The sequence below is a fragment of the Gorilla gorilla genome, chromosome 4 (assembly GCF_029281585.2).
Source record: "Gorilla gorilla gorilla isolate KB3781 chromosome 4, NHGRI_mGorGor1-v2.1_pri, whole genome shotgun sequence".
NCBI classification, from domain to species: domain Eukaryota; kingdom Metazoa; phylum Chordata; class Mammalia; order Primates; family Hominidae; genus Gorilla; species Gorilla gorilla.
In genome coordinates, this window is record NC_073228.2 from 28,309,391 (window position 1) to 29,374,343 (window position 1,064,953).

A 1,064,953-nucleotide genomic window follows, 5' to 3' on the forward strand; every position below is an offset into this window, starting at 1 on the left:
TTGTTTAGAATTGTGTTGTACAAGAATCCAGTGGATTTGGCAGGAAGAGGTGAAACACTGTACTTATCATCCCAGGTTCTCATTCCTTACCATTCCTGCCTCCTCTCATTTTGAATGATGTGAAACGATATAAGAGAGACAAGAGGCCGGGCACGGTGGCTCACGCCTGTAATCCCAGCACTTTGGGAGGCCAAGGCGGGCAGATCACATGAGGTCAGTTCAAGACCAGCCTGGCCAATATGGCAAATCCCCGTCTCTACTAAAAATACAAAAATTAACCGGGTGCGGTGGCACAAACCTGTAATCCTAGCTACTCAGGAGGCTGAGGCAGGAGAATCGCTTGAACCCAGGAGGCAGAGGTTGCAGTGAACCAAGATTGCACCACTGCACTCCAGCCTGGGCAATAGAGCAAGACTTCCGTCTCAAAAAAAAAAAAAAAAAAAGAGAAGGTTATACCCATAGGAGTGTCTTCTGTTACAAACTGCTAAAACAGAACAGTTCTGAGACAATATGTTTTCTCTACCCATTTGTAATGGCTGCAGGAAGTTTAGCATCTTTTCAGGCAGTCTAATACTCGGTTCCAAAAGACCACATGTGAAAGACCCTTCAGTAGAACACTGCTAGAAATTTTACTTCTCTGTTTAATACTGTGTTGCTTTGTGAGTTTACCAAGTTTGCTCCTGAGAGTGGCATCTTATTCTGAGAATGAGAGCATGTGAGGGTAGCCCTTAGCAATGTCAAAGCACTCGATAAAATCAAAATGATGTGGCCCAGCGCAGATGGCTCACACCTGTAATCCCAGCACTTTGGGAGGCCGAGGCTGGTGGATCCCCTGAGATCAGGATTTTGAGACCAGCCTGACCAATATGGTGAAACCTCGTCTCTACTAAAAATACAAAAATCAGCCAGGCGTGGTGGCGTGCGCCTGTAGTCCCAGCGACTTGGGAGGCTGAGTCAGGAGAATTGCTTGAGCCCAGGAGGCAGAGGTTGCAGTGAGCCCAGATCACGTCACTGCATTCCAGCCTGGGCAACAGAGCAAGACTCCATCTCAAAAAAAAAAAAAAAATCAAAGTGATGTATGTAAGATCAAATGAGACCTCACGTGCATACAGGTCCCACAGTTTCAGGGGCATATTTCTTTTCTTTTTTTTTTTTGAGACGGAGTCTCGCTCTGTTGCCCAGGCTAGAAGTGCAGTGACGCGATCTCTGCTCACTGCAAGCTCCGCCTCCCGGGTTCAGGCCATTCTGCTGCCTCAGCCTCCATAGTAGCTGGGATTACGGGAGCCTATCACCACGCCCGGCTAATTTTTTTGTACTTTTAGTAGAGACGGGGTTTCGCCGTATTAACCAGGATGGTCTCGATCTCCTGACCTCGTGAACCACCCGCGTCGGCCTCCCAAAGTGTTGGGATTACAGGCGTAAGCCACCGCGCCCGGCCTTCCAGGGGCATATTTCTATAAGTCCCTACTTGGATGTAGCTAAACTTCTCCCCCAGTCTTGGAAGTTAGGACGGTCTAAATCTGTGTCAAAGCTCAGAGCTGGCAAGAGCGAGTGTTCATTACCTGATGGTATATATCCGCGTTTTGGATACCCCCTCCTGCGCACGCGGGGGATAAGTCACTGAAAAACCTAGTCTCACAGGAGTGAGGCTTAGTTCATCGCTTCCTCATTTCTCAAGCTCTGCATAACCTGGCTTGGACAAACCTGATAGGTTTCCACAAACGGCCTCAGCTGTGGATGAGGAAGGCTTCGGGGAAAAAAAAAAAAAAGATACTGAGGGGACAAGATCGTTTTCATTAGTTGAGCTATTTTCCTTGTTTTACAAATAGTGGGGAGCAAAGAAAGGATGGGCTTCCCCTTTGCAGCTTGTTGTCTGGTGCCCGAGAGGCCAAAGTGAGGGGCATTTGAGATGTCGTCCAAGAAAAGTGCGAGGAGGGTTTTCCCATAGAAGTCCTACCACATGAAATGAGAAAAACACAATTCTCAGGAACAGCCAAGTTTGCCTTTCTCTGGTCCTTCATTGTTGAAGCCACCTGCTTCCCCCTCCTGCTGCGGGGGCGGAGGCTGTAGGCGGAAGCGCTGCGCGGCGGGAAAGACAACGGGAGCTGAGAACCGCTCTCGGCGCGGCGGCGGCTGCTGGGGCCTGCCGCAGCCGTTGCCACTCGGAAAGGGCGGGACTTCCCCGCAGGGCGGGGTGGGGCGGAGCGCTCTATCAGGCCTCCCGGTCGCCCGACTGCGCATGGCACGTTGCGTACTCCCCTCCCAGCAACCGGCCTGGCGGCGGCGCGGCAGTAAAACTGAGGAGGCGGAGCCAAGACGGTCGGGGCTGCTTGCTAACTCCAGGAACAGGTACCTGCCTGGCGGGGTGCCTGGTGCGCTGCCGGGGCCAGTCCCTCCTGGTTCTGCCACCGATTCCATCTCCCCAGGCCCGGGCCTTCGTCGGAGCGGCCATCCTGGGCTCACCCTCACCCTCCACGGGCCCCCTTTTTAACCCGCGTCCTCGACTCCCGCAATGAGGCGCCGCAGCCCGAGAGCAGAATAGGCTTGGGCCTGGCGGGGAGACGCTGAAGCGGAGTTGCCGGGCGAGAGAGGCGGGCTCCTGCTTTCCCCTTCCTCCCCACCCCCTAGAACTCCAGGTGGGGAGCCTGGGGCTGGGTGCCGGTTTGTCCTGTTCAGGCAGAGTAGCGGCCGACCCCGGTCCTGGGCTCCCCGCTCTCCCCAGACGCCGCGCACTTCGGGCTGACAGGCAGCGGGTCAAGTCTTCGTAAGGACACAAGATCCAGATGACTCCCAGAATCGGCCTAAACGAAGAGCTCGTTGTCTTTTTGTTTTCCAGAAATGTTTTTTGGGTGCCTGCAGGGGATTTGGGCGCCGGAGATGGGGGTTGGGGGTTGGGGATAAGGAAGAGAGCTCGAGGGAGGGGCAGTGGGTAGGTAAAATTGCTCATAGTTCTCAGGAAATAGGGAACTAACCTCTCTGCCCAGCCTTCTCCTGTATCCTAACATACTTTAACTTGACTTTCCCCGAAGAAAGAGCCGTTGGAATTTGCCCTTTTCTTATTGTAATAACTGTTCAAGTAGAAGCATGTTCCAATACGTATATGCGACGTTAAGACAATTCTTCATTGACACTCATACCTTCCTGAAGACACCCAGGACTGTTTCTTGTCCCTGAGAGTTAAGAAAGAAACCAAATTTGATCACCTGCCAAAAGCCTGTGAATTCAGCCTTTAGTTACAGTGCTGAACTGGTCAAATCTGTCCCCTACTTTTTAATCAGATTTCTTAGAGGTGTTTTGGCTGGAATGCAGTGTTTATAGTTGTGGCCCCAGAAATGGAGGAAGTTTACTCTGGTTTTTAGAGCGCAGGCTTTGGAACAGATTTAATTAGTCCCCTACCACTTATCTGTGTGACTTTGGGCATTTAACCTCCCTGCACACCTTAATTTCCTGATCCGTAAAACAGAGATGATAATACTTGTGAGCTGCTCATGAAGCATTTAGCACAGTGTCTGACACGTAGGAAGTTTGCCATAAATGTTTGCTGGGTTTATTATTTTCTCTCTTTATTTTTATTTTAATTTATTTTTTTGAGATGGAGTTTCGCCCTTGTCCCCCAGGCTGGAATGCAATGGCGCGATCTCCGCTCACTGCAACCTCGGCCTCCTGGGTACAAGCAGTTATCCTGCCTCAGCCTTCCGAGTAGCTGGCATTACAGGCACCCCCCACCACACCTGGTTAATTTTTGTATTTTCAGTAGAGACGGGGTTTCACCATGTTGGTCAGGCCGATCTCTGAGGTCCTGACCTCAGGTGATCCACCAGCCTCGAACTCCCAAAGTGCTGGGATTACAGGCGTGAGCCACCGCGCCCGGCCAATAAAGCTATTTCTATGTCTGTCCTCTAGTAATATTGCTTTGTTATGTGTGTGTGTGTGTGTGTGTGTGTGTGTGTGTGTATATATATATATGTATATATATATAGTGTTAAATGTTTCTGATAGGCTGGGTACCGTGGCCCACCTCTGTAATCCCAGCACTTTGAGAGACTGAGGCAGTAGGATTGCTTGAGCTCCGGAGTTTGAAACCAGGAAGAGGTACCTGCCTAGTGGGGTGCCTGGTGCGCTGCCGGAGCCAGTCCCTCCTCGCTCTGCCACCGATTCCATCTCCCCAGGCCCGGGCCTTCGTCGGAGCGGCCGTCCCGGGCCATATAATTATGTACATTATATGTATATACATATAATTATGTACATTATATGTATATATGTAATATATGTACATATACATATATTAATATATAATGTATCAATATGTATACATAATATATACACATATAAAATATATGTATACATATTAATACACTATGTACATATATAATATATACATATATGCATAATATATAATATACACATACATATGTATTTCTTAATTCTTGATAAGTGTGGATATATCTTTCGAATGATATCCATCTGCCCTCCCCTTCCATTAGAATTTACATTTTAAGGAAATTTACATTTGCATTTTAAGGAAATTTGAAGGGAGCAGAGTGATGATGTTAATGTCATACAGATAACCGGGCATGGCGGCTCATGCCTGTAATCCTAGCACTTTGGAAGGCTGATGCAGGAGGATTGCTTGAGCTCAGGAGTTTGAGACCAGCCTGGGCAAGTTCATTTGTACATGATTCAATCTGAAAATAGAAAAGTCCTTCATAATTTGTATACCATTTACTGCTAATCACTAGGTAGAGCTACTCTAAACCAGTTCAGATGAAATTTATTAATAAGATTTTATCAAAGAAAATACCTGTGTGCAGTTATTAAAATAATTGTATAGGGGGCTATAAAGAAAAGTACCAGTCTCTCATCTCTCTCTCCATCCCTGTGTCTATTCCCCTTTTTTTTTTTTTTTCTTTTTGAGATGGAGTCTCGCTCTGTTGCCCAGGCTTGAGTGCAGTGGCACGGTCTTGCTCCGCCTCCCAGGTTCACGCCATTCTCCTGCCTCAGCCTCCCAAGTAGCTGGGACTACAGGCGCCCGCCACCATACCCGGCTAATTTTTTTTGTATTTTTAGTAGAGATGAGGTTTCATCATGTTAGCCAGGATGGTCTCGATCTCCTGACCTCGTGATCTGCCCGCCTCTGCCTCCCAAAGTGCTGGGATTACAGGCGTGAGCCACCGCACCCGGCCTGTTCCCCCATTATTATTATTATTATTATTATTATTATTATTATTATTTTGAGATGGAGTGTCACTCTGCAGCCCAAGCTGGAGTGCAGTAACACAATCACAGCTCACTGCAACCTCCTGCCTCAGTCTCCTGAGTAGCTGAGACTACAGGTGCATGCCACCACACCCTGCTAATTTTTTATATTTTAGGAGAGATGGGGTTTCACCATGTTGCCTGGGGCGGTGTGGAACTGCGGAGCTCAGGAGATCTGCCTGCCTTGGCCTCCCAAAGTGCTGGAATTACAGGCAGAGCCACTGGGCCCGGCCTCGATTAATTTAATCATTTTTTGTTTTAGTTCTTTAATGATGGACTTCTGTAATTCTAAACAACATGTTTAGACTTTCCACTGACAGGAGAGACAGAGAAATGACTAGTGAAGCTTATCCTTATTTTTCCAAGAGAGTAAAGGTCATGAATCTCACACCACCCCCTCCTCACTGCCTCCCAACTTTTTCTTTTTCTTTTTCTTTTCTTCTCTTTTTTTTTTTTTTGAGTCGGAGTCTCGCTCTGTCGCCCAGGCTGGAGTGCAGTGGTGTACTCTCGGCTCACTACAACCTCCACCTCCCGGTTTCAAGCAATTCTCCTACCTCAGCCTCCCAAGTAGCTGGGAGTACAGGTGCCCACCACCATGCCCGGCTAATTTTTGTATTTTTAGTAGAGACGGGGTTTCACTATATTGGCCAGGCTGGTCTCGAACTCCTGACCTTGTGATCTGCCCGCCTCAACCTCCCAAGGTGCTGGGATTATAGGCGTGAGCCACCGCGCCCAGCCCCTTCTTTTCTTTTTTCTTTTCGTTTCTTTTCATTTATTTTCGTTTTTCTTTTCTCTTCTCTTTTCTTTTCTTTTCAACGGGGTCCCTCTGTGTTGCCCAAGCTGGAGTGCAGTGGCTCAATCTCAGCTCACTGCAGCCTCCACCTCTGGGACTCAAGTGATCCTCCCGTCTCAGCCTCCTGAGTAGCTGGGACCACAGGCACATGCCACCACACCTGGCCAGTTTTTTTATTTTTTATAGAGTTGGGGTTTCAAACTCCTGGGCTCAAGTGATCCACCCACCTCTGTTTCCCAAAGTGCTGGGAACACAGGCATGAGCCACTGTACCCAACCAGCACCTCCAAACTTTTGATAGTTGAATCCCTCTATTTTTACACTTGTTGGTTACCTTTGTAACCTTAAATATTGTACATAACTTTCTATTTGTTATCCTATCAACTTTCAGTATTAACTTTACCTTCTTAGGAAGATAGGGGTATTAGCTTCCCCAGTCATTCCTCTATCTCTTCCCTGTTCCATTTCCCATCTTCTGTCAGGTGAAACTTTACTTTCATATTATCAAATTTGAAGGCATTTACATTGTGTTCTATAACTGTAATTAAGTTTATCATGCTTTGTCTATAGACTTAAAATTTATAAGCTGATGATGAGCACTTACAGTCTTGTAAGTATTATTCACAAAACAACCAAGTGTCATTCTGCACTGCAGTCCACTGTCCTAACTTCCTTGTCATTCAAGGTCAAGTGGATTTTCTTTCTCATTCCTTGCTGAACTACCTCAATTTTTTTTTTTTTTTTTTTTTTTTGAGATAGAGTGTTGCTCTGTCACCCAGGCTGGAGTGCAGTGGCATGATCTTGACTCACTGCAACCTCCGCCTCCCAGGTTCAAGCGATTCTCCTGCCTCAGCCTCCCCAGTAGCTGGGACTACAAGCATGTGCCACCATGCCCAGCTACTTTTTGTATTTTTAGTAGAGACAGGGTTTCACCATGTTGACTAGACTGGTCTTGAACTCCTGACCTCAGGTGATCTGCCCTCCTCGGCCTCCCAAAGTGCTGGGATTATAGGCATGGACCACTGTGCCCAGCCATGCTATCTAAAAATTGTAACACATTTAAGTTTGTTTCAAATTCGGACTTTGACTTTTAAAATATAGTTTTAATTTCTGTTGGAATTTTTGGTTGCCTTTCTGCTTGATTTTTTTTTGGGGGGGTGCGGGGGGAAGAAATAGGCCACTTTCCACCCAGTCCGTGATATTTTTCATCCTTTATAATCTGTATATTTCATGATATTATTATATTTTCTTCAACCTGCCAACTTCATGTTCTAATTTTGACTGATTCCTTTCTTGATCAGCTTCGTAGCTATCATCTTGAGATATCTCTTCAATGGACACACCACTTTATTATTTTTTTTTTTTTCTTGGGGCAGAGTCTCACTCTGTCACCCAGGCTGGAGTGCAATGGCGTGATCTTGGCTCACTGCAACCTCCGCCTCCCAAGTTCAAGCAATTCTCCTGCCTTAGCCTCCCGAGTAGCTGGCATTACAGGCACCCGCCAACATGCCTGGCTAATTATTGTATTTTTAGTAGAGACAGTGTTTTGCAATGTTGGGCAGGATGGTCTCAAACTCCTGACCTCAGATGATCTGCCCGTTTCAGCCTCCCAAAGCTCTGGGATTACAGGAGTGAGCCACCGCGCCCGGCTGGACACACCACTTTTTATATCTCATAGCTTCCTTTTTAAATTTTAGCCTCATTTTACTGGAATATTATTTGGAGTACATTAAAATAATTTCATTAAAAAACGTGTATGGGGCTGGGTGCGGTGGCTCATGCCTGTAATCCCAGCACTTTGGGAGGCTGAGGCGGGTGGATCACCTAAGGTGTTTGAGACCAGCCTGGTCAACATGGTTAAGCCCTGTCTCTACTAAAAATACAAAAATTAGCCGAGCGTAGTGGCACATGCCAGTAATCCCAGCTACTCCGGAGGCTGAGGCAGGAGAATCCCTTGAACCCAAGAGGCGGAGGTTGCAGTGCGCCAAGATCGCACCATTGCACTCCAGCCTGGCCTGGGCGACAGAGCCAGACTCCGTCTCAAAAAAAAAAAAAAAGGAATAGAAAAGCTGCTGACTGGGAGCTCTGTGGATTTAAGACTCATGGACATGAGTGGGCAGTTACGCCAGGGGCTTGTTTTCAGCCCCACTTCTCCTTCCCTCATTCCTTATTGCTGCAGTTTTGTTTCAGAGCCCCTTAGGATTGTCTGCTGGGCATATCTGCCGTCTCCTCTACTATACTCTCCATTCACATTCTAGCCTGCAGCTTTCTCTCCGTTTCCTGAGACAGCACCCTTATGTCCACTTTTCAACTCCTAGAAATTTATTGAAATTTCATCTAATAGCTCCTCTCATTCTGTCCTCAGATATATGGTTATTATTTGTATTCCTTTGCCTTAATTGGAACCTTGGGAGAGAGGTGAGATTCTAAAATCTTAAATCAGAAACCTGAAATCTAATCTTTCTAATTCTCTGAAAAAGTTAATTTTAAGGTCTCTCCTAGAAACATAAGCCATTATTATAAGCATCACTATCAGAGGGAGAAAGATATTTGTCTCAGGTGTCAGACAGATGTCATTAACTTCATTTTAGAGTTATTAACGTTGAGATTCGGCAAGCCAAAGTATGTTGATCAAGTTAACACAGATGCAAGAATGCAATTCATACCATGCTTGTCTTATTTCAGAGTATGTGCTTTTTTCACTACGCCATATTGTCACCCTTAAGTATAAATCTCTGACTTCAGGTTACTCTTAATGAGCCTTTAGCCATGTTTTAACCTTATTGATTATTCTTACGATTTGTATAGTAACATTATGGGTGAAATTAGCTCACTCTTTTTTTTGAGACAGAGTCTCGCTCTGTCACCCAAGCTGGCATGTGCAATGGCACGATCTCGGCCCACTGCAACCTCTGCCTCCTGGGTTCAAACGATTCTCCTGTCTCAGCTTCACAAATAGCTGAGCTTACAGGTGCCCGCCACTATGCCTAATTTTTATATTTTTTATTAGAGACGGGGTTTCTCCCTGTTGGTCAGGCTGGTCTTGAACTCCTGACCTCAGGTAAGCCACCTGCCTTGGCCTCCCAAAATGTTGGGATTACAGGTGTGAGCCACCGTGCCCAGCCAAATTTGCTCTTTTCTAGATGTTAACCTTTCCTAATAGCTTCTATTTTTCTAAATTAATCTTTACTATCTTTGAAACATTTCCAAGTTCTTTGTGTGTCTTTACCGTTTTCTTACATAGGACTGAAATACACATGTGGTAAATGCTGTTAGGGAAAGATTAATTTGGTCAAGGTTGAAGTTAGTTTGGCAAAAATTCAGAAAAAGCAAAAGTATCCCTGATTCTTTTTTCTTTTTTTTGAGACAGGGTCTCACTCTGTCACCCAGGCTGGAGTGCAGTGGTGCAATCTCGGCTCACTGCAACCTCCGCCTCCCGGGTTCAAGCGATTCTCAGCCTCCCAAGTAGCTGCAATTACAGGCCAGTGCCACCATGCCCGGCTAATTTTTGTATTTTTTATAGAGACGGGGTTTTCACCATGTTGGCCAGGCTGGCCTCTAACCCCTGACCTCTAGTGATCCGCCTGCCTCAGCCTTGCTAAGTGCTGGGATTACAGGTATGAGCCACCGTGCCCAACCTATCCCTGATTCTTAATCCAGAATGACATTTCTTCTGCCTCTTCTCATTTAGTGAACACAGTAATAAAAGCATTTTTAGAACATTCTTATTGAAAACAGTGACAAGTTTCTTAGAGCTTTTGATATAAAATAAAGGCTATTCAAGTACAGTTCAGTAAAAATAATTTTATTGGAGGCAAATAGAGTAAGACCTAGGCCTGTAGCCATCCATTGGCCAGCCTTAATCCAGGAATAGATTTAGAACATTTAAAATAATTTCCTTCAGGTATCCCTGTATTGGAGGTTCCCAAGAACACCCTCAGGTTCAGTAATTCACTAGGAGGACTCACAGCACTCGGCATATAGTCACATTCATGGCTAGGATTTATTTCAACAGAAGAATACAAAGAAAAACCAGCAAAGGGAAACAGCACATGGGGTGAAGTCTGGGGGAAACCAGGAGCAAACTTCCAAGGATCCTCCCCAGTAGAGTGACACAGGACTCAAAGCAAGAAGTTGTGGTAGCATGTGTGAAATGTTATCAACCAGGAAAGCTCATTAGAAACTCCATACCCAGGATGGTCATGTAGGCAGCCTCTGCCTGGCATGTATCAGAACTGGACTCCCAGAAGGAAAGCAGGTGTTCAGCATAAACCATACTGTTTGTACAAACAGTTTAGGCATAATAAGCCACTCTTGTCATTTTTAGGAAAATGGGAAATCTCTCAATATCCAAGTTCCCCAGTGCCAGCCAGTGGCTAACCACGTAAGCAGACTTTTTAAAGGATAAGAAGTTAGGCCTGCTATATTAACCCTTCTTCTGCAGAATCCCAGTCTGTAAATACTATTTCTTTAAATTGGTCTTTTGAGAGATATGGGAATGGGAGTGGGTTGAAGATTGTATTCTTTGAGCCAGTTCCACTTGAGATGAAAAATAAGATAAACAAGAATAGAAAAGCAAAGATAAAAGGAAGAAGAAAAAGCAAGAGAACTGAATACAATTTTAAAAAGGAAATAAAAAAAAAAAGATTGTACTCTGACAAATACCAGGAGTACTGCTGTTTTATTGTCAGTTATATATGACCCATATGTCTTAAACATTTAGTAGTGAAAATTGAGGAGTCTGATGAAGATTCATACCTGAACAGAAGGGCATCCTACCTCTTTGCAAAAGTGTGTCTAGCTTGTGCCCATTGGCAGGCCCAAAATCTTCTTAGGAAATGGTTTTTAGTTGGAAGGCTGAGGTGGGCAGATCACCTGAGGTCAGGAGTTTAAGATTAGCCTGGCCAACATGGTAAAACCCTGTCTCTACTAAAAATACAAAAAAACTAGCTGGGTGTGGTGGCGGGTGCCTGTAATCCCAGCTACTTGGGAGGCCGAGGCAGGAGAATCGCGTGAACCTGGGAGGTGGAGGTTGCAGTGAGCCGAGACCACACCATTGCATTGCAGCCTGGGCAACAGCGCGAGACTCTGTCCTTCCCCAAAAAGAAAATGGTTTTTAGGCTGGGTGTGGTGGCTCATACTGTTAATCTCACCACTTTGGGAGGCCAAGGTAGGAGAATCACTTGAGCCCAGGAGTTCAAGACCAGCCTGGACAACATAGTCTGTTACCTAGGCTGGAGGGCAGTGGTGCGATCGTGGCTCACTTCAACCTCTGCCTCCTAGGTTCAAGGTATCCTCCCACCTCACCCTCCCAAGTAGTTGGGACTACAGGCACATGCCACCATGCCTGGCTAATTTTTATATTTTTGTAGAGATGGGCTTTCGCCATGTTGCCCACACTGGTCTTGAACTCCTGAGCTCAAGAAATCCATCTGCCTCAGCCTCCCAAAGTGCTGGGACTACAGACATGAACCACCACGCCCGGCCTACACAAACAATTTTTTTTTTTTTTTTAACTAGCCAGGCAGCTTCTCACACCTGTGGTCCCAGCTATTCAGAAGGCTGAGGTAAGAGGATTGCTTGAGCCCAGGAGGTTGAGGTTGCAGTGAGCCGTGGTTGCACCACTGCTTTCCAGCCTAGGTGACAGAGAAAGACCCTGTCTCCAAAAAAAAGAATGGTTTTTAATATGCCACTATTGGCCAGGTGCAGTAGCTCACACCTGTAATCCTAGCACTTTGGGAGGCCAAGGCGGGTGGACTGCCTTAGCTCAGGAGTTTGAGACTAGCCTGGGCAACATGGCAAAACCCCGTCTCTACTAAAAATACAAAAAATTAGGCCAGGCGCGGTGGCTCACGCCTGTAATCCTGGCACTTTGGGAGGCCGAGGCGGGTGGATCACGAGGTCAGGAGATCGAGACCATCCTGGCTAACATGGTGAAACCCTGTCTACTAAAAATACAAAAAAAAAATTAGCCGGGTGTGGTGGCGGGCGCCTGTAGTCCCAGCTACTCAGGAGGCTGAGGCAGGAGAATGGCATGAACCCGGGAAGCAGAGGTTGCCGTGAACCGAGATTGTGCCACTGCACTCTAACCTGGACAATAGAATGAAACCCTGTCTCATAAAAAACAAAAGAAAGAAAGAAAATTTGATTTTATTTTTAAATTCCAAAATTTTTCCAGACCATAGAAACTTTTTTTGCAGATAAAAACATCTACCTGCCTCTTTATCTACACTAATTTTCTCTTTCTATTGTAGACTACATGAGGATATGGACCTTTTTTCCTCTTAAATTTCTTTTGCATGATGCTTTGTGTTTAATACTATTAAATATGCATTCTAATCATGTTTTTTTAAATCTATATTTTTAAAATTTTATGACAAGATAAATGAGTGATTCTCAGCTGGGGTTGGAGAAGGAGCTTCTATAAGAATATCAGGGCCGGCCAGGCGCGGTGGCTCATGCCTGTAATCCCAGCACTTTGGGAGGCCAAGGCGGATGGATCACGAGGTCAGGAGATCGAGATCATCTTAGCTAACATGGTGAAACCCCGTCTCTACTAAAAAAATACAAAAAATTAGCTGGGTGTGGTAGCGCATGCCTGTAATCCCAGCTACTGGGGTGGCTGAGGCAGGGGAATCGCTTGAACCCAGGAGGCGGAGGTTGCAGTGAGCTGAGATCACGCCACTGCACTCCAGCCTGGTGACACGGCAAGACTCCGTCTCAGGAAAAAAAAAAAAGGAAAGAATATCAGGGCCAGGTGCAGTGAGTCACGCCTGTAATCCCAGCACTTTGGAAGGCCCGAGGCGGGCAGATCACGAGGTCAGGAGATCGAGACCATCCTGGCCAACATGGTGGAACCCCGTCTCTATTAAAAATACAAAACTTAGCAGGGTGTGGTGGCACGCGCCTGTAGTCCCAGCTACTCAGGAGGCTGAGGCAGGAGAATCGCTGGAACCCGGGAGTCGGAGGTTGCAGTGAGCCAAGATCGCCGCTGCACTCCAGCCTGGCAACAGAGCGAGACTCCCGTCTCAAAAAAAAAGAATATCAGGGTAGGGCCAGGCGCAGTGGCTCACACCTGTAATCTTAGCACTTTGGGAGGCTGAGGCAGACAATTGCTTGAGCTCAAGAGCTTGAGACCAGGCGCAGTGGCTCGCACCTGTAATCCCAACACTTTGGGAGCCTAAGGTGGGTGGATCACCTGAGATCAAGGGTTCGAGACCAGCCTGGCCAACATAGTGAAACCCTGTCTCTACTAAAAATACAAAAAAATTAGCCAGGTGTAGTGGTGCGTGCACCTATACTCCCAGTAACTCGGGAGGCTGAAGCCAGAGAATCACTTGAACCTGGGAGGCAGAGGTTGCAGTGAGCCAGGATCGCGCCACCACACTCCAGCCTGGGCAACATGGCAAAGCCCGTCTCTACAAAAAATACAAAAATTAGGCATGATGGCATGTACCTGTAGTTCCAGCTACTCAGGAGGCTGAGGTGGGAGGATGGTTGGAGCCCTCGAGGCAGAGGTTGCAGTGAGCAGAGATCACATCACTGCACTCCAGACTGGATGACAGAGCCAGACCCCGCCTCAAAAAAAAAAAAAAAAAAAAAGTCAACTAAGTGCAACTGGCCTAAAAAGCAGTTAGTCCAGATTGTAGCAGGAGACTGGAGGGCCCTATGAAGGCAACTTCCAGGAGAAAATTCTAATTGATGGGTTTGAGGGTATGGAAAAATACATGGATAAGGCAAATAGCAGAGATGTTGGCGTATTTGTAAAAAGTTAATAATAGCTATATGGGAAACCAAGCAAGTGAACAAATGAGGCAGTTATTAACTCTAGGAAAAAATAGGTGTATAAGGAAAGAGAGACATTGTCTGGGCACAGTGGCTCATGCCTATAATCCCAGCACTTTGGGAGGCCGAGGCGGGTGGATCGCCTGAAGTCAGGAGTTCGAGACTAGCCTGGCCAACATGGTGAAACGCCATCTCTACTAAATACAAAAATTAGCCAGGCATGGTGGCAGGCACCTGTTATCCCAGCTACTCTGGAGGCTGGGGCAGGAGAATCACTTGAACCTGGGAGGCGGAGGTTGCAGTGAGTCAAGATCGTGCAACTGCACTCCAGCCTGGGCAACAAGAGCGAAACTCCATCTCAAAAAAAAAAAAAAAAGGAAAAGAGACATGGTTTTTTGTTGTTGTTTTTTTTTTTTTTGGTGTGTTTGCTTTTGTTTTTTGTTTGTTTTGAGATGGAGTCTAGCTCTGTCACCCAGGCTGGAGTGCAGTGGCGCGACCTTGGCTCACTGCAACCTCTGCCTCCTGGGTTCAAGCAATTCTTCTTTCTCAGCCTCCTGAGTAGCTGGGACTACAGGTGCCTGTCACCATGCCTGGCTAATTTTTTTGTGTATTTTTAGTAGAGACAGCGTTTTACCATGTTGGTCAGGCTAGTCTCGAACTCCTGACCTCAAGTGATCCACCCACCTCAGCCTCCCAAAGTGCTGGGATTACAGGCTTGAGCCACCAGGCCTGGCTGAGACATAGTTATTTCTATTTGCCTCAGCTCTGAACCATATTTGCATAGTCATAATAATATAAATGTGGACTATTGATTTAACCAAATTATGCCAGAGCTATGTTGGTAGAATGAGAGCAGGAGATACAGTGGAAGATGATGCTATAAGAAGCTTCGTCTTCATCTACCATAGTAGGAAGTTAAAACTGGCTGACTCTGGGTACATTGTCTATGAGTTAGCCCTGCTCTGCAAGGAGCAGTAAAGAAAATTCTAAAAGTCTAAAATTAAGTCATACCCATATAAACATTGTTTAAGAATAATTATTAAAAAGCAGGATAACACTGTGCATGGTGGCTCACGTGGTAACCCCCACACTTTGGGAGGCCAAGATGGGAGGATCGCTTGAGTCCAGGAGTTGCAGACCAGCCTGGGCCTCATAGAGAGACCCTGTCTCTACAAAAAGTAAATAAATAAAAAGCAGGATAACCATGGAAAATAACTGAAGGTAATTGCTTCTGGGAAAAGGTTAGTGGGGGATTAAGTCAAGAGAAATTTAGGAATTAATTTAAAACCATATAATGACAAATTTATCTTTCTACAGAAATTAATTTTTTTTTTTTTTTTTGAGACAGTCTCACTCTGTCACCCAGGCTGGAATGCAATGGCGTGATCTTGGCTCACTGCAATCTCCATCTCCTGGGTTCAAACGATTCTTAAGTAGGTGGGATTACAGCCACCTGCCACCTTGCCTGGCTTTTTTTTTTTTTTTTTTATAGAGATGGGGTTTCACCATGTTGGCCAGGCTGGTCTCGAACTCCTGACCTCAGGTTATCCGCCCGCCTCGGCCTCCCAAAGTGCTGGGATTACAGATGTGAACCACCACACCCGGCCAGAAATTACAGAATTTTATAATGTACTTGGCCAAAGTATATTCAGATTTATCATCACTTAAAGTTTCTCTAAACAAATCTAGCAATTTATAGGTGAAGTCCCGTGCTTTGAATGGTAGACCTGTAATAAATTTTTGTTAATCAGAAGGCATTTCTCTATAAGGAGATTTTTGCTAACTCAACCTGTTTCTATTTTCCTTTTAGGTTTAAGTTTTTGAAACTGAAGTAGGTCTACACAGTAGGAACTCATGTCATTTCTTGTAAGTAAACCAGAGCGAATCAGGGTGAGTGTTTTTCTATTCTTCTGGCTTTACTATTTTTGTTTTCTGAAAAGCAGTGTATTTTGGCAGATGTTGTAGGTGGTTTTCTATGTGAGGGTCAGAATGATACGAAAGTGAGGGATGTAGGAAGTAAGGCGGGTAGTGCAGCCTCCACTCCTGAGAAGAGTTTGCAGACAGAGGCTGACCAGAGACACAAAATTTACCACCAGCTTGTCTGATAGAGAAGAAATAAGAAGAAAGTGGCTTATTTCATGAATATCAGTCATACAACATTAAATGAGTCGATGATACTTTTCAGTGTAGACGTTTAACTGCTTATGACCCCCCCGTGAGGTTGTGAGTTTTCAAAATCAAGTTGTAATTACTAGGACACTTTTTTCTAAGTAATATCATTAGTTTTAATTGAAGACATTTTGAACATGAAAGATTTTATTATACTTCAAAACTTTTTCGTCAGATAAAATGACTTCAAAAACAATACTAGATTTAGCTTCTTTACAAATTCCCATTATGTCATGAGTTTCTTATTTTCTTTATTATCAAGTACCTAATTTCTAAATGCAGTTGTAATTATTTTAGAATTTTGTAACAGTGTATAAGTGCTATGAGATATTATGAGTACACCACTTTCTTTACATATTAAAGCATAATTTATGTTTTTTTATGCAGTGCATATAATTTATATGAAGTTTTAAATTTAGGATGTTACTTCTTTTTTGATTTGGAAAAAATAGTTATAGGTAAGGGCAGAAGATGCTATAGTTCTAATTCACAGTCTGTATCATGCAACTTATTTCTGAATGTTACTTAATCTTTTTTCTAATGTTTATGCATATAAGAACAATTTATATTAGAAAGAGTAAACTTCACTGTTAATTAAGAGGAAAAAAGGAATCTCTCCATAGCCTGAACTCTGCCCAGTGGAAAGAATGCCCCCAAGCCAAAGTGTAACACCAGTCCTTAAGGGAAATACAATCTTGATTCCATTGCTTTTAAATATGAGCTCCTTGTCTGTTTCAACGTAGCCTAATTCAGGTGAAACGAAACCACTGATCAGAATGACAGAAATGTAATACTCGTTTGAAATAGGCCAGTAAAGTGAGCCATAGATTGATCCTGCTAGTTTGGTCTTACTAGTTTGGCCCTTGTGAACTTGGCAGAAAATGTAAGCAGCCATGTCTTTAGAACCCCTAGTGGATAAAGAATATGCAACTTGTTGTGTGCCATTTTACAGACTAACAGGGTCTTGTGAATAGCTACTGTTTCATCTCTGTTTTCTGTGTTATGAATTCCAGTAATAGTTTTCAAATTGACATCAGTGATCCAAGGCATCTGTAATGTAGAACGAGTAAGATGGAACCAATATAGGGAAGGCAAAAACAGTCTTCATTATTACAGCCAGTACTATCTATTTCTCATCTGTCAAATTTAAGAATTATTCATCAAATAGGCAAAGAGGAGTAGAGAAAGGAATCTTGTTTTTAGTTCATTTCAAGATTCTGTTAAAAACTTTTCCATAGAAATGATTCCTAACTGTACTGCATGATTCTGTTTTCATAGTTGGGATTTTGTTTGTCTGTCTAAAGGCTGATAGCTAATTTGTTGCGGCTTGGAAGAAATACTAATTCTCTTTGGGGTTTTCCTCTTTAGCGGTGGGTCTCGGAAAAGTTCATTGTTGAGGGCTTAAGAGATTTGGAACTATTTGGAGGTAAGTACAGTATGGCATTTAGCCATCACTTCAGGATATAAAAATCACTACTTTTTTGTTGACTAAATCAATCTATAGCAATTGGCAATTCTAAGGGCAAGTGTAACCTACAGTTGTTGGATTTCTTTGGTTCCTTTTTGAATTTATGGTTTCCCAAAGATTTGAAGACTAACCTGGCAATTTTCCTTGGCCTGTCGTGATTGTTAGAAAGCCAGTATTTACTTAAAAGCATATATGTTTTCTTTTGTCCAGGTGAAATACATATTTTTAAAGGAAGAAAACTATTTAAAAGTCTGTAGCCTTGATTTAAAAAATAACTGTCAAGACAAAGGAAGCAATGATATGAAAGTTCTGGTTTTATTGATGAATCTAGTTGACTCATTTTTTCATGGTAGAAATTATGAGATTTAAGAGAACTAAGGAAAAATCTTTCAGAACAAAAATATGAACTTCCTATTGTAAAACCTGACTGTTGATTTCAGAAGTAAACTTTGACAGGCCTAGGCATTACCCTTTGGCCATTTTCAAAGTGAGCCTTTTTGGGAACTGTCATCTTAATTTAGGGCAACAAAAATTATTTTCAATAAAAATAATAGTAGAGCCCCATTCTTTGTGTCTGAATTCTAAGATACTCTTTTAGGATCCTATAGTTTAAGAAACAGATTACCGGCCGGGTATGGTGGCTCACGCCTGTAATCCCAGCACACTGGGAGGCCGAGGCGGGCAGATTACGAGATCAGGAGATCGAGACCATCCTGGCTAACATGGTGAAACTCCGTCTCTACTAAAAATACAAAAAAATTAGCCGGGCGTGGTGGTGGGTGCCTGTAATCCCAGCTACTCCAGAGGCTGAGACAGGAGAATGGCGTGAACCCAGGAGGCAGAGCTTGCAATGAGCGGAGATCGCGCCACTGCACTCCAGCCTGGGAAACAGAGCTAGACTCCGTCTCAAAGAAAAAAAAAAAAGGAAAGAAAGAAACAGATTATCGGCCGGGCACGGTGGCTCACGCCTGTAATCCCAGCACTTTGGGAGGCTGAGGCAGGCGGATCACCTGAGGTCAGGAGTTCAAGACCAGGCTGGCCAACGTGGTGAAACCACATCTCTACTAAAAATACAAAAATTAGCCGGGCGTGGTGGTGCACACCTGTGGTCCCAGCTGCTAGGGAGACTGAAGCAGGAGAATGGCTTGAACTCGCGAGGTGGAGGTTGCAGTGAGCCAAGATCACGCCACTGCACTCCAGCCTGGGCGACAGAGCAAGGCTGAGTTTTTGAGACTCCGTCTCAAAAAATAAAATAAGAAGGAAATTTAAAAAACAGATTATCAGATTGAGTACATTGGTTAGCTGATCCAAAATACCCCCAGATAGGTTTTTTTGGTTTTGTTTTGTTTTGTTGTTGTTTTGTTTTGAGACAGAGTCTCGCTCTGTCGCTCAAGCTGGAGTGCAGTGGCACGATCTCGGCTCACTGCAAACTCCGCCTCCCGGGTTCAAGAGATTCTCCTGCCTCAGCCCTCCTGAGTAGCTGGGATTACAGGATCACACCACCATGCCCGGCTAAATTTTTTTTGTATTTTTAGTAGAGACAGGGTTTCACTTTGGGAGGCCCAGGTGGGCGGATCACGAGGTCAGGGATAGGTTTAAGTAATTGAAAACTCAAACTTGTTAGTTACTAGGTGGTATCTATTATTTTCCCTAACACATCTCAAAGAATTTCTGGACTAGTAATATTTGTGAACTTTGTCAAAGTATTATGTTTTAGACAAATGGGAGTTTAGAATAATGATGAGTTCTTTATATTTTAGTTGGAAAGAATTAGTTAGATGCACAGTAAAGGAAAGGCTAGTGGAACAAAAATACCACATTCTCTTCCTATTCTCATTTTCTTCCCATCATTAATGGGAATAAAATGGTTTCAAAGTAAACAATGAGGCTGGGCACCGTGGCTCATGCGTGTAATCCCAGCACTTTGGGAGGCCGAGGTGGGCAGATCACAAGGTCGGGAGTTCAAGACCAGCCTGGCAATATGGTGAAAACCCCATCTCTACTAAAAAGACAAAAAAAGATAGTCAGCATGGTGGCGCACGCCTGTAATCCCAGCTACTCAGGAGGCTGAGGCAGGAGAATTGCCAAGATCGCGCCACTGCACTCCAGCCTGGGCGACAGAGGGAGACTCCGTCTCAAAAAAAAAAAAAAAAAAAAAAGGTAGGCCAGGCGCGGTGGCTCACGCCTGTAATCCCAGCATTTTGGGAGACCAAGGCAGGCAGATCACCTGAGGTCAGGAGTTGGAGACCAGCCTGGCCAACATGGCAAAACCCCATCTCTACTAAAAACATAAAAATTAGCCAGGCGTAGTGGCAGGCACCTGTAATCCCAGCTACTCGGGAGGCTGAGGCAGGAGAATCGCTTGAACCCGGGAGGCAGAGGTTGCAGTGAGCCAGGATCACACCACTGCACTCCAGCCTAGGGGATAAAGCAAGACTCTGCCTCCAAAAAATAAAAAATTAAAAAATAAAATAAAAAAGAAGAAAGCATTTTCCTTGGTAACTAGACTTTTCTGATTTTGTAGTTTAAGGTATTTAGAATTGTATAATTTAAGATGATTAGAAATGTATAATCACCCCAGTATTTTATAGTTAAAAATCTTCAGTTTGGTGATTTTTATCACTTTTACAGAATAGAGAAGGTCAAAAGCACATACAGAATTTGGCTTAAGAACAGAAAGTTATTTCAGTTGTCCTTTGTTTTGTTCATTTTCACTAGGACAAGCAGAGCGCCAAAATGCTTTTGCTTTATTTACATTTAGAATCAAATCTATCTGACTTTAGAGAATCAGGTTGGGTAATGGTCCTTCATACACGTGTTGCTATATTAAAACTTTTTGCCCTTTTTTGAAAAAACATGTTTTCTAGTTCCCACACTCACTGGGAAATGGCCAACCATCTCTGTAACTATATAATGAATTGTTTATTCACAAAATATAAGGAACTGGCCTATTCATAATAACATTGTGTGTTGATGCCAAGTAAATGTATGACCAGAAATGTAAGAGTTGAGTTCTATCCAGTAAAGAATACCCATAGAGTAGTAGCCTTGCCACCTTTTGAAGAACCATAGATCCATGTTTAAAGCCCTATCTCTCTGCAGCATTTTTACTGTGGATCTGTGTGTGTTTATATGTAGCCCCGCAGGCACTTTTTGCTGTAATGACTTTTAAGTGGTTTCTATTAATAAATGTAGTCCTAAGTACAATAATTGCTGTTCTGAATGTGGGTGTGTCTTCTGCTAAAACACAAAATGCCAACAATCAATTTCTCTACCCCAGAGCAGCCTCCGGGTGACACTCGGAGAAAAGTAAGTGGCTTCCTAGGCCCTAGCACTATGGCTGTTGCATGGAGATGACTTCTTGTGGAAGTTTGTGTGTTTTGTTGGCTTATCATTTTATGTTTCTGCTTATCTGTCACTGAGCTTTATTTGTAGTGTGATTTTTGTACTTGTGGAGATTCAGGTTTCACCCTGGAAAAATTTGGATGTAGTTTGAAAACTGAAAAAAGTCTCAGGTAGTTTTTGTCTCTTCTGGGGATTAAGGTCTCCTCCCCTCCCCAGCCCTGCCAATCGACTGCCACCCCTTCCCCCAAAAAAGTAAGTTTCAACAGTCAGAAATACGGTTATTGTTTAGTGACTAATGGTATTAAATTTTCCGTCCTTAGTTTATTAATAATAGATTTTAGTCCACAGAGATAATACATATCTCTGCCTAGATAATAAGACAGGACCTCAAATCTCTTACCTTAAAAAACAAAAGCAAAATTAAAAAGTATAAAACAGAAGATTTACTTTTTTCATTGGTGAAAGCTGCAAGATTCTTACCCTGTTTCCTTCTCTTCTAGTTTATTTTACTTAAATAAATAGCACCAGATGTGCACAATGTACCAAGCTATTTTGGAATATATGAATCAGTGTCTTATAAGGAGAGAGGATAAGAACCTTTCCTACCTAGACTTCTGACTCTGTTCAGATTGCAGACATTTGCAGCTTCTGCAGCAGCCCTAAGGTTGAGTGAAGGACAGTGATGTTGACTGGGAATTTCTGAGTAAAGCTTTGGCTGTGCTTATGTCATCTGCTAATCAGGAGCACCTCTCTATCAGATCCAAATGCTTTCCAGTCTGGAGACCAAAAACGTTCCCTATAGGCTCAGTTAGCTATTTTTCTAGAATACGATGCCAATTACATAGGATTTTTATATTTTTACAGCTGCTGATGTTATATCAAAAGTTATCCTGTGTGAAACTTGTGGGAAGTTGAATGTGTTTATTTGGTAGCATTTTGTGAATATTGTCTTTGTATGCTTTACTGTATTTTGTTTTAAACTCTTTAAACACAGTTATTTTATGGTCATTTCTGGATATCAGCTGCTTATTTATTTTTCAGATGCTTCAGAATGAATAAAATGCATTTCATGGTGGGGGAAACTAAGAAAACACTTTGACAGAATTAGTCCTTTCTATGAGCAGTTGGAGATTATTACATTGCACTAATTAAACTATGCCATGCTGCATTTAAAGAGAATGGGCTAAATATTTCATTCTTTTTATCTGAGTTTAGACCTGTTCTAAAACTGAAACAGTGTGATGAACTAACCCGCGTTTCTTGTGGCAATGTCAGATGATCTAGACTTCTTCCTTTCAAAATATTGCCTGTTTCCTTGTTTGTTTGTTTGTTTTCCTAAATGAAGTTTGGTCTCTCTTTGAGTTCGGACCTATACAATATCCACAAAGTAGAAGGCCTCCATTTTAGAATCATTCCTAGTGAGCTGGGGACAGAGCAGTTGCTATCACTGGACTAGTTCATTTTATGCAATTCCAGATTGCCTGTGAGCTCATATTGCCAGTTTCATAAAGAACTTTATTTTCGTGTTTTTTTGGTTTTTTTTTTTTTGAGACCGAGTCTCACTCTGTTGCCCAGGCTGGAGTGCAGTGGTGCCATCTCGGCTTACTGCAACCTCTGCCTCCTGGGTTCAAGCAATTCTCCTGCCTCAACCTCCCGAGTAGCTGGGATTACAGGCATGTGCCATCATACCCAGCTAATTTTTATATTTTTAGTAGAGACAGGGTTTCACTATGTTGGCTGGTCTCGAACTCCTGACCTCAAGTGATCTACCCTACTTAGCCTCCCAAAGTGCTGGTATTACAGGCGTGAGCCACTGTGCCCAGTCAAGAACTTTTTTTTTTTGAGATGGAGCTTCACTTTATTTTTTTCTTATTTTATTTTTTCTTGAGACGGCGTCTCGCTCTGTCACCCAGGCTGGAGTGCAATGGCATGATCTCGGCTCACTGCAACCTCCACCTCTCAGGTTCAAGCGATTCTCCTGCCTCAGCCTCCCGAGTAGCTGGGACTACAGGTGCCTGCCACCACGCCCAGCTAATTTTTATACTTTTAATAGAGACGGAGTTTCACCATGTTGTCCAGGATGGTCTCGATCTCTTGACCTTGTGATCCGCCTGCCTCGGCCTTCCAAAGTGCTGGGATTACAGGCGTGAGCCACCACGCCCGGCCGGAGCTTCACTTTTGTTGCCCAGGCTGGAGTGCAGTGGTGCAATCTCAGCTCACTGCAACGTCTGCCACCTGGGTTCAAGCGATTCTCCTTCCTCAGCCTCCCAAGTAGCTGGGATTACAGACATGTGCCACCACACCCAGCTAATTTTTTGTATTCAGTAGAGACAGGGTTTCACCATGTTGGTCAGGCTGGACTCGAACTCCTGACCTCAGATGATCCACCTGCCTCAGCCTCCCAAAGTGCTGGGATTACAGGCGTGAGCCACCATGCCTGGCCAAGAACTTTATTTTCTTTTTTTTCATTTTTTTTTTTTTTTTAAACAGTCTCGCTCTGTCGCCCAGGCTGGAGTGCAGTGGCGCGATCTCAGCTCACTGCAAGCTCTGCCTCCCCGGGTTCACGGCATTCTCCTGCCTCAGCCTCCCGAGTAGCTGGGACTGCAGGTGCCCGCTGCCATGCCCAGCTAATTTTTTGTAGTTTTAGTAGAGACAGGGTTTCACCGTGTTGGCCAGGATGGTCTCAATCTCCTGACCTTGTGATCTGCCTGCCTCGGCCTCCCAAAGTACTGGGATTACAGGCGTGAGCCACCACACCCAGCCCCCAGAACTTTATTTTCTAAAGGCCAGGTGTGGTGGCTCACACCTGTAAACCCAGCACTTTGGGAGGCTGAGGCAGGAGGATGACTTGAGGCCAGGAATTTGAAGCTAGCCTGGGCAACATAGTGAGACCCCATCTCTAAAAACAAAAAAACTAGCCAGGCATGGTAGCGCACACTGGTAGTCCTAGCTACCCAGGAAGATGAGGCAGAAAAATCCCTTAAGCCCAGGAGTTCAAGGCTGCAGTGAGCTAGGATAGCGCCATTGCACTCCAGCTTGGGAGACAGTGAGACTCTGTCCCTAATTAAAAAAAAAAAATTAGCCTGGCATGGTGGCATATACCTGGGAGGCTGAGGTGGGAGGATCCGTTTGAGCCCTGGAGTTCGAGGCTGTAGTGAACTATGATCATGCCACTGTACTCCAGCCTGCGTGACAGAGTGAGACCCTGTCTCAAGAAAAAAAAGAAAAAGAATTTTATTTTCTAAAACTAATACTTTTGGGTTAGTTTTGGTAGTTTTCTGTAATACTGGAGAGTAGAAATAAATATTGTCAAGTTACTAACTAAGCACATTGATAGTTTAATGAATCATTCTCTACCTAGGCTTAGCAAGAATGTGTCTTAGTGTATAGCCTAGTAGACAATATGTCTTATAAGCTTATATGCATGCCTGACAAGGAAGAGGGACATAGGTAATGAAGTATCTATCTGCCGGGCGCCATGGCTCACGCCTGTAATCCCAGCACTTTGGGAGGCCGAGGTGCGCGGATCACCTGACGTCAGGAGTTTGAAACCAGCCTGGCCAACACAATGAAACCCCATCTCTACTAAAAATGCAAAAATTAGCCGGGCATGGTAGCACGCACCTGTAATCCCAGCTACCCAGGAGGCTGGGGCAGGAGAATCACTTGAACCTGGGAGGTGGAGGTTGCAGTGAGCCGAGATCGCACCATTGCACTCCAGCCTGGGCGATAGAGCAAGACTCTGTCTCAAAAAAAAAAAAAAAAAGTAGTATCTATCTGTGGTTTCTCCAAAGGGAGTTATTTAGAGTACATAAAATGAATATTTGAATCTCAGGACTCAGCTGTCTTTCATAGTCTCTTTCAAGTGAGAGAAATTTTAAGGAGTTTGCTTAGAGAGCAGATGTGTGAAGACCTTCAGATACAAAGTAGTTGCCTCTCATTGAGGCCATATTGTTACCTACTGAAAAATGCAGTACTTTCTCACATGCAGGAATCAGATTCTGATCTATAGAGTGTCCTGAGTAACACAGGAATCTAACGACTGTGTCGTTATGAGCCTGGCATTTCCAGCATAGGTCATCATGCTGAACCCGTTACCAAAGGAACTGGCTGCATTGACCTATTCTCTTCTTTAGCCCATGGGAATGAAAAGATCATGGGCAGAAAGCCTCAGTTCAAACTTTGCTTAAATCATTTTCATTTTTTAAGTATTTGCCAGCGGTGTTCCAGGCATTGGGGGAATACATCAGTGAACATGACAGACAAGGTCCCTGCCCTTCTGGTGCTTGCATTTTAATGGAAGAGACTTCAGTGGAAGATTTTAGAGAAATAAGCTGCAATGGTAACTTCTGTGAAGAAAGGAAAGCAAGGCTGTCTGATAATGTGACCAGGAGCCTAGTTTACTTTGGCTGGGCAGTCTCTCTGAAAAGGACATTTAAGTTGAGACCTCAGTGATGTTGAGGAGGTAGCCATGAGAAAAATAGCAGGGTCAAGGGAAGAAGGAGGCTAGGAGGGTTCCAAAGGGACAGTTAGTGCAAGTTTCCTGAGACTGGAACACGCTTGTTTATGTGGGAATGTTGTTCAAGTCAGGCGAGCGTGGTGTGGAATGAGATCACAGAGGTAGGCAAGGGCCAAATCATTTGTATACTCATAGGCTGGGGTGGGGAGTTTGGGTCTGAAAGCAACCCACTGAGCTTTCTATTAACTGTTAACATTGATTTTATTAAGGAATAGATTAATACTTCAGAAAACAGAATCTGCAGAGCAAGAATATGTGCAGGAGTTAGGGGTATATAAGGTTGAGAAAATGAGACACTTCAAGACCAAATGAGCGTTGTGAATTCTAAACCGATGGAGAGTTGTCATTTCAGAACTCTTGCTTGAGGCTTTTTGCTCAAATTGCTGCTCCATTTTTGCCTCCTGGTTGTGTATCTCTCTCACCTTGGTGAGGTACCTGGCATGTGGTAACCAGTATCTTAAGATCTTAAGATGATTCTGAAGATGAGATCGTTTGAAGAAGCTAGAGTCAGCAGGGTGCGGTGGCTCAAGCCTGTAATCCCAGTACTTTGGGAGGCCGAGGCAAGACAATCGCTTGAGCCCAGGAGTTTGAGACCAGCCTGAGCAACATAGGGAGACCTCATCTCTACAAAAAATACAAAAATTAGGTAGGCGTGGTGGCACATGCCTGTAGTCTTAGCCACTTGAGAGGACTGCTTGAGCCTGGGAGATTGAGGTTGCAGTGAGCCATCATCTTGCCACTGCACTCCAGCCTGGGTGACATAGTGAGAGCCTATCTCAAATAATAATAATAATAATTTTTAAAAATTTAGTGATCCTAGGCCAGGCATGGTGGCTCACGCCTATAATCCCAGCACTTTGAGAGGCCAAGGTGGGAGGATCACTTGAGGTCAGGAGTTCAAGGCCAGTCTGGCCAACATGGTGAAACCCTGTCTCTACTAAAAATACAAAAATTAGCTGGGCATGGTGGCTCACACCTGTAATCCCAGCACTTTGGGAGGCTGAGGCGGGTAGATCACTTGAAGTTAGGAGTTCGAGACCAATCTGGCCAACATGGTGAAACCCTGTCTCTACTAAAAATACAGAAATTAGGGGTGGTGGCAGGCATCTGTAATCCCAGCTACTTGGGAGGCTGAGGCAGGAGAATCACTTGAACCCAGGAGGCAGAGGTTGCAGTGAGCTGAGATCGCACTACTGCACTCCAGCCTGGGCAACAGAGTGAGACTCTGTCTAAAAAAAATAAATAAATAAAAAAACTTAGCCGGGCATGGTGGTTCGCACCTGTAGTCCCAGCTACTTAGAAGGCTGAGGGAGGAGAATCGCTTAAACCCAAAAGGCAGAGGCTATAGTGAGCTGAGATCATGCCATTGCACTCCAGCCTGGGTGACAGAGTGAGACTCCGTCTCAAAAATAAATAAATAAAATAAAATAAAATTTAATGATCCTAGAATTTATTTTGAGAGCATTAGAAAACACAGATAAGTATAAAAACCAGTATCAAATCAACTTTACTGATCAAGCTCTGCTTAGGATTCTCTGTTTCCTCCATTTTCTCTTTTCCATTTTATTTGTTGAACAGGAGAGTCACCAAAAAGTAGAGAGCAATAGAAGGAGGAGGAGAATAGGATTCACATGTATTGAATGTCTTTTATACACCAGGTAGCACTAAGCTCTTAACATATTTTATCTCATCTAATAGATACAACACTATGAGATGGAAATTATTCAGCTGCTGATATAATGGAGATCCCAAGAGATCAGAGTGACTTGCCCAGGGTCACAGAACCAGTAACAGACCTGAGTACAAATTCTGCCTCTATGTGGCCCATAAGCCTATGCTCTTTGTATTGTAGCATATGTTTTATTTAAAATAGCCTTTCCCAATTATCTTTCCCAAAATTTAACAGATGTTAGGCACAAAAGGTTCCCTAGACAGATCTCTTTGGGAAATGCTGGGTTAAACACAGTTAAGTTTTCTTACTACAGAATTTCTCAGTGCCTTTAATATGGACGTACACCTTGTGATCCTCCATGAGAGAGTGTGCTGCATTTCCTAACTTCACTGGACATGGAAACTTTTTCCATCCAACTGGCAGAATCAGAGTTCCGTGGGGCCTACTTTGGGGAAATCCTGCACTGAAACAATAGGAAAATGGTCAAGAGACAGGAAGAGGCATTTTCACCTTGGAGAACGCTCACATGACTGATAAATATATGAAAAGATCCTCATCTTCATTAGTAATCAGGGAAATGTAAATCAAATCCATGAGACTGGCGAAAATTAAGAAATCTGAAAATACCAAGTGTTGGGGAAAAGATAAATTAATAAGAACACATGTGGCCGGGCACAGTGGCTCATGCCTGTAATGTTAGCACTTTGGGAGGCCAAGCTGGGTGGGTCACTTGAGGTCAGGAGTTCAAGACCAGCTGGGCAACATGGCAAAACCCCATCTCTACAAAAAAAATACAAAACTTAGCCAGGCATGGTGGCTCACACCTATAGTCCCAGCTACCTGGGAGGCTGAGGCAGGAGAATTGCTTGGACCCAGGAGGCGGAGCTTGCATTGAGCCAAGATCGTGCCACTGCACTCCAGCCTGGTGACAGTGAGACTCCGTCTAAAAAAAAAAAAAAAAAAAAAAACCACGTACATTGCTGGTGGGAGTGTAAATTGGTATAACCATTTTGGAAAATAATTTGGCATTGTCTCAAACAGTTGCTTGTTCATATGCTCTGTCACTAGCAATTCCAGCCACTCCTAATTACAGGCTTTAGTCAGGATACATATTCAAACATGTTTATAGTAGCACAGTCCATAATAGCAGAACAGAAAAACAACCCAAATGAGCCATCAAAGTTGGAATTGGATAAACTGAGATATATTCATGTGCTGAATATATTATACAGCAGTGAAAATGGGTGAACTACAGTGAAATACAACAATATGGCCAAATCTTAGAAATTTAAAAATTGATTAAATTAGAAATGGAATTTGGTGACAGGGCTTAATTTTGCTTGACTAGGTTCCTCTTATTGCCAGGGTAAGTGGTGAGGGAGACAGAGCCCACTTGAGGGTTTCTTTCCCCATCAGCAGCATCAACTGTTTTGAAACCACATACAGCCAATAATCTCAGCTCCTGCCAATAATCTCAGCTACTTGGGAGGCTGAGGCAGGAGGATCAATTGAGCCCAGGAGTTCGAGGCCACGGTGAGCCACGAACTCACCACTGCACTTTAGCCTGAGCGACAGAGAGATAACCCATCTCTTAAAAACAACAGCAACAAAACAACAAACAAACCAGATACACGTGAAACGTCAGCCAACAGGGTAGTAGATTAATCTCACTGGCTTGGGCCTGGATCCTGTGCCACGTACTCACGTTTTGATTTTTGGCAAGTCACGTAATCTCCTTGGCCCTCGTTTTTGTTAGTGAAAAGTGGAGATAAGATCTGTCCCGGCTACTTGACTGAGCTATGGAGGAATCATGTGCAATGTGGAAGTGCTCTGGAAAGTATACTCTGGTCATCTAACAGGTATAGAGCACCATCATCTTTATGGTTTCCTCTGCAGAGCCACTTCCCAAAGAGTTGTTCAAGCACCGCCTTTTCAGAACACTCTCAGTTCGTGCTCTTCTGAGTAGTGCTGGGTCAGGAGCCTCTCATACTTTCACAAAGGACTTTTTCTGCCTGGAGGTCAGGTTTTTGAGTGCAGCCCATGAAACATGAGCTGGCCCAGGTTTCTCCATTTCAGTTAGATGTGCATCTAAAGAAAGAGAATCTAAAAGAAAAGCAGTCACAGTCCCTAAATCATACACATAAATTTAGGTGTGGAAGAAGGAAACAGTCCATTAAGCTGAAAGAAGAGCTGTTGGTCTGCCATGTGTTTTGCACAAACTCAGACATGGCTGGACACCTTCCTCTAGGACCTTAGAGGCCAGAGTTGTGACACATCCTAAGTGGCTGGACTCCAGCTTCACTCACAGCACACGTGGGCAGGAACGAGGGAGCAGGCCACGTCAGCTGCCTGGACGATGCCTGAGACCTGACAGCTCTGTGCCTTGCCTGCAGCTCAGGGCATCAGGGTTCTCCCACTTCACTTGGAAATGTCAGGCAATGACTGGCCCGGGCTCTTGGTTTGCTAAAGAGGGGGCTACTCCTGGCCACATTTTCCCTAGAGCAAGATTCAGTGTTTGACCTTTTGGGATCTTGTGGTCAGGACCTTAAAAATAGGATCCTAATGCATCAGGAAATTCATGAGAACCCCTACCTCTCCACCTGCTTCTCTTTTCCAAACACGCTTCCATTCTCTAGACATCCCTTCTCCAAGTGAGAATTTCATAGCTTTTAGCAAATGCATTGATTGTTGGAAAGGACAAGCAGATTAACATTTGATGGGAACAGGTCCTTGTCTCCTCATTTGTAGACAACCCTAACACTTGCTCTGATATTAGTGCTGATTACTACACTGAATGTGGTGTTTTGTTTCTCTTCAAATAGTGCTGGCACTGAGTCGGGATTTGTGTGTGTGTTTAGATGCCAGTCTCCTCGTGGGTCTGAATTACCACCTTCACCCCACGCCCATCCCACCCCCAGTTTTCTCTCCTAACCTATTTTTCTTTTTCTTTTTTAGACCAATGATGCGAGCTCAGAGTCAATAGCATCCTTCTCTAAACAGGAGGTCATGAGTAGCTTTCTGCCAGAGGGAGGGTGTTACGAGCTGGTCACTGTGATAGGTATGTGCAGGGGCTGTCCTTACTCTCCTGCTCTCTGCTCCAGGGGCTGCTGCAGCTTTCTCAGCAGCCCCAGATGTGTGTACAGCAGAGGCCATCCACTAGTTACGAGGATTCATGGGCACAGACTTGCTTCTGTGGGTTTTCTTTGTTTTTTTCTGCCAAGTATGGGAAGAGATCAAACTTCCAGGAAAGAAGCTCTTTTGCCATCTTTCCTTTGTGGCTGCATGTTTCCGGTGTCCTGGCCATAGTGAGTCAGAAAGGTTGGCTGAGAAGGAACTGATGAGAGAAAAATCAAGAAATGTGAGCCATGAACATAACAATTAAATTCTGCTGGGAAAAGGAAAAAAAAAAAAGTAACGGTCGTGAAAAATTTAACATTAAGTTTCTTTTGAAATCAAGTCCCTTTTTTAAAGGAAAATTTTCTTAAAACCCTTTGTTGTTCTTGTCCTTGCGTGTGGCATTCCCTTTTTCTTTTAGGCAAAGGATTTGAGGACCTGATGACTGTGAATCTAGCAAGGTACAAACCAACAGGAGAGTACGTGACTGTACGGAGGATTAACCTAGAAGCTTGTTCCAATGAGATGGTAACATTCTTGCAGGTAATAAACCATGAGTGTGTCACATGGAGGGAGGGTGGGCTCTTGGCTCTGATAGGAATTACAAGGAATTACAGAGAAATGAAGGGAGACTAAACGTTCGGAAGTTATGGAAGCTTTCAGTGGAGAATCCTGGCCATTTGGCACTAAGGATTGGGCTGAAATGCTGCTCAGGCTAATTTATATTTCCCTTTTCTTCTCCAAACACTCCCTTCTGGCTTTTTTATTCATTTATTTATTATTTAGAGAGAAGCTAAGTAACTTGCTCATGGCAGAGGCAGGATTCAAACCCAGGCCATCTTGTTCCAGACACAAGGCGCCTGCCCTGCCACCAGTGGCCATCTTCTGGCTCTCAGCCTCCTGTTTGCCTGATGTTCCTTTCTTTTTCTTTTCTTTCTTTTTTTTTTTTTTTTTTTTTTTTGAGACGGATTCTCACTCTGTCACCCAGGCTGGAGTGCAGTGGCACGATCTCGGCTCACTGCAACCCCCGCCTCCCGGGTTCAAGCGATTCTTCTGCCTTAGCCTCCCGAGTAGCTGGGACTATAGGCGCACACCACCATGCCCGGCTAACTTTTGTATTTTTAGAAAAGACGGGGTTTCTTCATGTTGGCCAGGCTGGTCTCAAACTCCTGACTTCAGGTGATCTGCCTGCCTTAGTCTCCCAAAGTGCTGTGATTGCAAATGTGAGCCACCGCATCTGGCTTCTTTTTTTTTTCGAGACAGGGTCTCATTTTATTGCCCTGGCTGGAGTACAGTGGCCGGACCACGGCTTACTGCAGCCTTAACCTCCTGGGCTCAAGTGATTCTCCTGCCTCAGCCCCCCAAGTAGCTGGGACTATAGGCACACCACACCTGACTAATTTTTGTATTTTTTGTAGAGACAGAGTTTCACCATCTTGCCCAGGCTGGTCTCAAACTCCTGAGCTCGAGCAATCAACTCACCTCAGCCTCCCAAAATGCTAGGATTACAGGTGTGAGCCACTATGCCCAGTCCTGACATTCCTTTCTATTCGAGAAGCAAGTAGCCACTCTCTCGTTAAACTGAGAGAGGGGGCAGGCATGGTAGCTCACGCCTGTAATCCCAACACTTTGGGAGGGCAAGGCAGGGAGATTGCTTGAGCCCAGGAGTTTGAGATTGCACTACCAAACTCCAGCCTGGGTGACAGACTGAGTCCCTGGCTCAAAAAACAAAACAAAACAAAACGGAGAGAGACTGTGAGTCTAGTAAGTGCCTGGGAGTTAGACTCTCCTTTCCTGATGCCAGCTTAGATTCAGGGCCTGGGGCAGTTTTCCTTCAGTAGAGTTAGTTGCAGCCCCTCTCCTCCTTCATTTACAACTTTTTCTGAATTGGTGGTTACCTGATGGTGCTCTAGGACCTGTTCATCTGTTCATAGTAGTTTGGTGGGTCTGAGGATGGAGCAGAAGCCAGTCTCAGCTGGCCTTCTCCTCCATCAACTATGTTTTCTTTTTCTTTTTTTTTTCTTTATTTGAGACAAGGTCTGGCTCTGTTGCTCAGGCTGGAGTGCGGTGGTGCAATCACAGCTCACCACAGCCTCAACTGCTCAGGCACAGGTGATTCTACCACTTAAGCTTCCCGAGTAGCTGGGACTAAAGGCATGCACCACCATGCTCAACTAATTTTTTGTATGTTTCATATAGATGGGGTTTCGCCATGTTGCCCAGGCTGGTCTCCAACTCTGGGCTCAAGTGATCCGCCTGCCTCGCCTCCCAAAGTGCTGGGATTACAGGCGTGAGCCACCATGCCCGGCCATGTTTTCTTTTATAATAGAAACATAGTTTTGGGCTGGGCACAGTGGCTCACGCCTGTAATCCCAGCACTTTGGGAGGCCAAAGCAGGCCTAGGCAACGTGGCAAAACCCTGTCTCTACAAAAAAATAAAAAAAATTAGCTAGGTATGTTGACGTCCACCTGTGGTCGCAGCTACCAGCGAGGCTGAGGTGGGAGGATGACTTGAGCCTGGGAAGTTCATTCTGCAGTGAGACGGGATCACACCACTGCACTCCAGCCTGGGTGACAGAGCAAGACCCTGTCTCAAAAAAATAAAAAAGAAAACATTTTTGGCCAGGTGCAGTGGCTCGGTGGCTCACGCCTATAATCCTAGCACTTTGGGAGGCTGAGGCAGAAGGATTGCTTGAGCCCAGGAGTTTGAGACCAGCCTGGGCAACACAGTGAGACCTTGTCTCTACAAATAACAACAACAAAATATTTTTTGTTTTCTTATCTTAAAGAGGAATTCTATACGTTGGCCCTTGAAATTGAGATAAGCTTATAACTTCAGAAGTCTTCAGTCAACAGTTTGCCTTCATCATCTCTGAGTCAGTGTGCTGGCACCCTTTGTTGTTGGCAGTTTCCCTATCTGGCAGAGGCAAAGCAGTGCTGGGTCCCTGCAGAGGCAGCAGGGCCTTGTTTTTCCTATGTTGGCAGGCACCTGCTTAGGCTGTTCCCATGACTCTGAGAACACCCAGAAAGTGCCAGGTCCCCCTATTGTCCATGCTGCCATCTTTGTGTTGAGCAGCATCCTTCAGTGCCATTTGGTTCTGACTTCAGCTTCATCATTGCTTCCAGGGCGAGCTGCATGTCTCCAAACTCTTCAACCATCCCAATATCGTGCCATATCGAGCCACTTTTATTGCAGACAATGAGCTGTGGGTTGTCACATCATTCATGGCATACGGTGAGTGGGAAAGGGTTCTTGGTAGAAAGGGGTTATTGGGACTCTGTTGTCAGATTGCCTGTGTTTTCCTCCTCTATTACCTTTCACTGCCTCCATGCAATCCTTTTCTCCAGGTTCTGCAAAAGATCTCATCTGTACACACTTCATGGATGGCATGAATGAGCTGGCGATTGCTTACATCCTGCAGGGGGTGCTGAAGGCCCTCGACTACATCCACCACATGGGATATGTACACAGGTGCGTTCTTAGGCGGCCTTTCCCATGATTACAGTGGGTAGCTATGCCCCTGAGCCTTCAGGTAAAGTGAAGTTTGACTGAAGTTAATGAAGCCAGAGTTTAAAATCAAGGATCTGGATTCTTGCTGAAGATCTCTTTGCTCTGAAAAGAAACAGGGCCCAGCGCGATGGCTCACGCCTGTAATCACAGCGCTTGGGAGGCCAAGGCGGGTGGATCACAAGGTCAGGAGTTCGAGACCAGCCTGGCCAACATAGTGAACCCTGTCTCTACTAAAAATACAAAAATTAGCCGGGTGTGGTGGCACGTGCTTGTAGTCCCAGTAACTGGGACTACAAGCTGAGGCAGGAGAATTGCTTGAACCTGGGAGGCGGAGGTTGCAGTGGCTGGAGATCACACCACTGCACTCCAGCCTGGGTGGCAGAGTGAGACTCTTGTCTGAAAAAAAAAAAAAAAAGAGAGAGAAGGATCTGGATTCTGACCTTGCCACTGACTTGGGAGATGGTCACTTAGCCTGTTAGTGCTGAAGCCACTGACATTCTCTTTGCTGAGCAGCTTGGTCCTGAGTGTTGTGTGAGAGGAACATCTGATGTGGACCTTTGTACTCCACTCTCTGCCTCCTTCTTTCTGTGACCCAGAGTCAGTCTTATGCTGAGAGACCAGGGCGAAGACAGATAGCTTAGTAGATAGTGTCAAGAAATCAGCTCATAGTAGGGAAAATGGTAAAACTGGACCCCTACCTAACTCCTCATACAGAGAAGGACTCCAGCTGGATTAAAGGCTTCTATGTAAAACGTGAAACTGTAGACTTAAATAGAAGGAAATGTGAGAAAATGTTTTTGTGACCTGAGGCATATAATAATTTCTCAACATTTTAGAAGCACAAAACATAAGACAAAAGATAGATGAATTTGATTAGATCAAGAAGATTTCTATCCAATACAAGATACCATGAAAAAGGTTAAGAAACAAGTGACAGAGCAGATGATATTAGCTTTGTCACCACAGGAGATTAGTAACAGGGAAATCTTGCAAATCAACAAGAAATGGACAGCAAAGCAAGAAAAATGGGCCAAAGATATGAAGTTTACAAAAGAGGAAACCCCAAGACAAACCCATCATAGGAAGAGCCACTCAAATCTCGCAATCAGAGAAAAGCAAATGAAAAACAAGATGTCACCTTATACACATGAGACTGGCAGCGGTTGGGAGGCTGGACGAGTCCCAGTGTGGCAAGGACGGGGAGCCTCCTGTCCAGGTGGTGGAAGATGCCCGGTGCTGCCAGTCAGGGTCACGGAACCAGAACCATCAATGCCACTTCTGGATGTACACCCTAAAGAAACCCTCGTGCAGACCCATCAGGGGACATGTTTGGATGTCACCATTCACACGTGTGTTGGTTAGGGGTAGTGTGAGTGTCTGTCCCCAGAAGGATGGATGAGTAAAAGCGTTAGATCTCTTCCCAGAACCAAGGTGACAATTAGAAGCAAAGATGAAAGTTACACAGCTAGCAACACAGATGTGTCTGGAAACTACAGCCCTGAGTGAAAAAGGAAGAATGGGATGCGGAACACAGTACCCCTAGGTACACTTTACAAGAGTCCTACAGAGAAAAAGTACAGATTAAAAGCATTCCTAGGAGGTAGGGCAAGAGGTGGTCTAGAGCATACAAGAGCACTGAACAGTCCCAGCACTCTGGGAGGCCAAGGTGGGTGGATCACCTGAGGTCAGGAGTTCGAGACCAGCCTGGCCAACATCACAAAACCCTGTCTCTACTAAACATACAAAAATTAGCCGGGCATGGTGGCAGGTGCCTGTAATCCCAGCTACTCTGGAGGCTGAGGCAAGATAATCACTTGAACCTGGGAGGTGGAGGCTGCAGTGAGCCGAGATCGTGCCATTGCACTCCAGCCTGGATGACAGAGCTAAATAAGCTTTTAATCTGGTGATATGTAAATGGAGTCATGATATTTTATGTTGATTTGAAGTTTTTCATTAAAACATAGTTATAGCTGGATGCAGTGGCAGCACTTTGGGAGGCCAAGGGGTGGATCTCTTGAGGTCAGGAGTTCAAGACCAGCCTGGCTAACATGGTGAAACCCTGTCTCTATTAAAAATACAAAAACTGGCTGGATGTGGTGGCGTGTGCCTGTAGTCCCAGCTGCTCAGGAGACTGAGGCAGGAGAATTGCTTGAACCTGGGAGGCAGAGGTTGCAGTGAACTGAGATTGCGCCACTGCACTCCAGCCTGGGCGACAGAGTGAGACTCTGTCTCAACAACAACAACAAGAACAAAAAACCTGGTTATAGGCCGGTCACGGTGATTCACACCTGTAATCCCAGCACTTTGGGAGGCCAAAGCAGGCAGATCATTTAAAGCCAGGAGTTCAAGACTGGCATGGCCAACATGGCAAAACCCCATCTCTACTAAAAATATAAAAATTCCAGGGCAGTGGTTCACGCTGGTAATCCTAGCACTTTGGGAGGCCGAGACGGGTGGATCACGAGGTCAGGAGATCGAGACCATCCTGGCTAACACAGTGAAACCCTGTCTCCACTAAAAATACAAAAAAAAAAAAAAAATTAGCCAGGTGTGGTGGCGGGTGCCTGTAGTCCCAGCTACTCGGGAGGCTGAGGCAGGAGAATGGTGTGAACCCGGGAGGCGGAGCTTGCAGTGAGCCGAGATGGCGCCACTACACTCCCGTCTGTGCGACAGAGCAAGACTCCGTCTCAAAAAAAAAAGAAAAAAAAAATTAGCTGGGTGTGGTGGTGCACACCTGTAATCCCAGCTACTTGGTTGGCTGAGGCACAGGAATTGCTTGAACCCAGGAGGCAGAGGTTGCAGTGAGCCTAGATTGAGCCACTGCACTCTAGCCTGGTGACAGAGTGAGACTCTATCTCAATAAAAACAAAAACATGGTTATGTATATGTAAAATACACATATACCTGTATAACACACGCACACAGGAGAGAGCTGGCCAGGTGGAGTGTGTGAAGACCAAAAATTTGTAGCAGGAGGGGCTCCTGCTCTCCATGACACCCTCCCCGCTTCCCCAGGAGTGTCAAAGCCAGCCACATCCTGATCTCTGTGGATGGGAAGGTCTACCTGTCTGGTTTGCGCAGCAACCTCAGCATGATAAGCCACGGGCAGCGGCAGCGAGTGGTCCACGATTTTCCCAAGTACAGCGTCAAGGTTCTGCCGTGGCTCAGCCCTGAGGTCCTCCAGCAGGTCTGTGTGTGGGCCCAGAGGAGCTCCCCTACCCAACTCATGATTCCCAAGGGAGCCTTCAGGCATTGCCTGGAGTCGGGGGCTCTCAACCTCCCAGTGGGGTAAAGGGGTTCCTGGAGGGAGGGAGCCCTCAGCGTGGGCAGCACCTGTCCACTGCAGATGGATGTGGTTCCTCCCAGGGGGTCCTAACCTCTACTGGATGCAATTTCAGCTCCCTTTAGGGACCCTTGGCACCCTATGAGAAGAGTGAGCATTTTGGAAATGTTTGCTGCTCTCTGGATCCCTGTGCTAAGCAGGGGCATGGGGCTGGCACTTCCTACTCCTTACAGAGCATCGCCAGTTGCAGGTGGTAAAATACCAGTTAGTCTTCAGTAGCACAGGCAAGGAGAGCCATTAGCAGCAGGTCCTGATGTGGGGACAGCCATCCTTTTCCTCTCTTTAGTTCTACCCTTTTTCTAAGAACAAAGACCAAATGGGGTAATCTGTGGCCTTTTTTTTCTGGCTTAGAATCTCCAGGGTTATGATGCCAAGTCTGACATCTACAGTGTGGGAATCACAGCCTGTGAACTGGCCAACGGCCATGTCCCCTTTAAGGATATGCCTGCCACCCAGGTAAGCCTGCCGCCCGTCGGTTTCCTTCTTGCCTGCTTGCCTTCCACAGATGTTCGTTGAGTAGCTCTCACACTCAGGACACAGACCAGGAATACTAAGATGAAAGACCCTGTCTTTTCCTTCAAGAAGTCCCACCCAGTGGGGGATGGTGACCTCACTCTTTGTTTACTTCCTGTGGCAAACCTGGTGGTAAGGGAGGCCAGCTTGGGGAGGGGAGCCCGGGAGCAGGGGTGCAAATGGAGGCCCACACGCTACATATCTATTTAAAACATATACATTAAGCTAACTAGTTTTTATAAATGTATAAAGTATGTTCTGTCCTCCTACTTGGATAAATATACCTGGAAGGTCAGTTTCTAATTTAGAATTCCCACAGTTCTCAACCGCATTCCAGCTGACACCTTTGGAACCCCCATTCTGTAAGTTCAGCTTCTGTTCATGCCCCTCCAGATGCCTGTCCTTTGGCCACCCCTAGGATCCAAGGGTGCACAGTCAGTGGCACAGTCTACCCTTGGGAAAACAGACCCAGGGAAGAGGCTTATCCAAGCCTCATTAAATCCAGAAAATGGATTTGGGGTTATTTGGGCAAGGATTACCTGGGTCCCAGCTACTTGGAGTGTGGTCTAGAACTGGGAGGGGCAGGATGCAGGCTCTAATTAAGCCACTTCCGGAACCCAGAGGCTGCTTGCCCGGTGGTAGGGGCAGCTGGAGGGTGGCCAGAGTGCAGCCCCCCAGAGCAGGGGCCCAGGGAGGTCCTGGGAGGAGGCAGCCTTGAGTTGGAAGGCAGACAGCAGTCACCTGTGTGGAGGAGGAACTAGGACACTCTTCTCGGCAGACAGCAGCATGTGCAGAGACCCAGAGTCTAGAAAAAACAGATCTGGAGAACAGCAGGGAGGTGTAAATGGTATAAATGGCCAAGGTGCAGTGCTTCTTGGGGGCTGCCAGGTGACAGGCGCAGAAGGAAGCAAGGGTACATTGTGAAGGGCTTTGATGCCACTTTAGAGCACTGGTTCCTGTCCTAAAGCCTGTGGAGCAGTGCTGAGGATTCTAAGCACAGGAGTGACAGCATAAGATAGCTCATTTACAAAGACCACCCCGGCAGATGGATTAGATCCAGTAGCTCAGTTAGGCGGGTATGGAAGTCTATGTGAGGAATCTAGGAGATCTCAGTAAAATAATTCAGTGACAGAGGATGCTCAGGAAAGAAAAGGTGACTGAGGAGGAACAAGAAGTCCAGGCCTAGAAGCAGCACCATCCACTAGAATTTGCTGCAGCGAAGGAGGGCTTCTGTGGCTGCACTGTCCAGCGTGGGAGCCATGAGACTGTGTGGCTGTCGAGCATTTAGAAGGTGACCAGTGAGACTGTGGGACTGAATTTTAAACCTCATTTAAATCGAAATAGCCACAAGTGGCTAGTGGCTATCACGTTAGTGCAGCTCTAGAGCAATTTCCAGGTTTCTGGCTTGGACAGCTTATGCGGTCATGAGGACTTCCACGAGGACAGGAGTCCCAGGTGGGGCTGGTTTTATATGTGTTGAGTTGGGGTACTTTGGAACAGCCACCCAGCCTGGCCTCCCCTTGGGCATCTTGCTCCCGTGTGGCCTGCTGCAGCGACAGCCCAGACTGTGGCACTGCAGGGACTGCCTCTCAGACCTCATCGGATCCACCTGGGCATGGCAGACGGCTGGGCTTCAAAGCAGGTTCATCTGACTGCTCCTTCCCTCTAGGGTGAGGACTCTACAGTAAAAGGAATTTGATGCCTTGTAAAGGGAGAGCGGAAACCGTGAGCCCTGCTTTCCAGCCGTGGCGAAAGCGGGTACTTTTGTGCAACCCCTCTCCTTTCACGTTGGCCTGGCTAGGGCGGAGCTGCCACACCAGTGACCAGCGTTTCTTTGGGAAAATTGGACTTACTCCACTTCCACCTTTTCCACTCTTCAAATGATCACATTTGCATATTGGGAACAGTGTATTTGTGAAGAGACTCTCAGGCCTTCCAGGGACCCCCACCCCCTACAGCCCAGGTCCTGGTTCTGTCCTCCCAGATGCTGCTAGAGAAACTGAACGGCACAGTGCCCTGCCTGTTGGATACCAGCACCATCCCCGCTGAGGAGCTGACCATGAGCCCTTCGCGCTCAGCGGCCAACTCTGGCCTGAGTGACAGCCTGACCACCAGCACCCCCCGGCCCTCCAACGGCGACTCGCCCTCCCACCCCTACCACCGAACCTTCTCCCCCCACTTCCACCACTTTGTGGAGCAGTGCCTTCAGCGCAACCCGGATGCCAGGTATTCCTGCTGGCCTGGGCCTGGGCTTCGGGAGAGCAGAGGGTGCTCAGGAGGGTAAGGCCAGGGTGTGAAGGGACTTACCTCCCAAAGGTTCTGCAGGGGAATCTGGAGCTACACACAGGAGGGATCAGCTCCTGGGTGTGTCAGAGGCCAGCCTGGGGAGCTCTGGCCACTGCTTCCCATGAGCTGAGGGAGAGGGAGAGGGGACCCAAGCCTGAGGCATAAGTGGCAGGATTTCAGGAAGCTGGGGGCACGGCAGTGATGCTGCGGTCTCTCCTCCCCTTTCCCTCCAGGCCCAGTGCCAGCACCCTCCTGAACCACTCTTTCTTCAAGCAGGTATCGTAGCCCCTTCGTTCTGGTTCTGGTTCTAGTTCTGGTTCTAACAACTCACAATCCCTTTAGCTTTCTCTCCCCTCCCTTTGAATGAGAGAAACTACCCCGCTTCCGAAGCCCCTGAAAGACACTGCTCCTTCCTCTCATGGAGTTGGCTCCGACAGCCCGTCTGCCACCAGGCCATGGTTCCTTGCCCCATGGTGTCCTGGGACCCAGAGCAACAGGATCTGTCACCCACCTCTCTCTTCTCCCCCAGATCAAGCGACGTGCCTCAGAGGCTTTGCCTGAATTGCTTCGTCCTGTCACGCCCATCACCAATTTTGAGGGCAGCCAGTCTCAGGACCACAGTGGAATCTTTGGCCTGGTAACAAACCTGGAAGAGCTGGAGGTGGACGATTGGGAGTTCTGAGCCTCTGCAAACTGTGCGCATTCTCCAGCCAGGGATGCAGAGGCCACCCAGAGGCCCTTCCTGAGGGCCGGCCACATTCCCGCCCTCCTGGGCAGATTGGGTAGAAAGGACATTCTTCCAGGAAAGTTGACTGCTGACTGATTGGGAAAGAAAATCCTGGAGAGACACTTCACTGCTCCAAGGCTTTTGAGACACAAGGGAATCTCAACAACCAGGGATCAGGAGGGTCCAAAGCCGACATTCCCAGTCCTGTGAGCTCAGGTGACCTCCTCCGCAGAAGAGAGATGCTGCTCTGGCCCTGGGAGCTGAATTCCAAGCCCAGGGTTTGACTCCTTAAAGCCGAGGACCGCCACCTCTTCCCAGTGCTTGCAACCAGCCTCATTCTATTTAACTTTGCTCTCAGATGCCTCAGACGCTATAGGTCAGTGAAAGGGCAAGTAGTAAGCTGCCTGCCTCCCTTCCCTCAGACCTCTCCCTCATAATTCCAGAGAAGGGCATTTCTGTCTTTTTAAGCACAGACTAAGGCTGGAACAGTCCATCCTTATCCCTCTTCTGGCTTGGGCCCTGACATCTAAGTCTTTCCCACGGTTTATGTGTGTGCCTCATTCCTTTCCCACCAAGAATCCATCTTAGCGCCTCCTGCCAGCTGCCCTGGTGCTTTCTCCAAGGGCCATCAGTGTCTTGCCTAGCTTGAGGGCTTAAGTCCTTATGCTGTGTTAGTTTCGTTGTCAGAACAAATTAAAATTTTCAGAGACGCTGCTGGAGAATGGCATTGTGTCTGCGTCAGCTCAGGGGCTACAGGCTGCTTCCTGGTGTGTGTGCTTGCAGGGATGGCCGTGCTGCCCCAGGTGAGAGCTGTCCCACCATCCAAGAGCAGGCCCATGGGTGCTCACGGAAGCTCAGCAGTGACCTCTTTCAGTAGATAGACCAGTTTATTTGAAAACCTATAACAGATCTGTCTCTTAACTATCTAAAATTTTAAGACTATGAATTTTAGCCTGTGGTCATCAAACCACTTTGGAGCTAAAAAGGTCCAAAGATTGAGACTGAGGCAGAGGATGCTGGTGGCCTTTGGCAGGAAAGGAGGTAGAAGGGTTTGTCTTGCAACCTGACATGGGTGTCTCCTTACCCTGGGTGCTAGCACCCAAAGAGCAGGAAACCTAAGAACCAGCCCCACCCATCCCTGCCATGCTGGCTGGCGCCAACGAGTATGAGCCAGGGGGTGCAAATCTGAGGCTCCCTGCAGTGCTTCCAGGGCACACGGCTTACCCTTCTCCCAGTCCCTCAGGGGGAAGGCCCTCCCCCAGCTCGGGCACCTCAAATGCCCCTCTAACCTGAAGCTGCTCTGAACCATCAGGTGCCCTTGCTTTCCGTTTCCTCCCAAATTTTAACAGCAGTTTAAAGAAGAAAAGTAAGCCTCTTTGGGCAGTGAGAGGCTAAGGTGAAGGGAATGACACTGACCCTGGGCTAGGATGGGGCCTGGGGCGAGTGAGTGTCGGGGCGGGGGGGGGGGGGGGGGGGCGGGGAGCATTTCCGGCCCTCCTCCCCCTGCTTTAAACCTCAAGTTCCCTTCGCCTCGCCCCGCCCTCCCCCCGCCACACAAACACAGTCTGTCGCCCAGGCTGGCGTGCACTGGCTTCATCTTGACTCACTGTAGGCTCCACCTCCTGGGTTCAAGCGATTCTTCTGTCTCAGCCTCCCGAGTAGCTAGGATTACAGGCACACACCACCACGCCTGGATGATTTTTGTATTTTTAGTAGAGACGGGATTTCACCATGTTGGCCAGGCTGGTCTTGAACTTCTGACCTCGTGATCCACCTGCCTCTGCCTCCCAAAGTGCTGGGACTACAGGCGTGAGCCACCGCCGAGCCAAGTTCCCTTTTTTTGTTTGTTTTTAACGCTGGTCATCAGTTTCCTTTGCTTCCGGATGCCTTCTGCACCTTGCTGTTGGGGCATCTTCAATGCCCATCTGCAGCTCAGCCCACAGGCCCGTCCTGGACAGGGTGCCAGGGCCTCACCATGCCCAGTGGCAGCGAGCCCTGCTCCTAGTACCCCCGGGGCTTCCCGTTTCTTGCATCAAACAGCCCCTTTGGAGAATCTGATGACAGGTGTGGAAGCTTTCCCGAGAGGCAGCCTCTTTAGAGGGTCTGACACTCCCCACTAGAGAGTCGGCCCACAGTGCAGACAAAACGCAGATCTTCCTCTAGAGAGAACAGAAAGCTGGAGAGGAGACGCGGAGCCGGTCCGTGGAGTCCGCCAGCCTGGGAAACAGCTGGGCGCTGGGGAAGCTGCAGCCTCCCTGCTCCCCTGCCAGGCGTCGGGCGGGAGCTGTTCTGTTCCCTGACAAGCGCGTGGGCCGCCAGTGCTATTCCTGCCACAGTGTGGGAAGGCGCTGGGCTCAGGGCTGTGCTTCCCGGAGCTGCTTCTAGCCTGATTTCAGGCCAAGCCACGCAGTCCCTGGTGCCCGGGAAGGCGCCGGCCTCGCCGCCGCTCCAAAGCGAGTGGCCATCTCTCGCCTGCTGTGCCTCCGGCCTGCTGTGCGGCTGCACGGAGGGAGCAGCTCTGCGGCCCAAGCTCTGTCACCTCAGCTCTCTGGGCCGCGGCTCCCACGTGAGAAATGAGGTGCGCTTGTTGGAGAGGGGGCCCCCGTTGCTGCCCACAGAATTCCGCCCCAGAAACGCTTGAGTACGTGGAGCCTCGGGGGACGGGTGCTCCGGGAACCACGCATACCGGCCTCCCCAGCCCGTCGCAGGGTTGCAGAGGCGCCGAGGGCTGGTGGGGCCGCCGGGCCCTCGTGCAGGCTCCTCCCCGCAGCCTCGCGGCCGGGCCTGGAGACCGCGTGCCCGGACGCCGCCGCCAGCCTCGTGGGCCGCAAAGGGGCGGGGGCGGCCCCTGGCGGCGGGAGGACTCGGCCGCCCGAGGGACCCCGGGCCAGGCTCCGAGGTCGCCCCGGCTGGGTCTCTGAGGCCCCACAGCTCTGGGCGGGGATGGGGGCGCCGGCGCCTACGCGCGAGGCCACCCGGGGGAAACCGAGGCAGTGAATGGCCCAGGCCCAGCCCGGTTATCCCGGAGCCAGGCCGGGAGCGCCCAGTGTCCCGCGACCGCAGCCGCCGCAGCCTGAACTCGTCCCCTCCCGTAGGATGCGGAGCGCGGCCCTTCCATCCTGTCCCTGCCACCGTTGCTTCCCCATGCCGGGCCGCCGTCGGGATGGGCAGACGGCGCGGCCGGTACCCGAGGCCTGTGAGTGCGAGGCCCGCGGGGCGCTGCGGAGCCGGGAGCGCGGAGCCGGGGCGGGGGACAGACAAAGGCGGGGACGGCGGCGAGGGGAAGACAAAGCGCGGAGGGGGGTCGGCGGCGTCGCCGGGGCCCCGGAGGCGGCTCCGGGCGCGGCGGAGCCAATGGGCGGGCGCGGGGCGGGGGCCGGCGGGGGCGGTGCAGCGATAAGGCGGTGGCGGCGGCGGTGGCTCGGGGACCACTGGCAGCGGCAGCAGCTCGCGCCCGCGCCCTCCTCGTACCCGTGCGCCCCCGGAGACCGATCCCGCCCCGCGGCCCAGGCCGGGCCTGGTGAGAGCCGCGGGGGGAGGGGCCGCGTCCGACTCCGGAACCGGGAGAGGCGCCGAGGGGTGTGGGGTGAGGGCCGCCCGTGGGGTCCCGGCGAGTCCGCGAGCCGCTCTCGCCCGGGGCGCACAGGCTCGAGTCCTCGTTTCAGGGCCGGCCCCCCGCTGGGCGGAGCCGAGACCCGCTGGCAGAGCTCGCGGCGTCGGGGTCTGGGGTCCCGTCCTCGCGGGGCCAGGTCGGGGGCCGAGGGGCGGGGCGGGCGGGGACCTCGGGCGCTGTCCAGGGGCTGCGCAGCCTAGGCCTCGACGCCCGGGCGCGGCACAGGGCAGCGAGGGCCGGGGTCAGGTCGGGGCAGAGGCTTCTCATCGCGGCCCCGCCGGCCCCGACCTCCCCTCACCCCAAGCGGGGTCCCAGCCCGCGGGACGCACACGGCGGCTGCGCGGGAGCCCCCGGCCCCTCCACTCCCGCTAACTTTGTTCTTCCGAGGGACGGTGCCACTCGGGACCCCGGCCCCTGGGGAGCAGGGGTGGGGGAGGTGGGTGAGGGGCGGAAGTGGCAAGACCAAGAGCAACAGGAAATGACTTAGGGAAAGTCCCAACCGCAATCCCCCCAGCCCCTGCCTGTCAACACCCCCCACCCTGCAGGCTGGGGCCGGGCTGGCGGGGCCCTCCCGACTGACTTCCCCTTGCAGAACCCAGCGGGTGCCGCGTCTCCACCCGAGGCTTCCACCTCCAACGAGCCATGTTCCAGGCTGCAGGAGCCACCCAGGCCACCCCCTCTCATGTAAGTGCCCGGCTGGGTGGGAGGGCCCCCCGGACAGGAGCCTGGCCTGGGGTGAAGGGGAGAGGCGCCAGAGTTTGCCGGCCCCCTTTGTGCCCAGCGGCGCGCCCCTGGGCCTTGGGCTGATGGCTGCAGCCCTGGTCCAGGGCCTCCCGGAGCTGCCCCTGCCCTGACCGCCCCTCTCCCTCAGGACGCCAAAGGCGGCGGCAGCAGCACGGTGCAGCGCTCCAAGGTAGGGGCCTGGGGCCAGGTGTGCGGGAGGAGGGGTGTGAGGGAGCGGGATGAGCACTGGGGCAGCACCTGGCTGAGCCTCCCGCACAGTCCTTCAGCCTGCGGGCCCAGGTGAAGGAGACCTGCGCCGCCTGCCAGAAGACCGTGTACCCCATGGAGCGGCTGGTGGCCGACAAGCTCATTTTCCACAACTCTTGCTTCTGCTGCAAGCACTGTCACACCAAGCTCAGGTGCGCCCCTGCCCTGCCCGCCCCCGCCTCGCCTGCCAACCCAGCCCCGACCTGACCTGACCTGACGCCGTTGTTTGGCTTCTGCAGCCTGGGCAGCTACGCCGCGCTGCACGGGGAGTTCTACTGCAAACCCCACTTCCAGCAGCTGTTTAAGAGCAAAGGCAACTACGACGAGGGGTTTGGCCGCAAGCAGCACAAGGAGCTCTGGGCCCACAAGGAGGTGGACCCCGGCACCAAGACGGCCTGAGAGGCCTCTGTAACCTTCCACCCCCTCTGCGGAGGGCCTGGAGCCGGCAGGGGGAAGGTGGGAAGGAGGTCGAGCTGGGCTTGCGTGGGGGCCAGATGGGAAGGGGATGAGGCTTGCTCAGGCGTAGGGGCCCAGGGCAGGGCTCTGCTCCAGGACTCCTTCCCTCTTCCTTCTCCCGCAGCCGGTGAGGGTTTGGGAACCAGGATTGGGGTCTGCCCACCACCCTGCTTCCTGCTTCGTTCAGCCTCCCTCCCCACCTCACCCCAGGACCCCCTGGGAGGCCCCCAAGCCCAGCTCCCCTATCTAGGTGCCTTTTCTCCAGCAAGGAGTCAGCATGCCCTGCTCAGGGTCCCAAGCTCCCTCACTGCCACCGGAGACTGTGTGGCCCCCACGTCTCCCCATCTACCTCTACCCTTAACCTGTTTCTGAGCCACGGAGACAGGGAGGAAGGAGCGCGACAGTGCCACCTGTTGGGCATCATAAATGCCCCTGCAGCCCATGGGGGAGGAGATGGGGAAGTGGAGCCACCCTGCCTCTGCAGGGCAAGGCAGGGCCTGCCCCAGTGGGGCTTGGGACCATCTCGAACAACCAGCGTGGAGAAGCAGAAGCAAAAGCACTCGCCAGGCTGCAGCCTCAGGCACTGGCAGGGGCTGGTGCGGCCCCACTCCCCTCCCCCGCTCCCATTTGTGCCCATCCTGTTGTGACCAACCCCGTTTTAAACACGTTTCAATAGATCCAGATTCTCTATTGTGTGGCCTGCTGGGGGATCTGTCACAGGAAGGGTGCAGACTCACCATGGGGCGGGCATGGGGGGACAGGGCCAGCCCCGACTACCTCGGCCCTGATGGGGGCAGGGAGCTAGAAGTGGGTGTCAGTTCCCTGACACACACACCATTGAGAAATGGGAGGGCTCCTCTTCACAGCGAGGGCTTCATGCTGTCACACCCACAGTGGTTTTGGAACTGAAACTCCACCTCACCCCTCAGTTCTGGGTTGGTTCAGACCCACCAACTTACCATATGCACCCCACTGTGAAGAGGCCTGAGAGCGGGAGGGCCAGGCTGCCAGTGGGTGATGGCGCCTGTCCTCGCTGCACTTCAGTGCCTGGGGTGCGAGCTGCCGCGTTCCCTGGCTGGTTCCAGCTGTCTAGCTCCCTCCCTTCTTCCCAGCCCTTTGACCTGGAAGTAAGTTGTTAGCGAAGAATGGCGGGAACCAGCAGACCCAGCAAGTGCTGCCGAAGGTTTTAGTGACCCCTGGATTGTCCCCCCTCATCGTTACCCCTCGCTGCTGTCATCATCCCCTTGCCTTTTCAAGCTCTGCGGAGGTGCAGTCACAGCTACTGTCTCAGGAAATCCAGAGAAACTACCTCTGCTTCTCTGAAAACCCAGGGACAATGAGGGATGAGTTCACAGCAGAGCAAACCAGGCAAGTTGGGAGGACCTGAGGGCGCCCCGGTGGGACACAGGCAGAAGTCTGGGTTGTCCTACTCCAGATGCAACTTCCTGATGTCTCCAGACATGGGATCGATGAGAACAGAGACTCCTGGAGGGTCTGCTGCCACCACACCATACAACTGCCTGAGTTCCGAAGTGGCCTCCCCGTGGAACAGGGCAGGGAGCTGGGCCACAGGCTCCAGTGTCACATAAGTCACTATGCTGAGGCAGGCACTGCTCCTCGAGGGAGCAGAGCGAATACTCAGCAGAGATGGTGCCCCAGGCCTGGGTCCTCCCAAGTGTGAAGTGAGCGCCTCAGAGCCTCTCAGGGCAGGCCAACTTCCCGCACCAGAGGTCTCAGATGGCAAGGATCATCTTGGTTCGGTTAAGCAACAGTAGCAGATGACCACAAGGGGGTACTGGAGAGGTGGCTCTTGGAGGAGACACCTGACCCCTGCCCTGCAAAGATGGGACTGAAGGAAGTCCTCTGGGCCAGGAAGACCCTACCAAATATCATGAAAGCTCCGGGAACTCAGCCACTGGTGACGTTCAGGTTGTGAGGGCCAGCAGTGCCACCCTGGTAACAGCCCTGTTGGGACCACCCCAGTGGAGCTCCTGGAGGGGCAACTGGAGGAAAGGGGCAGACACCTCTGGACTGACAGTGGTATCAACCAGGTCACCCCAGGACCCCTCTACTTGGAGTCAAGTTCTCTTCTGCTTGAAAGGCCCAGGCTCGTTGCCAGGCACCATACCTGGCCCCTGCTAAGCAAAAACCTACCTCCACCCCCCACAACTGAAAGCACTGCCACAGGACCCCTCTGATATAAATGATCCCTTTTATTGTAAGTAATGCGCAACACTGGCCTGGCTTTGCACTGCAAGCCCTCGGTCAAGATATAGTCAAATAACTATGGCTGCAGGTTCCACAGTTCCACAATAACCATGGCTGCACGATCCACAATTCAGACACAGACATAGAGCTGGGGTGGGTGGCAGAGTGCGGACTGTCCCCAGCCCTGACCTCTCCATGCAGAGTTGGCCCAGGCAGACACACCCCATGGAATGATGAGAAAGTGACAGCACAGCCCCTTCCCACAGCAAGCCTGGGGCTGCCAGGAACTGCCCTTTGGAACCTTTGGGCCCAGGTCACCCTGAAGCCCCACAACTTTTTATCTGGATTAGTTATTAAAAAACAATAAATTAAGCAACAACTTGGTCCTGAGGATGCTGAGCCAGCATGTCCACAGTTTTTGGCACAAAAAAATTATTAGGGTCTGTTTTGCTTTTTTGGAGTGCAGGGTTTGTTGGCTTATCTTCAAATTCATTTTCAAAACACATTCCCAGTGAGGTAAGACCCCAGGGGGTGGAGCTCTGTAAGACCCTGAACCTGGGACGCACAGTTGAGTCAGCCAGCACCGTGCTCTGTATCCTCTTGGGGAACAGGGACTGGGGATGGGGGTGCGGGCCAGGAAGAGTGTGCAGCCACCAAGATGGGGTCGTAGAGAGGCCGAGCTGCCACACAGCAGCTTTGGTCAAGATGAGGGCCAGGCCCCACCCTGGGCAAGGGCCGAGGTGGAAGCAGGAGCCTGTGCTGTCTTCAGAGGGCAGTGTGGGGTACAGGGGCTGATAGAGCCCCTGGGGGAACAGGGATGGACACAGGAGGGTCCAGGCCCAACTGGCGCATGCGACACACACTTCTGCAAAACCAGCTGCTTTCATTTTCTCTTCTCTCTCTTGAGGCGTCCGTCACCTGTAACAGTCTAGAATTGATATATATAAAAACCATCAAATATGATCTGAGATATAAATTAACAAGTACAAGGCCTCACATTACATGATGTGAAAAGGCTAAAAACAGCGATAGAAACTACATTCATAAAAGTGCATCGTCAACATACAACGAAGGCTTTGGCTTGTTCTGTGCCCATGGGGATGTAGGCATGGCTGGCAGGGCTGCCTGGCACTAATCCCCAGCTCCCTGGAGATGCCCATCCCTGGGCACTGGCTTTTTTTTTTTTTTTTTTTTTCCTTTAATGACAACTCCCAAGGAAACTGGGTGTTGAGAGGGAGGAGCTCTAGCAATAGGCACATTTTGGAGGGGAGGGGCCGGAAGAAAGGACCAGCGCCCAGGCTGAGGTAAATATGGCCAACTCTAAGCTGCTTGGAGATGCTGTTTCCCCAACCCCTGCTGCCATTCCCCCTCCAGGGGAGGAGCTACAAGGGAAAGGGGCTGAGACCTCAAGGGGATGGGCGAGGCTGGCTGAGGAAGAACAGAGCTGGCGGTTTTGGACACAGCTGGTGGTAGCACATGGGCTTTCCCTTCTACCAGACGGAGTGGGCTCTGGCCTAGCAGGTCACGACTCAGGCAGCCTGAGACACCTCCTCGGGTTCTCTGGGATCAGGGCACTGGCCGGGCCAGATGCCCCCACCATGTCGTCCATCTCCCCTTCTGCTCCAGTGGGGAACAAAGGCTGGGCCAGGAGCACAAAGGCCACAACCTTCAGCTCTTTCCAATGCAGCCTAGGCCCAAGCCCACAGCAGGGGTACTCAGAGCCCAGAGGGCACACACAGTCTCCAGTTTAGAAACTGGGTACAGCATAAGAGTGACTCCAACTTGTAAAACAGAGACAACTGCATTGACAAAACTGGATCCCCCCTCAGTGGCAGCAGTTCCACATCGCGGGCCCCTGCCTGGGAGAGGCAGGGTCATGGCCACAGGCAGGACAGGCTCCTCCTTCCCTGAATAAGGCAGCATGACATTTGCTTCATTCATCTTTGGTAAAGGACAGGACTGGCAGAGCCAACCTGGGACTCTAGGGGACGGCAGCCTGGGCCTCTGCCTGCCACTGCTAGCAAGTGCTGGCCTTTCCCTCAGGCTTGTGGGAGCTCATCCAGCCCAGAGATGCCCTGGTGGTCTCCAGACATTGGAAGGAAAAACAAAATAACACTTTGAATGAAAATAACACTCTTCATACCCTGGCGTCAGTCTTGTGCCCCCAGACCCTCTGGGCTTCGGTGCCAATTGCAGTGTCAGGACACATCCCCGAGGGTGGGGCCCACGGCCGCCTTGCACACTGTTCCCAGCCCCTACCCCTCCATGCTGAGCTCAGGACACTGGAGCTCCTGGATCTGACAGGCTGGGGGCTCCCAGTCCTGAGGCTGCAGCCACCCCACCCCGGCTCTGAGCCCCAGTGGCAGAAGGGGCACAGACCGACGCTGGCTGGGCTGCCACTCCATGGTCCACAGCCTTGCCTGGGAGAAGCAGCAACTTCACTGAGCCCAGCAGCAGCCCCCTGCCATGCAGCAAAGGGCGACCGGCAGCTGTGTGGCCGTGAGAGCTCAGTACATGAGCTGTGCAAAGTGGTGTGTGAGCAGCTCCTCAGCTGAAGGTCTCTGGCGAGCCTCCACAAAAATGCGCCTCAGGAAGTCCCGGCCATGTTCAGAGATGTGGGAGGGCAGCTGAGGATTGGTGGGCTGGGTGGCAATCTTGAAGATGGCGGCCATAGCTTCATACTCTGCCCACGGTGGTTTCTCTGTCAGCATCTCCACCACAGTGCAGCCCAGGCTCCTGGAAAGAGAGAACCCCGTGTCACCCCTCAGCCAGCCCTGGACTCCCAGCTGTCCTGCCCACCACTGCAGAAAGAGGCGCCTTTCTCACAGCATGCTGAGGTGCAGGACAGGCCAAGCTGAGGGATACCTCAGCTTGGATGTCTGTCCACGTGGGCTTCATGGACCTACACTCACCACACACCTGGGTACTTCTTGAAATTGGGAAAAAGAGAATCACTTAGCCTTGACAGAAAGAACTCTACAATAACTGTATTAGCTACCCATAGCTGCTCTTAACAAATGACCACAAACTTAGAGGCAGGAAAACAACACAAATGTATCATCTTACAGTTCTGAAGGTCAGAGGTCTAAAATCAGTCTCACAGGGCTAAAGTCAAGGTGGCGGCAGGGCTGGTTCCTGTCAGAGGCTCTGAGGGAAGAACCTGTTTCCTTGCCTTTCCTGGGTTCTAGAGGCCACCTGCATTTCGTGGCTCATGGTCCCCTCCTTGTATTACTCCAACCTCTTGCTTTCATTGTCTCACCTCCTATTAGCCACTCTGACCTCTTGAGACCCTTCTGTAAGGACCCTTAATCCAGGATAATCCATCCATCTCAAAACCCTTAACCTAATCCTATCTGCAAAGGCCCTTTGCTATATACAATCACATTTACAGATCCAGGGATTAGGCAGTGGACATCTTTGGTGGGCGCCATTATTCAGCCCACCACAATAGCTTTCCAAGGGGAGAAGCTCTCATGACTTAGGGGCCATTTCAGAGGATAGACACAAGGTTATGTCGAGCAAGTGCAAACTGTCTTGAGTGCTAGGAGAAGGGACAGAAGCCTGCTCCTGTTGAGAGACTGGTCCAGGCCTTCAGGCCTTCAGAGTGGATCCTGCTTCCTTAAGAGATTTAGCAAACATGAGGGATGTTTTCCATGGCCTAAGTTCCCAGCTCTAATGGAGTGTGCTTTGAGCACACCCATGTGGTGTGTGTGCTACTGCACCCAACAATACCCTTGCACACACTGCAGCCTGGGCCCTGGGCACACTCCCTCCTGCCACACCACAAAGTCCCCAGGGTGTGTTTCTAATGGGGGGCCACTATGGTCTGGGTGGAAGAATGGGTTCTGCATGTCCCAGTGCTCACCACACGTCTGCTTTCCTTCCATAGCCCTCGCCGCTGATCACCTCAGGGCTCATCCAGTAGGGTGTGCCAGTGACGGAGCGCATGCCCGTCCCCGACATACAGATCGTCTGCAGGCGTTTGCTGGCCCCAAAGTCCCCCAGCTTTACATTCCCAGCAGAGTCTCGGAGGATGTTGGCTCCTGAGGCATGAAAGGGCAGAGGCTGCAACCCTGGACCCTCTTGCATTTTCTCCCATCCTCCCCACCCCCGGGTCACTGAGAGCTGCTGGAGAGGGCAGGGCTACCACTGAATTAGACATGAACTGCAAAGGGCAAAGGATTTAGCGAAGGGGAGTCTCAGATCTACCGTACAAAATGACCATCTCCAAAGCCAACATGTAGAGGGAACTTGGCAATATTCTCTCATATTGCTCAACCAATCTTCTCACCAGCTCCTCAGGGAAACAACTGGGGTCCCACTTTTCAGAAAGTTCAGAATGGTTAAGTGATTGAGCCCTGCAGGCACTCAATGGTAGACTTGAACCCAGGTCCTGGGGACTCCATGTATCCTGGCCCTGCTCACCCTTAATGTCCCGGTGAACAATCATGTTGCTGTGCAGGTAGGACATGCCCTCCAGGATCTGCCGCGTGTACTTTCGGGTCACGCTCTCTGTCAGAGCACCGTAAGCCTTCAACTGGTCTTTCACCGAGCCCTGGAGGCCACAAGAAGTCAGAGGAGTCCCCTCAGGGGAGGGCTGGTGGAGGGGCAAGCCCATTCCAGCCCCCAGCATGGCAGCAAAGGAGTGATTTGTTCAATTCCTATTTGGCTGGGCAGGGCATTTTGCCAGGAACTGTCAGGCAGTTTGGAAAAGAGAGTACCACAAGTCCTTCTCAAGCAGAGCACCACCCAAATCCAGGAGCAGGGAGGCCTCTCTGCTCCAGATGAAGGCTGCATTTACTGGACAGTGGGCCAGCCCTGCATGCCTCAGGGGAGGGCTGGACCTAGGACAGCTGTCATCTCATACTCCCACTGCAACCTGAGGCGGGGCCCTCCTGACTCCAAGTCCCACCATCACCTCACTTTGCTCCTCTGGGCCTCTGGAGCCTCAGGTGTTCAAACTCCTATCCAAGGTGACCCCCCTCCTGCAGGCCCCAGCCCCCAGGTCAGGCCCTCTTTTGTGTGTGTCTCACATGCATTCAAGGGGCACGTACCCCTGGCATGTACTCCATGAAGATGGTCAGGGTCTTCTCAGCGCGGTCCCGCAGACAGCCATAGTACTGCACGATGCGCTCATGCTGCAAGTTCTTTAGCAACTGGATCTCGCACTCCAGAGCACTCACCTCCTAGGGGAGGGGTCAGTGGTCGCCTCAGCTCTCAGGGCCCTAGTTCTGCCCGCCTGGGTTCAGCTCAGCTTGCCCTAGTTAGTGGCCTCACAGGGATCTGCCTTGGGAACTGCAGTTGGAGAAAAGGGGGACTCTCTTAACTGTCTAGCTCTCGGCCACAATGCTGGGCAGGCCTTGGGATAGTGGCACTCCCATGGGTGGAAGGAGGCAGGGAGGTGGGAGAAGGAGCTGTGGGTGCTTAGTTAAGGTAACTGCTGTTTGTCCACAGAACTTGAAGTATAAGCGATGTTGAAAGCTGAACTGCAAAGACAGGCCATATGATTCCTCCTCTAGAGCTGGACCAAGTGAAGGAGCCCCACAGCTCCTTCCTGGGCTGAGGGCTGGGGAGAGATACTTGTCTAGGGGAGGGAGTCCCCTCTGTGTCACAGGTCATCACCTCTCAGTTTGGGTTACTTGGTACTTTGGCATCAGCTTAGTTCCTTACACCCAATCCCTCCCCGCCAGGTGCTTGGTGCTCTTCAGACCACAGTCCTTTCACCCTGTGGGTGGGACCAGGATGGACAGAAAGGGAGTTTGGGAAGAATGACAGAGGAAGCAACCTACAGCATCTCAAGCAACTACTCTGTGTGGTAAGATAGGCATTTTTGTTGAAAGGAGGGAACTGGAAGTCAGACCACGGGGTAAGTGTACCTTGCTTGTCTCAGGACTGTCTGGATCAAATTGGACCTGCTTGGAAGCAAGTTCACGTCCCGTGTCCACGTCATAGCACAAATAGACCCTGCCGAAGGCACCCTGGCCCAGAAGCTTTCCCCGGCGCCAATTGATGGGGGCACTGGGAGCTACAGGAGAGCAGAAGGAAAGAGTTACTTTGTGTACATTCTTTATGAATATCCCATTCGTTCTCCAGGAACAGGGTCTCTGGCTCAGGCTCCCCCTCACCCAGCACCATCACATCATCTCTTAGCAGAGCATCTCCACCACAATCTGGAGCAAGCCCAGTGCCCTAGTCACTCGGACCTGAAGTCAGAGTCCTAAGAAGCAGAGGATTGGCTGAAGTCACGGTTAAATGCTCTTCTGCATTGATCAAATGCATTTCCTTCCAAAGCCCCTAAATATCTTTAATATGGCAGGGATGAAGGGTGTGCTCTTCCCTAGTTTAAACATGGAAAAACTAAAGATCAGAGAGGAGAAGAGGCTTGTCACACAATAGTGGAGCCAGGCTTCAGACACTCCAAGGCTTATCCCGTGTGGCGCATTTGGGCCAAAGCCACCACCTGCTGAGCCTAAGGGTCCCAGGGGCCCAGCTGTTTGCCCCCGTAGCTTGTCTGAGACCACCTGGGCAGTCTCCTCCTAGCCAGGGACAGCTCCTCACACTTGGTTGGCACATTCCTCTCCTGCACAGAGAGGGCATTCTCGCTGTCCGCACTCCGCAGGCGACCACGGGGGTCCAGGTATTGCACAGCCAGACCCATGTTCTCGCCATTTGTGCTCAGGGAGCGGCTGGAGGGCACCAGGGTGAACAAGTTGCCTTGATGACGCCGTATTCGGGGAAATGTTCTTCTGCCTGAAAGGGTGCAAGGGCCAGAGTAGAGCAAGTCACACCCCAGGCTACGAGGCAGAATGTACAAACCAGGTCTGAGACACCCCGGGCTACAAGGCGGAATATACAAACCAGGTCTCAGCCAGAAGTGATAGATAATACCAGCTCCAGCCCATCCTGTCTGCACTCCCACCTGACTCATTCCACAGAGGCTGCTGTCCCAAGCACTCCAAGAATCAGGACAAAAGCAGAAATTAGGAAGTAGTCTGGTTCAGGGAGATCTGGCCGAAGGGAAGGTGTATGGCTGGCCGACAGGCTCCCAATTGCTTGCAAGGCCAAGCCTCACCCGAAGGCACTGATTTCCTTGTATCCTACTCCTTACCCCTCTACAGGGCCCAGGCCACCTGCTGCTATGGGGCAGAAGAGGACATGGGAGAGATGGTGCCCCTGGAGCACACCACTGGCTTCAACCAAGGTCAGAGTTCCCAGTGGCAGCATCTGGTCTACAAATACTATCTTCCCTGTTTTTTTGTTTTTGTTTTTTTCCTGTCTCCCATGCCTCAAGTCTGGGCCACAAATCCTCAGGAATGAAGGAAAATACAGGCACTGCATGGACGAACCCACCCTCCTCATGGCAACTTGTCCTTTCTTGAGGCAGCCAGCAGGGAGCAGGTGAAGAAGAACTCACCATCACTGTAGTCCTTGTGGTGCACAGACACGTGGTAGCGCCGGGGGTAGGTTCCACCTTTGACCCCTTTGTCATAAAGCTGAGTTTCCCGATCTGAGTAAGACAGGGGAATCACTGGCTTCTGGGTAGGTCAATGTGAGCCACTTAAGCCCCCAAGTCCCCAAGGCACCTGAGACCTCAAAGCAGCAAGCCCAAGGAGAGCTACTGACTCAGAAAAGTCGAAGCAGAGCCACCTGAGGCCCCACCCAGACACCCTGCATTACCCACCCAGGCTCTGTGGAACTCACCTGAGTATTCCTGTCTGTTGTCAGGGAAGCTCTGGGCACGGGACATTCGTGATTTCCGGAAGGATGGGCTGGAGAAAACAAAAAGAAAAAACAGACTCCCGCACACTTCCACAGCAACCAAGCAGGGCGTCCAGGCAGTCTCCCTTTCTAACCCCTGCCACAGCATTAGGTGGGGGAAGCAGATTTTGCGGGAAATAGCCCTTTTCTGAGCCCAGCTCCTGCTTTCTCCACCCTCCCTTCACTAGTCTGTGACCCAAATTTGACAATACCCTGAGTGGTAAATCTCCCCCATCTGACCCAACTCCAGCCTGGCTGCACAGCCCTCTCCCTCCTTGGCCTTTCTTCCCACCTCTGTAACAGGCAAAGAGCTCCAAGAGAATCCTTTGCCCAGGGCAGTAATAAAAACAGCCACAGCATCATCGTTGATAGGTTGCTGCTTTCTTACCTATTTTCTAAAGTGAGCTTTTTCTCATTTAATCCTCAGAACGCTGTGAGGTAGCAAATACACCATATAATAAAAATAACATAATAGCAGATCCACTTGATGAACAGCTAGGCTGTTTCTGTCTTCACAGACACCCCTACAGATTAGGCACACACAGTCCTATTTATATGCTCAAAGACAGAGCTAGGAAGACAGGGCCAGACTTTTTTTTTTTTTGAGATGGAGTCTCGCTCTGCTGCCAGGCTGGAGTGCCGTAGCATCTCAGCTCACTGCAACCTCTACCTCGCGGGTTCAAGCGATTCTCCTGCCTCAGCCTCCCGAGTAGCTGGGACTACAGGCACGCGCCACTGGCCAAGATGGTCTCGATCTCTTGACCTTGTGATCCACCCGCCTCGGCCTCCCAAAGTGCTGGGACTACAGGCATGAGCCACCGCGCCCAGCCCCAGACTTTTTTTTTTTTTTAAGATGGAGTCTCACTCTGTCGCCCAGGCTGGAGTGCAGTGGCGTGATCTTGGCTCACTGCAACCTCCACCTCCTGGGTTCAAGCTATTCTCCTGCCTCAGCCTCCCAAGTAGCTGGGACTACAGGCACGTGCCACCATGCCCAGCTAATTTTTTTTGCTTTTTTTTTTTTTTTTTCTTTTTGAGACGGAATCTCACACTGTTGCCCAGACTGGAGTGCAATGGGGCGATCTGGGTTCACTGTAACCTCCGCCTCCTGGGTTCAAGCAATTCTCCTGCCTCAGCCTCCCAAGGAGCTGGGATTACGGCGCCTGCCACCACGCCCAGCTATTTTTTTTTTTTTTTTTGTATTTTTTAGTAGAGACAGGGTTTCACTATGTTGGCCAGGCTGGTCTCGAACTCCTGACCTCATGACCCACCCACCTCAGCCTCCCAAAGGGCTGGGATTACAGGCAGGAGCCACCGCGCCTGGCTTTTTTTTTTTTTTTCATTTTTAGTAGAGACGGGGTTTCGCTATGCTGGTCAGGCTGGTCTCAAACTCCTGACCTCAGGTGATCCGCCTGCCTCAGCTTCTCAAAGTGCTGGGATTACAGGCATGAGCCACGGTGACTCAAGGCCAGACTTTAAATCCAGGTCTATGAACCCAAAGTCTATGTTCTTGCTGCTAAACCAGGCATCTTTCTTTCACCTTAATCATCACCATCCCATTTTGGAGATGGGGAAATTCAGGAATAGAGAGGTTAAAAGACTTGTCTGAAGCCATTCAACTAATATTTGGTGGAGCTGGGACTGGATCTAGGTTTGTCTGGCTCCAGATCTCATGCCCTTTCCCAGATCCCGTGAAGGGAAGATGAGAGCCCTGAGCCCAAGTCAGGCTGGACCTCAAGGAAGTAAGTCCAGGTCATTCACAATGAGAAGAAAACAAAGTACTGCAGGCACAGAGGAAAAAACCCAAGAATAGAGAGGCGGGTAAATTTAGCTATCTTTCCCAGCACCCACCTGAATGGCCCTTTCCCTCACACAAGAGTGCTTACTGGCCTTTTGCAGGGGCCACAGGTTTGAAACTCTCAAGGCAGTGGCACAAGGGGGCTGCCCCCTCATTTCCCAACTACTAGACCTTCTGTAGTCCTCTTCTCTCCCCTTTCCCCTCCAAAGCTTAGGAGATAATCCAAAGCCAGAGTCAATCCCTGTCTTGGCAGAGCCCTCAGTCTATGACAGCAAGCCCTGGCACTCTTGCCTGTGCCTTCTTACTCCCCTGGTTGGAAAGCAAGCCCCAAACAAGGCTACACATTGGAAACCAAGTAACCATGACTGTATTCTATGATATCTAAAGGGAAGACAGTGCTCATCAGTGCTCAGGTCTATTAGGCAAGACAATGCAAATTTAGCCATAGTCATAATATCACTACCCAAATGAACAATTAATCAGTTACACAAGGTAAAAAAAATCCCCAAACCTTCTCCATAGCCTCTGACCACAGTCCTAAGCCCAGACAGACGTGATCAAAAGTGTTCTTGGGCATAATGAGGCAGAGGCGAGGGAGTGGCAAGATCAATGCCAAGGCCTCTTCAAACATACCCTTGCGATTTGGTATGTAAAGGACACCACTTGTTTCCTCCCAAAGTGTAAGAAGAAGATATACACCAAGCAGGTGGCACGGTACACTAGGCATTCTGGATATTCTGTTTTTGGGTTTCAGTTTCTTACTCCACCAAAAACACTTGGAATAAAAAATGATGGTAAAACAATGGATGAGAATTCAGTTTTCCCCCTAAAACACTGACAGTCCACTCCTTCTCAGTTCAGATCACAGCAGTGAGGCCAAAAGTACGAGAGTGGCATATATTATATGGAAAGTCAAAACATGTAAAGCACTTAGAACAACAAAGTAAGTACTTAATAAATGAGCTGCTATTTTATGAGCCATTATTACATTCATTTAATTATGCCATCATAACATTCTCATGGTGTTTGGGAAATTAAGGAGAAGGCTTTTCCTAGAAGCATGATGTTTTAACCCTGGGCCTGCAGAGCTAACTCTTCTTCCTCAACCCATCAATTCCAAAAATGCCTATGCATTACCCTCCAAACCACCCACAGTCCCATACCTGTCTGCTGACCTGTCCAAGGATTGGCAGCTTCCAGACAAGGAATTTTCTGCACTGCTCAGGGGATCCAGCATCTGTAAGGCAAGTCAAACAATGAAGCCACACCCCCAGCCCCAATTCCCCCCAGTGACCCAGGCTTTATGGCAAGGGCCAGCAAATGGGCCTTTTTGTCAAAATATGAAAGTGTCCTTTTTCTCCCCATGCAATGGGAAGAATAGTTAGAAAGGTACTATCCTCCCCCTTAGTTTGAAAGGCAAGTTTCCAGGAGGGAGAAAAATGCTTGGCTGGCATCCCAAGGAGCTCTGGCAGGAGAGCAAAGCAGAGGCTCTGCTTTTCTTGTTGGCATGTTCTTGGCTCATTAACACTGGAGCCTGGCGCTGGAGATGGTACTACCCTGCTGAGCCTTCTAGTGAGTTCGGGTGGAACCTTAATGCTTCTGTTTACACTCCATAATTTATAATTTACAAAGACAAGGATTGCCTCATTTCACAGATGAGCACTACAGGCCTAGAAAGGTTAGGAGACTTGTCTAAAGTCATAAAACTAGTTAGTGCACAGCTGATACCAGAACAAAAATGTCCCAGTTCCTGGTCCAATGCAGAGGTAATAGATATCTAAATATAATAAAATATTTCTCTGGCCCCTGGTCAAATGCAGCAACAAAAGGCCTTTGGAATCCCTTTTTCTCCAATCAATGTCCTGAAGGTCCTCCCTTTCATTTTCTCTGCACAAAAGTGGGGGTGGGGTCTTCAATTTCAGAATATTCATTATCCGAGCTCCAACATTAAACATTACATAGGGGCCAGACTTGGTGGCTCATGCCTGTAATCCTAGCACTTTGGGAGCCTGAGAGGGAAGGATCACTTGCACTCAGGAGTTCAAGACCAGCCTGGGCAACATAGTCAGACCTTGTTTCTGTTTAAATATTTTTTTAATTAATTTTTAAAAATTACATAGGGAAACAAAGTATCAGAATTATGAAAATTCACTAATGACCTCCATAAAATTAGTTTCCAACTCAAATATTTTTTCCCATTTAATACTAGGGTCCATCCCCACCCATAATTTCAAATGCTTTTAAGTCATGTTGTCACACATGATTTTTTAAAATCTGCCAATCAAGGCAAATTAATTGCAAAGTAAAACTGCAAATGTTGCTAAGGATATAGGATAGCCAAAGTGGATGAAACCAACATGGGAGAGAATTGCTTTAAATCCATCAGATGCATATTTGGCAAATTTAGACCAGTTAACAGAAAGAGACAAAATGGACAAATAAATAACATGGCAGGTGTGGTGGAGGAAGAATACCAAAGATTCACAAGAGGCCTTGGGGAAAACTGCTAAGTCCTGTGAACGCTCTTGTAAAAAATGACGTTCTTTATGGTTAGAAGTCAAGCAGGGAGTGAAGGACGTTACATTGTGCTAGCATTTTGTTGTTGGTGCTGTTGTTCGAGACAGGGTCTCATTCTGTCACCTAAGCTGGAGTGCAATTCACTGCAGCCTGGGCTCAAGTGATCCTCCCACCTCAGCCTCCCGAGTAGCTGGGACTACAGGCAGGTGTGCCACTATGCCCAGCTAATTAAATTTTTTTTTTTTTTGTAGAGACAGGGTTTTGCTATGTTGCCCCGGCTGGTCTTGAACTCCTGACCTCAAGCAATCCTCCTGCCTTGGCCTTCCAAAGTGCTGGGATTACAGCTATGAGCCACTGCGACCAGACTGACATAATTTTTGTTGGAAAAATTAGGCCAAAAAATTAACATGAATCATGCTTTGCTCATTCTAAAAATTAGTAAATAGATGCAATTATTGCTTAAACCTGATTAGAGAAAAAATAAACTTATCATACTTTCACTTTTCAGTAAAGTCACACTGGAATATTCTTTTATTACATACTATGCAGTGTTCGTTCCTGTGAAGTAGATTGATCTCAAATGGCCTGTTACCAGGAGCAATTCTCTTCAGCTAAAGAGGCAGACGCTGGGGGGAGGACCTTGGCAATCCCCAGCCACTGCCTTCCTTGGCCTCTTTCTAAAAGTCTGTCCTCACTGGGAGTCAAATCCTCCCATGCCTTCCAGGGCCATGCAGGCAAAGTAAAAAAGTGAAGGGGGCAGAGTATAGGACCATGGCGAGGGACACAGACTGAGGGCAATCAAGCTCATCTGCAATCTCTGGGATTTTACACCCAAGTCAACCCTAGAACAGCTGATGTCCAGAAGTGCCTTGGTTAGAGAAACCAGAAAGGATGGTCAGTAAAACGCCCAAAAAAGGAAATGTGCAGCTAATGGCACTCCAGGTCACTACTCCAAACATGAATTTATCTGGAAGGCAGGAGTATAGAAGGAAGAAGAGTACAAAGGGCTTCTCATAGCCTACATAGTTTGAATAATGAAAGAAAAGTTACAAGAATCAGCTTTTTGTAAGATCTCCCATGTGACAGCACAGGCCCTTCTGTTGGACATTTTCCCCTTAAGAAATTTCCCCTTCTCAGGCCAAATCCCAGAAAGTGTAAGAGCAGCCTTTTCTTTTACATCAAAGCAAGTTTATTGAAAAGACCAGAATGAAGCTAGAGATCTCACGCTTGCTGAGTTCACTAAGCCAAATTGCCATTTGCATCAAGTAAGCCACCAATTTAAAAGCTAGCCACTAAAATGGCTGAGCCACTGTGGTAGACACACCCTAAGGTGATTGCTCCCTCTTCCAATTAGTCCCAATGAACTGCCTTTCCCTTTAGTGCAAGTGGAACCTGTGACGTGCGTCTAGCCAATAGACTATGGCAAAGAGGATAGAATATTCATTCCTATGATTATGTGATGTTTTATGACTCCATCTTTGCAGACTGGAGCAAAAGATTCTCCTGCTGGCCTTGAAGAAGTTGCCATGTTGTGAGAGGGCCCCATGGCAAGGAACTGCAGGTGGCCTCTAGGAAGGGAACTCAGAGAAGCCCTTGGGTGACATTCAGAAGAAAAGAGGAACCACAGTCCTACAGCCACAAAAAACTGAATTCTGGCAACAACCATCTGAGCTTAGAAAAGAGCCTCAAACTCAAGAAAGGCAGGCAGCCTGGCTGACACCTTGATCGCAGTCTTGTGTGACCCTCAGCAGAGGACCCATTTGAGTCATGCCTGGACTCCTCACCCAGGGAAACTGGAAAATGATAAATGTATATTGTTTTAAGCCTCTAGGTTTGTGGTAATTTGTTATGGAGCAATAGATAACTAATACAACTGTCTACCATCATAAATGATCAGCCTAACCAATCCTACAGTGTAATTTTGATATGGTTTACTCCTTACCTTTCATCAAGAAACAGCAAAACTAAAATATATCCAATGAAAAACATAACCTGTCACTTTAGAACCAGTCATATGTTAAAACACTACTGAAATGAGCTGGGCATGGTGGTGCCTGCCTGTAGGAACAATGAGGACCACGATGAAGAAAAATCTGTTAAATCCTCACCCAACAACAAGGAAACTATGTAGTTTAGATCCTTCAGATCCCATCTTTGGCAGAAATTGTTATTTGGCCCTTAAAAAGGGACAATCCATATTTGGGCAGGCCTGGTTTATAAAAGAGCTTTCAAATGGGGTTCATGTCCCTCAGTTCTGCACTGTGACTACTGAGAACCCGTTGTTATGACCTTGGTCTGCTGATACAGGCCACAGGCATATCCCAGCCCCCCTATACTCACGCACTGCTCGCTGGTCTCTGGGATGAACTCCCCCTCACTGTTGATGCTGGTGTAGGACCCCTGCCGGGCAATGTGCTGCTGCCGCTCAGGAACATAGCCAGGGGGAGGTGAGCTTCGGCCAGGGTTCTGGGAGCCTAGAGCACATAAAGGAGGCTTTCAACAACAGAGCCCAGGGTGTGTGGCCCAAGAGGAGCAGGCATGGGGCCAACTCAGAGGCATTAGGCCCTAGAGGTCAGGAATGTGACTCAGATGGGTCATGGCACCAACGTCCAGCATGTGCCAGCTCCCTCAGGCAAACAAAGTCCCTTCCTAATAGGAAACAAACTCCAGAGATGGAGCAGGCACTACGGCATATCCGACCAAAAAAACCTTGACACAAAACAGAAACCAGAATAACCCCTAGGAGACCATTTTAGCTGGCAATCAGACTAGCTTTTAAAAAAATTCTTATATATAATTACTCCTTCATAATGTCACCTTCTCTCTTCCTCTAGAGCACTAATGCCATTTCCTCCCATCAGCTCAATACATCAGCTTAGTCCTCTTTAGTTTTGGGTCCAAGCAGTATTTTGAGGGTGGGGACCAGGGAAAGGTAACTGAATATACCTGTGCATCTCTCTCTGTTGCCCTGTTCCCCCAGCCAGTGTCTCCCCTTATTTGTTCTCTACTTGTATCAGGTAAAAAGGCCTTCGTGATGGTCTGGCCAGGATCAAAAGGCAGGCTTCTCCATTCCTACCCACTCCCACACTTCCTGGCTTATGAGTAATGATATTACCTTTTTTTTTTTTTTTAAATTGAGACAGGGTCTCACTATGTTGCTCAGGTGGGTCTGAGTAATGATATTATCTTGCATTTATGTGGTGCTTTACTTTTTGTTACACATTCACAGTAATTAACCTCACTTGATTTTCAACATCTCTACAACAGAGGTTTGGCAAATATTTTTTGAGTGGCTGCTAAGTGGCAATCATTCCACAAGGTATTTTTACATTTGTTACTTCACTTAATCCTTTCAACAATCCTGAGAGGTAAGCATTTGCTTTACTTAACAGAGGAGGAGACGGACACTCAAGGAACTTAAATCTTCAAAAAAAAAAAACCCAAAACACCCAAAAACAATTATTTATGTTTTACAGATAAGAGACTATAAAACCAATTAACAGGTACTTTCACCACATCAGCTTGTAAGATGAAATGGTTTATCATCCTAACGTTAGTGAATGACAGAGGTGTGCAGTCTTACAAATGACACACTTTGTAAGTCACTGAGCAATGTTTTTCTGCCATAAGGGATTCTGAGTCCGAGAAATCAGGTCCTCCTTCCTCCTAGCCCAAGAGCTTTTTCTGACTGGCTGTGTTGCTTTCCATGATCAGAGAAGACAAAAATGAGGCCAAAAGTTCATCTTTTTTCCTTCCTAAGCTCACCAGACAAACCAGAAGAGCCAATTTTCAGAAGGTTTAAAAAAAGCTTTAACTATACCCACACAAATATTTCTTGTAGCTTCAAAACTTAAACATAAGACTCTTATCCTGAACCCTTTTCCTGTTCTGAAGGGAACAAATTTATCCTGTTGTTTAGAAAACCAGAGACACAAGAGCCCTCCATTCCCTTATCTACCACCCCTTACCTCTCTCCCACGACCCAGCAATTCCCAGACACCAGGAATAGAGTAGTACCATCCCTCAACAATGCAGGTTACTTTCCTTGCTGGCTGGTTTCTCCAGTCTAGTTCAGGGGCTGTAGCACTAGGTTTTCTGAAATGGAACTGCAGGCAAGATGCTCTGTGGAAATGGCTAAGGAAGCAAGAGAGACCAAGTTTGGTAGCTGGAGACCTAGGGAAGTACCTGACTCATTCTATTCTGTTTTGTTGTTTTGTTTTGTTTTGTTTCAGAGACAGGGTCTCACTCTGTTGCCCAGGCTAGTCTTGAGCTCCTGGGCTCAGGCAATCCTCCCCTTTCAGCTACAGGCACGTGCCACCATGCCTGGCTTCTCTCCTTTTTTGATGATAGATCCCTAGTCCAGACCAGTTTTAGATGGAAAATCTGTGTATCTCAGATGGAAAATCTGAGATACACAGTTTTAGTTTTATGTATGTGTGTGTGTGTATACATGTTTATACATATATGTATATATATTTCCTATTGCTCAAAAACTCATGTGTGGCCAGGTGCAGTGGCTCACACCTATTATCCCGACACTTTGAGAGGCAGGAGAAATGCTTGAGGCCAGGAGTTTGAGACCAGCATGGGCAACATGGTGAGACCCCATCTCTACAAAAAATATTTTAAAAATTAGCCAGGCGCACACTTGTGGACCCAGCTACTTGGAAGACTGAGGCAGGAGGACTGCTTGAGCCTGGGAGGTTGAGGCCACAGTGAGCCGTGTTTGGACCACTGCACTCCAGCGTAGGTGATGGAGTGCGACCCTGTCTCATAGACAAAACAAAAAAGCTCATGTGGAGCCAGGAGCACTCAGCCTGTACCTGGAAGTAGAGGTAGTGCACCAGGGACTAAGCATCTACAGCAGAGGGTGCTCAAGAGCCCAGTCCAGGGTCTTAGAACATCCCGGAAAAGAGGGTGGGCCTGACAGACTGATGGAGTTCAACAAACTCCCCGAGCCAGAGAGACTCCCACTATTTCAAAGACCCTCAGAAGGAAGAAAAATACTTAATGGAAAAAAAGAATGGCGGGGAGGCTTGCTCTGTGTGTGTGTGTGCACTTTTAGGAACAGGGTCTCGCTATGTTGCCTAGGCTGGTCTCAAGCCTTGGCCTCCCAAAGTGCTGGGATTAAAGGCATGGGCCCCCATACCTGGCCAGAGGGTTGCTTTTTGAAAGACATTTTCCAAGAAGCTTAAACTATTGTTTTTCAATGACCTTTAAGAAACTGACACTGACTCTTTTTTTTGAGATGGAGTCTTGCTCTGTTGCCCAGGCTGGAGTGCAGTGGTACAATCTTGGCTCAAGGCAACCTCCGCCTCCTGGGTTCAAGCAATTTTCTGCCTCAGCCTCCTGAATAGCTGGGATTACAGGTGGCCGTCACCATACCCAGCTAATTCTTGTATTTTTAGTAGAGACAGGGTTTCACCATGTTGGCCAGGCTGGTCTTGAACTCTTGTCTTCAGGTGATCTGCCTGTCTCAGCCTCCCAAAGTGCTGGGATTACAGGCGTCAGCCACTGCACCCAGTTGAAACTGACTCTTTAATTCTTCTATATTAAGTCAGTTGTTCAGAACATATGGTTCATGTGGTTGTGCTGAATACATTTTGAGAATTCACCACTGAACTGGTATTGGAGAATACTTCCAATCTCTTCTTGGACACATCACCCCAGCCTCCCTCCAAGGATGTCTCTCTGGCAGGAAAGCTAACATGGGGTCCTCAGTAATCTGGCTTCCCCACCTGACTCCAGAGCAAAGGCCAGAAACAAAATTGCTCTGAAAACAGGCATAGAATTTTGCTGGATTTCCTGTCTCAACATCTCACTCACAGGGTAGAGGCCACCAATTCTGAGATAAAGTGATATCTGAGCCATGCCTTTGAAATGGTCTCAAACAGCCCATGGAAGAGAATTTGTCCTATTTTCTAAGTCCTAACAGAAACTAAAGTTACTCTGAGTGTAAATTTAGGGATATTGTACCATGAACTAACAGAGCAATAAAATCAGTCAAGGCAATTTTTTTTTCTTAAAAAAATATTGTCACCTCTCATTTAACCCTTACTACACCCCTGCAGTGGTGGTGCATTATCATCATCCACATTGCGCAGAGGGAAACCCAAGCCCCAAAGCCATAAGTGACTTTATGGTGGGGCCGAAGCGAGAAAACAGGCTTTGTGACTCTCATACAGTTCAGCCAAGGCAATTTGGGGACCATAATTTATTTCCAAAAAGGGCAGGCATGCTGCTCAACACAGTGGCACAAGACAAAACTTCTCCTTGAACTGGCCAGGCCATCTGTCCCCCATAAGTAATCCCTATGGAGGATGGAGATCCCATCCACAAGGAAATATGACAGCCTGCCAGGTGTGGGAGGGTGGCTAATGTGGGGACTTCCTGGCAGCACAGGGGAAGCACAGTGCCATGTTTCTTTCTTTCTTTGGAGTGCAGTGGCGTGTTCATAGCTCACTGTAGCCCCAAACTCCTGGGCTCAAGGGATCCTCCTGCTTCAGCCTCCCAAAGTGCAGGGATTACAGGTGTGAGCCACATCCACAGTGGCATGTTTCATGCAGCTCAAATTCAGGGTTGTTTTCTCCATGGTCATTTGGGAGTCAGAGGCCAGGAATACAAAATGCCGCTTGGCCAACAGAGGGCTTGTAGGCAAAGACAAGATGGAGGTTTAGGGGAAATCTGGACCAAGGGAACTACTCCACTTTCCAGTGACCCAGACCTCATAGACCCATGTACCTGGCTGCTTCCCTTGCTACTGTAACACAAAATTCCAGTGCAACTGTAAAAAAAGGATGGTTTTCCTAAGTCTTATCATGTCACAAAACAGAGAGAGAGCACTATTTAACCCTTTGCTTATAAAAATTAGCCTACTGCCTGCTTCCTACTTTTAGCTTTGGATGACATCTTGGTAGTCCACAAGTTCTATGGCAATTCAGTCCACATGTCAGCAACATTTGTCAGCAGCAGAAGCAACTCTAAGGAGGTAAGTGAGGTGCACGGAGAAAAGACTAAGCTTTGAAATTAGATATACGTGGGTTCAGATCAGGCTTTGCCACTCATTAGCTAAATGATCTAAGCTCTCACCTCAATTTCCTCAACTGCAAAAATGGGGAGAACCATCTACCTCATAATTTCTTTTGGAAGTTATAAATGTGCTGGCACAGGTACATATCTGCATAACCCCATCTCACAGTAGGAACTCCGTAAAATCCCATTTGTACCCTTCACTCTATGTGGCAGATATATGGGGTAGGCGTAAGATGGATTCCACCCTTCTACTGTGCCTTCCTGTACTTCAGAAGCTAACTGGCTAAAAGCTGTATTTCTAAGACTTTCTTTAGGTTCAGCTAATCACATGCACTTCTATGAGATTAACAGGCTTCCTGCTGTTCCTGAGCAGTCACAGAAGCCTTTGGTTTTTCTGCCACAGTGTTAGCAGAGGCCCCACACCTGGTCTCCAGCTTTGTCGATGTTGACAGACAGGTGTGGACCAGACCTGAGGGGCACTGGACGTCTGGACCAGTGGCTTCCCGATTACAGAAGAGGGAGGACGCTCTGTGGTGTGTCTTAACCTAGAGGCTGCTTCTCTTTCTTCCCTCATTGATTCCATAATCCACAATGTGCACCTCTGGTTTATGGAATCTCTTCTTCCTGAAACTAGCTACAGTTGGTTCTCCTCTGCACAACTGAACTCTGACCAACACACTCTGGAGCTGTATTATACATTTTACCTAGAACAAATAAAAATGTCTCTTGTAAGGGATTGATTGGAGAGAAAGAAAAACTCTTATTTATGAAACCTCAGACACTGGTCCAAACTATGCCCAGGCAGGATGAAATGCCCTCAGTCTGTTACATGGAGTGTCTGGGGTGAGACTTCCCTGGGATAAAATATCCATGGTCCCCCTGACACCTGTCCCCTCTTTCATCAGCTGCACTGAACTCTCCCATGGTTTTACAGGTGGGATGGGACTAGCACACAGGAGGCCAGCACTACAGACCCAGGAGGGTCTGGGGGGGAAAAACAGCAAAGGTTTTCTGAGCTTTTATTTCCAGCCAGAAACTTTCACTTTTTCCAATCCACACTGTGCCTGCAGAGAGCCAGCCTTGTTATCTGATGGGCTATGTGCCAGCGGCTATTGTGCACAGGCCCACAGGCTGGAGCAGGAAAAGGAAGTCTCCCCAAACCAGTGGCTATCAGAGGAACCGAATGGAAAAACCAGGAGTTGGCAGAACTGCTCCAGGACATTTTCAGTTTTGTTTTTAATCTTCATTTCAGAAATTGGGAGCCAATGAGATACACAACAGTTGAGAGCAAGTGAGACAGGGAGCTGAACAGGATAGGATACTGGACCATAAAACTACATATTTACCAGCAGTGATAGCAATGAGCCAGACAGCCCAAAGCACAGAGCTATGCAAAACAGCTCATTCCGTAGGTCTCAGAAGGCTGCATAGGCAGGGGTCACAGGCTTTCTTGGGACACCTTTCCCTGGTATTCCAGCCTGAACTTGCTCTAGCCTCACTGCGCCATCTGTGCCACCAGCTGAAGCAAAGGAGCACAGTAGCAGTTCCACTGTTCAGAGAGAGGCCCACAGTTTCCCATGAAGGTATTTTACACAGAAGGAGAAAAGCGGGGTTTAAGCTGCCAGCTATCCTCATTCCTCCCAGTGCGTGCTAGCTCTCTACCAGCCTCCTTAACCCAAAGAAGCAGAGTCAAAGATACACTCTCACCCTCGGATATGGTACGTTCTTTTGCTTTGTACTCTGACTTAAAGCTGAACGACAGGCTCTCAGATTCTAGCCCTTCTCATAGGAGAACCCTAATCAGGAAGCTGATGCAGTCAGGAAGTTGTCTCCGCAGGGAGTTCTAGGGCTTTGGGTCAGTGCTAATGTGCAGGTCACTGCAAGTATAAAGAGATAGCTTTTTTGGCCACTAACTATTTCCTAAACTCTTTTCTCTCTTCAGGGACAGATGAGATGGGGAGAGAAATCAAACATTTTTTTCTTTCTCAATAGAAAATCTTAACTAATATTTACCAATATGCTCACAGTGGACCACACTCTGTAGAACACAGTAGTGGGCAGAATTTCCATAAGACCCTAAGAACATCTTGTATGTTTCAACTTTCAAAATTCCCATTTTATTTTGGAGCTGCTACCACCATCAAAGTTTCTGATCTCATGTAGCATCATAGAACTTATAGCAAGGAGGGAAAAAAAACCTTTGAAGATGAAAGAAGCTAACCATTTTGTTTCCAAGTGTATGGTCACTACCTCTGCAGTCCTGGCTTCTACCCTTTCAAATCAGTACTAGGACTGGAAGCTGGTCCTGAGCACTGCTCTCTGTTTACTGCCCAGTTGTCGCTATAATCTACCCTCATCCTTTCAACATTCTTTCTTGTCCTCTGCCTGAATTTTCCCTCCATGTCTCTCAGAGGCAGAGAGGGCTCCTCTCTTCCTTGCAAAAGCATTATAAACCCTCCACCTGGACTTGATTCATCTCCAGCAGGAGTCAGCTCCCCCATGGTCTCCTCTTCATCACCTTTAACCCCTCCTTTTCAGCTGTCTTTATCCCTCCCTTCATACACTTCCTCATATCTCTAGCCTAAGAACATCCTGGGCTGGGCATGGTGGCTCATACCTATAATCTCAGCACTTTGGGAAGCAGAGGTGTAGAAGGATCGCTTGAGACCAGGAATTCAAGACCAGGCTGGGCAACATAGTGAGAACTCATCTCTACAAAAAACAAATTAGCCAGGTATGGTGGCAAGCACCTGTGGTCCCAGCTATTTGGGAGGCTGAGGCAAGAGGATCGGTGGTTGAGGCTGCAGTGAGCCATGATGGCACCACTGCACTCCAGCCTGGGTGACAGAGAGATGGGGTTTTGCCATGTTGCCTGGGCTGGTTTCGAACTCCTGGGCTCAAGCAATCCACCCACCTTGGCCTCCCAAAGTGCTGGGATTACAGGCACGCACCACTGCAACTGGCAGGCCCACCATTTCACTACCAAACTCCAGAAAAACCTGATTGCCTCCACTCAGGCACTGGAGTATGGCTTGCCTCACTATGGGACAAAGTGGCAAGATAAGGAGAAAGACAGAGTGAGAACTGAGGCAAAGGCACTTAACAAGATGAACTTAGACCATACAGGAGTCAGAATGTAGCAGGGACAAGTCCTTTTCTTTTTTTTGGAGACTGAGTCTCACTCTGTTGCCTAAGCTGGAGCGCAGTGGCACGATCTCAGCTCACTGCAACCTCCGCCTCCCAGGTTCAAGTGATTGTCCCACCTCAGCCTCCCAAGTAGCTGGGATTACAGATGCGCACGACCACACCTGGATAATTTTTATTTATTTTTTATTTTTTTGAGACAGACCAAGAGTCTGTCCAGGCTAGAGTGCAGTGACACGATCTTGGCTCAATGCAACCTCTGCTTCCCGGGTTCAAGCAATTCTCCTGCCTCAGCGGCCGAGTAGCTCGGATTACATGCACCTGCCATCATACCTGGCTAATTTTTGTATTTTAGTAGAGACAGGGTTTCACCATGTTGGACAGGCTGGTCTCGAACTCCCATCCTCAGGTGATTTGCCCGCCTTGGCCTCCCAAAGTGTTAAGATTATAGGCATGAGCCACTGCGCCCCGCCGACAAGTCCTTTAGTTGAGGCTTGGTTACATGGCTTAAGGGCACCACCCAATGTATCATGGAAAAATAGTGCTTGAGCTTCAAAGGTAGGTAGAATTTCCGTAGGCCAAGGTATGAGAGAGGATATCTTCAGGTAAGGAAATTCCACCTATCTGCCTAGTGATCTCCCCACAGAGAGATTAACTCCTTTGGATTAACTCATTACTTAGTAGGGGTTTTTTTGTTTGTTTCTGTTTTGTTTAGCATGAACTAGTTTAACAGACTAAATGGCCTGAAAAAAACCTGGAATTCAAGGTATGCATATTATGATGGAAACAACAAAGGGTAAACATGATACCTGGCTTCACATGTTTGAAAAACTGTCATATGAAAGATTTTATCTGTGTTTATCTGTTGCTCAAGGGAGCAGCACTAGAATCAGTGGGTAAAGTGAGAGAAAGCTGATTTTCAATCCAAAATAAAGAAGAATCTCAAATATACATGTCTGGAATTTGATTGGGCTACCCTGCGCTTCCCCATCAATGCAAATGTTCCAGTGTGAACTGAGTAGCCTGCTTGCTGCAGACTCACTAAATATTCACATGTATGTAAACAACGATGGCAAGGAGGCAACAGAGGAACCCAGTGGAAGGCTGAATTGCTAAGGCTTACTAACCAAGGACTTCTTGGACCCCATTTCTACTGCTAGGACTTTTCCAAGACTCTCATGCTATACCTTGACTTCTGTCTCTGTTTCCCTTCCAGAAAGTCTTGTCTGTACCAGCACACAGCAAGCACTCAAACATCTGTGAATGAAAATAACAGGTTTCTGTCTCTTACCCTTGGTCTGTCCTTACCAACCTGGCTGTTTCTGTGTAATGCCTTCTCCCCACACTCCTAATTTCCTTTCCTACTTCTCTGGTTACTCCTTTTCTGTGTCCTTCGCAGGCTCATCCTCTTCTAACTGGCCACTAAGTGTTGGGTTCCTAAGGCTCAATCATGGACCCTCTTTTCTTCTCATTCTATAGTCTCTGCTTAGGCACTCTCCCCTGGGTGCATGGTTTCAACATAACAATTTCCAATATTTTTTCACTAGCCCTGATTTTCTCCCCTCTGAGCTAGAGACCTATATATCTAACTGCCTCTCTGATATCTCCTGTTGGCTGTATCAGAGGCACTTCAACACCAACATGTCTAAAACATTAAGTCTGCCCCTTCCCAGCACCTGGAACCAGGCTCTCTTCCAGTATTCCTGTCTTAGTGAAAGGCGATGCCATTTATTCATCTCCACAAAGCAGTAATTTACCTCCCTCTCTCTCAATATCTGCAAATTATTTTTTCTTCCTTCCTTTTTTTTTTTTTTTTGAGATGGAGTTTTGCTCTTGTTGCCCAGGCTGGAGTGCAATGGCACCATCTCGGCTCACTGCAACCTCCGCCTCCCGGGTTCAAACAATTCTCCTGCCTCAGCCTCCCTAGTAGATGGGATTACAGGCGCATGCCACCACACCCAACTAATTTTTGTATTTTTCATAGAGACGGGGTTTCACCATGTTGGTCAGGTTGGTTTCAAACTCCTAATCTCAGGTGATCCACCCATCTCGGCCTCCGAAAGTGCTGGGATTACAGATGTGAGCCACCAAACCCGGCCTCATTTTTTTTTTAAATGATATTGGGTCTCACTATGTTGTCTAGGCTAAGCTCAAACTCCTGGAATCAAGCTATCCTCCCACCTTAGCCTCCTGAAAACACCTGCAAATTCAATCCAATACTATAGTAATTCTTAAGCCTTTTGGTCTTAGAACCCCTCTGCACCTTAAAACTGAGGCCACTTAGCTTTTATTTATGTAGGATATATCAACTGATATTTACTGTATTTGCAATTAAAACTCAGAAATTTTAAAAACATTTTCTCAGGAGAAACCAGTGGAGGAAAAAAGAAATTTTAAGAATACAATCATATACAAGCACACATGCCATTAAGCCATTACGGTGATGACATCACCTCAGGCACCTGACCTCTGGAAACCTCCATTGTACCCTTGTGAGAGAATTGAGTGTCATGTCTTAGCATGATTATGAAAATAATTTTGAGGGCCAGGCGTGGTGGCTCACTCCTGTAATCCCAGCACTTTGGGAGCCTGAGGCAGGTGGATCACGAGGTCAAGAGATCGAGACCATCCTGGCCAACGTGGTGAAACCCCGTCTACTAAAAATACAAAATTTAGCTGGGCGTGGTGGCGCATGCCTGTAGTCCCAGCTACTTCAGAGGCTGAGGCAAGAGAATCATTTGAACCCGGGAGGCGGAGGTTGCAGTGAGCCGAGATCGCACCACTGCACTTCGGCCTGGTGACAGAGCAAGACTCCGTCACAAAAAAAAAAAAAAAAAAAAAAAGAAAATAATTTTGAACTCACAGGGTCAAAGGATCCAAGGGACTCCCCAGGATCCCCAGAACACACTTTGAGAACCACCAAAACGCCATGTTCTGTCAGTTTTACCTCTAAATGTCACAAGTTCACCTGCTCCTTCCTCTCTCCACTTCATCAGCCTACTCCAAGCCCAGTTTTCTTTACCTGGACCACTGCATTAGCCTAATGCAGTTCCCTTGCATGCATTCTTGCCCCCTCCAATCTGTTATCCACACTGTAGCCAGATCAATCTTTTCAAAATACAAATACGAATATGTAACACCACCCACTCCTCTTCACTTAAAAACTCTAAAGTAGCTTTTCACTACTTTCCATGCAATGATCAGAATCTTAACCAGGGTCCACAAGGCTCTGCCTCCCTCCCCAGCTTCATCCTGCCCTCCCCTTCCCCTTGCTCCCAGCTTTCCAGCTATCTGGACTTCTTTCCATTTCTGACATACCACACTTCCTCTTGCCATCAAGTCTCTGCTCTTGTAACATCCCCTGCCTGGAACCCTCTTCCTTGCATCCCTTTTGCCTAACTCCCAAATCCCATTCATGCCTAAGGCTTTCCTGGCCCCAAGATCAGGATCAGGTCCCATCCCTTAGTTATAGCCCACCATTTCTTTCTTTCTTTCTTTCTTTTTTTTTTTCTGAGACAGAGTCTCACTCACTCTGTCACCCAGGCTGGAGTACAGTGGTGCAATCTCCACTCACTGCAGCCTCGATCTCTCAGGTTCAAGTGATCCTCCTGCCTCAGCCCCCTGAGTAGCTGGGACTAGAGGCACTCACCACCATGCCCAGCTAATTTTTGCATTTTTATTAGTAACGGGGTTTTACTGTGTTGGTCAGGCTGGTCTCAAACTCCTGGCCTCAAGCAATCCACTCACCTCGGCCTCACCAAGTGCTGGAGTTACAGGCGTGAGCCACCATGACCAGCCCATTTCTTAGTTATAGCCCACCTGCAGCACCACACACCTTTCAGTCACAGTTTGTAATTATACATTAATCACATCATAAGAAGTAAATGTCTGTCTTTCCATGGATTGTAAAGGCCACAGGGACAGGGCCTGTGTCTTTTTTGCTTCCCATATTTCTGGCACATTAGTAGATACTTTGGTAATTACTTTTTTTTTTTGAGACAGGGTCTTGATCTGTTGCCCAGGCTGGAGTACCATGGCACATTCGTGGCTCACTGAAACCTCTGCCTCCCAGGCTCAAGTGATCCTCCCACCTCAGCTTCCCAAGTACCTGGGACTACAAGCATGCACCACCACACTTGGCTAATTTTTGTATTTTTTGTAGAGACGGGGTTTTGCCATGTTGCCCAGGCTAGTCTCAAACTCCTGAGGCTCAAGCAATCCACCCAACTCGGCCTCCTAAAGTGCTGGGATTATAGGCATAAGCCACCATGCCCAGCCAGTAATTATCTTTTGAATGAATGAACAAAAACGTAGTATGATGGAAGAGAGATAAGATAACATGATAGGTTGAGGCGTGGTGGCTCACGCCTGTAATCCCAACACTTTGGGAGACCGAGGCAGGTGGTCATCTGAGGTCAGCAGTCAGACCAGCCTGGCCAACATGGCGAAATCCCGTTTCTACTAAAAACACAAAAATTAGCGGGGAGTGGTGGTGTGCACCTGTAACAGGCTGAGGCAGAAGAACTGCTTGAGCGCATGAAGCAGGGGTTGCAGTGCGCCGAGATGGCATCAATGCACTCCAGCCTGGGTGACAGAGTGAGACTCTGTCTCGAGAAAAAAAAAAAAAAAAAAAAAAAAGACAACATAATAAATATTATAATGGTGATGGGTATAAGGGGCAAACATTTTCAGTGGCTTCCACTGCCTACCAAAAGAGTCTGAGTGCAGTTGAGAGTCCCTTAGAAAACACCCAGGCATCCTTTCTTGGCCTCTCTATTCCTCCTCCAAATGTATCAGCCAGCCTGGACCTGAAGGATAGCGAGCTCTCCACAGAAATAGTCTAAAAGCCCTCTCCTCTCTCCCCTTGTCCCCTATGGAAATCCTCCACAATCTTTCAAGGTCCAGCTGGAACAGCTCCCCTCAGAATGCATTTTCCAGATCATTCCAGTTAGAAATCATCTCTCCCATTTCTTGGCTCTATGGAAACGCTCACAGGCTCAGCCCATTCTCTTGCCACATCTACCTTACCCTACACACACTGCAAAGCCCCTGGGGTTCTTCAATCCACCAAGTTCTTTTGTGATCATGCCTGGCAGGTGCTCCTTACTATGCCTGAGATATCTCTCTCTACTTGATACTCAGTAAATCTTCCTTGGAGTGTCAGCTCTGATGTTACCTTTTCTGTGAAAGCCCCTCTCTCCCAGGTGGAATCTGCTCCAGCCACCCTTGCTCTTCCAAATGCTTCACTGCAGCATTCATCTCAGCCCAACAGCTGGTACTTAATGCTTTGCTGAATGAAGGAAGCCAGGATCTAGGTATGCTAAGAGGCTGTGTTGCCCATTTTCCAGATAAACAGGAACTACTTCACAGAAATCTCATTCCTCAGCATTCTCAGCCAGGAAAATCATTTCCATATATAGCTCCCAGTAACATGGAGAAAGGGTCCAGTGGCTAAGTATTTAGCCCCTGCCTCCATGCACATATCATAGGCTCTTGCTTGGGGGCAAGAGACCCAGTTACTGCCCCATCAATCCTTACTGATTACAAGGGACCATGCTGCCCACCTCCATTCCCTCAATCTCTACAAGGACTACGGAAAAGAGGCCAAACTGGCAGAGCTTCCCAGGCTCTGAGGCACACAGATTCCAGGGCCAGAGACGCTGTGGCTAGGCTCTCCTTGCTAGGGTACTAGCTCTCCATCCTCAACCAACACATTCCCCAATTATCTACAGAAATCTGAAATTCATATACAGACTTTCAGCCTGGCAATACTTACTACCAGTACTTGCCTGGATTCCAGAAGTTACTCAGTAAGGCAAAGTCAGTACCTCAGAAACATATTTTTCCTGTAACTCCCTCAGGAGGCATATTGCAAACAGACAAACTCAGCAACAGGATCAGTGCTTAGATCTCTCAAGCTCAGCTCAGGATCTTCAGAGGACAGTTCAATTTGAAGCAATTCTACCTATATGGATAAGGGCAAAGCTGGCTTTCTAGCAGCAGCAGGGGTCTCCACAACATTAAGGCAGCAGGCTCAACACGATGTTTGATAAGACCAGATTTCCCTTTTGATACAAGTTCCACAATTCAAGAAATGGGGGCTTTCTCCCCAGACTCCCAAAAGTGGAATCCAGAGGAATCCTGGGTTAACAAGTAATAATGCACAGGCCTGATTTAGATTCCTGTCCTGGGAAGGACTGGTAGCAGCCACAGAGCTTTCTGACTAGTTAGCAGACGGTTGTATATATAGTTGGCCCTCCACATCTGCAGGTTCTGCATCTGTGGATTCAACCAACCACAGATTGAGAATATGTGGAAAATTATAAAAAATAACAATAGCAAAAAAATACAAATAAAAATATAGCATAAGAACTATTTACATAGTATTTACATCATATTAGGTATTATAAATAACCCGGAGATGATTTAAACTATGAGGGAGGATGTGGGTAGGTTATATGCAAATACTACACTATTTTATTTCAGGGACTTGAGCATCCACAGACCTTGGCATCCACAGGGGTCCTGGAACCAATCCCCTACAAATACAGAGAAATGACTGTACTATGTCAATAGTCTCCTTTCCTTCCCAGACAACTTAGCTTTACTCTCTCAAAAGTTTCATTCGTCACTATCTTCCCTGAAGTATAAAGACTTCTCAGGAATCATAAGCAAGAGATTTAAGGTCAAAATTCAAACTTAGACCCAATTCCTAACTTTGCAAGTCTCTATTCTTCACAAGAATGGTCAAAAGTGAGTGTAAACACAGCTGGAAGTCTTCAAGCAGATGTCTGAGGCGATCACTTTTTCAGGGATGTTTAAAAGGAATTTAATCATACTACTATATCATTATATTTTAAGTTCCTTGAGAGTCAGGATACCATCCCAGTTATTTCTTTGCCCTTCCTCTCTAAATAAAATAAAGGCATAAAGGATTACTCTACACAGAGTAATAGTTAATAAATATTTGATGATCATTTAATTAACAAATACTTGTTGCTTTTTTAAAATGTGGGCAGATAAAATAGAGGAGGAGAAAAAAGGGGTGAAATACTCACTGACAGAGAGGTGCCTGCTTCTGGGCTCGGGGGGCTGGTAGATAGTATTTATATCCCCTGCGGACTGGGAAGCCTTGATCCGCACCTGTCTGGACACCCCAGAGTGAGGAGAGGAACTGTTCTGTAAAAGAAGAGGAAAAAGGCCAAGCTACATCTTTACACAGTCAGGCCTATCAAGGTCTTCTCACCCTTTTCCTAAGGACTCCCTGCAGGCTCAGCCACCTTCATGCTTTTAATACATGAGTTACCCAGCTTTCCCCCAAATCTCACTCTTCTATTTGTCTCAGCAAACCACTATTCGCTCAATGTAGTTTTATAGTTTCAATGATGTATGAGCGCTGAGACCTAGTGCCCCAGTTTAACAGGTGATGATCCAGACATGGAGGAATAACAGGCATTCCTGTAATAATCTGCAAAACAGAAAAGAGAGCTGTAAATACACCCTCTCATAAAATTCTCCAGAGAGTTTAGGAAGAGTAGCAGAAAATTATTTCTGCAGAGGAGGAAGTCAGAATGGAGACTGAATGATGGCAACTTCCCTCCCCAACAAAATTCTGGTTGCTATATATGTATTTATCTTATTGACTGATTGATTGATACAGTCTTGCTATGTTGCCCAGGCTGGACTCAAACTCCTGGGCTCAAGGGATCCTCCCACCTCAGCCTCCGGGTTAGCTGAGACTATAGGTACATGCTACCATGCCCAGCTTATATATGTATGTTTAAAAGTAGCTCAATATGCTTCTTTTTCCCAACCATAATCACTCCCTGAAAATTAAGAAGATTCCAGGGTTTATACGCAAATCATCTCAGGATCATGCTCAACTGGGAAAAGCTATCATAAGTACCATTGTGCCAGACAGAGGTCAAGGGCCTGAGAGGAGGGTCAGCAATCCTCCCAGCACCCACCCACTCTTTCCACTGGGCCCAGTCCAGCCGCCAGAGAAAACTAAGCAACAAAGGGGGGCCTTTGCACTGAGAAAGCTTAAAACTAAACCCTGGAGGTAATCAAGTGATGTCAGGATGCTATTACAAATAAGCAGGGCACTGGTGAGAGTCGGGGTGAGAGCTCAGGATTTACAAACAAGTTGGTTCAAAGTTTCTACTTGCTCCTCTATCTCCTCCACCTCCCCCTAACAAAAAAAGTCCGATCTAAACAAACTCTATATCCTGTCCTCCAGGAAAAAGGTTTCCCGCTCTCAGGGGAGAGTTCAGCTGCCAAGCAACCTCCTGTAGTCCCCATGCCAGACTTTATCACATGCAGGTTGTCTTGAAAAACTGTCTTGCTCTAACGGGAAGTCAGAACCAAGGGGAAGTGAATGTTCTTGCTGAAGCCTCCGATGTGCAATAGCTCTCTGCTAAGGGTCAAAAAGGAAACAACAGTCAAAGCCACATACTGGGGAGGCAGGCAAGTGAAGGGCAAGGGAGGGTCATAGTCTTGCACTCACAAAGAGGAGGTGCATGATGAGCACCCTGCCACCTGCCTGAATGCAGGGCCTTACACATAGTGAGAATTCAATAAATCCTGGCAACATGAATTTGAAATGTGTACCAAAGGACATACAATCTAAACCCTCAATTAAAAAATCTAAAAGCTAGGCCGGGAGTGGCTCATGCCTATAATCCCAGCACTTTGGGAGGCCGAGGCAGGCGGATCATGAGGTCAGGAGATCAAGACCATCCTGGCTAGCACAGTGGAACCCTGTCTCTAATAAAAATACAAAAAATTAGCTGGGCGTGGTGGCAGGCACCTGTAGTCCCAACTACTCAGGAGGCTGAGGCAGTAGAAGGGCATGAACCTGGGAGGCGGAGCTTGCAGTGAGCCAAGATCGCACCACTGCACTCCAGCCTGGGCAACAGAGCAAGACTCCATCTCAAAAATAAAAAATAAAATAAAATAAAATAAAATAATAAAATAAAATATATAAAATATATAAAAGCTGAATTTCAATGGCCAGCACAAGCATAGATTTGTAAAAGAAAAGGTTGAGGTTGTGGCAACAGGTTAGAAAGCAGGTGAAGAGAATCAGTGAAGGTCTCAAAGCAGAGCTTCTCACCCTTTAATGCACATATGAATCACCTGCAGTCTTGTTCAAGTGCAGATTCTGATTCGGTAGGTCTGGGGTGGAGCTCAGAGCCTGCATTTCTAACCAGCTTCCAGGTGATGCTGACACTGCTGTTACATGGACCACACTTTGAGTAGCCACGTCTTAGAAGTGAGTCATGCCTCAATTGCAGGTAATGGTTCTCAACCCTAGCTGCCCATGAGAATTGCCTGTGGAGCTTTTTTTTTTTTTTGAGACGAAGTCTCGCTCTGCGCCCAGGCTGGAGTGCAGTGGCGCGATCATGGCTCACTGCAAGCTCCGCCTCCTGGGCTCACGCCATTCTCCTGCCTCAGCCTCCCGAGTAGCAGGGACTAGAGGTGCCCACCACCACGCCCGGCTAATTTTTTGTATTTTTATTTGCGACAGAACCTGCCTCCCGGGTTCAAGTGATTCTTCTGCCCCCACCTCCTGATTACAGGTGTGCACCACCATGCCCAGCTAATTTTTTTTATTTTTTTTATTTCTGAGACAGAGTTTCACTCTTGCTGCCCAGGCTAGGAGTGCAATGGCACAATCTTGGCTCACCGCAACCTCTGCCTCCCGGGTTCAAGTGATTTTCCTGCCTCGGCCTCCCGAGTAGCTGGGATTACAGGCATGTGCCACCACACCCAGCTAATTTTTTGCATTTTTAGTAGAGATGGGGTTTCTCCATGTTGGTCAGGCTGGTCTTGAACTCCTGACCTCAGGTGATCTGCCTGCCTTGGCCTTCCAAAGTGCTGGGATTACAGGGGTGAGCGACCATGCCCAGCTGCCTGTGGAGATTTTGACACCTCAGATCAACAGAACCTCTGGACACAGAGTCCAAGCACTGACATTTTGTAATATTCAGCCAAATTTTGAAAACCTCAATTTCAGGGGGCAAAAGGGAATGGTATGGTAAATAAAAATGAGGTTGCTTCAAGGGTTTAGGACACCTTGAATAAGACTCAGAAGTGGGAAAAAGAGGAAGGAGGAAGGTGGGACTATGCCTGAGAATATAAGGGGACTGTCGCAGAGTGACAGGAGAGCCCATAGGTATGAACTGTGTAGCTAGCAGAACATTCTAAAGACAACAAATAGAAGATGGTGTTTGATCATTCCATGAACACCTCACTAAAGGACTCTGGGTAGAAGTTAGCTGTGGCTAACACAAACAATATGAAAAATTACCAGGAAACCACGTGCATCAAGATTTCAGTGACTGGAAGATAGGAGATCAGTAGAAAAATAAGTTACAAAAGTCCACCCACAAATTATCTCAATAAACGATCTGGCAAGTGGATTCAACGATGCAGGGAAGAGGTGAAGCAGGGAGAGGGGTTGCTTTAGTTTGTTACATGGGAATGTAAGGTAAGAAATGGCACACTGGATCACCAAGAGCATCCTGTCCAGTCCTCTGTTTTAATGGTGGTACCAAGAGATATTTGCATGGAAGACCATGATAGTTATGATAGCTGTGAAAGCATCTGAGGTGATTTAATTAAATTTACAGCTTTACCATCCATGAATTTATTAAAGCCCTTTTTAAAATCTGCTTTGAAGCTATACAATTTCAGAATAATAGATGCCACATATATCATCTTTTTTGTTTTTGAGACAGGGTCTTGCTCAATGAGTGCAGTGGTGCAATCATAGCTCATCGCAGCCTGGAATTCCTTGGCTCAAGTGATCCTCCCGCCTCAGCCTCCCAGGTAGGTGGAATTGCAGGCATTTGCCACCATGACTGATTTTAAAACTTTTGTAGAGATGGGGGTCTTGCTATGTTACCCAGGCTGGTTTATCACTTGTTATACAAATTATTTCTTTTTTGTTCTAAGATAATGCTCAATATTCAAGGAGTTCATCCAAATTGAGATTAGGTGAATAAATCTGTGTCTTCATTATCCATGCTCTTAAACGCTTTAAAGACTCTGATTATATATGCTTAGGCTGTCTTTCCTAACTAAAGAGTTCTAAACTTTTTTTTTTTTTTTTTTTGAGACGGAGTTTCGCTCATCGCCCAGGCTGGAGTGCAATGGCACAATCTCGGCTCACTGCAACCTCCGCCTCCCAGGTTCAAGCAATTCTCCTGCCTCAGCCTCCCGAGTAGCTGGGATTGCGGGCATGCGCCACCACGCTCAGCTAATTTTGTATTTTCAGTAGAGACAGGGTTTCACCATGTTGGTCAGGCCGGTATCAAATTCCTGACCTCAAGGGATCCACCTACCTCAGCCTCCCAAAGTGCTGGGATTACAGGCATGAGCCACCACGCCTGGCCAAGCATTGTAAACTTTTACACTGTTCATATATGAAAGTGACTCCAACTCCTTGAAAATTTTGTCTTCTGGACGTTTGCTAGCTCAGTTGTCTTCAAAGCTGCAGGGAACAGAATGATACAACATCTCACAAGTTCTCCTCATGGACAGTATTATACTTTCTGCTTGGCTTCTAATGATTTCCAACCATGGAGGAACCTGGGTGAGGTTTCCCAAGGACTACAATAATTCTAAGAACCCTCTTCTGGGGCCGGGCGTGGTGGCTCACAACTGTAATCCCAGCACTTTGGGAGGCCAAGGCGGTCAGATCATTTGAAGTTTAGGAGTTCGAGACCAGCCCGGCCAACATGGTGAGGACCCACCCCCCCACCCCCGTCTCCACTAAAAATACGAAAATTAACCGGGCGTAGTGGCGCACGCCTGTAATCCCAGCTACTAGGGAGGCTGAGGCAGGAGAATCGCTTGAACCCGGGAGATGGAGGCTGCAGTGAGCTGAGATTGCGCCACCGCACTCCAACCTGGGTGACAGAGTGAGACTCCATCACAAAAAAAAAAAAAAAAAAAAAAAAAAAATTCCCTCTTCTGGATGGTGACTGACAGGCACTAGACTACAAGTCAGAACATCTGGATTTCAGACCAGCTCTGTCACTACACACTGCCTCACCTGAGCAGTCACCCTAAGTCTCAATTTCCCCAGATGTAGACTGGAGACAATAGACGCCTGCCCTGGTACCCTCAGAGTTGTAAAAATCAAGTGAAAGATAAAAACACTTTTTATGTGCTAGGTGTTGTTATTATTACTATTATTCGAGACAGGGTCTTACTCTGTCACCCAGGCTGGAGTGCAGTGTTGCAATCTTGGCTCACTGCGGCCTCAACCTCCCGGGCTCAGGTGACTCTCCCACCTCAGCCACTCAAGCAGCTAAGACCACAGGCACGCACCACACCTGGCTAATTTTCGTTTTTGTTTTTTTTTTTCAATAGAGACAGGGTTTCGCCATGTTGCTCAGGCTGGTCTCAAACTCCTGGGCTCAAGTAATCTGCCTGCCTCAGCCTCCCAAAGTGCTGAGATTACAGGTGTGAGCCACCATGCCCAGCCCAATGTTATTATTATTGAGATGAGATGGAGTCTCGCTCTGTGGCTCAGGCTGGAGTGCAATGGCGCAATCCTGGCTCACTGCAAGCTCCGCCTCCCGGGTTCACGTCATTCTCCTGCCTCAGCCTCCTGAGTAGCTGGGACTACAGGCGCCTGCCACCACGCCCGGCTAATTTTTTGTATTTTTTAGTAGAGATGGGGTTTCACGTGTTAGCCAGGATGGTCTTGATCTCCTGACCTTGTGATCCGCCTGCCTCGGCCTCCCAAAGTGCTGGGATTACAGGCGTGAGCCACCGCGCCCGGCCCAGTGTTATTATTTTTAACAGGGGCCAGAAGAAGCTATTCTGCCCAATCAGGTTTGTTTTATCTTCCTGCACTTGTCCCACTATTTTACAAGGACTGAAAAGAATTACCTTTTAAATTATCCTTGATATTTTTAACTTACAATATTTAGGTGAGAAGATTAGAAGCTTATTTTTGTCAACGCGAATATGAGGTAACAAAACAAAGTGGCTAGGTGTTTAGTTTTTATTGTATACAAATACAAGTTACAAAAGAAGGTTCAGCTTGATATTACTTTATGACAGTGGAAGATCTGAGACTAGAAAGTCCTAAGAAGGTCAAGAGCTGAAAGACAAATGTAAAAGTTAGATGCATAAGCTAAAAGTTGGTGGTCCAAAGCAGAGGCTTAGGACAGCAAAAACTACAGAAGGAGACAATGAAGTATCTTAAAATGATGGTAGAGACCAAGGCTAGAGAGAGGCTTTTCAGACAAAGAGACTGGCCAGATCCGGTGGCTCACACCTGTAATCTCAGCACTTTGAGAAGCTGAGGCATGCGGATCACTTGAGGTCAGGAGTTTGAGACTAGCCTCGCCAACAGTGCGAAACCCCATCTCTACCAAAAATACAAAAATTAGCCGGGCATGGTGGCATGCACCTGTAATCCCAGCTACTCAGGAGGCTGAGGCAGGAGAATCACTTGAATCTGGGAGGCGGAGGTTGCAATGAGCTGAGATCGTACCTGGGTGACAGAGTGAAACTGTGCCTCAAAATAAAAAAAAGAGATAGTTCTGTGATTACCAAAACTCAGGAGTTCTCAAGAATAATACTGAGGCCTCTCAGACATGGTCTTGGCCAAAGTGAGGTGGGAGAGGTAAGACTATGTACCTTGTGAGGAATGAAGACAGAAGGAAAATTAGAAGCTGCCATATAGGGATCAGAAGAATCCAAGGCGGGGTGCAGTGGCTCATGCCTGTAATCCCAGCACTTTGGGAGGCCGAGACAGGCAGATCACCTGAGGTCGGGAGTTCAAGAGCAGCCTGACCAACATGGAGAAACTCCGTCTCTACTAAAAAAAAATACAAAATTAGGCGGTTGTGGTGGTGCATGCCTGTAACCCCAGCTACTGGGGAGGCTGAGGCAGGAGAATCGCTTGAACCTGGAAGCCAAAGGTTGCGGTGAGCCAAGATCACACCCCTGCACTCCAGCCTGGGCAACAAGGGTGAAACTCCATCTCAAATTAAAAAAAAAAAAAAAAAAAAGAAGAAGAAGAATCCAAAGAAGAAAGAGATAGCACAATTCAAAACAGGAACAAGAAGAGAAACAGCCAGGTACGGTGGCTCAAACCTGTAATCCCAGCACTTTGCGAGGCTGAGACAGAAGGATTGCTTGAGCCCAGGAGTTTGAGACCAGCTTGGGCAACACGGCAAGACCCTGTCTCTACAAACAATTAAAAAAAGAAAAAAAAAGCCAAGCATGGGGGCACACGCCTGTAGTCCCAGTTACTTGTGAGGCTGAGATGGGAGGAAGATAACTTGAGTCTGGGAGGTTGAGGCTGTGGTGAGCTGTCATTGCGCCACTGCACTCCAGCTTGGGTGACAGAGTAAGATCCCATCTCAAAAAAAAAAAGGGAAATAAAGGAATAGGTGGTAACAAAAGGCGGTGAGGCAACTGCTACAAATGCAGGAAATTCAAAGTGGAGAAACAAAGTGACTGACAGTATCAGCGGAGGTGATGAAGACCAGGTGATATAGTATCCTGGAGCAGTGTACTTAAGGTATGATATCTGGTCTGGTGCCAGTCCACACACTGGTATACTGCTCGTCCTGCTCTTCCATCAAGTAAGTAAAGAAATGGAGAGGGCCCTTTGAAAAACTTTAGAGCAATTTGGCAGAGTGATTTTATGTTTATTGAATCTACTAATGAAAACTGTAGCCTTATAATTTATATACCTCTAGTTTATTTTTCCATTTCACTTCTCAGTTTTTGTATTTAAAAAAAGAACTGGTACGGCCGGGCACAGTGGCTCATGCCTGTAATCCCAGTACTTTGGGAGGCCAAGGCGGGCGGATCACAAGGTCAGGAGTTCAAGACCAGTCTGGCCAACATGGTGAAACCCCTTCTCTACTAAAAATACAAAAATTAGCGGGGCGTGGTGTCGTGCACCTGTAATCCCAGCTACTCGGGAGGCTGAGGCAGAAGAATTGCTTGAACCGAGGAGGTGGAGGTTGCAATGAGCCGAGATCACGCCACTGCACTCCGGCCTGGGCGACAGAGTGAGACTCCATCTCCAAAAAAAAAAAGTCCATGACAGATTTGAAATCAAAAGAACAAAACTGATATTTCATCACAGATAGTTAGAGAAACACTGTTCTAGAGGTGAGGATTCCTGAGCACAGAGCAATTTTGGATCATAATTCTTCCATTTATTAAGAAGCCTAAAGTCTAGGTGAGGAAGTTCTGGAGGAAAGATTTCATCACCAACATTACCATTATTACTCTTAAATGTAAATATTTATAAATGCAAAAAACAGGAGCAGTTTCTGTGTCCCAACAGTAGCAAAAATGGTTATTTAATTAAATTATGGTATATCCACTCAAGAGAAACATGTATCCTTACAAATTATAATTACAACATAGAAAAATGTTCATCACAGGCTGGGTGTAGTGGCTCACACTTGTAATCCCAGCACTTTGCAAGGCTAAAGTGGGTGGATCATTTGAGCTCAGGAATTCAAGACCAGCCTGGGCAACACAGTGAGACGCCATCTCTACTAAAAAAATTAAAAAATGGCCGGGCACAGTGGCTCACGCCTGTAATCCCAACACTTTGGGAGTCTGAGGCGGGTGGATCACCTGAGGTCAGGAATTTGAGGCCAGCCTGACGAACATGGTGAAACCTTGTCTCTACTAAAAAAATACAAAAATTAGCCAGGCATGGTGGCGGGCACCTGTAATCCCAGCTACTCAAGAGGCTGAAGCAGGAGAATCATTTGAAGCCAGGAGGCGGAGGCTGCAGTGAGCTAAGATCACACCATTGCATTCCAGCCTGGGCAACAAGAGCAAAACTCTGTCTCAAAAAAAAAAAGAAAAGAAATGGTCAGCATGAGCAGCATTCCACCTAAACTTTGTCCTAGTCACTACACCCACACTTATGCTGCCATGTTGGCTGTCTACATAAAGAAAAGGAAAGGCTGTCAAGCATAAGAAAAGGAAATGGTGCCAAGAAACCTTCAGAAACATGCATCTGAAGAAAACTGGTAGAAGAATCAGTAATTGGAAGACAGATACAGATTGCAAGCATTCTTGTGAAATGCGGGCCTCCAGGAATCCTTCAGGAGAGGAAACTGTGCATACGGGATAATTCCCCACTTCTGACACCCTACAGACTGCCTGCCATTGGGTAAAGCAACAGCTGATAAGTTATAAGAGGCCCCCAACCCATGGCTTTTTCCACTGAACAAAAGGAAAAGTTTGTTTCCTACAAGTGTTCCAAGGGAAAGTATTGTGGGAGTTGGGTTTATAAAGCATGACAGTCTCAAATCTTTGACAGTCTTTCCTAATCGGCACTGCCAAACGAATCAAATTTCTCTTGTTGGGGTCAAAATCTAATTGAAAAAACATAAATTTAGAGCACAAGAATTTTATTCTTTATCATAAAGTATTTTCCTTCCTCCCTCACCATAAGTCAAATAACCTTTAGATGCAATGTTAACACTGACAATCTGGCTTTTCGGTGAAATCAAATGCAGAATGTTCACTGGCCACTGACAAGTGGGCTGTGCTGTGCTTATGCTCTCAATTTGGCAGTGGCTGAGGAACGAAAATGTCTGTCAAGGAGGCAAGACAAGTTCCTGAAGGAAAGCAAGCTTTGTCTTCAGCTGCCAGACCATGACAAGGGCTACTTACATGGTTTCTGTCCTGGGACAACAGCAATATCCTAAGGCTTTTCATGCTTGAGCTTCTATCCAAAATGTCAATTGCTTTATCAAGATCATCTTGGTTTTTCAGCAGGATGGAGAGCTGTGATATAAGACATAGAAAAGGAAAATAATATAAAACAGAAGTTTATCTCAATGTTTCACTTTGCAGAAATAAAATAAACAAAAAATAAAAATACGTTTGGAGGAAAACAATCTCACTGGATACTATGGGGTCTTAAAAGATCTAGTTGAAACCATACAGATTTTTTTCTCTAAATGTACAATCCAAAAATTTGTAGTACCTTTACATAGTTGTGCAACCATCATCATAATCCAATTTTAAAACATTTCCAGAACTCCAACAGGATCTCTTGTGCCCATTTATAGTCACTCCTCCTTCCCACCTCCAGCCCCAGGCAACCACTACTCTACTTTCTATCTCTATTGATTTGCCTTTTCTGGACATTTCATTCCATTTAGACTCATACAATTCATACATATTCAATTCAATTCATAAAGATTCAATCTTTTTCATCTAGCTTCTTTCACTTAATGTTTTTTAGTTCATCCATGCTGTAGCATACCTCAGTACCCCGTTGTGAGATACTTTCTGAGAAGAGCTGCCTCTCCAAAAACACCACTTACTTCAAAACATCAAGTTGCAAACAGTTATAGCCCCCATATTCTTTTCCAAATTAAGTAGGATCATGTCCCACTCTACTGCCAATTGTGCTGACATTAATAGAACAAGCAGAAAAGGAAGAGAAGGGGTGGAGGGATGGTCAGAGGATGAAAATTGTTATACAAATAAAAACACAAATTTAGACTGCATAGCACGGTTTAATATCTTTCTGTTTAAGGGCAAATTCAGTGACTAGAACCTGAAAACTACCTCCTCCATTCTCACGGAGCTTTTCCCCCTTTGCTTGGCACTTCTCTCTCCTGTCGCCATATGAAGGACGTGTTTGCTTTCCCTTCCGTCATGATTATAAGTTTCCTGAGGCCTCCCCAGCCATGCTGAACTGTGAGTCAATTAAACCTCTTTCCTTTATAAATTACCCAGTCTTGGGCAGTTTTTTACAGCAGCGTGAGAACAGACTAATACACTCATACGTTCCAGTGAAATATTAAATAGAAGGTCCCTGAGGGTACAAATAAGTCTCACTCACTGCAAAAAGCAGAGCATGTTATGAATACTTGGTATTAAGAGATTCATAAGATGCAAACGTATGCCTTGCTTAGGACCTAGCAAATGTCAGATCTTATTCTTATTCTTATTATTTTTTGGAGACAGAGTCTTACTCTGTCGCCCAGGCTGGAGTGCAGTGGCACAATCACAACTTGCTGCAATGTCCACCTCCTGGGTTCAAGTGATTCTCCTGCCTTAGCCTCCAGAGTAGCCGGGATTATAGGTGCACACCACCACTCCCCACTAATTTTTTTTTTTTTTTTAGTAGAGACTGGGTTTTGCCATATTGGTCAGGTTGGTCTTGAACTCCTGACCTCAAGTAATCTGCCCGCCTCAGCCTACCAAACTGGTGGGATTACAGGAGTGAGCCACCACGCCTGGCCAGATTTTATACACGTATGGCAAACACAAAATCAAGCAAAAGTCCAATTAACTTATACAGTTCCTAATTTATAATACAAGATTTTTTTTTTTTTGAGACAGCATCTCCCTCTGTTGCCCAGGCTGGAGTGCAGTGGCACAATCTCGGCTCACAGCAACCTCCGCCTCCTGGGCTAAAGTGATCCTCCTGCCTCAGCCTCTCAAGTAGCTGGGATTACAGGCATGAGGCACCACACCCGACTAATTTTTGTACTTTTTGTAGAGATGGGGTTTCACCATGTTGTCCAGGCTGGTCTTGAACTCCTGAGCTCAAGAGATCTGCCTGCCTCAGCCTCCCAAAGTGCTGGCATTACAGGCATGAACCACCATGCCTGGCCAAAAACAGTACATATTTAAAATAAAATCTCAAAACTACTTATGGAATGGGAGAATGTTCTGCAAATCATATTATATTGCAAAAGAATTTCTTCCTGTGTGACATTCAAAGTGGGAATAAATAAGAATGGTTGGGAAGGGAGTTAAATAAAAAAAACCAAGTAGGCTGGGGATAGTGGCTGACACCTGTAATCATAGGAGGCTATGGCGGGAGGATCACTTAAGGCCAGGAGTTTAAGACCAGCCTGGGCAAAATAGTGAGACCCCCATCTCTACAAAAATTTATTTTTAATTAGCTCAGTGTGGTGGCATGTGCTTATTGTCCCAGTTACTGGGGAAACTGAGGTGGGGGGATCACTTGAACCCAGGATGTCAAGGCTGCAGTGAGCCATGATTGCACACTGCACTCTGGCCTGGGCAACAAAGTGAAACCCCGTCTCAAACCAAAAACAAAAACAAAACTCACAGTGACATATCACTTTACACCTACTAGGATGGCTATTAAAAGAAGAAAATAACAAATGTTGGTAAGGATGGTGGAGAAACTGCAGCCCTCATTGATATGGTTTGGCTGTGTCCCCACCCAAATCCCATATTGATTTGCAGTTCCAATAATCCCCATGTGTCGTGGCAGGGACCCAGTGGGAGGTAACTGAATCACGGCGGTGGTTATCCCATGCTGCTGTTCTCCTGATAGTGAGTGAGTTCTCATGAGATCTGATGGTTTTATAGGGGGCTTTTTCTCATTTGCTTGGCCCTTCTCTCTCCTGTCGCCATGTGAAGGATGTGTTTGCTTTCCCCTCCATCATGATTGTAAGTTTGCTAGGCCTCCCCAGCCATGCTGAACTGTGAGTCAATTAAACCTCAATTAAACTGTGAGTGATAAAAATGTTCCGGAGGCCAAGTGCGGTGGCTCATGCCTGTAATCCCAGCACTTTGGGAGGCTGAGGCAGGCAGATCGCTTGAGCTCAGGAATTTGAGACCAGCCTGGGCAACATGGTGAAACCCTGCCTCCATAAAAAATACAAAAAAATTAGCTGGGTGTGGTGGTGTGTGCCTGTAGTCCCAGCTACTTGGGGGGCTGAGGTGGGGGAATCGCTTGAGTGCAGTAGGTCAAGGCTGCAGTGAGCCGTGTTTGCGCCACTGCACTCCAGCCTGGGCGACAGAACAAGACTGTCTCAGAAAAAAAAAGAAAATGTTCTGGAATTAGATAGCGGTGTTGGTTGCACAACTCTATCAGCATACTAAAAACCACTGAATGGTATACTTTTAGATGATAAATTTTTTAATCTCAATAAAACTATAATTACAAAGACATAAATAAATAAAATCTCAGTAGATTTTTCATTTGGGATTCTTAGATCCTGACAGTGCAGGGTTTAAAGGGCAAACAAAAGAACGGAATTGAGGGATTTTAAATTAATCAAATGTAAGTTAGTCAACTCCTGATCATTAACATTAGTAGAGTATGTTAAGACATGTATGAACTAAAATAATAACAATGATTTATATTTGGCTTTAGAATAAAGAAACATCAGGAATTCTTAATGGAAATATTAACTGAAAAAGAGTACTAAATGATTCAGAAAAGTCTTTACTAAAAGAAAAATTTTAACTCCTCATCAAATAAAATAAAACTACACAGTGATGATCTGGTTCTCAAAGGGTCATGATGTTGCCCAGCTTTCTTGTCTTGCACCCCTAACTCAATTTCCTCGAGGTACACATTCTTTACTCAGCATAAATACACTGCAAAGCACCAGCCTAAGCTGACTGTAGTCTGTAATATTCTTCTTGGAGCTGGGAAAGCAGCCCAGAAACTGACATTCAAAAGAATTCCTTCCTGGGTGATATTCAAAGTAGAAGTAAATAAGGACCGTTGGGGTGGAGTGAGGAGGAGGAGGAGTTAAAGAACTTATTGGAACAGGTGCTAACATTTGAAACAAATAAGCTCCAATCAGAAGAAACTCTGAGAGAATAATCCTGCATTTACGACTGTAATAGATGACCTACTCACTGGTTTTTCACACCTCCCTAGCCCCTGCTAAACCCTCTGCTTCTTGTTAAGGCTGTGCTGGGGGGAAAAAAATAAGATACTCCTACAAAATGTAAAGGAGACAGTATAAGCCCTAGCCCTGGTACCATACCTGATTCCACCATGGAATATTAGAGCTATCTGCACTGAATGAGTAGGGGGAATGGAGATGGCTGAGATGGCTAAGTAATCTCCCATGTAGTAAAAAACAGAAATCCCACAGTTGTTGGAATTAAGAAAAGGGGGTCTAGAAAATGAAAACCTGCAGATGATATTAGAGGAACAAACTTTAAAGGCTCTGGTAAACAGGGAGAAAAAAGGTAGGCATCTGCCCCTCTTGTCCGTGCCCCATCCATCTGCCTTCTCACCTCATTGTTCATGTAATGTAGATCAAGAGGTTGTCCAAATACTGTTGTCACCTTGTGCTCCACATCTTCATATTTCACAGGCCGGCTGAACGCTATAATTCTGAAAAGAAACAGAATGTATTAGGTTGAACTATATGAGACTACTGATGGCCGACCATTTTTGATATATAAAAGTGGCAATTTTATATGGGTTCAACCCAATACTCTAGAACAGAGATGACTAAAAATAATCAGAGACAACTGAAACAGAAAAGAATATAAGAAAGAAACTCATACACACACATACTCTCAAATTTATATAAGAAAATACAGAATTAAAAAAAAATCTTGGGGGCCAAGCACTTTGGGAGGCCAAGGTAGGAGGCTCGCTTGAGGCTAGGAGCTCAAGATCAGCCTGGGCAAGATAGTGAGCCCTCCTGCCTACTAAACATTTTTTTAAAAAATTAGCCAGGTGTGATAGTACATGCTTATAGTCTGAGCTACTTGGGAGGCTGAGGTGGGAGGATCACTTGAGCCCAGGAGATCAAGGCTGTAGTGAGCTGTGATCATGCCACTATACTCCAGCCTAGGCGACAGAATGAGACCCTGTCTAAAAAAAAAAAACTCTCTCTCTCTCTCTCTCTCTCTCTCTAGTCTTCCTAACCATAACATAAAATACAGAAGACAAGCCAGGCATGATGGCTCATGCCTGTAATCCCAGCGCTTTGGGAGGCTGAGGTGGGTGGATCACCTGAGGTCAGGAGTTCAAGACTAGCCTGGCAAACATGGGAAAACCCCATCTCTACTAAAAATTTAAAAATTACCTGGGTGTGGTGGCACATGCCCTGTAATCCCAGCTACTTGGGAGGCTGAAGCAGGAGAATCACTTGAACCCAGGAGGCAGAGGTTGCAGTGAGCTGAGATCACACCACTGCACTCCAGCCTGGGCAACAGAGCAAGAGACTCTGTCTCAAAAAAATAAATAAATAAACTTCTGATTGCAAAATAAGCCATCAACAAAGTTAAACAAATATCAAACTTTGAGAAAATACTTGTAAAAAATCAATAAAAGACAATCTAATAGAAAAGGCAAAAGATTAGACAATTCACAGAAGAATTGTAAGTGGCTAATAAAACACATGAAAAGATGCCCAATGTGACTGGAGAAATGCCTATTAAAACAACCTTCATCTCTTAGTACACCTAAGCAGGATAAAATCAGACTAGTGTGTGTTGGAGCAAGCAGTATTCAGCCACGGGCCTGAGCAGTTCTTGTCCTCTTCCATGCTGAGAGGAAGAAGTGTGTGGTTCTTTCTCATCTTCCCTGCTCCCCCGGAGTGGGAAGTGGTGTAACCAGAGGAAGAAGCAATAAGCCACAAGAGAGAGGGATCTAAACCATTGGGTTTTAATAAAATCTGACCAGGTAATTTCTTTAATGTTCTTCTGTAACAGGTTGGCTCAAATCAGTGAGAAGCATAAAAGCCTTCATCATCTAGAACTGCATCTGCACTATTCAATATGGCAGCCATTAGCCACATATGACTATTTAAATTTAAATTGATTAAACTGAAAATTGGTTCCTGAACAGGTACAGTGGCTCATGCCTATAATCCCAGAACTCTGGAAGGCCAAGGCAGGCGGATAGCTTGAGTCCAGAAGTGTGAAACCAGCCTGGGCAAAATGGCAAAACCCTGTCTCTACAAAAATTACCTGGCTATGGCAGTGTGCCTGTTGTCCCAGGCACCTGGGAGGTTGAGGCAGGAGGACTGCTTGAGCCTAGGAGGTGGAGGCTCCACGATCACACCACTGTACTCCAGCCTGAGCAACAGAGATCCCGTCTATTTTTTTTTTTTTTTTTTTTTTTTGAGATGGAGTCTTGCTCTGTCGCCTAGGCTGGAGTGGCACGATCTCGGCTCACTGCAAGCTCCACCTCCCGGGTTCACGCCATTCTCCTGCCTCAGCCTCCCGAGTAGCTGGGACTACAGGTGTGCACCACCACACCCAGCTAATTTTTATATTTTTAGTAGAGACGGGGTTTCACCATGTTGGCCAGGCTGGTCTGGAACTCCTGACCTCAGGTAATCTTCCTGCCTCAGCCTCCCAAAGTGCTGGGATTACAGGCATGAGCCTCTGTACCTGGCCCAGAGACCCTGTCTTAAAAGAAAAAGGTTCCTCTGTCTCACCAACCACATTTCAAGTGCTCATTAGCCACACGTACAGCAGCCATATGTGTACTGGACAGCACAGATATAGAACATTTCCATTATAGCAGAAAGTTCTACAGGGCAACATTGATAGACCATTATTATAAACCATAATCTATCCTTCACGCAAAGCCTAACATCTCAAGAAGGTAATTCCTTCCTGTTTTATTCCTTTGTCCATCACCACCTTTCATTTTTGGAAATTATACTGCTAACCAAATTAGTTTCATCTCCACTAGGAAACCCATTGAGACTGTAATTCTTTTTTCTGTGTGTGTGTGATGGAGTCTCGCTCTGTCCCCCAGGCTGGAGTGCAGTGGCTCGAACTCGGCTCACTGCAACTTCCACCTCCCAGGTTCAAGCGATTCTCCTGCCTTAGCCTCCTGAGAAGCTGGGACTACAGACACCGGCCACCACGCCCGGCTAATTTTTGTATTTTTAGTAGAGACGGGGTTTCACCATATTGGTCTCGAACTCCTGACCTTTTTATCTGCCCGCCTCAGCCTCCCAAAGTGCTAGGATTACAGGCGTGAGCCACCACGCCCGGCCCAGACTGTAATTCTTATATTTTTTTCTTCCAAATCAACTGTCCCAAGCAGTGATACTGTTAGGTGCTATCTAGATGGATTCTCTAGATAGAGGTGTTTCTGAAGGCTTTTGAGAGGATAGCTTTCTATTAATGCCTAATAGCAAATCATACCCCTCCTTCTTCAAGGCCTCAGCAACAGTTCAAAAGGGTCCAGCCTTTCTGGATAAAATACCAGAAGTCCACTCAGATGTCCCTAGCACACTATTGAAAAAGGAACATGATCAGAGATAAATTCTTCTGCATTTGGCCTGGCAATGAGCCATTCAAAACCCACAAAAGCAGCTTGAAAGTCTGGTCAAGATCAGAGGCCAGGACTTCCAGATTGGGTAAGATCTAAGCTGCTGCCATCCTATTGAATAACAGGCATTTTTAGGCCAGTGCTTCAAAGAGAGGTCTAACACCCATGCAACCACCCCCATCAGTGTGTCATTAACATTTCCAAAGGGAAGGAGATCTTAATCTACAATCCTTCTCCCCAGCCCTCCTGGGGCCAAAAGGGAGGACAGTCAGGGGTCTGGTCCCCATATTCTCAAAGTAAAGGGAAAGTCAGCCCACCAGAATGAATACCTGTCATGGATAAGTGGGAAAAGTCATGACTTCTTTCCTCTTTCCTGTGAATTCTAATTCTATAAGGGCCTACGTTTAGATAAATACTACCCATATTCCAGGTAAAAAGTTAAAAATGCCCACAATGACATTCTCTACAAAATCCTGACGTGAAATACACGAAACTAGAGCTGTGTGGCACAGAGTACTAACTCTGTTGGCTTCCCTGCACCAACTTTATAAAGTCCTCAATTCCACATGTAGTACACAAACACTGAAATGCCATGGCTCCTGAAAATAGCTCCGTAAAAAGAGAATGCACCATTTTCAAAACCTTGATAAGCAACGTTCTGCTGCTCAGGGCTTCAGAAGGCCATTCCTGCCTGACCACCTTAAATATTTGTGGTTTCAATCTGGCAGCTTCTCTGAAACCAAACACATACACTTTCTCAGTGTAAGCCTGCTCACTGTAACTGCATACCACTTTGGGAACAGGGAATTCAGGAGAGCCTAACTGCGTAATTGGGCTCCAACACAATTATGCTTTTGATTGAAAACTCTGCTGCTCTGAGTTTGGCCATCCCTTTAAAACTCAGGTTGGAAAATGTGAAAAGTAGCAACAATGAAGTGACAATTTAACTTCTCTGCTAATGGCAGGACACAGGAAGAGCAGCTGGGGACAGAGCTCAGACCTTCCTCCCTCCAGGCCTGGAACTCACATAGGAGCAGAAGGACCCTGGCTCTGCAGACCACACTTTTCCACAATGCTTCCACTGGGTTGCCTCTGACAACCCTGTAGGCTTGTGAATGTGTATTTCAAAGGGAGAATAGTAGCCACAGGTCTCCTCTGGAGCCAGCTGCAAAGTAGGCTGAAAGGTACCAACTGTAGAGAACTACCAGAATCAAGAATGTTTAGAGGTACTAAGGTCCTGTGGTGAGACTCTTAAAGTAGCAAGACCTCATACTAATGGGTATGCTCTTCACCTGTCCAAATGCTCAAAGCAAAGGAAAGCTGGGGGTGGCAGGGGGTAGTATATCAATGGGAAAGAAAGGCAAAGAGTGGAAAAAACACCGAAAGGCACATTTATGTGTACATGTGCCGCACATGCGCAAACATGCAAGGTCCCAAATATCCCATGTCCAGAGTTCTGTATGCTTTCTGAATGTTTTCCTTAAATAACTTCAGAAATTAAGTATAGTCACATTTTTTCTACTGAGAACTTCTACCTTGGCTTCCCACAAAAAATAACAATAATGAAAATACTGACAATGGAGAAAAGGACAGAAGAGTTTTGTAACACTACTTTCACTTCCCTAATGAGGTAAGATTCAGAACACAGACCGAAAAACTCCCTCTTTCTATGTCCTCAAAGGAGCTAAAGTCTTTTACAACTGATGGACTTGGTGCAGCTTCCCATGACCTAGAGACATCATAAAGAAACTTCTAATTCACCAACCTGACCCTTGATGTGGACAAAGCCAGGGCTGCTCTACTGGGAATAGTAATGGCACCATATCACAGGAGAATCCTGCCCTCCCTCTAATGCCCACAGGTGACACAGTGTCAGTGTGTCTGAAAGCCATGACTCTGAGTAGGGCCAGAGTCCTCACTTCCTAATAAAATGTCAGACCCCACAGCAGCAGAATAGAGCAGAACAGTAAAACATCAGCAGTTGAAATGGCTTCCAATGCTAAGATAGGAACAAGGTTCAATTAGTAGGCCAAGGCAAGGGTGAAACTTTCCTCCCTTTATGCCCAATCCACCCTATTACCCAGCCAGTGGCCCCACAGGGATCAGGACAGGGGAATGACTTCCATGAACTCAATGCTATCTGAGAACTTTGGCATACATGAACACAACTACTCATCAGAAGGCAGACTTACCGCCTCTCCCCGTTGTGCTCGAACTTGATTCTGACGTCACTCTGCCAAAAAGAATGATAGACAGGTTAGAGAATTCTCTGGAATGTGTCACTCCTGCCATTGCCAAGTAAGCCTTGGGCAGTTCGTTAGCAACATTAGGCATACATCCCTGATGGCTCCTGGTCCAGCTTCTCTTCCCAGATGGGCATGGGCATTCCTTTCCAATGAGTTAAAACTTCCAGTTCTAACATCAGGGACAACAAAGCTCTTAGGGTAAGATCCCTAGGTGGCTGCCCAGCTCAGTTGCTATGCTGTGACATGCTGTTTCTAGCTTCATACACACCCTATTTCTACAATTGGCTCTGGCAGTTTCTCCCACTCTATCACCTCCTGACCAGGATACATTTCCTTGTTGGCTGATGTGACTGAAGACAAAAAAGAAATTTTGCTGCTGATGCTTTCTAGCTATATGACCACAGGCAAGTTACTTATCCTCTGTGAGTCTTAGTTTTTCCATCTGTAGAGTAAGCCTAAACATACCTTGCAGAGTTCTTACAACAACTAAATGTAAGTAAAATACCTGACACATAATAGACATGCAATATTTGGTTTTTGCTGCTGCTGCCATTGGTACCACTATCACTGATTTCCCATAACCCTCCCAAAGCTACCCCACTGGGGGTAAAGTAGGATCTTATACACTGTTCCCAGCCTTTTCCAAAATGACCATCATGAGTAGCCTGTAAACTGCAGGAGAGCAGAGATCAGGTCTATCATGTTTCTTTTTTTTTTTGAGACGGAGTGTCACTCTGTCACCCAGGTTGGAGTGCAGTAGCACAATATCGGCTCACCGCAACCTCCGCCTCCCGGGTTCAAACGATTCTCTTGCCTCGGCCTCCCGAGTCTATCATGTTTCTATATCCCCAGTGCCAGGCAAAGGAAATGGCATATAATATTTGTGCTTAATAATATTTGTTAAGTGGTTGAATGAATTGAAGAACAGAAGTATAAATATGAGAAATAAGAGGAAGTAGAAATGTTAAAATGACAAAGAACAAATTAAAGAGGAAGAGATATTGCAAAAGGGCAAACAAACAACTTGAGGGAGTTTAAAAAATGACAGGGAAAGGAGACAGATATTACAGAAGAACAGGTGTAGAGGAAAAGAAAGGTAAGATGGGCAGGAAACCAGCAAATAATAGAGATAAAGGAGAGAATGAAGTCATAGTCGATGAAGAAAAATTATATTGAAGAAGACAAATTAATAGGCTGTGGCTTGGAAGAAAGAGGACTTAAGAGTATTTGAAGATGAGGAACACATAGCAAACAGACAAGACGACAGAAAAGGGAGTGAGTTTGAAAGGAAGGGTAGATGCCTAAAGGACTCTCTTTTCCCAAGGTATTAAGGGACTAGACTTCTCTTCCAGTTCAATGAATTACAAGAGTGGTTCTAATTTACACTGTAAAAATTATTAAAGACCCCAAAGAGCTTTTGCTTATGTGGATTATATCTATTGGTATTTACCATATTCAAAATTAAAACTGAGAAAATTTACTTTATTCATTTAAAATGGCAATTAAAGGCCAGAGGTACAGTGGCTCACAACTGTAATCCCAGCCCCTTGGGAGGCCGAGGCGGGCAGATCACTGGAGGTCAGGAGTTTGAGACCAGCCTGGCCAACATGGTGAAACCTCATCTCTACTTAAAATACAAAAAGTGTGCCGTGAGTAGTGGCGCACACCTGTAATCCCAGCTACTCGGGAGGCTGAGGCAGGAGAATCGCTTGAACCTAGGAGGCAGAGGTTGCAGTGAGCTGAGACCAATGCCGTTGCACTCCAGTCTGGGTGATAGAGTGAGACCCTGTCTCAAAAAATATACAGCCCTGATATAGCCTTCTTATCCTGTAAGATAACACATGGACCACTTTATCCATTAATAATAATGATAATAGCTAACGTTTATTGAGCATTTACCACAAACCAAGCATTGTTCTAAGCACGTTTACATATATTAATTAAACTGATCCTCAAAACAAGTACCATTATTATCCCTATTTTACAGAAAATAACTGAGTTACAATAAGATTAAGTAAGTTCCCCAAAGGTCAGGTCATATCGCTTGTAAAGGAAGAGGTAGGATTTGAACCCTGGAAGCCTGACTCTTAACTACCATGCTATGCTACAACTTAAGTGTCACACAGGCACTGAGAGCAGTTTTTCACTATCTTCTTTTTCTCGTTCCCCTGAAATTCTAAACAGTTACCATGACAAGAGTCCTCTAAAGCAGAGTTGCCATGCTCTGACGTGTGGTCTCCAGCTTCCCACACTATTTCCTCAACTGGATCTGGAGTATCCCAAGTGCTCTATGAAGTTTGTAGTCCTGTCTGCCCCTGTGGGTGGGTTACACATCCTTTTACCTGTTCCTGCCTACAGCCCAGCATACCTTGCTGTAGCTCTATTTATTTTAATTAATTAATTTTATTTTTAGAACAGTTTTACATTTACAGAAAAACTGAGCGTACAGAGCAGAGTTCTGATATATCCTTCTCCCCTTTGTACACAGTTTCCCCTATTATTATTATTGTTATTATTGAGACAGGGTCTTACTCCTGCCACCCAAGCTGGAGTGCAGTGGTACGATCACGGCTCACTGCAGCCTTGACTTCCCAGGCACAGGTGACTGATTCTCCTACCTCAGCCTCCCATGTAGCTGGGACTACAAACAGGCACACGTCGCCACACTGGGCTAATTTGTAACTTTTTGTAGAGATGGGGTCTTGCCATGTTGCCCAGGCTAGTCTCAAACTCCTGGGCTCAAGCAATCCGTCCACCTCAGCCTCCCAAAGTGCTGGGATTACAGGCATGAGCCACCACACCCAGCCAGTTTCCCCTATTATTAATATCTTACATTAGTATGGTATATTTCTTTTTGTTACAATTAATTAATCAATATTGATATATCAACTAAAGTCCATAGTTTACTCACATATTTCCTCAGGTTTTTGTTTTTGTTTTTTGTCTAATTTTTTTTTTTTTTCATTTTTAGAAGTTTTGGGCCAGGTGTGGTAGCTCACGCTTCTAACCCCAACACTTTGGGAAGCCGAGGTTTGAGGATTGCTTGAGCCCAGGAGTTTGAGATCAGTCTGGGCGACATAGCAAAACGCCATCTCTACAAAAAATACAAAAATTAGCTGCTTGTGGTGGCACACGCCTGTAGTCTTAGCTACTTGGGAAGCTGAGGCAAGAGGATTGCTTGAGCCCGGGGGACTTGAGGTTGCAGTGAGCCATGATCACGCCACTGGACTCCAGCCTGGGTGATAGAGCAAGGATTCTGTCTCAAAAATAAATTGAAACAAAACAAAACAAAACAAAACAAAAAAAACGAGGTTAAAAACACATACACACATAACAGCTTTCATTCTTAAACTGGGACAACATTTTATTTTTTTTTTATTTTTTGAGACAGAGTCTCACTCTGTTGCCCAGGCTGGAGTGCAGTGGTGCGATCTCGGCTCACTGCAGCCTCTGTCTCCTGGGTTCAAGTGATTCTCCTGCCTCAGCCTCCCAAGTAGCTGGGATTACAGGCATGCACCACCATGCCTGAATAATTTTTGTATTTTTAGTAGAGACGAGGTTTCACCCCTGGCCAGGTTGGTCTTGAACTCTTGACCTCAAGTGATCCACCCGCCTTGGCCTCCCAAAGTGCTTGGACTACAGGTGTGAGCCACTGTCCCAGCCCTGGGACAACATTATATTTAGATATACTAATGAAGGAATCTCCTCAGTGCCTTTATGGAACTGAAGGAACTAAATTTATTTCATAATGAGCCATAACCTAAGCACTGCTCTACATGAATTTATTCAGAAAGGGAATTAAACTTTTGTTCCAAACCACAAATCACTGCTACTTAAGACTAACCAAGCCTGTGACTAAAAAGCAGTGTAAACAAAGATGCTTCTTTGATGCCACGACAGCCTTACAAGCTTCCATGAACCACATGATATGCCCAAATCTTCTGAGTCCCTAAATCTGAATTTCACCCGTCAGGTTGACCATAATAAGCCATAGATAAGGGAAGTTCAGATAAAGATAATTTGATTCAATGCCTTCCAGCCAGCTATTCTTCTTGTCCTCTCTGAGGCATTTCACACTGCTGGGTGGCCAACTCTATTTCCAACTTCTGTGACTCTATCCCAGCACAGGGAACCTGCTACCACTCTGACCACTTCTGCTTCTTTGCTGGTTCCTCTTGTTCATGCCCTCTCCCACCCCTCCCCAAACACGTGACCATTCCTCAACCTTGCGACTTCTGACTTTCTCCTGCTCTGCATACAACTTCTCAGTGGGCCTCTAAATAGATGATTCCTCAATCTCTATATGTAGCCCCAATCACTGAAGCAAGGTTCATCTGCTTGCCACGTATCTGAGGCCAATATGTAGTTGTTAAGAATGTAGCACTGGAGTCCAACTGCCTGCTTCAAATCTTGGCTCTACAACTTCCTAGCTGTGTAACCTCGAACTTAGGTTAGTGCAAAAGTAATTGCAGTTTTTGCCATTAAACCTAACTGCACTAGGCTGGGCGTGGTGGCCTTGTAATCCCAGCACTTTGGGAGGTCAAGGAGGGCAGATCACAAGGTCAGGAGTTCGAGACCAGCCTGGCCAACATGGTGAAACCCCGTCTCTTCTAAACATACAAAAATTAGCCGGGTGTGGTGGTGGGCACCTGTAATCCCAGCTATTCGGGAGGCTGAGGCAGGAGAATTGCTTGAACCCAGGAAGTGCAGGTTGCAGCGAGCCGAGATCACGCCACTGCACTCCAGCCTGGGTGACAGAACAAGACTCCATCTCAGGAAAAAAAAAAAAAAACTAATGGCACTGCAGCCTCATACTTAACCTATAACTTAGTTTCCTCATCTGTAAAGTGAGAATGATAGTATCCAATTTATGGAATTATCAAAAGAATTAAATCATATAATTGGGTAAAGTGATTAGAACAGTACCTGATATACAAGTGGTTGGTAAATGGTAATACAGGTCTATTATCCTTTAGCCAAAATTCTTGGGGCCAAAAGTGTTTCAGAATGCACGTTTTGGATTTAGAGGGGTAGTAAGGTAGATGTTCTATAAATCATGTGATGCCTCCCCAGGGAGTGGAGTGGGGGGTGTCTGAGACAGTACTACTGTGGTAGAGGCAGAATGCTCAAGTATTTCCTGGACCTCTTAAAAGTTAGTTTGGGGGGTTTGTCCCTAGTTCTGACCAACAGCTAGGAACAGAATCAAGTTCTATACTCTCTTCCCTGGCAGGCACATGTCCTAGGACAGAGGAGTCTCCCTCAATCCAGGTTGCTAAGTAACTCTGGGCAACACTGTTCTCCCCCTCCTTGTACTGGGCATACTGTGTTAAATCACTGAGATTTGGAGTCTATTTGTTAACAGAGTACATGCTTTTTATCCAAGCTATCCTAATTTTTGCAATGAAAAGTATGAATATTCACAATAAGTAGAATAAAGAAAGACCATAAATTGCCCTGTGTCTATTCAGGACAGGTCTGGTTGCCAAATGAGTCTGCTACAAATTAAAAAATAATAAATAGAAACTAAAAACTAAAAATACCCCTTTAGTTTGTAGTACTGTTTGGATCTCAGAACTGCAGATAACAGATTATGGACCTACAAAAATCAACGTACACACATACACATACCTCACACACTCTTGAGGTTTTTTCCCACTGTAATCTCAAACTCAATCTAGCCATATGTGTCTATATCAACTACTCTCCTAAACTAGTCTCCCTTCTCAACTATTACTTTCTTTTCAGAGATGGGGTCTCGCTATGTTGCCCAGGCTGGAGTGCAGTAGCTATTCACAGGCACAATCATTGTGCGCTACAGATTTGAGCTCCTGGGCTCAAGTGATCCTCCTGCCTCAGCCTCCCAAGCAGCTTGGACTACAGGCGCATGTCACCATGCCTGGCTCAGTGTCACTATTTCTAACATTGGTACTGCTGTGCTCCCAGCTACACAGTTACATCTCTGAGTAATGCTTGATTCTTTCCTTCCTTTTCCTCCCCACAGCCAGGGAGCAAATTTCAATTCTCCTCTCAAAGGCCTCCAGTATAAGACTCTGCTTCCCATTCTCCCCTGACATCACCTTCAGTGAGACCCTTTCCCCTTGATCCCAGAGTCAATAAGATATAAAGCATTATATCTTTATACATTTATAAATGTATAAAGCTGAAAATAAGATATAAAGCAACACACAAGCCTGGCATTATATTTTGTAAGAAGGTTGCTTTATAATCATCTCTTCCACTGATCCACAACTTTCCTGAGTCATGCTTAAAAATAAAATTTTAATTTTTGTTGTATTTTTTTTCCTTTCATTCACTTACTCTCTTTGGCAAAATAAGGACTGCAATTCCAGAAATGTGGGGAGGCATCAAAGGTATGTAGCAAATGCAGGGAGAGAAATCAGTACAGAATCAGAGTGAGGATACATTTCAGCTCCCCATTTCCAACCCACTCTGCTTTCCTCTACTGTTCCAACCATCTCAATCACCTTTTTCACCATGTTCCTTCTTTGTTCATAAGGTAATCAGTGATACCCATTATCTATGGAATAAAGTCTAAATTCTCTGCTATCACTCAAAGCCCTCTGGGATTTAGGCTCATTCAGTTTACCTGATCATCTCACACTGTTTGTTCCCCACAGGGACCCCCCTTTAAAGCCAGATCAAAGCTCACCTTGTTTCCTGATATATGTCATGTTTGCTTCTTCCCCTAGGCCTTTAATCATTCTGTTTCCTGACCTGGAGTGCCACCCTTCCTCCGTTCTACCTAACTGTTTATACTTCCTTCACAGCCTAGTTCAAGTGCCCTTCCACCTGAAATGACTCCATAGCTCTTTTGGCCCAAGCTCATCTTTCATTTTCCTGGCCTTCTATAGCACTTACTCTCTGTACCACAGAGTGAGGCATAGTCATATCATACTTTCTTTTTTTCATGTAGTCCTCATTTCTCAGTAAGACTGCATGATTCCTGGGGTACAGGGAATATGACATACCTTTCTTCTTTCTTTTTTTTCTGAGATGGAGTCTTGCTCTGTCGCCCAGGCTGGAGTGCAGTGATCTCGGCTCACTACAACCTCCGCCTCCCAAGTACAAGCGATTCTCCCACCTCAGCCTCCCAAGTAGCTGGGATTACAAGCACCTATCATCATGCCCAGCTAATTTTTGTATTTTTGTACAGACAGGGTTTCACCACGTTGGCCAGGCCAGGTGATCCGCCTGCCTCGGCCTCCCAAAGTGTTGGGGTTACAGGCATGAGCCACCACTCCTGACCGACATACATTTCTTTTGTGTGTCTGAGAAGCTTGACCATAGGCACATGTTAAACTGAATGGAGGGTGTCAGCTACTGAGAAAAAAGTTCTAGTACAGAAATTCAGGTCTAAGCAGCTTCATGTCCCCTCCCCACCACAGGCAATCCGGTGAGAGCAGTAGTGACAGCCACACTTAGGAGAGAGACAGTGCGGGCTGTCGGGTTGAACTACAGATTCAGGGACTCAGCAGGAGCAACAGGAATAACTGACAATAACACTAAAGCAGAAATGACCTTCTCAAAGTCTGGACTCAACAGCTGAACATGTAGCCCAAAAAGCTTTCAAGAATCCAGAAAAATCAGGATTTATTAACCAAAGGTTTATGAACTAACTTGACCTGAAAAAGGCCTCAGTTACCCATCATTCTTCTTATCCTCGCTCTGATTCTGTACTGATTTCTCTCCCTGCATTTGCTACATACCTTTGATGCCTCCCCACATTTCTGGAATTGCAGTCCTTATTTTGCCAAAGAGAGTAAGTGAATGAAAGGAAAAAAAATACAACGAAAATTAAAATTTTATTTTTAAGCATGACTCTGGAAAGTTGTAGGAGATCAGTGGAAGAGACGATTATAAAGCAATCTTCTTACAAAATATAATGCCAGGCTTGTGTGTTGTTTTATATCTTATTTTCAAACTGGCCAGCCCATCTTATCAACAACCCTTGAAAGAGAAGGGAGGTCCTGAAGAGCCAGGTCTTTCACACTGAAAGCAAAAGACAGTCTGCTCAATCACTGACCCTGCTGGGGGAACAGATCCTGGAATTCTCTTCCTCTAGAAACGATAGCCAAGGCCCTGCCCTGCTTGTGCCTATCATGAAGAAAGCAGCTTTTCTGTTCTGAAGCACCCACTCATGAACATCTGGAGGGTTAGATCCAGAGCCCAGACTCTGTTCAAGTATCTACCTACCATTTTGATAAGATTCAAGGGAAACAGGAATCCATGGAAATAAGGATTCCATTTCTTCCTCCACTGGGATTTTCAGAAATTAGGCTAGCTTCAGAAATTTGCAAAGATCATCAGATAAACAGTAATGATAATCCCATAAAAAGAGAAAAACCTTAATCCTTTCAGTTCCACAACACTATGGACAGTTGTAGTTAGAAACTTTCCCCAAAGCTCACACCTGCAGTGCCAGAACATAAGAAGTGACATAACCACTGCAACTTTACATTTGTACATTTGTTTTACAATGTACAAAATATTTCACATTCTGTCTATGATCTTACAACAATCTTAAGAGGTAGACACAGTGAGTATTAAGTCTATATTTCAGATGGAAAAACTCACTTCAGAAAGGTTATATGACTTATACATGGTAAAATTACCGTGACTAGGAATCAGAAGGCTTGGATTTACTTCCTGCCTCTACTCAATTACCTTTGTGTAAAAGCTGTGTAAACCTTATACACAGGCTTATAACATTGATGTTAACTGTTGTTGAAAGCACTCTATAAATCATAAAATCCTACATTAATAGATGAGTAACAACTCTATGACTCCTAGGCCAGCACTTTTTTTTTTTTTTTTTTTTGGTTGGTCTCAGTTTTTAATCGTGGCAGGGCCTCACACACTTGCAAACGCGCGCATGCACGCACACACACTCTAAGGCTTCAGACCTTGTTGAAAGCTGCAACATCGACACTCTACACACGCTCTCAAACTTGGTAATCTCCTCTTCCAGAAAGTTTGTCCCCACCTTGTCGTCCTCCACCACACACTGAATCTGCAGCTTCCGGATACCGTAGCCCATGGGCACCAGCTTGGAGGCCCCCCTAGACCAGCCCGTCCAGCTGGATGAAGCGCATACAGGCCTCCAATTGGGCTATGTTGGTCTCATTGTCCCAAGGCTTGATGTCCAGTGGGATGGAGGACTTGACCACCAACGCAGTCTTCTTGGCCTTCTTCTCCACATACCACCGCAGCCACTTCTCCCACAGCCGGGCTGCCTCTTTGTCTTCCTCCTCATTGTCGCTGCCAAACAGGTCAATGTCATTGTCCTCGTCACCCTCTGCTAGTGTGGCTGCCTTCTTGGCTGGGGGCTCCACTTGGCACATGGGAGACACATGCTGTATCTGCGTGGCTGTGTCCCTGTGGCCAGGCAAGCTCTTCTCCAGCATGTTCAGCCACAGGCCAGCACTCTTTTCACTATACTAAGTTGTCAGACCCACAGAGAACTAACACCCATTGATAACTCACTGTGAGTTAATGACTGCTAAAGGGACACTGCACATCATGGCTTGCAAAACTATCCATAGGACCCAGCCACACGTAGGATGTGCCACACATCTAAGAATATTCAGTCAGCTCTAACCATGCTGTAGGCTTCCAAAGACCCAATATACAAAAGGGAGAATACAGAGAATGCTCCTAGTGTACAGTATTCTCTGTACTCCTAGAATACAGAGAATACTGAATCTACCTCCTAGAAAATAGTTAATAGCTCACTGCCCATGTACTTCCATAGCTGCCTATTTGTTCTCAAATCCATTCTCTTTTTCAATTACTTACCAAGCTTGTTTACTTAGGGAAAAGGATGTCTCAAGTCTTGCCAAGCAGAGATATTAAATTAGATTTTTCAGTTCTTCCAGGCCTCAGCACCCAAACGATCCTGTTAATGAACCCACAGCTCCTCTGGCTTTCCTTGCTGGGCCAAGCTTGAGCTCCATGAAGCTGTGCCAGTCTCGACTCTGCCTTGTAGCCAGCACTGCCACTCTCATAGTGAAAGGCTGTTTGCCTCTGCCAGCACCATTCCACCCTTGAATAAACAACATTTCCAGCTAGCCAAAATGCTTAGCTTCTTTCAACTGGGACTCTGTAATTTGAATCTGTAATCCAATTAGACATTTCTTAACCAAATTTGGCAACTCTTCACCATTTAAATTAGGTTTTGAACTTTCATTCCTCTCTCTTCCTAAGCATGGACTTTCCGGCAGAAGAACTGGTAATGAAGAAAACTGTTTCATTCTATCTCAGGCCTAGGCTAACGAAAACTACAATAATAATAATAAATGTGTAACTCTGTGAATTATAAAATTCGATGTTAAATGATTATTAATATCACCAGGCTCCTTTCATTATACTAGGCTATAAATACCTCTCCCCAACATCTTCCCCGCACTGCCTCTTACCCCATCTTTCCTAGAAATGCATTTGCTGAGACTTTGTCTTTTTCTGCTTTCAGAATTTTGCTGAAGAATATCCCTCTTGGTCAGAAGCAAAACATCTGCTACACTTCCCAGGACAGGCCATTCTATAACCTTGACTTCATTAAGAGGAAAAGCTATCTTAGCATTTTATTTCCCCTTTTGCCCATATTAACATAAAACTTTGAGCTTCAATTTCTAAACAGCTGTTCTAGTTCCACATCTTCACATTCTTCTTAAAACAGAAATCTTAGATAGGATTCCCATTATTAGCTTATCACAATGTACAGAAACTCGTGATGTGTGTAAGGAATGAACATACCAATGAATATCTATACATCTCCAAGCATATACATAATTTCTTGCCCAATAAATCAACAGTCCCTTACATAGTGCATAAAGTCGTGCTGTCCAATACAATAGCCACTAGCCACATGTGGCTGTCTAAATTAATTAAAATGATATAAAATTTAAAATGTAGTTCCTTAGTTGCTCAACAGCCACATGTAGCTAGTGGCTACAGTACCACATTGGACAGCAGAGATACAAAACACTTCTGTCATCACAGAAAGTTTATTGGACAGCACTGATAGAGGCTGTTTATGAATAATACTGTTGTGAGAAATGGTGACTAGAAGCACTGAACACAGGTCACGGGTAACCAATGCTTTTTACAAATCCACTAAAACAACTTGTCTGGGAAGTGAATTCTGCTGTTGCAGCATGAGTAGCAGATTTAAAAGTACATTTTGGCTTTAACAGGTAATCTGGATCCTTACCAAAAATTTCTTTTTCTCACTGGCCCCTGCACATGAGCTTGTTGTTACTGTGGGGCTGTTCAGAAGGGCTGAGCTGCTGCTGTTGTGTTTTTTCTTTAAAAACAAAAAAACTGAGGTTAATAATTTGTATCCTTCGTGCAACATAAGTTTGACAACATTGAAGTAAATCATGGATCCAAAGATCTAGTACCTCTTGTTAAGATTACTTCCTAACAGTCAATCCTTTTTAGTCTTCTGCCTTCATAACCACTGACCTCACTCTACCAGCGCAGCAGCAGGCACAGCAAAAGATCAAGACTTCCCTCATCATGGCTTTTAGGCTCTAAGCAGAAGGAGTCCTAAAAAGGAATCCTCCTTCAAGGAACTACCAGTGACCATTCCACCCCTCCTTTTCCCAGCCTCGTCCTTTTGGGCCTTCCAATTCAAGAAACCTTCCCCTTTTCACCCACTAACTGATATTCATGCTAATAGTCCAGTCTGGAGAAAGATCAGCTAACTGGAGCAATGTTAGCAAGCACACACTACATAGGAAGACAGGAAGGAAAGTGAGGTCATTAGGCTCAAGCATGGGGGAGGGGACTCACTTCTGGTAAAATGCTCCTTCCAAAAGTGGCTTTGAATACAAATGAGTTATAGCAAGGGAGAACTCACACAGTCAGACTGAATAACATATGAAAATAGTGTAAGAATGGGCCCTTATCTGTTTATACCTCCAGTACTATAAGGTAACAACAACAAAAGCAGCTTTTTAAACTAATCCTTCTGTTTTAACATGAAACAAAAGGACTCCTCTTCCCTTGGGGTCCCTAGGATTCCTAAAGGCAGGAAATACTCTGGAAGGCTCTATCTAGCAGACCACAGACAGGAAAAGTTTTAGGGCCTTATACTATCTCTAGGAACCAATTCTGAAGAATTGGTAAACAAGGTGCAAATGAGAAGAAAGGAGGTTAGCTGACAACAAACAGAACCAAAAGGGAGAATGTCATACACAAATTTTCATCAAACATGCCCAATATAGCTAGCTGACGCAGCACTGGATACCCACTAGGTAGGAAAGCTCCCCATCATTCACTCCTCTCTGCAGAACAAAGTACCCAGGAAACAGGTAAGTGGCACTACAGGTGAGAAGAAGATTCTCAATGACACACAAGTTTAAATGTTAAGGAAAATAGGCAATGTTTTCCTAAAGAAGCATACAACTCTCAATAAAACAGGCACTATCAATAAGGTTAATAAGGTTAATAAGGTAAAATAACTGTAAACAGTAATAACAAAATCACTCATTATTGCCTTTAGAATATACTAGGTGACATTTTAATTAATAAATTTACCTTCTTAATTATATTTTACATAAGCTAATACCAAATTAATTAGTTTTTCCTGACTATATACTGTAAGGTAGCTAAAAACCTTCTGACTTAGGGATCATGAATCTGAATTAAATATTTGCCAAATATCAGTAAAGGGGAAAAACGTATATGAATACTGTCCCCATAAAAGATGAAATGCTTACACAAGGTTTTAAGACTCCAAATCATAGATCCATAACTGCATGGCATATATAACTTTTTTTTTTTTTTTTGAGACAGAGTTTCACTCTGTCTTGCCCAGGCTGGAGTGCAGTGGCACTATCTCGGCTCACTGCAGCCTTTGCCTTCCAGGTTCAAGCGATTCTCCTGTCTCAGCTTCCTGAGTAGCTAGGACTACAGGCATGAACCACCACACCTGGCTAACTTTGTGTTTTTTAGTAGAGACAGGGTTTCACCATGTTGGCCAGGCTGGTCTCAAACTACTGACTTCAGGTGATCCGCCTGCCTCGGCCTCCCAATATCACTTACCATTTAACCATACCTGGTTGGTATGTATTACTTCCCATTTAACAGACTGTGAAAGGAAGGGGTCAAAAGCATTCAACCCTGGTAATGTAGTCTCCTTGGCTTTTCGTATATTTCCCATTTGAAAACATCTCCCCAACAAATCTCACTTAGCTCTGCCAGGGTCACACACACCTGCCTATTTGAGTGACCTGTGTCTTTGTTCTTCATGGTCTCATATCCAGGCATCCGGTGACGTCGGTTCATCTGGAGGGCCACCAGATCGTTCATGATTGAGTTCAATGCCTCCTGTTCGTCTGCAATGAAAGAGAGCACATGGATTAAGATACTTAAATACAGACCAGCAAAGCTCTTTCACAAACTGTATAACTAATACTCAGGGAGTTCTGCCCAGGTAAAATGACAGACCCTGTAACTATAATCAGATGCAGCCCAAAAGGTCAGACTATGGCAATTTGAATTTTAATGGATTCTTTTTTTTCTTCGAGACAAGGTCTTGCTCTGTCACTCAGGCTGGAGTGCAGTGGCGTGATCATAGCTCACTGCAGCCTCCAACTCTAGGGCTCAAGTGACCTTCCCACATCAGCCTCCTGAGTAGCTGGGAACACAGGCATGCACCACCATACCTGGATGATTTTTTTATTTTTTGTAGAGATGGGGTCTCCCCATGTTGCCCAGGCTGGTCTCCAACTCCCGGACTCCAGTGATCCTCCTGCCTCGGCCTCCCAAAGTGCTAAGATTACATACAGGTGTGGGCCACCATGCATGGCCTTTAATGGTTTCTTAATAGCCCTCCAGATTTCCTGCAGCAATATTTACCAATTCATTGCAGGGAAGGGACACGCTCAAACAGGGCAGTTGGTCCAGTGCCAGAGAAACTTAACCAGGAAAAATAGATGAAAAATTGAAGTGAAGAACACAGTACAATGTAATATGGTACTGAATGAAAAGATGAATCCATAGAGAGAGGATTATGGCACAGTGTCAATCCCAGACTTATTCTTAAAGCATCATAAGGAGGAGAGCACACTTTAAAAGGTACCAAATAAGGTCCTCAGGTAACTGCTTTGAACAGAAGTTGTTTTACAAGCCTAGCATTTGAATGCCACCACCACCAGCAACCCCCACAACTCTTTACAGGTTTACAGGCCTTCTACTTCCCATAGGGAAGTCAAAGCGTAGTTCTATTGTTTTTCCTCCCTAAGCTGACCAAGCAATGCACTGTCTCCACCTTACTGGCATTACTTTTAATCCCCTTTTCTTGAAATAGCATGGAGTACTAGAGTTCTCATACATTGAAAACAACTGGCCAAAACCCAGAACACAAACCAGTCCAATTCCATGTTGTACAAATTTTTCCCAGGTCCTTTAAGAGATCTTTGCCCATTCAAATAGCATTTGGAGATTGAAAATGAATAAATCTGTTGATCGTGAAGGGAACATGAGGGATGAGTTGTTACATTTGCTTTGGTGACAACTGAGCCATTTGGGGACTTGGGGCACACCTTAAAAGAAGCAAATACAAAAGATTCCACCCAAAGAGAGTGCCTGTCTTCTGCCCTTTATCACTGTCCCTTGGAAATATTCTAATACCCTGTGGAAAGAAACGAACAGCATGAAATGTAGGAAGTAAAACTGCTCAAGTCTCTTCTCCCACTACTGATTAACTGATTGACTGACTGATTGAAACAGGGTTTCACTCTGTTGCCCAGGCTAGAGTGCAGTGGTGCAATCACAGCTCACTGCAGCCTCCTCCACCCCCAGGCTCAAACAATCCTCCACCTCAGCCTCCAGAGTAGCTGGGACTACAGGTGCACACTATCATGCCCTGCTAATTTTTGTATTTTTTATTGAGAGAGGGTTTCACCATGTTGCCCAGGCTGAGTTCAAACACCTGAGCTCAAGCGATCCTCCCTCCTTAGCCTCCCAAAATGCTGGGATTACAGGCATAAGCCACCGTGCCTGGCCCCTCGCCTTATTTGCCTCTCCCCTCTTCCTAGACGAAATCTGCTCTGGTGCCCTATATGCCCTCTGACGAGGTACAGAAAAGGACAAAGTTGCCTATAAAGAGGTTTTTGCTTGTTCAGGAAAGTAAAATTAGATTTTAAACTTGCAGGAAAACCACCAGGAGCATAACTTCCCATATGATTCCACTTCAAAACATATACAAAAGTATGTATGAGAGTGACATAGCTGTAATATAGAAAGCATGCAGTAAACGGGATAATGAATGAGGAGAAAGTGGGTATCTACAAAAAGACATCTGTCAAATTAACACATATATATCCCATCAATTATTTTATACCTTCTACAATTTCCCTATAACTTCTTTAAAGAAGGGAACCTGGCTGGACAGGGTGGCTCATGCCTATAATCCCAGCACTTTGGGAGGCTGAGGCAGGTGGATTGCTTGAGCCCAGGAGTTCGAGACCAGACTGGGCAACATGGCAAAACTACATTCTACAAAAAATACAAAAAATTAGCTGGGCATGGTGGTGCACGCTGTAGGCTCAGCTACTTGAGAGGCTTAGGTGGAAGGATCATTTGAGCCCAGGAGGTTGAGGCTGCAGTGAGCCATGATCATGCCACTGTACTTCAGCCTGGGCGACAGTGAGACCCTGTCCCAAAAACAAAAAGGGAACTTGGTTTTTTGTTTTGATTTTTATCCTCACAACCAAACTTTAAAAACTAGAGCATAACATCTAAGCTAGGAAGATTGGCTTATATATAATATGTATAGGTTTATATATTAAATGGCTTAGATATTATTAAATATATATAAAATTGGGCCAACTGTAATAATAAATTGGGATCAATACAAGGAGGATTATGACTACGTTTAAGTGTTTTCTGAGGAGCATCCAACAATACTCCTAAAAGCGGAATGCATGGAGTTATCAGTAACAACATTAACCACCCTAAGTATTGAGAATTTTCAGTTCTTTCAACTCAGATATTGAACAAAGATGGATGTGAATACACATACAGGCACACACATACACACACCACTTTTCAAGTCAGATCCACAAGTATGACTGAAGAAATCATTTCTAATTCTGTATAAGATGATGCTATTATAAGAGCTGGTTTATCAGGTTGACAAATTCTGTTTCCAGGAAGCTAACCAATTCCTGGCATTACTTAATGAACAAACTTGTTTAGTAGTTCCAGAGCTGAGAACACACTAGTGGAAAAGTTTGGCACTGTCATCTGAAATCTGGGACAACTGACACAAGCGAATCAGGGTTATAGAATCTAATTTTGTGTCAGAGTAAAATACATTCCTAGAGGTAGACAGGTTCTTCAACTGATATTTCAGAGGACATGTATAAAGACAGGAAGTAAATCAAGTGGCTCTTTTAGGCATTTCTTCCTGGATTGAGGTTTTGTTTTTGTTTTTTTTCCTTCTAAAAAGCAACATCACTATGCACACTTGGCTGCCACAAGCCAGTTATCTCTGTGGTATGGACTGAGACTAACTGAATTATCAGCACTCCTTCAATGTGGCATTCTTTAAAAACAAACAAAACTTTTAAAAACAAATAACAGGCTGGGCGCAGAGGCTCACGCCTGTAATTCTAGCACTTTGGGAGGCCGAGATGGGTGGATCACTTGAGGTCAGGAGTTCGAAACCAGCCTGGCCAACATGGTGAAACCCCGTCTCTACTAAAAATACAAAAAAATTAACTGGGCGTGGTGGTGTGCGCCTGTAATCCCAGCTACTTGGGAGGCTGAGGCAGGAGAATTGCCTGAACACAGGAGGCGGAGGTTGGTGTGAGCTGAGATGGCACTACTGAACTCCAGCATGGCGACAGGGCGAGACTCCATCTCAAAAAAAAAACCAACAAATAACAACTTTCTTAGACTGAAGCAGTTAGGAATATGAACTTCAGAGTCAGAAAAATTTGGTAAGGAGGCCCTGAGCAAATCATTTATTCTCTCCAAACCTCAATTTCCTCATCTGTAAAATGGAGATAAAGCATCATTTCACAAAGCTGCTGAGAGAGTTAAAAGCAACAGAAAACCTACGAATTATTTCTTATGGTACCTAACACAGTAATGCTAAAAAAATGCTGGCTATTATTATCATCAATGAGAAAAGGTCAATGGAAAAAGACTGGAGGCCATTTAATCTACCCTAATACTTAATTTTATTACTGAACTTTTATAAATCATTAACAACAATTTACTGAATACTTATCTTGTATTATACATTAGAAAGTTTTAAAAGATATTTCAAGGTGTTCAAACTCTAGGGATAAAAAGATAAACAACACACAAATACAAAATTGTATGAGAAAAAAGATAGAATTGGCAGGGCCCAGGGGCTCACGCCTGTAATCCCAGCACTTTGGGAGGCTGAGGCAGGTGGATCACCTGAGGTTAGGGGTTCGAGAACAGCCTGACCAACATGGAGAAACCCCGTCTCTATTAAAACTACAAAATTAGCTGGGCGTGGTGGCACATGCCTGTAATCCCATCTACACGGGGGGCTGAGGCAGGAGAACTGCTTCAAGCTGGGAGGCGGAGGTTGTGGTGAGCCAAGATGGTGCCATTGCACTCCAGCCTGGGCAACAAGAGCAAAACTCCGTCTCAAAAAAAAAAAAAAAGACAGAATTAGACAATATATAAACCAGAATATACAAACACAAATGTATAAAAATAAATATTTTTAAATATGAGTAGCTTATATGGTTATATAAGAGGTTATATGGATGATTTTACATAGTTGTTAACAGACTAAAGATTCTTTAAGAAAAGCAAGCTGGCTGGGCGTGGTGGCTCACACCTGCAATCTCAGCACTTTGGGAGGCCGAGGCAGGCAGATCACCTGAGGTCAGGAGTTCAAGACTAGCCTGGCCAACATGGTGAAACCTCATCTCTACTAAAAATACAAAAATTAGCTGGGCGTGGTGGTGCACACCTGTAATCCCAGCTACTGTGGAGGCTGAGGCATGGGAATCGCTTGAACCTGGGAGGCAGAGGTTGCAGTGAGCCAAGACTATGCCAACACATTCCAGCCTGGGCGACAGAGTAGAGACTGTCTCAGAAAAAAAAAAAAGGATTGAAGAAAATAAGAGTGACAGGCCGGGCACATTGGCTCACACCCGTAAGTCCAACATTCTGGGAAGCCAAGGCAGGCGTATCACTTGATCCCAGGAGTTTGAGACCAGCTTGGGCAACATGGCAAAACCCCATCTCTACAAAAAATACAAAAAATTAGTCATGGCCAGGCACGATGGCTCACGCCTGTAATCCTAGCACTTTGGGAGGCCGAGGAGGGTGGATCACCTGCAGTCAGGAGTTCAAGACTAGCCTGGCCAACATGGTGAAACCCTGTCTCTACTAAAAATACAAAATTAGCCAGGCATGGTGGCCGGCGCCTGTAATCCCAGCTACTCGGGAGGCTGAGGTAGGAGAATTGCTTGAACCCAGGAGGCGGAGGTTGCAGTGAACTGAGGTCGTGCCACTGCACTCAAGCCTAGGCGACAGGGCAAAACTCCATCTCAAAAAAAAAAAAAGTATTTGTGAACTTTACATGTGAACAAGTTGAGGTAGCGTAATAGTGTGCTTATAACTTTGAAAAGATTTCCTGAGAGTGGGAGTGGTCTGACACACTTAGAAGCTACCAGGAAGAAGCATAAGGAGAAAGAGGTTAATTTTAGAGATTAAGAGGTTAAGAATCTAGGAAAAGGAGGAGTATTCATGGAACTAGAAAAGGATCTATGAAACAAGGATTAGAGTTCAGGCTTAAAAAGTGGAAGCTCTTAGGCAGTTTTAAGTAATTCCCCAGTGGCATGTAGTTTTTCTTCTCCTGGTACCCCAACCTGTGGTATGGAGGCTGCCAGGCAACATACTCCTCTCTTTAGCTCCAGCAGGAAGCCACTCTTCCAGACTGAGCTATTACTTGTATCTCAAAGCAGGGTCTTAAGGCACTTCCCATTTGTGAGTTCCCTTGGCTAACAACCCAGAAAAGTTGCCAGAAGCACCACATTCTCTAATAAACATTGTTATCCCATATGGTGTCTGTTTACTATGCCACACACTCTCTCTCTTTTCCATAGATACAATCCCCAAAGTAATGTTTTAATCTTTGTTTTGTTTCATTTAACTAATGATGTTATTTCTTCATCTTGACAATGTTCTACCCAGCTCCACCAGATCGTCTGATCGCACTGCTCACTCAGGAGAGCCTGTGCTTCAGTGTCCCTGAGTCAGATTTTACTTTCTCTTCATGACATTCCACATACTTCCACTGCCTCCACCCTGTCCATGCCCAGGCAAACATCATTTTACAATGAGTATATGCAATAAGGCCAGACCCTCAATTAATAAGAAACTTTTATCCTTCAAGAAATGGTTGAACCTTTGCCAAATCTCAAAGTCAAATGCTGGCGTTTTTCTGTTCTAAGATATAATAGGCATTCAATATTAATTGATGGTTCAAATTCTTAAAACACATATTATAAAGTAGGCCATTTATTCCTCATAAGAATCAATATATATCACCACTACATTTTAACGTTTAGTGAAATTAACCCAAAGGACTGGAGACTATAGAATTACATGTGTCAATACCAAAACGACCGAATTGATCTCTCTCCTGTATATCTTTACACGCTTTTGCACTTAATTGTTTACATATTTCTGCTTCACCTTACCTGACTGTAACTTCTTGAAGACTGGATAACACAGGCACAGGGCTTAATACTATGCCTGGCACATACGAGGCATTCAACAAATGGGCAAAGAATAAATTAACAGCTTCCATAGAACCAGAAAAACCTCATCTTATCCTCTGTGTATTCCCCTAAGTAATGCTCAGTTGGACAGATACTTACTTTTTACAGATGCCTAAAATTCAGCTATTTTTTATTTGTTTTTTGTTTTAGAGACAGGGTCTCTCACTCTTGTTGCCCGGGCTGGAGTGCAGTGACATGATCATGGTTCACTGCAGCCTCAACCTCCCAGGCTCAGATGATCCTCCCACCTCGGTCTCCTGGGTAGCTGGGACTATAGGGGCATGCCACTACGCCCAGCTAAGTTTGTGTGTTTTTAGTAGAGACAGGGTTTCACCATGTTGCCCAGGCTGCTCTCAAACTCCTGGGCTCAAGCAATCTACCAGTCTCAGCTTCCCAAAGTGCTGGGATTATAGGTGTAAGCCACCATGCCCAACCTAAAATTCAGTTTTAAAATCCAATTGTCATTTTTAAAAATATCAGAAATCTAGTAATGACATAGCCATGTTGATTTATTAAACTGTGATTCAAATTTCAATCAAAACAGCTGCTAACTATTCAGAGTCTACATAGGTGGTCAGATTCTAGCCAAACTGAATTGAGACTATTCTAACAGGGAGCTCCTAACAGCCTTGGAACCCTAGACAAGGTGTTTGTAAGTCACAATAATTCTGACTTCAAACCAGAACCAGATCATCTGTAATCCTGTACTCCATTCACTATAGTTTCCTGTAACATTTCCAAGTTATTACATATTTTTCAGTGATATATAGTTTCAGACTGTGTTTATAAAAAGACCACATAAACAATCTCAGGTATTATGAACAGCATTTGCCACTATGATTACTAAATCTGGAAATGAATTCTGGAGTGACCAAGAAAAAACAACCAGTCAATCCCAATTTTTTATAGCCACATAGTATCAAAGCAAAAAAAAAATTTCCTATTATTTACAGAGATAAATAATTTCCACTAGAAATTCATTGGGGCTAATAGACAATATAAAATCTGACCTGTTTTTATTAACCCAAGTTGTCAAACAGGCTTCAGTCTTGGGCTTAGAACAGCTCAGGAAAATATGACTCTTACTTAACCAAAGAACCTGCAGGGCAGAGACTCAAGTTTTAGTCCTTTCTTCATGAGGCTGGAGTTTAACAAGTATAACTAAAATACTAAGAAGTCTATGTTTCTCTCTCATCAATCCTTTGAGTTTATTTAGAACTACAGCAACTAAAAGCAAACTAACTAAACTGGGAATTCAAATTTTCATCACCAAAATGGAAACTAGTATTTAAGAGAGAGACTGTGTGTGAATATATCTGTGTATACATATCCTCAATGAGCTCTATACAAAGCAAATTGAACAGCCAGGTGTCAAGAAGAATTCAATATTAGCTCTAACAGTGTATCAAGGTCATCTACTTTCCCCTCACAAAAAAGATGGAGAGAATTGTATGGGGGAAAGTGAAGAAAGCTAGGGCAGTGGTTCTTAAACTAGCTTGCCTAATATACTGCAGCCACCAGGGAAGTTAATTCCTCTTGCATGTTCCTTTTACATGTGTCTTCATGTAAAACTGACAGGAGGACAACTGATGTGGGGACAAATGAGAAGATGCTGAGGTCCTGGCCCTTTTTTCTTTGGGGCTCTAGACCCAGCCTATATAGTTTCCTTCCTCCCCATCATTGGTCTCCATATACTCACACACTTATAAACTTTTTGAAAATGTCTTGAAATGTGAAAACAGGTTTATATCTATTTTCATGTTAGATAATGAGATGTAGTCAACACATGTGGGCACTCTAACTGGTGTAGCAGTCAACAAAGTAGGAAGTGGATGGTCTACATACCCTTAAGTATTTCACACTCTCCTTTGGGACTAACAGCTGCCCCCACAGGACAAGAAAAAAGACTTGTAAGAAAGACTATCACAATATAGGCTCATAAATCAATTCGAAGATTTATTCAAAATCTATAATACAAGATAAATGTTTGAATCCTGGGGTAGACAAGAATTCTGTGTCTCATCTATAAAAAAATTCAATAAACATTTCTTCAATTATGTATTTAAATATCAGGCCTTACTGGGTTCCTTTTATGTCCACTCTCACAGCAGACCTTCCCTCAGAAGAGCACGCACTTCTGAAGGAAAGCATGAGAAGGAAACAGTAAGCCCAGCAAATGAACAAACCCTTCTCATACTGTATGAGGGACAGCATGAACTAGAACAAGGCAATTCATTCAAAGCCAGGGTGTAGAGATGGGTCACAAAACAATATCTGGCGAATTTGACACAGCGTACAGTTAACCTCCTACAAAAAGGACTTGACCTTGCTATAGGGCAAGGCAAACATTAAGGCTCCCTCTTCACATGGGGCACTTCACAGAAGCAACGGAAGGTTTTGCAAACGATCCTCTCACTGAAGTTTACCCTTTTATTATTATTTAGGACAATACCAAATATTTTGCAAAACTTGTGACAACAGTATCACAACACCTGTCTGGACAGGAGAAGTAAAGAACGTTTAAAATGTTATTTCTTAGTCTAGTCCAGTAGTCATTTGCTAAATTACCAAAAAGGATATGGAATATAATTCAACTCAAATGCTACGTGCGGAAGACATTAAAAGCTTTCCTTAGATTACATCTTCACAGTAGAAATTGTAAATACTGACAAAAAAGAAGTGATTTCAGAGAAATTCTTTTGTGTAGCAAATGTTTCTTTCAAAAGTTACATAATTTCAGGGATACCGCAAGAAAAAAATAATGGATTAAACCCCTGCAACAGGATTTTTCAAAAAGTAGGATGTGAATTCTAACTGGCAGCATCCGACCAACTCCTGACCCCCAGCAATCTGCGTGCAGCACGCATTTGTCAACCGCGCGCTTGATCACAATTCCAGTTTAATCGCCTCCTAGCCGAGCCCCGCACGCCCTCCCCCCTGCGCTGGGGCGCGCACAGGGCTGGAGAGCAAGCCCCGGGAACTCTCACAGGCCGGCCTGTGTGAGCAAAGGGAAGGAAATGACACAGGCAGGAAAAAAAAGCAAATCAAGGAAAAGACACAACAGCAGCTGGGCCTGCGGCAGCCTCCAGCCCGGGCCTCACACTGCGCTCTTGCTCCCCCGCCCTCGGGCTCGCGGTCCGGCTCGTTCGGGCCAGGCTGCCCCGCGGAGCACGGGCCCTCGGTCCCGCCGCCGCTTCCCCGGGATGCGCCCGCCGCGCCGCCCGGAAGGAGGGCTGCCTAGCGGGCTCTGCCGGCCGGGCCGCCCCGCGGAGCCAGAACCCCCGCCCGGGCCGCGGCGCGCGAGCGGAGCGGGCGGACAGGCGGACAGGCGGGCAGGCGGGCGGCCGGCGGTCAGCAGCCCCGGGCCGGGCGGGCTGTCCATGCCTGTCAGGCGGTGGCCCAGGGTCCTCCTCCCTCAGCCCGGGGCGGGGCGTCGCGAAGCAGCGCGGGCACAGGCCGGGGCGGTGGCGACACTTACCCATGGTGGCGATGGCGGCGGCGGTGGCTAAGGTCCGTGAGTGTCACCTCCGCAGCCGGGGCTGCATGCCGGGGGCCCGGGCGGCGGGGACGGCAGCGGGCCTGGCTCCGCGCGGGGGGCGCGGGCTGCGCTCTGGGCCCCCGCCGCCTCCCCAGGCTCCGGCTCCGGCTCCGCCCGCGGCCGGGCGCTGTGGCATCGGCAGGGTGGCCCGCTACATCCCGGGCGCTCCTGGGCTCGGCCCAGCCCGGCCTCGGCGGCGCCGCTCGGCCCGCCCGCCCGCCAGTCCCTCAGACCCGCAGTCTCTCCGTCCGGCCACCGTTCTCCACCTCAGGAACGCTCCGAAAAACAAACCGCTGGTCGCGCAGCTCGCCCCCCTGGCTGTCACTCACGCCGGCCCCCACCAATCCCAGGCAGCCGCTGGGCCGTCGCACCACCCCCACCCACCTCACCAGCCAATAACAAGAAGGAAATCGGCTGCCCCCGCGGTCCCCCCCCAACTCTCTCCCAACACCCTAACTCTCAGCGGCCAGCTAATCATCAGCACCACACGATGAACCAATCCCGCCTACTCTCACAGGATGCCAATGGGCGAATCCAAGGCGGTTTCCGAGGGCTGTCTAGCGCCTGCCAATCATCGGGACAGCTCCCGGCTCCCTGCGCTGTTAGCCAATCACGTAGAGGCCTCTAAGCCCCCGCCTCTGCGCATCCCTCTCTGGTGCTGTCTCCCACTCTTGGGAGAGACTGGGAGGTGTTGGTTGCTCCAATCACAGCTCCGGCGTGAGGCTCCGCCCACATTCCCACCTCCCGTCAGTCACCGAAGGCTCGGCGGGCGCGCGGGCTGGCGCAGTTCCCCGCCGGCTACTTTAGGGCTGGGGTGAGGAGTAGGCGGCTGCAGGGGGCCCTCAGGCCTTCCGCCCTCCGGGTTCTCGGAGGCCCCAGCGATCTGGGTGGTTCCAGAGGGTGGCGTCCTGCTCCTCCCCGTGCCCAGCACGGGGCGTGTAACGAGTGGGGAGGGTCTGGCCTGAGCACTTCCCGGCGCGGGGCCACCTCTGCGGCCCCATCCCCCGACTGGTCCTCCGGTCCCGACGCTGCTCTTGGCCCGGGCAGGGGCGGCCGGCCCACCCCAGCTTTCCCTGTCTCACACCTCCAGGGCCACACCCTCTGGTCTAGGTACCTCAGACACCCGAGGCTGGGGTAGTGCTGGCATGTGGGTCCCTGGAAATCTGAGTTCCGCCAGAGGTTCTTTCAGAAAATAACTTTTTTCTTATAAAAGCAACACAAGCTTTTTGTAGGAAAATTGAAAAATGCAGAAAACTATGAAAAAGAAAAGATCCCACCCCAGAGATAATCTATTTCCTACCTAGATAGGCGTTTGACAAAAATGGCTTTGTATTGTTTTGTAGTATGCTTACATTTTATTCTGTTTTCCCGTGCCACCAAATATCCTTCCAAAACAATTGTACTGATTGCATGATGTTTCAAAATTAAAGGGACCATAATTAATTTCCCCAACCTTTTCATTGTTCAACATTTTATACACTCAGATCTTCAGATTCCAAGTCCACCACAATTAATGTGGGCTCCTTTCTCCGGCCTCTGTTCCAGTGTAATATGTCAGGCTCCAGAATAATCTTCCTCAGATGTCATTGTCCACTGTCCACTAAGAACATTTAGTGGTGGCTTTGCCTTGAGTGTCAAATCCCTTAAGAATTACCTTGGGCTCTCCCCTATTTATTTTCTTTTTCTTTTTTATTTTTCGAGACGGAGTCTCGCACTGTCGTCCAGGCTGGAGTGCAGTGGCGCGATCTCGGCTCACTGCAACCTCCGTCTCCCGTGTTCAAGCAATTCTCCTGCTTCAGCCTCTCAAGTAGCTGGGATTAACAGGCGTGCGCCACCACGCCCGGCTAATTTTTGAATTTTTAGTAGAGACGGGGTTTCACCATGTTGTCCAGGCTGGTCTCGAACTCCAGACCTCAGGTGATCCGCCAGCCTCGGCCTCCCAAAGTGCTGGGATTACAGGCGTGAGCCACTGCAAGCAGCCTCCCTTATTTCTTTACACTCATCTCCGTATATTTAATCAGCCCCCTTGTCCTGTTTTCTTTTTCTTCCAACAAGCTTAAGCCTGCCATATTCCCACTTGATTCGGTCTCTACCCAGTTTACTGGAGTTCCTTAACTATAATAATCTCTATTCTTGAAAGCGGGGATAAAGGGGAAAGAAAATTAGTATTTATCAATATAACAGGCACGTCATTGCATTTAATTTTTCCAATAACTCTAAGGTTATTATGCTAATACTGTGGGCATTTAAATGATGAAAGTGAAGCTTAGAGAGGTTAAGCACTGTGTCCAAGTAGTGGAGCCAGGATTCATACCAAGCCTGTGTGACTCCCAAAGGCCATGTTCTTGCACTAGGCCAGTGTTTCTCAACCTTTTTTTCATTATCCACCCCTGCCAGGAAAAAAATTTTAATTTAAATTACTTAATTAAATTTAAATTCTCCCTAAGAAGAGAAATTAAATACTAAGGAATAAGTTTTTGTCAGGTAGAGTAGAGCCTTTGTAAAAAAAATTTTCTGTAGAGTTGGGGGTGTCCCACCGTTTTGCCCAAACTGGTCTCAAACTCCTGGGCTCAAGCAATCCTCCCACCTCAACTTCCCAAACTGCTGGAATTACAGGTGTGAGCCGCCATGCTCCTTTCTGTTTTCCCAATTGCTAAAGCACAGATGCTGCTCAACTTACAATGGGGCCATGTCCAGATAAACCATCAGATGAACAATCGTTAAGTAGAAAATGCATTTAATACACCTGACCTACTGAACATCATAGCTTAGCCAAGCCTATCTTAAGCGTGCTTGAACACTTAAGTTAGCCTACAGTTGGACAAAATTATCTAACACAAAGCCTATTTTATAAGAAAGTTTTGAATAGCTCATGTAATTTACCAAATACTGTACTGAAAATGAAAAACAGAATGGTTGTACTCAAAGCACAGTTTCTACTGAATTGTGTGTAGCTTTTGAACCATCATAACGTCAAAAATCATAAGCTGAGGCTGGGCACAGTGGCTCACGCCTGTAATCCCAGCACTTTGGGAGGCTGAGGCAGGTGGATCACTTGAGATCAGGAGTTCGAGACCAGCCTGACCAACATGGTAAAACCCTATCTCTACTAAAAATAAAAAATTAGCTGGGCGTCGTAGCGCACACCTGTAATCCCAGCTACTTGGGAGGCTGAGGCAGGACAATTGCTTGAATCCGGGAGACAGAGGTTGCAGTGAGCCAAGATCATGCCATTGCACTCCAGCCTGGGCAACAAAAGCAAAACTCCGTCTCGAAAAAAAAAAAAAAAAAAGCTATAAGCCGAACCATAGTAAGTCAGAGACCCTCTGTACAAACCTAGGAGTGTTCCTTGATTATTCTCTCTCCCTGACACCCATATATCCAAACATGCAGCAGATCTTTTCAGCTCCCACTTCAAAATGTATCTGAATCAGGTCGGACGCGGTGGCTCACACCTGTAATCCCAGCGCTTTGGGAGGCCAGGGCAGGTGGATCACCTGAGGTCAGGAGTTCGAAACCAGCTTGGCCAATACGGTGAAACCCCATCTCTATTAAAAATATAAAAATTAGCCAGGTGTGGTGGCCTGTAATCCTAGCTACTTGGAGGCTGAGGCAGGAGAATCGCTTGAACCTAGAAGGCGGAGGTTGCAGTGAGCCGAGATTGTGCCACTGCACTCCAGCCTGAGCAACAGAGTGAAACCCTGTCTCAAAAAAAAATACAATAAAAATAAACACACACACACACACACACACACACCTGAATCCAACCACTTCTCATCCCACCCCCCTTATCCAAGCCACCACCTACTCTCCTGAATGACTGCCCCAGACTCCTATCTAGCCTCCATTGTTTCCTCTGTGGCAGCCCAACAAATGGTTCCCCAATAGCAACCAGAGTGATCCCTGTAAAATGTAATTCAGATCATGCCACCCTACCCCCTGCCCACTGTCAGCCCTCCAATGGCTTCCCTCCCATCACACTCAGAATAAAACCCCAATTCTTTGTCATGACCTGCCAGGCCCAATAGGAGCTGGCCCCTCCATCCTGTCCCTCCATCACTGTCCTCTAGCTACTCTGGCCTTCTTTCCATTCTTTGAAACTACCAAGCCAAGATGTTCTCATTTCTGCAGTTTATTCAAGTCTCTGCTCAAACGTCTGCTTTTAAGTCATTTCTTATCACCCCATCCAAAATGACCCCTCCCTTCCATCATTCTGTATTTGTATATTTTTTCCTTGTTTTTTTTCTCAGTGGCTAAAATTATATATTTATTTGTTTGCTCTACTCCAACTACCACAAACATAAGGTATGCAGGAGCAGGAATTTTGTCCTGCTTACTGCTCTATCACCAGCACTTAGAATAGTGCCTCACACATAGAGAACCGCAGTACATCTACCTGAGTCTTTAGCTGAAAACAACCTTCTGATTTACCTTCTACCTTTCTTACAACTGCCTTCTTTGTGGCTTCATTTGCACTGTCTGTGTCTCAACCAGCCATCTCAAACATTCCCATACTGCAGTTACCATATGCGCTGAGGATTCCAGAATCTCAGCTGTATCTCTAGCTCAGGGAGGTCTTTCTTCTGAACTCCACAGACATGGGTGTCCCACAGGAACCTCCAATTTTGGGTCCAAACTGAAATCATTTTCCCCCATAGTTCTATATTTTCTCTGTCCCTCTCCAGTTTCCCAAGTTAGATACCTTCGAATGATCAGATAGCTCTTTCTCTCTATTTCTTTTCCCCCACAGCCAATCTTGAACAAGTCTCCAATCTGTCCATTCCTCTCCCATCCCATTTCACCACCCTAGTTCAAACCACCAAAATCTCTTACCTGCATGACTTAAGCGTAACAGCCTCTTAACATATATTCACATCACAGATTGATCTTTCTGAAATGGACACCTGATTCTGCCATACCCTCCCTAAAAAGTTTCCCATCACCCTTAGGATAAGTCATATATGTGAATGTAGTTAAGAAGGTCCTTCAGGACCCAACCCATACCTTCTTCTTCAGCCACACGTCCTTCTATTTCCACCTTAACTATAATAGTTAACCCCATTATTCAAATTCTATGCCCCAGCCACATAGAACCACCAGCAATTCCTCAAATATGAATTTCTCTTGCTTCTATACCTCTGTGTGTGCTATGTTCTCTGCATGAAATCCTCTTCGCTTCTGCTCCCACCTCCATTCTTTTTTTTTTTTTTTTTTTGAGACGGAGTCTCGCTCTCTCGCTCAGGCTGGAGTGCAGTGGCGCAAGCCCCGCCTGCTGGGTTCATGCCATTCTCCTGCCTCAGCCTCTCGAGTAGCTGGGACTACAGGTGCCCGCCACCATGCCTGGCTAATTTTTTGTATTTTTTTTAGTAGGGACGGGGTTTCACCGCATTAGCCAGGATGGTCTCAATCTCCTGACCTCGTGATCTGCCGCCTCGGCCTCCCAAAGTGCTGGGATTACAGGCATGAGCCACCGTGCCCTGCCCCCACCTCCATTCTTTCAGGGAAGAGCTAAGCCTATAGAGCATTCCCTCCAGGAAGCCTTCTCAGACAGACAACTCCAAGTCCGGGTTAAGGCCCTCAGACATACTGTCAGAGCACTGGGTACTTTCTTCATCAAAGCATGTGTCCTGCTAATAATTGTCTTTAACCAAGTATGTATAAAAAGGCCAGGTGTGGTGGCTCATATGTCTGTAATCCTAACATTTTAGGAAGCTAATGAGGGAGGATTGCTTGATGCCAGGAGTTTGAGACCAGTCTGGGCAACATAGTTAGACCTCGTCTCTACAAAAAAAATTTAAAATTATCCAGGTATGGTGGCGTGTGCCTGTAGTCCTAGCTACTCAAGAAGCTGAGGCGAGAGAACTGCTTGAGCTCAGGAGGTAAGGCTACAGTGAGCTATGATCCTATCACTGCACTCCAGCCTAGATGACAGGGCCAGACCCTCAAACAAAACAAAACAAAGCAAAACAAAGCAAAACAAAACAACCAAATTAAGCATAAAGACAGAAGCTGGTTTCAAATCAGCATGCCTCTCATCTTTCATAGCACATTAAAAAACAAATATTTGTCAAATGAGTAAGTGAACCTCAAATGGAGATGTTAGTAACTGAATGTAATTTCCATAATGTTCCCTTTTAGGTATATGCAGTATTTTATCTTCTTCTTTTTTTTTTTTTTTTGAGACGGAGTCTCGCTCTGTCACCCAGGCTGGAGTGCAGTGGCGTGATCTCGGCTCACAGTAAGCTCTGCCTCCCAGGTTCACACCATTCTCCTGCCTCAGCCTCCCAAGTAGCTGGGACTACAGGCGCCTGCCACCATGCTTGGCTAACTTTTTGTATTTTTAGTAGAGATGGGATTTCACCGTGTTAGCAAGGATGGTCTCAATCTCCTGACCTCATGATCCGCTCACCTTGGCCGCCAAAGTGCTGGGATTACAGGCATGAGCCACTGTGCCTAGCCGAAAATTCTTTTTTGAGACAAGGTCTTGCTGTCATCCAGTCTGGAGTACAGTGGCACAGTCATAGCTTACTGCAAGCTCAACCTCCCAGGTTCAAGGGATCCTCCTGTCTCAGTCTCCTCAGTAGCTGATACTACAGGTGCATGGCACCACACCTGGCTTTTTATTTTCATTTTATTTTTGAAGACAGAGTCTTACTCCATCACCCAGGCTGGAGTGAAGTGGTGCAATCATAGCTCACTGCAACCTTGACCTCCTGGGCTCAATCTTCCCACCCCAGCCTCCCAAGTAGCTGGGACTACAGGTGCACACCACCATGCCCTGCTAACTTTTGTGTGTTTTGTAGAGACAGGGTTTTGCCATGTTGCCCAGGCTGGTCTTGAACTCTTTGGGCTCAAGCTATCTGCCCACCTCAGCCTCTTGAAGTGCTGGGATTACAAGTGTGAGCCACCATGCCCGGCCCTAGCATCTTTTTTAAAACAGACAATCCAAATGCCCATTGATAGGAGACTGGTTAAATTATGACACGTTAATACCAAAAAAGTTATGTAGCTATTAAAAAGAATGAAGAGACTTCTCCATACTAATACTAAAAGGTAACCAGGATATATTGTGAAGTGAAAAAAAAAAGGTTAAAGCAAAGTATATATATAGCATGATCACTTTTCAGTTTTAAAAAATGCTCATTCAGGCCAGGTGTGGTGGCTTATGCCTGTAATCTCAACACTTTGGGAGGCTGAGGCAGAATTGCTTCAGGCCATGAGTTCAAAACTACGTATCAAGACCCTGATATGCCTGTCCAACATACTGAGACTCCATGTCTATTTAAAAAAAAAAAAAAAAAAAAGAAGCTGGCCAGGCAAGGTGGCTCACACCTATAATCCCAGCATTTTGGGAGGCCAAGCTGGGAGGATCACTTGAGCCCAGGAGTTCAAGACTGGCCTGGGCAACATGGCAAGATCCCATATCAATTAAAAAAAATTTTTTTTTTTTTTGAGACAGAGTCTTGCTCTGTGGCCCAGGCTGGAGTGCAGTGGTGCAATCTCACTGCAACCTCTGCCTCCTGGGTGTAAGCAATTCTCCTGCCTCAGCCTCCCGAGTAGCTGGGATTACAGGCAAGCACCACCCAGCCCAGCTAATTTTTGTATTTTAGTAGATGTGGGGTTTCACCATGTTGCCCCCAGGGTGGTCTTGAACTCCTGAGCTCAGGCAATCCACCTGCCTCGGCCTCCCAAAGTGCTAGGATTGCAGGCATTAGCCACCATGCCCGGCCAAAAAAATTTTTTAATGAAAAAAAAGTGCTCATTCACACTTAGAAAAAGGCCAACATTTATTGAACACTTAACTATTGCCAGGTGCTGTTTCAAGTGCTTCACATATATTAACTTAATTCTCAAAACAGCCGCATGTAATCGGTACTATCATTACCCCCATTTTACAGGTAAAGAAGCATGTACAAAGAGGTTAAGTTCTTGTCCAAGGTTGCTAGCTGTTGGCAGAGCTAGAATTTGGTCCCTAGCAGACTGGCTCCAAAGAGTGAAAAAATATAAATCGTTAATGGTGGTTGTATCTTAGGAGGTAGAATTAAATGGGAATTTTGTTGTTGTTGTTGTTGTTATTTATTTATGTAAGATTTGCCTTTTTAAAGACAATAAATGTTACCTTTTGGGCATACACAAAAAATAAAAAGAACAAAGAAGTAAAAATGCTATCCTGTTCATTGGCTGGACATAGAATAATTTCAGTTAAGAGTAGTGTGGCACCAGGCTGATGGCTCATACCTGTAATCCCAGCACTTCAGGAGGCCAAGATGGGAGGATCACTTGAGCCCAGGAGTTCAAGACCAGCCCTGTCAACATAGCAATACCCCATCTCTTCAAAACATAAAATAACCGGGCATGGTGGCATGCAAGGAGGCTGAGGCAGAAGGATTGCTTGAGCCTGAGAGGTTGAGGCTGCAGTGAGCGATGGTTGTGCCACTGCACTCCAGCTTGGCTGACAAAGTTAGACCCTGTTACACACACACACACACACCAAAAAAAAAAAAAAAAAGAAAGAAAGGAAAGGAAAAGGAAAAGAAAAAGAGTATTGTGGATCTATCATCACATTCCCTTTTGCCAGACTTATTTTCTCTTCACAGAATGTCTCCAGAAGTGTCTTTGGGGATTCAAATAAGTCTGGGAATTGGGGGCTCTTCAAGTTTGAAAATTTATTGACTGCTATAAGTTTCAGAGAAAAAAAGTAACTCAACCACATGGCTGAATTTCCACAGTTGGTTGGAGGCAGAGCCTTTACTGTTCCTCTTGGATTCAGCCAGGGCCTCTAGCAGAGGGGAGGTGGCTACGCACAAGAGTGCTTCTTATAACAGTCAAGACTGTGAACAGAGCCTATCACAGATACTTCTATCCCACTAAAAGGGCACTTGAAGGTAAGCCCAAGGTGGCTTCAAGACCTTGAATAATTTTATGTTGCTAAGACAATGACCAAAGATAAGCCAAGCCAGCACTGGACCCCATTCCTCGGACTTTAACATGCATCTGACTCCCAGACTCTCAGATGCTGTGAGACTAGCTTTCGGTTTTTTTTTAATTATGTCACCTGATAAAAGTAAAACATGGGGGCTGGGCACAGTGGCTCACACCTATAATCCCAGCACTTTGGGAGGCTGAGGCAAGACGATCCCTAGGAGCCCAGAATTCAAAACCAGCCTAACACAGGAAGACCCCATCTCTCTCTCTCTTTTTTTTTTTTTTTTTTTTTTTGTGAGACAGAGTCTTGCTCTGTCACCCAGGCTGGAGTGCAGTGGTGCAATCTTGGCTCACTGCAACTTCCGCCTCCTGGGTTCAAATGATTCTCCTGCCTCAGCTTCCCAAGTAGCTGGGATTACAGGCGCCCGCCACCACGCCCAGCCAATTTTTATATTTTTAGTAGAGACGGGGTTTCACCACATTGGCCAGGCTGGTCTCGAACTCCTGATCTTATGATCCGCACGCGTCGGCCTCCCAAAGTGCTGGGATTACAGGCGTGAGCCACCGTGCCCGGCCGGGAAGACACCATCTCTTAAGAAAAGAAAGAAAGAAAAAAGGAAAACATGATTACAGAATATAAAGCTCAGTAATAACATCACTACCCTGAGATAACCTGTTTTGATATTTTAGTACATTTCCTTCTAGTCTTTTTTAAAAAGTTCATATATATAATATGTTAAAAAAATTATACATATCTATTTCAAAATTTGGACCACACTATACATGTAGTTTTGTATCTTTTTTCCCACTTAATGTTATATTCTAAACATTTTCTCTGACAAAAGATTCTTTAAAAAATAATTTTTAGTGGCAACATAATACCTTGGCATATGGATGTAACCATCTTTAACGTTTTTTTTGAGACGGAGTCTCGCTCTTGTGCCCCAGGCTGGAGTGCAATGGTGTGATTTCGGCTCACTGCAACCTCCACCTCCCGGGTTCAAGTGATTCTCCTGCCTCAGCCTCCTGAGTAGCTGGGATTACAGGCGCCTGCCACCATGCCTGGCTAATTTTTGTATTTTTAGTACAGACGGGGTTTCACCATGTTGGCCAGGCTGGTCTCGAATTCCTGACCTCAGGTGATCCACCCCCCTCGGCTTCCCAAAGTGCTGGGATTACAAGCGGGAGCCACCGCACCCGGCCGTGACCATCTTTATTTGAATAGCTCAGGGTCTCTTTACCAGATATAGAGACAGCAGAACAAATTCAAGAAGGGTTCATTTCTGCCTTTCCTATTAACTGCAGGAGAGAGACTGCAGGGCACCACTAGGGGTCAGTGCAGAGCCATCATCACAGGAGCCTTTACTGTGCCTTACAGTAAGCATGTCTTGATGTAAGATAATTGGTTATGCAACAATCCATATTAATAAAGATTCTATATGCTACATTAGAGATCTATTCACATGACTAGCCATGTTCCCTTTAAGAGCAGACTCCCTTAGTACAGATTTCTCAGATTATAAATAAGATTCCTCCAAATTAATTTCCAAAACAGAGCTATTTTATAAACACCAAGGTCTATCAGCGTAAGACCTGTTCTTTCCTGCTTGGTATGAAATCATTTGTGCATAAAATACTTGGCCAAAGTGTTTTATAGGTTTGTTGGGAAAATCAAATAAATAACATGTAAACGTATCTTACAAAGTATGAAGCCACATATAAACGTAAATTTGCTCTTTTTTAATGATAAGCAATTCAGATATTTGGGCAAGTGGCATGACCATGGATTATTTCACTGGTTTTCTTCCTCGTAGCCCTTGCTCTCCAGCTATTGACATCAGTGTGGAGTCAGTAATTCTTTTCTTAGAAGCTGAAGTTATCATTTACAGTAAATTTGGTTTTAGTTCTTTGTCATCCTTATTTACCTGAAGCTCCTTCAGGAAAATTACTGTGAGCTCAGAATTAGCTTAGATAACTTATAAATAGGTGTATAACAGGGATCAGAAAGCCACTCTAGGCCTGACATGCTTGACAGGCTCCGACGCAGGAGGTGGGAGTTCCTGGCCCTTCTAAACACAGATGTGACTATTAGGAGCAAAAGGTACCAAGGGCCCTATTTCCCACTGGCGAGGCTTCTTATTCAGCCCTCACCCTTCTTTCTGTTCACGTTTCCTCTTCAGTTCTCAGTGCCACATCATTTGGCATCAGAGATGAAAAGGATCTAGGGCTGGTTGTTCTCAGAACCAAGAAGCTTTCAAAACCAGCTTGTGGTAGCCCTTCTTGAGAGCAGCTCAGTCTTCTCATTGGTTCACTCTGACCAATCCCAGGATGCATAGGGACCCAGGCAAAGTGGGCCCTGGTAAGTCCCTTTTTTTTTTTTTTTTTTTTTTTTTTTTGAGAGACAGAGGCTGGGCGCCATGGCTCATGCCTGTAATCCCAGCACTTTGGGAGGCGAAGGTGGACGGATCACCTAAGGTCAGGAGTTCGAGACCAGCCTGGCCAACATGGCGAAACCTGGTCTCTACTAAAGATACAAAAATTAGCCAGGGTGGCACGGTGCAGGGCGGTATGGGGACGCCATGGCAGAGCTGCAGCAGCTGTGGGTGCAGGAGGTGGTGGACTCCATGGTGAAGAGTCTGGAGAGAGAGAACATCTGGAAGATGCAGGGTCTCATGTTCCGGTGCAGCACCAGCTGTTGTGAGGACAGCCAGGCCTCCATGCAGTAGGTGCACCAGTGCATCAAAGCACTGCCATGTGCCTCTGGGTCAAGCCCGGGCTTTGCTCACCAGTGAGTTGGAGAAGTTCCAGGACCACCTAGCCCGGTGCGCCATGCATTGCAACAACAAAGCCAAAGATTCAATGGATACTGGGAGTAAGGAGCTTCAGGTGAAGCAGCAGCTGGACGGTTGTGTGACCAAGTGTGTGGATGACCACACGCACCTCATCCTAACTATGGCCAAGATGAAGGAGGCTCTCTTATCCATTGGGAAATAACAGTCTTTGCCAGTGGCCACTGGGGCTGAGGGCAAGAATATATTTTTTATAAGGAATTTGGAATTTTAGTCTTTTAAGCAAAGTTTATGAAGAAATGAAGGATGGCCACAAGTGTAAGACATATGTCACTTGCCTCTGGACACTGGTTCTTTTATGTTTCAGTCCTAAAAAATGAAATGGAAAAAAGTGGTGCTAAATTGGGTCAGAGATATTACAGGAGAGTTTTAGAGCTTATATATCCTATGGCCAGTGCTTGTCCTGCCAGTAAGGATCTCCCCTGTAACAAGCCAGAGCCCTCCAAGGCACTAGACTCTTCTTATTACACAGGTACCAACAGGCTGGCAGGTTAGAGTTGGTGGAGTTTGAGGAGAGATATTTTCTCTTTGTTGCCAACATCCTGTTTACCAGAAGTGTCACCACACTATTTTCCGTAAGCTGTGAAACAAAATCCATGAGGTCACCCGCTTAGAAGGGCAAAAAAGTTTTCTGGGTCTTTGTTTTCTTGGTTTTGTGTAATTTATACAAGGCGATACAAATTGATTTTAAGATGTGGAATTGGGAGGGAGACTAGTTTGGATAAGAACTTTGAAAGTTTCCTTGAGGATCCCCATTTCTGGTCATCAAGATGTAGATGTAGATTTCTTAAAATTATTACATGCTGCATCTTTCAGCCTGGAGACCATGCAAAAACATGAGAGGCGATGACATACTAATTATGGGAAGCATAATTACTGGCTGATGGGCCCTGAGGCTGTGTGTAGCAAAATGACAGGACAATCTTGCAGTAACACTTTCCCCGTGAAGAGAAGGGGGTTTTGATTGTGATATATACTAGTATCTAGAAATGAACAGTAAAAGAAGAGCAGTTGGCTACTTGATTATAACAGAGTTATGAAGTACTGGATTTGGAAAAACCTGGTTTTTATAGAACGGATGGAATGAAAGCCTAAACCTAGCACTACCTACTTAGCCCCCTGAATTAACAAAGCACAATTGAGACAAACCCTGGCAACAGGAAATTCAAGGGAGAAAAAGTAAGCAACTTGGGCTAGGATGAGCTGACTCCCTGATAGCAAAGGAGAGGCAGACCCCATTAGCAAAAACCATTTTTGCCTGGGGCTTTCGCAACTTGCAGTGTTCCTGCCCTGGCATGGCACCTTATTGTTTTGATAGCAACCTCATTGTATTTTCACCAGCTTACTACTTGAAATGATAATATAGCCTGTCCATTTGCTGCTTCCAGGCTGTGTTATATTTTCCTGGTGGTTTGGTTTTAAAAATAAATAAAGTTTAATTTTCTCCCCTCCCACTCACAAAAAAAATTAGCCGGGCATGGTGGTGCCTGCTTGTAATCCCAGCTACTTGGGAGGCTGAAGGAGGAGAATCGCTTGCACATGGGAGGTGGAGGTTGCAGTGAGCCAAGATCATGCTACTGCACTCCAGCCTGGGCCACAGAGCAAGACTGTCTCAAAAAAAAAGAGACAGACTCAGCGTGGTGGCTCATGCCTGTAATCCCAGCACTTTGGGAGGCCGAGTGTGCAGACCGCTTGAGCTCAGGAGCTCGACACCAACCTGGACAACATAGTGAAACCCCATCTCTACAAAAATATATATAAATTAGCTGGGCGTGGTGGCATGCACCTGTAGTTTTAGCTACTTGGGAGGTTGAGGTGGAATGACTGCTTGAGTCCAGGAGGTCAAGGCTGCAATGAGCTGAGATTGTGCCACTGCTCTCCAGCCTGGGCAACAGAGTGAGACTCTGCCTCAAAAAAAAAAAAAAGAAGAGTTCTCACTCTGTCACCCAAGCTGGAATGCAATGGTGCAATCATAGCTCACTGTAGCCTTAGACTCCTGGGCTCAAGTGATCCTCCTGCCTCAGCCTCTCGAGTAGATGGGATTATAGGTGTGAGCCACTGCCAAGTCCCTTATCATTGGCACTTGATTTCCTACTGGGCTGGAACCTTAAGCTGTTTGGTGAAAGAAGGGCACAGAAGTCACATAAAGAGAGCAACAGATGCTTGCACAGCAGCTCACACTGCCCTGGGGCAGCTCCAGTAAAGAGCAGTCCTGTGTTCAGGTCCTACCTTCTAGAGCAGGATCTAACACAGGACACCAGCTGAATAGCTTATGCTCTAGATAAGTACAGTTCTTGGTATATAGCTAGTGTTCCAGAAATATTAGTTGCATGAATGAATGACAGGTTTAGGCTGTAAGACCAGCATCAGACCATGGAGTGCCTGGATACAACTACATTTCTATGGCCAATTAAAAAAATAATCCTGGGATTGGAGTAGTAGAGCTAAGCCTAGGGACTTGAAAGTTAGTCCAGAGGATCCCAACAGCTGGACACAAACTCAGGAAGACTCAAGAGCCATACAACAGCAATGCAGCAACCAATAATCACTGTTATTATTAAAAGCAGTTTCTAGTACAGAGCACCTCAGGGCACTTACAATCCCCACAGAGGCCAGCTACCCAACATCAGTCTGACCAGCTGGGTGGTCCTGCCCTGCATCCAAGAGGGTGTCGGGACACTCATCCAGATGGCTCTGAGACAGCAGCAGAGCTGACAAGGAGGCCCCACAAGTGAGATTCCTTTGGCTTCAAGGTCGCAAGTCCTGGCCTTGGGCCTCCTGGCCTGCTGAGCCTCCCACCGGCTTTACCCTCAGAGATTGCTGCAGAAGCCTGTGTGCTGGAATGGGCTGCCACATTTCTAGGAAGGAACCCGGGGGCACATGTAGCCTGGTTATTCAATGTTATCATAGATGTGAATCACATCCTCGTGGTTGCTGAGAGCCTGAATGAGATGTGCGGCCTGTTCCAGGTCGGGCTCAGCCAGCTGCACCTTTGAGTTGGGGATGAACTCTAGTGCACAGGACACAGAACACAGGCCCAGGGAGTCCAGCTTCTTCCTCACTTGGTGCAGTGAAGAGGCATCACAAATAAACTAGGGATAAAGGAAAGTCAGGAGGTGAGGAGCCAGGAGGTAATGAGACAAAGCCAGACAGGACCTTGCAAAGTCCTGAATGTCAGTACTGGAATGGATCACTGGGTTTGAGCTCTTCACTGGCAGGGACATCGTTTTCAATGTTTTGACTCTTTCTCATAGTCCTCACTAGAGTCGGTCCTATTCAGTATTCACTTAATAAATGTTTGTACAATATGTGAACTGTCTCACCTATACCCTGCACAGGAAGGAAGAAACCAAGAGGCATGCGTAAGGCATCTATCAGGGTCCTCCTGGAAGCCCACCAAACACCCATGTTTTCATGCTTACTTTAAAAACGTTCCTTTCTTCTTCATCTTCAGTTTCCTTGACATCCTCAGCTCCTGCTTCGATTGCCATCTCCAGGGCACGCTCTAGGTTCACAGCCTTCTTCTCTCTGTCCTCCACTTCAACCACAATCACCCCCTTTTTGTCAAAAGAGTGACGAGCTCCTACAGCCATCACTCCTCTGACAGGGAAGGAAACAGGCTGGCATGAGTGGATGCCTCTAGAAGCTCAGCCTCCATAAAGCTCATCATTCTATCACTGTCTCTTTCTCACCCAGTCTATGAAGTACACACAGACATGGAGCAGATCGCATCCTCAAGGAGAAAATGCAGCTGCTGCTGGGTAAGGGAACAGCCCAAGAATGTCCCCACGCTCGATTTTCTGCCCTGATTGCAGTTGGGAGGAAGCAGACTTAGCTGATAATTTCCTGTGCCATTAAGATGCCAGTCCTGGTGGAGCATTTTAAGACTTGGGCATTATATGGCTACAGATGGGGATAATAGGACAAAGATCCCCTTCTACATCCGATGAACAAGTCTTTGGGATCCTGCTAGTAGAGACTACATTAAGGGAAAGTCAATTAACTCATTGGATTCTGCTAAGGAGCAAATGTGCTTAAAACCTGAAACATGGCCAGGCATGGTGGCTCCCAGCACTTTGGGAGGCTGAGGCAGGTGGATCACCTCAGATCAGGAGTTCGAGACCAGCCTGGCCAACATGGTGAAACCCTGTCATCTCTACTAAAAATACAAAAATTAGCTGGGCATGGCTGTGGGTATCTTTAATCCCAGCTATTCAGGAGGCTGAGGCAGGAGAATCACTTGAACCCAGAAGGCAGAGGTTGCAGTGAGGCAAGATCATGCCATTGCACTCCAGCCTGGGTGACAAGAGTGAGACTCCGTCTCAAAAAACAAAAAAACAAAAAACAAAACCCTGAAACACTAGCAGAGATCAACAGTACTTGCCTTGCAGAGAATTGGAACATAAAGGCTTCTGTCCCCTACCACTCCTCCCAGACGCACACTTACCCATTCTTATTCAGGATATGTCTAATGTCTGCTTGACACTTGTGGCTACTGTTAGATAACGCCTCGATGAGCAGAGAAGAGCCACCAGGGCCTCGACCCTCATACAGCAAATAAGTGTCCTTGGATTTCTGCAATGAACAACACAAGCACATTTTCCTGTTTCCCAATTCCTTCCCACATGTCAGCCCAGAACCACAAGTATCGCAAAACTAACTCCATGGGATGGGCTCTCTAGGCTGGAGCCTGAGCTCTCAATCTTTATTTTTGTCCCCACCCTCTAACCAACTTTTGAAGTAACAGGAAGTACTAACCCTAACTTGGAAGGAGTCTGTTTCTCCGGTCCCTGAACAATCCATCAGCCATCTCTCAGCTTTGCTTCCTACCATCCCTAACCAAATGCCACATCTAGTCCCTACCCAATCCCACTCAGACTCATCCTCCTACACCCCCATCCTGTAAGAAACCCACCGGTCAAGTCTCAAGGTCCCTACCCTGGGCTGCCGAGTACTGCTGTGAAAAATCACACACCTAGGCCTTGTCGTAAGAGCTGCTGAAAACAGCATGGTCTCAAAATTCAAACAATTAATCCAGAGCTCTAGGGACTAATCTCTTCTGGACCTTCCATGCCCCTACTCATCCCTTGTCCATATATTCAATATTCCCCACTCCAAGCACCCTGTCCTGCAACTTTCCAGGAATTCTCAACTCATAACTTCTCCCTTCCTCTTTCACAAAGGTAAAAAGGGCCACTAGGTGGGGAAAATAATTGCTGTCTCCACCACCTTCTCTGCACCATGGCCTACATGAAGGCAATAAGCATAACGGTTAGAGCACAGGCTCTAAAGTCTGACTATCTGGTTTCAAGTCTGTCATTTTCTATGTGACTTGAGTCAAGTCACCTAACATTCCTGTGCCTCAGTTTCTACTTACGGTGGTTTTGAGGATTCGATAACACACATAGAGTTTTTATCCATGCTTAGCCTGCAGGAAGCACTCAATAATTTTGAGCTATTAAGATAACTATTACTTCCTCAGAGCCTCCCTACCTGCCCCAGAGAAAGGTGTACCCTTACGTGGACTCTATATACCTGCCCCTCCCACCATCGCTATCACCCCCATCCTCTCCCTTTCTACTGGCTTTTCTTCTTTAGGGCATAAACATCTGAAAAACAAACACTTCCTCCACCTAACATAAGGGCTTTCTCCCACACTGCCCCTTCTTTCTATAATACCTCATCTCCCTACAACTTGGCTGAGCAGTCCCGGTCTTGACTGTATTGCCCCGCATACTGCCTATGCATCCTACTCCCAGTTGTGCTCCTAGAACCAATGACCAAGGACAGTGAGCTCTCAGAAGCCTCTAGGCTGAGGTCGTCAACTACATTGCTACCGTTCTCTCTGATAATTTTTTTTTTTTTTGAGACAGAGTCTCGCTCTGTCGCCCAGGCTGGAGTGCAGTGGTGCAATCTCGGCTCACCGCAATCTCTACCTCCTGGGTTCAAGCGATCCTCCACGTCAGCACCCCCAGTAGCTGGGATTAGAAGCATACGCCACCACGCCCAGCTAATTTTTGTATTTTCAGTAGAGATGGAGTTTCACCATGCTGGCCAGGCTGGTCTCCAAACTCCTGGCCTCAAGTGATCCACCCACCTTAGCCTCCCAAAGTGCTGGGATTATAGTCGTGAGCCACTGCACTTGGCCCCTCTGATAATTTACGGTGTGTTTGTTGGCCATCCAGACATGAGCCTGGTAGAGGCTGTGATCAATAAAAAGCATGTCAAACAGTACACACCTCCATTTTCAGCGCTGTCTCAATCGTTGACTTGGGCATATGTTTGCTGCGACACACCTCTAAGATATTGGCCAGGTTGCTGTTGTGCTCAGGGTTGGGGCCTCCTTCTGAGATTTAAAGAAAAAAAAAAAAAAAGAGTGAGCAAAGACATCTCATTACAACATGGGAGAAAAAAAGGGATTTCCAGCCCCACCAAGCCAAAGGAGTGGCAAATCACCATTTAGCTCTCAGTTACCTTAGAATACCTTAACTAGTGTTTCAGTGGGATACGGAGAAGTATTTTCGGGTTTTTTTGGTTTGTTTTTTGAGATGGAGTCTCACTCTGTTGCTGGCTGGAGTGCAGTGGCACGATCTTGGCTCACTGCAACATCCACCTCCTGGGTTCAAGTGATTCTCCTACCTCAGCCTCCCGAGTAGCTGGGATTACAGGTGCACGCCACCACACCCAGCTAATTTTTGTATTTTTAGTAGAGACCAGGTTTCACCATGTTGGCCAGGCTGGTCTCAAACTCCTGACCTCAGGTGATCCACACACCTTGGCCTCCGAAAGTGCTGGGATTACAAGTGTGAGCCACTGTGCCTGGCCTGGATAAGTATTTTGGAAAAGTACTTTCTTTTTTTTTTTTGAGACAAAGTCTCACTTTGTCACCCAGGCTGGAATGCAGTGGCATGATTTTAGCTCACTCTAGCCTCAACCTCCAGGGTTCAAGCGATCCTCCTGCCTCAGCCTCCCAAGTAGCTGGGACCACTGGTGTGCACCACCACACTCAGGTAATTTTTTTCGTATTTTTTGTAGATTCAGGTTTTCACCATGTCGCCCAGGCTGGTCTCAAACTCCTGAGCTCAAGTGATCTGCCTGACTCGGCCTCCCAAAGTGCCAGGATTACATGTGTGGGCCACCATGTCTGGCCAGAAAATACCCTTTTTTTTGAGACAGAGTCTCACTCTGTCATCCATGCTGGAGTGCAGTGGCGTGATCTTGGCTCATCTTGGCTCACTGCAACCTCCCACTCCCAGGTTCAAGGGATTCTCCTGCCTCAGCCTCCTAAGTAGCTGGGATTATAGGTGTCTGCCACCACGCCCAGCTAATTTTTGTATTTTCAGTAGAGATGAGGTTTCACCACGTTGGCCAGGTTGGTCTCAAACTCCTGACCTCAAGTGATCCACTCACCTTGGCCTCCCAAAGTGCTGGGGTTACAGGCATGAGGCACCGTGCCTGGCCAGAACTTTCTAATTCATTGTCTTTAGGGATGGTTTTCATTCTGCTAGGTTTCAGCGATCTCTACTTTGTATCAGATGAAGAAGGGTTATAGATGGTAACAACACTTCCTGGACTCATTACTGCTCTTACTCTACTACTTTGTGCATAATAATTATTTTTATTTTATTTTATTTGTATTATTTCTTTTTGAGACAGAGTTTTCCTCTGTTGCCCAGGCTGGAGTGCAGTGGTGTAATCTCGGCTCAGTGCAAGCTCCGCCTTCCGGGTTCACGCCATTCTCCTGTCTCAGCCCCCTGAGTAGCTGGGACTACAGGCGCCCGCCACCACCACACCTGGCTAATTTTTTTGTATTTTTAGTAGAGACGGGGTTTCACCGTGTTAGCCAGGATGGTCTCGATCTCCTGACCTCGTGATCCACCGGCTTCAGCCTCCCAAAGTGTTGAGATTACAGGTGTGAGCCACCGCGCCCGGCACTTTGTGCATAATTATTGAAATGTTCACATGACATTGTAATCTGAGGGTAGGGGCTGTATCTCATCATCTTTGTAGTACCAATGGCATGCCTGGCACAAAATAAACACAAGTTGGTTGAACTTCAGTGGGGCGCAGTGGCTGATGCCTGCAATCCCAGCACTTTGGGAGGTGGAGGTGGGTGGATCATTTGAGGTCAGGAGTTCGAGACCAGCCTGGCCAACATGGTGAAACCCTGTCTCTACTAAAAATACAAAAAAATTTAGCCAGGCATGGTGGTGCACACTTGTAGTCCCAGGCTACTCCGGAGGCTAAAGCAGGAGAATCACTTGAGCCTGGGAGGTGGAGGTTGCAGTGGGCCAAGATCATGCCACTGTACTCTACCCTGGGTGACAGAGTGAGACTCTGTCTCTAAATAAATAAATAAATAAATAAATAAATAAATAAATGTTGCTTGAACTTAATATCAAGAATTTTGAAGAAAAGGAAGCAAACAAATACCAGGCATGAGCTGAGGGGGTAAATTAACATTAACTGAATGCCTATGATGTGCCATAAATCATAAACTACCTCAAGGTGGGTATTATCCTTGTTTCACAGAAACTCAAGTTAAGCTACTTGTTCAAGGTTAGTCAGTGACAGAAACTAGTCTTCCTGACTCCAAAGTCCATAGTTTCTCTTTTTTTTTTTTTTTTTTTTTGAGATGGAGTCTTGCTCTGTCACCCAGGCTGGATGGAGTACAGTAGAGCAATCTCACTTACTGCAGCCTCCAACTCCTGGGTTCAAGCAATTCTCCTGCTTCAGCCTCCCGAGTAGCCAGCATTACAGGCGTGCACCACCATGCCCGGCTAATTTTTTTTTTTTTTTTTTTTGGTATTTTTAGTAGACACAGGGTTTCCCCATGTTGGCCAGGCTAGTCCTGAACTCCTGACCTCAAGTGATCTGCCCACCTCTGGCCTGGGATTACAAGCTGAGCCACTGCGCCCAGTCCAAAGTCCATGCTTTCTACAGGACTTTTCCTTTACTCCTACAGATGTCTGGCCCTAAACAGAAAAAAAAGCCTTTTCAATGTGGTGACCTAAGAGAGAAAAGACATGGCTGCAAATCTCCCTTCCAAGGAAATGTGTCTTGGGGAAACATTAATGAAGCAAACTAAGGCCTAAGCACTTAAGTAATAGCTTTACTCAGTGCCCCTGCCGCAACCAATAAGGTACTTGAGGTGACTTCAGAGGGGTTGATTTGTCTCTTCAGGAGAGACACACATCTGCCCTGACTCTTAAGGCTTGTTTCTATTAAGTACCCAGCTAGACTAGGATGAAGTCACTTCTACCTTACCGGCTTATCTTCTCAAGAGCAGCTCCCTCTCTGACAAACTGGCCAGATGCTCAGTGTCTGGAAAGGTGAGTGAGAACCTCCAAAGTAGGGTAGGTGTTTTGAGGATTTATGAGGTGGGCAATGGTGGGTACTGGGGAAGGAAAACAAAGTGAAGGGCCGGAGATCTAGGTGGGCCCAACTCCGAGAGGCAAGGGAGGCTGCGGGCACTGAGAGGGCAGCGGCAGCCAGTGCTGGGTGACCGTCAGGGTCTCACCTTTCACTGCCAAGCGGATGTTCAAACAGAGTTTGGAGAAGATGCGACTCCTTTCGACGTCCTTCGGACCCTTGATGTGCCTGACTTTGGACCACTTGTTGTGCCCGGCGGGGACAGCCGCGGTGAAGTGCAGCGTCCTGCCCGGAGCGGCACCGCAGCCCCGGGGCTCAGGGTGGGAGGGCCGGGGGTCGCGCGGAGGAGCCGTCCTGACCCCGGGGCCTCGTGCCAGCAAGCATCGGGCAGCGGCCCTGCTTAGGCTGGCAGCAGCCCAAGCCGCCATCGGTCCTGACCTTGGGGTTCAAGCTGCTAGCAGCAGCGGCCAACGCCGGCCAGTCTCTTCCACTCTCGGAACAAGCAGTTCCGGAACCTGCGGCCGCCTGTGCCGGTCACCTGAGACGCAAAGGCTTGGGCCCGCCCGGGGCGGCTCAACAGCTAATGACCCTACACCTTCCCCGAGGCACCCGGGACTGGGGGCCCTTGATGGCGTAGCACACTTCCTTTACCGGGTTCCCTCCAAAAACACGTCCCCACTGCCCGCAAAGTCCGTTCCGTGGCTGCACGGTACTCGATCCTCTCTTGCCCTTGAGCAGATCTAGTTAGTGCTCAAGCCCTCCCGGTTGCCTAGAGAGCGCCGGACTTTGTTTCTCATAATGTTCTAGTGGAGACACATCTGAGTTATGAAACTGACTTTGCTTCCAAATTGCTGCCTAAATCTGAGCAAGTCCAGAATGATATTTTGTTGTTGGCCTCATTGTACTGGGAAAGAAACTGCTGCCAGAGAAGTTAATTGCCCAAATGTTTAATCTCTCTGAACGTCTTCCCTATTTATAAATAAGGATCTAATATTTGCTTTATCAACATAGGAAAGTTGGAAACACAAAATGAGCCCTTAGAGCTTTAAAGTAAAAAAGTTTTATGTAAATAGCCACAGTGCACTTAAGCCCCTAGATGCAAGAGATGGTTTGGGACAGACTCAGATGAATCACAGGCCTTTGGGAGAGGAAGAACGATCAGACAAGCCCTTTGGAGCTAAACTCCCCTCTTCATTTTCTCTCTGCTGTATCAAAAGAGAAAACCGAATCCGTTAGAAGATGGAGAGAAACAAAGCGGCAGCTGCTGAAAAGCTTTGTAGTGACTCCCATGCTGGTGAGATTAAGTCCAAAGGGCATGACATATCAGGTAGAGAAGCAGGACAGCCGGGCGCGGTGGCTCACGCCTGTAATCCCAGCACTTTGGGAGGCTGAGGCAGACGGATCGCTAGGTCAGGAGTGCCAGACCAGTCTGACCAACATGGTGAAACCCCGTCTCTACTAAAAATACAAAAAAATTAGCCGGCCGTGGTGGCGCATGCCTGTAATGCCAGCTACTCAGGAGGATGAGGCAGGAGAATCGCTTGAACCCGGGAGGAGGAGGTTGTAGTGAGCCGAGATCGCGCCACTGCACTCCAGCCTGTGCGACAGAGGAGAATCCATCTCAAAAAAAAAAAAAAAAAAAGAAAGAGAGAAGCAGGACAGTGTGAAGTCCAAGCTTGTGCCCTCTGTGGTTAGACTGGGTGGCTTCAAACCCTGGTTGTTCCATTTTCTAGTGTATCCTTAGGCAAGTTCCTTTACTTTCCTGTTTCAGTTTCCTTACCATAGAATGGGCTTGTGAGAACTAAATGGGATGATGGATGCAAAGCACAAAAGCATAGATTTTTTATTTTTTATTATATAAGAACCTCCATGGGGCTGGGTGCGGTGGCTCACGCCTGTAATCCTAGCACTTTGGGAGGCCGAGGCTGGCAGATCACTTGTGGTCAGGAGTTTGAGACCAGCCTGGTCAACATGGTGAAACCCTGTCTCTACTAAAAATACAAAAATTAGCCAGGTGCGGTGGGTGCCCATAGCCCTTCATACATGCTTGCACCTTAGCACTTACCTTTTAAAAAAATATCAAAATGTTTATATCTGTTTCTACCGTAATACTAAATTCTCTGAGAGTAGGACTGTACTTCCTATGCCCAACACAGTTCTCATTTTTTAAAAAATTAACAGCTTTGACATATTTCACAGATCACACAGATCACCAATTCAAAGTGTACAATGTGTTATAGAATATTCAGAGCTGTGCACAATTGATTTTACATTTTCATCATCCCCAAAAGAAGTCCTGTACCCATTAGCAATCATTCGCTATTTCCCCCCAATTCCCGCAGCCCTAGGCAATCACCAATTTACTTCTGTCTCTGTGGGTTTGCCTCTTCTGGACATTTAATATGAATGGGTCCACACGCTATGTGGCCTTTGGTAACTGGCTTCTTTCACTTAGCATGATGTTTTCAGGATTCTTGCATGTTGTAGCATGTATCAGTATTTCATTTCTATTGCCAAATAATATTCCATTGTATGAATATACCACGTTTTATTTATCCATTCATCAGGCAGTGGACATGTGGTTGTTTCCACCTTCTATGATGAATAATGAGGCTGTGAACATTCATGTACACATTGCTGTGTGGATGTATGTTTTCACTTCTTTTAGTTATATACCTAGGAGTGGAATTGCTGGGTCATATCATAACTATGTTTAACCTTTTGTGGGATTGCCAGACTGTCTTCTAAAGTGGTTGTATCATTTTACATTCCCACCAGCAATATATGAGGGTTTAATTTCTCCATATCATGAATTTTTTTTTTCCTGCTTTGTTACCCAGGCTAGAGTCCAGTGGAGCAATCATAGCTGACTGCAGCATAGAACTCCTGGGCTCAAGCGATCTTCCCATCTCAGTCTCCCAAGTAGATGAGATTACAGGTGCGAGCCACTGGCTAAATTTGTTATTCTTTTTGACTACAGCTATCACCATCCTTGTGGGTGAGAAGTATTATCTCATTGTGGTTTTGATTGTATTTCCTGAATGACTACTAATGGTAAGCATCTTTTCATGTGCTTATCAGCCATTCATATATAGTATTACTTTTTGCAATTTAAAAATAGTTTATTCAGGCCAGGCGTGGTGGCTCACACCTGTAATCTCAGCACTTTGGGAGTCCGATTTGGGGCAGATAATGAGGTCAGGAGATCGAGACCATCTTGGCTAACACAGTGAAACCCCGTCTCTACTAATAATACAAAAAATTAGCTAGGTGTGGTGGCACGCGCCTGTAGTCCCAGCTACTCAGGAGGCTGAGGCAGGAGAATCGCTTGAACCCAGGAGGCGGAGGTTGCAGCGAGCCGAGATTGCGCCACTGCACTTGAGCCTCGGTGACAGAGCGAGACTCCATCTCAAAAACAAAAGAAAAAAATATATATATAATATTTACTTTGAGAAGCAAAAATCAAATTAATGGAATTTGTAATCACAAATAAGTGTAGAGGCTAAAACAAGGTTTGAGATTGCCCTAGTCCAGTCAGCCTGAGACCAGCAAGGGAAACCTATAGTCGCACAGAGTTAGGCTTATCAACTCACTGCAACAAGGGAGACTGCACACCAGAGGAATGGTGAAGTGTCTTACCGAAGAAAAAACTGGTCATAGGATTATGGGGAAGGGTGGAAGTTAGGTGAAAAATTAGAGTTAGGCTCAAAGAAACACAGACCTGTGTGAAAGGTGGATTAAGATCAGCTGGACTACCAAGGGGACCCAGGGGATCAGTTTCCCCGGAAAGTACAAAGTCAAGGTAAATGTGGACTGTTGTGTTCAGAAGCCCCTGCTCTGAAGCGCAATACCTGGCCTGGAAATCAAGGCTGCTTCTCTGTCAGAGTGACTCAGCTCCTCCAAGCAAGACTGACTATAAGCCTTAATTCTCACAAATACAATTGCAAACAGCAAACTTTGTCAGCCTATGATTTTGGAGAACGAAATTTCTCGGTGAATTTTTTTAAAACAGTAGTCACTCAGGGAGTTGTTATGACACTTTATGTTGCCAAAAAAAGAAAAAAAAATTGCAGTGTGTTCTTGATAGAGGTACTATATCCTGTTAACTGTGCAGCTGGTTTTATCTGTCTGTGCATCTGTGATGAATGGCAGGGCAGATTTTAACTCTCTCAGTCTGAGTTAATAGCCACCTTTCAAGATAAATTCAGTTGACTGAACCATCTCTAGACGCCTGGCTGTCAGGATCACTGAAATCACTTAACTAACAATGAGCCTTGGAAGCTAAAGACTGGCTACAAGTATCATTCCATTAGGTTTGACCATGTGTTGTCCAGTACTAACAGCTCTCAATGAATGAGATTACATTAGTTATTAGTCCAGATACTTAGCCGATTTGCTGGTATGGCTGAGACATAATTATTCACTACTTCACTTCCTCTTCCAGGGTACACAGGAAGACTACATTTCTTGACTTGACCTTCCTTGCAGTTGGCAGATAGGAGCAAAAGTGAGTAAGCCACTTCCAGGCCCATCCTGAAAAATGTACTCCCTCCCACCCCCCATAAGCAACCTGGAGGTCACACGTTTATTTTTATTTTTATTTTTTGAGATGGAGTCTTGCTCTGTTGCCCAGGCTGAAGTGCAGTGGTGCGATCTTGGCTCACTGCAACCTCCACCTCCCGGGTTCAAGCTATTCTCCTGCCTCAGCTTCCCAAGTAGCTGGGACAACAGGCGTGCGCCACCATGCCTAGCTAATTTTTGTATTTTTAGTAGAGATAGGGTTTCACCATGTTGGCCAGGCTGGTCTCAAACTCCTGACCTCAAGCTATCTGTCCCCCTCAGCCTTCCAAAGTGCTGGGATTAGAGAGTTGAGCCACTGCACCCGGCCCAGAGGACTTTGTGTAAGCAAAAAATAAGCTTTTGTAGTGCTCAGTTTCTGAGATTTGGGGGTTTGTTGCCGCAGCATAGGCTAGCCTATAAATAGTATTACTCTCTGTTTTCTCCTTAAAAACCAGAGAGCAGGACTCATGTGTTTCTCACAAAATATACATTGTCAGACCATATAGCAGCACAGTTCCAAAGGACCAGCAGGTACTCATAAAACTTAAATTCTCGGCTAGGCACGGTGGCTCACGCCTGTAATCCCAGCACTTTGGGAGGCCGAGGTGGGTGGATGATCTGAGGTCGGGAGTTTGAGACCAGCCTGACCAACATGATGAAACCCCATCTCTACTAAAAATATAAAATTAGCCAGGCGTGGTGGCACATGCCTGTAGTCCCAGCTACTCAGGAGGCTGAGACAAGAGAATTGCTTGAACCCGGGAGACGGAGGTTGCGATGAGCCGAGATCGCGCCATTGCACTCCAGCCTGGGCAACAAGAGCGAAATTCTGTCTGAAAAAAAAAAAAAATTAAATTCTCAAGAGCACATACTTCCCTTCACAGATCCACTGCCACCGGCTCCATATCAGCTGACACAATGGCAGGTACTTACCGAATACAGGTTCACGGAACCAATCAGTTTGCCTTTCTTCTCTTCCTTCACATGAAGGCCCAACATGAAGAATAAAAATAAAAATAAGTGGGGGTAGTATTTCATCCAGGACACACAGCATTTGAAGAGCAGTGGGATAGGAACTCCCCCACCCTACCGTGTGGGGCATAGGTTTGGGAAATTAGCAGGGACTTGGACATTCCTAGTCAGCCATCAGAACCTGTCCAAATCCAAAAGATCTGGGAGTTATTTCTCTGTCCTCCTTCACAACCAATAAATTACTGAATGCTGATGACTGCATCCCTCTTCACTTGTGCCCTGTCCTCTCCATCCTTGCCGTGGCTGCTGCTGCCGCCGCCGCCTTAGTTCAGGGTTTTTCTCTCACCCTGTAAGAAGGAAGAGGCACTTTTTCATTGCCTATCCTTCTAAAATGCAATTCTGATGACTCCTCTCTGTGTATGTTTTCCAGGATCATACAGAAGTGTAATGTCTAAAATTTCTGCAAAGCGGGAGACTTTCCCTGCCCTGGCTCCTGTATACATCTCTAGCTACATTTCCCACTATTCACCCCACCTCAACCTGCAATTCTCTAAATATGACCATACTTTCTTGCCTCCATAGATTTGCACATGGGTGTTCTCTCTGCCTTAAAGGACATTCCCTATTTCCAGATAACTCCTACTCAGCCTTCAAAACCCAGCTTAGGCATCCATCTTAAGTAGTTTTCGCTGACCCCATGTGGCTCCCACACAGGCAGAGGTGATCACCTCCTCCTGAGGGGTGATGCCTAAACACATCCATTATCGCACAACAATGCAAGTTATTTGGTTTTTTTGTTTTTTGTCTTTTAAAAATTTGGGTGGGAGGGGGTAGGGAGAAAAGACTACCAATTGGGTACAGTGTACACTGCTTGGGTGATGGGTGCACCAAAATCTCAGAAATCACCATTAAAAAAACTTATTATCCACATAACCAAAAACCACTTGTTCCCCCAAAACTATTAAAATAAAATAAATGCCAGGTGCGGTGGCTCACACCTGTAATCCCAACACTTTGGGAAGCTGAGGCAGGCGTATCACAAGGTCAGGAGTTCAAGACCAACCTGACCAACATGGTGAAACCCCGTCTTTACTAACAATACAAAAATCAGTCAGGTGTTGTGGCACATGCCTGTAATCTCAGCTACTCAGGAGGCTGAGGCAGGAGAATAGCTTGAACCGGGAGGTGGAGGTTGCAGTGAGCCGAGATCGCGCCATTGCACTCCAGCCTGGGTGACAGAGCGAGACCCCATCTCAAAAAAAAAAAAAAAAAAAAAAAATGCAAAAAAAAAGATTTGTCTTAGATCTTAGTCTGGCTAAAAATTTTTTTTAAATAAAAATTACTGATTGAGACCGGGTCTTGCTATGTTGCCAAGGCTGGTCTTGAACTCCTGGCCTCAAGTGATCCTCCCACCTCAGCCACCCCCATGCCTCAGCTGGGATCACAGACCACTGTGCCCGGCCACAAGTATTTATGTAGATGTCTCCTCTGGTAGACTGCAACCAACTTGAGGGCCATGTCCCCTGGCATAGAGGAGGTACTCCACTGAATTAACAAGTGAATGACTAAACAGGATATAAAAGGTGATGAGTAGACTGCCCGGCTCGGGCTGGGGCACTGCCACTGTCTATGGAACATGACCAAAGTGACAAAATGGGAAGAACTGAATTCGTCACAAAAAGAAATTCAGTCAATCTATACATGTTCAAGTTTTATTACAAAGTATGATGGGCAGAAAATACGGTACTTCTTATACAGGAGGCTGAAACAGAATGAAAGGGTGAAAATTAGGTTTAATTTACTTAGGAAACAAGAAATAGAAAGTCATAGCTATAACACTCCACTTTCAGGTGCCCATGAAGTAGCCTTCAATGGAGATTCCCCATAGTTGTTTCACAGCACAGTGTTAAAATTTTATTACAAGCCCTGTGTACAATCAGTCCTGTGAAAATATTTATAAAAGAAAAATATTACAGTACAGTTCTGCAAGGGGCAGCTTCCTCTCCACCTGACCGTGGATGCCACAAAACCTATAATATAGAGGGAAAGTTTAAATATATAACAAGAATGGAAGTTCAGACATACTAGGCTAAAGGGCACAGAAATGGATCAGTTAGAGCTTAACATTTCAGAACAAGAAATCTCCATTTTCTACATAGAGGTTTATACAATCATGCTACAAATTCACTCTGGGTGGGGTGGGGAAGGAAAGTCACCGACAAGAGGGGTAGTAAAATACACAGGAACCAAAGCAAGTGAGTCAGACTCAACTAAATCGATTCAAAGCTTCAGCTCAACAATTTTCATAACACATGGTATACCACAATCAACCCAAGGTGAGAACATTTCTTTTAAATAGTAGATATCACATGTTCATAATCACTGGGTTGTCCCAAAGGTGGGTGCCTATAAACTTTCCAGCTGTTACATAGACTGTCAACATCTTTCTTCTTGAGTTTAAACTTTCTTTAGCTTATTTGTTTCTCGTTGGATATACCAGTCCAAGCCTCTTTGGGAAATCACCTGCATGTTTCCATATTTTAAAAATGACATCCAGAAAGTAGCCTGAGAGGACCTGGCCCATCCCATGTGGCCACACATTTGACTTTGACCATTAGCAGCAGTGACACTGTGGGAGGGGGAGAAGGTGCAAGTGGGTGAAGTGGGCAAGGGTCTGCAACACGAGACGCTCTCAGGAGCTGGCCCAGCCAGGGCCTGGCCCAGGGTTCACAGTGACTTTGCTCTGCTCCGCCCTCTTCCCTGGGAAAACCAATCTAAGTATCAAGCATGATCTTCCTTCTTCGTCCTGGAGTACACACAGTAAAGGGAAAAGTCTGCTTTGAGGCTTCTACTTCAATGGTCTCCCCTACCCCAAGCCAGGAATGAAAGGGGCTGCCATATTCTCAAAGTGGGGAAGGCAGAGGGACAGTACTGGGCTGCCCTCCCACGTGTGGTAAACCCTGCAGCTCCTACATGTCTTCACAGCCCAGGAATTCAAGGCCCAGGTGGCAGCAGGAAGAAACAGTGGAAAAGCAAGGGGAAGAGAAAAGAGAAAAAGGAGGGGGAAAGTCTGCATAACTGTAATAACCTCTGCTTCTCCTGCTCTGTAACAAACCCACAACCAGGAAGAGTCATGGTCTGGAACAATCATGGGACCCCAAACGCCTGTAGGTTTTTTACCATCAAACATCACCCATGGCTGCTCTAAGCTGTCATCTTGTTCCCACAGTTACCTAGCATCATGGATGCCCAATTTATGGCCCAGGAAGGCTGACCCAGGCTAAGGGCAGTCTCACTCCACAGCCATGCAATGGACAGTCTGAATGTTTCCCTACCCCAGACCTTCACTGACCTCTATTTCCTCCTCTGATATAAAGAAAACACTTTAATTTTCTCCTGCATCCTACATCTCCTCCTAAAATTTCGGCCCTAATTGTCATCAAAACCTTGTAGGATTCTGAATTTTTTGTTTCTTCCTGAATCTTAGCCAGTTCTCTCAGAGCCAATCCTGGATTTATAAGGAATTTTCACCTATTTTTATTTTTTTTATTTTTTGAGACGGAGTCTTGCTCTGTCGCCCAGGCTGGAGTGCAGTGGCACAATCTTGGCTCACTGCAAGCTCCACCTCCCAGGTTCACGCCATTCTCCTGCCTCAGCCTCCCAAGTAGCTAGGACTACAGGCACCCGCCACCACCCCTGGCTAATTTTTTTTTATATTTTTAGTAGAGATGGGGTTTCACCGTGTTAGCCGGGATGGTCTCGATCTTCTGACCTTGGGATCTGGCCGCCTCAGCCTCCCAAAGTGCTGGGATTACAGCTGTGAGCCACCACACCCATCCTCGCCCAGTTATTAAATATCTTCCCTCTTCAAGTCCTAACCTTGCAGGCTAATTCCTCCCTAGAAGAAGAGGATTCCAATGCTCCTGAGCATAAAAAATTCAGGTCCTTGAATGACGTGGACCCATTCTCCAGCTCTCTGGTGGTAGAGGCCTGAGGCCTAATTTATTCAGCACCTCCATCCTTCAGTCAGAACAGATGAGGACAATACAGGCAGCTGTGTCTCAGGCTGCCAGGAGCAAAAGGGCCATCACCAGCTGGGCCACAGCCTGGCGGAGCCTCCATGTGGGCTTCCTGGTAAAGTCCTAGTGGCTGCTCCTCCCGCAGTCAGGGAGAACAGATCCAGGGCCTCCCACCCAGTCTCGCTGGCTGTCAGTTTGAGAACCTCAACAAATTACAGAGTTGTTTTTGCAACTACAACAGATTGGTGCTTTCTGGAGCATGGATGGCTTAGAGACTTTCTAAATCCTGAGACTGTAGAAATCCCCTCCTCAGTCATGGGTCGTCGGGCTGGTGGAGTAAAGGGAGGGTAAGAGAGCTGGGACTCAAAGACCAGCAACTCATCAACTGTGAGTATGTGTGTGCTTGCTTAGGGGGGTGGAGTCCCCCTGGGTCCCCGGTGGCATTCAGGGGAAGACTGTACTGCAGGACCTAAGGAAGGATGGCAGGAGCTGGGTGTCCACAGGGCAAGGGAAATCTCAAAAGTTGTTGGTTTCCAGAGTAAATAGCTATCTTATGCAAATATGTTCTAATTATTATTATTTTTTCAAGTTGTTGTTTCTGAGTTCCAGCTGACAAATTCCACCATACAGACCAGGCGTAGGTGCAGATCAGGAAAGGAATCTTAGAACTCAGTGGATGTAAACCCTGCCCAGCAGACCAGCCCCTTCTACCACTGACTTCCATTTCAGACCCTTCTCCACAGGAAGGAACTGATGGCCTCCTAAACAAGCAGCCATCAGCTTGGCCTTGCTACCCTTGAGAGAAGGACCCAGTAACCATTATCAAACACAATGAAAAGCAGAGGAGGGTTCTGACCAAGAACTGCTCGCTTTGTATCTCCAAACGATGCAGTGCAAATCCAGTGGCAAATGCAGGAGAGGCAACCACAAGCACATGGCCAGCCAGAGTCCTAAAATCAGAACAACAAAGTAAAAGGGTAGAAGGGGAAATACGCTGGCTAAAAAAAGAGTCTTTTTCTTTGGGACAGGTGCCTGTATGGTAAAGCAAAGAGCTAGATTTTTGGCATATAATGACATCTACTTCTGAAAAAGAAGACTTAACCAAAAAAGCTTAAGGGCCCAGAAGAACAAAGTTACTGTTTTACTTCTCAAGCAGGTGAGAACCAAAGAGGACAAAACCATCATCCTTCAGGCCTGCTACTCTACTAATCTCAGATGAGCAATTCAGAGGGACTTAAAAACCTTCAGGGAGGAGCAGAGCGCAAGGAAACAGCCAACTTTCCCCCAAGAGCACATCCCAAACTGCCTGCCCCAAGGGCTCATCTAATGGTGGAATCACACATATGCCCCTCCATGGAACTCATTCACATAACGGAAAGACACCTGCGGCCTGCAAGTCAAAAGACAACTGCAGGCTACAAGTCCAATACTGCTCAGAACCTAAACTGGGGGAGAGAGGGGTTGACAGGTGTGAGTAGAGCTCTTAACTGGCTGACCCTGGGGGTCTATAATTCCTTTTCCCTCTTTTTTTTTCCTCCCTTTTCATTACCCACAGTATAATGCTTTTTAACTATCAATCCACTTGACAGCCCGGGATTGCCGCAGTCCATCAGTCCATCTCTCATGTAAGGTCTTGTTCAGGGTTGGAAGCACAGACAGGATGCCTCTCGGGAAGACTCTCTCACCTCAGAACACTCAATCCAAAGAATGCCCAATATACCACCAGGCACAGTAAACTCAACCAACAGAAGCACCGAAGTTCAACTCAGATGTCATTCTTGCCTATCATTGAAAAGACACTAAGTGGAATGGCCTGGGGCTTATATTTGGATGGAAAAACAGACTCTGAAAGAATGTACTGGAAATATGCTTGAAGTTCAGCTTCATGAAACGATTCCCCTCAAGTCAGGTACCCTGAGAGCCTGTTTCTCTCAGCTCTACCATGCTCCCAGTGGGAACCAATGGGCTGGACAGTGGTGCTTCAGGGTAAACAGAGGCTTCCTACGTCTGTTTACAAGCCCAGAATGCCCTTGAGAGGAGCCAGGCTAAGAAAGGCGTGATGAGTCAGTGGACTTCAGAGCACCAAGGTGGTTTGGACTCCCGGTCAGGTATGTACTACACAGGCAGTGACTCAAGAAGGCAAACTGCTCATGGGGCCAGGGGCCCAGTACCAGCTCCAGGCACTGAGGGAAGAGAAGAAGGTGCAAAGAGGGAGGACTATAAGACAAAGAAATGAAGCAGGAGAGTAAAATTCCTTTCATAAAAAAATTAGCCTGATAGATAACAAATATACAAAGTTAAAATTTGTTAAACACACTGATACTAGGAGAAAAGACAAATTGGTATTTGTTCCCACGTAAGTGCTAACACGAACATGGACATGGACGAGACATGAACCGCTGCCTTGGGCAGCAAACAGAGACACCTGGGCAGAGGAATAGACACAGCCAGTGTGTGAACTGCTCCTCAACACAATGCCTGACAAACAAATATACACACATTTTTTAATTGAGGAACCAAACGAGAAGAGGAAAGGAGAGAAAATCTTAAAACTCAGCCCTGGGCTGAGGAGGCGCCACACAGCACTGAGTCTGCCACAGAGGGCGATGGGGTGACTGGCCAGGAACTCCTAGAGCAGCTTCTGGTAACAGTGGGTGCAAAGCAATGAAAGACATACTGGCCACTGGAAACATGTTTCTTCTTACTTTGGGGGTGGGGCAGAGGCAGGAAATACAAAAGCCCCTGCCTCGTGGGCACAGCGCCACCAACACTACACTCTGAGTATCTCCAGGCAGTTGTTGTAGCAGATGGCGATCCAGTCGGGCTGAGTTGATGCCCACTGCACATTGTTGATCTCTCCTTCAGCTGTGTAGGCCAGGATAGGGTCCTCAATGGCTCGGGGCATTTGCTGGATGTCCCAGATGAGTGCCTGGTGGTCATCCGCTAGGGACAAAGAAAGCCAGCAAGCAAGGTCACAAGTGAGGCAATGCGGATGATGATCCCTGCATTTCAGGAGCAAGTCACAGTTTACAAAGCACCCCCATGATGGCGGTTCTATTTTAAGCCCCCATTTTATCGATGAGGAAATCGAGATTCAGAAATGTTAAGGCACTTGTTCCAAATCACACAGCTATTCAGCCAAGTGAGTGGCAGAGCCAGAACTCAAATCTAGGCCCTGACTCCATCTCCCAGATGTCCCCAGGCTCTATCCACTGCACTAATGAGTCCTTCTCATCTGGGTCAGGTATCAGGAGTGGACAAGGGGATACCAAACATGTCATTTGCAGCCGCTTAAAATACTTGAGTGGTTACAAAGATCATTCTCTGATCATTCAATATAATGAGAGCGTTTCTTCCCTATTTGATGGACATTTATGCTTCAGTGAGGTGTTATATAGAAGAAGACTGACAAAGTAGTGCTGATATGTGATGTTAAAAAATTCTTTCCTGGCCAGGCATGGTGGCTCACACCTGTAATCCCAACACTTTGGAAGGCTGAGGCAGGCGGATCACCTGAGGTCAGGAGTTCAAGACCAGCCTGGCCAACATGGTGAAACCCCATTTCTACTAAAAAAAAAAAAAAAAATACAAATTAGCCAGGTGTGGTGGCGCACACCTGTAATCCCAGCTACTTCAGTGGCTGAGGCAGGAGAATCGCTTTAACTCGGGAGGCAGAGGTTGCAGTGAGCCGAGATCATACCACTGCACTCCAGCATGGGTGACAGAGTGAGGCTTCATCTCAAAAAAAAAAAAAAAAAAAAAAAAATCCAAGAAAATAGCTATGAGAAACACCAGAAAGATGGTAATCACTTTAAATATATAAAAGCACATGAAAAATAACTAGAAGGAAATATATTAAAATGAGAATGATGGCAATACTAAGATGGCAAGGTTAGGATTTATGTTTACTTTTCTCTAGTTCCTAAGTGATCCGTAATGTGCTCATATTACTTTTTTTTTTTTTTTTTTTTTAAATGGAGTCTCATTCTGTTGCCCAGGCTTGAGTGCAATGGTGCAATCTTGGCTCACTGCAACCAAAGCCTCCCAGGTTCAAGCAATTCTCCTGCCTCGGCCTCCCAAAACGCTGGGATTACAGGCATGAACCACCGCACCTGGCCTATATTACTTTTATAATCAAAATAGTAAGTTAATTTTTTAAAAAGAAAAAAATAAGGCAATGGCCTTCAGAGCTGCAGTGTACCCTGACTCTGCCATGCATTCTGATGAAAGCTGGTCTCAGATACACAGAAAACCTGAATAAACTAAACCCTGATAGGCTAATTGTGGGCAATACTAGTCTCCTGCCAAGGCCGCATAGTCTGGGCCAGGTGCAAGATCCCTCTCCCAGGGACAATCAATGCCAAGAGGTCAGGGAATTGCACCTCTAGAGCACTAAGCCCCTTTTCCTCAATGCTCAACCGAGCACACTTGAGCAACAGCTCCTTCGGTTGAAGGGGCTCAAGGCAGGTGCAACACACAAAACAACAGTGAGCCAGACAAAGGCAGCAGCCAGGAGCAGAAAATGGGGCTTCTACGGGGCCAGTCCTGCTTTCCATGAATAATGGATGACACCTTTCTTTTCTGCTTCTTCTATCCCTCCCTATCCACACCCCTGGGGGAAAAAAAAAAAAAAGAGGGCAATAATGAAGAAGACAGACCACAATCTGAGGTACAGAAGGAAGCAGCAGGCCCCCAGCTGCTCTTCAAGGAGACATACAGGCATGAGCAGAGGGCCAAAATCAGGAAAAGCTTCATGCCTTCCAAATAATGCTCAAATGGCAGAAAAACACCAGAGTACATTGCTTCTTGGGCTCCATAACAAACCTTGTCCATTATAAGGCTCCTGATTAGTGAGGAGAAGAAAAAAAACACACTAAAAAAGTTAAGGAGCAAAACATCACAGGACTAGGACAGAATCCTATCAGTGCAAAAGGAAGAAGTATATAGTTGTATTTGGGGGCATAGATGTACAACCCTGAAAGTATACCAAAAGGGTCTGGAAGGAGACACATTACCTGTTGATAGAGGTCATCTATGCAGAGGGGGATGGAGGCAGAAATGATATAGGAAGGAGAAAAGATGACTTTTGCCTTGCTCTTAAATATGCTTCTGTACTGTTTTCAATTTAAGTAACAGATTGGCATTATTTCTACAATAAAAGTGCATTGACAACCAGCATATTTTTCTTTTTTTTTTTTTTTTGAGACGGGGTTTCACTCTGTCACCAGGCTGGAGGGTAGTGGCACGATCTGAGCTCACTGCAACCTCCACCTCCCAGGTTCAAGCGATTCTCCTGCCTCAGCCTCCCAAGTAGCTGGGACTACAGGCATGTGCCACCACGCCCAGCTAATTTCTGTATTTAGTAGAGACAGGGTTTCACCATGTTGGCCAAGATGGTCTTGATCTCCTGACCTCGTGATCCACCTGCCTCGGCCTCCCAAAGTGCTGGTATTACAGATGTGAGCCACTGCACCCAGCCTTTCTTTTCTTTTTTTAAAATTTATTTTAGAGGCAGGGTCTTGCTTGGTTGCCCAGGCTGGAGTACAGTGGCACAATCACAGCTCACTGTAACCTCAAACTCCTGGGCTCAAGGGATCCTCTCACCTCAGCCTCTAAGTAGCTGGGACTACAGGAATTCACCACCACACCCACATAGTCTTTTTTTAACTGTCTGTAGAGATGAGGTCTCACTATACTGCCCAGGCTGGTCTTGAACTCTTGGCCTCAAGCAATCCTCCCACTTAAGCCTCCCAAAGTGCTGCAATTACACGCCTGAAACACTGTGCCTGGCCCAACATATTTTTAAGGGGTACTTTTTTTTTTTTTTTTTTTTTTGGAGACAGAGTCTTATTCTGCTGCCCTGGCTGGAGGGCAGTGGCATAATCTCTGGTCAACGCAACCTCCACCTCCTAGGTTGAAGTGCTTCTCCTGCCTCAGCCTCCTGAGTAGCTTGGACTACAGGTGCGTGCCACCATGCCTGGCTAATTTTTTTTGTATTTTTAGTAGAGACAGGGTTTCACCATGTTTGTCAGGCTGGTCACGAACTCCTGACCTCAGGTGATCCACCCGCCTCAGCCTCCCAAAGTGCTGGGATTACAGGCGTGAACCACTGCACCCAGCCAGTAAGGGGTGCTAGCTTTGGTCTGGGAAACAGTGAAATGAAAACCACAAGTCACAAACCACAACCAGGCAAAGTTCTGTGGGGCCCTCCGATGCATCCAGAGCTCACTGTGGGTTTGTTATAGTGAAATCTGAAAGGTCCCATGGAGATATTGATCTTCACAGTCCCAAAGATTCTGTTATATCCATGAGGGATGCCTCCCTTTCCCCATATTCCTGGAATTGAGTCCTCTGTGCCATCCAGATTTCAGGGGCACAGTACAAGGCACAGCCCTATAACTGACACATGATGTAAATCATATATGGAAGATGTTCTGATGTCCATGAGGGTACAAGATCGTCTAAAAATTTGTACTGATTGAATTTCACAAGTGTGGAGAGGCTCCAACTAGTCATTTTGTATAAATCTCTCAAGACTGTCCTTAGAAAACAGTAACAACTACAATTCTAAGGAGCCAAGAGAACAGATTTCCTCCATCCCTCCCAGATTTCTTTCTCCCCACCATGATTACCTGCAGTGCAGATGTGGCAGGATGAATGTGGGGCCCAAGCAATGCCATTGACACATGCTCGATGGTTGTTTAACCTGGCGACAGGTGTGCAGGGAACCCGGACATCTAGAATCACCACCTGCGGAAATAACAAGTAAAAGGCCTGGGATCATCAGAGTTTCATAGAAAAAAACAAAAAATACTATCCACATGCAAAAATCTTTTTAGGCATAATTTTTCATTTGTGGATTTAAAGAACTAGAGACAGGATTTCCATAGGATTGAGGGAAAAGAAGACAAAGGACACGGGTAGTTGATAGTCTCTATCTTGAGCAACACTGGGCCTTTAGACTGATAGGGGAGATGCAGAAACAGGCAACAGGAGTCTGGGTAATCCTAGGTCCCAGCAGGTGCATGTGGTAAGAATTCTATGCATCTCAGATGAATGGAATGAGAGCCCAGCCAAAGCAGAATCTGAGGTGCTAGTGCCACCAAACCAAGGACAACCAATGCATTCTCCCCACTCACAATTCACCTCTTTAATCAAGTAACAGACTAGAGAGAGCTGCCATTTGTTTTTCTTTTTTTTTTTTTTTTTTTGAGACAGAGCATGCTCTGTCACCAGGCTGGAGTGCAGTGGCATGATCTCCGCTCACCGCAAGCTCCGCCTCCCAGGTTCAAGCCATTCTCCTGCCTCAGCCTCCCGAGTAGCTGGGACTACAGGTGCCTGACACCACGCCTGGCTAATTTTTTGTATTTTTTTTAGTAGAGACGGGGTTTCACCATGTTAGCTAGGATGGTCTTGATCTCCTGACCTGTGATCCGCCCACCTTGGCCTCCCAAAGTGCTGGGATTACAGGTGTGAGCCACCGTGCCTGGCCTTTTTTTTTTAGATGGAGTCTTGCTCTATCTCCCAGGCTTGAGTGCAATGGCACGATCTCGGCTCACTGCAACCTCTGCCTACCAGGTTCAAACAATTCTCTTGCCTCAGCCTCCTGAATAGCTGGAACTACAGGCGTACGCCACCACACCAAGCTAATTTTTGTATTTTTAGTAGAGACGAGGTTTCGCCATGTTGGCCAGGATGGTCTCCATCTCTTGACCTCGTGATCCACCTGCCTCAGCCTCCCAAAGTGTTGGGATTACAGGCGTGAGCCAGAGCGCCCGGCCAGAGGGCTGCCATTTCTACATCTGTTTGCTAAGGCTAGATGAATCTGTCCAGACTACAGAAGGGAAAATCTGCTTTTTCACTCAGCACCATAGGCACATACGATTTGGTTTACTCTTTAGATATTGCTTTTCCTGGCTCTAACTCCAACTCTTCAAAAATTAAAGGTTCTTAACAAGTAATTCTTATTCCAGATTAGGCTTTCTCAGTCCTGGGACTGCTGTCATTTTAGGTAGGATATACTTTGCTGGGGGACTGTCCTGGGCACTGTAGGATATTTAGTAGCCTCCCTGGTCTCTACCCCCTAGATGCCATAGTACCAACTGCATCTCTAGAGCTGTGACAATCAAAAATGCCTCCAGACATTCCCAAAGATACTCCAGGGGCCAAACTGCTCCAGTTGAGAACCAGCCTTCTAGATATACTAAGCAGTGCTGGAGTTAGGCAGGGCCCATGGTAGCCTGAGGGGAGTGCTCACCTCCATTCCATCCATGGCCATGGTGGCCAGGTAGTTAGGGTCCTGCTTGTTCCAGCAGAGGCGAAGCAGTGGGTGATGCTGTGGGTCTTCGTAAATGATGGTGCTGTGTTCTAGATGGCGGAGGTCAAACATCCGCACCGAGCCATCAGCACCCACAGAGGCAAACATGTCCCTGCCACCCCCGGCCCGGCTAAATGCAATATCATAGACCTGTTGGTGAATAAGAAGCTCCAGTCAGATTCAGATCCATTACCTCTTCTTCCTATAGGAGGGAAATCTGCCACGTCCAGTTCATCTAAACCTCGCTCATGACACAAAAGCAGGTAAATGAAGCCCAAACAGTGTCTGTGAGTACTGAAACCCGAGAGCTCTAATATCAGTGGCTTCCCAAAGATGGAAGATCATTCTGCTATAGAAATTGGCTGGCTTCTTCCCACATTCCTGCTTTCCAAGTCTTCTTCCTCCAACCCCTGTGATAAAACAAAGGCACATACCCTGCTGACCAACAGAACAGTGGCTGTCTTCTGCCACACAACAAGAATGAGACATTTATTTCCTGGGCCTTGTGCACAATCAGAGGCAGGTCTACGAGCTCATTAAGGCCTAGATCATCAATCACAGAGGTGAAAGCAGCCCTCCTGTGGCCACTTAATAGCAGCCAAGCTGATTCTACTGTGAAACCTGGACCTGAGACTCATTTGCAAGAAAGAGGTAACAGAAATTTTGAGTCACGGGAGGCCTAGATGTTCCTGTATTCACAAATAGGTTAGTAGCACCCTCTTGTCCTAGGACATGTTGTTTCTTCTCCTAGTTGGTTTGTGATCATAAGTGAATCAATTTAGGTTCTGAATCACTGTTTTCTGCCCTTTTATTTGCTGCAAACATTGCATATCACTAACGTCTATGAGGAAACAGAGGCAGAGAGCAACGGAGAGCTTCAGAGAAAGGACGAAGGCCGGGTGCAGATTACACCTGTAATCCCAGCACTTTGGGAGGCTGAGGCGGGCGGATCACGAGGTCAAGAGATCAAGACCGTCTGGGCCAACCCGGTGAAACCCCATCTCTACTAAAAATACAAAAAAATTAGCTGGGTGTGGTGACTGATGCCTGTAATCCCAGCTACACGGGAGGCTGAGGCAGGAGAATCGCTTGAACCCGGGAGGCGGAGATTACAGTGATCCGAGATCAGGCCATTGCACTCCAGCCTGGGACAGAGCGAAACTCTGTCTTAAAGAAAAAAAAAAAAAAGAGGACGAAGAGGGACGAAGAGAGAACCAGAGACAGACAAGTAGAGAGAGAAACAGAAAAACTAATGCCAAACAAAACTCATCTTCTGGGGATAATAACAGCTGACTTCTGGGGAGACATGACTAGAATTTCTCACTAAATATTACAGCTCCAGTGTTGAAGTTCTGCCTACAGAGGGACACTGCCAAATGAGCATCTATGGCTATTTAACCTCACGAATTCCTTTTTTTTCTGGCTATGAAGAAATTATGCTTGTCTTTCTATGGCAGGAAGTAGAAGTGGTTCAAAAGGGACCGGGCCAGTCATCAACAAGGAGGCACTCAGGCCTGACATGGCTGACAGATCGAGGCTTTGTCTAGTACTGTACAGCTGTTTTAAGGCACAGCCATGTTTATCAATATGTATACCCCCCAATGCCAGCTCCTGGTAACCCTCAGGGACAGAGATCCCACAGGTGCCATGGGCAGCGTGGCCGAGTGTGTAATGCTCTCTCGGCTCTAAGTGACTGCTCCTTCAGTGCTCTGCTAGCATGGTTCACTGGGAAACCAAGGGAAGGTGACAACTCCCAAGTACACTAAACCCTCTTCTACACTGATCTGCCAGGTATCAATGAGAGCCTTCCAAACAAGTCTTTTCCTAGAGAAAGGTGGACTGAGAAAAATCAAAGGTGCTAGAAAGGTGCTATTACTGTTTCTCTAGAGCCACTATCCTTTCTCAGGTTTATTCCTTCAAGACAAGGCTACCGGTCCAGGCCTGTCTGCTGTCAAGATCCATTCCTGGCCTTTCTCCCTGCTCTTCTCTGTGTCACAAGAGAACTGATTCCTACAGCGTGCATTTGGCAGGGTCTCAGATCTGCTGGCTGCTTCTGGCTGGTTCAGCCATGGGAGGCTTTGGTGGGAAAATGGATGATGGGAGGCAGGGAAAAGCTAAGGTATTTCCCCTCCCCTCTCTCTGTTCCTAGAAGCGTCTCTGCCAGGTAAATCCAGCCCCTGGGCTCCAGGAACCCTGCCTCCTCCCATGGTCCTTCTGGCCTATAGGCAGCTGCAGCTTCCTGCTGCTCCCATTCTATGGATGACCTCACTGCTACCTATGTGGCTTCTCAGCTTTACCATCTTCTGTATAAGCAGCCCCTGGATTAAATCCCTGCAGTTCAAATACTTAAGAGTAGTTCCCATTTTCTGGGTTGGACCTAACAGACAACAGCAGGCTAAGTTGTCATATAACTAAAATGTAGCCGCTTGTTCAACTTGATGCCAAGAGGGTTTCCAGAAGTTCCTTACTGGTCCTCTCTGTGGGACAAACTCTTCATTTGACTCCTGGTTTAGCAGCAGTCAACTCTAGAAGTCTTGTAACAGGGCTTACCCTCAGGAGTACAGAAAGCCAAAGACAACCCCTTACTAAGAATGATAACCTGGGCCACATCTTCCTATGCTGTTGACAACCTCAAGTTTCTGACCTAAGATCAAGGCATTCTTTTTATCTGTATAGATATTAATACCCCTAGCTGTGCAGGGTAAGGTAGAAAAGAACAGGAAATAGTACCCACAGGAGATGAGAGTACCAGGAGCATGCAACGGCTCTAGGAGGAAAAGACTTACGGGGATTTTCCAAAATCACTGAGAAGAATGCTTTGATTAAAATGCAATTGGCCGGGCGCAGTGGCTCACGCCTGTAATCCCAGCACTTTGGGAGGCCAAGGTGGTGGATCACCTGAGGTCAGGAGAGTTTGAGACCATCCTGGCCAACATGGTGAAACCCTGTCTCTGCTAAAAAATACAAAAATTAGCCAGGTGTGGTTGCGGGCACCTGTAATCTCAGCTACTTCGGAAGCTGAGGCAGGAGAATTGCTTGAACCCGGAAGGCAGAGGATGCAGTGAGCCCAGATTGCGCCATTGCACTCCAGCCTGGGCAACAAGAGGAAAACTTTGTCTCCAAAAAAAAAAAAGCAATCACAAATAGCTCTTCTCAGTTTTCCCAATAAACACAGAAGCATCGCCATCAAAATAAAATATATTCCATTGCCTCCATTGCCAACAGTAATGAAAGTATAAAGATTATGTGAACATACTAGGATTTGGTAAAACATTTATAGAGAAAAATGAATAATTACGTTTGTCTCTCAGAAAATTTTTTCTCTTCCTGTCTCCCTTCTTTCCTCCCCAAATCTAATCTGTTTCAAGATAAGTATTACTCTAAAGTTATTTTTTAATCACATCAGTTCCCAGCTCCTCTATAAGAGACTTTGTTATTTTAAAAAAGCAACCTCTGGCATGAAAAGAACAATGACAGACCGTAGAATAGGTCATTTACATTAGCCAAAAAAAAGCATTAGTTTACAATAGTGTTGTTTTCCCATTTTTGATACATTACTATTGTCAATTTAGACAAGAAGATGTTATGTTATGATTTTCTACATAAATTGCAGAACAATGAGAGAACAAGCTGCCCTCTTCCTGTGCGGAAGGCACAGGAAGCATTTGAGGAAAGACGAAATGGAAAAGCATCATTACCTCTTTGTCATGGGCGATCAGTTGGGTCTTCACGTGGCCAGACACAAGATTCACTCGCCCTAACACCTGCCCTGTCTCCAGCCCCCAGATGGTGCATGTCGTATCAATGCTTGAGGTACCTGCAAACAACCAGTGCAAGTCAGGGCTGACGGGACCAAGGTTCTCACGCAAGCTTCCCTCCTGTGTCTACTCATCTGCTCAGCCCAGGGAGCAGCATACCATAAAGACTACAGAAAACAAGGTGGGGGCTACCGGCAGAGCCACAGAGGAAGTCAAGTCTTCAGTCCTCACCGTAGGACCTTAGATTCTAACTGGAGAGACAAGATCTACATACACGGAAAGCTCACCCACACAAACGAATTAATAAATAACCACATTCCACGCCTAGCCTACTTCCCACTGAGCCTTGTTCTAGGATGATGTATGGCCCAGTGTGACATCTGAGAAAATGTATTTTGGCTTCTTCCAGCTGAAATACATACTCCCTAACTCCCTTACCTAAAAGATAAGGATCCACCTCATTCCAGTCAAAGGAGGTCAGGGGAGCACAGAAATCAGAGTTCTTATTATTGTTTAGCAAACACTCCAGCCTGGTCTCTGTTTCACCAACCTGAAGGAACAAGAATTTTTTAAAAAATCAGCCAGTCTTATCCTCATAAAAAGTCTTTTAAAAAATCCCTGTTTAGAAAATATCTTAGCAAACATAAGACATGAGGGGAAAACATTTTTATCAAAAACAGTAATAAACCCAGGACTCCCTGAATGCTACTTTTTCCCATACTTTCTCCTCTGCCCAGCTTTGTTTTCTACATTTTCATCCCTGCACCTTCCTAGAGGAGAGGTCTTCTCACTTTGCCCAGCCTGGAACCTCTGCACAGGTGTACTAAGGCCACGCCCATGCTACAGAGGACACTGCTGCTGATGAGCTCAGCTGAGGGTGGAGGGAAGCCTCCAAGATCCACTCACACACTTTATCAGAATCAATAGCCTGGTATTTCATTTAGTTTACTCAAAAATACCTTGGCTGCAAACAGAATATGAGTTCCCAAGTATTCCCACCTCCGCTGAAGGCTGTCATCATCACCTCGGGTTGACTGAGCTGACTGCAGCCAGCAGCCAGACTTCATGGAATCTTGACTTGATATACTAGAAAATCTGCTGAACCAAACGAGGCCAGTCCATTTAAGCTTCGCTTGCTTCTCCTGCGCTGCAATGACACTCGCTGCCTCTGACCCCTGTCTGTTCTGTGACTTTTCATTGCTAACAGCTGAGGCTGAGAAAGCCCACTTGTCTGGCTGCTAATAAAGCATCCGCTTACCCTCCACACACGGAGATAGTCACCGCTTGTTGCCAGTAGGTCTGGATAGACGCCTTTTGTGTCAGGGATCCACATGAGCTTTGTGGTGGGGTATGGGTGGTCAAAGGTGTTTCTGCAAATAAACTCTGAACTCTCCTCATCTAAACCAACAAGCTGAACCTGTAACATACCAAAGTTGAGCCACATAAGCATTTGTGAGCAGTACAGCAAATACATTAGATCCCTGGTCAGCGACAGAGGTTTTTTTTGTTTGTTTTTTGTTTTAAAGACAGGATCTTGCTCTGTTGCCCAGGCTGGAGTGCAGTGGTGCGACCACAGCTCAATGCAGCCTCCACCTCCTGGTCTCAAGTGATCCTTCCACCTCAGCCTCTCAAGTAGCTGGGGTTAGAGGCATGCACCACCAGACACAGCTAATTTTGTTCATTTTTTGTAGAGACAAGGCCTCACATGTTGCCCGGGCTGGCCTTGAACTCCTGGGCTCAACTGATCCTCCCACCTCAGCCTCTCAAAGTGCTGGGATTACAGACATGAGTCACTATGCCTGGCCAGTGACAGAAGTCTTGACACTGTACTACACTAAACTGCAGAATCAAAAATGATTGCCATGAGAAGGTATCTAGTCCAACCATCCTCTGGCAGACAAGGACACCCAGACTCAAAGGGGTGGTTACACTCAACACTGCAAAGCCAGTAGGAGACAGAGATTACAGGTTTTCTGACTCAAGTCTGCATTCTTGACTCCAACTACATAAGTGCACTATCTGCCAGGCCAGGCACACCTTCCCCCGAAACCCCTAAGGTATTTGAAAATGACCAGGGGTGGTTCTTGGCTGCCACAATGACTGAAGTGCTGAGGACATTTGGTGCTCAGGGGCCAGGAATATGAAACACCCTTTGCAATTTCATTAAACAAACTAATGCTCATTTAAAAATCCAATAGTGCACAACCCTCACCAACCCCAAACTCAACACTGGCTCATTATGTTTACACATAAAGGTATGTCAAATGACCGTTTGAGAGCCCAAACCACTGTGACTGGCAAAAAAAAGTCGGCGCCATTGATGAGAAAGTCCCACCTAGCTCTGATCACTTTTTCTTAGAGTCAATTTTAGCCCACCATTAACTTCCAATCTTTGCTGTCAAACTCAATCTGGCTCAATGGGACACTAACTGTACATTTGCTTATGAACTTCCAACTGGAAGATGGAATGGTGGGGATATTTGGTAAAGATCCACAGTAAGGGGAAAAGCACTAACCAGTCAACACAAAATAGAATTCCTTCTACTCATCTTTCTGACCTCAGTCTCAGACACCAGTATCTTCCAGACATTTTCCCCCCAAAGTTAGGTATAGTTGCATATAATAAAACCCACTCAAGTGTACAGTTAAATGAGTTTTGGCAAATGTACAGTTGTATAACCCCCACAGTAAGATATAAAACATTTCCATTAACCCAGAAAGTTCTCCCAGGCTCCTCCGCAGTCAACCCCTCATACCTACCCTAAGTAGCCACTGATCTATGGTTTTGTCTCTCCATAATACGATATAAATAGAATCAGATGGTCTTGAGTCTTTGTGTCTGGCTACTTTCACTCAGTACACTGCTCTTGAGATTCATCCATGTTCTTGTGTGTATCAGTAGTTGCTTCTTTTCTTACTGCTGAATAATATTGCATTATGTGCAATGTGGCAGTACAATTTTGGGTTGTTGAGATAGGGTCTCACTCTGTTGCACTGGTTCGAGTGCAGTGGTGCAATCGTGGTTCACTGCAGGCTCAACCTCCTGGGCTTAAGCAATCCTCCAGCTTCAGCCTCCCGAGTAGCTGGGACCACAGGCATGTGCCACCACACCCAGATAATTTCTAAATTTTTTGTAGAGATGGGGTCTCCTTATGTTGCCCAGGCTGGTCTCGAACTTCTGGGCTCAAGTGATCCTTCCGGCTTGGCCTCCCAAAGTGCTGGGATTACAGGCGTAAACCACCGCACCCAGAAAATTTTTTGTCCTAGTTGAGAAATCTTTGCCTAATCCCAGGTCCCAAATATTTTTCCCTGTTTTATTCTAAAAGTTTTCTAGTTTTAGGCTTCATATTTAGGTCTCTGAGTCATTTCAAGTTAAAATTTTATATGCTACAAGATATGAATCAAGGTTTGCTTTTTGTTGTTGTTTTTTTTCCTTTTGAGACGGAGTTTTGCTCTTGTCACCCAGGTTGGAGTGCAATGGGCACAGTCTTGGCTTACAGCAACCTCCACCTCCTGGGTTCAAGCAGTTCTCCTACCTCTCTGCCTCCTAAGTAGCTGGGACTACAGGCATGTGCCACTACGCCCGGCTAATTTTTTAATATTTTTAGTAGAGAAGGGTCTTCACCATTTTGGCCAGTCTAGTCTCGAACTCTTGATCTCAGGTGATCCACACGCCTCGGCCTCCCAAAGTGCTAGGATTACAGGCGTGAGCTACAGCTCCCGAACAAGGTTTGCTTTTTTACATATGAACGTCTGACTCTTCCAGCATCATTGGTTGAGAATTCTTTCTCCTTTGCATTACCTTGACCCCTTTATTGAAAATCAGTTGACCATGTATTTATTCATCTATTTCTGGACTCTATTCTGTTCCATTATCTATTTGCCTATCTGTTTGCTAGTAGGCAAACTGTCTTGATTATAGTAGCTTTCTAGTAAGTTCTAAAATCAGATAGTGAGTTCTCCAACTTTGTTCTTCTGTTTCAAAATTGTTTTGCTATTCTCTACTTTTGCTTTTCCATGTACATTTTACAATCAGCTTGTCGAATTTTACAAAAAGCCTGCTGAGATTCTGATTGGGATTGTGTTGAATCTATTGAGCAGTTTGGGGAGAACTGACATCTTACAATATTAAGTCTTCCAACCCATAAACATAGCACATTTCTCCATTAATTTAGGCCTTTTTTAAGTTCTTTTTTTTGAGACAGAGTCTCGCTGTAGCACCCAAGCTGGAGTGCAGTGGCACGATCTTGGCTCACTGCAACCTCTGCCTCCCAGGTTCAAGTGATTCTCATGCCTTAGCTGGGACTACAGGTGCGCACCACCACGCCCAGGCAATTTTTGTATTTTTAGTAGAGATGGGGTTTTGCCATGTCGGCTAGGCTGGTCGCTAACTCCTGGCCTCAAGTGATCTGCCTGTCTCGCCCTCTCAGGGTGCTGGGATTACAGGCGTGAACCACTACGCCTGGCTGCCTTAATTTCTTTCAGCAATGTTTTAAAGTTTTCAGTGTACTTCTTATGATTCTTTCATTAATTTTATTTCTTTATTTCTTTTTCTGAGACTGAGTCTCGCTCTGTCGCCTCAGCTGGAGTGTAGGGGCATGATCTCCTCTTACTGAAACCTCCGTCTCCCAGGTTCAAGCAATTCTCCTGCCTCAGCCTCCCATGTTGCTGGAATTACAGGAGTGCATGACCACGCCTGGCTAATTTTTATTTTTTGTATTTTTTAGTAGAGACAGGGTTTCACCATGTTGGCCAGGCTGGTCTCAAACTCCTGACCTCAAGTGATCTGCCCATCTCAGCCTGACAGAGTTCTGGGATTATTGGCATGAGCTACTGCGCCTGGCCCATTAACTTGATTTCTACATAAGTTTTATGCTATTATAAATGAAATTGTGTTTATTTAATTTATTATTTTTAAGATGTGATCTTGCTTGTCACCCAGGGTGGAGTGTAGTGGCTCAATCACAGCTCACTACAGCCTTGACCTCCCAGGCTCAAGTGATCCTACCACCTCAGCCTCCCGAGTAGCTGGGACTACAGGTACAAGCCACCGCACCCAGCTAATTTTTGTATTTTTTGTAGAGACAGGGTTTTGCCATGTTGCCCAGGCTGGTCTTGAACTCCTGGGCTCAAGTGATCCACCCACTCTGGCCTCCCAGTATGCTGGACTTACACATATGAGCCACTGTGCTCGACCATGAAACTGTTTTAAATTCCATTTCCAATTGTTCATTGGTACTGTATATAGAAATACAACTGATTTTTGTACATTAATCTTGGCTTCTATAACTTTGCTACATTAGTTATTAGTTTTAGTAGCTTTTTTGTAGATTCCTAAGGATTTTTCTATGTATATTCATAGATCCTGTCATCCATGTTTAACTCTTAAAAATCCATATGACTAAGTCTAAATATTCATTTTATGGAGCACCCACAGACTTTCAATAATCATATAATTGTTAGGGGAGATAACGTATAAAGATGTAAAAGGAGACAAAACCCAGTGTCCTAAAACACTTAAGATAGCAATGCAAGTAATGTCACAAGGTAATACATGATTGACTTCTTATTTATGACACAGATAATAATCGATAACAATTGAGAGGAAACAGCAATAATTCAAATGGGGCACCTGAGGAAAAAAGTAAGCATCTGAGCAGTCTTCAAAGGAGAATAGGAAGGATCTGGGTAGGCAAATAGGAAAGGGAAGGGCATCCCAGGTAGGTAGAACAGAAGGGTCACACATACAAAGGTGGCAAACTAAATAACCCATTTGATAGCAGCACGCAGGCCTGTTTGAGAGAGCCACGTGGGAGTGCAGCGGAGATGCGGCTGGGAAGGTGTGCTGAGGGTAGGCTGGAAGGCACCAAAAGCAACCTTCACCTTCCCCCGATGAAGGTGTCTGAGAAGACAGTGGTATGATTACAAGGCCTCTGAGGACCACACATCTGGTAGTGCTGGGCAGGACAGACTGGATCAAGGAGGTGGCTGGAGGCAGGGAGCCCAGAGGGGAACAGGGGAAAAATTAAGGGATAGTGAGAATGGCAAGGGATAACCAGGAATGGCCGCAAGAGGGACTGTGACCAAATGAACAGTTTTTACATGGAACTAAAAAGTTGACATTCTGACCTTTGCAGAATTTTTTTTTTTTTTTTGAGACAGATTTTCACTCTTGTCACCCAGGCTGGAGTGCAATGGCGCGATCTTGGTTCACTGCTACCTCAGCCTCTCAGGTTTAAGCGATTCTCCTGCCTCAGCCTCCCAAGTAGCTGGGATTACAGGCAGATGCCACTGTAGCCAGCTAATTTTTTTAATATTTTTCGTAGAGATGGGGTTTCACCATGTCGGTCAGGCTGCTCTCAAGCTCCTGATCTCAGGTGATCCACCCGCCTTGGCCTCCCAAAGTGCTGGGATTACAGGCATAAGCCACCACGCCCAGCCAGAAAATATTACATAAAGAAGGAAGATTCTAGATGAAACGTGGAATTTTTGGTATCAGCCTTTGTGGAGGAGAAACGGGAAAAAAACCCAGATGAGAGTGCTTGCTTCAGCAGCACACACACTCAAATCGGAACTATACAAAGGTTAGCATGGCCCCTGCACAAGGATGACACGGAAATTTGTAAAGTGTTCTGTATTTTCACAAAGGATAAATGCTTGAGGCAATGGATACCCAATTTTCCAAGTTGTGATTATTATGTTTTGCATGCCTATACCAAAAGAGATACACCTATTATGTACCCACACAACAACAACAACAACAACAACAAAAACATGAAAGGCTAAATTCTCAGGCTCATTGGGCAGAATAAAGAATAAACCTCTGAGGCTGGGTGTGGTGGCTCACACCTGTAGTCTCAGCACTTTGGGAGGCCAAGGTGGGTGGATGGCTTGAGCCCAGGAATTTGAGACCAGTCTGGGTAACATGGTGAAACCTCATCTCTACAAAAAATACAAAAATTAGCCGGGTGTGGTAGCGCATGCCTGTAGTCCCAGCTAATTGGGAAGCTGAGGTGGGAGGATGGTTTGAGCCTAGGAGGTAGAGGTTGCAGTGAGCTGAGATCACGCCACCACACTGCAGCCTGGGCAACAGAGCGAGGCCTTGTCTCAAAAAAACAAAGAAAAAAGAAAGAATAAGTCTCTGATGTAGATTGTGAGCCAGATATTTATATATTCATTCAAGAAGTATTTAGTAGACAGCTCTTAGGAGTCAGGCACTGTTTTAAGTGCTGTGGATACACCAGGGAGCATGAAACCCCAACTCCCTCTCTAACTTTGCAGATAAGACTGTGAAGTTCAACTGGAAGAGAAAATGTCTTTCAAGTCATCAGAGATTTCCTCCCAAGCTTCAAATATCCGATCTTGTGAGCATTTGACACTTGGGATCCTCTTAGCCTAACAAGACTTTCTACCACCCAGCCCTAACTTACCTTATATTCCACCTTCATTTATCTAGTCACTGCTTCCCATCCCTTTCCTTACACTTCCCTCTATACCTGTAAAATCCTCATACATCCTTTCCACTGACCCAAATCCTGCCCAATGTTAATACAGCACAGTGGAATTGGGCTTCTAGGGCTCCCCACTTAACCACCTGCTAGCTGTAAGACTTTGGACATGTTACTTAACTCTGCTCATCTTGTTTCCCAATCTGTAAAGTGAGGATATTCACAGTACCTACCTCGAGTTGTATGTAACAGCTCTACGTAGAACTATCTTACTCTATATATGAGCTTTGAATATTATGACATCTTGCCTCCTTCATAAGGCATTCACAGTCTTCCTGGTCCAGTGCTCTTTCTTTCAGTGCTTATCTCTACCATCTGTTTGGTGACTAATCCCATAGTGCCTCATGAAAGCACTGACATTACTGTCTTATGCTATTTCACTTAGTAAATGCCTTAAATATAGGCCTGTGTCTTACTTCTGCTTGTACTGCCTACAGCAATGGTTTTCCAACTTAGCTATCAGACTTGCCTGAAGAGGTTTACATTCCTAGGCCTTCAACTCCAGCCTAAGATTCTGATTCAGTAAGTGTCAAGTGAGGCCCAGGACTCTCTATTCTTAGGAATTCATCACCCCTGGTGATGTGATTTCAGCAAAGTTTACAATCTCTGAAAAATAGTACCTAACCTAAGAGAGAAGTCAGGAAATAGCTGAGATTCAATCTTTCCTTGACCTTCTCAATGCTTTCAGAAGAGGTAATGACTTAAATTTTTAATTTGAATTCAAGAAAAAAGCCATCCTCATTTTTCAGAAAAGGCTCATGAAATTCAAGTCCTGACGTAATTTTTAAAAATGATTTTCCTCCCCCTCCCCTTCCCCCCTCCCCCTCCCCCTCCCCCTCCCCACGGTCTCCCTCTGATGCCCAGCCAAAGCTGGACTGTACTGCTGCCATCTTGGCTCACTGCAACCTCCCTGCCTGATTCTCCTGCCTCAGCCTGCCGAGTGCCTGCGATTACAGGCGCACGCCGCCACGCCTGACTGGTTTTCGTACTTTTTTGGTGGAGACGGGGTTTCCCTGTGTTGGCCGGGCTGGTCTCCAGCTCCTAACCGCGAGTGATCCGCCAGCCTCGGCCTCCCGAGGTGCCGGGATTGCAGACAGAGTCTGGTTCACTCAGTGCTCAATGGTGCCCAGGCTGGAGTGCAGTGGCATGATCACGGCTCGCTACAACCACCTCCCAGCCGCCTGCCTTGGCCTCCCAAAGTGCTGAGATTGCAGCCTCTGCCCGGCCGCCACCCCGTCTGGGAAGTGAGGAGTGTCTCTGCCCGGCCGCCCATCGTCTGGGACGTGAGGAGCCCCTCTGCCTGGCTGCCCAGTCTGGAAAGTGAGGAGCATCTCTGCCCGGCCGCCATCCCATCTAGGAAGTGAGGAGCGCCTCTTCCCGGCCGCCATCCCATCTAGGAAGTGAGGAGCATCTCTGCCTGGCCGCCCATCGTCTGAGATGTGGGGAGCACCTCTGCCCCGCCGCCCCGTCTGGGATGTGAGGAGCGCCTCTGCCCGGCCGCGACCTCGTCTGGGACGTGAGGAGCGTCTCTGCCCGGCCGCCCCGTCTGAGAAGTGAGGAGACCCTCTGCCTGGCAACCGCCCCGTCTGAGAAGTGAGGAGCCCCTCCACCCGGCAGCCACCCCGTCTGGGAAGTGAGGAGCGTCTCCGCCCGGCAGCCACCCCATCCGGGAGGGAGGTGGGGGGGTCAGCCCCCCGCCCAGCCAGCCGCCCCATCCGGGAGGGAGGTGGGGGGGTCAGCCCCCCGCCCGGCCAGCCGCCCCGTCCGGGAGGTGAGGGGCGTCTCTGCCCGGCCGCCCCTACTGGGAAGTGAGGGGCCCCTCTGCCCGGCCAGCCGCCCGGTCCGGGAGGGAGGTGGGGGGGTCAGCCCCCTGCCCGGCCAGCCGCCCCGTCCGGGAGGTGAGGGGCGCCTCTGCCCGGCCGCCCCTACTGGGATGTGAGGAGCCCCTCTGCCCAGCCACCACCCCGTCTGGGAGGTGTACCCAACAGCTAGCTCATTGAGAACGGGCCGGGATGACAATGGCGGTTTTGTAGAATAGAAAGGGGGGAAAGGTGGGGAAAAGATTGAGAAATCGGATGGTTGCCGTGTCTGTGTAGAAAGAAGTAGACATGGGAGACTTTTCATTTTGTTCTGTACTAAGAAAAATTCTTCTGCCTTGGGATCCTGTTGATCGGTGACCTTACCCCCAACCCTGTGCTCTCTGAAACATGTGCTGTGTCCACTCAGGGTTAAATGGATTAAGGGCGGTGCAAGATGTGCTTTGTTAAACAGATGCTTGAAGGCGGCATGCTCGTTAAGAATCATCACCACTCCCTAATCTCAAGTACCCAGGGACACAAACACTGCGGAAGGCCGCAGGGTCCTCTGCCTAGGAAAACCAGAGACCTTTGTTCACTTGTTTATCTGCCGACCTTCCCTCCACTATTGTCCTATGACCCTGCCAAATCCCCCTCTGCGAGAAACACCCAAGAATGATCAATAAAAAATAAAAAATAAAAAAATAAAAATTAATAATGCCCCCCCCCCCCAAAAAAAGAAAGTTCTATTGGAGAGCTCTGGTCTACATTGAATAGTTGTGTTCTTTACTTTCATTCAATAAAAATCCAATTTACTCTCAAAAAAAAATGATTTTCCCCAATTAGAAAATTAAAACTTTTTCTTTATAAAAAATACTGCCCCCCACACACAAAAAATTAAAATTAAAATCCCACCACATAAAGATAACCATTCATTTTCTTTTTTCCCCTAGTTCTTTATAGTTTTTAAGTATTTTTAAGCATTACAGAAGTAATTTATACTAACTGCAAATAATTAAGGTACTAAGTATAGAGAATTAAAAGTACAAGTCCCTCTTTCAATGCCACCGCATCCCTCTATACCAGTGATTGCCATTTGGTTTGATATAACTACTTCCAGATCTTGCCTACAGATTTACAAATTTTCTTTACATAAATATAATTATACTATTCTGCAACTCACTTCCTTTACACAATATATCAATTTTCTTCTTTTCTTTTTTTTTTTGAGACGGAGACTCACTTTGTCGCCCAGACTGCAATGCAGTGGCACGATCTTGGCTCACTACAACCTCCACTTCTGGGTTCAAGTGATTCTCTTGCCTCAGCCTCCTGAGTAGCTGGGATTACAGGCACCCGCCATCGCACCTGGCTAATTTTTGTATTTTTAGTAGACAGGGCTTCACCATGTTGGCCAGGCTGGTCTTGAACTTCTGACCTCAAGTGATCTACCAGCCTCGGCCTCCCAAAGTGCTGGGATTACAGGTGTGAGCCACCGTGCCTGGCCATCTTTTCTCTTTTCAAAAAATTTTAAAATTTTTTCCAATCATATTCTGCATGACAATTTTCTTTTTCATGCTGGTGCCAATACAAATAAATCTGTCTAATTGTCACAACTGTATAGCATTCCACAAGATAGCCAAATTACAATGTATTTAATCCCAAAAGACAGTTAGACTACTTCCCATTTTCCCTATGAAAAACAATGCCTCAATATATATCCTAATCATGTTTTTCTGCACTAGTAAGTTATTTCTATAGAGCAGAGCACTACTTTCTGAATTGCCTTGCAATTTACACTCTTACCACCTAACTATGCAAACGCCTGTTTCCCTACACCCTCCCTCACAAGGGAAGAGGAGGCTTCCCTATCAAGGATATATATGAGAGGACCAGTATCTAGGAGGCAAAGAATATAATAAATATTTTTCCTATCTTTTTTTTTCTTTTTTTTTGAGACGGAGTCTCACTGTTGCCCAGGCTGGAGTGCAGTGGCGCAATCTCAGCTCACTGCAACCTCCGCTTCCCAGGTTCAAGTGATTCTTGTGCCTCAGCCCCCTGAGTAGCTGGGATTACAGGTGCATACCACCACGCCTGGCTAATTTTTCCATATTTTGTAGAGACGGGGTTTTGCTGCGTTGCCCAGGCTGGTCTGGAACTCCTGAGCTCAAGCAATCTGCCTGCATTGGCCTCCCAAAGTGCTGGGATTAGAGGTGTGAGCCATCACGCCTTGCCTTTCCTATCATTTCTGTCGGCTATTAGGCTGATGTGACCAACATCCCTGTAATGAATCACCCTCCCCACCAGTAATGTTTAACCCACTGTAGTACACACACTTGACATAGCTGGTGCTTCCCAGTTTCTCTTACCAAAGTACTTGGAAAAAGACATCTAGACCGGGTGTGGTGGCTCACACCTGTAATCCCAGCACTTTGGGAGGTTGAGGCAGGCAGCTTACCTGAGGTCAGAAGTTCAAGACCAGCCTGGCCAACATGGCGAAAGCCCGTCTCTACAAAAAATACAAAGATTAGCCAAGCGTGGTGGTGCACACCTGTAATCCCAGCTTCTCAGAAGGCTGAGGGAGAAGAATCGCTTGAACCTGGGAGGCAGAATTTGCAGTGAGCCAAGATTGTACTACTGCACCCCAGCCTGAGCAACAGAGTGAGACTCCATCTCAAAACAAAAACAAAAAGATATCTAGACTATTTAAAAATAAAAAGGTACATTTGTTACTCAGAGGTCAGATAGTATTGGCTCCTAAATATCTGACCAAGATTTGAGACACCTTAGAATTAAACAAAAACAAAAACAAAAAACCACCAAAGTGGTATATATGAAGCCATGACTGTGGATGGTGCTGCTATGTGAGAGTGCCCGGCCTGGAGATCAGGCCTGGTGGTATTGTTGGAATTTGCAGGGCAGCTTAAAAACTATGCCGGCTTGGTCCCCACCCTCTGAAGGTTCTGATTTACTAGGTCTGGGCATGAGCTTTTTTTTTTTTTTTTTTTTTTTCCTTAAAGTAGAGCTCCATAGGTTATTCTAACACACCCTATATAGAAAGAGGACTGGTAGGTTAAAGTCAAAAATGGGGACACCCTAGAGGACATCTTTGGGAGAATAATCTACCTAGGCCAAGACCCCACTATCTGAGCATTCCACGCCTATAAGATGACCCTCTTCTCTCCTAGATCAGTGCTTCTCAACCATGGACCACAGCTCTATGTTAGAATCCTCTGGGAACTTAAACATATCCCAACAAATTAGGTTTAGTAACATCCCAGACCACTAAAACCAGAATTTCTGGTAATGGGACACAGGCTTTGGTATCTATTAAAGCTCCCAGTGACATCAAATAATAGCCAAGGTTGAGAATTAATGTGCTAGATTGACACAGGTGTTTGAACTGGTTGGACTTCTGAGCTAACCGATTCACTCCTAAGCATTTGGAATTAAGACCCAAAAGCTATCTAGTTTTAGCCTGGAAGGCAAAAGGCAGGAAAGGGCCACAGACGCAGCGTGCATGGAGCTGCAGGGAAAGCTGGCATACATAGCGAGTGAGAATACAAGCATGCAAGAAAAGGGGCAGAAAAGAGACAAGTATTGTGAGGTGGGGCAGGGTGTGAGACAACAGCTTTCCACTGGCCGGGTCCAGTCCCATGAGAGGCCTGAGGCTCATTCTTGCCTTCCGATTCTCCAACTCCCTTGAATGAAAACCTCCCTTTCCTTCAACTACCTTGAGTGGGTTTCTGTTTCTTGCGAGCAACGAATGTTAAATCAAGCCAAGAAAATAACAAAAACAGAGACGGTTTCTGTTAATGACAGAGATCAACTAAGCTAGCTTTCACGTATTTCAGTGTAAAATTTAAAGCGCCTGAGTTTAATGTTAGGTTGGTGCAAAGGTAATTGTGTTTTTTTGCCATCATAAGTGATGGCCAAAACTGCAAATTACCTTTGCACTAACCTAACATAACTGATAACCAAAGCAAAGACTAAGAACTTTCTACATACAGTACCCCGAAGAAAATGCAAAGCTTCTCTGGAATATCTTAGGGCATGCCCAATTCTACCATGTATCTTTCTACATCCGAAATTGGACCTGGGCACGGTGGCTCACTCTTGTAATCCCAGCACTTTGGGAGGCTGAGGTGGGTGGATCACTTGAGGTCAGGAGTTCGAGGCCAGCCTGGCTCTACTAAAAATACAAAAATTAGCTGGGTGAGGTGGTGCATGCCTGTAGTCCCAGCTACTTGGGAGGCTGAGGCAGGAGAATCGCTTGAACCCAGGAGGTGGAGGTTATGGTGAGCTGAGATCACGCCACTGCACTCCAGCCTGGGCGACAGAGCGAGACTCCATCTCAAAAAACAAAAACAATAACAAAACAAAATCAAGGTGAAGTTTCAGGGTACATGCTTATATTTAAGAAGGATGCCAGGCTGGGTGCGGTGGCTCATAACTATAATCCCAACACCTTGGGATGCCAAGGCCGGAGGATTGCTTGAGCCCAGGAGGAATTTGAGACCAGCCTGGGCAACATGACAAAATCCCATCTCTGTAAGAAGTAAAAAAAATTAGCCAGGTGTGGTTGCACGGGCCTGTAGTCCCAGTTACTCAGGAGGCTGAGGTGGGAGGACCACCTGAACCCAGAAAGTCAAGGCTGTAGTGAGCTGTGATTGTGCCACCGCACTCCAGCCTGGGCAACAAAGTGAGACCCTGTCTTGGGGGGAAAAAAAAGAAGGACGCCAAATAAAATCTCATGTGCTGTTACAAAACAATGTAAGCTTTGCCTACAACTAGAGTTTAGCATGTTGTGTACTTTATAATATTTCTGACCAGAAATTCATCTCTTTCCAAAATTGATTGTGTTTTCTTCAACATTTCAAGATTGTACTACTTACAATAGACAGTCCTGGCCCACCTGAATGTTCTAATCACACAGCCTAGTTTCTCTTTCCAAAGACTACATTGTGTTTGCACAAGTGTGTGTTTTAGCCTCAGCCAAACTGACACTGGCTCTTCTGCTCCAAGTTGCCAACCAAATATTGAGAGGAATTACAATTGGCTCTCATGTTGTTCAATTTTTTTTTGTTCAGATATCCATTTAAATTTAATGATGAAAGAAAATATAAGTTCTCTCTGAATATGCATATAATACAGAGTAAAAGAGTAAAGCCTCCCATCTGCTTACTGACCCTCACAAATCCTTACTGATGCTGTTTGGTGTGCATCTTTCCAAATCCTTCTCCATGTATTTGTGTGTGGTTTTTTCTTTTTTTAAAAAAGCATAAATAGGTGCTAGGTGCAGTGGCTCACACCTGTAATCCCAGCACTTTGGGAGACTGTTGAGAAGGGAGTATCACTTGAGCCCAGTAGTTTGAGACCAGCCTGGGCAACATAATGAGACCTCATCTGTTTAAAAAAGAAAGAAAGAAAGAAAAAAGCTTAAATAGACTTGCATCATAAAATGTATTCTGCAACTTTTTTTTGAGACAAGGTCTCATTCTGTCACCCAAACTGCAGAGCGGTGGCATGATCACAGCTCACTGCAGCCTTGACCTCCCAGGCTCAGGCGATCCTCCTGCTTCAGCCTCTTAAGGAGCTGGGACCACAGGTACACAGACACCACACCTAGCTAATTTTTGAATTGTCTGTAGAGATAGGGTCTCCTTCGAACTCCTGGGCTCAAACAATCCTCCCGCCCTGGCCTCCCATATTGCTGGGATTACCAGTGTCAGCTACCGTTGTCAGCTGTATTCTGCAATTTGCTTTTAACAATAATCTTAGAAGATCTTCAGTACAAATAGCTCTCCTTTCCCTCATTCTTCTATAGCAGATTATGGTAAGCACACCATAATTTAACTATCCAGTTGTTTTGGTTATGTCCCATTGTTTGCTAATACAATACTACTCTACTTTTGCTAATACTACTACTCTTACTCATTTATTTTTGTATGTGTGTGCAAATGTTTTTATTGGACAGATTCTATAAGTGTAACTGTTGTTTTTTTTTTTTTTTGAGACAGAGTCTCGCTCTTTTGCCCAGGCTGGAGTGCAGTGGCGCCATCTCTGCTCACTCTAAGTTCCGCCTCCCGGGTTCACGCCATTCTCCTGCCTCAGCCTCCCGAGTAGCTGGGACTACAGGTGCCCGCCACCACGCCCGGCTAATTTTTTTGTATTTTTAGTAGAGACAGGGTTTCACAGTGTTAGCCAGGATGGTCTCGATCTCCTGACCTCATGATCCGCCCACCTCAGCCTCCCAAAGTGCAGGGATTTTCATTTCGTTTTTGAGACGGAGTCTCGCTCTCTTGCCCAGGCTGGAGTGCAGTGGTGTAATCTTGGCTCATTGCAACTTCTGCCTCCTGGGTTCAAGCGATTCTCCTGCCTCAGCTTCCTGAGTAGCTAGGATTATAGGTGCACACCACCATGCCCAGCTAATTTTTGTATTTTTAGTAGAGACAGGGTTTCGCTATGTTGATCAGGCTGGTCTCGAACTCCTGACCTCAAGTGATTTGCCTACCTAGGCCTTCCAAAGTGCTGAGATAACAGGTGTGAGCCACTGCACCTGGCCAGAGACTGAGTATATTTGTTCACTGACTGCCTTTACTTTTGAATAACAATAATCATTAATAACTGAGCACTTACATGGACCAAGTATAAGCATTATTAATGCTTTACACACATCATCTCATTTAATCCTCTCAACACTGCCATGAGGTAGGTACTATTATTCTTCCCACTTTCAGTAAAGAATGTTGAGTTAAATTATCTTGCCCAATATCACAAAGCTCCATTTTATTATTATTATTATTTATTATTTTTTTGAGACAGAGTTTTGCTCTTGTTGCCCAGGCTGGAGTGCAATGGTGCGATCTCGGCTCACCACAACTTCCACCTCCCGGGTTCAAGTGATTCTCCTGTCTCAGTAGCTAGGATTATAGGCATGCACCACCACGCCCAGCTAATTTTTGTATTTTTTGTAGAGACAGGGTTTCTCCATGGTGGTCAAGCTGGTCTCCAACTCCCAACCCCAGGTGATCCGCCCACCTCAGCCTCCCAAAGTGCTGGGATTACAGGTGTGAGCCACCACGCCCGGCCACAAAGCTCTATTTTAAATACAGGCAGTCCCATCACACAACCCAAACTCTTCACCATTACAGGGAAATCACCAGCTTAGAACATTTGTCCAGTTTTTCTACTGGGTTGTGGATATCTCTTTCTTATTGATTTGTAAGGACTTTCTCTCTTTTTCTAAGAGATGGGGTCTCACTCTCACCCAGGCTGGAACGCAGTGGCATGATCATAGCTTACCACAGCCTCCAATTACAGGCCTCAAGCAATCCTGACACCTTGGTCCTCCCAAAGTGCTGGGAATTATAGGCATGAGCCACTGAGCCCAACTCCTCATCTAGATTCGTGACTGTACTGTTACAAATTGTTAGTAGCACTCTCATTCTTTAAGCTCCTCATCCCCCAACACCACATTTCCGCCTATGCCCATAGGAAGGATGAGTTTTTGCCCCAGTCCCCCATGGAGGGAAGACTGAGCGTGGGAGTTCTGCTCTTCTGTGGTGAGTGGTGTCCCCACCACTCACTAGCTCCTCCGGTGGGGGAAGAATTGCTGAAGTGATTGGCTGAAGCCTGAGACAGGTGCATGGGCCTGACCACTCTACAGTCAGACATGTCCCATGGCTCTCTGGCTCTGGCTTATCCTGCTCCTACATGGACAGGCAAATTGGCCTCCTCAGAATGGGCCTGACCATCCTCCGCTCCAGCTTCTCTGAACCTACAACTGGGTAGGAGAGGTCAGATTGGGTCTGTCCTTGAGTCAGAGGTAGAAAAGCAGAAAGTTTCACTGAGGCTTCAAGGCCAAACTGCATTTTCCCCACTTAGTTCACCAGGGAGCAGCACCACATTAGTGGTTCTTGTTCGGTCATTAATAAAATGATGCTAGGTTTCCCCTTTGGCTACTATTATTTGTATATAAATTCCTTGATAAGACTCCAGTGGAAAAAGAGGTGAGTGCTAGAATTTAGATACCAGAGTTCTAGCCTGAACCCCTTACCATTATATCCTCTAACATTTTCTTGTCCATTTTTACAAGTTTTATCTATTTTGATGACATTCCAATTGGGTTTATTACATTCTTTAAATGTACTTTTAGATTATAAGAGGATTATAAAGTGTATCACATTATATAAAATCAAACAGAACACAGGTGTGTGTGTATATATGTATGTGTGTGTGTGTGTGTGTGTGTGTGTGTGTGTATAAAGTTAACATCCCTCTATGTCATCCCCAAGATATCACATAATTTGTTGTGTGTTGCTTCTACATTCTTCTATATGGTCAAACATATATACATTAAGTGTAAAGTTTTCCCTCAACTTTTAGAAAAATGAAATTCTAGAGCCAAGGCTATGAATCTCTATTAATTTGACAAAATAATGGGCATCCCTCAGAGCAATATGAAGATCCAAATCATTCTTTTAATCTATGTACTGGGATTCCCCCAGTGCTGTACACTGTTTCTCTTACTTGCCGCTACTTATTTTTATTTTTTATTATTTATTTATTTATTTGAGACAGAATCTCACTCTGTCGCCCAAGCTGGAGTGCAGTGGCACGATCTCAGCTCGCTGCAACCTCCACCTCCTGGGTTCAAGTGATCCTCCCATCTCAGCCTCCCGAGTAGCTGAGACTAGAGGTGCCCACCACCATGCTAGGCTAAATTTTTGTTGTTGTTTTTTTTTTTTAATAGAGATGGGATTTCACCATGTTGCCCAGGCTGATTTCAAACTCCTGAGCTCCAGGGATTACAGGCATGAGCCACCACGCCCAGCCGCCACTACTTATTTACATGCCTTTGTACATATGTGTTTATGAACTGCTGTATTTTTTTCTGGAGGCCAATGTCCTAACAGTGGGATTTCTGTATTAGAAAGTATGTGCATTTTAAATTTTAATAGACACCAACTTACTTTTCAAATAGACTGTAGCAACTAACATTCTTAGCAGCAGTATGTAAAGGTGTTCATTTCTCCATACTGTCAACAGCACTAGAAGCAATAACTTAATTTTTATAAATTTAAAAGGGAAAGATGATATCACAATTCTCATTTCCCTTAACTACCTGTGAGGGTCAGCATTTTTCCTGTTTACTGATCACTTGCATTTCCTCTCCTATGAACTAGATATTCATACCCTTTGTCCATTTTTCTATTGCATTGAGTATTAGCTACTATTGTCTGTCATGTTTTGAAAATATTTTCCGCCGGGCAGGGCTCAGTGGCTCATGCCCATTATCCCACTATTTTGGGAAGCTAAGGTGGGAGGATTGCTTGAGCCCAGAGTTCAAGACCAGCCTGGGCAATATGGCGAGATCCCATCTCTACAAAAAATAAAAATAACTAGCCAGGCAGGATGGTGCGTGTCTGTAATTCTAGCAACTTGGGAGGCTGAGGTGGAAGAATCTCTTGAGCCTGAGAAGTTGAGGCTGCAGTGAGCTGTGAATTGTGCCACTGTACTCCAGCCCAGCTCACAGAGCAAGACAGTGTCTCAAAAGAAAAGAAAAAAAAAAAAAAGAAAATATTTTCTGTGGTGTTTGGTTTTTTGTTCTTGTGCATATTCTCACTCATAGGTGGGAACTGAACAATGAGAACACATGGACACAGGAAGGGGAACATCACACTCTGGGGACTGTTGTGGGGTGGGGGGAGGGGGGAGGGATAGCATTGGGAGATATACCTAATGCTAGATGACGAGTTAGTGGGTGCAGCGCACCAGCATGGCACGTGTATATATATTAACTAACCTGCACATTGTGCACATGTACCCTAAAACTTAAAGTATAATAATAATAATAATAATAAATAATAAATAAAAAAAGAAAATATTTTCTGCTGTCTTTTGACTTTGTCCATGGCATATCTTTCACAGAGAAATGTTTTATTTGTATGTACTATAGAATCTGCCAATCTTTTCCTTTGTTGACTCTGGAATTAATTAATGAGTGTCCCTGCGCACCCCCACTGCCTCATGACAAATTTCCTGATCAACTTTCTAATATTGTTTGTGGACTTTCCTTTATAATTAGACGTTTGATCTGGAATTAGTTTTCATCATACACTGTGAATTAGGGGTTCTAAATTTTTCTGCTAGATGAACAACTGTGCCATACGATGTAATCTTTTACCCAGTGAATTACAGTTCTATCTTATCACATATTTCACATTTATATATACTAAAGTTGTCTTTGAAATATTCTATTCAGTTCCACCTATCTCTCTGGCTATATCAATTCCAGTATGTTTATTCTAATCTGGTAGGGTAAGTGTTCCTCTGTTTTTCAACATGTTCTTTTTCCCCCTAAGTTTTTTTTTTTTTTTTTTTTGGACATTGACATACATTTATTCTGAACACTCTGGAGACAGACAGTACTCCAGTTCTGGCCCTCCTTTACCCCTTATATGACTTTGGGCAAGCCACTTAGCATATAGCTGGGCTTCAGGTTCCTTACCTTCCTGTAAGTTTTGATATGTAGTATTTTTTTTCCAATCGGTTGATTTCAACTTAAAAATTTTTTTTTTCTAAATACAGAGTTTTTGTAAATTGGGTTACTGTTTAAAGTGAATTTTCTGTTGAATGCAAAGCTCTCTATACTTATAACACATTATTTTCTTCTTTCGAGATGGGGTCTCACTCTGTCACCCAGACTGAAGTACAGTGGCTCGATCTAGGCTCACTGCAAGCCACTGCCTTCTGGGCTCAAGCGATCCTCCCACCTCACCCTCCCAAGTAGCTGAAACCACAGGCATGGTGCCACCACATCTGGCTATTTTTTATATTTTGATAGAGATGGAGTTTCACCATGTTGCCCAGGCTGATCTCAAACTCCTGGGCTCAATGATCTGCCAGCCTCAGCCTCCCAAAGCGCTGGGATTACAGGTGTGAACAAACTGTAATTTTCTAATCCTCTATATCCTTGTTTTGTCTACTTCACTTAACAATTTCCAACATATGAACCAAATTCTCCCTATATTTAAAAAATTTTTGCTATTTAAATGCTATACTATTAGATATGTAAAGACTTATCACTTTTTATTCTCAGTCGGTTGTACTTTTCTTTTTTATTTTTTGAGATAGAGTCTTGCTCTGTTGCCCAGGCTGGAGTGCAGTGGCATGATCTCAGCTCACTGCAACCTCCGCCTCCCGGGTTCAAGTCATTCTCCTGCCTCAGCCTCCCAAGTAGCTGGGATTACAGGCACACACCACCACACCCAACTAATTTTTGTATTTTGAGTAGAGACAAGGTTTCACCATGTTGGCCAGGCTGATCTTGAACTCCTGACCTCAAGTGATCTGACTGCCTCAGCCTCCCAAAGTGCTGGTATTACAGGCATGAGCCACTGCACCCAGCCTGTAGTGGGGATTACAGCTGTGAGCCATCACACCCAGCCTGTATGTTTAACATGTAAAATATTTCCTTTTGTTTCAACATTTTTGCCTTGAATTTTATCTGATGTTAATATTATCATGCCTGACTTCTTCTCTATAAAAAGAACTGCTTCTTGCTACTATATGCCTAGTGCTTCTTCATTCATTCCTTTCTGTTTATTCCTCTTTCTGAAGTTCTACTAAGATTTAATTTTTATTAATGTTAGCTTTTTTATTACTAACTTTCTTACTAGGTAATACATACACAAGGCCCAAATTTTGAAAGGCATAAAAGCAATTACAGTACAAATTAGAGCCCCTACATCCCAGTCCCTTTCCCTGGAGAAATCAATGTTATCAATTTCTTGTGTATCCCTTCTACACACAACCACATATGGGTGTACATATGTATATGCATATGCTTTTAAAAAACACAGGTGTTTACTCTTCTACATATTTTTCCACCGAATATTTATTTTAAAATATTCCATATCAGTACATGAAAAGCTAGCTCATTCTTTTAACAGCTGCATGGAGGTAGCATAATTTATTCAACAATTTCCCTAATAATAATATTTTCATATTTTTCTCTTACAAATAATGCTAAAATGAATATCCTTGCACTTTAGTCATTTCAACCACATGAGTATAGCTGTAGGATGAATTACCACTAGCGGAACTACCAGGTGGAAAATAATGCCAATTTAAATTTTGATAGCAACTGCATGGGAAAGCTACACATACGTGTATACACACACACACAGTAGATTACCACGGTTTTTTATTTTTCCTAATCTAGCTGAAACTCCATTTTTTTTTTTTTCTTATGAGGTTCAGTTCTTCATACATTCAAGAATCATTTACATATCCTTTCTGGAAACTCTTCCTATCTATTTCTCTTTTTCTACTGGGTGACTGGTCTCCTGGTGATTTGCAGATCTTTATATGCAGTTATTAAGGGATTTGTTCTTTGTCTAGGACGTTACATGTATTTTTTCAGTTTGTCACTTATCTTTTGACTTTGGTTTTGTTACAGAGATTTTATTTTTATATAGTTTACTTCTACTTTCACGGCTTTCTCACACCAAGATTCTCCCGTGTTTTACAGTTATATGTTTACATTCTTTCATTTATCTGGAATTCTGGTACAAGGTGTTTTTTTCTTTGAGACGGAGTCCCACTCTGTTGTCCAGGCTGGAGTGCAATGGTGCCATCTCGGCTCACTGCAATCTCCGCCTCCCGGGTTCAAGCGATTCTCCTGCCTCAGCTTCCCGAGTAGCTGGGATCACAGGCGCCTGCCACCACGCCCGGCTACTTTTTACATTTTTAGTAGAGACAGGGTTTCACCATGCTAACCAGACTGGTCTCAAACTCCTGACCTCAGGCGATCCGCCCGCCTCAGCCTCCCAAAGTGCTGGGATTACAGGTGTGAGCCACTGCACCCGGCTGGTACAAAGCTTAAGGTAGAGATCCAATTTTTTTTTCTGGTTTCAATACCAATTACTAAAAAAAAAATATATATATATATATATATATGGAGTCTCACACTGTCACCCGGGCTGGAGTGCAATGATGCAATCTTGGCTCACTGCAACCTCCACCTCCTGGGTTCAAGTGATTCTCCTGCCTCAGCCTCCCAAGTAGCTAGGATTACAGGTGCCCACCACCATGCCTGGCTAATTTTTCGTATTTTTAGTAGAGACGGGCTTTCACTATGTTGGCCAGGCTGGTCTCGAACTCCTGACCTTGTGATCTGCCTGCCCCCGCCTCCCAAAGTGCTGGAATTACAGGCGTGAGCCACTGCGCCTGGCCTTAAAAATATTTTTTCTTCATTTCCTATCACCTTTAGCACAGACTACATTTCTTTTTGTATTCTGAGTTCATTTCTGGACTCTGTTTATACATCAGTTCTTACAGTATCAAATGATCTTACTTATTATATCTTTGCATTATGTTTTAATATCCATCATTAGTCCACCTTTTCAGAAGTTTTTTGACAATGTGTGCATGTTTGTAAAATTTATCTGTAGAAACAATCAGTTTGCCTGGTTCTAAAAAACCATTATTAAAAATCTGGAGTATTTTTGGCCAGGTATGGTGGCCTATGCCTGTAACCCCAGCACTTTGGGTTGGGCAGGCAGGAGGACTGTTTGAGGCCAGGAGCTCAAGACCAGTCTGAGCAACATAGTGAGACACCTACTGATTAAGCCCAGGAGTTTGAGGTTACAGTGAGTTATACTCACACTACTGCACTCTAGCCTGGGCGACAGAGTGAGAACCTGTCTCCAGAAAAAACAACTGTGGTATTTTAAACAGGGGTCACATTAAGTTTAGGGACACTGACATCTTTAGGATACCAAGCTTTACTATACAAGAAAAGAGAATACCTTCCCATTTTTCAAGTATTGTTTTGTGTTCCCCAGCATTATTATTTCCACATAAACCTTACATATGCCTAAGTATATCCCCAAGTATTTATAGCAGCACAATCTACAGTACTTGTACATTCCTAGACATTGCTCCATGGCCTCCTGTCATCAAATGTAGCTAGCCTAATTTCTTTTCCCCTCTTAAAGAAGACTTGATCATTTTGCCTTGGTGTCCAAATAATTCTTTCTTCATCCTTAAAACATAGAAATGTTCCTAGGGATGCCAGGCTCTGTGCCAGGCCTGTAGTCCCAGCACTTTGGGAGACTGAGGTCAGTGGATCACTTGAGCCCACAGTTTGAGACCAGCCTGGGCAACATGGCAAAACCCTGCCTCTACAAGAAATACAAAAATTAGCTGGGCATGGTGGTGTACACCTGTAGTCTCAGCTACTCGGGAGGCAGAGGTGGGACAATCGATTAAGCCTAGGAGGTCAAGAGTGCAGTGAGCTGGGATCATGCCTCTGCACCCAGCCTGGGCAACAGAGTGAGACACTGTCTCAAAACAAAACAAAACACACGAAAAATAAGATAAATTTTTTAAAAAAGAAATTTTCCTAGGAAATGTTTCAGTGCCAACTGTTCAGTGCCAATTTTTCTTGAGATACAATTTGAACTTATCACTTCAAATCTTTACTTCTAAGTTCTTCTTTAACCACATATTTGAGTTTGTTTCATTTCTTTGGTCCTCTTCCTGACGGACACCAATTATACTTACGTCAGATCTCTTTTACTTTCTGCATCTATTATGTTCTCATTGTTTTCTTCGATTTCATTTTTCAATCTGTCCTCCCTAACCTTTACTGTTTTCAGCACTGTGTGTTCATCTTTATTCTGTTTCTTTCTTTCTTTTTTTTTTTTTAAGTCTCACTTCATCACCCAGGCTGGAGTACAGTGGCATGATCTCGGCTCACTGCAACCTCCTCTTCCCAGGTTCAAGCAAGTCTCCTGCCTCAGTGTCCCAAGTAGCTGGGATTACAGGAGTGAACCACTGTGCCCAGCTTTTATTCTGTTTCCAATGTGGCTTTTAGTCCTGTGATAATTTTAGTTTTCTCTTCCACTACTTTCCTGTGTGCTCTGCCAGCTGATGTTACATTTTCTCTTTGCCATGCCTTATTTCACCCAATCCTCTATATCTCTACTTGAAGTTCTGTATTTTCTTAAGTTCTTTGAACTCACAGTGGTAGGACTGGCAATTATTTTTCAACCAAGCTAAAAACATCTTTTTAGTATGGGTACTTTATCTGCCACTTATTTTCCATTTCCCCCCATCCTTTCTAATAGCATCTTTCTATAGCTACTGTGCTGATTCCATTTGTTTTGTTTTTTTGGTTTTGAGATGGGGGTCTCGCTCTGTCGCCCCAGCGGGAGTTCAGTAGCAAGATCTTGGCTCACTGCAGCCTTGACCTCCTGGGCTCAAGTGATCCTTCCATCTCAGCCTCCTGAGTAGCTGGGACTACAGGTGCATGCTACCACTCCCAGCTAATTTGTTTTTTCTTTTGAGATGGAGTTTCACTCTGTCACCCAGGCTGGTGCAGTGGCACAATCTTGGCTCACCACACCTCTGCCTCCCAGGTTCAAGTGATTCTCCTGCCTCAGCCTCCCAAGTAGCTTGGATTACAGGCACACACAACCACATCTGGCTAATTTTTATATTTTTAGTAGAGCCGGGATTTCACCATGTTGGTCAGGCTGGTCTCAAACTCCTGACCTCGTGATCCGCCAGCCTCAGCCTCCCAAAGTGCTGGGATTACAGGCATAAGCCACTGCGCCCGGCCCTGATTTATTTTTTCTTTTTGAAACAGAGTCTTGCTCTGTTGCCTAGGCTGGAGTGCAGTGGCACAATCTCCGCTCACTGCAACTTCTGCCTCCCAGGTTCAAACTATTCTCCTGCCTCAGCCTCCCAAGTAGCTAGGATTACAGGCATGCGCCACCATGTCTGGCTAATTTTGTATTTTTAGTAGAGACAGGGTTTCTCCATGTTGGTCAGGCTGGTCTTGAACTCCCGACCTCAGGTGATCTGCCCGCAGCCACCTCCGGAAGTGCAGGGATTACAGGCATGAGCCACTGCGCCTGGCCATATTCCACTTTAACACACACAGTCCTAGTGCAGAAGATGAAGGTGAATGTGTTTATGTATATGTAATTTTTAAAATAAGCTCCCAAGTTATCCAAATCAACATAACACTCCAGTCACTGGAACATTTTCCCACAATTGTTAATAAAACAAAAATCGGCTAACATAATATTCTGAGAATATACACTAGCTTTTCTTGGTCTTTTCTATTTGCTTTTTCTTCAAGCCTCTTCCTGACTGATTACCAAGGACCAGTGCCTGCAGGTACCCAAGGTCCTGCCCTATTAAACTTTAAGATGAATTCTGGCACAGCACACCTTTGGCTTGTGGCTCAGAGGCTGACCAGAGAGCTTTGGCAGCAAGACCTTAGGCAACCCAGGCTACCTACAGAGCATAGATTCACTCCTTGTTCAAGTGACAGCATCTCCAATAAGTCTATGCGAACAAGATTAGGACAAAAAGCAATAAAGTAGCATTTTTTTTAAGCATTATCACTTTTATCCAGTGGTCACAACAGGGAATGAGTCCTCTCACTGTCTAGAAAAAGGAGGAAGTTAAAACCAGAAGAGTTTTATGTCTTAAATTCCCCTGCTGACAGTCTTGACAGGGACTCTTGGAACACTGCAACATTCTAAATATCTATCAAAAGTACTGATGTGTACCAAAACACATTGTGTTTACTCCTGCCAATCTCACACCTACTAACAAAGCCACAGACGGTTCCCCAGTATCATCATTGTGCCTAAAACACATGAGTATGTGTTCAATACACACCGGCTAAATTAATGAGCAAATGAATGATAATCCTGAAGGGCTACCGCAAATACCAAGATGAAAAATTAAATACCAGAGTCGAAATAATTATGCATCAAACATATAAAGTAATTGTATTAAAAACCTCAGAGGAATCAACACAGGCTGGCGAGGTGAGTACCCATCCCAGTGTTTCAAGTACAAGGTGGTCATGCCACCCAGACTCACTACTAGGATTCTCCAAAAAGCATCAGATATACCTACAGTCTCTCCTCAGAACCTCAAAAATACTCTCTGGATGCTAAATCTTAGAGCAAAGTAGTCAGTTAAATATTGGGGCAAACTAAATCCCAATCACGCTGCCATCTTTATCAAAACCAACCCTGAAACATGCACTTAAGTGGAACAGAAGCCCAGGAACTGCTACCCAGCTTTTCCCAATAAAAGAGGGGAAATAACACCTGGGCCTAAAGACCAAACATATTGTCAAAACACAGGAGAAATGCCAAATTCTTATATCTGACTTACGTAGGTAAGCCAGGTAGAACAAGAGAAAATGGATTTAAACTAGAAAATTACACTACTTGGAGTCTGACTATAAGAATCTGCTAGACTACAAAATGAGTTGGGTTGAAAGAGATAAGGGAATTTTTTCCCCAGAGTCTTTAAAAGGCAGAGAATGAAATAATGACCTTTTCAGCTACCTTTCTGACCTCTTATTCCTGAATCCTTTCTGGAAAATACAAAAGTTAAATTTACTAAACAGCCATATAATTCTCTTTGGTTATATTTCAATTACAGGTACAGTAATGATAATAATTAAATAACAGCTAACATCTCTATATGGCTTATTCCACGCTGGGTGGAGTTCCTAAGTCCATTACATATATTAACTCATTTAATCTTTGAACATGGTAGATGTTATTATTCATTGCCCTAATTTTACAGATGAGGAAACTGAGACACAGAGGATAACTTGCCCAAGGCAATACAAAACTGGGAAGTGGCAGGACTTAGATAACCCAGGCTAATCACAGAGCTTTTTTCATGGGTGAACTTGGATTGAAGGGCAGAACCAATGTTTAGGAGCATGCAGACACAAAAAGATCAGATTCTCGCCTCTGGCCAACAGATGCCAAGGTAGCTCCAGGGCCATGTTCTGAGAGTGCCATCTGGACCACTCAACCACTAGTGTGTCTGTCACCTATCTCCAAGTCTGTTAACTTCAGGGGTGGAGCCCAGGAATGTGCAGCTCCCTCGGGATTCTCACACACTAAAATTTAGAGAACCTGTTGCTCCAACACCAATCTTGCTGTATCCCTCAAGAGACCACAACAAAAGAAGGTAGAAACATACTAACCAATAATGAGGCTGTTTTTTGAGACAGGGTCTGGCTCTGTCGCCCAGGCTGGAGTGCAGTGGCGTGATCTTGGCTCACTATAACCTCTGCCTCCTGAGCTTAAACCATCCTCCTACCTCAGCTTCCCAAGTAGTTGGTACTACAGGCAGATGCCACCATACCTGGCTAATTTTTTAATGTTTTTGTAGAGTCAGGGTTTCTCCATGTTGCCCAGGTTGGTATCAAACTCCCGGGCTCAAGCAATTCTCCCATCTCAGCCTCCCAAAGTGCTAGGATTACAGGTGTGAGCCACCACACCCAGCCCTATAATGGGGCTTTTTATTCCAGGTGTAGTTGATAGAATCTGTTTCTTTACTCTGCAACAATTCCCAAATTTATTCACATGAAGGAACACCTGGAAGTCAATTTCTTAAACTGTTGACAGACTTAATTCTATGGATCAACTAGGAACAATTTTACATTAGGAAAACATGATTATGCTAATGCAAATTTTTAAAAATTATAACCATGTTTTCTTAGTGAATGTCTCCACACTAAAAAGATGACCACTTCTAGCCTTTTTCATCAGTGTTAATTTGCTGTGTCCATTTTACTTTATCCTCTGCTGGTGATCACTATCCATGGCAAGCAGGAACCAATAGTCTAAAAATTCCAACCAATATTTCTAAAGTTCCTCCAAATTATGAAGTCGACCACCTCTTTGGCAGGGCTTCTCACAAACTTAGCCTGCGAAATCACTTTAAGGCAGGATTTGCTGCTCACCAACCACTACGCATACTTCTCTCTCGCAGGGTTTCTTAACTTGGGGTCTGTGAACTTGAATTGGAAAATTATGCCCATATTTCCATTAACCTCTAGCTAAATTTTTTTGTTTCCTTCAGTTACAAATGGGGTCAGGTGCTCACAGTGGCATGAGTGTCTGTGACTTTGCCGGCAAGAGAATTATTTTTTCCCACCACAGCGCAGTTGTTAAGCATCCTGAAATGCTGTTTACCCTTGTCACCATTCCAAAATTACATTAATAATTACAGTGGATGGTGTAAATCAATAAGTTAATTTATTAAAAGTACATATGACTACATCACCACTTTTAAAAACATGTTGTTTATATCTGTAGTGCAACATAAGTGGTTTCTTTTGTAATTCTATGTGTTTTATGCATTTGAAAACATAACTATGAGAAGGGGTCTGTTGGTATCAGATGACCATGGCACACAGAATTTAAGAACCCTGATCTACTGATAGGTGGAGGCACAAAAATGATTTTAAGACAGCGCATTGCCTACATCATGTGAGTTAAGATATAGTTAACTGCTTATGCTGTTGATAGTGGGGTTATTAGTTTGCATTTCACTGTTAAGCCATGCTACCTGTGTGCCTGGCACAAAGAGGAAGCTCCAGATAGTTGCTAAATGAAAGGACAAACTGGGGTAGAGTTCCTGCAACAGCAGTTTGACTACTCCACTGATCCTACCAAGCAGCCTAACTGTGGCTCAGTTTCTCCTCTCTGGGGAATAGGAGTAACTATTGCTTACCCAACGACCCTGGAAAAACTTACAAGAAAAAACATTAATTTGTGTAAAAAGACTTAAGCCCTTTGAAAGACATACTTTTTTATTTTCCACGTGTATCTTTAAACAATAGTTCTAGTGGTCTTAATTTTATTAACACGGTGTCCACATCAGAATCGTGAATCCCATTCCGAGTTCTGCTGTCCACTATGGGCCATAAGGAAGAAAGAAGCAACAGAGGAAATAAAGCTCTATCTCGCCCGGGCAATGGGTGGACTTAAAGATCAGTGCATATTCCTTGGATTTGTTTGTAAATTGTTCATGTATGTGTAATGTCTGGACAATGAGAATCCATAGCTTTCATCAGCTTCTCAAAGTGGACTCCAAAGAAGACCTACTCTAGAGAAACAAATGTGCTCCTGAAAAACTGTAAACAAACTGTGAAATGTTCAAATTTCTTTTTTACAAGACCCTCACATGTAAACCAGAACCCCTTCCGTACAGCAAACTGTGGGTCACAGATAATAAAACAGGCCTGTGCAACATCTCACAGCTAGTCAATAACCAGACAGGACCCACTCCTAGACCACCTGGTTTTTTCCCCCCTTCATCAGCCTTGTCACTGAACTGTTTTATTCTTCTTTTTTTTTTTTTTTTTTTTTGAGACAGAGTCTCACTCTGTCGCCCAGGCTGGAGTGCAGTGGCGCCATCTCGGCTCACTGCAACCTCCGCCTCCCAGGTTCAAGCAATTCTCCAGCCTCAGACTTCCGAGTAGCTGGGACTACAGGCGCACTAAGCTACGCCCGGCTTTTTTTTTTTTTTTTTTTTTTTGTATTTTAGTAGAGAAGGGGTTTCACCGTGTTACCCAGGCTGGTCGCGAACTCCTGAGCTCAGGTAATCCGCCCGCCTCGGCCTCCCAAAGTCCTGGGATTACAGGCGTGAGCCACCGCGCCCGGCCAGTTTTACTCTTCTTAAATCTGATGTTCATGGCATAAAGCAGGAGTAGTGGCTTTAAATATCACTAGCCACAGCTTTCAGTTGCTCTGATCGCTATCATTCACAACTTTGAGTAAAAGGAAGAAAGAAAATTCTTCCAACTGACTTATTCAACTTTCAAAAATGAGTTTATGTTGCAATGCCAGTTTAAAAGCTCCCCTACTACACCGTGCTTCTATAAAGGATTCTCAAATTGATGTATGTCCAGCAAGACTTACTACTAAAGGTCACACAACTGTACTAGCACGAAACAAGCCAAGAGATAAGGCCCTGTCATCCTTGTGTGTTCAGGAAACAACGGCGGGATCATGCCACAGGCCCAGATTTCCAAAGAGATTGCTTTAGAGAGAATGGATATCAGAAGCAAGAGCAACAGTAATTCTGGCAGAAGGGCTAGGATCCATGAGTACCCGGGGGGTGGGAGTAGGGGGCGGGGAAGCTTGTACAATAGATCGTCTTAATAGAAATCTAGTGTGGCCAGGAGTGCACGACCACCAATAGAAGCGCCTGCGTTTTCCTTTACAGCTATCACTCCCTCTTCCCCTCCCCGCCCACCAACGAAAGCAATGCGGCAGGAGTGGAGAGCACGGAAGGAATAAATGGAGTATCTTTGGGGCGTAAACCCGGTTTTAAGACCTGTTTCCACCCCGAAATAGCTGCCTGACCCAGGCAAGTCACAAAACCGTGCCTCAGTTTCCCCACTACACTGCCGACTACACAAGAATGCTGCCTGGATTAAAGGAGACAGACAACGAGTACGAAACCTTCAGCACAGGGCCAGACAGAGGAACCGCTCCGTGGCCCTAGGGCGAGTCCGCAAGAGGGTTCTGGGGCCTGGGCTCCAGCCCGGAAAGGGCGCTCCCGGGGCCCGCTCCCCGCCAGCTGGGTTCCGAGCCCCTGCCCGGCCCACCTTGTTGTTGTACTCCTCCACGAAGCTGCCCAGCGCCAAGCGAAAGCGCTTATCGGGCCGCACACTCCAGTTCATCGCGTAGACTGTCCACGGCGCTTCATACTTGTAGATCTCCTTCCGTTTGCCGTGCAGGGACATGGTGGCCACGGGGCCGCAGTACGGGCCGGGTCAACAGTGGGCTGCGGCGGGCGGGGAGCCGGGCCTGAGATCTATGGGTCCGAAGGGAGGACAGGAGGGGGCGGGCAGGAACGGCCTAACCCGGAAGCGGGGATGCGGCGACAAACAACGACGACGGCCGAGCCCGACCCCTAGTTTCAAACCAGCTTGGGCACAGACGACAACCACCTTCCGTTTTGGGACGCCGCCCCGCCCTCTCGGAACGGAAGCCGCCGGACCCCCGCAGCGGCACCGGCCGTTGGTTGCCTGGCACGTCCTTTCGAAAGGATTCTTTCTTCTCATTGGTTATTGCGGCCGTAGCGTCTGAAATCTCCTCGCTATTGGGTTAAATGTTTGTCATTGCAACTACTCGCCCCGCCCAACTCTCGGAGGCAGGCGCTTTGGCAGCCCCAAAGGTCATTGGTTGGCCAAGATGTCAGTCAGGCAGATAACGGCGCAGTGCGGGTGGTGGGGGCGTGGGTGGCCTGGAGGCGAGCGTGCTGTAGCAGCGGGCCTCCAAGTTCTAGGCCAAGTCTCTGAGAGTGAAACCGTCTGTGACCTGCGCTGACTTCCCCTCCGCTGCTGCTGTTCTGAGCGGCCTCTCCACGCTGTCGAGTAAAAGTACAATTCTGCCTTAGTGGAAGACCTACTGACTTTCGCGGGACAGAGCCCTGCGGCCTGGCAGCCTGGCCTGCGCCCAACGGGTACCACCTTCCCGCCCCCTCTCTTCCCAGGGCCCTTTTAACCCGAAAGCTGCTCTCTCCGTGCCTCAGGGACAGGCTTCGGGCGCGCAGATGCGCTCAGGGCCAGGCCAGCTTGAGTCAGGCCCTCCCGCGCTTTCCTGCAGGATCTAGAAATGTCCCCGAATCCTGGGGTAGGCACCGACCCGATCAGCTTGGCTCTGTTTTTGTCAGTTCCCATCCTGTACCCTCCCCGCCGTGGATCCCAACGCAAATGCTAATCCAGCCCCAAAGGTATCTGTGCCTGTGAGTTTGAAAAGGGGAAGGGCCAGAGACCAAATGACACCTTTATATAAATGATTTCCAATTCTCAGCTTTCATCAAAATTGAAGGAGGTTTGTATTGAATTGTTGGATGACAACATTAAATACTTTTTTTTTTTTTTTAAAGACAGGGTCTTGCCCTGTCACCCAGGCTGGAGTGCACTGGTGTGATAAGGGCTCACTGTAGCCTGGACTGCCTAGGTTCAAACGATTCCCCCACTTTAGCCTCTGGAGTAGCTGGAACCACAGACATTTGCCACCACACCTAGCTATTTTTAAATTATTATTTGTAGAGATGAGATCTCTCCATGTTGCCCAGGCTGATCTCGAACTCCTGGGCTCAAGTGATCCTCCCACATCAGCATCCTAAAGTACTGGGATTACAGGCTTGAGCCACCATTCTGGGCACTAAATATAATTTTTAATGATAAATGATTTTTCCACCTCCCAGGTTCAAATGATTCTCCTGCTTCAGCCTCCCGAGTAGCTGAGATTACAGGGGTGCACCACCACGGCCAGCTAATTTTTGTATTTTTAGTAGAGACGGGGTTTCACCATGTTGGCCATTCTGGTGTCGAACTCCTGACCTCAAATGATCTTCCAGCCTCGGCCTCCCAAAGTGTTGGGATTACAGGCGTGAGCCACCGCATCTGGCCAAGAAATCCTCTTTTTTTTTAAATTTTATTTTATTTTTGAGACGGAGTCTCTGTCGCCCGGGCTGTAGTGCAGTGGCACTATCTCGGCTCACTGCAACCTCTGCCTTTAGGGTTCAAGTGATTCTCTTGCTTCAGCCTCCTGAGTAGCTGGGATTACAGGCGCCCGCCACCATGTCCAGCTAAAGGAAATCCCCTGTAAAGAAGAAAGTTTAAAAAAAAATTTAAAAAAGAAAGAAAAAGAAGTACAAAATTCGCGGTACCTTGTCTTATTCTAATTAAAAATAATGATATTTATCCACAGATACAGGAACTAACGGGGGGAGGAAATTTTCTCTTTTATGACGTATATTTCCAATAAAATTTTAGTTTTATTAGAAAATTGAATATATATTTATGTTGTTTTGAACAACTGTACTACTAATAGATGTAACCCTTAAAGCCTTATTAAGGTTACAAAAATTAATTTTAAAATGTCAATTAATTTATACACATTCGTTTTGAGGCAGGGTCTTGCTCTGTTATCCAGGTGGTGGTGCAGTGGGGCAAACAGTGCTTATTGCAGCCTTGACCTCCCGGGCTCAAGCAATCCTCCTGCCTCCTTTATTTTTTGTAGAGACAAGATCTTGCTATGTTGCCCAGGCTGGGTTCAACTGGTCCTCACACCTCAGCCTCCCAAAATGCTGGGATTATAGGCATGAGCCACCCCATGACCGACCTACTTTTTTTTTTTTTTTTTTTTTTGAAACGGAGTCTTGCTCTGTTGCCCACACTGGAGTGCAGTGGCACGATCTCGGCTCACTAAAAGCTCCACCTCCCGGGTTCATGCCATTCTCCTGCCTCACAGCCTCCTGAGTAGCCGGGACTATAGGCGCCTGCCACCACGCCTGGCTATTTTTTTTGTATTTTTAGTAGAGATGGGGTTTCACCCTGTTAGCCAGGATGGTCTTGATCTCCTGACCTCGTGATCTGCCCACCTCAGCCTCCGAAAGTGCTGGGATTACAGGTGTGAGCCACTGCGCCCAGCCACTTTTTTTTTTTTTTTTTTTTTTAAGAGACCGAGTCTTGCTCTGTTACCCAGGCTGGAGTACAGTTGCATGAACATGGCTTACTGCAGTCTTGACCTCTTAGGTTCAAGTGACTCTCCCACCCAAGCCTCCCAGCAAGCCCTGTAGTACCTGGGACTACAGGTGCGCATCACAATGCTTGGCTAATTAAAAAAAAATTGTTTTGTAGAGACCAGGTTGAGCTATGCTGCCCAGGCTGGTCTTGAATTCCTGGCCTCAAGCAATCTTCCAGCCTCAGCCTCCCAAAGTGTTGGGATTACAGGCATGAGTGAGCCACTGCACCCAGCCTGTATACATATTTGTGTTGCAAACATATGATAGGGTGATCAATATTAGGCTTTGAAGCATACCAATAAATTACATGTAGGATAAAACTATGGGAGGAATAAGTGGGAATTATGAGAAAAGAAAAAAGAACAATGTTAAAGAAGGGTTTCTTGTGTTTTTAAAATAGATGGTGGTGGCTCTCAATCACTGCTATTTGGGCAGAAATGGGTCAATACAAATGAAGGATGGAATTGTTTTATAAAGTGTCAATATTTACAAGACACTTGAGATTATATCCTTTGCATCTATTTAAATGTATCATTGAAGTATTTTATAATATTTCAGATGTCAACTTAAAAATGTATGAGGGGGATATACATATTCGAAATTCTTTTACAGAACACTGGAGCAAAGGACTGAAAACCAATAACCAGGTAGTTCTTGGACAACAGCCCTTTTCAGCAGTGGTTAATTGCACATGCTCTCAAAGCCAGACCATCTAGGTTGAAATTATGTCCTCCTTTTCCTATTGTGTTGGGCACGGGGATGATTTTTAAAATTTTCATTTTGAGACAGGGTCTTATTCCATTGCCCAGGGTGTGAGTTCAGTGATGCAATCACGGCTTACTGTAACCTTAGACTCCTGGCCTCAAGCAGTCCTCCTGCCTCATCCTCCTCCCAAAGCCCTGGGATTACAGGCATGAGCCACTACGCCTGGCCTCTTTTTTTATTTTTATTTTCTTTTTAACTGAGGTATAATTTACACACAGAAGCACACTCTTTCGCAACCTGAACACCTGTAACCAGCACCTAGATCAGGAAACAGAACAGTACCTGCACCTCAGAATTCCCCCTCATGTTTGGGTGTCTTAGTCTCTCTGCTACTGATCCCACATCTCTAAAATGGGGATAATAATACCAACCCCTTGGGGTTGTTTTGAGGATTAGATGAACAAGTATCTGCAGAGCTGTCAGCATAGTGCCTGGTACAGGGCGAGTGCTACCGAAGTGTTGGCTGTTGTCATGATCCCCTAGGGCCACCAAGCCAGTGCCTCTGCTTCCCTTCACCTCGGCCTAACAGCCCCAGGCTCCAGGAGCCTCTGGGCCCAGCAGAACCACCTTCAGGTCCCCAACACACTGGATATGGTGGAGGGTAAGTCTGCAGCTCCTTACAAGAAGGGTTTGGAGAAAGCCACAGCACAGTCAAAGACGTAATGACCTTCAGATAAGTTACACACCCAGTCCAACATGAAATGTGTACTTTATTAGCTGCGTGACACTCCACTGCCCTCAAGAGACTCAATGTCACAGAACCATCAGGAGCAGAGAGCTGGAGGTCTGTCCTGACATGTCTGCCACAGAACATACCTCCATCTCCAGCCAGGTCAGAGGCTCATGGTAAGAGTTCTGATCAACCCCGGGCCTTGGTGCTGAGCCATGAGGTGCTGGAGGGTTCTGAGCTGGGAGGCTCAGAGCAAGGTACTCATGTAGATCAGAAACCTCTTTCTTCACTGCCCCCTCAATCCTGTAAGCTGCCTCCACACCTGAGACTCTCCCACCCTGCACCAGGCTTGCTGTTTAAATGGAGCCCTGGAGGAGGCTGGGAAAAGTCGTGAGCTTCTTCACCCACGCCATCCTGGGTCACCTGGATCAGCAGTTTGTAGCTACTTTAGGAGAGGCCCATCTGGGAGGCTGTGTGCCTCCCCAAGATCTTTTTTTTTTTTTTTTTTGAGATGGAGTCTCGCTCTGTCACCCAGGCTGGAGTGCAGTGGTGTGGTCTCGGCTCCCTGCAACCTCCACCTCCCGGGTTCACGCCATTCTCCTGCCTCAGCCTCCCCAGTGGCTGGGATTACAGGCACCTGCCACCACGCCCGGCTATTTTTTTTTTTTTTTAATTTTAGTAGAGGTGGGGTTTCACCGTGTTAGCCAGGATGGTCTGATCCGCCCGCCTCGGCCTCCCAAAGTGCTGGGACTACAGGCGAGCCACTGCACCCAGCCACCTCCCCAAGATCCTTAACTCTCACCTTGCCCACCTTCAGTCCCCTCATGGTGTCTTTATCTTGGAGTTCAGTGGCCCCAACTCCCTGCAAATCCAGGATCTGAGCCATGTCTCTGGAAGTCCAGCTGCTTGGGAACAGAGCCAAGGTGTTCAGGGAGGGAGGAGAAGCAGGGACCACAGATGAGTCCTTGTACTTCCAGGGGATGTAGAGGTGAGGCTAGGGGTGGCCAGAGCCCCTCAGGCTGTTCCTGTTCTGAGGATGGTGCCAGAGTTTTGTCCGTTGCCACAGCCAGGTGAGGCATCCTGGGGGAGGAGTTCCTGTACTTTGGACTACAGTCGTCCAAGTCTCCATAGCTTGGGGTCTGGGAGGAGCAAGAAAGAGGGATGCACCCCAGGCCAGGCTGCGGGTTAATCCACCCTGATTTCAGGGATGGGATCAGGCAAAAATTGTACCTGCCCTTCCCACACCTCAGGGTCCTGCTGCAGGCTCTGGAGTCACATTCTGGGCTTTGCCAGCACCTTGCCCAGGCCAACCCTATCATGACTCTGATCATAAAGGAGGTAAGCAGAAGCCCTGGCTGCTCTGGGGCCACAGAGGCTCTGGGCCTGATGCCGCACTGTGACCAAGTCAGGGTAGGGAAGGCATGCAGCTGCTCGCAGGTAAGCCCCTGGGAATCCCCTCACCTCTTACCTGTGCAGGAGGCAGAAAGCCCTGGGGCAACCTGGGCCCTGGATTCCTCGTCTCCGAGGCTACAGGAACCAAGGCCAGGTCATTGGAGGCAGGGGCTTCCAGAATGTAGCTGGCGTGGCCCTGGGGCATGGGCTGCTGGAGGAGCTGCAAGATGCGGCTGAGGTCTGAGGACACGCGGGACTCCAGCCTGCCAGACAGAACCCCACAGTCAGGGTCAGGGCTGGTAAGAGCAGTTCCTGAGGGCAGCTGTCAATCTTGTAGCCTGCGGGCTGTTCCTGCTAGATGGAATGGCGGCCTGGGGCCTACCTGAAGCTATTTCCTTACTGGGATCCACAGCCCCGGCCCAGAATCCCCCTGGTACACCCCTGACTCTTAACAACACCAGTGAGCAGGCACCAAGCATACAAGATTCAGTCCCCAAGATGCTTTGATGTGGATGTTCCAATTATCCCCATTTCACAAAAGGGCAAACTAGGTTCAGAGCTGTTTAGTAACTTGCCCACACTCTTGCTGGTAGGGAACAGAGCCAGAATTTGAACCTGGACTGTTGTGCCTCTAAGCCCTCACTCTGCTACCACAGCCCTGCCATCCACAGGACACACTCCCTTTCCCAGGACCTATGGAATTTGTTTCTGCACATGGTTGTGCCCCTCCCCCGAGAAGCTCCCTTGGCATGTTCCAGAGTTTGCTAGGGGAAGTCATCGGGGGAATTGTGCTTAATGACAGGTATGGGGAGACCTGCAGCTAAATGGCCTGCCCCATTCTAAAACCCACCTGGCACCCTATGATGTCTCTGAGCCACTAGGAGGGGCTACCCATGCCCAGCCCCCAGCCCTGACCACAGCACACACACCTGTTCATCTGGGCCTGGAGCTGCTCTAGCCTGGAGCCCAGCTTCAGAGGCCAGCAATCTGGGTCTTTCTGAGGGCTTTGGGGGCTGTGCCTTGGGGGCATTTCCTGCAGTAGCTCAGGCCAGAGACCAGATGCATCTGAGATGCTCAGGGGAGGGGCTGCATCTGCAGGAGGGAAAGGGAAGTCTCAGCTGGGCCTAGCTGGTTCCACAGGCCTGACCCTTCTCAGTAGAGCCCGTCCCCCACCCCCTACCTGCCCTGGGGACACAGGGTGTGAGGAGTGGCTCTCCTTACCTGGGTGCCCTGGAGCACAAGGTCCTGCCCCCATGGAGTTCTGGCTCCCAGGACCCAGGAGGCTGTAGCCCTTAGAGGGGAACTGGGGCCCCAGCTCATGGGGAGACCCTGGCAGGGTGAGGACTTTTAGCACTGGTTTCACTGCCCAGGGAGCTGCAGCCCAGTGGCCCCCCTGATGCCTTGGTGTGGAACCTCAGGGGGCTGGCTAGTCTCCATACACCCCTGGGGGTTGCATTTGAACCACAGAGCCCTCACTCTGCCTCTGAGGACACAGACCATCAGGACTGGGAGACTGGGGAGGAAGGCGGGCCAAGGCTCCAGCTCTGGGTCTAGAGAGAGAGCCCCTCTCCACTCATGGAGTGGGGTGGTGCTGGGGAGGCAGGATGGAGGGGACATGGGAGGGGTAGGAGGCTGGGCAGGGGCTGCAGGCTGGTGGGGGTGGGGGCTGGCTTTGCTCACCTGACTGGTTGTCACTGAGAAAGAAACCTTGGTGGTCTTGGCTGCCAGGAGCCTGTCGGGGGGATGAGTGGAGACCCCCGGCTGCCTTATGGGAAGCAAGAGGGTGAAATAACAGGAACCAAAGCTGGGATGGGGCCTCTTTGTTCTTCCCTGCCCTGACCCCATGGTGCTGTCACAACTAGGTGAAAGAGTGACAAGCAGCTGGGCACAGCAGCGATGCCCTGGGCGACTTCCGGCAGGTGGCCCAGGCTGCAGAGACCACACCCCTCCTGTCCTGGTGCCCAGCTGCTGGGCATTCTGGCCACCTGATGGCTGGGGGCCCAGGGCAGAGTCCTAACCTGTCAGTCCCCTGTGCAGATCGGGGGAGGGAGGGGAGAAACTGAGGAGGGGGAGAGGGGATGGTGTGGGGAGGGCTGTCCACAGCCAGAAAGCCCACCCAGCTCTATGCTCAGGAAGCTGGGCACAGGGCCCACGCCAGCAGAGCCCTTCCCCAAGGTGGAGGGGCGGGGCACCGGGGAAGAAATAGCCCGGGCTCTGTGTTTCCCTGCCAGATGCACACTCCCTTCTTCCCATTAGTTTCCTCCTCCATGATACCCCGCTCTGGGCATTCCCAGGTCGGTCCTGGCTGTCCCACTCCTTGGCAAGCTTGAGCTCCACATGGCTTCTCCTTTATACCTTCGTAACTTTGGCTGTTTTACTTTGTGGCTCTTTATTTTTCTTGAGTTGTCAAAATCTCCTCTACTGAGGGATGAGCATGAGAAGAGACAGCTTTGTCACCTCTTGGCAGCCCCTGTGTCTGGCACTGTGAGCCCTCTGGACAGAAGGCACCCCCTTTTTCAGCTTGGTATGATGTAGTAGGAATGCCTGGGCTTTGGAGTCAGACAAATTAAGTTCACATTTTGGCTCTGCCGTTGACTAGCTGAATGGCTTTGGCCAATTTATTTATTGTCTCTAATCCTCAGTTTCCTCATCTGAAAATTGGGGATAATAATACCATTTGCAAGGAGATCATGTAAAAGAAGCCCCACCCTTAGCACCCTACTGCTTAATAAATAGTAGCTATCCTCATACTTAGCATGATGCCAGCCATGGTAGGCACAAAAGAAATTATGGCAAAGGTTGCAGGATGGGGTTGAAAGGAAGGGTGTTGGTCAGATGGGTGCCCTCAGGCCAGGCAGGCCAAGCCCTCAGCAGGCTGCCTGGGCATTTCCACCCACCCTGGCCCACCTGGCCCTGACTCACGTCCCGCAGGTTGAAGGTGACCTCCAGCTTACTCCAGAAGCTGTCCGCAAAGGCCGGGTACATGTCCAGCACCTCCAGCAGATCTGCCCGCTGGATCTTGTGCAGGTCGCAGTAGGTCAGAGCCCGCACGTCTGCACTGGACTTGCCTGGCTGGGCATGGAGGCTGATGGGTTCCCCAAAGATGTCATTCTTTCCTGCCAGCCAGAGGGGTGGGAGTCTCTTCAGGGTCTGACTCCATGCTCCCTTATGAGGGTCCTTTGACCGTGACCTCCCCCAACCTCGGACATCCTTCTAGGCTGGGGCCTGCTGCCTGGGATAGAGCTCTGGGGACATGGCTGGATGTGCTGGCTGTGGGTGGCAGGGTGGGGGTGGGGCTGTTCTCTTCCTGTGTCCTTTGAGCGGCACAGAGATCCGGCGTGTGGCTCCTCTCACTGTCTCCAGGCCCTTCAGAACCACCCTCCATCAGAATCTCCCTCCTGTAGCCCATACTCTTTGGCACAGTGGGCAGGAAGGGGCCCTAAAGGCTCAACATCTGTCTCAACGTCTTTCTGCTGCTTGGCCTGCCGGTGCTGTGGAGCAGGGTGCAGGGAACCCAGGGCCAGAGCACCTAACTCTGCCAGGGCAGGGCCAGAGGCTTCTCTGTCTTCCCACTCCCGATTGTGGGGCCAGGTAACCAGCATGGCCCTGGTGAAGGAAGCTTCAGGAAGTTGCTCCCTCTGTCTGGACCCCAGAGTCTTCATCTCTAAAATGGATAAAACCTGATCTGCCTTGCCAACCCCACTGGACTGTTCAGGGAAGCAGATGAGGTGATGCTTGAGAAAGTGACTCAAAAAGCAACAGGCAGCAGGGCTCAGCGGCTCACGCCTGTAACCCCAGCACTTTGGGAAGCTGAGGCTAGTGGATTATTTGAGGTTGGTTCGAGACCAGTCTGGCCAACACAGTGAAACTGCATCTCTACTAAAAACAACAACAACAAAAACAAAAATTAGCAGGGCATGGTGGCCTGTAATCCCAGCTACTCGGGAGGCTGAGGCAGAAGAATCACTTGAACCCGGGAGGCAGAGTTTGCAGGGAGCTGAGATCGCACCACTGTACTCCAGCCTGGGTAACAGAGCGAGACTCCATCTCGAAAAAAAAAAAAAAAAAAAAAGCAAGAGGCAACTGACTAGGTCCATGCAAGGCAAGGGGGAATATCCCAGGGTAGACATGGGTGATGTTCAGGTATGTGGTATGTGGCAAGGGTACTGGGCCCTCCTGGTGCCAGGTGCTGTGCTGGCCAAAGGATATAAATATAAGATGTTGTGCCACCCACAGGGACCCTCCCAAATCCCTGCAAGATAGGTACGTAAGCAGCCAACAAGTTTACAGCATGATCTGTAGAGCCCTAGAAACAGGAAGAACCAAGAGTTATGGGGCCATGGAGGAGGGAGGGGCTCCTCCTGCCAGGGGTGGCTGGGGCAGAGAGGAGGGGGCTTACAGAGGAAGTGAAGTGGGGGCTGTGTCGAGAGAAACAAGGACCAGCCCCCACGAGAAAGGCAGTCAGGACAGAAGAAACAGCATGTGATCAGCACTGCACTGTCAGGGCTCGGGTGGAGAGCCCAGGGCCAGGGTGCCACGGAGCATGACTGCTTTGATTCTCACTCCCCCAGAAAGTCCACTTGTTAGTGCAAGTGGCAGTAACAGTTTAGCACAGAGGGATGGGTGGAGGCTGGGACATGTCCCCACAAGAGAACAGGATCAAAGGGCATTCACAAAGGAGGGGGCTGAGGCCTGGAGAGGGAAGGGGCTTGCCAGGGTCACACATGAAACCCTGAAGCTTGAAATCTGGGCAACATTATAATGTGATGGTTTTCCAGTAGATGAAAGATTCTGATCTAGTGTCTCTTTCTACTCAGGACAAAATGAGAGGTTTCATGTCTCTAACTGAAACTTAAATTGGATTAACTTCTTAATTATTATTAATAATAATCATCCCTCCCATGTGATGGCACTTTTTTTTTTTTTTAAGACAGAGTCTCGCTCTGTCACCCAGGCTGGAGTACAGTGGCGTGATCTTGGCTTACTGCAATCTCCGCCTCCTGGGTTCAAGCAATTCTCTGCCTCAGCCTCCCAAGTAGCTGGGATTACAGGCACCCGCCACCATGCCAGGCTAATTTTTTGTATTTCTAGTAGAGATGGGGTTTCACCATCTTGGCCAGGCTGGTCTTGAACTCCTGACCTTGTGATCACCCACCTCGGCCTCCCAAAGTGCTGGGATTACAGGCGTGAGCCACCGTGCCTGGCTACGGATGGCACGTCTACGGTAGGCTGGGAGTGAGGGAAGGTCTCATACAGAAACCTATGCCTAAGCCCAGCCTTGGAGGACAACTGGGATCTGCCGGACTGGCACAGGGTAGGGCGCTCCAGGCAGAGTGGCAGCACATGCAAGGGCACAGATTTAGAGAACTCTAAGTAGTTTGGCTGGAGCATGAAGTACCAGGGGGAGGGTGGTAGGACAGGGTGGTCGGATTGGGATAACTGGGGATGCCATGCATGGACCATGGGGAACTGTGGAGGGATCTTGAGCAGAAGAGGCAGATGTACAGATGTCTATTTCAGGTCAGTGGCAGAAGGTGGAAGACAGGCATGGGAGTAAACCAGACGCAGGGCCATGGGAAAGGAGTTCCCAACACCTTTCCAGGAAGGACCCAAAGAGGGCTGGATCCAGGCAGGGACAGGGAGACAGGTGTGAGATGGAGAGGTATGGACAAGTCTGGCTGGTGGACAGTGGGCAGGAACGAAGTAGGATGCCCCCTTGGCAGACTGTGGCGTGGGCAATAGGCAGATGCTTCACAGTGATGGGGATGCTGAAGCAGCTGGTTTTGAGGAAAGGTGATTTCAGGTTGGGATACATTGAGTTTGATCTGTTCATAGAATACTAGGGCGGCCATGCCCAGGAAGAAATGGAATATTCTGGTCTAAGGAGACAGTGGGGTGAGGACAGGGCTCCTTGTGGCACAGGTGAAGGCTGAAGCCGTGGGAGCGAGGAGCAGGCCCAGGGGAGGGTGTCAGGTGAGGAGGGGCGAGGAGAGCAGATCACCAGCAGTCCAGAGGAAGCAAAGGGGGAGGGCTGCCCGAGGGGAACCCGTCCAGAGGGGCTGGAGGATAGCCAGGTCATGGGGACCAAAGGAGGGCGAGGCTGAAGTTGGGGTGGAGATGAAGTCATGGGGCAGGCAAGGAAGATGAGAATCGAGAGGACCCTGTGATGCTCAGAGAGGCAAAGTGACTTGCCCAAGGTCACACAGCAGGTATGTGGCAGAGGCTGCTTGTGACCTGTCTGTCCCCCCTGCCCAGTGCTCATATTCTTCCTCCAAAGTGTCTAGCTATCCCTGTGTCTGCACTGAATGAGACTGGGGTCCCCAGCCAGGGCATCCACCTCCACCCAGAAAGACCCTTGGCCTTTCTCCCTAAACTCCCCAAGAGTGCAAGAAGGTAGGAAGACCTGCCTGGGCTTCTGAGTCACACTGGCAGCCCTGGAATCCCTGCCTGGCCACAGACTAGCATGATCTCCCTCAGCCTCAACTTCCCTCTCAGGAAAATGGGACCTCCGGCAGAGGGTTGTTTTAAGGATTCAGCGAGCTGGGTATAAAGCTCTCCTGGGCACATGCCGTGCAAGTGGCTGGCCAGTAAAAGTAAAATCCTCATCAGGAAGAGGGTGGCCTGGGCAGGGCATCTCCAATCCCGCCCCCTTCCATCCAATCCCCAACGCAGGCCTGGTCCACTCCGCCGGACCCACCTAGGATGGCCACGACCACGTCGTCGCGCAGTATCTCGATGGAGCCTCGGGAGATGAAGTAGAGCGTGGAGAGCACGTCGCCGAGGTGCACCAGCGTGTCCCCAGGTGGCGCGTGCGTGGTCTTGAACTTGACGGCTAGCGCGCGCAGGCAGCCCTTGCTGGCGCCGCTGAAAGCTGGGCAGTGCTGCAGCAGTGCGCGGTGCAGGTGCAGGCAGATGTCAGCCTGCAGGCACTCTGGGAAGCCCTTCAGCACCTGCAAGGCGGGCGGCCAAGTCCAGCGGGGCGCGGCCGGGGTGGGGCTGGGGGAGAGGGTGGGGAGGGCTCTGGGGACGCCCCGCCTCTGCAGGATCTTGGCTCCCCCCGCGACGCCCGGGGCATTAGCCGGAGCGGCGGGGCTCACCGCGTTCATGTCAATGCCATTGGTGTAGGACCAGGCGTGCTGGAAATACTCCTCCAGGCGCTGGCGCAGCGGGTTGGGGATCTGGTGGAAGCGGATGAACTCCTTGACACGCAGCATCTGCGTGTGGTAGCGCGCGGTGCCCGAGTACAGGCGCTGGATGATCGCGGACACGTTCCCGAAGATGCTGGCGTACATCAGGGCTGGGGGCGGGGCGGAGAGTGAGCTCCTCCGCGGCCCCACTGGGCCACACCACCCAGGACTTACCCAGGTCTTCCTCCTTCCAGCAGCCCCCTGGTGAGGGACCCCTCTGTCCAGGGAGAAGTCAGGAGTGACCAGGACAGCGCCAGGGCACATGCGGGACAAAGGCCCCTGGGCTTTCTGCCCTCCTCCCTCTGCCCTGTGCCTCTTGGCATCTTACTGGGCCTAGCGGTCAAACTCCCGAGAAGAAAGAAGGAAGGCAATGGATTTTTAAAGTTCAGATCTGTTTTCTCCTTTAAGTTGTAAAAATACAATAAAGAGAAAACTCTCCGCCGGGTGTGGTGGCTCAGGCCTGTAATCCCAGCACTTTGGGAGGCCGAGGTGGGCAGATCACCCGAGGTCAGGAGTTCGAGACCAACCCAGACAACATGGTGAAACCCCGTCTGTACCAAAAAAATAGAAAAATTAGCCGGGCATGGTGGTGCCCGCCTGTAATCCCAGGTACTCGGGAGGCTGAGGCATGAGAATCGCTTGAACCCAGGAGGCAGAGGTTGCAGTGAGCCAAGACCATGCCACTGAGCTCCAGCCTGGGCAACAGAATGAGACTGTCTCAAAAAAAAAAAAAAAAAAAAACCCACAACAACAAAAAAGAGCAAACTCTCAATTTCTTGTTTTCATCCATTTTCTTCCCTTGTTTTTGTTTTTCTGGACTTTCACATCTCTAAATACTCTGAACATCACAACTCAATCTATGTGTAAAATTCCACGCTGACTCTTGTTTTCCTAAACCAGGTGTCTTGGGAGGCAGGCAGCTGGGAGCAGGGATTGAGAACAGCACAGCCTTGGAGCTGAACCCCTGGGCTGGGATCGAGTCACTCGGACATTTCCTAGCTGTGTGCCCTCTGGCAATTTAGCACTATCTGGGTTCTTGCTTTGTAAACTAGGCTCAGAAGGGAATGAAATGTGGGCTTTTGTAAAGTGTTTAAAAGAGTGCCTGGCAGAGCTGGCTTCATGTGTACAACCCATGTGGACACACGGGGCCGCATGCTAAGAGCCCTGCATTTGGTTTAATACTCTGCTGTCACTGTCGAAAAATTCTTTTTTTTTTTTTTTTTTGAGACGGAGTCTTGCTCTGTCTCCCAGGCTGGAGTGCAGTGGCGTGACCTCGGCTCACTCCCGGGTTCAAGCAATTCTCCTGCCTCAGCCTCCTGAGTAGCTGGGATTACAGGCGTGTACCACCACGCCGGCTAATTTTTGTATTTTTAGTAGAGACAGGGTTTCACCATGTTGGTCAGGCTGGTCTTGAACTCCTGACCTCATGATCCGCCCACCTCGGCCTCCCAAAGTGCTGGGATTACAGGCGTGAGCCACCATGCCCGGCAAAAAATTCTTAATAATTTTTTTTTCTTTTTTGAGACGGAGTCTCACTCTGTCACCTAAGCTGAAGTGCAGTGGCAAGATCTTGGCTCACTGCAACCTCCACCTCCCAGGTTCAACTGATTCTCCTGCCTCAGCCTCCCAAGTAGCTGGGATTATAGGCATGTGCCACCACACCTGGCTAATTTTTGTATTTTTTAGTAAAGATGGGGTTTCACCATATTGGCCAGGCTGGTCTTGAACTCTTGACCTCGGGTGACCCACCCGCCTTGGTGTCCCGGAGTGCTGGGATTACAGCCTTGAGCCACAGCATCTGGCCGATTCTTAATAATTTTTAAACAAGGGTCCCTACAGTTTCATTTTGCTCTGGGCTCTGCAAATTATGTAGCCTGTCTTGGTGCCTGGCAGATAGCATGGGCTGTGTGGGTGTTAAATGTTGTGTACACTTGGTGCACACACCAGCAAAAATTCATTGTGCTGCACACTTAGGATCAGTGTACTGCATGAATTGTTGCTATGTGTTATGTTCTATCTCAGTACAAAACTACACATAAAATTTCACGGGTAAGACCAGAGCATGCAGTTAGGCCGTGGCATGAGGTCTCACTCACAGCCGATGAGCATGACGCAGATGGAGAAGACCTTCTCGGAGTTGGTGTTGGGCGAGACATTGCCGAAGCCCACGCTGGTGAGGCTGCTGAAGGTGAAGTAGAGGGCTGTGACATACTTGTCCTGCACCGAGGGGCCCGAGGCTGGGTCGCTGCCGTTGTAGCGCTTGCCAAGCTGCACACCCAGGCTGTCCAGCCAGCCAATCTTGTGTTCCAGGTAGGGCCGCTCCACATTGCCAATGGCGTACCAGATGCAGGCCAGCCAGTGCGCTATGAGCGCGAAGGTGCACATGAGCAAGAAGAGCACAGCTGCCCCGTACTCAGAGTAGCGGTCCAGCTTCCGTGCTACGCGCACCAGCCGCAGCAGCCGCGCTGTCTTCAATAGCCCAATCAGGGTTGTGGTCTGGAGGGGTGGGGAAATGGTCACAGGGCTGGGGTCAGCCCTTGGAAGGGTGCACTCAGGCCTGCTTTTGTTCACTCATGCATACAACCACATAGTCATTCAACAAACATTTATGGAGAACTTCCTCCGGGCCACACACTTGGCAGTGTGGCACAGTATGGGACATTGAGGATCTCAGCCTAAAGCTCAGAATAGTGTTCTGGTTGCTAGGACAGAAGTCCAGTGGGAGCACAGAGGAAGGGGAGGTCAAGTCTGCAGGAGCAGGTCAGGGGAGGCTTCATGGATGAGGTGACGCAGGAGCTGAGCCTGGAGAGAGGAGGCTAGGGCTCCAGACAGACAGGAGAGAGAGGGAAAGGGCACTCCTGGCTCAGGGAGCAGCATGAGCAGCGGCACTGAGGTGTGAAGTGCGTGGCCGACGTGGGAAACCGAGTGTGGCACTGCAGCCCGATGCGCATGCGGGAGATGGAGGAGCAGCGAGAGCCGCGCCTGGGAAGGGCAGGGCGGGCAGGGGCTGCTGCCTGTGGGCTTCAGGGTCCATCATGAACTTGGCTTCTAGTCTGTAGGCCTTGGGAAGCCACTGAAAATTCTGAGGACCCTGTACACCCCAGAGGGTGGAACACAGGGTCAGGTAGGCGATCTGAAAGTTGCTGTGGCAGCTGTGTGGAGGGGCGGGAGGCTGGCAAGTTTGGTGATGGGACACAAGTGAGTACGAAGGCCACTCAGTGTCCAGGTGGGGGCAGCAGGGTAGGAGGGTGGATTTGTTGAGGGGTGGTCTTAGGGGGGTTTGGAGCAGAGGAGCCCTGCTGGACACCCCCTGCTGGACAGGCTGGGGTGATAAGGGGGCACTGGAACACAGAAGGCAGAGTTGATTTTAGTGAAAAGCTGATCGTGAGGAGAGGGGGCAAGAGGAGACCGTGGGACTGGAAGCTATGAGAAAGGCATGTAGATGCCTTCACGTCACCTATGGGCAGCCAGGTGGACATAGTGGAGGGCTAGGGAGCAAGGTGGGAGCCAGGGTGCACTGGGGGAGTGGCCTGGGGATCCCTTTCTTCCTCCAGGGTGAGTGCAGTTTGGAAGTCAGCATGAGGGGCCGGGACCACACGAGTGCCCGTCCTGGAAGGGGCAGCCTGCTCCTCTTACCAGGGCCTGTTCAGAGAGGGGGCAGAGGGACAGAGGCCTGGGGGTGCAGCCTTGGCAGGTCCTTCTCCAGGGCTGGGAGGTGACAGATGTTCGGGGCCTCCTCTCCACCTCCACGTGCTTCAGCAAAGGTGTCCAGTGCCAGATACTCTCCGTACCCAGTGCTGTGCAGCAGGGAGGGCTTGAGGCCAGCGTGCAGAGGACAGCCATGGCTGCTGGCCTGGAGGGGGTCTGCTTACCTCATCGGAGCCAGTGCGGAAGATCAGGAGGTCGAAAGGGATGGCGGCCACCATGTCAATGAGGAACCAGCCCTTGAAGTAGTGGACGGCGATACGGCGGGGGTGGCTGACCACCTCATCATTGGTGTTGACATAGGTGGTGCGGAAGTTGATGACGATGTCCACGACGAACATGATGTCCACGATGAGATCCACCACAGTGAGGGGACTGCAGGTATAGCTGCAGGCCCCACGCCGTGATTCGTCCTGGTCGCTGAGCAGGAAGGCGGCTGAGTAGGGCGTGAAGACAGCCGTGTAGATGACCAGCAGCAGGATGAGCCAGTCCCACACGGCCTTGAAGGGGCTGTAGTGCAGGATGGTCCAGCGGTGGATGCGCGGCGCCTGCAGCTTGTACTCCGGCAGCACATCCGCACCCAGGGACAGGACCTGGGGGTGGGGGCCGAGAGAGGTCAGGCATGGGGCAGCCACCGCTGGTGAGACTGGCCTAGAGGGCTGAGGCCTGGGGAAGGTATAGTGGGAGAGGGTGGGTGACCACGGCTCTGGTGGGCAGAGGGGATGAGGGAGAGATGGGGTGGGGGGTGTCTGAGAAGGCAAGTTCCTAAGGGGACAGATGCCTCGAGAGGAAGTGCAGAGAAAGGAGTTGGGATGCAAGAGGAGGGGTATGGCTCTGCCCCATAGCGACCCCAGGTTTGATGCTCACAAGCTCCCTTGGAAACATCCTGGAGTGGGTGGAGCCAGGCAGGGGAGGGCCAGGCCCATGGACATCTATGGACCCATTCCACACAAGAGCCCATGGAAGGGGTAGCTGGTGGGCTGATCCTCTCTGGTGAGCTTAGGAAGCTCCCTATGGTCAGGGTTCCTGATGGGAACAGGTCACTCCTAGAAGAATGTCTTCCTTTCTGAGGGCCCTGGGGATCCAGGACCAGTGAGTGCCCTCTCTGAGGCCAACTCAGAGCCTCCCATGGAAAGAGTCCATGGGGTAGGGGTGTAGCCAACCTGGACCCTCAACGGGTCCTCGGCACCAAGGAAAACTGACTCCTCCCCACATGTCCAAGGGTTTGGAATCATCACCTTCTGCAGAGCCTTCCCTTCTCCCTTCTCCCCTCCCGCCCCCGCCTCCAAGACTGTGATCAACCCAGGATCTCTAGGTCCCAGCACAACATGCCCTGGCTCTGCCCAGCTGCCCAACATGAGAGACAGCCAGGGCATTAGGAAGGGCATGGGTACTGAAGCCAGGCCTCCCTGGTTGAATCCCAGGTCTGACATGTGCTATAGGTGAGCCTTGGGCAAGTTTTGTAACCTCTGTGAGCCTCAGTTCCCTCATCTGCAAAATGGAATCACAAAGGACAACAAAAGCCATGGGTAGTGAGGAAATGAGATGCATCTGTTCTCATGTAGTTAGTGAGATCCATCTATTCTCACGGAGATGGCAGGTGCTGCTCTACACAGTAATTCCCTGTCCACCCTCCTCCTCCCTCATCCTCATCAGACACTGCTCCAGACAAGGATGGAGCCAGAGGGGTGTTCCATGGACCTCCTCTCCCACCAGATGAGATCTGGTGGATAGTTCTGGTTTAGGAAAATTTGCAATGTAAGGTTTGACCTTGCAAACCAAATCAATTAGCAGATGGGATCACAGTAAGGCAGATCCATTTGGTTTCAACCAGAGGGTCCCTATCTGACATCCAAACCCTTGAGTGGGGCTACCATGTCCCCACCCTGCAGTGACCTGCTCAGCCTTGAGGCCTCGCCTCGTACTTCCCCAGGAAGCCCCCTCTGACTCCACATAGACTTGGGCTCTTTTTTAATTTTCTCCCTGCCCCTGTATCCACCTAGCTGCATGGTGGTGCTCCACTGAGCCATGGGCTCACTGAGTTTGGCTCCCTAACTGGTCCTCTCCCCGCTGTGTGCCCAGCTCTTGGTCCACATGGGCTCTCAACTGCAGGTCCTTGAATGAGCACTGCAAACTGGGGCTCTGATCAGGAGCAGCTGCCGTCACACCCTGGGCATCAGAGCCGCTCCTCCTCCTCCTGAGGGCTGCTAGGACCCTGCTAGGGTGAAACAAGGCCCTTCCCTAGGCCTGCCTGGGTGGGGAGTGGGAGGGAGACAGAAGGAATGGTGGGGGTGGTTTAAAGTAGGCTGAGAATAGAGCTCCTCAGCTCCTCAGGGCCCCCAGACAGGGGGACCCCCAAAATCTCCCACTGCCTCCAAAGCCAGCTCGAGGGCCCTTCGTGGCAAAGCCCACCCTGCCCAGTGTCCCCCAGAGCTGCAAGGCCCTCAGGATGCCCAGGCTCTAGTGTGAGGCCACAGCCATCGAGGCTCTTTAAGTTCTGGTTGAGGCCGATGTGACTTCCCTGATCTGGGTCCTCGCCTGCTCTTTCCCCTGAGATCTGTCAGGCACCTCCCTGGACCTAGGACCCACATGGAGCAGGGGAATGACACCAAGAGGGGCCAAGCTGAGGAACAAACGGGTAGGCAGGTTGGGCAGGCGCCGGGACTATGGGCCCAGCCAGGCCTGGCTGTCTTCACCGACCACTCTCCAGTCTAACAGCCCCCTCCGTGGCAGCCACCAACAGTGGCATCAACCTAAGATGTCCTGGAGTAAGCAGCTGGGGGGCTTCCCAGGGTCAGGCCTTTGGGCCACTCTGCCTGACCTCAGAGGACACAGTCCTGCAGCCTGGCGTCCCACCCTCCTCAGGATCCTTGAGCTCAGTGAGGTGCTGAGTGGTCTTCCCCACACCTGGTTCCAGCAGCAACTGTGCTTTAGGTGAAAACAAGCAGGGGGGAAAAGAGCTGCCTCCAGCCCCAACACAGGGACAGCCCCAGGAAAGCTGGGAGCAGGCCCCTCCACGCTCTGCATTGCTCAACCTTGGCCTGGGCCCCTGGCTATGACTTACAGCTTTGTCTGCCTTCTGGGGCCAGAACTACTCAATGTCAAATGGGTCCCCAGAGACCATTTAGTCCATCTCTCTCCTGCAGATGTAAGCCCTGAGGCCTAGAAAGGGGGCTGATAGTTCCCCTGGCCAAGGTCACACAGGGAGTCAGTGCCAGGACTGTGGTCACTGGAGCCTCGGGCAGGGCTCCTCGCATTTCCCTCTGGAATGGTCAGGGCTTCCGGCCTCATGAGAAGGGACAGCAGGGTGAGCTGGAGCAGAGGACCCAGGGAAGCCTGCCTTGGGGTGGCCAAGGAGGAGCTGCCGGGGTCCTTCAGGGCCTGGCCCCCAGGAAGCTGATTAAAGATAGCTGGAGGTGCCAGCCTCGTCCTGCCCTGCCTAGCATGCAGGAGGATCCTGTGTTCACGTTGGAAGGAAGTAGGGAGGGCGGCTTTTGTCTCAAAGGCAAAGGGCTGGCACAGGGCTGGGACCCCCCCACACCAGCTCTCCTCTCAGTATGGCCTTGGCATGTCTCCTCTCTGCCTCTCCTTCCCTGTGACGGGCTGAGCCTTGGTCAGGCCCCCATGGTGGCCTCCATGTCCACCCCCTGCCCTGGCTTCTCCAGGCCTAGGAGGCGGCATCATTCACAGGCCCTATTGACCCCAGCCTCCTCTGGCTCTAGGAGCTGGGCACAAGGGCTGTGACCTCAGGGCAGGCCTTCAGGTCTTTAGGTCTCAAACAGGACAGGAGGCCCGGGGCTCGAACCAGATATTAGAGGCTGGACAGGCAGGATCTCTTTACCGGCCAAGGCCCCAGAGCCTGGGAGGGGACCCTGGAGGCCTGGCACAGCTCCGCACACCCTGCTCTGCAGGCCCGCACCTGGGTGACCTTCTCAGTGACGTTCTGTGTCCGCTCCACCACCTTATGGGGCGCGATGATCTCAATCTCCGTGGTGGAGCTGGAGCGGTGCTTCTCCAAGTTGAACTCCACGAAGTTGAGCGTGAACTGTGGGATCTGGCTGATGGTCCTGTACTTGCCCCTGCCTGTGCCTGGCCCTGGTCCGCCTGGCCTGCCGTGAGAGCCCTCTGAAACCAGGGCCAGGAGTCAGAGCAGCCAGGGCCAGGGGACCCTCATGCGTCCCTCCCACCACCACCCTCACTCTGCCTCACCGGAGCCCAGGAAGCTCTGGGACAACAGGCGCTGGGACAAGCTGCGGCTGCTGTGCTTGGCCAGGAGCTGGGCCAGGTCCTCGAAGTTGAGGATGAACATGATGACAGCGCCGTCCTCGTTCTTCACGGGCACCACATCTACCAGGCAGCGGAAGCTGGAGGCTGCGAACACCATTGGGAGGATGGGGGGTGGGCCCTGAAGGGGTCCCCTCCTGCAGTGGCCTGGCTAGGGAAGGGGCTGAGTGAAGGTCAAGTGAAGGTCAAGTGAAGGGCAGCCACTGGGGTGAAGAGGCTTGGACAGTGACCAGAGATACTGGGCAGAGGGTGGGTGAGGCTGCGCAGCTGGTGCTCCACCCACAGGGCAGAGGTGGGGAGAGCGGTTAAGCTGCTCATTAGGAGATAAGGTAGCATCAGATCAGGCCCAAGTCCACGCTCGGCCATCAGCTCAGAGCTTAATCTCGAGATCTGCTTCTGCTGTAATTAAAGCTGAGCAGATGGGGGTGGATTAAGTGGGGAGGTGAGGCTGGGCATTCTACCCCATGGAGCTGGGTTGGCCCTGGGCTCTCTTCCCATATTCCCATCCTGCAAAGATGCCCTGCTCCTGTGATGCAGGGAGGAATTTGTTGTTGAAAGTACACTAAGTGCTGGGCATGGGGCCAGTTGGAACATCTGGCCTCAGGAGGTCCTTGGGGGGCAGGCATGGACCCCCATTCTGCGGAAGAGAGCCTGAGGTTCTCAGAAACTGACTTTCAAGGGCTGGGAGGGAGCATGGAGAGAGGATCCCTAGGTTTGCAGGACACAATAGCTTGGAAAAGGGAAGGGACTTGTTTGGGAGGAGAGTGCTGGGGCCAGAACCAGGCTGCTGCTCTGGGCCTAGGAGGAGTGTGGGGTCCCAAGGCAGGGCTGGGCCCAGGGAGCAGGCAGAGTAGTGGCCTGGGCACCACAGAGGGAGGAGGATGGCCGTGTGGGGGCAGGGCAGGCCCCTCTGGCCACCTTCCCCATCATCTTGGGCAGCCCACACCCAGCGGCTGGCTGCTCTGTTCCTCTCAGGTTGTAGACTCTGCCCCTCCAGGGTCTGGCTGCAGCCCCCTTTGGTGGATGGAACAATACCAGCTAAAATGCCCCATGCCTGGCCGGGCATGGTGGCTCATGCCTGTAATCCCAGCACTTTGGGAGGCTGAGGCAGGCGAATCACTTGAGGCCAGGAATTCAAGACCAGCCTGGCCAACATGGTGAAACCCCGTCTGTACTAAAAATACAAAAATTAGCCGGGCATGGTGGTGCGCACCTGTAGTCCCAGCTACTCAGGAGGCTGAGGCAGGAGAATCGCTTGAACCCAGGAGGCCGAGGTTGCCGTGAACCAAGATCATGCCACTGCACTCCAGCCTGGGTGACAGAGCGAGACTCTGTCTCAAATAAATAAACAAACAAACAAACAAACAAAATACCCCATACCCAAGAGCCCCAGGCCAGGCACCCCACGAGCACCCTCTCCATGGGAGTCCTATGTCCCTCAACTCAAACTGTTGGCAGATGTCAGGCCCAAAGGGCAGGATCCTCAGGGGGCAGGGGCCTCAGGTGACCACGCAGATGAGAAGGCAGAGCTGCACTCCCTGAGGGCAGGTTAGGCTCTGTTTCACCTGTCCCAGGTGTTGTTTGTTGACTGAGTGTATGGAAGCCCACGTGTGGGGGACGCAGGCCAGCCGCTGGTGGGAGTATCACTGCTGTGGAGCTCACTGGAATGACTCTCCACCAGACTCCTTGTTTCGTCCTCAGCCCCTCCTCACAGCCATCAGAGCTGGGGTGCAGCTGAGCCACCCATATCCTCCCTCTCGCTTTCCTCCCTGGGGAGTAGGAATCTCTCGTATTGGATTTCTGGACTCCCAGGCACCAGGCAGCCATCTACCATCTGCTGCCTGCGCCCAGGGGAGACACCCACACTGGGGAGAGGTGCCTGCCTGCTTCACCCACTCCTGGGCACATAGTGCTATAGGCCCAGACTCCCAGGCCCAAGCCCATAACTCCAGTCAGCCTGGGGCATGGTGACACGTGGACGCTGGGACCTAGACAGGGATCCTCCTTGGCCAGTGGCCTCGGACACTGCTCCTAAGGCCAGATTATATTGTCAATCTCTCTGGCACTGCAGAGATCTGTCCTGGCAGGGGGCAGGGAGAAGGCAGAGCTGGGCAGAGGGGCAGAAGGCCTCCAGGGCTCTCTAAGCTGCTGGGGGCTGTCAATGCACAGTCTTGGCGTGGCTGCACCCAGCAATTGATGTTACTGGAAAATTGATGCAATTGGAAAACTGCAGCTGGGAATGGACCAAAGACCAGCCCGTTATAGCAGTGAGGGCTGGGGCTGGGGTAGGGTGCCAGTGTGTGGTACCCCATGCCCTGCCCCCATGCCTGCGGCCTGTTGGGTAGGCAGACAGGAGGCTAGGAGGATTTGGAAGAGTCCAGAGCATTCTCTCTCCCCCTGCCCCAGGTTGTCCTTGCTTACCCGTGGCTCAGAGCCCCCCCCCCACAACAAAAGCCCACATCTAGGTGACCAAAAGTGGGTAACTGTACCATCTCAGGTTATGCCCAGGAGGGATGGTGTTCCTGTGCCCTCACCAGGGCCCTGGAGGAGGAGCCACAGTCTCTGCCTGCTTCTTCCTTGCAGGAGCTCCTCCCAGCACCCACCTTTCTGACCAAGGGCAGCAGGTTTGTCTGCCCCCTGGGAATTCCCATTCCTTCTTATATGCTAGGTTCTTACTTTTCTTAGCAAAGGCACCCCACTTCTCTCCCCTGGGAGACCCCAATTCTCTCTCCTCTCCTCTCCCTCTTGAATGTGCTCCTTCATTCAGTTTCCCAGCACTCACAACCTCCTTGTTGTCTTCACCTCTATCTCCCGATGCACACCCCATCCAGCACTGTGGTGAGTCCCCAGGGAGAGGCTGGTGCTACAAAAAGCCAAAAAGCTGCCACTGAGAGGGTGGCCACTGCATGCCGCCTCCTAGCTTGGTCCTCCTGGCATTCACAGATGTGCATATGGTAAACATGGGAGGAGGGTGGGGGCAGACAGCAGCCCCTTGTCCCATCCTCCTCATCAAGAGCTGAGGACTGGAGAAGTCCCAGGACTCCTCTGATCTGGCTTGGGGATTAGGGGACTCTCTGGTTCGGGATCCTCAGAGAAGAGGACCCGGGAAAGGCAGGCTGGGGTGGGCTCCCGGGCAGGTGCCAGTGCGGGGCAGGCGTGGGTGACAGTGGGGGGATCTGAGTGCTCTCCTTTCTTCCTGCCAAACTCTCACCAGTTCTAGTCCTGCCACATCCCCATTCCTCCTTATCTGTTAGGTTCTCACCACTCCTAGCAAAGGCAAATAGAGGAAGAGCCAGTTTCCCAGGGGTCTCTGAGCTGTCTCCTGGGGTATTTTTGCCAAGTGCCCTGGCCTCTTTGAGCCCAGATGTCTGTAGCTGCACAACGTGGAGCTATGTGAACACAAACCCTCCACTTTGACTTCGAGAATTTTCAGTGGATTACCCCTTTAGAGGAAAAGAGGATTATACATAAATCAGCTAGAGATCTGCTCAGGACCCCTTCCCACCTCCCTGGAGTTGGGGGTTGGGGGGAAGGGAGGTACTGACCCGAGGAGGAAAGAAATCACCATTAGGATGCCTCTCAGCAGGACCATACGTGTACATGAATATGGTCAAAAATGGATCATGTGCCAGCCTGGGCAACATAGTGAGACCCCCATCCCTACAAAAAATTAAAAAATTAGTCGGGTGTGAGGGTGCGCGCCTGTAGTCTCAGCTACTCAGGAGGCTGAGATGGGAGGCTGCACTGAGCTATGTTCTTGCCAGCCTGGGTGACAGAGCAAGACCCTGTCTCAAAAAAAAAAAAAAAAAAAAAAAAAAAAGGATTATATGACGTCAGAGTGGACCTTAAGGTGAACATCAGTTATCTGAGCACAACATCCTTCCCTTAGTGTAATGCTGGCCAGGAAGCTCCCCTTTCTGGGTTTCAGGACAATTTCAGGAAGGTCCAGGTAAATCAAAGCCTTGGGCAATAAGATAGGGAAGGGCCGAGGGTGGGATGGGAGTAGATTGGGACTTATGGGGCACCAGGTATGTGGGCAATTTCCCATTTTCACCGAGGGTCAGCCCCCAAGACAAGGTTCCTAGGTTCCCTTCTGAGACCTGAGGACTCCCACAGGATTCCGATCTGAGTCCTGATCTCAGGGGGCCAAGGCCAGGCTTTGACTTCTGCCCTCTGCCCAGACACCTTCAGGGTGCTGAGGGGACCCCAAGAGCCATCACCTGACATCCCTAGGAATCTGGGATCAGGTATAGCTCTAGTGTCAAGGAGAGGAAAAGAAAGGACCTGCTGTAACCCCCATTTCCTGCTGTCCCATCCTGTTCCCCAGGACCCTTCTCACTCCCCTGACTGCCACCTCTCCTCTGCAATGATGTGAGGAGGTGAGGTCACAGCTTTTAAAAATATTCTGAGTTCATTAACCCTGTGAGTACTGCCACACTAAGCCAGATTCTTCCCAGTCCCTTCCTGGCTGCCACTGCCTGTTGCACTTCCCACTGCCACTCACTCAAGTGGCAGCAGCAGGAACAACCAGGACCTACCCGAGAGGCTGTAACTCTGAGAAGCCTGCAAACACACACACACAGGTGTGAACTTGCAAGCACACACACACACACACAGAGGCACACACATGCAAGCACACACATGCTCATGTTTCACACACTCCAGGCCCCTGAAACCCGGGCTCTCAGCACTCCTCGATCCCGATCCAGAGACATCCATTCTTTATCTCCACTCAGGTGGCCTCATGCCTGCCTTCCCTGGGGACTTCTCTCCCCTGAGCACCTCCTTCCCCAGAAATCCTGCCTGTAAACACAAAGGCGGCTGGGGTCCTTTCTCTCCTCTTGGGATTACTCAAAAGAAATCTCCGAGGGAGGAATCCAGAGACTTGGGTTCCAGTCCCAGGTTGGACTCTAGCAGTGGGATCTTGGGCAAATCCCTTCCACATCTATGAAATGAAGGGATTTACCTAAGCCAGTGGTTCCTAAAGTAAGCAGGACATCAGAACCACCAGGGAGATATTTCCAAATACACCCGCTTGGCCTCATCTCACACCTTCTGAGTCAGCCTCTCTGTAGAGAAAGCATGTTTTGGAAAACATGCTCTGGGTAATTCTGATGCAGAACCAGGTTGGGGACCATTGATTCAAGAGATTTCCCAGGACATTCAGGCTCTTTTCCTCGTTCCCACCCATGCTGCCAGGTCCAGTGAGGACCCTGTGGTCCTGGGGGGTGGGGGAGGATTTCCAAGGGCTGCTGAGATCTGTCTTCAGCTCCTGACTTATGCTTGTGTTCTGCTTGCAGTATGCTCCAGCTGGCAGTAACAACCCAAACTCCATCTGAATGAGCTTCCTGGTCAGGGAAAACTCCAGACCCTGTCTCCCCAAAGAGCTGAGACTGGATGAGGCAGGCCCACCCCACTTTCCCAGCCAAAAGCCCCCATGCCTTGCCTGGCCACAGAGGTCTTCAGGAGGTGACTCCTCCTCTAATCCTTGGAGCAGACGGAGAGGAGGGAAGGTTAATTTCCATCCCAGCTGCCTGACCGCTGGGGCTGACAGTGAGAGAGTGGAGAGCCAGGAGACCAGGGACACAGGGGAGGGATGGCAGAGCAGGAGGCCCTGCCCCAGGCCAGGACCAGTGGGTGGCCCAGCCTGATCCCTAGCTCCTGCAAAGGACCTCAGAAGGCATCATATCCAATGCCTGTGGAGGAACCAAGGCCCCTAGAAGAAACAGGGTTTGTTCAGGCCCTTTGGACCCTGGGTCAGTGCCTTCCCCAAGGCCACCCTGGCTGGACAAGACAGAGGGCCAAGCCTGCCCTGCAAAGCCTCTGGCCTGAGTATGCCTCACCATCCTTGCGGTAGTAGAGGATGTCCACCTTGCACTCCTCAGCCCCCAGCAGGGCCTGCGCTAGGCGGGACACGGCGCTGCTTGGTGTGTTGGGGCCTGTAAGGAAGTCGCAGGTGCAGGGTTGCTGCATCACCTCCACTCGGGAGTAGCCGAAGAGTTCGCAGAAGCCGTCGTTGCAGTAAATGATGGCGCAGTTCTCCATCTGAGCATTGGCAATCAGGAACTTCCGACCTGGGGTGGGAGGTGGGAGGCAAAAAGTCCATGGGAGCCAGGATCCAGCGGCTGGGAGGGAAAGATCATAAGCACTCTTGGTGGCAGTAAGGGGAATTTAGGCAGAGGAGCAGGGCAGTGACCAGAATGAGGGAGGGAGTCAGGCCTGGGGATTGTGGGAAGACTAGGGCAGTGAGGGTCTTGAGGTGGAAGGAAGGCCCAAGGCCTCCTGGAAACAGGAAAAGTGTGGGGAAGGGAGGCAGGGATGTGACCAGATGGGGGTCAGGCCTGGGAAAGCTCCTGGGAAGACCAGAACCAGGATATGAAAAGGAAGGAAAAGAAGGACTCAGGGAAGCCTCTGGAGGACGCGGATGAGGGGGCAGGCAGTGGCTGGAAGGGGAGGTTCGAACTTGGGGCACCAAGGAAACAGCAGGGGGTAGGGAGGGAACGGCTGCACGCTGCTCCTTGTGTTCCAGAGAAGAGGACAGCATTTAAGGCGAGCGGGTCCCCCTGGAGGAGAAGGCGCTGGGGACATCAAAGGGAGGACTTTTCATTCAGCACCCGGCACTCACCACCTTGCCCGGTTAGAAGTTAGTAAAGGGGTCCAGCCCTCCCTTTCACGGAACCAGGACTCCAGATCGTCCCCCCGCCCCAACATACACACACTCACTTTGGCCCTCGAACTTGCGGATGATGGTGTCCAGGTAAGTGTTTTGGGGAGCGACGTGGCCCCTGCGGACCGGCATCTTTCGGCCGCGACCCCTGCCCGGAGCCACAGGCGCCCCTGGCTCCCGGCGTCTCCGCCTGTCCTCGGGCTCAGCAGCGTCTGGCTCCGGTGGGCGCCGCCCTCGGGGAGGGCCGCCGGGCTCCGCGCCCCGCCCGCCAGCCTGCGTCTGCCCTCCCTGCCCTCCCCTCCCCACCCCTGCCCCACCTCTCCTTTCCTTTCCTGCGCTCCCCTGCCCTCCCCTCGCCTCCCTGGCCCGCGCCCTCCTGGCCTCCTCTCCTCTGCGCCGGCCCGGGAGCTGTCCACGCCTTGGTGCTGAAAGAAGCCGCGCGCCGGCGGCGGGGAGGGGGCCGCTGGGCGGGGCAGTTTCTCTGGGACCCGACGGGGCTGGGGCGGGGCCTTGCATCCTACGGGGCGGGGCGGGGCGGGGCGGGGCAGGGCTGGGGTCCTGGCCCTGGAATAGGGCAGATTTTCCCTGAGGAGCTGCTTCTGTTCCTGTCCCAAGGGCCAATGGCCTCAGCACCTCTCCGATTCCCTCCCAGTACCAAAGGGCAGTCCCCCCTCCCAGTGCAGGGAGTCTCCCAGGCAGGAGGGGGGCTACAGATGGGGTTGTTAGGGGCCTCAGGTGGTCTTTGGCTGAAAGCTTTCTTCCGGGTCTGACCACTGGGCCCGACCCTGGCAATGATACCATTAGGCCTCTGGCCTGCTCTTATAGCAAGTGATCTCCAGCTCAGCTGAGACCTAGGTCCCATGCAGAGCTCCTGCTGCCAAGTCCAGCCAGCGCCTGGTCCTGAGAGGAGGGGGTAGGAGTACACATGAAGACGTGCAAGAAATACGCAATAAGGGCCAGGCGCGGTGGCTCACGCCTGTAATCCCAGCACTTTGGGAGGCAGAGGTGGGCAGATTACCTGAGGTCAGGAGTTTGAGACCAGCCTGGCCAACATGGCAAAGCCCTGTCTCTACTGAAAAAACAAAAATTAGCTGAGTGTGGTGGCGCAAGCCTATAATCCCAGCTACTCGGGAGGCTGAAGTGGGAGAATCGCTTGTACCCGGGAGGCGGAGGTTGCAGTGAGCCGAGATTGCGCCACTGTACTCCAGCCTGGTAGACAGAGCGAGACGCGAGACTCCATCTGAAAATAAAAAGAAAGAAAGAAAGAAGTATGCAATAAGATGCCTTCTTCAGAGGCCTGAGAGCTCTTAGCATACAGGTACATCTTGGAAGGAGAACAGATTTAAAACCACCTATTAGCAAGTGACCACTGATAAAAGTGTCTGAGTACTGAGTACTGACTGAAAATGAACACACTAGAAAAAGCAAATGGGGGTGGGAATAGGTTTATTGAAAGAGGCTTCCTGGAGAGGAAGGGGAGAAGGGGACTACTGTTCACTGAGCATCTGGGTGGGTTTGTAGTGCTGCAGAGGGTTTGGTGAGCAATTTTGAGCCTGATCTTGGAGGGCAAGCATTCAAACGGGGCATGCACCTTAGGCAAAGGCCAAAGGTGATGTCAGTGCAGAGGGGCTGGGGTGGGGGGAACAAGGGGGTGTGGGAGAGGTGAGTTTGGAGGAAAGAGGTAATTAATAAAGACCCTCAGATGCCATTTCGAACATCTAGATTAAACTGATGAACAACCAAGTTCTTAAGCAATTAGACATGAAAGAAATATTCTGGTGACATAAACTTTACAATGGTGGGTGGGGGAGGGAGGTTAGACAAGGAGGCTCAGCGAGGTTTTTACTGGAGTCCAGGTGAGAGGCTTAGAGTCCTGGGCTGGATGTGCGTTTGTCATGCAGAGCCACAGTGCCTAGTGGGGGCCTCTTTGGCCACTGTGGCTGGGGGATGAGAAGAGGGCAGAGATGTCCTGGCTGCCCCTCTGTTGGACAGGCTGGCTGTGGAGGAAAAGAAGGGGCTATTTCTCATGAGCTCAGTACATGGGGTGCTGAGCTCTGCGGAGGGACTTGGGCAGTGGGACATTTCATTCATTCATTCATTCACTTACTCATTCCAACATTTTCCAAGTCCCTTTTGTGCACCATGGCCTGTGCTGACTAGAGTTGTTACAGAGGGGCACACTCCTGATGTGCATCCAGCTCTTATAGAGCTGATAGCTAGTAATACGGACAAATAAGGACATTATGGCACAGAAAAGTAAGAGCAGGGACAGAGTCATCAAACAAGGGTGCTGTAGAGCCTGGGGCTGGAGCAAGTGCTTGGGCTCAGCCAGATCTCAGAAAGACCTTTCAAACCTGGACAGGGGCAGGGTCCATGGAGATCTCAGCCTAGTATCTCTGTCCCCTGAACACCTGACTTTGGGGCTCAGATTCTTAATTCAGAGAGACCTGGTCTCCTCTTTTGGCCACCCTCCCACCAGCTCAGTTGCAGCCGGGGTACCCCTTCTCTGTAGTTACTGGCTATAATGCCCTTTCCCCTCAAGTTTTCCCTATTCTCTGACAGACACTGACTCCCAGCCTCCCCAGGAGCCCATGCAACCTCCATCCAGATGCTCTGAATCCCCAATATTGGATGTAGGATCCTCATGGCAGGCAGACCCAGGCTGAGGATAATGAACTAGGAAAGGCAGAGGCAGAGGCCTTCCCATTCTTTCCCCAGGCTTGTTTCTAGAGCACTAATTTCCCAAGTATTCTCCTCCAGTTCCCTCCTTCCTGTCCTCCCCATCCCCCACTGAGCCTGAAAAGGTGCTGTTTGTCCTATGCTCGCTCCCCAGGGCAACGGGCCAGGCAGCAGGTGTGTGTGTGTTGAACAAGGCCATCTCCAGAGCAGAGTGGTTGGAGATGAGCTTTGTTTAAATATTAAAGAAGTCAATCATTAATCAAGCCTGGCTCAGTGCCCAGCAACCCACTGTCTCCATTTGGAAGGGCTTGGGCTGGGGCAGGGAGAGCCATGGGGCAGTTTGTGAGGCTACTTGCATCTCAACTGGTCAACAAAGGGCTTTTGGGGGCTGGATTATGTAGTCCAACACAGGGCTGGCCCAAGGATTAGCAGAAAGATGTGCTGGTTGGTATAAAAGCACAGTGCTCATAAACTGGGCACTGGTGATTCGTAAAGGAATGTCCTGTTCTACTTGAGTACATTTTATGTACTGTGGACTGAAGCAGAGTCCTTTTTCTAACCAGAGCAGAAGTGGACTGAAGCAGAGTCCTTTTTCTAACCAGAGCAGAGATTCCTTGGGCACTGCAGTCCCATAGCCGGGTTACTGAAGAAAACAAGGCTGTGTGCAGAACCAATTCGGGGCATGACTTGGGGTGGGGGCTGGTTTGCAGGGACACAGCCACTGGGTCAATAAAACCTTAGGTCCTGAGCCACCAGGGGAAGGAGTTTGGCCTGAAACCCAGGACACACATAGAATCACATAGAGCCAGTTGTTTGTGCACACAGCCTCACATACATGAGTTTGCAAACACACAATTACAATATCACATGTACCCAGATCTGCCACAGCTGAACCCAATTATAACTGGGCACTATGCATGCAGGCTGTCCCCTCCTCTGCCCCCCAGCTCTCTGGCTCAGCCTCCCTCCTCCTGCCCCCCAGCCTCACCAGTTCACTTGTGTCTAGTCCTAGCTTCACCATTCAGCTCTTACCCATGGAGGCTTCCTGCTTTACTGTGTGAAAATCCAGATGGCCAGGCTGATTGAGCACAGCATCAGGACAAGGCAGAGGCCCAGCAGCATCCACTGTCCTTTAGCAGCCTGGCAGGGTTCCATGTCTATGCCCAGGAAGGAGGCATTGGGCAGTGGGCTGAATATCTCAGTGTCTTGAGTCAGTGACTGTTTTTCCAGGCACTGCAGCCTGCAGGCCAGCCCCAGCACCACCAGAGACATGACAAAGCCCAGGGCCAGCAGCACCCAGTACCCAAATTTAGCCTGGTTGGGGTCCAGCTTCAGACTCAGGAATGTCACTTTGTCTGTGTCTTTTTCTGTGGAAGACATGGGAGTCTCATAGGGTGGGTAGAACTGGAGAGGGACCCCTGGGGTCTTCTGTGGCTGTCAGAGGAGATCTGATTGGACTACATGCCCCTGCATGCAAGGGACCAGAGGCAAGATGCTGATCCTTTGCTCAGATGTCAGCCTGGCAACCTAGCTGGACAGTGTGCAAGGAAGCAACTGAGCCAGGGGCTGTGGTGGGAGCGGTGGTCTTGGCTGAAGCTGCAGCAGGCCTGGTACAGACAGGGTCCCACAGCAGCAGTGCTGCTGATTCAAGCCAGGTCATGAATGAGCCAGGGGTTAAGGCTGGGTAGGGGTAGGTACTAGGACAGAGCAGGGTAAGGTGGAGCCTGGGGCTGGCCCAGAGCTGGAACCAGGGTCAGATTATCAAACCTTCAAAGGAACAGCTGAAGTCTGGCCAGCCTAAGATGTCCCCTTGCTGCATGTTCTGTCACCAGCCAGGTCAGTAGGGGTTTGAAGTAGGTCATGAAGACCTTTGTAGACACCTCAGACTCCCCAGTCAGCATCTTTAGGACCTCTGGCCAGGGCTTGCTTGAGCCCAGCTTTAGAGCATCCCTGGGGGAGTGGGTGCAGCTGTGAGGCTGTGTAAGGGCATCAGCTGGTGCAGCTGAGACCCCCAGTGCACCCAATCCTGGCCCCAGTGATTGGCCAGCCAGAACTCTCCCACAGAGCTTGGCGTAGTGGATACAATCACAAGTTTGAAAGAAGATTAATCTGGGTTTGAATCTCAGCTCTGCCATTTAGTAGCTGTGGGGCCTTGGGCAAGTAACCTTTCTGAGCCTCAGTTTCCATATCCATAAAACGGAGATGATAATGGTATCTACCTCGAAGAGCCATTGTGATGATTAAATAAGCACGGTGCTGGGAGCATAGCATGCAGGCAATACATGTTAACTACTGATGATGATGGTGATTACTAGTACTACTGGTAATACTGTGATGATTATTATTCTCCTGGACTCAAATAGGCATAAAGTCCTGAGACACTGTTTCCTGTGAGGTGTTCGGTGTTGGTAGATAGTGGCAGTTGTTCACCCCTTTCTGGTTTCAGGGAGGGTTTGGGAGGATTAGAAACATCATGAGCATGGGAGGTGCTCCGCACGCCACCTGTAGTGCTGCACAAATGTCAGCTGTGTTTCACGGCACACCCAGTCCTTAGGGGCAGGTGGTTGAACTTTATGCTAGGTCCCTTGGGCTCACAATGGGAGTATAAGGTGTGCTGAAGCCAGGGCTCCAGGCTTCTCCACTCCAGAGTCCCCAGGAGAGGCAGTGGTGGGCAGATGTTTATCCTTCACAACCTGTTGTTCCTTGATCCAACTCTCAGGACAGAGTTGGGACCCAAAGGCCCAGAGGTCACGATCTAGGGTCTAGACTAACAGGGCCCAGGCTTAAACCTGACCTAGCAGTGCTACTTATGGACTGCATAACCTTAAGCAGACAACTTAGCCTCTCTCGGCCTCAGTTTCCTCATCAGTAAAATGGGAGCCATGAATACCTGCCCTCATTGTGATGAGGACTAAGTCCCACAATGATGAAGGAGGGTTTGTAGCTTGCAAAGGCTTATGCGCATCACTTAATAAACAACTGGAAAAGAAAGAGTTAGGGAAACCAAAGGTCAGTGGGCCTTAGCAGATACCACTGGAGAAGAAAAACCACAACTAACTCTAGGTAAGAGGTTCTGATGCTGGCTCCTGAGTAAGAGGAAGAACCTAGTAGGGGAAAAGCTTCAACCATTGAGAATCTACCCATTTAGAAACAGTCCTTCAGGCTGGGTGGGACAAGATGTTTGACCAAAGGGCAGCCAACAGCCCATGTGGACAGGACATGAGACCAGAGAGCAGCAGAGATGACAACTAGATGCTGCCTGGAGCTTTCAACTCCAAAGTGACAACAACACACCCCATGGACAAGGTCAGGCGCACCATGGCTGGTGGGGTGAAGCTGGGTGACTGAGAACTTTGACCAGGCCCAATTCAACCCTCCATTCCCAACAGAAGCAGCCCAGAGCCTGACTCAGGGCCATCACATTTAGGAGGATGAATCAAAAGTAGCAAAACCAAGTTTTAAGATCAATTAGGCAAAAGAGCAGCCAAGAATCTTTCTCTTTTCCCCCTGCAAGCACTCACATCCCCTCTCCCCTCCACAAACCATATTCGGCTCTGCTGCTATTTCATCATCTGCAAAGGTCATGACATCCTCCTTACTCAGAAACCTTTCCTCTGCCCACGGCTCACAAAATGGTATGTGAAGTCCTGAGCCTGGAATCAGGATTTTCCCTGAGCAGGAGTCTGGCCAGGGACACACAGGGACTGGTGAGCAATGACAAGAGATGACTCACTGGCCACATGCTTTGGTGCCAAGTCAGACCCTGAGAGCCCTGTGCACCTTGAGTGGGGTGAGCGTGGGAAGTGGTGAAAATGACTGAGGTCAAACATCCCACCAATCAGGTGGGATGAAAGAGGTGAGTTGATGTAAAAGAAAACAGATATCTTGGCCAGGCGTGGTGGCTCACACCTGTAATCCCAGCACTTTCGGAGGCTGAGGTGGGTGGATCCCTTGAGGCCAGACGTTCGAGACCAGCCTGGCCAGCATGATAGAGCCCTGTCTCTACTAAAAATGCAAAAATTAGCCAGGCGTGGTGGTGTGTGCCTATAATCCCAGCTACTCTGGAGGCTGAGGCACGAGAATTGCTTGATCCCAGGAGGTGGAGGTTGTAGTGAGTCGAGATCATACCACTGCAGTCAAGCCTGAGTAACAGAGTGAGACTGTCTCAAAAACAGAAAAGAAAAGAAGAAAAGAAAAGAAAAGAAAAGAAAAGAGATATCTGCTATTTTTTTCTCTTTCTTCTTCTTCTCCTTTTTTTTTTTTAGACGGGGGTCTCGCTCTGTTGCCGAGGGTGAAGCGCAGTGGTGTGATCTCAGTTCACTGCAGCCTCGACCTCCCAGGCTTAAGTGATCCTCCTACCTCAGCCTCCTGAGTAGTTGGGACTACAAGTGCGTGCCACCATGCCTGGCCAAATTTTGTTCATTTTTTGTAGATACAGGGTCTAACCATGTTGTCCACTCTGGTCTCAAACTCCTAGGTTTAAGGGATCCTCCCATCTTGGCTTTCCAAAGTTTTGAGGTTATAGGTGTGAGCCACCATGCCTGCTTTCTGCTATTTCTTGCACACTTGCATTTGAGGACAAAACTCCCTCCTTGGTCCCCCGGCATGACCTCCTAATCCTCTTTCTATGTTCACGAAAGCCCCTTTCTATTGCCTGGTATTATGAAATTTATTTATTTATTTATTTATTTATTTATTTATTTATTTGAGATGGAGTTTCCCTCTTGTCGCCCAGGCTGGAGTGCAGTGGCATGATCTCGGCTCACTGCAACCTCCGCCTCCCAGGTTCAAGCAATTCTCCTGCCTCTGCCTTCCAAGTAGCTGCGATTACAGGCAACCATCACCACTCTCAGCTAATTTTTTGTATTTTTAGTAGAGACGGGGTTTTTCCATGTTGGGCAGGCTGGTCTCGAACTCCTAACCTCAGGTGATCCGCCAGCCTCAGCCTCCCAAAGTGCTGGGATTACAGGTGTGAGCCACCATGCCCGGCCATGAAATTTATTTATCTTGTGGTTCATCTCCCCCTGTTGAATGCAGAGCAGCTGGTCTGCATGAGGACAAGTAAATGTTTACTGAATGAATAAATGACAGGCAGCCAGAGATATGAATGCAAAGAGCAGAGAGGTGCCGTTATGTTCAACATGTTCAGAAAAGCTCAAAGCTGGGCAATCAGCTAGAATAAAGCCCTGAGACGTGAAAGGATGGAAGAGCAAATCTACTAGGGAGACAACAGTCATGCAAGGTGCAGCCCTCCCTAGGAGCAAAGCCCAGGGGATCAGTCCTGAAACCCCATCTGGCCTGGTGGTTACAGATAAATTGCATGGTGGAATCAAAAATATGCTCATTAAATTTGCAAAGTATACTAAATTTGTGGCAGTGTTAATCCTCTAGGAGACAGGAATAAAGCTCAAGATGACCTTGACCAATTAGGGAAATGGACCTATTGAAATCCGTTGAAATTCAACAGGAAAATGATCAAGTCGGTGGGTGAGCTCCACATCTCCAAGGTTGGAGTGCTGATCTTGGAACCAGTTAGACCTGGATCTAAGCTCACCAGGGGCTGTATTCTTTGAATGATGGAGGCGAACAGGGTGAAAGATAATGTGTTCTGGAGTCAGTTCTGGGTTCAAAGCATGACTTTGCTTCTTGCTAGATGAATGACGCACAACGACACCACCTCTCTTGCCTTCAGTTTCATCATTTGTAAAAGGCAGATAATAATATCCACTTTGCAAAGTTAAGAGCTATTATTATAATATGAAACACTGTAAGAGTACTCATCAGAGAGTGCCTCCTGTAGTAGTAAATGCTTCACATTTTCAGTTCAGTCCCCTACTCCCTCAGGGTTTGCTTTAGGACTAAAAACCACTGCCACATAGGTAAGCATGGAAAGAATAAGCTAAACACCAAGTGCAGAGAAAAAGACTCAAGGGTCAAAGTGGACCACAGGCTGACCAGAAGCATGCCAAGAGGCTACTGTGAAAGCAACCTGGATCAGCCTGGGAACTGGATTTGGGCACCTCCAAGAAGAGGTGGGAGAAACAGACTGCACTCAAGGGTGTGCCAAGTGCTGTTGAGAGGGTAGGTCAGCACCTTGTAAGGAAAGGATAAGGGGGATTCGGACGGAAGGCTAAAGCCTGAGGTAGAACCCCAGTGCTGGCTTCCTATCTGGGACAGTTTGGCTTACTGGCATATGTGTGTGCATGTGTGTGTGTGTTAGTGGGAGGGGCTAAACATTGTCTTTTCTTTCTTTCTTCTTTTTTTTTTTGAGATGGAGTTTCACCTTGTTGCCCAGGCTGGAGTGCAATGGTGCAGTCTCGGCTCACTGCAACATCCACCTCCCACATTCAAGTGATTCTCCTGCCTCAGCCTCTCAAGTAGCTGGGATTACAAGTGCCTGCCATCACGCCCGGCTGATTTTTGTATTTTTGGTAGAGACGGGGTTTCACTATGTTGGCCAGGCTAGTTTCGAACTCCTGCCCTCAGGTGATCCGCCTGCCTCGACTTCCCAAAGTGCTGGGATTACAGGCATGAGCCACTGCGCCCAGCCTAAGCAGTGTCTCTGAACACAGAAGGCTACACAAGAGGAAATGGGCTCTGATTAATGTAGGAAAGACTGCAGTCTGACATGAGGAAGAAATTCCGCTAGAATATAAGCTTAATGAAGCTCTGCTCAAGGTGTCTAACGTAGTCAGGTGTGGAGAGGGAGCCTGAAGCAGGACTTCCTTAAAGGGAGATGGGGGAGCCCAGAACAAATGAAGGAGAGGGCACTCACCCCAGGAGCTTCCCGGCAATCTTGGAGTTGTAGATGTCACACTGGTGCAGTGGACCCATGTGGCCCGAGGCTTTGCACAGTGTTTCATGGTACTGGAACTGGAGCACCAGACTGAGGAAGTACCTGGTTGAGAAATGTGAGGGCAGGCTGGGGAGTGGAGACCAGGAGTGGGAAACTCAGAGCACTTGGGACCAGGCAGCTCTGACATGCAGTGGCCACGAGGGCCCCATGTCAGCAGTCACTGCCTGAGCAGAGGCTCCTTGGGCAGGGCCCAGTCTTGGGCTGACCCTGGAGTACTGGGGGGCTCTCCTTCTCTAGCTTTCTGAACCAGCAGTCACCCCAACCCTTGCCCCCCTCTGACCTGCTCTCCTCCAAGGGACAGCAGGGATGGTCTAGAATATTCTCATCAGCTCTGCCCTCTACACCGGACCTGATGCAAAAGCTCAAAGGATTCTAGGTCAGAGGCCTCAGAAGGCTGCGCAACCCAACAGGAAGAGATGGGCACGGGTACAGGGTGACATTTGGACCTAGGGCCTTCCTGCAAATCCTCACCCCAGTTCCCACGCCCCTCAACTCCTAGGACTGGCACTGCTAACAGGGCCCAGACCTTTACCGTATGTAGGGCACACCAGCAGAAATGTGGAACTTGGCACCTGGATCAAAGTCTTCCTCTGAGTGAGGAATAGCGGGGCACAAGCCCTGGTATTTCAACCTGGCAGGGAAAAGGCAGAGGGCTTGGTGGTGGTGTCTGGCAGGTTCTCAGAGCCTCTTTCTTTTCCTTCCTTCCTTCCTTCCTTCCTTCCTTCCTTCCTTCCTTCCCTCCTTCCCTCCCTCCCTCCTTTCTTCCTTTCCTTCTTTTCTTCTTTCTTTCTTTTTTTTTTTTTTTCAGAGTCTTGCCCTGTTGCCCAGGCTGAAGTTCAGTGGCGTGATCTCAGCTCACTGTAACCCCCCATCCTGGGTTCAAGTGAGTCTCTTGTCTCAGCTTCCCAAGTAGCTGAGATTATAGGCGTGAGCCACCACACCTGGTCTGCCTTTTTCTTTTCAAAGCACCTACGTGTCTATCAAAACTGGACTTGGCAGGCTGAGGATACCTAATGCATTTTTATTGATTAAATAAATGAAAATACATGGGATTGGGAATCAGAGTAAAACAATAGCAGTTAACACTGACTGAACACTTCCTCTATGCTCAGAACCATGTCTGGCTCTCCACATAGACTCACGCATCATGCACTCAACACCATCCTGGTCTCTGGGGAAGGGACCAGTGGGGGAGCGGGGGAGGCAAGGCCCCTGCTTGCATCCTAACAGTGGGGGACAGATTATAGACCAATAAACAAGGTCATTTCATCTAGTAAGAAGTCTTGAGAAGAAAAAAGAGTAACATCACTGTGGGGCAGTACTACTATTATTCCCATTTTGCAGATGAGGAAACCAAGGTTTGGAGATCAGGGAATTGGCCTCAGGACGCAGAGCCAGTCACAGTCACACCCTGATAACCTGAAGGTCTGTTTTTGCCCCTCTGAGATGTGCGACTGTGGGAAAGTTGCTGATTGTCTCCGAGTCTTGTTGTAAAATGTCTATAAAATGGAAGGAAGTAGGCCAGGTGTGGTGGCTCACACCTGTAATCCCAGCACTTTGGGAGGCTGATGTGGGAGGATTGCTTGAGCCCAGGAGTTCGAGACCAGCCTGGGCAACAAAGTGAGACCCTGTCCCCATAAAAAATACAAAAATGAGCCAGGTGTTCCGGTGCGCATCTGTAGTCCCAGCTACTCAGGTGCTGAGGCAGGAGGATCGCTTGAGCCCAGGAGGTCAGGGCTGCAGTGAGCCATGATTGCACCACTGCACTCCAGCCTGGGCAACAGAGTGAGACCCTGTCTCAAAAACAAGGCTTCATCATTGGCTCACTGGAGCCTCTGAACCATCTCCAAGGTCAACAGAGTGTCAGGAGCTTCCCTCCCAGTTGACAGGGCCTTATTTAAGGCCCAGGGAATTGCCACCCCTCCTGCTTAGCCCCGGGGTTCCATCAGCTGGGGTGATGGGCAGAGCTGACAGAGGCCTCCTGCAGGTGCCTCAGATGGCCTATGAGGGTGACCTTAGAGAGGCATGAGGTCAAGACTCTGCCAAGCCCACCAGGGAGACCTGCTCCTGAAGTCAAGGGTGGGAGTGAGAGGACAAGGGGAGGAGCTCCCAGCTCTGCCACCTGCTCGTTTGCTGTGTGACCTCGGGCTGGTTTGTGACCTCTGTGAGCTTCAGCTGTTGCTTCTGTGAGCTGAGCGTTTTGAAGTGATCACAACGCAAGGTGGTTGTAAATGTTCAAATTAAACATAAGAGGCCGGGCACAGTGGCTCATGCCTGTAATCCCCGCATTTTGGGAGGCCTAGGCAGGCAGATCCCTTGAACCCAGGAGTTTAAACCTGGGCAACATGGCGAACCCCATCTCTTAAAAAAAAAAATTACACAAAACTAGCCAGTATAGTGGCGCACACCTATAGTCCCAGCTACTCAGGAGGCTGAGGAAGGAGGATTGGTTGAGGCTGGGAGGTCAGGGCTGCAGTGAGCCATGATCATGCCACTGTACTCCAGCCTGAGTGACAGAGCGAGGCCCTGTCTCAAAAAACAAACAAAAAAAGTAAGAGCCTGTTGCAGAGCCAGGAGCACCCTCTGGCAACCCCGAATCACACTATGACCAGCAGACTGAAGCTGGTCAGTCCGAGGCCTGCCACATATGGAGGAGCCCTGGTCACAGGCATTTATTATCCCATCAAATGGCCAGGGGTCAGTGATGAGGTGTAACACGGGGGTCCCTCACTTGAGAGTGATGCCTCCCAACTGCTGGTGGGTTCCCATGGCAGCTTGGGGATGTTAAGCCCGAGGCAGGCATGCGTGCATTTTAGGGACCTGCCTCTCTCCCATGGGGAGTCTTTCCCCAGAAAGGAAAGTGCTCAGGCCCCCGCACACTCCATTGCCTGGCACCAGGAAGGGAGGGAGGTTTGGGAGGGCCTGCCTGGTGGTCAGTGTTCTGTGATTAGAGAAGCTCAGTTGCAATCTTTGTGTGAGCTTCCCAGCTACCCAGGGAGCAGGTGGGGCCATCACCAGGGTCCATTTTTCACAGATGAGGAGACTGAAGCCTAGAAAGGCTAAAAGACCTGCTCAATGCCTGCGTGGAAAATTAGAGAGGTTCTCGTGCTGCAGAAAGTCCTGGAAATGGCCCATCTGGTGGAAGATGGTGCCCAACCCACCTGAGGTTCCACCACTCCTGATCGTAGATGTCCTTCCAGATGGTGCCGTCAAAGACCTTCCAGTGAAACAGGTCCATCAGGTAGCCGAAGGGGATGAAGGCGATCTTCTCCAGGGCAATATGCATCAGGAAATTGACCTCATCCTCTGGGAAGAGGGTGAGGGCAGTCAAGAGGCAACCCCTGGGATCTCCTTCCCGTAGCTTTGCCCGAGAGCCCTGACCCCACCAAGCCCTAGCTTCGGTCCCAGGCTTGTGCTGCCCTCCTGCTGGGCCCTTGATCCTCATCACCTGAGTCCTGGTGCTAGAGGCTGAGCAGGCCTATGTTGAGCAGGTGCTTGTGGGAGGAGGCCGAGAGGGTGATCACAGACCCCACAGCCTCTTCAAAGGCTGGGTTGGCACCTGCGCGGAAGATGACGGAGAGGTTCTTGTACTGCAGGAAGTACTGGAATGGCCCATTTCGTGGAAGATGGAGAGCGGGTCTTCTGTGGTCACTTCCGTGCACTTCTCTATTCTACAAGCAAAGGGCATGGGTCAAGGAGCATGGAGAAAGGGGAGTTTCCCCATTCAGACTCCTTGAGGGATTGGGTGGTCGGGTTGGAGCCCAGACAGGCCTTGGCAGTTGTTCTTTTTTTTTTTTTTCTTTTGAGACGGAGTCTTGCTGTGTCTCCCAGGCTGGAGTGCAATGGTGCGATCTTGGCTCACTGCAGCCTCCGGCTCCCAGGTTCCAGTGATTCTCCTGCGTCAGCCTCCTAGCTGGGATTACAGGCACATGTCACCATGCCTGGCTAATTTTTGTATTTTTAGTAGAGACAGGGTTTCACCATGTTGGCCAGGCTGGTCTCGAACTCCTGACCTCACGTGATCCACTGCCTTGGCCTCCCAAAGTGCTAGGATTACAGGCATGAGCCACCGTGCCCGGCCGGCAATTGTTCTTTCTTACTCCAGGCCCCATATCCACCCAGCAACCAAGCCCTTTCCTCTCACGTCACCTTTCCTTCTGTGTTTCTCACTTGCCTTCTCCCTCCTCTGCCCTGGCTTTCCCCTGCCCATACCTAAGACAGCCAGACAGGGCAGAGGAGAGGGCCGGGTGTGTGGTGCCGCTGTGAGCACCTGAAATCGTCGTCCTGGTAGAAGTTCCAGGCAGAGATGTGACACTCCACCTCTCGCCCATCGGTTGGCCTCATTAGCATCAACTTTTTCCAGAAACTGGGTGGGGCAGGTGGCAGCGCCAAGGAGGTGAAGAATGTCTCAGCCTCTTCCAACATTTTCTCTGGCTTCCAGTGCTATGGGAGAAGAGGGGGTGTGGGGGGCGCTGCCCTGTTTGTCCAAGGATGCCAATGGGGAGGGGCAGGGACAGACAGGCCAAGCACTAACCTGGACTTTCATGATCTTTGTGACATCCTCTGGGATCTTCTTCAGGAAGGGCAGGATCGGGTCTAAGATGTTGACCCAGGACTGAGCCAACGTGTTCTCTGGAAGAGGAGGAGAGGGGCTAAGAGGAGGCTGGAGACAGTCTCTGCCCTTATCTGGCACTCACCTCGGCCACCAGCAGGGCCTTTACCCAGGAGGTGGGCAGGGATGGGCCCCGTCAGGTCGATGAGCTCGGGCCCATAGTGGCGGTGGAGGGCCCTGCGCACATAGGTGTGCAGGTCCACGTAGAGTGGCCGCAGCTCCTGGAATAGCCGCTCCAGGTCTTGCTCCAGGGTATCCGACTCATACTTGGAGTGCCACAAGGCCCCCATGTCTTTGTAACCTAGGACAGGAGAGAGGACTCACCAGGAGCTCACCATCTCACCCTTTAGCCATGGCCTAGCTGACAGGAGACCCAGACGCCTTCTAGGGAAGCCACTCAACCTCGCTGACCATCTGGGTCTTCTTTTGCAAAACGGGGAGAATACCTGCCCATTTCAGAAAGGCACTGAGCAAAGTCCATGATCCGAGCTCCCCACCATGCCTGCAAGGCCCTGAGTCCCCTCTTATCCCACCTCATCCTTAGCCCTGTGGCCACCTGGGCTTCTTTCAGGTCTTCCAGAGCACCGGCTCCTCCTGCCGCGGAGCCTCTGCCTAGGCTGCTCTTCTTTCACATCTTGCTTCCCGTCTTTTGCCCATCTTTCAGGTCTTGGATAAATGTCAGAGGCCTTCCCTGTCCACTTGTCTGCAGCAGCCTCTTCTCATTCTCTTTCTCAGCAGCCTCTTCCTATTCCGCATCACCCCAGATGGTAGTGAGAGACAGGTGTTTACTGAATATGGTCTGTCTCCCTGCAGGACCGTAGGTGCATGAGGGCAGGTGCCTGTCTTTTCACCTATGTGTCGTCAGAACCTCCCCAGCACCTAGCACATAGGTGCTCTATGAATATTTGGAGAGCCCAGCTGCAGGGCTCATAGGTCCTGTCTCCAGGGCCCTACAGCCACCTTCACCCTGGGAAAGCTCAGCTTTGCCCCTTCCTTGCCATCACTCCAAGCTCTGTGGCATCGCATCTGCTCACCGTTGAGCTGTGCAGCCTTGTTGCTGAGCTCCACATAGTGCTCGAAGGTGGTGCAGATCTGGCGGCCCACGGCATCCTGCCAGCCCTGCCAGGCCCACAGCAGCTCCTCTTTGTCCCTGGAGGTGGCCATGACTTCGAGTTCTATGCTCAGAAAAGGAGCCATGGGGGACCCACTCCCACTTGCCTCTTCCCTCACCCTCCTGGCAATAAGGGAGGGTGGTTGGGGGCTGGGAGGGGCCCCTGGAAGGGACTGAGTGCTGGAGATTCTGTGGTTGGGTGGGACAGGGCTTGGGTGTTCACCAGGCTCCAGGGACAGGCAGGGCCCCTCATTCAGGCACACCTGGGCCATACTGTATGTCATCTCCATGTAGGCCAGAAGCTCGTTATACTGGGGGGACAGGTGTTACCCAGGGTAGGCTGGTGCCCCAGGTCCCCCCCCAGTGCTCGCCCCACCAGCCAGGAGAGATCGGTACCCCCACCTCTACTCCTCTCCTTCTCCAGAGGAAGTTCTGATCCTGCCCTTCCTCCACTCCCTGCCTCCCTCCTGCCCCAGGCACTCTGTCTCCCCTACCAGACCCCTAGGACCAGGGAGCATGTGCCTAAAGGCCTGGGGGTTCCATCCATCACCTCCCGCAGCTCGTCCCTGGACAGAGTCACCTTGTCTATGTTCTGCAGCTTACTCAGCATGCCATTCACATCCGGGTCCTTGAACTCGGTGACTTTAAACAGGCGGGCCTGGGTGCCAAAGTAAATCATGAACTAGGACCTCTCCATGTCCTTGTGCAGCTGCAAAGGGGGCCACCAAGGTTGGGGGACAGGGGAAGGGTCCCACTTGACCTCCAGGGCCATGGCACCCTAACTGACTCCCTAATCCCATTGGCTTAGGGAGCAAGATTTGCTGAGAAGGAGAGGGCAGAAACCTGGATCTCTAAAAGCAAGGAGGTGAGATTTACAAAGGACAAGAAGCAGGAGATTCTTGCCCGGAGGAAGTTTAGGGCTTCCAGGAGGCCCAGAGCTTGCAGCCCTCTTTGACATGTACACTGGGGCTTCCCTTGTTCCTCTTGCTTGGGATGGGGGCAGGAGGTGTGGTGCCCCATGGTCCCAAATCCCTGAAAAGAGCAAAGAGAGGAGAGGCTGGGGTGGGGGTGGTACCACATCATCTCCTCCTGATTTTTCCTGGTGATGTTGGTGACATAGTTCCAAGTGGCCTCCATGAACTTGTTCAACACAACTTCACCTGTTTGGTCATAAAACTGCGGGAAGATCTTGGCCTCGGTCTCATTGTAGAAGTTATCTGCAGGGAAGGATATGGGCATCATGTGCTGAGAAGGTCCTGTCTGCACCCAGTCCCTTTGTCTGGTCCCATGCTTCTTGGGGTCCCAGCCACACCTAAACTGTGTTCACCCTTGATCCTGAGCCAAGGCAAGAGCTGCCCATAACAGAGGAGCACAAGTAGGGAAGGTCCAGGGCAAGTCCACCTTGCTCCCATGACCAAGAGAGCAGCAGAGCTGGGTGAGGCCAGCTCCATATTGTGATGTCAGAGGCCAGAGGCTCAGCTACAGAATGTTAGAACTGGAAATACCCATCCACCTCCTGGTTCAACTGTCCCCATTTTACAGGTGGGGAGACTGAGGTCCAGAAAGTCAAGCCAAATGATCTGGTTCATGTAGTTAGCTAATGGCAAGCCAAAAGGAGGAACCAGGCGTCTTGACTTTTAGGCCAGAACTTGTTCTGCTCTCCTCGGCCACTTTTCCCTGGGGCTTGAGCCACCCTTGGGTTATGGCCAGGGATTGATGAGGCCCTCCCTCCATAGGCTGGGACCACTTCTGAGCAGGTGGATGGGATGATGGATGGATGGATGGCTGGATGGATGGATGGATGTGATATATCTGGGTCTCTGGAAGCCAGGTTATCTCTCTAGGTTCTTCTAACTTGACCTATTATGTTCACATGTTTGGGCTTTTTCTCTCTTATGGGCTGTGCAATCAACCCCAGGGCTGTGCAGGTCCCTCCCCATCATACCTATTTCTCCAGGGAGACCCTGATGTTATGAGTTTGCAATTAGGAGAGGGCACACGAGGTAGGGACTGGGTGGGGTGTGGAGAGGTGAGGCGGGCACCCTCCATCCAGGGTGCATGCCCATGAGTACCTGAGCCTGATCTGAAAACCAGCTGGCAAGACACCGGCTCTCTCTAGGCCTGTGGTCACCCCCAGTACTCTTGCACTGAGGTCTGTGGAGGCCAGCTCCATCTGTCTCACCTTGGATTTCTCCTCAGACTCACTTCCCTCCACACTCAGAATCCCTGTACCCTGTGTTGCCTTCCATCACTCTCAGCCCACAATGGCTCACATCTTCAAAAAGGCCCTACCTCTACACATGGGCTGATACCACGACTAGAGAAACTGACCAAATAACCCCCAAATATGATCCATTATGGGTAAAATATATTTATAACATGAGGAAAGAAAGAAAAAAATAGTGACACTTCTGGTTAAGCTGATCGACTGAGCTCACAGGAAAGTCTCCCTTCCTGCTTCAAGCATGTAGACAGTCCATTCTCACATTGCTATAGAGAACTACCTGAGACTGGGTAATTTATAAAGAAAAGAGGTTTAGTTGGCTCTACAGTTCCACAGGCTGTACAGGAAGCATGGCTGGGGAAGCCTCAGGAAACTTACAATCATGGTGGAAGGCGAAAGGGAAGCAGGCACATCTTCACATGGTGGCAGGAGAGAGAGAGAAGGGGGAGGTGCTACACACTTTTAAACAACCAGATCCTGAGAACTCAGTCACTATCACGAGAACGGCAAAGGGGAAGTCTGCCTCCATGATTCAACACGCCCACCTCTCCTCTAACACAGGGGAGGTCAGGGTGCATCCATCCAGAGAGCTGCAGCATTGGTGTGGGGGGATAGCTGATCCCGATGGAAATGGCGTCTCTGCCAAGCTGGGAGCCCCTGCAAGCGTCAGGTGCATGCATGGGATTGTGCAGGCCATTCCAACCCAACTGAAGATGGCTGATAGGTACAGTTTACCAAGTATAAGAGAAAATCCAGTTTTAGGAGGGACAATAATAATTACCAACCCTCACTGTGCAATTTCCAGGTGCCAGGGACCATCTGGGGGTTTTCAACATATGGATCCTCACAAGAAACCCATGAGGTAAGTACTGTGATCAACGCTCCCATTTTACAGATGAGGGAAGAGAGGTACAGAACGGTTGAGGAATTTGCTCATAGTCACACAGCCAGCAGATGGTGGAAGTGGGACTCAAATTCATATGGTTGGTTCCAGAGCTTGTGCTAAACTGCAGACACAATGAATGAAGCAGACTGCAATGGAGGAAGGACAAGTAGCAGAGCAATCCAAAAGGGACTTAAAATGCAGGTCTTTATGCCATGTATAAAAATTAACTCAAAAATGGATCACAGCTTATTTTCTTTTTTCAATTTAAAAGAGTACATTTAAGGCTGGGCGCAATGGCTCATGTCTGTAATCCCAGCACTTTGGGAGGCTGAGGCAGGTGGATCACTTGAGGTCAGGAGTTCAAGACCAGCCTGACCAACATGGTGAAATCCTGTCTCTACTAAAAATACAAAAATTAGCCAGGCATGGTGGCACATGCCTCTAATCCCAGCTACTTGGGAGGCTGAGGCTGGAGAATTGCTTCAGCCTGGGAGGCAGAGGTTGCAGTGAGCCAAGATCACATCACTACACTCCAGCCTGGGTGACAGAATGAAACTCTGTCTCAAAAAATAAATAAATAAAATAAAAATAATAAAATAGTACATTTAACACCTTATCTTGGACAATGTGACAGTCATGAGATCTTTGTGTAGGAGAAGAAAGAGGGAACAAAAGAGCAAAGTCTACCAAATTCTTAGAACACAGAGGGAAGTTTCATGACATTGGATTTGGCAATGATTGCTTGGATATGACATCAAAAGCACAGGCAACAAAAGAAAAAATAAGCAAATTGAACCTCATCAAAATTTTAAACTTTTGCATATCAAAAAACACTGTAACAGAGCAAAAAGGCAATCCATGGAATGGGAGAAAATATCTGTTACTCTCAGATCTGCTAAGGAATTAATACCCAGAACGCATAAAGAACTCCTCAAACTCAAACATTCAGAGATGGGCAAAGGGCCAGGCATGGTGGCTCACACCTATAATCCCAGCACTTTGGGAGGCTGAGGTGGGTGGATCACCTGAGGTCAGGAGTTCGAGACCAGCCTGACCAATACGGTGAAACCCTGTCTCTACTAAAAAATACAAAAATTAGTCGGGCATGGTGGTGGGCGCCTGCAGTCCCAGCTACTCAGGAGGCTGAGACAGGAGAATTGCTTGAACCCAGGAGGCAGAGGTTGCAGTGAGCCAAGATTGCCTCGCCGCACTCCAGCCTGGGTGACAGAGTGAGACTCCACCTCAAAACAAACAAACGAACACAAACAAACAACGACAACAAAAACAAAGATGGGCAAAGGACTCGGGTAGACATCTCTCTAAAGAAAATACATGAGCTGCTCATCAGCACAGGAAAATATGCTCAATATCACTAATTATTAGGGAAAGGCAAATCAAAGCCACCACTTCACACCCATTAGGATGGCTGTTATCAAAAAAACAGAAAACAAGAGTTGGTCAACATGTGGAGAAATTGGAAACCTTGTGCATTGCTAGGGGGAACATGGCAGAGCTGCTGTGGAAAAGTCTGGGGGGTTCCTCAAAAAAAATTAAACATAGAATTACCATATGGTCTAGCAATTCTCCTGGGTATATACACAAAAGAACTGAAAGCTGGGACTCAAACAGATACTTGTACACAGTGTTCTGTCAACCTGAAATAATAAAAAAGATCAGAATCCAGTTTAACAGGTTTATTCGAGCGTGAAGCTGAGGATGGCCATTCTCACAGGCTCCAAAGAAATGGGGTCAGTGCTCTGAAGCTGAAAAGTTTAAGGTCTTACTTTATAGTCAGAAAACTAAGAAATTAGGTAGAATCACAACATTTCCCATATAAGTTTGGTTTATGAGTTACAGCAATTTGATTAGTAATAGCTTATTTTCTTTTTTTCAATTTAAAAGAGTACATTTAACACATCTTGGACAATGTGACAGTCATGAGGTCTTTGCGTAGGAGAAGGAAGAGGGAAGTTAATCATCTATAATGAAGTTCAACAGAAAAGAGGAAAGGGAACTTCTATGGCACCCTTCAGTCTTTTATAACATTTTACAAAATGATGTAGCTAAGGGGAAAAGGAGTAATCTATAATCAGGGAAACAAAGTTCATAGCTGCCCGTAAGTGACTCAGGTCCCAAAACTACTTTCCTTCAAGGCTCAGAATAATTTAAAGTTTCAACAGCTTTGATTTTGAATTACTTTTTTTTACAGTTTATAGTAACATTATTCACCATAACCAAAAGGTGGAAACCCATATGTTCATGGATGAATGAATGGATAAAAAAAATGTGGTATATACATGTAATGTAATATTACTCAGCCTTAAGAGGGCAGGAAATTCTGACACATCCTATAACATGGATAAACACTGAAAACATTATGCTGAGACAAGCCAGAGACAGAACAAATACTGTATGATTTTACTGTTTAATGGGTACAGAGGCTGGGTACTGTGGCTCACACCTGTAATCCCAGGACTTTGGGAGGCCAAGGCAGGTGGATCACTTTAGCCCGGAAGTTCCAGACCAGCCTGGACAACATAAGGAGATCCCATCTCTACTAAAAAAAAATTTTTTTTTTCTTTTTTGAGACAGAGTCTTGCTCTGTCGCCCAGGCTGGAGTACAATGGGATGATCCTGGCTCACTGTAACCTCTGCCTCCCGGGTGCAAGTGCTTCTCCTGCCTCAGCCTCCCAAATAGCTGGGATTACAGGCGACCCCCACCACACCTGGCTAATTTGTATATTTTTAGCAGAGATGAGGTTTTGCCATTGTTGGCCAGGCTGGTCTCAAACTCCTGACCTCAAGTGATCCGATCGCCTTGGCCTCCCAAGTGCTGGGATTACAGGCGTGAGCCACCATGCTTGGCCTCTACTAAAAACTTAAAAAAAATTATCTGAGTGTGGTGGTGCATGCCTGTGCTCCCAGCTACTGGGGAGCTTGAGGTGGGAGGATTGCTTGAGCCCAGAAGGTTGAGGCTGCAGTGAGCCTGGACAACAGAGTAAGCACACTTTTTGGGGGCACCTTGTCACACACAGAAAAATGAAACTGTTCTGGAGATGGACAGTGGTGATGGCTGCACAACAATTAACAATGTGAATGTACTTAGTGCCACTGAATTGTACACTTAAAAATGGTTAAGATGGTGAGTTTACATTATGTATATTTTGCCACAATTAAAAAAACCAGGTCTTTAAAGTGATTCAGAGAACAGAATCTGTGAGGCAAAAATAGGCGTTTATGAAAACCCAGGAGGTTTGAAAGAAGCAGGGATGCTAAAATGAAAAATATAGGGATTAAATTGGAACGACAAAACTCTCAACAGCCAGATTAAACAGTAGGCTAAAAATCAGAAGCACCGGGCCTGGAGGACACAGGTGGGGAATCACCAGGCACACAGGACAGGAAATGGGGTGAGCGCTATGAGCAAGAGTTAGGAGACAGAGGGCAAGATAGAAAGCCCCAGGCAGGGTCTTATGGGGATCCTTGAAGGTGAGGGGAGATGATGAGGGAGAGGAGACATGGGGAGAGAGGATGAGGCAGAAGCGACACAGGGAGGGAGGATGAGGGAGAGGATGAAGAAGAGGCAACACGGGGAGGGAGCATGAGGGAGAGATGACATTGGGAGAGAGGATGAGGGAGAGGATGAGGGAGAGGTGACATAGGGAGAGAGGATGAGGGAGAGGATGAGGGAGAGATGACATAGGGAGAGAGGATGAGGGAGAGGTGACATAGGGAGAGAGGATGAGGAAGAGGCGACATGGGGAGGGAGGATGAGAGAGAGGAGAGATGGGGAGAGAGGATGAGAGAGAGGATAAGGCAGAGATGACATGGGGAGGGGAGATGAGGCGGAAGCGACACAGGGAGGGAGGATGAGGGAGACGATGAGGGAGAAGTGACATGGGGAGGGAGGATGAGGGAGAGGAGAGATGGGGAGAGAGGATGAGGGAGAGGATGAGGGAGAGGATGAGGGAGAGGTGACATGGGCAGGGAGGATGAGAGAGAGGATGAGGGAGAGGCAACATGGGGAGGGAGGATGAGGGAGAGGTAACACGGAGAGGCTGAGGGAGATGTGACACGGGGAGGGATGATGAGGGAGAGGCAACACGGGGAGATGGCTGAGTACTCCTGGAACTGAGGCAAGCTGTGGGCCCCCACTGGACGAGCTCTGCGTGCTCCCAGTAAGAAGACAGTTGACTGACCGTGCAAGGACGTGTGGTGGGGAAGTTCCTGGAAGGCAGCTGGGAGATGGGAGTTTTCAGTCCAGCTCTGTCACCTGGTTGCCCCGGGTCCTCTTCCTGTCTCAAGTGAGAGTGCTGATCTGGACTTGGCTGATCTGGGGTTGTTATGAAACTAGCTTTCTCAGGAGACGATGCATTCATTATAAAGAGAAGACACTCTACTAGGACTTTGTACATCATCTCATTTCATCTTCATGGCAACCCTGAGAGGGTTGATAAGAACCATAAGAAAGAAAATGCAGGCTGGGCGCGGTGGCTCACGCCTGTAATCCCAGCACTCTGGGAGGCCGAGGCAGGCAAATCACGAGGTCAGGAGATTGAGACCATCCTGGCTAACACGGTGAAACCCTGTCTCTACTAAAAATACAAAAAATTAACCGGGCGTGGTGGCTGGCGCCTGTAGTCCCAGCTACTCGGGAGGCTGAGGCAGGAAAACGGCGTGAACCCAGGAGGCCAAGCTTGCGGTGAGCCGAGATCGCACCACTGCACTCCAGCCTGGGTGACAGAGCGAGACTCCATCTCAAAAAAAAAAAAAAGAAAGAAAAGAAAATGCAGACTGCAAAAACGAACTGCCCAAGGTCACACAGGTGATAAGTGCAGAGGTGGGGTTAGCCACTTTTTCACTTATGTTAAAAGCCAGGGTGGGTGGGAAGGGGGTTAGGCAGACAGAGGAATGTGGAGGGTGGGGAGGGGTGTGCAGATCAGAGAAACTGTCTGGCAGCCACCACCTGTGGCTAGCGTAGGTGAGAGCTGGTCTCCCAAGAGCGGCATTGGCAGGCAAGGCACGGGGATGGGCTCAGCCTTCAGGGCCACCAGTAGAAAACATTGGGTTGGCCCCTCTTCCTCTGCTACCTTCCAGGTATTCCCTGCCTCTCCCCACTCACCCAAGGAGGCAGAGGCAGGCATCTAAAGAATGACACTATTGGGCCGGGCGCGGTGGCTCACGCCTGTAATCCTAGCACTTTGAGAGGCTGAGGTGGGCGGATTGCCTGAGCTCAGGAGTTCAAGACCAGCCTGGGCAACATGGTGAAACCCCATCTCTACTAAAATACAAAAGAAATTAGCCAGGCATGGCGGCGTCCGCCTGAAGTAGTAGCCCAGCTACTCGGGAGGCTGAGGCAGGAGAATCGCTTGAACTTGGAAGATGGAGGTTGCAGTGAGCCGAGATCAGGCCACTGCACTCCAGCACTCCAGCCTGGGCGACAGAGCGAGACTCTGTTTCAAAACAAAAAAAAAAAAGATACTATTTCAAAAGCCCAGAGGGTAAGGCTGGCCAGGCCAATGCAGTGTGGAGTTTCTCTTCCCCCAGCTGCAGTGCAGTCCTTTGGGTGTTGAAAGCTGGTGACCTCACGCGGCCCACAAGCTCTGACAGGCAGCATGAACCGCTGTGGTTCATAAAAATAGGAAACGGGGGCCAGGCATGGTGGCTCATGCCTGTAATTCCAGCACTTTGGGAGGCCGAGGTGGGTGGATCACCTGAGGTCAGGAATTCGAGACCAGCCTGGCCAACGTGATTAAACCCCATCTCTACTAAAAATACAAAAATTTAGCCAGGCATGGTGGTGGGCGCCTGTAATCCCAGCTACTCGGAAGGCTGAGGCGGGAGAATCGCTTGAAAGCCAGGAGGTGGAGGTTACAATGAGCCGAGATCACACCACTGCACTCTAGCCTGGGCAACAAGAGCGAGACTCCGTCTTAAAAAAAAAAAAAAAAAAAAAGCAAAGGGGGTCATATGATGATGACCTTTGTCTGGTAAACAAAGAGCTTTCAAAACAGGCTGGGAAAAGGGGGGATAATTCAAGAAGTCTTCAGTGGTAGATGGCTTGGAACTATTTAGAGGACATGTTTATAAATTCCATTGTCCTATGTAATCATAAACTTCCACCCGCTTTCAATCCTAAAATACCTCAGCCCCACATCCTGCCTTACAGAACGGGCCTGTAACAGCCAAGCCTGTGTACAACACACACACAGACACGGACACACAGAGACACGCACGGCACCTGGATTGGGGGCAAAAGCTGTGGACTAAGGGGGACAGACATTGGGAGATGGACCTAGCTAGGGTGAAGGCATCAGCAAAGCCCAGAAGAGACTCAGCGCTGAGGGTTTGACAGAGGGGCCGGGGTGGCTGGGGAGCCCCTGGCCCCAGCAAATGGACCAACTTCTATTGGCCAAGTTCGAAGTCTGGCATTTAAATATCAGAAAAACAGATCTAGTTGTGTGAAGTGATAAAAGGATGTATGACTGTAAATACGGTGTGATCCCATTTAAAATACACATGTGCTGAGAAGAAGTCCGGCAAGTTGTACACCAAAACGTCAACAGGGCTTATCTCTTGACGTTGATATAAAGGGCTTTTATTTTCTTTACAGTTTTCTGTATTTTCCAAATTTCTACATAAACATACACATAAAAGTCATAAAAATGTCCCTCAAAATGACACTCCCTCCAATGCGGGGAGTGAGGAGGTGTGTGCTGGGACGCCAGCAGGGTGGCTGCTGGCAGCTAATCCCTGTGCAGGTGCAGCCACTGCCACACTCCAGCATCTGAGGCCCCTCTGCACTGGCAGTGTTAGAACGACTGTCTGAGAGCCAAGGCTGTTCACGCGAGCAGAGAGTCATGGAGCTGGTACAGGCAGGAGCCAAGGTAAGCACTAGGCTGGTGTGTGCCCTCCAGGGGGCACCCTCCTTGAAGCAGGCCCTCCAAGGTACTTGCCCCCTGGGGCAGCCAATAACAGCTGGAAGCCCTCCCCTGGGGGGACCTGGCCATTTGTGGAGCAGGGAAAGGCTCCACTGCCAGTGGAAATGTGAGGCCAGCAGCCCAGGATGTCTGCTTCCCAGAGTCCGCGTGGGTCAGTGCTTGGGCCAGACAGGGGCTGCCTGCGGTGGCAGGACAGTGGCCGGCTGCCTGGGCTGGAGGGAAGACAGGTGCCAGCGCCAGGAGGTGCTGGGGCAGAGCTCTGGGGATCCTCCCTGGCTCCTGGAGGAGGATGGAGGAACAAACCTAGTAACGGACCCACTTGACTGCCAGGAGGCAGGAAAGCAGCCTATCCCTGTCCCTGGCTTCCCTGTGAGGGACACAGACTCAGATGGGGAGGGCAGGACCTTTAATTGTATTCACAGAGAGACTTGGAGAGGTGGGGCTCAGTGTCAGGCAGCCGTGTGCTGGGAGAAGGGGCTGGGGCGGCTGGTGGTCTGGAGGACTGGGAGGGGAGGGGGACAGGGACAGGGCAGGAGGAGCAGGGTGGGCTGGGGTGTGTCCTCAGCTGCCCACCAGTGTTCCCATCCCAGTCTCTGGTGGGAGGCCCTTGGGCAGGGCCGACCCAGCCGGGTCACCTCAGGAGTGTCTCAGCTCCACCTCGGAGCCGAACTGGGGCCCGTGGGAGTGCCGGTGGAGGCTGCGGTGGCGGATGCTGAAGAGCCGCTGGCTGAGGCCCAGGGTGGCTACCAGCAGGGCGATGCCCAGGAAAAGCAGCAGCCACTGGCCCACGCGGGCCTGCTGCGCATCCAGGTCCAGGCCTAGGAAGCTGACGCGGCCGCTGTCTGGGAGGGGCCCTTCTGAGCGAGCTGAGTGGGAAGCAAGGAGACAGCATGGGCAGGGCAGGGCAGGGCAGGGCAAGGGTGTGGGGCAGGGCAGGGCAAGGGTGTGGGGCAGGGCCAGCCTCCGAGGTCAGCCGCACAGCCGTGCCCAGCCTGGGGAGGGGGTTAAGACCCAGGGCTGGAGGTGGGGTGGGTGGCGGTACCAGAGTTTGGCGTCCAGTTGTACTGCGGCCAGCCCAGCTTCTCCCCATGCAGCTCGTTCTCCGTGCGGAGCCAGTCCAGCAGCGGCTTGAAGTAGCTCAGCATGGCCGAGGCGCTCATGTTGGGCTGGCCCGTGATCAGCTGCATGGCTTCTGGCCATGGCCTACTGAAGCCCAGCTTCATGGCGGTCCTGGGGAGGCATGAGACAGGGAGGCAGAGTCAGAAGGACATGGCCCCTCTTGCCCCCACCTGACATCCACTCTCCATACCCACTCCCAGCTGAAACTTGTCCCAGGGCCCCAGGGCTCCAGGTGCCTAAGGAGATGGCACATCAGGCCTGGCCCACGCTGCAGGTGGGAGTTCCCGGCTCAAAATGGCAAGTGTTCCCACAAAAGCTCCAGTGGACGGACCGGACCCCTCAAGGCCCAGGGGCGCAGGCCAGAGCATGGAAACAAAGGAGGGCTGGAGGACACTCACGCCAGGCGCTGCCCGGCCTCCTTGGACTGGTAGATGTCACACTTGTGCAGGGGGCCCGTGTGGCCAGCTGCCTGGCACAGTGCCTCGTGGAACTGGAACTGGATGATGAAGCTGACGAAGTACCTGGAGCAGAGCGAGGCCGTGGCCCGGGGTGGAGTTGGTTGAGGGCCTTGTGCCACTGGGCTCCAGGCCCTTCTGCACATCACATGTGATGTGTACTAAGTCACATGCGTACAGCAGAGCCAAGGCCCCCCAACTCTGCCCACAGCTATCAGGGTGAGCTCCCCCACCCCAGCTCTTAGCATTGTCTGAGCCTCTTTCTAGCCGTGCCTGTGTAGATGCCTCCCACCCACAGAGCTGCCTCCACAACTCAGGAGGGCCTGCTCCATGGGGTCAGGGCAGAGCCCTTCAGAGATCTGGCAGGTGGCTTTGGAGGCAGTGAGGTCTCCATCCCTGGGGTATATGCAAGTAGAGGCAAGGTGTGGCCAAATGGGCCGTGTGGATCTGGTAGGGTGGTCTGGGCAGGGAAGCCAGTCCTACATGATCTTATCCAAAGCATCACGAATTCCCTGGTAGAAATCTGCCAGTCAAGGCTGGAGGATTCTCCCCAGCTTAAAGTCTGAAGAGGTTTTAAATGTCCTGAGCCACTGGCACAGGCCTCTCACTTTGAATGCTGGGTGCAAGCATGTACCACCTAGTTCCCTGGTCTTTCCTAAAAGTGCTTTGCGAAGGCTGCTGGCCAGAATACGGAATGTTTTTCTAGAGCAGCCAAGTCTCCTTTGCCCACCCGTTTGGAGAATTGTCTGCATTAAGCTGGGAAGCTAGCCATGACACCAGCTGGCTCCCGGGTGACAGCCAGCGCCAGCTGGGAACCCCAGGGACCACTCCAGCAGGCAGGCGGGAGCCCTGTCATAAGTGTCATCTCTGGAGCACCGTCTAGGTGAGGCCTGTCTGAGGTGCTCCAGGGATGCCCTCTTCCTGGACTCTGGGGACAGACTTCATCCATCCCACAATCAGTTATTAGCACTTGATGATGTGCTGGCATCATCCCAGGTGCCAGGAGGCAAGGTGGGCATGGGCCCTGCCCTTGCTGGGCTTCCAGGGACCACGGGAGGCCAGGGCCAGAGGCAGCCACAGCCCTCTGGGGGTGGCCTGGGCTACCTGTAGCCCGGGGGCACCTGGAACTCCAGCCTGAGGTCTCTCTAGCCCCCAGCCTCCCAGGGAGCCTCCCGGATCACAAACAGCCTTGCTAGCCCTCAGCAAGTGCTCTCCTGGGGCACACAGAAGGAGAGGGACTGCACTGGGCACACTCATCTGTGGCCATGTGACCTGCAGACCTAGTGTGCAGCTACATTCCACTAGAGAGTGATGAATAGTGGGGTCCTGGCCACCCCTCCCTGAGGAGGGTGTGGATGAGACAGAATGCTAAGAAGTTAGCCATTGTGCATCCTGTGAAATGGGGTTCACAGGTCAGGAAATGGAAGCTCACAGAAATTGAGGAATTTTCTCAAGGAAACAGTAATGGAGATGGGGTTTGAACCCAGTTCTGTCTGACCCCAGCCTGTGACTGTAACTTGCCCCAGCAACCCTGCCTCCCACCTTAACCGATCTCCAATCCTACATTTTAGTGTCTAGAAGGGCTTCCAGATACAATTCAAATTGTATTGCAGACAATGTTCAATAATAGTAAAAGAATCACAGTCTTGTTTTAAAAGCAAAACAAAACAGTGCAGAGCTCATGATCCAGCCATGAGTCGTGGTTAATGTTAACTACTTAACCAAGGTCTGGTAACCATTAGCCAATTATTAGGTTGAGTTTCTGTGTTCAACTGTTTGGATGGTACAGACTCTCATCAAAAGAATGTTCAAGAAAAAACCCATCAGCCTTGGCAGTGGGTGAGTGGGCCCAGGCACCTGCACCGTGCGGCCGGCTCCCCCGGGTCTGCCCTGACTGGCAGAGCTTGTGGACCGGGCAGTGGCCGCAGTTGAAACACAAAGCTGTGGGTACTGCCCCTCACAATGCGCCCTCCTGCCTTTCCCGTTACCTGATGTAAGGCACGCTAGAAGGAACGTGGAACTTGGCCCCTGGGTCAAAGTCACCTTGAGTCCTGGGCACTGGGGGGCAGAGGCCCTGGTACTTCAGCCTGTCGAGTGGGAATATATGTTGGAAGATGAGTTTGGGGAGAACCAGGCTGGGGGTGGCATTTTTGACTTGAAGGAGGGTCCCTGCACTTGGGGCTATACTGGGCACCCCATTCTCCTGCGTGCTGGGCCTCTGTGCACAATCACCCCGTTTTCCCCATCACACACACACACACACACACACACACATCATATGCACAGACACAATAGTGTACACACACACACACACTCCCCTACCCTGGCCCATCCAGACACCCAGGCACATGCAGACACTCGCAGAGATCCCCCAGCCCACATCCCGTGGGAGTGTTCCAGAACCTGAGGCTCCACCACTCCTGGTTATAGTTCTCCTTGGTGATGCTTCCATCAAATACCCTCCAGCGCCACTGATCGACGAGGTAGCTGAAGGGGATAAAGGCGATCTTGTCAAGGGCCATCTTCATCAGAAAGTTGATGTCATGCTCTGCAAGGGAAGGGAGCCCAGCTGTCAGACCCAGGATCCTAGCGGCTTGGCCCTGGTGTGCCTGTGATTGTGGAGGGGTGGGGGTGCTGTACCTTTTGGGCCCTGTGACCTGCCTCCTGGGATGGTCTGGGTGGCTCCCTTCCTTCCCATTGCTCTGCCCCACACCTCTGCCCATGGGCCACTAAGTGCCCCTTTCCCACCTCCCAAGCTCACCACCCTTTCTTGGTCCTCAGCCCACCAAGGCCTCCCGCTTCTCTCTCACCGTCGCTGCCACCCTCACTGCTCAGCAGGTTGAGACTGTGCAGGTGCTTGGGCGTAGACACTGAGAGGGCTAGCACGTCCCCAATGGCCTCATGGAAGCCGGGGTTAGCACCCTCCCTCAAGGCCACAGGTAAGTCTTTGTACTGCATGAAATACTGGATGTGGCCCATTTCGTGGTGGGCCACCACCAGGTCCTCCAAGTTCACGGTGGTGCACTGCTTGATCCTAGGAATAGTGGAGTTGGGGAGAGGGTGTTGGGAGAAGACAGTGAGAAGCCCTGGGCATAAGGGAACAGTGGGGCTTGCTACACCCAGGGCAGACCCCAGCACTGCAGCATGCAGGGGACACAGCACTGTGGGGAGGGAGGGGAAGGGCAACCACTGAGTGTGCTTAAGAGGGAATCTAGGGGCAGAAGCCCCTAGCATCAGGCCGTTCAGGCCATTCCTCTGCTTCCCATTTTCCTGAATGACTCCAGCCCCCATCACCTGTTGCTTTCTGACTGTACAAAGTGCTTGCTCTAGAGGCACTGGGACATTGTGTACTTTCTAGAGAATGTGTGGCCAGCGGGTTCCCATGTACACATGCTTTATCTCCCAAGACGGAGGCTCCCTGAAGGAAACAACTGTTTCTGTCAGGGGTGAGAGTGGGCGATTCTGCATCTCATGCGGCCCAACAGCGACAAACTTATTCACCCCAAGAATTCTTATGGCCAGGATGAATGGCAGCTGCAGAGCTGCCCAAACCAGAAGGTTCCATCGTCTCTCGTCAGTCCTTCCTTGTTCTCATTTACTTATTTATTTTTTATGAAATGGGGTCTCGCTATGTTGCCCAGGATGGTCTCGAACTCCTGAGCTCAAGCAGACCTCCTGCCTCGGCTTCCCAAAGTGCTGAGATTACAGGTGTGAGCCACCGCACCCAGCCCTTCCTTGTTGTTTAGCAAACCAATTCAAACTGCGGGAAATTATCTCTTGGATCTAACTGGAAGCCTTTTGGCTCAGGTGAATCCTGTTTTTCTGTCATTCTCATCGGGGAGGGGGAAGGAAGAGCTGCCCAGCATCCTGGCCACAAGGCTGGGGTCTATCCAGCTTCTCCTCTGACTCCCCATAAAAGGGAAGACCCCACAAAGGCTCTCATCCCCCAGATCCTGTCTCCTCTCAGCCCTGTGGCTGAGTCCTCATGCCTGGAAGGGCCTGCACAGCCCAGGGAATCCCATCGGGTTTGGTTTCAGGCTCCCCGTGTCTGTTCTCCTTGTAAGAGACACTTCTTCAGCTGTGACAGATGGTCTTTGCCACTTCTCCCAAGTGGGAGGGACTTTTTTCTCTTCTCTTGAATCTGGGTGAACTTGTGACTTGTTCTAGCCAATAAAACATGGCAGAAGTGACTCTGGGCCAGTTTTGGACCTAGCCTTGAGAACTGGCTGCGTCAGTAGTTGCTGTGGGGGATGCTGGCTGCCAGGTAATAAATCTGCCCACCTCAGATGCCACGCTGGGAGGGCGCCCGAGCTAGCCTGGAGAGATGCCTGACCCACCTCCAGCCGTTCCAAGCCATCTCACCCCAAGCACCCAACATGTGAGCCAAGAGGCCAGTGGGAACATGTGCCCCAGCATCTGCCATGTGGGAAAAACCGAGGACCTCAACCAACAGCCAGAACTGGGGCTCTGGACCTATGGCCCCACGTTGAGCCATCCCGGCTGTGAGAGCTGCCCCCCAACAGAGGGAGCCCTGTAGAGAAAGGCCATTTCCACTGTGTACTGCCTGAATTCCTGGCACATAAAATCATAAGCAAAATCAACTGGTTGTTTCGTAAGGCTAAGCTCTGGGGTGCTTGGTTGCACAGCAATAGGTAACTAAAACGCCATCCTCCAAGGAAGGCAGCTTCTGAGCCTGTCAGGGGTGAGAGTGGATCTGTACAGAGCCCCCAACATCCTCGTGTGCCTCCCTGTGTCACAGCATGTGCCCCCAGGGAGAGGCCAGCTCCATGCAGGGGCTGCTCCCAAGGAGGGAGGCGGGGCAGCCTACCATGCTCAAACCCAGGACTGGGACCTTGAGCACTTCCCAGCGGCCAGGCTGACAGAGCTGTTGCGTGCTTCAGAAGTCCCCATCAGGCGGATGGGGTTTTCCTGCCAGAAGCCAACGCCTCTCTAGACACTCAGTCCCAAACTCTGGCCCTGTCCCCATCCTGCCCTGCTGGCTCCAGCTGGGGGACAGTAGTGGACCCTTTGCTTGGCTCATTTCCCTTGCCCGTGGGGCTCAGGAACGAGGCCTGAGCCCTAGCTGGATGTACCGGAAGTCCTTGCCGTTGTAGAAGTCCCAGGCCGAGGCGTGGCAGACCACCTCCCGCCCGTCGGTTGGCTTCTCCAGCATCGACTTGTTCCAGAACTCAGGAGGCACAGGCAGCAGCCCCAGGGAGGTGAAGAAATCATCAGCCTCCTTAAACATCCTCCTGGGTGTCCAGCCCTGCAAGCAGAGGGAGTTCTGCCCAAACTGGGGGTTCCGGGGACAGACTGCGTGCTGCCGTGGGGATCCCGGGGGAGGGCTAAACTGGAGGGAACTCCTGAATCAGAGGGCCCCTCCCATCCCAGCAGGGCCTCCCTGCCCCTGGGCCGGTGCGGACCTGCTTTAGCATGGCCTCTGTGGCGTCCATCGAGGGGGCTGAAGGGAAGGGCACCACCAAGTCATAGATGTTGGACCAGGTCTGTGCCCACATGTTCCCTGGAGGCGAGTGTGGGGGATGGCAGAGAGAGGAAAGACAAATGTTACTTAGGCTCAATGCCCTCCTGCAGGAAGAGTGCTCCAGATCCCAGTCCTGCTAATCATAGTGGCATTTCTTGAGCACCTACTGTTTGCAAGCTTTGAGGCACCTGACACACATCATCTTTGGTGTGCACATCCAGCCCAGTAGGTCATTACTGCCTGGCTCTAGGTGGGGGCCTTGCTGGTTATCAGGGAATCCAGGTGGTCTTCACTGTCCATGTGCAGTGGAGACCAATGTGACTAGCAACTGCTGACATGTGAGGACATTACAGGTCCCCAGAACACCTACACCCCAGTGGTCACCTCTTATTGGCTCTGCACCAAGAACATTGTGTGAATTCACTTTCAATCCTGTCTGCACCCAGGTACTGTCACGATTCCCATTGGCTAGTAAAGGAAACAGGCTGGAGAGTTAAGTGACCCCCCTCCCCCACCGCTGGGGGCCCACGGCTCCTAAGTGGCAGGGCTGGGATTGAAAGGCTGGCAGGCTGCTCTCTTCACCAGCCACTCTGCCATGTCCCCTCCGCACCACCTGAGGTCGGTGTCTGCAGCTCAGCAACTCTGACAGGAACCAGCCGTCTCCTTCAGGAGAGGCTGATGCCTCTGAGTTTAGTGTAAGAAAAGAGCCTAGTTCTCCACGACAGAGGAAAAGGAAGAAACTCAGGATGAATGGAAGGCTCAAAAACAGATTTGGACTCAAGGCTCTTTCCTAGCCAAGTGAGGTGAAGCTTCGGCTGACATCAGATGAAGTCTAAAGTGCAAACCAGTGAGAGAGGGTTAGAGCGATGAGTGATGGAGAGAACATGAGAGAGCAGAGGGAGAGAGCCAGGGAGAGAGCCAGAGAGAGAGAAAGAGCGCATCAGTGTTAGGTTGCTCCCCTTTCCCCTTTTACCAATTGTCAGGGGCTGGGTTCTAAGGCCAGCTCTGCCGCAGCTCCCAGGCCACGCTGGGCATGTTGCTTTTCTTCCCGGGGCCTGCGTTTCCCAGTTGGTGAACTGAAATCCACTGTGACATCACCAGATGTTCTTTGGTCTCACCAGAGAGGGGCTGAAGAGGGCTGGACTCCCAGCCTGTGTGGGAGCTAGACCCACAGCCAGGCCGTCCTCTGGGGCCTCCCTTATAGTTTCTAAATGGTCTGAGGGCCTGTCTGGTCTCTCTGCTCCAGGAAAGTGTTCCTAACAGCCCATCAGGGGCAGAGAATCAGTAGCCTCTGCTTTGCCTTACTCCCTACCATCCCTTACTGTCCTCACTGCCTACTTCACACATTCAGGGCATCTGAGATTGCAGCCCTTGGCAAAGGAGGGTCCAGGGTTGAAGTAGATTTACATTCTCAGGTTCTTCTTTGTTCCAGTTCCCTTGGCCTGAACACTGCGTCTGTCCTCTCATCCCCCACTTCCCATCTGTCAAACCCTGTCATCTTCCGAGGCCCTGCTCACAGGCCACCTCTTGGCAAAGCCTCCCCAGCTCCCACTCACAGCCTCTTCCTCGCCCTCTAAGATCACACAATGTTGTGATGGGTGCCGTGGTCTCCTGGACAAGATTATTAACTTCTTCCCCCATCCATGGTGACTTGCCCAACATAGATCTGCAGTGAATGTGGCACCAGATGCAAGTGGGGGGCTCCCCACTCCCAGTGCCCACCCCCCTCCAGCCTGGGCAACCTTCCCCCACAGGGCTGGAGCCTCTCAGTCCCCAGCCTGCTCCCTACCCTCTAGTCAGCCCTGTCCCAACCCTCACTCACACTGTGGTCCGTCTTTACCCTCCTCAAGGCCCGACATGTGCCCTTACCCAGCAGGTGAGCAGGAATGGGCCCCTCCAGGTTGATGTGCTGGGCCCCGTAGTGACGGTGCAGGGCCCGGCGCACGTAGGCATGCAGGTTCAGGTAGAGCGGCTGCAGCTCCTGGAAGAGCCGCTCCAGGTCTTGCTCCAGGGATGGTGTCTCGTACATAGACCTCCACGAGTCCCCTGCGTCTACATAGCCTACAGAGGGGACACAGCCAGGCTCTCCCAACACCTCATTACCTGCCTCCTCCAGGGATCTACCTTTCCCTAGGCTTGGGGTTTCACAGCACCTCTTTGAGGAAAATGAAGGGACCCAAGTGCCAGTGATGTTGGCAGCAGGGACTCACCATTGAGCCGGGCAGCCTGGTTGATGAGTTCCACGTATTTCGGGTAAAACTGGAGGATGGCTCTCCCCGCCTTGTCTCGCCAGCCCTCCCATGCCCATAACAAGTCTTCATATTTCCGGGATGTGGCCATCACATTCGTCAGATCTGGTAGGGGGTTGAATGGCTTGAGCTCCAGCCCTTAGCTCACCTCTGCTTGTAAGGGGAGCTCAGAGAATTTCAGAGCTGGAATAAAATTGGCGAAACCACATAAAAGTGACTGTATAGGCAGCAGGTCTAGAGAAATGGGAGAAAGGATGGGAGTGGCTCTCCAGCAGTGGCTTACAGAGTCCCCGGCCTGGGGCCACATGCTGCAGACACCTGCAGGGCCTCAGCAGTCCTGTGAGGGGCGTGCTTGAGCCTCTCTCCTTTCCTTCTTTTTTTTTTTTTTTTTGAGACAGGGTCTCACTCTGTCACCCAGGCCGGAGTGCAGTGGCGCCATCACGGCTCACTGCAGCCTTGACCTCCCAGGCTCAAGCAATCCTTCCATCTCAGCCTCCCTAGCAGCTAGGACTACAGGCATGCACCACCACATCCAACTAATTTTTTGTATTTTATTCATAGAGACGGGGTCTTGCTGTATTGCCCAGGCTAGGCTCAAGCGATTCTCATGCCTCAGCCTCCCAAGTAGCTGGGACTACAGGCATCTACCACCACGCCCAGCTAACTTTTGTATTTTTAGTACAGATGGGGTTTCACCATGTTGGCCAGGCTGGTCTTAAACTCCCGGCCTCAAGTGATCTACTCACCTTGGCCTCCCAAAGTGCTGGGATTAGAGGCATGAGCCACCACACCCGGCCAGCCTCCCCTCACACTTGGCATGCGTACCCACATCCACAACTTGTAGGCCAAACCCTGTCCTGGGAAAACCGTTTCTCCTGTTTATTTTCCATTTCCCCTTCTATTTGTCATTGTTCCAATGTGGGAGCTGGGCTGGGGGCCAGAAAGACCCATTTCTGGGTGGAGATTCCTCATGGAAGAATGTTTATGCCTCAAGTTCTCCAACCCTGGAAAGGGTGGGTTGAGAGGGAGCTGGGAGGTATCTGTGTGCGGGTCCTTGTGTCGGGGGTGAGCTCTTTCAAACGGGCTGGGGTAAGAAGGACCAGCCAGTGGGGAGAAAAGAGGACGGTCAAGAGCTGTCTACTTCTATCCAGCAGGAAGTGGCAGGGTTGGGGAGGGAAGTGAGAGGAATCAGAGGCTTAGGTTCTAGTCTGGCGCTTTCAGGGGCTGTGTGACTCAATCTCTTTATCAGTCACATGCTGGGAGAGGGGCTCAGGAAAGACAGAGAAGGTGAGGAAGTCAAGGGCACGATCACGAAAGGAGGCCGGGGGGAGCTAGTGTGCCCGAGTTCCCCCCATTTGGAGTCCAAGCCCATGAAATACAACTTTGAGATCCCGCTGCTCTGAGGGGCGGCGTGCAGAGAGGACAGGAGAGAGTGGACACCCTTAAGCAGAGGGCGGTTCTGAGGGAGGGGCAGCTGATCGGGGCATGGTATGAAGTAGGTGCCGGCTCTCAGTGGGGCAGAGAAGCCCCCCTCGTGGAAAACAAGAAAGGGCATTTCCTGGGCACGCTGACCCCAAGAGCGAGGGGAGCCCAACTCTGTGCTCTCACCCAGCACCCCCGGGCCCCATGCCAATCCCAGCCCTCGCCTCTCACTCAGCCTGCACATGAGCTCTCACCTGGCTCGAGCTGCAGGCAGCTGCCATTCGTGTGGCACACAGTGGCCACGCTGTAGGTGGTTTCCATATCCAACAGGATCTTGTTGTACTGCAGGAGGAAGGAGAGGCAATGAGCTGTACTCCTTTGCACTTGGTCTCTCTGGGGCCTGCACTGCCCCCAGGCCCCATGGGCTGGCAGGTGGGGAGCCAGGGAGCTGGGGAGCGCTGCCCTCTCAGCAGTTCTGAGGTGCACATCGCATGGCAGATGCCATGACTTGATACAACGAGGAAGAGGAAGCAGCGTGAAGGCCAGGCCAGACCATGTTGGGCTCACTGCCCCAGGATTCCCCTCTCCCTGTACCTTGCGAGCCACACACCTCCTCCAGCTCCTGAGCAGGCAGCGCTGCCCGTTCTAGGTCCTGAACCTTCTTTATGATCCGCTTGATAGTGGTGTTCTGCAACTGGTTCACATCAAACCTCCTGGCCTGGGTGCCGTACTTCAGGGTGTGGTTGGCTATTTGCATGTTCTTCTGCAGCTGAGGGCACAGGGGGATGGTGTCACAGGGCCCAGGAGCTCCAGAGCAGCCTCTGAGTGGGAGGCCCCAAGTGGGAGCTGAGGGCTGGAGGTGGTGGTGAGGGGGCAGTGGGATTAAGTTGCAACCTTTGCCTATAAGACTCTCCGCAAGCTGGACGCTGATAACGTCCTGGATGCAGTACTCACCCTCCCTGGATGCCTGCGGTCAAGCAACACATATCCAGGCAGGGGCAGAGAAGAGAAGACCCCCAAGTGTCTTAAAGGCCCTTAGGAAGGAGCCAGCTTGGTATTAGCTCTGTGGCCTTTCTGAACCTCAGAGTTAATATCAAATCCCATCTGTAAAATGGGAATAAGCTCACCAATTTTGCAAGGCTGTTGAGAAAAAGATGAGGCAACAGATCAAAGTGCCAAGCAACAGTAACAGTGTGTGGCTCAGTGGCATAATTTGTGCTCAGCCAAACAGGCAGGGAATGAGGGTAAAGAGGAAGTGTAGCCCCTTTTGTAGAGGAGACAAACAGGGGCTTTCAATCTTTTAAAAAACGACTTGAGCACCACTTATTTATGTACAAATTATTCTGTTACTAGAGATTGATTTTTGTTTGTTTGTTTGAATAGAGATGGGATCTTGCTATGTTGCCCAGGCTAGTCTCCAACTCCTGGCTTCAAGTGATTCTCCCACCTAGGCCTCCCAGAGACTGATTTTTAAGGAAAGAAGAATTGCTCAGGCATTGAGTAAATGTTCATCAAAATCTGAAATTGAGTTTTTTTTTTTTTTTTTTTTTTTTTTTTTAGATGGAGTCTCGCTTTGTCGCCCAGGCTGGAGTGCAGTGGTGCCATCTCGGCTCACTGCAAGCTCCGTCTCCCGGGTTCACGCCATTCTCCTGCCTCAGCCTCCTGAGTACTGGGACTACAGGTGCCTGCCACCATACCCGGCTAATTTTTGTATTTTTACTAGAGACGGGGTTTCACCGTGTTAGCCAGGATGGTCTTGATCTGACCTCGTGATCCGCCCGCCTCCCCCTCCCAAAGTGCTGGGATTACAGGCGTGAGCCACCGCGCCCGGCCCAAAATTGAGTATTGTTTTAAATATTCAATTTAAAATGTGGTGGCAGCCCCACTCTGTGGTGAGCAGGACAGCATCTCTGTGTGTGTGCACATGCTCAGGTTTGGGGGTTGGGAGGTGGCTCCCACCAGAATCTTGCTGGTCTCTGTGGTGATGTTGGTGTTGTAGTTCCAGTTGGCCTCGGCATACTCGTTCCACACCACCTGGGATGTCCGGTCATATTCCTCCACAAACTTGCTGGCCTCAGCCTCATCAGTCACCAGGTCTGTGGGACAGAGTGCAGGGAAACAGACAAACCTCTGCCTCCCCTCTCCAGGTTTGTGGTCTCACCAGAAGCCATTATCCCTCTCCCACTCCCTTGTACCCTGCCCCTGTCCCTACCCGGCCCCACCTCTCCCACCCCTGGCACCCTGCCCCTCCCCTGCATGGTCCCACTTGGGCTCTGGGCTGATGTCTGGTGGGCCGTCGCCTGGTGGGTGGTTGTCTGGCCGCTGGTTGTTGCCTGGCTGCTTGTCCCATGGGTGACTGTCACCTGTTGGGGTGCCTCCTGGCTGGGGACCAGCAGAGGGTGCCCGTAGCAGAGCAGCAGGAAGAGGAGGCTGGGAAGTCCTGCAGTAGCCCAACCCTGGCCCATGGCCGCAGGAGAGCAGAGTCCTGCAGCTACCGTCCCCTGGCCAATAAGAGCGGAGCCCGCAGTGTGACCTCACAGAGCCTTGTGTCTGGCTTCCTCTGGAAGGGGAGGGGCCCTCAGGTCTGAGCACACCCTCTCTAGGATGCTGGGGGAAAGACATGCCTGTCGCCACTCGCAGGCCCTGCTGATGAGCTTGGGGGGCTGCCTGGCCCTCCAGGACAGGGTACCAGGGCTCAGCTGGTAGGAGCTGACCAGGAACCTGGGGCCTGGGCCAAGCCCAGAGTTGAGGACCCACCTTAGCCCCACACCACCCTCACTCAGGGCTTTACCTACGCCCTCCGGGTAGTTGTCAGGCAACGGCGGGTGCCACTGGTACTCGGGCCAGCCCAGGACCTCGCCGTTCTGCTGGTTCTGCTCCTGCAGCCACTGGGTGACTGGCTGGAAGTACTTGAGCAGCGGCTGGGCATCCAGGGCATCTAAGCCGACCATGTCCTTCAGCACCTCCTGCCAGGGCCTGGAGGAGCCAGCCTGCAGCACCTTCCTGGTGGGCAGAGTGGGTACCACGGGCACAGGGGACTCAGGCTGGAGTCTGCTCCTGGACCCCGGCCCACATGCCCCTGGCCACTTCCGCCCCCCAATGGACTGCAGAAACTGTGGCAATAAGACCCTGGGGCCTGGGATCTCTCTGATGGTGGCAGGGGGCATTTGTCTCGCCCCATGCCAGCCAGAAGGCCCACTCAATAAATACTTGACGAGATAGCGAGGAGACAGGCATCCACATCAGTCCAGCTCTGTGGTTGGTGCCCCCCACCCCGTCAGAGCAGCCAGACACCTCCTGCCACACCCTTTGCCAGCCGCTCCTCTCTGCCTCCCACTTCCCCCGGCTTCCCACCACACACCGGAGCTTGGCCCCTGCCTTGGTGGACTGGTAGATGTCACACTGGTGCAGTGGGCCCTCATAGCCTGCCTCCTTGCACAGGGCTTCATGGAACTGGAACTGCAGGACAAAACTCACAAAGTACCTGCAGGCACAGGGTGGGAGTCAGGGAAGATCATGGGGGGCCAGGAACAGGGGTTCCTTACCCAGGCACCATCCAGCTTCCTGCAGGGCAGAGGCTGGACCAGAAGCTATCTTGGGGGAGAAGGGAGACCCAAGACAGGCTCAGGAGAGTGGGCCACTCTAACTCCAGGCCTTTGAGGTCTGGAGGAGCATGGGGACAAGCCCTGGGGATGAGGCAGCTAGGATCACAGGAGGAGAAGTGGATTGAGGGTGTGACAGTACTGGGGGTGGGTGGGGTGGGGCGCTAATACCTGATGTATGGTGTCACATTTGGAACATGAAACTTAGCTCCAGCATCAAAGTGGGTTTCGTTTCGGGTAACAGGAGGACAGATCCCCTGATACTTGGTTCTGGAAAAGGATGGTTAAATTGTCTTAGGGCCTAGAGGTTGCAAACAGATGGATTTAGCTTTTGTAGAAAAGGCATTTCCACCCGGCAACCCTTCCCCATCCTGAGGAACTGGGGAAGACTTCCTGGAAGAGGGAGTTTCAGGCAGGAAAGGAGAAGGCGGTGGGTCACAGCGGGGGACATCATTAGAGAGGAGAGGCTAGAACTGGCTGGGGCAGGAGGCGCCTGGCTGTCCAGGAGGCTGGGGAGGGCTAGTTGGGGCGAAGGCTTTTCTATCCCTCCTCTCACCGAAGATACCACCAGTCGAAGTTGTAGTGGGAAGGGGGGGTACGCCCACTAAAGACCCCCCAGCGCCACTGGTCCACCAAGTAGCCAAAGGGCAGGAAGGCAATTTTTTCCAGTGCCATTTTTAGCAAGTAATTGATGTCACTTTCTGTTGGGAGATGAGATGAAAGGAGAGGGAAGAGGTCAGAGGGAGAAGAGGGTCCCCTAAGAGTGTGGGCTCGGGGGGCAGCAGGAAGTGAGGCCAGGGAGATGCAGAGAAGGTATGGCTGGCCCTCGAGACCCTGGGCCCTGCTTGGAAGAGGACCCCCAGGTGTGCTGAGCTGGGCGCAGTGTGCACCGTGAGGCTCTAGGAGGATCCCGAACCCTGCCTGACCTGGGGCCGGGAGGCAGAAAGAAGGGCAGAGCTGAGTGGGGCAAGTGAGGTCCTGCTGTGGGGTGGAGCGGGGTTTAGGTGAGGCTGGGTGGGGGCCTCTCAGCCCTCCCATACCCGTGTCATTGGTGACATGGTCCAGCAGGCCGATTTTGTACAGATGTTCAGGAGTGGAGACCGAGAGCGCCAGCACGTCCCCAATGGCCTCATGGAAGCCGGGGTTGGCCCCCCCACGCAGGGAGACGGGCAGATCCTTGTACTGCAGGTAGTACTGTATATGGCCCATCTCATGGTGCACTGTGGAGAGCTGGTCCATCGTGATCCGTGTGCACTGCTTGATCCTGGGGCGTAGAGAGGGCGAGGGTGAGAGTGACGGACGGGCAGAACAGGGCAGGGCCAGGGCACAGGGCAGATTGGCACCTGAAAGACAGGAATGAGGAGGGAGCTGCCCTGGGGCATGAAGCCGCAGTAGAAACAAGCAATTTCTATTTTTCTTTTTTTTTTTTGAGACAGCGTCCCACTCTTTTGCACAGGCTGGAGTGCAGTGACACAATCTCAGCTCACTGCAACCTCCGCCTCCCGGGTTCAAGAGATTCTCCTGCCTCAGCCTCCTGAGTAGCTGGGATTACAGGCACCCGCCATCACCCCTGGCTAATTTATTTTTGTATTTTTAGTAGAGACGGGGTTTCGCCATATTGGCCAGGCTGGTCTCAAACTCCTGACCTCAGGTGATCCACACGCCTCGGCCTCCCAAAGTGCTGGGATTACAGGTGTGACCACCGTGCCTGGCAGAAACAAGCAAATTCTTTACCCTGCCCTGGCTCACCACCACTTGGGCCTTCTTCCTCCATTCCAAGGTACAGAGGTGACTATTTGTCAAAGCTGCCAGGGAAGGTGGACTAATAGGCCTCCTACACCCCCTAGCCCTGGAACAGACCCAGCCTCCAACCAGCGCTGGGGTAGGGTAGAGGCAGGCCTGGGAACCAGCTTCCCCGTGCCTGTGCTGCCTGCCTTTCCCCGGGCCCCAGAACTGGGGAACCCCAGAATGTGCTCTTCCCATGTCTGGACCTGAAGTCTTTCCTGTTGTAGAAGTCCCAAGCCGAGGCGTGGCACACCACTTCCCGCCCGTCGGCCGGCTTCTCCAGCATCGACCCTTCCCAGAACTCGGGAGGCATGGGGGAGAGCTCCAGGGAGGTGAAGAACTCCTCTGCCACCCGGAACATGTGCGTGGCGTTCCAGCCCTGGAGGCGGGGTGTGGAGCCAGGTCAGGGGGAGCCCACTCTGGCTGGCCTGGGGACAGGGCTGGATCCCCCTCTCGGGTCAACTCCCTGTGCATGAAAGCTTCTCTGCTCTGTGGCCACCATTCCCAGAGGCAGGGCCCTCACTGCCCACAGCAGATGAGTGAAAGTGTGTTGCTGCTCTCATCCTGCCACTGTGGAGCCTGGAGGGAGGAGCTGGCACCTCACTGAGGGGGCCGACCCCAGCTCACTGCTCCTACAGACATACCAGGCTGCTGCTCAGTACCCGACACCTTCCCACCCCTGTGCCCATCTTTGACTCCCTCTTTTTGCGCGCCACCCCAGGCTTGAGCCCAGAGCTTACCTGCTGCAGCATAGTACTGGTGACATCGAGGTTGGGTTTGTCTGGGAAAGGCACCACCATGTCGTAGATGTTTTCCCAGCTCTGGGCCCACATGTCTCCTAGATGAGGAAGGAATGGGACAGCTTGGCTCCCTGCCTGGCTGTGCCTGCTTCTCCATGCATTGCTGAGTGGCACCCTGGGGCCGGCACCTGCACCCTGGGGCCCTCAAGGGCTGCAGGCCTGGCTTAGGGCCAGAAATCTCACACATCAGTCCCACCCACACTCCTCTGAGGGCCACATGTCCTGGGGCTGCAAGATGCTGCCACTGTCATTTCTGGCTGTGCCAGGTCCCAGCCACTCAATCCTGAGGCAGGGCCACAGTGCTTGTTTCCTTGGGCATGAACTAGGCTGATGGCTCCCCCACTGGACCCAGGGCCAGAGCCTTTGGTTTGGCCCCTAGCTCTCTGACCACTAAGTCCCTCACGACCCTAAGCCTCAGGGTCCCCACCTATAAAGTGGGAACACAAATGGTCTCCTGCATGTGAAGCAAACAGTATGATGCCCCACACATGTGAGATGTGATGGTCACAACCCACCTTCCCTTACCCTGGACATCCCCCACCCCTACCTCGGGACCCACACTTCCCTGGGACTCATGTGGAGGCGAGGCCAGGTCCTTACCCAGCAGATGAGCAGGGATGGGTCCCCTGAGGTTGATGTATCTGTCCCCGTATCGGCGATGCAGCGCGCGGCGGACGAAGGCATGGAGGTTCAGGTAGAGGGGCTCTAGCTGTTGGTAGAGGTGTTCCAGATCGTCCTCGAAGGTGGGGGAGTTGTACCAGGAGCGCCAGTAGGCCCCGGTGTCTGTGAAGCCTGGGGGCGTGGGGGTGAGGTATGTAGCTCAGGCCAAAGGCTCGGACCTCAGCCTCTCAGCTGTAAGTCGGCTCTTCCACTGGCTCGAGGCCCGTGGATCTGCAGCTAGCTGGAAAATTGGCTTGGGGGTTGCCACTCTACAATTTCTAATTAGCTACAGCCAGCTAAACAGATCCTGGAGGTTCTCAGAGGCAAAGAGGAGCACCAGGGCCAGGAGTGACAGCAGGATGGCCATGTGGGGCAGGCCAGCAGCAAAGTCCAGGCACACTGGGTGCAGGCCGGTCCCACCTCCACTTTCTGGGAAACTCAGGGCCTGCTGGAATTGTCATACCAGCTGCTCTGCCTGACTCTGGGCTGGGACTCTGGGGAGACGGCTGAGAGAGGACACCTGGTGTGGTTCCTGGACAGGGAGAGGCCTGCTCACCGTCCTGCTTGTAGGCTTCATTGCTGAGGGCAGTGAAATCCTTGTACAGCGGTTTCAGCGGGATGCCCGCAGCGTTGTGCCAGCCCTCCCAGGCAAACAGGAGCATGGCGTAGCTTCGCGAGGAAGCCAGGATGTTGGTGAGATCTGAGACACAGGCAGGCAGGGTCGGTGAGGAGGCCTCCACGTTGAAGTCTTCAACGGCCTTCACCAGAGCCTGCACCAGTCCTCACTGCTCCCACCAGCTTCCTGAACATCACGGTGCCCCCAGAGCCAGGGGCCACCTACAGGCCTGGTGGGAGGGGGCTGGGAGCTACAGAAACACCCAGGCAGGGCCCCTGCCCCAGAGACATGACCACCTAAGGTGGTCGACACCAAGGGGACACCCAAAGGCCAAAACCCAGACAGACACTTAGCGGCCTATTGGATGGAGTGCCTTCCTCGAAGCTGCTCGTAAAGGGGGCTGGAGCGGGGTTTAAGGGGAAGCCACGAGGGGTCCCTGGCCTGAGGGCTCTTGGGGAACATGAGAGGACCCACGAAAAGGGAAACCAGGCAGCCAGGAGGAAGGCCTAGGGGTGATGGGAGAAGCCGAGGTACACACAGAAGTGGGGGCTGCAGCTGGAGATTCCGGAAGTCCACTTGCCAAGAGAAGCAGGGCATGGGGGTATCTGCACCGTCCAGCCCCAGTTGGAGGGCAACACCTTTGGGTTTACCTGCTGTCTCCACAGACCCTACACAACTGCATGGTCCGGAGTGCAGCAGGGCAATGTGGGAGCACTAGGGCACCGCTGAGAGGGGAGCCGCAAGGGCCGTACCTGGGTCCAGGGACCAGCAGGTGGCAGTCTTGTTGGGGAGGCAGACCTTGGTGGTGGAGTAGATCCTGCTCATGTTGCTTAGCAGGGCGTTGTACTGGGGAGTCAGAGGGGAGGAATGCTCCAGTGACCAGCCCCTGGGACATCTGCCCTCCCCTCGCTGCTAGGAGGAGGAGCCCACAGAGTGGATGTAGCTTGGACAAGGCCACTCAGTGGCACCGGGGCACTTCTGATCACTAACACACGAGTCCCCTGCCAGTGGAGGCAGCCTGTGTGGAGTGGGGGACAGGAGTCCTGAAAGTCAGGGTCAGATTCAAGTCCCAGCTTGGCACCACCCTGCAGTGAGGGCAGATCCCTCCCATTCTCTGGCTTTGGTGACTTCCCAGTCTTTCTCAACCTTTTCTCTCTCTCTTTTATTTGGGGGGAGGTCTCACTCTGTCACGCAGGCTGGGGTGCAGTAGTGCAATCACAGCTCACTGTAGCCTTGACCTCCTGGGCTCAGGTGATCCTTCCCCCTCAGTTTCAAGAGTAGCTGGGACTGTAGGTGCACGCACCACCAAGCCCAGCTTTTTTTTTTTTTTTTGTATCTTTTTTTTTTTTTTTGTAAAGACGAGGTTTTGCCATGTTGGCCAGGCTGGTCTTGAACTCCTGGGCTCAAGCGATGCGCCCACCTCAGCCTCCCAAAGTGCTGGGATTACAGGCTTGAGCCACCACACCCAGCCCTTCTCAACTCTTCCAAAGAAGCTCATAAACCAGCCTAGGGAGAAGTGTATTTGAATTTGGCTTCCTACTCCAGAATGCTTCCTTTAACAGAAAGTAACTCCCCACCCCATCTCCAAGAAAAATCAATGCTCAGAAAGCCATTCTGTGCTTACCTGGGCTTTCCCTTCTGCCAGGGCCCATGTGGATCCCAGGGTCCCTCCCTCCCTGACGGGCTGCTCTCCCCCGACCCCCACGATGGGGCACTAGGAGGCCGCCCCCGAGCTCTGCCTCAGCCCTCAGCCCACCTGCTGCCGCTTAGCCAGGGGCAGGTTGGCAGAGCCCAGGGTGCGCACAGCTCCGATGATCCTGCGCAGCTGCGGGTCCGTGAAGTTCTGCCAGATCGGTTCATACAGCTCCTTGGCCTTCTGGCCCCAGGCCTCCGCAAACTCCTGGCTGAGCAGGGCTGCTTCCTCCTATTGGGCATCAGGAGGGCGGGGAGGGTGTAGGGAGGACCCCGCTTAGATGCACGCCATAGAGGAGAAGCCACGGTGCTGGGGGAGGGGAGGAAGGCCAAGGGCTTCCAGAGCCCGGGCCCTGGGGAGATCCCTGCGGGAGACCTTAGTTTGCGGAAGCCGCGCTTCCTCCTTCTGGAGGGAATCTGCCTCATGGGAATGGTGGAGCAGAAATTGGGACCAGAAAAGAGGCCGGGCGAGTGGAGGGTGGATGGACAGTGCAGTGCGGTGACGGTGACAGCGACAGCGTCCGGAGGTGAGAAGGCAGCTGCCCGAGAGCGCGGGGGCCCCAGAGCCAAGGCCAGCACCTTCGGCGAAGGCGGGCGCGGCCTGGGAGCAGCCAGCCTCATCCATCCAACTCGTGCATGCAGGGAGCGCAGGCCGTGCGTGCAGCCCGGCGCTCGGGCCCCGCGGCTGACTGTCGGGGCGAGGGTGGGGGGTCGGGGTGGGGTTCGGGTCGGGGGCGCCAGCCTGCCCGCCCCACAAGCCGGCCGCGTGCTGTGATTGGCCGCCGCGGCCCCGCCCCGCCCCCGCCCGGGCCCGGGCGCCCACCTGGCGCCGTGCATTCTCCGCGGTGATGTTGGTGTCGTGCGCCCAGCTGGCGGCCACGCTCTGGAACAGCACCTGTTCGGCGCTCGAGTTGTAGCTCTGCGCGAAGAGCTGCGCCCCGGTCTCGTCAGCAGAAAAGTTGCCGGGCTGCAGCCCGGGGTCCAGCGCCAGGGCGGGCTGCGGCGGCAGCAACAACAGCAGCGGCAGCGGCAGCAGCAGCCCCGGCCCCCGGCGGCCCGAGGCGGCCCCCATGACGCGGTGCGCGGTGCTCGGCGCTGCCCCCTCTCCTGCGCCGCGGCCGCCCTGCGGGTTATAAAACCCGACACACCCCCGCCCCCGCCCCGCCGCGCTTCCTCCTCCGCTCCAAAGTCCCCCGCGGCGCGGGCCGAGGTTCCTGGCCCGGCGCGGGCCGGGGAGGGGCCGAGGTGCAGCCCGGGGGTGGCGGGTTGGGGCTGGGTCGGGCTCCCGCAGAGGAAGCTGGAGAAAGGGCTTCCTCTCTTTTGAAGATGGGGACCCGGCAGTTTGCCGGAACACCCGAGCCTGCCCACCGTGCGGCCGCGCAGCCTCGGCCGGGGCCTGGGAGCCTAGCGGCCTCCGCCTCGATCTTCCCAGCCCGACCCCCCGGAGCCTCCCGCCTCCGGAGTGACAAGGCCGGGGCCCCAGGAGCTGTCCGCAGGCGCCGCTCGTGCGGCGGGGATGGGGCTGATCGGGCCTGGCCGGCTTCTTCACCAGGCCATGGTCGAGGGGCGGGGACGTCGCCTGCCGGGGGTAGGGGTGTGGCGGGGGGGAGAGGAGGGAGAGGGGGAACTTAGGTGTCTTGCAGGCGCCTCCGGGAGGTGCTGGAGAGGCTCAGGGCGGCCGGCACACCTGGGGCTTGGGGCGGGGGGGCTGCGAGGGAGGGGGAGCCACAGAGCGCAGGAGCTTTTGGAGCGCCTGCCCTCTTTCCCCCGAGGACACAGGCTGCCAGTCGCTCAGCAGAAAACATCACACATGATCCCAACAGAGTCCTAGAACCCAAGGCTAGCAGGCTTTGAGAGAGACACAAAGCCTCAGAGAAGAGAACAACCCCCTCATTTTACAGATGAAGAAATTGCCGCTCAGGTTGAGAGGCTTGCTCCAAGTCACCTCAGGTCTCCACACTCCCCTGTCTTTTCCTGTCTCATCCACGTGTCCCTCAAGGTGACAAGTGTGGGGGAGGGAGGACAGTCTTGTCCTATTGGCGCACAGGGCGGTTGTGGAGGCCACCTCGGCACCATGGCGTCTGCTGCCAGAGGCGGGAAGCCCCTTGACCCTGGCAGAGGCCCGGCGGCGCAGTGGGAGGTGGGGCAATGGAGGAACCGTGGGGTGAGGCTGGGCGGTGGGATCAGGGAAGGAGCCAGGGACAGCTGCTCCCAAGACCCCAACCCATTAGGCTGCTGGGGGCTGTTGGGAATCACTTGGGCTTCTGGGTGAGTGGGGGATGGTGTCTGGGGCTCTGAGGGACACGTGCGCCTTGCTGTGCAGCATGGAGTGTGTGCAGGAGGCTGTGACCCCTCGTTCCTGTGAGATGCACCTCCAGTGAGATGGCACTGACTTGTCAGATGACGTGTTGCAGGGGAGAGGGGGTGGTGGGGAGAGGAAGAAGGTGGCTGTCCCTAGCCCTAGAGGGAGAAGGCAGGGCCTTGTTAAACACCGGCCGGCAGCGGGGCCGGGAGAGGAGAGCTGGGGTCAGGCCTGGCCCTGGCCCTCTTTGCCAGCCTCCCTCCTGACCTGCAGTTTTCCTTCACAACTCCTCCCTGCCCAGTTTGGCTTGGAGAGCCAGTGGATACCAGAGGACATGGGTGCACCAGAGGACATGGGGGCTACGTTGGTGGACATTTGTGATCAGAGCAGCCCCATCGAAGGCCAGGGGCCAGGGAGGGCAAGGTGGTGGCCTGAGCTCTCCTCCCAGGAGCCACCCTGCTCTCAGGGGTCCTAACAGCTTGGCCTTCCAGGCTTTGAGGGCCGTGGGTGTCTGTGTGCAAATGAGCTGCTGTCTTCTGGGAGGAAGCAGTCTTTCTGTGGAAAGAGGCTTCGGTGGGGAAGAGATGAGAGTGGGGCTCTGTCAGCCTCTGAAGGAGGGGTCCAAGGGAGGAGAGATGAGTAGAGAGGAGAAGAGCCTGAGGCCTAACCATATCCAGAGGCTGGCCTCGCCTCCAAAGAGCTCCTGAGAACCCTGTTCAGGAGGGTGGAGGGCGGGCATTGCTTCTGCTGGTTCATTCTCCCGTCTGACTACAAGGCATTTCCACAATGTCTATAGACCCTGGGTTAGGGACTGTGTCAGCAATAAACAGCCTCCGCCTCCACTTCCAACAGGGTTGGAAGATAATGGAAGTCTTCTCCTGGACCTGGAGCAGCTGACACCAGGGCTGCTGGAGGCATCACCCTGCACCTCCCTCACTGTAACGCTTTATTAGAATGGCTTGTTAAATCCCCCAGCTTCATCACTAAATTGTATGTTACTGGAGGGCAGGGATGGCGTCTGCCTTGTTCTCTGTGGTTTTCTCAGAGTTTAGCATGGTGCCTGGCACAGGGCACGACCTCATCGAAGGAAGGGTGCAGAGGAAAGAGGAAATGACCCACACTCGTATTCACACTCCGGGGGGTGAGCACACAGCCTTTTGCAGGAATAATATAAGAAGAGCCAGACTTCATTAATTTGGAATTTGCAATAATACAGACACTGCAACCTTGAGCCCAGTGAGTAAAAATTAAAAATATCTTCTATTTTTAGGGTCTTATTCGTGAAGGAGAAGGATAAATAGAAATATATAGCTTACATTTGTATAGTGCTTTAGTGCTAAATTCTTGTGTATAAACAATCTAATTTGGTATTTACAATAACCTTGAGAGGTAGGAAAGAGATAAGGCTGTCTGGGCAGTCAGCCACCTCCTCGGCTGCCGTCACAACAAAGGAGAAGGCTCAAATCCTGCAGGAGGATGCCATTATGAATAGGCCAGTGCAGAGAGCCACAGAGACCTGACCCACGTGAGGTAACTCAGTTGGCTTGGGAATCTTTTCATCTCTCTTCCAGGAAGTACAAGTCACCAGTTACCACAGGAGAGAAAAACAGCCCTTAAAAATATGCTCAACAATGGAATAGAATTGAGAGTCCAGAAATGAACCCGTACAATTATGTTCAATTGTTTTTGACAAGAACACTAGGACAATTAAATGGGAAAGAAAATATTTTTAACAAATGGTGCTGGGGCAATTGGATTTCCACATGTAAAAGAATGAAGTTGGACCCCTTTCTAATACCATATACAAAATTTGGGGCTGTGTGCAGTGGCTCATGCCTATAATCCCAGAACTTTGGGAAGCTGAGGTGGGCGGATCACTGGAGCTTAGGAGTTTGAGACCAGTCTGGGCAATATGGTGAAACCCTATCTCTACAAAAAAATTAGCTGGGCATGGTTGCACATGTCTATAGTACCAGCTACTTGGGAGGCTGAAGTGGGAGGATTGCTTGAGGCCAAGAGGTTGAGGCTGCAGTGAGCCATGATTGTGCCTCTGCACTCCAGCCTGGGTGACAGAGTAAGACCCTGTCTCAAAACAAAAAACAAAAAACAAAACAAAAGACTTAAAATAGACCTTGATGTAAGAACTAAAATCATAAAACTTTTAGAAGAAAACATAGGCAATAAATCTTTGTGACCTTGGGTTAGTCAATGGTTTCTTAGATATGACACCAGAAGCATAAGTGATGAAAGAAAAAACAGATAAATTGGTCTTCATCAAAATTTAAAACTTTTGTGCTTCAATGACACCATCAAGAAAATGAAAAGACGGCCAGGCACAGTGGCTCACACCTGTAATCCCAGCACTTTGGGAGGCCGAGGTGGGTAGATCGCCTGAGGTCGGGAGTTCGAGACCAGGCTGGCCAATATGGAGAAACCCCATCTCTACTAAAAATACAAAAATTAGCCAGGTGTGGTGGTTCATGCCTGTAATCCCAGCTACTCGGGAGGCTGAGGCAGGAGAATCGCTTGAACCTGGGAGGCAGAGATTGTGGTGAGCCGAGAGTGTGCCACTGCACTCCAGCCTGGGCAACAAGAGCAAAACTCCATCTCAAAAAAAAAAGAAAGAAAATGAAAAGACAACCCATGGGATGAGAGAAGATATTTGCAAAGTATGTACAGCAGCCCCCCCTTATCCTCAGTGGGTACATTCCAAGACTCTCAATGGATGCCTGAAATTGAAGAAAGTACCAAGCCCTATATACACTATATTTTTTCCTATACATACATACCAATAACAAGGTTTAATTTATAAATTAGGTGCAGTAAGAGATTAGCAATAACATAATAAAATAGAACAATTATAACAATATACTGTAATAAAAGTTATGTAAATGTGGTCTCTCTCTTTCTCTGTCAGAATATCTTCCTGTGCTATCCTCCCTGTTCTTGTGATGGTGAGCACAGTGACACAATACGATGGGATGAGATGAAGTGAGGTGGATGATGTAGTGTTAAGCTGTGATGTAGCATTAAGCTACTATCGACCTTCTGTATTCTGCATCTGTGTAACCATCCCTTGCAGTGAATGGCTTGGAGTCACTTTTCAGGGGATCTTTTGCTGACGTCTTCTAGTAGGCTCAGTGCTTTGTGGCATCACAATCAGGACATATTTCTGTCCATGTCCTCACAAATATATAATGCCTTTTCCGTGGTTTTTTGTTTTTTTTTTTTTTTTTTGAGATAAAGTCTCGCTCTGTTGCCCAGGCTGGAGTGCAGTGGTGCGATCTCGGCTCACTGCAAGCTCCACCTCCTGGGTTCATGCCATTCCCCTGCCTCAGCCTTCTGAGTAGCTGGGACTGCAGGTGCACGCCACGATGCCTGGCTAATTTTTTTTGTATTTTTAGTAGAGATGGGATTTCACCGTGTTAGCCGGGGTGGTCTCGATCTCCTGACCTTTGGTAGGCCCACCTCGGCCTCCCAAAGTGCTGGGATTAGAGGAGTGAGCCACCGCTCCCAGCCTCTTCTTTCTTTTTATTTTATTTTTTTGCAATTGTTATTTAGTTTTTATCTCATAATCATAAACTTAACTCTGAAATCCAGCTAGGCATGGAGGAGAATAAGGCAAACATGGAACCCAAAGGGAACTGAGAGATAGCACAAAGATTAGAGGCTACTGTGAGCAAATGAGGTGGAGGGTGCTCTCCTGAGCTACAAAAGGAATGATCTGGTGGTTAAGATAAAACACAAGTCAAACTTAGTAGAGTTGTCCACAGTCAGCAATGGTGATCTTCTTGCTCGTCTTGCCATTCCTGGACCCAAAGCGCTCCATGGCCTCCGCAATATTCATGCCTTCTTTCACTTTGCCAAGGACCACATGCATGCCATCCAACCACGCAGTCTTGGCAGTGCAGTTGCAAAACTGGGAACCATTTGTGTTGGGTCCAGCATTTGCCATGGAAAAGATGCCAGGACCTGTATGCTTCAGAATGAAGTTCTCATCATCAAATTTCTCCCCATAGATGGACTTGCCACTAGTGCCATTATAGTGTGTGAAGTCACCACCCTGACACATAAACCCTGGAGTAATTCTGTGAAAGCAGGAACTCTTATAACCAAACCCTTTCTCTCCAGTGCTCAGAGCAGGAAAGTTTTCTGCCGTCTTTGGAAACTTGTCTGCAAACAGCTTGAAGGAGACGTGGCCCAAGGGCTTGCTGTTGATGGTGATGTCAAAGAACACGGTGGGTTGACCATGGCTGGGCATATATATACTATAATATATGTGACATGGCATGACAGGGCTCCCGGCGGCATCGGAATCTGTGGTATGGGGTTTCTTTTAGGGGTAGTGAAACGTTCTGACATTAGTAGTGATGGTTGTACAACTCTGAATATTCTAAAAGCCACTCAGTTGTATACTTTAAAAGGGTGGATTTTATGGTATATGAATTATATCTTGATAAAACTGTTGTTTTAAAAAAAAAGTCCAAATGTTTAATTCCATCATTCTTTGTTAATCAAGAACTCTGATTATGGATTGGTTTTCACAGAAGCTGTGGTTCTGTCCCCAAAAGTCCGCATACTCCTCTTTGTTTGGCCAAAGCTTGCCCATTCCTCAAAGTTCAGTTCAAGTCTTGCCTCTAACATGAAGCAGCCCTAGTTTCCCCAACCATGCTAGTCTTTTCTTTCTATATTCAGTTTTTTTTTTTGTTTTTTTTTTTTGAGACAGAGTCTGGCTCTGTCGCCCAGGCTGGAGTGCAGTGGTGTGATCTCCGCTCACTGCAAGCTCTGCCTCCCAGGTTCACACCATTCTCCTGCCTCAGCCTCCCGAGTAGCTGGGACTACAGGTGCCCGCCACTACGCCCGGCTAATTTTTTGTATTTTTAGTAGAGATGGGGTTTCATCGTGTTAGCCGGGATGGTCTTGATCTCCTGACCTCGTGATCCGCCCGCCTCGGCCTCCCAAAGTGCTGGGATTACAGGCGTGAGCCACCGCGCCTGGCTCTATATTCAGTTTTAACTGTCTGCATTTTCACGTGGGCACCAAAAGCACATGGAGGGGAAACAGCACTGGCCTACAGTGGAAAAATGGGGGCCACATTAACAAGCCTTATGATCTGTGCAAAATAACCTCAAAGAGCCTCAGTTTCCTCATGCGTACAAAGGCTATGAAAATCTCTACCTGTCCTCCCTCTTAAGGTTGTGGGGAGATGACAGATCCTTTTTGAGCTGTAAAGCACCACAGAAAAAAAGGTGCTATTAATACTGTTAGAATCATCAGTTACCATTCCTTATATGCAAGGCGCTCAGTTAAGAGAGAAGGGTATTAACTGCCTTTAATGTAAAAATTGAGCTGAAGAGGAAATTAGTTCTCCAAGCCTAAGTGCTGAAGTCTGGTATAAATAGTGGATATTAAGGGAGGAAGATGGTTCCTACCAGCAGGAAAGGACAGGCAAGACAGCTTCACATGGAGGAAGGCAGGGCTTAGCTTCAGAGAATCAGAGGGTTAGGGCCCCCAGGCAGGGAGCTTAAATCAAAAGTGGATGTAGGAGGAACCGGGTTGCTTGGAGGTGAGAATGGTTTGTTTAGACTCTAGACCAGCGCTGTCTAGTGGACCTTTCGGTTACGATGTGTATTAGTCTGTTTTCTCACTGCTATGAAGAACCATCTTAGACAGGCTAATTTATAAAGAAAAGAGGTTTAGACCTGGTGCGATGGCTCACACCTGTAATCCCAGCACTTTGGGAGGCCAAGGAGGGCAGATCACCTGAGGTCAGGAGTTCGAGACCAGCCTGGCCAACATGGTGAAACCCTGTCTCTACTGAAAATACAAAAAATTAGCCGGGTGTGGTGGCGCACCTGTAACCCTAGCTATTCGGGAGACTGAGGCAGGAAAATCACTTGAACCCGGGAGGCGGAGGTTGCAGTGAGCCGAGATTGTGCCATTGCACTCCAGCCTGGGAAACAAGAGTGAAACTCTGTCTCAAAAAAAAAAACACAAAAAACAGAAAACAAACAAACAAAAAAACAACCATTGGATCTCGTGAGAACTCCCTCACTATCACGAGAACAGCAAGGGGAAGTCCGCCCCCATGACTCAATTACTTCCCACCAGATCCCTCCCTCTACACGTGGGGATTACAATTTGAGATGAGATTTGAGTGGGGACACAAAGCCAAGCCATATCATGATGGAAATGTCTGTCTAACATAAATATAATGAGAGCTGCATATATAATTTTATATTTTCTAGTAGCCATATTAGAAAAAGTGAAAAAAGGTGTAATATTCATTTTAATATATTTTATTTAACCCAATATATCCAAAATAGTACCATTTTAACATGTAATCAATATCAAAATTATTATTTCTTTAACCCCTCCACCCCCTTTTTTAAGAGACGGGGTCTTTCCCTGTCGCCCATGCTGGAGTACAGTGGTGTGATCATAGCTCACTGTAGCTTCCAACTTCTGGGCTCCAGTGATCCTCCCACCTCAGCCTCCTGCGTAGCTGGGACTACAAGGGTGCAGCCACCCCACACACAGCTCAAAAATTATTAATGAGATATTTTACCTTCTTGTATGTGCCAAGTCTTAAAATCTGGTGTGTATTTTACACATCTCAATTCAGAGGCTCAATTTTCAACAGAGTGAAATGTAGTCTTACTATAGCAATAAAGTTGTGTTTAATATAAAAACATTTACACTGCTTCCATTTTAAAATTTTATATTAATTAAAATTAAGGCCAGGCGCAGTGGCTCACACCTGTAATCCCAGCACTTTGGGAGATCAAGGCTGGCAGATCACTTGAGGTCGGGAGTTCGAGAGCAGCCTGGCCAACATGGTGAAACCTGTCTCTATCAAAAAAATACTAAAATTAGCTGGGTGTGATGGTGGGTGTCTGTAGTTCCAGCTACCCGGGAGACTGAGATGGGAGAATTGTTTGAGCCTGGGAGTCATAGGTTGCAGTGAGCTGAGATTGCACCACTGCACCCAGCCTGGGTGACAGAATGAGACCTTGTCTCAAAATAAAAGTTAAGTAAAATTAAAATTTAGTTCCTAAGTCACACTGGCCGTATTTCAGATGTTAAGTAGCCACAAGTGCTGGCTGCTCAGTGCAGACCTGGGGTTAAGATCCTGTGGTAGGTTTTGAGACTGAAGCTGAAGGCAGTTTCTCTATTCACACCTCCAGCCCAGTCCCCCCTGGGCTCCTGGCTCACACCCAACTGCCTTCAGACACATCTGTCTGGGGTCTGGATTATGACGGTGATGATGCCAATGAGGGTGATGAAGAGCCCTAGACCCCAGGAGGTCACCCTGCCGTGGAAATGCGGAATCCTAACTTTGCAAAGTACTTTAAGGCTCACCTAGGGATGGTTACCTCCAGCTGGGATCCTGGACCCCTAGGGGTCTGTATTAGTCCATTTTCATACTGCTATGAAGAAATACCTGAGACTGGGTAATTCATAAAGAAAAAAAGGTTTAATGAGCTCACAGTTCCACATGGCTGGGGAGGCCTCACAATCATGGTGGAAGGTGAGGGAAGAGCAAAGGCATGTCTTACATGGCGGCAGGCAAGAGAGTGTATGCAGGGGAACTGCCCTTTATAAAACCATCAGATTGGGCCAGGCGCGGTGGCTCACGCCTGTAATCCCAGCACTTTGGGAGGCTGAGATGGGTGGATCATGAGGTCAGGAGATCAAGACCATCCTGAATAACATGGTGAAACCGTCTCTACTAAAAATACAAAGAATTAGCCAGATGTGGTGGCAGGCACCTGTAATCCCAGCTACTCAGGAGGCTGAGGCTGAGGAGAATGGCATGAACCAATGAGGCAGAGCTTGCAGTCAGCCGAGATGGTGCCACTGCACTCCAGCCTGGGCGACAGAGCAAGACTCCATCTAAAAAAAAAAAAACCATCAGATCTCTTGAGACTTACTATCATGAGAACAGCATGGTAAAAACCTGCCCCCATGATTCAATTACCTCCCACTGGGTCCCTCCCATGATACGTGGGGCTTATGGGAACTACAATTCAAGATGAGATTTGGATGGGGCCACAGCCAAACCATATCAGAGTCCTTGAAGGTGCTTATGAGGGCCTGATGACTGTTTTCCAGACCTCAAAATATCTAACAAATCATGCATTTACCAGAGGCGTGTCTGCCCAGGGTAACAACAGCAACATAGCCTATGCTTTCAGCTGTCAAGAGAGCAGCTCAGGTTGATAGCCCCAGTTCTCTCCATCCATATCACAGGCCCGGCTGCTTCTGTTAACTCTGCAGTATTTCCTGAGCCCCCTTGCCGCCAGGCATGTGCACGTCGGGGCTTGGGCCATGAGCCAGCCGGGGTCCAGCTCCCACAGAGCCATATTCTGCACACGCATCTGGGTGACAACAGACAACAAATAAATGTGAATCCGGGTTGACGCTGCTTCATGGAAGAGTACACCAGGCGGGGGGGGGTCAGGGAGAGGAGGGAGAAGGGTGCACGGATGGGCTGTTTGTTCTAAGGGTGGTCGGTGGGAAGCAAGGCCCCCGGGGAAGCATGGAGGAGCCCCGCAGATATCTGGGACTGGGATTTTCAGGCCAGGCACCGGCGCCCGTTGCAGTGCCTGGGCCTTTGAGAGCCCTGTAGGAGTTAGTGCGGTGCTCACACTGTCGCTGCTGTAGAAACCTTGGTTGTTAGGGCGTTGGAGACAGGCTTTCATTTTTTAAAATGCCTTATTATTATTATTTTGAGATGGAGTCTTGCTCTGTCGCCCAGCCTGGAGTGGAGTGGCGCAATCTCGTCTCGCTGCAACCTCCGCCCCCCGGGTTCAGGCGATTCTCGTGCCTCACCCTCCGGAGTAGCTGGGACTACAGGCGCGCACCACCACGCCCAGCTAATTTTTGTATTGGCACCTCAGGTGATGCGCCCTCCTCGGCCTCCCAAAGTGCTGGGATTACAGGTGTGAGCCACCACACCCAGTCTAAACCTCTTTTTATAAATTACCCTGTCTAAGGTGGTTCTTCATAGCAGTGAGGAAACAGACTAATACACATCACAACCGAAAGGTCCACTAGACAGTGCTAGTCTAGAGTCTAAACAAACCATTCTCACCTCCAAGACGGGGGTCTCCCCATGTTGGCCAGGCTGGTCTTGAACTCCTGATCTCTAGTAATCTACCCACCTTGGCCTCCCAAAGTGCTGGGATTACAGGTGTGAGCCACCAAACCCGGCCTTGCCTTCTTATTATGTAGCATATATACATAAACATGATATCTAATAAAATATATATGTAAGTAATGGAGCATAATACGAAGCGAGCACCCATAAACCCACCAGCCATCACCCTTGCCTCCAGCTTCGTCCTTCTCTTCCCACCCCCATGCTCCTCATCTACTCCCCTGAATGCTGGTTTTTTCGTGTTTTTTGTTTTGTTTTGTTTTGTTTTTTGAGATGGAGTCTCACTGTGTCGCCCAGGCTGGAGTGAAGTGGCACGATCTCGACTCACTGCAATCTCTGCCTCCCAGGTTCAAGCAATTTTCCCTGCCTCAGCCTCTGGAGTAGCTGGAATTACAGGTGCCTGCCACCATGCCTGGCTAATTTTTGTATTATTGTTATTATTATTATATATCTTTTGAGACGGAGTCTCGCTCTGTCTGCAGTGGTGCGATCTTGGCTCACTGCAAGCTCTGCCTCCTGGGTTCACGCCATTCTCCCGACTCAGCTTCCCAAGTAGCTGGGAGTACAGGTGCCCGCCACCACGCCAGGCTAATTTTTCGTGTTTTTAGTAGAGATGGGATTTCACCATGTTAGCCAGATGGTCTCAATCTCCTGACCTTGTGATCTGCCCACCTCAGCCTCCCAAAATGCTGGGATTACAGGCATAAGCCACCGTACCCAGCCTAATTTTTGTATTTTTTAGTAGAGACCGGGTTTCGCCATGTTGGTGAGGCTGGTTTCGAACTCCCAACCTCAGGTGATCCACCACCTCAGCTTCCCAAAGTGCTGAGATTACAGGTGTGAGCCATTGTGCCTGGCCCTGAATGCTGTTATTATTCCCTTAAAAAAGTTTCAGTACTGGCCAGGCATGGTAGCTCACTCCTGTAATCCCAGCACTTTGGGAGGCCGAGGCAGGTGGATCACCTGAGGTCGGGAGTTCAAGACCAGCCTGACCAACATGGAGAAACCCCGTCTCTACTAAAAATACAAAATTAGCCAGGTATGGTGGTTCATGCCTGTAATTCCAGCTACTCAGGAGGCTGAGGCAGGAGAATCGCTTGAAACCTGGGAGGCGGAGGCTGCGGTGAGCCGAGATCACACCATTGCACTCCAGCCTGGGCAATAAGAGCAAAACTCCGTCTCAAAAAAAAAAAAAAAAAGTTTCAGTACTTTGTATGTATCTCTAAACATCATACTAATGAATTTTTCTTGTTGTAGAGCTTTATAACAATACCACCTGCGTTTGAATTCAAGGGAAATGAAAACACATCAGTGCAAAGACCTGCACCCAAGGCAGCATCCTTCAAACTCACGGAGAAGTGGAAGCCACTCAAATGTCATCAGCTGGTGAATGGATGAACAAAATGTGGCATATCGACATAGGTGGTTATTTGTCAATAAAAAGGAATGAGGCTCTAATATATCCCACAACAAAGGGCGAAACCCCCAAAACAGTGTGCCAAGTGAAAGAAGCCAGACCCAAAAGACTACATATTGTAAGATTCCATGTATAGGAAATGTCTAGAAAAGTCAACTCTATAGAGACGGAAGTAGATGAGTGATTGCCTGGGGCTGGGGGTAAGAAGAAGGAGAAGTAACTGAAAATAGGCTTCAGGTTTATTTTTGGGGCGATAGAAACTTCTTTCTCTCAATTATGTTTCTAAGACTTTTTTTGTCATTGCGTAGAGCTGTAGTTCATTCATTTTCACAATTCTATAATAGTCTGTCACGTGATGATGTCACAATTTATTTCTCTGATCTGTCAATGGACATTTGAGTTACTTTTTGTTTTTTTCTATTATAAAATGATTTGCCAGGAGCATTTTGTACATGTCCCCTTGGTATACATAAGCAATTTTATGTCTGTTGAATCTAATAGCAAGATATCAGGGCTTGTAAATTGTATGCCTTTTTTTCATTCCATTTTTTAGTGGTTCATTTTTATTGTATTTTATAAGAAGGATTATTCCCTAAACAAACTGGAAATTAACACAGAAACAAGACAGGTCCTCCACCACAGTTTGAGAGAAGTACTGCTGGAGGGAATACACTGAGAGTAAAGTCACTGCGCCAAGGCTATGCAGGTGTTCAAAGGTATGCAAAAGTTCAAGGGTATCCAGATATCAAATTGCTTTCAAAATAGTTGCACTGATTTGCACTCCCACCAACAGTGGATAAGAGTTCCCACATTGCTCCATAGCTTCACCAACACTTACTACTGTCCAATTTTTTAATTTTTGCCAATTTGAGGGGCATGACATTTTCATTACCTTGTTGCTGATGAGGTTAAATATCTTTGCATATGTTTACAGGACATGTGTGCTTTCTCCTCTGTGATATTCCTGTTTGTGTTCTTTGCCCATTTCTGTTCTTTTCCATACTGATTCTTAAGAGTTCTTTATATATTCTTGATATTAATCCTTTGTCATTTAAATGTGTTGCAGATATCATTTCCAGTCTGTGACTTGCATGAATTTCTTTGGTGGGGGCGGGGGGGCTGTCTTTTGATAAACAGGAGGTCTTACTTTGAAGGCAGTTGGATTCTATCTCTTTTTTCTTTTTTGGCCAGCTCCTCTTCACTCATGCTGTTTTCCTGGGCAAAGCTCCTGCACGGCCCTCATCAAACCGACAAGCCTTTTTTAATCTGCACCCTGCTGCTTCCAGCCTCCTCTCAGTCCCACTTTATACTCAGTAGTTTATTCCAGAGCTGATGTTTTCACCTCTGAGTCTCTCTGCTGCAAAGACCCTCTTTTGTCTGCTTGTAGAACCCCCGAGTCATTCCTCAAACCCCACTCTGGCACAACCTCTGCTTCTCAGAAGCTCTTCCAGACCCCCAAGGCTGAGTCACTTCTTCTATTCAGTGAACCCCAAGCTGAGCATCGGATGATTGATAGTATATAGGTTTTTCATTACTCAAATGGGACAATTAGGCTGGGCGCGATGGCTCATGCCTGTAATCCCAGCACTTTGGGAAGCCGAGGCAAGCGGATCACTTGAGGTCAGGAATTCAAGACTAGCCTGGCCAACTTGGCAAAACCCCATCTTTACTAAAAGTACAAAAATTAGCTGGGTGTGGTGGCGGGCTCCTGTAATCTCAGCTACTCGGGAGGCTGAGGCAGGAGAATCACTTGAACCCAGGAGACGGAGGTTGCAGTAAGTGGAGATCATGCCACCGCACTCCAGCCTGGGTGACAGAGCAAGACTCCCTCTCAAAAAAAAAAAAAATAAATAAATAAAATAAAATAAAATAAAGATAAAATGGGATAATCACTACTTTTAATAAGTGAAATTTATTTAATGTTAATTTTACATTTCAAAAAATGAGATTCTTTAAGAATGGGATGCTTGGAAGGGGAAAACAATCGGGAAACGCTGCTCTCTGGCCAGTAATGTCTCTGGTATCCTTGACATCATCCTGTCCACATCCGAACGTTTTCAAGGACAGAAGCTCACTACTTCTGTGGGCTGAGCCACTGTGGTTGTTAGAAACTGCTTTGTTATGCTAAATGTGTCTCCTGCCTCATCTTTAGGTTTATTGTTTTTCTTTTTCTTTTTTTCTTTTTTTTTTTTGAGACAGAGTCTCTCTGTGTCGGCCAGGCTGGAGTGCAGTGGTGCAATCTCAGCTTACTGCAACCTCCGCCTCCTGGGTTCAAGCAATTCTCCTGTCTCAGCCTCCCAAGTACCTGGGATTATAGGCATGTGCCACCAAGCCTGGCTAATTTTTGTATTTTTAGTAGAGACGGGGTTTCACTATGTTGGCCAGGCTGGTCTTGAACTCCTGACCTCAGGTGATCCACCCACCTCGGCCTCCCAAAGTGCTGGGATTACAGGCATGAGCCACCGCCCCAGGCCAGGCTTATTATTACAGGCATGAGCCACCGCCCCAGGCCAGGCTTATTGTTTTTCACTGTGCTTTCTAGAGAAACAATGAGTCTTTTCTCTTTGACATGGCCACTCTCCAAGATGAGAGGTAGCAACCCCATGTCATTTTTTTTTTTGAGATGGAGTCTCAATCTGTCACCCGGGCTGGAGTGCAGTGGCGCAATCTCGGCTCACTGTAAGCTCTGCCTCCCGGGTTCACACCATTCTCCTGCCTCAGCCTCCAGAGTAGCTGGGACTACAGGCGCCCGCCACCGCGCCCGGCTAATTTTTTTTATTTTTACTAGAGATGAGGTTTTACTGTGTTAGCCAGGATGGTCTTGATCTCCTGACCTGGTGATCTGCCCGCCTTGGCCTCCCAAAGTGCTGGGATTATAGGCATGAGCCACCACACCCGGCCACAACCATGTCTAAGCATGTCTCCTTTTCTCCAGGAGAAACACAGTGCCTTCAGTGATTCCCGGGGAGAGAAGTTCTCTGTATCCTGATGCTCTGTCATCCTCTCATGGATGGACTGCAGATTTTCCACATCTCTCCTAAACTATGCTGCCCGTATTTAAGTAAAGCCTGTGGGCTGGCCTAACAAGCGCAGAGGGAGCCCTGGTCCACTTAATGCAATTCCTTCCCTTGGTGCAGCCGAAGAGGGCTGAGGTTGTTCTGGCAGCCTCCTCACCTGCTGCAGCTCATATAGAAACTGAGAGTCAGGCCGGGCGCGGTGGCTCACGCCTGCAATCCCAGCACTTTGGGAGGCCGAGGCTGGCGGATCACGAGGTCAGGAGATCGAGACCATCCTGGCTAACACGGTGAAACCCTGTCTCTACTAAAAATACAAAAATAAGCCGGGCGTAGTGGCGGGCGCCTGTAGTCCTAGTCCCAGCTACTCGAGAGGCTGAGGCAAGAGAATGGCGTGAACCCAGGAGGCGGAGCTTGCAGTGAGCAGAGATGGAGCCACTGCACTCCAGCCTGGGCGACAGAGCGAGACTCCGTCTCAAAAAAAAAGAAAAGAAACTGAGAGTCAGTGCAAACCCTCAGATCTTTTCCATATGAAAAATGGCCAGTTTGTCGATGTGCATCTGACTTCTCTCTTTCAAATGCTGACTGTCAAGTTCAATCTTAATTTCTTTTGACTCACTCAGCAATCCCATCTTAACTTTCACGTCTCATTTTAGCTCTTCCCCTCAGTTTTCGGTCAAGCACAAACTTACTGAGCAAGATGTTGTTTTGTTTTGTTTTTTTTGAGATGGAGCCTAGCTTTGTCACCAGGCTGGAGTGCAGTGGTGTGATCTCAGCTCATTGCAACCTCCGCCTCCCGGGTTCAAGCGATTCTCGTGCCTCAGCCTCCCAAGTAGCTGGGATTACATGTGCCCATCACCATGCCTGGCAAATTTTTGTATTTTTAGTAGAGATGGGGTTTCACCATGTTGACCAGGTTGGTCTTGAACTCCGAACCTCCAGTGATCTGCCTGCCTCGGCCTCCCAAAGTGCTGGGATTACAGGTGTAAGCCACTGTGCCCGGATGTTAGGTGTATTTCACCACAGTAAAAAACAATAAATTACAAAAAATGGTGACATGCCAGGGACAATGCTGTGTGGCAACTCATCTGGCCCTGTCTCCAGTGTACCCTGCTATAGGATGTCAGGCCCGGAATCCCAGGAAGCAGGGGAGGAGAGGGAGGTACCTCTTCATTCCAGGCCCAGGATACAGCCCAGCTCTGCCGTGGCTGCGGACAGTGACAATCTATCTCTGCCTCCCAGGCCAGGAACATGTGAGTAAGCTTTGACTCATATCTGTCTTTTCTCCTATTGCCTAATCTTGCCTGGTCTTAATTAAAAATGTCTCCTTCCCTTTCTTACACTCACTCATTCCTCCGCAGGTTTTCACCGAGACCTACGAAGAGCAGTCACTGACCCTGTGCCCAGACACCTTGGTGAGCAGGGACAGCCTGGTCGCACTGTTATAGGAAAGGGGTCCCGATCCAGACCCCAAGAGAGGGATCTTGGATCTTGCTCAAGAAAGAATTCAGGGCAAGTCTGCGGTGCAAAGCAAAAGCAAGTTTATTTAGAAAGTCAAGTGGTGAAAGAACAGCTACTCCATAGACAGAGTAGGGCGTTCCCAAAAGTAAGAGGAGAAATGCATCCACTCTAGGTACAGTGCTTGTATATATAGGATAAAAAAAGATCATGGGGAGACGTGCTCTGCTACAGGGTTTGTGATAAAGGATTCCTTTTTAAAATTACCAAATTTTGCAAGAATCAATATTATTATCTTTGAAGCAAAATTAGGAATGCCTTTGTTCTCGAGATATCGGGATATCTAGACACTCCCAAGTTTGGGTTTGTTAGTAAACATTATTAATCCATTTCCTTAACTGTAAACGTCTAGAGGCTGGGAATACCTTTCTGGGAATGCAAGTCCCAACTTCATTTTCCTAGCCCTCACTCAAGATGGAGTCGCTCTGGTTCAAATGCCTATGACACCACCTCTCCAGGCTCCCGGGATGTTTAAACAAGCCACTCCCAGAGAGGCGATGTGAAAGGTGCAGGGCAGGCCCTGAGCCCTGGCCACAGGCGATGCTTAAGCTGAGCCCTGAAAGGAGGGGTAGGAGTTCAGCAGGCAAGTTGTTAGAAGACTCGCATTTCAAGCAGAAGGTCTGGAAAGACGTGCTGACCGATCGGCAGGAGGCCGTGAGCTGTGGGTGATACGGAGACTGCAGAAGCTGAGGCCATGGAGCTAAGGCGGGCTCAGACTTCCTCCTGAGGGCAACAGGTTTTTAGCTGGGGAGGACCATGACCAAATCTGCCTTTCCCAGTCACCTCTCTGATCTCTTTGATGCAGTGTAGATCTGTGCTTAGCAAACTCAGAAGGCCCTGTCACCAGCAGGAAGGAAGAGACCCCACGACTGAGGGCAGTGGTAGGTTTAGGGGCTGGCTGCAGGTGGGACCGAAAGGGGTAGCTGTGGACTGGCTGGCTGTGTGGGGGGGGAGGGTGAAGAGTGGAGGGGGTGATGATGCCTTCTATGGGGAGGGGGACATGCTAGAAACAGTTTTGGGGGAGGTGGGAAGGAGGGTAAGCAGATGAAGGATTTGGGTCTTGGACATGCTGCTAGTTTGGCTTTGACGGTGCAGGTCCTCTGCTATGATGTGAGTGGCTGTGCCCGCCAGTTCCTCTTCTCACTGCCTTCTAGGGCTATGAGATTTGTGACCCTTTCCTCTGCCTGCCTCTGCCCCTGCCCATTGGGACCCTGCTGGACCAGGCATCCATCCTATGGAAATTTCCATGAAGCGTCGACCTCCCTGCCCCACAGGCATTGGGTGAGTGGCAGGTGAGAGCTGCTCACAGGGCATCAAAGGGGTTCAAAATAGCACCCAAGGCCGGGCATGATGGCTCATGCCTGTAATCCCAGTACTTTGGGAGGCTGAGGTAGGTGGATCACCTGAGGTCAGGAGCTCAAGGCCAGCCTGGCCAACATGGAGAAACCCCGTCTCTACTAAAAATACAAAATTAGCTGGGTGTGGTGGTGTGTGCCTATAATCCCAGCTACTTGGAGGCTGAGGCAGGAGAATCACTTGAACCCGGGAGGCAGAAGTTGCAGTGAGCAAGATTGCACCATTGCACTCGAGCCTGGGGAAAAAGAGCAAGACTCCATCTCAAAAAAAAAAAAAAAAAAAAATTGCACCTAAGCCCAAGCCCAGAAGGTGGCCCCAAACCTGGGCCTTCCTTTGAAGCCAGGCCTGGTATTTGCCAAGATCGTGCCTCCTTCCCCCACGTCACCAACGTTAACTGCCCTCCATTAGCCAGTGCTGCCTGGGTGCTGCGTGGGCGCTGGCGTGTGAAATGGCAACATGAGGCCGTGTCTACTGAGCCAGGCATCTTAGTGCTTTACACAGAGAAGTGAAACCTCCTAGCAACCCTGTGAGTTAGGTACCATTTGATTCCCATTTTTCAGATAAGGAAACCAAGGCACAAAGTGGTTGGTAGGCGGACTAAGGTCACCCAACAGATGGAGGCAAAACGGGACACGTGTCCCCACCAGGAGCCACCAGCTGTCCCTCCTTCTCCATCCCACAGACTGAGTGAAGCCCTGGGCTACTCCGGCTGGATGGTATCAAGTGTCACATTCTGTGGAGCCAGGATGTTCCTCCAATCCTTTAATCCCAAATCTTTTATTTTGTTTGTTTTGTTTTGTTTTGTTTTGTTTTGTTTTGACAGAGTCTTGCTCTGTCATCCAGGCTGGAGTGCTGTGGTGCAATCTCAGCTCACTGCAACCTCTGCCTCCCGGGTTCAAGTGATTCTCCTGCCTCATCCTCCCTAGTAGCTGGGACTACAGGTGCGCGCCACCAAGCCCAGCTAATTTTTGTATTTTTTGTTGAGACGGGGTTTCACCATGTTGGCCAGGCTGGTTATGAACTCCTGACCTCAAATGATCTGCCTGCCTCAGCCTCCCAAAGTGCTGGGATTACAGGCATGAGCCACCACGCCTGGCCCAATCCCAAATCTTAAATCTACTTTTCCTGGTTCTGCCTCTAGTGAAATCAAAGATCCCTCCGCTGCTGTCCCTATGGGAATGTGGACAGGGATGACACCTCTCGCCAGTTCTGGGTGGCCCCTCTGGTCTGGCCCTTTGCTGCCCAGCTCCTCAAGTCCTCCTCAACACCCCTCTTCTCCAGCCCTGCTGCCACTCTCCCCACCTGAGTACAGACCCTCATCATTTCCCACTGGGCCCCCTCTTCTGGTCCCCCCAGTCCCTCTCCCTAGTCCATTTATTTATTTATTTATTCTATTTTGAGACGGAGTTTTGCTCTTGTTGCCCAGGCTGGAGTGCAATGGCGCGATCTCAGCTCACTGCAACCTCTGCCTCCCAGGTTCAAGCGATTTTCCTGCCTCAGCCTCCCAAGTAGCTGGCATTACAGGCATGCACCACCGCACCCGGCTAATTTTGTATTTTTAGCAGAGGCGGGGTTTCTCCATGTTGGTCAGGCTGGTCTCGAACTCCCGACCTCAGGTGATCCACCTGCCTCAGCCTCCCAAAGTGCTGGGATTACAGGCGTGCGCCACCGCGCCGGCCCCCAGTCCATTTTTATACATGGCTCTGAGGATGCTCCAATCTGACCACAGCTTCTGTTCACTTAGCGCCCTGCCCCGGCGTCTCATCACCTTGGGGGTAAAATCCACACTCTGAGAGTGAGTGCAAAGTCCTTCCTGGCGTGGCCCCTGCCTCCTCCATTTCCTCAGGCCTTGCTCTACCACACAAGTCCCTCCATTAGTGCCTCCCGATGGCCAGCTCCCTGGCAGGGCTGATAGTGATAAAATGTTCAGTAGTCAGCAATAAAGAGGCAAAAACAGCAACACTGATTTACAGATTTGAAATCAACCAGATGTATCAGCCAAGTTGCCAGCATTCCTTTCTTGGTCACAATATCTTTTATTCCAAACATCCTTTCTATTTATTTATTTTTTATAGTTAAGATTTTATTACTTCTTTTGTTAAATGGTGGTGAGAATAAGGGACTATTTTTTTTAAATGTCTTTACTTGGCAAACTAAAAAATGTTTGCAACTCTAGTAAGACTCCACTGGGAGCTCAGGGGCTGGGGTGCCTGATCTGGCCCTAAAGCCCCACGACACTGACCTGGTGCCTGCGTGATTCTTCCTCATTGTTCCCAGACAGGGGCCAGGAAATGGAATGAAAGCAGCCACTCTCTGAAGAGCTGGAGACCATCATGTGCCTCTGGAAGCCCAGGGAACCTCGGCTCAGACAGAAGGACAGAGACTGAGGGAAGGGAGAGAGACTGTGACAGAGAAGCAGAGGAGGGTGACAGAGTCAGGGAGGAACAAAACAGCCTGCAGTGGGAGCAGAGACAGAAATGTGGGGGACCCACAGGGAGGGGAGGGAGGGGAGGGGAGGGATGGAGGGAGGGACAACTGCCGGGCAAGTGGCTGTGAGAGCCTGGGGCTGGGGAGAGGCACCCTCCTCCACTTGGCTTCTCATACAGTCTTTATCAGGGGACCCAGGACACAAGAAGCAAATTCATCTTTGGGTCCACCCTTCAGCTCTAGAAGTCTAGGGCCTGGCCAGGTCCTCTGAAGGGGTCTCTGGCCCCAGGCAGCTTCCTGCCCCCCTGCGTGGCCCCCCAAGCCCTTCTCAAGAGCCCTTCAGTAACTAAATTCACTGGAAGACATCAATGATGGGTCATAGGAGGTGTTCCTAGGGGAGAAAATGACATTTAGTTTTTAGCTCGCTTGGAGCCATTTGCTTTAAGAAGCACCTCTTGGCCAGGCGCAGTGACTCACGCCTGTAATCCCAGCACTTTGGGAGGCCGAGGTGGGCGGATCACCTGAGGTCAGGAGTTCAAGACCAGCCTGGTGAACATGGTGAAACCCTGTCTCTACTAAAAATACAAAAATTAGTTGGGTGTGGTGGCATGTGCCTGTAATCCCAGCTGCTTGGGAGGCTGAGGTGAGAGAATCGCTTGAACCCAGGAGGTGGAGGCTGCAGTGAGCCGAGATCACACCACTGCATTCCAGCCTGGGTGACACAGTGAGACTATGTCTCAAAAACAAAAAACAAAAACGAAGCACCTCTTGAGAGAGCTTTTCATGCAGATGTCACAGGCATGACATGTTGCGGGGAATGTGGCAGTGGACTTCTGGGGCCAGGCTGAGGCCCCCACGTGCCGTCCCCCTTGGGAGCAGGGCAGGGTGGCTGGGTTGACAGATGTGCAGAGAAGGAGAGAAGTGGGGGCAATGCCTTCTCTCTGATGGTCAGCTGGCGGGAAAGGCTCCAGGGGCTTCTGAGGAGAGACCCTAAGAGGAGTCTGGATGGGCCTCGGCTAGGGGAGGCTGGTGCTGACCTGGCACCTGGGCACTGTGGGGGTGCAATGGGGGACTGTGGGAGGTGTCATGGGGAGTCTTTACACTGGGTACTAAAGAGCTTAGGAGCCTGAGATACCTGGTGTGGGGCAATCACATTTGCTGCTGTGTCCAGGCAAGGAGGAGCAGCTGGGCTTGGACCCCAAAGTGACATGAAGTGGCCAGGACTGAGCGCTGGGCCAACGTGAGCCCCAGGGGGTGCTTGGATTTATCAGCTGAAGAAGGGCCTATGGAAGGGGAGAAAACAATCCTCCAGACAGATGAGAGCACTCAGTCACATCCACCTGGACCTGACATCACCTCCCAGGCTGTGCAGGGGCACACACAGAACTGGAATGGGTAATGACTTATTAGAGCCTCCTTCCAACAGCTGTGGGCCCTGGAACCTAAGAACCCACCTCTGGAGAACATTTTTGGGTCTGAGAGCTTTGAGGCCAGGCCTTGAGACAAACCCACCCAGGAGCCCTGAGCTACTTTTGCTGTAAGAGTACGAGGGCCCTGCCCCTGCTCCAGGAGCCGCCCCTTGATCCCTGGAAGAGAAGGAAGCACTGACTGATCCGGAGGGGCGATGAGTCCAGAGGCTGAGACCAGCTGGAACCGGGCCACCAGCTGAGCGTGTGACTCCTCTGGCTCCAGGCCACCTCTGAGGGTCTCCCAATGGCTGGGAGGGATTAGAGGACTGTGGCTTCTTGGGTGAGGGAGCTTCTGGGTTACAGTCACCGTGCCCTTTGAATCTAATCTGCTCTCGACAAGAATCAGCTGACCTGATAGGCATGCTCAGGCAGGAGGCAATGGTCAGGGCCAAGAGAAGCATAAGGATGGAGTAGAGGAGGGAGCAGAGCAGGGTCAGGTGAAACCTCTCACTCAGGACAATTGTGCAGCTGACTTGCTGATACCTTGGAGGAGTCACGAAGTTCAGTGTGTCCAGTTGGGGCATCTTCCAGGCTGTGGCTCCATCACCCTGCAGTTTTGGCTCAGAACAGCCACCACATCCTCACTGCTCTCCTGGGATGAGAAGCTGGGTGGAGAATCAGGGGCTTGGTGCGTGGCCAGAGCTGGAGCAGCTTCAGGAGCCAGGTGAAACCTCAGAGCCTCACAGGCTTTGAACAAAGTGCAGGAGTCCCAGCCCCGCCGTTTATGGCGGGTTCCTGGAGGTGATCAGTCATTATCAGCAGTATGTTCACTCTGCTGATATCACCCAAGGCCGTGATCATCCCTTACCCCAGGCCTTGCACACTTGCTTCCCTGTCCTAGACAGCTGGGGTTGTTCCTGCTCTTTGCTGCCCCTTGCACTCACAGAGCAGCTGACCGACTGACCTACCAACTTAGGGAGAAAAGTGGGGAGGTGGGGATGGAGGACACTCTGGGGATACAGCCTCTTTGTGATTTCCTTCCTGGAGGGGAGAGGCGGCCAGGGCAATGCAATGCTGGGGCTGCAGTGCCTCCACTCAGCCACAGCACTGGCTGCAGGGCAAACTCTCAGGACCAGATGAGGGGAGCTCGGCCTGATGTCCAGGTTCGCTGGCATGTGAGGGACGTGGTCAGGCACAGCTATAGCCATGGGTCTATGGACGGTACCTGGATCCCAGGAATTGCTGGTGGGGTCCCTGATACACACCTCACATCTTCAACCTCTGCCCTCTCTGATGGCCTGTTGGCACTCCTCCTGCCTATCTCTGCACACTCAGCGACTTTCCCCTTTGATGGGGACAGGAGTGGAGGAGGGCAGGGCAGGATGGAGACACCATGCACATTCCTGCTCAGCGCCTTTGCCCTCCCTCTTCCATCCATGGGAGTCACCTCCCCTAGACCTTCATGTGGCCCGCACCCCCACTTCTCCCTCCCAGAGCCTTCCTAGTGCCCCCAACAAGTGCCTGCCCTCGCCTGACGCCCCGTTTGTCCCCTTCTGCTTCTTCTTCATGCTGCTTGTTAGGTTGAAACATAACATCTGTGTTTCAAAACACGTGCAGTCAGGTTTCTGTGCATGTGTGTATGTAGATATAGATTGTGGTGCAATCTCAGCTCACTGCAACCTCTGCCTCTTGGGTTCAAGCAATTCTCGTGCTTCAGCCTCTCGAGTAGCTAGGACTACAGGCATGCACCACCACGCCTGGCTAATTTTTTTTTTCTTTTTGAATTTTTTTTAGTGGAGATGGGTTTCGCCATGTTGGCCAGGCTGGTCTGGAACTCCTGGCCTCAAGTGATCAGCCGGCCTTGGCTTGCCAAAGTTCTGGGATTACAGGCGTGAGCCACCGCACCCAGACATTAGTTTACTTTTTAATTCCCTGTCTACCCACTTCTTGTAAGTTACATGAAAGCAGACACCTTGTGTGTCTGATCTGTTACTGTCTCTCCAGGGCCTAGGATAAGCAGGTGCCAGTAAGCCTTTGTTGGAAGAAAGGAAGGAGAGAAAATGGACCTCCTCTGGATGGGATCCTTGGCTCCTGCGTGCTGATGTGCAGCCTGTGACCTGGGCTCTGCACTGCTCCTCTGGCTCCAGGGAATCATCATGGAAAGGGCGGCCTCCCCAGGGGCTGCCTGGGAATGAACTGGGCATCTGGGGAAGCCCATTCCTTTGGCTGCCTCTTGCCTGTGGCGCCCAGGGCTGCCGTGCCACCTCCTTTGTGAAGCTGGTCCCCAGCCCTGCTTATCAGCCCCATGTCCCATTCCCTTGGGCCCAGCAGAGGTAAAAGTGGCTAAGTGGCTTAACTGGGCCAGGCGCAGTGGCTCACGCCGGTAATCCCAGCACTTTGGGAGGCCAAGGCGGGTGGATCACCTGAGGTCGGGAGTTCGAGACCAGCCTGACCAACATGGAGAAACCCCGTCTCTACTAAAAATACAAAATTAGCCAGGCGTGGTGGTGCATTCCTGTAATCCCAGCTACTTGGGAGGCTGAGGCAGGAGGATCACTTGAACCAGGGAGGCGGCGGTTGCAGTGAGCTGTCATTGCACTTCAGCCTGGACAAGGAGAGCGAAACTCCGTCTTAAAAAAAAAAAAGGGGGGGGGGTGCTTAACTGTCCTCTCTGTCATGGCCTCTCCATCCCTCTTGCCCCAGTGGTATTTGGCTCTTTTGTCTGTCTTGTTTTTCCCAGACTGACCAGCCTTGGGGTTAACCAGGGGCAGGGTGACAACTCACAGGCAATGACGTCCCTCAGCCTCCTTCCCCCCACACTCCAGAGGCTGCAGGTGACTCAGGGTCTTCGTCGGTGGCTCCGGAAGCCTTGCAGGTGCCCTGCCACATGGCCGCTGTGCTGCTGGCTGCTCTGATGGGTCCTGCCGGGGCCACTGCTTTCCTGTCCCCTCCCCCGAAGCTGGGAGATGGATTTCCTCCCTGAGTGACTAATTGGTCTATTTTAAGCTCATCAAAGTCGCCTCGTACTTTCAAGTTCCTCAGGGAGCAGGCCCGGAAGATGATACCTGCGGACTTAAGGCTGCTCCCACTGCAGGATATGGGGTCAGGGGCTGTGTCTGTCAATTGTGAGGTCCCTCAGGGCAGGCCCCCTCCTGAGCTGGACAGGGCTTGGCGCTCCTGCGTGCTGATTCTGCAGGCTGTGGCTCAGTTCTGCACTATTACTCTGGCTCCGGCAAATCCTTATGAAAATAAGCCTGGGAGCCCCGAGGGTTGCAGGTTAGCCCCCTACAGCCTTCCCTCGCATCATCCTTGCTCCTGTAGCCAGGGACACTCCTGCCTCCTCCCTGACTATCTCTGCCGGGTTAACACCTGAGCATCTTCTGGCTCCATAATTCTGTCATGACCCAATACGCCTTCCCTGACCCTCACATCTGGGTTGAGGGCCCTCCTATACCCTGTACCTAATCCTGGTTTTCCCTCTGTAAGGTGGTCAGAGATGGGCTTGGGCAGAGTAGTTTCAAAGGCTCTCCCCAAATCTCTGTGCAGCTCCCCTGACTGAAGGCCTGTGAGAACAGGGTGGTGCCTGTCTTGTTCACTGTTCCCCAATACCTCACCTAGTGCCTGGCACAGAGAAGGTACAAAAATAAAACTTTCCCAAGAATGAATGGTGTGCATTTGAATCTTACAGTGTCTGAGGACTGGGGATCCATCTCTTATCCCTTTGTATCCTCTGCTGCCCAAGGTCAGGGCCTCTGCCTGAAGTCCCTACTGAATGAGGGTTAACTGGTTCAGAGATGAGGGAGGAAGCCATTGCCGGGAGGGGCTAGAACTGGAGGAGGCCCCGCCCCTGCCCTTCCCACACCCTAGCAAGAGCAGTAGGATTGTCAGATGAAACACAGGACATCTGCTCACATGTGAGGAATACATCTTTTTTTTAAGACAGATTCTCTCTCTGTCACCCCAGGCTGGAGTGCAGTGGCATGATCTTGGCTCATTTCAACCTCTACCTCCTGGGTTCATGCCATTCTCCTGTCGTAGCCTCCCCAGTAGCTGGGATTACAGGCGTCCACCACTATGCCCGGCTAATTGTTGTGTTTTTAGTAGAGACAGGGTTTCGCCTCATTGGCAGGCTGGTCTTGGACTCCTGACCTCAAGTGATCCGCTCATCTCGGCCTCCCAAAGTGCTGGGATTACAGGCATGAGCCATGGCACCCAGCTGGAATACATCTTTAGTATGCTGCATGTAATATTTGGGACATGCTCATGCTGAAAAAACTAACTGAATTTGAATTTTTTTTTGGTTTTCTTTTTTTGAGATGGAGTCTCACTCCATTGCCCAGGCTGGAGTGCAGTGGCACAATCTTGGCTCACTGCAACTTCCGCCTCCTGGGTTCAAGCAATTCTCCTGTCTCAGCCTCCCAAGTAGCTGGGATTACAGGTGCCTGCCACCTCGCCCAGCTAATTTTTGTATTTTTAGTAGAGACGGGGTTTCACCTTGTTGGTCAGGCTGGTCTTGAACTCTTGACCTCAGGTGATCCACCCACCTCAGCATCCCAAAGTGCTGGGATTACAGGTGTGAGCCACTGCGCCCGGCCTGAATTTAACTGGGAAGGCTTTTTTAAATTTTTTCCTCTTCTTTCTGAATCTGGTAACCCTAGCAAGGGAGAAGTGACTAGCCAGGTGCCAGGTGGGTCTACGGCCTGAGTCTCCAGCTCTCTGTTCACATTCTGCCTGCTTCCTTGATGTTTCCCGCTCCTTAAATGCTTTCTGTCAGAGACCAGGGGGCACTCTAGGCCTGGCTTCCCAGCACGTGGAATCTAGGAGCACTCCTACCTCCTAATCCCTGCCCCAGCTGCCCTCTGGATGGTCAGGGAAGGCCTGAGGAGGTGATGTTTGAGCTGAGATTTGAGAGAATGTGACCAGAGATGATCCAGGAAAGAACATTCCGTGGAGAGGTGGGAGTGAACTTGGTGCATCTGAGAACAGAAAGGCTAGCATGGTTCCGCGATGTGGGAAGGGAGTGGAAACATGGAAACACAGTCAGCATTTCCTTTTTTTTTTTTTTTTGAGACGGAGTTTTGCTCTTGTTGTCCAGGCTGGAGTGTAATGGTGCGGTCTTGGCTCACCACAACCTCTGCCTCCTGGGTTCAAGTGATTCTCTTGCCTCAGCCTCCGGAGTAGCTGGGATTACAGGCATGTGCCATCACGCCCGGCTAATTTTGTATTTTTAGTAGAGATGCGGTTTCTCCACGTTGGTCAGGCTGGTCTCTAGCTCCCGATCTCAGGTGATCCGCCCGCCTCGGCCTCCCAAAGTGCTGGGATTACAGGCGTTAGCACAACTCAGGAGGCCCTGGAACTCATCTTGTGCCACTCAAGAAAGGGCAGGAGGGGTCCTCTCCTTTCCCACCTTTCCCAAGCTGAAGGACTGCACACTTCTCAGGCTTCCAAGGCAGGAGCTTCGGCAGCAGGAACAGGGTTGCAAGGTAGTTAGTCTGGGTGTCTGTCGTCCTGGGTTGGGGCATCTGGGAGCTGGGGCAAGGCCTCTGGGCCCTAGTGCCAGAGAGCAGTTTGGTGGCATTGCCTGTTCTTTAAAATGGGTTAGGTGTATCCATGAGCCCCCCCATGCAGCGGGTGTGCAGGCCTCTCCCTCAGTCAGAACACCCTCACCCACCCCTCCCCACCTGAAGCAGGCCCTTGAGAACACTGCTGGCAGGGAGGCGGCTGCTCTTCCTCCTAAGGGAAAAGCCTGCAGCCCCGTGCTGCTGGGCCGTGGGGTGAGGGGGAAGCCAAAGGGCCCCTATCACCCCTCAGCAGGAGTCTCTCCTGGCTTTGGAAGGGGCTGAAGGCCCGGGGCTCTCAGGAGGGAACTCAGCCCTGCTCAGCCGGTCAGGACTCCTCCTCCACGTCCAAATCCACAGACCAAACAAAGGACATGGCTCAGTTCCACCTTCAATCCACAGGGATTCTGCCTGTTAGCACGCTAAGGAAACTGTTTCTTACTTTAAATTATCCATTAATTTCCTCCAACTGAAAGATACTCTAAAAATTTTCTGTTGTTGGAGGGTTTAAGCTTGGTCCCTCTGAGGGGGTGGGCCCTGCTGTGTCGGCCAGTTGTGTCTGCTCGTGGAAGGTGTGCCATGTGCCACCGTGTGCCATGTGCAGCTGACATGCCTGTGCGTCTCGCCTGGCGCTGGAGACTGCTCTCTGTGTACTAAGCGAGTACTGGATCCCCAGGGCCTATCTTGCCCACTGCCTGTGGGAAGCCCACAGTCTACACAAAGCGCATTCAAGTAAGCAGGTCTCCCTGCCCCCCCCGGCCTCCCAGAACCTCGGTGCCTGGAGGGCAGGTGGGGGAGGGCGTTCCTGAATGGAGGCCGGTTTCCCTCTGCGGGGAGGAAACCCCATTTCCCTCCTACCCCTAGGCGCTTGCTACATCTGGCCCGGCATCAGACAGGAAAGAACCCTTTCTTCCCAGCTTGTAGGAAGTCTGAGCTGGGCCCCTTATCTACCCACAGCACTTCCTGGACCGGGGGCCTGGACCGGGCTCCGAAGGGGCTGGCTCCCGGTCTTGGTCTTGGCCTCGGCGCCCTCCTTTCTCTGCGCTTTGGGCAGGGGAAGCTGCGGACGGCGAGCTCTCGGCTTTCGTGAGAGCCTGGTGGAATCGGTGTTCCCCGAAGGCTACTCTGCGGGGGCGGGGGCTAGTCCGGGCCTTCCCGGCAGTATCGTCTCCCCCGTGGGGGCTGGGGAGGTGCCCCCAGGGCTCCCGGAGCGGCGGCGTGGCCAAGGCCCGAACCGGGTCTGACATCTAGTGGCCTCCTGGGCCCGGGCGGGGCGAGGGCGGGGCAGGGAAGAAGGTGGAGGGCAGAATGGGAGGCGTGGAGCGAGAAAATCAGGAAGCGCGGGACCAAGCCGGGGAAGGGCGGCGGGTCTCGCCCCTGGCACCCGCTCTCCTCGGGGCCCGTCCCGTCCCCCAGGCCTGGCCGACCCCAGGTCCTTCCGTGCGCAGTCGGGGCTCGCACGGGCGAATCCCGCGGCCCTCGAGGCAGGCCCGGGGGAGCTCCCGGCCCTCCACCCCCGCAGGCCGCAGACCCCACGCACCCCCGATCATGGGGGCCCCGGAGGGGGGTCGCGAGGCCGGGCTCACGATGGCCGCGGTTCGCCCACGTGCGGGCCCGGAGCTGGCAGGGCCCGGTCCCGAGCGTGGCCGCAACCGCGGGGACCTGGCACGTGCGGGGCAGCCCCGGCGGCCGCGTGCGCCACTTCCGGTCTCGGAGACACCGCCCAGCCAGCCGCCCGGTTGCCATGGCGACGCCGTCGCGCCACGGCCCGCGGAACCGGCCGAGCGACCCGGGCGCGGCGCGGGGAGGCAGGCGGGACGCTCGGGTAAGCAAGGTAGGAGGCCGGGCTGGGCGTGGGAGCGGAGCGCGCAGGGGTGCGGGGCGGGGGCGGCCCAGGTGAGCCCTGACTGCGCAGGGAGGGACAGCGCGGGGCTCCCGAGTAGCAGCCAGCCTCGCACCTGCCCCCTGCGGCCGCGCACCGGACTGCGGCGCCGACCCGCACCCTGGGCCCGAGGGCTGCAGGGCTCGCCCGCCCTCTCGGAGCCGCAGCCTCTCCCGGTCCAGGCGGCCCCTGCCCTGGCCTGCCCGGGTGCCGGGTCTCTGCTGAAGTTAGAACCGAGACCCCCGCTTGCTGGTGACCCCGTGTTTGGATCTTTGCTCCTGCGCCGCGTTCTAGAGCAAGGTAGGGTGCAAATGGACCAACCAGCCTTTGCCACGGCTGCCCTCTTGAAATCTGAAACCGGAGCCACCGCCTCTTGCCCCGAGCAGGGCCCGGGCTGCAACGTGGAGCCGCAGGTCCCCGCCTGTGTCTCCCGACGCCCCCAGCTTCTGAGCGCGAGGGTGGGAGTTTCCCGAGTGGGAAAGCCCCACGGCTTCAGTGGCCTCGGTGGCCCTGTGGTGGGTCAGGCCGGTGCCAACTGCGCTGAGGGCGGAGCTGCCGCCACCTTGACACCTGGGAGATGGCAGGGACACCCTCCCTCCCTCCCTCCCTGCCCTGTCCCCGACTGTATCACGGAGCGAGTATCATCCGTGTGGATCTAGGGTCCCCTTCCCAGACTCTCCTTTCTGGTCGTCCTCCTCTCATTCATTCCACCTTGGCAGCCTTTGTGGATTTTCTGACTCCGTAAATGAAGTTACATCTAGGGCGCCTAGATTCTGCCCCTTTGTTTTAATAGCTAATGAAAAAAAAAAAAAAAAAAAAAAAAGCTTTGCCACCTCCTCTAGGTGCCTGGATTTCTCCCGGCGAAATTTGATGGAGGCAGGAAAATACGAGGCGGCGGTAGCCCCACCTCCTTGCATGAGGAGCCTCCTAGAGCTGGAGGTGGAACCACCCTGCTTGTCCCACTCCTTTTCTTTCTTGCTTTATTGCTTTCTTGCTTTCCTTGCTTTCCTTCCTTCTTTTTTTTTGAGATGGAGTCTTGCTCTGTTGCCAGGAGGCTGGAGTGCAGAGGGCAATATCAGCTCACTGCAACCTCCATCTTCGGGTTCAAGCGATTCTCCTGTTCCAGCCTTCCTAGTAGCTGGGATTACAGGTGTGCGCCACAACACTCAGCTAATTTTTGCATTTTTAGGAGAGACGGGGTTTCACCATGTTGGCCAGGCTGGTCTCGAACTCCTAACCTCAAGTGATCTGCCCGCCTTGGCATCCCAAAGTGCTAGGATTACAGACGTGAGCCACCGCGCCCAGCCTTGCCCTACTACTTTTCTGCCCTCACCACTTTTCCTTGGCAGGCAGAGCTTGGGCTCCTGCTAATACCGGGATGGTTCAGTGGCATTAGATGGCATTGGTGGAGGGGAATGAGAAATTAAGCCCCTCTGAAAGTGTAGCTTCACTGGGAAAAAGCACTCTACTGTCTGAACAATTCATAAATGAATTTTGGGAATATACAATGTCACAGATTAAAAGCAGACCATCCTGTGTTCTTCCAGCCCCAGGAGCTTCTGCTTGGTGTGCGGGGGCTAATGGTGGACGGCAAGGGAGTGTAGATTTATTAGAGACAGCTGCCATCTGGCTCTCTGTGGCCCCAAACCTCATGTGTCAGCAGTGTGACTCTTTCTAAGGTGCTCTTAGGACCAGATTTCGTTTTTGTAAGATTGCTCTTTGATGGAATGCCTACTTTGTGGCAGGCACTGTGCTGGGCGCTGGCACACCTTTATCCACTTACTATTTCTGTGTTCAATAAGGTAGATCCAGATATCCTCCACTTTATAGATTAGGAAGCAGGCTTGGAGAAGGGACTTGGCTTGTCCAGGAGCTGATGGTTATAAATAATGAGTCTGTTTTGAAATCACATCTCTCTAACCTGGGCTGCGCTGGGCCTTTCATGGGCCGTTGGCCCTCTGGCCTTCATGGGCCCCTTCTTCCATAAAAAAAAAAAATAACAATTGGCCCGGCGCAGTGGTGAAAGCGCGTCTCTACAAAAGATACAAAAAATTAGCCAGGCATCGTGGCACACACCTGTAATCCCAGACTCGGGGAGTCTGAGGCAGGAGAATCGCTTGGACCCAGAAGGCGGAGGTTGCGGTGACCCAAGATCTTGCCATTGCACTCCAGCCTCAAATAAAAAAAAAATTAATAAAAATTATATTTTACAACTGCATTGGTATAAAGACAAGTATAGTCCAGACTGGATTACAATTAATTTTAAAAACAAAACATTTTAGGGCTGGCTCATGTCTGTCTGTAATCCCAGAGCTTTGGGAGGCTGGGGCAGGAGGACTGCTTGAGACCAGTAGTTTGAGACTAGCCCGCGCAACATAGTGAGACCCTATCTCTCCAAAAAAAAGAAAAAATTAACTGGGCATTTCAGCATAGCTGTAGTTCCAGCTACTTGAGAGGCTGAGGTGGGAGGATCCCTCGAGCCCAGGAGTTCGAGGCTGCTGTGAGCTATGATCATGCCATCGTATTCCAGCCTGGGTGACAGAGGTAGACACTGTTAACAAAAAAAAAAAAAAAAAAAAAAAAAAATTAATTAAAATAAGTTTTAAAAAATTGCAACATTTTCCTCAACCCTAAATGTTCATTTTTTTCTTCTGATTTTCATGGAAATGGAAACATTTTGGTTTGTAAGCATTGGGAGCCCTCTGTCTTGTGGGAGAAAGGAGCTCAGTGTTTGACTTCAGGCTCTGCTGCTTCCTGGGTACCTAGTTCCTTGGTACCTGGTCCAAGCAGCCTGGATACTCCGGGTCCCTGGGCTGCCTGGGCCAGGACAGCCGCCCTAGGAGAAATGGAAATGCAGCCCCTGCGGCTTGTTCACCCTCCTGTAATGCCTTCTCTCTTATCCTTTGGTCAGGGCCTGGTGTCTCTGCATGCACCAGGGCTTAGTGCCATGCTGGTACCAGTGTGGGGAGGATGCAGGAGGACTGGCATGGGATGGGGAGCACTGCCTGGGAAGCCCCTTCTTCCTGGGGCTACTGGGGTGCTAAGAAAGTACCCTAGTAGCTCACACCACACTTTGCTTTCTCCTTCATCACATGCTAGGATGCTCTAGGGCAGTTGAGCTGTTTTCCCCTTCACCCATCAAGAAGAGATATCGGCCTTTCCGCAGTCACAATCTTTCCTAACTCAATTCGAACTCTGCTGTTGATAAGGAGGGCTGTAGCCAGCCCAGGCTGCCCGCTTCCCAGCCTCCCCTGCTCCGCCTTCCGCCCCCGAGGCTGTGCACCATGTGCAGTGTCTGGTCCCCAATAATGAGATTAGTCTTGGTTGCCTTTTAATAAAACGCAGTGGGCATGGGGAGGGACAGCAATGCTCGGCTCAGTGAAGATCTGTGGGTCATGCTGTCCCTAATGCGCTGATTGCATTAAGTGGAGTCTGGCTGCAGGTGGGGTGAGTGGGTGGGGACGAGGGTGACTCTCACAGCTCTAAGCTCCAGAAATTGCCAGAGATCTGTCACCCTCATCCTGAGCTGTCACAGAGGAAGGCAAGTGACTGTGTGAGGGGCTACGTGAGCTCCCTCTGGTTGCAAGGTTCTGGTCTGCAGGGCAGTGGAGCCCTTGGGGGTGGGGAGTGGCAGCTTCCAGGCCTTGAAGCTGCTGCCCACAGTTCTGCTCTGAGAACACAGAGGGCCCAAGAACAGCCGGTGTCCCAGGGCCACCCAGTGAGGAGGGAAGGGCGAGAGAGTATTCTCACTGTCAAGACTGTGAAATGAGGGCCACGATTCAAAGCCTTGCTTCCTAGGGAGAAATCTCACCCAATGTCCAGGTTTGCAAATGCAGCAGACACATTTGTGGGTGGGTCAGATTCTGTCCAGAGATATCAGAATGTCTATCCCTGTACACCCCCACCTCTGGCATGGGACACAGCCCTTCCCTGCACACAAATGGGTTATCAATTATGTCCACTGAATGGCCTCACGAGAGCCCTGTTGCGGAAGGGATCTTCCACTTATCTCCTGTAAAGCACAGAGCCACGCTCAGAACCTATGGACTGCGGTCACTTGCAGGCCAGCCATGGGCTTTCCTTTCATCCTCACCCTTAGATTTTGAAGCCTCGCCTTTGAATCAATCAGAAGCAGGCCGCTGTCATTCCAGAGGCCGCTGTTCATCTCTGGCTTCCTCCCAGATGCCCAGGTGCCCCGGTGCCTGGGCTGCCTAGGCCAGGGCACCCGCCTTAGGAGCAAATGGAAATGCATCTTCCTCGGCTCGTTTGCCCTCCTGTAACCCCTTCCCTCTTGCCTTCGGTCAGGGCCTGCTGTCTTGCACGCACCGGTGCTTAGTGCCATGGTGGAACCGAGGCGGGGAGGACGCAGGAGGACTGGCACAGGAGGGGGGGCACTGCCCGGGAGCTTCCCCTGCGTCAAAGCAGCTTCCTCAGTGAGCTCCAACACAGACCCTTGCTGGCCTCAGTCTCTGGAAAGACTGACAGCACCACCCTAGTTCCTGGGCCTTGGAAAGGCCAAAGCCACGAGCAGGCAGCCACTGTTCGGCAGGAGAGCTAGAGATGCTATTGCCCACAGACATCAAAGCAGGGGTGCCGTCTTCCGTGTGCATGCTGGGACGGGTCTTGGAGGCCCAGATTAGCTCCTGGCTTGAACTTGTACCACCCTTACCTGAAAATTGCGTCTGTACCAAAGCTCATCTGCACGCCCCTTTAGGGCATGGACCAGGCCCCCTCTGTGTGGCCCTAGCACCTGGCCAAGTGCAGGTGGCTGCGGGTCGAGTTGAGCTGCTATTTGCTGATGGGAATTTGGGGGCGTGTCGCTTGTCCTCTTTGAGCCTCCATTTCCTGGCCTGTCAAATTGGGGCAATGCTCGTGTTATCCACACAGTGTCATTTAAGGGTGACATGAGAGATGGCATGAAGTGCCCAGCACAGGGCAGGTGCTCACAGGCTGTTGGGTCCCCACCCTACTGACACACCAAGCACACGTCTGCCCTGCCATGGTGGGGAGCAAACAGTGTTATGGTTCCGACTCCCCGGGAGGCCAGGCCGGGCATTTCACTGTAGGATGTTGAAGCCGCAGGCAGTCGTCGCTGCGAGAAGAGAGCCTGGCTCTGATGTCCACTGTCTTCCAGGGAGCCTGGTGGGAAGGAAGGAGTGGGCAGCGGCCCCTCACTCTGCAGGCCTCTCCTGCCCTTTGTACTCCACGAGGTGTGAGGAAGTTGCCGGGTCACCCAGCAGAGGGAGGGGTGATGTCCCCTCTGTTCTTCCTAATTTGTAGCTAATCAGATTCTGCCTGCAGCCAGGCTCTCTGGGGATGAATCTAATAAAGGAGGCGGCGACCTGGAGAGGAGGACAGACGACAAGTGACCGGGGGGGACAGCACTTCTTTCAGTACATTTTCCTGTTAGACTCGGGGTATTAGAGACCCAAAGATACCCAAGAAGGAGTGAGAGCGTCCCTGCCTTCGAGGAGCAGACAGGGCACCGCGAGGGTAAGGAGGCTCCGGGAGAGCCTGGGGACAGAGTGATCTGCGCACCGCGGTGCCTGAGGAGTGGAGGCAGGGGTGTGGGCCCGCAGCAGGGAGCCAGGCTGGGCCATGTCCTTGGATTCTGTGAGCCCAGGCGTCTCCTCTAGAGGGCCTAGCAGGAACAGTGGGGGCTGCAGATGGAAACGGGCAGGATCATGCCATGCAGTTGGCATTTCATTGGCACTTGGGGGCACTTGCGCAGGGGACAGCATGACGTTGGGAGCTGGCTTTGTCCCTGGCATGTCTGTCACGTTGAAGAGGGAGAAGCTGCAGGCCCTGACTCGGGTGGGGCAGTGAGGATGCTCAGGAGGGAAGTGAGGGGAGGGGTCCCAGCATGCGGCGGCCTGGACAGCCTTCTGTGGAGGAGCTGAGGTGTCACCTGGGCCCGGAAGAAGGGCAGCCCCGCTAGCTAGTGGGGAGGGCATGAGAGAACTTGGTGACGACGGGAGAGAAGGTGACTTGGGACAAGCTGGGTTTGAAGCGTCTGTGGGATGTCCAGGTAGAGATGAGTAGTGAACTGTCAGAAATGGGGCTTGAATTTGGGGTGGCGGGGACAGAACTGATACCCGTGTAGGTGACAGATAAGGACAGAGGCAGGAGTTCCAAAAATAGGATTTATTGTTGGCTGGGGCTTCTGGAATCCCGTATTCCCGTCCACCCTGCGAATGTGGATTGGAGCTATGTTTCTGGGAGATGATTTGATGGAATGTGTCAGAAGTCTAAAACAGAACCTAGCCCTTGTTTCAGGATTACCTGCAGAGAAGTTTGCAGATGACCACATCCTGTTGTTTATTTGGTGGAAAACTGAAATCGAAAGCTAGCTAAATGCTGAACAATGGGAACTAGTTGGCTAAAAAATGGCCGTGCAATGCAAGAGTGTGAGGTTACGAAAATGATGATGTGGGCGCGTATCCATTGACACAAACATCCATGTGTGCTACGCCCTCAGTTAAAAAGCAGGTTAGAAAATGGAATAAATGATCCTGCTTCTATAAAAGCAGGCATATGTGTTTTAGGAAGAAGGTGTGTGAGGATATAGATCAAATTCTGATGGCCTGTCATTTTACCTTTTTTGCTGATCCATATTCTACTGCAGTGCGTGTGGATTATTAGCACACACACACCCTTTTTTTTTTAATTAAAAAAAATTTTTTTTTGAGACAGAGTCTCATTCTGTCACCCAGGCTGGAATGCAGTGGTGCGATCTTGGCCCACTGCAAACTCTGCCTCCTGAGCTCAAGGGATTCTAGTGCCTCAGCCTCCCAAGTAGCTGGGATTACAGGTGTGAGCCACCATGCCCGGCTAATTTTTATATTTTTAGTAGAGATAGGGTTTCACCATGTTGTGGCTGGTCTTGAACTCCTGGCCTCAGGTGATCCACTCGCCTTGGCCTCCCCAGGTGCTGGGATTATAGGTGTGAGCCATCGCACCCGGCCCACACACACACCCCCCCTTTAATGGTGGAGTTGCCAACAGTTGTCGGATGTGGCAGAGAGAACTGGGCAGCAGAGAAGGAGCCCATCACTGGGAGGGACTGAAAACCAGCTCCTGGGCACTGCAGGGCAGAGCGTGTGCCGGGTGTGAAGGGGGTCAGTGCCCCTGTGCTGGCCACTGTCCTCCTAGTTCTGATACAGTTGCTGCCAGGAGAGGCTGGGCCGTGGCGAGGGGCCAGTGGGGAACCGGGGCGGGATGGGGGCCAGCAGCAGTGCTCTGGGGTCTGCTTGTGGTGGCCATGGTGGTGGCAGTTGCAGTGGCAACTGTGGGCCATGGCAGCACTTTTCCGTGGCGCACAGGCCGCTGCCGGGTGAGGGGAGAGAGCCCCGCTTGTTCTCCTCCTGCCGCCTCTCCTCCCATCCCCAGCTGCTGGGTGCTCTCCGGCCGGCATGAAGCTGTGCAGGCACTGGGCACTCCCTTGGGCTCTTAGCGGGGCCTTCTCATTGCTGCTTCGCTAGGAACCACCCGCTCTCCTTTCCTCCTGGAGGGCCACGTGGGGCCGAGCACCTGGGACAGCCGTGCTGAGCTCTACCCGGCCCCTTCGCAGGCCTCGTTTCTGGGGGCCTTCAGTTTTGGAAACCTCCCTGAGGGCCCCTCTAGAGTGCGGGTCCGCCCCGCCCCGGGTGTGAAGGGGAAGTGCCCTGTCCCTGTGTGCTGACAGGTCCCTGTGTGCAGCATGGTCGGGGCACTTCTACTCTGCAGGCGCGGCCGGGCGGGGAGCGGGGCGGGGGGCGTGGGGGGAGCGGGGCTGGTTCTCCTGGGTGTGGGGTGGGGAGGCCTCCTCATCGCCAGCATGGAGTTAAAAACCAGGATGGGGGAGGGAGACTTCCCATTTCTCCCGAGATGTACTTCATGATGCGTCTGGAGAAAAGGTGTGACCAGCCCCTTCCTTCCCGTCAAGGAGCGCGCTTGCCTGTGTAACTCACCTGTAAAGCCCACCCAGGGAAGGCCAGGGCCTCATGAAACAGAAGACAAAGCCAGGCACTGGGCCCTTGCGCTCACTAGAATTTGGGATATCTTTCCTTGCACCCTCATCGCATATGGAACTCCTGGCGTCGTGTCCCAGGTCACGCCTGTCCCTGTGGGGAGGCTGGGCCCCTCCCCCCAGCCACTCCCGAGACTTGAGACCTCTGCCCCAGGACGATGGGTGGGAAGGGGCTTGCGGGTAGGAGAGCGAGCGCTGCTTCCAGCGGGAGCCTCGGGGGAGGGTGGCGGGGCCGCCGTGGGGGGGAGCCGCGCCGCATCTCAGGCGCAGTCTCTAGGGGCTGTGCGCATCCGTGGGGGGGACATGTGCATCTCAGGGGGGCTGCTCGCATCTGGGGGTGCTGTGTGCATCTCGGGGGGGCTGTGCCCATCTAGCGGGGTGGCTGTGCGCATCTGGAGGGGGCTGTGCGCAACCCGGGGGGGTGTTGCGCGCATCTAGCAGGGGCGGCTGTGTGCATTTCGGGGGGGCTGTGCGTATCTGGGGGGACCGTGCTTATCTCCGGGGGCGGCTGTGCGCATCTTGAGGGGTGTGTACATCTCGGGGGGCCTGTGCGCATCTTGGGGGGCTGTGTGCATCTGCGGGGGCTGTGTGCATCTCAGGGGCTCTGTGCGCATCTCGGGGTGCTGTGCGCTGCTCCTCTGAGCTCTGCTCTTTCTTGCAGCGTTTGCCTCAGCATGGAGGGCGGGGCCGCGGCAACCACCCCCGCAGCACTGCCTTACTACGTGGCCTTCTCCCAGCTGCTGGGCCTGACCTTGGTGGCCATGACTGGCGCGTGGCTCGGGCTGTACCGAGGCGGCATTGCCTGGGAGAGCGACCTGCAGTTCAACGCGCACCCCCTCTGCATGGTCATAGGCCTGATCTTCCTGCAGGGAAATGGTGAGTCCCATGGGCCGCTCCTCTTTTCCCGGGCTTGTGGGAGTCCCCGAGAGGCAGTTTGCAGGGGTCTTGTCACCCCTGCGGTCTCTTCTGGTTGGACAAATCTAAGATTCGAGAAAAGACAGAGACGGAAGCTGGTTCAGAGCCTGGGGAGATGGAATCCAAACCCAGGCTCTGAGGTTGGTGAGTGGCAGCTCCTCTCCAGCCTGGTCCAGCATTTTCACCTCGTTTCCACACACAGCATCCAAGGCGGGCACTTCTTGCAGCAGAGGGAAAGGAATGAGGCTCCGAGCCAGGCCCTGCTGCAGGGGTGGTTTGAATTGAGGGAAAAAAAGTAATCATATGTGAGAGTTTGTATGCGTGCGTGCGCATGTGTGTTGTTGCTCTTGGACTTGGCAGAGCTAGAGTGCCTCCCCCTGGGGCAGGAGCAAGGCAGTGCTTGGCCTCCACCTACCTCCAGGCCAGGGATCCAGGAAGCGGGATCTCCATCCGGTTGACCCGCTCTTCCTAGAGGTGGTCCTGGTGACAGTGCCACCCCTGAGCAGCAGAAAGCTAAGAGGCATTCCTCACGTGACCTGGCCTTGCCCACCTCTTCTGGACGCGGGAGATCAGGCTGGGATCACAAGGTTCTGCTTGGGAGCCAGGCGCCTGCTTGCTAGGAGTAGGACCATCTGCCCAGGCTTAGGTGGGGGCCTGTGTGAGGAGCCACGTGGCTAACAGGTGAACTCAGAGGCTGCTTGTTACCTCAGTGTGACCAACAGTGGACCTCAAACACAGCCTGGAATTTGCAGGACACCTGACAAGAAGGTGGGTGGAGTGGGGCGTCTGCTGGGCCGGGCAGCTCCTTTAGGTGGGGACGAGGGCAGAGGCGCTGCCTTCACTGCCTGTCCTGGTGGTGGGGACTGTGGGCCTCCGGCCCTGCCCTCTTTGTGCACAGCTGGGGGAGGTTGGAGGGTGGGGGAGGGGTGTTAAGGTGCACACAGCCCTAGGTGCCCTCAGAGAAGGCCAGGAGCTGGCCAGGGTCCCCAGGGAACCTGGCTTTCTCCTCCGGTTCCTGCAGCTAGGCTCATGTTACAAGCCGTCAGCTCACATTACCTCTCCACCAAGGTGCCTCCTTGCTGCTGGGGCAGGAGGCCTCATGCGCAGGCGGATGCACTCACGTTCCCTCTCTCACCTCCCACAGCCCTGCTGGTTTACCGTGTCTTCAGGAACGAAGCTAAACGCACCACCAAGGTCCTGCACGGGCTGCTGCACATCTTTGCGCTCGTCATCGCCCTGGTTGGTGAGTTCCCGGGCGCGGCCTTCCCCGCCACCTGCCTGCCTCTTCAGGTATGGCAAACAGCCGCTTCACCTGCTCTGTTCCCTCCCCAGAGCTGTGATGGGCCCGCCCCCACCCCAAACATCCCCTGCAGGGCCACTAGGTGCTGGCAGCCGTCGAGCTGGGACTAAAGCCCAGAAGTCCCGCTAGCTGGTTCCCTTGGGTCATCTTACACCTTCCTTTTCCACATCCAACCCTGTCCTCATATGACCTGTCTCTGGCCCAGGCTTGGTGGCGGTGTTCGACTACCACAGGAAGAAGGGCTACGCTGACCTGTACAGCCTACACAGCTGGTGCGGGATCCTTGTCTTTGTCCTGTACTTTGTGCAGGTGAGTCCTTCCAGCACCCCGGGCCTGGGGCCACCTACCAGGGAGGTGGGAGGGGGAGGGGAGCTGGGCTGAAATGTACCTCATGGAAGGGCCTGATTTCTGGGGTGCGTGCAGGTGAGAGAGCTGCCTTCCCAGGCCTGTGTGGGTGCAAAGCTAGGATTGGCGGCCAAGGGTGCCCAGCTCCCAGGCGCCCCATGGCTGACTCAGCACTTTTGGCCACAAGCCCAGCTTTCCGAGTGTGCCAAGGCCTCAAGCGTTGGGGGACCGGTCCCTTGTCCCTAAGCGCTTAGTGCTCCTCCCACCACTGTGCTGAGGAGGAAGGAAACCAGGCAGGGCTGAGGGGCTCACAGTCGCCATGTGGGCACGTGGGTGTGGGCCTCGCCGACCTCGGCTGCTGGGGTGTCCGGCCGCCCTGTCCCGGAACCGTCTCCTTTCAAATCCTAGTGGCTGGTGGGCTTCAGCTTCTTCCTGTTCCCCGGAGCTTCATTCTCCCTGCGGAGCCGCTACCGCCCACAGCACATCTTCTTTGGTGCTACCATCTTCCTCCTTTCCGTGGGCACCGCCCTGCTGGGCCTGAAGGAGGCACTGCTGTTCAACCTCGGGTGAGTGTCCTGGGTGGGAGAGGGCAGGGCCTGGGCCACCCTTGCACAGACCTCACCCTGCCTTCAGCTTCCCCAGCTGTGGCTTCCTGAGCCGCCTCTCATGGCGTCACAACTGGTGGCTGTAGTTATGCTTGCTAAGATTTGGGTGCGTGGGGCTTGGCTTTGGTTAGCTTTCTTAATTTTACCCTTTCAAAGAAACTTCTAGGCTATGGGCACTCTATTTATTCCCACCATGCAGCAGGATCTGCAGGACAACTGCTTAGAGCTAGAATATTGATCTAGATTTTTACATTACCCATCTCTTTCTGTCTGTGAGCCATAGCTGGAGATTGCTGGTTGGGGGTGGGGGGATGGTTTTTCTCTTCAGGCAGGGCAGGGAGGCAGGGGCTGGTGCTGGAATCCCCATGGCATCTTTAAGGCCCAGGATACAAAGGGCATTTGGCCTAATTGTGACCCCTTGGGCAGCTTCTCCCTTCCTCTCACCCCTGCAGGGGCAAGTATAGCGCGTTTGAGCCCGAGGGTGTCCTGGCCAACGTGCTGGGCCTGCTGCTGGCCTGCTTCGGTGGGGCGGTGCTCTACATCTTGACCCGGGCCGACTGGAAGCGGCCTTCCCAGGCGGAAGAGCAGGCCCTCTCCATGGACTTCAAGACGCTGACGGAGGGAGACAGCCCCGGCTCCCAGTGATGCGCCCGGCCAGCCCTAGGGGTGTCTTCTTGCCTGCCCCTGCTGAGGCGTCTTCAGGACTGCAGGCTCCGGAGAGTGACTCTGGCAGCAGGCGGGCGCGTGGGTGCAGCTGCATCTATTTGAGTGCTGCTTTCTGGGGTCAGGTCTCCGCCTCCTCTGCTTCTCCTTTCTCCACTGCTATAGACCAGTTCATTGTGTGTAGCTCCCGTGTCTCTGTTGCCCCCTTCAGTGCAGAAGGCTTTGGGTAGGACTTCGGGTGTTCAGTCCTGGTCGCAGAGCACAGATCTTTAAAGAAGCGAGAGAGGAGGCCCCACCCTCCCGGCAGCAGATGCCTGGGGCAAGGCCAGGGGAAACTGGGGGGGGCCTCAGGGACAGGCCTGGAAAGGCCATAATGGCTGCTGAATTCAAACAAGGAGTCCCTCCAGCCTGAATAACACGTGGCACAAATGGGCCTGGCCTTTGGCAGAGGAGCAAGTGATACGATGTGTAAAGTATGTTGGTGGTGAGAGCAAGGTTCCCCAGGAGAGGGGAGGGACTGGCCCCTGGGAAGCTCTGAGATGAGGCTGTGGCCCAGCTGTAGTCCTGACCTTCCTCTTCTTTAACCCTTTAGCCCTAGGACGGCTTTGGTGGGAGAGGGGATAGAAGCCCATGACTTCAGACAGACTTTCTCTTGGCAGATGCAGGCAGGCCTCCTCCCAGGCTGCTCCAGACATGGGGGTTGGGGATGGGGGGCACCTTGCAGCCCCTTCCTGCTGGGGCTCCCTCCTTGTAGCACCCCCCTTGCGGCTCAGCTCTGGTTTCCTCTCCCAGGCTCACCCAGGCTCTGCTCAGGCTGGGAGGGAGAGGGCACAAACCTTAGAATTTTTTAAATGAAAAACCGCTGCTGCTGGCTGTGGCTGGAGCCCCCTGGGGCTGCTGGAGCTGCTGCCTCTGTTCTGGAGGATGAGCCTTCTCCTTATCTGCTGCCCATCTTTCCAGGAAGTCAGGACGGAGTCAGAACTACAGTCATCCCCCGTGGTGTCTGCACATCACTCCAGCCCCATAAAGAGTGTCATGTTAGCTGAGTCACCATTTGGCTTCGGCCTGGAAATAGTGTGATTAGAACACTGATCGTGTGTGAGGCCAGGAGATCAAAAGACCATCCTGACTAACAAACAAACACAGTGAAACCCCGTCTCTACTAAAAATACAAAAAAATTAGCCACGCGTGGTGGCGGGCGCCTGTAGTCCCAGCTACTTGGGAGGCTGAGGCAGGAGAATGGTGTGAACCCGGGAGATGGCGCTTGCAGTGAGCTGAGATTGCACTCCAGCCTGGGCGACAGGCTCAAAAAAGAAAAAAAAAAGAACACTGATCATGTGCTTCTTGGATCTGGTGACTGTTCTCTCCCTGTTTTCCTTTCTTTTTGGGGGTTTGAGGAGCATGGCTTAGCTTGAGACAGACACAGACACAGTGTACTTCAGTGAAGGGCTTAATATACAATTTCCAAACCTGACGACTCTTCTTGTAATGGCTGCCCTTTTCCTACGTGAGGCCATCTTAGAGAAAGGGGCCAGTCTCCTCTAATGCTCAGATTTCCCATAGTTGGCTTTTGCTGTGGCTCCTGCCTCAGGCAGTGTCATTTCTGGGAGCAGATGGTTGTAGTCCAGGCCCCTCCCCAGCAGGGTCTGCCCAGGCTCCTTCGAGCCCCTTTCCCCGCCTCCTCTCAGCCTGTCCGGATGACAGTGTTCGCCTCCTGTTTAGACTGTACACTCTTCAGGGGTAGGGGTGCCGTCAGTTCTTCAATCAGCTGGCCCACACTTGTATAGTGAAATGTTTACATGTGGGAAAACTCCGCCTTAGACAAACTACCAAAGTACAATTGTGTCTCTCCCTAGCCGGAATGCTACAGAGAGAAATGGAACCTTAGATTTGCAACAAAAGTCTGTAAACTGGTCTGTTTGCCAAAGTGAACACTGGATGACTAAGGAGCTGAAGAAGGCCCCCAGAAACGGATTTGTGGTGGGTTATTTTATTTTGCCTGTGGCCAATCTTCTGTGAAATACAATGTGCTGTTGGTGCAACAGATGATTCAATAAATGTCTACAGCAGACCTCTCGGCTGTTATCTTCCTTTACTGTGGTAATAAAAGGAGCCGGAGCTTTTAGCAGCCAGACACATGACGTTAGCTCTAGGCCTGAGAGAAACTGAATATCCACAGGCTGGGCACAGAAGGTAAAGTGATTAGTGATATTGATCATGGCCTAGGGTCTGAAAAGGCCCAGCGGTTGTCCAGTCTCGACCCAGCAGAGGCAGTGTTTCCACATGGTTAGATAAGCCCTTTACTCTCAGCCTGAGAGGGTGGCCTGGATGGTGGAGCTGCAAGAACCTGATAAGAGCCTTGGCAAGGAAGGTCCCCTAGTGTTTAATGGACCCCCTTCCCCTTTGAAATCGGTCTTTTTGATCCTTTTAAGAAGAGGAGCAAAGCTTTTGGAATGAGCTGAGATTCCACTTTAGATCCACGTATGTGGCTCAGGCAGAAGGTGAGTTTTTGGCAAATTTGGGTGGGATCGTACTGTGCGCTTTGTGCCTTGTCACTTAAAGCAGTGGCCTCCAACCTTTTTGGCAGCAGGAACAGGTTTTGTGGAAGACAATTTTTCCACAGACCAGGGCTGGGGGTGGGGGATAGTTTTGGGATGATTCAAGCACATTACATTTATTATGCATTTTATATTATTACATTGTAATATATAATGAAATAATTATACAACTTACCATAATGTAGAATCAATGGGAGCCCTGAGCTTGTTTTCCTGCAACTAGACAGTCTCATCTGGGGGTGATGGGAGACAGTGACAGATCATCAGGCATTCGATTCTCCTAAGGAGCATGCAACCTAGATCCCTCGCATGCGCAGTTCATAATAGGGTCTGCACTCCTATGAGAATCTAATGCTGCAGCTGATCTGACAGGAGGCGGAGCTCAGGTGGTCACGCTCACCCGCTGCTGCTCACCTCCTACTGTGCAGCCAGGTTCTAACAGCCACAGACCCATACTGGTCTGTGGCCCTGGGGCTGGGGACTTCTGACTTATTTAAAGCAATTTAAAAACTCACCAGAGCTCACTATTTAAAGGGACCCAACAGCAAATCCTCTAATAAGGTAACAGGAGTCCCTGCTTCCCCGCATTGGTCTCAACTTTGTCTTCTGTATTGTAGCTGGTCTCTAACGTGTAGGAGCCAGAACGGAGAGGTCTTTCCTTAGGGCACCTGTAGAGTCCCTCCTGAATCAAGGCTTCCGTGTGGACCTTTATTCTTATTTTATTTTTTTGAGACAGAGTTTCGCTCTTGTTGCCCAGGCTGGAGTGCAATGGCGCAATCTCGGCTCACTGCAACCTCCGCCTCCCGGGTTCAAGCGATTCTCCTGCCTCAGCCTCCTGAGTAGCTGGGATTACAGGCACGCGCCACCACACCCAGCTAATTTTTGTATTTTTAGTACAGATGGGGTTTCTCCATGTTGGTCAGGCTGGTCTCGAACTCCCTACCTCAGGTGATCCACCCGCCTTGGCCTCCCAAAGTGCTGGATTACAGGTGTGAGCCACCACGCCCAGCTGAGTGTGGACCTTTATTTACTGAAAAGCATTCAAAGCACATGGCTTGATACATGTCACAAACTGGTTCCTCAGTCAGCATCTCATTTCTGTTTTTTTTTTTTTTTTTTGCACCAGCCTCTGAATCTTATGGGTCTCTGTGAATATTGAAGTGATCCCAGTCACCAAGGGATGATGCCTCCCTCTCCAGCCACTTCACCTCTTCCTCTACGAATCTCCGGCTGGATAATAGCAGGGACCTCATTTTCTTACTGGGGTCCCAAAGCGACTCCTCTTGACTGTGGCATAGAGTTATTTCTCCAAACAAGCACACGGCATTTCCCAAGCCATCCTCCCGGACCCAGCGCCTGCACTCCGTGGGGCGCCATTCGGGTTGCTTGCTCTTTTCAGACCATCCCTTCTGAGAGAGGAGGCAGCGTGGTGGAGGGAAGAGCTGTCAGTGCGGCTGATTCAGAGGCCTACCTGTGCCTCTGTGACCCTGAGCAACTTCAGCTCTCAGGATCTGCTTCTGCATTTGTTTTGGAGACAGCAGTGTCGTCTGTCGAGGTGTGAGGAATACATTAGGGAACACATGTGAAGTCCCTATCACAGTGTCTGGGACACAATGGACCTCCCAAGAGGATGGCCTGTTAGAATGGACTCTGAGCACCTTCTCTTCTATGCGGGCCCTCTCTTTATCACAGGGCCTTCCAGACATGATACCTGTTATCAGTGCCCTATCTTATTCCTGAGAATGGAATAACTCAGCTGCCAAGACTCCAAGCTCCTCCAACTCGTTTTTAAAGCTGAAAGAGGGTGACTCCATTCCCCGCTGGTTCGCCTACCCATTCCCAGCCGACCGCAGGGGAGTTTGGCCACCATGTGCACGTGCGTACTGTGTCTGCCTGCAGTTACCAAAAGGTACCCATGAGCAGATATCCAGGGGAAGAAAGTCTTAGTGCTTTGGAGGATCTACACAGACTGCTGCTGAGTTTGCTGTTTGCTTCTACTCTGAGTAGCTTTTTATTAAGGTTGAGGGTAAATTCTTTTTAAGAAGTATTAATAGTTTTTTTTAAATGAATCACTCCTTTTCCTTTCCTCCAATGTCCCAGGACTTCTTAAAAAGCTGGGGGTTTGGCCAGGTGTGGTGGCTCATGCCTGTAATCCCAGCACTTTGAGAGGCCAAGGCGGGAGGACAGCTTGAGGCCAGGAGTTCGAGACCAGCCTGGGCAACATAACAAGACTCCATCTCTGCAAAACAAAACAAAAGTTAGCAGGGCGTGGTGGCATGCACTGTGGTCCCAGGTACTTGGGAGGCTGAGGTGGGTGGGTCACTTGAGCTCAGGAGGTCGAGGCTGCAGTGAGCTATGATCACACCACTGCACTCCAGCCTGGGTGACAGAGTGAGACTCCATCTAAAAACAAAACAAAACATCTAGGTCGGGCACAGTGGCTTATGCCTGTAATTCCAGCACTTTGGGAGGCTGAGGTAGGTGGATCACTTGAGGTCAGGAGTTTGAGACCAGCCTTGGCAACATGGCGAAACCCTGTCTCTACTAAAAATACAAAAATTAGCTGGGCATGGTGGCGGGTGCCTGTAATTCCAGCTACTAGGGAGGCTGAGGCAGGAAAATTGTTTGAACCTGGGAGGAGGAGGTTGCAGTGAGCCGGGCTCACGCCATTGCACTCTAGCCTGGGTGACAGAGACTCTGTCTCAAAAAAAAAAAAAAAAATAGAAAGAAAAAATATATAAAATATAAATTAAAAAGCTGGGGTTTTGCCAATGACTTTTTTTTTTTTTTTTGAGATGGACCCTCGCTCTGTCACCCAGGCTGGAGTACAGTGGCATGATCTCGGCTCACTGCAAGCTCTGCCTCCTGGGTTCATGCCATTCTCTTGCCTCAGCCTCCCGAGTAGCTGGGACTACAGGTGACTGCCACCACGCCCGCCTAATTTTTTGTATTTTGTTTAGTACAGACGGGGTTTCACCGTGTTAGCCAGGATGGTCTTGATCTCCTGACCTTGTGATCCGCCCGCCTCAGCCTCCCAAAGTGCTGGGATTACAGGCGTGAGCCACCGCACCCGGCCCCGACTTACCCATTTTTTAATGAAATAACTGGAGCAGCCCAGGAATGGTTTTGAGATTGAGCAGGTGGCTGCTGCCAGAGTCCCCTCTTCTCTTTGAAGGCAATTGTGGCGTCTAGGCTGGGCTGTGTGTTGCCTGGAGTTTGTCTGCTTCCCTAGGCTTTGGGAAATGCAGGTATGCACAGCAGGAATGTTTGTTTAGCACAAATCTGATGTCAAGAGGAAGTGGTCTCCCTCCTCGCTTGTCCCTGAAGTAAACACAGAGGTAGCAGTTAAACAGGAAAGGCTGCAGGCTCAGTGCTGCTCCCCCCCTTCCCCACTCCCTTTTAGGAGGTATTGAGTCTCCAGCCAGTTGCAGGAAACCTGCCACTTTTCCATTCACAATGCAGCTGCCTAGCTCTCTATATGGTGAGGACTGGAGTTCGACCAGATTTCGGATGAAAAGACAAAGCCCCTGGAAGCAGTGGGCCTCCAGTTGTGACGAAGCCCTTAGGTCTGCAGTGGGAGCTGTGCCCTCTGCTCGCTACCCTCTCAGCATGCAGCCTCTAAACACAGCCACTCAAGCTGGCAGCCCACCTCAGCCTTGGCTTTGGTAGGGTGGCTGGATTGGGTGCAGCTTCAGCTACAAAATGAAACAAGAGCTCAGTGCTCCCTGGGTATAGCTAGAGAGAAACCTCTTCCAATGAAGAAAAAGCCCCCCTTTCTCAACAAATGTCACAAGCCTGTGCTGACAGCTCCTTAGAACGGCGTCTCTTGTCCACAGCTCTCTTGAGGGCCTACCACAGTGTCCAACTCTGAGGAGAGGAGGTGCTCAATAACGTGACCGAGCAAATAAGTGCACAAAGGGGTGGCTCTGAATGTCCCACAAGAGACCAAGCAAATCATCGGGAATTTGGCCTTAGCCCTAACCTGCCCAATTCCTCCTGAGGGAGGGTGCCCCCATCACTGCATCCTCAGGAGGGTAAGCTTAAAAGCCAGCTCCCTGAAGAGGCTGTAATGGAAGGAGAAAAGCATCACAACACCATGGTTTTCCAAGTGTTAGCCATTTATAAATAAGTACATTTGCTTTCATACATACAGTTCATTGTACAGATGACAATCTGTATACATGGGGCAGGAAAATGCATTCATTTGAACTTTTCACATCTATCTCACACAGCTCACATGTACAGACAATAAAACTGCTCAAGCAAGTACAGCAAAGGAAAATGTCTTTCCTTATACACAGGGGTAGATGCCTCTGTGGGGTGTGGGGCATCCCCACTGCACGGCTTCACAACTGTGTGGTGTTCAATATATCAGGAGAGAGAACAAACATGCATTGGATAATATACTGTACAGAGAAAGTCCTTTACATCTGAGTCATAGAAAACCTAAAGGAAAACTAAGTGCATTAAAGCTTTTTCCAGCAAGTGTCTTGAAAGGACAGCAAAGAGGAGGAAGAATCAAAATCATATTAGTACAAATCACTCTTTAATTGTAGACTGTACATGTCTGTACTAATTAAAATCATCTTGGATTTGGAGGAGACAGAACAGAGACAAAGATGCTGTGCTAGATGGAAAGGAGGCCACGCCTGAAAAGGCACCTGCCCTGAGCCTGATGAGGAACTGGCCTCACTCAGCAGGAATCAGCCAAAGGAAACAAAAAACAAAACAAAACCAGAACAGGAAGTGTAACTTACAGGATTTCCAAAATCACCTGTGAATGAAGTGGAGATCTGGAGCCGGCATCTCTTAACTTTCCCCCCCCCCCCCCAGTAAATTGGTATGCAATAAGGCAGGTACATTCAAGTACTGAAATTTCCAGAATTAACTCTTGTCTGGCTCTGGGGACCAAAGGGATTGAGTTGAGCCCCCTCTAACCAGACTTTCTGGTTAGCGATTAGCAAAAGAAAAATCCAGCCAGCAAGTGCTACAAAAACAAAGCAGCTAGGGCACTTCCATTCCACAGAGTAGGTCTATCTGGAAAAATGAGCGCGGCGCTGGCCTGATCTCTACGCATCCAGCGGCAGCCTGGCAAGTCAGCTCAGCGTCGGTATCAGAGTCAGCAGGAGGCAATGAGATGATGGGGTGAGGAAACATGAAAGTAACACTTGATTTTTGGTGTCCAATTATGCGTTCATTTGGTACTGACTTTCAAAGCTCTGACTGTGGCCACCACGTGGCCACAAGCATCTCAGGGTGGCTCACCTGCTGTGAGGCTTTGGACACCGAAATGAAGGTTACCAACACTTCAGCCCTTGAGTGGTCTGTATGACAAAAGGAGTTGATGAAAACCCAGTGATTATTCAAGTAGCTCTGCACAGTGGCTCCACCAGCCCCATTGTGCTTCTGTCCAGGCCCCCAGCCAGCCACCTTTTCTTGGGAGCAGCCAGAGCTGAGTTCAAGGCATTGCATGGTGAAGGGTTCCATGACACGTCTTTGCAGGTAGCTCTTGCCCCTAAGCCCTTTGTTCATTGTTGTTAGTCATGGTAGATGGTCGGTCTGGAATTCCTAGAGGAAGAGGAGAAAGAGCTGCACCTCCCAGTGAGCAAGCAGCAGGACCGCACAGCCCTCGGTGTGAAGGCAGCAGCCGGCTGCCTTTGCAGGTCGGTTTCTTGAGAAATGGGCAGCCCAGGAACAGACAGGCAGGGTGTGCGAGGCTGCTGGGCACTGGGAGCATCAAGAGGAGGCTGGGCACAGGGGCGGGCACCTCTTGCCCCCTGGGATAGCCTGTTCCATTTTGTGGCAAAGATTCAGTGAGCACTGGTTTTGTCCAAGGCATTTCTGCAGTAGAAAAATAACTCTCTCTGAATCAAACCACCCAACTGTGACGCTTCTGGAGTTATAAAAGCTGGAGGCTGAGAGGAACTGAGAGGAGGGAGGCTCATGGGGAAGAAGGGGCTTCTCCACGTACCCATCCCTCTACCAGAGCAAGGGAGCTCTGGTCAACCTTCTTCCAGCCTGTGCCTGGCTGAAGTCCAAAGCATGTAGTGTTCAAAGAGTTCGTCTTGCACAACTGGCACAGATGCACGAAGACCCCTTCTAGGCCTCTGTTGCCTTCTCCTGAACCTCTGAGCCCGCTTGCCTGTTGCCCTGGAAGCAGCTCCTCTCTCCCGAGGGGATGCCGCTGTTCTTTGCTACAAAACAAGCGCAGTGCAGAGCCACAGTGACACCTAGTGGTAAACTATGGTGAAGCACAAGTGACATCCACATAGCCCACTGTACGTGACTAAAATCTAAGGAAAAATACTTATGGATATTAAATTAGATACTGATTAATTTTTAATTTTTTCTATTGGGTACATCTCTGGAATATAAAAATACCAATATTTAGAGAGGGGCTCATAAACTACTATACAATATAAGGACTGAGAATACCTTTCTCTAAGCTGTTCTGTTTACAATAATTTAGGAAAAGTGTTTAATAATCCAGGCTTAACTACATTAGCAAACTTGTATATCTGGACAACGACCTGGGGTACTGTACATGATTCTAATTAGTGGAATTTTCCTGAGCCATCGAGTTTAAGTTATACACATCTAAAAAGAGGGGCATATGGGGGAGGAGCGAGAAGGGTTTGTGCTCTATTAACTTGGGACTTTAATAGTGCACGTCTGCAACCCGGACAAGATACAACAGCAGATACAAAATGGTCTCCATTTTGTCATGCCAAATTCTCATGTTACACAGGTTTTCCCTTTACTTTGTAAATAAACATTAATTGTTAATTGTTAATTGTGTGCCTTACTGATCCAGTAGATAAAGTAACCGTGTCTCAGGAGTCCCTAAGAACATTGCTGGAAAAGCACTTTAAAATCACTGCAAATATTTTTCATATTAAAAAATTCTTAATCTTTTTGATGCTTATATACAAGTTATTTCTTGTGCTATAAATGTTGTGATCCACTGCTTGATGTCTTTCCTTTCCTTTTTTCTTGAAAAATACACTAAAAGACAAGAGCGGTTCTGCTATTTTCTAATGAAGACATTACTCACACTTAAATATCCAGTACTTCAGTTACAAATTCAAACAGTAAAGTGCACCCATTTATAGACATGATGTGATAGAAACCCATTAGTGCAAGAATCCTGGGCCAATGGAACATACAACTTGGTGAGAAACCTATTAAACTGAAGTTTGTCACCTCTGTCCTCCATTTCAGGGTGGTATGAATTGAGTAAGTTTCATCTGAAACATTTCCTCCCACCTGAAGCCAGACATGGACTCAGCGAGTGTTTGCTGCTGGGGAAGGGGCAGCTCTGAAATACAGTACTCGGATCATTCCATGGCAGTGAAGTAGCAAACAGGGCACAGGGCACAGGCAGTCTGCTTGTAAGGAAAAACGTCTCCTGCCCCAACAAGCTCTGGTTGGCATATTCTAGTCAAAAACGACTGGCATGCAGCAGTGATACCTACTCCCTCTTATGATGGCCAAAAAGAATGGCATTTTGACTGTTGACATTTTAGGTGTTTTGCCCATAGGGTATAAGCCCTAAATCTCCTTTTTGTCCTGGAAAACTGAGAGACCCTGGGGAGAAGCGGCATCAGCGGCATATTCGTAAAGCTACAGGACCTGCTCATTCGCCTGGACAGGTGAGTGCGGGTGGTGTGTGGCGTTCCAAATGAGCAGGAGCACTTTTCTAACAGACACTGAGAAATTCTTCAAAATGCAGTGGCTCTTCAGCGAGAGGCAGTTGTAAAGAGTAAGATGTAAAGATGCCAGCAGTGCTGAGACCTGGCCAAAAAGCAATCTGAGAGGCCACTGAGCTCCTGGCTAGAGGTTGCCACTAGAGCTACACATTTCATCTTCCTGATGTGAGAGAGAGGGGTACAGAGATGGAGAGAGGACGCTGATGCCTACCCTGGTCTAGCTGAGAAGGTGTCGCTGATGCCCACCCTGGTCTAGCTGAGAAAGCAGTCCTTAGGTATCAGGGAGGGTGGAAAGAGGCTGGGGCTTGAGTTAGTCCCGCTATTTGCTTTCAGCACAGAGACAAGTCCTGGCCTGTTTTAGGTTTGGGGGTGGAGAGGTCCGTCTATTTCGCAGAATCTAAATTAGTAAAGAAATGCTTCTGATCTCAGGTTCATGCTCCCTGTGTCTTAATGATCCCTTCAAAGGGCACTTACTTACTTACTTACTTACCAGACACATGGGACTGGTCACAGCCAGATTTTTATTCAGGAAACTGCCCTTCCTGTAGCCTTTCCCTAACAGAGCAGAATGATTCCTAATAACAGAGAACGAATGCTCCTTTGTTTCGTTTCAGTTGCTTAGTTGAGTTGTTTAGTTGTAAGAGCTGATGTACAGCCAGTGCCAGGCCTGCGCCGAGGCTTTGGTTCCAATGTTCTTGCTATCCACTCAATAGTGGCCTCGCTCACTCAAAGGTCAGCCTACCAAATGACCACGAGACCTAGAAGATGTGTACAGTGACCAGATCAGAAGCTTGCTGTCTATCTCATGCCCCCACCCAGGGCTACAAAACAGGGCTGAAAGGGGTCTTTCTTCACCCTGAAACAGTTTTTGCTGCATCTGACTTTAAAATATCACACTCTCATAAATACTCCTAGAAAAAGAAAAGAAACAGTTCCTGTAATAATAGATAATCAAACTATAGATCTCAAAATGGAAGTAGACAACAATGGGCATGACCCTGGGTGGAAATATTGGGACTCAGTCTCATGGTCCCAAGAGATTCCAATCTGCTTCTGAAAGAAACGATTTCTGTATGACACCATCTGGGTTTACAGAAAGAGGGCCACTAGAACAAAATCTGGCTGTAGGTGAAGATCCAGCTAGCGGGATTGTCACACCAGCCAGCCTTCGGTTAGAGTTTCCTTTTAGTGGAGTACGACACTCAGTGATGTACCAGGATCTAAAAAGTAGATGTCTCCAGAACAGACTTCCTATAGCCTTTCACTGAGAATCCAGAACAATCTTTTTTGTTTTTCTATGTATTCATTCCCTCCCCCACCCTGGAAAAGCAGCAGCTTTTAGTGGTTAATTGTCGGCTAAAAATCTAGAGAATAACTCTCAGTGAATTCTCTTAATAGCTACAATTCTCATCTAATTTCCTTGGCTGACTGCAATATTTAAAGGGCTGGCTGTTTTTGACATGTTCCTACAATGCCTCTTGGAAAATCAATGTAGTGACATTTTACATAATTATATTGGGGTTTTCTTCCAATTTAGCACTTAATTCTTCTCTCTCTGATCCTTTTACCCCCTAGGAAGACCAGCAATAATCCTAATGCACACTGTAGACCTGGTGGCTGCAGGGCGCTGGCGGTCTGGGGAGGGGCCACAGCATGAGAATGCGCTGCGGCTGGCTGTGTGGGTGACACTGGCTAAGAATGCAAAGGCAAAGGGGCATCGCACTCTTTCTAAAGTTTCTAGAAGAAAACGAACAAGAACACCTTATTTTTTAAGAAAGGAAAAAGACAATTACACAACAAGAACATCAGTGAAAGCGATTGTCTCCTGGAAAAAGCTGACCAGTGTGTCTGATCTCCCTGGGTTAAAGCACACGGCACGAAAATATCCTCGTTGGCATCTGAAGAGAGGGAGAGAGCATGTGGCTGGGCACAGACAAGAGAAACTGAAGTCCTGGCTCCCGGGAGGCCGCTTCCCAGTCGGCTGCATGCAAAGGATTTCAGCATGTGGGCTGCCACCTCTGAACACCACACAGAAACTACATGAGAAATTAAGCCAGAGAACTACCTCAAATGTGGAAACCAAGCCTGAAAATGTGCAGTGAAAACATATGGGTCTCACTCCAACAAAACGTCTTTTAAACATTAGACTCCACAAACGGTCTCTTTGGTTTGATAGGGGATGTCTGCCCTTGCCGAGAGTCTCGGGACAGCTGCCTGTACAGGTTGTCCTGGTATGCCTGAGCCACAGGTAGAGTCCGAGCTACCTTCACATCGGGATAGGAGGAGGCCTGGCTGACTCGCTCCAAGAGGTCTCCGCGAGACCCGTTAGCCAGCATCCCATGGGGGCTGTAATAATCGTCCTCCAGCAAATGGCCATTCTGTGCATTGTTGGTTTTGTTATAAAAGGCAATGTTGCTGATGGATGATGGTGGACTGAAGGACTCAGGCTGAGGCAGGTTGCCTGGAGACGTGGGACTGAGGACAGTGTCCACAGATGACACTGCCCAGGTCCGATTCTGCTGGTGGAGGTGGGGGTACTGCTGAGTCCGTGCTGTTTTATCTATGATCCCCATGAATGGTGTGGTCCTGGATCGGGTGGGCTCACTGGGGTAACCTCCTTGAGTTGGAGACACTGGCGACAGCTCGTCACATGACCTCTCATATGCAGGTTTCAGTGGGATCTCCATTTGCTGGATGGAAGAAGATGGTCGGAAGGTCGGAGTTAGGTTGGAGGTGGAGGAGATACTATTGCTAGATGGAGAGAAGCGAAGGCCTACACTTTGGGAATGCAGCAACGGCCTGGGAGTTGGCGGGTGCGGTTTGATTTCGTTAGGGTTGACACTGATAGGTCTTCTGATTAAATGCGACACATCAGGGGAACCTAGTTGGCTGGAGGAGCGCTCCAGATCTAGTTTTGAGTGACAGACTGGGTAATAGGATGCTGACTGGCTGCGTCCGATCTGTGGTGTCTGGCTGTATCTCACGCCACCCCGGTATGCTGAGGAAGGTCGCTGTGGAAGATCCTCTTTGGTCAATCCTCCATGCTGACAGATGGCGCCTGCACTCAGGCTGGCTTGGACATGCTGCACCGGCCTCCCATCCCCTACGATTCCCCCAATTGACCCTTGATAAACCAACCGGCTCTGGCTGACTCCTATGTCTCCTTGTGAAGACTGGTATTTACTGGCCATTGAATGGGCTACTTGGCCATAGGCTCCTGTGGGGATGACGGTGCTTGAATGGACGGCTGGGCTGGGCTGGTTACTTCTCACAATCTGGGCCTTGGCAGGCTGTAGCCTGAGCCCTTGCTGGGGAACTGCCACAGGGAGCTGAGGCATCTGGTAGGGCCGCTGGGCCATTTTGGATAATGGAGATTTGGGTCTGCCAGGAAGCTGACTGACGTTTGTTTCCTGCTGATAGCGCACGGGTGAACCAGACTGGGATCTATAGACACTCATACTTTCAGCTGGAGGGCTGGCCCGATACTGAGGGCCTCTCCGGAGAGGGGAAGGGGGAGGGCTTGGGTATTCTTTGCCCTGTCCTCCCACAGGAGGGGGGCTGAAACGGTAAGATCCTCCCTGATGAGCTGGGGAAGTGTGTGGTGGGCTAGGCCTGTAATGTGAGTTCTGATGAGTTGGAGAAAGGGCAGGTGAGGTGGACTGATAGGTCTGTCTAGTGGGAGAGCCTACAGAACTACTGGACCGGAAGTCAAAAACCTGATGAGAGCCAAGAGGTGAGCTGGAGATGTAGGCTGAGTCCCGATGCGGGGGAGAGGAGGGTGGGCTCTGGATGACCGGGAGCCCCTGGCTGGGCCGGGCCTCTGTCTGGAGGCCAATGGAAACATTTTCAACATCCTGTTCCAGGTACTCCTCCTCGAATATATCCTGTACAGAGTATATGTCTTCATGCTGTGGCTCAGGTTCTGCTTCTTCCGGCAACTGCTGCTGAGGCTGCGGTGGCGGCGGTGGCTGCTGTGGCTGCTGCATCTGTCTACACTCTTCTTCCACTCTCAGCAGAAGTCTCTGGATCTCACGGTTGTTGGGACACAGCTTGATGGCCTCGTTCAGGTCCTCTAAGGCTGCTGCGAACTGTCTGCTTGACAAAATGTGAACACAGGAACTGGAGTTATTCTGAATCCAGAGAAATCACCAAGAGCTGAGAACATGGTCACTATCTCAGAGAGCTGTGGTGGCGTCTGTGGGAGTCTGGGGTATTTCGGTTTAGTTGGATTTATAGGGAAGGAAACAGGAAGACTCATTCTGGAAGAGTCCGAATGATTCCCTAACCCATTCGGCCTCCATCTTCCTTCTGGCCTCTCTGGGAATAGTGGAGAAATGCCCCATTATGTCAGTCCAGCCAGGCCCTTCGGGAAGTTGTTTTGGTGCCCAAACACACACCAGGCAGTATGAGAGTTGGGTGGGGTTGTCATTTACAGGGTCACTGTCAAGTAGCTTAGGAACAAAAAAAACTACATATTTAAAAATCTTGCTGATCCAGCAGAAATTTTTCTTTATATTCTCAATATTTTAGCTCCAAATTTCAGGCCTGTTCTACTCTAGGCAAGAACCCTGTCCTCTGCCCTTTCTAACCCTCATCTCTCAGAATTGCTGTGTCTCCATTTGCTCTATCAAAGTGGGGCACGCATTAGGCTTGCTGACTAGGTCACTCGGGGCTGGAGCTGAGCTGACTCCAAGGAGACTCTAATTTACAAATGAAGAAATGAACTGTCAGAGACATTCCCATCTTCTCTACTAATATCACCTGACAGGGGCAACTGGCCTTGTGAAAAAGGAACTATCCAGAGGGAAGGAGAATTTGAGTCAGGTTTCTGTGAGGACTTCGTTGCCCCAGCTAGGTAAGAGTGCGATCACTGCCACCACCATCACCAGCCTCAACCTGGGTGTGATTTTCAGGATCATATGCCCCTGGTCATAGCAGTGAACCTGAAGCAGTTCTTTCCCATGCAGCTGGGGAGGAGGGCAGGAGGCATAAGAGACAGTGACAAGTTACACAAAGATCACTGATGGCAGGTTCTAGGTTATTCTGGGAGCTTTTCTGCCCAGTGGCCAAACTAAAGCAGATGGGCACTAGGAATGTGGAATGGTGTTCTCTTGGGTCCTCTCCATCCTGGCAGCAAGGACCTCCTGACTGTGTGTGTGTGGTGGGTGATGGTTTAGGTGGAAAGGGGTCTGATGCCATCAGACTTGAGGAGAGCCCCAGAGGGAAGACTAACTAATCTGGGATTCCTCAAACGCCTATGGGAGAAGGAAGAGGAACCTGTGATGTTAAGTGAACCATCCTACTTTCCCTCTAAAGAGGGGGTGGGGTGCTCTGCTTAAGTGATTTCTTTAAGTCGCCGTTGTCTCTTTATGCTAGCTGCTCTGGGGGTTGAAAAATGCCTGAGATACGGCAGAGGCTTCTTGGAAGAAGCTGCCATTCTCCAGTGAAAAAGTGTTTTTCTCCCGAAGTGAAACACTCGTGGCCTCCACAGCCCAGCAGATTTGCTGATCTCGAGCTGAGGGCTGTACTATGGGAGTCATCCCCAAAGCTTGGCCCTGACAGTTCTCAAGGACAGAGATGTATTTGGGTACATATGCCCCAGGGTGGCCGACGCTGCCTTGGCCAAATTTTCAGAAAAGAGACCTCTTGCTTTCACCCTCTCTCTCTCTCCTCACCTGCTGCTGCGTTTTGCCCTTGCTCTCGCATAGTAAGCTTCATAAGATTTCGGTTTCAGCTCCAGGGCCTTAGTAGCAAATTCCTCCGCCATTCCAAAATCCTGTCATTACAATAGGTGTGCAAATGAGTCATTGATGAGATATAAAAAATAGACAACTTGGGAATAAAACAAATTATTTGTACATTTTTTGACATTCATGGATGGAACGCCTGGGACGCTAGACGTGCCTGACATGGCTCAAGCCGCGGGGCCTGTGGACTGAAAGTTCCTTCTGCCTTTGTCCTGTGTAGCCCTGCGACTGCTCACTGGACTTTATCTGCCCAGAATATTAAAATAGTTTTAATTTTCCCTCTTTTTGCCTTTCTAATAAAGTTCTCAGCCCGGAAGCCAAACACCAACCCTTTCCAGTGAAGCTCCTGAAGTTATCCATGCATGTAGGAGGCAAACGCACACATGTCCACATTTCGCGTGGACCCTGGTCTGAGCCCCACACCTTCCTGCTACACACACTACACTGTGGCTTTCTAAGGGACAGGTGAGAAGGTGTCCTGTAAAGTCCGGGAGGATGACGTCTGTAAAGGAAACTGCACTGACTACAGAGACTAGACGGAGAGGGGGTGTCAGACAGACCTGGGTTCAATTCTCTGACCAGCTTCATAACCCCCAAGTGTATGGTGTATTTTCTCATCCATACCTACCCCAGAGGTAGGATCAAGTGTGATACAGTATTTAAAAGCCCTGCACAGTTCCCAGCACATAGTAGGTGCTCATTAATTACCGTTTTCTTTCTATTTCACAGAGGCTTCTCTGATCTGTTCCTTTTCTTAACTGGCTCCTTACTTAGGAAACACTTAAAATTAAAAATAAAACAAAACAAGAGAAGACCCTGGCTGTGACTGAGGTCTGCGCTCTCCCTAGAGGAACACGCTCACAGGGATGTCATTCCTGAGAACCCCTGGAAACAGAGACTGGGGGGTGGGGTGGGGAACAACGCCGACTAGGCAGCCTGTGGTTTTTAGTATTCCCTTAAATACTAAGCTAAAAGAGAAGGCTTTCCCCTTCTTTTAGTGTCAAAGCCACAGTATAGCATGGTAGCCTCTGGTTATAGTCATGAGTCCTAAGGCAGAAAACAAGGCCTTGGGCAGAACAAAGGTCCTGGGGCATAGGTAAAAAAATTTTTTAAAAGTTGATGGGAAATCCTCTACCTAAGAAGACAGACGTCTGGTGTTTGGCACAGTATTGGCCCAGGAGGTGATTAACAACCGCTTCTGAACAAATGTGGAGCTAGAAAGAATTTCAGCTTTTATGGGTCACCCTCTATCCCTGCTCTGCTTCCAGCCTTACCCTTTTATTTGTTCTTTTGGGACCATCATTATTCCTAAAAATATGAGGGCATTTAAAAAAAGTCTATTATTTGGTAGGGAAAAGAGATCAGTGGGTTGGCAGCAACTTCTGAGCTTTGCCTCATCCTCATCGGCTGGTGCAGGGGAGGCCTTGGTGCTGTTCCTTTCATTTCACAGGAGACCCCATGAGCATGAAAACCTGTCTCCCGAGACCGCCACCTTCTCCCTTCCCGGGGTTGGGGGGCCTCTTCCACATCCCCACTTCCCTCAGCACCCTGGAGCAACTCTGCCTCTGAGGGCCATGGCCGTGTTCTCTGAGACAGTCAGGTTTAACTCTGCCTCTGAAGGTCATGGCTGTGTTCTCTGAGACAGTCAGGTTTAACTCTGCCTCTGAAGGTCATGGCTGTGTTCTCTGAGACAGTCAGGTTTAACTCAGGCTCCTTCCAGTGTCAGGGTTTAGGGTCTGGAATGGATGATCTAAAGGTTACACACACAAATCTTTCTGGAAGATCCCTGGCCATGAGGTTCAAATCTTGCTTCTGTCCAGCTGAGTTTTTAATTGATCAATACATCTGTTTGGCTTGGATTATTTTTATCTCCTGAGGAACTGTGAGACCTCTGGCAGGTGGATGTCAGAGACTCCTGACACAATCTTAGCTATTTCCAAAACCTGAGAGAGGGTTCTTGGCTTGGAGTGTCTTTATGTTAAAGGGCAGTGGCTGAGGGAGCAGTGTCTGGGGACATGTGAGATGGGTCTGCAAGGTAGGCAGGAAGGACCACGGCTTACCAGGGAGACGATAAAGGTCCAGGGGGAGTTCTGAGATTCCCCCTAGGACAAGAAGGGACATAGCATGCTCGGATACAAAGATGAGGAAAGAGGCGAAAAGTTCAATAGCCTCAGAAATTAAACCTTCAAGACCATGGTCCGAGCCCTCTTCTTAGCCCTTCTTCAAATGATAAGGGAATATACCTGAGAGTAATGACTACAATTCACATCTAATTGCAACTGGAATTCTAGTGACCACTGCTCTCACATTTTCCCAAAGACCAGAACACTGACTTGGTGGTATGGGGGTGGGAAAGATGGTATTCTCATCACTTTCAGTGAAATTATGAACATTCAGAAAGCTGCAAAGTACTCGCAGCATTAATTTCTTTACAGTTTGAGATACAGATTGTACTTAGACTTGATTTCTTTCAAATTGCAAATGTCAGTGCTCTGTGAAGGACAACCAAGTTCCAAATGGGGCAGAGGAGGATTTCAGGGGCCTGGTAAAAGCTAGTGAGTGACACTGGCTATTAGCTACCAGGATTGCAGAAAGGAGTTGGGGTGACAGGGACTTACGTTCATTTTCCTGCGACACCGAGAGAGGTTGAGGAGGAGAGACACCTTTAGTTCCCGGAAAGTTTTCAAGTCCTCACCGAACCCTTCTCTAGGGAACTTCTTCAGGGCGTACTGGTAGCGCTGGGCAGCTTCCTTTACTTTACCTTTCTAATGGGAGCACAAGATGGCGAAACACACAGTTGGTCTGCTGAACAGCTGAGGAAGTGTGGTCCCCACTCCCTTCCTCTTCTCAGCAGCTGTTACTAAGGGCTAACCCTCCCAAATGCCAGCCTAGAGAGGAGTTCTGGCCCTGATGGTGAGGGCAGAAGGGTCTAGTCTTTTCTATAGGAAACTCACCTGGCAGGAAAGGCAAGGTTGAGGGGATACCCAAGATACAAGCCAGGGAGGCAAAGCCTTGGCAAATGCAAGGCCCTGGACCCTGACTTCCCAACTGGATTCCAAAGAGGCTGACCATGCTCATTTCAAAGTTCCTTTGCTCTCTATAACACATATGACTTCCTAGCCCCAAGCACTCCAAAGTTATTACTTCCTCCTTAATTTCTGGCTTGTCTGGAGAACTGTTTTTTTGGTCTGACGCTCCACCTGGCTGGCTCTCTAGAAGTCACTCTCTTCCTCATGAAGGATGTGGGAGCTAAAGCAGTCTAGCAGTTGCTTCCCTAATCTCATGGCATAAAATAATACCAATCAGTGTTCCCCATTTTTGGAAAGGCATGGAGTAGGGTGGCAGCAGAAAAGTGAAGTTTAGAGTTTGTGATTCCATCTGATGTTGCAGGAGGGATTATCCAAGAGGAAGTAAATCTATGACCAATTTAGAGATCTGGCCACAGCGACCTTGAACTTTTCTTCCACTTTGTATCTGAAAATCTATAAGCTGAGACCAGAAAGATGCAGGCGGCATCTCCCACCCCTTTAGCTGATCTTTATCCACTCTATTCCTTCTCTATAGTTACAACTCCACAGGGATCCCAGTCTTTTACTTTTCCCTTAGCACCATTCACTAAGGAGAGATTTGGAGTCTTTCAAGGTAGAATTCTGAGGGGAACAATAATGGCACCGCATATTTTCATTAAGAGGACTCCTCGCCTCAGAATACCAGAAGTTATGCTATAACCAGGACATAATCTGAGAGTAATGCCATTGTGAAGTCCATAAATATGACATCTAGGGTAATGAGGACCTTCTATGAAGTCACGTAAAATCAAGGTTAGGCCAGGGCTTAAGCTTCCTGAAAGCCTGAGAGTCCTAGATTACCATGACTCATTCAAAGGGTACTTAGAAGATAGAATTCTGCTCCTAGGAACTTGTACACTCCTGACACAGGTGAGAATAATATGCTTCACAACTATTTCTCCTTATCTTTTAGTCCTGGGGAAGTGTCAGTGATGACTGCTGCCAAAAACTGGGTTGGATTTGTATGAAGCTTCGGGACAGGGTAATCCAGCTGATCCAGTGCGATGACTTTGACATGTAATAGACCAAGGAATTCATTTGTGTCAGGGTATGTAGCCTTCAGCTTAGACTGTGAGTACAAAAAGCCTCCACAGTTTTTGTTATTGTCATTCAGTGAATGATTTCAAACAAATCTTATAATTGCTATTTGTCTTGGTTTCCTTATCTTATTCAAGGATGCTGATAAGCTACTGTTACTATATACATTTTAATCTATGTATATATTATGACATATGAAAGCTAGGATCAACATACTGGAAATAGCTATACTACATAATTTTAGTTTGAGTTGTCTCATGAGTTTCCAGATCCTACCTAACAGATTCCATGTAAAAATCGACAAAACCACAGGTGAGTGACCAGGTGAAACCAGGGCTTTAGGTTGATCAGCTGCAGGCAACTATAGGCTACTCTTGCTCTCTTGGTAAGGCAGAACCCCAGGATCCCCAACATATGAGGCCATCACTGAGGAACAGTAGTTTCCCTTTGCCTCTATGCAAAGGATGAGAATTATCAAGACTTTGTAAGATTCTACACATGGAAAACAGTCAGTGGCTGTTCTGAAAAAACTGTGTCCCTCCCTCCCCTCACCTTATAAAACATGTCCCCCTCTTCCATCAGCTTGCTCAACAGGATGATCATGATGTCTGGCTTGGAGGTGGCCATCGCCCATGTGGCTGGACCTGTAGTGTACAGGATGCATGATGGGTAAAAAACTCATACAATGTAAGGGTGGTAGGAAGCTAGGTGAAAAAAATACCCTAGGGGAATTTCTGCTGAGAGAACAACTTGCTCCACAATTAGTACCTCATCTTTTAGACCTGGGAGTATTTTAGTAACTCCCACTGCCAAGAAGCTGCATTGGATTTGTATTCACCTTAAAATAAGAATACTGGAACCATGTGAGCCTGCCCCACGCGAGGGCAGCAAAGCCTGCGTGCTGCATGTGGGCAAGCAATGGCTCAGTTTGGAATTATTTTAAATAAGGAAATTGGGAGAAAGGATTTATATTAAACATTACCACAGGATTTGAAAAGTCCAAAAAGGGTAATTTATTTTGGATTTGGGACTCAAAACCCCCAGATGTTTAGCCTCTTAACTTTAAAATATGTACTTTGCAGAAGGGAAACCACTGATAACTCTAAAGTTTCCCTTAAATGATAAGTACCAACTAGGACTCCCTGGGATTCACTTTGAAGCAGGAGCACAGTTCGAATGTCAATCAGATGTGAAACAAACCAACATTACTGAGGATGACTTTACCCACAAAAAGAAAGAAAAGGTTAAATTGATTAGTTTACAAATGCCTGAATTATTTACAAACTATGCTTTTCAAGGTTAGTTATCAAAAGTTCAAGTTATTCTCTACAACAGTCATTAAAAAAAATCTTCTTTTAAGGTGAAGTAAATTAAAAGATCAGAGGTGTAGGGAACTCATGCAGGCTAAACCAAAGAGGAGAAGGCAAAGCTGACCAAGCCATCAGACCACGCCTGATGCTGACAGCGGTGAAATATACCTCGTGGGCGACTCGGTAACGTCTGACAACCTTCAAAGAAAGGAGAAAACAAAAAGTTGTAGGAGAGGAAAAAAAAATGGATGAAGGTGAAAAAAAAAAAAAAAGAAGGAAAAAGCAGCAGTGAGAGGCAGGCAGCACAAAGCCAGCATATCAGCCAACCCTCGTCTATAGGTCTGTGGGCTTGGGGAGCAGCTGGGACAGCGGCAGCAGGGACTTGAGTCTGAAGCACATTCAGAGCAAGGGAAAGCAAAGGCTCACGGCAGTGCAGAGATCCAGGATGCTGACAGAGTGGGGCTGGAACAGAGGCAGTGCTGAGAGGTGCTTAAGGCCAGAGCAGCCTCCTGGCTAAGGCTACAAGGGACATGGTAGAGAACCACGTGGTTCTGGACACAGGGGACTGCAGACCATGGCTCAGATGGCGCTTTCCCTGGGCCAAGAGCCTCTCTGTTCACTTGGACAATAATTGGGCCAGGGAGGAGGGGGAACTATATACACTCACACCAAATACCCAGGGCAGCCAGACCACTGGACCAGTCTGGCCCCTGGGCACAGATGGCCAACATCCTCTTCCCTTCTCCTACCTATCTTGGCTCCTTTCTTCAGAAGAGTGACAACAACAGAAGTGTTCCGGCACCCCACTGCCCTATCCAAAGGGCGCATTCCACTGTAGTCAACGTGCTCGATCATGGCCCCATGATCTACCAGGAACTGGACCTAGGACACGGATCAAGCAGAGAAGTTAGGACAGGCGTAATGGCTCAGCACTGTTCCACCGAGGGCTCTGGCTGCTGCCTGCCCTTTTTCAACTGCTGGCCTACCCCAGGCTATGCCGCCATGGTATTTCAGGCCTTAGCTATATCCTTGATCTTTAATAGCATTTTGAATATTCTTGCTCTCTAGCAAGTATAGATCTGAGAGCTCTGTATCAGGAATCATCAATATATCACTCCACTTTCAACCCCAGGTAGTATGGATGGAGAATAGCCCCTCTCTCTGCTCTCTTGAGGCTTGTTTAAAGGTACTTACCACCTCAGCATCGCCATAGAAAGCTGCCAGATCCAGTGGGGTACGGCCATTCTTGTCAGCATGGTCTGTGGCAGCTCCGTTATCCACCAGAGAACGTACTACTGAGAGATGGCCCTTCAAACAAGCCCAGCTGAGGGCTGTCAATCCTTCTTTGTCCATAAGAGCAATGGAGGCACCTGCAAAGGCAAGTGATAGCACAGGGCTGAGGAGACATGGAATCACACAGCAGGAGGGGAAGTGCGCTGAAGGGGCATGCTCCTCCAAAGAACACTGCTCGTTTCTGGACTATTTCCATTTTAAGACTGATGCTGGTATGCCAGTTGTATCTCAACTGTTAAAAGTTCATCCTATAAGCTTTCAATAAAACAGATTCCAGTCGTTTTACTGAGTATTCAGGGTCATCCACAGTCTATTCCTAATTACTCTCTATACCTGTTTTATTATTCCCCTGTGAGAATCCTCCACTTTGGCCAAATGGATGTGCTCACTGCCTCTCGGATCTCCCGTCAATCCTCCTGCATCCTCACTCTTGGTCATGCTGCTCCATGTGTGGAAGAGCTTTTCTTCCCCCATGACTTGCCTCACTTCTCATTCTCTAGGAACTATCTCCATCCTCCTGCCTCTAAGAAGCTTCTCACAGTTCACTGCTACCTCATCTTAAGTATGCTTAACATAAGTCAACTTATTCCATTATTTATTTTTATGTATACTATTTGCATGTAATAAATTCTCAATGAGCATTTTCTTCTGCTGCTGCTTTTTTTTTTTTTTTTGAGATGGAGTCTTGCTCTGTTGCCCGGCTGGAGTGCAGTGGCCCAATCTTGGCTCACTGCAACCTCCACCTCCCAGGTTCAGACAATTCTCCTGCCTCAGCCTCCTAAGTAGCTGGGATTAAAGGCATGCACCACCATGCCTGGCTAATTTTTGTATTTTTAGTAGAGATGGGGTTCACCATGTTGGCCAGGCTGGTCTTGAACTCCTGACCTCAAGTGATCCACCTGCCTCGGCCCTCACTGCACCAGAGCTCGGTGAACGTTTTCTGAGCTGAGCAGAAGCCTTCCATTGATAATAGTGCTAACTCCTTGAGACAGTCTCATCAAATAGGAGCCCAGGACATGTTTGTCATTGATCACGATGCCAGGGCCCCTTCTCCCTCCCCAGGTGGGGGAAATAAACACGAGAGGACACTGAGCCCAGGCCATGAAAGAAATCTAGAGTTTAATCTAATAAAGTTAAATTCATAGAATCAAAGAATAAAATGGTGGTTACCAGAAACTAGGAGATGGGGGGGGGGGGGATTGGAGAGATGTTGGTCAAAGACACAAAATTCACTTAGAAAGAAGAAATAAGTTCAAGAGATCTATGGTACTAGTTACTAACTAGTACACTGAATCTACTCTATAGTTAACTATAGTCATAGTGATAGTTAATAACAATATATACTTGAAAATTGTTGTGAAAGTACATTTTAAGCGTTTTCACCAGAAGAAAAAAGTGTGTAAGGTAATGCACACATTAAGTGGCTTGATTTAGCCATTCCACAATGTATACATATACAGCTTGAGTATCCCTAATCTGAAAATCTGATTTCAGAAATGCTCCACAATCTGAACCTTTTTGAGCACCAACATGACACTCAAAGGAAATACTCATTGCAGCATTTTGGATTTCACATTTTTGGATTAGAAATGCTCAACCAGTAAGTATAATGCAAATACTTCAAAATGCAAAAAATAAAATCCCAACAGAAGCATTTCAGATAAGCGATATATAACCAAGCATTTCAGATAAGGGATATACAGCCTGCATCAAAACATCATGTTGTACACCATAAATACTGTTCCTTTTTATGGTTAGATATGTTTAGCTACACAAATACCACTGTGTTACAACTGTTTACAGTAACTCAGTGCAGTTAATACGCTGTACAGGTTTGTAGCCTAGGAGCACCAGGCTATACTATACAGCCTAGGTGTGTAGTAGGCTACACCATCTAGGATTGTGTAAGTGCACTCTATGATGTTTACAAATGACAAAATCACCTAAGGACACAATTCTTGAAATGCCTTTCTCTGAACATCTCCCCTTCGTTAAGTGATACATAACTGCATATACCATTTTTACTTGTCAATTAAAAAAATAAATATTTGGCTGGGTGCAGTAACTCACACCTATAATCCCAGCACTTTTGGAGGCTGAGGTGGGAGGACTGCTTGAGGCCAGAAATCTGAGACCAGCCTGGGCAACATGGTGAGACTGTCTCTACAAAAAACTAAAAAATTAGCCAGGTGTGGTGGTGTGAGCCTGTAGTCTTAGCTACTAGGAAGGCTGAGATGGGAGGATGAGATGGGAGGATCGCTTGAGCCCAGGGGTTCCAGGCTTTGGTGAGCTATGATCAGGCCACTGCACTCCAGCCTGGGTGATGGAGTGAGACCTTGCCTCTAAAAAAAGACAAAAACAAAAACAAAAAACAAATACAAATAAACAAAAAATTCAGAGTTTAAACTACTCAGCCTTATTCAATAACTCCATCCCCACTTTGAAATTCTCCACCCACCCTTTCATATTCTGGATCTGTTTCCCTTCAACATTTCTATTTTCACTTGAAAGGATCGAGCATACTTGACATGCTGTTTTGTATTCAGTCTAAAATCCAATATACATTTGGTTCTTAAGGCCCAGACTGTAAGGCCTTCAATGGTAAGAAGTGAATCATTTACTTGCTAGCAGAGTACCTAAGACAACGCTTTTCACACAGTAGGCATGTCATATTTAACTACATCAGAGATCAACTTACTGCACCGGGACACTTGGCTGCCCCCTCAGCTGGACAGGATTCAGATGTCAGCTCAAGCTTAGGACCTGCCACAGCAGGCTCAGGGTTTACTCAGCAGTTATCTAGCCTGTCACCTTTGCATCTCTGGAGGTCATTAGAGTCTGTGGTTTCCCACAGGAGGATGAAAAGCTGGAAGGGACCATCCCTTAATCCTGATGAGAGCCATTTATGTAATGGTATAGTTTGCAATTAAAACACTGACTCTAATATGGAATAAGTTTAAATACGGAACAGAATCCAAGGCGTTTTCTCAGATGCAACATCTATAAATTTCCTGGACAAAGTATCCAGTGGAGGAAAAAGTAGGATAAGAAAGTTTTGGATGTACATTACAGATGAACTGATTTTTCCAAAGATAAGGAAAGAGAAGAAATTAAAAGGACATACATATGAAACAAATCCATAATATGTTAAATACTTCCAAAATCCAATTTGTAATCTTCCTCTTCTCTCTTTTCTTTCTCATGCAGTTAATGAAATCACAATTCTCCCAAATGTCCGTCTTACAACTCTGGAGTTATCTTTAACTGTTCTATCCTTATTTCCTACATCTAATCAGACTTCATATCCAAAATACCTCTTGCACATAGCCCTTTTTTGTTCTATGCTGAAAGATACTGCCCTTGGGTTAGGACCTCGTTATGTCTCATATGTTCCATTACGATGGCTTCCTCCTAACTGATCTCCTGGCTCCTTTGTCAAATCTGCTGTTCACATACTGCCAGAGTGATTGTTTTTAAAGCACAACTCTGCCATCAATTCCTTATTTAAAATTTTTAAAGCCTCCCCAGATTCCTTTAGAATTAAGTCCAGATTCTTCTAACTTGGTCCTTTTCCATTTCCATATACCTTTCCAATTTTATTTTCCGTAGTCCCCTTACACTTTACTAGACAGCTTGCATATTTCTCCAAACCTGTCATTCCTCTTTGGCCTTTCATCTATGTTACTTCTTCTCCCTAAATACAAAACATTTTTCCTCTTCGAATTTCAAAGTCTGTCCTAGTCTAACTCAAAGGACGCCTGTATCAGAGCACTCAGGATTCTCCGCTTTTTAAGGCTTTATCTTTGTTTCATCTCTTCCTTGCCACATTATAGACCCTTTGAGGGCACAGGTTATAGTGTATTAATTTAAAAAATCAGAACCACTCATAGTTCCTAGTATAGTGTTCTGCTAATAACATAGCCTAAATAAATCTTTGTGGAATTCATTAAGCCTCTAAGTGTGGAAAAAAATGAAACAGTCCAAAGATGAAAATGTCTTCACTGGTAAGGGAGAACAAATACCTGGAATCTATGGCTATGGAGCCTCTACTGGCACATGACAGGTACTTTGCAGCTATCTAAAGGTTATCAGTGGCTCAAGAGTTCCTGCCTCTTTCAGTGGACTTGGTTTGTTCTGGAATATTTACTCCGGACACATCTTATCTTGAGAATCTAGGCCCATCCTTCCTCCTCCTTGCTTCCCCAGCAGAATGAAGAGAGAGAGCATGAAGCCAAATTTCTTTGGTAGCTTATATGGGGAAGGCAAGAGCCACTTCACACCCTGTAAGAGCAACTCTCGGATTCTGACCCAGCCTTGAGTCTGAGTCTGTGGAAAAAAATCTTACTTGAGGGATACAGCTAAAGATCCAGTAAGTCTCTGACTGAGCTGTAGTTTGAAATCTTAGAAGAAACCTAATTTCTTCCTAATTAAACTACCCTCAGCTGCTCTGGCCTAGGCATAATTCTTCAGGAGGTTGGTTTCCTTGAAGGAAAGTACATGTGCTTGTGGATATAATTACAGACATTTGGGTCCAGTTTACTAATAGTGGAGGCTAATTGGAATGACTGCCGCTGTCTCTTGCTTCAAGTAAATGCTCCAGCTCCACTAGATGGCACTGCAGAGTCACTAGTGATGAGCTTTTTCTACTACAGAGGTCCACCATCAGCAGCCACTGTTATGCACAGGTGATAGAGGTCACAGCAACCAACAGGAGCCTGACGTGCTTTATGATGGTGGTGTGATCATCATCTCCTTTAACTTATTTCCCATTCACCAGGAATTTGTGGATGTTGGTAAGTGTCAAAAGGAATTTATTACTACAGGGTAATAATCTTGATCCCCCAAATAGGATCCCACAGTCAGCAGGGGTCTTCACTGGCATTTGCCTCCTTTGAATTCAAGAAAAATATTAGTTGTGCAGGCTTACAAAAGAATTGATAAAGTCAGAACACAATCCCCGGAAGATGAACATTTATTGAGTATATATTTTTAAAAAAATCAAAGTTTGGAGACTACTGATCTGAATGAGAATTTAGAATATGTTAATTTCATTTAAATCCCTCAAGTCATAAGGAAATAGAGAGTATCAGAGTTAAAAGCATTACACTGAATACAAGAGGGGAGGAGATAGCCTTTCATTTTCCAACCAACTGGATTAATATCTGTTCTTAGCATCTCCTGGGATCCATTGCTGGAAATCATGAGTTCACCAGGTAATTATGGACACTGGCCAGCCAGCTCTAGCATTCCAAGACTAACCTTGTGCAAGCAGAAAGTCCACGGTTCCTAGATGGCCTTCGGAAGCAGCCATCATCAGCGGAGTGCGGCCCTGCTTGTCTGCCATGTTGACATCAGCTCCATGGGTGAGTAAAAGATCAACAATCTGCAAGTGCAGAGAAACAGGGACCAATTAGCCCAAAGAAGAGCTGCTGAGAAGACACGTGCACACTATCTCTTACTCTGTAGGAATTCCTACTGCTCTACGAGTCACCCATGTATCTTTCCACTTCCCCCATAAGTACCTGTATAGTCCTAGTACCATGTGATTTAATCTCTCTCTTAGGGACAGCCAAATGAGAAGGATTCAACTCTCAATGTCTGACTCGGCTACTAAGTAAAAAAGAACTTAACAAAGGCCAAGCTGTAGGATTAAACAATCCCATAGCGGAAGTTCCAACATAAATCACTCCTTTATTGCCCTCTAGTGGTTGCAAATCTGCCTGTAGTTAATACTTGCAACTGAACTGAACATAATCAAGTGACTCTGGTAACTCTTTAGGGCTGTTTGGCTTCTACAGCCTTTTTTCTATTGAAATACTTCTGAAGATTATTATCAGTGTGCTTTCCTTTCCATCCTAAGTGTATAAATTAACATTTATCCAGAATCCAAACATCTAAAAGGATTGTGTCGTTAGAATTTGCATTCACTGTATTTTCCTTTAGTAAGTCTCAGACATCTGCAAGTAAGTGATTAGCAGAAGTCCGCTGAGAAATGAACCTTCCAAGGAGTCTTTGGATGCTGTGAAATGTGAGAAGGAGGTCACTCTATCACCAGGACATAAGTAGTTAGTCCTTCTATACAATCTGTATCAAGTGATGGTTTTGAATGTTAACTGTCGTATTCTCAATTAACCAGAATATTCATAACAAAGGTCCAAGTCCTCAAACCTGATCACTGCTGGGTAACCCAAACTTTACTTGTGATCATTTTGCTCTGTGCATCAGAAGTCCTCACCTAGAACTCAGTCCTGCCTGAGGGACTGGAAGTGGTCGCCCTGCTTACCTGCCAGTGGCCCTGGCGCACTGTGCTGAATAGTGGCACTGCTCCTCGGCGGTTTGGCTGGGCCACTGCCGCCCCTTGTTCCAAGAGCAAACGGCACACCTCCAGTTTGCCCCTTCCGGCTGCAGCTGTTAGGGCTAAGGGCAGAGAACAAAGATTGAGGATAGGTAGTTCTTGTCCTCTCCAGCGCTCCATGTTAAACGTGACATATCCTTGTGTTTCATTAATGTAATTGCTACTTTACTTCTAAGAATAATGATTTTTGCCACCTTTTCCATAAAGAAAAGTTCTAAAGAAAAATAATGAATAAAGACACATTTAAATTGCCTCCCAATATTTGGAGACAATAATAATAATAATAAATCTATTGAAAATTCACCTTTAATCAAACTCACTTGGTTTCATTTTTCCTAACCAGACTGTCTTCTCTGCTTTGGTCTACCTCTCCTTTGGTACCTCTTCCTAGCTACAAACTCTGTTAGTCTACGTGTGGGTGGAATCTAAAGACAAGAGTCTTTGCAGAGATAAAAAGTTTTTTTTGTTTTGTTTTGTTTTAGAATTAGCTGGGAACTACCTCCAGCCAAGCTCTACCCCTGGGCTCTTAAGCCTAGAGAACCAAAGTTAGGAATTGCAGTCCAAGGTCTTGGGCCAGTTTTCATTCTTTTTCTTCATTAGTTGATACAGAAGTTTCTGGTACATTTGCAATCATTTTTTATATAAGGATTAGAATGATTCAAGGTAGCAGTCTTAAAGATGAGAGAAGAGGTATGACAAAGACTATTTTCTTCTGAATATAAAATAATGAAGTCACAGGTAAAAATAGCTACAGTGAGTTTAAGAGACACATTAGGAAAAAAACAGAAACATTCTTCTTTTTGTGCCGCTGTCCACTGACAATATGATCTCTGATACAAAGGAGATTTTACGAACGCCTATTTTGTCCTCAGAGTGTCATTTCAACAGTAGAAAGAGGAGTTTGGAGATATGAAATCTATCTTTTAACAAATATGTATTTGTTTCATTTAACCATGGGCTCTCAGGTGCACAAGTCTATTGTTTTAAAAAATGAGGGGTATGGAGTATGGAAACACTGTTAGAACATGTAGGAGTTATACTTCATTTTAAAGAAAGAGGATAAAGATTTTTTTTTTCCCAAATTGACTTAAAAAATTGATGTAGTAGTCAGCAGGTTCTTCTTTTATTATGGCCTCCTACTCCAGTAACAAACCAGAAAATGATAATATTTGGCAGGCACAGATACTGCAGTTTGCAAACTTTAAAACGTATTCAGAGAAGCAAGTAAAATTTACATCAAATGGACATTTGCATTCATTTCCACTTAAGTGCAAATTATGGCATTTTGTCTCTGGACTTGGCCAAATTTATCCACTACTGAGTCATATGCAAAATGAAAACTACCTGTAATTTCCGCAAGTATAAACCTTCAAGTAACATTTTCCTTCCTTCTGCAAGGATAAGGACTTATGAAGTAAAATGTGGTAATTTTAGAAGATACATGCACTCTTAAACCAGTTCTATCTATGGCTTGTCTTATGTGTATTTTCAATTTTAGTTGGAACTCCTGACATTGGCATTTCTTTTCAGTTCCTTACAGGAGGGCAGTGGCTTGGTCCTATCTGAGGTGAGGGTCATTTCCAACCCTGAGTGGGTGAGCTCAGGTGTTAATGGCTATAATTATTTCCTGGACAAAGAAGTTTTATCTCTTGTTTTTTAAATATAAGTGATGCTCCCTCTTTCTCAAGTTCATATTTCTAAAAGGTTAGAAAACAAATTGTGAGTTCTATATATGGGTCAGAACACAAGAGTAGTTTAATAATTTGACTGGATAGACACTTACTAGGAACCATAAGAATTATCTCGGTGCATAAAACAAACCATTTGGAAAATTTCTAACCCACATTCTAAACCCGTTTAAAGTAGTTACTAGGTTGATAAGGTTGCAGCAAACCTCTGTATGTGAGGGGGCCAAATACATTATTTTTCACGAAAGAAGTTACAGCATCCTAGAGAAAATACAGAATTTCAGAATGAAGCCTCTCACTAATGATGCCAGTTCACAGAACACATCTGAATATTCACAACCAGTGACCATCTGGAAAGCCATACTGTCCAGTCTGACAATTCTATGGCTCTGGCTGCCCCATTTCTCCCCACTGGATAACACATTTACATGTGAGGGAATGTTCCATTTGGCCTTTTTCTTTGTTGTATCATCTCTGTTGTTTAGGTTATGGTGTCATTTGGCAGCAACCTTCAGCTGATAGCTGGACATGGTTAACACAGCTGGCCAATTTCATCTCAGAACAACACAACTATGTAAAATGGAGTCTGGGCTTCTCAAAATCCAAGAGCAAGAGTTGTATGGCTGGATTTTATATGAGATTTATCGAAAACTGTTAAAACTTTCTAAAAGAAAGGAGATGAAGGTAAAGCCAATTCTATAAAACACCAAACTGCAAACAGAGCAGTCAGGAGCCAACTTTCTTCCTAAAACAGCAGTAACAGAATTTGTTTCCTAGCTTGTCAGCATCTGACGAGATGATCTGACAGAAATGGTCTTTTTTCAACGGGAAACATCTAAGGAGTTGGAAGAGGCAGACAGGATGTAGCTCAGAGTTGGGGAAACAGCCAGAGTCTGCTTGGATGGGATGCTGACACTAAAGAGAACGCAGAGATACACATGACTCTTTCATCTGCTTTCAACCTTGCAAGAGTCCAGCACAGACAGGTCATGTAAGATCAAGGGGTGGGGGAGGAGGGGGAAGTGGCTGGGGAGAAATAAACTGATCACTGCTATTCAAAATAACATTAATAAAACACTTATTGAGCTATATGTCAGACAGTGCTCTCAAAGAACTCATGGTTGAGTAAGGAAACAGACGAATATGTTAATATAGTGTGATATGCACAATGGAGATATGTCCTTGGTATGAGGGAAGGCACAGAGGAAGAGGTTTCTGAGATGGCCTCCAGGTAGAGATGATAATGTGAATTAGATGCTGAAAGATGAACAGGAGATTTACAGGCATGGAAGGTGTGGGGTGGGCCAAGGGAGAGCATGAATAAAGGCACTGAGGGGAAAACAACATGTTTACTGTTATTGGAATTACTGGAGAAGACAGGCAATATATGAGACTGGAGATTATTACTGGTCTTTTTATGCTACATTAAAGGACTTAATCCTACAAGTAGTAAATGAAGGTCAGAAAGCAGGAAAGTGACACAAACAGACTATGGCTTAAAAAGATCACTTTGGCTGAAGTCTGAGAGATGTATCACAAAAGGGTGAGGCTAGAGGCAGAAGCTCAATTAGGAGGTAGCTGCAATAATCTAGGCAAATGATGATGAGGGCAGGAATTAAAGGAATCTAGTAAGTTTATGTCGTAAACTCTGGTTTCTTTTTGGGGCCATGTATTTCCAGGGTTGGCCTCCAGAGTTGCTAGAAGCTCTCCGCGCTGGTCCTGGTCTGTGCCCACAACGCAAGGGAGAGGAGGGTGTGGTGAACAATCTTGTCACCTTGTTTGCTTTTCTTCTGTGGTGTTCCATAAGAAGTCTGTGAAAACTCTACGGGATGGGAGGGGGGTCAGCAGATAGTGAAAGCTGGATGTAAGATGATGACATCTGGAAAGATAAAGAGGCTGCAAATGGAAGATGAAAGCAACCAGGATGCTCTAGTGATCTGCCTTCAGAAAATCTAATATGTAAAAATCACATCCCAATTAATATTCTAAGATTCACTTTCTCCCTCTACATTTTAACATCTCTGAAATTGGAATGCATCTTACAATTAATGTGATAATAAAGAATTGTGTCAGTATAGTTGGCAGAAGTTGTTTGTTTTTGTAGTGGCACATAAAATAATGGCTACATAGTTTCTTAAAGTTAATGGTGTCTTAGATTTGATAGAGTAAGTGATACATATTATAGGAAACATCATGACCATTGTATTTTCCTTAGGTTAAAAATTGTCACTTAGGTCCTGGTTGCAGATATGAGCCCCTACCAACTAGCTTTGGGTCACAGACCACTTTTGTATGTGAAAATATGTATAAGATTTTGTCATGGGAGGAAGCATCAAAATTCAATAGGTCATTATAAAATTTAAACAATCATGTGCTATAAGTTAGAAAGGCACATGTATGTTTAATAAACATCACAGTAGATAGAACAGTAAATCAAAGTCCATTCTATACTAGTGATGAGTTGTAGGGTCACTGTCACATAATAAACATTATTTTCCAGAATTTTTTCTGAAATAAAATAATTTTTCATAGATATAGAAATTGTATTACAGCCAGGCACGGTGGCTCATGCCTGTAACCCTAGCACTTTGGGAGGCTGAGGTGGGGAGATCACCTGAGGTCAGGGGTTTGAGACCAGCCTGGCCAACATGGTGAAACCCCATCTTTACTAAAAATACAAAAAAAAAAAAAATTAGTCAGGTGTGGTGGTGCACGCCTGTAATCCCAGCTACTCGGGAGGCTGAGGCAGGAGAATCACTTGAACCCAGGAGGCAGAGGTTGCAGTGAGCCGAGATTGTGTCACTGCACTCTAGCCTGGGGGACAGAGTGAGACTCCGTCTCAAAAAAAAGAAAAAAAAAAAAAAGAAATCATATTACAAATAAATTTCATCTTAACTCATGTTTAAGTAGCTCTTCATGTTTATAATATTATAATTATATTGTATATATGCATAAGTCAAACGCAACACAATTCTGATTACAAGCAAACACATGAAGTTTTGATTTTTTAAAATCTTGAGATATGGTACATATGTACAAAATTCACTGTAAAAATTTATTGTATACTTTAAGGAATAAAATATTTTAAAAATCCTGAGGCCATAAAATTTTATTCTAATAAGAAATTCATGTCAATAAAAATAAGTCCTCCATTTAATTCACGCCCTTCTTGAATATTTTTAAGGATTTCTTTCAAGTACACCATTAGAATGTGTTTGATATTCATCGCTATGACTATTAGTCTTGTAATTTCTATTCATTATCACCATGGGGACACGACTCTTTTTGCTGCTGTCAGTGGTTACACCGCCATGCCCTTGGCAACAAAGGGTCTGCTGGAGATGTGGCAACACTGTTGGAGAAGGCTGTGCTGATAGAAACACACCAACATGTCCCTCCTGCAGCTCTAGGTCACACACATATGCATACTCCAGAGCGGCTGATGTCCTGCCCAGTTCCTTCCCCTCAGCCTGTCCTCTGGCTTCCCTCAGGGTGGGGCTCCAGAGACAGCAGCTGTTTCCAGCTGTACACTTTCCTTTAATCTGTCATGGACTCTTAAGCTGCAGCTGCCAGGCATCTGCTCCCTTTGGATCTTACAAAAGGAGGGATTATTCGAGAAGCAAATTCCTGAGTTTTGGACCATTCCACATGATGTTAAAGAAGTCAGGAAATGTGTGTAAGACTTCGTCACGAGAAGAAATGCCACAATAGGTCTTTATAAATTTTAAATGAGTTCAAGAACCTCTTATTTTTAATAACACTCTTATCCTAACCCAAATGCATACCCTTCTTGTTTAGTAAAATATTCTCCCTAGATTGGCCATCTCAATATTGGTCTACTTCTCCTGGAAAATATCACACATATCTGGGGTTACTCTACAGTTTTCATTGCCCTGGTTTCATAAAAACACATCCAAGGTTACTAATGTTTCTCCAGATGCTGCAGTTTAGACTTGGAGGGAAGACAACAATCATTTCCTGCAAAGGCCACAAGGAAGAGGCTTCTGTTTGCATTGTACCGAACGATACAGAAACTGATTTGCTACAGACCAACAGGAACTGCATGAGGCTGGGCATTCATTGTGCATCCAGATAGCAACTTTACTCATAATGTATTAGATTAATTGTGTCAGATACCACGCTATTACAGTAACATTTGGTTAAGCCAGAGGTGTGGGTGAAAATTTAACATCCTGGTTAACAAATGCAAGGGGAAAGAGTTATTTTGATGGGAGAAATATTTATTCCTAACTACTACAAGGATCACATAAAAAGGAGACAGGCCACAATAATTTTCTGCTCTGGTTTGGCACATTGTAAGGTAACTTTCAGTCTTTTAAAAATATTTGGAAACAAGAGAGGGAAAAAGTTTTGTTTGAAAGAAGACTCTGGTGCAAAGAGTATGGAGAATCCATAGGCAAAGAGGATTGAAAGAGGAAAACTGCTTGACTGTTTAGTTTGGCTGAATCAGCCTCCATTACAAAAGCCTGAGACAGAAGACTGCCAAATGTATGCCAGGGAAAAAATAAGGGGGTGAGATTCGAGAGTCCACACAAACACAACACATTCTTGAGGGCAACGTCCATGAGAGGTACCTGTCTCTCCCCAGAGACTGTCAAAGCTGTTGATCTGTGCTCGCTCTACTTCCTCTTCATCTTTTTCTGGAAGATCAAGTAGGTAGGAGACAATCTGAAACAAGAAGTTGTGTCAGCTCAAACTTCAGGTGGAAAACTATGCTATTGACACTAGCCTGTGAGGTTTGGAAGATGCTTGGATGATCCAAGTATCACTAAATCTCTTGCACACAAAAGGAATCAGAATTGACCGTCCTAATAAAGAAACTCACAGCTTCCATGATGAGCATTTGTCTTATCAGGTATGGTTTACACATTTCTCTAGAATGCAATTCACTTATATAGCATGTGATTTTTTAAAAATTACATATTCTTCATATTTAAGTTAAAGCAGCAATCCTTCCTCCTCCCTATAAAAAAGCCATAGAAAATAAACATGAGAAAACTGAGGGCCTGTTTTTCTTTCTTTTTTTTTTTTTTTGAGACAGGGTCTCGTTCTGTCACCTAGACTGGAGTGCAGTAATGTGTTCATGACTCACTGCAGTCTTGACCTCCCGGGCTCAAACAATCTTTGCACTTCAGCCTCCAGATTAGCTGGGACTACAGGCATGCACCACCACACCTGGCTAATTAAAAAAGTTTTTTTTTTCTTCCCCAGAGATGTGGGTCTTGCCATGTTGTCCAGGGTGGTCTTGAACTCCTGGCCTCAAGTGATTCTCCTGCTTTGGTCTCCCAAAGTGCTGGGATTACAGGTGTCAGCCACTGCATCTGGCCCTGTGTTTCCTCAGAGTAAAGTGATTATCTTCCTTTCTCCTCTCAGATGTGTAAGGACTGTTCTGCAACTAGTAAAGGGAGAAAAATCTCTAAACACAATGAAAAGTGACAGTTCTGTTTCTGGGAATTTGACTGAACAGGGTTCAAAAACCTCCCATAGATGATACAAATTTAATATTACTTAACACTCCCTTGGTGACATGTCAGCTCAATTGATATGGTAGCTGTTTTGCTGATTATCCCATGCTTGCACTGGCCCATGAAAGCTGACTGTTAAATTCTCAGAAATTCTGAAAGCCAGTTGTTTATTAGAAATCGAATAGCAATTAAATAAATTAACATTAAAAACAAAGGTTAAAGAATACTCAAATCTCGCAACTTCCTATTATTTAACTATATCTTACTATTATCTATGCTGTTGAGGTTATTTATATTGATTGTGCATGTCTTGTCTGCACGGTGGGAATATTACATCACAACATGCTACTATGCATCTCCTCCCCTCTTTGTTTCAGTGATGTCACACTGGTAGCTTGAAATTGGCCATGATGGGAGTATTTACACCCTTGAAACTGGCAAACATTATAAATCAGGGCTTCATTTAGTGCTAAAGCTGAAAGAGGATTCAGTTCAATGAATATAGTTCGTATGTGGATGAGAAGTAGTTTAACAGTAGATCACATATCAGATTTAACGGCAATACAGTTATTGAGAAAAGAGCAAACTGGGATGCAGCTCCATTTGTCAAACTTTCGTTATAAGTTACAACCACAGGTTAGCTAAAAATTTGGCAAAAAGCAACAAAAGCTTTCAATTAAGAGTATTATATAGTTCATTATTATTTGTAAGTTGTGTGCAACATATTCTTTTTGTTTGTTTGTTTTTTTGAGATGGAGTTCGCTCTTGCTGCCCAGGCTGGAGTACAATGGCATGATCTCAGCTCACTGCAACCTCCGCCTCCCGGGTTCAGGCGATTCTCCTGTCTCAGCCTCCCGAGTAGCTGGGATTACAGATGCCTACTGCCATGGCTGACTAATTTTTGTATTTTTAGTACAGATGGGGTTTCACCACGTTGGCCAGGCTGGTCTCCAACTTCTGACCTCAGGTGATCCACCCGCCTTGGCCTCCCAAAGTGCTGGGATTACAGGCGTGAGCCACCACGCCCAGCCTCTTTTTTTTTTTTTTAATTATTTCAAATTTTATTGTAGATTCAAGGGCAGTGAATGTACAGGTTTGTTTCATGGTGTACTGGATGATGCCGAGGTTTGGGACACAAAAGTTCCCAACACCTGGTAGTGAGGATAACAACAGTTTTTCAACCCTTTCCCCTTCCTTTCCCCTCCCAGTAGTTCCCAGTGTCTACTGTTGCCTCTTTATGTCCATAGGTACTCAATGTTTAGCTCCCACTTATCAATGAGAACATGTGGTATTTGGTTTTCTGTTCCTGTGTTAATTCACATAGGATACTGGCCTTCAGTTGCATCTATGTTGCTGCAAAGGACATGATTTTGTTCTTTTTATGGCTGTGTAGTATTCCACGGCAACACATTCTATCAGTAAAATTTATAATAAACGTATGCACACACACACACAAACACACACCCCTGTTCCACCCCACACCCCTCTTCACGGTTGGTTGTTAAACATTTCCTAGCACACTACCAATTCCCTACATTTGCCACTATTATTGTTATTATCATTAATAAATAAACTGTATAATGTTTAACAGTTTACCAAGCATCCCTTATAATAGCCTTGTATAAAGGAGTTTATTAGCTTCACTTTGCTGATGGGAAACTAAACTTCTAAGAGATTAGGTAAATTGTTCAAGGGCTAGAGTTAATGAATAGCGAGGCTGGGACTCAAATCTGGTCCTTCTGAGATTCTAAATGTTATGCTATTCCTGTGCCACATTATCTAACCATGTGACTACACCTCAATAATTCATCTCTTTGAGCCTTGGTGCCACTGTCTGTTAAACAGGGAGGAAAACATGGAGAATAATTAGATCATTTCCATGGTCCTTTCCAACTCGCACCTTTCTATACCTATAATTTGAGGGACCTTGGCATTTGAGTAAAGTGCTTCATGGAGTTTAATCTCCTTATTATTCAGAGCAGCGATCACGAATTCACATTAATTTGGTTGGCAATTTTGTCTTCGTGCAATCTTTTCTCCTGGTTTCCTGGGTCCTTCAATACATAGCTTGAAAAAACAATCCTATTGCCTACTTCTTACCTCAGTATAACCCATGCTGGCTGCAGCAATGAGGGCCTGTTGGATGGCATGGCTCTTCTTAAATACTCCTTGCTGCTGGCCGGCCATCGTCCAGTCACACTGAATCAAAAACTTGACAACCTCCAGATGACCTCGGAGTGCAGCATGAACCAAAGCACACTGCCCGTTCTTATCCAAATGATCCACCTAAGAGGAGAGGACAGGAGATATGTGTGAACACAGACTTGTGGCTGAGCTCGCAATCTAGTCACATCCGCCACTGCACAAGCCTAGGCTACTAAGAATCATCCTTTCCACTCCTGGAACCAATCTCTGAGCAAATTCAGGAGACTCTGCTCAGCCTAGATTATTACTGAGCTACAACTATGCTAAATGTCCCTCTGGGAAGAACTTCTTCTCCTCAGAAAAGGTCAGACTTTTGTTTTCGCATTCCAAGAAAAAAAAAAAACCAAAGCTCTCAGTTTGAGCTTTGTCTTCCTGAGGTAAATTCTTCTTTGTCTCCTCAAATAGTTCATTTTAGACCAAGATTTGAGAAACTGGTAGCTCTGCTGGCATAAAAAAATTATCTTTGAAATCAAAAAAGAGAAGAAAAACATTATGAAGCTACAATTTTTTGGCCTTCCAAAGAAGCAAAACATCTCACATCATGAATCATTTGACCACCAAACTTTGGCAAAGTCTGCTTCTCTCTTCCAGCAGGAGGGAGGACTCTCAAAGATCTGCCCCAAATGGCTAGAGGCACTTCTGGCTTAGTGCACCGATAGCAGTCTTCATAATTTCAGTGTTGGTTACAAGTTTAGGCTGAAAGAAGACCCTGATCAAGATTGATTTACCAGAAGGGCCTTCGTTTCAACAGATGAGTAGCCTTTCATTAGATGAGTAGCCTTTTCTGGTAGGTAGGTGGTACTTGTCCTGTGGTAGTTAGATCAGTTGAAAATATAAGTTCTGTTTCTGGCTTTCCTACTGATTTCAGTTCCATCCAGCCATCCATATAGTGAATATTTACTGAATACAGAGTATGTGGCAAAGTAGCACTTAGGTGAATAAGACAGTAAATATATAGGTTCTGCTCTCAAGGACTCTCCAACAAGGTAGGGGAGATGTGACTAATGTGACAAGAGCCTGTCCAACAAAGGAGTATGCAATAAATTTAAAGGAACGTAAAAGTGAAATAACATTTCAGAGGAAGGAAAGATTAATTCCTGGCTAGAATCAGGAACAGATTCAGACAGAAAGGTCTATCTTGACTGGCTGAGATGGAAAATGATTAATGTATTCTACTTTTTGTAAGAGTAGGGCACATGAAAGGGAAGTTTAAACTCTAAGGCGGAAAAGGTCTTTTGGGACAGAGCATGGATATTTCTGAATGCCAGGCTAAGTGGTCTGAATTGTAACCAATAGGCAGTAAAGTCATTGAGTGTTTTCATGCTCAGAACTGTATTTTCAAAAACTAAGCGAATGGATAAAAGAAACCATGGCTCCTTGGAGAAATGGTTGATTCCAGGACTGGGGTAAGAGATGAGACTAGAACATCTTGTGGTGTCAGAAAGTCTGAAAATGCTCAAAAATTAATAGAGGGAAGTTGAAAGGACACAGGAATCAGTTTGAAGGAGTTCCCAATGGCCAAATCTGGGGCAAGGTGAACAATGAAAATGAATAATAATGGTAATGGATTTCAGGCTATGGAATAAAATAAATATCCATGACTTCATAGTAATATCAATAAATACTTGAATAAAGATATGGGGGAGAAGGGATCGCTTTCCCTTTCAGTAACATCTCAATTAATAAATGTTGAGGGAATGATGGAAGTAGAAAATCACTGTTAGGCAAACATCAAAGCAATAATTATTGCAGTGGCTGGGCATGGTGGCTCATGCCTGTAATCCCAGCACTTTGGGAGGCCGAGGCGGGTGGATCACCTGAGGTCACGAGTTCGAGACCAGCCTGGCCAACATGGTGAAACCCCATCTCTATTAAAAAATACAAAAGTTAGCTGGGTGTGGTGGTGGGTGCCTGTAATCCCAGCTACTCCGGAGGGTGAGGCAGGAGAATCACTTGAACCTGGGAGGCGGAGATTGCAGTGAGCTGAGATCATGCCATTGCACTCCAGCCTGGGCGACAAGAGTGAAACTCCTCTCAAAAAAAAAAAAAAATAAAATAATAATAATTACTGCAGCAAGAATCACTGATGGATCCTAATATTAGTGGACAAAAGTATGACAAGAACCGGGATGTCTATCTTTCTAGTCTCAAAAGCATAACCCTAAAAGATATTTCTTAATTACAAAAGGAAAAACAGTAACTTCAGAGCTGAGAAACCTGGAAGACATTACCTTAGATGCCTGTTGGGGGTCAATGTCCTCCTAATTCTGGAGTAGGGGTTAAGCTAGAGTGATCAAATGCTCAGAAGAATCCAGCGAAGAAAAAGACTTCTGAAATAATGAAGAACATTATTCCATATTGGAGGCCTTTTTGGACAGGTATTGTGCAGTGGCCTTGGTATGTACTTTCTTGGACAATGTCGCGTCATCACTGATATATGGTCAGTGTGTTGGTGAGCAGGTCTAGGGTAGCCAAGTGACTGAGGTTAACACCACCTGTAATAAGACCTATCAACAGCAGGGACTTCTAGTGCTGCATTTTTATAAGGGTACAGCATTGCTTATGTGGTATTCTTGCCAAAAATATATACACTCAATCTCACAGTGAGAAAACATTAGATAAACTAAAATTGAAAAACATTCTACAGAACAACTGGCTGGTATTCTTCAAAACTGTCAAGCTCATAAAAGATCAACAAAGACTGAGAAACTCTCACAGGTTGGAGGAGACTAAGGAGGCACAACACTAAATGTAATGTGAGATCCTGACCTGGATTCTCTAACGCAAAAATGATCAGTGGGACAGTTGGACAAATTTCAGTAAGGTCTGTAGATTAGTTAATAGTATTATCACCAAATTACTTTCCTGGTTTTGATAATGAGACTACAATTACTTAGGCTATTAACATTAGGAGAAGCTGAATGGAGGATATACAGAAACTCTATGCATTTTTTTTTTTGCCTACAAGAGAATTATTTTATTTACTTTTATTATTTTAAATTGGCACATAATAATTGTACATATTTATGGGGTACAGTGTGATATTTTGATACATGTATGCAATGTGTAATGATCAAATTAGGGTAATTAGCATACCCATCACCTCAAACGTGTATCATTTCTTTGTGTTGGGTCTCTGCACTATTTTTGCAGTATCTTTGAAAGTCTAAAATTACTTCAAAATAAAAGCTCTACAAAAGCTAAGGGGACGGTGTGTAATAGATGAGATGAGAATCTGAAAAACGGGTTTGTCACACAAGAAGACTCCAAGAATAATTCAGGGGGATAGTGGCAGTTGGGGTAGAGACCAAGGAGTAGCTTCTCAAGCTCTTTTGAGGATAACATTGAAAAGTGCTGGCCACTAAATCAATTAGGAAGGGCAAAGGAGGGAAAGATGTCAATGACTCCCTAGTTCTGAGAAAAACGGAGGCAACATTAGCAGACTTTGAAAATCCAGAAAGAGGAGGGTAAAGATGCTGAGTGATTTTAGAAAGCTGGATCTGAGGAACTAACTAGTCAGGGATATGAACATGCCTGCCAAGGAAGCAGTTACAAATGTGAAACTACAGCTCAAAAACACTTTCAGAAATTAGCAATTTGGGGTTAAGAGTCACCAAAATGTACGTAGGAGAACTAGAACCCAGTCGGGTTTGACGCCAAAGCCTATGACTTTAATGCTGAAGCCATGGCGAGTATGAGGACGGAAGGAAGACCAGAGGATCTCAGTGAACAGCTCTATCAGAAGAAGAAGAGAGGGGCAGCCAGAGAAGTGGGAAATGACATTAAAAGTTTACTACTGGCCGAGCACAGTGGCTCACGCCTGTAATCCCAGCACTTTGGGAGGCCAAGGTGGGCGGATCACCTGAGGTCAGGAGTTCAGAACCAGGCTGGCCAACATGGTGAAACCCGATCTCTACTAAAAATACAAAAATTAGCCAGGCGTGGTGGTGTGCGCCTGTAGTCCCAGCTACTTGGGAGGCTGAGGCAGGGGAATTGCTTGAACCCAGGAGGCAGAGGCTGCAGTGAGCCAAGAATGTGCCACTGCACTCCAGCCTAGGCAACAGAGCCAGGCTCTGTTTAAAAAAAAAAAAAAAAAAAAAAAAAAGGTTTATTATTGCTAATACTATGGAGGGGCTCAGAGACGTGAGGAATGAGACAAAGCTGCTTTATTTGGTGAATGGCAGTCATTAGTGACTTTTAAAAGAGCAGCTTGGTAGAATGTAGGGAGGTTGGGTTATTTTCTTTTTTACAGATACTATTTATTAGGCACTATATAAGATTAAAAGAGACTTTAACACCTCTTTTAAAAAAAGGCTTTATCTCTTTCAATGCTTACACTGACTCTTTAAACACCCTTTTTATAGATGAAAAGTGCGATTGAGAGAGGTTAAGTGACTTGTTCAAGCCCTCGTATAAATTAAGTATGGACACAGGATTTGACCCAGTTGTGTTTGATCCTAAAGCTTATCATTTTAATGAGTTGCCTCCTCTCTCATTCATGGAAGCCAGAATGCAAGTGGTAAAGGAGTAATAAAGAGGTGAATGTAGCCAGTATAGAGGACTCTTAGGACAGGTTTGGCAGAGGTGAAAGGGAAGAGATGGGATGTTGCTTCTGGTTAGCAAGGGAGAGGAACATTTCTTTTTTAGGTTAGGTAGGTTTCTACATTCATAGGTTTGTAGAAACTGAGAAAAAAGGTAGTGTGAATTTAGAAAAAGAATGAAATAACGTGAGAGAATGAGCAACACCGTGGGTTAAGAGTGTAGAGGTGGAGACAATTGCTCTGGAAAGGAAGGTAAGTACTTCCTTCTCTAAGGCAAAGTAGAGGTGAGCGTACGTAAGAACTGATAAGAGTTTTGAGATACAGGCACCTTGAGATGAGCTTGATCACAGTGATGAAGGGCAGAAGAGGTGTGATAGGATCTTGAAAGAAGTACATATGAGTTACATTTCTGCTCTGGGGAAAACAATGAAAGATGAAGAAAAGGATGGCTTGGCAGTGTAAGGGCTGAACAGCAGGAAAGACCCAGCTAAGATCAGAATATGAAGTGACAGCAATAGTAAGAAGGGCTGGCTGCCGTGGCTCACGCTTGTAATCCTAGCGCTTTGGGAGGCCACAGTGGGAGGATCTCTCGATCCAAGGAGTTTTAGCAAACCTCCGAGCAATATAGCAAGACCCTGCCTCTACAAAATAGGAAAAAAATAAAGCTGAGTGTGGTGGCGCATACCTATACTCCTGGCTACTGGGGAGGCTGAAGACTGCAGTGAGCTGCAATCATGCCACTGCACTCTGGCCTAGGCAACAGAACAAGACTTTGTCTCTAAAAAGAAAACGAAAATAGTAACGAGGCCCAGTTATCATTGTTCCTAGAGGTGTCCATTCAAATGAATGGGATGTCACAGGTGCACAATCACTGTGCTACAGTAAACTTCTAAGGCTCTGAGATGTCACTGAGAGGCCTACGTCTCAGTTCCCAAAGGAGTGGAGGAGTCCCACTTTCTCCCCTGGTAACAGCACTGAATACCGCAGAATGAAGTCATACTAAGACTTGTATTTCACTATGAAACCACTAAAGTCCTCAGTTTGTTTTCAGGACTGAAACAAAATACTATGAGGCCAGATTTTTTTTCCCAGAGGCCCACATTTGTGAGACCAGCATTTTTCTTTTCACCAATATTGTGAAATCGAGTTTTTATACATAAAGCAAACATATTTTGGAAATGTTTTCAGAGAACTGATCAGTACTAACAGAAGCACTTCGAGGTGCCCTTGGTCAGTCTGAGTATAAATAGGGAGAATCATCTTCTCCCCTTATCTCTAGAGTGGTGGTCTTCAAGGACAGGATGAAGGTGTCTGGTCCTGTTCTCATCTCCATGGCTAAGTTTTCTTCTCTACACATGAAAGGCTTAGAGCCTGCAGGTGTCATTTGGTCCAGACCTGCCACTGCAGTCTCCTTGCTTCCTCACTTCTCCTTCCTCTCTTTGTTAAAAAGAGGCTTCTTCTGAGCCCAACAGATCATTTCTGGGTTGTTAGGTAGAAACTTTTTGTGGTTACTGATAAATGCAGTTTCCCAAGCACCTCTCAAAGGGTTTAGAACTGTGTGCTCCTGCAGGATGGATGTCAGTGGCCCTGCACATATGCAGAACCAGCACTCTCTCTGATCTGCTCTCCATCATGGTTTGATATACTCTACCCAGACTCATGAAGTAACACTGGAGATAAGAAAGAGCATGCATCGAAAATAAAGAAAAAGGGAAGAAAAGCAGCAGAGCTGGGCAGCCAGTACCTTGGCCCGTTTCTTGCACAGCAGCACCACAATGCTCAGGTACCCTGCTGCTGCAGCGTATCCCAGGGGAGTCAGGCCACTTTCAGAAGAGGCATCCACATTGGCCCCGAACTCCAGCAGCAGGGCTACCATTTCTGTGTAACCAAGATGGGACTGAACACATAGAATTGGAGCATTATTTAAAACCTCTGTCCGGTAATTAATATTCGCACCTCCCAAAATCAGCAGTCGGCTGACCTAGAAATAAATAAACAGAACTAATAATTAGACAAACAGGAGTCACATCCTTTTAGTCATCTTTTATTAAACCATCTAACATTCTACAACAGTGTCTAGTAGCATTTAGTAATTGCTTTATTTTATAATCTCATGTGCTCCTTTTTCTTTTCCTTTGGTAGATAATGTAAAATATCTCCTTTACATAAATGGCATGGTAACTAGAGCAATTGCCTCCTATACTGTAGTGCTGAACATAGTCTCTACGAAGTGAGCTCTTGGTCAGAAAAGCTCCTACCAAGACAAAGGCTACCTGAGATCAATTTACTCTTTGGAACCAGCAGGACCTGATCCCATGTGTCAGAGTCAGCTTATAGAAGTTAAGAGGACAATGGAGCTAGTCTCTAATTTATAGAATAAAATTTAACAATTTAAAATATACTAAATTATCAATAAAAGGCTAATAAGAAAGACAAGTCAAAGATCAACTAAATAGCTACTTAATGTCCTTCTAGTTTTATTTTTTCATAGTTAATTCCTTATCATATTTATAATTTCTTTATAAATTTACCTTTATATTTGGAGTGTAGAGATTTCGTAAAGACGCCAGTGCCATGGAAAGACCTTCTGTGCTATAGGAGATCCAGAGACCTTGGAGGATGGAGGATGATACACCAACTTTTTTACTCAAACCCTGAATAAGAAATACAGACAATTAAATTAGTAGCCCAGCAAAAAAAAGTAGCATCAGTGGTGAATTAGTGGCCTCTTTGTTTTTGGTACTAATGAATGAGAGCGGAGTCTCACCCTAACAATGTTCATGCCAAGCAAAGCCTAGGTGGGGGGACAAAGACCAGTCCTGCAGGAACAAGCTAACTGAAACAGTCTCTATCTCTGCAGCCCTTAGCAACACGTCTACTCAACACCTCTCTTTTCTATCTGGATATAATTTATTTTTCCATATCTTTTTTATTAGCCTTCTTCAATAAATCTCTTAAATTCAAGTTACTAAATTACACACTCTGGCAGAAATAATGCAATGTGATCACTGATTTCCATTTCATTTTCTTCCTGAACATTTGGAAAAACTCTATTTCCCAGCCTCCTTTACAGTTAGGTAGGCCATGTGACTGAATTCTGGTGAATAAAATTAGGGCATAAATAATATGTCATGTCCAGGCTTGGCTCCAAAACTTCCTGCATATTTCTCTACACTTTCTATTGTTCCTTTTGATTACAGGCCAGATGTAGAAGATCCAGTGGAGAATTCTGAGGCCCAAGGTGATTTTAGAACTACTACATGGAAGGAGCCTGCCCAGACATCTGCACTGTACTGTGATGTAAGGAGAAATAAATCTTTGTTAAGTCATTGAGATTTTGCAGGTTTGTCAATAGCAGCTAGTGTTCTTCACCTTAACTAATATATCCCAAAATGATTACATATGCTTATCCTCAGGAAAAAAACAGCAATACAGGCTTGATTGCCATCCACAACAAATTTTCTCCTAGTATCACTGGCACAGGTCCCACGACATGTACTAATATTTGTCCTTTTCACATGGGCTTCCCCAGAAGGAAGTTAGAATAATTTGTTCTTCAGATCTCCTGATTGTTAGACACTCTCTGACAATCATCTTACTCTTCTGTCAATATCTGGATCAAATCAGTTAAAGAAGGAAATCCTGAGGGCAGGAAGATATTAACAATGAAATTTGGGTTGTAATAAGAGATATAGGGAGGTACTTCTTTTAAAAACTTAAGCTACTTCTGCTTTCTTTGTCCCTGAAATATAGAATGTTCTTGCCTAGAATACCTACATATACCCAAAATCAGCAAGGTGTGTTTATCCGGCATACTAGGGAAGAGGCATCTACAAAGGAGGAATGTGTCAGTTACTTATGAGTTATAAATTCATCTAACAAGACCTCTAGTCATGGTGGTCAAGGTCTTCCCATAGAGGGTTCAGGGTCTCTAAAGTGGGTTAGGAAAAAACTTCCTGTAGAGGGAATTCTCACACTAGAGGAAAGCCTGAAAGGTGAATAATGCTGTGGGAAGGCTAGATACACGAATGTTTTAAAGGCTTTTCCGACACAGGCACCTTTTTTTTTTCTCCCTGTGGGGATATTCTGATGCAACCAAAAATTAAATCATTGAACTTTCCTATTAAAAATTTTATTTTCAGCCAGGTGCAGTGGTACATGTCTGTAATCCCAGCACTTTGGGAGGTGGTGGTGGGAGGATTGCTTGGGCCCAGGAGCTTGAGACCAGGGAAATGTAGGGAGACTACATCTTTACAAAAAAATTAAAATATTAGCCAGGCATGCTGGCTAGCCAGGCACAGGCATGCCTGTGGTCCCAGCTACTTGGGAGGCTGAGGTGGGAGGATCGCTTGAGCCCGGGAGTTTGAGGCTGTGGTGAGCAATGATCGTGCTCCTGCACTCCAGCCTGGGCAACACCGTGAGGCTTTGTCTCAAAAAAACCAAAAAACAACAACAACCAAAAAACAGAAGGAAAAAAGACTTCTACATTTCAGTTTTTGAAATTATAAAAATAATACAAATTTGTTATAAAAATCAAATAAAATAATATGGTATTAAAAATAAACCTCCCATCTCAATCCTAAGAGGTGACTCCTATTAACACATTAGTGTCTATTATTTAACACGTTTTCTATATATATGCAAAATACATACATACAAGTGCATATAAACAACGTAAAATTTACTTTATTAAACATTTTTTATTAAGGAAAATTTAAAACGTTATTTACAAAAGTAGAGAGGAATAGTATAATAAAGCTCTCATGTACCCATCACCTCACTTCAGTAATTTTCAACTCATGGTCAACCTTGTATTATTTACACTCCTGCTCATATCCCCTTCCCTTGATGGGATTATTTTGAAAAATCCCAGATATTTTATCAGTTAATATTTAATTATTTTAGTCAGTGTCTCTAAACAGATATGAACTCTTTAAAACATACCTAAAACTAAGAAAGATTCTATAATATGAAATATCCCAACAGTGTTCAAATTCCCTTGATTAGCTAAAAAAAGGAACTAAAATTTTTTTGGTTTGAATTGGGATTCACATAAGGTCCATACACTGTTACTGGCTTTAAAACACTTTCATATTACTAGGTAGTTCTAGGCTTTGTTCTCCCTCACTATTATAGCTTTTAATAATCATCCATGTACATGTATCTTTATACACCTATGCATATATATCTATAGAATATGCCTCAAGAAGTTGATATATTTTGCGACATTTTGACATGGCTTTATCAAAGTGGCTGCAAGTGTTTATACATTCTCAACAAAAAATCCACAGCTTGATAAAATGAGGAAGGATGGTGCTAATTATTTCTACGTATCCTCTCGTTCCATTCTATCCTAAGAGCATGAGCCAAAAGGCTGGGTCAAATCCTAGCAGAGTAGACCTTTGGGTGCCCAGAAACACAATCCTATGCTGGGAGGCTGAAACAGAATCCAGTTTTAACCCCTCACACCACAAGATTATTTCCCTTTTCATCCTCCTTGATTATTTAAAAATGGCTACCTAATTTCTACATGGTCCATATTCTCTCTGGCCTTGAGGAGGCTGGGCTCTGTTCTGAATCTGTCTACTATAGTACCCATGCAGGCACCCAGTAGGAAAGGTGGGTAATGGCAGCTTCTGATTGCTCATTATTACTTCAGAAGCTCTTTTAATTTGTGCAAGTAACAGGGACATCAATTACAAACTCTCATTTGGCCATGCAGTTTACATGCAAACAAAACTGAAGCAAATACATCACTAAGTAGTTCTGATTGTTATTTTGGCATATGAAATAGAATAGTTCCAGATCTTTTAGGAAGAATTCTAAATGTTACTCAGGGTTGGAGTCCAGACAAGTTAGGTTCTTGAGTGCACCTGCACTGTAGATCCTGGAAGACCAGGAAGCTTAGCTGTGACTCCCCACTTGGGCCTCAATCTCCTAATTTATAATATGTGTGGGCCTCAAGACCTTTTGAGGAATGATAAACTATATTAATGAATTCAGAGAGAAAAATCAGCATTAAGAAATATCCATAGTCTAACAGAGGAAGCTTTTAGCAATGGAAGACATGTCTTACATATGATGGTTGAAGGAAAAAAAGGCAGGAAATCTGACATTTATTCAGATCTACAATGTGTCAGGTTCTGTGCTAGGGCCTTTCCAGATTTAGCTTCTCTAATGTAATCTAATCTTCACAACAGCCCTAGGAGGTAGAATTTATCACTATTTTTATTTAGGAGGAAACACAACTCCTGGAGCTAGAATTAGAGGCCAAATCTGTTTTTACTCTAAAGTTCATGTTCCTTCCATTATACCAACTAAAAAAAGGAAAAGTAATTGGCATCTGATTCAGGACCTCACTTCTGATCTTAGCTGAAAAAGTAGCAACTATAATAGACTAAAACAGACAAAACAGCTGATTGCTGCTTTCTCCCTTTACCTTTAATTCCAAACCATTTTCCATCCTTGGCCCTCTTCTCCAAAATTGTCCTTTTTAATCCCAGACAATTTCTTCTACTCCTAAGACATCACACTTATGAATTCAACTAAGCATTATATGCTTTTTTCCCAACTATTAAATTAAAGTAAAATTGTATCTAAGACCTGTAACAGTTACCTTTCTGTTGACATATGTATGCTAACTTTAGGATAAGGGTTATCACTGGGGAGGGAGGAGAATGGGGTAAGGGAAAGATATAAAGGGACTTCTACTGTAATTGTTACATATATAACATTTATATATATAACTATTAAATGTAGGTAAGAGTCACCTATATTTTGGTGACTCTTAACCCCAAATATATATATGTGTGTAGCCTTTAGAGATCCTAGCCCCTCTTCTGAGGATTATATATATTAATGAATTAAATCCTCACAACCACTAAGTAAGGGCTAATATTATTCCCATTTTAAAGATTAGTAAGATTAGTGGTGGTAATCCCAGCACTTTGGGAGGCCAAGGAGGGAGGACGGCTTGAGACTAGCAGTTCAAGACCAGCCTGGGCAACATGGTGAGACCCCCATCTCTACAAAAAATAAAAATAATTAGCCAGGTGTAGTAGTGTTTGCCTGTAGTCCTAGCTACTTGGGAGGCTGAGGTGGGAAGACTGCTTGAGCCCAGGAGTTCAAGGCTGCAGTAAGCTGTGATTGTGCCACTATACTCCAGCCTGGGTGAAGACTAAGACCTTGTCTCCAAAAATATAAAAAAATAAAGTTAAACAACTTGCTTAAAGTCATACAGTCAGGAATTAGGAGAGACAGGGTTTGAACTCAGTCTGTTTTTAGAGTCTGATCTCTTAATTACCATGCTTGCTATACTGCCATCTTTAAATTAATGATGTGGAATAGTGATTTTTTCAAACAGGAAAAGAAAAGAATAGTGGTTTCTCAACTAGCTGGGGTGCACATTAGAATCACCTGGGAAGCTTTTCAAAAATACTACTGATCAGTCGCTGCCTGTGGGAATGCAAAATGGCACAGCCACTTTGGAAACTAGTCTGGCAATGTCTTACAAGCTAAACATAGTCTTACCATACAATCTGGTAATTGCACTACTAAGGCATTTACTCAAATGAGTTGAAAATTATGTTCACATAAAAACCTGCCTCTTAGTGTTTATAGAAGCTTTATTCATAATTGCCAAAATTGGAAGCAACCAAGATGTCCTTTAATAGATGAATGGCTAAATAAAATGTAGTAAATCCCTACAGTGAAATATTATTCAGCAATAAAAATAAATGAACTATCAAGCCAAAAAAGACATGTAGGAATCTTAAATGCATATTGCTAAGTGAAAGGAGCCAGTCTGAACATTCTACATGTTGTGTGATTCCAACTATATGACATTCTGGGAAAAGCAAAACTACAGAAACAGTAAAAAGATCAGTGGTTGCCAGGGGTTGAGGAGGGTAAGAGGAGAGGAATGAATAGGTGGTGGATAAAGGAATTTTAGTGCAATGAAACTATGCTGAGATACTTAATGGTGGATACATGACATTATGCATTTGGCAAAATCTACAGAGCTGTACAACACATAGAGTGGACCCTAACATAAAGGATGGACTGCAGCTAATAATAATGTATCACTATTGGTTCCTCAATTGTAACAAATGTACCACATCAGTACAAGATGTTAATAATAGGGAAAATTGTAGTTGGGGGAGCATGTGGGAACTCTGTACTTTCTGTTCAACTTTTATATAAGCCTAAAATTGGTCTAAGAAATAAAGTCTATTTTAAAAATGAAGCATAGGTTCTACTCCAGAACAATGACTCATAATCTCTGGGAGTAAGGCTCAGGAATGTGTGTGTATTTTTTAAAAAACTCTGCAAGAGAATCTAATGTATAGCCAGAGTTGAAAATCACTGACCTACATCTATAGAGAAATCTCAAAGACAGAATGTTGAGTGAAAAAGAGAAAAAAGTTATAGAATCTTATAGCACTAAAAAACCTGAAATAGTTGTATATATTGTTTATGAACAGGAACCTACATTGGAAAAGTGTAAAATATAGATGAGAAGAACATGTTAGGGGTGTTAGCATGTGCTAAATCCCAACACATTTAGAATAGGAGTTATCTCTAAGGGAGACAGAGAAATGGGGTAAAAGAGAAATACAAAAGCGTTATCTATTATATTTGTTACACTCGTTTCTTAAAAATAAAGAAAAATATTTGAAGCAAACATGGAAAAATGTTAACATTTGTTAAATCTGGTAGATAATATTTGATTACATGCAATTATCTGTACTTTTCTATATTTCATAATGCAATTAAAGAGGAATAGGAACATCTTTTCTTCTAAAACAAGAAAAAAAGAGGTAAGAATTGATAATGATATAGATTGATTTGCTGGTGAGGGGAGGAAAATAGTTAAAGGAAGTCACACTTGGTAGCTTTGATCTTTTTCAGTGACTCACAAGTTAGGCTGTTTGTTTCATCAGTTGGCTTTATTAAGAGCTAGAGGAAAAAGAAATGGGAAAAGGAGCTGAGTAAGAATGGACCTTGGTAAATGAATGTCAACTAAATGGTCCAGTAAATGGACCACAAAGCAGCACTGAGAACAGCACTGAGGCTGGAGTAGACACATAAGAAATACACCTGAAATACATAGCTTTGGACTTGGATTATTAGCTTTACTTGTACTATGGACTTTTGATTTCTTCTGGTTAGTGGAGTTGACCCTTTGTTCCTGTGAAGTATGGGAGAAAAGAGCTTCAGTTTGGTTCAATTCAACAAAGATGACAGGTAGAGAAGTGTGATCCCATTACCAGCCAGGATGTAGCCAAAAATAACGCATAATTAAATTCTAAGCTCACAGTTTCTTAAAGAGAATTTTATGTTCAAATAGCTTGAAAAAGTGCCTCTTCAGTATCTGTAACTATTGCTCAGGTAAGGGATCTTTTTGTCGGCAATAAATGGTAATGGAGTCCCTTCCTTAGAATCTAAATTTACAAAACTGTTTAGCAGCCAGTGATAAGCTTGCTCAAGATTTTTGAATACTTAAGAAAACAGGGAAAGCATGAAGAAACAAGAGCAATCTCATCTTAGGGATCTTTAGCTGTGGCTCAGGTATCTTAAGATCATGGCAAAAACTAACCTTGGGGGCTTATCCAATGAGCTTCTTTAAAGCGGGTTATTTACAAACATCACCTTTATGAAGATAAAACCAGAGAAATGTAAAATTAATTGGAAAAAAGTACCCATTGGATTGCGTGTCACTGCTGAATAGAAGTTTCAAGTGGAACTATTTCTAACCATAAAGTCTATATTTGTCTTTGACCCACAGCTGGTGCAGATTGAGAATTCTAGCAGTTTGGGAGAAGTTAAAGCCTCTCAACAGGGAACACTGCATTTAAAGGATCCTGTAAACTGCAGCACCAGGAAAACCATAGTCCAAGTCTTCATTCTTCAGCTTGCAGTCACGTCATCACCATATGCTGTACACTAGAGTATTTATGGCTTGAATCACACATGGAGCCAGTCTTATCTCAGGCAACCATGCTGTCTGCATTAGTATAAGATAAAACTGTGCTAATGACAGGAGGGCATGTTTAAATGTACGTTTCCATGTATGGGATAAAATACTTCGTCAAATGAAGCTTGGTCAAATGAAGCTTCATGCTACTTCTCTGTGAATGTGGTATTTATTTTATGGGGCAGCAAAGGCAGGGATTAGCTTCATTTTTGCATCTGATTCTAGGCAGATAGTGATGCTAAAAGGTTAATGCTTAAGTTACTGTCTTTCAGTTACTATCTAACAGCAGGACAACGCTCTTAGAGTTTATGGAATTATTAGCTACTTTTTAGTCTGCTTGAAACTGGAATGCCATACCTTGCCAGTTATTTTAGCTCCACTCCGCTCCTACTAAGTAAGGTCATTTTTGGTACAGTGATTTGTTAGACAAGACAAGTAAGATTCAAATACAAGATGTGTCACTGTGGGTTTCACTTCTGTCCATCTGATGACCAGGCTGCTCTGGCTCTGTGCTTATATATTGGGAAGAATTTGCTAGGCTCTTGAAGTTATCCTTAATGCCATCTTTCTCTCTGAAGACAATGGTTTCATTTTTTAATAATATCCCGTGGGGGAAGCCTGACCCAGAGAACTGTTTAAGATACCCATATTCTCCATCCTGAGGCAGGAAAAGAATTCTGAAAAGGCTGTAGGGATTGGAACTCTCAGATTGTGGGACAGAAAAATTAGGACAGTAACTTCCTTCTCCACTTTTGTGGGTTAACCCAAAACTGTTATCTGAACTACAAATTCCTTGAGATTAGGGATTGTATCTTTTTTGTTTTTGTATCTCTAGTACCTAGTTTAATGCCTCAGTAAGTGATGAATAAACAAATGAATGCATACATGCACAAACAAATTATGTGTCCTCTTTTTGGTCCTCCATTTCAGCCTTTTGAAGGCTGAGAGAGAAGCTGATGTTATAGAGTTCTTAAAGGTTTTCAAACTAATGGGAGAAAAACTGGGATATAATTTGAAGACAGATTTGGGGGAAGTAGCTCCAAGGAAGGTTAGTGTTGGTTTGAAAGTCATAGCACCAGGAATGTTATTATTGTCACTAAAACAATTTTAAAAAATGGAAAGAGTAATTGCCCTCAGTGATTTTTTAGACATCATGAAAACCTGCAACTAATTGCTACAATATGACTGTCCTCAGGAGATGATAGGTCATGTACAGAGCACACATCTATAGGTGTATACGCACCTTGTCAATGATTATACATATACATTTCCTGAAAAGCCTATCAGTTAGTTACACTGGGAGATGTACTATGTAGTTCTAAAGGCCTAGGGAGGAACAGGCCATACGTGTTGGGAGATGAACCAAGTTTGCAGCAAAAGAACTTCAGAAGGCAGGGACTACACTGAAATAGTCTCTTACATAAAGCATATGAAAGTCTGCTAGAGATGGGGGAAAAATGGTTCCAACTGCTTTAATTACCTTAAAAATGTGTGCTTTGAGGATGTGATGTCCCAGTTCAATAGTCTGCTGTCGGTTCAGTTTTCCCTCTTGGCGGGAAAACCAGAAGGCAAGTAACGTGTGACCACTCCTGCAAAAAAAGAGAAATTCATTTTAATTAATTAATTAATTTATTTATTGAGATGGAGTCTCACTCTGTTGCCCAGACTAGAGTGCAGTGGCGCAATCTCGGCTCACTGCAGCCTCCACCTCCTGGGTTCAAGTGATTCTCCTCCCTCAGCCTCCTGAGTAGCTAGGATTACAGGCGCCTGCCACCATGTCTGGCTAATTTTTCTATTTTAGTAGAGATGGGGTTTCGCCATGTTGGCCAGGCTGGTCTCGAACTCCTGACCTCAGGTAATCCACCTGCCTTGGCCTCCAAAGGCATGAGCTGCTGCGTCCGGTCTGATTCATTTTAATAGAAATGTTAATACCCCAATTCTGCTTTGGTTGGGGGACTCTTCAGGTCCAGTCATATCTCCAACAAAACTATATCGTTCAACTGGTTTTTTGGGGAAGGGCACCTGCTCCTGGGCAAAGAATGGGTACTGAAAGGTTCCTAGGCAGTTCCTTATCCAAATCACATGTATAAATACCACAAAATGTCAGTTATAGTTGGCTTACACCCATCCCACACACAGATGGCATTACAAGATTTTCATTTTTATTTTCTGTCTCTGTCAGCAACTCTCATTCCACCCATGCTTAAATGTCAGTGTTCCTCAGAATCTCATTCTTGGTCCTATTCTTTCCTCGCTCTAGATTAGCTCATCCATCCTCAAAGCCTTGACCACCACCTATATTCTGTATCTTTTTCTTTTATTTAGACTTTTCTTCTCAGCCTTAGGCCAGTATATATCCAACTGTCTATTGTACTTCCCCATTTGGAGGTCTCAGTACCTCACACTCAACACGACCCAAACTGGACTTACAACCTCTTCCCCAAGTGACGTCTTCTCTGATCAGCCTCTACCAAGCCCCTACCCTTTCCCTCCAGCTGAGAATGGAGGGCTTTCTTTCTATGGCTGCCAGTGTAGACTGTATATCCTCTACCACAGTGTTTGCCATACTGTCACATACTCTCTCCTCCACTAGACTGAGGTTCCTGATAGCATCTGTTCCCCATTATCTCCTTGCTAACAGATCCCAAACCTGTTTATGAAAGAGAAAGCTCTTTTATCTGCCTCTGGATATTGTCTTATCTGCCCATGATGTCCAGAACTGCCTTAGTTTTCTTGTAAATCATGTGGTCGGCTGGCTTGAGGACAAAGTCAACAGGAGGCCTAGGCTAAAATAATTGCAGAAAAATAAAGTTTGAGCCCTATTAGCTGCCCTAATTCTGAACTTGTTATATGAGGTAACAGATTTCTGTTCTGTTTAATCTATTTGAATTGGTATTTTGTTTTTTTTTCCAGCTCAAAGCATCCTAATGATACACTTCTTTTAAGTGTTAATGTGTGTGTGTATGTATGTGTGACATGTATGTATATTTAGGGTTGTATTTCTATTTACATTCACGAAAGAAATCTGAATTACTTATATCTTCCATAGTGCCTAACATAGTCTACTGCATATAAAAATGTTCAATAAAACTTTTTTAGAAGAAAAAATCTGGCATTAAAGAAAGGACACTAGATCACCTCTGAGATGTGTTTTCTTACCCATTTGTTATGGCCTCTAAGAACTGCTGACACTTAGAACCGTCTCTCTATGGCTCATATGCTTTGACTCTGTGTCCCCACCCAAATCTCACCTTGAATTGTAACCCCCATAATCCCCACGTGTCATGGGAGGGACTTGGTGGGAGGTAACTGAATCATGGGGGCGGTTTACCCCATGCTGTTCTCATGATAGTGAGTTCTCATGAGATCTGATGGTTTTCTAAGTGTCTGGCATTTCCCTGGCTGGCACTCATTCTCTCTCCTGCTGCCTTGTGAAGAGGTGCCTTCTGCCATGATAAGTTTCCTGAAGCCTCCCCAGCCATGTGAGTCAACGAAATCTCTTTTCTTTATAAATCACCCAGTCTCAGGTATTTCTTTACAGCAGTGTGAGAATGGACTAATACAGTAAGTTGGTACTGCAGAGAGTAGGGTGCTGCCCAAAAATATGGAAGCAACTTTGGAACTGGGTAACAGGCAGAGGTTGGAACAGTTTGGAGGGCTCAGAAGAAGACAGGAAAATGTGGGAAAGTTTGGAACTTCCTAGAGACTTGTTGAATGGCTTTGACCAAAATGCTGATGGTGACATGGACAATGAAGTCCAGGATGAGGTGGTCTCAGATAGAGATAAGGAACTTGTTGGGAACAGGAGTAAAGGTGACTCTTGCTATGCTTTAGCAGAGACTGGTGGCATTTTGCCCTTGCCCCAGAGATCTGTGGACTTTGAACTTGAGAGAGATGATTTAGGGTATCTAGTGGAAGAAATTTCTAAGTAGCAAGACATTCAAGAGGTGACAGAGCATAAAAGTTTGAAAAATTTGCAGCCTGACAATGCAATAGAAAATAAAAACCCATTTTCTAGGGAGAAATCTAAGCCAGCTGCAGAAATCTGCATACTCAATGAGGAGTCAAATGTTGAATCACCAAGCCAATGGGGAAAATGTCTCCAGGGCACGTTGAAGGTTTTCATGGCAGCCCCTCCCATCACAGGCCTGGAGGCCTAGGAGGAAAAAGTGGCTTAGTGGGCTGGGCCCAGGGCCTTGCTGCTTTGTGCAATCTCCAGACTTTGTATCTTGCGTTCCAGCTGTGGCTAAAAGGGACAAATATACAGCTCAGGTCGTTGCTTCAGAGGGTGCAAGCCCCAAGCCTCATTTTGTAAAAATACAAAAAATTAGCTGGGCATGGTGGTGGGCACCTGTAGTCCCAGCTACTTGGGAGACTGAGGCAGGAGAATGGCATGAACCTGGGAGGCAGAGCTTGCAGTGAGCCGAGATTGTGCCACTGCACACTCCAGCCTGGGCAACAGAGTGAGACTCCAACTAAAAAAAAAAAAAAAAAAAAAAGAGTTCAGGGGCAATTTCCAGATTTTATGAGTTCGAAAGAACCCTGGACTCACACCTTCAGATGATACTGATGATTCCATGCAAGCTACACTTGTCTGAGACATTCTCCCAATTAAATAACTTCCTTTCTATTATGGTTAATTTATCCAATCAAACAAGGTGACCTGGTATCCACTACAATTTAGAAATTCTGTAAAGGCAAAAATTAAAGTCCCTTTTTAAACTCTTACTGGAATGAAATCCATTTGATGATTCCTATATGATGGGAGCTGTCCCATCCCCTGTGTTCCAAGTTCTTTACTGACACTTAAAAACTCTACAGTCACGGCAGAAGGCACCTCTTCACGGGGTGGCAGGAGAGATAATGAGTGCCAGCAGAGGAAATGCCAGACACTTATAAAACTATCAGCTATCACGAGAACAGCATGGGGGAAACTGCCCCTATGATTCAATTACCTCCCACTGGGTCCCTCCCACAACATATGGGGACTACAGGCGCCTGCCACCACGCCCAGCTAATTTTTTTTTTTTGTATTTTTTAGTAGAGATGGGGTTTCACTGTGTTAGCCAGGATGGTCTGGATCTCCTGACTTCATGATCCACCCGCCTCGGCCTCCCAAAGTGCTGGGATTACAGGTGTGAGCCACCGCACCCAGCCCTGAACTCTTATTTATCCCATGAAAACTCAATTTAGTTGATAGGTTATTTTATTTTTTTCTTTTTGAGATGAAGTCTCGCTCTGTCACCCAGGCTGGAGTGCAGTGGTGTGATCTCGGCTCACTGCAACCTCCACTTCCCACGTTCAAGCAATTCTCCTGTCTCAGCCTCCCAAATAGCTGGGATTACAGGCATGTGCCACCATGCCCAGCTAATTTTTTGTATTTTTAGTAGAGATGGGGTTTCACCATGCTGGCCAGGCTGGACTTGAACTCCTGATCTCATGATCTGGCCACCTCAGCCTCCCAAAATGCTGGGATTACAAGCATGAGCCACTGCGCCCAGCCTATTTTAGTTTTTTCAATAGAGATTGTTCTTTTTGAATAAGTTATTTTAACAGACCATATGGAAGTTAGACAACAATACAAAGCATTTATGAAGTATCTTACTCTCAAGATCTCAAAATTCCGTCCAGTTCTTAACAGTAAAATTATTGTAGCCTCCCTGGTATAAGAATTATTACTTTAAGTTACTCATCCATGGCTGTTCCACTGTGACTAGAACTTCTGAATATAAGTCTCTGATCCACTATCTATGCTTTAGGCTGTTAATGAGAATTCATGCCTATTGGGATTAATGTAAAAAAGCCTGTGCTTGACAAGGAAATGAACTTTCAGTTAGACACAGAATTGACTTTACCCTAGTGTTTTCATTTTACCACCATAACTAAGAAATGCTGGTGAGATGTCTGCATTTCTCTAGTCTTCATTTCAGCTGGCTAGAGATAACTGCTTGCTTTTGCATCAGGCACTGAGGAGAAACAGCAAGCAATACAGGTCAAGGATAAGATGAAGGTGGCAACTATAGTTCATTTCTTTCTGAATACAAGCATGCTACATTATTACTAAAAGGATGGTTCTGATCAGTACACTGGACTCAAAGTTTGTGGTATGTAGGACATAAGGGGAAACAGCAATGTACATTCTATATTGGCTCCCATGGTGACATCTTGAGCACTGAGATTTAATTCTGCTTCTCGGTCTGCTGGATCTCTCCACCTCCATCACTATCAAACTCACTTTTTGAAGTTGGAGCTTTCCCTCAAAACCATCTCTCTCTCTTTTTTTTAAATATTGCCAGTTACTCAGGCATAAAACGTAGTAGCTATTTCCCCCCTCTCCTATACTTTCTCTCCTGAAAAGTCACAAGTATCTCATTCTCTTCATTTTATTCTTGACTGCTCACTCCCTGGCCATCCCAATAATCTACATTGCAAAAACCTGATCAAAATTCTGCTCAAAATTATTTGCTAGTTTTATTTTCCCTCTGATATAAAATTTAAATTCCTTAGCATGGTATCCAAGGGCTTTCCATAATTTGTCCCTTGCCTATTTGTCTGTCTTTACCTTTTTACCTTATCCTTTCAATTCTGAACAGAGTAAATTATCTGTTGGGTTTCAAACATGCTTTCCCTCTGCCTGGAATTCTCTTTCCTGTTTAGTTCATCAGAAAAACAATTTCTCATTCTTCAAATGGCAACTCACATCATCTCCTCTGTGAAGCCTTCCCTGGTGCCCCCCGATAAACTCACGGGTTCCTTCCTTAGGTTCCTGTTGTACCTGGTACACATCTCCATTACAGCACCCACTGCAGGGCACTCTTCTATGCTGCTCTACTCCACACGTGGGAAAAAGCACGGCCTCTATCCTCAACAGAGTCTAGATAATAGGAGTATATATTTGCAGAATGGATGAGTAAATAATAACATCTTACACCTGTGTATCTTAAGGTTTTCAAAATACCCAGGCATGATGGCTCACACCTGTAATCCCAGCACTTTGGGAGGCCAAGGTGGGAGGGTCGCTTGAGTCCAGGAGTCCAAGACTAGCTTGGGGAACAAAGCAGGACCCTGTCTCTACAAAAAAGTTAAAAAGTTAGCCAGTTGTGCTGGTGTGTGCCTGTAGTTCCAGTTACTTGGGAGGCTGAAGCAGAAAAACTGCCTGAGCCCAGGACGTCGAGGCTGCAGTGAGCTATGATTACACCGTTGCACTCCAGCCTGGGCAACACAGCGAGGCCCTGACTCAAAAAAAAAAAAAGAAAAAAAAACCAACAACAAAAAAAACCAACAACAACAACTGAAAAATCAAAATACTTAATAATAATAATAATTATTTTTTGAGACAGAGTCTCATGCCATTGCCTGGGCCGGAGTACAGTGGCATGATCTTGGCTCACTGCAACCTCCGCCTCCTGGGTTCAAGCAATTCTCCTGCCTCAGCCTCCCAAGTAGCTGGGATTATGGGCGTGCACCACCATGCCCAGCTAATTTTTGTATTTTTAGTAGATGGGGTTTTACCATGTTGGCCAGGCTGGTCTTGAACTCCTGACCTCAGGTTATCTGCCCGGCTTGGCCTCCCAAACTGTTGGGATTACAGGCCTGAGTCACTGCACCCAGACAAATACTTTGATAATTTTTAGATTCTCAAAAAATCATTATACCATAGGTATAGCAGTAAATACTACTCCCAATATTATGGTAGAGGATTGACAGAGACTAAGCAAGATTGAGGGACAGACCCAGCTCGCATACCTAGGAAGTAAAAGAGCTAGAATGAGAACTTCAGTGTTTTTGAAATCTAGTTCTACTGAAACCTAGTTCCACTGAAATCTAGTTCAATTACCACACTAAGATTAGCAACTTGGTCTTTGTTTCAGAGCACACTTGTGTGAAAAAAAATCCACCACTGTAAAGAACAATATACTCATTTGTATAGTATAAACTCTGAATTCTTTAATTTTAACATAATTAAAATCAGCAATCATGATTTTGACACTTTTTGACTGGCATTTTGAGAAAGAGTAGGTAAGAAATAAGGTAGAGACAGCTCTAGGAAGCGTGATATGTTTTAAAGCATGACAGAGCACAACTATGCTTTCCCTTTATAATTAAAGATGATGAGGCCAAGGCACAGTGGCTGTCACCTGTAGTCTCGGCACTTTGGGAGGCTGAGGCAGGAGGATTGCTTGGGTCCAGGAGTTTGAGACCAGCCTGGATACCATAGCGAGACCCCATCTCCACAAAAAATTTAAAAAATTAGCCGGGTGTGGTGGCATGTGCCTGTGCTCCTAGCTACTTGGGAGGCTGAGGTGGGAGGATCACTTGAGCCTGGGAGGTTGAGGCTGCAGCAAATTGTGATCGTGCTACTGCACTTCAGCCTGGGTGACGAGCAAGACCCTATCTCAAAAAAAAAAAGATGGTAATCATAATCAACTTTAATATGGGTTCAGATATGGTCATAAAGGCCATGGGGTAGGGAAGTGAAGACAGAAGAGAATTATTTTCACATAGCTTATATAATATCACCTTATGATTCAAAGTTACTTTACAAATTTCCTTACTGGCATTCACAGTGCTGCCTCTTCATCCCTAAAAGTCAAACAGACCTACTTTTAAATCCTAGTTCTGCCACTTACACACTTTATAACCTAGGACAAGACACTGAACCTCTTTGTGAGACAGGGATAGTAATATCTACCTCTCAGGACTGTGGTAAGAATTAAGTGAGACATATTAAGCGAATGCATTTTATTTTATATTTCTTTTATATTCTTCAGAGTAACTAGTGTAACGCTAAACTAAAGGAATGACCAGTAACCACAAATGACTTTAAACATATAGGAAGATGACTGTGTGTTCAAATGGAACTTTAGTCTTTAATGTGTGTAGCAGGGTGAAATGTGATACCCTGTCCTTAACCCTGATCCTTACCCTTCCACACTGTACCCTACTACCTTTGCAGCCAGAAGAGAAGTCCACAGATCAGGGAAAAATTACTGGGGTACAGATGCCGTTCACTGCTAGCAAATGCAACTTGGAATTGTAACTTCAGGCAGAGGGGAGGATAAGGACAGAGCTAACTGGTCCCTAAGAAACAAGCTAAAAATTACGCTAACAGGAAGAATATAAATTTCTCATGTAGACCAGAGGTTTTCAGGAGGATAGTAAATCTTATATTCAAGGTATATTTGATTTTAGATATTTTAGGAGAAAGTTGATCACAGGTCACAGTTGAGGATCCTTCCCCCAGCACTCTCCCTTCTCCCCTTTGCTGGATAAATATGCGTGTTTTGACAAAAGTCAGAGAAGGTGGTATCCAGGATAGCAGACAGCAAATTCTACTTGCACTCTCATTTGTAGGCATGAGTAGTCCCTTGATACTGGAGACAAATGACACTCACTTCTGGATAACTACGGGTTACAAGGCAGTGAGGAACTGCTGTCAGTTGATGATCCTGTACCTGAAGAGTTCAGAGCTATGGAGTCTTTTAGAGAAAAACCCTTTCTAAAGCAAGAATCACTCCCCTCTATCCTCATTTAACATTATGGAAGTTGGATAACAGTTGTTTCACACAAAATATACAATGGCATTATGTTTGTTTTTCTAACAGGTTTTCACTTAGCACCCCAGGAGATAGCTAGTCTTAAAGTTTCTCTTTGTAGTACCAAAACATGCTAACAAATAAATCTGGATATTTCTAGCATGGACAGTTTCTCACTGTTCTAGTCAGAGTTACTAATATGGAGTCACACAGATTTCATTATGATGACAAACTTAATATACAACCTTCTAATGCTTCAGAGAAACAACACTTAGGTGCTTTGATTTTTTTTTTTTTTTTGAGACGGAATTTTGCTCTTGTTGCCCAAGCTGGAGTGCAATGGTGTGATCTCAGCTCACTGCAACCTCTGCCTCCCTGGTTCAAGCGATTCTCCTGCCTCAGCCTCCTGAGTAGCTGGGATTACAGGTGCACGCCACCACGCCTGGCTAATTTTTTGTATTTTTAGCAGAAATGGGGTTTCACCATGTTAGCCAGGCTGGTCTTGAATTCCTGACCTCAGGTGATCCACCTGCCTCGGCCTCCCAAAGTGCTGGGATTACAGGCGTGAGCCACCATACCTGGCCAGGTGCTTTGATATTCTGTGTGAGGGTCAGATGTGACAAAGTGGTATAGTTACAGCTAGCTGGCAAGAAAATTCTTAAAATCTAAAGCCTATCTTATAATTTTGGCGGAAATAATATGTGCTGCTGTGAAGTGTCTTTACATTACAGAGGTTAATGTGGGTTATTTAAAGAGACCTAGTGAGACGAGAATTATGAGGCAGAGATGGCTGGCTGCCTCCAAAGATTGTGCTCCCCTTCCAAGTCAAGAGTGCTTGTTGGCAAGTGGCTTCCTTGCCAGGGACCTCGCATTCAAGTGGGGTTATGTGACTCACTTCTGGTTAACGAAATGCAGACAGAAATAATATTCACTTCAGACCTGGCCCAGAAGAATCTTCCACTCTTTCACTGTTTTTTGTCTTCCCCCATCTGCCAGTTGATGAAAACAACAATTACCCTGGGAAGCAGTGTGTGAAAGACGGCAGAGCCCCCATTGGCCTGCGTCTCTGAAAAATGGTACAGGGCAGACCTCTTCCAAAACATGTGGTGCCTTTGGACTTCATGTGAGTGAAAAATAAATTTCTATTGTGATAAATCACTTAGGTTTTGGGGTTACTTATTTCAGTAGTTAGCATTACCTTAAATAAAACAAGAAAATTAGTTTTTGAGGGATTGCTAACAGGGGATGGATAGAAGGATGAAGAAAGAGTAGAAAGGAGGACTAAGGAGGCCGGGCGTGGTGGCTCACGCCTGTAATCCCAGCACTGTGGAAGGGCGAGGCGGGCGGATCACGAGGTCAGGAGATCGAAACCATCCTGGCTAACATGGTGAAACTCTGTCTCTACTAAAAATACAAAAAATTAGCCGGGCGTGGTGGCGGGTGCCTGTAGTCTCAGCTACTCGGAAGGCTGAGGCAGGAGAATGGCGTGACCCCAGGAGGCGGAAGTTGCAGTGAGCCGAGATTGCACTACTGCATTCCAGCCTGGGCGACAGAGAGAGACTCTGTCTCAAAAAAAAAAAGAAAAAAAAAAAAGAAAGGAGGACTAAGGAACTGTTTACCTCAATATCAGTGAAAATGGGCAGAAACAAACATAATATCCTCATAAATTAGATATTTGGGATACTAGTTGGGACACCAGTTATGAGGTTTATAGCAACAGGCTAGGTGAGAAATGCTAAGACCTATTAAATGAGAAGAGAGAGCAGGGTGTATGTGGGAGAGACATTTTGGTGATACTCAAAAGCACTTGGTCTTTTTTTTTGTGTAGGGAAGGTAAGGATGGAGGGATTAAAAACTGCAATTAGGCCAGGCGAGGTGGCTCACACCTGTAATCCCAGCACTTTGGGAGGCTGAGGCGAGCAGATCACTTGAGGCCAGAAGTTCGAGACCAGCCTGGCTACCATGATAAAACCCCGTCTCTACTAAAAATACAAAAATTAGCCCGGCATGGTGGGGCATGCCTGTAATCCCAGCTACTCACAAAAATTAGCCCGGCATGGTGGTACATGCCTATAATCCCAGCTACTCAGGGAGCTGAGGCCGGAGAACCACTTGAACTCGGGAGGCAGAGGCTGCCATGAGCTGAGATCATGCCACTGCACTCTAGCATGGGCAACAGAGTGAGACCGCGTCTCAAAAAAAAAAAAAAAAAAAAGCTGAAATTATTATTCCTTTCCACAAGGTTGTCGAAGCACACTCCATGAGAAAAAAGGAAGAGGAGTCCTTGTGTCCCGTGACAGTAATGAGTCACTTTCTATCCCCAGCAGCCTTCCAGTATAAAAGCCTGTCTATTCCAAACCACTCATTCCTAGCCAACATGAAGTAATTTTTCAAACTCACAGCTAGCTGAAAGTATTTAAACTATGGTATCATCGATAGATTCCCTACCAGAGCCCACCAGAAAGAGCGAAAGGTGAAAGAGGGAAGTTCCTTTAAATGGATGTTTCTCTTTTGTTACTAGGGGTCTTTGTGTTTGCAAAAAAGTAACTTGTAGGATGACCTGATAAAGTGGTATTTTCAGTAAGATTAATTCCTCTGAGAAATTCAGATGATACCATCAGATAATCATTGTTTAGGACATGGGGAATTTAGTCCTTCTAGCAAGGATCCCCGTGCCTCCATCTCCCTTTCTGCCAGTTGGACAAAGGTGTCTTCTGGCCAGGTTCTTAATGTTCTGTAGCTCCTGAGCCCTACTAGGAACACAAGTGTGGCAACTAAAAAGATATGGGTTTCCAAAAGTTCAAAAAGGTTTGTTCAAAAAGGACTTTAAGTTGCCCTTTTGATAGCCAGGTTTCTAGAACTCATCATCCTTTGCCTCTCTTCTATGTTTAGTCTCTTACTTTTTATCTTCCCGTTTTCCAGTGTCAACCAACATGGTCAAACTTTTCCCTTCCTTCAGTGCTAAAATTTTGGGAAGTTGAGTCTATGGTAGTGGTCTCTACTTTTTCATTTCACATGTAGTTTTTAACTTATGGGAATTGGACTTCTGCTACCAACCATTCTATGCAACGTATTCTAGCAAAAGCCATATATGGCCTCTTACCCTTTGCCTTATTGCAGTACAAGGTACTGGTGAGCATCCCCTCCTTGAAACTGCCTTCTCCTTTGACTTCCATGACCTTACTTCCTTTTGTTTCTCTTTCTAATTCCCCTCTAAATTACTATTTGGCTCATCATCTTCTTTTAGCATTTAAATGTAACTATTCTGTTTCATGCTTCTAAACTTCCTACTTTATATTCTTGGGTGATCTCGTTTAGTACTATGGCTTCTACTGTCAGTTATTTGCTGGTAATGCACAAATTTATAGCTGCATGCCTTGAGCATTCTCTTTGTCTATTTTCTAAAGGCACATTCCTAAATATATTCTGTGCATCTTTCCTCAGAGGCAATTCATTATGAACATGTCCAAAATAGGACTCACTTTCTCCCCATAAGCCTGTTCTTCCTCCTGCCTTTGCTCATGTTAGAGCCCCTCCTCCATTCAGAAAGTTCTGTGTTGGTTAGTAGCATCACTATTATCTATCATTCAAGATAAATCTCGTCACTTTTGATCCCTCTGTCCTGACCTTTCACATACCATATAAAAAAAGACCAAGTGCTTTTGAGTATCACCAAAATATCTCTCCCACATACACTCTGCTCTCTATTCTCCCGTTATAGGTCTTACCATTCCTTACCTAGACTATTGCTATAAACCTCTTAATTAGTAGCCCAACTTGCAGTCTCTTCCCTTCATTTCGACTCATCTTCCATACATCACTTGTCAGAGCTATCTTTCACATCACCAGAGTTATCAGATCTTTGTTTCTTCCTTCTCAAAAGGCTACAGAGGCTCCCTGTTACCTACAGAATTATAAAGTCTTAAATATGGCATTTAAGGTTTTCCCAGTGACACCTCCTATCATCCTCTCTTCCTGATCATGCATCTTATTCTCTCATCATAGCTGCTCACAGTTCCCCAAAGGCATTTCATACTTTCTCACTCCTCCTTGTTTCTGTTACTGCCATTACCTTTTCCTTTCTGCTGCATTCCCTTGCTGCTTAACGGAATTCAACCCATACTTCCAGGCTGAACTTTAACGTTACCTCTTCTGAAAAGTATTTCCTCTTTGTCTAGGTTCCTACAATACTTTGTACTATGGCACTATTGTTGGTTGCTGTGTCTGACTTCCCTTTAGGGCAGGGGTGTCCAATCTTTTGGCTTCCTGGGGCCACACTGGAAGAAGAATTGTTTTGAGCCACACATAAAATATACTAACACTACAGATACCAGATTAGCTAAAAAAATTGCAAAAAAATCTCATCATGTTTTGAGAAAGTGTACGAATTTGTGTTGGGCCACATTCAAAGCCTCCCGGGGACACATGTGGCCCATGGGCTGTGGGTTGGACAAGCTTGCTTTAGAGTATAATGGCTTTAGTGTCAGGGGTGTCTTAAGCCATCTAAGTTTCTCTAGTGGTCAGCATAGTCCTTGGTGTAGAGGAGAAGAAGCTCACTAAGTGTTTTGTGTTTCATGAATGAATAAAACCAAGCAAGTGGGTACAAGGAAGAGCAATGCAAGGACTTCCAGATTCACTTTCCAATTCAGTACTCAATTTGACTTTGAATTTGCAGATATTTCTGCTGTCGCTGTTAAGACTGTGAAATGAGTGTGCATATGACTCAAGTATTAAGAATAGGTTAACAATCCTGATCTTTTCCACTTCTTTTCTTAAAAATTCTGCCAACAGTTAAACTTTAGTTGTTGCTGTCTTATAGTCTGCTTGTGGCTATCCATTCTCAGCAAATGATATTCATGCTTCTTGGTGAAAATTATTTCTTCCATTTTTCACTTATCAGTCAGTAACTGCTTCGGCATATTTTTTCATGGCTTTCTCATGGAAGCTGAATTCAAAATATATTTCTGGTTCCCTTGTGCTACTGTTTTATAGTCAATATGGAAATGTATGACCCTTGTGAAAGTAAACTGTAAGTATGACCAAAAGGTACCTTTGTAGAAATGAGTGGAAAAGCATTATTTTCTTGTAAATATAGAATCTGAATAGGAATTTGCTGCTTTCTCCCACTTTGCCTCACATCTTCCTACTGCCTTTCTGTTCTGTTAATGCATCTCTAGCTCTAGGAAAATGGTCATCTTTTCTCTGTTCCAACAAGAAGTCTTTAGGTAGCTGGCAGGGCTTCATGAGGCAGAAGAGCTATGATTCCACTGAAATGTCAGTTTGAAACACCAACGGTAGTCATAGGAAAATTGATCACTTCTCTCTTCCTCCTCCATGCCCCTCAGCTCTTTGTTTATACCTCTAGCACAGCACTCTGCCTTGAATTATAGCTAGTTATAAATGTGTCTGTTAAAAACAGTAACCTGTAAGTCTTGGTAGACAGATCTTACTTGTATTTGTATTCCCAGCGGTGCTTAAGACAGAGCCTTAAATATATTACTTAATAAATATTCACTGAATACTTGCTGAAATGCGTGTCTTCACTTAACTCCCGAGGCATGGCAGGAGGTAACAAAGTGAACAAAAGATACTATCTGTTGAATTGTGGAAAGAGTTTCTCAAATATTTGAAGTTGCTAGCTTAAAATTAGTACCACTTATCATTCCTTTGTTGGCTCATTAGTTCGTCATCAAAAAAAAATTTACTGTGCACTTACTGTGTTCCAGGCACTCTACTAATCATTAGGAAGACACAGTGAGCAATACAGAGAAGGTTCTTGTCCTCATCGAGCTCATTTTAGACAGAAAAGTGGACAAAAACGACTATTCACCTACAATTAATAATAAACTGTGATAAGTGTTAGAAAGGAGGTAAAAAGCATGTTATGACTAAGATATAAACCAGGAGGCACTTACTTAGATAACGTGACAAGCAGAAATCTTTCTGAGGAGGTGGCATTTAAGCTGAGATCTGAAGGAGGAGTGAGAGATCTTTCTATGTGATGAGATGCCTGGGAAAGTGAGCTCCAGATGGAGGCAACTGTTAAGTGCAAAGGCACAGAGGTGGGAAAGTGCAAGTTCTAGAAACTGGCAGAAAATTGTGAATAACAGGGAGAAAGAATGAACTTAATTCAGGGAGGGAGGCAGAAGCTATACCTATAAATACAGGGCTTTGAACAATCTGGCTTTGATTTTACTCTAATCATAGAAAGCCACTGGAGGATTTTCAGGAAGAGGTTACATGGTCTGATTTGTGTTTTTATAAGATTGCTCTGGCTGCTGGTGGAGAATGGACTCGAAGAGGGCAAGAAGGGAGACCAATTAAGAGGTGAAAGTAATCCATGTGAGATCCCAGGATGTGGTCATTATGATCATGAGAGATGGAAACAAACAGATACTTGCAAGTAAAATTTGGGTGGTAGAACCAACTGGATATGTGGACGGCTACAGTAAATTCATGTCTCACAGCTGTGGCTTCTTACGGTTGAGAGGATGGAACGCTATTAGTGTTGAAGATGTGGAGATCTACCCACTTTTGAAAGTCTCTAGAGATGGCCGAGTGAATTGCTTTACTTGCAAAAAAGAGAATATGCTGTCATGTTGCACTACACCGGCAATAGCTCCTCCTGACTGCTGTGCCATTAATCTTGGTTTGACAACCTAGGAAAACTTGTGGGGTTCTTATCTTTTGATCCAGCCAGTATTGCTTCAGAGACTCATTAATAGAATAATTAGCCTCTAATTCCTGTGCTACTTTCAGTACAAGAAATTTCCCTAAATCGCCTGCCCTACTTCCACCTCATTTTAGATTAAGTTGCTGTAACCAGTATTCACTATACTGAACATATCTACCTTAAAAAAGCTCTATATGTATTTTTAAACACATAAAGCAGTATTACCTTTTACAAACAATATAGATATAAGTCTCCTCTGTGTTTTCATTAGTTGGCTGTTCTGTAATTTTTTTTTTTTTTTTTTTTTAAGAGTCAGGGTCTCACTCTGTCACCCAGGCTAGAGTGCAGTGGCATGACATACCTCATTGTAACCTTGAACTCCTGGCCTCAAGTGATTTTCCCACCTTGGCTTTCCAAAGCCCTGGGATTACAGGCATGAGCCACCTTGCCTGGCCTGTAAATGCTTCATGAATAAGTAAACGTTAAGCATTTATTCTTGCCAAGTCATCACTTCTGGGCCTTTTGGCTAAGATCAAGTATATTCTTGCCAAGTCATAAAACGATGCACTCTTTCCAACTTATCACAAGCAGAACTATATCTCTGTTTGTATATAGACTTAGGAAATCTCTCATAAGTTTTTATGACAGAATAAGTAGTTCTCAGTTTTAACTGGGTTTGGAGAAGAATTCTAATTAGCAGCTTTTTCCAAATTTCATTTTGGATTTGGAAAACGAAAAAAAAAATGTTGCTGTGGCCCATCTTCTAATGGTCTGACAGGGTGAAAGATGGGAACAGTTTGCCTATTTGACTAATAGATGTCGATCCCATGATTTATGCTGAGACAAAACAAACTTGTAAAGCTAAAAGACATTCAATGTGTTGGCAAATTGAACATATTTCAAAATATATATTAGAGTTCACGTAGTTCCTCCCGTTTGTCATATCACAAAACCATGACATTGGGTCACTACTTCAGATATGAGTCTCAGATTTACTCTTGATGCCAATAGGGGGTTAGAAAGTGGATAATAGGAAAAAATATTCATTGGCAAATTAGATAAATCCCCAATAATATTACAGGTCAATGAAATATCTTCTTGGAAATCACACAACTAAACTATGACATCAGAAGACTGATTACCACTCAGTGGAAGATAGAGAAGAATTAGAAGTGAAGAATGTCTAGACTCTGAAAAGAGATGAAGCACTAATAGTCCCAGGGAGGTAAGCTCATCTACTAATAGTCAAGTGTTAGTGAAAGACCCAGAATAGCCAAAGCTATCCTAAGCAAGAACAAAACTGGAGGAATCATATTGCCTGACTTCAAATTATACTATAGACCCAAACAGCATGGTACTGGTATAAAAACAGACATGTAGACCAGTGGAACAGAATAGAGAGCCTAGAAATAAATTCATACATCTACAGTGAACTCATTTTTAAAAAAGGTTCCAAGAACATTCTTTGGGGAAAGGACAGTCTCTTCAATAAATGGTGCTGGGAAAACTGGATATCCATAGGCAGAAGAATGAAACTAGATCCCTATCTCTCGCCATATACAAAAATCAAATCAAAATGGATTGCAAACTTAAATCTAAAACCGGAAACTATGAAACTATTAAAAGAAAATATTAGGGAAACTTTTCAAGACATTGGTCTGGACAGAGACTTCTGGAGCAATACCCCAAAAGCACAGACAAGCAAAGCAAAAATGGACAAATGGGACCTCATCAAGTTACAAAAGCTTCTGCACAGCAAAGGAAGGAAACAACAAAGTGAAGAGACAACCCATAGAATGGAAGAAAATACTTGCAAACTACCCATCTGACAAGGGATTAATAACCAGAATATATAAAGAGCTCAAACAACTCTATAGGAAAAAATGTAATAATATGATTTAAAAATGGGCAAAAGATCTGAATAGACATTTCTCAAAAGAAGACACACAAATGGCAAACAGGTATATGATCATTGATCATCACAGAAATTCAAATGAAAACTACCACGAGATATCATCTCATCCCAGTTAAAATGGCTTTTATCCAAAAGACAGGCAATTAACAAATGCTGAGAAGGATGTGGAGAAAAGGGAACACTTGTATGCTGTTGGTGGGAATGTAAATTAGTGCAATCAATATGGAGAACAATTTGGAGGTTCCTAAAAAAACTATAAATAGAGTCTAGGGTGAGCTGTAAACAGACGGGAGCCCTGCCCACTCCTGAATTGTCAGGGTGGGAGCCCTGCCCAGCCATGGCTGCAGACCTGGGCATCCATGTGCTCTTGGGGGCCCGGGAAGATCCCCATACCCCTGCAGGCTCAGAAGTGCCAGCTCTACTTGGCCTCTCCCTGCTCCCAGTGCCCACTCTGATTTCGGAGCAAAGCTGAGGCTGAAGCTGGGCACTGTTGTGACCCGGCCAGGTGTATGTCTGTTCAGGGCAGTGTTGACACGCCAGTCCCATGCTGCCTCAGTCCCCTCTGGACTTTGGGTGCTGATGAGCATGGGAGGGAGGCTGAGGGTAGGCTGAGGGTGGCTTGGTGCAGGCCTGCAGGTGCCTCTCGGCATGAACAGCCTGGGTGCCATGGATGACATGATTGATGGTGGCAGGAGGCAGACAGGCTCCTGGGTGGAAAGGGGTGGGTCCCCAGTGAAGCCCCACCTTCAGGCCATAAACGGCCTGAAGCATGGGGGCTGGGCTGTCAGTTCTGAGTGGAGTCCATGGCCCTGAGTGAGAACTTATGGTGCTTTTTCCAGGCCTGCCCATGAACCAATTAGCATGCATGTCCTCCCTTCTGAAGCCCGTAAAAACCCTGGACTCAGCCAAACTCACAGAGATGAGACAACCTGCCTGCAGATAGGAGCTACCCGCTCCATGTCTCCTCTCCCCTGAGAGCTGAACACTCGATGGGACAACCTGCCTGTAGATAGGAACTACCCATTCCAGGTCTCCTCTCTGCTGAGGGTTGCACACTTGTCGGGACATCCTGCCTGTACATAGGAGCTATCCACTCCAGGTCTCCTCTCCGCTGAGGGCTGCACACTTGTGGGACAAAGTGCCTGTAGATAGGAGCTACCCATTCCAGGTCTCCTCTCCGCTGAGGGTTGTACACTTGTCGGGACAACCTGCCTGTGCATAGGAGCTACTCAATCCAGGTCTCCTCTCTGGTGAGAACTGGACACTTGCAGGGATGACCTGCTTGCGGAAAGGAGCTTCCCACTTTGGATCTCTTGAGAGCTGTTCTGTTGCTCAATGAAGCTCCTCTCTGCATTGCTCACTCTCCAGTTGTCCATGAACATCATTCTTCCTGGATGCAGGACAAGACCTCAGGACCTGCTGAATGGCGGGACTGAAAGGGCTGAAACATGCCCCACTGCTCTCCACGTTGTGGACGATGAGAAGGAGGGAAGAGCTGCAGTTCTTTGAGGAGCCCAGACCTAGGGACTCCCTGAGCTATGGCTGTGACACCCTCTTTGGGCTCAGCGGTTCCTGGTGTCTCCAAGCTTCCAGGCGCCACCGCATTCCCCTTGTCCAGACGTGGTTGCCTGCAGTGGAAGCCGCGTGCAATATGTTTGGTACAACCGCAGCCTCACATGCAGCCGGCACCTGTGCTGGTGCCTGGAGTTGCCTGCCCTGCTGCAGCAGCCAGCGTGCCTGGTTGTGCAGTGGCCGGACCCCATGCTCTCTTGTCCATACACTGCTCACTGTTCCGTGCCTGGCTCACCCTTGGGAGGTGTGGGATCTGGGCCAGTAGCACGAGCTGAGTGCAGCCTGCTGAGCTGAGTAGGCAGAACGATCCCAAAGGGTGTGAGCAATACTCAGGCAGAAGGCTCTGTCAGCCACAGAGGTTTCTGTCTGGCAAAGCAACACCCCAAAGATCCTGTGACACTACCATACGATCCAGCAATCCCAGTCCTATGTATATACCCAAAAGAAAGGAAATCAGTATATTGAAGAGATATCTGCAGTTTCATGTTTGTTACAGCACTACTCACAACAGCCAAGATTTGGAAGTAACTTAAGTGTCCACCAACAGACAAATAGATAAACAAAATGTGGTGCATATACACAATGGAGTATTATTCAGCCATAAAAAAGAATGAGGCCCTGTCATTTACAACAACATGGATGGAACTGGAGGTCATTACGTTAAGTGAAATAAGCCAGGCACTGAAAGACAGACATTGCGTGTTCTCACTTATCTGTCAGAGCTAAAAATTAAAATAATTGAACTCATGGAGATAGAGAGTAGGGGATGGTTACCAGCTAGGAAGGGTAGTCAGGACTGGGGAGGGGTTGGTGGAAAGTGGGGGCATGGCTAATGGGTACAAAACATAGAAAGAATAAATAAGACCTAGAATTTGCTGGCACAACAAGGTGACTAGAGTAAAAAATAATTTAATCAAACATTTAAAAATAACTAAAAGAGTATAACTGGATTGTGTGAAACACAAAGGATAACTGCTTGAGGTGATGGATATTTTACCCTGATGTGATTATTACACACTGCATGCCTATATCAAAATATCTCATGAAACCATATATATATATATATATATATATGTATGTATGTATGTATATACCATATACCCACAAAAATTAAAAATTAAAAAAGAATTGAAAGTGTGAATAAAAGATGTCTGGTACATTCTCTTCTCTCTGCTTTAACTCTTCCAAGCCTCCTAAGGGTTAATTTAGCTCTAAGAGGCCCTTTTTCCTTCCCATGCTTCATCATTTTGCTGAATTCTCTCCTAATGCTTTGAGAAAGCAGAACCCATCCTCCAGTTTAAGGGTCTGCTCTGGGAGCCTGCAATGGCTATCAGGAGCAGTAACCTCAAAGTTTGTGCTTCAGTGAGGGTAAGGTTAATTGTCATCTTGCCCGGAGGCTCATATTTAGATTTAAAAAACAAAATCAACACAAACTTCAACTCACCATTTATTTTGTAGTCATTTCAACCCCATCTATTCTATAAGAAGCCCTGTTATACAGACCTCTGGCACAGTTATTTTTCACTTTGGGGAGGACACCCTCTCTTTTTCCTTAGACAAACTGCTTGTTCTCTGACACCCTGCTTTGTGACAATGGATTTTGGAGCATCAGGTCTCCAACGTGTAATTCACTTACTAATATGGTCAAATAAATTAGGAAAAACCTCGACAAACCACTTATTATAAGCAATCAATTCTGGTCATAAAGAATCAAGTAAGTACTCAACTATCCCATGGTATAGGTAGGATTTGTGTCGCCTTTTTCCTTTCCATTTATCACAGGATTTGCTGTCTTTAATTTGAGGAAATCAGGTCAAACCAAATTAGGCTCCCAGATCACAACCTTAGGCTCCCACAACACAATCTCATTAGGTTGTATCAACTCAATACTCATTACATGAAGTTCACAACAAGCTTCTTGTTATCTTATTCAAACATTTAAAAATAAGGCTGGCTAGGCTGGGCACGGTGGCTTATGCCTGTAATCCCAGCACTTTGGGAGGCTGAGGTGGGCAGATCACCTGAGGTCAGGAGTACGAGACCAGCCTAGCCAAATTGGTGAAACTCCGTCTCTATTAAAAATACAAAAAAGTTAGCCAGGCGAGGTAGCAGGCACCTGTAATATCCCAGCTACTTGGGAGGCTGAGGCAGAATTGCTTGAACTCAGGAGGCAGAGGTTGCAGTGATCTGAAATCGCATCATTGCACTCCAGCCTGGGTGACAGGACACTCTGTCTCGAAAAAAAAAAAAAAATGCTGGTGCAGTAGCTCATCCCTGTAATCCCAGCACTTTGGGAGTACAAGGTGGGTGGATGGCTTGAACCTGAGTTTGAGACCAGGAACACAGTAAGACCCTGTCTCTACAAACAAAAAAAATTAGGCATGGTGGCATGTGCCTGTGGTCACAGTTACACAGGAAGCTAAGGTAGGAGGATTGCCAGAGCCCAGGAGGTTGAGACTTCAGTGAGCCGTGACTGTGTCACTGCACTCCAGCCTGAGTGACAGAGTGAGATACTGTATTAAAAAAATAAAAACAAACCCCACAAAAATACACACATAATAACGCAGTAGAGTCTTTTAATCTCTGTCAAAATCTTACACACACACACACGCACACACACACATACACACAAATATTAATCTGAGAGCCATTCCTATGGAAGGGAAAGTTAGATATCATGAAAATCGAGATAATGAGGAATAGAAACAGAACAGAGTGGAGATTTATTCAGGGCGAGCCTAAAGCGATATAGAAATATTAAGCAGTAACTGGACTGCACCACAAGGCTGGTAGCTCCGATTGTCTGCTCTATCAGCCTTAAATTTCTACTATGAGAGTCACTAAAAGGTTGCCTAACAAAGGCCGATGACTACTTCTCTCAAACGTCTTATTTTAAATGCACAAGTTGCCTCAAATAGGTTTTCCATCTCTTTACTATTAGCATAATAGCAGGAATTTGCTTATTAAATTAGTGAGTTAATCTGATATCTCCGTGCCCAAGAGAATAAAACATAGGACAGATTAAGTTCAGGGTATGTCAGAAGGCTGACAGTGATGAACAGTGGGAAACAGAGAGCAGAATGAGGTGGTATGGTCTAAGGTTTGTGATTGCTTCAAGGGGCATATTTTACCTAAACTGCAAATCTAAAAGATTCTTCAGTGATACTCTGCTTACAGTTAGATACACACACACACACACACACACACACACACACATACTCTCTCTCTCACTCTACTCACCTTGTTACTCATTTATTTCTATGACAATGAGACAATGATACATCTATGTAACATTAGGTCATTCTCTCTGGTAGGTCAAGTCCTTGCCCAGATTCTGAGACAATAAGCAGTCTGGTATTCAAAATAATGAAAACTCATTCTCAGCTGTAGCATTAACCTCTGGCTCTGCTATTTCCTGCTTCCAGCACCATTCTCAGATTACTGACTCTTTTCAGCTCAGGCAGAAGCAACCTCCTTGGGTAGCCTATTTCTGGAGAAGATCAACTACTTTTTGGCATCAGTAGAATATTTGCATCTATGTCTAACTTCCTAATAAGGTCAATAAGTTCAGGGTGAACAATTGAGTGCTGAAAGCCCAGGAAAATGGACTAAAAAGGGTAAGAATGTTGTGTTGCCTCTGGAAGCTCTCCTTACACCACAGAGATGGACATGTCAGGCACTGGCTTACCTGGTGTGATTTCAGAGGCACTGAATTGGTCTTCTTTGATCTACTGAAAGATGCTTTAGAGAGAAGGAGAGAAAGTGGAGAACAGAAGGAGAAACAATGTGCAAGAAGTGGAGGCTGAAGGCCACAAAGACAAACCGTGCCTGGAGAGAGTCCTGCTAATCAGACCTGCCTGAAATGGAAAACAAGTGCAGCCAGCTGCTTTGAAAGACCAGCTTGGGCTTTGCCAATAGCATTAAATTCTTAGTGAATTTCCATCTCATTGACCTAGGGAGCCTTAAGCACTGAGATCAATACTTCAGTACTTTAGTAACAAGGTTGGTGCCAGCCATTGCTGGGGAGCGGGCTGAGTTCCAACTGAAATGAAATCTAAGAAAGCTTTTTTTGATAACTTCTGGTCCTGTTTACAATTTTACTCTCTGCCATTAAGTGAAATAAGATGATCTCTCAGCAGCCATGCTATTCAATCATCAGGGAACGGATTATACAGGATTTGAAGTTGGAAGTACCTGCTCCTCTTGTCCCAGTGCATCAGTCGGTTGCTGCAAAACTCCTAGTTAATAGGCAATGTTGAGAAGGCAAAGCCTGTATAGTCATGATATGGCTGTATAAAAGCCGTATTTTCTCCTCTGAGAGCCCCTGAGGATTTCATCTGTTGTAAGGATACTATTAATTCAGTGGTAGTCTGGTTGCCTTGGACCTCAGCTTTCAATCCTCTGAGATGTCCCAGGATCTAAGGTCCTAGATCAGCTAGCAAAGTTTCTCTGGGAACTGATCTCAAAGCATTTATTAGGCAATTCTACATTAGTTTCTTTTTCCTATATATGTAGTTGCCAGTTCTATGTATTAAATATTGACAACAGCTCTAGTAGGATTTATAGTAAAATCCTTTTGGGAACATCATACAATTCACAGAAGGGACTTGGATTGTTTTTATTGTTTCTTTTTAAAATCTTGTGCTCCAAAATGATAACAGCAGAAGATGGCGTCGCTATCCGATTAGCCACAGGATTTAACTAAGATACACCAGAAGGGTCTATTACTGCAGGGTGAGGGGAGGAAAAAGAACATGCCCCAAGTGTTTCTTTTACTCTGTACTATTCTAGGCATCATACTATATGACCTCACTTAACTTCTCAACAACTCTAGAAAAAAGGCATTATTATTGCTCTTATGTAGATAAGAAAACTAAGTCTTAGAAACACTATGTAACTTTTTCCAAAGGTCAAAGTTCCTAGAAGAGGCAGGATTTATATGCAGGTAATTTGACTCAAGAGTTTATGTTCTTTCCACTACAGCATGTTTCTTTAAAAAAGCTTCCCTCTCAGGAAAAATGCTACAAAGTCTACTGCCTGGCTTAATATCTTCATCATAATCTGGAACTAATTTTCTGATGAATCACCATGGAGTAGGCTGAGCAGCATGCCCGCAGTACAGTTGTCTCTAATAAGGCCTGGTGAAGGACACGGTGAAGGGCAATAAAACCCCAGCATGAACACAGAGTTTTATTCTTTCTGATGAGTCACATGTGAGGCATAGTCAAATCTGGCCTCTTCTTTTTGAGCCAAAATAAGCTCTGCATTTGCCAGCTATGTTGTTGGTGTCTTCTTTGTTTCCATGAAGTCAGTAACGTACCCGGCTTTTGAAAACACCAACTTTATTAAAGGAATACGTCTTTAAAAATGTTAGTATGACGGAGTAAAAGCACACCCTGACCAGGATACCAGAGAACTAGGTTTCATGCAATAAAAAGGGAAACAGTTTCATATCTAGTCTGGTTTGAGTTGAGAAAGATTCTCAAGTCAGGTTCAAGCTCATTGGGAAAGAGTGCTGGGGTAAATCAGTGACCCTGTTGTGAGTGTGGGGTGGGGAGTGGTGGGATATATCATGCACTTTTGATCCCTATTCTGGTGCGTGCCCCTCCCTTCTCCCATGTATTAACTTTATGACTTTGTGCAAGTTGATCCAGCATCTTAAGGCCTTTATAGCAAAATGGAGATAATGACACCTTACATATCTAAAGGCAGCATGGATAGACCAGCTGATCTCTTCAAATCTTTTTCAGCTAGGAGGTTTAAGATTCTATTTTCTAGTATAAAGCTTAGCACTGGCTGGACTTTAATGGATTTAGTCATTGGAAACTTTAATAATGATAAGGTTTTATAAAAGGGCAATAAAAATTTTGAAATGATTCTGCTCTAAATCAAAGAGATTTACAATATATCAATTCTTTTTTCATATCAGAATAATAATACTGAGGAAGTCCATTAAATGGTTAACTGCCTGTGAACCCTGTGGGGTCAGTGAAAATTATTTAGAAGAACACAGGAATGTAGGATAGCATTCTAAATATCTATGCAGATGTTGAGTCTTAAGGAAATAACATTGTAAAACAATAAATTAGCTAACCTCATTATCGCCTTGCCTTGAGAAGAAACACAGATGATGTCTCTTCTATGTGAAATGTTCAATGAAGAACACTTCTACTTTCAATACTCACACTCCATGCAATAAACAGAAAACAGACTCAGAATTGCTTATCACAGATATATGTCTTACCTGGGATCACAGAGAAATTTGGTTTTCTCTCCTTCTTCTCTCCAGATAAGCCATTCTCGAAAAGAAGGATGTACAAACATACGAGTCATGTCTCTGCGCTTGATTAGGAACATGGAGAGGTTCTCCATTCTCTGCTGAAAATCTTCCCATTCTAGTGTGCCTTCAATGCTCCCAGCATTGATGGCCTGGAAGATATGCTCATCAGTCAGTGGGTGGAGAGAGGCCACTGCCACATTCAGGAGAGGCATCACCCGGTCAAAGGAAGACTGGGTTGGGAACTTCATATTGCACTGGAGTAAATAAACCTCTGAGAGCGAAACAGGAACTACTTTGTAGCTAGAGCTCTTTAACACTAGATAGCCTTTCTCTATGAGGTCAAATGTAAGTTTCAGATATAGATAGGACCCTTGACTGAGGGTCTTGAGATGAGAACTGAGTTTGCCAAATGTAGTATTGTCCATTTTGCCATTAAGTGAAATGTTATTCTGGATCTCTGAGCTGCTGTGTATCCGGTGCAGGATGTAAGCCTGCAGGTCCTGGTCTATGGCTTCATTCTCTTCTAGTCGATCCAAAAAAATCCTATGGAAAGGCAGCAGCTTGGTAATTTCCTAAAAAGACGGAGAGAGAGAAAGAGACAGAAAGACCTTCAGTTTCCCCTAACTCTTGTGATAAACTGTGAGGTTCACAAATGTATTCTGAACTTCGAAGTGGCCAAACAGGGAAACATGATCAAGTATTAGTATCCAAAAAGTAAAACAAATTAGTTGCATAGAAGGGACACAACTTCTCCTAACATTGAGACTTAAGATATATTTTTAAATGGGTCTTTGTAAAGAGTGCTTTTGGAGTGATTTCATGATCGTCATTCTAAACAACACTCCTTAAACAAATAGAAAATGGAGTGCTGTATAACTCTTTTGCTGTAATTTTTCTCAGTGTAAACCAGGGCATAATGCCAAGTACAAGTCAGTAAGAGAAATGTATAAAGATTCAAAGAATGGCTTAGAAAAAGTTGGCTTTCTAACTCTCCTAATAAAATGACTATTTAAAAAAAAATTTCCCACACAACACAGATGTATAAAATGACTACATTTAAATGCGGGCCTTCTGGAGATACCTTAGCTGAAAGGTACACTTCTAACAGTAGGAAGCCTGGCACCTTGGTAACAGATTCCAATAGAATCTGTTGGAAATTCTATTGGGGGAAGGTGATATGGCTTTGTGGCTACTCCTATGCACTGGATTCCATCCTTTCTTACCTACCCACGGACTTTGCTCCTGTGAGTACCCATTCCCTCTCCTGCATCTGTTTCTTCTCAGCTGGGTCACACATACATAAACTCCATATTCTTCCTTCCAGCTACTACCCTGTATCTCTGTTCCCATTTTTCACAAAAGTTTTCTCTATTCGCTATCTATAATTCTTTCCTTCCCATTCTCTCCTCCATTTGTTCCAATCAGGCTGCACCCCCACCACCTCACTGAAATGGTTCTTGTCAAGGGCATCAGTAATTTTCACTTTGCCAAATCCGATAATAAAGTTCCAGTTCTCATCTTCCTCAACCTCTCGGCAATATTCGACACAATGCATCTCACCTCAATGCACTTTTTTTGGAGTCACTTTCTACAGCTTGCTCCCAGAGAACGTTCCCCTCTTTTCTCTCTTAGCACACTGGCCACTTTTAACCTTCCTTTTTTGCTGGCTCTTTTTTTTATTTCCCAGCTCACCCAGGGCTCTGGGCTCTGTTCTTTCCTCTTCTCTAGCCATTCTCACTCCCATCAATAGATTCTTTAGTCCCATGGTGCTAAATATTATCTATATGTGGCTCATGCCTAACTTTATGTTTCTAGCTTAGTCATCTCCCCTGAGTCCCATCTTTTATCTGTCTACTCAACATTTACATTTGGATATTTCACAGACAATGTGACCAAATCAGTACTTAATTTTGTCCCCCGCCACAAAACTCACCCCATGTCAATAAATGGCATTACCACTGACTCTACCACCAAATTCTAGAAGATATCTGTGATCTTTCTATTGTCCTCAAATCATCATTCACCCATTTGCTCACAACATACCCAGGATTCATTCTTGAGTCTTCTCTCTTGCTGACACCCACATTCAGCCCATCATCAAGTCCTTTGACTCTCCTTCAAAATACAGTCCAACAAAATATGACCATTTCACATGGTCCCCATCATTATCACTCTAGTCTAAGCCACCATTACCTTTCATCTATACTTCTGCTTCGACTCTTTATCCCTTACATTTTATTATGTAGACGGCCAGTTGACAGAAATCTTTAAAAAAGACAGATCAGATCTCATCACTTTTAAACGAGAGGCCTTTCCTATATATCCTATCTAAAACAACTACTATCCAGTTATCCCTCCACCCTATTTTGTTTTTCTTCATAGCACTCAACACTACCTGTAATTTTAGTATATGTTTAACTTTTTGCTCATTTGTTTTTTGTGTTCCTTACTAAAATATAAGGTTTAGGAGGATGGGAATATTGCCTGTCTTGTTCATTTTGAATCTCCAGCCCCTAGAACAGTCCCTGAAATACTCTTAAGTACTTAAGAAATGTTTGTGGAAATAATGATGATCAAATATAAATGAAGGCTCATTTTCTAAAACCTATAAATTCTTTCACTGTCGGAAATGAAATAATTTTTAAAAATTCTTAGTTGAAGTACTTTTTCTTTTGGCACAGCTGAAAAATTAAAGTCACCTACTCTATCCGGAAACACTTACAATTTCTTTTGAGACTGCACATGATATTATGTGAGAATATGTATGAGGATAACATCTCCAAAGCATCCATTTGGTAAAGCAGTCAGAGATTACATTCCTGGAGGTTTCTTTCATTCATCTTTCATTTTTAACAATCAAGCTATTAATAATGATAGGTTATATAATTTTTAGTTGTAAAGATGGATTTATATTGATTTATCCATATCCTTTAGCTCAAACTACTTTGAGATTAATAATAAACATCTGTAAGGTGGTGGCCAGGATTAGAAATATAGTTTCTCATCATGGAAGACAGTAACGCTAATTGGTCAATATATGGAAATAATGCTAAGTGCCTGGCAGAGGGGGAAAGGAGGGACTTAAATGTACAGACTATTTTCTGTACATCAGCACTTATGACAAGGGGGCTGCATCCAAATAGTGAGATGAGCGTATAATGTTTGAGATTTTAATATTCATCATAGGAGGAAATAATTTTTATAAAAAGAATGAGAAACATTGTTCCAAACCAAGTGTGAATATGTAAAGAATGGGACACCAACTCAGCTACAATGAGAAGGCTGGGGAAAGCAGAGTCATTTATCTTTAGCCCATATATTTTTACAGGCTCAGTCTCACATTCCTGGTCCTTATTCCAGGCCATTAAGTGACCAGTGAGTGAGAAGGGAAAGTAATTAGAAAAAACAACAACAAGAAAAAAAACCTTCTCTCCCAGTTGTAGTAAATTTAATCTAAAGCCCTAATACTGCCAATTTTTGTTAAAGGAGGACAGATATAGAAGAAAGTCCATATTCATGCTATAGAAGAGTTGTTCAAGTAGAAGCAGAGGGAGGAACCAGAAAATCTCATTCTAGGGTGTAGATTGAACTGAATTTTGCATAGCATTAAATGATTAAAAAGTGTTAAACGAAAGTCAAAGTGTTAGAGATCATCTTTACACTGCTGTCCTCAGAACAGTCTAGAAAAATTGACTTTGCTATTTTGAGGAACATTTTATTAAACCTCATCCAGAGCAACAGGAATGGGAATCTGAGAGTCACGTACAAAGAATGTCTTTCTAGATCATATCTCTCAAAATATTAGATTAATTCTTCGGGAATTATTCTTCGTAATGCTCTAGGACATAGTAGAAGTTTACGAACTAGGACCTAGAACTTTTTCAGTCTAAGCTCTTTCCAAGAGGAATCATTTATGGTTTAAAAGCAAACAAACACATACCTGTAAACTGGTCCTAACTGTTACAATTAGTTTGAGCCAAGAAGGAAACTTTCCAATCATTTTACTCAGAAACGATACAATTGTATCCCCATAATCCGGTTTGTGAAATTCTGCTTCATTTAATCCATCAATTAAAATGATGAAATCTTCATCTGGGATTTTTCTCTCTGAGATAGAAAGAAACACATTACTTAATAATTACCAAGTGGATAAATGAGTTCTTATTGGATCTTTGATCACATATTTCTTTGGAACAAAATATTAGAAAAGGCTTGTCACGTGTTTAGTGAATGCTCAGGCTACATAATTTATTCTAAGGGCATGGAAAAATTAACTTAGTAAATTCATTTTGCTTTTAATCAGGTATGAAGGCTTTTGTCACATGAGTATATATATCATCATTTTCAGAAATCTCCATATTAATAGTTGTGAGACAGCCTGAGTATTGGGGTTAAGAAAATTTGCACATGGGAAGTAATTTTTCTCTTACACATGAAAAAGCTGAGTAGAATGTGTTCTGTTTTTTTTTTCCCCCTATCTGACAGCATTAAAGAGAATAGTATCATATGTTCTTTTGGGAATGTCCCCAAAAAGGTTTATGTAAAGTCTAAAGTCTAAAACAGTACATAGGACTGCATGTGAATGTGAATGTGTAGTGGGAAGGAAGAGACAGAGTAACAGAGAAAAGGAATCCCAGGCATTAGACAGAGTTGAACCAGGTGGCTAGATCCCAACACCGTAGCAGCTTCCTAGACTATACCTAAAGCAGCGGCAATGAGACCAGTCCCTTGCATGATCTTCCCAAAGGTGGAGGAGTCAAGTGGGAAAGACAAACATCTGCTGTGTTTGTGTCCAGTTCTCTCTTGGACTCCACATGATCCTGCATTGACAAAATCAATTTAACTTTAGGGCTATGCTGACGAAGCAGCTTGGGAAGATTTCAGGCTTCTGCACTTGATAAATGCTTATTGATTCTTGGTTCAACAATAAGAGATTCAAAAATTTCCACACTGAAAGAACATTTTAGTCTAAGTGAATTGTGAATAACAAGTAAAAGTTATTAGTTAGCAGGATCTCACATGCTCTGAAAGGGGGAAAGCAGAGGGAAGAGGACAAGCAGTCATCAGATACCTGGAGTGAGAAACAGGTTTTATCTGAGGAGGAAAAAGAAGATGAAGCTGAGGACAGAAGAAAATGTCTGTGGACTTGCATACAAAATTGGCTCTTTTTGCCTTTGAAAGTCAAGACCAATTGAAACTGAACATACTATTGAACATACTATTTTGTTTCCATATTTGAAAATATACAGATCTTTTGCAATGATTAATAAGCCCTTATTGTTTTTCTCCTAAAGCATAAACTTTGTAAAAGAGATTTAATTTCAATATCCAAATCAGTTCTCAAATTATGAAGTTGTAACAATTACTTTCATCTGCCAAGTTTTTAGGGAGTGAAACGAACTATGGATTCCAGCTCTATTAACAATCACTACTAATGGAGTGGTATTCTAGATGACGAAGCACTAAGAAAACATGAAATTCCTTCAGGGAGTGCAAAGTATTAAGGAAGAAAGAGGAGCTGCTTGGAACTAACTGGGATTTACCCAAACAACGAGGGGGGTGGGTGTTATGTTCTTGATTTTGAAGGCTCTGGCTCCCTTAAGCTTAACCATGCCTTTAATTTCCATAGAGGAATTTTCTAGTTGCATTCTGCCTGCCTAAGCACCATCAGCTAGTATCACTCACTGTGCTGGAGCTATCTATCCCTGTACTGGTTCAGGAGAGCCCACTGCAATATTTTCAAGCTCTGACTGTTAAACAGCTGGTAGCTTGGAATTGTCTATGGTGGGAATATTTACACAATAAAAATTGGCAAATATTACAAATCAGTCCTCCTCTTCCAGGTGGCTGTTAAAAATTTACCAGCACACCACTGTCCCCGCCCTTCAATTACACCTCCTTTAATAACTTCAACCAGGTTCCTTCATAAGAAAGTCATGATTTTCCAGTAGACAAAACAGCTGATGATAATGCATCTGTTGGGATTTTCTTTGGGAAATCATTGCAAACACATTCTCAAGCGTGAAGATCAGTAATGTGTAGTAGATTATGGTCCAGACATTTTAATGAATGAATAATTCATTTGCTAATAAAATTACATTTTCATTTACATAAATTCTTAGTAGATTAAGCCCATGAGTAAAGTAGATGATATATTATTTTTTATTTTTAAAAGGGGGTACTTGCCTTCCCCCTTAATAAAGCTAATTTTATTCTTCTAAATTCTGGTTATTATTTTTTTTTTTTGAGATCTCCCCTGTTTTGAAGGAATTACTTACAAGTCACCTACTAATGTAGGTGTCAAAAAAAATGTCATCATTTAGGAAGTAAGGAGGGCATATTTATCTAAGGATATCATAATTTTTAGGATTCAGAACGATAAATGCAAATAATTTCCTAATGCTACTGATGCTGTAAAACAATGAGAACTGTTCCTGAAATAATTCATTTTCCTTTGCTAAATGATAAGGTTTCTCAATTATAAATTTAAGAGGTGAGATACTAATGTTCTTTAGATTTTCACTTTGAAATGCAACCAGCCTATAAGAATGCTTCAGTATGTTCACTCATTCAAATTTCTGTGGATATTTAGAGTAGTACTTTAAATCAGTAGCTTAAAAAAAATTTACAAATAAAAATAAATTGGGGACTAACAAAGGATTGCTGCTTCGTATTTTGCCATGTAAGAACATGTAAAATATAATTACCATCCACGATCACCATATTTCATAGAATAAAAAGGATTTTAACATTAAAAAAGTAGGAGGGACATTATCTAATCTTTACATACATATATATGGAAAACTACATTATATCTACATCCATACAAATTCTGAGCTGTTGCTATTTTCTTATTTTGTCATGGACTAACTAAAAACTTTAAATGGACTGGTGCTTAGGAGCCACTGCTCTAGGTGACAAGTCACTAAAAAGGTTTCCCAAGCCCTTTAAAATCCTTATTTTTAATCCCTTGTAAATACACGTTCACCAGGGATTCCCCACTGCCTCCACTTACATGTATTCCTAACAAATACGTGAACTTTCTTCCTTAGTAGTTCCATTGTAAGACTCTACCTAGATGCCTGAGAGAAATAAGAATTACAGAGACTGCAAGAGAAGAGATAGTAGCTAGTACTGAAGTCAGAACTGAATCTTGGCACATGAGATTCTTTTACTGGTATATATAGGAATTGTTGAAATTGAAAAAGAAGACTCATATCAGACAATATCTTTGTTCTGAAAAGCTTCACATAATATCTGAGTTATCTTTCCTTCAGTGTGGTAACAAATTAGTGTCTCAGCTGAGCCTGGTGGCTCACATCTGTAATCCCAACACTTTGGGAGGCTGAGGTGGGAGGACTACTTGAGTCCAGGAGTTCCAGACCAGCCTGGGCAACATCGTGAGACACTATCTTTACAAAAAATAGAAAAAAATTAGCTAAGTATGATGGTGCGCTTCTGTAGTCCTAGTTACTGAGGCAGGAGGATAGCTTGGGCTCAAGAGGTCAAGGCTGCAGTGAGCTATGATCTTGCCACTGTACTCCAGCCTGGGTGACAAAGTGAGACCCTGTCCCAACAAAACGAAACAAAACAAAACAATTTGTGTCTCCTTTCATTTCATATTGGTAGCTAAAGCAAAAGTGTACTAAGAAACTTCAAAACTTTTTCATTTGTTTTATATGAGCATGTGGGTGTGCGTGTATGTATTTTAATCACTGTACTTGTGGAACTTTAAAGTAATGTGAAAAATACTGACTCATTTTTCAAAGAAAATACATAATTTGAAATCTAGCTTCTGACTCTAAATTGAAAGTGTTTTCCATTGAAAAAACTCTAGCTACCTTTAAAAAATAACTCTATATTAAAAATTATTGCAACAAAATTTATATATAGTGAATTACAAATATCTTAACTATACACTTTGATAAGTTTTGACAGCTATATGTACTCATGTAAGCAATACTGTGATCAAATTTAGAACATTTCTATCCTTCCAGAAATTTGTTAGGTTCTCCTCCAGTCAGTCCTCAATAGGAAACCACTGTTCTTATTTCTATCATTGCAGACACTTGTTCTTTTGCTTAACACGTTTCTGAGACTCTTCTACACTGATTGTACTATTATTTTGTTCCTTTTTAATACTAAGAAGTATTCAATTGAATGAATGTACTACAATTTATTTATCTATTCTGTTGATGGACACTTGGGCTGTTTCCAGTTTTTGACGACTATGAATAAAGCTGCTAGAAACATTCTTGTACAAGTGTTTTGTAGACATATGTTTTCATTTCTCTTGGGTAAATACGTAGCAATAGAGTTGCTTGGTCATAAAGTAGATGTACATTTAACTTTGTAAGAAACTGTTGGCTGGGTGTGGTGGCTCATGCCTATAATCCCAGCACTTTGAGAGGCTGAGGCGGGAAAACTGCTTGGGCCCAGGAGTATGAGACCAGCCTGTGCAACATGGCAAGACCCCCATCTCTGAAAAAAAAAAAAAAAAATTAACCAGGTTTGGTGGTGTATGCCTGTAGCCCCCGGTTACTCAGAAGGCTGAGGTGGGAGGATTATTTGAGCCGAAGGGGTTGAGGCTGTAGTGAGCTGTGATCATGCCACAGCACTTCAGCTTGGGCTACAGAGTGAGAGACCTTGTCTCAAAAAAAAGAAACTGACAAATAGTTTTCCAAAGTAGTAGCGCTATTGTATAGTCCCACCAGCAATGTATTAGAGTTCCAGTTGTTTCTCATCCTTACCAACACTGGATGTTCATTCTTTTAAATTTTAACCATTCTAATGGGTGTGAAGTGGTATTCTAATGGGTGTGAAGTGGTATTCTCATTGTAATTTTAATTTGCATCTCCCTGATTACTCATGTTAAACACTTCTTCATGTGCTTGTAGGCTGTTGACGTATCTTCTTTTGTAAAGTGTCTAAATCGCTTGTCCATTTAAAAACTGAACTGTTTGCATTCTACATGTATCGTAGATACAAGTGCTTTGTCTCTCACACACAGAAACATAGTGAATATTTCCTCCTCTTTGGTGACTTGCTTTTCCTTTTTCTTAGTGGTATTTTTTGTTGAGCAAATATTTTTAAGTTTGATGAAGTCTAATTTGTCATCATTTTTATATAATTAGTGATACTTTATGTCCTTAAGAAATCTTTACCTATTCCAAGTTTGTGAAGATATTCTATGTTTTTTCTATTAGCTTTAGAGATACAACTTTTCTATTTAGGTTTGTGATCCATCTCATATTAATTTTGGTGTATAGTGTGAAGTAAGGATTGAGATTATTTCCCCTTCCCCAAACATTTATCTAGTTGTTCCAGTACCATCTGATGACAAGAATTCTCTAATTGCCTTGGCACCTTAGAGAAGATCAATTGACTGCATATGTGGGTCTATTTCTGGATTCTCTATTCTGTTCCATTGATCTATTTTCTATCCTTGTATGAATACAATCCTGTCTGTGGAATTTTGGACCTGACTCAAGCTGGCTCATGAGAGCTGATTGCTAAACTTTTAAGCATCAAATCAGCCCCCCATCCCTGAGCTGGTTGTTAAACATTTACTAGCATATCACTGTCATGACTATTATAGTAATCTGTAATTCTGTACGTCTTGAAACCAGATCCTATCTTCCAACTTTCTTCTTCAAGAATGTTTTGGCTATTTTTGGTACTTTGCATTTCTAAAAGTTGTCCATTTTTACAGAAAAATTCTGCTGGGATTATGTGTTTTTTTTTGTTTTTTGTTTTTGTTTGTTTTTGTTTTTTTTGAGACAGAGTTTTGCTCTTGTTGCCCAGGCTGGAGTGCAATGGCATGATCTCAGCTCACTGCAACCTCCACCTCCCGGGTTGAAGTGATTCTCCTGCCTCAGCCTCCCGAGTAGCTGGGATTACAGGCATGTGCCACCACGCCCAGCTAACTTTGTATTTTTTAGTAGAGACGGGGTTTCTCCATGTTGGTCAGGCTGGTCTCAAACTCCCGACCTCAGGTGATCCACCTGCGTTGGCCTCCCAAAGTGTTGGGATTACAGGCATGAGCCACTGCAACCAGCCAGGATTATGTTTAATCTATAGAATAGTTTAAGGAAAAACTGACATCTTCCAATCCACATTTATGACATATCTCTTCCACTTACTAAGTTCTTTAATTTCACTCTGCAATATTTTTGCTGTGCTTTCACTAAGTCTTACACATCTTTCATACATTTATTTTTAAGTATTATATATATTTTTGGTGCCACTGAAAATCGTATTTATTCTACTTATTTGTTGCTATATTGAATAGCAAGGGGTTACCTGAATGTCTGGGGCTGGGGGTTGGAAGTTGGAATCATTTGGAAGCTTATTCAAGCGTATGTTTGGTGGCAGAGCAGGAATGAGCACTGGGACAGTCAACCAGACTCTCCCTGTGGTTTGTGCTTTGCAGCATGGTGGACTCAGGGTAGTCAGGTTTCATACATGGCAATACATGCCTCCCAAAGCAAGTGCTTTGGTGAACAAGATGGAAGCTGCATGGCTATTTATGACCTCCCTCAGTTGTCACATAGCATCATTTTGTTGGCTGAAGCAGTTGCAAGCCTGCCCAGTTACGAAGGGAGGGGACCCAGGTTGAACTATTAGTGGAAGTAATGTCAAAGAATTTGTAGCCATGTTTTAAAACTGCCACATAGTTTTAAAATTTCATTTTCAGTATTTTGTTGTTAGTATAGAAATATTTGTATATTGACTTTATAGCCTAAAGCTTTGTGCTTACTAGTTCTAGTCAGATTTCTTTTTTCTGGGTAGATTCCTTAGAGTTTTCTAAGGTAAACAATTATGTTGTCTGCAAATAAAGACAGTTTTACTTCTTCCTTTCCAATATTTATACTATTTGCATGCTTGTTTATTTTCTTATTGTACTATCCTGGACCACCAGTGGAATGATGAATATAAGTGGTGAGAGTGAGGGAACACTCTTGTCTTGCTCTTGACCTTAGGGGAAAAAAGCATTCAACATTTCACTACATGTATTTTTGGAGTTGTCCTTTATCAGACTAAACTTCCTTCTACTCCTAGTTTGTGTAGTTTTTATCACTAATTGGTGTACTTTGGAGGGACTGGTTTCATGGAAGAGAATTTTTCTGGGGTGGAGGGTGGAGAGGATGGTTTAGGGATGAAACTGTTCCACCTCAGATTATCAGGCATTAGATGAAGTGCGCAACCTAGATCCCTTGCACGCATAGTTCACAATAGAGCTCGTGCTCCTATGAGAATCTAATGCTGCAGCTGATCTGACAGAAGGCGGAGCTCAGGCGGTAGCCGTCGCTCACCTCCTGCTGTGTGGCCTGGTTCCTAACAGGCCACAGACCTATATCCATCCTTGGCCCAGGGATTGGGGACCCCTGATGTAGTATTTTGTCAAATGCTTTTGTACATTTATTGAAATGATTATGTGGATGTTCTCCTTTATTTTGTTAATATGATGAATTACACTGATTAACTTTCTTTTTTCTTTTTGAGACCAGGTCTCATTCTGTTACCCAAGCTGGAGTGCAGTGGCATGATCTTGGTTCACTGCAGCCTTGACCTCCTGGGCTCAAGTGATCCTCCTGCCTCAGCCTCCTGAGTAGCTGGGACTACAGCTGTGTACCACCATGCCTGCTGGTGGTGTTGTTGAGATGGGTACTTGCTATGTTGCCCAGGCTGGTCTTGAATTCTAGGCTCAAGTGATCCTCCTGCCCTGGCCTCGCAAAGCACTGGGATTACAGGCATAAGCCACCAAGCCTAGCCTAAATTCCTTTTATGTTCCAGTTACCATACTAGCTGCTATGTCAATGGTTATGCAGCTTTTATAGTTCAGCGGGATAAAAATATGCTAAACATTAAATAACTAGATAGTCATTAATTACACTGTTCTGCCTCAGCCTCCAGAGTAGTTGGGACTATAGCTACTTCTCTCTTTAATTTGGTCTATTTTTGATTCATGAATTTGGAACCTCTGTTATTAGGTGCATACATCTAATACATGTTCCTGATGAGTTGGCCCTTTTATGTTTACCAAATGCCTCTTTAGAAATACTTCTTGTCTTGAAGTCTACTCTGTCTGAGATTACTATAGTCACTCCAGCTTTCTTATGCTCCATGTTTATACAGTCTCTATCCTTTTACTTTCAATCTGTGTCTTTATATTTAAAAAACTGCACATGGTTGAGTCTTGCTTTTTATCCAGTCTGACAGTTTCTACCTTTTAATATAAGTGCTTAGCCCATTTACATGTAATGTAATTGTTGATATTATTGCTTATACATCTACCATTTTGCTTGTTCTATCTCTAAAAAAAATTCTTATTTATTTCTCAAGTTCTTTTGGGTCACTCTAATAAATTTTAGTATTTCCAGCTGGAAAATTGTGTTTCCAGCTATTGCTCATAATGGTGATTTAAGGGTGAGTTAAAAACATGGAAATAAAATGAAGTAATTAAATCCACTTAGAACAGTATTTATAATAGAGATCGCTAAAGCTGGTTATGGAGACCTAAATGAGAGGCAGATATATCTTGTAGCAAAACTATAAAACATATGAATTATGCCAGAGCTGACTGTAAGCATTTGGATAGTCTTCTTTTCTTTTTTTTTTGAGACGGAGTCTCGCTCTGTCGCCCAGGCTGGAGTGCAGTGGCACTATCTTGGCTCACTGCAAGCTCCGCCTCCCGGGTTCACGCCATTCTCCTGCCTCAGCCTCCCGAGTAGCTGGGACTACAGGTGCCCGCCACTATGCCCGGCTAATTTTTTGTATTTTTTAGTAGAGATGGGGATTCACTGTGTTAGCCAGGATGGTCTTGATCTCCTGACCTTGTGATCCACCTGCCTCGGCCTCCCAAAGTGCTGGGATGGATAATCTTCTTGAATTGGCTGTAAGGTGTAGATCCTTGTATCACTGTGTTTCTTTCAAGGTACTCCTACATGTGAGCAGTTTCTATATTCATTTATCTGTTCAAAACGTATTTCCTAAAATGCCTAATGTTCAAGGTGAGGTAACCACTGTGAAGGATAAAAGTTGAATTTTACAAAGTTCCTAATTTCAATAACATACAATTTACTCAAAGGGATAAGTACAAAAGTAATTCTTATAAACTGCAAAGTGTATCTGGCATATGGTAAATATTTAATAAATGTTAATAAAATTTTAAATTCTTGTTATACTTTATGTGTTATGTACCATAAATACATACATATATTTTGAAAAAGGATCTAATGTTATTTGGAAGGACGTCATTTCTGACTGGAGGGGGGCAGGTAGATCAGTAGGTATTTCATGAATGAGGTAGCATTTAAGCTGGTCCTTGATAGATGGGTGGAATTCTGAGAGGCAGAGATGTAAGAAGAAGGTATATCAAGAAAGAAAATAATGAGTAAATATATGGAGGTGGGAAAATCTAGGGGAGTATTTGAGGACTAGTGAATATTTTAGTTTACACATAAACACAGGGTTCCTAACGATAACAGTGAATAATAAGGCTGAAAAGTAGGTTGGATACTGGCCATCAAGCATCTTGAATGTCAGAACAAGGAATTGAAAGTTAATTCAGAAGGCAATAGGCAATCAGCGGATTATGAATTGAGGAATTATGTGATCAGAGAAGTGTTTTATAAAACTTTATCTGGAAGAAACACATAAAGTCTAGAAGACTGGAGAGACTGGGGAAGAACTTCCCCACCAGGTGTGCCATGAATGGTTTAGAAGTGTACTTAAAATTCAGCCCTCAGGACATCTGAGGCTTGGCAGAGCTGTCTCCTCAGGGCCAGTCATGTCCAGCAATGAGGAATTATAAATTTTTATCCCAGTATGCTATACAAAGTTTTATTATTTTGTAAGTGTGTCATGACGTGGAAAGAGCACTAAACTAGAGAACCAGGAAAGACCAGGATGAGGTAATTATAGATATGATGCTATGGGCAGATGAACAGTCCTTGTGGTAATGATGCTAGAAACAATTGAGCCAAGTGGGTGTGAGAAACATGATGAAGGCAGAATTAACAGGTTTTAGAGATTGACTGAATGTCCAGGAAATAGGCTTAAAAATACTTGTGGATAAACGGCAATGTTTAAAAAGGTAACAGGTAGCAAAGGTAGTGACAGAAGTCATCAGAGTAGAGGAGAAAGAGAAATTCTGATATCCAAGTAACCAGCATGGAAGCTGAAATAACTGAAGATGACGGCCAGGAGAAATTATAAACCATCTTTCCTTATTAGTGCCTCCAAAGCCCTTGAGAAAGGTGTCTAAGTCTCTCAGGAATAAACAGGATTGCTCAGGAATTTTATGCATACCCGCATCCTTTTCTTTGGCTTCTGGCACTAACAAAACATTGTTAAGAGTATGGGGCAGGAAGACTTAAGAAGGCAGGTGCCATTTTCAAGGAAATGGTTGCACTTAGGCCACTGCTAACACTAGAATTGCAGAGGAAAAAGGGAGGAAAGGCATGAGCATGAGTGGGAGATGGATCTCATTTAATTTTTTTCACTTTTAAAAAATAACACCTCTCCTATGATACAATTTATGCACCGTAAAATACCCTTATGCCCCTTAAGTAGATTTTAAAGTGTACAGTTAAATGATTTCTGGTTTATACAGAGCATTGTGCAACCATGGATGCCATTCCACTTCACATGAACTGATGGGGTAATAAAATACATTTTTTATTAATATTACATATTACGGGGGGATTTCTAACCATAGAAACTTCACAACACTGCGTTGGAGCCACAAATTTACTGACTTATTTAAACTTCACAGAAAGGACTGAAAGCTCTACTATCTTCAGGACAAGGAAAAGGCATTCTATTTGGAAATAAGAATAAGAATTTTTATAAAGAAAAGAGGAAGTAGTAGTTACTGCTGGATTTTTTTTTTTTGCAAGTAAAATCTCTTGTCTGTTAACTGTATCCTACAGGATATCCAGCTATGGAACATTTAGTTTTGGCAATGTGATAAAATTAATCATTTTTATAGTATGACCCGGGTGAACTTGGGCTCTAAACCTCCATCTTTCCCCTCCTTTGGGCCTTATCTGTACCTTTATGGAGATTTTCTAGTGGCTCCAGAACTCCCCTCCGGAAGGAGGCCATGGGGTCTTGAACACAGGACCGAAGGCTCAGCATGCTCTGCAGGTGAGGTTCCCGAAGAAGCTGCTCCCGATAGGCTGTCAGCTGAGGTGAGCGGCAGAGCAAGGCAGCAACATTGTGGACAAATTCTGGCACCAAGCAAGTGTAGGCATTATCTGCTTGACAATAGTGATAGGCAACCACCTGCAAAAGAAAGATGAGAATGCAAACAGGCTTATCAGTAGTAAGAGCAATAGCTATGATTATCAGCTATTGAGTGATTATACTAGAAATCACTTAATATCTCAGTATTACGTAATACTTCTTTGTCTCTTCATTCCTCAACTTTTCCAAGTAAATATAAAAGCTACTAACTCAGAAAACGTCTGATTTATGTAAGATCAGAAATTTGATACATTACTTCTATTGTATGCATATGATATCATAACCCAGAATAAAATTTGTAAATAAAAATGGAGTTTTCCTCTGGATTATAAGAAATAGGAAGCAAGTCTGAAAATAAAGACTTACATTGATATCACTAACATTTATTCAGCATGGAGCAGTATAGGAAATAGTCTAATCTTTAAACAAAGCATGAGGAATAAAATAATCCAAGAAAAATCATGTTAGTCTCAACAAACACATATACTTCTCTCAATTTTTGGATTACAGGTGTGTTATAAACTAAGTCTTATAAAAATAAAGTAATTCAGATTTTAAAATTAGCATTAAATGTTTTCTGAGCACCCAGGCAGAGACAGAAAAAGAGTATCAGAATTAGATAAAAGGAAGAAGGAAAGGAGTGAGATTTTTGTTAGATGTAGGTCTTAAAATCAAAGAACATGGAAAATTTATAAGCATTAACACCATCCAGGGTCTGGGCTGACTGGCTAGGACCTGGAGTTCTAGGGTCTGTTTTTTGTTTGTTAGAATCTGCACAGCACTCATCCCAGGTCTTCTGGCTGTTCTCTTTGCCTCCAGGGCAAGTACAAACGGGATTTTAATCTGGACCACTTTTCTGGCTCATTACTACCCAGAAAAGGGATTGGATTGTGTAGAAAATACCAAACTGGAAGGGGGAGATTCAGCTTGAATGTAGAGAAAGCACTCAGCATGGTGCTCAGCACCTACTAATCACAGCAATGTCAGCTGATGCTGCCATTTATCATCACCATCTTTATCCTCCTCACTGCCATCATTCTTAAGGATCTGTATACTGTCTTTTTCAGCTACTAGCTTTGTGCCTATATACCGGCAACTGAAATCTGCCCTAGGGGCACTCATAGACATATGAACTCCAGCTCTTCAGGCCTCTCTTAAGAGAACACCACCTCTAACTCATCAGGCATCTGCCAGTCATCTACTAAAGAGCTCTGCTTTGAAAAGACTCCTCATCTACTGGTATGGTCATCCTAGTTCTTTTAACACATGTTGGAAATGTCAATATTTTTTAAACACCTGAAATCCTTCTCATTAAACATAAAAAAACCCCAAACAATACAGGAAATGTTACTACATATACAAAACTGAAGATAGGAATTGCCTGTGAGTGAAGCAATGAAGTCTGAGCACAATATAGAAAGTAGAAATCAGAGGTTGTATTTTAAAAATCTCCACTTTTCTTCAGATAGACTGGTGATTATTTTACCTATTGTATTTTATCTATCTTAAACAGAAGGTAAGGAACCTGAAGAGAAAGGCTGTCAGCAATTGATCTGTCCTCTCAATGAACAGTGAATGCCAGTTGTTAGGTCTACATGGGTACAAATCTCCACTTGATAAAAAGCAAACAGCAAACCTCAACATCAATATAAACTTTCATCATATTTCACTTCAATTGATTCCACATGTTGAGGCTAAGCACAGCTGAGAAAATCAGCTGCAACATCCTAAAGTAAGAAGATATCATTTTAAAGATAAAAATTGTGATATTTAGAAAAAGCATTATTTTACTGATTTTATTAAAAAAAACCCATCTGTGCTCTTGGCTGAATGTTTCATCTAAAAGACAATGCTGAAGTTGCACCTTCTGTGCTGGTGAGGTTGTGGAGAAAAAGGAATGCTTATACACTGTTGGTGGGAGTGTAAATTAGTTCAATCATTGTTGAAAAGTGTAGCAATTCCTCAAAGACCTAAAAACAGAACTACCGTTCAACTCAGCAATCCCATTACTGGGTATAATCCAAAGAAATACAAATCGTTCTATCATAAAGACACATGCACACGTATGTTCACTGCAGCACTATTCACAATAGCAAAGACATGGAATCAACCTCAACGCCCATCAATGGCAGACTGGATAAAAACCATGTGGTACATATACACCATGGAATACTATGCAGCTGTACAACAGAATGAGATCATGTCCTCCTCAGGAACACGGATGGAACTGGAGGCCACTATCTTTAGCAAACTAATGCAAGAACAGAAAACCAAATACTGCATGTTCTCACTTATAAGTGAGAGCTAAAAGAGGAGAACACATGGGCACGTAGAGGGAAACAACAACTGGGGCCTACCGGAGGGCGGAGAGTGGGAGGAGGGAGAGGATCAGTAAAAATAGCTAATGGGTACTAGGCTTAATGCCCGGGTGATGAAATACTCTGTATAACAAATTCCTGTGACACGAGTTTACCTATATAATAAACGTGCACGTGTGCCTCTGACCTTAAAATAAAATTAAAAAAAAAAAGAAAAAAAAAGATTGGAAAGAAGCCAAAGATGCCCACTTTCACCACTACTATCCAATATAATATGAGTGATTGTGGGTAGCACTATAAAGAAAAAGAAAAGAAATAGGAAGAGCAGAGACTTAATTGGAAAAGATAGTTTTTATTATTAAAATATATAGTTATCTATATAGAGAAAAACAAGCTATTAGAATTAATAGAGTTCAAGATTTTTGGTACAAGATGATCTTGTAAAAATTAATAACATTTTTGACTCCAGCAATAACTACTTAGAATTATAGTAAAAAATATGATATCCACAAAGGTATGAGGCAGAAAATTTAACTAAGAATATTAAAAATAAATAAAGTTGCACCTTCTGTGGCTGCCTCTCTTTTAATTTTTAGATATTTCTTTGGCATTCCAAATATAAAGTCTTGATGCATTTGCAGAATTCAGGCAACATCTTCATTAGATTTGCACTGTGGCTCAAAATAGATTATTTACTAGACTTCTAAAGTAGTTATGTAGTAGGTATATGCACATACAATCTGTCAAAAACATGTTACTTCCTCCAAATTTTCTATTAATATTATGTATAACTTTCCCTCTGTATAAAAATAGAAAACAAGCCTGAAAATGTAGATTTCTTTCCCTTCAGTTTCTCATTAGTACCAGCGCTTGGTAAGAGATATTAGATCACTCCCTACACCTTTGAGAAAGTCATCATACATAGTCACTAGTATTACAACTCCTTGGGAATGGTTCAGGATTAGTCTACCCATAATAAATCAGCAGGTAAAACCTTTCTCCTTGGCGAATTCTTGTCTTTCAAAGTAACTTGTTTAAATTTCATTTTTTAGCTATGTCTTTCTTACATTATTTTTTTCATTTCAAGTTTTCCTTCTGTTAAATTCCTAAACTTTTTCTTAAAACAATTTCATCCACAGCATATCTGATATGAGCAGAGTTGCATTATTTCTTTGGAGGAAGATAGCAAGTAAGTTTTAGGTTACTCTTGTGAGGGAAGAAAGAAAAGGGCAGGCCTGTGGGCTATATACAGAAAGAAAAGACTAGAGGTCAATACAGCCTTGTGTATAAAATCTCTTGATTTAATGCTGTATATAAAAAATGAGAAAACTAGTCATAAACTTCATCAAAGGGACTGACTGAGTGGCAGCAAAAATGTCACGCTTGCGTTGAGTCACAGGCCTTCACTCTCCATAGACCATTTTCTACTTCAAATGAAGGATCAGTGACAGAATTAAGCTAATCTCACATAAAGTGAAGGCAGCTTTGAATATCTGAAATTTGTTTGGAAATAAAATTCTAATTTCCATACTGACTGGCATTTGTATCACTTAAACTAATATCGCAACTGCCCTTCCCCAGGTCAGCTGTCACACGCTTACTCTCCATGTTCCTTTTCATTACTCCTTCTGTGAATGTCTTCTTCCTCACTACCACCCGATTGATTTCCTAATCAGCAAAACCCTTCCAACTCTAAAGTCTGATTTTTAATATTTTTGGGACTTGGTGGCTCACCATAAATAACAACTCTCTCTTCCTTTTCTCTTAGTCCCTCAATTCTGATTCTAATCCTCATGCTGGGACTAGATGCTAAGAATAGATCCCAGGCTAGAGTTCTGCCTCAGTAATTTTCCAGCTTGGAGCCCTACCATTTTTTTTTTTGACAGTAGGACTTTTATTTATTTTTTAATTTTTTACTTTGAACTAACTTTAGACTTACAGAAATGTTGCAAAAGTAGTACACAGACTTTTTATTTATCCCTCATCCAGTTTCCCTTATTATTAACATCTTACATAACTATAGCAAAATTATCAAAACCAGGAAATTAACATTGGCAATACTATTACCTATAGACATTATTCAAATTTTACAGTTTTTCCACTATGTCTTTTCCTGTTCCTGGATTCTATCCAGGACTCCATACTGTATTTAGTTATTTTTCTTTAGTCTTCTGGAGTCTGTAAGAGATCCTTAGTCTTTGTCTTCTATTTCCTTGACACTTTTTTTTTTTTTGGAGAAAGAGTCTCGCACTGTTGCCTGGGCTAGAGTGCAATGGTGCGATCTCGGCTCACTGCAACCTCCGCCTCCCAGGTTCACGTGATTCTCCTGTCTCAACCTCCTGAGTAGCTGGGATTACAGGTGCACACCACCACGCCCGGCTAATTTTTCTGTATTTTTAGTAGAGATGGGGTTTCACTATATTGGCCAGGCTGGTCTCGAACTCCTGACCTTGTGATCTGCCCACCTCGGCCTCCCAAAGTGTTGGGATTACAGGCATGAGCCACTGTGCCCGGCCATCTTGACACTTTTGAAGGGTACTGATCAGTTATTTTGTTGAATGACTCTCAATTTGGGTTTGTCTGATGTTTTCTCATGATGTAACTGAGAGTTTTTGTCAAGAATACCAGAAAAACAGTGTTTTATCCCTCTTTGTGGATCATATCACAGGGTTCATGATAGTGATGTTTTCTACTGGTGATAGAGTTTGGATATTTGTCCCTGCCCAAATCTCAGACTGAAAAGTAATTCCCAATGTTGGAGATGCAGCCTGGAGGGAGGTGTTTGGGTCATGGGGGCAGATCCCTCAAGGCTTGGTGCTGTCCTCACCACAGTGAGTGAGTTCTCACAAGATCTGGTCATTTAAAAGTGTGTAGCACCTCCCCAACCCACCTCCTGCTCTGCTCTGGCCATGTGATGTGCCTGCTAGCATCTCACCTTCCACCACGAATGAAAGCTCCCCAAGGCCTCCTCAGAAGCTGGACACATGCCATGCTCATACAGCCTGCAGGACTATTCAATCAAACCTCTTTTCTTTAGAAATTACCCAGTCTCATTTCTTTATAGCAATGCAAGAATGGCCTAACACAACTGGTAATGTTGCCCTTGATCACTTTGTTAAGGTTCTGCTAGGTTCTTCTACTATCATCTTTCCCTTTGTAGTTAATAAATATCTTAAGGGAGACACGTTTGAGGCTATGCAAATCCTGTTTCTCCTTAAACTTTTGCCCATTAATTTTAGTATCTATCAGTGGATCTTGTCTGCAGCAGTAATTCCTGAGTGTTTGCCTAATAGTGATTTTCTATTCCCCTCTTTGTTTCTTTCTACATTTATTAATTAGAATCCTATTGGAAGAAAGAGTTCTCCCTTATCTCCCATTTATTTATTTATTATTGATTTAATAAGTATGAGCTTATTTTATCCTATTGGTTATAATTCAATACTATATTAATTTTGTTGCTCAATTTGTTCCAGCTTTAGTCACTAGGATCTCCTTCAGGTTGACTGCTGTGTTATTTCAAGAAGCCTCTATCTTTTTTTGAGCAAGTTCTTGCTTTTTGGCACCAAAAGATGTTCTAGACTTATTTTGTATTTTCCCTGCTTCTGGGATCATCTACTTCTCTAAAAAGCCTCTGTTCTTTTTATTGGAGAATGATATTAAGAAAAAAGATCTGGACACCAGTTGTGATTATTGTATTGATGTGTCATTGCTTTTGGGTTCTCACTGAACAGAGCTAAGAAATACAAGTATGTATAAAGGCATACCTTGGAGATATTGTGGGTTTTGTTCCAGGTCACCAAAATAAAACAAACAGAGCAATAAGGTGAGTCGCTCAATTTTTTTGATTTCCCTGTGCATATAAAAGTTATGTTTACACTATAATCTATTAAGTGTGCAATAGCATTATGTCTAAAAACATGTACATACCCTAATTTAAAAATACTTTATTGTTAAAAATGCTAATGATCACATGAGCCTCCAGTGAATCCTCTTTTTGCTTGTGTAGGGGGGTCTTCCCTCGATGTTGATGGCTGCTGACTGATTAGGGTGGTGATTGCTGAAGGATGGGTGACTGTGGCAACTGCTTAAAATAAGACAATAAAGTTTGCTGCATTAATTGGCTCTTCCTTTCATGAAAGATTTCCCTGTAGTATGTGATACTCTTTGATAGGATTTTACCCATAGGAGAACTTCTTTCAAAGCTGGAGTTAATCCTCTCAAACCCTGGCACTACTTTATCAACTAAGTATATGTAATATTCTAAACCCCTTATTGTTATTTTTACAATGCTCACAGCATCTTTATCAAGTATAGATTCCATCTTAAGAAACCATTTTCTTTGCTCTTCCATAGGAAGCAACCCCACATCCATTCAAGTTTTATCAAGAGATTATAGCAATTCAGTCACATCTTCAGGCTCCACTTACAATTCTAGTCCTCTTATTATTTCTGCCATATCTGCAGTTACTTCCTCCACTGAAGTCTTGAACCTCTCTCAAGGTCATCCATGATGGTTAAAATTAATTTCTTCCAAACTCCTAGTAATGTTAATATTGACCTCCTATGAATCATAGATGTTCTTAATGGCATCTAGAATGGTGAATCTTTTCCAGATGAAAATCTTGAAAATCCTTTTCAATTTACTTTGCCCAGATCCATCAGAACAATCATTATCTATGGGAGTTCTAGCCTCATGAAAAGTATTTCTTAAGTTACAAGACTTAAAAGTCAAAATTACTCCTTGATCCACGGGCTAAAGAATGTTGTGTTAGCAGACATGACAACAATAATAATCTCCTTGTATGTCACCATCAGAGCTCTTAGGTGACTAGATGTATTGTCCATGAGCAGTAGTATTTTGAAAGTTATCTTTTTTTCTGTGTAGATCTCAATAGTGGGCTTAAAATAATCAGTAAACCATGCTGTAAACAGATGTGCTATCATCCAGGTTTTGTTGCTTCATTTACAGAGCACAGGTAGAGTAGATTTAGCATCATTCTTAAGGGCCCTAGAATTTTTGGAATGGTAAATGAACATTGGCTTTAACTGAAAGTCACCAGCTACATTAGTCCCTAACAAGAGTGTCAGCCTGTCTTTTGAGGCTCTCAAGGCAGGCATTGACTTCTCTCTAGCTATGAAAGTCCTAGGTGGCACCAGCTACCCACAGAAGGCTATTCTGTCTACACTAAGAATCTACCGTTGCTCTCGGGTGGCCCTGGCCAGGGAAGACAAGCTGTATGTGTCACTTCAACTGGCCATAGTGGTAGAAGTAGAGGCAGCGGGGCCTGTGCGACCACCTGGGTTTGTGAAATGGCTGCTGGCATTTCTAAATCCAGTGGGGCTGATTGCAAAGGAGGCCCAAGGAACAGTGCCAAGTTAGATGCTGATTACTCACTTTGAGTCCTTTATTGCAGAGTCTGTTCATTACCAACAGGGTACTGTGAATATATGCCTGATGTTGCTAAATGAAATGAATTTGAAAAACTTACTGTACAAAATTCACCCAATCAAGAAGTGGAATTAGTAAGGGTCAAGGAATAGCAGGGGAAGGGGAGAAGAAAAAACAGAAGAGAGGTGGAAGGGGTCAAATAAAACCAAAAAAGGAGACTGTACCATAAAAGGTTATTATAGCCAAAATTCCCAGAGCAAAGAAGAAATATGTAAAAACAGTGGGTGGCTTTGCAACTTTTGAAGTTGATCTTAAAGAAGCACAAAGATTTTTCTGCTCAAAAATTCTCCTGTGGTACTTCAGTAACAGGGGAGGATGAAATTATTCAGGAAGACTCTACGGATGACATAATTGATATCATTCAGAAAAAACAGCCAGAGGTGGATGATGACAGCATCGAAGATCTTGAAGAAGTAAATATGTAGTTTTGAAAATACGTCTGTATTTAACGGCTGGAACTGAGAGTTGATACCGCCAAATGGAGAGAAGTCTTTTAAATATAAATAAATACACACACACAGACACACACACACAGACACACACACACACACACTCTTATCTTACAGTAAAACTGTAGGCTTAATTCTTGGCATTTTCACTGTTCTGTACAAGGTTGTTTGGTTTTTTATTGCCAAAGTCAAATAAATAGGAGAGATTGTCTATGTATGAAATAGAATTTAGACAAAAAATTTTGGTCATTTGCTACTGACTTTTCCCTCTCTTCTTAATTCTTTCTGAAAAACCCAGATCTTTTTGTGGGATGCATTTCTGTTGATTACTTTACTGACCTAATGCTGAGTGATTTTTAAAAAGCATTCCAATTTGGCTTCCTCACCAGTAATACGAAGAAGAATACCTTGCTTCTTTGACATGACAGTTTAGAGATGGATGAGAATCTAATAGATTTGTGGTTGAATTTGCTTCACTGTTATCAAGTCCACTTCGTGGGCACAATAACATACTGTTGGTGGGATTTGTTCAAGCTATTCTGGAAATTATTTGGTAAAGTACACTAAAAGCCTTTAGACCATTTGCACTGTTTATACTAGTAAGCCACTTCTTTGACATCATTCTAAAGAAATAATCAGTCTTGCATAAAACTTATGAATGAAGGTATGGATCACAATGTTATTTATATATCAAAAAGTTGCAAATAATATAAACAATTAGGAAATAAATGGTTAAAGAAGTGATAATGCATCATGTGGTAGAATATTATGCATGTGTTTAAAAACCATATTTTCTAAGAATATTTGGAAACACACTTGGCAATGTCAAGTAGGGGCACACCCCAGATACATTATTATTTTTTGGGATGGAGTTTCACTCTTGTTGCCCAGGCTGGAGTGCAATGGTGCCATCTCGGCTCACTGCAACCTCTGCCTCCCGGGTTCAAGCAATTCTCCTGCCTCAGCCTCCCAAGTAGCTGGGATTACAGGCATGCGCCATCATGCCCGGCTAATTTTTGTATTTTTAGTAGAGATGGGGTTTCACCATGTTGACCAGGCTGGTCTTGAACTCCTGACCTCAGGTTATCCACCCACCTCGGCCTCTCAAAGTGCTAGGATTACAGGCAGGAGCCACCGTGCTCCGCCTACATTTTAGATATTTATTATCATCATTGTTCTCAGTGGAAGTCCATTCAGAGAGGCTAGAGGCTCTTGTTGTGGCTATAAATTATGTGAGTAAAATTCTGCTAACCAATTAAAAATAATATATACCCATGTTTAACAGTCTGGAAAACAGCAATTAAAACATATCTTTCTTATAAAAGAACGGACACTTTTAATGAATGCATTAGATGAATTATATTTTAAGTCAGGTGCTGCAAATCAAAAAGATGACTTGTATTTTAAATTGGTATGGTCACCTTTAAGAATTTGGAACCCACGAAACCATTGTTTATTGTCATGCAAATTATGATCCTGAATAAATTTGTTTTTTTAAAAATAAAGTCTCAGAAAATCTGTAATAAAGATGTAAAGTAAAACAATGAAAAAAAAAGGAAAATCTATGGTTTAAGTGTAGCCACTTTCATCAATTATCTTAGCTGGATCTTCTGGATAACTTGCTACAGCTCGTGTATCAGCACGCACTGCTTCACCTTGCACTTTTATGTTATGGAGATGGCTTCTTTCCTTAAACCTCATGAATCAACCTCTGTTACCTTCAAACTCTTTTTCTGAAGCTTCCTCACCTCTCTCAGCCTTCATAGAATTGAAGAGAGTTAGGGCCTCACTCTGGATTAGGCTTTGGCTTATAGAAAATTTTGTGGCTGGTTTGATTTTCTAAGTAGACCACTAAAATTTTCTCTGTTATCAGCAAAAAGCTTGTTTTGCTTTCTTACTGTTCATGTGTTCACTAAAGCAGCACTTTTAATTTCCTTCAAGAACTTTTCCCTTTTACTCAAAACTTGATTACTTGTTTGGTGCAAGAGGCCTAGCTTTCAGCCTATTTTGGGTTTTTGACATGCCTTCCTCACTAAGTTTAATTGTTTCTAGCTTTTGATTTAATGTGAGAGATGTGCGGTTCTTCTTTTTACTTGAACACTTGGAGGCCATTATGATGTTATTCATTGGCCTAATTTCAATATTGTGTCTCAGAGAATAGGGAGGCCCAGGGAGACAGAGATGGGGGAATGGCTGGTCGGTAGAGTCATCGGAACACATAAAACATTTATTAAATTTGCTGTCTTCATGGTATCTCAAACCAATTACAATGGTAACATCAAAGACTACTGATCACAGATTACCATAACAAATATAGTAATAATTAAAAAGTTTGAAATATTGCAAGCATTACCAAATGTGACATGGAGACATGAAGCAAACACATGCTGTCAGAAAAATGGTGTTGACAGGCGTGCTCCACTATGAGAGTGTCTGTTTTCCCACAGCCTTGACAACAGAATAGTTTTTAAATTGTCCTGTTTTAAAATTTTTGCTAGTTGATAGGTAAAAAATTGGTATCTCAGTATTGATTTAGTTTGCATTTCTTTAGTTATGAGTTTGAACATGTTTCAAAATGTTTCAAGGCCATTTTAATCTCTTTTTTGTGAGTTGTCTGTTTATTTTTTTCCCATTTTTCCATCATGTTTTGGTCTTTTCCTCAATTTTTAAGAGTTCTTTAAATATAAGAGATATTAACTCTTTATCTGTAGTATATGCTATACATTTTTTCTTAAAATTTTTATTGATTCATTGAAAAAAATAATAAACCTATCATGCTGACATCTAAGAATATGTTTTATGAAAATAACTATTTTTCAAAGCAAACATTTCAGAAAGTGGCACTGTGTAAATTTTTGCAATAGACTCCCAAATCTGCCTCTGCATTCAGTATGCTCCAAGAAACTGTTTTGGATTCAAGTACAAGAGGAAATGCCAGTCATATGTTGGAGAAGGGAAGGTGGATGTTTTTCTTTGATACTATGCTAAAAGTTGACAAGTGGTAGATTTTTAAATTATTATGTTTGATTGACTAATCATAATTGCATCAATTTATGGGGTACAATGTGATGTTTTGATATATGTATATAATGTGGAATGATGAAACCAAGCTAATTGACATGTATCACCTCCCTATTGTATCATTTTTTATGGTGAAACACTTAAAAGTTAGTTATTTTGAAATATATTATTGTAGTTGCCCTGCTTTGTAACAGATCTTAAAACTCATTCTTCCTATCTATCTGAAAATTTGTACAAGGAAGAAGTTGTTGATCACCTTTGATCAACAACTTCTCCCATTCCTTCCTTCTTCACACTTCCAGTCTCTGGTAACTATCTTTCTACTGTTTACTTCCATGAGTTTAACTTTTTTAGATTCCACATACAAGAAAGATCATGCAGTATTTGTCTTTCTGTTTCTGGCTTATTTAACTTAGCATAATGTCCTTCAGTTTTATCCATATTCTTGCAAAAGACAGGATTTCCTTCTTTTTAAAGGCTAAGTAGTATTCCATTATACAAACACACACACACAATGAATACACACACACATATACACATACACATACCATGTTTTAAAATTCTGTTTTTCTTCCAACTTTTATTTTAGGTTCAGAAAGTACATGGGCAGGTTTGTTAATGGGTAAATTGCTTGGGGTTTGGTGTACAGATGACTGTCACCCACAGTGAGCATAGTACCCCGACAGGTAGTATCCTCACCTTCCTCCTACTTTCCACCCTCAAGTGAGCCCCGGTGTCTGTTGTTCTCTTTCTTGTGTCCATGTGTACTCAATGTTTAGCTCCCATTTATTAGCGAGAACATGCAGTATTTGGTATTCTGTTCCTGTATCAATTTGCTAAGGATGATGGCCTCCGGCTGCATCCATGTTGCTGTAAAAACCAAACACCGCATGTTCTCACTCACAGGTGGGAATTGAACAATGAGAACACATGGACACAGGAAGGGGAACATCACACTCTGGAGACTGTTGTGAGGTGGGTGGAGTGGGGAGGGATAGCATTAGCAGTTATACCTAATGCTAAATGACGAGTTAATGGGTGCAGCACACCAGCATGGCACATGTATACATATGTAACTAACCTGCACATTGTGCACATGTACCCTAAAACTTAAAGTATAATAAAAAAAAAAACCATGAATGATTTCATTCTTTTTTTTTAATGGCTGCACAGTATTCCATGGTATATATGTACCACATTTTCTTTATCCAGGCCACCACTGATGGGCATCTAGGTTGATTCCATGGCTTTGCTATTGTGAAAAGTGCTGCGATGAACACATGGACACACGTCTTTATATTTATATATAGAACAATTTATATTTCTTTGGGTATATACCCAGTAATGGGATTGTTGGGTTGAATAGTAACTCTGTTTTAAGTTCTTTGAGAAATTTCCAAACTGCTTTTTTAAAAAAATAACACATTTAAAAAATCCATTCAGCTTGGTTCCATATCTTGGCTACTGCAAATGATGCTGCAATAAACATGGGTGTGTGGCTATCCCTTTGACATTGATTTCAGTTTCTTTGCATATATACTTGGAAGCAGGATTACTGGATCATATGATAGCTCTATTTTTAGTTTTCTGAGGAACCTCCATGCTGTTTTCCATAATGGCTGTACTAATTTACATTCCCACCAACAACGTAAAGAGTGCCCTTTTCTCCACATCCTTGCCAACACTTATCTTTCGTCTTTTTGGCAAAAGCCATTCTAATTGGTGTGAGATGATATCTCAATGTGGTTTTAATTTGCATTTCCTTAATGATTAGTTATGCTGAGCATTTTTTCATGTACCTGCTGGCCACATGTATGCCTTCTTTTGAGAAATGTCTGTTCAGGTCCTTTGCCCATTTTTTTAATCAGGCTGTTTTTTGCCATTGAATTGTCTGAGTTCCTTTTATATTTTAGATATTAACTCCTTATCAGATGTATGGTTTTCAAAGATTTTCTCCCCTTCTGTGAATTGTCTCCTCACTTTGTTAACTGTTTCCTTTGCTGTGCAAAAGGTTTTTAGTTTAGATGTCATTCCATTTGTCTATTTTTCCTTTTGTTGCCTGTACTTCTGAGCTCTTTTGTCAATATTTTCTCTCAGTTTATCAGTTGTCTTTTGACTTTGTTTCTGGTATTTTTTGGTCATGCAACATTAGAAGTTTTTTTTTTTTTGTTGTTGTTGTTGTTTTTTGACAGTCTCACTCTATCACCCAGGCTGGAGTGCAGTGGCATGATTGTGGCTCACTGCAGCCCATACCTCTTGGGCTCAAGCAATCCTTCCACCTCAGCATCCCGAGTAGCTGGGACTATAAGCACGTGTCATTATGCTCAGCTAATTTTTTTTTTCTTCATAGAAACAGGGTCTCACTATGTTGCCCAGGCTGGTAAAATTTTTTCACGTGGCCAAATCTGTCAATCTTTTCTTCTATTCCTCTAGCTTTAGATCCTAGAAAGCCTTTCTCTTCACCAAGGTTAAAGAGAAAGTTACTAAGTTTTCTTCCATTAGTTGCATGGTTTCATTTTTAAATATTTAGATCCTTAATCCATTTGCTTATTCTTGTGCATGGTGTGAGATATGAGTTATCTATATGGTTATTTAGTTGTCTCAGCCCATTTAATTAAAAAGTCCACCTTTATCCCAATGATCTGAAATACCGCCTTCATCATACACTAAGTGTCCACATGTCCTTGGGTCTAATTCTGAACTTTTTATTCTATTCCACTTGTCTATTCACATACTAGAAACACACCGTTTTGATTTAGGCTTTACAGTATGCCTCAATGGCTGGTAGTCAGAGCCCTGTTGTTTAATTAGCTGTAGCTTAGATCAGGATAATGTTTATCTTTGTTATAATTCTAGATCTAAACAGCTGTATCCTGTATATTGCTACTATTCAATTATACATTACTGATTACTTGAGCCAAAGGAGGTTAGGGCCGATAACAAATACAAATTTTAAAGAAAAGCGGCTAATTTATTTAGTTCATCTGGAATTCCTAGAGATGCTGATCTGGCACACATAAACAGTCTAAGTACATTCAATCTACAGTTTATGAAACTTTGTCTTAGAGGATTGGTGGAATTCCAGATTATCAAACAAGATTCATTCCCGGAACACATGAATCTGATTCTGAATTGACCTTATAAATTGGTTGGGAACCACTATCATGTATAAGTACCCAGCTGAATATTCCAAGATTTCCTAATAGAAAATACTAACATTTTCATTCATTCACAAATATTAATTGAACTTCCATTGTATATCAGGCACTGTGCTAGGTTTTAAAGCTATAATAATGAGTAATATAGCTATGACCCCTGTCTGCCCTCCACAGTTTAGCAGGAAACAGAGGCAATTAAACAAGTAATAATAATAGTGTGATAGAAGAGAGGAAACATAGGGTGCTAGGGCAACACACAGCTGGGGCACCTTAAGGTAATTTAGGAGAGCCAGAGAAAGCTTTGTTAGAAGAAGCAATATTTAAGCTGAGACATGAAGAAGGACAAGGGGTGAACCAAGGTGTGGCAGTTTTCCAGGCAGGGGAAAAAAGTATGCAAAGGCCCTAAGGCAAGACATAGCTTTTTACTTTCAAGGAACTGAAATCAATTTTAGTGTGGCTAGCAATGTAAGTGAGTGGGGAATGGTGGAAGATAGGGTATGGCGAGGGTTTTCCACTGGCAGTGGTTTTGCTCCCCAGGAAACATTTGGCAATTTCTGGAGACGTTTCTGGTTGTCTTAATTAGAGGTTGAGGGAGTACTACTGGTAGCACAGAGGTCAAGGTCACTTCTTCTAAATATCCTATAGTAGACAGGACAACATCCGCCTTGCCCCTGCCCACCCCCCGCCCCCCACCCCACACAAAGAATTATGTAGTCTAAAATAACCGGTCCTGGGAAAAGCAGAGGTCCTTTCATTACAATTTTTATGATATTTTAAGAAGGGAGTTTGGATTTCATTCAAGGGCAAGGAGGAGCTATTTGATGGCTTTAAGTAGCAAAAAACAAATGTTTTAGAAAGATTACTCAGTACAGAGAATTGACTAGAATTTCTTCATTCAAATATTTATGTGCCATGCATTGTGTAGGAGCTGGGGATATGGTGGTGAACATTTAAACACTGACCCATTCTAGTGGAAGAGGTAGAAAATAAAAACAACACAGAAATTAACAATAAACAACAAGACTGTTTTCCCATATTCAGTGTTCCAAATGTAGATGAAATCTGGGTCTGACAGTAAAACGTCAGTGTTAATTTTTAGAGAAGAAAAGCCCTAGACAAATTTTATAAAACATCATCTATGGGGTATGTGTTGTTTAGTTTGGATCTCATTTCTACTAAATGAAAATATTTTTAAAAATAATCACTACAACACAAATAAAATCTTATTCTTCATTATTGTTTTTCATTTTCTGTGTATGTATGTGTGTGTGTGTGCATGTTTCTGGCTTACATTTCCACATTATGCTCAAAACGCTCAATATTAAAGGATTACTGAAATGACTACTTCTTTGGCTGACAGCTTTAATAGTGACTGCAACAATTTCAGGAACCATGATCATCTGACACCCCCTAGTATAGTACAGAACTTGTCTCTTGGCAAGGATGACATTTAATTTTTTTCTTACATAGATTTCCTTGGGAAAAAAAACCTTTGCTTTTTGTATCTCTGTGACACTTCTTAAAATTAGCTGTTTTCTCTAATGAACTCATTTCAGATATATTACCTTCTTAATCTAAGGACTAAGTCAGTGACAACTTGCTTAATGTGTTGGGAGATTCTAGTTGCATAAAAACCTTTTTTGAAGAAGAATTTTAGGTCAGCAAAATGACTGAAAGTACACCTTCATTATAATTTTCTTGCTGTGAAGCCACCTTAAATGATGGATGGATTTTCCAAAATAACACTAAACTAAATTCCTTCCTGTCACACTAGAGAAGCAGCTTCGTGCAGTGCTTAAGAGTATAGACTTTGCCTGCCTCAGTTTAAATCTTGACTCAGTCATGTACTAGCTTATGGTCTCAAGCAAGTTATTTAACCTCAGAGCCTCTGTTTCCTCATTTGTAAAATGAGGATAACCATAGTATTCACATTACAGGGGAGGATACTGACTCTGAATCCTCACTTCGCTATTTATTAACAGTATGACTTTGAAAAAATTAATCACTGAAGTCACTGTTTCTTCATTTGTAAAATGAGATAATGATGTACCTCATAGGGTTAAGGTAAAAATGAAGAAATGATATAGCAAATATAAGGTAAATAGCACTAAGCCCATAACACACATTAAGCCTTCCATAAAGGGAGGCCAACTTCTCCTTGTCTCGTGAATTTTGTGTGTATTACCACAGGGGCACAACAGATTCAAAACCTAGAGAAATCTCTGTTGGAGTTAAATTCATATATCCAGGAAAGGCCCTGAATGAGATCTCCCTGCCCCTCTACCGTGATTACGCTTTAGAAGAAATATGCAATGTTAAGTGGAGACACGCTTGAGAGATGCCAACCTATCAAAATCTTTGCTTCAAATGGAAAGTATTTCTTCAATAAATGAAATAGTTCTAAAGTTGTGACAAAAACTCTCCAGTGTTCTCAGTTAACTAGACGCACAAGAAAGAGGAAGAATGTTATGAAATACCAATGATAATTACTGACATACAAAGAAATGACACCAAGAATATGTCAAATTGAGAGATTTTTCAAGAACACTTTAAATTTTCATGTTAGTCTACCTCATCAAAACATTAACTAATTTGAAAATCCTATTTAAAAGATAATTTCTGCTTACTGGTTTGCTATAGGTGAGCAGCAAGATTGCAGGCTTCTGCTCTATGCGTCTACAGAACACTTTTGTGTAGCTGAACTGTAACACGTAGCACAATAACTGGGATAACATTCAGTTTTAAGCTAAGTGGCTACTTCTGATACAATGTTATAAGCTGAACAGGATTCCATGTCTAGGTGCAACTAGATTAATTTATATTTTGCTTAAGGAAGACACAATCATGAAATTTAACATGTAATCATGCCTCAAATAAGTATAAACAGTAGTCACTAATTTCCTACTTATGACATGTAATGTTTTCCAAATATTGAACATGAACATCTTGGGACTTCTCTTGATGAGAGAAAGAATAAGATGTAACAAAGTGAGGAGAATTAATTCTCTGTGATCTTAGCACTTATCATCTTCTGACATACTATATATGTATTTGTTTATTGTCTTTCTCTCATGAGAATGTGGACTGTATAACAGCAGGAATTGTGTCTGTTTTGTTCACTGATTTATCTTCAGTCCTGGATTATAGGTCCTTCAAATGTATATCTAAAGTGAGTAACTGAATGACTGAATAACTGAAGTGCTGGAAGCACTTTAACATCTGTATATTTCTAAGATAGATATTTAGTCTGTTCTTTTTTTTTTGAGACGTAGTCTTGCTCTGTCGCCCAGGCTGGAGTGCAGTGGTGCAATCTCAGCTCACTGCAAGCTCCGCCTCCCAGGTTCACGCCATTCTCCTGCCTCAGCCTCCCGAGTAGCTGGGACTACAGGCGCCCGCCACCATGCCCGGCTAATTTTTTGTATTTTTAGTAGAGATGGGGCTTCACCATGTTAGCCAGGATGGTCTTGATCTCCTGACCTTGTGATCCGCCCGCCTCGGCCTCCCAAAGTGCTGGGATTACAGGGATTCTAACTGTTCTAAAGAAGAGGATAGAGACCGTTTACACAGGAGATATTCAGAAAAAAACAGAGATGTCTTTTAAAGCTACAATGACTTAGCAATGAATTGAGGGAAATCTCAGATTTTGCAGAAGCCCATTTATAGATGAGGGTGTACTAAGGAGTGGGGATAATTAATAATGTATCTGGGAAAACATGCTGTTTCTGGCTTGGAGCTGGAGTGTATTTCTATGAAAAATTTGAACCTTACAATATTACAGACCATCTGTAAAACTTCCACAAAGCATAGGAATTAGAAACACCGGGTACTGTGGAAGAGAAGGGTGAAGGGACCTGAAAACACAGAATTTATTTGAAGTTTATATAAGAAGTTAGATCCCCAGATTCCCATCCCTGCCCTGTCCAGCCAGGTGACTACCTTCCCCAACACTCACAGGAAAGAGAACTAGAGAAATTAAAGAAGAGAGAATCTAGACTTAGGGACACCACACATTGAGCAAGGTAGAGATCAGGTGCAGGACCGAAAACAAGGGGCTTAAGTAAATGTCTGATAGTGAACAGTGAAGCTCCAGCCCTCTTTTCCTGCCCAGCTCCAAAATGCTGGCACCCAAGACATATACTCTCCAGTCAGAAGACTGGAGGATTCTTTGCTAGAGAATTTGAACAGCCCAGGAAAAAAACTTAGGAATACTGACTTTTGGGCATTTCAAAAAAAGGGTGGATGGATCATCTTAATGTTCTATGGTCAAGCTCTCTACACACACAAGCTTCTAATCAGTTTTTCAGTGCCTAAGTAAAGAATACATTGCATCCATAAAACAAGAACAGGATGCTATAAAAAGAAGGAGACAGCTGGAGAAAAGGAAGAACTGTTACAAATTAAAACTATGAGAGCAAAAATAAATTTTTTGTAAAAGGATTGGAAAGTAATGTTGAAGAAATCTCTCAAAGGTGGATTAAAAAACCAAAAAACAAAAGTATAGAAAACAGAAAAGTTAAGAAAACGAGAGTATCATATCAGTATAGGAAATTTAATTTTTTTTTTTTTGAGATGGAGTCTCACTCTGTTGCCCAGGCTAAAAGTGCAGTGGCGCAATCTCGGCTAGCTGCAACCTCCACCTCCTGGGTTCAAGGGATTCTCCTGCCTCAGCTTCCTGAGTAGCTGGGACTACAGGCACATGCTACCACACCTGGCTAGTTTTTGTATTTTTTTGGAGATGGGGCTTTGCCATGTTGGTCAGGCTGGTGTCAAACTCCTGACCTCAGATGATCCACCCACCTTGGCTTCCCAAAGTGCTGGGATTATAGGCATGAGCCACTGCGCCCAGCCAGAAATCTAATTTTTTATTAATACGAGTTGTAGAAGGAGAAAATAGAGGAAATGGTGGTGAGGAAATCATCATACATAATACAAAAGCATTACTCAGAATTAAAGAATATTTCCAGGGCTTGCTAGGTACCAACAGAATAAATGAAAAAGACTCAAGAACAATGGTGATAAAAAGGATTCTAAAAGCATTTGGAGAGAAAACAAGGTATATATAAAGGATTAGGAATAAGAACAGTATCAGAGTATTTAGTAGCAATATTGGAAGCTCAAGACAATGGAGCAATGCCTTCAAAATTGAGAAAAAATAATTTTTACCCTAGAATGATATACTGTGTCAAACAAATAAGCAAGTATAAGCATAGAATAATGATGCTTTTAGAAACAGTAAGTATCAAAAAATTTATGTCCTATGCATTTTTTGTTAGGAAGCTACTGGAAGATATGCTCCACCAAAATGAAGAATAAAATCGAGAAAGAATATGACATGGGATGAAATACAAAAGAGAAGGGACAGGAACTCCCAGGAGAACAAGGTGGTAAGCCTTCAGAGTGTCCTAGGTCCAGACTGAGCTCGATGGAGGGCTCTAGGACGGAGGCCTCCAGGGTAAAAAATGTAACTCATAAGTGTGGAAAACTGTACTGACAGAAATTTTACAAAACTACATTAAGGGTTATGAAATGACTTAGCCAAAGATTTGAAGAAAAATAAGCAAATTTTAAAATGAGGCATTTCATAAACCCCTAGGAAAAACAAAATCGTTCAAGAAGGAAATGTTATCCTTGGCACCAGAGTGATGTATTTGCACAGTATTAATACTGAAAATACTATATACAGTATGGATTCAGCCAAAAATCATGCAATAATTGTATTGGGATGGTGGTAGGAAGAAGGAAGGTGAAACAACTATAATTCCCAACATCCATAAGAAGAAGAAATAGGTAATTTGTAAACTAATAAAAATTTTAGCAGTATAAGAATAGTATTTAGAAATATGGAGGTGAAAATCAGAGAAACTTCCTTAAGAGGTAAAAGGGGCTGCCTGTGGAGAGAAGATGGGTGGGGTAGAGGAAGAGCACTGCTGGTTTTGAGCATTATTTGATTTTCTATGTGTTTATGTTATTTTGAAAAAAATAGAAATTTCAAACTCAAATGTATAAAAAATATTATGGACAGTGTAGTATAGCACGAAGAGTTTTAAGCTAGGAATGAAAATTTAAAACTGTTGATTACTTATACCCTGATGTTGGGTAAAACATACCACTTCTGGTTGGGCGCAGTGGCTCACGCCTGTAATCCCAGCCCTCTGGGAGGCTGAGGCGGGTGGATCACCTGAGATGAGGGGTTTGAGAGAAGCCTGGCCAACATGGCAAAACCCCGTCTCTACTAAAAATACAAAAATTAGTCTGGTGTGGTGGCATGCCCCTGTAGTCCCAGCTACAGCTACTCAGGAAGCTGAGGAACGAGAATCACTTGAACCTGGGAAGTGGAGGCTGCAGTGAGCTGAGATTGCACCACTGCATTCTAGCCCGGGAAACTGAGCGAAACTCCGTCTCAAAACAAACCAACCAACTAACCCACTTCGGTCTCAACTTCTTTATTTATTCACTAGAAGACTTTTTTTCTAAGGCTCTTTCCAACTCTAAGGTTCTGATCCCATCACAATAAAGTATTTTTCTAGGAATAGCAAAGAAAGAGAAACTTTCCTCCACGTTCTCATGGTATAGCTTTATGTATTTTTGTTCACTTTGCCAAAGGTCTCCCTATCTTTGCTTCCTTGATATTAAAATGGAACTACCATATCCCCAACGTGGGAATCATATTGTACCTGCGAGGCTAGTCTTCGCATAGCCTCCTCCTGCCGCCTGCGCATTTCCGGAGTTCCTGGGCAGCTTCCACTGGTGATAGATGAGTGGGCTGAAGGTGGCTGTGTCAGTGGCAGCTCTCTGTTGGCATCCACATCTGGATTAAAAAGATTTAGATGTTTGCATCAGATAATCATAAAAACTTTAAGGAAAAATGGCTAAATTCCATTTGTTCTATGATCTAACAATTCTGCTCCTAAGTATATACTTAAGAGAAATAAAAACACATGTCCACCCAAAAACTTGTACACAAGTGTTCACAGAAGAATGATTCATAATAGCCAAAAGTGGAAACAACCTAAATGCCCACCAACTGATGAATAGATGAAATACAAAACATCCATTCAATAGACTACTAACAATAAAAAGAAATGAGATACCGATACATGCTAGAACGGGGATAAACCCTTGAAAATGTTATGCTAAATCAAAGAGGTCAGTAAAAAAAAAGGACCATATATTGTATGATTCTATTTATATGAAATGCCCAGAACAGAAAAATCTGTAGAGACAGAAAGTAAATTAGTGGTTACCTAGGGCTGGAAATAGAGGGTTAAGAGGAGAATGGGGATTGACTGCTAACAGGCATGAGCTTCTTTTAAGGGGATGAAAATGGCCTAAAGTTACATTATGGTGATTGCTATACAACCCTGTGAATTATACTAAAAATACTGAGTTGAATGCTTTAAATGGGTGAATTACATGGTATGTGAGTTACAGCTCAATAAAACTATTTTAAGATTTTTAAAAAAATTCAATTTGTTCTTGTTATTTAGAAAATTTATTGTTACTAGTAGAAATTATAGGCTATATTTATGAATAAGATCATACTTTAAAAATAGATAACAAAGTAAATATTAGAAGTTGTTATTTGATGGCCAATAGTGATTGAAAAGAAGGAAGAATAGGAAAAAGTAGTCCTCATTTAACTCCCTACCAGTAGGAGTGAATTTAGACTTCTTTCATTTAACTGGTGCAGTAAATTTCTTGGTCACTGGATACAGTTCTGGATAACTGCAGGGGGGTGGGCATGGAGGATGGCAGTGAAAGAAGCCTCAAGGAATGTGTGACATTTGGGTTGAGGTGAAGTTCAGTGATTGTATGTTACTGTATTATTTCTGCTGTTCACTTCCTTCCCCTACTCTATTCCGCTTTATCTGGTATTTGATTTTGTGGGTAATTACTGTCCAAATGCCCTCTGTCTTTCTAGCTATTTCCTTTTGGAAATGCCCTCCTTTTTGTCTAAACACCTTACTTTCTGTTTGGTATTCAGACAACAGTAGAAATAAAAGTTAATAGGTAGGCAATAGTCAATGTGCATAGCACATTGGCAAAAGAGACTTCTGAAATGAACAGAGTAGGAACGTAGGATTTATTTACTTAACAGCTGTTTGGGGGCTTGGCAGCTGTTGGCAAATGTCAAATCCAAATAATAACTACATTGAGACTTTTAGTGATAGACACATACAGTCTTGTATTAGAGCTTCCCCAACTACTATACTGAGAATACCTGTAGTTAATGTAATAATCCTGAATTACACAACAGGTCTGTTTTCACAAAATATTTTTGTTCTTTGTGTGTGTGTGTGTTGGGGGTGTGGATAATGGTGGTGGTGGTGGTGGAGACTGATGGGGGTGTCAGGTTTGGGAGAGTAGGTGGAAAGCAGGATGACAGGCTAGTGCCTGCCTTGACAGCTTTTCTATACCTTTCCAGGGAAATGACAAGGAGGGGGGCGGGCTGGGGGGCTGAGTTTCTGTGGGGGAAGGACAGCCAAGCAAGGCAGTACTGCAGGCTAAACTGCTCCTATCTTCCACAGCAGTGGTGCTCAGCTTTTATTTCTACTATTCTCTGAACACCAAACAGAAAGAAGACAGGCGCAGAAGAAAGAATGACAGATGATGCAGAGAAAGAAGTTGGGAACTCCAATGATTTCCCATGTTTTTTTATTATCACTACAACTATTAATTAGTATCATCACCCAAGGATTAAGAAACCCAGTGAGGTTCCAAATGACCCATCCAAGCTTAATATAATAACTTATATTAAGTTTATATATAATAACTTATATTAAGTTTAATATAACATATTAATAACTTATATTCTGTAAAAAATTAAGCCAACCCTCCATATACAGACATCATTCTTACTATTAGTGAAAAAACTGCTGCTGCTGCCAGTAACATATTCAACACCAGTTCATATAGGTAACAGATTTGTGCCAAAAAGTAGCTTGCATTATATCAGTCACTTATTCTTGACCCTTCTATTGGTTAAGATGGCACTGGTAGAATATAGTTTGGCCATCAATAAATCGTAACAAAAATTATTTTGTATAAGGTAACATTGGTTCTGAGTAATTCTGATATACAGAACCGCATATTTAGCTCTCTTAACTCCTTTCAAATTCTGAAAGTTAACTGTCAGGCCAAATCTACAGTCTCAACAACGGATGTTTATCTCATGAATGGGGAGTGTCTTGGTGTTTCTGGAGATTCTCCTGAAGGCAATGGATGTTACAGAATAACTTAGTGAACTACCTTTAAAGAATCTCTGCTTTGGGGAGCACATGGGCTGTTTTCTATAAACTCTTGCTCCCCCAGGCTCATAGAGAGATCCCCAGGTACCTCTGCTTTCTGTGAAAGCAACTCTTCTTGTCCTTGGGATTTATTTTCTGTCATGCATGATTCTACCACTCTGTTATCTGCAACTCTGATATATAGAGGAGTCACAGAAAGCTTGAGCTTTCTGGCTTCCTTTCTGACACATTCAAATTGCAAGCCACTTGAACTACTCAGATAAACAGCAGTTTGGAGTGATAAATACTTAAACACTCAAAGGAAAACACTGGAATAGTGTGGAAAGTTACTTTTAACCATGAAGATGTGTTCTCAGAATCAAAATTTTAGCAGAGACAATTCTGAAAGATCAATTAGTCACACTTCTTCATTTTACAAATAAGAAAACTGAGCTCTAAAAAATTCAAGTAAAATTCTCAAGTTCACAAAGTCTAGTCAATTTGAGTGTTGGGGCACAAACCCTGGGCTCCTGACTCCCACAGTACTATGGCAATCTACCTCAGAAGAGCTTCATTTAGAAACTAAGCATTATATTCCTCTGAAGAAAAGAATTCTTCCATACCAATTCTTAACCATACCCTGGTAAAGAGGTATTTTGATTCAGTTTTCTTCCAAGACACCAGTTCTTCCACGTTAGACATCCATAAGTTTATCAGAGGCCATCTGCCTCCTTAATGATACAAGGCTGCTAACTAGCTTCAACAGGAAGTCAATAAGTTTGGAGGGTCTTCACTGAGTTCCTGTTAAGTTTCCAGCACTGTGCTAGACCCTGTAACTACTATTATCTCACACAAACCATTTCTAGTGGTTGCAGTCTGAAAGTCTGTGGTGGGCTAGATTATTGATTTGGACTAACAAAGCAATAGTTTCTTTTTTTGTTCTCTTCTAACTAACAGAAACCAGGTAAACTGGTTCTATACATGTAGTATGTATAAGAAGAACACTGATACATTTCTATTTATTTTCTTTACTCAAGTGAGTTTCACCAGTAAGGAGAGGCAGCACAGTAAAATGGATAGGAGAATGGCCTCTGAAACCAGACTGCTTAGTTCTACCATTTATTGGCTGTAAAACCTAGGAGAACTTACTTAACCTCTCTGGGCCTCTGTGAAATGAAGACAACCTCATTGAGCTGGTAACAGGATGTGATGAATTAATATTTGTAAAAAAGTTAAGAGAGTATCTGGCACATAGTAAGTACCATATGAGTGTTTTAAAAATAAATCAGTAAGACCCTGGTGGTGATTACTGGGCTGCCCCCTGGTTGTGATGAAAGAAGCCTGAATACATATGAGAGCTCAGCACCTTTTCACAAGGAAGCAGGAGAGAACCCCTTCAAGGACACAACGAAGCTCAAGTCCAAGCAGTGCAACAGTGACGCCAACAGCAAAGAAATGAAGGATGCAAACAGACTGTGCTGGCAAATAACAAGAAGAACTGGGCACAGACTGAGCAAAATCCAACAGTGATGAATGCAAATCGCTCTACGGGCAATTGCTGCGGTCGTTATCTAGAGGACAGTCCAACCACACAGCCGGCACGGAAGAGTCATAAACTTATTCCACGAGAAAGGTTTTTCTTCGTCACGCTTAGGTGTCTACTGGGTATGTGGGTTAGATGTAAATAGAGTATTACAATCTTTCTCTCAACCTGAATGAATAGTCCTCACGTGGAAGTCAGGTTTTGCAGATGAGAAAATAAAAGGATATACGACCTAATATAAATATGTCAGAAAAACTTCAGCGCCAATGAAACGGAGTTCTTTAAAAAGGAATACGTACGTTTGGGGGAGGCATGTGGGCTGTCTGAGGCGATCTGTCTCATCCTTGTACCATGGCAGCTGAGGGCCACCAGTCTGGAGATGATGGCAGTTTTGCCGAATCCAATGTTTCCCACAATCACTACTCCTTGGTTCACGCTGGCATTTGAACTCTGAAGTTGAGCATCTATTTCGTGGAAAACCCAATCTCGGCCAACAAACACTGACTCTGTAGTGATGCTGGGCACTTCAAAGAGCAGAGGCTTCAAGGAGATATCTGGAGGCCTATAAGGTGCAAAGCGAACTGAAAGGAACAAGAGAATGCAGAACTTAGGTCAAACTGTCAACATTGAGAGAAACAGAGAGAAAAAATGCAGTGTGCTTTAGGGACTTGAGTTATCATATGATGGCATCCTAGGCTTATTCAGAAATAATGCAACTGCGAATGTTGATTCTATACAGATAAGCAACACAGGTGAGCTAGAGCTAATTGATACTGTAAATTGCAGAACACAAACACTGATAAAACATTAACGATTTACTCGATCAGTCCGAAAGTCGGGATGATATTCAAAATTATTACAGGGAAGGGATGGCCCAAGCACCAGCAATCACTACGGATGCAAGCCTAGTGAAGAAGAAGGGTCCTAAAGGCCTCCTGCTATGCCACGGGATAACCTTTTAATTGTTGGATTGTGGAGAGGTGCAGGAGTGAAGTTCCTGTTGGAAAGGCCAGGCTGTGGCGGGGCATCTAGACAGCTTACCACAGCAGCTCTTTACTAACCAGTAACATATTTCAATATTTCACAACCAATATGGCTATACCAGTACATACCAGTTGAAAATCAGTCCTGAAGAAAGCAGTATAGAGAGGCTTGTTTGTTTCTTTAAAACCACCAATGAGAATAGTAATTCCTTTAAGTTCATGCTAGTATTTTTTAAATCTAGTAGGTATTATTAGGGGAAGCAAGGCCACCAAAAGCTCTGATGGTTTAAAAGATCTTAAACATTCTAAGCAGTTGAGCAGAAAGCAGGCCTTCACCCAGTGTCTCTGCGCCTGTACTGCTTACTATTGATGCCAATTAAAAAATAATTTTTGGCTTATACATCTATCTTGGGGATAGATCCACACAGTTTTTCTCAAGATTTTTTTCTGTGCTTATATAATTATGGGGTGTGCTAAGGGCCAAGAATAAACTATACTGTCAACAGTTTTCTAAAAATGCAGAATTGATGTGACATGCTTTAAAAGAAGATCTACTAATTATATTGATGGTAAAAGGAAGTCCTGCCTGATGGTCCATATCTGGGTTAAACGGCTTCCTAAACTGTTCCCAGAGCCGCTCTAAGATGTATCACTTTATCTGTCTGAAACCAGGTATTTCATTTTTGTTTCTTTAACCTTAGCACAGTGCCTTGATATATACTAGGTGCTCAAAAAATGCTTAAGGAAAGAATGAAAAATAAGGTATTACACTCTAACTCCATTTTTCAAATATTTTGGAGCACAAGAAAGGCCAGGAGTGGGAAAGAGATGGAAAGACGAGAAAGAGAAATCACAAAGGGGAAAATGAGATAATTTATACTTCATATGTTACTGTAGAACATACTTGAACCACTTACACACCACAAGGTGGGATACAGAGATGGTGGCTTACTTGAGAAAACACAGACACACGCACAGATACATGTGTGCACTCTCATTTAAAACTGCCTGAAAGCCACTAGAATAACCGAGCATTTAAAAAAGGATAAAATTTTGTAGGTTGCCTGTTCACTCTGATGGTAGTTTCTTTTGCTGTGCAGAAGTTCGCAACCTACTCATCTGACAAAGGGCTAATATCCAGAATCTACAATGAACTCAAACAAATTTACAAGAAACAAACAAACAACCCCATCAAAAAGTGGGCAAAGGATATGAACAGACACTTCTCAAAAGAAGACATTTATGCAGCCAAAAAACACATGAAAAAATGCTCATCATCACTGGCCATCAGAGAAATGCAAATCAAAACCACAATGAGATACCATCTCACACCAGTTAGAATGGCAATCATTAAAAAGTCAGGAAACAACAGGTGCTGGAGAGGATGTGGAGAAACAGGAACACTTTTACACTGTTGGTGGGACTGTAAACTAGTTCAACCATTGTGGAAGTCAGTGTGGCAATTCCTCAGGGATCTAGAGCTAGAAATACCATTTGACCCAGCCATCCCATTACTGGGTATATACTCAAAGGACTATAAATCATGCTGCTATAAAGACACACGTACACGTATGTTTATTGTGGCATTATTCACAATTGCAAAGACTTGGAACCAACCCAAATGTCCAACAATGATAGACTGGATTAAGAAAATGTGGCACATATACACCATGGAATACTATGCAGCCATAAAAAATGATGAGTTCATGTCCTTTGTAGGGACATGGATGAAATTGGAAATCATCATTCTCAGTAAACTATCGCAAGAACAAAAAACCAAACACCGCATGTTCTCACTCATACGTGGGAATTGAACAATGAGATCACATGGACACAGGAAGGGGAATATCACACTCTGGGGACTGTGGTGGGGTGGGGGGAGGGAGGAGGGATAGCATTGGGAGATATACCTAACGCTAGATGACGAGTTAGTGGGTGCAGCGCACCAGCATGGCACATGTATACATATGTAACTAACCTGCACAATGTGCACATGTACCCTAAAACTTAAAGTATAATAATAAGAAAAAAAGGATAAAATTTCCAAAAGTAGTGCAAATAATTTAAAATATAAAGCCAAATTCTGACAACAGAAACAAAATGCCCAAAGTTCTCATTAACTAAAGTGGGGTTGTAGGGGGTTAGGGGAAGCTGTGGAGATAAAGCTACAGGGTCACTTATAATTCCCTGATTCACATTTCTGTAACAAAATTTACTCTTGTATTTATTAGTAATTTCAACTTTTATTTTAGATTCAAGGGGGCACATGTACAGATTTGTTATCTGGGTATAGTGCATGATACTGAGGTTTGGGGTATGAATGATTCTGTCCCTCAGGTACTAAGCATAGTACCTAATAGTTTTTTGACCCTTGCCCCATCTTCTTCCCCCTTCTAGCAGTCCCCAGTGTCTACTGTTACCATCTTTACGTCAATGAGCCATGAGTACTCATTGTTTAGCTCCCACTTATAAGTGAGGACATGTATAATTTGTTTTTTTGTTCCTTCCTGTGTTAATTCACTTAGGATAATGACCTTTAGCTGCATCCATGATGCTGCAAAGGACATGATTCCATTCTTTTTTATGGCTATATAGTATTCCATGGTGTATATGCACCACATTTTCTTTATCCTATCCACCACTGATGGGCACCTAGGGAGATTCCATGTCTTTGTTACTGTCACTAGTGCTTTAATGAACATACGCATGCATATGTCTTTTTGGTAGAACAAAAAAACTACTTTTTAAAAATCCATACCTATAATTATTAGAATTTGATGAAAAATAAACTTTAGTTTGCCAAAAATCCTTTTAAAATCTAGTGTCTCATAGCTAATAGATTCTATTTTACTTAAACACTATTTTACTGATGTAATTCACAAACCATAAAATTCACTCTTTTAAAATATACAATTCAGTGGTTTTTAGTATATTCACTAAGTTCTGCAACCATCACCGCTATCTATCCCCGAATACCTTCATCACCCCCAAAGAAATCCTATATCTATTAGCTGTCATTCCCAATCGTCACTCCTCCCAGTCCCTGGCAACCAGTAATCTACTTTGCCTGTAAAGGTTTGCCTATTCTGGACATTTCATATAAATAGAATCATAGAGTATGTGGCCTTTTACTTCTGACTTCTTTTACTTGGCTTAATATTATTCATTACTTTATTGCTGAATAATATTCCATTGTATAGATATACCATATTTTGTTTATCAGTTAATAAACATTTGGGCTGCTTCCACTTTTTGGCTGATTAATGCTGCTATGAACATTCATGTACAACTTTTATGTGAACATATGTTTTCAATCCTCTTGGCTATATATCTAGGAGTGAAATGTCTGGTTCATATGGAAACTCTTAGGTTCACTTTTCTGAGAAACTGCCCAACTATTTCCTCTATTTGGCTTTTACTATATTCTTATTCAATATATTTTCACTATAGAAAACTTAGGGATAGTAGATAAAATAGTAACTGTGTTTCCATTAGCTAGAGAGAAATGCTATTAGCTTGTATTCTGAGTTTTGCCTGTACCATATATACTTATTTTAAAAACAAAAATGGGATCATACTATATATACTGTTTCATCATTTACTTTTTTCACCTAGCAATGTAATGTGAACATCTCTCTACATGATAAAACATAAATCTATATTATCATTTTTAATATGTGTAGACTCTTCCATTATATAACTAAATCGTAAGTTATTTAACCAATATCTTATTGTTGTATGTTTAGATTATTTTGGTTTTCCACTGTTATAATCACAGCTAACAATGAAATAGCCTTTACTATATGCCAGAAACTATTTCTAAGCACGCTAACTGGCACAACAGTCTGATGATAGTTATTACTACTTTCATTTTATAGATAAAACAGAGGCAAAAAGAGATTAAGTTATTTGCCTAAGGTCTTTTACCAATCTGAATCTTATCTACAATGCTCTAGTTCCTCTCACGAAAAGCAGTACTACAAGCAGTGGTACAATACACATCATTGTATATTCACCTTGGCACACCTGCCTTATTTTTCTTGAAACAAAATGCTAGAAGTGAAATTTCTGGGTCAATGGGTTGTGTTTTTGATACACCTTACCAAATTGCTCTCCAGAAAGATTATCCTGGATGCGTGAAAATGACCATATCCCTCTCAGTCTTATCATCACGGGGTAGTATTATTATTCTTTATCTTTGTTAATCTAGTTAAGAATGGCATCTCATTGTGTTTAATGTATATTTTGAGTATGAAAAGTAATTTGTGTGTGTGAAAGGTGATTTTTTTAAAAACATGTGTATTGGCTATCTGAATTCTTTTGTGAATTGCCTGTTCATGGCTTTTACTCACATTTCGATTGGAATGCCTGCGTTTGTCTTACTGAATTTGTGAGAACATTTTTAACCCTGAGGACATTAATCTTTTGCCTTTCATATTTACTTTTTGCAAATAATTTTCTCAGTTCTTTGCCTTTAAAATTTTTCTTTCTTCCTTTTATTTTAGAAGTAATATTTTTCTTTTTTTGAGATGGAATCCTGCTTTGTCGCCCCTGGCTGGAGTGCAGTGGCGCAATCTCGGCTCCCTGCAATCTCTGCCTCCCAGGTTCAAGTGATTCTCCTGCCTCAGCCTCCTGAGTAGCTGGGACTACAGTCGTGTGCAACGACACCAGGCTAATTTTTGTATTTTTAGTAGAGATGGGGTTTCACCATGTTGGCCAGGCTGGTCTCGAACTCCTGACCTTAAGTGATCCACCCGCCTTGGCCTCCCAAAGTGCTGGGATTACTGTGTGAGCCACCAAACCTGGCCTCTTCCTTCTATTTTAATTTGTAAAAGTTGAAACAGTTTATGTCGCCAAACTTGTCAGTCTTTTTCTTTATGGGTTCTGCCTTTAGTGTTGTTCTTTGAAAGTTCCCTCTTAATCCAAGAGTATAAAAACATTAACATTTTTTTTTCCTAGTGCTTTTTTGAGTCTGGTATAGAGTAGGGATCTAACTTTTTTTTTTCCCCAAAGGGTTAACAAATTTTACCAGTGACAATTTAAATTATCACCAATTTGTAGTGCTTACTTTATCTTATTTATATTGGGTTTGTTTTTACTTTATCTAGTTTGTTCCACTTATCTGTAAGTCTACTACCGCATCAGTGTCACGCTGATTTAGTTGTTATTATGTACTAGTTAATTGTGAGTCTCCCATCATTATTCTTATTTTTTCAATAGATTTTGAAAAATACATAGTTTCAAAAATAATTTTCAGAATTAGTTTGAAATTTACCATAAGAAATCTTTTCGATTTTATTCATTCAGTTCTGACAGTTAATCAGAAAATGCTCCATTTAAGTTTCATTAAATGGATTTCTTGAAATAACCATAAAACATCTTCTTAAACCAAAGACAGATAATTATTTCATCTTAGCAGATATATATTACACATTTGAAAACGATTTTGTTTTAATGTCATATTTTAAAAACCCAGATAATTCACACAACAATTTAGAAAGCAAACATTTAAAAATGTTTATCTTTGACATAACCAAATAAATACAAATTAAAGCAAACTATACCTACCATTAGAAAAAAATACGGTTTTTTGGTATGTAATCATATTCAAAACCATCTTTTGAAAAAATATTAGTTTCTTCAGTTACTGGTAGCACTGTAAATGTGTCCAACTTTTAGAGAACTGACATTCTGCAAATGCCAATTTGACCTTAAAATCCTGTTCTGGGAACTTATTCTAAGGAAATGATTCATAAGAAAAGTGCAAACACACACACACTAACACATACATACATACACACACTCACATTTTTTGCAGCATGTATGGTGTTAGTAAAGGTGATTTAGTACACTACAGTATATCTACCAAAAATTACATAGACATTAAAATAGAAAGCAGTACTTTCCAGAATCATGGAAATGTGGAAGTATTTACGAAATAAAATTTAGTAAAACAGTAGAATAAAAAACAATATATATTATGATTACAATTTATAGTATATACAGATGGAAGCTAACAATACTCCAAAACAAAAATAGTGAAGGTATGATATGATTAATTATATCTTTAATTATAATTTTTCCAAAAAAAATTTTCAATAGGAATATTAGCTATTTTTTAAAAAGCTGCAAAATGAATTGGTTGTTATTTTACCCAAAGACAAAATAAGCAAATATTTTATCACAATCACAAATTATTCTGTCATGCATGGGTGTATATAACTACTGCCAAATCCAACAACTAATTAAACTACATCAATTGAAACACACAAGCACATATGTCCTGGCTATCTCTCTCCCACTTTTATTGTGTATACATTTTTAGACAATGAAAACAAGGTATATGTAATTACAAATTTTAACTGTTGTAGCTATTACAGAATGATTTTAAAAATAAAAAAATACATAAATATATAAAATTGGCTATTTCTGCCAGGACAGTCTGAATGTCAGGCTGAGTACTTGGTTTATATTTCCTTTGAGTGACAGGCAGTGATGACCCACTGAAGTGGACCTAATACTAGGGTAGGCTCACTGGAGAGGGAAGACAGACTGGAGATACCCTGAAGACTGCTCACTATAATAGTCCCAGAAAATGTGATGAAGGCCTGAACAAGGGAGACACCAATGAAACAGCAAAGAGTGAAGAAATATGTAGGACCTGTCAAAAAACTAGATGTAGAGGGATAGGGAGGGGAAGAAGCCAAAGATTTTTCCACAGTTTCAAGTCTGAGGGATTACGGAGCTGAAGAGCACCAAAATTAAAATATATGAAGAAATTTACTATGGGATAGAAATAGCTTTCCTGCTTTCTTTCTGTTATGTAAAGGCCTTCCCCCACTAAATATGAATTAGAGATATAATTTCCTCAACATCTGGGAGGAAAGGATTAAAACTCTGGATACAGGCTGGGCACCGTGGCTCACCCCTGTGATCCCAGCACTTTGGGAGGCCGAGGCGGGCAGATCACAAGGTCAGGAGATTGAGACCAACCTGGCTAACCCGGTGAAACCCCATCTCTACTAAAAATACAAAAAATTAGCTGGGCCTGGCAGCGGGCGCCTGCAGTCCCAGCTATTCGGGAGGCTGAGGCAGGAGAATGGTGTGAACCCGGGAGGCAGAGATTGCAGTGAGTTGAGATCGCGCCACTGCACTCCAGCCTGGGCAACAGTGTGAGACTCCGTCTCAAAAACAACAACAACAACAACAACAACAACAACAACAACAACAACAACAACAAACTCTGGATACATTAGAGTATGCCCAAATTTAAATTTCAACTGCATTAAACAAAATTGTTCACTGAATTAATCTCTATAGAAAATCAAAGAACCACACCAATATTCTTCTGTGATTATGTGACAGTTCTACACTCATACAAGCCCTGAAACTCTGAGTTTGAATTCTATAGAATATAAAAATGTAGCAGAAATCCTCTTTATTTTATTTAAGGCCTTTATTTTATGTAGGCCACTGAAATGAGGAATATGTGTAGGATGAAGGTCTGAATATCTTAGACAAGTTAGCTGATAATTATTTTTAGATTACATTGGGGGAAGGAAACTTACATGAATTGATATAAGCACTTGCTAACATAGGAAAGGGCAGCAGGGTGAGAAGACTAAGGAGCCCATAAAATAAGAATTAACAAAGTAATGGTAGTTTTCTAGAAAAGAAAGGGTCCTTCTTATCGACTACTCCTATTGCTACCCGGACTGAGGCTGGAAAGACCAGTGCTGGCACTGGGCCTGTCTGATGATAAAAGGACCATATCACTCCCCTACGCAAAACCCTCCAGTGGTTCTTTATTGCATTTAGAATAAAATCAAAACTCCCTCCCATAGTGCTCAAGGCTCTAGATGATTTGGACCCTGCCTACCTACCCCTGCAGGCATCTCACATCACTTCCCCCTCAGTCTATGCCCCAGCTCTTCTGGCCTTCCAGTTTCTTGTTTCAGCGTAAATGCTACTATGTTAGAGGGGCTTCCCCTGATAAGCTTTTCAAGTTGGTTTCCCTACTGCTCATCATTTTTTTTTTTAAGAGACATGGTCTTGTTCTGTTGCACAGGCTGGAGAGGCAATCATAGCTCACTGCAGCCTCAAATTCCTGGGCTCAAGCAATCCTCCTGCCTTAGCCTCCCAAGGAGCTGGGACTAAAGGCATGTCCCACCATACGTGACTATTTTTAAAAAACTCTGTGTAGAAATGGGGTCTTGCTATGTTGCCTAGGCTGGTTTTGAACTCCTGGCCTCAAGTGATCTTACCTTGGCCTCCCAAAGTGCTGGGATTACATGCGTGAGCCACCATGCCTGGCCCCCATAATTTTCTTTTAGCCAGAGGGCTTATTTGTTTCTCTTGGAGAATTTATCATAAATACTAATTATTTTATGTTCTTATCACATATTACAATCTAACAATATTTATTCTTTTGTTTTCTTGCTTATTCCTGTCTTCTTAACTAGAATGCAAGCTCTATGAAGGCAGGAACCATCATTGTATCAGTACATAGTCTGGGGTACATAGTAAAGGCTCAGTAAATATTTGTTGAATGAATGAATATTGAAGAAGGGAATCAAGAGAGTTTTATTAAAATAATTTTTATGTATTAGTAGAGGAGATGAGTGAAGTATTCTGTTATTATATCAGGGTGTCATTATATCACAAACATCCTGAGTATAATTAAAATGAAAGTTCCTGCTATTTAAGAAGTAAACTTAACCAAGCAATCCCAGTCTGTCTTCAAGTCTTACGAATTTTTCCTTAGAAAGATCTCTTGTATCAGTTACCTCTGTTGGTTTCCAACTGCTCCCACCTAGCTCAGACTTTTGCTACATTTACTCTCCTTGCTTCCTACCTGGCTTCCCTTACTTCCTGCCTCAGTCACTCCGTTTTGGATATTATGCCAGACCAATTCTTTATTACAATGACCGCATTACGTCATTCCCTTCTAGCCCGTCCGAAGGTGCAGTTTTCTGCTGTATCAAATCTAAGCTAAGCTCCTCCCTAGGTTCTGACGGCTTTCTGTAACATGGCTCAATTCTGTCGTGTCCACGCCTCACAGCCTGCCACCATGTGCTATCTGAGGCAGACAAGGCAGTCTTCACAGAGTACCCTGACAAACTGCTCCAATCCAGTTCCTGTGCCTTAGTGCAGGTGGTCCCTTTGACCTGAAATGCCCCTCTTCTTCTCTTCATACCATGTCCATATATTACGGTCAAGGTTAATTTTCATCTTCTTCATAGTATCTTCCTTAATCAATCTAGTCCTCATTTATTTTCCTCTTCCCAAACTAAGTTTCCTCCATATAATTTAGTGCTTAATTATACGCTGACTTACACTACTTATTAACATTTTAAATACTGTTTTTCCAACCAGATTGCAAACTCTTAGAGAAAGGATAATGTCTAGCAGTTTTAAATACAGACTACATGTGAAAGACAGAAGAAAAAAGGGAAATCATAGCGGGTGGGGCCAAGATGGCTGACTAGAAGCAGAGGCAATCAGAGGCTCCCATCGAAAAGAACCATAACACTGTGTGAATCCTGCACCGGCAACCGAGGTACCCAGGTTCCATCATCAGAACTGACTATGTGGCTGGTGTGACCCGCAAAGAGGAAGGAAGAGCAGTGTGGTACGGCGGCCCACCTGAGAGCCACACGGGGCAGAGGAGTCACCCCCAGCCAAGGTAGGCAGTGAGTGAGTATGCAACCCAGCCTGGGAAAACATGTTTTTTCCACGGAACTGTGTAACCCATGGATCGGAAGATCCTACTCGTGAGCCCACACCAACAGGGCCTAGGGTCCCAACCATGGAGCCGCACAGATTCTCAACAGCCACTCGGCTAGAATGTGCTTAAGCCTACCAAGCTCCTGGGGGTAGTGGGGGCGGTGACCAGCACCACAGCTGCAGCTGCCTGCTGTCTAAGCCATCTGAGCTCCTTGGGGAAGGGGCAACAGTGAACAATAGGACTGATAGCTGCCTAACACACTAAGCTCCCTGGGCAGGCTGGATGGCTTGGTCCCAAGAGGTGTCCTCCACAGCTGAACACACTGGCTGTGGCAGACCGCGGACAGAGTGCCTCTTCAGGCCTGACCCATCCCTCCTCATTGGGCGGGGCCTCCCTGCAGGAACTCCAACAACTCCAGCCAGGGACTCAGGGATAGAACTCTAATCTCCCTGGGCCTGAGTCCCTAGGCGGAAGGGTGGCCGCAGTCTCCAGGGACCAGCAGACTTAGTCTTTGCTCCTGCATAGTTCTGAGGAATCCAGGGAGCCCAGACAAGGCCCCCTATCCAGCAAAGCACCCCCGTCCACCAAGGGACAGTCAAAGTGCTTTGTTAATAAACAGGTCCTGCTCCCCGTGCCACCCAACTGGTTGAGAATCTCCAACAGGGGTTGTCAGACACCCTATACAGAAGCGTTCCTACTGGCATCAGGTCAGTGCCCCTTGAGGTCAGAGATCCCAGAGGAAGGAGCAAGCACCCATCTTTGCTGCTCTCCAGCCTCCTCGAGTGACAACTCCAGGCACAGGAGTGAACCAGATGAATAGGGCCTGAAGTGAACCCCCAGCAAACTGCAGCAGCCCCACAGAAGAGGGACCTGACCATTGCAAGAAAAACAAACAGAAAGCAACAACAGCATCAACAACAAGATACCCACAAAAACCCCATCCAAGGGTCAGCAGCCTCAAAGATTACTACTAGACAGACTCATGAAGATGAGAAAGAATCAATGATAAATGCTGAAAACTCAAAAGGCCAGAGTGCCTCTTCTCCAAATGATCGCAACGCCTCTCCTGCAAGGGCGCAGAACTGGATGAAGGATGAGATGGACAAATTGACAGAAGTGGGCTTCAGAAGGTGGGTAATAAACTCCGCTGAGCTAAAATAGCATGTTCTAACCCAATGCAAAGAAGCTAAGAACCTTGATAAAGGTTATAGGAGCTGCTAACTAGAATAACCAGTTTAGAGAGGAACATAAATGACCTGATGGAGCTGAAAAACACAGCACGAGAACTTCGTGAAGCATACACAAGAATCAATAACTGAATCGACCAAGCAGAAGAAAGGATATCCAGAACATCTTGTTGAAATAAGGCACGCAGACAAGATTAGAGAAAAAAGAATGAAAAGGAACGAAAAAACCTCCAAGAAATATGTGACTATGTAAAAAGACCGAACTTGTGATTGACTGGAGTACCTGAAAGAAAGGAGGAAAATGGAACCAAGTTGGAAAACACACTTCAGGATATTACCCAGGAGAACCTCCGCAACCTAGCAAGACAGGCCAACATTCAAATTCAAGAAATACAGAGAACCCCAGTAAGATACTCCACCAGACGATCAACCCCAAGACACATAATCATCAGATTCTCCAAGGCTGAAATGAAGGAAGAAATGTTAAGGGCAGGCAGAGAGAAAGGCCAGGTCACCTACAAAGGGAAGCCCATGAGACTAACAGCAGACCTCTCAGCAGAAACCCTACAAGCCAGAAGACAGTGGGGGCCGATATTCAACATTCTTAAAGAATTTTCAACCCAGGATTTCATATCCAGCCAAACTAAGCTTCATAAACAAACGAGAAATAAAATCCTTTCCAGATAAGCAAATGCTGAGGGATTTTGTCACCACCAGGCCTGCCTTGCAAGAGCTCCTGAAGGAAGCACTAAATATGGAAAGGAAAAACCAGTATCAGCTACTGCAAAAACACACCAAAATATAAAGACCAATGACACCATGAAGAAACTGCATCAACTAGTGTGTGAGATAACCAGATAGTATCATGATGATAGGATCAAATTCACACATAACAGTATTAACCTTAAATGTAAATGGACTAAATGCCCCAATTAAAAGACACAGATGACCGGGCACAGTGGCTCATGCCTATAATCCCAGCACTTTAGGAGGCTGAGGCAGGTGGATCACCTGAGGTCAGGAGTTTGAGACCAGCCTGGCCAATATGGCGAAACTGTCTCTAATAAAAATACAAAAATTAGCCAGGCATGGTGGCGCATGCCTGTAATCCCAGCTACTAGGGGGGCTGAGGCAGGAGGATCCCTTGAACCTGGGAGTTAGAGGTTGCAGTGAGCCGAGATCATGTCACTGCACTCCACCCTGGGCAACAGAGCAAGACTCCATCTCAAAACAAAACAAAAAACCTGACACAGACTGGCAAATTGGATAAAGAGTCAAGACCCTTTCTGTGGGCTGTATTCAGGAGACCCATCTCACGTGCAAAGACACACATAGGCTCAAAATAAAGGGATGGAGGAAAATTTACCAAGCAAATGGAAAGCAAAAAAAAAAAAAAGCAGGCGTTGCAATCCTAGTCTTTGACAAAACAGACTTTAAACCAACAAAGATCAAAAAAGACAAAGGGGGCATTACATAATGGTAAAGGGATCAATTCAACAATAAGAGCTATCCTAAATATATGTGCACCCAATACAGGAGCATCCAGATTCATAAAACAAATTCTTAGAGACCTACAGAGACTTAGATTCCCACACAATAATAGTGGGAGACTTTAACACCCCATTGTCAATATTAGACAGACCAACGAGACAGAAAATTAACAAGGATATTCAGCACTTGGAACTCAGCTCTGGATCAAGTGGACGTGATAGACATCTACAGAACTCTCCACCCCAAATCAACAGAATAGACATTCTTCTCAGTGCCACATGGCACTTATTCTAAAATCAGCCACATAATTGGAAGTAAAACACTCCTCAGCAAATGCAAAATAACTGAAATAATAAAAAACAGTTTCTCAGACCACAGTGCAATCAAATTAGAACTCAGGATTAAGAAAGTCACTCAAAACCAAACAACTATAGGAAATTGAACAAATTGCTCCTGAATGACTCCTGGGTAAATAATGAAATTAAGGCAGAAATCAAGAAGTTCTCTGAAACCAATGAGAACAAAGACACAACTTACCAGAATCTCTAGGACACAGCAAAAGCAGTGTTAAGAGGGAAATTTATAGCACTAAATGCCCACATCAGAAAGCCAGAAAGATCTCAAATTGACACCCTAACATCACAATTAAAAGAGCTAGAGAAGCAAGAGCAAACAAATCCAAAAGCTAGCAGAAGACAAGAAATAACTAAGATCAGAGCAGAACTGAAGAGTATACAGACAAGAAAAACCCTTGAAACAATCAATGAATCCAGGAGCTGGTTTTTGAAAAAATTAACAAAATAGACTGCTAGCAAGACTAATAAAGAAGAAAAGAGAGAAGAATCAAATAGACACAATAAAAAATGATAAAAGGGATATCACCACTAACCCCACAGAAATACAAACTACCACCAGAGAATAGTATAAACACCTCTATGCAAATAAACTACAAAATCTAGAAGAAATGGATAAATTCCTGGACACATACACCCTCCCAAGGCTGAACCAGGAAGAAGTAGAATCCCTGAATAGACCAGTAACAAGTTCTCAAATTGAGGTAATAATTAAGAGTCTACCAACTGAAAAAAGTCCAGGACCAGATGGATTCACAGCCGAATTCTACCAGAGGTACAAAGAGGAGCTGGTACCATTCCTTCTCAAACTATTCCAAACAATTGAAAAGGAGGGACTCCTCCCTTACTCATTTTATGAGGCCAGCATCATCCTTATACCAAAACCTGGCAGAGACACAACAAAAAAAGAAAACTTTAGGCCAATACCCCTGATGAACATCAATGCGAAAATCCTCAGTAAAATACTGGCAAACCAAATCCAGCAGCACATCAAAAAGCTTACCCACCACAATCAAGTGGGCTTCATCCCTGGGATGCAAGGCTGGTTCAGCATATGCAAATCAATAAACATAATCTATCACATAAACAGAACCAATGACAAAAACCACATGATCATCTCAACAGATGCAGAAAAGGTCTTTGATAAAATTCAATATCCCTTCACGTTACAATCTCTCAATAAAGTAGGTATTGATGGAACATATCTCAAAATAATAAGAGCTATTTATGACAAACCCACAGCTGATATCATACTGAGTGGGCAAAAGCTGGAAGCATTCCCTTTGAAAACCGGCACAAGACAAGGATGCCCTCTCTCACTACTCCTATTCAACACAGTATTGGAAGTTTTGGCCAGGGCAATCAGGCAAGAGAAAGAAATAAAGCATATTCACATAGGAAGAGAGGAAGTCAAATTGTCTGTTTGCAGATGACGTGATTCTATATTTAGAAAACTCCATCATCTCAGCCCAAAAACTCCTTAAGCTGATAAGCAACTTCAACAAAGTCTCAGGATACAAAATCAACGTGCAAAACCCACAAGCATTCCTATACACCAACATTAGACAAGCAGAGAGCCAAATCATGGATGAACTCCCATTCACAATCACTACAAAGAGAATAAAATACCTAGGAATACAGCTGACAAGGGATGTGAAGGACCTCTTCAAGGAGAACTACAAACCACTGCTCAAGGAAGTAAGAAACGACACGAATGGAAAAACATTCCATGCTCATGGATATGAAGAATCAATATCATGAAAATGGCCATACTGCTCAAAGTAATTTATAGATTCAATGTTATTCCCATCAAACTACCATTGAGATTCTTCACAGAATTGGTAAAAACTACTTTAAAATTCATATGGAACCGAAAAAGAGCCTGTATAGCCAAGACAATCCTAAGCAAAAAGAACAAAGCTGGAGGCATCATGCTATCTGACTTCAAACTATACTACAAGGCTGTAGTAACCACAACAGCATGGTACTGGTACCAAAACATACATATAGACCAATGGAACAGAACAGAGACCTCAGAAATACCACCACACATCTACAACCATCTGATCTTTGACAAACCTGACAAAAATAAACAATAGGGAAAGGACTCCTTATTTAATAAACGGTGCTGGGAAAACTGGCTAGCCATATGCAGAAAACTGAAACTGGACCCCTTCCTTACACCTTATACAAAAATTAACTCAAGATGGATTAAAGACCTAAATGTAAAACCCCAAACCATAAAAACCCCAGAAGAAAATTTAGGCAATACCATTCAGGACATAGGCATGGGCAAAGACTTCATGACAAAAATGCCAAAAATAACTGCCATAAAAGCCAAAATTGACAAGTGGGATCTAAGCAAACTAAAGAGCTTCTGCACAGCAAAACAAACCATCATCAGAGTGAACAGGCAATCTACAGAATGGGAGAAACTTTTTGCAATCTACCCATCTGACAAAAGTCTAATACCCAGAATCTACAAGGAACTTAAACAAATTTACAAGAAAAAAACAAACAACCCCACCAAAAAGTGGGCAAAGGATACGGACAGACACTTCACAAAAGAAGACATTTATGCAGCCAACAAGCATACAAAAAAAAAAAAAAAAAGCTTAACATCACTGACCATTAGAGAAATGCAAATCAAAACCACAATGAGATACCATCTCATGCCAGTCGGAATGGCAATTATTAAAAAGTCAATAAACAATAGATGCTGGTGAGGCTGTGGAGAAAAAGGAACACTTTTACACTGTTGGTGGGAATATAAATTAGTTAAAAAATTGTGGAAGTCAGTGTGGCGATTCCTCAAGGATCTAGACCCAGAAATACCATTTAACCCAGCAATCCCATTACTGGGTATATTCCTAAAGGAATAGAAATCATTTTACTATAAAGACACATGCACACATGTTTATTGCAGCACTATTTACAATAGCAAAGACATGGAACCAACCCAAATACCCATCAATGACAGACTTGATAAATAAAATGTGGTACATATACACCATGGAGTACTATGCAGCCATAAAAAAGAACGAGATCATGTCCTTTACAGGGACATAGATGAAGCTGGAAGACATCATCCTCAGTAAACTAACACAGGAACAGAAAACCAAACACTGCATGTTCTCACTCATAAGTGGGAGTTGAACACTGAGAATACAAGGACACAGGGAGGGAAACAACACACACCAGGGCCAGTCGGGGGATGTGGGGGCAAGGGGAGGAAGAGCATTAGGACAAATAACTAATGCATGTGGGGCTTAAAACCTAGATGATGGGTTGATAGGTGCAGCAAACCACCATGGCACATGTATACCTATGTTAGAAACCTACAAGTTCTGCACTTGTATCCTGGAACTTAAAGTAATATAAAATAAATAAATAAAAAAGGAACTCTCATGATTGTAGGTTTTTACATATATTCTTCACATAAGTTTTTTAAAATCAAGGTGAAATTAATATAAAATTAACCACTTTAAAGTGTACAATTCAATGGCATCTAGTACATTCACAATATTGCACAACCACCACTTCCATCTAGTTCCAAAACATTTTTGTTGCTCCAAAATAAAACCCTATATTACTAAAGAGTTATTCTCCATTGCTCCCTTCCCACGTCTCTGGCAAACAATTCACTTTCTGTGTCTGTGGATTTCCTTATTTGGATATCTCACAAACGAGATGTGACATTTTGTGTCTGTCTTCTCTCACTTAGCATAATTCAAGGTTCATTCACGTTGTAGCTTGTATCAGTACTTCATTCCTTTTGATGGCTGAATAATATACATTGTACATATATACCATGATGCTTATCCATTCATCCACTGATGAATATTTGGATTGTTTCTACCTTTGGCTACTACAAATAGTGGTGCTGTGTATATTCGTGTGTATGTATTTGAGCACCTGTTTTCAATTCTTTGGGGTAGATACTTAAAAATGAAATTACTGGATCATATAGCAATTCTATGTTTAACTATATGAGGAACAACTAAACTGTTTTCCACAGTGGCTGTACTATTTTACATTCCCACCAGCAATGTACAAGAGTTCCTATTTTTCCAAATCCTCATTAACACTTGTTAGTTTTTATTATTTTTGTTTTTATTACAGCCATCCTAGCGGGTGTAAAATAGTATCTCACTGTGATTTTAATTTGCATTCCCTAATGACTGATGATGTTGAACATCTTTTCATAAGCTAGACATCTGTACATCTTCTTTGAAAAATGTCTATTCAAGTCATTTATTCATTTTTAAACTGGGTTGTCTTTTTGTTGTTGACTTGTAGGAGTTTTTTAAATATATTCTGGACAATAGACCCTTATCAGATACATGATTTGCAAATATTATCTCCCATTTTGTGGGCTTTTTCATCTTTTTCACAGTGTCCTTTGATGCACAAAATTAATTTTAATGAAGTTCAAAATATCTTATTTTTTGGTTACTGTTGTTCCTCATGCTTTTGGTGTCATAGCTAAGAATCTTTTGCCCAATCTAAGGTCATGAGGATTTTTCCTGTACTCTTTTTCTAAGAGTCTTACAGTTGTAGCTCTTATCTGTAGGTTAGGTTGTTGATTCATTTTGAGTTTTCTGTATGGTGTGAGGTAGGGTCCAACTTCATTCTTTTGCAGGTAGATATCCAGTTGTCCCAGTACCATTTGCTGAAGAGACTACTCTTTCCTAGACTTAGCACCCTTGTTGAAAAGCAATTGGCTATAGATGTATGGGGTTTATTTCTGGACTTTCAATTGTATTACATTGGTCTTTATGTGTATTCCTATGCCAGTATCACAGTGTTTTGATTAATACAGCTTTATGATAAGTTTTGAAATTGGGACGTTTGACACTTCCAACTTTGTTCTTTTTCAATATCATTTTGGCTATTCAGGGCCCCTTGCAAGTCCATGTGAATTTGAGAATTTCCTTTTCCATTCCTGCCCAACAGGCTGTTGGAATTTTGCTAGGGATTGTGTTGTATTTGTAGACTCCTTTGGGTAGTACCAATATCTTAACAACATTAAACCTTAATACAGTATATAGAAGAAGCATAACTGCTTTTTGTGAGCTGATATTGTATCCAGCAACTTTGCTGAATTCATGTTATTAGCTCAAGTTTGTTAGTTTGCTTTTTGTAGATTTTTTTTTCTGACCCTTTCACTTTCTCTTCTCCTGAGACTCAAGTGCACATTTACAAACTTGATGATGTTCCACAGATCTTCTAGGCTTGTTCATTTTTCCATATTCTTTTTTCTTTCTCTTCTTTAGACTGAATAATTCCAACTGTTTATCTTCAAGTTCACTATTTCTTCTGCCTACTCAAATCTGTTGAACTTCTCTGGTCAATTTTAAATTTTATCTATTGTACTTTTCAACTCCAGAATTTCTATTTGTTTCCTTTTTATAATTTCTGTCTCTGTTGATATACTCTATTTGCTCATAAATTGTTCTCCTGATATCCTTTCATCCATGGTTTCCTTTAGCTCTTTGACCCTATTTAATACAGCTGATTTAAAGTCTTTGTTTGATAAGTCCAATGTCTCAGCTTCCTCAGGGATGGCTTCTGTCAATTTATTTTTTCCAGTGAATAGGCCAAATTTTCCTATTTCTTTGTATGCCTTGTCATTTTGTATCAAAAACTGTGCCTTCTGAATATTATAATGTGGTAAGTCTGGATATCAGATTCTGCCTCCTTCACAGGGCTTGCTGTTGTTGCTTATTTTGGCCCTACTGTTGTCCCTTTAGTGACTTTTCCAAACAATTTTTGCAATGACTCTACTCCTTATTGTGTGTAGTCACTGAAGTCTCTCTTCTATTATCAGTGGTCAGCCAGTGATCTGACAGATTTCATTAAATGCTGAAATTGAGTAACCTCTTTCTTCATTAGGCACTTCTCTTGTAGCTTTAAGTTTTGATTAGATTCCAGAATTGTGAAAAAGATGATTTTGTCATTTTTTGCCAGCTTAATGGTTGCTTCAGGGCAAGGACTGATTCTTAGAGCTTCTTACTCTGCTTTTCTGTGATGTCATTTGATAGCAGGAAGTAGCTAACCACTCAGGGGGTTTCTTGGGCATCTGAGAGCCCTTGATGGAGAAGCAGACATTCAGACAGATGCACTGAGCTCTAGCCGAGTAGTCTTAGGCAGGAAACAGGAAATAGAAAGATCAGCTGGCTCCATGACTTGGGGACGTAAAAAGAGGGAGATAAACCTCACCCAGGACTGCCTCAGTTGTGGGCTCTCCTGACAAATGGAATTATGGGCCCCTCATAAAATTCTTACAGTATTTTTATGGATGAGTCTAATTAGTCTTATAGGGATGTAAGGCCACGTAGTTAGTTTAAGAACTAGACCCAAAACCTAGTTCTCACTCTAAAATCCAGGCCTTTTCTATTATATTATGTTGTATTTGTTCTAAAGGATTTGATTATTAAATCTGAATGTGGCATGAGTTATCCCACTGACGACCAGAATTGATTAGGCTTATATGACTGGCTAAGCCAGCTTCTTTCCCCTTATCTCTCTTTGTACTTCCCTTTAGGAATTTTCATGCTTGGCCAGAGATGACCTTTCTAGAGTGGAGAACTATTCAGAGACTTCGTTGCTTTCTAAATAGACTTATCTCTTCAGGTCCAAGATTACTTTACATGTTGTTTCAAAGGAGGCTTTCATGAATATGACTAATGCTAATTTATAACATGGAATAAGTATAGACTCAAAGGCCTCAGTTTCTGAGAAATAGTCTATTAAGATAACTTGTTCTCATGTTGACATAATGCCTCATCATATTTTATTCTACTGAGAAAGCTTTGACATTTTAAAAAGTTATTTTAAAAATTTTCTAAAAACGTAATTAATTCACAAAAGCCTCAAGAGAGGAACACAGACAAAACTAGCCCAGTACCATATGGCAAAACAACTGCAGACATCAAAAACAGCCCAGAAATGGATGGTTTCTGTACCTCAAAACCTAGGGCTTTTATCAGATCAATATGATAAAAGAAAGCCCTACTTTCTATGTACTCAACTATAAATTTAGAACATATGAACAAGAAAGCACTGTTGGCCTGCATTACGGGGATGAATGTAATGAATATTCTCTGTGGGGTTCACATGCCTAAATAAATGTTTCTTTATTTTCAATATCTGCTGGTTTCCAAGAGATTTTCTAAGGCAAAAACCACTGAAGTAATTCAGTGACAAGTTATCATCGCCAACTATAGCTGAGCTAAGGAAGAAAGATGAACTAATCCATATCATTTAGCAACAGAATGTGACTTTCTTATCCGCAGCACCCAGAAAATGGTACAGCCAAGGCAGCAACAGAGCAGGAAGACCACTCCACCCCTCTAAAAGCATTCCAGTAAAGTATACTGATACCTGCAATTTACTTTGAAATGCATAAGAAATGATAGGTGCATAAAGAGATAGGTAGATGAACAGATGTGATAAAATAAGACAGTAAAATGTTTATGATGAAATCAAGTTGGTGGGCATATGAGTGTTTGTTGTAAAATTCTTCCATTTTGTATATCTGGAAATTTTTCTAATAAAATGTTTGGGGAAAAACATAAAAAGGAAAAGCATTCTAATAGGGCATACAAATAAGATAAACTTGGGAAAGCAGTTTCTTTTTGTTTTTTTTCGAGACAGGGTCTCATTCTGTCGCCTAGGCTGGATTGAGTGCGGTGGTGTGATCACAGCCCACTGCAGTCTCAACCTCCCAGGCTCAAGCAATCTTCCCATTTCAGCCTCCTGTAGCTGGGACACAGGCACATGCCACCATGCCGGGCTAATTTTTGTTATTTCTTTGTAGAGACAGGGTTTCACCATTTACCACGCTGGTCTCGAACTCCTGAACTGAAGCAATTTGCCAGCTCTGGCCTCCCAAAGTGCTGGGATTACAGCCATAAGCCAACACGCCTGGCCTAGTAGTTTCTTTAAGGATTTAAGAACTCCTCCAGTCTTTAATCACTGTGTCTATCTCTTCAATGTAAATTAGGCTTATGGCAGACAAATGAATTCTTTCTAGGAAAGTTTCTGTGAGATCATCAATAATTATAATTATATATCTAGGCTTATAAAGAAAATGTAGGGGCTGGGTGCAGTGGCTCATGCCTATCATCCCAGCACTCTAGGAGGCTAAGGTGGGAAGACTGCTTGAGCCCAGGAGTTTAAGATGAGCCTGGATAACATGGCAAAACCTCATCTCTACAAAAATTACAAAAATTAGCTGGGTGTGGTGGCATGTGGCTGTAGTCCGAGCCTGAGGTGGGAGGATAGCTTGAGTCCAAGAGGTTGAGGCTGCAGTGAGCTGTGATTATGGTACTGCACTCTGGGTGGGTGGGTGGCGGGCACCCACAGGAAAAAAAACAAAAACAAAAACCTTACCTTTCTTCAACTAAGGCAAAGTGTAAACCTTTAATAAACAAAGAAAAACGCATTAAGGCTAACAGATATGTCCAGTCAAATGCAAATATAAACAGCTGCAGCTAGGGAAAAGAGGGGAAGGGGAAGTGGGGGCTCTAACTGGATCTTGACTAACGCATATTTATTCATGGAAAACAACCATGAATCATTTAAAGAGAAGTCAGTCACAGGACTGGCAGAAGAAAGTGTGTGTAACACAGCCAAAGTCTGGCGCAAATAAAAGCAGAGTTGTATTTCCTCACATTCTTCTATAATGACTATAAAGTCTAGCCTCTAAGTACCTCTGTTCCTTTGAGCAAAAGATAATTTGGGGCTTATTTTTGGGGTTCATTCCATGCATGCTATTCTCTACATAAAACAGGGAAAACACATGTGCTTCATACAAAACCTGGTATCACATTAGCACCAAAAAAAAGGCAAAACACACACTTATTTTTTCTTAATACTTAAGGCCATGGTAGGAGCTCATTTTTCTACTGAGTTTCTAGAAGAAACTCATTCTTCCATTTACAAGAGTCAAGTCTGTCTATTCTTGGTGCTCAGGAATAGGACTAGAGTGGGCAGCTATTCCTATCCCAGGAGATAAGTTTTTGAAGAATGGAAAGCAATTTGAATCAGGTCCTAAAACACAGTCTAAAGATAATGGTCTGAAAAATGTTCACTCTAGATACATTCTGTAAAGAAAATTAGAATAAATAAAGCAGAATCACTTTTTTGGGTGAGCACAGAAGCATATAGCAGGGAGGGTAAAACTGTGGACTTGGAGTCAGGCTGCCTCAGTTTGCTTCGTATCTCTGTGCAAGCTTAGGCTAGCTGCTTATGTTATTGATATTTCAGTTTCCTCATGTTTAAAATAGGGTTAATGATACTGTGGAGATAAAATGAGTTAATACATGTGATGTGCTTAGGACAGTGTCTGGCTGTTAACTGTGTTAGCTGTTATCACCATCCATATCATCAAGCCAACAGAGACATCCAGTGTAATCATAATCACCCCCTCCCACACACACTTATTTAAAACAAAACTAAACAAAAAGGATACCAAAACATATTGGCCCTTTTTGAGCCATCTTCCCTTTGATGCTGCTTCTTCATCTCCATTCTTCCTTTTACCACCCAAAGTTTGGAAAGAACCATGTTTGCAATTTTCACTTTCATAGCAATAATTTATAGCCTGGCTTCCACCCAAAATATTCTGCTCTAATTGTTTTAGTTAAAGTCACTAAATACTTTCTGTTAAATCAAATTATTTATTTTCAGTCTTTATGCTTCTTAATCACTTTTTAGTATTTCACACTGTTTACCCATCCCCACTTTTTGAAATAGCCTCCTTTCTTGGGCTTAACGTGACGACACTTTCTTCTAGTTCTTTTCTTGTCTTCTCCTCCTGATATATCTTTAATGATTCCTGCTTTCTGCCCATCTTTAAAATACTGCCAATCCTAGGTTCTATATTTTATTGTTTTTTGTCTTATCAATCTCAAAGGAAGACACTAGTGTCTTTCACACAATCTAAGTGGTGATGGTGCCCAAGTTTATTCTATTCTAGACCTCATTCCTGTACAGCATTTCCAACAACTTAGAAGAGTTATCTGCTTGGATATCCAATAGAAATCTCAAACTTAAAATGTTTAAAGCTAAATTTATCTCGCTTACCTTAATCTATTCGTTCTTTTCCATTTGTTACCACAGTTAATGAAATATCACCATCTGTCTGGTCTTCCAAGATAGAAACTTGGGACTTACCCATAATTTCTTCCTCCTTAATCATTACAACTAATTTGTCACAGGTCTTATCAATTATTCTTGAGGAATATCTCTTAGATATAATCCCTTTCCTCTTTTCCCATTCCACTGTTGTTTATAGTGCTGTAATCTTGGAGGGGTTGCTGGTTCACTCTAAGCCTCAGTTTTGTCATCTGTAAAATGAGGATAATATGAGCATCTACCTAATAAGGTTAAACGAGGAAACGTATGTTAAGTCCTTACTCAGAACCTAGTAAGTTCTCAATGAATGATAGCCATATAATTTAGGTTCTCAAGATGTTTTGCTTTTATTTTAATGGATAATCTTGCATTTCTCACATTTTTTTGTATAAAGCCACCAAATATCTGTATCTGACATGATGATGTCCATCCCTACACTGCTACCCTTGCATCTCATTAACTCACCCCACCATAATCACCCAACCTAGTGTCACTACAGTTCTTGTCAGAGGGTATGTACATTCCAGTTCTTGTCAGAGGGTATGTACGTTCCATAATGTTTAGTAAACGGATTTGTGAATAAAGCTAATATGATTTCCACTCTCAACTGCAGAGAAATGTGTATAGACTTGGTTTTGGTAGAACAGGAAGGCTAGGGGAAGACAGTTAAGGATGCAAACCCAGCCTTTGAAAATCACTGCTCTGTACTATATAATAAAAGAAAATGAAATCATTTGTTTGCCATCTTTCAGGAACACATTCCCTGTTTAAAGGCTACTGTCATAAACAAGAAGACTATTAAATAACGAGAGGGAAGAAAAATCATTTTCCAAGCTCTGTGCATGTCACAGGTAAGACCTGGATACTAGCCAAGGCACTGATAATGAGTGAATAGTATTTCCTATAGGAAGCTGGGGGAAGGGGGAAAATGCCTCAGAGTTAGTATTTAGAGAGGACAGTATGAATTTTTTTTTTTTTAAGACTCACTTTCATTTAGAAAAGTTATTGAGAAGGCTGGATCCACATCCATCCATTTAGTAACTAAAGTCTTGCTAATACTACATGTTAAGTTTATTGTTATGTAAACAATGACTCATTTAACTCTTCATTATTGTAAGTACAATATGCATTGTAGCTTACAGAGAACCTAATTCTAACTACCAAGACGGTTACCTTCTAATGAGACACTGGTTTATGTTCTGGTCTACTCCATCTATAACATTCTTTTTAAAAATTTGACATGAATTTCCACTTCTGGCCAAGATGGAGTAAGCGGCACTAGATTAACCCTCCCACCTAAAACAATAAACAAACCTTTACACAAAATATATGAAACAATAGGTTTTAAGACAGCAGACATAAGGCAATGAAAAACAGTGATTCCTCAGATGGAAAACAAATGAGGCAAATCCTGTGACTGCCCACTTATTGCCTTGAAAGCATTTCCAGGCCACAATGTAAGAAGGGAGACTTCCAGTTTCCAGTTTCACATGTAAGGAGCTTGGAAGTCACCACTTCATCCTAACAACAAGTAAAAACCTGAACAGACTAAAAATTCAACAATTCCAGGATCCATAAGAGGTGAGGGCACAGGGCAAACCACTGAGTACAGTCAGGGAGTCACAGCTTACCAGAGTGGAAAATGCAGTGGGAACCAGAGCCAGGGTAGGAAAACCTGACTTGCTACTGACAAATTGCTGGAGGCTCCATGTGGACAAGTCTGAGAGTTAACAACTCCAGGGGCACTCAGAGATGGGGGCCGCCACCATTTTGTGTGACTTACCTCTAGGAGCCCAACCAGGTTCTCACAGTAAATAATGAAGAAAAATCCCCTCAAGCTTCTGGCAGAAGAAGGGGAAAAGTAACCATTTTGAAACATGCCAAAGCACAATGCTCTTAACAAGGCCTGCCCTCAGGGGAACCTAGTTCACCAGAGCCCAACCTGCTGGAGTATTATCAGTGCCTAACTGAAGGCAAGCATTCCATGTGGGAGAAGGGAAATACCCAACTGTCTCCCACTCTAGTCCTCCTCTCTCACTGAAGTGGGGGAAGGAAAACAATACCTGAGGAACACTTATGAAGCTTATAGTTCAGAGGCACAACTCACTAAAAAACTGAGACCTACTTACTGAACTACAGACGCTTCCTCATCCCCACAGCTCACTACCACATGATTAATAATAAAGGCCCACTTACAGCAGTTCCTTTAACACAGTAGATCATATCCAGCTATCAAGAAAAAAGTACAAGGAATACTAAAAGGCAAAGAACACAATGTGAAGAGACAGGGTGAGCATCAGAACCAGACATGGCAGAGATGTAATACACAGACAGGGAATTTAAAACAACTATGATTAACACGTTAAAGGCGCTAATGGATAAAGTAGACAGCATGCAACAATAGTGGGTAATGTAAGCAAAGAGATGGAAATCCTAAGGAAGAACCAAAAAGAAATGCTAGAGATTAAAAAACACTGCCAAAGAGGTGAAGAATGCCTTTAATGGGACTATTAATGGACTGTACATGGTCTATTAATAGACAAAAATCAGAGTAAAGAATCTCTGATTTTGAGGATGTATCAACAGAAACTTTCAAACGAAAAACGAAGAGAACGAAGACTGAAAAAAACCCAGAATAAAATATCCAGTGACTGTGGAACAATTACAAAAGGTGTAAATATGCATAATGGGGAATACCAGGAGGAGAAAAAAGAGAAAAAGGAACAGAATAAATATTTGAAACAATAATGACTGAGAATTTTCCCCAAATTAATATCAGACAGCAAACCACAAGACGGTCGGAGAACATCAACAATAATAAATGCCCCCTAAGCTATAGTTAGGCATATCATTTTGAAACTACGATAAAGAACAAATCATGAAAGAAGCCAGATTTTTAAAATGCCTCATCTATAGAGGAACAAAGATAAGAATTACATGTGACTTCTCAGAAACCATGCAAGCAAGAAGAGAGGGGAGTAAGATATTTAAAACATTGAGAGAAAACCCCACCAACCTAGAATTCTGTACCCTGAGAAATTATCCTTCAGAAGTAAAGGAGAAATAAAGACTTTCCTGGACAAATAAAAATTGAGGAAATCTGTTGCCAGATTTGCCTTGCAAGAAATGTTAAGAAAAGTTCTTTAGAGTGAGAAAATAATATAGGTCAGAAACTAAAATCTACATTAAGGAAGGAAAAGCACTAAAGAAGGAATAAGTGAAGGTAAGATACAAACTTTTATTTTTTTTTATTCTGAATTGATCTAACAGATAACAATTAGGAACAGGGAGGGGTATTACATAATGATAAAGGGGTAAATTCTCCAAAAACATATGAAGATCCTTATAGATCTCATATATAGATTTCAACATCCTTTTAACAGAAATGGACAGATCCAACAGGCAGAAAAATCAGTAAGGACACAGTTGAACTCAACGATACCATCAAATACCTGAATATAACTGACATCCATAGATGACTTTACCCAACAAGAGCAGAATGCACATTCTTTTCAAGTTCACACAGAGTATTTACCAAACCAGACCATATTCTTAACCATAAAACAGACCTTAATGAATTTAAAATAGAAAGCATATAATATCTGCTCTCAGATCACAATGGAATTATTAGAAACCAATAACAGAAAGATAGCTGGAAAATTCCAAAATACACAGAGATTAAACAATGCAAAGAGAGAGAACCCAGTCAGAATCTGACACATTCCCTTACTTGAGGAGGTGGAGCTGAGAATCCCAGGAGACCAAGGCAGTGAGAGTTCAAGGGACAGAGTTCTGGGAAGAAGAAAGCTGTGCAGAAATAATTCTGGAGATCTGTGGAAATTAACCCTTGAGAAATCAACGGAGTACTCACTGGCATGTGTATGTGAGGAAACTACCCAAGGCTGAGAAAAGATCTATCCAAGATTAGAAAAAAAAGTATCCGCTTCTTACATAGGGCCATAAATAGTACCTGTTCCTACCAGCCAGAATGGAAAAATTTACAGGACATTCGGCCAGTCACAGTGGCTCACGCCTGTAATCCCAGCACTTTGGGAAGCCGAGGCAGGCAGATCACCTGAGGTCAGGAGATCGAGACCCAGCCTGGCCAACATGGTGAAACCCCGTCTCTACTAAAAATACAAAAACTTAGCCAGGCATGGTGGTGCTCACCTGTAGTCCCAGCTACTCAGGAGGCTGAGGCAGGAGAATTGCTGAGACCGGGAGGTGGAGACTGCAGTGAGCTGAGATCATGCCACTGCACTCTAGCTTGGGTGACAGAGTGAGACTCCTCAAAAAAAAAAAAAAAAAAAAGAAAAAAGAAAAAAATATACAGGACATTCAGTAGAATACTCAGAAGGGTTTTATCTCAGAAGTACCAAACAATTAGACCTGGAATACATGCTGCTGTGGTCCTGCTTAACAAATGATTAAGGCAAGACAGAAAACTGATCATATTGTCTGCAAATAACATTTCAGAAAAAAGCTTAAGAATATGTATAAGAATACAAAAATTTCTAACACCCAATAAGCTAAAATTCACAACATTAGATAACCAAAAAGAGATTATCAGTATGCAAAGAGGCAAGAAAATATGATTCATATTTAGGAGAAACAAAATCAATCAATTGAAACTGACTAATAAATAAGACAGATGTTAGAATTAGTAGAGAAATATTTTAAAACAGATTATTACTGTATTAAATATGCTCAAAAGGTATGAACAAGGAAGCTATAAGACTCAAATTGAACTTCTAGATATAAAATTAGAGCATCTGAAATGAGGCCGGGTGCAGTGACTCACACCTGTAATTCCAACACTTTGGGATACTGAGGTAGGCAGATCACCTGAGGTCAGGAGTTTGAGACCAGCCTGGCCAACACAGCAATACCCTGTCTCTACTAAAAATAGAAAAATTAGCCAAGTGTGGTGGCGGCTGCGTGTAATGCAGCTACTCGGGAGGCTGAAGCAAGAGAATCATTTGAACCCGGGAGGCAGAGGTTGCAGTGGGCCAAGATTGCGCCACTGTACTCCAGGCTGGGTGTATAACAAAGAGTACAGAGAGACTCCATCTCAAAACTAACAAACAAACAAACAAACACACACACACCCAGCTGAAGTGAAAAATACACTAGATAGAATTAGTGACACATTTGACGTTACAGAGGAAAAGATGAATGACCTTGAAGACACAGGAATAGAAACTACACAAAATTAAAAACACAGAGGGACCCTCCAAAATAAAAATAGCATCAGTGAACTGTGAGATAACTCCAAGTGGGCAAATATAGTTGTAACTGCAGTCTCTGAAGGTGGGGGAAAGAAGATATATTTAAAGAAACTATTGCTACAAAATTTCCAAATTTGAAGAAAACTATAAGCCCACTGATCCAAGAAGTTCAATAAACCTCAAGTTTAAGAAACATGAATAAAATGACACTAAGGTACATCAAACTGATCAAAACAGTGATAAAGAGAAAATCTTAAAAGCAGCTAGAGAAGAAATGACATTAAGTACAGAGGAACAAAGGAAAGAATAACAGCAGATTCCTTGTCACAAATAATGCAAGTGAGAAGGCAGTGGATCTATAGTTTTAAATTATGGAAAGGAAAAAAAAATCTATCAACTTAGAATTCTTTACCCAGTGAAAACATCTTTCAAATATTTCAAAAATCATATTAAAATAAAGACCTTTACAGACATATAGAGGCTGAATAAATTAATCCCTAGCAGATCCACAATGCAAGAAATGTTAAAGGAAGTCCTTCAGGCAGAAGGAAAGACACCAGATGCAAATATGGATTAACACAAAGAAATGAAGAGCACCAGAAATGGTAACGCATGGATAAATACATAAGATTTTTATCTTATTGGTTAAAACTCTTTAAAAGATAAAACTAACTGCTGTATTGTGGGGTATATAACATTTATATAAGTAAAATGTCTGACAACAACAACATAGAGGTTGGGAGGGGACAAATGGAAATATACACGGTGCAGAAATAATTAATATAACAGGTCTGAGGCTGCTCCCCTCAGAAAGCTTGCTTACAAGGTTGACTCTTGGCAGGAGTCTGGGAACTTGGATTTCAGGAGGGTTCTTACCATTCCCAGAACTGGTAAGAATGGCTCATTGTACCTAAACAGTTTGTATAAACAATGTGGTTTACCTGCTCCCCTTCTGGCTGCCTGGAATTTTGGTATGTGTTAGGCAAGGTGGGGGTCTGTATGACCACACCCCAATAAAAATCTTGGGCAATGAATCACTAATGCGTTTTCCCGGTATACAATATTTCACACATGTTGTCACAACTAATTGCTGGAGGAATTGAGTGTATGTTGTGTGACTTAACTGGGGAGGGTACTTGGAAGCTTGTGTCTAATTTCCTCCAGACTTGCACCATGTGGCTTTTCCCTTTGCTGATTTTCCTTTGTATCCTTTCATTATAATAAAGCATAGCTGTGGGAATGACTATATTCCTGTTGAGTCCTGTGAGTCTTCCCAGGGAATCCGTGAACTGAGGGGCACTCCTGACATAACTATTGTAATGCTCTTATACTATACATGAAATGGTGTAATATCACTTGAGGGTACACTGTAATAAGTCAAACCTACATAGTATACATGATACAGTGAACAAACAATAACAAAGAGTACAGCTAATTAACTAAGGAGATAAAAATATACTCATACAAATAATCAAAATGTGGTAGCAAAATAGAGAAAAGCAGGATGAGAACAAGGAATAGATAGGATAAATGAAAAACAAATAGCAAGAAGATAAATTTAAACCTCCCCTAATTAAAAAAAAGTAAATGATCTAAATATTTCAATTAGAAGCCAAAGACAGATTGGATAAAAAAGCAAGACCCATCACTATGATGCTAACAAGAAGCTCACTGTAAATATAAATAAACAAATAGGCTAAAATTAAAGGTATGGACAAAGATAACTAATATATGCTAACACAAATAATAGAAAGGTGGAGTGGTTTTTATTATTAGACAAAGTAATTTCAGAGCAAAGAGTATCATCAAGGATTAAAAAAAGGTCATTCCCTAATGATCACTGGGTCAGTGCATCAAGAATACGTAACAGTCCTAAATACACGCTCTAATAACAGAGCTCCAAACACAAAGAGCAAAAACTACAAGGAATAATACAGAAATCCACAAAATCCATTCTTGCAGCTAAAGATTTCAATGTCTCTCTTCTAATAATTAAGCGAACAAGTAGAAAATCAGCAAGGATATAGAAGACTTGAAAAAAACAATTTGACCTACTTGATATTTATAGAAGTGTCTACTGTAAAATAGCAAATTCTTTTCAATTGCATATGAAACATTTATGAAGACAGACCATATTTTGGGCCGTAAAAAATTCTGTATAAATTTAAAAGAAATCATGTCATACAAAGCATGTTCTTTGATAACAGTGAAATTACATTTGGAATCGATAGCAGAAATATATCTGGAAGTTCCCCAGAAATAAATACATGTAAATCAAAGAAAAAGTCAAAAGACAAATTTGAAAGTATTTTGAATGGAACGCAAATGAAATGCTTTAAAAAAAAGTAAAGAGGAGGGAATACTTTCCCATTACCATGATACTAAAACCAGACAAAGACATTAAAAAACCCTAGAAACCAATATCTCTCATGAACATCAATGCAAAACAGTAAATACAAAATTGCAGCAAATTGAATCCATCAATATATTAAAAAGTCATGACCAAGTAGGTTTTCTCTTAGGAATGCGAAGTTAGATTCAAATATCAATCAATGTGATTTGCAATGTTTAACTAAAAAAGAAAAATATAACTTCTATTGATGTTGAGGAATTCTGACAAAATCCAATATAAATTCCTGATTGAAAAAAAATTATCAACAAACTAACAACAGCAGAGAACTTCCTTAATCTGATATGGAACATCTATGGAGAACATATTGACATATCTAATGGTGAAAGACTGAATGCTTTCCACCTAAGACCAAGAAAAAGCAAGAATTTCCGCTCTCTTTGTTTCTACTCAACGTTGTACTAGTTCTAGTCAGAGTAATAAGGCAAGAAAAAGAAAAAGGAAGAACTAAGATTATCTTTATTTACAGACAACATGATCATCTATGCATAAAATCTTACTGAATCTATTAAAAAAAGTCATTAGAACTAATAAGTGAGTTTAGCAAGGTTTTAGGATACAAGAGCAATATGGTAAAAATCAATTGTACTTCTATATATTGGCAATGAACAATTAGAAATTAAGCTAAAAGCAATATCATTTACAACAGCATAAGAAATATGAAATACTGAAGGATAAGTATAAAAGATTTTCAACATTTATATATTGAAAGCTAGAAAATACAGCTGATAGAAATTAAGGAAGGTCTGCATGACTGCAGAGATATACTATATAGGTTGGAAGATTCAATACTGATAAGTCAATTTTCTCCCAAATTATCTATCTTCCCCCCCCAAATTGATCTGTCTGTACGTCCATTCGTCCGTCCGTCCATCCATCCATCCATCCATCCATCCATCCATCCATCCAATGCAATCTCCATAAAAACTCTAGCAGATTTTTTTTTTTTTTTGTAGAAATTTACAAGGCTTCACACGGAAATGCAAAGAATCTAGAATAGCTGAAATAACTCTAAAAAAGAAGACTGGAGTGTTGACATGATTTCAAGATTTACTATAAAGCTACAGTAATAAAGTATGTTATTAGTATCAATACAGAATATTATTAGATAAGTGAAACAGAAGTCCAGAAATAGAACTATGTATCTATGGATGAATAATTTTTAACAAAGGTACAAAAGGAATCCAGTAGATGAATAGTCTTTACAACAAATGGTGCGGGAACAACTAGGTATCCGTATCTTCCCCTCCAAAAAGAAGAAACCGAAAAGAAAAAGAATGTTGACACATATCTTGCATCATATACAAAAATTTACTCAAAATCAATCAGATACCTAAATGTAAAACATAAAACTACAAAATTTCTAGGAGAAAATACTTGTGTCCTTTCATTTGTCAGAGAAATCTTAAACACAACACTAAAAGGCCAGTCCTCTAAGACATAAATTCACAAGTTGGACATCTAAAAACTTCTGTCTTCAAAAGACACTGTTAAGAGAATGAAAAGAGAAGTCATAAATGAGGAAAAAATATTTGTAAATCAAGTATCTGTTAAAGGACATGCATCCAAACTAGATAAAAAAAGTTTCAAAACTTAAAGAGGATGTTCAGATAGCAAATAGGTGCACAGGAAGATTATCAATATCAGTTACTAGTGAAATCCAAATTAAAGGCGCAGTGAGACATCACTACATAGTAGTAGAATATCAAAAGTTTAAAAGATTGACCACACTGTGTATCAACAAGAATGGGGAGGAACTGAAACTCTCATACATGCATAGTGAGAACGAAAATGATACAACCACTTTGAATATCATTTTGCAGTTTCTTAAAAAGTTAAACATATACCTGTCAGATGATCTAGCCACCTACTCTTAAATATTTGATAGAATTCAGTGGTGAAACCACTTGATCATGAAGTTTTATTTGGTGGATGGTTTCTGATAGCAGGTTCAATTTCTCAAAGGAAATAGAGACCCTGAGATATTTCATTTCACCTTGTGTTAGTTTTGGTAAGTTGTGCTTTTCAAGAAATTTGTTATTTTCATCTAAGTTGTTGCAGTTACTGGCATTTATAATATCTCTTTATATTTTCTTATTATCCTTTCTATGTCTGTAGAATGTGTAGTGATATCTCCTCTTTCATTCCTGATATTAGTAATTTGTGTTTTCTCCCATTTTTCTTAAGCAATATTAAGATTCATAAATTTTATTTATGGGGTTCATAAATTTTATTTTTTCAAATAACGAATTCTGGCTTTGTTCATTATTGCTAATGTTTATCTATTTCTTACTCCACTGATTTCTGCTCTTATCTTTATTATAATATTTCCTTCCTTTTTACTACATTCTTGGGTGTAGTAATTTCTTAGGGCTGCCATAACAAGTTACCACTAACTTCGTGGCTTAAAACAACCAAATTTTATTTTCTCACAGTTCTGGAGGCTAGAAGTTCAAAATCAAGGTGTCCCTAGGGCCATGCTCCCTCTGAGGCTCAAGAAAGTTTTTCCCTCTTCCTAGTTTCCGGTGGCTCCTAGAAATCCATGGTGTTCTTTGGCTTATATAGCTCTATCACTCCAACTTCTGCCTCCAAATTCACATAGCCCCCTTCCTTGTGTACTTCTGTGTGACTTCTTTTTAAAAAATACCGTCATTGGATTTAGGGCTCACCCTAATTTAGCGTGATCTCATTTTAATTTAATTACACCTGCAAGGTCTTATTTCCAAAAAGGTCACGTTCTTAGATTCTGGGTGGACATGAATTTTTGGGATACATTATTCAATTACACTGGGTTTAACAGATACATTTTAGAACATCTGGATTCTGTTATGTTCCTCTCAAGTATGCTGATTTTTGTTCAAGTATGCTGATTTTTGTTCAAGTTAACTTAGCCGGATTCAAATTCTCTTCGGTTATAATAAGCAGCTGAAAAGTTCTTTCAGCTTCTGGGTGTTTCTTTATTTGCAGAGCTTATTAGGATTTCTTCTATACATATATGGTTCAGTAGTCAGCCAAGGATCTGGGGCAAGGCTTACACACACATTTTGGGACCCACCGCCTCTGCAGCTCCCTTTCTTTTAGAAATTCCTTGCTAACTTTCCAGTGTTCTGCCAGCTTTGGGATTCTGTCCTTTGATACTTCAAGTAAGTAAAGCTGTGGCTTTCTGCCACCTGAAGCCATCCACAGATTGGAAAGAGTCCTTAAGCAAAATGCTACAAACTTGAAAATACAAATTTGTCCTTATATTCCAAATATAAGTTTTGGTCCCTATATTTCAAATGTAAACTCACTTCCCACTTCCATCTGCTTTCTGCCACTCTCCAGTGCCTTCAAATAGTTATTTTTTGTATTTTGTTCATAATTCTTAATTGTTATCCATGGAAGGCTTAGTCCAAAAAGGCAATTCTTCCACTAACAAAAGCTGGAATTCAGACATGTTTTTATTATGGCTTTAAAATGCTTTAGCAAAGTGCGCATTCATTTGTCAGGCCAGAGGTGCCAGATGATGATTTTACCTCATTAACTCTGAGAGGAATATTTTTAGCTTAAAAATTCTCAGCAAGTAGTTCTTACAGTACAGCCAGTATAGCTACCTATTTATAGGTAGGTGTTAGCCAAGGTAAAAAGACCTACTGAAGTTCCAGAAGCATTCAGCAGAGCAACCTGTCCCTATAGATCAGTATTACATAAAATCTACCTAGCAATTTTTGTAACCCTATCAGATTTCTGCTAATAAACAGAATCAGACAAAGAAGTAACAGATGTATTTAAACAAGTCATTTTTAGTGGAAAGAAAAAAGGGAGAAAACAAGAACAAAAGTGACTAAGCTGGGAGATAGATATTTTCATAATATCTTAGTAATTAATTACTACAAAGGATGGTGGGAAGGACTCTTAAAAAAGCAACTCTTTTAAAAAGAGGAGGGAAAGGATCAACCTTCACTATTAGCAGACATCCTCAATAATTAAGAAGATATGATATTTACTTGGCAGCCTACAGTCTATTCTATATAGAGAGTAGATCAATACCTAAACTGAATTAAAAAAAAACTAGGTTTTACTTTTTTACCCAACAATTAAAAAACATATCTGGGGTTTAGTTTTAACTATTTAGACTGAAAAGTACATTTCATCCTGAGATTTGGCAAATCTTTGAAATTTGAGAGTGTAACAGAATCGTGGAGAGGGTAAGAGAAATGAACTAAGTTAGATCTGGATTCTAGTTCATGGTTTATTATTCTATTACCCTGGGCAAGTGGAATTAACTGCTTTTGGAGGCAGTTTCATTAAATGTGAAACAAAGGACTTGGATGAAATCTTTAAGATTCTTAGTGCTAAAAAAAGCTTTACGTGAATCAGATTTTAAACATATGAGAACTGAGTGATACTGACTATGAATTAACAATGACTCAAATGTTATTTCCCTTGTTCCTTCACAGAATCCCTTTGCCACTTCATTTCTCCCCACTTCCCCATAATCTTTCGTAAAAAACAGGGTCAATGAAGTCAGGCATGTCTCTGAAAAGAACTCTCTAGAGCTGATGATTCTCAATCTAAGACCTTTCTAGAATTTGATCTAAAACTTTAATCTCACTCATAAGACACAGGGGAAAAAAAGTTAAAAACGGGTGGGGGGGACTCCTTGGGAACAATCAGTTTATTTTTGAAAACACTATGTTCCTTGTTGAGGTGTCCTTTCTGTACAGTGCTCACCAGTGAGGATTGCTGCACCTAGTCTAAGACTTTTAGTCCTTTGAAAACATTATGTGATAGGACAGGTGCTATATAAAAGCATGGGGTTTCATGAGTTTAGTATTTCCTAGCAAGGCTTAGAGCTTTTTCCTTTTACTAGATCAGCTACACTCTATATATATCTTAATTTACCTCTCCTTTGGGTCACAATCCTCTGTTTCTAATTTATAGCCCCTAAGATCATTTAACCACAGGTATTATATCAGGGTAGGTTATATGCTCAGACATAACAACTCTGTGACCTTTTGCAAATTACTTAACTCCTCTCTCCATCTTGATTTCTTACTCTGTAAAAGGGGATACATATACCTCATGGGGCTGTCATGATAATGTAGTTATTAGCATGAAACTTGGTACATAGTAAATGCTCAGTAAATGCTAGTGACGTCATGCTTTCATCCTGTCTTCCCATTCTTGATGACGAACTCTGCTCAAGTCTTTTCACTTTACACATTTCTCAATCACTTTCTGGAGTCTTGGCAGCATCATGGACTTCCCCTCACCTTCACATTTCAGTGCCATCTGTTGCCTACTCCTGATGTTTGTTCTTCCATAGGGGGAGAGGCTAATTAAAGCACAAACCTACCCTCTTAAATTTATAAGTGAATAGTACAGCATGGCTAACTATAAGCACAATGTTGTACAGCAGACCTCTAGAACTTTTTCATCTTTCATGATTGATACTTCATACCCATTGAACAGGAACTCCCCATTTCCTCTTTCCCCCAGCTCCCGGCAACCACTGTTCTACTTTCTATTCTGATAGTTACTTTAGATGCCTCATGTAAGTGGAATCATGTCATATTTGTCCTTTTGTGACTGGCTTACTTCATTTAGCAGAATGTTCTCAAGTTTCATTCATATTGTAGCATATTACAGGATCTCTTTTCCATTGATATATAGACCACATTTTCTTGATCCATTCATCCTTTAACATTTAGGTAGTTTCTGTCTCTTGGCAATTGTGAATAATGCTGCAATAAACATAGGAGTGAAAATATCTCTGAGACCCTGATCTCAGTTCTTTTGGAAAAATACCCAGAAGTGGGATTGCTGGATCATATGGCAGTTCTATTTTAAATATTTGATGAACCTCCATACTGTTTTCCATAGCAACTGCACCATTTTACATTCCCACCAACAGTGTATGGGGTTCCAATTTCTCTACATCCTCACCAACACTTGTTATTCTTTCTTTTTTTTTTTAAATAATGGCCATGTTAACAGGTGTGAGGTACTATCTCATTATGGTTTTGATTTGCATTTCCCTGACAATTAGTGATATTGAGCATTTTTTCATATACCTATTGGCTATTTGTATGTCTTCTTTGAAGAAATGTCTATGTAAGTCCTTTGTCCATTTTTAAACATTGTTTTGTTGCTATTGAGTTGTAGGAGTTTCTTATATATTCTGGATATTAACTCCTATCAGATACATGGTTTGAAAATATTTTCTCCTATTCCATAGATTGCCTTGTTACTCTGTTGCTTCTCCTTGTCCTTCTCCTTAAGACAGGTCCTCATTCTGTCAGCCATGCTGGAGTGTGGTGACACAATCATAGCTCACTGAAGCTGCAGCCTTGGACTCAAGTGATCCTCCTGAGTAGTTGGGACTACAGGCGTGTACCACCGTGCATGGCTAATTTTTAAAGTTTTTGTAAGGACAGGTCTCACTGTGTTGCCCAGGCTGGTCTCGAATTCCTAGCCTCAAGTGATCCTCCTGCCTCAGCCTCCCAAAATGATGGGAATACAGGCATGATCCACTGTACCTGGCCTGTTACCTCTTTTTAAGTACTAAAAATACTGATGCCAAATACTGATGGCTCATCTGGCATAGAAATAATTTTAGTCTTTGTTTTTTGCTGAATTAATAAAATTCATTAAGCATTGTGTTGGCATGTTCTTATACATTATCTTACTATCTCTGTTCCTTTAGTTCTTTTCCATTACATGTTCCATTTCATTGTCCATCTGGCAGTGTCTATTCTTTAAGGTTTTTTTTTTTAGCTTTTCTTAAGTATCAATGAGTTAATTTTAAAGGTAATAAACTGTAACTTGTTTTCTTCAAAATTGCTTTTAAATGTTGCTAATTTCTATTCCTGCACACTAACTGAACAAGGATGCTGGCAATGATAACTGTAAGACAGAGAAATGACATGATTCTGAGCTGCATTTTAGAAAGATTACTTTGGCACCAGGCATTATACTGATGAGATGACAGAAAGACCAGAGAAGCAGAAAAGATAACTGATGGGTCTTCGGCTTAATACCGGGGTGACGAAATAATCTGTACAACAAACCCCTGTGACACAAGTTTACTTATGTAATGAACCTTCACACGCACCCCGGAACCTAAAATAAAAGTTAAAAAAAAAAAAAAAAAAGAAGAAGATGGAAAGACCAAAGGAGGGAGGCAAGCTAATTAGCAATATTGAGAATGGAGAATATGGAAAGAATGTGAGAAACTCTGTGAGAGCTGAACCCTCAGGGTCTGGTCCTGAGTGCATATAGGAGATAATGTAGATGGTGCTTCAACGCTGACTCCAAGATTTAAAGCTCAAGTGAGAGGAAAACTGAAGTACTATTTAGGAAGAGAGGAGTCGAAGCTGGTTTGGGTGAATGAATCATCAAGCAACCTCTCTGATCACAGGTCCTGCTGAAATATTCAACAGTCTTTGCCATCTCCAATACCGCAGAGTACAGAGTATCTACCACAAGCCAATGTACTGCTATTACTGTATTACCGATTGCTTTTTATATTATGTTGTCTATGACATAGTTTCCTTATTACCACTACTTAAAGAGTTGAGAGGATTAAATAAGAATATGTTTAAAGCTCTAAGCAATGTGCCCACAAAGAGTAAGAACTCCAATAAATGTATGCTATCACTTTTACACCTTTTGAAGAGTGTCTCACTGTTAACATTTGTCTTAGTGTTTTAAAAAGTCCATTGCCTTCTATTAATGTGGGGATAAAAAAGGGGGAAGGCTTATTTTACTATGAAAAAAATCTTACTTTGAATCTTTGAATAACTTCCATATTAAATTTCAGCTTTCTGACATTGGTCTTATGGGAAAACATTTGTTGAGAAAAATCTGCAGTCACTGCTGAGTGGAATTTTCAGAAAGAGAACAAAGATCTTTGGAGAACAGTTAAAAAAAAAAAAAAAAAAAAGAAAGGGAAAACCCAGTTCTCCCAAAGGTTCCTGCTTTTTTATATGCTTCCTCACATTAATACCTGAAAATGTAGAGAAAACATAAAACAGTAAAGCTTTTAAAATAGGAAATATTTGATAAAATATTTATAACTATGGCAATACAGTTGTTTTAAGTATTGTGCTCTTAGAGTGTCGGCTTTTAAGGTGATATACAACATTTATTTTTGGGAATATAAAAACTGGCTATTTTAATTCGTTGAAATTTAAGATAAAACATTTTAAAGTGAACTCTCATTGATGAAACAGCCTTTCGTTTGTGGCCTTAAAATGAAATCATCTAGTTCTGTAATTTTATGAGCATCTGGGGAAGTTACTTCACAACAAACCTTTTATATACTACAAGATTAAAAAACTTAGATCATTTTACTGAATTACAAAATTTTTTTGCAAAGTCTTATCTAAGTAAATTTATTGGCATTATGGTTACTTTAATAGACCTAGTCACTTTTGAGGAAAATAATAAGATTAATTGGGAAGTTTATTCTTTAATTTAGATCAAAACATCAAAATAGGTTATTAAGAGTGTGTTATTTTTCTTTACTGCACTCAAGGCATTTTAAAGTATTTCCAGTGAGATATCTTGCAGAGTTAGATGTCATGATGAGAGTTTTGTTCATGTTACTTCACAGTCTTCTCTGCAGAAGAGCTGGTTGGGGGTGAGGGGAACAACCTCATACAACTAAAACTTACAATCTACCCATATAATATTTACTACAGGAAGTTATGTGCATGCAACCTTTTCCTTGGGTTTTGAATCTACTTAAGAAAATTTAATCTTACTTGTAGGGATGAAATAATGAACAATGAGGTAGAAAAGACTGATGGAAATATTCCCTTGTAAATGTGAGAGCCAGCCAGGCAACGATCAAGATGACTAAGCAACCTCAGGGATGTGTGACTCAGTAGGCTAATGTAAGAGCATTTAGCTTCATGACATGCATCTTAGTCATCGTCATAAAGGATTCATTGTTTCAGAACAGTACGGGACTCATAAATGGTGTGAAGCACAGATTTGATAAAAATTAAATTTATTGCTTTGATAAAACCAAGTTAACTGTGGCAGGGCCAATTTCACATAAATTCTGCCAATGAATCAGACTATCATTTGTTCATATGCCCTCCAACCTAGTGTCTATTAAAGTAGCTAATAACTAAACACAAAGCCTCTGAATGGCTTTTTATGTAATGAGATTTAGTAAAAGTTCTAAGGAAACCACCATATATTGAGAAATGAAGTTTTAATTAGCAATATATAATTTCTTCAAGTAGAAGAGTGTGGTTATAATTTAAGACCAGGCAGGTTAGAGTCTTAATATTAATAATTTGTTGTTAATTTAACCCACGTAGCTACCATTCAAAGTCACTATGCTGCAATTTGCCTTGTATATTTTAACTCCTCTTGGTTCCCTTTATATAACCCATCATAAGATTTATTACATTTATCCATAAAAATAAACTATTTCTTCCTTCCTTGTAATAGGCAGCAAACTTAGTTTCTATCTTTCTCTGCAGAATGAGAGAGCTTTCATTAAGATGATCAGAAAGAGTGGACATTTTCAGGTAGATAATTTTTAGCATAACTCCACATTAACCTAATGGTGATTAAATTTAAAAATATGAAGCCAAAAATAATTTAAAAAATTTTTTTGAGACTGTTGCCCAGGCTGGAGTGTAGTGGCGCGATCTTGGCTCACTGCAACCTCCACCTCCAGGGTTCAAGTGATTAGCCATGCCACCATGCCTGGCTAATTTTTGTATTTTTTTTTTAAGTAGAGATGGGGTTTTACCATGTTGCCCAGGGTGGTCTCGAACTCCTGACCTCAGGTGATCCCTCCACCTCGGCCTCCCAAAGTGCTGGGATTACAGGTGTGAGCCACCATGCCCAGCCTAATTTTAAAATTTTAAGTTAAAAACTTTATTAGTTAAATTAATTCAAATTAATATCTATCAAAGACATTAGGCTTTGGGACTAGAAAAGGCGCTTGTAGTAGGTTAGCTAGCTATACACTCTGTACTAGTACACAATCTTCTATGACTTTTATCATTAGTATTCAAGCTCTTGGATGGTTGACAGCTAGGAATCTGTTAAGTTGCTTTGGACAGTTGACTCACATGACCTCTCCCCCGTTGGGCCGGGTTTCTGGAAACATCAATTTTTGTAGAACAGTTGTTCAAAACAGCTGTCTCGAAGAGTGAAAAAAAAAAAAAAAGGACTTTTTAACTAATGAAGCAATGTTGATATTAATATCCCACTTGGAGATGTTATCCCAACTTCTGCTTCAGCAGTCAAAAGACTACCATTATCATCAAACAACTGCAGTTACTATTAAGGCACCTGTTAAATGAATTATGCCTGTATTGTTAAATCATGTTCATGAATAACATGTAACCAGCCCTCAAACTACGCATTTTTGCACTTTTGTAAATAGACTGATGGACCTTGAGGCATAAAGCTTATCTTCAATTACAATGACATCCTCTAAACTAGTGGTTTTAAAAGTGTGATCTGCAAAATCACCTGGAAGGTTTAAGACACGGCTTGCCAGCCCCACTCTCAGAATTTCTGATTCAGTAGGTGTGGAATGGGGCTAAAGAATCTGCATTTCTGAAAACTTCCTAGATAATGCCACTCCTGCTGGTCCCAGGACCACACTGTGAAAGCCACTAAGCTCGCCTATTGCAATAGTCTCAGTGAGAGGCAGTACTGAAGGAAGTGAAAAGTAGTTGGATTTGGGAGCTCTTTGGAGGTGTAGAGCCAACAAAACTTGTTTTTAAACACTGTGATCCTAAAATAAAATAAAAGCGTCATCTGGGGATCCCTAGATTCTTGAGATATGTTCTTGGAGTTTGCAAAGTCAAAACTATATTTACAGTACTAAGAGGTTATTTGCCTTTTTCCACTCTCATTCTTTCACAAGTGTACAGTGGAATTTTCCACAGCTTACATAACTTTAACATGTAATGGGTTTATTATTTATAAAAAAAATGAATAAATGAGTATTTCAACAATCCCTATTATTATTTTAAAACATTATTTTAAACAAAGTAATATTTAACATATTATTTTTAATTTCTAATATGATAATATCAATTTATCCCATATAAATATAAGCTCAATAATTTTTTAAAAATGAGACAGGGTCTCCTTCTATCACCCAGACTGGAGTGCAGTGGAGCAATAACGGCTCATGGCTCACTGTAACTTTGGCCTCACAGGCTCAAGTGATCCTCCCACCTCTGCCTCCTGAGTAGCTAGGACTACCACCATGCATGGCTAATTTTTAAATTTTTTTGTAGAGACAGGGTTGTTGCCTAGGCTATGTTGCCTATGTTGCCTAGGCTGGTCTTGAACTTCTGGCTCAAGTAAGCCTCCCACCTTGGCCTTCTAAGGTGCTGGGATTACAGGGACAGCCATAGCCGCCTGTGTAATTTTTTTATGAGTATAAAAGGGTCCCGGGACCAAAAAGTTTGAGAAACATTGCTCTTAACAGAATAGTACAAGATTCTGCCTATATGAAGTTCCCAATCAATGCATGGCTTGCCACCTCAAATGTTCTTTAGACATACATCCAGAGGATATTATTTCAGACAGTCTCTACACTTGAAATCAGTCAGTCAATAAACTTAGTTATCTACTGGGTATACTACAGTGTATATAAGCATTAACTACCATCTCTAGGATCATTTAAAACCAGAATTGTGATTAAAAAACTATTTCAGAATAAAATACCTAGGAATACAGTTGACCAGGTAGGTGAATTATCTCTATAAGGAGAACTTCAAAACACTGCTCAAAGAAATCAGAGATGACACAAACAAATAAAAAAAATTTCATGCTCATGAATAGGAAGAATCAATGTCGTTAAAATGGCCATACTGCCAAAAGTAATTGGTAAGATTCAATGTTATTCTTATCAAACTGCCAATGACACTCTTTACAAAACCAGAAAAAACTATTTTAAAATTCATATGGAACCAAAAAGAGAGCTCAAATAGCCAAGGTAATCATAAGCAAAAAGAACAATGCCGGAAGCACCACACTACCCAATTTCAAACTATACTACAGGACTGCAATAACCAAAACAGCATGGTACTGGTACAAACAGACGCATAGACCAACCGAACATAATAGAGAACCAGGAAATAAGACTGCAAACCTACAACTACCCGGTCTTCAATAAAACTGACAAAAACAAGCAATAGGGAAAGGACTCCCTATTTAATAAGTGGTGCTGGGATAACTGGCTAGCCATATGCAAAGACTGAAACTGGCTCCCTTCCTTACACCACATAAGAAAATTAACTCAAGATGAATTAAAGACTTAAATGTAAAACCCCAAACTATAAAAACCCGGAAGACAACCCAGGCAATACCATTCTGGATAAAGAAATAGGCAAAGATTTCATGATGAAGCCACCAAAAGCAATTCCAACAAAAGCAAAAACTGACAAACAGGATCCAATTAAACTAAAGAGCTTCTGCACAGCAAAAGATACTATCAACAGAGTCAACAGACAACCTACAGAATGGGAGAAAATTTTGCAAACGATGTCTCTGACAAAAGTCTAATACCCAGCATCTACAAGGAACTTTAAGTTACAAGGAACTTTAAGTTAAGAAATTTAATTAATTAAATTTAAATTAATTTGTTAAGAAAAAACAGATAACCCTATTAAAAAAAATGGACAAAGGATATGAGCAGTCACTTTTCAAAAGAAGACATACATGCAGCCAACCAGCTTATGAAGAAGAGCTCAATGGCAGAACACACAGACACAGGGAGGGGAACATCACATACTGGGGCCTGTTGGGGGATGTCGGGGCAAGGGGGGGAACAGCATTAGGATAAATACCTAATCCATGCGGGGCTTAAAACCTAGATGACGGGTAGATAGGTGCAGCAAACCACCATGGCACATGTATACCTATGTAACAAACCTGCATGTTCTGCACATGTATCCCAGAACTTAAAGCAAAATTAAAAAAAAAAAAGAAAAAGAGCTCAGTGTCATTGATCTTTAGAGAAATGCAAATCAAAAGCACAGTGAGATACCGTCTCATAACAGTCTGAAAGGCTGTTAATAAAATGCCAAAATATAACAGATGTTGGCGAAGCTGTGGAGAAAAAGGAACACTTATACACAGTTGGTGGGAGTGTTTTCCACAATCAGTTCAACCACTGTGGAAAACAGTGTGGCAATTCCTCAAAGATCTAAAAATAGAACTGCCATTCAATCCAGTAAAATCACTGGGTATATTCGAAGGAATATAAATTGTTATCATAAAGACACATGCACACGTATGTTGACTGCAGCACTGTTCACAACAGCAAAGACATGGAATCAACTTCAATGTCCATTGATGGTAGACTGGATAAACAAAATGTGGTACATACACACCATGGAATACCATGAAGCCATAAAAAAGAACGAGATCATGTTCTTTGCAGGAACATGGATGAGGCTGGAGGCTGTTATCCTTGGTGAACTAATGCAGGAACAGAAAACCAAATGCCGCATGTTCTCACTTATAAGTGGGAGCTAAATGATGAGAACGCATGGACACATAAAAGGGAACAACAAACACTGGGGCCTACTGGTGGGAGGAGGTAGGAGGAGGGAGAAGATTGGGAAAAATAATGAATGGATACTAGGCTTAATACTTGGGTGATGAAATAATCTGTACAAGAAACCCCCATGACTCATACCTATATAACAAACCTGCACATGTACCCCTAAACTTAAAAGTTAAAAAAAACCTATTTCACAGAACTTGTCAGAGTACCCTTTAAAATGTATGAAAGATACACCTCTATTCTAAAGTGGAAAGATATACCTTAATGCAGACTAAAAAAGATTTTCAATCATTTCATTACTTTTTTGGGGGTAGTTTCATTTTAATCATAATCAGAAGAAAAATATGTCAAACTGAAATATGACTGTAATTTGTACATTCCTTTAAATAAAATTAGAAAGCATGATGTGACATGTTTTTAAAAATTATTCCAGGAAAACAAATCTGATTTTTTCTGAAATAAAGTACAACATTGTGGATATAATAATCACATATTATAAAGGCTTGCCAAGCAGGTCTGAAGAAACATAAGGAAAGTTTATCTGCCCAAGTTTGCTTTCCTTTCTTGATAATGTGTTTTAAGTTGTATCCTAAGCCATACAATTCATCTGTAAACAATAATTAAGATAACATGTTACTTTTTGAGAGAGGATTATTGTTCAGGGACTCTAAATTCTGAAAATTCTGAATTAAAGTTATTACTAGTTTTAGTATACTTTACACTGCTAAGTAAACACCTTGCTTTTTATGGATCAATGTACCCAGCTGGATGGCATGTTCTAACCGTTTAGACTGCTAAAAGGAAAGCTCTTGAAAAATAAAGATGACTTCAAGGAACTGAAATACTAACATCATAGCATCTTCATCAATGGACAAACTCCAGCTTAAGTATTAATGTAAACAATAAGTTAAGACATTATTTGCAAGGAATATGAAATTAGTATTTTTAGAAATTCAATATTCAGTCAGAGCCCTTCCTAAAGATTTAGGTAAGCTTTGGGAAAATCTTTGAATGTGCTTTTGTTGTTTCACTGAATGTTTTGGCTGAAGATCAATGCAATGGAAAAGATCTTTGTTGCATTCCAGATAAAACTGGTATTTGTAAACATCAAGCTCACCAGAATGTATCTGTTAAAGACCTTATTAAATCTTCAGATACTACAAGCAGATAGGTACTGTCACATATCAACAGAACTCAATATAAAGGTTTCCCAAAAATTTCACTGCTGAAATCTGTCAAATAATTTTCTTTTCTATGTAGTATAACATCTATTATTCAATGATTAGTAAAGCAGAAAATAAAGTCAACAATGTCAGTATGTTTTTTAGTAATGAGATGGAAGATGATGCCAATGTGGCAGATTTTCAATCAAATCTGAAGGTCCATATAGATCAGTAGTTCTGTCCAATCTTCTTTATTACAGCTGTGCATTCTGGTCGGGGCGCAAATCAATTATTTGGTCTCTTGATCAAATTTATTCAGACTTTAGATGTAATCAGTCTAAACTAGTGCTTGATATATTTCCATTTTCTGGACTGTAAACACACAGTTGCATATGCCATGCAACTGGTATATGACAAACTGAAGAACTGGCAAGCAGGATGGACAAAAGGACTGGGAACTAAAAGTATGACTGAGGCTATCAACTAACTGCTGTTGATGGGAGGTATGGTAATTGTTGCAATACAATCAATTATTTTATAATCCTATTTGCTTAGCCATCACTGAAAAACTGTTAGCATAATGATGTCTAGAGTGGACAGCAGACATGTATAAATTCCTTCCTGTGGGAATTGTACACGTTGCACTATACTGCTTAGAGTAGGGAATAGGACAAGGGGTGAAGAAGAGAGCTAAAGAAAGATGAAAATAATCCGTAAGATAAAATTAAAAACACACTTGTGGTAGAGATAGAGATTGCTAACATACCAGAGAAATAAGACTATCTGTTAAAAGCTATCAGAGACAGTCTGGTTCATTTTGAGCAAACGAGAGGCACAGAAATACGAATAAGAGGCTCCTCAACTAGACCATCACTGTAACAAAATGACAGTCTTTAAAAAGATCTGGTGCCAGCTTGGAGAAGCATGTAGCATGCCACAAAGAAGGTAAGGCAACAGGTACCTGAGTGAGAAAAGGATAGGTTGTGTAGCTCTTGCTAGGCCAGGATTATAGGCACTTTCTAAAAGACCAAGATAATAAAATATTGCATGTTACTAGAAATGGCCACTAAAACAAAAATGAAAAAAATTCCCTAGCAAAATACAGCCTGAGTATCCCTTATTTAAAATGCTTGGGATCAGAAGTGTTTTGAATTTCAGATTTTTTTGGACTTTGGAATATTTGCATATATATAATGAAAGATCTTGGAGATAGGATTTGGGTCTAAACAAGAAATTCATATGTTTCATACACAGCTTATACACATAGCCTGAAGGTAATTTTACTCAACATTTTGTGAAACAAAGTTTTCACTGCAACCCATCACATGAGGCTAGGTGTGGAATTTTCCACTTGTGGTGTCATGTTGGCACTCAGAAAGTTTTGGATTTCAAAGCATTTTGCATTTTGGATTTTCAGATTAGGGATGCTCAACCTATACATTATGATCAGCATAGTTCACCTGCAATACGGCTAGGACTGAATCTGGTCCGCAGTCACTTCTGAAATCCAAGATCTTAGAAAGGTTATTTCCCCCATTACCACAGCCTCTTTACATCTGTTTTCTTTCAGAATTTCGAGGAACTAATGCTTCCAAATGTTGATAATTACACAATGCCTGTCTATGAGGAGTACAATGTATTTGTGTTTATCTTTCTCTAGACTCAGCAGAAATGAACTGGTCACATGCTAAAACGGATCATTTCACTTCTTAAGGGAGGTTTAAATAAGTATTGGAATAGGAGACAAAGCAACTTTTTGGCTTTTGCCCATTTCCATCTGTTCCCGGGCATCCTTAAAGCCCTTCTGTGGTTCTAACCTCTTAAATCCTGCTGTGTGCGAGCACCACCCATGCTCTGTCTTGGCATTCGTAGAGAAGTTCTCAAAGGTGTATGTCTCTGCTCATCCAGGTAAGCAAGGTCTTCCAAGTGGGCAGAGCTGGTGGCTGACAAGAAAGAAAAGTTTAGTTAGAATATTTAAGTTCAGAAAATGTCTTTCAGCTAGTCTGTATCTCCAGAACTTTGGAATCAGGGCTTACTCCAGCAAAAAATATATATGCAAAATATGTAATATATATAAAATACATGTATTTTATGCCTTTAAAAATCCAAATAAGTGGTTTGTAAAAAATATTAACCCTTCATTTCACTTGCTACTTTAAGACAGTACATAATAAACCTGTGCTTGCTAAGAGGTTCTATAACCTTAAACAGAGGGATTAAATATTTCCTATTCAAAAAGCAAAACAAACTAAGCAAATAAACATAAACCCTTACTTCATAAAAGAAATAGATAATGGTAGATTTGAGATTTAAAATGAAAAACAAAATGCTAGTCCAAAAGCTTAAAATGCCATCTTGCCTCTGAATGTCTGGATCATGAAAGCTGCAGAGACAGTAACAAAAAGGAAGTTTCTTTGTTATCAAAAGAAATAGTAAATGGGTTTTTACTAAAAACTGAGTGAAAGAAAAAATTCATTTTACAAAAATGTTTCAAATTATAAGAAATACTAGAGTATCCATTTTATTGTTTGAAAATATTAGCTACCAGTGGTTCATGCTAGTAATCCCAGGACTTTGGGAGGCTGAGGAGAGTGGATCGCTTGAGCCCAGGAGTTCAAGACCAGCCTGGGCAACATGGCGAAACCATGTCTCCACAAAAAATGCACAAAAAAATTAGCCAGGCGTGGTGGTGTGCGCCTGTAGTCCCAGCTACTCAGGAGGCTCAGATGGGAGGATTGATTGAGGCTGGGAGGTCAAGGCTGCAGCCAGCCATGATCATGCCATTGCACTACAGCCTTGGCAACAGAGAGACCCTGTTTCAAACAACAACAACAACAACAACACCACAAAAAAAGGAAGAAAATATCAGCTACCAACTTATTACTAACAACTGGTTTGAGTTGGTGAGAGGGGAAAAAAACCCCTAAGATTATCTTTTTATGGCTGCTGGGCCTCAAATGTTTTGCCACCAAATACTTGGGGAGTATATTTCTGTATTGTATGATGTGTTGAGATTACATGGTCATTTGCCTCAAAAACTTTATAATCCAAAATTTTAATCAAGAAATCCAATTTTGCCACCAATGATATATACTACCTTACCAAATAGCTGATTATAAATAAGCTCTTCAATATAAACTAAGAAGCAAAAAAGGAAGGGGAGACAGCTCAGAATTCCCTCAGCATAAGGAAACAAGAATTATGACAGTAAGTAAACTTACATCTCCAACCTCATATATAAGTTGTTTATGATGATTGACATTGGGTACTGATATTCATTTGTTAATCTGTTCATTCATTTAACAAATATAACAAAATTGTTAGTAAAAAAATGTCAGCACTGTGCCGTAACAATACTTTTACCATAGTTTCTAATCAGTGTATAGGAAAGAAAAAAGATGAGCAAGGAAACATTTTACTAAAGAATGTAGCAGATAGCAGTCAAAAGAATATTTTATTAGAAATTTATTAAAATTTTATTAATATTTTATTAAAATTACAGGAATGGAATGGACCTTAAGGGCTATCCCATCCAACACCTGTGCAATGCTCAACTCTGTTATCTCTTTCAATGTAGTTGTATAGCTTATGCCTGAACATGTCACTATCTCTTGATACACCATATTTCAACTTCGCATAACTCTTGTTATTAGCAATATGGTTCTATTTCTCTACCTCTTACCCTCTCTTTCTCTTGATGGTACAGATGATTCTTCTGCTTATATCAAAAAGAAGAAGGAATAATCTTTTTAAAAGTTTATTACTAAGGTGAAAAGAACTAAAAGGAATGAACATGTATTTATTAAACACCTATAATGTGCTGGGTAGTGTGCAACATGCTTTTCTTGAATTATGGCTTTTATTTTAAAGGGAAACAAAAAAAAAAACAGAAAGTGTAACAATGAAGACATTCTGTCTAGTCTCTTAAGAGAAATGCATGGGCTTCTTGCCTGGAGAGATGCTTGGAAGATTTCTGTGTCTTTGCTAAGAATCCCTATGGGTAATTTTTGGCCTCTCCCATATTAAGATAATAATATTAGGAGAGTCTGAGCACAACTATTCCCCTAATTTTACTAAAACTACTACTACAAGCATCATCTCCCTTCCTTTCCTGGATACTTTGAACATAAATATTACCTAAAACACTTACTAAGTAGTTACAAAACATTAGTCATTATATGAGTCCTTTGTATTAGGATATCCTACTTTTCAGAGATATAGATTCCAATTCATATGTATTCCACAGCAGCTCTGAAAATGGGTAATCAATCCCAAACAGAGGCCATACCACTGGCCCAGGGAGACAAGTCAGTTGATTAAGAAGACTGATATAGGTTGAGTATCCCTTCCCTGAAATACCTGGGACTAGAAGTGTTTTAAATTTTGAATTTTGTGGGAGATTCTGAAATGTTTACATTATACTTACTGGTTCAGCATTCATAATCCAAAAATCTGAAATATGAAATGCTCCAATGAGCATTTCCTTTGAGCATCAGGTCAGCACTCAAAAACTTATGAATCTGGAGCATTTCAGATTAGGAATACTCAACCTGTAACTGATTCTAAGCAGAAGCTTTCACCAAAAATCTTCCTCTGCACAAGGACTACACAGAGCTCAGAAACTGTTGCGACTATTGTAACAGAGTAAACTCTTGATATCATGACATTTAGAGTATGGTAAATATATTTGGGAGTGATGCTGGCAACAGGAGAAGGTAATGAGTTTCTTTTTTTTGAGACGAAGTCTCACTCTGTCGCCCAGATTAGAGTGCAGTGGTGCAGTCATGGCTCACTGCAGCCTTGACCTCCCAGGCTCAGGGTCTCCTCCCACTTCAGACTCCCAAGTAGCTGGAACTACAGGCATGCATCACCACGCTCAGCTAATTTTTTAAAATTACTATTTGTAGAGACAGGGTCTCTCTTTGTTGCCCAGGCTGGTAATGACTTCTTTGCTCTTTTCCTGTGCCTCTCCAATGCCAGCAAGCCACACACACTATTAGCAGCTTACTTTCCATATACATACTGTAAAAATAGGTAGTTTCTCAACACAAAAAGTTGAGAAATCTTTTAACTTTATACCATCTCCCCAAATTACTCAATTAAATAACTTTAATATTACAATGAAGCTTTCAATCCAAGTTCTCCACATTCAAGACACAATGATAACCCAGTTTCTCCTTGCAAAGGCGAGGTGAAACACTCTGGTGACACTGGCATTTTGCTTGGTCATAATAGTCCAAAAAAGGCAGTGGAAGGGAGCTACTGGTTATCTCTGCATTTGCTGCTCCCCAAAACATGCCTGGAGCAAACTGAAATACTGCCCCCAGTTCTTCAGCCTTTCCTATATACATGCTCTTTCTCATCTGTCTTTGCAGTTCTCACCACCAGACCCTCAATCCCATTTTGCAGTAATTCCCATTAGAGGTTGAGTACACTTCCCTGCCCCTGAATTTGGGTTTGATCATTTGACTTGCTTTAACTAATGGTATATTAGTAGATGTGATACAAGGAAGGATTTAAAATGTGTTTGTAGAACTGGGCTTGTCTTTTTTGGTTCTGCCAACATTATGAAAGAATATGTCCAGTTAGCCCACTGGTCCAAGGAGGATAGAATAAGGTAGATCTGGAGCCAGTCTCCAGCTTGGAGCCAAACCTAACCAAACTGCCTAGACCAATCAATCCATAGTTAACCTGAGATGAGTGGGTACAAATAAATGATTATGTTGAGCTGCTATATTTTTGTATAGTTTGTTACACAGCATTATTGTACCAATAGCAGAGTGATATACCTGTTGATCTTTCAACATCTGAGTATGGCTTAGGCTGTAGAATTCTAATAGCTCTACATGAGCAGGGACTATGTCTTATTTACATTCTATTCTCAATAAATGCATTATGCCTGGCATAAAATAGGTACTCAAAAATGCTTATTAAATTAATTTGTTGAAAGGGGACCAAGGGCTGTTTGGGTAAAGTATGGTTTCAAGAACAGGCTTGCTGACTTTCTTTTGTATTACATCTACAAAGGCAGAGGAAAATTCTTTCCTGTTCTATAACATGGTAGATTACACTAGCTTTCTTTGGTTTAAAAGGTAGAATCAGCTAATTTCAAGAATAAATACAACAAAAAATAAACAACTCAGATTTGATTTACAGAGAAATCAAAGTGATATTCTGTGAAATATAATTGGCACATTTTATGGTACTTTAAGCTTCAAAAGACATTTTTATAATTAAGTGTTTGAACCAACTTTTATAACTCTGAAATGCCCAATTGTTTTACTGACACTTTGGACCAGTTATCATAAAGAGTGCCAGGATGTGTCCTGTCTGCTCTAGATCTCTGCTTTTATTTGATCTTCATTTAGTTATAATATATAATTATCCTACTTTTCTATCTTAAATAAGCAAGATTTTCAGTAAAAGCTCTTTTTAAAAGATTTCTTGGCAGGCTGAAAATTCAGAGTCAGCTCATCACTATTAATATACAGAGTTTTACATTTAATAACGTTAATGTTCTTCTCTGTGCTCAACTATGATAAGAGCCGATTAAAATGTGCTTAACAATACACACGCTTTATATTTCCCGTCTTAGTTATCTAGGTCTACTGGAAACCCAGCTAAAGGAATTTATCCAAATTGTAGATATAATTTCTATAAAGAAATAAGTATTTGAAAGCTAGTTTAGGGAACTTAAACTAAGAAAGGGAAGTTAGATGCCACATTTTACATCAGAGAGAGTAAAAGAGTAGCAAAAGTATTTAAAAAAAATTTTTATCTCAGCATTCTGAAGTTAAAACTACCCAGAAGAGGTATCTAATGTCTTATTTTAAAACATTAGGGACAACGACAAAACCATCCCTATTGCTGTTCTAATGTTTCCATGAATTCTTTCTTTCTTTTTTGGGGGTTGAGAGGAGTTTAGGCCAAGACTCAGGGGGTGGCCCTGGCCCATAGTTGTTTCTTATGTTTAATCCAATGCCTCCTGCTTTAACCGAAGTCTATTTTCTTTTGTTTGATTCTTTATCGATATCTATGTAGCTACCAAAAAAAAAAAAAAAAAAAAAAAGAGGACTACTAGGGATTCAGACCCATCAAGAATGAAGACTTAGGACATCCTACCAGGGAAAGAACCCCGACTAGATGTGGTCCTGGCTTAGGGCAAAGGACACATGGGATAGGCAGTAGATGAAAAAAGTTACAAATATCAGCTGGGTGCGGTGGCTTGCGCCTGTAATCCCAGCTACTAAGAAGGCTGAGGTGGGAGGATCTCTTGAGGCCAGGACTTTAAGACCAGCCGGGGCATCAAAGCAAGACCTCATCTCTGAAAATTAAACAAACAAACAAAACAACTGATTGGGTATAGTGTGCATATCCGTAGTGCTAGCTACTTGGGAGGCTGAGGTGAGAGAATTGCTTGAGCCCAGGAGTTTGAGGCTGCAGTGAGCACCACTGAACTCCAGCCTGGGCGACAGAGTGAGACTCTTGTCTCTTAAAGAAAAAAAATCAATCTCAGTTTCATAACTAGCTACAGAAATGACGACTATAGCAGCTATGCATATTTTGTTCCTTGCTTTTGTTATATATGTGTGTGTGTGTTATACTAATTTATTCTTTTTCTCGCCTCCTTTCCCTTATTTTATAAATGCAAGTTTTGATGTAAATTAACTTTCCAATTTAGTTTTTAGATAACAAACCATTCAGATAGGACTGTGCCAGAGTTTGAGGAATAATTAACATAGCCAGAGATGGATAGTGTTATATCATCTAAACATAGTTAAAGTGACTGTTGGAACTAGCCTCATTTTGGAGAGGTAAATATGTCTTCAATTACATGAAAGATACTTCCATCTTGTTAGGTTAAAATACAGAGTTTGTTGTGCTGAAAATGTTTGGAGTTTCAAACATGTATAGTTTGGAAGCTCAAATAAATATAGAAGGGTGAGTATGGATGCTGGTTAGCCAAAAAGGTGGACTTTGTTAATTGTTAAGGTTACTGGAGAAATAATTTGTCCCTTCCTGTTCCTGTCAGCATTACCCTAGTCTTACTTGTTCAGCCAAGCATTGGCAGTTCATTCCAGGAGCAGCAGTCGAATCTAGTTTGCAGTTTTTAACCTCATCTCATGTCTTCAGATACTGGCACTGGGTGACCAGTGCCTTGTTCTTAGTGGTCTGGGTCTAATCTCCACAGAACCCTTCTTGGAGCCCTTGTATTAGCCTCAGCTGAGCAGGATCCCCTTCATGGAGATGTAGGTGTCAGCTTTGTGAGGCCTTTCTTCCAATCTTGTATAGTTTAATAATTCTTGCCTCTTTTTGTTTCCTCAGGTCCACAGGTGGTAACTACTTCCTGCAGTTGTTAAATCCATGATACCTCAAGGTTTTCTTACTATCTTTTCAGTTCTTTAAACCTAGTTAATGATTTTTTTTTCTTTTTTGAGATAAACTAGTCACTCTGCCACCCAGGCTGGAGTACAGTGGCACAATCACAGCCCACTGCAGTCTCAATCTCCTGGGCTCAAGCCATACTCCTGCCTCAGCCTCTGAAGTAGCTGGGAGGCTGAGGCAGGCGCACACCACTGTACCTGGCTAATATTTAAAAACAATTTGTTTTGTAGAGATAGGGCCTTGCCACATTGCCCAGGCTAGTCTTGAACCCCTGGCCTCAAATGATCCTTGTACCTTGGCCTCCCAAAGTGCTGGGATTACAGACATAAGCCACCGTGACCAGCCAACAATTATTTATATTATCAAATTCAACCCTTACTCTGTTAAAATAAGTATGTGGTTTATGTCTCCTGACTGGCCCCTAAATGATACAGGATAGAAAAGAATTGAACACCAGTCCCTTTCATATACGTGATGTTGATAATAAAGCAATATCACAGAATGTAGATGCAAAAGAATTTTTTTTTTTTTTGAGACAGGGTCTCATTTTGTCACCCAGGCTAGAGTGCAGTGGTGTGATCTTGACTCACTGCAACCTCTGCTTCCCAGGTTCAAGCGATTCTACCTTAGCCTTCCGAGTAGGCGTGCACCACAACTCCTGGCTAATTTTTTGTAGAGACAAGGTTTCGCTGTGTTGCCCAGGCTGGTCTTGAACTCTTGAGCTCAAAGCAATCGGCCCACCTTGGTCTCCCAAAGTGCTGGGACTACAGGCGTGGGCCATCGCACCCAGATGAGAAATCTTAAAAGATCACCTAGTATAAACACCAGCAAATGATAATCTGGGAACCAAATATGGCCTGCTACCTGTTTTTGTTAATAAAGTTTTACTTGAACAGAACCCTGCTTATTCATTTAAATACAGTATCATTTATATCAGAGCTAAGTAGTGATATAGGCCATGTGGCCTGCAAAGCCTAAAATACTTACTAGCTGCCTTTTAATAAAAAAGTTGCTGACTCCTGATCTATTCAAATCCTCTCATTTTATGATTAGGAAACAGTGGAGTGACTTGTCTAAAGTGATTCAGTCACTGGCAGTAGAGCAGCCCATGAAGCCAGGTATCCTGACTCTCAGTACAGTGAGTGCCTCCTTCCTTCCCACTTTAAAGCTAAACAGATTTAAATCTCTTTTTAAAAGCTTATTTTTTATTCCTTATTCATCTTCGTCACTTTCTTTTAATTCTGTTTTATGGCTTCAAAGAGCAGTAATAGTGACCTTGCTAATGCAAAGTAATGTACCCTGTATATCATATACTAATAAATCACAGCTCTCTGCGCTTGAAATATTTTCTGCAGTAAGAAACAAAATGAAAAAACAAACAAAAGCTCCCAAAACACTATTTTTCATATGAAAATAAAAATAATTATAGGGTACTTTTTAAGCTGATAAACTGAAGAGTAATTTGAAAAGAAGATTAATGGAAATAAGTATCTTCTATTCACATTAAAGCAAAATTCAAATAAAATCTTAACAGCTAGGTGAGCGACAGAAATTTCTGGTTACCATTATGGCAATATTAATGGCACAGTATATAATTTCAAAGCAAGGTTCTAGGAGAGTTCGTTTATTAAAATGGCTCACATTAAAATGGTTTGACACGTTTTAATTAAAAGAGAATGTATTTTTCATTAATAGTGAGTAAAAATGATAATAGAAATGTATAAAATGGAGTGCAGCAAAATGCTGTATTAAGGGAAAAAAGCCTACGAGGGAAGGTGGAACAAGATAGTCAAATAATACCCTCCAACGATTGTTTCCCTGTTCCCCTGCAGGAACACCAAACTGAACAACTATTCACATAAGAAAGCACCTTCATAAGACCCAAAAATCAGGTGAGCAATCCTAGTACCTGGTTTTAACATCATATTAAAACTTTGGGTGCAGGTGACCTAGTGAGACACCAGCTGGGGTGGCCAAGGGAGTGCTAACGTCACCCCTCCACTAACCCCAAGCAGTGCAGCTCACAGCTCTGGGAGATGCCTTCCTTCCACCTGAGGAGAAGAGAGGAGACAGTAAAGAGGACTTTGTCTTGGAACTTGGATACCAGCTTAGCCACAGTAGAATAGGGCCGCAGGAAGAGTTCTGGGGCCCCTATTTCGGGCCCTAGCTCCCAGAAGACTTTTCTAGACACACCCCATGCCAGAAGGGAACCTCCTACCTTGAAAGGAAGGACCCAGTACTGGCAGGATTCATTATTTGTTGATTATAGAGCCCTTGAGCCTTGAATCAACATCAGCAGTACTCACACAGCACTTGCCACAGGCCTTGGATGAGACCCAGGGCCATGCTGACCTTAGGTGTGACTCTGTGTATTCCCTGTTTGACGGAGGACTCCTGCTTGAGGAAAAGAGAGGCAGGAGTGAAGGGGGCTTTCTTTTATAGATAGGGTACCAGCTTGGCCATGGGGGTAAAGCACCAAGAGGGCTTCTGGGTTCCCCAATTCCAGGCCTTGGCTCCTGGATGGCATTTCTGGACCTGCCTTGGACCATAGGGGAGCCACCTACCCTGAAGGGAGAGACCCAGGCCTAGCAGCATTCACCACAAGCTGAATGAAGAGCTCTTGGGCCTTGAGTGAACATGAGCAGTAGCCAGGCAGTACTTGCCATGGGCCTGGGGTGTTGAGACTCCTTCTACACGAGGGAAGGTGAAGGAAGAGTGGGAAGGACTTTATCTTGTGGCTTTGGTGCCCGCTCCACTGCACTAGCATGGAACACCAAGTAGATTTCAAGGTTCCTGACTCCAGGCCCTGGCTCCTGGACAGCATTTCTGGACCTGCCTTGGGCATTAAAGAGGAGACAGAGACTGGGGTAGAATGTTTATTCAAAGGGAGAATAACAGAGAACTAAGAGAAATATATTAATATTCAAGTAAAAGAAGCTAATAGAACACCAAGCAGATTTAACCCAAATAAGACTATCTCAAGATACTTTCCCAAAGGTGAAGGATAAAGAAAGGATCCTAAAAGGAACAAAAGAAAAGAAACAACATACAAAGGAGCTCCACTACATTTGGCAACAGACTTCTCAGTGGAAACCTTACAGGCCAGTAAAGAATGGCATGACATATTTAAAGTGCTGATGAGAAAAAAAATTCTATTGTAGAATAGCGTATCCAGGGAAAACATCCTTCAAACATGAAGGAGAAACAAAGGCTTTCCCAGACAAACAAAAGCTAAGAGATTTAATTAACACCAGACCTGTGCTACAAGAAATGCTAAACAGAGTTCTTCAATCTGAAAGAAACGGACATTAATGAGCAATAAGAAATTATCTTAGGTACAAAACTCACTGTAACAGTATAGTTCACAGACCACTGTAATTGTGATTTATAAACTACTCATATCTTGAGTAGAAAGCCTAAAAGTTGAACCTATCAAATATAATAACTACTTTTCAAGACATAGATAGTATAAGATATAAATAGAAACAATAAAAAGTTAAAAAGCAGGGGAGATGAAGTTAAAGTGTAGAGAGTTTTTATTAGTTTTCTCTTTGCTTATTAGTTGGTTTGTTTTTGCAATCAGTGTTAAGTTGTTATCAGTTTGAAATAAATGGGTTATAAGATGTTACCTGTGGCTGGGTGCGGTGGCTCACGCCTGTAATCCCAGCACTTTGGGAGGCCAGGGCAGGTGGACTGCTTGAGCTTAGGAGCTCAAGACCAGCCTGGGCAACATGGCAAAACCCCATCTCTACAAAACACTACAAAAAATTAGCTGAGCATGGTGGTGTGCACCTGTTATCTCAGTTACTAGAGAGGCTGAGGTGGGAGGATCACTTGAGCCCAGGAGGTGGGGGTTGCAGTGAGCTAAGATCACGCCACTGCACTCCACCCTGGGTAACAAAGTGAGACCCTATCTCAAAAACAAAAACCGAAACCAGATGTTATATGCAAGCTTCTAGGTAATCTCAAACCAAAAAGCCAACAACAGATACACAAAAAATAAAAAGCAAGAAATTAAAACATACTGCCAGAAAAAAATCACGTTCACAACAAGGACGGCAGGAAGGAAAGAAAGAAGAACGCAAAACAATGAGAAGAAAAATAACAAAATGGCAGGAGTAAGTCTTTCCTCATCAATAACAACCTTGAACGTAAATGGAATAAACTCTGCAATCAAAAGACACAGCGTGGCTGAATGGACCAAAAAAAAAAAAAAATACCAACCAACCAACCAAACAAAAAACAAAAAACAAGACCCAATTATCTGTGGCCTACAAGAAACACACTTAACCTACAAAGACATATACAGACTGAAAATAAAGGGATAAAAAAGATATTCCATGTAAATGGAAATAAAAAAAGAATAGGAGTAGCTATAGTTATATCAGACAAAATAGATTTCAAGACAAAAATTATAAAAAGAGACAGAGAAGGTCACTACATAATGATAAAGGGTTCAATTCAGCAAGAGGATATAACAACTGTAAATATATATGCACCCAACACTGGAGCACCCAAATACATATGCACCTAACACTGGAGCACCCAATTATTATTAGAGCTAAAGAGATAGACAGACTTGAATACAATAATAGCTGGAGACCTCAACACCCCACTGTCAGCATTGGACAGATCATCCAGACAGAAAATCAGAAGAAACATTCGACTTAATCTGCATTATAGACCAAATGGATCTAATAGATATTTATAGAACATTTCATCCAATGGCTGCAGAATAGACAATTCTTCTTTTCAGCACATGGATCATTCTCAAGGGCAGACCATATGTTAGGTCACAGAACAAGTATTAAAGAATTAAAAGAAAATCATATGAATTATCTTCTATGACCACAATGGAATAAAACTAGACATGAGTAACAAGAGGAACTCTGGATACTATACAAACACATGGAAATTAAACAATATGCTCCTCATGATCAGTGGGTCAATGAAGAAGTTAAGAAGGAAATTAACAGATTTCTCGAAACAAATTAAAATGGAAACACAACTAGTATGGAACACCTATAGGATACAGTGAAAGCAGTATTAAGAGGAAAGTTTACAGCAATAAGTGTCTACATAAAAAAGGCAGAGGCCGGGAGCAGTGGCTCATGCCTGTAATCCTAGCACTTTGGGAGGCCAAGGCAGGTGGATCACTTGAGGTCAGGAGTTTGAGACCAGCCTGGCCAACATGGTGAAACTCTGCCTCTAATAAAAATATAAAAATTAGCCAGGCATGGTGGTGGGCATTTGTAATCCCAGCTACTCGGGAGGCTAAGGCAGGAGAATCGCTTGAACCTGGGGGAAAGAGGTTGCAATGAGCTGGGATCACACCACTGCACTCCAGCCAGGGCAACAGAGTGAGACTGTCTCAAAAAAAAAAAAAAAAAAAAAAGAAAAGAAAAGTCAAATAAACAACTTAATGATGCTTCTTAAAGAACAAAGTAAACAGTAAACTAAACCCAAACTTAGTAGAAGGAAAGAAATAAAGATTAGAGCAGAAATAAATGAAATTGAAACAAAAAATACAAAAGATCAACGAAATGCAAAGTTTTTTTGGAGAAGATAAAATTGACAAACTTTTAGCCAGACTAAGAAAAAAAGAGAGAAGACCCAAATAAATTGAAATCAGAGATGAAAACGACATTACAACTGATACCACAGAAATTCAAAGGATCATTAGAGACTACTATGAGCAACTATATACCAATCAATTGGAAAACCTTGAAGAAATGGATAAATTCCTCAACATACACAACTTACCAAGACTGAACTATGAAGAAATGCAAAACTTGAATAGACAAAGTAATGAGATCAAAACCATAATAAAAAGTCTCCCAGCAAAGAAAAGCCCAGGATCCAATGGCATCACTGCTGGATTCTACCAAACATTTAAAAAAGAACTACTGCCGGCCGGGCGCGGTGGCTCACGCCTGTAATCCCAGCACTTTGGGAGGCCGAGGCAGGCGGATCATAAACAAGGTCAGGAGATCAAGACCATCCTAACATGGTGAAACCTCGTCTCTACTAAAAATACAAAAAATTAGCCGGGCGCCTGTAGTCCTAGCTACTCGGGAGGCTGAGGCAGGAGAATGGTGTGAACCCGGGAGGTGGAGCTTGCACTGAGCCGAGATAGTGCCACTGCACTCCAGCCTGGGGGACAGAGTGAGACTTTGTCTCAAAAAAAAAAAAAAAAAAAAAAAAAAAAAAAAAAAAAACTATTCCCAATCCTACTCAAACTATTCAAAAAAGTAGAGGAGGAGAGTATTTCCAAACTCATTCTATGATGCTAGATTACACTGATTCTAAAACCAAATGAAGACCCATGAAAACAAGAAAACCACAGGCCAATATTCCTGATGAACACTGATGCAAAAATCCTCAACAAAATACTAGCAAAACAAATTCAACAGCACATTAAAAAGATCATTCATCATGACCAAGTGGGATTTAACCCAGGGATGCAAGGATGGTTCAACACACACAAATCAATCAATGTGCTACACCATATCAATAGAATGAAGGACAAAAATAATACAATCATTTCAATTCATGCTGAAAAAGCATTTGCTAAAGTTCAACATCCCTTCATGATAAAAATCCTAAAAAAACTGGGTACAGAAGGAACATACCTAAACACAATAAAAGACATATACGACAGACTCATAGCTAGTATCATACTGAATGGGGAAAAACTAAAAGCCTTTCCTCCAAGAACTAGAACAAGACAAGGATGCCCACTTTCACAATGGTTATTCAACATAGTTCTGGAAGTCCCAGCTAGAGCAATCAGACAAGAGAAAGAAATATAGGGCATCCAAACTGGAAAGAAAGAAGTCAAATTATCCTTGTTTGCAGATGATATGATCTTATATTTTAAAAAACCCAAAGATTTTACAAAAAAACAGAATAAACAAATTCAGTAAAGTAGCAGGATACAAAATCAACATTCATACCACAGTAGCATTTCTATATGCCAACAGCCACCAAGATGAAAAAGAAATCAAGAAAGTAATCTCATTTATGATAGCCACAAATAATATAACTAGGAATACATTTAAGTAGAATAGTGAAAGATCTCTACAACTGTAAAACAATAATGTAAGAAATTAAAGAGGACACAAAGGAATGGAAAGACATTTCATGTTCATTGACTGGAATCAATCAATATTGTTAAAATGTCCATACTACCCAAAGCAATCTACAGATTCAAAGCAATCCTATCAAAATAATAATCACATTCTTTATAGAAATAGAAAAACTAATCCTAAAATTTATATGAAACCACAAAAGACCCCAAATAGCCAAAGCCATCCCAAGCAGCAGGCACAGTGCTCACGCTTGTAATCCCAGCACTTTGGGAGACCGAGGCAGGTTGACTGCTTGAGCCCAGGAGTTTGAGACCAGCCTGGATAACATGGTGAAATCCTGTCTCTACCAAAAACAACAACAACAACAACAACAAAAACCCTCAAACCAAAAATTAGTCGGGCGTGGGTGGCACACACCTATAGTCCCAGCTACTCGAGGTCTGAGGTGGGAGAATCACTTGAGGTTGAGGTCCAGGGAGGTCAAAGCTGCAGTGAGCCATAATTGTGCCACTGCATTCCAGCCTGGGTGACAGAGCGAGATCCTATGTCAAAAAAACCCAAAACCAAAAATCAAATAAAAATGGATTAAAAACTTAAGTTTAAGACCCCAAACTATGAAACTGTTAAAGTAAAACACTGAAGAAATTTTTCAGAACCCTGGTCTGGGCAAAGGTTTCTTGGGTAATACTCTAAAAGCGCAGGCAGCCAAAACAAAAATGAACAAATAGGATCATATCAAGTTAAAAAGCTTTGTACAAGGGAGGAAACAATCAACAAAGTGAAGAGACAACCGACAGAATGGGAGAAAATATGTGCAAACTATCCATCTGTCAAGGGATTAATAAGCAGAATATATAAGGAGCTCAAATAACTCTATAGGAAAAAAATCTAGTAACACAATTTTAAAATGGGCAAAAATAGACATTTCTCACAAGACATACAAACGGCAAACAGGCATATGAAAAGGTGCTCAACATCACTGACATCAGAGAAATGCAAATCAAAACTTCAGCGAGATATTATCAAATGACTTTTATCCAAGAGACAAGCAATAATGAATGCTGGCAAAGATGTGGAGAAAAGGGAACCCTTGTTCACTGTCGGTAGGAATGTAAATTAGGTCAGCCACTACAGAAAACGGTACAGAGGTTACTCAAAAAATTGAAAATAGTACTACTATATGATCCATTGCTAGGTATATACCCCAAAGAAGGAAAATTAGTATCTGCAGTTCCATGTCTGTTGCAGCACTATTCACGATAGCCAATATTTGGAAGAAACCTAAGTGTCCGTCAACAGAAGACTGGGTAATTGCGCCACTGCACTCCAGCCTGGGCAACAGAGCGAGACTCCTTCCAAAAAAACAAAACACAACAAAACAAAAAACAGATGACTAGGTAAAAAAAATGTGGTACATACACACAATGAAGTACTATTCAGACATAAAAAAGAGTAAGATCCTGTCATTGCCAGCAACATGGATAGAACCAGAGGTCATTATGTTAAGTGAAATAAGCCAGGCACAGAAAGACAAACTTTGTATGTTCTCAGTCATATGTGAGAGCTAAAAATTAAAATAACCGAACTCATGGAGACAGAGAGTAGAATGATGGTTACCAGAGGCTGGGAAGGGTCGCTGGGGTGGGGGTAGTGGGGATGGTCAAAAGGTACAAAAATACAGTTTGACAGAATGAATAAGATCTAGTATTTGACAGCAAAACAGGGTGGGCTATAGTCAACAATAATTTTGTACAACAAAATGTACAATATTGTACATTTAAAAATAACTAAGAGAGAATAGTTGGAACATTTGCAACAAAAATAATCAATGCTTGAGGTGATGGTTATGCCATTTACTCTGATGTGATTATTACACATTGTATGCCTGTATCAAAATATCTCACCCACCCTATAAATATATACATATACTATGACCCATAAAAATTAAAAAGAAAGAAGCCTAATACAGATATATTTTTAAAAAATTATACTCATCTAATATTTTAAAGATTAAACTATGAGAGACCTTATACTGTGGAGAACATATTCCAATTAAATAATAGTCATGTAATTCATTTTAATTTTTGTATCAAAAAATCTTCTGGCAAGTACTTTTAGCCACAGGTTTAGTTTCTCACGTTTAACTTCCTATATTTAAATAAAAGCTGGTGGTTTGTAAAATATCAATATTTAGTGTGGTTTTAACAAGTTAAGCTAATCTTTTATTTTTTTTGAGACGGAGTCTGGCTCTGTCGCCCAGGCTGGAGTGCAGTGGCGCAATCTCAGCTCACTGCAAGCTCCGACTCCCGGGTTCACGCCATTCTCCTGCCTCAGCCTCCCGAGTAGCTGGGACTACAGGCGCCCGCCACCACGCCCGGCTAATTTTTTGTATTTTTAGTAGAGACGGGGTTTCACCATGTTAGCCAGGATGGTCTCGATCTCCTGACCTCGTGATCCGCCCGCCTCGGCCTCCCAAAGTGCTGGGATTACAGGCGTGAGCCACCACGCCCGGCCAAGTTAAGCTAATCTTTACTATTGAAATACCTAGGAAGATGAACATCACTATTCTATCGCCTTGATTTATTTCACAAAACCAAGAAATATAGTAAATATGCTTTGGCATGAGCACATTTCTCAATTTCAGACAAATGACACTAGAAGAAAAAGACAAACATTGCCATCACTGAACTGAGTGAATAGTTCATTCCTTCAAAAATCCAAATAGAGGTACAATGACCTTAAAAAAAAAAAAAGCAGTGATATTCAATATCAAATGCAATAGCTCTGGGGTCCTGATGTTGGGCTTAGACAGCTTTCCAATCAGTAAATGGGGAACTATGGCTTTAATCTGGGACTACAATTATGGTTGGTGTTATCTGAATCTATCATTTTCCACTGCCTTTTTTTCTTATTAATCATTGTCCCTAGTCCTCTTTTAGTTTCTCTTTGCTTCATCATTTTCAAAATTCTTCTCCTTTCAAATAGATTATTTAAAGGCATATGAGACAAATATTGGAAAGATCAGCCAGGAGACACAAACTTCTGTTAGGGGTTTCCCTTTGTTCTTCTAGTTGTACCTAGTTGTACTCTTCCTCACAGTCATTTGGATCTTTTCCATTTGTATATCATTTTCTGATAAAAAGGCTTGGTCAAACTGCGTCAAACTTATCTTTCCCTTTGCCAAAACTTTGCTTAGGCTGCACTTTCCTTGCTTTCCTAATCAATCTCCCAGTCAGAATTAATTGCTTCTCCTTCTCAGCAACCACATAAATATATACTGCTGTTTAGAATTTGTGTTATTCAGGTAGGTGTTTACATGTCTGCCTTCCTTCACTGATTGTAGTAGGTTCTTGAGAACAAGAGGAAATGCCCGATTCATCTTTCATTATTCTACCACTTCAGAGTAAATCAGAGTGCCCTGCACATGATGCTCAATGTAGAACTAAATTCCAGACTGGTCCTACTTAGATTTCATAATCCGTTTGGCACGATCCTCCTCCTCCTCACTGTTTTGCTTTCTTAATGCTTAACAGATATCACTAAAATAATATGCTTGGCTTCAACAACGTTTCTATTATCTTCCTTCAGATATTCATGATCCCCCTTTTCTTTTTTCCATAGCATACACCACCTTCTAGCATAGTATATAAATTACTTATAAATTACCAGCCTGGGTAACGTTACTTACTAACATTACTTTTCCCAACAATAACGTAAACTACATGAGAATGGGAATCTTTGTTTTGTTTATTAATGATGATACTTAAGTGCTTTGAACAGTGCCTGGCATATAGTACCTGCTCAATAAATACTTGTCTAATGAACGAATAACCATTATTATATGCACATTTCATGTTTCAGCTACATTTAACAATGAGCAAACAACAACTTAACTTTTGTCTTACTGGGTTATTTTGAAGGAGTCGGCTATAGCAACAATGCCTTGTACATCATCATCTCATACAAACACCAATGACAGCTCTACAGGGACACATATGTTCCTACCTTATAGCGCTAGTCTTACTACGCAATTGTACTGTAAAAATTTTTGAGATAGTTCTGTCAGATTAAATTAACATTATACTGGGAAGATATTAGGTTGGAGGATTGCTTGAGCCCAGGGATCGAGACCAATCTGGGCAACACTGTGAGACCCTGCCTCATTCATTCATCCATAAATAAATAAATAAATAAATAAATACTATAATATTTAACTAACACTTTCCAGATACAAGTATAAGATATAATCAGGTGAGTTCAGATGAATGGAGAAAGCAGAAAAACAAATCTGTAACAAAATTTTTATGTAAAGAGAAAAAGCTTTAAAAAGTAAATCCACAAAGTTTGTCATTTAAAAGACTTGTTTTGAGAAGGAAGAGGGAAAAGAAAAAAAGAACAGCTTTTTTTAGATTTCATCAGATTGTAACAGCTGAGGACAACTCAGAGCATTTAACTGACATGCATTTTTGAAGTTAAAATAATTTAAATACACTACAAGTGGGCAGAAGAAATCTAACAGACATTTGGTATACAACATTTTAGAGATAACTCTATACTGAGTTTGGAAGACAGTTTGAATTGTTTCTTCTTATATCAGTTGCCACTAATGCAAACAGATTATAGTAGTAAAATTGTCATTCTAGCTGACTTGAGCAAGGAACCTGGAATGACACTGTATGTTTGCTCCTGCCTGGGCAAGAAGCCACTCTGCTGTCCTTATACCCTTGATACATAAAGCCAACGTTCTGACTGCTGAAAAGCCCATTTTTGATTTTTGCAAAATCTCTATTAAAAGTTCCTGATTGGGTTTGCTTAAATTCCCCTAGATTCCCGTTCTGTATTTACCTGATTCTTAAGATCCTTAGGAAAACATGAAGCTCCAAGCACTAACAAGTAGATGGCCAGAGTTTATATTTTAGCTGACTTCTGTTGTTTGTATGTTTCCCTGATAGACCTCTCATTCTCACACAAAGCACTGACGACAGCTGTTGCAAGCAAACATTTCCTGCTTCCCACATCCCTCCAATTCACTGCCAATCTCATTTTTGGACATCAAGGATGACCGTAGACTGCCTACTCTGATAATTTCTGCCATGCAACCACAAGTCCACAAGAGTCTTCTACTTCCTTCCAACACACAGGCTTAAAAACAAATATGCAATAGCAATTTACATTTTGAAAACAAAACACATTGTTAAATCTTTTTAACATTTTAGAATTTTAATTTAAAGGTGTATGAACAGCTAAGTTTATATTCAGAAAACTGAGCTACTCCAGAAAATTCCAAGCCTTAATGTTGCAGACTGCCAAAACTCAACTTTAATCACTTTATCATTTGAGTTAAAAGTTTTCATGTTTTCAGCAAATAGTACTATCCTCATATGTGGAACATGGAGTGTTAATTGTTTTATCTATTTTAACTATGAACTTCACTTGTTGGAGTCTTTATGTTTTTAAAAGTATACAGCTGAATCTATTTGACCAACATATTAGTCAAACTTCTATTTTAATACTGTAAATAAAATACTCATGATTTTAAAAATTTTTACTATATATATTTCTTCCATTTATGTCATATGTAAGTTAAAAGCTTAGAAAAATATTTTTAAAAATAATTCACCATAAATATTTGCATATGTGCTGACTCCATTCTCCCCACAAAAGTGTCACAAAAGCCACAAGTCATTTCTGTTCTTTTTAAAATCAAGAATCTTGGCATTATGGAATAATATATATAGTTTTATTCATTACAGTTCAATCCAGTAGCAGCCTCAAGGATTTTAAATAATCCCCTAAAAATTTCCTGGTCATGCCAGAAGATGTGGTCCTAAAAAGATGCTAAGGAGCTTAGGCAATAGAAGGTGATCCTCTTCCCAAATTGGGAAGAAATCTGTATCATGGCAAGGACCATTTAAACAATTATTAACCCAGGTTTTTAAAAGTTACTCAAGTGGTATTTTTCACATTATTATTCAACATCATTTGGTCTCTAAAATAAATAATTATATTAGTCACACAGAAATTAAGTTTAAAAAAGGTGAGAAGTTTAAAAGTTGGATCTGAATAAGGCTTTTTATTACTGGCATTCATCATTCCCATCCCCATCCTGCCCTTGACGTTCAGATGCTTAGAACAATTTAATAAGTGTGAATATACTGACTTTTTTTTTTCCTATTTCAAGCTCACTTCATATTTGAAATCCTCAATTATTCCTGTTCACCAGAGATTTAGCATCGGATTCTCCCCAGTTTAGGGAACCACTTCTATGTACCCATTAGAAAGGAAAGGAAAGTATGTGTATCTAGAGCTAAATGAAAAGAGCAGACCCTCCTGAGATGAGAAAATTTAATTTAAAAATGGTTTAGATATGTAATCATTTAAGCTACCAGAGGTTGTGGTTTTATCAAATATTTACATACATTATATATTTAGCTGGGCAATTCCCTGTGAAAGTAATTTTATTTCTCTACGTTCTGGAAAAATTTTCAATCTACAATCTACTAAGTGTTGAAAATAACGGAGTCATTTGGTTTATAGCTTCCTTTTCTGCCTCTTTCTGAGCATCCTGAAACCATGGTTTCCAGACACAAAAAACAACCTAATACAAACTATTCCCTGACCTATGACTTGCCCTGTAGGCCAAAGTAGGTCTGTTTGTATTATGTTCAACACTGACAAGAAATAATTTTCTGATGAAGTATTTTGTTCAACACAGTCAATATGTACTACTCCAGTAGCATATAATCTTGTTCTCCAGGACAGAGCTATCTGATCTCTGATGGTATATTTACCTTTTACCCTTCCTTTAAGGAAGAGTGATATGTACTGCTTAAGAATCTAAAGCACTCTGCTAGCCAGAAAGACTAACATTATGGGAAGACAATTGTGGTAAATAAAAAAATCATTCACAATTAAGGTCTAGTCTACAGATGTAACAATTTAGGATGATGTAATTGTTTCTATTTTTTTTTAACATGAGTAGGGGAAGAGGAGGGACAAGAGGGAAAAAATATTAAGTATTTCAGGAAGTATTTTCCAATACTTGAGTTAAAACAAACTCCAATGTCGTAAAGAAATCAGTTTTATAAAACATGATATAAACAGTATGTTTTCTATTAAAAAGATAAAGAGAAAAGTGACATGAAAAACATGGTCTATTAGAAAAAAAATTGACAAATTGACCTCACCAAAATTTGACATTTTTATATTTCCTAATATACCAGTAAGAAAACAAAAAGACAAGCAACAGACTGAAGTATTTGCAAATACATGTCTGATGTGACTTGTATCCAGAATATACAACAAATTCTTACAAATCCAAAGAAAATAACCCAATATGAAAATGTGCTAAAGTTTGAATAGATATTTCACTAAAAAATAAATGAATAGATAACAATACACAAAATAAGCTCAACATTAGCAGTCATTAGGAAAATGCAAATTAAAACCTCATGAAATATCATTTCACACCAGCTAAAGGTAAGACAATAACAAAGGAGATGTGGAGAAACAGGAATCCTTGTACACTGCTGGTGGGAATGCAAAATAGTACAGCTACTTTGGAAAACATTTTTGCATTTCTTAAAAAGTTAAATATAAGCTTACCATAAGATTCAGCAATTCTACTCCTAGGTATCTATCCATCCAAGAGAAATGAAAACATATGTCTACCCAAACACTTGCAAACAAATGTTCACAGCAGCACTATTCACAATAGACCAAAACTGGAAACAATGTCTATCAAATGGTAAATGAATAGACATAATATGGTACAGTCATACAGTGGAATCCTACTTGAAATAAAAAGGAAGAAACTACTGATATATATATATATATATATGTCATAAACCTCAAAAACATTATGCTGAGTGAAAGAAGCCAGATACAAGAGACGACACACCATATGACTCCATTTATGTGACATTTCCAGAAAATACAAATATATAGACTCTGTCAATTAGTGGTTGCCTGGGAACTGGAAGAGGGAATGGGAATAATGTTAAATAGATGCAGAAATCTTTCTGAGGTAATGAAAATGTCCTAAAGCTGATTCATGGTGAGGGTTACACAACTTGCTACATTTACTAAACATTACTGAATTGTACACTTGAAATGGGTGAATTTTATAATATATAAAATAAGACTCAATGTACTTGTTTTTAAAAAAAATTTTTAAAAAATCCACACACAGACTGCTGCTTTAGAAAACAAACAAACAAACAAAAAGTTCTGGCCAGTTTGGGTACTCATCTTAGGTTTATATACTCAATAAAATGAAACATTTTAAATAAATTATCTATTTGTTGTAGTTATTAGGTTTTATTAAGCAATACTAAAAATAGATAATTCAGACAAAGATCTTGTTATGTTTCCTAGGACTGCTATTTCTACACCAAAGAAAAGAGAAAATCCTTCTGCAAAGACAACAGGCCTACATATATATAATTTTTTTTTTTTTTTTGAGACAGAGTCTCACTCTGTATCCCAGGCTGGAGTGCACTGGTGCAATCTTGGCTCACTGCAACCTCCGCCTCCCAGGTTCAAGCAATTCATGTGCCTCAGTCTCCTGAGCAGTTGGGATTACAGGTGCACGCTACCATGCACAGCTAATTTTTTTTTTTTTTTTTGGATAAGGAGTCTCGCCTTGTTGCCCAGGCTGGAGTGCAGTGGCACGATCTCAGCTCACCGCAACTTCCACCTCCCGGGTTCAAGGGATTCTCTGTGCCTCAGCCTCCTGAGTAGCTGGGATTACAGGCGCCTGCCACCACGCCCAGCTAAGTTTTTGTATTTTTAGTAGAGATGGAGTTTCACCATGTTAGCCAGGCTGGTCTTGAACTCCTGACCTCGTGATTCATCTGCCTCAGCCTCTCAACGTGCTGGGATTACAGGTGTCAGCCACTGCGCCTGGCCAATTTTTGTATTTTTAGTAGAGACGGGGTTTCACCATGTTGTTCAGGCTGGTCTCGAACTCCTGACCTCAAGTGATCCACCCACCTTGTCCTCCCAAAGTGCTGAGATTACAGGTATAAGCCACCGTGCCCTGCCACATTTTATATATTTTAAAAACTGGTATGATTTACATATGTAGAGTATATAAATCTTTGGTGTATAGTTTAATTATTTTTATACATGTGAGAGTCTTCAAAAAGTTCATTGAAATGCATCTTATGAAAAAACTATGGATGAATTTCAAAAATTTTTTGCATCAAAATAAATTCATACTAACTTATTATAAGATGTCTGAACAGGATATAGTTTGAGGCATTAAGAACAAGACATTAGTGTGAAAAAAGCCCTTATCAGAGCAACATGAATTCTGCTAAAATTGAAGCAAGGATAAACAGCAAAGTTATGGTGAAGCCTGGGTGGAAGAACAGTAAAATCACTGATTTTTACAAAACATTTATGGAGACTGTATTAGTCCATTTTCACACTGCTAATAAAGACATACCCTAGACTGGGTAATTTATACAGGAGAAGAGGTTTAATGTACTCACAGTTCCACATGGCTGGGGGCCTCACAATCATGGCAGAAGGCAAGGAGGAGCAAGTCACCTCTTACATGACATACTCCCCTTTATAAAACCATGAGAAATCAAGAGATTTATTCGCTATCATGAGAACAGCACAGGAAAGACCTGCCTCCATGATTCAATTACCTCCCACTGGGTCCCTCCCACAACACTTGGGAATTGTGGGAGCTATGATTCAAAATGAGTTTTGGGTGGGGACACAGCCAAACCATATCAGAGACAATACGCTAAAGAAATCAGCAGTTTACAAATGGATAACTTGTTTTAAGAAGGGATGAGACAGTGTTGAAGCCTGCAGTGGCAGACCATCCACAAAAATTCATCTTGTTTGTATCCCAATTGAAAAGGACAAATGATAACAGCACAAACAATAGCCAACATGACAGATGTCTCAATGGGTTCTGCTTACACAATTATGACTGAAAAATTAAAATGGGGGCAAACTTTCCACTAAATAGGTGCCAAAACCATTGTCCCCAGATCAGCTGCAGAAAAGAGAAATGCTTTCAATGAAAATTTAAAACAAAATGAGTAGGATTCGGATCCTGGAGCATTTCTTTGAAGAACGGTAATGGGATGAAACATGGCTTTACCAGTACAATCCTGAAGACAAAGCACAACCAAAGCAAGGGCTACCAAGAGGTGGAAATAGTCCAGTCACAGCAAAAGTGGACTAGTCAAGAGCAAGCATCATGGCAACAGTTTTCTGGGGTGATCAAGACATTTTGCTTGTTGACTTTTTGGAGGACCAAAAATGACCCACCTGCTTACCATGAAAGTGTTTTGAGCAAGCCAAAGCTTGAGCAGAAAAACACCTAGGAAAGCTCCACCAGAGAATCCTTTTCCACCACAATGATACTCCTGCTCATTCCTCTCATCAAACAAAGGCAATTTTGCAAGTTTAGATGGGAAATCCATCTTACAGTCTTGATTTGGCTCTGACTTTTTTGTTTCTTAATCTTAAAATCTGTAAAAGGCATGCATTTTTCTTCAGTTTATAATGTAAAAAAGACTTAATTGACATGGTTAAATTCCCAGGACACTCAGTTCTTTAGGGATGAACTAAATGGCTGGTATCATCACTTACAAAAGTGTCTTGAACTTGATGGAACTTACGTTGAGAAATAAAGTTTATATTTTTTATTTGTATCTTTTAAGTATGTTTTCCATGGGCTTTTTGAAGTCTTCTCATGAGTATAAATCCATGTAACTACCATCCAGACCAAGATACAGAAAGCTCCCTTAGTCAATAATCCTACCAAAGGTAACCACTACTTTAGTTCTATAATTATAGAAGTGTGATCATTTTGTTTCTATGAACTTTATATAAATGTACATACTTTATACAGAAGGCACTCTTTTGAGTCTTCTTTTGTTCAATATCACATCCGTGAAATATATTCACGATGTTATAACAGTAGTGTGTTCTTTTTCATTGCTGCATACAATTTATCAATTCCACTGTTGATGGACATGTGAATGGTTTTCAGTTTTTAGATATTATGAATAAAACTGATAAAACTTTATTTTATCTGTCTTCTCATAAACAAAAGCACTCATTTCTCATGGACATTCTATTCAGAAATGGAATTGTGAGGTTTTAGATAACATGCATATATAGCTTTATATACCTTTAAAACATCTTGTCAAACAACTTTACAAAATGGAGTACCAACTTATTAACATACTCCCACCATCAATGTATAATTTCAATTGCAGCATTTCCTTGTGTTGCTTGCCATTGCCATTTCTTTTAATTTTGTGGGTTTGGGTATAGCGATATCTCACTGTCAAGAATTGTGAAGAATCTGTAAACTAACAAGCTTGGATGCTGGAAAAAGATATGAAACTTTGGGTCGGAGATGAAAGACAGTTTATTACTCAGAGCAATAGCAGTAGCCAGAGGATCAACATTGTGCCACTTTCCTGAGCCCTAATTCCCACAGGGCACCTGTACTTGTAGATGGTCGCAGTATAACAGAGGAAATCTGTGCCTACAGATTAGTTTGCATTTTCTAGGATTTTATACAAATGGAATCATACAGCATATATTTTTTTAATCTGGCTTCTTTCAAATAGAATAATTATTTTGAGATTCATGTATGTTGCTGTGGTATCCGTAATTCATTTCCCTCTGTAGCTGAGTAGAATTTCACTGTATGGATACACAATTGTTTATCCATTCACCTGTTGATGGGCATTTGGGATGCTCACAGTTACTGGCTATTACAAATAAAACTGTGATGATTATGTATATATTTTTAAGAACATATGCTTTCATTTCTTTTGAATGAATCCCACTCATTTTTGACCTCATATCTCTCTTACATATATTATAATTAAATGCAGTCATCCCTTGGTACCTGCAGGGAATTAGCTCCAGAACCCCTGGAGCTATCTGCAATAGGATACCGCAATCTGCAAATGCTCAAGTCCCTTTTAGTTGGCCATCCATATCCATGGATATGGAACCACAGATACAGAGGATCATGTATAGGTATATATGATTATATATCACATATAGATATTATAATGTTTTATATATATAGATATATTTTAAAGAATCATAAGAAATATTAACCTTTGGAGAGAGGTATTAGGTATAGAGAGGAGAGTGGCTTTTACCTTTCCTTCTGTATTTTTTGTTTACAATAGTATTAGCCTCACAGACACTGAGAGGAAAAGCTTATCTGGCTTTTATAGGAGTATAGGAGTCTTAGACATCTCATAAGCTCACAGTTAGCATTTTTTTTGGGTAAAATAATGAATCTCAAGAGATATGTCTGTTTAAGAAGAGCAAAGTAATTTTATATTCTTTTCAATAAACTAAAAAAGAAGTCAAGAGAAAATGAGAACGAATATATTAAGAGACTTCTCCACCACCAAAATGAAAATTCCTAAGTTTGGAAATGAGGGCTCTAGACTCAAGCAGGTGACCAATCTACTATTAGGCACTGTCTATGCACCACACTGATGATGAGTCTAGCTAAATGCATATTACAAAAACTTAAAACTTAAGGGTCAATTTCAGCTTTTTTGTCTCTTTCAAATCCGTTTAGTGTCTTTGCTATCTAGTATCAGTATAGCTGAGTAACAATGTCCTCTCATGGAATTTTTACACATTTCTGATTCTCTATGTAATTCATGAAGTCATGTGAAACACATCATGAAACTTTCATAAAGTCTAAAACAGTTTCTGTCCCTATGCACAGCTAACACTGTATATGACCTGTATAGCTGAGATGTATCGCCGAGGGGTGACTTGAATCCAATGCCAGGGTAAGATTTTAGAACGAAGGTTGGGATTGCCCTTTTTATACAGGCTTTGTAGGTCACTACAATGTTAACTGTAGAGCTTATGATCTCTGTTCCAACTACTGAACTCTGTTGTGGTAGAGCAAAGTAGCCATAAATAAATAAATCAGTGTGGTTTTGCTGCTATGAAACTTTATTTACAAAAATACAGTGTGCCAAACTTGGCCCATGGGCCCTGGTTTGCTGACTGCTCTCTTAGAGAAACAGAAATCTCTTAAGATCTCCATTTTTTTCCCCAACACCATTACACTGCTAATTGAATAAAGGCTTCTGATTAACCACTGAAAAATATATATTGCCAGTTGTTAGCAAATAGTGATAAATGCTGTTTATACATTCCATATATTAAAGAGAACTACAGTTTATAATTTTGGAAGAAAAGAAATTGTGAGATACTAGTAAGTCCAAAACTGTTTTCTAACTGGCTCATACTACCGTCTCATATAGAGCTTACTTTCTGTAAATAAGCCCCCACCCCACCTTTTTCTGGGTAATCTCTCCTATGAGACGACTATATTCTATAGTAAGATGAAGAAAATTATCATTAGATTTACTAACTACATTGTTATTTTTGTTTAAAGCTGATATCACAGATTGGTTGGTTCATGCATATATTCATTCATTAGTTCACTCACTATGGAACCTCTACTGGAGTCTTCTCAGTTGCTAATGTCAAAAAGTTTAGACTGTGACAGTCAGACCAACACATATACACAATAGCTGCACATAACACAAAGTAGACTGTTGCCAACACAAAAAGAGAATGCTTTCTAGAAGAAGAAGCAATTACTTGTGGCTGGGAGATGACTGGAGAAAGTTTCATGAAGGAGGAAGTATTTGAGTTCAGCCTGGGAAGGTGGCTAGGAATTAGATGGAGATAGTTTGGTAGTTGCCTCAAAGCTTAATACTGTCTAGTGGTTAGTTACATGTGGTCCTGATGGCTTTCTGAGACCAACAGCAAAACATTAAATTAACCAGCTTGCTTGTTCCATTCTCTCTTCCCATAGTCTGTTCAGTTCTGGCACTGCTCTGAAGGTACAGGATACAACTAGAGAGGGAGCACTTGGCTAATAGGGAAGTACAACAGTTCTGGGATACACTTAGGGCTAAGGGAAGCCTGAGGAAGAGCTGAGTCGCTTTTAAACAAATGAGAAGGTCCTTGATTAACACAGTGAAAAAAGGTTCTAAGGGATACACATAAAATATAATGGGGAGTAAGTAGGAAGAAGACGGTAATACACAATGTTGATGTTAAGTAGTGACCAAGACTCATAGCCCTGAATTAACATTGTTCATTCAGACTGACTACATAGTTCCACTCATTGAAACAAAGCTTCTCTGTCTTCTACTAAGTGTTCAGTGCCTTTCTCAAATAATAGAACCAGAAGTTCCTTAGAAATCATTGTAGCTTAGTTAGGAAGTAAGTTGGGACATACTATTATGGTTGGTAGTTACATTCCTCTATTTATACATGAGCAAGGATTTACATGCTTCTTTTCGGAAAAGACTCAGGCTTGCCTGGAAGTTTTCATAATGTACAGCTGATATGGTTTGAATCTGTGTCCCCTGCCCAAATCTCATGCTGAATTGTAATCCCCAATGTTGAAGGTGACTGGATCATGGGGCAGACTTCCCCCTTGCTGTTCTTGTAATATGAGAGTTCTCGAGAGAATGGGTCATTTAAAAGTGTGTGCAACCTCCTCCTCCTCCTGCTCTTCCTCCTGCTCTGGTCATGTGAGGTGCTTGTTCCCCCTGTGCCTTCTGCCATGATTGAATGCTCTCTGAGGCCTCCTCAGAAGTCAAGCAGAAGCTGCTATGCTTCCTGTACAGCCTGCAGAACCATGAGACAATTCAACCTCTTTTCTTTATAAATTACTTAGTTTCAGGTATTTCTTTATAGCAGTATAAGAATAGACTAAAACAACAGCATTCTAAGATTCTAATATGACATGGTAGTTGGGGATCGACATAGTTAGAAGGTCCTAGGATACAAAATTTCCTGTCACTATATAAAAGTGAATAATCTTTAACAATTAATATTAAAATCTTCCGTAGTTACTTATCTTTCAGATGAGCCATTTCCCCTATAATCACACCTGATGACAGATGCTGATGGTCTCCCAGAAAACAAAGAACATGTAGGAAAGGGAAATGGGAATGGCAAGAAGCATTACACTATCAGCTACATAAGGAGTAATTATCAGTGAGATAATCTATCCAGGCCTTCATGAGGAAAGTAAGAGAAGCAAACATAACTTTGATTTTATAGTCTGGACAAAGTCCAGATGATGACATATTTTGAAAAGTCCGAACATTCAACTATTCTTCAAAAGTCCCAGGTTTGAATTATTAAACAGCAATTTAGCTGTAGTAAAAATACCCCTTGACATCAATTTTGAGGAGAGTAGTTGCTAAGGAATGATGACTCCGTATTTCAACCACTTAACCCTCAGTATCATTTCTTTCTTTTTTTTTTTAGAGACAAGGTCTCACTATGTTGCGCAGGCTGGTCTTAAACTCTTGGCCTCAAGCAATCCTCCTGCCTCAGCATCCCAAATTGCTGGAACTACAGGCATGAGCCACCACGCTATATCATTTCTGATATGGTTTGGCTCTGTGTCCCCACCCAAATCTTATCTTGAATTGTAATCCCCAAGTGTCAGGGACCTGGTGGGAGGTGATTGGATCATGGGGGTGGTTCTCTCATGCTATTCTCGTGATAGTGAGGTAGTTCTCATTAGATCCGATGGTTTAAAACTGGCAGTTCCCCTGTGTGCTTGCTCTCTCTCCTGCCGCCTTGTGAAGCAGGTACTTGTTCCTCCTTTGCCTTCTGCCATGATTATAAGTTTCCCAAGGCTTCCCCAGCTGTGTGGAACTGTGAGTCAATTAAACCTCTTTTGTTTATAAATTATCCAGTCTCAGGTAGTATCTTTATAGCAGTGTGAAAATGGACTAATACAATTTTTTTTTAACTGAGTTTGCTAGTGGTATTGCAGAATTATTCTTTAGAAATGTAGCCACCTGGTGATTCTTCCATGAAATGATAGCCAGGATATTGTGAAATTACTGAAACTCACGGGATGAGGAAAAGCTGAATTCTTGTCTGCCTTCCACTTTTACAAACTATGGATGATGATTTCTGATAATACAAATTACACTGAGATATGCCAATTTTAGTAATGTTTTTTAAAACTAAGATTTTAAGAAAAGAACTAAAACCTCAAACTAAAATTCTTTCAAAGACTTCTCATTGAGAGAAAAGACTTTTAGTTGTTTGATGATGTATTTTATAGGCTGTTTCTGAATTTCTATGTGTTTTTGTATATTTTGGGAGCAGAACTAAGCAATCACTCAAGGAAGATGAACCTTCTCCCAGATTCAAATAATATATACATGTATATTACCCAAACACAAAAGAACAGCTTAGTCAGAAAAGATGAATGGAAAATTTAAATACTGTCAGAGCAGGATTTATTTTCATTTCAATATATACTGGAGTAAAATGATTATTTAACAACAGCAACAACAACAACAACAACAACAAAAACTTACCTGCTACTGAATTTGGCCGTGGCATGAGATACAAAGGAATAGACTGTACTGATTGAGATAACACTGTTTCCAAATTTCTCTCTGGGATCTTATTCAGACTATAGGTGGAAGCAGTCATGTTTTCATCTACTCGATACAAACAGGAGTCCATGCTGGATTTTTGAGATTGCCAAGGTTTTATGTTTCCTCCAGATCCTAATTCTTTACTGCTTTCCCCAGCATATTTTGTGCGTTCCACATTTTCAGAATAGCTTGTTAATGTAGCTGAAAAAAAAAGAGTAAAATGAATTTAATAAAGCCACATACATACAGTTATTAATCTTTGACAAAGCTGATAAAAACACACATTGGGTCAAGGACACCATTTTCAAAAAATGGTGCTAGAAAAACTGGATTGCCATATGCAGGGGAATGAAACTGGACCCCTATCTCTCACCATATGCAAAAATCAACTCAAGATACACTAAAGACTTACTCCTAAGACTGGAAACTAAAAATACTAGAAGAAAACATACAGAAAACTTTTCTGGACATTGGTTTAGGTAACGAAATTATGACTAAGACTTCAAAAGCACAGGCAACGAAAACAAAAATAGGCAAATGCAACTAAAACTAAAAAGCTTCTGCACAGCCAAAGAAATAATCAGCAGAGTGAAAAGACAACCTGCAGAATGGGAGAAAATATATACAAACTATACATCTGACAAGACTAACATTAAGAATATACAAGGAACTCAAACAACTCAACAAAAACTTCACAAATAATCCCATTAAAAAGTAAGCAAAGGACATAAACAGAAATTTTCCAAAAGGAGACATACGAATGGCCATGTACATGAAAAAAATCTCAATATTAGTAATCATCAGAGAAATGCAACTTAAAACCACCGTCTTATACCAGTCAGAATGGCTACTATTAAAAAATAAAAAAATAACAGATGGTGAGGATGCAGAGAATGCTCATATACACCGTTAACGGGAATATAAATTACAACAACCATTAAGGAAAATACAGAGATTTCTCAAAGAACTAAAAATAGAAGTACCATTCAATCCACCAATTCCACCACTGGGTAACTACCCAAAGGAAAAGAAATCCATATGTCAAAAAGATATCTGCACTTGCATGTTTATCACAGCACTATTTACAATAGCAAAGATATGGAATCAACCTAAATGTCCATCAACAGATGAATGGATAAAGAAATGTGGTATATACACACAATGGAATATTATTCAGCCATAAAGAGAATGAAATGTCTTTTGCAGCAACATGGATGGAACTAGAAATCTTAAACAAAACAAGTTAGACGCAGAAAGACAAATATTCCATGTTCTCACTCACAGGTGGGTGCTAAAAAAATGTGCACATATTGAAGTAGAAAATGGAATGACGGACAATGGAGCCTCTGAAGGGTTACAAGGTGGGGGAAAGGTGGATGATGAGAAATTACTTAGTGGGTTCAATGTACATTATTTGGGTGATGAATATCCTAAAAAACTCAGACTTCACCACTATGCAATTTATGCATGTAACAAAACTGCCTTGTACTTCACTGATTTATAAAATTTAAAGAGTGAATTTAAAAGAAAATCTAAAGTAGAGATTAATCTGTTTATGATTATGTAAATTCATGATTAGATAATAAGAATATTTAGTAACATTATTTTTAAAAGTTACTGACGATCATTTCACTTCTTTCATGATGTTTACATAACTGAAACCAAAATACAGTCATCTCTCAGATATTTCAAAAACTCTATTTAAATAAACTAAAAAAATTCATGTATCAGTCCTAGAGGACCTACAGCTCAGGCCTATTAGTGGTAACATTTTCAGAATTTCATCAAAAGGGAATTTATATAATCTTCAAGGATTGCTGGAGAGCCTCAGTGGTCCCTAAAAGATCTCTATATTCTTTTTATTCTGTTCTTTTCCTCATTTAAATTTATTTCCTTGTTTCTAATATGTAACAAAGAATTAGAATAAAATAAGCAGTCCCTAAGCAGGAACTAATAGAAGCGACAGAACCTGCCCAAATAAGTAAGCAATAACAGGCCCTTCTTGTACAGATCTCTGTAGCTCTAACTTTATGGATTTAAGTACCTTAATAAAATAAACTGAAAGGTCTCTTGAATTTTATATAGTCTTACTACTAATTATACACAAATAGAAAAATTTTAATTAACGCTAGAAATGAAAGGATTAAAAACATTAACATCTAGATTATAATTTTTTAGCAATAATTATAAAACAAGAATAAAAGATATCATCCCAGAGGAGTTTTTATATGTTAGTTCATTTTCTCTTCTTATATTTTGAATGTACCTATTGCCAAAAGAAGAGACCTAAGCTCATGAGGTAATTTCCACAGTCGTTTTTAGTGAGGTTCTCTCTCTGCAAATTTAAATGGAGTTCTGGATTTTCTAATAACATGGGAAGAAGATGAATTATAAAGGATGACCTAAATTTCTCTCTAAGAAAGAAAATCTGACTTTGTTGTCACAAAAAGTAAAAGGCTAAGGAAGAAGAAATCTAAGTAAACTAGAAAAAGGTAGAGAAGTGGGAAGAGGGAAAATTTTATAAACTTAAGAATTAAAAGAGAGATGAGGGTATATGCTTTTGGGCCCCACCTGAGAAAGGAAATCAGAAATATCACAGAACCCTTTGGAAACCTTATGAGATTTTGGAAGATAAGTTCCCGTATTTATTATACTCTATTTCCCCTTTAGTGATTAGTTGTAAAATCTTAAAAAATAGACAACCCATGCTCATTTTGGAAAGACAGCTAACAAAAAGAAAGCAGAGAAAATTATATTCCTACATTTTGGCTGGTCTTTGGGGACAAAAAACCAAGGATAGTATGTGGTAGCAAATCTGGAAAACAGTTTCTGAAACTCAGAAAATCTTTCCAAAGGAAGAATATGGAAAACAAATAAAGAATTAAAAAGTAACTCCAGGGGCCTAACAACCCAAAGGCCAAAGTGATTTTTTTGATAACTGGTAAAAAAAAAAAAAATCACCTCAGAAAAAGCTCATATACATTTTAAGCAAGATATTCTTTCTTCTGTATTAGATCATAAGCTTTAATACTGGTAATCATAATAAATTCATACTTATCACCTTATAACCTTTAAATTGTACAATGAGATATAGTAACTCATTCAATTATCAACAGAACACTCTAAGCGGGACTGATATTACTATCTTCATTATGCAGATGAGGAAACCAAACCAATGTGCAGATTAGGCATCTTGCCCACTTATATAGCTAACAAGTAGTCTCACAGGCAACTAATTACTTGGAATCTTAATCATTTACTATCTTATGTTGTTCCTTAACTCTTTTGTAGATGTACCTTGCCTCCTTTACTACACTGTACATTTCTGGAGAGTAGAAACTATATTTTAAGGGTTTTTTCATATTTAAATTAAAAAAAAAACTTTTAGCACCCAGCTCTGTAATACCCACATGATAATAGGAGAGATAAAACAAAGGAAAGCACAGAGGCTAAAGCCCTGCTGTTATCTACAAAAGTCATAGGAAAATAGCATGCAGTGAACATTCAGGAGACCCTCAGCGTAGAAGGACACTGCAGACATTAACAATGAAATATTAGAACGAAAATAATCGGCCTCATTCTTCAGGGCATTTTTTTCTACTACTTACATTAAAAATATTGTTACCAATGATATGAGTGTATATGTTACCTGGGAAATTATTTAAGCCAAGAAACTGCCTACTTTTGGGGAAAAAATGTAATGAGAGGACATAGTATTTAAAGACACATAAGCTAAGCTGTGAAGAATGGATTCAGTATTGGTGAAGTGTTTATGTCTGCTAGGAATATAGTACTGTACTCTTAATGTGGAAAAGGCTTTATATTTGTGGTAGGGGAATAGGTGCAAGAGATCAATCAGGCTTTCTATAATATTTTAGGATACTGCGAAACAATTAAATAGGTACTGAACTATTAGCTCTTGAGAAGACTGCATCTTCAATAATGGTCAAGGACTTCAATAAAAGTCCTTGCAATACCTACCCAACTCCCAGCCATTCCAGGTAACAACTTCAAATTCACCTAAATTTGGTCTTTTATCTTTACTTAATTTACTTTATTTTACTTTACCTGTTGGAAAAAGAGGTTTGCTTTATGAGAAAGGAGACAGAAATCTAACCCAGACTTGAGGACTAGAGAATACTCTTGTCGACCAAGTTGAGTTGGTCAGGTAAAGATGAAAAAACAATGGTTTATCCAAAGACAAAAACATTCACAAGGGCACAGCAAAGTTCGTAAGAATTAAGTAAATTCAATAGACTAAAACTCTGGAGGTGGGTTGGGGCCAGTGGTGTGCTGGTACAAGTTTAACATCTTGGCTCTCTAAAAAACAACAACAGGCCGGAGGGGCCAAGATGGCTGACTAGAAATATATGCGTTTGGAGGCTCTCACACAGAAGAATGAAAACGGTGAGTGAATCCTGCACTGGCAACTGAGGTATCCAGGTTCTCTTATTGGGACTGACTAGGCAGTTGGCGTGAGCCATGGAGAGCAAGGAAAAAGCAGGGTGGAGCCATGGCCCACTCAGGAGCCACACAGGGCAAGGGGAGCTCCCACCCCCAGCCAAGGGAGGTGGTAGTGAGTGACTGTGTTACCCTGCCCAAGAATCCATGATCCACGCTTTTTCCATGGATCTGTGCAACCCACAGATCAGGAGATCCCCCTCGTGGGCCCACACACACCACCAGGGTTTGGGACCCAAGCACAGAGCTGTGCAGATTCTCGGCGGCCTCTTGGCTGGAAACTGCCTAAGACTACCGAGTTCCCAGGGGGAGGGGTGGCCATCATGACTGTGGCTGCCTCCTACCTAAGATGACTGAGCTCCTGCGAAGAGGGGCAACAGCCATCACTGCAGCTCCAGTATGCTGTTTTTCCCCTACTGGTGCCAGGGAGACTGGGCGGTTTAGACCCAGGAAGAATTCCCCACAGCACAGCACAGCAGCTGTGGCAGATTGTGGCCAGACTGCCTTTTTAGACCAGACCCTGATCCATCCCTCCTCACTGGCTGGGGCTCCCCTGTGGGAATTCCAGTAACTCCAGCCAGGGGTTTACGAACAGAACTCTGATCTCCCCGGAAGGAGAGGTAGCCACAGTTGCAGCCGCAGTCTCGGTTGATCAGCGGACTTAGTCTTTCCTGCTGCTGGCTCTGAGGAATCCGGGTAGTCCAGACAAGTGGGATTACCCCCAAGTGCAGTGCACCCCCTCTGCCCAAGGGGCAGCCAGAGTGCTTTGTTAACCAGGTCCCTGATCCCCTGCCTCCTGACTGGGTGAGAACCCCCAACAGGGGTCGCCAGACACCTTATACAGGAGGGTTCCCGCTGACATCAGGTCAGTGCCCCTCTGGGATGGAGCTCCTAGAGGAAGAAGCAGGCAGCAATCTTTGCTGTTCTGCAGCCTCCACTGGTGACACCTCCAGTTGTAGGAGGGACCCAGGTGAACAGGACGGGATGGACCCCCAGCAAACTGCAGCAGCCCTATAGAAGGAGACTGTTAAAAGAAAAACAAATAACAGAAAGCAACAACAACAGCATTAACAAAAAATGTCCCCACAAAAACCCCATCCAAAGGTCAGCAGCCTCAAAGATTGAAGCTAGATGAACTCACGAAGATGAGAAAGAATCAATGAAAAAATACTGAAAACTGAAAAAGCCAGAGTGCTCTTCTCCTTCAAATGATTGCAACACCTCTCCAGCAAAGGGCACAGAATTGGGCGGAGGCTGAGATGGATGAATTGACAGAAGTAGACTTCAGAAGGTGGGTAATAACTTCACAGAGCTGAAGGAGCATGTTCTAACCCAATGCAAAGAAGCTGAGAACCATGATAAAACATTACAGGAGCTGTTAACCAGAATAACCAGTTGAGACAGGACCATAAATGACCTGATAGAGCTGAAAAGCACAACACAAGAACTTCACAATGTAACTACAAGTATCAACAGCCAAATAGACAAAGTGGAGGAAAGAATTTCAGAGCCTGAAGACTAACTTGCTGAAATAAGACAGGCAGAAAAGATTAGAGAAAAAAAGATGAAAAGGAATGAACAAAATCTCCAGGGACTATGGGATTATGTAAAAAGACCAAACCTATGACTGACTAGGGTACCAGAGACAGGGAGAATGGAACCAAGTTGGAAAACATACTTCAGGATATCATCCAGGAGAACTTCCCCAACCTAACAAGACAAGCTAACATTCAAATTCAGTAAATACAGAGAACCACAGTAAGATACTCCGTGAGAAGATCAACCCAAAGACACATAATAATCAGATTCCCCAAGGTCAAAATGAAGAAAAATACATTAAGGGCAGCCAGAGAGAAAGGCCAGGCCACCTATAAACGGAAACCCATCAGGCTAACCGTGGACTTCTCAGCAGAAATCCTACAAACCAAAAGAGATTTGGGACCAATATTCAACATTCTCAAAGAAAAGAATTTCCAATCCAGAAGTTCATATGTGGCCAAACTAAGCTTCATAAGCAAAGGAGAAATAAAATCCTTTTCAGACAAGCAAATGCTGCAGGAATTTGTCACCACCAGGCCTGCCTTGCAAGAGCTCCTGAAGGAAGCACTAAATATGGGAAGGAAAAAAATGTTACCAGTCACTATAAAAACACACTGAAGTACAAAGACTAATAGTATCATGAAGCAACTACATCAACAAGCCTGCAAAATAACCAGCTAGCATCATGATGACAGGATCAAATTCACACACAGCAATATTAACCCTAAATGTAAATGGACTAAATGGCCCACCAATGAAAAGACAGAGTGCCAAGCTGGGTAAAGACCCCTTAGTATGCTGTATTCAAGAGACCCATCTCAAATGCAAAGACACACATAGGCTCAAAATAAAGGGATGGAGGGAAACTTACCAAGCAAATGGAAAGCAGAAAAAAGCAGGGGTTGCAATCCTAGTCTCTGACAAAACAGACTTTAAACCACCAAAGATTTAAAAAAAGACAAAGAAGGGCATTACATAATAGTAAAGGGGACAATTCAACAGTAAGAGCTAACTATACTAAATATATATGCACCCAATACAGGAGCACCCAGATTCATAAAACAAGTTCTTAGAGACCTACAAAGAGACTTAGACTCCTACACAATAATAGTGAGAGACTTTAACACCCAATGTCAATATTAGACAGATTATCAAGACAGAAAATTAATAGATATTCAGGACTGGAACTCAGCTCTGGATAAAGTGGACCTGATAGATAGCTACAGAACTCTCCACCCAAAAACAACAGAATATACATTCTTCTTGGCACCACCTGGCACTTACTGTAAAATTGATCACATAAATGGAAGTCAAACACTCCTCAGGAAATGCAAAAGAGCTGAAATCATAACAAACAGCACAATCAAATTAGAACTCAAGATTAAGAAACTCACTCCAAACCACACAACTACATGGAAATGGAACAACCTGCTCCTGAATGACTCCTGGGTAAATAAAGAAATTAAGACAGAAATCAAGAAGCTATTTGAAACCAATGATAACAAAGAGGCAATGTACCAGAATCTCTGGGACACAGCTAAAGCAGTGTTTGGAGGGAAATTTACAGCACTAAATGCCCACATCGAAAGCTAGAAAGATCTCAAATCGATACACTAACATCACAACTAAAAGAACTAGAAAACCAAGAGCAAAGAAACCCCAAAGCTACCAGAAGACAAGAAATAACCAAGATTACAGCAGAACGGAGGGAGACAGAGACACAAAAAACCCTTCAAAAAAAATCAACAAATCCAGGAGCTGTTTTTTTGAAAAAAATTAATAAAATGGATGGACTGCTAACTGGACTAATAAAGAAGAGAGAAGAATCAAATAAACACAATAAAAAATGATAAAAGGGATATCACCACTGACCCCACAGAAATACAAACAACTGGGCCAGGTACAGTGGCTCACACCAGTAATCCCATCACTTTGGGAGGTTGAGGTGAAAGGATCACTTAAGGTCAGGAGTTTGAGACCAGGCTGGCCAACATGGCAAAATCCAGTCTCTGCTAAAAATACAAAAAAATTAGCTGGGCATGGTGGGACACACCTGTGATCCCAGCTACTCAGGAGGCTGGGGCATGAAAATCGCTTGAGGCTGAGACACGAAAATCACTTCAACCTAGAGGGCAGAGGCTGTAGTGAGCTGAGATCACACCAATACACTCCAGCCTGGGCAACAGAGTGAGATTCTTTCTCAAAAAAAAAAAAAATACAAACAATCATTAGAGAATACTATAAAGACCTTTATGCAAATAAACTAGAAATTCTAGAAAAAATGGATAAATTCCTGGACACATACACCCTCCCAAGACTGAACCAGGAAGATGTTGAATCCCTGAATAGACCAATAACAAGTTCTGAAATTGAGGCAGTAATAAATAGCCTATAGTAATAAATAGCCTACCAACCAAAAAAAAACCCAGGACCAGACGGATTTATAGCTGAATTCTATCAGAGGTATAAAGAGTTGCTGGTACCGTTTCTTCTGAAACTATTCCAAACAACTGAAAAGAAGGGACTCCTCCCTAACTCATTTTATGAGGCCAGCATCATTCTGATACCACAACCTGGCAGGGATACAACAAAAAAGAAAACTTCAGCCCAATACCCCTGATGCATACTGATGGAAAAATCCTCAAAAAATACTGGCAAACCAATCCAGGAGCACATCAAAAAACTTAGCTACGATCAAGTTGGCTTCATCCCTGGGGTGCAAGGCTGGTTCAACGTACACAAATCCATAAACGTACTTCATCGCACAAAGAGAAGGAAAGACAAAAACCACATGATCATTTCAATAGACGTAGAAAAGGCCTTCCATAAAATTCAACATCCCTTCATGTTGAAAACTCTCGATAAACTAGCTATTGATGGAACATATCTCAAAATAGTAAGAACCATTTATGCAAACCCATGGCCAATATCATAATGAATGGGGAAGAGCTGGAAGCATTTTCCTTGAAAACCGGCAAAAGACAAGGATGCCCTTTCTCACTACTCCTATTCAACATAGTATTGGAAGCTCTGGCCAGGGCAATCAGGCAAGAGAAAGAAATAAAGCATATTCAAATAGGAAGAGAGGAAGTCAAACTGTCTGTGTGCAAATGAAAATCCCATTATCTCAGCCCCAAAGCTTCTTAAGCTGATAAACAACTTCAGCAAGGTCTCAGGATATAAAATCAACGTGCAAAAATCACAAGCAGTGCTATACACTAACAACAGACAAGCAGAGAGCCAAATCATGAATAAACTCCCATTCACAATTGCTACAAAGAGAATAAAATACCTAGGAACACCGCTAACAAGATGAGTGAAGGACCTCTTCAAGGAGAACTACAAACCACTGCTCAAGGAAATGAGAGAAGACACAAACAAATGGAAAAACATTCCATGCTCATGGATAGGAAGAATCAACATTGTGAAAATAGCCATACTGTCCAAAGTAATTTATAGATTCAAACCCATTCCCATTAAACTATCACTGACATTCTTCAAAGAACTAGAAAAAACTACTTTAAAATTCATATGGAACCAACAGAGAGCCCATATAGCCAAGGCAATCCTAAGCAAAAGGAACAAAGCTGGAGGCATCATGCTACCTGACTTCAAACTATAGTAGATGGCTACAGTAACCAAAACAGCATGGTACTAGTACAAAAACAGACACATAGACCATGGAACAGAATAGAGATCTCACAAATGAAGACCACACATCTACAATCATCTGATTTTTGACAAACCTAACAAAAACAAGTAATGGGGAAAGGCTTCCCTACTTAATAAATGGTGCTGGGGCCGGGCATGGTGGCTCACACCTGTAATCCTAGCACTTTGGGAGGCTGAGGCAGGAGGATCACTTGAGGTCAGGAGTTTGAGACCAGCCTGGCCAACATAGTGAAGCCCATCTCTACTAAAAATACAAAAATTAGCCGGGCATGGTGGTGCATGCTTGTAATCCCAGCTACCTGGAAGGCTGAGGCAGGAGCATCGCTTGAATCCAGGAGGCGGAGGTTGCCGTGAGCCGAGATTGGAGCACTGCACTCCAGCCTGGGTGACAGAACAAAACTCTGTCTCAAAAAAAATAAATAAATGAAAAATAAATAAATAAATGGTGCTGGGAGAATTGGCTAGCCATATGCAGAAAACTAAAACTGGACCCCTTCCTTATACCTTATACAAAAATTAACAAGATGGATTAAAGACTTAAATGTAAAACCCGAAACAATAAAAACCCTAGAATAAAATCTAGGCAATACCATTCAAGACATAGGCATGGGTAAAGATTTCATGATGAAAACATCAAAAGCAATTGCAATAAAAGCCAAAATTAACTAATGGGATCTAATTAAACTAAAGAACTTTTGCACAGCGAAAGAAACTATCATCAGAGTGAACTGACAACCTATAGAATGGGAGAAAGTTTTTGTAATCTATCCATCTGAAAAAAGGTCTAATGTCCAGAATCTACGAGGAACTTAAGCAAATTTACAAAAAATAAAACAAAAACAAACAATCCTATTAAAAACTTGGCAAAGGACATAAACAGACACTTCTCAAAAGAAGACATTTATGCAGCCAAGAAACGTATGAAAAAAGCTCAACATCATTGATCATTAGAGAAATGCAAATCAAAACCACAATGAGATACCATCTCACGCCAGTCTGAATGGTGATTATTAAAAAGTCAAGAAACAACAGACACTGGCAAGGCTGTGCAGAAACAGGAATACTTTTACACTATTGGTGGGAATGCAAATTAGTTCAACCATTGTGGAAGACAGTGTGGCGATTCCTCAAAGACTTAGAACTGGAAATACTATTTGGCCCAGCAATCCTATTACTGGGTATATACCCAAAGGAATATAAATTATTATATTATAAAGATACATACACACATATGTTCATTGCAGCACTATTCAAAATAGCAAAGATATGGAATAAACCCAAACACCCATAAATGATAGACTAGATAAAGAAAATGTGGTACATATACACCATGGAATACTATGCAGCCATAAAAAGGAATGAGATCATGTCATTTGTAGGGACATGCAGCTCAAAGCCATTATCCTAAGCAAACTAACACAGGAATAGAAAACCAAACATTGCATGTTCTCACTTATAAGTGGGAGCGGAACAATAAGAACATATGGACACAAGGAGGGGAACACCACCACTGGGGCCTGTCAAGGAAGGTGAGGGGAGGAAGAGAATCAGGATAAATAGCTAATGCATGCGGGGCTTAATACCTAGGTGACGGGTTGATAGGTGGAGCAAGTTGCTGTCACACATTTCCCTACGTAAAAAACCTGCACATCCTGCACGTGTATCCTGGAAATTTTTAAAAAATTAAATTAAAAAATAAAAGACAAAAACAAAACAAAATTCTGATTTGCAGTGTTTGCTGATCTCCATGGTATAAATGTACACTCAAGCTACCTATGACTTAACTGGCTCACAAAATTACCAAAATCTTAAAAACTGGATCTTGCAGGTGCTAGCTGGCCACAGCACACCACTGGCTAGAATGACAGAGAGGAGACAGAGTCTAGATCAGACTAGAACTCATAAGCCATATTAAAGGGATTAGATTTTATCCCGGTTTCTCCTAAGGGCAACTGAGGCACATGATTAAAGGCTTTTGAGGGACATAATTAAACTTACATTTTGGAAAGATTACTTTGGTTCTAGTGAGTAGAATACATTACAGTAAGGTGTTGCCACAGACCCCCTACGGTGTCTGGTGATGCCTAAAAAGACTCTTTCCATAATATTTCTAAATGCATGAAATAAAATTCAAAAACAGGAGAAATCAATTATTTTGAAAAACAGTAATCAAAATAATAAAAAATAGATTTGTGACACAGTAATTTGTGAGTTTCATTAACATTAAGTGATAAGATCTAGTGCAAGTCTACTATATTTTCAAGGTGGTGACAAGTGTGATATTTTATGATACCTACAAGTAACATGAAAATATCTGAGGTATTTATTGGTGACAAAGTCACAAAAACTTCTAGTGCTTCTGTGGCTTGTTACCTACATTCAAAATAGAAGTTCTAAATTTCAATTAGAAATCAAAAAATGAAAACGTAATCTTTTTTTACAATCCAAATTCATGATCTCCTGTGTCAGAGGATTACCTGATTGAAGGCAAACAGAAAAGTTAGGTTTTATAGCAATCCGAGTTAGAAATATTGACCTGTATTAAGAAATGACAAAGGAGATGAAAAAGAATGAATGGACTTGATAATTTGATTAGATGTAAAGAATGAGGTAAAAATGCCGTCATGAATAATATCCTGGTTTCTGGCTGGGGCAAATGGCTAGATGGTGGTACCATCTACTTAGGGAACACAGGAAGAGAAGCAGGATTAAGAGGAACATAATTTTAGCTCAGGAACATGTAGAATTTGAAGTGTCTATGGGGCATTCAAATAAAGATGTACAGTAGACAGTGAGATAATTAAACTGAAGCTCAGGAGAATAGAGAGTCAGAGGAGCTGACTTTTGTCAAAACAAAACAAAAGACAAAAACAAACAAACAAAAGACAAAAACAAAACAAAATTCTGATTTGCAGTGTTTGCTGATCTCCATGGTATAAATGTACACTCAAGCTACCTATGACTTAACTGGCTCACAAAATTACCAAAATCTTAAAAACTGGATCTTGCAGGTGCTAGCTGGCCACAGCACACCACTGGCTAGAATGACAGAGAGGAGCTGTCATTTTTTGATTTCTAATTGAAATTTAGAACTTCTATTCTGAATGTAGGTAACAAGCCACAGAAGCACTAGAAGTTTTTGTGACTTTGTCACCAATAAATACCTCAGAGGAGCTGACCTTAGGAGCTGACTATTGTCTCTTAAGAAGTTTGTAGAGTGATGGGAGAGGAAGGCCTAAAATGACACCCACTGAAACACAATTAGGCAAAGCAAGAAGAGCCTGCAAACGAGTCTAAGAAAGAACAACCAGAAAGAAGAGGAAAACAAGGAGACTGTGGGCAAGTCAGGCAAGAGAGAGTTTCAAAAAGTAAACATGCGTCAGAAAACATTAACTGTAATAAGAACTAAAAATCATTATTGGCTTGATCTATATGGAGGTGATCTAGATAATACCTTGGGTGAGTAGTATAGGCAGAAACTGGAATGCCAATGGTTCCAAAGTGAGAGGGAGATGAAATTAAGAAAAGGTGAGAACAATTCTTTCAATGGGTCTGTGAAGGGTAGAGGGAGATAAAAGATGCAAAAAGCCTTGATCATGTTTAATTCCTAATTAAAATGGAATAAAATAGGGAGAAAGAAAGATATAGGAGACAAAGGAGATCTATATGAGGATGGTTCCTTCAGACCTGGATATGATGATGGCCTATAGGAAATCAGCTTGAGATGATCAGCTAGAACTTCCTGGGCATAGTACTGACAAACGAGTCAGAAGGTTCACAGTGGTGGAGATTAGAAGGGACTACCACATAAGACCAATAATACCATGACCTCTCTCCACTCCCTGGAGGCCTAATGGACACTCCTTTCACTAAGGCAGTAAGAAATGTACTGGTGGCAGTGGTGGGGAACACTGACATCTTTGAAAAGCCTGAAGGTGACCATCCTCTCTAAGTGCAGTTAATAGGGAGATGTTATCATAGAACTGGGGTCTCTAATATCAGTGAGGATACAGAGGCCAGTTGGCAGCACGTATTTCTCAGATGCAAGGAGGATATATTATTGTAAAGATCAGCAAGGCTGGGACGGGTGTGGTGGCTCACGCCTGTAATCCCAGCACTTTGGGTGGATCACCTGAAGTCAGGAGTTTGAGACTACCCTGGCCAACACGGTGAAACCTCGTCTCTCCTAAAAATGCAAAAATTAGCTGGGCGTGGTGGTGTGCCCCTGTAATTCCAGCTACGTGGGAGACGGAGGTGGAAGAACTGCTTGAATCTGGGAGGCGGAGGCTGCAGTGAGCCAAGATCACACCACTGCACCCCAGCCTGGGCGACAGAGGGAGACCCCGTCTCAAAAAAAAAAAAAAAAAAAAAAATCAGCAAGTCTGGGAGAGCAACCAGGGTGCTTTGACTAAAAGTATCAGTGGTGATGGTTAACAGATGACAATGTTTCTAGTGGCAAGATGGTTGAACAGATTAGGATGCTGCTTACTTTATTTTTTAAAAAGAGGCTAACATCAGGCATAGTGGAAAATGGCAGTCCCTTAGGTTGCAGATCTAAATTAGTTCACAGACCAGAATTCACTGGTCTAGGATTGAAAAGGAAGTTGGAGCTCTTTGGGCAAGGGCTTTGCAATGCCACTGTAGTAAAATATTCCTCTGATTCTCACCCAAAGAAAATTGTGGCTATGTGTTAGGGTAACTATGTATGTGTGCTTGAGGTAAAATACACATAACATAAAGCTACCCACTTTAAAGTTGAGGTAGGAGATCAGCACCCACCTGTAATGACCCTCATGATTAAACACAGGATGCAGTAAAGAAAATGGCCCAAATCAGAAGAGGGTGATGAAGGTGACCTCTGCTTGCCCTCACTGCTCGTTATTAAAGACACTCCACTGCTGCCATGACAGTTTACAAATGCCATGGCAACGCACTAGGGCAATGACCTGAAAGTTACCTTCTATGGTTTCAGGAACTCCTTGCCCCTTTTCTAGAAAAGTCTTAACACCCTGTCCCTTAATTATATATATACATATATATATATATATATATATATATATATATATATATATATATATATATAATAATTAAGAGTGGGTACAGATATAGCTAGCCAGCAATGTATACTGCAGCTGTGTCTGCTGTTGCTCCTGCTTCGGACTGCTACTGTTGCCACACACTGCTGCTGTGCTCCTCCGGGCTGCTCTGCCTATGGAGCAGCCACTTTGCTGTACTCTGCTCCTCTGGGCTCCTCTGCCTATGGGATAGCCCTGCTCTCTCTTGGAGCAACCATTTTGCTATACACTATTGCTCCAATAAACCTGCTTTCTTTCACTGTTGGCTCACTCTTGAACTCTTTCTTGAGAGAAGCCAAGAACCTTCTTGGGCTAAGCTCTAATTTTGGGGTGCACCTGCATCAAAGCGAACAAATTCAATGGCATCTAGTACATTCCCAATGTTGTGCAACCATCACCTCTATTCAGCTCCAAAAGAAAACTTCATACCCATTAAGCAGTTACTATCATTCCCACCCCCTCAAATCAACCACTAGTCTGCATTTTGTCTCTATAAATTTACATATTCCCCTCAAATCAACCACTAGTCTGCATTTGGTCTCTATAAATTTACATATTCTAAATATCTACTAAGAAGGGAATACATAATATTTGGCCTTTTGTGTCCGGCTTCTTTCACTTAGCATGTTTCTGAGACTCGCCAATGTTGCAGTAGCATGTATCAGTGTGTCATACCTTTTCATCACTAAGTTTCCATTGTGTATATGCCACATGTGTTTATCCATTCATCTGTGGGTGGGCATTTGGATTGTTGCCACCTTTTGGCTACTGTGAATACTGCTGCTGGGAACATTCATGTAGTATCTGTTTGACTACCTGTTTTCAATTCATTTGGGCCTATGCCTAGGAGTAAAATAGCTGTGTCATGCTAGTGTGTATGTGTGTGTGTGTGTTTAATCAGTTTTATTAAGGTATAATTTACATACAATAAGATTCATACTTTAAGTAAAAAAATGCAGTTTTGACAAATGTATCCAGTTATGCTGTAATCAACTTTCTATCATCCCATACAGTTGCCTCCTGACATTTTGCGATCAATCCTCCACCTTTACCCACCACTCTACACCTTGGCAACTGCTGATTTGCTATCATTATAGTTTTGCCTTTTGTAGAATTTCACACAAATAGAATCATACAGTATGCAGTCTTTTGTTTCAAGCTTGTTTTATGTAGCAAAATGCTTTTAACATTTATCCATGATGTTGTATTAGCAGTTCATTCCATTTTTTAAAAATTGATATATCACAGTATTTATACATTTGCTAGTTTGATGGCATCTGAGTTGTTTCAAGTTTTCAGCTGCTATGGTCTGTATGCTTGTGTCTCCTAAAACTCATACACTGAAATTCTAACCCCCAAGGTGATGGTATTAGGAGGTAGGGCCTTTGGGAAGTGATTTGGTCCTGAGTGGGGTTGATCCCCCAATATAAATGTACCAAAAAAGCTTCCTCGCCCTTTCCATCATGTGAGGATGATGCTGTCTACGAAACAGGAAGTTGGCCTTCACCAGACACTGAATCTGCCTTGATCCAGGACTTCCCATTCTTCAGAACTGTGAGAAATATATTTCTATTGTTTATAAGCTATCCAGTTTATGGAATTTTGTTTCATCAGCCCAAATGGACTAAGACCTCAGCCATTAAGAATAAAGCTGCTCTGAATATTCAAGTACTGGTCTTTGCGTAGACATATGATTTTCTTGCTCTCTTGTACATACCTAGGAATAGCATGGCTAGGTCAAATGGCAGATTTTTGCTGAACTTTATAAAAGAATGCCTAAGGAGTTTTCAAAGTGGCTGTACCATTTTACACTCACACCAGCAGTGTCTGAAAATTCCAACTGCTCCCACATTTTTGCCAATCTTTGGTATTGAGTTTTAGACATTGTACTAGGTATACAGTGATATCCAATTATGGTTTTAATTTACATTTTCCTAATGATTATTGATATTGAACATCTATCTCTTGTCATTCATATGCTTTCATCTGTGAAGTATCTGTTCAAATCGCTTGCTCATTTTATTGAAATTCAAGTTGTATGTCTTTGTATTAAGCTGTGAGGATTCTTTACTTATTCTGCATAGAACTCTTTTATGAGATAAGTGTTTGAAAAATTTTCTCTTCATCTATAATTTCCCTTTTCATTTTCTTTCTTTTTTTTTTTTTTTTTTGAGATGAAGTCTCACTCTGTTGCCCAGGCTAGAGTGCAGTGGCATGATCTTGGCTCACTGCAACCTCTGCCTCCCAGGTTCAAGCAATTCTCCAGTCTCAGCCTCCCAAGTAGCTGGGATTATAGGCACACACCACCACCACCACCACGCCTGGCTAATTTTTTAATTTTTTTTAGTAGAGACAGGGTTTTGCCACGTTGGCCAGGCTGGTCTTGAACTCCTGACCTCCTGCCTGCCTCGGCCTCCCAAAGTGCCAAGATTACAGGCTTGAGCCACCGTGCCAGGCCCTTTTCATTTTCTTAATAACTTTTGAGGAGTAAATATTTAAAATTTTGGCAGTCAAACATCAGTTATTTTTCTTTTAGGGTTAATGATTGTGTTCAATTTTAAAAATTTTTGCCTAACACAAGGTTACTTAGGTTTATGTTAAATCTATTACTTCTTCTTGCAGTTTTATAATTTTAGCTCTTAGGTTTAAGTCTATGATCCACGTTGAATTTTTGTATGTGGGGTAGGGTAAAGACAGACTGTTTTTTCTTTTGTGTATGGATATGCAAATATTCTGAGATATATATATATATACACATATATATGTATATATATATATTTTTTTTTTTTTTTGAGACTGATTCTTGCTCTGTTGCCCAGGCTGGAGTGCAGTGGCGCGATCTCAGCTCACTGCAACCTCCATCTCACGGGTTGAAGCCATTCGCCTGCCACAGCCTCCCAGGTAGCTGGGACTAGAGACACGCGCCACCATACCTGGCTAATTTTTTTTGTATTTTTAGTAGAGATGGGGTTTCACCATGCTGGCCAGGCTGGTCTCGAACTCCTGACCTCAAGTGATCTGCCCGTCTCAGCCTCCCAAAGTGCTGAGATTACAGACATGAGCCACTGTGCCCAGCCTATTCTGTAATATTAATATTTGCTGAAAAAAATAGCCTTTTCTCACTAAAATGCCTTGATTCCTTTGTCAAAAATGAGTTGCTAGTGTATGCGTGGGTCTATTTTTGGACTTTTTTTTTTTTTTTTATGAGACGGAGTCTTGCTCTGTCACCCAGGTTGGAGTGCAATGGCACGATCTCGGCTCCCTGCAACCTCTGCCTCCTGGGTTCAAGCGATTCTCCTGCCTCAGCCTCCTGAGTAGCTGGGATTACAGGCACGTGACACCATGCCCCACTAATTTTTGTATTTTTGGTAGAGGAGAGGTTTCACCATGTTGGCCAGGCTGGTCTTGAATGCCTGACCTCCAGTGATCCACCCACCTCGACCTCCCACAGTGTTGGGACTACAGGTGTGAGCCACTGTGCTCAGCCTATTTTTGGACTCTTTATGTGGTTCCATTGTCCACCTTTACAGCAGTAACACACTGTTTTGAATTCTGCAGTTTTATAGTAAACCTCAATTCAGGTAGTATAAATCCTCCAACTTTGTTCTTTTTCAAAATTTGTTCTGGCTAATCTAACTCCATACAAATGATAATATCAGGTCGTTAAATTTTCTTTTAATTTTTGCTTTTATTTCTTCTAAAAAAATGGATATATGTGCAGAACATGCAGGTTTGTTACATAGGTATACAGTGCTAGCTTGTTAATTTCTACTAAAAACCATGGTGGGCTGGGTGTGATGGCTCATGCCTGTAATCCCAGCACTTTGGGAGGCTGAGGTGGGTGGATCACCTAAGGTCAGGAGTTCAAGACCAACCTGACCAATATGGGGAAACCCCGTCTCTACTAAAAATACAAAAAATTAGCCGGGCATGGTGGCATGCGCCTGTAGTCCCAGCTACTCGGGAGGCTGAGACAGGAGAACTGTTTGAACCTGGGAGGTGGAGGGATTTTGTTTGGGATTGCACTGAATGTATAGATGAGGAATTGAAAAACTTTTTCTTAGGGAGCTATATAGTAAATGTTTTGGGCTTTGTGGGCCAGTAGGCAACGTCCAGATTGTTACATATCTGGATGTTACAAATGTTACATATCTGGATGTTACAATAATTTATGTTACATATTATTATTTATATAATAATTTAAAATGTGACCATTTAAAAATATAGAAATCATTCTTAGCTTTCAGGAGACAAACAGGTGGGTAGCCAGATCTGGCCTGCCTGCCACGGTTTACCAACCCCTGGAATAGATCAATTTAGAAAGAATTGACATCTTAACAGTATGGAGTACTGTGATCTTTGAACATGGTATATTTTCCCACATATCTTTGTTAATTTTGCTCAGCATGTTTTGCACTTTTCACTGTGCAGGTCATGTATTTTTTAATTTATCTCTATTTCACAATTTAGTGCTTTGTAAATGACCCTTTTATTTCAATTTCCATTTTTTTTGTTGCTGGTACAGAGAAATACAATAGTTTTTTGCATATTGATCCTATACCTTGAGACTTTGCTAAACTTACTATTTTTTTTTTCTTTTTTGAGATGGAGTCTCGCTCTTGTTGCCCAGGCTGCAGTGAAGTGGCGTGATCTCAGCTCACTGAAACCTCTGTCTCCTGGGTTCTAGCGATTCTCCTGTCTCAGCCTCCCTTAGCTAGCATTACAGGTGTCTACCACCATACCCAGCTAATTTTTGCATTTTTAGTAGAAAGGAGGTTTTGCCATGTTGGCCAGGCTGGTCTCGAACTCCTTACTTCAGGCTATCCACCCGCCTCAGCCTCCCAAAGTACTGGGATTACACGGGTGAGCCACCGCGTCCAGCTAACTCACTAGTTTCTAACAGTTATTTTTGGTAGATTTCTTAAACTTTATACACAGAGTATCACGTCCGGAAATAATGACAGTTCTACTTTTTCCTTTCTAATCTAGATGCCTTTTATTTACTTACTTTATTCATCTTATTTCACTGATTGAGACTGCCAACATAATATTGAATAAAAGTGATAGGTGTAGAAATCTGTCTTGTTCATGATTTTCAAGGGAAAGCATCCAGGTTTTTACCATTAAGTATGAATTAGATGTAGGTTTTTCATAGTTACCCTTTATCAAATTTAAAAATTTTTCATCCATTCCTACTTTAACTTTTTGTCGATTTTTTTTCCCTTCCTCTCTATGGGGTCTTGCTCTGTTACCCAGGCTGGAGTGCAGTGGCATGATCACAGCTCACTGTAGCCTCGAACTCCTGGGATCAAGCCTTCTGAGTAACTAAGACTACAAGTGTGTACCATCACACCTGGCTAATTTCTAAAAACTTTTGTAGAGACAGGATCTCACTATGTTGCCCAGGCAACTCTCGAACTTCTGGCCTCAAGTGATCCTCCTACCTCGACCTCCCAAAGTGCTGGTATTACGGCGTGAGCCACCGTGCCTAACCAATGCTGTTTTTTTTTTTTTGTATTTATCAGATGATCATACAGTTTTTCTTTTTTAGTCTGTTATTAATGATTAACTACACTGATTGATTCGTGAATGTAGAAACCACCTCAATTCCTGGTATAAAACCCATTAGTAATGAGACATTATGCTTTTTATATATTATTAGATTCAGTTTGTTAGAATTTTGTTAAGAACTCTGCATTCATGAGAGATAATTGGTCTGTACTCTCCTGTTCATGTCATGTCTTTGTCTGGTTTGTTCTTAGGGTAACAATATTGGCCTCCTAGTTGTTCCTCTTTAACTTCCTGGAGGAGTCTGTGTAGAAATGGTATTACTCTTCTTTAAATGTTTGGTTGAATTTACCTGTCAATGAATCTGGACCAAAAGTTTTCCTTATGGCAAAGTTTTAAACAACAAATTCAATACAGCTATTCAGGTTCTTTCTTATCAAGTAAGCTCTGATAGTTTATTTATTTCAATGAACTTGTCCATTTAATCTAAATTGTCAAATTTACTGACATTAAAATTGTTCATTTAAGTTTCTTCCCAGTGTAGAGAAAAAGAAAAATAATTTTAAAAAATAAAATTGTTTGTGACATTCCTTTAGTATTCTTTTAATGTCAGTGGGGCCTGTAATAATGTCCCTACCTCACCCTTAATAGCGGTAATTTGTATCTTCTTTTTTTGTCCTAGTCAGTACAGGTAGAGGTTTATTGATTTTACTGATTTTCTCAAAGCACCAGCTTTTAATTCATTGTTTTTCTCCACTGTTTTCTATTTAACTGATCTCTGCTCTGTATGATTTCCTACCTTCTGCTTACATTCGGTTGAACTTCTTATTTTTCTAGTTTAACTGGAAATTCAGTTCATTGATTTAAAAACTTGCTTTCTAAAAAAAGCTCTTAATGCTATAAATTTCCTCCTAAGCTCTTCTTTAGGTATATTCCACAAATTTTGATATGTTTTGTTTTCACTGATATTTAATTTAAAATATTGTTAAATTTCCACCTTCTTTTGACTGGAGCATTATTTAGAAATGTGTTATTTAATTTCCAAAGATGTGTGAAATTTCCTGATATTTTTCTATTACTGATTTCTAGTTTAATCACACTGTGGTCAGAGAACATTGTTTAGTTTGAGTCCACTTAAGTTTATTGAGACTTGTTTTACGAACCAGAATATGGTCTGTCTTGGTGAACCTTCTAAAAAGGAATCTGTACTCTGCTGTTTTTGGGTGGACTACTGAACTACTTTTACTCACAACACTTCTGATACCATATGTGTGAGTTTTTGCTGCCACCCAACAATCAATTTGCCAATTATCTGGACACCAACTGGTGCCCTATGATTCATATGAATTCTAACACTAACTACCCAGAGTTAGCACAGACTCCACAGGTTAAGGGCTTACTTCCACAAGGCTGTCCTCACTTTGCATGCCAGCTGCAAGTCCCAGGTTGTCATCTGTATTTCTGACCAATTGGCTATAGAGTGGGGATTCACACAACCTCCTCGAGTTCAATCATTTGCTGGAATGGTTCACGGGACTCAGGAATGCACTTTACTTACTATTACTGTTTTATTATAAACGGTACAACTCAGGAATAATCAAATGGAAGAGGGGCAGAGGGCAGGTATGAAAGTGTGTGGAGCTGGCCGGGCATGGTGGCTCAGGCCTGTAATCCCAGCACTTTGGGAGGCCGAGATAGGTGGATCATTTGAGGTCAGGAGTTCCAGACCAGCCTGGCCAACATGGTGAAACCCCATCTCTACTAAAAATACAAAAATTAGCTGGGTGTTATGGCACGTGCCTGTGATCCCAGCTACTCCAGAGGCTGAGGCACGAGAATCACTTAAACCCAGCAGGTGGAGGCTGCAGTGAGCCGAGATCGCACCATTGCACTCCAGCTTGGGCGACAGAGCAAGACCCTGTCTCAAAATAAAATAAAATAGGCCAGGAGCGGTGGCTCACGCCCGTAATCCCAGCACTTTGGGAGGCCGAGGCAGGCAGATCATGAGGTCAGGAGATTGAGACCATCCTGGCTAACAGGCGAAACCCCATCTCTACTAAAAAAAAATACAAAAAATTAGCTGGGCTTGGTGGCAGACGCCTGTAGTCCCAGCTACTCGGGAGGCTGAGGCAGGAGAATGGCGTGAATCCAGGAGGTGGAGCTTGCAGTGAGCTGATACCACACCACTGAACTCCAGCCTGGGCAACAGAGTGAGACTCCGTCTCAGAAAAAAAAAATAATAATAAAATAAAAATAAAATAACACAAAACAAAACAAAATAAAATAAAATAAAATAAAATAAAAGTGTGGCGCCTCCATCCCTTTTCCTGGCATGCCTTTTCCAGTACCTTGGTGTGTTCATTAATCCAAAGGCTCTCTGAACCCCATCATTTAGGGTGTTTTTAAAATGGAGGTTTCACTACTTAGGCATGATTAAATAATTGGTCACTGTTGATTAACTCAATCTCTAGCCTCTCTCCCCTCCCTGAAGTCTGGAGTAGGGCTAAAAGTGTAACCATAGTCATCCCCTGGTCTTTCTGGTGACCATTCCCTATGCTGAAGCTATCTAGGGGCCTGCCAAGATGCTCCTATGACTCGGAAAATTCAAAGGTATTTAGGAACCCTGTGTCAGGAACCAGGGACAAAGACCAAATAGACATATTTTTTATTATCACATTGTTCAATAAAAGACGATTAGGTCAAGTTGGTTGATGGAATGGTTTAGATCCTCTATATGTTAATTGGTTCTCTACTTGTTCTATCAGCTACTGAGAGATGAATGCTGAAATCTGATTATGGATTTCTCTCATTTTGAAGTTTTGTTAGTTGCATAAACATTTAGGTTATTTCCTCTTGATAAACTGATCCATTCATCATTATGAAATGACTTTCAATTGTAGATCATTCCTGTTCTTAAATCTATTTTGATATTTTTTGTTCTGAAATGGGTAGAGGGAAATAATGAGCATGCATTATGGTCTCTAGGACTACATGGAGCAGCAAGGACCTAAATCTTTGTTTACTAACCCTTTCTAAGGCTTTTTGGGAGGTTACAACTGACTACCACCTTGAAGGACTGGATTTAGAACCTACCCTCTCAGGAAAGAATTGAGAGCATCATCACATCATCTTCCCAGGGTGAGACCAGATACTCAGAGGATACTACTGGATCAATGTGGTACAAGGGTTGGACTGTACTGGGTTTGGCACCTGCTATTCTCTGAATGTTTGTGTCCCCCAGCAAATTCATGTGTTGAAACTTACAATCTCCAATGTGATAGTATTAAAGGTTCTGGCCTTTGGGGGTTGATTAGGTCCTCACAAATGGGATTAGTACCTGTATAAAACAGGCCTGAGGAAGCATGTCTGCCTCTTCAGCCATGTGAAGCCACAGCAAAGGCTTCAAGCTACAAGGCATGAGCCCTCACCAGATATCAAATCTGCTGGTGCCTTGATCTTGGACTTCCCAGCCTCCAGAACTGTGAGTAACAAATGTCAATTGCTTGTAAATTACCCAAGCTAAAATAATTTGTTATAGCCATTTGAATGGACTAAAGCAGAATCCTAGATATAGTCACCTGCCAGTTGTTTGGCCAAAGTGGCCCTCACAACGATTTGAACAATTCTCATGGGTTGGAGTTAGGTCTGTGTTACTAATGCCTCTGGCTTCAGACTGAGGGGTTGGCTACAAGGGCTGCTCCGAGTCATTTGTGTTGATCCTGGGCACAAGTCAATCAATACCTTACCTCATGTGCATGCTATACAGTCTCTCTCCTCTGTCCCTGGACTTCTCTATTGTCACTGACACGTAAGATATAGTAGGGCTACTGGTTTTGTGCAATAGGAAGAATAAGGGAGATAATACTCACCAGGTTGTGACCAATACAGGAAGGGAGTTAGCAGAAAAATCCTCTTTGGAGTCTCCTTTCCATGGTTCAGAGACATGTGGTCTCTCACCTTTGCCAGCTCTGTAGTATCTTCCCTTACATTTTTTCTCTTTCCTTTCCTGTCTCACTCCCCCTTTCCTTCACGCTTGCTTCCCTGGCTTGTACTCTGTTAAAAAGGTCTTAACATATAAACTTTTGTCTCAGGCTCTGTTTTCTAAGAAATATATGCTAAGGCAGTCCTGGTGCTGAAAATGTTGGGAACCAGGGGCTAGATATTCTTAAAGCTAATTTAAATGTTCAAGTCATTATTAAGTTATCATATTATTTCAGCATGTGCCAAAACTATTCATTTTAATGAAAACTTCATTTCACATATTCAGTCTTTCAGTAATAGCCCAATGATTCTTAAACTTTTTGCCACCAAATACAATGTTGCACCTTCCCCGATGAGATTTGTATGAATTCCACAGCATGTTTTATAATTATTTCTAAATGTATTCATTGATAGTATATAGTTGTATATATTTATATTATGTGTCTGTATTGTTTAAATAAATGTATACTTATCCTGATTTCTGGAAGTTGTCTTATTAAAATATACTTAAGTCTTTTTCATTCACTAAAATCTGACTGAAATATAATTTCATTTGGTCAGCTGGCTCTGTAATTCTTAGTTGGAAGCTTGGAGTTACATGGCTACATGGGTTGTACACTGAAAGCTAGAGAATGCAAGCCCCTGCTTCCCAGAGGACTTGTCTAAATGCAAAGTGTCTGTTATTTAATTCCTTGCCTTTTGTGGTGTTTTCTTTGTGTGTCCTAGCAGATGCTTCTGTCTTTAGGTACCCTGTCACAGTTGGCTAAGATGTACTTGTCTCTGTGTATTCTAACCCTGGTATATATGCCAGAAACATAGCCCTTTTCTCTGACAGACCATGAGCACATACGGTAGCCTCCAAACACTGAAACATTACACTTGTAAAGGTCTGAGAGGGTAGTAATGGGTTTCACTATTTTCAATATTTCAAAGACTTTATAAATAATCACATATTTATTGGTGACTAGTTAACTACAACATCAAGCCTCTGTAAACTTAGCTAGAATTATATCAAGGCTGACAATATTAGTTACCTTATTTTGAACATAAGTGTTAGCAGATATATGTCTCATAAATTAAAAATGAGCAACTACTGAATAATGAATAGAGTAATGCTGACAGATTTGTTGAAAACATGAGATCTATCAATAAAAATGATGAAAGTAGTCCTGATAGGTGGTAGAAAGTTTTGAGTTAATTTGTGGCACAAAGACACAATTATTCATTTGGTCTATGGAGCTTATTTAAGTGCTACATTTTATAGTAAGAAGGGCTTTTAAAAGCAAAGAGGGTCAGGCATGGTGGCTCATGCCTATAATCCCAGCACTTTGAGAGGCTGAAGTGGGAGTATCGTTTGAGGCCAGGAGTTCAAAGACCAGCCTGGGCAATATAGTGAGACCCTGTTTCTATAAAATAATAAATAAACAGAATAAAAACAAAGAGCAGGAGGACATTCCATTTTCCTAATGTAAGCACTGATGTTATTTTGCATTTTTGTTGTATTATTTGCACAAACCAAACATATCTGTCATTACATGGCTCACTTGTCTTTCCACCTAGGTATTTCTTCAAGCACCATTCCTTCTGCTTGAATGAACATATTTCTATAGCTATTTTTATGTATGGCAATATAGATGATATCCAATTATAGATAATCTAATAATATCAAAAGAACACAGGAAGAAGCTCAGCAGGAATTATGAAAGTCGTTTTGCCAAAATTAATCATAGAGAACTTAAGAGAACAAAATTAGTCAATGGAGAATTCTAATCTCATTCAAAATTCAATAAAGTTTCATCTTGTACCCAACAGTCACTCTAAGCACTGCCAAAAAATGAATTGAAAAAATGCCAGGTGTTCTCGGCAAACTATCACAAGGACAGAAAACCAAACACTGCATGTTCTCACTCATAGATGGGAATTGAACAATGAGAACACTTGGACACAGGGTGGGGAACATCACACACCGGGGCCTGTTGTGGGGTGGGGGGCTGGAGGAAGGATAGCATTAGGAGAAATATCTAATGTAGATGACAAGTTAATGGGTGCAGCAAACCAACACGGCACATGTATACCTATGTAACAGACCTGCATGTTGTGCACATGTACCCTAGAACTTAAAGTATAATAAAAAAAAACAAAACAACTACAACAAAATGCCAGGTGAGCCTTTCATTCCCTCCTCTCCCATCATTAAGCTTTCCTTCTTTTTATACATTTATTGAGCATCTACTATGCTACCATGTGCCAGTCACTGGACTAAATGCTATAGATAAAAAATGAACATGGCAGTTTCTGCTAACAAGAAATTAACAGTCAATGGGGGAAAAGTAGACTCAAAAACTATGCATAATACCATGTGTTAAATTTAATAATACAGATAGGCGCAGGTATTACTGGGAAAGTGGAGTAATAATATGTACTGAATAGCAGTTGGAAGTGCAGAGCTGAGGAAAGGTGGGAGGAGTAGTAGTGGTGGTGACAGAACACTTCTCAGCTGGATTTACGATAAAAGATTAGAGGAGATAATCTATTATCTCCTCTAATGTTAGGAGGAGAGATGATATCATAGTAAGAATGATCAATATGAACAAAATCACAGAAATGAAAAAAAAACTATTGCTGCTAGAACAATAAATCCAAGGCAAAAAGAAGTGGGAGAGAAGGCTGGGGAAACTGGCCATCACCAGATCATGAGGGCCTAGGTCAAAGGAAGCCTATCAATCTACAAAATGTAAATTCATTTACCTATAAGTCTTACAGGCAAATGAGAGCCAAAAGAGTGATATGGTCAGACTTTGTTTTCAAGAAGTTCACTTTATCTTTTAGGTAACCGAGAATCAAATGAGTAATTGATTTTCAATTAATTTACTTTGGTTGCTGAGTGAAAAACAACAGAAAGAACAAGATGAAAAGTAGACAAAAAGATCTGTATTAATCTAAGTCTGAGATAATGAGGACCATTGAAGCAATGCTATGAAGGATGAAAATAAAATACAGGGATGAGAAATATAAAGAGAGGGAGGAGGCAAGGGCTCCTCTCAGGTATCTGTCTTAGGTTCTTGGGTAGGTAGGGATGTCATTATAAAAGGATATTTTGGATAATTTTATGCTAAAAAATTTTAAAAAGATTAAAAACTACAAGGAAACTGATTCAAAAAGAAAAAGAAAACCTAAAATGTTCTATAGTATTAAACATAATATATAGAAACAGTAGTTAAAATTGAAATGTGCATTTATTGCATGAAGACAGTGCCCTGATTATTTTAAGAGCAAATCTGACTAAATATTCAAGAAACAGATAATTCCAATCTTCCACAAAGTATTTAGAGGACAGAAAAAAAGGTTACTCTTTATCACATTGTGTTGCTCTATGTTATTTACTCAAAATGTTTAGTTATTTAATAATTATATCCCTATAGACTTCTTACATAAACCACAATTTAGATATTATGCTAAATCCTGAGAGTAAATAAAAAGTAGTAGACATAAATCTTGACATTAAGAAGCTTACATAAAGAAAATAAATATATAACTATAAGTAACTATACTGGTTATTGGCAATGAGTCTCATAAGTGTAGAGGAGGGAGGTAAATAGTGCGGAAATCCAGAGAAGGGAGGGATAATCAGAGTCTGCTTCATGAAGAAAGTAAGATTTGGTTTGTGTGATTATTCCTGGACATGTGTCCATGATGAAAAGAATGTAATAAACAGAGAAATTGTGGAACCAAAAATCAGAGCTCAAAATACGAAATAGGAGTCAAGGAACAGAGAGAGTCATCCCAACAGGGAAAGCAGACTGAGAAAGATGACAATAGAAAGGCTGAGAGTCAGCCTTGGGGAGTACTTATATTTGGATGAGCTCAACCTATTTTATAAGGCTAACATAATCCTTGATAGCAAAACCTGACAATTGCAGAATCAGAGAGGAGAATTTCAAGCAAATCTCACTCATGGATATAGATTCAAAAATCCTAAACAAAGTGTTAGAAAATAAGTTGATTTATTTAAAAATGTATCATAACTACACGTGGTTCTAGGAATGCAAAATCAGGTTAACATTTGAAAAATTAATGTAGTTTACACCATTGAGAGAATAAAGGAGAAAAACTATTTCATCACCTCAACAGATATTTGTAAAAGCATTTGAAAAAATTAATATTTGCTTATGGTTAAAAATACATAACAAACTGGAAATAAACATTTTAAAAACCTGATAATGATGTCTACAAACATCTACAGGAACATAATGCTTAATAGTGAAATACTGAAAGCATTCCTTTAGGCCGAGAGCGGTGGCTCACGCCTGTAATCCCAGCACTTCGGGAGGCCAAGGCAGGTGGATCATGAGGTCAGGAGTTCGAGACCAGCCTGGACAACATAGGGAAACCCTGTCTCTACTAAAAAAAAACAAAAAATTAGCCAGGCATGGTGGTGCGTGCCTGTAATCCCAGCCACTCGGGAGGCTGAGGCAGGAGAATCACTTGAACTCGGGAGGTGGAGGTTGCAGTGAACCGAGATGGCACAACTGCACTCCAGCCCAGGCCACAGTGTGAGACTCCATCTCAAAACAAACAAACAAAACAAAACAAACAAACAAAAAGGATTCCTTTAAAAATCAGTTACAAGACAAAGATGACTGCTTCCATCACTATAATTCAATGTGCCAAAGAATTAGCTGGTACAACAAGGAAAAAAAAAAAGTGTGGCCGGGTGCAGGGGCTCATGCCTGTAATCCCAGCACTTTTGGAGGCTGAGGCGGGCAGATTGCTTGAGCCCAGCAGTTCAAGACCAGCCTTGGCAATATGTTAAAATCCTGTCTCTACAAAAAAAAAATACAAAAATTAGTTGGGTGTGGTGGCATGCGCCTGTAGTCCCAGATGCTCAGGAGACTGAAGAGGGAGGATCACTTCAGCGGGAGTTTGAGGTGGAGGCTGCAGTGAGCTAAGATTGCAACACTGCACTCCAGCCTGGGAAACAGAGAGACTCTGTCTCAAAAAAATTGAAAAAAAAAAATAGGAAGAAATCAATCAATCAATAAATAATACATGATATAAGGTAACGAAAACATAAAAATGTCATTATTTGCAAACAATATGGTTGTATATGTAGAAAACCACAAAAAAACTATAAATTATTTAATAAGAGACTTTGCTACAGTGCTGAATACAATATACAAATCTCCACATATTTCTATGCAATAGGTAAGAAGTATAATGAAAAAGACGTAACACTGACAAACGCATAAAAATATAAAGCATCTAGGAAAAAAGATCTTTGAAAGGATATACCAGACCCTACTGAAAAATTAGAACATTTTATTGAAAGATATTAAAGAAGCTCTAAATGAAAGAGATAAAAAATATATTCCTGGATTAGAAGATTTAATATTGGAAACAGTTGTAAATTCATCACTCATTGATCTATGGTTTCAATGCAATTCTAATAAAAATCTCAAAAGGGTTTCTTCATGAGTTTGGCAAATTGATTCTTAAATTTATTTGGGAGAAGAAAGGGTACAGAATAGCCGAGAATCCTTAAGATGATGATCAAGTTAGGGGACTCTGTTTACCAAGTATCAAGACTTATAGCGGTTGTAATTAAGACAGCACAATATTGTTATAAGGAGAGATTGATTTACCAATGGATTGAATAAAAACTCAGAAAAAGACCTAGAATAAAAGCTCAGAAAAAGACCTAGACATTTATGCTTTTGGCAGCAATACACTGCATGTGAACATGGTAATGGAACTAGTTATTTGTATAGAAAAACATAAATTGGTACTCTTGTACCAATTCTAGGTGATTTTAAGGACTTAAATGACAAAGCAAAGTTTCACAAAAATATAAAATACAAAGGAAAAAATAAAAAAACTTGACTACATTAAAATTAAGGCTTCCTATTAAAAAATAAAGATTTCCTTCAAATCTGTAAGGAAAAGAAAAATCACATTAGGAAATAAGCAAAAACTTGAACAGGCATTTCACAAAAGAGGAAACCTAATTGGCTAATAAACATGTGAAAAGATTGTTTAACCTCATCAGTAATCAAGAAAACACAAATTAATTTCACAATTAGATAACTTTCATATCATCCAGATTGGCAAAATGAAGCCTGACAATATCAAACGTGGGAAAGATCTATAGCAAATGGAACATTTTATAGTATATTGCTAGTGGCAGTATAAACTGGTATAGTTTCATAAAAGATGAAATTATTTTATAAAGTTGAAAGAGACACATTTCTAATAATCTGACAATTTCACTTCTAACATTCCGAATCATACATATGACTAACGACACAAGCCCAAGAATAATCACAGCAGCACTATTTGCAAGAGCAAAAATCTGGAAACAACTCAACTTTTCATCAACAGAATGAATAAACAAACGTGCTATATTCATACAGTAGAATATGATATGGCAATAAAAACAAGCAGACTAAAATGCAACAACACGAATGTATCTGAGGTACATAACAGCAAGCACAAAAGAAATTTGTGGCTGAGCGTGGTGGCTCATGCCTGTAATCCCAGCACTTTGGGAGGCTGAGGCGGGCGGATCACGAGGTCAGGAGATCGAGACTATCCTGGCTAACACAGTGAAACCCCATCTCTACTAAAAATACAAAAAATTAGCCAAGCGTGGTGGTGGGTGCCTGTAGTCCCAGCTACTCAGGAGGCTGAGGCAGGAGAATGGCATGAACCCGGGAGGTGGAGCTTGCAGTGAGCCGAGACTGCGCAACTGCACTCCAGCCTGGGCGAAAGTGCGAGACTCTGTCTCAAAAAAAAAAAAAAAAAAAAGAAATTTGCATAAATATGCTTTCAGGTATACGAAAATGAAAACATGAGATCTAAATAATAAATTATTTAGGGATACAAATGTGGCAAAATCATGAAAGAAAGTACTGGAATGATAATCACAAAATTCAGATGACCTCTCAGGGTAGGGTATGAATACAGAAATGGGAAGAGATACAGAAGAGGGCTTTAGCATATAATACAGGTCATTTTTGTTATAGGGTAAGAGAGGTAGTCAGGTATTTGCTATATTCTTATTGTCTATACCATATACATATTAATAAATATTCTTTTAAAAATGTTTTACTGTGGTAAAATATACACGACATAAAATTATTTTAGCCATTTTTAAGTGTATAATTCAGGGGCACTAAGTATATTCACAATGTTGTACAAACATCAACATTATCCATCTCTAGAACTTTTCATCATCCCCAACTGAAATTCTGTATCCATTAAACAATAACTTCCTATTTCCACATCCCACCAACTCCCCATGCCGCTGCAGCCCCACTCAGTATTCTCTATTCTACTTTTTGTCTCTATGATTTAGCTACTCTGGTATTCCATTTATATGAGTGGAATCATATATATCATACAATCCTTTTGTGTCTGGCTTAACTCAGCATAACATTTTCAAAGTTCATCCATGTTGCAGCATACATCAGAATTTCATTTCTTTTTAAGGTGAATAATATTTCATTGAATGTATATATCACATTTTGTTTGTCCGGTCATCTGTCCATATTAATTTGTATTATTTCCACTTTTTGGCCGTTGTGAAAATGCCACTATGAACATCAGCATACAAGTATCTGTCCAAATCCTTCCTTTCAATACTTTCAGGTATATACCTAGAAGAGAAATTGCTGGATCATATGGCAATTCTATGTTGAACTTTTTGAAGAACTGCCATACTCTTTTCCACAGCAGCTGCATCATTTACATTCCCAGCAGCAATGTATGAGAGTTCCAATTTCTCCACATCCTTGCCAACACTTGTCATGTTCCACTTTCTTTTTATAATCGTCATCCTAATGGGTATAAAGCAGTGTTTTATTGTGGTTTTGGTTTGCATTTCCCTAATGACTAGTAATGTTGAATATCTTTTCATGCGTCTATTGGCCATTTGTATATCTTCTCTGGAGAAACGTCTATGTAAGTCTTTTTCCCATTTTTGAAATGGTTTGTTGTTGTTGTTGAGTTGTAGGGGTTCTTTATATATTTTGGATATTAATCCCTTATCAGATACATTATTTCCAATATCTGTGGGTTGTCTTTTTGCCCTCTTTTTTTTCTTTTTGAGATGAAGTCTTGCTCTGTCGCTCAGGTTGGAGTGCAGTGGTGTGGTCTCAGCTCACTGCAACCTCTGCTTCCCGGCTTCAAGTGATTCTCCTGCCTCCTGAGTAGGTGGGATTACAGGCTTGTGCCACCATGCCTAATTTTTATATCTTTAGTAGAGATGGGGGTCTCGCTATGTTGGCCAGGCTGGTCTTGAACTCCTGAGCTCAGGTGATCCACCTGCCTCAGCCTCCCAAAGTTGTGTAACCTGTCCCAAAGTTACAGGTGTGAGCCACAGTGCCCGGCCTTTTTGCTCTCTTGATAGTATCATTTGATGCACAAAAGTTTTAAATTTATGTCAAGTCCAATGTATTATTTTCTTCTGTTGCCTGTGCTTTTGGTTCATATCCAAGGAATCAACACCAAATGCAATGTCCAAAGATTTCCTCCTATGTCCTCTGTTCCTCTCCTATATCCAATCCATGAATACAGGATGTCTTTCTATTTAAGTCTTAAAAATTTCTTCTGCAATGTTTTGTAGTTTTCGGTGTACGAGGTTGTTGTTTTTTTTTTTTTTTTTTTTTTTTTTTGCCTCCTTGGTTAAATTTTGAGCAGTTTTACAGTTTTTAACTACTATGTTTAGGTCTTTAATCCATTTTAATTTTTGTATATGGTAGATGGTAAATGACCAACTTCATTCTTTTGCATGTCAATATTCAATTTTCCTAACGCTAATTGTTGAAAAGACTGTCCATGCCACATGGTCTTAGGATGCTTGTCAAAAACCATTTGACCATATATGCAAGAGTTTATTTCTGGTCTCTTTATTTTCATTTATTTATTTATTTTTGAGACAGGGTCTTGCTCAGTTGCCCAGGCTGGAGTGCAGTGGCTTGATCTCAGCTCACTGCAACCTCTGCCTCCCAGGTTCAAGTGATTCTCCTGCCTCAGCCTCCCCAGTAGCTGGAATTACAGGTTCCTGCTACCACGCCTGGCTACTTTTTGTATTTCTAGTGGAGATGGGGTTTCACCATGTTGGCCAGGCTGGTCTCAAACTCCTGACCTCAACTGATCCATCTGCCTTGGCTTCTCAAAGTGCTGGGATTACAGGCATGAGCCACTGCACCTGGCCCCCTATTTCTGGTCTCTTTATACTGCTTTGATTACTGTAGCTTTGTAGTAAGTTTTGAAATCAGGAAATGTGAGTCCTCCAATTTTGCTCTTTTTCAAGATTGTTTTGGCTACTTAGGGTCCTTTAAGATTCCATATGACTTTTAGGATGAGTCTTTCTTTCTTTCTTCTTTAGGATGAGTCTTTCTTTCTTTCTTTCTTTTTTTTTTAGAAACAGAGTGTCGCTAGGTTTTCCAGGCTGGACTTGAACTCCTGGCTCAAATGATCCTCCTGCCTCAGCCTCCCAAGGAGCTGGGACTACAAGTTCATGCCATTATTCCCAGCTGGATGTTTCTATTTCTGCAAAGACTACTGTTGGGATTGTGATAGAGATTGATTTGAATCTGTAGATGGCTTTGATAAATATTGTTATCTTAACAATAGCAAGTCTTCCAATCCATGAAGACAGGATATCTTTCCATTTAAGTCTTAAAATTTCTTCTGCAATGTTTTGCAGTTTTCAATGTAGAATTTTTTTTTTTTTTTGCCTCCTTGGTTAAATTTATTCCTATTTTATTCTTTGTGATGCCACTGTAATGAAATTGTTTCCTTATTTTTCTTTTTGGATTTTTCATCTTTAGGATATAGAAATACAACTTGTTTTGGTGTTGATTTTGTATCCTGCAACTTTGCTGTAAAAATATTTTTATTTACTCAGTATTTATTTAAAATGAATGAATCCACACACCGATGTGCATTTATGTAAGTTAGGGATACACTTTGCAGTCACGGCATTAACATTTGCCACAACTTCTAAACAAATAAATATGTATTTTTTATATCTACAGAAGGAAGCCAAATGTGGGAAAAATATTTACTTTTATTCTTTAATCATCCTCATTTTCCTTTGTCTTCTCAACTTTTGTCATTTGTTGACCAACCTTTCCGCACCCCTTCCTTGGAACATGTGTCTCCCTTGGCTTTGGTGGCATTGCACTGCCCCAAGTTTTCTCCTATTTATCTGACTACTTTTTTTTTGGTGTCCACTGGCTCATTCTTCTCCCGCTTCCAATTCCCTGCTCTTTGAATGTACTCTAAGATTTTGTGCTCAGTCCTCTGTTTTCTTCTCTTTGGATTTGCCTTCTTTAGATTATTCTTTTCCCAAAACTTTACCTATTTCCATTTGAATGACTCCCTTAACAAATATACAATAGGCAGTGAGCATATGAAGAGCTGCAGAACCTCTACACTAATCAAAGAAATGCATATTAAAATGAGACAATTTTATAACCATCAGATTTACTAAAATCAGAAAGTCAGATGACACAGGTCTATAATCACATATATGAAACTCTGAAGATGTGTTTCAAAATACAGAATGTCTCATATTTTAAAAAAGTAAAAAGACACAGATACTGTATATGGCACAGGGAATAGTATCCTGTAACCAAGTATATTAACATTTCTACAATAAAATGTATAGATATTCATATTTAGTAGGATAAAGACTGTAAGTAGCCTCATCTTAGCTCAGGTAAGATTTTACAGCCAAATGAATTTGATGTAAATTTATATTTTAAAAAACGTACAGTTTTAAGAGTTTTCAGATTTTAGAACTGGGCTAGTGTCAACAAAGAACGAGAAAAGGGAAAAGAAGCTTTATATACTGCTGATGAGAATGTGAATTACTGTAACTATTCTGGATAATAATCTGGGAGTACTTCATGAAGTTAAATAATCATATGCCCCATGACTCGGTAATTCCAGTCCTAGGTATAAACTCCAGAAAAGGTTTGTACAAATGGTAGAGGAGTTGGAAGTAACCTAAGTGTTCGCAAGTAAAATGTGAAGAATATTTACATCATCAGAAGCAAGAAATTTGGTGTTCATATAGATTTCAAAAAGCAGAATAAGATCTGTATTAACATGCCACTTTATAAATTAAAATCACAAACATACACAAAAAACAACATATAATATTCAAGGACACATTCATATTCAAGGACTTATATAAATATAATAGTATGGCTGCAATGAAATGGGATTGAGGATAAAGGGAAAAGTAATAAACTGAGAGGAGCTTTGTACAGACCAATCTGTATATACTGAGGAGTATTATTAATTAAGCTCTCTGCACCTGGGGCCCAGAGCGAGAGAGGAAAAAACATAATCACTTTTGTCTACCTATGTATACATATAAACCCATACATTCACATGTGCAATATCATAGATGATGGAACACATTCATTCCCCATTTATGCTCTGCTCCTAAATACTTAATTGGGGTTGGCATATACTATAATTTTGGGAGTCTGAAGAGAAACCTAGCCATAAATAACTTTTAATTAAAATTATTCTTATTACCACCTATGTTCTTTCCTCTTCTTTATTCTACATAAAGCTGCTGGAGACTATGACACTGTCATCATCTGGTTGTTAGGTAGAAAAGGAATACCCAGAAATGCCATTTATGTTTTGGACAGAAGCCCAATTTCCATTTTATCTTCTCACAGAGTATAAATATATAGCTTTATACTATTTTTAAATTCTTATCTCTGACTAGAAAATGTACACAGACTTATTTGTCAAAAGGAGTCTATTGGTAACTCCATTATTAAAGGAAATGCAATTTTTTTAGCATTTTGTAAATGACAATGGTATAGAATAATGTTCAATGTCTGAATCATTATACAACTTGATAGCCATAAAAACTGAGAAGCTCCAGAACTATGTTCTTCCCCTACTCTTCATATCTCCATACCTAACTATAAGAAGAGCATTAGAACAGTGTCCCAAAGAGTAATCACAATACTTTAATATTTTCTAGTTGTCAAAATGCATTAATAGGAAATATTACTCAAGAAAGATCACTCAAAATTTTGAATATGATGAAAGATTTCCTGAGCTAGAAATATCCTATATGATTTTCATAGCAAGAGGTGTTGAATCATAACAATACATATAAATGATGATGGCCTATCTCCTGAACATGAATGAGCCTCCAACAGTACACGTCTGGCTCTGATGAAATGTTTACCTAGAGTCTACCGGAGATAATAAATTACATAATGTCCCAATCAGCATTGCCTTTATCAGAGTGGTTTTAGTTTCTGCTGCAAACTGCTAATTGGGTTGAAGATTATTTAGATATATTCCTAGGACTAAGTAGTCAACTAGGATCTTTGGTAAAAAAAAAAAAAAAAAAAAAGGTATTAGAAAATTCACAAGGGAAAAATTAAATGGAAAATTTCTTTGCTTGAATACTTCTAAGTTTCAAGTTCTCTTTATGCCCAAGCTTGCCATAAAAATGTATTCGTATAAGGTTTCAAATCATAAGCAAAGAAATACCATTTTTCTACTTTGCAGAAGGTAAAAAACAGGGCTGCCTTATTGACAAGAAGAAAAACAAAGTCTAAAGGGGCTCCCAAAACTAATCAAATAACTAATATATGGTTTGCACAAATAGACCCAGAACAACTCAAATCATAACTCTTTCGCCACTTAATCTAATCTCACCTTTCTTTCATAAAACTCTCGACTATACCAGTAAGGAATGAACTTTTTCTGAACTACTTCTGTTGGTAGATAGTTGATGTACGTGCATTTACAGGAAGAAGTGGACAGAAGTTTTTTTTTTAAATCCACTCCTTCTTATCAGGGAATATCCTGATAAGGAGTGGTTAAGTAGGGAGGAATACCTTTCATTTTGTTTACCCTTAAGTTTCTCTCTCCAGCATCATTAAAAAGACCAGGAAAGTTTTATATATACATCTCAACAATTCAAAAACAGAATTTTTAAAAACTTTAAGCTTGTGTAATTATTTTAAAAAGGAAAAAAAGGACACAAAATTATCAATATAAAAACCAACTCACCAATGATGCCACTATCTCTGCTTTCAAGGGTAGAGGTTGGACTAGTAACAGCCCCATAGCTGCAGTCCTTGGCAGTTGCATTTGTAGTGATGGGTGGGAGTGTAGAGCAGGGGCTACTGGCTGGTGGAGAGGCAGTGCTGCTAGTCAGAGTGGAACAAGGACTTATCCGCTGGGTGATTGCTGAGGTCTGAAAAATTGGAATCATGAATAAGTAAGATAACCTGATCAGCTGTTAAAGTATATTTTAAGATAAAATAAATGCTTTGATGAAAAAAAAAAACTACATGCATAGCTTTTACATCTATTAGGCTCTATTTGTTTTTGCTTTCTCGGATAAGGACTTTGGGGTCTACAAATTAATGTGAAACTTGATGAACTTAACAGAGACTGTTGCCAGTTTTTCTGCCTACAAAATTTCCAGTGACAAGTGCCCTATCATTGCCATTCATTAATAGAATAGAGAAATTTTTTATTAAGCACAAGTTCTCCCTGCTATTGCAAGTTTTCCTTACAATCAATAAAACTTTTTGGAAGACCTGGAACTTTGCCTTGTTAATAATTTTCTTTCTTTTTTTTTTTTTTTTTTTTTGAGACAGAGTTTCATTCTTGTTGCCCAGGCTGGAGTGCAATGGCACAATCTTGGCTCACTGTAACCTCCACCTCCCAGGTTCAAGCGATTCTCCTGCCTCAACCTCCCAAATAGCTGGGATTATAGGCATGCGCCATCACACCTGGCTAGTTTTTTATTTTTAGTAGAGATGGGGTTTCACCATGTTGGCCAGGGTGGTCTTGAACTCCTGACCTCAGGTGATCCACCCGCCTCAGCCTCCCAAAGTGCTGGGATTACAGGCGTGAGCCACTGGACCCAGCCAATAATTTTCTTTAGATGGAAGGGAAAAAAAAATCTCTACAGCTGGGAAGAAATAAAGTTCTTAGTGCAAGGAAGTGTCTTTTCGATACACAGGCAGCTGTCCAGAGACAATACATGAATGCAGTGAAAAATGCCTTATTCTAAAAGTCTGTCTAATAAAACAGAATTAATATTAGTTTAATAAAAACCTAAATAACTTCTCTGTAACAGCATTACAGCCTGAGATCACTTTGTATCCTGAATGATTCTTACACTTGAAGCTATTTACTTTTTAAGTTTTGATGTGAAGGAATGAATAATTACTAAAAAGGTTGGTGGTAATATATTCTGATTTACCTAATTTAATGACAATTCACTTTTCTTCAACTCTTTCTACACAAATAAATTCCTACAATAGTGAATAAAAGTATATTTTTTCAAACACTAAAAACATTTTATCCCTTTTTTTTTTGAGACAGAGTTTCACTGTGTCATCCAGGCTGGAGTGCAATGGCACAATCTCGACTCACTGCAACCTCTGCTGCCCAGGTTCAAGTGATTCTCCTGCCTCAGCCTTCCGAGTAGCTGGGATTACAGCCGCCAAATATCACACCTGGCTAATTTTTATAGTTTTAGTAGAGATGGGGTTTCACCATCTTGGCCAAGCTGGTCTTGAACTCCTGAATGTGTACTTTCCACCTCAGCCTCCCAAAGTGCTGGGATTACAGGTGTGAACCACTACACCCGGCCAACATTTTATCGTTTTTAAAACTGTTAAGTGATCAGCAGCAAAATTACTTGAAGACGCACTAATGATAAATTTAACATCTTTAAATGTTAAATTTAAAAGAAGCCTTTCAACTTCTTTACAAATAGAGTCTCTATTCATACTCTTTCCGCTAAAATTTAATAACTGGAGAATGTGTTGATAACTAGCTATGAGAATATTAAGGCTCTTCAACTCATCCTAAGATGATTCCTAGATGCAGTCCCTTGTGTTGAATCATCTCTGTTGAATCTAGGTTTTGATTTTAATTTAAATACTATAACCAGGTTACAAAAGGTACATTTGACTCAACCAAGAACAAGTGACATTCTCATTACCCTCCAACCAAGTAAATCTTTTCAATCATATCAATAATATTAGAATCTGATTTTTCTTAACACAGTAAGCTCTCAAATGTATCCAAATTTCTCTTCTATTATATGTTATCTCTCCAGAGAAGAGGAGAGTTTCAATTTTTTAAAATCTCTATTTTTATAATATGATGCTGGTCTACCAGAGCAATGATTTTTTTTTTAACCTTAAAATCTTTTTTCCCTTACAGAGCAATTATTCCTAACTAGGCACACAGTAATATCACTTGTGACATGGAAAAAACAAACATGCAAGCTCTCTTACAAAACTGACAGATACTGAGCCCCCACTCCAGACTTACTGAATTGGAATTGGAATCCTTCAGGTTAGAAATGTGGCAAACGATTTTTAACCTCCCACTCCCAGTCTGAGACACATGTGAGTAGATGAACTGTACTCAGGTCTTTTACATTAGATATAGCTATAGTCATTCCATATTGCAAAAGTTTTAGGCCCAGCATGGTGGCCTATGTCTGTAATCCCAGCACTTTGGGAGGCTTGAGGCAGGTGGATTGCTTGAGGCCAGGAGTTTGAGACCAGCCTGGCCAACATGGCAAAATGTCATCTCTATTAAAAATACAAAATTTAGCTGGGTGTGGTGGTGCATTCCTGTACTCCCAGCTACTCAGGAGGCTGATGCATGAGAATCATTGAACCCAGGAGGTAGAGGTTGCAGTGAGCCAAGATCGTGCCACTGCACTACCGCCTGGGCAACAGAGTGAGACTCTGTCTCAAAAAAAAAGAAAAAAAAAAGAAGAAAAGTTTTATTATGATATGAATCTATTACTTTTATAACAACTCATTTCTGTTCTAAGATTCTCATTCTGTTCTTTGTGAAAGAAAATCATATTATATGCATAATATAGACAATGTGGAGGTTAAGCCCAAACGGCACTTACTTATTTTTACTCTATTTTGTGCAAAATAAAGCACATATCACAGAATGTGTACCTTAAAAGCTTTAACTGTAAAAGCAAAGCTTAAATATCAAGCCATTTAGAAAACAGAAAGTTGTTCATGGCTTATGACTTAAAAGGCAGGCCTCATATTTACTTAAGGAGACTAGTTAATGAGCTAGAGAAAGACAACTATTTATTCTTCATGCTGTAGGCTAAAATGGATGTCTATTTAAGCCACTGCACTTCCTAAACCTTTCAGTGTTTTTCCCATTGCCCTTAATGTTCTCCAGAAGGATCCTAAGAAGGCTCCCAATCTGGATCTCTTAAAGGTCCTACAAATACACAACATAAGAAGCTAAAGAGGAAATTCATAAGGTCCATTTGAATACCTTGGAAACTACTGAAGGAATAAAGGGGTCAGGTGAATATCACTTTCATGCTTTGTTTTTTTTTGCAGAAAAATGATGTATGCTGACTGCATTAGATTCTGTCATTACTATTTTGAGAATATCATCACTACATGATCTTCCTAAGCATAGCAGTTTATCTTTGTTAATATACTGTTTAGCTCAGAAAAAAGTCACCAAATTAACATGACCTCCTACTTCTTAATAATCTTCCTGAGACCAGAAATTCAAATGATCAATTTAGCCACTTTCTTGTGTGGTTCCAAGATAGTTCCAGTGTATATTATACTGCAAGAAGGCTATCATTTAGCTTCATTATTAGTATTTTACATTTGTATAAAGCTTAACAATTTAAAAATATTTTTATATATTGTCTCATTTACTCCTTATCAACCTGGTATGAGAGGCATAATGTATGTTATTTCCCCCACTTAAGAAATGTGAAAATGAAACCAATGAAAGTACGAAAGCTATGATGTAATTTCCCCCAAATCACACAGTTCCTGCATATATTTATATACTAACTATATTGCATATTATTTTATACTTTTTATTTATATGACATTTTACAGCTTACAAAGTACTTTCAAATTCATGATTTAACTTGATCCTTTCAACAACCCTGTCAGGTGTTATTATTTCACATTACACTGGAACAGTATGGTGTGGCTGTTAAGAGCATAGATTATAAAAGCAGACTGCCTGGATATGAATACCATTCCATCACTTTCTGGCAGTGTGTTTCCACATCTTATTTGAAAATTGGAATATGAATGAACTCTACCACACTGGGTTGTGAAGAAGCTTAAACAAAATAGTGCAAGTAAAACAATTAGTACAATAATTGGTACACAGTAGGTATTTAATAAATGTCAGTTATTATTACCTATGAAAAATATAAAGCTCAGAGAGGTTAAGTGACACGTCCAAATTTACAAAATGGTAGGTGGCAGAGTTGGAACTAGAACACAAATTTTCTCCCTCCTGGTTTAATGGCTTTTCTACTACACCATATTGCTTTAACTAAATCAATGATACTACTCATTTACTTAAGATTACGTTATTCAGTAATGTACAAGTAAGGTGCACTCCATAGACTTGTGACTTTATGCAGAAATCACTGTGACATGCAGAATCTCAAGAACAACAAGTACAAATTTTATCATCCAAGGAAATGTAGCTGTGTAGAAATGACAGAGTCCTTGAAAAATATTCGGGTTATAAGATATGACATCAAGTTACCTGGTCATTACTATAACAGTCACATTTTAACTTGACATGAATATCAAGAAATGAAAGGTGAAACAGATGTTTTATTGCTCCCAATTTTAAAAAATCCCTCAACGATATCGTTCCCATTTTTTATTCACAGAGCACAGCATATTGACATAGTTACAATGTAAATTGATTTAAAAAATCATCAGCTCTGACATCATGAAACATACATTCTTGTCATAAGGTAAAACAACCCCACAACTAAACATGTAATGTAATATCAGTTAATGGTAAGAGCTATGAAAAAATAAAGTAGAAGCATAGGGGTATATGGATGGGCAGGTGCAATTATTAGAAGAGGAATTAAGTAAGACCTCTCTGAGGAGGTAACATTTAGGCAGAACACTGAATAAGTGAGGAAGTGAGTTATGGGGGAAGAACATTCCAGTAAAAATGAATGTAGCTGATGTGTCTGGCGAACGACAAGGAGGCCAATGTAGCTGGAGAGCCGTGCGTGAAAGGGAGAGGGGTAGGAAGTGATGTAGGAGAGGTAGCAAGTGACTAGATCAGGTGTAGCCTTCTGGGCCACAGTAAAGATTTTAGATTTTATTTTAAGTATGATGGGAATACAGTAGAAGATTACAAGCAAAGTGACAGAATTGGATTCATATTTTACAAGGATCACTCTGGTTACTGTGTGAACAGACTACAGGGGGGCAAGAGAGGACACAGAGACCTGTTAGGAGACCATTTATTCATATAATAAATACCTACTGTGCACCTAGTAATGACAGTAATGTTCTAGGGGCAGAGGATACGGCAACGGGTAGAATAGGCAAAAATCCCAGCCTTCCAGCCTTACATTCTAGTACCTATGGCAGTAGCACAGGCAAAGATGACAGTGGCTTGGATTTGGGTATAGCAGTGGGAATAGTGAGAAGGGATCAGATTGAGTACATATTTTGAAGACAGGGTCTACGATTTGCTGAAAGAGTGAATGTGGGTCTGATGGAAGTCAAATGGCTCCAATGCTTTTGTCCTAAGCAAGTAGGTGATACCATTTACTCATATGGGAAACACTGCAGAAGGCACAGGTTCTAGGGAGAAATCTGACATGTTAAGTTTGAGATACATTTTAAACATTAGGTAGAAAATATAATGTGGGAAGCTAAATATACAAATTTCAAGTAAAGGAGAAAAGGCAGGGCTAGAGATAATTTGGGAGTTAAGATAGTATTTAAATAATGTGCAGCTAGCAAAACCAATAACCTAAGGAGTGAGGCTTGAGGACAGCGCCCTGGAACATCTGAACTTATCCACACAATATATAAATATATTCAAATAATCCTTGTATATCTCATTGTAACAAAAGTAGTATGTGATATAGACTCTTCACTAATATTTATTAATAAAATATGCAATTTAAAATTAATTTGTCATCTCCTGAATAAAACGCTTCACTATCAGACATTCACGCTGAAGATTAAGATCATATAAATGAATCTGACTCTAGTACTTTTTTTTGCTACATTTAAACTGAAAAAAATGAAAATAGCAAAAAGAAAGAAAACTATAAAATATTTTTTAAATTGTAGATTTTTTTAACTTTCTGAGATGGATACTTAGAAAATCCCCAAATATTTAGATATTGAGTAATATACTTCTAAGTAGCCTTTGAGTCCAAGAGGAAATCACAAAAAAATGAGAAAATATTTTAAATTGGAATAAAAACTAAGTATAACAAAACTTGTAGGATATAGCTAAAGATGTGCTTAAAAAGAAATACTAGTTTTAAATATGTATTTCAGAAAAGCAGAAAATCTGAACTAATGATCCAAGTAATCTTTTAAATCCCACTTTCTAAATTATCATTTTGTAATTGATAAATTCCACTGTGGTCACAGTAACTGGAATCTTTGGAAATTTGTCAAGACCTGCTCTATGGCTCAGCATATAACCAATTCGGTAAATAATCCACATGCACTTGAAAAGAATGTATATTCTGCAAATTTGGGGTGCAGTGCTTATATACGTGTCAATTTTATTTGTTGGCTTGCTCGTTCATTCATTAAATCAATCAAAACCTAAAAGTGGCTTTTTGGGTTGTTAAATCTAAGACTAAAGCTAAAAGATTATTCATAAACTGAAGAAATAATAGTGATTATGGAAAGTTAAGTTGTATTCTAGGCCTCAAAAGGCATTCAACAATTGGGATTATTTCTGGCATAATAAGCTGATTCACACCATGTTTCACAAAGGTGATAGCAAACAGCTTACCTGATTTTCATCCTGTACTTCCATGCTGTATTGGTCACCTGGCTGAACTTCTGTGACTTTCTCTCCAAGGAGGAAACCCAGACGAGTCATGAGTGTGTTTGCTGCCTCATCTACAGATGGAGGGGGGCCAAGCTCCTGTTCAGCATCACCTGTAACAAGAAGGCATTGAAGAACATGAATCTTTCAAAATAAAATAGTCTAGTTCTGCAACTATTTGTACATTCACTTTGGTCATTTCTTTAGTTTTCACATTTTAACTCAAAAATTACAAAGTTATGAGGTTTTTCTTGGACTACTCACTCCCAATATAAATTCGCTTCCAAGTAAAATATTTACACGAATCAAATAAAAATGAGCCAGGGAACTCAAAATGATTATAAATGTGAGGCAGAAAAAAAAATTTACCTAAAATGAGTATCTGTTTATGTTAGGTTGACTTACCGTCCATATTTATTCAGGTTTTGTTCTAAATTCAGAGCATTTAATCTCACCTTGTAACAATCCACAGTAGCACATATTTTAAAGGACATTACAAAAATCTTTTTATGGGGTCAGATATATCCATTAGCATTACAAGCATTAACTGAAGTGTCATACGGTTTGATGCCAAAACAAAAGCATCACAAAACACAATCATATCCTATTATTTAGGATATTCAGTATTACACAGTAAACCACTCCAAATGCTAAGAAGGTAAGATCTGCATTGGTATTATTCCATTTAACATTTATATCAACTTCTCTAATAAAGTCACAAGCTGGGGGTCAGAGATAGGGTATATGTGTATTTTTGTATATTAGTACTGAACTCAAGTACCATCTGTGAAAAATCTCTACAAAACTCTCACTGAATGTATGTCAAGGTAGAAAAACAAGGCTCTATTTTTCCTCTCCTATTATCCTCCCAGAGGCAACATAAATAGATTTCTTTGCCACAGAACAGAAATAAGAGAATCAGTAGGGTTATTTTTATATTATAAACATTTAGATACTTATTTTTTTCTCAAGAACAATTGAAAGCTTCTTATTCCTTGATAAAATGAAAAGGCAAAACTGGTCTCTTCAAATTAATGAGTAACACTTTCCTCCCTCCTAAAGGTTAAACTAACTAATCTTTTGCAAATTTTTCTCATCGTAGATTCCAGACCTCTAGATATTCTGGGGCTCTATTTCACTGTCTCCTACAAAGTTACTCTGATAATAAGTGTTTCCTATGTACATGGTTAACAACAGATACGAGAATTTATACAACACGGAGATATAGTCATTGACTTTGAAAAGTTTGTAATCTATATGGAAAATGAGTATATATTTATTTAGCATATACTTACATAATGCTTATGATGTACAAGTCACTAGTGTAAACACTTTACATATATTAGCTTACTTAACCTTCATAACTTTAGATTCCACTTTCTACGGTAGAAATTATTACCCTCATTTTACAGATGAGAAAATAGAGGCACAGATACATTAAATTATTTGCTCAAAGTAATACAACCAGTAAATGGTAGAGCCAGGATTAGAACTTGAGCTCCCTGACTCCAGAATCTTATGCTCCCAATGAGCACAACACAGTGTCTTCCTCACTGGAAAGAAATATTACAAACGGTGAGAATGTCTGAATAAGAGATAACTTGTAATAATAGGCATATTGCTCATAGTATGTTAATCTCAATAATCCTAACAAAGCATGTTGTAAACACTAAGTAAGGTAATCGAATGGAGGTTCTTAAGAGACAGATACTGCAACCCTTTCTACATTACTACTTTCAGTACTTCCAAGTACTAATGCAGAAAGAAGTTCAAGAATTCTTCTGTGAGTGGCTATATTAGATACTGCTACCACACCAGGTCCTTTTCATCTGGTTTGACTGGTATTTTTTAAACCTTGCTAAATCTACTTTTTCTTTCCTATTTACTTACCTCGTCTCAAAATATCATTTGAGGATGACATTAATATATTATCTGTCGTGCACTCTATAACGAAAGAAATCCGATACCAGGTTATGATACGAAAAAACTATCTTTGGCAATTACATTTGTTTTGAACTTTTCTTATTTGTTGATCTTGAGTAAAATTTTACACATTATGAAAGGCCTAGTAGATGAATTAGTGGGGGCTTCTCAAATAACAGACAGGGACCTAATTGCGAATCCCTCCATCTTAAGTCTTAGATTATCAACGGCTGCCTCTGTCTCCTCTTCCTTAAAGTATGCCAGGATTTCTGGTGGAATAAAGTAGAAACAGTAGAGGCACTTCCTTTCTGGTTTCTAGATTACAGACTTAACTGTCAGTAACCTCTTCCCTATTCCACTTTCATTTCCTATTTTAAAATAAATTAAAAATAGTTACTTCTGAAAACAAAAAAGGGTGGGGCCAGGCGCGGTGGCTCATGCTTGAAATCCCAGCACTTTGGGATGCCGAGGCAGGTTGATCACTTGAGCCCAGGAGTTCAAGACCAGCCTGGGCAAGATGGTGAAACCCCGTGTCTACAAAAAATACAAAAATTAGCTGGGTGTGGTGGTGCGCGCCTGTGGTCCCAGCTACTTAGGAGACTGAGGCAGGAGAATTGCTTGAACCCAGGAGGCCGAGGTGGCAGTTAGCCATGATCATGTCACTGCACTCCAGCCTGGGCAACAGAGCAAGATCCTGTCTGAAAAATAAATAATAATTTTTTTTTAAAAGGTGGGAATATCTGAAACATATTTTGAAGTTGCTCTGTAGGACCAGATGAACAGCTTCTCACTTGCAGGAATTTATTAGGTTGGTGCAAAAGTAATTGAGGTTTTTGCCATTATGGCACCATTAAAGGTAATGGCAAAAACCACAATTACTTTTGCACCAACATAATAGTGTATTCAAATACTGTATATTGAAACACAAAGCCAGGTCCTCCCCTCCAAACCATTTCATTTAAAATATGCTTAAAATATCACCAGGTCACGCATTTTCATTTTTTTCCTACTTAGTGTACGTTGATTCTGCATTCTTCCTTAAATACTACCATTTTTCTTCCCTTTTTGTTTCATTTCTACTTCCCACTTGCAAGCAACTGCTATGATAAAACCTCTCTGCCTGCAAAATGAAAATTTACCAGGAGAAAAAAGTCTGGCCAGTGGAATAAAGATAGCCTTTTTCCCCCTCATTACAATTAACAATAGGGCCATTTGAAGATCACTAAAAGGGAGGATTTAATGGAAATAGTGGTAGCTTAAAAGACAGAAATCAGTGCTTAATTATCAGGGTTATTGGGTTCTTAATTTTTAAGAACAGAGAAAGGGATTTTAAAAAATTTAAGAAAATTCTCTGACATACTTTAAAGATTGTCTGGTCTTTGGAGGCAATGTGTATTTTAGAATGAGTTTCATCCATATTGTGTGTATCAAATCTTCTTTTTTTGCGGGGGTGGGGGAGGGTGCATTATGGTTTTCCATGTTCATGGTTTGGAAGACAATTTTGTTATGATATCAATACTCCCCAAATCAATCTACCAATTTAATGCAATCCTTATCAAAATTCCAGCTGCTTGCTTACTTGCTTCCTTTCCTTCTTCCCTTATTTTTGCAGAAATTGACCAGCTGATCATAAAAATTATATGGAAATATAAGGGGCCCAAAATTAAAAAACAACCTTTAAAAAGAAGAACAGAGTTGGAAGACTCACATTTCCTATTTTCAAAATTTATTACAACGCAACATTAATCACGGCAGTATGGTACTGGCATCAGAATAGACCAATGAAATAAAGAGTCCAGAAATATACTCTTACATTATGGTCAATTGATCTTTTTTTTCTTTTCTAGGACAGGGTCTCGCTCTGTTGCCCAGGCTGGAATGTAGTGGTACAACCATGGCTCACTGCAGCCTCGACCTCCTGGGCTCAAGCAATCCTCTTGCCTCAGCCTCCTGAGTAGCTAGGACTACAGGTATGCACCACCATGCCTGGATAATTTTTTAAACAATTTTTTTGTAGAGATGGTGTCTCATTATGTTGCCCAGGCTGGTCTTGAACTCCTGGGCTTAAGCAATCCTCTCACTTCACCCTCCCAAAGTGCTAAAATTACAGGCATGAGTCACCATTCCTGCCTTGGCCAAATGATTTTTAAGAAGGATGCAATGACAATTCAATGGGAAAAAATAATCTTTTCAACAGTGTTGGGACAACTGGATAACCACAAACAAAGGTATGAAGATGAAGCCCTACCTCATATATCAAAATTAACAAAAATGTATTGTGGACCTAAATGTATAAGCTAAAACTATAAAACTCTTAGAAGAAAACATGGTAGTAAACTTTGTGACCTTTGGTTAGGCAATGATTTCTTAGATATGACACTAAAAGCACAAGTGACAAAAGGAAAAACAGATAAATCAGACTTCATCAATATTAAGAAGTGTCATGCTTCAAAGGATACCATCGAGAGAGTGAAAAGACAAACCACTAAATGGGAGAAAATATATGTGACTCATGTGTTCAAGGGACTTGAACCCAGACTATATAAAGAACTCCTACTACTCAACCATAAAAAGGCAAATAAATGAATTAAAACATAGGCAAAATACTGGAATAGACATTTCACCAAAGAGGGTATACAAATGGTCAATAAGTACATGAAAGGATGTTTGACATAATTAGTCATTAAGGGAAATGCAAATCAAAACCACAAGAAGATATCAAGTTATATCCACTAGGATGGTTAAAACAAAAAAGACAAGCAATAAGAAATAGTGAAATTTATTGGAATCTTCATACAATAATGGTAGCAATGTAAAATTGTGCAGACACTTTGAAAATAGTTTGGCAGTTCCTCAAGATGTTACACATAGAGTTACCATGTGACTCAGCAGATCTACTCCTAGGCATATACCCAAAAGAACTGAAAACACACATCAACTTGTACATGAATGATCATAGCAGTGTTATTCATAACAGTCAAAAATAGAACCCCCCTGTCCCTCAAATGATGAATGGATAAATAAAATGTCTCATATTCCCATTAGGGAACATTTGGCCATGAAAAAAAAAGAAATACTGATACATGCCATAAAATGAAAGAACACTCACTGAAAGTATCGTGCTAAGAAAATCAGACACAAAAGACCACATATTGTGTGATTCCAATCGTATGAAATGTCTGGAATAGGCAAATCTGTGGAAATAAAAAGTAGACAAGCCATTGCCTAGGACTGGGTTGTGTGGGGAGTGACTGTGAATGGGCATGGGACTTTTTTGGGGGGGGGGGGGGTGATAAAAATGCTCTAAAATTAGTGGTGATAGTTACACAAGTCCGTAAATATACTAAAGTATCACTGAGGTGTACATCTTAAAAGGATGTATTTTTTGGTATGTGAATTACGTTTCAGTATAGCCGTTATTAATAAATATGAAAACTCCATAACAGTACAGATAGAACCATGTACCCATCACCCAGTTTTCCCAAAGGTAACATCTTACATAACCACAGTGAGTTATATGGGAAAATGACACTGGGAGAATACAATTAACTAGACTACAAACCTTATTCAGATTTTGCCAATTTTTTTTTTTTTTTTTTTGGACAGAGTCTCACTCTGTCACCAGGCTGGAGTACAGTGGGGCTCAGCTCACTGCAACCTCCGCCTCCTGGGTTTAAGCGATTCTCCTGCCTCAGCCTCCCGAGTAGCTGGGACTACAGGCGCCCACCACCACGCCCAGCTAATTTTTTGTATTTTTAGTAGAGATGGGGTTTCACCATGTTGGCCAGGATGGTCTTGATCTCTTGACCTCGTGATCTGCCCACCTAGGCCTCCCAAAGTGCTGGGACTACGCCACTGCAGCCAGCCAGATTTTTTTTTTTTTTTTAAGAGATGGGGTCTCAGCTTTGCTGTCCAGGCTGTTCCGGAACCCCTGAGCTCAGGTGGTCCTCTCAACCTCAGCACCCTCAGCATGCTGGGAATACAGTTGCATGTCACCCTGGCCAGCTTGATTTTGTCAGATTTTGCCTGCACTCATTTGTTGTGGTTGGGGTTTTTTGGGTACATTTTGTGTATAGTTCTGTGAATTTCCATGTGGTATCATTTTTCTTTTGCCTGAAGAAATTTCTTAGACATTTCTTATAGTACAAGTCAACTGGTGATAAAGTCTTCCATTTTTTATATGTTTGAGAAAATCTTCACTTTGCTTTCATTTTTGAAAATATTTTTTCAGGGTATACCATTCTAGGTTGATAGTGTCTTTGTCTCAGTAATTTAAAGATGCTATTCCTAAATTTGAAAATTAAAGAATTTAAAAAAGGATGCTGCCCCACTTGTCTTCTGTCTTGAATTTTTTTTTCAAAGAGAAGTGTGCTGTCATCTTTGTTTCTCCACTGTCTGTGATTTCTCTGACTGATTTTAATAGTTTTTTCTTTATTTTTAAGCAGCTTCATATTGTGTCTTAGTGAAATCTTCATGTTTCTTGTGCTTAGGATTCATTGAACTTCTTGTATCTGTGGGTTTATAGTTTTCATCAAACTTAGAACATTTCTTCAAAAAACACATAAGTGTATGTGTCTGTATATACACAAACACACACATATATGTATATATATATATATAAAACATAATTTTTGGTGGTTGTTCTCTCTTTCTGGGGCAGATTATAACTTTTATTAGCTATAATAATAGCTAGCTATATATGGCAATTAACTATACCATTAACCAAATCTGAGTAAGGTCTGTAGTCTAGTTAATTGCACACGCCAGGTACTATTCCTAAGCATTTTACCTATATTAACTAATTTAATCATCAAACTGCCCTACAAGGTAGGCAATATTATCCATACTTTACAAATAATGAAAATAAAGCATACAAAGAATAATTAACTTACCAAATTCATATGGCTAGTAAGTGGCTGAGCCAGGCAATCTGGCTCTAGACCTCAGGCTCTTTACTCCTAAGTTATACTGTCATCTCTAAGTCCAGTCTCTCACCATATTGCCAGGCATCAGTCCCCAGTTCCCCTCTGCCCACTGAATTTGCTCAAAACTCTCAAAATTTCTCAAGTCATCATATCAATTATTTGACCTATATTTTTGTCTCATCCATGACCATCCAGGTGATATGAAGAGGGTCTCATCTTCATAACACAATACACTCCAATTAAGGTATGTCCCTAAACAAAGACAGTACTTTCCTTGAATGGAATTCTGTAACTTCTTTAATAATGACGACAACTTTGAGGTATGAGAAACAGATGTCTGGTTGTTGAAAAACAATCTCTGTGAGACTGTGATACACAAAATAAATCATACAGCACTCATGCATTACGCTGATTAAAACTATTTAAATTTGTAGTTCTTGGTTTTATTTTGGCTCTTTGTAAGCAGTGTGTTTACGCATTAGGCTACGCTCCCAGAAATCTGGTTGAGGAATATATCACCATAAAGGCTAAGGGATTATAAGTTTTACATGGAAATGGAAAGGTCCAAGAATAGTATAGAAGACTTGAAGAAAGGCCGGGTGCGGTGGCTCACACCTGTAATCCCAGCACTTTGGGAGGCTGAGGGGGGTGGATCACCTGAGGTCAGGAGTTTGAGACCAGCCTGACCAACATGGTGAAACCCGTCTCTACTAAAAATACAAAAAATTAGCCGGGTGTGGTGGCAGGTGCCTGTAATCCCAGCTACTCGGGAGGCTGGGGCAGGAGAATCACTTGTACCTGGGAGGCAGAAGTTGCAGTGAGCCGAGATTGAGCCATTGCACTCCAGGCTGGGCAACAAGAGTGAGACGCTGTCTCAAAAAAAAAAAAAAAAAAAAAAAAAGAAAGAGAGAGAGAAGGGCATACTGCTTAATATCAAGATTAATATAAAGCTAAAGTAATTAAGACACAGCTAGACAAAAGCATAAATAAAAAGGTGGTCAATGGAACAGAGTTTAAAAATCCAAAAACAGATCTCTCTCTCTATATAATCACCTGATTCAGAACAAAAGTTTCACTGCAGTGTTTCAGTAACATGAGAGTATTTTCAAGTATTGGTGACAGATCAATATGATATCCATATGGAAAAGTAAATCCTGTCCTTAAAAGAATAAGTTTCATATAGATTATAGACCCAAAGGTAAAAAGTGAAGCAATAAGGCTTCTGGAAAATGACCTTTTAGTATATCTTTATGACCTAGAACTAGGTAAATATTTCTTAGAAAGGCCCAACAGGCAACAACCATTAAGAAAAAAGACTGGCAAAGTCAATCTTTTCACCAAAGACACCATTAAGAAGGTAAAAGGGCAAGCCACAGAGTGAGATAACTACTACAAATCAACAAGAAAAAGAAAGACAATCCAATTAAAAAATAGACAAAAGATCTATACAGGATTTACAAAAGAGAATATCCAAATAGCTAATAAGCAATGTAAAGGTGTTCAATATTATTGGGAAATGCAAATCAAAACTCCAATGAGATACTGCTACACATGTACAGTGCAGAATGGCACACAAAACAAACAAAATAGCATCTGACAGTAGGGGGCAAAGGAACACTGAAACACTGCTGTGCTGATGGGAATGTAAACTGGTAGCATCAAATTTGGATAAAAGGTTTGGCATTTAAAAAATGTATGGTTTCAAATTTGGAAAATGTTTGCTATTTTACAGAAACCATATGACTCAGCAAGTCCACTACTAGTTGTATAAAAAAAAAGGAAAAGTATACTAATAGGTGCATCAAAAGACACGTAACAAATGTTCATAAAACTGTTCATCATAGCCCAAGTTGAAAATGTCCGTCAAGGCCAAGTGCAGTGGCTCATGCCTGTAATTCCAGCACTTTGGGAGGCCGAGGCGGGTGGATCACTTTAGGTCAGAAGTTCAAGACTAGCCTGGCCAAAATGGTGAAACCCTTTCTCTACCAAAAAAATACAAAAACTACCCGGGTGTGGTGGCACATGCTTGTAGTCCCAGCTATTCGAGCCTGGGTGACACGGCAAAACCGTAGCTCCACAAAAACATTTTTTAAAAAAAGAAGCCAGGCCTGGTAGTGCACGCCTGTAGTCCCGGCTACTCAGGTGGGTAAAGTAAGAGGATGGCTTGAGCCTGGGAGTTCAAGGTTGCAATGAAACGTGATTGCACCACTGTACTCTAGTCTGGGTGACAGAGTGAGACCCTGTCTCACACTCTGTCCCCAACGCCCCCCCCCCCCAAAAAAAAAACCATATTACTGAACAAAAGAAGATAGATTCAAAAGAATACATAAGGCCGGGCGCAGTGGCTCACACCTGTAATCCCAGCACTTTGGGAGGCCGAGGTGGGTGGATCACCTGACCAACATGGCGAAATCCCATCTCTAGTAAAAATACAAAAAAATTTAGCCGGGTGTGGTGGCAGGCGCCTGTAATCCCAGCTACTCGGGAGGCTGAAACATGAGAATAGCTTGAACCTGGGAGGCGGAGGTTGCAGTGAGCCGAGATCATGCCATTGCACTCCAGCATGGGCGACAGAGCAAGACTCCATCTCCAAAAAAAAAAAAAAAGAATACATACTAAATGATTTTATTTATATAAAGTTCAGAAATTGGTAAAACAAATGATGATGGCAGTCAGAACAGCGGGTACGTTTGTACGGGGAGGATAATGATGCAGAGGAAGCATGAAGGAAGCTTCTCAACTGCTGAAAACATACAATATCTTAATTTGTGTTCACTTCATACATTTTCATAGCAAGGCATAATTGTTATTTGCATTCCTTTCTGTATTTATAATTTTTACAAAATTACAAAAAATGTATTAAAAACTTAGGGTACTGACCTTGAGAATGAAACAATATTCTCAACAATACTTGTTTATGCTTTTTTACTCTAAGAAACAAGTCTAGAATTATGAAAAAAACAAATAACACTACATATTTAAGCTACATATTTTAATGCTATTTAAGTTGCTCAGATAAGGGACACTAATTAAATATCAGCAAACTTACTACTCTAAACATTTAGATCTTTCATTTAAAGTTCCTGTCTTATAAAGACATAATTTTAGAAACAAGAGATTTCAAGGAAATTATATATGAAATATGTTATGGTTTAAATAGATCTTCAACTAATGAAAACTTTTATCTATTTTTTCCCACTCAGGAAAGACTGCACCAAACACATTTGCATTTCTTTTTTTAAAAAACAAATGACAAAGACTCAGTTTACCAGATTTACTTAAATTTTAAAAAATATTTTATATATTTAGGGAATACAAGTTCAGATTTCACACATGCATGTATGACACAGTGGTGGAGTCTGGACTGTCAGTGTACCCATCACTCGAATAATGAGTATGCATTATACGCAGCAGGTAAATTTTCGACCCTCTCAAACTTTAGTTTTTAAATTTCAGCTTAACATTACTAATTTAAACCACTGTCAAAACTAAGTTGCTAGCATTCATCCACAACTAGAAAACATCCTTAATTTATATTAAACTAGAAATGTATTATGATGAATGCATTAATATCTTACACTACTAAATAGAGAAAAAAATAGAAATTATTTCTGTGGAAGATTCATGCTGTCATGCTGGCAATGTTAACTTCACTTGACAGAAAAAAAATAGGAATTATTTCTGTGGAAGATTTATGCTGGCAATGTTAACGTCACTTGACACTACACCTGGCTCACATTTCAGACACAATGGAAAAGCAGATCCATGCTGGTGTTAAGTGTACAATCTTGTCCTACCACTACTCAAGAGTCAAGGTTCAACTAAGTATATTTAATAATGAAAGCAAAGTGCATACAGAGATTTACTATTTTGAAGTTTTAAAAAAAGGTCCTATTATGTGGCCTCATCAACAAATTCAAAAGTTTAAGACAAATAGGGACTCCAACGAGCTGTTTATAAATACTCTAGATTAGGTACAATGAAAAAGAAAGTCGAATTCATCTGAAATCTTCAAAGAAATGTTCCTTAATCCTCAATGGTGCTTGTTATAGTTTAACATTTCTGTTCAAATGAGTGTGTTGAGTTACTTGTTATGCAAGGGTAGCAGCTGCTCCTCACCATTTATCGGTAAGGACTTCGACTCTTTCTTGACCCTTTTCAACAATTCTCTTTGTAGTGATTTTCTGCCATCAACTATTTTAGGTATAAGTTGATACAAATTTGAAGCTGCCCATGGCACTACCACCAAATAACATGGAGGAAAATGAAGTGAGGCCTCCATGACCTCATGACTGAATGAAGCAAATCATGTATCAAAAGAAGAAAATCCACTTCCAAAACATGGAAATCCAATCAAGGTGGAGAAAAATGACTGTTCCTCAGCTTCTGCTTCTTCAGGAACCCCTTTGATTCCCCCAAAAAGTCCTCAAATGAGTTTTCATAGAAGTTGAATAAAAATGGGTCCCTTCCACCAAAAAAGTCCCTGAAGGCATCATCTGGGTTACAGGAATGTGACGCCAAACTAAAACGAACTGTCAAAATGACTTCCAACTCCTCCTCCACCATTTAATTTCTCTGCCATATTTGTCACAGATGTCCCATTTTTTAGCATTTGATAATATCTCATATGCTTCAGCTACTTGTCGGAATTTTCTGTTTCTTCTCTATTCTGAGGATTTTTATCTGGATGCCACTTTGGTGCCAGTTTCCAATATGCCTCTTTAATAACCTTGGAGCGGAGGGAGCCAGGTGGGCATGTCTCTACATGCCTAGAACTTCATAGTATTCTACCAAGTTTCAACAGATTGTAGGAACAGGCTGGAGGACATGAGCGGTGGTGTCAGGAAGAAGGGGAGGCAGGGCTCAGCTCTGGCACAGCAGTGCTGGTGGCAGTGGTGGCACCCCACGCTTTCCTCTGAAAACCTTTGTTTTAAATTGGCTATTTAGGAATTCTGTGGAAATGACAGCCAGAACACAAGTTCTCAACTTCTCTTCCTCCTACTACCTACACCTCACTGGAGTGATACAACTGTCAAAATAAGGGTGGTAGTGACACGAGGCAAGTACGCTGGAAGCTGAAGGTAGATGAGAACAGGAGTGACGCTTCATTTTCTGTAACCACTGAATAACAAGGGAAGAGTGAGGAGCCAAGAGCAACGGAAACAGCAACAGCCTTAGATCTCTCCAGCTTTTCTGGTTGACAGATGCTGGTGAATCCACTTGGAGAGGGGGCTGTACCTGCTAAATGTGGTCCTTGGAGGTTCAACCATTCCGAGAGGCAATATTATTACCAGACAAAGCAGAATTTAAGGTGGTACGAGGTGTCGGTGTCAAGCGAAATTTCTGTTTTCCTGGAATTGGCAAGTAGGGCCCACAGGGCAATGAACAAAAGACCTTGAAGACGCATTTTAAATACAGACCTCTGGGACTACCTTTCTCCCTGCTGGCTTGTTGAAATGTTCCATTTCAGTAGGCATGACAATACAACTTTCTCCCTTCCTCACCTGGTTCATGGTTTTCAACATGCCTAGAAAGAAGTTCATGCCTGTGCCTATAGGCCCCAAAGTTGAGACTGTAGAGGGCAGTCTATACCACTCAGGTTCATCTACCTTCCACTAGGCCAACTAAACCTACAGTGAGCTAGTTTAGAGAGAGGACCAACAGCAAGAGGACAGAAGCCCTTCCAACATCAACCCTGGGTAAATTCAGGTTATTATCAGAAGACCATTAAAGATATGTATCACTAACAAACCATGGGCAGTTATATAAAGAGTATCTTTATTTATTCTCCCTCCTCTCTACTGAGAAGAGTAAGCAGAAAGAAGAGGCGGCTCTGTGACATTGCAAATTTAGTAGGAACACACACGTCCCTCTAATTTGGAGCTAAATTAAATCACTATGCCTACTCTTTTTTTTTTTTTTTTTTTTGAGATGGAGTCTCACTCTGTCACCCAGGCTGGAGTGCAGTGGTGCAATCTTGACTCACTGCAACCTCTGCCTCTCAGGTTCAAGCAACTCTCCCGCCTCAGCCTCCCTAGTAGCTGGGACTACATGCACCTGCCACCATGGCCGGCTACTTTTTGTATATTTAGTAGAGACACGGTTTCACCATGTTGGCCAGGCTGGTCTCGAACTCCTGATCTCAGGTGATTCACCCGCCTCAGCCTCCCAAATGCTGGGATTATAGGTGTGAGCCACCATGCCAGGCCTTTGCCTACTTTTTTCTACTACTATATTCTCAGTGCCTAACACATAGGAGGCATTCAAGAAATATTTTCTGAAAGCATGAAGTAAGTACTTCTTAGAGAAGGACACAATCAGATTTGAATATAATAAAGGTTCTTCTGGTTGCATTGAGGGTAATGGATTGGAGGAGGATGAGGCAAAAAGACTAGAAAGTTTCTCAGCTTCCTGATAACACAAACATATAAATCTGCCTATACATCATTCATCCTTTTAAATAGTGATACTGTTTAAATAGTAATACTTGTCCTGAACCCATCAACTCTATCATCCTTCCCTCCTTTTAACAGCAATTTTGTCCCATTTCCTATCTAAAATGAATCTTTCCAATTATATTTTGGATCTTACTGAAGCCTGTCTTCAGGGAAACTTGATAAAAAAGATTAGTCTTTCTCAAATTCATACTCGTGCTTTCAGATGAGTTTTTCCCATTGAGTGTTAAACATATTCCAACATCTTCCAACAAATCACAAACAACTTTACTTGACCACTCTTCTCGTATCAGCTAACAACTTAAAGTGGAGCAATGGCATTAAGGATAGAGGGAAGCCACTATTTTTGTTTTTTGTTTTTTTGAGATAGGGTCTCACTTTGTCAACCCAGGCTGGAGTTCAGTGACACGATCAGCCTCGAACTCCCAGGTGGGCCCAAGCAATCCTCCCACTTCAGCCTCTTGAGTAGCTGGTACCACAGGCATGTGCCACCACACCCAGGCTTTTTTTTTTTTTTTTTTTTTTTTTAAAGAGATGTAGTCTCCCTATGTTGCCCAGGCTGGTCTTGAATTCCTGACCCTCTTGCATTGACCTCCCAAAGAGCTGAGATTATAGGCATGGAACCACCATGCCCAGCCTAGAAGAAATATTTTGTAAATTAAAGGAAGTGCTAGGAAGAGCACAGAGACAAAACAATTATCCTTATTTTGGGAGGGTGAGGGGAGGAAAGGGATGGAAGAGGATTCTTAGAGGAGGGTGTACTTGAAATTAATGGATGAGTTTGACATTGAACAGTAGAGTCAGGGAAAAAGAGCAGAGGGAACAATTTGTAGGTTCAAATTGTTTGACTTGCCATTTCAACATAAATACAGGACTTGATCACAACTGATTAAATGCAGCATATTTAATATTATTTTAAAACAGTGTTTGAAGTTTATTTCTGGAATAATGTTGATAGTACTATTAGTAGTAGTAGTGATGACTGTAACAATAACTTATTGAGATATTACTGTACTTTTCTAAATGCACTATATGTATTAAATCATTTAATCTTCACAACATTTCTTATCTTACAAATAGCAAAAGTGAGGCACACAAAGATTAAGTTCTTGCTTGTCTATGGTTACAGAGTTAGTTAAGTAACAGAGACAATACTTAAGTCCAAGCAATCTGGTTCCTGAGCCTATGTTCTCAACCATTTCATCATCCTGCCAAGAAAACTGTGATTATTAAGTACAAATCGTCTAAATAGCTACTTAATATATTTTTATCTTTAACAGCCTCTAGCAGAATTATCTGATGATACAATGAGCACAGTCCCTTATTCTTGAGGAGTTTATAGTCTCACGGGGGAAATAAAAAAATAAAGTTTAATTAAATCACAGTAAATTAAACTCTGTGATAAATATAATACAGGCCCCCTCAAAAAGAGGATTCTGTAAAAAAGCAGGTACTGAATATTTCAGAATATATTTTGGTCATTATTTTCTTGATGATGCCAGTTCTCCAGTCAGAGATGGTTTACACTTTACAACATTTGAAAAAAGTACCTTCTACTTAAGGTAGCCAGTGTGCACAGGGATTAAACAATGATTAAAACTGTGCCAAGAAATGAATGTCTAATAGCCAATGTATCCAAATTCCTAATCTGTATTCCTAACATGGCAAGCTGCACACAAATAATACACAAACACTATATCTCTAGTTCCCCAGCCTCTCTTAATTCTCAGCATTCTTTTAGCATTTGCACATCAGACTGTTTACATTTTCTGATTTGTTGAGTATAAACTGCTTATTCTCATCTATTTCAAGACTTAGAAATTTGTGCCATATTTAATCAAATAAACTCATGCTTTCTCTTTAACAGAGTTGTAAAAACAATGATTAGCTTGGCCCAACTGCCAAAGCAAACCTGGCTATATTTTCATTTCTTAGTTCTTGAACGATTACCTGAATTTTTCATTTTTCTGAGGAATGTGAGAAAATAAGCAGCTGCTAAAAGCAGGGGCCACAATTTGTCACAACAAATGTTGAAAAAGGCACGGAAGCTCTTCCACATCCTTCCAAAACTGAGCTCCTAGCTGTAAGAATCAATGCCCACTACTTTTCAAGAATCAAAGCAACCACCTCTAGCTTACGTGCACCCATAGGGCAGTTTTTTGTTGTTTTTTTTTTTTGAGACAGTCTTGCTCTGTCGCCCAGGCTGGAGTGCAGTGGCGCGATCTCGGCTCACTGCAAGCTCCGCCTCCCGGGTTCACGCCATTCTCCTGCCTCAGCCTCCCGAGTAGCTGGGACTACAGGCGCCCTCCACCACGCCCGGCTAATGTTCTGTATTTTTTTAGTAGAGATGGGGTTTCTCCGTGTTAGCCATGATGGTCTCGATCTCCTGACCTTGTGATCCGCCCACCTTGGCCTCCCAAAGTGCTGGGATTACGGGCGTGAGCCACCGCACCTGGCCCAGGGCAGTTGGTTTTAAGGCGCTGCTCCATATTTATTAGTGCCCTTGAGCATAATAGAAGAGGGAAGAAATTTAAGAAACAAGAGTTGCAAAATAGAGATAATTGTTGAAACTGGAGGATAGGGACATAGAAGTACCTTGGGTTATGTTTATTTATACTTCCCACAATAAAACTTTTTTGGGTTTGTCCAAGTGACTTTATTTGGACAATGCGATGTTACGAAGAGAGGCTTGAAATGTGCCTGTACAGTTTAACTTGTGTTCTTGTGCTCTGGTGATACACCAGGAGAAGCTCCTGGCTGATACCCCTTCAGCCTGAACCCAGAAACAATCACAGATGATGAGCTCAACTTGAATGCTAGAGCCATCCAGCCAACCTACAGCACGGATCAGAGCCATTTCAACCAATACTTGCAAGCCCATGAGTTTTTTAAAGTGCTTATTTTTGGTTGCTGTAAGTTTTGGGGTGGTTTCTCATGTACCATTATTGTAGGCATTTAATTTTTAGGTATTTGACTCAAATACAACCATAACTTAATTAGCAGACTATGATAAAATTCTAGTGGCTTTTCTTACCATATATTTTCTGCTCAATCTAAGCATTCTCTTAGTCATTTTCCTACTCACTCACTACCACCTAGTTGCTATCTTATTCCAGATTCAATTCATTTCCTATTCATCTACTGATCTTCTCTTTCTAAAACTATAAGTGGCAAATAATAAACTATTACCTATATAACATATACAATTCAATAAATTTTGGGGTTTTTTTTTTGAGACAGAGTCTCACTCTGTCACCCAGGCTGGAGTACAATGGCACAGTCATGGCTCACTGCAACCTCCACCTCCTGGGTTCTAGCGATTCTCCCACCTCAGACTCTTGAGTAGCTGGGACTACAGGTGTGTGCCACCATGCCCAGCTAATTTTTTGTATTTTTAGTAGAGATGGGGTTTCACCATATTGGCCAGGCTGGTCTCAAACTCCTGACCTCAAGTGATCCGCCCACCTCAGCCTCCTAAAGTGCTGGGATTACAGGTGTGAGCCACCGTGCCCAGCCGCAATTCAGTAAATTTTGATAAACATATACATCTGGTAAAACTACCAAAATCAAGATACTGAACATTTTCATTACTCTCTGGAAGTCTGTATGTGTCCCTTTGCAGGCAAACTCACTCTCAACTCTAGTCCCAGGCAACCACTTATCTTTTTCCTGTTTTTTTTTTTTTTGGTTTTTTGTTTGTTTGTTTGTTTGTTTGTTTTGAGATGGAGTCTTGCTCTGTCGCCCAGGCTGGAGGGCAGCAGCACAATCTCGGCTCACTGCAAGCTCCGCCTCCCGGGTTCAGGCCATTCTCCTGCCTCAGCCTCCCGAGTAGCTGGGACTACAGGTGCCCGCCACCACACCCGGCTAATTTTTTGTATTTTTTAGTAGAGACGGGGTTTCACTGTGTTAGCCACGATGGTCTCGATCCTCTGACCTTGTGATCCGTCCGCCTCAGCCTCCCAAAGTGCTGGGATTACAGGCGTAAGCCACCGCAACCAGCCTTTTTTCTGTTATTTTAGTTTCTGTTTTCTATAATCTTACATAAGCTTATATAAGTAATTAAATAGGTTATATAAGGAATTAAACAGTATGTATTCTAGTCTGGTTTTTCATTCAGCCTGTTTTACAGATTGTCATGTTGTTGAGTATGTTAATAGTTTGCTCCTTTTCATAGCTGAGCAGTATTCCTTTGTATGGATACCACATTTTGTTGTTTCCCTGCTGATAAACATTGTATTGTTTCCAGTTTTTGGCTGATATGTATAAAAGTGCTATAAATGTCCATGTAAAGTCTTTAAGTGGACATATATTTTAATTTCTCTTTGGAAAACACATAGGTGTGTAATGGCTGAGTTATAAAGTTTATAATTTTAGCTTCATAAGAAATTGCCAGTTTCCAAAGTGACTGGTGACTTTATACTCTCCCAGGCTGTGCATGAGAGTTCCTGTTCCTCCATATCCTCACCAACACTTGGCAGTGAGAGCCTTTTTAATTTTAGTTATACTAATAAATACACAGTGGTATCTCATTCTGGTTTTAATTTGCAGTTCTCCTGATAATGGTGTTGAACATCTTTTCACGTGTTTAGTGACCACTCTTACATCTTCTTTTGTGAACAACTGTTCAAATATTTCATCCATTTTAAAACTTCAGTTGTCATAATAAAATGGTGGTTGTTTCAAGCCAAAAAAAAAAATTCAGTTGTCTTCTTGTTAATTAGTAGTAAGGTTTTATTTATTTTGGATCAAGGGTGTCAGGTATATGTACATTGATATTTTCTCCTATTTTATGGCTCCACTTTCCATTTTCTAAACACTGTATTTTGAAGAACAAAACTTTTAAATTTAGGTAAAGTCCAATTTTGCACATTTTTCTTTTATGACTCACATTTCTCATGTCCTATCCAAGAAATCTTTGCTTGCCCCAAGGTTGCAAAGATTCAGTCCTAGCTCTTACATTTAGGTCTAAATCTTTTTTTTTTTTTTTTTTTTTTTTTTTTGTGGAGACAGGGTCTCACTCCGTCGCCCAGGTAAGAGTGCAGTGGCACCAACATAGCTCATTGCAGCCTCAAACTACTGGGCTCCAGCAATCCTCTTGCCTTAGCCTCTTGAATAGCTGAGACTACAGGCACACAGCACTGCACCTGGCTAATTCTTAAACTTTTTCTAGAGACCGGATCTTGCTAGGTTGCCAGGGCTGGTCACAAACTCCTAGGTTTAAGCAATCCTTCAGCCTCAGCTAAATCTTAACTTTTGTGTATGGTATGAGGTAAGGGTCAATGTCCGTTTCTCCACTTAATTTCCCTAACATTTTTATTTAAAAATAAGTCCTTTAACTTTATTATTCTTTTGTAAAATTGCTTTAAACTTCGTTATTCTTTTGAAAAATTGCTTTGGGTATTCTAGGTCATTTGCATTTTTGTATTAGTTTGCAAATGTCTACAAATAGTTTTTTTCTTTGGATTATGTTCACTCAATTTGGGGAAATTGCTATTTTACCAATATTGGATCTTATAATCCATAAACATGAGAAATCTGTTGGTTGTCTTTAATTGGTCTTAACAATGTTTATTTATAATTTTTAGTGTACAAGTCTTGATCAAATTTTGCTAAATTTATCTCTGATAATTTTATGATATTGGATGCTGTTGTAAATTAAATTGTTTTTGGATTTAATTTTCCAGTGGTTCTTTGCTAGAATATAGCAATACCATTCATTTTTATATAGTGACCTCACTGACCTTCTCTTCTGAACACATTTATATATGTAATTACATTTATATAAATGCAATTATAGAAATCTATATCACAGATATTTGTGTTTATATATTGCTCTGCTAATATACAAACATATTTATGTAATGTAAAAGTAGTTAGAGTAGGAGAGGGGAATCTCCGCATTTACTCTGGAATACTGACATATCAAAGCAGGTTACCAGGGGCTTTATTTACACCAAATTTGGGAGAAATAATGATGATATGCTAAGGAATTAATTAGCTCTAGCATCACGTTTCTTAAACCAGAAATGGAGATGGACAAAGATTACATTCTCAATTCTTCAAGCATGTCCCTAAATGTATACAGAAACTTTCTTTAGTGTTCGTAGGAGCAACAATTTGGGGGGGCAACACTTTGAAACTTTGTGTTTTCCAACTTAATTCCAGGAAACAGATTTCAAGTTTCTCGAAGTGGGGATAAAGGTAGGTGGAGTGGAGGTAGTATAAGGCTGTAAGAAAATGAGGGTAACAAAAGAGCTGTAAAACTAGAAGTACTGTAAAGAATTGAAAGAGTATACCAGAAAAGGGCTTTACCTCACCCTGCACAGCTTTACTGCCAAGAGATGACTAAGTCAAATCAATTAATGTGGAAAATTATGCATCACTAAGACATTAATAGATGCCAAAGTCATGTCAAAAATCTGCCTTTGTCACTGGCAGTGACAGCATGGCAGCTGTCATGAAGGTCATAAGGTACCAACAAAAGAGAATGGCACAAGTGGCTGTAGGGGAGGATGCTAAGGTAAAGGTGTTAACAACCCAGGCCAGTAAAAGAAAGAACTTGTAGAGTGGAATTATAGCAGCTATTGTTCCAGGTGAAATAGTGTTCTTGTCATTTTTACTACCATCGGTGCTATGCTATTGTTCTCATAAAGCATAAGGAAGCCAGTTACATCACTTAATTTTTTTATATGAATAAGTCTGATTATTATTAAAAAATTTATTTTGTGTATGTATGTTCAAGCATAGAAGTCATACATATTCTTAGAACAGTGTAATTATGTGAAAAGGGCATGAAGTGAAGATCACCCCAATATTAACAGGAAAAGCCTGTTTATTCAGCACTTGCTACAGCAGGGGAGTCAGCCACAATCACCTGCATTTGGCAGAGACCCAAAGGCAGGCACAGGAATGGGAAAGTTTTATAATAGAAAAAAGGAAAGGCTTCAGATATGCCCTAACTGGAAGCACCTGGCTTGGAGAAGCTACAGGCAGGTTAACTAGAAACAGGGCATACCATGAGATTGATTACGGGTGCATATTTGGCTTTCTCCAGTTGGTCTTAAGTTGGAAGCAAGGGCAAAAATTAGAGAGGTCATCAGTTAATAATCAAGCCCTGGCCATTTTGTCCTGATTGTTACAAGGGTTACTGTTATCTTCTTGGACTGTCTGCTAGAGACAGCGGTCTGACTTGTAGGTAGCAGGTTGGCTTCTTGGGTTGGTTGCTGCAGACCAGAGGACAGAGTTCTATTTTTATATATGGTCACTGTCTGTCTACACACTCAGTCTCTCAAAGGATAGTGTTAAGATAAACTTCATGTATTTCTCTTTTTTCCTTGATTTTTGAGGATAAATGTGTTATATTTTGCTAACAGATATTTTCCTGAAATTCTCTTTGTTTTATAGACAATTATGTTATCTAATTACATTTATTCCCTTTCCCTCACACTGATTGATCTTAGGTGGTGGATATGGCAGAATTCTGATCCAGTAAAGTTTTATGCACCTTCCTTCTGATATGCCATTCGCATTTACCTTGTATGTAGCCTCCCTTCCATGGAAGAAGATAATTTAGCAGAAATTTAAAACAATGAAAAATCAAAGACCACTAAAAGATATACCACTCCCTACCCTCCTAACCCCTAAGGTAGTGAAATTAGGTTATAAACACAGATTAAGAAGTCATAGTTGTAGTTGTTCAGGCTTATAAGCCTTTTTGAAGTAAATTAGAAAGTCTAAAGAGAAATTCTTAGTAGAGAGAACATATGTTATTTATATATATTTATAATGTACTAAGTTTCTTCTTTTTCCCTTCCTCTGAGTTCTTAGGTTCATTTCACTCATTCAGCACACATTTAGTGAACACCTACTATGTTTCAGTGACTACATCACTACGGATACAGTGTAGCAAGCATAAAGGAGATGATGTATTAAATTATTTAAATGGGTGATTTTCATAATTTTAGTGTTTATTTTTTCTTGTTTGGATGTTTGAGAAGAAATGACTGAGGGACTGCAGTTATTAAAAGTTTTCATTAGAAAAATGCTGTGATGGCCGGGAGTGGTGGCTCACGCCTGTAATCCCAGTACCTTGGAAGGCCGAGGCGGGTGGATCACCTGAGGTCAGGAGTTCAAAACCAGCCTGGCCAACATGGTGAAACCCTGTCTACTAAAAATACAAAAAAATTAGCTGGGAATGGTGGCAGGCGCCTGTAATCCCAGCTACTCAGGAGGCTGAGGCAGGAGAATCGCTTGAACCTGAGAGGCGGGGGTTGAGAATGTGTCATTGCACTCCAGCCTGAGCAACAAGAGTGAAACTCCATCTCAAAAAAAAAAAAAAAAAAAAGAAAAGAAAAGAAAGAAAAAGAAAAATGCTGCGATGACTCAGCTGTAGTTTAATTCTTTCTTCTCTCCAGGGCAACCAGCATATAATCAGTGTCATTATAAAAAATGTTACTTGGTTAGGGACGAGATAAGGCAGTTATTGTACTGGATAATTCACTGTATAGAATAAAGTTTAACCAAGAAAATAAAATATCATTGCTCTGGTAAGGAACCAGAAAACAGCATCCATATTTTATGCCCCTCATTGTAATGGAAGTTTTACTTCTACACAAATGAATTCTAACCAATGCTCTTTCACTTTAAGACATGTAAAAGAAACTATGTAAAACAAATAATACCTTTAGATTTTAAGGGCAGCTTTCTGTTCCACAGTACCAAAGAGGATCTACAGGGATTAACAGAAGAGTAAGTCTTTAATATGTAGATATAGTAGGCATCTTGTGTTATAATACAAAAATGTATTATGTGCCTTTTGATACTCAGTTTTAATAAAACATTAATCATCAGATAACATTCATCAGATAACAACATTCCTTTCAAAATTGGTTTGCAACAGAGCCAAGAAATAGAAATCTAGACTGTATTTTAAAGCTTGTGGCTCATAATCCTCTTCAAACACTTAAAGAAATTCTCCAGTTGTTTTGCATGATAGCTCTTATTCTCTATTAAAATTTTTTTTCTGGCAGCAATATAAACATCAGCTTCACCTACTCAGAATTATAATGTAACTATTGTGACTACTGTAGAAGGTAATATAAAAGCAGAAAATAATAATGCTGAGCCTACTTCAATGATCTAAGAAATAGATTTGGGGCTGGGTGCGGTGGCTCATGCCTGTAATCCCAGCACTTTGGGAGGCGGAGGCAGGCGGATCACATGAGGTCAGGAGTTCAAGACCAGCCTGGCCAACATGGTGAAACCCTATCTCTACTAAAAATACAAAAATTAGCCAGGTGTGGTGGTGTGCGCCTGTAATCCCAGCTACTCGGGAGGCTGAGGCAGGGGACTGCTTGAACCTGGGAGGTGGAGTGCAGTGAGCTGAGATCGCACCACTGCACTCCAGCCTGGGCGAGGGAGCAAGACTCCATCTCAAAAAAAAAGAAATACATTTGGGACATTTGGGATTTGTGGCTGGATGAAGTAGACTATATTCTCTATCCCACCCCACTCCCAATCTAATGCCAACAGACTGAGTAACACCAAATGGAGATCAGAAGCAGAAAGGCAAATTTTTGAGCAATTCAGTATCATGCGTAGTACCATAACAACAATAGGCAAAACTTGTCAAAATTTTGATGCAAAATTCTAATTCCTTTGAGATTTAGTACCAAGTCCAAATAAGACAGTTTGCTCAAAGAGATGGATCTTGTAGTCCAACTCTAGAAGCCTCCTTGAAAAGGGAACTTCTTTGTATTACAAGTAATCAACTGGTTAATAATACCATTTCGATTTCAGAATATATAGAATTCCCCAGAATTTAATGGGGATTCTGTGTCCAAATAGGTGGCATTCTAAGAGTCTTTTAAAGCACAGTCTACTCCTGTCTAGCTTCATTGTGAGCATAAAATAAAAAAATACTTTTACATACTTTAGGATGTGTGTGCAATTTAAAAATAACAAATGCTAGAATTTTTCCCCCAAAGGAAATAATGGCAGGGACTTTTCAGTAATTGAAGACCTTCCAGCTGAGGATAACTAATAACAACTGAACAAAATAATTTTCTTTTTTTTTTTTTTTTTTAAATGGAATCTCCCTCTGTTGCCCAGGCTGTGAGAGCAGTGGTGCGATCTCGGCTTACTGCAAGCTCTGCCTCCCGGGTTCACGCCATTCTCCTGCCTGAGCCTCCCGAGTAGCTGGGACTACAGTCACCCACCACCACGCCCAGCTAACTTTTTTTTTTTTTTCTTTTTTTGTATTTTTAGTAGAGACGGGATTTCACCGTGTTAGCCAGGATGGTCTCAATCTCCTGACTCGTGATCTGCCTACCTCGGCCTCCCAAAGTGCTGGGATTACAGGTGTGAGCCACCGTGCCCCGCCAATAAATTTTTTTTTTTGAGACAGAGTCTCGCTCTATCACCCAGGCTGGAGTGCAGTTGGAGTGCAGTGGCGCGATCTCAGCTCACTGCAAGCGCCGCCTCCTGGGTTCACGCCATTCTCGTGCCTCAGCCTCCTGAGTAGCTGGGACTACAGGCGCCTGCCACTGCGCCTGGCTAATTTTTTGTATTTTTAATAGAGACAGGATTTCACTGTGGTCTTGATCTCCTGACCTCGTGATCCGCCCGCCTCGGCCTCCCAAAGTGCTGGGATTACAGGCGTGAGCCTCCGCGCCTGCCCTAAATTTTTAAAATTATTATTATTATTATTATTTTTTGAGATGGAGTCTCACTTTGTTGCCAGGCTGGAGTGCAATAGCGGGATCTTGACTCACTGTAATCTCCGCCTCCCGGGTTCAAGTGATTCTCCTGCCTCAGCCTCCCAAGTAGCTGGGATTACAGGGGCGTGCCACCACACCCAACTAATTTTTGTATTTTTAGTAGAGACGGGGTTTCACCATGTTGGCCAGGACGGTCTCCATCTCCTGACCTCATGATCCAATCCCAAAGTGATGGGATTACAGGCATGAGCCACCATGCCCGGCCATTTTAAAAATTCTTAAAGCATTAAATAACTGACATGATGGTGATGAATCACCAAGACACTATCAGGGAAAAGACGGAATTTAGAATGGAGGTACTGCCTAGAGAGAGCCACTTCAGCACTGGGAAGCATCTGTTAACCAGGGAGAAATGACTGATCAGCTGGAGAGAGAGAGAAAAAATCATCATCCTAGCTTCAGATTATTTCTACAAATATTTCCAAATACTGAATCTAACATATACAAATAATTAGGGGCATGAAAATACAAAAGAACTAACATAAGTAATAGGCAACGGAAACAGTAAAGGTGAGGATTAGAGGACTATAGCTAATCTCACAAGATAATTCTTAACACTGTAAAAATAAGGTGTAAAAGGGTTAGTGTCTTTAGGAGGATGAGTGGTGGAGATGGAGGAAGGAAAGAGAAAGTTACAGGAACAGGAGTCATTTGATGACCATTTCTCCAACACCACTAGAGGTAACTGGTTGAGGAAACTCTCCTTTCTTTCCTTTCCAAAGCAACTTAACATTTAAATTGTTCAATCATGTATAATGATTCCTCCAGGTATAGCTAAATCATAATAGCTGAGAACAAATGATATCCCAAACAGTAGCATATACGTCTAAGCTAATAAAGGATCTAAATCAGGAACTCTTGATCTGAGACCCTCTGATAAATGCTGTTTGAGAAGTCTGCAAATCCTTTGAAACTGTATGTTTTAACAGTAAGTGAGTAACGGATATTTTCATTCTCCCACTCTCCAATCCTTCCTTGCCACCTTCTAAAAAAAAGTAAGGAATCCCACTAAGCCATAGCAAAGGTTACAAACTCAAATATCTTCAGGACACAAGCAGTTTTAACATATCTCACATGGCTAGGGGTAATGGTTATAGGACATGATAAAGTAATGTTGAATTGCAGAGTATAAATACAGCCTGAAGGCATTCTAATTTTTAAGTATATGCTGGCTTACCAGTTTTTGGATACATTCTCTAGAATAATTTGTTTTAAAATTAAATGTAAGTTGGAAGTTAAGATGGTGGTCTGAGATGTTTTTCATAGTTTCACATCTCTCACTGTGAAGGGTCCAGAGAACAGAAAAGTAGGAAGAATGGTCCCTTGCAGGTAGGTAGAAAAACTAGATCCATATTAAGCTATCAATGGCACGAGTCATTATTAACATGCAACTGGGGAAAAATAATGCCTAATTAGGGAAGCCACACAAAATTATATGAAATCATAGGACCTCATCTCTTGAAAAGTATGTGTTTCTCTACTTACCCTTCCTCATCCCCTCCACCTCTCCTCCGAAACTACTGCCTTCTTTGATTTTTCTTTTTGAAGATATAAGAGTCTTGCTATGTTGCCTAAGCTGGTCTCAAACTCCTGGCCACAAACAATCCTTCTACTTTGGCCTCCCAAAGTGTTGGGATTACAGGCACGGGCCATCGTATCTGGCCAGCTACTGCCTTTTAAAAATTAACTCACCTAGGGCATAAGTTAAAGAATCAATTTTTAGGGAATTTCTCTAGTTGCAGAGGGGAGTATTTAGATGCCTAGCTTTAGGGTATAGAATGGGAGCTAGCAATAATGCAACTTGGTTAGAACACTCTAAATCTTTTTTTCTTTCCTTTTCTTTTTTTTTTTTTTTTTTGAGGCAGAGTCTCACTCTGTCACCCAGGCTGCAGTGCAGTGGTGCGATCACGGCTCACTGCAACCTCTGCCTCCTGGACTCAAGTGATTCTCCTGCCTCAGCCTCCTGAGTAGCTGGAATTACAGGGGTGAGCCACTGTGCCAGGCCTGAACACTCTAAATCTTTGATTCTTATTAATTTTGGTTTGTTCAGACTAGTTTTCACATAAAACTACTACACTGGGCAAACAAACCTAAATGTTTTATTTATTTATTTTTTGGAAACCCAGACAGTGGGCAAAATTTTGTATCTAAGTGTAGTTTTCTATAGAGTTAATTAATACATTTCATCAGTTTTTTAAAAGGGCATGTGACCATAAAAATTAAGAACCACTGAACTAAAGATAAGCAAAAATTAAGCCAGTTTAAAAATGAAATAAACTAAGTTAGAAAACAAAAGAAAACAACATTCACTGTAGTGTACCCATTAATGAACAGATTGTCATGTAAATGCCACCAACCCAACCACATTTTCTGAAATTTTATACTTGTAGAACATACAATATAATTACATTTTTTCATTATATTATCATTTTTGAGTATTCACTATGTGCTAAGCCCCTTACTTACTTAGGTAATATTTAATTCTCATGACAATGCTATGAGGTAGGTATTATTACCTTTTCACAGATGAGGAACCTGAGACTAAGGAGGTTAAGTAGCTTATACAAATGTACAGAGTTCAAACTTAGATCAAAGTTAGTTTCTAACCATTAACCAATGGTTCTTGAATTTTACTGTGTGCACAAGAATTACATCTATGGCATAGCGTCAATGAATGGCACTGGAATTCCCACTACCAGAATGCTTTCTTTCTCCATTCATAATTCTTTTCCCTCTCCTTCCTTCCTTCCTTCTTGTATTCTCTCCACTCACCCAAGCTTCTGTCTCCTTTTTTTCTCTTTCTTATTCCTATCCCCTTAACTGCACTGCAGACCTACCAGTAGTGCTTATGGGCACCATTCTTAGCCCCACGGGAACACATAAACCCTATGTTTCAACCAAACCCTTACAACTCGAACATATTCCCCATATATATGTTATCTGATGAGAAAAGAAGCTTTTGTAGCCATCTGCATGGGGCTGTGGAGATCTAACACTGTTATGGGTAAAAGTGGTATACCTAAAGATGCCAGCTTTGACTTCTTATAGGGTTCTTCTCCATTAATGAGAAATTCAACCAATGGGACAAGTTCTAATATTCTCAACATTACTGTTCTGAGCTCCACATTCAAACCTAAGGCAGTGAGTTTAATGGTTTTCTTTTGCAGTTAGAATCTTAAATTCTCTGACCTTTCTTTCAGAGCTCAGGACTCCTAGCAGAAGCTAATAAAGAATATAAATTTTATAGAAATCTATGTTTCTATGATTGAGTGATTTTCTAACTATTTGCCTTTGTTCCTTTATATGCTTCCTAAAAACAGTAAGTAAATTTGTCTACTTAGTATTTAATAATCCTACATAACTTAGACATACACAGATAAATGGAAAAAAAGTCCTCCAAACAATCTCTCTCTCTCTCTCTCTGTGCTATCTAGGAATACAATTTTTATGACATTACAAACTCTTCCTTTTGCATTAAAGAATTCATTAGTTTGGCACTTTGGTAGGGGAACAGGGTTTCAAATGCTTACACTACAATCTTCCATCACAACTTCCTACTCTTCTGATTCTCTCCCATTGGAAATTGGAATCACTGTAGAGATGGGATATACAGAGGTGGAAAGTATTCACTGTTTAGCAACTCTTGCACTAGTGTTTCCTGGCATACAAAACTGCCCCCAGTCTACAACGGGTACTACATGCACATCAATGTATGATGATGACTATTTGGCTTAAATGGGATGCAATATTTGACCAGCTCAAGAACCTTCAGTGCTTGACTGAAATTTCTAAGACTGATATTTCTTACTGAAATGTTCCTTTGTGTTTTAAACTGAGGTTTCTATTGTTTGCTTTCAACAAACATATGTTTGACATACAAAATATGGTAAAGATCCACTACTTCCTCGGTGTTATATTTCCATATTATTCCCTTATTGGCCTGGATTTCCTCATCAATAGCACAATTCATTCAAATGTGGAAAGAAAGGCATTGATACACTGATCAGAGTAAGGAAAGTAATATCATATCATCAAAAGTCACATTTATCTAAATGACAAATTTATTCTCTGTTGGTTTCCAAATCTGGGATGTCTTCTAGAAGTTGCACAATAAATAATATGATGTAATTACCTAGGCTTAAAAGAAAAGCACCATTCTAGGAAGAAGTAATCCACTGCAGTGTAGCAGTACAGACTGGGTAATGGGAAAGACCTACAGAGCGTTTTAAGAAGGGCAGCAGGGAGCTTTTAAAATGAAAAGGCTAGAGTATCAGTAGCACTATGGAACTTTTCTGTTGGAAGACAAGGATGAACAATTCATGCTTCCAGGCAATGGAATGGCACATATCAAATACGCCGAAATACAGAGAAGACACACTAAACCAGGTATCTCCAATTTGAAAGCTTTTTGGGCATAAACTGGAACTTTGTCAAGTGCATTTCTTTCTTTTTTTTTAAATAGGGTCTCACTCTGTTGCCCAGGCTGGAGTGCAGTGGTGCTATCATAGCTCACTGCAGCCCCAAACTCCTGGGCTGAAGCGTTCCTCCTGCCTCAGCCTCCCAAGTAGCTCAGACTACAGCCACCACACCCGGCTAATTTTTATTTTTGTAGAGGGGTGGGTCTCGGTATGTTGCCCAGGCTGGACTCAAAACTCCAGGCCTTAAGCGATTCTCCCACCTCAGCCTCTCAAAGTGTTGGAATTACAGGTGTGAGCCATTGCACCTGGCCAGACAGTGCATTCTGATGGTTAATTTTATTTGTCAACCTGACTGGGCTAAGAGAGAGCCAGTAAAACAACATTTCTGGTGAGTGAGGGTGTTTCTAGGGGAGATTAGCATTTAAGTTGGCAGACCAAGTAAAGAAGATCATCTTCACCAATGTGAATGGACATTGTCCAATCTGCTGAGGGTCTGAATAAAAGAAAAAAGTAGAGGAAGGGTGAATTTGCTTTCTCTGCTTGAGCTGTGACATCTATCTTCTCTTGCTCTTGGACATTGGAGCTCCTGGTTCTCAGCCCTCTGGATTCAGACTGAGACTTACACCATGGTTCTCAAGCCTTCGGTTTTGGACTGGATTACTATACCACCAGCTTTCCTGGGCTTCCAGGTTGCAGGTGGCAGTTCTTGGAACTTTATGGCCTTCATAACTGCCTGAGACAATCCCTCATAATAAATGCCTTTCTCTATATCTTTATCTATAACCTATTGGTTCTGTTTCTCCAGAGAACCCTGACTAATACATTCACTGCTTCATTTAAAACTTATAATTAATGCAATTATAGCTTCAGTTTCCTTTATATTTACTGTGATGTGTTTTGGCTTTTATATAAAAGTATATTGACTAAAAATATGTAATATACTTCATGCCACTTTCATGAGGTCTGGGTTTAGAAAAATCTCTCATGGTGCCATATTAAGATTTTGATGCTGGCTAGGCACAGTGGCTCACACCTGTAATCCCAGTATTTTGGGAGGCTGAGGTGGGAGGGTTGTTTGAGCCCAGGAGGTTGAGGCTGCAGTGAGCTATGATCACACCACTATACTCCAGCCTGACCAACAAAGCAAGATACTGTCTCTTACAAAAAAAAAAAAAAAAAAAAAAGCTCCTGATGCTGCAGCTAAGATTTGCTAATTTATCTCCCAGTAGTGATTTGTTTTTCTTGACCAACACAGAAAGGAATGTTCAAGAACAAAAGTAACTTAGCACCCATTTGTACTGTATCTTTCCCTACTACTACTATTTAAAAAATTTTCAAAGTATAACATTATTCCTCTCATCAATAATGTAGCCAGTCTTTAAACAGCCAAATGTATTTATGCCAAAAAACAAACATGTATTATATACATTATAGAAAATTACTATACCCAGTTACTATCTTGGACTATATTTACTGATTTAAGACAGATATCCTTAGAATAGGATTTCCTAAACTAGGATCCAGGGAACTGAGATTTGGTTTGTGCTAAATGAGCTACGCTAAACTACAAGGTCTATGAATACAGGATTCTATTCAGCATTTTCATCACTGCATCCCTTGTGTTCAGACCAATGCCTACTACTATAGTCCTCAACAAATATTAAATATTTCCTTTCAAAGAAGGAAAATATCAGAATAAAAGGCAGTGGTAAAGATTAGAGATGTATAATAGTATATAGTAAGTTACTTTCTTCCGTAACACTCCAGCTTAAAATCCTACATCATCAAATTGTACCAATCACTGTCCTCCCTTCTTGTAGTTTCTCTAGACTTTAGGTCAGACCACTCATTCTTTGAAGATTATAGCTATTGGTTTACTCTCATACTCTCCAACAGTATTACAATAACAATTTTTCTATTCACACAGATGATCTTCTGGCCTCAGTTTGCTGACCTCCTCCCCTCCGGTGATCTCATTCCCCAATCCTCTTTCAGTCACCCACTCCCATAGTTATATTCTTAATACTGTCATTACTAATGACTACAAACTGTCCACAACCTTAATCTTAAATGCCTCTGACAACCACTTGATATTTCTAGCTCATTTCTTTCAGCCTATTGGTACCTAAAACCCACTGAATCTATCTATACAAGTTCACTGTCCTTCACCCCTCATGTTCTCATTTCCTCTCCTGCTTGGCTTAGATTTCACAGTCATCACCATAATCACTCCTTTGCAAATACCCTCAACTCCCTTGATCCTCTTTAATCTTCTCATTCCAATCTGGCCAAACCCCAACCCTGGTTAAGGTCCAATTCTTCACCTAATGTGTATCTCCAGTATACAGTTCCAGTACAGTTAAACGTGTCTGCTAACAAGTCCCTCGTGAAATTAATGACCACTAACGTTAAGTGGGACATTGGTACTGCCCAGCAATCCTACTACATTTCCCTAATCCATTCACTCTCGGAACACATTCCATGGCTTCTTCTCTTTCTTCAAACCTCAGTATTTCTTTCCTCATCCTCACTTTCAGCTGGTTACATCACTCTCCATTTAATTTAGAAAATAAAAACAATCAGAAGAGGCTTTCTACCAGCTCACGTCACCATATCTACCTACTTACCTGCTGCATCTGTTCCCATAACCTTTTTTCTAGTTAGTTCACTCCTTTCCATAGTCAACCCCTTCATTTTTACTTTTTATCTCATTTGTCATCTACTCAAGTGTGTTATTTCAGCATTTCTTACCTTTCTTCTGCATCATCAATTTCCCCTCTACCAGAGCACAGCATTCTAGTTTATTTAAAATAAACTGAAATTTATTCTAGTTTAGAAAATCCTTGCTTGTCTCATAGTCTCCTACAGCTACTTCCCTACTGCTCTGTTCCCTTTCATCACAGAATTCTTTGAAAGAGCAGTTTATACTCATTGATTACAATTCCTCTTTCCCACTCACTTTTAAACCCTCAGTTTTTTTTTTTTTTCCAGACAGGGTCTTGTTCTTCACCCAGGCTGTAATGCAGTGACACAATCATACTTCACTGCAGCCTCAAACTCCTGGGTTCAAGTGATCCTCCTGCCTCAGCCTTCCAAGCAGCTGGAACTACAGGCACATGCCACCATGCTTGGCTTTTTATTTTTATTTTGTAGAGTTGAGGTCTTGCTATATTGCCCACACTGGTCTCCAACTCCCGGCCTCGAATGATCCTCCCGTCTTGGCCTCCCAAAGTGCTGCAATTACAAGCATGAGCCACCGCGCCCAGCCTGCGATCAAATTTCTGCCATCAAGATTCTACCAAAGTGGCTTGTCAAGATTGTCAGTAACCTGCAGGTTGCAATTTTAATAGTGTCAATGGAAAGTCTCAATGAAAAGGTGACATTTTAGCAAAGATCTTTAAAAAGGCAAGGGAACAGGGTAGGGCTAGTATTAAAAATATTTAACAACTGGGACAGCATGAGCACCTACTACTAATCGGTGGATGTACACTTGAGCAGGGTCTTAGAGGTCATCAAAGTAAATCTAGTGATGACAGCAGAGTCATCAATATATACATGTCCTTAAAAGATGTGGGCCTGAATGAGAATACCAACAAAGTGAGCACAGAGAAGGTATCTATGGTCCAGGTCTTAGAGTATTCCAACTTTTAGAAGTGGGAGAAGAAAAGGAAGTAGCAAAATAGACTATGAAAATGATGCCCGAGAATTAGGAAGAAAACAAGAATAATGTGATAACTTGGAGTCACAGAATAAGTGCTTTGGGGAAGAGGGAGTGAGTAACTGTGTTAAGTGTTGCAGGTAAGTTAAATAAAATGAGAACTGGAAACAAGCATTAGATTTAGCAATGCAGAGGGAAGAAAGTGACTGCAACAAATGGAAAAACACAAAGCTGTTCAGAGTATATGGAATCTACCTATTTTATTTTACTTTAGACATGGTCTCACTCTGTCACCCAGGCTGGAGTGCAGTGGCTTGATATCAGCTCACTGCAACTTCTGTCTCCTGGGTTCAAGCGATCCTCCCACCTCAACCCCCTGAGTAGCTGGGACCACAGGTGCACACCACCACGCCTAGCTATTTTTTTGTATTTTTAGTAGAAATGGGGTTTTGCCATGTTGCCCAGGCTGGTATACATTTTATTTCACAACGGTTATGAAGAAAACTTTTGTGTTTTGAGAAAACTCATTAAAGGATGAGGCTTCAACTGCACTTTCAGGTAGCAAGCAAGCCTATCCATCCTTTTTAGTTTGGCAAGCGTTACCACTCCTCTACATCCTTTTCAGTCATAATACATCTGGGTGAGGAGACACAGTTAACATGTGAACAAAATCAAATACACAATGCTTTTCTATATAAGACAGACTATAAAAGCCAAAAATATTTGAGGATGACCATGGGGGGTTAAAGTGATACAAAAGGCTTCTGAAGGACATGTGAGGAGACAAACACACACAAATTTTAAAAAAGCCAAAAGCAATACTCATCAAAAATATGTAGTATTGGTGAAAGTTCTGAGGAAAATATTTTGATACATTTCTGGAAGAAATGTACCAGAGGGAAATCTAGTAATATAAAGATTTAAGATTTTGAATAATCCTGGATTTCTATCAATTCCATTTCAAGGAATTCATTCTAAGGAAATAACGGTAGATATGAACAATCATTCAGCAATTAGTATGTTCACTGAAGCACCTTTATAACAACAAGAAATTAAAACAATTTAAATGTTCAGCAACAGTATATTGGTTTTTAAAAATTATGTTACATTTATATAATGAAATGCCCTACCAGGAGAAAAAAATGATGGAATAGTTCTTAAGGTAAAAACACATACAACATAATTTTAAAAAGTCAATTTCAAAACATGATATATACAATATCACCTTAAGTTTTTTAAACTATTTTTTAATTTTGTGTAGCGATGGGGTCTATGTTGCCAAGGCTAGCCTTGAACTTCTGGCCTCAAGCAATGCTCCTACCTCAGCTTCCCAAAGCAATGGGATTACAGGCATGAGCCACTGTGCCCAATCTATCGCCTTTACTTTAAAAGTACATATTATGGACTGAATGTTTGTGTCTCCCCCAAATTTATTTGTAGAAACCCTAATTCCCAGTGTGGCTGTATTTGGAGAAAGTAATTAATGTTAAATGAGGTCATAAGTGTGCAGCCCTGATCCAAATAGGATTAGTGTCCCTATAAGAAGAGAAACCTCTCTGCTCTCATTCTCCCTCCCTCTCCTGACATGCATGCACAGAGGAAAAGCATGTGAGGACACAGTGAGAAGGCAGTTATCTGCAAGCCAGGAAAAATGCCCTCACCAAAAACTGAATCAACCAGAACCTTGATCTTGAACTTCTAGCCTCCAGAACTATATGAACAGTGGTTTGTTGTTTAAGCCACCCAATCTATGGTATTTTGTTATGGCAGCTTGAGCAGATGAATAAAATACAGCCATTTCTCAGTATCTGCAAGAGACTGATTTCAGGACCCCCCTCCCAATCCCATACCAAAATCTATGGATCCTCAAGCTCTTTGTATACAAAATGACGTAGTATTTGCATATATCCTACATATATCCTCCCGTATATTTGAAATCATTTCTAGGTTACTTACAATACCATATGCAATGTAAATGCTATGTAAATAGCTATTACACCATATTGTTTGTATTAGTTTTTACTCTTGTATTATTATTTTTGTGTGTGAATTTTTTAAATCTGTGGTTGGTTGAACCTGTGGCTGTAGAACCTGTGGATATGGAAGGCCAACTGTATGTAAAAAGATTGCTAGGCCATATTCCAAAATATTAACAATGGCTTTCTGATTAGTGGGGTCATGGATTACGTATATTTTCTTATTTTAGCTTAGTTGACATTTTATATAATATGGATAACTTTTTAAATAAGAGCTAAAAATATTTTCAAAAGACAGTGAAAACATTCTTCAGAAAACTTCCTGACAGTACTTATGTTTCCAATAGAAACTAGACACTTAAGTTTATTTTAAACCAAGAGAACTAAGATCATAACTTCTTCAATGGGTCCCAATAATCCCCGTCCCTTCTGTAATCACGACCTTTTGTAATTCCCTCCACTTGAGTGAGTCTTGAGTGTAAGTTGGACCTACTGGCTGGCTTCTAATGAGGAGAATATGGCAAAAAGTGATAGAATGTCACTTCCATGATTAGGTTATAAAAACTGTTACTGTCTTGCTGGTACCCTTTCTACCTCTTGCTTGCTTGCTCTCATGAAACAAGGTGCCATGTTGTGAGCTGCCCTACGGAGAGGCCCACATAGCAAGGAACTGAGGGTGGCCTTTGGGTGAAAACCAGTGAGGAATAGAGGCCCTCAGTTCAACAGCCCATGAAGATCTGAATCCTTCTAATAACTATGTGTATAAACACAAAAGAGGATCCTTCCCTAGTTGAGCTTCAAGATGACTACAGCCTCAGCTGTCACCTTGATTGCAACCTGTGAGAGCCACAGAACTCTGCTATGCTGCATTTGGATTCCTGACACATAGAAAATGAGATAACAAATGCTGTTTTAAGCTATTACATTTTATGGTAATTTGTTATGTAACAATAGATAATACAAATACCTACTCTGAAGAACACTCAATAAACAGAATTTAACCAACACTTCCTGCAAGTCTTACAAATTTAAATGTGATAATTTATAAATTCTAGATAAGAAAAAACAAAAAGACTAAGAGGATTTTAAGTGACTTAGAGGTAAAGGATGGCAGTGGAAACATCAGATACAGAATTCCAGCTTCTTGCGTGTCAAAACCCAAGTGAAGAGTCCCTTTCTGTCCCTTCTTTGCTCCCACAGAATTCTTCCTGAACACTGCGCTGCAGGAACATATGTTCTGCTTAAGAAACACATTTTTTTTCCAAGAAATAAATGTGTAATAGTATATACATGTGAGAAATATGTTGTTAGCAATAACTGATGTTCCAGGCATTGTGCTAACTAAATTATAGGTACTAGCTTATTTAACTATCACAAACACCTTATGGAGTGAGTGATATTACTATCTTCATTTTATAGACAAGGAACCAGAGTAGATTAGAGATATTAAATAAAAGTCACCAGCTAATAAAGTAGCACAGCCAGAACTGAACTCAAGCTTCTCTGTTCCCAAGCCTGAACTAGACACCACTATAAAAAACTGACCCCATTAAAAATAAACACACATACACACAACACAACTTAGTATTTATATATAGACTGCATGTAAAGATGCCCAATAACTACAGTATACATGAAATCTTATTCTTTTTGTGAAGCATTCATTGAAAAAAAGACATAACTTTACCTACAATATCCTTAGAAAAAAGGCAGTAAAAAGTCAACATAAAACATTATGAGGCCAGGTGTGGTAGCTCACTCCTGTAATCCCATCACTTTGGAAGGCTGAGGTGGGAGGATTGCTCGAGCCCTGGAGGTGGAGGCTGCAGCGAGCCCAGATCCTGCCACCGCACTCCAGCCTGGGTGGCAGAGTATGACTCTGTCTCAAAAATAAATAAATATATTTTATATTTTTATTTTACATATTTTATGTATTTATGTATGTTTATATTTTTATTTTACATATTTTAATATGTCATATCTTTACAACCTTCCTGTGATATAGGTAATATTATCATCCCCATTTTACAGAGGGAAATTAGGAAATTAACAAATCATGGTTAAGTAATTTGCCCAAAGTCACACAAGTAGTAAGTAGCAGAAATGGTATATGAACACAGGCAGTCTGGCTCTAAACCACTGGCATTTTACTCTAAACCAGAACATTTTACTTCTTCAAAAGCTGAAAGTTAAAATGGTTTTACAGTTAATGAAAATATTGCCCCTTTGGATATCTAACTAAATTACGGATCTAAACACCACATTCAGAGGCCAAGCCTTCAGATTTTGTGATGTAAAACACCTTAGAAAAGTTATCTAAAAGTTAGTGTGATGAGATTATTAATCTTCTAAATGCTGGGGCACAGAAAATCATACCCCAAAATATGGTCCCTTGACATGCTGAACTAAAGAAGCAGCCTCAAGGGCTTTCTGGCCTCCCCTCCCACTTCCTGTCTCAATCTTCTGCCTCTCCCAAAGTATAGGATGAGGCTGTTCTCTGAAGTTCCCTTATCTACCTAGAAACTGTACCCACCAAAGAGGAACACAATTGTCCCCGATCCCCTTCCTAAAATTTCATTAACTACAGAAGATTAAAACTCACATCACAAACAATGAAAAACTAAAGATCAGGAAAACAACTAAAAATGTTCAAAGTAGGGTGGGCATGGTGGCTCACGCCTATCATCTCAGCAAAAGTGCTGAGGGAGGCCCAGGTGGGAGAATCACTTGAGGCCAGGAGTTCGAAACCAGCCTATGCAAAATTGTGAGACCCTGTCTCTACAAAAGTAAAAATTAAACAGGTGTGGTGGCATGAGTCTGTAGTCCCAGCTACTCAGGGGGCTGAGGCAGAAGGTTGCTTGAGCCCAGGAGTTGGTGGTTGCAGTATGCCTAGGCAACATAGGGAGATCTCATCTCTGTGTAAAGAGAGAGAGAGAGAGAAAAAAAAAGAACTTACATGGATAGGAAAGTGTGGGGAAGAAAAGCCATTTACATTCATATTCTAGTTCTTATGCTTATTTCCATAACCAGTAATAAGGCATTATCTCATACTTCTAATACACAACTTATTTCTGTTCCATTTGTCTCCTAATCTCTACTTCAGACTTCATATCCTGATAGGCCAATCCCATAGTTCTATTATTTCCTTTTTCATTCTCCTCTCAAGTCTATCCACTATACAACTTTTAGCTTTTTGTTCTTGTTGTTCTAATAATTAACAGGCGCTTTTTTTTTTTTTTCCATTTCAACCTTTACAATAGCATTTCTTCTTTCTTTTTATTTGGTGCAAGGGAGGTTACCAACTGTCTTGAGAACCTGTGATTGGAAAAAGTACATATGTACATGTAGCAAGTTTTTACTTATCATTTTAAAGGGCTAAGACTCCCCCCAAAGCTCATCAATTTCTCAGGTTAAAAATTCTGTTTCATACTTACTGTATTTACAATAAAGCAGAATACAAACACAATATAACAAAAGATATGAAACAGGAGGAAAAGGCTCTTGGTACTCATAGGACAATGCAAAATCATACAGAAGATTTTATGTACAAACACATAGTTTGTAGCAAAACCAAAGAAGCATGGTTAATTATTTAGGATAAAGATAACATTTTATAATGTTCTCGGAAATTTTTTAAATGGAAGAAAGAAAATGAAAAAAAAAATCATCCTTTGATTTTAATGGAAATGACCATGACTATACAGGAGTTGGGAAAAGACAGTTCAAGGAACTACTCACTTTAAATAAAACACTTTGCTTACAATGGCTTGTACTTATGCTATAGAATGTACAATACAGATAAAAAATCCAAATGAAAAAAAATTTTACAGGTGCAGAATATATACAAATGTGAATATGCACTAACTGTAATCAAACTGTTTTCTCTTTTTGAGTTTTAAATATATGCTAATTTTGCTGTCACCCTAAATAACACTGTCCTTTGAAAGACACTACCGTTTTTTAAGAGATTTAAAAGAATCCATATAAAAAGATTAATCTCAAATTCCTCTGAATATATTTGGTGTTGATAAAAGCCTGCCTATTTCAAGACTGGTGTGGGCTTTGGCCCTTAACCTTTCATGCACATATAGTCAAAAGTCCTATAAAACTGTCAACTTGGCCTACCATTATCTGTGTCAAAGGTCACTTCTATACTAGAAATTTTATATTATAATGTGAAACAGAAACACTTAAAAAACTAAAATAAAAAGAGTATCACCATCATTTAGTGTCATCAGATTACTGAAAATTTTCAACAGAAGTTCATTGTAGAAATTTTAGAAAATGCAGAAAAGTATAATGATGATGATGATGAGTAACAGAAAGGGTGCTAATGTCTTGTTTATTTTGCCTGAGCTAAGCATGTGGCATATACATTATATTTCACTTAATCTCTGTAACAATCCTATGAGATAATAGGTTGTTTCTTTTGCTGTTTTTGTTTTTTTTTTAAGATAGGTCTATTTTTATCAGTCACACAGCTAGTAGGTGGAAGAGAAAAAAATTAAACCTAGATCTAACTCCAGAACATAAGCTCTTATTCACTAATACATGCTGCCCAAGAAAGAAAATTAAAACCACCTGTAATGCCACCAACCAGATATAATCTCTGCTAACTAACATTATCTCACAACAATCCTACTCTAACTTTCCAATAATTCAAAGTCTCCCCCTCCTTAGGCAACCAGTGGTACGGTTTGGTGTACTCTTCTAGAAATTTTTTCCTATGAATATATATTCATGTATCTATATAAAAGCATAATTTGTTAAATTATAGAAATAATGTTGCTGTGACAGGAGACTGTGGAACGGAAAAGTTAAGTGACATGCTCCAGACCATAAGATTCATCAGAGAAAAATCAGAATTGAAATGCAACAGGACACATTTAACAAAAAATGACCCTACACCTTTAAGTATTTTTTCTGATTAAGACCTTGTCTTATACCTTAGGATCATCACTGCAAAAATAATAAAATCAACTAACATTTATGAGCACTGACTATGAGCCAAGCATTCTTCTAAGTGCTTTATATATATTAAACTGATTTAAAATTATCATCTCTATTTTTACAGATGAAGAAACAGGTAGAAAGGTTAAGTGACTTGCCCCAAATCACACACCTAATAAGTAATACTGTAGATAGAAAAGTGATAGAGTGTAGGATGAATCTATTTTCTTATTTTGGAAATTGCTTTATTGAAATCACTAACAGTTGGTTACCCTTTTTCATAAAAATAGAATATGACTCTATCTCATACTTAACTGAATTTTCTGCTTTTAAATCTAAGGACAGTAAGGAATGCTCGTGGAATTTACACAGTGACAGGATTAGAGGGCAATATATTTTTGGACTATATTGTGTCCACTTCAAGAATTGAACAATAAATCCTGCTTGTGACCCTAGACAAATCACTTGAATTCTCTAGATCTTAGTTTCCCCACTGTGAGACAATTAACACACACAATTCCCGGAACATCCCCTTTATTCTGGTAGTTTACTTAACACCATCGATTATCTCCGCAGTTGTAGCTGCAGAATCAAAACATACTGTTTGATTGTATTTTTCCCACATTTTTTGCATACAACAAATGTAACTTGAGGAACAGTAAACCTTTAATTAGATATTATAGAAGATAATGCTATATAATGAATCACTCAATTTAATGTTCCAGCTCAACAGCTATACTCCAGAGTAGCTTTCCCTACACTTTTGGACTTAACCATCAGTGAATTGGTTTGGTTTGATCCACAATTTCCTTTTACATGCAGGACAACACAGAAAAGTTAGACATGGGTACACAGATGTCAGGTACAAAAAGACATACCAAGAAAAATATATAAGTCCATTTCTCAGACACAAAAGTTACCAAAAGGTTTAAGTATAGATAACACAGAAACAACACTGGCAGTTACTCCCCAGATATCAATAGTGGTAGAAGGAACCCCAAAGACTTTCAGCATTGTTCACTGAACCACTGAACAATGACTGTACAGTGAGCAGCCTGCAGCAGCCCTGTAACCCAATTGGTTCTCAAAGCATAGAATCTCAAACAGCAGCTTCAGTATGATCTGAGATTTTGTTAGAAATGCAAATTCTTGACCCACTCCAGACCTACTGAGTAAGAAATTCTGGGGGCCCACCAATCTGCATTTGGACAAATCTTCCAGGTAATTCTGAAGTAAGTTAAAGTTTGAAAACCACTGCTCTAACCTTCAGTTTGTGATTGTTGCCTCTGGGAGACAAAGTATTTTCCTAAATTTTCAGGTGATAATGAATAAAGCAGGCAGACAAGAAGGTATCAGAACACTAGTAGCCTTAACTGTATTACTCTGTATGAATGTACAATAAAATATCATCAGTGGTGTTAGTATATCCTATGTGAAAGAAATTCAAAAATTAAGTATTATTTCACTTTATAATACTAAAATTTGCATGAAAAAATGCAAAATCTTTTTGGTTTGTGAGTATACTCATCAATTCATTTGGTTATTGTTAATTTTTGATACTATGTAGAGGTAATAGCTTCAATCCTCAGGTTACCATTCTTATCTTGGTAGAAACTAATTTTCAGAGCATCTAATAACTTGATTAGAAACGAGCAAATCACTATAAAGTTTCTATGCTTTAAAATTGTTTCAGATAAGAAAAGGAAAGACTTTTTTAGCAGCACTTTGATATTGTGTTTTAGTTTCTTCCTTGCTTTCTAAAAATCATAACCGAGCTTTAGTTTAATTCTAATTCAACAAAGAATTCATGCCTGTGGAAAATATACATAAATAATCACCTGAATAAGACTTTAGCTTTAGATTAGATTAAAGATGTCAGATGGGCAATCAGGAAGTGAAAGATTAGGCCCCCATGACAGTCATTCTGACTTGCAAATCTGGAAAAGAAAAGGCCTCTGATAGGGTTTTCCTTCTAAAACTCAAGAAAGGGATAGAAAATTAGCACACTTATTTTACTTTATAACACTAAAATTTGCATGAAGAAATGCAAAGTACAATATTCGACTGCCCAAGAAGCATGACAATACCTCAAAACATGAAAGATTCTTCTAATCGTGTGCTATAGTACCATTTAAAGAACTACTTTGTTCCTTTTGGAAACAGAAAAGCTGGTTCCTAATACAAAACTGTGATTGATTTAGAAAAGAATGGTTATCTGTAAGAGTGGATGAAGCCATTTCAATACCCCGAAGGAAAGCAAAATCCCCAAGGTCTTTCAGTATTCAAAATTGACTCATAAAATGAAACGTCTCTCATTTTATGAGGTTTGGCCCAAATTTTCTCCTACTGTTTTGTTTTTTGTTTTACTATGTCTCATCTGGCTTCGAAGGTATATTATACTGACATTTCAGATCACAGATACTGATACCTTCCCCAGAACTAGGAATCATTTTACTCTGCTGACCCCTCATGCTGTAAATATGTAGTAGTTGTATTCACTGTGGTTTAACATCAATTTTAATAAGCAGGAATAAACAAAAGACCTAAAACCAAGTCTTCCAAGGTCCTTCCTTTACTAATGCTCTAATCTGTATACTCAGCTAGAGCTGTGAACATTTCTGACACAGCTCTATAGACTCACTGTAGAGAGAGTGTAAAGGATGTTGCCAGGCAACTCATCTAAGTTTGAAAGAATCTAAGCATTGATAATGAGTCTTTCTCAGTTTGGCTCCCACACAAGAAGGGTTTTAGTGAACTCTCACATGTGTTTACAGGCCATTCACAAGAGGTATTTCTAAAAGTAAGTATCTGTATCCAAAAGGAGTCCATCTCGGAAACCTATATTTCTTTTCTAATTCAAGTTTAATGTTTCCAGCATCACAAGTATTTTCTATAATCACCAGAAATCCAACAGGAATTAGGCATAAAGGTTGTATGCAAAAGTGTTGCATAGAACACTTTTGTGTCTAGTGTTGAATGAATATTCTTATTCACATCTTCAACATTTCTGTTTGCACATGGCCACAGCAAAATTTCTTCAAGTATCTCAAATCACAAAAGTAACCCTACTTACCTAAAACTACTTATCTACCAAAATTATTTTAATTCTTTTGAAAATTACCTTTGAAATTATTTTCAATACTTACTCTCATTATTGTATCAAAGTCAAAACAGGGCATTCAGTAAAAACTATGTTCTATTAAGAAGAATAGGCAATCCGTTGCAAAAGAGGTAACATGTTTTTATGAGTAGTATACATGCAAAACACTGCTCTGCTGGATGGGCCTGATCCAATCCTCCCTCTTTCAAAGCAGACACTTTGCATGCATGCTTACCAGGGCAGTATGCATCCACGTCCAGTTTCTGAGCTGAAGTGAGGGTTGGTGAGCCAAGCTCGGATTCTGGAATTCGTGGGCTCTCAACAAACTTTGCCTTCCTCAGAGGGGCTAAGAACAAAAAGAGAGAGAGAGCAAGCAAGAGACAGAGAGAGCAAGACAGAAAGAAAGAGAAAGGAAGGGAGAGAAACAGGGAAAGAGAAGGAAAAAGGGAAAGAGAGAAACATAGAGGGGTCATGAGTAAGGGGAACAGCAGGCAACAGATGGAAGCACTTAAATGAACGACACACTCTGTCAGACTCAGATCAGGTTACCCTATTTTTTGAGCCAGAAAAAAAAAAAAAAAAACTAACTGCATTCTTCATAGAGGAGATGGGTCTTGCTAAAAGTCACTGAAAACTGGAAAAGCTAAAATCTAATATTCAAAACTATTAGTATAAATTGTGATTGTCTGTTACCTTATTTCTCTCTCTTTATAAAGCAAAGAGCTTTCTTACTTTGGCTTCTTTTGCCATTAAATACAGATGTTAACTAAGGAAAGCACAGGACTATGTTTCAAGGTTTTGTTTATAATAACTGTAACCAAAAGGTTTTTGTTATCCAGAAATAACTACTCTAATACTTGGTCATGATAAACACCATAAGTAGGGTTAAATATAAGCCATCAGGCCTAATCTACGTAGCTTAACAAGAAAATCAATTACCTTACTTCTCAGCTATTAATGTAAGAAGTCAAAACTGCTGGTGGACTAAAGTATTAACTAGGCCCTGCTAGTTTGACACTAGAAGCTAAAGACATGTGATTTAGTTACCAATTTAATTATGATACCTATGGAATATTAACATCTCATGCCATGGAATCCATTCATTCTTGTAAGGAATAAAGTATAACTCATGAATTGAAAGTTTTACTTATTGAAAGTATGTATACATTTTATTTACTAATTTTTAGGAGGGAAAATTCAGAAATGCTATTGATACACATTCGAATAATCAGTTATTGTAAAAGTTAAAATATGAGGATTGCTTAGGTGCTTTCAAACTGAGTTCTATTAAATAAACTATAATAGGGTTACAGTGCTTAGCACAGTACTGGCACAAAAGTATTAGTTGAATCTGAAATTGATTTGTTTGTATTATATATTAGTGTCATAATCACAGGCGGCCAAGACATGTGTCTAAGATCACATTACTTTTCTCAAAAGTTTCTGCATATTCGTCAAAGTCCTCATCCATTACTGACCCACAAGAGATTCTACGTTATTCCTAAAAGACCCTGTAAAAAGTAATATACAACTCTGTTATCACAATGGTCAGAAATCTCCTTCATTTTCTTTGAAGGATAAAAATCAAGTATTAAAAGTATATAGAAACTATTTTCAAAATGTGTCAGTACTCAAAACCAACAGACAACTAAGTCACGCTTTACACCTTAGGGTATGTATATTTTCAGTGTATGTTAAAAAATAATAATAAAGCCTGTTACTGTCTCCATGGCAACAAAGACCTAACATTAAGAGTCCTAACAGTACGGTTCTGTCAAAAGCAAGGTTTGGAATAGCAGAACTCTCACCTTTGCTATGAGTGTGAGGCTTGAGCCTGTTTTTAAAAATCATTATTACAAATAAAGATCTCAAGTGATTTATATGTATATATGCAGGCTACTAATAGCCAATATTAGAATCTCTTTCATTATAATTTCACCAACAGATTTAAAAATAATGAAACAGTTTATTTATTCAATACTGCTTAGTATAGGAAAAATGATTATATAGTAAAATTTAATCCTTAAAGCTCTTAAGTCCTTTACTAGAATTTTATTAAAGCATTGTCATGGCATCAGAGTAACTGTTTTACCTGCTGAGTTCTGACAAAGACAGCACAGGTCCCTGCTCAAGGGACTCTATATATCTTAAAATCTTAAAAACATTTTTTTAATAATGAAATTTAGGGCTAGTAGACAGACCAGAAACTTAAGGTAGAAATGTAAGAAAAAAAGTGAAGGATGGCAGGAGAACTTAAGGGAGGTATGAGGCGTGTACAAGAATTATGAGATGAAGTCAAGGGAAGAGATCAGGGTTCTAGAGATCATACAGAAAAAAGGAAATAGCTGAAGACTGTGAAGACAGTATGGACTATATGGTGTTAATCAGAAGTTAAATAGATCTGGCAGAGGAAAAAAAATAAAACCTCTTACTAAAATACACAATTCTCCAGCAAAGAGAGTTATTTTAGATCTATGAAGCTCGATGTATACCAACTTCTTTATTTTCCCTTCTCAGGAAATTCCAACTGAGGTTATCTTTATAGCTCACAGGAGACATTTAATTCTTTCTTCTATCTACTCTTCACCTCTTCCCTCATCCATGGGGTACTGTGCATGTCTAATAATAAAGTTAAACTGTTTTATAAGGTAGATGATAATGGTGTTCTCATCCAAGTCACAGAAAACTAGTGTCATTTGTAAGTCAAACACAGCAGGGACAATCACAGATATGATAAGTTGAACAATAGTCATAATATTGCTTGGTGGAGAACATAGAAGGGCCAGTTGGAAGATGGGGCATAATGTTTTACCTGGAAGCCTGGAATTTTAATATGCTTCACTGTAAAAAATGGTACATAAGATGATTCACGTAAGAGAATTCCACATTAAAAGGCTTTCTCTGATAGTTAAAAGAAGAAAGAAAGTGGTTGAGATGAGATGGGTAGGAACAATCTAAAGCCCAAACTTGGCATTTTATTGTGATGTAAGACATAACAGAAACTACTGCACAAATAAGTGATTGGAACTGACACTGGGAACATCGATTCTTATGCCCTCAATGACTTGACTTACAGAATCTGGCAGAGGTTGAGCAGATGAATGCATATCAGCTTAGAGGTTAAGTAGAGTGATCTGAAAAATCTAGGTCTTGATTCTAGCATATATTAATAGTAAGAAATTAGGCAAGTTATTTAGCCTTACCAAGCCTCAGTTTCCTCATAAAGTCACAGTATTGTTATGAGGCTTAACTAATTCCAAACATGTATAAGTATTTAAGCACAGTGCTTGGATACAGTGATATAGCTCACTTATTAAGTTTATTAATACATGGACTAGTGAGGGCTATGGCTACAGAAAACAAAGTAAGAAAGTAGTTTCAGACATACTATAGAGACAGCATAACATGGCAGCACATTAGTGAGGAATTTGAGAGTGCAGGAATTAAGGGTAAGGGCTCTGAAACCAGAATGCTTACATTAGAGTCCTATTTCATTCATTTTTTTTCTAGCTGTAACAACCTTTCTGTGTTTGTTTCCTTTCATCAGTTATTTTGGGCTAATAATATCAAAGACAATTTGTGAGGATTATATTAATTCAAATAAAATCCTCAAAACAGTACCTAGCCCAGAATAAACGTTCTAAAAACAACAGCTGTTATTATTGTTTTTGCTGTTGTCATCACAGATTCAGCATGATTTGGAAGTCTGAACCGTGCATATATGTTGAGGCATGGGGGTAGTAAAACAAAGATGTCTAAGGGGATGAGAACAGTGATATCACCAATTATTTTTTAATTGAGAAGGGAATCATGTTGAAGAAAATACAATATGTTATGCCTTAGTAGAGTATCCAAATCAAAATGGTCTAAGTTAGACAACAATAAATATGTGATACAGAATGGAAGTTAAACAGTATTCTTTAGACCATGGGTTCACAAAATGTGGTGCCTGGACCAGCAGTATAATATCACCTGGGAATTTGTCAGAAATGCAAATGATCAGGCCTCACCCCAGATAAGCTGGGTCAGACACTCTGGAAGGTGGGGGCCCAGCAATCTGTATTCAGCAAGCCCTGCAGGTGATCGTATGGCACACTAAAGTTTGTGAACACTGGATTAGAGAATCCACAAACACCACATGCAAACTGCTCATTAAGAAAATTTTCTTAAGAAAAAAGCTGTAATGAAATACAAATCAAGGCCTCATCTGTGACAGTATCAACATGTGTGGTAAAGTTAGAATTTCTTTTCTTTTTTCTTTTTTTTTGTGAGACAGGGTCTGGCTCTGTTGCCCAGGCGAGAGTGCAGTGGTGTGATCTCAGGTCACTGCAACCTGCAACCTCCTCCTCTCAGGCTCAAGTGATTCTCCCACCTCAGCCTTCCGAGTAGTCAGGACCACAGTCATGTGCTACCATGCTTGGGTAATTTTCATTATTTCTTTTTTTTTTTTGGTAGAAACAGAGTTTTGCCATGTTGCCCAGGCTGGTCTGGAACTCCTTGGGCTCAAAAGATTTGCCTGCCTCAGGCTCCCAAAGTGCTGGGATTACAGGCATGAGCCACCCACGCCTGGCTATTAGAATTTCTTTTCAGTCATTCTTTTACCGATTTAACTCTTGTGTTGTTGTTGTTGTTGTTGTTGTTTTTTAAAGAGTCCTAAGTTATAAAGTATTAACCATATGGGGTCTATTTTGAAGAAATAACAATACTATCTATACTCACTAATTCTTCCCATGATCACTTGGGAGGCAGGTGGTTGAGGGAGGATAAGAGCAATCAGATTCATCACACAGGAATGCTAATGGTGAAAAGAGAAAATCTACCTATCGAGGTTCCTCTGTATGCTGGAATGCTGTAGATAATGTTGAAGTATATCTAGTCCAAAGAAATATAACGGCATTAAAATAATAAATAATTACTGAGGTATTGTCTTTAGTAAATGTTTCATAGCAGAAGGGATTTTTTAGGAGGAAACTGGCAGAAGACTCAGATAAGAATATACAGAGAGAACAGTATGGAGGCAGACCAAATGAAAGCAAAGATCAAGAAAATGTAAAATGAAAGATAAATATAAAGATAGGCAGAACAATAAAAGTACCAAGAAAGTATTTTCACAAAGTTGGATTTGAGATTATAAAGTATATTTAGTAAAGTTAACCTGAAGATAACTTAATAAACATTAATTGTCCAGTGTGGTAGGAAAATAAAAATGTTTGTGCAGGCAAGAAAAAGAAATACAAGGCATCCAAAGTAGAAAGAAGTAAAATTATCTGTTTGCAGAAGACAACTTATATGTAGAAAACCCTAAAGACTCCAGAAAAATACCTGCTGGAACTAATAAACAAATTCGGTAAAGTTGCAGGATATATAATCAACTCACAAAAGTTAGTTGTATTTCTATACACTAACAATGAACAATCTGAGAAAAAAAACCTAAGGAGACAGTTCAATTTAAAATAGCAACAACAACAACAACAAAAATATGTAGACATAAACTTAATCAAGGAAACAAAGGACTTGTGCACCAAAAACTATAAAACATTGCTGAAAGAAATTAAAGAAGGTACAAATAAATGAAAAGGCATCCATTCTTCATGGACTGGGGGACAATATTAAGATGGTACACCACCCAAGTGATCTATAGATTCAATGCAATCCCTATCAAAATCCCAACGACTTTCAATGACTTTTTTTTCCCCAGAAATAGAAACATCCATCTTAAAATTCATGTGAAATCTCAAGGGAACCTAAATAGTCAAAACAATCTTGAAAAAAATAATAAACTTGGATTTCTCACACTTTCTGATTTCAAAACTTACTACAAAGCTATAGTAGTCTAAACAGTATGGTACTGGCATAAAGACAGACATATAGACCAATGGAATAGAAAAGGCTGGCCAGAAATAAACCGTATCATCAATAATTTTTGACAAGGGTACTAATACCATTTAGTGGGAAAAGGACAGTCTTTTCAACAAATGGTTTTGAGGAAACTGAATATGCAAAAGAGTAAGGTTAGATCCTTATCTTACGTCATATAAAATATTAACTCAAAATGGATCAAAGATCTAAAAATAAGAGGTAAATTGTAAAACTCTTTGAAGCAACATAGAAAGAAAAGATTTGAACTATAGAATTGTAAAGAAGTAGAGAGAAACATTGAGAAATTTATCTGGAAAGAGAAAACTATATTTTAAAAAGTTTTAACAAAGCTTTCATATGCAGAATCTTATAACATTTTAGTTCCTAAACATTTACTAGAAAATAAACCTTTGAATATCATGAATTTTCTGTAGTGGGAGTGGGAAAGAAGGGTAGAAGGAGAGATAGTGTTTGTGTCATTCTTTGTTTCCTTCTTATTAACCCTGGATCTCTGTTAGGTTTAAAATCTGGAAATAGGTGGGAAGGGCATCCTCCTACCCTATCTAATGTGCTGATTAACTATTTCTCATGGTTGTGCTTCAATGGTGACATAAGCAACATCCTGCAGAAAGCGGAAATGCAAGGAGATTTTCCCTTTTAATTATTCATTTCCTGTAAAATGGTGGGGGGGTCAAAAACAATAAATAAAAATAAAATAAAGCACAAAAAAAAACAGAGAGAAGGAAAAACCAGTAGAATCTGACATTTTGGCACAGGGTAGATAAAAGTGAAAAATGGTGAAGAGGAAAAAAATGATAATTCATATTCCCTGTTTTCTGAGAAAGTAACTATCTAAAGAAAAGAAAAAAACAAAAATAAAGATACAATGCAGAAAATCAAAATTTGATATGATAATCTTTATCAAATAAAGCCTAGTCTATTGTAGAAACAATTTCTGACTCTTCATAATGCAAATAAAACTATACTTCTCTGAAACCAATTATAAATTAATACACAGCTGCAAAGTATCTTTCTAGTTATTTCTTCTATGTAAGTATAAAAAATGAAGTACATGTTTTATAAACCTCTCATCTCCCTCTATCTTCCCCAATACTATGTGTTATGCCTTTTAGTTCCCTACTCGATATACTCCAAATTTCATATAAAAACTGTTGTGTGTAGTTTTATATCCAATTTATGCTGAAGTGTCAAATAATTGGAACACATTTATTTAAATGTGAATGTATATTATTGTAGCTAGAGATATAGTATATGTATACATTCCTGAAAACAGACTATTAGATATCTGATTTCTCTGTGATTTATACAAATATAAAGGAAATATAACATGTATGCAGTGTGGCAAAGTAAAGATGACTTTGTTTACCAATACAAGTATCAATTAGTATGTGGCCACTAGTTATCTACTATGGACTCTCATATGAACCTTTCCTATCTCTATTTATCATAGTGAACAACTGTAGAAATGAAAAAACGATTCATTTTATCTAAGCAAAAAGGCAACATTACATAGTTTCACCATTTTTAAGATTAACACAGCAATTATATCCATTTAAAAAATATTGAAATCTACCTAGTCAGCAACAACTCATAGCATATGGTCTCAATATAAACAGAGTCCCCACTAGAATATATACCATAAATAATACAGAGCTAAGTGTGGAGAAAATATTCTGACTTTGAGTCTATTGAAAATTTAGCATTTGAATATTAAATTCTAGAATTTTTTCTTTTTTTTAAAGACAGGGTCTCACTATGTTGTTCAGGCTGGTTTCAAACTCCTGGACTCAGGCAATCCTCCTGCCTCAGCCTCCCAAAGTGCTAGGATTACAGGTGAGAGCCCCCTGCACCCAGCAAAATGTGAATATTAAATTCTTTTAAAGAAAGTACTTATCACCTAAAGACTTTTATACTAACTTCCTAATAATGAAAATAAAACAAAAACTCTAAAGTAACCAGAGCCAAATAACTGAAATGTCATCATTTAAAATATATAAATAATTCAATAAGGGATGAAATAACTATACACTAATAGTGACACAGCAAATTGCTACAAAGAAATAGCAAAAATAATGGAATTTGAGAAGGTATACTAGCATATTTATCTGCAGGTAACAATTTCAAAACATGTATTATCACAAATATATTAATAAAGTTTTCTACTGATTAAAATAAAGAGGTTGTGATACCAGAGCTAAATGCTTTTCTGTATTTAGTAATTTCTTGTTCAGAAGTTATAGCTGTGAAATATAAATTGATAATTTTATACACAGGCAAATATTGCTAAAAGCTCTAGAATAATTATGACATTCCTATTTAATTTTTCATCTTTATCTCCTTCTTTAAACATTTTATAAAAAATGTGACATAACAAAGGCCCCACTCTCTACTAGAAATGTTACTATGTAATAAATATGAAAAAAGGCATCATGATAACTTTTTAAGGATTAGTATAATCATCTGAGAGTATTGGGATACTTCACAAACATGAAAACTCAGATGTGTTAAAAATGCAAATTTGGTGCTACATGAAATTTTCACATACAAATAATGATAGTTTAAATGAAAATTATTTTGTTAGAAACCTGCAATAACTATTTGTAAACCAATTCCATAAAACATATGAGCTGTTCCCTTCAATTCAATGAATGCTTCTGTGTTCCTACCATGTGCACAGAGCAGTAAGAAATGCTTCAGGGGATTCAAACATAATTAAGACAGTGTCCAGCCTAAAGGAACTTAATCGGGGGTAAGACAGAAGAAGAACAGCTATGATACAAACAGGAGAAAGCCAAGTGCCATGAAAATGGGACAACACATAGGCTACACAATTTAAAGAGAAAAATGTATTGCAGATGCCCCCCAACTCATCAGAGTTTAATATAAGTTAATTTTCTATTAACAATTGGAATTATAAGGTGATTTTAAGAAACTTGTTTCAGAAGACCCATTAATTTCACTAATTTATCTTCTTTTAAAGTTTCATGAAAATTTTATGGTTACAACAATTGAAAAATAACTGGAGAAAAACATGCTCACAGCTTATGTCTTTAAAAATTTGGAAAGCACAAATTAAACCCCAATCAGGCAGAAAAATAAAACCATAAAGATTAAAGCAGAACTCAATGAAATAGCAAATAAACTTATTTGCTTTTCAGAGGAAAATGATGAAACTAGAATTTAATTCTTTGAAAAGATAAACAAAATAGAAAAAACTTACTCTAGACTGACAAAGAGAAACAGCAAAACATGAACTATCGAATTAGGAATAAAAATGGGGCCATCACTATTGACTCTGCAGAAACGTAAAGGACTATAAGGGCGTATTAATAACAACTTTAAGCCAACAAATTTGATAACTTAGATGAAATGGGCAAATTCACAGAAAGACACAAATTATCAAAACTCATTCATTAAGACATGGAAAAATCTGAATAGATTTATAACAAGTAAATAAACTGAATTAGTAATTAAACATCTTACCACAAAAAAGCCCAGTCTCAGTTGTCACCACTGGTGAATCCTATCAACTACCTTAAGAAGAAATAATAGCACTCCTTTACAAACTCTACCAGAAAATTAAGAAAGAAGTTGGGACAGGAGCAAGTGACTTAGAAAATCAAGTTACTTCAGATATATGTGGCTAGACTTTATACCAACAGTGTATAAGAAATCTGTAGCAATGTCTGGCTTATGAATTTAGTTTGTTCTAACTTAGTTCAATCAATTAAAATAAATATCATCACACTTTGCCTTGTTTTAAAAATTAATGATACCATTTTAATGTTTATCAAGTAAAAAAGTTTAAAAACTTTTTCCAACATTACATCTATAGACGGTAGTTTTCTTATAGAGCTTTATACAAACTTTTAATTTTGCTCTGATCTTATTTGGCACTCAAATAAGAATTAAATGTAACAATTTTTTTAAAATGAGTATTTAAATGGAAGAGAAAACATCCCTAAATTTTGTTTTAGAAAGACCGATGAAATGGGATCATTCTGTTGGGTCTTATAGATGGCTTATTTCTTTTAGTTAGTGATGCAAAACTTCTTGCTAGAGCCCAGTTCTAATGTGAGGTACACAGCTCTAAAAACAATTACCTCACTTTCAAAAAAAGCTATGTAACAACAAATAAAATAACATCATTTGTGTAACAGTTTATTTTATACTTTTTTTTTTCTTGAGACTCTTACTTTTTTTTTTTTCTTGAGACAGAGTCTCACTCTGTCACCCAGGCTGAAGTGCAGTGGCACAATCTAGGCTCACTGCAACCTCACCTTCTGGGTTCATGCAATTCTCCTACCTCAGCCTCTGGAGTAGCTGGGATTACAGCTGTGCACCACCATGCCGGGCTAATTTTTCTTTTCTTTTTTTTTTTTTTTTTAGTAGAAACGGGGTTTTAGCATGTTGGCCAGGCTGGTCTTGAACTCCTGACCTCAAGTGATCCGCACACACTGGCCTCCCAAAGTGCTGGGATTACAGGCATGAGCCACCACACCCAGCCTATTTTATACTTTGATTTAAATTTTTACCTAAGCTCATTCGACCTTTGTAATTTTTCTATGTAAAATACATTAATCCTGTTTTGCAGATGGGAAAACAGAATCATAAGATCTCTTGTCCAAGATTACAGTAATTAAGTGGTAGATCACAGATTCATATCCTGATATTTTGATTTCAAATATTATATTATTTCATTTATAATACTCTTCCTGGGCAGGCATGGTGGCTTGCGCCTGTAATCCCAGCACTTTGGGAGGCCAAGGCAGGTGAATCACTTGAGGTCAGGAGTTCAAGACCAGCCTGGCCAACATGGCGAAACCCCATCTCTACTAAAAATACAAAAATTAGCCAGGTGTAGTGGTGGTGCATGCCTGTAGTCCCAGCTACTCGGGAGGCTGCAGCAGCAGAATTGCTAGAACCTGGGAAGCAGAGGATGCAATGAGCCAAGATGGTGCCTCTACACTCAGCCTGGGCAACAAAATGACACTCTGTCTCGAAAACAAAACAAAAAACTGTCCTCAAGGTATGGGACTGATTTTAGGATGTAAAAGATGATTTAAAATCATCCATAAAAACGGCAGTAAATAGCACTGAATTACATAGCACAGTGGGCATTACTAGTGCCCACCAATATCCTGGTCTCCATTCCCTTCTAGGCAGAGGGGTGACTACAATTACCAGCTGTTGTGCAGTTTAGAAGACTAGTTTGGGCCAATGAAATAAAAGCAGAAGTGACATAGTCCCTGCATGATTCTACAGCGTGTCTCTTCCTCTGACAGAAAAATCATGATGAAAGTCTCACGTTGAGATAGTGAAACTACAAGATTGAAGCAGCAATAAAGGACAGCTGCCCTGGAGAGTTGCCAACATTTGTTGGGTGAATTAGAAACCAACATTTGTTGTATGAATCTGCTGCCATTTTAAAGATGGTTTGTTATGGCAATATAGTTTAGCCTATTCTGACTAATGAAATTCTACAAAAGTTACTCTTTGCAATTATCTGTCAATCCTTCTGAATATGTCAAGAAGAAAATTTTAATGTGCGGCTAGTATCAGCTAATCCTCCTTTTTAACAAACAGAGTTGAGCTTCAGAATCATTTGAAGGTTTAAGTAGCCAGATTAATGTTCTAGTTAATCTTCTAGTTATGTTCATCATATTGATTTTCTAGTTTGACTAGTAGTATAAAGTTTCTTTAAAAGTAAATTATTTAAACAAAAGCATGAAATTCCAAGAAAATATTAGGTTAAACAAAAAGTAGTTATAATCAGGTGGGGCAAAAATCATGAAAATCCTATACCAAATGAATGAAATTAAGAAACAGTGCAGGTACCAACATGTATTTCTTTCTTTCTTGAGATAGGGTCTTGCTTTGTCACCCTGGCTGAAGTGCAGTAGTGTGATCACAGCTCGCTGCAGCCTTGACCTCCTGGGATCAAGTGATCCTCCTACCTCTGCCTCCTGAGTAGCTGGTGTTACAGGCGCATGCCACCACACCCAGCTAATTTATAAAAATGTTTTGTACAGACAGGGTCTCACTATGTTGCCCAGGCTGATCTCAAACTCCTTGCTTCAAGCAATACTCCTCAGCCTCCCAAAGTGCTGGGATTATAGGCATGAACCACCACGCCCAGTGGCCAAACTCTATTTCATCATACACAGTCTCACTCTGTTGCCCAGGCTAGAATGCAGTGGTACGATTTCGGCTCACTGTAACCTCCACCTCTCAGGATCAAACAAGTAGCTGGGACTACAGGCCTGTGCCACCAAGCCCGATTAATTTTTTTGTATTTTTAGTAGAGATGAGGTTTTGTCATGTTGGCCAGGATGGTCTGGAATTCCTGAGCTCAAGCAACCACCCACTTCTGCCTCCCATAGTGCTGGGAATACAGGAGTGAGCCACTGCACCCGGCCAAACTCTATTTCAATAGAGCAACTTGACTTAATTCTCCATTTTCTGTCTAGTTTGTGTTGAGTTATAAGCAAAACATTTAGGCAAGTGCATTTAAGTTGGTGTTCAGTATGAAGGATACAAGTGGCATTACAGTCATGACTGGAATACTGGTTAGGTAATAAGAGAATTGGGAGATAACAAGTATAAACAGAGAAAATAATAAGTTAAAAAAAGACTTCTCATATGAACAGACATAATTATTTGAGCAATCTAGTCATTTGATGAGATAGATAATCAGAGCAGTCTCCTCTTAAAAAATTTTTGCCATCTTTTCAGAAGGGCTAATCCAGTTCTCTATACTTTTAATAGCCTTCAATTCCACAGATGGCATAGTCAGAGGTCAAAAGTGAAGAAAGAGGAAGCACAGACTGAATCTGTGTGTGGTACACACGTGTAATCTGTGAAGAATCTACGTGCATGGTTACAATGCAGCTTCGTAACTTAGACAAGTGTGGTATGTCAATACAGAAAAGCTGTAGTTACTGTATTAAAGTGAGAGTAAATCATGAGGTCATTCTTGAAAGCTTTAGAGTGGGTTCTCACTCAAAGTTTCTAAATTGTGTTACCACACTTTGAAATATGTGAAGGATTTTATCATGACCAAACCTGGCACAGAAAGAAAAATCTTTTAAAAATATGTCTCTGATCATTAAGAAAGAGAAAGGAAAAGATAGGTAAGATGGTGAAGAGACGTATTTCATTTCAGAGGATAGAAGAATATAGATTGACAAGGAGGGACAGGATATGCAAGTACACAGCCTAAAGTAGCCCTTCCAACAACCGTCCAAGCAGAACAAGAGCTATTAGCACTAATACAAAAGAAAGAAAGCAATGTTTTCATCTTAATGAACTGTTTGAGAAAGACTGAAGTTTCTCAAGCTCAATTTCAGCCTATGTATTTATAAAAATTATGGTCCTCTCACAAAGATATATCACTACAGTTACAGTACAATTATGTTTTCTCCTCGTATTAGGGTAGGCCAAGAGCTGAAACAAACAACTTTATCTCAGTAGCCCAATACAATAGATTTCTCATTCAATATGCGTATTCAGTAGGAAGCTTCTTTCTATAACGTAGTTCCAACAGTATCTTACAGCCCCAGAGTTCTTTGTTGGATTCTCTGCATCCAGAGACGCAGGGGGTGGGAAGGGGAAGGGTCTTTTACAAATTGCACATGTAAAGTTTCTGAACTTTGTGAAACGTCTGGAACTGGAACACATTGTTTCCAATCATACCTCCTTCAAGCTCAGTCATGTGACACACTTAAGTGCAAGGAAAGCTGGAATATGCAGTTATATGCAGTTTACCTATATGCCCAGGAAAAATGGAGAATAGGTTTTATAAAAAGATAGTATTCTTCGCTATACTCAATATAATACCTTGGACACTCATAAAAATGAGATGCAGAGTTAATAAAGTAGCAGATCCTGTATTAAATTTAGCCCTCTTTCTTTCCAATGGGCTGAATATACATCATCAGGACCTAAGATCGACCTAAATTTATTTACTTATTTCCAAACTTTTTTCATCAAATATAATGCTTTATATTACAATGCCTAGAATAGTATCTGGCATATGATAGCTGGTTAATCATTATTTGTTAATTGAATAGTATAGAGAATCAAAGCAAAGACAGACATTACAAATAAGAGTTTTACTATACAAAGTGAGTCTTAAAAAGCGCTCATGGATAAAACAAATCTTTGTCACCCCAGAAACACAGAGAGGCTTTCATGAAACAAACAGATTATATAAACTATCTTCATTATAATGACTACAATCATTTAATTTCTAGCTTTAATGACTGGATTCTTTTCTATAAAAGATATCCAACAAAATACACTGAGAACAAAGAAGAATTACAAGGGAAACACATTTGAAAAGAAAAGACACTTTAGCTGTGTATTGGCTCTTCCACATTGAGGGATATTTGAAGTATACAACACAAAAGAAATCAACATCCTCTTTATGCCCAACTTTTAACAGTCAGGCCAAGTAGCTGGTTCCTGGCCCTCCAAAGCAGGTAAGTCAGTTGTGGATCAGTTTGTCCTTTTGAACTTATTTTTAAGCTCTATTTAGGCAGGTATGGAGTAATTTTTTACTCTGAGGCTAGTTTAGCCTTACTACTAATGTGTGTTCTTACTTGGATCTCCACTGAATGCTCCAGGTTTTTAACAAGATCTTTCTGGTCAGAATGAAAAAAAATAAAAAATAAAAAATAAAAATCTCCCATTCCTGTTGGGACTCTAGGAATTGTTCAGTTCTTTCTCTAGCCTCGTGGAGTCTCATTGCACATCTCGGCAACTCAGTATTAAAGATGCAAAAGGACCCCTCTGCAGAGTTCTGCAGTTGTCTCGGATTAGCTCTGTCCTCCAGTACTCTGTAACTTCTGGTTGCCCTTGCCGCCTCAATCTCTGATCTCAATTCAGCAAGACTGTCATTCTCTGCTAGAGTTCTCCACAGTCAGAATACCTTGTGTCAGAAAGCCAGGATTCATCTAGTTCTTGTCACCCTCAACCCACGCCCTTTCTCTCAGGGATCACATTACCATGCTGTCAATTATCCAATGTCTGAAAACAGTTGTTTCTGGTGGGAAGGCAAGTCCGTTACTGGTAAATTCATCATAGTGGGAAGAAGCCTCTCATTGTTATTTTAATTTGCATTTTCTATATGTTTATTATTCAGACTGTGGCTGACAAAAGGTAGAGCCTTTGTCTGTTTTATATACTGCTATATCCTTAGTACTGCCTATAATAGTGCCAGGCACAGAGCAAGTACTATTACTTGCTGAATGAATTAACTAGTTTACATTTGTGTAGATATTTATAGAGGTATAAGTGATCTGTTCATGTCCTTCATCTGCTTAGAACTTAAGGCCTAAGAAAACTGGGGATTCCAAGCTGTATCCAAGGTAACTCAGAATAAGTATGTTCCTTCTACATAAGTTCTATTTTCATGCAATTATGTTGTGCCACATAAAAGGATATACCAGACACATTGATATACAGATAGAACACAGAAGCAATAAATATGGAGACAACATACTGATCCAAAGAAACAGTTACTCAAAAAATGACCACAATAACTTAGGATATTCCTACAGACATTACTTCAATGGGATTTTGAATAACTTAAAGAAATTCTCATTTCAAGAAGAAACTGAGATTTAAATCTTCATTTATCTGTAAATCTTTATCTTATAAGGAAATAGGCAAATTACTATGGCCTGCAACTGTTGTAAATGACATCTCTTTACAGCAGTGAACAGCAAAACTCAGTGTATGAGATAAAATAAGGCAGTGTAAATTTCAATTACCTATTTTATTATTTTTGCATATACAAATCAATAATCTGAGCTCAGAAAAGCCTTTTAAATGTGCTAAGCTGAAACACAATACTCAAATGCCAATAAGTTTAACGTTATTAGGTTTCATTTCCGTATATCTAAAGAGTACTAGGTTTTTGACAATATAAAAAGGAGTTCCAAATGTCAAAGTTTGGATATATTGGCTAATACATGATTACTGCTTTACTGATACGAGCAATTCTAACTATTTGTCAGACCAACTTCTGAGTTTTAAAGTAGCTATGATAAATAACTCCATTAAAATTTAAGGTATTATATAAACATGGTTCATCATAGGAAAAATAAAATATATAAGAGAAAATAGTGTAAATAAAATTTACCAGAAATCCTATCTCTGTTAAAATTTTGTAATATATGGCCTTCCTATTTTTAAATTTTATATAAAGTATTGCTGTCAACAAAAAAAAAAAAGCTAAAAGTGATTGATGACTTCTCTTTAAAATGTATGGCTTTTGAAAGGAATATTGAGAACCTAAAAGTGGAAGGAAATTCACTGATCAACATTTTATGAGTTGCATCACTATTATTAAGATGAATATTAGCACTGTCTTTCTTTGTTGAGTAACTCTCACCTTCTCAATAAATATCTCAAAATAGATTTTACATATTTAACTCACATATTTACAAACACAATCTATGCAACAGTACCTAACAGATAGTGATATGACTGTAAGGTAAGAGGCAAGATGTACTTGTTTTTGTGGGTTTTTTTGCTTTTTATTTTTAGCTAGGGTCTCACTCTGTCGCCCAGGCTGGTGCAATGGCACAAGCACGGCTCACTGCAGTCTTGACCTCCTGGGTTCAAGTAATCCTCCCATCTCAGCCTCCCAAGTAGCTGGGACCACAGGTGCATGCTACCACACCCAGCTAATGTTTAAATTTTTTGTAGAGATGGATCTCACTATGTTGCCCAGGCTGGTCTCGAACTCCTGGCCTCAAGCAATCCTCCTGCCTCAGCCTCCCAAACTGCTAGGTGTGCACCACAGTAACAGGCTAGATGTTCTTGTAAGTGTTGTCAAAATTGTTAGTATGCCCCCTAAATTGGAAGAAAAAAATCTTTTCCAGCATCTTTCAAGATAGAAATATTACGTATGTATTATCTTCTCTTATTTATGTGGAGTATGATAAAAGAAATTATAGGATAAAGTAAAAAACACAGTAACTGAATGGAGGGGCTTTTAAGCAAGACTTGTGCTACACAGCCTACCACGTAGTCTTCAACAAATTATTTAACTTTTCCAAGCTTGGATTCCTTGTCTTTAAAATGTGAGCCATAATCTGAGTTGTTCTGATAATTAAATTTATAGGGTAAAATATAGATAAGACTAAAAAATAATTAGTATTTATTTTTCTTTGGTAATAGACAGCTGAAGTATAATGCATTACTCAAGGCCACAGACCAAGTTACCCTGGAACAGAAACTAAAATATGGATCTTGGACTCATGATTTAGTGATCATGTACACAACAGATGCTCTGTATACATCTTTAAGCTAAGTGGCCTATGTAATTATTAAAATAATATGCCACTCACCTCTCAAGTTTAAAGATTTAAATGGACATATTTCTGTAAAATTAGCATAGTGCCTTGCATATATAATGTGCTCAATGCTAGGTGTTATTAGTATATAATGACCATGGTGGTGGGGGTGGTGATATGACAGGCAATAGAGGAACATGGAGACATACCAACAAAATTATAAGAAGTTGGTCAGAATGTTTGGCATCTAGAGCAGATGAAAAATTACAAGAAGTAATTTACTCACACTTCTTACCTCAGTTATGTCTGTCCCTTTCCCCACCTCTCCCCACAAGAAGGATAACTGCTATGTAATAGGTGAAAGTTACTCCCTTGCGTGGAATACATATTATAACAGGATACTAGTACAAGTGCTCTTGTATGTTTGACAGGGAAAAGTACAATATGTTGGATAAGAGGTGTTTATATGAATGCTAGAAACCAGTTCCTTTTTGAATATTTTACCAACTATGATTTAAAATCATGCTAAGTTATATAATGTTGGATTTATGATTCTGGTTTTATAAATTTGCAGTATAAATTCTACCCATTCTATGTGTCAGAATCATCAAACTCTACTAGATTATAAACTGTTTTAAGGCAGGGGCTTCAGGAAAATCATCTCAGAATAGTGTTTTGAGAATAATACACAATGCACTCATGTTGCTGTTTTCCATTTTGCATTAGCTGTCAATAATGGCTGAAAATATGCTGACTAGGTAAAATTACATAAATTCCTTGAAAACATAGTTTTACATATAATAAAGAACTGAGGAAGAAACAGACTTGGACTGGAAGCAAGTATATAACAGTGAGCCATCATTTACTGACAATTCCAAATTGAGTTCTCCATGGCAGACCCAAAAGATCTTGCATTAACAAAGAAAACAAAAAGAATTATGGAAGGTTATTCCATTTTTTTTTTCTTTTTCAAAACTTCAGGATAGTAAGCTGAAGAAGATCCTAGTCAATCAACGTGGGAAGTAAAAAACTAGTGGCCAGGCGCGGTGGCTCACGCCTGTAATCCCAGCACTGTGGGAGGCAGAGGCGGGTGGATCACAAGATCAGGAGTTTGAGACCAGCCTGGCCAATATGGTGAAACCCAGTCTCTACTAAAAATACAAAAATTAGCCAGGCGTGGTGGCACACACCTGTAATCTCAGCTGCTTGGGAGACTGAGGCAGGAGAATCACTTGAACCCAGAAGGCGGAGGTTGCAGTGAGCCGAGATTGCGCCACTGCCCTCCAGCCTGGGAGACAGAACGAGCATCCATCTCAAAAAAAAAAACAAAAAAAAAAAAACAAAAAAAAAAACCCTGCTACTATTTGCATATATGTGAACATTGTGCCAGTACTGTAACACAATTCTGTAAGGATAAATTAAAAACAAAGTGAGTCTTTGTCTCATAGACTAAAATGACTATTGAGGCATTTTCAAAGATTAAGTGTGAAGGCCAGTAGCTTTCTGGCTTGTTGCTGGAATGTGCAGTTGCTACTAAATCACAACAGAGAATACTTAGTAATTCTAACCCTGAGTAAAGAATCATATTTCTCTGACCTTAGAATATTTGTCAGAAATTTCTATTATTTGTAAGAGGACAAGTTGCTTTTCAATCTCCCTAAAACCCTGGTATAATCTGGCTAGCAGAGAAGAGGGAAGATAAGAAGATGATTAATTCCTGAGACAAACAGGGTATAGAAAGCTCTGGTGGAAAGTAAACCATGAAAAAAGAGAGCTAGCTGGAGGGACAGAACTAGCATTCTGCCAGAGAAGGCTTTGATTTAGGGGTAGAAGCAGGAATTTTTATTCTGGCTTTCCTTAAATACACAAAGGCATGAGATACTGTTTGCCTTACTCTTCTTGGTTGTATGGTAGTAAGAGGGTGTTCTATAAATACTTAAAAAGTAGATGCTGATTTGGCTCAGAGGTCTTTCTTTTGTTGGGTTTTCATAAATCTCTTGCCACCTCTGGTTTTTAAACTAACTAAAATATATTGCTCTATTCATCACATTATTTTGTTTAAGATTTGAAAAAAAAAATCCCAGTAGTCGGATAGAGGTAGAAGCAGTGCTGCAAAATATTGTAAAGAGGAATGGAAGCCAAACAGCAAATCTCAAAAGAAATAAATCGATACATCTTCCTTGTGATTTCTGTCATTTTACTAATGTAACACTGTATGGTAAAGAGAAAAACAGAATTACCTAAAGCCTGGAACAACATATGGTAAGGAGGAAAACAATAAAACCAAAGTTTTTATAAGATTGGGCACTAAAGCTAGATTTAAGCTGAATGTATGCACTCCAATGCATAAATATTTCCATGGCTAGAAACAAATAACTTTAGAAAGTTTCAGTGTTTATGAAAGACAAAAATATCAAAATCCTATTGAGGAGGTTCTGCTCCTGTATTCAATAGCTTTCAAATCTTGATGGAACCCTGGAGCTCATGTAGGCTGGCGAGTCTTACAGTGTGGCCTATGGACCAGCATCACCTGGAAACTTGTTCAAAGTGCAGGTTCTCAGGCTCCACACTAAAATGACTGTGTCAGAAACTCTGAGGGTGGGGCACAGCAATCTGTGTTTTAACAAGTCCTTTAAATGATAATATGAAATGATATTACTTTCAAACTTGAAAGTTGGTTACATTTACTTAAATATCCGTTAATACTGGATATTTGGATCAGTCTTGTGATGAAAGCAAATTTACATTCCAACCTAAGCAACTGGTGTAATGTAGAAAAAAAAAACCAAAGTAATTGTTTTAAACAGTAATAAACGATGTGATACTTGGTAAGAAATACATGTTTTATCCTCCCCTTCCCTTTTTCTCTGGGAGTGGAATGGGATTGTTCAGAAAGAAACCAACATAATCAACCAACAAGTGATCCCGACCTCTTTCTTTGCCCAGACCAGCTTTTATTTTCCATCTGCAGCAGCAGAGCCTCAGACTTTCTACATGACAATTTTTTAAGTCTAGATTTTATTATGATTAGGTTTATTTTAGTTTGCATACTGATGTAACAGTAATTACATTCTTCTTGCCATTAAATATTTTACTTTATGAAACTGTGCTGTGAACTTAAAAACTGTGGTGGAGAATCAGTCTTATATTTCTGTTGTTATACTACAACACAGTCCACAGTAATTTGCTTAGAGCTATTTTCTTTTAGGTAAACTCTATTTAGACACAATTCTTGAAAAGCTTTTCCTGTGTTTCCATGCAGTGTTTTTGGTCTTGTGATCTGCCTCATGTTTCTCAGTTTCAGCTCCCTGAATCTTCACTGATGCTGGTTGACTCTTATAAACTCTGCTGAACTCACTTTCCCACAACTCTGAAGGAATAAAGTTAATGTGCTTTGTTTTTGGATTCCTGAAAAACAAAATGTTTATTATCCAGGGATTTTAGTGGTGTCTTTGCATATCAAGGTAAGATGCAGTAAGGTATGTATATTACCACAAGCAGCTCTAAATTTAGTGTTTACTAAACTTACTGAATCAGAGCTTTAAATTCTCAGGGGAGCCTCAAGGCAGAATAAACTACTTTGCCCTTAATAAAGGATATGTATAATTGTGTAGTAGTAATAACCATAATAAAACTCTTTATTATACAGACTCAATTATAATAAAGTTTAGGTTAGACTATGCCCCTTGAAATGTAAATATGCAGTAAACTAACAGATAAAGTGATTGTCAACACTAACTCCTATTAGGAAAGGAATTAACAAAACAGCAAATAAAAGATAGTAAATTGGTTTTTAATTTTTTTTTTTTTTGTGAGATGGAGTCTCACTCTGTCACCCAGGCTGGAGTGCAGTGGTACAATCTTGGCTCACTGCAATCTCCGTCTTCCAGGTTCAAGCGATTCTCCTGCCTCAGCCTCCCAAGTAGCTGGGACTACAGGTGTGCACCACCACGCCCAGCTAGTTTTTGTATTTTTAGTAGAGCTGGGGTTTCACCATGTTGGCCAGGCTGGTCTTGGTCAACTCCTGACCTCAGGCAATCCGCCCGGCTTGGCCTCATAAAGTGCTGGGATTACAGGTGTGAGCCACTGAGCCGGCCAAGTAAATTGTTTTATTGTGCTACCTAAATAACAACAAAAATGATTAAGATGAGAGAAACAATTAAGTTGGATACTGGAGAGGAAATATAAATAGCCTTCCCAGCTTTATTTCTTATTTTATAACTCTATAGATCTATAAGATTACTATAAAGAAAAGATAAGGTGGTGATTATAATTTTTTTGATCTAATTGGACTCATCATTAAAACAGGTAAAATACTGTAGATATGAAGCCAACTTTCTTGCTCATAGTTGGTCTTATGTGTTTCTGTCCATATGTGTACTTTAGTAAATCTATCACATACTTCTATAAAAGTTTTCAAAATTATTACATTATTAATAATAAAGATCACTTAAAAGTTTTGAATGTCTATGAGCATACACAGATGAGGTAATATTCAGCGCTCATCATATGCACACAATTTCTTATTTTATAACTGTATAGACATATAAGATTACTATAAAGAAAATATAAGGTGGTGATTATAATTTATTTGTCTAATCTAATTGGACTCATCATTACAACAGGTAAAATACTATAGATATGAAGCCAACTTTCTTGCTCATAGTTGTTCTCAAGTACAGCTACTTATGTTCAGCCTCCCAAGTAGCTGGGACTACAGGTGTGCACCACCACACCCAGCTAATTTTTGTATTTTTAGTATTTTTAGTAGAGATGGGGTTTCATCATGTTGGCCAGGCTGGTCTTAAACTCCTGACCTCAGGAGTTAAGCACATTGCTAAGCACTTGACATACACTGTTCATCTTCATAACATTCTTATGAGGTAGCTACTCTTGTTATGCACATTTTATAAGAGAGGAAATTGAAACTTGGAAAATGTGAACAACATGTAAAAAACTCACACAGCTAATAAGTGGTAACGCTGGAACCTGAACCTTGTATGTCTTACTACAAAGTCCAGGTACTGCTGGGCATGGTGCCTGTATTCCCAGCACTTTGGGAGGCCGAGGCAGGAGGTCTGCTTGGGCCCAGGAGTTCACCACCAGACTGGAGTTCAATACCAGACCGGGCAGCACAGTGAGACCTCATTTCTACAAAAATTAAAATTAAAAAAAAAATCAGCCGGACACATGGTGTAGCATCTGTAGTCCCAGCTATTTTGGAGGCTGAGGTGGGAGGATCCCTGGAAACTGTGGCTGCAGTGTGAGCCATCCAGCCTGGGTGACAGAGCGAGACCCTGGCTCAAAAAAACAAACAAAAAACCCCACAAAGTCTGGCTACTTAACTACTTCTATAAACCGTCCGTAAGTATGCAACTGAACCAAGAAGAACATAAGATTCTTTACACATAGCTCTCTAGTTTGAGAGGGCATTTAGTAGGCTCAACAGATAGGAATGACATGTTACTAAACACAAATTTCCACTCACAATTAAATTTTGACCTAAGTCATATACAGACAAGACCATAATTCATAGGTCTATTCCACAAATTCTCCTGAGAATAATTTGTGGTTTTTCTCAGGATTCTCCCAAACTTGGTCAGGGCTACCGAAAAATATGAAGGTAATATATACAGGAAGTCCTCTTATCCTACACCAACAGGGACTATTAGTGGATTGGTTTTTCTAAAATGTTGCAAATGAGCAAAGAAAAAGTTGGTACATGTATTAAACACTTTTCCTTAAAATATAAATGTACATTTATTAACCAAACTCTTGCTGTAAGGCCAAGGCCTTTTGTTTGAATATGAATTCCAACTTTTCTTTTTTGTGTAAACTGCACTAAAATGTATAATCTAGTCAATTTTTTCAAAATAAACCAAATCTTAGACAATCTAAGTAAAGACAGATTTTTAAAATACCTTCACCCAAATTCACTGAAAATTTATTTTTAATTTTTGGGGGTATGCAGTAGGCATATACATTTGTGGGGTGTATGAGTTATTTTGATACAGGCATATAATGTGTAATAATCACATCAGGATAAATGGGGTATCTATCACCTCAAGCATTTATCCTATGTGTTAGAAACAACCCAATTATGTTCTTTTAGTTATTTTAAAATGTACAATTATTATTGAGTAGTCATCCAGTTACAGCATTTTTTTAGCACCTTACTTTTATTGATATTGAGTTTTTCCAAAGCTTTTAACATAATTTTCCTAGAAACTCTTTTATAGGTGCTTTCTTTCTGTATTTGTATCTAACATATATGTAATTTAATTATATTATCATAATAACAAGTACAATGGGCATTAACTTCACTGCCTCTCATTAAGTAAGCACAGTCCACCACAGGAATAACAGAAGTACCCAGGTGCATTAGAAGGTAGCCTACTGGCCTCTAATACACATCTCGTCCTGACAACAGTCAGTAGGTGTCACAAAGGGAATGAAAACTTTAATCCTGCAAGTGATTAGGGGAAGGTCAGTTAAGAAATCTTCTCTTCTAACTGGTAGAGTTAGCTCACAGTGTGCAGGGCATGGTAATATGCAGAACGCAAATAAAATGAGAAAGGTCTGAGAAGTCTAACAACATTTTCATATGCCACCATGCTTGTAAGGCACTAATTGTCAATATTTAGATTTGGAAATAAAGCAGAGTATAAAATCCTGCCAGTTTCTTATGGCGACTAATGAAAGCCAGTGCCCATAACTGAAAGGACCATGATGGAGTAAGAAATTAAAGCATGAATAGATTTTCATAAAGAAATCATTTCTACTTTGTCACATTTCAGTCTCTAATCTATACAATTTTTGTGACATTTTACTAGCTATTTTCTCAATAATAAATGATTTGGGAAGTAAAGTGTCAAAAGCATAAGAGAAACATAAAACTATTTTGGACAGATGAACCTTGATAAGAAATGTCTTTTCAAAATCCAAGGCATAATCTGGAAAAATTATATAATTAGAATTAAAGTCAAATTAAAATTAAGTTAGAAGTAGAAGAGGTAGCTCATAGTTCAATGTCACATTGTATAAACAAATGAAATATCATTTAAAATAAGTCTAAACTAGACTAGACATTAATATATCTACAAAAATGGTTCATTAAAGCAATGATTTATCCCCAGAATGGAGAAGGGTAGAAAATATTAGACATTTAGTACCATAAGGAGAATTCCTTATCGAACACAACAGAGAATACCCAGCGGTAATAACAAGAAAAAACAGCAAATTTTAATCGCAGTGTTGACAAGCTAAATCTGTCCATTTTTTGGTACTTAAAAATGAGAAACTTAGTCATAACTGCAGTATGTCCCCAGCCTCAGGCTTAGGTAAGCAGTACCTTATATATCAGACCTTTTACATTATAACCTTTCAGTAATAAGCTTTAAAAACAGGTCAAAATCGGCATGAAGAGAGCTATTTCTTTCTTTTCTAGGCACTATAATACTGTTAGAGTCCTAAGAATCAGTGGGGGGTGGGGAGGTAAAAGGAACGTGACTCATGTGTCATACTCACTTCTAGCCTCAGTTGAAAAGTGTTTACCATCACAAGTCTGATCAATAAATAAAACAGTGAGTCACAAATTTTCAAGATCTCACTTTAATAAAACCTTAGTGAGTCGGGCATGGTGGCTCATGCTTGTAATCCCAACACTTCGGGAGGCCGAGGCGGGCTGATCACCTGAGGTCAGGAATTCAAGACCAGCCTGGCCAACATAGTGAAACTCCATCTCTATTAAAAAATAAAAAAATCAGCCAGGTGTGGTGGCATGCGCCTGTAGTCCCAGCTACTTGGGAGGCTGAGGCAGGAGAACTGCTTGAACCCAGGAGGCAGAGGTTGCAAGTGAGCCGAGACTGCACCACTACACTCCAGCCTGGGCGACAGAAGAAGACTCCGTCAAAAAACAACAGCAGCAGCAACAACTAACCCCCCCCCTAAAAAAACCTTAGTGAGTAAAGGCTCTTAACATCATAATAGTGTTATCTGCTTTGGCCTGCTTAGCCGAAGGCATTCAAGCTAAGAATATTATTGAAGCTCTAGGTAAGTGCAGGATGTTTTATTGATTTATTCAGTAAATATTTATTGAACATCTACTATATGCCAGGCATTGTGCTAAAGACTGAGGATATAATAATAAAAAGGACAAATACTGTCTCTCCCTTTTAGGGAGACAAGACGTAAACCACACAAATACTAAATAATAATAACAGCAATAATTCAGCACTTATTGTGATCAAAACTGTTCATTCACTCATTTAATCCTCATAATAACCCTAGGAAGTAGTAGGTACTATTACTACCTGCTTTTTGCAGATGAGGAAACTGAGGGAGAGGTTAAGTTACTTGCCCAAGAACACAGAAGTAAGGGCATATCAGTCAGAATTCAAATCCAGGCAGTCTGGCTCCAGAGTACACAAACTATGTAAGATAAGCTTATGCTACATTATATTGCTAACTAATTTAAAACTTAAATTTGTAATAAATGCTAAGATGAAAAAGCCTGCTGTGTACTGAATGTATAATTTTACCACAATTACATCAAAGCTTCTCATTATATCATAACAATGTGACAATATACTTATCATACTTTTTTGGTAAAGGGTTCTTTTAAAATAAAACAAGGAAGGAGAAACTACATACTTAACAAGTGTTTTGGACTGAATATGAAACCAGTTCCCACAGGAAGTAATATAAACTCACAATGAAATACTCTGAACATTAATGGTTACAATATTACTGTCATCAGGAGAGGACACCACCAGTATCCATTTGACAGCAAGATGTTTTCTAAATCCAGGCATGTTTATATTGTCATATAAATTTAAGCCTTCTGATTCAAGTTGTAACTACTCTCTGCTCACTTAAAAAACTCAGCCTACCTAGTAAAGGTAAAAAACGGCTTCCCTTCTCAACAAAGAAAAAAAGGAAAAGTACAGAGGACTTTAAAGTAAAGAAAGGTATAGAGAGATACATAGGATTATGCAGTTGCTATTAAGTGACAGCATCATCATCAACTATCATTATTGGACAGTTACTATGTACTAGAGGCTGTTGTAAGCATTTTTCCTGTAAAAATTCCTTTAATTCTTACAAATCCTAAGGGAGTTGTTATACTCATTTCACAGATGAGGAAACTGAAGCACAGAGAAGTTATACAACTTGCCCAATGTCACACTGCTAGTAAGCGCAGGATCTGAACTATTACATCATATTGCAGGAGTTAAGGTAAAACAGTTAACTGCTTTAGGGATCCTTTCAGCTATCTTAACGAGAAATTTACTGGTGTAAGGATGTTGAATGGAGAAAGAGAAACATTTCATTTTTAAAAGTCTTAAAGAGTCCTATGTATCAGTGGTCCCCAATCTTTTGGGCACCAGAGACCCATTTTGCGGAAGACAATTTTTGTTGGGGGTGGGGATGGTTTTGAGATGTAACTGTTCCACCTCAGATCATCAGGCGTTAGAGTCTCATAAGAGTCAAGCAACCTAGATCCCTCAGATGTGCATTTCACAATAGGGTTCATGCTCCTGTGAGAATCTAGTGCCTCTGCTGATCTGACAGGAGGCGGAGCTCAAGCAGTAATGCTTGCTCGCCTGCAGGCTCACCTCCTGCTGTGCCGCCCAGTTCCTAATAGGCCATGGACTGGTACTAGTCTGCAGCCTGAGCGTTGGGGATCCCTGCTACATGTGACTATATATCACAGACACCAAAAAGCAATTAGAACTCTAAGAAGTGTATTTGACTGTAAGTTTCTCATTAAATGCTTCCTTCTCCCACCGGTTTTATGTAGCCTCTTTCTTTCTCCTCTTTAATGAAACAGAATACAAATATTTGCCAAATGTAGACCACTGCAGCTAAGAGTTTGGACTACAGTTCAGGAAAGCAAAAGGCAGAATCATATGTCAAGAAAATCATGATCCTAGTCACTCAAACGGTTCCAAGCCTCAGTTTCCAGCAAAAGTTACACCATCTTGGTTCCTTCAATATCTTTCATACTGCTCCTTATTCATCTCATTTGTTTTTTAAAGTGGGTTTTTCTCTTTTGGTCCCTTAAGTGGTATTTCTTAAGATTTACTTCTTGATCCCCGAGAACAGATACTGAAGTCAGAGAGAGGTCTAAGTTGGAGCTCTGATCTCTTATGCCTAAATTCTTCATGGTTAGCCTGATTAGGTCTTGTTTTCTTCATAAATAAGATTAGGGCCATAATAATTCAAAGTGCCAACGAAAAGACAAAATGAGTAAACATGAAAATTCCTCGTAAATTCTTATGAAATATTTACTTCCTACCTTTTCTATTTGTTCAATTCTCATCCTAAAGAGACCTTATGGCCGGGCGCTGTGGCTCATGCCTGTGATCCCAGCACTTTGGGAGGCTAAGGCGGGTGGATCACAAGGTCAGACATTCAAGACCAGCCTGGCCAAGATGGTGAAACCCCATCTCTACTAAAAATAAAAGAAATTAGCTGGGCGTGGTGGCAGGTACCTGTAATCCCAGCTACTCGGGAGGCTGAGGCAGATAATTGCTTGAACTCAGGAGGCAGAGGTTGCAGGGAGCAGAGGTTGCAGTGAGCCAAGATAGCGCCACTGGACTCTAGCCTGGGTGACAGCGAGGCTCCATCTCAAAAAAAAAAAAAAAAAAAGATTTTACCTACTCTACAGTTTTAACTATACTCTCTACGGGTATAACTTCCAAATTTACAGCTTAAAACCTTACTTATTTTCAAAGTGCTGAAAACACATTTCCCCTCTTTTTCTTTTTTTTTTTTTTTTTTTTTGAGACAGAATCTCGCCTTGTCGCCCAGGCTGGAGTGCAGTGGCGCAATCTCGGCTCACTGCAAGCTCCGCCTCCCGGGTTCAAGCAACTCTCCTGCCTCAGCCTCCCCAGCAGCTGGGACCACAGACGCCCGCCATCACACCCGGCTAATTTTTTTTGTATTTTTAGTAGAGACAGGATTCCACTGCACCAGCCAGTATGGTCTTGATCTCCTGACCTTGTGATCCGCCCGCCTCAGCCTCCCAAAGTGCTGGGATTACAGGCGTGAGCCACCGCGCCTGGCCCACATTTCCCCTCTTATATCCTCCTACCACCCTGAACTCAATGTGTATCAATCTCTTAAAATCAGCTATCTGTCTAAGCTTTTCCTATTAGCAAAGCCATCATTTTTCTTCTTAAAATTGTATAATCATCTTTGGCAGATCTTTCATATTCCTGTACTCTATAACTGGCCAGTCACCAATGTGCTTATTCCTCCAAAATCTTTTTCTCTTTATACATTTTCCATGGCTACCATGTTAGCTTATCACTGCCCTAATGGCTTCCTCATTTTGGTCCCAGTTGTCTCTTCCAGAGCATCCTTCATGAAACCTCTGTTCCAGACAAACTGATTTATTTACCGCTTGAATGCATTTTGTACACTTTTGCTTCTGAGATTTTACTTAAGTCACTTTACCATTTTACTTTCTAGTCTATATAATAAACAGTATTTTCTCCAATTTAAAAAACACACTCATCTTTAAAATATTAAAGCAAAGTATAATTTATCTGGGGAATCTGAGTAAATTATGTTTCCATAATCTTCTGTTTTTGTTTTGTTTCTTTTTCGAGACACAGTCTCACTCTGTCGCCCAGGCTGGAGTACAGTGGTGTGATCTCGGCTCACTATAACCTCTGCCTCCCAGGTTTCAAGTGATTCTCGTGCCACCCAAGTAGCTGGGATTACAGGCATGCACCACCATGCCTGGCTAAGTTTTGTATTTTTAGTAGAGACAGGGTTTCACCATGTTGACTAGGCTGGTCTCAAACTCCTGACCTCAAGTAATCCACCTGCCTTGGCTTCCCAAAGTGCTGGGATTACAGGCATGAGCCACTAGACCCAGCCATGTTTCCATATCTTCTGGAGTGCTAAGATGATTTCTTTCATACTTCATTTTGTGCAGTTAACCACTCTTCTTTCCTTCTAAATGACATAACTTTCTTTGGTCAGTTATTTCCTAAAGCATGCTCCTTGGAACACTTACTTGTTCCACATGGTTTTGCAGGGGCATGTAAGAAATAAAGTGTCTGCTGTCAAGTTTTAGAGATGCTAGATTAAACAATTAAAAAGTTCCCTTTATTGTAGGACTTCTCAGGCTTTAAAATGCTAAACCGTTTCTCTATGATCATTCTTCTCTAGTTCCAACATGAAATATTCCTTTCTCATCCCACTACGGCTTAACTCAACTTCAAACCACTACTCACTTTTTTGAACTGAGTAAGCCTTCCAGATTCAACCAGATTGAGTTTTTCATCCTTGCCTCTCAATCTCTTTCTCCAGGGAAATATGCACCCTCCCCTCCCCCTCTTCCCCCCTCCCCCCGCAAGAGATGAAGTCTCACTCTGTCGCCCAGGCTACAGTGCAGTGGTACAATCACAGCTCACTGCATCCTAGAACTCCTGGGCTCAAGCGATCCTCCCACCTCAGCCTCCCAGGTAGCTGGGACTACAGGCGTATGTATGCCACCACACCCAGCTAATTAGAATTTCTATTTTTAAAATGATACCCAGACCCGATGATCTAAGTAGCATGTCTTCAACTGGGGAATACATATAGGTGAGGAGTATTATGTTGGGGTATGCAAATTTATAGGAGAAAATGTAGTATATTTTCCTGAAGAGTGAGTTTTACTTAAAGATTTTTTTGGAAAACATTTTTATTATAAAATAAAAATACATGTAGAATGTACACTGTTTTAAAGAAATATGAGACTTGCAAGAAATTTCCAGGTTTCCTTTTGGGTACCACTTCAGGCTACATCCCAGATCCCTTTGGTAAGTATTCAAATGCCTTTGCCCTAAAGGAACTCCCAAAGAAAAGTCCAAAAATCACTGATGTAGGCCAATGGAGAGGAATGGGGGGAAAGTAAGTATCAAAGACTAAGAGAATGCTTCCCCTGTGTCAAGTACTATACTAGATGCTTTATCTACATATTTTTCTTAATGCCTACAATGACACTACAAAAATGCACTATTTCATTCATCTTATAGAAGAGAAACCTCACAGAAGTTAACCTGTCCTAAGCTGCAAAGTTTACAGTGGTAAAAATGTTTTCTTACATAATGTTGGAGTGATAAAAAACACACATTTATCACTGAAATATTATGATTAATTCCCATGAGAAAAAATAGCTAGGATAACTAGAAATGACCCTTTTAAAATAATTTATCACCAATATGAGTCCTTCATGTCTTAATGTAGACTCTAACAGAAATGAAGTATTTATTTTCTAATAAAAGCTTATTACTGACAAATTCCCAGATATTCAGAAGTATTATTAGGACAACATGTTTAAGTTTCAGTTAGTGAAAACCAGGGGAAAAAACCTAAGAGTTTACATTTGAAATTGTTATATTCTAGTCACTAGCACATTCCCTCCCCCCAAAAAAGTAACGCCTACTATTAACTAAGATTTTACCCAGTTGTATGTTATATGAACAATATTGAATAGTTTTTTTTTTTTGTTTTTTTTTTTTTTTTTGAGACAGGGTCTCATACTGTCACCCAGGCTGGAATGCAATGAAGTAATCATGGCTCACTATAGCTTTAACTTCCCAGCCTCAGGCGATTCTCCTACCTAAACCTCCCAAGCAGCTGGGACCAGAGGTGTGCACCACCATACCTGGATAATTTTTTGTATTTTTTGTAAAGACAGGGTTTCACCATTTGCCCAGGCTGGTCTCCAACTCCTGAGCTCAAGCAATCCACCCACATCAGCCTCCCAAAGTGGTGGGATTACAAGCATGAGTCACCACCCAGCCTTGAAAAGACTTTTTAAAGAATTTCAGAAAGTAAGACTGAAGATGTCAAACTAGTTTGAAATTGAGGGGCTAAATGATCATCCAAAGTATTCAGTCTTATTTTTTTCATAGAACACTGCCAGTTAAATCTGCAACTTGAATTTTTACATGCTGAAATAAACTGGATGGCCTTTAAGAAAACCTAACATACATACAGATTCACCAAATCAGCATAATAGGGATTATTATAAAAGGACTTATTGCAGCATCTCTTAAAATAGGGAGGTCTATAGTGGATTTTACATTAGCCAGTTTACAAACAAACAAATAGGTTAATATACAATCTTTAAGGAATATATAATAAGTAAGATCCCAAACAGAAAAAAAAATACCAAAGGATATGGTCAAGAAAGATTACTTGAAAATGAATAAATCTGCTACTAAAAATACTAACCTCATTAAAAAGTACCTAAACCAGTCTTTGTTATTAATTTTTTTTTTTTTTTTATGAGACAGAGTCTTGCTCTGTTGCCCATGGTCTCACTATGTCACTTGGTCTGGAGTGCAGTGGAGTGATAGTGGAGTGATCACGGGTCACTGCAGCCTCAACCTCCCAGGCTTAGGTGATTCTCCTGCCTCAGCCTCCCAAGTAGCTGGGACCAGAGGCATGTACAATCATGCCTGGCTAATTTTTTAAAAAAATTATTTGTAGAGATGGGGTCTCCTTGTGCTGCCCAGGCTAGTCTTGAACTCCTGGCCTCAAGGGATCTTCCCATCTCAGCCTCACAAAGTGCTGGAATTACAGGTGTGAGCCATGGCACCCGGCCTCTTTGCTACTGTTAATAAAAATTATAGTTTCAGAGATAATGGATATATAAAATCCTTTGTTTCTATACATACATGTGTGAGGATAGTCATAAAGAAGCATTAACTTATAATGTACACAATTATTAAATATACATAAATTTTAAAATTCCTATTTTATTTACTTGCAGAGCAATAGTTAAAATGTGAATATTTATTTGATCCGTTTTAGATGACGGAAGCAAAATCTTGTTATTAATGACATATATAACTGTTAATATAAATGATTAACCCTTTCATTATCCCTTAACATATTAATTCTCCCTATTTAAAGGCTTTCTAAACATTGGGCAAAGGCACTTGTATAAACAGATAGGCAAAGTCTCAAAAATGGAAGAAGGGAAGACATTTATGCAGCCAAAAAAAACACATGAAAAAATGCTCATCATCACTGGCCATCAGAGAAATGCAAATCAAAACCACTATGAGATATCATCTCACACCAGTTAGAATGGCAATCATTAAAAAGTCAGGAAACAACAGGTGCTGGAGAGGATGTGGAGAAATAGGAACACTTTTACACTGTTGGTGGGACTGTAAACTAGTTCAACCATTGTGGAAGTCAGTGTGGCGATTCCTCAGGGATCTAGAACTAGAAATACCATTTGACCCAGCCATCCCATTACTGGGTATATACCCAAAGGACTATAAATCATGCTGCTATAAAGACACATGCACACGTATGTTTATTGCGGCATTATTCACAATAGCAAAGACTTGGAACCAACCCAAATGTCCAACAATGATAGACTGGATTAAGAAAATGTGGCACATATACACCATGGAATACTATGCAGCCATAAAAAATGATGAGTTCATGTCCTTTGTAGGGACATGGATGAAATTGGAAACCATCATTCTCAGTAAACTATCGCAAGAACAAAAAACCAAACACCGCATATTCTCACTCATAGGTGGGAATTGAACAATGAGATCACATGGACACAGGAAGGGGAATATCACACTCTGGGGACTGTTGTGGGGTGGGGGGAGGGGGGAGGGATAGCATTGGGAGATATACCACCAGCATGGCACATGTATACATATGTAACTAACCTGCACAATGTGCACATGTACCCTAAAACTTAAAGTATAATTAAAAAAAAAAAAAAGAAAAAAAAAAAAAAAAAGAAATTGAATGGTATAATGACAAAATAACAAAAATCTTCTTTTGCTAATTGTGTAAATTAAAATAACCTAGTCATATCACTGACGTATATATTTTCCAAATAAAGTGCATTTCAGAAGAGCAACTCAGACTGGGAGCCACAGCTCATACCTGTAATCCCAGCACTTGGGGAGGCCAAGGTGGGAGGACTGCTTGAGCCCGAGTCTGAGATCAGCCTGGGCAACATGAGACTTCATCTCTATAAAAGTGTTTTAAAAAAATTAGTTAGAGGGCCGGGCGTGGTGGCTCACGCCTGTAATCCCAGCACTTTGGGAGGCTGGGGTGGGTGGATCACGGGGTCAGGAGATCGAGACCATTCCTGGCTAACACGGTGAAAACCCCATCTCTACTAAAAATACAAAAATTAGCCGGGCGTGGTGGTGGGCGCCTGTAGTCCTAGCTACTCAGGAGGCTGAGGGAGGAGAATGGTGTTAACCCGGGAGGCAGAGCTTGCAGTGAGCTGAGTTTGCACCACTACACTCCAGCCTGGGTGACAGAGCGAGACTCTGTCTCAAAAAAAAAAAAAAAAAAAAAAAAAATTAGTTGGATATGGTGGCACATGCCTGTAGTCCCAGCTACTCAACAGGGTGAGGGAGGAGGATGGCTTGAGCCTGGGAGGTCAAGGCTGCAGCAAGCCATCATTGCACCACTGCACTCCAACCTGGGCAACCCTGTCTCAATCAATCAATAAATCAATAAGAGCAACTTAGGAAGACAAGTAATTGAAAGAATAAGACTAAATGAAAATATTTTTTTCTTTTTTGAAGTGGCTGAAGATCACTACAAATATCCTAATTTTGAAAAACCAAGTTCCTACTTTCAAGACATTTCTAAGTTACCATGGTTAGCTGAGGAACTAAAAAGAGAAAATAATTAAAAGCCAGAAAACAAAGAGTCTTTTAAGAAAATTCAGTATATAAAATCAATATATCTTGTTGATAATTACCAAATGATCTAAAAATACAAGTAAACAAAGGTAAATTTCTAATTTAGTCTAAACTCAACTGAGAAAATAAGACAATAAATATCATAACTTGCAAATTGTGTTGTTAAAAAAATTCTTAAACTAAGAAAGTCCATTTGTAAACACTCCAGTTAATGAAATAACAAGAATGATTTTATGTATTAAGAAAGCTTGTTTACAAAATTCTAGATTTCCATATTGTTATTTTTTTAAAAAGGTATTTTATTTATAAGGATACTGCAACAGGAAGTAGAGCTCTATTCTGGAATTGCAATCTAACAGGAGAGACAATCTAACCTTCACATTTACATTGAAAAATTGAGTTTTTAACAGGCTTCTCTGCAATGCATATTCTTTTTTAAAATATAAAACTATTTCAAAAGGTTCATATATGTATATAAATATATAAAGCAAAAGAACACACAATTAAAAATTAAATAAATGTGCCAAAATACAGCTTCTTAATGGCTTCCTTGAAAACTAGATGTCAAATTATCTTAGGCTGTGTTTATTTTTCTATAAAGAACAAAGTAGACTTTACAGCTCAGAAACCCATGTAACAAATACTCTACTCATCATACTCACAGGTTTTAGTTTTTCTTCCTCACTAGTCAATACTACAGAGTCTTTTCCCCTAGAAAAGCTGAAAGGCTTCTTATTCACTGGTCATGTTGTTATCAGACCTGACACATCAGGAATGACCCACACTTTAATCTCCAGCCAGCTCTTTACGCTGCCCAGAACTTACTGTGCGTTACAGGTGATACTTCTTATAGCAGATGTTGATTATGGTCCCAAAGCACAAGAGATGCTCCCAAAGGGGTTTAGAACCCCGAACAACATCACCTGCTTCTTTTTGTATCCAGAGAAGCACTGTGGTATTCTGTTTTGAACAACTAATGATTTCAAGAGATTACACAGACGAGTTCTTTTCATTAGATTGGTTGACATAAGCTTGTCCTTTCAGAATACTGCAGCAAATATAGGTTGTATGATTCCATTAGGATAAAAGAAATATTTTTACACAATTTTTCTCTGTGGCGCAGTTTAGTTCACCCTCTGTTAGAGCAAATTACTGGAAGAACTGGTTCTTAGGTTTCTAATGGCGCAGCGTTAACAGAGTGAATGATTCACGGATGTTCTTCTTAACATTCAGGAGTAACAAGGAAGGCTAGCAGTGCAGCCCAGGTCCAGAGCTGATGAATGGTGCAGTACTGCTGTTGTCATAGCAACCAAGAGGAAAAAAGCAGCACCATATAAGGATCTGTGACATGGATTCTGGGAGCAATTTATATTAAAAAGCTGTAAGCTCCTCATGCCTTAAAGCTGTAAACTCCTCTCTTACTGTTTCCTTCTCATGTTTTGCTCTTCTGAATTTCTGAATCAGAGCTGTGTGAATATACGCTGTAAAACAGTTACTTAGTAGGCACCAACAAAAAATGCAATTGAGGTAATTTAAAATATTAATACTTTAGCAAGCTAATATAGGTCTGCAGTATCTCCATAATTTATTGTTGTGTTAAAATTATACAGTGATTTTGTTGCAATGTAAGGAACTGTCTAGAGTTTGAGATAGCAGAAAATTCATTTTTAAATACTTAGAGATATTAAAACCCTAATTAAATGCCTTTCATTCAGATGGTATGCATCAGATATACCAAAACTGCAGCACTATCAACTGATTGACTAATAAAGTAGCAATGACACCAATTTCAAAGAGAGGCATACTATCACCTGTATTCCTTCTAGATAAAGAAAGTTTCAAAAGACACTTACTTCACTAAAAATGCTCATAGCCTTCATTCACGAACAAGAAAACTTCTCCGTCAATCAGTTGTAAGACAGGGTTACTGGTCCACTCCATGCTTCTAAAGGCCTCACCCTAACTGGGCCTGGACAATCCTTTTCTTGTCATAGTTTTTCCTCACCTCCCAGGAATCAGGAAGAGCTCCCCCTTCCAGGGGATAGTAGGATAGCTTCCAAACGGTATCACAGGAGAAGGGGGAGCTAGTGAAAGCACCAATGCATAGATTGTCGTAATGGTACTCTCTCTCTATAGTCTTCTGGATGTTGCTCTGAGATGACTGGTGCAGAAAAATATCTTTCATTAGATTTATTAAGCATGGGTCACTGATGCTATGATATTTCATCTATTTAGATAGGGTAGTTCTATATGAAATTGTTCTATATCATATCTCTGTGTTACTTTTCCATCACCATTTATTTAATGAAATATTCAGATACAATACAAAGCAAAATATTAGGTAAATTTACCTATTATACTGTTCTCTTATGTGGGCAACACTGCCATTATAATACCAATTCTGGAAAAGTTACGTATTTGTTGGTCATAGATTTATGATGCATTTATCTCCATAAATGAAGAACCTCAGTAAAATGTGACTAATAAGAATTGCAATGTAGTGGGATGGACATGCATTTGACTAGTCTTGACTGTAGTTGGACTAATAGCTTTGCTACTTCTAAATATAACCCTGAGTAAGTCACCTAACTACTCTGACCCACTGATTCATCTCAGTAAAGCATTTTCTACCTTATTCCTAAAGCTACTGTGGGAATAGAAAAAAATAAATACAAAGCAAAGGCTTAAAATTCTAAAAATCTATATTATCTTTTTTAATAGTATCTAAGCAAAACAGCAAAGATAAAAATGAAAAGTGGAATTTCAATAGAACTCCATAAACACAGAAAATTGACTGAAAGGGTAAATATTTTTCCAGGCTAGGTTTTATGTTTGATTGGATATTGTGTCCCATCACACTGCATATACTTTTCACAAGTAGCTAGTAGCTATTTCTTTTTAGAATTATAGTAGATACAGATACTGTGGACTAGTGTTCAAGGATTATTTAATATAATAATGTACAAGTAATTCTACTGCCTCAACATGACTTATAAATGTCTTTAGAAAATAGTAACTTGGTAATAAAGAAGTATAAGTGGTTTCTATGGAATGGTTAATATCAAAGAACATGCAAAGTGATTGAGTTGTTTAAAATAACCTATTACTTTTTATCCTACCTAACTAGAAAACTGTAGGGCAAACTCAAAAACGAGCTATTATGTTTGACTTGAAAATTCCATGGACAGCATATCTCATTCTGTTTCCTGGATAGTCTAATCTCTTCTACCTAGTAAGTTTTTTAACTCAAATATTGTCTTGTGCCAGTAGTTATTTTTGAGGGAAATTCTCTTCAGTTGTGACTTTTTAGAATACTGATTATTCAATATCTTAGGTAAAAAGAGCAACTTTCTCTCCCACCTCCCCATCATCAAGTCATGTTGAGCAGATCTTTGCATTAGAGAGATACCAGAAAAGTTCTGCAAAAAATGTAAACTTGGACGACAAATAATTTTTTCTAACGTTGCTTATGCTGTGTAGGAGCTAACTGGGATGAGGACATGATTAAAATACTTCAAAAGACAAAGTACACAGGTTTTGTTTTGTTTGAAAAATTGGATTTAACTTAAGGGTGGTGAGAGATTTAAGGAGTTAAGCTCTTCTCCTTGGTTATCCTTTATGATTAATTTAGGTAAGTCATGCTAAAACTTACACAGTTTTACATTCTTTTTTATTTTTATTCTTTTTTCAGTCTTGCTATATTAAAAGCTTTCTCTAAAGAGTAATCATCCGTGCTAAACTCTATTGTGCTTAAAGGTAGGGTAATATTTATGAAGAGATGTACATACGAAATCTCTATTCTCACAGGAGTTAAGAAAGTAACCATTCTACTAGCTATAGCAATTCAAGCTTTGGCCAACTTTCTACGTGGGGTTGTGTCTTTCCTAGCAACGGCTACTGCTCCAGATCAGGACTTCAATCTGCAGCAGTAGGGTAATGAGTGACAGAGAAGAAAAAGAAATATATTCTTAAAAATCATATATGTGATCCCTATACATCAGCCAACTACTTCATCTGGTGGTCAAAGAAAAAGAGTAAAGAGTCAAATAGTTACAACTCTAAAGGATAAACTGGCAGGGTTGGACATACTGAGAAGCAGTATTTCTGTTTAATGAATGTCGTGAATGATATGTAATGGATTTCTGAGGATAATTTTCTTTATACTCAGTTTTTATTTTATATGTTGACTTCACTATCTAAACCCTGAATAAAATTATCCCAGATGTGTGATGCTACCTCTAAATGATAACTGTAACATTTGAAAAAGGTCATGAGTTGGCAGGTGGTTCTTTCAGAATGTTTTTATTGATAAGCAGGGCATAAAAGGGCATACTGAGCCATAAGATACACATATCAAATCTCCTTTCTCTCACTTTACTTACTTCATTAATCTAAAGTTATAAAATTTACTGAATGATATAGATGTATACATAATTTTTTCTAAAAATCATTTTCAGAAATCAGAAACATGAACATTAACCAGAAATGGGGAAAACAGAGATGTTCAACCAACTCTGGTATAACTCAAAACACTGCTCATTGTGCTATCTAAACAAAGTCATCAAAACAGATAATACCACATAGACAATTCTAAAATGACCATATTTCTTGGCTGGGCACAGTGGTTCACACCTGTAATCTCAGTGCTTTGGGAGACCGAGGTGAGAGGGTTGCTTGAGCCCAGGACTTTAGACCAGCCTGGGCAACATAGCAAGACCCCATCTCTACAAAATAATGAAAAAATTAGCCAGGTATGGTGGTGCACGCCTGTAGTCCCAGCTACTCAGGAGGCTGAGGTGGGAAGATCTCTTGACCCCAGGAGGTTGAGGCTGCAATGAGCAGTGATTGCGCCACCACACTCCAGCCTGGGTGACAAAGCAGGACTCTGTGTCTTAAAAAAAAAAAAAAATAAGTAAAATGAAATAACCACATTTCTTAACTTTTGAAATTCTGCCCACGCCATGAATGACTGACGGACAAGGTAAGGATGTGCATTTACAATTAAGAAAGGCCAGCTGAACTGAAAACGTCCTCTGAAACACTCTGCCCTCTGGTGTTTAAAATCCTCCTCTAAGAGAGGGAGTTACTCTGCCATGCCACGTGTTTATTACTCTTACGGGCTGAATGTCAATTTGGGTGCATAATTTTCTATAATGAGAATAAATATATAGTTTAGCATTATAAAAATTTCTGTTATTATAATGTGAACATATATTCTGTTCTAAGCTTTATACTATCCCATACTATAATTTATTTCCTGTTTAGAGAGTTACTAAGGCTTTCTTTTGAATCGTGGATATTTATTTGACTTTTGTGATGCTTTGTGACTGAAAAGTATTCCTCATGGCCAAAATTGTTTAGCCCTTAAATTCCACATTTGACACTTTCTAAACTGCTCACATTCCATAGCAGGTGGGAAGTTAAGCAAGTAGAGAAGGACAAGGTCAATTAAGTAAAAAAATTAGACTTCCTAGGGACCATGGCATAAATCATGGTGAGTTTTCTGGGGAAGGTCACAGAAGAAGGATGGACAATGAAGGATTTTTTTCTGTAATCTTCATGGTATTTTCCATGTTTAAAACTGATACCCAATTCTTGGAAACACAACACAGGAGCTAAAAAGGATATTAATCAAGTGATTGACAACTTTTTCACATGTTAGGATTCTTTTTATTATTTCCCCCTTGTTTGTCACAAGAAGTGCTTGGCACAAAAAGAAACTCTACACACATTTCTGTATTCCTCTCAGCCTTAAGGTGTTATTATCTTCACTGTACATATGAAGAAACAGAAGCTCAAAAAGAACTAATCTGCCCAGACAGAGTTTACAAATGACTATGTAGAACTCTAAACGGGTTCTTCGTTCAGCTGGGTTCTTGACCAGTGTGACCCTATCAGTTCTTTTGGTCCTAGAGTTCTGAGCCTTAACCCTGCCACATTACAGACATTCCATAAAGATCTGTTGAAAAACAACATTACCTTACACTGTGTCCTCAATGTTAGATGTTTTTCTTGGTGCTGACTACTTGTCCTCCCTGGAACTTTGCCTACTGCCTCCCCCTAGATTCCCTTGGATTAACAGGTTCCACTTACTTCCTGTGACACCTAACAATTACCCTACTGCTGATCCACCCTAATCTTTAGGGTCTGCTTATGCATCTACTTCATGAGTGCTACCACACTGTTATCTTACTAACTTGCCTTCTCCATCTCAGGTCCTAGGTGTCCTTGGTTTGACCCTTCATTGGTCACAGCACTAAAAGGAATGCCGGACCGTCAATTCAACACTTCAGATTTAGGCAAACATTTCTTTAAAAATGTAGAGAAAAGAAGCTATGAGCCCATGGTCAATAATTTTAAAAGAGAATATGGTTTGAGGGTATAGATTAAAAATAAAAAGCAATGGCCGGGCGCGGTGGCTCACGTCTGTAACCCAAGCACTTTGGAAGGCCGAGGCGGGCGGATCACAAGGTCAGGAGATCGAGACCATCCTGGCCAACATGGTGAAACCCCGCCTCTACTAAAAATACAAAAATTAGCTGGGCATGGTGGTGCACGCCTGTAATCCCAGCTACTCAGGAGGCTGAGGCAGGAGAATCACTTGAACCTGGGAGGCGGAGGTTGCAGTGAGCTGAGATTGTGCCACTGCACTCCAGCCTGGTGACAGAGTGAGATACAGTCTCAAAAAAATAAACAAATAAAATAAAAAGCAATTTATACAATCATAAACATATGGAAGCATCTAAAGAAATAAATATTGCCATATCAGAAATTTTTTGATAAAGACAGATTGTGCCCGAAGAAGAAATATACAAAGAGAGGGGGAAATAATCAAAGATGAAGAGTAGAAAACCATAATCAAAGATGAAGAATGGAAAACCATCTAACGATATTGTCCACGAAGAATAGAGCCCCAGCTGAGAAGAGCAATGTTTTGCAGATAGCAAAAAGGATTGCTGGGATGTTCTTAGAATTAAAAAACAGACAAGAACAGGACAGATCTGCTGCATGGGAAAGATAAATCATGTAGTGATTTTATTATAAGCTTTCATTTATGAATCACCTTCTACGAGCTAAACTCTTTACTAAGTTCTTGACACACATCTTATTTAATTAATTACTTTTTTGGCAGGGAGACAGAGTCTCACTCTGTCAGTGGTGCTATCTCAGCTCACTGCAACCTCCACCTCTCGGGTTCAAGCGATTCTCCTGCCTCAGCCTCCCGAGTAGCTGGGATTACAGGTGCATGCCACCACACCCAGCTAATTTTTTTTGTATTTTTAGTAGAAACAGGATTTTGAGATGTTGCCCAGGCTATTCTCAAACTCCTGAGCTCAGGAAATCCTCCACCTTGGCCTCCCAAATTGCTGGGATTACAGGTGTGAGCCACCATTCCCAGCCATATCTTACTTAATCCATACAATACTCTGTGATGCAGAAATACCAATAATACAATACAGGTAAGAAAACATACTCAGAGTAGTCAAGTGACACGGCCAAGGTCATACAGTTAATAAGTAGCAAAGTCACGGTTTGAACCCAAGTATATCTGACTCCAAAGTTTGCCATGCTTAACAATATCCTGCTCTAAGCAAGAGACAGAACAATCCATTATTCAACCCTTGGTGCTATGGTTTGAACATGTCCTCCAAAATTCAGGTGTTGAAATTTAAAGGCCAGTATGACAGTAGAAAGAGGTAGAACCCTTAAGCGGTAGTTAAGCCATATAAAGGCTCCTCCCTTTGTGGCTGGGATTAAGACCTTATCAAAGAGGCTACAGAGTTAGATTATCTCACACCTCCATCTTCCCTCAGGTGTGGACGAAATGTCCCTCCCTCCTGGAAGATGTAGCAACAAGGTGTTATCTTGGAAGCAGACAGCAGCCCTCACCAGACAACCAAACCTGCTGGTGCCTTGATCTTAGACTTCCCAGCCACCAGAACTGTAAGAAAATAGATTTCTGTTCTTTATGAATTACCCAGTCCCAGAGGTTTTTTCTTATAGCAACCTAAACAAATTAAGACAACTCTGATTTTGCTTTAATGTTCTCCATTAAGAAAATTATATTTAATAAACATCATTAAGAGGACATTAAAGACCAAGTTTTGAGGACAAGTTAAAATACACATAATCAAAATCCAGACCCACACAATTTACCTTTCAGAATTCTAAAAGGACAGGAAGACATGAACATGAAACTACCAATAACAGTTTCTGTAAAGCCATGCAGGAAATTCACAGAACTACAGGACTAAAGGATGCCAAAATGTGGATACTAGGAGTTTCTATTCAATTTCTCAAAAGAAAAAAATGCTCACTGAAAGTTGATAAGGGGTCACAAGGAAGAGTAATTTCAAAGTAATCTCATGCCCATTTTCATATGGTTACTAGAGCAGAAGATGATGAAAATAACACAGCTGTACTACCATCTTGATATCAGACAGGCTGTAAATAAAGTCTTTTAAGCTACAGAAAAGGAGACATGATGGCTGCTTTCCAGGATATAAAAGACTGCCACGTGAAAGAAGAGGTTAATTTATGTCGTATAGTTCTACAAGGCAGAACTAGGACTAATGGGTAGGAACAATAAAGGAGGACATTTCCATCCATGTAAATTAGAGAACTGACAGTTAAAACTACTGAACAAAGGAACAGGCTATGTTACAAAGAAGAAAGCTCACTATCACTGAAAGTGTTCACACAGAGACTGTTGACTATCCACTAAGTTTGCTGTGAAGATTAAATTTGCTCATATAGGTAAATTACTTAACACTGTCTAGAATAGGGTAACAGCTCAAAAATATTATCTTTAATTACTACTATTATTATAATTATTATTACTTGTAAGTTCAGCTAAAACTTGCCTGTAAAATCATCTAGGTCTGATGACTCTTGGAGATCTTTGATTTCTATGGTTACCAGGCTAGTCATAATTTCAAGTTTTCTTGAGTCAAATTTACAGCAGTTTTCTTCCATCTCATTCAAGGTTTTTTTGTGTGTATTGTTTTGCTATAAAGCTATATGCTGTATTCCCTTATAATAAAAAGATTAGTGACTAATTAATTTCTTGTTCTGTATGTTCTGTATGTTATCTTTTCTCGCTCCCTCTTTTTCATTTTGATCACTTCTATCAAAGATTGCTCTATTATCTTAGTCTTTTCAAGGAAACTGGCTTTACTGATCAAGTACTAGTTTTTTGCTTATTCATTTTACCTTTTAACTTTATTGATTACTTCATGTTTACTATGTCTTCCTCGATCTCCTTATTAGTTCATTTATTTTCAGTACTTCTTGTTTTCTAATAAAAGTAATCAAGGTAATGACTTTTCCATAGAGTACTACTTTGGCTACATTTCATAAGTTTTAATACATAATACATGTTAATTTCCAACTTTTTTTTTCAATTTTGGTTTCTGTTTTAACCCAAAAGTTATTTTAAAAAGTTATTTTAAAACTTTAAAATTTTAGAAGTAGCAAAGAAATTTCTCCCTATCTTCTGTTGTTAGATTCTATTTTGATTTTCAATGAAAAATATGTGCATTGTACAGAGATTTCTTTATGGCCAAATATATAATCAACTTTTTAAAATTTTTTATTTTTATTTATTTATTTATTTTTTTGAGACGGAGTCTTGCTCTGTCACCAGGCTGGAGTGCAGCCGCATGATCTTGGCTCACTGCAACCTCTGCCTCACGGGTTCAAGGGATTCTCCTGCCTCAGCCTCCCAAGGAGCTGGGACTACAGGCACATGACACCACACCCAGCTCATTTCTGTATTTTTAGTAGAGACGGAGTTTCACCATGTTGGCCAGGATGGTCTTGATCTCTTGGCCTCTGATCTGCCCGCCTCGGGCTCCCGAAGTGCTAGGATTACAGGCGTGAGCCACAACGTCTGGCCTATAATCAACTTTTATAAACAGTTCACAAGTGCTGGAAAACAATACAAGTATAAGAAATCTTATGTTTTTCAGTATGAGGTTCTACACTTGGCTGAATTAAGCTTTTAAAAACTTGACACATATTAACTTTACATATTTATGGGGTATATGTAATATCTGGATACAGGCATATAATATGTAATGATCAAATCAGGGTAACTGAGATATTCATCACCTCAAACACTTATTTCTTTTTGTTTAGAACATTCCAAATCTTTTAGCAATTCTGAAATATAATGACTTGTTTAATTGCTTATTATTCAAATTATCCATATCCTTTAATGAGCTGTTCATTTTATGAGGCATGAAATCTGCCTTAACCCATTTATGCCTAGTGTCCCATTATTGGAACGCTAAGCTTGTGGGAGTTATTTATATCCTACTGCTCAAGGTCATGGCCAAGGTCTGATTTTTGACATGAAAAAATTTGTAGCCTCTGGCATAAATGGGTTAAATATAAATTCATCAACTTTCCCTTTCATTGCTAATGTTTACTATATGAAGTTTTTATTTTTAAAAAACTTCCTTATTGAGATATAAGTACAATTTAATGGATTTAGTTCATTCACAGAGTTGTACAATTGTCAGCATAATCTAAGTTTAGAACATTTTCATCACCCCAAAATGAAATCCTATACCCTTAAGCATTCACTACCTATACCATCGTTGGTGACCCCTTTCCCTTAGGTAACCACCAATTAACATTCTGTCTCTATAGATTACTTGCCTATTCTGGACATTTCATATAACTGCAATTGTATAACATATGTTCTTTTGTGACTGGTTTCTTTCACTTAGTGTAACGTTTTCAAGGTTCACCATGGATCATGAAAGCATTTATTTTTAATGCCAAATAATACGAATATATCACTTTTTATTTATCCACTCATCAGCTGATGAACATCAAACTGTTTTCACTCTTTGGCTATTATAAATAATGCTGCTATGAACATACGTGTACAAGTTCTGGTGTGAACATATGTTTTCTTTTCTCTGGATAACTTCATACATTTTGATGCCATGTTGTCTCATGCATAAAAAAGCAATAATGGTTAACATCTACTTCATGAATTGTATCTGCATAAAATATGAAATAAAACTTTTTTATTTGTGTTTAATATTATTGCAAATAATACTATCCTTTTCTCAACATTTATTTGGTATATATTTTTCATTCCTTTATTTGTAAACTTCCTCTCAATTTGTTTAGAAGCATCTATTATAAATAACACTCACTGGAAATGCTTTTTATACATTCTGATAACTTTGTCTTTATAAGGGAAACTGAAATCACTTTGTGACAAGCAACTTATTTCATCTTATTTGACTTTTAAAAATATTTTTCTTATTGTTTTTCTTCCATTCCAATTTTCATCATAACCTTGCAAATCATCTAACCTGACAGAAATGAAACCATTTCATCTTAAAAGTATCAATGACTTGTTATTTTGGCTCTCTCTTCATTAAGGGTCATTTGGGCACTTTCGCAAACTTTCCTTAGTGGTGGTTGAATAGAGGTAGGAAGACAGGGCTACTATATCTCAAAAGAATACATACAGTAATACTACACTTACTACAAATAATCCTTTTATAAATAAACACTACAATACTATAAATAAAACTTTCACTTTGTATGAGTGACTTCCATTCAAATATGAAAAGAAAAAAACTAGAAAATTACTTTCTTATCTAAAACCTCACAGGTTAAATATAAAAAGAGCTAGTTCAACCATTGTGGAAGTCAGTGTGGCGATTCCTCAGGGATCTAGAACTAGAAATACCATTTGACCCAGCCATCCCATTACTGGGTATATACCCAAAGGACTATAAATCATGCTGCTATAAAGACACATGCACACGTATGTTTATTGCGGCATTATTCACAATAGCAAAGACTTGGAACCAACCCAAATGTCCAACAATGATAGACTGGATTAAGAAAATGTGGCACATATACACCATGGAATACTATGCAGCCATAAAAAATGATGAGTCCATGTCCTTTGTAGGGACATGGATGAAATTGGAAACCATCATTCTCAGTAAACTATCGCAAGAACAAAAAACCAAACACCGCATATTCTCGCTCATAGGTGGGAATTGAACAATGAGATCACATGGACACAGGAAGGGGAATATCACACTCTGGGGACTGTTGTGGGGTGGGGGGAGGGGGGAGGGATAGCATTGGGAGATATACCTAATGCTAGATGACGAGTTAGTGGGTGCAGCGCACCAGCATGGCACATGTATACATATGTAACTAACCTGCACAATGTGCACATGTACCCTAAAACTTAAAGTATAATAAAAAAAAAAAAGAGAGAGAAGGTTTAATTATTTTGAAATCCAGTGTGGGCAAATATCACAAAAGGATTATTTATTTGATAATTTATGCTGCCTTTTAGGTGTTCAACATATACGCAGTGGCAAAGGCTCACCCCTTAACCAAACTTTAGTCAGGTTCCGCTGATACCTCTTTTCAACACTCTTGCGTGGGCCTTGTCCTCAAGCCTCCTGGCCCAGTTGTAGCAAGAATCCTGCTAACTCAGTTTAGTGAGAATCCCCCTACCCTTGATAATCTGGTCAACATAGCTTGCCTTCAGCAAGGCACTGTTTAGTTGGTTTGGCAATAATCCCCTTACTCTTGAAGCTTCCTCTTAATAATTTTCCATCCACTGATTCTATCCTCTGCCCCACTCTGCTCCTTAGCTATAAATCCCCAACATTCTTTACTATATTCAGAATTGAGCCCAGTTCTACACTATTGCAATAGAGCCTTACTAAAATCTGTTTTTACCACTTTACTGTCGAGCTCTGGTTTTCTTTAACAATACTGACTCATGATAATTGAAATTATTATATTGAATTAAGTAATAACCCTCTAACATTCTCTACTTTTGATTTGGAAGACTACAGAAATAACCTCTTCAAGGAAATAAGGGCCCCCCCTTTTTTCCAATCCTACACTGTTTTACAATAGCCTAATCTTTATCTCATAAACCAGAGAATCTGAATTAGAAATAGTTAGAAACCAAATTAGAAACAGTACCCTGAATGAGGTCCAGATTTAATAGTTTAATTTAGTCTATTATTCCAAAAGAGCTTAAAAGTCTTAGTATATATTTCCTCATTTAACCTTACAAAAACATGTGGTCTCTAACAGTTAGCAATGATGGAACTTAAGACTACCATGCATGTCTCCTGTATTTTTTAATCTAACAAATTCATTACACTATATTATGAATTCCAATGTTTATCCTAAAATTGCAAGATATTTACTCAGATGCCACAGTATTATAAGTACGCTGAAATAAATCTTGACTATAGAGACTAATACTATCTACAGGCCCTTTATATTTTCCAATTCACTTTTCAGTAATTTTTCCAGGATGTTTATAAAACAAGACTATGTTTCCATTTTTTCCAAGATATAAATGAGAAGAAAAATAATATTTGTTAATGTTTGTTATATGTTAGATTATATGTTTAAGAAATCTTATTTAATCTTTGCAGCAATTCTGTATTTTTTTCCCATCATAAAATTCACCACAGTACATCTTGAATTCTAGTAGGCTTTCAAAAATTGCAGGATAAGTATATTATTATGCAAAGAACATATCATGAATATACTGAAATATATCAGACTATGTAGAATAACACTATGTATAGGCCCTTTTCAATGTCAAAAGAGCTTTTCAAAGATTTCCCCAGGATGTTTCTGGAACAAGTAAATGTTTCCTTTTTATTCATGGCTTTGGCCATAGCTAGCATCTAAAATATCCAGGCTCAGCATGATCAAATCAGTTATTGTGACTTATTTACCATCCAAATTGGATTGCCACATGGTCATTCCAATTTATTGGCAACAAATACTTTGAAAATCAGGCCATTTTTTCTCCCAGAGATTAGATAATAATCTATTTGATGTTGGTATTTGAAGATTACTCCTCAGAAAAGTAGACTGACTGACTTAGCGTAATTGTTTCTTGAAGGCTACCTTGCAAAAGCTCAGAACACACATTTGACATAGCTGATAAACACTCAATACCCACATCTCTTTAGAAACTATAATAATAATTTTAGCTAACATTTTGACTACTTACTCTATGCCAGACACTGTCTTACGTGCTTTACATGTACTAATTAATCTAATTCTCTTATTACTCCTATGGGGTAGATACTATTATCATCCCTAGTTTAGAAATAAGGGAACTGAAGTACAGAGACTTTAAACAAATTTGAGCGAGATTACAGAGTCAGGAAATGACAGGGTTCATTTTGTTATACTGTCTCAAGAGAGTTTGCATTTTATACACGATAAGACTTACAGAAAGCTAAACAGCAAAACTTATGTCATCCCTCTCCCACTTCCGAGTAAGAGTTATCTCTTTAGGCTACCAACAAACGCATGCATGTCTGTATGTATGTCTGCATATGTATCATTTAAAAACACACATGGGTTCCTATTGAGAAATATTTGGATTTTCATTTTTTGCTATATAAACAATATCACATATATGTACACACATACATACACATTTTCAAATCTGATCAAGCTTATTTGTAAAACAAACTCCTAGTAATAAGATTGGTGTATTAAGGATTATGTGCCTTATAATTTTGATACATATTGTCAAATTGCCATAAAAATGGTTGTACCAGTTTTCACCCCTACCCAAAATATGTATATGCAAAATTTAAGTTTTACTAAATTTAACAAATGTACATAATGGGTAAATAATATAAATTCCGTAAGAGTTGAATGAATGAAGTTTTAGCATCCTTACTCATCTATCTATGCTGAGGATCTTTATGATACTATGGGAAAGCATCTTGGAAGGAGCACTGGGCAAGAATCTAGAGACCACAGGGAGCCTCTGCTTACTCTCTTCCACATCGCCCCCAAAGCACAGCAATACCTAAGTAAGTCCAACGAACCTTGAAACCTGCCCAATTTTTAGGTCTTCTTTACTGCTTAAACCATTTGGCTGTATCTTTTATTACTTGAAACAATAAAAATCTTAATTGATATACTAGATGCTCTGGATGAGCTATTTAACTTCACTAAACCTCGATTTTCTTCTTGGTAAAATGAGACACACGTGGAGGGACTGGGTATTAATCCTAACTCTGACCGCTGCCTAGTTGTATTATCCTCCACAAGACATTTTACTTCCAGCAAGACATTTACCTCTCTATGAACTTAATTTGCTCATCTGTAAAGTGGAGACACCAGTGACAAAAACACAAGCTAATAAGAGTATGCCACACAACAGGCATTATAATGAAAATTATTGTCATTATTATTGCTACTACTCATTAAAAAGTGCGACTTTAAAAACATATAAAGCTTTAAAGTTCCCACTGGTATCTAACATGAAAAGCAATTTTTACAAATTTCTCAACAAATTTTATTAACAATAACGGCTAACACTTTCTGAGCCCTTAAACACGGTTTTTAAAAACTATAAAACAATGTGATTATAAGAATAAGACAACCACCCATGAAGTCGGTTGTATTATTGTTATCCCCATTTTACAGATGAAGAAACAGAAGCAAACAGTCGTGACGTGACACTCAGAGATGGGATATAAACCCAAACAGTCGGACCACAAAGTCTATGTCTCTCTTGAACACATTTACTACATTAACTTATTTTTGTACTGAATAGAGTGAGGTGTGTATACATTTAAAAATTAGTTTTCAAGCTCTAAACTATATCTATTCTTGAGCTGGTCTTTACCCATTCTTACTCCCTCCAGACTGAAAATGAGTCAAACTATTTGGAAATGGACCTATATCTGCAAATGAGTCTTTACATACACCGGCATGGAAGACTAAGATAAATATGTTAAGAGTATAAAGGTTACAGAGTAACAATGATAGGAAAAGGATACTCCTTTGTCATATCTTACAAAATGAAAACATAAGTACCCACCTTATTAGAAGTGGAGACAATGACTAATAATGACTATTTAAAGATCAGGAAAACCTATGCAGCTGTCCCCGAGTATCCATGGGGGACTGGTTCCAGGACCTTCCTTGGATTATGCTCAAATCCTTGATATGAAATGGCACAGTGTTTGCATATAACCTAGGCACATATTTCTGTATACTTCAAATCCTTTCTAAATTACTTATAATATCTAATACAATGTAAATACCATGTAAATAGTTGTTAGACTGTATTGTTTAGGGATTATAAAAAAATCTACATGTTCAGTACAGATGGTTTTTTTAAGAAAAATATTTTCAATCTGTGTTTGGTTGAATCCATGGATTCAGAGGGCTGACTGCACAAGGCTAATGAATATGTGATACTCTAGTCCCTCATACTTCATTCTCTACATACATGCCAACAAGATTCGATTACAAGGTAAATTGGATCATACTACTACCTGTTCCTCCTCTGTTTAAAATCCTACAATCCTGGTGTGTGATGTTCCCCTTCCTGTGTCCAGAGGTGAGGGGAGGGAGGAGGGGGGAGGGATAGCATTAGGAAATATACCTAATGTAAACGATGAGTTAATGGATGCAGCACACCAACATGGCGCATGTATACATATGTAACAAACCTGCACATTGTGCACATGTACCCTAGAACTTAAAGTATAATAAAAATAAATAAATAAAAATAAAAAGGAAAAAACAATAGAGAGAGAATAAATAAGGTAAAAAAAAAAATCCTATAATCAGAGTAGGCTCCTTACTGTGACCCTAAAAACTGTGGCTTCTGCCCACCTCTCCAACTCTTTTTATTTATTTATTTATTTTTATTTTTTATTTTTATTTTTTTTTAGTGGCAGGGTCTTGCTCGTTCTGTTTCCCAGGCCTGAGTGCAGTGGTGAGAACAGAGCTCATTGCAGCTCCACCTCCTGGGCTTAAGCAACACTCCCACCGTAGCCTCCTTGGTAGCTAGGACTACATATGGGTGGCATGCCATGACACCCAGCTATTTTGTTTAAATTATTTGTTGTAGAGACAGGGTCTCATTATGTTGTCCAGGGTGGTCTCAAACTTCTGGCCTCATGCAATCTTCCTGCCTCGGCCTCTGAAAGTGCTGAGATGACAGGTATGCACCATTGTGCCCCAGCTCTAACTCATTTTCTACTACTGTCCCTTCAGACTTACTCTGCTCAGGCCACACTTGCCTTCTTTCCATTCCTTGAACATGCCAAGCTCATTTCTGCTTTAGGACTTTTGTTCTGACTGTTAGCTCTGCCTGGAAAGCTCCGATCCCAGATCTTCCCATGGCTGGCTCCTTCTTAAATTGAAAACTCAGCTCAAATATCTCCTCCTTTGACTCTCCCCAGTCATTCCATAGAAGGAAACTCTACCTCAACCCCAGTTTCTATCCCCTTCCATACTGCATTACCTTTGTAGTAGTTGCCACTATTTAAAATTCAAGTATTTATTTACTGGCTGTGCGTTTATTACATCTTCTCTCAACTGAAATATAAAATCCTTGAAGGCAGGGGTCTTAGTGGTCCTTTTCACCACTCTATCATATCTAGAGCAGTGCCTAGGCATGTAATGGGCCTTAGACAAATATCTGTTGAATGATTAAGTAAAAAGCACTGAAGAATAATAAGCAAACTGCTTTTAACTGTGCCAGAGACAAGAGACTATTAGAAAGTCACAAAGAAAATAGAATATGATGACTCTTCTGGCCCTATTCATTCAGTTTGGTTGGTAATATGAATACATATAAGGCACTTGAAAGTTTGAATGTATGGAAATGGAGAAATTACTAAGTGTAGTCCTAATGGCCTGATTAAATTATTGCATTTTGATAATTAATGCCAAGAAAGAACCATTCTTTGGAGAAATGCATTCTTAATCATTAAATTGTTAGGCCTTTGATAGTCTTCAGTAAATTAAACTATGAGAAATTACAGAAGCTTCAAATACTTGTAAAATTAAAACTCAAAAGTTCATATATGTCATTAATCAATTACACTCTGCATTACTGCTTCACTACAATACCTCTGTGATATTAGGTATGTTATTGACTTTGTTATATTTAATGGTTATCTCTTAATAAAGGTTGACTATTAAGTTGACATTCAAATTAAGACAGGCAAATGGGATAGGAAAGCGGTATCTCTAAAACTTCAGGCAATCCAGCTCACTTCTACATAGAAACTGGACTTACTATTTTTTCCACTCTGTGTGGTAAAATGAAACACATCACATGACAACCAACAGATTTGGGATTTTTATATTTTTAGTAATCAATAATACCTTTGACTGTAAAACAAGGAGAATTTCTAAGCACTGAGATTTTATTTAAGCCTAATCACATAAAATTCATCATATTTTTGGACATTAGAAGGGAACTGGTGTTTCAGGATATTATGTTTTTAGGCTATTTTACCTATTTTTTTAATCTAATGACCAAAGTGTCTTTAGACTGAAGTATCTAACGACCAAAGTGACTTTGATTCATTTATTTTTTGAAAATGCCAATAATACACAATGTAAAGAGGCATAATTTATGCTTTGTAGAACTATAGAAGAAATGCTATTATTTTAATGAAAATTATAAACAGTGAAAAAGTTTCACTCTACATAGACAGAAGTGCCCAAAAATTTCATTTCTCATTTTCTTTTGAATTGTCATAATGATAATCAAACTTCTCTACTGTCTAGCTCAATGTCAGACAGGAAACAGTCGATATATCCTTTGTGAATAACTTAATTTCATGCCTCCATGCACTCAGAACCCATCAATACTAGTCAACTTACTGACGTCAGGGATATATTGATAATGCTAGAAGAAATCTAACAAAGTGACCCAGGATTACATATGTTCACACATAAGCATTCTTCAACTATATATTAAAATTTATTTCCTGAAAAGATGTAAAAGGACAAAAGTTCATTTAATAAAGCCACAGTTTCACACCTAACAACTTGATCTAAATGGGTAATACATATTGTGAGATCATATTAAAGTCAACATAATCCATAACTTATGAATTATAGTAAATATCCTAAGAAGTTAATGTCAAGTGTAGAGGAAAATATCTAAATTATCTTTTAAAAATAGATATAAAATATACAAATAACAATTTCAAATAAAATACGACTGATGTACCTTTGCTGAACTATCAAGCTCCTATTATCCTAAAATTAGAAAGTCTCCATCTGTTAACCTGACATGAACAAGCTGATAAATGAAATCAGAACAACAGTGTATTCTGGCAAAACCAGGAACTTCCTGAAAACCTAGAAAAATATGTTCACAACAGATGGGTCATTTAGAAAATAAATACATCAATCTGTCAAACTGAGTACTGTTCTAATTCTCTAAATTAAAATCAGTTGGAGTTTTTTTTTAGTGTCAAGAGTCTGTGACATTAGGAAGGCCAGAGAGGAAAAACCTAAAGATGCAAATATATACATCTGACGTGACCTAAAGTGTCATATCGTTAGGCTTCCTGTTAAACATACTAAATTTAGGTAAAGTCCTTACCAGTTAACTTCTTCACAGGCTGGAGCCGAACACTGATAGACTGATGTGTGAGTAAGGGGGAGGATGGAAGAGAGCGAGACATGCCCTCCATAATCCGAATGTGCTGCATACCTTCACTCACTGGAAGTGGCGGGACAGCGTAGTCTGGCTCAAAAGCACAGTCGCTTTCTGTGGAGATGCCACCTGTTAGAAGGGGATGGAACAAAAGAGCTGGTGAGAAAAGATCCTGCCTTCCCTATTAAAATACATCTTATAGGATAATTCAGAACAACAAATATTAATTTTTCACTGTGAAAAATCAAAGTATTTTCACTACATGCATTCATTTCTACACTTACTATGTACTCAATTCCAGGTCTAGCACTACAAAACTGAAGATGAGTAAACTAAGGTTCCTTCTTATAAGGTGTTCACTGTATCATGAGAGATGCAATCATATAAGGAAATATAAGAAAATAATTTCCACATAAGTTGTATAAATAAATGATCTTACTTTTTTTTTCTGATAAGACACACATTAAAGGTATTTATCTGCTTAGCAAGCCATCGTGTACAATTGCTAGTAGGATCATTGTAACTCTATTTCTTTCTCCCCTCCTCCAACAAAATACATAAAAATTCAAGTGGGTAAGACTGACATTATTATATAATGATCTTTGAATCTGTTCTAATTTTTAAAAAGAGTAATTATATGCCGTTTACTTCTACTTATATGCTGTTGACTTCCACTTCTGGTAATGGCAGAATTATGTACTTCAGATAAACTTTTCCCAAGGAAAATTAGAACCATAAACATATGGTATAAAATTATATATATATAAATTTTTACATATCTATCTATATATATATATATAGAGAGAGAGAGAGAGAGAGAGAGAGAGAGTGTGTGTGTGTGTGTGTGTGTGTGTGTGTGTGTGTGTAGTCTAAGGCCCACCAAGGTGTGAAAGTGGAGATAGCAAAACTCCAACACTTTTGTTAAAAGCCCAAAGAACTATACTCTAGGAGCAAGTAGGAACTGAAACTTGACTGGTTCTCACAGGGACTAAAGCTCAGCTCTAAATATTTCCCATAAAATTAAATTAAGACAGTTTTGCATTGACAGTGCCTGCTAAAAACAAACATAAATCTTTGTGGAGGAAGGTAATATCATCACAGGTCTCAAATTATTTATATAATTGATCACATACAGCATCTAGCCCTTAATTAACAATAACAGAGATAAGATAACATGAACAAAGTAAATACAGAAGCCATATAAACCAGAAATAGTCTCATAAGGAATAATGAATACAAAACAATGAGGGACAGAATTTAAAATAATATGCTAAATATGTTTAAGAAAATAAATGTTTAAAATTTTAGCAGAGGAGAAATTAAAAATTTAATAAATAGATGTAAAGGTAGATTAGACATCAAATCAGTAAATTGGAAGATACATCAGAAGAAAACATTAAAATGATGAATGGAGAGTCAAAGAATGGAAATAGATTCTTAGATATGACACCAAAAGCACAAGCATTAAAGGAAAAAATTAATTGGATTTCATCAAAATTAAAAACTGTATGCAACAAAGAATACTATCAAGAGAGTGAAAAGACAATGCTCATAATGGGAGAAAATATTTCCAAATCATGTATTTGATAGAGTCTAACATCTAGAACAAGCTTATCTAGCTCTTGGGCTGCATGCGGACAAGGACAGCTTCGAAAGTGGCCCAAATCAAATTTTATAAACTTTCTTAAAACATTACGGTTTTTTTTTTTTTTTTGCAATTTTTTAAAGCTTATCAGCTATCGTTACTGTTGGTGTATTTTATGTGTGGTCCAAGACAATACTTCTTCCAATGTGGCCCAGGGAAGCCAAAAGATTGGACACCCCTGATTTATTAGGTTGGTGCAAAAATAATTGCAGTTTTTTGCCATTACTTTTAATAGAAGGTATAAAGAACTACTTCAACTCAACAACAAAAAGACAAACAATCCAATTTAAAAATGGGCAAAGCTGGGTGTCTTGACTCATGCCTATAATCCCAAGACTTTGAGAGGCCAAGGCAAGTGGATCACTTGAGCCCATAAGTTTGAGACCAGCCTGGGCAACAGAGTGGGATCCCATTTCTACAAAAAATATTTTTTAAAAAACTAGCCAGGTACAGTGGCATGTACCTGTAGTCCCAGCTACTTGGGAGGCTCAAGTGGGAGGATCACTTGCGCCCAGGAGGTTGAGGCTGCAGTGAGCCATGATCACATCACTGCACTCTAGCCTGGGTGACAGAGTGAGACCATTTCTTGAAAAAGAAAAAAAAAAAAACAACTTCAAAGTACTTGAATAAACATTTCTCCAAAGAAGATACACAAATGGCCAACAAGAACATGTAATGTAGCTCAACAATCATTACAGAAAAACAAAGCCAAAATGAGAGACCACTTTATACCCACTAAAATGGGTATAATAAAAAAATAGGAGAACAAAAAAAAGTTGGTGGCAAAATTAAAATTTTCATACACTTCTGGTGGAAATGTAAGACGGTGGTTCCTCAAAAAGTTAAACACAGAATTACCATATAACTTAGCCATTTCACTCCTTTGTATATACCCAAAGATATGAAAACAGGTTTTCAAGCAAAAACTTGAACACGAACGTTCACAGCAGCATTATTCATAATAGCCAAAAAGTGGAAACAACCCAAATGCCATTAACTGGTGAACGGATAAACAAAATGTGGCATATTTATACAATGAAATATTATCTAGCCATAAAAAGAATGAAGGTCTGATTCATGCTACAACATTCAAAAGCCTTGAAAACGTACTAAGTGGAAGAAGCCAGACACAAAAGACCACATTTGTATTATTCCACTTATATGAAATGTTCAGGAGAGGCAAATCCACAATCTGCCATGTTCTCTCCATTTCTTCAACCATGACCTTAGTTGAGGCCACTATTATCTTATCCCAAACTTCTGTTGGGAGAAATCTAGGATTTATTCTCTATCCTTGGATTTCAGGAATTTTACTAGGATTAACTTTTTTTCTTCTCATTCATCTCTGGGCCCTTTCACTTACTATGCTGACTAAATCTTCTCTTCCAACATTTCTTTTCTCTCTCTGGAATTCTGGTCAGATGAATACTGTATCTCCTAGACTTACTTTTCAAGTCTCTTTCTCTCATCCTTGATTTCCAATCTTTCATGAATATATCTGACATTGATTCATATGAAATTGCAGTATTTTACAGTTACATAAACAAAGAGGCATGCCATTAGTGTAATTCCTTAACTGAGGAATCCTTTTATTGAAAAAAATCAGCATTAGATTTTTGAAAGCAATATATTTGATTTAGTGAAGCACCTCTTTTCACTTAAAATGTTCCAATGTTAAAAATTAGCTGATAATTTTAGAAATTAATAACACTCCTTAAGGAATAATACTGCAATTAGTCCAGTTTGGCTGTCCTACTTTACTTTTCTGCTTAAAACTATTTTCTTCTATCTTCTTTGTCCTATAAATTGTGCCTGAACTTATTGTAGCTACAGAGAAAAAACTGAAAATACATGTTTAAAGTACTGGTGAGCAGAGAATTTGATTATATACCATTTTTTCCTGGGTAACCAGCAATCTCAAAATGTCAGTGGTTTACATTGCCTGTATGCTCATGAGCCTTCAGAATGACTTTGAGTCAGCTGATCTAGGTTGGGCATGATAGGGCTAGCTAGATACCAGTACTATGGTCAGGTTCAGAACACTGCTATGTGTCTTCAATATTGGGCCCAGTCACTGAAGGCAAGTGAACAGACGTAGCACGCTCTTCTTGGCAGAAAAGAGGAGTGCAGGAGGCCAAGTCAAATCAGAGGAACATACTTAAGACTTCTGCTCAAGGCTGGGCACAGTGGCCCACATCTGAACTCCCAGCACTTTGGGAGGCTGCGGCAGGAGGGTTGTTTGAAGCCAGGAGTTTGAGATCGATGTGGGCAACAACGTAAGACACTGTCTCTACAAAAATGAAAAATATTAGCTGGGCGTGGTGTACCTGTAGTCCCAGCTACTCGGAAGGCTGAAGCAGGAGGATCAATTGAGCCCAGGAGTTTGAGGCTGCATTGAGCTACGATCATACTACTGTACTTTGGCCTGGGCAACAGAGTAAGACCCTGTCTCTACTGAAAAAAACAACAAAGAAAAAGCTCTCTGCTCACTAACATTCCATTGGCCCAAGGAACTCATGGAGCCAAGAGAAGCATCAGTGGGGCAGGGACATATACTTGGCCTATACCAGTGGGAGCTTCTGCAAAGTTGCATAGCATAAGTAATACATGTATAGTTTTATAACATGAAGTTAAAAAAAAAAGGGGGGCGGGGGAGGAATCCAATTTACCAAGCATGTAAGACAGCACCTACTGGTACTCTACATTACTCAATCTTTATTTTCTACTTTTCTTTTCCTGCTTCAGTCAACCAAATTAAAAGTGACTGAGATAATATGATGGAGATGTGGCAGAATTTAAAAACTGCTAACTTGACAGAAAAAATTCAGTTATGCTGGACACCTGGTGACTAGACATTCAGAAATTGAGGTCAGAATGCAGCAGAATCTAAAGTGTATGGACACCAAAGAAATGTTAGGAGTGACTACGATCCAACTGAAATTTCAGTTATCACGAGGAATTATACTTAACATAAATGATTATTAGATATTAAAGTTCAAGTTAACAGAGAAACTCTTCCATTGAAGACAATACATATTCTAGAGAACTGCCTTCTAGTTTTTCAAGTAATAAAAATAACCACAAATAAAAATCTAGAAATCAAAAACCTCTAGCATAATATGTTCACTTGTGATAATTCAGTGAACTGTATACATCATTGGTGAATTTTTCAGTTTACATGTCATGCTTCAATAAAAGTTTACTTTTAAAAAGTACACAGGAAAAAAATATATAGCATGGTGATAAACTGGCCCCTAAAGACAAAGCGATTTTGCATGTGTAACAGAAGCAAAGGAGTTTTGCCTAAATTATTCCAAATGTCTTTTTAACTCAGAGCTCGTATCATCACTCTGTGACTCTGTAACATCCTTACAAGTCCACACATCAGGCAAGAAACAGGCCCCGAGAAGTTTAACAACGAGTATAGGATCATATGATCAGACAACATGATTGCCTATGTAAAAATTCTAAGGTATCTACAAAAAAGCTATAAGAAAAAATAAGTCAGTAAGGCAAATTCACAGGTTACAAAGTTAATGTACAAGAATCAAGTGTCTTCCTATATACTAGCAATGAACATTTGGAAAATTTTAAAAAACATTTAACCAATATCATTACAATAACACTACTAAAAACATAAAATATTTAGGAATACATCTGACAGAATACATACCATGTACTCTGAAAACTACAAGAAACTCGTAAGAGAAATTGAAAACCTAAATAGAGTCAGGAGTTGTGGCATGTGCCTGTAGTCCCAGCTACTACTTGGGAGGCTGAGACAGAAGAATTGCTTGAGCTCAGGAGTTTAAGACCAGCCTGAGCAACACAGTGAGATACTGTCTCTAAAAAAATGAAAACAAAACCCAAAAATCCTAAATGGAGCAATGTACCATGTTTATGGATCTGAAGTCTCCACAGCACTATGTCAATTGTCTCCAAAGTGATCTATAGGTTTGAAGCAATCCCAATGGAAATATAGCAGGCAGTTAACTTTTATAGTAATCAATAAGCTAATTTTAAAATTTATACAGAAAAACAAAAGAACTAGGATAGCCACAACAATTTTGAACAAACAAAACCAAAACTGGAGTCCAAACAGTATATAATTTCAAGACCTACTATGTGGTACAGTAATCCAGAGCTTAGATGGTGTTAGAAAAACAATGGACACAAAATGAATGAAACAGTCTAGAGCATCCAGAAAAAGAACCACACATATAGCCAACTAATTTGTGACAAAGGTGAAAGGATAATTCAATGTAGAAAGGATATTTTCAACAAATAATTTTGTTAACTACTAGACATCCAAATGCAAAAACACGGACCTTGAAGCATACTTCTACTCATGAAAACATCAAAGAGAAATTAGTCACAGGCTGAAAATGTTAAAAAAAAAAAACTGTAAAACTATTAGAAGAAACTATAAAACTATAAAATTATAAACCTTTTAGAAGAAAACACAGGAGAAAATCTGTGTGACCTTGGGTCAGGTAGATTTCTTACAAAGGATCCCAAAAAGATGAACCATATTAAAAAACTGATAAACTGGAATTCACAAAAATTAAAAATTTCTACTCTTCAAATGATAGTGTTACAAAATGAAAAGCAGTACCGATTGAAAGAAAATACTTGCAAAACACATATCTAATAAAGGACTGGTAGCTAGGCTGTAAGAACTCTTAACTCAGGAACAAGAATGCAAACTACCCAATTTTAAAAATGGGCAAAAGATCTGAACAGACGCTTCACTAAGTAAGAAACATGGATGATAATATAGTTTGGATATTTGCCCCCGCCCCTATCTCATGTTGAACTGTAATTACCAGTGCTGAAGGTGGGCCTGTTGGGAGGTGTTTGGATGATGGCCGGAGGGGGATCCCTCATAGCTTGTTGCTGTCTTCGTGATAGTGAGTTCTCATGAGATATGGTCATTTAAAAGTATGTATCACCTCCCTCCACCCCTTGCTCCTGCTCCCGCCATGTGAGAAGGTGGCTTCCCCATCCACCTTCCACTATGACTGAAAGTTTCCTAAAGCTTCCCTAGAAGCCAAGCAGATGCCAGCACCATGATTCCTGTACAGCTTCCAGAATTGTGAGCCAATTAAACCTCTTTTCTTTATATATTACCCAGTCTCAGGTATTTCTTTATAGCAATGCAAGAATGGCCTAATACAGATGCTCAACATCATTAATCATTATGGTAATTCAAACTAGGAGTTACTACTACACACCTAGTAAAATGGCTAAAATAAAAAAAAATACCAGCAAAATCGAGTGTTGACAAGAATGAACTAGAGCTCTCATATACTGCTGGTGACAATATCAACTGGTATATATAAGTTGGGAAACAGTTTGGCAGTTTGTAAGTAAACCTACCATATGACCCAGAAATCCAGCTCCTAGGAATTTACCCAAAAGAAATGAAGATATATGTCCCTCCTCCCACACACAAATAGAAAAATTATTACTCTCCACAAACTGAAAAGTACCCAAATGTCCATCAACCGATGAATGAACAAATTGTGACATATACATGCAACAGAATCTTACTCAGCAATAAAAAGAATGAACTTCTGATGTGTGCACAAAAATTAAAAATGGGTAATATGTTCTTATACACCAATAACAGACAAACAGAGAGCCAAATCATGAGTGAACTCCCATTCACAATTGCTACAAAGAGAATAAAATACCTAGGAATCCAACTTATAAGGGATATGAAGGAGCTCTTCAAGGAGAACTACAAACCACTGCTCAACGAAATAAAAGAGGACACAAACAAATGGAAGAACATTCCATGCTCATGGATAGGAAGAATCAATATTGTGAAAATGGCCATACTGCCCAAGGTAATTTATAGATTCAATGCCATCCCCATCAAGCTACCAATGATTTTCTTCACAGAATTGGAAAAAACTACTTTAAAGTTCATATGGAACCAAAAAAGGGCCCGCATTTCCAAGACAATCCTAAGCCAAAAGAACAAAGCTGGAGGTATCATGCTACCTGACTTCAAACTATACTACAAGGCTACAGTAACCAAAACAGCATGGTACTGGTACCAAAACAGAGGTATCGACCAATGGAACAGAACAGAGCCCTCAGAAATAATACCACACATCTACAACCATCTGATCTTTGACAAACCTGACAAAAACAAGAAATGGGGGAAGGATTCCCTATTTAATAAATGGGGCTGGGAAAACTGGCTAGCCATATGGAGAAAGCTGAAACTGGATCCCTTCCTTTCACCTTATACAAAAATTAATTCAAGATGGATTAAAGACTTAAATGTAAGACCTAAAACCATAAAAACCCTAGAAGAAAACCTAGGCAATACCATTCAGGACATAGGCATGGGCAAGGACTTCATGTCTAAAACACCAAAAGCAATGGCAACAAAAGCCAAAATTGGCAAATGGGATCTAATTAAACTAAGGAGCTTCTGCACAGCAAAAGAAACCACCATCAGAGTGAACAGGCAACCTACAGAATGGGAGAAAATTTTTGCAATCTACTCATCTGACAAAGGGCTAATATCCAGAATCTACAAAGAACTTAAACAAATTTACAAGAAAAAAACAAACAACCCCATCAACAAGTGGGCAAAGGATATGAACAGACACTTCTCAAAAGAAGACATTTATGCAGCCAACAGACACATGAAAAAATGCTCTTCAACACTGGTCATCAGAGAAATGCAAATCAAAACCACAATGAGATACCATCTCACACCAGTTAGAATGGCGATCATTAAAAAGTCAGGAAACAACAGGCGCTGGAGAGGATGTGGAGAAATAGGAACACTTTTACACTGTTGGTGGGACTGTAAACTAGTTCAACCACTGTGGAAGACAGTGTGGTGATTCCTCAAGGATCTAGAAGTAGAAATACCATTTGACCCAGCCATCCCATTACTGGGTATATACCCAAAGGATTATAAATCATGCTGCTATAAAGACACATGCGCAAATATGTTTATTGCAGCACTATTCACAATAGCAAAGACTTGGAACCAACCCAAATGTCCATCAATGATAGACTGGATTAAGAAAACGTGGCACATATACACCAGGGAATACTATGCAGCCATGAAAAAGGATGAGTTTGTGTCCTTTGTAGGGACATGGATGAAGCTGGAAACCATCATTCTGAGCAAACTATTGCAAGGACAGCAAATACCGCATGTTCTCACTCATAGGTGGGAACTGAACAATGAGAACACATGGACACAGGAAGGGGAACATCACACACCGGGGCCTGTTGTGGGGTGGGGAAAGTGGGGAGGGATGGCATTAGGAGATGTACCTAATGTAAATGATGAGTTAATGGGTGCAGCACACCAACATGGCACACGTATACATATGTAACAAACCTGCACATTGTGCACATGTACCCTCGAACTTAAAGTACAAAAAAAAAAAAAAACTCAAAAAAAAAGTCAGTAATACGGTCAAAAGACTATATACTACATGGCTTCATTTACAGAATATTCTGGGAAATACTATAGTATTAGAAAACACTTAAGTGGTTGCTAGGGATTAGGTTGAGGGAGACAACTAATTACAAGGGGGTATGAGGGAACTTTTTATGGAAATAAGCTATATTTGATTTAGTGGCATTTAACATGACTATGTTTTAAAAATTCATGGTATGTACACTTAAAATGGCAAATTTTACTTATATAAATTAAATAAACCTGACTTTTTAAAAACCTAATTTGTAATAACATACTCACTGTACACTTATGATTTGTGAACTTTTCTAATTGGATATTTTATCTCCAAAGTACACTTTTAAAATAACAGCACAGGTGGTAGTCTGGTCCCTAAAACGAGTGTAGGCATGTTAAACATAATACACACAATAACAATGCATAATTTCTCAAAGGTCTTTCATGTATGTCTGAAACAATGGGGTTTGGCCTAAATTATTCCTAATGTTCTTTCATGCAAAGATTTATACCACTCTGAGACTGCAATTATCTCACACATTCACATACTATTAAATACTAAAAAAAATTAAGCAGAGAAAGTTTAATAACTAATTAAAGATCATACAGTCAATCAGCAACAGAAGAAAATTAGAACCCAAATCCTTACCATGGTCTACAAAGCTCTACATGATCTGGCACCCACCTACTTAATTCTCTTACCTCCTCCCCTTCCAATTTCTCTGACTTCATCCCTTCCCACTTTCCCCCTCAATTCACACAGAACTTATCATTACCTGATATGACTTTCTTCTTTTATTTCTCTCACTCCTCAAGAATGAAAGTATCTTAACAGTAGGGACTTTCTCTCGTTTGTATATCATGTAATTCAGACTGATTGAGACATGGGTACTAGGGTAGCCCCTAGCTGGGCAGAGGGGCAAAGCTGACTCAGGCCTCCAGTCTTCTGTGGAGACTCAGCTCCGGCCCTTCCATCTGCCTGGAATGCTCTGTCCCAGGGTCTTCTTTCGGTGTTTTCGTCTCACAATCTCAGCACAGGAGGGACATCTTTACTTGCAGAGGCTTTAATGCCCTGACTAGAATCTCCAGTGCAGTAGTAATAGCAGACATGAGAAAATGAACAACTTTCAGCTTTTCAACAGTCTGTCTGCATCAGTGAGATGCAAACAGAGAGGACTCCTAGTGAAATAAATTCTATGAATGAAATCTATATGGAAAAGCCTTCAAAAGGAGTGCTAATGTTATTCTGCAGGAGACAGAAATCATAGACAAGAGACAAACCATGAGTGTAAAGACTGTACAAAAGCCTTCGGTAACCGTTATTCCCTTCAGAGACATGGGAGAATTCAAAATGAAAAGAAACCCTTTGAACAATTTTAGAGCAGGACAGTATTTGATCTATAGTCACCTCCAAAACATACATGAGATCTCACACCGAAGACAAACTTTATGACTGTAATCAGTGTGTAAAGTTCTTTAAAAACAGCTCTTGCTTTATAGTGCACAAGAGAATATACACTGGGCAAAAACTCAACACAAAGACTGTGGGAACCTTTAGTAGGAGCGCTGATTTTACTGTGCACTAGAGCGGATATCCATTTTGGAGAAAACTCGACAACAGCACTGACTGGGAAAAAGCAGAAACTTTCACCTTACAATGGCTATACACACATGAGAGAAACACAACGAATGCGGTGAATTCAGGAAAGTCTTGAGCAGGAACTTTAATATTACTGAACATGTTTAGACACATTCTGGGAAGAAAGGCTATAAATGCAATGACTGGGAAGGTTTTCAGAAGTTATTCAACCTATGCCTATGGAAAAAGGTGAGGACATATAAAGGAGAGAAATCATATATGTCATGAATATGTTAGAAAAGCTGCAATAGTCCTTGCCTTTAAAGATATGAAAAGTCACACTGGAAAGAAACCTTATGACTATATACCACATAGGAGGGCCTTCAGCCAAAAATTTTCTCTTGTTCTACACAAGAGAATTAATACAAGGAAACAAATCATATGATTGTTTAAAAAAATCAGTAAGGACATATATTTGAAAAATTTAATTAGGTTCCACTTCCAGGAAAGATGGAGTATGCATACCCTACCTCGTCTCTCTCATTGAATACAACTATAAACCCTGGAAAGAATGCATAGAGCTTAATTCTAGTTTCCCATCTGGCATGTAAGGAGCTTAGAAGTTTTCACTTCATCTAACATGTAAAAAACTAAACACGTTGAAAAATCAACAACTCTTCTTACATTCTTTAGAGAAGGGAAGTCACAATGTAAACTGCTGTGCCAAAAGTTGGAGACAGGTGACTATAGAGAATGCAGAAACGCACAAGCAGCAACCTCAGTGGGAACCAATACAGAAGTAGGAAAACCTGAACTGTAGTTGATGAATTATTGGAGGCTCAGGCAGACAAGCCTGAGAAATCAAAATTCTGAGGGGACCCAGTTTCAGAGGGGCCCCAATCTTTTGTGAGTTTTATCTCCTCGAGCACTATGAGACTCTCAGTCAGTATTGAAGAAAAATCCACTCCTACTTCCAGGAGGGGCAGAGGAAAGTAACCATTTTGAAATGTACCAGAGAATGGTGGTATTCTTAACCATCAGGAGAAATTATTTTCCCAGAGCTTAACCACACTTGTGAAAGAAAAATACCAAACTTCAGCCTCCTCTAACCATCCTGTTCCACCTAACTATGAGAAGGGAGAAAAAAAAACAAAAAACAAAGAAAAACAAAGAAAAAAACAGAGAAGCACTGGTAAAGTTCATAGTGAAGGGGTACAGGCTCACCAAAAGACAAGAACTTACCAAAGTACTTAGATGCTTCCTTTTCCCACACACCTGAACACTACATTACTAAAGGTTTATTCACCACAGTTCCTTCCACTCAAAACATCATGTCTACCTTTCAGCAAAAAATTGCAAGACACATTAAAAGGCGAAAGATACTGTTGGAAGAGACAGAGCAAGGATTAGAAACACACCCAGTTACAGTGCGTCCGGATTTGGTTCCTTCCGATGGGTTTGTGCTCTCACTGACACAGACCTTCGTGGTGATTGCTACAGCTCTTAAAGGTGGCACGGAACCAAGAGTGACCAGCTGCAAGATTTATTGTGAAGAGCAAAAGAACAAAGCTTCCACAGCACAGAAAGGGACGCCAGTGAGTTGCCACTGCAGGCTGGGGTGGCCAGCTTTTATTCCCTTATTTGTCTCCGCCCATGTCCTGCTGATTCGTCCATTTTATAGAACGCTGATTGGTGCATTTTACAAACCTCTAGCTAGCTACAGAGTGCTGATTGGTGTGTTTTTACAGAGCACTGATTGGTGCATTTTACAAACCTCTAGCTAGCTACAGAGCACTAATGGGTGTGTTTTACAAACCTCTTGTAAGAGAAAAGTTCTCCAAGTCCCCACTCAACCCAGGAAGTCCAGCTGGCTTCATCTCTCAACAGCAGGGATTAAACACCCTGCTATAAACTGGTTCTGACTATAAATGTAAACAATTATGATTAATATGCTATGGGCTTTCATGAAAAAAAGTAGACAACATGCAAGAACAAATGAGTAATATAAGTAGATGGAACTTCTATGAAAGAATAAGAAAATTTAGATCAAAAACATTAGAACAGAAATTAAGAATGCCTTTAATGGCCTCATTAGCAGACTGGACGTGGCTGAGGAAAGAGTCTGAGCTTCAGGATATGTCAATAAAAACATTCAAAACTGAAAAGCAAACAGAAAAAAGAACAGAACACCTAAGAACTGTGGAACCACTACAAAAGGTGTAAATATGCATAATGGGAATAACAGAAGAAGAAATATTTAAGGCAATAATGACTGAAGATTTCCCCAAATTAATGTCAGATACCAAACCATAGACCAGAAAGCTCCGAGTACCCCCAGCAGGATAAATGCCAAACAAACTATGCTTCAGTAAAACACATTCAAACTTCAGAAAATCAAACAGAAACAAAAAAATCTTAAACCAGAGGGAAAAAAACCCTTACCTACAGGAAATCAAAGAAAAAATTATTAATATATCTGATATCTCCTCAGAAACAATACAAGAAAAGATAGAATGAAATAAAGTGGTTAAAAAAACAAACAAACTTAGAATTCTATACCCTACAGAATCATCCTTCAAAAGTGAAGGAGAAATAAAGACTTTCCCAAACAAAAACAGAAAATTTGTTCCCAGAAGACCTGCCTTGCAAGAAATGTTAAAAGTTCTTCAGAGAAATAAAATGATATAGGTCAGAAAGTCTGATCTACATAAAGAAAGGATAAGCTTTAGAGAATGAATACGTGAAGATAAAGACTTTTTAAAAAATTCTTAATTGTTCTAACACATAAGTTGTTCAAAACAATAGCAACAATATATTTATGTATGCTTGTGTGTGCTATGTGTATAATATATATACACACACACACAGACACACATGTGCATGTATGCTTGTGTGTGTGTGAGTAAAATAAATGACAACAATGATATAAGGGATGCCAGGGAGGAATTAGGGATATTTTGTTATTACACAGTATCTGTACTACCTATGAAATAGTACAGTATTATTTGAAAGTGAACTTAAATTTATGTAAATATATATTGCAAATTTTAGGCAGCCACTAAAAAAGGTGAAAAAAGAAGTGATATAAGAAAGGAAAGAAAATGGAATTATATAAAATTTTGAATTAAAACAACAAATGGCAGAAAAGAGTAGAAGACAAATAGAAACTGTGAAGGGCAACAAACAGAAAACAGTAACAAGTATGGCAGATATTAATCCAACTATATCAATAATCACTTCAAAGGTCAATAATCTAAATATACCAATTAAAAGTCAGAAATTGTAACAATGGGTCAAAAAAACAGACCCAACTAATGTGTTACTTATAAAAAACTCACTTTAACGGAGTCAATTCCCCAATAAGACTTAACAGTCTTGACTGATGAGTATGTAACAAGAGAGAATCAAAACATGAGGCAAAAATGGATAGAACTACACGGATAAACAGATGAATACACTATTACACTTGAGACTTTGACAGCCTTCTATCAGAAATGGACAGATCCAGCAGGCAGAAAATCAGGACACAGTTGAACTCAACAGCACCATCCATCAACTGGTTATAATGGACACCTATGGACTACTTCACATTACAACAGTAGAATACACATTCTTTTCAAGCACACATGGAATGTTCATTATGAATGAACACATTCTGGGAAATAAAGTACACCTTAACAAACTCAAAAGAATAGAAATCATACAATGGTTGCTCTAAGACCACAACAGAATTAAACTAGAAATCAATAACAGAAAGATAGCTGAAAAATCCCAAAATACTTGGATAGTAAACACACATTTAAATAACACACAGTTCAAAGAAGAAATCTCAAAAGAAATTTTAAAATATTTTGAACTAAATAAAAATACAACTTTTCAAAATCTGTGGGATGCAGTGATAGACTGAAATTTATAGTGCTTAATATATCTATTAGAAAAGAAAGATCTAAAATCAATAATCTAAGCATCTATCTTAGGAAACTAGAAAAAGAAGAGCAAATTAAATTCAAAGCAAGCAGAAGAAAAGAAATAATAAAAACTAGAGCAGAAATCAATGAAATTGGAAATGGGAATCAATAGAGAAAAATCAACAAAACCAAGTCCTGGTTCTTTGAAAAGAAAAAAAATGGAAAAGATCAATAAAATTGAGGAGCTTCTAGCCAGGCTAAAAAAGAGAGAGAGAGAAAGAGACACAAATTACTAATCCCAGAAATGAAAGAGGGGTATCACCACAGATTTCATGAACATTAAAAGGATAATACAGGAATATTATAAGCAATTCTACACCCACAATTTGATGACCTAGATAAAATGACCAATTCCTTGAAAAACACAGTCTGGCAAAATTCTTACAAGAAAAAATAGACAATCTGAATAGGCCTGTAACTATTAAATAAATTTAATCAGTAACTGGTAACCTTCCAAAACAGAAAGCACCAGGCCCAGATGGGTTCACTGGTAAATTCTACTAAACATTTATGGAAGAAATTACACATATTCTCTACAATCTTTTTCAGAAGGTAGAAGCAGGACTACTTCCTAACTTATTCTATAAGGTCAGCATTATCCTAATATGAAAACCAGACAGATACAACAAGAACACTACAGAAATTTCTCTCATGAACATACGTGCAAAAATTCTCAATAAAATATTTACAAATCAAATCCAAAAATGTATAAAAGGAATTACACACCATGACTAACTGGTATTTATACCAGGTATGCCAGACTAGCTCAACACTTGAAAATCAATTAACAAAATCAATCACATGAACAGGCTAAAGAAGAAAAATCACATGATCATATCCATATGATCAGATCCATAAAAAGCATTTGACAATATCCAAAAGCCATCTGAAGACTGAAAACAAATATTATCAGGCAGACTGGGGAAGGAGCACAGAACTTAAAGTTCTGAAGTGGTATTGAGTTTACTACGTTTTTTCCTTGCATTTTACCTGGCTTGGCGAGCTCAAAACTCAGAGAAGTATCTAATGGGTAAGATCAGAAAAAGGGGCCCTTATGGCTCCAAGAGACTGGAGGAAATCTCCCCCTTTTTTTTTCCCTTTCCCCCTTTTCTTCCATCCCAGTTCCCAGGCAGATACGGTAGTGGTGACTGGGCAAGCACCTGAAGTCTGAGAGAAGGGAATCTTTTTCTCTTATCCCAGGAGTTGTGGTCCCAAGGGTGTGAAGTACATCCTCATTGCTGTTGCTTTTTTCTCTGTCTGTTCTCTCATCACTTGGTCTGGATGAAGACACAGCTACAGGAAGTGACTGGCAGAGTAGTTATGTCATGGCTCTGCATGACACGTAGATGACAACAGCACAGCAGCCCCATTCAGGGGTGGTCCTGAAGGAGTGGTGAAGTGAAGAAGTGAAGCCCCCCCTGTGGCAGAAATTTGAGCAGGGCCTGATTGTCCATTTTGATTGTAAGGAGAGATAACAGAGGTACTGTTCTATACTGACTCATGGACAGTGTTTAATGGTTTTACTGGATATTCAGAGACTTGGAACAATTAGAAAACTGATTACAAAGATATCTGGTGTCAAAGAATTTGGCTGTATCTCTTTGAAAGGGAACACACATGAAGTAATTTATGCCCCATGTGAATACCTGACAAAGAGCAAACACAGCAGAGAAGGGGCTGCTTAACCTGGTAAACAAGATGGCCTGTTCTGGGGACTCAGTCAGTCTCAGCCAATGAAAATGGCCTAACGAGCCACTCTACCCTACCCTCATTAACAAAGGGATGGAGTTTATACATGGACTTAGCAAAATGAACTTCCACTCATCAATACTTCCACTCATCAATACTAATCTAAGGCCACAGCTGAATGATCACCCTACAGTCCATACATGTGCTGGGGGACAGGTGGGTACATATGCCAATATATGGTACCATTCATAGGACGATCAGAAAATTACCTCTCTGCTCATTTCTAGCTCCTTGTGATTTCCGCTTCCTTCTTAATAAATCAACTATAAATTTAAAATAAATTTTGTTACATTATTTATCACTTCTGTGTTTATAGTGTGAAGGTTTTCAGGTTTGTCTTATTCTGCCCCCTTGTGGGAACTAGCTCTTCAATCTTTCACTAGGAAAAAAACATTAAAACCAACTGCTCTTCATATGAAACAAAACAAAAAATGTATCAACTCTATAATAATTTTCCCCAGGCTTTACCAATAGATCCCTTCCTAGTAATTTCTTATCCAACTGTTTATGACCCTTCAAAAAGACTTACAAAGTTTTTTTCATAACTTTTATCTCTTACCAGAAAAATTCACATAAGAATATTTTAAAATAAAATCTTTCTAGATGTTCATACCTTTTCTGAACTTCTTTTTTTTGAGATGGAGTCTCGCTCTGTCGCCCAGGCTGGAGTGTAGTGGCAAGATCTTGGCTCACTGCAAGCTCCGCCTCCCGGGTTCATGCCATTCTCCTGCCTCAGCCTCCCAAGTAGCTGGTACTACAGGCGCCCGCCACCACGCCCAGCTAACTTTTTTTTTTGTATTTTTAGTAGAGACGGGGTTTCACCATGTTAGCCAGGATGGTCTTGATCTCCTGACCTCGTGATCCACCCGCCTTGGGCCTCCCAAAGTGCTGGGATTACAGGCATGAGGCACCGTGCCCGGCCTTCCAAACTTTTTAGTTGTCATGCTTTTTATTCCTTTTCTATCATAAAGGTGAATAAGCAAGGAGCGGCTTCTACAAGGCTTCTAGTGTTAATTGGGCCAATTATCATAAGCTAAATAGGCTATTTAATATGTTCTGATACAAAATGTGCTTGGGGCCACGTATTCCAAGAGCTTAAGATTATAAATTAATTATCATAATCACTTTGCAAATCTGAACACTCATATATGCAGAAACAGTGGAATACATAATGGGTTACTTAGACTATCAACCAATACACAGATTTTAAGAAATTAAGAATTTAAGTATGTTCCTGGAGGGATGGCCATGCTATACCGTTAATTGAGAGAGAAGGGGAGAACTAAAACTGCATTTATTTTTCAAAAACCTTCAAACTGGTTTATATATGCATACGCATCCTTGCATATGCCAGTATGAGCTCAGAGGAAAACATGGAAAGATACAAACTGAATGTAGGTATTTGTTACTTTAGGAGAGTGGAACAGGAAGAAGCCTTAACATATCCTTTTTAAATGTCTACATTGTTTGGTATAAATTAACTTTTTAAAAAATTAATGAAACTATAACAATACATTCTAAGACATATCCCTAACATTCTAAATAATAATGAATTATTGGCCTCAAGTTGGGGCTACGTATTCCAAAAGGCATCTCAAGTTTAATTTTATTAAAATAGTGTTTTAATTTAAAAAAATCTACAACAAATTAAATTTCTGAAGAAATACAGAACAAGCAATAAAGATATTTCAGAGGGATTTATCATTTAAGCTCAGATCTTCCAAATATTATCCAACCACCAACAAACAAATATATACTTTATATATCAGAATGAAAAGGTTCTAAATACATGCTACCAACAATACTGATTTGAAACTTGGGATGTAGATAACTATAAAGCCAGAATATAATATAAAATTAATATTTCCTGTAGGAAAATAATAGTGATTTCACAACATTATTCTGAGAATTAAATGAGGATTATGCACCTAGTTTATAACATGGCACATACACAGAACAGTCTTCTTCATTGGTAATGCTACTATACTAGATATATTCTTATACTGAGATAAAGAAATAATACACTGAATATTGAAATAATTTCCTTGTCACTCTATGTAATTAACCACAGTTGGTTCAATAAAGAAATCATTGTAACTTTCCAGACTGAAGAATAATTTGTGTGTTTCAAGAGCATAAACATCTCATTTCTACTAAATATTTTACATATTTGCAAGGAAAGAGGATCAGAATATAGTATATTTGACAATTTAATATACTAGTTCTATTGACACACCAGCATGTATTAATCAAATAAAGTTGGCTACAAATAATGGAAATTATGCAAAGCCACACCGTCTGCATTTTCCCATCTTCCAGCATGAGCTGGTTTCGTGGACATCATTACACCAGTACACATCTTGTACACCAGAACTCAATGCCTGCAAAACGCTATTTTTGCAAAAGAAAATAAAAACTGGGTTTCAATCATATCATGCTGGTTCATCTACCCACTTAATGTCTAGAACCAAGTAAGTTGCTTACATATATATGATCACTAATGAAAAAAATCATTTAATGCAGAAAATGGAGCCAGTAAAACAAACAAACAAAAAAAGCAACTCTGATAAAGTAACTCAAGATTCCTGAAATACAGAATCCGAATTCCAGGAATTGTAGTTTCCTTCATCAAACTTGATAACCTAAATACAAGGCACTAGCACTGTTCTGTATGCAAAGACCCTGCTATTAATAAATTCTTACATTACTAGGAAAAATGGAGACCCAATAGACAAATAAGACAAAATATAATAAGTAATATAGTGCAATTACATATAATACGCTATTGGAAAGTAGAAAATAACCACCTAACCTGCGGCAGTCATACTGGGGTTAAACTAACACAATCAGTTTTACAGTCACATTTCAAGAGCCTGTCTCCCATCTCCTACATATAATAAGCAGAAGACATTGGAGGTCTCTGCCCCTAAACTGGAACAGTAAGTATGAGCATGTTTGAGTCAAAATCCACTGTACCAGAGAGACAGATCAGAGACCAAGGAACTTGTTAACACAAAGGAAAGAAAAGGACCCTCATGCACAGAGGGTAAGACATTTGCACAGTCCAACAGACAATATATATTTCTGCTGCTACTGGAGAAGAAACATGAAACTGTATCCACAATCAGGCAGGGCAGATTATCAGGCAATATGCACCTATATGGGGATCAGCTGTCTACAGCTAGCATTCGTTCTGAATGAACTAGCATCTGTCCCAGTAGGTTGATGTTCATGCATACTAATTTTAAAATATTTTGAATGCTATCTATATTGTAATAAAACAGAAGGTTAAGATGAAGTAAGCACACTATGCCTTAACTGAATGTAACTAAAACCCTGAATATAACTGAAAATCCTGGAAAGAATGATGAACCAGCAATCTGAGACTCAGAAAAGAAAACAATAGTGGGCAAACTGTCGAAGAAAACTAGAACTTAAAGTACAACCAGTTCAGCAATGAGTTTCCAGCTGTTTTTTATGTACCCCAAACCCCAAGCCTGAATCCAAATCCTGGAACTACACACCAGGAACAAACACAAAGAGATACAAAATAAGTCTTCTCTTTGTGGTTAGAAAGTGGGAATGGAGGGCCTCTATATGGGACTGAGTGAATGGGGGAAATCCCCTGGCTTTTTCTTCTTTTACCTTTCTCATCCAGCCCTGTTCCTAAGCAAGCCCATCTCACAACCAGCAGCTATAGCTGAAGAGACACATAAATCTCTGAGGAAGAGGAATTTTTCTTATCAGAGGACCAGTGGTACAAGGAATGTGACAGAACTGCAAGGAGAAACAGACAAATCCACACTTATAGCCTGAGATTTCAATATTCCTTGCTGTTCAACAAGTAGAAAGAAAATCGGCAAGAAGATAGAAGACTTAAATAACACTATCAATCAACGTGATCAGGTTGACATTTATAGAACCTTCCACCCTAAAACAGCATAATACACATTCTTTTAAAGTGCACACAGAACAGTTATTAAAATAGATCATTTCCTGGGCCATAAAACAAGTCTTAACAAATTTAAAATGATTCAACCTACAGAAAGTTTGTCCTCTGATCACAATGAAATTTAAGTTAGAATCAATAAGAGAAAGATATCTGAAAAACTTCCAAATGTTTGGAAACTACATCAACATACTTCTAAATAACACATGGGTCAAAGAAAAAATCAAAAGGGTATTTTTGAACTAAATGAAAATACTACTTATCAGAATCTATGTAACTAACTAAAGCAGTAAACAGAAATTTATAACACTAAATTCCTATATTAGAAGAGAAAGCTTTCATATCAGTGACCCCAGCTTCTACCTTAAGAAACAAGAAAAAGATAAAATTAAACCCAAAGCAGGCAGAAGAAAGAAAATAATAAAGGACAAAGTATAAATCAATGACACAGAAGACAGGAAAGCAATACAGAAACCAAATACAAAACTGGTTCTCTGAGATGTATAAAACTGACAAATCTTTGTCCAAAATGATCAGGACAGTGAGAAAGAATACCCAAATTACCAGTATCAGAAATGAGAATGCTTACATCACTACAGATTATGCAGATATTAAAATGTTTCTCAAGAAGAAACACATAATTTGAATAGTCCTATATTTACTAAATAACTTGAATTCACATTTAAAAACCTTCCAGCAAATAAAATTCCAAGCCCAATTAGCTTCTGAGAAATTGTATCAAACAGTTAAGCATGAAATAATATCAATTCTACACGATGTAGCTTAGGAAACTGAAGAGGAGGAAACTGAAGTTGAAACTTCCAACTTATTCTATGAGGCCAGCATTATTCTGATACTAAAACCACATAAAGACATTAGAAAACAAGAAAATGAAAAGTCAATATTCCATGTGAATATAGATGCAAAAATAATTTAAATTCTTAGCAAATCAAATACACCAACCATACAAAAACAAAGTCACAGGTCAGACTTGCCCTCCTTTAGAGCATTGTTTCCTATCATAATAGTCTAAATCAAATAAATAATGAAACTATTTGTACCACATAATTAAGTAAACTGATCACGTTTTCTACTGGAGATGACTGGCTTGGACATCAACTACTCTGATTCTGCTAAAGAACTGACGACATTATTCTAACATCTCCTTTCTTACACATTATTTATTTTCCCTGTAGTTCAGAACTTTCTTTTGCTTACTATTTTATGTATTTATCACCAATTCAACCTTGAGACTCTCATCAGTTGTCTAAAACTTTTCTAAAGACAATTAATTGCATCAGGTTTCTACCAATCTCATTTTCCTGAAGACGACTCTTCTGGAGGCTTCTAACCCACTCCAATCTGAACTGCTAGCCCTCTATCCCCTTCTTTCTATTGTCATTCTGAAGCATCTTTCTGCTTTATTGACTTTCCTGTCTCTTGTAATTCATTTCTTTCATTTGGCTGACTTTTTCATTTTGATGGATCACATCCTCCAACAGATTCCTTAGAAAGTGTATAAGACAGGCAGATTGTTTTTGAAAATGTATACATCTAATTCTATTCTTATATTTGAATAATAGTATCAATGCATATGGAATTCAGAGATTGAAAATTATTTTCCTTCAGAATACTGAAGATGCTGCTTTATTTTTCAGTTTCCAGTGCTACGACTGAGAAGTGCAAAGCCAACTCATTCCCTCCCACCCCCCAGAAGCATGAACGATCTGTTTGGCCCCAGTGATTTCAAATTTCACCACAATGTGCCTTAGTTTGGATCTATTTTCATCCATTGTACTAAGCACAAAGTGAGCCTTTTCAATCAGGAAACTTTATGCTCTTCAGTTAAGAAAATTATCTTGAATCATCTTGATGATTTCTTTTCCATTTTCTCTGGTGTTTCTTTTGACAACTATTATTTGAATATTGAAATTCCTGGACTGATCCTGTGATTTTTCTTAACACTCCTCCTTCGTTTCTTATTTTTGTCCTTTTGCTCTATTTTTTCAGAGTTTCTTTCAGCACATTAGCCTCTGATAATTCTACGAAGCTTTTGGTTTTTACTATCAGAATTTCAATGTCTAAGAGCCTTTTTTAAAGTCATAATATCACTTTTATGTACTTCTTTCTTGTTTCATGGTTATTTTCTCTTATATCTGGGGATAATAGTTCTATAATTTTCCTCTGCAAAAATGTATGTCTCTCCAAGTTGTTTTATTCCATTTAATTTCTATCTTTCATACATTTAGAGAGTTTCTTCAAATATCTACTCATCTTTGTTAGCTGCTCATATTTAAGGGCAGGGGACTGAAAAGCTGATTTGGAGCTTTGATACATGGAGTGAGCTAACTGGCCTGTTTATTTCAGGAATCTCTGATGACTAAATTTCCTCTTTCTTCTTTTATCTTCCTTTTTTTGGTCAGATTCTCCAGAAAAGACATTTTTTTTCCAACCTCCTGCCTGAAATGTGAAGGTCTAACTGCCAGTATTCTGGGAGCCCAGTAGGAGAAAACACGAGAGAGATATCTAAGGTCCAATTCTCCCATTTTTAGCATGGGACTTCTGCCCTCAACTGTGCCTGGTGTCTCCCAGGCTACAGTGTTTCTGGTTTTCCCCACTCCTAAGGATAAATTTTGCTTTTGGTTAGGGGTGAGGAGTTCAGCATTTGCCCAGCTGACTGGTTAGGTGGTTTTGGGGAGGAAGTTCCAGAAACCCAGTGCTTCTTCATCTGACTTTCAACCAATTGTCACTGCATCTCCATTTCCACACACTGCCATTCTCAAGCTTTTTGAGACCTCTTGAGGTTGTTTTGTTGATTTCCTCTGCTACTGTTGGAGTTCAGTTTTCAATTATTCATATACTCTCCAGTTTCTAAAACTGTGTTGATATTTTCTCCTTCCAATCCTTCTTTACTGATCTTTCAGTGGGTTTCTCGAGGTAACAAACGTTTTATACTCATCCCATCTTTTACTCCTAATACTATTTCTCATTCATTTCAACTCATTATAGATAGTTTTTTATAATTTTCTTTCTGGCCAGGAGCGGTGGCTCACACCTGTAATCCTAGCACTTTGGGAGGCTGAGGTGAATGGATCACTTGAGGTCAGAAGTTCCGAGACCAGCCTGGCCAATATGGTGAAACCTCATCTCCACTAAAAATACAAAAAAAGCCGGGCCTGTAATCCCATCTACTCAGGAGGCTGAGGCAGGAGAATCGCTTGAACCCGGGAGGCAGAGGTTGCAGTGAGCCAAGATCAAGCCATTGCACTCTGCACTCCAGCCTAGGCGACAAAGCAAGATTCCATATCAAAAAATATATATATTTCTTTTGAATAAAGAGATATTACAAATAAAATCTCTAAAAAGTTAAGAAACATGCTTTTACTATCAATTAACTCTAACAATGATACAATTCCTGGTGACTTCAAATTGAGATCAGGTAGTTGTCCTCTGGATCACAGAAATCCCTGGTTTTGTTGTTTGAAGTTTTAGCTTTGTTAATAAAATTCAATTACGCTCATTGATTTGAAAAATATTTTAACTGACAAAGCTCAGAGTAAATTAGATAAGTGATTTCAAACATCTATATTTGATATTTAATAAAATTTAAGACATTTAATAATTACAATTTTAGTAGTAATTTGTACTAATTTTATTTTTAGAGTTTTACATAATCTCATTTTTATATCAAAATATGTTTACAGGGAAAATAAGAGTGAATAAGATAAATTCCAGACATAGTCATAATACATGCTTATTACTTAAGTATGATTAAGTATTAGCATAAGTTAAAATTTTCAACTCATACTATTCCTCTTTTTAATCTGCAACAAACAGTTTTATAAAAATAGTACAGCTCTAAAAACTGGGAAGAGCAAAGTTGGAGAAAAAGAGGGACACGATTATAGAATAAATAAATCTGAAGCTTTTACAGGATTAAAAACTGCACATTTGTAAATCTCAGCTTTATTTTATTTTATGCCATTAAAGATTCTTTGAAAACCAAACTCAATAAATGATTGTCTGAAATTTTATAATCTATTCATCATTTTGGGTTCTCAACTCATTCTCTCAGATCATTCATTCACCATTTATTTAGTGACTACTATATACTATGTACTTATTATTGGCACATAAGGATACAGCAGTGAACAAAGCATAAAAATCACTGCTATCACGAAACATCCATTCTAGTTTTGAACAGAGAAAATAAACAGAATAAATAGGAAGGTGGTAAGTACTATAAAGAAAAAGGAATACAGAGCTGGTGGTCATGCAATGTTAATCAAGTTAGAAAAGGTCTAACTGGGTATTTCACTGACTCAGAACGTTTTTACCTAGTTTTGAAGTTGTCCCTTCAAAAATTAATCAAAGGCCTGTGATAATAAATTTTAAATAGAAAAGGAAAATAAGTAGGAAGATCCTAATATAGCAATTACCAACAAAAACCATTTCTTCTGAGACAGCTAAGACAACAAATACTATATTGATGAAATTTAAAAAGCCAGTGTGTGATGATACTCCAACAAATGTTGTTGTTGAAAATTCACTTTTGGTTCCATTCCAAAAGTGATATCCAGATATATACCATAATGCTTCAAAATTACTTAAAAGTTAATATCATTTAAAAAAACAGGCACAAGACAATATTTAATTTTCATATATCTTGAATAAATAATATATAGATTTTTACATCATATCATTTAAATCCTAAATGAGAAACTAGAATATCTAAACTATACCATGGCAATATCCTAGTTTCCAAATTAAGTACTAGAAAGAAATATCTATCGTTATTTTTTGAAATTTAATAATCAATTTGATGAAAATTTACCTTGCCCAGAGCGGCTTTGGCGAGAGTCTACACTTGACTGTCTTCGATCCGGTGGTTCCTCGCTCCCTCCATCTGCATAAAATTAAAAAGAGCATAAGCAAATAGATAATGAGATTGACATAACAGTGTCGCTGACATTATCTACATTTAAAACTACTATATTGATCATTTATTTGTATTTCCTATAATCCGGATCATTAAAATATTTGAGGATTTTTCTTATATAAACCAACGGTTCTTACCCTGATTTTTGTGGGTTTACACTCCCCTCTTGAAGTCTTAAGAAAGTGCAGGTGTTTTTCCCCTCCCCCATATGTATATACTCTACTTTGCATATAATGAAGGAAAGTTATCAACACCAAAGTTCAGTCACAGAATTCCAGTTAAGAAGGCCTGATTTAAAACAATCTTTTAAATTAATTACAGCTGCTTTTTCTGTCTAAAGTACAACAGTACATCAAATAATCCCTAGTACTGTTTTACTATAATAAGAATTACATGCGTATGTTTTGTGAGATAAAAATCAATAAACCTATAAAATAAATCAATAAAAGCTAAAAACCAAATAAATCTTGAGTTTATTTTACCATGATTTTTAAAATTATATAGAAACAAATCCATTTCATTATATAAAACTTCTTTTAAGAAATAACCAAAACAGTAAATTCCCTCATGCACGTTAAGAAAAGCTAAAACAAATTTTACTTTATTGTAAATAATTGCCTCAATTTTGTTATATAGAAACAGAAAAATTATGCATCATAAATTCATTAAAATAGGCACAGTAAAACAGAAATTAACATATTAAGAATGTAAAGTATAATATAAAATATGAAACTAAACCAAGCAAAATCTTTAACATAGTGGTCTATACACCTATAAATTTGTTATCACTTTAATCAGATGAAAAATGCATTAAGGCATCAAACAATTTCCTTTGCTCGTTCTTTCGTACAATCACTTGTCTTATTTTTAACTTGACAGGGAAAAGAGGTAGTAGCTGCAAGCAGGTTTAATAAAGAGTATTCTTGCTCTGTCATCTACTTATTCTATGGTTTATTCTTTTTAATAGAGCTCGTGTAGTAACATCTATTGCTTTTTAAACAGAATGGCCTGTTTTTTAATTCATTATTGATATAAAGCTTCCTTTTAAGTATATTTATTATATGTAAGGCCTAGCAATAATTAAATCCAATTCATGTATATATATCAACTATTCTCTATTTTGTAGAGGGCTGTTAAACTAGCAAGTACAGTAGCATTTAATCAATCGATTCCAAATATACGACAACAACACAAAATAATAAGTACATTGCCAGGAAATATTCATATCTCTTAGTCCACAGTAATCTAGTAAAACACTCCACTAATTTAGTCAGATTTGTAAAATAACTTATCACATAGAAAGATACTCAAAGTTATAGGCAACCATATTTTTTCCTCCAGTATGAAAATACTTTTTAAATATAAATCAGTTTAAATATTATTTTAGTTCTGCTGTTACTATATAAGTTACCACATTTGAATAAAAATAGACATGTTGACAAAATAAGGTGTTATCTGAAAGACAAATAGAAGAAATTTTTCTTTGACATTATTTTTAAAAATTAAAGCAAAAATCTACTCATGGATTATCATCTCTGAATGACTGATCTGCCTCTGTTGAAATTAAAACTTAAATTCTTTAATTTTGTCCTTTTAAAGGAAATGTGAACATTTACAATCCTTCTTAACTGTATATCAAATTCTAAGTAAACAACTATATAAATTATATGGATTCTTTTTAATAAGGCTCAGTATTTCAACTGGGCCAACTCAAATTTAATTTCTAAGTTTTAAACCCTCTAGGATTCCTTCTACCTCACTCTCTTGTGAATTAATATTCAATACGTCCAAAAATCCTAAAGTTTTCTCTTCTTTCTAAAATGAATTTAAGAACAGAGAGAAAGGCAGCCAATAATTAACTATGTACTCTCTGCCAGGTATTTTACATAGTTCATCAAAGCCCTGTGAAGTAAAGACCTATTTCACAGCTGAGAACACTGAAACTCGTGGTGACTAACTGAAATCCAATGACAAAACCAGTAAAAATGAAACTGGATTTTAACCCAAGGATGTTTGACTCAATACATCTCTCTGATACTAATTTCTACCCAAATTTATTAAATATTTTGAGTTCAATTCATGTTCCCGTTTTATTCTTTTCTCATAAAAACGATGTTAAAAAAGCACTAATCAGTAACTATAGCAATTATTCCTTTACAGAATAGAGGCATTCTAACAAAGCAGGTTATGAGGACTTAGTCTTACAATATAACCTTCCTATGTGCTTCCAATATAAAATCAAAAGATATATTCTCTAAAGAAAAAAAATGTTTTTCCCAAAAGCCATGTTTGGTGTCTCTGTCTATTCATTCTACTAAAAGAGAGCTTCTCTTGACAATGAACTGGCCACAACCAAAATAAAGTACCTCAGTAGGAATTCTGGTACACTGCCAACCCTATAACCCTCCCTCTCCAGGTCTATATTACTGCTCCTTTCTAATGAAGACCACTATTTAAGAAATTCTAGGGCTGGGCAAAATGATTCACGCCTGTAATCCCAGCACTTTGGGAGCCCAAGGTGGGAGGATCGCTTGAGGCCAGGAATTTGAGGTTACAATGAGCTATGCTATGATCACACCACCGCACTCCAATTGGGTGACAAGGGGAGACCTTGACTCTTAAAAAAAAAAACTCTACACTCTATTAAGAAAATTTAGCACCTGACATTCTGTATACCCATGCTTAGGTAACTAAAGTCCCTATCATGCATCTATTCCCCGCATCTACGAAATCTATCACAGCAAGCTTAGGTATACATGCTTTACAAGGAATTCAAGAAAAAAGCTGCTCTAACAAGAAAAGAAGTAAGTAAAAGTAGTTCTTTCTAAATGCTTACAGTGTGAAAATATGATACATTTTCTTTTTAGTGAAAAGGTCAATGCTCATGACATTGATATATGAATTACTCTTATCAAATCAACTACTTGAGATGGAAACATTTTTAACTCACCTATAGTGAGGCACAATGTTAACCTGAAATGTGCTGTCATAGAAATTACACTGTGAGAAACAACTAAGAACGCTGACCTGGCTTAATGTTTTTTAAAAAAATCTTTAAACACATTTACCTAGAATAATTTGCATTTTAAAAAGATACCCCTTATAGTAGTGTAGAGACTAGGGTGGTGGTTTTCAATACTGGATGAACAAACACATGTGGTTCTGCTCTAATAAAATTTTCTTTATGGACACTAAAATTTTCATTTCATATAATTTATATGTCACAAAGCATTATTATCCTTTTAATTTTTTTAACCATTTACAAATATAAAAACCATTCTTAGATTATGGACCCTACAAAAACTAGGAGTGACCTAGATTTGGCCAGTGGGAAATGACCCCTGATTTAAAGGCAGGGAGATTAGTTTAGAAGGCTAATTAGAGCAATCTCTGTGAAAAGGAATGAGTTGAATGACTTGAGAGTAAGACCAGTAAGGATGAGAAGGCGGCTCTGCAAATGATGTCCGGCCTAGGGGCCACTGAAAGTTTAATGGCTGCGTGGGCTCAAGGACCCTTTTCTTGGCTCTCTCTAGGTAATCCTTTAGTGAGTAAAATGTAAAATTCCCAAAAACCACCCCAAATGAATGGAATACCTGACTGCTTAATTACATGTTACATCTCAATCTTCTCTGTGCCCAAGAAAGGCTCTTGCGAGGTGACTAAAAGTGCACAATGCATTGTGAAAGAGATTTTTTTCCCCTTAAGTTTATGGTTTTTATTCTAAATAAACATTGTTGAAAACCACAATATCTAGATTATGTGGTAATATCATTTCCTATTTTCATGAAAAACTAATGTGTACATCATTTCTACAGTCTGAATTTGATACTTGGGTTTGAAACCAAAATTATATTTTGAATATGAAAATCCATTTATAAAAATTTCTGTAAACAAGTGTTTTACATAAACACTTCATGATAGTTAATAAGGAAATAAAAGCAGCCCAGCAAAAGTTTCTATTGGTAACCTATTTTCTCCAAATGCAGAATGAAAATATGGCATGTCAAAAAAGACAGACCCAGGCAAAACAGAAGAATACAACAGTCCTCTGTAGAGGACCTACTCCTTTTATTTGTAATTATTTATAAGAAGTTTTCATGAAAAAAGCACAATGGAACCCAGTAATCACTAAGATGCCTGAGACAGACATCAACAAATTACTAGAGGAGATATGAAATAATATGCCTGTGAATGAAATACAAAAATAAGAAACTTTTTAGAATGTTTAATTTGTATTCTACTTTTAGTAAGGTTACCAGGAAATGTGTGGGAATATATACTCATGTACATACAAATGCACAAAAAGTCAGTATGTGGGCATAATAAGACCTGAGTTTTAGTTCCATATCTGTCATTTTTAGATGATTTCTCTGAGTCTCAGTGTTTTCATCTGTAAAACTGAGGTCAAAGTAACATCTTCCTCTGAAGGTTGTTGTGAGGTTCAAATGAGCTAACACATGTGACAGCACTTTGTAGTCTCTAAATTGGTGATTTTCAACCAGGAGCAAACCACGGACTTCTGGGGACATTTTTGATTGTTACAATTGGAAGAGTGCTACTCATTTCTAAAGGGCAGAGGCTAGGGATGCTGCTAAATATTCTAGAATTCACAGGACTGCCTACCACCACAAAGAATTATCAGGCCTCAGATTTCAACAGTGCCAATAGCTGAGAAATATGTTCATAATGTAAATGTTCATAACAATCATAATTATCAAAATTATATACAAATAAGTTAATTATCTTATTGTAAATAAATTTAATATATAGAAAATACGGTGAAAAATATAACTCACACTGATATAGCAACTATCAAACTTCACCAAATCTTAAGATTTCCCATATTTGCATCAATTTGTTTTAAACTAAAACACTACCAGTTGTACACAGCTGATATTTTCATTATACAGTTCTCCAATACAATTTCCCTTCTTCCATCCCTCCCCAAATTAACTGCTATATCTTAATATGTAAAATCACATGCATGTTTTTATACTTTTATTACATATATATGCCTCCACAAATGTTTATATTACGTAAGTGTAATGATACTATATCATCCAGCAATGTGCCATTTTTACTTAATACTTATGTTTTGAAATTTATCTGTGTGGACGTTCATTTTAACTCTAGAATTCATTTTAACTCTAGAATAAAAACATGCATGTTTTTATACTTTTATTACATATATATGCTTCCACAAATGTTTATACTATGTAAGTGTAATGATACTATATCATCCAGCAATGTGCCATTTTTACTTAATACTTATGTTTTGAAATTTATCTGTGTCGAATTCATTTTAACTCTAGTATTCCACTGTATGAATATATCAATTGTATCTATTCTCTTACTAATGAAGATTTAGATAGTCTCCAAATTTATAGTACTTCAAAAGGAAGTCTGCAATGAACCATTTCCTATAGCACATGTCTAATCTGCTTGTATATAAGCTCCTTGTGCACATGTTCAAGATATAGAAGCGAAACTACTAAATAATATAATGCAAAAACTCTATAAGAGCAACCAAATTTCTGCCAAAGACAGTTGCGTTAATTTTTATTTCCACAAAAAGTGAATGTTCCCATTTCCTCACAATCTCATCAATACTACTCAGGTTTTTTTCATTTCTGCTAAAGAATGCGAATTGGTATCTGATTCTTGTTTAATTTGCCTTTCCCTCATTAATAATGAAGCTGAGCATATGTTTTACTGGCCATTTGGTGTGTGTATATTCTTATTTATATCCTCTGCCTATTTTTGCCACAACTTTCTGATCTGCATGTTTTCTGATGAGAAATCTACAGTCATTCAAACTGTTGTTCCCCTCTAGGTAATGTGTTATTTCTCTCGGGCTGCTTTCAAGACTTTTTCTTCATCTTTAGTCTTCAGCAGATTGATCACATAGTGATAGGGTATGAATTTCTTTGCATTTATCCTATTAAGGATTCAGTCAGCTTCCTGAATCTGTAAATTTGTGCTGTTTACCAAATTTGACAAATTCTCAGCTATAAGTTCTTCAAATATTATTTTAACACCACATTTTTCCTTCTCTTTTTCTGGAACTCCAATGGTATAAATCTAGATCTTTTGTTGTTATCCTACAGATCCCTGTGGTTCTCTTCCCCGCCATCCCCCGCTTTTCTCTCTGTTGTTTAGATTTGGATAATTTATATGGATCTGTCTTCAAGTTCACTGACTCCTTCTGCAGTCACTTCCATTATGCTACTGAACCCATCAAGTTTGCTTCTTGTTTGGGTCTTTATATTTAGTATTTCTAAAATTTTCATTAGGTTCTTCTTTATATATCTCCTATTTCTTTCTTAAGACTTTATTTTTCCATTCATTTCAAGAAGGTTCACATGATTGCTTGTTGGAGTATTTTTTAATTTTTTTCCCATTGGGAATTTATTTATTATTATTTTTAATAAAATAAAAAATAGGGTGTTGATTTAATTTCATACATGAGAGATAAAAATTTAAGATTTTTCAGGCTGAAATATATTACACTTCAGAAGAGAGGCATCAATTGTTATAGTAACAATAAAAGGTTTCCTTCATTATTTCACCCCAAAGAGAAGCATTTTTATAATTGTTGCATTAAAATCTTTGTCAGATAATTCCAATATCTCGGTCATCTCTTGGAGTTGGTATCTGTTGTCTTTTCCCTTGCAAATTGCTATTTTCCTAGTTCTTTGTGTATCAATTTCATATGTAATTTGTATGTCAATCTTTGTATATAATTTTGGTTGCATCCGGACATTATGAATGTTTTGAGTTATGAAACTCCAAGTCTTCTTTAATACTACAGGAAATGTTAGTTACATTTTTCAAAGCCTTTGCTATTGATATCTGTACTGCCTGTGTACCCTGAAGTGGTCAGTCAGGGTGCTGGGCAGTGATCTGTTAGGTCAGTTCTAAAGTCCATGGTATGACAATTAGGACCAAATTCACACCTGTGAAGTTCAGGGGTGACTCCAGGAGCTCATAAAAACTTAATGGGGTTGACTCTGAGGTGCCCCTCACAGCAATCTTTTCAGCACTTTCCATTTCCCTAAGACTCCTCTTTTGGTACCGACAAACCTAGGGCTATAGTAACCTTGCTCTGCATGTACTTCATGACTATATCTGTGTCTGGAGCACAGTGCTACGAAGAATGAAAAAAAAAAAAAGCTTTCATTAATAATCTAAAGAATGGCCTGACAACTCTTGGGACTATAGCTCCATCAGAGAGGACGGTTCCCCTTTCTCAGTATTTTGGCTTATGTGAATTCTTGATGTTACCACTAAGGTCAGGGGTTGGGGCAGCAGAAAATAAAACAACAGGAAAGGGGTGGTGAGCATTTGGCATATTCTGAGTGTTGAGAGTTCCTTTCTCATTCCTCAAAACAGATTTAGAGGGATTCCACTGTAGATATCTCTTTTTGTGCCCTGGTCCCCACTCCTAGCTTTTGAACTACAATGTAAACCTAGCCTCCATGCCTGCCCCAGTGCCAGGTGAGCCCCGACAGCTTCAGGCTCCAGGCTGGACCCCGCAGCCCCATGCTCCAGATCTGCCCTACCACCAGGCTGGCCCCACATACCCAGGGCTCCAGACCTATCTCAACGCCAGGCCATTCCAAGGGACCTGATGCTATAAGCAGGCTCCTAACTACTCAGACTCCAGGCCAGCCACAGGCTCCACACTAGCCCCAGAACCAGGCCAGCTCTCAAAGTCCCAAGCTTCAGACCCACCCTTTGCCAGGCTAGCATCTGTGGCCCCAGGATCCAGGCCTGACCCTAAGGGCCAAGGCTCCAGCTGACCCAGGTCCAGGCCCATCCCAATAGACCCTGACAACAGGACGTACCTTGCAGGCACAGGCTACAGGACCAAGACTTGACTCACAGACAACAAGCAGGAGGATCACTTAAGCCTGGGAGGTCAAGACTGCAGTGAGCCATGATCGCACCACTGGGTGCAATCTGTCACCCACTGCACTCCAGTCTGGGCGACAGAGCAAGACCCTGTCTCAAAGAAAGAAAAAAGAAAAAACCTTCTGCACAGCAAAGAAAACAATCAACAGAGTGAAGAGATAACCTACAAAATGGGAAAAATATTTGCAAACCATACATCTGATAAGAAGCTAGTATTCAAAATATACAAGGAACTCAAACAATTCAATAGCAAGAGAACAAATTATCTTATTTAAAAATGGGCAAAGAACCTGAATAGACATTTCTCTAAAGAAGACATATAAAGAGCCCACAGGTGTATATATAAACATGCCCAACAGCACTAACCATCAGAGAAATGCAGATTAAAACCACAATAAGCTACCACCTCATACATAATTAATAAGACAAAAGATAAATGTTGCTAGGGACATGGAGAAATGGGAACTCTTGTACACTGTTGGTAGTAATATAAAATTAGTACAGCGATTATAGAAAACAGTATGGAGGTTCCTTAAAAATTTAAAAATAAAACTACCATGTGATTCAAGAATTCCCACTTTTGGGTATATATCTGAAGGAAATTAAATCAGTATGTCAAAAAGATATCTGCACTCTCTCGCATATTCATTACAACACTGTTCACAATAGCCAAGAGATATGGAATCACCCTAAGTGTTCATCAACCAATGAATGGATAAAGAAAATGTGGTGAATGTGTGGGTGAATACACACAATGTAATACTATTCAGTCTTAAGAAAGAAGAAAATTCTGTCATTTGCAACAACATGGGTGAACCAGGAGGACATCATGCTATGTAAACTAAGTCAAGCACAAAAAGATAAATACTCCATTGTCTCACTTATATGTGGAACCTAAAAAAGTCAAAATAACTGAAACAGAGTAGAATGGTGGTTGTTACGGGCTTGGAGGGAGCAGGGGTGTGCAGGGAGAAACGGGGAAATGCTGCTCAAAGGGTATTGAGTTTAGTTTGATAGGAGAAATAGGTGCCGGAAATCTATTGTACAGAATGGTGACTATAGTAAATAATAGTGCACTGCATAATTCTTTAAATTGCTGAGAGTACAGATATTAAATATTCTCTGCAAAAAGCAAAAAAAAAAAAGTTTGAGACATTAGATAGGTTAACTAGCTTGATATAATCCTTTCACAATTCATACATATATCAAAACATCACATTGTATGTCATAAATATATACTTTTATTTTTAAATTATAACTTAATATACAATAAACAGTATATAAAGATTAATAGATTATCCAGAGACAATAAAATCCACAATAATTTTTGTATTCCAACCATTTGAAAAGGAATATATTTAAAAAGATGGAAATATATAAAAGGAAAATTGTAAAAAGGCTCTATAAGGAGTTTATCATTGAATAGGACAGGCATTTATGTATCAATATTAGATCAAGCTTAAGAGATTAAGAGATACTTTAAAAGTAATTCTGAGAGTCTCCTAGTGAAATGACTGTATAATTGTTTGTTTTTGTGTATTTGTTTGTTTTTCAGATAGGGTCTCGCTCTGTCACCCACAACGGAATACAGTGGTGTTTTAATGGCTCATGGCAGCTTTGAGCTCCTGGGCTCAAGTGATCCTCTCATCTCAGCCTCCTGAGTAGCTGGGACCACAGGCACACCAAGACATCTGGCTAACTTTTTTTTGTAATTTTTGTAGAGAACAGGGTTTCACTATGTTGCTCAGGCTGGTCTCAAAATTCTTGGGCTCAAGCAATCCTTTTGCCTCAGCCTCTCAAACTGCTAGGATTACAGGTGTGAGCCACTGTGCCTGGCCCCAGTATTTTTTAATATAAAGACTATAATTCTTATACCTCCCAAATTGAATGGAACCAAATTACTTTTACTTTTTCATTCTATCAGACTTCTTTGAATTAATTATATGACTGATTCATGTCATTTTACAGTTATACAGCATTAGCAATCATTATGTAGAACCTGTCCATATATATATTGAAGACTACATACTCAGTAGATGTCCAGCATCTTTAAAAGCTCAGAATACAGATAAAAGCCCACATATTTTAAACATGTCAGACACTGATGGAAGACACCTTAGTTAAGAACTCTGGGCCATCAAAAATTATAAAGAAAATTGTGAAAAGGTAGTGGCAGTGGAACAGTTTTTGGATCTTCCAAAATTTCAACATAAGTATCATCAGAACAATAACAGAGAGTAAAACAACTACCCAGGAACAAGAATTACAATACTGGGTAACAAAGTGTGATATTGTAAGAGATATATCTCTACACACACACACACACACACACACACACAATACTGGGTAACGAAGTGTGATACTGTAAAAGATATATCTCTACACACACACACACACACACACACACACACACACACACACACACACACACACACACACGTCTTTGTCCCAGTTCCTGACACAGGCCTCTTAATCCTTTGGAATTTCCTGGGTGACGGGAGTGTCTTTTGTTCTAATGAGTTAATTCTTGGTGGGCTCCTGGATGGGGGCTGGTCACCAGAAAGACCAAGCCATGATTAGAAGCTAGGAACTTTCAGCCCATCATGTCCCATCCTCCTGGAAGGAGAGAAGGACTAGAGATTTAGTTAACAGTCCAACATGCCTACGTGACGAAGCCGCCATAAAAATTCCTGAACTACAGAGTTTGGGAACTTCTGGGTTGCTGAATATGTGCACAGTGGTGTGCCCCCCAGGGGGGCATGGAAGCTCCGGGCTCTTTATCCAATACCCTGCCTTAAGCATCTCTATCATCTGGCTGTTCCTGAGTCATATTGTTTTATAATAAACAGCTAAACGTGTAAAGTGTTTCCCTGAGTTCTATGAGACATTCTAGCAAATGCTCAAACCTGAGGAAGGGGTTGTGGGGACCTCAAATTTTTTTCCTTGTCAGAAATACTAGAAACTCAGACTTGCAACTGGCATCTGAAGTGACTGTCATGTTTGTGGGACTGAGCCCTTAACCAATGGGATTTGACTCTAAACTCTAAGTAGCCAGAATTGAACTGAATTATAGGACACCTGATTGGTGTCTTCAGAGAACTGAAGAATTGCGTGGTGGGGAAAAAATGCCCCCACACATCTGGTCACAGAAGTGCTCTGTATGAAGAGTATAGTAGAAGAATACTGTTGGATTTTCCTTTGTACAAAAGGTATCTTTGCAAACCCTAAAATATAAATGGGTATTGCTAAGAAGAAACAAAACAGCTATAGACCTGAAACTTAATGAGCATCTAAATGAGACAAAATGGGGAGGAGGGGGCTGGGGAGCAATAGGGTGTATGACAGACCACGAAACTCGCAATCACTAGAATGCAACTCACTGGAAAATACAAAGAGTTAATTTGATAACAGCAGCTGACAATGAAAGGTGTTTGCCCACTCTAAGAACAAATGAGTACATGGGGCCCACAGTAGAAAGTTCAGAAGAGGCTGGACCAGTTTAGCCATGGGTACTCTTGAAACTGATGTGCCAAGCTACGGCTCCATGCTAAAAAGAAAGTCCTAGAAGTGGAATGAAAATTCAGCAGAAAATGGACAAAAGGGACAAAGAAAAGAGAAGGTCTAAATCAAAGTACAAGAGGAGAACAGTGCTAGAAGGCAAGCTGCAATGTAACACTTCACAAAAAAACAACAAAAGAGAAAGCTATGTGGAGTTAGAAAAAGCTATCATGACATGTCTCCTTATACATACTTGGGTAAACTAATTTTAAACAAAAATGATCAACAAGAAAGCATCAAGGTCAAATCCCAAAGACAGGAAAGGAAAGAAAGAGAATAAAAAGCATCGTAATACCTCCAATGAAAGTACACCAAAAAGGCTTATGAAAAAAAAATTAAAGCTGTAATATACAATTCAAAACTGTAATGTGCAATTTCAGAAAGTTCTAAAAATGTTAAGAAAATTAGATAACACACCAAAGAGCAATACAAATCAGAATCAGAAAAACTCAGAAATGAAGAGACAAATCAGAAAAGAATTATAAATAAAATTCATTTCAGTAATGAAGACTAAACTAGAAGAAACGCAAGATCAAATAAACAAAATGATCTTAAGAGAAAGAGAAGGTTAAAGGGAGGAAAATTTTTAACAAATAAACAGAAGAAAGGGATTAAAAAGGATTTGCAGGAAAGTGACAAATACTGAAGACAGGCAAAGATGGTCCAGCATAAGGATAAATAGGAATCTCTAAAGAAAACCAGAGAGAACAGAAAAACTGTAATTCAATATCTCTTTTCAGAAAAAAAAACCTGCATGTATATGTATGTTTTATATATGTATACATACACCTAGTTATATATGTATTTATGTTAATATGTGTATATACATACATAGACATATATACATGGAAAGATAAACACACACACACACACACACACACATACTTGACATTATCAACTTAGATCAATGCACTAAATTCTACTAAAATTACTGGATTTAAAAAGGGGGGGATCATTTGAGTATTTAAGCAAAACTATCATGTAATCTTTTTGTTTGTTTTTTGTTTTTTTTGTTCTTTGAGACGGAGTTTTGCTCTTGTCACCCAGGCTGGAGTGCAATGGCGTGATCTCGGCTCACTGCAACTTCCACCTCCTGGATTCAAGCAACTCTCCTGCCTCACCCTCCCCAGTAACTGGGATTGCAGGTGCCAGCCACCATGCCCGGCTAATTTTTGTATTTTTAGTAGAGACGGGGTTTCACCATGTTGGTCAGGCTGGTCTCGAACTCCTGACCTCAGGTGATCCGCCCACCTCGGCCTCCCAAAGTGCTGGGATTACAGGCATGAGCCACCGTGCCCGGCCATAATCTTTAAAATTTTAATTAAATTTGTTTATTTTGAGACAGGGTCTTGCTACACTGCCCACCCTGGTCTCAAACTCCTGGGCTCAAAAAGAGCCTCCACCTCCCAAGTAGCTGGGACTGTAGGCACACATCAAACCTCGTTTCCAAAACATGATTTATAAAGAAAAAGAAACAGAATAAAATGGAACAAGATATTTAAAATACACAAAGAATCTGAGCTAAAGATTTTACATTCAGTAAAACTTACCTTTAAGTATAAGGGGTAAAGACAAACTGCTATCAACATGTAAAAACTCAGTGAATACTGTTATTAGTTCTTCCTAGTTCCATTAGAAAAAGAACTTTAAGCCAACAAAATAACTAGAAAGATATCAAAATAAGCACTAGTGGTGAGATTAAATATGCAGTTGTTTCCAGAATTAAGATTAAATGAGGACTTGTTTTTTTTTTGAGACAGAGTTTCGCTCTTATCTCCCAGGTTGGAGTGCAGTGGTGCGATCTCAGCATACTGCAACCTCTGCCTCCTGGTGCAAGTGATTCTCCTGCCTCAGCCTCCTGAGTAGCAGGGATTACAGGCGCCCACCGCCATGCCCAGCTAATTTTTTTATTTCTGGTACAGATGGGGTTTCACCATCTTGGCCAGGTTGGTCTCGAACTCCTGACCTCAGGTGATCTGCCTGCCTCAGCCTCCCAAAGTGCTGGGATTACAGGCGTGGGCCAGCACGCCCAGCCCAAATGAGGACTTTTAAAGAGAGAGATTGTAGTATGTAATCACTACATGATCTGACAATACATGTACAGTACAACCATAAATGAATGGGGAAGAATAGAGACAGCATGAACAACAACAAAAATTAACTGACTTCAGTAATTGGTGGTGGTAATATTCTCAGACCACTCTCTGTATATAAGGAGGGATAAAAGCAAGCGAGTAATTATGGGACACACTATTTCTATCTTCCCTTACGAACCAGATTTCTCAGTGTGGAAGAAAGGAGCTATGAAGGTAATACAGAAGTACAGTAAAAATTCTGTAATACTGAATCTATATTGGAAACATCAATACAATCTTATAAATCACAGGTATATCCTAACTCTATCCACTGAAAACACCTAGAAACAGACTGATCCAGTAGCAGTGGACATGTCTAGTGCCCAGGTTGTGATCTTGAAATGCCATTCTCCACTAAAAGAAACCTGGACTTCTTAAAGAATTAGCTGGTCTGAAAAGGAAATGTACTAAATGAACCTGGAACATCTGACATCCCCAATAGTAAGGAAACCATCAAGACTATTCTCAATTATGGTCATGTCAAAAAGGTTAGTGAAGAGGGTCTCACTGGCCAGGAGATCATAAAATGTTTAAAGAAAACAAAAAAACAAAACAAAACACTAACTGGCCACATTCTGAGGTTGACAAGAAACCAATTATCTTGAAAACTGGGAAAATGAAAAAAAAATCAAGCTCTGATGCTGCCTTACCTATATTACTAATAGCCAAAGGATACATAAGAGGAATCTCCCTAAAAATTATTTTGGATAATAAGTGGGACACAAAAGATGGAATTAGAATATCACCATTCTGCAACTTGCAATGAATTAATAGCTGTATAGGCACTGGGGATCAGTGCCTAAAAACATCAAGAGAGAGTAAAAACAAGTGATGATAGGAACACAACTACAGCTTTGCCAAAGCTACCAAACCTGAATCTGGTCAAATTTCTGAATATAGCTGTCAATTTTCAGGAAAAACAAAGTACAGAAGAAAATGTTTAATTGTTCCTGAGTACATATTCAACAAAATCCAGCTACTGATTTTCAAGAAAAGCAAAGGGAAAATGTTAAGTTGTGTCTGAGTACACAAACAACATAATTCAGACTGAAGGAAATTCTACAGGTCCAATGACCCAGATCTCTTAACAGATTTTAAAAAAACATAAAAAAATTAATTCCCAAAGAAATCAAAGAGATGATACAAACAAAGGAAAAACACCCCGGGCTCATGGATCAGAAGAATCAATATCATTAAAATGGCTATACTGCCCAAAGCAATTTACAGGTTCAATGCTATTCCTATCAAACTACCAATGACATTCTTCACAGAACTGGAAAAAAACTATTTTAAAATTGATATGAAACCCAAAAAGAGCCCAAATAGCCAAGGCAAATCCTAAGCAAAAATATCAAAGATGGAGGCATCATATTACCTGACTTCAAACTATACTACAGGGCTACAGTAATCAAAACAGCATGCAAAAACAGTAACAAAAACTGATACAAAAACAGACACATAGACCAATAGATGAGAATAGAGAACCCAGAAATAAGGCCACACATCTACAACCATCTGACGTTCAACAAAGCTGATAAAAACAAACAATGGGGAAAGGACATCCTATTCAATAACTGGTGCTGAGATAAGTGGCTAGCCATATGCAGAACACTGAAACTGGACCCCTTCCTTACACCATATACAAAAATCAATTCAAGATTGAGTAAAGACTCAAATGTAAAACCCGAAACTATAAAAACCCTAGAAGACAACCTAGGTAATCCCATTCTGGACATAGGAACTGGCAAAGATGTCATGGCAAAGACACCAAAAGCAACTGCCACAAACGCAAAAATTGATAAATGAGATCTAATTAAACAAAAGAGCTTCTGGACAGCAAACAAAACTATCAACAGAGTAAATAGACAATCTAAATAATGGGAGAGAATTTTTGCAAACTATGCATCTGACAAAAGTCTAATATCCGGCATGTATAAGAAACTTAAAAAACCAAACAACCCCATTAAAAAGTGGGCAAAGGACATGAATAGACATTTTACAAAATAAAACATACCCATGTGGCCAACAAGCTTTTGGAAAAAAAAGCTCAATATCACTGATCATTAGAGAAATGCAAATCAAAACCACAATGAGGTACCATCTCACACAGTCAGAATGGCTATTACTAAAAAAGTCAAAAAATGATAGATACTGGCACATTGCGGAGAAAAGGTAATGCTTATACACTGTTGGTGGGAGTGTATTCAGTTCACTCATTGTGGAAAGCAGTGTGGCAATTCCTCAAAGAACTAAAAACAGAATTACTATTCAACCCAGCAATTCCACTACTGGGTATATAACCAAAAGAATACAAAATTGTTCTACCATAAGGACACATACACATGTATGTTCATTACAGCACTGTTCACAATAACAAAGACATGGAATCAATCTAAATGCCCATCAATGGCAGACTGGGTAAAGAAAATGTGGTACTTCTATACCATGGAATACTATGCAGCCATAAAAAAGAACAAGATTATGTCCTTTGCAAGAACATGGATGGAGCTAGAGGCCATTATTCTTAGCAAACTAACACAGGAACAGAAAACCAAATACCACACATTCTCACTTATAAGTGGGAGCTAAATGATGAGAACACATGGAAACAAAGAGGGAAACAACAGACACTGGGGCCTACTTAAGGGTGAAGGGAGCGAGCAGAGAGAGGATCGAAAAAAAATACATCTATTAGCTACTAGGCCTAGTTCCTGGGTGATGAAATAATCTGTAAAACACACCCCCATGACACAAATTCACCTATAAATCAACCTGCACGTGTAAACCTAGACCTAAAATAAAAGTTTTTATAAAAAGAAAAAAATTATAAAGTCCTAAATTATTGTAGAATAAAGATTCACTTTAACAAAACAGAAATCTATGGCATCTTATATCAGAGGTATCAGGATGTGTAAATACAGTCTTAGTCGTGGGTGCAGCGCACCAGCATGGCACATGTATACATATGTAACTAACCTGCACAATGTGCACACGTACCCTAAAATTTACAGTATAATTAAAAAAAAAAGAAAAAAAATACAGTCTTAGTCAATTTTCCTTCCTTGTGATCATTTAATTTGTTTATTTAAGTATACTTCTTCTCTTTTACTTGGGAGTCAACTATAATAAACAATACTCCTATGCAGGTATGTCATAAATTTTCATTTTTCTTATTTTTCTATGTGGATAAAATGGCATATATGTATTGCATTCTCTGTTTTAACATCAAAACATGCCCTCAACTGGACATGATGGCATGTACCTGTAGTCCCAGCTACTCAAGATGCTGAGGCTGGAGGATCACTTGAGACCAGGAGTTGGAGGCCAGCCTGGGCAACACAGTGAGCACAGTGAGACCTTGTCTCTTAAAAAAAAAAAAAAATCCTTGCCTTTGAATTATGTCAGAAGTAACATCAATAAAACACAGACATTTCCCCTCACCAGGACTGTTCTCCTAAACAATAAAAGGGAAAAAATAAATACAAAACAAATCTTCCAATAATTTTAAATTTATGCAATCTGCAGAATGCCAGAGTTTCAATAAAACAATCCACAGGAGAAATACAGATAAGAAATGGCTTAAGAAATAGTTTCAAGTCAGCAAACCAATGATGTTAAGATAAAAAACAGTCACCAATTTTGACAAAATCATAATCTAAAATGTTTTAATTGCCTTATTTATTTATGAGACAGGGTTTCACTCTGTCACCCAGGCTGGAGTACAGTGGCATGATCTCAACTCACTGCAACCTCCACCTCCTGGGCTCAAGTGATCCTCCCTCCTAAACCTCTGGAGTAGCTGGGACTGCAGGTGCACACTACCTTGTCTAGCTAATTAAAAATTTTTTTGGTAGAGAACGGATCTTGCTACATTGCCAGGACTGGTCTCAAACTTCTGGGCTCAAGCCATCCTCCTGCCTTGGCCTCCCAAAGTGCTGGGATTACAGGTGTGAGTCACCACACCCAGCATCCTTAATTTTAAAAAATGAATCAGAAATACATTACAGTAAAATTTCAGTAAGTTTGAAAAATTCTCTAAGACTGAAACTTTAATTACATCTTACCCCAGTGGAAACTAATCATAAAAGTCATGATTAGCTCTCAGGTAGAAGTAAATACAGATTTTTAAAAAAATAATTAAAATCACCACTGCCCCAAGATGGCGTAGAAACTTTTTTTTTTTTTTTTTTTTTTTACACAGAGTCTCACTCTGTCACTCAGGCTGGAGTGCATGGACACAATCATGGCTTACTATAACCTCGACCTCCTGGGTGGGCTCATGTGATCCTCCTACCTCAGCCTCCCAAGTTCCTGGGACTGTAGGTGGGAGCCACCACCCCTGGCATATATATATATATACATATATATATATATACACACACATATATATATATACATACATATATATATATATATACATACACATATACATATATATATATATATATTTTTTTTTTTTGGTAGAGATGAGGTCTCACTACGTTGTACAAGTTGGTCTCAAACTCCTGGGCTCAAGTGATCCTCCCACCTTGGTCTCCCAGGCGTGAGCACTGCACCTGGCCTTAGAAACCTCTTTAAAAGTGGTTGTGGTATCCTCATAGAATCTAGGAATCCATTACTCAAAAAAGCAAGACTGCAAAGATACACAGTACTTTAAAGTTTTTGCTTGTTTAACACTATTCCTTCATTACAGATAAGGCCTCCTTCACATAATACTTGCATCTATATTTATGGACAAAACAGAAGGCCTTCAGTTGTCAAAAAACAAAAAAGTGAAGGTGTTTGCATAATACTGATTACCCCAGAGTACAGGAAATAGAATAGAGTTATGTATGTATATGATGATAGAACTTACTCACATCAAACTTAAGTTAAAGACTTACTTCAAATATATCATAAACTTTACAAAGGACAACCCACTGATGTAAGAGGTGCAGAAATAAAAAAAAGATCTGGCTGCCCATCTCAATTGGGGTTTCCTAGATTTCAGATAATCATCAGAGAATACTTGTTGTTTTTTTAATCAGCATACTGTTAAATCCAGCAATTATTTATAAATAATATAAAACAATATTATTTCAATACTGAGAAATACTGTTAATAGATTGTTCTCTTCCCATTATTTCAAAAGGGAAAATGTCATAAGAATTTACCTCACAGAGTAGACAGCTTTAAACTCAGCTATATTTAGGCACCAACATAGTCCTAGTAAAGAAATGTCATTTACGTAGGAATATTCCATATATAATGATTTCCTATGAAGGAATTTAAGTTAGAGAAAGTCTAATAAGAAAGTGAATAAATAAGTCCAAGAAAAATGTGTTATTTCCTGCAACTGGGTGACTATTCCTCTCAATCCAGGATCAAAACATGACAGTTGAAAAATAACTTAATCTAGCCGAAGCTCATCTTTAGTGTTCTCAGCTAAATGATCTGCTAGAATACTAGGTTTTATGAATTAAAATGTTGAAGGAGGTTGTCTTCAATACTCTAGAAACTAAAATACAGAACCCTAATAGGAGTGGTAGAGGTTATTAAAACCACAAGGAATACAATGGATACATATAGATTAAAGTTTTACTATTCAGGTATGAACTCTGGTCCCTTTTACTAAGCAGATGCAAATCTGCAAGAACTGGATACACTTAATGCCAATAAGAGCACACATGAGTTAGAGGACATGAATGAAATATAAAGAAAATACAAAAGGAAGGAGCAGGAACATAAACTAAAGACCACTTACGGCCGGGCACGGTGGCTCACGCCTGTAATCCCAGCACTTTGGGAGGCCAAGGCTGGGAGATCAAAAGGTCAGGAGATTGAGACCATCCTGGCCAACATGGTAAAACCCCATTTCTACTAAAAAAAAAAAAAATACAAAAATTAGCTGGGCATGGTAGCACATGCCTGTAATCTCAGCTACTCGGGAGGCTAAGGCAAGAGAATTGCTTGAACCAGGGAGTCAGAGGTTGCAGTGAGCCGAGATCGCGCCACTATACTCTAGCCTGGCAACAGAGCGAGACTCCATCTCAACAGAGAGAGACCATGCTAAACCCGATGGGATTAAGTTCAATGGAGATTAGAAAGAGGGATTAAGTTCAAGTGATTAGAAAGAAATTCTGGAAAAGAATGTATCTCCCTAAACATGGGAAAAGATCAATGGAGCCCCTGAATATGCTGCCTGCTATCTTATAAACCAAGAGGGAATAAACCATAGGATATAAGTTAACACTTACTACCTGGTACTTTACAGAAAAAGTTTGCTAACCCCTTATATCAAGCTATTCTGATTCAAATTTTCTGTTACTTGCAACCATAAAAATCCTAAATAATATACTCCCCTATACTATGGTAGCACCAAACTACTCAATGACATTCAAAAAGCAAACATATTATAAGGCCTCTATCAATTTATGCTCTCTCCTCTGCATAAAATGTAGCTCCCTCCACTTGACTGCATAATGAAATTATAGCCAATATGTACTAACAGTGCTGGGTGTCTAGCAGAGTTGAGCTGGACTCAGTCTTTGAACTATTACAATTTATATGACTTTAGGAAAATTAATTATCTGTATCTTAGTTTCCTTATCTGTGAAATTGTTATCATAATGTTCTATGTGGTTGTGAGAAACAAATGTAGTAACATTCACAAAATATAGGACGACATCTGGCACAAAGTAAGCACATATTAAACAAATGGAATCTTCATCTATCATATTCATGACCAACAACAAGTTCCTTTTACTGAAAGATGTCATTCCTCTTCCTACATAGACTTTCTGGATGCCTACCAGAAAGAACTTCTCTCTTCTGTGCTTCTTCAGCACGTTATTCATACAACAGTCCCGCCTTATCCGCAGGATGTGCACTATGTTTTTTCCTCACCTTATGACAGGGTTATGTCTTGATAAACCCATTGTAAGTAGAAATATCATAAGCTGAAAATACATATAATACAACTAACCTACAGAACATATAGCTTAACCTACTCTACCTTAAATGTACTCATAATACTGACATTAGCCTACAGTTGGGCAAAATCACCTAACACAAATTTTTTAAAACTATAACATTATCTTCTAATAAAGTGTTGACTATTTCATGTAATTCACTAAAGACTGTACTGAGAGTGAAAGAATATGGTTGTATGGGTACTCAAAGTACAGTTTCTACTATACATGCATCGCTTTCACACAATCATAGTTGGAAGATCATTTAAATTCAACCATCCTAAGTCGGGAACCATTTATACATACATAGCTATAATAAAGTTTAATTTATGAATATTTGACTGATCCATGGATTCCTGGATCAGTCTATATGCAGCCAAAAGTGAGATCCACATGTATCCCCCTCAACATATAGTTTCAACAGATAATACCAGAGATAAATAAACAAATTAACTAAATAAATCATTTTCCTAAGACTCTAAAACCTAGAACAGCCTCTGCCTTCTTCATATTAACCTACACCTCAGGGAAGCCACAGCTTCTCAAGTATGAGCTAGGGTTTTCAGGAACAGTACCAGATTTTATTTGCAAAGACACAAATGAAAGAAAAGGTCACTTAGAGAAATCTAAAGAGTTCAATGTAACTAGAACACAGAAAGTATGGGTAAGAAGCAGGATATGAAACTAGAAAAGTAGGCAGAGGCATAATCATAAAAAGCATAATCACAAAAGGCATAAATATTATTCGTGATGATCAATTTGAACTTTATGCTATAAATGTAGGGAAGAAAATGATGGGCATTATGCAAAGGAGTGGCATGATCTGACAGGTGTTTTCAAAAGATAACCTTGGCAAGTATATATTTAAGTCAATGGTGTGGACCATGGCCTAAAAGTAAAGAGATCACTGCCATAAGCTCAGAGGAAAGGAAAGCCTAAATAAATGCACTAACATTGAGAATATGAAGAAAAGGGTAGGCTTGTGAAATATTTAGGACACAGAATTGCAAAGACTGTACTCATTTGAAAGAGTCATTTTAATCGCTGCCATCAATTTATTTTTCCTTTCTTCCTTAAATCCACTCCCATAAGACTTTTGTCCCTATCATTCCAGATAATCCACAATTACCAAAATCTCTTATAAAGTCCATTGTTAAGTCCAACAGTCAGTTCTCAGTTTTATTTTTTGATTTATCAACATTTGATGCAGTTAATCTTTCTTTCTTGAAGTCTTCTCTTCACTTGATATCCAAGATGTCACACTTGCCTGGTTTTGCTCCTGTCTCCAGGGCTCCTTATGTCTCCTTGGCTTATTCTTTCTCATCTCCCCAGTCTCTACATGATAGACTGCCCCAGGGCTCACTTTTTAATCTGTATTATTTGCCATATATATTCCATTGGTTATCTCAAATAGACTCATGGTTTTATGTTTTATCATGCTGATGGTTCCCAAATTTATATCTCTAACCTGGACCTCATCCATGAAGTTCATATTTATGGAGTTGCCTACCCTATATTTCCACTTTCTTTCTTTTTTTTTTTTTCTTGAAACAGGGTCTTGCTCTGTTGCCCAGGCTGAAGTGCTGGGGCATGATCACGGCTCACTGAAGCCTCAATTTTCCAGGCTCAAGAGATCTATCCACCTCAGCCTCCTGAGTAGGCGTGCACCACCAGGCCTGGCTAATTTTTATTTTGGAGGTTATGCTTAAGGCCCCTTTAAGATGGGGTCTTGTTATGTTACACAGGCTGGTCTCAAACTCCTGGGCTGAAGTGGTCCACACAACTTAGCCTCCCCAAGTGCTAGGATTACACGTGTGAGCCACTGTGCCCAGCCTCATTTCCACTTTTATATCACACAGGTATCTCAAAATTTAACATGTCCTAATAGTCCTCCAGGAACCTGCTCCTCTCACAGTCTTCCTCATCTCTGTAAATAGCAACTCCTTTCTTTTGGTTGTATAAGCCAAAAACCGTGGAGTCATCCTTAAGTCCTCTTTTTCTCTCCCATTGCACATACAATCCAACAGTAAATGCTGTCAGCTATTCATGATATACCCAAACTACTTCTCACCCTCTGCTACCACCACCCTGAGTCCCAGCCACCCTCATGACTAACCTGGTTTCTCTGCTTCCATCCCAGCCCAGCTTCAATCTATTCTCAATACTGCAACCAGAATGGTTCTGTTAGAACACAAAATAGATCATTAAACTCTTCTCCTCAAAATCCTCCAAAGGTTTCTCATTGTAAGTAAAAGTCAAAGTCTTTAGATCAAAGCTCTACATTACCTGGCCCCTATTACCTCTCTGACCTCATCTCCTACCACTCTTGCTCTCTGACTTTTCTGAAGCATGCTGGCTCTCCTCATTGTACTTTAAACACTCTAAGAATATACTCATATCAAGGCCTCTGCCTGAAATACTTCTCTCCCAGATGTCCGCATAGGCTTGTCCTGCATCTCCTTTGGGTAGATACATAACTGTCCCCCCAATCATGCCTTCCCTCATCACTCTAAAATGGTACCCCACCACCACCATATTCACACAGATACACATTTTTTACTTCTTCCTTGCTTTATTTTTCTACTTAGTACTTATCACTAATATATTCTATGTTTTACCTATTCATCTTAATTCTGGTCATCTTCACCCACTAGAATATAAATTCCATGAGGACAAATAATTTTATATTCAATGCTTTATTAGCCATGCCTAGAATAGTATCTGACACATAGAAGGTACTCAAAAAATAGCTGTTGAATTAATTAATTTGCATAAGTAAAACAAGAGAAAGAAGGGAATTCTGGATGCCTCAGAATTCTTTGGGAATTTGGGAATTTCACTTGCTTGATTATAATGCCATTAAGAGAACAGAAGATGGAGGGCTGGGAAGGAGAAATAATATTCCATTTTACTAAGGGCTAAATTTAAAATCTGACTTACTCTCCTTATCTTTTATTTTAGGTTTAGATGTACCTGTGAGGTTTGCTACACAGGTAAACTTGTATCACAGGGGTTTCCTGTACAGATTATTTCATCATGCAGGAACCAAGGCTAGTACTCAATAGTTATTTTTTCTGATCCTCTCCCTCCTCCCACCCTTCACGCTCAAGTAGGCCCTAGTGTCTGTCTGTTGTTCCCCTCTTTGTCTCCACGTGTACTCATCATTTAGTTCCCATTTATAAGAGAGAACATGTAGTACTTGGTTTTCTGTTCCTGCATCAGTTTGCTGTGGATAATGGCCTCCAGCTCCAATGGAGCAGAATATAGAGCCCAGAAATAAGGCCGCACACATACAACCATCTGATCTTCAACAAAGCTTACAAAAACAAGCAATGGTGAAAGGACTCCCTATTCAACAAATGGTACTGGGATAACTGGCTAGCCATATGAAGAAGACTGAAACTGGATCCCTTCCTTACACCATATACAAAAATCAAATCAAGATGGATTAAAGACTTAAATGTATAACTACCCTACTTAGCACCTCATTAATTCCAGGTCTAGAGCTAGATGGAGGGAAACATGAACAGTCAGAAGTGAAATTGTCTAACCCTTTTTGTTTTTCCAAAAACCAAATAAGGTGTTCTCAAACTGGAGTTCTGCAATAATTCTCAATACTCAACCCAAATATTTATGTTTTACTTGATGGAGTTCAGGACATGATACCTTAAAATATGGTACCTTGGCATTTAACAGAACAGAAGCAGAAAGATCACTCTCATCCTCCCCTCACACTTCTTCCTAAAGCAGACTCCTAAAACCTAGAAAGGATTTTTTAATCTTCTCCTAAAGCAGGTCATAAGACCCTCATTCAAGAGGTGTCCTACCTATACCTGGGGTAAAGAAACACCTTTATCTCTGAAGACAGAGGGATACAGAAAAGAATCCTAATAAAAAGTCTTGCTAAGTACTCCCACACCCCACCCCCAGTTTACTACCATAAAATTCCACTTTTTTATCCAATCACACTTCTTCACAGCTATCCACTTATTCATCAAATCTAACATTAAAAATACACAGATTTACCCACTTCTTCATGTCTTCATTTCCTTATGAAGGCTTCAGTTGCCACATAAAATTCATTAAGTAAATTTGTATGCTTTTTTTTATTGTTAACAAATCTGTCTTTTGTTTTAGGGGTCTCCGTCATGAACCTAGTGATGAATGAAGAAAAGATATTTTTCTTCCTCTACATACTTTTAAATCCATTATTCTACTAGGGAGCCCCTATTCATTTATTTGTATATAAATTGGAAAAGTCTGTCTATATAACAACTGCCTTTTTGAAATACCCACTTGGATGTCTCAAATATACCTCAAACTCAAAGTATCGAAACATGAAATTCTAAACTTCCTTTCATCCCTTCAAACCTGATACTCTCCATCAGAGCTCCCCATCTCAATGAATTCATCATCAAATATTATTGATTTTCTCTCCTAAATGTCTCTTGAATCCATCCACTTGTCTCCATCTCCAACCTGCATCCACTCCTATATCCATTCTCTTCTCAACATATATCCACAAATAACTGAGTAATCATTTAGAAATGCAAATCTAACAGTTACCTCACTTTATACTTAGAATGTTTAAACGTTCTCCCGTCAGAAGATATAAAATTGAACACGATCTATAAGGTTCTACTTTTCCAGCTTCATTTCTAATTGGATCTACTTTTGTTTTTCTAATATTGGCTTTCTTTCAGTTTCTGATCTCTACCTTCAGATGTCTAAAGCAGACACCTGAAAAACAACTACTGTATACCTAAGGAGTGGGGATAAAACAGTTTCCACCTAAAATCCCTGCCTTCGTATATGAAGATATAAAAATTTCAAAAGATACTGGTAATAGGCTATTTTTATGTCACATGGTTCACAAGAAACCTCTTACTCCCTATATAGAGAGACAGCTACTGATAGACTAAAAATCAGATCTCCCCCACTCCATTTCACTTCCAAGAAAAAAACACAGCCTCTTTCTGTTTTGACTGATAAGTAAATTCAAATATATAGACACTCACTGGAAAATCAAAGTAATACAAAGTCAAATAATCATATATTATGTAAATATTCCTCAAATTTGTTTTTTCAAATAAATTATACTTCATCCCATTATGCCTAAATAATATTTTGTCTTTACTGGTTATGCATAAATGTTTTTTAAAGTACTTAGCATAATACCATGCACTTGTGGGTACTTAATCTGTACTATATTACTTGATTATAATAATAATGGCAATGAAACTAGAAATTTGAGATTAAAATATGTTAAAGAATTTATTAAAGGCCGGGTGTGGTGGCTCCCAGCACTTTGGGAGGCCAAGGCAGGTGGATCATCTGAGGTCAGGAGTTTGAGACCAGCCTGGCCAACACGGTGAAACCCTGTCTCTACTAAAAATACAAAAATTAGCCGAGCATTGTGGTGGGCGCCTGTAATCTCAGCTACTCGGGAGGCTGCAGCAGGAGAATCACTTGAATCCGGGAGGTGGAGGATGCAGTGACCGAGATGGCGCCACTGCACTCCAGCCTGGGCAACAAGAGTGAAACTCCATCTCAAAAAAAAAAAAAGAGCTGGGTGTGGTGGCATGCACCTGTAGTCCCAGCTACTTAGAAGGCTAAGGCAGGAGAATCGCTTAAACCCAGGAGGCGGAGGTTGCAGTGAGCCGAGATCGCACCACTGCACTCCAGCCTGGGCAACAGAGTGAGACTCTGTCTCAAAAAAAAAAAAAAGAATTTACTAAAGATAACAGTATGACCTTTGTATATGCAATATACAAAATTTAACAACAATATTCCTTTCCCTAAACTTATCATTAGTAAAGTTCTTGAGTGTTACATTTTGTATTTTTCTCCCAAGGAACTAGGAAAAGTGAATACAATGATTAAGTAGTTGGATAATGAGAATCATTTAGACCAAATAGAATATAGAAATATTTAATCAAAGAATAAAGAGAGAAGCCAGGCATGATAGTGTGTGCCTACAGTCCCAGCTACTTGGAAGGCTAATGTGGGAAGATCACTTGAGCCCAGGAGTTCAAGACCAGCCTAGGCAATATAGTGAGACACCCATCTCTACTTTTTAAAAATAATTTTTTTAAATAAAAAGAATATGGAAAGAACTGAATAAAAGAACCCAGAAAAGACTCATATGCAAATATAACAGATTCTTAGTACATGAGAAAGCTGGGATGATAAATCACTGGAGAAAGAAAAGCGTATTCAACAACAAATATGGTGGGGAAAACTGGCTTTCTCCACATGAGAAAAAAAGATTAGACCCTTTTCTCATACCATAATCCCCTTACCAAAACAATAAGAAAAAAGGAAAAAAATCCAAATGTATTAAAAATATCAAAGTGAAAAACAAAACTTCAAAACTATTTCAAATATAGAAGAATATATTTGTAGTCTCTGAGTAAAGAAAGATTCCTGAAATAACACGTAGTATAAAAAAGAATGATACATTTGAATAAACTGAAATTTTAAACTTCTATTTAACAGAAGTTTGGAGTTTCAGTCCTAAAACCAAAGGGAACGTTTTAAGACAGCGTACAGACTGACAGAAGATACCTGTTATAAATGTCACAGGCTAAGGATCAATCTAAAACATGGGTCTGCAAACTTTTTCTATAAAGAAAGTAAATATTATAGGCTTTGCAGAGCATATGCTCCCTGTCACAACTACTCAACTCTGCCATTGTGGTGCAAAAGCAGGCGCAGACAATATGTAAATAAATGAGTGCGTCTGTATCTCACTAAAACTATTCAAGAACACTGAGATTTGAATTTTTTGTAATGTTGATAGGTTGCAACATTTTATTCTCCTTTAATTTTTTTTTGGAATGATTGGAAAATAAATGGAAAAACCATCCTTAGCTCACAGGCCACACAAAAACAGGTGGCAGGCTGGATTTGGCCCATGGGCTACGGTTTGCTGAACCTGCCCAGAATCCATAAAGAATTCCTATAAATCAATAAGAAAAAGACAAATAATCCAACAGAAAAATGCATAAAGGATATAAAGAGGTTACTAACAAATGAGGAACTCTAAAGGCCTATAAAACATATGAAAAGATGTTCAACCTCACTATAAATTAAGGAAACAAATTAAATCACTAGGACATTACCTTTCTCCTACCAGACTGAGAAAAAGGAAGAAATCTGACCATATGACTACTGGATAGGAAAAAGAAAAAACTCTCAGACACTTCTAAGAATATAAATTGGTAAAGTGACAAAGTAATGAAATCATGTAGTAAAAGTGATAATGCAAATAACCTACATTTGCAAGTCCATTTCTAGGTATAGCTCCTAGAAAAACTAATGTGCACGTAAGGATATTCACTGGAACATTATTTGTGATCACACACACACAAAAGACCAGAAAACTCAAATTCATATTAGGAGGGAAATGGATGGAAGAAATGGGCTCATAAAATAGAATACTATACAATACATAAAAGAAACATACTGTACAATACATAAAAGAAACAAACTAAGTTTCTAACAAGAGCAAAAAAGCAAGTTGCAGAATGATACAGAGGAAATGATACCACCTATTATATTTTAAAACACACAATACTAAACAAAAATCGTTCATGGATACATTTATACTGATAATTTTCATCTCTGATAAAGGAGATTCAAACATTAATCTTTTAAAATCAAATTCTAAATCTGTCTGGTCTATATATTATCTATATCTGTGTGCATCTGTGTTAGGATACAGTTACAGCAAAGAGAACCAGTAAAAAACCAGCCATGTTTTATTTGGAGAACTAATGGAATGCACATATTAGAAAAATCAGATGAACATTTAAGAAAATTCATTCTTAACACAAAATAGAGAATGAACTAAAGGGTACTGAGATTGGAGACACAATAATTTAAGTGACATGAGATTCTGAAGAAATGAGAATGAAGAAGTAAAGAGAAGACAAAGTTCAGAAATACACAGAAGTTTTAATCAACTGGGCTTGATGACTGATAGATGTTGGCAGCCATTTTGGGGAGTACAGAAAACTTAATATATTTTTCCAACTGCTTCCTGTGTATACTTGCTATGGGCTTTTAAATTGCTTTCAGAACTGTACATCTGCATTAACTGATGATGATAATGGCCATCAGCTACAGCTAAATGATTGAAAAGGGATTTTAGAAAACAAAACATCAGTTAAACCAATTTTGAAAGATGTAGCAGAGAAGTTTTCTCTGCTTTGCAGTTTCTGCCAGAATATACATATAATGTATGCTTCTGAGGGCTAAAGATACTGTTGAATGCTAATACAGCTTAATCTTCAATTACTAGAGGAAAAGATGATGAAAGAGTTCAAAGTACATGAGTACAAGTCCCGACTCCACCATTTACTATATGACTTTGGTCAAGTCACTTAACTACTTGCTCTCTGCCTCAGTTTTTTCATCTGTTAAATGAGTAAAATGATAGAATTTATTCCACAAGGTTGTGAAAATTAAATCAGCATCATTATGTATGGGTTTATATATATGTATGTATATGGGTTTATAATTGTGTATGGGTTTATATATGTATATGTGTGTGTGAATACCAATCAAACATGTTTGTGATTATTATCTGTACATCAATTACTGAGAACCCATTAAGTGATGGGGCATTATACTATGTGCTAGAGAAGTGGCAATAACATATTTACACTTTTGCCCTCTTAAAGTACATAGACTTTACAATGTGAGAGACAAGATACGTGAATGTATGTGCTGTCTTCAATCTACTTAACTAATTAATTGCTGAAGCTATTTCTCAATCTAACCAAGCCTATCAACAATTTTCATGTCATGTAATCTTTCAACAATTGCTAAAAATCAATTGAAATAGGTTATGGTTACACAAAGAAAAGTCTTTTCTAAAATACAAATAGTTTTATGAACAGGTCTTCAATAGAAAAAAATAAAATACAGATCTATGGATGTTGTTACTTTGTAAACTATATTTTCATTTTTATCTCCAAGTTTTCCAGTTATTCTATGTCTTCCATCCTTAATGTAGGCTAGTCTAGAAGATTAAAAAATATATAAAACTCCCAGAAACTTAGCTCTCAATTCCACCTCCCCATTCCAAGAATGTAACAAATTCTTCACTGTTAATTTCTTCTACCCTTAACCACACTGTGAATCTGAAAGATTCATAAACAATACCCTCAGAAACTACTTAGGTCTTAAAATTACAAAGACAATGATGGCTAAATAAATACTAACAAGAGTTTTTTATTGCTTAGTTGAAAATGAATGTAAAGCCTTTTGTTTTCATGCTGTAATCGAGTATTTTTTAATACAATGTTTATTGTCAAAAACAGCTTATACAAGTCATTCCCTCATCATCTAACTTTTTAACACTCTTTCAACAAAAGATATCTTAAATGCATCCAGCTCTCTATTGCAAATTTACAGTAGTAATCCTTGCCAGCCATTTTGTTTTCAGCTTGTAACACTTGCAGCCAGCTGCCTTCAGCCTGACTCTATTAGCATATTGGATAATTTAGAAAATAAGCACAGAACAGAAACTACAAAATATAGTTGACTTTTATCAGGACATATCTATATATTTTTTCTTTAATATGCTTTATTTTATGATGCTTTACTTCCTTTCAATATTATTCATTCTCTTAATGTAAATGCTCATTCCTGCTCACAGTAACTTTCCTTCCCCCAGATCCTATAACTGAAGTTGACCTATTACCATTTAAATATAAGAATTTTCAAATTTTAGTAGAATAAACTACAGGCATATTTTAAATATTTTCTGTAAACGCACAGAAAGGTTGCATATTTGGTACTATAATTTGCAACTATATTCCAGCAGACTATCTAGCCAAGAATAATAAATACGTAAAAGCTAACATACATTATTCTCACATCTCAAGGGTATTTCTAATAGCTAGCAGACAGCAAACAATTTTCCACCTGTTCTGACTTGCAGCATCCTGCTGTTTGCGTGTCAATAACAATGTGCCCTCATCAAGCATCACTAAAGTCTTAGATGACAAATTATCTAATGCAATTTTAATATGATGGGAAAGGGTGGGACCAAAGAGTTACTATAAGTGTCCTGCTCTTCAGAGCTCTTTTCCATCTCATCCATCTCCTTCCCCCAACAAGTCCCACTCATTCATATTTCATAAATGTTCTGAAATTATGTTATTCATTAACCCAGTCTATCAGTTAACATAAAACTCTTTTTAGAGAGACTCTTCTAGTTCATTACAGAATACTACTTAGAAAGTTCATTAACTCGATTGAATATAACACTCCTTTTAAGCAACAACAAGCAAAGCAAAAAATAAAAATAAAAAGAGAAGCTGAAAAAAAATGTTCAATGATTAAGATTACTGAAGTGCTTTAGCGACTTCATTTTCTCTTCCAAACCCCTTCCCATCTCCAAGGCATTTTTGTTTTTACGTGATACTAACCACCCAGGCTGCTGTAGAAGCCTCTAGTTAGAATGGATTTCGAGGCTGCTGTATCTTGTGAGGAACCAATCAGATTTCTTTGTTTCATCTGCAACATTCCATCAGGATTATATAACATTTTAGATCCACGAAACATTTCAATAATATAGTATATTTCAATCTGTAGTTAGTTATTGTCACTAAACTTGACATAAAAAATCTCACATTATTCTTTTGTGTTATTCGATAAAATCAAAGAAATACAGTACAAATGAGAGATTTGTTTTTAATTTTTTTTTCTTTTTGGGGAGAACACTTTGCTTTGGCTATAAAAAAGGAGTTTCTGAAAATATACAATATGAGTACTATGGAGACTACTAGGATTAATGCTGACTCCTTATTATTTTTGTCTACAGTAAGGTGGGTAAGGTAATCCAACACAGTGGCAGCCAGCCAGCCATACAGTTGTTAATTCTTATCACATACAAAATGTCTTTAGCATGGAATAAAACATTATACATTTCTAAGCTCAGGCTGAATCCTTTGCAAATCTTTTAAAAGCACAGAAAAATTAAGTCAAGTATTTAAAATGTTTGGACAAATATTTTCTCAAATAAGAAAATCTGAACTCTGAATGTCATACTCCAATTTACTACCCACAACACTAACTAAAATAATATACCAGCAGCATTTTTAGCTATATGATCAGAATACTTGCATTACACTTGTAATGGAACCATACACATATTCTCTATCTCTCTCTGCCATAGATAAATGCTGCATAACTTAAATACTGCTCTTCTGTGCTATTAATACAGCAACTCAAATATTCAAAAACATAGTAAGCTGCAACCTGTGAATCTAGTATTTTCCCTCTTTTTACAACTCAAAGGCGTCCCATAGATGATGGTTACAAATCAGCACAGGATTAAAATAGTGCCCCCAACACATTAAAAGCTGACTCTGCTGGGTGTGGCTTAAGTAAACATCTCATCTCAACTGGACAGCTACCCAGTAACACAGCCACAGAAACCGAAAATATGTGAGTACATAAGTAAAGTGCTTCTAGGACGGGGTGGGAAACTAAGCCTCCATGTTTCATCTATGCTTGATGCTCAATTGTTTCTATACTGTACTTCTGAAATGACAGTGCCTTGAGTCAATGCTGAACATTGTTCAAGAAACCAAGGACAGAGAAATGTTACTTGTCCTACTTCCTCTCCTTTATTTTATGCTCCCTGTCTACAACATGGCTGTTCTTACAAACATTTTGCTTTCATAAAAGAGGTAATCATTTAAATCAAGACTATGTGCAATGTGAACTCACACTGCATTACAGTCATCAATAAAATATGAAGTGCCAACTCCAGGGTTCATTCTACTGATTTTCCATATCTCACCACAGAACGCGCTACTAATGTTTTCTGCTATTATAAAATGAACAATATAGGGAAAGAGACATTGGCAGGAGCTGCAACAAATGTACAACAGAGAAAATATAAAAACTAAAAGTGCTTACTTTTTAAAAATCCAGTATTAATAGATATAACCTTCACAAACACCTATCTATATAGACACACACATTACACATGTTTAGTATAAATATAAATGTTTATTAACTACCATGCATGCATCTAGTAATGCTATAAATGCAATATACCTGAACCTCTTTATATAGAGGGCATGAAGATTTTAGAACTACAACAGTTTCATCCTTACTGGCCAGAATCAAATATTAAAACAGCTGAAGACATCTGACATACTGAACCACATCCAAGCCTTTTATCTTGTTAACAATTTTCTCTCCTGTTCACTGTAGCAAACTCACCTCTGGATCATATTGGCGGTTATTTTTTTCCCAAGCCCTGTACGTGCTGCACCATTTTGTTTGTCTTCTGGACAGTGGAGAAATCGGCAGAACAGCAGTGAAGGAGTGTACTGGAGTCAGCAGAGTCAGTGCCAGCCTCCTACTGCAGTCTGTATATTGAACGCACTCAAACCCACAGGTGCCTACGTAAAATCCTCCAGCTGCAGCCTGCAACTTGATGTTTCTTTCAGCAGTAAATCTGTATGCTACTTTCACTTTGCTTTAATCCAACAAAAGGACAGAATGCACAACACTATGCCAGATGATTTTGCAAAAAATACTTATATAGACATTGTCTCTATTAAGTAGCCAAAAATAAATGAATTTTTTAATCATGAAGATTCAGAAGGACAATCACCAAAAGAGAAATGTATTTCTAACATTTCTAAAATTCTAAACTGATAATTTTTTCAAGAAAATTTAACATTAAAGACTAACACATGATATGTCTTAATTTTCTCACATAAATAGCTTATGAAAGTAATTTTTTACATACCATATCATGTATAAATGCATAAACAGGCCTTCCTCCCATACCTTTCATCAACAAATAATTCATTTATTAGGAGGAAATATGGAACTTATCTGATAAAAGGCAAAGTGAATCTAAATAAATCAATGCTCACTCAATAAATGACAGATAAAACAAGAAAGAGAGGGTCACAGTCCTTTCACATAAACTTCAAACACATACACTCTTATCCACTAGAATTAAAAAATTGGAAGAAACCTTTAAAAAGACAAATGTAAAACTTTGATTTTTCAGATTAACAAATTAAGGACAGAGAGGTTAAGGCTAAAGTACCTTTCCCAAGGTCATAAAGTTATTCTATAGCACAGCCTGGTCTTTTAAATACACCTTTTTAGTAAACACTTAATAACTACTGAAACTCACTCAAGATTAAACAGTAACCTGTATATTGCTATAACTATTACATAAAGTCTATAGTCTAAAAAAAATTATGAAAAAGAAATATCCAAGCCCAAATAACTAAACAGGTGAATTCTACCAAACATTTAAAGAAATAACAAATTCTACAATTTCTTCCAGAAAACAGAAGAGCAGAAAATACTCCCAATTCATTTTATGAGGACGGAATTACTCAAATGTCAAACCAGATAAAGACACTACCAAAAAAAGAAAACTACACACCAAAATCCCTTTATGTACATAGAAACAAAGATCCTCAACAAAATATTAGAAAATAAAATACAGTAATGTAGAAAAAGAACAACAAACTATGAGTAGGTGGGGTTTATCCTGGAAATGCTAGACTAGTTTAGTATTTGAAAATCATTCAATGCAATCTACCATACTAACGGTTCGAAGAAGAAAACTCATATGATCTTATTACTTGATCAGAGAAAAAGTATTTTTTTAAAAAATTAGCACTTGAAGAAAACTAGAAAACTAGGAATACAGGGGAACTACTTCAACTTGATAAAGAACATCCATAAAATATCTACAGCTAGCATCATATTTATTGGTGAAAAGCAATGTTTCCCCCCAGCCAACGCTCAGGAAACAAGGCAAGAATACCACTCCCCCGACTCTTAGCCATCATTGTACTAGAAGTGCTGGCCAGTGCCATAAAATGAGAAAAAGAATAAAGAGCATACATACTGGAAAGGAACAAATAAAACTCTCCCTATTATCAAAAGACATTATTGTCCACTTAAAAGATTCAAAGCAATCTACTAAAAAACAAAAACAAAAAACATCGATTAGAACTAATAAGTTAGTTTAGCAAAGTCATAGGATACAAAGTAAAAAAAAAATCATATATTTTTTTTTTAAAATAAAAAAAATATATGTTTTATTTTATTTTTTGAGATGCAGTCTCGGTCTGCCGCCCAGCTGGAACACAGTGACACAATCTTGGCTCACTGCAACCTCCACCTCCCGGGTTCAAGTGATTCTCCTGCCTCAGACTCCCGAGTAGCTGGGATACAGGTGCCCGCCAGCATGCCTGGCTAATTTTTGTATTTTTCGTAGAGACAGGGTTTTACCATGTTGGCCAGGCTGGTCTTGAACTCCTGACCTCAGGTGATCCGCCTGCCTCAGCCTCCTAAAGTGCTGAGATTACAAGGGTGAGCCACCGCACCCAGCATATATATATATATATATATGTTTTAAATATAAGCAATGTACAATAAGAAACCAAAATTTTAAAAACAAGAGTCCACCCACCCCCTTATCTGTGATTTCTCTTTCTATGGTTTCAGTTACCCACAGTTAACTGCAGTCAGAAAATATTAAATGGAAAATCCCATAAATTACCAATTCATAAGTTTTAAATTACACCCCATACTGAGTAGTGTGACAAAATCTCAAGCCATCCTGCTCAGGATGTAAATCATCCCTTCCAGCATATCTACTGCTGTATACTGTACCTGCCGTTAGTAACTTCTGGCATATCCATGCTGTATACCCTACATGCCCGTTAGTCGTTTGGATATGCTTAGTAGTGATCTTAGTTATCAGATCAACAGATCACATCAAGAAGGATGAATAAAGTACAATAAGATATTTTGTGAGAAAAGACCACATTCATATTTGCTATATTGTTATAACTGTTCTATTTTACTATTGTTATTGTTGTGAATATCTTACTATGCGTAATTTATAAATTAAACTTTATCATAGGTACATATGTATGTGTAAGAAAAGACATAAGTATATATAGGGTTCGGTGTTATCCATAGTTTCAGGAATCTACTGGGGGCTGTGGTGTGTATCCCCTCTGGACAAGAGGGGACTATTGTACCACTAGCTCAAAAAAAAAAAAAAAAAAACTTACGTGTAAGTCTAATGAAACATGTACAAGATCTATATGCTGGAAACTACCAAATGCTGATGAAAAATATCAAGGAAGAACTAAACAAATGGAAAGACATAACATGTTCATGTACTAAAAGAAGATCCCACATGGAAAAAATGTTCTATCCCAGTTGATCTATAGATTTAATGTAATTCCACCCCAAATCCCAGAAGGATCTTTTTATAGATAGACAAGATGATTCTAAAATTTATATAGAAAAGCAAAGGATCTAAAATAGCTACGACAATTTTGAAAAAGAACAAAGTTGGAGGAATTATACTACCCTATTTTAAGACTTACTATAAAGCTACAGTAATCAAGACAGTGCAGTACTGGCAAAAGGATACAAAGAGATCAGTTAACAGAACAGACAGTGCAGAAATAGATCTAAATAAATACGGTCAATTGATTTTTAACAACAGTGCAAAAGCTATTCAAAGGAGAAAGTGTAGTCTTTTCAACAATGGTGTTAGAACAATTACACAACCATACAAAAACAAACACATCAACCTTAACCTCACACTTTATATAAAAAACAATAAATCATACATCTAAATATAAAACTTTCAGAAGAAACACAGGAGAAATCTTTATGACTTGTGATTAGCCAAAGATTTTTTAAATATGATAGCAAAAACATGAACCATTAAAAAAAGAAAAATGAACTTTATCTAACACTGTTAAGAGAATAAACAAAGCAAGCAAAACACGTATCCAACAGAAGACTTGTATACAGAGCACACAATGAACTCTTAAAATACACCAATGAGAAAACAAACAACCAAATAAAAAATGGGCAAAAGATCTGATGACACTTCACCACACAGGATACATGGAAGACAAGCACATGAAAAGATGTTCATTAGCCATCAGAGAAATGCAAATTAAAACCACAATGAAATACCACTACACACAGAATAGCTAAAATTTTTTACAATTGACAATATCAAGTGCTACCAAGGGGGTGGAGCATTTGGAACTCTTATATGTTGCTGGTGGGAATGAAAAGGGTACAGCTACTCTGGAAAACTGCTTGGCAGTTCCTTGTGTAGTTAAACATATACTACCATATGATCCAACAATCCTACTTCTTAGGCATCAGCCCTACAGATACGAAAACTTATGTTCACACAAAAACCCATATATGAATGTTTATAGTGGCTCTATTCATAATCACCTAAAATTGGAAATAATCCAAATGGTCTTCAGTGGGAGAATAAATGAGCAAACAATACATCCATACAATGGCATACCATTCAGCAATAAAAAGGAACACTCGCTAGTACTTTTTGACACAACAACTCAGATGAATCTCAAAGGCATTATGCCAAGTGAAAGAAGTCAGTCTTCAAAGGTCATACACAGGCATACCTCAGAGATTTTGCTGGTTCCGTTCCAGACCACTGCAAGAAAATGAAGATCGCAATAAAGCGAGTCACACAAATTTCTTGTTTGCCCAGTGCAGACAAAAGTTATGTTTATGATACACTATAATCTATTAACTTTGTATTATGTTTGTAATAGCATTATATCTAAAAAGAAATGTATATAACTTCATTTAAAAATATTCTCTTGCTAAAAAATGTTATCATCTGAGCCTTCAGCAAGTTGGGATCTTTTTGCTGGTGGAGGGTCTTTCTCTATGTTGATGGATGCTGACTGATCGGGGGGTAGTTTCTGAAGGTTGGTGTGGCTGTGACAATTTCTTAAAATAAGACAACAAATGAAGTTTGCCACATCAAATAACTTTTCCTTTCACGAAAGATTTCTCTGTAGCAAATGATACTATTTGATGGCATTTTACTCAGTAGAATTTCTTTCAAATTGAAGTCAATCCTTTCAAACCCTGGCACTGTTTTATCAACTAGGTTTATGAAATATTCTAAATTATTTGCTGTCATTTCAACAATGTTCACAGCATCTTCACCAGATACAGATTCCATCTCAAGAAACCACTTTCTCTGCACATCTGTAAGTAACTTCTCATCCATTCAAGTTTTATCATGAGATTACTGCAATTCAGTGCATCTTCAGGCTTTATTTCGAATCCTAGTTCTCTTACCATTCCCACACATCGACAGTTACTTCCTCCAATGAAGTCTTCAAAGCTATCCATGAGGGTTGGAATCAACTTCTTCCAAACTTCTGTTAATGTTGACATTTTGACCTCCTCCCATGAATCATAAATGTTCTTAATGGCATCTAGAATGGTGAATCCTTTCCAGAATTTCCATTTACTTTGCCTAGATCCATCAGAGGAATCACTATCTATGGCAGCTATAGCCTTGCAAAATGTATTTCTTAAATAATATGACTTAAAAGTCAAAATTTACTCCTTGATCCATGGCTAAAGAATAAATGTTGTGTTCACAGGCATGAGAATAACATTAATCTCCTTGAATGTTTCCATCAGAGCACTGTGCAGTAGATCTCAACGGTGGGCCTAAAATATTTAGTAAGCCATGCTATAAACAGACATGCTGTCATCCAGGCTTTATTGTTCCATTTATAGAGCACAGGTAGAGTAGATTTAGCATCATTCTTTAGGACCCTAGAATTCTGGAAATGGTAAACGAGCACTGGCTTCAATTTAAAGTCACCAGCTGCATTAGCCCCTAACACGAGAGTCAGCCTGTCCTTCAAAGCTTGGAACCCAGGCACTGACTTCTCTCTAGCAACGAAGTCCTAGATGGCATCTTCTTCCCATACAAAGCTGTTTCATCTACATTGAAAATCTGTTGTTTAGTGTAACCATCTTCATAGCTCATTGGTTTCCCAGGTGAAGGACGGGGGAAGAGAGTGACCAGAAACGAATATCATGATGTAACCTGTAAGGTGACGTATGCTAATTGTGGTGGTAGCTACACACATTTACACATGTGTGAAAATTCATAAAACCAAACACCAAAATAAAAAAGTAAATTCTACTTTATAGTTTTTAAAAACTTCAATTACCACTGGATGGTCATGACTTCCAATTCTCTCTCTCTTCCTCTGCCTTCTCCTGTGGGTCCATAACCCAAATATCTAACATCCCCTGGATAACCCATCATCATCTCAAATTTCACATTTCATAAAATGAATTCATTACATTTCCCCCCAAACCTCAAATGAAGAGCACCATCATTCACCCAGTCACTTAACCCAGAAACTTCCTTTATAAACATGGTGTTGTCCTTGAATGTAAGTTGAGTTATATCATTATGACATAGGAAACATCTATTTGGTTCTGCCTCCCACCCCCAGTTCCTGACACAGAGCTTCTAAAACCCTTATAGTTTCCTCAAACCCTTATAGTGTTGGGATGATAAGGGCATCTTTTATTATAATATTTGATCTCAGTCACCCAGTAATAGACACAAGAGCTACTAAGAGCCTTGGTATTTCACTACCAGGAGAGATAAGAGTGTCTTTTTGTATGTTAATGAGATTACTGGTGGCTGAAAGCCCCAGAATAGCTTCAGGATGGGGGATGACTGCCAGAGGAACCAATCATCAAATCAGGGGAAACTTTCAGCTCCACCCACCCCAAATTCTGGGGAACGGAAAAGGACTGGAGATTGAGCTCAATCACCAATGGCCAATGATTTAATCAATCATGCCTACATAATGAAGCTTCCATAAAAACTCTAAACAATGGGGTTGACAGAGCTGCTGGGTCAGTGAACCTCATGTCAGGAGAGTGGGGCACCCCAATTCCACAGGAGCAGAGTTCCCATGCTCAGATCTTATCCTATGTACTTCTTCATCTGGCTGTTCATATAGATTCTCTGTAATATCCTTTATAATAAACTGGCAAATGTTAAGTGTCTTCCTGATTTCTGTGAGCTGTTCTGACAAATTACTGAACCCGAGGAGGGAGCCATGGGCACCTAGAAATTATAGCTTGTAGGTCAGAAGAAGTACAAGGGTCTAGACTTGGCAATTAGTGTCTAAGTGGGGGGCGTCTTGGGGACTAGTCCTCAACCTGTGGGGTCTAACTAACTCCTGGTCGTCAGAATTAAATTGTAGGATACTCAGTTGGTTTTGGAAGAGTTGGAGAATTGTTTAATGGAACACATCTGGTGTCAGAATGTGTGAGTATAGAACAAGTTGTTCTTTTAGTAATCTGATATATAGCACTGCTGTATCTCCAGTAGCTCTAGCAAGCACTTGATAAGTATTTTTGTTAAGTAAATTAAAAAGTAAGACTAAGGCTCTTCCTTCATTTGACCTACACCCAATCAATCATGTAGTTCAGTCGATTCTTTTCTCCATACCACCGCCACGCTCTTAGTTCAGACCCTCATTATCTCTTGCCTGGATGCTGCTGCAATAGCTCCCACAGATGGCATGTCATTTTGCCTACTCAGAGTCACATACACCCCTTTCTGGGAAGTGCCCTTTAAAAACTCTCACTCCCATACTAATTTACTCCCTCCCTCTACCATAGATGATTTGCACTGGGATAGGCAGCTAACCCAAGCTGAGATGATCACAAACCTCAGCCACACCCTAGTCCAAAGTGTAACTGACTTGTCAAAGGGTGGACACCAGACCTAAATAAGACCGGAGTTGACCTACCCATGAGCTTATGGATGTGAAAACAAAAGAACTGAATCAGTATCCTTCTCTGGGTGCCTGGACTATAACATACAAAACTCAGTTGTTGGTAGCTATGTTCTACTATTTGAACTAAAACAAATGTGCAAGGTTGCAAGAGAATGAAATAGATATGCAGAAAGAAATAGATATAAGAAATGGGAGTGAACCACCACAGTACCAAACTACCTATATATAGTTCACAAAATGTGTCAAGTTTTCTCACAACTTCGTCTTTACACTTGCTGTACTCTGTGCCTGAAATGTCCTCTTCCCCATTTCTCAAAGTGGCTAACTGCTATGTAGGCTTGGTGATAGTCACCACCTCCTCCAAGAATTGTTCCATTTCCCTCCAGTCTGAGATTGAGTCCTTCCCTTGGAACTCCCTTAGTACCCCATGTAGAAGGTTCATCACAATACTTCTCATACTATATTTTAGTAATACTGGTTTATTTATTACAGGTAGTATAATCTGGCAAAGACTATCTCTTTTATTTCTAAGTAAGCTGTGTCCCCCAATACTCTACTTGGTCCACATTAAGTGCTCACCCTATAATCAGGGATGGAAAAACAACACAGAAAGGAAGGAAAGAAGTATCTAATAGTACCTCATCCTTAGAGCATGAATCCACTGGAAGCTTAACAGAAAGGAAAACTGAATGGTCTGACCATTTTTTAAAATGGAAACAAAGTAGAACAGCAAAGTAACACAATATTCTGAGTAAAGAAGTGACTATAGTGACTAGTATATGAATAATACCAGAGCTAAGATCATAAAGTGTGATGTAAATTTTTGAAGCAAATAGTATAGCCAGGCTTTACTTTGAAAAAAATCATTTTTTCTTCAATATTCTCTTTCTCCCAAAGAACATTCCCCAGCCAAGCCTTCTGTGGTTAGGATGAAAGGTGACAACAAAAAAGTAGACAAATGTGTTTCTAATACTTGAGTTTGGAAAAACCTGACCTCTTTCAGGTACAAAAAAGATTTATGTCATTAAAATTATACATTTAGGAAAAAAATTAAATAGGAGCAAATCTCCCATCCACTCCTATTCCAGAAGAGAATTCCCCTGGTCAAGAACAATCATAGAAATCTATCTTCTGGGATGATCTGCTGGTTGGTTTCCCAGGCAGGCCTCTGATACTAAAATCCTATAGTTTGGGGCCCAGTCCTCAGCTTTGCAGTCAAGAACCATGTCATTTAAGATCTTCGAAGTGGTAAGCCTCAGAAAGATTAATTTATACTACAACAGCTCCACATTTCTGCAAACTTCTTATCAAAATATTTGGATTATTAACAAACTTAAGGTGGTCTTGTCTTTCCTATCTTAGGCAAATTTGGGCTTGTCCTTCTAACTCTTGGTGTGAGAAAGACTGTTAATTTTTAAGATTAAAAAAACCCAAAACTAGGTTAGAAAAACAAAGTGGCAGACTCCACTAGTTGCCTATCCAATCCTTTATTTCATGCTAAAAGAACACTGACTTTATTTTATGTATTTGCTTCAAGGGAGGCTGGTTCTCAGGGGTTGAACTTTGATTAGTAAATGAATCTCAATAACAACATTTGCAATTTCATTAATTGGCTTAAGAAAGGTTAAGTGATATAACCTGGCCAACTGGATGTGAGGTGAATCGGGGGGTGGGGGGTGGCGTGGGGTGTCTGTCTGGAAAGTTTCCCTTAACTTAAAAAGGGACCCAAGAAGGGATTAGTTGTTCTAGTAGTCTATGAACAATGCTAATGCTGTGTGTGGATGTAAAAGTTGAAGGTACTGCAGTCCTCTTGCAGCTATGTAAGGACAAACCTGAGAACAATAAACAATACACTGAAAATGGCAGAGAGAAAGAAATTGAGTCTTTGGTGATGCTGTTGAGCTTCAGAATTAATTTACCTGTAATCGTCCTACTGCTGGAATTCTTAGTTATATGAATGTATAAATCCCCTTCAATGTCTCAGTATTTTAAATTGTATCTCTAGTAATTCTAACCATCCTAACTACCACAATAACAAAACTGACCAGGGAGGAGACTCTACGGGATCTAATCAAATTCAAATTTTAACATAAAGTTCATATTTCCTCTAAAAAGTTCAAGTTTAATAAATATGGGGTCAAGAGGACTAAGCTTAGATGTTAAAATGATTTTTACTTACCAGTTTAAAACCCTGCAGTGGCTCACTTGCAGCTTTAAGGATATAATGCAAAGTCTTTAGCATGGCACACAAAGCATGTCATTAACTGATGAGTGATTACTGTGATTAACTGTCCATTCTTTTTAGCAACTTTCTTACTCACCCTAGGTACCAGAAATAGAAAGAATTACTGCAGTTACTGGAATGAACCAAATAGTCTCCTCTCTCCATCTACTAGCAAATGCTGCTTTCTCTATTTGGACCACTATTAACTTGTCCTTCACAATTCAACTTGCATTCTCCTCTCCTCCCAGCCTATCCTCCAAGTATATTGTTGCTGTTGGTTTAGAAATCTCTCTCCTTTATTAGACTTTGAGCTCCCTGAGACTAGGAAATATCTCCATCATGAATCACAATTTCTGATATACAGTAAGCACTAAAAAATCTTTGTGGAGTGAATTAATGAACCAAAATTGGAGGCAGCTATAAGTTCTTTCCATTACAGTATAAGACAACACAGATTTATAAAATATATCTATCATCAGAGAAAGTTGTACTGAACAGCACTGTTCTAAAGGGTTTGTAAATTATTTCAAAATGATTGAAAACTAGTTATATCTAATTTTTTTAAATCACAAAACATAAGACCAGAATAATGTTATGACTTTCTCAGAACATTTATGCCATTTAACAAATATGTATTATAAAACATTATGCTATAGACCAAGGATACAAAATGGATAAGAGATATTTCTGTTCCAAGTAACACTCTTGGTCTGGCACAGACTACTGGCTAAGCAGCTTTACAATAATTATAAATATTATTTACCAAGTTCTTTCCTAATCAAAACTATGGAGTCCAAAAATAAAATCTTTAGTGAGCAAAAAGGAAATAATCCCAAAATTTTCAAATTTTTATACACATTTCAAGCTAATGTAGGCTGTGTAATATATGAGGATAACTCAGGTTAAAGTACTTAACATGGTGCATAATAAACATTTAATCAATGTATGCTGAATCTGAATCAACTGTATTGAAGAGATGAACAAAGTATTTTTTTCCAAGTTTAAATCTTCAAATACATAAGGATACTTCAATACCATAGGCTCCTGTAAAATAGTAAAACCATTTTTTGTATAAATAAAATTAGTATTATATCTTTATCATATATCTTTTTATCAATATTATTTCACTGATATATCCTACTGACTACATGAAGTAATTGTTTTCCTTTTTCCCTTTTTTTCTTTTAACAACAACACTGGCCTGAGAACATATGAAGTAGTTTTATAAAAGACGTTTCAGTAGAAAGTTATTGAGCCATGGAGTTACCATATGAAAGATGGCAGAATATGCTACCCCAAAACATGTAACTTTGGCATAAGGATTATTTTGAACTAAAGGCACTTGAAAACCAGCAGATGCAAGAAGGGCACTCTGACTTTCCTTTTTCTTCCTGAAAAGTGGAGATGAAACTCCAATGTAAAAGCTGTCCTTCCTGTACCTGGAGAAAAGAAATATTCTTATCACCCGAGATGGGGAGTTGAGGCAAATCTGAACCAACCAACCTTGTAAGACAAGCCCTTATCTTCCTAGCCATTTCTCCATGATTAACTGCCCTAGCCCAAGCCCCTGTGTCTTTTTATGTTTTTACAGTTTACTACTCTTTGTCCAACTTAGTACATATATGTCTGGGTCATCATTTCCCTGTGGAGGCATACATGTAAAAATCTGTATGCTTTTCCCCTATTAATCTGTCTTATGTCAATTTAATTCTCAGGTCCAGCTGGAGACCCTGAGAGTAGAAGTAAAGTTTTACTTCCCCTACACAGGCAAAACATTCTATCTCATTCTAATAATAAAGATAACATTTTCAATGTTACCTGTTCCTTCAATGTAACACAAGTGAAATATTTAAAAATTAATATTAAAGGAAAAAACAAACCCTACCTTGTTCATTCTTGGTTTACAGACATGACCAGCTTATTTTCCATCTCGGTAAGGTATTAAAGATCCATTTGGGGCTCCTCTAAAGAACCGGGACTTCTGATGGCAAGATTTTTAGTGACAAATCAAAGAATCATGACTCTAGGTCAGAGCACTCTACATCTGGAAAAAAGTAAGTTAACCTATTTTCTCTGGGGAGTCAAATAAAACCAGAATAGAATAGAAAAAAAACTCTACGAAAATGGAATGAGGTGGGGGAGTGCGGAACTTGTTTTTAAGGTCAAATTTTTGGTTATTGAGTTTCTTTAACGTAAGGAATAAAATATGTGAGAAAGATGCTTCCCATTTATAGAAATGTATTCTAGAGACCCTTGAGGACAAAAAGTCTATGATTGCTGTATCATACCAATTTTAAAACTATCATTTACTCTCCCTTTAATATCGCACTCATTTCTTGGTTCTATCATTAACTTTTCACTATTATGAGTACATGTATGGGTTTTTATTAAAATTCCCATATATCTCAAAAAAACAGAAGCATAATTATATTATCATAAGGAGACCATGAGATGGTATAGACTAATACCATCAATTTGCAAAAGCACAAATCTGTTATCAAGAGGTTTTTTTCTTTGAAATAAAGTTCTCTAAGAAAACAAAAATCTAAATATATTCAGATGAAAATTTTGACAGTATTAAAATAATTTATCATTTTAATTTGGCACAAACATTGTTCTATATCAAAATATACCTATGAAAAATAGCGTATTAAGGACAAAATCATATATTTAACTCATTATTTAAATCCCTTTTTTAAAGAATCAAAAATCAGTCTATCACTCAATATTTTTTTCTTTGTTGCACACTCTCAAATTTATGAATGTAGAATTATAAGTGGCATACTGATATACACTTGGATTTTTACAGTAACCGATCTTCAGCAATAGCGTCCAAACTAAACCAGTTTAAATTGTTTAACTTAATACTTTAAAAAAATTGTTGTTAAAATGTGAATTGATCATTTATGAAAGTAGTTTTACCAGGGAAACTTCAATCAGTACTAAGAAACCACTATTTTAAATTTCAAGTGCCTTGTACAAGTTGAGGATAGGAAGAAACTAAATAGAATGAAAATGTACTTCCTTTAAATGGGAAAGAATTAGTCACAAAACGACTTGTGCTGACTGCATAAGCCTTACATAGCTTTCTGTCTTCCTTCTTTACCAACATAGAGGGATGCAGCAAACTTTGAAAGTACCAACCTATGAAAGTAGATGATCAGGGAATAAATCTTTAGGCTAAAATATTGCAGTACAGTGCTAAAAAGGCTTGTAACATTTAAAATTGTTCTGAGGTCCTGGGGAAGCATTATCCTAAAGTTGTAATAAGAGTAATTTACAAAGAAATTCAGAGTATGGAAATAAACCACAGAGCTAAATAAATTACATTTGAAAGCAAAATTTAGTGCAAAAGGTTAACATTTTATCTCTGAATAGTTATTCATTCAATATATGATCACTGAATATCCAATATGGGCCTGGAACAATGCAATGTACCAGTGTGCCAGTCTCTCTAACCAGAAATTTCAGAACAAATTATTTCTTCCCATTCTTTTCACTTCCCAGCCACTCTAGTAAACAAATCTTATATAGTCTACCTCAAAAATGTCTTCCTTGTGTATCCTCTGTCTCTTTATTCCTACTGTCACTTCTTGAGCCTTTTCATTGTCTCTTAATTAGTATTTCCTCACTGCAGTCTATTCTATACACTGATGCCAGAGTTATCATCCTTAAAATGTCATAAAGAATGTTTTCATTCATAAAACAAATATTACTAAGTACTTGCTATGTGCCGGGCAGGTACTGAGGATACAGCAGTGTAAAAGAGAATGGACTTGCATGAAACTTGTACTCTAGTAGGAAAGACAGATAATAAAGCAGAAAAGCAAGACATATAAGATGAATAATGATAATCGCTACAGAGACAAAATTTAAAAGGGAGGACAAAATAAAAAGGTGACATGAAGAAGGGGTTAGAGTCTTAGATCTGGTGGCAAGGAAAGACTTCACCAAGAAGGTGATTTCTAATTAGAAATATCAATGAAGTAAGGGAGCTAACTAACATTCTAGGCATAGGGAGCAGCATGCATAGGAGTCCTCGAGTAGGAGGAGGTTAATGTTGCTTAAAGGAATGAACAAAAATAAAAGGGAGATTTACAGGATACGAAGTCAAAGGTCACCAGCAACAGATATTACAGAATCATGGAAGGACATAGGTACCTAACCAACTCATGTTGATATTTTATTTTATTTTATTTTATTTATTTTATTTTTGAGATAGGGTCTCACTCTGTCACCCAGGCTGGAGTGCAGTGGTGCAATCACGGCTCACTGCAGCCTCAACCTCCCAGGTTCAAGCGATTCTCATGCCTCAGCCTCCCAAGTAGCTGGGATTACAGATGTGTGCCACCACACTCAGCTAATGTTTTTATTTTTAGTAGAGATGAAGTTTCGCCACGTCGCCCAGGCTTGTCTTAAACTCCTGGCCTCATGTGATCCGCCGACCTCAGCCTCCCAAAGTGCTGGGATTACAGGCGTGAGCTACCATGCCTGCCCCGTGATCTCTTATTTAAAGACTGTATTTGGCACCTCATTGCTGAAATTCTTCAATAGCCTTCACTATTTCTCATTCCATTCTACCTTCCAACCCTCTCTCCCTACTTACCCATCTCCAAAGATTCTACCCAAAGATAGTAAAAATGAAGAAGGTGTCCACAACTGGAAGACATTATGAAACTTCGTTCACCAACTTCTAATCATCACATGTGCCACTCTAGTAGGGAATCCCTAACATTTTCAGTAAATATTGTATGAACATATAAGCAGGTTAAAATGATTGAGACCAATGTTCTACAGCATACTTGAAAAAAAATTACCATCAACTGTATTAACACACAGTTAATAAGGAGGAAAGCCATGGAGAAATACTAATGGTAATTAGTTTAGTTTACATTTAATGTCTAGTAGCGTGATTTTTCAAATAATAAAATATACAGGAAACTGACATATATTTAATATGTTTCTATGAAAAACAAGAAAAAAATCAAAGAGCAAAAACTTAACACAAATTTCTCAAAGTATTTCTCAACTCTAGCACAAGAAGCCACCAAATTTTTGGCTACTTGTTGCTCTGGTATAATCCTTAGCAACTTAAAATCTCTAACATCTGAGTCACTACTTCAAAGAAAAGACAGTTTCCAGGTCTCAGTTTAGACTTAATTCCACTCAACTGTCTCATTTATTCAGGGACAGCAATATACATACAGTGAGAATTCAATGGCTTCTATTCCTACTAGCTGTATAATCTTGGGCAATACATTTAATATCTCACCTATAAAGTCTCTCATATATTTGCTACACAGATTAAATTAGGTAATGCACATAAAAGTCCTTTTCCTCTGTGAAATACAGAACACATACAAATGTGTGTATACTCCATCTTGAATAGGGGCTGGGTAAAATAAGGCTGAGACCTACTGGGCTGCATTCCCAGTAAGTCAGGGCACTCTTAATCACAGAATGAGACAGGAGATCAGCACAAGATACAGGTCATAAAGACCATGCTGACAAAACAGGGTGCAGTAAAGATGCCGGCCCAAACCCACTAAAACCAAGATGGTGACGAGAGTGACCTCTGGGCATCCTCACTGCTACATGCCCACCAGTGCCAACACAGTTTACGAATGTCATGGCAATGACAGGATGTTACCCTATACGGTCTAAAAAGGAGAGGCATACATAATCCACCCTTTGTCTAGCATATAATCAAGAAATAACCATAAAATTGAGCAACCAGCAGCCCTCAGGGCTGCTCTAAGGAGTAGCCATTCTTTATTCCTTTACTTTCTTAATAAATTCGCTTTCACTCTAATCTATGGACTAGCCCCGAATTATTTCTTGCACGGGATCCAAAAACCCTCTCTTGGGCTCTGGATCGGGACCCCTTTCCGGTAACAGTTCTATTAAACTTTCAAGGAATAAATAATTTATATGATAAAGAAGCACCACAAAATACAGAAATTATCACAATTCATCTTGTAAAGTTAGTAAAACCATAATATTAAAACAACAATAAAAAAAGGATGAATGGAAATAGATGTGAACACATGAGTGTGAATACATGTGTCTATCTGATGAGAAGCACTATTACAGAATTGCTACAAATTTGTGGAATATAAACAAAACCAGTCAGTTCAGATTTGTTTCAAATGCAATTTCAAAGTTCTTAGCACTTAGTTCACTCTCCAGTCACATTTTATTTTATAGCACAGTATCCTCTGCCACCAAATCAGAATCCTTATTTTCTGTTATAAGGCCACATTTTGATACTTCCTTGAAAGATGTTTCATTTCAGCACAAACTCAAAACTCTAACATCCTCCTGTAAGCCTGTGAAATCAAAACAGGTTATCTACTTCAAAGATACAGTAATGGGACAGGCAGCAGGTAAATATTCCCATGCCAAAAACGAGAGAAGCAAAAATTAAGGAGTAATCAGCCCCCAGCAAGTCCCAAACTGAACAAAGCAGACATTGAATCTTACAACTCCAGAATAATCTTTCGGCCAGGGCCAGGCACAATGGCATATTCCTGTAGTCTCAGCTACGTGGGAGGCTGAAGTGCAAGAATTGTTTGGGCCCAGGAGTTCCGAGTCTAGTCTGGGCAACATAGCTAGACCTCATGTCTTAAAAAAATACACACATACACACACACATACACACACAAAATAATCTTTCGCTCTATGTGCCATCACCTGGACACTCTAGGTAACAGGGCAGGGGTGAGCTCCCAAGGCCTCAGGCAACCCAGCTCCCATGACTTTGCTGGGCTCAGCCCACATAACTGTTCTCACAGGATAGAGTTGTACACTGGTGCTTACAGCTTTCCTGGGCCAGTGTTGCATGCTGCCAGTGGCTGCAGCAGCAGCCCCACTTCCAAGTCCCTCATAGGCATTGCCCTTATAGGGAACCTCTGTGGTAGCTCCACCCCATGGCAAGTTTTTGCTTGGGCCTGTGGGCTTTCTACAACATTCTTTGAAATCTTGAAGAAAAGCACTCTTCCACACCTCTTGCATTCTGCACACCTGCAGAATTAGCACCACACAGACGCTGCCAGGCTTACTGCATGCGTCCTCTGGAGCTGTGGCACAAGCCACATCTAGGCTCACTTGAACCACAGCATGTTGCTGTCACAATCTATGGCATGTACCTTTTGGAGAGGTGAGTCAAGCTGCACCTGGGGCCACTTGAGCCACACAGCTGGTGCAGCCAAGCAGGATCACACTGGCATACAAGGAGCAGACACCTGAAGTCCTGGGTAGTAGCCCATCTCCTAAAGCCATTCTGCCCTCCTCAGCCTCTGGGCCTGTGATGGGAGGTACCGCCTCCAAGGTCTCTCAAATGCCTTGGGGACCATTTTCCCATGAATTCGATGACTAGCACCTGGCTCCCTATTCATGCTAATCTCTTTAGTAACTGGTCATCAGGTCACACTCTTGTTTTGTCTTTCCAAACATTCTTTTTCATTCTTTACATGGCCAGGCTGGGAATTTTTGAAATGTTTATGCTCTGCTTCCCTTTTAATTATAAACTATATCTTTAAATCATCCCTTTGCTCCCATAGCTCACTGTAAGTGGCCAAAAGTAGCTACACAGCATCTTGAGCACTTTGCTACTTAGATTTCTTCCACCAGAAATCCTAGTTTGTCATTCTTTTTTTTTTTTGAGATGGCGTTTCACTCTGTGGCCCAGGCTGGAGTGCAGTGGCGCGATCTCGGCTCACTGCATCCTCTGCCTCCTGGGTTTAAGCAATTCTCTGCCTCAGCCTCCCAAGTAGCTGGGATTACAGGCGCCCACCACCATACCCGGCTAACTTTTTTTGTATTTTTAATACAGATGGGGTTTCACCATCTTGCCCAGGCTGATCTTGAACTCCTGACCTCGTGATCTGCCTGCCTCAGACTCCCAAAGTGCTGGGATTACAGGTATGACCCACTGCGCCTGGCCTAGTTTGTCATTCTTAAATTCCACCTTCCATAAAGACCTAGGGCATGGACACATTGCAGCCAAGCTCTTTGCTACTAACAAGAATAGCCTTTATTCCAGTACCCAATAAGATATTCCTCATTTACCTCTGAAATCTCATCAGAATGGTCTTTACTGTCCACATTTCTATCAATATTCTGCTCATGACCACTTATGTAATCTCAAAGAAGTTCCAGATTCCCCTAGTCCTAGGGATTTCTTGGTGTCTTCACCAGAATTACCCTTAACGCTCTGTTCATGGCAATACAGGCTTTTTCTAGCCTGCTCCTGCAAATTCTTCCCTCTACAATCTATTATTCACTTTCAAGCTGCTTCTACATTTTCAAGTATTGTTATAGCAACAACTCCACTCTCTCAGTACCAATTTTGTCTTAGTCCATTTTCTGTTGCTATAACAGAATACTTGAGACTGGATAATTTATAAAGAAGAAAGGTTTATTTTGGCTCACAGCTGTGAAGGCTGGGAAGTCCAAGATCAGGTGGCCCATCTGTTGAGGGCCTCGTGATGCTTCAACTCATGGCAGAGACCAGAAGGTCAAGCAGGCACATTTGAAAGAGACAGGGGAAAAAGGAGGCTGACCTGCTTTATAACAACCAGCTCTCACAAAAGCTAATGCAGTCTCACAAGAAAGACATTAATCCACCTTAAAGACCTAACTCATCTCTTAAAGGTACTACCTCCCAACACTGCCACATCGGGGACCATGCCTCAACATGACTTCTGGTGGGAACACATCATATTCAAACCACAGAACCCTGGAAGAAAAAATATATTTTTCTAGTATAAAAATACTTGCATTACATACTATTGCACATACATCGTTTATTATGAGCATTCATTATTCAGAGCGCAATAAAAATTTTAACTAAGTTCAATATGCAATGGATAAAAAAATTCCAGTGACATGGTTTGGATATTTGTCCCCTCCAAATCTCATGTTGAAATGTGACCCCCAATGTTGGAGATGGGGCCTCGAGAGGTATCTGGGTCATGAGGGTAGATGCCTCATGAAGGGTTGGTGCCCTCCCCATGGTAATGAGGGAGTTCTACTTAATTCGTTCATGTAAGAGCTGGTTGTTTTAAAGAGCTCCTACACCCCTCTCTCATTTCCACTCTTGCCATGTGACACACCTGATCCTGCTTCACCTTCCCCTAAGAGTAAAAGCTTCCTGAGGCCTCATCAGAAGCCAAGCAGATGCCAGTGCTATGCTTCTTGCACAGCCTGCAGAACTGTGAGCCAAATAAACAAACATCTTTTCTTTATATTACTCAGTCTCAAGTATTCCTTTATAGCAATACAAAATGGACTAATACAAACAGTCACACATGATTCTAACAACACCTTGTATTTACAGATGAACTGACTTTTGTGTACATGGGGTACACAGAATTTAACCCAGACTCAAATATCAAGCAACCAGCATACTATACTTAGTACTTAATGATTAATGAATAAATATTTGTTGACGGAAATTAAACACACCATCAATAAAAGTAAAACTGCCTGGGCAACATCATAAGACCTCGTCTCTATAAAAAAAAATTTAAATTAGCCAGACATGGTGGCGTGTGCCTGCAGTCCCAGCTATTCAGGAGGCTGAGGCAGGAGGATTTCTTGAGCCCAGGAGTTTAAGACTGCAGTTAGCTATGATCACACCACTGAACTCCAGACTGGGCAATGGAGCAAGACTCTGTCTTGAAAAAAAAGAAAAAGAATAAAATGATAAATTGGACTTCATCGATATTAAAAACTTTTGCTTTATAAAAAGCCCTGTTAAGAGGATTAAAAATACAAACTATACAGTGGCTTACATCTGTAATCCAAGCACTTTGGGAGGCCAAGGCAGGCGGATCACCTGAGGTCAGGAGTTCAAGACGAGCCTGGTCAAAATGGTGAAACCCCGTCTCTACTGAAAATATAAAAAATTAGCCAGGCATGGCGGCACATGCCTGTAATCCCAGCTACTCGGGAGGCTGAGGCAGGAGAATCGCTTGAACCCGGGATGGGGAGGTTGCAGTGAGCTGAGATCAGGCCACTGCACTCCAGCCTGGCAACAAGAGCGAAACTCTGTCTCAAAACACAAACAAACAAACAAACAAACAAAAACTATAGACTGGGAGAATATATTTTCAAACCATGTATCTGACAAAGGCTAGAATATATAGCGAACTCTCAAAACCCAATACACACACACACATCCAATTGAAGACAGCCAAAAGACAAGAAGAGATATTTCACCACAGACATGCAAATAGCAAATAAGTACACGAAAAGATGATTAACATGATGAGCCATTACAGAAATGAAAATCACTCAATGAGTACAATGTATGTTACTCAGGTGACAGATATTCTAAAAGCCCTGACTTCACCACTAAGCAATCTAGGTATGTAACAAAACCACACCTATACTCGATAAATTTATACAAATAAATAAAAATTATTTTAAAAAACTACAATGAGATACCTCTATATACTTATCAAAATAGCTAACATAAAGCCAGGCACAGTATCTCACACCTGTAATCCCAGCACTTCGGGAGGCCAAAGAGGGCCGATCACTTGAGGCCAGGAGTTTGAGATCAGCCTGGGCAACATGGTGAAACCCAGTCTCTACAAAAAATACAAAAATTAGCCAGGGGTCATGGCATGCAACTGTAATCCCAGGTACTCAGGCGGCTGAGGCATAAGAATTGTTTGAACCCAGGAGGCAGAGGTTGCAGTGAGTCATGATCACGCCACTGCATGCCAGCCTGAGTGACAGAGCGAGACTCTGTCCCCATAATAAATAAATAAATAAATAACATTAAAAATAGTGGCAAGACCAAATGCTGGTAAGGATGAGGAGAAACTCAATTACTTATACATTGCTGGTGGGAATGGAAAATGGAAAAGAGTTGGCACTTCCTTTATAAATTAACATGCAATTAAAACATGAGCTGGCAATTGCACTCCCGGACATTTGCCCTAGAGAAATAAAAAATTATGTTTATACAAAACCCTGTACACACTAATATTTTTTACAACTTTATTCAAAATAGCACAAATTGGAAACAATTCAGCTGTCCTTCAAAGGGTGAATGGTTAAACAAACAGTGGTATAACCATACCATGGAATACATGCAATAACAAGCAACAAATATTGATACACAACAACCTGGATGAGTCCTGTGAGAATTATGCAAAATTTAAAAAGCCAATCCCAAAAGGTTACATACTGTACAACTCATTTATATAACATTCTTGAAGTGATAAAATTTTTCAAATGGATAAGCAGTTATTATCAGGGGTTAACAAGGGAGTAGGCGTAAGAGGGAAGGGGGTACTGCTATAAAAAGGCAAACCAAGGAATCCTTGTGGTGATGGAAATGTCCAGTATCTCAACTGTTATCAATGTTAATATCCTGATTGTGATATTATACTATATAGTTTTGTAAGTGATTACCACTGGGGGAACCCAAATATACACAAGATCTCTCTATATTATTCCTTTTTTTGTTATTTATTTATTTATTTATTTATTTATTTATTTTTGAGACAGAGTTTCACTCTGTCGCCCAGGCTGGAATGCAATGGAAAGATCTCAGCTCAATGCAATCTCTGCCTCCCAGGTTCAAGCAATTCTCCTCTCTCAGCCTCCTGAGGAGCTGGGATTACAGGCGTGTGCCAGCTAATTTTTGTATTTTTAGTAGAGACGGGTTTCTCCACGTTGGCCAGGTTGGTCTTGAACCCCGACTTCCCGGTGACCCGCCGGCATCAGCCTCCCAAAGGGCTGGGATTACAGGCATGAGCCACGGCGCCTGGCTATTCCTTACAACTGCATGTAAATCTACAATTATTTTAAAGTAAAACGTTTAATTTAGAAAATAACTGCTCTTTTTTTTTCATAGACAGGGTCTTGCTCTGTCACCCAGGCTGGAGTGCAGTGGTGCATTAGTAGTTCACTGTAACCTCAAACAACTCCCAGGGTCAAGTGATTCTCCTGTCTCACTAGGACTACATGTCACCATGTCTGGCTATTTTTTAATTCTTTTTTTTAGAGACAAGTTCTCACTATGTTGCCCAGGCTGGTCTCCAATCTCTGGCCACAAGAGATCCTCCTGCCCTGGCCTCCCAAAGTGCTGGGATTACAGGAGTGAGTCACCGCACCCTGCTGCTGCTGTCATATTGTTCACAAGTTCTAGTAATTACTAGCTCTATAAATTACAAGAAGAAACATTTTTCATTAAAAAATAATCTCTAATCAATTTGAGGTTTAGTACCCATAACTGTTTTTCTTACACTAGAAATTGATGTTTTGTTAACAAAAAAATTGTATCACACTCGTTCCATGTCTAGTCTGAACAGAAAACCTTGAATCCACTGATGAGTGACTGGAGAGTATAAAAGTAACATGATTTCCATGGAAACCTGGAGATAAAGAAATGTTTCAGAATTTGTTTGGGCTTAAGGGGAACCATTTCGAATAGACGACACTCAGGACACAACCCTGTATTCCATGTGCATCAATTTAAAGCTGATTAATAAAACACTGTATAAAAACTAAAATCCTATATGACAGAACAGTGAACAAAAACTTAAAAAATGAAACTAAAGAAATAGTTCTTTAAAAAAATCAGTTAACTGTAAATTTACAGCAGCCCATACATTTGTATCATTTTAGTAAAAAATAAAAAATTTAATTTAGAAAATATCTACTATCTTCATCATTTATCTTTATCATTTACTGATAAGGGATTAGTCATCCTTTCTGTTATGAACCAGGAACATGAATGAAATCTAAAAAGCTATAAGTAACGCAAGGGTGTCAAGTCCATTCAGTAGAGAAAGAATAGTCTCTTCAAAAAACAGTGCTAGGGAAATTAGATTTCCACATGCAAAAGAATGAATTTGGACCCTTCCTCCATACCACATACAAATACTCCAAATGGATCAACAACCTAAATGTAAGAGCTAAAACCATAACTCTTAGAAGAAAACATAGGAGTAAATCCTCATGACCATGGAGTGAAAAGACAACCCCTATTATGGGAGAAAACATTTGCAAATCACATATCTGATAAGAGATTAATATCCAGAACATATAAATAACTCCTCCAAGTGAATGACAAAAACACAAGCAATCCAATTCAAAAATAGGTAAGGGACTAGAACAGGCATTTCTCCAAAGACATAAAATGATCGTTAATGAAAAGATCCTCAATATCACTAATCATTAGGGAAAAGTAAGTCAAAACCACAATGAGATACCACTTCACACCTACTATAATTTTAAAAAAAGAAAGAAAATCACAACTGTTGGCAAGGATGTGGAGAAATTGGAACCCTCATGCCATGACAGAAAGAATATTAAGTGTGCAGCCACTGTGGAAAACAGTTTGTTAATTCATCAAAAAGTTAAACATAAAATTACCACATGACCCAGAAATCCCACTCCTATATACCCAAAAGAAATGAAAAAACTCAAAGATACTCATATTCCAATGTTCACTACAGCATTATTCACAGATTAAAAATGCAAACAACCCAAATGCCCATCAAAGGAAGAATAGACAAACAAAATGTGGCACAACAGAATATTATTCAGCCATAAAAAATTTTTTTTTCTAGAGACAGGGTTTCACCATATTGGCCAGGCTGGTCTCGAAGTGCTGACCTCGTGATCCTCCTACCTTGGCCTCCCAAAACGCCGGGATTACAGGCATGAGCCACCACACCCAGCCTTAATGATGTTTTTAATTGCTATACCATTTTATAAAATACTTTTTCAACATATAATAATGTGGTTTAAAATTTTTTTCTAATTGGAAAAGTTCTGTTAATTTTCTGATGTACAAAAATCTTTGTATTCTTGGAATAAATTCTACTTCTTGTAGCACATTACCAGCAATTATCTGTGTTTAAGTTTTACGTACTTTGCTCACTTTTGTTTCTCTATCTCCTGCCTTCCGCACATTCTCCAAAGGCTATGTTATGCTTATGATACTAATCTTTCTGAATTCCTGAATATCTGAAATTGCCAGTATCTCCCCACCCCCACCAGCATACTTGAATAATGATTTACCAAAACAATGACACAATGATATCAAACAACGGCATTACTTGACTCAAATAAGCGTATTTGAAGTCTTTTAATTAAATAATTTAAGGTGATAAAGTTAGGAAAAATAAGAAAATATATATAAACATTTAATATATATGAACTTTTAGAAAATATAAACATATTTTCTTTATAGCTCATTTAATTTAAAAGAACCACACAGTGGGTTTTTTTTTTTAAGAAAATTTCAGAGTACTTGCTACAAGCATCAGAAAAAAATAATTTTCACATCATAAATCTTAATTAACTGTTATAAAATTCAAAGCTAATATTCTCATGTCGTTAGGGGGAAAACTCTGCCAGATAAAATTTATCTGATTTCAAGCAAACTATCGCAAGGACAAAAAAACCAAACACCACGTGTTCTCACTCATAGGTGGGAATTGAACAATGAGAACACATGGACACATGAAGGGGAACATCACACACTGGGGCCTGTCATGGGGTGGGAAGCGGGGGGAGGGATAGCATTAGGAGATATACCTAATGTAAATGACGAGTTAATAGGTGCAGCACAGCAACATGGCGCATGTATACATATGTAACAAACCTGCACGTTGTGCACATGTACCCTAGAACTTAAAGAATAAAAAATAAATAAATAAATATCTTATTTTAATAAATTTGATATAAAAACTATTTCTGTGAAATATTTATCTAGTGGCCCACAGAAAAATTCAGATCAGCTATTTAAAAGACAAATTAAGACAGATAATTCCCTTCATTACAAATGCTTTTTAAACTAAATACTAAGTTGATTTTAAAAAAAACCCTAAAATTATATACCTATGAGAAAACTTCCCTTATTAACCCCAAAAATAAGCCATGAGCCATCAATTAATATAAAGAATAACGTATCTACCCAATTATTCATTAAGGGTTAAGAAAAAAACTGTAATAATAAAAACACTAATGATATCTTTCCATAAATACATTTTCTCTTAATATAACATTTATTGTTGCCTCGGAATAATCCCTTAGTATGAAAAAAATTCTGATTCTCTACAAATAGAATTCTCTGCATACACAATACAAAGCACTATTTTTATAATAATTCTAAATTGTAAACAATTTGTGTGAAAAACCAGGGAATAAATATTAGAATCAGACTCCTAAGAATCATTACTGATATAACTAAATACCCAGAAAATCAAAGGAATTAGCTATAATACTACAGTAGAACCTTAACATGTATGGATTTAATAATATAATTTCTACTAACACAGTAGTTATTCAAAAGTCTAGTATGTAATAATTTGTGCTTTTGCTAAAACTTCTGTCTAGTATGAATTGACCACTAAACAAACCAAGCAAAGACATTAGTGGCCATGCACAATAACACAGACTCGGGAAAATTAGTTCAGAGAAGTCACTAAACAAATAATCAAAACAACATCAATAAATCCCTGGCGAGGAGAAGAATCTGATTTCCAGAGATAACACATTATATAATCTAAAATGTCCAGGCTTCAACAAAAAATTACAAGACATACAAAGATACAAGAAAGTATGACGTATATACAAGGGGCAAAATGCAAACAGTGGACATTGTCTCTGAGGGAAGCCCTGATGTTGGAGATATAAGCAACTTTAAATTGCCTACTTTAAATATGTTCAAAAAACTAAAGGATACTATGTCAGTAGAACTTAATGTAAATATGAGAACAATGTCTCACCAAATAAAGAATACCAATAAAGATTTAAAATTTTTAACGAATCAAATAGAAATTTTGGAGTTGAAAAATTCAATAATTGAAAAAAAATTCAGTAGACATGATAGCAGATTTGAGCAGACAAAAGAAAAAAATCAGTGAATTTAGAGATAGATCAATTGAGATTACACAATCTGAGGAACAGAAAGAAAAGTATGAAAAGTATGTAAGGTAAATCAAAAGAAAATATCCAGCATAAAGCATATAGAGACAAAAGGATTAAGAGAAAATGTTAAGAGTCAGAGATGATATGCGTATGGTCTATCAAATGTATAACTGGAGTTCCAGAAAAAAAAAATGAGAGAAAAATTAAAATCTGAAGACATAATGGGTAATAGTTTTCCAAAACTGACAAAAGACATCATGCCACAGAGTCAAGAAATCTTACAAACATGAATAAAAGCATGAATAGATGATAAAGATTTTTTTTTTTTTTTAGACAGGGTCTCACTCTGTCGCCCAGGCTAGAGTGCAGTGGTGTAATCTTGGCTCACTGCAACCTCTGCCTCCCAGGCTCAAGCGATTCTCCTGCCTTGGCTTCCCAAGTAGCTGAGATTACAGGCATGTGCCAACACGTCTGGCTAATTTATGCATTTTTAATAGAGACTGGATTTCACCATGTTGGCCAGGCTGGTCTTGAACTTCTGGCCTCAAGTGATCCGCCTGCCTCGGCCTCCCAAAGTGCTAGGATTATCAGGCGTGCACTGCCACACCTGGCCAGAATATAAAGATTTTTTTCAATGATAAAGATTAAAAAAATACTCTTAGGCATACCAGTACAAATCTAGAAACCTTAAAAGAGAAAAATGGCAGGTTGCCTTTAAAGGAGTAGCAATTAGACTGACAGCTGATCACCAGAAAAAAATGGAAGAAGCCAGAAGACAATAAATAACGTTGTAAAATACTGAAAGAAAATAACTGCACCCTAGAATTATACTCGCATAAAAGTATCCTAGAAGTAACCAGGAAGAGTGGCATCCACTTGTAGGCCCAGCTCCTCGGGTGGCTAAGGCAGGAGGATCACCTGAGTCCGGGAGTCTAAAGGCTGCAGTGCACTAGGACTACACCTATAAATAACTACCACACTTCAACCTGGAAAACACAGAGAGACCCCATCTCTTAAAAAAAAAAAAAGGAAAAAATCTACAAAAATGAAGGCAAAATAAAGACATTTTCAGATAAACAAAAGTAAAGTTTGTCATAGACGACTCCTCACTAAAGTAAATTCTAAAAGAGTCTTCTTGGCCAGGTATGGTGGCTCATGCCTGAAATCCCAATGCTTTGGGTGGTCAAGGCAGGAAGATCACTTGAGGCTAGGAGTTCAAGACCAGCCTTGGGAAACCATTAGATCTCATCTCTACAAAAACATTTTTTTAATTAGCCAGGTGCAGTGGTATGCACCTGTAGTCCTAGCTACTCCAGAATCTGAGGTGGAAGGAAAGTTTGAGCCTAGAAGTTTGAGGTTATAGTGAGCTATTATAGTGCCACTGCATTGTAGCCTGGGTGACAGAGCAAAACTCTGTCTCTAAAAATAAAATAAAACAAAACAAAGGGTGTTATTCAGATAAAGTTACTTCTATCTAGAAAGTGAGGGGTGCAGGAAGGAATGAAAATCAATGAAAAGGTCAAATATATGGGCATATCTAACTAACAGAGACTATAGAACAGTAATGTCTTGTGGAGGTTAAAGATAGGTGAAGAGAATCTAAAGCTCTTGCACTGTCCAAGAAAAGGGTAAACATAGCAATTAAATATCAAACTTCAATAAACTAAGGATTGTTTTAATCTTTAGGTAACCACTGAAAAAATTTCAAAAGGGTATGTAATTTCAAAATTAGTAGAGGAAAATATGGAATCATAAAAAATGTTTTGAGTCCAGGCATGGTGGCTCACACCTGTAATCCCAACACTTTGGAAGGCCAAGGCATGAGGATCATTTGACCCCAGGAGTTCAAGAACAGCCTGGGCAAAGTACTGAGATCTCATCTCTACAAAAAATTTAAAAAAAAATTAGCTAGGTGTGGTGGTGTACACCTGTAGTCCCAGCTACTCAGGAGGCTGAGGTGGGAGTATTGCTTGAGCAAAGGAGGTTGAGGCTGCAGTGAGCTGTGTTTGTGCCCCTAGACTCCAGACTGGGCAACAGAGTGAGATCCTGTCTCAAAAAAAAAAAAAAAAAAGTTTTGATCAACACAAAAGAAAGGAAGAGAGGAAAAAGAAAGATAGGAGAGAAAGAAGCATAGAATGGATAGGCCAAGTAGACAGCACACAGATACCGAAATATATGACTGACCAAATTAATGCAGACCAAAGACTTTCTTAAGAGAAAAAAAAATGTCTGAATAAAAGAAAAGAAAACTCAACTATATGCTATTAACAGCATAAGCATACAGAAATGTTGAAAGTGAAAGTATGAAAGAAGTCATATTTTGCAAATACTAATTAAAAAAAACCTGAAGTCCTTATATTAATATGAGAAAAAAATGAACTTTTAAACAAAAGACATTATTAGAAATAAAGAGAGGCATTTCATAGTGGTTTTAAAAAGGTCAATTCACCAGGTGTAACAATCCTAAACTCGAATGTTCCTAATAAGACAGCTTCCAAACATACAAAGCAAAAATCCTCAGGAACTAGCAGGAGAAATAAGCAAATTCACAATCATAATGTGGTATTTCATCACACTTTTCTCAGTAAATAATTTTTTAAGTAAGTAAGGATATGAAATGTTTGAGTGCCATCATTAACAAAACTGATCCACACTGAATCCAATAACTGTGACATTCACATTATTTTCAGGTACATTCAGAACATTCACCAAAACTGACTATATGATTAACTGTAAAGCAAATCTCAATAAATATCAAAAGAATAAAATTATACAGAATAGATTTTCTGATAATAGTATAATTAAGCTAAAATTCAATAAGAAGAAGCATGACGTAGTAAAAAACACACACACACACACAAAACAACAAAAAAAACCATATTTGTCTCTGCTCATTTCCTGGCACACAGCTCTAAAACTTTTGAGTCTTCAGAGTGATAAAAGTGGTTTTCTATATGCTAACGAGACAAATGGTAGGTACCTGGGGGCTCCTGAATAGCCTCAGGACAGGGGCTGGTTGCCAGGGAGGCCTACCATGAGAGTCAGCCTTACCCTCTGATTTCTGGAGAGGAGAGATGGGCTGAAGGTTGAGTTCATCACCAATGACCAATGAATTAATCATATGTGCATAATGGAGCCTCCATAAAAACCCAAAAGGATGGGGTTCGATGGGATTCTGGGTTGATGAGCACATGGAAGATGTTGAGAAGGTGGCATACCCAAAAAGGGCATGGAAGCCCAGGGCCCTTTCCCCCATACCTTGCCCTACCCACATCTTCCATCTCACTGTTCCTGAACTGTATTCTTTAATAGGCCAATAATCTTGTAAAGAAACTGTTTTCATGAGTTGTGTGCACCATTCTAACAAATGATAGAACCTGAGAAAGGGGTCATGGGAACCTCTGATTTGTAGCCAAGTCGGACAGAGGTTGTGGGTAACCTGGGGATCCACCACACGCAATTGGTGTCTGAAGTGGAAAGCAGTCTTGTAGGACTGAGACCATAACCCACAGGGTCTGTGCTAACTCAGGGTAGACAGTGTCAGAATTGAATTGAATTGTAGGACATACAGTTGGTGTCTACCAGAGAACTGAATTGAATCACTGTAGGAAAAAAAAAAACCCACATATTTGGTGGCCAGAAATGTTGGTGTGAGCAGTGGAGGAAAAAACGGTTTTCCTTTTGTTAATGTAGGGGAGTTTGTTCTTACAATAAGATAAACAAAAAATCAGCAACAGTTTGGAAATTGGTAAATACACTTCCAAATACTTATGGGTCAAGAAGAAATCACAATTGGAATTACAGAAACATTTTGAAATCAATGACAATAAATACAGTACCAATATAAATTTATAAACTGCAGAAAAATAAGTTGAAAAGATTATGAAGAATACAAAAGTCTACCACTCATTAATTAAAAACTAACATTCTAATACATTTCTTTTCAATATTTTTTACCAAGAAAGTATATATAGTTTTACCTCAAAAGCCTAAGACTTAACCCCTTGTTCTAAAAAAGAAAACCCATAAACTTTATTTTAATGGCTATAAAAAAATTCAACTTATATTTCACTTTCTGTATAAATCTTTGAGGACAGTTATTTTTATAATTTCCTTCCCCAAAGAGTGCCTAGGATTGCAATAATTTCATGTGTTAATTCAAAAACATAAACTTAGGTCTAGAAGGTTTTTAATAAGCAAATGCACAGAAACATTACTCTCTAACATATTAGAAATAAATATTTGTCTTCACAAGGTTTTCCTTTCTTTCGACTATTCCTGATAAGCATTCAAGTGTTCCTACCTCTTAATAAAGAGTATGAAAGCCCAAAGAAATGTAAACTTTCTTTTAAGTTCTAAGTTAAGCATTAATAAAGTGTTACAGCATTAATTCAGGACCCTAAAAGAACTTGTATTTGTAAAATATCGCGCACAATAAATGTAGCATAGTCACTTACCACTTGACCTGTTTTTACGACTTGATTTCCCACCAGTAAGCAGCATCTTGAGACTATTCCGAAACATGGTTATACTCTTCTACTGCAAAACTGTAAAGGAAAATATAGGAAAATGTGTTTAAGAAAACTTTATTTTCATAGCATAAGAGGGTGACTATAGTCAATAACTGTACATGTTTTAATAACTTAAAGGGTACAACTGGACTGTTTGCCACTCAATAAATAAATGATTGAGAGGACAGGTACCCCATTCTTCATAATGTGCTTATTTAACATTGCATGCCTGTATCAAAACATCTCATGTACCCCAAATATATACACCTACTATGTACCCACAAAAAGTAAAAACAAATAAAAATTTAAAAAGAAAAAAGAAAACCTGTCTATTCAAAATACTAAGAATTTAAAATTAATTATAAAGAATTAACTATGTTTATCCCCATAAATATATACAACTATTATTTACCCATAATTAAAAATGAAAATTAAAAAGTAATAAAAGTGCTAAACCAGAAAAAGATAATTAACTATGTTTAAATATATAGTACAAAACTGTAACTATATGATAAAAAAGACTATTAAACATTTAAATAATTCCTTAAAAGAATACAATACTTTTGACTACCCTAAGAAATAAAGGTAGATATCACTGAGGATGCACAGCAATAGAAAACATAATTAGGTAGCTATAAATACTGTCTACCTTTCACTTGACTCTCCATTCTTGGACAATTTTCCTACCTGACGCACAAACACACACCGCCCCCTCACCCCCCACCACCACACACTCATTCTAGAAACTTACAGCACCTGCAGAATTTCCACTGGTCAAGCCAGAATTCCATCTCACAAGACTACGGCTATGCATGAATCCGTGCTTATTCCATGTCCCACTCCTACCAAAGGAAAACTCTCTGACTGCTTTGGATTACATCCTCTCTCACCTTCTCAAGAATTTTATTTTAAAAAATCATCTTCCTTTTCTCTCAAACAGCTTTAATTCTTTTTCTCTCTCCTGAATCATTCCAATCATAACATAAACATATTTTAGTCTATCTTGTTCAAAAAGAAAGTCCCACTCTTTACTCCACCACAATTCAATGACTGCTCTTATATCCTCACTCTTCTCAACAGCAAAATTTCCCAAAAGTGTTGTAAGTACTTGGTGTGTCCAGCAAATTAAATAGAGCAAACATGAAGTGGGACACAGGTCAACAGAAAATATCCAAACCAAAGCATAGAGAGATAAAGACAAAAAATTATAGAAAAGAGTACTAGATGCATATGGAACCACTGAAAAGTTCTAACATATGTATAACTGAAATTTCATAAGAGCATGAAAATTGGGAAGAAGCAATATATGAAGTGTGAGCAACCAAGAATTGTCTAACATTAATTAAAGACATGAAGCCACATCTGAAAGAAGCTTGTCAAACTCAAGCAGAATAACTACAAAGAAAAACACTAAGCAAATCATAGCCAAACTGCTAAAAACTAAAGACAATCTTTTAAACAGCCAGACCCCCCAAAAAACACATTTAAAGTAGTAAGAATCAACAAACTGAAAGATACTTTCAACAGTAATGATGAATAGCAAAAAATAATGACTTAAAAATTCTGAAAAAAAAAAAAAACTGGCGCCAATCAAGCAATTTAGTCTCAGTTTAAAAATATCTTTGCAAAATGAAAATCAAAAGAAAAAACAAATAATTTATTACTAAAAGGGAGTTCTTCCACCAGAAGAAAAATGATACTAGAAAAAAGCATATACATGCAAAAAGGAAGAGCCATAGAAAGGGTAAATATGTTCTTAAGTATTAATAAATAATGACTATAAAAATAACAATGATAGGCTGTTCTTTAAAATATATAGATTTAAAATGCATGACGACAATAAAAAAGGAAGGAGTAGGGTAATGGAATTGAAGTTTCTAAGATATCTGTATTACCCAAGAAGAGAAGTAATAATTCATGTTAGACTTCAATAACTCAAAAACACATGTAGTAATCTCTAGGATATTCATTAAAAGCAAACTGAGGAGATAAAACGAATAAGTAAAAACATTTGACTAAACCAAAGAAAGTAAGACGTAAGAGAAAAAGTAGCATAGATCTGTGGATAAATGTAAGACAAATAGTAAGGTTTATAATTTAAACTCAAATTATATCCATTACTATGTTCAACACTCTAGTAGAAGACTATAAACATAGATGAACTGAATGCAAGATGACAGGAAAAGATATACCATTCAAACACCAACAAAAAGAAAGGTGGCATCACTATGCCAATATCAGGCAAAGTAGACTTAAGGCAATATGCATTACTAAAGAAAGGCACTTCTTAATAATTAAAAAGTCCTATCAACAAGAAGATAGCATAACTCTTTTGTCTATATTGAGACAGGGTCTCATGCTGTCACCCAGGCTGGAGAACAGTGGTGTGATTATAGCTCACTGCAACCTCAAATTCCTGGGCTCAAGTGATCCTCCCACCCCAGCCACCCAAGTAGCTAGAACTACAGGTGTGAGCTCCCACACACCACTAATTTTTCTCATTTTTTTTTTTTAAAGATGGGGTCTTACTATGTTTCCCAGGCCAGTCTCCAACTCCTGGGCTCAAGCAATCCTCCCACCTTGGCCTCCCAAAGTGCTGAGAATACAGGCGTGAGCCATCTCATCTAGCCAAGATATCATAATTCTAAATCAATGGACCCAATAAGAAAGCCTGAAAACATTTAAAACAAAAAGTATACAAAACTAAAAGGTGACAGACAAATCCACAGTTACATGGGAGACCAACACACCTTTGTCAATAGCTACAAGATCAAGAAGGTTTAAAAAAAAACTATGATATGTTTGAACTACACAATTAAATAACTAGACTTGAATATATATAAGCAAATTTCTCTTCCAAATAAAAACAAACTATAACACAAAACACATACCAAAACGGACCATATGTTAGGTCATAAAGTATCAGTAAATTTTGAAATCTTTCAGAGTATATTCCCTAACCACAAAGCAATTAAGCTAGAAGTAAATATTTTTTTAATCTAGAAAATCTCCTATTGCTTAAAAATTAAGTGATATACTTCTAAATACCCATAAGTTGAACAAAGTAAATAAATCACAACAGGTATTTTTAAATATTTGTAATGAATGATAATAACAATGACTTATGGGAACTCACAGGATAAAACTAAAGCAATGATTTTAAAGGAATTTATACCTTAAATGTATGTATTAGAAGTGAAGGATGAAAATCAGTATCTAAGCTTCTATTTCAAAAAGTTCAAAAGCAAGCAGCAAATAAAAACTCAAAGAAAGTAGAAGGAAGGAAAAGAGTAAAAAGAAAAAAATGAATGAAATAGAAAACAAATGCAAAACAGATAAAATCAGCAAAGCCACACATCAGATTTATGAAAAGTATTAAATCTGCTAAACCAAGGCTGATTGAGGAAAGAAAAAAGAAATCACCAACATCAGAAATGAAATAGAGGACATCATTTCAGATCCTTAATTTAAAAAAATAAGATATTGTGAACAACTTTATACCAAATTTAACATTTAATATAAAATGTATAAATTCTTTGAAAAATATAACTTGTCAAAATTAACAAAATGTTGAGCAAAAAATATAAAATAGCCCTATCTCTATTAAAGAAATTGAATTTATCAAAACTCTTCACACACACACACACACACACACACACACACACACACACACACACACACACAAACTATACAGCCAAGTGGTTTCACTAGTGAATTCTATCAAACTTTTAAGGCACAAATAACACCAATTTTATAAAAATTATTTAAGAAAATAAAAGAAAAAGGAAATACTTCCCAACACATTTTATGAGTATTGCATGATATTAATCCCAAAACCTTACAGATATTATAAGAAAAGAGAAGTGCAGACCAACATACCCCATGAACATAGACACAGAAATATCCTTAACAAAAGACACTGAAAACTCTACAATGTTGCTTAACAGTAACAAAAAGAAATCATTAAAGACAACCTAAGTAAGTGGAGATATGCCATGTTCATGGATTGAAAAGTTGAATACTTACTGTTAAAATGTCACTTCTCTCCAAATTGTTCTAAAGAGATAACAGTCTCAAATTCCAGCAGGCTTTTTTTTTGTTGTTATTTTTTAGAAATTGCAAAGCTGATTCTAAAGCACACATGATAATGCAAGGAAATGAAAACACCAAAGCAATGTTGAAAACCAACAAAAAGGCTTGGGCATTTATACCACCTGAATTCAAAATTTACTCTACAGCTCTTTCTTGTTGATGAGAATATGGTATCAACAGAAGTACTAACAAGTAGATCAACAGAATAGAACAGACAGTCCAGAAAAAGACCTACACTACATAGCCATTTGTTTCTGACCAAGTCATTAATAGGTAAAGGAAAGTCTTTTCAACAAATCGTGGTGAAACAAAGAGATTATGTATTTTTTTAAAAAAATGACCTATATATCATTCTATTAAAATTAATTCAAAATAAACATCACATAAAAGCTAAAATTATGAAGATTTTTTTTTAAAAAATTCAGAGCAGTGTGAAGACGGAGGCAACAACAACCTCCAGATCAACCAAAGCCCATGAGTCACTGCATCCCTGTGATCAGTGCCCACATCCCACCACTGATGCCACCATGCCCACGAGAAAGATTGAAGGGGATAGATACTAAACCAGATAAAGCCAATGTGAAGGATAAACCACAGAGAAAATCCACAAGGTTGTCTGCTAAACCTGCTCCTCTAAAACCAGAGCCAAAGCCAAAAAAGGCCCCTGGTAAAGAAGGGAAAGAAGGTACCCAAAGGGGGTAAGGGGAATAACCTTGCAGAAAATGGAAATGCCAAAACAGAGCAGGCACTGAAAGCTGAAGGTGCCGGAGATACCAAGTGAAGTGTGTGCATTTTTGACAACTGTGGACCTCTGGTGACTGTATGGTTTGAAATACTATTTTTTATCAAGTTTTATATAAATGCAGAATTTTGTTTTCCTTATTTTTTTTTTAAGCTATGCTGTTAGCACACAGAACACTTCATTGTTGCTTTTTGGGGAAGAGGCATATATCACTACTAGAATGTATCCAAAGCTGGATTGATGTAAGGAAAACACCTTTTCCCTTCTAGTTTTAAGAAACTTCCTCTTGGCTCCCAGGAGGAAGGATTTCCTGACTTTGACACACATAGCCACCTTGGCACAAATGCCACGTGGTATGAAAAAACAAATTCATTCTTATGTCCTCTTCTCCCTTTCCACCTTCAGCACAGACTTAACTCCTTAGGCCCAAACACCTGTTGGGACCTGAGCCCCAGTAATTGGTTACCAGTGTGTCAGGCAATCTGAACCTTCCAGTGATGCCACTGAGATGGCGCCCCTCAAAAGAGCAGCAGTTGAGGATCTTCAGATAAATTTTGCCATTTTCATTTCGCTACCTGAAAGTCAGGGCTGGCTCATGAAAAGTTGTTAAACAACAGCTAAATGTGAAATGTCAACCCTCCCTCTAAACTTTCCCTGTTCTGAGCATCAAATGAAGACTTCATGGGTTTTATAGTGGCTTTCTGATTTTTGGTGGTCCATCAAAGAAGGAGTCTGAAAGTTGTTGTATACTGTTAATGATTGTCTGCCCATGTCCTGCCTGAAATACCATGACTGTTTCTGGGAAGTATCTTCAAGAAAGCAGAGTACAGTTTGAAAAAAAACAAACAAATTAAAAAACAGACTGTCTCACTATTTACAGGTAGACAAAGGATTCTTAGGAACATAGAAAGCAACAGCCACTTAAAAAAACATATATTTGGAGGTTATTAAAAATTTAAAAACATCTGCTAAGATAACATTAAAGAAAACAGGCAAGCCACAAACTGGGAAAAATTATTCACAAAACATATATAACACAGGACTTACATCCAAGATACAGTAGTCCCCCTTAATCTGCAGTTTTGCTTTCCATGGTTTCGGTTACCTGCAGTCTAAAAATATTACATGGAAAACTGCAGAAATAATTCATGTTTTAAATTACACACCATTCTAAGTAGCCTGATGAAATCTCACACCATCCTGCTCCATCCTGCCTGGGAGGTAAAACATCCCTTTGTCTAGTTTATCCATGCTGTATATGCCACCTGCCCATTGGTCAATTAGCTGCCACCCTGGTTATCAGATCAGTTACTGCATATAGCGTGTACAGGATTTGGTACTGTCATTCCAGGCATCCTGGGGGGTGCGTCTTGGAATGTGGATACGGAGGGACTACTGTATATAAAGAACACCTACAACTCAGTAATAAAGAGACAATCGATTTTCAAATGGGTAAAAGATTTGAACAGGTAGTTTTAAAAAGTAGATATATAAATGACCCACACCCAAATTATAAGGGCTCAACATTATATGTCATTGCAGAAATACAAATTATAATTAGCTATCCACTACACTCCCACCAGAAGAGCTAACTTTAAAAAGTTTGACAATATCAAATATTGATCACAATGAAGAGTAATTTAAATTCCAACACACTATTTTAGGAGTATAAAATGGTACAATGGCTTTGGAGAAAAATATAGCTGTTTATTATGAAACTTACTGTACACCTAATGCATGACTCCACCTCTACTATTTACCCAAGAGAAATTAAAACATATATGCATAATGAAAAGACTAGTACAACAATTTTCATAACAGATTTATAATACCCTATACCTAGACTAGGTGTCCATCAACAGACGAATAATAAACTATGGGATATTCACAAAGAGGAATATTACTCAGCAAGAAAAAGGAATGAACTACTCATATAGTCAACACAGATAAATCACAACATATAATATGCCAAGTGAAAGAACCTTTACATAGAAGCATATGCATTGCATTATTACATTTATACCAACTTCAAGAATAATCTATGCCAAAAAAATCGGAATAATGGTTGTCTCTTGGGGGTAGGTATGGAGATTAACTTAGAAATGGCACGAGGAACCTTTCTAGGATGACGGTAATATTCTATATGTTTTGAAGATGATTACTTTTTTCGAATGAAAAATGTAAACAAATGCTAAAATCCACTTAATAATATTCATGCTTAAATAGGAGAAAGCATATAGATGTCTGCAGATTATTACTTTGAAATGCATCAAAAAATAAGGTGGATTGATGGACTGATGGAGGCATAGAGAGGCAGATATGTGATGAATTATAACAAAATAAAATGTTAACAGTAAACTGTAAGTAGTGGATATACATGCAATAACTAAAACTATTTAAAATGTAAATAATTGAGCTGTTAATGGCTTGGAGATGCTCCCCCACTTCTCCAGAGAACTGCCTTTGGCTAACTGGCACCATCTTGCCCAGAAAGTTTCATGCCTTACTACTTCTACCCTAGAGAGGTTCTCAGTCAATGACTAATTATTAATCATTGAGATACAAAAGACCAGCTTCCTTAATTCCAGGGGAGGGCAACTCTGTGGTATGATTTATGCTCCAAAACCGTCACCCATAACTTCTTATGTGTTTTTCCCCAAACACTTACCTCCAAAAGACATCTTATATACCTGTTTGTCTTATCAGTTTCCCTACTAGAATATAAGCTCCAGGAGGGAAGAGAAGATGCCTGTTTAATTCATTGCTACAGCCCTGTAAATGTAAAATAATACTTGATACACAGGAGGTGCTAAATATTTGCTGAATTTATCAATTACATATATTTTGTTTGTATACCACTGTCCATATCAAATCCCTTATAAAGAAATCTGGTCTTGACCAGGCGCGGTGGCTTATACCTGTAATCTCAACACTTTGGGAGGTAGAGGCGGGCAGATCACTAGAGGTCAGCAGTTCAAGACCAGCCTGGCCAGTGTGGTGAAACCCTGTCTCTACTAAAAAATACAAAAAAGTTAGCCGGGCATGCTGGCATGCACCTGTAGTCCCAGCTACTTGGGAGTCTGAAGCAGGAGAATCGCTTGAACCCAGATGGCAAAGGGTGCAGCGAGCTGAGATCGTGCCACAGGACTCCAGCCTGGGCAACAGAGGGAGACTCCATCTCGGAAAAAAAAAAAAAGAAAGAAAGAAAGAAAAAGAAAAAAAAAGAAAAGAAAAACGAAAAGGAAACCTGGTCTTATTAATCTTTTTAACCACAACACCTAGTTCATGGTAGACTCTCAACATTTCTTGAATGAGTAAATAAACTGAGCAAAGACACAATTCATCAGATTTACTGACTTAGTAAAGAAGGGGCATAATAAAAGTAAGTTTCATTGAGCGAGAAATGATTTTAAATCAACCAGAACAATGAGGACTACCTAGAGTGAATGTGTACCAGGCAATCAAGAAAAGGCATGAAAATTGTAGGAATAGTTCAAAATTTTATCTGAGGGAAAACCAAGAATATTCTAGGCTTACTTAGAACTTCTAACTCAAACTCTGATTATTTACACATAGTTGTTCAAAGTTTTGAAAGGAAAAAAATGAGCGCAGATTATCATTATCATAAAAACAGCAACTTATTACTTAAAATTTACTAAGAGTCAAAAAAAGACCAGGAGGACATACTTAAGTTGATTTAGGTAAAATATTTTGGTGGGTGGCATAAATTATAGTGATGGCTACTTTTTGAAGATATAGAGGGTTTTTTCTTTTGCTAGTTCTAAAACATTTTTTAATTACTTCAATATATAGAAAAGTAAAACATAAAGCTACTCATCTCATAGTTACATTTTGATTAAATGATTTTCCTCAAGTTAACATACCAATAGAAAACTGATCATAATAAAATATTAATATAGAAACTCCACAAATTGAAGCTAAGTGGGAGAAGGCAGTTTGGTCTAATTGACACTAATGTAAATCTAAATTTTACCCTACTTTTCCAAATTTTGTATCCAAATTTTAAAATGTTCACTCTCTCAGGAGGAATCATCAGATACATTCCTGGCAAGTGAAATATCTGGACAGGACAATAACAAGCCATTCACAGGCCCCCAATCATTTCTAATTTTCTTACACTTAGCTGATTTGAACATTATGTTATCTACATGGTCCCTAAGCTTTTATGTTTGTGACACTCATTCTAAACCATTCAGGAGAAGTAATGACTTCTTAATGGTCCACCAAGGCCGGAGACTCAACAACCTATTTCAATGTCTTCTTCTGCTATATTATTAACAGGCAATCAATTTTCATTTTCAATGTTCATCCCTCCTGTATATTTAAAGCCCTTTTCTTATCCTGTTGTTTAAAAAAAGTAAAACATCCCATGCATAAAAATGTTTATGTAATTAATAATGTAATCAAATTAACTATTAAGTACTTCTGTACTATTTTGATGATCATGACATCCTGTTAATATTTCCATTCTAATGCCAGCTTTTTATTTTAACTTATTATTGTAGATTCAAGGGGACAGGGGCAGATTTGTTTTCTTGGTAAAATGCGTGTGACAGGGTTTGGCGTACAGATTTTGTCACTCAGGTAATAAACACAGTATCTAATAGGTAATTTTTTGATCCTCACCTTCCACACCCCTCCATCCTCAAGTAGGCTCTGGTGTGTGTTCTTCCTTTCTTTGTGTCCATGCGTGCTCAGTGTTTAGCTCCCACTTGTGAGAACATAAAGTAATTGTTTTCTGTTCCTGCATTAGTGTGCTTAGGATAATGGCCTCCAGCTCCTCTGTCCATGTTGCTGCAAAGGACATGATCTCATTCTTTTATGCCTGCATAGTATTACATGGTGCATATATACATTTTCTTTATCCAGTCTACCGCTGATGAGCATTTAGGTTGATTCCATGATGTTGCTATTGTGAACAGAGCTATGATGAACATCCAAGCACATGTGTTTTTGGTAGAACAATTTACATTGCTTTGGCCATATACCAGGGATGTCCAATCTTTTGGCTTTCCCGGGCCACAGTGGAAGAGGAATTATCTTAGGCCACACATAAAACACATTGATGCTAATAATAGTTGATTAGCTAAAAAAAAAGTTACAAAAAAAATCTCATAATGTTTTAAGAAAGCTTACAAATTTGTGTTGGTTATCTAAGTCTCTAATAATTTGTTTTATGAATTTGGGTGCCCCTGTGTTGGGTGCACATACGTTTAAAATAGTTAGGTCTTCCTGTTGAACTGAATCCTTTGCCATTATGTAATGCCTTTTTGTCTCTTTTGACCATTGTTGGTTTAAAGTCTGTGTATTAGGCTGTTCTTGCACTACTATAAATACCTGAGTCTAGGTAATTTATAAGAAAAGAGGTTTAATTGGCTTGCAGTTCTACAGGCTGTACAGGAAGCACAGCTCCACCACCTGCTTCTGGGGAAGCCTCAGGAAGCTTTTACTCATGGCAGGTGAAGCAGGAGCAGCCACATGAAGTGGCCAGAGCAGGAGTGAGAGACAGTGTGTGTTGGGGGGAGGTGCCACATACTTTCAAATGACCAGATCTCTCAAGAGCTGACTCACTACTGTAAAGGTAGCACCAAGACATGAGGGATCTGCTCCCATGACCCAAACACCTCCCACAAGGCCCTGCCGCACCTCCAGCATTGGGGATTACCATTTAACATGAAATTTGGGCAGGGGCAAATATTCAAACTATATCAGTCTGCTTTGTCTGAAATTAGAATAGGAATCCCTGCTTTTTTCTGTTTTCAATTTGCTTGATGGATTTTTCTCCATCCCTTTACTTTGACTCTATGTGTGTTGATACTGATATACGTGGATTTGATCCTGTCATCATGCTATTAGCTGGTTATGATGCAGACTTGACTGTATAGCTGCTTTACAGTGTCAACTGTCTATGTACTTAAGTGTGTTTTTTGTGGTGGCCAGTAATGGTCTTTCTTTTCCATATTTAGCACTCCCTTGAGGATCTCTTGTAAGGCAGGTCTGATGGTAATGAATTCCCTTGGCAATTGCTTATCTGCAAAGGATCTTATTTCTCCTTCACTTATGAAGCTTAGTTTGGCTACACAGGAAATTTTTGGTTAGAGTTTCTTTTCTTTAAGAATGCTGAATATAGGCCCTCAATCTGTTCTTGCTTGTAGAATTTCTGCTGAAAGGTCTGCTGTTAACCAGGGTTCCCTTTTTAAGTGACCCACCCCTTCTTTCTAGCTGCCTTTAACATTTTTTTCTTTCAGTTCAACCTTGGAGGATCTGATGATTATGTGTCTTGGGGCTATTCACCTCACATGGATTTTCTGCATTTCCTGATTTGAATGTTGCCCTCTCTAGTGAGGTCGGGCGAATTTTCATGGATGACATTCTCAAATATGTTGTCCAAGTTGCTTGCTTTCTCTCCCTCTTTTTCAGGGATGCCAATGAGTCATAAATTTGATCTCTTTACACAACCTCATATTTCTTAGAGATTCTGTTCATTCTTCTTTATTGTTTTTTCTTTATTTTTGTCTGAGTTATTTCAGAGAACTGGTCTTCTAGCTCTGAGATTCGTTCCTCAGCTTGGTTGATTCTGCTGTTAATATTTGCAATTGTATTATGAAATTATTGAAGTGAGTTTTTCAGCTCTATGCAATCACTCTGGATCTTAAAATGGCCATTTCATCTTTCAGCTCCTGTTTCATTTTACAGTATTCCCTATATTCCTGGTATTGGGTTTTGACTTTCTCTTGAATCTCAATGATCTTCATTTCTAACCATGTTCTGAATTCTCTGTCATCTCAGCCTGTTTGCCAGCTTTTTAAAAAATATCTTTTTCTATATCTACTTCCTGCTTAAATGGTTTTATATTACTTTTATTCTCATTTTTGGTTTTGTGGTGGATTGGCTTATTCTTATTTTTGACCTGGTTTCCAGTCTGAGAAACAAGTTTCTTGACATTAGAACTATGCCAAATAAATAAATTATACCATTAAAATGCTTTAATAGTTTAAAGATTGAAGAAAATGTTTCAAATGGTAAGAAAATTAAAAATAATGTAAAGTAATATATTAAGATATTGTCTGAAAGTCTCTAATTATAAAAATATGACCACAAACTGATCCAAATGATGAACTAAATATTATCTTTCCAGTCCATCCATACAATCTCCTTTTATGATTTTCTCCACAATAATAATTTGGATATGACCTTCAGAGTCCTTTTGAATACAAATCTGTTCATATAATTATAAAAAGTAAGCTACATATATTTAAAGTAAATGCTATCCATTTTCTAGCATTTGTCAACATAGAGCTTCTCCTCTGAGAAATTTCTGCAGGAGAATACAACACACACACACTAATGCATTTAATAAACACTTCCAATAACTTTTTAAACATTACAGATAAGATGCAGGGTTAATAATGCACACCATGAAAATATTGGTGGTGCACAGCTGTAGTCCCAGCTACTCAGGAAGCTGAGAGGCAGGAGAACTGCTTGAGCCCACAAGTTCAAAGTTACAGTGAACTATGATCACACCACTGCACGCCAGCCTGGGTGGCAGAAAGAGAGTGAGACTCTGTCCTTTTTTTCTCTTAAAAAAAAAAAACAAACAAAAAAAGAGGCTGGGTGTGGTGGTTCACACCTGTAATCCCAGCACTTTGGGAGGCTATGGCGGGCAGATCACCCGAAGTCAGGAGTTTGAGACCAGCCTGGCCAACACGATGAAACCCCATCTATACTAAAAATACAAAAAAATTAGCCAGACGTGGTGGTGCGCACTTGTAATCGCAGCTACTTGGGAGGCTAAGGCAAGAGAATCACTTGAACCTGGGAGGCAGAGGTTGCAGTGAACCCAGATCACGCCACTGCACTCCAGCCTGGTCAACAAGAGCGGAACTCCATCTCAAAAAAAAAACAAAGAAAAAGAAAAGAAAATTTAGTGAATATCTGCTGAAAGCATGAGAGGCTCTAAAAAATACAATCACAAATAATCTCAAAAAAAATGAAGAGAGAAATAGAGAAGAATGGAAGAACTCAAAAGAGTATGTATTTAATCATACTGGGAGAAGTAAACAACCAATGACAAATGCAATAGTGTTCTTAAAAGAAAAACTTCAGCCAAATTAAATTTAAACGAGTTTAATTGAGCAATGAACGATTCACAAATCGGGCAGCTCCCAGAATCACACCAGATTCAGGGAGACTCCAAGGATGCTTCGTGGTCAGAACAAATTTATAGACAAAAAAAAAGGGAAGTGACGGACAGAAATCGACTGTGAGGTACAGAAACAGCTGCACTGGTTACAGGTTGGCATTTGCCTTATTTGAACACACAGCAGTCTATGAGTGGTTGAAACATGGCTGCTGGGATTTGCTAAGACTCAGCTATTGCTACAGGCGCGTACTCCTAAGTGAAGTTTTTAATCTTGTCTGCCTATTACGCTGGGTTACAGTTTGTCCACAAGGACTCAAATATAGAAGTACGGAGTCCTTCTCAGGCCATATTTAGTTTGCTTGAACAGTGTGAATGATGAGAATACTAGACAGAAACACAAATCTAGCATGAATTTGAGGCTTTTGGAAAACGTAAAAACTCTGTTTCAAAAAAAGTTATATACAGTAATAGGATCAAGCCAATACAAGAAAGACAAATCATTTGTCCACCATCTGGAAATTGCATGTTTTTTCCTCTGTGAAAGGCATGCTGAAGGACTAATAATTATCAAGAAAGGCCTTCTTTAAGTGTTGACTGAGATAAATTGCTAGATGCCTCAGATATATTCTAGGACATAACTTTGGAAGTTCTTATAATTACAGCAGTGCTATCACTGTTCATTGTGGTCTTGAACTCCTGGCTCAAAGGATCCTTCCATCTCAGCCTCGGAGTAGCTAGGACTACCGGCGCACACCACTATGCCCAGCTGATAATCTTTGATAATTTCCCTAAAAGCAAAATTTTGAACTGCACTGAAGAGCTTCAAATTATGCAATCTCCTTCAAGACTGGAGGGCAAAGGAAGGAAACGAGACAATTAATAAAGAAGTCTTGAGAAAGGGAAGTAACTGATGATGGGTTCCGGTCAGCCTTGTATGTAGTACAAGCACTGCTTCAATTATGAATCCTCATTTTTGCAATACTTATTATCAGGTCATGTACTGCTTTCTCTTTCTACCCCTTCAAAGCTCTTTCATACAACACCTAAACTTCCAGGGCCATCTGGTGGCCAATACTGGGAGCTAGCTGACCCAGTGTTTCTTTACCTCAACACCCTCCACCAACCTTGTTCCCCATTAGACTAAATTGCCTAACTTCTGAATTTCAACTAAGTCAAGTATTTTATAAAATATTTTATCAAATATTTCCAGATAGATTTACAACTGAGTTCTCAATCCACCCGATTCTGGATCCTTACATTATGAGCTAAGAATTAGTATGTCCCTTGTTCGTCCACTCCAAACCAACTACAACTGTCAACATTATCTAAGCCACTGCAGGCTGGCCTTCCCAGGAAACAATGTGAGCCAGCCAGACAAGATAACAGGATTTATAAAAGGTCTTGAAAAAAACGGCTTTATTATTCTACAATGCATGTAAACTGTAAAAGAAAGAAAAAAATCCAAAGAAAATGGAAATATGATGGATTTATCTAAAAGAATGATGTAATAATGAAATAAGTGATCACCGTTTCATCCTTCTTCAGTTTTCTTATTGCTTTGCCCAAAGTATTGCATCATCTTTCAAGAAGATATAAAAGAAATATGACACATCAGCTTTGTAGCCTTTGTTAAAGCTCTTCATTTAACACAGTTAACAATACAAGAATTTTCATTTTCTACCCAAAATGTCAAAGAGAAGAATATTTCCAGAGGAAGATGTATCACAATTATTTTATCAGAAGAAGAATGCAAAAAGACAGATGGCAGTACTCCAGACTCTATTGACAAAGGTGAAATTAATCATCTAAGGGAAATCTCAGACTATGAGTCTTCAGATGACCATACCCTAGATTAATTTTCTCAAACTCAAGAACTGGTAAGTGAATCCTAGGAATACAAGGTTGGTTCAGCATATGAAAATCAATGTAATATACCAAATTAGTAACACACAAAAACTTTAATAATTACCTCCATAGACACAGAAAAAGCATCTGACAAAAGGCAACACCCTTTCATGATTAAAAAAGAAATACTCAACATACTAGAAATAGAAAGAAACATCCTCAGTCTGATAAATGGCATCTATAAAAAGCCTGCGGCTAACATCATGCTTAATTCTGAAAAACTGAACACTTTCCTCCTAAGTTGGACAAGAAAATACCATCCATTTAACTAGCCTGGCAAGCATGGCAAAACCCCATCTCTACTAAAAATACAAAAAAAAAAAAAAATGAGCCAGGTGTGGTGGTGCATGCCTGTAATCCCAGATACTCAGGAGGGTGAGGCAGGAGAATCGCTTGAACCCAGGAACCCAGGAGGCAGAGGTTGCAGTGAGCTGAGAATGCGCCACTGCACTCCAGCCTGGGTGGCAGAGTGAGACTTTGTCTCAAAAAAAAAAAAAAAATTCTACTTACCACTTCTATACACCATTGTACTTGAAGTTCTATTCAGGGCAATTAGGCAGAAAAAGAAATAAAAGGCATCCAAATTGGAAAGGAAGAAATAATAATTCAGTCTCTACTCACAAATGACATGACCTCATATGTAGAAAATCCTAAAGAATACACCAAAAAACTATTAGAGCTAATAAATGAATTCAGAAAATTGGCAGGACACAAGATACACATTAAAAAATCAGTTGTATTTTTTTTTCTTTTGAGACAGGCTCTCACTCATCCAGGCTGCAGTGCGTGGCATGAGCATGGCTCACTGATGCCTTAAACTCCTGGGCTCAAATAATCCTCTTGCCTCAGCTTCCACAGCAGCTGGGACTACAGGCACATGCTAACACATCTAATTTTTTTTTATTTTTCTTCTGCAGAGACGGGGTCTTGCTATGTTGACCAGGCTGGTTTCAAACTCCTGGCCTCAAACAATCCTCCTGCCTCAGCCTCCCAAATTCCTGGGATTACAGGCATGAGCCACTATGTCTGGCCTGAAAAATTAGTTGTATTTCTTTAGACTATCAATGAACAATCCAAAAATGAAATTAAAAAATACATTTACAATAACATCAAAAAGAATAAAAAATTGTTATTAACAAAAGTATAAAACTTGTACACTGAAAATTATAAAACATCACTGAAAGAAATTAAGGAAGACCTAATTAAATGGAAAGACATCCATGTCCATGGATCGAAAGACTTAATGGTAAGATGGCAATAGTCTCCAAATTGATCTGTAGATTCAACAAAATACTTAACAAACTCGCAGCTACTTTCCTTTCAGAAATTGAGAAAGTGATTTAAAAACTAACGTGGAAACGGCAAGGGACCCAGAATAGCCAAAACTTAAAAAGCAAGAACAAAATCAAACCAAGTCAATAGAGGTTCCCCAAAGGTGACCACATCCTAACTTCTGGAATTTGTGAATGTTACCTTACATGGCAAAGGGACTCTGAAGATGTGATCAAGTTGAGGCCCTTAAAATAGGGAGATTTTCCTGAATTTTACCCAGGCAGACCCAATGTAGTCACAAATGTCATTAAAAAATGGAAAAGGGTAGTAGAAGCATCAGAAGAGGAGATGTGATGACCAAAGTAGACATCACAGCAATGTAGCCACAAGCCAAGTAACACAGATGGCCTCCAGAAGCTGGAAAAGGTAAAAAACAGATTCTCTCCCAGAGTCTCCAGACGGAACACAGGTATGCCAAAACATTAGTTTTTGCCCCATAAAAAACTCATTTCAAACTTCTGACTTCCAGAACTGTAAGAAGTATTAAAATAGTACATTTGTGTTGTTTTAAGCCACTAAATTTGTGGAAATTTGTTACAGCAGCAATAGGAAACAAATTATAATAGTAGCCAATATGTATAACATAGTTACATATGTCATATGTTACAGAAGCATATAACAACGTCTCAAGTGTCTATAAAAGCATGAAGAGTTGTCACACTATTAATGTGGTGGTCCAAATGCTATGTTGCTATTTAAGAATCATTTACTGTATTATATGTATCTTTTTATACGTAAGAGTAAAGTCCTCAGTTCTCAATAAAAACACCTGAATTTTTTATTTGGCACTAAAATGACTCTACACTTTTTCTTACAGTAAGTTATTCCATATCATTTAACAAATCAGTGAAACAAAAAATACTGGACTAATAGTATACTCATTATGACAAAAAGACACTTTATACATTGATCAAAAATTTATACCATGTCTGAAGCATTCAGAGGACAGCAGAATCTCACAACATATCACATAAGAACTATTACACTGGGATGGGCCATGGCTATGCAAGGGATACAGAAACATAAATCTTATACTCAATCTTGTCTATGCAACCCTAAAGGTTTCTAGTTAGATTGCTATAGGGAAAGATAAGCGCATACAGTCATCCTTGGGTATCTGCTGGGGATTCATTTTAAGACAGCCCCACACTTGCCCCATACACTCACCCTATGGATACCAAAATCTGCAGATGCTTAAGTCCATTATGTAAAATGATACAGTATTTGCATATAACCTATGCACATCCTCCTGTATACCTTAAATCATCTCTAGATTCTTATAACACCTAATAATGTAAATGCTATGTAAATACTTATCTATATTTGTATTATTTATCTACTTATTTTTAATATTTTTGATCCATGGTTGGCAGACACAGAACCCCACACACAAAGGGTCAAACCTGGCATGAAATAACACAAGAAAACGTGTGTAAAACTCCCCTCCACCACTCCACCCATCCAGACATTAAGAAGTGATTTCAATAAATGAGATGAAAATCAAGGCTTTAGGGTCCTAGTCAGTCTCCTCTGGTCTTTAATTCCTCTCTCTCTCAACTGGAATCCTGGATTCATCATTTCATTTGTTTTTGCTCCAGATTCTTATAACCATAATACAATGTATATGTTATGTAAATACTTATACTATATTTATTTGTATTATCTACTTAGTTTTTTTTTTTTTTGAGACGGAGTCTCGCTCTGTCACCCAGGCTGGAGTGCAGTGGCGTGATCTTGGCTCACTGCAAGCTCCGCCTCCCAGGTTCACGGCATTCTCCTGCCTCAGCCTCCTGAGAAGTTGGGACCTACGGGCCCCCGCCACCACACCCGGCTACTTTTTTTGTATTTTTAGTACAGACAGAGTTTCGTCATGTTAGCCATGATGGTCTCGATCTCCTGACCTCATGATCTGCCCGTCTTGGCCTCCCAAAGTGCTGGGATTATAGGCGTGAGCCACCGTGCCCAGCCTATCTACTTAGTTTTAATACTTTTGATCCATGGCTGGCAGACACAGAACCCACACACGCAGAGGGTCAAACTTGGCATGCAACAGCACAAGAAAACATGCACAAAACATGCATAAAATTCATCATTTCATTTGTTTTTTTAATATTATTTTGTATTTACTAATTTTTCCCACAAGAAAATGATCTGTCATTTCAATCACTCTCCCACCAAACCCCCAAACTCCCTTGCCCCTTTGCTCTCTGATTCCACATAAGATACAAATCAAAATTCAAGCTGATTCCAACTATACCAAGGCGGCTGAACACTGTTAAAGAAAGTCGTATTAGTTAGTGATATACCAAATATGTCAGAAATCTATGCTTGCAAATCTCAACTGACCCTTTTCACCTCTTAGCAATCTACTGCTTTTTTAGTCAGTTCCCTGTGAACATTCTCTGACCTCATTTCTTTGCATCACTCTCAACCCATATTTTCAGCTTCCATAACACAAAGAAAAATACATGCCATAAAAATTATCAGAAAGAACTCTGTCAACTACCCACCAACAAACCTACAGACCTAAGCCCATTAACACACACTCTCTCCTCCTATTAAAATAGACATATTCCTTTTTCTCTCTGAGGTCAAATTATCTACCTTTGCTCTGTATCCCACTCCCACTCATTCACCCAGGAACCTCTTATATTTTGACTTCTGTATTTTGAAACTCATCCTTTAATAGCTATTTGCATCAGCATTTCAAGATGCTCCCGTCTTTAAAAAATAAAAATCATGGCAGGGCACAGTGACTCGCACCTGTAATTCCAGCACTTTGGGGGGCCAAGGTGGGAAGATCACTCGAGCTAGGAGTTCAAGACCAGCCTGGGCAACATAGGGAGACCTGATCTCTACAGAAAATTTAAAAAAAAAAAAACATTAGCCAGCAATGATGGTACATGCCTGCAGTCCCAGTTACTTGGGAGGCTGAGGTGGGAGGATTGCTTATGCCTGAGGTCAAGGCTGCAGTGAGCTCTGTTCGTGTCACTGCACTCCAGCCTGGGTGACAGAATGAGACTCTCTCAATAATTAATTAATTCCTTTTTCAGTGTCCTCTCCTCCTAGTTCATCCATTGCCTTTGCTGTCATCTATCATCTGGATAACCAAATTTCACTCCAGGCCTCTCTTATGAACAACCCTCCTCTGGTATTTTCTAGCCCAGTAAATTAGTATCATCGCTAAGTTGCTCAACCATCCTTTATTAGTTTTTACTCACCAAACTTCTCTAACCAAAAAGCATGCCTTGGCCGGGTGCAGTGGCTCATGCCTGTAATCCCAGCACTTTGGGAGGCCGAGACAGGCGGATCACGAGGTCAGGAGTTCGAGAGCAGACCAGACTGACCAAGACAGTGAAACCCCATCTCTACTAAAAATACAAAAAAAAATTAGCCAGGTGTGGCGGTGCGCACCTGTAGTCCCAGCTACTCGGGAGGCTGAGGCAGAAGAATCACTTGAACCCAGGAGACGGAGGTTGCAGTGAGCCAAGATTGCGCCACTGCACTCCAGCCTGGGAAACAGAGCAAGACTCTGCCTCAAAAAAAAAAAAAAAAAAGGAAGGGGTTTTTGATTCTATGAGCTTTGCAGGAATGGCTTTTCTCTAGATAGCTGGATTAGCTCCATCAATGACCACGCCATTATCTAATAAAATATTTTAAAGTTATATTACAGAATTCTTTTGTCACCAGTTCAGTAAAAGGGCTAATGAAGAAGAATACATGGAACTACCACTACTACTTCCTGCATCATTCACCTTCCCTTGGTTTCTCCAAGCACATAATGAACAGGTTTAGCATGCCTGTGAAGTTAAAATTAAACTGTTATTTTAAAGGATTAAGTCCAGGCACTAAGCATTCTTATAAATAACATTAAGAAACAACCAAAACACACTAACACAGCAAAAAACTTATTTTAGAAACACATTAGTGAAAATTCTTCGCAAATTATATCTCTTGCACTCAGCGACACTTCTCTACTGCATGAATACAGATGGCAATGCCGCCTCAGATCTTTTTCTAATATTAATCTATAAATTTTAAAAACCAAATGTCTTCTGATCTTCTATCTGTTCACTGTTTACTGAGAACAAACTAAGTATAAGGCCCTCAGCAGGTACTGCAGATAATTTTTTAAAAGGTTAACAAGCAGTTCTGCCTAAAAGAAGCATCAGTCCATTAATGAGAATTAAAGAGAAGTGAGCTCAAGTAAAATTCAAACTAGAAGGTGCTAGGTATCACAAGAGAAAGATAAAGTGTAAAGGAAATTTATAAGAGAGAGGGGATTATTTAGAGGTTTAAGTAAACATATTCGTTAAGTACTTACTATATGCTTTTGCATAAGTAAAATAATTTTCACATCCCAGAAATAAAGTACAAGGGGAACTTTATACAAAATCTTTGGCTCCTTTTCTCCAACCTGAATGAAAGTAGAACACTAATCTTGCTTCTTTTGGTGTCTAATGCTCAGTTCCTGGGCATGCTGAAAAACTGCAGCTAGTACTGGTTTGTCTTCTGAAAGTTTCAAAGCCATACCTGAGTACTGATTTTGAAAATCTGGGGCATCTAAAATCATACTCAGTGAGAATCATCTTATTATTTTTGCCCTAATTGTATACCACTAAAAAAATTGCTTCCGTTCTTTATTCTCTTCCAAATTCCTGATTTGCCTACTTTTGGCTGTAATCCAAAGCAACTGTTACCATGCCTTAATACATGATCTCACTGTACATCGACTGCTTTTAAACTTCATAAACTTCATACACCATTCTTGCATGAATGCCATTACTAATCCCAACAAACAATCAGAGAAAACCTCATTATGGTGTGAGCAAAGCTTAAGTGAAGAAAACCTACAAAAAACGTTAATTAGAGCAAGAAAGTCCATCTTGGCCAGGCACAGTGGCCCACGCCTGTAATCCCAGCACTTTGGGAAGCCGAGGTGAGCAAATCACTTAAGGCCAGGCATTCAAGACCAGCCTGGTGAACATGGCGAAACCCCATCTCTACTAAAAATACAAAAAAAAAAAAGTTAGCCAGGTGTGGTGGTGCACGCCTGTAATCCCAGCTACTCGGCAGGCTGAGGCAGAAGAATCGCTTGAACCTAGGAGGCAGAGGTTGCAGTGAGCTGAGATTGCACCACTGCACTCCAGCCTGGGTGACAGTGCAAGACTATGTCTCAAAATAAAATAAAGTCAGTCTAGTCTAAGACATCTTGAAAACAGAGTAATCTGATTTCCCAGATATCTGTCCCTTATCTTGTAATAAAAATTATTACTCTCAACAAGCAAAAATATCATAGGTAAATCAAAAAGATAGTGTTTAGCAGAAACTTACTATACTGAATATGGAATATATTAATCTTCTAACATGGCTTTTTAATCATGTTACTGCTGGAATTCCTATTAAGTCTGCGGCAAACAAAACAAACAAAAAAAACTCAGTGACTTCAGCAAGATAGCTGACTACAGACACCTAATGCTCGTCCCCTGCACCCCTTCCCTGTACTCCTTGCCCCTCTGCACTTCCCACCCACCACAAGAAAGGACCAAGGCAACAAACAGCTAAGATTTGACTGGAATGTCAAAGGGAGAGTGTTGGGGTACAGTAGGGTGTGAAGATGCACCCGTTGTGACTGGAAGTCCAGGAGACCAGCATGAAGGTACCCAGCCTCTGTAGCCCTATCTTCCCACCTGGATCAGATCTGCCTGGAGTCAGGAAAGACTTCCCGTTGCAGGGAAAAGGTAGGCAGAAGAACCCCACTAGTCCCCATTGCCACCGCAAATATCTACAGTCCTTACAACAGGAGACTCCTATAGTCCTCACAAGCCCTGACCCCTGTTAGAAGAGCTGCGGGGAATTCATGCAGTTCCTAGATTAGGAGCACAAGGTGTGCACTCCCTAACCCCCATTCACGCTCTGTGAACCCAGATACTGCAACATGGTGCTATCCTGAGACCAGGGCCACCTCTGAAGTGCGCCCTCATCTGGGGGCCAGTAGCCACTGCACCTCTCCAGCACGGGGGCTCCATCTTTATACCACGAATTCCACACCAGTGGCTGAACACCACGACCCCAGGAGCACAAAGTCGGGGCCCAGGAATAGCTGTGACTCTGGTCCTGCACAGCAAAGAACCAACTCCCACTGCCCTCACTTATAGCCAGAGGAACAGTCTGGCAGTCCTACCCAGGATGAACCTGCCCTAGAGCTGCCCAAACTGTTGCATGTACTCCCCCAGCGGGAGAGGCCCTCAAGTCTCTGAGTAGCTGATATGTTGTAGAATAGCTACATGTTCATATGCAGGGCATGAGAAACAGCCCGGCAGTGCACCATTCCCTGCAGACAAGGCCATGGCTAACCCAATGGACATGCACCTGCAGTCAGGGCCTCAGAAATAGCTCTTGGAGACACTCCTGGTAGACATGATCCCAGGCTTGCTGAGCAGCTGTGCAACCATGCCTCAGGCCTGAGGAACAGCTCTACAGGCCACTCTGTCTGGTAATACCCCAGGCCGGCCAAGCAATCACGCATCTGCATCCCAAGCCTGAGAAGCAGCCCCACAGGCTGCTCTTGCTAGACATACCCCCAGTTCCACTGAGCAGCTGTTCACTTGCATCCCAGGCCCAGGAAGCAGCCCTGTGGGCCACCCCTAGCAGACATCCCTCCCCTTCTGGGCTAGCCATACAGTCATGCGCCTGTGTTTCAGGTCTAAGAAACAGCCTCACAGGTCACCCCCAGCAAACACAAGCCTCTGGCCAGCCAAGCAGCTGGACACCTGTGCCACAGGCCTGAAAAACAGCCCTGTGGTCCACCCAAGCAGATATACCCCTGGACCAGACCAGCAGCTTACACCCAAATCAAGGGCCAGAGAAGTAGCCCCATGGGCCACCCCCGGCAAACACATCCCTAGGTCAGCCAAGCAGGTGTGTGCTTGCATCCTGGGCATGAGAAATAACCCTGAAGGCTGCTCCTGGCAGGTACGTCCCAGGCCAGCTGAGCAGCCAAATGCATGTGCTCCCAGCCAGAGTAATGTCCCCGGCTTCCAAACCCAGCCCCAAGTTAGCCAACCCACTATGTGCACACAGGGACCTCCAATCTGAGAAACAGCCCAGTGAGCCTACCCCTGGCAAAGCCACACCACTACTGCCAAAAATTCTCTCAGCCTAGGCCAAAGAGACATTTGCAAACATAACTAGCATGAGTTACAGCTGAAGAAACTACATGGACACTACACTACAGCATCTGCCCAGAAATAGAGCCAACATGCCCCACCTAACCGGCATGCCAAGACCCATTCATATGAATAAGTCTTTCCCTATGAAACCTACTCCATAAAATTGGAAGAGGTGACTTTACAATCAGATGCATAAGAAATCAATGTAGGGACCCATCAAATATGAAAAAGCAAGGAAATATGATGCCTCCAAAGAAATACAATAATTCTCCAGTAACAGGTCTCAATCATAAGGAAATATACAAAATGTCAAAAATAATAATCTTAAGTAAACTCAGCAAGATACAAGAGAATACAGATAGACAATTCAACAAAGTAAGAAAAATTATTGATAACTTGAATGAGAAATTTAACAAAGAGATAGGTATCATAAGACAGAACCAAATACAAATTCTATGGATGACGAATTCAATGAATGAAATAAAAAATCCAGTTGAGAGCTTCAACAATAGATTAGACCAAGCAGAAGAAAGAATTTCTGAACTCTGATGACAGGTCATTTGAAATAACACAGAAGACAATAAATAATTTTAAAAAATGAAGAAAGCCTATAGGATTTATGGTACACCTTTAAGTGAGCAAATATTAGCATATAGGCATTCTGGAAGGAAAGGAAATGTGAAAAAACGTAGAAAATATATTTCATGAAATAGTAGCTGAAAATGTCCCAAGTCTTAGGAGAGAGATGAACGTCGAGATCTAGGAGGCTCAAAGAACCACAAACAGATTCAAGCCGAAGAGGTCTGAGGCACATTACAGTCAAATTGTCAAAAGTAAAAGAAAAAGAATTCTAAAAACAAGAGAAAAACATCAAGCCACATATAAGGGAATCCCCATTAGTCTTAGTAGAGTAGATTTCTCAGAAGAAACCTCACAGGCCAGGAGAGAATGAGATGATATATTCAAATTACTGAAATAAATAGAAAACTGGTTGTCAAGAATATTATGTCCAACAAAGCTATCCTTAGAGATAAAAGAAATAAAATACTTCAGACAAGCCAAAACTATGGGAATTTATCAACATTAGACTGATTTCAACACCCACTGTCAGCGCTGGAGAGTTCATCTAGACAGACTCAACAAAGTCAACAAAGAAACATCAGATTTAAACTACACCACAGACCAAATGGATTTAACAGACACTTAAGAGTGTTTCACCCAACACCTGCAGAATACACATTCTTTTCAACAGCACATGGAACATTCTCCAGAACTGACCAAATTAGGACACAAAGAAGTCTAAAACATTGTTTTAATTTAAATCATACCAAATATCTGACCGCAAGATATCTAGAATAAAACTAAAAATTACAAGAGCAACATTCAAAACTATACAAACACATGGAAATAAAACAACCTGCTCCAGAACAACCAATGAATGAAGGAAAAAAATAAGAATTAAAATTTAAAATTCCTTGAAACAACTGAAAATAGAAACACAACATACAAAAACCTATGAGAGACAGCAAAAGTAGTATTAAGACACAAGTGTACAGTGAAAAACGCCTACAGCAGAAAACTAGAAAGATTTCAAATAAACAACTTAAGGATGCATCTCAAAGGAACTAGAAAAGCAAGAACAAGCCAAACCCAAAATTAATATAAGGAAAGAATACGATCAGAGCAGAAATAAATGAAGTTGAGAGACAAAAAAAAATACTAAAGATCAATGAGACAAAAATTTGGTTTTTTGAAAACAGAAACAAAATTGAGAAACCATTAGCTACACTAACAAAAAAAGAGAAGACTCAAATAAAATAAAAAATGAAAGAGTAGATATCACAATGGATACCACGGAAATACAAAGGATCATTAGACTACTATGAATATATGTCAATAAATTTTGAAACCTAGAGGGCATAGATAAATTCCTGGACACATACAAGCTAACAAGACCAAATGAAGAATAGAAAACTTCAATGGACCAACAAGCACTGAGACTGAATCAGTAATCAGAAAAATTGAATCAGTAAAAAGTCTCCCAGCAAAGAAAAGTCCAGAACCAGATGGTATCACTGCTGAATTTTACCAAAGCCTTAAAGAATAATTAATACTAAGAGTTCTCAAACTATTCCAAAAATTGAAGTGGAGGGAATTCTTTCTAACTCATTGTATAAGGCCAACATAACCCTAATACCAAAACCAGACAAAGACACAACAAAAAAAGGAGACTACAAGCCAATATCCCTAATGAACATAGAAGCAAAACTTCTCAACAAAATACTAACAAACCAAATCCAGTAACACATCAAAAAGATAATATACCATAATCAAGTGAGATTGATCTCAGGAATGCAATTATGGTTCAATATACACAAATTATTAAATGTAATAAATCACAGTAACAGAATAAAGGAGCAAAACCATACAATCATCTCTAGATGCAGAAAAAGCATTTTTAAAAATTCAACATCCCTTCATGATAAAAAAAAAACTGTCAATAAATAAGGAATAAAAGGAAGTACCTTGACACAGTAAAGGCCATATATGACAAACTCACAGCTAACATCATACTGAATGGGTAAAAGCTCAAAGCTTTTCCTCTAAGAACTAGAACAAGACAAGAATGCCCACTTTCACTCTTATTCAACACAGTACTGCAATTCCTAGCCAGAGCAATCCAGCAAGAAAAAGAAATAAAAGGCATCCAAATTACAAAGAAGAAAGTCAAACAACCTGTTTGCAGATGACATGATCTTATATGCAAAAAAGTTTTAAATTAAAATAAAAAATAAAATAAAACCTAAAGACCCTACCAAAAACTCATAAAATTGATAAACGAATTCAATAAACGAGTTCAAACGAATTCAAACAAATATCAGTAGTACTCTATACACAAACAATAAACTAGCTAAAAAAAAATCCAGAAGGCAATTCGATTTATAATAGCTACAAAACATAAAATACTTAGAAAGAAATTTAACTGAGGAGTTAAAGACCTCTATAAGAAAAACTACGAAATACTGATGAACAAAATTGAAGAGCATCCAAACAAATGGAAAAATGTCTTATGCTAATGGAAGAACAGTGTTAAAATGATTACCCCAAACAATCTATAAATTCAATAGAATCCCTACCAAAATACCAATGACATCCTTCACAGAAATAGGAAAAAGAAATCCTAAAATTTGCGTGGAATCACAACAGTCTTCAAATAGCCAAAGCAATTCTGAGCAAAAAGAACGAAGTTGGAGAAATCACACTACCAGACTTCAAAAGATACTACAAAGCTGTAATAACCAAAACAGCATGGTACCAACATAAAAACAGACACATAGACCAGTGGAACAGATATGAGAACCCAGAAATTAATCCATATATCTACAGCCAACTGATTTCTGGCAAAAAACCAATAACATACATTGCGGAAAAATCTCTTCAATAAATGGTGCTGAAAAAACTGAATATATATATGCAGAAGAATGAAACTAGACCCCGTCTCTCACCCTATATAAAAATCAATTCACTACTAGAAGAAAACATAGGAGGAGTGTTTTCAGGACACTGGTCTGGGAAAAGATTTTACCAGTAAGACCTCAAAAGCACAGACAACAAAAGCAAAGATACACAAATGGGATTACTTCGAACTAAAAAGCTTCTACACAGCAAAGAAAACAATCAACAGGGTGAAAAGACCATCTACAGAATGGTAGACAATATTTACAAACTACTTATCCAATGGGGGATAAATATCCAGAATTCACAAGGAACTTAAACATCTGAACAGCAAAAAAAGGAAAGATTCAGATTTTAAAATGGGCAAACAATCTGAACAGACATTTCTCAAAAGAAGACACAGAAATGGCCAAATGGCCAACAAGTATATGAAAAAATGCTCAGTATCACTAATCATCAGGGAAATGCAAAACCACAATGAAATATCTTCTCACTCCAGTAAGGATGGCTATTATCAAAAAGACAAAAAATAACAAACGCTGGTGAGGATGTAAAGAAAAGGGAACTCTTACACAACATTGGTAGGGTTATAAACTAGTACAGACACTATGAAGAACAGTCTGGAGGTTCTTCAAAAAAACTACAAACAGGCTGGGCATAGTGGCTCACGCTTGTAATCCCAGCACTCTGGGAGGCCAAGGTGGGCATATCACGAAATCAGGAGTTCGAGACCAGCCTGGCAAACATAGTGAAATCCTGTCTCTACTAAAAATACAAAAATTAGCCGGGTGTGGTGGCACGTGCCTGTAGTCCCAGCTACTCGAGAGGCTGAGGCAGAAGAATCGTTTGAATCTGGGAGGTGGAGGTTGCAGTAAGCCGAGACTGTACCACTGCACTCCAGCTTGGGCGACAGAGCAAGACTCTGTCTCAAACAAAACAAAACAAAACAAAACAAAACAAACTACCAACAGAACTACCATATGACCCAGCAATCCCACTACTGGGCATTTATCCAAAGGAAAGTAAATCAGTATATCACAGAGACATCTGTACCCCCATGTTTACTGCAGCAGTAATTACAATAGCCAAGATATAGAATCACACCAGGTGTCCAATGACAGATGAATGGATAAAGAAAACGTGTTATATATACACAACGGAATACTATTCAGCAAAAAAAATGAATAAAAGCCTGTTACTCATGGCAACATGGCTGGAACTGGATGATATTATGTTAAGTGAAATAAACCAGGAATAGAAAGTTCAACACTATATGTTCTCACTTAAATGTGGAGGCTTTAAAAAAGTTGATCTCATAGAAGTAGAAAGCAGTATAGAGGATACTAGAGGTTGGTTATAGGGGTTATCAGGGTATAGGGAGGTACAGGAAAAAATCTGTTAAAGGATACAAAATTATAGCTAGATAGGAGGGATAAATTCTAGTATTCTACACCACTGAGGGATGACTATGGTTAACAATAATATATTACACAGTTTCAAACAGCTAGAAGGACAATATTAAATGTTCCCAACATAAAAAAATTATAAATGTTTGAGATGATGGATATGCTAAATCACCCTGATCTGACCACTATACATTATACGTTGATATCAGACTGTCACTATGTACCCCATAAATATATATAATTATTATGTTGTTTTAAAAAAACTCATTTTCTCTCCACTGGATTATGTATTTACTCCCCCACTGTATCTTCATCATCATCACAGTGGAAACTAATAATTATTGAAATGCTTACTATATGCCAGAAATTATGCTAAGCACTTTAGGTAAATTTGTTCATTTAACCAAAAAATCCCACAAAAAGGTCTTTTACAGATGAGAAAACCGAGGCTTCAAGGGAGTCAAATAATTTGTCACATCTAGCAAACGAAGCAAGTCAGAATTTGAACGCAGGTCTCTCCAATTCCAGAACCTGTGCTTTTAGTCATTTCTTCCCAATATACTGTGACATAACGTCTTTCTTTAAATTCATCTTGATACCTTTAGCATGTAAGCTCATCGTATGGCATGTAACATTCATAAATGTTTATCAGAAGTGGTAAGTTTAGTTTATTCTAACATTCAAAGTCCCCCACTGGAAGAGATGAGGAAGTTCCCACTATTCCTTAATGCAAACCTTCCTCCCCAACCAAACTATAATCACTGGAGTCCACGAGATTTGAACCCTGGCAGTGGGGTTCATGGAAGAGGAAGAAAAGACGGAGAGGAGGAGAACTTAGGTTTTTCTCCCAATGTAAATAATAGTTTTTATTTGTAGTATTTCCACCCATACAGCTTATTATAAACTCTTTGACACATTTAAAAATAAAGTACATGAATACGTTGGAAAGACTAAGACTACAAGGAAAAAAATGTGGCCCAAACAGGTACATGAAGTGCTGGTATCGGCAAATGAAAAAACTGAAAGGACATAAGGCAAAATAAGGTATATTTTGCCTATTTGAGGGCAAATTTATTCTTGAAGAGAACATTTATCATGGCCGGGCACGGTGGCTCACGCCTGTAATCCCAGCACCTTGGGAGGCTGAGGTGGGCAGATCACAAGGTCAGGAGATCGAGACCATCCTGGCTTACAAGGTGAAACCCCATCCCTACTAAAATTTCAAAGAAAATTAGCCGGGCGTGGTGGCAGGTGCCTGTATTCCCAGCTACTCGGGAGGCTGAGGCAGAAGAGTGGCGTGAACCCAGGAGGCGGAGCTTGCAGTGAGCCGAGATAGCACCACTGCACTCCAGCCTGGGCAACAGAGTGAGGCTCTGTATCCAAAAAAAAAAAAAGAAAAGAAAAGAAAGAAAGAACATTTATCAAAATATCAGGTTAGTGACACTTTATAATTTGATACACTAGGTTTTTTGTGAAACATGCTAAGAAATATTAACGTCTAGGTGTGTGGTGATATGAAAATCATAGACTACAAGTCAACTCAGTAAAAGAAACCTGAAACCATCTGTTTTATAACAATCTCCAGGTTAACTTCAATGTTATTATTTTCTAGTTTAATTTGTAGAGTCAGCCACAGACATTATACAATGCTAGTGATAATCCTCCACCCAAATAGACCTCAACAAAGTTATTCACAGCATTCACAATTTATCTTGACTCTGACCCAGTAAGTCATTATTTTTACAAATCCAAAAGATTGAGCATCAGGGAACCTATGGTATTAACTATAATTTATTAAACACCAACAAACTAGTCTAAAAAAGCATCACATTTTATTAAAATATTTTAGATATTTATATATTTTCTTAAACCATACTGCTAAGTGGGTAAAAACAGAAATCATGTAACGGAAAGAGTATGGCCTTTGAACATAGATTAACCTATGTTCATATCCTGGCTCTATCAATTACTAATTCTATGACTCTGTACAAGTCACCTAGCCTTGATGACCCTCAGTTTCTCTTCTGCAATGAACATGATACTGTCTAACTTTCAGGGATGTCTTAAGGAATAGAGATGTATGATTGCCCACCACCTGCCAAATGCTAATTACCTACCCCAAATTCTCACCCTCTTCCTAGCATAATACCAATTTTGGATAAGGTAGTAATGTGCCTAAACTATCAACTTCCCAGACTCCCTTGCATCCTATGGCCACCATGTGATACAGTTATAACCAATGAGATAAAAGCAAAAGGCTTATGGGCAAGGCTTCAAGGAAAACTACTGTCTTGCTGATAAAAAGCTAAGATGTCAGGAGTGGAAATAGCCATTCTGCACTCATATGGCAAAAGCCACCCTCAAGGATAGCAGACAAGAAAAAAAGAAAAAGGACAGCAGAGAAGAAATATAGAAGGAGTCTGTGTCATCAATGACATTGTGGAACTGCCATAAACACTTCCTGTGGCCTGAAGAAAACAAATCCTATTTGATTAAAACACTATACTTGAGTTTCTGTTACATGCAGCTGAATGCAATCCTAACACAGTATGTATGTAAAAGAACCTAGAGAAAAAGGATCCAACACTCAGATCAATAAAGGCAATTATTCCACAAGACTTCTCATTTAACAAAATATGGTAAATTATTCATCAGTAAAGTTGTGTTAAATTATTCATCAGTAGAGCAGTGAAACAGCAGGATGTTAACACACATACACACACACACACAACACCATTATTAAAAAATGTGTATTATATTCATTAAGATTATAATTCTATCAGTAGAGGATCAAAGAATGAATAGCTTTAATCAAGAAAGGTATCCTTGATGAGGTAGAAAGAAGTAAAAAATGCAATTAGGTGAACATTATATTATGATAGCTTATATGTTCATTCATTAGTATTTACAGCATAATTAATGCAATGCAGTATATAACATTGTATGTTACATTATGCAAGCTACTGTCCTAAATGCTATGGAATGAACTATATACATTTGTGACAGCTGTTAGAAATTAGACAGCATATAGAGGTCAAAATTAGGGAGGACTGAGGGAGGAATAAACAAAAGGAGAACTAAGGATTCTGTTTCAGATAAAGTAAAATTTTAAGTGGAGAGTTATGAAGGGTCAGATGAAGATAAAGAAAATGTTTTTTTTTAATAACAGTACTCTGACTTTAAATTACAAAATGTCTTTAAAAGAGAATATTACTAAGATAATTTTCTAGATCACAATACAGAAGAGTAGAATATAACACGAAGCAAAGTAGTTAGAAAAGATAGGTAATAAAATAATCAGGGAAAGGGACAGAGAAAGGGTGAGAACAGACCAAGACAGAGTCAGAAAATAAAAGTGGAGATACAACAGAGAGGAATAAAGTTTTATGGGCAAAGTTTCAGTTAACCCACTTACATTTCAAACCCCACTAACCTACACTTTTGCCAGCTCCCTCCTACCACCTAAGAAAACGTATTATCCCGTTAAATCTTTCCTCTACAAATTATCCTAGTCCTCCTATTTAATATTCTCCCTTTGCTTCTCCTTATGAGTCCTGCAAGATCCATTAAAATCTTATTTTCTCTACCAATTTTTCTGGTAATCTTCACATGCATTCACAACATTGAAAGCAATTGTTCCAGATGTTCTTCTGGCAAAACTTTCAGTTTATTGAAATCTATGGAGGTGATTAAAATGAAGAATCACTACAAACTCCTGTGAGAGACAGTTCAGGAAATTAACCTTGAAACTATTTTAAAATCTACAGGGGAAGGGCTTCCTAAAGACGTAAATTCCAGAATCTTTGAAAGAAAAGATTACAAATTTACACATATAAAAATTTGAAACTCCGTAAGACAAATGACAACGTGCCCAAAACTAAACAAGCAAATAAATGATCAAGAGAAAATACCTCTAGCTAAAACAACAAAGGATTACTCTAATTATATAAAGAACTCCTACAAAACAATAAAAACCAACAACATAATAAAAACAGAGGCAAAGCATCCAAATAGGAAATTCACAGAAGAGAAAATACAAATGACTCCCCTGATATATATACTCCACTTTCCTAAAAAATGGGAAAAGTCAAACTAAATATATTTGTATTCAACAGGCTGATAAAATTAAAACCCATAATACCTACTAGAAGAATGAGAGACTAACAGGACCTCTTATACAATTGGGAGCCATGTACACTAGAATAGCCCTTCTTGGAAGAGGTGCAATTTGGCAATATCTACCAAAATTAAGTAAAGACACTCTTCGACCCAGGAATTTTACTTCTAGAAATCTATCCTTTAAAAAAAGCATATAATGGGCCAGATGCAGTGGCTCACGTCTGTATCTCAGCACTTTGGGAGGCCAAGATGGGCGGATCACCTGAGGTCAGGAGTTCGAGACCAGCCTAGCCAACATGGTGAAACCCCATCTCTACTAAAAATACAAAAATTAGCTGGGTGTTGTGGTGCCAGCCCATAGTCCCAGCTACTCAGGAGGCTGAGGTAGGAGAATCGCCTGAACTCAGGAGGTGGAGGCTGGAGTGAGCCAAGATCGCGCCACTGCACTCCAGCCTGAGTGAAAAAGCAAGACTCACGTCTCCAAAAGAAAAAAAAAAAAAAAAAAGGATACAACGATATTCACTACAAGCATTGTTTGGGTTCAAACTAATGAAATAACGCTATACATATGGACTCAGGAAAAGACTCTAAAACATATGAAGTGAAAAGGGAAAAATACAGAATACATATATTAATAGTATGACCCATTTATGTATAATAGATGAAATATACATTTATATGTACATTAATGTTAATGCAACTGCATAGAAAAATATCTGAAAGGATAACAGCAGAAGATTAACTATGGTTATCACCAGACAGAGAAGCAGAATCTCAAAAAGCAGGGGACTTACGAATGCAGAATTTAAATTTACAAGAAAAAATTAACTCAAAAAAGGTAAATTGAATTACTAATTTATAAATTCCAACTGAAGGTATTTGCTTTGAATTTAAAATTATTTTTTGTTGGATACTGACAAATTATAATCATACTTATTTATGGGGTACAAAGTGATGTTATGATACATGTACACAATGTGGAATGACTGAATCCTGAATCAAGGTATTAACATATCCATCACCTCAAATGTTTATTCCTCCTAACTGAAACACTGTACCCTCTTTGACCAACATTTCCCCATTCCCCCCACTCCTCAGCCTCTGGTAACTACCATTCTGCTCTCTGTTTCTATGTGTTCAATTTTTTTAGATTCCACCTATCAGTGAGAACCTGTGTTGTTTGTATTTCTGTGCCTAGCTTACTTATAATGTCCTCCAGGTTCACCTATGTTGTCACAAATGACATAATTTCTCTCGTTTTTAAGAGGCTGAGTAGTATCCCATTGTGTATATACACCACATTGTAATAAGATAGTTCATTAAGTTCTATGGTATTTATCTTTAGGTATACTCACTCTGTCTTCCCCAATTTTAAATGTGACAAAATCCTGGGGTACCATTATTCTCATATAGTTGCTCCTTAAAAGAATTTATGACTAAGGCCCAATACAGCACAAAACAAAACAAAAACTTCCCGTGCAATCTTTCAATCATTGTTAGTCTACAACTTCCAGAGACATCAGTCTGCCTTAAAGGTACTAAAAGAAAGAATAATCGGGCCAGGCACAGTGGCTCACACCTGTAATCCCAGCACTTTGGGAGGCCGAGGAGGGTGAATCACGAGGTCAGGAGATCAAGATCATCCTGGTTAACATGGTGAAACCCCATCTCTACTAAAAATACAAAAAATTAGCTGGGCATGGTGGTGGGCGCCTGTAGTCCCAGCTAACTCGGGAGGCTGAGGCAGGAGAATGGCGTGAACCTGGGAGGCAGAGCTTGCAGTGAGCCAAGATCGCGCCACTGCACTCCAGCCTGGGCAACAGAGCAAGACTCTGTCTCAAAAAAAATAATAAAAAATAAATTGAATGCCGTTTAAGAGAACCACAGTAGCCTAAAAGGAGAGCAAACCCTGTAACATAGCTGGAACAAATCCAACATAGCTAGATGTTACAAAAATAAAATTCAATGAAAAAAAGGAAGTAATCTTAAATAAAAAAATGAGAATTCTTAAGGAGGCCCAATTAATATACACAGAAGTATTTCTGGAATTAAAAAATCTTATTTCCAAGTTAAAAAAATCACAAGTGGTCATTATTTAAAAGTATATTCATATCTCAGAAAACCAAATTTGGGAAATATTTTTAAAATAGAAATCATGAGAACAAAGCTAAGAAACTCAGAAGACAGATTCAGTAATCCCAATGTGAGAGTTTCAAAAAGAGAAGAGAAACAAATGGAGGTGAAAATCAAAGACAAAACTTTTTCTAAGTTAATGGTTCTCATCATGTGGTCTCTGGGGCAGCAGCATCAACAGCACCTCAGAACTTGTTAAAAATGCAAATTATCCAGCTCCACCTAGATCTACTAAATCAAAAACTGGTGAATGGGGTCTCACAAGGTGTGTTTTAGCAAGCTCTTCAGGTAGCACTGAGGCATGCTAAAATTTGTTCTAAGCTGAAAAAAACAGAGTTAGGCCTTAACGATTTAAAGAGCTCTCAGTTCCAGAGAGGACTAGTTAATTCCTTGAACTCATTCAACAAGTGATTATTAATTATCTACTATCTGCCAAACACTATTCTAGGTACTAAGAATACAGCAAAAAACGAGTCAGCAGTCCCTGCTTGTAGTGAGCTCAGAATCTATATGAATAAGTAAAACTGCAGTAAGTCAGAAGGTATTAAGCCCTACAGGAAGAAATAAATAAAGCAGAGAAGGGGAACAGGAACATTGGAGGTTAAGGGAAAGGAGGTTGGAGTGTTGCAATTTTAAACAGGATAAGCAAAAACATGAAGAAGGTAATGAAGTAAACTATGCAGATAACTGGGGAAAGATAATTCCAGGCAGAAGAAACAGTCAACGCAAAGGTCTGAAGCCAGGAGCATATGTACAAGGAAAAGCAAGAGGCCTGTATAACTAGAGCACAGGGCATCAGGGGACAGAAGGGAGGGGTTAGAGTAGAAGTAAATGAGATCAGAGCAATGACTGAAGCCACAATGTGTAGGGCCTTATTAGTTCTTGTGAGAACTACAGTTTCTATTCTGAGCAAGGTAGAAAGTCATAGGGCAGGTATTAAGAAGAGTAAAGACAAGATCTGACATATTTTTAAATGATTATCTGGCTGCTGTGTTGAAAAGAAACTGTAGAAGCAGGCCAGTTAGGAGGCTGTTACAGTAATCTCAGGTAAGTGATAGTAGCTCAGACCTGGGTGGAGGTAGTCAGGAGTGGTCAGATACTAGGTATGTTTTGAAGGCATAACCAATAGATCTCCTGACAGACTGATATGGTACTGAAAAAGAGAAATCAAGGATGACTCCAACGTTCTGAACAAGTAGAAGGATGGAGCTGCTATCAAAAAGATGGAAAAGATTGCAAGCAAAATAGATGGGGGAGAGAAGGGGATAGTGAAAAGTTCAATTTGGGCAAATGCGCTTAAGATGTCAATTAGGCATCCAAGCAGAAATGTCAAGCAAGCAGCTGGATATATGCATCTGAAATCTGGGAATGAAATCTGGACTGGATATATACATCTGGGACTTATCAGCACACAGACAGTAAACAAAGATGTAAGACCGAATGAGATTATCCAAGAAGTACAGACTGAGTTCATAAGAGACAGGACTAAGAATTGACTATTGTATTTAGCACAGGAGGCCCCTAAAGTCCTTCATAAAAGCAGTTTCACTGGAATAGTGAGGGTAAAATCCTCATTGGAAGGGATTCAAGAGAGAAAGGACTCCAACAATATGAAGATAATACACAAAAGATCATTCATTACACTATTGTTTTGTATTGCAACACACTGGAAACCTACATTTGGGCACATTCCTATACCCAAACATAGGACACTGATTGAATAAACTACAGGATATACATATAATGGAGTACTATATAGCTGTAAAAAAAGAATAAAATCTCTATAAAGTAATATAAAATGACTTCCATGATATGTTGTCAAGTAACAAAGCAAAATGCAAGAGTATTATAGTATGCCACCTTTTCTGTATGAATTAAGAGGAAATAAGAAAATATACACATACATAATAATTTTTTAGAAGAATAAACACAGAAAGGATAAATCAAAAACATGTGGCAGCCAAACTGTAACACAGAGAGTGAGTTTCCTCCTCTTAGAAAGCTGAGAGCTTTCAACCAAATGAGGATCAAAAATACAGAAAAATAGTAATAAAATAAAAAGAAAGCTGGGGATTCAGCTATAAAGCACAAAGAGATTTCTGAAAACTTGCCAGTGCAGATACCAACCCCTTTTGATGAAAAAATCCTGACTGTACCCTCAAAACATACAAAGCCAATGGTGGACTGAAATAAACTAAAGTGACAACAAAGTCCCCAAACAAATCAGATTGATTCAGCCTCCCACTCCAGTTACTGGACAGAAGCAGCAGCATGCCCTTTTCTGGAGGTAAATAGTATTTACCTCTGTCTCTATTATTCCTTTATACAAAATGGCTACCATAGGATCCAAACCTAGGGAGGCTCGAAAGAAGAAAGAGAATGAGACCTTAACTAGTAACTTACTGCCTCTCAGCTCCAAATTCTTCCTTTTTTGCCTGCTCTGAAAAAACAGATCTGAGCCCTTAAAATATCTTTTCTTTGCCACCCGGCTCAATGTTAAGCTTTATGACTACAAGGCACTACAGAGACTTTGCAGGAACCAAGGATTTTGTATCTAGGTTCCACTGTGCTTGCTCAGCAGGCTACTGCAGTGTGTATGGCTTCTCCAGCACTTGGTTCCTGCAGCACAAATGGCTTCTACAGCATCAAGCTGCTTGCTACACCACATGCATCTTCTCCAATGTCCCGCTCCTGTACTACATAGGAGGTAGGCTTACCCGAAGGTCAGCACCTTCTCCCAGAACCCTGCCTCTGGTGGTTTTGTAATGGCGTACCTTCGGTGAGACATCTCCACTTATAATACCTTTCCTTGGTGGAGCAGATTTCCAGCAAGTTCTGGAGGGCAGATTTCCAGAAAATTCTGCCAGGATAGCATGGTAAAGATTTCTCTGCCACTGGGGGAGCCATGACCATGCCCTTTTTAACAAAGTCTGGATGTCAGCTGGGGCTAGTGGAGCCCTCTTCCTGCTACAAAATGGAACAGAGAAATTGAGTAGTAATTGGAAGGGGAAGTGAAGTGAAGATAACTTTTTCTTCTTAACATGGAAGAAATGACAGATGTGAATGTTGATGAGACGGAATCAGTTTTTAAAAAAAAACTAAAAGAGGAAAGAATTGGTGAAGTAATGTTCTTGAGTAGGCAAGAGTGGATATGCCAGTGAACAAATGAAAGAGTTGTCTATAGACAGAAGGAGCACAGTTCTATGGTAACTATCAGAATATGTGCATGTAAATGCTGGTAGATAGTAGATAGGACTGTGGGCCTCTACAGAAGTTCTCTTCAACTGTTTCAGTAAAGTAGAAAGAAATGTCATTAGCTGAGAAAAAGAATGTCAATAAGTACTAGAAGTGTGAGACGAGAGGGCAAAGTGTGAAATAATCATCCACCTATTCTCCCACCTCCTAGACTAAGGATATATGGCATGATTATCTAGCAGCATTAGGGTCCCATTTGAGGTCTGTGATCATGAATTTTAAATGAAACGAATTAGTAGGGCTGTGTGTTTTTCACTAAACACATTCAACTTTACGGGTACAGGCATAGAAAAAGTGAAAAATGTGGTTTTAGTTCAGCAAAGACAATGAATTGAGAAAGAGAAAATGGTGTCAAGGGATATGTACTGGGATAATCATGATTGATTTAAGCTGAGTAAGAAAGAAGTGAGGATATCAAGAGGGTAAGACAGCATGAAATGGTGGTAGAAACAACGCATTAGAGGTCCTAGTGGGATTAAAGGATTATTGGAGTCAGGGTACTAAAGGGAGAAAGACTGAAAGACAGCAAGTGGTGGTCAGAGATTGGGATGCATGAAACTGAAATTATGGGGAGGATGCAGCTATTAGTCAAGATCTAGGGTATGACTATGGGAGTGAATGGTTGAGGTAAATTGGAAGACAACTTCACTGAAGGAAATAAATTCAAAGGACTGAAAGATCAAAATGTTGAAAAAAATATCTACATGATCAAAATTACCAAGAATTAACATTAGAAATAGTATTGGTAAGGTGGGAAGAACTAATTTTTTTGTTTTTAAGTATAAAGGTGGAATCCTGTGTAATAGAGAATTTTGCTGACCTTTGTCCCCAGTTCCTGAAAGGTAGTCTCTAAATCCTGGGAATTTCCTGAGTGTCTTTGTTATTCATGGTGAGCTCTGATTATTTATGCTAACAAGATGACTCATGGTAGGTCCCTAAATAGTCTGTGGTAATAAAATGATGCAGGATAGGTGCTGGCTAGGCTAGAGAACCCAGCCACATAATTAAAGAGTTGAGATTTTGACCCATACGAGACTGACCAAGGTGGGGCAGGGAGATGAAGACTTACTTCCATCAGTGGCCAATGATTCAATCAGTCATGCTTACATATGAAATGCCACAGAAGATTGTGGACACTGTGTAAACAACGTATGATTTGCTACATGTCTTTGTACCAGGAGGGTGATGTATCCTGACTCCACAGGGAGAAGACATCAGAAGCTTCACATTTAGGAGTCTCCCGGCCTTATGTGTCTCTTTTTGGATGATGCTGATTTGTATCCTTTATGACACAATTAAGCCATAATCAAACCTATAGTGCTTTCCTGTTCTATCAGTTGTTCTAATGAATTATCAAACGTGAGGGAGTAGCAAGAATCCCTAAATTTTAGCTAGTTGCTCAAAAATGAGGGTGCCTCTGAAATCCCCCAAGTTTGCAGCTAGTGTTTGAAGAGTAGTCTTACGGAGGACTGTGCCCTTAACTTGTGAAGTCTGGCCTAATTCAAGGTAGTCAGTATCAGAAATCATTGTAAGGAATGCCCTACAATGAACCAGGAGATACAGTCAACAACAATAAGAGGTTGTAGGTAATATAGTCAGATGACATGAGATACAAAGCTAGAGACTTTCAGGGAAGAAAGAAGGAGAATAATCTGAAAGCTGCAAATGGGGAATAATAGGTCTAGTGGTCTGAGAGTTATGTTGACAGCAAAGCAGAAAAGGAGAAAAGAGGAAGAATTACAGGAACATATCCTTGAGAAGGTGAGGAGGGGTAGGTTCTAATGGACAACTGAAGGAAATGACCTTCAACAGAGAAAAAGACAGTTATTTCATAATAAGATTGGTAAAGATGCAGGTGGTGGGAAGATTATTTCTATTTTCTTAATGAAACAGAAAGCAAGGTCATCAGCTGAGAGAGAAGATGGAATGGAAATACTCACAATGTGAATGCAAGGAAAAGATATAATATCTAAGCAATGGGAACGTGAAAGAACTAGAGTTAACAAGACAGCTGGGCAGCACTAAACCATGAACTTAAAGTCATTAAGCACTAGCCAAGAATTGAAAGTCAACATAGCTCTTTGCTCGAGCCATATTCACCTACAAGTATACAGATATAAAACAGATGGAGTTGGTTTTCATCAAGGTTTGGCCAAGCAAGAACAACTCAGGGAGAGAAGTCAAGAGGGTTGAAAGTAGACTCAGAAGAGCAAGTGTAATGACAGGCTTTGGGAACTCAGCTAGTTGGAAAAGGAAATGAGGATATGAGGGTACGATGTAACAGAAAAGGTGGCAAATGAGAAAGTCCCAGTGAGATGAAAGAATTAAGATTCTTGGGTACTAGAAGTAAGCCAGAAAAATAGGAGGTGGTAGATGGAGAGTAAAATGTCAGAAACTGATAAAGAAATCAGACTCTCTGGGAGTGAGTCCTAGGCATCTATAGTTTTTCAAAGCTCCCCAGTTAATGCAGATGCCCTGAAAGTTTAAAAGCATCTGCACAGGATATGCCACAGAGTTGAATGGCTAAGATAAATCAATGGAGGAGAGGAAGTCAGGAAGCCAGAGTATTGCATGTTAAGTATTCTTTACCCAAAATGCTTTGGGCCAGAAGTGTCTCAGATTTCAAATTTTTTTCAGATTTTGGAATATATGTACCACACAGCATCCCAAATCTGAAAACCTGAAATCTTCCAATGAACATTTCCTTTGAGTTGTCATGTCAGCACTCAAAAAGTTTCTAAGTTTAGAGCATTTCAGATTTTGGATTTTCAGATTACAGATAACCTATATGAAAAGCATCTGTATGGATCCTGAAATCACCAACAACTACATGACTGGAGTAGTGGGAGAGAGCCCAGAAGTCTAGCTGCAGCAATAAGAAACAAACAGAACATCCCTGTTCCCAATAGGAGAAGCCACCACTAAAGAACTCTTCAGGGGAAGGAGTGCCCTCAGGAAGAGAGCTCAGTTTCAGGTACAGTAAGGAAATCGAGGTATTGTTTAGAGAAGAGGTTAAAAAGAAACGGTGTTTTACAGGTGACTGACAATAAACTCTAAAACGCACAGAGGAAAGGTTTCAGAGTCATACAGTGGTGAAAACTGGGGTCAGACAAGAGAGATGAAGGAAAGAGAAGGTTCAAGCCAAACTAGTGGAGGAGAATAAGGCCAGGAAATTTCAGAAAGCAAGCTGCCATTCACTCATTCATTCATTTATTTATTTGAGACAGGGTCTCACTCTGTTGCCTATGCTGGAGTTGCAGTGGTGCTAACACGACTCACTGCAGCCTAGACCCTCCCAGGCTCAAGCTATCCTCCTGCCTCAGCCTCCCATGTAGCTGGGACCACAGGCATGTGCCACCACACCCAGCTAATTTTTAAAATTTTTTGTGGATACAAAGTCTCACTTTGTTGCCCAGACTGGTCCAAACTCCTGGCCTCAAGCAATCCTCCCACCTCAGCCTCCCAATATTAGGATTACTAAAGGCGTGAGCCACCGTGCCCTGCCTTGCCACATTTTTTAAAAGTACAGAAAAGCAAGAGAAGAGAAGGCTCTGTAAATTTAAAAAATGCTTTCCTAAACCCAGCCACATTCTAAAATATTTTTAAAATTTATTTCAAATAAAAATGAGTCACAGAAAAGTATCAAGGTTAATCTCATACAAAGTTGCTAGTATAAGAAATGAAAGAATAGGAGTAGAATATCCCTACAGACAATGAAGGCATGCCAGAAAGACATGCCCATATAACAGACCAAAACGGTTAACATGCTATTGCAAAATAAGGTAAAAGATCTTTACTTTAAAGACCAAAAAAAGAGAAAAAACTGGGGTCAGAAAGGCAGAAACACAGAACTATAAAGACAGGAATTACTGGCAACATTGGGTTTCTCATGATATAAAAGGGATAAAGTATACCGTGAGATTAAACCTGAAAATCTCAGGGCATATAAGGATGGTAAAACTGCATGTATAGAAGACACTTATAAAGAAAGGAGAATCAGACTTTTCATCCGCACAAAAGGCTTGAAGACAGTGGTATAACGTGTACATGCTGCATGAAAAAAAAGGATTATGATCCATGAATACTATGTCTGGTCAAAATACCTTTCACTAATCAAGATAAAAGACATCTTCATTCAAGTAAAGATTAGGAAATTATGCCATATACATTCTGGGGAAATTATTCCAAAATTTTATCAAATGCTTTGCTGGCATCTATTGAAATCAACATGGGGCTCTTCTTTCCAGTCTCCACAACTCCCACAGTTGCAGCCAGCAGTACAGATACGGCCAAATCCAAGAACAATATCACAAAAGACCAGTCCTGAAAATGGCACAGAAATGGCTTCACGACATTCAGATTCTAAGGAATGCATAATTCTGCCAACAAGCCCAACAAAAATGTCCTCGAAAAGATTCAGGCCAACATTTCCAAGGCGATGAGCACCTATACAGAGGCCAAAAAGCTGCTCCTCAAGCCCAAAGTAATCAAATTGGTACTCTTAAAAGGTACCAGCCCTGAACTGGATATCACCCACACCATCCATCCCAGTCTCTTTCCCAGCTGTCCATACTGTCAACATACTAAGCTTTGGCAACCAATGGCCAGTAACGAGGTCAAGGCCAAGGCACAGGACCCATAGAGTCCCCTCTAAAGACCCCAGAATAAAGACTTTTGTCTATCAACTTTTAAGACCAAAGAACTGTATAAAACTTGGACTGCTGTCCACATGGGCAGGTATCTCCCTATGCTATTTTGTATAAATACAATACAAAGCCCCTAACTCTCCCCCAAAAAAGAGAAATAATCATGTAGTTTTCATCTCAGAATGTGTTATTATACAATATTTTAATATTTTAATGCCCTTGCCTTCCTGCTCTACTTGATCATAGTGTATTACCTTTTAAACACGCTGCTAGATTTATTTTGCTAATACTTTATTTCAAATGTTTGCTTCTCTAGTCATAAGAGTGAACTAATGTTTATAATAGCAAAAAAAGGAAACAATCTTAACGTCCATCAGTTGGGAAATAACATAATAAATTATGGTACAGTGTACTATAAAATATTATTCAGCTTTTAAAAATTAATTAGAGTTCCATTTACTGAACTGAAGTGATAGCCATGATATATTGTTAAATGAATAATACATGTTACTAAGCAATAAATAATATGATCCCTATTTAACTAGAAAAACAAGAAGCCTGTATATTTATGTGTATATGCTTATATATTTTTGAGCAAAGAGAAACACACTGAAAAAATACTCCTCATCAAAGTGTTGGTTAACGTTGGCTACTCCAAGGAATATAACTAGAGAAGGGAGAAACCCGAGGGGAGAGGAAAATATTAACTTTTTCTTTATTGACTCCTAGAGTTTGTTTATTTTAGTGGTTGCAAGCAGATGTATTACTTTTGTAATTTAAAAAAATAGGTAGAATGTTAGGGGATGGGGAGAATATTACTTTTGTAATTAAAAAAAATAGGTAGAATGTTAGGGGATAGGGGAGAAATACCCCAGCTGCCCATCATAAGTAATGACAATTAACATTTGTTGACAACCAATAAATGCCTACATTTAACATATCCAAAGACAAAAACAATTAAATTATCTAAAGCAAGGAGAAGACTCATTATATGAAGTTATTTTAAAATTCAAAACAATCCAATCTGGAACCAAATTTGCATAAAAGTAGTCTTTCCCAAGTGCACTAAGTGAAATGTCTTCAGGATGAACTATTCTTTAGTTTATAACTAGCACAAACTTATCAGTTTATAAAGATCAGGAAAACTAAAGATGAAACTAAGAGAAAATGAGTCAAGTTCATTTAAAGAAAAAGATTCAATAATTATACTAAAGATACACAGATAAGCAGAAATTGACAAAGTGCTACAGAAATAACTGAAGCTTAGGGAAAAATGGGATTGTTATATGTAAAAAATGTTTATTTAGAAACAGAATGCTTGTTCCTTGGGGCTGCAAAGAAATAGCACTGAACATAAATTTAATTCTCTCAGCAAGGCCATTTTTACTTTCTGCAGAAAGGGTACACTCGCCAACAGTTTTGCCACAAGAGTACATGGAACAAAGGAGACAGGGTCATTTATAACCTGACGCGTCCACCTTACTGCAGTGTCTGGTTGCCATCAGCTGGAACGGGACCTCACATTCTGTATTTGTCACGGTTGGCTAGCGACTTGGAACTTTTTAAAAGAGGCAAAGGCAGAGGAGAACAAAGGAAGGAGGAAGTAACTTGTGGAATGCTAAGAAAGGTAAAAATACTTCCAAATAAGGAAGAGGAACAAGCTATGACCTAATGCTTTCTTGGACCAGTATAAGCATGCCAGGGCAAGTATTTAGGCTAAATTGTGAGAGCTAAGAATGTAAAGTACATTGATTTTTTTTATTACAGCTAGTAGATATTTAAGAATGTTAGCACAGATCTTTGAATAAATTTTGCTTCTAAGAGGTTACTATTTATTCCTAATTAGACGGGGAGGAAAGTTTCTTTGAAGAGGAACCTCTACTTTATTTTTTACAAGATTCTAAATAGTTAACTGATTATACCACAGAAAAAGGGGCAAAATTTTCCAATATATTATTTTACACTGTAAATAGATAAGTCCCTTTTTTATTAAGTAGGTAGATATCAAAAAAAAAAACAAAACAGACAAACCCTCCAAGCAGTCCACCTTGACTGACTGTCACATACAATGTTTTAAAAAAGAAAGATTACAAAAAGCTGTCAACCTGAGGCACTGGCTGGGGGTAGGGGTGTAAGGAGCAAAGTTCAAGTTATTATTCACAAAAAAATATTTGTAGAAGTTAAAACTGTTTACATAATCAAACTGAAAAAAAGTTGTCAAGGGGCTCATCTCAAGAAACACTATGATTTGAGATTTTATAGAAAGGATTAAAATTAATTTTTGTCAAGTTAGTAGTGTTCAAAAGAAATAGTCCAAAAAAATGCATAAAAAGAGTAGGCCCAGCAGTATCTGAGTTTTTCGGTTTACAGTTATTCAAAAACTCTTTCTCTCAGCTTTTATCAAATACTTCACAAAAGAAAATTTAAGGATATGAATAAAATAAATCAGTATCCAAACTACCATGGGTTTCTAAAATGCCTTGCAAGGCTGAAAAGGAAATCAAGACAAGATAACAAAGAAAAGCTGGAGTGACAATGCCAGTAAAAAATTGGGAGGAGCTGGCATATATCAAAAAAGAAAAATTTAGGATACTTTCCACAGGCTAATAAAAATTACCATTTATTAAGTACTAGCCATTGTCCTAAGGATTTTCACCAAGATTTTTTTCATTTCATCATCATAAAAACCCTGTGAGATAGATTTTTGGTCCCTCATACAATTAGTGACAGAGCAGTAATTCAAACTCATGTTCATGATTCAAAACTCATAAAGTCATATTCTTTCCAATATATATTGGTCTCATCATTGGAATTTCTAAACTTACAACTGAGCAACAGTACTGTCATCCTATAATATAGGAATGTCTGAATAACAGCTTTCAAACAAAGTCTCTCTGCCTCTACATAAAAAAAAAATAAGAATAAAAAAAAAAAGCCCGAAAATGGAAAAGCTGATTCTCTGATCCTGAAGCAGAATATGGGTGTATGTGGCTGGATGGTTATTTATGTGGTTTAATAAGTCTTCATTCCATAGGCCCACTAAAGCTATTTACATTCATTCACACTAGTTTACAATCCCAGGGTGCCCTAGAGGATTCCATGGAATTTGAACAGAAATAGAATTACAGAGTACAACAAATATGTATCAAGTTTCTATAACCTATAACCTAACTAGCTGTGCCTTACCAAATTTCAGCAACCAGAACTAGAAATTGTGGGATTCCTCCGCCCAATGGAAGATTAGGAATAAAGGGCTAAGAAGTGACTACCTTCATTTAGGCAGACAGAATTGCCTGAGATCTGAGATTTGAAGCAGATTCTCCAAGCATAAAATGACTAAATCACAATCTCTATATACCCACTCTCGTTTCCAAGTTCAATAACTATAATCTACTTATAAGGCTGGATTAACCAGGGGATTTCTATGGCAGTAAAAAACTGGGGCCATATTTCTTAATGTTGTCAATCTTTATAATCAGCTACATCATCATATGATAATGCTAGCATGGTATTACAGACAAGGAAATAAGAATGGCTACCTGGTCCAAAGATCATCCATCTGGAATGACAAAAGTTTTCCACTATTATTGCTTACGTACTTTTCTTTATGAATTTTATGTCTGTAACATTGGCTGATATCTATGAAAAGGAATATATCAATCACTGCCTTTTCATAACACTTTGCCACATAAAGAAAACAGTAAAATCTATCATCATTGGCTTACTGAACTTTAGGGAAGTGGCAAATATTAATAGTATGCTACATATTTTTTTGAACTATATTTTTCCCAGGGGTAGAAAAAATATGTAAGACACAGGATTCTGAATTACAATTTTAGCTTTTAAGGAAGAATATGAAATTTCCATCTCCAAGTCAAAGACAATAGTAGTAAAATTAACAACTTATACATAGTAGTCAATAAATATTTAAATGAACAAATATGTTAATACACTCCATAAAAATACCCCAGTTTTTCCAACATAACTAATCCAACTCAACTTTTAAACTTTACACACAAGGTGTCTGCCTAACAAACTAATATACAAAATCAAGGTTTTTAAAAATATAACAATGATCTTTTATTGCAAAAAATGTATATGAGAAACTGAGATGTGAGCGAAGAAAAACATTCTACTACATGCTGTTCTCCAAACTCCTCTCCACCTTTTAAAAGAAAAAAAAAGGAATAGAATCTTGAAACACACTTTGTGAGAGTCTTATTCAGTGTTAGATATAATAAGGGTGTCATCAGAGAGGTACAACAGGGGCCTGTGAGATAAATCATTACAAAAGCAAAGTGGCCAATCTTCTCAGTAAATAGAAGGAATTATGCCCTGCGAAGCCCTTCAAAAAAGTAGCTGGTATATCTCCAACTCATGATATTCAATGAACACTTAATGGGCACAGGCTATGTAATAGACCAAGGACTGACAAACTTATTCTCTAAAGAGCTAGCTAGTAAATATTTAGGCTTTGCAGGCCGTATGGTCTCGATAGCAACTAGTAGTCAACTCTGCTGCTGCACCCAATACCCAATATGTAAGTAAGTGAATATGGCTAAGTTCCAATAGAACTTTCTTTATGGACAATGAAATTTGAATCTCCTTTAATTTTCATATGTCATGAAGTATCATTCCTCCTTTGATATCTTTTCAACTGCTTAAAATTGAAAAAACCATTCTTAGTTTGCAGGTCATACAAAAACAGACAATGGGCTGGATTTGGTCTATGGGCTATAGTTTGGCAACTCTTGCATTGTACAAAGAAAATCATTTGGCTAAAGTTCAGAGAATCTTCTCATCTTCCTCTTGCCACCAGCAAACATAAAAAAGAACAAAATCTGGTTTATCTTTAGGGTTAGTTTTAGTTACAGTCCAGGACTTACTCTGAGTAATATTTTAGATGGTGTGCATATTTCTCTAAACCTACCTCCTGGTGCCTAAAGTTTCCTCTAATTCCACAATAAGAGATGAGGTTTCAAAGGCATAACTGAGATAACTGTCAACAATCCTCACTCAATAAGTAGATAATGAGCACCTACTATGTACTAACTATACTGATGCTGAAAAGATGAAAAGTCACAGTGCCTGTTTAAAAGCTCACACATTAGTGATGAACCAGTCATATTAAATATTTAAAATATGTTACGGCCGGGTATGGTGGCTCATGCCCGTAATCTCAGCACTCTGGGAGGCCGAGACGGGCCGATCATTTGAGGTCAGAAGTTCAAGACCAGGCTGGCCAACATGGCAAAACCCCATCTCTGCTAAAAATATAACAAAATTAGCTGGGCATGGTGGCACATGCCTGTGATCCCAGCTACTCAGGAGGCTGAGGCAGGAGAATCACTTGAACCCAGGAGACAGAAGTTGCAGTGAGTCAAGATGGCGCCATTACACTCTAACCTAGGCAACAGAGTGAGACGCTGTCTAAAAAAAAAAAAAAAAAAAAAAAAAAATGTGGCAACTACTATATACATCAAGTGCAAGGGGAGAATAGATAGAGAACATCATGCCCAAGCCCACCTGGAGGAGTAAGCAAAACCTTCTTCACTCGGAAGACATTGGGCTAAGGCATGATGGCTGTGAAGCAGTTTGCCCAGAGAACAAAGGAGAGGGCAGGAGTAGTCCATGAAAAAAAGAACTTCATAAAGAAAGGCATGAAAAGGTAAGAGAATACTACATACTGAAGGAACCACACACAGTTTACTACCGCTAAAGCACTTTGAAGACAGAAGTGGCAGGCAATGAGTCTAGAGGAGGCAGGCACCAGATCATTAAGGACCTTAAATGGTTTGCTAAGGAGTTTCCACTTTATCCATTCAGTGATGAGGAGCCAGTGAAAGATTCTGAAGAAAAAAGTGACATGATCAAATGACTATCTAGAAAGATCACTCTGGAAGCAACGCAATGGAAGAAAGGTAGGCAAAGTTGACAAAAACACTAAAGGTGTTTCCTCAGCAATTGGATTTTTTAAAAAACACACCAACGAGATCATTTCTATAATGCAACTACTCAGTTTAAATGAGTGACATGAGACTCTCTTAAGTTCTGATAAACAAAGAAAGGAGTTTAAGATGCACTATAAACCATGTAGTGAATAAAGACAGAAACTGATATTACGGGGAAGAAAAGGCATAAGAGAACACTAACACAATTATTTTGACTCTTAAATTTAGTAACGCTTACCTTCAAGTATTCAAGAGCAAACAAGAGACTGAACATAACAAGATACGTCATGTGTGGCCCACAACAAAAAAACAACTTATATGACATATCCACAAACACAGCTTTCACATGATTTATAAAGATTTTTTAAACTAAACTGACCTAATAAATTTGTTTCCAGAAAAAATTATGGTATTATAGTTACTTTGACCCTTCTAGAAAAAAAAAGGTCCCAGAAAGTTTTTTCACTAATTGCGTAACCTGCTTTAGCCTTCTAAAACTCAGACCCAAAGTTCCTGTTCTCCATCTAATATTACCTTGAATCTTAAATACGCAAAGTAAAATGTCCTCTGAAACAGTGGTCCCCAACCTTTTTGGCAACAAGGACCAGTTTTTCCAGACAATTTTTCCAGAGGGTGGGGGGGCAGAGATGGTTTGGGGATGAAACTGTTCCACCTCAGATCATCAGGCATTAGATTCTCATAAGGACAGACAACCCGGATCCCTCTCATGAGCAGTTCACAATAGGGTTCAAGCTCCTATGAGAATCTAATGCAGCTGCTGATCTGACAGGAGGAGGTGCTCACACAGTAATGCTGGCTGGCCAGCCACTCACCTCCTGCTGTGCACCCTGGTTCCAAACAGGCCATGATGGTCCAGGGGTTAGAGACCCCTGCTCTAAAAGAAAGAAAACTGGCTGGGCACAGTTGGCTCACACCTGTAATCCCAGCACTTTGGGAGGCCAAGGCAGGTGGATCACTTGAGTCCAGGAGTTTGAGATGAGCCTGGACAACAGAGTGAAACACTGTCTCTACAAAAAGTACAAAAATTAGCTGGATACGGTGGCACATGCCTATAGTCTTAGCTACTCAGCAGGCTGAGGTGAGAGGATCGCCTGAGCCCGGGAGACGTAGGCTGCAATAAGCTAAGATCACACCACTGCACTCTACCCTGGGAGACATAGTGAGATCCTGTCTTGAAAAGAGAAAAGAAAGGGAAAGCGAAGGGCAGCAGGAGACTGCTGAGTGGGAAAACATAGCTCTAGTCTTTAAGCTCTTCTTTAACCTATTTCTCTCCGTGGCCTTTTCAAGAAACTCATCAGGGATATACACTCTGCATCACCATACACACATCTCCTTAACTCATTTTTTTTTTTCATTTTAAACAGTCTTCATCTAATGCAAGTTACTACAAAAGACGCTATTCAAAGAAACCAAGCGGTATTCTCACGGTATTACAACGAAGTCTAAACTATTTATTTGTATAGTATATTTACAGAGTGCCTTTCCCTCAAAATAATCACAGCATTTGATGACTACAGGCACATTAAGCAAATATAACAATACTGAGTCTCAAGTCATTCAGAAAGAAAAAAAAAAGTCCAAATAATTGAACTAGCTTCCAAACTATAATATTTGGTGCCTTGATTAGACTAGTACTAGAAGAGTAAACAGCCCCTCTGCAACAGCTTATTCTAGCTCCCTGAATTAAAATCTGCATATTGTACTGTCAGCAAAAATATCCCAGCTAACATTGGTGATTCTGGGTAAGTTCAATCCAACAATATTCAACTAGTGTGCCCAATCAGAGTGTCTCAGATCTCATTTTAATTCTACTATAAAAGGAAGAAATATGACAAGGAGAGGATTTTCATGCATTTCTTTTATGCACACTTGTTCTACCATATATTCAATCAGTACCAACTACCCTAATAGTCCCCTTTGAAACGACTGGATTAGTATACTCCTTTCTAGGGTCTCCTTCCCTCTCCATTCAAAATAATTCATACAGAGTCATTTAAGAAATAAAGAGCAAAGGCAGTTATGGGGAAAACAAGAAAAAACAGAGCTAGCGTGGGACAGTCAAGAATCCATGACGGAAGAGGGAAATAATCCATTAATGTTTAACAATGTTAGTAAAATCCTGATTTGCAAACCAAATTAAGTTTTACAAGTGAAGTATGCTCAAATGAACTACCAACCAGTAACCAATACAAATACAAAGCATAGTCTGAGTGTATGACAATTTATTAAATATATTAAGTTACATAACCATATATGCTGAATAAGTTTTAGCCATAAGCAGTAGATTATATTGAATTCCCATATCGACAAATGTATATAAAAAGGGAAGTGTTTGGTTACATGAGATATGCAATTCGCAGCACAATAAGGAAAGGTTTCTGTTGAAAAAGAATGGCAGAAGCAATTTGGCTAAGAGAAGAAAATAACTATTATAATTGTGAAAGATGATGTTCCATTTCTTAAACTGGGTAAAAGGCATGTAAGTGTTGGCTGCATTGTGAAGTCTTTATATTTTACACATTTTTATAAACACTTTGTCATATGTGGTCAATATCTTATAAAACAATGTTTAAGTGTGAGAAAAATCTGAACATTTGTTGACATTAGAGGTAAAATGTACATAGGCATCTAATCCATTTGTGCTAATTATGGTACTTTTTAATATAAATGAAAAAGAGATCATAAAAATATGAGTAGGAAGAAAAATATTGTAATTTATCCTTAATTTCCCTACAGAAAATAAGCAGTAAAGGTTTATTGGTGCTCTTAAAAAGGCTGTGTGTGTGTGTGTGTGTATGAATGTGTATTTATATACACACATACACACACACACACACACACACACTATATTAAACTACTTGAAATTAACTTTTTACCTCTGAAGTTCCCTTCAAACCAACCACCATCACAAATATTTCCTTAACCACATAAAAAGTACTAATACTCCTCTATGCATAATCCCAGAAATAAGTTAAAAAACAAATTCCTAAAGAGAAATGTTCACACTGCAAATAACTGTATCTTTTGTATATATGCAGACTTAACATCTATGTGAGTTGTCCAGGTTTATCCACATCTATAGTACTTGCTTTATGATGGGCACATGCATTTTAATTATGCCTTGCCAATACTACCTTGAGTGAGAGGGCAATATAGCATATTGATGAGGAGCACAGGTTCTGGAGCTAGCATTCCTAAATGGAAACTTAGCTATTCTACTTCTCAGCTATATAGTATTGGGCAAGTTATTTAACCTCTCTGTGTTTCAGATTCTCATCTGTAAAACAGAAATAACAACACATACCTCATAGGGTGTTGGAACTGATTAAAACAATGTACAACGGGACTGGCAAAGAATAGGTGCTACATAAATGTGAGCTGCTACTACTAGTACAGCTGGCCCTTGAACAACATGGGCTTAAACTGTGCTGGTGTACTCCTATACAGATTTTTTTCAAGCAATACAGTATTCACGGGATGCAAAAACCGAGTATACTGAGGGCCGACTTTTCCCCATACATGGTTCCATACACCAACTGCGGGATTTGAGCATGCAAGGATTTTGGCATATGTGGGGGTCCTGGAACCAATCCCCTGCATACAATAAGGGAAGAATGTAGTAGTAATTGTATTGCACCCTCTTCCTGAAAGTACCAAAAACATTCTTAAGCAATCTGAACTCCTAATATCAAATGCTACCTATATTTAAAATAGACACCAAATCTGAGGCCTGATTAACAGTAAGTTTAAAGCCCTTCAACTCTGAAGAAAATAGGTGATTCACAGATCTACATAATACTCTATCAAGAACAATCTGAGAGGACTGGTTCCCCGAGCGCAACTATCAATTTCTTCCCTTACACAAGGGGGCAGTGATAACAAGAAAAGAATCGGGCTCTGTAACACCTCTTCCTACAGACAGTAGGGGGTGGCAGTACATATGGCTTACAGTCAGAACAAAACAGGAAGACCCAACAGAATTCTCTTTATTCTCCTCTGGCCCTTTCCTCTGTTCTTCAGCCCCAACAGCTTCTCAAGGTAAGGGACATATCTACAGAAAAGACTAAAACCCAAAATCAATCACCAAGGAAAATCTATTTTTGTCTTTGAAGCAAATGATCCCTCAATGGCTGAATTTGGATCTAAGGGAAAGCCAATCAGTATGAATTTTCAGATTATCTGGCAAATTACTATAATGAGAACAGCATTCACACATGTAATTTAATTTCTTTACAAGAATTATAACATAAAACATTAAAATCTCATCAATAATTAAGTACATTCTAACGAACACATTTCCATATTTCTGCTTTTGTTATATAGTATATTCACACTCATTGTATGTATACATATAAGTTACATTAAATAGATCATGGAGTTGTCTTTTGTTACTTCTGAAATTCCAGCTATGTTCTGACAATCCTCTCGAAACAGATGTTCTTAAATGGAAGTCACAGTGTTTTGCAGCATGTGGGTAATTTCTTATGTATGTATAATATACATGCACATATATCTATATAGAGACATAAATAAATATTTAGATACAGAGGGGAGCAGGAGAGAGGGAGAAAGAGAATGTTTAACGTTTTATTTCGTGCTCACATCCCTAAGAGGATCTACCTGGGAAATGCTGCAAGAAGCACTCCACTGACAGTATCCATGTTGTTGCTTTTTATGCCAATTTACTGTATTCTTTTTTTTTATTTCACCATCCCAACACCAAGAACATACAAGAATATTTTAGTACTGCCGTTCTCTATAATTAACCATTGTGATAGATACTGGCTCCAACCCCTCAAAATGCCTGAAAATCTATCCCTTTTGTTCACCACACTGTTTTGTTTTCCTCATTACAGGTATTTTCACCTGTGTAAAAATCAGGAAAAGGGCACATACGAAAAATACTTCCCTTTGCCTAATGATCTTTAACTCATAATTATGGTCAAGACGTTTGGGGTTTTGTTTGTGTCTTTTCCTGGAGAGGAGCAGAGAAGAGAGTGAAAGACACCCGAAACACCAAATCTTCTTCCTAATGTTAATTATCATTGTTTATGTTTTGTGAAGACCATTCTAAACATTGCACACCTGGAAATGAAGACTGGATACAATTGTACCAGTGCTCTATACGCTGATGGCAAAACCTGGAATTATTTTAGCCCTATTTTTTCTTTCCAATCTCACAGCCAGACACAATTTGCTTTTTTTCTTTCACGTGGTTACTTTCTCTGCCTCAAAAAAAATAGCTTATCATAGCTCCTCCCGATTTCCTATGGCAAAATATCTAGCAATGAACCTTATTAATCTTTTATTATGCTACACCTCCTTTCCCAGAGGAATTATTAATATCGCTAATAACACTTCGACCATGAATTTCAACGCCACACAGGCCAGCCCATCCTGTGCCTTACCTGGCACATTTCACAACTACTTTTATGCTGCATTCTGGGGGCACATTTTGCAACGCGTTCTGCACCACATTCCCCGCCACGTTTAGCAATCCACCTCGCATCTTATCCTTGGTCCCCGTCATCCAGAGACGCTCTAGGTACCAAATTCCATGACATCTTCGGTGACAGCCAAGTGGCGACCCCACACGCCTCTGAAGCCCGCCTTGGTGTCATATTCGGAGCCAGCCTTCCCCACGCCTTGGACACCGAGGCACTTCGCTGCCCATTTCGCCGTCTCCCCGCTCGCCCCCGCCCCTCTCCCCGGAGCCGAGGCTGTGGAGGCGAACGACCCTGTCACTGAAGCGACCTTTCCTCGCCCTGCTCCCCGGGCCCCTTACCTGCCGCTCTGAGGGGCTCTCTGCACCTCCGGGTCAAGCCCCAGTCCCCGGGGTCTCCTGTGAGGACCGCGCCGCCCGCCGGCGCCGCCCGCGATTCCCGGAGCACCTAGCAGTCCTCCAACGCCCCGCGGCGAGTCTGCACCCCGGAACGGCGCGGCGGGGCCTCGCAGCTGGCGAGCGCAGCCCGCGGCGGTGCTCCTGTCAGCGGCGGCTCGGGGGCCAGCTCTCGCCCCTCGGCTCGGCTCGGCGGCGGCGGGCGCCTCGCTCCGCCTAGCGCGCGGCACAGCCCGGAGGTGAGCGCGAGGGGGATGGGAATGGGGGCGGGGCCGCCCGAAGGAGGCGCGGAGGGCGGTGGCGGCGGGAGGGCAGCGCCAGCGGTCCTAGGCCGGGCGCTCGGAGCGCTCGCAGCTTCCCCCACCAGGCGGGCGGCTCGCGCGAGGCGGCTGTGCCAGCGGGCCCCGCCGGAGCAGCGCGCCCAGCCACCCGCGCCCGGCCGGCCGCTCGCTAGCGCCGCCGCCGCGCTGGGGGCGTCGCACCCTCTGAGGCCGCCCGCAGCCCCGCCCCCTCCGGGCCGGGGTGGGGAGGGGCGCGAGCGCGGAGGGAGCGCGCGTGCGTGGGGGCGCGTGCGTGGTGGAGCGCGCGCGCCCCCGCCCCTTCCACAGTTTGGGGGTGGGGAACGGCTGGAAGAGGGAGTGGGGACGCAGCCCTCCTCCGCGCGGAAAGACGGGGCCCTGGCTCTGGCGCTCTGGGATGTCCTGGCATTTCTCGTATCCCCGGGGGGCTCGGACTTGTGGGTGGCATTTGGAGGGGCAGCAGGGAGGAAGCTCGGTAACTAACAAGGCCCTACATAGTTGGGCTCCGCCCTCAGGGGTGATGTCACTCTCGAGGTGGCTGCTGCTGTCACGTGCGCCCATTTCAGGGCCTGTCCTCCTGCTTTGATGACCAGAACGCTCTCCTAGATCTCCCCCACTTCGGTCACCTCAGGCACATATCACTCTGAGAGTCCTCGAAGCCTACAAGTGTCAGTTATTCTTTCCCGGATTCTCAGTGGTAGTTTGTAGACGACTTCAAAAGGCCACGGTTGGCTGTGGGGAGAATCAGGATGAGAAAGAAAAACAAAACAACAGTGGGGTTTGTGGGGAGACCGAGACTGTTATTTAGAATAATGGCTGAAAATTCACCAACCACAGCTTGCAAACCTGAGGTAAAGTCGTGGCGCTGCTTCTGTCACTGCCAGGTTGACTAAGAAGTAGCGTGGTTTTAAGAGCTGGTCGACAAGGGCGGGAAAGCCACCACATTAATACCTCGTCGAATGATGTTAGGTGATATTTCACCCTCCACCTAGATCTTCTTCCCCTCTACTGTTTCCCTCCTATCATAAAACAGCAAGTCGGCTGTAGAAGATATTTGGGACATAAACATCTTCGCGTGCCACAAGATGATGCGAAGCAATCACCGTTACCAACTCTGCCCGGCTCGCCTTCCCTTCCATAAACTGAGATGACCTTTCGTGGTCATCCAACTTCTTAATCAGATGACATGATTGGAAATAGATGCGCCAAATTACATCAATCAAGGAAGCTCTGTCTGTGGCGCTTCCAAGGTAGAGAGGTTTGTTTGATAACAGCACTTTAATCTGCCCCATCCTGTAGCACTTCATCCAGGAGTTTCTTCAACTTTCAAAAATTAGTATTAATTTCAGAACAATACAAGAAACTGGATATGAACATGTCCATCCAACAGCTCTTCTTTACAGTGAATGCTTGCAAAGTCAGAGCTAGAGCAGCTTTGAATAATACAGCTAACATGGCAAGGTGAAGGGCTGACATATGGAATCTTTTGGTGTTAACTCCAGAAAGTTAGATTAATCTAATGAAAACCCATCTACCTATGGTATTAGAGGCAAGGTAGTGATTACTTTCAGGGGAATTGATTGAGAGGGGACAGGAGAGAGCCTTCTGGTTTGCTGGAAATATTCAATATCTTAATGGTTACCCGGGTGTATACATATGCAAAAAGATCTGTGCACTTCATGTCAGTTTTTTAAAATCACATACACACAAAGAAGCATTACAATGTCATCATCACTGGAGTCGGAAAACCTCAGTTTGAATCTCAGTGTCACACAACACTTACCTGCTGTGTGACCTTGAACAGGTCTCTGAACCTTCCTTTCTTCATCTGTCTAACGTGGGTGATATTAATACTTACCTCACAGATGGATGTAAAGATGAAACAAAATTTTGGAAAATACTTAGCACAAATCCTGTTACACAATAAGGACTCAGGAAACAGGAGCTGTTATGTTATCCTTCTTACACTTGAATTTACCCTATTTAATTCTCCTTCGGTCTTTTTTTTTTTTTTTTTTTTAAGATTACTTTGTATCTAAGCCTTTCCCTGCGAGTTCCACTGAGGCTAATAACATTCCTTCTCTGAGAAATAACAAAAGGCAGTCAGGGGTGTAATGTTGGTTTTCAAACTAGTTCAGGTGGCAGTCTAGAAATTATGGTGCTCAATGTGGAGCATCATGAAATACAGATAGATTTAACTCTGCCATATGGAATTGACACAATTTTACAAGCACTAAATCTGGCAATTTTATGGTTATGCAAATCTCCACATAATCACATAATAAAAAAAATGGGGGCTTTTTGTTGTTGTTGTTGTTCTTTTTTTTTGAGACAGAGTCTCTACCTGTCACCCAGGCTGGAGTGCAGTGGCGCCATCTCAGCTCACCGCAACCTCCGCCTCCCGAGTTCAAGCGATTTTTGTGCCTCGGCCTCCTTCCCAAGTAGCTGGGATTACAAGCACACACCACCACCCCTGGCTAATTTTTGTATTTTAGGTACAGATGGGGTTTTGCCATGTTGACCAGGCTGGTCTCGAACTCTTGACCTCATGTGATCCACCCAACTTGGCCTCCAAAAGTGCCAGGATTACAGGCGTGAACCACTGTGTCCAGCCAAAAAATAATGTGTTTTTAAGAAATAGTATGTCTGTGTTTTTAAATTTATTTGCAACTTTTTTACAAGGTAGGAAGTACCAAAAAATTAATAATAATTCACAAAATGAAAACCTTTAAACCCATTTTTCCTGGAAATTAGAAAAACACTGTAATTGTTCAGTTTTAGCAACAGAGCTCTTTATTGGATTTACCCACAGTAAGTTCTGATAGCTGTAACCCACATGGTCTCCTGCGCTGATAAAGTGAGTAACTCTGACTCACTGTCCTCACCATACTTCCAAAGATCAGTCACCACTTCTTTTAGCCAACCTTTCCCAAATCCCATTTTCATGTGGGCAGTGTCCAGGAATGAACTCACTGCTTCGCCCTTTTGATCATCCACCATCCTTCTATTCTGCCAATTCTCTTCCAGGTCGTTCTACTGTCCAGTCTTATAATTTGTTGCCACACTCTAACTTTGAGGAGGAAACAATATGTCCCTGACAGAGTTGTGGGTGGGGTATAGTAGGGACAGAGAGCAACATTGCAGCAAGAAGCCACCTCTGTTCTCAACTCCTCTCCCTGATTCCCTTTTCTGTCACTATTACCTGAAATCCTGAGAATACTAATTTTATTACCTACTAAAAATCCATTCTAGTAAAGACGTTAGTCTATAACTTAAATTTGGAAATGTAACGTATGCCGTGTAATAAGAACCTGCAAATAATTGTTCATAATGTAGCCCATCCTTACCGTATACCTCCCAACATTTTAGCATCATCTGTATCATTCAAAATGCCCTTTCTTGCCCTTTCAACTCTGCACTATCACCCACCTCTGCATATGGTGTCTTCCCTGGCTACCTCTAAGTCTCTCTTTCTTTCTTTCTTTCTTTCTTTCTTTCTTTCTTTCTTTCTTTCTTTCTTTCTTTCTTTCTTTCTTTTTCTTTTTCTTCCTTCCTTCCTTTCTTTCTTTCCTTCTTTTTTGACACAGGGTCTCACCCTCATCACTCAGGCTGGAGTGCAGTGGCACCATCATGACTCACTGCAGCCTCTACTTCTCAGACTCAGGTGACCTTTCCACATCAGCCCCCTGAGTAGCTGAGACCAAAGGTGCATGTCACCATGCCCAGCTAATTTTTTATATTGTTATAGAGATGGAGTCTCGCTATGTTGCCTAGGCTGGTCTCGAACTCCTGGGCTCAAGCAATCTGCCTGCCTCAGCCTCCCAAAGTGCTGGGATTACAGGCATGAGCCACTGCGCCCAGCCCTCTAAGTCTCTTAAGTAAACCATCAGGTTCACCTTTTTCTACCCTTTTCCCTCAACTCTCTCTCCCTAAATAAAAAGTCATACCACCCACCACTGAGTGATCACCTACTGGCAGCAAATATTTCACCAGCTACTTTATATGCACAACCTCATTTAATTCCCACAACATCCTATCAGATAAGTATTATCTTAATTTTTTAGATGAGGGGGGTTCTGAGAGGTTAAATAACCAGCCCAATTTTACACTGAATGATGCGTAGAGCCAAAAACTGAACCTAGACATAAACTTTATTCTCTATCAGTTACCCTGAGGAGATTGCCATATAAAGTGTAAAGGAGAACAAAGATTACATATTTTTTAAATGTGGGTTGCCAGTTGCTCATGCCTGTAATCCCAGAGTCTCAGAAGACTGAGGCAGGAGGATCACTTGAGGCCAGGAGTTCGAGGCCACAGTGAGCTATGATTGCACCACTGCACTCCAGCTGGGGCAACAGAGTAAGACCCCCCCACTAAAAAAAAAAAAAAAAATTGAGCCATGTCACACAATGGAAGCATTTCTAAAAGGTTGATGTAAATGAGATTTTTGTCATTGATTGTTTTTCATAATCTCATTTCTTGTTGATCTGCAATTAATGACTTACCCAATAGCTTCAACATTTTCCCCACCAACTCTACCTCAGCCTTTTGATGAATATTTAATATTTCTAGATGAACACTTAAAAACATTTCCACATAGAGGAGCTACTACTTAAAAGAAGTTTCTAGTAAATCCCTTTTTTGTAAAATGAAAAATGCATGTAAAATGTGAATAAACAAATGCTCATATATTTTTACATTGACATTTATAAATGTTTGACAAGTATTTGCACCTACTGTTCGTATATAGCTGTGATAAGTGCCATAGGGCATATAGAATTGATTTGAGGAAAGTCTTGCCTGCTTAACTGTCATAATCTATTTGAGAAACAGAATGCTTAAAACATTTAAATATATAATATAGCATATTATAGAATTAAGTCTGAACATGAATAAAACAGCAAGTTCTGTGATTAATTACAAGAAGGAGGGATACAAGTTTGACTGGGATGGTATAGAACTGCTTCTTGAGAAAAGCAGAATAGAAAAAAGAAATGGTTGGAAAGAAGGAAGGAAGGGCCCTGAGAGCTCAACGAAAGTCCAGAGGAGGGAATGAATATGACAACCTCTTAAGTCAAAGAATGGATCTCTTTTAAAGATGAGTTGCTTTCTTAATAAAGACATGAACTCAGCTGCCATTAGGACATGTTCTGTCTCTCATTTCTGACCTTTTGTATTAGGCTCTCTCTCTCTCTTCTCATTCTACATTTGAGCATTCTCTCTGTTTCTCAGGCTCATGTGTTGTAAAATACATCAGCTAACAGCATTCACAGATTTAGCTAGAAAGGAGAGACTGACTTGATTCTCTGGATATAGAGTACAAAAATTCCAGGAAGGGCTCTGATTGGCCCAGCTTGGATCAAGAGCTCTCTTGCAGCCAATTCCAGGGGTGTACATTATAAATTGTGCAACATGTGTTTAAGTATGAATGCATTTATTTTTTCTGAAGAGGGAATCCATTGGTTCCATTAGATTCTCAAAGGAAGGGATTTGTAACTCAAAAGCGGCAAAGAGCTACTACAAATACAAAATATGCCAAAACCATCTCTCATTCTTCTCTCCCAAACCAGCCCTTCTGACTCCCCTGCTCTGTCACTGATACCCCTGTCTTCTAGACTGCTAGACTTGTTACCTTGTTGTGTTTTGATACTTCTCTGTTCTTTGCTCCCTGCATTTAGTTATACAGTAGATTATGTTAATTTTTCCCATGCAGTAGTTTTAGAACTATTCTTTTCTGTTTCCACAGGCACAACCCTTGACTATCAGCTGTCATCTTCTTTAGCTCACTAAATAGTAACATCTTCTTAACCAGATTCTTACCAGTTGTCCCTCCCTGCTCAAATCCATCTTATTAGATGAGTGTTTTAAACTCTGCCTTTCTGTCATTCTCCTGCTGAAAGACTCCACGATGTCTCCTTTCCTGGGCAGTAAGAAACACCCTGTGCAGTCTGGTCCAGGCCCATCTTTTTAACCTTTTACCAACTGATGTCTTTTCTCCTTATTAGTAAATGCTCTCCTATTCAGCCATACTTGTTGCTCAATGGTCTGTTCTTTAAACGTGAAATGTGTCTATTTGTAGTTCACATCGGTTTGTCTTTATTAAGAAAACAACTCATCTTCAAAAGAGGTCCATTCTTTGACCTAAGAGATTGGTCCCTTCCTTCTCTGCTCCATCCATTTCTTTTTACTGCTTTGCTTTCCTCAAGAAAGCGAAGAACTCAAGAAGAAGTTCCATACCATCCCAGTCAAACTTGTATCCCTCCTTCTGTGATTTATTACAGAACTTACTGTTTTACTCATGTTGACACTTAATTCTATAGTATACTGTATTACATATTATATATTTAAATGTTTTAAGCATCTTGTTTCTCAAATACATTATAGGTTCCGAGGGATATTCCAGTCCTTTAATGAGTCTGGAATTCCGTACAGGTGGACCCCTAGTTAGTTTTTTATCCATTCTTACCCGGTTTCTTGCTTAATATATTCCTGGTAACATGTACAAACATTGATTACGCAAAAATTAAATGCATTGAATATTATAGGAGCAGAGATTTTTCTAGGGAGCTGAAAAATAGTATTCAATTCCTACTTGCAATTCACCTTTTTTTTTTTTTTTTTTTTGAGACAGAGTTTAACTGTTGTTGTCCAGGCGGGAGTACAGTGGCACAATCTCGGCTCACTGCAACCTCTGCCTCCCAGGTTCAAGTGATTCTCCTGCCTCAGCCTCCTGAGTAGCTGGGATTACAGTGTGCACCACCATGCCCAGCTAATGTTGTATTTTTTTTAGTAGAGATGGGGTTTCACCATGTGAGTCAGGCTGGTCTCGATCCCCTGATCTCAGGTGATCAACCTGCCTCAGCCTCCCGAAGTGCTGGGATTACAGGTGTGAGCCACCACGCCCGGCCTAATTCACCTTTAAGATACAATCTTTGATAATGTATTTCCAGCATGTATTATATGTTCTAATTTTGTCCTAATTAATATCTACCTGACAGGGTAAGCTAAAGTTTCACGGCTTTGTATATATCCAATGACTCCTCCTTTGCTCAATTGTATTGTTTCAAAAACTTACGCTGCTTATTACTAGCATCAGCATTTTTATTTTTCCAATTTTGACTCATATTTGTAATAGCGGGGAAAATGTAATAAAGTATTCAAATGATTACATAAACATATACCAAAAATAGTGATGCTACCAAAAATAGGCCGTGCTGGGCACGATGGCTCATGCCTGTAATCCTAGCACTTTAGAAAGCAGAGGTGAGAGTATCACTTGAGCCTAAGAGGTAGAGACCAGCCCAGGCAACATAGTGAGACCCTATCTCTACAAAAAATAAATAATAGCCAGGCATGGTAACACAGGCCCGTAGTCCCAGCTACTCAGGAGGCTGATGCAGGAGGATCACTTAAGCCAGGAGGTCGAGGCTGCAGTGAGCCATGATCATGTCACTGCACTCCAGCCTGGGCAACAGAGTGAGAAAAAAAAGAAAGAAGAAGAAAATAAAGAAAAAGAAAAGAAAATAGACTCTTGACTGGTAGGCTGTGCCACTGTGTAAGAAGAGCTTAAAATATCCAGTCATCAGCAGACCGGCAGATGCATAAATGTCACAATTCAATGTATAAAAAGTGACTGAGGGATGACATTGTATAATACAAGAAAGTTTTAGTTGATCTAAAGTTGAAACATTGATGATCACCTCTTTGGGCTTATAGTTAACACATTTATTTTTCAAGAGCAACATGTTAAAAAAAATGCCCACATACAAAGATTATGCCACTGAGCCACCACATACAAGACCTGAACTTTGAGTTGTCTCTCCAATAGTTGTGTGGGTTTTCATGAACCTGATATATGCCCTCACTCAGAGCACATAAGTAGTTATAAGGTAGTTAATAAATATTACTATATTCCACCTATAGGGAATTCCAAATTCAATAAAGGACTGGGATATCTCCCGGAAGCCAAGGATAAGAGTATGGTGGATCTGTAGACTCAGCTGCCATTAGAACATGTTCTGTCTCTCACTTCTGACCTCTATTTTTTTTTTTCTATCAGACTCAGTCGTTCTGTCTCTCTCTGTCTCCTCTCATTGTGCATTTGATTTAGCTACAGGGTGGAGTGGGGTGGGGGGCAGTCAGCGGCAAAAGAAAAAGATTGTCCATTGCAGAGAATGAGCCCACAATTATGGCTTAGTACCACAGGCCATATCAATTAGGCATGAGTAAAAGTAAAGGTAAGAATACAAAGGGTTGTGTAAATTGTTTTATTTCATATAATGGAATACACTTAAATTTCTTTTTAATCAAATGAGGCTTTAGACAGATGTCAATTTTTTTTAAATAAGAGAATTATAGTTGGTTGATGTGAAATGTAGAGAGGTTTTAATTATTTAAAATAATGGTGGGGGCGTGTGCCTGTAATCCCAGCTACTGGGGAGGCTGAGGCACGAGAATTGCTTGAACCCGGGAGATGGAGGTTGCAGTGAACCGAGATTGTACCACTGCGCTCCAGCCTGGGCAACAGAGAGCGACTCTGTCTCAAAAAAAAAAAAAAAGGAAAATAAAAATTAAAAATATATATATATATATAAGAGGTGGGGGGAAGAAAAGATAGAGGAAATGAAGGTGTAGATTGGACCTTATCCCACTCAGCTGAAGCCCAGTGAGCTTCAGATTGACTATGTTGAGTCAATCCAGCCTGACACGCACCCTAAAAGGAACAAAGGGGAGTAAAGAATCAGAATTCCGGCTGGGCGTGGTGGCTGATGCCCATAACCCTAGCACTTTGGGAGGCCAAGGCAGGTGGATCACGAGGTCAGGAGTTCGAGACCAAACTTGCCAACATGGTGCAACCCCGTCTCTACTAAAAATACAAAAATTAGCTGGGCGTGGTGGCATGCGCTTGTAGTCCTGGCTACTCAGGAGGCTGAGGCAGGAGAATCACTTGAACCTGGGAGGCGGAGGTTGCAGTGAGCTGAGATTGCACCACTGCACTCCAGCCTGGCAACGACAGAGTGAGACTCTGTCTAAAAAAAAAAAAAAAAAAAAAATCAGAATTCAATAGAGGAAAAGGGAAAGGGGTATTTTAACATATTGTTACCAACCTAGTAATTGTAATGAAACTTCATTTCATTACCGACTTGGAACTTGGCTATCTGAAAATCTGATCTATCAGGAGCACAGCAAAGAACCAAGGGAATAAAGGAGATGGAAAAAGGCCTCTGGAGAAACGGAGACCACTATGTTTATGCCCTGAAGATCATGCCCATTACTCCTAGACATTCATCAAAGCCCCTTCTCAGGACCTATTAATTTTTACTTGGATTTGATTTTAGAAAGCTGGGAATCTGATTTTCAAACCCATAGAAAAGTAAAAGCAATAAACTGGAAGGAGGAAAAACTATCACTGCAGTCATGCAGACAGCAGTGAGAAGAGAAAGCTGGAAAGCTGGATGTTTTTTTTTTTTGAGGTGGAGTCTTTCTCTGTTGCCCAGGCTGGAGTGCAGTGGCGCTACGTCGGCTCACTGCAACCTCCGCTTCCCTGGTTCAAGCAATTCTTTTTTCTTTTTTTGAGATGGAGTCTCCCTCTGTCGCCCAGGCTGCAGTGCAGTGGCGTGATCTTGACTCACTGCAACCTCCGCCTCTCGGGTTCAAGTGAGTCTCCAGCCTCAGTCTCCCGAGTAGCTGGGATTACAGGCACCCGCCTCCACGCCCAGCTAATTTTTTGTAATTTTAGTAGAGATGGGGTTTCACCATGTTGGCCAGGCTGGTCTCAAACTCCTGACCTCGTGATTCGCCCGCCTCAGCCTCCCAAATTGCTGGGATTACAGGCATGAGCCAAAACGCCTGGCCCTCAAGCAATTCTTGTGCTTCAACCTCCCAAGTAGCCACCACCATGCCCAGCTAATTTTTTTGTATTTTTAGTAGAGATGGTGTTTCACCACGTTAGCCAGCCTGGTCTCAAACTTCTTGCCTCAAGTGATCCGCCCGCTTTGGCCTCCCAAAGTGCTGGGATTACAGGCATGAGCCATGACGCCCAGCTGAAAGCTAGATGTCTTTAAGCAAGGTGTAGATGAAAAAAAAAGTATAAATATTAACTTAATGATCAAAAAGCACAGTAATTTAGTTCCTTTAGCGTAGGGGAAAACAGCCCTACATACCTCCATAAGCCTTGGGGAAGAAACTTTTAAAACTGATGTCTATATTAACCGTGAGTAAACAAGAAGGTTAAATTACATTCATATAAAGACACTTCCTGAGTTAGGCAACACTCAACTTTATGTAAATAGTTCCATAAGGCACATAATAAAATTTTAAGATGTGGGAGGTTTCATATCACATTAAGAAACGCAAAGAAGTCAAGTGTACAAATGAACACCACAAAGTAGGTACATAAGGCCAGAAGTTGCAGATATAAGGAGATAATGGCCCTCCATGGGCAATCTTGCAGAGCTTCTGTTCCCACACAGATTCTCACTGCATCGGCTTGTGTTATGACACTGCTATTTGTGTATTTCCCATTTTATTACCTTCTAATTGTATTCGTCAGGGTTCTCTAAAGGGACTAATAGGATAGTTGTATATATGAAGGGGAGTTTATTAGGGGAATTGACTCACAGGATCACAAAATGAAATCCCACAATAGGCCATCTGCAAGCAGAGGAGCAAGGAAGCCAGTCTGAGTCCCAAAACCTCTAAAGGAGGGAAGCCGACAGTGCAGCCTTCAGTCTGTGGCGGGAGGTCCAAAAGCCCCTGGCAAATCACTGGTGTAAGCCCAAGACTCCAAAAACTGAAGAACTTGGAATCTGATGTTCAAGGGCAGGAAGCATCCAGCACGGGAGAAAGATGAAGGCCAGAAGACTCAGCAAGTCTGCTCTTTCCAATTTCTTCTGCCTGCTTTATTCTAGCCATGCTGGCAGCTGATTAGATGGTGCCCACCTAGATTGAGTGTGGGTCTGCCTCTCCCAGTCCACTGCCTCAAATGTTAATCTCCTTTGGCAACACCCTCACAGACACACCTGGGAAAAATACTTTGCATCCTTCAATCCAATTAAGTTGACACTCAATATTAGCCATCACACTAATCACGTCCCCAAAGAAACTAAGTGATAGGAAGAATGTAGGACCAGTCTGTGAATAAGTAAATTGAATAGGAGCAAAACATTAAAAATTTAAACAATTATGTATGAAGATGTTTTCAACTTATCATAATTTTGTGTTATCCAAGACCTTTCAGGGAATGTCTGTATTGTGCATAAGAAATATCACTTACAGGCCAGGCGCAGTGGCTCATGCCTGTAATCCCAGCCCTTTGGGAGACCTAGGTGGGCGGATCACCTGAGGTCGGGAGTTCCAGACCAGCCTGACCAACATGGAGAAACCCCATCTCTACTAAAAATACAAAATTACCTGGGTGTGGTTGTGCGCGCCTGTAATCCCAGCTACTCAGGAGGCTGAGGCAGGAGAATCGCTTGAACCCAGGAAGCAGAGGTTGCGGTGAGCCAAGATCGCGCCATTGCACTCCAGCCTGGGCAACATGAGTGAAACTCCATCTCAAAAAAACAAAACACACTTTGGGAGGCCGAGGCAGGCGGATCACGAGGTCAGGAGTTGGAGACCAGCCTGACCAACATGGTGAAACCCCGTCTCTACTAAAAATACCAAAATTAGCCAGGCGTGGTGGCACGTACCTGTAATCCCAGCTACTCAGGAGGCTGAGGCAGTAGAATCACTTGAACCGGGGAGGCAGAGGTTTCAGTGAGCCAAGATCGTGCCATTGCACTCCAGCCTGGGCGACAGAGGAAGACTCTGTCTCAAAACAAAAAAAGAGATATCACTTACAGTCTGGGCGCGGTGGCTCACGCCTGTAATACCAGCACTTTGTGAAGCCGAGATGTGTGGATCACTTGAGGTCAGGACTTTGAGACCAGCCTAGCCAACATGATGAAATCCTGATCTCTACTAAAATTATAAAAATTAGCTGGGTATGGTAGTACATGCTTATAGTCCCAGCTACTCAGGAGGCTGAGGCAGGAGAATCGCTTGAACCCGGGAGGTGGAGGTTGCAATGAGCCAAGATTGCACCACTGCACTCCAGCCTAGGTGACAGAAAGAGACTCCATCTCAAAAAAAAAAAAAAAAAGAAAGAAAGAAAAAGAAAAAAAAGAGATACCACTTATAAATTTTAAGAAATAATTCAAAACAGAACAAAGATTTATATAAAAAGATGTTTATAACAGTAGTATTTAGCATCTTTAAAATTGGAAACAATCTAGTTAACCAATGTTTAAAAGTAGTTCAGTAAATTATCTTATGTAAATATTTGATGGACGATTATGCAACCATAAGAACTATATTAGTCAGAAAGTTTTTATGGAATAAATTTAAAAGACAAGATGTGTGCAGCATAATCTCAACTATGTACAAAATATATAGAAAGAAATATATAGAAATATATGGAAAGATATGGAAAGAAGATGGGACAAAAAGATCCCATTAATAATAGCCACCAAAAAAAGTCTGAAACCTAGGAACAAAATGTATGTGTGATGCCAACACAAAGCCAAATATTCACTGGAAGACATTTTAAAAACCTGAGTATATGAAAAGGTGTACCATGATCCCTGATAGGAAGACTCAATATTGGAAAGATGCCATTTTTACCCAAATATTTGATAAACTCAGTGTAATTCCAATCAAAATTACAATAGGATTTTTAATGAAATTGACATGTTAATTTTAAAATTCATCTGGAAGAATACATACTTAAGAAGAGGTGGGACTTTTTTTTTTGAGACAAAGTCTTGCTCTGTCACCCAGGCTGGAGTACAGTGGTGCCATCTTGGCTCACTGCAACCTCCGCCTCCCGAGTTCAAGTGATTCTCCTGCCTCAGCCTCCTGAGTAGCTGGGATTACAGGTGCATGCCAACATGCCCAGCTAATTTTTGTATTTTTAGTAGAAATGGGGTTCACCATGTTGGTCAGGCTGGTCTCAAACTCCTGAACTCAAGCAATCCACTGGCCTCCGCCTCCCAAAATGCTGGGATTACAGGCATGAGCCACTGCGCCCAGCAGGGACGTTTTTTTAAGTACAATGAGGAACCTCATCCTACCAGGTATCAAAACATTTTATATAGGCCACTGCCACTGGCTAAAAATAAGTAAATAAACAAACAAACCATATTATACAACAACAGTAATTAGAGTATGGTATTGGCTCACAAACAGAAAAATAGATAAAGAAAGAGAATAGATCATCAGCTACTGGCACAAGCATGTATGGAAACATTTCAAACGACTGAGAATGGGTGTCGGGACAACTGATTATGCATTTAAGAAAATAAGATATATCTGGCAACATGACAAAACTCCATCTCTACAAAAAAGATACAAAAATTAGCCGGTCATGGGGGCACACACCTTTAGTCCCAGCTACCCAGGAGGCTGAGGCAGGAGGATCACTTGAGTCCAGGAGGCAGAGGTTGCAGTGAGCTGAGATCACTCCAGCCTGGGTGACAGAACAAGACCCTGTCTCAAAAAAAAAAAAAATATATATATATATATATATATATCTTTTACGTCACACCATTCAAAAATAAACTCCTTCTTCCCGGTGACTGGTATGGACCAAGTTCTGAAGCAGCGAGCAGGGTGAGGCCAGTGTGGCTGGGAATGCACAGCTGGAGGCACACAGGAGGCAGACAGCATGGCAGGGACATTTGTTATTTACAAGGGTATTGAGAAAATTAGGAAATATATTGAGGATGGTGAGAATGGGTTTCTCTGTGTTGGAGAAGGGAGAAGCCTAAAATGAACCTTATGATGCTGGGTTGGATAAATCAGTGTGTTTTGTATGTCTACTTCCTGGTTTTGATGCTTGTGCTGAGTTTAGGTAAGATAATGCCCTTGTATTTAGGAAATATGAGTTAAGGGCTTCATGTCCTCAATTACTCTCAAATGCATCAGAAAAAATATCTAATACATATATAGTGTACAGGTACAGTGGAGGAGAGAGAAGAGATGAAGCAAATGTGATGAAATAACAATTGGAGGATCAAGTGAAGACTTTATGGGAGTTCATCGTGCCATTCTTGCAACTTTTCTGTAAGTTTGAAATTATTTTAAAATATAAAGTTTGAAAAATAAATTCCAGATGTATCAAAAATCTAAATAATTTTACTTCTTGGAACCTATCCCCCAAAATACTCTAACATATACACGAATATATTATATATGTATAAGAGTCCTTATTTCAACATTCTTGATCATCAAGAAAAGTTAGATATATAGGAATATGCTTCAGTAGGAAATGGTTTGATAAATTGTAGAATGTTTATACCATGGAATGTTATGTAGGCCTTAAAAAGAATGGCTGGGCGCGGTGGCTCACGTCTGTTATCCCAGCACTTTGGGAGGCCGAGGCGGGTGGATCACGAGGTCAGGAGTTCGAAAGCAGCCTGGCCAATATTGTGAAACCCCATCTCTACTACAAATACAAAAATTAGCCGGGCTTGGTGGCACACGCCTATAATCGCAGCTACTCGGGAGGCTGAGGGAGGAGAATCGCTTGAACCCAGGAGGTGGAGGTTGCAGTGAGCCAAGATCATGCCACTGCACTTCAGCCTGGGTGATAGAGTGAGACTCTGTCTCAAAATAAATAAATCAATAAATAAAGTAGATGAGGCACAGTGGATCATACCTGTAATTTTAACACTTTGGGAGGCTGAGGCAGGAGGATTGCTTGATCCCAGGAGTTTGAGACCACCCTGGACAACATAATGAGAGCTCATCTCTATAAGAAATTTTTTAAAATTAGCCGGATCTGGTGTGCACACCTGTAGTCCTAACTACTCAGGAGGCTGAGGTGGGAGGATCACTTGAGCCCAGGAGGTTGAGGCTGCAGTGAGCTGTGATTGCGCCACAGCATTCCAGCTCTAACCTGGGCAACAGAGCAGGATCCTGTCTCTAAATAAATAAATAAATAAATAAATAAACAGAATAAGGTAGATTTATATGTTCTGACATGGAAAGATCTTGAAGATATAGTTAAATGCAAAAACAAGTGGACCAATAGAGTATGATATCATTTATGTTTTTTTTTAAGTTTAAAAAACTGCTATGGGGTAGCATGTGTGTGCACATACATGTGTATCTGTGCTTACAGACACATAGAAAATGGTCTGAAAGAACATACATTAAGAATCTACTGAGCTCGCATGTGTTGGGGGTGGGACCCGTGGCTTCCCCCTGTGCCTCCAGGCCACCGAGGTCTGCATCTGCCCTGTGGAGTTCAACCCCCACTTCATGGCGGCGCCTATGATACCCAAGGTGGAGTGGGCGGTGTTCCTGGAGGTGGCTGATAACTTGCACCTGATCCAGGTGCTAAAGGGCCGGTTGAGGGATATGAGGAGAATGAAGAGTTTCTGAGGACCATGCACCTCCTGCTGCTGGAGGTGGAAGTGATGGGGGGCACCTTGCAGTGCCCAGAGTCTGGACATATGTTCTCAATCAGCCACAGGATCCCCAACATGCTGCTGAGTGAAGAGGAAACTGAGAGTTGATTGTGCCAGGCACCAGTTTTTCTTGTTATGACCGTGTGTATTTTTGTTGATGTATACTATTTCCGAATTCTGCCACGTGTATCCCTAACCCTTGACCCAATGACACACCAGTGTTCTTGAGCTCAATAGTATATATATTTTTTTCTCATTAAAGGTTCAAAACCAAAAACAAAAAACAAAAAAAGAACACACATTAAACTGTTAGCAATGGTTAACTCTGGAGAAGGAGAATGGTACTACCCTTTCCAATTTTTCCATAGTGGCCATGTAATCTTTTAATTACCAGTTGAAAAACAGCCTAAGTACAAAAAGGCAGGAATATGTACAATACATTTTCAAAAGATTTCCTCTCAAGTTGATTATGATATTTAATGTTGGGAATTATCTTTATATACCTGGAAAATTCCTAGTCCAGATCCCACATATAGGGAATTGGCCTTCCAATGGACTGTGCTCGGGTGCACCTTATCTTTCAGTTAACAGAGGATTAGGCAGCCTGCTGAGCCACTCCCTACTTGCTGGGCGACAGTCCAGGACTGAATTCCCTTGCAGCTTTCCAAAAGGAGGTCAAACAAGTCCTCAGGGACTCTCAATGAAAAGAAGTTGCCAAAGGCTAAATTTGGCATCGAAGTCAGGCCCTGGACTGGGATAAACTTGTGCCAGCACTTTTCACTTATGCTTTCAAGACCTTGATCAGAATAGGCAGAACTAGACAGCTCTTTCCAAGAGCAGCTTAGCAGCTCAAACTGGAAAAAGTTACCCAAGCCAGAGTTTTGGAGTGAACCTGAAAATGTAAAATTCTTTCTCTGCCTCCTTGACTCCTACTATCTCTTATTTGAAGGGATAATTCCTGCCAACCTGATCAGAGCCCCATTTTAGCCCTACTCAAGACAGAAAAGAAAGGCTGGCATCGTTTTATATCCCCCCCCACCACCACCTACTCCCTGGTTTTTTAGGTATAACTGACCAGTTTTGCATTTAATTTGTCTTGTTTGGTCTTGTCTTTTCATACAATATTTTATTGAATTGTAATTCACATACCATAAGAACAATCATTTAAAGTATATAATTCAGTGATTTTTAGTATATTCACAGAGCTGTGTAACTGCTGTCACAATAGATTTTAGAGCATTTTCATCACCCCAAAAAGAAATGTTTTACCCATTAATAGTCACTTCCTATTTCCGCCTCCTACCCCTAGGCAACTACTAATGTACATTCTAGCTCTATAGCTTTGCCTATGCTGGACATTTAATATCAATAAAATGATTCAATATGTGGTTTTTTGTGTGTGGCTTCTTTCACTGAGTATAATGTTCTTGAGTTTCCTCTGCATTGTAACATGTGTCAGTACTCCATTCCTTTTTGTGGCTGTATAATATTCCATTGTATATCTATATCACATTTTATTTATTCATTTATCAGTTGACCGACATTTGAGTTGTTTCCACTTTTGGGCTATTTCAAATAATGCTACTATGAACATTTGCATCCAAGTTTTTGTGTGGACATACATTTTCAATTCTCTTGGGTATATACTTAGAATTGCTGGGACATATGGTAACTGTATTTAACTTTTTGAGGCACTGCCAAGTTGTTTTCCAAAGCAGCTGCACAAGTTTGCATTCCCATCAGCAATGTATGACACTTCCAATTTCTCCACATCCTCTCCAACACTTGATGTTCTCTGTCCTTTTGATTATAGCTCTCCTATCGGGTATAAAGTAGTATTTCTTTGTGGTTTTGATTTGCATTTCCCAAATGATGTTGAACATATTTTCTTTCAATCTCTGGTAAATAAGAGAACATATTTTCATGTGCTTATTGACCACTTGTATGTTTTCTATTTTTTATTCTAGGTGACTGTTTTCTTAATTTTGTTTTCAGATTTTTCATCAGTAGTGCATAGAAATACAATCGCTTTTGTACACTAATTTTGTATCTTCCAACCTTGCTGAACTTGTTAGCTCAATAGTTGTTTTTGTTTTGTTTTTGAGTCTGATCATCTTGATGAAAAATGTTGCTCAGCCAGGATGAGCCCTCAGCTGCCGTGTCCTACCAGATCTGCTCTTCCCTACTCATTACCCGCTTTCTGTTATTTCTAGGAGGGAAGGCTTAGTGCATTTCTTTTGAAACTTTGCCTGCCCCTTACCTGCCTTTCTCTAATCTGTGGCAGGTGTTTCTTTGGCTACTAATCCTATGTAACTAAAGTTTTTTCCACCACTTACTGTAATGCAGAAACTGGTAATACTGTTTGCTAGGGAACAAAGACTGCAATAAATTCCTCATCTGCTAATCTTCATAAATATCATTTCATGCATCTGTTCATTTACTGCAATTTCTACCAATAAAACCTAGGGTTTATGTGGTCTGGTGTTGGTGTCACTGCACCAATATGATGTTTATCATTATTGTCAACAAGTGCTATCTTAGTTCATTCAGGCTGCTATAACAAAATACTATAAACTGGGTAGATTATAAATAGCAGAAATATATTTCTCATTAATCTAGAGGCTGGGAAGTCCAAAATCAAGGTGCCAGCAGATTTTACGTCTGATGAGGGCTTGTTGTCTGGTTCAAGGATGGAAACTTCTTGCTCTGTCTTCACATGGTAGAAGAAGTAAGGGTCCTCTCTAGAGTCTTTTGTAAGGGCAAGAATTCCATTCACAAGGGCTCTGCCCTCATGACCTAATCACCTTCCAAAGTCCCCACCTCCTGATACTCTCACCTTGGGGGTTAGGATTTCAACATAGGAATTTTGGGGGAACACAAATATTCAGACCATAGCAAGCCACAAAGAGGGGAGATCCCAAAGAGGATTCCACCACTTCAGACCATGGAGTAACCACAGATGCAAATATTCCATACCAGCAGAAGAAAGTGAACCAGGGGTAATCTGGGAATATGCTATCAAGCTACCCTCCACTAAGCCAAAGATGAATTATGTAGTAATTGCTACTATAAAACATAGTATTTTAAATTGCCATCTAAATAAAGTATGATGCAGCCATCAAAAAGAATAAGGGGGCTAGGTGCAGTGGCTCACGCCTGTAATCCCAGCACTTTGGCAGGCCAAGGTGGGCAGATCACTTGAGGTCAGGAGTTCGAGACCAGCCTGGCCAACCTGGTGAAACTCCGTCTCTACTAAAAATACAAAAAAACAAAAAAAAAATATAGCCAGGCATTGTGGCGCACACCTGTAATCTCAGCTACATGGTAGGCTGAGGCACGAGAATAGCTTGAACCTGGGAGGCAGAGATTGTAGTGAGCCGAGATTGCGCCAGTGCACTCTAGCCTGGGCAACAGAGCAAGACTCTGGAAGAAGAAGGAGAAGGAGAAGAAGAAGACATGTTATATAAAACAATTTTCAAGATACACTATTTTGTAAAAAAGAAAATTATAGAAGTCTGTGTTGTATTAGTTTTCTACTGCTACTATAAAAAATTAACACAAACTTAGTGGCTTAAAACTACACAAATGTATTGTCTTATAATTCTGTAGGTCAGAATCTAGTATGAGTCTCACTGGGCTAAAAATCAAGGTGTCAGTAGGACTGTGATCCTTGCTGGAGGCTTCCTTGCCCATTCAGATGTTGGCACGATTCAGTTCCGTGCAGTTGTAGGATTGAGGCCTCAGTTTTCTTGAGAGCTTTCAGCTTGGTGGAGGTGAAAGTTTTGAGGGCTTCTCTCTTAGCTCCCAGAGGCCTCTCTCTGATCCTTGGATACAGTCTCCCATATTTCAAAACTAACAACCAGGCATCCAATCCTTTCACACCGCCATCTCTCTAACTCTTCTTCTGATGTCACAGCTGGGACTTTTAAGGACTCGTGTGATTAGACTTGACCCATCCAGAAAATCCTGGCAAGGAAATAGGGGAGACTGCAGAGTGATGGTTAATGGGTAAGGGATTTCTTTTTTGGGTGACAAAACATGTTGGAATTAGATAGTGGTGATGGTTGTATAACTGAATATACCAAAAGCCACTGAATATACTAAAAAGGTGGATTTTATGGTATGTTAATTATATCTCAATTTTTAAAAGTATTAAACACCAGTTGCAGCCGGGCACAGTGGCTCACGCCTGTAATTCCAGCATTTTGGGAGGCTGAGATGGGCAGATCATTTGAGGTCACGAGTTCGAGACCAGCCTGGCCAACATGGTGAAAATCCATCTCTACTAAAATATACAAAATAGTTGGACATGGTGGTGCATGCCTGTAGTCCCAGCTACTTGGGAGGCTGAGGCAGGAGGAGGCAGAGGTTGCAGTGAGCCGAGGTTGCACCTCTGCTCTCCAGCCTGGGCGACAGAGCCAGACTCTGTCTCAAAAAAACAAAACAGAAAACAAATACCATTTGCATATATTTATTTTAGAGACAGGGTTTCACTCTGTCACCAGGCTGGAGTGCAGTAGGGTGCAATCATAGTTCATTGCAGCCTCAAACTCCTGGGCTTAAGCAATCCTCCCATCTCAGCCTCCAAGTAGCTGGGACTACAGGCATGCACCATCATGCCTGGCTAATTTTTGTTTTAGAGTCAGTCTTGCTATGTTGCCCAGGCTTGTCCTGAACTCTTAGCTTCAAGCAATCCTCCTGCCTCAGCCTCCCAAAGTCCTGGGATTACAAACATGAGCCACTGCACCTGACTGAAAACTGTTTTTAAAAGTGTAAGCTGATCTACTAAGTTCAAATATAATGTCATCATTTCATTTGGGTTCAATAATTTTTAATTGGCATTGGTAGATACTGAGATTACAAAGATGAAAAGACTTTGTCTCTGCCTTTCAAGAGCCCAAAGTCTAAAAGCGGGGAGAATCACACAAAGACTTCATTTTAATTAAACTTTGTTAGGACTAAGAGAGAGGTGTTCTTTGGGATCACAAGGGCCATACTAGGAAGACTGGGCTTTATTTTAAAAGCAGTCGGCCAGGCGTGGTGGCTCATGCCTATAATCCCAGCACTTTGGGAGGCCGAGGCGTTTGGATCATTTGAGGTCATGAGTTCGAGACCAGTCAGGCTAATATGGTGAAACCCCGTCTCTACTAAAAATACAAAGATTAGCTGCATGTGGTGGTACACGCCTATAATCTCAGCTACTCGGGAGGCTGAGGCAGGAGAATTGCTTGAACCCAGGAGGCGGAGGTTGCAGTGAGCCGAGATCACGCCACTACACTCCAGCCTGGGCGACAGAGCAAGACTCTGTCTCAAAAACAAAACAAAACGAACAAAAACAAAGAAACAAACAAACAAAAAACAGTCTCTATTGGGAACCATGGAAGGTTTTTAAACTGGGGATTGACATGATTAGTTTGTGTTTTAGACATATCATCCTGGAAGCTGTTTAGAAGACTGATGTGAAGGCAGCAGGGCTAGTATCAGAGAGATGAGTGAGGAGACAGTTGTAGTAGTTTGGGTGAGAAATGATAGAAGCTTGAATGAAAAGCAGTGGTGATAAGAATGGAGAAGAGGAGGTCAGATTCAATAAATATTTGATAGATAAAACTGTAGGACTTAGTGTGATGAGGAATGAGGAAGCTGGAGAAGTCTAGGATGGCTCGCAGATTTCTAGCTTGGATCGCTGGGTGGATGGTGATGCCATTAACTGAGAAAAGGAATATAGGAAGAGGTTTGCAGGCTGAAATGAAGAGGTAGTTTTGGATAATACTTAGGTATAAGGCACCTGGAAAAGGATGGAGAGGATGTGCCCAGCAATCAATGTAACTTTGATCAAGCTATTTAACCTCTCTCTGCCGCAGTTTCCTGATTTATAAAATGGCAGCATTGTAACAAGGGCTAACAATAATAAATATATTCGGCCGGGCACAGTAGCTCACACCTGTAATCCCAGCACTTTGGGAGGCCAAGACAGGTGGATCATGAGGTTAGGAGTTCAAGAGCAGCCTGGCCAACATGGTGAAACCCCATCTCTACTAAAAATACAAAAATCATCTGGGCATGGTGGCATGCGCTTGTAGTCCCAGCTACTTGGGAGGCTGAGGCAGGAGAATTGCTTGAACCGGGGAGGTGGAGGTTGCAGTGAGCCGAGATTGCACCACTGTACTCCAGCCTGGGCAACAGAGCAAGACTCCATCTAAAAAAAAAAAATTAAAAATAAATAAATAAATAAATATATTCATATTTATATGTGTAAATTTTTCCCCAAATTCAGGCGTTTGGGATTTTTCACCTAATTTACTTTGGGGAAGTTGCAAACTATATTAACTGTTTATTAAATATGTATCTAGCTCTCTATAAGAAGACTTGCCGAGTGGTATTGGAGGCATATTTAAATTTATAAGTGCAGCTTCATGTAAGCCAACTCAATGAAAATACAGAAGTAAAAGAAAGATCAGATAGTGATAATCTGCTGCCACAAGACTCAGAATAAGATTCTTTTAATTAGACATTCCTCCTGGTGAATATAAACCAATTTACTTTGGAGAAATTAGACTTACATACATTTCAAAAATAAAGATAGCTAACTTTTATTTTTTTCATACTGCATCCTAATTAATATTTTTTTTATCCTCACAACAATTTTATTGTGGTAGATACTATTAGCCTTCTCATTTTAGGCTAATAGTATCTACTGCAATAAAGAAACAGAGGCTAAGAGAGGGTAAGTAGCATAACCAAAACCATTAATCAGGTAAGCAATAAGCCAGGACTCAAACAAACCCAGTCCTCTCTGACTACAACCAAGAGCTGTTGTTATATATAGAGCCATGTACTCTGATTGTATATAAAGCTGTGGTTAAATCAATTTAATGATCAAAATAATCATCTGGTCTGATTTATGTGGAAATTATTGACCCTTCACTATTGCTTTCATATTCCTCTTCCTCTTTAGCATTCTCAGTTAATTTCTAGGTTCTGTTTGTAATCTGCACGTGAGGTCCCATTATTTCCCTGTCCATCTTCCCTTCCTCTCATTATATTGCTCTATTCAGCACACAAATTGGACGTGTTCAGTAAACAAGGCAGGCCTTGGCTTAAAACAGCAAAATTTGTGATATCTTCAGAAGAGCTTTCTTCAAACCCATTCCTGACCTGTGCTTGTGGAGCCAGGACTGCTGAAATTACTGTTGCTCAGCTCAGCAGCCCATCAATACAGAAACTTTACAGAGGAAAGCAAATGCACATTCATGATGAGATGGGTTGATGGTGCCGGAGGAATTTGCTGAGTGGGAATGGAGATGTGAAGAGTTGTTTGTTCTTCATAAGAGAGCATGGCTGTGCTTCTCCCAGGAAATGGAAAGGATGCCAGCTGAGCACAGGCACCTCTAGCACTGGAGCAGTCGAGTACATAGGAGAATGAGCACAGCAGGATTCCTCATAAGATGGAGCTATGTTTGAACGAGGGCACTTCTGGACTCCTCAGACCCACGTAGGCTATCTAGGCCAGGGAGAGTGTATGCTCATGGTTATTTGCCTGAATAGTGACCAAAAGTTTTGAGAAGAACCTTGCCAAAGGACAGAACTTTAAATTAATTTAACATGCAGATTTTTTGAATGGTTGGACTGTATTTATCTTTTCATGGTGGCAAGGCACCTCAATAATCAGGATGCATTGTGTTCAGGATCTAATTTCCCAAATGTCAGCATGCAATACATTTCAAAAGCAATTCACTTTGCAGTGTATTTTTCCCATTACACTCATATGGCAGAAATTATTGCAAATAATAGCCTAGGAAGTTGTGATCGTCATATCAGCTAAGGGGTCTGACTGGGCTGTTGACAGTGAAGGTTATTTCTACTGAAAAGAGAAAGAGAATTCCACACTAGTTCAAAAATAAACATATTTGATGTCTTCTATCAACTGCTCCTCCACCTCTCTCTAGCTTCATACATTCCCTTGATTCCTCAAGCCTGTCTATTTATAGATGCCTGAATGTATAATAACTTACTATTTTGCCTCCGTGTATTGCATGTAATTCTCACTGCTTAGAAAAATCTATGCCCCTTCTTTTCTGTATATTTCCATCTAATCTTTAAAGCCAAAATTTACCTTTTTTCAGATGCCTTCCTTATAATAAACACATCCCAAGTGTAATCATTTTTTCTTTTTCTTTTTCTTATCTATTGCAGCTTTAGTCTACACTACACCATATTTCTTGACGTTACTAAAATGTTTCTTTGGATTTTACCTCAAGTTGGTTTATGGGTGTGTGTTTTAGCCTCCAGTTAGATTTTTTTCTCTGGAAAGCTCAAGGGCTGTGTCTTTTATTTCTTTAACATCCAGAATAGTACAATGACTCATATTAGAATGAAATAAATGACATACCTGTGATATACTCTCACCAGCCTTATACATTTGACAAGGATACCAAGAAAGATTTTATTAAAGAGGCATCAAATCAATTTCAAAAGGTTAAAGATGAAATATGAACATCCAATCTGTCCTTCATGGATTTTTCATCCAAGACCTTATTAAAGCTTTTCTTGTTTATATTTATATTAGTTTCCTTTATCAAATCTCAGAATAACAATTAACAAATTGATGGAAGATTCTGTCTTAGAAAACAACAAGGTCAGTCACTCATTACCAATTTATTCTTCAACAAATTTAATTATCCCATAAACATTTATTGAGCATATACTATATAGACAGCCTATAGCAGACATAGAAAGGACATTAAATATACAATCTATTTGAGAAACCAAGACACACAACATGAAATAAAAACAAAAAGAGAACAGAAACTTAAAGTTCTAAATAAGTGACCCAGACAACATGGTGCTGAGTTAGAGAGGTGGGAGAGAAGATATAAATGAAGGAGTGGTCAGTGAATACTTCCTGAAGGTATTATGATATAACTTGGCCTCAAATGATGGGTAAGAGAGAGGCTAAAAATACAGAGAGAAGAATGTACATGCTGTGTTTGAGTGATGATGGGTGTTTAATTCAGCTGTATAAAAGAGTATAGGAAGAGCATTTTAAACACAAGACATCATTATTATTGTTGTTTTAAACAATCAATATTACTTTAGACATCCATTTCCTGGTTCTTTTTATTCCTTCTTGCATTTCTGGGCTTCTAGCTGGGATTTCTTTTACTTCTATCTGAAGAATTCCCTTTATGATTTATTTTAGTACATGTGTGCTGACAATGAAAACTCTAGGTTTTTATTTTTATGAAAATGTCTCTATTTCATCTTCATTTTTAAAGGTATAGAACTCCCCCCACCTCTTCTCCATTTCACCATTATTTTGCTGGGTATAGAATTCTCAGTTTGCAGTAATTTTTTTCCTACTCTTTGAAGATGCCATTGCATCATCTCCTGGTGTCCATCATTTCTGTTGGACAAGCTAGCTGTCAGTCTTTGCTAACTTTCGTTGCTATTTGAAGATAAATTATGCGTTCTTAAAATCTCACTAATTTTAACATTTTTTATATTTGTGTTTAGGTTTTGCGGTTTGACTAGGTGTGGTTTTCTTTGTATTCATCTTGCTTTGAATTCATAGAGCTTCTTGAATTTGTGTGTTAATGCCTTGTTAGTTTGGGGAAATTCTTGGCTACTGTCTCTTCAAATATGACTCCTGCCACATTCCTTATTTCCACTCCTTTGGGACCTTATTGACAATCATATAAGATCTTTCTTCATATCCCATATGTTTCTTACACTCTTTTCTCTATATGACATACTTTTTCCTCTGTGCTTCAATCTGGATATTTTCCCTTGACCTGTCTTCCAGTTCATTAATCTCTTCTGCCAATTCGAATACTGTTAAACTAATCTTTTGAATTCTTCATTTCAGTTATTATGTTTTTCCATCTGGGCTTTATAATTAATTATTTTTTATGCATTCAAATTATCTGGTGGAATTCTTTCTTTAAAAATAATTTTTGGCTGGGTGTGGTGGCTCACACCTGTAATCCCAGCACTTTGGGAGGCTGAGGGGGGTGGATCATCTGAGGTCAGGAGATTGAGACCAGCCTGACCAACATGGAGAAACCCCATCTCTACTAAAAATACAAAATTAGCCAGGTGTGGTCGCACATGCATGTAATCCTAGCTACTCAGGAGGCTGAGGCAGGAGAATCTCTTGAACCCAGGAGGCGGAGGTTGTGGTGAGCCAAGATCACACCTTTGCACTCCAGCCTGGGCAACAAGAGTGAAACTCCATCTCGAAAAAAAAAAATTATAGAGATGCGATCTCACTATGTTGCCCAGGTTGTTCTAAAACTCCTAACCTTGGCCGGGCGCGGTGGCTCACGCCTGTAATCCCAGCACTTTGGGAGGCCGAGGCGGGTGGATCACAAGGTCAGGAGATCGAGACCATCCTGGCTAACATGGTGAAACCCCGTCTCTACTAAAAATACAAAAAAAAATTAGCCAGGCGTCATGGTGGGCGCCTGTAGTCCCAGCTACTTGGGAGGCTGAGGCAGGAGAATGGGATGAACCTGGGTGGTGGAGGTTGCAGTGAGCCGAGACTGCACCACTGCACTCCAGCCTGGGTGACAGAGTGAGACTGCGTCTCAAAACAAACAAACAAACAAACAAAAACTCCTAACCTCAAACAATCCTCCCACCTTAGCCTCTCAAAGTACTGGGATTACAGGCATGAACCACCACACCCAGTCCATCTGGCGAAATTTTTCGTTTCACGTAATTCCTTAAACATACTAGCCACAGTTACTTTTTAAAAATCTGGCTAAAAATTCAAGATGTTTGTCACCTACAAGTTTATTTTCATGGTCTCCTTTGTCTCTTGATTTTCAGTCATTTGATCCAGTTTTTTGGCATTACTGTTTTTTTTTTAACTGAATGCCAGATCTTGTCTATGAACAATTATAAGACTCTGGGTGATGGTATCATCCTCCATGGAAGAGTTTGCTTTTTTCTGGCAGTGAGATAGACTTTGGGCACATCATCTTCATCCACGTAAGACTAGCTTGCTCTTATTTTTATAACATAGTCCTTTGAGGAGTCACCATTTAAAACCTTGTTTGTTCACAAGAGTGCTTTCTTCTTGATGGATGCTCAACTCCAATTTATGTCTCCTTAGGACCATGAAACTGCAGACATCTCTGCTTAGCTTTTTAGCCTTGTAGTAGCTGCTTTTTAAATTTCTTGGTGTCTCTTCCTACACACGTGCAACTTAGGAGTCACCAAATGCTTAGATGTATTTGCAAATCAGAAAGTCAGGCTCACTCCTCTGCTATTATTCCCTTTTCTTAAGGATTTTATGATCCTGAAGTTCTGACTACCTTGCTTACTCTCTGAAAGAGCTATGGTTTTGTGTTTTAACCAAGTTTTATTGCTGTTCTCAACAAAAAGAGTTACTCATAACCAGAAGCAGAAGTAAAGCTATCAATTTAGAAATAGGGAAAATCTTAGCTCCCTTAATTAATTTAAAAAATCTCTCTCTCTCTTTCTGGTGTATGTTGAAAACCTATTTCTGAAATGAATGGAAAGACGATGGAACTAGAATAGCCAAAACAATTCTGAAAAATAATAACAAAATTAGAATATTCATACTACTTGATTTTAAAATTTAATATAAAGTCACAGTGTTCAACATAGTATGGTACTGGTGAAAGGATAGAAACATAGATCAATGGAACACAATAAGAAGTCCAAAATAGACCCACACATATGTGGCCAATTGACTTTTGACCAAGGTGCAAAAGCAATTCAATAGAGAAAGGGATCATAAAGAACTCTCACAACTCAACAATAAGAAAACCAATAATTTGCTTTTAAAAAGTGGGCAAACATTTGAGTAGGCATTTTACCAAAGAAGATATACAGATGGCAAATGAGCATCCTTTCATATATTTAACACATGAAAGTCATTAAGGAAGTGCAAATTAAAACTATGATAACATACCACTACACATGTATTAGAATGGCTTTAAAATGACAATACCAAGTGCTGGTGAAGACATAGAGCAACTGGAACTCATATATTGCCTGTAAGAATGCAAAATAGTATGGTCACTTTGGAATATAGTTTGACAATTTCTCATATAGTTAAACGTGCACTTAACCTATAAACCAGCAATTTCACTTCTAGGTATCTATTCAAGAGAAATGAAATCTTATTTTCACATTGTATACAAATGTTTATAGCAGCTGTATTCATTCACAATGGCCAAAACTGGAAACAACCGAAATGTCCTTTTGTTAAATGGATAAACACATTGAGCTGCATCCATACAACAGAATACTACTTAGAAGTAAAAAGGAACTTTGATAAGTTTTCTAACTTTGATGAACCTCAAAGCATTATGCCAAGTGAAACAAACCAGACTCAAAAGGCTACATACATATCTTATGTTTCTGTTTTTATGATGTTCTGGAAAACCGAAAGCATAGGAACAGAAAATGGTATGTTTAGTGGTTGCCATGGTTCGGAATGGAGGGAGGAGTTGACTAAAAGGGGCAAAAGGGGATGTTTTGAAGTGATGAAACTGTTTTATATCTTGATTGTGGTTTTGATTATATGACTATATGTTTGTGAAAACTCAGAATTGTACATCAAAGGAGTTTTGTTGTCAATTTTGAAAATAAAAAAATACAAAGCTTGATCCTTGTCTTCTCAAAAACATCTTTCTGATATAAAATAAAATAAAGATACATAAAATCACATAAAATATACAGTAAAATGAGTTTTTATACAGCAAATATCCTTGAAACCCCACTAAGATCAAGAAATAGAACTTTATCCCCTACTCCAGAATCCCCTTCCATGTGTCCAGTTTGAGTCACTAGCCCCACTCTCCTAAGTAACCATTGTCCTGACTTTTATAGAAATCACCTTCTTGCACTGTCATAATTGTTTTTACTCAAACGTGCATTCCTAGACACTGTAGTTTAGTCTTGTCCATTAAAAAAAAAAAAGTGATATGTTTTTAAACTCTCTTTTAAGCTATTTGTTCTCCTCTATCCCTTTCTTTTCCTTACAACTTACCAGGCTCTTTTGTCTGGAGAGTTTCCCACAGTCTGAATTTTGCTGATTGTGCACTTGTGGTGAGATTTAGCATGTTCCTCTGTTCTCTGCATTTCCTGAAATTTGGCTGCTAGATCCAGAGACTGGAGCAGACTCAAGTTCTATTTCTTTCCAAAGTGACTGTCAAAACTATAGTAGTTACATGGTGTTTGATATTTCTCTTTTAGGGACGTTGCCAAGGAATTGGTGTCTGGCAAGGCAATAGAAAGCACCTCATGTCTGGTTATTTATCTTCCATGACATTAGCAGCTGTTGAAGCTTAATACTTATATCTTTTAATTCACTGGGATTACAAAATGGTGATATTATAATCCTATCTTTTTTATTTTTTATTTGGAAAACTATTATAAGGAGGCACTTCTCCTTATCTATTATTTGGTTACCCAGTGATAATAGGAAAGGCAAGATAAATGTGTGATTCTTTCCCCTTGTTTACCAGATTTCAAAATAATGAATTAGTTCTCCATTATCCCCGAAGGTAAGCATTTTCTCTTTGGAAATCTCATTCTGAACTCAGTGGTTTAAACATATTTGATAGCTTTTAATTTATTGAAATTATTATTATTTCATGAAACTCAAATTGCTCTGTCTTTGGCCAGTAGGAACTTCTTAATCTTGGCTCCTTCATACTTTTGACACAATTCTGGTCGCCTTTGATAATTTCCTTGCTATCTAGTTTGACAAAAGATTCATTTTGTAAATTTCCCACCCTAGTCCTGGAATCAGCCATCTCTCCAAGATGCACTGATTTCTTTTAAGGAGAAATGATATTTCAAGAACACATCTGGGGGTTAGGGATATTTCTTGGTGCTGGATTGGGCATTGTTTTCAATGATTGGCCATTGTTTTCAATAGACAGAATGGACAGTATTTTCAATGGACAGAAAAAGGAAATGCACATACACACACACAAATATATATATTTAAAGATAAAATACCTCATGAGTTTATACGGATAATTCCAATTCAAATTCAAGACTACAGAGCTTTCCTCTCTTCTTTTTCTTTTTAGAGACAGGGTCTTGCTATGTTGCCCAGGCTGGTCTGGAACTCTGAGCTCAAACAGTCCTCCTACCTCAGCCTCTCAAAGTGCTGGGATTACAGGTATGAGCCACCGTGCCCTGCCTCATGGAGCTTTCTCTTAATCTCCTCTATTCTATCTGTATCCCCTTTCTTCCACACCAAGAAGCCCTATCTCAAGGAGATAGAGGTTTATAGAATGAGAATATCCCACAATTACTCATTGTCTCATTTCCTATTAAATATACAACAATCTCAGAATAAAAATACTATTACCAAAATGACTAATGAAAACATTTTAAAAATTTTTGTATATGCTCCCCTTCATTTTTTTTTTTTTTTTTTTGAGATGGAGTCTCACTTTGTCGCCCAGGCTCACTGCAACCTCTTCCTCCCAGGTTCAAGCGATTCTCCTGCCTCAGCCTCCCGAGTAGCTGGGATTACAGGTGTCTGCTACCATGCCCAGCTAATATTTTGTAATTTTAGTAGAGACGAGGTTTCACCATGTTGACCAGGCTGGTCTTGAACTCCTGACCTCGGGTGATCCGCCCACCTTGGCCTCCCAAAGTGCTGGGATTACAGGCGTGAGCCACCACACCCGGTCTATTTATTTATTTTGAGAAGAGTCTCACTCTATTGCCCAGGCTGGAGTGTAGTGGCAACAATCTCGGCTCACTGCAACCTCTGCCTCCTGGGTTCAAGTGATTCTTGTGCCTCCCGTGTAGCTGAGACTACAGGCATGCACCACCACGCCTGGCTAATTTTTTGTATAATGTTGCTTCTTTTCATGTAAAATTAGTTTTTCTGAACTTTTATTGTAAAATTGCATTGAAAAAACTTCTCCTACTTCACAGAACTCCCTCTCTTGATTTGGAGGAGTGTTAAAACATAAGGCAGCTTGCTTTATGATATTTCACTATTTTGGCGTGGAGCTTTTCTTTCCCTCATCTTTTGTCCATGTCCTGTTCAATTTTTATTCCACCCCAAGCAACTTATCTTTAGTGTGAGTCTCTGTCTGGCAAAGGGGACCTGGCAGGTTGATTTTGAGAGTTCAGAGGAGCTAGGCATCTACAGCCCCTTCAGACTTAGTCCCCATGGGCTTGACATTGGTATTGGACCAAAGCCCTACCAGTTTCAGCTGCTGTTCTCAGATGGGCCTGACGTCTCTCCAGTGAATGCCTGTTGGCTATTTTGGGGTCCTCCTGTTCTCAGGCCTGTCAGATGCAGCTCCTTTATTCTTTTTCCCACACAGACACTGATACCCTGCATGTCTTGTAACTGTTGGTGGTTTATCTCTGCCCACTTGTATTTTGCGGGGCTCACTTGTCACCTAGTTTTGCAGTAAACGCTGCTCATGGATTTTTGGTTTTTCTATCTAATTGTTCTCTCTTTTTTTTATGCAAGGATTTAGAAAGAATGAAAAACTATGCTGCTGATGCTGTCAGCTTCCCAGAATCCTCTCCCAAGTTAATTCAATTGTAAGTGTATTTTGTATTACAGTCCCTTGGGGAGACTGCTTGTAACTTATGGGTGTTGACATCCTGCTTCTGTTGAAGCCCAGGAAGGTGAAGGGCCTTAAATCTTAGCTGTTTATGATACCGCACTTAATGACCAAACATAAGGAAACTAAAATATGAACATAGTAAATTACCAACTCCCATGAATTTTTTAAAAAACATTTAAATTTAATTACAACAGAAATATTTCTGAGCATTTGGAGATGGTTTTTAACAATAAATAAAAGAAACCATTTGTGCATATATTCTCAGAATTAACACAATGCAGCTTTCTTTTATGTGGTACATATGCATACATTACTCATGTACAATCTTCATAGGATATGATATATTTGCATATATTGCTATAAATTTTACTTTAATTTTACTACTCTTGTTGTTGTCAGGAAATTGTAACAACTGGCAAAAACAAAAAAACAAAACAAAAAAAAAACAGATTTTCAGTAGGCAGGCAGTCAATTGACAGTATCATTAGCTCTGACAGAGCCCACCCAGCATGGACTGGCAGAACTAGAAAAAGTCTCAAGGGGTCATCTCATTCAGACCACGGCCTCAAGAATCTTTCTAACACAACGTGTTTAAGTACAGACAATTGGGCAGGCGCAGTGGCTCACGCCTGTAATCCCAACACTTTGGGAGGCCAAGGCAGGCGGATCACTTGAGGTCAGGAGTTCGAGACTAGACTGGCCAACATGGTGAAAACCCCTCTCTACAAAAAATACAAAAATTAGCTGGGCATGATGGTGGGCGCCTGTAATCCCAGCTACTCGGGAGGCTGAGGCAGGAGAATCACTTGAACTGCTTGAACCTGGGAGGCAGAGGTTGCAGTGAGCTGAGATCGCGCCACTGCATTCCAGCCTGGGCAACAGAGCAAGACTCTGTCTCAAAAAAAAAAAAAAAAAATGCAGACAATTGTTAACAACCAACAGTATCTGTAAGAAATGGGTTTTGGGTTTGCTATCTACTTGTGCTATCAGATGAACTAAGGTGCAGTGACAACAAGCATAGCAGACAGAAACAATACTTGAGCACGACTTCAAAAAAAAAATCTAACATAGCGATGGTAGCTAGGAAACAGCAGCACAGATAGTGCATTGAAGAGGAATAGTTGAGGAGCCAGGGGTAACTCTCGGGCCGTGTTATGAGGCTACGCGAGTGGCATTGCACACGGTTGCCATAGCTACAGAATTGCACAAGCTGTAGACACATGGAGCCTATGTACCCACCCACCCTGCTGCCGCTGCTTTCCACACCTGCCCCTGTGAGTTTCCTACAGCTCCAGTGGAAGGAGGAAAAGACCATATGGCTTAAATCAAAATATTTTTTCCACTTCTAAAAATCAGAATACCAAAGATTCAGAACAAAAAGCAATAGAATACCGGAAAATGCTTATTTCCTAAGGGTCATGAGGCTTCAGAACATCTATTCAAGGAGGAAGGGCTGGCGACCCTCAGACACCCATGTCCATATCTACTGTCCTGTGCCTTTTTACCCTCTCGAGTCTCCTCCTTGCTGCACCAATCCTGTCTCTCTCTGCCTTCTCCATCCCCAACTCCCTGCCCTGACAGCATCACCAGGGAGAGTGGTAACATTGTTCAAAGGAATCCATGTGCACTGAAGTAGCGGAGCAGGGATCAGATATTTTGGTATTCGGTTTTCTTCCAGTGGGATTAAAGGAACGCTTTTTGATGCCACTGCCAGATTTAAGGCAAAACCACAGAAAACTTGAAGAAACACAGTAGCGGTAAGTTGGAGTTGGGGAAGAGGAGAAGAAAAAAGAACAGAAGAGGAAAGCATCTTGCGTATAATTAGGGAGGTGCCTAGGTATCAGCCTAAATTGGGGATTGGGAGGAAGGCAGTAACAAACACCTGTTGAGGAGACGTCTGGGGGAATAGCTCATTTTCTCTGGTGTCCTCTCCCTGGTGAGCCAGCTTGTCCCAAGACAATTGAGGGACTTAACTTCTTCATATTCACTGATATCAATGTGAATAAGATGGTTTAGGCACTTCCTGGTATTTCAGATGAAGTGAAGTCTGCAGACCCTTTTGGCATGCATTCCTTCTCAGCTCATGCCATATAAGTCAACTCTGTCCCAAAGATGGAAGATGGCGTGGCACAGAGGAAAGACGGCTTCACCACCTGCAGTGGTTTCCCAGGGCTGCTGTAACAAGGCACCACAAACTGGGTAGTTTCGAATGACGCAAATTTATGTCTGTTCTGGAGGCTGGAAGTTTGGCCATACCCCCTGTGACACCTGTTGGTGAATCCTTCCTTGCCTTTTCCTGGCTTCTGGGGGTTTGCCTGCCATCCTTGGTGCTTCTGGGCCTCTCATCCTCTATTATCACGTGGTACTCGCCATGCATCCCTGTCACTTCACTTAGTGTTCTTTTCTTTTTTCCTTTTTTTTTTTTGAGACAGAGTCTTGCTCTGTTGCCCAGGCTGGAGTGCAGTGACGTGATCTCAGCTCACTGCAACTTCCACCTGCCAGGTTCAAGCAATTCTCCTGTCTCAGCCTCCTAAGTAGCTGGGATTACAGGCGCCCACCATCATGCCTGGCTAACTTTTGTATTTTTAGTAGAGATGGGGTTTCAGTATATTGGTCAGGCTTGTCTTGAACTCCTGACCTTATGTGATCTGCCCGCCTCGGCCTCCCAAAGTGATGGGATTACAGGTGTGAGCCACCGCGCCCAGCCATAGTGTTCTTTTTGTAAGGACACCATCATATTGGATTAGGGACCGACCCTGCTCCAGTATAACCTCACCTTTACTAATTACATCAGCAACTACCCTATTTCTATTCCATGACTGGATCACATTCCATCACATTCTGGGGTATTGGATGGTTCGGATTTCACCATATCTTTTGGGGGGAAAACACAATTCAACCCATAACACCATCCATCCTAAGTTCAAATCCAAGCTTGGGCTCCTAACAGCTGTGTGATCTTGGATAAATCCCTTAGCTTCTCTGAGCTGAGGTTTTCTCACCTATGAAATGAAGCCAGGGAGAGGTCATAATATCCACCTCACAGAGTTGTTGCTGCATGGAAGAGTAGAAAAGGAAAGAAAAGGAGAAAATACAGGTGTACACATGGTGGAGAATGACAGAGCAGCCCTTTGTGGACTCACCCTCTCATAGGAAGAAGTACTGTTGACCCAGTGAGTGAATACTAAGGTATTAGGGGGAAAGGATCAGACTGTACAGTCAAAGGTGGGTAAGGTAAACCAATCTCTTCATATGACCATGTGTGGGGCATTTAAAGTAAAGGGCAGGCCGGGCACAGTGGCTCACACCCTGTAATCCCAGCACTTTGGGAGGCTGAGGCAGGCAAATCACTTGAAGTCAGAAGTTCGAGACCAGCCTGGCCAACAGGGTGAAACCCCGTCTCTACTAAAAATACAAAAATTAGCAGGGCATGGTGACAGGCACCTGTAATCCCAGCTACTCAGGAGGCTGAGGCAGGAGAATCACTTAAACCTGGGAGGCGGAGGTTGCAGTGAGCCGACATCGTGCCACAGCACTCCAGCCTGGGTGATAGAGTGAGACTCAGTCTCAAAAAAATAAAAGGGCCAGGCACGGTGCTCACGCTTGTAATCCCAGCACTTTGGGAGGCTGAGGTGGGTGGATCACCTGAGGTCAGGAGTTCGAGACCAGCCTGGCCAACATGGGGAAATCCCGTCTCTACTAAAAATACAAAAATTAGCTGGGCATGGTGGCGTGTGCCTATAATCCCAGCTACTCAGGAGGCTGAGGCAGGAGAATCACTTGAACCCAGGAGGCAGAGGTTGCAGTGAGCTGAAATCGTGCCACTGCACTCCAGCCTGGGCGACAGGGTGAGACTCCGTCTCAAAAAATAAACACATAAAAATAAAAAATAAAATAAAGAGCATTAGGTGTTCTTTGAATGAAAAGGCTGGGGTGTAGATAATGCCTTGACTTTGCTGCTAGGCTGCCTCATGTCTAGCCCTGCTTTGTGATGAGGTCTGCTCTCCCATGTGTCCCAGGGTCTTTACTTCCTGTTATTCTTATGAGGTTCAGTAGTGCTAAGAGCAGACACTCTGTGGCTAATTTGTTCATTCATTCATCCAACAAATATTTATTAAGCAACTGAGGAAATATAACAAAATAAAGAATCTGCTCTCATGCAGCTTTTACTAGAGAGGGAGAGACAGACAATAAGCACATAAATATGTTGATTGATAATGCCGGATAAATATACTACCTATGAAGAAAATAAAGCAGGGTAAGATGATGGAACATTAGGGATGAAGGTGGTCAGGGAAGGCCAGCCTATCAAGATAGAATTTAGCCAGGTAATCCCAGCACTTTGGGAGGCTGAGGCAGGAGGATCACTTGAGCTCAGGAGTTTAAGACCAGTCTAGGCAACATGGTGAAAACCCAGCTCTACAAAAAAATACCAAAAAAAAAAAAAAAAAAAATTAGCCAGGCATGGTGGTGTGCACCTATAGTCCCAGCTACTCAGGAGGCTGAGGTGGGAGAATTGCTTGAGGCCAGGAGGTCAAGACTGCAGTGAGCCATGATTGTGCTACTGCACTCCAGCCTGGGTGACAGAGTGAGACCCTGTGTCAAAAACAAAACAAAACAAAACAAAACAAAACAAAACAAAAAGAATTTGAACTGAAACCTGAATGGAGAGTCATTGTGCTGTCTGGGAAATGAACATTCTAGGCAGAAGAATAGCAAAGGCAGACTTCAGACTAAAGCATACCTGGTGTGTTCTAGGAGGAGCAGGAAGACCACTGTGGTTGGAGAGTAAACGTGGAAAATTTAATGATAACAATATGTAAGCTAAATTCTAGAGAAATTATGGAAGGCAGTATGACATAGAAAAAAAAAAGTCTGGCCTTCGAAGCCAACAAGTCTTGAGTTCAAACCTGAGCCCCACCATTTATGGTTTTATGTGCTTGGACAAGTCATCTAACATTGATGAGCCTCAGTTTTCTTATCTATAAAGTGGGAAAATAAGTCATTTTACAGGAATGTTGTAAAGTGAAAATGAAATTTCAAATGAGATTTGGGAAAGGATGGGCTTTGGGAGACAGATTTAAGTTTGAATTCTGCTTCTACACCTTCCTCTCTCTGCAGCCATAAAACAGACTTATTTGGCTTCTTCACATATGATATGTGAGTGGTAATATGATGTAATAGAGTGATGATGATGATTTAACTAGATGAAGTATGCTTTTATGTTTGGCAGTTTCATTATGTTGCATCTGATTGTGGATTTGTTTTTGTCTTACGCAGGACTCAATATTTTCATTTAATCCAAAGACTCATATCATTTTTTAATTCTGAAAAGTGTATTAGCTCTTTGATGTCTGTCGTCTCTGTTGCCATTTTCCCTATATCAGTCAAGATGGACTATCTTATACTGCAGAACAAACAATCTCACTATCTTTATAGTTTAAAACAATAAGATTTATTCCTCACATTTGCTACATGTCCATTAGGGGTGGACTCTGCCCTGTGTTGCCTTTAGTCTGAAATTCAGTTGACAGAACCACCACCACCTGGAATGCTGCTGGTTGCCTTGGCAGAAGTAAAAAATTAATTAATAATAAAATAAAATAAGAGTGTTATGAATTGTGCATTGAGTCTTTCTATTTTTTATTTTTTTAGAGGCATGCTCGCTCTCTGTCACCCAGGCTGGAGTGCAGTGGTGCAAGATCATAGCTCATTGCAGCCTCGAACTCCTGGACTCAGGCAATCCTCCTGCCTCAGCTTCCTGTGTGCAATGACTCTTCAATCACCTGCCCAGAAGAGACATGTATCACTTCCGCTCACATTGCATTGGCTAAAGTAAGTCACATGACCACACCTAAGTTCCAGGTGGTGAGGAAGTACACAAATATCCCATGTGTCCAGAGGGATAGCAGAAAATATTTGAAAGTCAGCAATAAGGATATCACACTCTCCTTCTGGAACTCAATGAGATGCACCTTGAACCCTTTCATTCTGTCCTCCATGACCCCCAACTCCTCCTTCACATTATTCCTTTATCTTTTTCTGAGCTGCATTTCTTAGATAATTGATGGCTTTTCTTTTCAGCTATGTCCAGACTACTATTAACCAACCACTGAGTTTTAATTTTCAAAAACTAGTTTTCATTTCTAGAGTTTTTTTTCAGATTCACCTGCTCTTCTTTAATACTGTCCCTTTGTTGCCTAATAGACACTGTTTTTCCTTTATATTTCTATTACATTTTTAAACATTTGAAAGTTTCTTTCAGATTGGGCTATTATTTCTAGTTCTGAGTGTGAATCTCAAGGCCAGCCTGGTCAACACGGTGAAACCGCCGTTTCTACTAAAAATACAAAAATTAGCTGAGTGTGGTGGCAGGCACCTGTAATCCCAGCTACTTGGGAGGCTGAGGCAGGAGAATCACTTGAATCTGGAAGGCAGAGGTTGCAGTGAGCCAAGATCATGCCACTGCACTCCAGCCTGGGCAACAGAGTGAGACTCTGTCTCAAAAAAAAAAAGAGCGCAAATCCTCTTCTGAATTGTTCATGCTAACTCTTGAAATGATTTTTTTTCTTGCCTAGTTTATAAATTTTTATTCTAAGCTTATCTTCAATGAGGATGGTCCCATATGCTCTGGGTTATAGGAATGTCCCTACAGGGCAGTTTTGCATTTGTCTCTGCAGAAGGCCCTTGGGTATCACTTGTTCTGGATAAGTGTTCATGTTAATGCCTCAGCTAGGATCACAGAACCACATGGGAGGTGTGAGTTCAGGTCCAACACTCCATTGATGGGTACGGTGGCCTTGAGTTTTGCTTTCTCATTGATAAATCTTTTCCCATATGTTGCCTCAAGTTGATATCCAGCTTGGCTAACACTTTCAGAGGCTGGTTAGAGGAATTTTTGTAGCTCCCATTTTGTACATGCTGCAGATCTTTGAGATTGGAGCTGGATGTTGGTCGCTGAGGCTCACTCTCCCTCAACATGGGTTCTGAAACCTACACTCTGCTCCTCATGCTGCTGTTGGAACCCCAGCTTCCAACCAGTAAGACCTATTTCAGACTCCAACATCCCAATAGCCATTTGCTTTTTGTTCTCTCTCATTCTGGTTTTTAAAACTTCTTTCATTTCTAGGACCTGGAGACACCTGTTACTCAATTTGAACTCCATTATTTATTTAAAATTTAAAAGCTTGTTATATTTTAAGCAGCATTTCTATGTACTTGAACTGGGAGATGGGGTTCTCTTAAATCACTTTGGTTCTCCATATTAAATTTCCAGAATTTTCTATACCTTTTAAGATGAGCAGCTTTAAAATGAATGAGTTCAGTAAGATGCTAGCTAGTAGGTTATGAAGGGTCAAAAAAGGGCATTTTAAAGAGGAGGATGAACTTGTACATAATCTGAAGGAAAGAAAGCATGGACCAGGAAGAAATGGCAGATGTAAGAATGAGAGGGAATAACTGCATGGGAACAAGGTTGGAATCAAGAATAGATCTTGGAATCTGGAGCGCAGCTGGAAGGATTAGCTTTGAACAGAAGAAGCAGTACCTTTTCCTTAGAAACAGGAAAGCAGGAAAGAAAAGGGTACAGGTTTCTATAAGTTGCTGGAGGGAGTCCGGAAATTGAGGACTCTGAGTTCTCTGAGATCGGATTCGAGGTAAGCCATGAAAATGGAAGCCTGTTCAGGGGTGATGGCTCACACCTGTAATCCCAGCACTTTGGGAGGCAGGGGCGGGCAGATCACTTGAGGCCAGGAGTTCAAGACCACCTGGCCAACGTAGCAAAACACCATCTCTACTAAAAATACAACAAATTAACTGGGCATGGTGGTGCATGCCTGTAATCCCAGTCACTCAGGAGGCTGAGGCACGAGAATTGCTTGAACCTGGGAGGCGGAGGTTGCAGTGGGCCAAGACGGAAGCCTGGAGAGTGCTGAAACTTTACAATACCAGCTGTGAGGAATAGTAGAGGGAGCCAAATACAGACACATAAAGGAACTTCCAAATAGACAAGCGGGTCCCGCTGAGGTTAGAAGCCATGCACTCACAATGCCACCCACACAGTGGGTGAGTAATATGTTTTCCTGCAGCCCTAAACCACCCACATGTAGAAGAAGAGAAATACATGGTGGGGTTGGTTGAAGGTTAGAGTTTGTAAGGCACCTGCAGATAAAAGACAGAGAGTTACAGGAACAGAGGATGGGAAGAGCATGGCTGAAATGATAAAAGAGGAAAACTTAGCTGACTATGAACTAAACCCATCGCTGAACAGCAGCAAAAATAGAATAGAACAGGCATGGTGGCTCTTGCCGATAATCTCAGCACTTTGGAAGGCTGAGGTGAGAGGATCACTTGAGCCCAGGAGTTTGAGACCAGCCTGGGTAACATAGTGAGACCTTGTCTCTACAAAAAATTTAAAATTAGCTGGGTGTAGTGGCACGTGACTGTGGTCCCAGTTACTTGGGAGGCTGAGGCAGGAGGATCACTTGAGCCCCGGGGGTTGAGGCTGCAGTAAGCCATGATCATGCCACCGCACTCCAGGCTTGGCAATAGACTGAGACCCTGTCTCAAAGAGAGGAACAAACTAGGTCGTGATTAATGATGCAGCCCCCATGGCAAGGTCAGACCTCTGGAAACGGCAGCATCATGCAGGACACAATGTCGCTTTTATGACCAGGTTTTCTACTTATCCTCTTAGGTAACAATTGCCCTGTCATTGTAGTGACAACTACTCTGTTTCTGCTTTTGCTAATCTTGATATATAATATTTGCTAATCTTGATATATATTATATATCAATGTATTATTATCACCTAATGTGAAACATTCTTGATATATAATATACATAGATTTGCTGATGTCTCCATGGGGTTCTAGTTCAAACTCCCCAGGAGAAAACATGTGGTTGGTGTGGCCAGTATCCACTCCTACTGGGCAGAGCCCTTGTACCAGGTTTTCCACAGGCCTTTGGCCTTTGACCTTTGGATCAAGCATCCAGCTTTGGACCAATCAGTTGAGGCCTGGGTGATGGGATCACATAGCAGCACGTACTTGATGCAAGGTACTGCTCAGGAAGGTCTAAGACTTTCCACAATACCTTCCAGAAGGAAAAAAACTGCAGGCAGCACTTTTCTCATCAACATTTCTCCTCCTGGACTTCATAATAGGTCTCTATCCATTTCTCCAGCTCTCGCTTCTTTCCAATTTGGGTAGCTGGACACAGTTCAAAACATTTCCTATATAGAGCACCTAATTGTGTAAGTTGCATATGTTATGTTTTTGCTTGGAATTTACCCCACCTACACCTTCCTATTCACATATACACATAAATAAGCTCTCACACTCTTTTATTTCTAACCCCTGCCTCCCATTTTGAGGAAGAAATACATTATTTTCTACACATAATTTTCTTTTTGGCATGTCTACATTAACGCTAGTAGTGTAGAATCTTCTAATGTGTGATAAAATGAGTGGTTTCAGTTTCAAAGTGGGATCTTTATCACTTAATGTGAAACATTCTGGCAATATCTACTAATTTAAATCATCTAGAGCAGGGCTCAGCAAACTTTATCTGTAAGGGGCTTGATGGTAAATAGTTTAGGCTTTACAGGCTCCAGCACATCCACTGCTCATCACAACCATTCAGCTCTCTCACTGCGGCACTAAAGCAGCCATAGACAGTATGTAAATTACTGAGCATGGTTGTGTTTTAGTAAAACTTTATTTACAAAAACAGGCTGTAGGCTAGGCTTGGCCAGAGGTCCGTAGTTTACCAAAGCCTGCCCTAGAGGATAACTACTTATGGCTTTTGCTATTTGGCTGGGTGAGTAAGAGCTGAATCTCCCAACGGTAGTGGTTTTTCTAACAGATGGCATGGTGGTTCACTGTACTGTTGATTTTCTTTATGTAGATCAAGTTATACAGTGACAATTGAAGGTCACCTCATTGCACAACTCTAGAATCATGCAGTGCCTAGTCTGTGTGGCCATATGCAGTAGCACTGAATAGATTTAAAGTAATTTGGCCAGGAGCGGCCACGCCTGTAATCCCAGCATTTTGGAGGCTGAGGCAGGCAGATCACCCGAGGTCAGGAGTTCGAGATCAACCTGGCCAACACAGTGAAACCCCGTCTCTACTAAAAATACAAAAATTAGCTGGGTATGATGGCAGGTGCCTGTAATTCCAGCTACTCGGGAGGCTACGGCAGGAGAATCACTTGAATCTGGGAGGCAGAGGTTGCAATGAGCCACTGCACTCCAGCCTAGGCGACAGAGCAAGACTCCATCTCAAAAAAAGGAAAGAAAAAAGATTTAAAGTAATTTTTTGGCAGTTCCAATTTAAGACCAGGTTAAGGCAAAAGAACAAGTTCTGTGTTCATTCATTTATCCATTCAGCCAGGTTTGCCGATCCCTCTTACTGGTTCAGACACTGCAACAACTGCCAAGACCACATAAATAAATCAAACAAGGTCTTTGTTTCTAAGGAACTTATGGTCTAGTTAGGTGTATTGGTTTCCTAGGACTGCCTTAACAACGTACCACAAACTGGGTGGCTTAAAAAAACAGAAATTCATTGTCTCAAGATTCTAGAGGCAAGAATTCTGACATCAAGGTGTCCCCAGGGCCATGCTCCCTCTGAAACCTGGAAGTGAGAATCCTTTCTCGCATCTTCCTAGCTTCTGGTGCTTTCTCTGCAATTCTTGGCATTCCCTAGCTTACAGTTGCAGCTCTTCCATTTCTGCCTCCATTGTCACATGGCATTCTCCCCCTGTGCATCCATGTGTGTGACTCTTCTCTTCTTATAAGGACACCAGTCATATCGGATTAAGGGCCAACCCTGCTCCAGTATTACAGGTATCATTAACCCTACTGCAGTATTACTGGTGTCATTAACTACATAATGATATCTGCGAAGACTCTATTTCCAAATAAGGTCCCATTCTGAGGTTTTTGGAGTTAAGACTTCACCATGTCTTTCTGGGGGACACAACACTATCCATAACATAAGGTAAGAATAAATACGAAAAATTACGGCAGCTATGATGGAAGCCTATGTAAGATACAGGGTGAAGGCAAGGATAGAGGAGATCCATTTTATCTTGGAGGGTCAGGAAAGATTCTGTAGATGAGGGGAAGCTTGAGCAGATTCTGAAAAATAATGCAGGGTGTTTACCAGTCAGAAAGTGGGGTTGTAAATTGGGCCTGGGGAGTGGAAGAGCATCCCCACAGGAGCAGAAGCAGAGGGGACAGTGTAACAGCCTGTTTCATAATGTTCCCCCACAGCCTGAAGGGGATTTAGGCTTCCTGCTTTCCAGACAAATCAAGATGAGGTCCTAAACGCCCTGGCTGTTCAATGCATCTATGACAGTTATCTGAGATCAGAAGCAGCTCACTGGAGGTGGTGGGTAGGGGGTAATCTAATAGGAAGGCAGAAGGCTACGTGGCAAGTGACTAATGGAAGCTACATTTGCATGGTAAACACACTCTTTTTATTTAGTTTACCTGTTATAGATTAATCAAAATTGCAACACTATCTAAAGAGGCCTTTAATAACACTTCAGATAAGCTGGAGAAAACGTCAATCATGTATTTCAAAAAATAAGCATGCCCAGGAGTGGCTTGAGGAAGCAGTAATGGAAACTTTGATGAGGACAGACCCTCCCCCAGGCCCATCACCCATTTGCAACACTGGAGGTTGTGTGCTGTTCCTGTCCAGGCACTGTGCTAAGTGATTAAATGTGTTATATCTCGTCATCCCCAATTTACAGATAAAAGCTCGGAGGGTTAGAAAGGTTAAATACATTGCCCTACTCACACAGCTGGTGATTTTATTTCAACGAGCATCTAAAAAAAAACATAATAAATGTATGAACTAGGATTCTGCACGATCCAGCACAGTAGCCATTAGTCACAAAGTGGCTACTTAAATGGAAATTAACTAAAAATTCTGTTCCTGTTTGCAGTCGTCCCCTTTAAGTGCTCAACAGCCATGTTGGTGAAGGGCTACCATAGAACATTTCATTAAGAACAAGATGACAGGCCGTGCACGGTGGCTCACGCCTATAATCCCAGCACTTTGGGAGGCCGAGGCGGTTGGATCATTTGAGGTCAGGAGTTCAAGACGAGCCTGGCCAACGTGGTGAAACCCCGTCTCTACTAAAAATGCAAAAATTAGCTGGGCATGGTCGTGGGCGCCTGTAATCCCAGCTACTCCAGAGGCTGAGGCAGGAGAATCGCATGAACCCAGGAGGCAGAGCTTGCAGTGAGCCGAGATCGTGCCACTGCATTCCAGCCTGGGTGACAGAGCGAGACTCCATCTCAAAAAACAAAACAAAAACAAGATGACTACTTCATAACTGAGTACTGCCTCATGAGTTAACTCACATTTGCATTGTGTTTGTGATCAAATTGGCATAGCATAGCATTCCCCAGTTGTCCCTGGCAAATGAGAAAAGAGCAGAGTTGGCCACCGTATGTGAATGATGCATTGCTACCATATTAATTAAGGTAATCTCATAGTTCAAATTAAAAAAAGTTGAGAGAAGTCGTTTTATAAATGCACCAAAATCAAAAGAACTTGCCCTGTGGCAATCAGTAGTACCATGTTTATGTTGTAATCAGTTATTTAGTTCAGCAAAATAACATCATCCATCTCCTTAAATTAGTATTGTCAATTTAAATATCACTGGCTCCATAATTCTGTTTAAATTTAATCCGAAACAAAAAAGCCTTTGGTTTATAAGAACTGTAAATACTAGGATTTTGTACCTGGTTTTATTTCTTAAATAAATTTCTTAAATAAATTTAAGATAATATTTCTCATTATCTTAAAATAGCATTTTAAGATAATGTTAAATTCAAAATATTGGGAGTCTGAGGTGGGCGGGTCACCTGAGGTCACGAGTTTGAGGCCAGCCTGGCAACATGGTGAAACCCCGTCTCTACTAAAAATACAAAAATTAGCTGGGCGTGGCGGCAGGTGCCTGTAATCCCAGCTACTTGGGAGACTGAGGCAAGAGAATTGCTTGAACCCAGGAGGCGGAGGTTGCAGTGAGCCGAGACTGCACCATTGCATTCCAGCCTGGATGGCAGATTGAGACTCTGTCTCAAAAAAAAAAAAAAAATTATACTCAAAATAATTTCCGCAAACGTTAATCATCAATAGAGAATTTTTATTCACCTTTAGAAGGGGTTGTTATAGTATTAAAGACTGAGAAATACTGTGTGATAACCATTAGGACAAGGGAATCTGAACACATAGTCACAGGCCCACCAAGCTTGCACGGTTGTCCAATATCCTAACAGATCTGATTAACTGGGACGCTCCTGGCACCAGAATGCCGTAATTCTACCAAGGCATGTGTTACGACACCAATGCAGCAGCTGGCAAGGCTTCACACTGATGAAGCATTTTCCTCCATAATTTTCTAATCACCCCCTTGTTTTAGAATTCAATTAATAAGATTTGATTTACACGATTCATAAATACAGAATGTTCCACCAACCCTTCGTTGCTCTTAGTACTCAGAAAATTTTTGCAGCGAGCAAAGAGACCACAAAGCAAGACTTCCACTTTTTATTTTCTGGCACATTTTTTCTCTGTCTTAATCAGACCCACTATTCTCAAGCACCTCACTGGTGGGAAATGAGACTCGAGAGCATTATTTCTGTATTAGCACTTCACAATGTTTTGCCGAAAGATTTTTGTCTTCTCACTTAATCTTCGGCCTCCAGCTTCCCCCTCGAAATCGACAGATGAATTTCACACTCACCAAGGCAAACGCTGCATTCCTCACAATAAATGGGAAATAGAGGCCAATCTAGGCTGGGCCATCTCACTGGGTACACCCCAGGGCTCCTGACAGCTCAAGCTGCTCTTGTCACTATGATTGCAATAATCAGAGAAGCCCATTCAGGCACCTTATATGCCACTGGGGAAGTAAACTATTATTTTTAGTGGTATTGTATATTACATGGAGACCCCTTATTTATGTTGTTGTGCTGTATATGTATCCCCAGAACCTTGCCTGAATTTCTTACTGCTTAACTTATTTCTGAAAAGTACGTGGTAAATAGCCCCACTATTTCCTGCAAAGTGGGACTTAAAGAAGACACAGCTTCTTATGTAAGTGGCAAATAAGCTACAAAAATCCTATGAACCAGAAGGATACTGTAAAGTGCTAACAAATACTGCTTAGCACCTTTTAAAATACCCCAAAGATATGCAAACTAACACTGAGAAAAGTTCTAAAAACCACCTCCCTCCCTTGGAGAAGGTGTTTCCGGTTGTTGCGATAACTAAAGCAATCTTTCACTCGGATTTCACAAGTGTAGTTAATTATAATGGTTGAAGTTCAATTATGCTGGGCAAATAATAGTACTCACCATTTATTTGGCTCTTACTCTATACCAGATGCTATGCCAAGCTACTTATATACGTTATCTTATTTATTCCTTATAACCACTTAGAGAAGGTAGGTAGTAGTATTATCTTCATTTTAGAGATTTTCTTTTTTTTAATGGGGAAATTTAGAAATTAGCCCAAGGTCACATAGCTACTAATGTTGGAGTCAGGATTTGAATTCAGAACTTCCTGAATTCCCAAGCCCATAATCTTAGCCCTCAAGCAGTAATACTATAAATAAAGTATAATAAGTATATGTATAATGAGCTATAGTCCAGTCAATTTGTTGCTACTCCTCAAACTAAGCATGCTCATTTTCAATATCTGCTTCCAGCTTCCAGGAGAATATCAAGACAAGATTTCACTATGTAGATTGGATAAAGAAAATGTGCTACATATACACCATGGAATACTATGCAGCCATTAAAAAGCACAAAATTGTGTCTTTTGCAGCAACATGGATGCATCTGAAGGCCATTATCCTAAGCAAACTAATGCAGAAACAGAAAGCCAAATACTGCATGTTCTCACTTATAGGTAGGAGCTAAACACTGGGTATGTGGGGACATAGAGATGGGAACAATGGATACTGGGGACTACTAGAGGGGGAAGCAAGGGAGGTAGGTAAGGGCTGAAAAGCTAGCTATTGGGTACTGTGCTCACTACCCAGTGGGTGACGGATTCATCTCTATTCTAAACCTCAGCATCATGCAATACACCTTTGTAACAAACCTTCACATGTACCCCTTGATTCTAAAATAAAAACTGGAAAATAAATTTTAAGAAGAAAAATATTTCACTATGATGAGTTATAGATTTTTTTTTCTTTTTTTTTTTTTTTTGAGGTGGAGTTTTGCTCTTGTTGCCCAGGCTGGAGAACAATGGCACGATCTCGGCTCACTGCAAACTCCACCTCCTGGGTTCAAGCAATTTTCCTGCCTCAGCCTCCCGAGAAGCTGGGATTACAGGCATGCGCCACCACACCCAGCTAATTTTTGTATTTTTAGGGGTTTCTCCATTTTGGTCAGGCTGGTCTCAAACTCCCAACCTCAGGTGATCCGCCCACCTCAGCCTCCTAAAGCGCTGGGATTACAGGCATGAGCCACCGTGCCCAGCCAGTTATAGATCATTCTTAAGTTATATCTCAGGATGTTGGCAAGTCAAATACCCTTCACGAAGTACCATTTTCCTGCTCTTAGTTGAAAAGGTTTGGCCCCATGTTCCCAAAGCACTTTCATCTCCAGTCAGAGAGTTCTTATTACAAGAACCAATGCCCCTGCACCTCCCAAGGGGAGTTCTCAGCCATGCTCAGTCACGATGACTTCACTTTTACAGTGGGGTCACCTTTGTGGGAGAGTTCAGCCACCAACAGCTGGGCAGCCACAGAAACCATGACTTATCAGGACAGGAGCAGAATAATGAATTACCAACTTGCAAATTCCAAGGGAAGTTTGAAAGCCTGGATTTTTTCCAGGTCTCTTGGTAAGCATCCTAATTTCTGTCAATAAAAAAATTCACTGATCTTTAAAAAAACACAAGCCAGGTTTGTGTTCTACTTTCAGAAGATCTTAGCATTTATGCTGAGCATTATTAGGTAAGCTTTGATAGTTAACTATAAACTCCAAGCTAAACTGTTTGTAGCGAAAGCAGCTATCCCCCCTAGCTCTGTCTAATATGGAATTTGTGATGTTTGTGATGAACTTGTCTAAAGCTTATTAGGAACCAAATTTTACACCCCCGAATTCACACATTGAAGCTCTAACCCCCAACATGACAGTATTTGGAGATGGGGCTTTTGGGAGGTAAGTAGGTTTAAATGAGCTCATAAGGGTAGGACCCTCATGTTGGGATTAGTGCTCCACCCCTTTTTGTTTTGAGACAGGGCCTCATTCTGTCACCCAGGATGGAGTGCAGTAGCACAATCATAGCTTGCTGCAGCCTCGACCTCCCAGGCTCAATGGATCTTCCCATCTCAGTCTCCCAAGTAGCTGGGACTACAGGTGCACCACCACAACTGGCTAATTTTTGAATTTTTATTAGAGACAGAGTTTGGCTATGTTGCCCAGGCTGGTCTTGAACTCCTAAGCTCAAGTGATCTGCCCACCTCAGCCCCCCAAAGTGCCGGGATTACAGGTGTGAGCCATTGTGCCTGGCCATTAGCATCCTTATAAGACGAGACATCAGAGAGCTTGCTCTCTCTCTGCCTTGTAAGGACACAGTGACAAGGTGGCTGTCTGCAACCCAAGAAGAGAGCTCCCACTAGAATCTGACCCTGCTGGCACCCTGATCTCAGACTTCCAGTCTCCAGAACTGTGAAAAAAATACATCTCCGTTGTTTAAGCCACACAGTCTATGGTATTTCGTTATGGCAGCCCAAGCTGATTAATATATCTTTAATTATTTAGAAGCACCTATTTGCATGCAAAGATAATTCATAAGGTTATAGTTACCATTTGTGTGTTTATTAAGGCAAATCTGACAGAAACTCTCCTTGGCAATACTTTTATGATATTATCATTTGGAAGTGATAAAATTGCCTTTTAAACAGTTGTATAAGGCTGGGTGCAGTGGCTCACCACCTGTAACCCCAGCACTTTGGGAGGCCAAGGCAGGCAGATCACCTGAGGTCAGGAGTTCAAGACCAGCTTGGCTCACATGGTGAAACCTCATCTCTACTACAAATACAAAAATTAGCCGGGCATGGTGGTGCATGCCTGTAATCCCAGCTACTTGGGACACTGAGGCAGGAGAATCGCTTGAACCTGGCAGGCAGAGACTACAGTGAGCTGAGATCGCGCCACTGCACTCCAAGCTGGGTGACAGAGCAAGACACTATCTCAAAAATTAATAAATAAATAATAAAAAGTCATATAAGGCAACTTTTTCAACAGTTTGGACAGGGTTGTAGCTAATTAGTCAGAATTTGTGAAGTTTTACTCTTTTGACCAAAAACTCCACAGAAATTAATATGTATTATAAAAAATTAAATGTTGTACATGGATACATTCTCATGGCAAGCTTTTGTGTGCATATATATTTTTTTCAACCCAGGAGCATAGATTTAAGTTGCCCTGAATATGTGCTCTGAGATTTTGTGTTTTATCAGAAGAACATTAAAATGGAATGAATTTACATTGATAATCATTGAAGCTGGGTGTTGAGTCTGTATGATATTCAATGTACAAGTCTCTCTACCTTTGTGGATGTTTTAAAATGTTGACAAAACAGAGTTTTAAATGAATACATACATACAAACATATAAGCTACATAAGAGCTAATAAGGAGACAAATTCACTTTGTAATACATGGGGTTGCTTAGTTGTGTTTTAGTCCATAACTTTTTTAAAAATGGAAAAGAACAACCTCCTGGCCCCATTTTTTTTAAAGTGCAAACTGTGCCCGCTGATTTGAATGGGAGAGAATGTTTTACGTCTATTTTTACAGCTGCTTATCAGTTTCCTGAGCTGAGTTAGGGTGGAGCACAGGGTTCAAGAATTTCAGGATGGGGGGCCTAGGGGATTGGTTGTTGTGGCTTGAAGATGATGATATCTTCCTAGGCTAACCTCTTGGAGTGAAGACATTTCTCCAGGGGGAAAAAAGTAGGGCCTTAAAGATGTCTTCATAGAGTTTACAAAGCGGTTGAAACTTAATAGTCTATGAAGAACTCTGCCAGCCTCGTGGGAAAATGATTTGGTGTTCAATTGTTTTCACTTGGGCACTTTCCCAAACTATGAATGGTTCAGACTAGATAAAGCCTCTCCGTTCCATCCCACCCCTCTTCCACCTAAAATTCCCCAAACCTTTCAATGTGGCAGACTCGCTTCATTCAGGTCCAAGTGGGGCAGGAACCAATCAGGTAATTAATCAAAGTCCACTTTCAGTCTTCTTGCCTGCTGACATCACATCCCGGCTGTGTTCCCTTGGCTTTAGTGTGGAAATGAGAATTTCCACAATTTCAAAGGGAGTGTCTATTACTGTTTGGTTACGAGTGGAATAATTATTTAGGTTCTTGACCTCTTTGCACAATCTGGATTTCCATGCCTGTGAGGTATGCAACGAGCTGAGGACTTTATGGGAAGTTGAAAATTGAAGAGTTTTTTGTTTTTTTGTTTTTTTTGCAGACTTTTCATTTTACTCATAACCTAGTTTTAGGCTGGAGATGTGGGTGGTGAGCATCCAGGACCTTTGTAAGGAATTATGCAATCTATTAGAATTACACAGAGTGGTTAGAAAAGCACCTATAGCCCACTTTTAAAAGGCGTTTTATCATATCGACTCTAAAACCCTGGAAATTTCTTCAGGGGATGGAATTATTAACACTGTTCCTTGATGGAAAGGAAGAATTTTCAAAACCATTAAATACTCATTGCCCCGAGAGTTCAGAGGGTAAAAGGGGAAAGGGAGATGAGGGTGATTGACTAAGGGGGTGAGGAAATGCTTTGGCTTTGGGTCTTGTCAACCACTATTGGGTCAAAGATTTGGACCCCAGACCCAGGAAAGATTCCAAGATTTGGGGGATTGCAGTTGGTGTAACCGTTAGATTTATCACAACAAATTTTTCATCAGAAACTTTCGTTAAAATAAAAGCATACATTAAGGTCATCTCAGGACACCCTGTCTCAGAGGACAGGGTGATAAAGAGTAGTTCAGTTAAATTTGGTGGTGCAGGAAGGCCAAGAATGTGGCATTTGAGGCCCAAATATTGGGAAGAAGCCCACTGTGGCAGATCCAGGGAATTCATAATCCAAGGAGAGGGAGGGAACAGTTAGAACAGTCCCTTTGTCTTCCCAGATTTTTGTCTTTTTGTTTTGTTTTTCTAAACAGGATCTCACTCTGCCACCCAGGCTGAAGTGCAGTGGTGTAATCACGGCTCACTGCAGCCTTGAACTCCTGGGCCCAAGTAATCCTCCCACGTCAGCCTCCCCAGTAGCTGCGACCACAGGCATGTACCACCATGCCCGGCTAATTTTTTATTTTTTGTAGAGACAAGGTCCCACTATGTTGCCCAGGCTGGTCTCAAACCCCTGGGCTCAAGCAATCCTCCTGCCTCAGCCTCCCAAAATGCTGAGATTACAAGTGTGAGCCACCGTACCTAGCTCTTCCTAGATTTTTAAGGTAAATTTGTTGTCTATGGTTTCATCATCAAGAACCGTATTTTGAGAACTCATAAGATAATGTGGCAATGTGATGAGGTAGTTGGGAAAAGTTATACAGAAATTTATGAGTCATAATGGTCCCAGACTTCAAGGAGCTTATCTTTCATGAATTTATTTCACTAATTTTTTTTTTTGAGACGGAGTCTCACTCTGTCACCCAGGCTGGAGTGCAGTGGCGCGATCTCGGCTCACTGCAAGCTCCGTCTCCCGGGTTCACACCATTCTCCTTCCTCAGCCTCCCTAGTAGCTGGGACTACAGGCACCCGCCACGACGCCCGGCTAATTTTTTTGTTTGTATTTTTGGTAGAGACAGCGTTTCACTGTGTTAGCCAGGATGGTCTTGATCTCCTGACCTCGTGATCCACACGCCTCAGCCTCCCAAAGTGTTGGGATTACAGGTGTGAGCCACCGCGCCTGGCATATTTCATTAATTTTTAAAACAAATGTTTATTGAGTACCTACTGTGTACTAGGCACCCTGCTAGGTACAGGGCATGTGGCAAAAAACAAAAAAGACGAGGTTCTGGTTCTCACAGAGCTTACATTCTATGATGAACACACTCACACAAAACAATGGCACATCAGGTAGTAGTAAGTGTTAATTGGAAAATAAAAGAGGACAGGGTAATCGAGAGTAGTTCAGTTAAATTGGCTAGTGAGGGAACGCTGAGAAGGTGATATTTGAGGCCCAAATATTGGGAAGAAGCCACCTGTGGAAGATCCAGGGAATTCATAATCCAGGAAGGGGGAGAGAACAGTTAGAACAGCAGCTTCAAAGCTTGCCGTGCTTATTGAACAGAAAGATCTCAAGGCTGGGTGCAGTGGCTCACGCCCGTAATCCTGGAACCTTGGGAGGCCAAGGTGGGAGGATCACTTGAGACCAAGAATTTGAGATCAGCCTGAACAACATGGTGAAACCCCATCTCTATAAAAAATACAAAAATTAGCTGGGCTTAATGGCATACGCCTGTGGTCCCAGCTACTGAGGAGGCTGAGGTGGGAGGATTGATTGAAAGTATGGCCGGGACTTGGTGAGCAGGGGAGGGGTCATCCGGTCAGAGAGAGGACCAGAAACCTGATCATGTAGAACCCTGAAGGACAGATTTTATGCTAAACGCAAAGGAAAGATATGGAAGGATTTTACGCAGAGGAGTGATATTATCTGATTTGCATTTTAAAATATTACTCTGGCTACCATGTGGAGAATGGATTATATAAGGAGGCTATAACTGTAATTCCAGTAAGAGGTGATAGCGTCTTGGATGAAGACAGAGATGGAGAGAAGCAGACAGATTTGGGATATTCTGGAGGTGGGGTGGATCCCACCTGGTGGATTCAGTGTTGGGGGCTGAGGGAGTGGGTGGTCTGTAGACTCCCAGCTTAGGCCCGTCGCAGACCTACTTGCCAGATAAGGAGAATCTGGAGAGTAGTAGGTTGGGCTGGGGAAGCAAAGATTTGCCTTGGGGCATGTTCACTTGGAAATGCATATTAAATGTCCAAATTCGATGTGAAGGAGGCAGCTGGTTAAGAAGGAAGGTTGGGACTAGAAGTATAAATTTGGAAGATATCAGCATAGAGTGGGACAGGAGCCAGTTGAAGTGGGATGAAGAGAGAATGAGAGGTGAGAAATGAAGACAGTGGCTACAGACTTTTTATAAGATGACTTGCTATAAATGGAGAATAGAGAAATAGGGTTGCAGGAACATGTGGGATCAAGGACAGGTTTTTTTAAAAATAGCTACTTTTTTCTCTAAGATGAGAGTACTAAGCTATACTTTTAAGCTGATGGGAATGATACAGTACTGAGGGCAAAATCATAGTCTGAGAAGAGTCTTAAGGGTTTACGTATTCTATTTCCTCCAAACATGGATGCAAAGAAAGAAGACAATTTGGAAAACTAAAAGCATAGCTTACTATCTGAATATATGTTATTGCAGGCTTTGGGAAAGACTGGGACAGAAAGAGAAGACAGGCATGAAGAGAGGAATTAGGGAGGGCAGGAGAAGAAGGAAATGTGGTTTAAAAAAAATAGTAGAGTCAAAAAATATACCTGTGGCACCTGGGAAGGGGGGCTGAGGAATGAATTATGCCTCTTTTCTAGAGACAAATATTTCCAGGAGACTTCATCACTTCCATTGTCCACTGAAATCTCTCAGGCCTGGCAAGGGCAACAGTTAAGAATGGTGCTACTTCTGCCCCTTGCTGCAGGGGAGCAAGTTACAGAACTGCTCTGTGTTCAGTTTCTTCCCCTGAAACATGGGCTTAGGAGAGCTGACCTCACCGGGTTAGTGTGTGAATTAAATAAGAGCATCCTTGTAAAGCGCATGGCTCACTGAGTACCACTGTGAGGTTTTTTTTTTTTTTTTTTTGAGACCGTATTGCTCTGTCACCCAGGATGGAGTGCAGTGGCACAATCTTGGCCCACTGCAACCTCTGCCTCTCAGTTCAAGCATTCCCCCTGCCTCAGCCTCCTGAGTAGCTGAGACTACAGGCATGTGCCACCATGCCTGGCTAACTTTTTTGCATTTTTAATAGAGATGGGGTTTGGTCATGTTGGCCAGGGTAGTCTTGAACCCCTGACCTCAGCCTGACTGACTCCTCCTCGGCCTCCCAAAGTGCTGGGATTACAGGCATGAACCACTGCACCCAGCCTATTATGAGCATTCTGAGCCTTCGGGCAAATGCTTCTCTAAGTTCCCTGAGGTCAGGGGACATGTCTTATTGTTTTTGAACTCTCCATGACACCTAATGTATAGTCTTAATTTTAAGTGAATTTTGAATGCTTGTCTTTTCCTCCCCTTTTCTTTCCCCTTCTTTTTACTGTTCTAAACCCTACATCTCATTTCCAGCTTCCTGCCCAATGGAAGCCTGCCTCAAAACCAACCTGCCCTTTACCTCATGCTGCTCACTACCTTATCTCATTTCCCTTCACACTTGCATCTGCAGTCTATAGAGTGTTCTGTTGGATATAGAATTATTGAAAGTCAGCATGAGGTGGAGCATTAACTTTATTCTGTCTTCCCTTGCAAAACAAGAAAGACGTTAAGTATCATCAATGTCTTAATCTGTTTTGTGGTGCTGTAACAGAATACCAAAGACTCAGTAGTTTATAATGAAAAGAAATTGATTTGGCTCATGGTTCTAGAGGTTGAGAAGTCCAAGATCAAGGCACTGAATCTGGTGAGGGCCTTCTTGCTGAGTCATCCCACGGCAGAAGGTGGAAGGGCAGGAGCACACACAAGAGAGAGAGAAAGAGTGAGAGAGAGAGATAGAAAGTTAGAGAGAGAGAGTCAGAGAGAGAGAGAGTCGAACTCACTTTTATAATAAACCCACTCTTAAAATAATGATATATTCATGAGGGCAGAGACCTCATGACCTAAGCACCTCCCATTAGGCTTCACCTCCAAACACTGTTGCTTTGGGGATTATGTTTCAACACATGAACTTTGGGGGGCATATTCAATTACCTTGATTAAAGATGAAAGTCTACACCAACATTAAATTTACCTTTTTAACAGAATTCATATATAATTTCTCTTCTTGATCTCATTGATGAACTCCATAAAGATGGGTTCCCAGGATGCTCTTCTACCCAAGACAGCAGCTCGATGCTATATCTTTGCCCATTTCTTGTGTGTGTGTGTGTGTTTATGTGTGTGTGTGTGTGTGAGAGAGAGAGAGAGACAGAGAGAGAGAGACCTCTCTCATCAAAATGTAAACTCCCTAAGGACAGAGACCCTGCCTAGTTCTTTAAAAAAAAAGGTTTTATTATTAAATATTTTGGCCAGAGGAAAAAATATAAATAAAAATAAAATACACAAATGTGTACACTCCATCCAGTTTAAAATATGACTTACACAATTGTAGCTGCCTGTGTTCCTTCCCTCCCTATTGGTAATCTCTATGTTGAATTTGGTTGTTATCATTCCTATGCAGATTTTTGTCTCTCGACTGTATGAGTCCATGTCAGTCTGCTTTCCTAGGGTTTCTGATGTGAGCACACAGTAGGGTCTCCGTGAAAGCTTTTTAGTAAGTGACACTTGGTTTCTTAACAATAGGAACTCTATCTTTTCCCTTTTGTGTTACTCTTCCCTAAGTCTTCCACAAAGTAGGCAATGTGGAGGATAAAATAGGTGCTTAATTGTTGTTGATCTATATAAAACCTGTAACATAAATTATGTAGTATATGCCCCTAATAGAGACAGAATGAACTATTACAGAGTTCAGTAATGAAATCATGTTTGTAAGCAGGGAGAGGGAGATTGTTATTGGGAACCCCGCCAGTTGCCATTTGTGGGTACTCAGTACCACATCTGCCTTTCTGGACTCTGTCTTTTTCTACAGGAGGACAAACTTGGAAACTACATTTCCCTGATCTTGCCAACAGTATTCAGCCCGGACTCCACCAATGAGAGGCACTTGCATGAGATTTGGTAGGGAAGAAAAGGAGAAGCCATTGTTTTCTCGAGGCAGCAGCAGATGGCTGACATGGAATTTTGCCTAAAACTTTTGGGTGTTCTCCTGAAAATACTCCAACTGGCTCTACAGGCAGCTGAGAGCAATGGCAGCGGCTTCCTTGTGATTCCTGCACTACCAGATTTCCTGAAAGAGGTGTCCCGATCACTATCACTCTTGCAGCTTTCCTAGAGTTATTTAAGCCTTTAATTCCCTGTATAAGCCTCCTTCTATCTGAGATACCTAGAGGGGTATCTGTTTTTCTGACTGTACCATAGCAGATAAAAGGACCTAGTCTGCAAGCTTCCACTGGAAATTCTAGGAGAGTGAAACTTGAGGTAGAGGTCCCCTAAGTCCCTTAGAGCAGTTGCAATGGTACCTTTGGAATTGATGGTTCTTGACTTTAGGGATTGTGAGCTTTTTCCAAGTAGTCACCCAAACCTGTGCTTGTTGGATCTAAGAAAATAGAGCTCATGTATGAAATGAAAACAATTAACATTGAATCTATAAAGCTGTATAATCTACTGAGACAAAAGAAATGGGATAGAAAAAGTTTAATGTTTTACTACACACATGTAACTGCATAAAATGTATCTGAAGAGCACACAAGAAACAGACAGCAGAGCAGAGAACTAAGTGGAGATTATGGTTTGAATGATGGTGTTCCCTCCAAATTTCATGTTGAAACTTGATCCTTATCGTGGTGACTTTAAAGGCATGGGGCCTTTTAGGAGGTAATCAGGTCATGAGGGTTCTTCCCTCATGAATGGGATTAAGATCTTTATAAAAGAGGCTTCACACGGAGCTTGACCCTTTCTTGCCCTCTGTCTCTGTCTCACACGAGGACACACTGTTCCTCCTCTCCAGAGGATGCAGCAACAAGGCACCAGCTTGGAAGCAGAGATCAAACCCTTATCAGATGCCAAACCTGCTTATGCCTTGATCTGGGACTTCCCAGCCTCCAGAACCATGAGAAATAAATTTCTATTGTTTGTGAATTACCCAGTCTATGGTATTTTGCACAAACGAACTAAGACAGTGGCTAACGGGCAGGGGCTGAGGGAGGACTTGCTTTCCACTGTATATGCTCCTGTAGCTTCTGAATTTTATACTGTGTGCATGTATTATCTACTCCAAAATTATATTAATGTTTAATAACATGAGTTGCATACCATTTTATAATCATCACATTTTCAAAAACCACAAACTCTTACAATATAAAATGTTGAACATGGAACAAGTAAATGAGAATTTACACCTACTGTTTGTGGGAGTCTGTAGAACTACTTACCAGGGTCTGTGGATGAATGTCAATCTGGTAATATCTAGTAAAGTTTAAATGCACAAACCCTATGATCAGCAATTTCTCTTCTGTGTATAGATGGTGGAGAAACACTCATACATCAGGAGAAAGGTATAAAGATTTTTATTGCAGCATTGTTTATAATAGTGGAAAATTGGAATTATAAAAATATTCATTAATAGGAGAACAAATAAATAAAATAAGATATAATAAAACATACAACAGTTAAAACAAATTGCCTAGCTCTGTAAATATCAACATGGATAGTTCTCAAAAGTGTAGTTCTGGCCAGGTGCAGTGGCTCATGCCTGTAATCCCAGCACTTTGGGAGGCCGAGGCAGGTGGATCACTTGAGGCCAGGAATTCGAGACCAGCCTGGCCAACATGGTGAAATCCCATCTTTACTAAAAATACAAAAATTAGCTGGGCACAGTGGCGCACACCTGTAATACCAGCTACTCAGGAGGCTGAGGCATGAGAATTTCTTGAACCTGGGAGGTGGTGGTTGCAGTGAGTGGAGATTGTACCACTGCACTCCAGCCTGGGTGACAGAGTGAGATGTGATCTCAAAAAAAAAAAAGACAAAAACAAAAAAGTGTAGTCAAAAAAAAAGCGGGGACCAGGTGCTGTGGCTCACACCTGTAATCCCAGCACTTTGGGAGGCCAAGGCAGGCGGATCACTTGAGGTCATGAGTTTGAGACCAGTCTGGCCAACACAGCAAAACCCTGTCTCTACTAAAAGTACAAAAAATTAGCTGGGCGTGGTGGTGCGCGCCTGCAGTCTCTGCTACTCGGGAGGCTGAGGTGAGAGAATCGCTTGAACTTTGGAGGTAGAGATTGCAGTTAGTTGAGATCATGCCACTGCACTCCAGCCTGGGAGACAGACAGAGATTCTGTCTAAAAAAAAAGGGTTTGAGGGAGCTGCTGAATGATATATACAGTATGGAAGCATTTAGATAAATTCAAAAACACATACTAACAGTAAATTATCAAAAATGGACTAGAAGGGTTCATACCTAATGAGGTTCATACCTAATTCACTCTCTGTTGAGAGATAGAGGAGACAGACGTTGTGACAGAAACCAAAAGAAACCTCATCTTTAGTATTCTGTCTTTCCAAAAAAAAAAAAAAAAAAAACTGAAGCAAAATGATAAAATCTCCTTTTTTAAATTCTGGTGTAGATTTCTATTACTGTCTGTACTTTTCTATGGTACTCTTCAAAATAACGTTTTATATTCCCTACTCTCCCACTCTTTCCCCAACCCACTTCAGTTTGGACAGAGCCCTGTATCAGTCTGGATCCCAGCAGGAAACAAAAGGCACACTTAAATTGGGTTTTTTTTCAGACAGGATCTCACTCTGTCACCCAGACTAAAGTGCAGTGGCACCATCACGGCTCACCGCAGTCTTGGTCTCCCAGGTGTCAGCAATCTTCCCACCTCAGCCTCCCGAATAGCTGAGACTGTTATAGGTGCATGCCACCACACCTGGCTAATTTTTTTTTTTTTAATTTTTTTAGAGATGTTATCTCCCTATCTTGTCCAGGCTGCTTTCAAACTCCTGGGCTCAAGCGATCCTCTCACCTTGGTCTCCCAAAGTGCTGGGATTACAGGCATGAACCACGGTGCCCAGACTACATTGAGTAATTTGAGGAGGGTTTAGTAGAAGGTCTATTTACAAAGATGCTGACAAGATAGAGAAAAGTCAAAAGAATAGTGTGGCACTGCAGGGGCTGGTAAGAGGAGGAAGCTGCACTACCCCAGGTCTGCAGGAAAAGGGGGAAGAGGCTTTACAGGGGGCACTGTGTGGAGAGAGCCACCCAACAGGAATGGTGGCCTTCATCAAGGAATGCAGCCAGCCCCGGGAACCCTCACCTCAAGGAAGCAAGGTGAATCGATACTTCACCCTTTCCCTCCTCCTTCCCTCTCACGTCCTGCCAGTATTTTCCATTGGCAAGCCCAGCCCAGAATCCAGAAAACCAGGGAATCTGCTGACACTGCCCATCCAGGTCAGCATCCTGCTCAGAGCAGGAACAGACTCAGGTTATCCAGCTCAGGTCACCACCTCTCACAATGTTTGCCAGTGCCCTGTAATTGTCAAATCCAGGAGATGCTTCAGATTTTTAAAAATTTAGCTTCTTGGTTACTTTATTTATTTATTTATTGAGACAGAGTTTCGCTCTATCGCCCAGACTGCGGTGCAGTGGCGCAATCTTGGCTCACTGCAACCTCCGTGTCCCAGGTTCAAGCAATTCTCCTGCCTCAGCCTCCCAAGTAGCTGGGTTTACAGGTATGCGCCACCACACCCAGCTAATTTTTGTACATTTAGTAGAGACGAGGTTTCACCATATTGGTGAGGCTAGTCTCAAACTCCTGATTTCAGGTGATCCGCCCACCTCAGCGTCCCAAAGTGCTGGGATTACAGGCTTGAGCCACTGTGCCTGACCCTTGGTTACATTTTACCACTGACCTCTTCCTCCTTTATACCCATTCCTCTAGTTTCCCACTAACTCAAATGGCTGCTTTTAGTCATAGTCACTGGAAATTCTTTTTCTCCTCCTCTCTTAAGTGCTAGAATTCTCCAGGTTTCCATTTTTGCCCCTATTTTCCAAGTAATTCATTCCCATGCATTTAACTTCCAACTCTTTGCTGATAAAGACTAAAATCTTTATTTCTAGGCAAGATTCCTCCTCTCAATTCCAGACTTACTTATTGATAACAATGTGCACCTGTCTCAGAGGCAGCTCAGTCATCATCACACAGACAATCACATCACCTTCACCTGTAGACCTGCTCCTGCCTATGGAATGGCCCTGCCACCAGCCAAGTAGAAACCTGGAAATCTCCTTCCTCCTGCTGTTCCTTCTACATATTATCCAGTTCTCCTTCCCTTGAAGTGGGGGCTGGCCAAAAGAGTTCAACCAAGCATGGAAATGGCAAGCTATTAACTGCATTTTTGTCCTGGAAGAATGACAGAGCTGAGTTAATAAGACCAGAGCCAGAATATCAACTGGTTACCAGTCCTTCTCAAACATGCTGAGCATTAGAATTTTCTGGGCAGCTTTTATTAAAAAAAAAAAAAAAAAAGTCAGTACCTTGACTCCACCTGAGACCAATGAATCCAAAAACCTGGTGTTATGGGCTAAACTGTATTTTCCCAAAATTCACATGTGGAAGCTCTAATTTCCAATGTGACTATGATTGGAAATAGGCTGTTAAAGAGATAATGAAGGTTAAATGAGATTATAAGAGTAGCACCCTAATTTGATGGGACTGATGTCCTTATGAGAAGAGGGAGGGACACTAGAGCACTCTCTTGTTCTCTTTCTTTGCACATGCACAGAGAAAAGGCCACTTAAAGACACAGAGAGAGGCCAGGTGCGGTGGCTCATACCTGTAATCCCAGCACTTTGGGAGGCCGAGGCAGGCGGATCACAAGGTCAAGAGATTGAGACCACCCTGGCCAACATGGTGAAACCCTGTCTCTACTAAAAATACAAAAAACTAGCTAGGCACGGTGGCATGTGCCTGAAATCCCAGCTACTCGGGAGGCTTAGGGAGAATGGCTTGAACCCGGGAGGCAGAGGTTGCAGTGAGCCATGATCGCACCACTGTACTCCAGCCTGGTGAAAGAGTGAGACTCTGTCTCAAAAAAAAAAAAAAAAAAAAAAAAAGACACAGAAAGTGGCCATTTGCAAACCAAAGAGAGAGGCCGCACCAGAAACCAGCCTTGACAGCATCTTCATTTTGGGCTTGTAACCTCCAGCACAGTAGGGAAAGAAATCTGTTGTTTCAGCCACCCAGTCTGCAGTACTTTGCTACAGCAGCCCCAGCCGGCTAATACACGGGTCTTGGCAGGGACATTTTAAATAAACACCCTGGGTGATTCTAGTGCACAGCCAGGCTGTAGAAGCACTGAGAAAGCCAGAAATCTGGAGACACCTATAGTAAGACAAACATGAGCAGGGGTGACAAACCAGGGAAGCCAGGAAGGAGGAACAGCCACCCAGACGAAGGAGGGCAAGCCTTGAGGATGCTTTGGCATCTCCCGGCAGTTTCAGCTCAGGCTTCTGCTGGTATGCTGCAATAACTAAGGGGCATCCACTCCCAATAATTCCACCTCCTAAATATTTTCAACTCTGCCTTCTCCTCCTCATTAGCAGGATCCCTCTCCTCCTATGCTCTAGTGCAGTGGTTGCCAAACTATGGCCCATGTGCCAAATCTGGCCTGCCACCTGTTTTTTGTTTTTGTTTTTGTTTTTTTTAGAGAAAAGGTCTCTTTCTGTGTTACTCAGGCTAGAGTGCAGTGGTGCAATCGCAGCTCACGACAGCCTCAAACTCCTAGGCTCAAGTAATCTTCCCTCCTCAGCTTCCTGAGTAGTTGGAACTACAGGCGCACACCACCACATCCAGCTATTTATTTGTTTGTTTGTTTATTTATTTATTTTTGTAGAGATGAGCTCTCACTATGTTGCCCAGGCTGGTCTCAAATTCCCGGGCTCAAGCAGTCCTCCTACCTTGGCCTCCCAAATTGCTGGGATTACAGACATGAGCCATCGAGCCTGGCCCCACTTGTGTTTTAAATAAAGTTTTGTTGGAACACAGACATGCTTATTTGTTAATGTATTGTCTATGGCTGCTTCTGCACTACAATAGCAGAGTTGAGTATTTACAACAGAAATCATATGGACCACCAAACCAAAACTATTTATTACTATCTGGCCCTTTACAGAAAAAGTTGACTGACCCCTGCTTTACTAGATGGCTATATTTTAATGGCGATTAGGCCAGAGAGCAGTCATTTATGACTTAGTGCCTCATTGGTCCAAAACAATAAAAATTCTTCATTGTGCCCAAGTCAGCATGTATTGAGCACCTACTGTGTGCCAGACTCTATGGTAAGCAGGAGGGATACAACAGTGGACAGGAGAGGAGTACTGCCCTCCCACCCACCCAAAAGAGGTCTCTACCACGGCCCCTCACTTTAGAGGATGCTGCATTTTACAAATACACACAAAAATAAACTTATTAAAGAAGATAGCCAGGCGCGGTGGCTCATGCCTGTAATCCCAGCACTATGGAAGGCTGAGGCAGGCAGATCACTTGAGGTCAGGAGTTTGAGACCAGCCTGGCCAAAATGGTGAAACCCTGTCTCTACTAAAAATACAACAATTAGTTGGGCGTGGTGACGGTCGCCTGTAATCCCAACTACTCGGGAGGCTGAGGCAGGAGAATTGCTTGAATCTGGGAGGTTCAATGAGCCGAGATCTGTGCCATTGCACTCCAGCCTGGGTGACAGAGGGAGACTCTGTCTCAAAAAAAAAAAGAAGACAGGGTGCCTCTGTCACTTGGGCACCATGCTCAGCATTGGCACAGCATAACCTATAACTCAAAACAACTACTCTTGTGGCTAACACCGTTCAGGAGTCAGGAAAGTCCTTCCCTCTGTCCCTTGCAGTGTGTCCTCAAACAAAAGATGGCCATGTCAGAATACCACAAAGGCTTGTGGACTGTGCCGCTGCTGATGTTGGAAGAAGACGTTTCTTTGGCAAGCAAGGAGGATTTGAGCAGAGGAACGACTTAGGTAAGAGAAAAGACAAATAAGTTGTCCAACCTTTCCTCTTGACATGAATGCAATAGATTGTCACAAAACAAGGTATGATTTCCCATCAGGGCTAAGCGTCCATTTTCTTGCTTCTCTTAGTATTCTTTCAATTTGTAGTTCCGAGGGTGCTTATCAAGTAGCTTGATGTTAACTATATTAAACAAATCATATTATATTTGTGCCTATGTAGGTCTAGATAGAGCATATGAAATGATACCAATTCTTTACATTGCCAACCAATAGACATTGCATAGTAGAATTGGAATCCTTTTATTTACATATATCTTTAATAAGGTTTCATTAAATGTTCACGAAGTTAAAAATTTAGCTTGAATCATTTTGATTTAAAATTTTGACATTAATTATATATTTTTTGCCTTTTAATTTTAATATAGAGTTTTGATTAATTTAGCAGAAAAAACATAAAGTAAATATTCATATTTTGCTTTTACTTTGATTTACTTTTTTGAAAATATATCCAAATTTTGTATACTTTTAATGCAATTAATTTTATTTCTAATCCTTTAGATTACTAGCAATTGAACACACATTATGTGAAAATCTAGATTACAATAACAAAGTGATTTTTGCCAAAATAAAGAGAAGAGTAAATGTTATAAAATAAACAGAAGAATATAAAATATTAGAACACCTGGACATTCATAACGATTAAATCATCTTAAATAGTTTGCCAACTTTTAATCACATACAAATCATAGCTTTACATGTATTTTTCACTACATATGAAGGAATACTTCTTAGGCTGAGAGTATAAAGGTATTTCATTGAACTGTTTGTTAGCTTGTTTTATAACATTTAAATATTTAGACAAATGGAAATTCCTTGTGGACAAAGGACAGACAGAATTTAAAGTCACCCCTCTGAGGTTCACCTGAGACAATGCATATCGGATGGCTCCCTCTGCCCTATTGTTTATGTAAAAATGAAGATTCACTGAGCATTCACAAAAAAATGCAACCTTTTGTCTCTTACCTGCTGCTAACTGGGAAGCCCCCACTTCGAGTTGTCCCATTTTACTGAACCGAACCAATGTACATCTTACACACATTGATTGATGTCCTGTGTCTCCCTAAAATGTGTAAAAGCAAGCTGTACCCCAACCACCTTGGGCACACGTGGCCAGGATCTCCTGAGGCTGTGTCATGGGTACGTCCTTAACCTTGGCAAAACAAACTTTCTAAATTCACTGAGACCTGTCTCAGATATTTTGGGTTTACAACCCAGCCTCTGTCCTCAAGGAACATACAATCTAGTGGGGATACAGACTTGTCTAAGTAAGCAGGCCATTGTAATTACTGCTGTGATTCAACAATGGAGTGCCATGGGAACATATACAGGGGATAGGGTGTGGTCAGGGAGGACTTCCTGGAAGAAGTTATTTCCAGTCTAAGGCCTGAAGGGTAAGTAGGCATTAACCAAGTGAAGGGAAGGAAGGTATGAACATGGAGAAAGGACATAAGAAGAGGAGAGGCAGAAGAAATTGTATATGGAGGGTCGGCAAAGTTTTCTACTCAACTTTGTTGTTGTAGCACAAAAGCAGCCACAGATAACCTATCAATGAATGGGGTTGGATGGGTGCCAGTAAAACTTAATTTACAAAACAAAGCAGGGCTGAAGTTGGCAATCTGTCAACTCTTTGAGATATGGGAATGCCCAGAGTTGGGAGAGAGCACACTTGAGGGGCTAATGGTCAATGAATATGGCTGATGTATAGAGGATGAGGTGGGAGCAGGGAGTGATGAGTCTGGGGAGCTCAGAACAAGGCTGCAGGGAGAAGAGCAGAGGAGTCTGGACACTGAGGCCTGAGAGGTCGCTGCTGTAGGCATCTTGGACTAGGAGAGCAGTGGGCAGGGGAGAAAAGTGAGTGGTTTGGAGATATTCAGTAAATGCCAGTACGGAGGAAGAGAGAGATCAAGGCTAACTCTTTTTTTTTTCATTGAGATGGAGTCTCACCCTGTTGCCCAGGCTGGAGTGCAGTGGCACGATCTCGGCTCACTGCAACCTCTGCCTCCCAGCTTCAAGCCATTCTCCTGCCTCAGCCTCCAGAGTAGCTGGGATTACAGGTGCCTGCCACCATGCCTGGCTAACTTTTGTATTTTTAGTAGAGACGGGGTTTCACCGTGTCAGCCAGGCTGGTTTCAAACTTCTGACCTCAAGTGATCCACCCACCTCGACCTCTAAAAGTGCTGGGATTACAGACGTGAGCCACTGCCCTGGCCAAAGGTTAACTCTTTTTTTTTTTTTTTGAGATGGAGGCTCGTTCTGTCGCCCAGGCTGGAGTGCAATGGCGCAATCTCGGCTCACTGCAAGCTCTGCCTCCCGGGTTCAAGTGATTCTTTTGCCTCAGCCTCCCAAGTCGCTGGGATTACACATGCCCACCACCACGCCTGGCTAATTTTTGTATTTTTTAGTAGAGACAGGGTTTCACCATGTTAATCACACTGTCTCGAACTCCTGACTTCAAGTGATCCGCCCAGCTCAGCCTCCCAAAATGCTGGGATTACAGGCGTGAGCCACCATGCCCAGCCTAACTCTTAAATTCACAGCAGGGAGTAGTTAGATGGTGCTGGGGGAAACAGATTTAAGGTGAGGTTGGTGAGTAGGTAGGTGATGGGATCTGTTCCCCAACGTGCTCAGTTCAGTGCCTGCCACACACATTTGGCTACGTACATGCAGATATTTTTGTCAGAAATGTGCCTGGCAGTTCCTATGAAAGGACAATCTATAAATCCGGTGAAAGTCAGAGGGGAACTGAACATGCAGAGCTAAATACCTTTGTAATGACCATCCTAGGAAATGATTGCTATCGACAGGTTTTCTCTAGCCTATGGGGACCGCAGGCTTTAGTTGCTCTGGTTTCCTTTTATTCACAACTAATTTAACAACAGCACAAGGACCCAGTATCTGTTGGTAACAACAGCCAACTTGGTCAGGAAAGACAGCTTCATCAAGGCAGCAAATCTGGTCAACCAGATGGGTTGGCACTTCAGACATCACATGTCCCAGTATACAGGATTTGCTGCTGGCTCGGGATGGGGGTGGGCGGGCGATATTCCTACAGCCCTTCACCCACAGCCACCCCTGGAGCGGCATCCTGTGTGAGATGAGGGTGCACCGGAGTGGGGTCGGGAGCAGGCTCTGAGCACCCCTTGACACACACCTCACGGGGTTGAGTGAGCTGTAGGCATTGTTGATCTATCAAGCCAGAAGCAGGATAGTGTGTGCATTGCAGAAACAACAGAGAGATTCTCGGGATGTGACTATAGGCCTACAGCATTTGTTATCAGTCACTAGTACACTTCGTAGAAGACCTGCCTTAGCACAAATGCTGCTGGAACCGTCTGAGGTGCAGCAGGAAGCAGGTGCTGTGTGGTGCCTCCCAGGGTCCCACCTGCAGCTTCAGACACCTCGTCACCTCACCTGGATGGCAGCCTCCCTCATCCCCTTCTTGCCCCTTCCAATCTGTTATCCTCCAGGCTGTCTGAGTGACCTTTTTAAAATGTAAATTGGATCATGTCACTCCCCTGCTAAAAGCCTTAAATAGCTTCCCATTGCATTTAGGAGAAAATCCAAACCCCACACCATGGCCTACAAGCCTACTGCTCTGGTCCAGTTCTTCCTCTCTGGCCTCTCTCCCCTAGATCCCTCTACTCCATCATCATGGCTTTCTCTGGGTCCTCCCAATATCCCAAGCCTCTTCCCACTTTTAGGGTCTTTATTGTTCCTTTATTCTAGAAAGCTTTCTGCATTCTCCACCCCTAATGTAGCTGGCTCCTTCTTGCGTTTCAGATTCCACTTAAAAGTCAGCTCCTCAGAGGGGCCTTAACTGATTATTAGGTGTATTAGTTCATTCTCACAATGCTATAAAGACCTACCTGAGACTGGGTAATTTATAAAGAAAAAAAGGTTTAATTGGTTCTATGGTTCCACAGGCTGTACAGGAAGCATGACTGGGAAGGCCTCAGGAAACTTACAATCATGGCAAAAGCAGGAAGAAGAAAGTGAAATGAAAGGTGCCACACACTTTTAAACAACCAGATCTCAGGAGGACTCGCTATTATGAGAACAGCAAGGGAGAAATCCACCCCCATGATCCCATCGCCTCCTACCAGGCCTCTCCTCCAACACTGGGGATTACAATTCATTATGGAGGAGGACACAAATCCAAACCATATTACCAGGCTAGGCTGGATTTTCCTTTCTCATTCTGGTATAGCGCCATGTTCTTTTTTTTCAAATTAAAAAAAGACATGATTTATAAGTTCGCAATTATTTATGTGTTTGCTTGTTTATTGTCATCTTCCCTTACTAGACTGTAAGTTCCTCAGAGGCAAGACCATAATTAATTTGTTCACTACTATATTCCCAGAGATTAGCATAGTACCTGACATGTATGCTCAATAGATGTTTGTTGAGTCAATGAATACATGAGCAAATGAAAATCATTCAACTGATCCATCATTGATGGATCCATTCAAAAGCATATATATATATATATACACACATAGCTGTGTGCAAATATATAATTTCTGTTCTAGTTATCTACTGGCTTAAAATAATTTATTATTATCTCTTATCATTCTGTGTGTTCATTCTTGCAAGTTGGGCAGTTTTCTTGTGATATCTCATATGGTTGTGGACAATGGCTGCTGGGGTTTGGGGCTGGAGGCATCTGAAGTAACAGTCAATGCTGGCTGTCAACCAGGAGCACAGCTGGGCTGTCAACTAGAACGCCTACATATGGACTCTCCGTGTAGCTTGGACTGTGCACAGGCTGGTGGCTAGGTTCTAGTGGGCGTGTCCCAAGAAGCAAGAAGTTGTGTCTAGGAGACCCAGACAGAGGCTGCAAGACTTCCTATAATCTAGCCTCACAAGTCACACAATGTCATTTAAGCCTTATTCTATTAGTCACAAGTAAGTCACAAGGCAGCCCAGACTCAAAGGGAGGAAGTTTTGAGAGGTGACGCCAGCTGGACTTCCTGGGTCGAGTGGGGACTTGGAGAACTCTTCTTAGAAGAGGTTTGCAAAATGCACCAATCAGTGCTCTGTAAAAATACACCAATCAGCACCCTGTAGCTAGAGGTTTGTAAAATGGACCAATCAGCAGGACATGGGCAGGGACAAATAAGGGAATAAAAGCTGGCCACACCCCACCCAGCCAGCGGCCTTAACTGGCTGGGGTCCTCTTCCGCACTGTGGAAGCTTTGTTCTTTCACTCTTTGCAATAAATCTTGCTGCTTCTGCTCACTCTTTAGAGTCCGTCCCATCTTTAAGAGCTGTAACACTCACTGCAAAGGTCTGCAGCTCCATTCTTGAAGTCAGCAAGACCACGAACCCACCAGAAGGAACCAACCCTGGACACAGTTTGGCAAGGCACAAATACTAACACTGGAAGGTGTGGTTCACTGGGGCCCATGATCTTGGACACTAGCTATCAACTATCTCTTAAAGCATGGTTTTGTAGATGGTTCTATTCCTAGTTGAAATTCTTTTATTTCTTAGGCCAGTGCCCAAACCTTCTATAATTTGTGTCCTTTACTACAACGACACTTGTGGGTAGAGGTGGAACATGTCTTCCCCAAGTCTTCAGAGGGCTGAAATTTAGTTGTTCAATTACCAGTGACTCCAGGGAACTGGTCCACATTTTGGATGGTGACTTTTTGTGGGAGGAGCAGTGGTGAAACTGGGCCGGTGTGTCTGGTCATCATCCAGGAGTTGTGGCGCTCAGCGTTCATTACCAAGAGCAAGTGCTGACCCTGGCCAACACTCACGGCTCTGAAATAACTGGCTTTAAGAGCCAAGCCCGAGGAGAATTTAATTTGGGATAGTTTCAAGGGTAGAAGATGCCAGCCCTGTCTCCGTTTTGCCTTGTAGCTAGTGTTTTTATCCAAATGTGAAAGCTCTCTCTGTCTCCACCTCTCCTGCACTCCCACAAACCGCCCCCACCCCCCAAACCTCTTTCCAAATGTCCTTCCAGCTGCTATTTTCAATTCCGGCCTGAAGGCAAATGTTTCACTGTAGCAGAATTACTGTAAAATTCCTTCCTGTGCTCCCACAGATAATGGAACTCTGGCTCCAAAGAACCTAGGACAATTCCCTAGAGAACTCCAGAAACCTACCACTTCAGAAATCGCCCAAAGGCAATCCCAAAAGACAGATCTAAGGAAACAGAACTATCATGAAAGGTTATCATCAGAGGGACAGGTCAAACAATATGATTATTTTTAATGGCACTGGCGGAATCTAGATATGTTTTGTTTGTTTTTTATGTATCAAGTCAGTTTCAAACCACCAAAGACAACTATGGGGCAGAAAATAATGTATGAAATTGGCTGATGGGCCTGTAAACATACAAACCTGGGATATAAAAAGCACTTCAGTGGGCATTGTATAAACAAGGAGAAAATTGTATCCAAAAACAACCTGCAAAACTGCAGAGGAAGCAGCATCTTTGGAAAACAATGAGTCATAAATCTTTTTTTTCTCCTCTGATGGACAGACAATACAAAATGGGACTAGCATCAATATTGATAAGTGTTTCTACTACACTGCCATTTCAGCATGTCTCAGGAAGTCCTGAGCATGGTCTGTGTGGAGTTTAAGAAGTAAGGAATCCTCAAATTAAACACTTCTGGAAATCTGTGTGTTGTCTGGAAGCAGAGTTCCTGATTTCCAATTCGGTCCCTTCATAAGTCAGCTATCGAAATACACATTTCACTGCAAATTCATTAGTTCAGTACTAAGACAAGTTCAGATGGCCATCTTTATTGGATTCATGGAAAATTATATAAAAAGTTTATTGCATTAGAGAAAAAATAATGAGTCCTTTCTAAGAAAAAGAAGCAAGCTAGAATTAATTTCCTTGAGAATCTAGTTATAAAAGCTGATGACAGCCAAGTGTTCTCTGCAGAATCTCCCAGGGGTAGATGAGCAGAATGGTAGAGACTTAGGACAGCAGATGTATAGGTGTAGGGTAGATTTGGCCTCAGTTCTTCATCTCTCCTTCTTTCCATATCTTTTGCCACGTGACTGCCGCTCATCCCCAAAAGGGAAAAAGTGCATTTTCCTACCCTCTGAGTTTGGCCATCTGATTTACTTGAGCCAAAGGAACATTCACATATGTAATGCAAATAGAGACTTAAAAAACATTTGCTCAATTGAACATGTACCCTTCCACCTCTGCCACTGCAAAGAGAAGAATGTGTCCAGGTTGGCTGGCTGGTCACAGGAGGGGAAGAGAGACACACAGAGTAGAGTTGCCCGGCCAGACTCAGTATAGAAGAGAGCTCCAGCTGACGATAGATGCATGGAGCAATCCTAGCCTAGATCAGCCAAACCCCAACCAATTCCTAGATGCATGAACTGTAGTAATAAGAGACTATAATGATGGTAGGTGACTATTGTTATACAATAATTAACCAATAGAGGTGTTATGGGATCATGTTGACTCCCCAGATCATTCTATAACCTCAGAATAGCTCTAATAGAAGAGTTAATAACCACATGAATCTACAGAGACATTAGTGGACATTTGCATTATGGGTCCACTGTTCCTATCCAAAAACCACAGAAAGCCTTCTCCATTCTAAGGAAAGATCCTGAGATTTTTTTCTGAAAACTCTCACCGTGGTTTGAGTTACTCCAGAAGTTAACTCAGATGAGGGCTGGGTGCAGTGGCTCACGCCTGTAATCCCAGCACTTTGGGAGGCTGAGGTGGGTGGACCACTTGAGGTCAGGAGTTCAAGACCAGCCTGCCCAACCTGTGAATGTGAAACCCTGTCTCTATTAAAAATACAAAAACGGACAGGGCGTGGTGACTCAAGCCTGTAATTCTAGCACTTTGGGAGGCCGAGGCGAGCAGATCACAAGGTCAGGAGTTCGAGACCAGCCTGACCAATATGGTGAAACCCCATCTCTACTAAAAATACAAAAATTAGCCGGACGTGGTGGTGCGCACATGTAGTCCCAGCTACCCGGGAGGCTGAGGCAGGAGAATTGCTTGAACTCAGGAGGCAGAGGTTGCAGTGAGCCAAGATTGCACCACTGCACTCCAACCTGGGCGACAGAGCGAGACTCCATCTCAAAAAAAAAAAAAAACAAAAACAAAAATCAGTCATGCATGGTGGCACATTCCTGTAGTCCCAGCTACTCAGGACGCTGAGGCAGGAGAATCACTTGAACCTGGGAGGTAGCAGCTACAGTAAGTCAAGATCACATCATTGCACTCCAGCCTGGGTGACACAGCAAGGCTCTGTCTCAAAAAAAAAAAAAAAAAAGAAGTTAACTCAGATGCGGAATCAAGTGCAAGTAGTTTAAGTGATGTAAGTGTGGAAGCACATGATAGAAGGGAAGGAAAGCAGACAGTACAGGAGGTGCTACCAAGCTAGCCACAGCTATGGACAACTGGAGATCAATCCCACTGCGGGAGTCTGAGCACCAGTGTGGAATATACTCAGAACAGGCTCCTCCAAGGGATGGGGAGCTCCGGTATTTCTTTAATCCTGCCAGTCATTGACTAAGGGCTGCCCTGGGGGAATGATCTCCGGGCATTTCCAGGGTGCCACACTAGCAGCGGCCAGAGAGCACCCTCAGGCAGGGAAATGCAGGTTCTTGCAATGGGAAGTCTCACATTCTACAGCAGAAGTGGTAAGGCAAAGGGATATGCGCAGAGCACTGGCAGCACTTGCTACAACCCTGCTGTGGTGTAACCTCAGCTTGGGGAGCATGAAATCCTGGCAGCTTGGATGCCAGGCAGGACACGCACATACAGGTCAGATCTTTGGATCAGTGGGATACTATGTGTCCTGACAAGAGCCATGAGCTCTTCCATGCCAACTTCCTTTTATACATTTGCACATTTTCCTGTAGCTTCCCCAGTCCTTTCTCATATCCTCATACCACTGTTTATGGTGTCCACCCCACTGGGGTGAAAATGGGTGACAACACCCATGACTGGCTCTTGTTGCAGCTGCCCACCATCTGACAATTTAGTTCCATCTGGTCCGTGAAGCAAGTAATGCTCTCCGTGAAATTAGAGACACAGGGCCTGCAATCTTACACACAAACACAGGTCAGGCCTCCCTCTGAAAGGTACAACATTCAGTGTGAGTACAGTCAGATCTAACTCCACACAGTAGCTGTGGGTTTAAAAAGCTATGTATTTTCATCAGTGCTCCTCAAACTTTTTCATCAAACTTCCATTATCAGTGGGAGAAGGTAGATCATGTATTCCTGCTTGTAGCTCAAAGTGGGATTATTTGAGTATAAAAATGTTTTATTCAACATTGACTGTCATGGACATGGAGTTTTTGTCTACCAGGATCCTTTTCTAGAAGGAAAACACAGTCCCCCTCACTGCATCCTTGCTGTGGGGCTGTCATTTATAATTGCTTTGGATCCTTGGTCACAGGGCTGGGCTGTAGATAGGCAAGGTCAAGCATGGTACTCCATGGGTACCTGCCTCCAGCAGGGCCAACTGAAGTCTCGTTTTATATTATATTATATTATATTATATTATATTATATTATATTATATTATATTATATTATATTATATATTTATTTAGAGACAGAGTCTTGCTCTGTGACCCAGGCTGGCGTGCAATAGTGGGATCTCGGCTTACTGCAACCTTCATCTCCCGGGTTCAAGCCATTCTCCTGCCTCGCCTCCTGAGTAGCTGGGATTACAGGCACCCGCCACCACACCTGGATAATTTTTGTATTTTTAGTAGAGATGGGGTTTCACCACATTGGCCAGGCTGGTCTCAAACTCCTGACCTCAGGTGATCCACCCGCCTCAGCCTCCCAAAGTGCTGGGATTACAAGTGTGAGCCACCACACTCAACCTGAAGTCTCTTTTTTAAAATTGGTGTATAAATATGAAGAGAAAGAAGTTATTTCTCTTCTGTGGGTGGCTAAGCAAAGAGAATAAGGACTGGAGTTGCCAGCAGTCAGTTTAACTGTAACTTGGAGAAAGCCTCCACACAGAATGAGGCCAAGCAGAGCATAAAGATGGAAAGAGCTACAGCTCTGACAACATCATTGGAACACCTAGATCCAGCCATACCTGAAGCTTCATGGGCTTCCCAGACAAGTGAACCCCTCCAAAAAGATGGGTGGCGGGGGGTGGTGGGCAGCAGTTGCTTAAGTTAATTCATTTGTAATTGGAAACTTTATAAAGTGGTTGGTAAGGCTGACATTCCAGAAAAAAAGTGCCTTGTTTACCCTGTGGCTTCATATTTCCCCAGCACATATGCCCTAGGAAAATATGAGGCTGGATTTAGAATCATGACCTCACATCTTTATTTCAGATGCTTTAATTGCACCTTTGACTATTCTTCATATCAGCATAGATTCTGAATACTTTTGGTCTAAATTTCCCTGGCCCCTCCTCAACCTGAGCCTCCCCAGCTACCTGCTCCTCCACTGTTCCCTGTGGTACCTAAAGGTCTGCTCCCATCCTCCTTGGGTCCCCTGCTCTCCACTTGACGTGGCTCTGTGCTCAGGCACCCTTCTTCCCCACCTCCCCATCCCTACCTTGGAAAGTAAAACTCACGAGATGTTAGTCACTGAGGAGAGAAGCTTGGAACAGATTTCTGGGGTCAAACCAGAGAGGTCTATACCAGGGTGGCATGCCATTGCCCGAGTGGACTGGGAAGACTCCCTGCTGTTGAAGCAGTGAGTTTGGCTTTTACGAACAGAGGGCAAAGGCAGGGTCCCAAGCCTAACACAACAACCACAGAACACTCCTCTCTTATTAAGAAACTGTGTGCCGGGCGCAGTGGCTCACACTTGTAATCCTAGTAGCATTTTGGGAGACCAAGGCGGGTGGATCACCTGAGGTCAGGAGTTCGAGACCAGCCTGGGCAACATGGTGAAAACTTGTCTGTATTATAAATACAAAAAAAATTAGCTGGGCATGGTGGTGGGCACCTGTAATCCCAGCTACTCGGGAGGCTGAGGCTGGAGAATCGCTTGAACCTGGGAGGCGAAGGTTGCAGTGAGCCAAGATTGCGCATTGCACTCCAACCTGGGCAACAGGAACGAAACTGCATCTAAAAAAAAAAAAAAAAGAAAGAGAAAAGAAAAAGACACTATGGTACGTGTAGCACTAACATGCTCCCTAAGCACACAAAAGTAGCAGCAGACAGGCCCTACTTTCCAGGCAATTTTAATTTAGCCAAAGGATAAAGTAAAAATGTAGAGAACGGTCACAAGGTAAAATAGAACCGAGTGCCTGGCAGAGCAGGAAAAAGGGTATGAGTAATCAGCAGATGAGGTAGAAGGGCTGAGTGAGGTGAGTTAGCAGGAGAGGGACTCTTGGAGGAAATGAATCTTGAGCCAGGCCCTGAAGGAAGTCATTGACAAATGTAAACTCTCCAGCGGGCCACAGAGGAAGAGGCTGGGCTGTCTGCAGGAGTTGTGTAACTCACATATGCTCTGACCTGTTTGTCTGTGAAGACTCAGACCAGCTCTGAAGCTGTTTAGCCTTGATCTCTAAGTCTACACAAAACCACTGTCTTGGTTAAAGAAATGTAGTATGTTTGGCACAAGGCACACCCTATAGATGATGTCATGTCTATAGATCAAAGCCAGGCTAATGTCACCAGGCAAGGGAAGAAGACTTGGAAAACACAGTCTGTATTATGCTTTTTCTTTTTTTAGCCTTCTGTTTCCAAGGTTAGTTTTTAGGGTGAAGATTTTCATCTTGATTACAGCTCTTGGTAAATGAAGGTCATTTTTAAAGTCTGATTCCTGGAAGTGAAATGTAGAATTTATGGAAACACAAATTCTTGATATGTTAATTGTGCTAATTGAAATAGAGGGCCTCTTTAAAACAACAACAACAACAAAAAAGAAAAAAACACAAAAATCTTTTTGCCTTAGGAGCAGAAAGTGAATGAGAGACATAATAATGGAGTTTGCAGATTGTTCTTTCCTTGCAAGAGACATCAGCTGAAACACAGTCTTTAGCCATAATGAAAACACATTTTTAAGTTCCTTGCTTATTCTGGCAAGATAAAAACAAGTTGTAATGAAACCACTTCTGTCAAGACTAGAAGCTTTGGCCTTATCGCCGTTGTTAAAGGCAATCCAAGAAATACTATTTAAGGCTAATTTTGTTGCCCTTTTGAAGAGACTTTTGAAATCATAAAAAAAGAGCCCAGACAATAAGCTGGATAGAAAGGACAAGTTCCTCCTTGGCAGCCAGTGTCGAATTACACTGTCCCCTGTCTGTGGATAAAACAGAATTGTACTCTTCAGACTGCCAACCCCTTACTTGATAACCACTACAAATAGTTAACAATAAATGAAACTGACAGCCCACTTAACCAGATTGGGAGTACATCTGAACTTCTACAGCAAGACAGCTGGACTTGAGTTCATTTCCCTGGAGGCTGGGCTACAGCAATACCTAATGAAAACAATGATGGACATATATTTATTTCCAAGGCATTTGTAGCCTGCACCCTGGTTCCAGTCTTATCGTAGAAGCTGGATCAATTTTCACATCTTTTCACTAAATGGATGGGATGCAAAATTACTCCTATCGACAATAAGCATTCTCAAGGGCTGTGGTAATTGTGTAGCCCAGCACAGCAGAAAAGAGGTGCTAACAAAAGCACATAGACAATTGGTTACCATCAATTTCCTGTGGCATTGGCACATGTAAGGCAGTTAAAAAAAAAAAAATGCGGTCCTGGGTAAAGCCTATACCTTCTCCGTCAGTAGCAAATCCAACCAGCAGAATGCAGGTGGCAGGTGATTTCTCCCCCAGCAATCTCTGAAAAGTGTGCGGTACCAAATCTAATCACAGCCAGGATTTGTAGACTGAGAAACCAAGGGCCTAACCTTCTGCCTGGTCATTTCTGCATATCGGCTCCCCCTGCCCCATCGCACTCCATTCCTCCCATCTTTTATTCTACCCCATTTGTGAGATGAGTGCCAAGTGACCTCTTTGACAATGGACCAGAGTGGACAGCTTCATTTTCATTCCCGTCTTTAAAGGTTTGACCTATGTGAGATGCTTGGATTAGAAACAGCTCCTGGCTCCTGCCTTCTTATTGGTTTTGTCTCAAATGCACTGGCCTATATATATATCAGGAACAAAGAATGAAGACAAAAGTAAGCCCATTGGTGAGGTGAGTTAGGACCCAGGCAGAGAGCCTGATGGAGTATGTAAATGAAATATACTACCCTTAGTCTCCAGATCTCAGATTGTCTTGCAGATACCAAAAGCTGATCCAGCACTAATGAAACATCATTCTTAGGAAGGTGCCCATAAGGTCAATTTCTTCACCATTATACAAATGATTTATTTCCTCTAAAATAGTCCATCTAATTCAACCAAAAGTAAATTTAATAAAAAGCACTTTATATGCTTGCATAAATATAACTTAAGTAGGAAGTTGCTATTTTGACAGCTTGACAATAAAGGTAGAAGCAATGGGAAAACAATTTTCATGAACCGTATAGATACTGGATTTACAATGTTACGAGATCAGGTCCACCTTTTGAAAATTCTGGTTCGGTTTGGGATCTGAGCTGTCAATCAGTCAACAAAAGGGCACATTTCTTTCATGCCTTTGTCTGCCTCAAGTTAAAAAATAAAATAAAATGTTTCTGTCCAGGTTTTCTATCAAGAATTTCCTTTTTGCAGTCCTGGAAAAACCAGATCGAAGAAGGAAACCATTTACTGAGTGTCAGCCATTATGTTAGGTATTTTATATACAGTATGTATTTCACAAATGTTATCTAATTTAATTTTTATAATACTGAGGAATTATTCAACCCCAGGGTATCTGGCCTCTGAGCTTGGGCCCCTCCCTCTCTATGCTATTATGATACACTGTTTGCCAATTTTCAGAGAAATAGAGTACAATAAAATTTACTTGGCAGTAATGAAAACAATTTATTCTATTGTGATCAAAAAGACACTTTACCTCAAGTTTTATTTATCTAAATAGCAACTATCATGGCTTAGTTTTATTACTTGTACATCCATTGTAGTTAAAAGATGGGTGTTAGGTTAGGCTGAATCTTTACTGATCCTGTTATTTTCTAATATCAAATTATTTATTTAATACCTTTTCTAGTAAAATGAGAGGGTAGGGCCAGGCGCAATGGCTCATGCCTCTAATCCCAGCACTTTGGGAGGCCGAGGTGGGCAGATCACCTGAGGTCAGGATTTTGAGACCAGCCTGGCCAACATGGTGAAGCCCTGTCTCTACTAAAAATACAAAAATTAGCCAGCCATGGTGGCATGCATCTGTAATCCTAGCTACTTGGGAGGCTGAGGCAGGAGAATCACTTGAACCCAGGAGGCGGAGGTTGCAGTGAGCAGAGATCGCACCACTGTACTCCAGCCTGGGCAACAGAGTGAGACTCTTATCTCAATAAATAAATAAATAAATAAATAAATAAATAAATAAATAAATAAAATGAGAGGGCAGAAAAAAATGGTGGTTACTTGAATCTTTTTGGTTGTATGGATTGTGTGTAGTATTTGGTATTATTTACTTATTTGTGTAGGTCCATTGTAGCATATTCCCAACCTTTGGGCTTGGGACTTTAAGCAAAATAAAATTAAAGGCCTTAATTCTCCTAAACAAATATTTTGGTTTTTATTTAATGGTAAAATTAGATAACATTAACAATATAAACAGGCTCAAGAAGGGTTGAGATAAATTTATATACCAACCCCGTCGTTGTGTGAGGGCTGCTTTGGAGCTGAGTTGGGTGGTCATGTCCCAGCACTTCTGCCTTCCACATGGGTAGGTTCAAGAAGGGTTGAAATAAATATATGGAACTCAACTGCCTAATAATAGATTAAGAGAAATTAAGGAATTGGGAATGTATTCTAATTTCAGAGAGCAATGCCGTAGAAAACCACCACCCTTCCCCATAGAATATTACTTGAAGAGTATTAAGAGAAACACTGCATTTTTCATGCATTTCTCAAGTTTATTTCCAACAGCTTTCCTTCAAAACTCATTTTGCTTCATCACTATCTAATCTCCTAATTTTATCAGCATTTTCTAAACCTCCCAGGAGAAAAATCTGAGAATAGCACTTTCCAATAATGGGTTCTTTAAAATACTAAGGTCTGTGATATGCTAATAAGGTTCTGCCAAATAAAGAATCTCTTTAGGGAATACTAGATTAAAGAAAATCACACAGGTTTCACTTCTAGTAAAGAGCAAGTAACTCATGTTAGACCAACCCTTCTGTAGACAAAGACTAAATTCTTGAGAAAATATACTCTCAAAAAATACAGACAACTATTTGAAGTTACTAAAAAATGATCAAAAATGGGCTGTAATACTGAAGAAGGGAATGGCATTGGATGAATTTCCCATTTTTACAGCTTTTGGTCCCAGAACAGGCTCTACAGAGAGCTGTTGCAGGAAGAATGGTTAAAACTCAAATAGAAGCTCAGTGTTACTTGGAGAACTAGAAACACAGCTCTGGATAACTATAGCAGCTAGCAAGTGGGGGACATCTCAGAAAGGAGAGAACCAGAAAGGAGGAGGCCCAAATTCTATGTATAAATCTCTGGCTGACATCTGAACCATGCATGCATGGAGCAGATTCCAAGAAGCCCAGCTAAAAATAAATTAACTGAGATTTTAGTGATGTCTTTCTCCAGGAAGACAGAGTTTGCAGTGTGAGTTCAGCAGGTTAACTTTCTGCTAAAACAAAAACGGAAATCTCTTTAAAGGAACATCATAAAATTCAGAATGTCTATACCATAGCATTCACATTGTCCAGAATGCAATCCAAAATTACTCAGCATACAAAGAAATCAGAAAATGTGACTCCTACAAGAGAAAAGATAATCAACAAAGACTGACACCTAGAGGACCCCAATATTGGAATTAGCGGACAAGGATTTTAAAGTAGCTATTATAACTATGCTCAACAATGTAAAGGAAAATATGCTTATAATGAATTTGACCACAGAACATTAAAGAACATCTCTATGGAACACAGTTTGAGAAATGCCACCCTAGAGATTCAAATGAAGCTACCTGCAATTAGACTATAAACAAAAGACCCATAGTTTTGGGTTGACTCTGGTATTGAGTCAATATTCTGTAGGGCAAATACAATTCTGAGTTATGAGTCAGAGAAAAAACATACATTATTTGCTTTGTGCCAGATAACATCATTTCACAAAATAGGCTTTGTTATTTTTGATTTAATATAAAATCTGGGTTTAGAAAAGTTAAATTAATTATTTGCTCAAGGTTACTCAATTAGTAAGTATAGACTGGGATTCAAACTCAGTTTTGTCAGACTACAAAGCTCACACTCTTCATTCTGTTCTATTCCCTTGCTGCTGAAAGTGTGGTGTGTGGACAAGCAGCAGCAGAATTGGCCTGAGAACTTGTTAAGAATGCAGAATCTCAGATCCTGGTGAAGACCTACTAAATCAGAACCTGCATTTAACCATGTGTGTAATTGCCATGCACATTGTATTAGTCTGTCTTCATGCTGCTGATAGAGAGATACCCGAAATTGGGCAATTTACAAAAGAAAGATGTTTAATGGACTCACAGTTCCACGTGGCTGGGGAGGCCTCACAATCATGTTGGAAGGTGAAAGCCTTGTCTCACATGGCGGCAGACAAGAGAAGAGAGCTTGTGCAGGAAAACTACGGTTTATAAAACCATCAGATCTCATGAGACTTACTATCACAAGAACAGCACAGGAAAGATCCATTTCCATGATTCAATTACCTCCCACCAAGTCCTTCCCACAACATGTGGGAACTGTGGGAGCTACAATTCACAATGAGATTTGGGTGGGGACACAGCCAAACCATATCACACATTAACGTTTGATAAGAATGAGTTTATTTTAATCAGATAAGAGTTATTAATCAGCTAAAATTAATCAGATAAGTTATTAATCAGATATTAATCAGATAAGATTATTTAATAAGAGTTTATTAAATAATCAGAGTTTGAGAAGCATTGGTCTATACCAGTGGTTTGCAGTGTAATCCCTGGGACCAGCTTCAGCATCACCTGGGACTTGTTAGAAATGCAAATTCTTGGGCCTAATCCCAGAACTATGGAATCAGAAAAATCTGTGTTTTAACAGGCACTTCAGGTGATGCTAATGCCTATTAAAGTCTGAGAACCACTGGCCTACTCCATATGGCCTCACATGAAAAAGTAACTGAACCTAGCTAGAAGAGGAAGTGAGTGAAAGGCAAAAGAGTGAAAATTGGATTTCGACAAAAATAAACCAAGACCCAATAGGGTAAAGTTTCAAGTAACAGCCTACGTGAAGAAAAGCATACAATTTGACTAAGAGACATAAAAGATGACAAATCTAAAATGGCAATGCTTTACAAATTAACATACCCACTTAATGTAAGTTGAATTACTATCCAAGTGAGGAGCTTGATAAAGAAATTGTAAAGTTCATACAAAAGAATAAATAAGCAAAAATAACCAATAATTTTTTTAAAAAGAAGGTAAGTGGGGGAGGCTAACTCTACTAGAAAAGTATGCTAAAAGAGCTACAATAAACAAAGCACGAGAATCTGTAACTAGATTAACAAAATAGATTATGTGTCTTCTAACATAGTAATTTTCAAAAAGAAGGGCTTTTTTCAACAATGCACGCCATCCGCTGGAAATTTTGTTAAGCCTCCCTTTAGGATCAAACTCTCCAGTTACAAATCCTTGCATATTGTGATTTTGAGTTTTGTGGAGGTAGCAAAAATAGTAAGATCCACTTCCCCACAGTATATAAGAATTTAGCATATGATTAAAAGGACATCTCAAATTAATAGAAGTATAGAATATTTAATAATTCATACTGAGGGAAATGATTATTCTGGGAAAAATTAAGTTAGTGTCTCCCATCAGAATTTTTACCACATACATTTCAGAACATTTTAAAGTAGTATAAAAACACACAACAGGGCCGGGCACGGTGGCTGACGCCTGTAATCCCAGCACTTTGGGAGGCCGAGGCAGGCGGATCACGAGGTCAGGAGATCGAGACCACGGTGAAACCTCCTCTCTACTAAAAATACAAAAAATTAGCCGGGCACAGTGGCGGGCGCCTGTAGTCACAGCTACTCAGGAGGCTGAGGGAGGAGAATGGCGTGAACCTGGGAGGCGGAGCTTGCAGTGAGCTGAGATCGCGCCACTGCACTACACTCCAACCCGGGTGACAGAGCGAGACTCCGTCTCAAAAAAAAAAAAAAAAAAAAAAAAAGGGAAATACAGATTTAACCACATATAATTTTTACTTCTTCTTTTTTTTTTTTTTTCTTTGAGACTGAGTCTCACTCTGTCGCCCAGGCTGGAGTGCAGTGGCACAATCTCGGCTCGTTGCAACCTCCACCTCCTGGGTTCGAGCAGTTCTCCTGTCTCAACCTCCTGAGTAGCTGGGACTACAGGCACACACCACCACGCCCGGCTAATTTTTGTATTTTTAGCAGAGACGAGGTTTTACCATATTGGTCAGTCTGGCCTCGAACTCCTGACCTCAGGTGATCCACCTGCCTCGGCCTCCCAAATTGCTGGGATTACAGGCATGAGCCACTGCTCCCAGCCTAAAATTTTAACTTCTATCTTTCAAAAAATGACAACATTTAAAAGGCAATAATAAATTATACAAAAAAGTGACAATTATGATAGAGAAAAAGTTAACAACCTTAATGCTTAAAGCAGTTTTACAAATCAATGACAAAATCACTGAAGTCTCAATTTTAAAAGTGAGCAAAGAACACAAACAAATTGTGGAGTAAGAATACAAATGTTAATATTCATATTTTAAAGTACAAACTTATTGATAATTGATAATTGCAAATTAAAATACATGCTTTTAATTCAAATTTGATGGTTTAAATTTGGTTAAGATTTTACCAGGCAATATATGCATACTGGTATGCTTGTATATGGAGTGGCAAAGTGGAAGAACTATTCTAGAAAGCTAGCTGGCAATGACTTCATCCAGTAATTCCACCCACAGAAATTAATCCTAAACAAATAATCAGAGTTTATTGCATAAAATCAAGCAAAAAATTGGAAATAATATAATGATCATAACTGGAAAAATAACTAAATATATGATGGCAGATTCAGTATATATATAGATGTATTCGATTTTTTTGAGACAGGTTCTTGCTGTGTCATCCAGGCTGGAGTGCAGTGGAGCAATCATGGCTCACTGCAGCCTCAACCTCCTGGGTTCAGGTGATCCTCCCACCTCAACTTTCTGAGTAGCTGGCACTACAGGTACATGCCACCCTGCCCAGCTAAATTTTTAAAAATTTTTTGTAGAGATGAGGTCTCCCTATGCTGCCCAGGCTGATCTTGAATTCCTAGGCTCAAGTGATCCTCCTGCCTTGGCCTCCCAAAGTGCTGAGATTACAGGCATGTATTCTCATACTGTTATAAAAGTACTACCCGAGACTGGGTAACTTATTGTAAGGAAAAGAGATTTAATTGACTCACAGTTCCACATGGCCGTGGAAGCCTCAGGAAACTTACCAGCATGGCAGAAGGGGAATGGAGCAAGGACCTCCTTCACATGACAGCAGGAGAGAGACGAGTGAGGAGCAAAGAGGGAAGATCCCCTTATAAAACCATCAGATCTCGTGAGAAGTCATTTTCTATCCGAGAAAAGCCTGGGGAAAACTGCCCCCATGATCCAATCACCTCCCACCTGGTCCCTCACTCGACTCGTAGGGATTATGGAGATTACAATTTGAAATGAGATTTGAGGGGAGGACACAGAGTCAAACCATATCAAGGCATGAACCACCATGCCCAGCCTAAATATAATACATGGTTATTAAAGTTATGCTTCCAAAGAAAATTTAATGATATAAAACCATTTCAATATAATAGAAAAGGTTTAAAAGGCAAGATACAAAAGTACATACAATAGAGTTTCAGGGGCTGGGTGCGGTGGCTCAAGCCTGTAATCCCAGCGCTTTGGGAGGCTGAGGTGGGTGGCCCACCCCAGGTCAGGAGTTCGAGATCAGCCTGTCCAACATGGTGAAAGCCTGCCTCTACTAAAAATACAAAAATTAGCCGGACGTGGTGGTGGACGCCTGTAATCCCAGCTACTCAGGAGGCTGAGACAGGAGAATCACTTGAACCTGGGAGGCAAAGGTTGCAGTGAGCCGGGATCACATCACTGCACTCCAGGCTGGGTGACTGTCTCAAAAAAAAAAAAAAGAAAAAGAAAAAGAAAAGAAAAGAAAAAAACAACCAAAAAGAAGAATTTCAATTTTGTACCAAGTAAAAATAAGCTAAAATATTAACGGTGATTTTCTCTGAATAGTGAGATTAGGATGATCTAATTTTTTTCTTTAAAATTTCCTGTTTATTCCAGTAAACATTAATTACATTTATAATGAGGATTAAAAAGCTTTTTCTTTTTTTTTAGTGAAATAGTATGAAGGGTGTGTTAGTCTGTTTGGGCTGCTATAACAAAAGACTGTAGATGAGGTGGCTTGTAAGCCACAGACCTTTATTTCTCACAGTTCTGGAGGCTGGGAAGTCTAAGATCAAAGTACTGGAAGATTCCCTGTCTGATGAAACCCCACTTTCTCTAGACAGCTGTCTTCTCACTTTAACCTCATATGGCAGAAGGGACGGTGGGTTTCTCTGAGACCTCTTTTGTAAGGGCACTCATCCCACTTGTGAAGGGTCTTCCCTCATGACCTTATCACCTTCCAAAGGCTCCAACCCCTTAATTCCATTACCTTGGAGGTGAGGATTTCAATATATAAATTTGGAGGAAACATAAAAATTCAGATCATAGCAAAAGGGGTTCATGAAAACTCACTTTCTCTCTACCACGAATGCCAGCACAAAAATAGTGCTATTTCTTATGGAAACAATCGATTAAAAGGCATTTATTATGCCAACCACTGTGTCATATGCTACTAAGAGCAAAAAAAAATAAAAAATAAAAAGTAAGTCCACATTCTCTGGCACCAATTAGCTAACAACCCAGATGAATAACATCTCTTGGGTCTCTATTTTATGTATGCATATGTGATAAGAACTACACAAACAAGCAAGCCCCCAAAAATTCCCCAGAAAATGAATTTGTCACTAATGTTATTGGTGCCATAGTCTTGCTCCCATTATTGCAAATCTCAGAATTCTTATCTTAATCACCACTCCCTCTTGACTGTTAAGTCCCTGTTGTACCCTCCTCATTTTTCCCTGTTGTTTGACATCAATTCTGTCTACTCCCTCCAGACAGATCTCTAGCCACACGATTCCCAAATATGTGGGCAATTCCCAAATACATGAGCAATCATCAAACTGTGAAGGGGCTGAGACTTCTTCATACTTGTAAGCAAGTTAGTCTGTTACAGTTTCAGGGATGCTGGCAGAGGACACAAGACTCCTGGGTTGGAGACAACGGACTTTATTACTCATGACACGTGAAGTTTCATGAGCTTAGTGATTGCATCAGTTCCTTTTGCATCTGAAGTCTCACGGGAGTAACACCGAGGGGTTCTGGTGGATGCTGTGCACAAAGTAGAGTTTCATCAAAGCTGAGGTGCCTTGAGCTTAGGGAACACAAATTTTCTGTAATGGGCTGCAAGCAAACCTACCCAACCTTTGCCCTGGAGGGAGACAGTATATTATTATACTCAACAGTAAACAAATCTCCAGCAGGGGATTCAGACTCTATCTTTCAAGGCTCTTGACTATACAAATATCTTTGAAAAGACAATCTGGGACAACTATCTGTGCCTCTGCTCACAAGACAGACAGAAACATGGGAGACCCACAGGGAATTATCTCACAGCACCTTTCCCAACATTTTTGGTAACTTTGTATTTTGATACAATTTTAAACTTACAGAAAAGTTGCAGGAATAGTGCAAGGAACTCGCTTATACCCTTGTGTTTGCCAATTACATTTTGCCCCATTTGCTTCTCTCTCCTTCTTCCTCTTTCTCCCCTTCCTCCCTCTCTCTGACTGCATTTATGCAATATGTCCTCACGATTAGATTCAGGTTCTGCATTTTTGGCAGAATGCCACTGAAGTGATGCTGTGCCCTTGTCAGTGCATTGTATCATGACACACATGATGGAGGTTTGTCCCAATGTTGGTGATGTTACATTTGATCACATGGTTATAGTGGTGTCTGCCCAGTTTCTCCACTGTAGAGTTACTATTTTTCTCTGTGTAATTAATATGTAATTTATTAGGAGATATTTTGAGAGTATGTAAATATGCTATTCCCCATCAAAAATTCACCCACGAGTTTTAACATCCATTGATGATTATCTAACTCCACCATTCCTTCTATACTATCGGTTGGCTTCCTACTATAAAGAAGAGCTTTCTCTTCTCCCTATTTATTTATTCCTTTATTTACATCAGTATCAACTCATAGAGCCTTATTTTATTGAATAGATTATAACCTATTAGTATTATTATTTATTATGATGCTCAAATTGCCCCATATTTGGCCACTGGGAGCTCCTTCAAGCACTCTCTGGTGTACAAGATGTTCCAGGCTCATTTGTATATTCCTTATTCAAGCCCTAGAGTCAGTCTTTTCTCCAGTGGTTGGTTCCTTTTGGTGGAAAATAGTATTTGGAACCGAAGATCTTAGCTCTAAATGTGCTCATGGCCTCTGGCGTGTATTGTTTATAGGCTCTCACAGCAAACACACACGTGCTTGCACACGTATACACAAAATCATGAGTTCATATTGATGTTTCCAGTGTGAAATTCCGAACCAACACTGCAGGGTGCATCTTTTCCATATTAATTCTGCCCTCTATAGTGAGAAACCTGGATCCCATTATCCTGAATATCTTTACTCATTTACAATACATAGAAAAAAGTTTCAGAATTTCTGATCAGTACCACTGTGAAAAGCAAACCTTCAAAATTGTTTCTTTTATAAGGTAACATTTATATGCAGTGAAATACACAAATATTAACTACACAATTCAATGAGTTTTGAAAAATGTACACATCTATGAGATTTAGAACACTTCCATCATCTTGGAAAGTTCCAGTATGTCTCTTCCCAATCCATCCTATTGCCTTTCAGATTTTTGCACCTTCTCATTTTTGCACCATAGATTACTTGTGCATGTTTTAGAGTTTCACATAAATGGAGCCATATAATATATAGTCTTTTGTGTCAGGCTTATGTGCCCAGAATGTGTGAAAGATGCATCCGTGGTTTTGCATGTATCAGTAATTTGTTCCATTTTATTGTTCAGTGTTCTTCCATTGCATGAATATACCAAAGTATTAAAAATCCATTCTCCTATTGATGGATAATTGGACTGTGCTATGATTTGAATGTCCCCTTCAAAATTCATTTTGAAATGTAATTGCCATTGTGATGGTATTAATAAGTGGGACTGTTAAGAGGTGATTAGGCCATGAGGGCAGAGGGTGGACATGATGGATTAATGCCATTATCTCAGGAGTGGGTTCGTTATCACAAGGGTGGGTTGCTACAAAAGTGAGTTTAGCCCTCTCTTGCTTGCTTGCTCTTTCCCTTCTGCTTTCTGCCATAGGATGATGGAGCACAAAGGCCCTTGTCAGATACTGGCACCATGCTCTGGGATTTCTCAGCCTCCAGAATCATGAGCCAAATAAATTTCTGTTCATAATCAATTACCCAGTCTCAGGTATTCTATTATAGCAGCATAAAACAGACTAAGAGTCTGGTTCCAGCTCTTGGCTATTAGGAATAAAGCTGCTATAAATATCCTTGTGCAAGACTTTTGTGGACATCCACTTTCATTTCTGTTGGGCAAATACTTAGGTGTGGAATTGGAAACTAAGGCCATAGGGCAGGTGCACGTTCAAATTTATGAGAAACTACTACTGTTTTCCAAAGTGGTTGTACCATTTCACACTTCTATCAACAATGTATGAGAGTTCCAGTTGATTCTGCAGGAGCAGAAAATCTCTACCCCCATCCTCTTAGGGTCCCTGTTGGGTCTGAGAATTAAACTGACTTAAGATGGATAAAGAGGAGAAAGGCATAATAAAAGTTTTACGTGGCACAAGAGTCCTCAGAAAGAAACAAAGACCTGAGGAAGAAGTTAGAGTCAGTTACTTATCTACTGAACTGGACAATAGCTAGTTGTGAAGAAGCAACTAAATTATGTGGGGAGGGTTAAATGATAAGAGTTATTTTGACAAGGTCTGTACAGAATTCTCTTGGTCTCTACTTCTTGTCCTTGAAGATAAGGCTGTTGCCTCTTCTCCTAGAATAGGGAGGGCATCTTCACAGAGGAATTTATCTTCTGCTTTTAAGAAACAGCATGAAGGTCAAAGTGATTTTTTTTCTTTTTTGCATCTGCTATTTTTCAAGTGCCTTTAGCTTAAATAGTTAATATGCCAGGGTAATATATTTTTAACTCTTTCACTCCATATCCTTGCCAAAATTTTGTGTTTATAATTTTAGCCATCCTAGTAGTTGTGTAGAGATAGCCTGCTGTGGTTTTAATTTGTGTTTCCCTGATAATTAATGATGTTGAACACTTTAAAAAATATCCTTATGGCCATCTGGATGGCTTCCTTTTGGAAGTGCCTGTTCAAATCTTTTAAAGATTTTTTTTTAAAAAAACAGCTTTATTGAGATATAATTCAATTACCACACAATTCACCCATTTAAAGTGTACACTTCGAAGGCTTTTGGTATATTCAGAGAGTTGTACTTCCATTATTACAATCAACGTTGGAACATTTTCTTCACTCCAAAGGAAACCCTGTACTCCGTAGCCATTGCCCCACAAACCCTTCATCATCCTCACCCCTAAGCAACCACAATTCTACTTTCTGTCTCTATATACTTGCCCATTCTGGACATTTCAAAAAATAGAATCATACAATATGTGGTCCTTTGTGGCTGGCTTCTTTCATTTAGCATAAAGTTTCCAAGGTTCATCCAGACTGTAGTATGTATCAGCATTTAATTTCTTTCTTGCCAAATATTTAATTAAATGGACATAATTTTATTTATCCATTCATCAGTCGATGGAAATTTTGGTTTCCACTTGGTTTTATGAATAATGCTGCTATTAATGTTCATGTACCTTTTTGTGTGTAGATATGTTATCATTTCTCTGTGTATATATCTAGAGCAGAATTCCTGGATCATATGATAACTCTGTTTAGTTGTTTGAGGAACTGAAAGATTGTTTTCCAAAGTGGCTGCACCATTTTACATTCCTACCAGCAGTGTAAGAGGGTTCCAATTTCTCCACATCATCACCAACTACCGACACTTGTTATTATGTCTTTTTTATTATAATCACCACCCGTCTAGTGGGTGTCAAGTGCCATCTTACTGTGATTTTGATTTGCATTTTTCTAATGGATGTTTCTTCCTTCAAATCTTCAGTCTATTTTTAAAAATTGGGTTGCTTGTCTTTTGATGAATGAGCTTCAGTTTCCTCATCTACAAATTGGTGGTAATAATAACGGTGTAGCAGGGTTGTTGTGAGGATTAAATGCAATTAAATGTTAGTGACTCGTGGTTAGGAATCAGGCTTTCACTCATTACCATGGCCAGGGATGTCGGTCTTCTTTCCTGCCTCCAGCCATCCTTAGTAGGGATAGTGTGATCTCAAAAGGCATGAGGTTTGGCGTTAGATTCCAGGTAGGAATTTTGGCTTTACTACTTAAAAACTTGTAATCTCAGGCAAGTTATTTAATGTCTCTGAGCCTCAAAGGTAAGGATACCTTACCTCTACCACACTTGACTAATGTGCAGATTAAATCACATGGCTTCTATTTAGTTCTTACCACATCAACTAGCAGATTGGAGATATTCAATATAAACTGTTGTTGCTACAAATGTTTCTTATATATGAGCGACCTCACAAGCCATGAGTAAACAGGGGAATTGGTATAACACAGATGTCATGTGGGTTCCTGTGCACTTTTTTCCCCCAGCATGTAAATGTTTTGAAGCCAGGAGCCAGCTTTCTCACAATAACTACCTCTTTAATAAGAGGAAACCTTAGCACTCTATGGAGGCCTTAAGAAAAAGCTGAGAATACACACAGCTGCCTTCTTTAGCTGCAGGGACTGACTGATTTAGTGATTTGGGAACCACTATGCTGTTCTCTTGTCAAGCTTTCTGGAAAAACTGAGGGTGCTGTTGAAGAAGCAGTGAAAACGTTTCTGTTTGTATTAGAAGGATGGGTTAGCGAAGAACACCGCTCTTTAAATCAAATGTTTAATTTTGATAAAACTGGTCCCTGTTAGAAGCAAATGCCCTCCAGGGCCTATATCTCAAAGTGGCAGGAGGAGCCCTAGGGTTCAAGGCTGGGATGCGGTGTGCAAATGTTTGTGAAAGCTGAGGCTTACTGGGGTAATGTTTCATTAGTTTTGACATTGTTTTTGTGAGTGCTCTGGTTACAATTGCATAGTTTTTTTGTTGTTGTTTTTGTTTTTCGTTTTGTTTTGTTTTTGAGACAGGGCCTTGCTCTGTTGTCCAGGCTGAAGCGTAGTGGTGTAATCACAGCTCACTGCAGCCTCAACCTCCCCTGGCTCAAGCAATCTTCCTGCCTTAGCCTCCTGGGTAGCTGGGACTGCAAGTGTGTGCCACCATGCCTGGCTAATTTTGTGTGTGTGTGTGTGTGTGTGTGTGTGTAGACAGGGTCTCACGATGTTGCCCAGGCTGGTCTTGAACTCCTGGGCCCAAGCAATCTTCTGGCCTCACCCTCCCAAGGTGCTGGGATTATAGGCGTAAGCCACTGCACCCAGCCAGGTTTTGAGTAGACTGTCCCAACCCTATTTTTTTTTCCCCACCAACCCTGTTATTTTGGGGCTTGTGGCCATTTTTAGACCATGGAAGCTTTTCAGTAACACACAGATGGTGTTATAGCGAGACATCTATATACATTCCATTTCTCTCTAATGTTTTTTATATACTGTAAAAAATCCAAGCGATCATTATCAAAGTATAATATGTAGATACAAGTAGAATAATGAAAACAATGGCTCACATTGATTGTGCACTCTTTCCACATGTTAACTCATTTGATTGTCACAGCAGTCCTCTGAACTAGGGGCTATTACACCCATTTTCTGAATGTGGAAACTGACATCTCTCTGTAAGTAACGTGAGTAAATTGAGCTTATGTAACACAGCCAAGGGCACACAGCTAGAAAATGGTGGAGTGAGAATTAAAACCTGTGCTTTTTCTATGATTTAAATTCATACGTCATATTGTTTTGTCATCTAAAAAATATGAATGGGATTATACTTCCATTGTTTCTTTAATGTAACAGGGCTATGCCTTGGTAGAATGCCTAAGTAAAGGAAAGCTGTTAGTGATTCACAGCTATTTACATTTCATAAGTCTCATGTTTCATTCCAAGAAATCAGGCTCATCAATTGTTTGCATTTGGTAACATCTTAATTATACAAATAATTAGCCTTGAGACTAGACATGAACATGAAAGTATAATGAATACTTTTGCTAATTGCTCTGTTCTGTTAGAGGACAGTCATTGGTCTGTAGCATTAACAGCTCCCACATTCAGCTTACTAAATTCTAACTTTCACTTTGGCAAAAGGTCTAAATCAGGGATAACAGATTTCCTCTCTCATGCCTTTTCTAACCCATTGATCATGACTGCTGGGAGCACTGTGTTGAGAAGCTCCTGGGGCCTTCTCTGATGAGTCTGTGCCATTAGTGAGAGAGTACAGGTTGGCAGCCGGTGAGCCAGGTGTTTGCCAACTCTGGCCTGAATGTTGAGAAGAGAACTTACCCCAACCTCAGAAGTTTTGGCATCATATTTTCTGCTCCCGCTAACAATCCTACAAATATGCTGTGTTCTGTTGGTGGGGGGGTGGGGGGGGTGGGGGTGGGTACAAAAGTGAGATGTGGATTCTGTTTGAATAAAAAAGGCATAAATGGCCTTATACAAAGTAAAACACGTGAAGTGCCCTGACAGTAACAGATACCAGGACAGAAGGGATCAGAGGCGGCAAAGGATTATTTATAGGAACAGGAAGGCAGGAGCAGAGATGGGGCAGAGAATGAATCCAGGGCTCCTTTTGAGGTGGGTCTCAAAAGATAGACAGACATGGGGGTGACAGTGAGGTGAAGTGAGCAGGGCTCAGCTTTTTTCCCATTTTTGGGCAGATGATGAATCACCTGCTGTAGCAAGAAAGAAGGAAATGTGCAACAGGAGCGTGTGCAAGGGAAGAGCTTAATGTGGCTGGAATGTCAGAAAATAAAGGAAGGAAAAGTTGGGAAACAAGGGCAGGCCCAGGCTGTGAAGGGCCTAGGAACACCAGATTAGGAATGTTCTAGAACAATGTTTCTCAAGGTGTGTCCACAGGATGTTCAGGGTTGTTATATAACAAAAGGATCCTGTTGGACCCGGGTGTCAACTACATTTGAGAAACATTAAATTAAAAACAATGAAACAGATTTCTATACCTCAAGAGTTGGCAGAGTGTTTAAAATGCACGCTGCACACATTCAGAGCTAATGTACACTGTGAATCCCCAAGAAGGACCTGTAGTTTGCAAAAATCCCAAACACAGTCACCACAGAAATGTTTTCCTTGGAGAACTCATGAGCTGAGCATTGTGCAGGAGCATTATGAAGGTGATGGCCATCTACTGGTGTGATACCCACAACCAGCATTAGCTGCTAATGGACCAAATGACTGATCTAGGAACTTGTGCTATTGTTGCAGGAATAGGGAGAGAATCGTTTGCCCCAAAGAAAGCATCAAACCCTCTTTTCCTGTTTCCACCCTGGTTCATTATCATAAGGATCTGTCTTCAACTTGCTGACCCTGTGCCCCCTTTTCAGCCATGGCCAGTTGTCCTGTTCTTTCTCCAGAGCTCAGTTCCTACCCTGATAAAACCTTGCCTTCCTTTCAGGCTTCTAGTGGTGCCCTGTTTTGAATCTCCCATCTGTCATCCTGGCTCCCAGACGTGCTGCCTGATGCCCCTTGACCCCTCCCCAGCCCGCCTGGACTCCTTCTTCGCCACTGCTCTGACCTCCACATACTTTGAGTGCTTTTGGTCCTCCTGGTAAACCTCACAATGTCCCATCTCAAGCCACTCAGAACCCCAGTGTGACTGTGGCTCCAGCTCCTGCCACTTGTTCAGAGACAAAGGCACCTGTGTCTATCTTCTGAGAAGCTGGGCTCATACGTGCCTGATAAACATCCTCCTGCCACCTTTCCAGGTTGTGGTGGTTTCCAGGTGAGTTTCCATAAATCTGCTTGGGAGGGATGAGCAAGTTGCTTCTATATTTGACATGATTTAATTATCCCCTGTGGAAGGAAAAAATTTTAGCAATGACATATTTAGAGCCGCACTTCCAAAGAGCTTCAGTCAACTGGGTGAAATCGGGTGGGATCACACAACAATTTAGGAGTGCAATCTCTAGGCTTTTAGATGTCTGTTCAACAAGAAGCCGACTGTGAGGCCAGGCGCAGTGGCTCACACCTGTAATCCCAGCACTTTGGGGGCCCGAGGCAGGTGGATCATTTGAGGTCAGGAGTTCGAGACCAGCCTGGCCAACATGGTGAAACCCCGTCTCTATTAAAAATACAGAAATTAGCTGGGCATGGTGGTGCACAGCTGTAATGACAGCTACTCGGGAGGCTGAGTCAGGAGAATCACCTGAACCCAGGAAGCAGAGGTTGCGGTGAGCCGAGATCGTGCCACTGCACTTCAGCCTGGACGACCAAGTGAGTGATACTCTGTCTAAAAAAAACCGAAAAACAAAAAACAAACAAAAAAATACAGACAGAAGCCAACTGGTGAGGTGAAATGAGGTTGGGTGAGTGGGCACAACTTTGGCAGATAAACTTCAGTGGGAAATAAGAGTGACAAGGAGAAAAAGTACAAACTATAGAGGACGAGCTGCTGCCACTATGAACCAACCATTGTGACCCAGGAAAGGGACTTGGGACTCATCGCAGAGTGCTCAGGAAAGTGCTCTGGCACCCAAAGGCGAACCAAGTTTGGGAAATTGTTAGAAAAAATAAGGGGGTGAGAAAAAATAAGGGGGTGAGGTGGTGGGGGTGGTAGGGAAAGAAAACATCACTTTACCTTTGTTCCTTTTTTTTTTTTTTGAGACGGAGTCTTGCACTGTCGCCCAGGCTGGAGTGCAGTGGCACAATCTCGGCTCAGTGCAACCTCCGCCTCCCGGGTTCAAGCAATTCTCCTGTCTCAGCCTCCCCAGTAGCTGGGACTACAGGTGCCTGCCACCACGCCCGGCTAACCTTTGTTTCTAACGCAGACTGGAATGTGCAGTTCTGGTTGATACATTTCAAGAAAGAAAGCAGGGAGTTCACAAAGCATTTCAAGTGATTAAGGGGCTGGAGGGGCTTCTGTATGAGGTCAGGGTGAAGGCTGGAGGTTGACAGGATATACTGCAGTTTCAAGAATTATGAAAAGTACAGATAATGTGAAAATAGACCAAACCCCAGCTTATTAGAATGAAGACGCTGCATGGTCTCACTTATATGTGGAAGCTAAAAAAAAGTTGATCTCACAGAAGTAAAAAGTAGAACAGAGAATACTAGAGGACAGGAAGGGGAGGAGGAAGGGAGGGGTAGGGAGAGATTTGATAAAGGATACAAAATTACAGCTAGATAGGAGGAGTAAGTTCTATTGTTCTACATCATTGTAAGATGACTATAGTTAACAATAATATATTATACAGTTTCAAATAGGGAGAGGGAGGATACTGAATGTTACCAACACAGAGAATGATAAATGTTTGAGATTATGAATATGTTAATTACCCTGATCTGATCATTATCCATCATGTGTATCAAAACATCACTAGCTACCCCATGAATACGAACAACTATTATTTGTCAATTTAAATAATTTTTTTAAAGAAGAGGTTTCTTGAGATTTTCTCAAGATTTCAAGCAAGTTAAAAATGGTTGCTAAATGTATGGAACTCATTACCCCCCAAGAGGTAGAATAGGCTAAAAACAGAAATAGCTTCAAAAATTACTTACATAACGTGATGGCTGGCACTAGCATATCATACTGAGGGAAATCTGTTTTAGATGGGATAAGAGAGGACATTCTTCCTAATACACAGCCCTTAGCCTCACTGTCAGCACCAGTGAAGATTTGGGGTTGGACGACACACGACAGTTTTACTTAAAAAAAAAAAACAAGTGGGCCAGGTGCAGTGACTCACGCCTGTAATCCCAGCACTTTGAGAAGCTGAGGTGGGCAGATCACTTGAGGTCAGGAGTTTGAGACCAACCTGGCCAACATGGTAAAACCCCGTCTCTACTAAAAATACAAAAAAAAAGGCCGGGCACGGTGGCTCACACCTGTAATCCCAGCACTTTGGGATGGTGAGGAGGGAGGATCATAAGGTCAGGAGATCGAAACCATCCTGGCTAACATGGTGAAACCGCATCTCTACTAAAAATACGAAAAATTAGCCAGGCGTGTGGCGGGCACCTGTAGCCCCAGCTACTCAGGAGGCTGAGGCAGGAGAATTGGTTGAACCCAGGAGGCAGAGGTTGAAGTGAGCAGAGATCATGCCACTGTACTCCAGCCTGGGTGACAGAGCAAGACTCCATCTCAAAAAAAAAAAAAAAAATTAGCCACGCGTGGTGGCAAACGCCTGTAATCCCAGCTACTCAGGAGGCTGAGGCAGGAGAATCATTTGAACCCAGGAGGTGGAGGTTGCAGTGAGCCAGGATCGCACTACTGCACTCTAGCATGGCAACAGAGTGTGACTCTATCTCAAAGAAAAAAAAAGGAAGATTGTTTATATGAATATGTATGTTATCAGTTATCAGGTGCCTACCTAATATTAGGCACCAGGCTAGGCACTTTTATATACATTATCTTTGATCTTTACATAGTACTAGACGATATAATAATAACCCCATTTCATAGATGAGAAAGTGAAGCTCAGCCAAGTCACTCGCTCGAGGTCACACACAGCCAGTAAATGGGGAGCTGGACTTGAAACCTGTGCCCAGGCTGGAGCGCAATGGCATGATCACGGCTCACTGCAGCCTGGACTTCCCGGGCTCAGGTGATTCTCCCACCTCAGCCTCCTGAGTTACTGGGACTACAGGCGTGTGCCACCACGCCTGGCTAATTTTTTGCATTTTCAGTAGAGTTGAGGTTTCGTCACGTTGCCCAGGCTGGTCTCAAACTCTTGGACTCAAGCAATCCACTTGCCTTGGCCTCCCAAAGTGCCGCATTTAACAGGCATGAGCCATCAGGCCCAGCCATGTGCATACTCTTTTTATTATTATTATTATTATTATTATTATTATTATTATTGAGACAGAGTCTTGCTCTGTCACCCAGGCTGGAGTGCAGTGGCACGGTCTCGGCTCACTGCAACCTCCACCTCCCGGTTTCAAGTGATTCTCCTCCCTCAGCCTCCTGAGTAGCTGGGATTACAGGCGTTTGCCACCACGCCCAGCTAATTTTTGTATTTTTAGTACAGATGGGGTTTCACCATGTTGGCCAGGCTGGTCTGGAACTCCTGACCTCAGGCGATCCACCCACCTCTGCCTCCCAAAGTGCTGGGATTACAGGCATGAGCCACCGCACCTGGCCTGCCATACTCTTGATCAATGCAATACTGCCTCTCATCTCACCCGTTTCTTGGGTTTTTCTGTCCCTCATGCCTAAATTTAGTCTAAGGCTACCAGCCAAAATTCCAAAAGTGGTGCTTTTGTCCTTTGCTTGTTGCTGAATAAACTGACCTCAGTCATTTATAGGACCAGTACATTTGTTCATATTCCTCAAAAGTCCAAAGTACCCAGCAATGGAGAGGGGGCAGCTGGGTTCCTGAGGCTGAAACAAGAGGGGAAATGGGAGGAGCTAATATCCAGGGCCCAATAGGGATCAGGCATTTCACACGTTCCGCCATGTAATTCTCATAATACTCACTTAGATTCCCATTCTAGAGTTGAGAAAACCGAGTCCCAGAGAGATTATGTGAAATACCTAAGAACCCATAGTGCATAGACAGCAGACCCAGAATGTGAAGCTGGATCTGTCTCATGCCAAAGTCCCTTGGAAGCCAGGACAGAGCATTCCAACTCTGCTCTCCTTCCTTCTAGGAAGGTCGGCTTACGAATTCCTTCCATTGCCATAACTCCAAAGGGTGCTCTGCCCAACACTTTTGCTGGTAGGGGCCCAGGAGTTCCTTGCTATACAGAAATTTCGGTTGGAATGATATCTGTTGAATGGGTTTTGATCTGTCCACCCTTTACCTTGTGAAAATTTTTTCTCGTCAGCTGTCATGCTAGCTTTTTTTTTTTAACAAGACAGATATTCTGATTTCTCTAACTTGGGATTTCTCCACTTTGGGATATTGACATCAGGGGCAAGATACTTCTCTGTTGTTGGAGGCCGCACTTTGCATTGTAGGATATTTAGCAACTTCCCTGGGTCTCTGCCCACTAGACAGATATTGGTAACATCCCCCTCCCCCATCAGTTGTGACAACCAAAAATGTCTGCAGGCCTTGCCAAAGGTCACCTGGGGGACAAGATCACCTCTAGTTGAAAACCACTGCTGTAACAGTAGAGGGGGTGCTGCATGATCTTTGTGCCCTTGTACCTAAAACTCAACAAGCCAATTCACCCCATCCCGGCCTCCCCAACCCCCTAAGGAATGGAAGCCGAGGAGAGATGACACCTGTGGGTGGAGTCTGGATTTTCTGGTTTGGGAAGGGATGTAGCACACAGATTGCTGGCCCTGTACTTACTTGATGCCCCCACGAGACGTTAAAAATGTAGAGCTTTCCATGTGCAGATGGCTCGAGCTGCTTAATTACCAACCGAAAGCATGCTAACATTTTCCTCTCTCTCTCCTTGCCTAAAACAGCCCGCCAGGAGCAGCAGAGGCTTTAACAACAGGGAGCAGTTGCCCTTTCTGCATCCTTATCACACACTAATTATTTTATTCTAAAGAGACAAAGTAGAGAGAATGTAACATATGATTCTGATGACAAACACTTTCTTAAAAAAAAAAAAAACTGTCGGCTTTTTCTAGTGACTAGAGCATAGGAGCTGGTTGCTAAGCAACTGGGAAACGGCAGACTCCTGTACTGGCCATGCTGGTTTCGGAAATGAGCCATAAAAGGAATTCCCCAGTGAGAAGGGATCCCATACCATTGCCTGGTTGCCATGGACACCATACATAAGTGATGGATCCTGGGTTACAGGCCCTGCTTAAGAAAAATGTGTTGCCTCTGTTTAAGGCTTGAATGGTATGAGGACAGCATAGAAGCCCTCTTCCCCTGTGTTATCCATGGGGGCATGTCCCGGTCCCTTCCCCATGGGCTTCCCCCAGAGAGGTCTGAATCTAAGTGGCTGAAACATTCCATCCAATTTCAGCTCTGCTTTTATTTAATGTGTTCCAGGCTTTGCTGGAGTTGGAAAGGAGTCTGCAATCTGGAAAGCAAATTTTTAAGCAAGAAAAGATGCTTCGGGTGGCAGACAGGCTGTCTATCATCCACCCCTGTTTGGGGGCCACACAGAGCCAAGATCAGGCACAAGGGCAACTCTCTATGTTCACACGTTCTATTGGAGTTTTGCAAAACAAGAGAGATTAGCAGAGAAAAAGACAATAGCCGTGACTCCAAAATGAAATTGGCATGTCATGCAGAGCAAGGCACACAATAAGCCATTACAATTCTGTCAGAAATTAGAAACAGACTTCAGATAATAGGAGTGAAAAATGTGAGGCAAATATAAAGATATGGAACTTAAAATACGATGTACAGGTTTCACTAGGCTTCCTATGGGAAACAGAACAGGACAGATACGCCTTAACATTATCGACCCTATCCTATGAATAGGACACTTGGGACACTAGACTCCGAGCCTAGGTGTCATGAGGATACGGGGGCCCAAAGAATGACAGTAATTTGCTCAAGGCCATAGAAGATAAAATGTTGCTGAATGGTGGTCCATAGAGGACAATTCTGCGTTTTATTTTTTATTTTTGGAGATGGAGTCTCATGCTGTCACCCAGGCTGGAGTGCAGTGGCACAATCTCACCTCACTGCAACCTCTGCCTCCCGGTTCAAGTGATTCTCCTGCCTCAGCCTCCCAAGTAGCTGCGATTACAGGTGCCTGTCACCACGCCCAGCTAATTTTTTGCATTTTTAGTAGAGACAGGGTTTCATCATATTGGTCAGGCTGGTCTCGAACTCCTGACCTCATGATCCACCCAACTCAGCCTCCCAAGGTGCTGGGATGACAAATGTGAGCCACCATGCCTGGCCCAATTCTGCCTTTTAAATATCACTGCACAACAAATGACCCCAAAACTTAGCAGCTTAAAACAGCAAACATTTATTATCTCACAGTTTCTGTGGGTTGGGAATCCAGGAGCCTCTTAGCTAGGTGCCTCTGACTTGGGTGTCAGAAGGGCCACAGCATCCCAAGGCTCCTCTGGGGGAGGGTCTGCTCCCAGCCCTGTGCCTGTGGCTGCTGGTGGGCCTCAGATCCTCCCTGGCTGTTGGCTGGAGACTTCAGTTCCTTGCTCTGTTGCTCTCTCATTCAGAGAGTTTACAACAACATGGCAGCTGGCTTTCCTCAGAGGCAAAAAGCAGCCAAGACAGAAACGGCAGTCTTTTAAAATCTAAGCTAAAAGTGACATCCCATCATTTTTGCTGTACTTGTCGAGTCACTAGGTGCAGCCCACACTGAAGGGGAGTGGATTCCATGGGGGCATGAGAACATGAAAGCCAGGAGTGGGGACCACATCTGTGGCCATCCCAGAGGCTGCCTACTGCAGCAGGCAAGTGCACTTCCAGGATAAAAACCACGAAGGGAAGAGGTCAGGGATGGAGGTTGAGTTCCTTGGGCATGGAAGATGGGAGAGGGCAGAGTAGGGGGTGCCTAGGAAGGGGCAGCTAGGGGATGCAAAAGGGGGAAGAGAGGGGTGGAAAGATAAATGTGAGAAGGAAATAGTAGCAGAGAAGAAAGAGAACCTGGTAGCGTGGGAACAGGAAAATGGCTGGGGGTGGGAATTGGGGAGCTGGGATGAAAGACATAAATTGCAAGAAAACAGAGAAAATAGGAAACGGAATGAGAAATGAACAGGAGGTGTAAGAAGGTATAGAGACCAGTGGGAGGAGTAGGAATAGGGGGAGAAAGAGAGCCAGAAGCAAGAGGCAAAGAGCGTAAGCAGACAGTGCAAGAGAATGGGGAGAAAATTGTTAGTGAGTGGCAAGCTGGGGGGAAAGTGATGATAGGGAAACTCTATAGAAGAGATGGAGAAATGCGAGCTATTTTAGGGCTGGGGCGAAGGTGGCAACTGGGTAAAAATGACAATAATAAGAAGGATTTTTTGAGTACTAAGAATTTCATGTGTTACCTCATTTAGTCTTCATCACCAGCCAACACTGTAGATGCTGTTATTTATAGTATTTTAGAGATGAAGACATTGAATTTTAAAAGGATTAAGTACCTGCCTGAGGCTGTGCAACCAGAATGTGGCTGCAGGTGTATGGAAGCAAGGCCAGGCATCTTCTTGCCAGGCAACCAGGCTCAGCTTGCAAAGTCAGGTTGGCCAAGGAAGACGGGACTACACAGTGGGGCGGTTTACTCCCTTATCCTAACCATACATGGATGTCAGCTCCTGTCTCATCTGCCACACCCTGAACCCCTGAGTCCTAGCACAGATTAGGAAGGATAGATTCCTCACCTGTGGCAGCAAGCTTATCAGAGCATGAGGGCCAGGGTGAGTGCCTCAGTTTATCACATGGACCCACATACTAAAATAAAATATCTCTGCTATACCGTGTAATGGTTTCTTCACGTTTGCATTGCTCAGAGCCATGAGGGCACTTGTTCTTCAAATCCCCTACAGTACCTTGCACTGCCTTAAGCAGGCATTTAAAAAATAAAAAACTCTGTGAAACGAAGCATTTGCTTCTACCAAATTCAATGAGAAATGCTGCTGCAGCGAAGTGGGAAATGTCTGGCTCTGTCCCCCAGGCTCAGTTCTTCAGTTGCTGTTGAACTCTCGGTAAATTACCTAACCACACTAGAATGCAATGTTCTTACTAGTAAAACAAGTTGGCTAAATGATCTTTAAGGTTTTTTCTAGCTCTGAAATGTCACAAATTACATAGCCAGGACAAGAATTAGGAATCAAAATGGAAATGGTCAATGGATCTGATAACGGATGCAGGCTACCATTTAGGCAGACCTGATATACAACTGTTCTGGGTTCCATGTTGCCCAGATGCCAGTTCATTAATGTGGATCTCAAGAAGTTCAGCTCAACTCTCTTGTGGCATCTGTGTGAAACAGAGACTCCATGAGCTTAATTTTCTTCATCACCAAGATCCCTTTCCAATGCTATGTTAGGAACCTAGAGAGACTTAAAAACCCTCAAAGCAATAGGAGCTTGAGTAGGGTATGATTGGTTCAGCTGCCAGAGTGCCATTAGGGATAAATAGAGCAGCAGGACTCACTGGGGACAAGAAGATCCAGAACTTCCAAGAGATGTTGATGGAATTAAGATGGCTGGATTGAATCACACTTTCAGTTGTGAGTGTGTTTGGAGGTGGTGCCTAGGAATAAAAGACACAGCTCAGAGTTATACCATCTGAGGGCGAGGGAGCTGGGGTATTTATATACCAACTCCCTCAGTCATTGGTTGAGGGCTGTTCAGGGGTGAGGGTGGGTGGTCATTTCTCAGCACTTCTGCCTGCATGGGCAGAGACTACCAAAACCCAAGAAAGCTGTCAGGGGAAGATATATAAGTGCTGGCAGTTGGAAGCCAAGCCAGTATGTGCTGAAATGTAGAGGCTGAGAGGCTGTGGGCAGGACACCAGCAACATCTGCTGCACTTAGCTCCCTGGAGCACGTGAGAGGAAGTCGACTCTCTCTGTTGCTCCTGAGAATCACCACCAGCTTTTATTGGTAAATGTCTTCTATGTGCATTTTCTACAAACCAAAAAAAAAAAAGAAAGAAAGAAAGAAAAATGGCTTTTAGAGACTTGTCATTAGGGAAATGAAGTATTTTCCCTCAAAAACAGGCATCACATAACCCCATTTGGCCTCTGCCCACTTGGGCACTTTACAGATGGTTTCCCTGCCACATCACAGTCCATGAGGTACCCAGGGATATGTAGACACTTTCAAAAAGCATCTAAGGGGTGAGCCTATGCCAAACATGAGAATCCACTGCTCGTGGTTTAAAGACCATATTGAAAATAAAGGCTGTACATGTTAGCATCTATATCCTCTATCCACTGAAAATGATGGGTGGGGACATTTTGAAAAGGATTTTTATTAATCTATTTATTGTGGTCACTGGCTCCATTTCCTCGTATTTCTACATAAAGAAATATTTTGAGGGAAAACACTTCACTTTTCTAATAAGTCTTTACAACCCTTTTTAGGTTTGCAGAAAATGCACATAGAAGACAATGTGTGTCTTAAGCACAATAAAATGCTGGTGGTGATTCTCAGGAGCAATGGAGAGTTGACTTCTCACATGCTCCGGGGAGCTAAGGGTAGCAGATGTTGCTGGTGTCCTGGCCACAGCCTCCCAGCCTCTACATTTCAGCATATACTGGCTTGGCTTCCAACTATCAGCACTTAACATCTCTGCCTGAGAGCTTTCTTGGGTTTTGGTAGTCCCTGCCCATGTAGAAGGCAGAAGTGCTGGGAAATGGCAACTCACTCCCACCCCTGAGCAGCCCTCGACTAATGACTGAAGGAGTTGGTATATAAATACCCCAGCTCCCTCGCCCTTAGGTGGTATAACTCTGAGGTGTGTCTTCTATGCTGCCTCCCAGGGTTCCTTGGCAGGATTTAGCCCCACTTACCCACAGTAGTAACCTATTTGATGCTGTATCTCTTATTGATGTCCTTCCCTTCCCTGTACCACTTCCTCACATCCCACTGGTGTTTCCTGACATTACTCCCTAGAAAACCATTTGCACTTAAACTCTTATCTCAGGGTGTGCTATGGGGGAACTCAAACTTCTACTAGGGCAATGGGAAGGAACAGAGAAAATAATTGTTATTTAAAGAAGGATTTCTGTAAGCAATGTATTCCCATGGTACATTTCAAAATTTATTTATAGCTCATTACCTTCCTTTACAAAAATGCTACAGGATAGATTAGGTAAGAAGTGCTGCCAACTAAAGGCCAGTCAGAAATGAAGATAAAACAGCTGGGCGCGGTGGCTCATGCCTGTAATCCCAGCACTTTGGGAGGCCGGGGCGGGCAGATCATGAGGTCAGGAGATCAAGACCATCTCGGCTAACACCATGAAACCCCATCTCTACTAAAAATACAAAAAATTAGCTGGGTGGGGTGGCAGGCGCCTGTAGTCCCAGCTACTTGGGAGGCTGAGGCAGGGAGAATGGGGTGAACCCAGGAGGCAGAGTTTGCAGTGAGCCGAGATTGCACCACTGCACTCCAGCCTGGGTGACAGAGTGAGACTCTGTCTCAAAAAAAAGAAAGAAAGAAAGAAAGAAAGAAAGAAAGAAAGAAAGAAACAAAGAAACAAAGAAAGAAATGAAGATAAAACATCTCCAAAATAGTCACGAAGGCCACTAAGAACATTGGCTTGATGTACAAAAATTCTGTTGACTTATGACTTCCCTTTGTTGTGAGCAATGCAACATACCTTTAGTAATAACCATTTGCAGCATCCCTTGAGACCCATGTCCATGTAGTCACCTGGAAATAACATATGACAGGGGACAGGGCCTCTTCAGAGCAGACTATGCTGTGGCTTGGTAGTGCCCACAGTGGATCGTCTGGTTTGCCTCCAAGCAGCATCTGGCCCCAAGGCTGCCCAAGTGCAGATGAATGGGGGAATAGAGGAGCATAGATGTTGTAACTTGAAGGGCAACTGAAGAGGAAGCAGCTTACAGCATGTGGGCTCAATTTTCCCCAAAAAGCTCATAATATAACTGTCAAAAATGACACTATGAACCCAAATTATAAGATAATTGTGTTCGGTCCCAAATTCAACACAATAAAGGTTATTTGCTCTCATGCCTTAGCAACCGTCTCATAGAGGAGAGAAAAATACCATACAAAAACAAAATGTAAACTCGCAAAGCAGTAATAAAACCAGCACACAACTATTCATTTCAAGTCTATTTTGAAAAGCCTTTGATAATACCAGTAATTCCCCGTAAAGCTTCTATTCTCTTGCCACAATTCCCTTCTGGAAATAGAAGAAGGTTTTGCTGTTCTACAGCCATTCCTTTTAGGGAGATAAAGTCTAAAGTCCACTTTATTTCCCAATTTTAATGTTTGCCATTCTTTAAAAAGAAAGAAAGAGAGAGAGAAAGAAATCCCTGATCACCTATATTCAGCTAAGCCTCCCATATAGGTAGGGCTTAGTGGCAATATTAACGTGAATCTTCCTTGTCTTGCACCACAAAATTCATTTAATGGTCTTAACAAGGTGCTGACGCTAGCCAGAGAGCCTTGTCCAAAAGATGCTGAAACATTCCACTAACAAATAGAAAATTCAACCAACATCCACCCATTTCCAGATATTCTGATGCTTCATAGCATGCAGGCTGGGTGTTAGCCCTTTGACGTCCTGGCTGAGCAGTTCCTCCAGGTGCCACTGGCGGGCCTACCCTACAGCAGAGGCCAGAAGGAAGGGGCTTGGGGTAATTTTGGTTGCAAGAACAGAAATCTACTTAGACAAGTTCAAGTATGAGGAGGATGGTGGACTCCAAGGAACCTCGTGGACTCCAAGGAAAAGCTGAGTGATCAGGCCTCAGGAAGAGTGGGAACCAGCAGCTGTCACTCTTGGGGAGGGATGTGGTAGAGAAAAGAGACAGAAACACCTAGAAGGGTGTGCATGCATGGGCAATGATTAGACTCTTTGATATAGGAAGACAAAGAGGAAAATATAGAAGAGGAATAGAAGGTGGGGAAAGAAGTACAATAATAGGAGTCAAAGAGAAATGGAAGAGATGCATAACCTGAGGAGTCATGACATGTCATCACAATGGCTTCAGCCAGCAGTCAGCAGCTCACCGGTGCTAGGCATTTGCTGTCCCTGACATAGAACCAACCTGCATAATACACAGAGGTTGCAAATACCAAGCCCTTCTGATTTACCTGAATTGATCATTCTGGTTTACATGGAATTATGGACTATTTTCAAAAAGACAAAGTTGTATTGGTTGACAAGATGTGCATGGTCTCAATGAAGATCTTGATGAAAAAGTCTGGGTGACTTTTTATACTTAAGCTTTAACAGAAATAATTCATAATTGTATTTTGGGGGCTTGGATGTGGACATCAGTTTGTTTCACCAGGCTTATTTTTACATTTGTGGTAGACGTTCTTTGTCCCAAGATATATGTCTTAAACTTTAATAAACTCATTCTGAAATTCCACTTCAATTTTTGTCAGAAATGTTTCTTCAATATGCATGACTTTTGGCCAGGCGTGGTGGCTCACACCTGTAATCCCAGCACTTTGAGAGGCCAAGGCAGGTGGATCACTTGAGACCAGGATTTCAAGACCAGCCTGGCCAATATGGTGAAACCCCATCTCTACTAAAAGCACACAAATTAGCCAGGTGTGGTGGCAGGTGCCTGTAATCCCAGCTACTTGGGAGGCTGAGGCATGAGAATCACTTGAACCCAGGAGGCAGAGGTCACAGTGAGCTGAGATTGCGCCACTGCACTCCAGCCTGGGCAACAGAGTGAGACTCCATCTCAAAAAAAAAAAAAAATATATATATATATATAGATACACACACACACGTGTATCTATCTATCTATCTATATACACACACATATATATACACATATGTGTATATATATTTTAATATGTTTATATATGTATACATATATGTATGATATATACATATTCACACATATATGTATGATTTTTGTTTTGTTTTGTTTTTCAAAGACAAAGTCTCATTCTGTTGCCAGGCTGGAGTGCAGAGGTGTGATCATGACTCACTGCAGCCTCAACCTCCTGGGCTCCAGCAATTCTCCTCCTTCAGTTCCCAAGTAGCTGGGACTACAGGTACATGCCACTATACCCAGCTAATTAAAAAAATGTTTTGTAGAGATGTGGTCTCACTGTGTTAACTAGGCTGGTCTTGAACTCCTGAACTCAGATGATCCTCCCCACTTGACCTCCCAGAGCACTGGGATTACAGGTGTGAGCTACCACGCCCAGCCTGTATGACGTTAAAGGCACTCTGCTAAGCACTTAACATAGATACACAGTTGAATAAGACACAGCCCTGTCTTCATGGAGCTTGTAAATTGAAAGTGGAGGGGATGGGTGGAAGACGAATTAGACATAATAGACATATACATCAGTAACCGTAAAGCAATAAAGACTATTATCTATGTCAAAGCAGGCTGTTCTTGAACCTTTCCCACCTCTCTGAATGGAACCCTTGACTCCCTCCTCTTCCACATCCCCCCAGTCTCCTTCTATCTAAGTCCTATCCTTTCCTCCTACCCATTCCATAACCTTACAGCCTCGTCAGATCCTTCTGTAGCAGGTGATCTCTTTGGAACCTCTCCAGTCTTTGTTCTCTCCAGTATGTTGGAAGTTATTACTAGAGGCTGAATATATCTTCACAACACCCTGACTCTCCTAGCCCAGTGGAAATTGTTCAGGGAGATCCTGAACTGTGGGAATTTGCCGGAACTAATGGGCACCTGGACTCCTTTTCCTGCTCAGACACTTACTCACTAAGCTTTCACTTGTGGACTCAGTCAGGACTTCACATTTCTGTTTCCTCTCATAAGAGTTCACAATGCTTTAATCAGGGTGGAATGTACATAAATGTGCATGTATGTGTGTGTGTGTGCACACGCACGTGCGCACACACCAGAGGGGGAAAGGTAACTCTGATGGGCTTTCCAACCTTTCATTCCCTCTCTTGCCTTCCTGTCCACAGCTACCTCTCAAAATCCAGGTGGGAGACTGCCCCTCACCACCCAAGTGTTGACAGGATCTCATGTCTTTAGCACTTCCTCCAGCAGCCCTGTCTTGGGAGGGAGGCTGAGCCAGGTGACTGGGGAGATGCTCTGTGGCTGGCTGCATGGGAGGGAGTGTTGTCCTAGAAACCCAGTCCCTGGAGGTAGATTTGGATACAAAAGTTTCTGCCCCCATTCCCTCTGCCCTGATTCCAGGAGTGGCAGGGATTGAATCTCAGCATTTTCTAGTCTGCCTGTTATCAGTGTCAATGCTTTCCTGTCACCCAAAGGTCCTCACCAGATACCTCTGGCCTGCAGCCCCGGTGCCATGGGGGTAGTGATAAACCCTTATTGCCTTCAGCCTACAGACCCTGGCCAAAAGATTCTGATTCTTATCAGAGGCTGAAAGACAGGTTTTACCAGAAGTTCCTATCCCCCAGCTTGAAAAACAAGTTCATCCACTCCTTTACTCCACACGCGGGAGTTCTACCCTATTCTTGAGAAAAGGTCAACACCCCACCTCCACAATGACTCTGGAACTCACAGTGGGGTCCCAATGTGGATGCTGGTCTCTACAGTGATTTTTTGTGTGTGAGAGACTGAATCTCACTCTGTCACCCAGGCTGGAGTGCAGTGGTGCGATCTTGGCTCACTGCAACCTCTGCCTCTTGGGTTCAAGCACCTAAAGTGATTCTGACCAGCTGTGACAGTGTGCCTGGGACTGAAGGATTTCCTGGGACTTGAGATTTTCAGTGCTAAAAGTAGGAAAGCCCCAAGGAAACTGAGATGAGTTGATCCTACGACCTAGAACAGATCCCTGGACCTTGTAGACCAGTTACCCACCCTCCATGGGACCTACAGCTTTGCAAAAGCCTATAAGGGGACAAAGAAAAAGTGAGATCTGGAACAGCAGGCTGCAGCTGTCCTTTGCCTTATTCAGAACTTTTGCTGTGTTCAGAGCTGTCGTGTGCACATAGGATAGTCTTTGCTCCCCTAAACTTGGATGGGAAGGAGCGAGGAGGAACAGGAACCGCTGGCATCCAAAAAGAGGCTGTGGCTGCATCTCTGGGCCATGTTTTATTTTTCTGGAATCCTTAGTGGCACAGTATCTAAAGAGAGATCATGCATGTGCTCTGGGACCCTTAACTGTTTTAAAACCTCTATCTTGGCCAGGCGCAGTGGCTCATGCCTGTAATCCCAGCACTTTGGGAGGCCGAGGTGGGTGGATCACCTGAGGTCAGGAGTTCGAGACCAGCCTGGCCAACATGGTGAAACCCCATCTCTACTAAAAATACAAAATTAGCCAGGTGTGGTGGCACATGCCTGTAATCCCAGCTACTTAGGAAGCTGAAGCAGGAGAATCGCTTGAACCTGGGAGGTGGAGGTTACAGTGAGCCGAGACCACGCCATTGCACTCCAGCCTGGGCAACAAGAGAGAAACTCCATCACGAAAAAACAAACAAACACACAAAAACCCCTCTATCTCTATGTAGAGTGGCCCTAGAATATGCCCTGATTTGGATCAAATCATTGGGCTTGCCTCCTCTGGGGAGATGTGAGTTTCCTCTGTCTTAGAAGCCTCTGCTGTGTAAGTATCAACGGGATTTGTGGTCAAGAGATCTGAGCTTTAATCTTTTTAAAGATCTCTGTGATTGATTCATGGAAAAACACTTAATTTCTCAGCTCTGCACCTGTAAAATTGATTGAACTAAGCTTCTGTGATTAAGATTTCTTCTGGCTTTGTGGTTCATCTCTTTCCCTCTACACACACACACACACACACACACACACACACACACACACACACACACACACACACACGCACTCGCCATATTCCACTGTATTTCTGGCCATTAACTCTCAGTGCCATACCAAGCCATATTGGAACCTGAGGCCAAAAGAAAAAATTAGTAATGCGAGTCCTCTCTTTATTTAAAATGTTCACATTTTGTTCATCGTGGGTTTTTTTTTTTTTGGCATTAACTCAGATTTTTAAAATATTTCATTAAAATGGTCCTCTTAATCTCCAGACATAGAAAAAGACCCTGAAGTCCCTGGTTATGCTGGCTGCCAACATTATGAAATACAGTGTGGTGAGCTGGAACACAAGGTCCTTGTTGACATTGAATTACCGAAGAAAACTCCCCTATCTCTGGCCACTATGCGGCCTGCAAAGCATAAAATATGTACTATCTGGCACTTTACAGAAAAAGTTTGCTAACCTCTTATGCCAAGCAATTCTGAGTCAAATTTCCTGTTACTTGCAACCATAAAAATTCTAAGTATTACACTCCCCTGAACTCTGGCAGCACCAAAGTGCTTGATGATACTCAAAGAGGAGATGTATGATAAGGGCCCCCATCAATTTATTCATGCTGTTTCCTTGGCCTAAAATGCAACACCCTCCATGTGACTATACAGTTGCCCCTCAGTATCCAGCAGGCATTAGTTTCACGACCCCTCACAGATACCAAAATCCACATATGCTCAAGTCCATTCTGTAAAATGGTATAGTACTCACGTATAACCTATCCACGCCCTCTCATGTACTTTAAATCATCCTTAGGTCACTAAAGTATCCAATATGATGTAAATGCTATGTAAATAGTTGCTATACTGTACTGCTTTCTTATTTGTATTTTTTTTTTTTAGATGGAGTCTCGCTCTTGTCACCCAGGCTAGAGTACAATGGCGCAATCTCAGCTCACTGCAACCTCTGCCTCCTAGGTTCAATGAATTCTCCTGACCCAGTTTCCTGAGTAGCTGAGATTACAGGTGCCCGCGACCATGCCTGGCTAATTTTTGTATTTTTAGTAGAGACAGGGCTTCACCATGTTGGCCAGGCTGGTCTTGACTTCCTGACCTCAGGTGATCCGCCTGCCTCAACCTCCCAAAGTGTTGGGATTACAGGTGTGAGCCACTGTGCCTGGCCTTATTTGTATTATTTGTTCTTATTGGGTTTTTTCCTGAATATTTTTGGTCTGCAGTACTGAACTTTTGGAGTCCCCTTAAGTTGTGTAGCTCACTGGCCTCACCCTAGTTCCAGCCCTGTTAACCTTCCTCTGCATCTGGGTGAGTTGCTTGATGACAGAAGGAGGGAAAACACAGACAGAAAGAAGAGACTAAATACCAGCCACTTTATAAGATCCCCTGGGGCTAGGGCTAGCCATAATGGTTATTTTATTTATTTATTTATTTTTTCCTTTGAGATGGAGTCTCGCTCTGTCACCAGGCGGGAGTGCAGTGGTGTGATCTCGGCTCACTGCAACCTCCGCTTCCCAGATTCAAGCAATTCCCCTGCCTCAGCCTCCCAAGTAGCTGGGCTTACAGGCGCCCGCCACTGTGCCCTGCTAATTTTTTTATTTTAGTAGAGACAAGTTTTCACCATGCTGGTCAGGATGGTCTTGATTTCCTGACCTCGTGATCCACCCATCTCAGCCTCCCAAAGTGCTAGAATTACAGGTGTGAGCCACCGCGCCTGGCCCATAATGGTTATTTTATGAACAGCAACCTACCTATAATTTCTAGTTGCTTCTGTCATGTTTGTTTTGTTTCCCCAGGACTAAAAACTCTTCGGGTATGGGTATAGGGACCCTCACATCTGGTTTTGTCTTGTTTTTTTCTAATCCCACTCTCCACACACCAAGTGCCCAGCACAGAGCTATGCACTAAATTATTAGAATGAAATGGCGGAGTGCACACTGAATTCCAGAGTTCACACCAACCCTTCTCTTGACCTTTCAGGAGACAACTATTTATCATTTAAAATATTGGTTTTTATTTCTTTATATTTTTAAATTTATTATTATTATTATTATTATTTGGAGACAGAGTCTCACTGCATCACCCAGGCTGGGGAGCAATGGTGTATCACAGCTCACTGCAGCCTCCACCTCCTGGGCTCAAGCAATCCTCCCATCTCAGCCTCCTGAGTGGCTGGGACTACACGCATGCACCACCACATCTGGACAATTTAAAAAAGCTTTTCTAGAGACAATGTCTCATTATATTCCCCAGGCTGGTCCCATACTGCTGGGCCCAAGTGATTCTCCCACCTCAGCCTCCTAAAGTGCTAGGATTACAGGCGTGAGCCACTGTGCCTAGCCTTAAAACGTTGTTTTTTGTTTGTTTTTTTTGAGGTGGAGTCTCGCCCTCTCACCCCGGCTGGAGTGCAATGGGGTGATCTCAGCTCACTGCAACCTTCGCCTCCCAGGTTCAAGCGATTCTCCTGCCTCCGTCCCCTAAGTAGCTGGGATTACAGGCGCACACCACCACACCCAGCTAATTTTTGTATTTTTTTAAAGTAGAGACAGGGTTTCACCATGCTGGCCAGGCTGGTCTCAAACTCCTGACCTCAGGTGATCCACCCACCTCGGCCTCCCAAAGTGCCGTGATTACAGGCATGAGCCACTGTGCCCAGCCAAAACATTGTGGGGTTTTTTTGTTTGTTGTTTGTTTGTTTTTGTGACAGAGTCTCGCTCTGTCACCCAGGCTGGAGTTCAGTGGTACAATCTCGGCTCACTGCAACCTCTGCCTCCTGGATTCAAGCAATTCTCTTGCCTCAGCCTCCCGAGTAGCTGGGACTACGGGTACGCGCCACCATACCCAGCTAATTTTTGTATTATTAGTAGAGACGAGGTTTTACCAAGTTGGCCAGGCTGGTGTCCAACTCTGTGATCTACTTGCCTCAGCCTCCCAAAGTGCTAGGATTACAGGTGTGAGCCACTGCGCCCGGCCCAAAACATTATTTTTTAAAGTTAAGAAAATAAAAACACAACCAGATTGAAAACCAGAAAACAAAAAACAGTTATTTTGGCAAAATGTTACCAGATAATAAAAAAGAAATTCGGGTTTCATTTCTTGCGTTTTCCTCTCAGAGTCAAAAAGAGCAGGAAGAGTTAAGACTTAGACAAATGAGCCTCCTGGGACCCAGAAGATTGCAGAACATCCCTACCCTGGGGAGGGCCACATGCCAGACTCACCCATTCCTTGACCTAACAAACCAAAGGCTGTGGGCAACCTGCTGCCTTGCAGTGGGACCTGCAGGTCATCTTCAAATTGTACTAAGCTGGGCTCGGGAGGAGCAGAGGGCATGGAACTGAAGCATTCTTCCTGATAATGCTGCATTAGAGGACATCACAAAAAAATGCATTGCTTTCAACGAGTGCATTAATAAAGACGAAGCTATGAAATGGATTTGTGCTGAAGCCCTCCCTGGCAAGCATTTATCAAATAAATAAGCAAGAATTGGTGTTCAGGGCCAGGCACCGTGTCTCACGCCTGTAATCCCAGCATTTTGGGAGTCCAAGGCAGGTGAATCACTTGAGGTCAGGAGTTTGAGACCAGCCTGGCCAACATGGCAAAAACCTGTCTCTACTAAAAATACAAAAATTAGCTGGGTGTGATGGCATGCACCTGTAATCCCAGCTACTTGGGAGAATTGCTTAAACCCAGGAGGTGGAGGTTGCTCACTGCACTCCAGCCTGGGCAACAGAGTGAGACTCTGTCTCAAAATAAATAAATAAATACATAATTTAAAAAAAGAAAAGAACTGGTATTTGGGTGCTATAGTTCAGGAAAGACCCGGATAGGATTGTCTTCTTTGGCCACTAACCGGCTGTGTGCCCTTGGACAAACCATTCACCCTCTCTGTACTTCATTTTCTTCATCTGTAAAAGAGGCTATGGATGAGATCACTGCTACAGTCTCTTCTACCCCTGATGTTATATAGAAGGTGCTGTATGAAAAGGGCGGGGGGAAATTTTGTTTGCTGAACCTTCCCTCCTGCTGTCTTTGTGCCCTACTGGGCTTTTTTCGCAGAAAATGTCAAATTCTTAATCAGTAGGTTTCAAAACGTGAAGCCTCCAAAGCTTTACTGTACATCTGGGAAGAATGAAGTTTTACCTTTTAAAGCAGAGAAATGGAGTTTGCTTAGGATTCTAACTGAAGCAAGTCACACCCCCACAGAAATGAAATGGAAGCATGAAAGATTGTGAAAATCTGGGACTCTGCACAAGCAAAGAACAAGTACCGTGTTGGTATTTTTAAAAAAAGATTTTCATTTCATATGCAACACCTTTGTGCTTCCTTTATGTATTTCTCCCTCTCTTTTCCAGCTCTACAATGAGCTATTTTAAGACTATGTTTTCCTGCTATACAGTACTCCTGTTCAGATAGGCAATTTAATTGTCATCAGACTTTTTCTTAGTCTTTCAAGACCTTTTGTTATGGTGAAATAATTTTAGGCACACCAAGCACAAATCCATTAAATACTTTCCTTATTTCACTAATGAACTATTGTGGGTGGTAGAAATTAATGTTATTCCACTCACATATCTGTTAAATTTTTAAAGGTGAAAAATGAAGGTTGCAAATAACTGAAGTCGAATGAGAGACTCCTCTTAAAACATTGTCTGTTGTTTCATTTGTGCCGAGATGTGTCAAAAAAATCTACAAAAATAGTTCACAAAATGAAAAGGGTTCAACAGGTCCAATCTCAGGGTTGAATATTGCAAAACTTTTTACAGGCTGGATATGCTTAGGAATTGAAAGGCCCCTCTGTTAATGGATTTGAAGAGAGTTTTCTGAGTGGGTGTGTTTAAGCTCATCCCCATGGGCAGATCAGATATTAGCACACTTGTTTAAAGCCTGGTAGTGATGATACGAAGGTCCTGGATTGACCTGCTGTACAACTCAGCCATTGTTGCTCCACATCACGGCTCAGGCTCTAGCCCTAACACCTCTCTGCCATTTTACTTTATATTTTTATTTTTTTGAGACAGAGTCTCACTCTGTCACCAAGGCTGGAGTGCAGTGGAGCAATCTCAGCTCACTGCAACCTCTGCCTCCCGAGTTCAAGCGATTCTTGCACCTCAGCCTCCTGAGTAGCTGGTTTACAGGTATCTGCCACCATACCCAGGTAGGTGATTTTTGTAGTTTTAGTAGAGACAGCGTTTCACATGTTGGCCAGGCTGGTCTTGAACTCCTGACCTCAAATGATCCGCCTACCTTGGCCTCCCAAAGTGTTGGGATTACAGGCGTGAGCCACTGCGCCCAGCCTCTCTGCCATTTTAAACATTTCTATCAAAGGCCACAAAGGAGAAGGGGAGAGGATGCGGAGGCAGTCAGGTAAATCCTTCCCCAAAGCATGGAAAGGGTCTCCAAGCCCAGGCTGTACTAATTGAGGACCAGGAACGCCACTTTGACAAGCAGGGGGCAATACATTACAATCACGACAGGTCAGACCCATTAACTCTGCTTGAAAGGTATTTTGAAAACAGAAATTATCCGCATCACATGGGGGAAGTTGGGGGAGGATGTGCCTTCAGAGAAAAAGGGCAAACACCACAGCTCAAAAGACAAAGTTCTCTTCCGGGAGACAGACCCAGTGCCACAAGGCAAGGAGGGTCAGAGTCCTGTCCCTGAAGATAAATGTCTCCAGAACGAAGGAGGACCTTGATAAATGTGCAGTTGGAATAGACTGTTAAGTGCTTCCTTATTTATAATCTGTCCCTTTCAGAGCCAACTCAGATTCATGTCAGTGCCTTAGGTAGAAGCAGCAGCTTGCTGATTTTTCTTTAGTCAGATTTAATTCCAATTTCGGCTTCTAAATGTGTGCCACCTGCTCCATGGGCTTCCATGAGCCTGCGCTTTAACCCTCTACTCTTTTTTCCTTTCTCTCTTCTTCCTGACTCCTTTTAATTTGTCTCCTTTTTTTTTTGAGATGGAGTCTCGCTCTGTCTCTGTCACCCAGGCTGGAGTGCAGTGGCACCATCTCAGCTCACTGTAACCTCTGCCTCCTGGGTTCTAGTAATCTTCCAGCCTCAGCCTCCCAAGTAGCTGGCCCAAACTCCATCAAGTGGTCCTCCTGCTTTGGCCTCCCAAAGTGCTGGGATTACAGGCATGAGCCACCACGCACAGCTCTCCTTCTTTCTTTCTAAACCCAAATAGCAGGTTGCTGAGAAGGCACACTAAATAAGTAAAAAGAATCCAGTCTCAAATAAAACAGACCAAAAAAAAAATCCCCAAATTCATGTTTTGTGGCCCTGAAGTAATTACTAAAAAGAATCTGGTGGAGTTCACACTGATTCTGAGTTTAAGGTTTAACGACGTAACCAGTGACAGCTCAAAAAAATAAATGAATAAAAGGGGAATGATAAGGCAGTTGTCTTTTTTTTTCAGTCTATAAAACTAATTGTTTCATTGTGCTTCCATACACACACTTACATGTACAATCAATCTGATGCCTTCTTTTTTTATATTAAATGGCAGTGAGCCATGAAAGACTACAGAGCATTATAAGCAGACTGCCTTAAAAAAAAAAACCTCCTCCAGTGACAGTAAATTGGATAAATGCTATTTTTAGATGAAATATATCTAACTGATGTCCAGATGTGATTCTACCACATGAAGAGAAAAACAAATCTATCTAAAGAGCTGAACTGTACTTGAAAACATTTTTTAAATTTTCTGGTAATAATGACTTATAATGGAAAGACTGAGACATTTGGAACTGACCAACAGCCTCTGCAGAGGGTCCCTCTGGAGCAACATTGGCACACATGGCTCCAATATGTAGATGATCCTGAGGTTTGCATTTCTGATTTAATTGTTACTAACTCTTCGGGATTGCAACTTGCAGTATATTTTCACATGAGCATAAGGAATAAAGCAGGAATGTATTAATCCATTCTCATACTGCTATAAAGAACAACCTGAGACTGGGTAATTTATGAAGAGGTTGAATTGACTCACAGTTCTGCAGGCTTAACAGGAAGCTTGACTGGAAGGCCTCAGGAAACTTACAATCGTGGTGGAAGGCGAAGGAGAAGCAAGTACCTTCTTTACAGGGTGGCAGGAGAGAGAGCGAGCAAAGGGGGAAGACTTTTAAACCATCAGATTTCATGAGAACTCACTCACTATCACGAGAACAGCAAGGGGGAATTCTGCCCCTCCTCCAATTTGACATGAGATTTGGGTGGGGACACAAATCCAAACCGTATCAAAGAAAAACAGGTATCATGACTTCTGTGCTAAGCCAGTGGGTTAAAGAACTGATATGGTTCAGCTATGTCCCCACCCAAAATTGCATCTTGAATTGTAATCCTTATAATCTCCATCATCCTGTGTTGAGGGGGAGACCAGGTGGAGGTAATTGAATCATGGGGGCTTGTTCCCCCATGCTCTTCTTGTGGTAGTGAGTGGGTTCTCATGAGAACTAATGGTTTTACAAGGGGCTCTTCTCCCTTCGCTTGGCGCTTCTACTTCCTGCCACCTTGTGAAGAAAGTGCCTTGCATCCCCTTTGCCTTCTGCTATGACTGTAAGTTTCCTGGGGCCTCCGCAGCCATTTGGAATTGTGAACCAATTAAACCTTTTTTTTTTTTTAAATAAATTACCCAGTCTCAGGCAGTTCTTACAGCAGTGTGAAAATGGACGAATACAAGAACTTTTATTTATTTATGTATTTTGAGACAGAGTCTCACTCTGTGGCCCAGGCTGGAGTGCAGTGGTGCAATCTTGGCTCACTGCAACCTCTGCCTCCCAGGTTCAAGCAATTCTCCTGCCTCAGCCTCCTGAGTAGCTAGGACTACAGGTGCACGCCACCACGCCTGGCTAATTTTTCTATTTTTAGTAGAGATGGGGTTTCACCAATAACTTTTAGATGGTGGATATTACCAGGTCATCTGCTTGTCTGAATGATACTGTTTCTGCTCCAGACATTCTTTGAAATCCGTCTACTCATTCACTCAACAAACATTGGTCAAGCACTTACAACTTTTCAAGTTCTCTTTTTGGTGCTGAGCATAAAGTGATGAGCAGAACAAACACAGCCCCTGCCCTCATGCTTACAGTCTAGTGGAATTTCTTTTGGAGCACAGTTTGCAAATTACAAAAGAAAATCCATTTTATTACTTTAGTGACACGAATAGTGGTGTTGTGTTTGATCACAGCCTTAATCACTGAGCCCTTCCCTGAACAATGTCTGGCCATTTAAAAAAAGTCAATCCCTGAAATATAGTTACTGAAGATAATCAACATATAATGTGATACAGGATCTAAGCGAAGAGTTGTGAAGAAATTATTGGGCAATGATATCCTCACCTAAATAAAGGCATGGCCTGTCGAAGTGACTGTTTCTGGAGTTTATGTTCCTATCTGGGAGTAAGGGTATCCCACTCAGGAATTGCAGCCAGGTGGCAGGGAGGAAGCAGGGGTGAGAGGAGTGGCAGGGAACTAGATGGAACAAGCCCAATCCAAGTCCAGGCAGGTGATAAAAGCCCTCAGTAGAAGAAGGAATGGCACTCTTATGGGGGAGTGAGACCTCAAATGAGTGTAGCTTCAGAAGAGTTGAGCCCAGAAGGTTGAATAATCTTAGCCAAGCTATGTAAGAGAATCTATCCAAAAACTAGATGGAGAAGAGTGGGAACTAGGCCTGCAAGCTGGGCACCAAACCTCAAGAGAATGGAAACATCCAAGTTACCCAAAAGAACCTGTCTGTTAGCAACTGGATAGGTTAGCCTCTCCAAGGGCCAGGGAAGGAAGGGGCCAGGCCGCATGTCTTCATGGTGCCTTGAAGCATTGGGCACTTTTGCTGTTAGTCGGAGTAGCCACAACTACTTTATTTTTATTTTTATTTTTTTGAGATAGAGTCCAACTCTGTCCTCCAGGCTGGAGTGCAGTGGCACAATCTCAGCCCACTGCAGCCTCTACCTCCCAGGTTAAAGCGATTCTCCTGCCTCAGCCTCCTCAGTAGCTGGGATTACAGGCACGTGCCATCACACCCGGCTAATTTTTGTATTTTCAGTAGAGACAGGTTTTACCATGTTGGCCAGGCTGGTCTCGAACTCCTGACCTCAAGTGATCCCCTAGACTCAGCCTCCCAAAGTGCCAGGATTACAGTCATGAGCCACCGCACCCAGCCACCACCACTACTTTAAAATCTTCAAGACTACAGATGACATACTGTCTAGATGTCCCCTTCTTTGTCCCAAGAAGAAGATGAAGAAGGCAATGGATACCCATGTACTCATTATGGACAGTCAAAAAGGAGTTAAGCTAGAACAGGGACTAATGACTTTATTTGACATAATTTCATAATCATTTCTCAAATATCCAGTAGCCATTTGAAGATGCATGAATATGAAAAGGGATCTTTTCATATACACTCTTCTGCAGTTTAAATTGAGTTTTTGTTTTTTGGTTTTTTTCAGCCCTAGAGATGATTTGCAGGTAGCCCTACAAACTCTTCTACTCCAGATCATTCACAAATGGCCACCTTGGACAGAAGTTTCATTACAACCTGGAGTGTATAGGCATGAATAGAGGTGATCAAACTGATGAAAACATTGGGCTTGCAACATCGGGTTCACCCACATTCTATAACTGACAAGGCTAGCCAGAGCTCCTCAAGCTGCCCCGTCAGGATAGGCTTTTAAACCTCGCAGGTCAGAAATATACTAACCATGTGGCTCCTCGAGGACTTGGGTGCTCCTCCCTTGGGGAACTCTCTGGAATTACTCTCTGGATTTCTGCCCCAACACCCGGCTTTAGACCAGTGGTTTTCAAACCTGGGATTCCACAGAACTCTGGGGGTCCCTCAGGGTCCGTGGAATGGCCTGGTGGGTAGGGCCCAGACTTCCCCCTCTGCATACATAACTGCTCCTTCTTTTATTTTGTTAAGTTGGTTTTCTATAAAGATCCATTCAAAATTTTCTTTCATAAAACAAACAGTTCAGAGGAAGTTCTATTATACACGCATTTTTAAAGATTGGAAAGCACCATTCTAGACCAGGAGTCAGCAGTCACTTTAGCCATATGTGGGATGATCAGGGCGAGACAGTGGAGTAAGTAAATTCCTCCCATGGCTTATTAAACACAAGGCATATAGGCAAGAGAGAAGAAAAAACGGGAAATAGGAAGGTGGAAAAAGAAAGTCAGAGAAAGAAAAGGATCAGTTGCTGCGGTCATGATTTGGGGGCCTTTCGCCCCAGAAAATGCACACATGCATCTAATATCATGCAACCGAGCAATCTGAGAGAATCCATGGATGATGAGGAATCCTCTCCTCTAGGGACCCAGGTTGGAAACCATGGGAAGGCATCCATTCGTCCACAGAAAAGAGCCCCATTTGCCCCATTAGTGACATAGAGCTCGGTGCCTATTGAAAAGGAAAAGTCTGGCTTCTTGAATTTTTTTTTTTTTTTTTTTTTTTTTGAGACAGAGTCTCGCTGTGTCGCCAGGCTGGAGTGCAGTGGCGCAATCTCAGCTCACTGCAACCTCCACCTCCCGGGTTCAAGCGATTCTCCTGCCTCAGCCTCCCGAGTAGCTGGGACTACAGGTGCATGCCACCATGCCCAGCTAATTTTTGTATTTTTAGGGAGACGGGGTTTCACTATGTTGGCCAGGATGGTCTCGATCTCTTGACCTTGTGATCTGCCTGCTGTCATGTTACTAGTTCCCCTTGAAAGCACAAACAATTCAGGCTTTTGCTGGAGACATTGAAAATCATCTGGTTACTGGCCAGGTGTGGTGGCTCATGCCGGTAATCCCAGCACTTTGGGAGGCCAAGCACCAGGATCGCTTGAGGCCAGGAATTCGAGACCAGCCTGGCCAACATGTTGAAACCCCGTCTCTACTAAAAATAGAAAAATTAGCTGGGCATGGTGGTGTGTACCTGTAATCCCAGCTACTTAGGAGGCTGAGCGGGGAGAATCTCTTGAACCTGGGAGGCGGAGATTGCAGTGAGCTGAGATTGTGCCACTGCACTCCAGCCTGGGCAACAGAGCAAGACTCCATCTCAAAAAAAAAAAAAAAAATCTGGTCATTTTTGTGTTCCTAACTCTGAGCAAAGCCCTCCTGGTGTCATCCTGAAGCTTCTAACACACCCTTATGTCTTGATTGTTGCTGACACTGACACTTGTGATCAGCCTTCATTTAGAATCTTAAGACTTAGTCATCTACCAGGTGTCTTAACCCTGGCATGCTTGACCATTACCCAAAATAACCACGGCCTTTCTGGCCATCCATCCTCTCAAGCACTAACAAAGTAGTGTTTAATGCCAGTACAGGCTTTTCCCTTTAAGTACAAGCCTCACAGATCTAGCAGCTTACCACATCACCAGTTATAGGATCTAAAGACTTAAGGCCAGGCATGGTAGCTCATGCCTGTAATCCTAGCATTTTGGGAAGGCCGAGGCAGGAAGATTGCTTGAGGCCAGGAGTTCGAGACCAGCCTGAGCAACACAGTGAAACCCTGTGTCTACAAAAATAAAAAAATTAGCTGCACTTGGTAGAGCACACCTGTAGTCCCAGCTACTTGGGAGGCTGAGGCAAAAGAATTGCTTGAGCCCAGGAGTTCGAGGCTGCAGTGAGCTATGATCTTGCCACTGCACTCCAGCCTGCGCAACAGAGCAAGACTGTCTCTAAAAACAAACAGAAAAAATTGGGCCGGGTGCAGTGGCTCATGCTTGTAATCCCAACACTTTGGGAGGCCGAGACGGGTGGATCACAAGGTCAGAAATTTGAGACCAGCCTGGCCAACATGGTGAAATCCCATCTCTACTAAAAACACAAAAATTAGCTGGGACCAGGCGTGATGGCTCATGCCTGTAATCCCAGAACTTTGGGATGCCAAGACAGGTGGATCACGAAGTCAGGAGATCAAGACAATCCTGGCTAACATGGTGAAACCCCATCTCTACTAAAAATACAAAAAATTAGCCGGGCGTAGTGGCACTTGCCTGTAGTCCCAGCTACTTGGGAGGCTGAGGCAAGAGAATCGCTTGAACCAAGAGGCAAGAGAATCGCTTGAACCAAGAGAATCGCTTGGGAGGCAGAGGTTGCAGTGAGCTGAGATCGCGCCACTGCACTTCAGCCTGGGGGACAGAGCAAGACTCCATCTCAAAGAAAAAAAAAAAATAGCTGGGCATGGTGGCAGGCGCCTGTAATCCCAGCTACTCTGGAGGCTGAGGCAGGAGAATCGCTTGAAACCAGAAGGCAGAGGTTGCAATGAGCCGAGATCACGCCATGCACTCCAGCCTGGGCAACAAGAGCAAAACTCTGTCTCAAAAAAACAAAAAATGGAAAACCCCAAAGACATGTTAAATTCAATATACCTGAAACTGGACTCTTCTTTCCTCCTGATCCATTTCTCTATCTGTCTATCTGCACTCACCACCATACACACAGTTGCTTCAGACAAAAGTTCTCTGGTTTTTTCCTTCTTTCCCCTTGACTGTTGCATCCGACAGGTGTTAGGTCTTAATGCTTTCCACGTCCTTCATAGCTAAATGCTTTAGTTCAGGTCGTCTTCATCTGCCTTCCAGATTACTACAACAATTTTCTAATTGGCTTACCTAATTTCACTTTTAACCCTCCACCCTGGCCCTCAATTTGCGGCCCATAACCTATCAAAATTACAAATCTGACCTTGTAACAACTTCTACTTAAAATCCTTCAGTAGATGCCCTTTGCCTTCAAAATACAACCAAACTTCTTAGCGTGGGATTTAATGCTCGCCATAAGCTGTCCTTGTGTCTCTCTACACTTGCCCCAGGCCAACACCCACAGCTCGGGCCCAGCACACCACGTGCTGTTCCCCTCTTGGACTCCCTCCTTCTTTTTGTTGCCACCTCCTCATCTTTCAAAAATATATTAGATGTTTACACCAGTACTTCTTCAGTGCCCTTCACAGATACTATCTTTTTTTTTTTTTTTTTTTTTTGAGACAGAGTCTCGCTCTGTCACCGAGGCTGGAATGCAGTGGTGCAATCTTGGCTCTCTGCAACCTCCACCTCCTGGGTTCAAGCAATTCTCCTGCCTCGGCCTCCCCAGTAACTGGGATTACAGGCGCCCGCCACCATGCCTGGCTAATTTTTTATTTTTAGTAGAGATGGGGTTTCATCATGTTGGCCAGGCTGGTCTCAAACTCCCGACCTTGGGTAATCCACCAGCCTCTGCCTCCCGAAGTGTTGGGATTACAGGCGTGAACCATCATGCCCAGCCACAGATATGATCAGTTCTAATCCTCCCAGCAATCCCGTAGGACTTGCAGAAGCTCATAAGCTTGCCAAAGTTCACAGAGGGAGTGAGTAGCTAGCCTCAAATTTGGGCTTGCCTAACATCAGTGCTTACATGCTTTCCACGAAGCTGAGACACCTCACTTTGGAACTTCACTCAGATGTCCTCCTCTGTCAGGGGCCTCCCTTGGCCCCGCATCTCACCTGCTTATGTGGCATCCAGCTTGGAATTAACTCTAACAGCCTCGGGTACCACATGGCCGTGCAAGTGTCTGTATCTGTCAAAGGCTGTGAGCAGGCAAACATCAGGCATTTGAATTGTCTAAGTAAAACCTGTTCACAGATGTTAAAGTTCCAGTAATATACAAAGCTAGGAATAGACCTCTACCCGCCAGCCACCTTCTTAGAGTAACCAATGTTAACCCACTTCTTGTGTGACCTTCCAGAAATTTTTATGACTATGAAAGTAGAGGTACACATATCCTTTTCCCCTCATGGATGGGCTTATTTTATACACACTTTCCTGCAACTTTTCCCCTTAAGATCACATTTTAGATATTTTTCTACTTGAACATATATAAATCTACTTTTTTGCATAAAAAAATCCATATATATTATTTTCACAACACATATACATGAAAAACTTACTGTTTTAAGATTAGAAAGTCAATCTGAGGCTGGGTGCAGTTGCTCACGCCTGTAATCCCAGCACATTGGGAGGCCGAGATGGGAGGATCACTTGAGGTCAGGAGGCGGAGGTTGCAATGAGCCGAAATCATGCCACTGCACTCCAGCCTGGGTGACAGAGTGAGACCCTGTCTAAAAAAAAAAAGAAAAAGAAAAAGAAAAAAAGTCAATCTGGAAAAAATTTATCTATGTGTTGTTTGTAAGAGAAACACATAAAACATAATGACACGATGCAGAATGATTGAAAGTCAAGGGATTCACTGAATAAAATGAGAATACATGTCCCCCCCGCCCCCACTCTCTCTCTCTCTGTGCATATTTAAGTAAATAAGTGGGGGAGAAGGGAAAGTTCTGCTTTACAGAAGAAAGCCAGCTGATAAATATAGAAGGAATGACAGATGTAGAAAATTGCCAACTTGGCAACCGTGATAGTATTAAACGATTCAGGCAAGAATCATAAAGTCTTCCTAAAACTAGAGGGTAAAAATTTGAGGAGTAACGGGATATTTACAATTGTCTCAAAATATCACTCCACAAGAAAGATAATGAATTTATAATTGCAAAGAGAAAAATAATTACTTTGCAATAAAGGTACTTGACAGTCACCACCTTAACCGAGTGATCTAAATGCCACAATGAATGGAAGCTGTCATCCGATATGATGTGTGGGGAAGGACACAGCGTTATTTCTGGGTATTTGTGTTAGAAGGCATAAGCGGAATCTGATCGTGAGGAAACCTCAGACCAACCCAAATCGAGGAACATTCTTCAAAATAACCAGCCAGACCCTTAAAAATGTCAAGTTCATGAAGGACGATGAAAACACTGAGGAAGCATTTCAGATTAAAGGGAGAGGTGACAACAGAGCACGACCCGCGATTCAGGACTTTCTTTTGCTATTAAGGACGCCACTGGGACAAAAGCCAATGACCTTTCAAAATTGCAAATCTGATCTTGTAACTATTTCTACTTAGAATCCTTCAATAGATGCCGTTTGCCTGCAAAATACAAACCAAACTCCTTAGCATGGAATCCAGCATTTCTCATCAGCTGTCCCACCTGTACATTCTTCAGTATCTCTAAGACATAGATTGTTTGTTGTTGTTTTGTTAACGTTGCCATAATTTCATACCAGGCTGGATGTGGGAGCCACAGGAGACTCAGATGAAGTCTATAACAGCCGCCCCCATCATCTACGGTATTAGATCCATGCCTTTTTTTTTTTTTTTTTTTGAGGCTGAGTCTCGCTCTGTCGCCCAGGCTGGAGTGCAGTGGCGCGATCTCGGCTCACTGCAAGCTCCGCCTCCCGGGTTCACGCCATTCTCCTGCCTCAGCCTCCCCAGTAGCTGGGACTACAGGCACCCGCCACCATGCCCAGCTAATTTTTTTGTATTTTTAGTAGAGACGAGGTTTCACCATGTTGGCCAGGCTGGTCTCAAACTTCTGACCTTGTGATTTGCCTGCCTTGGCCTCCCTAAGTGCTGGGATTACAGGTGTGAGCCACCACGCCCGGCCCTGGGCCATGACTTTTTGAGTGAGCCTCCCTACCGCTGGGAGAGTCCTTGCTGCAGACCAGCTGAAATCTGGACTCAAAGGATACATTTCCATCACCATAAGGATCCCCCATGTTACCTCTTATGACCGTGTCTACTTCCCTACCATTCCCCACTCCTTAACCCCTGGCAACCATGAGTCTATTTCTATAATTTTGTCATTTCAGGAATGTCATGTAAATAAAATTATACAGTATATAGACTTCTGCAATTGACTTTATTATTCACTCAGCATAATTCTCTCAAGAGTCATCCAGGGGTGGTTGTGTTTATCAATCGTTTGTTCCTTTTTATTGCTCAGAAGTATTCCAGATGGACCATTGTTTGTTTCACTGTTCACCTACTGAAGGACATCTGGGTGTCTAGTTTTTACTATAATGAATACAAGTAGGGTTAGCATTCATGTACAGGTTTTTGTGTGAATATAGTCTTCATTTTGGGGAAATAAATGTCCAAGAGTGTGATTGCTGGATTGTATGGAAGTTGCATGTTTAATTTTTTTTTTTTTTTTTTGGAGATGGAGTCTCCCCCTGTCGCCCAGGCTGGAGTGCAGTGGCGCAATCTTAGCTCACTGCAAACTCCACCTTCCCGGTTCAAGCGATTCTCCTGCCTCAGCCTCTAGGGTAGCTGGGATTACAGGCATGTACCACCATACCCGGCTAATTTTTGTATTTTTAGTAGTGATGGGGTTTCACTGTGTTGGCCAGGCTGGTCTTGAACTCCTGACCTCAAGTGATCCACCAACCTCAGCTTCCCAAGCTGCTGGGATTACAGGCGTGAGCCACTGTGCTTGGCTGCATATTTAATTTTTTTTCTTTTTTAATTTGAGACGGAGTCTCGCCTTGTTGCCCAGGCTGGAGTGCAGTGGCGCAATCTCAGCTCACTGCAACCTCTCTTCCCGGGTTCAAGGGATTCTCCTGCCTCAGCCTCCCGAGTAGCTGGGATTACAGGCATCTGCCACCACACCTGGCTAATTTTTTTTGTATTTTTAGTAGAGACGGGGTTTTACCATGTTGGCCAGGCTGGTCTTGAACTCCTGACCTCTCAGGTGATCCACCTGCCTCAGCCTCCCAAAGTGCTGGGATTACAAGCATGAGCCACCATGCCCAGCCTGCATGTTTAATTTTTAAAGAAATTGGCAAACTGTTTTCCAGAGTGGCTGTACCATTTTTCATTTCCACCAGCAATGTATGAGTGATCCAGTGTCCTTGCTAGCATCTGGTGTTTTCACTGTTTTGCATTTTAGCTACTCTGGTGGGCATGTAGTGGTATCTCATTGTGGTCTTAATTTGCATTTCCCTAATGGCTAATGATATTAAACATCTTTTCATGTGTTTATTTGCCATCTGTATTATCTTCTTCATGTCTTTTCTCTACCTTCTAATTGGATTTTTGCTTTTTTGACTGTTGAGTTTTGAGAGTTCTTTATATATTCCAGTACTAGTCCTTTTTCAGATATGTAGCTTACAAATATTTTCTCTACAGAAATTTGCACATAACTTGTCTTTTTATCCTCTTTAAAAAAAACCTTTATGTTAGGTTTGGGGGTACACGTGCAGGTTGGTTATATAGGTAAACTTATGTCACAGAGGCTTGTTGTACTGGTTATTTTGTCACCCAGGTATTAAGCCTAGTATCCATAGTTATTTTTCTGCTCCTCCCCCTCCTCCCACCTTCCACCCTTCACCCTCAAGTAGACCCCAGTGTCTGTTGTTCCCATCTTTGTGTTCATAAGTTTTCATCATTTAGCTCCCCAACTTATAAGCGAGAACATGCGATATTTGGTTTTCCGTTCCTGCATTAGTTTGCTGAGGATAATAGCACCCAGCTCCATCCATGTTCCCGCAAAAGACATGATTTTGTTCTTTTTTATGGTGGTATAGTATTCCATGGTGTATATGTATCACATTTGCTGTATCCAATCTGTCATTGATGGGCATTTAGGTTGATTCCATGTATTTGCTATTTTGAATAGTGCCGCAATGAACATATATGCATGTGTCTTTTTTTTTTTGTCTTTTTTTTTGAGACAGATTCTCACTCTGTGGCCCAGGCTGGAGCACAGTGGTGCGATCTCGGCTCACTGCAACCTCTGCCTCCCGGGTTCACGCCATTCTTCTGCCCTGAGTAGCTGGGACTACAGGCGCCCGCCACCATGCCCAGCTAATCTTTTGTATTTTTAGTAGAGATGGGGTTTCACCGTGTTAGCCAGGATGGTCTCGATCTCTTGACCTCGTGATCTGCCCGCCTCGGCCTCCCAAAGTGCTAGGATCACAGGTGTAAGCCACCGCGCCTGGCCTCACATGTGTCTTTATGGTAGAATGATTTATATTTCTCTGGATATATGCCCAGTAATGGGATTGTTGAGTTGAATGGTAGTTCTGCTTTTAGCTCTTTAAGGAATTGCCATACTGCTTTACACAATGGTTGAACTAACACTCTCACCAACAGTGTATAAGTGTTCCCTTTTCTCTCCAACCTCACCAGCATCTGTTACTTTTTGACTTTTTAATAATAGCCATTCTGACTGGTGTAAGATGGTATCTCATTTTGGTTTTGATTTGCATTTCTCTAACGATCAGCGATATTGAGCTTTTTTCTATGCTTGTTGGCTGCAGGTATGTCTTCTTTTGAACATTGTCTGTTCATATCCTTTGCCCACTTTTTAATGAGGTTGGTTTGTTCTTGTAAATTTGTTTAAATTCCTTATAGATGCTGGATATTGGACCTTTGTCAGATGAATGGATTGCAAATATCTTATCCCATTCTGTAGGTTGTCTGTTAACTCTGTTGATAGTTTCTTTTGCTGTGCAGAAGCTGTTAAGTTTAATTAGATCCCATTTGTCAAGTTCTGCTTTTGTTGTGATTGCTTTTGATGTCTTTGTCATGAAATCTTTGCCAGTTCCTATGTCCAGGATGGTATTGCCTAGGTAGTCTTCCAGGGTTTTTATAATTTTGGGTTTTACATTTAAGTCTTTAATTCATCTTAAAGTTGGATTAAAGACTTTGATTTTTGTACATAGTATAAAGAAGGGGTTCAGCTTCAATCTTCTGCCTATGGCTAGCCAGTTATCCCAGCACCATTTATTGAATAGGGAGCTTTTATCCTCTTAATGAGGTCTTTTCAGAGCAAATTTTTTTATTTTCATGACATCAAGTATATCAATTTTTCCTCTTCTGGATCCCGTTTGTGGGTCAAGTCTAAAATCTCTTTGCATAAGCTTAGATTCCAAATATTTTCTCTATTTTTTCTAAACAATCTTATAGTTTTACATTTCCCATTTAAGTTCACAATCTTTTGAGTTAATTTTTGTATAAGATGTGTGAGTTAGGCCAAGTTCCTTTTTTTCTTTTTTTCACCTATGAATATCCAGTTGCTCCAACACCATTTGTTGAAAAGTCTATCTTTCCTGTATTGAACTGTTCTTACATCTCGGTCAAAAATCCACTGGACTTATCTGTAGGGGTCTATTTCTAGATTCTTTAATCTATTACATTAATATATGTGTCTAATGTGTCTCTCTCTTCGCCAACACTACACAGTCTTGATTACTGTAGCTTCAGAGTAAGCCTTGAAATTGGGTAGACTGATTACTCCCCCATTACTCTTCTTATTCAAAATTGTTTTAGCTTTTCTTTTTAAAAATTTCTAATGATCACTTTTATTTAGAAGCCCTGCATCTCTTTGTTTTGATCAAAAGTCACATAGCCTTACATCAGCATATTTTTAAAAATTCTACCTAAAAGATAGTTCTATTTTTAAAATAACAAATAAATATATAGTTAGCTTGGAGAGACCTGGGGTAACCGACGTTGTCTAACAACTTTCATGATTATTTCTCTGCAAATGCTCTGCTGCTGCCATCGGAGTCCCTATGCTTCCTCTTGCAGAGGCCAACAGCTCTTCAATCTCAGCATTTAATTTGTGTATTACCCATTCCATTGCTTCTCAGCCTTGCCATCAGTCCTTCAAGGTAACTGCTGAGGCTGACTCCTTTCACAGTGATTATGGCTTCTTGAGTCAAAATAGATTTTTTCTGTCCTGAGGATGTGGCTTTTCTATAAGTCTCTCATCTACTGAAAACTTATTTGTAAATGAAATGTTAGTAGATTTAAGTTCCATTGTTTTCTCTACATGATCAACTACAGAATGTTCTTGCACATATGTTTTGGTTCTTGCTGCACCAATTAGAGACTTCACAATGGAAGCAGCCCCCTCTCTGTGCTGAGAAGGGATCCAGAGGGATCTATATGTCTGTCCAACACATCAACTCCAACCACACTCAGGCTCATAGAGTTTGGATATTTCTGCATTGCAACTGTTGTAACAATTTCCCACAGGTGGTCAAAGACGTGTGCCAAAGTCCATAACTTCATGGTGCTGGCAGCCTGTGGTGCTAGGGGACAATGAGGCAAAGAGGCTACACCTGCCCCTGACCCACCCCAAGCATCCCAGCCACCCACACAGTGACAGGCACTGTTGAGCCTGATGCAAGGGATGTCCCAACGCACTGCCTCATGCCCTATCCCAGCCCGGGTTTTGCCCCTTAGCTTTTTGTTTGGACTTTCCATATAAATTCCAGAATAATCTTGTCTACAGCTACCAAAAGATCTTGCTGAGTTTTTAATGGGAATTGCATTAAACCACTATATCTATTTGGGGAGAACTGATATCTTTACTATGTTGAGTCTCCAATCCACCAACACGGACTATTATTCCCTTTATTTAGATCTTGTTATTTTTCATCACATTACACAGTTTACAGCATAAATGTCCTGTACTTGTCTTGTTAGATTTATACCTATTTCATATTTTTGAGTGATTGTTAATATTACATTTTTAATTTAGATGTCCACGTGTTCATTGCTAGTTTGTAGAAATATAATTTTTTTTCATATGTTCATCTCATGTCATGCAACCTTGTTGATCTCACTTATTGGTTCCATGAGGTTTTTTTTTTTTTTTTTTTGGCAGATTCTTCTGGATTTTCGATGTGGTCAATTACATCATCTGCAAATGGGGATAGTTTTATTTCTTTCTTCCCAAACTGTATGCCATTTACTTTCTTTTCTTGCCTTATTGCACTGGCTAGGACTTCCAGCACTATGTTCAATAAAAGTGATAAAAGCAGCGTCCTTTCCGTGTTCCCAACTTTAGGGAGAAAGCTTCAGTCTTTCATGATTAAGTAAAATGTTAGCTGTAGGCCTTAAATCTGTAGGTCTTAAATCTGTGATTTTATTTTTTGTTTTCTGTTTGTTCTATTTTTTCATATAGATGCTCTTTATCAAGTAAGGTGGTCTCTCTCTAATCCTGTTTTTCTGGGAGTTTTTATCATGAATAACTGTTGAATTTTGTTAAATGCTTTTTCTGAATCTATTGATATTATTATGTGATCTTTCTTCTTTAGCCTGTTAATATAGTGGAGGTCATTGACTGATTTTTGAATGATGAACCAGGCTTGCATCCCTGAAAAAAACTCTGCTTAGTCTTAGTGTGTACATTTTTTACAATATAGCTGAATTCTACTTGCTAATACTTTATTAAGGAATTTTGTATCTATATTCACTAATGATTTTGGTCTGTAGTTTTCTGTGTTGTCTTTGTCTGGTTTTGGTATTAAGGTAATATCGGCATTATAAAATATTGCCAATATTGGGAAGTGCTCGCTCCTCTTGTATTTTCTGAAAGAGATAATGTAGAATTGGTTTAATTATGAGACAGGGTCTTGCTCTGTTACCCAGGTTGGAGTTGCCTCCCCAGTTCAGGTGATTCTTCTGCTTCAGCCTCCTGAGTAGCTGGGACCACAGGCTCATGCCACCATGCCCGGCTAATTTTATATATGTATATTTTGTAGAGATGTGGTTTTGCCATGTTGCCCAGGCTGTTCTCGAACTCCTGGGCTCAAGTGATCCACCTGCCTCAGCCTCTCAAAGTGCTGGGAGTACAGGCGTGAGCCACTGCACCCAGGCAAGAATTGGTTTAATAATTCTTGAAGTGTTTGGTAGAAATCTCCAGTGAAACAACTTGGGCCTGGAGATTTCTTTTCAGGGAGTTTTAAAATTATAAGTTCAATTTCTTTTTAGTTGTAGGGTTACTCAAATTATCTATTTCCTATTGATGAGTTGTGGTACTTTGTGATTTTCCAGGAATTGGTCCATTTCATCTAGATTGTCATATTTATAATATTTAGAGTTGTTCGTAGTATTCCCTTATTATCCTTTTGATGTCTGCAGTGTCTATAGTGATTTCACCTATTTCCTTCCTGATATTGACAATTTGTGTCTTTCTTTCCTACTTTGTCAGTCTTGCTAGAGGTTTGTCAATTTTATTGATCTTTTCAAAAAATCAGATCTTTGGTTAATTGGTTTTTCCATTTGAGCGTGTGTTCAATGTCATTGATTTTTGTTCATTATTATTTTCTTCTCACTTTGGATTTATTTTGCTCATCTTTTACTACGTTCTTACAGGGGGATCATAGATTGATTTTGGACTTTTCCTCTTTTCTAACATATGCATTTAGTGCTATATATTTCCTTCTCGGTATTACTTTGGCTGCGTCCCACAAATTTTGAAAGATGGTATGTTTATTTTCACCCAGTTCAATGTATTTTTTAATTTCCCTTGAGATCTCTTTTTTGACTCGTTTGTTATTTAGATGTGTGTTCTTTAGTTTGAAGATTTTCCTGTTATCTTTCTCCAGTTTTAACTGGATATGTGTATATCTCCTTTCAGTTCTATCAGTTTTACTTCATGTATTTTGCAGCTCTGTTGTTTGGTGCATACACATTTAAGATTGCTATGTCTTTTTGGTGGATTGACCCTTTTATCATTATATAATGGCCCTCTCTGTCTCTGGAAATTTTCTTTGCTCTGAAGTCTGCTTTATCTGATATTAATACAGCCACCCTTGCTTTCTTTTGATTAATGTTTGCATGACATATTTTTCTATCCTTTTGCTTTTAACCTTCCTATATCATTATATTTGAAGTGAGTTTCTCGTAGACAGTATACAGTTGGGTTGTGTTTTAAAATCCACTCTGCCAATCTCTCTCTTTTAAAGTTGACGTGCTTCTACCACTTACATTTAGTGTAATTATTGATATGTTAGGCCTTAAATCTCTGATTTTATTTTTTCCTTTCTGTTTGTTCTATTTTTCATTTCTCTGTTTTCTTTCTTCTGCTTTCCTGTGGGTTACTCATACTTCTGTTAAAATTTCATTTTGATTTACCTACAGCATTTTGGATAACTTTTGAAAAGCTTTGTATAACTTTTTAGGTAGTGCCGTAGGTATTACATTATATATACATAACCCATTATAGTCTACTGGTGTCATTATTTTGCCAGTTTAAATGAAATATAGAAATTGTGTTTCCCTTTAAATCCTGTTGCCCTCCACTATTTATAATACAATTGTCTTAATATTTCCTCTGCATACTTTTAGAACCATATAAAACATGTCATTTTTACTTCAACTATTAAATATATTTTTAAAAAACTGAAAAATAGGTTGGGCACGGTGGCTCACGCCCGTAATCCCAGCACTTTGGGAGGCCGAGGCAGGCAGATCACTTGAGGTCAGGAGTTTGAGACCAGCCTGACCAACATGGTGAAACCCCATCTCTACTAAAAATACAAAAATTAGCCTGGCATGGTGGTGGGCACCTGTAATCCCAGCTACTTGGGAGGCTGAGGCAGGGAGAATTGCTTGAATTCGGGAGGCAGAGGTTGCAGTGAGCCAAGATTGTGCAGTTGCACTTCAGCCTGGGTGACAGAGCAAGACTCCGTCTCAAAACAAAACAAAACAAAACAAAAACTGAAGAATAGAAGGAAAAACTATTGTGTTTACTCTCCCCCTTTTTTGCTTATTGTGTTCTTTCTGATGCTCCAACTTTTCTTCTTTTATCACTTCCATTTCTGATGCTCCAAATTTCCCTCTTCTGTTTTTACATTTGTTTAGAGAACCTCCTTTAGCCATTCTTTTAGAGTAATTCTGCTGGTGAAAAATTTAGTTTTGCTTCATCTGAGACTATCTTGGTTTCCTCTTCATTTCTGAAGAATATTTTTACTAACTATAGGATTCTGGATTGACAGTTCTTTTCTTTCAGCACTTGAAAAACACTGTACCACTTACTTATGGCCCCCATGGTTTCTGATAAGAAATCCACTGTCATTCAAATAGGTTTTTTCCCTGGGTGTTTTTTTTTTTTTTTTTCCTGGCTGCTTTTAAGATTTTTCTCTTGGTCTCTGGGTTTCAGAAGTTTCATTATAATGTGTCTTGGTATAGATTTATTTGGGCTTTGTCTTCTTTGAGGTTTGCCCATCTTCTTGTCTCTTAACAAATTTGAGACGTTTTCAGCCATTATTCCTTTGGGTACTTTGTTGTTAAGATTGAGTACTTTTTATTATTCTATCTTCCTTTCACTGATTTTTTTCTCTGTTCCCTCTCTATCCTGGTATTATGTCCAACCACTGACTTTTTAATTTCAGTTACTGTGTTTAAGTTTTAAAATTTTCATTTGGTTCATCTTTATATATTATATTTGTTTCCTGAGGCTGTCTACTTTCTAATTTGTTTCAAGTGTGTTCAGAATTGCTTTTGAAGCATTTTTGTAATGGCTGCTTTGACATCTTTGTCATATAATTCTAACATCTCTGTCATCTTGGTATTGGCATTTATTGATTGGCTTTTCTTCATTTCATTTGAGAACTTCCTGGCTGTTGGTATGATTAGTGATTTTCAGTTGAAACTTGGACATTTTTGGGCCAGGCATGGTGGTGCATACCTGTAACCCCAGCACTTTGGGAAGCCAACGCGCATGTATCACCTGAGGTCGGGAGTTCGTGACCACCCTGACCACCATGAAGAAACCCTGTCTCTACTAAAAATACAAAAAATTAGCCAGGCACAGTGATGCATGCCTGTAATCCCAGCTACTCGGGAAGCTGGGGTAGGAGAATCACTTGAACTCGGGAGGCGGAGGTTGCGGTGAGCCAAGATCACGCCAGCCTGGGCAACAATAGCAAAACTCTGTATCACAAAAAAAAAAAAAAAGAAAAGAAAAAAGAAACTTGGACATTTTTATAAGGCTATTAATTTTATGTTAACTCTTTATTTTAGCTGGCTTTTTTTGACATTATTCCAGCAGAGGAGGAAAGACACCATCCCATTACTGCCAGGTGGAGGTAGAAGACTAGGTTCACTCAGCCTCTGTTGGCATCTTAGTTACACTTCTCATTATGGCTGGGCAGATGTTGGCATTCTGGCTCCCCAGGTGGTCTCCACTGACACTGCGATGGGGGTTGCCTTATTACCATTGGATGATGGTAAAAGTCTAGACTCTCCGCTAGTCCTACTCTGATACCACTGAGCAGGAATGAAGAGGAGCACTTCATTACTGCCTTTTGGGGGTGTAAGTGTAGGCTTCCCACATGGTCTCCACTGATACCATGGGGGCCAGGTGGAGAGTGGACTTATTATTGACTCTCTACTTGGCCTTCTCTGACACAACCCTGGTGGGTGAGGTGCCTCATTATAGCCTCATAAGGGTGGAATCGTAGGCTCCCCACTCAGCCTTTGTTGGCATGGGTGGGGGCCAAAGGGTTTGCTGCGGTGTTTGGCTGTGTAGAGCAGTTATTGCCTGTATTAGTCTTCTCAGGCTGCTACAACAAAATATAGACTGGTGGCTTCAACAACAGACATTTATGTTTCCCAGTTTTGGAAGTTAGGGAGTCTAAGATCAAGGTGCTAACCAATTTGGTTCCTGGCAAGGGCTCTCTTTCTGGGTTGCAGATGATCAGCTTCTTACTGTGTCTTCAAATGGCAGAGAAAATGATCTCTCTCCACTCCTCTTTTTTTTTTTTTTCTTGATAGGGTCTCATTCTGTCTCCCAGGCTGGAGTGCAGCAGGCCACAATCTTGGCTCACTGTAACCTTCACCTCCTGTGTTCAAGCGATTCTCATGCCTCAACCTCACGAGTAGCTGGGATTACAGACATGCACCACCATGCCCAGCTAATTTTTGTATTTTCTGGTAGAGACGGGGTCTCACCATGTTGGCCAGGCTGGTCTTGAACTCCTGACCTCAAGTGATCTTCCCACCTCGGCCTCCCAAAGTGCTGGGATTACAGATGTGAGCCACTGCACCCAACCCCACCATTCTTCTTATAAAGCTGCTGATTCCATCATGAGGGCCTTATTCTCATTACTTCATCTAACCCTAATTATCTCCCAAAGGCCCCATCTCCAAATACAATTACACTGGGAGTTAAGGCTTCGACATGAATTTTGGGGAGACACAATGCAATCCATAGCGATGTTTAGAACTTTTCTATCTTGCTAGGCTGCCCCTTCCATGGTTCTTTGGCTAAAGACAGCGGGCTTTGGTTGGGCTTTTTTTGACTACTCCTGCTGGCATTTCCAGTTACTACCTTTTTCAACTCCAAGTCTGGTGTATATGAGTCAAAAATAAAAACAAAGTAAGTCACTGCAATGTTGTTCTTCAGGTCCTGCAGTCCATAGACATTCTGCCCTCCTTTTTTTCCCCACCTTTCAGAGTCTTCTCATGTTTGTTTAATATATAATATTCAGGGTTTTGGGTTGCACTTAATGGAAGGAATAGGGAAAAGTACATCTACCAGAAGGAAAGAAAACATGCTTTTTCTTTCTAGGAGAAAAAGGAAAAAGTTTGGGGTACTATATGTTTGTCTATATAGACAAATATATCATAAACCCGTTACTAGGCATTATCTACCTATTATTTGCCATTAAGAGACATTTAGGGCCAGGCACGGTGGCTGACACCTGTAATCCCAGCACTTTAGGAGGCTGCGGCAGGAGGATTGCTTGAGCCCAGGAGTTCAAGACCAATCTGGGCAACATAGACTCTATCTCTACAAAAATTTTAAAGTTAGCTGGGTGTGGTGGTGCACGCCTGTCATCCCAGCTACTCAGGAGGCTGAAGTGGAAGTATCACTTGAGCCCAGGAGTTTGAGGCTGTAGTGAGCCATGATTATGCCACTGCACTCCAGAAAAAAAAGAGAGAGACATTCATTGGCCCATACACTCTACTTGATATATTTACACACAGACACACATACACATACAAAGTATTTCTTTAAAAATAAAAATTATAGGCCAGGTGCAGTGGCTCACGCCTGTAATCCCAGCACTTTGGGAGGCAGGCAGATCACGAGGTCAGGAGATTGAGACCATCCTGAGCAACCTGGTGAAACCCTGTCTCTACTAAAAAAACAAAAATTAGCTGGGCGTGGTGGTGCGTGCCTGTAATCCCAGCTACTCAGGAGGCTGAGGCAGGAGAATCGCTTGAACCAGGGAGTTGTAGGTTGCAGTAAGCTGAGATCACACCACTGCACTCCAGCCTGGCGACAGAGTGAGACTCCGTCTCAAAAAATAAATAAATAAATAATAAAAATTATGTTCTCTCAAAAATCACCAGCAAAAAATATGTAAACACAATGGGCTCTTCCTAATGAATTAGAACACCAAGCTCAATGAATTATATATCTTATGTGTCTTCCAAACCTCTTTTTGCAGAAAAGTAAATTAACATTACATATTTGTAAAATTCAAATTTCTTATTCTATTTGGTCTTACTGAGGCCTGAACTAAAGAGTAGTACAGGCTATCCTTGTTTGCTTTAGGCCAGTAGTTCTCAAAGTATGGTCCATGGGCCTCGATCGTATGTCCGCAAAATTAAAACTATTTTCACAATAATACTAAGATGTCTTTTGCCTTTCCTTTGTATTAAAATTTGCACTGATGTTACACAAACAATGATGTGTTTGTTGTGACGTTACACAATTTGCACTGATATTACACAAACAACAGTGTGATGTTACACAAACACTGATGGTTTAGCAGGCATCAGGGCAGTGGCACCAAACGGTCGTAGTGTGAAAGATCCAGTGGTTTAAGAGAATGGAAAGACAAGCCACATATTTTCTCTGCAGATTGGGAGAAAATATTTGCAAAACACACATCTGATAAAGAAAAAAAATATAACAAGGCAGGAGGATTTCTTGGGGCCAGAAATTTGAGACCAGTCCAGGCAACATAGTAAGACTTATCTCTACAGAAAAATTTAAAAATAAAAAATAAAATAAAATAAAAATTAGCCAGGCATGGTAGTGCACATCTATAGTCCTAGATACTCAGGAGGCTAAGGCAGAAGGATGGCTTGAGCCTAGGAGTTCACAGCGGCAGCGAGCTATGATTTCAGCACTGCACTCCAGCCTGGGCAACAGAGTGAGACTGTCTCAAAAAAGAAAAGAAAAAAAAAATTAAAAAGCACACTTATCTGATAAAAGACCAGTATCCAATATACACAAAGAACTCTTAAAACTTTAAATCTCAGCAGTAGCAAACCACCAAATTTAAAAAATGGGCAAAAGAGTTGAAAAGCTACCTCCCCCAAGAAAATATAGATGGTAGGCTGGACATGGTGGCTCACGCCTGTAATCCCAGCACTTTGGGAGTCCAAGGCAGGCAGATCATTTGAGGTCAGGAGTCCAAGACCAGCCTGGCCAACATGGTGAAACCCTGTCTCTACTAAAAATAAAAATTAGCCCTCTGTGGTGGTGCGCACCTGTAGTCCCAGCTACTTGGGAGGCTGAGGCAGAAGAATCACTTTTACCTGGGAGGCGGAGGTTGCAGGGAGCTGAGATTGTGCCATTGCACTCCAGCCTGGGTAACAGAGTGAGACTCTGTCTCAAAAAAAAAAAAAAAAGAAAGAAAGAAAGAAAGAAAGAAAATACACAGATGGCAAATAAACATGAAAAGATACTCAGCATCATATGTCACTGGGGAATTGCAAATTAAAACAACAATGAGATACTACTATACTCATATTAGAATGGCTAAAATCCAAAAAACTATTAATACCTAATGCTGGCAAAGATGTGGAGCAATAAAAACTCTCATTCATTGCTAGTGGGGATGCAAAATAGTGCAGCCACTTTTGAAGACAGTTTGGCAGTTTACATTTCTTGTAAAGCTAAATGTATTCTTACCATCTGACCCAGCAATCATACTCCTAGGGTTTTACCAAAAAGAATTGAAAACTTAGCCCACACAAAAATCTGCACACAAATGTTTATAGTAACTTTATTCATAATAGCTAAAAACTAGAAGCAACCAAGATATTTTTCAAAAGGTGAATGAATAAACTGTAGTATATTCATACAGTGGAACAGTCAGTGATCAAAATTAATGAGCATTCAATCCACAAAAAGGAACATTAAATGCATATTGCTTAGTGAAAGAAGCCCATCTGAAAAGTCTATGTGTTGTATGATTCCAATTACAGCTGACCCTGGAACAACACAGGGGGGTAGGGGTGCAGTTGAAAATCTGAGTATAACTTTTAAGTCCCCAGTAACATAACTACTAATCGTCTTGTGTTGACCAGAAGCCCTGCTGGTAACATAAGCAGCCAATTAACATGTATTTTCTAATATATATATATATATATATACTGTATTCTTAAAATAAAGAAAAAATATTAAGAAAATCATAAGGAAAGGCCGGCTGGGGGCAGTGGCTCACACCTGGAATCCCAACATTTTCGGAGGCCAAGGAAGGAAGATTGCTTGAAGCCAGGAGTTCAAAACCCACCTGGGCAATATGGTGAGACCCCTTCTCTACAAAAAAAAAAAAAATTGTCCAGGTGGGCTGGCACGTACCTGTAGTCCTAGCTACTCGGGAGGCTAAGGCAGGAGGATTGCTTGAGCCCAGAAGGTTGAGGCTGTAGTGAGACAAGATTGTACAATTGCACTCCAGCCCCAGCAACAGAGTTAGACCCCGTCTTTTAAAAAATAAGAAAAAAGAAAATCACAAGGAACAGAAAATATATTTACTATTTATTAAGTGGAACTGGATCATCACAAGGTTTTTATCCTTGGCCTAGAGGGTAGTGCATACCTGCAGTCCCAGCTACTCAGGAGGCTGAGGTGGGAGAATTCCTTGAGCCCAGGAGTTTGAGGCTGCAGTGAGCTACGATCATGCCACTGCACTCCAGCCTGGGCAACATAGCAAGACTTCCACCTTAAAAAAAAAGAATAAATAAAATAAAGGTCTTTATCCTTGTCTTCACGCTGTGTAGGCTGAGAAGGAAGAGGAAGAAGAGGGTTGGTCTTGCTGTCTCAGGGGTTGCAGGGGCAGAAGAGGTAGAGGAAGTGGGAGCGGTGACAGGAGAGGCAAGCACATTCTGTGTAACTTTCATTGAAAAAAATCTTGGCCAGGTGCAGCGGCTCACGCCTGTAATCCCAGCACTTTGGGAGGCCGAGACGGGCGGATCACCTGAGGTCAGGAGTTCAAGACCAGCCTGGCCAACATGGTGAAACCCCATCTCCACTAAAAATATTAGCTGGGCATGGTGGCATGCCTGTAGTCCCAGCTACTCGGGAGGCTGAGGCAGGAGAATCACTTGAACCCAGGAGGCGGAGGTTGCAGTGAGCCAAGATCACGCCACTGCACTCCAGCCTGGAGATAGAGCGAGACTCCGTCTCAACACAAAAAAAATCTCGTGAAAGAGGACCTGTGCAGTTAAAACCCCTGCTGTTTAAAGGTCAAGTGTATATGATGTTCTAGAAAAGGCAACCTATAAAGATAATCAAAAGATCAGTGGTTGCCAAAGATTCAGGGGAAGAAGAGAAGGGCTGAATAGGAGGAGCACAGGGAGTGTTTAGGGCAGTAAAATTATTCTATATGTTACTATAATAGTGGACACATGTCATTATACATTTGTCCAAACCCATGGAACTGTATATCACAAATAATTAATCCTAATGTAAACTATGAGCTTTAGTTTAATAATCATGTACAGTATTATTGATTCATCAATTGTTAACAAATGTGCCACATTAATGCATGATGTTAATATAGGAAAATGTGGCGAAAGCGGGCACATAAGAACCCTCCAAATGGTCTCATTTTCTTTAAACCTAAAACTGCTCTAAAAAAAAAAAATCTATTAGTTTAAAAAAAAAATCCACTGAAAGGGTTTTAATTTCCACATTGCAACTAACCTTTAAGAAACTAACACTTAATTGCTGGGCGTGGTGGCTCACACCCATAATCCCAGCACTTTGGATTGAGGCGGGTGGATCATCTGAGGTCTGGAGTTCGAGACCAGCCTGGCCAACATGGTGAAACCTTGCCTCTGCTTTAAAAAAGCATAAAATAAAATAAAAAGAAAGAAAGAAAGGAAAAAAAAGAAAAATTAGCCAGGAGTGGTGGCGCATTCCTGTAATCCAGCTACTTGGGAGGCTGAGGCACAAGAATCACTTGAACCATTGCACTCCAGCCAGGGTGATAGAGGGAAACCCTGTCAAAAAAAAAAAAAACAGAAATGTTTATTTTGGCTGGGAGTGGTGGCTCACACCAGTAATCCCAGCACTTTGGGAGGCTGAGGCAGGTGGACCACTTGAGGTGAGGAGTTCAAGACCAACATGGCCAACATGGCAAAAGCCCATCTCTACTAAAAATACAAAATTTATCCGGGCGTGGTGGCACACACCTGTAGTCCCAGCTACTCGGGGGGCTGAGGCAGGAGAATCACTTGAACCTGGGAGGTGGAAGTTGCAGTGACCTGAGATCCTACCACTGTACTCCAGCCTAGGTGACAGAGCAAGACTTCATCTCAAAAAAAAAAAAAACCTCCACTTGTCAAGTTTTGGTCTGGGATCAAAGCAGAATATCCATAATTATTTGAAAAGGCTGTTAAAATATTCCCTTTTACAACTACGTATCTGTGTAGGGGCAGGTTTTTTTCATATATTTCAAGCAAAGCAACATATTACAGCAGACTGAAGAAGCAGATATGAGACTCCAGCTGTCTTCTAAAGTCAAACAGAATCCAAAACAATCTCTCTCTTCTTATTAAACTTTTTTTTTGCTACAGAAAATAGTTATTTTTCATTAAAAATGGTATTTATGCTAACATATAATGATTTATTGGTTTGGGGTTTTTTTGTTTGTTTGTTTTTTGAGACAGGTCTCACTCTGTCGCTCAGGCCGGATCGCAGTGGTGTGACCACAGCTCACTGCAGCCTCGACCCCCCCAAGCTCAGGTTTTCCTCCCACCTCAGCCTCCTGAGTAGTGGGACCACAGGGGCATGCCAAGACACCCGGCTAATTTTTTTTTTGAGACCGAGTCTCGCTCTGTCGCCCAGGCTGGAGTGCAGTGGCATGATCTCTGCTCACTGCCAAGCTCCACCTCCCGGGTTCACACCATTCTCCTGCCTCAGCCTCCTGAGTAGCTGGGACTACAGGCGCCTGCCACCATGCCCGGCTAATTTTTTGTATTTTTAGTGGAGACAGAGTTTCACTGTGTTAGCCAGGATGGTCTTGATCTCCTGACCTCATGATCCACCTGCCTCGGCTTCCCAAAGTGCTGTGATTACAGGCGTGAACCACCGTGCCCGGCCGACACCTGGCTAATTTTAAAAATTTTTTGTAGAGACGGGATTTCGCCATGTTGCCCAGGCTGGTCTCAAATTCCTGGGCACAAGTGATCCTCCCACCTCGGCCTCCTAAAGTGTTGGGATTACAGGAATGAGCCACCACCGTGCCTGGCCCTATTGTTATTTTTAAACGAATAAATAAATAAGCGTTTTTAAATGTCTCAGCTCTAATTTCTTATGCAGTAAGTATTGATAAATATAATCACACAAACAAAAGCTCTTTGGGGTCTTCGAATAAGTGTGTTCATGAGATGCAAAAGTTTGAGAATCACTGCCCTCAGCCCATGTGGTCTGCTTAAACTTTAATTTTTAGGCTATTTTCAGGACCATTTAACAAGTGATACATTTACAGCAACTACCTCTAATAGTTACAGAGAAGCTGCCAATATTCAGAAAGTGGCCATCAGTGGTCTGGGTATATGCAAAAAATATGTGTGCTAAGCATATCTTTATTCAAGCGTGAATTTGGAATTTGTTCAATTTTCATTCTCCCGTTATCTTCCTTTAAAATGAAACATTCCAAAGAATATAATAAAATATGAAGGTAAATTAAAAACAGTGCAAGTCAAATTTATGGTGTGGGAACATAAGGCTTGCTATTACAGCTTTTAATGGCAGATAGTTTACAATAAACATTGGGCTTAGCCTGGTAGAAAATAGTCACAGACAGGAGGTAATTACTTGTCCATCTCCAAGCATCAGAAACTAGGGAGTCCCTCCAGTTAAATAACGCAGATCTGCCAACTGTCACTCATTTGGACTAACGCCTTTTTTGTTGTTTTAATTAAATTGGGGGGTAGCGGGGGAAGAAAAGAAGATAAACCTTCCTCTGAATGCGCTAAAATTCCATGGATGGATAAATCCACGACCCATCCTTCTACACGGTCTTTATTAGTCTTGAGTAAATCACATAGACTCCCATAAATAGAGTCACTGAGGGAGCGGAATGTATATGTGCTGGAAAAGGCTGGATGCCAGCAAATCTGAATGTTACAGTGAGAGTTCTAGAAACAGCGAGAGAAAAGCAGCTAGATCCCCATGCAGATAACCAGGATATAAATGGACCTTTCAATGAGCCTTGCATCACCACATATGAAGTAATAAATACACCCAAACAGAGATAAAAACAGGAAGTGCAAAATTATGCATAAATTCTGTCGTTAAGATATGTGGGCAGCATGGCCCAAAATAGAAACCAAGCAGCTTTCCAGAGACTTGAAGGTTTTAGATAAAATATAATCGCTGTAATTATCATTTAATCCTGTTCCCTCAAGCTTTTGTCAGAAACTGTTACCTACCTCTGGTTATTTGGGGACAGTGGAGCTTCTCACAGAAATATACTTGAAACTGATTGTCACAAGCACACAATCTAATTAAGTTTTTTACATGTAGAAAAAGGAACTGTGGCAAAAATCAAGGTTATGTACGTGTAGGAAGAATAACTAAAATACAAATGACATGCATATTTTCTGTTCATCTCATATGCTTCACAAATAACTTATATTTATGTTTGCTTTATAAATACTTCCAATTAAAGGGTAAATTAGCATCAACTCTTAAATCATTATCTAAGCATTCACCTGTTATCATTAATACCTTAGATTAGTTCAAATCAAGGACTCTCACTTTATGTACTTATCCAAGGGTGTTTTCTTAAAATGAAGAATGTGGGTAAGAGTAATTTTGCTTTTTATTTGCAATATCATTTCATTGGCTAACAGGTTGCCCCAGTGCTACAATGTAAGCTTCCGTCTCATTTTGCAGTGAATGAAAACATTTTTCCTTACATAGTTGTGTATAGCAGAACTAGTATCTATCCCATGGTGATGCTAGTAAGCCTGACTCACAACTTCAAAAAGAACTTTGAAATAAATTATATGGATCTTACGAACTGTAATAATCTTTAATTTCAACTTCATTATGAAAATTTATGGCTGGGAGTCGTGGAATCGTGCCTATACTTTGGGAAGCTGAGGTGGGTGGATCACTAGAGCCCAGGAGTTCGAAACCAGCCTGGGCAGCCTGGTGAAACCCTGTCTTAAAAAAAAAAAAATACAAAAATTAGCCGGGTGTGGTGGTGCATGCCTGCAGTCTCAGCTACTCGGGAGCTGAGGTGGGAGGATCACCTGAGCTCGACTGGGAAGGTCAAGGCTGCAGAGAGCCATGATCGTGTCACTGTACTCCACCCTGGGTGACAGAGTGAGACCCTGTCTCAAAAAAAAAAAAAAAAAAAAATCACAAGTGCCACACCCAAAAGAAATAATAAAGTGGAAAGTGAGAAAATGAGTAACATTTAAAAGGGGAACAGAGGTGGGACTTCTGAATTACTTTTCCTTCTGGTACCAGTGTTGACTGTCATCAGTTTCACAATGTCTAAGGCAAGGTAAGGACAGGTTGAATATCCCTTATCTGAAATGCTTGGGATCAGAAGTGTTTCGAATTTCAGATATTTTTCAGATTTGGGAATATTTCTGTATACACAATGAGCTATCTTGAGAACAGAATTAAGTCTCAACACGAAATTCATTTATGTTTCATATACACCTTATTCACATACCCTGAAGGTAATTTTATTCAATATTTTTAATGATTCTGTTCATGGAACAATGTTTTGACTGAACCCATCACATGAGGTCCAGTGTGGAACGTTCCCCTAGTCGTGTCATGCTGGCGCTCAAAAAGTTTCGGATTTTGGGCCGGGCGCGGTGGCTCACGCCTGTAATCCCAGCACTTTGGGAGGCCGAGGCGGGCGGATCACGAGGCCAGGAGATCAAGACCATCCTGGCTAACACGGTGAAAACCCGTCTCTGCTAAAAATACAAAAAAATTAGCCGGGCGTGGTGGCGGGCTCCTGTAGTCCCAGCTACTGAAGAGGCTGAGGCAGGAGAATGGCGTGAACCTGGGAGGCGGAGCTTGCAGTGAACTGAGATCGTGCCACTGCACTCCAGCCCGGGCGATAGAGCAAGACTCCGTCTCAAAAAAAGAAAAAAAAAAAGTTTCAGATTTTGAATTTTTGGATTAGGGATGCTCAACCTACATGATGGTATTAGGCCAACATCTTAGAAACCAGTAAAACTCGATATTGAATATGATGAAGTCATATTCCTTGGTGGTGTATGTCTGTAATCCCAGCTACTCGGGAGGCTGAAATGGGAGGATGGCTTGAGCCCAGGAGGTCAAGGCTATAGTGATCTGTGTGTCACTGCCCTTCAGCCTGGGCAACAGAGCGAGACCATCTGAAAAAAAAAAAAAAGTCTTGGACTTATCTAAAAGATGTACTCTGAAGCCTCACAAGCAGAATATAGCTCACGAGTGGGTTTTATTTGACTCTTACAGTGTTTTTCTAAAAATCAAACTAGTTGCCAACATTCACAAAACAGGGTTTTTCACAAAAACCAAAACAAACAAAAACCCGAATTTGCGACTTCTTTGAGAAATTGGAAGGACTGGACTTGCATTGCATCCTCCCCGCATGGCTAGGAGGAGCTTGGGCCAGAGCCCCCACCTAACCCACACTACTCACATGCATTACCTGCTCTGCACTCAGATATATCTGAGTGTGAGACCCTGTTAATGGGTCAGTCTGGCTTAGTCTGTGCATCAATGAGACTCACCAGACTCAAGTGTTTGCTTCTTTGGGGCCCCTCCCTGTACCCTCTAATTAAACTCTATATTCAGTATAGGGTGTCAGGTCCCAGTTGGGTCTAAAATGGGAGGCATTTACAGCCATGGTCCCGGACCAGAATCACTTCAATGTTTTCACTGATCTGAAGATTTTCTTGGCAAGTAAGGGTTCAGAGAAGTTTGTTGAAGTTTGTGTCTAAGCTAGGTTAAGCGGAGGAATGTGTCTCAATTCAAAATGAGAGCAACTCTGGGGTTAAGCAAGAGAATGACCCACGATGAAGGTATTATGGAAATGTCCTCTGTGTGAGCTGGGTAGAGAAGAATATCCGGATTCTGGGCTTCACTCTGCCTCTAACAAGCTGTAAGATGAGTCACTGACCTCAGTTAGCCCCTGTCTCTTCACCTATAAAACGAAAGGGATGTTTCTGCATTTAGAGCCCCGTCCGTACATTAGAATCACCTAGGGGACGTCTAAAAATGTTGATACTTAGACCCCTCCCTAGGCCAATTGAATCTGATTCCTTGCAATGAGGGTCCAGGACACAGTTAACAAGATCTCCAAGGTCCCTTCCCATCCTCTAATTCTGTGGTCTCAGTGGCTTGGGAGCAGATGCCAGAATAGCCATTAACTCTGTTAATTTCTCCTGTATGTCAGATTGCCAGCAAAGAACATTCATTTCTCACACACACACACACACACACACACACACACACACACACATATGGAGGTGTGGTCATTGTTCTTCATTTTCTTTCTTTTTCTTTTTAATTTTTGAGACAAGGTTTTACTCTGTTGTCCAGGCTGGAGTATAGTGGCGCAATCAGAGCTCACTGCAGCCTCACCCTCTCAGACTCAAGCCATCCTCCCGTCTCAGCCTCCCAAGTAGCTGGAACCATCTCTACTAAAAGTACAAAAATTAGCTGGGCATGGTAGCACACACCTGTAATCCTAGCTACTTGGGAGGCTGAGGCAGGAGAATTGCTTTAGCCTGGGAGGTAGAGGTTGCAGTGAGCTGAGATCGTGCCAATGCACTCCAGCCTGGATGGCAAGACTGTGTCTCAAAAAAAAAAAAAAATGTTGGCCGGGCGTGGTGGCTCAAGCCTGTAATCCTAGCACTTTAGGAGGCCGGGACAGGTGGATTGCCCAAGCTCAGGAGTTCGAGACCAGCCTGGGCAACATGGTGAAACTCTGTCTCTACTAAAATACAAAAAATCAGCCGGGCGTGGTGGCGGGTGCCTGTAATCCCAGCTACTTGGGAGGCTGAGGTAGGAGAATTGCTTGAACCCAGGAGGCAGAGGTTGCAGTGAGCCAAGATCATGCCACTGCACTCCAACCTGGGTGACAGAGCAAGACTCTGTCTCCATTAAAAAAAAAAAAAAATGTTTTAATTAGCTGAGCAAGGTGGCATGCACCTGTAGTCCAGAGGCTGAGGCAGGAGGACTGCTTGATCCTAGGAGTCCCAGACCAGCCTGGGCAACCTAGTGAGACCCCATCTCTACAATAAATAAAAATAAAAATAAATCACTGGGTGTGGTGGTGCACAGGCCTGTAGTCCCAACTATTCAAGAGGCTAAGGTGGGAGGATGGGTTGAGCCCAGGAGTTCAAGGTTGACTGAGCCATGATTGCATCACGGTACTGTAGCCTGGGCAACAGAGTGAGGCTCTGATTCTAAAAATAAAAAATATTCATTACATGTTGAAACGACAATGTTTCAATTTAGTGGGTTTAGTAAAATATGTTATTAAAATGAATTTCACCCATTTCCTTTTACTTTTCTAAATATTATTCCTAGGAAATTTGAAATTACTTATATGACTCATATTTCTATTAGACAGTGCTAAAAGGTGTCCACTTTCTGAACCTCTTTTTTTTTTTTTTTGAGACAGAGTCTCGCTCTGTCGCCCAGGCTGGTGTGCAGTGGCGTAATCTCGGCTCACCGCGAGCTCTGCTTCCTGGGTGATTCAAGTGATTCTCATGCCTTCCAAGTAGCTGGAATTACAGGCGAGCACCACCCCATGCCCAGCTATTTTTTGTACTTTTGGTAGATACAGGGTGTCGCCATGTTGGCCAGGCTGGCCTCGAACTCCCGACTTCAAGTGATCTGCCTGCCTTGGCCTCCTGAAGTGCTGGGGTTACAGACATAAGCCTCTGTGCCTGGCCTCTGAACCTTTAATTGAAGACTGTAGTTTGTTGTTCGCTTGTTTGTTTGTTTTTTTAGACGGCTTCTCATAATGAACTCAGTTGAGGGTCTGAAAAACATCCAATTGCCAGTCTTTACTGCACAGGGCACTGACTGTAACTATACAACCCTGATGGTTGGGGAAACAAATGTGGTACTTTCTGTGAATATGATGAAATATGGTCCATGGGAGAATCCTAGTGGAACACTATGACTGGGAATAAGGTGGAGGTTCCTGGTCAGTTCCCCCTGCTTCCTATCTCACATTAGAGGTAGAATTCCAATGTATGTGCCACACCAGTTCTGCCCTCATGCAGGAAACATATGAGTGGTAAACCATGAACCAAAATAGTGAGTGCATTTAAAAGAGACATTTAAACGCCCAGTCCCATTCACTGCAACTTTGTTTTACTTTTGCTTTCTTTCTTGCTCTATCACCCAGGCTGGAGTGTGTGGCACCATCTCGGCTTACTGCAACCTCCTGGGCTCAAGTGATTGTCCTGCCTCTGCCTCCCAAGTAGCTGGGATTACAGGCATGCACCACCATTCCCAGCTAATTTCTGTATTTTTAGTAGAGACAGGGTTTCGCCATGTTGGCCAGGCTGGTCTTGAACTCCTGACCTCAAGTGATCCGCCCGCCTTGACCTCCCAAAGTCCTGGGGTTACAGGCATGAGCCACTGTGCCTGGCCGCAACTTTGTTTTTCATCACTGGTCTCTCCCAGGCTTCAAAGCAGTTGTTGCTGTAGTCTTGCGGCATTTCTAGCCAAAAGGTCTGAGACTAGCAGTTATCGGCCCTCATCCTGCCTTATCATATAGCCACAATAGTGGGCAGGGAAGGGAAAACATGTAAGGCTGGGCGCTTGGAAGTAGGGCCAGCTTAAAGTACAGAAAAAGTGGGCAACCATCCAGAAAATGTGCACTCGGGTGTAGGAGCCTCCAACATGCTATGAAGCTCTCCTGCTGAGCTGGCAAAAGCTCTTTTAGCTTGAGGCTTCCAGGTACATGTGCCCAGGTGTACCCTGTATGAGCCATTTATACCGTAGTGTGAATACTTTTCAGATCAATTTGATTCAATAAATATTGATTATGCATAGCTGCCCTAAGCAGATTTTGAAAAGGCTGTTGGGAGCCTCCTTCCAGACAGGGAGGGAAAGGGTGCAGACAGGAAGGCTGGGAGAGTTGACAACAAACGTCATCTAGCTCAAGGTCTAGCCAGTGTTTGGTGCTGCTGAGAAATGCTTCCTCTCAGAGGGAACTGACGCACCAGCACCCACCACCGAATGGGGCCTCCAGCAATTCTTGGAGGCCTTTCACCATCCCTCACCGTGAGAACCTTCCTTTTCCTCTCCTTCATCGCCCCTGTGCCCCCACCACCACCCAGGCCCACATCTACCTCTATCGTAGAGCTTACTCTATGGCCTTGTTTACTTTCCTACCTCCCCGCTAGCACAAAGACCGAATATTATTCCTCTGTGAATCCGCAGAACCTCGAACAGTACTTAGCACTTAAGTGCTTGATCAGCGTTTGATGAATGAATACATGATTTTGCCTTCCCATCTCATGCAGCACGAGGAGGGGGATGCTAAGAGAGCCTAGCATCCCCACCACCATGGCATTTGGGGTGAAGGAAGTTGCAAACACCTGCATCAAACTGTGCCTGCATTTTTCAACGCTGGACACAACATTTTGAAACAAAGGTGAAGGGGAAGAGGCATAGGACAGGTCAGGGCATGCGGTATTACCACCCATGTGCACACATACCCATTCATATGCTGCCAAAATGTTGCTCTACCCTTTCCCAAGCACCCCTGTTACTGTTTAACCCAACCTCAGTAGCTTTCTAAGAGAAAGACCATAATAATGACTTGACCTGCATTAAAATAAAAAACAAAGTATGTAGAAACTTTTTCCCACAATCATAGGGCTATCACACTTTTTAACAAACTAAACCTCCACCATATCCCAGCGTTCGATATACTGCAAGTAAGTGCCTGGCACTCAGAAAGCTCAAGGTTCCAGCAACAGTTGTGTGGCCTTGGATAAGGAACACAGGGAGACTCTTTGTCCTCTTGTTTCTTCAGTGTATTAAAGGGAGATAGTGGTATATTCAAAGGGCATGAAAAAAGCTTAACATGAGTCTGCATGGAGCTCTTTGAAATGCATGAAGGGCACTACAGTGGATAAATTCAACACTTGTCCTAGTGTTCACTCAGAACCCTTGTCCGGACATTTATAAAATGCCTCTGTGGACGTGTACACACACACACACACACACACATGCACGCACGCACATACACAAATATATCTAAAAGTGCTTAATTGCTTTTAAAATGTTTAAGTAAATACATTGTAATGATTATAAGGCCTCTGTACAATGTATCTAAGGCAAGCCTGCCAGGATAAGAGCTATTTGAGAAACTAAATCACATCATTGAAAGAATAGCAATGAGGCAATTGATGAAATATTGCATTAGCAGTGGCCTCTGACCCCACGTGATGCCAACCAAATGCTTTTTCCTCTCTTTGTAATTTAATCATTTTTCAATTAAATTAATTTCTTAAAATCACTCAGATAAGCCGCCTGTATTAAACACACACACACACACGCACAAACACACACACACAACTTCAGGTGTAGGTGAAATAAAGGACACTCTGCAATCACAATCACTGTGTTGTGATTCTGCTCCATTCCGGAAATGAATGATATCCCGTTTCCTTTTTTCTATATCTGACGAGAATTTTGCATAACTTCTTCCTGCTACAGTGTGAAGTCAAAGGCCCCCAAATACCCCCCAAGACAGAGACCCAGTCGCCACAATATAAAATTATGAAAGTACAGCCATAACAGGCCCATAGCATGTTTGCTGGACAGACTGACTGGTTATTTTTAAAAGTTTACTTTAATACAAATGAACTGGCTGGGAAGGTGGCTTTGTGAAGGGAGCAACTCAGAAGAGTGCTAACAAGCCCGCCCCGCACGTCTGTGCTCAGGCTTGCTGGGAGAGCTTACTCCACACACATCCAGGAATTTGTTTGAGGACAGAGCGTGGTTAGGTCATGTTTTAAGAATGTTCTCTCATTATCCTGACTCAGAGGGCGCCGTGAGCCACAGAAGGGACGTTGCACAGTGATACCTTCTGTTCTGTCTGGTTTTCAAGAACTGCCTCACTGTACTGATGGCTGGAGACTGATGTCGCTCGAGGTTAACTCCTTCACGTCTTCTTTTTTACAGGGCTACAGGAAGAGCCCTTTTTCCTGTTGACATTTTTCAAACTTTGTAACCTAGGGGTTAGGCTTGTTAAGGGAGGGGAGGAGAGTGTCTAGGAGCAGTGACTGGAAACAGAGAAGAGACTACATGGAAGCAGAAGAGAGAACCAATTGAAAAGTCTGTAAAACCAGCCAAGAAATCTGTTCGGGAAAATAGAAACCTAAGCGCTGTGGTTTGGCAAGGAACTTTGACTCTTAATGAGAAAGGCAGAGAGAAGAGAAGGAGAAGAAGGATGGAGAGGGGAGGGGAAAGGAGAGAAGAGGAAGGAGAGGCAGAGATCAAAAGAGAAAGAAAAGAGAGGGGAGTAAAAGGAGCAAGACCCAGGATGCAACAAAGAGGGACATCAGTAAGGGACATTATGAGGATTGCATTGGAACAAGAGGCTGGAAGTTAAAAATCAGGATATGCGGCCGGGTGTGGTGGCTCACGCCTGTAATCCCAGCACTTTGGGAGGCTGAGACGGGCGGATCACCTGAGGTCAGCAGCTTGACGAATATGATGAAACCCCGTCTCTACTAAAAATACAAAAATTAGCCAGGCATGGTGGCATGCACCTGTAATCCCAGCTACTTGGGAGGCTGAGGCAGGGAGAATCACTTGAATCCGGGAGGCGGAGGTTGCAGTGAGCCAGATCGCGCCCGTTGCACTCCAGCCTGGGCGACAAGAGCAAAACTCAGCATCAGAAAAAAAAATCAGGCTACGCTACCCAACATGGAACATCTGGTCATGTGTGTGTCCCAGAACTGGGGAAAATTTCTTTGATAATTCATATTTGATCATGTCTCATGCTGATGGACAAGCTCATGCTTGAGTGACATTTTGACGTTTCATCAAAGGCTGTAGTAGGGATCACGAGGTCATAACTACCAATTCTAGTGGGGAACCTTCTCATGGGTCTCTACAATATGCTCCAGACGATATGTCAGATGCACACACACACGCGCATATACATGCATGCACATACATACGCACAGAGGAATGCACATACACTTTAAAGCCATTCCATGGCTTTCCATTGTGCTTAGAATAAAACCCAACTCCAACTCTCACAACCTCACCAGGCTTCCCTCACAATAGTCTTCCAGCCACACCTTAAGCTTTCTTGAATCCCCTGAGCTTTCTCTCACCTTACAATCATCTCAGTCCTGTTTTCTCCACCCCCGGAAGCTGGCTCCTCTTCATCCTTCAGGTCTCACACAGAGAGGTCATCTTTGATCACCTGTGTAAATAGGGTCTCCCTGCTCCTCCCAATATTCTCTGTTGTGGCACTCTATTAGTGTCCTGGCACTCATTAGCATTTGTCAGTCAGTGTTTATTTATTTTTTAATTTTTTTAATTTTTAATTTTTGTGGGTACATATTAGGTGTATATATTTATGGGGTACATGAAATGTTTTGACACAGGCATGCGATGTGTAATAATCACATCATGGAGAATGGCAAATCCAGCCCCTCAAGCATTTATCCCTTGTGTTACAAACAATCTAGTTATACTCTTTTAGTTATTTTTATTTATTTGTTTGTTTGTTTATTTATTTATTTGAGACGGAGTCTTGCTCTGTCTCCCAGGCTGGAGTGCGGTGGCGCGATCTCGGCTCACTGCAAGCTCCGCCTCCCGGGTTCATGCCATTCTCCTGCCTCAGTCTCCTGAGTAGCTGGGACTACAGGCACCCACCATCACGCCCAGCTAATTTTTTGTATTTTTAGTAGAGACGGGTTTTCACCGTGTTAGCCAGGATGGTCTCGATCTCCTGACCTCGTGATCCACCCGCCTCGGCCTCCCAAAGTGCTGGGATTATAGGCATAAGCCACCATGCCCGGCCCTCTTTTAGTTATTTTAAAATGTACTATTAAGTTATTATTAATTGACAAGTTATTATAGTCACCTTGTTGTGCTATCAGATGGTAGGTCTTATTCCTTCTATTTTTTGTACCCATTAACATGATCCTCCTTCCTTCCACCCCCTCCCCACTATCCTTCCCAGCCTCTGGTAACCATCCTTCTACACTTAATGTACATGAGTTTAATTGTTTTGATTTTTAGATCCCACAAATACGTGAGAACATGCAATGTTTGTCTTTCTGTGCCTGGCTTATTTCACCTAACATGATCTCCAGTTCCATCCATGTTGCTGAAAATGACAGAATCTTATTTTTTTTTTTATGGCTGAATAGCACTCCGTTGTGTATATGTACCACATTTTCTTTATTTATTCATCTGTTGATAGACACTTAGATTGCTTCCAAATCTTAGCTTTGTCAGAGGCCTGGCACAGTGGCTCACACCTGTAATTCCAACACTTCGGGAGGCCGAGGCAGGTGGATCCCTAGAGGCCAGGAGTTCGAGACCAGCCTAGCCAACATGGTGAAACCCTGCATCTACTAAAAATACAAAAATTAGCCAAGTGTGGTGCTGCGTGCCTGTAGTCCCAGGTACAGGAGGCTAGGGCACGAGAATTGCTTGAACCCAGGAGGCGGAGGTTGCAGTGAGCCGAGATTGTGCCGCTGCACTGCAGCCTGGGTGACAGAGTAAGGTTCTGTCTCAAAACAAAACAAAACAAAATCCTAGCTATTGTGAATAGTGGTGCAATAAACATGGGAGTGCACATATCTCTTCAATATACTGATTTCCTTTCTTTTGGATATATACACAGCAGTGGGATTGCTGGATCATATGTCCTATTTTTAGTTTTTTGAGGAACCTCCAAACTGTTCTCCACAGTGGTTATACTAATTTACATTCCCACCAACAGTGTATGGGGGTCCCCTTTTCTCTACTAAAAATACAAAATTAGCTGGGCATAGTGGCGCATGCCTGTAATCCCAGCTACTTGGGAGGCTAAGGCAGAAGAATTGCTTGAACCCGGGAGGCGGAGGTTGCAGTGAGCCGAGATCGCACCATTGCACTCCAGCCTGGGCAACAGAGCAAGACTGTCTCAAAACAAAAACAAAAACAAAATGTTGTGGAGTAGCATCCACTTCCTGAAGGTTCAGAAGTTGCTCCGTGCTTATGTTCCTCTGCCCTCTTGATGAGATGGATTTTTTTTTGGCTCGAGTGTTTATCTGTCCAGAAGCATATTTAATGCTCATGTGGGATTCTTGACACTGACATTGCTTTCTGAAGCCTGAGTCTTGCCCATGGCTCGATGATCAGTCCACAAATCAAACTCTTGGCCAAATATGCACAGCTCGAGTTTATCCAGAGTCCAAACAAATCAGATACTCCTTCTGGACAGAAGTCAAATTCTTCCTTTTGGTAAGAATTTTTCAGAAATGCAAAAAAGCAGTATGTTTTATGTTCTCAAAGTTCCTATAATCACATCCAATCTTGTATCAGATGCATAATGAAGGGTTTGAAAAGTCTGAAGCTTCCAAAACAGATAAATAAATCAAAGCCCATTTGAACTTTTGAGAAATATTTCAGTACTATAGGATCCAAAAACTTTAATGAGTTTGCCCCCTCTTTGTAAAACAGCACAATAGATCAGCTACAGTTACAAGTGAGGAAAATTCTAAGGGATCTCCCAGAGGACATGCTTTTTTAAAAAAATTGTAATTAATTATAGGGAATTTGCCAGTCTCTAATGGAGTCTACTTTATTCTACAAAAGAACTGGATCTCAAATATCTGCCCTATGAAAGCCCAACAGACATTACTAAATTTCACACAGTTCATGTATGGCTGCAAGCTCTAAACTGGATACGCTCTCAGTTTCATGAAATTAGATGATCTCTAACAAAAATCAGAGATACGATCATAAAATGTCACTTTCTGAAATTCAGCATAAAAAATAATCAATATAAAATTAACCACAAAGGTATCAGGAGCATTTTAAAGAAGTAACAGCTTTTATTTATTTATTATTATTATTTTTTGAGACAGAGTCTCACTCTGTCTCCCAGGCTGCAGTGAATTGGCACAATCTTGGCTCACTGCCACCCCCACCTCCCGAATTCAAGCAATTCTCCCTGCCTCAGCCTCCCAGGTAGCTGAGACTATAGGCTCCCGCCACCACACCCAGCTAATTTTTGTATTTTTAGTAGAAACAGGGTTTCACCATGTTGGCCAGGCTGGCCTTGAACTCCTGAACTCAAATGATCCGCCCGCCTCGGCCTCCCAAAGTGCTGGGATTACAGGTGTGAGCCACTGTGCCCGGCCAAAGTAACAGCTTTTAGAGATGCTTTATAAATGCATGGGTGATGTACTTTAGGGTGTCTCATCTCAGCAAGGAGAATGAAATCTACGTACATGATGTAAGCAATAATGATAGCTACCGTATGTTGAGCAGCTACTGTGTCAGGCACAATGCCAGAAACTTTACATACACTATTTCATTAATCCTCATGACAATCCATTGAGAAGGCTCTGATTATTTCCACTTTTAACTACAGGGATCTCGAAATTCAAAGGGTGTTGAGAATTGTTCGCTATGATACAACAAATCCCACTACTAGGATTTTAACCTAGGTCTTCTCAACTCCAAACTATGCTGTTAATGGCATAAGAGAAATGGTCCCTTGAAGTTCAGCAAAACGGCAGTTACCTGAGAGAAAGATGTGGTAAAAGTCTCCAAAAACTTTGAGGTAAATAATCCAAATCAGTCATCCAGGCTGAAATGTCCTTTGAGGTGAGGAAGGTCATTCGTTAAGGCCTCGTCAATCTGCTAGATGTATCCCTTAAGAACAGGCCGAGTGCAGTGGCTGACGTCTGTAATCCTAGCACTTTGGGAGGCCGAGGTGGGTGGATCACCTGAGGTCAGGAGTTCGAGACCAGCCTGGCCAACATGGTGAAACCCCATCTCTACTAAAAATACAAAAATTAGCCAGGCGTGCTAATTACAGGGCAGGCACCTGTAATCCCAGCTACTCGGGAAGCTGAGGCAGGAGAATTGCTTGAACCCGGGTTGGAGGTTGCAGTGAGCCGAGATGGCGCCATTGTACTCCAGCCTGGGCTAAAGAGCAAGAGTCTGTTTCGGGAAAAAAAAAAAAAAAGGACATTCAATTCCCTTTAATGTAATTTAATATTCATCAAATCTTCAGATCTTTAATTTGATCTCCTAGGAATGCCTTTCCACCAGGAGGAAGTACCTCAAGCACATGACCAGGGTCAGCCTGCCAGCTTCATTCTCTGAGATAAAATAATAACTTGGTCAGGTGGATAACAAATGATCTCTTCTGAGTGGGGTTATTAAGAATCAATTTCTAAAGAGGTCAGTTCTGAATTAAATAAAGTGAATTTTCTGATCCTACAAATCAAGGACCAAATCCTGGGTCTTCAATAACCTCCATCGGAATATGTACATATTTGTGTGTGTGTGTGTGTGTCTGTGTCTGTGTGTACTAATTCTTCCAGTCTGTGAACATGGGATGTCTTTGGACATCTCACAGGACATCCCATGTTTATAGACTAGAAAAGTTAATATTGTGAAAATGACCATATTACCAAAAGTGATCTATAGAATCAATGCAATTGCTATCAAAACACCAATGACATTCCTCACAGAAATAGAAAAAACAATACTAAAATTCATACGGAACTACAAAAGACCCCAATAGCCAAAGCAAACCTGTGCAAAAAGAACAAAGCTGGAGGCATCACACTACCTGACTTCAAAATATACTTCAAGGCTATAGTAACCAAAGCACATGGTACTGGCATAAAAAGAGACACATAGACCAACGGAATAGAACAGAAAACCCAGAAATAAATCTACATATTTACAGCCAACTGATTTTCAACAAAGGTATCAAGAATATACATTGTGGAAAGGACAGTCTCTTCAATAAATGGTGCTAGAAAAACTGGTTACTTACATGCAGAAGAATGAAACTAGAGCCCTATCTCACACCATACACAAAAATAAACTCAAGATGGATTAAAGACTTAAGTATAAGACCTGAAGCTGTGAAACTACTAGAAGAAAACATAGAGGAAACACTTGAAGCCATTGGTCTTGGCAAAGATTTTATGAATATGCCTCAAAAGCACAGGCAACAAAAATAAGAATAGACAAATGGGATTATATCAAACTAAAAACGTTCTGTGCAGCAAAGGAAACAATCAGCAGGGTGAAGATACAATCTGAAGAATGAGAGAAAATACCTGCAAACTATTCATCTGACAAGGAATTAATACTCAGAATATACTAGGAATTCAAACAACAGCCATATATATATATATATACACACACACACACATTTAAGTTGGATATATATATATACACACACACATTTAAGTTGGAGATATATCTCCAACTTAAAAATGGGCAAATGAGCTGAATAGCCATCTCTGATGACATAAAAATGGCCAACAGGTATATAAAAAATCCTCAACATCACTAATATCAAAGAAGTGCAAATCAAAACCACAATGAAATATTATCTGTCCCTATTTAGAATGCTATTATTGGGCTGGGTGTGGTGGCTCATGCCTGTAATCCCAGCATTTTGGGAGGCCTAGGCAACAGGATCGCTTGAGCTGAGGATTCTCAGACAAGCCTGGGCAATACAGGGAGACCACATCTCCAAAAAAAAAAAAAAAAAAAATTAGGCAGGCATGGTGATGCGCTTGTGTTCCCAGCTATTTGGGAGGCTGAGGTGGGAGGATGACTTGAGCCTGGGGGGTGGAGGTTGCAGTGGGCTGAGATCGTACCACTGCGCTCCAGCCTGGGCAACAGAGCAAGACCCTGTCAAAAAAAATCATAAGGAAGAGAAAATATATTTACTATTCATTAAGTGGAAGTGGATCATCATGAAAGCCTTCATCCTCATTGTCTTTATGCTGAGCAGGCTGAGGAGGAGGAGGAAAAGGAGGAGTGGGTCTTGCTGTCTCAGGGGTGGCAGAGGTGGAAGAAAACCTGGGTCTATAAGTAGACCTGGGCAGGTCAAATTCATGCTGTTTAAGGGCCAACTGTATGTACATAATCCAGAAGGCTCACCTTGAAAGCCTACCAAGCTCTCTAACCATCTAATGACATCAATAAAGGATGACTTTTAATGAGTGACACTGAGAGATTGTCACATTGCATACCCACAGTCTGGCCAAATACAGCTACAAGATGAATGCAGAATGTCACAGCGGCCCCTGGTATACCCAATAAGTCATTAGCCAGTTTTGAAAATGAATCAGGGAAAGCCCCTGCACAATGGCATGCTGGAGGAGAACCCATGGAGCTCTAAAGGACTCACATGTCCACAGTTCCCTTCTCAAGAAAGCTATTCCTAGAGATTCTTTTTGCAAACAAACTGCTGCGCTTCATGTTGTGTGCATGGATGAAGGCAACACCACACTGGCCTCAATGATGAGAACAGGAACCCATTAGTCATGGTGAGATCCCATGACCAAGGCAAAAATGACCGAGTTTAAGTTGTATCTGAGGGAGGCCACCTGCTTCTGAAGTCACTTGGCATAAAACTCTATGCCCAATAGGAGAGCTTCTGAATAGTTAGTTACAAAGAGACTCTCTTAGTTAGACTCTGTCTCTCTCTCAGGAAGAGATAATATTAGGCAGATAGAGGGTGGGTTGCTCCAGCTCAACTGAGTAGCCGGGCCAGGTGTCCATGAAGCTGTTGGATATCCCTGTCTCAAAAACCTTGGGAGACTTAGAATGTATGCCTATTCCTCTGCACAGCTTACTCTTTGCATTAAATATTTCCCTCAAAAGTGTTATTTCTGAAACTTAATACACAGTCTACTTTCAAAACTTTATACTTGAAGTTGTTCTTTGCAGAACTCTTAGATATAATTAAAGAACTTTTTCATGCTTGTTATGGTCTGAATGCTTAGGTCCTTCCAAAATTCATGTTAACTTTTAATTCCCATTGTAGTGGTATTAAGAGGCGGGCCATTTGGGAGGTGACTAGGTCATGAGGACTTCACCATGATGAATGGTATTAGGGCCCTTATAAAAGAGGCTTGAGGGAGTTTGTCCCTTCCACCATATGAGGATGCAACAAGAAGATGCTATATACAAAACACAGTGAGCCCTCACCAGACACCAAATCTGCAGATGACTTGATCTTGGACTTCCCAGCCTCCAGAACTGTAAGCAATACACTTCTGTTGTTTACAAATTAGCTAGTCTAAGGTATTTTGTTAGATCAGCAGGAGGGAGCATTAGAATCTACCATCTACTTAAGTCTTAAGTTTTTTTGTTTACTTATTCATCTCTACCAGGAACATTGTGCAGGAAATAATGAAGAGTAGGATCCTTTCCCCAACCAGGAGAAGTTTTTCTTCTTCATTTTAATATTTCTCCTCCTAAGGACTTTGCTTTTTAATGCCAGAACTAATCTTATTTGTAATTTACATGCCTAGCTTAAATTTACTCATTAAACACTAAAGTTGGAGTTGCTCTATAGCTTTTTATGAGCTGACCTTGGGCACTATTACCCTCTTTCAAAGGCACCATGATTTTTTCATATAACTTAATTTTCAAGAACACTTGACATGTGGAAGAGTTTAAAGCTGAGATATGAAGTGACTTCTCCAGACCTTGTTATTTAAAAATCTTTAGGCTGGGCACAGTGGCTCACGCCTATAATCCCAGCACTTTGAGGGGGCCGAGGAGGGTGGATCACCTGATGTCCGGAGTTTGAGACTGGCCTGGTCAACCTGGCAAAACCCTGTCTCTACTAAAAATACAAAAATTAGCTGGGCATGGTGGCACGTGCTTGTAGTCCCAGCTACTCAGGAGGCTGAGGCAGGAGAATCGCTTGAACCTGGGATGCGGCAGTTACAGTGAGTCAAGATTGCGCTATAACACTCCAGCCTGGGTGACAGACTCTGGCTCAAAAAAAAAAAAATTAAAAAATTAAAAATAAATAAAAATCTTTAAATATTTATGGTTAACATTCACATGCAATAAAATCTTAAGGTATGCCTTATAAAGCAAAGCTACCAATTATTGAGTGCTATGTGCCAAGCATGATGTGAAATGCTTTGCTTGTCCTCTCTCATTTAATTCCCACAGCAATCTTTTGAGATAGATAGTATTATTTTAATAGATCTTGAAGTGGAAGGAGACAAATCTGGGTACAGGAAGTACCAAGGTGCTTTTCTTAGTAGTGGGCAACATCAAGCTACTGAAGATGGAAAGCCCTGTTTTTGAACCCTGGTTCTGGTACTTACCACATGTTCTGGTCATGTCCCTTACCTTCAACAAGGTGAGAACCTGGGCTTCAACTTCCTCCTCTGTTATTTTTATTTGAGGTGGGTCCTCGCGCCAACAGAACAAGCTCCCTACCTATCATTTTACTATTATAGTTTCAACCCAGTGTGCGCATCCAACCTTTTTTTTTTTTTTTTTTTTTTGAGACAGAGTTTCTTGTCGCCCAGCCTGGAGTGCAACCTCCGCCTCCTGGGTTCAAGCAATTCTCCTGCCTCAGCTTCCTGAGTAGCTGGGATTACAGGTGGCTGCCATCACGCCTGGCTAATTTTTGTATTTTTAGTTGAGATGGGGTTTCACCATGTTGGCCAGGCTGGTCTCAAACTCCTGACCTCAGGTGATCCCCCTGCCTCGGCCTCCCAAAGTGCTGGGATTACAAGCGTGAGCCACCATGCCTGGCCCAAAGCATATCCTTTTGAAAGGCAAAAACCATGAGGCAAGTTCTTAGGTTACATCCTTATCAGTTAATACTTCAATTATCAGTTAATGCTTTACTAAGGAATACTTGATAATCAGCTGAGAACAAGAACAGAATATGGACTGGGCTACTAGGGATGAAAAGATCCTAGGGTCTGCTGGAGGACCAGTGAAGTTCAGATGGGAAAGTGCCCAGTGGAAAGACTTCAGCTAAGTACATTTGTCTAGACTCTGCCCAGCTCATGATATGTCTTTGAAGCTGGTGTGAAGGCAAGGAAAAATGTTCAGTGTGTAACACATAGTCCCATCTGGCTGAAGTATGAGTGAAGAAGTGATGAAGGAGAAAAACCAAGAAAGGAAACCGTGGGGGAGGGCACAGGGAAAGTCAGAGTGACGAGTTTGGACTTCATTCCACAGGCAGTGAGGAACCTTTCAGGGCTTTTTAAGCAGGGGGCCAGCAACATTAGATGTAGGCTGTTTATAGGATGGGGGAAATGGTGAAGATAGGGTGTGGAGGACAGGCGCCCAGGGTGTGGCCAGGAGGCCCTCAGAATAATCCATGGAGCCCAAAACTAGGTCATGGAGCCCAAAACTAGAGTGATAAGAAAAGAAGAATGTGACGCTGCCAAGGACTTGGCACCAACTGAATGGGGGGAAGGGGAGGTGTTGAGAAGACGGTCAAACCACAGACACCTAGGGATTCCGGGCACTGATGAAAGTTCCAAGAATTTCTATTCTTCCTTTACCTTACTCTCCACTCAATCAAAAATACCCTAACTTGACATCAGTTGACAAGTTGAGAGCCTAAATATGCAAAGTAAATAGGGGAGTCATATTTGCCCATGAGAACCACAGACAGAAATCAACCCAGCAAGGCCGGGCAAGGTGGCTCATGCCTGTAATCCCAGCACTTTCGGAGGCCCAGGAGGGCGGATCACTTGAGGTCAGGAGTTCAAGACCAGCTTGGCCAACATGGAGAAACCCCGTCTCTACTAAAAAAAAAAAAAAAAAAATACAAAAACTAGCCGGGTGTGGTGGCGCATGCCTGTAATCCCAGCTACTCGGATGGCTGAAGCATGAAAATCGCTTGAACCCCGGAGGCAGAGGTTGCAGTGAGCCAAGATCGCGCCACTGCACTGTCCAGCCTGGGCTACAGAGCGAGACTCTGTCTAAAAAAAAAAAAAGAAAGAAAGAAAAAAAAAGAAAAGAAAAGAAAAAGAAAGAAAGAAATCAACCTGGCACAGAGAAGGTGAGGGTAGTAGCGGTTCTGGTGCCCTGGCTCCAAAGCTGTAGGGCCTGGTCTAGGCCTCTAAGCACCTCTCTCCTTGGAAAGTGGGTGAAGACGACTGATTACGAAGAGGCCTGGGCTCTAATGTCGGTTCTGCCACTGACTGGGTGCCTGGCTTCATCGCTTATTTCTTCTTTATCGTGTTGGACCAGAGCATTCCAGATGTCCTCTGCAGAGGTCGAACTCCAGGACTGCAGTATCTTTCCCCCTTCGCATGTACCGCTTTTCACATTCCCTGATTCCATTAAAAATATTTTCCTCTCTCGTTTTCTAATCTCATTTTTTATGAAGCACAGCACCCTTTCAGGGAAGGGAGCGGAGGCCTGGATATCTGGGTCTGGGCTTGGGCACCCAGACAAAGCCAACCGCCTCCTCCTTGGGCATCTCTTCTCTGCCCACCAGCGTGGCTCTGACTCCCCGACTGCAGCCCGCCTCGTTCCCACGGCAACCGGCTGGCGCCCACGCCTGGCTTGGGACCCCGGGGCCACAGCCCCACCCCGCCCCGTGCTCTCGCGGCTGCACCTGGTCGCGCGGGGGCGGGGAGGCGCGGTTGCTAGGGAAACCGGAGGACGCCCGGTAGCCGCCCCCACCGCCTCCGCCCCAGGCAAAGGCGGCCGGCGCCGCGGAAAGCAGCCTCGGGGAAGGAGGAGGAAGAGGGGCAGGTGTAGGGAGTGAAGAAGCAAAAAGAGGAGGAGGAAGAGGAGCTCAGGGCCGTCCCCGCGCAATTAATGGGCGACTCCTGCGCCCTGGACCGGCCCGCCCGCCCGCCCAGCCCCTCGACCCCTGTAGCCCCGGCAGGGGAGGAAGGGCAGACCCACAGGTAACGGCCCCCTCGCCCCCGCTGCTCCGCTCCAGTTCTCCCAGGATGGGGGACAACCTTCCCTTTCGACTTACAAGATTCTGGAGGGAAACCGGGCCTGACATCCGGTGGCCTGGCCGTCCCCTCACCTCGGCTGACCCCAGCCCCAGCTTTTTTCTGTCTCAAAGGGACAGGTTTGGGGGAGACCGTGAACCTTTGCTCACTGGCAGCCGCCCGCACCCACATTCTTTCCTGCAGACGCCACTGGTCAGAAAACGTATACACAGACCATGGCCCACTGGGCTTCTGAATGCGAAATGGTCGATATTGGTTTTGTTTATTTTTGAGAAGGAGTCTCGCTCTGTCTCCCAGGCTGGAGTGCAGCGGTGCAGTCAGGGCTCACTGCAGCCTCGACCTCCCAGGCTCAAGCGATCCTCCCGCCTCAGCCTCCCGGTGGTAGCTGGGACCACAGGCCAACACCATGTCTGGCTAATGTTTTAAATTATTTGTAAAGAAGGGGTCTCGTTATGTTTCCCTGGCTGGATATTGTTATTAATGATGGCACTGAATTGCTTGTCAAACCTGTGACGTTTCCTCCCCCAGAGTTTCCCAATTACACGTTGAGTTTCTCCTCTCTTCTGGGCTTGATGGTCGAAATGTGACCACCTATCTCTCCTAGTTTCACAGTAAAATGAAGAGTCACCGCCAAAAACAAGTCTGTTCCCCACCCTCCACCCCGCCCCCAACTCTTAAGCCAAATTGGCTGGAAGAGTTGAAAGATCTCCTTACCTTTCCCAACCAATTCCCCCTTTTTCTCTGCAGTCACAGTATTCTTAAATTGGGCCCAAATCGCAAACTTTGTTGCTTATACTCAAGACATGTTTATAAGCTAAGACTTTAAAATGCAAAGTTTTTTTTAGAGCTAAGATTTAAACAAATCCTATAATGTTTGACATTACAAATTAATCAATTGGGGAAAAGGTTGAATAAGGTCTCCTAAAATCCTTCTCCAATCACCTAATTGTGGAAAGGGAGTAATTTTTGAGCCTGATTGTCCAGTATTAACAATAGCCATTTAGATTTTATTTCAAAGCAACCTTCTGTCTAAGGAGGAGGTTAGATTGTTTACATTTTCCTTTATTGCTTAACAGAATATTAACTTTAGTGATGTCCTTCTCTTATGAGAACATAGTAAGAAACCAATAAGACTTTGATTGTTAACTTGATTGTTATTAAGAACAGCCTCCTTCAAATCAGTTCTTTTGACAAATGTGGTCATAAAACAGAAGGATGGTACGTATGCATGACTTTTGGAGCACTGAAAAACATTCTACAATCAGATTCTGTTCCCCTCAGTCAGGAAAACTTGGTTGGAATTCACTGGAAAATTACACTAGAGAAGAACGTGTATGTCACAAAGTTCTTAGAATATTCCCCATTAAAATTTCACAGATATGTAGAATTTTGAGGCCAAGAAGAATTACTCGCTCTTGCTTTCAGCAAGGCAGGACCCCCTCCTTCCTTCTCCACCTGCCTCCAACTCCCTCCTCCTTTCTCTCTCCCTACTTAATATGGCTTCTTATGTTGATTTCTAAAGCACAGATTTGGCACAAGACATAATCACCAGAAAGACTTAAAACAGAAGTGTGCATAACCATGAGTGGGTTTTAAATTAAGAAGCAGTTCAAAGGTGAGCGATAGAAGAGAATACAGAGTGCTATTTTAGAAACATGCGCCTTGCTCACATTTTATTATCACCCCCACCCCAACCCTCTGTGTTTGCTGGGGAAAAATTCTTGGCTTCAAGTGGCCATCTGGTTGAGTAGGCCCACAAAGCTGAGATCCATGAATTAAGCATTATCTCATGTAGTTTTATTTCCATACTGTTATTTCTGTTTCTTGTTCATCCTGGTCAGTTTTTCAAACTGAGTGCGGTATGAAGTTCAAGCAAACACAGAGAATGTTTGCTTAAACTGAGGTAACCCACCATCTTCTTGGTCTGACACTAATACCGTTTTCTTGGTTCCCGTAATATTTGTTTAATCTCATGAAGACTTGATGTATTTAAATAAAAAATTACATGTGGCACCACGATGTTTCTAAATATTGTAAAATACAATGTAATAGAGAGTTTATGGGAAGGAAGAGAGACTTTTGTAGGCAATTTTATTTTTATTATTATTATTATTATTATTTATTTTTGAGGGGATGGAGTCTCTCTCTGGAGTGCAGTGGTGCGATCTTGGCTCACTGCAACCTCCGCCTTCCAGGTTCAAGTGATTCTCCTGTCTCAGCCTCCCAAGTAGCTGGGACTACAGGAGTGCACCACCACGCCCGGCAAATTTTTGTATTTTTAGTAAAGATGGGGTTTTGCCATATTGGCAAAACCGATATTGGCCAGGCCGATCTCGAACTCCTGACCTCAAGTGATCTACCCGCCTCGGCCTCTGTAAGTGCTGGGATTACAGGTATTTTAAAGTCCTTTATTTGGTAGGTGATTGTGAAGTCAGAGATTTGAATTACTTAGCAAATAATTCAAAGGGTGCTACTTCCTACCTATTTAGACAAAGTTATTTCATGCCTCTTGACTTAGAAGCCTCCTTAAATTAACCCTGCTCTAAAGCCGTGATAGATTAACCGGCTTTCTATATTAACTTTGGCAACCAAAATGTATCATCCAAGTGGACTCTGGGATGCTCCCCTTTAGTGACCATTAACATATTTTTATTATGAGTCTTTATGGTCTCTGCCTGAATAAGATTCAGACAGGCTTCTCTTTCCCACAGTAGCAGCAGGAGCTTATCCTTCTGCCTGTTTTAACACCATCGTTTTCTGAAAAGAGTGCAAAGGTAGCTTCATTCTATGCAGGTACACATTCAGATGAAAAGCTAAAAGTGATCTTTTAAATCATAGTCCCATAAGTGATTATTAAAATGCTCAGAGACAAAATGTATGTTTTGTGTGTAGACTGGAAATACACATTGGATTGTAGTTTCAGATTCTGACTGTCAAAAGACCAACTTTCCATACTCCAGAGAAAATAGCCCCCAAGAGACGAGCACAAGTTTTCCCCATTGTTCAGGGCCAGACGATAAACCATGTGAGATTTCATAACTACCAGACCAGACGCTGGGTCACCATGAGTCAGGGGCAGCCTGACTCTGCCAATATCTGCACAACTGAATAAACAGGAGGAGCGAGGGAATGCCGCAGAACGTATACACCTGAAGGTAGAGATGTCGCCTGTCCCATCCTGATGTTTCCCCAGAGCCTAGCAGCCCTTGTCACACACAGCAGTTGTAAAAAATATGTATATGTGTGTGTGTAGAAATAAATGAAAGAGCTTCAGTAGACAACAAGCAGGAATAGTGTGGGGGCTTTGATGACCCCATAGATGAGGGGTCGTTATTAACAGTGCCATTTTATCCCTTTGTGAGCTTAGATATCTTGGCCATAAATTTGGGCCATGCCAGTCAAAGCCAAACTTCTTGAAAGCATGATCTCCACGCCTTTGCCTCCCATTTACACAACCTTCTGCAGCCCTCCCAGCCCCGTCACTCCAATGAATGCTCTCACCAAGGTTATTAATAGCTTCCTTTTTGAAACCCTCTCTTCTGGGCATCTCTGAAACGGCACCCACCTGGTTTCTTCCTGCCTCTCTGGCTTTTTCCTTTTTTTCCGCAGAGTTTCTCTTCAGCGGCTTGTTCTCTAAATATTTGTGTTCTTCACGAGGTTTTGTCCCTGTGTCCTCTTTCTCTTTTCGTTCCCATTCTTCCTTCAACTTCAGTTATCACAGAATCCCAGCAATGCCCAAATCTGTACCTCTCCGGTCAGCTCCAGATCCCTGTGTCTGACAGCACACTTGACATCTCCATTTGCCGCACCGCAGACGCTTGTGACGCCATGCTGTCTCCTCACAAAGCAGCTCCTCCTGTGTTTTCTGAAGGGAATGCTGGCACCAACCCACTGGCTGCTCAAGCCAGTAACCTGGGCATCCCTGAGACTTCCACCCCTGGCCCATTCATATAATCGCAAGCCCTGATGACTTTCTGTCCTGAGCATCCCTTGAATCCCTTGGTTAAGAGTGTGGGTACTGGAGCGAGACTCTCTGGGTTCACATCCCAACTCTTCCACTCACTAGCTCTGTAACTTTAGGCAAGTTACTTAATCCCTTTGGCCCTCAGTTTCCTCACCTGCGAAATAGAGATCTAGTGCTGGCCTCACTGCGTTGTTGAGAAGATTGAATGAATTAATTGATGTAACTGCTTAGAACAAGGCCTATCCCTTCCAGAGGGTCGGTAAAGAGTAACTATTGGCCCGGCGCAGTGGCTTATGCCTGTAATCCCAGCACTTTGGGAGGCCAAGGTGGGCAGATCACCTGAGGTCAGGAGCTGAAGATCAGTCTGGCCGATATGGTGAAACCTCGTCTCTACTAATAAAAAATTAGCCAGGTGTGGTGGCACACGCCTGTAATCCCAGCTACTTGGGAGGCTGAAGCAGGAGAATAGCTGGAACCTGGGAGGCGGAGGTTGTGGTGAGCCGAGATAGCCCCACTGCACTCCAGCCTGGGCGACAGAGCGGGACTCCATCTCAAAAAAAAAATAAGAAGAGTAGCTATGATCCCCTCTCCCTCCCCATTGTCCACCTCCTCCTCCTTTTTCTCTCCACTGTTGCTACCCAATGCTGGTTGCCATCTTATCACATCTAGATTACTATGAAATATTCCCAATGGTCTTCCCACTTCTGTTTTTTACTCTACCACCATCACCCCCACCCCATCCATTCTCATACTGCAACTGGAGGGATCCTTTTAAAATACAAAAAGATTTTGTCTTGCTCTGTTGCCCAGGTTAGAGTGCAGTGGCATGACCATGGCTCATTGCAGCCTCTAACTCCTGGGCTGAAGCGATCTTCCCACCTCAGCCTCTGAGTGGGTAGGACTATAGGCATGCATCACAATACCTGGATAATTTTCAATTTGTTTTAAATAGAAATGGTCTTGCTATATTGCCAAGGCTGATCTCAAACTCCTGGGCTCAAGTGATTCACCTCGGGAGGCGTGAGCCACTATACCCAGTGAGTTATGATCACACCACTACACTCCAGCCTGGATGGTGGAGCAAGATCTTGTCTCTAAGAAAAAGAATTAACAAATAAATAAAAACACGAATCTAATCATTTACTTCCCAGACTGGAACCTTTCAGGAGTTTCCTATGACTCTTTGAATCATGACCTTCGAGGCCCCATGGGAGCTGGCCCCTGCCTCCCCTGCAGCCCTTCCGGGGCTGTTCCTTCCTCATCTCTGCTCCAGCTGCACTGCTCCCCTCCCGTCTGCCTCATCTGCACCTGCTCCTTCATGCCTGAAGCCTCTGCACCTGCTGTCCTCTCTGTCCCACTTCTCAGCTAGCTCACTCTGTCAAACCCAGTGTCATTGCCTAAGGAAAACCTTGCCTGACCCCTCCAGACCAGGTTATGCCCTCCCATAATAACGCTCTCAAAGAGCCCCATAGTTCTGCTCCAGAGGGCCTATCATAGTTAGGATTCACTTGCTCAAAGTCAGTCTCACACCCTGGATTATAAGCAACACAGGCCAGGTGTGGTGGCTCACACCTATAATCCCAGCACTTCGGGAGGCTGAGGCGAGTGAATCACCTGAGGTCAGGAACTTGAGACCAGCCCGGCCAACACGATGAAACCCTGTCTCTACTAAAAATACAAAAATTAGCCAGGCCTGGTGGCAGGCGCCTGTAATCCCAGCTACTAGGGAGGCTGAGGCAAGAGAATCACTTGAACCCGGGAGGCGGAGGTTGCAGTGAGCTGAGACTGGCCATTGCACTCCAGCCTGAGCAACAAACACAAAACTCCGTCTCAGAAAAAAGAAAAAAAGAGCAAAGATGAGGGTCGTGTCTGCTTTGCTGCTTGCTATACTCCAGTGCCCAGCACAGTCCCTGGATAGAAATAAGGGTGCAATCATTGTTACATAAATAAATTTAAGTAACCAGGGGCCTGTAACTTTGGTCACTGCTTATTTAGCTAGGCTCTCAGGTTTTCCTTTTCGTCATGCTCTAGAACCGAATCAGGTGTCTGTCAATCTAACTCCCTCTGAGTAACCAGGACAGGAACACTGAAGTGCCTGATGAAGGTGGCTGCATTATTTATGCCTGGAACAGGAGGACTGTAAGGGCATCAACAGCAACACAAGAAGTCCCTTCAGCTTGAAAGGAGCATCTGTGCCTTTCAAACAAGGGAAATTAGATGAATACACAAATAAAAGCAATTAGATGAAAATAAATCCAAATACGGCATCACGACAAAGGACTCTAACACAGCACATTTGTTTATCTTTTCTGTGCAGGTCGGGGATTAGGAATCATGTTGCATGACGCAAGGGACAGGCAGAAGTTCTTCAGCGATGTTCAGTATCTGCGGGACATGCAGCATAAGGTGGACTCTGAGTATCAGGTAATTGCAGAAAGCAAGAATGGTCTTCTGCCTTCTCTTCCAGTATTTAGAGGGAATTCAGAATACAGCATCGACGTATGATAAGCAGTAAAAGTTTTCTAAAATCCAAACCCACCGATTAGGTATGTAACTAGCAAAAGCCACTTCACCTCTCTGTATCCTCGTCTGTAAAAAAAAAAAAAAAAAAAAACAAAAACGGGGATAGCTGGGCACGGTGGCTCATGCCTGTAATCCCAGCACTTTGGGAGGCCGAGGCGGGCGGATCATGAGGTGAGGAGATCGAGACCATCCTGGCTAACACAGTGAAACCCTGTCTCTACAAAAAATACAAAAAATTAGCCAGGCGTGGTGGCACTGAAGCCCCAGCTACTCGGGAGGCTGAGGCAGGAGAATCGCTTGAACCCGGGAGGCAGAGGTTGCAGTAAGCCGAGATCGCGCCACTGCACTTTAGCCTGGGCAACACAACGAGACTCCTCCATCTCAAAAACAAACAAACAAAAAAACAAGGATAATGGTTGTATCCACTTCTAGTATTATCATGAAAAAGAAATGAAATAAACACTGTAAAAGTACTTCCCTCAGTTTTTGGCATGGAGCCCTTGTCCACCAGTGGCATTAGGGCTTAAATTTGACAAACCAACTGAGAAGGAAAGAAAACATGAAAGAGTTAACTGGGTCGCCCTACCATTTGGAAAATAACACGCCCTTCTGTTGTCATCCCCACCAGAAGAAAGGTGGTTTGCACATTTTACAATGAGCTAACTGCTGGTCCCCCTAGTTACAGTGTTTACATGCAAAACCAAAACACACAGGGAGCCTGAGGAATCCTGAGGTTGCAGTCACCCGGAGCTGGCATAGGACAAACTTGCCAGACTAGGTTGTGGGATCCTGGGAGCAGGTAAAAAGCGTCAGTCATCCCACCGGAAGTGGGACCTCAGCCCTCGCCAATCAGGAAGGCACGTCCTCAGCCTGGGCTGAGGATTGAAAAGCGCTCCTTCCCTGAGGAAAACACAGAGCTGCTGTTATCAGGTTTTTCCCCTTCTTAGCAATTTCAAATATAACTAAAGCTCCCAGGTCACCAAGGAAACCAGACCTATCTCAGTAACCTGATTTCACCTGTATAATATGGCTTAGCTTTAGGGCTGGAAACAGAGTCAGCAATTTCCTCCCACAACGTGCCAACCCACGTATAAGAAGACGAGAAAATCGGGGGCATTTCTGCAAAATAAATAAGAACATAAACATCCACACTGGTCGCCCTGGGAGTCTAACTGCTTTTCACAAAGATGCCTCTGCCACCCGGCTCCTGTTTGAAATTGTCTCCAGAACAGGCACGTAGGAAAAAATCAATCTTATAGTTTTATGGTCCTTGTTGAAGAAAATCACACAACTGTGTGGCTTTGAGCCATTGCCGTTTTATTTTCTAATCTCCATTGGGCTCTTAACACTGCCTTTTCATTCATTCATTCAGCCAATATCTATTTGGTGCCTACTATGTGCTGAACAAAGCCTCTGTTCTCCTGGAATTCTTATTCTAGGATTAAGGGGGGGAAGGACTTACACAAGTAGAAATGTGTAAGGTAGTTTCAGTTATTGATAAATACAATGAGGAAAATAAAACAGGTTAAGGGGTTGGAGGCAGTGATCCCTTAGAAGCAGGGGAGGTTTCTTTGAGGAAGTGACACTTGACTGTTGAGGTGAATTATGGGAAAGATCCCCCCAGAGCTTCCCAATCGGAAGGAAAGACAGTGCAAAGGCCCTGAGGCAGGAACCAGCCTGGATGAAACCAAAGGTAGCCAGAGGGGCTGGAACACATGAACCCAGGGAAAGTACGGAAGTGTCACACTGGGTCTCACAGAACATAGCTTGGCATTTAGGTTTTATTCTTTTTTTTTCTTTTTTTTTTGAGACAGAGTTTCGCTCTTGTTGCCCAGGCTGGAGTGCAGTGGCACGATCTTGGCTCATCGCAACATCTGCCTCCCGGGTTCAAGCGATTCTCCTGCCTCCGCGTCCCAAGTAGCTGGGATTCAGGCATGCGCCAACACACCTGGCTAATTTTGTATTTTTAGTAGAGACGGGGTTTCTCCATGTTGGTCAGGCTGGTCTCAAACTCCCGACCTCAGGTGATCTGCCCACCTCGGCCTCCCAAAGTGCTGGGATCACATGCATAAGCCACTGTGTCTGGCCCAATTTTATTCTTATCACTGTGAGAATTATTGGATGGTTTAAGTGGGGGAATAGTATGATCTGATTTATGTTGTATTAAGGGTCACTCTGGCTGCGGTATAGGGAAAGGACTAGAAGGGGCAAGAGAAGAAGCAGGAAAACTTGTAAGGAAACTATGATAGAAATTCAGTAGAGAGATTCTGGTGACTTGGCCCGGGGTGGTAGGAGTGGAGGTGGTGAGAAGTAGCCCGGCCCAGGAAATAGAAGCAGAACAGACATCTTGCTGATAGATGGAGAGGCGGAGTGAGGGAAAGAAAAGAATGAAGGATGACTCACGTCAACACATTTACTTGTCCATCAGCTCCCTCTGTTATCATCACGATTTTAAACCTTTTCACCCTTTTCAAACCTCCAACCTCCATAGTTTCAACAAAGAACTCCCTGCCCGGTTTCACACACTCACACGAAACAAAATGAAGACCCCAAGGCCGGCAGGTGAGAACCCACTCAGCCTCCTCCCATTCGCTCCAGGCTACACACCATCTAGTCCCCACATCTTGGAGGATGAAGTGACCCTCTTCCTGCTGGTACCCAGCCTGAGATCCTGATTTGAGGCCCTCTGCTCTCCAGCCCCTGCCATCCACAGGCTTCTCATTGGTAGCTTTGACATTTCCTTTCTTGTTGGCTTAGTCCACGAACGTGCTTAAGTCTCTCCCATCTTAAGAACAAAAGAGCAAAGCTTTCTGTAGGCATCGTGTCCTTCTCTAGCTGCAGCGCTGGCTTCTTCCTGCCTCATCCCAGATGTCCCCAAATAGCCAGCTCCATTTCTGTCTCTGCTTCCTGCCCTCCCATGGATTCCCTGTCCTGCTTCAGCCCGACCATCACGTCCGCTCTCCTCTCCTGAAATTCTTCTGCTAACGTCAGTAACCAAATTCACCGGGGTCCTTCCCAGTCTTTATTTTTTGCAGTCATAACTACCTTTGACGTTATTACTCCTTTCTTCTCAAACATGACTCTTTGGCTTTCTTTCTTTTTTTTTTTTTTTTTTTTTAATGTTTCCCAGGCTGGTCTCGAACTCCTGGCCTCAGGTCATCCTCCTGTCTCAGCCTCCCAAAGTGCTGGGATTATAGGCATGAGCCTCCATATCCAGCCTCCTTTGGCTCTCTGACATCACACTCTCTTGATTTTCTTCCTGTTTCTCTCACATTTTTCTCCATTTTCTTTTCTATGTACTCTTCATCTCCCTGGCTCTCAAATGTTAATTTCCCTAGGGTTCCGTTCTCAGCCCAATTTTTTTCTAGTTCACAAGGTCACTGTGACTCATCTCATCCTCTGCTATGGTTCAACCACCACTGTATACTAAGACTTGTAATCTTGGGTCTCCCCAGAGTATCAGAGTCATATGTGTATTTCCCAGTTGGCTATGTCTACCTGGATGTCACACAGGCAGCTGAAATCAAATATGTCCATGGTTGTATCCCCATGTCCATCTCCCTGCTGCCCCTCCTATGGTCTAAGCCTTCCCTGTCTCTTCCTCTCCCTCCTCATCCCCATCCCACCAGTTACCAAGTCCTGCCAAGTGTACCTAAGAACTCACGCACTTGTGCCTTCCTTTTTACTCTGTTGCCACCCCATGGTTCCAACTTCCCTAATTTCTGTCCAAGACCATTATAATATCCTTATAACTGGCCTCCTAGCATCCAGTCCTGCCATCTGTCAGACTGTTTCCTTGAAACCTATCTAAAATGTAAATGTGGCGATACCATTGGAATATAGGATACTCCTCTGTGCTTTCCCTCACTTAAAGGCAGGCCCAAGACTCAGAACCTAAGCAAAACCAACCTACACGTCACCACTTTGCCAACGTCTTCTTCCCCCTTCTTCCCCTTGCTCCCCTGGGCAAAGGTGGTGAGGATCATAGTTTTAATTTAGAACTAAAGGGAATCTCTGTGCTCATACACATAGTAGCTGTTTTTAAAAACAACTTTACTGGCCAGGTGTGATGGCTCACGCCTGTAATCCCAGCACTTTGGGAGGCCAAGGCGGGCAGATCACAAGGTCAGGAGTTCGAAACCAGCCTGGCCAACATCGTGAAACCCCATCTCTACTAAAAATACAAAAAATTAGCTGGGCATGGTGTCAGGTGCCTGTAATCCTAGCTACTCAGGAGGCTGAGGTAGGAGAATCGCTTGAACCCGGGAGGTGGAGGTTGCAGTGAGCCAAGATAGTGCCACTCTACTCCAGCCCGGGCAACAAGAGTGAAACTCGGTCTCAAAAAAAAAAATTATATATCATAAAATTCAACGTGTTTTAAGTGTACAGTTTAAAGACTTTTAGTAAATTTACCAAGTTTGCAGCCATAACTATCATAACTTCAGAATATTTCCACCACTCTAGTACTGCAGCACTCTTTTCATGCTTCCTGCACAGAGCTTATGAAACTGCATTGGAAATTGTCTTTTTTTCTCTCTTTTTTTTTTGAGACATGGTCTTGCTCTGTTGTCTAGGTGGGGGTGCAGTGGTTGCCCAGGTCGGGGTGCAGTGGTGCAGTCACAACTGACTGCAGCCTCAACCTCCCAGCCTCAAGTTATCCTCACACCTCAGCCTCCTGAGTGGCTGGAACCACAAGCATGTGCTACCACACCCAGCTACATTTTTTGTATTTTTATAGAGACACGGGGGTCTCACCATGTTGGCCAGGCTGGTATCGAACTCCTGGGCTCAAGTGATCCACCCACCTTGGCCTCTCAAAGTGCTGGGATTACAGGCGTGAGCCACCGCACCCGGCTGCACGTTGTCTTTTGTGTGACATCCTCTCAACCTGGACCACGACTTCTTAAGGGCAGGGGCTGAGTCTCCCTCTTCAATGTTGAACCAATTGCCTTGACATTCATGAAAGCCTGTGTTGCCTAACTTGGCTACCAACTAAGCTTGTCAGACTTAGAGCCAGCTGACTTGTGACTATTCCTAAAAGTCAAATCCACTCTCATTGAGCATTTTCAAAACCACTTACCACAAGGTCTGCAAAAAATAAATCTGGTTGTCTTTAAGATGTTCTAAATATCATTGAAGTAAGTAAATAGCAACCCACAGTAACTACTTTGCAGGGAGCAGCAAATTTTTTTTTGTTATATTATTGATCTATCCCTTGCCTGGTTCCAGAAAGAATTTAAAGTAGTGGTTTAAGAATCAATTGCATGATGTAGGCCGGGCGCAGTGGCTCATGCCTGTAATCCCAGCACTTTGGGAGGCAGAGGCGGGTGGATCATTTGAGGCCAGGAGTTTGAGATCAGCCTGGCTAAATGTCTCTACTAAAAATACAAAAACTAGACGGGTGTGGTGGTGCACACCTGTAATCCAGCTACTCGGGAGACTGAGGCAGGAGAATAGCTTGAACTCAGGAGGCGGAGGTTGCGGTGAGCCGAGATGACGCCACTGCACTCCAGCCTCAGCGACAGAGTAAGACTCTGTCTCAAAAAAAAAAAAAAAAAGGATCAATTGCATGATGTTAGTGACCCCTCAGTAACTCAGCTCATAGACAGCCCATGTGCATTTAGATAATTCGCTATGGTAACTTTGTGGTGGGTGGATATTGGCACTCTGGATCATCAATGAGTTTGGCCAGTGACTTCCTATGGAAATCCCAGCTTTCACTCCAGGTCCAGTGTGACCAGGGATTCCCCATTTCAGGACATACAAATAGTGTAAGACCTAATAACTAGACACGAATCCCAAATCATCTGCACTTTGGCATGTGTCCCTTCCTGTATTTGACTCACCTTTAATGAACTGGCTCCAATTGAAGGCTTTAGAAACCTCTTGTGTAAACCATTCCTGCTGCAGCCTAAAATATGCTAAGTGTTGGTATGCAGCAAATTCTCAGTGCCTTTGCAGGTCTGTGTGCTAGCAGCAAGAGAGGAGGGCTAACCTCGCCCTGAGTTATTTTGATACTACTCCTTTCAGTGGTTGGGTGGGACCCTTTTGAGAAAACAAGAGGAAATAAACATCTATTTGGCATATTGCATGCTATTTCAGAATCTGGTAACTAGTATATAATTATATGCCATCTCAGAATTTGGCTTTATTGCTTCAAGGATTTTCATGCTGCCTAGCTTTTTTTTTCTTTTTTTTTTTTTTGATCAAATGATTTATGTAACTGGAGGCAGAATTTAGCCATTAATGTCCACTGGAAAGCTGAAGGCAAAGATTACACTTGGCATTTCAGAGTGATTTTCTATAATCTATTAAATGTGTTCAAACTGGTTTCATTTCATGTCGCTTATTCATCTTGATTCTTTCAAGTGCAAATCAACTAAATATCTCAATATACATGTGTTCAAGGACACGATAGGTGACTTTATAGCGGGTGGCGAGGGTTTGGAGTTGTCCACTCAGGGAGCTGGACTGGGGATAAATCAACTTTTCTTCCCATAGGGACGGAGGTGAGGGATTCTCCTCCTGGCTCACCTTTGAGGTATGTGTTGCTCTACTCTTCACAGCCAAAACAGGAAAAAAAACTAGCTGGAGGGGAATACTATCTCAAACTGTTTTTGTGCCTTTGATTTCTTGACCTCTTAAAATTAATGAACTTTAATAATGTTACCGAGGACAATTAAAACGCTAGACTCTGGGGTATGCAAGTCAGATCGCAAGAACAACAACAAAAAGAAACCAACTGAAGGAAGTGGCAACTCCCACTTCTCAAAGTGCATCCTGAGGTAGAGGAACAGATGCCATTCTGGCTGGAGATGTAAAGTCGGGTCGTGGTTCTGATGGCTTTATACCAGAATTATGAGGCTGGGAAGTGTTCCTGGGGCACATGGCTTCTGAAGTCACATGATGACTGGAGGGATCAGATTGATAATGAAAGAAACAAAAGGAACTTTGAGCACAACTATGGACTCAGAGAGCTGTAATGTTGAAGAGAAGCGGCTTCATTGTGACCCTGAATGACTGAGAGCAGGAGCTGCTCAGTTGGCTGGCTGGGGTATAGGAAACAGACCTCTACTTACAGGGCAGAAAAACAAGGATGAACCTCAGGACTAGACAGAAAGATTCTCTCTTCTTCTGCGACCAACATCAGAGTCATATGCTTTGGCAAAGGCTGACTTTAGAAATAGTTATAGAAGTAAACCAGGAAATGGGATTGAGAACAGCAATTAAAAGGCTGTGACAGCTGCTGGTGGTGATGGGAGTGGCAGTGGTGGTAGAGGCGGCAGTGGTAATGGTGGGGAGGTGAGATGGGTGGTGGGGTTTGGTGGTGATGTGGTGGTGGTGGTGGTGGTGGTGATGGTTGTGGTGGTGGTGATTGTTTTGGTGGTGATGGAGGTGGTGGTGTTGGTTGATGGTGGTGGTGGCGGTGATGGAGGTGGTGGTGGTGGTTATGGAGATGTGATGGAAATGGTAGTGATGGTGGTGGTGGTGGTGATGGAAGTGGTGGTGGTCGTTGGATGTAGTGGTGGTTGTGGTTGATAGAGGTGGTGGTGATGATGGAGGTGGTGGTTGATGGATGTGGTGGTGGTGGTGGTTGATGGACATGGTAGTGGTGGTGGTGGAGGTGGTTGTGGTGCTGGTGATGGAGGTAGTGGTGGTGATGGAGGTGTTGGTAGTGATGGAGGTGTTGGTGGTGGTTGATGGAGGTGGTGGTGATGGTTGTGGTGGTGATGGAGGTGGTGGTGGTTGATGGAGGTGTGATGGTGGTGGTTGATGGTGGTTGTGGTGGTGGTGGAGGTGGTGGTGGTGATGGAGGGGATGGTGATGGGTGGTGATGGTTGTGGTGGTGGTGGAGGTGGTGGTGGCAGTGGAGGTGGTGATGGTAGTGATGGAGGTGGTGGTGGTGATGGAGGTGGTGGTGGTAGTGATGGAGGTGGTGGTGGTGTTGGAGGTGGTGATGGTGGTGGTGATGGTGGTGATGGTTGTGGTGGTAGTGATGGAGGTGGTGGTGATGGAGGTGTTGGTAGTGATGGAGGTGTTGGTGGTGGTTGATGGAGGTGGTGGTGATGGTTGTGGTGGTGGTGATGGAGGTGGTGGTAGTGACGGAGGTGGTGGTGGTTGATGGAGACAGCGGTGGTGAGATGATGGTGGTGGTGGTAATGGTTGTGGTGGTGGTGGTGGTTGATGGAGGGGATGGTGATGGGTGGTGATGGTTGTGGTGGTGGTGGAGGTGGTGGTGGCGATGGAGGTGGTGGTGGTGGTGGTGATGGAGGTGGTGGTGGTGATGGAGGTGGTGGTGGTGGTGATGGAGGTGGTGGTGGTGATGGAGGTGCTGGTGGTGGTGATGGTGGTGGTGGTGGTGGTGATGGTTGTGGTGGTGGTGATGGTTGTGGTGGTAGTGATGGAGGTGATGGTGGTGGTGATGGATGGAGGTGGTGGTGATGGAGGTGGTGGTGGTGGTGGTTGATGGTTGTGGTGGTGGTGATGGAGGTATTGGTGGTTCATGGAGGTGGTGGTGGTGGGTGGTGATGGTTGTGGTGGTGATGGAGGTGGTGGTGGTGGTGCAGGTGGTGGTGATGATGGAGGTGGTGGTGGTGGTGATGGTGATGGTGTTAGTAGGCACCTTTGATTGAACACTCCCCAAGGGCCAGCCATTATTAACATATCACCAACTGTATGCCTTGTTGATGTTAACGTATCAACAATCTGCAACTTCCTCTTACGGATGAGGAGAGCAAGAATCAATGGCATTAGTCAGCTCGCCCAAGGTCACTATGTTAGAAAGTGGCAGAGCTGGGGATTGTCGTGTTTACCAGGATTGAGTTATAGTGAGTCACAAAACCCACGTCATCCCCACAGACACTGATGCACATTCTGCATTTTGCCCCCACAGTGGTACCTTCTGTACAGAAGGCAGCCTGACTACGTATGCTGTAGTCAGGGGGACGCACTAGGGGGGTGGGGGTCAACACCAATGGAGGAGGGAAGGAAGAAGCCCTGATCTCCCCAGAAGGAAGAAATAAAAAGTTACCTGAAGCCTTCAATTTCAAGACTGCCCTCGGCCAGTTTTGCCACGTGATCAGAGACTTATTTATAGCCATCCGAATCCTGACACGTGCAATTGAAAGGGGAGAATGTTCTTTAAGTCCAGGCTAAGGGAAGCCGCTGGTGGTTATGAATTACAAATCCATTCCTCTCCTGACCCATGGATTCCGTCCTCCCCTGCCCAGTCACCTTAGGCTCCCCACACCCACCCCGCACAAAAACAACATCAACAGCTGACAAAAAATCATTTACAATTGCAAATACAAAGAAAACCAGCCCTTGCAGGGAATAAGGCAAAGGTTCTTGCTGCTTCTACGACTGTAAGTCTGGATATTTGCTCTGCCCCTGTGTTCCTTCTCAGCAAAGCTATAACTTTGAGAGGATTCATGTTTGATTTACACAGAAAGATTGCTTGGCTCTGTCAAGATAAAAGTTTAAGTACCTGCCTTGCCACTGGTTTGTTCTGCTCCTCTGTAAAAAGAGGAACAAGGAACTAGAGGGAAAAAATTTTTTTTCAACTTTGCAAACCAATCTATTCTTCCTCCCCTTTTGGTAAAGAAATATTTAAGTCGTATGCATTCTTGGAGAGAATTTTCAAAAAACACTCAGCCCACAAGAATTCTGTTCATCCCACAAAATCTGCCTTGGTCCTGGTGCATTTGCTAACACTGCCTCCTCCACTTTCAGCCCATCAGCATTTTCTTCTTTTGCCTTTAATACCAGTAGGTTAGGACGGCACAGACATCTGCCCCTTTCGGAAACAACACTCCACGCCAGTGCTCTTTCCAAACACAAGCTCCCATTTGAAGTCCTTGTAAAAGGATTGGAACAACAAAGGCACACGTTTAGCTGAACTTCGTCACACTTTCCAGCCGACTCCCTTTAGGATTACCTGGGTTTCTCTATGATTGGGTGTTTTTTGTTTGTTTTGTTTAATTTATTTATTATGGTTACTGCCTAGTGTTCTTTGGTTTTTCTTGCTTAAATTATTAAAACAAACAGCGTCCAGTGTTTATTATGGTGACTTACTATCTATGTGGCATAGTTTTTGGAAAGAAGATTAACTGTGGGACAGATATTGTCCCTTCCCAAGCCAGTTGGAGTGAAGCTGCGTCTTTCTCCCCAGAATCTAGGATTCCACTTCCTGCAGGTGACCACTTGGCTACTGTGATGAGCCCGGAGGCTAGGGTGTTACCTGCAATTCAGACATAAAGCACGGTGTGAATAACTGTCCCAATTCCAAGGAGTAAATGTTTTGTTAGTATCAGGTCATTTCTATTCTTAACCTTACAGCATAATGTCAGGCTTACTCATGGCATGAAATTCTGGTAGGTCCTACTGCATCACGGAAGGAGATGCTTTTTCTAACAGAGGGCGTGAAACGTGCTGAAGGAATCTTTCCTTTCTCAACCCAGCCAGGAAGGGCAGTTGTCAGGCCTAGTTTAGAAACAATGTTGTTGGTCTTTACTTCAAATTCGTTTTCTATGACAGTGGATAATTTGGCCCTGGCAAGGCAAAGTTGAATTGGGCTACTGGATCTGCAAGTATAGAAACATTCCAAAAAAGTTTTACTGGGCTGGGTGCGGTGGCTCATGCCTGTAATCTCAGCACTTTGGGAGGCTGAGGCAGGCCGATCACCTGAGGTCAGGAGTTCAAGACCAGCCTGGCCAACATGGCAAAACCCTGTCTCTACTAAAAATACAAAAATTGGCCGGGTGTGGTGGCACACTCCTGTAACCCCAGCTACTTGGGAGGCTGAGGCAGGAGAATCGCTTGAACCAGGGCGGTGGAGGTTTCAGTGAGCCAAGATCGTGCCACTGCACTGCAGCCTGGGTGACAGAGCGAGACTCCATCTTGGGGGAAAAAAAAAACTTTTACTATTTTGAGGTACTTAAAATCAGTTGAAATTTCCATAGTACATGATATCCTCAGGTTTGTTCAGTCCTAGTACTACAGGAGAAATATTTTGGTACCAGATTTTATTTTAATTTTGTTAAGAAACATGGGGAATTATTTTCATTGGTAATTTTATTTTTCTTATTTTGCACTTAGGGATTGGTATTTTCCTCCAAAGCAAAAATGCAATTCAACTAAAATTATTATTATTAATTTTTTGAGACAGACTCTTGCTCTGTCACCCAGGCTGGAATGCAGTGGCACTATCTTGGCTCACTGCAACCTCTGCCTCCCAGGTTCAAGCAATTCTCATGCCTCAGCCTCCTGAGTAGCTGGGATTACAGGCATGTGCCACCACAACTAATTTTTATGTTTTTAGTAGAAACAGGGTTTCACTGTGTTGGCCAGGTTGGTCTCGAACTCCTGGCATCAAGTGATCAACCTGCCTCGGCCTCCCAAAGTGCTGGGATTACAGGCATGAGCCACTGGGCACCTGGCCAGCTGCAATTCAGCTAAAATTAAATGCTGGATGCTGGGGGATTCAAAGATAAGAAGTTGTCCTTACTCTCAGGGTTCTCAATGATCAGCAGGAGAAACAGGCTCAAAACCACAAACAACTACCTACAATAGGAAAAAAATATGTATAATTCAAGCTTAAATTAATATACATTGCAACTCTGACAATTAATTTGGCCTGGAGAAGAGAAGGCAGAGGAAACTAAAGAGAGGCAAGGCCACAGCAGCAGGCTTTTTAGTAGATCAGCCGGTTTTGCCAAGAGAGCTTCTAACAGAGGAGATTCCAAGTGCAGGAAACACACATGCTCTGATGTTGACAATTCTCATCCCGCAACTAGGGTGTCATCTCCAGGGTCACAGTATAGTGAAGGTAGGAAGAGGGAGGGGCCATGGAGAGAATGACCAGAAAGAGAAATTCACAAGGTGTAACACGTGCTGCCCTCCTTGAGAAGGCAACAGTTGGGTACATTCTTGACAAAATGCCTCTCAGTATGTTTATTGTTTGAATTTATTAAAGCAATGGCTATTACGTCTGACCTAGCGTTTTAAGCAAAGGGAAGAGTGATACCTGGTCTTTATACTTGGTGAGAGGTATTTGATGAACACCTGGAGATGCATATCATTTATTTCATGCTCCTCACCATTGGAGTTAAGCATAAAGTTACCCAAGCTTGCCATGGTCCTAAGACAAACATTTTATTGTTGTTCTTCAGGCTTGTCTGAGACGACAGGAATATAGAAGAGACCCAAATGAGAAGAAACGCGATCAGTTTTGGGGGCAAGAGACAAGTTTTGAGAGATCCCGGTTTTCTAGCAGGTCATCTTCCAAACAGGTATGAAGAATTCTGGGAGACAGTCTCCTGGGGCTGCTGCTGCTGCTGGTGGTGGTGGTGTGTGTGTGTGTGTGTGATGTAGGAAAAAGCCAACTCAAAAAGGAGATGTTGCAGATTCCCAAAGGTCAAGGCAGGGAGAGCCAGGGGCAGGAAGGAGCCTAGGGCTGGGAACTCCCTTCCTGGGGACACCACCCCTGTGGCTCCCAGCTCTGCAGTCTTCACGCCTCACCATGGTTGGGCCTCACTCTTCTTTCCTGTAGATAAAGGTCCTGACACAGATGGTCTATGAGACACCATCCAGATGAGAAACGCTGCAACTCTATAAGAGCTGGAGGCACTGGGCCTTCTTAAGCACAGCATCATCTCTGTGGCATATGGTCTAACTTGATGCAAGGTTGGGCCTAGTTTTTATTTCTGATGAAGGAAGAGAGTAAAGTGTGGTAATAACTGTATCATGTAATAATTGGCAATTGTTTAAATATTTTTGCCTAGATATAGCAATATGATGATAAAATATTTTTGCTTAGAATGATATAACAATATGATGATAATAACAATATGATGGTAATATGATTAATAATAATATCATGATAATAATAATTAAGCAGTTACCATTATTTCAGTGTTTGCAACATTCCAGGCACTGTGCGAAGCACTTTATACATATTAGCTTATTTAATTCTCATAAATGTATATATCTATCACCTATCCTTATCTATTTATCTAACTATCTATCTATCTATCTATCTATCTATCTATCTATCTATCTATGTATCTATCCATCTTTGCCCTACTTTACTGATGAGAAAACTGGACCTTAGAGAAGTTACAAAACTTTACCTAAGATTTCACAGCCAGTGTGTGGTAGAGATTCCATTCTAGGCAGTCTGACCCCAGAGAAGGTGCTCTGAATTGCTAAGCTCTATGATCATATTTCATGTTTAAGATCTTATCTAATAATTTAACTTACCCTATGTAAGAGCTCAATACCACAAGCTGTATTCAACACTGATTGTTAGCATGGTGAATTGATTTAAGATGAGTAATATGCCTTTTATGAATTCCTATTTAATATTTTATGCCTGAAATATACTCTAGAGGAGAGACGCCTTCTTTCCTATCAATGGCGTGGATCCTGAGATAGATCCTGAATACGTGATATCAATCAAGTTCTTGTTGAGATTTCTTTTTTAATCTAGGATGTTCACACTGTGGTTATTTAATGTTCAAAGGACACCTTAAAAACATCAGTGATTGATGTTTATAGATGTAGATGTATACCTGGGAGAGAGATATGCTCTCTATTAAGGAATATAAAATCGTACAGTAAAATATTTCACTTAGAGCCTGAAGGTGAAAGAGACTATCTCACAATATTGGCAGCACCAAGAACACGTTGCCTGGATCTTTTCCTGTTAGTCAAAGACTAAATATAATGCCTGCTGCTGATTAAACTTAAGGAGTGAGATTAATCCAAAAATTAAATCTAGTTTGACTAGAACAACATATTTTTAGCATTAAGATAAATTCTCACATTTTTACACTCAGAAATAAGATCAAGGACAGATAAGAAAATATAATTCAAGTCAAACAGTAGCATGTAGCAGTCTTCCCAGATTGGAATTGCTAAACAAGTGGGCAGCTGGGTTCCTCTGCAGGGAACTTTCATGCAGAGGCTCATGCGCATAGTCACAGCCATTTTATGTGCAATACTCATGCGTTTGGGATATGCAGGATTTGAAGTTTTATGTTCCTTTTCACACTTAAGCTTATGAAACAAGCTGGTGTCAGATTCCTATAGTTTTCTTCTTCCTGCTATACAAATTATGCATTCTTTAAACCATCATTGCAAAACACTCAGACCACTTCTGAAAAAGGCCATGGTTGTATACATAAAAGTAATTATGTGAAATAGCTTCTATAATACAGTTTATATGGATCTTATTTCCCAATAATTTTATTATTCACCCCACTCAACACAACATTTTTTTAAATTATACTTTAAGTACTAGGGTACATGTGCACAACGTGCAGGTTTGTTACATAGATATACTTGTGCCACGTTGGTTTGCTGCACCCATTAACTCCTCATCTACATTAGGTATTTATCCTAATGCTATCCCTCCCCCAGCCCCCCACCCCATGGCATGCCCCAGTGTGTGATGTTCCCCACCCTGTGTCCATGTGTTCTCATTGTTCAGTTCCCACCTATGAGTGAGAACATGTGGTGTTTGGTTTTCTGTCCTTGTGATAGTTTGCTGAGAATGATGGTTTCCAGCTTCATCCATATCCCTGCAAAGGACATGAACTCATCCTTTTTTATGGCTGCATAGTATTCCATGGTATATATGTGCTGCATTTTCTTAATCCAGTCTATCATTGATGGACATTTGGGTTGGTTCCAAGTCTTTGCTATTGTGAATAGTGCCACAATAAACATACGTGTGTATGTGTCTTTATAGTAGCATGATTTATAATCCTTTGGGTATATACCCAGTAATGGGATCACTGGGTCAAATGGTATTTCTAGTTCTAGATCCTTGAGGAATTGCCACACTGTCTTCAGTTCAACAATGGTTGAACTAATTTACACTCTCAACAACAGTGTAAAAGTGTTCCTATTTCTCCACTTCCTCTCTAGCATCTGTTGTTTCCTGACATTTTAATGATTGCCATTCTAACTGGTGTGAGATGGCATCTCATTGTGGTTTTGATTTGCATTTCTCTGATGACCAGTGATGATGAGCATTTTTTCATGTGTCTGTTGGCTGCATAGATGTCTTCTTTTGAAAAGTGTCTGTTCATATCCTTTGCCCACTTTTTGATGGGGTTGTTTGTTTTTTTCTGGTAGATTTGTTTAAGTTCTTTGTAAATTCTGGATATTAGCCCTTTGTCAGATGGGTAGATTGCAAAAATTTTCTCCCATTCTGTGGGTTGCCTGTTCACTCTAATGGTAGTTTCTTTTGCTGTGCAGAAGTTCTTTAGTTTAATTAGATCCCATTTGTCTATTTTGGCTTTTGTTGCCATTGCTTTTGGTGTTTTAGACATGAAGTCCTTGCCCATGCCTATGTCCTGAATGGTATTGCCTAGATTTTCTTCTAGGATTTTTATGGTTTTAGGTCTAACATTTAAGTCTTTAATCCATCTTGAATTAATTTTTATATAAGGTGTAAGGAAGGGATTCAGTTTCAGCTTTCTACATATGGCTAGCCAGTTTTCCCAGCACCATTTATTAAATAGGAAATCCTTTCCCCATTTCTTGTTTTTGTCAGGTTTGTCAAAGATCAGATGGTTGTAGATGTGTGGTGTTATTTCTGAGGCCTCTTTTCTGTTCCATTGGTCTATGTATCTGTTTTGGTACCAGTACCATGCTGTTTTCGTTACCGTAGCCTTGTAGTATAGTTTGAAGTCAGGTAGCGTGATGCCTCCGGCTTTGTTCTTTTTGCTTAGGATTGTCTTGGCAATGAGGGTTCTTTTTTTGGTTCCATATGAACTTTAAAGGAGTTTTTCCAATTCTGTGAAGAAAATCACTGGTAGCTTGATGGGGATGGCATTGAATCTATAAATTACCTTGGGCAATATGGCCAATTTTCACGATATTGATTCTTCCTATCCATGAGCATGGAATGTTCTTCCATTTGTTTTTGTCCTCTTTTATTTCGTTGAACAGTGGTTTGTAGTTCTCCTTGAAGAGGTCCTTCACATCCCTTGTAAGTTGGATTCCTAGGTATTTTATTCTCTTTGTAGCAATTGTGAATGGGAGTTCACTCATGATTTGGCTCTCTGTTTGTCTGTTATTGGTGCATAGGAATGCTTGTGATTTTTGCACATTGATTTTGTATCCTGAGACTTTGCTGAAGTTGCTTATCAGCTCAAGGAGATTTTGGGCTGAGACAGTGGGGTTTTCTAAATATACAATCATGTCATCTGCAAACAGGGACAGTTTGACTTCCTCTTTTCCTAATTGAATACCCTTTATTTCTTTCTCTTGCCTGATTGCCCTGGCCAGAACTTCCAACACTATGTTCAATAAGAGTGGTGAGAGAGGGCATCCCTGTCTTGTGCCAGTTTTCAAAGGGAATGCTTCCAGTTTTTGCCCATTCAGTATGATATTGGCTGTGGGTTTGTCATAAATAGCTCTTATTATTTTGAGATATGTTCCATCAATACCTGGTTTACTGAGAGTTTTATCATGAAGCGTTGTTGAATTTTGTCAAAGGCCTTTTCTGCATCTATTGAGATAATCATGTGGTTTTTGTCACTGGTTCTGTTTATGTGATGGATTACATTTATTGATTTGCTATGTTGAACCAGCCTTGCATCCCAGGGATGAAGCCAACTTGATCATGGTGGATAAGCTTTTTGATGTGCTACTGGATTTGGTTTGCCAGTATTTTATTGAGGATTTTCGCATTGATGTTCATCAGGGATACTGGTCTAAAATTCTCTTTTTTTGTTGTGTCTCTGCCAGGCTTTGGTATCAGGATGATGTTGGCCTCATAAAATGAGTTAGGGAGGATTCCCTCTTTTTCTGTTGATTGGAATAGATTCAGAAGGAATGGTACCAGCTCCTCTTTGTACCTCGGGTAGAATTCGGCTGTGAATCCATCTGGTCCTGGACTTTTTTTGGTTGGTAGGCTATTAATTATTGCCTCAATTTCAGAGCCTGTTATTGGTCTATTCAGAGATTCCACTTATTCCTGGTTTAATCTTGGGAGGGTGTATGTGTCCAGGAATTTATCCATTTTTTCTAGATTTTCTGGTTTATTTGCATAGAGGTGTTTATAGTATTCTCTGATGGTAGTTTGTATTTCTGTGGGATTGGTGGTGATATCCCCTTTATCGTTTTTTATTGCGTCTATTTGATTCTTCTCTCTTCCTCTTTATTAGTCTTGTTAGCAGTCTATCAATTTTGTTGATCTTTTCAAAAAAACAGCTCCCGGATTCATTGATTTTTTGAACGGTTTTTTGTATGTCTGTCTCCTTCAGTTCGCTCTCATCTTAGTTATTTCTTGCCTTCTGCTAGCTTTTGAATTTGTTTGCTCTTGCTTTTCTAGTTCTTTTAATTGTTATGTTAGGGTGTCGATTTTAGATCTTTCCTGCTTTCTCTTGTGGGCATTTAGTGCTATAAATTTCCCTCTACACACTGCTTTAATGTGTCCCAGAGATTCTGGTACGGTGTGTCTTTGTTCTCATTGGTTTCAAAGAGCACCTTTATTTCTGCCTTCATTTCGTTATTTACCCAGTAGTCATTCAGGAGCAGCCAATACAACATTTTTTTAAGAAAAACATAGTAAAATGCAAAAAAAAAAAAAAAAACTGGCAATTTTTCCTCTAAAATACGAGGACAGGATATTTTATGTTTGCACTATGACACTGTCCCTCAGTGTGTCAGAGAACAAGAAACATTGCTTACATAATCTCAGTTTTCTCCAGATAATGATCTCCCAAGCGTTTGAGCCCTGATTGCACAAGTGTCATCAAGGCCTCATCTTCTCTACTGAGAAAAGTGACACAATCAAAATTTTCCACAGTGAAATTCACCTCTGCTTTGCTCTCTGCATTAGAGATATTCTTTGGGGGATACTGGAGGATTTGCCCCTGGACACAAAAGCAGAGGAAGGGCAGGGTGAGAGGAAGTGTCACTGAATGCATCATTCTTAACAGCCATTCAACTTGTGCTCTCATAACGTCCATCCTGCCTGGCTCAATCCTTTGGGTTTTGCTTGATATAAATGAAGCCAGAGATCTCTTACGAAACTCAAGCCAGATCCAGGAAATCTTCAACCCCCAAAATCATGGATTGGTTTGGAGATTCCCCTCCCAGATTTGAACCCCTAGCCCAATTTTTATTAAAATACAGTTATTTGGCCAGGCGTGGTAGCTCACACCTGTAATCCCAGCACTTTGGGAGGCCAAGGCCGGCGATCACAAGGTCAGGAGTTCAAGACCAGCCTGGCCAATATGGTGAAACCCCATCTCTACTAAAAATACGAAAATTAACTGGGCGTGGTGGCATGTGCCTGTAGTCCCAGCTACTTGGGAGGCTGAGGCAGATGAATTGCTTGAACGTGGGAGGCGGAGATTGCAGTGAGCTGAGATCGTGCCACTGTACTCCACCCTGGGTGACAGAGTGAGACTCCGTCTCAAAAAAAACAAAAAAAAAACAGTTGTTTGCAAACCTTCAGAGTATAGGCTGCCCATCCTGAGGGGATGCAGAACTTATTCAGCCTCTTCCCACAGGGTCCACAACTCCAGGGAGGTCCTGGAGCTAGTCTCTCAGGGGAAGCTGTGAATAAGAAGGCTGGCATGTCTCAAAAGAGAACCAAGGTCAGACAGATCCAATGTCCAGAGCTCAGTGTATTGAATGTTGCATCAGGCACTAGAGTTGCAAAAGATTCTCCGTCAATCAGAAAGGGGCAGGAGAATGATATATAGCTCAGTGAGATGATGTAAACTCAAACAAAGCCTTCCTCCCTAGGTGGAAATATCCCAAGTCATTTCCTCCTGGAGATTGCAGCACCTGAAAACTCGAAATAGCATTTGCCTCTGATTTGTAAAGGCAGGTTCCTTCTCTGATTGAGTGGCTGTTATGAAAGTGAATTGCTTAATCCATGGAAATTTTTCCACCGTTCAGTCACTATGTGCTTCTTACCACTACCAAATTTTGACACTTATATTGCAATTTTCATCACTTGTTCATTCCTTAACCCAGACTCCAGTTGTCACAATTCTGATGAGCCTGGAATGAACAAGGCATTTACCATCAAATAATGGCTTCAGTGTCAAGGTATCCTTCCAGACAACTGCCTTGAGGTGGGCAGATCCCCAAACACACAGTTAACCTGCTGGCTGCTTCATCCTGGCATAACCTCCTCACCACAACCAGTGGCTCTAACTGCTGGTTATGCAGCAGTTGGATTTCATCTAAGTCCAAGATGAAGCAATACCTATCAAGCCTGCACTGAGAAGTTCTTTAGAGTGGTACTTCCTAAATACATTTACATTCGTGGCTTGGCATAGTAGAAAGGATTTATGAAGGGCCAGCTCTGCCTCTCATTACAGTGTGAATTCAGGCAAACCACTTGCAAGCACTTCAGTTTCCCATCAAGGAGATACTTATTATGCATATCTCGTGGGATCATTGTGAAAACGAAGGAGACTCCTAAGTGGCACACTGACATTACAGTACATTATAAACTGCCTTGGTGTCCAAATATACTTGCAAGTGATGCTCCAACAGGTATTGGTGGAGGAGAAGGTTCTGAGGCTTCTAGGATCCCTCAGCCCAGTCCCAGGCCACATTTTTAAAAGCCAACCTAATACGGCAACTTAATTTTAGAGCCTTTTCAGAGTTATGTACAACCCTGTGAACTGTTTCATCAGATTGGAATTTAACAGGGAAATAAATAGTGGCTCTGCATAACCCACTAGAAGGTGGGTAATTTAGTAGACTAAAAAGCAAAGAGGCTTCTGGATATAAGGAGAAAGCAACGCCCCTCCTTCCCAGGCACCGGCGAGACAGCTGCTGGCCCAGAGGAGCTTGCTGTGATTGACAGAGGCACGGAAGGAATTTTGTCCCCGCGAACCTTCACAGAGAGGGGACAGGAGCCCCGATTTCCCCATAGAAGATGATGAAAATGATTAATTGGCACAGGACATGGTGAGCCGCAAGCTTCTAGAAAGCAACACATCACGGGCCCTTCTCATCTTTCCAAGATCATGTATCCTCACTGGAAAGGACGTCGTTCCAAATGCACAAGCCTCAAGGACTGAGGACACGTTCTCACTGCATTTACTTCATGGGGAAGGAAGGTAGAGATCACTGTCAGTTTTTTAAGTGCACCATTTGCTCTGCTAATAAAAATAAGATTCTAGTCCTTTCACTGTTGGCAACCGAGTGCTAAATATTTAGATTCCAGGTCACCAGGACTCAAGGTTACATTGGAAGGGGGCATAGGCAGTGAACCTGATACCGAGAAGCAGCTGGCAGTGCCCCAGGCCTGGCCCAGTGTGCTGTTCACATCAATGAAGTCACTTGACTGTACCAGCAAGCAAGGTGCGCCTCCAGAGGAAGGCTGTTACCTAACGTAAACACTGTAATTGTTTTGTTCATGAGAATCCACATGAATTTTAGAGATTAACATAAAAAATAAAGTCTTTTCAAGTAGCCTGCAATGGCTTAAAAAGTCAGAATGTCCAGCCATGCATGAGAGCAGCAAAGGTCTAAAACTGTGCCTTTCAACACAGTGGCCACTAGGCACATGTGGCCATTAAACTTTAAGTTTAAATTAATTAAAATTAAATGTACTGTGTAGATCCCTAGTGGCACTAGCCACATGTTACACACTCAAGAGCACGTCTGGTCAGTGGCTGCCATATTATTTTTTGTTTTTTGGTTTGTTTTTTTTTTTTAGACCGAGTCTTGCTCTGTCACCCAGGCTGGAGTGCAGTGGTGAGATGTCAGCTCACTGCCACCTCCACCTCCCAGGTTCAAGCAATTCTCCTGCCTCAGCCTCCCGCATAGCTGGAATTACTGGCGCCCGCCACCACGCCCAGCTAGTTTTTGTATTTTTAGTAGAGACAGGGTCTTGCCATGTTGGCCAGGCTGGTTTCGAACTACTGACCTCAGGTAATCCACCCGCCTCGGCCTCCCAAAGTGCTGGGATTACGGGTGTGAGCCACTGCACTCAGCCATCTGGCTGCCATATTGGGCCATGCAGATCTAGGACACTTCCGTCACTGCAGAAAGTTCTGTGGCACAGCACAGCTCCAGATTATGGTCAAGCTCAAAAACAAAACAAGACCCCATAAGCCAGGGAAGGGTTTTGTTTCCCAGAATCCAGCCCTGCATAATCCATAGCACAATGCTTTGCATACTGCGGCTTCTAGCAAATATTAGCTCTCGGGTGACTCAGCTGCCCGTGGAGGCTGGCTCGATTTGCATTTTGTGTTTTTCTATGACCTGGGTATATCTGCATGACTCCTTTCATTCCCTATTGATTCATCCTATCGTGTCCGTGAAACCTTTAGCTTCTCCACTTTCAAACGGCTCTTGGGGAGACGTCCTCCCATTAATCTGTCAATGTCAACCCACTGACACCCTTTACAGTGTCATGAAAGCAGCCACGGCTTAGGATGTGGCATGTGTGTTCCATGAGTCATGCTTTTAATTTTCTCTAATTTCTGCTTGCCCATTCTCAGATTCCTTGTGGGTCGGGCCTCTCTTCTTTCTGGCCCCAGGCCTGTGTGCTGATGAGGCAGGTCGCGCATGCACACGCTGGTTCTAGCTGCCAGGGGGCCCCACCCTGGGAGGCTGTGAGTCACCCTTAACACCTGGTGTGGTGTTCTTCACAGCCGCCCTCTTGACTCTAGCTCAGATTCTGCGCCCTCGAGGTGCACTGGGTAAGAACGCAGCTCTGCACGCAGCATCTGGAGCCTGAAACGCACGTCATGGAGAGAGAATGTGCAGCCCACGGTTTGACAAGTGCGGATCTGTGGGAATTTTCCTTTGAGTTTGTTTTCCATTTTAGCCGTTGCTCTGTTCACCGTGGCAGGTCCCACAAGCCCCTCAGGCTCATGGTGCTGAATACATCATCATCTCCCCTCAAATTGTTTCCCCTTCCTGAAGTTCTTATTTCTGCCCAAGCCAGAATCCTGGAAATTATCTTAGACTTTGCCTTCTCTTTCTTCTGCTCCTCCTCCTACTTCCAGCAATCAAACACTGAAACCTGACTGTCTCCTCTCCTCTCCCTCGAATCTGTCCACTTTTACCTGCCTTTGTAGGGCCCTCTCTTTTCTTGTCTGGATTTTTTTTTTTTTTTTTTGAGACAGAGTCCTGTTCTCTCACCCAGGCTGGAGTGCAGTGGCGTGATCCTCACCCTTCTGAGTAGCTGGGACTACAGGCGTGCGCCATGATGCCCGGCTAATTTTGTGTTTTTACTAAAGACAGAGTTTCACCATATTAGCCAGGCTGGTCTTGAACTCCTGACCTCAAGTGATCCACCTGCCTCAGCCTCCCAAAGTGCTGGGATTTGTCTGGATTATTGTCATTTCCCTAATGATTTTGTCTTTACTTTTCCCCTTACAGGCAGTCTTCCAGGCTGCTATAAGAGAGATAGATATATCCCTCTAGGATCAAATTGGATCACAACACTCCTTTATTAAACATTCTTCAGTGGTTTCCCATTGTCTTTGGGATCAAATTCAGACACCTTCGCAAGGTACCCAAGGCCCTTGTGTGCCTGACCCCTGCCTACCTCCCGAGCTCATCTGCCCAGCCTCTGTGCACCCTCAACTCTGAGGGCACCTCCTCTGAAAAAAGTTTCTGGAGCTTCTCCTGGGGGTCGAGTGGTTTTGCTCGTCCTTTCTTTGTATTCTTAGAACACCCTCTGGGCTCATGCCCACCATGGGGTACATCTTTCTGTCTGCCTCCGCCCTTAGGCTGGGAGCTAGTCAAAAGAGGAGGCACTGTTCGTGGTTATATTTCCAATGCCTAGCACATAATAGGAGCTCCATGCATATTTGATGACTGACAGTTGTGATGCAGGGCAGGTGAGCCCCAACCTTGGGACTTAGCCCAGGAGGGTTGTTGGCTTTGCCCAGGAAGGTATTCAAGGGGAAGCCGGTGGTGTTAGGCAGCAATTTTTATTGAAGTGGTGGCGCACAGCAGCAGCAGACGGACTGCTCCTTGTGGAGTAGGACTACCCCATAGGCAGTGTGCCCAGAGTGGCAGCTCAGGGCCATTCTCAAGTCATATTTATACCTACTTTTCTTTTCTTTTCTTTTTTTTTTTTTTTTTTGAGATGGAGTCTCACTTTGTTACCCAGGCTGGAGTGCAGTGGCAGGATCTCGGCTCACTGCAAGCGATTCGGGTTCAAGTGATTCTCGTGCCTCAGGCTCCCAAGTATCTGGGATTACAGGCACCCACCACCATACCTGGCTAATTTTTTGTACTTTTAGTAGAGATGGGGTTTCACCATGTTGCCCAGGCTGGTCTCAAACTCCTGAGCTCAGGTGATCTGCCCACCTTGGCCTCCCAAAGTGCTAGGATTACAGGCATGAGCCACTTCGCCCAGGCTATACCTACTTTTAATAGCATGCAGATTATGCAGAAATTTCTAGGAAAAGGTATTAACTTCTGGGTCTTTAGGTCACTGCCATGTAGAGGAGTGGTAACTCCCAGGTGTTGCCATGGCAATGGTAAACTGACATGGCACATTGTTGGGCATGTCTTATGGAAAGCTGCTTGCAGCCCATCCCCGTTTTATCTAGTCCTCAATTTGGTCCAGTGTCTGAGCTCCACCTCTTACCTTGATTGCAAGAATGTTTTAGGAATGTGCACCTATCAAAAGTTGTAACCATATCGCCGTAATAGCCAGAATAGGGATCCTTACCCTGGGCAAGAGAAGAAAGGGGATAATGTGACTTGGAGTGGAGAATGCTCCGTGACCTGGCTTGAAATGATTGACGGAAGAATGGTTTGGTAAGGCTGCCAATCTGCAGTGGCCATTTGGGCTAGAAGATTAGTCAGTTATGATCAGACCCTCTTGAAACCCCGGAACAAGTGGTGACCAGAGTAGCCAGCCAGCTAAATAAAGCATTCTTTTCCTGGCATACCGCTCTACAGAGGGTCAGATGGCTTCTTTAAAACACCAGATTCCTTTGGTCACAGGTAGGCAAGGATGCAAAGGCATAAGAATGGCAGGGTTGCAGCTCTGAGTAGATGGAGGAAACTCAGAACTGCCTGAAGTTGACCCAGGACTCACTTGTACATTATAAGGGAGGTTATCTTGTTGTGGTTGAAGATTCCGCCAGATAACTCACCAGACTGAACTGGCTATTTATTTTATGATTAGGTTATAGAGTAATTGGAATACTGGTGTGCAAACCCCTCTGTAGGCAGACCAGGGTGCTGGAGATCTTCAGCAGCATTAATGCAGCAAACAAGTACTAGCTATCTTGGGCAAAGCCAGCAGCGCTTAATTTCTCCTTCATTTCTGTGCTTCGTCTGAGTTCCTCTAGGTGATTTTAAAATAGGGCATGACATTAAAATGGGAGAACTGTCCGTTTGAATTGCAAATGCTTCCAGAAAGTTGTCCTGCCTTTTTCAACGCATAGGCAAGACAGCCTCGTCCTTGCACCAGGGTGATCCTGCCATGTGGCCGGGTTGATAGAAGCACCAATTGTTATCCCAGCTCAGTGAATTGTTGGTGCAGAGGATTGGTGACCTCTGACCCAAAGGGTTCCCTGTGTTGATTGGTCTTAGCAGCTCAGACATTGTGTGAGAGGAGATTATAATAAAATGTCTTTTTTTCCTTTGTAAGTAGCGCTATGTGTTTGTTTACTACATTTTCTTTAAATTCTCTATTTTGAAAAATGTTTCCAGTTTTTAAAACCACAGTACTTATTAAAAACCATTTAAGGGCCAGCGCAGTGACTCATGCCTGTAATCCCACACTTTGGGAGTCTAAGTTGGGAAGATCACTTGAGCCCAGGAGTTCAAGACCAGTCTGGGCAACATAGCAACACCTCATCATTACAAAAGATTTAAAAATTAGCCTGTAATTCCAGCTACTTGGAAGGCTGAGGTGGGAGGATCACTTGAGCCCAGGGGTTCAAGGCTGCAGTGAGCTATGATCACACCACTGCATTTCAGCCTGGGAGATAGAATGAGATCCTGTCTCTAAATAAATAAATAAATAAATAAATAAATAATTGAAAAGACGTTAAAATTCAGATATCTAAATTTTAAAAATTTTAAATTGCGAGATAAAATTATTCAGGTTCATACCTGCATTCCACATATTTTATAGCATACAGCATTTCATCCTAAAACTCTTTTATTTTGTTTTTATATTGCTTTATTCATTCAGAAATTATAATACAATTATTATTTGTCAATTAAAAATAAAATAAAATTTTTAAAATTTAAAAATAAAAAATAAGGAAACTAAAGTCACTTGTGTGCAAGACACCGTGTTGGGTACCATGGGGATGGTAATGAATAAGCCACGCCCCCCCCCGAGTGGCTGACAGTGTTGGTAAACTAAGGCATTATACAAATGTCTGTAGTTCAAAACTGTGTCTGATGAGCATAATAAAAAGACTATGGGGGCCGGGCTCATGTCTGTAATCCCAGCACTTTGGGAGGCCCAGGTGGGCTGATCACTTGAGGTCGGGAGTTCAAGGCCAGCCTGGGCAACATGGTGAAACCCCGTCTCTACTAAAAATACAAAAATAAGCTGGGCGTGGTGGTGGGTGCCTGTAATCCCAGCTACTCGGGAGGCTAAAGTAGGAGAATTGCCTGAACCCGAGAGGCAGAGGTTGCAGTGAGTGGAGATCACACCATTGCACTCCAGCCTGGGCGAGAGAGTGAGACTTCATCTGAAAAAAAAAAAAAAAAAAGGCCAGGGGGAGACCTGGGAAAGCTTCATAGAGGATGCAGTTTTTTTGTTTGTTTTTGTTTTTTCTTTTTTGTGGAGATGGGAGTCTTGCTCTGTTGCCCAGGCTAGAGTGCAGTGGCAAGATCTCAGCTCACTGCAACCTCCGCCTCCCAGGTTCAAGTGATTCTCTTGCCTCAGGCTCCCGAGTAGCTGGGATTACAGGCACAAGCTACCACACCCGGCTAATTTTTGTATTTTTAGTAGAGGCAGGAGTTCACCATCTTGGCCAGGCTGGTCTCAAACTCCTGACCTTGTGATCCACTCACCTCAGCCTCCCAAAGTGCTGAGATTACAGGCGTGAGCCACCACACCCAGCCTTTGAGGATGCAGATTTTTTTTTTTCCCATTTTTTTTATTTTTATTTTTTATTTATTTTATTTTTTATTGATCATTCTTGGGTGTTTCTCACAGAGGGGGATTTGGCAGGGTCACAGGACAATAGTGGAGGGAAGGTCAGCAGATAAACAAGTGAACAAAGTTCTCTGGTTTTCCTAGGCAGAGGACCCTGCGGCCTTCCGCAGTGTTTGTATCCCTGGGTACTTGAGATTAGGGAGTGGTGATGACTCTTAACGACCATGCTGCCTTCAAGCATCTGTTTAACAAAGCACATCTTGCACCGCCCTTAATCCATTCAACCCTGAGTGGATACAGCACATGTTTCAGAGAGCACAGGGTTGGGGGTAAGGTCACAGATCAACAGGATCCCAAGGCAGAAGAATTTTTCTTAGTACAGAACAAAGTGAAAAGTCTCCCATGTCTACCTCTTTCTACACAGACACGGCAACCATCCGATTTCTCCATCTTTTCCCCACCTTTCCCCCCTTTCTATTCCACAAAACCGCCATTGTCTTCATGGCTCGTTCTCAATGAGCTGTTGGGTACACCTCCCCGATGGGGTGGTGGCCGCGCAGAGGGGCTCCTCACTTCCCAGTAGGGGCGGCCGGGCAGAGGCGCCCCTCACCTCCCGGACGGGGCGGCTGGCCGGGCCGGGGGCTGACCCCCCCACCTCCCTCCCGGACGGGGCGGCTGGCCGGGCAGAGGGGCTCCTCACTTCCCAGTAGCGGCGTCCGGGCAGAGGCGCCCCTCACCTCCCGGACGGGGCGGCTGGCTGGGCGGGGGGCTGACCCCCCCACCTCCCTCCCGGACGAGGCGGCTGGCCGGGCGGGGGGGCTGACCCCCCCCACCTCCCTCCCAGACGGGGCGGCTGGCCAGGCAGAGGGGCTCCTCACTTCCCAGTAGGGGCGGCCGGGCAGAGAAGCCCCTCACTTCCCCGACGGGGCGGCTGGCCGGGCGGGGGGCTGACCCCCCCACCTCCCTCCCGGACGGGGCGGCTGGCCGGGCAGAGAGGCTCCTCACTTCCCAGTAGGGGCGGCTGGGCAGAGGCGCCCCTCACCTCCCGGACGGGGCGGCCGGCCGGGTGGGGGGCTGACCCCCCCACCTCCCTCCCGGACGGGGCAGCTGGCCGGGCAGAGGGGCTCCTCACTTCCCAGTAGGGGCGGCCGGGCAGAGGCGCCCCTCACCTCCCGGACGGGGCGGCTGGCCAGGCGGGGGGCTAACCCCCCCACCTCCCTCCCGGACGGGGCGGCTGGCCGGGCGGGGGGCTGACCCCCCACCTCCCTCCCGGACGGGGCGGCTGGCCGGGCAGAGGGGCTCCTCACTTCCCAGTAGGGGCGGCCGGGCAGAGGCGCCCCTCACCTCCCGGATGGGGCGGCTGGCCAGGCGGGGGGCTGACCCCCCCCACCTCCCTCCCGAACGGGGCGGCTGGCCGGGCGGGGAGGATGCAGATTTTTAAGCTGGATCTTAAATCACTGACAAGATTTGGGAATCTGGAGGTGGGGCTGGGGAGCTGTGGTAGAGAGGACATTACAGGAGGAAGGAAGACTCTGAGTCAAGGAGGGGCGGCAGGTCTGGGAAATAGTGAGCAGTGCATCCTCCCTGCAGCGCAGGAAATGCACCTCAGACCCCTTCTCAGAGCTCCCTCCCCTCCCTGCCGCAGTGAAGCTGGCTTTTCCTTGAGGCTGTCCTACTCCCACTGCTGCTCCAGACCACTGCCCACCAGGTTCTGGTGGAAACACCATCCACCGAGGCTTGTGCTGTTTCATTCTACCATCCTCTCCCCCTTGTCATTCCTGCCACTGTTAGTCCCCTGGCAGTGCAGACTTTGGCAGGCAGTTCAGTCTCTGTCCCCACCACATCTCCTGATCTGCCGCCACAATCCTTGACTCCAGCATCCTCCAGGCTAAGCCAGCCACATCCTGGCATCTCAAGTGCCCTCCTCAAGTGCCCTCCTCCGTCCCACTCTGCCACCCCCATCCCCAATAACACATCCCAGGTGGTGTCATCACCCAAAAGAATTTCATCTCCAAAATCGCTGGATCATCACAGGTCTCCAGACCTTCCGGCTCTGCTGTTTAACCATTTCCCAGTGACACGTCCTCCACCTCTGGGGAACCTCTCGCCCGTGGATTCCTCTTTCCTTGCCCTGTGATTGTCCGCTCCGCACTGATGTGTCCTCCCTACACAGCCTAGGTCCTGTGCTTGACCCTCTTAATAATTCTCTTGTCCTTTTGTGTTCTTTTACACCTGTCTGGTGAAATCCCACCCATCCATCATCTTCTGCCTCATATCCAGGCCACTGGCCACTGCTGGAGAAAAGTCACTCAACTTTCAAAAGTGATGCCGCTGAAAGGCCACAGCCTCTGGAATTCCTCAGTGCTGCCCCGCTTCTCTGGTCAACGCTGTCTTCCTCCTCAAACCGTCTTCCTTCTCCCTAATCTTCACGCCCTCCTCTCTTCCACCTCACGCCATAGTGTTCCTCAGCTGGAAACTTCCTGAGCTTACTGTTACTCCAGCCCCTGTCTCCCACCATCACCGCCCTCTCCACCTGTGCCTGGGATCCCATGAGCCTGGGTCTCATCCCTTTCCCATCTGGATCCCCTGCTCTGTGCCAGAGCCTTCCCATCCGCATTTAATTGTGATCTGAGATCTCTCGGCAAAAAAGAACAGAACAGCCCTTCCTTATCCCACATCCCCCTCCACTTATTTCTTCCCCTTCACAGCCAAAGTTCTCAAAAGAATTATTTACACTGACTGACTCCATTTCCCCACCTCCTACTCACTCCTCAGCCCACTCCAATCTGGCTTCCATGCTCATCATTCCACAGAAATGGCTCTTCAGCAAATGACTTCCCCGTCTCTGCACGCAGCGGGTCTCTTTCTGTCCTCACTGTGCTTGACCTCACAGCGGCTGTCCATTTGCTTGGTCACCAGCCCCTCCTGGACACACTGTCCTTCTGAGCTTCTGCAAAGCCACCTGCTCCTCCTGGTTTCCCATTGTCTCCAGGGGTGGTTTCTCATTCTCCACTTCTCATCCTCCTCCACCCAGGCTCTGAACCTTGGGATTCCTCGAGGATGGGCTCTCTTCTCATCTCTTCCTTGGTGTTTTATCTCATTTTTGTGCCGCAAACCTCTTTGGCTGCATGGTGAACTCCCTAGATCCCCTTCTCAGAATAATATTTTCAAAAACATAAAATCAGATACACGGGCTTTCAAAGGAACCCACTTTTATTGAAATAGTCATCAAAATATTTTTGGAAAGTTGTGATTGAGTAATATACATGCTTCTTTATTAGCACATTAAATAACAAGCGATGGGTGTAAAGGGTATTTTGAGACATCTGCAACCAATTTAATGAGATGTGAAAATATCTGTGATTTCTAATGGTGACAAAAATCACAGGTCCTGCTAATGCTGCTGTGGCTTGTTGCCTGCATTCATAGATGAAAAATATGCTGAGATTTCATTAGAGGTTGGAGAAAATAAAGATGTAATTTTTTTCCCATGCAAGTGAATGCCCTGCCCCCAAGAAACTCTGCTTCTTGAACATTTTAGCAGCCAAAGTCAAGATGTCAACTGCCAATGACTCCCAGGCCTACATTTCCCACCCAAACCTCACTTTGATCCCCAAATCAGAATATCAAGCTGTTTACTCACTGTCTCACTCAGGCATTTCAAAAGACACCTCAAGCCCAACAGGCCCATGCTAGAGGTCCCAGTGTGGCCCTTCCTTTTTCCTTTTGTGCATTGTAATTAGTCCATTTTCACATTGCTGATAAAGACATACCCAAGACTGGGTAATTTATAAAGAAAAAGAGGTTTAATGGACTCACAGTTCCACATGGTTGGGGAGGCCTCATAATCATGGCAGAAGGCGAAAGGCACTTCTTACATGGCAACAGACAAAGAGAGAATTTGTGCGGGGAAACTCCCCTTTATAAAACCATCAGATCTCATGAGACTTATTCACTATCACAAGAACAACACAGGAAAGACCCACCCCCATGATTTAATTACGTCCCACTGGGTCCCTCCCATGACACATGGGAATTGTGGGAGCTACAATTCAAGATGAGATTTGGGTGGGGACACAGCCAAACCATATTATGCATCAGAATGGGACATTTTCTCTGCATCTCCCCCCGCACTGAATTCGTCACCAAGTCCTTTCCATTTCACTTCCTCAATACCTATGAATCCATCTGGATCATCTTGTCTGCCACCATCTCATTGAGTTACTGCAGTGGCCTCCTAACCAGTGTTCACACTCACACTCCTGCTCCCAGATCCCATTTTCTATAACACAAGTAGAGAGATATTGACAAGCAGGCTGGGGGTGGTGGCTTGTGCCTGTAATCCCAGCACTTTGGGAGGCCGAGGCTGGCAGATCACTTGAGGTCAGGAGTTTGAGACCAGCCTGGCCAACATAGCAAAACTCCATCTCTAATAAAAATACAAAAATTAGCTGGGCATGGTGGTGTGCACCTGTAATCCCAGCTACTCAGGAGGCTGAGGCATGAAAATTGCTGGAACTCTGGAGGCAGAGCTTGCAGTGAGCCGAGATCACACCACTGCACTCCAGCCTGGGCAACAGAGTGAGACTCTGTCTCAAAAAAAAAAAAAAAATAGATATTGACAAGCAGAGCTCAGTCCATTTTATTTGCCTGCTTAAAATCCCTCCATGGCATTCTGTGGCTTTTAGCTTGAGGATGTAACCAACGAGGCCCTGCGAGATCTAGCTCTCCTTACAGCTCTGCATTTCACCCCCACTGGCTTTGTGTGCTCTGAAGTACCCGGCCACCTCCTGATAGAGCACCTTTGCACATGCTGTTCCCTCCCCTTGCAGCACTCACCCCCTCCCACCATGCCTGAGATTGCAGCTGAGGTCACTTCCATAGGGAGGTCTCTCTCAGCTCACTAGTTACACCCCCAAACTAGATTAGGACACCTCCATCCCCCATTCCATGTTCTTATGGGTGTTCATATTTCCTTTTTTTAAAAAAAGTCTGTGACTCTACTACTTTTACATTTGTTTAATAATTATTAGATTATATGATCTACAGCCACACCTAGACTGTAAGCTCTATAAGGGCAAGCCCTTTGTTTTACTCATCATTCCCTTATCCTCAGTGTATGGTTACAGTGCCTTTTCCATGGAGGTATATGCTTATCCTAAAACACTAAAGATAAGACGTATCTTTCCAAATCTGTCTTACATTGACCTTTCTTGTTTTGATTATTGATTTCTCATTGTTACTAGATGATATCATAAAGGAAGCAATGTTCAATCTAATGAAATAAGTGTGTATTATGGACCATACAAGAGAAAGCTAGTGGCCAGGCATGGTGGCTTATGCCTGTAATTCCAGCACTTTGGGAGGCTGAGTTGAAAGGATGACTTGAACTCAGGAGTTTGAGACCAGCCTGGCCAACATGGAGAAACTCCGTCTCTCCTAAAAATACAAAAATTATCTGGTGTGGTGGCACATGCCTGTAGTCTCAGCTACTCAAGAGGGTGACATGGGAGGATTGCTTGAGTCCAGGAAGTTGAGGCTGCAGTGAGCTGCACTCCAGCTTGGGCAACAGAGTGAGACCCTGTCTTAAAAAAAAAGAGAGAGAGAGAGAAAGCTGGCAGTGTTCCCACAAAGTGCCTAGTTCATCTCATAGCCCTATAATATCTATATATCAATGTATCTATATTTCTGCTCCATTTTCCCCCAACATTTTACTATGAAAACTTGCATACATATAGAAAAGTTGAAAGAATTATGCAGTGACTATCCATATACCTACCAGCCAGTTTCCACAAGTGTTGACATTTTGCTCTGTTTGCTTTATTACATCCTATCCATTGATCCATCTTGTGTTTTGGTGCATTTCAAAGTAGTTTGTAGACATCAGTGCTCTGCACCCCTATATACTTGGGCATGTACATCATTAACTAGAGTTGACAATTTGTTTATGGCTTTTGTGTTTCTGATTGTTCAATTTGTTTTTCCAGTTTTTGCTTTAGGGATAAAAATTGTTTGCAGTGAATTGTACAAATTTTAAGAGTAGTATACTATTTGATGAGTTCAGACAAATGCATGTATCTGTGTAACCCAAACCCCCATCAAGTTCTCATTACCCCATGAAGTTTCCTCAGGCCCCTTCCTAGTCAATTCCTGCACCTGTCCCTCTCACAAGTATCCACTGCTCTGAGAGTTTTCATCCTGGATTAGGTCTGCCTTTCCTTATTCCATTTTTAACTGTTTTCTCTGAGTTCAACTAAGTTATCTCAGACCATTTTTAGAAATAGGTAGAAAACACACTTTAAATAAGTGCAATACATAAGCATGTATAATAATTACTCTTAAATTACACACGTTACAAATTAACTACAATCTTCTTGCAAAATGATAGACTTTAAAACATATATAATAGTTGGAAGAGTTATATGGAAACTGACATTCTCATATACATCTGGAAACAAATTGGTACAGTATTTCTGGAGGACAATTTAGGAACAAAAAAATTAAATCTTTATGATGCTTTTAACCTAATAATGTAAATTCCCACTTTTGGGAACTTAAAGAAATAATTAAAGATATGCATAAACATACAAGGATATTCCTCATAGCACGATTTATTATGGCAAAAAGTTGCAAACAACCAACATGACCAACAAAAAGAATGATGGTCTCTATACAATGAAGAATAAATTCTAAAGACAAAGAGAACTTCAAAGAAATAATAAACTTTATTTAGTAGGTTTATTCTTAGAGTAATATTTGTATGATAATTCTGAAATTATTTCATGTTTACTGCAGGGCAAAACAAATAAATATATTAATATATAATATAATAAGTGTATTAGTATAATTAAGGAACAAAGATAAATATGAGAGAAAAGTGATACAAATATAAATAAAAGAAAGAAAGGAAAAAAACCCTGTAGTGTTAAATTTTAAAAATAGTGTAGGCCGGGCATGGTGGCTCATGCCTGTAATCCCAGCAGTCTAGGAGGCTGACGTGGGCAGATCACGAGGTCAGGAGTTTGAGACCAGCCTGACCAACATGGTGAAAGCCTGTCTCTACTAAAAATACAAAAATTAGCCAGGCATGGTGGAGCGCACCTGTAATCCCAGCTATGCAGGAGGCCGAGGCAGGAGAATCACTTGAACCCGGGAGGCAGAGGTTGCAGTGAGCCAAGATCACACCATTGCACTCCAGCCTGGGCGACAGAGCAAGACTCTGTCTCGGAAAGAAAAAAAAAAGAAAAAAAAATGTATACTGTTAAATATTAAAAATATTGTAGTGAATCCATAATTTTTAAATATATACTTCTAATTTATTTCATCGAAAGAACTTAGAAACAGTGTCACTATAGTAACCATGAACACACTTCACACACAGATACTGGTTTCTAAACACCATTCTCAACTAAAAAGAAGCAGCACTTCAGCTGGGCACAGTGGCTCACGCCTGTAATCCCAGCCCTTTGGGGGGCCAAGGTAGGTGGGTCACCTTAGGTCAAGAGTTCAAGACCAGCCTGGCCAACATGGTGAAACCCCATCTCTACTAAAAATACAAAAATTAGCCAGGCGTGGTGGCACATGACTGTAGTCCCAGCTACTTGGGAGGCTGAGGCAGGAGAATAGCTTGAACTTGGGAGGCGGAGGTTGCAGTGAGCCAAGATGGTGCCACTGCACTCCAGCCTGGGTGACAGAGTGAGACGTCATCTCAGAAAAAAAAATTAAAAAATAGAAAATAAAAAAGAAGCAGCACTTGTTGGAAAGACAGCTGATTCTAGGTGCGAGGCAGGTAAAGTACAAGGCAAGGCCATAATATTTCTTATTGTACCAGAAAGCGAAGAAGTATGCAAATACTCAATCAAAAGCCAACTTGCAAATATTTTCTCCCATTCTGTAGGTGGTCTGTTTATTCTGTTCATAGTTTATTTTACTGTGCTCTTTAATTTAATTAGGTCCCACTTGTCAATTTTTGTTTTGTTTTGTTGCTTTTGGGGACCCAGCAAAAAATTATTTGCTGAGGCCAATGTCAAGAAGGGTACTTCGTAGATTTTCTTCTAGGATATTTTGTTTTGTTTTGTTTTGTTTTGTTTTGTTTTGTTTTTGAGACGGAGTCTTGCTCTGTCGCCCAGGCTGGAGTGCAGTGGCGCGATCTCGGCTCACTGCAAGCTTCGCCTCCCGGGTTCACGCCATTCTCCTGCTGCAGCCTCCTGAGTAGCTGGGGCTACAGGCGCCCACTACCACGCCCGACTAATTTTTCTTTTTTTCTTTTTCTTTTTTTTTTTTTTTTTTTTGTATTTTTAGTAGAGACAGGGTTTCACCGTGTTAGCCAAGATGGTCTCAATCTCCTGACCTTGTAATCCGCCCACCTCGGCCTCCCAAAGTGCTGAGATTACAAGCATGAGCCACCATGCCCAGCCTCTTCTAGGATTTTTATAGTTTGAGGTCTTATATTTAAATTTTTAATCCATCTTGAGTTTTTTTTTTTTCCACAGCACAAAAGGTAAGGGTCTAGTTTCATTCTTCTGCCTGTAGTTAGCCAGTTACCCTAGCAGCATTGATTGAATTAGGGAGTCCTTTCCCCATTGCTTTTTTTTGTTGGCTTGTCTAAGATCAGATGGTCATAGATGTGTGTCTTTATTTCTAAGTTTTTGATTCTGGTTCATTGGTCTATGTGTCTTTTTGTGTACCAGTACCATGCTGTTTTGGTTACTGTAGCCTTATAGTATAGTTTGAAGTCAGATAATTTGATGTCTCCAGCTTTGTTCTTTTTGGTTAGTATTGCTTTGGCTATTTGAGCTCCTTTTTGGTTCCATATGGATTTTAGAATAGCATTTTTTATTCTGTGAAGAATGACCTTGGTAGTTTGATAGGAATAACACTGAATCTGTAAACTGTTTTGGGCAGTATGGCCCTTTTAATTATATTGATTCTTCCAATCTATGAACGTGGAATTACATGTTCATGTTACTATGAACATGGAATAAACATTTCTGTTTATTTGTTGATCTCTGATTTCTTTTGGCAGTGTTTGTAGTTCTCCTTGTAGCGATCATTCACTTCCTTGGTTAGCTGTATTCCTAGGCATTTCATTTTCTTTGTGGCTATTGTAAGTGGGATTGTGTTCTTGATTTGACTCTCAGCCTGGGCACTATTGATGTGTAGAAATGCTACTGATTTTCGTACGTTGATTTTGTATCCTGAAGCCTTGCTAAAATTGTTTATCAGTTCTAGTAGCCTTGAGGTAGAGTCTTTAGGGTTTTTTAAGTGTGGAATCATATTGTCAATGAAGAAAGAGTTTGACTTCTTCTTTTCCTATTTGGATGCCTTTTATATTTCTTTCTTTTGCCTGAATGCCCTGGCTAGGAATTCCAGTATTATGTTGAATAGGAGCAGTAAGAGTAGGCATCCTTGTCTTGTTCCAGCTCTCAAAGGAAATGCTACCAGCTTTTGCCCATTCAGTAGGATGTTGGCTGTAAGTTTGTCATAAATGGCTGTTATTATTTTGAGGCATCTTCCTTTAATGCCTAGCTTGTTGAGAGTTTTTATCATGAAGGGATGTTGGATTCTATTGAAAGCTTTTTCTGCATCTATTGGGATGATCATATGGTCTAATGTCCAGAATCTATAAGGAACTTAAACAAATCTACAAGCAAAAAATAAATAACCTCATTAAAAAATGGACTAAGGATATGAACAGACAATTTTTTTTTTTTTTTTTTTTTTTTGAGACAGAGTCTTACTCTGTCACTCAGGCTGGAGCACAGTGGTGCAATCTCCGCTCATGGCAACCTGTCTCCTGAGTTCAAGTGATTCTCCTGCCTCAGCTGCCTGAGTAGCTGGGATTACAGGCGCGTACAACCACACCCAGCTAATTTTTGTATTTTTAGTAGAGACGGGGGTCTCAACCTGTTGGCCAGGCTGGTCTTGCACTCCTGACCTCAAATGATCCACCCGCCTTGGCCTCCCAAAGTGCTGGGATTACAGGCATGAGCCACCACGCCTGGCCCGGGGCTGACAATTTTTAAAAGAAGAAATACAATGTGTGAAAATCAGTAGCATTTCTATACATGGCTAACAAACATGAAAAAAATGTTCATCATCACCAATCATCAGAGAAAGGCAAATCGAAACCACAATGAGATACCATCTCACACCAGTCAGAATGGCTATTATTAAAAAGTCAAAACAGGCTGGGCGTGGTGGCTCATGCCTGTAATCCCAGCACTTTGGGAGGCTGAGGCGGCTGGATCATGAGGTCAGGAGATCAAGACCATCCTGGCTAACACAATGAAACCTCGCCCCTACTAAAAATACAAAAAGTTAGCCAGGCATGGTGGCGGGCGCCTGTAGTCCCAGCTACTAGGCAGGCTGAGGCAGAAGAATCACTTGAACCTGGGAGGCGGAGGTTGCAGTGAGCCAAGATCATGCCACTGCATTCTAGCCTGGGAGACAGAGTAAGACTCTGTCTCAAAAAAAAAAAAAAAAAAAAAAAAAGTCAAAATACAGACCAGGTGCGGTGGCTCACGCCTGTAATCCCAGCACTTTGGGAGGCCAAGGCGGGTGAATCACCTGAGGTCAGGAGTTTGAGACCAGCCTGACCAACATAGTGAAACCCTGTCTCTACTAAAAATACAAAAATTAGCTGGGTGTGGTGGTGCACGCCTGTAATCCCAGCTACTCAGGAGGCTGAGGCCTCAGAATCGTTTGAATCCAACAGGCCGAGGTTTCAGTGAGTCAAGATCGTGCACTGCACTCCAGCCTGAGAGACAGAGCAAGACTCTGTCTCAAAAAAAAAAAAAAGTCAAAATACAATAGATGCTGGCAAGGCTGTGGAGAATAGGGAACACTTACATACTGTTGCTGGGAATGTAAATTAGTTCATCCACTGTGGAAAGCAGTTTAGAGATTTCTCTAATTACTTAAAACAAAGCTTCCATTCAACCCAACAATCCCATTGCTGGGTATATACCCAGAGGAAAATAGATCATTATACCAAAAAGACACATGCATATGTATGTTTATTGCCATGCTGTTCGCAATAGCAAAGACATGGAATCAATGTAGGTGCCTATCAATGGTGGATTGGATAAAGAAGATGTAGTACATATACACTATGGAGTACTACACAGTCATAAAAAAGAAAGAAACCATGTTCTTTGGAGCAATATGGATGGAGCTGGAGGCCATAGTCCTAAGGGAATTAACGCAGGAACAAAAACCCAAATACCACACGTTCTCACTTATAAGTGGGAGCTAAATATTGAGCACACATGGATATAAACAAGGGAACAACAGATACTGTGGACTACTAAGTGCACTAAGGAGGGGGATGTGGATTGAAAAACTATCTATTGGGTACTATGCTCATGACCTGGTGCAATATAGCCGTGTAACAAACCTGCATATGTACCCCCTGTATCTAAAACAAACATTGAAAAAAATTTTTAAAAGCCAACTTGAATGAACTGCCACTCACCATTTTTGGCACAATTTGAGGAAAAAAAAATTGAATAAAACATATCCTTGAGAATGCAATGATAATAAAAAGAAAAAAGAGAAAGGGGAAGGGGAAGAAAATACTTCTTTAGAGAAGAATGCTAGCTAATAATTGTAAAAGGAATGTGGAATTAGGCTGGGCGCGGTGGCTGACGCCTACAATCCCAGCACTTTGGGAGGCCGAGGTGGGGAGATCACTTGAGCTCAGGAGTTCGAGACCAGCCTGCCCAACATGGTGAAACCCTGTCTCTACTAAAAATACAAAAATTAGCCAGGCATGTTGGCGTGCGCCTATAGTACCTGCTACTCAGAAGATTGAGGCACAAGAATTGAACCTGCGGGGCGGAGGTTACAGTAAGCCGAGATCACGCCACTGCACTTCAGCCTAGGTGACAGAGTGAGACTCTGTCTCAAACAAACAAACAAACAAATGTAGGATTAGAAAATCATCAATTTTGCTACCCCAATGTAATTATCAATATAGGCAAAGCACATTAAAAGGTGCTAAAATCACTGGGTAAAATACTACTTAGGGACAGGCTATTCGATCAGTGCCAAAGAACTATCCCACTGATTACCTGCTAGTTACAAAGGGAAAAAATGTACCTTTACATTGGAGAAATCTGGTGTTCACCACCTTATCCTATAGATCAAACACAGCATTTACCAATATTGGGCCAACCTAAAAGGCATCTGCTGATAGGATATTATAAAGAAGGACACCACACCACCTATAAAATAATCACACCCAAAACGATTGAACTGAATTTTGTTATGAGGAGCAATCAAATTTAGAGCGTAAGACATTCTATGAGACAGCTGACTGGATCACTTCAAAATGGGAAAAATAATTAAAAAGCCAAAAAGACCAGAGAATTGTTCTAGATTAAAAAACTAAAGAGACATTGTGCCTTGACTGAATCATTGATCCAAATGTATACCCAAAAAGACATCTTGGGGACAATTGGGTTCGAATCTGCTCTGTGTATTAGAAAATATGATGGAATGATTAAATTTTCTTAGGTAAAATAATGGTATTGTGGCATTGCAGGAGAATGTCTATTTTGATAGGAGATGCCTGCTGAAGTATTTAGGGGTAAAGTATCTTGAAGTGTGATCATTTTGAAAATGTTCAGAAAAAGACTATATATAAAAAGAGAAAGCAAATTGCCAAGGTAAAGAATAAAGGGTGTGATTTGTACTATTCTTTCAATTTCTCCGTAGATTTGAAACTTTTCAAAATAAAGTTGAAAACAGTTCTAGAAAGGTATCTATTGCTGCAATGTATTGTTAAGTAAAACAGTATAAATGGTACAATTCTTTTTTTTTTTTTTTTTTTGAGACGGAGTGCAATGGCATGATCTTGGCTCACTGCAACCTCTGCCTCCCAGGTTCAAGCGATTCTCCTGCCTCAGCCTCCCAAGTAGCTGGGACTACAGGTGCCCATGCCACCATGCCCGGCTAATTTTTGGTATCTTTAGTAGAGACAGGCTTTCACCATGTTGGCCAGGCTGGTCTCAAACTTCTGACCTCTTGATCCACCCACCTCCGCTTCCCAAAGTACTGAGACTACAGGCATGAGCCACTGCACCTGGCCCATATGAATGCTACAATTCTATGTTAGGGTAATGTTAGCCGCTGTAACAAAGGGACCAAGAATGCAGTGGCTCAGTCGACAAGATAAAAGTGTATCTCTTGCACATGTGACAGTCCTGGTGAGATGTGCAGGTCAGCAGGCAGCACTTCTCAGACTTTCGGGGACTCAGGCTTATGCTGGTTCTGCCGTCTTCAACATATGACTTTCAAAGTTGTTGCTCTCCAGCTCACAGGAAGGTGATAGGCAGAGGTGCAGGGCCAGAGATTTTCTCTGTGGAGGCTGCACACATTGCTTCTGCTCATACTCCCCTGGGTGAGACCTTTCTCCTGAGTTGCAGTGGGGCAGTAGGTGCAGGGGCTGAACGATTCAGTTCAAGATGGGCAACCACACATCCCGACTTCAACTCTTAGCAATTTAGAAGGGATTTTGCTAGAAAGGTAGTAGTCTCCATCAGTCATTAAAAAGTGTCTAAAAGAATACAGGGCCGGGCATTACAGGTGGCTCACACCTGTAATCCCAGCACTTTGGGAGGCTGAGGCAGGTGGATCACTTGAGGTCAGTAGTTCAAGACCAGTCTGGCCAACATGGTGAAACTCCATCTCTACTAAAAATACAAAAATTAGCCAGACGTGGTGGTGCATGCCTGTAATCCCAGCTACTTGGGAGGCTGAGGCAGGAGAATCACTTGAACCTGGGAGGTGGAGGTTGCAGTGAGCCAAGATCATGCCACTGCACTCCAGCCTGGGCGACAGACGGAGACTTCATCTCAAAAAAAAAAAAAAAAAAAAAAAGAATACAGACCAACCAATTCAAAGCTTTTATTTCAAGGTTAATTGGTTTTTGAATGTTTTAAATATCTTTATGCTTGTCTTTGTTTTTCCATTCTGAGCATGCATTTCTTTTGTAATAAAGAAAAGAATAATGCTTTACAAAAATAAACCATTGAAACCACAAAGAGATTATTTGACTGGCAAATTTGCAGGATGTTTTGTTTTCTCTCTCTAAAAGAAACATATAGCTAAATTGTAAGTACTACTTTAAGCTTCTTCTACTCAGAAACCTTCAGTGGGACCCCACTCTCTATCACATTTGCTTGAATCTCAGGGCTCCCCACAATCTGGCCCACACCCTCCTCCTCACCCCATGCTCAAGCCACCTGCCTGGCTGTCCTAGAATCACGCCTGCTCTTTTCACTCCATCCATCCTGCGGCTCATGTGCTGCCTCCAGCCTAGCCAGACCCCACCCATTCTTCAAGTCCCAGCACACACCACCACCTTCCCTTGACCTTTCACCTTTTCCCAGGGGTTTTCCATGACATTTAGAATGGGTGCAACAGAACGTATCCCTTGATTAAACATTGTTTTCCGTTTTGCTGGTAAGTCATTAATCTTACCTCTCTCCTTGTCAGCTTATTTCTGTATCCTTCACAGAGCCTAGCACGGTGTTAAAGACATAATAGGTGCATATGATACATCTCAGTTGACTTCCATGTTTAATGACCTGTTATTCTGAATAGGAAGCATTTTCATCGATGATCTCCATTTGATGTCCAAGCCCCCTGGTGTTGCTCAGATGCTCCTCTCAGCTAAAAGAATATGAATTCAAATAAAGGATGAAGGGGAAACACATTGTAGCAAAACCATATCTGAAAGACACCTACGTCAAGGGCAATCTCAATGTGCTATTAAACTATTAAACACCGCATTTTAGCGTTCTTTTTTTCTTTTTTTTTTTTTTTTTTTTTTTTGAGACGGAGTTTCGCTCTTGTTGCCCAGACTGGAGTACAATGGTGCTATCTCAACTCACTGCAACCTCCACCTCCCAGGTTCAAGTGATTCTCCTGCCTCAGCCTCCTGAGTAGCTGGGATTACAGGCATGCACCACCATGCCCAGCTAATTTTGTATTTTTAGTAGATGCAGGGTTTCTCCATGTTGGTTGGGCTGGTCTTGAACTCCCGACCTCAGGTGATCTGCCTACCTCGGCCTCCCAAAGTGCTGGGATTACAGGCGTGAGCCACCGCGCCCGGCCCCAATTATTTATTTATTTATTTTGAGACAGGGTCTTGCTCTGTCCCCCAGGCTGGAGTGCAGTGGCACAATCACAGCTCACTGCAGCCTCAACCTCCCAGGCGTGGGCAATCCTTCTGCCTCAGCCTCCTGAGTAGCTGGGAATATGAGTGCACACCACCACGCCTGGCTAATTTTTTTTTATTTTTTGTAGAGACAAGGTCTCACTATGTTGCCCAGGCTGGTCTCAAACTACTGGGCTCAAGTGCCTCAGCCTCCTACCGTGCTGGGATTACAGGCGTGAGCTGCCATGCCCAGCTGCATTCTGGTTTTTAAAATCTATCAATTTCCTGGCCACATACTGCTTCGTTTTTGTCTTCGTACCACACAGAACCCTGCTCCTGCTACAGCCAGATAATACTACAGACAGGTGTCCCTAGTATTTGGAAGCGGGGAAAATGTGTGGTCACCAACCATGTAAACTGAACAGTGATTTCTGCAGCACACAAAGGATTGCCTGGCATCATAAGAAGTACCTAGCATGTCCTGCTTGCCATGTCAGTAACTTGCAGCGCGAAGTTTCACTCTGGCCGTTCCATAGTGGGCTGAATAGTAATCGCAAAGCAAGCAGACCCACATGCCTCTCCTTCAGAGGGCACCCCCGTAGTGATGGAATGTTATGAAGACTTAAATCACTGAGGCCACTCTCCAGCCAGGGCCGCAGGCTGGGTCGTTTCAACTTGCTGGACTGAAAATCTGAGAGAAGCCTGTAGGTGGGAGGGTGTTCTCTGTGGAACTCGATGGTAGACAGGTGCCTGTGATATTTAGGCAATCTGGCAGCCCAGCTGACTCCAAAAGGCATCTTTTTTTTTTTTTTTTTTTTTGAGACAGAGTCCTGCTCTGTTGCCCAGGCTGGAGTGCAGTGGCACAATCTCAGCTCACTACAACCTCTGCCTCCCGGGCTCAAGCAATTCTCGTGCCTCAGCTTCCTGAGTAGCTGGAATTACAGGCGCATGCCACTACGCCCAGCTAATTATTTTTGTATTTTCAGTGGAGACGGGGCTTCACCATGTTGGCCAGGCTGGTCTTGAACTCCTGGCCTCAAGTGATCTGCCTGCCTTGGCCTCCCAAAGTGCTGGGATTACAAGCGTGAACCACTGCGCCTGGCCTCCAAAAAGCATCTTCAGGCAAAATGGAGACCAAGGGCATGTAGTGCCTAGTCTTACCCAGCTCCACCTGGCAGCCACATCTTCAGATAGGGGAGACAGATGAGAGTCAGAAGCAGTTTGATTCAGGTGGGTGGTACCTGAGTCCAGAAAGACCAAAAAGCCTACTGAGCCTCGTTCTTTATTGTCCAAGCGTACAATTCTGGCACACTCAAAATTGTCCTGAACACACGGGAGGAATTTTGCTGCTGTAAGAGTTTTTTTCTAGACAAGAGAAAGTTTTGCTTGCTTTGTGCTACAACAGCACTTTGTGCAGGACATATTTTACATTTCATGACTACGTAAAGGTAACCGTCCTATCCAGAATGCTATTTGTACAAGCTGCCCTCAATTCCCTAAGGTGGTTTTTGTGTTTGAAGCACAATTTGAGCGTGGGCTTTGGGGACAGTGCTCTGAAGGTGGCACACACAGTCCCTTGATCGACCTTCCCATGTTGTCACTGTTTAAAGGTTGAGGTTCACTGCCTTGATCACACTCCTTTATAATCTCATGAGACCAAGTTCATTTCAAATGTACTCAACACAGTCTGGCGCCAGCTTGACACTACTCTTTGCCTTTTCCCTCCCATCCACAGCAAGCTGTGCCCTGCACTATATCATAGATCCACTTAGCTCAGCCTCCATCACGTGACTTACGGCAAAGATGGGTTTGGTACACATCAATCAGAATTCAGTAGCACCTCTCGGGGAGGGACAGAAATGGCATATCAGTTAAGAACCAGTTTCCCAGTTCTTGGAAAGGAGCCATCAGGCAATAGTTGGAAAATAACTTGAAGTCTTTTCTGTCCCCGACTGCCTTAGTCTACTTGCTCTTCGGGTCATCTCTGTTCACTGTCGCCTTATCATTTCAGACACCGTATTGTTAGGTCCTAGTTGTTAAGAATTGAATCATTCTCACATTCCCAAGGAGATTCATCCCCCTTCTCAACCCATGCGTTTTCACCTTCCAGGATGTCTACTTGAACCATGATGTCATTACCTCACTGCCCAATGCTACTTACCCAGTTAAGTTCCTTCTCTCCTCAGTGTGGGCCTTTCTGTGAACTTTTGAAAGCGCGTAGCCCTGGGCAGAGTGATAACTCTACTTTATTAGACATGAGGCCAGTAGAGCAAGTTCGGGGTCTTTGGAAAACCTTAAGTACAAAAATGACGATTCTCAAGAAAATTCTGATTTCGTCAACTTATTTTAGTTAACATGGCTCTGTTAGAACTTTCATCAGATTCTCAGCAGAGAATGTGAAGTATACTTAAGTGTCACGTAGGTTGGGTTTTGTTTTATTTTGGTTTTTTGTTTGTTTTTAATGTCGTGGGCTTTGATTTTTAAAGATAGAGCTGGCTTTCGTCCCCCAAAGGAATAGCAGTGTGCTGTTGCCTCCACCTCCAGGTGACATTTCAACTTGGGGACACATGAGGAAGGAATGAAAATTGTAATTATTTTTCAAAATTACAAGAGGAAAAGATGCAATTTTAAAATCAACTTTAAAATTAAAATTTTAATTATTATTGTTTGATTATCTCTAATGTTGTCAAATATTTGCCATTAGAGCTTTACTGTCTCAAAAACCATTGCACCATATTTTCTTAAAACTAGATAAATTTCAACTGGCCATTTATAAGATTGTCATACTATTATAGATTATATTCCCTGGAGAAGAAACCAAGAGTCCGGTCTGGAACTAACCCATGTCTCCTTTCATACCACCCTTTTGGAATAGGTGAAATCCAATAGGATTTTTCATTGGGGACTTTGACTTTAATTTCAACCATAGGTAGTAAATGTTCAGTAGTTAGCTAGTTAATTTTATAAATGGCTGAACATGAATTAATGGCTAATTATAAAAGCCAATACTTGCATGGCGCTTGCTGGGTTACATGTATATGGTGCTGTTCTAAGTGCTATGCGTACGTATATATATTACGTAATCCTCACAAAACCACCAAAAGGTAGATACTATTGTTCACAAATGAAATCTGAGCTCCAGAGAAATGAACTAACCCAATGTCACACAATTACTATGTGCAAGAGCTGGGATTCACTCCCGTGGAGCTGGGCTCCAGGGCCTTAAATACCACACTTCAGTGCCAGGATGGTTTACTACAACTTCTCCCACTCAAGGACAATCCTCCCTGCGTGATACAATGGGTTTTCATGAAAGAGGATAGGCCGGGCGCGGTGGCTCACGCCTGTAATCCCAGCAGTTTAGGAGGCCAAGGCGGGCGGCTTGCCTGAGCTCAGGGGTTCGAGACCAGCCTGGGCAACACGGTGAAAACCCATCTCTACTAAAATACAAAAAATTAGCCAGGCATGGTGGCGTGTGCCTGTAGTCCCAGCTACTCAGGAGGCTGAGGCCGGAGAATTGCTTGAACCGGGGAGGTCGAGGTTGCAATGAACTGAGATCGCGCTATTGCACTCCAGCCTGGGTGACAGAGCAAGACTCTGTCTCCAAAAAAAAGAAAGAAAGAAAGAGGATAGAGGGAAATGGCTGAGAACGTAAGAAGACAGAATAAAGACCAAAAGGTGGACGTGATTTAAAGATTTCTCAATGAGGCAAGCAGGAAAAAAGTCCATTAACACATTTGTAAGTATTACACTTCTTGCCATTGTACCTTCGGTTTACAACTGATAAAACACCAACTTCTAGCTGCAATTTCTAGACTCTTAATGATTACTACCTAGAAATAAGGTTGATTGAACCAGAGAAGGATGTATTCACAATGTAGGCTCACAATCCCGCAGGTAACAGGATGGTTTAATTGGTCAAGCTTTCACCTCTTCAGTGCACTAAAGGCTTGAGGTTTAATGAATGGGTGGAGGAAGGATAAACGTGGCTTAACAGCTCAACCAATAAAGGTCTCCTCCCTATTCACCACAGCCTGGGGCAAGCCAAGAATTCCGGCCCTGGCTGGGGGTAGTGGAAATGGATCCGCTAAGATGAGCTGAGCGGACACCTGCTGCTGCTGCTGCTGCTGATGATGATGATGATAATGATGACACAGGTGTTGGTCATCCTTGCCTGGAGCATTTTTCCTGCATTTCTGCTGGCTGGAAATAAAGGGCTGACTTGCAGGGCCCTGTGGGAGTTGACTTAACCCACTGCAGTGAGCTGATTGTGTTGGGCAGTTTATGGAAGAAATTCTGTCCCCTATTCATTGATGCTCTTCTTGGGACCCAATTCCAGGACTGTGACTTCCAGGACCCAATTACAATGACATTCTTAGGTGTCATACTTAAAATGTGCCCGCTTTTTCTTTTCTGAGAATAGAGAACCTATCTCATGTTCAGAAATGACCTAATGTTTTAGCCAGGCATGGTGGCTCATGCCTATAATCCCAGAACTTTGGGAGGCTGAGATGGGTTGATCACCTAAGGTCAGGAGTTCGAGACCAGCCTGGCCAACATAACGAAACCCCGTCTCTACTAAAAATACAAAAATTAGCCGGGTATGATGGTGGGTGCCTGTAATCCCAGCTACTCGGGAGGCTGAGGCAGGAGAATTGCTTGAACCCGAGAGGCGGAGGTTGCAGTGAGCCAAGATGGCACCATTGCACTCCAGCCTGGGCAATAAGAGTGAAACTTTGTCTCAAAAAAAAGAAAAAAGAAATGACCTAATGTTTCATCTTTGACATTTCAGAGTTATTTGCAAGGATTTCAATTAAATAGCAAAATCGAAAAGGAAAGGGAAGAACAGTCAGTTTGTTGTGTCTTGTGCTTTTCTGGTCCCTTTATCTGAGGGTGGTCTGTTTTCTGAAATTGTGTGGAGAAACAAGAATTATTTGTTTGAAGGCTGTATCCAAACTCTAAATTTAAAAGCATGATTCATCATCTTGGAGCATAATGATGTGTCCACCTGTAGATTTATGTAGACTTCTTTACAGAAGACTGACAAGTAGAGGACTTTTTTAGAATTTAGTTTGTCTTACATCACACCCAATAATTCAAAGCTACTCAGAGTATTTTCCTGAGTCAGGAGCCTGTGAAATGAAAATGCCACAACTGACAGGGAGAACGGTGAGCAAGATCAATACAAATTGCAACAGTTGGGGAGGTACCAGGGATGTTAATTTAGCATTCTATGCCTGCAAAAGACCACATTTTCACAGGACTTTCCAACACTGGACTAATGTGCAATGGAGGAGAGAGCTTAGTGCCCCCCTCCACCCCCACCGCGACGACCCCCCCAGGGTCGGGGAAGGGGGAACCTAGTGATTTATTTGTTGCAGAATGGATAGCCTAGCAAGTCATACCAACACCAGGACCTAAAGCCATCAGGCTGTACTTAAATCACCTTTAAGACCAGGTTTCTGATATTTATATTGTTTTCATCCTTTCTTTGGTGGGTGTAAGTGTGGCCAAGTATAAAGCTGTTCCATGCCTGGATAATTTTTATTGCGTCGGCATGGCTGTGTTGAGATATTCTGACACAGCAGGAATCATGATTTGTCCATGCATAGATTTATACTGACTTCTTTATAGAAGAATGACAAGGAGGGGACTTTTTAAAAGATTAGTCTGTCTCGTGTTGCACCCAGTAACGCAGAGTATTGAAACTGAGGTCTGATTTAATCTGCCTCCGTCACACTATCTACATTTCCTTTTCATTGTCAAGTGTATGATTAACATAAGGAACATTTTTTCTTCTAGCCTATCTCCAAAGTAGTTCAAATAACAAACAATAAGAAGTTTAAAAGCACATGCGCTATTTATCGGTCATCAAATTACTTAAGGGTCAGAAATGCATTCTTTTCATAATGTTCTACAAAACACACTCACAGAAAAATGCATTCTTTCATAATGTTCTACAAAACAGAATCATTAACTCTGCCATTATTTCTAAGTTGCTCCGCCCATTCCATCTGAATCTCTCTGGTGAACGGGCGTGTTGACCTGGCAGAAGACTCTAGGATTATTGCTGGAGAGGGTCACTGCATTTGCCTCATTTCTGTTTTCTCTGCCTAACAAAGTTGACCTACTTGGCCACTGATACTCAGACGTATTTCATTTTTGGTAGAGTTCTAGTGAGGAGGATGCTCTAACTGAACCAAGATCATCTATCAAGATATCTGCGTTTAAGTGTGACTCCAAACTTCCAGCAATTGACCAAACATCAGTCAAGCAGAAACATAAAAATACCACGACTGTAAGGAAAGCAGAGAAAGTGGACCCCAGCGAACCCTCTCCAGGTGAGTGGCTGGCTTATTGAAATTCATCAGATCTAAAATCCCGGTATTAAAAATAACAACAACAGGCCAAGCGCGGTGGCTCACGCCTGTAATCCCAGCACTTTGAGAGGCTGAGGCCGGCGGATCACTTGAGGTCAGGAGTCCAAGACCAGCCTGGCCAACGTGGCGAAATCCTGTCTCTACTAAAAATACAAAAACAGGTGTGGTGACACACGCCTGTAATCCCAGCTACTCGGGAGGCTGAGGCAGGAGAATCGCTTGAACCCGGGAGGTGGAGGTTGCAGTAAGCCAAGATGGCACCACTGCACTTCAGCCTGGGCAACAGAGCAAGACCCCGCCTCAAAAATAAATAAGTATACCAACAACAATCAAATTGATGGTATTGGTTAAACCTAGTGTTTTCTGAATGGCTAATTCAGGTTTTGAAAGGCCAGTGATCCTATGCAAACAGTAACATTAATTTCAGAGTAGAATATAAGGTCAAGGAGGCATGAATCGTGCAATGTAACTTTCTCCACCGCCCGCATTTTCTGCCCAGTCATTTGTGTGGCTTCCGCCTAGAGCTGCTGCCTTTTCATCTTCTTCACCCTTCTTGGGGATAAAGGCATTTGGCCCCAGGTATCAAGTTTTATGGCTCAAGCAAGAGCATAAAGAGAAGCTTTCAAATACATCTGAATAGCATAATTTATAGCCAAGAGAGAAAGTAATAAAGTTTTCCTGTTCTGGGTTTGTCCTCTCTGAGAGAAAAGGTGCTTGATAAATCCTCCCTTTTGTGCAATTTGGAAAAATAGTCACTCTTTAGCTGCCTTAGAGTAAAGACCAGTCTTCTGCCTGGGGCAGGAGTGATTTAATAGTATCCAGAAAGGGGATAAAATTCACTGAAAATTTAATGTCTCTCGGGCTCATCTCCATCAAAGACAACAGCTATAAGACAAACTTGATTCCTCCAGGAACTGAGGTTTAAGTTGGAGTAACTAGGCAGAAAGGTCTAAGTTGAGTGGAAAGGATCCAGGCTAACTGCTGAAGAATTCGTCAACAGTGTGCAATTCATTAAAATCCAAATCACAGCTACTTTCCAATCCTAAATAGCTTCTGCGGTGCAACCACCCATCCAGTTAAGTCTTCACACATTTTTAGAACGTGGCAGCTTTCACTCAGATTAACCACCCACATTTTATTGCTTTAACGAAGTCAAAACCAAATTGACTTCTGAAATGATGTCCTCTCAGGCAAAGCCCCAACTCTTGCTTCTTATTTAATCAGGGGAAGGTATCATCACAGTTAATTTCTCATTTTAAAGACTTTTGGTAGGAATTAGGCTTTTAATTCAGCTGTTTAAGGTTGAAATAGAGCAGGTAAGGTCATTCCACCAATATTTCAAAATACAAGTTGTAATTTATCGAATTGAGGATGTTTTTAATGGCAAAAGTTTGAATTTCAGGGTTTTTTTGTTTTTTGTTGTTGTTGTTTTTGTTTGTTTGTTTCTGTTGAGACAGAGTCTCGCTCTGTTGCCCAGGCTGGAGTGCAGTGGCACGATCTCAGCTCACTGCAACCTCCGCCTCCCCGGTTCAAGCGATTTCCGGGTAATTTTTGTATTTTTAGTAGAGACAGGGTTTCACCATGTTGGCCAGGCTGGTCTCGAACTCCTGATCTCAAGGATCCGCCTGCCTCTGCCTCCCAAAGTGCTAGGATTACAGGCGTGAGCCACCGCGCCTGGCCTGAATTTAAGTTTAAATAATGCAACTCCATTTATGCAATATAATTTTTAGCCCTCTTGCTAAAATCAGGTGGTTGTTTGTATACTGTGCTTTGTCATCGTGGAGAAAAATCATTAAAAGGAACCGTTTAGATACACCCAATGCTTTAGTTTGTCTAATTAATACAGATGTACTTCAGACTGAGCAAACTCTGTATGGAACTTATAGCACTGACAAAAAGGAGGAATTAATTCACTTAACATTCTTCAAAACATCAAATTTGAAGAATTACCAGACAAAAACACCAGGTTTCAGTGACAGAGCCAAGTTGGCAGAAAGATATCTATTTCATCAAATGAGGGACGTTACTTGTAGTAAAAGCCTCTACAAACCGCCAGCTTCATCACTGCGTTCCGGCCCTAGACCACGTCCGAGACCCATGCAGCCGTGAGCAGGGCTGTGGCCTGGCTGTCCCCAGGCAGAGCAGTCCTGGTGATGGATGGCAGTTGCTGCAGAAGTGGAATCAGCTGTGCAGCAATCTGGCTAAAAACAAAGCATCGATGTGTTAAGATCCGTCCATTTTACATCTGTAGACTCACCCTCTGGGCTCCCTAATTAGCATAGTGAAATGAGAACTGAGACATGGCAAGGATTTTAGCTGAGTCTGTTCAGGAAAAGTTGAGCTCGGTGGCAGTCGTGACAGTTTTCTGCTGTTACAGAAAAATAGGATTTGGTACCTGAATTAGCTGGACACGTTGATCCAATTCACTAGTTAAAGTCACAGTTCCTTGCTTTCCTCTGTAGAGAGGTGTTTCTCTAAAGCATTTTGGGGGTGATACAAAGTTGGCAGTAAGTCATCAAAACTTCTTCCATGTCAGACCTGGGATTCTGTATGAAATTGAAGCATCAAACACAGTGAAATTCCTTCGCAACATCTGCCTAATAGGCTACAGAAGTAGAATCTGGTATAACTTCCTGTGTTATACCAGACTTTTACTGAAAAAAAATATATAGCTGGGGAACATGGCTCGACTCACTGCAAATCTATGTAATGATAATCCATGTCATCAAAAAAGCATTTTTCTTTGTATGTAATCTGCCATCTAGAACCTCCAAAACAGCTATTTAAAATATAGGAACTATCAATGCCCTCTACAAACAGATTTGTAACTGAGAAGGCATCAGATTGCTCTTCATCCTGTTAGAAGGAATTCACACATTTAAATTAAGTTTGTATAGTCCGTGAAACTGCTTCTGGATGAGTGACTTGTGGTGGTCCTTGTTATCTCTCTCCATGCAGTGGCGCATGCGGTTTATGGGCAAGTGTTTTGGAGTCAAAATGTTTGCATTTGCATCTGGGCCCCATTTATTTGCTGTCTACCTTTGGCCAAGTAAAGCATCTCTGTGCCTCAGTTTCCTCATCTGTACAATGGGGAGAAATAGATCCTGCCTGCTGGGATTGCTGTGAGAACTCAATGATAAAACATACATCCAGCCTTTAGGACAGTCCCTGCCGCTGTGGCAACTCAATTAATTATTGCATTATTATTCCTAGCACATGAGAGCAGCAGGTAATGAGGAGATGGGACTAGAAAACTTTGTTTTCTTTGTCTTAAGGTTGTCCTCCCAAAACATCTTTTTTTCTTTACAAAAATCAGAGTTGTATTTTATTGATTGACTGATTGATTGATTATAGAGATGGGGTCTTACTGTGTTGCCCAGGCTGAAGTGTACTGGTGCAATCATAGGTCACTGCAACCTCAAACTCCTGGGCTCAAGTGATCCTCTGACCCCGGCCTCCCAAGTAGCTGTGACTACAGGCACACGCCACTATGCCTGGCTAATTTTTTACTTTTTCTGTTTTTGTTTTGTTTTGTTGTTGTTGTTGTTTTGAGACAGAGTTTCGCTCTTGTTGCCCAGGCCGAAGTGCAATGGCGCGATCTCGGCTCACGGCAACCTCCGCCTCCCGGATTCAAGCAATTATTCTGCCTCAGCCTCCCGAGTAGCTGGGATTACAGACATGCACCACCATGCCCAGCTAATTTTGTATTTTTAGTAGAGACAGGGTTTCTCCATGTTGGTCAGGCTGGTCTTGAACTCCCGACCTCAGGTGATCCACCCACCTTGGCCTCCCAGAGTACTGGGGTTACAGGCATGAGCCACCACACCTAGCCATTTTTTTACTTTTTATGGAGACGAGGTCTTGCTTTGTTGCCCAGGCTGGTCTTGAACTCCTGGGCTCAAGTGATCCTCCCGCCTTGGCCTCCCAAAGTGCTAGGATTACAGACATGAGCCACAGCACCCAGCTCAGAGTTGTATTTTTTAGAATCTCTAACATAAATGCAGGTGCAACTACTTTTACAACACTCTGAGTTTCAAAGCAAAATGCCAAATGGAAAAAGATGAAGAATCAGACAGCATTCACCAAGCCAGAGAAAGGCTTTATCTCCAGAAAAACGTGGAAAATTCAGGCAGTGAGTCAAGACCTGGCCGGGTCTCACGTGCAATCAGCTCAGAAATCCCACATCATGAACGCTGGTGTAGGGTGAGGTATGAGCCTAGTGGAGTGACATGTCCTTAGTTACATGTTCAGAATTGTATATATACCCTTGAGACCCAGAACAGCTAGCAGGCCCAGTGAGTGCAGAGGCACAGGGACATTTGGGGAGCTGCGGTGGCCTCCAAGGCCTGCCTGCTGTCAAGACCTCTCCCAGCCCCACCCTGAGTTGGAGAGGAGCCACCTCTCCTTTCCAGGACACGAAGGGGCATCCAGAGGCCACTGTGCTGTGGGATTCTGGCACCTGGAGTCCTAACGAGCTCCCTACCCTAGGGCCAGACGTGTGGGAAGCAAGCGTCCCCTCTCCTGCCCTCTGCTGTCACCTGGAGCTTGGGCATGGTCCCCTGAGCTGTGTGCCAGGAAGACAGATCTGGATGGAGTCCTGTGAACCTGCTTCCAAAATCTTGCCCTTTAAAGCAAGGCCAGGTGTTCTGAAATTATCCTCACTTCTTACTGGGTGCAATGTTAGTCATTACTGGGTTCAGATTTGCAGGAGTAACAAGGCTTTTCAGCTGTGGAGTGGATTATTGTGAGGACGGGTTCTTGTAAAGCTAAGAAAAAGCAGTGCATTCAGATGTTAAGAGACAAACATCTAAAATAACTGTGGTCTCTTTTGGATGGGGAAATATTTATTTGAAGAGCAGCCTGAAAGAGAAATTTGAGGGCAAATCCTAAATCCTCATAATTCACCTTGCAAATAAATTCTTCTGAAGATTTTCTCTGAAAGGCCAAGATTAATGGTTTTCACGGCAAGTCCAACTAGTGTCCAGGAACTTTCCAAGCTATCTGCCAAGTTAGAAAAAAACAAAACAATTTAAGTGGATACTCCCACTTTTTAATAGAGAATCATATTCTCTATTATGATACATGCTCTCAAGACAGGGAGGCTCGGGGTTGTCGCAGAGCCCAGAATGAAGTCTTGGCTCCAAATCCTGGTGCTATCACTTTATAACCCCATAAATGTGAGCGGACAACTTCTCTGAACTCAGTTTCCTCATCAGTAAAATGGAATCCTTGCCAGTCTCACCAGGTAGATAGGTGGGTGGAAACCCTGGATGTAGACCAGGCTTTAGGCAAAGGTTAATCCCCAGGCCTTCCTCTGCTTATGAACCCTCCTCCCAACACTGCCAACTACTCCAGGGCTAATGTCTCCATAAGAACACTGCTTGACCAAAGACACTTGTATTTGAGATGTAAGAGTGGTTAGAATTTGGCCGGGCGCAGTGGCTCATGCCTGTAATCCCAGCACTCTGGGAGGCCAAGGCAAGCGGATCACCTGAGGTTGGGAGTTAGAAACCAGCCTGGCCAACATGGTGAAACCCTGTCTCTACTAAAAATACAAAAATTAGCTGAGTGTGGTGGCATATGCCTGTAATCCCAGCTACTTGGGAAGCTGAGGTACGAGAATCGCTTGAACCCGGGAGGAGGAGGTTGCAGTGAGCCGAGATTGTGCCACTGCACTCCAGCCTGGGCGACAGAGTGAAACCATGTCTCGACAACAACAACAAAAGTGGTTATAATTTGATTATTAAAAATTTTAACGATTTGATCATCAGTGAAGTCATCCGTTTATCCAGTACCTATGGGGATGTTAGCAAATACATCCAACTGTCCCCCACGTCCCAGGGTGTATGATACCAGCGCAAATTGTTGTACTCATCCATTGCTCATTCATTCAGCACTTCATTTATACGTATTTACCTGCCGGGTAATGGGGAACCAGAATACAAAACACACGGGGCCTGCCCTCCAGGGCTCCCAGCCTGGTGGGTGAGCAGGATTCCAATAAGGGCAGATAGTGCAAGGCACACCCTGACCAAGGTAAGTTCTAAGAGCTTGTGGGCAGGGCCAGGTGGAGTGAAAATCCTGAAGGACAGGGGTTTAACCAGGTGAAGAGGGCAAGAAAGATGTGCCTGGCAGCAGGTACTGAGTGTGCAAAGGAACGGAGGAGAGGGAGCAAGGAAGACAGGGAGAGACACATATCGAGGAGCTATAGATAATCTAGGGCCTTGTGCTCCAAGTGTCCCCAGGCAAGTAGCAGAAACCATCATCTGAGAGCTTCTTAGAAATGCAGAACCTCAGGCCCCAGTCCAGACTGACTGGCTCAGAACCTGCATTGAAGAAGATCTCAGGGATATTCCTATGTACATTTGAGTTTCAGAAGTTCTGGTTTAGGGCCAGGCGTGGTGGCTCACGCCTGTAATCCCAGCGCTTTGGGAGGCCAAGGTGGGTGGATCACTTGAGGTCAGGAGTTCAAGACCAGCCTGGTCAACATGATGAAACCCCATCTCTACTAAAAATACAAAAATTAGCCAGATGTAGTGGTGCACACCTGTAATCCCATCTACTCGGGAGACTGAGGCAGGAGAATCGCTTGAACCCAGAAGGCAGAGGTTGCAGTGAGCTGAGATCACGTGACTGCACTCCACACTCCAGCCTGGGCGACAGAGCAAGTCTCCATCTCAAAAAGAAAGAGAGAGAGAGAGAGAAGCTCTGGTTTCTGGTTTAGGGTCAGGCTACAAATTAGGAAATATAAAGTTGAGGCCCCACCGGTAGGCAAGGATCAGGCCTCCAAGGGCCTTAAATGTCATGCTGGAGGCGACGGGGCATCAGTCCTGGAAGGGCTCTGCATAGGAAAGTGATGCAATCAGATTGGATTTTTAAAAGCTGACTCTGACTGCAGCATGGAGAAGGGCCAGCTGAGAGTGTGAGGGTGGCCAGACACAGCCAAGAGACCAGACAAGTAGCAGTTGCAGGGGACTGGGGGAGAAATGAGAAGGGCTTGAGCGGGAGCAAAAGCAGAGGGAAGAAGGCCAGATGCAGTGGTTCACACCTGTAAGGAATCCTAGCACTTTGGGAGGCTGAGATGGGAGGATTGCTTGAGGCCAGGAGTTCAAGACCAGCCTGGTCAACATAGCAAGACCCCATCTCTATTAAAAAAAAAAAAAAAAAGCAGAGGGAATAGGAAGAGGGAGTGGGCTTGAGGGCCATTTAAGAGGTAAAGCTGGCAGAACTTGGTGACTTGGATGTAGGGATAAGGAAGAAAGAGGAATCAAAGAGAGCTCAGGAATCTGGCCCAGGAAACTAGGTCAGTGGAGGTTGCGTCTGCCAAGGCTTGAGGAAGCAAGGAGAGGGTGGGTCCCCTTTTGCAGTGTTGCCTTTGAGGTGCAGGCAGGGCAGAGAGGTGGCAATGCCAGGAAGCACCTGGGGACCCAGGTCTCCTGCCCAACAGAGCACTCCCCTTCCTCCCAGAGCACTTGCTGGTAGGACCCAAGGGCCTGCAGTGAGTAAGAGGTGGCTGAAATGGCAAGAATGTCTCCCCTGAAAGAGTGGATGGAGTAAGAAGAGAGATGCTGGGGGGACTTTGGGAGATAACAACTGTAAAGAGAAGAATGAGTGAAGACAGCTAGAGGGAGAAAAATGATCCCGAGAAATAGGAGCCACTCCAGAGGCCATTTAGGAAGAAAGAAGTGGATAATATTTACTCGAATTCTCTGTAGCATGGCACTAAGGACTGAGACCCCTCCATGATAGGTAATGGTTTTCTTTTCTTCTTCTTTTCTTTTTTTTTTTTTTTGTTGAGATGGAGTCTTGCTCTTTCACCCAGGCTGGAGTGCAATAGCCCGATCGCTGCTCACTGAAACCTCCGCCTCCCGGGTTCAAGCGATTCTCCTGCCTCAGCCTCCCAAATAGCTAACACTAGAGGCATGCGCCACCACGCCTGGCTAATTTTGTATTTTTAGTAGAGATGGGGTTTCTCACTGTTGGCCAGGCTGGTATCGAACTCCTGACCTCAAGTAATCCGCCTGCTTCGGTCTCCCAAAGTGCTGGGATTACAGGCATGAGCCACCACGCCCAGCCTTAGGTGATAGTTTTCAACTGGATGGCTACAACTGTGGATTTTAGACTTGGAACTGATTTTAGCTGCAGCATCTCCCAAACTTTTCTGACAATAAAAATCACCAGGGAGGTTCTTCATAAAAATAAAAATTCCTGCTTCCTGTCCCTGACCCACAGCATCAGAATCTCCAGTAAAGGGGCCTGCGAAACTATTTTTGAACAAGAACAACAGGTGATTCTCATCACCAGGGTTTGGGCAGCTGTCTCACAGCCTTGCTTTTCCAAACATTAACATTCATGAGAAACACCTGGGGCTCTTGAGCGACTACAGATTCTGATTCAGAAGGTCTGGGTGGGCTGAGATCCTGCATTGCTAAGAAGTCCCAGGTGACATCGATGTGGCTGGTCTGTGAACCACCTTTGAAGGAGCAAGGCTGGAAAAAACACCCGTCTCGTTTTGCAGGTGAGGAAACAGGTTCCGGGCAGGTAAGCCGTCGATTCAAGGTGACCCAGCTGGTTAGTGGCAAAGCTGAGATTTGTCAGGCGTGAGGGGGTAGCTCTGACTCATGACTCCATCGGGCACCCGTATTCTGCCTCCAGCGAGGTTAGCAGTTTGAGTGTGAGGTTAGTGAACAGATCATCAGCTTCAACGAGACATCTCTCTTGTTTACCTGCTTTTCACCCAGCTTGATTTTTCTCCCTTCCCATGATCCCGCTGGGATCTCTCTCCTTTCTTTCTCTTTTTCCCAAGCTTCCCCTCCGCAGCAGAAAGGCCAGATCAGGGCATGACTACAGCCTGCTAGCGGGGGCAGCTGGAGGATTGAGGGAGAGAGCCTTACCCAAGTGAGACCCTGCGGGGCGCCATCTGTTGCTACCAGCACAGCTCATTAGGCTGGCAGTGGGAGACGAGAAAGGCCCCAGAGCTTCCACATGGCAGCCTCAGGACATTCTCCGGGATCTTACGGGGAAAAGAACTTCCCGACATCTGTCAGGGACGCTGGAGACTGTTGGCTGGAACAGGGTGTGATGCTGGTGCCGCTTCCCTTGGTTAACTCCTCAGTGACGCTGAGATCTAGGCCAGGTGCCTCCTGGGCAGGAGCCAGGCCTGCTGCTCCTATGACATTGGAGAACAATTTTTGAGTTTGGATTCATTCGCAGACGTTTCTATGTCCTTCCCCCCACCGCCAGTGCTGCTTCCTGACTGCTCTTTTTCTTTTGTGCAGGTGGCAGCAGCAAGCACCCCCTGTTCTGTGTTGAATACACCCCTTACTGCTCCGTCTTCGCTTTCTCCCCTGTCCTGCAGCCCAATACCAATTACTGCTGCCTCCTCCTGCCACTAGTGCCACCTGCCTCCCCAGTGGCCCAGGAACCTCCCGACTGTCCTCTCCCTGTGGTTACCGTTCCCTCCTTCACAAGCACCGCTTCCATCTCCCCGGACCCCGTGCCCGAGTCCCCGGCCGCACTGTGCTACTTCCCCATCTCCTGCCCCACTCCGGCTGAAACCCCTGTGCTGTGCCTTCAGGGCCCCAGAAGGCCCAGTAGGATTTACCTCATGTGGTAAGTCACTCTTGCAAGGCACACAGCACAGCGCAGTCAGGGAGAGGGGACTTCGGGCTTCCGGAAGGCAGGTGGACAGGAGAGGGGCCAGAGGCAACACCAAGAACAATACCAGGCGGTGTGGTGTTCGGGGGAGCAGGAAGATGGGACAGCGTGGCCACTGCACTGGGGCTGCACCTTCTAGCGCCAAAGGAGCGAGCGACCAATAAAATCCCATCCTCTCCGGAGACTCATTTGATTTCTTACCTCCTGTAGCTGGCACGCTGTGCAATGTCACCCCCAGAAACCAAACAGGCTCTCCTAATGCGTCTGATCATACCCTTGGCTATGTGAATATGCACACGCCAAGGCCGCCCTGAGCGGTGACACCAGGGGCAGGCCGTTCTGAAGGCACACACTGGAACCGAAACCCATTCAGAACCACTCGGAGGAGGGACAAATGAAAAGGCTCAGCCGATGTTTACATTCCCTTTCCTGCCTACTTATTAGGCATCACATTTCCTAAAATCAAAAATCCCACCCCTGAGTTCCAAAATAAAACATATTTATGGTACATAATTAAGCTTTAATTAAGATCTCCTCTGGGTACGTGAGACAACACACATTTCTCGCACACTCAAATAGGCAAATAGACGCGACCTATTATTTGTGACTGCACAGAAAGCTGCCTATTACCCCAAGGCAACATTGGCTCCTGCGTTTAAGCTGTAATTCTTCCCAGGATCCAAAGAAAGCACATTTTTTTTTTTCAAAGAGTTGTCTCTCCATTGGGATCTTGGCACCTCCTAGGCACCAGGGATCCCAGTCAAAGTAATGTGGGGCGGGATAAGGGTTCCGGAACTGTATTTCCCTTTTATGCTTCCTTTTCGACTTTGTCTATAAAGAACTATCTGTGGATGATAAGTGTTGGGAGGAGCCGAACGTGAACAGCTGAATGGACTTGGTTCTCACTTGTCAGGGTCTTGTACAAATATGAGATTTCTACCTTTTTTTTCCCCTTTCCTGGTCAAATTAAGAAGTCTTCAGTCGACAATCACAGTTTCCCAGCATTGTCAAGAGAACAGAGGCAGATGCCTTTAATCTAAACAGCTGTTTGGTTTCTTTAAAACTGGAGGCATCACCTTGCTCAGATCCTGGAAGTAGGGGTCTGTATGTTGTCCAAAGCAAACCAAAGTCTTCCCAAAATTCACTGATAAACAGGATATTGAGTTACCTGGCAGTGAAACTCCTGAACACAAACCCCTTCCTTTTCTATAAGGCAAAGGGCTTGTCCTGCTACCTGAAAAGGAAGGTAATTTCATCGTCCAGGGTAAATAGGACTTGGTCTTCCTGCAGATTATGAATCCATGACATGGTAAAGACCCATCCTAGCCCCCAAAGGTCTGAAATTTGATTCACTTTTCATGCAAGTGAAGTGATGGGAACTTGGTATACAAATTGAGGGTTCGAAACTCTTTTTCTAGACAATGTCGTGCTCTTGCCCAGGCTGGAGTGCAGTGGTGCAAACACAGCTCACTGCAGCCTCGACCTCCTGGGGCTCAAATGGTCCTCTTGCCTCAGCCTCCCATGTAGCCAGGACCACAGGTATGTGCCAGCACACCCAGCTAATTTTTTTTATTTCTTTTTTTGTAGAGACAGGAGTCTCACTTTGTTGCCCAGGCTGGTCTCAAACTCCTGGGCGCAAGTGATCTTCCTGCCTCAGCCTCCCAAAGTGTTGGGATTACAGACATGAGCCACCATGCCTGGCTGAATGTTAGAATCTCTTTTTTGTTTGTTTGTTTGTTTATTTTTGAGATGGAGCCTCGCACTGTCGCCCGGCCTGGAGGCTGGAGTGCAGTGGTGTGATCTCGGCTCACTGCAACCTCCGCCTCCCAGGTTCAAGTGATTCTCCTGCCTCAGCCTCCGTAGTAGCTGGGATTACAGGTGCGTGCCACCATGCCCAACTAATATTTTGTATTTTTAGTAGAGACGGGGTTTCACTATTTTGTCCAGGCTGGTCTTGAACTCCTGACCTCGTGATCCACCCACCTTGGCCTCCTAAAGTGCTGGGATTACAGGCGTGAGCCACCGTGCCTGGACCTAGAAACTCTTAAACCCATGTACACACAAACTGTGCAATCTAGGTCACCTCATTTGTGACTGCACTTACAGACAGAGAAGAGAAAATATTTTGCAAGAGTTTTGTTTTCCATGGAACCAAAAGGGTATCACAGGGAAGAAGTCAGCAGTGCAGCCAAATTAGATTATAATAATCTTTAAGGTCATGAGGCAACATCTTGCTCATCTTTGTGAACCCTCAAATTATAGCATAGCAAAGGCACACAGGTATTTGTTGAACAAATCATAATATAAAGAGTTGCTATTTGCCTTTTGGATTTTATAAAAGAAGGATTGAGGGAGAGAATCAACAAGAACTACACCGGAATGAAGGCTATTGAATAAGTTATTCCCAACCTGTGAAGTCTGCATAACAGTGAGTTTCTGGTCAAATTCAGTTGTCTCATGGGAATGACTTCAGATTTCCCATTATTATTCTCAGTAGTAGTGGTAGTATTCTTTACGGTAGAAGCAGCAGCTACCATTATTAGCACCTAGCATGCACCAGTTAGGCCATTTATGTACATTTTTGCTAAACTTCACAGTAACAAGATGGACCATTTTACAGTTGCAGAAACTGAGGTTAAAGTTCCCAAAGGTCAGAGGATCCTGCCTACACTAATAGCGGCGATTTCTTCACTGCCAGGCCTAGTACAACAATCTCCAGTTGTTCAGCTTTATTATTTTAGTTTGCTGAGAACTTGATTAGAGGACACATGGTAATGGTTTTGGCAATCATTTAAGAGATCTGATGCTTTGAAGAAAGCAGTTTTTTTGAACAAGAAAACAAATTAAATAACCTTTTATCTTAAGCCATCTTGGGCGTTCTGCACAACAAAAAAATGTGTTCTAGTTTTGAAGTTCCTCTGTAGTTTGGGCTGAATGCATCTTCTCAAGCCTCACAAATCATACTAATATTTGTCCTGCACGACAAGGCAATTAATACTTGTCCTGCACAGCAGTATGAGGCAACGTGTAGACTGGCTGAGAGACGATCCTCATTCTTAAGGAGCGTGCAGGCTAGTTGGAGAGAAAAGACATACTCATTAAGCAATTTTAGAATATTTAAACGCTAAAGGCCATTTTTTAAAAACGCTGAAAGTAAGGGTTTTTTCCAAAGCAGAGTCAGAGCCGACTTGGTGGAATAAACCGGAAACAGACCTCGGAGGACCTTCTGGCTGGTGCAGTCTGGGGAAGAAAGGTCCCATGAGCAGAAGCATCCCTCCCTGTGAAGGTGAATGCAGTGGCGGGGCTCGGTGGCCTCTGGGCAGTGTGAAGTTCTGCTGCCTGGGGTGCGTGGGAACTTTGAATATTCTGCTGGGATTCCTGCTGGAAATCAAAGTGAAATTCTTATCCTCAGGACCTTGGGGCCAGGTCCTGACCTTCTAGACTTGGCCTGAGCCCCACGCCTGCCCCTTCCCTGGCCCTTCTTCTGTTTCTTCCTCTTCTCTCCATGAGTTGGAAAGCAGGAGGCAGGACTTCTGAGAACTGAGGGGGTCTGAGGTCTCAGGTGATAAGGGAGAAGCCTCTATGTTCAAGGAATGCAACTTTTGGTAGTGGGAAAATGCTTCCCTCCTTCCCTCAGTGATGGATCCCTTAGTGTAAAACACCTGATCCCTCTCTCTCTCTCTCTCTTTCTGTCTCTCACTCTCTCACCTTCCTCCTCTCACCCCCTTTTTGATCAGCAAAATCATGTCTAATCAACATCCTACACCATCCCAAGACTATCTTCTCATTTTCCAGAGAACTTTCACTCTCTCCTTTCACACCTACAACTTCTCTGGGCTCCACCAACTTGCCCCAAGTTGCTCCGACGCCACCAGCAGCTTCCCTCTTCTAGTAAGTTCCCTGCGGGGCATGATCCTCTCTGTCTTGGCCTGCAGGACCCACTGCCATGCCCTCCTGGGGCCCGTCAGAAGTAAGTAGACCTAGTCATTGTATTAAATTAGGTTTCATGGGCTGCCAGAAAGAACTTTAATTCCCTTCCTGAATCTGGAGGAAAACTATTCACATGACTACAACTTACACTCTGGAACATGAATCCAGTTGCCTCATGTGCCAAAAAAGGCTGTGCTCTCACACACAAGTCGGGGGCCTTCGCCGGCTTTATCCCTATGTTACCAGCTGGCTACATCTATTTGTGAAATTTCTAAACTGTCTAAAGAAGATGAGCCAGACAAATGATCTTGGGGAATTTCGTCCAGATATTCACAATGTAACTGCCTTGTAAACCCAAGAACTTGTAGAGATGCGTGGAATATACTAGAACTTTTCCTCCACATTCACGTGCACTGACGCTAAATACATGTGAAGAGGAAACTCAAAACTGTATCAATTAGCAACCCAATTCAAAATGTGGATTAAAAAGAAAATGTTCATTGGAAACTAGGTCCACAATAGCACCCCAGCTACTGTCTTCCTATGAATATCGTCCCAACACAGTGGAGGGTAGGGGACAGGAAAGAGAAAGGCATACGGTTCCCAGATGCTTGCAACCTTTCTGTACAGGCATGTTTGCTAATAAACCTGAGGATATAAATATGCAGGTATTATACAAAATATGTTGTGATTCAAACCTGGATGAGCACTTGGGAGGCAGGGCCATTGCGTGTCCCAACTGTAGAAGGCTCTTGACAGTGTTACTAGCGGGAACATCCCAACACCTATGGATTGAAACCTAGAAACTTCTTAGCAAGGCTGGGCGCAGTGGCTCATGCCTGTAATCCCAGCACTTTGGGAGGCCAAGCTGAGTAGATCACTTGAGGTCAGGACTTTGAGACCAGCATGGCCAACATGGTGAAACCCTGTCTCTACTAAAAATACGAAAATTAGCTGGGCATGGTGGCAGGCACCTATAATCCCAGCTACTCAGGAGGCTGAGGCAGGAGAATCGCTTGCACCTGGGAGGCAGAGACTGCGGTGAGCCAAGATCATGCCACTGCACTCCACTCTAGGCAACAAGAGCAAGACTCCATCTTAAAAAAAAAAAAAAAGAAAAAAAGACGAAACTTCTTAGCAAAAGGAAAGATCCCTACCTTCAGCCTCTGCATCGCAGGCGTCATGGGTGCTTATGAAGGAGGCTTTTTTTGTTTTTTTTTTGAGATGGAGTCTTGCTGTGTTGCCCAGGCTGGAGTGCAATGGCACCATCTCGGCTCACTGCAAGCTCCGCCTCCCAGGTTCAAGCAATTCTCCTGCCTCAGCCTCTGGGACTACAGGCATGCGCCACCATGCCCAGCTAATTTTTGTATTTTTGTAGAGATGGGGTTTCACCACGTTGGCCAGGCTGGTCTCAAACTCCTGACCTCAGGTGATCCTATGAAGGAGGCATGATTATTTCCATGTAGCAGGTAGGGAAACTGAGGCTTGGAGAGGTGAAGTGATTTTCCCAAGCTCACATGGTTACATGAAACCAGATTTCAAATCCAGCTCTTCTGTGACCTCCTGGGTCCCTTCTCTTGACTGCCCTTCCACCTAACCCCACCCCCAAACATTGCTGGGCCCTTTGAACATTCTTTATATTGAAGACATTTTCCTGTAAACAAAATAATTATTGAAAAGACTTTGCATCTTTCAGCAGACCAAGCACCAATGGTTTTATTAAGAAAGAGGAAGCCAAACCTGAGGAGATTTACAGTCAGCCCAGAATCGCACAGCCCGAGAGCGTCTGGGGACAGAAGCAGACAGAAACAGCAGTGGCCCGCAAAGGTGCCAGTTCCCAGGGGAGCAGGTGAGGACCCGGGGCTCCCGAACCTTTGTCCTTGGAGAGGAGGACTGATTTTTGCTGTTACCCGGTGAATTCTTTATGGTTTTTAGATATTTGTACTTTTAAGTAAATGAGGTGCATGTACCTTAAAATGAAACAGCTTTAAAAGCAAATTGTATGATCCTAGGGCTTTTGGCGTTTTTTTTCCTCCAAGAGAGGCTGGTGGGAAAAGGGGAAGGCGGGGTCGGGGGGGTATCTTTTTCTCTCCCATAACTCCATGAGTGTAACTGGTTTTGAGTGGACACCAGCTATACAGCTGCTCCAGAGGGCATTTGGGTGGTGGATGGCATTTGGGTGGTAGATGGCAGGGGTTGGGGAAGGCAGAGAAGTGGATCTGCAACTCTGGGGCATGTCCCACCTGGCAGTTGTTCTCACTTAGTTCCTGGGATAGGGAGGATATGTGTCTGTGGGTGACAGGCTGCTCACCTCCCAACAGAGATCTTCTCCCCTCTGACCCAGGGCGCTCAACTCAGAGAGATCACAATGTGTGAGAAATACACAATATTGGAACGAATCTATGCTTTATTCCCAAAGACGGGTTTGCTGTATCACCCCCTTGGAACTCATGGAAAGCATCACCTCACAGTCAACCTGGCCATGGACCCATTCTTTCTCTTAGGAAACCGCTGAGCATCACATTATGTCATGACCAATGAACACAGTTGCCTTTGTTTTATTTTTTTATTGTGTTTATTTATTTTGAGGTAGAGTCTCCCTCTGTTGCCCAGGCTGGAGTGCAGTGGCACCAGCTCGACTCACTGCAACCTCCACCTCCCGGATTCAAGCAATTCACATGCCTCAGCCTCCCAAGTAGCTGGGACCACAGGCGCGCACCACCATGCCCGGCTAATTTTTTGTATTTTGGTAGAGACGGGGTTTCACCATGTTGGCCTGTCTCAAACTCCTGGCCTCAAGTGATCTGCTTGCCTTGGCCTCCCAAAGTGCTGGGATTACAGGCGTGAGCCATGGCACCCGGCCTGCCTTTGTTTTTAAATGTGATATAGATGGTTGTGGACATATATACATATTGAAGAATGTGTTAGTATTTTGATGGCTTGGAATCTGCATATATGAGTCTGCAGCAAGGAGATGTCCATGGGGTCCCAGTGATCAATGCCTTCTGCCGGGAAGGGCATGAGCTTTAAGGCAGCCTTCAGCTCCAATGCCAGCTCTTCCTTCCAGCAATGGCATCTTGGGTGCTAAAGTAGCCACTCTGGGCACCAGTTCCTTTATCTTAAAATAAGGATAAGGAAATCTACCTCATTGCATTGTTATAATAACTAAGTAAAATAATACACTGACCAGCACCCAGCACAGAATAAGTCCACACAGTGAGCACTGAACTCTTTATAGTTTCTCTCCTGCCAACAACCCTTAATGAACTGTTGAATATTATTTGAAAGGTGAGGTTCACCAGGCAGGGTGGCTCACCCCTGTAATCCCAGCACTATAGGAGGCGGAGGTGGGAGGATCACTTGAGTCCAGGAGTTTGAGACCAGCCTGGCCAACATGGTGAAACCCCATATCTCCAAAAAAAAAAAAAATTAGCTCAGGACATCGAGGCTGCAGTGCACTGTGAACATGCCACTGCACTCCAACCTGGGCAATGGAGTGAGACACTTTCTCAAAAAAAAAGAAAAAAGAAGAAAGGAAGGAAGGAAGGAGAAAGGTAAGCGTCTCCATGTGTAAAATGTTCCTGGACCCACGGATGGGACTCATACAATTCTGTCTGCACCCAGGAGTCATCGCCCATCATCCTGTGACCTGATGAGAATTCATCCTAATGTCCCATTATACCCATGGCTCCTTATCTCCCCAAATTATTTCCTCACAAGTCTCCCTTTAGCTTCTTTTCTCACATTCTAAAGTGGTTTGCACAAAATGGAGTAGGAGCCAGGTATTTGAATTGTATCAGTGAAAGAGTTGAAGCAAATATGACAGAGATAATATGCAGAAAGCTCTCACAAATCAATAAGAAAAACACAAATACCTAATAGAAAAATAAGGAAGGAGGCTGGGCATGGTGGCTTACGCCTGTAATCCCAGCACTTTGGGAGGCTGAGGTGGGCGGATCATTTGAGGTCAGGAGTTCAAGACCAGCCTGGCCAACATGGTGAAACCCTGTCTCTACAGAAAATACAAAAATTAGCTGGGCGTGGTGACACACGCCTGTAATCCTAGCTACTCGGGAGGCTGAGGCAAGAGAATCGCTTGAACCTGGGAGGTGGAGGTTGCAGTGAGCCAAGATCGTGCCTACTGCATTCCAGCCTGAGTGACACAGTGAGACTCCATCTCAAAAAAAAAAAAAGAAAAGAAAAAAAAAACAATTTCCAGGCTGGGCGCGGTGGCTCATGCCTGTAATCCCAGCACTCTGGGAGGCCGAGGCAGGTGGATCACAAGGTCAGGAGATCGAGACCATCCTGGCTAACATGGTGAAACCCCATCTCTACTAAAAATACAAAAAAAAAAAATTAGCCAGGCGTGGTGGCGGGCACCTGTAGTCCCAGCTACTCGGGAGGCTGAGGCAGGAGAATGGTGTGAACCCAGGAGGCGGAGCTTGCAGTGAGCCGAGATAGCACCACTGCAGTCCAGCCTGGGTGACAGAGTGAGACTCTGTCTCACAAAAAAAAAAAAAAAGTACAGATGGCTAATAAACATTTTTTTAAAGTTCATCTGGAGACAGTATAGGTCATGTTTTTTAAAAAGTTCAACCTCAGAAGGTAATAAATGTAAATCTACATGACGTAAATTTGACTAAGGTTTTAAAAATGATACAGAATACTAGTAGTGAAACTAACAACGAACATTCCTGGGCACTGTTGTGTCTATGCTACTGACATGGATTGCTGGTGACAGTTATGAGAGAGATGCTTTCATAGCCTACCTGTTGGGTCATTTGGTAAAAACTCTCTGGAAAGGACTTTGGTAACGTGTCAAAGCCTCTTAGAAAGTTCATACCTTTTGACCTAGCAATTTCACTCCCATAGATCTAGTCTAAGAAAATATATAGTCAAAAATGTATGAGCAAGGACATTTATCACATTGTAATCACTGACAGTCAAACCTCAAAACAACCTATATACCCAACAATAGGGGAAGAGTTAACAAATTATAATATATACCTTTATACTATAATTAATATCATGTTCTTAAAGAATAGCTAATGGCATGGCATAATGCTCATAATAAGATATTTAATTTCTTCACTTCAGTATTGTTTGTTAAGAAATATCTCTTGATAAGAGAGCCCTGGGTTATAAATTCAAATGCCTTCAGGGAGCAGGTGGATATAGCAGGACAGATGCATAATGGGTTATGGAGCCTGTGGTAAGCTACAATATATATGTTCCACCTAAGGGTAATAAATTCATTGTTCAAATACTGAGCCATGGCCAGGCACGGTGGGTCATGCCTGTAATCCCAGCACTTTGGGAGGCCAAGGCAGGAGGATTGCTTGAAGCCAGAGGTTCGAGACCAGACTGGGCAACAAAGTGAGACCCCATCTCTAGAAAAAAATTTTAAAATGAGCCAGGTGTGGTGGCATGCACCTGTAGTCCCAGCTACTCAGGAGGCTGAGGCAGGAGGATTGTTTGAGCCTACAACTGTACTCCAGCCTGGGTGACAGAGCAAGATCCTGTTTCTAAAATTAAAAAAAAAAGAAAGAAAAAAAGAAGCTGAGCCAAAGCACAATTGCAGGATGAAAACAGCCCTGGGGTCTTGAGTATGCAACCCACTCTGAATTCCAGAACAATAGCAATGATCATCCGAGTTTTGGATTATGGGGGATTTTTATTTTATTCTTCATCCTCTTCTATAGTTTCCAAATTTTCTCCAATGATGATAAACCACTTTTATAACCAGAGGGAAAAAAGTTAAAAGTGTGTGGCTGTTGGAATGTAGGAAACTATTGGTCAAGCACACCAAGAAGTCGAGACCAAAGGCATAGTCTTAAGGCAGACAGATGCTTGTTCTGGTTTCATTCTGTTGCCCTAGAACTCCTGGAGATGGCAGGCACTTCACTCACAGCTGGAGCCCAGGGCCTCAGAGAAGCATTTGCAGCATCTGCAGGGCCTGGTCTATGAATAGCACATCCCTGGCATACCAATGTGCCTGTCTATTCCCAGCCCTAGAGCTCCTGAAATCTGCTCTCTATTTGATAGACATAAAAAAAATAGGGTTAAAATAGCATAAATCGAGAATGGCACAGTCTGCCACCTTTAGGGGAAACACACACACACACTGCAGAGAAGCTCTGATTGAATTTTTAAAGAGGAAGACCATTGTGGTGACGAGACAGGGGTGAAGATGCATGTTTCAGGAATCTGCAGGAGCCGCACACACCGCGCATACCCTGGGACTTCTCCTGTCCCCCAGGCCAGCATCACTCCGTGGCAACTCAGTGGCCTCTATGAGATGAGCTAATGGCTCCCGTTGAGCTTCCAGTTTCTGTTTTTCAAAAGCGGCCCTTGCTGATTCTTTTGCCCATTGGGTATTTCTCCTCACAGGGATGGGTCATGTGCGTTCAGGGAATGACTGGAAGGTTCCGGTTCCAGCGCTGTGAGCTCACCTCCAAGGCCCTCCAACAAATTCAAAACAAAAAGTCATCAGCCGGCCGGGCACGGTGGCTCACACTTGTAATCCCAGCACTTTGGGAGGCCAAGGCAGGCGGATCACTTGAGGTCGGGAGTTGGAGACCAGCCTGACCAACATGGAGAAACCCTGTCTCTACTAAAAATACAAAATTAGCCGGGCTTGGTGGCACATGCCTGTAATCCCAGCTACTCAGGAGGCTGAGGCAGGAGAATTGCTTGAACCCGGGAGGCGGAGGTTTCTGTGAGCCGAGCCGAGATCGCACCATTGCACTCCAGCAAAAAGAGTGAAACTCTGTCTCAAAAAAAAAAAAAAAAAAAAAGTCATCAGCCAAAGCCTGCACTGCCAACTCCTCTAGATCCCTTTTCTATTTTATTGATTTATGTATTTATGTATTTATTTATTTTTAAGACAGAGTCTCACTCTGTTGCCCAGGCTGGAGTGCAATGGTACGATCTGGGCTCACTGCAACCTCTGCCTCCTGGGTTCAAGCGATTCTCCTGCCTCAGTCTCCCAAATAGCTGGGATTACAGGTACACACCACAGCACCTGGCTAATTTTTGTATTTTTAGTAGAGATAGGGTTTCACCATGTTGTCTAGGCTGGTCTTGAACTCCTGACCTTAAGTGATCTGCCCACCTCGGCCTTTCAAAGTGCTGGGATTACAGGCATGAGCCACGGCCCCCAGCCCCCTTTTCTATTTTAAAAAACTATCAGGAGAATTCAGTTGCTTACGTAGAAGCATTTGTTCCCAAAATGGGGGTCGGCCCAGTCTGGAGTGGCCTCGCCACCAGCTCCAGTGCTGTAGTTCCACAGCCAGATGCTCAAAGCATCCTTGAATTGCTGCTGCATCTCTAACCGGGGTTTATAAAACCCAGGAGGGGCCTGAGAGGAGAGCTTAACTGATTTCTAGAAGAGCTGATGAGTCAAGATTCATACTGCGTTGCTGAGTGTCCCATGCAGTTAACAATAAAAGAAGCTGCCCGAGTGTTAGGACATTAGAGACTCACACTGGTGCCCCCCTGTGAGGAGCCCCAATTAAAGTGAGCCAGAATTGACTTGGCCCTTGGTGGTGCCCGATGCTCTGAGGATTTGCATTTCACCAGCCCGAGCTGTTATCAACACAGACCTTCCAGGGCCCGTGGAGTCCTGTCCACTCTACAGGGTGAACCGCTTTAGAAATGGAATGATAAAAAGAGCAGCATCTCATCAGATCCCACACAATCGCAGAGAGGAGAACAAAGCGGGGGGAGGCCGATGTCAGGAGGGAATAAAGGTAAGTGGCATCAGAGAAGTACTGTCAGTTTCCTTCTCACATCAAGAGGGTAAAAGACCCTCAACAGCACACACACACCATGATGAATTCAATGGATTCTCATTTTCACAAGGAAATCGGAAGGCCAGCCAGTTTCTTAAGGGCTAACACAGGGTGGTGGTTAAGAACACAAACCCTAGTATCGAGCAGGCGTGGGTTCAAATGTTCATTCCATCACTTACTGGAAATGGGATCTTGGGCTAGTTATGTGACTGCCCTAAGCCTTGGTACTCTCAAGTTATAATGTCGTATGATTGTGTTACCTATTTCACAGGGTTGTGAGGCTTAAGTTGTGTGTGTGTGTGTGTGACAGAGAGAGACAGAGAGAGACAGTTAGCATGCTTCTGGCCAGTTCAGTGATTCTGTGTAGGAATTCATAGTAGGGATTCTAGGGCAGCCAGAAGTTACAGAATTGACCTGGGGCTAGTGACAAAGAGAAGATAACGATTTCACGAGCGATTTATAATTTTTATTTTCACTAAATAGTAAACATGACCAAAATCCCCAGTGTTCCCCGGGTGCCAGCTCCTATAGCCTTCCTCCTGATCTGCCAAGACTATACTTCTCTTAAGTTCTTGTAAAGCTGCGTGGGAGGCAGGGTGTCATAAATGTACATTGAATGAACGTGGATGAGAAAGGGCTGGTGGTTTTTGTAGAAGTCATTCCCAGAGTGGTGGTTTTCCCTTTCAGTACGTATGGAACAAAAGCCAGTATTTAGTGTGAGATTTGCGCATCATCAGTCCTGACTGGCTGGGGCTGGGCCAGTCTTCCGGGAGCGTCTGCAGAAAGAATCTGTATCCTCAGGGTCCCCCCGTTTCCCTAGGACCACAGGGGTACAAAGGAGAATACGGGGCAGTAAAATGAAGGCTGCTGGGCTCTGCTCCTCTTGTACCTCCAGCCATTTTGACCGTGTCTGTTTTCTTCTCTAGGTCTTGTCTGTTGCATTTAAAGGGCAATTTTGCACTTGGTGCTAGAGGCCTTTCATCCATGGGCCCTTTTACTGGAATGATAAATGTGTCTTTTCTCAATGCAGATCAAGTAGTTCAACAAGAAGGCCTGATGTGTAACACTAAGCTGAAGAGGCCAAATCGAGAGAGAAGAAACTTGGTCCCATCGTCACAGCCAATGACTGAGAACCCCCCTGATAGAGCCAAAAAAGGAGACCCGAGTGCTCCTTCCCAGAGTGAGCTGCATCCAGCCCTGTCCCAGGCCTTCCAAGGAACAAATAGTCCTCAAGTATTGAGTGAGTTCTCGGGGCCACCACTCACACCCACCACTGTAGGAGGGCCAAGAAAGGCATCATTTAGGTTCCGAGATGAAGACTTTTATTCCCTTTTGTCATTGAACAGAAGAAGAGAAAGAGAGAACACTGAAGAGGAAACCCAGTTTGAAGAATGTCTGTGGGTTGGTATGTGCTCACCCCGTTCTCCTTCCCATCACAAAAGAAGTAGATTTGGGGGGACATCGACCCCTCAGGCCAAAAATAAAAATTTTGAAGAAAATGCTGAAAATTGCAGAGGTCATTCTTCAAGAAGAAGTGAGCCCAGTCATGGCTCATTGAGAATAAGCAATGCAATGGAGCCAGCAACAGAGCGGTCTTCTGCTGGGCAAAGGTTGTCCCAAGACCCCAGGCTGCCTGATAGGGAATCTGCTACAGAGAAGGACAGAGGTGGCAGTGAAAATGCGAAAAAGAGCCCTCTTTCGTGGGACACCAAATCCAAGCCCAGACAAGAGGTTGGTGTCAATGCTGAAAATGCATGGAGTGATCGTATTTCTGTGGAACATAGGCCTGGCACCCATGATTCTGAAGGATACTGGCAAGACTATTTAAACAGTTCTCAAAATTCTCTTGACTACTTTATTTCTGGCAGACCAATATCTCCAAGATCATCAGTGAATTCATCCTATAACCCTCCTGCATCATTCATGGATTCTGCTCTGAGAGATGATATTCCAGTAGACTTGTCAATGTCATCGACTTCAGTTCACAGCTCAGACTCAGAGGGAAACTCAGGGTTTCATGTTTGCCAACCACTGTCTCCCATTAGAAATAGGACTCCATTTGCCAGTGCCGAAAACCATAATTATTTCCCAGTAAACAGTGCACACGAATTTGCTGTCAGGGAAGCAGAAGATACTACTTTAACAAGCCAGCCTCAGGGGGCTCCATTATATACAGATCTCTTACTAAATCCACAGGGCAATTTGTCCTTAGTGGATTCTTCCAGCTCCTCTCCATCAAGAATGAACTCAGAAGGCCATTTGCATGTGTCTGGGTCTCTGCAAGAAAATACACCATTTACTTTCTTTGCAGTGTCTCATTTCCCAAATCAAAATGATAATGGGAGCAGGATGGCAGCCTCTGGTTTCACAGATGAAAAGGAAACCAGTAAGATAAAGGCAGACCCTGAGAAACTCAAGAAATTGCAAGAAAGGTGAGGACTTTTCATAATTATATATTTTTTCCACTTTCCCAAGGCCGAAATTAGCATTGCTTTCATTAGAGAGCCATGGGAATTTTAAGTCATAAATGGGTCCTTCCTTGACATTTTAGTGGTTGCTTATTTTGAGAAAATTGTCTCTGTTTTGTTGCTCTTTAAACATACGTATTTATAAAGAAAAGTCTGGTGTTCCTGATCAGTTTCTTCTGTATTTCCCAAAGTGTTTTTTTCCTTGAATACCACACCCTTAAGTCTGCTGGGTATAAGGATCTCTGACTGCTTCACAGGGCTTGTTCTTCTCTCCAGCAACGAAGAACCAAGATTTTTTAGGAAAAGGTTGCTATCTCCCTAGAGAATGAACCATTCCACACTTGAAGTTCGCAGCTCTCCCTTATGGGACTTACCCCAAATCCAACCAACAGTTGTAGAATTCGAACCTTGCGAACTAAAAGACCGTTCTTAGTTACCATAGTTACCTCGGTTCTCTGAAGGGCCACGCTGGGGTAACCACTGCTTCTATTTTATGTGCTCTTTTTCATGCAAGAGAGAGAGAGAAATAAGATCTTTTCTGAATTGCCCTTTTCTTTGATCTTTCCTTTTTTGTGAGATGATTTGGGGATAGTTCACAGCTATGAAATGTGATACTTTGTAAAGCCATCATTAAACACCATGTCAGGATTCTACCATTTCATTTGTGATAGGTGTTTACCATGCTCTGATCTTGGCTTACTGATCTGGAAATTGATTCTTGGAATCTGAGCCCTCTTTGTGTATATTAGCATGACTCATGTGGGCTGTGAATTAGAAATGTAAAAACGAGAGGAAAATGGAACATAGAATGCATACCTGTTCCTATTAATAAATATCATTTATCCAACTCCAGTAATGAAGTAACTTTCTAGTTAGCAGTACCTTTTCTTTTCCACATTAAGCTACCAGAAGACCGACCCATGGTTAAGGGGCAAGAGACCTTACACCTACCAATCCTCACCTCCCCAGAAATACAGCTTCAGACCTACTTGTCAGAAGTCTAAATTTCTACCATCCCAAAGTGATGCCCTTGAGCTAAAAATAATTTCTTTGAAAATGCATTCACTTCCAGGCATGGTCTTGCATTAAACAGCTATTATTCGTGTACCTATTAATAGTTTATCCAGACACTCTCTTTTTTCTGTATATAATAAACTTTATGCTTTTCTTATTATTTCAAATTTGTTCCTTTTTGGAAATATTAAAAATACAGACTTAAAAGAAAAATCACCTGTAACCCTATCATCCAAAGATAAACAGTTAAAAACATTGTTTCTAGTCTTTTATCTTTGCATATAAATGCAATTTTTAGTGAGTATCTGTTGATATTGTTTTCTAATATGCCTTAATTTAATATCTAATCCTATTTCTCAATCACACTTTTTTAAAATTTCACCTCAGTTATCGTAATACATATAAATTAATACATAACATACGTACACTTCAGAGAATTTTTAAAGCGCACACGTCACACACAAACCCAGACACCCCTGTGCCCACCGTCCAGCTAACAGAACATTCCTTACACACTGGAGCCCTCCTGAGCCCCTCATCCACCCTATCTTCTCATCATCCCACCTTCAGCTCCCCACACCCACCCTGACCGTTCCTGTATTGCGTTTATCATCCTTTTGCATTTCGTTGTGTTGTGTTTTGGGGTTTTTTGCTTTGAGCTTTTACCATATGTTTATATGTTTTTTGTGTTTTTTCTTGAGAGAGTCTTACTCTGTCTCCCAGGCTGGAGCGCAGTGGCATGATCACGACTCACTGCAACCTCCACCTCTAGGGTTCAAGCAATTCTCGTGCCTCAGCCTCCCATGTAGCTGGGATTACAGGCCCACACCACCATGCCCAGCTAATTTTTGTATTTTTAAGTAGAGGCAGGGTTTCACCGTGTTGGCCAGGCTGGTCTCGAACTCTTGATCTCAAGCAATCCACCCGCCTTGGCCTCCCAAAGTCCTGGATTACAGGCATGAGCCACCGACCCAGCCAGTTTTTCTAAACAATATGTTGTGTATATTTATGAACTCTGAGGAAGTGTTTGACTCTGTAGAAATAGAATCTCTAGTCTTCTGTGACTTGCTTTTTCCTCTTACATCCTTAGTGAGATGTATCTTTATTGATATATTTGGCTTTAGTTTATTCTTTTCACACTACAAAGTATTCTCTCATATGGATATACCACAATTTAGCCATTCTGTCAATGGACATTCGTGTCCTTTATTGTTTGCTGCAAATGGCGCTGCATGAACATTCTTGTAAATGTCTCCTGGCTCATGTGGAAGAGTTCTCTGGGATCTTGTCTAGGAGTGGAAGAGCTGGGCTGGTGGGCTGGTGGGCCGGTGGTGAACACATTTTCCACTGTACTAAATAATGCCAATTTAGTGTCAAACCAGTCATGTCTAATGTTATACATCCTTGACAACATTCATATTGATTGGCTTTTCAAATTTGCCAGTCTGATGGGAATAAAATGATATTGTAGCTTGAGTTTGCATTTTCATGACTTAATGAAGTTAGGCATTTTATATGCTCTTTTAAATATTAAATGACCATTTTGTGTTTTCCATTCTGTGAAATATTGATGTCTTTATTTTTTTGTAGAGATGGGGTCTCACTACGTTGTCCAGGCTGGTCTCAAACTTTTGGCCTCAAGCAATCCTCCCACCTCAGCATCCCAAAATGCTGGGATTACAAGCGTGAGCCACTTTGCTTAGCCAAATATCTATGTCTTTAGCTCATTTTTCTTTTAGAGTATTTGTATTTTATTTTAATATACCTGTATTTTATTTTAATATCTCTGGCCTATTAATTTAATCTTTCAACAGTTGTGTGTTGGAAATATCTTTTCCCAATTTGTAGTTTGTCTAGTTTGTCTTTTTCTTTATGTTGTCTTTTTTTTTTTTTTTTTGAGACTGAGTCTTGCTCTATTGCCCAGGCTGAAGTGCAGTGGTGTGATCTTAGCTCACTGCAACTTCCACCTCCCAGGTTCAATTGATTCTCCTGCCTCAGCCTCCCCAGTAGCTGGGATTACAGGTGTGCACCACCACGCCCAGCTAACTTTTGTATTTTTATTAGAGACGGGGTTTCACCAGGTTGGCCAGGCTGGTCTCAAACTCCTGACCTCAAACAATCAGCCCGCCTCGTCCCCTCAAAGTGCTGGAATTACAGGCTTGAACCACTGTGCCCGGCCCCATCTTCTTTTTGGATTGCAATTTGTATCTTGTCTTGCTTAAGAAATCCTTCTCTTAACCTGATATCATTATGCTATTCTTCCTATTTTCTTGTAAAATCTCTAGCTTTATATTTAGGATTTAATGTGAAATGGATTTGGACTTAAATGTGAAGCGGTTCTTAATATGTGATGTGAAGTAAGCTTTATTTTTTCCCACTTATGAATATGAAATATCCAAGTGTTTGGGATAGTTCCCTGTTGATCTGCACAGCCACCTCTCCTTTGGAACATGCCTCAACAGGCCCCAGTTTCAGGGCTCTCTATTCTGTTGCATTGGTCTTTTGTTGTCTTTCCCTAATCTAATGCCATTCTGTCTTAATGCCTGCAACTTTCATAACTTTTGATATGCGATGATGTAAGCCTCCTTCCCTACTTTTTTAAAGAGTCCTTGACTGTATACTTAAGAATCCACTTGTTGGGATTTTTATTGGAATTGCATTTAATCTATAGAATATTCTGGGAGAATCGACATCTTTGCGATATTGACTTTTTCTTTGATAAACATGCTGTATCTCTCCTTTTGTTTGTGTCTTCTTTAATGTCTTTCAGTATAGTTTTGTGGTTTTCTTCATAAAAGTCATTTATTTAATTTATCCCTTGGTTCTTTTATTTGTTGTTATTTGCTATTGAAACAGTATTTTAAATTCTAATTTTAACTCTTTGTTGCTAAGATGTAGAAATCCAACGGACTATATGTTTTCTCTGTATTTTTGCCAAAATACAAAATAATTTCAACTGTAAAAAATATTAGTAGTTTGATTTCTTTCTTTCCAAACTCTATGCTTTTTAATCCTTTTCTCAACTTACAGTGTTACGTCAATTTTTTTGAGGGCTGCTTATATTACATGTGTCTATTATGATTTGATCAGTCTCCTTTTTTAACACATGCATAACTAATTACTTAGAAAAACTTCCTAAATGTGTAACTGCTGATGAAAGGAATGCAGAGTCTTAAGGTTCTTAATGTATATTGTCAAATTGTGCTTCAGGAAAGTTCTACACGTTAGCGATCTCACCACCACTCTATGAGGGTCCTCTTTCTCCACGCCCTTTCCAGTTCCAGGAATTTCTATGCTTTTTAATGTTTGTCATTAGTAATTTTTGGCTGGGCACAGTGGCTCACTCCTGTAATCCCAGCACTTTGGGAGGCCAAAGTGGGTGAATCACTTGAGGTCAGGAGTTTGAGACCAGTGCCTGGCCACCGTGATGAAACCCCATCTCTACTAAAAATACAAAAATTAGCAGGGCATGGTGGCGCACACCAGTAGTCACAGCTATCTGGGAGGCTGAAGTGGGAGAATCTCTTGAACCCAGGAGGCAGAGGTTGCAGTGAGCTGAGATGGCCCTACTGGACTCCAGCCTGGGCAACAGAGCAAGACTCCATCTCAAAAAAAGCAAAGAGTAATTCTTTGTCGAATATTTTACAGATATGTTTTTACTTTTCCCATTTATTTACTTTACATTTTATGTATATATTTTTGATGTAGTGGAATTTTAACATTACTTTCAATCAAATCTGTCAGTATTTTCCTGTATCACTTTCGCATTGGTGCCGTGCTTAGAAACTCCAACGCTCACTCAAGCATCCATAATTGTTTTTGTCTAGTATTGTTATATTCTCCTTTCATATATCATAGTGGTTAGAAACATGGGCTTTGCTATCTTATGGTTCTAGATTTCATTCCTGATTCTACCAACTTTTAGCTCTATGATTCTGGCAGTTTCCTTCACTGCTTTTTTGTTGTCGTTGTTGTTGTTGTTGAGATGGGGTCTCGCTCTGTCGCCCAGGCTGGAGTCAGTGGCACGATCCTGGCTCACTGCAAGCTCCGCCTCCCAGGTTCAAGCGATTCTCCTGCCTCAGCCTCCTGAGTAGCTGGGATTACAGGTGCCCACCACCATGCATGGCTAATTTTTGTATTTTTAGTAGAGACAGGGTTTCACCACATTGGGCAGGCTGGTCTCGAACTCCTGACCTTGTGATCCACCCGCCTCAGCCTCCCAAAGTGCTGGGATTATAGGCATGAGCCACCACACCCAGCCAGGTTCCTTCATTTCTAAAAACCTGTTTTTTGATCCAGAAAAATAGAAATAACAATACATACTCCTCAAAGAATAGTGACAACTAAATGAGGTTTTAAACATTTATGTGTGTCATAGACTAGCATACAGTAAGCGCTTAATATATGGTAGCTATACTTAAATTCATATGGAATATATTTTGATGTATGGTATTAGATGAGGTTCTAAGGTCTTTTTAAAAATGTTTATTCCATTAATCCACAATCATTCTATCCTTTCCTTACTAATTTGAAATGCTTTCTTTGGCATACACTATCCTTATCAGTCTGTTTTCGGACTTTCACTGCCTGAAATGCTCCATCAATTATACACATTTATTGTTGATTTATGGTTTTGTTTTTGTTTTTTGGGGTTTTGTTGTGTGGTTTTTTTTTTTTCTTTTTCTTTTTGAGACGAAGTCTCACTCTGTTGCTCAGGCTGGAGTGTAGTGGTGCAATCTCGGCTCACTGCAGCCTCCACCACTCACTCAGGTTCAAGCAATTCTCCTGCCTCAGCCTCCTGAGTAGCTGGGATTACAGGCAGGCGCCACCTCACCCGGCTAATTTTTGCATTTTTAGTAGAGACGGGGTTTCACCATGTTGGTCAGGCTGGTCTCGAACCCCTGACTTCATGATCTGCCCGCCTTGGCCTCCCAAAGTGCTGGGATTACAGGTGTGAGCCACTGCACCCGGCTGATTTATGGTTTTTTAAAAATATTTGAGGGCTGAGCGTGGTGGCTCATGCCATTAACTCCAGTGCTTTGAGAGGCCAAGGTGGGAGGATCACCTGGGGCCAGGAGTTCAAGACCAGTCTGGACAACATGGCGATATCCTGTCTCTACAAAAAATATATATGTTCTCTGGGTGTAATGACACATGTCTGTAGCCCCAGCTACTCTAGAGGCTGAGGCAGGAGTATCCCTTGAGCCCAGAAGGTCGAGTCTACAGTGAGCTGTGATCACTGCACTCCAGCCTGGGTGACAAAGTGAGGCCCTGTCTCTAAAAATACATATATATTTATATATTTATACATTTATATTGTATATTTATACATATATATGTATATATATACACACATAGATTAAATATATTTTTAGTATATTTATATAATAAATATATATCATCTATATATAAATACATATATAATCTCTCTTTGTTACCCTCTTTTCAAAATTTTTTATTGCCCATCCTAATTTAATTACATTGTGATCTCAGAAAATATGAACAGTATTTTTTGTGCCCTAATACATATTCAATACTTATAAATATGCTATGGCATTAGAAAAGGTTGTACATTCTTTCTTCTCTCTTTGTTGGCATACATATATAAAATACATATGTTAAAATCCTTCAGGCCAGGCACAGTGGCTCACACCTATAATCCCAGCACTTTTAGAGGCCAAGGTGGGCAGATTCCTTGAGCTCAGGAATTCAAGACCAGCCTGGGCAACACGGCAAAACCCCGTCTCTACAAAAAAAAAAAAAAAAAAAATTGCCCGGGGTGGTGGCATGTGCCTGTGATCCCAGCTACTTGAGAGGCTGAGGCAGGAGGATCACTTGAGCCCAGGAGGCAGCAGAGGCTGCAGTGAGCCAAGATCTTGCCACTGCACTCCGGCCTGGACAACAGAGTGAGACCCCTGTCTTAAAAACAAACAAACAAAAAAACCCTTCATACTTTATTCTTTTCCATTGAGTTTGTCAATTTCTGAAAGACATTGATTAAAATCCTTCACTCTGATTTGGATTTGCCCATTCTCCTTTGCATGTATAAGAATTTTGCTTTTATTTAGTGCATTAAAGCTCATGGCTGATCTCTTCTTGGTGGATCAATCAATATCTAGCTTTAGACTTTTAGCCTGAATTATATTTTGTCCATTAATATTGTTTCACCTGGAATTTTTTATTTCGTTAATCACATTTTTTTAAATCCCCAGAAATCCTCCTTATCTCTTGTTGTTCCTTTTACGTAGCAGCTGCCAATATTCTCTGAATCCTCCTGAGAATTACCTCCTCCCTTCATTAAACAATTCATTTCCTCTAGAGTCAGCTGACTTATTTTCCTTGTCCCCTCTCATTCATGCTGGTGGTTTCCACATGTGACAGGTGGCCCCCAGTTGTTTTATGAAGGAAGGAATGGGTGGTTTAGTAGAGAGAGGTGGCCAGCACGCTGTCCCCGGCAATTGTGTGCTTTTTCTCCTCTGAGATCCAGTTTCCTGAATGGGAGGTTTTGTGTAATTGAATGTCATTCATGAACTTTTTGAAAAACTTTGACCTGTGGCCAGGCACAGTGGCTCACTCCCCACAGTCCCAGTACTTTGGGAGGCTGAGGCAGGATTGCTTGAGGCCAAAACTTTGAAAGCAGTCCTGGCAACAAAGGAGACCCTGTTTCTAAGAAAAAAAAAAAAATTAAAATTAGCTGGGCATGGTGGCGTGCACCTGTGGTCACAGCTACTTGGGAGGCTGGGGTGGGAGGATCAGCTGAGCACAGGAGCTTGAGGTTGCAGTGAGCTATGATTGCCACTGGGCGACAGAGTGAGACCTGTCTCTAACAAGACAAAAAACTTTGACCTTTATGGAGAGTTCCCTTTCTTTGGAATACAATGACAGAATGTTCCCCTGGGAGAGGCACTATGCCACCTGCTGCCTGCATCACAGGGTATCTGAAAGGGGGCAGCAGCTGGTCCCCTCGTGCTGAAGCAGTTCTTGAGCTCGTACCCTCATAATTGCCCCATCCCCTGCATTGGTGCAGCCCAAGTCTGGAATTTCCCTGGGTCTGCCCTTCCCTTCTCGATGCTTCTGTGAGAATGCCTTGGGTTGCCATTTCCTTTCCTCTCGTCAATATCATCATATCTTCATCGACTTTCCAAGAATTCCTCATTATTTCTGGCCTGCTTGTTTTCCAGCACTATTGTGGATTCATTCTATTTAATTTTCTTTTTTGGTCTTTTAAGAGATTTGTGTGGGAAAGGAGACTGATGGGGGTGCTTAGCCTGCTATCTTGAGCTAATCCTAAAAGCAGTCTCAATTCTATAAAACAGTAAGTGCACAGGAGTAATACCAGAGGCTAGTACACCAAGCTATATATTTTTTTCTTTTTTTTTGAGACAAGGTCTCGCTGTGTTGCCCAGGCTGGGCTTGAACTCCTGAGCTCAAGCCATCCTCCTGCCTTGGCTTCCCAAAGTGCTAGGATTACAGGTGTGAGCCACTGCACCCAGCCAGTCTCAACTATTAACAAGCAGTTACTTTGGGGTAATGATTTTATGCTTGATTCTCCTTTTCTTTTCTGTGATTTTCTGTCTCTTCTTCACTTTTGTTAAAAAAAATTTTTTTTTGCAAAGTAGGGTAGCCAGTGGATCCCCACCTATACCTTTGAGAAGATGGAGGACCTTAAGTTAAGAGTCAGATATTTATCAACCATAACAAGTTCACCACAGAGCCCTTCGTCCTCCTGTTGAGATCAGTGATCTTCAGACCTGCATGACCATCTTAACGTTCAGGTTCCTGGGCCCCAGATACTGAACCAGAACCTCTAAGGGTGGAGCCCAGGAATCTGTTTGTAAAATCTCTACCGGTGAACCCGATGGTCATTTATTTTCTATTGGAAACCACTGATTTAGAGCACTTGTTTCCAAATGCAAATCCCGTGTAGTTGCCTAAATTAAAAATCTTCTAGGCCAGGTGTGGTGGCTCACACCTGTAATCCCAGCACTTTTGAGAAACCAAGGCAGGAGGATCACCTGAGGTCAAGGGTTCGAGACCAGCCTGGCCAACATGGTGAAACCCTATCTCTACTAAAAATACAAAAATTAGCCAGGTGTGGTGGTGCACGCCTATTATCCCAGCTACTCGGGAGGCGGAGGCAGGAGAATCGCTTGAATCCGGCAGAGGTTGCAGAGAGCTGAGATCGAGCCACTGCACTCCAGCCTGGGTGACAGAGCAAGACTCCATCTCAAAACAAACAACAACAACAAAAAATAATCTTCTACCACTTTTCTGCCTACCTTCTCAAACTTGCAAGATCTCCCTCTAGTTTATCTTCACCAGTTGGAGCACTCACTCCCATGTACACATGTTCTTCCTGATTACTTACGAAAATATGGAAATTATGTTGAAATGTATTGAAATCTGAATGTTGAAAACGTCTTTAAGTTATTGAGAATGTCCATAATGGAAAACTGTAATTCTGCTTCTTTACACTGAGCTGCCCTTTCGTGGGGAAAAAAGTCTTTCAAGAAATTGAGCATATATTTCTCCATCCAGAGCAATGTCCATTTCTTCCTCTTTTGATTTTAGTCTCTAGCCAGTTTCCTTTCCTTGACCAGATGGCCCCAGTCCCGTGAGGACTCTAAAGAAAAGAAAATAGCCTTAGGCTTCTTAAAACCTCCCAACATGAACATCGACCAGCTATTCTTCACTCACCACTTATTAGACACAAATATCTTTACTTACATTTTCGTTAGTTCTTATCTTCATCAGATTCCAGCGCTTACATTCTGGAATGCTGACGTCATTTGTTGGCATGTGTGGTGTTATTCGGGAGATTGTGTCCAGGTTTATTGGTTCATCATCCACCTAAACCAACATCTATTAAGTGAACTCTGTGCACAACACCTTGCCAGACACTAGATGTACTTTACAGTTTGCAGAACAGGTTCCTCATTGTCACACGTAGCCAGCCTGGCCACAGCCCTAGGAAGTAGGCGGCAGTAGTGTTATCACCATGACCCTCATTGTACAGATGAGGAAACAGGATCTTGGGAAGATTAAGGAACTTATCCAAAGTCACACAACTCACAAGTTTCAGAGGCTGGCCTCAAACCCAGGCCCCCTGACCACGAATCCCATGCACTCACCAGTATGTCACCCCCACAAACTTCCTGGCAGGGAGAGGGGCTCCTGGCCTTGACTCCAGTTTGGAAATGATTCTGTAGCCATTTCCCTTTACCTCTTGATTTATGGTGGCAGTGCTGGTCCTCCATGTCAGCTTACACGTATCGACAATTGCAAAGAAGCCTGTTACAAGAATTTGTGCCTCAGCCAGGCCCAGGGGCTCACACCTGTAATCCCAGCACTTTGAGAGGCCAAGGCATGTGGATCGCTTCAGCCCAGGAGTTCAAGACCAGTCTGGGCAACATCGTGAGACTCCATCTCTACAAAATAATTTTTAAAATAGCCAGGTGTGGTGGCATGCACCTGTAATCCAGCTACTTGGGAGGCTGAAGTGGGAGGATCACCAGAGCCTGAGGAGGTTGAGGCTGCAGTGGGCCAAGATTGTGCCACTGCACTCCGGCCTGGGCAATGGAGTGAGACTCTGTTTCAAAAAAACAGAGAGAATTTGTGCCTGTGTTATCAAAAATCATCTCAGTAGGGTCAGAGGGGGCAGTGGGTGAGTACCAGGAGCCCTCTTCCTTCTCTGTCAATGCTCTGGGAACTGGTATTTGTAGAAACTGCAAACGTGTAGCCTCCTGGTCACGAGGGCTTGTTTTCCATTTAGTCTCCTGGAGGAGGACTCCGAGGAGGAGGGAGACTTGTGTCGCATCTGTCAGATAGCCGGGGGTTCCCCAAGCAACCCCCTCCTGGAGCCTTGCGGCTGTGTGGGAAGCCTGCAGTTTGTTCATCAAGAGTGCCTGAAAAAGTGGCTGAAAGTGAAAATAACATCAGGTAGGTGGGGAAGGAAGTGCAGTGAACGTGCCACGACATGTAATTAACATGAGGCACCACGGTGTGGGCCCCGGAGCCTTGTCATCAGCTCACTCTCCTCCGCAGAACAGCGACTCAGGGACACGTGGCTGAGCTCCAGATCCTTGCTCATAAAAGCTGTCTTTAAACTATGGGAGGGAGTTGGGGGTTTTTTGTTTGTTTTTGTTTTGGTTTGTTTTTTGTTTTTTGTTTTTTGCTTCTATCTGAGAGAAGACTCCTGGGAACAAATGCTATTGAATTCTACCTCTGCTTGAGGCCTGAGCAGAGATGCTAAGATCGCCTCTCAGGAGGAAGGAAATAGAAGTGGGTCAGCGGTGGAAGCTCAGCAGACACACAGTAGCCGTGCCCAGCTAGCAGACACCCAGCAAAATACTTCAGAAGGTCCCTCATGAGAGACCCCCAGCACACACATCCTACTTCCTTTTATTTGGGGGTCACCTAAGAAACTAAACAAAGCTGCCTTTTAGCAATAGGGATAAGAGCGCTGATCTGATTGTCTAGAACCATATTAGATAAAGAAATTTCCATGTGCTGATTTTGTCAGCTCCCTAGCATCTTATAACTGGGTGTGCGGCACCTTCTCAACTCCCTGAGCAGGTTATAACCTAAATACAACCACATCGGTAGGTCAGCTGTAGTTTTCTGGGCAGAGAACAGAAGGTTTCTTTAAAGCATGGCTTTAGGAATGAGATCAACTTTAACCAAAAAAAAAAAAAAAAAAAAAAAGAAAAACGCATGGAACATCAGTGCAAAGAGCAACTTGATCAGAAAATAGCTGCGGCTTCTTTCAGACACACCTCTCTGAAAACATATCCCCCCACAGCCAGATCCTATTTCTCCCCGTCTTCCATATCCTTCTCCTTAGCCGTCACTATCCAGGCTGCAGGGAGACTTAGAGCTTTACCCTGTCCCCATGAGGTGTTGCCACGCCCCCTCACCAAGGACAGCACACCATGGAATCAGAGAATGAACACGTGGGGTAATCATATTACTGTGTCATCCATGGAGCCCGTTTTATGCGACTTCCCTAGCATAAGAAATATAAGTCCACTGATCAAGATGCTTAAACGCATATCCATATAATGAGCAAAGTATTCAGTCCTTCAGAGAGGGAAGAAAACGAGTGGATTTTGGTTGCTAACGACTCTGCCATGCAATCCTTTATCTTCCTAGAAATTTGGGCCAATTAAACATCTAACACAGAAAAAGTTACCTGTGAAACATGTCATGAAAATGCTGCTATGCTCATAAATGTCAACGCTTGTATGGGTGTGTTCAGTAGGATTCGATCGGAAGACTCATGGGACATTTGGTAGCCTAAAGCGTTACTGAATGATGCTAAAAAAAAAAGTCAAGCGAACAAAATGCAGATAAGGGATTACTTCCTGTTCATCCTTGCCCTTTGAAAGTCTCTATTATTTACTGGTTCTTTATATCCCCAGTGGGGAAATAGAATGGAGGTATGAAACTGCACAAGCCCTATTTTTACCAAATACATGCAGGTAACTAATAGGTCTTCTATTTTCTAATGCATAAAATAAACACCAGTACATCATTAGTCAAAAGCCGCAACTAAGGGGGAAAAACTGTCTGGCAGAATGTTTGCTTAGACATAACAGCCCAGTTCTGCATCCTCCACTTTTGCATTGGGGAATAGGATAAAAATGCTGATCTAGAATGCCTGTTTTTATAAAAACAGCAACAAAGGAAGCCTTCTCATATTTCTTTTCCCAGATGAGTCTGAGCTCAGGCTGATGAGCTGGCCCTGGGTACTACTGTAACTAGTACCCACACCTGGCCCCTCGCTCCCTCACTGTTCTCAGGTGGGAATGTTACCTGGGCAGGAGTAAAGGCAGATTTTTAAGCCATTGATCGAGAATAGCTTCTGCCATCTATTTTGGTCCTCACTAATTTATTTACTTGGACCTGTGTTGGGTCTACAATAAAAAAAAAAAAAAAAGCTGAATATTCACTCTTTTTACAAACACCTGTGTTACAGACTCTTAGCCTCTGTGCAGCAATTCCAAGTTTATGAACCATCCTGTTTATATTAAAATAGAAAGCAAGATCTGCTATTTAAAAGTCATGGGAATTTCACTTCTATGAAGCTTGCATAATAGATGACTACAAAGGAAATTTTTCAGCTCTCAGATTCAAGGTCATTTTCTACAGAAGATGGCTGGCTTTAAAGGAAGGTCACTGAAGCTCAGAATTCATAACACACACAAGTTCACTCCCCAAATATCACCTGTCCAAAGTGCTAACACAAACAGACCCATGGTTATATGTACATATAATTCTTTATCCAATCTAAGGAGCAGATCTTGGTGCCGTGAAGACCTGTGAGATGTGTAAGCAAGGCCTGCTGGTTGACCTAGGTGACTTTAACATGATTGAGTTCTGCCAGAAGCACCAGCAATCTCAGGTAAGAAGTGTGGCCACTCTGCCTCCACAGGTTAAAGTATGTTAGAGGGGCAGGGCGAGAAGACATTCCCCTTCCCTGATCTAAGAAATATAGAAGGTCTCTGCTGGCAGGAGTCTGACAATATCCATTTAGCTTACTTCTCTGAGAAGACCTGCCACTAAATTAGAGTATTAGAGAGTTGAAAAGCCTTTTTTTTTTTTTTTTTTTTTGAGACAGAGTCTCACTCTGTCGCCCAGGCGGGAATGCAGTGGCACAATCTCACTGCAAACTCTGCCTCACAGGTTCAAGTGATCCTCCCGCCTCAGCCTCCTGAGTAGCTGGGATTACAGGCGTGTGCCACCACACCCACCTAATTTTTGTATTTTTAGTAGAGATGAGGGGTTTCTCCATGTTGGCCAGCCTGGTCTCGAACTCCTGACCTCAAGTGATCTGTCTGCCTCCACCTCCCAGAGTGCTACAATTACAGGCGTGAGCCACTGCACCTGGCCGAGAGTTGGAAGTCTTATTTGTCCTGGGTTGAGTTTGCCCTGCTGTTGGGAACAAAAGTAAGAAGCTTCAGTGGGCAACTGGACGCAGAAAAATACCAAAAAATTCTGGCAAGCTCCACACCCACGTTTGCAGAAGTAATTTAATAACAAGAGAAAAAAAAAATCAGGGTCTTGGAGGAAATGGTCCCTAATTTAAATACCAAGTAACCCTGGGATAAGAAGGAACTGCTTTACCTACAGCTAATAAACATGAGGTAAATGCCTACTGGCTGATCTTTAACACCTAGTGAATTAACTCTCCTAGGGTATTTGGACTGCATTTCTAATATTGTAAAAAAGTTAGTTACCCTCAAGTGGGAAGTTGATTTGTGCCTGAGATAACAGTTAATCACCCAATTCTCAGGCAAACAGTCTTCCATTTAGAACTATTAGGTTGGTGCAAAAGTAATTGCAGTTTTGCCACTTTTGTTGGCAATATCCACAATTACTTTTGCACCAACCTAATACTATTTTGTTTAATATAGAAGTCACAAGCCACTTGTGGCTAATGAACAGGTGGCTTGTTCTAATCAACATATCCTGTAAGTGTCACATACACACCAAATTTCAAAGACACAGTACCAAAAAAAAAAGGGGGGGTATTATATCACCTAATTTTAAACACCAAGTTTCAAAGACTTAGTACACTTTCCAGTTCAATATGTAAAGAGTTTGAAGTTGTCACTTCGTTTTAACAACAAGTAAAAAGCTTTAAAAAGTGCAAAATCAACAACCCTTCTTAGATCCATAAGAGAAGTGAAGTCACAGAGCAAATCACTGCCCCTAAAATTGGAAAGACAGGCAGATAGAATCACTAATCCCAGCACTTTGGGAGGCCAAGGTGGGTGGATCACTTGAAGTCAGGAGTTTGAGACCAGTGTGGCCAACACAGCGAAACCCCCATCTCTACTAAAAATACAAAAATTAGTTGGGCGTGGTGGCGCATGCCTGTAATCTCAGCTACTCAGGAGGCTGAGGCTTGAGAATCGCTTGAACCTGGGAGGCAGAGGTTGCACTGAGCCGAGATCGCACCACTGCACTCCAGCCTGGGCGACAGAGTGAGACTCCATCTCAAAAAAAAAAAAAAAAAAAAAAATCACAACTTACCAGAGCAGAGACTCCTGAGCAGAAAGCTCTATGGAAACCAGTGCTGGACAAGCAACCTTAAGCTGTAATTAATGAACTGCTGGATGCTCAGTGTAGACAAGTCTGAGAGTCAAAAATTCCAGGGGGACCCTGTCATAAGGGTATCCCCACACTTCAGTGAGTTTTCTGTCCAGGAGTGCAACCAGGTGCTTACAGTGAATAGCAGAGAAAAATTCCTTCATGCTTCCAGCAGGGGGAGGGGGAAAGTAACCATTTTGGTATAAGCCAGAGCTTTCTGTTCTTACTAACAGTTTGCCCTCAGGAGAAACTATTTAACCAGAGCCTAACCTTTGGAGGTTTTATCAGAGCGCCATACCTAACTGGAAGAAGGGAAATACTCAACTCCAGCCCTCTCTAGCCATCTTGTCCCACCTAAGGTGGGAGGGGGAGGATAGAGAAACTGAGAAGCACTTGTGAAGTTCACAGTCCAGAGGCACAAGCTCACTCAGACTGGGACCTAGAGTCTCAAAGGACTGTAGAATACTTCCCCTCTCCCCACACCTCGCCACCACATGGCTAACAACCCATTTATAGCAGTTCCTTTTACCCAGTACATCACGTCTGGCTACCAAGAAAAAATTACAAGACATACTCAAAGGTGAAAAGCACAGTTTGAAGAGACAGAGCAAACACCAGAACCAGACTCAGATATGGCAGGGATGTTGGAATTACCAGACCAGGAATGTAAAACACTATGATTAATACGCTAAGGACTCTAACAGGTAAAGTAGACAGCACTTAAGAACAGATGGGCAGTGTACACAGAGGAATGGAAATTCTAAGAAAGAAAAAGAAATGATAGAGGTGAAAAACACTAACAAATGAAGAATGCCTTTGATGGGCTTATTAGTAGACTGGATACAGCTGAGGAAAGAATCTTTGAGTTGAGCATATCCCAATAGAAACTGCCCAAAATGGAAAAACAAAGAGAACAAAGATTGGAAAAAAAGAAAAGAAAACAGAGCAGGATATCCAAGAACTTGTGAGACAATTATCCAAAAGGTGTAATAGACACATCATGGGAATACCCAGAAGGAGAATAAAGAGAGAAAGGAACAGAGAAATATTTGAAGCAATAATGACTGAGAATTTCCCCCAAATTAATGTCAGACACCAAATCACAAATCCAGAAAGCTCGGAGAACACCAAACAAGATAAATGCCAAAAGCAAAACAAAAGAAAACAAACAAAAAAACCCACCACCATGACACATCATATTTAAAATGGAAAAAAAAATCAAAGATAAAGAAAAAATCCTGTAAGAGGCCAAAGGGGAAAAACACCTTCCCTAAAGGGGAGTAAAGATAAGAATGACATCTGACTTCCCAGAAAGCATGCAAGCAAGAAGACAGAGAAACAAAATATTTAAAGTGTTAAGAGAAAAAACTGGCCAACCTAGATTTCTGTACCCTGCAAAATTATCCTTCAAGAGCAAAGGAGAAATAAAGATTTTCTTAGGCAAATACTTAATGCCAAAAAAGTAAAATATCAAAAAAAAGTAAAAATTACATACAGAAATGATCATTTGAAAATATTAGGTTAATAAATTATATTGTTAAAATTAATTTCACCAGTTTCTTTTTACTTCTTTAATGTGGCTACTAGAAATTTTGAAATTACATCTGTGATTTGTGTTTGTACCTCTGAGTGTATTCTATTGGATGGGCTGATCTAGAAGGTGATTTCCACTTTATAAGCAGTCAATTAATATTTACCAGACCTTTTTTTGGCCAACGTTTTGACAGCTAAGTCAAAATGATTTGTGTGAGTCTAGGCAATTCTGCAGTTTCCTTGTTTAAAATTTTAAGGGTGTAGACCAAAGAACAAAATATTGACAAGAATGAAGGATATTTGAAGAGTTCAGTGAATAAGGGCATAATGCCACAGCAGCATTACAGAGGTTAGGCATCAGGAGGTTAGAGAAAGAAAAGGAAAAAAGAGAAAAGAAGAGAGGAAGAGAAGGGAGGGCAGGGGAGGGGAGAGGAGAAGGACTTCTTGAGAAATAAATAGTGTTTTGAGGCCTGAAGGTCTCACATCACTGCATCATAACCACCAGGCACTAAGATCTGAGACGATAAATAGAGCGACTCACATTCCTGGACGCTGAGCATGTGGGAGGCGAAATATTGAAAGAAACCAGAACCTCTCAGTGCCTGAGGTCAGGTGCCAGCCAGGGTGCCGACAGGTTCATCTCAAGAAATAGATCATTCTGGGCAACGGAGCCTGCCAAATCTCCTAAGGAGGACGTGTTCACATGAGGATGGGTTGCCCAGAATACTATCTATCAGAGCAATCTACTGACAACACAAACACCGTGCAGCCCAGGGGAATGCCTTGTCTAGAAAAGACCCCTTTTGGCCCCAAGCCTTTCCACATGGTTCTCCCTCTGCCAAGCTGCTGCCACCATCTAATGTCCTTTATCAATGGTATTTATAGAACTGACCCAACAGCAGCACATTTTTCCATTTGTACTAAGATGTTTGCACTCATGTGAGGCCGCAGGTCCCACTGAAAAGCCTACCAGCTTTGATTAAGATCTCAATCTAAACCCTACTCTCTTCCCCAGAGTGGCCCCATGACCTTGAAGAGACTATGGCAATTCTCTGCACCTCAGTTCTCTTATCTGTAGAAGGTGAGAGATGTTAACTCACACCTCACAGGTCTGGATGTAGGAAAAGACTCGAGTACATCACCTCATAGACAGAGTGTGTGCAGAGGAGGCTCCACGCATGAGAACTGTCAGATTACAGCCACAGAGACGCTCGACTGACTTGGCACTCAGGGGAGAAAGCTACGTGCACCAATGACTGGCCTAGAGTCCATCAGTGAACTAACAAAACAAACCAGCCCCACTGGGTCACATCCATATCCTCGGCCCCACCGCACCCTCCATGTTAAGACAACTGGCTACAAGCACCTTCTAGAAAGAACTATGACAGTAATTGTATCAGCCAGGATCTGGGTGGGAAGAGATGGTGGCACACTCAAAGGGGCAAGTGAAGAATGCAGAAGGGAGGAGGGAAATCTGGGCAGCAAAAGAAAGCAGCAAGGAATGAGGAGGCGTCCTGGGACTAGCAGTGTGGCCAGGGTCATGAGCGCTGTAGCTAAGGATCAGCCACCAGCAGCCTGTGGCCTTCAGGAGAAGACAGCAACCACTGTCACACCACGCCCAGCAGAGAGGGATTGGGAAGAGACACCCAGCTTCTCCCTCCTCCGCCCTCGGGTCTCCTGCCGGGGCCTCCCATGGGCCAAACCCAACGGGAAGCCAGAGGGCAAGGAAGCCCGGCTGGGGAAAGCCATGGGGCCGGCCCCTGGGCCACAGAGCAGGAGGGGTGCGGATCTGCAGGAGAGACAGAAAGCATCCAGCACAGTCATTGCTCCACGTGGAAGCAGGAATGATTTTAAATTCGTTTCAGTGAGAACTTCACAAGCCATCAGAGCTTTTGGGAAATGCCCGCATTATCATCCCAGGTGGCAGCTAGGCTGCCAGGCCCGCCCTGTGGGGACAGCCAGGTCATAGCATGGGCGGCTGCTGTCTGGCGGCGGCTGAGGGCTCACACCTCACTGCAGTCCTGACTGTCCCCATGACCTGCTGGGAATTCATAGTGCCTGTCTGCTCACAGCCTGGGCGAAACCCCAGGCCCCAGGGAGCCTGACTTGGGCGAATTCTGAAGCTCGCCACAGATAAAGACTGAAGCAACTGTTGTTGAACACAAAGATATCTACGATGTCACTGAACCTCAGCTCGTCCCCGAGGCGTGGTGAGCCCACTGAGGGGACAAGCCCCGCTGAGGAGGCCACCAGCCTGGACGTGGAGGTGACATGGACACCTGTGCCTTGTGGGCCTGGTCCCTTCCCCTCGCTCCCAAACCTGGCTCACCTGGGCCTCCTGGCCACCCTCCTGCTGCTTGTCCTTGGCAAATGGGTTCCTTTCTGGAGAAGTGGCACCACTTCTAGACGTGTACAAGTCTAGACATGTACCAAAAAAGGGGCAAAACCAAAAGAAACCTAGAACTGGCTTCAGCTCAGCCTGGTTCTCACTTAACCTCAAACTAACTGACTAGTGAACTGTTTTTCTTATATAGTTTCCCACTTAGATTTTTTTTTTTTTTGCTTTTGTTTAATTACAGAAACCATACAAAAATTTCTTATAATTTACCACCCAAAATGATAACTTATAACATTTAGCTGCAGATCTTCTTTTTTTCTATTAAAATAGTGATACACAGGCCCAACCCAGGTCTAACCCCAGCTCTGGGATGGGGCCAGGGTCCCTCCTGGGTTCAAGGGATCCTCCTGCCTCAGCCTCCTAAGTAGCTGGGTCCACAGGTGTGCCACCACACCCTGCTTTTTTTTTTTTTTTTTTTTTGAGAGATGGAGTCTGTTTCACTTTGTTGCCCAGGCTGGTCTCAAAATCTTGGGCTCAAGTGATCTTCCCACCTTGGCCTCCCAAAGTGCTAGGGTTACAGGTGTGAGCTACCACACCCAGCCAGTTTAACTAAATTTTCAAATACTTATTGAGCACCTGCTGCCTGTGAGATACTGTGCTGAAAATGCTGCCGTACCCAAGACCCGCAGGGCCCTACAGACCAGCAGCGAAGACTGAAGCCAGCAATTCCTGCAGGTGGAGGTCAAAACAAGGACCATGCAGGCCGCTGCGGGAACAGCTGCGGGACTCCGACTTGCTCTCTGAACGAGAGAAGGCCTTTCTGAAGAAGAGATGTTTAACAGCTGAAGGAAAGAGAGGAGCGGGCCTTCTATCCACCAGGCCTTGGAGTGAAGTCTGTGACATCTGGGACGGACGCCTCCCCTGGGACCTGAGCACAGATCAGGGCGTGTCCTCTAGGTGCCGGGTCAGCACTGTCGGTGGCCTTTGAGAGTGTGGAGGGGCTCCCGTCAGAGCACGTTTTCCTACCTTAGTTCTGTACTTCTGGTGGGAGCAGGGCAGATGCTGCTCACAGGTGCTAACAGGGCACTGAACTCGGATTATTCTAGTATGAGGCCCAAGGTCAAGGTCTGTTACCAGGCCTCAAGCGGCTAGATCAGGAACTCCTACAAGCATCTGGAGAGGGGATCATTAGACAAGAGCAGCTGTGGGACCCCAGGGACCTGGCGGTTTCATCTTAGGTCTGTCAGGGCCTGTGGCAGTACAGCCCTCCTTTCTCCTGACTCTTTCGGTAGTGCTGTGTGTGAGGCAAGCCTACATTTGCTCCTGTGAGCATTGGCTGTCGCCTGGAAGCAGGACTCATATTGGATGCTGGTTGGGCACTCGGTTTTGGGGTGGAGGGCAGAACTCCTGGATAGCAGCATGTGGCGAGCCAAATAACATTCTAGCCTCCAAAATGGATGAGGTGAAAACAGGTTTAAGGAAAGCTTAGGTCACAGGTTACACACTCAAATACCACAGAGGCCAGGCAGACAACAAATGATGGTAATCTTCTAGGTAGCCTGCCATTGGGCGTGGTGGCATTTGTGGCAAAATGGAAAGTGCTCTCCCCAACTAAAGATGGTCATGCTCTTCTTTTCTACCTTCCTTCTTGCTTCCTTCTATCCAACCAGAGCACATCCACAGGCCAGACTCAGCTTAGCAGCTATCACGTGCTCACCCTTAGTTTAGATCAGTGGTTCTCAAAAATGGGTGGTCCCCAAACCAGGAGCGTTAGCATCATCTGGGAACTTGTTAGAAGTACACATTCTTGGGCCCACTCCAGTCCAGCTGAATCAGAAATGCAGGGAGGAAAGGAGGAGCAGTGAGGCCAGGCGCGGTGACTCACGCCTGTAATCGCAACACTCTGAAAGGCCAAGGTGGGTGGATCATTTGAGGTCAGGAGTTGGAGACCAGCCTGGCTAAATGTGGTGAAACCCCGTCTCTACTAAAAATACAAAAATTAGCTGGGAGTGGTGGCACACACCTGTAATCCCAGCTACTCGGGAGGCTGAGGCAGGAGAATCGCTTAAACCTGGGAGGCGGAGGTTGCAGTGAGGCGAGGTCACACCGTTGCACTCCAGCCTGGGCAACAGAGTGAGACTGTCTCAAAAAAAGAGGAGAAGGGGGAGGGGAGGGGACGAGACTGCCTAGTAACTGTGTTTGAAAAGGCCTGCTCAGTATTTCTGATGCATGTTAAACCTGGAGCCACTAGATTCAAAAGTTGTGGCTGAATGGGTCACTGTCTGATCCATCACAATTATGCATTTTTTTCTCATTGCTTCATCTGTCCATATATTTATAAAGCATGCACAGTATACCAGGCACTGGGCCAGGCACTAGGAGTCAGGAGCAAACAAGACAGATGCAGGTCTTGCCCTCACAGATCTTAACGCCCAGACAATTTACCTGGAATCCTGTCTTTAAATCTTGTCTCTTGTAGGATGTGTTGGTTTTGCGAGATCCCATATATTAGCTCACTTTACTATCATGCTTTGAGGAAACAGGCAGAACAGAGGTTACTTCCCTTCCATTACAAATTGAGTCCCTTTGGCCCTGCACAGTTAAAACTCTGCCTAAAGTCACAGTGTCCGGTGGCCCTGCACTGCCCACCTTAGCCGACAGCGCTTTCCAGGTAAGGTGCACTCCAGGGGCCCCTGCTCACTGAATTGGAACACACCCCTGCCATCCTTGCTCTGCCGCACAGGAGAGTCTCAGTGGGCCTCAGGCTGTCATTGCTGTGAAGCACAGGCCTGGCCTGGCTCCATCTCAGCCAAGGACAGATGTCCTCAGACACACGCAGTCACCTAATCACCCTTATACCTAGGAGCACTCTTGAATATATTTGAAGACTTGATAGAACGTTCAGCCAGGCTGTCAGCTTCTTTAAGTGGAATATATTGAGAATTTCCGTCAGTAGCAAGTCTCTTGGCCTAAATGAATATTAGCAAAATGAAGAAAACAGCTGGCAGGTGGGCTGAGATCTCCGGAGCCCTTTTGCGCTGTTTCACATGCCTTCTCCTTTTTAATGTCCCCGCCCCCTCCTATTAATGCCACCCCCATTCCCTTCAGTCTGGCACACAAAGGGAACTCCACGTGGGAGTCAAAGTGTGATGTGATTGGGACAAGGAAGGAGTGGATGAGCCGTAGCTCCAGTAAGCCCTGCTCCAAAACCTCGTTCATTTGGCCCTGGCCAGCCAAGTGCGGTGGAACTCTTTGAGTTAACAAATCCCTCCCACTTGTAGCTCAGGAGTATAAAGGCTGATTTGGAGTTGACTATCACACGCCTGCTACGCCTGCTCTGACTGGTGGGCTGAGCCCCGAGCCCCTTTGTCGAGCATCACCAGCTCTGCAAAGGGCGCACATGAAGGAACCGAGCCGGCGAGATTGATGGCGCCGTGTGGCAGGTTCCCTCCCACAGATCAGAGAAGAGACACAATCTGCTAGAAGTGACTTTTCAAATTATCTGCAGAAAACATTAGTGGATATTCTCCCATCTGCATGCCTCTGGGCCTTATTGAGTCATAAAAAGTAAATGATTTCCCTGAATGCTTTGACAAACCTGATAGTTCCAAACCATTTTCTAGCTGATTGATTTGTCATTATGCATCCCGGTGTCTCGAGCATAAAAGCTGGCTGGCAAAGAGCACTGGTGTGAGAACCACTGGCAGCTTTTGCAGGAGGAAGCCGGGGACGAGGTAAACAAATAAGGACCAAGGCTTTGTTGGTGAGGAGGAGCTAAAAGCCAGGTGAGGAAGGCTTCTCAGAAGAGGTGGTTGGCGAGACAGTCGGAGGCAGGCACAGACTCACGGGGAGGGCAGGAGGAGGCAATTAAAACAGAAAAAGTGGCTAGGCAGGGTGGCTTACACCTGTAATCCCAGCACTTTGGGAGGCCAACGCAGGTGGATCACCTGAGGCCAGGAGTTCGAGACCAGCCTGGCCAACATGATGAAACCCCATCTCTACTAAAAATACAAAAATTAGCTGGGCGTGGTGGTGCACACTTGTAATCCCAGCTACTCGGGAGGCTGAGGCAGGAGAATTGCTTGAACCTGGGAGGTGGAGGTTGCAGTGAGCCGAGATCACGCCATTGCACTCCAGCCTGGGCAGACTGTGTCTGTCTCAAAAATAAAATAAAATAAATAAAACAGAAATAATGCAAACAAGCAACTTGTTCTCTACTCACTCTAGGCCAAGGTCAGCAGAGCACAAAAAACACGACCAAAGGCTAAAAATAGGAGGCTAACTGCTAAGGACAGAGGACTGGGGCCTTCGAAGATGGATCTGTAGAATGGTGGAGAGGCCTGCAGCAGTGATCTCAGGGCCGGCTGTCACCAAGATCCAGAGTTGGCACTGATTCAGAAGGAAGAGCATATCAATCCTTGCTCAACTTCTGTGCCTTTTCTGGCAGCTGCTTGGTCCTGGGAGAGGTGGGTTCTGTGCCAACCTCCTGAGCTGCCCTGGATCTAATGAGAACAGGAAGATGTGGCACCCGCGCTGCTGCAGGAAGAAGGCAGATGAGACACTGAGTGCTCACTGTGTCATTCACGCCCACGCATCGTTATCCTGGGCCGACAGAGTCACAGTTGCAAGCTTTCCCAAGGGTGACGGAAGGGGCCATGCCCTCTGCTGGGGACTCTAGTCCCCGGGGGCTGGGTGGCTTTGTGAGCACAGCCTGGCCCATCCCAAGACCCCCACTCAAGGGAAAGATGGGGACTGAAAGGGCCTTCCCCTCCTTCCCCTATAGAGGGATAGTAGTTGTTACTAATACCACTGATTTATGGAAGGTCTGTGAAAGGTCTAGAGTGAGCACAGCCACTCTTGGCAGCAAAGCCCAAGTGCTGAGGACAGAGAAGTGCCATGGCCAGCCAGACCATCACATCCTCCCTGTGTAGCGCCTGTTCTGAGCACCAGCGAGAAAAAAAACACAGCCCACTCCTCAAGAAAAAGCGGAAACGTTAACAAGTGCAAAAGGTGATATGCAAGATCAAGACGAATGCTTAGGGATTGGGAAGCGAAGGAATGATGGGGGCAAATGAGGCTCCTCAGGAAGCCTTTCACAAGGGGACATCTGTGACTGCTGAGAACGTTATGGACAAGGCCTGGTGCATCTCTGTTGTAGCACCCGACACATCCAGCTTGTACTGGAGCTGTTTACGGATGAAGTTCTCTCCCCGACACCAGGTGATGGGTTCCCAGCAGGGAGTTCTGAGGCTTTTTGCCCTGTGTTCCCCCACAACATCCAGCTCAAGGCTTCGCATGTGTAACTGCTCAATAAATGTGGAATGGGATTGAGCCTGGAAAATGGAACTTTCTCCGAGCATCCTCCACTGGATAGTGAAAAATCCCAGGGGAGTGGCTGCCCTGGCCTCTACCCTGCATCTCCTCCTGCTCTGTCTTCTGGTCCCCAAGAGCAGGCCTTGCCTTGGAGCTTGGGCTCTTCTCCCAGTTCTTGTCACCTCTTAGCCTTGTTACCCTGCATCCCACAATTTAGACCATGACTATTTTACAGATGAACTGAAGAGCTTTCTTTTCCATTTGTAGGCACAAAACGAGCTGATGAATTCAGGCTTGTACCTGGTGCTGCTGCTTCACCTCTATGAGCAGAGGTTTGCAGAACTCATGAGGCTCAACCACAACCAGGTAGAAAGAGAGAGGGTAAGTCTGGCTGTGACCCAGAGCTGTCCGGTGGCAGCCCTGAAAACCCTGCAGTGCTGTTTATTAGATGTGCAAGCTGTTGAGGTCCTCACGGTCGCTTGGGAGGATATGGGACTATCATTTTTAGGACTAAGATTTAGCAGCTGCTAAGTGTACACATGGTGACCCTCTGGCTGAAAAGTAAGTGATGATCACATAATTGCTTATTATTAAACATGAGTAGTAATTAAATGGTCATCAATGGTCATATAACCGAGTGAGCCTCTAGGATATTTGCCCCCCAAAAATAGAGGAGAGCAAGGATGCAGGGGCTGGTTGTGTATTACGTGTGGGCACCCAAACATGGAGGACCTGCGAAAAAGAGGAACCTGGCTGGGTGTGATGGCTCATGCCTGTAATCCCAGCACTTTGGGAGGCCGAGGCTAGAGGATCACTTGAGTTCAGGAATTTGAGACCAACCTGGCCAACATGGTAAAACCCTGTCTCTACTAAAATTACAAAAAAATTAGCTGGGTGTGGTGGCACACGCCTGTAATCCCAGCTACTTGGGAGGTTGAGGCAGGAGAATCGCTGGAACCCAGAAGACAGAGGTTGCAGTGAGCTGAGATTGTGCCACTGCACTCCAGCCTGGGTGACAGAATGAGACTCTGTCTCAAAAAAAAAAAAAAAAAAAAAAAAAAAAAAAAAAAAAGCTGGGTTCAAACTGTTAGTCATAAGAAACCTAGATTTTTTTTTTCTGGCTCACATTCTCTCCTTAGACCCTGAGCTCTCAATTAAGAAAACAGGCTGGGGCTCTGCCAAGATATCTCCTCAAGAATCTCACCCTCCTTTTGACCCAGGCCTGTCCTTCCTAAACTCTTCCATGGTTTTAATGCTGACATAAATTTCTCAGAGAAATACATTTTTTAAAAAAGAAAAGTACCAGAAGCAGGATATGATCCTTTGTTAACATTTCTGTAACCTTATTTTCATGATTCCACATCTTTTTAATGAACTTTTTATTGCACACTGAACTTCAAAGCATCCGGGGTTGATACAGGTTACAGATGGCCCCAAGAGCAGTGAGCCAATGCAAGCAACATTAGCCACCAGGCTTGCAAAGCAAACATGACAAACGACAAACGGTACAACCCAATGGATGAAGACCAAAGCCCTAAAGCACTGCCTCTAAAGAAACTCCCAGTAAATCTGTCCTGGACTAGGAAGAAGTTGCAAGGAGCAAGCTGGGAACCAGAGCAAAAAGCAGCAGGAGGGACCAGGGACACTCTTCTCTCACCACAAGCTCACATTGAATTGGAGAAACCCTGAAATTGATCTCGCCCACTTAGACCACCGAGCAGTAACAGGTACAGATAACCAGGTAAGAGGCACCCAGGCCCGGTGCCATTGATGCTGCCGGGACGCTGACGCTGCAGTGAGCCATGATTGTGCCACCGCACTCCAGCCTGTGTGACAGAGTGAGACCCTGTTTAAAACAAAAAACAAAAAAAGGCACCCAAATGAAAGTAGGAAACCAACTGGCTCTTGTTAAATTCACACTTCTTGATTTGCATCTCAGTAATTTCTTGTAGAAAACATTCAGAATCTGATGGTAACATTGAGCAAAAGAGAGGCACTAAGTCAGGAGAGAAGCCCTCCCTCCCTCTCCTTCATCTACCAGAACTGGAGAACTCACTCACATTGTGTTTCTTGGTTGTGTCTCATGAAGAGACCCAGTGATGGATGCCTCGTTTTTTTTGTTTTATTTTTTTGAGACAAGAGTCTTGCTCTGTCACCCAGGCTGGAGTGTGGTGGCGCAATCTCAGCTCACTGCAACCTCTGCCTCCCGGGTTCCAGTGATTCTCCTGCCTCAGCCTCCTGAGTAGCTGGGATTATCGGTGTATTGTGCCCGGCTAATTTGTGTATTTTTAGTAGAGGCAGGGTTTCACCATGTTGGTCAGGCTGGTCTCGAACTCCTGACCTCAGGTGATCCACCTGCCTTGGCCTCCCAAAGTGCTGGGCTTACAGGTGTGAGCCCCCGTGCCCGGCTGACAAATGCCTGTTAATGGTGGTGATCATTTCTCATCCATTCATGCACCGCCCTGTACCAGGTGCGGAGATGAGGATCAGGGAAAGAAGCTACTAGACGCTAGACATGACGCCCTGATGTCCCTTTCCATAAAGAGCTTGTCAAGGAGTTGAAAGAGGAGACACATATTTATAAAACCAGGAAATAACTGGAAAGTAGCACCTGTGCAAGAGAACTAGTGGACCCAGTGAATTCCTACAGGCTGTGAATTTGACAACATAAGCTCTTCCCTGGCTGGGGCTTCCTGGGGTTTCCTGCAATCCCATAAACAATTGGTCTCCTCAGTGAAGTTGTGAGCTACATGAATGCAAAGCCAGGCCTTCCATGCCTGCCTCTTATGATGCTGGGCACACAGTGAGTCACATCTGACTGCTGACCATGTCCCTGGCACTATGGATACCAGGAACATTGAGTGTTTACTGACGTCCCAAATGATTTTGCCAGATAAGGAAGTGGCCTGCATGGGTTGGGGGCACTCATTAACAACTTGGGCACGGGAACCTTTATCTCTTTTATATCTCACAGGCCTCCAGTGCCTAGAAAATGCCTAGTACCTAATAGGTGCTTAGTAACATTCTGATGCAGTCAACTACTGAATCAGAACCTACCTTTTGGCCAGGCGCGGTGGCTCACACCTTTAATCCCAGCACTTTGGGAGGCCGAGACAGGTGGATCACAAGGTCAGGAGATCAAGACCATCCTGGCTAACACGGTGAAACCCTGTCTCTACTAAAAATACAAAAATTAGCTGGGCGTGGCAGCATGCACCTGTAGCCCCAGCTGCTGGGGAGGCTGAGGCAGGAGAATGGCGTGAACCCGGGAGGCAGAGCTTGCAGTGAGGCGAGACTGCACCACTGCACTCCAGCCTGGGCAACAGAGCAAGACTGTCTCAAAAAGATTAAAAAAAAAAAAAAAGAACCTACTTTTTCCAGGAGGCGAGTCCTGAGTTATGTTTTGGAGAAAGTGATAGTACAAAATTTGCAGAGAGAACAATATTCCAGGTAAAGGAATACTTCCAAGTTCAACATATATTTATTTACTCAAAGATTTTCTTTCTCTTTTTGAGACAGGGTCTCACTCTGTTGCCCAGGCTGGAGTGCACTGGCGGGATGACAGCTCATTGCAGCTTTGAATGCCTGGGCTCAAGTGATCCTCCCACCTCAGCCTCCTGAGGAGCTGGGATGCATCCACCACTACGCCTGGCTAATTTTTTATTTTTTGTAGAGATGGGGGTCTTGCTAGTTTACCCAGGCTGGTCTTCAATTCCTAGTCTCAAGAAATCCTCCCACCTCAGCCGCTATTCAAAGATTTTCTGCGAACCTACTACATACTAGCCTCTAAACCAGCTTCTGGGAATACAAAGATGATTAAGACACTCCTTTCCTAGAAGAGACTCAGAGTCTAAGGAGAGAACACACATGTAACCAAGAGTATCCACAAATGTGCCTGTGTTGTAACGGAAGGTTGGGTCAGATGTGAGGAACACAGAGCAGTCGGATGAAATGGGGCGCTGCCATTCTCGCCCCTCCTTCCGCCCCTCCTCTAGGACAGACCTCCAGCTAGGCTCTTCGCGGACACGTGCCAATGCTTCTGAGGCCTCGCTTTTCATCCAATCAGATTGTGCCCTTTGCAGTCAGTGTTCCCACTTCTTTGGGAGCCTGGTGGCAAACCTGCTTCATTATTGCTCTCACCAATGGATCCACCGTGGGGATGATGTTGACCCAGAATCCTGGAGGGTTTGGCAGGTGGGCAAGGGTAGGTGTGATGGGAAAGAGTGTTCCATGCAGAGGGAAATGGAAACGCACAGAGACATGGAAAGACCTGCATGTTTGGGGAAAGTCAGGGAGGTGTGTGGCCAGGGAGGGCAGAGAATGAGCCTAAGGTGCAGGCAGGGAGCGGGACGGGAAGGGTTTGTGAGCGGCTCTGGAGGCCATGGAACAGTTTCCAGCCTGGGATTGGCAGGCCAGGAGATGTGGGTTTTGGGAGGAGAACTTGGGCAGCCACATTGGAGGGGAAAGAAACCAGCCGGGAGGCTGCTGCAATGGCACAGGGTAATAAGGGGGCCCGTGTGCTAGCATCAGACATGGGAAGGACAGGGGTGGGTCTGGGGTGAGGGACAGGCTGGCGGAAGTACTGAATGCTGGCTTCTGCAAGTGGCCAGCAGGAAGCTGGCCTTTCCTCCCATCGGGGAGCATCTCCAGAGAAGACAGGACCCACCAGCCTCACTTTACCCCACCTTTGAGGTGAGGCTAAATGGCCTTGCCTTCCCTCTCCTCCTTCCCTTTCAGCCCCCACACGGAGCACTCCGTTTGTCAGGGCCTGGTCCCCCATCCCCCGTGTCCTGGCTTCCTCCCAGCTCAGGTCTTGTCTCTATCTGATTATTACAACGATCTCCTGGAGCAAGGACCCTACTCTGTCTTCTGCCCCAGGTGTGTCGTTAATGGTGGAAAACTTCAGGCTAGGTGCAGGGGAAGGGAGCCCCGGGGCTGGCCGGAGGGGCAGGTACGATCTAGAAGCCATTCTCAAATCCCCGTTGGTTCATTCACGTGTGAGACTGGATGGACTGTGCCTACCCCAGTTCCTATCCACATCATTTCTACAAAACCGAAAGCTCTTCCCTCCAAGGACCAGATCAACCCAAAATATGGGAAGCCCAGGTTTGGTCCACAGTTACAAAAACTTCCCACTCACCAAGATGCAATTTCCTGATGGAACAAGAGTTGATGAGATAGATACAATCAGCTGGCACAGAATCTTGAGGCAGGTGGAGGTTATCTCAGGAGCCCAGAGAAAACGGAGGCAGTGGCTAGCCCAGTCCTGATGCATAATTTACCGGGTAACCAGGACCTGCTACTCTAGATGAAATTCCATCCTTCCCCTGCCCTCCCTCTCCTTGGGCACAGAAACGGTCCCAGGGACTAAAGCTGCCTCCACACTGGCCAGGCAGTTGCCTCAGTAACAGTGTCCGGCACCCCTTGTTTTGTCCCCCAGGCTGTCACAAAGCCCCTCTTCTTCCTGGGGAAGAGCACCAGGCCCTCTGCACCGGAGCCCACATCCTTGCAGCCTGGCACAATGGGCTCCCACGGAGTACACAGTGTTTCTTATTGTGGCATAAAATGCCATAAAGTCAGAACAAAGAGTGAGCCCAGGGCCTTGATGGGTCTGCTGCTTCCTGCCGGGCAGAGAATACAAGCGATTGTTTCAAAGCCAGTGGTGAGGCAAGTGGCCAATTAGCACGGCCTTCACCCCCACAGCCTGTAAATGTGATTCGGACCATCAGAATGGGATTCTGCTATTCAGATCAATTGCTCAAAGGAAGCGAGTCTGTCCTCGCTGCCAAATTTAGAAGCCCGAGACAGCAAAGGTGACCCAGGTTATGGCTGCAGCTCTCGTTAGGATGAGGCTGCGCCCTGCCAATGCTTAGCACTCACCCAGCCCTCAGCACCTCTGCCCATTTTCCTGCCCCTTTAAAGTGGTGTAAGGGATTCCTAGAACGTTCCTGCAACTAGGAGGTTATACATCTGTTCACCATTGTATTGGAAAAAACAATTCATTTCTCATTGTCTTCTTTCTTGTAGTTGTCAAGAAATTACCCACAACCCAGAACAGAGGAAAATGAAAGTAGGTTTTGGGGGCCAGTCCTGCCATTTTGAGGGTGTTTGCTAAATTACTCTTTTTCTGTGACTGTGTGGAACCAAATGCCATGGAAGGAAGGAATGACCACCACCCAGAGGCAAAAATAACCCCACAAAGCTTGGGAAAGTCAGCCGCAGCAAACAATCAGGAAGGCGAGGCCAAGTTCACTGGATGCAGAGCAGATAAGAATTTTAATTCATCCTGAACGCAAGGAAAGGCGCCAACAAAGGGAAGAGGTTATCTTCCGGCATGAGATAAGATTTGTTCCTTTTCCTTGCTGGGATTCTCCAGCGTCCAGCACTTGGAGAGTTTGGGGGTTGGTTTTTTTACTGCCAGGATTCCTCTAGGAAAACCCTCCCCAAGCCCTGGTAGGGGCTGTCTGGCCCTTACCTGAAGGGACCACATTCACTCATAAGCTAGTGGCCTTGGTGGATTTGGGGTCTGCTGAATTCAGAGGTTGAACAAAGCAAACAGGTCTCCCGAGAAAGGGCCCTCAAAGCGGGCAAGACGGCTCTCTGCAAACAGGTTCGAGAAAAGTCTTCTCCCTGTTCCTTTTTCCATTAAAAAAAAAAAAAAAAAAGACTGGAGAAAAACGTGCTTAATAAAGCAGGCGGGCTCGAAGTCAGACTCGGGAAGAACTTCATCAGGAGGCAGAATCAACACCGCAGTGAATCCAGCGGTGTGTGACAACTGGGTCCCCAGAGATTCTTCTGGGGGAAAATTTCACAACTGCCTGTCCCAAAAGCCCTTAGAACAGTGGCTCCCACATGGGCTTTGCCATCAGAATCACCCGGGAACTCACCAAAAACTCGGATTCCTGGGCCCCGCCCAGAGATTCCGCTTCAGGCGATGGGGTGGGGCCCTGGAATCGTGTTCACACCGGACCCAGGTGATCCTGACACAGCCGACCGCGGGGGTGCTTTTGAGAACCCCCAGTAGTCCTGCCTGGAAGGCGCGAACCAGCTCAAAGCTGCTCGGGGTGGGGCCCAGATTACGACCCTAGAGAAGCCAATTTATTATTCCGGGCACGCAGCCCTGCGAAGCCGAACTGACCATTTTCAGAGACCCGGAGAGGGCCCTGCCTTCCGCTCACAAAAGGAGCCCGGGAGTCCCAGCCCGGGCGCAACCGCGGGGTCCGGCCGATCCCAGCGCCCCCTCGCGCGGCCACCCCCGACCCCGGCCTCGCCCCCCGGGCCACCAGCCTCCGTAGTCGGGAAGGGCGCTGCGAGGTCTTTAAAAGACCTTTGTGTCGCGGGCGCACGCCGCACCTCCGGGGAAAACGCCCTGCGCCTCGGCCCCGCGGCTCCCCGCCGCCGCCCGCCCCGCGCGTCCCAGGCTCCGCCTCGGCGAGGGCCTCCCGCTCCGGAAGGGGCGCGACGGGGAGCCCGGCCTGGTTGCTGCGGCCCCGCGCTCCGTCCAGCCGCGGCCGGGAGGACAAGGCAGCAGTGTCCGGGCGCCGCGCCCAGGCGCCCCCTCCCCAGCCCCGCCCCGGAGACGCCTTGCTTTTCCCGGTCCGGGGAAACCTGCGGCGACCGGGCGCGCCCGCGTGGCTTCCGCTGGGCAGGGGCGACCCCTAGTGCCCAGGGCGAGCCGCGCCGAGCAGGACCGAGCCTTTCCCCGCACACCCTGGAGCCTGGGCTTGGGGCACCCTGGCCTTGAGCCCGGGCCCCAGGGAAGACCGACGTCTCCGGAGGGCAGAAGAACATCCCTAGGGTGGTGCTCCAAAAAGAGTCTCCACGGGAGGCAGGGAACCTGCCGCCCTTCCCTGCTGCTCCGAGGCAAATGGTCCCACAGAGGGAGTGACCCCCACTCATTTGTCATCCTTCCTCCGGGAACTGGGACCCGCTCGAGGATCCACCCCATCACCAACCCTCCCCTGCCGCTCTCGGCCCCAAGGTGGAGACAGCCAGTTCTCCCCTGGAGGCCCAGGCCATCTCTACCTGCCCCCAGCTCTGCACACACCCCAGACACGGGTGGGCACAGCCAAGGCCGAGGAGAACCCAGCACAGAGGGACCATCCTGGGGTGCTGACCAGTCGCAGCCTTGGCCTGGCTTCCCGCCAGAGCCATTCTCAAGACAAGAGCCAGGGTAGCCATTGGCAGAGCCATGGGCACCCAGCCTCCCCCATAGGCCACACTCCCTTGGTCCCCTGGCATCCTGGCATGACTCGCCTGGTTGGCAGCACTTTGTTAATATGGGTTGCCGGAGGTGAGTCACAGCTGTGACCTGCTGCCCTAGCTCGGTTCAGGTACACAGGAGGAAAAGAGGCAAAACATCAGGGCACACCAGGTAGCACAGAGAGGTGCCAGCCTCTTTGTGGCTCTGTGGTGCCCATGCCAGCCTGCTGACCAGGCCCCCCTCCCTTGCACGTGAGAACCAAAGCCTCACACAAATGCCACAAGTGAAACCGAGGTTAGGGCAGCTGGGGAGAGTCCCTGGGTGTGCGCAGGAGCCAGCACCAGGACAGCTGCTTCCCAGTGGCACAAATAACTTCCCAGTGTCACCAAGACAAGGGGTGGCGGGTCGGTAGCGGGGGCAATACCTCCTGCAGATATGCAAACAGATGAGGACAGGGGCAGGAACAGGGGCGGGTGTGAGGGCCCTTGGCCAAAGGCTGGGCCAGAGCACCTCCCCAAACACCCAGTCAAGGCTACTGGCTTTTGGAGAAAGTGCAGGATGGACGAGGGGATGGGGGCAGCTCAGGGGCTTGGGCTTCCGTGGGTAGAACTGAGAGGGTGAGAGGGTCCAGGTAGGATTGAGGGGATGTCAGTTGCTCCTGCTCCATGCAACAGTTTCTTCCACAACAGGCAGAAACTTTCTTTCTTTTCTTTTTTCTTTTTCTTTTTTTATTTTTCTTTTTGAGATGGAGTCTCGCTCTGTCACCCAGGCTAAAGTGCAGTGGCACGATCTCGACTCACTGCAACCTCTGCCTCCCAAGTTCAAGCGATTCTCCTGCCTCAACCTCCTAAGCAGCTGGGATTACAGACACCCGCCACCACCCCTGGCTAATTTTTTGTATTTTAAGTAGAGATGGGGTTTTGCTATGTTGGCCAGGCTGGTCTCGAACTCCTGACCTCAAGTGATTCGCCCCCCTCGGCCTTCCAACGCGCTGGGATTACAGGCGTGAGCCACCACGCCTGGCTTAAACTGTTTCTAAATTGTCAGAGAGCATTCACTCAAGCCAAGGGGGAAAGAAACATATTGAGACAAGGGTTTCCCCGAAGAATAAAGGAGACCACCCACCCCCACCAACTCCACCTCCTCCACTGGGACTGCACTGCGTCCCAGTGCCTCTTGCTCTCTCCCTCCCTTTCCCCCTCCTATCACTTGTCCCTCTGCATCCAGCCATTGATTTCTGAAAGACTCCTGAAACACCTGGGTCCGTTCCCCCTTCCCTGCCAAATTAGGAAGCGGGGGTTCAAGTGGGGCCTTACCCTGAGAGGAAGCAATGGCCCCTGCAGCTATTCAGCCTGAAAACAAGTGCTGCACCAGGCTATGTGGGGACGTGGAGATGACCAAGATGCTGTCTTTGGGGGAAGCTGGTGTGGCTGAAACCCCAGTGGGGCAGTCTGGATTCCCCGGCCCCAGACTGCAGGTCTCTGTTCCCCACACTGTTCCAGGCACTGTGGCCATGTGGGTGGCTGGGCCTCAGGGATGGGGTGGGAGAAGATGAAGCAGCAGTGCCGTGCCCCCTGTAACAGACCCACGGTCTGCTGCAGCCCTCCAGCCTGAAACATCTTCTTGCCTTCCAGATTCAGAGTTGGGAGATGGAAATGAAGGCAGCATTTCTCAAAGCCAGGTCGTCTAGCAAGGAAGCCAACTGTGGAGCTCAGCGGAGACCTCTCCCGCCAGCCCTTCTTTCTACGTCCCCAAGTGCCTCCCTCCCTCCTCCTCTTTACTGAAACTGAAACCAAAGCATTCACAGTTAGATTTTCACCTCGTGCCACTCTCTTTTGGGGTCTGGCTTGAGCATCTATGGGCAGCCACAGCGACCAGTCTAGTCCCAGACAGCACAGGTCAAGCAGCCTGGGACTGTGGAGCCCCTGGCAGGCTGGCCTGGTGCTGCCCCCTTAGCCCAGAAGCCCTGCCAGGTCCAGTGGCCTGGAGTCCTACTGCTGAGGGCACCTGCCAGGCCTCACTCCACCCTGAATGGACTCGAGCCATGTATTCATTCAGTAAACTGACATTATTCTCCCAGCTTCGTTCATGTTTATTTCACTTGCCTTGGTCAGAGGCCAAGGGTCTCAAGCTGGAGGGAGGGGGAAGCACATCTCACAGCCCCTCACCTCACCTCTACTTCTCCCTTGCTCCCACCATCACTGGGGATGCTACATCCTGGGCCCGCATGGGCTGGGGCAGGCTGGATGGTGGCTGCCCCTGTAGGTACCCACTTAGGACCCAACTGGGGTGTGGACTCCACACTTTTTTTCCTGATTGCATCTTAGGGCCCAAAGACCAAGTCAGGACTTGGGGTGGAAGGTCAGAGGGTTAGTGAGAAAATTGTGTGTGCGAGTGTGTTTGAGTGCGAGTGTGTTTGAGTACGTGTGTGTGTGAGAGAGAGAGAGAGAGAGAGAGAAACAAAGGTAAGCCAAAAAACAATAAAAGGGCTGGACATGGTGGCTCACACCTGTAATCCCAGCACTTTGGGAAGCTGAGGAGGATGGATCACTTGAGGTCAGGAATTGGAGGCCAGCCTGGCCAACATGGCAAAACCCTGTCTCTACTAAAAATACCAAAAAAAAAAAATTAGCTGGGCGTGGTGGTGGACATCTGTAGTCCCAGCTACTTGGGAGGCTGAGGCATGAGATTCACTTGAACCCCTGCAGTAAGCTGAGATCGCGCCACTGCACTCCAGCCTGGGCAACAAAGCGAGACTCCATCTCAAAAATAAATAAATAAAAATAAAAGGGCCAGTTATGGTGGCTCATGCCTATAAGCTCAGCACTTTGGGAGGCCGAGGCAGGTAGACCGCTTGAGCCCAGAAGTTTGAAATCAGCCTGGGCCATAGCGAGACCCTGTCTCTACAAAAAAAATTTTAAAATTTGCCATGTGTAGTGGCATACCCTCATGGGCCCAGCTACTCGGGAGGCTGAGGTAGGAGGATCGCACGAGCCTAGGGGGTCAAGGTGGCAGTGAGCCATGATCGCACCACTGTACTGCAGCCTTGTAGACAAGGCTACAAGACCCTGTCACAAATAATAATAATAATAATAATAAAAGATGGAGGGGACAAACTACGGTACATGCAAAAACGTTATGCTAAGTGAGAAAAGCCAGACACCAAACACTACATAGTATATGATTCATTTTACACAATTTCTAGAAAAGGCAAAACTAGAGAGACAGCAAGCAGATCAGTAGTTGCTGGGGGCTGGGAAAGGAGCAGGGATTGACTGCAAATAGGGTCCAGGGGACTTTTGGGGGTGAGTGAGGTGTTATAAAGCTGCTTTGTGGCAATATTTACACAACTGGATAAATTTGCTAAAGCTCATTGCCTCTATAGATTTTCTAAAAAATGGAGGGAGGGACAGAAAAAGGGCAGAGAGAGGAGGACGAGAGAGAAAGATGAAATGAGGAGGCGGCACTTCTCCCCCCCAGCCTTTAAGACTTCTCAGACCGGGAGAGGCCCCTGCTTCCCCGACCCACCCTCTTCTGGGGGTCTCAGAGGATGAGATTTTGCGGCAAAGGGGTGCCCTGAGCTGAATTAAGGAGTCAATAGGGTTTTAGGAAGGCCAGGCTTGACTCACCTTAAAATCTGGTCCCACTCTTCCGATATGTCCCAGTTAAAGTGATGCAACTCTTGAAAACCAGTAGGTTCGCTGGGCACAGTGGCTCACGCCTGTAATCCCAGCACTGGGAGGCGGAGGTGGGTGGATCACCTGAGGTCGGGAGTTCGAGACCAGCCTGACCAACATGGCGAAAATCCAACTCTACTAAATACAAAAAAAATTAGCCAGGCATGGTGGCACATGCCTGTAAACCCAGCTACTTGGGAGGCCGAGGCAAGAGAGTTGCCTGAACCCAGGAGGCGGAGGTTGCAGTGAGCCGAGATTGTGCCATTGCACTCCAGCTTGGACAACACAGCGAAACTCCATCTCAAAAAAAAAAAAAAAAGAAAGAAAGAAAACCAGTAGTACGTTCAACCAGGCAGCCTAGACCCAAGATCAAAGTTAAGAGCCATTTGAGTCGAAAATATCTCCATGATCTAAATAAAATTCCTAAAACCTCAAGTTCCTCCACTCACAAACATGGCCTCAAGCTCTATGAGAAAACGAGCCTTTTGAACTGAACTTTAAGGTTGACTAAAGATTTGTCCAGGATCCAGTACTGAGGAATGTATAAGAAGGGACAGTGCACGTCTAAAAATAAGTTTTTGTAGACAGCGGAATGGAATTTGAGGTGGCCGTGTAAACATCCTGACAGCTTGAATCCACAGTAGGATGTGACAGTGTTTGAGGCAGCTGAGGAGACCATCACAGGTTTACATCAGAAAATCAGGTTTTTGAAAAACTGTACTCTTTTTTTTTTTTTTTTTGAGATGGAGTCTCGCTCTGTCATCAGGCTGGAGTGCAGTGGCATGATCTCAGCTCACTGCAACCTCTGTCTCCTGGGTTCAAGCGATTCTCATGCCTCAGCCACCCGAGTAGCTGGGATTACAGGCATTCGCCACCACACCCAGCTAATTTTTGTGTTTTTAGTAGAGACAGGGTTTCACCATGTTGGCCAGGATGGTCTCGATCTCCTGACTTCATGATCTGCCCGCCTCAGCCTCCCAAAGTGCTGGGATTACAGGCGTAAGCCACGGCGCCCGGCCAAAACTGTTTCAGGGATTTACCCAACCAGGAATGCTTCCCATGAGGTCCAGGGTGGGGTAGACATTGAGGAGCTGGGGACTACCCACACTATCAATTTGATTTCCTGGCAGGAGTCTGCCTGCCATATGGGGCTTTTCATGGCTTGAGATTCCAAGAGGACAGCCTCATTTATTAAAAGGCAGTGATGAGGCCAGGTGCGGTGGCTCACGCCTATAATCCTAGCACTTTGGGAGGCCGAGGTGGGCGGATCACTTGAGGTCAGGAGTTCATGACCAGCCTGGCCAACATGGTCAAACCTGGTCTCTACTAAAAATAAAAAAATAATTAGCCAAGCCTGGTGGAGGGTGCCTGTAATCTCAGCTACTCAGGAGGCTGACGCAGGAGAATCGCTGAAGCCCGGGAGGCAGTGAGCTGAGATCGCACCACTGCACTCCAGCCTGGGTGACAGAGCAAGACTCCATCTCAGAAAAATAAAAAATAAAAATAAATAATGCTAAAATATAAAATAAAGCATCCCCAATGGTATAAATGTCTAATACGTCAACTGAGCCCCACTTTATTTCTATGCATTGTACCCCACAGCCCAGGAGACCCAGGTGTCCCTCCGCCACTGCTTTGGGAAGGGAGGCCGTGGAGGCTCAGAAGGAAAGAGGTCATTCTTAGCCCTCAAGTCTCAAAATAGCCCTAAAACTCTCCAGGCATGAGAGGTTGGGACAAAGTTCTTTAGTCCCCAGGCCTGACTGCAAGATCTCGAGGGGCTCTCTGCAGCCCTGTTGCCCACCCCACAACACGTTTTCCAGTGCAGGGAGGAGAGGTGGCATGGCAAGTTCTTCACCTTTGTGCCTTAGCTTTCTCATCTGTAAGAGGGGGACAGTAGCACCTACCTTATGTTGTATTGGGAAGATTAAGTGAGTTAATACGTGTTAAGCAGTTAGAACAGGGCGTGTACATAGTAAATAATACCTATTTTGTTATTATCATTGTCATGGAGGAATAGTGGGTCAGAGGCAGTGTTCTGAGCCCCCTGCAGCCCCAGTATGAGGAAAGACACCATCCAAGGTTCCCCAAGTCCCTGAGGGAGATGCAGAAGGGCAGGACACCCCTGCATAAGCCAGCAGGGACATAAATGACCGGGAACCAGATGTCCCTCCCCCAGCTGTGAAACCTGGACGCTCCATAGGACCTTACAGGCACCTGGAAATATAGGCGAAAATCCCAACTGCACTAGAAAACCTTAACTGACCAGGATTTCCCTGAAATGGCTATAACTAAAGCTCTGCCATCAGCCGATCCAAGGAGACGGTTAAGGTTTTGCACTCCTCACTGTGTGGCCTTGAACCTCAGCGCCCCCAGCGTGTCCACCTCCAGCAGGAAAGGCCTGCCCACCGCTCCTCCTCCTCCCCTTTCTCCAGCGCTGGCATCCCGCCTGCTTGTCTGGCCAAGGAAGGATTGAAATCTGCCCCTCAAATGGTGCTGGTTCTGGTGGGAGTGAAGCCTGCAGGCTTTCCCCGGGGCCTCTTGGCAGTCCCAGCCCCGAAGATAAAGAAAATCAGGCCTGTCCGGAACATCTCGGTACTTTCATCTGGTGCTGGTCTTTCACAGCCCCCTTCATTTCCCTGCTGTCCTTTCCCCGCCCTCCCTCCCTCCAGCCTGCCTTCCTCCGGGCCCTCCCTCAAGTCGCAATTCTTTGCCTTGTGCCTCCAATGGACTCAAGCCCTGGTGCTCGAGGCGGCTTGGCTGGGCTCAGGCGGCTCCGTTCCAGGAGAGCCATGTGGTGTGGCTGGCGGCTCCTCGCCCCTGCGGCCTCACAGGGCTGCCCATTGGGCCAGGCCAGCTCTGCCAGCACACCTTCGAGGAGGCCATATCTGGCGCGACAAGAAGCGGTTGGGAGAATGCTGTTCTCTGGAGAGCGGCCGCATTCTCCCATTCATTCACAGATCCAGGTGGCCAGAGCGGGGTGGGTTAACCCTGCAAGTGAAGGCTGGGCCTAGCGCCTGGCATACAGTGCTCATTGCCCAGGCCTGCCAGGATAGGCTTGGGGGCATCTGCCACCCAGCAAAGAGCCTGGTATGTAGAGGAGGTGCTTGATGTATTGAAATGAAATGAGCAGAAAGGAAGGAGACTGCCACCAGGGCTATCCTGAGCCAGAGGGTGAGTGGCCGGCGCCCAGAGCCTGCCTTCTGCCCCTTCAGAGAGATGCAGGAGCCTCCCTTAGTCATCTCTGGGCAGGCTTAGAACGAGGTCTAGGGGTAGCCTCCAGGCACCCGTGACGCTGTCTGAAATGCTTGCAGGTGGGTGCAGGGCCCTGGGGAGACTCGTCACCTGAGCAAGGCAGAGAGACGTGAGGAGAGCAGGCACCAGCCACTGACGAGGGCAGCTCTGGCCACTGGGGTCCTCCGTCCCTCCACTGCTCCCTCCCACCCCTCGAGCTAGTGATCCGGACCTCACCCCTTGACCTTTCTTCTCTCCCAAGGTTAGAGTCACTAGGGTCTTGGGGGGCCTCTCCCCAGTGTTTCTTGTGGTGTTGTGTCTGGAGTTGGTTCCTTCCAGTGGG

The 1,064,953-nt window shown here is 42.8% G+C and overlaps 13 protein-coding genes, 5 long non-coding RNA genes, 1 other non-coding gene and 4 pseudogenes across 80 annotated transcripts; 10 read left to right on the forward strand and 13 right to left on the reverse strand.

Moving 5' to 3' along the window:
• Window positions 1-2,214: 2,214 nt before the first annotated feature.
• On the forward strand, window positions 2,215-41,214 carry STRADA (STE20 related adaptor alpha). Of its 10 annotated transcripts, none has more exons than XM_004041156.5 (13): window positions 2,218-2,349; window positions 15,644-15,723; window positions 17,371-17,428; window positions 20,751-20,779; window positions 29,962-30,064; window positions 30,542-30,663; window positions 33,247-33,355; window positions 33,469-33,592; window positions 36,647-36,818; window positions 37,326-37,430; window positions 39,472-39,713; window positions 40,007-40,049; window positions 40,303-41,214. In XM_004041156.5, the coding sequence occupies exons 2-13, from the start codon at window positions 15,688-15,690 to the stop codon at window positions 40,453-40,455; spliced, it is 1,296 nt and encodes a 431-aa protein (XP_004041204.1). In that variant the 5' UTR covers window positions 2,218-2,349; window positions 15,644-15,687; the 3' UTR covers window positions 40,456-41,214. The 10 variants fall into 10 exon arrangements, with proteins under 10 accessions (XP_004041206.1, XP_004041204.1, XP_018882319.1 ...); XM_019026774.4 differs by having other exon boundaries at window positions 15,644-15,699; XM_055386864.2 differs by lacking the exon at window positions 2,218-2,349 and adding an exon at window positions 2,829-2,849.
• Window positions 41,215-42,052: 838 nt separating this feature from the next.
• Window positions 42,053-46,250, forward strand: LIMD2 (LIM domain containing 2). 6 transcript variants are annotated; one of them, XM_063706201.1, is made up of 6 exons: window positions 42,053-43,078; window positions 43,596-43,696; window positions 44,706-44,797; window positions 44,985-45,026; window positions 45,116-45,255; window positions 45,343-46,250. In XM_063706201.1, exons 3-6 carry the CDS (start codon window positions 44,756-44,758, stop codon window positions 45,500-45,502), a joined length of 384 nt encoding a protein of 127 aa, XP_063562271.1. In that variant the 5' UTR covers window positions 42,053-43,078; window positions 43,596-43,696; window positions 44,706-44,755; the 3' UTR covers window positions 45,503-46,250. The 6 variants fall into 6 exon arrangements, with proteins under 6 accessions (XP_063562271.1, XP_018882325.1, XP_004041210.2 ...); XM_019026780.4 differs by lacking the exon at window positions 42,053-43,078 and having other exon boundaries at window positions 43,480-43,696; XM_004041162.4 differs by lacking the exons at window positions 42,053-43,078; window positions 43,596-43,696 and adding an exon at window positions 43,777-44,020.
• A 1,507-nt stretch (window positions 46,251-47,757) lies between these two features.
• On the reverse strand, window positions 47,758-119,948 carry MAP3K3 (mitogen-activated protein kinase kinase kinase 3). Of its 6 annotated transcripts, none has more exons than XM_019026778.4 (17): window positions 119,601-119,948; window positions 109,554-109,675; window positions 107,545-107,637; window positions 96,261-96,301; window positions 91,059-91,158; window positions 86,697-86,810; window positions 77,072-77,192; window positions 62,178-62,311; window positions 58,496-58,557; window positions 55,469-55,536; window positions 55,182-55,274; window positions 54,326-54,517; window positions 53,644-53,792; window positions 52,822-52,953; window positions 52,193-52,322; window positions 51,633-51,810; window positions 47,758-50,503 (listed from the first exon to the last, which is right to left on the reverse strand). In XM_019026778.4, the coding sequence occupies exons 1-17, from the start codon at window positions 119,602-119,604 to the stop codon at window positions 50,275-50,277; spliced, it is 1,962 nt and encodes a 653-aa protein (XP_018882323.1). In that variant the 5' UTR covers window positions 119,605-119,948; the 3' UTR covers window positions 47,758-50,274. The 6 variants fall into 6 exon arrangements, with proteins under 6 accessions (XP_018882323.1, XP_004041203.1, XP_018882324.1 ...); XM_004041155.5 differs by having other exon boundaries at window positions 58,484-58,557; XM_019026779.4 differs by lacking the exon at window positions 107,545-107,637.
• On the reverse strand, window positions 101,143-106,122 carry LOC129533488 (elongation factor 1-delta-like; annotated as a pseudogene).
• Window positions 119,949-131,164: 11,216 nt separating the features above from the next.
• On the forward strand, window positions 131,165-131,579 carry LOC129533491 (protein FAM136A-like). The gene is given in 2 exon segments (XM_055386886.1): window positions 131,165-131,326; window positions 131,328-131,579. Coding segments are annotated over 2 exon segments (414 nt in total).
• Window positions 131,580-133,964: 2,385 nt separating this feature from the next.
• Window positions 133,965-141,633, reverse strand: TACO1 (translational activator of cytochrome c oxidase I). Of its 3 annotated transcripts, none has more exons than XM_004041153.3 (5): window positions 140,955-141,633; window positions 137,674-137,780; window positions 135,882-136,009; window positions 134,857-135,034; window positions 133,965-134,526 (listed from the first exon to the last, which is right to left on the reverse strand). In XM_004041153.3, exons 1-5 carry the CDS (start codon window positions 141,232-141,234, stop codon window positions 134,326-134,328), a joined length of 894 nt encoding a protein of 297 aa, XP_004041201.1. In that variant the 5' UTR covers window positions 141,235-141,633; the 3' UTR covers window positions 133,965-134,325. The 3 variants fall into 3 exon arrangements, with proteins under 3 accessions (XP_004041201.1, XP_063562270.1, XP_055242859.1); XM_063706200.1 differs by having other exon boundaries at window positions 137,674-137,777; window positions 140,955-141,450; XM_055386884.2 differs by having other exon boundaries at window positions 133,965-134,764; window positions 140,955-141,450.
• A 6,403-nt stretch (window positions 141,634-148,036) lies between these two features.
• Window positions 148,037-194,063, reverse strand: DCAF7 (DDB1 and CUL4 associated factor 7). Of its 2 annotated transcripts, XR_002006088.2 has the most exons (8): window positions 193,200-193,570; window positions 163,691-163,849; window positions 162,871-162,982; window positions 162,373-162,491; window positions 158,615-158,824; window positions 156,990-157,107; window positions 153,063-153,300; window positions 148,037-148,100 (listed from the first exon to the last, which is right to left on the reverse strand). XR_002006088.2 is itself a non-coding variant. In XM_004041152.5 (7 exons), the coding sequence occupies exons 1-7, from the start codon at window positions 193,335-193,337 to the stop codon at window positions 153,128-153,130; spliced, it is 1,029 nt and encodes a 342-aa protein (XP_004041200.1). In that variant the 5' UTR covers window positions 193,338-194,063; the 3' UTR covers window positions 148,037-153,127. The 2 variants fall into 2 exon arrangements, 1 of the variants encoding a protein (XP_004041200.1); XM_004041152.5 differs by having other exon boundaries at window positions 148,037-153,300; window positions 193,200-194,063.
• LOC115934751 (U6 spliceosomal RNA) lies at window positions 168,971-169,074 on the forward strand. Its single transcript, XR_004070511.1, has one exon. It is a non-coding gene; the product is annotated as a U6 spliceosomal RNA (small nuclear RNA).
• A 1,012-nt stretch (window positions 194,064-195,075) lies between the features above and the next one.
• On the reverse strand, window positions 195,076-220,982 carry KCNH6 (potassium voltage-gated channel subfamily H member 6). Its single transcript, XM_019026154.4, has 15 exons — window positions 220,859-220,982; window positions 219,979-220,209; window positions 214,061-214,222; window positions 213,771-213,976; window positions 210,019-210,444; window positions 208,243-208,642; window positions 206,057-206,256; window positions 205,657-205,909; window positions 201,882-202,075; window positions 200,640-200,724; window positions 200,181-200,288; window positions 199,889-200,051; window positions 199,036-199,222; window positions 198,370-198,706; window positions 195,076-195,207 (listed from the first exon to the last, which is right to left on the reverse strand). The coding sequence occupies exons 1-14, from the start codon at window positions 220,932-220,934 to the stop codon at window positions 198,413-198,415; spliced, it is 2,985 nt and encodes a 994-aa protein (XP_018881699.3). The 5' UTR covers window positions 220,935-220,982; the 3' UTR covers window positions 195,076-195,207; window positions 198,370-198,412.
• Window positions 220,983-222,240: 1,258 nt separating this feature from the next.
• On the reverse strand, window positions 222,241-237,444 carry LOC101139668 (angiotensin-converting enzyme-like protein Ace3). The gene is given in 15 exon segments (XM_063706202.1): window positions 222,241-222,799; window positions 224,514-224,848; window positions 230,257-230,379; window positions 230,870-230,968; window positions 233,499-233,643; window positions 233,786-233,944; window positions 233,947-234,008; window positions 234,608-234,780; window positions 234,872-234,969; window positions 235,059-235,250; window positions 235,506-235,694; window positions 235,984-236,124; window positions 236,641-236,718; window positions 237,136-237,277; window positions 237,373-237,444. Coding segments are annotated over 9 exon segments (1,098 nt in total). The 5' UTR covers window positions 235,240-235,250; window positions 235,506-235,694; window positions 235,984-236,124; window positions 236,641-236,718; window positions 237,136-237,277; window positions 237,373-237,444; the 3' UTR covers window positions 222,241-222,799; window positions 224,514-224,790.
• An 8,302-nt stretch (window positions 237,445-245,746) lies between these two features.
• On the reverse strand, window positions 245,747-267,495 carry LOC101145787 (angiotensin-converting enzyme). Of its 3 annotated transcripts, XM_004041150.5 has the most exons (25): window positions 266,817-267,495; window positions 266,058-266,225; window positions 265,054-265,147; window positions 264,242-264,385; window positions 263,626-263,817; window positions 262,966-263,063; window positions 262,432-262,604; window positions 261,481-261,704; window positions 260,997-261,141; window positions 260,612-260,710; window positions 260,200-260,322; window positions 259,630-259,841; window positions 258,798-258,934; window positions 257,449-257,607; window positions 257,093-257,180; window positions 255,378-255,521; window positions 255,037-255,228; window positions 253,109-253,206; window positions 252,779-252,951; window positions 250,496-250,719; window positions 250,089-250,233; window positions 249,674-249,772; window positions 247,629-247,751; window positions 247,154-247,341; window positions 245,747-246,977 (listed from the first exon to the last, which is right to left on the reverse strand). In XM_004041150.5, the coding sequence occupies exons 1-25, from the start codon at window positions 267,063-267,065 to the stop codon at window positions 246,748-246,750; spliced, it is 3,921 nt and encodes a 1,306-aa protein (XP_004041198.4). In that variant the 5' UTR covers window positions 267,066-267,495; the 3' UTR covers window positions 245,747-246,747. The 3 variants fall into 3 exon arrangements, with proteins under 3 accessions (XP_004041198.4, XP_055242864.2, XP_004041197.1); XM_055386889.2 differs by lacking the exons at window positions 262,432-262,604; window positions 264,242-264,385; window positions 265,054-265,147 and having other exon boundaries at window positions 261,481-261,783; window positions 266,817-266,963; XM_004041149.5 differs by lacking the exons at window positions 259,630-259,841; window positions 260,200-260,322; window positions 260,612-260,710; ... (7 more) ...; window positions 266,058-266,225; window positions 266,817-267,495 and adding an exon at window positions 259,105-259,400.
• A 4,496-nt stretch (window positions 267,496-271,991) lies between these two features.
• Window positions 271,992-272,556, reverse strand: LOC101139294 (peptidyl-prolyl cis-trans isomerase A-like). Its single transcript, XM_055386891.2, has one exon. The coding sequence runs from the start codon at window positions 272,554-272,556 to the stop codon at window positions 272,050-272,052; it is 507 nt and encodes a 168-aa protein (XP_055242866.2). The 3' UTR covers window positions 271,992-272,049.
• A 22,894-nt stretch (window positions 272,557-295,450) lies between these two features.
• Window positions 295,451-309,947, forward strand: CYB561 (cytochrome b561). 7 transcript variants are annotated; one of them, XM_019028252.4, is made up of 6 exons: window positions 295,498-295,982; window positions 304,709-304,923; window positions 306,107-306,205; window positions 306,468-306,571; window positions 307,016-307,173; window positions 307,665-309,947. In XM_019028252.4, the coding sequence occupies exons 2-6, from the start codon at window positions 304,722-304,724 to the stop codon at window positions 307,855-307,857; spliced, it is 756 nt and encodes a 251-aa protein (XP_018883797.1). In that variant the 5' UTR covers window positions 295,498-295,982; window positions 304,709-304,721; the 3' UTR covers window positions 307,858-309,947. The 7 variants fall into 7 exon arrangements, with proteins under 7 accessions (XP_055242867.2, XP_018883797.1, XP_055242868.1 ...); XM_055386893.2 differs by having other exon boundaries at window positions 295,799-295,991; window positions 304,785-304,923; XM_055386894.2 differs by having other exon boundaries at window positions 295,800-295,982; window positions 304,785-304,923.
• A 4,587-nt stretch (window positions 309,948-314,534) lies between these two features.
• Window positions 314,535-787,548, reverse strand: TANC2 (tetratricopeptide repeat, ankyrin repeat and coiled-coil containing 2). Of its 12 annotated transcripts, none has more exons than XM_055386900.2 (28): window positions 787,409-787,548; window positions 733,173-733,262; window positions 670,266-670,337; window positions 645,143-645,214; window positions 591,955-592,065; window positions 549,501-549,649; window positions 542,715-542,901; window positions 505,351-505,614; window positions 475,292-475,417; window positions 427,543-427,824; window positions 423,148-423,281; window positions 401,886-402,117; window positions 390,767-390,933; window positions 386,791-387,398; window positions 362,331-362,439; window positions 353,406-353,528; window positions 352,619-352,855; window positions 346,229-346,414; window positions 343,238-343,331; window positions 336,883-337,016; window positions 335,859-335,982; window positions 330,501-330,676; window positions 330,056-330,188; window positions 329,475-329,504; window positions 328,549-328,640; window positions 326,509-326,655; window positions 323,819-323,919; window positions 314,535-322,238 (listed from the first exon to the last, which is right to left on the reverse strand). In XM_055386900.2, the coding sequence occupies exons 2-28, from the start codon at window positions 733,237-733,239 to the stop codon at window positions 320,279-320,281; spliced, it is 6,117 nt and encodes a 2,038-aa protein (XP_055242875.2). In that variant the 5' UTR covers window positions 733,240-733,262; window positions 787,409-787,548; the 3' UTR covers window positions 314,535-320,278. The 12 variants fall into 12 exon arrangements, with proteins under 12 accessions (XP_055242875.2, XP_055242872.2, XP_055242871.2 ...); XM_055386897.2 differs by having other exon boundaries at window positions 314,535-322,235; window positions 645,032-645,214; XM_055386896.2 differs by having other exon boundaries at window positions 645,032-645,214.
• LOC129533493 (uncharacterized) lies at window positions 327,716-361,136 on the forward strand. Its single transcript, XR_008679761.2, has 4 exons — window positions 327,716-327,828; window positions 335,772-335,962; window positions 354,075-354,174; window positions 360,662-361,136. It is a non-coding gene; the product is annotated as an uncharacterized lncRNA (long non-coding RNA).
• LOC109026718 (density-regulated protein-like) lies at window positions 409,686-410,270 on the forward strand (annotated as a pseudogene).
• On the reverse strand, window positions 560,026-561,181 carry LOC109026719 (dnaJ homolog subfamily B member 6-like; annotated as a pseudogene).
• Window positions 787,549-787,580: 32 nt separating the features above from the next.
• Window positions 787,581-879,069, forward strand: LOC134758508 (uncharacterized). 3 transcript variants are annotated; one of them, XR_010133759.1, is made up of 6 exons: window positions 787,581-787,701; window positions 817,292-817,383; window positions 818,704-818,777; window positions 824,459-824,638; window positions 849,574-849,699; window positions 878,636-879,069. It is a non-coding gene; the product is annotated as an uncharacterized lncRNA (long non-coding RNA). The 3 variants fall into 3 exon arrangements; XR_010133761.1 differs by lacking the exons at window positions 849,574-849,699; window positions 878,636-879,069 and adding exons at window positions 833,656-833,739; window positions 842,702-844,160; XR_010133760.1 differs by lacking the exons at window positions 849,574-849,699; window positions 878,636-879,069 and adding an exon at window positions 842,702-844,160.
• On the forward strand, window positions 851,118-854,002 carry LOC129533492 (uncharacterized). The gene is made up of 2 exons (XR_008679760.1): window positions 851,118-851,234; window positions 853,674-854,002. It is a non-coding gene; the product is annotated as an uncharacterized lncRNA (long non-coding RNA).
• A 34,649-nt stretch (window positions 879,070-913,718) lies between the features above and the next one.
• LOC101142246 (PRELI domain containing protein 3B-like) lies at window positions 913,719-914,312 on the reverse strand (annotated as a pseudogene).
• A 32,551-nt stretch (window positions 914,313-946,863) lies between these two features.
• On the forward strand, window positions 946,864-1,059,781 carry MARCHF10 (membrane associated ring-CH-type finger 10). Of its 19 annotated transcripts, none has more exons than XM_055386910.2 (13): window positions 946,870-947,186; window positions 953,522-953,628; window positions 965,898-966,017; window positions 1,001,149-1,001,320; window positions 1,014,189-1,014,302; window positions 1,014,812-1,014,907; window positions 1,016,643-1,016,795; window positions 1,023,770-1,025,171; window positions 1,035,994-1,036,160; window positions 1,038,515-1,038,624; window positions 1,049,767-1,049,880; window positions 1,055,527-1,055,569; window positions 1,059,337-1,059,781. In XM_055386910.2, exons 2-13 carry the CDS (start codon window positions 953,539-953,541, stop codon window positions 1,059,390-1,059,392), a joined length of 2,637 nt encoding a protein of 878 aa, XP_055242885.1. In that variant the 5' UTR covers window positions 946,870-947,186; window positions 953,522-953,538; the 3' UTR covers window positions 1,059,393-1,059,781. The 19 variants fall into 19 exon arrangements, with proteins under 19 accessions (XP_055242891.1, XP_055242885.1, XP_055242887.1 ...); XM_055386912.2 differs by having other exon boundaries at window positions 1,014,192-1,014,302; XM_055386911.2 differs by lacking the exon at window positions 946,870-947,186 and adding an exon at window positions 948,663-948,855.
• On the reverse strand, window positions 1,003,784-1,055,168 carry LOC129533494 (uncharacterized). The gene is made up of 4 exons (XR_008679762.2): window positions 1,054,640-1,055,168; window positions 1,010,254-1,010,528; window positions 1,006,265-1,006,360; window positions 1,003,784-1,003,905 (listed from the first exon to the last, which is right to left on the reverse strand). It is a non-coding gene; the product is annotated as an uncharacterized lncRNA (long non-coding RNA).
• Window positions 1,055,757-1,056,739, reverse strand: LOC129533495 (uncharacterized). The gene is made up of 2 exons (XR_008679764.1): window positions 1,056,387-1,056,739; window positions 1,055,757-1,056,135 (listed from the first exon to the last, which is right to left on the reverse strand). It is a non-coding gene; the product is annotated as an uncharacterized lncRNA (long non-coding RNA).
• Window positions 1,059,782-1,064,953: the final 5,172 nt, after the last annotated feature.

Coding starts and splice junctions, on each gene's coding strand:
- STRADA (XM_004041156.5), top strand. CDS start 15,688: ATGTCATTTCTTGTAAGTAAACCAGAGCGAATCAGG. Junction 33,593..36,646: donor CACATGGGATATGTACACAG/GTGCGTTCTTAG, acceptor CCGCTTCCCCAG/GAGTGTCAAAGCCAGCCACA. Junction 37,431..39,471: donor AGGATATGCCTGCCACCCAG/GTAAGCCTGCCG, acceptor CTGTCCTCCCAG/ATGCTGCTAGAGAAACTGAA.
- LOC101145787 (XM_004041150.5), bottom strand. CDS start 267,065: ATGGGGGCCGCCTCGGGCCGCCGGGGGCCGGGGCTGCTGCTGCCGCTG. Junction 261,705..262,431: donor TACAACAGGAAAGACTTCAG/GTCCAGACATGG, acceptor TCTACGCCCCAG/GATCAAGCAGTGCACACGGA. Junction 257,181..257,448: donor CTGCTCAGGAGCTGGAGGAG/GTGTGTGGCTCG, acceptor TTCCTCCTGCAG/TACAACAAGATCCTGTTGGA.
- MAP3K3 (XM_004041155.5), bottom strand. Junction 54,518..55,181: donor CCACAAGGACTACAGTGATG/GTGAGTTCTTCT, acceptor GCACCCTTTCAG/GCAGAAGAACATTTCCCCGA. Junction 52,954..53,643: donor ACAGTCCTGAGACAAGCAAG/GTACACTTACCC, acceptor CCCCTCCCCTAG/GAGGTGAGTGCTCTGGAGTG.
- LIMD2 (XM_004041162.4), top strand. CDS start 43,855: ATGGGCGGGCGCGGGGCGGGGGCCGGCGGGGGCGGTGCAGCGATAAGG. Junction 45,027..45,115: donor GCACGGTGCAGCGCTCCAAG/GTAGGGGCCTGG, acceptor CCTCCCGCACAG/TCCTTCAGCCTGCGGGCCCA. Junction 45,256..45,342: donor CACTGTCACACCAAGCTCAG/GTGCGCCCCTGC, acceptor TGGCTTCTGCAG/CCTGGGCAGCTACGCCGCGC.
- TANC2 (XM_055386896.2), bottom strand. CDS start 733,239: ATGTTTCGGAATAGTCTCAAGATGCTGCTTACTGGTGGGAAATCAAGT. Junction 387,399..390,766: donor CAGTTAGGACCAGTTTACAG/GTATGTGTTTGT, acceptor CCGTCTTTTTAG/GAAATTACCAAGCTGCTGCC. Junction 326,656..328,548: donor AGGGGGACATGTTTTATAAG/GTGAGGGGAGGG, acceptor TGCTCCCATTAG/AAAGGTAAAGTAAAGGAAGC.
- DCAF7 (XM_004041152.5), bottom strand. CDS start 193,337: ATGTCCCTGCACGGCAAACGGAAGGAGATCTACAAGTATGAAGCGCCG. Junction 163,850..193,199: donor TGGAGGAGTACAACAACAAG/GTGGGCCGGGCA, acceptor GGTATGTTACAG/GTTCAGCTTGTTGGTTTAGA. Junction 162,492..162,870: donor GGTGGATCCTTATCTTTTAG/GTAAGGGAGTTA, acceptor GGTTGTTTGCAG/GTACCTCAAGCATTGATACG.
- KCNH6 (XM_019026154.4), bottom strand. CDS start 220,934: ATGCCGGTCCGCAGGGGCCACGTCGCTCCCCAAAACACTTACCTGGAC. Junction 208,643..210,018: donor TCCGCACTGGCTCCGATGAG/GTAAGCAGACCC, acceptor CCACCCCTCCAG/ACCACAACCCTGATTGGGCT. Junction 206,257..208,242: donor CTGCGTCATGCTCATCGGCT/GTGAGTGAGACC, acceptor CCCCGCCCCCAG/CCCTGATGTACGCCAGCATC.
- LOC101139294 (XM_055386891.2), bottom strand. CDS start 272,556: ATGCCCAGCCATGGTCAACCCACCGTGTTCTTTGACATCACCATCAAC.
- CYB561 (XM_055386892.2), top strand. CDS start 295,466: ATGGGAGGCGTGGAGCGAGAAAATCAGGAAGCGCGGGACCAAGCCGGG. Junction 295,992..306,106: donor GGGACGCTCGGGTAAGCAAG/GTAGGAGGCCGG, acceptor CACCTCCCACAG/CCCTGCTGGTTTACCGTGTC. Junction 307,174..307,664: donor GCACTGCTGTTCAACCTCGG/GTGAGTGTCCTG, acceptor TCACCCCTGCAG/GGGCAAGTATAGCGCGTTTG.
- MARCHF10 (XM_055386910.2), top strand. CDS start 953,539: ATGTTGCATGACGCAAGGGACAGGCAGAAGTTCTTCAGCGATGTTCAG. Junction 966,018..1,001,148: donor GCAGGTCATCTTCCAAACAG/GTATGAAGAATT, acceptor CATTTTTGGTAG/AGTTCTAGTGAGGAGGATGC. Junction 1,055,570..1,059,336: donor CAGAACAGAGGAAAATGAAA/GTAGGTTTTGGG, acceptor CTTGCCTTCCAG/ATTCAGAGTTGGGAGATGGA.
- TACO1 (XM_004041153.3), bottom strand. CDS start 141,234: ATGGCGGCTTGGGCTGCTGCCAGCCTAAGCAGGGCCGCTGCCCGATGC. Junction 137,781..140,954: donor CATCCGCTTGGCAGTGAAAG/GTGAGACCCTGA, acceptor TTTAAATCTCAG/AAGGAGGCCCCAACCCTGAG. Junction 135,035..135,881: donor CATATCCTGAATAAGAATGG/GTAAGTGTGCGT, acceptor CTTCCCTGTCAG/AGGAGTGATGGCTGTAGGAG.